Genomic DNA, 1,153,433 nt, shown 5'->3' on the forward strand with positions numbered 1-1,153,433 from the left:
CTGGTTTACAGGCATGGAATTGATTTTAAGGGTTGCAATTTGGAGAAATTACTCAGTACTTAGTGCTATGAATATCACAACTGATATCAGTCATGACTATCAAGTCAAGCAATATAGTAATAAACATTAATGTAAAATCTCTGAGACTTCCTGAGATAACAAAATATTTGTTCCTGACCCTGAAGCGAAAATGAAATCTGCTGCAAGGACCGCTGGCGCTCTTGTTGTCTCCGCTTGGAGACTGGTGCGGTGTGCTCCGGGACCTTTCCCCCCTTGGAGCGATGAGCAGAAGTTCTAGGTCTCTGCCTAGAAAATCGAATTACAGTTGCTATTCTCTCATGGGCTAGGGTGTCATCATTTTTCTGAACTGAGTCTAAATTTCACAGAAGACAGCAACAAGTTTTAATTTTATTTATAAATCTTTTCTTTATGTCAGGATAAGCTTGGGTTAAAAAGAAGACTACCTTGAGCTTCATTTTTGTAACTATGAAATTTCTGACAGCTAAAACACCTACTCTTGACATTTTTAACATGAAGAAGATTTCAGTTTTCTAAGATCTAAATGGAGAGGTTAAATGACTTACCACTGTCACAAAGAAAGTAGGATATAGAAACAAAATTTGACATGAGAGCTCTGTAACCTTGAATTTTAGGCTTTCTCATGAACTCATGTCATAAGGTTGTAAGTTATGCAAAATATTATTAATAGTAAAGGCATTGTGTCTGACAGTTGATCTTACCAGAAAATAAACACGAATGGCCCAGTTGTAAGTGGTCACAGAGAAAGAGTAGAGAAGTATTTGGAAGGCCAAAATTCTATTATCTTCATGCTGAAACAATTTTAATATATTATTAGGATTATGAATCCCAGTTGCCTGGGTCCAGCAATGAATGTACAATTATAGAATTCTTATTCATGAATCCATTTCTTTTTATAAGAGAAAATGACTTCACTTATTCCAGTTGGCTACTTAATGGATAACATATTTTCCACTTAAAATTTATTCCACGTGATTATTCTATTCTGTAAATACACCAATCAGTAGCTTTGTAACATATGTAAAAAGACACTCTTTCCAGACATGAGAGTACACATGTCATGAAACAGTCAACAAACATTACTTTATAAGTAGAATCTTGTCCCTAACCTTATTTTCAAATCATTTGCATACTATAGCTGTTCTCACACCTGGCTATATATCAGAATCACTTGGAGAGCTATTTTAGAAAATATTAATGCAAAATTATATGAAGACATTACAAGAAGGAAAAACTACAGAACAATATAGATTTTGAGCAAGGATGCAAAAATTCTCAACAAAATATTAGCAATTTGAATCAAACAATGTACTAAATAAATAATCTATGACTAAATGGGATTTATCCCAGATGTACAAGGCTGGCTTATCATTTGCAATCAATTAATGCAATTCAACAAATTAACAAACTATAGAAGAAAAATCCTATGATGTTATGAATTATTAAAAGATTTTAGGAAAATATAACACTCTGTTATAGCAAAATCTCTCAGCAAAATAGGAATAGAAATTGATTTCCTCAACTAGGTAAAGAACATCTACAAAATGCACGACTATTATAGCTATTAAACTCCCTGTTTAAGAACTAAATGCTTTCTCCCCGAGATCAGAAAAAGGAAAATATGTCCCCTGTAATTACTTCTACTCACCATTGTACATATCTATTGTACCATGAAATTAGAAAATCAACTATGACATCTTACCATACGATGAAAATCTAGAAAGACTCTCCAAGAGGTCCCACTGTAACTATGATATCAGAAAGGACACACTCAGGTGTACTGTGTACACCCTGGGCAGGACCTTGGGAAGCATATCCTGGTAACTGAGAAAGAGAAAACCCCTGTATGTGTGTTTTCATTTATTTGGACATTTGGCTTGATTTTAAGTGTGTGTGTGTGTGTGTGTGTGTGTGTGTGTGTGTGTGTGTATCTTTGAGTTCTTGTTTTCGTTTTGCATTGATTTGCTATTATTATTTTTCTCCCTCCACCTGATGCAGTCAATGATTCCCTCATGACGTAGCCACCCTCATACCTCCTGCAGTTACAACTAACGGGCAAGGGCTACCATACACTCTGGTCCCACTTGAAATACAACCTCCAGCAGGAAAATAAACAATCCCTGATATAAGGAGCCCTGGGGACATAGTGGTGACGTGCTGGACTGCAGTACACAAGGTCAGAAACTCACTCCTAGAGAGAAAGACAGGAATGTCTACTCCTGTAAACAGTTATGGTCTTGGAAATTCAAAAGGTAGTTCTATCCTGTCTGGGTTAGTCTGGGTACATTAGAGAAATAAATCCATAGAATCTCATATACATAAGAGAGAGTTTTATATAAAGGATAAGTGCACATCAAGAAATTATCCCAATCCAGTGCTCTCCAAGCCCACAAGTCCAACATTAGTCCATATGTCCAACACCAATCCACAAAGTCCTCCTCCATCTCACAAAACACACACTATGATGCTGATTGTAGGAGAAAGCCAAATTGGTGAATGTGTAAGAATTTCAGCGCTGGCAGTGGTCTCCACACGGTTGCTCCAGCACTCAGGGCTGCATCAGGATTAGGGCTATGTGGTTTCCTCAAGGATGTCTCGCAGGAAGTGAGCCTTGCCAGCTGAAGCAGGGAACTGGCTAAGGCAACTTCACCCTGGTCTGACCATGAGAAAGCAAGAGACCCAAGAACTCGAAAGGCAAGTCTCATTGAGCCACTTATTTCCCTGCCCTTCAATTAACCCCACATGTGTTTATTGGCCAGGTTGGCACAATAAACTTTAACTATCTCACTGTCCTAGAGGGTCTCTATGAATCAGTATTTACTAGATGGAAGGGAGTTATTTTATTTTAGTTTTATTCTTTATATGCAGAATCAAAAATTCTCAACAAAATTCTCACTAATAGAATACAACAAAAACAAAAAATACATCATGAACAAGTGGGATTCATACCAGCTATCCAAGGACATTTCAACATGAGAAAACAATTCATGTAATTCACTCTATAAATAAAAGAAAGGATGAGGACTACATGAACATATCAATTGATGTATAAAAGTAATTTTACAAAATCAGATATTAATTCCTGATAAAAAGCACTTAACAAAATAGGAATAAAATGGAACACCTTTACCATAATAAAAGTCATGTGACAAAACCAATAGTCAGCATTTCACTCAATATGGAGAAATGGAAAGCATTCCCTTTGTGAACAGATACCCAACAAATGCTTTATTTCAGCACTTAGTCAAGAATAGGCTGGACGGATGTCTTAACCAGAGCAGTGTGCAATAAGAAAAAAAACCATGCAAAATGGCAAGAAAATGTAATCCTTTCTATTTGCAGATAATGCAATTCTGTACAGAGAAAACCATAAATACATATAAGAAAATATTGGAAATAATTAAAAGATTTTGCAACATGGCGAGATGTAAAATCAACATACAAAAATCAATATAATTTCTATATGCTAATGAAGAGTACTCTGAGGTGGGGTGGGCGGCAGGAGCATTTAGAGCCACCGCTGATCATTTGGTTTTCTGATACACTTGGTTTGTTCAGGATCTCAGTAGTTTGGCAGTAATCCCACATAATGGGAATTAACATAACAATCAAATGCAAGATTGGATCTACTGTGATCCGCCAAGCAGTCTGGGAAAATTAGGGTAGAGCACAACACCTTGTCCAGATCACAGCTCGGATATAATTGGAAAGGTGTTTTCTTGGGCGTGTTACCTATTTCCTATAAAAGTTAATTCTGTGGGGAAGCTAGCTCATTTCTTGTTGGTTGGGATCCCATATTTGGCTAATTCACCTCTAGTTATTTGGAATTGAGCCATTTACCTACTGGCCATATTGCCAGCCAACCCTAGAAGCCATCGTCAGCCTGCCATGTGACATTTCATTTGACCTGTCAATTAATCCTAACACACCACTTAAAATATGAAATACATAGTAACCTAACTAGAGAAACAAAAGACTTGCACAAAGAAAGCAACAAAGCAGTACTAAAAGGAAACAGAAGAAAATATAATATGTTTACAGATAGGAAGGTTTAACATTATGAATGTCAATCCTACACAAGGTAATCTGAAAATATCATGCAATTCCGATACAGATCCCAGGATCATGCTTAAAAAAATGGAAAAACTAGTCACAAACATTATATAGCAAATAAAGAGACAAAGGATAAGCAAAACATGACTAAAGAAGAAAGAAGGCGGTCTCTCACTTCTCTAAGCCTACTGCATGGCCATGATTGTACAACAGCCTGGAATTGATACATTGGTAGATATATAGCCCAATGGAACAAGATATAGAATGCAGACATAAAGCCATCGACCTATAGATAACTGGTTTTGGACAAAGGGCTGAGATAAATTAAATGAGGAAGAGATGGCACAAGCGATGTTGGCAAAACTGGATTTCCACTTGCAGACGAATGAAGCAGGATCGACAGCTCTCTCTGTATCAAAAGATGAACTCCAGATGAATGAAAGGCCTCAATGTTCACCCTACAATTGTCAGGAGTCATCAATGAAAAACAGAGACAAACTTAGGGGCCTTGATATGGAGCATAACAAACAGCATTAAGCTCAATGAATAACACCCAGGAGAGAAAATACGCGACTGGAACCCTTTAAAAATAAGACACTGGTGTGCAACAAAAGATGTCACCAAAGGAGTAAAAACAGTGCTCACAGATAGTGAAAAGTAATCTTTACAAGATAGATCATATAAAGGGCTAATCTCTAAAATCTATAGAAAAATAAACACTTCAACGAGAAAAAGAAAAAGTATCCAATTAAAAGCTGGCAGAGGACATAAGCCAACAGTTCATCAAATGAGACATCCAGGAAACCAACAAATATGAGGAGATATGCATGATCACTACCCATTTGAGAGATGCACATCAAAAGAATGATGAGACACCACTTCACTCCAGCAATAAAATATGGCCCAGTAATCCCTCTACTGTACGTAGTTCTGCGATGGACATGAGTGCGCATATATCAGCTCATGCTGTATACCCTTTATTTTGTTAGCATATATACTACTTCGAGTAGCAAGAAAATGAAAACAACCTAAGCTATCGATGGTGGAGGAATGGATAAGAAGCGCTGGCACACACAGGGAATAGAATGCTACATGGTGTTTTAAAAATGATCAATTGTGAAGCACTTCATAATATCGAAGGATTTGGATGACATTATGCTGAGTAAAATTAACCAATCCCCAAAGGGCAAATACTGCATGAGACTACGGTTATAAAAACAATTAAATAAAGGTTTTCATACTAAAAGAAACAGACTATAATGGTTATCTGGAGTGGTAAGGGAAGGGAGAAAGGGGAAATAAGCTAGAGGATGGATGAAGGGGACGATAATATGCCGCTGGGGAGTCGGGCAAAATACATGTGTGGGAGGGGTAAAGCCAGTCATTGGGAGGTTTGATAAATTGTTTACATGGTTGAATGAAAAAAATGATAATGTGATATGTACCTTCCTCGTTCACAATGGAAAATTAACAGAAAAGAAAAAGTTTACAGCTTGAGTAGGAAGAAATCAAATTGTCTTTACTTATAGATTGTCTATGTAGAAAGCCACCTAAAGAATTACAAACAAAGCACCCTCCTGGGGTTAAGGTGGTTAAAGAGCAAAATCCCAAACCGGCTTCACTGAGTTCACTCAGACTCGACGTGAGACCGAGTCAAAGTGCTGCATGAGATCTTGGCTGTGATCTCTACAGGGGCAGGTTTCCAGGACTTTCTTCCATGGCTACCCAATACAAAGTTGATACAGAAAAGACCATTGCTTTCTGTTATACCACATATTAGCAACTGGAATCTGAATTGAAAGCACAGTATCATTTACATTGGCATAAAAAGTAAAATATCTAGACAGAAATCTAACAAATTGTATATAAACTTATGAAGAGACTGTAAAAAGCTCCTGAAAAAATACATTATAATTTAATTCAATTTTTCAAGAACTTTTTAAACACTTCTCTTCATAGATATAGAAAACTCTCCTCATAGATCTAGAAAATTATAAAACACTAAAAAACTGAGAAAAGAAATAAACATATGGGTAATGAAGTTGGAAATTGACATGATCCAACTTCAAAACTTACTATAAAGCTACAATAATCAAGACAGTATGATACTGTTGAATAAAAAAAAACCTTAGGTTGATGGAACAAAAATAAGCCCACACAGACGTAACCAATGAATCTTTGACAAAGCAGCAAAGGAGAATCAGTGGAGAAAGTATCATCTTTTTTACAAATGGTCCAAGTCAAAAAGAAAGGGCTCTAAATACTTCTTTCTACTTTTAAAATAAATTGAGTCCAAATGGATAACAGACCTAAATGTAAAATACAAAATTGAAAAACTTTTATATCTACTGTGGAAGATCATATGGGTGGCCTTGGGTTTGGCTATTAATTTTTAGATATAATATCTAAAGCATAATCCATGAAATGAAACACTAATAAGCTGGAATTTGTCAATATTAAACATTTCTAGTCACTAAGAGCTGCTGTCAAAAGAATAAAAAGAGAAGCCACATACTGATAAAAATAGTTCCAAAGCAAATATCTACTAAATGGCTAGTATCCCAAATAGATAAGGTTTAACACTACAAAAATAAGAATACAAACAACACAATTAAAAATAAACAAGATGTACGATAGGTAGCCTCCCAAAGAAGATATGCAGATAGAAAATAAACATGAAAAAGGGTTCAACATTATTTGTAAGTCACTTGTAAAATAAAATAGCACTACACAAATACCAAATAAAATGAGACACCGCTACACATACATTACGGTAACTAAATTGCCAAAAGAAATCAACAATAAAAATACTAGTGAGATAGAGCCTACCAGGTCAGGACTATGGCTTCAGGGGACATTGAGATCATTGGCATAGCAGAGTCCACAAAGACAATCGTGCACATTCTACTTTGGTGAGTATCATGCGGGCTCTTAAAAACTTGCGAGTTGCCACCGAAGGTCCAACAATTGGTCTCTCCCTTTCTGGGGGAAAGAAGAGTGAAGAAAATCAAAGATGCACAGAATCAGTTAGTCCGATGCATTAAGGGTTCTGAAAATTTCAGTGTACCCCTTCCTGAAACCAGAAAGACTAGATGGCGCACAACTACTGCTACCAACTTGCTCGAAACTCATAGGTAGAGTGGGAGAGCAAACTCCAAATCATACAAAATCCAAGGCTGATAGGCCATCAAGAAACTCGGGGAAGCCTGGAGGCGATTGGGGTTTAGTTGATCTGGTTTGGATAAACTCACCCTCTTCAGACACATACTAGGTAAGTAAGAGATCAGTAACAATAGAGAGGCATGCATACTTTAGAATAATCAACTATTAGAGCTCCCAGGGGCAGAACTTAGCCATGGAAAAAGTCCAGGTGGGTAAGGAAAGAAGGAAAAGTGGAAACAGCAAGCACAGGGAGAAAGGGTGGGGGGTGGGGGGGGAGATGTGATATTGAGGTGATAGCAATCAATGACATGAAACAAAATGCGTGTAAGTTGTTGAATGGAAATATGAACTGCTTTGTAAGCCTTCACCTAATTGACCCATTAAAAGTTAAAGAAAAGGCAGATTCTCCATCTCACTAAAAATACTCGTGAGAATATGGAGCAATATAAACACTGATTCATATATCATAGGAATCAAAAATGCTGTAACTACTTTAGAAGAGAGCTTGGCAATTTCTTATAAGTCAAAATATAGTGTATCAAAAATCCATAAATTATGCTTCTAAAAGTATTTATCAAAATGAGTGAAAAGGTGGCAGACTAAGCAGACATGTTACACAAACTAAATGAAATAGATGCAGATAATTAAATGAGAAACTAAATGAAATAGATGCAGATAATTATCCTGAAGAAGTGGATTGAATACTGATTATGAGAAAATATGGAATGGCGTTACTTCAAAAAGGTGGAAATAAAAGTTCTGTAAGACCCCTAAATGCCTCTGTTTTGTATAGAGCTTAAAGAAATAACTCACAATAACAATAGCTATAATCCACAACTAGGCTCACTGTAAGGGCAAAAATGGAAACAACTTAAATGCCCATCAGTGGAAGAATGGATAAGTATGCCAAATTTAAATTTTGGTACAAACACAATGGTATGATACCCAATGTTAAATAATAATGATGAATCACTAAACATCTCATAATATGGATGATCCTGGCGGATAGTAGATTGAGTGAAGTTAGTCAATCTCCACAGGACAAATATTTTATGAGACCACTATGGTTAAAATTCAAGAAAAATATCTTCCAACTAAAAGAAAAACCATTCTTTGATAGTCACCACAAGTGGTAACTAGTGATGCAGACATGGACGAATTCTGCCAATGTCTTCGGTAAGAAACTGATCAAAAATGCAGTCAAGACGCTTCAATGGTTAGTATCCATTGGAATGCTGAAGCTGGAAACAAAGGGCAGTGGTTGGAAAATACGGGCTTGGTGATAGAAAAGAAACTGGAGATCACATGGTACAATTTTGCAAAACCAATGCCTAATTCATAGCAAATATCTTTTTTCACAACACACACACACACACACACACACACACACACACACACACACACACACACACACACACACGGCAGCTACATCCGGGGACTTCTCCAGACGGAAGACACAGAAATCAAGCTGACTGCTTCTGTGGGAAGGGACGAAGGAGAATTTTAGCGTCAGCAGCTAAAAAGAGGCGTGGGACGGACTGCGGAACTGACCACTGATTGATGCCATGCAGGTTCAGGTGAAGCTGAAGAGAAGGAAGAGAAATCCACGCGTGCCAATATGCATGCACACCTGAATTTCAAAAATATCTCAAGAAGGGATTTGCTGCATGGACCGCGAAAGACAGAAGTCCTGATGAGTTGTGAGAAGACATCAAGAATATCATTCAGGAAGCAAGCCAAAGGCGTTCAAAAGACAGGAAATAGGAAGAAAAGATCCAAGTGGATGTCAGAGGAGAATGTGAAACGTGTCTTTTGGTGGTGGTGGTTGAGATGGACTTGTCACCACAGATTTCAAGTCCATTTCAGTTGCGCTATTTCTCGTCCTCTCCCCCCACAGGGCCCGCTATTAAGGTGTGAGATAGAAGGAATCTCGGAGGGATTCTCACTGCTTCTAGTTTTTAAAGAAACGTACTGTAATCTGCCTCCTTAGCGCAGTAGGCAGCACGTCAGTCTCATAATCTGAGGAAACATGCCGTATAGATTTACACACAGCACATATCAGGAAAGGAGATCAACAGCAGTAGCCTGTTAAACGCTCAATGTATGCAGTTCTTTTTCCCTCCCATCCATCCTTCCTCCCGCCATCATACCCCTCCCCTTTCCCAGTTCCCGCTCTCCTCTCTGGCCTCCTTGTATTCCTCAAAGTCTTATCTTTTGGTGCATGCCACGTCTTCTCTCACGTATACTAATTGTGTTATTAAGTATTTAGTATTTATCTGTGTAAGATTGCTAAGCTTAATGTTTCTAGATTTGCCATGTTTTGCACCTCACATGCCCGTGAAGATTAGACATTGAATAAGGAAGACTGAAGAAAAACTGATGCATTTCAATGATGGCACTGGTTAAGAATATAGAGTGAGCTTCAGAGAAATGAAGGCAAATTCAATGCGAGGGTAGCAAAAGCTAAAGAGGCAAGGAAAAGAGATTTTCACCAGTTAGAGGCAAAAGAGGTAAATATTGTCATATACACAATTCTGCAATACATATTTTCTAGCAGTAGATATTGGAAAGACATGAAATCTCAACAGGTGTGCAAGGGAGGGTAGAAGGATACCCCCAAGTAATATATATTTATATTAGACACAGGACATTTTTATATGTGTATTTACCTTTGTTGCAAATATATCCAAAAATGTGGTGAAAGATACCAAGGGCAAATTTATTAAAAATTCTTAGACATAACCAAACACCTGAAAGAATTAGTGACTGGGCCTGGCCATACTTTTGGATGATGTAGGCCCCATGTTATGTTTTACTTGCTATCAATAAGAATAATGAAAATCAAAAGATTCATGGAAATAATTAATTCAAGGACCAATCGACCACATAAACACTAGTCTCAACCGCCTTGAGACCAGAAGAAATTGACAGCGCTGGCTACCACTACCAACATCTATGAAAAGGGTCAGATTAGAAGGCCCTTGAGATAGTAGGAGAAAAATGTAGACCAAAACTCAGAATCACACAAGAGACTTACTATGTGCAAAGGGATGAGTAGAACTCCCAATGCCCTGGCCTTAGTTACCCTTCAGCTTTGGAGCGGAACTCATCTCATGGTTCAATTTTCAACCCAACAACACAAGTTCCAAAAGGGTCATGATAACACTCGTGTGTTTCATACCTTAGAAGAACCAACCATGTAAGAGCAAAAGGGCCCAATTGACCGAAGGACAAAGAACAGAGGGTTAGGAAGGAAGAAGGGATGGAAACAGGAAAACAGAAGTGATAAAAGTGATGTTGCATTGAGGAGATTACAACAGATTTAAATAAAATGTCTATGAATTGATGTATGTAAAACTGACCATCTGTTTTGTAAACCTTCACTGAAAAAGTTTTTTAAATGGTTTTACAGTTATACCCACATGAAAGCCTGTATATGAATGTTTATAAGTATTTTATTCTTAATTGCCTGAAACATTAAGCATCTAAAGTGTCCTTCTATAGATTAATGGATAAGCAAACTTCAGTACATCCATACAAGGAAATAGTCAGCAATAAAAATAAATGACCTTTTGAGCCAAGAACGGACACAGAGGTACCCTAAATGTATATTCTTGAGTGAAAGGCATCAGTTTTAAAAGGCTATATACTGTAACATTCCAACTATGTTACATAAAAAATAGGCAAAATTATAGACAAAATCAAATATGAGTGGCTTTCAGAGACACAGAGGCTAAGAATTAACCACATGAGGCTTTGCAGTTAGTGAAATTATTCTGTACATGATACTGTATGGTAGACTCATGATGGTATGCGTTTTTCAGAATCTACTGAACTTTACAACACAAAGAATAAATAACAATCTATGCACATTAACATTATTTAGGAGGCCCGTGGATCTCGAGAAAGACTTCAGAACGTGGCTGGTGATACTAACTATAGTACAAATGAAAGCTACTAGCTCACAAAGGGGAGGGTGAAAAGGTGCTGACTGGAATGGTTTTCAAAATTCACAAAGTCTATAAGCTTGAAAATAATGGAATTGCACATACATATTGTACAATCCCTAATAATACTGCTTTCCACAACCTGGAGACTTTTATACATGTATGCTGTGATGGAGCAATGAAATAAATAGATGGCACATGGTGAGAGCTGGGTTCTCTCTCAGGGAACAGAAATTTGTAGATGAACAAGTGGAAGGGGCTAAAATGATCTACGTAGTAAAGGATAATAACTGGAAAACTCAGCAAGAACCCATGTTTAAGTTAATATAGAGAGAGATACAGATGGCTACATTTAAAATATTTATAGATATGTATCTCCGCACAGGTTAGTCAACACACATATATTTCTCCACTCTGGCAATGGAGTGGACTTGAAATAAAGTACAGGCCAATAACAAAAAGCATACTCAGCAGGAAGACCTTGGTTTCTAAGACCAATCTCTAGTCAAAGCGCCCCTAGAGAATCAGGAAATGCCATGAGAAGTGGCCAATTCTAGGACGAGGATCCACAGCAGGTGGTGGAATCATCAGAGTAATGAAAGTCTCCTCTCTGCTGGCAGCTAGAGAGCCCCGTCCTGCTGGAACTAGACTTTTAAACAAATCAGTTATTATCACTAGGCCTTCGGGGGGTTGATGAAAATGTTCAAGGACCCTCTGGTTATAATCCCAATAAAAACATGCAGAGAATATACTTGGGAGTTGGAAGGATGCTCTTCTATCCATGGAGTCGTCCTCTCTGCTAGCACGATTGTTGACTTTTAAAAAGATCTCCGCGTCCCAAGTGGTGCTATGACTCCGTGGTGGGAAGAAGTACCCTTTACAAAGGCAATTAAGGGACACTCGGAGAATACTAGGTTTATCTAGAAATAGAAAGGGACTATCGTTAAGACTTAATATTTTCTTAAGGGACTAAAGCAATACAATGAAAGCTAACAACTAGACAATCACGAATATGATCTCTTTTCACCAAAATGATAGCTCTCTGAGGACTTAAGAACTTGGCAGACAATTTAAAATTCTGTTTAAATAGAAACTTTCACCAGTTCTTCTGTACTGAAATCTCATTCAATTACACTTTTAATTTCACTGTTATTTAGGTAGTTTTATGCTTGCAAGTTGATAATTTACTGGGGGTAATAGGGGAATTTATTTTGGCCATTAACTACTCCCTAAAGGTTTCCATCTGAATGTTGCATCTTATTGAAACTGAAACTAAGATTGTGTAAAAATTCCCATAAGGGTAAATTGCAGGATACTTTGTGTTTATCCTTTCTTGTGAAAATTTGGTTAAGGTAGCATTGGTGATGGTAGGGAGATTCTATAAAGTCATTTTGACCTAACTACTTTCATTATAAACTTTAAATGAGAGACATGAGTGATTAAGGTTTCCTAATGCAAGCCGTGTTGTATAACTTGAGGTAGAAAGGGCAGCCAACTCGGGAGGAAACAAACTCTTCTTAGGAGTAGGATGGAGTTTTCTGCAAATCTCTGAGTAAAAAGAAGTGACAAAAATCTTCATTATGCTAGTGTAATATGCAGTGAAATAGGACTGCAAATTGTATGCACGCTATTAAAATTAATGAATTTTCTGGCTCTCTTCAGATAATTTGGGAATTTTAGAAACACCGAAGAAGAGATTTATAAAAAGGAAGCTGAGTCAAGAAAACTACCCAAGAAAATGAACTTTTTAAAGGCAAGCAATTCCAGCTATTATTTTTTTCAATTCAAGTTATTTTATTATTTATCATGATTTCTCTGACTTGATAATTTCCTAGGTGTAACTTTGATTTATATTTGCGTTACATACTTGAGACAAAAGAGTCTGTTTACATGGAAAAATATTCCAAATGCATGTGGTTTGACAAAAACCGAGATAATGGAATACATAACTAATACCTTAAGATATATTCGAGATCTTATAAGAGTACCTAGGTCAAACCTATACTATAAAACATTTGAAGTGGATTCTTTAGTTTCAGCAACCTGAGTTATTTCTTTTGCAAAGTTGAAGATGACTTAATGAAACCACTAAATATTAAAATGAGCCTCTGCTGTAACTCGCTGTTTCTAGTCTTCCAAAACTCACCCTGTAGAGCTAATCCGATATCCTTCACGTGGCAAATTGCTATTACATAGATCATTTTTCATGTCCGCTGAGAATGTTCTTACAGAAAATTGCACTTATGGCTGAACACACAGCTGATAACCAAAATGTTTGGAAGTTCAAATCCCTTCAGAGGTTCTTTTGAAGAAAGGCTGGATGATAAACTTCTGAAAAGTCAGCTCTTAAAGACCCAAGGAAGCAAAGTTCTACTCAGACACAAAGGGGTCACCATGGGTCAACATCCCTCAGTGGAAAAAAAAAAAAAACACTTGTTACATAGAAAAACCCATCTCATTGCCTTCCAGTTATCCTACAGGACGAGGTAAACTTGCCCCCCAGAGAGTCTCCAAGGCTGTAAATTTTTGTCTAAGCAGAATATCCCTCTCTCTCCACAGAGTGGCTGTTGAGTTTGGTCTATGGACATTCAGGCTAACAACCAAGAGCTTAAACCTGTGCCACCAGGGCTCTGCTTTGCATATAGGCTTTACATTTTATTTCTTCGATTTGAAAACCTAATAAAATTAGTATGCAAACCAGCAATAATAAGACCAAGAATGCATATATCACTATGTCTTCAAAAAACTTCACATCCAACATATAATTCATCTTCACAAAGTCCCTTGAGATATTGTAATGTTCACTTAAATAGTAGCCCATTAATTAACTACTTTAATTACTGGGAGCACAATCTAGTGTTTGGAAAGAAGCAAAAACCGAATATTTCAATCAGCTCAAATAAAAATCTGAAAAGATTAAATAGCAAAATGTGTCTGCTTCATTCTTAGAACCCCTCAATTTCACTCTGAGTCAACGTCTTCTTACCTTAGCCATGATAGAAAACTAGTAGAAGAGTTACGGGACAAAGGAACAGCATACTGCTACTGATGGGCACATTAAGGATAGTAGGGAGGGACTGATATTTGTAACACTAACACATTCTTTTTATTATAAAGCAGACTTAGGAAATGAATACGGGAACACTTTTTAGAGGCTCAAATGCCTCTGGGTATCATTTTATGAAGCACATTATAATTAATATAGTTATTCACAAAGCTTAGCAGATACTGTTCTAAGTACATTATATATATATGAGGGGAATTTAAATAGTGGGGAAAATCATTTTCTTTTAATTCCATATTCTACAAACTTTTTGAAGGCCCCTCATTATTAAAATGGAATGCTCACCACACCACTATGACATGATTGTTAGTATCCCCATATAAAGGAACGGAATCAAAGAATTTAAATAAGTTATTCAAGGGATCATAGCTTGCAAGGATTTCTACCTAGGTATATATTTTTAAATGCTCTAATTTATGTAAGACCCACTTTAACCAAGGAATAAATATATTGAATATAGCACACATGGTTTTAGAAATCAGAGAAAAGGATACATTTTTAAAGAAAGATATTCTTTGAAAATATTTTCATATTTTAGTTTGTTTCTAACTTTCATAGTCATTATATATTTAAGCACTTTAAAATATTTCAGTCCTTATTAACACAAGTTTTTTTTTTTACTTTTGTAGTATTTAAAAGTTTTGGTTCCTACACACTACTTGCCCCTCTGGAAAACTAACAAGCTAGAAGAACCAAAAGATAAAATGTCTCTGGTGGCTTTATTAGAGGCTTTATTAAAGTGAAAATACAATAGGTAATTCTGACCACTATACATTGATTGCCTTCTGTTTGTCATGGCTTTCGTGGCAGTCACATAATCTCCTGTCAACTTGGCAAAAGGATGGAGTCTAGCCTGTCAATCAGGTCACAGCTTGATGACCTCATTTGGAGGTGCAAGGGAGTTAGATACTTCACTGGAGGCCAGACCGGCTCTCTCTGCCTTCCCTTTCCTGCTGTTGAAACCCTCAGAGAGCTGGAGGAGACATGTGGAGACCCATGCAGCATTGAGATTTTTCCATGGCCAGTGGATCCACAAGACCTTCTACCAACTGGCCACTGCTCATCCTGCCTTTGGCATCATTGCATGTGCTGTATGAGTCTAAAGGGGAATTTATGGACTAGTACAAGACACATGCGCTAATATCAGACTCATGGACTTGACCTGGACATGGCTGAGATGTTTTCTCCATAGACAATTGCTCTTGTATATAAAGCTCTTTCTTATACACATATGAGTGTTTATGAATTTGTTTGTCTAGTCAACCTGGACTAACACAGCTGTATAGGCCAAGTTGCAAAAAGAAGAATTTTCCTGGAGCTGGTGGAGTGACTAGAGCTCTGTAGGTTCCGCTGAGTTTTCAAGGTACCTGGAGAAGTCCTTGGGCTTCAAGAGTCATTGACTACTTGCCCTTCAATAGTACTGATAAAGTAGTACTAAAGGCCAGTAAGGCCCTTTATCATTCGCAAAATGTGTGGTTTTGAATTCCAAAGTTGAGTTCGTTGGGAAGGGAACTATCGGGCAGCAAATTCCCAATCCCTACAAGGTATCTTGGGCAACAAACACAGTACTATGGGATTGGGTCATAGGGAATCACCGCATAATAAAGAACAGGACTCTAAGTTTTCAGCACCCTTGGACCTCTAAGCTGAAAAATTTAGTTGGGGTGGGGGGTCAGTTCAACAGGACATGGAAAATCAGTTTAATTTGAAGTAGCAATAATGTACTGTGAGATTTCTGAAGTCTACACTCTCTGTAGTTAGTGGATGACCTACCTCGGCAGTCACACAGCACCCTGTGCTCAGAAAGGGTTATGCTTGCGTTGATGCTCTACTGGTGCCTTATTTAATTTCTTAATGCAGCCCCCATATATTCATAGAGTCCTGCTAATTATACAGCTGCCATTGCTTGTGAGTAGTCGCAATTGAGCTCATTATGACTACACTGGGACACAGGCTGCAGAAAGTAATCAATACATTTCATGACTGAACTCAAATCTTATACTGAATTCTTAAGGAAAATTTTTCTCCTTTTTCACAATTTAATAATCTTATTTATCAGATTAAGTTTTAGAGCAGAAATGCTTCTAGGCAAAGGGGGTTAAAAATCCTTTTAGAATTGAATATTTTAAAGCCAAGTAATAATTGAATCCCTGCGGACTAAACAATATCACTTAGCAGCCCGCACAATGTGAAAGACTAAAAGCTTTTAATTAGACTTTTACTCAATAGGGGAGGAAAAATAATTTAAAAGACTCAGGGCTAAAGCTGAACTGTTAGTTTTAACTTTGAACACAATGAAGAAACAATTTGACTAAATTAGTTTAGCTGTGTATTCATTAGCCTTTAATAGAAATGTGAATGCAAACTGACTCCAGGTTATTGTACTTGAAGCCAGCTTTTTAATTAGTGATTGGCAAAATGTTTATCTAGTTTGTTGGGATGTTGAGCCGTTTACACAACAGGACGGTTGTAAACCTTTATGTAATCTTAATTGGATCTTTCAGGAGAACAAGATTGCGTGTACATAAAACCACAAACTATAGTAATAAAGTTAGCTAATTTATATCAAATTTCTCATTTGAAAAAAAGAAGTTGTGCAATATGGTCCCACAAAGTGGAGAAATGGCTAACATCTTTTCAGTGTTAGTTAACTGAATATCAGCTGAACTTGGGGAAATCCTGGTCACTATTAACTCTGAAGTTAGACCCAATTTCTAGGTAGTAAATGAGTTATTAATCCTGTAATTTTGAGGACATTTAGTCTTTCTAAGCCTCAATTTCTGCATGTTCAAAATGGGAGTAATATAAAAAATCTTGAGTTATTGTGAGTATTCAAGATAGTATATGAAAACTTCATCATAATCAATAATATAAGAAAATAATATATGAAAATCTCACATAGCTGGAGTCATCACCATCAACAGCTGGTCTTTATTTTTAATGAAGTTGGCCAAGCAGCTTTCTTCCAAATTTCCTGGAGTGTGTCCAGTGCTTCATCAGATTGTTGAAATATTTCAATTTGACTCTTAGAGCCCAAGATTCAACTAAATTTCTATTTCAAATATTCCATCAATTCCTAAGTCCTTGTTTTTGTCTTCAGTGCACCTTTAACTTCTTCCTCCAGCACCACTGATTCCTGATTGCATACTACTTCTGGAAATATCTCGCTGTCAACCAGTGATTTTTGGTACAGTGATTCTGTGTTTTCTTTTCAGCCTTTGTGATGCTCCCTGCATCGCTGAATGTCTTGCCCACGGGATCTTGAATTTTTCCCTTGGCTTTTCAGGCCTGCCTAATTTGCCATGGGTGGGTGGGTGGGGGGCAGGGTGCATATTCTTGGGAGGGGGTCACATCAGAGGGGACATAGATGAAGGCAGTGGGAAAGAATTAGAACAAAAGTACAAAATTTTATGAAAAGCTGAAAAGTGAAAAATAAAACTGCCTTGGGGTGGGGATTCTTGCTAAGTTGGTAGTGTGGCTGTGTACAGGTGTGCTCTGTATGATGTGGCACCGAGGAGAAAACAGGAAAGGAGGAGGAGGAGGAAAGTGGTGGAAAGCATCACTTGGGTGCTGAGTATGACTGCACCAGGGTCCCACGCGATCTGCTGCCCCACACCTGGGCCCTCAGAGGCCAGTCGGGGAGGACGTTTGGCTGGCTTGGTTGCCACTGCAGCCGGGGAAATTGGATGGTGCCCGGGAGGAGTGTGGTCAGTGTAGTAGGGAGTCTGTCCGCAGGTGCTGTTCTCCCATTTCAAGAAACCCGTGTCTCCTTGATGTTTAAGGTGAATCTCTTGCTGCCGGGAAATCCAGATCTCCATCCCAGTGGAGCCTGTCTGGGAGTGGAACCCCTCGCTCCCATGCTTGCTCTCTGGAGGACATGTTCTCTTGATCCTAGAGTCATTTACTTTGAACTTGATTTGTAATGAATACTTACATTTATGGGTTAAATATGTTTGTACTTAATGAGTTTAACCCATGTCTACGTCTACATGAGGAAGCTGTTTGGTCAAATCAGTACTTTTACACTTCGTTTTCTTTAATATCTTAAACTCTGTCATCTCCTGGGTTTTTTTTTTTCTTTTTTTGCTTGGTTTCATCTGTGATTCTTCTTGTAATGTGAAGGTTTTCCACGATGTTCTAATTTAACTAGCACTTGCATCCATAATTATACACTTAAATACTGTCATTATCTATTTCCTTCAGGCATTGCATATATTTTCTTTAGGCACTGACTCCCTAATATAAGCAGAGATAAAATAGTCTGATTTTATTTCTTATCATTATATATAATTATTCTCTCTTTCATCACCTGATTTGAGTTGATTATACTACTTTTCATGTGTATTCCACTTACATTATTATATTTATAGTTCTTAATAATTCAGCTTGTGGTATTATCTTTTGATTCTTCACTTTGTTGAAAAAGGCATTATGAGAATGAAGTAATTGTGGTTAAACACACTCTTGCTGATTACTTCTTATATTTAAATATATGTTGTTACGTGCCAATGAGTAGACTCTCACAGTAGCCCGATGTCCAACACAAGGAACCACGGGCCAATCCTGTCTCGTCCTCATGAACACTGCTTGATTTGATGTAATTTTTCAGCCACTGTTTTCATCCGGCTCCTTATGGGTCTTTCCCCTTTGGTGAACCTGGTACTTTATTAAGCATGATGTCATCATCCAGGGAGTTCTTCCTGATAATATAACAAAAGTATATGAGATGTAATATCATCATTCTTATTCTGAGTCAGGTTTGCTCTTCCTTCCTGTAGTCCATAGTGTATCTAATATTCTCCACCAACACCATAATTTTAAGGTATCAATTCTTCTTTGATGTTCCTTATTCATTGCCCATCTTTCATATGTATAGAGATGAGTGAAAATTCACTGGGTTGAATCAGAACATTGTAGTCCTCAAAGTGATATCTTTGCTGTAGAACACAGCAAAGCCCGCATGGAAGAAGAACACTAGCCTGTGTGATCATGAGGTGTCGATGAGATCAGTTTCAGGCTCAAAGACACAGAACAAAAAAATCATGCCAGTGTGAATGAGGCGGGGGTGGGGGACATGGAGTAGAGACCCAAAGCCCATCTGTTGACAATTGGTGCAGTATAGCACCGATGAGAGGTACAACTTTCCTCTAGTTAATTAATGCTTTCTCTTCCTTCTCTATCATGACTGCAATTCTACCTTACAAATCTGACTAGACCAGAACATGTACATTGCTACAGATAAGAGCTCACGGCACAGGGAATCCAGGACAGATATACCCCTCAGGACCAATAATCACAACAGAGATACCAGGAGGGGAAAGGGAGATAGGGGAAGAAAAGGAGAATCGATCAAAATGATTGACATATACCCCCCCTGGGGGACAAACAACAGAAAAGTGGGTGAAGGGTGATAGCAGATATATAAGATATGAAAATAATTTATAATTTATCAAGGGTTCATGAGGGAGACAGGGAGGGGAAAATGAGGAGCTGATATCAAGGGCTCAAGTAGAAATAAAAAGCTTTGAAAATTATGATGGCAACCTATGTACAGATGTGCTTGACAGAAAGGATGTATGTATGGACTATGATAAGAGCTGTAAAAGTCCCCAATAAAATGATTTAATTAAAAAAAAAGACAGTTTTCCCTTTCTCTGAAATAGAGCACAATAGACTGATGTTACTCCTAGGGCTTACACACCCTTTTTTGCCTAGAACTAAACTCATCCTTGGTGTCTTAATCTGGGTAGACTAGAGAAACAAAATTCATAGACACTCATATTTTATAAGAGAAAGTTTTATATAAAGGGTAAGTGTATATTAAGAAAGCATCCCAACACAGTCCAGTCCAAGGCCATAAATCCAACATTAGCCTTCATGTCTGACATCAACCCACAAAGTCCTCCTCAAACTCACAAAACACATGCAATGATGCTGACTGCAGGAGGAGAGCCAAATCAGTGAGTGTGCAAACATCTCAGCACTGGCAGGGGTCTCCACACAGCTTCTCCAGCACCCAGGGCTGCATCGGGTAGGTCCATGTGGCTTCTCCTCAGGGATGTCTTGCAGGAAGTGAGCCTTGCCAGCTGAAGCAGGGAACTGGCTAAGGCAGTTGCACCCCGGTCCGACCATCAGAAAGCAAGAGACCCAAGAACAGAAAGGCAAGGCTCAGCGAGCCATTTATCTCTCTGCCCTTCAATTAATCCCACATGTTTATTGGCCAGGGTGGCACAATAAACCTATCACACTTGATTTCTTCCAAACAGTGGTCACATCTATACAGTGAACAATAGCACAACTGTGGGATGCATTCCTTAGAGCAATCATTCATTCAAGATCATAGGGCAGCATTTGTTCAGCGTCAACGTACAGAAAGCAGGAGAGATAATAAAGGAGGAAAGGAGCAGGAAACAGGGCAGAGGAGGTGACATGAATCACAATGTGTAGGAATTTCTAAATGGAAAATTGACTCGCTCTGTAAGCGCTCAATGACTAATTGACACTTAAAAAGCTTTTTAAAAAAAGGATTTTTGCCTGATATAAAATGTTATTTTTTTAATTGTTGTTTCCTTGACTGTTGATTGTGGATTCAAGTAAAATGCAATTCTTAATAATTTCAACCTTTCCTTGGTTTTTATGTTGTTGCTTATAGTTCTGGTGGTGAAGAGGTTTGTTTTCTCTTGGCTGTGGTGTAGCCTACATGGAAACCTTCTGTCTTTGATCACCACCTATAAGAGCTTCAAATGTTCTTCACCAAGGCCAGGTTTTCTGCACATCATGTGTTCTTAGTGAGTCTTCCTCCAATTCTGGTATCAGCTTCTGGATTATTTATTTAGCATAAAAATTTAATAAGTATGGTGAAAGGATACAACCCTGACACACATGTATGCAATTTAAATTATGTAATATAAGTAAAACAATTTATACAATATGCTACAATATATAACCTGTTTAATCAATGTGTTTTATTGAACTTTACCTAGTTTTTATGCTTTCATTCACTTATATTTTGTTCTGAAGACACCTGGTGGTATAGTGGCTAATAAGTTGAGTTGTTAACCACAAAGTAAGCAGTTCGAACCCACCGGCTGTTCCTTGGGAGAAAGATGGCTGTATCTGCCCCCACAAAGATTTACACCCCTGGAAACGCACTCTCTCCTGTGGGTGCTGGGAATCAGAATGGACTCAATAGCATTAAGTTTGTGTGTGTATGTGGAATAGGAGAGGAGGGAGGTCTCAGGCCAGGTCTATTAGAGAAACAAATCCGGTGACACTCATATCTGGCTAAGAAAGAGTTTTATATCAAGAAGTAATTATATATCGAGAGAGTACCCCAGGGCAGTCCAACTCAAGTTCCTAAGTCTGATATGAATCCATTAAGTCTCTCTTCAGACTCACGCAACCATGTGCAATGATGCAGAATGGGGGAAGATCACAGGCCGGTGGGGGCAGAGTCGTGTGCATCCGAGGTTGGTGGACACACGGTAAGGCACTCGTAGCTCTCAAGGTCAGGGACAAAGGCCCGACATGCCAGGAGATGAGTGACGGAGAGAAAACACGGTCTTCCCAGAGTCTTCCTTATAGGAACGCCACATCCCCAAGGAGATAGCATCAGACTGCGACCTGACTGGTAGGTTTGATTCTACTTGGACCCAGGAGTGTCTTGTTGATATATCATGTAACTACCATAAGGGGGAACAGTATATATGGTTATAATTTGGTTAAATTGATAAAATTTACACTGTATGAGTGAAGGGAGACATCGGTCAGTGTAAGCCATGAAAAATTTATAATTTAGCAAGGGTTCATGAGGGAAGGAGGGTGGGGAACAGAGGGAAAACAATGAGGAGCTGATACCAAGGACTCAAGTAGAAAGAAAATATTTTGAAAAGGATGATGGCAACAAATGTACAAAGGTGTTTGACACAATGGATTGTGATAAGAGCTGTATGAGTCCCCAATAAAATGATTACAGATAAATAAATAATAATATATATTTTAAAATTACACTATAAGGCCCTTCATGCATAATTTTTTTATTAATGTCTAGGTATTCAAGTTTATTTTCAATTTTTAGGGCAAATACTCTGAATTTTTACATATTAAAAATCTTAACCTAGCACCTTTATTATTAAATAACAGCTTAATTGGTATGAGACTACTATTGACATCTTCTCAAACTGAAATATTTGTCATATAATTTTATATTTTCTAGGGGAAAACACTAATGATTTTTAAAGGTTTTACTGATAGGTGAAATGTGCTATTCACTTAGATTTCCAAATGAGTTTTTCTTTATGTTTCCTCCCCTTAGATTTATCAGAAGGAGCCAGGGTGGCATAGTCGTTACACACTGGACTTCTAGCAGCAAAGTCAGCAGTTCTAAACCACCAGCCAATCAGCTAGAAAAAGACTAAGCTTTCTACTCCTGTGAAGAGTTAGTTGTAGAAACTCAGGAGGAGAGTTCTACTCTGTCCTATAGGGTTGCCATGAGTTAGCATCAACTCAATAGCAGTGAGTTTTACTTTTACCAAAATATGCATTAATATGAATTGAATTTGATGTTTCACAGTTTATTTGATATCATGTATATTTCCATTTAATTTCATTTATTCTGGAAAGTCTTTTTGAGTTTCTTGGAAGGCAGCTGAGTTCCGTCATAGTAAATAGTCTTTTATTACAATATAAGAGTTTATGGACACTCAAGAAAGTCTCATCTTAATAGGGATATAACTACTTTAGTTATAAGCAAAAAATAAATCCACCATCATGGAGTTAATTCCCATTCAGAGCAAGCCTGCATAGGGTTTCTAAAACTGTAGATCTTTATGACGATAGGCAGCCTTATCTTTTTCCCATGAGCAGGTGATGTGTTTGAACCATAGACCTCGTAGCCCAATGCCTAATTCACAGACCCAAAGGTAATCTTTTAGACTAGCCATAAGAAGAGAAAAAAATAACCTGCAAAATGACCAAAATGAATTTTCAGTAACAACTGTTGGAAGGAACAATACACTTTATTTTTTACTCTATTTTTAAAAATTTTGAATTAAGTGATGGGTTTACATTTCAGACCATCAACTCTGCATTCAACAGTTCAAACCATGAATCAATCCCCACGCCCATATTCTATCCTAATTTCCTTATCCTGATTTCTCTTCTCCCTCTTATTAACCTCCATCCTCCTTTCCAACCATGTCAATACCTGCCAATCTTCTAGGCCATTGTTTCATCTTCTCACCTTTGCCTTCCCTCCCTTGGCAATCTCCAGCGTCTGTTCTTTTTGATCTGCAAATCTGTGTCTTGATTTTCATACTTATAATAGTGGTCTCATACAATATTTGTCCATTTGTTATTGACTTAACTTTCCTCAGGATAGTGTTCTCCAGGTCCATCCATGTCATGAAGTACTTCATGGTTTCATCATTGGTTTTTTTTAAAGCCATGCACAGAATTCCATTGTGTGACTGTACCAGAGTTTCTTTAACCATTCTTGTACTGATGGGCGTGTGGGCTGTTTCCAGCCATAAACATCATCAATAAGCGAATAGGAATGAGCTTCAAGGCCCTGTTGCCAGGTATGGACATAATTGAAGGAAGGTTATATGACAGAAGACAAAATGGAGGACAGGGACCTTCTGAAAATAAGCCACTTATTTATGCACGTCAAAAGACCTCATTAAGTGACTGAAAAGAGAGACCATGGACTGGCAGGGCACTGGGGGGTTGATATTAACAGACAAGGGACTAATCTCTAAAATATATAGGAAAAAGCAGTATTTCTTTTTTTTTAGGTTTAAAAAAATCATTTTATTGGGGGCTCACAAACTCATAGAAAAGAAAAAATGCTCTCTATCATTATCCACCTGGAAGATGCAAATGAAAACAACACTGAGATATCACATACCAACAATGAAAGCCTAATTCAAACACACACACACAAATGCTGAAGAGAGAGTGGGGAGTGTGGAACTCTCATACACAGCTGGTGGGTCTGCCATTTTAGAGACATTGTGGAAAGTGACAGAAGTCTACCTCAAACAAGTGGAAATATAAATGCCAGGAAACCCAACATGCCTTTGCCGGGTGCATACCTTAAAGAAGGGGCAGTGTGATGGATTGAATATTTTTTAATCATTTTATTGGGGTATCTTACAGCTCTCATTGCCATCCATCCATATATACATCATGTCAAGCACATTTGTACATATGTTGCCATCATCATTTTCAAAACATTTTCTTTCTACTTGCTATCAGCTCATTTTTCCCTCCCTCCTCCACCCTCCTTCCCTCATAAACCCTTGATAATTTATCTGGGTTTTTTTTTGCATGTCTTACGCCAACCGCTCTCTCCCTTCACCCAATTTCTTGTTGTCCATTCCCCTGGGAAGGGGTTATACTTAGATCACTGTGATCAATTAACCCTTTCCCCCCCATCTGCCCCTTACCCTCCTTGTCGCACTGCTTTCCTTATTGGTCCTGAGGGATTTATCTGCCTGGATTACCTGTGTTTCCAGATCTTACCTGTACCAGTGTGCACGCTCTGGTCTAGCTGGATTTGTAAGGTAGAATTGAGGTCAAGATGGTGGGGGGTGGGAAGCATTAAAGAACTAGAGTAAAATTGTATGTTTCTTCGGTGCTCTACTTCACCCTGACTGACTCATCTCTTCCTTGTGACCCTTCTGTAAGGGATGTCCAATTGTCTACAGATGGACTTAGGGTATCCACTCTGCACTCCCCCTCATTCACATTGTTATGATTTTTTGTTCTGGGTCTTTGATGCCTGATACTTGATCCCATGACATGATCACACAGACTGATGTGATTCTTCCATGTGGGCTCTGTTGCTTATCAGCTGGATGGTCACTTGTTTATCTTCAAATCTTTGAGACCCCAGACTATATATCTTTTGATAGCCGGACACCATCAGCTTTCTTCACCACATTTGCTTATTCACCCATTTTGTCTTCAGCAATCATGTCGGGAAGTTGAACATCACAGAATGCTGAGTTATTAGAACAAAGTGTTCTTGTGTTGTGGTAGTACTTGAGTAGAGGCCCAATGTCTGTCTGCTACCTTAATACTTAACATATAAATATATGTACATAGATCTATTTCCTTATTATATATAAATATATTACACATATATTACGTATATTACATATATACATGCCTACATTTAGACCTCTATAGATGGCCTTTGCCTCCTAGTTCTGTCTTCTATTTCCTTCTACTTTCCTCTTGTTCCACTATCATCTTTGACCTTCATTCGGGTCATTCCTCTCAGCTACATTGCCCTTGATTAAGCCCCACCAGGCATTCTAAGCCTTCACTTGTTGTTCCCTTGTCCCTGGGTTTGTTAACATTTACTTCCTTTTCCCGGCCTCCACCTCTGCTATATCCCCCTGGAACTGTCAGCCCCATTGTTTTCTCCTCTGGATTATTTATTCCACCTCTCTTATCTAGATAGATATTCAGAGACAATAAAAAGCACAAAAACAAGACAAAGAAAAAAACGACAAAAAAAGAAAAGCCTATAAATAGTTCCAAGTCTGTTTGTTGATCTTTAGGAGTGTTTTCCAGTCACGTCTGATGGGGTGCCACGCCCTGGCCCCAAAGTCTATTTCTGGAATTCCCCAAGGACTTCATTGCTTTGCTCCCCTTGCTGCTCTGTTGTATGTCCTTAGTGTTTCACCCAGTGTGATGGGGTCACATCGGGCACAGTTCCCACACTGTGCCTCCAGTGTTGTCCTTCATAGTTCTATGGGTCAGTGAGCAAGAAATACCATCCTTGGGGTTTGGGGGGCCAGGTTGTGTTTCATTCTCTCTGCTTCTCTCTTCTTTGCTCCTGTGTGCTCATATCAGATGTGCCCCTCTCCCTGAGCTGTAGCTTCAGTACTGTCTCTGAAGTGCATTCTTCTGGGGATGGGGGTTGTGGGGTACCCACATAGCTGGGATTGGAGCCAGCCCTACAGACCTCTCTATTGGTTCCCTGCTTCATGCGGGTAAGTTGTCTTCACATCTTGGTACACTGGATTGAAATCTGGTCCCTCTCTCCCTCTCTTGTGGAGATATAAACAATACCCTCCTCTTGGGTGGGTTAGTGTCCTGTTCCCCCGCTACCCAGATCAGTTTTTACCCCTCTCTTTCTTTGGAGCAAAATTTCTTAATATGCCTCTTCTACTCATGTCTTTATAATTCTCATCAAATGATTAGGTGGAAAACATGCAAATAGGGCATGAGTAATAGAGAGAATTGGTCAGTGTTTTCATAACAGCTTGCTTTCAAACAGCAGTGTTTTCATGACAGCTATACGAATGAACAGTTTTTTAAGCAGGAGCAGAGAGAGAAAGCTTAGGAGTATTGGAAGAACAGGTGCTAGATCTCTGAAGCGACAGAGGCCAAGAGGAGAGGCACTGCAGACAGTGGCACCGAGACTTAAGAGAGCAGTGCTGAAATTATGGAGAACCTTCTCATCTGACCTGAGACTATGGGACTGTGCTGCTGTTGACTCATGGCTGCCTCCATACTGTTTACAGATCCTGACTTGTGGTACTCCATTAACTTCGTGAGTAAACACTCACAGTTTAGCTATTATTTGTGATTTCGGTGTGGCCATTTCAATAAGTTAACAGACCCGAGATAGAAGTAGGACTTCCTGGGAAAGAGCTGATGTTAGTGTAGTAAAGGAGGATGGAGCACGGAGCCCTGTCTGACCCTTGCCTCTTGGCAATAGGAAAGCCAGAGGTCTCCTATGCTATTTACAGCAAGGAAACATAACACAAAGACATCTATGTACTCCATGTTCATAATAGCTCTATTAGAATAGCAGAAAGAGCACTCCTTAAAGAACAATGAAATCATGCTCTCCACACTATGAAACAACATCTAGCATCAAAGATAAAAGTATCAGGTATGCAGCAACAACAAAAAACCCACAGGGAAAGGCAATATATAAACCAGTGACAGATAAATCAGTCAACAGAAAAAGACCAAGAAAGAGTAAATGGGTGCGTATCCCAGTATATTAAAATATATACTACAACCTTTTCAAACCTGTAAGGAAATGAAAACAATGGTGAGAAAAATAGAAGATATCTATTAAATGTAAAATTCAACTACTATATGTAAAAAACACAGCTTTTAAAATGAAACGGTAAATTTTTACTATACAAAATAAAAAATAGACTAGAAACCTCAGAAGGAACAAAAATCTGTCAATACAAAATTCTATGGCAGATAGCATTAGCCTTCAATAGTGAAGATCAAATAAAGACTATTTGTTAGGCAAACTAAAACTCATAAAATAATCATTAGAAGGATGCTCTACCAGGATATTTCAAGGGAGTCTTTCAAGTGATAAGTAAATAATACCAGATAGAAATGTAGATCTCCATTAAGGAGGGAAGAGTATAAAATAGGAAAAATGTGGTCAAATATAAAGGTATTTCAGGGGTAAATTTCTTTAAAAGGTATAAAACTGTTCACTAATGTAAAAAAGGCAATGTGTTTTTAAAGAATATATATAGAAATGATATATATGAAAATAAAAGCAAATAAATATAGGTGAGAGGTTGTGGGATGCTTACATTATACATGAAGTGCTACAACATTATCAACATTGGAAAATGTGACCCAAAATTGAAAACAATATAGAGAATAAATTGAACACATAAGGGGAAAATAGGACAACACAAGGCCTGAAATATTATAAATACACAATTAAAAGGCAGAGGTTGGAATAGATCTATGTACATATATTTATTTATAAAGTATTACTACAGCAGATGGCAGTGGGCCTCCATTGAAGTACTCCCTAAATGCAAGAACAATTTGTTCTATTAACAGCACTCTGAGATGTTTACCTTCCCTGACATGATTGCTGAAGACTAATGGGTGCATAAGCAAATGTTAAGAAAGCTGATGGTGCCCAGCTATCAAAAGAGATAGTGTCTGGATCTTAAAGGCTTGAAGATAAACTAGTTGCCATCTAGCTGATATGCAACAAAGACCATGTGGAAGAAGCACACCAGTCTGTGTGATCTTGAGGTGACAATGGGATCAGGTAGCAGTCATCAAAGACCCAAAACAAACAAACAAACAAAACATCATATCAATGGGAATGAGGAGGAGGACAGAGTGGAGACCCAAAGCCCATCAGTAGTCAATTGGACACCCCCTGTCATAAGGGCCACAAGGAGGACACAAACCAGTCAGTATGCAGTATAGCACTGCTTCCTCCCCACCACCACTATTATGACCCCAATTCTATCTTACAAATCTGGTTAGATCAGAACATGGTACAGATAAAAGCTCACAAGACAGGGAATCCAGAACAGATGAACTTCTCAGAACCAATAAGGGAAGCAGCGATACTAGGAGGGTAAGGAAAGCAGGGAGGCATAAGGGGAACCGATCACAATAATTGATATACGGCCCCCTCCAAGGGGGATCGACAGCAGAAAAGTGGGTGAAAGGAAACAGCTGTCAGTGTAAGATATGAAAAACAAAAGAGAAAAATTTATAAATTATCAAGGGGACATGGGGGAAGGAGAGTGGGGGAGGGGGGAGCGGCGGAGAATGAGGAGCTGATACCAAGGGCTCAAGTAGAAAGAAAATGTTTTGAAAAGATGATAACAACATATGTACAGATGTGTTTGACACATGGATATATGTATGTTTGTGGTAAGAGCCCCTAATAAAATAAAAAATAAAAATAAATAAAAATAAAAGAAGAAATAAATTCAACTATAATGGTCTTTAAAATCAATTCCCAAGACATTCCATGCCATTTTAATTTTAAATGTACAGATACCTATTATGTGACCATACAGATTTCTAATTACATAAAGAAACACTCAAGAAAAATTATTTGATGAAAAATCTAAAATTCTATAACAGGAGAAAGTAGGGTTGTTGGGACACAATACTGCTTCCTGCCCCAAAATATTTAAATAATTTTCCATTTTTTACAGCAGAAAGTATAAATTTCTCAGGACATTAAGCATTGTATTAAAGCCTTTGTAGTGTGACTACTGCAACTTGTATATCATCCATTCAGCTTATAATTTTCAATAAATATTAATTGAGCATCAAAAAAATAAAAGGCAGAGGTTTCATACTGAAGTTTAAGTCAATATAAATATATACATATATAATATGTAGCAGGTAATACATAGCATATAGTATACAATATACAAAATATTATATAACATAATAATCATAATTGATACATATGAGAGAGAATAATATATATTAAATTGTGATATTCTGTATTATTATGTGATATTTTATTATATATTACATAATATATAAATATACTATGTGATATAGCATATAAATATATAAATATGCAATGCATATTTATAGTTTATTATATTATATTTATATATATAATGTACATACTACATATAAACCCTCTGCTTTCTAATAGACATGTACTTCAAATACAAATACAAAACGGGTTTTAGAGTAGAAAGATTAAAAAATGTGCCATATAAATAATAATCATAAAATAACAACAAACCCTGGTGTGGCTGGGAGAAGATTCCCCATGTGGCATCTCTGATATTTCTGCAAGCCTCAAAGTCAGGGATACTTCTGGACTCTCTTTTTTTTAAGATGCTTTATCATGCCCCTCTCTGAAGCAGAGAAAAAAATTGTTTTCTGGATAGTATAATATAATGTTATTAATATTAGAGGAAAAGATTGGTCATGTTTCCTTAGCTTGTTCTAACAGACTGAAATCCCTGAGCCTCAGCTGTGACACAAGTCCACCTCATGCTCAGTACCCACTTGAGACATTTCATGTCATTTCTGTGACTTTGGAATGGGGTAAGGGAAGTCGATATGAACATGAAATGCATGCCATTTTTTACACCGATACAAATAAAGTCCGTTTTCTTGAAACCGGAACTCTCTTGCCTTCAGTCAGCATCCATAAAATTGGGCTTAAATACTCTATTCACATGACAAGCATAGTAAAATCTCACACCTTTCCCAGTAATTCACAGGAATGCGACCAATCATACAAAGAAATATAACATAATGATAAATAAGTCAATCAGCAAGAACAAACGGAACTCTAAAAGAAATCGAAGCCAAATAGGTTTCATTTTAAATACATAAGGCAAAATATGACAGGTCTGAGAGTAAAATGAGACAAGCCACCATTTTCATTTTCAGTAACCGAGAGAAAATAATAACAGAAAATCTCTGAGATTATGAAAGGCATGAACAATAGTGTCAAGCAATTTAGCTAATTGGGTAAACACTCTAACAATAGTATGTAACAAAATACACATGCTTTTCAATTGGTAGCAAAATATCGAAGAACAAGACAGACCATTAAAATGTCATAAGTTATATTTTAATAAATGTTAAAGGATTTTAAATAAAAAATTAAATTAGAAATCAGCCAAAATTTTGGCAAAACAACAAATATTGGGCAGTGAAATGATTTGTTTCAAACTAATTATGGCTAAATCACAAAAGAACTTGGAAAAAAATTGTACTAGCTTAAAATGAAAATTAAAGTCATGCATAATTGTGAGATCTAGTTAAAGTACTATTGGAAGAAATTTATAACAATAAATGCTTGTAAAACAGAAATAGAAGATCAGGGAACTATGCTCCCAGTGTTTTAAAAAAAAGAAAGCTAAAAATTAAAAAATTAAGTTAAATGAATGAAACCAGATAAGAACAGGGTGAAGGGTTGTTAGGTGGCTCCCATGGGGGTGTGGCTCCCACTGATCTTATGTACAACATAACCACACGTTGCTCTGTCCTGGGCCGGCCTCGGGCTTGCATGTTTGAGCCCATTATTGCAGTCTATCCATTCATCTCACCAGAGGTCTTCCCCTTTCTTGCGGACCCTTCACATTACCAAGTATGATGCCCAGTAGCATGTCCAGACTAGTAACGTCTAGAGTTCATGAAGCGAAGACTCACCGACCTTACTTCTAAGGAGCCTTCTGGATGTACTAATTTCAAGACAGAATTGTTTGTTCTTTGGGCAGAGCTTGATACTTACATATTCTTCTCCAACACCATGATTCAAACGTACTGGTCTGCAGTTTTTCTTATTTATTGTCCATTTTTCTCATGCATATGAAGGCATTGAAAATACCGTGGCTGGAGTCAGTCTCACCTTTGTCCTCAAAGGGACTTCTTTGCTTTCCAAACCCTAAAATTTTTGTTGTGCAGCAAACTTGCCCAATGAAATATGTTCCTTTGTTTCTTGGCTGCTTGCTTTCATGAATGGCGATTGTGGATCAAGTCAACTAAAAGGTTTTCTTCATTATTCTGATACTTGTTCTTGGTCCAGTTGTCAGGGCTTGTTTTTCCTACTTTGAGGTGTAATCCATATTGAGGTCTCTATCTTTGACCTTCATCAGTAAGTACTTCAGGTCTTCTTCACTTAGCCACCTGCATATTGAAGGCTGCTAATCAGCTTTTATCCAAGCCCATTACAGGGATTTCCTCAGAGTCCGGCTTCTCAGATCATTTGCTCATCATAAAAGGATAGAATCCTGGTGCACATCTTATCTTATTTTAAACCACAGCGGTATCCTTTTGTTGTTGTTGTTGTTGATGACATTTTGGTCTACGTACAGGTTCTTCAAGAGCACAATGACCCTCTCTGGAATCCCCGTTTTTTACAATGTTATAACACACAATGAAGGGAGGGAATGTTGTGGTTAGGCGGCACTGAGTGGGCTCAGACCCGTAGGGACCCTATGCACACAGAATGAAATGTCGCAAGGTCCTGCTCCATCCTCACTTTCCCTCTGCCGGAGTCCATTGTCGCAGCCACTGGGGCAATCCATCTCATCAGGGCCTTCTTCTTTATCGCTGTCCCTTCACTTTACCAAACATGACATCCTTCTCCAGAGACCGGTCTCTCCTGAGAACATGTCCAAGGTAATGTAAGATGAAGCCTGCTGTTCTTGCTTCTAAGGAACACGCTGGACTCATTTAGTTTAATTCAGATTGGTGTGTCCCTTTAAGCCAGCAGTTCTCAACCAGTGGGTTGTGACCCCTTTGGGGGTCGAATGACCCTTTCGCAGGGGCCACCTAATTCATAATAGTAGCAGAATTACAGTTATGAAGTAGCAATGAAAATAATTTTATGTTTGGGGGGGTGTCACCACAACATGGGTATTAAATGAAGGCTGCAATCTTTGATCTTCAGCAGCAAGTGCTTCAGTTTCCCCTCACTCGGAGCAAGTAAGGTTGTATCATCTGCATACATATGATGGTTACCAAGCCTTTCTCCAATCCTGATGCCACACTCTTCTTCATAAATCCAGCTTCTCTGATGATTTGCTCAGCACGCAGATTGGACGAGTATGCGGAGAGGATACAGCTCTGTCGCACACCTTTCCTGATTATAAACTCTGCGGCATTCCATTGGTTTAGTTGCAACTGACTCTTGATCCACATGCAAGTTCTCAATGATCACAATGAAATGTCCCCGATTTCCATTATTCTCAAGGTTATCCACAGTTTACGATGCCCACACAGCAGGATGCCTTTATGCAGTCAATGAAACACAAGGAAACATCTTTCTAGTATTCCCTGCTTTTATCCAAGATCTATCTGACATCAGCAATATCCCTTGTTCTACGTCCTCTTCTGAATTCAGCCTGAAATTCTGGGTGAACCCACCCACATCACCAGGATCAACTCCCCGCCAAGAAATCAGCTTCTCTTCAGTCACATTTCAACTGCCCTTGGACGTGAGGGACCCATCGGCTGGCAATATCTCTGACAATGCTCTGCTTCCTTTGTTTCGGTTCTGAATGTTGGAAACTGCGTTGAAGCTTGGCATAAGGTTGTCAATGGCTTCTTCATCTGACATGGGGAGCTGAGTACTTCTTCACCATCTCTTCTTAGTCTGAAGGCTTCACTGATGCCTATTCACTTTGGGTGGCCCTGCCAGCATTTGAAATACCAATGACGTAGTGCCTAGTATCACAGCAACGCACAAGCCACCATAGTATGAAACACTGATAGACACGTGGTGGATCGTCAAGAATAGGAGGAAGAGGATAGAATGTGTGCCCAACTGTTGTCATGAACAAATGCTTTCTTTGTTCTGACAGGATGGTGATCGGCTCTCATTGCTAAATATTCACTCAGAGTTTCTGTAGAAGAGTCATTATTTAAAGGCTTGATGGGGAATGCAAAGCAGAATTACCAATTTTCATGTCAGCTATGCTTTCTGGAACCCTGAAGGTCAAATGAACCTCCGAAAATGTTGACCTGAGATAATTCTTAAGCATCAAACTAAATTATATGCCGGTGACTTCTTTAAACCAAAAAATAGGTGAACTTATCTAGTAAAGAATGTTTGTATTGAAAATCATGCTCTTTGGGGGAGTACAACCCATAGAGCTGAAAATTGACAGCAACAACTTGGAAGATGATATGGGAAGCGTCGGGATGAATGAGTTCCCAGGAATCAGGGAAGAACAATTCAGAAGAAGGCAAGAATGACTCACAAGTTGAAAATGTATTCAAGGCCACTGAATAGTCCTAGTAGAACATGGTGAATTAGTGTAAGCCTTGCTGTTTATGATTCAACAACAATTTTAAAACTCTTCGATTAAAAAGATGTACCATAGAAAAAAGTTGATGGTGCCTGGTTATCAGAAAATACAGTAGCTGGGGTCTTAAAGGCTCAAGGATAAACAAGCAGTCATCTAGCTAAGAAGCAACAAAGTCCACATGGAAGAAGTGCACAAGCCTGTGTGATCATGAGGTGACAATGGGATCAGGTATCAGGCATCAAAGATTCCAAACAAAAAATCATATCAATGTGAATGAGGGGAAGGGCAGAGTGGAGGCCCCAACCCCATCTGTAGTCAATTGGACATCCCCTTACAGAAGGGTCACAAGGAAGATGTGAGCCAGCCAGGGTGCTGTATATCACCAACAAAACACATAACTTTCCTCTAGTTCTATAATGCTTCCTCCTCCTCTCCTCCAGTATCACAACCCCATTTCTACCTTATAAATCTGGATAGTTCAGGGGAAGAACACTGATACAGATAAGAGCTCGCAACACAGGGAATCCGGGACAGATAAACCCCTCAGAACCAATAATGAGAGTAGCAAAACCTGGAGGGTAATGGGGAGGTGGGTGGAGAGAGGGGGAGTTTATCACAATGATTGACATATATCCCCCTCTCAGGGGGGATGGAAAACAGAAAAAGGGGTGAAGGGAGACTGCAGACAGTATAAAACATGAAAAAAATAGTAATTTATACTTTTTCAAGGGATCAAGAAATAGAGGGCAGGGGAGGAGGCAAATGAGCTGATACGAAGGGCTCAAGTAGAAAGAAAATGCTTTGAAAATAATGATGGCAACCTATGTACAAATGTGCTTGACACAATGGATGAATGGATGTATTGTGGTAAGAGCTGTAAGAGTCCTCAATAAAATGATTTTTTAAAAGCATGCAATATAAAAAAAGATGTACCTTTAATTTAAATAGCATATGAAAGAGCATCAAATCCTGATTAAAATATGACACATCCTCAGACAACATTAATTGTAAGATACATTTTAGTTTCAGAGATGTTATGATTTGAACAAATATATATTTTATGGTATATATTTTTATTTATTTTTTTTAAATATCATAATTCAATAACTGAATTACAAATAACAAAGTGAGAGAATAAAACCAAGTTATGATCTTTCATTATATTTTTTAGTGTAATTACCAAGAACATGGGAGCCAAATGGACAAAACAAATTTATTATGGTAACATGGGCCTTTTAGGTGTGATGTCTAGAAAGAGTTTGATATGTGGAATTAGAACTAGAACACTAGTTTGGGTAATAGCTGAGTCACATAAACTCAGACCCACTGCCATCATGCCCATCCCACCTCATACTGACCTGTCCAATGTGACTGGTGAATTCGAATCCCCAGCCTTGTGACTGGTAGTCCAATGAGTAAAAGCCATGGCAATATCATGGCCTGTTAGGAGCCAAAATAAAGGAATAATAATAGTTTTTCAAAAACCATTTGTATGTGTGAACTCGTGGAGAAGCAGAGGGAAGAAAGGGAAGAAAAACCAGACTAAGTAGAGAAAGGCATGTTTTTGGAAGAGAAGAAAGGAACAAAGAAAGAAAGAAAAGAAAAAAAGGGCAGAGAAAAACTGTTCTCATTTGGAGACTGCATGCAGAAGAACGTTTCCAGAAGGGTGTGTTGGTTATTCGCATCAGTGGCTAACGAGCAGCGAGCGGAGCTGATTATCTTTGCACCAAAGTTAATTCCTTGAATTTAAGATTCTATGTGATGAAAAATATCCTCAAAGCAACATGAACAGATTTTATGTTCTTTTCTCTTTTGGAAATTTCCCAGCATTTAAGAGAGACACAGTTTGTTTTTAAAAGCTAGTCTATAGGTGTTTAGAACCTGCCCCAAAATTTTAAAAGCTAATGCATGCGATTTACCAGTAATCTCAACTAAATCCGAAACATAGCTGTCATAACAGCTTCTCTAGTTCCCAGTACTGCAGATGGTCATTAGACTTTTCAGAGATAAAATGAATGTAGCATCCAACAATATAAAACAAAGAGCAAAACATTTTTACAAATGAATAAATAAATATTAATATGAACCTTATTACAAGTGCCTTCTAGATGCAGATAAGGGTATCTGCTTTATACTTTTTCCAGAGTGTGAGCTCTAACGGATCGCACCTTTCACAGAGAGTCTCCTTCCATTGGAAAACAATGCCTCACTCTGTAGTATCTCCTCAGGCACAGCCATAGGGGACTGTTTATGCCACACGATGTAGAGTAGACGTGGGAATACTTTGGATGCTCACATGGGGGTTTACGTCAATACTCTTTTTAATGAGTGTTCTTTCTGCTTTTATTGTGTTTCCAACGGTCCCTGTTAGTGTCATGGTTGTGGATTGGGCAGCTAACCTCAACGCGCAGCAAAGGTCACCTGTCAAAACCACCTGACATTACAGTGGGAGATAGCTGAGGCTTTCTACTCCCATAAAAAGTTACTGTCTCTGCTTTCCACAGGGAAGTTCTACCCTGTCCTGTAGGGCCACTGCGGGCCACAATTGACTCGATAACAGTACGTTGGCTTTTGTTTTTTGTTTGATTTTGTGTTTGGGATTATATTTCCAAGGATCCTTGTTGGCATAGTGGGCTATGCATTGAGCTGTTAACCAAAAGGTTAGTCGTTCTAATCCAATAATTGTTCTGTGGGAGAAAGACGAGGTTGCCTACCCCTGTAAAGATTTAAAGCCTAGGAAACCCAAAGGGAAGTTCTATTCTTCCCTCTAAATAAACCTCTATGCAATTTACCAATACTCTTAACCAAATTCAGAACACAGTTGCCATCGCAACTTCTCTAGTTTCTAGTCCTGCAGATGTTCTTTAGAATTTTCAAAGATGAAGGAATTCTCCTAGGTTACCTATGAGTTGGAATCAACTCAATTGCGGTGAGTTTGCTTTGGGAAGTTTGATTGTGGTTTCCAAGTTGAGTAAGTACCTAACAGCCAAATGGATCAATTGTTTTGAACATTTGGCTTCTGAGGAAATTACAAAGCTAAACTAATTTCCAGAATCTCACCAGAGAAAAGGAAAGGTGGATGGGGAGTAACAAATCACTTTATCCAACTTCCTCCCATTTTGAACACTTCTGTCCTGGAAAACCATAGTAAAAATGAGCATCCAGGGAGGTCTTACTATAAAATCTGCAGACTCACCAAGTAGGTCATAAACTTATATTTGATGAACATTTCCCTATGAGTCAAATCCTGTGCTCGATGGTCTATATATGAACTGATTTTTACCTCATAATTACATTGTGAGATATGCACTATTGACCCAATTTTACAGGTACTGATATTAAAGGTCAAAGTCATTAATAATTTACATAGAACTATTTTGTGGCAGCAAAGGATTCAAGTTTCCATCCATTTTAGTCTAAAATCTATAGACTTTCCCTGATACAATATTATTTGATTAATTACTGAATGGAAACACAGATAGATCCAGGGCTATTTGGGGGAGTATAGCACTTTTGGAGAGCTGAGTGCGTGTGTGTGGGCGGGGGAGGGGGTATTCCGTTTTACCATCAGTTTATAGCGACATCATTTTCTTACCATGGTTCTCTATGTCAGAGCTCAATACCAGTGTGACCGGGACACCTGAAGTTAGGACCCTGAAACAATTTTTTTGGTTAGGTAGACCCATTTCAGTTAAGATTGGCCTCTGCTTCCTAACCTGTGAAATAGATATAAAAATATTTATCTTTTAATGTTGTTTTGAAAATCAGAGATAATTCATTAATATATGTTGGTCCTAAGGAATTGGTCCAGATGGTGCAAATCACCATCATTCCATCATGGTGTGTGGCAAACACCTCGTAATCAATTCATAAAAACTTGGCTCTCCTCTCCAGGGAGATCAGAGAAGTAATTCCTCCCTGGTTGGCATAGTGTGCAAAAAAAATAGCCATTACAATTTCTCCACTGGATCCTTTGCTATGTTTTCCTTTCATACGCCTTTGAATCTGATCAAGGAGTTCTGGTGAGGTAGTGGGCAACATGCAGTACAGCTAACACCTAGGTTAGTAGTTCAAACCCACCAGCAATTCCGCAGAAGAAAGATGCATTGCTTTTGCTTCTGTAAAGATGTACAGTCTCAGAAACCCAAGTGGGCAGGTCTACCTTACTCCAGTGCATTTCTACGAGTCCGAATTGACCTGGTGGCAATGAGTTTGGTTGGTTTTGTGTCTGGACACCACAGTAAGTACTCAGCTGCTCTCCTTAGCAGACTAGGTGGTTTTCTTGATCATTGCAGAAACCAAGTGTCCATTACTTTTGTTTGTTTGTTTGTTTGGTTTGATGTGTTTCTGGATTAGAGTGAGCCTTAAGATTCCCAGAAACATCTTAATACAAAAAGCAACTGGAAATGCAGAGAAGGCTACCCCACAGAAACCCTCTGACTAAATCTGGAAAAGAGGAGGGTGCTCAGAGGGAGGCTGCTTGTGACATGTGCAGGTGGGATCTGTAGGACATCTAGGGCAGTTAGATTTATTTTCCTCTAGCCAGATGCCCCCATGTTCAAGGAAAAACTAAACAGATGAAAGTATTTTTGCAGTACTTTTTGTAAACTAGAAAGAATTTATTGCTAATATTAATACAATCTGTAATCCCTGCCATACATACTAAACTAAGTATGAAAAGAATAACAAAATTTGTATGAAATTAGGCAAAAGGAAGTTTTTTCCTAAAGCAGAATGACGAGAAAGAGAGAGAGAATCTCTAACAAGGAGCATAGGCAAAATTTTAAGACAAAATATATTGAAAACACTGGTACTGGTTTTGGAAACCTATAGGCAAAGTGGACTGCACTTTATTCACAGGCTTATTGTGGCACTTGAGATACAGAAGCTGTGAACACACATGTTACTCGAGCGCACTGTCGGAAACAGAGGAGGCTTTCTATCCAGCAAAACTGCAGGAGTGTGGGTACATTTAACCCATTACAGTGTAATTTAAAGGACTTCAGGACCATTGACCTTTATGTAGTTTATCAAGGCAGAGTTTTAGTAGTTTGAGTTAGATTTAAATTCCAGGTCCTCCACTTAATAAATGCTGGGGACATAGGGAAGCTGCATATTTTCTCATGGAATTCATGTGCAAAAATAAAGAAAAGAAGATCCAGGAACACATATGGTTTAATCTGAAGACCAATCCTTGAATATTTGCTGAGAGAATTATAGAAATAATTCATAAAGTACACCTTATATATTTCCTGGAATATCGTAAGGCCACAGTGAAATTTCCTCCTATTCCCCTTTGTTCTCCATGGATGATCTTGACCTTTAGATATAATCTGTTCTCAATTTTCTGTGTTAGTGAATGTAGCCTCGGGATGGAAAACTAAACACTGCAAATGATAATATCTGGAAGAGCTGCTTTGAATGTTAGATAAAATTATTCTAACCCACTCATTTATCACAGCAGCCATGGCGGCACATGGCTCCATGGTCAAGGTCACAGGTCTGTGTCCACCAATCACTACAGAAGAAGAAAGCCCTGAAGGTTTGCTTCTGCGAAGATTGTTGCAGTTGTTTGTAGGTGGCCCGGCGTCAATTCCAATGCACAGTGACCCTATCTGACAGCATAGCACTACCTAGGACCCCTTTTAGGGCAGCTCTTCTCAGTCCTATAGGAACTCTAGGAGTCTAAATCAACTCAATGGCACTCAATTTTAATTTAGCCACCATTGGAGATTTCTTTTTGCCATCTCAGAATCTTAGTTCATACACGCCCAGTTTCTCTTATAGAATCAGTTCATCTGGATGTCACAAAATAAGTGTCAACCCGAACTGCAAATGCCAAAAACACCTAAGAGGACTTACTGAAGGTAACTTAACATTAAAGGTATAATTTAACATCGATGATAATTTCCTAATGATGTGAAGAGTCTAGGTATTAAAAAACTCTAATCATTCCATAAGGTTTCATAAGCTATTTAAAGCACTTAGTAAAACATTTAGAGAAAAGATCTTCAACATAGAACCAAAGCATTAAATCAGCAATTTAGATTGCAGCACAATTTCCATGTTACTTCCTTTAAAGTTCTTTCTTTGAATTGAATTAGCTATTCATACCTCTTTTGGGCCATCTAGGCTTAATCACTCCATGCAAACTTCAGTATATTAACACAATACACACACAATTTTAAAATAGAACAAGTAACTCCTTTTGATTTTAGGCACATATCAATTAATGCATTTTATAGTCGATTTATATGCTGTATTCAAAATACTAGCAGCAGGAAAGAGCGGTGTCAGGACCACTTAAATTAAGAGTATAGTCATTTGTTAGGTTAATTAAGACTCTAGGCTTTGGTTCAGAAAAGTTTTGACTGACATCTGGCTTTAATTGGATTCTAAACATCCAAAAAATCACATTAATATATGGTCATGAATGGCTGACAGCCTTGGAAGAATCTGATACAAAAATAAGGAATGATTTGCTGGGTCTAATGTAAGGCTACCGTAATCCGTTTTCCTCCGCTCATGCCCCGTCAGTGGGATTATTTTATTGCCTCTGAAGCCCCAATTGCAAAGCAGTCCATTTTTTTTTTTGGTTAAAGTTGTCCAGCACCACGCAGTCCAATAACCCAGAAATATGAAAGCACCACTCCTGCCCATTTTCAATAAAGAATAATTGGCAACGTTTTATTTATAGTTGTAATATCATTATCCATAAAGCAGTAGACTAGTAAAGGAAAATAATTTAAGGGAATAAAAAGTAATGAAATTAAAAAAGAGCCTCCGATGAATGAAGTGGTCATATTCACAGGAGAGATTCCGGATCATATTACCACTCGGTATTTGTTTTCTCAGAATGTATTCAGGTTGTTTCTAGCAGAGTTAGAATCCTGAACAAAATAGTCACGTATGCCTCCTGCATCAACTGTGCTGCGCGCACTCCCAAGCATAGCTGCCTATCAGTTCTTCTTTTCTGATGAAATTTATAAGAACAATGCAAAAACAATTGCATTGTGAATTTTGCCTCTGATACCCCCGTCAACTAAATGCGAAAGTGGCATATGGCACAGAGCAAGCTGCAGATGGCCCAACAGCAGCAGCGCACATCTGGCACGTGGCTGTTTGATTTTGCATTTGCCAACTCGCCAGATGACTCTTTCTGGAGAGACGCCCGATAAGAGGAATTCACTCGTGTTCCAGCCGCCACACGCTCTAGGCTGAAACCACTTTTCTCACCCTCAGCTGTGCAGCCTGATAGGGTTAGGGATCCTAAGCCCTTCTACGAGTCAAAATCAAAGAATATCCTGCTTCTGCTCAGTGCTAAATAATACCCAATTCTCTGATTTTAACACCTATGCAATCCACTTCAGGACTTAACTTTGGAAGCTAGGTAGATAGCCTATGAAATGGAAGAACATTTGGTGCAATGATTGTGTAGTGTAAGAATATACTGATGCAAATTCAGGAATTATTTTTTTCCCTCCAAAAGCTTTGCAGCTAGATACTTGAATCAATCTGTTACAATAATTTAAATCTCATTGGATGTGTCACGAGAGGTCCAATTAGAGTAGAGAAATGTAAAGAAATATCTCATTTGTTACAAATATCATCTTCTAAGGTGGATGGATTCATCTGGGAGAAGAGAATATGCTCTCTTTAAGTAGGAACTGTCCGCATAAAATGTCTGTGGTAGTTATCTGTGCTAATATCCAACAATCACTTATTTCCCTATTGCTGGACATGATAGAATTGATCTTTGTTGTGACTATGTGGTTTTCTTTGTGAAAAATTTAAGAGCTGGTCTGACTTACTACAGTGGCTTCCCACTGAAGAAGAGACCTAGGTTGCATACATCTGGATTGACACTGTCAGCTTGTCACCTTGATGGCAGTGGGTTTAGTTTGTGGTGTGTATGTGTGTGTGTGTGTGTGTGTGTATTACTTACATTATTTTATTTTTTAATTATTTTATTAGGGACTCATACAACTCTTATCGCAATCCATACATACATCAATTGTGTAAAGCCCATTTGTACATTCATTTCCCTCATTATTTTCAAAACATTTGCTCTCTACCTAAGCCCCTGGCATCGGCTCCTCATTTTCCCTCTCCCTCCCCACTCCCCCCTCCCTCAAAATAAATTATTATTTTGTCATATCTTGCCCTATTCAATGTCTCCCTTCACCCACTTTTCTGTTTTCCATCTCTCAGGGAAGAGGTCACATGTAGATCCTTATAATCGGCTCCCCCTTTATATATACACTATTTTAAAAAATATTTTCTTCTTAAACTCCTGGAATAAAGTGCAAATACCTTAAGAGTCAAGACTTAGCTATGTCTAATGCCCAGCACAATCTGAATAGCTGAGAATAGACATTTGGTAACATTTTAATAAGTGAAGCATTAACTTGCGAGCAAAATAGTAAACCGTTTCTTTAAGGAGCGTTTGCGCAGTGATGGAAGGAGGAGGTAGGGAATTCACAGGGAAAGAGAGGTCAGAGACGACATGTGACTCACATGGCTTTAATGCACAGGTTTAATCAATGGCCTAGGGGTTCTCATCAGTCATGTTGATGCTCAGGAAAGGGGCAATCAGAAAAGGTCAAGGCAAAAAGGGTTTTGTCATCAAGCATAGAGTGGGTTCCACCACAGACATCCAAAAAAAAAAAAAAAAACAAGACACAAAACAGAAAATATGATTTCTGGCAGAAAAAAAAGAATAAGGCAGAAATCCTAGCATTAAAACTTGGACTACGTTTAGTGCCAACTTCTTAGTGGTTGTAGCGTGGAAATCAATGAACTGAAACTACAGTTATATAACAAGCTATCCCTTAGCTTAAGCCTGAATCATTCATTTTTACTCAGCCATCTGTGCAGTTTGCTTGCGATTTGTTGATGTAACTTTGGACTAAGGTAGTCAACCCTACTTCAAGTTGTGGGTCTCCTAAAGGCTCACTTAATCCCTGAGGGCTTGCCCCAAGTCTGCTACATGTGTGTTTGTTCTGGATTGAACCCATTCAAGATTGACCGTCCTTGCCTGGAATGCACATATCAGAGTGAAAGAATGTCTGCTCTTTAATGTGCTCAAGAAGGGTCTTCTTACGTGATGCCAGAGAGGCAAGAGCATACATGCAGCCACGTGCCATGTGACTTCATTTCAGGCTTTCATTGACATCATATCTACTAACACCTCACTTGCCAAAGTAACTCACCTGATTGAAGACCAAGTTATGTTGAAGAAACTTCCTCAGTCACCAGCACCAGAGATAGAAAAGTCGTATGGCAAAAGCCCTGGATACAAAGAGTGGACAAGAATTGAAGTTAATAAATGCAATCTAACATATGGCCCTTTGAGGTCTTCAGGATAACTTTAAAGGAGATGAGGAAGCTGGCTCTTAGCTATTTGGTAGACTGTTTTATCTTATCTACAGAAAAATAAAAGAAAACAAAAAAAACCACACTTAGTACTATTGAGCTATTCTAACTCATAGTGACCCCTAGGGGTTTCTGAGGCTTTAAATCTTTATGGGAGAAGAAATGCTCATCTTGTTTCCATGAAGCAGCTGGTGAGTTGGAACTGTTGACGTTTCAGTTAGCAGGTTAACACATAACCTAACCTCCTAACACATCTCTCAAATAATCTGTAATACAAAGATATTCATGCATGCATCAAGAAATGTTATGTTTTAACCCAGCCTTGTTCAGTTTCCCTTAAATTCAGCTCCTTCTCAATGTAATACCTTATTGCCATTCTTAGGAGTCATCAAGTCAGTTCTGACTCAAAGTGACTCAATACAACAGAAGGAAACATTGCTCCATCGTGTGCCATCCTCACAGTGTTGTCATATCGGAGTTCATGGGGCAGCCACTGTGGGATCCATCAAGAACCTTCCTCTTTTTCCATTTCCCTCTACTTTATGGATATTAGTGTCCTTTTCCAGGGACTGATCTTTTTGGATAGCATGTTCAAAGTATGTGAAACATACGTCTAAGGGGTCCTCTGGCTGTACTTCCAAGACAGATTTGTTTGTTCTTTTGGCAGGCCATGGTCCTTTCAATATTCTTCACCAGCACTGTAATTCTTATTCAATGTCCAACTTTCATATGCATATGAAAACTGTATTTGGATGCAATTGAAAATGCCCCGGCTTGCATCGGGTATAGCTTAATCCTCAAACACTTAGTCCTTCAACACTTGAAAGAGAGAGGTCTTGTGCAGCAGATTTACCCGATGCAATGCATCATTCGATTTCCTGACTCCTGCTTCCAGGAGCAAAACTGTGGATCAAAGAAAAACAAAATTCTTAATAACGTCAATCGTTTTTTCCATTTAGCATTTCCATGACCTATTGAGCCAGTGGTGAGGATTTTGGTTTGCTTTTCATTGAGTTGAACCCATACTGAAGACTGTAACTCGGGATACTTTGTGCCTGGCTAAATCATTTTCCTCCCACAGGTCAAGCATAGACAACAGCATTTGTGATGAGTGTGCTTCTCTGTCGTTTCCAGAGCACTCTGAATGTGCCTTGTCTTTAAACTTCTGCTGCTGCCTTTCTGATAGTGGGTTCAGCCACACTGATGTTGAATTCGAGAAGTACTTAGAAGGTACTATGCATAGCTCATTGTCATGGTTTGACATAGGATTGATCCCGAAGGTTGGTGTGGTCTGAATTAGAAGGTGAAACCTATTTACACTAATAATATCATTGAAGTTTAGCTCAAAGAAATGAAAGTTGCATTGACCAGGCAGCAGGTTGAGTACTCTGCGCATTAACTTATTTAAACCTCAAGTAATGCTAAGAAATAGAATACCATTTTAGATGGACAGAAATGGATGGTCCTAGTGACTAAGCTACAGTCTGAAGAATGTTGGATAATAAACAGCAGCATCCACTACCCACTGCCATCAAGTTGACTGACTTGTATCTACTCTGTGGGACCAACTGGAAGTGCCTTTTGGGTTTCTGTGAGTTTTACAAGCTTACAGGAGCAGAGAGTTATCTTTGTCCTACAGAGCAACTGATGGGTTTGCGGGGCGGACCTTGTCCCTAGCTGCTCATCTCCTCACCCATCACGCCCCCCGCTGTGCACCGCACAGAGGAAACAAGTCCAGAGGGGCTTTGCTTGAAGCCTGCGCCCTAAGCTGTGCCACCGCACCGTCCATGCGCAACGCCTGCCGATTCTTCTCTTTCTAGCACTTCGACTGCAAGCGTGTGTGTGTGTGTGCGTGTGTGTGCGCGCGTGTGTGTGCGTGCGCGTGTGCGTGTGTGCGTGTGTGTGCGCGTGTGTGTGCGTGTGTGCGCGCGCGTGTGTGTGCGTGTGTGTGTGTGCGCGTGTGTGCGTGTGTGTGTTTACCTCGCGGCTTTTCTTTTAGTGTTATTATCAGCCTTCCTTTCCTTCATGCCACAGAGAACTTGTCATCTCACATACTCTACTGTCCAACTCCAGGTCCCTCGGCTTTGATGACGCATGAGGTCATTTTATGAACCTCTAAGATTTAGAGACATGTGCATTCCCCTGACTGTCTGTCCATTTTCGTAACTTCTTGGTAATTATCATGATTCCCTTACTTTCTCCATCCACTCTCTGCCACCGATGCCTCCATGCCTGAGCTCTGTAGCACACCCTTAAGTCAAGTCATAATCTCTTGAGCACATAAAATCAGGTTGTCCATTTAAAACTTAAAAATTGCCATCTACTCACCAGTATGAATTTACTTTCTATTTCAAGAACTTTTACTTCTATGAGAGCTAGTCATAATGAATTCCATTGTGATACTTCTCGGTTCACGCTATATGTTTTCTCTTATTTCTTTTATTTAAGGAATTCCTAAAAGGCAGAACTAGCTCCCAGGTAACCTCCAAGATTCTAAATTTGGGGTTTGTTTCCTGTATCTGGCAAGTTTACACAGCTATTCAGGTTCCTTGGGCTTACAAGAGATAAACACAGTTGCAATGATAGAATTTAGGCTCAAATAGTTGTACTTTTCATGTGTTCACCAAACAGAATGGCGAGCAAAGAAATGACTAGCACGAGTGTTACCCAGCAATACAGCTTAGCCTGGGAGTCTGTGGCTGCAGTGATCAGAGTAATATTGGAAATATGAGCTTGGGCGTGTGAAATCTCGGCTATGATCCTCAAAATTGAAATCTTTGCCTTTGGACAAAGGGATTGTGCTTCCAGATTTCTCCTGCCAAGGCGGTGCTCCACATATTATTAGCTTTCTTGATTTATGCAATCGAATGTATTATTTGCCAGGCAATATAGTGGGATGCAGTTCAATGGTAGTCATCTGGTTTAGAAATCGAACAATAATTGTATTAGAAGTTTAAATAAGTACTAATTCCAGCCTTCAGATACAGTTTTTTCTAATTCACGAGTCTAAATTCCATTCATTTTTGGCATATTTTCACATGACTTTTTCACATTATACATTTACATATGGCTGGTTAAATACAACCTGGTATGAAAATCAAAGAAAATAAGTAACAATGAGACGGGGGAGGGAAATACAAACACTCTCAATAGGGGTTTACAAAGAGAGTTCTTAGTGGTAATTGACACAGTTACTTGAAAACTATTACTGCAACCAACACTTCTAGAGAAGTAAATATCAATGTTCAAATCAGATTCCATCTTAATAGGAAATGCCATACACCAAATAGCCAGTGTAAGAAGGTTCAAGGTCACGGCGCTGGAATTAATCCTATACTAAATCCACATATCAAACTCCATGAACTTTAACTGAAGTCGGAAAAGACAATTTGAAAATCTGGTTTAGGCTGGATAATTTATGATATTGTGTGAAATACAGGCCTTTCTATACCTGAGCCATACAAAGGGCCAAATTTATTGCCATCAATTACTTCTATACAACAGCAGGGTCAGCCTGTGCCCTCAATTACTCATGTGCAGAACTGGTACCAAGAAAATCAGCACATTGTTGGGTGTTATAAAAGAAACTGGGATATGGACTAGGCAGATACCACTGATCTGTCCATGCTCTGTCCTGGGCATCAAGAAAGTTCTGTGACCTTAAGAAACTCCCAGACTTCCTGAAATTCTGATTCTGAAAGAACGCATACAGGAGATGACCATCTGAAGTGCAGTGGAAATAGACTTGGAGTGTCACACAGACGTCCTTTTCCCTCGTCAGTGACACAGTGGGGTCTGAGTAATGGCAGCTCACCACTGAGCCAAGGATGGTACCCCTCTTCTCAAGGTGATGGAGCTGTGGTTTGATATGTGGATTATGTCCCAATAAAACTGTGTATTCAAATATTTTTAAATGTTATACAGGGATAAGTTGTCAGCTATTAAGCCAACAGAACTTAGCCTTTCCCTGTATAGCGCACACGCCAGTACTAGCAAGGTGAAAAAGACAAATCATGGAGCCAGTGTCCTACAGGACATATTCCCAGTCTTCCCTTCACTTCCATGTCTCATCTTCTGCCTATAAATTGGTCCTGAACTAAGAGATATTTCCCTTATCTTTTTTTCTCAATAGCTTCCAAGCCCCAAGGGTGTCCCTATTCTTTAATTCAACAACAAAAATTCTGAATGTATTAGAGTAATGTATCCAAGATGTCTTCATTGGAATATAAGGCCATGCGGCCAAAGACTTTAAAAATCATTGCAAAAGTAGAAACTCAAGTCTTCCTTTGCCCCTCATTTCTATACCTGAGCTCCTCTTGAAGTGATAGACAAAGCCATGTCCAAGCCACCAGTGAAGCCAGTGTGTATGTAGGTGTAAGATTTAGTGAGTGGGGAAACTTGTTCCTCCTTTTTGGCTCTCTAAGTCCAAGCGTTTATGTATTTTTTAATGATATATCATCTTCCCAATCAGCCCTTTGAAAATTTCTATTCAGCTCTTTTACTTCATCATTGCTTCCATTTTTTAAACAATATTTTGAAAGTGAGTTAGGTGGAAGCTTTAGCATTTCAGATCTTTAATTTTGTATTCAACCATTTAGACTACTTCTCAACCTCCTGAATAGTTTACTGTCAACAATAATCTCCTGTCAATTTAAGCAATCAGATCCTAGCCAATGAGGCCACTGTGTGGGCACGGACTTCTCATGAGGATCCTGGGAACTCCTGTCTTCCTCCTTGGAGGCAGGACTCACACTGTCTCTGCTTCACCTTCCTGTTGACAAGCTACATGGAAGCATGCTGATGCCAGCCAGAGCCCTGGAGATGCTTCCACTCCCACTGGATCCACAAGATTCGGCATCAATACATGTGTTGCATTAGTCTGAAGAGGAATGTATAGATCTGAAGGGCAATGTATAGATGATATCAAGCATATGGGCTAATATCGGACTTATGGACTTGATCTGGACTGGGCTAGGATGTTTTCTTAAAATATAATTATTCTTTAATGTAAAATTCTATCATACACACATATGAGTGTCTTTGGATTTGTTTTTATAGGCAACCCAGACTACACACTTACCTAAACTCCTTAGATTTTTCCTCTTCCTTTTGTGGATTGCTATTTTCCTTTTCACCCAAGTTAATAATTAATGCTCCATCTTCCTTCCTTTGGCCTCCTAGCTCTCACCTTGATAATCCCTAAGCTTTGTGTCTGAAAGTATTTGTCCTGTTTTACTTTTTCCTCATAACAGTGGTCTCATAAAATATATGGGCTCTTGTGATCTATCAATTTCACTCACCAAAATGTGCACTAGGTTAATCCATGCCATGAGGTGCTTCATGTTTTTAACATTGTTTCATTGTTTTTAAGCTCTGCATGCCATTCGTTACGTGATGTATACCAAAGTATCTTTATTCATTCTATTAATGAGCATTATTTATTATATTTTCTTGCTATTGTGAACAGTGATTCCATGAACATAGGTATGCATGTCGATTTGTGATCTAAGATCACCAATGAGGTAAATGAAATAATTGCCCATCACCTTTATTCATTCTAATTTGTAAATTATACATAGTTTACTTTATATAATATTTCAATGACAACAAAAAAGCTCAATGCTAAGAAAACAGGGCCAAATTTAGGTGTCTTACTGTAGGTCATAACAATATTGACTATGATGAAAGAAACACAAATAGTAGAGGACAAAATATATGTTTGGGATCTACTAAAAATAAAACTTATGTACATCAAAAGACTTCATCTAAAGAGCAAATAGATAAACCCATGGGCTGGGGAAAAATTGGCAATGATACAACAGACAAGGAATTAATTTCTAAAATGTGTAGAAAACGGCAACACCCCAATAAGAAAAATATGAATACCCAATTGAAAAATGGGCAAAGGTGACAAATAATTCATAAGATATACATCTAATTGGCTAACAAATATATGAAGAAATGCTCAAGATTTCTAGTCATCTGGGAGACATAACATTAAGATACCACCTTAAAATAACTGACCATGGCAGCCAAATTGAAAAGCAAACAAAGCAATCTGTGGATTATCAAGGGCTCATGAGGGAGGGGGGAGCAGGGAGGGAGGGGAAAAAAAGAGGACCTGATGTAGAGGGCTTAAGTGGAGAGCAAATACTTTGAGAGTGATTAGGGCAAAGAATGTACAGATGTGCATTGTACAATTGTATATGTATGGATTGTGATAAGAGTTGTATGAGCCCCTAATAAAATGTTTAAAAAAAATACAAAACCACAAAGATGGAGATGGTGAGGAGAAACTGGGATCCTCAGATACAAGCACTGTGGGAAGTGATAGGGCGCTTCCTCAAACAACAGAGAACAGAAATTCCATAAGACGGAGCAAACCCTGAGGGATTAGGAGTCCTTTCTTTCATTTAGACTGCCAGTTCATAGCAACCCTCAATAAGGTTTCTGAGGCTTTGTAAATCTTTTTAAAAAAAATCATTTTATTGGGGGCTCATACAATTCTTATCACAATCCATACATCCGTCCATTGTGTCAAGAACATATGTACATTTGTTGCCATCATCATTCTCAAAACATTTGCTTTCCACTTGAGCCCTTAATATCTGCTGCTCATTTTCCCCCTCCCTCCCCACTCCCCCTCCCTCATGAACCCTTCATCATTCATAAATTATTATTATTTTGTCATATATTACATGGTCTGACGTCTCCCCCTGTCCTCTTCTCTGCTGTCCCTCCCCCAGGGAGGAGGCTGTATGTAGATTCCTGCAATCAGTTCCCCCTTTCTACTCCACATTCTCTCCACCCTCCAGGCATTGCCACTCTCACCACTGCTTCTGGAGGAGTCGTCTGTCCTGGATTCGCTGTGTTTCCAGTTGCTATCTGTGCCTATGTACATCCTCTGGTCTAGCCAGATTTGCAAGGTAGAAATGGGATCATGATAGTGGGGTGGGGTGGGAGGAATTATTTAAGAACTAGTGGAAAGTTATATGTTTCATCGTTTGGGTTTTGTAAATCTTTATGAGATAAAACAGCCTCATCGTTCTCCCTCAGAGCAAATGGTGGAGTTGATCAGCCAAATTGTGAATAGAAATCCAATGATTCCCTGACAGTGCCAGGGAGGAAGGAAAATTGAGTTTAAAACAAGAAGTGTACATTTTAGGGATAGTGGGTACAATATTAAGATCATGAACCGCAGAGGAGCAACTGAGTTTGAGTACCATGTGGGCATTCTGCTGGAATCAGAATTGGAACCTCCTCTTCATTGAAGGAGTCTAGAAGGTTTCTGATACTTTTTGAATAGGAGGTAAATTTGAGAACCTGATGCCTTTTACATTCATTGCATACTTTAGGTCTAACAGAACTATATTGTAAAATGTATATGATTCTTATTCTTAGTGTGAATCCAATCATTCTTTGTCTTCTCTTGCTTCTATTAATATTGATAAAAGAACATTTCATCTAGATTTTGCTATATCTAAAGTCGGTAGACACTATCAGACTATTGTCATCAAGATTAAGGTACCTGCAAGTGTACATTTCTGCTGCAGAATTTATTTTTAAGTTTATGTGGTATGGAATATACTACATTCAGCATAGAATTTCTAAACATTTAAAGTATACTTATAGGCATACAAACGCCAATCTGTTTATTAAGATGAAGCATTAAGTCGAAGCCATCAGGGACAGGGTTTGACATTGATGGACTGCAGCTTGGCTTGAGGGAGTTAGCGTGGGATCCAGATATAGATCTTGTAGATCCCTAGCTCCAGCACTTACTGCTTCTGACCTGGGAAACGTAATGCCTTCTGCGGTGGAGATTAACAAAAGAATTCACTAAGTCATCTAGCATGTTGTCTGACTATTGGTATTTACCCAATAAATATTTGTTCCTGCATTTTCCTCATATTAATTAGAAGGTATCTTTTGCCTTCCAAAGTTGACCCAAGTTCTTTAAAGTCTTACAGAAGGTTCAGTAATAAATACTAGTATTTGTTGTCACAAAACAAACTATCTCTTAGAATTAACACGAAGTCTGGGAAAAGAAAGCCCAAAGTTTAGAACAATGGCTTAAGAATGACCTCAAGAATTTCCGTTATTTCTTAATCCACCCTGCATTGTTTAACCAAACAACAGGGACACAGTTACCACAGGAAACACATGTACATGCTGCTGCTTGCTTGGTCTCCCTACTCATCCCCTCATAATCATGAGACAGCTGCTGCAGCCCCCAGCATCATAACCACATTTCAGAACAAGCAAACAAATAAATAAAGAAGGAAAACTCTAGGAGCACCTTGCTTTTTTATAATCAGAAAAGCAAAATGCCTTTCAGTAGTTGTCCTGCAAATATCCCCTAGTGTTTCTTCAGTCAAAGTAGCTCAAACAGTACCTCTAACTGGAGGAGATATGGAAAAACAGAACAGGTGGCTTTCCATCCTCGGACTAGGGATGGGAAGAGCCCTGGTGGCCTCATGGGCTATGCATTGAACAGTTAACCAAAAGGTCAGCAGTTCTAATCCACTGGTTGCTCAATGGGTGAAAGATAAACCTATCCATTCCCATAAAGATTTAAAATCTCCCAAACCCAAAGGACCAGTTAGTTTCTGTACTATCGGATTACATGAGTGGGAAATGGGAGACATTTTAAAAATACATAATGGAGAACCCAAATCAGTTGACTCTAATATAGGAAAGTTATCTGAGTAGGATTGACATATTATAGTTTTAAAAATCTGGGTCTAGGTGACAGAAACGGAATTAAATTGAGCCAGTTCTTGGTAGCTTGAAGATGGAGAAGGTCATGTGGCAAGGAATGAAGTAGCCTCTATGAGCAAGAGTGTCTAGGGCTACAGTCACCTGGGAAAAGGAAAGCTTGGGTGCACAACCTCCAGGAACTGAATTCTACCAATGGGAATATGCTTCTTAAGAGAATTTTCCCCTAGAGCTTCCAGATAATAACTCAGCCCTGATAATATGCATATTAATTAGTTTATTTATCAATTTCACTAACATACAATTAACACATCATGTATCTCAACAATTCAATCACCTTCATAAGAATTGTGGATAATATCTTAATTTCAGCATTGTGACAATCTAAGCAGAAAACCCAGCCTTGCCATGCTGAACTTATTTACAGAACTGCACATTAACAATTGAGCATTGTCCCAAACCCCCTAAGTTTATTGCAATTTACTACACAGCATTAGAAAATACATGCACCATTTAACACTGCCTCCTGGAGCCCTAGTCACATAGTGGGTATACCTTGGGCATCGGTGTCCAAGTCAGCTGCTCTGCAGGACAAAGACAGGGCTTTCTAGGGCTACTGTTTTGGAAACTTGGGGGGCAGTTCCACTCTGTCATTATGAGTTGACCTCTAGTTGAAGGCAGCGAGGTTGATTTTTGTGGTTACTCTATATATGAAAGACCAAAGAAGAATCAATGCATTTGCATTATGGTGCTAGTGAAGAATGTTGAAAGTACCATGGACTGAAAAGAGAGCAAACAAATCTATCTTGGAAAAAGTGTAGTCCGAATGTTCCTTAGAGGCACTAAGACTTCATCCCATGTACTTTGGACCTGTTATCAGGAGAGACCAGTCTCTGGAGAAGGATATCATGCTTGGTAAAGTAGTGTAGTGAGGCAGCAGAACAGAGGAAGACCTTTGACAAGACACAGTGGCTGCAGCAACGGGGTCAAAGGTAAGAACAATGGCGAGGAGGGCAGTGCTTCTGTTGTCTATAGGTTATCAGTCAGCATTGACTTAAGTGCACCTCACAGCAAATGAGTACTGTATCTCCTGCCTTTGGCCTTAAACTATTCCATATTTATCATTTTAGAGTAATTTAGGATAATTGCTTGTGATGGGAAGATGAGGAAAATCTAGTAGGAAAGAGGCAATTTAGACAAATAAGAATAATGAAAACAGAGTTGAGGGATAAGTCCTAACGTGAGATTCTGTTGTGTCTGTGGCTAGAAGCAGTTCAGTTGAATATACACACTACAACAGAATGGAACATGGTCTGGTCCTGTGCCGTCCTCACAATTGTTGCTGTGCATGCTATTGCTGTTGCAGCTGTTAGGTGTCATACAGCTGGTTCCGACCCATATACATCCTACATACAACAGAATGAAACACTGTGTGATCCTGCCCCACTGTGTGATCCTGCCCCACTGTGTGATCCTGCCTCTGTAGTCACTGTTATTTCGTCTCATTTCAAGTCATGCCCCATCAGCAAATGAAGATTTTTGAAGTTTAATTCCTGGACGTTTTACTCCATCTACAGCAGTAGTTGTCAACCTGTGGGTTGTGACCCCTCTGGGTGTTGAACGACCCTTTCACAGGGGTCACCCTATTCAAAACAGTAGCAAAATTACAGTTAATGAAGTAGCAACAAAAAGAAAGATGTGACAAAATAACAATCTATAAATTATCAAGGGCTCATGAGGGAGGAGGGAGCGGGGAAGGAGGGGGGGAAAAAAAGGACCTGATGCAAAGGGCTTAAGTGGAGAGCAAATGCTTTGAAAATGATTAGGACAAAGAATGTACAGATGTGCTTTATACAATTGATGTATGTATATGTATGGATTGTGATAAGAGTTGTATGAGCCCCTAATAAAATGTTAAAAATAATAATGTTATGGTTGGGGGGGGGTCACCACAACATGAGGAAGTGTCATTAGCATGAGGAAGGGTCGTAGCCTTCTGAAGGCTGAGAACCACTGCTCTACATAATCAGAGCTGACTCTATCTCAAGAAGGCAATTCTCCTTCAGTCTTCCCTGGGGTGTGGCGGGGTGGGGGACAATTCATCTCTGGCACTATGTCTGACAAGGTTCTATTCTATTCATGAAGTTTTAAGTAACTGACAATGTTTTAATGCTATCCATTTCTCTGAGTGGAGAGTCCCCTCCTTTTTATTAGTTTGGAAGTTCTGCTGAAAGCTGTCCACCAGGTGTGATCCTGCTAGTATTTGAAAGACCAGTGTCATAGCTTCCAGCATCACAGCAACACACAAGTCCCCTGTGTTAGACAGAGTTCTCTAGAGAAAAAAACCCAGAACACTTATGGTTTTATAGATAGATTCAGCATGAAGGAATACAACAGCTAATTAGTCCACACAGCAGTACAGAGGGTTCAGTTCAACTCACTTCCATGGAACAGTTAATATGCTGGAAGTCCTTTAACTCATGAGTGCTGCTGGGTCAAGGTCAAGGAAGCAGACAGCTGAGTCTTCCCTAGCGCAATACAGGCAGTCCGTCCACAGGCAGCAAACAGCAAGGTGAGTCACCAACAGTCAACGTCTCAGTAGCTTAGTTAAACAGGTCCGGATGGGATATCAAACGCAAAACAGTGCAGGATGACAGGATTTGACAGCCTCAAGCTCAAGCAACGTATACACAAGCAGGGTGGCGAAGCAGATTTCAAAGGAACCACCTGGTTAAGGTTACAATAATTCACTGTCATTCTCTAGGATCCTCTGGGTTTTATTTACAGGCCAAATAGGTGAGTTAAATGGGGCTGTGGTAGGAATCACCACCTCTGCTTCCTTCAAGTCTCTGATGGCGACATTAATCTCTGCAATCCCTCCAGGAATGTGATATTGCTTTTGGTTTCCTATTGTGCTAGGCAATGGAAGTTCTAATGATGACCACTTGGCCTTTCCTACCATAATAGCCCTTATTCCATATTTCAGGGATCCAATATGGGGGTTCTGCCAGTTACTAAGTATGTATAGTTCAATGATGCATTCTGGATCTGGGGAAATAATGACAGGATGGGTTCGGGGGCCCACTGGACCCACCGTGAGGAGTACCTTAGCTAAAACTCCATTGATAACTTGATCTCCCTATGCCCCCACTCTGACTGGGAGGCATTTGATACACTTTGGATCTCCTGAATTAGTGTTAGTTCAGAGTCAGTGTCCAGTAATCCCTGAAGAGTTTGATTACTTCCTTTCCTCCAATGAAAAGTCACTCTTGTGAAAGGCTGTAGGTCCCTTTGGGGAAGGCTAGAAGAAAGACTAACAGTATAGACCTTCGGTGATGTAGCAGGGTCCTCCTTCAAAGGAACCCGGCCTTCCCCTCATTCAAGGGGTTGTAGGTCTGTAAACTGGCTCAGGTCTATGAATTGATTGAGCGATTGTGACTGTCTATTCTGCTGTTCACCTGACCTAGCATTCATAGATCACATAAATATTTAATAGGTTTCCCATCTATTTCACGCCTAGGAACAATGTGGCTAAGTAGTCAATGCCATAATTCCATTTGAGACAGGTTGGTTTGATTACTATGGAAACCTTGCTGACTATTATAACCACGGCTACCCCGTATCTGTTGATTCAGTGCTGGCACCTGCCTTCTACCACCATGGGGCCCAATCAGCCCATTGTGGGCAATTGTCGGCATTCACTTAGGGCAGTTTCCACTGTTAATCCTGGTGTACATAAAATAGCCAGCACAGGAGTCTTCAGAAATGCTGTGGGCCCACTTCACAAACATGGTCTTCATGGTGAAAGATATGTCCTCGGGGCACTCTCTTTTTGGGTCTATGGGATTATTCTGATCAATCCATTCCAACACACCAATTTCCCTAAGCTTTTGGATGCCTTCTACAGTGTACCAAGATAGGTCACGGACCTCATGTTGGTCTAATCTAGGCCATCTGGCAGTCCATGATTCAGTGAACCACCCAAATAAGCAATTAGATCCTCTCTTAACCTCTCTTGCTGAGACATTGAAAGAAGAATCTGTGCTTAGGGGCCCATATCAAGAAACTCAGACTGCTCTAATGTTACATTCATTGCACCAGGATCCCACACCCTTACTAACCATTCCCAGGGATATTCCCCAGGCTTCTGCTTGTACGTATTAGAAAACACAAGCAGTTCTTTATTAGTATAGCACACTTCTTCATGAGTTATCATCTGAACCTCACCTTTAGGAACTTTCTGAGACAATTCTAGTTACAGGTCTAGAGGAAATAATGGGGGGTGGGGTGGGTTCCAGGAGGCTCTCAGCAATATCTTGTAAGGCATCTCCCTAAGGCATTGCTACTGATGCAGCCCCACCTGGCATTTCAGCTTAAACAGTTGGGTTAATCTGCTCAGGTATGAGTTATTTTACTGATAGTTGATTAATTCCCTCATATTGGAGAGGTAGATCTGTTGACTAGGGTGGCTGAATTGACTCCAGGGGCTCAATAGCCTCCTCTTGTGGATCATCAGTTCATACATTCCCATCCCATGTTTCAGGGTCCCAATTCTTTCTGGTTAATGCCCTTAATTTAATATCAGATACTTTTCTAGACCTGTAATTCAGCTGATGCTGTAATTAAGATACTTGTATGATGAAACTCTGGATTTGGTTTTCAGCAATGTCAGCTCTATTACTACAGGAGAGAAGGCTCTCCTTTGCAGCACATGCAGAAGCTTTTAGGTCTTTTATTCGGCACTTGAGACGTGCTTCTGAGGTTCTGATATTTTCCCTTCCCTTGATTACATTTTCTATGGTAAGGAGGACCTGCCAACCAGCTTCCCTACACTTGTCATCCTGACAAAACTGCTGGAACATATCAAACATACAATCACCCAGAACCTCTTCCTTAACCAGAACTTCATCTATTGGTGGTGACTCTGTAGATATTATCTTTGCTACTTCACACCATGGATTAACACCACCCACTCTAGTAAGAGTGGCACAATTACCCATGTCTTTAGGGGTAGAGATCGCATTATCAGTGCTGTTAAGCCTAATCAGGCTGGAGAGCCAATTTGAGAAACCCATATTTATGATCTTGCTTCTCTAGAACCACTCCTGGTACCAATTGTGTTAGACAGGGTTCTCTAGAGAAACAAAATCAGAACACTATGAATAGATATGTACAGCATGAAGACATTTAACAGCTAATTAGTCCACACAGCAGTACAGAGGGCTCAGTTCAACTCACTTCCATGGAACAATTAATATTCTGGAAGTCCTTCAATTTAAGAGGTCCGGTCAAGGAAGCAGACAGTTGAGACTTCATAGAGCAATGCAGGCAGTCCAGTCACAGGCAGCAAACAGCAGGGTGAGTCACCAACAGTGAACAGTTTAGGAACTTAGTGAAGCTGGCCATGATGGGATATCAAACTCAAGCAATGCAGGATGACAGGATCCACCAGCCTCAAGTTCAGGCAATGTATACACCAGCAGCAGTGGTAAAGCAGGACTCTAAGGAACCTCAAACTCCCTGTTCCATGGGTTGGCTGGCCCACAGGCAGTGTAGTTTGCAAGTTGAGGCAGAGAACTAGCTGAAGCAGCTGCATGCTGGTTTGATCACCAGAGAGCTTGAGAGAGAGGGCTTACTGGGCCACTTATCTCTTTGCCTTCAAATCAAACTGCGATCTTATTAATCCCATATGTTTCTATTGGCAAGGTTGGCACAATAAACCCACCTATCACATTCCCATAGTACAACAAGCTGAGAGACAAGTGGTGGGTTGTTATGCATGGTTGCCAGCATCAGAGCAGTACTCAAGCCACCACAGTATGACAAATCAATAGATGAGTGGGAAATTGAATCTCTAAAATGGAATGATTCAAGGCTTAAATTTAAAAGTTTTAAATAGGGGCTTCATGGTATCTAGCAAGTAAATAAAACTCAGATGGAAATTTCCAAACTTAATTTAAACTATGGAGTGATTAGCATTGTTTCATAAAGCAAGATCACTTTCACTTATTCCAAGAGAAACTTAGATGTTTGGCTATACTATGGTTTCGATGAGAAAGACTTGGTTTGTGCCTATGGGCCAAGAAATACTTTTAGGAATCAAACTTACCAAACTATAGTAGAAAAAGCTATAATTCAAAGACTACTAAAATGTAACTTAAGTATCTAGCAAGTATGTGTTTGATTAAATTATGTATAATATTATTCCCCGAACCCAGTATTTACACAAACCAAAATACCAAGTGTGAAAACATTTGAAAAACCCCAAGACTGATATGTTGTGTCTGCATGGACACTAGGTAAGTTGATCACTGGCGGAACCTTTTGTACTTGTTGAGAAACAGAGAATGACTACTCGATTCCACAAAAAGAGCAGTGATCTCCAGCTACCGCTCAGGTGAGAGCCTAATGAGCTTGCTTCTCCCGAGAGGAAAGGAAACAGACCATGTGTGTCCGTGATCCACACCCTGGTATCTTGCAGGTGACACGATCATTTATCAGGATGACACTGGGATACTTTGAGGAGAGCATGAAACCTAAATATCAGCCAGCATATTAGAATTCTGGAAGAGAAAAGTAAAAATCACCCTGTCACTTGGTGGAACTGAAGGCTAGAAAAATTAGACTTCCTCATGATTAATGTTAGTACCTTCAGCTTCCTCTTTGTCACCTACTTCTATGGAATCTGGGTTTGTAATGTGGGCAGGAAGAAGCAGTTAAAGCATGCATCAAGGCAAAAACAGAACCAGCTTTTAAAGAAAGATTGCTTTAACTCTTCAAAGAACCTCCCCTTCCACATATATCATGTCTCTTTCTGTGGCTGGCTCAGATCAGCGAGTATAATTAGACTGAATCTCTGGTGGCAGGGCAGGTGGCAGCTGAATGGTTAGAAAATTACACACTTTACTTATACACTGCCAGAAGCTCCCATTTTCTTGTTTCTGATTTTCTTCTTTAGGGGAAAAATAAAAATTTTAAAAAGTTCCTCAAAGAGAAAATTTGAGTAGAGCTACAATCAAAATCTTCACAGAACATCTAACATTATGCATAAACATTCTATAAATCCTGAGATTTATTGAAAACTATCAGTAAATTCATAAAATGTAATGAAAAGGGCCAAGAAAGAAAAGTAGCTGTATCACCTGTATATCGAGTATTTCAGGTTTACATTCAAATATAATCATCTTTATCCACCATGTAAGTTGAGGGTGATATCTTGATCCATAAACTCTTAATTGTGCAAGCTAATGAGACCCTTCACAATGTTCAGGGAAACACTTAAGAATTCATTAAATTTATAAACATTTCAATAATAAAAACACATGCATACATTTATGGTGAGCCCCCCAAATCCTAGAAACATTGGTTTCAAATAATTAATTAGAATTTTATTCATTACAGAGTAATAACTTTCAAAATAAAAATGGAAAATATAAAAGAAAAATACTTTCCTTTAAATACTTTCCTTGTGTCATCCAAGTTGGACAAATGTTCAAATATGACAATTGCTTTTCCAAAAGAACTCTCTAAAGTTGAAGAAGGTATTTCAGGTGGTAGATTAGGGAAAGAGTTCATAGAGAGGTACTGCTTCCTGATTTAAAGTGGAAGCAGATTGCGCGAAGGGAAAGGCCGGAGGATATATAAAGACATGTAGAAGGACACTGGAAAAGCGCTGTGAAGCTGGGAATGGAATCTGTTGAAAGAGCAACAGATGAACATGTGAAAACTGTAAAGGGTGAGGCTCGTGTTCAAAGTGGCGTCAAAGAAAAAAGAGCAGTTGGAAGAAATGAATTTTATGAAAAAGAGAGTTTATTGTTGGGCTAAAGAGATTAAGAAATTCAAAGTACAGAATTAAAAACTAAATGAAACCATTTAGAAGTAGTAGAAATAAATTAATGCCAGATACTGGAGAGTATGACAGATTAACAAAAATCATGACAATTTTCACAATGGACTTCAGTACACTTTACTTGAGGATGTAAGAGAACAAGACAGGACTTAGGAAAGAGTTGATTAATTTACTCTGGCTATTGTTTGACTGGAGGTCTTACCGCTAAGTAACACAGCCAAGGAATTTCAATAGATCTTGCTTTGCTTAGTTATTCCATAATATCCACAGGCTATATTTGGGTTTTTAATTCACTCACAAATGGGAATTTTTAAAAAAGAAATCATTTTATTAGGACTTATATAACTCTTATCACAATCCATACATACATAAATTGAGTAAAGCACCCTTATACATTCGTTGCCCTCATCATTCTCAAAACTCGCCTTCCACTTGGGTTCCTGGAATCAGCTCATTTTCCTTTTTTCCCTCCCCTCCCTCCCTGGTCCCCACCCCTCCCTCATGAACCCTTAATAACTTTTAAATTATTACTCTATCCTATCTTACACTGCACGACATCTTCCCTCACCCACTTTCCTGTTGCTCATCCCCCAGAGAGGAGGTTACATGTAGATCCCCAAGATTGGTTCCCCCTTTCTATACCCCCTTTCCTCCAGGTGTCGCCACTCTTACCACAGGTCCTGAGGGGTTCATCCATCCTAGATTCCTTGTGTTTCCAGATCCCTACTGCACTGCTTTGCATCCTCTGGTCTAACCAGGGTTGCCAGATAGAATTGGGATCATGATAATTGGGAGGGGGAGGAAGCGTTCAAGAACTAAAGGAAGGTTTTGAGTTTCATTGTTGCTACAGTGAACCCTGAGTGACTCATCTCCTCCACACTGAAACCCTGCAAGGGATGTCCAGGTGTCTACAGATGGGCATAGAGTCCCCATCACGCAATCCCCTCATTCACGGTAATATGATTTTTTTTCTCCTGCCTTTGTTGTTTGAAACCTGGTCACACATGGGAAATTTTACACGATACCAAGGGAACTTTGAGTTCTGTATCTCCCGAAACATCTTAGTGTCTTGTCACTCAGCAGATTATCTCTACTTGAAATAAATTTTACTGGTTAATGAGGTTTCCCAACTCTATGTCTAGTTTTTATCTCCTAAACTCTTAAACTCTAGCACAGCATTTGTGATTTCTTCCTAAATGGCTTAATCTAAACATACTAAGAATATATAAATAGTTTTAAATACATATGTAATATTAGATACATTTCAAACAATCTGCCCAGTGTGGACTGAGCAGCTTTTACCATGCCTACTTTACAACTTTACATATTCGTCTGTCTTGTTAAAAACATCTTTGCATACCAGTTTTCAATGTGAGGCAATTCATAATTGTTCACCAGCTCTTCCTTTTTTCTTCATAGCAAATTGGCCATTGAATGTCATAAATTTTTACTTTCAAACTATACCTTAAATCTGGTGCCTTTTCCACCACCAACGTGACTACTTCCAAAAACAAACTCATCAACTACTTTACACAATCCTAATTTCTGACATGACACTCAAAAACCTCTTAACTGATGTCACTGCTAATAAATTCACTCATCCAAACCACCATATTCAGTGCCACCAGATATTAATTTCTAAAGACACACACACACAGTAAACCACAGTACTCCTTGATGTAAAATACTTTCTGGCTAACTTTTGTTCACAGGGGGAAAAACAATATCCTTAAATAGAATAAAATGATTATTTAGAACCTACAGCTAATTTATCCAGTCTCGCCTCAGTTCCCTCTCACTCAGCATCCCATTTGCCACCAAATGCAGATCCTTCAAATGAAATAAGCAGAGTATCCCTTCAGTCAGACCAGGAAAATTTCACCCGCTCTTCAAAACCTGTTACCACTTCTTAGAATTCTCTGTCTTCACTAAACACAGTCATGAACTCTATCTACTTCTAATGCATTCTTCTGTATTAAAATTTTGATTATTTATTTGCCTCTCCCATGATACATTAAAAGCCTAGAAACAAACATGACAATATACATATTTCTACTTCTAACACAGTATTTATTATATTATAGTTCCAAAAAATGGATGTTTCCAAAAATATACAAATTATAAATTACCACTAATACTGTAGCCCCATGCTTTTGTTTTAACCTATAATGTTCTTAAAGTATATTAACTGGTTTTTCCAATGAACAGAGCATATCTACATTGCCAGGGGAGGGGAAAGAGAGTTAGGATATGATAGGAAAGAATATTGTGCCAAGTTTTAAAAATAGTAGAAGGGAAATCAAAAACATGCATATGATTTTGTCATATCATTTTGAGGGGTAGGTATCCAAATATAATACCTGAATATAGCATAGCATGAATTTTAAAATGAAAATCTAAATTTGATCAAATGATGAATATCAAAATCATGGAAATATATGAGATCTACAGAAGGATATCTGTAAAATAGAAGGAGTTAAAATCTTCTAATAACCAAACTAAGAAATCAAATACAGTAGATATAGGGATTTATTGTTTGGCCAGCAAAAATTACTATAATCTAATCAACACCAACCACTTTTCTGTCAGTTTGTCAAACTCTGGTGGTTTGTGTGTAGCTTGGACTTGCTGTGAAGCTGAAGGCTATGTCTCTGGCATTTCAAATACCAGCAGGATCACTGAAAATGATCGGGTTTCAACAGAGCTTCCAGACTAAACAGAAGGAATAGGTTGTCTGCCTTAGAGGGTGTAGCCACTGTTAACCTGATGGATATCGTCAAACCATTGTCAGTTACTGAAAACTCAATGAATGGAAGTAGAACAGTGTTAGACATAATGAGTTGATGAGCCTCTTGTGTCAGAAAACATTCAAAATATGACTGAGGAAAAACTGCCTTCTCAAGTATTGTCGACCATAAGGATGAGGATGAAGTAAAGCCTTCATGAGTAGTCTTTGAGACCTACCTTTACAGATGGGGCATGACTCCAAATGAGAGAAAACAGCTGCAAACATCAATTAATAATTGGAACTCGGATTGTAGAAACTATGAATCTATGAAAATTGGAAGTCATTAAGAGTGAAGCTAAAAGCATAAAGAACCATAGCATGTGCATTAGTATTTAGAATCGGCACATCATATGGCTTACTATGCAACAATCAAGAGGAATGGCACTGTGTTTATCTTATAAAGACATTTCAAGATCTATCTAGAAGTACAATGTTGTTTGTGACAGGATAATGTCTGTCTGCTATAAGGAATTGCAATCAAAACAACTATTATTAAAATTTATGCCACAACCATGAGAGCTAGTGATGTAGAAACTGAAGAATCCTACCAACTTCTTCATTGTGAAATTGATAAAAAAAATACAAGCAATGTGCATAGATAATTATTGGTGAAAAAGTTGGAAAAAGAGAGGAAGGAACACTAGTTGGAAGATACAGTCTTGTTGGTAGAAATGAAGCAAAAGATGACATAATAGAATTGTGCAAGACCAATGACTTGTTTACCATAAATACCTTTTTCAACAACAAAATTCCTCTACGTATGTGAACTTCTCCAGAGGAAACAGACAGAAAATCAAATTCACTACATTTGTGGGAAGAGATAAAGCAGAAGCTCAATATTAGCAGCTAAAACCAGGCCACGGGGTGGCTGTGAAACAGATCATCAATTGCTCATATGCAAGTTGAGACTGATGATCATGAAAATTTTTTAATAGTCCCCCACAGCTAAAATAGAGCCTTGACTATATATATATATATATATCTCACTGGAATTTCAAGAACAAATCTCAGATATCAAACACTGAGAGAGAAAACCTGGTGCACTATGGGATGACATCAAGAACATCTACCTGAAGAAAGCAAAAGGTCATTAAAAATAAAGGAAAGAAGAAAAAGATCAGGGACTTCCAGCAAGATGGTGACTGAGTAACACATACCAAAGGGACTCAGCAGAAATCAGTGCAGGAGAGTCACTAAGAGGGAAATTTACAGGAGGAGCATCATAAAGCTAAGTAGACACAAACCCATTAGGATTTGAGGAGCATTAGGCTTTTGGCTTACCACTGTATAGGCCAGCTAGGACTTAACCTTAATCCTGTTACAGTCTCAGCAAGAACTGGGCTCCTTCAGTTGGCTCATGGGCTTTATCTCAACACAGCCACAGCTTTCTGCTGCCTTGGGGCAGGGTTTAAACCCCTTCAGGCCCACAGTCAGGCGGATGGGGCTTACCTATATTGTTATTTTGTTTCTCTCTCTTCTCTTTCCCCCTACAGTCTCAGTAGGCAAAGTAATTTTTTTCTCTTCCCTTTTCTCTCACACTCCACTCCCAACCTGCAGACCACTCACCTTAACCTAGGGCAATTATATCTGCCCACCACCAGTTGGGGGGAGGGGGGCTCCACCCTCTGCAGCATAACATGCTACTAGGGAAAGCTAACCCACCTTACTCTGGGAGAAATCCCACCCACCCACCCACCAACCCTCTGTAGCATAACAAATGGCTGGAGAAAGCCTACCCACTTCTGGGTAAGGTTCCACCTGTGTGCCTAGGGGAGCTCCTGCCCATCCTCTATGGTCCCACGTGACTGAAGAAACTTCCTCCTATTCAAGTGCCTCACACAGCCTAAGGCAGCTCTGCCAACACTCTCCAGTACGCCATGCTGCTGCGGGAACCTCTGCTCAACCTCCACAGCAATCTAGTGGACCAGCGCAATTTCACCTACAATCCGTGGTGCTCTATACCAAATCAGGCACACCCACCTGCCTTCTGCGGCACTCCTGTTGCAGCAGACACCCCTGCATGCCCTGTGCAGCACCCCTAGCTGCTGGGGACACACCACATGGCTTCCTGTGAGATCATCTGGTGCAGCACCATCCTAATGAGTCAACAACCACCCAAACAGAGACCCTTGAGAAGACCACCCAACTTTCCCTCCAAATAACAGAATACTGGTTGACTAGGGAAAGAATGAAGCCACCGGAGCATAAAACAGTAGGCAAATCCGATAGTGCAATTAGCTGCAGGCAGTTTGAAGAAGCATTCCTATGAGTCTCCCAGAGAGAGCCCAGTGTTCTCCTACTCTCTGGAAAATGGTTCCAGGCTATTCTTAAACAATGCAACATAAATAGCGATCAGTCCCAACAACCTCAACAACAACAAAAACAAACAAACAAAAAAAACCCCAGGAGTAATAAAAGGCAATGGTGGAAGATGTCCTGAATTAACAACGCACATAGAAGAAGCATACATTGATCTGGCACAGAAAGGTATTTTCAGAATGCTGCCTGGAGTCATAAATAATATGAGGGAAACAATACAAAAAAGGGATGAAATGGTAAAGGAGATAAAGACCATACACCAAAGGGAAATACAAGAACTTAGGGAAGAGATAACAAAAACCAGTAGCAAATTCATGAACTTTGACAACCGACTATAGGAAGCAGAAAAATGCACCAGTGACCTAGAAGACAGCCAAGCAGACTTTAACAAATATGAAAAAAAAGTCTAATAAGATCATCAGAGAAGCTTAAGAAAAGCTAAACGCTATGTCTGATTCTATGAAGTGGAACAACATCAGAATAATTGGATTACAGGAGGAAGACACAACAAAGAAGTCAACTGCAAAAATAATGAGAGAATTCTTGGAGGAAAACTTCTGCAGCATAATGAATGAAAATAGGCAACCATTCAAGAGGCTGAAAGAACAACTGCTAGACTGAATCCAAAGAAGAAATCACTAAGGAATATTATAGTTAAACTATTCAGCTTTGAGGAAAAGGAGAAAATCGTGAGAGCTTCTAGCGAAAAAAAGCAGTCACATATAAAGGTTCTGAAGTAAGAATATGCTCAGACCTATTAGCAGACACTGTGAAGAAGAGGAGAGAAAGGAGTAACATATTCCAAAAGTTGAAGGAAAACAATGCAAACCCAAGAATATGCTATCCAACCAAATTATCCATCGAGGTAAATGGAGAAATAAGAGTTTTCCCAGACAAGGAAAAACTCAAAGAATATGTTAAAACAAAACCCATCCTACAAAAGATCCTTGTGGACTCAGAATGGGCAGAAGAACAGCACATACCAAGCACAAATAAGAGACTGCCACATAGAACAATCCCACCCAGAGGGCAACAAAGTGGGAATAGCACCCAAGATAGCATTGGCTTAATGGTGGAAAGAAGTCAAGAATGAAACACACACACACACACACACAATACACTGATAAGAAAGGGAGGTAGTAAAACACCCAACACGAAAGGTACAAGATGACATCACAGAGTCCACAAATGGTTGTAATAACCCTGAATAGCAATGGACCGAACTCAGACAGTAAAAGCTGAGGCTAGAAGACTGGCTTAGAAAACACAACCTGTCAATCTGCTGCCTACAGGAGACACATCGCAAGATTACAGACAAAAATAGATTGAGACTCACAGGCTAGAGTAAAACATACCAAGCAAATAGCAATTCAAAAACACAACAACAAAAAACAGGGGTTGCAATCCTAATCTCAGATAAAATTGATCTCAAAGTGCAAAGCATAAAAAGAGATAAGTAGGGACACTATATAATGCTCATGGAAACTGTAGGCAAAGAACCACTAAGCATTTTAAATATATATTCCCCAAATGAAAGACCCACAAAATACATCAATCAAATGCTCCAAAATATGAAAAAAAGAAGTCATAAGGTCAATAATTATAGTAGGTAATTTCAATACACTGCTCTCTGAGAAAGATAGGTTACATGGAAAGAAATTCAACAAGGAGGCTGCAGACCTACAATTAGACAATTAGACCTAATAGATATTTACAGAGCTCTCCACCCAAATACAAAATAAGTTCCCATTCTTTTAAAGCCCACATGGCACATATTTAAAGATAGACCACATACTGGGGTGTAAGTTGACTCTGCATAATTTTAACCAATTGATATCATACAGACCTCTCTCTAATCACTGTGCCATAGGCTTGAAATCAACAAAAGGAAGATGAATAAAAGAAGGGCAAATAATTGGAGGATGAACAACTTGCTATTGTAAAAGGTGTATGTACTGGCCCAGATCAGAGAAGAAATTAGGAAATTTCTAGAAACCAACAAGAATGAGAACACAATGTACCAAAACTTATGGGATACAGCAGTCAGTTATCAGAGGAAGTTTCATAGAAATACATGCACACGTGAAAAAGGAAGGAAAACTTATGATTTATATGCTGGCACAAAATTTACAGCAAATAGAGCAGAGTCAACAGGAAAATCTTATTAATAGCAAAAGAATAGAAATAATAAAAACGCTGAGATCCAGGGGAGGAAAATAAGAAAAATGTGGAAAAAAAGTAATGCTCCGCACATTTGGTTGTTTGAAAGGCTAAACAGAATCGACAGACCGCTGGCAAACATAACCAAAGAAAGGAACAAATTTCAATAGCAATGATGAGGATTGAAAGAGGGGACTTTCCAAGAGACCCTAATGAAATCAAAAGGATAATTACAGAGTGCTATGAAGGACTGTACTCCAGTGAGTTCAACAACTTGGAAGACGTGGACAAATACTTGGAAAAACAATCAGTCCCTAGCCTATCCCCAAGGGACATCAAGAATCTCAACCGACCCATCGCAATAGAAGAAATAGACAAGGTTATCAAGGGATTAAAAAAAATTTTAAAATCCCCTTGACCAGATGGCTTCACAGGAGAAGTCTACCAACCATTCAGGCAAGAACTGGCACCAATCCTAAACAAACTCTCCTAGAACACAGAAAAAACGGCAAACTCCTGAACTCTTTCTATGAAGCTAGTATAACTCTGATACCAAAACTGGGCAAGGATTCCACAAGAATCGAGAACTAGACTAATATCCCTAATGAACGTTGATGCAAAAATCCATAATATACTTGCAAATAGAAGAAAACAATATAGAAAACAAATAATTCACCATGACCAAGTGGAAGTCATACCAGGGATGGAGGAATGGTTTAACATATGAAAGACCATTAGTATTATTCTGCCACATTTACATGAAAAAATTATAAGAAGTACATGATAATATCGATAGATGTGGAAAAAGCATTCGACAACATCCAACACCAATTCCTGCTACATATGAAAAACCAATAGCCAATGTGGTAGTCAATAGAAAAAAGGCAAAAATTATTTCACTGATAAAAGGGGACGAGACAAGGATGTTCCTTGTTCCCACTCTTATTTAACATTGTACTGGAGGTTCTAGCTAACAGCATAAGGCAAAGAAAAGACATCAGAGGTTTTCGCCTGAGGAAGAGATGAAACTCATTATTTAGATGATATTATTTTATATATTGAAAATCCCAAAAGCTCCACAAGGAGAGTACTAGAAATGATAGAGAATATGGCAGAGTGGCAGGATACAAGATCAACAAACAGAAGTCTATTGGACTGCTATACACATTGGATGAGATCACAGAAGAGGGGATCAAAAAGATGGTATTCTTCACAATAGTCTAACATAATTGAAATATATAGGGATATACCTGACTAAACACAAAAGATTTGTATGATGAAATCTAAAGAACACTGTTAAAAGTAACCAAGATTGACTTTAACAAATGGAAGAATATCCCTTGCTCGTGGATTGGAAGACTCACTATATTTAAAATGTCAGTTTTCCCCAAAGCACTATATAAATTTAATACCATACTGATACAAATACCATCATCTTTCCTCAAAGAATTGGAAAAATTGATTATCAACTTCATATGTAGAGGGAAAAAGCCCTGAACTAACAGAGAAGAAGGACAAAGTGGGAGGGCTTATTTTACCTGACTTTAGCACATATTATACAGCCACAGCGGTCAAAACTGCATGCTAATGACAGAAACTGAGGCCAATGGAAAAGAACTGAAAACCCAGAAATAAAAGCATCAACATACAGACAACTGATCTTTGATAAAGGCCCCCAAAATACCAAATGGGAAGTGGATGCCCTCTTCAACAAGTGGTCCTGGAAAAAGTGGATATCTACCCATAGAAAAATGAAGCAAGATCCTTAACTCATTCCATGCACAAGAATAAACTCAAGGTGGATCACAGACCTCGAGATAAAACCCAAAACTAGTAGGACCATTAATGAGGGAATTGGGACAAACATGAGAACTTTGGTGCAGGGAATACATAGACTATCACAAATAGGGAAGGACACAAATACAGATGAGTCACAAATTGCCAAGTGGGATATACTGAAAATGAAACAGCTATGTACATCGAGAGAATTCACCAAGAGAGTAATGAGAGTTCACAGACTGGGAAAACATCTTTAGCAATGACACATCAGACAAAGGCCTTATTACTAAAATCTATAATGCTCAGCTAGTTTCCAAAAAGAAAAAGCCACTGATAACACATGCAATTAAAGTTATGCTGAAGATCATCTAACAATGGTTGCAGCAGTACATTGCCAGAGATTCAGAGGAGTACTTGGCACAAGACATACTATTGCTGATGTCAGGTGGATGTTGGCTGAAAGCAGAGAATACCAGAAAGATATTTACTTATATTTTATTGACTATGCAATGGTATTCAGCTGTGTGAATCATAGCAAACTATGAATAGCCTTGGGAAGAACAGAAATTCTGGAATGCTTTGTGCACTCCAGAGGAGCCTGATCACGGATAAAGAGGTAGTTGTGCAAACAGAACAAGAGAATATTGCATGGTTTAAAATCAGGAAAGGTATGCATTAGGGTTCTATCCTTTCATCATGTTTATTCAATCTGTATTCTAATAAATAATCAGAGAGACTGGATTATATGAAGAATTGGAGGAAGGCTTATTAACAATCTGAGATATGCTGATGACACAACCTTGCTTGCTGAAAGTGTGGAGCACTTGAAGCATTTGCAAATGAAGATCAAGGATTGCAGCCTTTCATATGGATTACAACTCAATATAAAAAAACAAAACAAAATCCTCACAAGTTGACCAATAGGTAACACAATGATAAACAGAGAAAGGATTAAAATTGTCAAGGATTTTATCTTGCTTGGATCTACAACCAATGCTTATGGAAGTAGCAGTCAAGAGATCAAAGGACACATTGTATTATGGACATGCTGTGACACAACTTTTTAAAGTGTTGAGCAGCAAGGATATTGCTTTGAGAACCAAAGTTTACCTAAACACATCATATTTTTAATTACTTCATATACATGTGAAAGTATATATATGAACTGTACAAATCGATGCATTTGAACTATAGTGTTGGTGACAAATAGTGATCATTCCATGGACTGCCAAAAGAACACATACATCTGTTTTGGAATAAGTACAGCAAAATACTCCTTAAAGGCAAGGTGATAAGACTTCAACTCATATACTTTGGACATGTTATCAGGAGAGATCAGTCCCTGAGACATACATCATGCTAAGCAAAGTGGAGGGGCAGCAAAACAAGAAGGTCTTGTGCGAGTTGGATTGACGCTGTGGCTGCCACAATGGGCTCAAGCATAAGAACAATCGTGAGGACGGCTCCAGATTGGCTGGTGTATCATTCATTCTCTTACCTGTAGGGCTGCTGTGAGTCAGCACTGACTTAGTGTGCAGCAGCCAAACGAGTGATTCGTCGGATTGCAAGGTCAGCAGTTTGAAATCACCAGCCACTCTGAGGAAGAAAGATGAAGATTTCAATTCATACAATGATTTCCATTTTCATAAATCCACAAGAGGAATTCTGCTCTGTGCTATATGGTTGCTATGAACTGGAATCCACTGCATTTTTTTTAAGGAATGTAATCGAACAACTTAAACTAAGGAGCAGTCCCTGAAAAGAAATGACCGACAAAATAAAGATTGTCACAGAGGTTATATATTAAATTTTAAGTATTAAAATGAAGAGAAGATATATTTCTAGGGAGTCATAGGTAAAGAGATTATCTAATTAGAATGTTTGTGTTATGAAGCTGGACAAAGAAAGCTAAAATAGATAGATGATATTATATATTGAGCACATTTAACTAATATCATTTGTTTAATTGCATAATCATCGATTCCATGGTTGTAAATAGAGATATGAAAGTCTATTAGTTACATTTCTTATCGGAAATTAAGGAACTGCATTCTTGTTTTATATACGGGTCTTTTTGATGTCCATTGGCAAAATATAATAGTATGCCTGTATCTTATCAAGGATCCTTGGTTACACTCTGGGTTAGGCATTGAGCTGCTACCTACAAGGTCAGTGGTTCAACCCTACCAGCTCCTCTGAGGGAGCAAGATGAGATTATTTGCTCCTCCAAAGAATTACAGCTTCAGAAATCCTATGGAGCCAATATACTCTTTCCCACAGGCTGTCTTTGAGTAGAAATCAACTCAGTGGTGGTGAATTTTTATTTTATCACTTTAGAATACATATGAAATCCAGTTTCTACCTGTAAAGAGATGGGTCAGGTTCACCAGTCATTCCTAACACATGATCATTTATCTTAACACATATCCCCCCGCCCAAGCAAAAAGAGGAAAACGTAGAATATTTGATATAAATCTGAAGAAAATAGTCTGCCAGAAAATTTTGGTAATTGATACTAGTAAAAGCACACAACTTTAAGCAATGCTCAAATTATGCAGCTAATATAAAGGAGTAGAATGGGGGTGGTGAGGGAAACGATCGGCTCCTTAAAAGATGGTTTCAAAGAGGAAAAAGAAACAAGGGCAACTCCAGAAGGATAAGCAGTGAGATCAGACACGTAGAACTGGTAATAAGGACACGATTTTAATGGACCAGAAACAGACTGCTGGCAGTTAAGGAGAAAGAAAAGTAAAGGCAATAATATACATCTTGTAATGTACGAGGAAATGTGACACGGTAAGATTTAAACCCACATAAACATACAAACTTTCAGGTGTTGTTCTCATAGCTGCAAGAAAACCTTCTGGTCATTTGACTGTAAATAGGCTGTAAGAAAGGTAGTTCACACAGAAAAATGATAGTGATGAACGTCAACCAAATAAAACATAAACGAAAATGCCTATGCAATGCTTACTTCTCAGACCAAACCGGTCCCAAAGAGAAAGATCAAAGTACAGGTGTCAGTGCAAAGGATTTTGTATCTAATGTCTGCCCCCAAATTAAGCACCTGCTACTTTCTCTACTGCAACAGAATCTAGTCTCTCAGAATCTAGTCTCTTGAGACTGGTGGTGCTCAAGTTCAGATTTTGCTACTCACTTAAGGCAGCTAATGAGAGCTTCTCAGGGCCAATTTCATGAAGCTAAGAAGCTGTGGCTTTACTTTACTGTAACTATATGCGAAATCTTCTCACACTGCGTGAAAGCATTCACTATTCTTAAAGCGGAAACTAGAGGAAAAGAGGATCAGTAACACATACTTTGCAAAGATCATCTAAGCCACTGCCATTTATCAGGATTTATCTAGCCTTGTGCTTAGAATGCTTTATATAATCATTTAAATATAGAACTAGGATAAGCCAAGGCAGTTATTTGTTGTCTGAACGGTCTTCCAAATCAAGTGGTTTGGGTTCAATAATTTACAATTTCTAAAAGTAAAACTGAAAGTCACACACAAGGCCATTGGGAAGGTAATCCTTCACTGGCACAGGACCAAGCCACCAAACAGGGTTTTGTTCTTTCTTCTTTTCCCTGCCTTTTATTTCTGCGTGGAGTATAAAAATTCTAAGACCTTTTAGCTTTTATGGGATTAACCAAACATGAACAGTTACTTCTCTAGAAGTTGATTAAAAAACCCAAACCTTCTTTAAAATAAGGATCTGTGTTCCAACACATTACAACCTAGCAAAGCTCAAGATTTGGAGCAAATTATTTGATTTTGAGCAGGGTTAGGATTTTTATTTTGTTCTGCCGGGATGAATGGTGAGAAAGGAAGAGAAGGAAATGCATAACCAAAATCAATCGTATTTATTTGAATTTTTATAAATATTTATCAATACACTTCTCAGCCAATGTTAAAAATACATGTGGAGAAAATTGGGCATATTCAAAAACATCATTTATCTATTTATTCCAACAGGTCATGGATCACTTTTAAACTTTGAAGACTCTCCTTAAGGAGATAAAATCATATAAGAGGAAGAAAGATGGAATCACTCACTGGACAGTAGACATATATTAATGCCAGGGGAGGGAAAGGCAGTTACAATACGGGCGATGGCAGCACAATGTGACCAAAGTAAACGAAGATAATGAGAGGTACGCAAGAATAAAACATGGGGCGGGTATATGTGTGTGCACATGTAGGCTCAATCAAAGCAGTAGACATTTTATAAGACATTTTTATGTACTGCATATATATTAATACATACCATACCACATGTATACATATTATATATAGAGAGAGCACATGGTGGGCCCATTTTCAGAAACTTCTTAGGCATATCCAAGCATTGTAAGACACTAAGTTATGAGCTTTGAAATCTAAGGACTATCGCTTTGGGGGACATCTTGGTCAATTGGCATAGCATAATTCATACAGACAGTATTGTATACCACAGTTTGGCAAGCAGTGCTTGGAGGCTTAAATGATTGAAAGCAGCTGTATAAGATAAAATATTAGTCTCTTTCCATCTGGAGCAAAGGGGAAAGGAAACCAAAGACAATTAGTTCACAGGCCTAATGGCTTTAGAGCGATAGCCTCTTCTTGCTTAAAGCAAGAAGCATGAGAAGTACCGGACATGATAGCTAATCACCCAGACCAAGAACACGATGCAAGGGCCTGGCTAGAATAGATAAGAAATGTAGAACAAAATGCAAGTTCTTAAAAAAAAAAACCAGATTTACTGGACTGATAGAGACTGGAGGACCATCAGAGACAAAAACCATAAGGTACATTTTTAACCTGGAACTGAAATCACTCTTAAGAGGTTACCTTTTAGTCAAATAATACATTGACTTCGAAAATAATCAACAACACTCCTGAGAACTATGCTTCTTAAAATTATGAACTATATGAGACCAAATGGACAACTTTTCCCCAAAAGCAAAGAAGAGAAGGGAAGGAGGGCATGGGAACTGGAAGGATGGAAACAGTTACAATTAGAAGAGTGTGGACGTATTACAGGACAGCAACCAGTGTAATGGAACAATTTGTTTATGAATTGTTGAGTGCGAAGTTAATTTTCTGTGTAATATTTTCACCTAAAGTACAATCAAATATTTTTTTAAATATCATGCACCATCACCCAAAAAGATACACTTAGAAATACTATGAAGAATTTTATTAACGTACAGATCTTCTGGAGCAAGAGAGGCAGGCCTCATCCAGACACATGAGGTAAGACACCTTCAGTGAACAGATTCGACTCTCTAATCCCGCAATCTCCAATTTACTAGTTTGCATTTATACATTACTAATGTGTATGAGGCTAAGTTAAAAAGCATTGCTACTAGGGTGGAGTTCATAAGTATATAGGTTTTGCACAACCAAAACATGTTTAAATATATCTCTGTGACCAGCGGATGGTTGAAGAATTTTCTCAGTAATACGCTTATCTTAGTTAAAAAAAAACCAAAGGTTACTTTTTGTGCCATGGGGAAAAACAATTTCGAGGCAGAACTCAAGTGGACCATTTCTCAAATCATTGATGCTTTGCAACAGTATACTAGAATGATAGCTCACATAAAACAATAATTTTGAGATGAATCAAGTATCTTTTTCACTTTTCATTGTGAATTAAGTGAAGGTTTACAGAGCACATCATCATTTTTTTTTGTTAAATAACTGATAAAGCATTTTAAGGAAGACTTCAAGAATGGGTGAAGAGACAGATAAAAACCATAGAGTCAGGAACGGGTTGGGTCTCACACTAAATCCTACCTCCAATTTAAGAACAATTGATTCTTACTTCATGGTCTTTTTCAATACTCACCTTCAGGAAGGTATGGGTGCTATAGCAATGTGTGGTGAAGAAATTAGATGGTGCCCGGCTATCAGATAAAATAGTGCCTGGGGTTTCCTAAAGGCTTGTTTCCAAACAAGCAGCCATCTAAGTGAGATGTCAACTAAGTCCACATGGAAGAAGCACACCAACATCAGTGGCCAAAAGATAGTAGAACGTATCATCTGAAGCTGAAGGAGGGGATAGTATCAGAGCCTAAATTGAGAGATTCTGGTTTGCAGAAGGCTATGGATGACAGTGGGAGCCCAAGATACATTTGTGAGACCTACGTAGCGAATAAGCCTCCGGTGATTTCCCTTCATCTGTAATAGAGGGATGGGAAGAAACTAGTTATCACATAGAGTGCACTGGAGAGATGACTATAGGAAGCCTAAATGATAAACCTGACGTGAACAGTTGAAACCTTGTCAGTTGATCTGATACACATTGGGCCTGATCTGGTTTCAGTATTTTCTGTGTTTTGTTGTTGCTATTATTCATACTGGGGTTTATCTCATGTATTTTGTCATTGGGCATGATCCTCTTGAATTTTTGTTACATGCTTTTTTGTTTTGCAGTACATTATACTGAGGATTGATGAACCTACGGAGACAGCAAGTAGAATAAGGGTGTCTGAGGGTGACAGTTGAAGGTGGTGGGAGAGAGGGTCCACTGGGAGGTGAAGGGAACTGATGCTAAGGAGGTCAAGAAGGAAAAGAATGTTTTGAAACCGATTGTGGGAGCCAATATACAATCCTTCTTGGTGTGATTGCACTAAGAAATGATATGATCTCTGTATTGGCTCTCCATAAAATGGTTCTGAAAACAAATAAAAGGAATTAGCCAACAGAGGGAAGGACCTTGGCTTCAAAGATGAGCTAAGACTGTGTGCCTCAGGAACGAAGAGCATGTGGTTGAAGTCCAGAAACTGGTGGAAGAAGACCATACAGTTATCAACGATTTTTAAACAGCTGCTAAAGTAGAGGTCTCACAGTTCATTCAGCATTTTCAATTTTAAACTAACACCTTGGCCTCAGCAAACTTCAGCTGGATAGTTGTCCAAAACATCACACCGAGATCAACTAGTCCAAGGAGCTGATCTTTCTATCTATCTTTTAAGCAAGACCAAAGATAATAAAGAAAAATTTACGCAACAAATTGTCATTAGGGATCTGTCTTGAATTTAGGATCCAGAGAGCAAGGCCCCATTAAAAACAATGGCTGCAAAGGGATCTGCTGGGCCAGATAAATTCAAAGCAGAAATGTTAGAGCAACTGTTCCCTGGAACTCCAAAGGGGTAATCTTAATAAATTTGCACGAAGTACATAGGACCACCATGGCAGCTTATGATGGGGGGGGGGGAGTTATAGAAAAACTGAATACTCCATTTGACATAAAAAAATCTATACTAATTCATCATGCCTTATTAACACATAACAAAGACAACCCATTGCCAATTGAGATTATAATCACAAATGCAGAATTAAGATTTAACAACACATAATTGTGAGAGGATAAAATTCAATCCATGACAATCATATTTTGGGATTTTTTACACTGGCATATCCTGATTAAATCTACTATTAAGCCTTAGGAAAGCAGAGTCCGTCACTGTGCCCGTTCCTCTTATGGTGAACGGTATAATTATGAAAAAACAAAGTAAGTGAGCACAAACAGATCCTCTACAGATAACAGAAAAAATCTAATTAATGAGTACTGCAAACGTTCACATCTGGTGGCTTTGGGCATGTGATACTTAAAAGTATCGCGTCACCTTGGGTAGGCTAGAATTCTCAGTAGTTTAGTAATTAGGATCTAGTAATGCTCCATGTAAGTGGATGCTATGGGAAAGGCTTTCTTGCTTGTTGCTGAGTCTAGATTCTGCATCTGCCTTATTGATCTCCGCTTCTTTGGACTTTAGCTGGCAGCCTGTCACATTGCCTGCAAATCCTCAAGTCTGTCATCATCCCTCAAGCCTTGGATTTATTTTTATTGGCAAACAAAAGCCTATCATCTTACCTGATGACATTGTATTCATCAGCTCCTGCAGCTATGAGTGTCAGAAGAAGCCTCCAACCTGACATCTGACCCATGGACTTGGAACTTGACTGATTCTAAAACTGTATAAATGATTTCTTTTATATAAACCTATCATTGTGTGTTTCTCTCTCTGTTTCTCTGTCTCTCCATCTCTCTCAGTATATTCAGAAACCTCAGGAAGAATCAAGGTAATGCATCCTGTTCAAAAAGAAAAGAAAATAATTATAAAGATGATGAGTCTAGAGAATTATCAAATCTTATTAGTTGGTGATTAGTCACCCTTAAAGTTAAATACCTTGCCTAAATGTCAGCACCAGCATAGAAGGCACACTATGGGATCATATGGTAACAATTGGCTCTAAGATTAAATGCAATGGATTTTAAATAATGAAATAGGAATAAATGATTTGCTATGATTTTCTGTAGAATTTTATACTTATATAAATTAATCAAATGTGTGGCTCTTAATGAAAAAATACATACATTAATTTACTTAATGGGAAAATATATATCATTGGTAGAAAGACATTTTTCATTTACATTATTTTAAAGTGACATTTTAAAATGGCATGATGATTCTTGCAAACATTATTATATTTTTATATTAGTTTTATAATTTAACAAAAGTAGAAACCAATGGAGGGAAAATTATGTTCTTGGCAATAAACTGAAAAAAGGTTTACATATAAAATAGTAACGGGCAATTTGAATTTCATCAATTATAATAGGGAAAGCTATATACTGGCCACATTTATAATTAGAAGAAACTTTTAGAAAATGACTGGAGCTCTGGCAGTATAGAGGTTACCCATTAGGCTGAAATCTGCATGGTTGGCAGTTCGAAACCATCAGCAACTCCACAGGAGAAAGACTGGGCTTTATATGACCATAAACAATTACATTCTCACAAACCCACAGGGGGTCACTATGAGTCAGAAATGATTTGAAGGCAGTGAGTTTGGGTTTTTGTTTTAGAAGTAAAAATATGCTTCAATTTTATATACATAAAAATGTAAAGTCTCAAATTTGTACTAAATTAATTGAAAAATTAAAAGCATATATAAGGTCATGTTTGATGTAGCAAAAAGAGATATTCTTTACTGATTACTCTAACTAAAATCCTCAAAAGAGTTATTCTACATTAAAAAGGAAACATCTTGAATATATTCCATAGAATTTTTGCATAATAGTATCTGAAAATTAATTTTAGTAGTACATATTGGATAAGAGAAATGACTTAAACATGACTCTAAATTATTGTTGATTCTAGATGTTGTCAACTTGATTCTGATTCAAAAGGACCATCTGTACAACAGAACAAAACACTGCTCACTTCTGCATCGTCTTCATAATTGCTGGGTTATTTGACATCACAGTCATAGCTACTGTGTCATTCTTTCTCCTTGATTGTCTTTCTCATTTTACCAAACCGGAAGCCCTTTTCCAGGGACTGGTCTCTCCTAACAGCAATTCCAAAGTATGTGGCATCAAGTCTTGCCATCCTCCCTTCTACAGAGCATGGTAGCTGTACTTCTTTTACGACAGATTTGTTCCTTCGTCTGCCCTTGCACAGTACTGTTAATATTCTTGGCCAACATCATGATTCAAATGCATCAATTTTTCAGCAGTCTTCTTTATTCACTGTCAAACTTTCACATGCATCATTTGGTGATTGGAAACACTAAAACAATGATCAGATGCGTCTTAGTCCTCAAAGTGAAATCCTTGCTCTTATACACTTTAAAGAGGTTGTGTGCAGAGAATTTACCCACTACAATATACTGTTTATTTCTTGACTGCTGTTCTATGATTATTGATTAAAGATCAAAATAAAATGAAAATTTTTGATAAGTACAATTTTTTCTCTATTTATCAAGATGTTGTCTGTTGGTCCAGTTGTGAAGATTTTGGCTCCCTTTACACTGAGTTGGAACCCATACTAAAGACTGCAGTCCTCGATTTACATCAGTACGTGCTTCCAGCCCTCCTGACCTTCAACAAGCAAAATTATGTCATCTGTATTTCTCGGCTTATTAATAAACCTTCCTCCAACCCTGAATTCCCATCTTCTTCGTATAGCCCAGCTTTTCAATTATTTGCTCCGTATAAAAATGGAATAAATATGGTAAAAGAATATATTTTAATGGAAGCCACAGAAGGGAGAAAAGCACATCTCCACGGCAGCCCAACCCATAATTCTTTTTTTTGTTACCCTGTTCTGACACCGACCGTCCCTCCCTTGTCACTCTCCTGGTTTGATAATTCACTGTAATGGCCACACAGGAGTCACAGACAATGCTCACAATTATGGTATCGTGGTTACACATTGGACTGCAATGCATAAGGTCAGTAGTTCAAAACCGCCAGCAGTTCTGCTGGAGAAATGCGGTTTTCAACCTCCATAAACAGTGACAGTTTCAGAGATCCACAGGGGGGTCACTAGGAGTTGTCCTCTATTCAGTGCCAGTGAGATTTGGGACAATAACAGGTTACCACAAGCCAGGATTAGAAAATATTAAGGATACAATCTTTGGCCAACAGAAACTCCTTTTACAGGCCTGGCCTTCAGCCTTTCAGCCAAAGGGTCGCTTGGCCTGCGTCTTGTTTCATGGGCAAGGAAACCCACCTGGTACCTGTCTCACAATCTCAAAGCCTCTGCTCTCAGCACTGAAGCATGTCTGGGTGCATGCCTGGGCCTAGTTCCTTTGCTCTGTCTCAGGATTCCCACTCCTCTGTCACTTCAGCCAGGGACCTTGCAAACATGTGCTCCATTGGCGTTGTTCTGTTTGGGTGGTCCAGGGGTTCTTTCTCTCTTCCTGCTTCTGCAACAGCAATGTTACAGCCAGGGAAATGGAAAACCTGGGGGACCCAGGTAGAGTTCTCTACATCTTACTTACATGGTCCCACCCAAGCACGTGATGTGAGTTACAGAGAAAGTAGAACCAGAGCCACACTAAGGAATTATACTTCACCACAGGATAAAAACCTGACATATAACTTTCCTGAGTTTACAGCAGGCAGTATTTCTTTGCTCTGTTTGGAAGACTATCTCTTGGTCTATGAACAGGTCCTTCATGAACACAGTAAGTGTTCTGGAGTCCCCATTCCTCACGATGTTATAGAGAGTTGGTTACGACCCACACAGTCAACCACCTTTGCACAGTCAGAAAAGATGAGTAAACATCTTTCTTTTCTTTTTTTTTGTGCACAATCAGCAATGCTGTTTTATTTCTTTTAAAATCCGGACCATTGAGACATAATTTACAGGGGGGAAACACCTTTCTTAGGGTTACAGTGCAATGGGTATTGACACATGCTTATTCTTATTTAACTGCCACGCAAGTCAACACTGAGTCGTTCCATCGCCCTCATCAGGTTCCTTAATCCCTTCGCAGTATATGCTGTGGACTCTTGGCCCAACACAGTCCCTGATCTGTGTTCTGTCACTGTAGATAAGTTTTTCCTATAATAAACCCAAACCAACCCAAACTCACTGCCATCGAATTGATGCCAACTCAGAGAGACTCTATAGGACAAAGAAGAACTGGCCCTGTAGATTTCTGAGACTAACCCTTTATGGGAGTAGAAAGCCCCATCTTTCCTATATTAGAATTTTACATCGATGCCTGTGAGTTATATGTGGACAACGCAATAAGTCATCACACCCAGCTGTTAAGTAGAGAGCTCTGAGAGGCATGGTTGGTGTCTGGACTTGGGAAGAGCTGTGGGTGGAGGCCTCTCTGTCCTCTACCTCACAGGAATCAGCCTCTGGCAGCTGGATGTGACTGAGTGGTATTTGAGTCCCATTAGTTAAAAAGATTCTCCTTCTCAGCCTGTGAAACCAGAGAAGTTCAGACACGAGCTCCACAGCATTTCTTTTGTATTACTGATGACAAACATTGTTATTTTATTTGTGTCCTCCTCATTTTGTTGTTTGTTCTCCTCATTTACCAAGAAGACATGTGCAAATAGCCAACATCACATGAGTAAACATCTTTCTGATATGCATTTTGTTTAGCCAAGATACATCTGATGTGAACAATTAAATACTTCATTCCATTTCCTTTTCGGAACCCACCTTGAACGTGTCATGGCCCTGTAGATGTACTGCTACAACAACACAGTTCTAGTCATATGTAATTATGATTGTTGAGAATTTTCACATTTTATCTGGCCAGATTTTGTTGAAACAGGACAAATGTGGGCCTCTTGGAGTCATTGAACCACGTAGCAGTCTTCCAAATATCTTGGAATAGGCTAGAACTTCCAGTGCTTCATCAGCTTGTTGAAATAATTCCACTGGTACTGAATCATTTCCCAGAGTCTTATATAATTAAAATTGATAGCTTGATTAATTGATTGATTGATAGTTTATCAAATGCAATGGAATTTTAGCACTGAAATATATCTGGTGATGTTACTCAACTGTTCAAAACTTATATATTTCTATAACGTAAATTGCTTAAAGAAAGGCCATATGAACTTAGATTATGGAATGTACTTATTAAATGCAAGAAAGGGTAGTGAAACAGCCAAAATTACTAACCATAAAGAAACCTGGATTACTCTTCAAGTCTTTCAGTGATAGTGTGAGAGTTAAGGGTCTTGGTAAACTTGATTGGGCCAGGATTCTCAGTGGTTGAGCAGTTAAAATCTAATAATCCTTTATATTGAGATCTCCTCTGGGGTTTGGCCTGCTTTCAATATAAGTGGATGATGTGGACATGCTGGCTTACTCTCTTTGGGATCTGAATTCTATATTGGACTCATCATAGGACCCTCAGTTACTTGAACTTGAGTCGGGGCCTCTTGTGTTACCTACCAATACTGCGATTCCTCTGTAGCCTACCATTCTTTTTGCTGACCATAGATTAATTCCCCACGTATTTTCATTTTAATTTATACTAAACTATCCACAACAATTTTATGGCATCTTTACAGTGAATGTCTATTATGTATAAGAAGAATTAGTCAAAGAGAAAGTTGAAAAGAAATTCTATTTGGTAGACAAAAGAAGAATGAAGATAATTAAGTATATATCTCATAGGAATTGGTTTCATGTGGTAGAACGTGTCTGAGTCAAATAGAGGCAGGGAATATCTAGATTTGATGTTAGCACGATGAACATTTACCACAAGGATCAGTATTCTTTAGAATTTCTCTTCATTATCTTATTACTATGTGTTCTCCTTTGCAAGATAAAACAGACTAACATATGCCTCATAGATGGTTATGATGGTTATATGATTTCATTTCAGTAAATTTTGATATATCACAATTGTTAATCTATTGACTTTTTGTGAGGATTTGGGTTGTTACCTGTTTGAGGGTATTGCTATAAAGGTGTTATGTGCAGTCCTGTCTAAATTTTCCTGTGGACATTGTTGAGAAACCATCATCCATGAATATTGTCACCTCTCTGCAAATGTGGGGCCTTCTGAACAGAGATCACTGGTCCCTGGGATTGAACAGCAATCCTAAAGATAGAGAACTCAAGACAGAAATAGTTTATATGTTCCCACAGGTATTTCTTTTCATTCTGAAGGCAGTAGGAAATAAACCTAGACACTTTCTGCCTCTCCCCAGAGAAGATTTGTTTACATTTCAGAACAAAGCTCACTGCCCACTTGTAAGCAATCCCCTGTCCCCTCTATCTCATTATCTCTCTCCCCAGAGGGAGGAAGGGTAGGTTTTCCAGCTCCTCTTATAATTTGAAATCCTTCTCTTGTGGCATAAAGCATCTCTACGCGCTTCCCAGAGTCATCCCATCAGGAATTCAGACATGGAAAACTGGGGCCAATATGCTTGTTTCATAAATAAATGAGCTGTTTTCTAATCTAACCAGAATCTCTGTGTTTCCTGACAGAATAAATACATGCATAAATAGATATAAATATAGAAATTAACATACATATGCTTTAAGGTCTTTTGGGGGAAAAACTAAAAATAAAATAGCTAGATCATATGGTAGGCATATGTTTAATTGTATAAGGAAGAGTCAAACTGCTTTTCAAAGTGATTATACTATTTTACTCTCCACCAGCATTGTGTGAGGATTACCATTTCTCCACATCCTTTCCAGCATTTGTGATTGTCATTGTGTATATTCTAGAGGGTATATATCTCAGTGGTGTTTTTGTTTACATTTCCTTAATGTTTAAACATATTGTTGATATTTTAATTTCTTATTAGCCATGCACAAATTTCCTATGATGAGATTTCTACTCAAATATTTCCCTGTTCAAATTTTTAATAGGTCATAAATATATTCAAAACCTCCAAACTTCATGAGAAAATACCATTATCTTTTAATTCCATTTCCCACAAACTTTTTGAAGCCCCTTCATATACTTACGTGAAGAAAATCCCTAAAGAACTGAAAGGAGAAATTATTCATATACAATAAGAGTTGGAGAGACTTCAGCCCACTACTTTAAATATTGGTCAGAACTCTCAGACTGAAGATTAACAAGAAAATAGAGTATAAATGACACTATAAACTAACTAGGAATAAAAGACATTATAGACTACCCAACAACAGAGGATGTATATTCTGTTCCAACGCCTGAGGATTATCCAAGGTAGACCATATGTTAGGTCATACAACAAGCCTCAATGAATTTAAATAGATTGAAATAATGCCAAATATTTTCTCTGACCATGGTGACTTAAAAATAAAAATTATAGAAGAAACATTGAAAATTCCATAAAAGAATCTTTAAATGAGCAGTATGTTACTAAATAATCAAAGAATAAATCAAAAGGGAAATTAGAAAGTATTTGGAGAAGAATGAATGTAAAAGCTCAACATATCAAAATTTATGGAATGCAGCAAAAGCAGGACTCAGTGGAAACATTTATATCTATAAGTGCTGACTTTGAAAGAGAAAAAAGAGCATAAATCAATAACTTTACAGTGGGAGACATATGTAAAAGGAGAGAAAATGAAGCCCAACCTCACTAAAAGGAAATAAACAATTGAGGTCAGAATAGAGGTAAATGAAATAAAGAATAGAAAAATTATATAGACATCTAACATAACTAAATGTTGTTTTGTTTTTGTTTTGAAGAAAAATAAGATCGGCAAATTTCTGGCTAAATTGTCAAAGAATGAAAGCTAGAAGATATTGTTTTTAAAATCAGGACTGATAGTGGCAATATTGCTACCATTCCTGTGAAAATTTAAGACAAGAATGCTACAAAAAAAAAAACCTGTATGCCAACAACTTATATAACTTGGATGAAATACATACACACTTAAAATCATAGCACCCCTCAGAAACCACAAAGACAAAATGCATTGCCACCAAGTGGACTCCAACTCAAAGTGGTCCTCTAGGACAAGGTAGAACTAACTGCTCCTAGAGGTTGCAGACACTGAAACTCTTTACAGGAACAGAAAGTCTCATATTGCTCCTCAAGAACAGCTGGTGGTTTTGAACTTTTAACCTCAGAGTTAGCACCACCAGAGCTCCTTAAAACCATGCAGGCAGTCTAAATTACCTCAAGAAAACAAAGAACATCTTAACACAACAATACCAAAGAAAGACACTGGCACTCTGTTTTCGGGTAGGTTCTCTAACTCACCGCATCTGCTCAGTGTTGACTCATAGCCACCTCCCTTTTGGGTTTCCAAACCTGAAACTGTTTATGGGAGTAAAAAGTGCTGTCTTTCTCCAGCAGAAATGCCTGTGGTTTAGAACTGCTGACCAGGTGGCCCACCAACTAACCACTATATAAGCAGAGCTCCTAGGTTCTCTAGAGAAGCAAAATAAATGAAGCTTATATGTGTGTATATGATATTGGTGTTGTTAAGTGCCATTGAGTTGCATTGGACTCCTAGTGACTTAATGAATAACAGAACAAAACAGTACCCGTCCTGTGCCATCCTCACAACTGTCATGTGTTGAGCCCATTGTTGCAGCAACCGTTTGAATCCATATCTCTGAAGGTTTTCTTTCCCCCGACCCTCTGTGGCAGTCCAGGTAGACTAGAGAAACAATTCCTAGGCACTCATGTGTGTATAAGAAAGAGCTTCATATACAAGAGCAATTGAATATTGAGAAAACATCCCAGCCCAGTCCAGATCAAGTCTATAAATCTGATATTAGCCCATGTGGTAGTTACATAATCTAGTGTCAATTTGGGTCTTGAGAGGATTAAGAGTAAAGGGGTGGGGTCTGCTCTGTCAGTCATGTCATAGTCAATGAGGCCTCTGTGTGGGCGTGGCTTTCTTCTGAGGATTCTGGGAACTCCTGTATTTCCTCCTTGGAGGCAGGAGACACTTTCTCTCTGCTCACACCCTGGAAGACATAGCAGTTGACAAGACACATGGAAATATGCTAGTCCCCTGAGCTGGAGAAGCCATGTGGAGACCTCTGCCAGCAGAAATGCTTACAATGCTACTGGATCCAAAAGACCTCCCACCCACTGGCCCATGCTCTTCCTGCATTCTGCAGCATTTGGCATCATTGCATGTGTTTCGTGGTCTGAAGAGGACTTTATAGATTGGTATTGGACATATGGGTTATTATCAGATTTATGAACTTGATCTGGACTGGGCTGGAATGTTTTCTCAATATTCAACTGCTCTTGTGTATAAAGCTTTTTCTCATACACACAAGTGTCTAGGAATTTGTTTCTCTAGTCCACTCAGACTAACACAGCCCATATATCCAATACAAATCTATAAATTCCTTTTCAGATTTGCACAACACATTCAATGATGCCAAATGCAGGAAGATCACAGGCCAGTGTGCAGAAAGTCTTGTGGATCCAGTGGCAGTGGAAGCATCTCAATACTGGCATGGGTCTCCACGTGGCGCATCCACCTCCAGGCTCTAGCATAATTCCATGTGTCTTATAAACCGGAAGATCTCACAGGAAATGTGTGCGTCCCTCCTCCAGCAAGCTATTTACCTCCTTACTGGCTCCAAGTAAGGTTATCAAACTGTGACCTCATTAACAGTCTGTGCTAGCCTGGGTAAATTAGGGAAACAAATCCACAGAAACTCATATATGTATAAGAAAGAGTTTTATATAAAGGGTAAGTATACATTCAGAAGACATCCCAACCCTGTCCATTCCAAGTCCATAAGTCCAACATTAGCCATATGTCCGACACCGATCTACAAAGTCCTTCACAATCTCACAAAAACACACACAAAGACGCCGACTGCAGGAGGAAAGCCAAATCAGTGAGCGTGTAGACATCTCAGCAGTGGCAGGGGTCTCCATGCTGCTGCTCCAACACCCAGGGCTGAATCAACGTAGGTCCATGTGGCTTCTCCTCAGGGATGTCTTGCAGAAGTGAGCCTTGCAAGCTGAAGCAGGGAACTGGCTAAGGCAGCTGCACTCTGGTACAACCATCAGAGAACAAGAAACCCAAAAACCAGAAAGGCAAGGCTCACCGAGCATTTTAGCTCTCCACCCTCCAATTAATCCCACATGTTTATTCAGCCACAGTGTATAATAAACCTTAACTATCTCACAGGCTAAACTTCACCCCTTCACCCTTAAGTCTCTAATTGACAACAGGTTATATGATCTACCACATCCTCTTTATCAAGCATGATGTCCTTTTCCAAGGACTCAGTTCTCACGGTGATATGCAGAATGCACAACAAACTTAGTTTCCCATCAGTTTCTTTTTTCTTTTTGAATAGATATCAATGTTTATTAGTGGTTACTTGGGTAAGTATACAGAAGGGGTGATGGAAAAACTACACGGATCATGGAATGTTAGCTTGCAAACAGATTATTGTAATTGGTGCTGATAAGGCTTAAACCTGTAAATAGCTGAACAGGCAAAAGTTGTGTGATAGGTATACAAGGGGGCTTCAAAAAGTTTGTGGGAAACTTCCATTATTTTCACAGTTATATGCAGCCATCACGGGGACTATTTCTGGCTGTTGGTTTCTTTGCTGGTGTGCTCTTCCACCTGCAGGACCAGGGCCTTCTTGAACGCTGGCAGGTAATTGAAAAGGTTGGCTACGGTGGGTTCTGCTTTGTTCTCAATTTTTTCCAGGTCGTAATCTGCCTGCTTGGTCATTTTGGGAGAGCTTTAAGTCAGGTTGGCCCTTGCTTTGAGCTGAAGAGGTGTGAGGAGTCTCGGGGAGGAGGCACTGCTGGGTGCGCTGACTACGCACTGCGCTTCTCCCATCATTGCTTCTTAAGAGCATCCTGGAGACACTGTGCAGAAAGTGTGCCCGGTCTGCCTCCTGCACAGCAGGGTGAAACGCAAAGGGAGTGCAACAGGGCAGCAAGGGGAGCAATGTAACCAAGTCCCAGAATAATCCTGAAAATAAACTTCCAAGTTAGGGGACTAGACTTGGCACCTCATCAGACTTGATCAGAAAACATACATAGGGTCAGCAGACAGACCTGGAACTATCTACTTTTTTCTTGTTTTGTTTATTTGTTTTTTTCTTTTTCTTTTGCCCTATGTCTTTCTATATAAGATAGACAAGACAAACAATCCTGAGAAGAAATCAATGGGAACAGTGGTTCTGGGATCATGGAGAGGAGGGGCTGTAGGCTTAGGGATAAGGGAATAACAACAGACTTAGGGATAAGGGAATAACAGGAGATCTAAAATTGATAGCGAGGAGGGCATATATTTCCTGGGGGGTTTAGTCAAGTGCAATGTATCCGAGAGGAATTATGGAGAGCCGAATGAAGGATGAGCATGAGTGTGGGATAAGATGAAGGTGAAAGGAAATATAGGAAAGAAATGGGAGGCAAAAGCTATTTATAGAGGTATTGCTGTAGGCATGTATTTATGTAAATATCTTCATTTATAATGAAAGGGATAGAAGCCAGTGTACATATATTTATATGTTAAGTATTATGATAGCAGATGGACTTTGGGTCTCTACTTAAGGACTCCTTGCACACAGAACATTTTGTTCTAATAACCTGGCACTCTTTGACTCTCACCTTCTTGACACGATCGCTGAAGACAAAGCGGGTGCATAAGCAAATGTGGTGAAGAGAGCAGATGGTGCCTGATTATCAAAAGATATAGCATCTGGCGTCTTAAAGGCTTGAAGTTAAACAAGCAGCCATCTAGCAGGGAAGCAACTAAGCCCACATGGAAGAAACACACCAGTCTGTGTGATCATGAGGTGTCAACAGGATGAGGTTTCAGTTATAAAAAGATCCAAAAAAGAACAACTATATCAACGAGAATGACGGAGGTTGGGGGTAGAGACCCAAAACCCATCTGTAGATAATTGGATATCCCCCCAGAAAAGGGTTATAAGGAAGGGATGATTCAGCCAAGATGCAGTATAGCACTGATGAAACACACATTATTTCTCTACTTCCTGAGTTTCCCGCCCCCCCCCAATCATACCACCCCCTACTACCATGACTCAGTTCTACCTTACAAATCAGTCTAGATGGGAGAACACACATTGACACAGACAAATCTGGCTAGACTGGAGAATATACACTGATACAGATAAGAGCACACATGAGATTCAGGACAAATAAGCCCATCAGGAATAATAAAAGAAGTAGTGATATCATGAGGGTAGGGGGATGGTTGGAGAGGGGGAAGGGGAAGAAAGGGGGAACCCATCACATGGTTGGATATAATTCCCACCCCGCGAAGGAGACAACTAACAGAAAAATTAGTAAAGGGAATCAATGGACAGCGTAAGATACAAAATAATAATAACAATACATAATTGATCAAGGAGTCATGTGGTGATAGAGTGGGGGAGGGAGGGGAAAAGAGGAGCTGGTACCAAGAGCTCAAGTAGAAAATGTTTTGGAAATGATGATTGCAACATATGTACAAATATGCTTGATATAATTGGTGTATGGAATGTGGTAAGAGCCCTCAATAAAATGACTTGTTTTAAAGTTCTTGTCTAGCAGATTTTCCTAAAGTAATATGCCATTTAACTCCAAACCACCATTTTCATGGTCATTGATTTATATATAAGTAAAATGACATCTTGAAACTCCCATCATTTCTCCATTTATCAGGATGTTGTTTATTGTTCAAGTTGTGAGGATTTTATCTTCAATATTCACATTATTAATAATGATTCTATTGAAGCTGTAAGTCTTTGACCTCCTTTCGTGCAGTGCTCTTTATAAACTGCTCAGCTTTCACGTGCACATTAGGTGATTCGAAATGCCATGACTTGGGTCAGGTGCATCTTAGTCCTCAAGTTAGTATTTCAACACACTAAAGAATGATTTTATAGCAGACATGCCCCATGCAAGAAGTCATTTCATTTCTTGACTGCTGCTTTTATGGGTGTCAACTTTGAAACCAAGTAAAAAAATTAAATCCCAGACAGCTTCAATGTCTTCTCCACCTATTATGATGCGTTCTATTGGTCCAATTGTGAAGATTTTTATTTTCTTTATGCTGAGAAGTAATCCATACAGAATCCATTTGTGTCATTTGCCTATGCCAGATTGTTAACAATCCTTTCTCCAATTCTAGTTCCATGTTCATTTTTATATTGTTCAAATTCACAAAATTGTTTGCTCAGCAGACTGAATGAATACAAGCCTGACCCACACATTTCCTTATTTATCTTTTCATTCTGTTGAATGATCACTTATTAGTCTATGAACAGGTCACATATGAGCACGAGTGTTGTGGAATTATAGAATTTGTTATGATTATGCAATGTTATCTATAATTTGTTATGATATACATATAATTTTCATATTCAACAAAACAAAAGCATTAATTTTGCTATTATTTTCTGCTTTCAGCCAAGATCATTCTCGTTTTTTATAACAGTTTTATTGGCAGGTAATTTACACGTAATTCAGTAGTTCATTCAATCATATCTAGGAGAATTGTATAAGCACCTCACATCAATTTTAGAGCAACCCCCATGGTTAAATTGCCTTTAAGATGAGTTATGCATTCACAATCCATCTACTGCTCCCTCCCTCCTTCATTATGTATTATCTAAATCCCCTTCCCTCTCTATCATCTACCCATCCCCTATATCACCTTGTATCAGTTATTATCATAACTGTGAAGCTCGGCTGAGACCCAAGAAAAAACAAAATCAAACTACGGTCATAAGGATAAAAACATAGTGGTATGCAGATAAAAATACAAATAATGTGTAAGAAGGATAAGACCCCCAACAACATTCAAAACTCCAGGGAAGAAATTCCTGTCATGGAATCAGTAAGAGATACTTGTACCCAGAACAAAATCAGGTCATATCTATAAGATGGTCAGCTGGCCAAGGGTCGAGTTCAACCAGTATAATCAAGATTGCAATAGTCTCTGCTTGATAGTACAGCTGCTTGAGACTCTTGCCTGTGGCTAAAGGAATCTGCCAGTGGTTCAGCCTGACTAGATGCTCTGCAGATAAATTTTGTGTTCCCACCATCCCTATAACCCTCCACAAATTCGGTGTTCATAATTTTTTTCTCTGATACTTTTCTCTTCACCATATTCGAATTGTGTAATTGTAATCTTTGGCTCACACAGCTGGTGTGCTTCTTTCACATGGATTTAGTTGACTCCTCACTTAGATGACTGCTTGTTTGAATGCAAGTCTTTAAAACCCCAGACACTATTCCAGTTGGTAGCTGGGCACCAACTACTTTTTTCACCATTGTTTGCTGTAGCACCCTTATCTACAGTGATTGTGGGAAGAGGTCAGATGCTCACAGGCATCTTCCCAGAGGGTGATCAGTTGCCAGAATGCAGTGGGCCGCACTCCCTGCTGTTAAGGACAATGGATGCCTGCGGTCATCTATTTGGTTCCTGTAGGTGGGGTTTACACCCTACTGATAATGGATCCTATGGAGATCCAGAGAACAGGTCAAAGTTAAGCTGCCATCCTAAATCTAGGATCCACCCATCTTGTCACATGTACATCCCCAATCCTTCCTCTTCCTATTGCGTGTGTGTCCCTAGACCACCCCCTCTCATTACTGTATTATCTATAGCACAGCCCCTTCCTGTGATATAGGTCCTCACCTGTAATTAGGGGGCTTGCATGTCCCCAGAGAATATAAAAAGCCTGGGCTAGCATTAAAGATCTCTCTCTCCCTCCACATGAGTCATCAAGCGGGGCTGAGGTGAGCATGCTACTATGAATAGTGTCTGACTCCATTTATTTCAAAACTCCTCTCTATCTTTCATGCTCTCTGTAACTTTACTATGATCTTTACTTATTATCGCTGTACAATTGCGCCTAGCGGACCCGTAATGATGTGTTAGGGGCTGGCTTCCCCTGACAAGTGATCATTTCAAGAATGTGAGTATGTAACAGGGTCATGATGTAAGAACCAATCATTCTTAAATTGAAGTTAGGATTAAGCACAAGACCCAAACCCATTCCCAGCAAAGATCGTTCTGACATCAACAAAGTTTTTTCTCATTGTGACTCCAACTTGACTTTCTGCAATTCCATATTGATGTACTGTTCTAATAGTTTTCTATGTTATTATCTTTATTATACAAGCAAATTTTACTTGTATGTGATATTAATTATGAGGTATAACCCCCAAAACTGGAATTTTCTTGTTTAAAGGTATATATTTAATTCCTTTTTACTAAACAACCTTATCACCTTCAAAGTATTCTCCATTACACTTAATACATTTGTCAAATCTGAGATTCCTTTATCAGAAACATTTTTCAAATTCATCAGTTTGAATGGCTGACAGCACTTCCCTCATTTTTTTCTTCACTTCTTCATTGTGTTAAATCACTGTCCTTGCATGTCCCTCTGCATTTGTAGAAACAAAAAGAAGTCACACAGAGCAAGGTCAGGTGAGTAAGGTGTGTGGGGCAAGAGAGGCAGGCTGCTATTTTGACCAACAACTGGCACACTAAGATGGCTGCACGAGCAGTTGCATTGTGATTGCTAAACCAGTCCCCACTTTGCCACACATCAGGCCTTTTTTGTCACACAGCTATGCAAACTTTCCAGAGCCTCTAAACAGAAAGCTTGATGAACAGTCTGATCTAGTGGAACAAACTCCCAATGCACAATAAGACAACATTTTTTGTCTGTTAGGGAAGCTAACTGATATCCAGAATGAGGTTTGTCAGCCATCAACATTTCACCTTCTTTGAAACAAGAAAACCACTCGTGCACTTGGGTTTTTCTCATAGTGCTGTCCTTAGAAGCTGTGTTCAACATCACAACAGTTCTGCAGCATTTTTCTCAAGCAAGAAGCAAAATTTCACAGCCTCACACTGTTCTCTAAAATCAGCCATCACAAAAAATGAGGTTCAAGTGAAACTGCTTTTATGGAAAAATTCACTGTGACCAGGCGACGTCACTGTGTCACTAACTCAGAGTGAGTTGCTGGTTGTTCATCTAGAGGGGTACTCTGAAAGCTCTGTTTTGCCCAGAGAAATTCAGGTTTAGTATACTGCTTGATAACATCAGCAGAAGAGAGACTAGGAGACTGTGAAGCAAAGTGGCAGGTGGGATTCTTCGTGGTCTTTTGTACAAGAGGCCAAGAGACCATGCAGCTGAAAACTAGAAAAAAAGAGATTTGATTGCTGGCTGAGGACAGGTGTTGCTATGGGTAGTTGATTCTATGCTTAATGTTTTCTGATCTTGCCTTGTCTTAATCTGTTAACTTCCCTAATAGCCCCTTTACTTGTGAATATTGGCTGTGAGTTCAGTGAGGTCGTTGCGATAATCCAACCCAGCATGTGTTAGTCCAGGTAGACTAGAGAAACAAATTCATAAACTTGCATATGTGTATAAGAAAGGACTTTATATACAAGAGCAATTGAATATTGAGACAACAGCCCAGTCCAGGTCAAGTCCATAAACCTGTTATTAGCCCATATGTTCATTACCAGTCTATAAATTCTTCTTCAGACTCACGCAACACATCAATGATGCCGAATGCAGGAAGATCACAGGCCAGCGGGTAGAAAGTCTTGTTGGTCCAGTGGTGGTGGAAGCATCTCAGTGCTGGCATGGGTCGCCACATGACTCCTCAGCAACAGGACTCTGGCTCCATCAGCCTCTCTCCATGTGGCTTGTGCCAACAGCAATATCTTCCAGGGAGTGAGTGTGTGTCCTGCCTCCAGCAAGATATTTATCCCCTTAGCGCTTCCAAATATGATCACCAACCTGCGACCCAATTGACAGGCTAGACTCCGCCCCTTCACGCTTAAATCTCAAACTGACAACAGATGGTGTAACTACCACAAAGCAGAAGGGGAGTTCGTGAAAGGAAGGGTGGGTGTAAGGATAAGGTAAAAGAAGGATGGAAGGTGATGTCTTTCTGTTTCTGTCTTGTAACAATTGACCATAGGCTTGTGTGGAGTTGAATTCTCCTTCTCCCTTGTATAGGAAGAGAATGTCTGATACGGGCTCCATGACATTTCATAATCTGGAGTAGGTAAATCCATCAAGATAAAAGATTGATAGTTACCCAGAAGTGAGGGGAAGAGAGAATGTGGAAAATTATCTTAATACCCACTTAAAGTTGGTGAAATTTACTTTTTACAAAATTTTCCTTAATAAAGCCTTTTTGGTTTTGTTTTGTTTTTAATAAGTTTATTGGGGGCTCTTACAGCTCTTATCACAATCCATACATCCACCTATTGTGTCAAGCACATTTGTACATATGTTGCCATCATCATTTTCAAAACAGTTTCTTTATACTTGACCCTTGGTGTCAGCTCATGTTTTTTTAAAATAAAGCCTTTTAAAGAGAATTCCCAGAAGATTCAGACTTACACCATAGCTTCAGATCAGAAACAAAAGACATCAACTCCTTTTCTGGTTGCTCAAATAAAAACACTAGAGTAGATCCTTATTAAACTTTAATGTCTTGGTATCATTCAAGCTGATAGTCTGCAACAAACACAAGCACTTTGGGAGCTATGCTGTTCCCGAGCCTGTCAATCCCTAACCGGATGTACTTAGTACTGCCGCACGGGATGGACTGACTGTCAGGTAGACATATCTTCCCACAAGCTAATTAGAGTACCATTGGAAGATGAAGGAAAGTGCACAGATAAGTATATAATAAAATAAAACACAATGTAATGTCTATTATATCTTATTTTAAGAATTATGAAGCAGTATAGCGAGAACACATTTATCAGTCGTTGAATTGATAAGTTTTATGTCTTTTGTTTTGGTGGGGATTTTTTCTTCTTTGTACAACATTTTTTATTGTGATTTGGATGGGTTTGTTTTTATTTGAATCATATAGTCAACAGTTACCAATTCATACTATTTATCTCAGCTAAATTAATTATCTGGCTTACCATGTAAATGTTCAATGTTCAACATATAAATGAAATACACTTTTATGACTGAAACATTCTCAGTACAGAGAAAATAGTGCTAAAAATATTTAAGAAGCCCCAATTTAATTTTTGGCACACAATAAATGTTAACATCATTTAAAATGTAAAATTCATTGTCTCAAAATGTAAATTCAGTGACATAATATGAAAGCCTTAGTGGTTTGTTTGATATTAAAGAACAGGAATAACAAGCAAATTATCTTGTCCTAAATTAGTTTTTAAAAAGTTAGCTTTCCTGCTAATCATTGGTTGTCAGACTGCCTCTTTGAGTAGAACCAATGAAAAGAAACCATAAAAATGTCTCTTTATTTTGTATGTGGTAGGGATTTATGACTCGGTATCCTAGAGAAGAGAATATCGATATTATAATCAAATAATTTATTTTTTAGGAATCTTCTTCACATGGTCTGAAGTTTTCTTAAAGTAATTCCACCATTCAAGTGTGACTAAATACATGTTTCATTTTTGATCATGAGTAACAAGTAATCAAATAGTCTATATAGATGTCTTATCATCTTCTGACTCCAAATTTTTAAGGTATCAGAAATATTCGACTCAAGAATTCTTCAAATACAAATATTATGACCTAAATAGAAATATATGTGCCTGGCCTTCAGAACAGTAGAATACCACCAGGAAGTGTTGACTGGGAGACACCCCACTGATGCATTTAATATACACCTGGACTACATCTGTTCACAAACTAGCCCTAATTGCATATAAGTATAATTATCCAAAGTTTGAATAACTTTTTTCTCTTTGCCAGCATCAACGTATTCATTTCAGATACAGTTTAGCTTTCCATTTGTTTGCTTTTATTTTTCTAAAATGTTAGCTCTCTAAAGAAAATGATACAGAAGCTCATCAAGTTAAATTGAATAACGCTTTTCATCCCAAAGACTACATCATGCAATTTATATGGTTTTATTATTTTTTCTCATCTTGATTGGAGAATGTGGATTTGCCTCCTTTATATTTTAAAACTACCTAAAATGATTTTCAAAGTTATGGAAGAAATCTTAATTGGAGGATTCTCTCTGTCTCAATTTACAAAAAGAATAATCTGAATGAAGCAAAATAAGTACCTATATACTCAAGTATAAGCCTAGTTTTTCAGCACATTTTTAATGCAGTTTGTGGTAAAATTCAGTGCCTCAGCGAATACTTGGGTCGGCTTATCCTCAAGTACGTATGTTTGTTTGTTTTTTAATTTCTGTTGAAGGACTGTTGTTGTGAGTCAGATCTGACTCAAAGATGCCCTATCGGGCAAAGGAGAACTGCCTCCATGTGGATTCCAACTGTAAGCTTCATGGGAGCAAGTCACCAGAGCTTTTTCACCTGAGTGATTGTCAGTTTGAACCAACCTTCTGATTAGCCGTCAAGTAATCACTGGGGTTTCTGTTTTAGATGTCTATCTACTACAATTTTATTTTTCATATATATTTACAAACCATCTTGGTGTACTTTATCTCATTGCAGTAGTGATTGGACCAAGTAACTATTACTAAGGAGATCAAATATAATGTGAAAAAGAAAATATTTATTTATAACACTAACTCATCATCTAGCATGTTTTTAAATGACTGTTTATTAATATATCAATGGAATATTTTATAGCAAAACAAAAACCAAACTCACTGCCATTGAGTTGGTTCTCAGAGCAACTCCACAGGACAGAGTAGAAATGTCCCTGTGGGTGTCTGAAAATACGAATCCTTATGAGAGTAGAGAACCTCATCTTTCTCTCTCAGAGTGCCTGGTCGTTTTGAACTCCTAACCCTGTGGTTAGTATCCCAATGTGCAATCCACTGTGCCATCAAAAATCCTCAGATATTTCATAACTCTACTTAAAATTAAGGGCTAAGTGTTCAGATTTGATGCTGGAGACTTCAAACCCCCTTGAATGGGTTAAATCTACACTTTTTTTTAAAAAAAAGGTAGTCATAGATCTGACTAGGATTTCCACTTCCAGTCTGGGAGAAAACACAGACCAGATTTTTCTGGCTCTTGAAGCAACTAAAAAAACAGATGACAAAGCAAGAAGGGAAGCGGTTCCTGAGAGACAAAAAATAAAAAGAAATGAGATAAGCCATCTTGTTGCCCTAAGCCCTGACCTTGAGAAAGTTTCCAGGCTACACCAAGTTGAAACACAGGTCGAACCCATAATTTAGAAGACAGGACTTAGACTCCATGAGACTCCTACCAGCGAACTAAGAACCAGAGACAGGACAGTGATTAAGGAAGAGAACCCCCAGATTTGGCAGAGATCTCCCTCCAGTATACAGCAAAGTACCAATGATGGCATGAGAGGAAACTGGGGGGAGTGTCGCCTGAAAAGATGAAAAGGAATTCTATCTCAGAAAGGATTAGGGTGTAATCTTAAAGATGGGGAAAATGATTAATTTTAATTTAAGCTGATATATAATTTTCTTTTGTAGAATAATATTTTAGAAAAATAGTAACAAGCAAATGGAAAGTTCACTGAATTAATACAAAGGAAGTTAGAAAAAGGAAAAAGAAACCAAAAATGAGTGAAAACAAATAACAAAATGATAGTCTTAAACCTAGCATTACCAATAATCATTGGAATGTCATTGATTTAAGTATCTTACAAAATGGAATATGTTATCATATTGAATGAACAAATCCAGACTGAACTATATGTTGCTCACAAATATTCTAAAATGCCCTTTCAGTACAGTAACGTGAAAAGGTAAAAGAATGGAAGGATGGAAAAAGATGTCACATAGATCCTAATTAAAAAAAAATAGAGTGGTTATACTGATATCAGACAAAGTAGATTTAATAACCATAAATATTATCTAGGCTAAAAGTGATCATTTCTCAATGATAAATGGAGCAAGCCATCAAAGGGATAAAAGCAATATAAACATTTATGTAAATAAAAAATGGAATAAAAAATCTACTGCCATCAAGTTGATGCCAACTCATAATAACCCTATAGGACAGAGTAGAACTGCCTCAGTGAGTTTCTGACACTATAACTCTTTTTTTTTAACCATTTTATTAGGGGCTCATATAACTCCTATCACAATCCATACATACATCAATTGTGTAAAGCACATTTGTATATTCGTTGCCTGCATCATTCTCAAAACATTTGCTCTCCACCCAAGCCACTGGCATCAGGTCCTCATTTCTCTCCATCCTCCCCACTCCCCCCTCCCTCATGAACCCTTCATAATTTATAAATTATTATTTTGTCATATCTTGCTCTGTCCCACGTCTCCCTCACCCACTTTTCTGTTGTATGTCCCCCAGGGAGGAGGTCACATGTAGATCCTTGAAATCGGTTCCCCCTTCCAACCCACCCTCCCTCTACCCTCCCAATATCACCACTCACACCACTGGTCCTGAGGGGATCATCCGCCCTGGATTCCCTGTGTTTCCAGTTCCCATCTGTACCAGTGTACATCCTCTGGTCTAGTCAGACTTGCACAGTAGGATTCGGATCATTACAGCGTGTGTGTGGTGGAGGGGGGCAGGAGCATTTAGGAACTAGAAGAAAGTTTTATTTTTCATTGTTGCTACATCACACCTTGACTGTCTTATCTCATCCCCAAGACCCTTCTGTAAGGGGATGTCCAGTGGCCTACAAATGGGCTTTGGGTCTCTACTCCACACTCTCCCACTCATTCACTATGGTAAGATTTTTTTTGTTCTGATGATGCCTGATACCTGATCCCTTGACACCTTGTGATTGCACAGGTTGGTGTGCTTCTTCTTCTATGTGGGCTTTGTTGCTTCTGAGCTAGATGGCGGCTTGTTTACCTTCAAGCCTTTAAGACCTCAGATGCTGTATCTTTTGATAACCAGGCACCATCAGCTTTCTTCACCACATTTACTTATGCACACATTTGTCTTCAGTGAGTGTGTCAGGAAAGTGAACATCATGGAATGCCAATTTAATAGAACAAAGTGTTCTTGCATTAAGTAAGTATTTGAATGGAGGTCCAACAATTGAAATCTTAATGCTGTCAATCTGACCTCAACTAAATAGATCTTTAAAAAGCTTCATGCTCAAGGCAGACAGCCATTTATACTAGTTAAGCAACATTATTGCTTAGCTTTAAGAAGACTTTAGGGGATTTTTTTAATTTTAAGTTTTAAAGATTATGTGAATCCCTACGTATCTGTCAAGAATTGCCAGAAAGTAACCAAGAGTAAAAACTTTATAATCCCTGAAAACTTGGGAGCCCTCAGGTACAGTCATTGTCACTTTGGGACAGTTTTCTGGGGATCAATATTCTAATAATTTCAGTTCTCTGTGTATATATATATATATATATATACACACACACACACACACATATATATATAGAATTGGTGGATGATGTGTATATTCTCAACAGCAACAAAAAAATCATAAATGTTTCCCTAGCAGCTTTGTTCATAGGATCCCCAAACTGGTAACAATACAAATGTCCATTAAGAGTATAAAGAGTAATCTATTCTGGCAATGTTTATAATGGATTACTAAACAAACAAACAGAAAAACCCCACCACTGCTGTCTAGTCAATTCCAACTCATAATGATCCACAGATCAGAGTCGCACTGCTCCAAACATTCCCAGAGTTGTAAACCTTTATGGGCGCTGATGCCTGATCTTTTTTCTGCAGAGCTGCTGGTGAGTTAAACCATGGTTTGATTAGCAATCCAATGCTTAACCTGCTGGGCCAACAGGGCTTATCGACAGATTAATGCATATGAATTAAAAATTAAATACTACTAAACAACAACAACAAAACAAGTGGGACAGACATTACTAAATGAAAGAACCTAGGTATGAAAGAATGTACTGTATATACTCGTGTATAAGTCGAGTTTTGCAGCACATACTGGGGTTCGGCTTATACACGGGTCAGTGGTACCCCAGCGAGGTATAACATCTCACTGGGCACCCCCTCCACCCAGGTAATGGGAGGAGCGCCCGTTATCTCGTAGGTGATTGCCATTTCTTAGCTGGTCATTCAAAGCCCCGCTGACACTGCAGGGCTTTGAATGTTTGTTTACTTACATCTAACCAATCAGAGCCGTCCTTTGACGTGTATCTTTGAATAAGCCTTTTAAAGACTGTGTGCGAAGGATGTGGCATGAATGGATGTCATCTGGTCAAGCCTGACTAACAAAAGGAGGAAATCTCATGAAGCCTGACATAGAGTTAATAGCAAAGTGGGTTCGAGATGCATGGGAAGATATTCCAGAAGACATAGTGCGAAATGCCTTCGAGAAACGTAGTATTAGTAATACTATAGATGGCGGTGAAGATTGCGCTTTGTGTGAAAATGACAGGAGTGATGGCGATGACAGCGATCTCAGTGAGGACAGCGTCTATGATGACCTCACACCAGCTGAAGCTCTGCATTGGGATACGGATGGTGATTAGGAATCCAGTTTTGAAGGATTTTAACTCTACATTTTAGCTTGGTTGCTGATTGAGCTCAGGGAATAGTACTCTTAAGGTATCCTTATTGATACCTTATTGTTTTTGTTGAACCTATTTTCCACTTACTGTGCTGGTTTACTAATGTTAAATGACTTGCTGTGCTTTTATTTATGTTTTTTATTTAAAATAAATAATTATATACATTACCCCACTAATGTCTCAATTTTTACTAATTTTATTTTCATCTGTTTTTATTATTGAAACTCACCAATAGCTTCTGCATTTTCCACGCTAAGCTTATACTCAAGTCAATCAGTTTCTCTGGTTTCTCGGGTAATAATTAGGTACCTCAGCTTATACTTGGGTTGGCTTATATTTTAATATATGTAGTAGTTCTGCTCCGGTATTCCCCATCTCATTGATGACATTGTCATTTGTTTCTGTTATATAAGCTAAAAGTCTAGCTTTTTAAAAATATTGGCGCGCCTCTTTCTTTTCCTGCTCCAATTGTATCTAATCTATCAGTAAGCTGCACTTACCATTCTACCTATGAAATTTATTTAAACCATGTCAATTTCTCTTTACATGAAATGCCAATATACCTGTTTCAATCATCATCATCTAGGTTACCTGGGCAGAGAACCTGTAGAGAAGTGGGGTTAAATAGTAATACTTGTATATTGATCTGTCAAGGAATTTGTTATTATACTTTTTCAAAAATTAGGTGGGTGTGATACCTAAGGTTTTATGTCAACTTGGCTGGGTTAGGATTCTGAGTAGTTTGGCAGTTAATACCTAATGATCTCCCATCATTTGACCTAATACACTGTTATTACAGTCAGTATGTTTAAGCCTTCATAATAGGATAAGATTAGAATAGAATGCAATACCCTTACTCGTTTGAAAGTTCCTGTGCAATTAATTGGCTTGAAGGTATATTGAAAGTGATTTCAATATAAGTAAATGCTGTGGGAAGGCTTGCTTGCTTTTGCTGGGTCTACATTCTGCATCTACCTCATAGAGCTCCAGTTCTTTGGATTTGAGCTGATAACCTACCACATTGCCTGTCAATCTTAGAGTCTTTGTGTCTCTCTTAAGACTTGCTTACCTTGGGATCATTCACCTCTGCAATCACAACCCTGGCCTTCTGACCTTGGGTTTACTTATCTCAACCATTACTAGTGTCAGGGGAGCCAGCCCCTACCAAATCATCACAAGTCCAGTAGGCACAATTGAATAGCAATAATAAGCAAATATTATATTAAAGTCCTAGAGAATAAGAGAGATTGAAATAAGGGAGTCAGACACATTTCATAGTAGCATGTTCACTTCAGTTCCTTTTGGTGGGCCACGTGGAGATGGGAGACTTGAGAGCAGAAGAGAGAGGGAGGGGAAGGCGGACAAGGGGAGAGGAGACGCGAGTGAGGATCGGGGGAGAGAACACAGGGGAGAGCTCTTTATTTCTTAATCAAGGCTTATATATATATATATTTTGGGGAATGTGTGCCCCCTAATTACAGGTAAAGACATACGTCTCAGGAAAGAGTTGAACTGTAGGAAATATAGTAAGGGGAAGGGGACGATCTAGGGGTATACATGCAATAGGAAGGGTAGGGATTGGGGGCACACATGTGACAAGATGGACAGATCCCAGATGCAGAATGGCAGCCTAACTTTGGATGTCATTGAGCAGGTTTGACCTGACAAAGCTGGGGAAAAGTCGTTTTATATCCCACATACTAGCTTATCATCTTCCTGCTGATCTTAGGATCAGCAGGACCTGCAGCTATTATAAATCAGGAAAAACGTCAGCCTAATATCTGACTATGGACTTAGAGTCTGCGTAGACTTGTATTTGGCCTTCTTCTACTACTGTGTGAACCATTTTCTTGATGTAAATTTCTTTCTATATGTTCCTATATAAGCATCATTGATTATGCTTCTCTAGAGTACCCAGCCTAAGACAATGGGTAAAAGAAGTGTAAGATATATTATATTCACTCCATTAGAAGAAAGACTAAGGTACCAAGGAGATGAGTTTCTAAATATAAGCACGTGACCCAAATACATATTATACTCCTTTGTTCTAAACACCCATAAAGAGTGACTAGAGACACATATAATGGACATTAAAAATTAAATAATAAATGTTTTCAAACGTTTTACTTCTACTCATGCCATAAAATTATCTTCTTGGTTTTTCTTCTATCATATCTTTTTCTAATGGAGATGCTGCATCCTCTGTCTCCATTTCTTAACCCTACGTTGTAAATTAAATTAGGAGTGTTTAAAAAGAACACAGAAATTGGGTAAAGTTTAAATTGCAGGTAGAAATGATTTTTTTATAAAAGAAGAAAAGAATAGTGTGTTGTAGTTGCATAATTTCATGTCAACTTGAAGACATCTAAAAGTGTAGGGGTGGTATTCCACCTGTCACTCATTTACAACCTGATCGTGCCTCCTTGTGGGCGTGGCCTTCTTCTAAGAAGGGCCCTGGGAACCTCCCATTCTCTCTCTCTCTTCTTCCACCTTCCTGCTGAATGACCCTGGTTGCTGCCAGAGCCCTGGATATGTTACCACTGCCAGTGGATCCACAGGACTTTGCTCCCACCAACTTGTGATCTTCCTGCATTCTGCTTCGTTGCATGTGGCTGTGTGAATTTGAAGAAGGGCTTATGGACTAGTATTGGACTTAAGGACTTGAGTTCAACTCAGCTGAGATGTTTTCTTGATATGTCATTACTTCTTGATATAAATAAAGCTCATTCTTATAGATGTGTGAGTGTCTTTGGATTTAGTTCTCTGGTCAACCCAGTCTAATACATAGTTATAAGAACATTGAAACTCCTGTTTGTTTGGTCTAGGAAAAGTGTTGTGGGATGTTCAGTTGAAACACAGAGAGAAACTTGAGGGTCAGGATTTGGGTGTTATTGATAGAAGAAAATGTTTAAAGATGACCCAAGAACTGCTGTTTTGGGCTATTCATTCTATATATGTATTTTTTAATGAATCAAGGGAAGAGTTAGATCCTTGGTTGTGCTTCTTAAAATGCTACACCACAGAGAGACTGTAGCATGTGGGAATTTGACTTATGTTAAGTTTACATTGGTATTTCTTATTCACTCGTCAGACTTTCAAATTTGTGTTAATCCTAAAAAAGGATTCCATGATGCATCAGGTCTGTTTTTCTGATCTGAATATATCTGTGAATTTTTTGAAAGTTCAAAATCTTCATGTTTTCAATATGCAATGGCAATAAGCAAGATTTAAAATAACCTTTGATAGCAGGGTATTCATGTTTGAGGTATTAATGTTTAAAAATAGACCTTAAATATTTTACTCATTCCTCTTGTACCCCTCCCTTTGTAGCATCTCCAACTCCAACTCTCAAAAAGACCAAGACATCGTCATTTGGGACATTACTTAGTTCATGGGAACCCAGCTGTATATCATCCATAGCTCTGTCAGACCTCACAAGTTAAAGGACACAGTCTTTGAGACACCAGCCACAAGTTTCAGAAACAAAGAAGATCCTCACTTCTGACTAGCTGGCTACAAATTTGTGGTTTTCTCTTTACCCCTTCAGGATGCCACCATCAATTAAGGAATGGAGACATAGCTAGGCTCCATCACTTTTGATCTGCTGGCTACACATTCTGAAAGTCCGTCTATCCTTCAGGAATTATCCACAAGCTCAGAGGTCCCCTGCCTCCCATATTTTTTACCTCTAACTCCTCCTACTATAGCAGGTTCAACAATTCACTGGAATCGCTCACAGAACTTATAAGAAGGTTACATTTTGATTAGAGCAAAAGGGGTAAGAATGAAGAGAAACATATGGTGAATGTCTGAGAGGGTTTCTAAAGCAGAGCTTCCATGCCTGAAAGAAAGTACTATCCTCTCACAATGATTTATGTCTTTTTGCCAACTAGGAAGTTCATGCAGCTTCTGAATCTAGAGCTTTTTCTTGGAGCCTCTTTATGGAATGCATACTCTGGCCTCTCTGCCCTAACGTCAGTGGGTATCACTAGTGAAGCTTCTGACCTGACTCCCTCTAGAGCACTTCATTAATACAACCGGTTTTGATATGGTCTGGAGTCCTCCTCAAAGGCACTTATGGTTATTGGGGGAAATTCCAAGGTTTTTTTTAAGTTTATCTCTTTGGAGCCAAGTACAAGACCAAATTATATTTTTAAAGTTAATGCGACCCCATAATACCAAACCTTCATATCCTAGAATGAGAAATTCATTGGCTCATGTCACATAGTCTAATATTGATTCAGATTTTATTTTAGGATATAGCAAATGTCATTTTTTTTTCTGTTACTTTTCCATGTCTGTCTATAATCCCCTTCTTGGAGCTTAGGATGATTAAATATAATGAAAAATGTTCCCATCCTCTAGGAGTCCTGGGCTCCTCAATATAGATTATGAACTTCCATAGTTGAATTTATCTGTCCTCTAGAGATGGCCTTTGATATGGGTTTTTTCTGATATTTTTATAAGACTAAAATTTTACTTTTGCTATTGTCATGCCATATTTATCTTTTCCTATTATACCAATGAATGATTTTTGCGTCTTTCCTCCAATTTCCAAAAAAATGGTTTTCCCTAATTTATTCAAATATTCTCTGCAAATCATAATTCTAATACCACTCTACTATATGGTATTTTTATGTGAATTTGTGTGAATTTAATAACTCTCTCAGTACTCCCTCAAATTCCTTCTTATTCTACTGTCACTCTATTAACTGTATTTTAAAATTATATTTCACTCTCATTCCATATTTCTATATATGTTATACCTTTTTAAAAAATAATCATTTTATTGGGGCTTGTACAACTCTTATCACAATCCATACATACATCCATTGTGTCAAGCACATTTGTCCATTTGTTGCCATCATCATTCTCAAAACACTTGCTTTCTACTTGAGCTCCTCATTTTACCATCTTCCTCCCAGCTCCCCTCTCCCTCAAGTACCCTTGATAATTTATAAATTATTATTATTTTGTCATATCTTACACTGTCTGATATCTTGCTTCATCCACTTTTCTGTTGTCTGTCCCCCAGGAAGGAGGTTATATTTAGATCCTTGTAATCGGTTCCCCCTTTCTACTTTGCCTTCCCCCTACCTTCCCAGTATCACCACTTTCACCACTGGTCCTGAAGGGATCATCTGTCCTGGATTCCCTGTGTTTCTGGTTCCTATCTGTACCAGTGTTCATCCTCTGGTCTAGTCAGTTTTGTACAATAGGACTGGGATCATGGCAGTGGGGGCTGAGGCGGGGGAAGAGGAAGCATTTAAGAACTAGAGGAAAGTTGTAGGTTTCATTACCTTTATCAGTGTCACGGTATGTTTTGTTGTTGTTGTTAGAGGCCATCTAGGAAGTTCCAACTCATCCGGTCCCTGTGAAAAAGAGAACAAAACACTGCCGAGTCCTATACTATCATCACAATCATTTCTGTGCTTGAATCTATTGTTATAAACACTTTGAGGATCTTCCTCTCAGTCTCTGACCTTCTAGTTTAACAAGCATGCTTCTCTTCTCCAGATAGTGGTCTCTCCTAGTAACATGGCCAAAGCACATGAGAAAAAGTCTTATTTTCCTGGCTTTTAAGAGTCATCTGGTTGTACTTATTCCATGACAGATTTAATATTCATTAATATTCTTCACAAAACCCAATAATCCAAATGCATGAATTCTTCAGTCTTCAGTATTCAATGTCTGATTCTCACAAGCATAAGAAGAGATAAAAAATACCATGACTTCAGCCAGGCACACCGTTAGTGACATCTTTGCTGCTTTTTAATAATTTGGAGTGTTTCTCTGCAGGCTGCTTGCCCAGTGTAATCTGCTCCTTGATTTCCTTACTGATATTGCCATGGACATTGATGCTGGATCCAAGTACAATTATATCTTTGTCAACTTCAATCTTTCGGGATGTTGCTTAATGACCCAATTATGAGGATTTTTGTTTTGGTTAGGTTGAGATATAATCTATGTGGGAAACTGTATTCGTTGATCTTCATAAAAAAGGTGCTTCAAGTCCTCTTTGCTTCAATAAGTAAGGTTGTACCACCTGCACATCAAGTTTTTAATGAGACCTCCTCCAGCTCTGATGCCACCTACCCCTTCATGGAGTCTGGCTTCGGGGTCATTGGACACCAACTTGTCCTGGTTTTAAAACACACAGCACTCCTTTTTCCGTTTGGATGACTGCTTCTTGGTTTGTGCAAAGTTTACATATGAGCACAATTAAGTGTCACAGAATTCTCATTCCTCCCAAAGTTGCTTATAATTCTTTATGAGTCTCATAGTCAAATGTATTTACATCATCAATAAAACACAAGTAATAATCTTCCTGGTATTCCATGCTTTCAGCCAATATTCATCCAGACATCAGTATTGATATTTCTGATTCCCATCATCTTCTGAATGTCTTGAATTTCTAGAAGTTCCTTGTTGATGTATTGCTATAACCATTTTTTCCGTATCCACGGAAAAGTTTACTCATGATGGATATTAATGATGTTGTTTGATAATTTCTACATGCTTTTGGATCACTTTCTCGGGCATGGAAACAAATATAAATCTCTTCGTATCCGTTGGCCAGTAACTTTCTTCCAAACTTGGCAGAGACAAGTGGGCAGTTGTTGCATTTCATTGCTGCTCTGTCTGCTCCTGGGGCTTTGATTTTTGTTAATTCTTTCATTTCAACGAGGACTTCTTCTGTCAATTTCCTTGGCTCTTGTTCATAAGCAAATGTGGTGAAGATGGTGCCCAGATATCAAAAGATAAAGCACCTGGGTCTTAAAGACTTGAAGTTAAATAAGCGGCCATCTAGCAGAGAAGCCACAAGCTCACATGGAAGAAGCACACCAGCCTGTGTGATCATGAGGTGTTGACATAATCAGGTAATAGGCACTAGAAGACCCAAAACAACAACCAAAACACATAGTTGAAAATGAGGGTGTTGGAGCAGAGACCAAAAACCCATCTGTAGACAATAGGATATTACCTCACAGAAGAGTCATAAGGAACGGATGAGTCAACCATGGCACAGTATTGCACTGATGAAACACACATTATTCCTCTGGTTCTTTGAGATTTTCTCACCACCACCCCCCCCCCCCCCACCACTGTCATGACCCCAGTCCTGCCTTTTAGTTCTGGCTAGACCGGAGCATGTACACTGGTATACACAAGAGTTCACAAAATACAGAATCCAGGTCAGATAAACCCCTCAGGCACAGAAATGGGAGTAGGATACCAAGAGGGTAGGAGGAAAGTGGGGGAAGGAGGGAAAGAAGGAGGAACTGATGGCAATGATAGGTACAGAGCCTCTCCCCATTCCTCAGGGGGGACAACAGAAACATGAGTTAAGGAAGACAACAGTCAGTGAAAACTATGAAAACAATAATAATTTATAGTTTATAAAGGGGTCATGAGGATGGGAGGGGCAGAGGGAGGAAAAAAGAGGAGCTGATACCAAGGGCTCAAATAGAAAGTAAATGTTTAGAAAATGATGATGGCAATATGTCCAAATATGCTTGATACAATTGATGTGTGGAATGTTATGATAGCAGTAAGAGCACCCAATAAAATGATTAGAAAAACAACAAAAAGTTGGTTTAGTTTAAAATGGATGGAGTGAGGTGTGGATGTAGGGGTGGTAAATACACATTGGAATAAGTCTCCAGGGAATTCCCTGTGATTATAGACCAGTGATGTGAATTGACTTGTTATCATGCATAGTGCATAGAAAAGTAGATTATGGAAAATTAAACTCTATCATTTGATCTCCCTTTTGACACATTTCACAGTTGTTCTAGTTTTAAATATTTTCTGCTTTCTTTTCTATTAAAGCTTTCTCTATTCTATTTTGTTATTGTTATTAGCTTTTTTGTTTGTTTTATGTTTGTGGTTTTTTTTTCTTTTAGTGTATGAAATCCAGCATGAGTGAACCTATAGAGACAGTGACTGGATTAATGGTTTCTTGTGGCTGTGGCAGGGAAGGTTAGGGATAAATGGGAAGTTAATAACAAGTACAAAAAAGACAAAATATTTTAAAATGATTGTGTTAATGAATGTGCAACTCTTTGATATGATTGAATCATTGAGTTGTATGATATGTGGATTATCTCTTTGAAATTTTTTATGTATAGTTTCATGTTGTCTTCAAATAAAGAATATTTTATTTCTTCTTTACCAATTTGATGCCTTTGCTTTTCCTTTGCTGTCTGAAAGCTCTAAGGCTTCCAACACAATATTGAATAAGGATAGTGAGTACTGAGAAAGGATATATAGATATATTTACTCACTTTACTAGGCTATCTTACAGCTCTTATAATAATTTATACATCAATTGTATCAATCACATTTGTGCATATGTTGCCGTCATCTTTTTCAAAGCATTTTCTTTCTACTTGAGCCCTTGGTATCAGCTCTTTTTTTCCACCCTCCCCCACTCTCCCGCCCTCATTATGCCTTGATAAATTATTGTCAGTTTCATATCTTACACAGCTGTCTCCCTTCACCCATGTTTCTGTTGTGCATCCCCATGGGAGAGGGGTGGTGATGGGAAACATTGGCCATTGTGATCAGTTCCCTGTGAGAAAGGATCTCTTCGACTGATTCCCATCTGCAAAAGTAATGTTTTTGGTTTCTCTCCATTGAATGAGAAGTTGGCTGCTACTTTTGCACTTATGCCCTTTATCATGCTGAGGAATTTCTCTTCCTATTTTGTTGAATGTTCTTATCGGGGCTGGTGTTGGACTTTTTCCCCCAAAGACTTTTATGCATCAATTGATATGGTCATGTAGTTCTCTTTCTTTGTTTTAATGATATAATGGATTACATCGATCCCTTTTTTAACGTTGAGCCATCCTTACATACCTGATATGAATCCCATTTGGTTATGATGGGTTTTAAAACAAAATATTTTGTTGACTGGAATTTTGCTGAGAATATTTGTGTCTGTGTTTATAAAGGATATTGGTCTATAAGTTTCTATAATGATGATATCGTTCCCTGTTTTTTATATGATTTTATGCTTCCTTCATAAAACGAAATCAAGGATTTGTTCTCTGTTTCCATATCTGGAATAGTTTTTGTAGTTTTGATGTCAACTCTTCTCTGAATGTTTGGTGGAATTCACTGGGGAAACTGCCTGGTCCTGGATTGTTTTTGTTGGGAATGTTTTAGTGACCTGATCAATTTCTTCTTTGAAATCTGTTCATGTTTTCTACATCAGCTCTTGTTTGTTTAGGGTGGTAGTGTTTCTAGAAATTGGATCATTTCTTCTAGGCTTTCAAATATGTTGGTGTAGAGTCCTTCATAGAATTGTTAGATTTTTAAAATTTCCATTTGTGCTATTCATTTAATTTCTTATTTGTGGTATGCACATTTCTCCCTTATTTTCTTTTGTTAAGTTTTCCAGTGGTTTGTCAATTTTGTGAATCATTTCAAAGAAGAAACTTCTGTCTTTTTGATTCTATTGTTTTCTGTTTTCAGAATCACTTATTTTTGCTCTAATCTTTATCGTTTCTTTTTCTCTGGTTGCATACGTCTTCTTCTGTTATTCTCTTTCCAAGGGTTGGAGATTTTGAGTTCAGGTGTGGATTTGGTTCTTTCTTCTTTTTTGTTATGTAGGTACAATTTCTCCATCTTTGCCATTGTTGATACATCAGTTTGAATAATAGTCCTATTACCTGATCTTCCTTGTGGATGTTCAGATATCATTCCATCATGGACCAAGTTGTATATTAGAATAGGTCCTGACGAGTTCCTTGTAATGATGAAAGTGATGTTCCTCCTCTTTAATCTGTTATTCCCAGTATGGCAGAGACTATGTACTTTCCATTTCAAAAGTGCCAAGATTTTTCCATTTCAGCTCACTAATATCTAGAATGTCAATCTTTATTTATGTTCTGAGACACAAATTTATGATCATTGGGTTACACCTGGTATTTTTTATTCTTGGCATATTTAGATGAATCACTAAAAGAATTTCACAACTTTTTTTTACTATTCCTATGTCTTCTTCAAAGTTTAATCCATTTTTTCCACCCAATCGGAAGTTTACAGCAAATTCATTATTAACAAGGATTTTAATTATCTCTAACTTGGCTCTTGAGTTCAGTCCAACTGAGTTTCTAATCAGTGTTTCCTGGTTGAGCAGCTCTTCTCAGCCCCTGGGGCACATCCTCACTGTTTTTGTTTTCCTTGAAGGCACCAGCAGCTAGTGAGTAAATTCTTTAAAGTTTGCTCTTAAGCTCCTCCCTAATTAAGTCCTTATGAAAAACACAATAGTTAAACCAGCAGGGTCAATTTTATTTCCTTTTCCTTCCACCTCCTTCCCTTTCTTGTTTCTCTTTTGCACATACTTCAGTTTCCTATCATTATCCTTCTCTTTAGCAGTTGATATTTACAGGTGACCTGGCCACTGGCAGTGAGCTTGGCCTATGTTCAGGAACACCACTGAGAGGTCATCCCAGGAAAACTCCAGTTGGTTGGCTCCTACAGTGGCCTTCTCCGGATCAGTTCTTATTTCTCTGCAAATAAGAACTAGCCCAGTAGATAATACATTTTTGTCCCCAGTAAGATTTTAGTCTTAGAGTGAAATGTGAAAGTCTTAGATAGAAATTTTCTTTTAGGATTTCTGGATATTTTGCTTTTGGTGTCTTCTATAAATTAAAATAAAATCTATTTTGCTAGAGAAACACTTTCCTCACTCTTTGTTTTTCCATTATCCCTTCAGTCCAGCAGGAGTCCTGCTGCCTCCTCATGAATACAACCCTTTCACAGAGGGAGACAAGAATTCACAGAATAAATTTAATAAGGTCTCTATTTGAAATATGTGTGCCACATTACTTGTAATTGCCATAACCTGAAAATTATGGGCCTTCTGTGATTTAGCCTTGCATGTTATTATAATCAAAGAAACATAGTCAAACAAGCAAAGGTGAAAATAAAAATAATTCTAAATTCACAGTCATCTTTTGCAGAAACCCAAAGGGAACGTAAGATACATGTAACATTATTTCAAGTCAGCAGTATGATTTTTGAGATTTTCTACAGAGATGGAGACCCTCAAAAAACCTCAACCACCATGGCTCTCCCCCACCCATGTTTTCTCTTGTCAATGGCTAAAATTATTCATCTAGTTCATCAACACAACCCTATTTGCATGTACAATACCTTCTAGTTTTCCTTTCTCCATGCTCCTGCCATAACTCCATCAACAACATACCTTTCTCAGAGACCCTGTTTTACATTCTTGAAACATCCTACCATGCAGGACAAAAAAGAGAGCTGACAAATCATCTGCTTCTTTTACACAAATTAGTATACCAACCAAACTCTAACCAGGGAGAATTCATAAACATCCTCAAATGTAGAGTAGCGTCTGCTTTTCTTATAAAGAAAAGTTTCAGAAGTGATGTACCAAATACTGATCCCAGGGATGATGAACATGTTGAATCACATCCTAGAATGTCCTCCCACCTCACTTGACCCAGTTAAATCATTTATTCCCTCAAATGTCATGTCCTCAGAACGATCTTTCCTGACATATCTGAGGGCTCCTTTTTCATTTTTCTTACTTCCTCTGAACAGTATAGTTTAATTCATGGACTTTATTATACTTATAAGCATGTTCACTGTTTTCGTTATCAATTTGATGTCTATCTTACATACTCGGCAGAGTTGTTCATATGAAGAGCAAGCATCTGAAGATCCATTGTTAAGATTTCACATCCCTCTACCAAAATTTATTTTGGATTGGTTTTTATATACGCAATTGCACAGGCATGTAATTTATAAATAAATATGCATATACTGATGGAACATTCTCAAAATTTTTAATTAATAGGCCTGTGCACAGAACAGGGCAGCAGAGCAGAATCTCCACAAGAATAAGGATTATGTCTGTCTATGCACCCTTCGCAGGCCCTTGCACATGATTACCCTCAGTAAATACTTGCTAAATAGGTGAATGAATAATAGGAAACTCCAATCCACTGTCTTTAATAATTGGTTGGGATTATTGTAGGCATACTAAAACTGTATTATAAAAATAAATTATTCTAGGCTTGTTTTAATGAATAGACAAAACAGTTCATAAATAATAGCACCCATTTGCATATAAACAATGTTTGAAAGTCTTTTAAAATTATGTTGTCTCTTTCACAAAGGTTAAACACTCCCTGCCATATTCTTAAGCTATTTATCTATTCATTTAAAACTTTAATCAAGATAATTCAAAAGGGGATACCACAAAATTCAAATCAAGTAGAATCTCAATTACTGAGGGTTTAGGATATCTTCAATCCAAAAGGAGTATCTTACTAAGTTCAAGATTATTACATCCATGTCTAAACGAGAAATTTAATTTTTAAGTAAATGTGTGTATAATACTGATTCTCTAAGCCCCTTGAGGAATTAATAGCTTAGAATTCATGTCTTGGGAATCATTAGGATAATTACTGCTTTTCAAAAATTGTATATTCAAAATATTTGACACCACATCTTTATAATTTTTCTAATTATTTATGCTGTTTTATTATTCCATTTCCTACGACTTTCTAGACTTACTAAAACTATAAAAATTTTATTCCTGTTGGCACAGTGGGTAAGGCCACAGCCATTAATCATTTGGTTCACTTTGGGCGAGGTGGTGTGGTCGTTTGCTACACTGAAGATTGCAGTCTTCAAAACTCTAGCAAGCACATCACTGGCAGTTCTACTCTAAAGATCCTATACATCACTGCACTGGACTCCACTGGATGAATATGGGGTTTCTCAATTTTATTTTATTATTTAATTAATAATTTGAATGATTAATTAATAATTTACAGATATTATAACAATCCATAATTCAACTAGACAAAGCACAATTGTACAATTGCTTAAACCATAAGTTTCAAAACATTTTCTTTCTTCTTGAATCTTTAATATAAGCTCCCCTTTATCCCTTCCCTCCCCCAACCAACCCCCCAGGAACCCTAATGATATGATATATATTGCCGTATTTTACGTCATCCAATGTAGCCATTCACCTACAATTCTGTTGCTTTTTCCCCTTGAGTGGAGTTTACACAGTCATCAATTCTATCACACACAAATATATATTTATCTTTATATGTTTATATATTTACATATGTACTTATCTATTTTTATACCTATATATAAATTTTACTTTCTTCTTCTTTCCTCCTATCCCACTATCATTTATACCCATTGTTCACCTCTCATGATACATTTCAATTGATCAAACACAATCAAGAATGCTACACCTTCCTCACCATCAATTTTAGATCCTTTGCTTTACCCCTGTCCCTGTCGTTATTGGCTCACTGCTCCCCTCCCCCATCTCCTTTACTCCCATGTCCCCCCCCACACACACACACACACTGGACCACCAGCCCCATCACTTTCTCTTTGGGATTGCGTATCCTGCCTATCTTAGATAGCGAAAGAAAGAAGAAAGAAAGAGAGAGAGAGATCATACAATAGTTCCAAGTCTAACTGCTGTACTGACCCGAGTGGAAGAGTATCTTTCTGTTAAATATCAAGCAGGCCCATCAGTCCAGTTTCCTTTTCTGTCAGGCTTCCATATCCCAGACCCACTTACCTGCCAGAATGTACTCTTTCGGTCTTCAGCATTCATGACCGAGAGGCGCGGCTCATCCGTGCAAGACCCCATTGCACTTCCTGCAGTCAGAGATGGAGCAGTCTGGTTCCCCCACACACACACCATGACACCTTTAGACTGTGGCCCCCTCATTAATAACCCCCAACCAGTTCAGATGACGTGCCAAGTGCTGCCCCTCCCCCACCTGGGTCAGAAATCTACAATCAAGATTCCTTGGGGACTTTGTGGGTTTGCTCCCCTTGCTGGTCTGTTGCACTCTCCTCCTGGTTTACCCCATATGGGCAGATCAGACTGGCTGCACTCCCCAAGCTGTAGCTTCGTTGCTGTCCGCTGTAGCAATGTCTCAAGCTGGGCCAGCCATACTGTCCTCTCTGAGAATAAGCAGCTCCAAGCAGGAATGTCACCCACAAGGATTGGCACACCAGAATGAGGTCTACACTCTCTCTCTCCAGAGACATACCTGGCCACCCATTGCTGACTTTATTCATGCCCCATCCCTCTGTGGGCCATAAAGCAGATGAAAGGAGGGGGAAAGATGTTTCAGTGGAGGTGCTATCTGCATCTTTTTTCTTTCTTCTTCTTCTTTTTTTTTTTTATGCATCATTGGATTGGGTCTGGCTCTTGCCAGAGTATCTGGTTCTCAGCCCAGGAACTGTGTGATATGTACTGAGGTAAGCTCTTTGAACTTACCTCAGTAGATTCATGTTGTACTTGTTCTTTTGTGCTTGGCTAACTTCACTCAGCATAATATCTTCCAACTCTTTCTATAGGACAAGGTGATTCATCTTTTCATCACTATTTTTACAGATATATAGTGCTCCATTGTGTTTATATACCATCATTTTTAATCCATTCATATGTTGATGCAGATTTAGGCTGTTTCCAATTCTTTGTGATTGTGAACTGTGCAGCAATGAACATTGGAGTGCAGATATCTGGTCGTGATAGTGTCTTATTTCTTTTAGGTATATACCCAGTAGTGGGAATTGCTGGATTATAAAATAATTTTATTTCCATCTGTTTTAGGTATCACAAATCACTTTCTACAGTGCCTGTGGAAAGTATTTACAAGACCACCAGCAATGAATGAGAGTTCCTATCTTATCACACCCCTCCAACATTTGTTGCTTTCTGATTTTTTGAATTGGGCTATCCTTATGGTTTCAGGTGGTATCTCATAGTTGTTTTGATTTGCATTCCCAGATGGCTAATGATCGAGAACATTTTCTCATATATTTATTGGTCATTTGAGTTTCCTCCTTTGTGAATCTTCTGTTCAAGTCTTTGGCCTACCTCTTCAATGAGCTTTTTTTTTCTTGTTGAAAGGTTACAGGGTTCTGTAGATTTTAGTAATAAGACCTTCATCTGATACGTCATTACTAAATATCTTTTCACAGTCTATGGGCTCTTTTATTATCTTCTGATGAAGTCTTTCAATATACACAGTGGTTTATCTTTAGTATGTCCCACTTGTCTGTTTTACTTTCTTCTGGGTTTGTATACTTCCTTTATTTTGGTTTTTACCTCAAGGTCTGTGATTTACCTTGAATTTGTCCTTGTGTATGGTGTGAGGTAAGGTTCTTGCTTCATTCTTTTGCTGGTTGATATCCAGTTTTTCCAGCACCTTTTGTTAAAAAGGGCATCTGCCTCCCACTGAAAAAGAGAATAAGACAAGGATACTCCTTGTCCCCACTTTTATTAAACACTATCCTGGAGTTCCTAGCTAATTATCTAAGGCAATGTAAGTGTGGTAGTTACATAATCTGGTGTCAATTTGGCACTTAAGAGTGAAGGGGTGAAGTTTTGCCTGTCAATCAAATCGAAGCTTCATTACCTCATTTGGAGGTGCTAAGGAGGTAAATAGCTCATTGCAGGTGTATAACATGCTCACTCCCTGCAAGACAGTCCTGGGGACAAGACACATGGAGCTACACCATGAAATCAATTTTGTCAAAGATTAAAATTGCAACTCCTGCATTTTTTAGATTTCCATTAGCTTGATATACATTTTGCTATCCCCAGATCCTCAAATTGTTGTGTGTATGTGTGCGCGCACTTGAGACATGTCCTTGCAGACAACAGATTGCTGGGTTTGGTTTCCTAATCCAGTCTGACAGCCTTTGTCTTTTGATGGGGGAACTGAGACCATTAACGTTCAAAGTTACTACATCCGTCTGTGGATTATTTGCTGTCATCTAGTACCTTTTGTGATAGGTATTTTCCTCCCTCCTTAGCAGTGTTTGTCTATGTGTGGGAGCATTCTATGTGTTCTTGCCTTCTTTTCACCTTTGAGTCAAGGACATCTTGGACATTGTTTTCAGAGTGCTGACATCCAGATAGTGTTACACTGTGAAGTGGTCTCATGCTTGTGCTCTGTGGATGTTTATCTTCTGTCCATAGTGAATTGGAAATTAATATTGGTAGGGCTGGGTTGTTGTTGTTGTGTTTATGTAATCTCTATTTTTTTTTCCTGATATGGGAAATCCCTTATATCTTCGTCTATTTTGATGGAGAGTTTGGTGGGATAGAGGATTCTTGGGTTCCCATTCTCCTTCAACTTTTGGATGATGATACTTCATTCTCTGCACTTCTTCATGGTTTCTGCTGATAAGTATGAGCATACTCTTACCTGATTATGATAATAGGTGACTGAATTTTTTTTCTCTTGCTGCTCTTTAATTCTCTCCTTTTCCTCAAAGTTGGATAATTTGACTACTATATGTTATGGTGTGTTCTTTTGTGATGTTCAGTCTAATTGGTGTCCTTGCTGCTTCCTGGATTATTGTCTAATTCTCCTTCATTAAATTGGGGAAATTTTCATCCAGGAATCTCCTCACTATTTTGGCTATTGATTTTTTTTATTGTATTGCTTTGGAGTCCCAATTACTTGAATATTGTTTCTATTCATTGCATCATACATTGTTCTCAGATTTTCCTCATCTTTTTTGATTATCTTGTTTGTCTTTCACATTTGTTGAATTCTGCTTTTGAGGTCGCTGATATGATTCTCTCCCTCTTCTAGCCTATTGGTAAGGTCGTTCACCATTTTGTTTGATTTTCCTGTGTCTCCCCTTAATTCTTGTATTTCCCCTCAGTAAGTAAACTCTATCCTATTTATATCTTCATCATTTTACTGTATCAATACCCTCATATCCTGTATGACTCTAAGTAGCATTCTGAAGATTTCTTTCTGTAATGATTCAAAGTCTGCTTCTTCTAAGTATGTCATTAGGTTTGGGTTCTTTTCTGGCATTACTTTTGTTTTGTTTCTCTTGATTTCTTGCAGTGGCAGCTGATGTGGGTTTTTGGCTGCATGGCATTTTGTTGGAGCCTGGCAGTATTTCCTGGGGGTCCAGTAGCCCTGTGTTTTCTTTCATAGAGGCTAGTAGGAATGATTCTGAGAACTATCTGGAGCAAGCTATGTTGGATATTCAAGTTGTGTTTCTATCTTACTGAGGTTGACCCTATCCCTAGATGGCCACAGCTATCTATTTGGAGAGCAACACAGGTGACTCTATTAGGGAGGATGGGTGGAACAACTGCAGCAAGCAAGGGTAGTGCTGAGTAGGCCAATTACATGCAGAGTGGGCCTGTGCTCATGGGCTATGTGGAGTGGGGAGGATAAAGTTGAACTGTTCCATTGGGTTCCTCAGGCTGCATATCTTTAAAAATATTGCCTACTTTTTTGTGTGTTTGGTGGATTCAAGCCACCAATCTTTCAGTTAACAGACCAACACTTAACCTGCTGTGCCATTCTCTACATATATGAAGGGCTGGAAAAATTTGGTAATAAAATGATGATAATATGAAAATATAATATATGCTTTCCACAAAGTTTTACAAGTTCCGTATGTGCGTGTGTGTGTGTGTACACAAAAAAATTTTTGATAGTAGGGTTTCAGTTCATACATACATGGGGTTATTCCAAATAAAATGGTAATGGATTAAAGTTTCTTAATATTGCTCTTCTCTCCATCTCTCTCCCACTAAATGATTTGGTGGGTCTATACATATAGAGGATATTATTCAGTTTTAGTTGCCACTCCCTTGGTTATAAGAATGAGCCATCTTGATAGGAAGAGAGAGAAATCCTAAAACCACAGGAAGAAGAGCCCATTTGAGGTCTCTGTCTGAAGTGGGGAAGACCTAAACATGAGAAACAGAGACTGTGGTACACAGATTATGGTACAGAGTAAAGGAGCTCAAAGGCTGAAATCAGAGGCTGAGTCAAGGAAACAAAGAAGCGGTGTTGGCACTACGGGACTGTGAGGCAGAGTGACAGGCAAGCTTCTTGGTCCACACAGGTAGAAGCCAAGGGGTCACCTGGTTGAGAGGCTGAGGACCAGAGAAAGACTTGGTTTATGGCTGAAGAGAGCTATTACTGTGGACCAATGACTATATCCTTACTGTTTATTAATCCTGCCTTTTGGTAACCCATTAACTCACCTAATTAACCCCCTAATTGTGAATATTATCTGTAAGTTTTATGTGGCCAATGCAACAAATTATCAAACCCAACGGAGGTTCATGGAAAGAATGGTTGGTGTCAGAGTAAGAAAAGAAGGTGGAGCATGGAGACTTCTCTGACCTCATCCTCATGGCAATAAGGAAGCCAGAGGAGGTCATAGATGGCTCACTCAATAATGTTTTCTCAAAAAATGTTTAAACACATCTCTGTCTTTAATGGATAGCTGTAGACAAGTTATCTCAGTAATACACTTACTTTAATCTCACTGTTATTCTTAGGTGCTGTCCAGTCAATTCTGGCTCATAGTGACCCTATGCATAATAGTATGAAACACAGCCTACTCTGGTGCCTTCTACACAATAGTTGTTATGATTGAGGCCATTGTTGCATCAATGTGTTAGTCTAGCTCATGGAATTACTTTCTCATTATGGCTGATGATCTCCTTTACCAAGCATGATGTCCTTTTCCATAGACTGCCCCATCCTGATAACATGTCCAGAGTATGTGGGATGAAGTCTTGATAATTCTCTATTCTATGGAGCATTTTGGCAGTACTTCTTCCAATATAGATTTGTTTGTTCCTGGAAGTTCGTGGCACTCTACTTTTAGTATATGTGCTGCCAAAACAAGCACAGTTCGTGGTACTTTAAATATTCTTTGTCAACACCCTAATTCAAATGCATCAATTCTTCTGTTGCTTTCATTATTCATATTCCAAGTTTCAAATATATATGAGGCAATTGAAAACACCACACCTTAGTCCACAAAATGATATTCTTGCTTTCCAACATTTTAAAAGAGGTCTTATGCAGCACATTTGTTCAATGCAATTTGTTTGTTTTATTTAATTTCCTGACTGCTGCTTTTAAGAAAAATGAAATCTTTGTTAACATCCATCTTTTCCCCAATTATCATGATGTTGTATTTTGGTCCAGTTGTGAGGGTTTTGATTTTCTTTACATTGAATTGTATTCCTTAGGAAGACTGCTATCATTGATTTTCACCAGCAAATACTTCAAGTCCCCTCACTTTCAGAAAATAAGGTGTGTCAAATGCATTTCTCAGGTCGTTAATCAGCCTTCCTCCAATCCTGATACTTCCTTCTTCTTCACATAGGCCAGCATCTCCAATTATGTTCTCAGTATGAGCCAAATGAGACTATTAGTCTTATTAGGTGCCTTCAAATAAAAGTTTCATAAAAACAGTGGCATCTAAAGGGATCCAGTTACATTCAATTAGAAAGGTTAGCTCAGAAAGTTATGGTAGCATTTTGTTTGGTTTGAGATTATTTTTTGGATCCCACAGTGGTAATCATCATAGATTTTTCTCATAGAACATTGGATGTTCGTGGGGGTTATTAAGGAGAACTTCTAAGAAAATTTAAAACCACATAGGTAAGAAAAGATCAGGAAATTTGCACTGATGAATTCCCCCCCCACCATTGCAATTAGCATGATAATTTTTTGAGCAAAACAAGGGCTGTCCTACAAGAATTTCATTGGGACTGGACTGTCATTGGGAAACCTGACCTTGTCCACTCTGTAGCCTGATCTTGCCAACACTCAAGGTATATATCAAAGGAACATTATTTAAGTCCCTACAGGGTTCTGAAACTGCATTTTTGAACTCTATGTAGATCAAAGAGTGCAAAGTTACTTTGGGGAAGGGTTAGATAGATGGAAAACCATCTTCAGAAGTGTAAAATGTAGATGGAATATATGTCAAGACACAATGGTTTCACATTTTTATTTTTGTTTAATAAAGGTTTCTATGGTTTGGTGGGGATTATTTTTTATTTACTCTGTAAATACAATCATGTCATCGCAAACTGGAATAAATATTTTTCCCAAACATAGACAAGTTGCAATGACCAGCAAAGTTCTGCACACTCCTAATGTACACATATTCCAAATCAAATGGCATTTTTAATTGTACATACCAGTGTATTCAAAATCTTCTATGCAATCGTTTTTCTTTAGCTTCTGGTGAGAAATATACTAATTACCTTCTTTTTCTGTGCTTCCAGTGCAATTATCAATTTAGAACTAGAAGACAAATGAGAACAAAGTTTAATTATTACCATTAATCCAGGAAATGTCACGTAGTAATTCACTGAGGAGCGGAAACACAGCAGAAGGACATTCTGTGTGGGACTGCTGTCATAAGCACTGTATTTTCTTCATTGTGTTTTTCTTCTTTTCTTTTTAATGGCTATTCTTATTGTTGCGCTACTGTTACTTGATATTTATTTTTTCTGCTATACTAGAAAGCAAAATACTTCATTACACAAAACTTCAGATACACAGATAATATATTTCTACATGTTCACTTTCCCAAGGTAAGGCAGCTAGGTTACATTAGGTATTTTATTTTAGTACTTCATTATACTTTTTACTTGCTGAATTAATTGTCATAAGAGATGCTGTTATTTCATCTTTATATTCAATATATTCTATATTTCAGTTTCTTCTCTAATTCAATTTTGTGGTGAATAAACATGTTGGCATGTATCTATGAGTACTTGAATTTAATGTGTTAACAATTGTTGCTTCTTTCTGGAATTTAACTTTTGTCTTTACTTCCTCCTTGCTACTTTTTTTTAACTTATGAAGTGTTCGAATCATCTTAGTGTTCAAGATTGTAACCCTTTCTCTTATGTGACTTTCTATTTATTGTTAAGAACAAAAGTATGATTATGATTTAAGACACCATGGGATTTTGTATTTCCACATTGATATTCTTTACCTACAAGGAAACATGAATATACTTTTTTACCTCAGTCTAAACCCAATTATTATTTTTTCCATTGAATTTTAAACAAGCTTCCATAATAGCGAAGCATCAGCTAACTACTTAACAGACTGCTCCTATAAGCTCTGAATCACATAAATGTTAAAAGAACCCAGAGCAGCTGTGATAACACCCCTGTCCACTGACAAATCCAAGTGCACCAAAGTCTGTGCTGGCACAGTCGTTTTGGAGCTCCTCAGAAGAGAAAAGGAAGCCAGGGACAAAGCTAGGCCTTGCTCTGAAAGACATTAGCCCCGGAGGTAGACTGAGAAAATCCTCCTTCAGACACCATCCTCTGGTTCCAGCGTCTTAATGGTGATATTCTACAATTGACCAGAAGGACTGGCATTTACACTTAAATCAAGTTGAAGTTTATTTCAAGAAAAAAATGATGTTTTCCCCTTTAGATTGGAGAGGTTCAGGATAAGTGAACTTGAAATGAGAAAGGAGAAGAAAAATATAGGAAAATTACACTCTTTTCTTTTACTGTGGAGAGTTAAATAAATTCATAAATCCATCTAAAATCAATGAAAAGTAAGTGAAATTGCAAGGTTTTAAAGTAACAAATTTTAAAACAAAAACAGTAATATTACTATCTTTGCAAGAGGAAGACATAATCTAGGAGTATAGTAGAAGTGACCAAAATCCTCAAGCTACTTCCCATTTTGAGAAATGTGTAAAGTTGATACATAAGAGTATATACATATTATGTAGTCTAACATATTGAGTCAACAGAAGTAAAGATCCTTAAATTTGGGACTGCAGATAGTTCACTGTAGAGAAATGTTAAGAGAGACAGAAATATTTTGAGATCTCTGTGGAAAATTACACTTTAACCATGTACATATGATTTTGAGAAAAATTAAGTATATGTATAAAATGCCAAAAATAGGCTCAGTTATCACTCATCAGTTATCATCACCCAAAATTAAGCCCTGACACTAACTCCCTCACTCCAGCCCCCCCACCCCCACCCCACACACACAGCTGGAATTCTATGTCTAGGCTGAGTTCAGTAATTAATCACACTAGCCATACAGAACTCACAGAGAATGCTCATAATTAAGGACATTTAATAGGGAAATTAATTGCTTACCACAAATCAGGATCAGCAAAGGGAACAGTAAGAATGTAGTCAATGGTCCACAGCAGTGCTTCTCCTCAGCCGGTAGCCAGTTCTGTCTCTGGTCCTCAGTTTCTCAGTCATGTGGTTCCTCGGCCTTTGCCTCCCTGGGCCAGGAAGTCAGTTCACCTGTCACTCTGTCTCACAGTCTTGTAGTCTGGGGTTATATGAGGAGAAAATGCCCCACTGTTTGTGGGGCCTCTCCTGAGGCTCCGGTGCCTCGGGTTAGGCGGCCTTCCTCCATTTCAGAGACTTGCATGTGCCCTGCACCTCCTTTGACTTTGATGGAGGTGGGGTTTTGTCTTGTTGCAGGCCATCCTCTCAAAGAGAGCCAGGGCGGCGTCTTTCACATAATCCAGTAAAGTAGAATCTAAGAGACCTCCAGGGAAACAAAGGGTGTTACTTGGCTCACACCCTCTATTAAACCCAGGCCTTCCTCCCATCCTACCACTGTCCATTAGCAGAGGACAGAGTCCACACAAACCCAACTCGCTGCCATTGAGTCCGTGCTGCCCCATGGCCACACCCCCTGGGTTTCCTAGACTGCCACTGCTTATGGAAGTCGAATGCCCCATCTTTCTCCCGAGGAGCTGTTGGTGCTTTCGACCTGCTGACCATGCAGATCGCATGATACTATAGCCGCAGGATTGGAGTCCAGAATTATTATAATACATCATATAAGGAGTTGTGACAAGAAAGGCCGTATTAAATGACTATATCTCATCTGTGCCTATGAATTTTTCTTGCCTTAAATATATAATTGAACATTTATATTCTAACCACTGTTGGAACAATAATGTAATAGATGGATGAATACTATTATATCATAAGAGATATAACAGCCAAACACAATATATAAAGTCTATTTGATTCCTCATTTGAATAAACTAAAAATAAAACTATATCTTTCATAAGCACAGGTGAAATTTAATGTAGAGTAGATATCAAATGACATTAAGAAACTTTTAATTAGGTTAGGTGTGATAATAGCACTATAACTATGCTAAGAATGTATTCACTGTTAGAAATGGATATGAAAGTATTTATAGGTAAAATAATATTGTTGGATTTGCTTTACAAATACTAGAGCAAAATAAAATTTTGGGAGAGAATGATAAATAAAGTGTTTCAATAAACTGATGAAGCACTGAAAGTGCTTACTCATCTGTGCCAAGAAATTTGTGAGACAGTTACCTGGCCAACTGACTGAAAGAGATTCACATTTGTTCCCATTCCAAACGTGGGTGATGGAAACTGAAATGGTATCATTAATTTAACACACAAGTAAAATTTTGCTGAAAATGAATAGAATTGATGCAACAATTCAATAGAGTACTGTCAGAGATTCAAGTCCAATTCAGAAAAGTACACAGCGCAGGGAGATCCTTACCAAAGTCCAGTGGATCTTGGCTGAATGCAGAGAATATGAGAACAATATATGCTCGTGCTTCATTGACGATGCAACGGCATTTGACTGTGTCGATCATAACAAACTGTGGATAACTTCGAAAAGAATGGGAATTCCAAAATAACTGTGCCCCTGTGGAACCTGTACATGGATGAAATGGGAAGAAATCATACCAACAGAAAAATGGAGTACTACTTTCTTTAAAACCAGGAACGGTGTACATCAAGAGCGGATCCTTTCACTATACTTATTCACTCTGCATGATAAGCAAACATTACTATCTGAAGAAACTTCATTATCTGAAGACGAACAGGACAATGGGATTACTGGAGGATTAGTTAAAAGCCTGCACGGAGTGGGAGTGTGCGGATAACACAATTTGTTTACTGAAAGCTTGGAAGACTTCAGATAAAGGACTACACCCTTCATCATGGGTTGCAACTCGATTTACAGGAAAAAAATGTCTATAACTGACCAGTAGATAACACCATGTAAACTGGGGAAATACTAATGTTGTCAAGGATTTCCTTTTGCTTGTGTCCCCAACCATTTGAAATCCCAGTGACATAACTTCCAGCACGCAGCAACACAGAAAGCACATTATAAAGAACTGATAGTTGATTTACACAAGGCACCTCTGAGTTGGTTCAAACTACCAAATTTTGGGTTAGTATCTTAAGTCTTAAAAATTAATGTTACCCAGGGTCTCCTATCATTCTTTCGGTACTTCTGAAATGCCAATATTTGCACACTTAACAATTATGGTGCAAATAACCTCATATGCATGTGAAAGTTGAACACTGAATAATAATAATTAATCAATGTATTTGAATTATAGTGCTACAAAGAATATTCAAAGTACCATGGGCTGTCAAAAGGACAAACAAGCCTGTCTTAGAAGTACAGCCAGAATGCTCCAAGGATAGCAAGACTTTGTCTCACATACATTGAGCATGTTACCTGGAGAGGTCAGACCCTAGAGAAGGATGTCATGCTTGTTCAAGTAGTGGGGCAGCAAAAATGTGAAAAAGACCTTTAACAAGTTGGATTGAACACAGATGCTGCAATAATGGGCTCCACTCTAGGAATGGCGGCGAGGGCGACACAGGATGGGTAGTGTTTGTTGTGTTGCACATGGATTCAGTGCGAGTCAGAACTGATTCCAAGGCACCTGACAACACTGACATCAAGTAATCAGGGAAACCACTGAAAATATATATTCACCTGTGATAGTTTGGTTTTATGTCAAGTTGGCCCAAGATTCTCCCGTGATATGATCTAACATAGTGTGGTCAAGCAGTTGTAGGGAGAATTCATTGTTGTAGTTAGATGTCAGTGAGTCAGTTCTGATCCAGAGCAGTCATATGCACAACAGAAGGAAATATTTCCCAGTCCTGCGCCATTCTCACAATTGTTCCTAGTCTTACATCCACAGTTGAAGCCATAGCGTCAATCCATCTCCTTGAGGACCTTCCTCCTTTTTGCTGGCTCACTACTTTACCAAGCATGATGTCCTTCTCTAGGGCTGGTCCCCGCCACCCCCATAACAACATGCCCAAAGTAGTTAAATGAAACCTCGCCATCTTTGTCTGTAAGGAGCACTCTAGCAGAACTTCTTCCAAGGCAGATTGTTTGTCCTTCTGGTCGTCCAAGGTGCAGACACTATTCTTCAACAGCACCACAATTCAAATGCATCAATTCTTATTCTGCCTTCCTTATTCACCATCCAGCACTCACATGCATATGAAGCAATTGAAATTACCATGGCGTGGGTCAGGTGCACTTTACTCTCAAAGAAAACTCTTTGATTTTTCAACAGTCTAGACTCGTGCAGCAAATATACCCAATCAATATATTGCTTGATCTCTTGACTGCTGTTTTCATGAGCCTTGATTGTAGACCCAAGCAAGATAAAATCCTTGACAACTTTAATCTTTTCTCCATTTATCTTGATGTCACTTATTGGTCTAGTTGTGAGGAATTGGTCTTTTTTACATTGTGTTGTAATCGATAGTGAAGGATACAATCCTTCATCTTCATCTCTAAGAATAACAAGTGCTCCTCACTTTCACTTGTGTCATTTCCATATCACAGGTTGTTAATAAGCCTTCCTTCAATCCTGACCTGATATTGTCCTTCATATAATTCAGCTTCTCAGCATAGAGATTGACTAAGGATGGTGAGAGGACACAACCCCGCCGCACACCTTTCATGATTTTAAAACCATGCAGTATTCCCTTGTTCTGAAATGTTTGTTATGATTCACAGAGTCATATGCCTTGGCTTAGTAACACAAGCTGATGAAGCACTGGGAACACGCACTAAAACTTTAATTCACCACACTAATATGTATGTACAGCATTTCATTAGGCTTTTTCTTTAAATGTAATCCAAAAAGATAGCTTGCTATTATTTTGGCGTCACTCAGCTACAGACTATATGAAGGAGATGGTTTTAGTTTCCTAGAGCTGTGATTTACAAAAATACATATAACAAAATATGTATTTAAAAATTCTTTATAATTCTGTATACTAAAAATTGAAATCAAGGTATTAGTCATGTTGATTCTTTGTAAGTACTTTGTGAAACTTCCAGGCATCTCTTTAAGTGTCTAGACGTGTAGCTGCATCTACCTTGACTTGTAGCTGTGTCTACCTCCATCATCATATGGCTGCTCTTTCTCACTTGCTGTATCTATTTAACTCTTTCATAAGACTCTCTGGATAAGCTCTGAGTCTATTTCAATATGACCTTATATTCAATGATAGTATCTTCCAATGTTCTGTTTCTAAATAGGGCAACAGTCCTAGGCACAGGATTTAGGAGTTTACACAGCCTTTGGAGGCACACAGCTCATTCCTTAACAATTTGCCCTTTGGACCCAATATTTGCATCCTTCTCACCTGTAAATACATTCATTCCAAGGAAGTACCCCAAAAAAGTCTTTACTCATTCCAGCATCACCTCTAAGCCCCAAATATCATCTTTTAAATAATTCAAATCAGGTATAAGTGAGGCTTAGTGTATTCTATAATGGAGCAAAATTTCTCTCCTACCATCAACCTACATAATATAGAATAAAAGTGAACAGCTTCCAAAGTATGATGGTGATATAAGTATAATGAAGAGATTCCGCCCTCAAAAGGTAGAAAAATTTGTAGGACAAGAGACTATCCTATGTACCAAATAAATCTGAAAATGAGGGACAATTCCACTGCACTTCATGGCTTGTAAACAATACCCTGTCCTCTATGTCCATCTGGGCAGCGGTGCCACTCTCAAAACCCTGGGTAGCAGTCTCACCCTGAGACCCTTGGTGATGGCCCCACCCCTGGGAACCGAGGGAATGTCCCAAACCTTCTTTTTTTTTTTGTGGATGTTAATTATTCAAGTCTATAGCTATAGGTGGGGAAGCTGTCCCATCTTCTCTGAAAAGAAGGTGATGGTTCTGCCCTCTGGAACCAAAGAAATGGCACCTTTACCTCCCAAACTCATGCTTCCAACCCTACGGATCTCTGGATTGCTCTAGGAATCATCTTTTCATTTTTTTGATAGGTAACAGTGATTTATAATCAAGTTTTTCCAACTGCCTATTTCCTGCCTATATAATTCCAAGAGTCTGGCAGTTTTCCTTAATTTCATATAATTATAGCCTCTTCAGTCAAAATTGGAAGCATTTATGCTACAATGAGTAATTAGATTAATAAGTCACAAGCCTAATCTCTTTAGCAATGATTATTTAGCTATGTCCTCTCCAAGAATGCTTTCTTAACATAAAAAAAAACACCAAACAACTTTATGTTCACTTTTGTTTCCCCTACATTAATTATAAGCATCACTGAGAAACCAGACAGCACCTTCAAGATTTTGCCTAGAAATTTCCATGGCGAAATATTCAAAACCATCTCTTGTAATTTCTACTTTACACAAAGTATTCTAAAATAATTCAAGCATCTTTATCACTTTATTACAAAGATTTTGTTTCCTTCAATGTACAATAGCATCTTCATTATTTCTTGGTATAAACTCACCTGAAACACATTTCAGGTCTACATATCTATTAACATTATATTCATGGAAATTAAAAAAAAACCCTATTTATAGCTCTCCTCAGTTATTTTTTAGCGTTTACTAAAATAGCCTTCTTGTCCACAATTCTACCAACATTCCTTTCAAGACAATGCAGGCTTTTATTATCAAGTGCTTCAAAACCCTTCCAGCCATTTCTCATTACCAAGCCCAAGGCCATGTACACATGCCTAAGTATTTATTCCAGCAGCGCATCACTTTCCATTTGACCCTCGCAAAACAAACTGTCTTAGTTATCTAGGCCCGTTGTAACAAACACCACATGGGAAGCTCGTATTCCAGTTGAATTTTGTCCAGGTATTCACACTACCTGTTGATAAAAGGAAAACCAAGGCAGAAAAATATAAATTCTCTCATCGTTTCTGTTAGTTCTTATTTTCTATATGATTTTGCACCATGTAGTCCACATAATAAAATGCCTTGTACAATGATGGATTTGAATCATACCTTGTAAACAATCCACATTTAAAAACTAAACACATTGATTCTTTGATTCATTTGATGAGATCATAAGATATACAATAGCATGCTTTCACTGTCTAAAACAGGAAAAAATATCTCCTTATTATAACATCTACAATTCATAAGAGTTATGAACAGTCCAGGAAAAATCATGGGAGCATCACAGTGCATTTTGCTTAGAATATTGATGCTGTTAGCATGCTGTTATGTATGCTTCTACTTTTGATCATACAAAACATTTAAAATTAATAACCTTATTGACATTGATATTAGTGGAAGATTTTGTCTTATTAATATCACTTCAGATAAAATTAAGTATTTTGAATTGCTTAACTTTAAATTTATTTAAACGTTTTCCTCGAGGACAATGTTTAACTAAACTTAAAGTTATATAATATTTTGATCTTATTGTAGTTAGGTTCTTTCAAGTCAGTCACTTCTGACATAGCAAACCTATATTCAACAGAATAAAGTACCACCCAGTACTACACAATATTCCTGATTTTTCTTATGTGTGAGACTATTGCTTCCATGAATACTGATTGTGGATCCACACAATCTTTTCTCTGTTTGTCATGATGTTACCTATTGGTCCACTTGTGATGATTTTGGTTTTCTTCACATTGGGGTTGTAATAGATTTTTTGTGTGCCAACATGGCTTCTGTGGGAACATGTAGATGGAATTCAGCTTGTCAATCAGGTCACATCTTGATTGGAGGGCGACTGAGAGAAATAGCTCTTGAAGCCAGCCTCTTCTTCTGCCTAAGTTAGCAGCTCTCTGTTACCTGTGGCCGGAGCCAACCCATGCATCATGGCAGATGGTGTCCCCACACCATGCCTCTCTACACCATGAGGCTCCATCATCACCTGCTCTGCCAGACTGCCGTGCTACTGGCCTCTGCTACACTTTGGCACCTTCTCTCCCTGCTGCCCCACCTTGCTGTGTCTGCTGCCTGAGGGCTGACTCTGCTCATTTTACCTGCAAGCAGACTCTGTACCTCCCACCAGACACTTTTCTTTCTGCTTCTTCTTTGAACAATGGCCAGAATGAGTTGGAAGGATCTTCAATATATTAACTGTCCCACAAAAGTGAGTTGAATTAAGAACTTTATCTTGCTGTGTGGACTAATTAGCTGATATATATAAAATCATGTGTCCTGGTTTTGTTTCTCTAGTGAACCCTGCCTAACACACAGGTTTAATCTATACTGGATGCTGCAAGTGCTTCAAGTCCTCCTCCCTGTCAGCAAAGTTGTGTCATTTCGTATCCCATGCAGGTTTTTGTAAACTATTATTAATTTTTAATAATTTTATTGGGGGCTCATACAACTCTTATCACAATGCATACATACATACATTATGTCAAGCACATTTGTGCATTCATTGACCTCATCATTTTTAAAACATTTGCTCTCCACTTAAGCCCTAGGTATCAGCTCCTCATTTTTCTACCTCACTCCCGCTCCCCCATCCCTCATGAACCCTTGAAAATTTATAAATTATTATTATATTGTCATGTCTTCTCTGTCTGATGTCTCCCTCCCTTCACCCACTTTTCTGTTGTACATCCCCCAGGGAGGAGGTTATATGTAGATCCTTGTAATCAGTTCTCCCTTTCTACCACACCTTCCCTCCACCCTCCAGTATCGCCACTCTCATAACTAGTCCTGAAAGGATTATCCGTCCTGGATTCCCTGTGTTTCCAGTTCCTATCTGTACCAGTGTACATCCTCTGGTCTAGCCAGATTTGTAAGATAGAATTGGAATCATGATAGTGGGAGTGAGGAAGCATTTAAGAATTAGAGAAAATTGATGAGAGTTTTATGTTTCATTGTTGCTACTGCACACCCTGACTGGCTCATCTCCTCTCCAAGACCCTTCTATAACAGGATGTCCCATTACCTACAGATAGGCTTTGGGTCCCCACTCCACACTCACCCTCATTTACAATGATATGATTTTTGTTCTTTGATGCCTGATACCTGATCTCTTCCCATGTAGGTGTTTAAGTAGAGTCTCTTGATACCCCATTCTTCATATATTTCACCTTCTCAGATTATTTGCTCATCATACAGATTGAATAATTATAGTGAAAAGATGCAATCTGGTTTATACTCTTGTTGATTTTAAGAAAGCAGTATTTCATTTTCTGTTTGTATACCTGCTTCTTGGTCCATATACTGGACCCATGTGAGCACAGTTATATGTTATGGACTTTCCATTCTTCTCAATGCTTGCTATGATCTACACTTTGCATAGTCAATTGAACACATGTAAACATCTTCCTGATATTCTCTGCCTTCAGCCAAGTCCCATCTGACATTAGCAATTATTTTTTATCTTAGTACTAGGAAAAATTATTTACTCTATTAAAAAAATAAACTCAGCTTATGTTTCATTTGCCTCTACCTTAACAACCAACACAATATTTAAAAATATAAACAAAATTAATCTTTTATTTTGATAATAGTTCACACAATTACTTTAAGAAATGAATAAACAGTAGGCTCTTAAGGTGGTTTTTATTTTTTATCTCTAAGGGAAATATGTGGTTTTTTTCCTGTTTTTGTATTGGAGCATAAGAAAGCAGGGTGGTGGAGTGAGGTAGGCGTGGGGCTGCTAACCCAAGGTCAGTATGGGAATCCACCAAGGAGCCCGTGGGAGATGAGCCTTTTTACCTCCCTTAAGAATTATAGTCACCAACCCCCAAAGAGCAGTTCTACTTTGTCCTCTGGGGTTGCTATGAGTTAAAACTGACTCGATGGTAATGAGATGTATGATATATAATAGAGTATGATTGCCATTTCCCAAGTTAAAGACAATAATCCATTTTATTTGCTTCCCCAAAGTAGCCAAACTACACAAAATCTAAGATAAAACCTTACTCTCGATCATGTATTTCAATTCTCAGGGCCAGATAGGTAAGGTCACTTACTCTCATTGAACCTAACTGTATTTTAAAATCTATTGTAATGTTTCATCTCTGACTTGATGTTAAGTATTACATATATCCTCTGGCCTTGTCCTCACTAAACCCAACTGTAGATATGATATTCTCTTTCTGTCAGCTGAGGCTTAATACTCACTAAAATAATAAACAATGATAAAACTTTAATCTGTTTACCCCTCCCCACCATCTGAGGTAAAATTTCTTAGGAAAACACCAGATGTCATAGATGCTCATTGTTGTTGGTCAATGCCCTTGAGCCCATTCTGACTCATAGCAACCCTACACTCCCAGAACGGGACACCGCCCAGCCCTGCACCAGCCACACAATTGTCCTTATGTCTGAACCCATTCTGGCAGCCACTGTGTCCATCTGCCTCGCTGATGGCCTTTCTCTTTTTGTCTCTATTTTACCGTCAATCTGCCTCGTTGATGGCCTCTCTCTTTTTGGCTCTATTTTACCGTCAGTCTGCCTCGTTGATGGCCTCTCTCTTTATGGCTCTATTTACCAAGCACGTTCTTCCTGATACATGTCCAAAGACCATGAGGGAAAGTCTCACCATCCTTGCTTCTCCTGAGCATTTTGTTTATACTTCTTCCGAGACAGATTATTGTTTGTTCTTTCGGCAGTCAATGTACTTTCAATATTTTCAATATTCTCCACCAGCGTATACAGTGTGATAAATGGCAGCCTATTTTTTTTAATAGGAGGCAAGGATGACAAGACTTCATTTTACATTAGACATATGGCCAGGAGAGCTGAAGGACACCATGCCTGACAAAGTGGAGGGCAGTGAAAAAGAGGAAGGCCCTCATTGAGATGGATTGGCCCTGTGGTCCCAACAGTGGACTCAGGCATAGGAACAAGTGTGAGGACCAGGCAATGTTTCCTTCCGTTATTCATAGGGGTGCTATGGGTCAGAACAGACTCCATGGCACTGAACAACACCATTTTCTTAAATAAAAGCAAACAACTAAATAATTATCATGAAAATACCCAAAAAGCACAGTCTGACCTCATAAACACAATAGGAGCTCGGGATATAGTGAGTGAATAGGTGAACAAATGCGAGGAAAGGAATTCCACAGAAAACGAAAGCTACACTCGTCTAATAATAAGATGGCAGAGGTCTGTTTATGTGTTCTACATAGTCTTATAATTTTAATGTGTAGTAGATTACACATTGAGTGGGTAATCACAAGGGCAGCAGTTTGAACTCGACAGCTGCTCTCTGGGAGAAAGATGAGGCTTCTGCTTCTGTCAGACATTTGCTGCCTCGGAGACCCAGGGGGCATTTCTACACTGCCCTTATGAGGTGGAAGGCATTCCATGGCTACGTGCTTGATTTTTTGGTTACTCTTTTCTAAGCTACCATATAGCACACTAGATAGCTAAAAAATATGGTTTACATATTTTCTAATTGTAAGTAGCAGATGTGCAGTCTGGGGTCTTTCCCCTCAATAAAACCTATTTTGATCACATCAAGATCAACACTAGATTTTGGTCCACTACTAGATCTGAAAAGTCCTAAAGTAAGCTATGGAACAGGCGTTCATACTCTCTGAAACAAGTTATTAAACTCTTTCACATTCTGACTTTTGGGATTTCTCTAGCTAATTATAAGAATATGACAAAAAAGAAACAAAGAAACACTTTTTATTCTCTCATTCAGACATGACATTTAGACCTTGACAGTTTATAATTCCCACAAAAGCCAAATGGCCATTACGAGTCACCCAGAGTTGTCATGGGTTACAGTCATTAAGACCTTTTCAAGAGTTCAGAGTGACTATTTTTTCTTAAAATTCTATAGCACGCAACAAATGACATTCAGCTCCATTTGAGTCATGTTAATGGCTTGATTGGATCGCGTTCATCACTTGAACACAAAACTCAGAGGACACATTATTATGATCCCTTTGTACAAATCATGGCTGCATATGCATTACTTAACACTCTGCTCTCTATTGCTCAGTGCTCTTGTTGATAGATGCTGTCAAGTCAGTTCTGACCTAGAATAGCTCCATGTGTAACAGCACAAAACAATTGCCCTGCATGGTCCATCAGTGCTAAATTTTGCCCCATTGTTGCAGCCACCATGTCAATCTTTATTATTAAGGACCTTCCTCTTTTTCCCTGACCCTCTATTTTGCCACGCGCGATGTCCTTCTCCAAGGACTAGTCTCTCCTGAAAGTATGTTCAAATATAAGCATTAAAAAATCTCTCAATTCTGACTTCAAGGGAACATTCTCTTCTCCACACACATCTGCTAAGACGGATGTGATTGTCCTTCTGGCAGTCCACGGAATATTCAATATTCTTCATCAGCACGGCAGTTGAAAGGCATGGATTCTTCTTCAGTCTACCTCATTCGTTGTCAGGCTTCCACATGATACAGATGCTTGAGAACACTAGCATTTAGCTATATTGTAGTCCGCTCTGTGACATCTTTGCGTATGAACTCGTAAAGGAACTGTCTGTAGCAATTTTCTCAATGTAATACCTTGTTTGATTTCTTGAATTTGACTCCCATGGCCCTTGATTGTCAATCCAAGCAAAATGTATAACTTCAATCATTTCTCCGTGACATCACTTATTGGTCCAGGTGTTAGGGGCTTTATTTTCTTTATGTTAGGTATAACCCATACTGAAGTCTTTGATCTGCATGAGCAAGTACTTCAAGTCCTCTTTGATTTCAGCAAGCAAGCTGTATCATCTTGAAAGTATATCATAGATTATTAATGAGTTTTCCTCAAATCCTGATGCCAAGTTCTCCTTCATGTAATAAAGTTCCCAGGATTCTTTGTTAACACAAATTAAATAAATATGGTGAAATGATTGAACCCTGAAACACTATTTCTGATTTGAAACCACTCAGTGTAATCTTCTTCTATTTGCTATATATATTTCTGCATTTACCTGTGGGTGTACTGCTACAGCCACTTTTACATTATTTTCACCATAATTCTACTTGTAAACAATACTATAATTGTTCAATAATCATGATGATATACATTATGCTGGATCACATTTCCTTTGAATGGGAAGAACTAGGGACCTCTTCCAGTTGGCTGGCCAACAATCCCAAATTTGGCAGCTAGACCAGCGAGTCCTTGAAACTTGCATCCATTTGGGAAACATTTCCATTTTTATTCTTTTAGTTCTTGAAGGCTTGCTTGTTGTCAACAGTCTCTATGCAACTTGAACTTCTTCCTGCAATTCCATTGGTCCTACATAATATCCTGCCTCCTAAATGGTTGAACATTGGTGTATTATTTTAGGTACAATTACTTGTGTATTCCTTCTATATTCTTTTGATGTCTCCTATATCATTTAATTTTTGCTCATAAAATCTCAAGGACTTTTTGCATCTTGGTGCCTAAACTTGTCTTTAATTCTTTCAACTTGACAAATGCTGAGCATGCTTTTCCCTATAGGTTTTCTAAACCTAGGTCTGGACACATTTCATTACAAGGCTTTGATTTGTCATTTTAAGCTACTTTTGGAAACGTTTATTCAACTATTTTACTTCATTATTTCTTCCTTTTGATTTATCTATTCCACATTCAAGAATACATTCCAAAGTCTTATCTAACATCTTTTTCAATAATTAATTTTCTTATTATTTGAATTTCACTTGAGTTTTATTATAAGAATCAAAATGTAAATGAAAATTTTATAAGACTACATAAATATGAACTTTGTTTACTATGCAAAACTCATTGAAAATGATAGAATACAATGTATTGTTTTATTTATTTAGCTATAATTAACATAGCACACAATTCAATAGTCCAATCACATCATGAAGTGTGTGCAATCATTGCTACAATCAACTTTGGAATCTTTTCTTTTCTCTTGTACCCACTGCTGTTTACTTCCCATTTTACCCACCTCCCCTTCCATGCCCTCAGGCCATCGTTAATGCAGATGCAGTCTTCATAAATCCACCCTCTCCCTTCCCTATATTGAGACACATACAAAACAAGACAAACCACAAACAAGGACCCAGAAACAATGACCATATAAAACAGATAAAGGCTTCAATCTAAGTGAAAGCAGAGAAAACTCAAAATGTAAATTCACATTGGGTCCAGAGGGAGATCAAATGATAGGGTTACATTCAAACCTGATTACCATATTAGAATCCATTTTAAAATGTTCTTTGCTGTTTGTACTGTTAACATCCCCAGTCTATGTGCATTGGGAATTCACCAGGAAATCAATCCAAGTAGAGATTCTGCAAATGGATTTTGGGCTACCACTCATCCATAGCTTTCGGGAAACCAGGTGTTTATAATTTAAGGATTGGTACCTTCCCTCATCTGGGTTTGGGACTTATTATTGACAGCAGGTGCGTTTCTTCCATGTCAACGTAGCTGAGGCCTTGCTTAGAGGGCTGTTTGTTCTGAGACAAGCCTTTAAGACCCAGATGCTCCTCATGGTAGCTGTGCACCATCTGATTTCTCTCCCACAGTCCACGATGACCATCAGGATCTCCTCAGGAGGGTGAGTAAGGATAAGTAATAATAGTAGTAATAGCAATCATAATAATTAATGGCCTTCTGGACAGACCAGGAAGAGTGTGAAATATTGGGGAAAGGAGTTTTAAGCGGTTTAATAAAATGTTAATAGTTAACTTGGAAGTATATTTCACTAGGAAAGAGAGATCAAAGCATAAAGAGGTGGTGGGTGGGGCGAGAGAAGAATGTAAGCAAATAATAAGTCAGAGAGGAAAGGATTGTGTGTGTGTGTGTGTGTGTGTGTATAATTGAAGTAGGGAAGATTGTATAATAAGGAGGAGAAGTTGGGTGGAAAGGTTAAAAATGATAGGGCTTAGGTTGAGTACAGTTTAGGAGTGTTCCATTGCCTTGAGAGCCAGCCCTGAATGAGCCTGTGCCCTCAGGGATTTGGCTTTGTCTGTGTCTTTTCCAGAAGCATGTTTTCCCTAGGAGGGCTGGGATACCCTGAGATGGAGGGATAGGGTTAAAAAAGAAAAAGTAGTGGAAATGTAGCAGAAGTTGACATGGTAGCACAAGGTTTTGCTTGGGCTACAAAAGAGTCTGTGCCCGGCTTCCCAAGTCCTCTGCCACCATCCACACAGAACTGTCAGAGGGCCAAGAAGTGAAGGGCCTGTCTGTGAGCTTTCTGTTTGTTTTGTCTTCATGAATGTTTCTTTTCCTCTCACGTGATGTCCTCAATATTATGGGCAAAATAATGAAAGATGCAGCAAGCATCAAAAGAAAATGGAAAGAATTTATAGAGTCAACTGTACCAAATGAATTGGTCAACGTTCAATCATTTTAAAATGTAGCAGGAACCAGTGGGACTGAAGGAAGAAGTTCAAGTGTTGTTGAAGACATTAGCGGGTGGGAAAGCCCCCAAGATTTGACCTAATACAAAACAGAATGGTTGAGCTAGCGGATGAAACACTCCATGCACTCACCGGTCTATATCAAGACATTTGGCAGAGAACTACCTGGCTTACCAACTGGAAGAGATCCAAATTTGTGCCCTTTCCGAAGAAAAGTGACACACTAAGCCATGGAAATTATCAAACAATATCATTAATATCACATGCAAAACACTTTGATGATTCAGAAAGGTGGCAGCAGCACATGACTAGAGAGTGCCAGAAATCCAAGCCAGATGGCCAAGTCCATGTGGCACACAGGCTATAATTGCTCAAATCTGATCTGGATCATGGCTGAAGGCAGAGGGCATAAGAAAGATGTTGGCTTATTTGTAGTTGTTGGGGAAAAAAGTACTCAAAATTAAAAATGTCTGGTCTTGAAAAATTCTACCATGCCTTTTTCGGCATCATTTCTATCTCCTTAGCCATATTTTTTAGTAACTCATACTTCTTAATTGTTTCCAACTTTGCATTCTAATCACCAGTAGTTATCAATACTTCTTGGTTGTTTGATTAATTTCAAACAACAAAAGTTGGTTTAAAAAACCCTTCATTTTAATATTTGGCATTAGTGTCTGGTGCATAATTTTCAATCATAGTTATATTAACTGGTCTTTTTTGTATATTTGTATAATGTTGATCATATGACTGTATTGATATAGTCCTCCTTCTGAAATCAACAACAGATAGTCATGTTAATTTAGCTTTATAACTCTGACTTTGAATTGAAGCATGCTGTGAACTGAATTGCATGCTCCCAAAATATGCGTCCACCTGGCTAGGCCTGATACTCTGTGTCATGTAATTATCCTTCATCTTGGGATGTAATGTAACTTCCCTATGAATGATAAATTCTCACTTCTATGATGTTAATATGGCAATAATAGAGGCACTTATGTTAACGAAGTAGAATACAATATGCATGATTAGTTTGGATCTTGAATTACGTTCTTTGGAAACATACGAGGAATTAAACTAGCAAGCAGAGATCAAAAGCTCCTTCTATCAGCAAGCAATAAGAGCTGGGAGAGGAACGTGTCCTCTGTATTCAGGGTTCCTGGGAATGAGCCTTCTGGGCTGAAGGACAGATCCATGTCAAGAACAGGGAGATCTCCAAGGGAGACCATGTCCCGGAAAACTGAAAGAAGACAAAGATTCCCCCAAAGCTGGCAGAAAGGGAATGCGCTCACTTGAAGCTGGCACTCTGAATTTGGACTTCTGTCCTCTTAAGCGGTGAAAGAATTCATTAAACTCATCCACGTGTGGCATTTCCAGATACCTAAGAGAGTGCATTAACTTTAGCCTGCCCCCTCAGTATTTTATGGCTACTCTTTCTGTTGCCATGGAGTGGGTGTGCCTGTATAGCTTTATGTATGTGAAGATAGACAGCTTTCATCAGGAAAAAGAAAGCATTTTTTCAAAGCCAGAGTCCTATGTAAGTGTTCTAATTTATATGGGAGACAAGTGTAATGATGAAATCTATGTATCGTCTACATTGGCAGTGCAGACAGTCAAGTTCTGGTTATCAAGAAAGGACAAGATGAAGCTAAGTGCTTAAGAAAAGTGAATGGAAATATGTCGCCTGAAGCAAATGCTGAGGTCGAGATGACAGCTTGTATTTTCATTTACTGCTTACCAAAGACTGATGACAAGTGATAGAGAAAAAGTTAGCCATATATATATGTATATATATGGCTATCTATTTATATATTTATATAAAAGTTGCAGAAAGAAAATAAAAGTGGAACCAAAATTATATTAATCCACAAACTGAAAAAATGAAATAATAAAAGGTAAAAGGAGCTGATGCCAAGGGCTCAAGTGAAGGGCAAATGTTTTGAGAATGATGGTGTCAACATATGTACAAATGTGCTTGAAATAATAGATGGATATATGGATTATAATAAGAGTTGTACAAGCCCCCAATAAAATGATTTTTAAAGGTAAAAATATATTTCAGACAAGAGTCTTACATTTAAAGGCATCTCTCATAGTCATTCAATTTATAACTCAGCTGATGCATGCACTAACTTTGTGGATATAATTAGTATGCATTGATATTTCACTTATATCAAGTTGAAATGCTCATGAGTTTTATATGTGGAAATCATTCCCCTTCAGGAGCATGATGACCATCACAAATTAAACCATTCCCTATCATTTTTGTATTAAGGGGAAGAAAATATATTGAAAGTCAGAAATTTATGGTTTGCTAATTTAACTACAAAGGTCCTACCTTATTCTCTCTCTCTCTTTATAAATAATTTTATTTGGGGCTCATGCAACTTATCACAATCCATCCATACATCCATTATGTCAAGCACGTTTGTACATATGTTGCCATCATCATTTCCAATGCGTTTTCTTTCTAATTGAGCCCTTGGTATCAGCTCCTCATTCCTCCTCCCCTCTCCCTCATGAACCCTGATAATTGTAAATTATTATTATTTTTTCATGTCTTGCACTGTCTGATGTCTCTCTTTACTCCCTTGTCTGTTGTCAATCCTCCTGTGAGGGGGTTATAGGTAAGTCGTGATTGGTTTCCCCTTTCTCTCTCCACCTTCCCCTTACCTTTCTGGCTACTCTCAATATTGGTCCCGAGGAGTTTATCTGTTCTGTATTCCTTGTTTTAGCTCTTATCTGTATCTATGTGCATGCTCTAGTCTAGCCAGATTTGAAAAGTAGAATTAGAGTCATGATAGTGGGGTGTGGGTGGGGGGGAAACATTAAAAAAATCAGAGCTAAGATGTATGTTTCATCGGTGCTATACCACACCCTGACTGGCCCATCTTCTCCCCATGACCCTTCTCTAAGGGGAGGTCCAATTGTCTACAGATTGGCTTTGGGCTTCCACTCCACTCTTCCCCACTCATTCACATTATGCCTTTTTGCTTTGGGTCTTTTTTCACGCCTGATCCCTGATCACATAGATACCTCATAATCACACAGGATGGTGTGCTTTTTCCATGTGGGCTTTATTGTTTCTCAGCTAGATGGCCACTTGTTTATCTCCAAGCCTTTAAGACCCCAGATGCTTTATCTTTTGATAGCTGATCAGTTTTCTTCACATTTGCTTATGCACCCGTTTTGTCTTCAGCGATTATGTCAGGAAGGTGAGCATCATGGAATGTCAGTTTAATAGAAAAAAAGGGAGTACTTGAATAGAGGCCCAATGTCCATCTGCTTCCTTAATACTAAACCTATAAATATATGCACATAGATCTATTTCCCCATCATCATATATAAATATATTTATATATGTACATGGCTGTATTTAGATATCTATAAATGCCCTTTGCTCTAGTTCTTTCCTCTATTTCCTTTTACTTTCCTCGAAACACTAAGGGCATGCAACAGAACAGCATGGGGAACAGAGCAATGAAGTCCCCCAGCAAACACCTAAAATAGATGTGGGGCCAGTGCAAGGCATCCTATCAGACTCCACTGGAAAACACTCATAAAGAACAACAAATAGACCTTGAACTATTTATAGGCTTTTTTCTTTTTTTGTTGTTGGCTTTTGTTGTTGGAGCTATTGTTTTATTTTCTATTGTTGCTTTGTTTTGCTCAGTCTTGTGTTTGTGCATATTATATCTGCATATCTATCTAGATAAGATAGTTGGAATAAACAAGGTGGAGGGGAAAACAATGGGATGACAGTTCTGGGGGGACATGGGACAGGGGTAGGCGGGGGAGAAAGGAGGTGACAAGGGACAAAGGAACAACAAGTGACCAAAAATCGATGGTGAGGAGGGTGTAGGATGTCTGGTAGGGCTTGATCAAGGGCAATGTAACGGAGAGGAATTACTTAAACCCAAATGAAGTCTGAACATTATAGTTGGACCTTATTCTTTCCTTATCAGTCACATCATCATAATCATTGTCATCATCAGAAGAATTATTATAATCATCCTTTAGAATTATAGAATGTCAATATAAGCAGGAAATTTGAGATGAAGTTGCCAAATGAGTTAACATTCAAGAAAGGTAGGTCCAAAAGAACTAAGTCACACAAGAAAATCTGGCAAAGACATAAGAATATCACACATAGGACAATCCTTTTCTAATAATTTAGTACTACTCTAAATGGCAGGTTTGCTTATTATTATTTTATGTATCATTTTTTTAAAGTAAAAAATAATAATTAAACTATAATGTGCCACCGATTAGATGGCAATCCCTAACTTTAAATATGTTAAATGTGAAAATATTAATCTTAGAATTGTTAAAAACTATAATATCACACTACACATAAAGGAAGAATCAGTTCATGATCTTCAGCTTGTTGCGAGTTCAGTTGCAATCTGCATGGTCAGCAGTTTGAAACCACCAGCAGCTCTGCCAGAATAAAGACTGGGCTTTGACTCCCAGAGTTACAGACCCAGAAGCCCACTGGGGGTCGCTATGAGGCAGCATTCACTTGATGGCAGTGAGTTTGGTTTTAAGTTTATCTAATTTATAGCTGTGATAGTTACATAATTTCCTGTCAACTTGATAAATAGAGTGATGGGATGGTGTTTAGCCTGACAATCAGGTCACAACCTGATGATGCCTCTTTGTGGGTGAAGCCTTCTTAGGAGGATTCTGGGAACTTTCTTTCTTTCTACTTGAGGTATACCACACACACACCCTCTCTCTGATTCCCCTACCTGCTGGCAAGAAACTCGGAGAGCTGAAGTAGTGACTTGGAGATGCACGTCGGCACTGAGATGCTTCTACTACCACTGGATCCACAAGACTTTTCACCCACCAGCCTGTGATCATCCTGCATTCGGCATCATTGCATGTGCTGCATGAATATGAAGAGGAATTTATATTGGACTAGACAGGGCCAGGATGTTTTTTCAATGTTCAACTGCTCTTTGATATAAAGCTCTCTTTTGCCCACATTTAAGTACCTCTGGATTTGTTTCTCTAGTCAACCTGGTCTAACACAATAGTCAACTAAAATGGTATAAACAATTGAAACCCAAAAGATGGGTTTCCCTAAATCACATAGGACTCTGAAGAGGAAGATGAGGTTAAATGTAATTTGCGACCAGGTTGTATGTTCGCTTTCATTACCTTAACTTCTAACTCAACTATGTGTCTGGGTGTGAGTCAAACAGCCCTCCCTCTGGATAATAGTGACTTATCCAATAAGGAGACTCCATCAAATAACTTGTATAATCACTTCCAGGTCTAATGTTACTTCATTAGTATGTATGTGTGCAATAGCATATTATATACACAATACATTTTTCTTGTTAATTGCTTGCAAGATAAAATTTATTGATTAACTTTTTATCCATTCTGTGCTAAATTCAGCAGAAAAAAACCCTATGAAATAAAAATTTTATAAAGTATATAATCTTAACACATGTATCTGCTACAATCAACATTCAGTCATTGATTTATTTCTTGTACATTGTGGGTTATGTGTTGGGCTATGAACCCATTCCAAACCCCAAGCCACTCCTAAGAAGAAAGATGAGTTTTTCTGCTTCAGTAAAACTTTACAGCCTTGGAAATCCACAATGGAGGCAGTTCTGCTCTGTTTTATAGGGTCACTAGGAGTCAGAATTGACTAAATGACAGTGAGTTTGGTTTTTAGTTTGATTACTTCAATTACTTTCAAAATAATTTGAGGCAACTTAAAGACAGACAAAATAAGTAAATTAAATAAGAAGAGCAATAAATTAAAAGTATACTATTTTTATACCATTAAATCTATGCCAAGTAGAGTCACTGAAATTGAACATAAAAAATTAATTCTGAATTTCCCTTGAATTAAACAACAATAAGACGCATCAAGTGACCTGAAGAGCATGTTCAATATTTATTAAAGTAAATATTCTTTACAGGGAATTGCAAAGAAAAGCACTGATGCTTCTGGACAGACCTTTTGACCAAATTAATAAAAAGACTCCTAACCTTTAATGGATCAGGGACCTTTTAATAGTTCATTAAAGCCTGTGCTCAATTCCCACAAGCAGAAGCACAAAAATAGTGCAGGCAATTTCAAAGAGTTCTGAAAGTCAGAGTTAAAACCCCTGCCTTGAGTTCTAATCATTCTGTCTGTGCCAGAGTTCCAGGTCTACATTCAAGGGCTCTGTAGTTTCTCCCGTACTTCATCTAAGGAACATGAGATGTTTCTTTTACTAGCAGTGAATTCTCCTGAACCCTCTTCACTCTCTGGCAGCCTCTCCCTGTCCTTGTACATATAAATGCTGAGAAGAATCTCTCATTATGATGACTTTTTTGTCTTCAAAATAGGTTTCTTTTAGCTCTTTAAATAAAATTTTACTGTCCTTACTAAATATATTTTATTTAAATTGCAGAAATAATACAGTTTTATCACAATAGTAAGCGTAGAGGTAATACAGCTTTATTACAAATATTAATAATAGCAAAATCATAGTGGCAACAACATAAACAGTAACTATACTTATGGAACTTGACATATGGAATACATAAGAATCAAATCAGCTACATCTATGGGAAGAGACCACGAGGAGCTCAGTATCATCAGCCAAAATAAGGCCAGGGACCAAATGTGGATCAGGCCATCAGCTGATCCTATTCAACTCCAGGTTGAAAGGGAATAAGATTAAAACAATTCCATGAGATCTAAGATATGGCTTTGAGTATATCCCGCCTGAATCTAGATACAATCTCAAGAACATGTTTGAGGAATGGAACAAAAATGACCGAAGACCCAACGAGTTGTTGGCTAACAATATGAATATTATATGGGAAGAAAACAAAAGCTCTTTAAAAATACAAGTAATAAAGGGGAAAAACAGGGCTAAAAAGACACTCTGAAACTTGCTCCCGCAAGCTTGCTAAAGCTAATGGAAAAATAATTAAGTCAAAGGGCTGAACAGAATATTTAAAGACAGTTGAAGAAGCCAAAGCAAACAATTATACTGAAGTGTGCAAGGACCTGGAGTCAGAAAGCCAACAAGAAAGAACCTGGCTCAGCATATCTCAAGCAGAAAAAATTAACCTCGAGTAGCATTCTTGAAGGATTTTTGGTTTCCATTTTTAAAAATCATTTTATTAGAGGCTCATACAGCTCTTGTCACAATCCATACATATATCAACTATGTAAAGCACATTTGTACATTCACTTCCCTCATCAATCTCAAAACATTTGCTCTCCACCTAAGCCCCTGGCATCAGGTCCTCATATTTCCCCTCCCTCCCTTTCCCCCCCTCCCTCATGAACCCTTGATAATTTATAAATTATTATTTTGTCATATCTTGCCTTGTCCGACATCTTCCTTCACCCACTTTTCTGTTGTCTATCCCCCAGGGAGGAGGTCACATGTAGATCCTCGTAATCAGTTCACCCTTTCCAACCCCCGCTCCCTCTAAGCTCCCAGTATCGCCACTCACACCGCTGGTCCTGAAGGGATCATCCGCCCTGGAGTACCTGTGTTTCCAGTTCCTACCTGTACCAGTGTACATCCTCTGGTCTAGCCACACTTTCAAGGGAGAATCCAGATCATGAGGGTAGGGGGGAGATGGAGAGAAAACATTTAGGAACAAGAGGAAAGTTATATTTTACATCGTTGCTATATTGTACCCTGACTGGCTCATCTCCTCCCCGAGAGCCCTCTGCACTGGGATCTCCAGTGGCTTCAAATGGACTTCGGGTCTCCACTCCGCACTCCCAACCCTCATTCACTATGGTAATATTTTTTGTTCTGATGATGCCTGATACCGTAGACACCTCGTGATCACACAGGCTGGTGTACTTCTTCCATGTGGGCTTTGCTGCTTCTGAGCTAGATGGCTGCTTGTTTACCTTCAAGCCCTTAAGACCCCAGACGCTATATTTTTTGATAGTCAGGCACCATCAGCTTTCTTTACCACATTTAGGAAATCATGCTAAGTGAAGTAAGTCAAGCACAAAATGACAAGTACAACATGAATCCACTAAGCTTTCAAAAAAATGCAAAAGGGGCATAGAGAAAAAAAGCTACTGTATACACACATTCCTGGGGTGAGGACCAGGTAATATGGCAAGGACCAGATCAAATACAGGGATACATAGGGTAGACAACTGAAAAAGAGGTGGGGAAAGGAAAAAAAATAGCAGTAATTTTAGAAATGGGTAATGGGGGCACAGGACACTAACCCACCCAAGGGAAGGTTATTATCTATATCTCCACAGGGAAAGAGGGACCAGACTTCAATTCAGTTCTCCAAGATGTGAATGAAACATGCCGGCATGGGGTAGGGAACTAGTGAAGAGGTCTGGGGGACCAGCCACAATCCCAAATACTAAGTGGACACCTGCTCCTCCCCCCAGAAGAATTTATTTCAAAAGACAGCATTGAATCTGCAGCTCTGGGAGAGGGACATATTTGATCAAAGCACACAGGAGCAGATGAAGGGGGAGGAGGAGAGAGTGGAGCACATCCTGGCCCACCAGGCCTTGAGGACAATGATCCCAATTAGATCAGCCATTCCACAGAGAGGAACACATGGCCAGACGCCCCTCACTGTCCCATAGCTCTACAGGGGACAACACCGGAGACGAGGTGTGGGCATTGCACCTGATCTGATCCCGCCACACTGAGGCAAAACACTAAGGGGATGCAACAGAACAACAAGGGAATGGAGCAGCGAGGCCCCAGGGAATTCTGAAGGTGGACTTTGAGGCCAGGGCATGGTGCTCCAACAGACTGGACTAGAAAACACTCCTAAAGACCAACTAACAATCCTAGAACTAACTACAAGCTTTTCTTTCTCGTTGTGTTTTGTTTTTTGTCATTGGTTTCCTTTTGTTTTGTTGTATATTGTTGCTTGGTTTTGCTCTGTCTTGTTTTAGTGCATTTTATTCACTCTACAGATCTGTCTAAATAAAATAGGCTGGATGAACAATCTGGAGGAGAAAACAATGGAACCAACAGTTCCAGGGGGACATGGGAGAAGGGGAGGTGGGGGAAGAAAGTGGTGTTAACAAACCCAGGGACAAGGGAACAAGTGATCCAAATTGGTGGTAAGGAGGGTATGGAAGGCCTGGTAGGGCATGACCAAGGGTAATGTAACCAAGAGGAATTGCTGAACACAGGTGGGGACTGTGCATGAGAGTGGGACAAAAGGAAAGTCAAGGGAAATAGAGGAAAGAGCTGGGAGGCAAAGGGCATTTATAGAGGTCTAGATAAAGACATGTACATATGAAAATATAGTTATAAATGAGTATGGGGAAATAGATCTATGTGCCTATATTTATAGGTTTATTATTAAGGTAGCAGAAGGACATTGAGCCTCCACTCAAGTACTCCCTAAATGCAAGATTATTTTCTTCTATTAAATTGGCATTCCATGATGCTCACTTTCCTTATGCAAGATTATTTTCTTCTATTAAATTGGCATTCCATGATGCTCACTTTCCTGACCCAACTGCTGAAGACAACGTTGGTGAATAAGTAAATGTGGCAAAGAAAGCTGATGGTGCCTGGCTATCAAAAGATATAGCATCTGGGGTCTTAAATGCTTAAAGGTAAATAAGCGACCATCGAGCTCAGAAGCAACAAAGCCCACATGGAAGAAGCACACCAGCCTGTGTGATCACGAGGTGCCGACGGGATCAGTTACCTGGCATCAAAGAACAAAAAATCATATCATAGTGTGCTCACCTCCATGATATGATCGCTGAGGACAAATGGGTGCATACGCAAATATTGAAGGATTGTATGGGTAAAATGTTGAACAATATAGTATGTATCAAAAGAAGGTAGAAGGTGTTAAACTTTAACTGCAACTGCACCTTTTTTATTCATTTTAAATATTTTCTCATTTTTAATATCTTTTGCATTCTTTTTTATTGAGGTTTTTTAATCTGCTTTATTTTGTTATTGTGGTCAGTTTTAAGAAAATGCTTTTCTGTATGTTTTAGTCCGGGTAGACTGAACAAATCCAGGGAGACTCACATATGTATAGGAAAGAGCTTTATATCAAAGAGTAATTGCATATTAAGAAAACATCCCAGCCCAATCCAGATCAAGTCTATAAGTTTGATATTATCCCTTATGTTTGATACCAGTCTGTAAATTCCTCTTCAGACTCAACATAACACATGCAATGACGCTGAATGCAGGAAGATCACAGGCCAGTGGGTAGAAAGTTTTGTGGATCCAGTGGTGGTGGAAACATCTCAGCACTGATGTGGGTCTCCACGTGGCTCTTCTAGCTCCAGGACTCTAGCTCTATCAGCATAGCTCCATGTGGCTTGTCAACAGGAATGTCTCTCAGGGAGATTGTGTGTCCCACTTCCAGCGAGCTATTTATCTCTACAGCGCCTTCAAATGAGGTCCTGAAGCTGCAACCTGATCGACAGGCTAAATTTAATAATCTTCGCTCTTAATAGCCTGAAGTTGATACCAGATTATGTAACTACCACACCGTCTATGAAATTCAGAATAGATAAACCTATGGAGACAGTGATTAAAGTAAGGGTTCCTGTGGGTATTGTAGGGGAGGTTGGGGAGAAATGGAAAGCTAATAACTGAGTACAAGAACAAAGAAACTATTGCCTCTTGAAATGATTGTTCAACTCTTCTTGAAGTGAATGAGCCATTGAATTTTATGATATATGAAGCAAATGCCTTTAAAATTTGTTGTTGTTTATTTGTTTTTATTTTTCAAGAAGATGGAAGGAATACACAGAGTAACGATATCAAAAAGAATCGGCCAACATTCAGTCATGTCAAGAGGTAGTATGTGTTTGAGAACCAATGGCATTGAAGGGAGAAGTCCAAGCTGCACTAAAGGCATTAGTGAAAAAAAATGTGGTTCCAGGAATTGAAAAGACTATCAATACTATACAGGAATTGAAATGTTTCAACAAACTGATGAAGTCTATGCCAAGAAATGAAGCAAACTTGGAAAGCCCACTAGCAAATCCCTATTTATGAACAGTCCAACAAAATATGACCGAACAGAATGTAGAACTTATCAAATAATAGCATTAGTGTCATATACAAATAGAATGCTGCTGGAGATCATTGACAACTCTTGCAGCAGTGCATCGACAGCCAGTAGCTGGCAGAAATTCAAGGCAGAGCCAAAGAGGGCTATGTCAATAGCAAACTGATCTTGATTGAAAGCAAGCAATAACAGGAAGAATTCACCATGTGTTTTACTGATATGGAAAGGGACTTGACTGTACAGCTCATAATAAACTAGGGAAACCATTGAGAGGAGTGGGAATTCCAGACAACTTCTTCGTACTAATGTGGGACAAAGAGGCAGAGGTTTGAATAGAATAAAAGGAAACTGCTGGGTTTTAAATCAGGAAAGGTCTGGATCAGACTTGCATCCAAGGAACATCATTATTCAATCTGTACGCTGAGCAAGTAATTTAAAAAGCAAGGTTAATATCAAGCAGAATGTGGCATCAGAATTTGAGGAAGGACTATTAACAACCTAAAATATGCAGAAGACAATCTTGCTTGCCAAAAGAGAAGTGGATTTGAAGCATTTACTGATGAAGATGAACCAGGGTAGCCTTCAGTGTGGAATACATCTCATTATAAAGAAACTAAAATCCTCTCAACTAGACAAAGAGACAGTATCATGATAAACAAAAAAGATCGAAGTTGTCAAACATTTCGTTTTAGTTGAATCCACTATTAATGTTCATGGAAGGAGCAGTCAAGAAATTAAAGGATGTGTTGCCTTGGGAAAATCTGCTCTACAAGACCTATTTAAAGAGAACAGATGTCGCTTTGAAGACTGAGGTGCACCTGACATGCCTGCCCCAAGCCATGGTATTTTTAATTGCCTTGTATGCATGTGAATGCTGGACCATAAATAAGAAAGACCACTAAATAATTGATGCATTGAATGATGATGTTGTTGAAGAATATTGCAAGTTTCAAGGATTGCTAGAAGAACAAACCAATCTGTCTTGCAGGATATACCATTAGAATTCTCCTTAGGAGCAAGGAGGGTAAGGCTGTCGTACATAATTTGCACACATCGTAAGGAGAGACAAGTCCCGATGTTTGGCACAGTGGAGGGTCAGCAAAGGAAAAGGAGTACCATCAGTGGAATGGACTGTCACATGGCTGCAATAACGGTCTCAAGGGTAACAATAATGTGTGGCTGCTGCCAGACCCGGTAGTTTTTCATTTTGTGGTGCATCTGATCCCTACGACTCCAAGCCCACTGAACACTTTATAACAAGCCCTGTCCACATGGAGGGAAAATTGTCAACTAAACATTAATACAAATGGACTGTCTCTCTTATCTAAACCCAGATGTCCTAATGTTCACACTTTAAATAATGATAAATGAACAGAGCCTAATGTTTCTAAATTTAGCCATCTGCTATTTAAAATTATATCTAATAGAAGACAGATAGGAACCAAGTAATCAGAATCTTTTCAGCTGCAAATGTTCTTTCAAGTTTTGAAAAATATCTTCTTCTTAAAATCAAGGAATCAAGGATGAAAATACCTCACAGATCTTGAAAGTTTAGCCACTCACTGGACCATAAAAGCAAAGCATTGAGACATCTTTAATAAAACTGCCATATCAATTGGGATTTGAATCTAATGCCTCTGAAGTATAAGGTACTTTCAATGGGTTATAGTAGTCCTTGAGCTTGTTTTAACAAGACTGACGTCACAAGTATACCTTTATTTTTAAAAGCCAGTCCTAAATTGTGATTTGGGCTCATCTAATTCTAAATAAACACATGCACACAAAATGATGACTCTGTAGCTATTTACATATAAAAGCTAAATTTTAGACCTAATTTCTGATAATCTCTTCAAATAACCAAAGATTATTTAAGTATTACTATAATTTCTACTTTCTCAGCAATTCACTTAGATTCTATTTATGTAACTTAATGAAATTAATTGGGATAAACTAAAGGAGTATACAGCCTCCCCACTCCACACCCCCCAAAACCCTACAAAATTCTGTTCCCTAATACTGGCAGGCAGAATGTGAAGCAGTTAACGAAGTATGCTGGGAATGAATGGAGAAGCTCCAGTGGGAGAGTGGGTAAGTGCTCAGCTGCTGACTGAAAGAGTGAGCTAACAATCCACCCGCCTCTCTGTGATTGATAGATGAGAGCAGTCTGCAGTCACAAAAATTTACACCTTTGGAAACCCTATTGGGCTGTTTGGGGTTTAATTTTCTCACCTCACTAGGTAATAACCCTGTGATCTTGAACAATTATCCTTATCTAAGCTCCAATTTTCTCATTCTCAATAATTGGACACAATGATACTCTATACCTGGTAAGGTTAATTGGGGATTGAATTTGTTACGTGTATAAAGTATTTTGAACAGACAGCTTCCAACACACAGTAAGTTTTCGATAAATATTAGTTAGTAGTAGTGGACATTGTGTGCTCATATTCTAGAAATTCATTCCATAAAATTACTAAGTAGAAGATTAATTAAGGAGGGTTTGAGAAACAGTTAATTGCTATGAAAACATCTCAGAGAAAATAATCATCTTCCTGCAATTTAAAAGATGAACATTACAGATTTTTCTTTCCTTCCTCTTTGTGCTGCTTCCAAATTAAACAATTATCTTTAACTCCAATGAGCTAGTTTTCAAAATGTAAATGTATTTGTTCTCTTGACAGACCTCAAAGGGCATTTACATAACATTTTTAAAAAATCATAGGAAGATGTGAAAACTCTAAAGTTCTGAATATTGAAGTAATAGGCACTATTTGTGGTAGATAAGTGTTGGTGCTCTATTAAGCTCCATTTCTTTCTCACCCCTTTCAACAGCATCAGATTTACCTTTAACTGTGTATCCTCGACTCAGGCCAGGCATCCCCGAGAAGGCTGGCTCCCACCCAGCTCCTGGGCAATCAGCGATTACCTTCTTGCCGCAGGCCTCAATTCAGAAGTAGACATGGGACCTCAGCCAATGTAATTAGTACAAATTTCAGGACAGTTGATAGAAAAGAACTGTTCTCTCTGTCTCCGGACAGGAATCAGAAAGCATGTGGCCTGAGATCTGCTGGCACAGTCTTGTAACACAGCAGAGAGTTCAACTTCAGACAAGTCCCACCATCAATTAGAAAGCAAAGACTGAGAAGGCGTTGAGGACCTGTTACCTGGAGTTTCTCAACCAAACAGCCAACTTTGAGGGCTGCTCCTTACTGAGCACTTTCCATCCCTGCAAAACAGCGAATACCTTTCATATTCTTTCAATTTGAATGGAGTCTTCTGTCACTTGCAGCATAGAAGTTGTGATGTAGTACTTATATGGTTTTTGCTTTGCTCAAAAGAAAAGGAAAGGGCTTGATCATTTCAACAGTATTGAAAAAAAGAGACCAAAGTAGAAAACTGGTGAGAGTTTTGAGAATGAATATAAAACTTTTTTTTAAAGATTTTTTTTCGGTAAAAACAGGGCGGGGGAGTTGAGGTTTTTTTAAGGGTTTAACAGAACAAATACTCTGATTTAATGCTACCGAACCTATTTCACTAAGAGGATGGGAAACCTACAAGATTAAGCAGAGAAGCTCAAATGAAGAAACAAAGATTGCAATGCCTTTGAGCCAGTTAGGAGTTTCAGCAAAAGAAAGAATGAGGGTGAACAAGTAAATGTGGTGAAGAAAGCTGATGGTGCCCGGCTATCAAAAGAGATAGTGACTGGGGTCTTAAAGGTTTAAAGATAAACAAGCGGCCATCTAGCTCAGAAGCAACAAAGCCCACATGGAAGAACACACAAGCCTGCGTGATCGCGTGGTCCCAAAGGGATCAGTTATCAGGCATCAAAGAGCAAAAAATCATATCATTGGCTGCACACTTCCATGATACAATCACCGAAGACAAATGGGTGCATAAGCAAATGTGGTGAAGAAAGCTGATGGTGCCCGGCTATCAGAAGAGACAGTGTCTGGGGTCTTAAAGGCTTGAAGGTGAACAAGCGGCCATCTAGCTCAGAAGCAACAAAGCCCACATGGAAGAAGCACACCAGCCTGTGTGATCACGAGCTGCCAAATGGACCAGGTATAAGGTATCATGCAAATATATATATTTACCATATTTATTATATATATTACCATATTTGCATATATATCATGCATATATATATATATATATATATATATATATACCATAGTGAATGAAGGGGGAAGTGCAGAGTGGAGACCCAAAGCCCATTTGTCAGCCACTGGAGATCCCCTCATAGAGGGGTTTAAGAGAGGAGATGGGTCAGTCAGAGTGTGATGTAGTACCGATGAAGAACACAACTTTCCCCCAGATCCTGGATGCTTCCTCCCCGCAACTACCATGATCCGAATTCTACCTTGCAGGACTGCATAGGACAGAGGTTGTACACTGGTGCATATGGGAGCTGGAGGCACAGGGAATCCAGGGTGGATGATACCTTCAGGACCAAGGGTGTGAGAGGCGATACTGGGAGAGTAGAGGGTGAGTTGGTTGGAAAGGGGGAACCGATTACAAGGATCCACATGTTACCTCCTCCCTGGGAGACGGATGGCAGAGAAGGCGGGGAAGGGAGACTCCGGATAGGGCAAGATATGACAAAATAATAATCCATAAATTATCAAGGGCCCATGAGGGAGGTGGGATCGGGGAGGGAGGGGGAAAAAAAGAGGACCTGATGCAAAGGGCTTAAGTGGAGAGCAAATGCTTTGAAAATGATTAGGGCAAAGAATGTACAGATGTGCTTTATACAACTGATGTATGTATATGTATGGATTGTGATAAGAGTTGTATGAGCCCCTAATAAAATGTAAAAAAAAAAAAAAGAATGTGAGTTTCTGAATCATCTTTCTCTATCTTCCTCAGAAGCCTGACTTGATTTGGAAGAAAGAAATATTAAATGATGATGAGAAGCTAAATGGCCATGTGAAGCTTCCCCTCAACATAAATACGTAATGCAAAGAGAGCCCAGCCTGTACTGCCCCATCGGTGGCTGTCTCAGAGACCACCGCCTGCAGGGGGAACTGACAGATGCCTTCAGGAGAAAGCGGAGGTTCAGGGTGACAGGCTGTCGGGAGGCCAGGCCAAGGCTCTTAGCTATCAGACGCTGGCAGAGGTGTCCGTCGCAGAGGACCCAGTATCATTTCAACTCATAAGAAAGGCAATTTCAGAATAAATGTGTGAGTTAATTGAAAGAAAGGGAAGGCAAGTGCTAGTGAAAAAGGGAAACCAGGTTGAACCTAGTTTCTTGTTTCTTTATATCTTGCTCTTTTTATAAATTCCAATGGATGAATTTCTTGTAGCTCAGCATATATTATAATAGTAACCGTTCTGTGAAGTTTATGTATTTTAAATCCTTTCCCCAGTCCCTGGGTCGGTTAATGGTGCTCTACTAACAGGTCAAAGGTTAGCGGTCTGAACCCACCTCGGGTTGCCTTGGGAGGAGGGGCTGATGATCTGTTCCAAAAGCCACAGCCTTGAGGACACGTGGACGCACTTCTGCTCTGCACACAGGTGCTGCCCTGATTTGGAATCGATGCGATGGCAACTAGCAGCAGCAAGTCTCACGGTGTGTTTCCACCTTTCTGACTGTAGACCTAGTCTGTGCTCTATCACAAAACGTCTCCTTCACCTTGTCTCTGTTCCTCTCATTTGCAGTGAGCAGCTTCAAGACGATTGTGAACAAGAAGAGGCCATGCTTTGTCAGTCCAATGTCATTTTAGTGACAGTTCCAAAAACTTCGGATTGAAAGGGACATTACCAAACCAACCCACTGCTACTGAGTTGATGATTCTGACTCATAGCGACCCCATGTACGGCTTCTGGGGCTGCAGATTTTGTTAGTTAGTCTGTAGTTTTGTAGTTATCAGTTCAACGCTTACCCAAAAGTGCTTTCAGGGCTCCATCAACTTTTAATTTCAGATAAGGCCTTGGAAGTTTACATGGATAAAGAGAGGTGCCTAAGGTCATGTAGCTAAAGGGTGGCAGGTCTTCAACCAGAATTTGGCTATCTTATCACCTAAGCCTATACAGATCTCAGCAGACCATTCATTAAATCACCGCACCCTATTTGTAGAATAGGAACGAGAGAGCAGGATAAGAAATAGGCCATATTGCTATATGTCAATCTTACTTAAGTTACATTCTTGTTTCACCGAGGGTGTGGAAATTGAGGACCTGGAAGAGAATTTATGTGGCCAAATTCTCTATGCTCATAATTAGGCTCAGGGTCTGAAAGACTAAGTATGGTGGAGTAAGGCCTTTACATATGTGAGCTAGAGATGACCCCCAGTCACATTCTCCAGACTAAAAATCTTCCCCACAATATCCCTCCAGAGTAGATGCCTCTTATGAACACATGGCTGCTCCCTGGGCACCCGGAGACTACCTGTCTGTAGGAGCAATCAGGTTCTATTGTCTGTCCCACCCAAAGTGCAGCCCACTCCCTTCTGATAGTGGTCTAGATTGTTCGCCTGGAGAGAGCTCACGGACCTCCAAGGTTAAGCCTGCAAGGTCACTCCAGTACCTGCTCAGCCTTCTACTATGGGCCTCTAGTACCTGACCCCTTTGTTGTGTATGTGGTTGATGTGCCTTGCAAGCCTGATGATTATCTAAACCCATCAGAAGATAGATTCTCTCTCTGGACCTTGGCTTTGGGAAAGGTGAGCCCCCTGCTCAGTTTGTCTGTCTCTTTATTTTACCACAATTGCATACACAGCTCCATAGATCATTTCGCTTGTAAGGCCAGATCCCACCAGAGGCGAATCTGAAACCAGGCACATATTTCTACTCGGCTCGTCTGCTTCATGCAGCTGCTTACCAGTATAAGTAAAGAAAACATTAAACAATGCACACCAAACAGAATGTGTCCCCTTTTTAGATTCATTTGGCTCCACCTTCCACACCGATCTTCTCCATGTTCTCAATAGAGAATGTCGGCTATTGTCACCATTGCCAAGCAGTGTCACTGTTGGGGTCTCCTCCAGAGAGAGGGAAAAGCCCTGGCCAGCCTTGCTCGTGGCGTTGCAGAAGGTGCCAGCAGCCCCAGCAGCCCAATTGGAATGAAGAGGGTTTGCCTCTTGCAATCACTTCTCAATTGAAACAGCTCTGTGTGGCACCTGGAATGTAGTCTCTACCGGCATTTATATCCACGGGCGTACAGCAAGTCTGGTCATCGCTCACAACAACTTCAGAACACAAGATCGGTTTCTTTAAAGCAATGAGTTAAGTCCATGGATTCATGACTATGGGATCCCCTGGCCTTAACATGCACGCCCATCATCAAGAAACATGACTCGGTGAAAATGGTCTTTTAAAGGTGGAGCTGAACTGCCAGTATGGAAACCCCTTCAGGGTCTTGGCGCTCTCCCTTAGGATGAATTTTCTTCATTTAACCCATGACCAGTATATGGTGCTGTGTCACCAACAGGTAGAAAACATGAAAATGAAATAAATACTCTTTCAACCATCACTCCCTATGACATATTGACAGAAAGTATGCTTTCAGAAAGAGGAAATGTAGGACCTTTCAATTAAAATCCTGGGTCCAAGAGTGAGAATGTTTACAATTTCTGTATGAGGTAGCTTCAAAAAGTTTTTTGGTACAATTTCAGTATCCTTTTTTTTATTTGCTTCATGTTTCCGTGAAATTTTGAAAACTCTTCCTATTAAGATTTCCAGTGAATTGAACCTGATTGCACTGGGCCACTGAGAGCTAAGAATGAATGGACACGTAAGAAAATAAAGGAGGAACAGCATGTGGGGCGCTAACAACACTAACGACCGTAACAAACGAGCCCTACAGCAGCACAGCAGACAGGGGCAATGGATCTAAGGCCCAGGCAAGTCGCTGGGCTTTTCTTCATAACGCTATGCCTAGTGACAACTGTGACTTGGCAAGCAACAACCATGTCCAAAAACAAACAAGGCAATTACAAACACAGGTCCCCTCAACTATGAAAGTTTAGCCCACTCTTCAAGGGACGAAAATGGAGAAATATAATTTCGATTACGGTATTGGGGTCAGCAACAGCAGAGGTGATTGTAATTTGATTTAATAATCCATTATGCCTTTTTCCGAGATAGTGGTTGGATACCATCTTTAAGGAGACTCTGTGATTGACTGGATTTAGCCAACCCTTTGGGGAATAAAACAGACGAAACTTGTTCACACACACCCACACACACAAGTGGCATTATAGTATCATATGAGGGTGTGTGCAGATCTGAATGGTGAAAGGGAAGAACAGGGCTGCATCAAATGTATGTGTCTCCTCAGATCTGCACAGCCTTATCTACCATCTGGTACTTCATCTGCTCAGAGCCCCTTGCTGCTGCTTCACTTTCAAACACTACCAGCTGTCTCTGCTCTCCCAGGTTGGACTTAACATATGTCCAGCCTCTATCATCCCACCGAGGTAGGAGTTGCCACAGCTCTGGGCCTCCCACCCTTTTATACTTACATGTAGTACATGTAATGTGGGCTCAGGCTTCCCTATTTGCTACTCAGTGGGGTCAGATGACAGAACCCAGGAATATAGGATATGACAGAGAAATAGCAAGATTCCTTCCCTTTCCTCCCTCGGATGGACCGTTTCAATATGCAATTATTCTCAACAGCTTATTCAACTCACCCAGTCAAGCAACTGCCTGTGGTGTGTGAATGTGTGTGTGATGTTTTACATGAAGTCATGCCAGTTTGATAATGAACAACAAAGTCTAGCTGCATCTTCTTTCCCCCTTTCCTATTGCTGCCCTGGAATTATAGCTCCAAGCAAAGCATTGCCATGGAAACTTTTCTCCCAGGCTGTCCTTTCGCGGGAACCCATGCAAAGAGAGAATGTTTGATGTCGCTCTTGGAAAATAGATACACAAAAATTAAAACAAATCTCACGTAATGCTTCCCCTAAGTTTACCACAGAGGGAGGTTCTTTACTATCTAAGGATTACAAAAAAATATTATTCCAATATCCCATTTTAGTACTTATTAGATACATTCTATAATTTTTAAATGCATGTAGTTAGAAGTCCTATATTTCATTTTATTCTGCTAAGCATCTCTTCATAACTTCTAATTTGAAATGTATTACTTAAATGTGAAATATGTCTATACTTTAAAAAAGGTTGATATCATATTGGTAGGATAACCTATAGTTTGAATAATTTATCCCCACAAGTCAAAGTTTTAAAAGGGAGGATGGGGATGATTGCTCTTAAAACTGCAGAGTATGAGAATATTTCTAAGAATAGAACATTTAATGTTTTACAAATTCCTCCTATAGCTAAAATGGACAGGGAAGACACACATTTTTAGAGGTTAAAATATAAAAAGAAGTGAGAGTTGTTGAAATACTTTTCCATCACCTCTAGATTGCTGAGTATAGAAAAGGTCACACCATCTAAAGAAGAAAATTAGTCCATTAGCAGGGCAAAACTGAAAGATAGTAAAAATATATCAGATTTACCCAATATATATCACATATATCCAATTTACCAGGAGGATTTGGGAAATTTTGTTTCAATTAAGTCTACTGAAAGTTCTAGATATATATTATTCAAAAAATTATAATGTTATACTATAAGGGAGTTACCTCTTCATTAATAAAATGTTCAAAAGATCCAGAGAGACTGCATAGGTCACAAGGGGTTGGGATATGATTATTTGTTACTCAATAGTTACTCAAGCTAAAGAAACTCGTCATGGGATGTTGTAGCAAAGCAGAGAAGATGAAGTCACAATTATGCAGGTCCCCAAAAAGGGAAATATTGGACTTCTGCCTTAAAAATATTTTTCTATCTAAAATGGAACTTTGTTTCCCCTGAGACACGGCATAATAATCCAGAATGCTTTTATTAAGTAGATTCCAACACAGCAAAAGGAAACATACCACATTCAGAGAGTAACAATTGAAATTTTAAAAAATCATTTTATTGGGGGCTCATACAATTCTTTTCACAATCCATCCATCCATCCATTGTGTCAAGCACATTTGTACATTTGTTGCCATCATCATTCTCAAAACATTTGCTTTCTACTTGAGCCCTTATCAGCTCCTCATTTCCCCCCTCCCTCTTCCCCCTCCCTCATATACCCTTGATAATTTATAAATTATTATCATTTTGTCATATCTTACACTGTCTGCTGTCTCCCTTCACCCAGTTTTCTATTGTCCATCCCACAGGGAAGAGGTTATATGTAGATTCTTGTAATTGGCTCCCCCTTTCTACCCCACCTTCCCTCTACCCTCCAGGTATTGCCACTCTCCCAACTGGTCCTGAAGGGGTCATCTGTCCTGGATTCCCTGTGTCTTCAGTTCCTATCTGTACCAATGTACATCCTCTGGTCTAGCAATATTTGTAAGGTATAAATGCAATCATGATAGTGGGGGAGGAAGCATTAAAGAACTAGAGGAAAGTTGTATGTTTCATCATTGCTACCCTGCAACCTGATTGGCTTGTCTCCTTCCTGTGACCCTTCAGTAAGGGGGTGTCCAGTTGGCTCCCAATGGGCTTTGAGTCTCCACTCTGCACTCACCCACATTTACAATGATATGATTTGTTGTTCCTTGAAGCTTGATACCTGATCCCTTTGACAGCTCGTGGTCACACAGGCTGGTGCATTTCTTCCATGTGGGCTTTGTTGCTTCTGAATGAGATGGCACTTGTTTATCTTTGAGCCTTTAAGACCCCAGATGCTATATCTTTTGATAGCCAGGCACCATCAGCTTTCTTCACCACATTTGCTTATGCACACATTTGTCTTTAATGATCATATCAGGAAGGTGGGCACGCACTGATATGACTTTTTGTTCGTTGTTGTCTTATACCTGCTCCCTCGTGATCACACAGACTGGTGTGCTTCTTTCATGTGGTTTTTGATGCTTCTGAACTAGATGGCTGCTTGTTTACCTATAAGCCTTTAAGACCTCAGACGATATATCTTTTGGTAGTCAGGTACCATCAGCTTTCTTCACCTCATTTACTTATGCACACATTTGTCTTCAGCAATTGTGCCGGGAAGGTGTGCATCATGGAATGCCAATTTAACAAAGTGTTCTTGCATTGAGTAAGTATTTGAGTGGAGGTCCAACAACTGAACTCTAAATGCAAAGGTGGTGATGTCTTACCAGTAAAGAATTACACAACTAAGACCAAGTGAATAGATGTCTATTACTTTGAGAAGTAGCTACACATATACCTTGTTTTCCTCAGTTGAAAGCTGGTTGTATTATGGTGCATGTTCACCTTTTTGATTTAGACCCACTGGTCTTTGATAATGTTGCCAAATTTCTAGTTATGTGAGTTTCCTTTCTGCCAATACAACCTTTTTACTATATGGATCAAATGTAGTAAGAAATTATAAAACTATTCTCAATGTAATTAACTACAAGGACTATGAACTATATGTTGAATCAAGTAAAACTATACATGCACTTATCTTTCTCAAAAAACCATAAGCCCCTGATCTATATGATGGGGATCATAAAGAAAGCATTTAGAAAATCACGATTTTAAAAACCATTCGTTATGTTGAAAGTGTACTTGAAGGAGCAGAGGAAAACAAGAAACTTTGGAATCAGTGGTATGCTTGTTCAGGAAAGAAAACAATCGTATCTCTAGTGGCTTCGGCTTAGGGAGGAAGAAGGGAAGAACAAAGTTGGACGGCCACCTTAGAATGAAAAATAGAAAGTATCTGACAGAAGCTTGGGAACATATAACTGTTACTGATTGGACATTTTGAACCATATGGAGACAGAAGAGAAAAAGAGAGATGAAAAAAGCATATTTTCTATTTTTACCTGAACTAGACAACATCAAACAATAACCCTTCTGAGTACTTTTCTATAAACTCGCTTCCTAGATGGTCCGCTCCTGGAGAACAAGGTCAGTGTCTTCTTTCTGGTTTCCGTCCCCAGCCCGTTGCACAGGAGGTGCTTAGAGAAGTTTATTGAATGAATAAATGACCGTGCAGCTCTTTAGTAAGAAGAAAGCAGAGCAAGCATGATGCAAAACTCAAGGAAGTTAGCACCCGGAGGATGGGATCTGTCCGTGACCACGTCTTACACAAAAGTGGAACCACCAATCCAGCCATAAAGAGCCTTACGAGAGCCGTAGTCTTTTATCGAACGTCCTCACCACTTGAGTTTTATAAGATTGCTCGTGGAAACCAGTTATTCAAAAATGTTACCAGGAACACTTTTTATATTTCAGTCATGACCCAAACAAAAAACTTCTCCATCCCCTGAAATAGTATGTTTAGAAACTGGCACTTTTGTAACTTACCTGGGGCCCCACTCTTCTTTCTTCATTTGCTCTACAAACAACCTGTTTGTAGCCGTATATCAGAGACATGTATATTCAAAATCATATTTACTTTACTTATCTGTACAGCTCACAAATTCATTGCACCCAATTGATTGTGGAATCATTTGGGAATATATTCTGGTCACATTTTATGTTTATCATTAAGAAAAATATTGGCTTGAGTCCCAATCTACAGAGATATATCAAATTCATCTACCACAAAATGCGTTCCCTGGCTATTTGTTTGAGATCCTTTTATGTCCCCAAACACCAATGTAGCACAGAGCACAGGGCAAGTCATTCCAGAAAGCACAGCTACACTTTAAATGACCTTGTGAATTTCTGTTGGTTTTTTCCTAGGTGACATTCACATTACATTTACTTATTTAATACACCAGATGTGAGTCTGCTGGAGACTATCATTAAAAAGCCCCGGCTCATACTACTGGGCTTTTATTCCCCAGGATGCCCACTTCAAGCATGTGTCTTCAGCGATTGCATATGGAGACATCCGGAGTCAACTCCTCCTTTGCAGCCAACTTCTGAGCTAGATGAACCCTTCAGTTTGACCTACCACCTTGCCATTTCTGCTACCTATCTGTTCACAACTCCATCTGTCCATTTTTTAATTGTTATAAGTCAAGGGTTTGGGGGCAACCCAGGGATGAATTCTCACCTGTGTAGTTCCCTCCTTGCTGAAATAATTATACAATATTTGATACCCAATGGTATGTATAAGTTGTGTATTTCCCCCAAATCAAACCCATTGCTGTTCAGCCAATTCCAATGCATAGAATCTCAGAGGACAGAGTAGAACTGCCCTGCAGTTTCCTAGACCGGAATGTTTCTACGGTAGAGTAGCTGGTGATTCAAAGCGCCAACCTGCCAGTCAGCAGCTGAGCACCTAACAACTTCCCCACCAGGATCCTTAGTCATGCATTAGTACTACACATGTTAACAGATTATTTATGTTCAGCTGTAGATGATCTCGACAAATTCTCCATCAAATATTACATAGGGTTCAATCCTTCACCACTCAACTTAGCCAATTGCTTCAGCAAGTATCAAATATAAAAGCCAGAAAGACACCACATGATCACCTATGGCCATGCCCCTCTAACTAGCTTTTGTTCAAGAAATAGCTAACATCAACCCACGAAATGATTCCCTACTGCTGTTTGTCCAGCCAGTTTCCACTCTTATGCCTCACTTCTCTTGGCCGTTCCCTTGAGTATCACCTTTATCATCAGTCTTGTTGCTCTTTTGGGACCTTGTAAGAATGCACCATAGAGTATCCCATTAAAATTAATGCACACTAGGGTGCCAAAGCTAATAAAGATTTTTATGAAGTCTAGTCTGAATTGAAGTAAGATATTGCCCCAATCAAGTAGTGAATAATCTTCTGTTGTTACTGTTCATTGCTAATGGTTAATTGGCGAATCCTCAGTCAGTAGCCACAAGAGAAGGAAGAACTCTAGGAAGAAGACACTTTTCCTAGGAAAATATTTATCTTCTCTGGCCCTATCACCTACCCTCAGACCTCAGCCATCTAAAATGTAATTGTTTCATACAACTAAACACTAAGCATCCTGCAAGGAAGTGAGTGAGTGATAGCTTCTTCGATCATGGGCACTAATTAGATTCCTATCAGTTTCACTGTTTCCTGCTGTACATATTTCAATTTTAAACAGTCGATAAAATGGATTGAACAATATCCCAGTATTTATCTCATGAATTCTGCAATGTTCTACATTCTATGAAATATGTGAATGATCTCAAAAGTCAATTATTTCATGAACTTGGTAAATTCCATTGCTAAAGAGCTTTACAAGTATTGATCTAACACTAAATGATCAGTCAATGATTTTAAACTAGAAGACCTCCTTCCAGATCTGACCTCTGCACAACACACAACACAGGATGTCTCACATTGAAAATAGTAAACCTTCCCCACTATGGAAAAAATAAAACTTGATTGGTAAGAGCGAATTAAATAGCAAAACCCATATTTAGCAAGAGTATAGAATCTCCCAGTCTCAAAAGTAATTATCCTAAAAGTAATGGTGAATGAAATTGAGTTTAAAATTCAATCTTCAAATTGAAGTACATTATTAATTCTAAATCTGAAATAAAAAACAAACAACCCTTGCTGGTTTTCACACTATGCCCTTGTATGATGACTCTATGCCCCTGTGTTTGCTTTTTCTTCTGACTGCAATCCAATGCTCTCCTAGGCTACTTGGCAAGGGTCTTTTTTTAAAATCATTTTATTGGGGCTCATACAACTCATCACAATCCATACGTACATCAATTGTGTAAAGCACACTTACACATTTGTTGCCCTCATCATTCTCAACATTCGCTTTCCACTTGGGTTCCTGGAATCAGCTCCTCATTTTCCTTCCCCCACCTCTCTCCCTGCTCCCCACTACCTCATGAACCCTTAATAATTTATAAATTATTATTTTATCTTTTCTTACACTGCCCAGCATCTCCCTTCACCCACTTTTCTGTTGCCCATCCCCAGAGAGGAGGTTATATGTACAACCTTGTGATCGGTTCCCCCTGTTTCTCCCCACTTCCCTCGCAGTATTGCCACTCTCCCCTCTGGTCCTGAGGGGTTCATCTGCCCTGGATTCCCTGTGTTTCCAGTTACCGTCTGTACCACTGTGAATCCTCTGGTCTAACCATGTTTGCAAAGTAGAATTGGGATCATGATAGTTGGGGGGAGGAAGCATTTAAGAACTGGGGAAGGTTTTGAGTTTCATTGTTGCTACGCTGAACCCTGAGTGACTCATCTCCTCCCCACTACCCCTCTGAAAGGGATGTCCATTTGTCTAGAGATGGGCATTGGGTTCCCATCACATGCTCCTCTCATTCACGATGACATGATTCCCCCCCCCCCGCCTTTGTTACTTGAAATCTGGTCCCCTCGGCCCTTCACGCTCACATATGTTGGAATGCTGCTTCCATGTGAGCTTTGTTGCTTCTGGGCTAGATGGTCACTTGTTTACTTTCAAGCCTTTAATATCCCAGGTGCTATATCTCTCAATAGCCAGGCACCATCAGTCTTCTTCACCACACTTGCTTATGCACACATTCATCTTCAGCATTTATGTGGGGAAGGTGATCACACAATGATGGTTTTTGTTCCTTGGTGTCTGCTACCTGGTCTGTTCAACACCTTGTATTCACTTAGGCTGTGTGATTCTTCTAGGTGGGCTTTGTTGCTTCCGAGCTAGATGGCCACTTGTTTGCCGTCAAGCCTTTAAGACCCCAGACGCTGTATTTTTTGATAGCTGGGTATCATCAGCTTTCTTCACTACACTTGTTTATGCATATGTCTTTCTTCAGCGATCATATCAGAAAGCTGGGTATAACGAAATAGCTGTTTAGCTGAGCAAGGTGCTCTTGTATTCAGGGAATGCATGCAAGGGGGCCCAATGTTCACCTGCAACCCTACTACTAAACCTATAAATATACGCACATAGGTCTATTTCCCTCATAATCATAAATATATTTACATATGTATATGTCTGTATTTAGGCTTCTATGTATGCCCTTTGCCTCCTACTCCTTTCCTATATTTCCTTACACTTTCCTCCTGTCCTACTACCATGTTCAGCCTTCATTCTGGTTTCAGTAATTCCTCTCAGTTACCTTGCCCTTGGTCACTCCCTACCAGTCCTCCCATCCCCTCCACTGGGTTTGAACCACTCATTGTTCCCTTGTCCCTGGGTTATCCAACACCTTCCTTCCCCTACCTCCCAAACTCTCATGTCCCTCTGGGACTGTTGGTCCCATTATTTTCTTCTCACATTGTTTGTCCAGCCTACCTTATCTAGGTGGACCTGCAGATATAGTAATATATGCATAAAATTGCGGATGACTTTGACAGCACCCAAGTGGCTTGTAAGAATATGGCATCGATGGCAGCAACACTGATAAGCTAACAAACCAAAAAGCCACTGACATACAAAATTTAAAAGAACCAAAAAAAACAAAACAAAAAGACAGCAAAAAAAAATAAAGCCTGTTAATAGTTCAAGGTCTGTTTGTTGACCTTTAGGAGTGTTTTCTGGACGAGTCTGATGGGGTGCCACGTCCTGGCCCCAAAGTCCATCCTTCACCAAGAGGGTGACAAGACAACCACAGACCTGGAGAGGATTTTTAGTAATGACACATCGAACAAAGAACTCATTACTAAAATCTACAACATCATCATAACCTGCAAAAAAGAGGGAAACAGTTAACCCCCTAAGGAAGTAGGCAAAAGAACTGAAAAGAACTTTCACTAGAGAGGAGACCCATATGGCCAATAAGCATATGAGAAAGTGTTCCAGGTCATTAGCCATAAGAGAAATGGAAATCAAAACAACCATGAGATACCACCGAACATACCCGAGGCTAGCCCAATTCAGCAAATCAGAGAGCAACAAGTTTTGGAGGGGCTGTGGTGAAGTAGGAAGCCTCCTCCACTGCTGGTGGTCATGTAAATTTGTACAGCCACTGTGGAAAGCAATCTGATGATACTTAAGGAAAGTGGAAATTGATCTACCTTATGACCCAGTCATCCCTGTACTGGGCATATACCCGGTGGAAGCAACAAATAAAACATGACCAGTCATCTGCTCTCCAATGTTTATTGCAACACAATTCACAATCACAAAGACTGGGAAACAGCCTAAGTTTCCATCAATAGATGAGTGGATTAGTAAACTCTGGCATATACACACAATGGGGTACTATGCAGCACTGAAAAGCATGGACGAACACATGAAACACGTTGTTTCATGGGAAGAGCTGGAAGGAACCATGTTAAGTGAGGTAAATCAAACTCAAAAGGACAGGTATAACATGAGTCCCCTGAGGTAAGTACAATCAGCATGTCAGAAATAGAAGAATAAACACCTATCTCGCAATAAATGGGTGGAAGCATAGATAGTTGGAGGGAGGGCAGGTCACACCTAGGGAGGTGCATGAGAGCCCAACATAAAGAAGGGGAAGGGGGGCAGGTGGAGGGAGAAATGGGGTGGGGAGAAACTGAGTTGATGGCATGGGGGGAACAGGGCACTAACCCACCCGGGGGAGAGTATTGGTTGTGTCCCCACAGAACTGGAATGTGCATACAGACCCCACCATGACACAGCAAACCAGGAGGGCAACGTAATGCAAGGAGGAATCCACAAAGAGACTGGGCCATACGCCAGCCCTAACCAGAATTAGCCAGTCCCCCACCATCGAAGGGAGTACCACAGAAAATGAAAATAGATCGTCTGGTGTGGGAAAAGAACTGACCTACCACACCACACCCAGAAGGAAGCTGAAGCAAAGGAAGGAGGAAGGATGGAGTGGCGCACACCTGGGTCCACCAAGCTCAGAGGATGATAGCCTGGCTCGCAGGGCCCATTGTACAGAGAAAATCATATAGCCGGCCCCATGGTGAGATGCGACATCCTGCACTGACCCATGACCCTAAATGGGACAGCACTGGAGACACAGTGTGAGATGTGCGACTGAGCTGCCCCCACCACACTGAGGCAACACACTGGGGGCGTGCAATGGAGCAGCGGGTGAAGCAGAGCAAGAAGATTCCGAAGGAGTATAAAGGCAAGGATCTTTTAAGACCCAACTTAAATGCTACTTTTCAGTGAAGGCATTGCAAACTCTCACTAAAGATGAGACAATCAGCTGTTACATCCCTTATGATATAATACAGAAGGCCATATCTATTTATACCTATAAAATATTGGAAAAATACAGAAATTCTATCTAACCAAACTACTAAACAATTTATAGGAAAAATACACAAATAGAGCAAGCAGGTAAATGGTGTCCATCCTAAAGTGTGATCTCTCTTGAACAAATAAAAAAAAATTTTAAGCTAGTGAGAGTATTAAGAATCCCTGGTGGCATAGTGGTTACACATTGGGCTGCTAACTGCAAGGTCGGCAGTTTGAAGCCATCAATTGCTTTGAGGGAGAAATAAGAGGCTTTCTACTCCTGTTCACAATAACAGTCACAGAATCCCCCAGGGGCAGTTCTTACCCTGTCCTATCGGGTCCCTATCAGTGGGACTTGACTCAATGCCAGCAAGTGAGAGGGAAAGAGTATTACAGAAGAAAAGAGATTAAAGAAACAAAAAATCATGCAAAGGATGGATCATCTTTTGGTCGCAAAAAACAAAACTTTAAAACCAACATTTTTAGAGAATTACATGATAGGTATTAGATTATATGAAGGAAGGCTAGTTAATATTATAGATATTTTACTAAGATAACAGTATCCTTATCAATCAGTGATTTATATGAAAAGGAGTTTGCTTCAAAATGCTTAACAAAAAGTGAGAGATTTATAAATAATTATTATTTTATTTATACATCTTTCGGGAATGGGGACGGGTGAGGGGGAGAATGAGGAGCTGATACCAAGGGCTCATGTAGAAAGCAGGTGTTTTGAGAATGATGATGGCAACATATGTACGAATGTGCTAGACACAAATGATGTATGTACGGATTGTGAAAAGAGTTGTATGAGCTCCTAATAAAATGATTATAAAAAGTGAGAGATTGATGATAACTGAAATAAGATTAGAAAAATGATTGTCATTGTTGCGAGCCAGGTAATAAATAAATGATGATTTTAAAAAATCTAACACATTCTCTAGTAGTTTGGGGGAAAGGAGTGCTGGTGGCATAAGGGTGTATGGATTATGAGCATTTTCAATCCAGCAGTGTGTCTTTGGGAGAAAGAGGAGGCGGCCCCCTCCTGTCACTATTTACAGTCTCAGAAACTGAGGGAGCAGTTCTAGGTTATCCTATAGAACCACTATGAGTCAGAACTGACTTCATCGCCTCTGGTTATACTTTAAGGTACATATGAAAATTTTCATAGTAAAATGTTTAAAAGCTGGAAGCTGACAGTGTTGGAAAGGCCGCAAGACTCTGGTTGTACTATAGTGAATAAGAGTCCCATGGGTCATGTGCACATGATATATATATTCTCATTCAGAAAAGCAATATTACGCAGCTAATTTTACAAATAATTAACCAATTAAAATTTGTTACGCCACTAATGAAAAGTACACTGTATCGTGACATTGTACATTTGGGAGTACCTGGCTACCTGCAGGACCCTGTGGCTGTCTCCACACTCGATGGAAGCGTCCCTGCACTCAGAACGTCTCTGTCCTCTCTAGGCAGTAAAATACAGCAGGTGATAGAAGTGAATCTGTCTGTGATACAGAGTGAAAGACCAAAAGAGAAGTGGCTAATTGTCATGTGCACATGATATATATATTCTCATTCAGAAAAGCAATATTATGCAGCTAATTACATGGCTGCCTCCACCGCTCCACCAGGGGAGGCAAGATTCTTCACAGCAGGGGCATTTCCTAGCCCTGCCCTGTGTCTCTTGCACTCAGTTAATGGTGGGATTGTGATCATACGTTTCAATATTACCATTATGGAATTTCATCAATCATCCATCTAGTAGGTTTGGCATCTATTGGTAATCATTGCCCAGATAATAACTTGAGTAAATTCTGAAAATAAAATTTTGCTAAGGATACAAATAACATCCAGTAGGCCCTCTGCCTGCCCCTACACTAAAGCCACCACGCAGATCAGATCCCAGAACTCAGGTGACTTAAAGGGCTGTCATCTGGTCTTGAAAGCCCCTGTTCTGACTCTACTGAGCATGGCCCCTCATGATCCCCACAGGTGAGGATGGATGGTCTCCTTTGTTGTCTCTTAGAAAACCATTCACTGGAAGTAGAAGAATCCACATTGAAGAGAACAAAGGCAAAACCACTCCAAGAAAACAAAACATTTCCTTTCTCTCTAGTGTGCTTAGAGTTTCTACACTTTAAAAATATATATTTATTTTTTCTTATCTAATAGGAAAATTGAAAGATGCATCAATCATTGGAATGAGATATATGAGAACCAGCAAAACTGACCTTAGTTTATACCCATGCCAAATGGGTGTCCATATTTCATTTCTCAGAGAAAAAAGCAAGCAAAACTAAACAATAAACAACAATTGGTTCATCAGCCCCACATATTTGCTCATTTTTTGTTTGACAGTTGTTGCTTGGTCAAAAGATAATGTTCTCAAACACTTACTGATAAGTGATAGTTTGAGGCACCATTGAAGAAATGTCTGCTTTCTACTCCTGAAAAATCTAGATCTTGATCAATCTTGCTAAAAAATACTTCCTTTTGTTCAACCCTACCCACCAGTCATAAGTACTTGTCCATAAGAGGAATGGGACAAGTTATTCCCATGGCAGAGAATACTCCTAATTTTGTAGAACATAAAACCAACCAGAAGGCACCAATGATAGTTAAGACTCTGTCGACTTGGCTGGACCCGAACAATGGTTTGGCAGGGAAGGTGTCGTAATCTGCCATGGTGAAATCTAACAATCACTTCAGTGATGAGATCTGCTATGAGCAGCCAATCAGTTGAAAGGATGTTTCCTTGGGACTTTAGCCTGCTTCCAACATGCGTGAATTCCATGTGGAAGTTGCTTGTTTTTTACTTGGTCTGGATCCTGCATCTGACATCTGATTCTATCTTGAACCAGTGGCCTGCTATATCGTCTTTGGACCTTAGCATTTGTCAGGAGCCTTCTATCTCACTTACAGACATTGGATTCATTTACCCTGCATCCAGAAGCCTGCCACCTGAGCTGCCGATCTTGGGTTCATTAGCCCATCCAGTTATGTGAGTCAGGAGACACCTCCAGCATGACATTTGACTTACAGACTTAAAATTTGCCCACTCCTATGATTGTGTGAGCCATATCTTTGATATAAATATTCCTCTCTGTGTTAGTCTGGGTAGGCTAGAGAAACAAATACATGGACACACATATGTATATAAGAAAGAGATTTATATATAAGAGCAATTGAACATTGAGAAAGCATCCCAGCCCAGTCCAGATCAAGTCCATAAGTCCGACAGCAGCCCACGTGTCCGACAGCAATCCACAAAGTCCTTTTCAGACTCATGAAACAACGCAATATTGCCAAATACAGGACAATCACAGGCCAGTGCGTAGAAAGTCTTTGGATGCAGTGGTGTTGTAAGCATCTCAGCGTTGTCAGGGGTCTCTACGTGACTCCTCCAGCTTCAGAGGTCTTGTCAGCTGCAATGTCTCCCAAGGAGTAGTAAAGAGAGTCTCCTGCCTCCAAGAAGGAATTGCCAGATTTCCTAGAATTTTCAGGAGGCCATGCTCACAAAGAAGCCTCATTGGCTATCACAAGATTGACAGGCTAGACTCCACCCTTACACTCTTAATCCTTAAATTGACACCAGATTAGGTGACTACTAGACTCTTTCAGATAGATAGAGACAAAGATAGAGATAGATATATGGATATAGATATAAATATAAATATAGTATAGATATATAGAGATATAGATATGGACATAGATATAAGTATAGTATACATATAGATTAGATATAGATGATATAGATATAGATGAGTTGTTGTGCCATTCTTCTCTCTAAAGAGCATTGTAGTCAATCTTCTTCCAAGACAGATTTGTTTGTCCTCTTGGACAAACCTTGGACAGACCAAGGTACATTCAATGTTCTTCTATAGCACCACAATTCAAATGAACCCATTCTTCTTTCGTCTTCCTTATTTAATGTCCAAATTTCACTTGCATATGAAGCAATGGAAAATACTGTTGCTTGGGACAGGCACACCTGATTCCACAAAGTAACATCTTTGCTGCTCAATATTCTAAGGAGGTCTTGGGCAGCAGATTTGCAATATGTTGTTTGAACTCTTGACTGCTACTTCCATAAACATCGATTGTAGATCCAAGCAAGACAAATCCTTAACAACTTTACCCTTTTCTCTCTTTATTGTGATGTGACTTGCTGGTCCAGTTGTGGGGATTTAGGTCTTCTTTCCATTGCGTTGTAGCCCATATAGAAGGCTACAATCCTTGATCTTCATCAACAAAATACTTCAGGTCCTCCTCACTTTCATCAGCCAAGGTTGTATCATCTGCATACCATACGTTGTTCATAAAACCTTCCTCCAAATCTAATGTCACATATGTTTTCAGATAGCTTCTCTGATGATTGGCTCAGCATACAGATTGAATAAATATGGTGAGTGGATACAACCTTGACACACACCTTTCCTGATTTTAAATGAACACTGTTCTGTTCGCACAAATACCTCACTGCATGTACAAGTTTCGCAGGCGCACAATCAAGTGTTCTGGAATTCCTACTCTTTTCAAGGTTGCCCGTAGTTTTTAATGGTCTACCCAGTTGAAGACATAGTCAATAAAATAAATCAATAAGTAAATAGTCAATAAGTAAACATCTTTCTGGTATTCTCTTCTTTCAGCCAACCTCCATCTGACATCTGCAATGACAGCCCTTGTTCCAACACCTCTTCTGAATCTGACCAGAACGCCTGCCAGCTCCCCTGTCAATGCACTGCTTCAACCATTGTTGGATAATCTTCTATAAAAGTTTACTGACACGTGATACCAATGATATTATGCAAAACTTTGAGCATTCTGTTGGGTCACCTTTCCTTGCAAAGGGCACAAATACGGAGCTCTCCAGTCAGTTGGCCAAGGAGCTGTCTTCCAAATGTCCTGGCAGAGATGAGTAAGTGCTTTCAGTGCTTCATCAGTTTGAGGAACTATTTCATGCAGTACTGCATCAATTCCTGGAGCCTGGTTTGGGGTTAATGCTCTCAGGCCAGTTTGAATCTCTTCCTTTAGCCTCATTGGTTCTTGCTCATATGATCCCCTCTGAAACGGTGGGATGTCATCCGTTTTATAGTTCTATCAGCAGTGAATGGTGTTCCCTGTATCTCCACCCTTTTACCTGCATGTGTTGTTTTCTAGTTTGTTTATTTGTTTACACCTTATTACTAATGCTCTGGTGAGATGATATGCTTATGACTTTCACTGCCACTGAGTGGCCATATAGGACAGGGTAGAACTGCCCCTGTGGGTTTTTGAGGCTGTAACTCTATTTGTTACATTTATGTTTAACCGTTTCGTTGACATAATTCACATATCATACAATTCAATGGTTTAAATAGTAATAGTAAATATTAAAAATATTTTTTAAAATAATATTAAAAAGACTTGTGGATTCATCAGAATCCACTTTATGATTTTCCCCCAAAATCATTTTATTAGGAGCTAATCCAGACATCATACCATTCCATAGTTCAATCACATCAAGGACTATTGTACATTGCTATCACAGTTTTAAATCATTTCTTCCTCCTGAACTCCTTGATATCAGCTCCCATCACCACCACCACCCCTCCCTTGCCACACCTCCAAGGAACCCTTAGTCTAAGGGTTGTCTCTATAGGTCTCACATACCTAAACACAGACAAGCATATAACAAAGATTCAAGAAAGCTACCCACATTGACAAAATACATCAGAGATGAACTCCAATATGAAAAAAAGCTCAGAAAATATTAAAAACTATATTGAGTCCAAAGTGCAGTAGAGGGGAGATCATGTGACAGGGTTTTAACCATTCAAGTCAAGTTTATCATTTGAATCTACTATTGTTATCTCTCCAGTACTCTTAATTGCGGTGAGAGGGAAATCACGGAGGCTTAGTTCCTGTGCAGCTCTTGCAAATGTATCTGGGCTTCCACGTCATCCATTGTCCGCTGCAAACCAGAGTCTCACAGTTTAAACTCTGATATTATTCGCTCCTTTGGCTTTGGATGATATGATTGCAATCCTTTGGTGATTGAGGATCGCATGCTTCTTCCGTGAGGACTTAGTTGACTTAGGTGACTGCCTGTTTAGAAACAAGCCTTAAGACCCTGAACACTTCTCTACCTAACAGCGCGGCTCCATCTAATTTCTTCCCCACACTTTGCTATAGCACCAAGAATTTCTGTGTTTCTTCCTTGAGGACAAATATCAAGCAGGGCCATGTTATAAGAACTTATTGTTCTTAGCGTGGAGCTAGGTTTTAGTGCAAGCCCAATATCCATTCCTGAATCTTTGTCTTTTATCTGTCCCTGGCGTCCTTAGAGGCCTCTTTGTTAATTTATGATAGAGAATCTTAACGATCATCTCCCTGGAACATAAGGATCTTCTATTAACAGTTTCATTGATTAGCCTGTGGTACTAATTTCTAAAACACTATTCAGAGAGGGAGTTTGAACCAGTGTAGACCAACTACATATTGAAATACCATAATTATTCACTTGTACAGAATAAGTCCTTGTTATTTACACAAACAATGGAAGTTGGTAGCCAGGCAAATTTTACAATAATATTCATTGGCAATGTCAACAATAGATCCACCAAAATAATATGAATCTTAGAACAGCAAGTAGGCCTTTGATGTACGAAGTCAATATTGATCTGCCTACCAACTGTTCAATACTCCTGGTATAACTCCCTTCTGCTTCTTCATACACCATGTAATTTCAGTCCTAGGTCTTCAGGTTACAGGTAGGTTTGAGGAAGAATCTAGTTCACCTAGTGGAGTTTTCACATTGGGCCCTCTGGTATGGCTTTTGGAGTGGGATGTGGGCTTTTTAAAACCCAGGATTCAAAGTCCCAGTGTTCTATGACACTTGAACTGAGTCCCTGGGCGGTGTACAGAAACGTGGGCCAGTCTGGCTTCCTCGTTACATATTACCCAGCATACTGTCCCCTGAGGGTCCTTTAGTCACTTTTTTCCCCACTCGGATGTTGCTCCTCTCACTTTTTCTGACAACAGACATGTGCTTTTCCTGCCTGCTCCTTTTCCCCGCTCTTGACTTGACTTTCCCTTCAGTGTCCCTCATCCCTCTCATCGGGATGTTGACCTGTCCTTGAGGATCTTGTCATAATTTTGCATGGCATCCACTCAGTAGTCAACACCCCGCCCCCTCCCTGGACAATTTGATCCCAGCTGATGCTCAAGTGCCCTTAAAGACACACACCTAGAGAGGCTCGTGCATAGTTGATTAGCACCAGTCAGCCTCTCTACCAGGCTGGCTGGCCGCCCTGGCCACAGATTGGACATTAGCAAATGTTTGCAGTGGCTGCTCCTTATCTTCAGGAGTGCCCCATCAGCAAATGAAGACCCAAAAGTTCCACTTCCACAGGCTTTCCCCCACTCATGTCACCAGGGTTGACCCCACTCTGAGAAAGCAGCTGCTCCTCAGTCACATTTTGAGGGTCCTCATCCCTGAGAGGCCCATCCTCCAGGACTGTCTATGACAAGATCCCATCTCCATTCCTCGGGCCTTCAGTATCTGATCACGTTCTGAAGCAATGCATAATGCTGTCAGTAGCTACCACCTCCAAGTGGGCAGCCTATTCTTTCTTCCATATCTGTTCTTAGTCTGGAAGCTCCACTGTGACCTGTCCACTCTGGATGACCCTGCTGGCCTTTGAAATACCAGTGACACCGCTTCCAGCATCGCAGTAACACACCAGCCACCACAGAACAACACATTGACAGACAAGTGGCATATATATCTATCTCTATATAACTGGTTTTGCTTCTCTAGAGAGCCTAGCCTAAGAGAGAAAATTTATATGCTCTCACACCACTTTTCCCCTAACATTGTATTTAACTCGATGAAAAGGGGTGTCTGGACTGAAAAAGAAAAATGTCTTTACTCGTGTATAACGTGATGATGAACTATATGAGATGATGAACTATAAAACGCACCAGAACTAATAAGTGAGTAAAACTAACTTGCAGGATACAATATTAATTTAAGGATGTCAATCGCATTTCTGTACGCTGGCAACAAAAAAACAAAAATTGATGTTTTAACAAATATTTGCAATAGCCCATCACTTGTCTGTCAGTTTACTGTACTGTGGTGGGGAAGAATATTGAAAGTATCATGAACTGTCAAAAGAACAAACAAATCTGTCTTAGAAGAAGTGCAATCAGAATGCTCCTTAGAAGCAAGGATGGTGATACTGCTCACATTCTTTAGGAATGTTATCAGGAGAGGCACATCCTACTCGGTAAAGTCAAGAGGTTGTGTAACAGAGGAAGACCCTCAACAAGATGGCCTGACGCAGTGGTCACAACAATGGGATGAAACATAAGAACTTGTGAGGATGGTACAGGACCAGGCCGTGTTTCAGTTGGCTGTACATAGCATCACCATGAGTTGAACTGACGCAGCTGCACCTAATAACAGCAACGAATAGTATTGTAGCATCAAAATGCTTACATTCAACCAAAAAAAAATGGAGAGACACACAGCCTTCGGGGCGGTGCCACACAGGATGCCAGAGTGCACAGAGATGCGTGAGGCTGCTCAGGTGAAGAAGACAAAGGCTACGTAGTGCAGTGTGGGCAGCACAGCAGAGAAGATAGACGGAGGGTTGTGGTATGTGGAGAGTAGGGTGGTAGAAGGAAAGGGGAAAAATACAGAGTTGTTTAACTTGTTTTTAAATGAACTCTCAAACCTAATGCTTATCTTTCCTGGGACATATTTAGCCAAGATATTCTTCCTAACATCAATAACATCCAGGAGAACAATGGAGTCAGCTTATTGCATGTTAGCCTTTCCCTCTTAACAAAGGAAAAAAGCTATACTTTTACAGAGTTACAAAAAAGACAGCAGAAATCAAGAGCTTAGTGAAGGAAGTTTAATTTGGGGGATTTTGGAAATTGGAACCGAGGCTTGGTTAATTGGTGTTTATTTCACGTTGGTTTCAAAGTTACAATATAATTAGAGCATCATCTTTAATTAACATTATCAATTCTATATTTTAACCTTCTGAGAAATGTTGACAAAGGAATTTTTTTTCTAAAGTGTGTTGTATAAATATTCTTCACAAACATCTTTTACCAATTTCTAGTACATGCTAAAAGTTGACCCTTGCTCCCTCCTGCCTTACAGCAGTTAAACTTTCATAAGAGGCTAAATTTTCTTGTAAAGAGCAAGAACAGACTTCAGGCCAATGTAGTTAGATCCAAAATAGAGTTTCAATTTAGTCCTGAAACTGGCTGTCTTAGTTATGCCAGCACCTGTTTAAGGTTTTCATATATAATATTATGCTTTAAGACATGGTGTCTTAAGTGCAACACGCACACAGTCCCCCTGTCATCAAGTCAGTTCTGACTCATAACAACTTTAATTGAGGTTGGCGAGGCTATAAATCTTCACAGGGACAGACAACCTTATTTTTCTATTATGAAACCACTGGTGAGTTTGAAATACTGACTTCTCAGCTCGCAGTTCAATAGTATGTCATAAGTAGCATACAACGGCCAGGTTCTGCATGAGCATAATGAAGTGGTCTGAAATTCAGATTATTCTCAAAGCTATCTACAGTTTGTCATAGTCCCCACAGTTTACATCATCAATAAAACACAAGTAAACATCTTTAGGGTAGTCTTTGCTTTCAGCCAACATCCATTTGACATCAGGAACGGTATCTCTTGTTCCACTTCTGAATCCAGCCTGAACTCTGGCAGCTCCCTATCAAGGTACTGCTGCAATCATTTTTGGATTACTCTCAACCAAATGTTACCTACGTGTGATGTCAAAGACATTGTTCTATAATTTGAGCATTCTGTTGGGTCACCTTCCATTGAAGCGAGTACAAATGTGGATCTCTCCCCGTCAGTTGGTGTGGTGCCTCTCTTCCCAATTTCTTGGCATAGAAATTCCAGGGGTTCCAGTGATTCATCCCCTTGTTGAAACATTTCAATTGGTATTTCATCACTTCCTGGAGCCTGGCTTTGGGCTAATGCTTTCAGTGCAGACTGAAGTTCTCCCTTCCACACCATTTGTTCTTGCTCGCGTTCTACCTCTTGAAACGGTGGAATGTCATCTAGTTCTTGTTGATACAGTGACTTTATGGATTTGATCCATCCTCTTTTGATGCTTCAAGTATCCTTCAATACTTTGCCCATAGAATCTTTCATTGTTGCAACTGGAGGCTTGAATTTTTTTTCTTTAGTTCTTTCAGTTTAAGATATGTGGAATGTATGGAGGAAGTACACCAGCCTACGTGCTCATGGGGTGCTGAAGGGCTCAGTTATCAGGCAGCAAAGAATAAAAAGTCATATCACTGTGTGCTCACCTTCCTGATAGGATCGCTGAAGACAAATAGGTGCATAGGCAAATGTGGCGAAGAAAGCTGATGGTGCCCGGCTATCAAAAGATATAGCACCTGGGGTCTTACAGGCTTGAAAGCAAACAAGCGGCCATCTAGCTCAGAAGCAACAAAGCCCACATGGAAGAAGCACACCAGTCTGAGCGTTCATGAGATGTCGAAGGGATCAGGTATCAGGCATCATCAGAACAAAATAATCATATCATTGTGAATTAGGAAGAGTGTGGAGTGGAGACCCAAAGCCCATCTGTAGGCAAATGGACATCCCCTTATGGAAGTGTCACAGGGAGGAGATTAAGACAGTCAGGATGCAGTGTAGCAATGATGAAATATACAATTTTCCTCTAGTTCCTATATGCTTCCTCCCCCCCACCCCCCACTATCATGATTCCAATTCTATCTTACAAATCTGGCTAGACCAGAGGATGGACACTGGTACAGATAGGAACTGGAAACACAGGGAATCCAGGATGGATGATCCCTTCAAGACCAGTACTGAGAGTGGTGATACCAGGAGGGTGGAAAGGAAGAACCAATTACAAGGATCTAATATAACCTCCTCCCTGGGGAATGGACAACAGAAAAGTGGGTGAAGGGAGATGTCAGACAGGGCAAGATACGACAAAATAATAATTTATAAATGAGGGAGGGAGGATCGGGGAGGAAGGGGAACAAATGAGGAGCCGATACCAAGGGCTTAAGTGGAGAGCAAATGCTTTGAGAATGATGAGGGCAATGAATGTACAAATGTGCTTTACCCAATTGATGTATGTATGGATTGTGATAAGAGTCATATGAGTCCCCATAAAATGATTTAAAAAAAAAAAAGCACAGCCAAAATTTCCTTAGAAGCAAAAAAAAAAAATGTAGAGTGAGCTCTTCCTTTTTGACTTTCTAACTTTAAAATTTTGCACAGCTCATTATAATATTTTAATTTGTCTTCTCGAGCTGCCCTTCTAAATGTTCTATGCAGCTTTTTCGTTCATCATTCTTCCATTTGCCTTCGCTACTCTACAATGAAGAGCAAGTTTCGGAGTCTCTTCTCACATCCACTTAGCTCTTTTCTTTCTTCCTGTCTTTTCAATGCCATTTTGCTATCTTCGCGCTTGATGCGCTTAATGTCCTGGCACAGCTCATCAGTTCTCCTGCCATTAGTGCTCAATGGATCACATTCATTCCTGACATTTTCTCAAAACTCAGGTTGGATATACTCAAGGTCATTTTTGGTGTTTAGGAACTTAAAAAAATTCTTTCTTCAACTTCAGTTTGTACTTACATATGAGAAATTGTTGGCCCCTGGACTGATTTTAGCTGCTAATATTGAGCATCTACATAATCTCTCCCCAAGATGTAGTCAGTGTGATTCCTGTGTATTCCATCTAAATAAGTCCATGTGTGTAGTTGTCATTTGTGCTGTTGAAAATAAGGTAATCACAATGAAAACATCATTGGTCTTACAAAATTCTATCATGTAATCTCCAGATTTGTTTCTATCGCCAGAGCCATATTAAACCACATGATTTTATGATTCCACACGGTCAATATCAGTCCATTTCAGATCAGTAATGCCCAGATTGGTGATTTTTATGCATTCCACTTCACTGTTGACAACTTCCAATTTTCCTTACTTCCTGTTTCATGCATTCTCAATTCTTCTTATTGATTGATATTTGCAGCTGTTCTTCTCGGTTGGACTCCTGCCCTCTCAGAAAACGAAGGTTTTGAGGCTTTACTCCCTGCACCAGCCTGATGGTCAACTCCACGTTGAGTGCCTTCCGACCTAAGGGGTTCCCTTCTGACAATGTTCTGGTTTTATTCGGGAGGCGTTCAGTATCTGACAATGTTTCGGTACTATCCATAACTTTTTCTGTGGGTAATTCCTCAGAAGTAGAAAGTGTATTCCTTCTTCTTAATCTGTGCCGGGTCTAGAAATTCTGGTAAAACCTGTTCACTTTGGGTTACCCTGCTGTATTGAAATACAGTTAACATAGCTTCCAGCATCACAGCATCACACAGCCACCGCAATATGACAAACTGAATGATAAGTGGTGGTGGGGTGTATTTGGTGTGGTAGTTACATAATTTGTTGTCAATTTGAGGATTCAGAGTGAAGGGATGGAGTTTACCTGTCAATCGGGTTGGAGCTTGTTGACCTCATTTGGAGGCACTAAGGAGATAAATAGTTCACTGGAGGTGGGGCATATGCCCAGTCCGTGTGAGACATTCTTGTTGATAAGTCACATGGAGACAGGCTGATGGCAACCAGAGCTTCTGAGCTGGAGAAGTCACGTGGAAACCCCTGCCATCTGAGATGCTCACAATGCCACTGGATCGACAAGACTTCCCCCTCACTGACCGGTGATCTTCCTGCATTCGGCATCATTTCATGTGTTTTGTGAGTCTGAAAAGGATTTTATACATTGGTCTTGGACATATGGGCCAATATTGGACTTATGGACTTGATCTGGTCTGGGCTGGGATGTTTTCCCAATATTCAATTGCTCCCGTATAAAAACCTCTTTCTTATACACATATGAGTGTCTAATTTGTTTCTGTGGTCTACCCAGACTAACACATTTGGGAAGTTAATAAGGCACTACAAGTCAGGAGTAGTAAACGTTAAGGATACAGTCGTTGGTGCACACCAATCCTGCTCCTAGCCAATAGCCAAGTCTCTCCCTGTGTCGGGTCCTCGGGCTTTGGGCTTTATGGTAGGACAGTTATTGGTCCAGAGCAATCTTTCTCCTCAGCCAGCAGCCGAGTATCTATCTCTCTGGCCTTCAGCCTTGCAGTCACAGGGTCAATTGGCATCTACCTCTGTGGACCAGGAAACCGGCCCACTTGTCACACTGTCTCACAGTGCCATAGTCTCACACCGGGATATGGTACCCCATAGTGCCAGTGTTTCTCCTGGGAGTCTCCAGTGTTACAGTCTCTGGCACATCTGGTCTTAGTACCTTCCGTCCCTTCAGACAGGGGTCTTGGATGCACTCTTCTAGGTCCTGGGGTGGTTCTTTGTGCCCCTAATGGATCGGATACACTGAAGACTGGAGGTGTGATTTTGTCTTTTAAACAACCACATCTCTAAGGAAATGGAAGGATGATGTCTTAAGTCACACCCTCGAGTTGTCTTGAAGACAGCTCCAAGGAAACAAGAGGGGGACTTTATTCTGTCCTCTCCTACGGTCAGGACTGAGCCCTATCTTAATCTTGTCACAGGAACTCCCTCCAAAATGGGATTGTAGCCACAGGCATAGAATCCAGGATTATAATAGATCCCATAAGGAATTATGGCTAGAACATCCCAATTAATTGACTACATTTCAATATAAATTTTCTGTTTATTCCATGAGTATTAGTGTAACTTTATCCATATTACTCTTCTACTTAGTCTCCACCTCTCACAGGGCTAGAGTATCGAAATTGTAAATGGATAAGATAAACTGTGTTAGAGAAGTCTGTGTGTGAGAGAGAGCATGCGTATGGTATGTTCTGTCAGGCTTAACAGCACATATGTGTGCAATATAGAGCAAATGTCTCTATTCCTAAAACAAACCTCAGCTTTAGCTTTATTTGAGTTTTGTAGTATTTACATTGCTCATTCCAGGAGAGAAAGAGCTCAGCTTCTGGGCGATTTTGCACAGTGCCTGTCATGGTCTCATAGGCATTTAAGGAGTTATGAGCCATCATGCCCACGAGAATTGTCCCTTCCCTAAAGAATTACTCTCCCCTCTCTTCAAGACATTTCTTTGTATTTATTTCCCAAGAGGTAAAATGTCTTGTACATGGTAGGCATTCAGTAAATGCTTGCAGAGCAGAATTGAATGCTAAACAAAGTGAAACAAACAAAGAAGCAGCTTCTCCTTCTAAAACCAGCTTCTTTCTCTTACTTTGAAGGCTCAGTGTCCATCAAACCAATGAAATCTTCACTTCCTCTGGTTCGTAGCCTGGAAACCTCCTGTAGCTCAGCCACCTGCTTCCTGATAGCGTTACCGGGCAGGCACCTCCCACACCAGATGGCTCTCTTCTCTTGCCTTTGCTTGGCAAGAATTTTCAAACATATTTCCACACGGCCAGACTGGGACATGCGTAGACAAATTCAGGGGTCAAGGCACTGAGTGGGCATTAGCAGAGGAGGTACAAACAGGCCTAAAGAAACTTGGGAAACCTGCTTTTCTGTACCATTTGCATTCTCCTTTGTTTGCATTATGTTTTTCCATTTTCTTTGTCTTTTTTTTTTTGCATATAGAGAGGGATGGTTTACGTCTTCAGAATTTCTCACCTTTTCCAAAGTCCACTCAAGAACATGTCAAGTAACTAAAATTAATTCTTTACTCTCAGTCTCATGGTTGACCTGCCAACTTCCAATGGCAACCTCACTGTGGTAGTGAGATTTTAAACGGAGAGCATCTTTGGGGCAGCTCTCAGTCAACAGATTGGAACGGCAGTATTGGCGGAAGTAGATAACACAAACGATTTGGAAATCAAAGTGGCGGTCACTGTAGAGGCTGTAAGTGCAACATTTTCCACCCACGCTCAGAGATGCCTATTATGTTTCTCCTGCTGGGATTCAAATTTGTAAAGAGTAAATTATTTGTGAAAATGAGAGCTTAAACACTATAGAATGAGAATAAAGAAAATCCTATTTCCTCCAACTAGCATGGATTCAAGTACTTTTACCTTAAGACTTCCGGGTACAGCTTTCGATTTTACACATCAAAGCAAGGCTATACGTGTAACACAAGAGTGTTCGCCAGAACAGAAACTAGAATTTAATTCTGCCCTTCTTAAACAATCAACCCCCCTCACTGACCAATGCATCCGGGATCTGTCCGACACAGTTAGTACAGTGGGTTACGTTTATGGTTTCGAAACAGAACCTAGGAACAGTGAATTCTTAAAGTATACAAGGAATCTCTGGGGTATTTTACATCAAAATGTTTAACAGTTAAGGCTTGTGTCAACATATGTGGGCCAGGATTCTCGGTGTTTGTCAGTTAAGATGTAGTAACTCTGCATGACGAGATCTGTTAAGGGGCAGCGTCTGATCCCAATGAAGGTGAGTGCTAGAGGAAAGCTGGCTGGCTTTGCTCGGGGTCTGGATCCTCTCTCTCTTGTCATTGCCGTGTCATCTGACCTCTGATTCTTTGGACAAGAGCCACGAACCTGCTGTATTAGATGTTTATCCTTGGCATCAGCCGCAGCCTGCCGTATCATCGACAGATCCTGGATTCATTTGCCTCGACAGCCAGAGGCTTGATACCTGCTCTTGGGTTCATCAGGCCCTGAAGTCTGTAAGTCAAAACCAGCCTCCGGCCTTCTATATGACAGACACATGGACTTGAAACTGGCCTGCTTCTACACCCGTATGTCCTTTCTTTGATATGAATAGCTCCATGCATATATGCATGTGTACGCTTCACTGGTCTTGCTTCTCTACAGAACCCAGTCTAAGACATGATATGAAATATATTGTGAAAACTTAATGTAATAATTGCTTAATAACTGAAATAATCTGCCTGTGATTTTAGTAGAAACCATATACTGACAGCATTTTAAAGCTGTCCGTGTCCAGAGAAGCTCCTTGGATTAGTCAGAGTTGGTGTTTGCAGAAGTCAGAGGTTAAATTTGAATGGCTCTTGGCTGTTTCTTGACATTGCCAGCATATCTCTATATAAATTCTAACTATTTATTTGCGTATTCGCCAACCTCATGTAATTATCCTTCATCCCTTTGGAAAAAGAACCAAGTAAATCAAGGAAGCTGATGTCCTTGAATAATTTAAACTCATACTCAATATTTTTCTCTCCTCAAAATAATCCCCATGACAAAACGTTGAAAGATAAATCAAGCTCACGGCTGGTTCTCCACATTCACATTGAGCTTGTTCTCAACATTCTCCGTTAACTCAAGGAGATCCTCTCCGTAAAGATAGTCTGCACAAGAAGCACAATATGCCAACAGAGAGTTAAAAACCTTCCCCACACTGTTTTCTTGGCATTTATAAATACTTCACCGGGCGACCCCGAGTTGTCGTCTCCTGCCTTTATCTACCCTGGAGCCATCCTAGTGCAATTCTCTTCATATGAACCAAAGGTCCTGGTGCCTAAACCCCAAAGCTTGAAGGGAAAGAAAATAATGAATATCAAACTCACTGTTCAGTCACTTTCTTGCTTCTAAAAACACCGATGCATTCATTTTTATTACTTTCCTGAAGACACTTTCTCTAAATTGCACTCAAGAAGCGGCTGAGGGATGAGGAAGGAGAGCAACAATCTATATGAGACCAGGCTCACATGTCGAAGAGACAATGTGTATGGCTTCCGAGCTGGTGTCCAGCCAGAAAGGCTCCTAGTCCTTCAACTACTTGTTACCCTACAAACTGAGTAATTTTTAAATGCCATTGTTAAAGCTATATGTTTGAATTAAAATTCTAGCTCCTCTTAAAATACAAATGAAAATTACTAGAAACTTGAATGAATGAATGAATGAATGAATAAAGGACTCATGAAACCATTCCTAAGAATAGAATTTGATAGTGATAATGAAAAATGATGATGAACCAAGGCGTAGTTTGTTTGTTGTTTGTTTTAAATTTAAACACATGGGAGAGAAATATAAAAATGGCTTTGGCCTGCTATGGATTAATAGTTACAGTCTAACCTTGAGGTAGGTCTTGTAGATTTTGGGTAACAAAATTGAATCTTGGGTTCTTGTCACCCATTCACGTCCCTTCCCTGCTCTCTAAGCGAGTATTGCTACAATGTGCAGCCTCTCACTTCCACTTTACAGTGCCTAGTCTGAAACCTGATTCTGCCACTTTCAATGTCTGTAACTCTGTGCCTCTGACAGTGAGTCCAGCAATACTGCTACTAGGCTCCCAGTTCTTGTGTACAAAGCGTAATGCCAAACAAATGTGTTTAAATATGTCTGTAATCCAAGATAAAGTCTTTCAGCAAACAGATAAAAAATTTAAGTGAGCAGATAAAATCTCTTAAGTTATTTGGACACAGAAATTTACCTTCTAGGGTTTTTAAAGGAAAAAATCTATGTATAAATAATTATGTACAATGTTTCTCATAGCAACACTATGTATAATTGTCAAAATACTGAGAGGAAACCTAGATGCCTAACAATGTAGAAATGGACAAACTTACAATGTGCACCCTTGTGATAAAATATTATTCAGCTATTTCAAAACTCATTATAGAGAAATACTGACTTGGGAATTATTGAAAACATGTAAGCAAAGAAAGCATCTTATAAAATGTTATTTATCATATTATTTCACTTGTGTAAACATTGACACAATGTATCTAATACAGTCTAAATCAAAAGGTACTTTTAAAACAAATGTAAATCCATATGACAAATTGTAAAATTGTTTAGTACTACCAATGACGATGTAGGGATGAAAGGATTATAAATTGACTTTGATTTCTTATAGTTCGTGGAATTCACCAAATTTTGCACAACAAACATACTACTTTTGTAATTACAAAATAGATGGTGCTTTCTGAGCACCTGAATAAGGAAGCAATCTAAGAAGTTCAGCAGAGGGACTGTATTCCACAGTAGAGAAGGGTGAGAATCCGAGAAAGCAGGGAAGCAAATGGCTTAAAATTGAGTGTAAGCAGTAGAATCTGGCTAAATTTCCTTACAGATAAATAGCAGCTGCAGCTGCTATTACATGGAACCTAGGAACTATTCATAGAGCAAACCTACCTGGGCTTTCGCTGATGTCCAAACCGTCAACGACTACCGAAACGACTCAAAAGACAATCTCTAGAGCACGGAGCTCACACTCTCTCAGCATGCGAGCTACTGAAAAACTGAGCACGTCAAAATGATCTACCAACTACAAAAGTGCAAAACATATTTTGATTTTTGTTTATTTATTATATTGATTCATAAATGCATTGAGAATTCTTTATATGTACAACGTATGTTTATGTACCTTGCATAACTGCACGATTCCATATTGAACAACACAACACAATTAACTATGTATGTTTTTTTGTCATGACCGGAGTTGACTCGGCTGACTTGCACTGAATGGAATGAGCCAGGGATGCATAGTCCGGACAGTAGCTGCTGACAGCCAGCCTCAAGCACACTTCCAAATGATCATCAGTCACGGTGGAACGGTACTTGGACTGAATGATCTCTATGTGGGAAAAGGCTGACTCACATCAATAAGTGGAGCCGAATCATGTAGTCGAGGAGGTAGCATTTTCTCATGTTTGGGTACTTCCCCTCTGTGAGTAAGTTCCAGAACTGTTCGTGCACTCTGGACTTCAGCTGAATGTCGGCTTGTAGTGCCAAAATCTCCCATTCCGTATGAAAGTGATACGTTTTGGTCTTCTTACTTGGTCCAGCTCCCCACTCATTTTAATACTTTTTCTTGCATTTAAGAGAAAAACACCAAGGTCTAAAAATTGGCGATAGCTTGTCAGTTTTGCTGCACTCAGCACCGTTGTTTGCATATGCATTTGACACCTAAGATTGCATCTGATTGGTTGCACTGTATATCAATTAGCTTATGGGATTGATGACAGGCTATGTCTATTTGTTAATGCCAGGCGACCTCCCCACTCTACATTTGCGACGACTAGAAGATCGCGATGGGTGGATTACGGACCCTGCTACAGACATGCTCCACCATGGTTTTCTTCTTCTCTTTTTCTCTTGATGGTTTTTGTTTTTTTAAACATTCTATTAGGGGCTCATACAACTCTTATCACAATCCATACATATACATACATCAATTGTATAAAGCACATCTGTACATTTTTTGCCCTAATCATTTTCAAAGCATTTGCTCTCCACTTAAGCCCTTTGCATCAGGTCCTCTGTTTTTACCCCCTCTCTCCCCGCTCCCCCCTCTCTCATGAGCCCTTGATAATTTATAGATTGTTATTTTGTCATATCTTGCCCTATCCGGAGTCTCCCTTCCCCCTCTCCCCCTTCTCTGCTGTCCATCTCCCAGGGAGGAGGTCACATGTGGATCCTTGTAATCAGTTCCCCCTTTCGAACCCACTCACCCTCCTCTATGTTTTTCAATGCCCCTCAATATGAAATCTCATGGAACAAACTCCTTTTAGAGTTTAAGACCTGAAGGCATTTTGTCTTGATGAAGGAAGAAGTGTAAATGAAGGCTGTGTCATATAGCTGTTACAGAGGATGGGTTGGCTCTAGTACTTATTAACTTAATGATCATAAGCAAGCTGCCCACTCTCTAGGAAGCATAGGTATCCTCACCTGGAAAGTGAAAATTTTAGTATCTACTCCTCCTTATGCATGTGGTTAAGTCCTACAGATCAGGTGGTTATTTGAAAATTGCCATTATACAAAAACAGAAGTTGGTTTATCTGGATTTTTCCTGTTTTCAGGCCATTTGTTTGTCAGATTTTCACTTAGAGAATACAATCATAGAGACAATGATACCTACGCTTTATGGAAATGCATCACTGTGATGATTCTGGCTTTGGATGATTCTTTTAGGGAGAAGGAGCTTTGGCTGAGACAACGCTGGGCAAAGGCGGTGTGTGACTAGAGGACCCATGCCTTAACCAGGGCACCTTCCTCCTGTGCTGAGTCACGTCTCAGGGCTCCACTTCTGGCTCTGCATGCTCTACATTCAGGGGCCTGAGGCCTACGCTACGTTCTGTGCCCTTAGCAAGTCATAAAGACTCCAAGTTTCCATGGTGGGCATCTTCTAAATACCCCCTCCAATGCTTCTTTCTTGTTCCCTTTCCTGTCCTACAGTATTTTTTCAACTTCAGGGTCTCGGTTGCTTAAGAACTGACAACCCAGAACAATGGATACCCACTGACTCGGTGCTGCCTGCACACCAGACGGGCTGCCCGGTTGCGTAGCAAGCTGGCTCTTCACAACTGACCGTGTGCGCTGCTGTCAGGAGGAAGCAGAAGTTGCAGGCTAGAGTGGCCCGGGTTCATGGACACTGCTCAGAAGCCCTCCCTGAGGAAGGGGGTGCTCTGCAGACATTGCCAACATTTCCACGGTTTCATTAATATGCAAAATTGTCAGTAGATGGTTTACTATTGTCATAAATGTGAAATGTCAAATAACGAGATCCTCGATAGGTGAGGAATGGGAGTAGGGACTGCATGTGTTCTAATATTGATAAAAAAAAGAAACGATTAAAAACTACAGGCATGATATAAATACTTTATAATCAGCTATTGTTACGATTGTTATTGAATAAGGACACATAAGCCAGTCCTTCCCCATTTACCTGAACTTACAAGTAAACCTCAAACACCAAACTGCCGAAGAAGCAAGGCTGACTCCTAGAGAAGGCTCTGTGGGTGTCAGACCGTCACTGTTATGAGAGAGGCAAAAGCCCAGACTTTCCCCAAGCGGCTGCTGGGGCAGTGGCTCTCAACCTTGCTCATGCGGTGACCCTTTCACACAGTTCCTCGTGTGGTGGTGACCCCAGCCATACAATTATTTTTGTTGCTACTTCTTCTAACTGTAAGTTTGCTCCTGTTATGAATTGTCGTGTAAACATCTGATATGTAGGATGTTTTAGGCAACCCCTGTGAAGGTCTTTTGACCCCCAAAGGGGTCATGACCCACAGGTCGAGAACCGCCGTGCTGGTGGCTTCAATGCCAGCCAAACTGATTGCTGGCCAATGCGTAAGCACTCTTGCACCAGGGCCCCTGGTTTTATAGTATAGTACAATATAATCTTTGCTTCTACTGAGTATAATTTGTATACGCTGATCTAGATCATCATTTGTTACAAAAATGTACAAATGGCAGACTAATTTAACATTTTATTGTGATTTGGGTAGAAGTTTACACCGAGAAAGTCATTTTTCTATGTAAGAACTCACACACATTTCATTTCACACCATCGATCACAATCCCCACAAAATAACAGCACCCATCCCGCTTCCTGCCTGTCTTTCTCATTTCTATTTGTCCTTCTTTCTTATTCCTTCATGCCTTCTGGACTTTGTCCTTGGGCAAATGTTGCTCTTTTGATCATGAATGGTTGCTTGTTCTGGTGAGTGGGCACCTCCCTCTTGTTATTGTTCCTGCATCTATCTATCCTTGGCTGAAAGTGGAGCAACACTTCAGTTTCAGGTTTGAAGGGTGATTCAGGCCCACAGTTTGTAGAGGGTAAGGGTGGGGGTCCACCATTCTCTAACTGACCATTAATATGTACCCTAACTAATGATTTGTTACAAATAGTTGCTTTAACTATTTATTATATATAGTTGAAACAGTTAAAGTTTATTGTGCCATCCTGGTCGATAAACACATGTGGGGTTAATTGAGGGGGTGGGGGAGATAAATGGCTCGGTAAGTCTCACCTTTCTAGTTCTCAGGTCTCTTGCTTTCTGACAGTCAGACGAGGGTGCAGCTGCCTTAGCCAGTTCCCTGCTTCAGCTGGCAAGGCTCACTTCCTGCAAGACATTCCTGAGGAGAAGCTGCATGGACCTACCCCGATGCAGCCCTGGATGCTAGAGCAGCCATGTGGAGATCCCTGTCAGCGCTGAGATGCTTACACATTCACTGATCTGGCTTTCCTCCTGAAGTAGGTGTCATTGTGTCTGTTTTGTGAGATGGAAGAAGACTTTGTGGATTGGTATTGGACATATGGGTTAATGTTGGACTTGTGTGGGCTTGGGCAGCACTGGGTTGGGATGTTTTCTTGATGTGCACTTACCATGTATATAAACTTATCTCTTATACATGAGTTTCTGTGGATTTGTTTCTTTAATGCATGCAAACTTACAAAATAGTTACTTTGCTTTTTCAAGATTTTATTTTTTTTCTCTTTCTAGTCATCATTACACATTTAATGTGTACCACAAAGTGAGTCAGCTGGCTTATTGGAAAGAGGCAAGTTTACTAATAAAAAGTGAAATATCTTAATGGTGCTTCTTTTTCTTTCTGTTTCTTTTTCTAGCTACCACTCTACCACATCTCAAAGGTAGTCAAACTTCTCTTAAGAATTTTCTGTTCCCAACATACTCTATTGTATCTGAGTACCTCTCCACTCTGCCATCCAATCATGTCACTGAAGTGTCTCACTCCAAGGGCTTCACTGCTTCCTTACTCTCCTCTAGCTAACCATTAAATGTTGATTTCCTTGCTGCTGAATCTGGTTTCTGTTGTCCTTTACATGTTGTATGTTTATAGATATTTCTGGTGGTCTTATCTTGTTCATATTAGAATCCATATGATGATTCCAACATTATCTCCATCCTCAAACCTATGTATCTAGTTGTTTGCATTATTTCTCCACTTATATGTCTCAAAGGCAATTTAACCAATGAGAAATCAAAGGAGATGTTCTCTCTAACCACACTTCCAAAAAATCTATCAGCTTAACATAATTAATTTCTCTCACCTCTCCCAACTTAAATCAAGCTACTGTCATTTTATACCTGAACAGTTGTTCCCAGAGCCCTCAGAGGATACACCTCACAAGGTGTCCAAGGCTATGAATCTTTACAAAAGCAAATTCTCCTTGCTTTTCATGGAACAGCTCGTGGGTTGGAACTGCCAACCATTTGATGTGTATCCAAATGCTCAAACATTGAGGCATCAGGGCCTCTTTGAACCACATACACTGCCAGCACAGAGCAACCACACAGGGCAGGGAATGCCCCTGAGACTGTAACTCTTTATGGGAGTAGAAAGCCCTGTGTTTCTCCCACCGAGCAGCCAGTGGTTTCAAACTGCTGATGTTGAAGTTAGCAGCTCAATGAGTGACCCCTACACCACCAGGGCTCCTGGAATAGCCTTCAAATTGGTCCCAGAAACACTTTTACTCCTTCAAGATATACCCATACTTCTGTCAGTGGCATCTCATTAAAGTATAATCACTATCTCTTGCCTGTTTTAAACACACCGCTCTGAAGGAGAAAAAGGTCTCACTGTAACAACGGATGTCTTGTCCATGCTTCCTGTTTCATCCCATTTCACACACTCCCCCCACACCCCCTCACTACCTTTCCCTCTCAGGCAGCAACCGCACTTTCCAGGGCAAATACAGTAATCACTTAACTGGTATTCCCACTCTGTCTTTTTTTCTTTTCCAATTTGGTGTCTGAAACACAACTTCCATCATTTTACTCCAGCTTAAGAGTGAGGGTTCAAATTGCCCAAGAAGAAAATCCAAATTCCGTTGGGTCTCCAAGTGCACTTTTGACTGTTTCCCTTCCACTAACCCTCTCCTGCCCTCTGCCTGCGTCAAAGTGCCTATGTGCAATCTGTGGCATTTTCTGCCGGCCACTGGATCCTCTTGTTCACATGATTGTCTCTGCCTACTAGATTTAATAATGTCCTCAACAGTTCCACACATGCAAGGATTTTTACTTTTTTAATAAATTACTTTATTGGGGCTCTTTCAGTTCTTATAACAATCCGTACATCCGTTGTGTCAGGCACATTTGGACATATGTTGCCATTATCTTTTTCCAAACATTTTTTTTTCTAATTGAGTCCTTGGTATCAGCTCCATGTTCTTTTTCCTCTCTCCCACTTTCCCACCATCATGAACCCTCGATAAACTATAAATTATTATTATTTTCATATCTTACACTATTCACTGTTTCCCTTCACCCATGTTTCTATTGTTTGTCACTCTGTGGGGAGGGGGGCAATTATACATTGATCATTTTGATCAGTTCTCCCTTTCTCCCCCTACTTTCCCCCTGCCCTCATGGTATCACTACTCCCATTATTGTTCCCGAGGGGTTTATCGCTCCTGGATTCCTTGTGCCAAAAGCTCTTATCTGTACCAGTGTACATGCTCTGGTTTAACTAAATTTGTAAGGTAGAAATAGGGTCATAATAGTGGGGGAGTGTGGGGGCATTATAGAACTAGAGGAATGTTGCTTGTCCCTTCCAAGTGATCCTTCTGTGAGGGGATGTCCCATTGTCTACAGATTGGTTTTGGGTCTCCAACTCCTCTTCCACCCATTGTTTGTATCCATATGATTGTTTGGAGTCTTCTGATGCCTTATATCTGATCTTGTCAATACCTTGTGATCACACATGCTTGTATGCTTCTTCCATGTGGTCTTTGTGCTAGATGGCCACTTGTTTATTGTCAATATTTTAAGACCCCACAAGTTTATCTTGTAATAGCCTGGCACCATCAGCTTTCTTTACCATATTTGCTTATGCACCCATTTTGTCTTCAGTGATCATGTTATAAAGGTGTCCATCACAGAATGGCAGGTTATTAGAACAAAGTGTTCTTGCATTGAGAGAGTCTTGAGTAGAGGCCCAATGTCCATCTGCTACCTTAATACTTAACATATAAATATATTACATAGACCTATATCCCTGTCATCATATATAAATGTATTTACATATATACATGCCTGTATTTATACCTCTACAAATGTCCTTTGCTTACTAGTTCTTTCCTCTATTTTCTTTTACATTCCTCCTGTCCCACTATCATGTTTGACCTTCATTCAGCTTCCAGTAATTCCTCTCAGCTACAGTGCACTTGATCCCACCAGGCACTCTACACACTCCTTGCCATCAATTTTAGATCACTTGTTGTTCCCTTATCCCTGGGTTTTGGGGTTTTTTTGCTTCCCCCTTCATTTCCCCCACCTCCCCTTCTCCAAAGCCCCCAACCCCCCAAACCATCGTCCCCACTGTTTTCTCCTCAGGATAGACATAAAAAAAAAACCCTATACATAGTTCCAAGTCTGTCTGCTGACCTTTATGAATGGTTTCCAATTGAGTCTAATGAGGTGCCAAGCCCTGCCCAGAAGTCTATTTGTGGATTCCTCTGGGACTTCATTGCTTTGCTCCCCTTGCTGCTTTGTTGTGCTCCCTTCGTGTTTCACCCCACGGGGTGTGGTAGTAAGGCCAGGCACAATTCCTGCACTGTGTATCCAGTGTTGTCTTCCATAGTGCTATGGGTTAATTGGGGGTTGCTGTGTCTTGTGGTAGAGCAGACCCGACGGTCCTCTCTGTGCATTGGCTGCTTTGAGCAAGAATATCATCCTCGGGGCATGGTGGGCCAGGATGTGGTTCCTCTCTCTCTCTCTCCTTTCCTCTTAGTTTGTGCCATGTGCTCTGAGCAGACCCGCTCTTGTATCTTCAGTGCTGTCCTCCATAGTGCATGCTTCTGGAGAGGGGTCCACATAGCTGGGATTGGGCTGGTGCCACAGACCTCTGGGGTAGTTCACTGCTTCATGCTGGTGTGTTCCCTTCAAATCTTGGTGCACCAGGTTAAGCTTTTGCTCCTCTCTCCCTTTCCTGTGGAAACATAAAAATATCCTTCTGGGGCATGGTTTAGGGCCCTGTTCCATACTCAAGTCTTGATAAACTTTCAAACATCTTATGTCTTCAAAAAAACATTTCTTTGGCTTCTTTCAACTAGAAATAATCTGTCTAGTTTCTGTCCTTTCCTGTCTATACCTGTCTAGTGAAGATTTTCACATTTCCTACCCATTATAGCTATTTTTGTATGCATGCTCCCCTGGACTGCATGTTCCTCCACTAGACTGTAAGTTCTTTGGATTTAGGACCGAAAGGCCCAATCACTGCTTTATAAGTTGGAAGAGTTGCACAACTATTCACTGGATTTTTTAATTCCCTGAAAATGTGAATTATTTTAGGAAGATACTCCCTAATATTCATTTCATAATTAGAAAGGGGGTGGATTCATCTCTCTTACCTCTCCTTTGAGAATTGAAGGTGGATTTCATTGACTCAGTGGGTAACTTTTTTGTGCATTCACTTAGTCTCTTCTAGTTGTTAAAGTGGGGCTTAAAAACGGTGCAAGAGAAAATTATGCTTTTTGCCACTTTCTTCTCCTTTGATGGCAACTTCAGTAAGAGTCTGCTAGAGGTTCTTTTGACAGAATATAATTATAGTCTATAATTTTTATCTGTTTCTTGTTAATTCCATTTTGATCTCATGCTGGCAAATTAAATTCTTAGGTTTTTCTTTTTGCAGGAGCTACTGCATCTTGCTCCCTACAATAGCTCATGCTGCGCAGCCAGACCATCTCTCTCAATGGTCCTCTGCCACCTCATTCGAAGTAAGAGGGAGAAAGAAAGAAACTGTGTGCGACAAGTGTGATGCATTTAAAAGTTTAAGGAATAATTTAAGGCCTCAGAATAGCAATATGAAATGTTGTCACAATTTTATCGCTCAGAATTCAGTAGCAAGTGATTTGGGGAAACGGGTTCTGATTGAGAAACTGTAATTTTACTATGGTTATACAAATAAAGGCATTGTTAATAAGAAAACACAATGGGAAGTTTTCCCATTCAGTCAGGTAAGTATAGGTTGACTGTGCTTGCCCACCACTGTACAGTGAGTCTTTAGCATGAGTTTTACATATATTTTATGTGGGGAGAGCAAGTGGCACTATTCACTACAGATTAGTAAGCAAAAGTTAATCACTTTTTACCTTGATTACTGGGTACTCCATCTCTTCAAGGAATGTAAAGTCCAAAAGAGACTTTATTTCTATGAGAATTTGCTGTAGAGTAGGAAGAGAGAAAGTTGCCAGGCACACCTGGAAGCAGAATCTTGGACGTGTTGAAGAATAGGAACGTGTTCATTATAGATTAGTAAGACACACAAGTAAAGTCCAGCTACTTTGCTTATAGGGTACTTCCCTTTGTCTGACAATGAGAGCCAACACAGGTAGAATATACCCATTGTGCTATCTTGTATATTAGGCCACCTTGTTTGCAAAGCAGGAAGGGAATAACTTCCTGTATAGAATTTCTTGGTTCTCAAACCATATGCAAGGCATCCTTCCTTTATGCACGATATAATATCATCAGCGACGTTTGGATCATGAGTCCCCAGAGGCAGGGAAGCTAAATCACTTGGTATTCTATCTTTTCTTTCCATTGTCCCTCTAACTCCCACCACGTAACTGGATGCTGTTGCTTTAGGAACTATCAAGGCAGTTCCAACTCATGGTGGCCCTGTGCAGAACACACGAAGCTCAAACCTAACAATTGTGAGAACCGTGCAGAACTGCACAATGTCTTGCTCTGTTGTGCTTTGTGTTGCTGTGGTTCCTTAGGATCAAAAGTGACATAAGGGTTCCTAACTTCCACACCACCATAATCGTTTGGCATGAGTTACAAAGACGATTGTTTGAGCCCATGGTTGGAGCCGCATTATCAGCGAGGATCTAGTTGTGTGTCTTCCTCTTTTTTGCTTGGTGTCACTGTGGCAGTTACATAGCCTGCCAATCAGGTCACAACACGATGACCTCATTTGGAGGCATGAAGGAGATAAATAGTTCACTGGAGGCCAGATACACTCTCTGCTTCATCTTCCTGCTGACACGACACATGAAGCCAGAGGAGCCATGTGGAGACCCAGCCTGCATGAAGATGCCTCCATTGCCACTGGATCCACAAGACTTTCCACTCACCGGCCCATGATTTTCCTGCATTTGACATTATTGCATGGCCAACATAAGTCTGAAGACAAATTTATAGATTGGTATTGGACATATGAGCCAATATCGGACTTATGGACTTGATCTGAACTGAGCTGGGATGTTTTCTCAATATACAATTACTCCTTCTCCCCACTATCACGGTCTCAATTCTACCTTACAAATCTGATTAGACTAGAACATGCACACTGCTACAGATACGAGCCCACAACATGGGAATCCAGGGTAGATAAACCTCTCAGGGCCAAAAATGAGAATAGAGATAGCAGGAGGATGAGGGGAAGGTTGGGGGGGAGGCTGTGGGGGAGAAAGGGGAAATCAATCACAAGGATCAACAAATAACCCCCTCCCAGGGGGACAAACAACAGAAAAGTGGGTGAAGGGCAACAGAGAATGATGTAAGATATGAATAATAATCTATAACTTATCAAGGGAGGGAAGGGTGGGGAGGGAGAAAGGGTGGGGCAAAATGAGGAGCTGACATCAAGGGCTCAGGTAGAAAGAAAATGCTTTGAAAATGGAAATATAACTATATATATATATATATGATTACTCTTTGCTATAAAGCTCTTTCCTATACATATGAGTGTCTATGAATTTCTCTAGTCAACCCAGACTAACATAGTCACCATACAAATGATTGCATGTGACCATACAAATAGGATCTGTGAAATTTCTAATAGAAAGTATTGGTCATTTTTGCCTTTGCACAGGATATAAAATTAGCCATGTCAGAATCAGGAGCAGGGAATCTCACAACCTTCATTAAACAAGAGCTAATGCTTGATCCTGTGCAAGATCCCTGACTAACATGAAGGAGACAGCAGAGTCATCAAATGCCATGGCACCCAAGCCATGAGAGATCTCTTATGCTTGCTGGTAATTACCTGAGTCTTATTTGTTGAGTAGAACTAGGAGAGGCACTGCAATGAAGAGACAGGCAAAGCCAACCCTTCCATTGAAACCCATTGACCACATTCACAGAAGCTAGAGGCAAAAGAAGGTCTGACTAGTTTGAAATTTCGAGACTTGTGTGGACTTCTGAGGTTACAGGCACCAGCCAAGCCCACAGGGTATAGAAATGAGAGTATGAAGGGTTTAGCTGATCTGAAGTGCAGGAAGGTAGGTGTGAATCCCCAAGCAGGTAGAACCTATGCGATTTAGCGTGTATGCTAGGACTGATGACCCAAACGTAACAAAAAAGGAGAAAGATGTTTGACTGTGTTCTGTTGTCAGTTGCTGCAATTTTGTGGCTTGCTGTTGACTAAGCTTTAAGTAGCAGATAATTAATGTTCTTATTGGAATGAAGACGCTTCAGGTCAATAAATATACTTATGTCCTCAGGGCACTGGGTTGATAACTCAAAAACTAAACTCACTCCCATTGAATAGATTCTGACTCATGTTACCAGATAGGTCAGAGTAGAATTGGCATGGGTTTCCAAAGTTGCACTTCTTTATTTATATACCATAGGGCTCCATGAACTAAGGGAATACCAATGGAAATATTTCAACAAGTTGATGAAGTACTGGCAATTTGGAAAACAACCTATGCCAGGAGTTTTGGAAGACAGCCACTTGGCCAACTGACTGGAAAAAAAATACATATTTGTGCCCATTCCCAAGAAAGGTGACCCAATCCCAAACGGAGAATGCTCAAATTATAGAAAAGTATCACTAATATCACATGCAAATAAGGTTTTCTAAAGATCATCCAATGGTTGTTGCAGCAGTACATTGACAGGGAGCTGCCAGAAATTCAAGCCGGATTCAGAATGGGATGTGAAACAAGAGATATCATTGCTCATTTTAGGTGGATCTTGGCTCAAATCAGAGAAAACCATAAGGATGCGTGCTCATGTTTTATTGACAATGCCAAGACATTCAGCCCTTTGATCCATGACAGACCATTGATAGTCTCGAGAATAATGGGAATGCCAGAACATTTCATTGTCATCATTGGAACTGGTATATGAATCAAGAGGCATTCATACAAAGAGAAGAGGGAAGAATGTGTGGGTTAAAGTCAAGAAAAGTATATATTGGGGATGTATCTTTACACCATACATATTTAATCTGTATTCTGAACAAACAGTCAGAGAAGCAGGATTATATCAAGAAGAGTGCATCATCAAGATTGGAGGAAGGCTTATTAACAACCTGAAATACACAGATGACGTACCTTGCTTGCTGAAAATTTGGAGAACTTGAAATATTTGCTGATGAAGATCAAGGATTGCAGTCTTCAATATGAATTACATCTCAGTGTTGTAAATAATTATAATGCAAAGAAAATCAAAATCCTCAAAACCGAATATTATATTATGACATAGTGATAATATTATAATTATGATACTATGATAAATGGAGAAAAGATTGAAGTTTTCAGGGATTTCTCTTGCTTGGTTCCACAATCAAGGCTCATGGAAGTAGCAGTCAAGAGATCAAACAACACATTCCATTGGGTTTATCTTATTGATAAACAAGACCGTATAAGAGTGTTGAAAAGCAGGGGCTTTTCTTTGATAATAATGTGTACCAAGTTACAGTATTTTCCATTGTCTGTCATGCATGTGAAAGGTGGACATTGAATACGGAAGACGGAAGGAAAAGGAATGAATTTGAATCGTGGTGCTACTAAAGCATAGTGTAAGGACCTTGGGCTGGCAAACTATCAACGCTATCTTGGGGGAATTTCTGCTACAGTGTTCCTTAAAGAGACAAGGATGGCAAGAATGCATCCTACATGCTCCTGACATGTGGTCAGCAGAGACCAGTCCCCAGAGAAGGACATCATATGTGGTAGCGAGGCAGTGAAGAAGAGGAAGGCGTTCGGTGAGATGGGTTGACACAGTAGCTGCAACAGTGGGCTCACGTGTAAGAATGATTGTGAGGACGGCACAGGACCCAGCAGCTTCCTTTTCTCTTTTTTCTTTTACTTGTTTGCTGTTGTGCAGAGGGTCACGATGGTTTAAAACAGAAGAGCTGGCATCGAGCAACATGACAAATCTCCATGAGATTAGCAAGCCTCATCTTTCCCACCCCACCCCCACCCCAGAGTGACTGGTAGTTTCCATCTACTGACTTCGCTGTTGACACCACGAAATACAATCCACTACACCATCAGGGGTCCTGCTGGTTGATAGGAAAGAGCAATTTAGAAGATGAATCTTGTAATGAAGAACTGGGGCAGAGATAAAGATGTGCAGTGGCTGGTTTATATGTTTTGATGAGGGAAACAAGAGCGAATACCACTAAATACTCCTCTACCTGGGTGAGGAAAGATACTTTTAGGGTTATAGCATTCATTTTGAGTGATTCCTAATAGGGTTAAGTGATATTGATAAAATGTCAATTATAGAAGACCTAAAACAAAACTCACCAAACCACACTCACTGCCATGGGACCTATGCCAATTCACAGCAAGCCTCTAAGTGGGAAGTTAACCCTGTTATTTATGAAAGAGACAATGGTCTGTCTCATCTTTCTCTGAGGAGTGGCTAGTGGGTCTAAACTATTGACCTGTGGGTTTGCAACTGAATTCATAACCCATTACGCCATTGTAGTAGAGAAATTGCAAATAGATTCTTCAAGTTTGGAGACACCAACAATGGGTTGAGACTTCAAAGTATTGACCTTTCACGTCCTAGTCAGTAGCTAATGACCTGTGGTCTGGCCACAGTTTCACATAGACAGCTTGTCTAAATGTGATTTTAAAGTTTATGATATCGGGGTCCTCGTGGTGTGCTGGTTACACACTGGGCCGCTAACTGCAAGGTCAGCAGTTTGAAAGTACTGGCTGCTCCACAGAAGAAAGACCGAGCCTTATAGTGATGTAAGAGTTAGAGTCTCAGAAACGCACCGGGACAGTTCTATCCTTTCCTATAAGGTTACTATTAGTTAGAATTGACTTGAGGGCAGTGGGTTTGATTTGGCAGTGGGGTAAGGTGACAATACAATAATTCAATATGGGTTAGAAGCTGATGAATATGAATTTTCAAGACTAGATTTTGGAAAATCCATCAGCCAGAGAGAATGCCTGTCTTGGCCACTACTTGAGTGAGGTTAACAAAAGCAATTTCATGCCAGAGGTAACTGGGGACATAAGAAATAGAAAATCCAAGATAATTTCATACTGTGAGAAAACTGTCCAAAATAATATATAAGAGCAAATAGCATAAAAATCATAGCAAGGAAAAGTATATTCTTTCAGTTGACATACAAAAGCTAATTGAGAAAAGAGTGGGGCCAACCCTTCCCTCCTCCAGCTACACAAGGGGAAGGAGAATCCAATTCTTGTCCAGAGAGGATTCCTGAGACAAAGGTCAGATGTGCTTCCAGACTCAATCCTTCTTTGTTATGTGTGCACCAATGATCCTTTCCAGGGCGCTCTACTTCTCTGCTGGGCCTGGCATTTTGTTGTCATGGCCACACAAGACTCACAGTAAACACTCACAATTACAGACCTTTTAGGAAAGTTAACAGGTTAATCAAATTAGGATCAGAAAGCATCAGATACCCCAGTTTGTCCCTAGCACCTCTTCTCAGCCACGCAGGAAGGCACTTCTCTCTGGGTTTTCTCCGCTCAGTCCTCTGCTCTTGCTCAGTCTAAGATGACTAAGTTCCTTCAGTGTGGATAAATACCCAAAGGGCTTCCCACTAAGAAAGCCCGCCTCTTGTCCCAAGGCCCTCGCTTCACTCTTCCTATGGGAGCATGTAATGGTCTCTGCAGTGGCCATCACTCCTTCCTCGTTGTCTCTCCTGCCACCACTTCTCCATACAAGGACCCAGAAATAGATGTGGCTCCTCCTTCTGCAGATCTCGCTTCCTGCCTCTGAAAGGCTGGCGTTATGCTCCATGGAATGGCAAAAGTTACCAGTCTTGTTATTACAGTTGCACACATCCTATTTGCATGGCCCCATCCAATCTTTGGGGGGAATTACAAAGATTATCAATAAATGATCCATACCAAGAGATTTCACTTCACTATACTAACCGAAGGTCAAGAATGAAAACAGTTACAATACTAAAAGCTAAAGCATCTATGAGAGTCACTGTACGGACGTGACAGAAGAATTTTATAAAGAAACAATGACAAGCGTAACAAGCAAGGGATTCAGGCATGCGGATAAAAACAAAACAATAAAGTGAGGAGCAACATTACCCATCTGTAAAAGTCAAATCATAATGGTAATAGCTCACTGCCATCAAACCAACGCTAACTCATGTGGCCCTCTTTGGGTTTCGGAGACTGTCCTGTTTGTGGGAGTGAAAGCCCACTCACTCTCCCACAGAGCTGCTGGTCGTTTTGAACTGTGGACCACGCAGAGAGCGGCCCAATGCATGCCCACCATGCCACCCGGGCTCCCTAACGGTCATAGTAATAATCGACAGAAGCCAAAACCCAAATGTTTCAGTACCTTGCATTGCAGCTTGGTTCATGTTTTGGGAACAGTGATCAAATTCTGCGGCAGGTTTCTGCTCTGGGGGCATTCGTGCCCGAGTCTCCATTTGAGGTCCTCAGTCAGTGGAATGGTTTCCTCAGGAGCTACATTCTTCTGAAGTTGTGAGAAATGAACTCAAGTCTTCTTCCCCTGTAATGTAGCAGTACATGGGTTAGGTAGGATAACTGTGTACAATAAAGGGAAGCTGTGTAGCTGATATCCAAAAGGTTCATAGAAAAATTTAATTACAAGATAGTAAGTTTTGTCAATAACTTTTTGAAGTCCCCTTATCCATGGTTCCTGGAAAAAAATATCAGGGTCCCTTTGGGGTTTCAATCTTCAGTAGAAAAAAAATACCGGGAATGTAGAGGGAAGGTGGGTTGGAAAGGGGGGCCCAATTACAAGGGTCTACGTGTGACCTCCTCCCTGGGGGACAGACAACAGAAAAATGGGTGAAGGGAGATAATGGACAGGGCAAGATATGACAAAATTATAATTTATAAATTATCAAGGGTTCATGAGGGAGTGGGGAGCAGGGAGGGAGGGGAAAAGATGAGGACCTGATGCCAGGGGCTTAAGTTGAGAGCAAATGTTCTGAGAATGATGAGAGCAATGAATGTACAAATGTGCTTCACACAATTGATGTATGTATGGATTGTGATAAGAGTTGTATGAGCCCCTAATAAAACCATTAAAAGCAAAAACAAACAAAAAAAGACTTCCCACCCACTGGCCTGTGACCTTCCTGCATTTGGCATCATCACATGTATTTCCTGAGTCTGAAGAGGACTTTATAGATTCATATCGGACATATGGGCTAATATTGGACTTATGGACTTGATCTGGGTTTGGCTGGGATGTTTCCTTAATGTCCAATGGCTCTTTATAAAAACTCTTTCCTATACAAAAAAAAAGAGAAAATTTCTCCTTTTACTGTGAGAGCTGTCCTCGAGTTAGATTGCAGACTGATTATATTTAACACTGTAAGGTCAGTAAAAGACACATAATGAAGGGCCTTTGGGTTCTGAAGAGCTACTTTTCTCTTTATAGTCTTTCCAGTGTGGGGCTCCTGGACATGATGCATGCCATCATTTTAAAAGATTTTGAGTGTCTGAAGTTAACATTTTGTTATAGGTACAGCAATTAGAAGTTAAAGGATTACCATAGGAATACAAATTTTGGCTAATACCAAAAATCAGACGGAGAATAGTTTCATATTTAAACAATAAAAATTGACCATCAGTCATATTCTCAATAAAAATTACAGTAATCCAATTAAATTATTAGTCCAATGTAATTACTTTGGTTACATACAATTATGCATCAGTGGCAATCTGAAAATCTCAAAAACTTCTTCATAAAAGTCCTATAAATCTTTATTTATACTGAGGGTACACGCATTTGAATATTGTAGTCCTCATCATAAATCTGATATAGTTTATTTTTGTTACAAATATTTTCATCAAACTTCTTCGGTGTATCAGCAAAGCAAAATGTATCTGTAAACAATGTAGCATGTTATGATTCCCTTGTTCTATTATTAAAAATTTTTTCCAAATGATTTTATTAAGATCTAACCTAGACCTCACAACATTCCATAGTTCTATGATCCCAAGCAGTGTTGTACAACGGCTACCACAATCCATTTCAGAACATCTTCTTCCCTCTTGCACTCCTTCATACCAGCTCCATCTTACCCCACCAACTCCCCTGCTGCACCTTCCAGGAGTATTGATCCTAGTGATCCTCTCTATCGATTCACACATCCTTGGTTTCATCTCTAAAACAGAGGATCAAAAAGGCTACCAACACTGACGAAATACAACAAAGATAAAGCCCAATGTGAAAAAAGGAAAACATAGAGGAAAATAAAGCACAACATGTATCAAAAACACAGAGCACATGACAAGGTATTATCATTCGAGTCAGATTTACCATTTTAATCTACTGTAGTCCTCTCTCCGATACACTCTGATAAGCAGGCAATTGCCATCACTCAATTAGGGTCCGAGGGAAATCACCTGAGGCTTATTCCCTGGGCAGATCCTGCCAATGTACTTTGGCTTCCACTGTCAGACATAGCCTTCTCCACACCAGAAGCTCACAATTTAATCTGCTGCTATTCCCTCCTTCAGATTAAGATTGTATCACTCCAAACCCTTGGGTCATAGATAGTGGTGTGCTTCTTTCACATGGGCTTAGTTGACTTCTCACTTAGATGGCTGCTTGTTTGGAAACAAGCCTCTAAGACCCCAGACGTTATTCTTTTTGAGAGCTGGGCACCGTCTAATTTTGTCACCCACTTTACTATGGCATCCTCTCTTCCATGTTTCCTTCACATGGGTGACTATGGAGCAGGGCTATGCTGTAAGACACAATTGTTCCTAGCTTGCAGCTGTGATTAAGGGAGAGCCTAAAATCCATTCCTGAATCTGTGTTTTTTATCTGCCTCTGGGTAACCTTGAAGACATCCTTGTTATTTTATGGTAGAGAATCTTGTCAATCACCTCCCAGAGCATAAGGAACTTCTGTTTACCGTGCCATTGATTATTCCACTGTAATCATTTTAAAACACTACTGACAAGGGGAAGTTAAACAAGTGTAGGCTAACTACAAATCACAATACCTAGATTATTGACTTGTACAGAATAAATCCTTACATGGCTGGATGCTATTTACACAAACAATAGGAGTTGATGGTCACACAAAACTTACAGTGAAAGACTTACTAGGAATCAATTACATTTGTAAATGTAATGTAAAGCCTAATAAAGATAATTTAAAAAACAATATTGGATGAAAATTTCTTTTTACCTTGTTTAGAGAGATTAATCTTGTACAGATATTAACCTTTTTGTGTTAGGCTGGGTTCCCTAATTGTCTCAAATGGTCGGTCTTTCAAAAGTTCCCCTAGAATTACATGGTCTTCAAAGACTGGGGCGTCAGCTTCCTTATATTTCAGCTCATGGTCAAAGACAAGAATTGGTTATTCTAGTTTTATAAATACTTAAATTGGCCCAGGAATTCAGGAAGACAAAAGATAATTAATTTTTCTAATTATTATTATATCCCTGGCAAGCTACTTAGGCTTTTTCTACATACAAATTTCTTCTTTTAGTTAATTTTTGGTGTTATAAAAGTATTTTAAAAAATTTTTATAAAAGTATTTTTAAGTAAATTAATAATAATTAGAGTCATCAATTTAGAAAGTGGGAGATTTCTTTTCTCACTCCTCCTAAGAACTTGAATAATTTGAGAAGCAATTTTTTAGCTTCATTTTGTGCAAGTTCATGTCCCTTAATTTCTTAAACCAAATTATTTTAAAAATCAGATCAGAGTAAGGCTGGCACAGCCTCAGTCATTCAGAAATGAATGACATATATTTTCTTTAACAAAATATAATTCAGATAATGTCTTGTTTAAGTTACTTAGAAGGGTTTGCTTTTACTATAGACTTGATATCCTTCCCACGCATGGCCACTGAATTGATTCTGACTCAGACTGACCAAGGAAAATGGTAGAACTGCTCTGTAGGGTTTCTGAGACTATAAATCTCTACAAGAGAAGACAGTCTCTTCTTTCTTCCTCACAGCATCTCATGGGCTTGAACCACTGACTGTGGTCTCACTCAAAACTCATTGCCACCGAGGAGATTCTGAGTTGGTCACCAGAGGGGCAATGATTGACCTCCTTTGATGCCAAAAGGTAAGAGAATCAATTCCTCAGCCTAAGGCTGATACCTCTGAGGCGGAGTCAAGCAAACCTCCTTGCCCAGTTCTGACACCAATCATCCCTCCCATGTCACTCTTCACTGTGGATTCTGCTATCTGTTGCAATGGACACACACACTCACTGACTATGCTCATGACTATAGGGTTTATTAGGGGACGAGACAGGTTATGCGTCATCCTAAGATGTGTATATACTCCTTTGGTCTAGACTATCTCCTCTGGTCCGTGTCCATGGGAATTCCTTTGTCTGGTCTTCAGCCTCTCACCCTGTCCTCTGGCCTGCTAAGGCAAGTGTTATAAAGCTATTTTATTATAAAAGTCCAAAGGCAACTCCAATTTTTATCTGGAAGCAAAGCACTGTCCAATTGAACATGCCTGTCTTGGGCACTACTTAATTGCAAATTATCATTTGAAGATAAACTGTCCCAATAAAAACACTTGTAAAATTATTTTTTGCTGGCTAAGCAACTTGGTTGGTTACTGAAGTTATCCATGTGGTTAATCTAGAAGACTATCAAGTCAGGACAAAAGTAAACATTTAAAATATTGTAAAACATTTTGAATAAACATCATTAACCCAACCAATGCATTTATTTGCCTTGAAATGGATTTAGAATTTACTCTTCTAGACAGGCAGAATTTTCCTCTGTCATTGATATTTTAATAATTCATTAATTTGTCATTATTAGCAATTCACAATATTTCCACCTTTCAATTATATGTGACTATTAATGCCTGAAAAATTCTTTCACTTGACTCCTACTATTTACCTCAAAATACATTATAGTCAGAAAGTTCTAAAACTAATGTTGACTCTGTGAGTGATATGTGAAAGTCACTTCAACTTCCAGTTTCTGATTTGACATGGAAAGAATTTGGAGTCGTCTTTCTCATTCTCACAACAAGGAGAAAACTGAAAATCAAAACCTATGCTTCCATACATCAAAATGCTAAGGCAACAGCAAACCGCTGTCCAAAGAGACAGGCCAAGACAGAGAATCGCTACTTACTGGTAGCAGAGACCACTGCAGCTGAACCCAACTTCAGGAAGGAATACTCAATAATTGTTCAAGATTGAGCATGCCCATGACTTGAGATAATACTTCTAGAAAGAGTGTGAGGAGGGTGCAGGGGACACACTTCTTTGAGATTCATCCCAAGAAGCTGCACTAGGTTTTCATAGCGGAGCCCAAAGAAGAGTTCTCTCTTGGTTTTGTTTCGCTGTGTTGGTGGACTAAGCCTTTTGGAATCCTCCTCTGCTCCCCCTCACAATGGGCTGGGAAACTGCTCAAAGAAATTTGATTCAAACCAGACACACATGTAACCTGAGGACTTCAGTCAGAAAACCCACAGTGTCTGTGGTCGAAGAAGACAGCTGTCCAAAGAGCGATGTACTGTTAGTTGATGAGCAAGCAAGGTCTTGGTACATCAACGCCCTGTGTGCTGTATTAAGATGCATAATTTCCAGGCAACCCTGTGGCCACCATTCTGTTACATCGCTTATGCTTGTTGACATTAGAGTGTGTCTCAGAGATGCGTCTCCATTGGGGTGCACCCTCTTGAAGCTATGTTGTATACTTCAAGTCAGCTTGAGAAGATGTCAAACTAAAGCTATCATTACTGACATCAGCTGGATCTTTACTGAAAGAGAATACCAGAAAGATGTTTACCTGTTTTTATTGACCATGCCAAGGCATTTGATCATGTGGATGATAGCAAATTATGTGTAACATTGCAAAGAGTGGATATCTGAGAACACTTCTTTATGCTCATGTGGAACCTGTACATAGACCTTTAAAAGCAAGTCCTCCAACCAGAATCCAGGACTATTGCATGGTGCAAAATCAGGAAAGGCATGCATCAGAGTTGTATCCTTTAGCATACTTTTTCTTTTTGATATTTTCAAATTGTTTTATTAGGGGCTCATACAACTCTTATCACAATCCATACATACATCAATTGTGTAAAGCATATTTGTACATTTATTGCCCTCATCATTCTCAAAACATTTGCTCTCCACTTAAGCCCCTAGCATCAGGTCCTCATTTTCCCCCTCCCTCCCTGCTTCCCCCTCTCTCATGAGCCCTTGATAATTTATGAATTATTACGTTGTCATATCATTCCCTGTCTGATATTTCCCTTCACCCACTTTTCTGTTGTCTGTCCCCAGGGAGGAGGTCACATGTAGATCCTTGTAATCAGTTCTCCCTTTCTAACCCACCCTCTCTCTACCCTCCCAGTATTGCCACTCACACCATTGGTCCAGAAGGGATCATCCATCTTGGATTCCCTGTGTTTCCAGTTCCTATCTGTATCAGTGTACATCCCCTGGTCTAGCCAGACTTGCAAGGCAGGATTCTGATCATGATAGTGGGGAGGGGGGAAGAAGCACTTAGGAAGTAGAGGAAAGTTGCATTTTTCAACATTGCTACATCGCACCCTGACTGGCTCATCTCATCCCTGAGACCCTCTGTCAGGAGATGTCCAGTGGCCTACAAATGGGCTTTGGGTGTCCACTCCACACTCCCCCCTCATTCACTATGGTAAGATTTTTTGTTCTGAGGATGCCTGATACTTGATCCCTTTGTCACCTCATGATCACACAGGCTGGTGTGCTTCTTCCATGTGGGCTTTGTTGCTTCTGAGCTAGATGGCTGCTTGTTTACCTTCAAGCCTTTAAGACCCAGATGCTATATTTTTTATAGCTGGGCACCATCAGCTTTCTTCGGCACATTTGCTTATGCATCCATTTGTCTTCAGCGATCGTATAATGGAGGTGAATACACAAAGATGTGATTTTTTTGTTCTTTGATGCCTGATATTTCAATCTGTATAATGAGCAAATACTCTGAGAAGCTGGAAGAACATGAAGAACATGGCAACAGGATCAGAGGGGGACTCATTGATTACCTGTAGTATGTAGATGCTACAACTTTGCTTGCTGGAAGTCAAGAGAACTTGAACCTATTGCTGATTAAGATTAAAAGAAACTATAGCCTTCCATATGCACTTGAACCAACTCACTGCCATCTACTCTGTTTCAACTCATTTTACTTCCTTCTAAGGCTGTAAATCTTTAAAGGAGCAGAAAACCCCATCTTTCTCCCTCAGAGCAACTGGTGGTTTCAAACTAATGACTTTGTAGTTAGTAGCCCAATGTGTAACCCACTGTGGACCACAGTCACCCTTCTTAGTTTGCTTTATTTTTCAATATGGATTACACCTCAACACAAAGAAAACAAAAGTGCTCACAACCATTCCCTTAGCAACATTACAATTAATGGAGAAAAGCTTGATGATTTCAATTATTTCATATCTTTTCTTCTTTTTTTTTTCACCTATACCCAGTGCGAATTCAAGCAGTGGTCAGGAAATCAAAAGCGGTATGAGAAAAATCTACTCAAATATATCTTGAGTATTTAAAAGCAAAGATATCACTTGGAAAACTAAGGTGCACCTGACCCAAGCCATGAATAATTGATGTCTTTGAATTATGGTGTTAGCAAGAAATACTGTCCCCTGAACTACAAGAACAAATAAGTCTCCGTTTGAAGAAGTACAAACAGAATGCTTCTTAGCAAGAGGGATGGAGAGACTTCTTCTTAACAGGAGGCATATTATCAGGAGGGACTAGTCTCTGGAAGATATCATGCTTGGTAAAGTAGAAAGTCAGTGGAAAAAACAAGACGCTTAACAAGAAGGCTGCAACAATGGGCTCAAACATAGAGAGGGTGCTGAGCAAGGTACAGGAAGAAGCAGTGTCTTTGTTTGGTTGTACATAGGGTGGCTGTGGCTAAGAACCAACTGCATGGCTCCTACCAAGCACAATGAACTTGGAGGAAGTGAAAGACAAATACATAGATTCAGCCCCATCTAGTCTTTCATATGAGGTAGGATTACCAGATTCTGGCCCCTTTCTTCTTCTTCTACTACTACTACTACTACTACTACTACTACTACTACTACTACTACTACTACTACTACTACTACTACTACTACTACTACTACTACTACTACTACTACTTCTTCTTCTTCTTCTTCTTCTTCTTCTTCTTCTTCTTCTTCTTCTTCTTCTTCTTCTTCTTCTTCTTCTTCTTCTTCTTCGGAGGCACTTAAAAATCTTATAACAAATATACCATTCAAGTGTATTAAGCACACTTGTACATATGTTGCCATCAACATTTCCAAAACATTTTCTTTCTACTTGAGCCCTTGGTATCAGCTCCTCTCTTTTCTCCTCCTATCCCCACCTTCCCACCCTTATGACTACTTGATCAATATATATTATTATTGTTAGTTTGTATCATAAACTATCCATTGTCTCCCTTCACCCACATTTCTGTTATTCACCACCCCCTCAGGGGAGGGAGCTATATATCCAACCTTGTGATGGGTTTCCCCATTCTCCCCTTTTCCCCCCATCCTGCTCACCATCCCCTTACCCTCATGATATCACTACTCCCACTACTATTCCTGCAGGGTTTATCTGTCCTGGATTTATGTGTCCAGTACTCTTATGTGTGTACTCCGGCCTAGCCAGATATGTAAGGTAGAACTGGGTCATGGTAGTGGGCGGGGGTGAGGGTGGGGTGGAGCAAGCATTCAGGAACTAAAGGAATGATGTGTGTTTCATCGGTGCTATACTGCACCATGGTGGAATCTTCCCTTCCTTGTAACCCTTCTATGGGTGGATGTCCAATTGTCTACAGATGGGCTTTGGGCTTCCACTCTAACCCCCCCTCATTCGCACTGATATAATTGTTTTTTGTTTTTTTATCTTTTGATACCTGATTCGTTGACACCTCATGATCACACAGGCTGGTGTGCTTCTTCCATGTGGGTTTGTTGCTTCTCAGCTAGATGGCCGCTTGTTTACTTCAGGCCTTTAAGACCCCAGATGCTGTATCTTTTGATAGCTGGGCACCATCTGCTTTCCTCACCAGATTTGTTTATGTACCCACTTTGTCTTCAGAGAGCTTGTCAAGAAGGTGAGCATCAAAGAGTGCCGGGTTATTAGAATAAAGTGTTCTTGTGTTTAGGGAGGCCTTGAGTAGAGGCCCCACATCTGTCTGCTATCTTAATACTTAACATATAAATATATGCTCATTAACCTCTATCCCTATCATTATAAATGAATATATTTACATATATACAGACCTATAGTTATACCTCTATCAATAGCTTTTGCCTCCTAGTTCTTTCCTCTATTTCCTTTCACCTTCCTCCTCTCCCACTCTCATGCTCACCCTCCATTCAGCTCTCAGTAATTCCTCTCGCATACATTGCACTTGATCAAACCCCACCAGGCATTATATGCCCTTTTGTCATCAATTTTCGATCTTTTGTTCCCCTATCCCTGATTTGTTGGCTCCCCGCTCACCCCCTGCCCCCTCCTCTCCCACGCACCCCCGGAACTGCTGGGTCCTTTTGTTTTCTCCTTGGGAGTGTTTGTCCTGCCTATCTTACATAGATAGACATTGAGTGAAAGAAAAAGGAAGAAACCTGATCAATACTTCCAGGTCTGTCTGCTGACCCTTATGAGTATTTTCCAATCGGGTCTGATGAGGTGCCAAGCCCTGTGCCCTGAGTCAGAAGTCTACATTCAGGATTCTTCAGAGACTTTGTCACTTTGCTCCCCTTGCTGCCCTCTTGCACCCCCTTGGACGTTTCTCCCCGCTGTCCGTGGGGCCAGACTGGACACACTCTCTGAACAGCATCTCCGGTGCTGTCTCCTTAACGCTGAAGGTCAGTGAGGAGTGTAGCGTCGTGTCTTGAGGTGTGGCAGGCCCTGTGGTCCTCTCTGTGTGTTGGCTGCTCCAAGCAGGGATATTGGGTTCACCTAGAGTTGGGTGAACCATGATGAGTGCTCTCTCTTTCTCTCTCTATCTCTCCCTCCCTCTTTCTCTCTCTCTCTCTCCTTTCCCTCTTAGTTTGCGCCCATGTGTTCTGGACAGACTCGCTGTTCCACCTGGGCCCTATCTTTAGTGCTGTCATCTGTATTACAGTCTTCCAGAGAGGGGTCAGCATGGGCCCGGCCCCATCTTCCTCTCTGTTGATTTGCTGCTCTATGCTGGTATACTGCCCTCAACGCTTAGCTCTCTGGGAGAGTCTGATCCCTCTCTCCCTTTCCTATGGAGATACAAACAATTACTGTTGTTCCCTTACCCTCATGGGTATACTACTGCCCTGTTCCCCCATCACTCTCATTTTTGTTTTTATTTTCTTCCCCCCCCCTTGTTTACCCCCTCCTTTTTAGTTGGCTGCCAAATGCATCCCTGGAATCAGAATCCCTGGATTCTGACCCCTACCAAAGTGCCTGGACATTGACCCTGGATTTATGCATTATGTAACTTATCCTTTGTGCCCACTGTACTTTCTAAGCTTACCTCAGTGCACTCATGTTATGTTTGCCCCTTTCTTCTTGGCTAATTCGCTTAGCATAATTCCTCTAACTCACCCCATGAGACAATGTGCTTCATGCGTTCACCACTGCTTTTTTGTCTGGTGCCCTTTTGACTTCCATTTAGAGGAAGGAAACTTTGTACAACCCCCTGAAGCACTGCAAAAGAGGGCCAAATCCAACTCCAGGCTGTCCGAAGCCTTCACATACTAAGCAGTGGTGCAGAGGAAAGTGAAGCGCTTGAGACTGTCACAACCCAGGTACATGAAGACCGAATTATAAGACTATACAACACGTCCTCTCCTCCTGTATCTGCATATGACCACATCTACCGCAATAGAACTTTACCACTGAACAAGCCTCAGTTCCTCTTATCTAAAACATGATATCTGGTTTTCAACAACAACATCAACAACAAAGAATTGTGATGCTCTGAATACAGCCCTGGTGGCATAGTTGTTATGATGGGCTGCTAACAGCAAGGTTAGCGGTTCAAGACCACCACCTACTCTTCAGGAGAAAGACTGGGTTTTCTATTTACATTCAGAGTGACAGCCTCAGTGTGCTGAGGTTGTTCTACTCTGTCCTATGGAGTCACTCTGAGTCGGCATCGACTTGTTGGCAGTGCATGGTGGCTGTTTTTGGACAGTTTGACTGAGATAGACTAGTATACCTGGCTTTATATTTAGGTAAAATCTCCTTATGACTCTGTTGATTTCATATATATCTCACAAACAAATACATCAATATTTCTGTAGATATTTAGGATCGTGCTGAGAATAGTAAAGTATGCCACCTTTTGACTTTACAGGACAGATCCACAACATGTCACAAGCACTCTAAGTTTACACTCTGTGGAATGGTAGAGATTTTTAAAGAATACCTTAGCGTGATATAAGAAATCAGTGTTGGCTGAATTATAACAACTTGAGTTATAGCCAAAACACTTATATATAACTTCTTTAAATTCAATGCATTTGATACAAAAGATTACAGAAAACATTCTTAAATGTCACACATAGCAGACAGAGGATGTTCTCTCAGAAGCAGAGCAAAAGTTTGCGAATGAAAGACTGAGTGTTCATTTGGTTTCTACTTAAGGTGGAATCCCAAGAACAGACCAGATTGCTCCACTCTAATCCTGGCGCTCCAACACCAGCGACCACTGCTGTTTGCTTTTTCCTATTAGAAAAGGGAACTGGTCAGGGAACTCACATTATTCCTATGTGCACAAGATGCTGCTGTAGCTCCTGTCCTGAATGATCAGATGTCACTGATTCCACAGTAACTTACTATGATCAGACTGTTAGTGATTGGCAATATCTTGATTGATACACTGGACACTGAGCAATGAATATGAAACATCATAAACCATCTAGATTTGCGTCTATTTTCTTGGGACAAAGTCCATCCAGGTGACATGATGAAGATGCTTTACACGAAAGGCCTTACAAAGAGGATATTAAAATTGGTGTCAGAATTTACATTATGAACAATATTCATGATTCATCTAATATTTATAAGGCAATGTTTTCTAATAACGACATGATTATTCTTAGATCAGTTAAAAGCAGGTTTTATTAACAGAGGTTTCACAGTTTTTAACAGCAAGGCTAACACTAAACTCAGGTGGCCTGACTTTTCAGCAGTATTTTAAGTAGCAATTTATTCATCTTCCTTCAACTTGCTGTATCAACAGCTATTGTGCACCAAGCATAATGCTAGAAGCCATGAACACGTGCAGAGTTTTGCGGCCCGGGGATGTAGTTTTGAAAAGGACCCTTGTTGGTGTTTGCCATTGTGGGGTTGATTCTGAATCAGGGCAACTTCAAACTGGCCAAGCAGACCGTGCCCCGGGGTTTTCAGGCTCTGTGTGTGACTTTACACAAGCAAGCAGCCAGGCCTGTCTTCAGATGTACCCCTGAGTGCACATGAATGCTCAGTCTTTGGGTTAGTAGTCATCTGTGCCTGAAACTACAAAAGGTGGAACTTGAAGAAGACTTCTTTGAACTTCCTTTCCTGAACTTTCACATAAGGAAGGCTGGCTTGACTGAGTTGTTCTTGAGGAATAAAAGGGATGCTATAGGTAGGTAAAGTGCCTAATTTAATAGCATTGCTCAGTTACTGCTAAAGAGGAGGAGAAAAAATATGAGGAAGCAAAGAACAGAAGTGTGAAAATATGATTATTTCCTTCCAGGCTGACTCCCCTTCCTTTAGCTAATTCCATCTTCATTTTCTTTTCTCTAGCCCCAAATCTAAAACAAAATCTATCACAGAAGTTCTAGGTGACAGTGACAAAATCAACCGCTTACCTTGAACTGGCAACGAGCTAGTTACACTGTTTTGCTTCTAAATTTCTCTTTTTCAAAATGCTTCCTCTGTGAATTTCTTTGTCTGCCTCCTCACATTCCCTGATGCTGTGTCTTCCTTTGATCTTCATTACGTTAATTTTGCCTGGTTTTGTTTCCTCCCATTCCTCCATACCTTCTCTGATAATTCTCCTTTATTCGTCTTTTCTCTAAATGTAGCTTTTCCTCAAAGTTTAGCTCTAGGACTTCACCCCCTTTTACTGGTGACCTCTTTTTCTATGATCTCATCCACTCTCAAAGCTTCAATCGTTTAACTCTCCCCGTGATTAAAGCAACATTCCCTTGTTGTCCATATCTGTATTTTAAACACTTTGCTTGGATTCTCACCCCAGAATGCCCTGTGCGGACCATAGCAGAACAGGATATTTTCATTTCACCTCCACGTCACACTCTGCCTCTTTACCCTGCTCTGTGTCGATAGTTCTCTTACCATCTGGCTTACAGTTCTATTGGGCATTGGGGAGTAATAGCGAGACTGCCGGGGGAAGGAAGTGAGTAAGGTCCAGATATTTTCCATGAGGTCATGACCTGCCTGCCAAGTCCTACTAAAGGATTTCTGCTCTATACAACTCAGTTCAACTGGATTCGGGTACTACGTCAGTCCCATGCCACTTTTGGACTAGAGATAGTCCTTTCAGTAACTAGTCCCCAAGAACTTCACTAACTATCCACTGAGCTTTCTCTAATGTATCCATTGCCATACTTGTTAAAATAATCTATCAAATTCACAGCAAATTACCCAGATTGATTGTGTAACTTCTACACTACTCTCCAATCCCACTACCTTCTCAATAATGCAGGCATTACTGTTAAAATTGTGTAATTCATTTCTTTCCTCCATTAACCTTGTTTCTTAGTTTTTAAAATATACTTCTTCAACCATAGCACCAAAACTTTTCTTAATCAAACTATTCCAATGACCTTTATTTTCAATTAGATAAAACAGGGGACATTTAACCTCATTTTTAGAGGCTTCTCCAGTTAGGCCTCCTTGTATTTTCCATTTCTTTTGCCAAGACTTCTTTCTCAAAGTACACTGGGTTGATTAAAGCTGTGTGTCAATTTGGCTTTGGCTTACAGTAGTTTGGCAATTATGTAATAATGCAGTTTGGAAGTTATGAAAGAATGAAAATTTGCAATTACATAAATGATGTAATCATTCCTTTCAATGTGATCTGATGTGACCAGCCAATCAACTGTAAGATTCCATGACAATGTATCCTGCACCCAACAGATGACCTTCAGTCCTTCAGATCTGTCAGCCTCTGCAGCCTACCATCTACCCGCAAAAAGCTGAGCCATGGAGGTGAGAAAGAAACATGGTTGACAGAAATGTAAGTACGCCCCTGCCACAAAGTTGGAGGCCTCACACGCCCCAGTCTCAGACGCTGCTACACAGGCTCTTGGTAGAAAAGCAGATACGCAGACCAGTGGAACAGAATTGAGAACCCAGAAGTCAATCCATCCACCTATAGAGAACTGACCTTTGACAAATGTGGAAATTGTAATCTTTTAAACAACGGGTGTTGGCAAAACTGGAGAGCCATTTGCAGAAAAGGAAATAAGATCTGAATCTCATACTGCATGCAAAAATAAACTCAAGGTATATCATGGCTACATGAAAAGTCTAAAACTTCAAAGATGACCAAAGAAAAATTAGGGTCGATTTCTAGGGTCCTTTACATGGCATAAATAAATAAAAACATACAATCAAACATTTGAGATTAAAAGGGCAGGATTTACCCAGGGAAGAAGCCCAGAATCATTAGGAAAGGACAAATGGAAAGAAGAAACACAGGGAAGAAATAGAATAAGTGAAATTTAAATTATGGAGATTGCAACGAGTGACATGAAACAAAATATGTATGAATTGTTGAACGTAAAAGCCATTTTCTCTGTAAGCCTTCACCCAATCCACAATAAAGATATTTTTTAAGTTAGGAATATAAATGCCATGTGATCCAGAAATCCCAGTACTAGATAGGACTGTACTAGGTCTACAGCAGTAAGTGCTCAACCACTTCTTTCTCCAGACAGTTTAATCTCCATCGACCATAATGTTATCCCTTTGTGCCCATCTTAGATGCCATTCATTCTATGATTCTTTCGTGCCAAATGCGTTTCTTCATTGTAAGCTCGATGTAAATGAACTAATTTAATGATTTTTTTCCTTCCATAATAAACGTGTGCACGTATCTAGCTCCACTATTGAATTTCACATTTAGAAGACATGGACGATGTTCTTCTCCATTGTCATATTGCTATAGTGGTTGCAACAGTCAGCTATGGTTACCACCTGGTGAGCTGGTGGTTAGCAGCCCACCACGCAGGCCACTACTCAATCAGGGCTGCTGTAGCATACACCGTACTCTGGTAAGTAGTTAATTATTCACTGGAAATAGTTAATTTTTAATGATATGCTTGTGTGTGATTCTAAGCTCCAAAGGTTTTTACTTGTACTTTTTTGTTACTGGCCTTACAGTTACACAAGATGCTGTTGTTATTGGTCTTGTTAAGTATCATTGAATCAGTTCTAGCTCATAAGGACCGTAAGTACAACAGAACAAAACACTGTCTGATCCTGCGCCTCTCACAATTCTCCACCCGTGTGAGCCCATTGGTGCAGCCCGTGTGTCCATCCACTTTGTAAAAAACCTTTCTTTTTGTTTTCTTCACTGTCTCTCTACTTGAACAAGGACGATGTCCTTTAGTGGGGGCTGGTCTCTCCTGAAAGATGCCGACAGTACACGATTCTGAATCTCACCATCATTGCTTATAAGAGGCATTCTGGTTGCACTTCTTCCAAGACAGATTTGTTTATTCTTTTGTTAGTCCATGGTACATTCAATATTCTCCATCAATGCCATAATTCAAATACGTTGCTCTTTTTCAGTCTTCCTTTTTCAATATCCAACTTCCACATGCACGTGAAGCAATTGAAAATATCATGGCTTGGGTCAAGCACATCTTATTACTCAAAGTAATATCTTTGCTATTCAACACGCCAAGATTCTTATGCAGCAGAATTAGCCATTGATCTTTTTGGTTGCTATTGCCATAAATGATCATTGTGGAACAAAGCAAGACAAAATCCTTGATGACTTAAATCCTTTTTTCCAATTATCATGATGTCCCTTACCAATCCACTTATGAGGATTCTGGTCTTCTTTACATTGAGTTGTAATCCATGCTGAAGTCTGCAGTCCTTGATCTTCATCAGCAAGCGGTTCTTGATATAGCACATATCTTTGACAATGTGTATTCATGTCTCCCTTTAAGCCTACACTTGTAATATTGCATATATGTATACTGCAAATAAGGAATTCATCCTCCATTTTATTATTTCGCATCAGTAAGAAATCAGCTATAGGTAGGTAGATATGATTCTGCTATCCTGCATTTCCCCCCACACATCATGTAGGAAGTTAGAGAATAAGTTTTGTCACAGAGCCTAAATGAAATGTCAAAAATGGAAAATGCTAACTTTTATGACATTAGATGAAAGAGTAGGATCTGTTGACCTACTTCCTCCCTCATGTATGCTGGGTCATTGCTGTTCAGAATGTAGGACAGAGCAAGAATAGAACTGATACTCCTAACAAGAAAGTTAGAAGAAAAAAAAGAAAGAAATCAGAAATAAACGGAATGCTGGTTTATCTCTTTCATTTTTCAGTGATAGTGCCTACAATGTGCCAGACATGGGTAGTCAAACAATAAAGAAGTGATTCTGGTAACTCGCAATCTATCTGGGAAGGCACAAAAGCTCAACACCCTCTAGAAGAAATGTTTTTCCCCACCTTTGCTAATGTTTTGTTGTAATAACGAAAATATTAAGGCATACATATGATATAAAGACTAGTATTATTGCTTTAATATTTATGCTTTTTATATTATGAGTCCTCTCAGTAATGAAGAGCCATTTCTGAAGCTAAATTTTTCTGTCGATAACAGCTATAGACAACTAAGGCGGTTTATTGAGGTATGGAGTGGTTGGCACCAGGACTCTGCTGACATCCTGCCCTTTTCTCCACTCCAGTGGTTTGAAGCGTTCTTAGCAGTGAATTATTCATTTTCAAATGATATCTTACACAGAATCCAATTATAGAAAATGACAAATGATATATTTATGTAAAATAATATTTTTCATAATATATCATAAAAATGATGAAATGATCAGAGTTTCTGGAACAACAAAATAAGAGCTATCGAGTGGAAAATATTTTGCTGTTTAACCATCCTGAAGTATCTCTGTTGGATTCATTATGCTCACAAGACAGGATTTGAAAATGTCTTCCATTACGCCATATCACTCTCACATGCTCTTCTTCATAACTACAGGACGTCTTCATTAGCAGTTTCTTTGTAAGCAAAGAAAGGGAGGAAGAGAGATGAGAGATGAGAAAAAAGTCCATACAAACTGACGAGAATCCCGAATAAAGAACTCCACTGCAAATTTCTGCCAAGTGTATGTGAATGAGTTCAGTGATCCAGAAGGAAAAAGTAGATGGGAATTCAGGAAGCAATGGTTAATTGCTTGACCTGGTCCTTAGAGATTGCTCACCATACAATGGAACTGGTGCCACGTGAAATTAAAAATTGTGTGGGTCTTAGCCACTCGCAGATTAAAAACCCATTTTGATCTTTGTTTTAAAACATCAGAATCCTCAAGCGGACCAGAGTGCATTTATTTTTCTGTTTTACACAGAAGCAATACAAAGCTTCCTTTGCAGGGGCCGCTGACCGGGTGACCTCCCTGAATGTCAGGAGCAGCGACTCCACAGAGGGGATTCTATTTCTGCTGAATAACCTTTAGGAACTTTCTGGATGCCTGAGGGCCAGACCTGAAACAGCGAAGGATCCTGCTTGTGTCTACTTTCTGAGAACAGCTTAGCTCAACCCTCAGTTTTGATCTAAACTAGGGAGTAGCCACTCCTGTCTATGGAGCTTCAATGTCACCCCTAAGCTGGGTAGTTTCTCCTGCCGAGTTCAAAACACCTGAGAGGTAAAAACTAAAGGAAAGATTTACAGATAATAGCAACACACATTTTGAGAAACTCAAGTTTTAAAACCTTAATTATTCTGAGTAAAGGACGATGTGAAGAGTCGCTGTGATTGCTACGCACTATGTGCAGAGAGAAAATGGTGGCTACTGGACGTAAGAGGAAATGAACATCAAACACGCTCTCTGAAAACTGCCAGCTACAGCAGAGTTATCAAAACCTCGGTTGATATTTTTATAGCTGGAATATGAGCTTTCCTAAATTCCCTTTCCTAGATTTTGTCATCGAGTCTTTGCAATCAAAAACCAAGCAACAACAAGCTGTGAACACAAGAAAGGAGTACAGATATGGACCAGAAACTAATTTTAAGGACTGCATAGAAAGATAAGAGGTTTGGATGGTCCTCCACAGGGTATCTAAAGGGGAAAGGCTGTCTTTTATGTCATTTTATCGGAACAAAAGAAAAGTTGAAACACAAGTATCAGTTACTGATCTTTGGTCGCAAAAAAATATAATGTTGCTGTAATTGCTTAAATCCCCTACAAAACTAAATAAAAATTTAAAAGCAATGCACTGTCACTTATTTACCCTGTAGGAACAGCTTAATTCCAAAATAAATAAAATATATTATTGATAAAAATTGTTATATATTACACGCAGCTATCATAAAACTGTAAAAGCTCCCTATAAACTATAATCAATGGCGTGGTCAGCATCTGATATTCTTTCCTTGGTTTTTAGTGAGGTCTACAGCCAGGCTATGGAAATTAATTGTCAGCAAAGCTGGATGGTCTTTGCTGACGTGTCCTACTCTGACATCTGACTTCACTTCATATGTACAAATTCAGGGCTATAAATACTCAATATTAGTAATTACTATTGCTTTCTTACTGCCAGTTTCATTCCCAATGTGTTAGTCTGGGTTGTCTAGAGAAACAAATTCATAGACATTCATATGTGTAGAAGAAAGGGCTTTATATAAAAGAGAAATTGCATATGGAGAAAACATCCCATAAGTCTGAAATTAGCCCATATGTCCCATATTAGTCCATACATTCCTCTTTAGAATCATGTGGCAGATGCAATGATGCCGAATGCAGGAAGATCACAGGTCAGTGTGTAGAAAGTCTTGTAGATCCAATTGCAGTGGAAGCATCTCAACACCAGCGCAGGTCTCCATGTGTCTCCTCCAGCTTGCGGAGTGTCTCAACAGCAGGAAAGGGAAGGAAGAGAGTGTGTGGTCCTTTTCCCAGGAGAAAGAGAGGAAGTTCCCAGAATCCTCCTGGTGGGTGTTACCTTGTGATGTGATTGACAGGTTAAATTCCACCCCTTTGCTCAAGTTGACAGATTATGTAGCTGCTACACCCAAAAGAGGAAATACTTGAGAACTAGTCAAGTCTTAAATAACAACAACCAATAAAACCAAACCTAATTGCTGATGAATCTATTTTGCCTCATAGTGATCCTGTAACAGCACGTAGAACCACTTCATAGGGTTTCCTAAACCAACTGATGAGACAGTAGGTCAAGTGTTAGGCTTCTAAAAGACCTGTGATTCAAGCTTCTCCTCAGGAAAAGACTCTTCTATAAAAATGTGCAGCCTCAGAAACCCTATACAGCAGTTCTACTCTGTCCCATAGGGTCACTATGGGAGTCCTCACCGGCTTCACGGAAGTGGGTGGGTTTAATCTTCATGGAAACAGACTGTTACATCTTTCTCCTGAGGAGTGGTTTTAGTTAGCAGCCTGGTACTTAACCACTGTACCAGCAGCTGTCCTCCAGTTCAGTACCACAAACTTTTGTATGTTGTATGAATAACTGGCCTTTGAGCCCTGGTGGTTACATGTTGGCCTGCTAGCCAAAAGATCGGCGTTCTGTAGGATGTAAAATGAGCCGTCTGAAACACAGAGGGGGAAGATCTCACTGTCAGCAAGAACCAGGAGTGGAGCGTGTCCTCCAGACCGTAAGACCGATATTCAGTGGACCTTCCTTGACCCAGATAACAGCTGTGACATCAGAGGGGCAATAGCAGAACAAGGAACCCAGCATGACACAGAGTGGTAATCCTCTTAGCCTACAGAAGAAATAAAGCTGAGTGCTTTAGGCCAGCAGACTGGTTTGTGGAGTGGGTTGCCTCCGGGTACTTAATTGGGAAACTGGGGTGGTTGTCCCACAGAGGTGGGGCTGAGTGTCTTCAGATTATGGGGGTGTTGGGTTTGCTGATCCATAAAGCTTGACTTGAATGCCTTCCGGTTGAGGCGTACTGTGGCATGGAATGCTATGTGGGCATTTATTTGCAGCCCTGAAATAACTCTGTAGCATGTACTTCTGAAAAACTGTATCTTTAGCATTTCTCACTGTCATTGGAACTTGTTAACTTTCTGAATGGATCCTTCAATGATGCACATTGTTTGTGCGAGTATTGTGTGGCCACTGTAAGAGACTATTAAATGGAGTAGCTGGAAGAGCAGAGTATTGTGAATGACAGCACTGGTATGTGGACTTGTCAGCTTCTTTTCTGTATTTAACAGGTGCGCAATAGTATCTCATTGTGGATGTAATTCAGAATTGATGCGATGGTAATGAGAATGACAAATAATATTTAGAATTGCCACATGTGCTCATTTATCCCCTAGATCTCTTTGAGATCATGTGTACAGTCAAATCTTATGCTTAGTTTTAAAACTGAATGCTAAATTTCTTATTGTCATGTTTTAAAAGTCTATTTTATAGTATGGATACTCGTTCTAGGTAAGAGATGTGATCTGCAAATGTTTTTAACTAGTCTGTGGCTTTGCCTTCTGATTCTCTGAAAAATGCACTTTTTGATTAGTCCAGTTTGTCAGATTTTTCTTTCATGAATGATTCTTTTGTCACCATATCTAAGAAAATTGACTAACCCAGGGTCACAAAGATATTCCGTATTTCCTTCAAGAAATTTTATAGTTCTGGGTTTTATACTGAAGCCTATCATCCATTTTAAATCAATTTTGTAAATTTGTGTAAGGTATATCATGAGTTTTAAAAATTCCTGTTTTTCTCCATAGAGAAGTCCAATTATTCCAGCCACATTTGTTTAAAACCTTATCCTGAACTTCCAGTTTCAGCTGTGACAGATAAACCTTCTTGAAAGTCATCATTCCCATACTAGCAACAACAAAAAGCTGAACAAACTGAAACTTAATGTCTCTTCTTTTATCCATCAGAGAATTGACTTTCTAGGACAAATGTTTTCCCCAAACTTAAAGAGTCAGATAAATACAGGGATTCGCAGTCAAGCTGTTCTTGTCTGGAGTAGCAGCCAGTCGGCCACACATCCGGAACAAGGAAGTGGTAACCTTCAGGGACTGTGAATGAGCATTAGCACCAGAGTGTCAGATTTTGTTCCCACAGCTCTGTTTTTATCTCCAGGAACCACCCCCACCCCTCCTCACCCCAGATTCTCAGAGTTTTCTTAAGGCCAGGAAGTAAGAGTATTGAAGTTAGAAGGTGTTTTAGGTTTAATCCTCTAGAGAAGCAAAACCTGTGAAGTTTATGTTTGTATATATAAAGGTTTATATCAAAGAAATGCTTCACACAGTTGTGGAGGCAGGAAAATTCCAAGTCCTTGAATCAGATGGCAAGCCAGAGAGAGTTCTCTGAGTCACATAACTACAGGGGCTAATAGACCCAGAATTGGACCATCGGGTGTCCAGATTCCTGCATCAAGAGGCAATGAACCCAAGGTCTTTGGCAGACCACTGAGTCAAGTACAAAGAGCTGGAGCTTGATTAGTCAGACACAGTCCACACCCAGCCGAAAGCAAACAAACTTTCCCATAGCATCCACTTATATTGAAAGCAGGCCACATCCTTACAGACACTTCCTTTCCATTGAAGAGCTACTTGTAGTAGATCTCATCATGGAAATGATTACTACATTATATTAGAAATAATCATGGGGAGTTCATAGCTCCTGATTGCCAAATTACTAAGAATTCTGGCCGAGTCAAGTTGACACAAAACCATTAATACAGAATGATTTATTGAACACATGTAGTACTTTGTCACCTTTTGATTTATAGGATATTTTTGATGAGCTTGATAAGTTTAACTAATTGAAACACCAGCAGAGTAGAAGTTGGGATTTCAAGCTTAGATGAAAAATTGCTTGTTGAAGGTATCTGTTGAAAATATTTAATTAGTTTTGTTTAAACAGAATTACTTTCTCTATGTAGTCCCATAGCCTCGAAAAGTATTCTAGAATTGATAAAGGTAAGACAGCCTATTGTGTATGAAACCAAGGTGAACTAAAAGCAAGGTGAAGCAAACACCAGGTAACCACGTCTCCCCTATGATTTACTTATTCCCTGAAAATTCGACTTCATTTACTAAAATCTTCACTTCTTTCCCATTAACTCTTCATAAATCTGTAAAAGCAGAGAATATTATCTTCAGATAAAATGATAGGCTGGCTGTAGTTATCGGTAGAATTTTATATTAAACAAATCTCAAGATTTAACAAATACCAGGATGTGTCTAATGTGAAGAAGTTGAAGATGATAGTTAAACAAACCATCTAACTTTTTGGCATGTGTCTCCTTCCCCTCTCTGTGCCTAGGAAGCAGGTCTATTGCTTGCTTCACTTGATAAAGTTGCTCTTTCTGTAGTTCAGAACACACTGTTGCCTTTTGACTAGGTGTTTCTCCACTTTGTACAATGCCTTGTTTTTGTATCCTTCCATGAAAATGTTTGGTTTACAGCTTACACCTGTATAATTACCTTTTCTCAACGGTGTGGTAAATTCTATGCCATTGAATAAATTAATGACACTATCAATAGAATAAATTAAAAACACTGTTAATAGAATTACCTTATTAATAATGTTCTCAATCAAAAAGTGACACTGAGGCCTATAGAGTGAACCAGAGATTTATATAAACAATCCATATGTAAATGAATTTAAACTCACACTTAATTCTAGTCCCCATCTAATAAGTGATGCTTATGACATGTGCCGATGCAAGCCCTCATGCAGAGACTGCTAAAGATATGGGTACTACAGAAACATGCGGTGGAGAAACTAGATGATGTCTGAGGTCTTGAAGGCTTGTCTTAAAACAAGCAGCCATCTAGGAGAGGCATCAACTGAGTTCATACAGAAGAAGCACACTAGCTTGTGTGATCCAAGGATTATAAATAATAAAATCTAAATCTGAAGGAGGGCATGGTCTCAGAGCTTAAACTGCGAATACCTGGTTTGAAGAGGCTAGGCATGAGAGTACATTTGCAGCATCCCCACATGAATTAAGGCGTAATCCAATATGACTATCGTTGGGACATGTGACTAGCCTTATTATCAGACAGAGAGCATCATAAATTCTGTTATGGCAGATGTAATTAGCTTACACTGTCATGTGAGCTCCATTTGGGGACATTTCAAATATGTTCTAGTTTTAATATTTCCTGATTTTACTTATTTATTTTTATTGATGTTTTCTCTCTTATTTTGTTATTGTTGTTGGCATTATTATCATTTGGGGACTGTCTTTTTTTTTTCCTTTTTGGTATGTTTTCCAGTATATAAAACCCAGGATAGGTCATTCCATAAAGATGGTAGCTGGATTGATGGCTCGTTGAGGGTATGAGATCGGAGACTTGAGGGAAATGGGGAGGTGCTAACAGTTAGTACCAGAAAGAAGAAAATGCTCTAGACCTGATTGTAAAGATGCACAACCCTCTTTAAAATGTATGGAATGTGAATTTTATATCAATAAAACTATTAAAAGAAGTAAGTAAAGTGCACTACTGGGGGAGAGAAATCATTTTGGCTTAATTTATAGCAGAACACAACTCTGCTGTGTTTGCACTAAGCAAGTGTATAAGCTACAATATCCATTAGTATTCCTCAAGTAGCAGCCATTTTTAAAAGAGAAACTTCTCAGTCTAAATTGAAAATAAGCACCTGATGACATGTTACTAAGTAATGGTTTCAATCCAACTGTTTTTAATGTTTATGTAAAAAATAATTAGCTTAGTTAAGGTGAAAACTAATTTGGATAAATACAACTGCATAAAAAATTACCTAAAACACCAAACAAAAAACTGAAATAGGGAATGTCATCTTCACAGATAAAACCATCTTTCAATAATGAAATTTCGTAAACAATGACGGAACTGGAAAAAAGAATGGCACTAAAGTCCTAAAAAAGCAACAAGAATAACACACAAAAATGCACAGAGAGTAGCTTGATTGATAGAAAAAATGCCTGTGTCCTTCCAAATGGAAAAAGGATCCAGGCAGATAAATAACTTAAGTGCTTTCTGATTGTATTCAGGAATTCATGATTGAATTCATGAATAAGATCAAGAAGCACTTTAAAGAGAAACGATGGGGCAAAAATAAGCAATGGGAATTGGGGGAAAATAAGCATCCAAGATCTGACAAGCTCAGTTGCATACACACAAATAAGAGGGAAAAATTTAAAACATAAATTAGAAGATATAGAAAGAGTAACAAAGGTTAAAAGAAAAGCCAAAACCAAAAGGTAGCAAAGCCGATATATGTCAACTATTGAAATAGAAGAAATAAAATGCTAATGGTATGCCAAGAAAATAAAATATAGGAATTTAAATAGATTACTATTTCAATAAAATCATTACTTGGGATAGCAGGCATACTCCATAATACTCAAGAAAGTGATGAAAGTATATAACTAAATAAATGGTCTCTGAATAAGTTACCACAACATGTAGATTCCAAAATGATTGGTTAAATCAGTTATGTCTATTTCTCTTATGTATTTTAAAGTAAAACAAAAAAAGTACTAAAGAAAAATCACTGCTTTGGAAAATAGCTATTTCAAAAATAAATAATTCAAAAATTACAAACATGCAGTAGGAGACATTTAGCTTTTTTTTTTTTTAACTGATTTTGCCCTTGACAGCACAGTCCAGTAAGCTTTGAACTTCTAACTGTAAGATCGGTAGTTCAAAACCACCAGATTTTGATGAAGGGAGATGAGCCTCTCTGCTCTCCTAGAAAGATTTACAGCCTCAAAAACTGATGTAAGGATATATGTCAGAGTTACCTATATGGCTGTGAGTTTGGTTTTATTTTATTATGAATACACGTGATGTCATTTCATCTTCAGGCGCAACATTTTTAGGTCACTATTATTGGTCACATTTTACAGATTAAAAACATAAGCACAAGGAGTATGAGAATTTGATTTGGTCAAATCTAGTGATGGAGGAACACCAAAAACAAAGACTGAGACTCTCGATTTGAGATGGCAAGAATAAAGATATTCACTCTACAATTGCTTCAAGTTTCCTGTACACTTGAAATGTTTCAAAATAAGATCTTGTGTGGGGCGTAGGGAAGACTTGACAGTTTTAAAAAATCTAACTAGGAAGAAACCGCAGACACTAAGTTTGGGGCAGTCATTTACACTTGGGAACATAGGGCGCAAAGGCCCATTTGCTTAAAAATATCTTCTCCATCAGGGTGGCAAAAAGACATTAACACCTCTTTTAGCTGAAACATTCCTAGCTCTACAAAACTCTTGTCAAAATAGAGCTATGTTGCCTGGATGAAATCGCACTTTAAATCATTTAAATTCATCACCTTATGCTTGCTCTTATTACTTTAGAAATCATTGAAGAAGGCTCAGGAATAATGACAAAAAGAAGATGTGTGGTTTGAAACAGAAAAAAAGAAAATAACAACAAGAATAGCTTCACACCAACAGTGTTTACACTCGTCCAAGCCCTGATCAAAGCACATAACAAGTAATAACTCATTTAATTGACTAAAACAAATGTATTAGATTGTAATAATGGTACACATCATGTACTTGAAGCCAACCAAACGAATCCAGTCTGATTTTCCTTACCAAGCTGCAGGATGTATTCTGGGGCTGTCGACAATGGCATAGGCTGAGATTCCACGAAACCTGGGACATAGGAGAAAAAGTTGACAGTGGTGGAGGAAAATTGATGATGTGATAGAATTGAAAATGAATGGATTTTTAATTGACTACTTTAGATTCTATCTAGTGAGTGCGCTTGATCTATACAAAATAGATAGGAAAAACATAATGTAAAGTCAAAAGAAAAATGATAGCAACAAATATGAGAAAATGGAAAACAGAATGCTTACCCACTTAAGAAATGAAAGTTTAGAGCAAGGGAAGATGATAAGAAAAGAAAGATCCGACTCAACCCTCAAATCTTTTAAATGAGATATTGTCTAAGAACAAGGAATGGGTCTATTAGAGCATGCAACTAGATATGTGCAAATCACTACACGTTTCTCTAGATTTGTTCCTTTATATTTCCATTTCTATTATTTCATCAAAATTCAATTGCTTTGAACAGTAATCTTATTATTAATTTTATGTTTTGCTAATCAGCATTCAAATAGTTGCTTCTAGAAGGAAATTCCCCATTGTGTGATATAAGGGAAGAGTCCCATAGGCGGAAGTTTCCACGAACACCAGCAAACAGCAAATGTCAGTACACGTGGCCTGAGACTAGTCAACTAGAGATGTGATGTTTTGTAGAAGTGATACAAATACCCCATGAATGGAGTCTAGGTGACCAAATTAGTTTCACATTAATATTAATGAGCCAATAGAATCCAGAGAGTGTTCTGTAGTATTCTAATGAAATGTTCTGAGGTCTGCAGCTATTTCTAAGTTTCATCCTGCAGGGTTTACATCAATTTCTCCACTAACTAAATATTGGGATATATCCCAATAGACTTAGTTCATTTTAAATTAATCAGATTTGATTTTGTTGCTTAAAAGTCACAAATAAAAAAATAATCCTTATTAAAGAGGCTGCAGGAAAATCTGAGTTTGGTGTTCCAAGCCAGCTGAGAATTTAAAATTGATAATCTGGCATCGCTCATCATGCAAAGGTAAAATATCTAATTATATAATCACTTATTATATTCTGGAATAAAATACTCATTGACGGTCAGATGTAGAAGGCCACAGCGCAACAACAAATTATTTTAAAAAGTCAATTCCTCTTTCTGGAGCTTCTTACAACATTAAACAAATACAAACAAGTTTATATTCTATTTCGGCCTGACTTTTAGAAAAGATTTATTTGTGAGTGTATGTGCTTGTGTGTGTCTCCACCAAAGCTAACACTCGTCATAATCCCTGGTATTTGTGAAAGTGACTTTATTTGGAAGTAGGCTCTTAGTAGATGTAATCAAGTAAAAATAAGGTCACGGTGGATTGGGATGGACCGTATAGCCGAGGGCTGTCGTTATAAGGTAAGAGATTTAGAGAAACACAGACACACACACATATGAAGTCATGAAAAGACAAAGACAAAAGTTGGAGTGATGCAGCTGCAAACCAGGGATCCCAAGGATTACCAGGAGACCCCAGAGGCAAGGAAGGGCTCTCTCCCACAGCCTGCTGAGAGCATCGCTATGCTGACACCATGGTTTGGATGTATAGTCTCCATGTCTGTAAGAGAATAAAACCCTATTGTTTTAAGCACTATATTTGTGGTAATTTGTTACCACAGGCTTTTATGACTAAAGTTGTAGCTGTTAGCTATTACTCAGTGGGTTTGACCTCTTAGTGATCCAGTGACCCAAACAAAACACTGTACCTGTGTCATCATCAAAACTATTGCAATGTGTGAGCCCAGGGTTGTAGCCAATGTGAGGGTCTCCTGCTTGCACATTGACTCTCCATATCACTCAACATGATGTGCTCCACGAACTGAGCCCTCCTGATAATATGTCCAAAGTAGGAGAGTCAAAGTTTCCCATCTTCACCTCTAGGAATAATTCTGGCTGAGTGTCTTTCAGGACAGAGTCATTCACTCTTCTGACAATCCATGAGATACTCAATATTCTTTACCAGGACCATAATTTAAATGCATTCTTTTTTGGTCTCCCTATTCACCCTTCAGCTTTGTGTTCCTGAAGGCTTGAATTTGTTTTTCAGTTTAAGATATGCTGAGCATGTTTCCCCCTTTGGGTTTCCTAATTCTAGGTCTTTGCGCATTTCATTATAATATTTTAGTTGTTTTCTCAAGTTGTCCTTTGAAATGTTCTGTTCCGCCCTTTTACTTTATCAGTTACTCCATTTGTTTTAACTACTCTATGATCAAGAGCAATTTTCAGAGTCTCTTCTGAAAATTTTGATCCATTTTGATCCTTTCTTACCTGTCTTTTAATGACCTTTTGTGTTCTTCATGTTTGAAATTTTTAATGTCCTCCCATAGCTCAACAGATCTTCTGGCACTAGAGTTCAGTACATCAAATCGGTTCTTAAGATGGTCTCAAAATTCAGGAGGGATATCCTCAAGGACCAAGTGTACTGGTAGTCATTTCTTCCACTTCAACCCAAAGTTGCATATGAGCAATTGATGGTCTGCTCTAAAATTGGCCCCAGGTCTGGTTTTAGTGGCTGATATTGAGCTCCATCACCTTTATCACAGATGTAGTCTATTTGATTTTGGAGTATTTCGTTTGGAGAAGTTCATATGTATAGTCGCCTTTTCTGTTGAAAAGAAATACTTGTGATGAAGTCATTGGTCTTAGAAAATTCTATCATGGAATCTCTAACTTCATTTCTATCATGAAGGCCGTATTTTCCAACTACTATTTCTTTTTCTTTGTTTCCAATTTTTGCATTCCAATTATTAATGCTAATAATTCTTAATGACTCTTGATTGCAATTTGATCCATTTCAGACTAAAGCCCACAGAAGAATTCTTCAGTTTCTTTATCCCTAGCTTTAATGGTTGGTGAACAAATTTAAATAATAGTTTTATTGGTTGGACTGCCTTATATTTGGATAGACATTAATCTATCACATACAACACTGTATTTACAGGTAAATCTTGAAATGTCCTTTTTGATTATGAATGCAAAGCCATTCCTCTTGATTGTCTCATTTCTGACTGAGCAAACTACATGATTTTCTGATTCAAAATGGCAAATATCAGTTCATTTCAGAACAAAAAACCTGTAGAATAGAGAGCGTTATGTTTTCCATGTCATTTTTAATGACTTCCAATTTTCCTAAATTCATAGTTTGTACATTTCAAGTTCCAAGTATTAATTTATGTTTGCAGCTGTTTCTTATCATTTTGAGTCATTCACTATCAGCCAATGAAGGCCCCAACAGCTTTCCTCCCACGTGGTTTACTTCCTCTGCATCATTATGGTCGGCTCTACTTTGAGAAGGCAGCTCTGCCTCACTCGAATTCTGAGTGCCTTCCAACCCGAGGAGTGCATCTGCTGGCAGTCTCTCTGACAATGCATTGTTTCTATTCATGTGATTTTCAGTAGCTGGCAATGCTTCCATGGTATCCATAAACAGTCTCTTCCTTCTTCATAGTCTGGTCTTCATCTAGGAGGTCAGGTGGAATCTGTTTATTTTAAATGAGCTTGCTTGCATATGAAATACCAATGACATAGCTTCCAACCAAACTGACAGGCAAGTATTGGTGAGAGAGAGCGATATTTACATCAAAAATCACTTCACAGTTGTAGTAATAGGTAAATTTAGTCTGGTTCATGTCTGTCAGATGTGAGCTGAGGGCTTCCCTGACTTGTGTAGCTGTGTCCGCTGATAGACAGGAAACATGAGGACAATCCTGGAGTGCCACAGGCTGGGAGATGCAGAGGAAAATGAATGTGAGTTCAGCTGAATGAATCCAAAGTTGGCAGTCTACTGATGGTTCCTGGGACTGGCAGGCTGCACAACAGGAGATCAACAAACCGGATGCCAGATCTGCTCCAGAAGAAGGAAGCAGGACAAGTGAGAACGTGGCTCTGTTGTCTTTCTCTTACATAAAAGGCCACACACTGAAAGAGGTGTCATATAGCTGTGACCTGATTAATAGGTTGAACTCCACCTCTATCTTCACTTAGGGATGTCTTGTTGACAAACTCGAACCATTCCATTAAGGCAACTTTTATTTCATTCATGTCCATGAAAGAAGAACCTCGGTACTGATGGTTCCAGGGGGACATGGGAGATGGGAAGGTCGGGGGGTGGGAAGGCAGTGGTGTTAAACAACCCAGGGACAAAGGAACAACAAGTGATCCAAAAGCAGTGGCAAGGAGGGTATAAGCTGCCTGGTAGGGATTGATCAAGTGTAATGTAACAAATGGGAATTATTGAAACCCAAATGAAGGCTGAGCGTAATCGTGGGACAAGAAGAAAGTAAAAGGAAATAGAGGAAAGAACTAGGAGACAAAGAGCATTTATTGAGGTCTAAATACAGGCATATACATATGTAAATATATTTATATATGATGATGGGGAAATAGATTTATGGTCATATATTTATAGGTTTAGTATTAAGGTAGTAGATGGACATTGGGCCTCCACTCAAGCACTCCCTCAATGCAAGAATACTTTCTTCTATTAAACTGGCATTCCCTGATGCTCACCTTCCCAACATGATCGCTGAAGACAAATGGGCACCTAAACAAATGTGGTGAAGAAAGTTAATGGTGCCCGGCTATCAAAAGATATAGCATCTGGGGTCTTACAGGCTTAAAGGTAAACAAGTGACCATCTAGCTCAGAAGCAACAAAGCCCACATGGAAGAAGCACATTAGCCATGTGGTCACGAGGTGTCCAAGGGATCAGGTATCAGGCATCAAAGAACAAAAAATCATATCATTGTGAATGAGAGGGAGTGCAGATTGGGAACCCAAAGCCCAACTGTAGACGACTGGACATCCCCTTACAGAAGGGTCGCTAGGAGGAGCCAAGCCCGTCAGGGGCCAGTGTAGCTATGATGAAACATACAACTTTCCTCTAGTTCTTAAATGCTTCCTTCCTCTACCCCACCCCATCCCGGTCCCCTAACTGTCATGATCCCAATTCCACCTTACAAATCTGGCTAGACCAGATCATGTACACCAGTACAGATAGGAACTGGAAACACAGGAAATCCAAGACAGATGATCCCTTCAGGAACAGTGGTGAGAGTGGCCATAGCAGGAGGATGGAGGGAAGGTGGGGTAGAAAGAGGGGGTAAGGACAACAGAAATTGGGTGAAAGGAGATATTGGACAGTTTAAGATATGACAAAATAATAATAATTTATAAATTATCAAGGGTCCTTGAGAGAGGAAGAGTAAGGAGGGAGCTGAAAAAGGAAGAGCTAATACCAAGGGCTCAAGTAGAAAGCAAATGTTTAGAGAATGTGTATGGCAACAAATTAAAAAATGTGCTTGACACAATGGATGCATGCATGGATTGTGATAAGGGTTGTATGAGTCCCCAATAAAATGACTAAATAAATAAATATATATTTTAAAAGAACTCTTAGAAATTTAATGTTTCTAGAAATATTTTTAATGTTATCAGCCTATTAAGATTCATTTATTACATGGAAATTTATTAAATGATAAGTAGAATTAATGCCACTTTCAAATATACTGAACATAATTAAGTCATGTCTTTGGAGTAGGAGTACCGTTCAAGTTATACTTATATATTTGTTTTTCTTTATAGAATTTTCCTCAAAATAAAAATATATATTACATTCACTTTAAAGGCATATAACTTTAAAACCTATTAAAGAGAGTTACTAAAGCTACTTTAGCTTCTCTTGAATATATTCCATAGATATTCCCTGATGCTGCCCTCTGCCTGTTATGTCTTCTGGAATAGCTTTGAAGTGGTTCATAAACAGTCGTGGTGCGCTAGCTGCATGCTGCATTCCACCGTCTGTCCCGCGTTTCCAGTCGGCGGTGAGCTATTTGTGCTTGCACTTGTCCGGAGGCAATCTTCACACAGGGATCCGAAGTAATCACAGTTATCTGAAAACTTTGATTAAAACGTACAGTGACAGCTTTGGCAGCAGAAATAGTCTTAAACACCTAAGTGTCACAAGACTCACTCTTTAGACTGTATCCACAATATCCTACCAATGTACATTTAAATTTATTGTAAGAACTATTATTTATTCAGCTCAGCTATTGTATAAACATTATCCTTTTGAAGCCTCACAAAAAATCCTGCTAAGGTTCAATTGCATCCCATTTTACAGATAAAAAATGGAAACTCAGACTTGCTAAAGTCACTAGCAGTAGGATTTTCACACAGATCTCTGATCTTAAGCCCTCAGTTGATTTTACTAACTCTACCACCTTGGACTTTATAAAAAATAAGCAGCAAAACAGATAGGAATGCAAAAATATTCATAGAATTTTTATAGTCCTAAAGTAAGGAAAATTTATTTCATGAAAATAAGTGTACTCAATCCATCTGAAAATGGAGTCAATAGGAAATACAACTGCCCACTCTCTTTTGTGGTAGTAGTAACATGTAATATATAACAAATTTTAATTATTTTAAATTTAGATTTTTAAAATTTAATTTTAAAAAGACTATATTTGAAAATATGTAGCTACTGAGTCATAACAGAATTGAGGTGAAGTCACATGGAAAAAAATTCTACTACCACTAAATAATAGTCCATAATATTTTTCAGAGTCACTATGAGTTGGGATTGACTTGATGGGAGCTCATTTTTTTAGTTTACAGTGTCTCTCATGAGATAACATATTTTCATGTGTTATATAAGCATCTTCAATTTTTTATTATCAATTATTCTAGCTCAGAAAATGGAGAAAGAAACCACTTTAGAATTTTCATAAGGTGTTATGTGACAGAGTCAACAATTAAATTCCATATTCTTAACCAAAGCATTATTTTGGACTGCAAAACATTGTTGATGCTGCTTTTAAACTGACACGGCCACAGCACTGTATACCTTACCCCTTCACAAAGTATGAGTTACTAAGAAAGCCATTTTCAGTACATTAAGCATAGTAGTGCTTCAAACCAGTTGCAAAACAAGGAATGGTTCTACTTGTTCTGTGATAGATTTTTTAAAGTAAATCATTTACTTTGTGAGGTACTACTTTGGTTGAAGACTTTATAACTACAGTACTTTACTTTGTAAGGAACGACTTTGGATGAAGACTTAATAATTATCCTAATACCTTCAAGGAATCACATCTTTGGGCATCTGCATCTTTGTCTAGTCCCCTTCCATAATGATCATGCATGGTCATGGGACTTTGTTTATCAAGAAGATTAGCAAATGGAACAGAAGCAGAGACTTAACAAGTGCTAGCACATGTTGGTGTGCCTTCTTAACACAACCACCATCACACCATCTCATTTGGGCTGAAACTAATCTGCTAGAGAAACCCCGTGGACCAGAACCAAAGTACTTCTGCTCAAAATCTAGAGCTGGAAGCTCACACCTCTGAGTATGCGCAATGGACCTCCCAGCCCCTATGCTAAGCTGCCTAACAAGAGCACCAGCTCTAGACATTTATTTAAAGCTTTGCTATTTTGACCTCAGTTACCTTAATCCATTCCCTCTGAAAGTGAGAAAGCAAGTCAGTTTTCATATGACTGCTAAAAACTATGATCAGAAAACTATGGCCAATGGCCCGAATCTAACCTACCCCCTATCCTTGTACAGCTCCTACAATTTTTCTAGTCTAGCCTACAAGACAAACAATATTATAAGCAATGTAGCAGTCTTTCTTTTCTGTTTAATAATAAAAATTCAAGAATACAATCCATGCCAAAATATAGTAATAGTAAGGACGGCATTAATAAGAGCAGCTTTAGAGAGATCTTGAAAGCAAGAAATAAGTGGATTTGTTTGGTTATTTTGTTCACCATGATAAACAAAAACTAATTTGCAACTGAGAAGATGCTCATGGACATTTTCATATGAATGAATCCCTTCATACATTCTATTAACAGCTTAATTAATGATCTTACTTGCTTATGGAAAGATAGGAATAGGGAAACTAAAACAAAAAATGCACAGAAGACGGTGGGGGGGGGAGGAGAATAATATCGACAAGAAAACCAATTTGCAAGAATGGAATTAATCAGACTGGAGGCGTTTATGGCTCTAATTGCCTTGTATAATAGCTCTACTTCTCCCTGTTTTGACTCATATAGCCCTTGCCTTAAATGACAAAATAGAGTACTTTAGGCTAAGGAAAGCAAAAGAGGGACTATTCAAGAGAAAGAGAGGAATCCTGGGAGCAGATGGGAAGATTAGAGAAAGCACAGCAGAGCCATGGCAGTAGCTGCACCTGTCAAAATTTGGCCAGAAAGTATGTTCCCACTTGATCTGATTTTAGAATTAGAGGATGGGTCCATGAAAGACTTATCCTGACACTTTAAAATTGTGGATTTTATGGTCTGCCTCTGCTCCTGCTGGGCTGCCTGTTCCATTCAGTTATGCTGAATCCATGTATTTGGAAAGGGAACCTCATATCAAGGAGAAGACTGCTTCCCCAAAAAGCTAGTCTAGCCCAAAGAGACACAGGCTTGACAGTGACCCCACAACATATTTAAAGGCATGAGACATCATAAAGGAAAGAATAGAATGTTGAGAAAAATACTGCAGTTTTCCCATAATCAGTGACATTGATAAATCATAAGAAGAAGATATGTTACTTGGTTGCTAACTGTAAATAGAGGGAAATTTGGTTTCAACTAAATATACCTTTAGTACTTGATCTATGGTTATTATTGTGTGCTTGATTAAATGACACACAACAGTAAGTTTAAGTTTAAGGTTGTAGATACTGTGGCTTTCATCCTGGTTCAGTATTAGAATGTGAACTCTGGATACAAGCAATAAATTAAAAGAGAGCTCTAACAGCCCGGGTACTGTTTCCTAACCTCTGTGCACCTTCATTCCACGTCCCTTCATGATTACTGCCATCCGCCTCGCACCCCTTCCAATTCTCTGAGGAACTCCTGGTGAAATTCCAATTCACTTTCCAGTGGGATGAAGAACCAAATGCCCTGACTGAAACTCCAAATCATGAATGTATCTACGAGGTGACAAAAAAGCAAGAAATATTGAGTGATGACAAAATCTCAAAAAATTACAAAAGCATAAAAGTTGACTTTAACTTGGTAAGTATTTGTGAAATCTTAGAATGTTTTAATTTCAGTTTTTATGGATATGTTAATCTGAGAGGTTAATAGTGAATTCTGACTCATATTGACCCTGTGGTACAAAGTCAAACTGCCCTCTGTGAGTTTCCAAGACTGTGGTGAGTAGAAAGCCTAATTTTGCTCCCACAGAGCTGGATGGCAGTTTTGAACTGCTGCTTTTGTGGTTAGTAGCCCAAAGAGTAACCACTATACCATCAAGGTCCCTCCAGTTGACTGGAAGTGAACAATAGTTGTACCCAGTCTAAAGAAAGGTTAACTAACATAATGTTCAAATGAAACCAATACCATTGATATCACATGCAAGTATAATTTTACTGACGATGATCCAACAACAGTTGCAGCTGTACGTTGACAGGGAGTTGCCAGAAGTTCAGCCCAGATTCAGAAGAGGATGTGAAACAAAAGATATCATTGCTTGGCTCAAAGCAAAGAACACCAGAAAGATGCTCACTTGTGTTTTAGTGACTATGCCAAGGCATTTGACTGTGTGGATCATCAAATATGATGAATAACTTTGAATAGAATGGGAATTCCATAACACTTTATTGTGCTCCTACAGAACTTATAAGTGGATCAAGGGAGAGTTGTGCAAACAGAACAAGGCTCTACTGAAAGGCATAAAATCAGAAAAGGTGGGCGTCAATGTTGTATCCTCTCACTGTACTTGTTCAATCTGTATGCTGAAATAATCATCATCGGGAAATCTGGATTATATGAAGAAGAACAAGGCATCAGGATTATACAAAGGCTTTTTTTAAACAACCTTTGATATGCACATGACACAACCTTGCTTGCTGAAAGTATGGAGGACTTGAAGCATTTGCTGATAAAGATCAAGGATCACAGCCTTCGGTATGGATTACAACTCAATGTAAAGAAGACCCAAATCCTCACAACTCAATGTACCAATAGATGACATCATGATAAAGGGAGAAAAGTTTGAAGTTGTCAGGATTTTATCTTGCAGAGAGCCACAATCAATTTTGCACTCTTCAATTTACACCATGTCAAAAAGGCACTTTGACATTCTTGAGAGATTCGAATCATGTTCCCTTTCAGTGTCCTTTGAGTTTGGGGAATGGAGTCAGTCAGGGTGGGATGTAGCACCGATGAAGAATACAGCTTTGCCCCACATCCTGGATGCTTCCTCCCCGCCAACTACCATGATCCGAATTCTACCTTGCAAGTCTGGATAGAGCAGAGGTTGTACACTGGTGCAGATAGGAGCTGGAGGCACAGGGAATCCAGGGTGGATGATCCCTTCAGGACCAGGGGTGTGAGGGGCAATACTGGAAAGTAGAGGGTGAGTGGGTTGGAAAGGGGGAACCGATTACAAGGATCTACATGTGACCTCCTCCCTGGGGGACGGACAACAGAAAAGGGGGTGAAGGGAGACACCGGATAGGGCAAGATATGACAAAATAATAATTTATAAATTATCAAGGGCTCATGAGGGAGGGGAAAACGGGGAGGGAGGGGGAAAAAGAGGACCTGATGCAAAGAGCTTAAGTGGAGAGCAAATGCTTTGAAAATGATGAGGGCAATGAATGTACAGATGTGCTTTATACAATTGATGTATGTATATGTATGGATTGTGATAAGAGTTATATGAGCCCCTAATAAAATGGTTAAAAAATAAAATAATAATAGCAAAATATCTTTTTAAAAATAAAAGAGTAAACCATAAAAAAAAGAAGTCTGAAGAATAGGTCAGGGCTGTAGAATGCAAGGGGTGAGGTTTCCCAGTAACATGCTCACACGACAACCCTTGCCACCTTCATAAAATAAAATGCATCATCAAAATGGGGGGGGGTGTTCCTCAGTACAACTTCCCTGGCCTTTTCCTCATCATAGAGGTTTTCAATTTTCTCGAAATGAACTAATGATATCCTGTCCCATGTTACTCCTGTATCTTTTGAGAAGATCTATCAACACTACCCTTTGGTGTCTTCTTCCCCATTTCTACGCCCTCAAAATCACTCTCCAAAGCACACGGATGTGCTTTATACAATTGATGTATGTATATGTATGGATTGTGATAAGAGTTGTACGAGCCCCTCATAAAATGTTTAAACAACAAAAAAGAAATGTACAAAGACCTAGAGTTAGAAAAAGTCAAAAAGGAAAAGCACACTCAGCATATCTTAAACTGAAAGAACTCAGGAAAACCGTCCGCCTTGAGCTGCCATCTGCAAAGCCTCTCTGGGCAAAATAGCAGACAATTCAGGAAGCATCCAGAGAAGATTCAAAGCGTGCGCTGAGCGACGGCGCCTGAAAGAGCAGTTGATATTGGACCGTCTCAAGGCATAGTATGCGATCAAGAACCAGTACTTATGAAGGAAATAGTCCAAGATGCACTTACGGCATAGTCCAAAACAAGGGACCAGGTACCGATGGAGTACCGAGTGAAATGTTTCAAGAAGCTGAGGAAGCCTGGAAGTACTCATTTGTCTGTACAAAGACAGCTGGAAGACAGCTGCCAGGGCCACTGACTGGAAGTGATCCATGTGTGCATTCACTACAGAAAGGTAACCCGACAGAATGCACAAATTATAGACCAATATCTTTGATACCACATGAAAGTAAATTTTTACTGAAAATCATTCAACAACAGTTGCAGCAGTACATTCACAGGGAGCTGCCAGAAATTCAGGCTGGATTCAGAAGAGGACATAGAACAAATGGTATCAGATGGATCTTGGCTGAAAATAGAGCCTACCAGAAAGACATTTATATTATTGACTATATCAAGGCATTCACGTACGTGGATCATAACAAACTGAAGGTACCTTGAGAAGAATGGGATTCCAGAACACAACAGTAGGCTTATGAAGGACCTCTAGATGGACCAGGAGGCAGTTGTGTGAACAGAACAAGGAAATATTGCATAGTTCAATATCAAGAAAGCTATGCATCAGGTTTGTATCCTCTTACCATACTAATTCAATCTTTCTGCTGAGCAAATAATCAGGGAAACTATACTATATGAAGAAGAATGGGACATTATGATTGGAGAAAGATTTATTATTAACAACCTGCAATATACACATGGCACAACCTTGGTTGCTTGTGAGGAGGACTTGATGCCTTTGCTGGTGAAGATGAAGAATGGCAGTTTTCATTAAGGATTACAACTTAATGTAAAGAAAACCAAATTCCTCACAACTGGATCAATAGGTGACATCATGATAAATGGAGAAAAGATTGAAGTTGTCAAGAGGTCCATCTTGCTTGGATCCACAGACAAGGCTCAGGGAAGCAGCAGTCAAGAGATCAAAGGATGCATCACACTGGGTAAAACTGCTGCACAAGACCTCTTTCCAGTGTTGAAGAGCAAAGATGCTACATTGAGGACTAAGGTCCATCTGACACATGCCTACTGTATTTCTAATGGCTTCCTATTGTGTGTGAAAATTAGGCATTGGATAGGGACAGTTGAAGAAGAATCAATGCATCTGAATTATGGTGCTGGGAAGAAACCTGAAACAACAGAAAGAACAAATGAACCTGTCTTAGAAGTATAGCTTGAATGCTCCTTACAGTCAAGGCTGGAAAATCTAGATCTCATGTATTTTGGACATGTCGCTAGAGACCAGTCCCTAGAGAATAGCATCCTGTTTGGTAAAGTAGAGAGACAGTGAAACCCCTCAACAAGATGAGTTGATGCAGTGGTTGCAGCGATGGAGTTGAACTTGACAGACTGCGAGGAAGGTACAGGGCAGGGCGGTGTTTCCTTCTGTTAGAAATAGAGATCCTTTGAGTCAAAACTGACTTAATGGCATGAAAGACAACAGTTATTTCCTAGACTATAATCATTCTGGCCACCACTTGTCTGTCAGTTTGTCATATTGTGATGGCTTCTGCATTGCTGGAATCTGTATTGTCGTATTTCAAATACCAGCGGGGTCACCCCAGAGCTATCATTGCTGAGGACAAGTAGATGTTGTCTGAAAGCAGAGACGACAGAAAGCCCTGTGTTTTACTGACCTGAAGTCTTTTGACTGTGGGGGTCATAGCCAACTATGAGCAGCATGGAGAAGAATCAGAACTCCAGAACTCTTCCTTGGCCCACATGATACTTCCAAGAGGCAATTGTGAGAAGAGAAGGACTGAATTCTTTAAAATCAAGGTTGCATCCACTCACCATACTGACAAAACCTATATGCTGAATAATCAGAGCAGCTGGGTTATATAAAGAAGAATGCAGCATCAAGATTTGAGGAAGGCTTATCAACAACTTGTTATATGCAGTAGACACAGTCTTGCTTGCTGAAAGTGAAAGGACTTGAAGCATTTGCTGATGAAGATCAAGGATTGTAGCCTACAAGATGGAAAAGCCTTCAAAATCAGGAAAAGTGGGCACCAGATTTGTACCCTTTCTGCACTAGTATTCAATCTGTAGGCTGAACACGTAAATCAAAAACAAAGCATCAGGACTGGACAAATATTTATTTAAAAACTACAACTAGAAGATGACACAAACTTGCTTACTGAAAGCGAAGAAGATTTGAAGCGCTTATTGATAACGGTCAAACAAAATAGCCTTCACTGTGGATTACAACTCAATGTAAAGTTTTCACATATATTGCCAAAATGTATTCATTGCACCCTCATTACCCATTTAGTGTCTGTAGAACCTGTAATTGTGTCCACTTATCTACTTCAAATACTACTTATTTCACATTACATGTTTGTCATCGAGTTTGAAATGTTTTCCAATATTAATTTGCCTTGTCATATTATTGTTTTCCGGAGGCCCTCTTTTATATTTTTGTTATTTAATTTAATATAAGTTATTTTTATCTCTTTCTGCTTTTCTTATTTTCCTGCTCCTCTTTCTTCTTTTCTACTTTGTTTTCCTTGGCTGCTAGCCCAAAGGTTGGTGGTTCAAATTTACCAGTGGCTCCACAGGAGAAAAGACTTGTGGGTCTGCCTCCATACTGATGACTGTTGTTGTGAAGGGGTCATTTCCAGTTCACTGTGACCCGATGCACAACAGCAAAAAACACTACATGCTCCTGCATCACCCTCATCATTGTTATATTTCAACCCATGTTTGCAGTCACTATGTTAATCCATCCATCAAGCGTCTTTCCTTTTTTTACTGACTTTCTAGATTATGAAGCATAATTTAATTTTCAGGGACTGGTCTCCCCTGGTAACATGTCTAATGTATGTGCCTTTCCATCCTTATTTCTAAGAAGAACTCTGGCTGTACTTCTTCCAAGATAGATTTATTTGTTCTTCTGGCAGTCGGTGGCACTTTCAATATTTTTTACAAAACTATGATTCAAATGCATACATTCTTCTTCAGTCTTCCTTATTCAATGCCCAACATTCACACACATCTTAAGTGATTGAATATATCACGGTATGGTTCAGATACACCTTAGTCCTCAAAGTGACATCGTGGCTCTTCAACACCTTAAAAGATGTCGTGTGTAGCAGATTTATCCAATAAACTATATTATTTCATTTTTTGACTGCTCCCTCCATGAACATTGATTGTAGTTCTAAGCAAAATTATATCACAGGTTTTTAATAAGCCTTTATACAATCTTTATGCTACACCCAATCTTGATGCTGCATTCTTCTGTATATAATCCAGCTTCTCTGATTATTTGGTCAGAATACAGATTGAATAAATATGGTTAGAGGATGCAGCCTTAACACACACCTTTCCTGATTTTAAACCATGCAGTATTCAATTGTTATGTCTGACAACTGGCTCTTGGTCCATGTAGAGGTACAACATGAATACAATGAAGTATTCTGAAGTTACTATTCTTCTCCGTGTTACCCATACTTGGCTATGATACCCACAGTAAAATACATTTGAAAGTCAATAAAATACAAGTCTTTCTGGTATTCACTATATGTGAAAGGGGGACGTTTAATAAGGAATACCCAAAAAATTGCATTTAATTATACTGGTGACAAAGAAGTTTTAAAGTACTATGGACGGCCAAAAGAACAAGCAGATCTGTATTGGAAGAAGTACAACTAAAATGCTCCTTGGAGATAAAGATGACAAGGCTTTGTCTCAAGTACTTGGGACATTGTATTAAACCTGGTTGACTAGAGAAACAAACCAAGAGATACTCATAAGAGAGAGCTTTATCTCAAAGAGCAACTGTATATTAAGAAAACATCCCAGTCCACTCGAGATCAAATAAATCCTTAAGTCTGATATTAGCCCATATGTCTGATACTAGTCTATAAATTCCTCTTGAGACTCACTCAGCCACTCGCAATGATGTTAAATGCAGGAAGATCACAGGCCAATGGGTGAAAAGACTTATGGTCCCAGTGGCAGTGGAAGCATCTCAGTGCTGGCAAGAATCTCCACATAGCTCCTCCACAGGAAGGTGAATCAGAGAAAGAGTAAGGCCCTTAACCAGGAAGAAAGACAGGAGGTTCCCAGAATCCTCATGAGAAAAACCACACCCACACGGAAGCATCATCAAGCTGTGATCTGATTGACAGGCTAGACTCCACCCCCTCACTCTTAATAGCCTTAAGTTGACATCAGATTATATAACTACTACAGACATGTTATCAAGAAAGACCAGACCCCAGAGAAGGACATTATGCTTGGTAAAGTGGAGGAGCAGTGAAAAAGAGGAATGCCCTCAACAAGATGGATTGACAAAGTGACTTCAGTGAAGAGCTCAAACTAAGAACAATGGTGAGGATGGCAAAGAACCAGGTAGTGTTCATTCTTGTATATAGGGTCACTATAAATCGGACTGACTCAACAGCACCTGTAAACAATAACAGAGCCGCTGGTTGGATTGAACTGCTGATGTAACAGTTAGAAACCAAATGCTTATACCAAAGTGCCATTGAGACTCTATATCTATGTGCACGCACACACACACACACACATAATGTTCATATGTAAATACACACATACATATGAACATTGGTTGCTGTTGTTGTACAGAACAAGCCTAAAAAGCACTCAATCATGCAATATACATTAGTGATCTTTAAAATTTTTATTAAACATTTTATTGGGGGGCTCTTACAACTTTTATGACAATCCATCATTTAGTTGTATTAAGCACATTTTTTCTACTTGAGCCCTTGGTATCAGCTCCTCTTTTTTCTCCTCCCTTCCCCATAATCCCATCCTCATGAATCCTTGAATAATTATAAATTATTTTTGTTACTTTGTGTCTTGTCTTATACTATCTGGTGTCTCTGTTTACCCACATTTCTGTTATTCATCCCCCTGGAGGGTGGACTATATGTCCAACCTTGTGGTGGGTTCCCACTTTCCCCCCCTTATCATCCTCCCACCCTCATGATATCACTATACCACTACTGTTCCTGAGGGTTTTATCTGTCCTGAATTGCATGGGTCTAGAGCTCTTATCTGTACCAATGTGCATACTCCGGTCTACCCAGGTTTGTAAGGTAAAACTGGGTCATGGTAGTGGTGGGGAGGAAGCATTCAGGAACTATAAGAATGATGTGTGTTTTGTCACTGCTATACTGGTTGAATTGTCCCTTCCTTGTAACCCTTCTGTGGGGGGATATCCAATTGTCTACAGGTGGGCTTTGGGTCTCCACTTCAACTCACCTCATTCACATTGACACAATTCTTTGTTTAGGATCTTTTGATACCTGATAATTGATCTCATTGACACCTAGGATGACATAGGTTGGTGTGCTTCTTCCATGTGGGCTTCCCTGCTAGATGGCTGCTTGTTTAACTTCAATCCTTTAAGAACCTAAATGCTATATCTTTTGATATCCAGGAACCACCCATTTTTTTTTTTTACCACATTTGCTTATGCACCTATTTTGTCATCAGAGATCATGTCAGGAAGTTGGGTATCAAAGAGTGCCAGGTTACTAGAACAAAGTGTTCTTGTGTTTAGGGAGGCTTTGAGTAGAAGCCCAAAGTCTGTCTGCTATCTTAACACTTAATATATTACTATATGTACATTGGTCTCTATTCCTTTCATTGTAAATAAATATATTTACATGTATACATGCCTATAGCTATACCTCTATAAATAGCTTTGGCTTCCTACTTTCCTCTAGTTCCTTTCACCTTCCTCCTGTCCCACTGTCAGGCTCACCTTTCACTCATTAATTCCTCTTGGATATATTTCACTTGTTCAAACCTCACCATCACTTTTAGATCTCTCATTGTTCCCTCATCCCAGAGTTTCTTGGCTCCTGCCTTCCCTTCCCTGCCCCGTCCTCTCCCATGTCCACCCAGGACCACTGGTCCCATTGTTTTCTCCTCAGGATTGTTTGTCCTGCCTCTCTTATATAGATGGACATAGGGCCAAAGAAAACAAAAATATTGATAGATCGTTCCAGGTCTGTCTACTGACCCTTATGAGTGTTTTCCAATTGGGTGTGATGAGGTGCCAAGCCCTGTTCCCCAAGTTAGAAGTCTATTTTCAGGATTCCTCGGGGACTTGGTTACTTTGCTCCCCTTGCTGCCCTATAGCACTCCTTTCCCGTGCTATGTGAATGGGGAAGATCAGGCACACTTTCCACACAGCATCTCCAGTGATGTCCCCCATAGCACTATGGGTCAGTGAGGGAACATCGTAATTCATGGTGGGGCCAACCCCATAGTCCTCTCTGTGCATTGGCTGCTCTGAGCAGGGATGTCATCCATGGGGTTTGGTGGGTCATGATGAAATCCACTCTGTGTCTCTCACACATTAGTGATTATTTAAAAGCCACTATATGTGGGAAGAATAAAAAGAAATTAACATGAATACTGTAGACAATTTTAAGTTCCTATCATACTTGCAAAAATTCTGCAAAGCCAATGACTTGTTCGCAGCAAATGCCTTTTTTCAACAACACACAAGGCAACTATCCACATGGACTTCTCCAGATGGAACACACAAAAAAAAAATTTGACTATGTCTGTGGGAAGAGATGATGGAGTAGCTCAATATCAGAAGCTAAAGCCAGGCGAGGGCCTGCCTGTGGAATAGACTATCAATTACTCATATGTAACTTTAAAATAAAGCTGAAGAAATTTAAAGCCAATCCATGAAAGCCAAAGTGTGGCCCTCAGTCTAGTCCACCTAAATTTCAAAAACATCTTGAGAACAGATTTGACAGACTGAACACTACTGACAAAGGCCTGATGGGCTGGGGGGACACCGACGGCATCATTTGTGAAGAAAGCAAAAGGCCTTTAGAAAGAAAGAAAGTATCAAAGGGGATGTCAGAAGAGGCTCTGAAACTTGCTCTTATTTGTGGAATAGCTAAAGCAAATTAAATAAACAATGAAGTCAAAGGGCAGTATAGAAAATTTCAAAGGGCAGTTCAAGAAGACAAAGCCAAAATATTATAATGAATGTGCAAAGACCTAGAAGCCGAAAACCAGAAAGGAAGAACTCCCTCAGCATATTTTAAGCAGAAAGAACTAAAGAAAAAAATTAAGTCTTGAGTTGCAATCTTGAAAGATTCTTTGGGAAAAATATTGAATGATGCAGCAGTATGAAAAGAAGTTAAAAAGTATACTCATTATACCAAAAGAACTAGATGATCTTTCATAATTTCAGAAGGAAGCGCACGAACAAGAATCAATGATGCTGACGGAAGACATTCAAGCTGCACTGACAGCAGTGGATAAACCCGAGGCTCCAGGAACTAATGAAATACCAATTAAAATGTGTCCACAAGCTGATGAAACATTGGAAGCATTTCATCATCTATGCCAGGAAATTTGGAAGACAGCAACTTGGTCAACTGATTAGAAGAGATACATATGTGTACCCATTCCAAACTATATCTCATGTGCCCCCCTTGTTTTTGCTCAAGATTATTCAACAACGAGTACAGCAGTGCAATGACAGAGAGTCGCCAGGGATCCAGGCGGATTCAGAGAAGTGGAACAATGGGTACTATTGCCGATGCCAGATGAATCTTGGCTCAAAGCAGAGACTACTAGCAAGATGTTTACTTTTGTTTCATTGATTATGCCAAGGCATTTGATTGTGCGATCATAACTGTGGGCCACCTTGAAAAGAATGGGAATTCCAAAACACGTCATTGTTCTCCTGCAGAACTTATCCATGGGTCAAGAGGCAGTTGTGTGAATGGAGCAACGGCATACTGTTACATGGTTTAAAATCAGGAAAAGTGTGAGACAGGGTGGTATCCTCTCATACTTATTCAATATGGATCCTAAGCAAATCATCAGAGAAAGTGGGTTATATGAAGAAGAATATGGTGTTAGGTTTGGAAGAAGGCATATTAACAGCCTGCTATATGCTGTCATGCAACTGTGCATGCAGAAAGCCAGGAGGATTTGAAGTAATTAACAATCAAGATCACAGATTACTGTCTTCAGAAAATGGATTATGACTCAATGTAAAGAAGATTAAAATCCTCACAACTGGATCAATAAGTAACATCATCATAAATGGAGATAAAGTTGAAGTGATCAAGAATTCTGTATTTCTTGGATCTACATGGAAGTACCAGGCAAAAGATCAAAAGATTTATTGCACTGGGTAAATCTTCTACACAAGACCATTTTAGAGTATTGGAAAGCAAGGCTGTTATCCTGAGGATTAGGTGTGTCTGACCCAAGTCATGGCATTTTCAATTACCTCATATGCATGTGATAGTTGGACAATGAATAAGGAAGATAGAGAATTGATGCATTTGAATTGTGCAGCTAGAGAAGAATATTCAAAGTACCAGGGACTGCAGAAAGCACAAACTGATCTGTCTTGGAAGAAATAAGGCCAGTGTGCTCCTTAGAGGCAAAGATGAGACTTCTTCATCTTCCATTGGTCATGAAAGAATAGTCTGGAAAGACTAAGCCCTGGAGAAGGACATCATGCTAGGTGAAGTAGAGGAGCAGAGGAGGAGAGGAAGGCCTTCGAGGAGATGGGTTGACACAGTGGCTATAACATTGGGCTCTGGCATAAGAACAATTGTAAGGATGGTGCAGGGCCTGACAGTGTTGTGTTCTGCTGTGCAGAGGGTCACTAAGGTTCAGAACGTATTTGATGGCACTTAACAACATCATACTTGACCCTCTCGGATTTAATTCCCCTTGAGCACACACTACCTTGCCATATTCCCTTTGGTGGCTTCATGAATCATAACCTGGTGTTCTTCTTACTTTTCTGGTCATTCTGTCAACATTAGGTGGTTCCTTTTCTGTAAATATTCGCTAAAATGGCAGTACTTAAGGTTTTATCTCCTTTTAACTGTACATAATTTCCTAGCATAATATATAATCAAACTTTAGGTACCATTCATAATACTCAAATTTTTCTCCAACCCCTATCCCTTCCCTTAGTTTTGAAGCCATACACTTGAACTCAAAACCAAAATCAAGCTCCCTGCCTTCAAGTCAATTTCTACTAAGAGACCCTTTGACTCAAAGGTAGCTGGAACTCCGTCTTTCTAGAGAGCTCCTCATATTGCCTGCCAAGTTTGAGCTTTCTTATTTCGGTAAGACCTCCCTATGCATCTCATCACTCAAGTCTGGAGTGTCGGAACCCAGTTGGTTCCCTTTCGCCACCACTCACTGCATACCGCTCTCCGCAGGATGTCAGCCCCACGTGCTTCTCTTTATCTTGCCTGTCACCCCTTCACAAACTGGCCTCACCAGGGCTGGGCTTCCTACAGTCCATGTCCAAAGATGTAGTTCTAACTACGATACCTACTGATCTCTCCTGCTTACGATCTTCTCATAGCCTATTATTCCCCTAAGGGAATAAAATAAACTCTTAAAATACCTGTCCGAAGCCTTCGTGAACTAGTTCCTCCAGTATTACTGTTAGCACGCTTCCTCTCTCACTCTCGCCACTCTGAATATCTTTCAGTTCTTTAAAAAGCTCATTCACCCCTATGTCTGTGGATACTGTAAACAACACCTTTCTTCTTCACATGATCTATTTTCTTAACCTTGAAATGTGCATTTTTTATCTTTCTATTTAGTTTTTCAATAGGAAATTCTAAACATATACAAAAGTAGAAAGCTATCTTTATAAATGCCTTTTGCCATCTTTTCTTTCCAATGTTATTCACTCATGGTCAAGCTTGTTTCATTTGCTTGCTACATTTACACTAACTTAGGCCTTGCTATATGATTTTCTTAAAATATCTAAAATGTATATTTTAATTATAAATGTTTTTCTACCATAATTATAGCATTATTTTCATAAGCTAATTATAATTAAAATCATCAACTACCTAATCAGTGTTTAACTGCTTATACATGTGACACACCTCTAAATGAAAATATTTATGTTTATTACTTTCTTATGTGACGGGAATCAAATAAAGTTGTCATATTATGATTAATTTATATATCAATTCTCTCATTCTGAATATTTCTCTCTGTATCCTTGTGGTATTATTTAGACTGTTTCTCCAGAAATTTCACCAAATTTACATTCTTTGTTTGGAACAAGACTACTCCATAGGTTGTATTGTATTCTTATATCCAGAAACACATAATGCCCAATAGTTCATACGATAGTTCAAGGAGCTATTGGTCACCAGTGTTTGAAGCTATTATTGATTATGGCTGACAAAACTCCTGGCTAATTTCTAAACAAAAAAATTTATTTTTCGTATATGAACCACATTCATTCCTAGTTATGGGTATTTGTTACTGAATTTTTCCTCAGTCAATTTCCATACTAAGTCGTGTACTCCTGATGTGTATTCCTATCATAGTCTTGACCTCGCATTGTTATTACTTGTTAACTAAACCATTTGTGCCCACAAAATAGAAATCTGACATGGAGAGAGCCAAGTCTGTTCATTTACTATAAATCCTGAGAACCTAGCACAATGCCTGCCCCACAGTGTGTGTAGCTCTTTAGAGAATGAATGAATAGCTAAGTGCGTGAGTGCGTGGTGCATGAGTGCGTGAGTGCGTGGTGCATGAGTGCGTGAGTGCGTGAGTGCATGTTGAGTGAGTGCGTGAGTGCGTGGGTGAGAGCGGAGTGGGTTTTCAACAGGTAGACCTCGAGACTTCAATCGCACAGGAACCTGATAGAAGCGCGAAAGGGAAGGAAACGCAGGATTGCTGGGGTTTGCTTTTCTTGCTAGAAATAGGCCATTTAACAAGCGCGTCTCCACAAATTTTAGACTTAGGTTTATATTTTTACGTTCTCCTAGGTAAGATTAGTATAGAAAATAATGTGTTAATAGGAAGGTTATTTACTGAGAAATACACTAGAAGCTCTACACGGATTGAACTTGATAAAAACTAAATGGTTATAGGCAGGGATGTTAGAAATGCTTTGCTCAGTGACCTTCCCACATCCAACACTCTGTTGGCTTCCCACTTTGAAAACTATTTTTCAAAGTCACTTTTGGAAAAAAAAAACTTCTCTTTCTATCACTTGTCTAACACTTGAGAACATAGAGATATTTGTACTGGTTCTGAGAATTGACCATAACAAGTTACAGACAGCTGTACTTCCATAGCCAAGGTCTTTCTCAATTGTCCTTGGTGTGGCATCTCCAAGGAGCCCTGGTGACACGGTGGTTGAAGCACTCAGCTGCGGAGGGAAGGAGAAGCCGTTTGAAACCACCAGTTGCTCTGAGGGAGAAACACCGGCGATCTGTGAGAGAGGGTTGTGGCAGTCTGCTTGTATGAAAGGTACAGCCTTGGAAATCCTCCCAGGCAGTTCTCCTCTGTCACTTAAGATCACTGTGAGTCAGAATCGACTCAATAGCAAGGTGCTCAGGTTTGATTTTATAGAATTTCATTGAAAATGTGAACAAAGAGTAGGTAAATTTTTAAACAAAATATCAATGTTTTATACAAAATATTAACTAGTAAACTTAATAATCATATTTAATCATATAGTGTTAATAAGCACCTTTGCTTATAAGAAAAATCGATCACCTACTTTTCTGTTATCCATCCCGAGAAGGGGTTATATGTGATTGGTTCCCCCGTTCTCCCCCACCACCACCACGTTCCCCCTACCCTCCTGATATTGCTACTCACATTATTGGTCATGAGGGGTTCATCTGTCCTGAATTTCCTATGTTGTGAGCTCTTATCTGTACCAGTGTACATGCTCTGGTCTAGCCAGATTTGTAAGGTAGAATTGAGGTCATGATAGTGGGGCAGGGGAAAGAAGCATTAAAGAACTAGAGGAACGTTGTATGTTTCTTCAGTGCTAAACTGCATCCTGACTGGCTCTTCTCTTCCTTGTGACCCTTCTGTAAGGGGATGTCCAGTTGTCTACAGATGGGCTTTGGGTCTCCAGTCCACCCATTCCCGCATTCACATTGATATGATTTTTTGGTTGGGGTCTTTGATGCCTGATACCTGATCCCATCGACACCTCATGATCACACAAATGGGTGTGCTTCTTCCAAGCAGGCTTTGTTGCTTCTCAGCTAGATGGCTGCTTGTTATCTTAAAGCCTTTAAGATCCCAGACACTATATCTTTTGATAGCCAGGTACCATCAGTTTCTTCACCCATTTACTTATGCATCTATTTTGTCTTCGGCGATTGTGTTGGAGAGGTGAGCATCACAAAATGCTGGGTTATTAGAATAAAATGTTCTTAGGTTGAGGGAATACTTGAGTTGAGGCTGAATATCCATCTGCTGCCTTAATACTTAACAAATAAATATATTTACATAGATCTATTTTTATTTCATTATATATAAATATATTTACATATGTATATAACTATATTTAGACATCTATAAATATCCTTTGTCTCCTAGTTCTTTCCTCTATTTCCTTTTACTTTCCTGTTCTCCTGCTATCATGTTCAGCCTTCATTCGGGTTTCAGTAATTCCTCTAGGTTACATTGTCCTTGATCAAGCCCTACCAAGCCTCCTCCACCCTCCTCACCACCAATTTTGTATTACATGTTATTCCCTTATCCCTGGGCTTATTGGCAACCCATTTCCTTTCCTCTGCCTCCCCCTCTCCTGTGTCCCCTAGACTGTCAGTGCCATTGTTTTCCCCTCTGGATGATTTATCCTGCCTATCTTATCTAGATAGACCTGCAGTCACAATAATGAGCACAAAGATAAAACAAAGCAAAACAACAACAACAAGAGAAATGCCTATAAAGAGTTCCAGGTCTGTTTGTTGACCTTTGTGAATGTTTTCTTGTCGAGTCTGATGGGGATCACACCTGGCTACAAAGTCTATTTTTGGTATTCCTTAGGGACTTTATTGCTGCTCTGTTATACCCCGTTAGTTTTTCACCCTGGTGTGATGGGGTCATATCAGACACAATTCCCACACTGTGTCTTCAGTGTTGTCCCCTATAGCACTATGTGTGAAGGGAGACAGTGGTCAGTGTAAGACATGAAAACAATAATAATTCATAAATTATCAAGGGTTCATGAGGGAGGGAGGGAAGGAGGATGGGGGAAAGGGGAAATTACCCGATACCAAGTTGCTCAAGTAGAAAGAAAATGTTTTGAAAATTATGATGGCAATATATTTACAAATGTGCTTGACACAATGGATGAATGGATAGATTGTGATGAATTGTAAGAGCCCCCAATAAAATGATCATAGATAGATAGATGATAGATAGATAGATAGATAGATAGATAGAAATGAAGACATAGAGAGGCTAAGAGGAATTATTACTACCAGAGAAAAGAGGACTTACATCCTTTCTTTTGTACTCTTTAGCTACTTTTCATTAACTACTTTGCCCAAGTTTTTTTGTTTAATGGTTACAATTTCCAATAAAAAATAAGAATATAAAAAATGATCAAATGACTCTCACAATTCAGATCATATGTCCTAAAAGTTTTCCTAACTACTCAGGATCAAGCATTTTCTTTCTATGAATGACATTAGGGATGGGGTAATGTTGCCTTCGTCTTCACAACCCTACACTATAACATACGCATGAATAATAAATATTTATTTAAACGGAGACACCAAAGTGTTCCCATGTAAAATTAAAAAAATTCACCATACCTAGTATGTGGTCCCCTTAATCCAATTATCACCAAAAGTCACCTTGCAATATAATAGAATATATCTTATCTGCTAAAATGAAAGAATAACCATAGGAATCAATAATAATGTTTTAGTGTGGGCTGACTACAGAAACAAATCCAGGGACATGCGTGTTTGTGTAAAAAAGAACTTCTTATCAAAGTGTAATTGTACATTAAGAAATCATCCTGGCCCAGTCCAGATCAAGTCCATAAGTCCAATATTAGCCCATATGTCTGATACTAGTCTATAAATTCCTCTTCAGGCTCACACATTAGACAATGACGGTGAACGCAGGATGATCACAGGCCAGTGGGTGAAAAGTCCTGTGTACCCAGTGGCAGTGGATGCATCTCAGCACTGGGGAAGGTCTCCGCATGACCACTCAACAGAAGGTGAAGCAAAGAGAGAGTGTGGCCCTCCTTCAGGGAGAGAGATGTTCATGCGCACCAGGAGACATCGTCAGACTGTGACTCAGTTGATAGACTGAACTCCACCCCTTCATTTTATTTATCAAGTTGACATGAAATTATGTAACTCTCACAGTAAACAAAACAATTCCCCTCACACAGGTTTAACCACACGCAAGAGAAAAATTCAACTGATGCCATTAACATGCAGTTCAGATAACTCCTTCCAAGGAGAAGAATGAAAACATGAAGAGCACAAAGGACAGATCATATTCAACTTTAAATACAGACACCTTCTTCACGTGCTGAGCTTTTGTATGCCTTTCATTTTGGGCACAATGATCTCATCTCAGAAAAACACTGAAATAATTTAAAAATATGACGATATAGTGTAATGTCCTCAAACAATCCCACAGAGTATGAAAAATCAGCTAACACAACAGGAGTCTCTGAAGCATCTTCTGCCCTGACTCCCTAATAGACTGAGTACATCAGTATGTTTATTAAATACAGTCTACTTTCCTCTCTTGTTTCCCAATCTTATAATGCCTCTATTGATCTTTATAAAAATATATATTTTCTGCTTGAAGAATGTTTGTTTAGAAAAATTGAATGTTTTCCTGAGAATGGAAATATTTTGTTTTATTTATATTTTTCAAGTAAATTGATTAAGAAAATTCATGAGGGGAATATGGGTATATGACAATGTAAATTTTTATTACTTTTAAGCATGTACATTTTTATGCACATGAAAACAAAGGAACTCAGTCTACTAGAGAAGTAAAGAGAAAGATCAAAGACTGCCCTATAGAGGAAACATTATTTAATAGTAGCTAGGTCAAGGGTAAAGTATATTGGGCAAAAAAAAGCAAAACTACCAGGTTAGCATTATTTATTCTGACTGACATGATTTAATGTTGCATATTTAGTAATTGGCAGCCCTATTGTTGTTTAACATTTTAGAATGTGACGTGTTACTTCTCAGTAACATAAGGATGCAGTGGGACACATTGGGTTGTAACTGCAAGGTCAGTAGTGCAAAACTACCGGCCACCCCACAGAAAGAAGATAAGACTGTTTAGTCCTACAAAGATTGACAATCTCAGGAACCCACAGGGGTAGTTCTACTTTGTCTGATAGGGTGGCAATGGGTCAAATCGACTCCATTGCAGCGGGGTGCCTTTGTTGTTGGTTTGTTTTCGGTCAGGCCCCTGGTAGCACACCCTCATGTATAAAATTTTCAGGTTTTACCTTCAGTCATGACTTCAGGAGCTCACAAAAAACCTCTACCCTCTCCATATTGAGGTTGCCTAAATCGGGTACTTTTTAAAATCATTTTAGTGGGGGCTTGTACAACTCTCATAATAATCCATACATCCATTGGGTCAAAACACATTTGTAAATTTGTTGTCATCATTTTCAAAACATTTTCCTTCTACTTGAACCCTTGGTATCACCTTCTTATAGTTTCTCCTCTCCCCCCACCATCTCTCTCTCATGAACCCTTGATATTTTATAAATTATTATTTTTTTCAAGTCTTACACTGACTGATGTCTCCCTTCACCCACTTTTCTGTTGTCCATCCCCCTGGGAGGGGGTTATATATAGATCATTGTGATTGGTTCCCCCTCTCTTCCCCACCTTCCCCTTACCCTCCTGGTATCACTACTCTCATTATTGGTCCTGAGGGGTTTATCTGTCCTGGATTCCCTGTGTTTCCAGCTCTTATCCATACCTCTTATCTGTGAATGCTCTGGTCTATCCAGATTTGTTAGGCAGAATTAGGGTCATGATATTGGGGGGAGGAAGCATTAGAGAACTAGAGGAACTTTGTATGTTTCATCAGTGTTATACTGCACCTTGACTGGCTCATCTCTTCCTAGTGACCCTTCTGTAAAGGGATGTCCAAATGTCTACAGATAGACTTTGGGTCTCCACTCCATGCACCCCATCATTCACATTGAGATGATTTTTTATTCGGGGTCTTTGATGCCTGATCCCTGATCCCATCAACACCTCATGATCACATAGGCTGGTGTCCTTCTTCCATGTAGACTTTGTTTCTTCTTAGCTAGATGGTCACTTATTTATTTTCAAGCCTGTAAGACCCAAGATGCTATATCTTTGATAGCCATGAACCATCAGCTTTCTTCATTATATTTACTTATGCACCCACTTTGTCTTCAGTGATCATGTCAGGAAGGTAAGTATCATGGAATGCCAGGTTAATAGAACAAAATGTTCTTGCATCAAGGGATTACTTGGGTAGAGGCCCAATGTACATCTGCTACCTTAATACTAAACCTTTAAATATATGTACATAGGTCTATTCCCCATCATCATATATAAATATATTTACATATGTACACACCTGTATTTAAACCTTTATAAATCCCCTTTGTCTCATAGTTATTTCCTCTATTTCCTTTTACTTTCTTCTTGTCCCACTATCATGTTCAGCATTCATTTGGGTTTCAGTAATTCGTCTCGGTTACATTGCCCTTGATCAAGTCCAACCAGGCCTCCTACACCTTCCTTGCCATCGGTTTTAGATCACTTGTTGTTACCTTGTCCCTGGGTTTATTAACACCCACTGCTTTTCCACTGCCTCCCTCTCTCCCATGTACCCCAGGAAGCATCAATCCCATTGTTTTCCCCTCCAGATTGTTTATCCCGCTTATCTATATAGACATGCAAAGACAATAATATGCACAAAAACAAGACAGAGCAAAACAAAACAATGACAAAAAAAGAAGGGCAAGATATGACAAAATAACAATGTATAAATTACCAAGGGCACATGAGGGAGGGGGGAGGGGGGAGGGGGAGGGAGGGGAAAAAAAGAGGATCTGATGCAAAGGGCTTAAGTGGAGAGCAAATGCTTTGAGAATGATTGCGGCAGGGAATGTGTGGATGTGCTTCATACAATTGATGTATGTATATGTATGGATTGTGATAAGAGGTGTATGAGCCCCTAATAAAATGTAAAAAAAGAAAAGAAGGGAAAAAAAGAAAATGATTAGGGCAAAGAATGTACAGATGTGTTTTATACAATTGATGTATGTATATGTATGGATTGTGATAAGAGTAGTATGAGCCCCTAATAAAATGTTTTTTTTAAGTCTATAAATAGTTCAATGTCTGTTTGTTGACCTTTACGAGTGCTTTCCAGTCAAGTAGGATGTGGCCCCACACCCTAGCCCCACAGTCTATTTTTGTTATTCCCTAGGGGACTTCATTTCTCTGCTCCCCTTGCTGTTCTGTTGCATGCCTTTAGTGTTTCATCTCAGTGTGGTGGGGTCAGATCAGGCACAATTCCCTCACTGTGTCTCCAGTGTTGTCACCCGTAGTGCTATGGACCAGTGAGGGATGTCATGTCTCAGGGTGGGGCTGGCCATATGGTCCTCTCTGTGCACTGGCTACCCTGAGCAGCAATATCATCCTCTAGGCTTGGTGGGCAAGGATGTGCTCCACTCTCTCTCCCTCTCCCTTTGTTTGCACCTGTGTGCTCTAAACAGACATGTCCCTCTCCCTGAGCTGTAGTTTCAGTGCAGTCCTCTGAAGGGACTTCTTCTGGGTGGTGAGGGGACTGTCTTTATAGTTGAGATTGGGGACGACCCTGCAGACCTCTAACTTTTTTGTATTCACTAATTTATTATTGGTGCTTGGAATAGTACTAACCTTCATATTTGAAGTACTTCTCACATTATCCAATTAAAAATTTTAATAGCCCTCTGAGGTTGGTGTATGTTCCAATTAATTTTCCATGGAACTAAGCCTTCAGAGAACTAAGAAACTTCCTTGAAAAAAAACATAAAGTATTTCATTTTTAGCCCCCAAATTGAGCCCCAAATCTGATATTATGGGTATCTGAACTTCGTTATAGACAGACTGAAGCAATTATTATTAGGAGTTTGTTGTGAGGCCAAAAGCATTACAACTTTTCCATTTCAACTGTTTTCTAAGAGCTTCAAGGATTCTGGCAGAAGCAAGCATAATATATAAAAAAGTTAGGCTATTGTGGGAGTGGCATAATCTACAGACAACTTGAGGGAAGGGGTGGGGTCTATCCTGTCAATCAGGTCATAGCCACTGAGGCTTCAGTGTGGGCATGGCCTTCTCCTAAGGATTCTGGGAACTCCTGTCTTCCTTCCATAAAGTGGACACTCAATCTTCCTGAAAGACATTCCTATTGACAAGCCACATGGAACTACTCTGATAGTATCAGAACCCTGGAGCTGGAGGAGCCATGTGGAGACCCAGGCCGGTGCTGAGATGTTTCCACTGCCACTGGAGCCACAAGATTTCCACTCACTGGCATTCGACATCCTTGCACATGTCGTGTGAGTCTGAAGAGGAATTTATAGACTGGTATCAGACATATGGGCTAATATAGGACTTAGGATTTTATCTGGCCTGGGCTGGAATATTTTCTTAATAAACAATTACTCTTTGATATAAAGTTCTTTCTTATTTACATATGAGTGTCTATTAAATTGTTTCGCTAGTGAACCAGAATAAGACAGCTAAGATTCCTGCTTTCAAGTAGTTTATAAAAAAGTGTAACATGATTTTGGGTAATACATGGACATTACATTACCAAGTGTAATGCTTAAGGTTTGCAGTGTGGCACAGGGGTAAAGGTTGGGTACATTGAAGCCAAAGAAAAACCAAGTGTTTAATCGTTCATTTTCAAGGAAGTTGCTTAGTTCTCTGAAGGCTCAGTTTTAGAGAATATTAAATGGAACAGATACCACAGAGGGCTATTAAAAATTTAAATTGGATAATGTATACAAAATACTTAGCACAGTGTCTAACATGTGGGATGTACTCAAAATGTGAGGGTTACTAAGCTAAGAACTTATAATAAATTAGTGAATATAAAAACAATATATTTCCATTAATGTCTTTAAACTTTCTTTAAAATAATGCATTTGTCTGAAATACTAATGTTCAAGAATGACTTTATTTCAATCCTTTATACTTTGCATATTGAAAATCTGAATTCTCCCCCTAATTTGTATTCCCATTTGATAAATTTTCAAAGCAGGTCTATTTTGAGTTTGAAGTTCCCATTCTTCACATACTGTATTTTCCAATAGAAAAGTGAATTTGGGTTATTGTATATGTGGAATGGAAGAGGAGAACGTGGAGGTCCTGGATGATGCAGATCTTTTTTCTTTTTTTTAAGATACCATAAGGTCATAAACAGCTTGTCAATCAAATCTCAGTGGATCAGGTCTATGCAGGGTGTCCCTGCTAAGATTAGTAGATGGTTACTTAAGCCATTTATCCTTTATTTTGCTTTTTAATTCTATTACACTTTTAGGACCCCTCGTGGTGTAATGTTTACAGGTTGGGCTGCTCACTGGAAAGTCAGATGTTCAAAACCACCAGGCATTCCATGTGAGAAAGTCAGGGTTTTCTACTCCTAGGAAGAGTTACAGTCTCTGAAACTCACAGGGGCAGTTCTAACCTGTCCTATAGGTATTGCTATATTTCAGCATTGATTTGATGCCAGTGAGTTATGATAATTGTATAATGCATAGACAGTTGCAGTTTCCATGACATTTGGCACTGCTAATTATATGTTGACTGTATTTTTAACACTGCCATCTTATTCATTTTAATGGATCCAATTTGACTAGCCTTCTGTGGTAGATACATAATCTGTTGTCAATTTAAGACTATTAAGAGTGAAGGGGTGAAGTTTAGCATGTCAATCAGTTAGTGGCTTGATTTGGAGGCACTAAGAAGATAAATAACTCACTGAGGCGGGACACAGAGACACTCTCAGTAAGACATTCATGTTGACAAGACACATGGAGCTATGCTAGTGCCCTGGAGCAGAAGGAGCCATGTGGAGACCATGCCAGTGCTGAGATGCTTCCACTCACTACCACTGGATCCACAAGACTTTCCACGCACTGGCCTATGATTTTCCTGAATTCAGCGTCAGTGCATGTTTGCATGAGTCTGAAGAGGAATTTATAGATTGGTATGAAGCATATGGGCTAATATCAGATTTATGGACTTGATCTGAACTGGGCTGGGATGTTTTCTTAACATACAATTACTCTTTGATATAAAGTTCTCTATGAATTTGTTTCTCTAGTCAACCCAGACCAACACACCTTCTACCATGTGAGGAGAAAATTTCAGCAGGATGAATGTAAGCATGTTACATTAAAGATCATATGGGACCTATTACAAATTCTCTGACTGCTTTACGTTTAAGACTGAAGGGCTGCACACGATAAATAGTTCTTGAAACAAAACTTTACCACATCAATTGTATTGTTGCACTAATGGGATGGCACAGTACATTTCAGATTATGGCAAAACAAACACTTCATCTCTGAGAAAAACAATAAAATTCAGAAACATAACATTCCTTCTGGGGGAGGAATTGCATTTGAATGAGCTCAATTTAAAAAATTAAAAACGTGTAAACTGATTACCCTAAGCACACTGAAAATTAGACATTGCCGGAAGGAACGTGCTAAAAGCTGTCTGATGGCTTGGATTAAAGAAATGTATGATAAGCGTTCCCACACAGTCTACCACAGATAAATGGAATAAATGGGAGAAAAGGGCAAACTCAGCCCAATAATTGCAGAATGTCACATTGGGATTCTCAACACAAAACCAAATGGCTGCCACGATCATCTGTATGCAAATGCAGAGTGAGTGACCCCTCCCCAGCTCAGTAGCGATTCTGAGATCATTGAAGTCTATACCACAGAAAAATATTTCCTTTCAACAACTATGTTGCCTTTTCAAGATACCTTCACAATTTGATGCAAGTGTTTTATGCCTAAAAGTATTTTACTTTTACAGTTCTTCAGACGTCCGCCAGTTCTTTAACTGCTCAGCGCCTGAAACCTCTTCAAATTTGGCGGAAGGAAAGGCTTCATTCTCTCAAAACCTAACGGTTGGGGGTGAGGAGCTTGAAAAATAAACAAACAAATGAAACTAAAGGCGCTAACAGAGTCACGGTTGCCTTTCCCTGTCACGGACAAATATGATAAGTGCCTCAGGCTTGGCCCCTCTGATCACACCACCTGTGACTGAAGTGTGAACAGTGACAGAAGTAGGGACAGGTCTGGACTTCATTCCAGGAGTCACCAGCCATAGGAGCAGCAGCATTCAATGTCCCGGGCAAGTGCTGGGCAGCGGGAGCCGCAGAGCTGATGCAGTGCAAGCTCAATTGCTCCTGCCAGGGGATGTGATGTTGCCTGGGGTTTGCGCTGATGAACCTCCCCACATTCCTGCCCCTTTCCTGAAGGGAAAGGGTGATGTTCCTGCCCCTTTCCTGACATTCCTGAAGACCGGGTCTCCAGTCTTCTCAGCAAACTGGTGAGCCTCCTGATAGCCTGCTAGCAAATCTCTTTTTCTGAAATTAATGGGAATCAGTTTCTAATGCACATAACAAAGAACCCTGACTGGTACACAGAGGCCTTCCACTTCACATTATTTTCAGCACCACTTCAATACATTTCGTTCTATGTATAAAAAGAACAATATTTGAGAGGAATACGTTGGCTTCTACATGTCTATTTGCTTCATAAAACACCCTGGAAATTGTAAAGATCTTTGAGGTGCTGAGATTCACCAAATTAAAAACATTTGCCTTTGAGATAGAATTGTTGTAATTATTATAGATTAACATTCAGTTGTGTCATTGTTTGTCAACAAGTACAACCACATATTGTTCACTAATAACAGATTTCTAGTATTTAAAAATTCTTTCTAAGGAATAGACTTGGAAAGACAATTCACAGATGTCTAATATTGTTTAAGTAAAAGTGAAAATTTAAACAATATTACTGTAAGATTTTAGGTGGCAGTATTAAACATGCTAAGATTGCATATCTAAGCTCCCATAGTGCCTTGGCTATGTATCAACCACGTTGTTTTCACCATTCTAAGTCTCTCCCTCCTCATCTGGAAAATGTATATATGAATATCATTTCACAAAGATAATGTGATAATTAAATAAGCTACTGAATATATAGCAACATAGTAGTAACACAAAGTGAAAATGTATCTGCCAGTCTCATTATGCAAGACATTTTGTTTTGCCATGCATGAACACACTACCACCACCACCAGCCCTCCCAGGCTCTCCAATCTTCCTACATATGCATTCATTGGAATTCATGTTAAGGAAGGTAACACAGCTAAGGTAAGCTCCCATCGTTCGGATCTCTCCTGGACTTCATTAAAAGACCCAAATATTTCTTGATCTACCTAACCACCTATGGGCATCAAGGTGTTCTGCTACTATTATGAGCTTTTCCAGAACTTTGAAACATATAATGAGAAAATAATTATGATCTCATCTTTATCCAGAGAATAATGTTTGCAAGTTTGCTACAGTTGAAGAATGCTACTGATTTAGACAAAGCAGTGATTGCAGAAATACTACTGAGTCCTTCTCTGCCCTTTACAATTGACCTCCTGTACCCTGCCTCCTCTTTGCTTCCTCCTTAATTACTCACCTCGTTCTAATCAAAATAAAAAATGTATGCTGAAACATCTTGTTACAGACCAGTAAAAGTGAGGTCATGGTCAAAAGCTTATCCCTGTCAAGTCTTTTCAAACTCCCCCACCCCCCATCTTGGCCCAATCCACTGTCCCCACATATACTGAATTTGCCTCCTAACAGATTTCCTTGCTCTCTATTCTGGATCCCACCCATTCTCTAGTGAACATTCTGTGTGATCTTTTTAAAACATAAATCAAATCACCTCAGCACTCCTACAAAATTTCCACCCATCTACCTCTTCACTTAGAATAAAATCCAAAACCTATATCCATGACCACAAAGTCCTCAGTCTGCATTTCAGTCTCCACGACTCTAACTTCACCTCAAACACCTTGACCTTGTCCTTTCTGACTGCCCAATTGAGCCTCCATTCCTTCCTTGGACAAGCCAAAACTTCCTGCCATAGACATTTGCTTTAGCTGCTACTCTGCAGAAGCCTTCTTTCGCTTGGGTAGATGGTCGCTTGGTTAGAGCTTATGCCTGCTCTCAGCTGAGATGTCACTACTACCTAAGCACTCCCTATTTTGTCACTCTGTTTTGTTTTCTGAAGTCAACTTGAATATGTATTTCTGTCGCTCCCGTCTCTCAATGGACATAAGATCATGTCAGCAGAAGCCTATTTAGCCTTGTCTCCTGGAACGTCCTCAATACCTCCAATAGTGCTTGACACGTAGGAGTTACTCAGTGAACGTTCTTGCTTAACTAACAAAATGAGTATCCACTGGTCTTTGGAAACCCACAAAGAAAACATCCCTACCACACATCCCTCCCTTTCTTTTCTGAACGGTTATCTCCTTTCATGAATAGGGGACTGCCAAGAAGAAAGAATGGCCCCATGACCTCTTTATTTCAGGAGGGGTAAATTACAGCGTATGTGCCTGCCGCTTCAGGTTTAGGTGCCCATGTTTCGAATACCAGCCTTGACTTCCCTGTATCCATAGAGTCTTCTACACTCTCATCTGGACCACAAAACCATCCAGGTTTAATACAGATCAGAACAAGACAACCCCATTAATAACAAGGTTCCCAAGCTCGGGCCAGAAAATTTACTCATCACACATCAAGATGATAGAGATAACTAAGTACAATTTCACATCAGGCTGCCTGCTCCCCCACAACAGAGGGCAAAGAAGCAGCTCATTAACCAAGTTTGAATGTAAATGTAAGATGCCATATTTTCACAGGAGGAAGTAGATGTGTTTTCTGCAGAGAATTCCAGTCTGATTTCTGGCTCAATCTTCTAACTCCTAAATGTGGAGAAACTGAAATAATAAGCTTCTTAGAACACATACATAAGAAGTTCTGTTTAACCCTAAGCTATTTAACACCTCTGTGGTTTTAAAAGCACCGAGTTTCATTAAATCTTGTCCATGTGTCTCTGTGTGGGTAAGCAAGGGGTAGACCCGGGAGTGATCACTGACACATTGAGCAGTCACATGGAATAAATTAAGGGAGGATGGAAATTAGGAGGCAAGCAACAGTGACATCTAGTGTGAGTAGTAAATGCTAGTGCACGCAAGGCCCTGCTCTCCCAATGGCAAACGGGAGGACATGCCAGAAAGATGTACAGCAAATTAGGGGCAGATGTGATGATGAGGGCCAATGTGAGTCTGAATACAGGCATTATAGATGACTAGAGGAAAAGATTCAACTCAGATACGATTGCAACTGCATTCTTTCCCAACCATTTACTTTATGCACTTTCTCACGCTCACACACCCCCTTTGGCTGACCCTGTATCTTGCTGCTTCCCTTGCAAATCCTCCAGCAAGACCATCAGGAGCCTTCCTGGAATTAGAGAACTCTCCTTATCTTCAAATTCCTCCTGGAATGTTTCTTCACCTCTTGTTTAAAAAGAAGTCTGCTGGAATACCACCTGTAACTCTCCTGAAGGTCACCCTCTCTGTATATCGTACCCTGTATTCTCATGCACACATGACTGGATCTAGGAAGTTTGATGGTTGCTTTTTTTTTTTTGATGCACATTATTCTATCTGATGTTCCTCCTTTCTTTTAAAATAAAATCTTGTGCTCCCTTCAGCTGGCTATATCTTTCTAACGCCTTATTGATCACAATCATTTACCAAATCCCTACTCATATATCATCATTTGGTAAATATTTTACCTTCTGATTCACAAATTTCCCTTGATTATATGATTATCCTTGTTGTCAGGGTCAGCACCAGGACTGCTTGGTTTTGGTGATTGCTTTTAAATTTCATCCAATAACGTTTCCCCCACTTCTGCGACATTCTCGTTGGCCCCATCTCTTCATCGACGAAAGCTGCCACATTTCTGCTCACTCAGGTTGCAACCCCGGCTGTGCTCACATCTACCTGATCCCGCCCCCACCCCCAAGTCAGGCTCTTAGGTAAAGCTGCTCCCCCGTTCCTTCAGACACAGCTAAACCTCCGACACACTAATGGTTTTGCTTTCCTTCGCTTTCCATCAGGTGCCCCTGGCTTCATTGTTCTCTTTGGCTGGTTCCTATAACCAACATTCAATATGTTATTCCTTGCCTTGTAAATGCCTTCAACCCCCTTGCTGCTTTTGTCCTCCATTAAACACTTGCAGACGACGCTTGATCTACGCCTACACACAAAAGGTTTAATATTCCTAAAGAAAACATAGGAGAGTACCGGTACTCTTTCCAGCTGAGTGGTTTCACTTGGAATTCCTGAATACAAACCTGAGTCGGAAGGTCACTCTTACCCTGTGCCCTCAACCCCAGAGGACAAAGTAACCCGAATCCATAGAGTTTCTAGACTGTAATCTGTATGGAAGTAGATCACCAGATTTGTCTCCGATGAAGCTACTGCTTGGGTTAGAACCACTGACTTTACGGTTAGCAGATGTGATGGTTAAGGTTCATGTCACCTTGAGTGGGCCAGGATTCTCACACGATATGATCTAGCATAGTGTGGTCAACTCCATGATGGGACTCTCTGCGAAAGAAATTGTGGGGCGATCACACATCCTTGATACAATTGACGGAGGTTTCATTCAGGGTGTGGCCTCCGCAGTATAAGTAGAGGGCGTGTGGAAGTGAGTTCACTTCTCCTGCAGGATCAGGATCCTGCCTACAACAGGTCTTTCAACCTCCTGCTGTATCACTTTCTGATCCCAGAAGCCAGCAGCAGATTGCCAATCTTGGATTCACTCTGCTAATATAGGATTCATTCAACTCTGTATACACCAGCCTGCTTCATCTTCCTGTTTCCTATTCATCAGCCCCTGCAGCTACATGAGTCAGCAGAAGCTTTCAGTTTACATCTGATCCATGGACTTGAACCAGGTTTAACGTACCCACTTCTACAACTGCATGAGCCATGTCTTGATATAAATCTTGTGTACACAAGTATCATTCGTTTTGCTTCTGTGAAGAACCCAAGTTTACACAGTAGAAGAACACAACAATATCACCAGGGCTTCTAGAAGCTGGCTTTAAAAAACTAATAAACAAAAAACTCATTGCCACTGAGTTGGTGCCCACTCAAAGAATAGGATAGAACTGTCCATGTGAGTTTCTAAGACTGTAGCTGTTTACAGGAGTAGAAAGCCCTGTCTTTCTCCCTTGGAGCAGCTGGTGGTTTTGAACTGCAGACCTTGAAGATCTGAGCGCAGCATGAAGCACTACAGTATTCCTTTTGTTCTCCTAGAACCTCCTTGAAAGTAGCTCCTCAGTTGATTAACCATGGCTCTGCCCTCTGGGAAGTCCTTCTATTTCCATTACCCATCCTGGTTACTTCTAAAACATTCATTAGAAAAAAATGCTTACTTTGGATATTGAGCTTGGCTCCTACCCTTAAAGATTTTGGGACCTATGAATGAATGAATACTTCAAATTCAAATCATGTTTAGCCTAGTCTCTTGTTTTCTTTGGCATGAAACTCTCAAAAAGTCAGTTTCTCAGCTCTTGAATTCCAGTTTGTCCTGTATGCCACACCCCCAGTTCTTTTCAAGACCAACTCACCTCTCTGCTGCCCTGATCTGTCATTGTCTCCCCCACTGCTAACATTTAGCTCCAACAGTTAAGCAATTTTGACCTTTTTCTCCACCGCTCTATCTGTAACAGTAAGACCAGCACCGAGAGCATATTCTGTACTGAGTGAATGAATAAACGAGCACAGGGGCCTTGCCATAGTTGCGAGGATTCTATTGATCTCCATACTCCTGCCCCTTTATTCCACTCTTCATTCTTATTTCTTCCTATAAAAATGCTGTCGTTGTTCGTACAAGTTTAAGTGACTACCCTGTAAATTCATTTCTTGAAAAGTAGCATTTCCCTCACTCAAATACCCTGTGAACCCTAACCAAATATAAAACCAAACTCATTGCCTATGTCAACTTGTAGTGACCGTGTAGGATAAGGTAGAACTGCCGCAGTGAGTTTCTGAGACTGTAACTCTTCATAGACGTAGAAAGCCCTGGCTTTCCCCTGCGAAGGAACTGGTGGCTATGAAATTATGTCCTTGCAGTGGACAGCCCAACGTGTAACTACTATGCCACCTGGGCTCCCAGGACCCCACCACTATGCAGATTTCTAACTGATACTTTTTAACTGCTTTCCTTAAACACTGGTATTAGTCTTCTCTCTGAGAGAGCTATGGTTTTCACCTTGGCTGCATATTTGAATCCGCTTGAAAGATTTTAAATTTCACCCTACTAGTCACACTCCAAAGGCCCCTGGATAGTGCAAATGTTTAATCATTACATCTTGAGGAAAGTTTGACCACACAAGCCAACCTAGAAAACCCAGATTGGCTATCTTGCCCCCAAACCCGACTGCCATGAAAATCGTATGGAGTCTTTCTATTCTGCATACTGGGGATTTCAACAGATCAAAGTCCACGCACTGGTCTCTAACAAGACCCACTCCAAGCCAGCTGGGATCTGGGAGATCAGTCTCGGCACCATGGTTTGTTTGTTCTATATCACTCTCCGGTTTATCCTCAGAAGGAGCCCTGGTGGCACAATTGTTACGTACTCGGCTGCCAAGTGGTAGTAGTCGGCTGTTCAAACCAACCAGCCACTCTATGGGAGAAAGACATGACCATCTGCTTCCCTAAGAGTTACTATGTGTGTTAGACAAGGTTCTCTAGAGAACAAAACCAGGACACTTACGATTTTACATATGTATACGTATGTATATGTATATCTATATACAGTATGAAGGAATATAACAGCTAATTAGTTTACACAACAGTACAGAGGACTCAGTTCAACTCACTTCCATGGTCAGATAATATATTGGAAATCTTTCAACTCACGAGGGCTGCTGGGTCTGAGGCCAAGGAATTCGACAGCTGAGTCGGTTTAGCCACAGGCAGCAAACAGCAGGGCGGGTCACCAACAGTCAGCCAGAGGACAGGATCCAAAAGTCCCAAGCTCAGCAGCGTGGTGAAGCAGGTCTCAAAGGAACCTCAAGCTCTAGCAACACGATCACTGGTTTGATCACAAGAGAGCAAGAGAGAGAGGGACGGGGCTTGCTGAGGCATTTATTTACTTTCCCTCCAATCAAACTGCGACCTGATTAATCCCACATGTTCCTATTGGCCAGGTTGGCACAGTAAACCTACCTACCACACTTTGTTGAAATACCCCTCGAGGTAGTTCTAGTGTGTCACACTTGGTGGCACCTAATAACAGCTTATTCCAATGTGCAGCCAAGGTAGAGGATCAATGATCTAGATCCAGCTTCCATTCCATCTTCTTTTTTTCTGTAACGCTGAACCCTAACTCAGGTGGGACTGATTGCTTAACCTATGAATCCTACCATCTCTTTTCCAAGGAGAAAATCACCAACTACTGAATTTCCAAAGAACTCACATCTGTGACTAATTTCACTTCCTCGTCTTTCTCCCCTCCCAGCTGCATCTTTTTCTCTCTATTCATGGCCCTAAATTCTTGATTTTAACAATTGCACTTTAATTTTCCTTACAGATGTGCTCGTAAGTGCTTATTTTTCCCTCGCTCTCAAAACTTAAGATTTCAACAGAATCTTCTGCTTCTTATTTTCTCATCCAGGTCTCATGCTTATTCACTCTTGCTCTCATTTATTCTCACCCATCTAGCTTTACTTACCCTAATTATAAAAAGTGTACTGAGAGACTTGCAACAACAACTTGTCCCTGCTTTGTGCCCTTTCCTCCAGCCTTTCTTAATTCTTGCTCTTTTGACTCCAATTACAAATTATTACATTCCCCCGAGAAAACAGAGTTTTGAACCACTTCACACCAGTTCAATCATTTCTTGAGAATTTGGGTTTCCATTCCAGACATATTAGTTCAAAATTAGTTACATTTTAAGAAGACCCCATGTTGGTTCTTATAAGTACTTAAGAATAGGTATTAATTACTTGAAAGCCTACGAGAATGAGCCAATTGGAAGTGCTGTGTTAATTTTCTCCCCTAATATGAGACCATAAGAAAATAATCAGAGAAGCTGTTTTATATGAAAAGGAACACAGTGGCAGGATTGGGGAAGGCTAAGTAACAACCTGAGATGCAGGTGACAAAACCTTGCTTGTTGACAGTGAGAATGACTTGAAGCACTCACTGGTGAAGATCATGGATTGCCACTATCATAATGGATTACAATTCAAGGTAAAGAAAACCACAATCTTCTCAACTGGACTAAAAGTCATCGTGATCAACAGAGAAAAGATGGAGTTTGTCCAGGATTTCATCTTACTTGGATTCACATCAATGTTCATAGAAGCAGCAGCCAAGAAATCAAATGGCACATCGCATTAGGTAAATCTGCTGCACAGCTCTCATTAGAGTGCTGAAATGCAGGGATGTTACCTTGAGGACTAAGGTTCTCCTGACCCACTGCAGTATTTTCCAAGGTCTCATATGCATGTGAAATATGGGCATTGTATACGGAAAACAGAAGAAAAATTGAGCTGCAGTGAAGGAGAGAGAGTCCCGGAGCTGAAGGAGCCATATGGAGACCCACTTGAGTGCTGAGATGCTTCCACCACCACAGGATCCACAAGATTTCCCATCCACTGGCCTGTGATCTTCCTGCATGTGTTTCATGAGTCAGAAGAGGAATTTATAGATCTGTATCAAACATATGGGCTAGTATCGGATTTATGGACTTGATCTGGACTGGGCTGGGGTGTTTTCTTAATGTACAATAACTGTTTGATATAAAGTTCTTTCTCAGACACATATGACTATCTCTGGATTTGTTTCTCTAGTCTACCTGGACTAGCACACTGTCTCTATAGACCTACCTATCCTGGATTTCATATAGAGGAAATCATACGAAACAAAACACAATCATACACAATCAACAAACAAACCAAAAAGCCCAACAACAATGACGGCACACAACCTAGAAAAACTTAGAGAATTACCATTCTTTACAATGCTATCCAAAAGCTTAATCGACATGATCTACAAAATTGAGTGTCTTTCCATAGTCAATAAAACACAAGCAAACATCATTTTGGTATCCCCTGCTTTCAGCCAAGATCCATCTGGTATCAGTAATGATATCCCTTATTCCAAATCATCTTCTGAATCCCGTCTTAACTTCAGGTGGTTCTCTCTGTCAATGTTCTGCTGCAATAATTACTGAGTTATCTTCATATCATTTCAGCTACATGTGATATAAAAGTATTGTTAGATAATTTCCCCATTCTGTTGATTTATCTTTCTTTGGAATAAGCAAAAATCTGGTCAGGGAGCTGTCTTCCAATTTTCTTGGCATATACTAGTGAGTGATTCCAGAGCTCCATCTATTTGTGTAAAGATTCTTATTGATATTCAATCACTTCCAGGAGCATTGATTTTGCTAATGCCTTCAACACAGATTGGACTTCGTCCATCAGGACCATTGGTCTTGCTCATATCCTGCCTTTGAAATGATTGTAGGTCAACCAATTCTTTTTGGCATGGCATCTTCCTTTGATGCTTACTGTATCATTCAATATTTGGGCCATAAAATACTTCAATATTACTACTCATGGCTTGAAATTTTTTTATATTCTTTACGCTTGACTGAGCATGTTCTTTTTACTTTCTAACTGCAGATTTTTGCATATTTCATTATAACAATTAACATTGTCTTCTTAAAGTGACCTTTGAAATTTTCTGTCACACTCTATTGCTTATCATTTCTTACACTTAATTTAGCGACTCTGTTCAGAGAACGTTTCAGTCACTCTTTATGCCCACTTTGGTCTTTTCTTTCTTGTATTTTGAGTAGCCTTTTACTCTCTTAATATATGATGTTTCTTATGTCATCTCACAATTTGTCAGGTCTCCTGTCATTGGTGGTCAATATGCCAAATCTGTTCTTGAGATGATCTCTAACTCCAGGTGGGATAGACTCAAGATCATACTTTGCTCTTGAGGATGTGTTTTTGATTTGCTTCTGCTAAACATGAGTGATTGATGTTCCATTCAAAAGCCACTCCCTGCCCTTATTTTAGCTAATAATATTGAGCATTTCCATCATCTCTTCCCACAGATGTAGACAACTTAATTCCTGGGTTTTAATTCCTGGTCAGGCCTATGTGTATAGTCACAATTTGTTCTGTTGAAAAAAGTATTTACAAAGGAGTTTTCAAAATTCTCTCATGCATTCTCCGGGTTTGTTTTTATCTTCAAGGCTATATTTTAGAACTACCGATCCATCTTTGTGTCTAAACTTTCACATTCCAATCACAAACAATTATCAGTGTTGGTTGATTGCAAGTTTAAAGAATTTCAGACTGAAGATGTTGGTAGAAGTCTTCAATTCCTGCATCATTGAATTTAGTGGTTGGTGCATAAATTTAAATTTAAGTTTCACTAACTTAACTTTCTTGTAGGTGTATAAATATTATCCTATCACAGACAGTGCTGGATTTCAAGGTAGTTTTTTGAACTGTTCTTTTTGACAATAAGTTAAAAACACCATTCCTCTTAAATTTTTCATTGCCAGCAAAGTAAGCCACACAAGTGATTCTCAAAATGGCCAATACTTATACAATTCAATGCCTAGGATGCTTTGCATGGGTTTTCAGCGACTTCTTTCTTCAAAGTGGGGAGCCAAGTCCTTCTTCATTGTCTGTTCTTAATCTGGCACATGCTCAGCATATCTTAAACTGAAAGAACTCAAGAAAAAATTCAAGTCTAAAATTGCAATTTTGAAATATTCTATAGGCAAAATATGGAATGATACAGGAAGCATCAAGACAAGATAGAAAGAATACACAGAGTCACTGTACCAGAAAGAACTAGTCAGCATTCCACCATTTCACGGGGTAGCATATGAGCAAGAACCAATAGTACTGAAGGAAGAAGTTCAAGCTCCACTGAATGTATTAGCCAAAAACAAGGATCCAGGAATTGATGGAATACCAGTGTTTCCGACAGGTGAGGAGGTACTGGAAGCATTCACTCAGCTATGTCAGGAAATTTGAAAGACAGCTACCTGGCCAACTGACTGGAGGGATCCATATTTGTGCCCATTCCAAAGAAAGGTGACCAAACAGAATGCTCAATTATAGAATATCCTCAATACCGCACACAAGTAAAATTTTACTTAAGATCACTCAACAACAGTTAAAGCAACACTTTGACAGAGAACTGCCAGAAGTTCAGGCCAGATTCAGAAGAGGAGAAGAGGACATAGAAAAAGGGATATCATTGCTGATGGCAGATGAATCTTGGCTCAAAGCAGAGAATGCCAGAAAGATGTTTCCTTGTGTTTCATTGACTATGCAAAGGCATTGGACTGTGTGGATCCTGATAAACTGTAGACGACCTTGAGAAGAATGGAAACTCCAGAGCACTTCATTGTGCTCATTCAGAACTTCCACACGGATCAAGAGGCCGTTATGAAAAAGAGCAAATGAACACTGCATGGTTTAAAATCAGGAAAGGGGTGTGTCAGGATTGTATCCTCTCACCATACTTGCTTAATATATATGCTGAGTAAATCATCAGAGAAGCTGGATTATAGGAAGAAGAGTGTACCAGTAGGATTGCATGAAGGCTTATTAACAACCTGTGGCATGCAGATGACCCAACTTTGCTTGCTGAAAGTGACAAGTAATTAAAGCGCTTCTTGGTGAAGATCAAGGATTGTAGCCTTCAGTATAGATTACAATTCATTGTGAGGAAGACCAAAACCCTTACAACTGAACCAACAGGTAACACCATGATAAATGGAGAAAAGGTTGAGCTTGTCAAATATATTTTTCTTAATTGAATCTACAATTAATGCTCATGGAAGCACCAGTCAAGAAATCAAAAGACATATTATATTTGATAAATCTGCTGCACAAGACCTCTTTATAATATTTAAAAGCAAGGACGTTATTTTGAGGACAAAGATACACCTGACCCAAGCCATGGTATTCTCCATGGTATCTATGCATGTGAAAGCTAGACTGAATAAGGAAGACTGTAGAAGAATAGATGCATTTGAATTGTGGTGCTGGAGAAGAATATTGAAAATACCATAGATTGTTAAAGTGACAAACTGATCTGTATTGAAAGAAGTAATGTAAAATGGCAATACTTCTTCTTACATACTTTAGAGAGACCAGTCCCTGGAGAAAGACATCGTGTTTGGTAAAGTGGAGGGGTGATGAAAACAGAGGAAGGGCCTCAATCAGATGGATGGACACAGTGGCTACATCAGTGGGCTCAGACATAGGAACAATTGGGAGGAAGGCCCAGGACCCTGCAGTAGTTCATTCTGCTGCGCATAAGTCACTATGGATCAGCGCTGACTCGATGGTACCTAACAACAACACTGCCTAGGATATTGATGTTTATGAGTTCCGTTTGTTTATTCTGGCTTTCAATGGTGGTGTGATGGGTTAAACATTGGGTCACTTACCACAAGTCAGTAGTTCAAAGCCACCAACCGCTACATGGAGGAAAGTCAAGCTAACTGTTTCCATAAAGATTTACAGCCTTGGAAAGTGACTACAGCAAGTCCACTCTGTCCTGCAGCATTGCTGTAATTGGAATATATTTGATGTCATTGAGCTTGTTGTTGTTTTTCCAATATTACTAGATTTATACTTTGTACACTTGAAGTTCTGATGGTTCCTGGATGTTTGTAGCTGCTTCTCATTTTGATTCATACCCCATCGACAAATGAAGGGGCCAAAAGCTTTAACTCCTTCCACATCACTAAGGTTGAGTCTATTTTGAGGAGGCAGAGCTTAATAGATCTTCTTGGAGGACACAGGATGATCATGGGGACTTATTGTGGAGTTTTAAGAAAATTGAAAAAAAAAAAAGAATTTGGTGAGAGTGCCAAATCCTAACCACCAGGGAGAGGGGGGTGCAGGGTGGGGACCCAAGGTCCATCTGTGGGCAATTGGACATTCCCTTGCTGAAGGGCCCTGGGAAGGAGACGAGCCAGTCAGGGTTCACTGTAACAATGATGAAACATACCATTTTACTCTGGTTCTTGAATGCTTCCATCCCCCACTATCATGATCCCAATTCTACCTTATGAATCCAGCTGGACCAGAGGATGTACACTGGTACAAATAGGAACTGGAAACACAGGGAATCTTGGACAGATGATCCCCTCAGGACCAGCGGTAAGAGTAGTGATACCGAGAAGGTGGAGTTAAGGTGAGGGAGAAAGGGGGAACAGATTACAAGGATCTGTTGTAATCCTGGGGCACAGACAGAAGAGAAGTGGGTGAAGGGTGACATCGGATGGTGTAAGATACGAAAAAATAATAATAATTTCTAAATTATCAAGGGATTAGGGGGAGGGGGCAGGGAGGGAAGGGAAAAAGTGAGAAGCTGATACCAAAGGCTCAAGTAGAAAGTAAATATTTTGAGAACAATGAGGAAAACAAATATACAAAAGTGCTTGACACAATGGAGGGATGAATGGATTGTGATAAGAGTTGTACAATCCTCTAATTAAATGGTTGTTTGTAGTACATTGGTGAAAAATCCCCCCCCCAAATGTTGCCCTAAGGATTTGTTTCCCTCATAACAGCGATGGCAATGGACCTGCTCATTGTTCAAGGACACCAAGGACCATCAAATGAGAAGTATTTTTCAGAAAACTTTCCCCACCCCATCCTTCAGACCTCTTTTCATTTCTAAAATCAAAACACATTGAAAATGAATACAATTACAGCTCCTCAAAGATGCCCAAACGATCATTTGGACATTGTGTAAACCAAAGAGTTTACAATTATGCGGGGAAGAATTAGAGAAATGACACTTCCTTTACAAGTGTACAGATGTATATGGAGGGTATTTTGAGAAACATACCTTAGGTATTTGCTCAATAAATGTATCTATAAGGTTTTATAGCAATACTTCTTTACTTACTTTCCTATATGAGGGAGTCACTCCCCCAACCCCCCAAAACAGACTTTTTCAAAAGCTCTGTATTTAATTTTTTACCAAAAAAAACTTATCACTTTCAAATTAATCTCCATTACACTTAATACATTTGTCAAATCTGTGATTCCATTCTTAGAAACAGTTTTCAACTCATCTGTTTGGATGAATAACAGCACCTCCCTCGTTTCTTTTCTTTACCTCTTCTGCGTGGTCAAATCAATGGCTTTTCATGTCCCTCTGCAGTTTCAATAAGTTGCATGGAGCGAGGTGAGATGAGTAAGATGCATGGGGCAAAAGAGGCATGCTGTTTTGAGGAGGTGCATGGTCATGGTGGCAAAAGCAGCCCCTCATCTGCCACAAATCAGGCCTTTTTTGTCGCACAATGTTATGCAGTCTTTTAAGAACCTCTAAATAGAAAGCTTGATTAACAATCTGATTTGGTGGAACAGACTCCAAGTACACTAAGAGTCAACATTTCCATCCAATTTGGGAAGTTGACAGATGTCCAGAATGAAGTTTGTCATCAATCGACATTTCCCCTTTGTTGAAATGAGAAAACCACCCATACATGGGTTTTTCCAATAGCGCTGTCCTTGTAAGCTGTGCTCAACATCACAACAGTTTCTGTGACATTTTTCCTAAGCAGGAAACAGAATTTCACAGCTGCACGCTGTTCTCTTAAACCAGCCATTTCAAGTGAAATTAGTTTCACAAAAAATAATGCACAATGACCAGAGAGAATCTTCCCAGGAGATGCCACTGGATGAAATAACTCAGAGTGAGTTTGCTACATACTCACCTTGTGGGGGGATAAAAGCATACTATGAAAGTTTTGCTGTGCCCAGCACAATTCTGTTTTGGGGTCAGCCTTCCTATGATAGAGAAGAAAGCCTCTTTTGACATCTCATCAGCCTTCTTTACAATGCCCATTGGTTCTGCTTATGTATCTCAATCGCTTGCAACAAGTTGGGGCTAGAAAGTGCATCTCTGGTCAAGTAGTATTCAACTTTCTCTGTAGGTAGCATCCTATTCTTAAAAGTATAAAGCAAGCCTCAGGAAACCTCACTGTGGAAATAAGATTCTGTTCCACATTACAGTTTGGACAGGCCAGAGGATTGTTGAGCACTTTATTCTAGGTCTGGAGGACCTGCAGTAGAAACAGATAAGAAGTATTCATTTGTATATTCAACAAATGCTTGCTGATTTCCTTCACTGGGTCAGTCACAGAGCAAGGCATTGAGTTTAAGAAAATCAAAGATAAGTGAAGTACATCAAAATAAATGATAATATAGTGCAAAAATCAAGAGGGACCCTAGGTATAAAGATGACACAGAGGAGAGAGTGCTTAGGATTAGATTATAGGTATTTAAAATAGACCCCTACATTATCTGGAAATCATGAGAAACAAATTACAGAAATGAACTAAATATTGGAAATATTATAGAATATTGGAACAATTATTTGACCAAAAAAAAAAGCAATTGACTATTTGGAAGTGTAATATGTTTCCTCCCATCAAAAGGAATATGAGTAGCAGCTACGAGAGGTGCCAGAAACTTCCTCCCCAGTAAGAGAAAACAGAGTTCAAGATAAAGCCATTTTTTCCCTTTTGGCTCTTTTCAAGTTCAAGATGAACAGATAAAAGTAGAACTGGTGGGGGTGGGAGGTGAGAAAGGGGAAAGGAGAAAGCAGGAAAAATACTACATAATACATAGACTTGGCTACTGTGATAATATGAGCTCCTTTTTATGGCTTTTGTCTTCAAATTCACCATTCTAGAGGCCATTTGGACTCATAATGCCCCTGTGGGATTCTGAGGTAGTAATGTTGATGGGTGGTTTTGAACTGCTGATCTTGTGATTATCAGCCCATGTACAACTATGTCACATTTTGGCTTCGTTCTTTAGAAAAATTGATTTCCCACATAATTCTTAAATGGTTCCCTTTGCCTGATTTCTTACCCCAGGTTCATTACATTTTGTTCTGGCCCTGAACCACAAACTACCTAGTGGCTGATCTGCACCTTGCAGGGACTGAAATGTACTATGGAGAGTACTCTAAATATGACTGAGGAAGACCAGCCTTCTCAAAGTAAAGTCAAATGTAATGAAATGGATGGAGTAAGGTTTTCAGGGCCTTCTTTTGCTGATAAAGTGCAACTCAAAATGAGAAGTCAAAGTTGTAATCATCAATTACAAAATGAAGTATGAATCTAGGTAAACTAAACAATGTCAAGTGTAAAATGTACCTTATAAAGATTGATATCCTAGGAATTAGTGAGCTGAAATGGATTTGTAAGGGTAACTGAATCATAAAGGCATGTGGGTTACTCTGCAGGAATGACACATTCAGAGGAATAGGCATCGCATTCATCATCAAAAAGGACATCTCCACAACTGTTTTGAAGTGCAATTCTGTCTGTGATGGAATAACATCTACCCACATACAGAAAATCCAGTCAATACAACTCATTCAAATTTACGTACCAACCACTAAAACGAGTGATGAAGAAATTAAAGACCTCTACTAATGTCATCAGTCTGAAATTGACCAAACAATACAATTAAGATGCATTGATGATTATTGGGACTGCAATGCAAAAGTTGGAGACAGCGAGGGAAGAACAGCAGCTGGGGAAAATGATGGCCACGGTGATAGAAACTAAGCTGGAGGTCCTGTGAGCGAACTTTGCGAGACCAGTGGCTTTCCCATCACCAATGCCGTTTTTTCAGCAGCACAAACAACAACTATACATATAGGACTTCATCAAGACGGAATACACAGGAATCAAACTGATTACATCTGTGGGAAGAGACCATGGAAAAGTGCAACGTTAGCTGCTAAAACGATGCCAATTGCTCTTTTATAAGTTAGTGTCTGTCTGTCTGTCATATTGTGGTGGGTCCTGTGTTGCTGTGACATTGGAAGCTATGTCACTGGTATGTTTTAATGCCAGAAGGGTCACCCGAAGTGAAGAGTTTCAGCAGAGCTTCCAGGATAAGGGACTTCTCTGCAGCATGATCCCAAGGGTGGCTCGGGGTTACCGCTTCGGACAGTGAACATTGACCCCGAGCCACACTCGGGATAACCGGCAGAGATTCTAAAGAAGGAATAGGCTGTCCACTTCAGAGGAAGTGGCCACTGGAAACCTAGGAAGAGCTTGACAACATTTTCAGATACTGGAAAGCTCACGAATATCAGCACAACATTGTCAGATATAGTGGCAGCATGAGTGGCTCAGGTCGGAAGGCGTGCAAAATACGACTGAGGAAGAGTTGCCTTTTCAAAGTAGAGTCAACAGATGGTGTGGACAGAGTAATGCCATCAGAAGTAAAGCCTTCAGGCCTTCAGTTTCTGAGGAGTCAAGACTCCAAATGAGAAGAAACACTGCAAATGCCTGTGGATGATTGGAACGTGGTCTGTACGAAGGTGAATGCAGGAAGGTTGCCTTCCCAGCCTGTGTTTTGTACTTTCTGGCTCTAATTCTGAAGTGTCTGTCGACTATTGAGCCTGAGCCTGACTTGTGCTATATTACTTCCTTTAAATCATTTAACTGCGACTATAGATCATAAGTTCTGTGCAGCCACGACAGCAAATTCTCAAGCTCAGGAGAGGAGCAATGAGGGCTATGGGAAGGATGGCGGGTGTCAAAAGTGCGAAGAAGAGTGGGAGTGGCGTAGGTCTGGCTTCATCCCCACTGAGATCAGCCCTGAGCTGATCTTGATTCTCACGGTGGCCCCTGACAGGTTCTGTGCTACTATTACCATTTCACAATGAGAATCAACATTAGTGAAATGACCTCAAATGAACACTTGCACTTTCAAAACTTCTCAAAATATATTACTTTAAAACAACTTGAAGGCTTTCATGAGTTCAATTGCTGTCATACTAGTTCACACAAATAATCTAAGTATTTCCAATAATTCTGTGATTAATTATATCACATTTCCACCTTTCTTCCCAGAACCTTTGTCTTTTTATTATTCCAATAGCTCTTCTAAATTTCCTCCTCAGGCCATTTCCCATAGTATTGTTTTATATTCTAGGATGCACATTCTCCACATTATATACACCCCCCCCCCAAAAAAAAGCTTCTTTATTTCAGAGACTGCACTTCTTTAAAAAGTCTATGATTATATATTAAAAACTTAAATCTAATCTATATAATACTGCTTTGGTCCTGTTAACATAGTGCAAATAGAAGGTATGAACGAGAAACTGTGAAGAGCAAGAAGGAAAGGGTTAATGATTTTTCAACTGCACTTCTTGCTGGTAGATTCGCCACAGATGAATATTTTCGAAATGAATACGAACGGTTTCAGATGAGTGCTCCTTAAATGTCACTGCATATTAGTCATGCAAGGATCATTAAGGGACATGAGAGGCAGAGCTGCACATTTCATCAGTGACATAGATTCTTGCTGTCGACTGTAACTGTCAGAGTTGCCAGGTTAGACTCTGTTGGTAATGATTATTAATGTAAGCGAAGCATTAAATGGCTCATTTTTCTCCATATACGAAAATATTTCTAAAATATCCAGTAAAAAATAGACGTTTTTCTGTACAAGTCCTTGGGAATGCAAAGAATAGAGGGTAAATCAAATGCTACAAGTCTCAAAATAAATTGATGCAATGGGAATTATTTTCTACTAAAATTTCACCATATATCAGTGTGCCTGTTTGTAGGCAAAAAACCCATTCTTGCTAACGAGCCACTTCAGTGTTTTAGGAACGCATGAATCACTGTATCTCTAAAACCAGTAGAAACTCCAGGTTATCTTCCCCTTTGATGTTTATGCTCTATCAATTTATGGTTTATAAGACCATAAGCATATGTTCAAGGGTGTTTCACCTAATAAGCAAGGTAAGCTTCTGCTTAGGGCATCATCGACAACAACAACAAAGCCAAAAGAGAGGCATCAATTGTACAAAGAAAAGACCTATAGCTCCAAAGCAGAACGGAGGGCAAGGAAAAGAGAACGCTGAGGAGGAAGGGAATTGGCAGGGCTCAAAATGAAAATGATAGTAGCTCCAGTGCATGAGAATGGACTAGCTGGAAACAAAGTGCACGAAGCATCAAGAGGATTGATGTGCGATCCTATTGCAATGCTGTTTACCACTTCAACAGCCCTGACAGCTGCTTCCTACCGTCCCCTCTTGAGGTAGCTTACTGTGCCAACCTGGCCGATAAACACATGTGGGATTAATTGAAGGGCGGAGAGATAAATGGCTCGGCGAGCCTCACCTTTCTTGTCTCTTGCTCTTTGATCATCGGACCAGTGTGCGGCTGCCTTGCTTGTTCTGTGCCTCAATTTGCAAGCTACACTACCTGTGGGACACCTAACCCGTGGACTGTGTTGCTTTAATTTGAGGTTCCTTCAAGACCTGCTTTGCCACACCTTTGGAATTTACATCTCTTGAGCTGGGGACTGTCGGACCCTGTCATCTGGCTGACTGTTGGTGACCTGCCTTGCTGTTTGCTATCTACGGCCAGATAGCCTGAATTGCTCTACAGAGGACTACCTGGTGGCCCTCAAGACTTGAAGGACTGCCAGTGTCTCACAACTCTCTCATGGGAGTGAGTTGCACTGAGCCATTTGTACTGCTTTATAATTTAACTGTTTATGTCTTATGTTATACATCTTTCTATCTGAATAAATACATATATAATTATTAGCACTCTGATTTTGTTTCTCTAGAGAACCCTGTCTAACACACCTCTCATCTATTGATTTTTTTAATATACTGAGGTCTCTTCAGATTATGCTAATATTTTCTAATAAACAAGAAGTGAGAGTTGGTTTTTAAGTCTAACTCTTACTACATTCATGCAATATACAACTAGATATTACATAAGCAGATATTGTGCAAGGACTGATTATCATTAACAGCAAATACACATGCACACATATAATGCATATTCCATTCAAATGTGTGAGTCAGCAATGATAGTAGCACCATTGATCAGTGCTTGGGCCCTTACATGGCTTAATTGGGCTCTGGAGTAAATTACTTTCCAGTCAGATGCCTTCTACATTTCTTGGATTCGCTTACTAGTGCTTCAATTTGGGGAAACATTTTAACTGCTATTCCTTCAATTCCTGGAGCCTTATTTTCAGTGAATGCCTTTCGTACAACTTTTGTTTCTTCCTTTAATACTACCTTTTCTTGATCATATGCTACCTTTCAAAATCATTAATGATCAGCCAAGTCTTTTTGATACAGTGACTCTGTGTGTTCTTTTTAATACATCCTGAATTGTTCACCATTTCACCTACAGAATCCTTCAGTATTTCAACTTGGGCCTTGAATATTTTTCTTCGGTTCTTTCAGTATGAGAAATGCTTGCACAATCCATTTGTCTTCACAAAATACCCTTTGAAAATATCCATTCATCAGTTGCTTAATGATTTCTACCATTTGTTTTAACTACTCCATACCCAAGAGAAAATTTAAGAATCTCTTCTAACATCCACCTAGGTCTTTTCTTTCTTGTCTTCTTAATATCCTTTTCCCACCGCACTTCTAGTCTCCAGTCACAGTGTTCAAGGTGTAAAATATGTTGTTAAGGTGGTCACTACAACTGGACATCCCTTGCAGAGGGGTAGTAGGGAGGAGATAAGTCACTCAGGGTTCAGTGTAGCAACAATGAAACTCAAAACCTTCCTCTAGTTCTTAAACGCTTCCTCCCCCACAATCATCATGATCCCAATTCTACCTTGCAAACCTGGTTAGACCAGAGGGTGCACAGCGGTACAGTTAGGATCTGGAAACACAGGGAATCTAGGACAGATGAACCTCAGGACCAACAGTGAGAGTGGCAACTCCAGGAGGGAAGGAGGTGTAGAAAGGGGGAACTGATCTCGGGGATCTACATATAACCCCCTCTCTGGGGGATGGGCAATAGGAAAGTGGGTGAAGGGAGACACCGGGCCGTGTAAGATAGGATAAAATAATAATTTATAAATTATTTAGGGTTCATGAGGAAGAGGGGAGGGGGGAGTGGGGAGGGAGGGGAGGGAAAAGAGGAAAATGAGCTGATTCCAGGATTCCCAAGTAGAAGGCAAATTTTGAGAATGATGAGGGCAACGAATGTATAAGGGTGCTTTCCTCAATTGATGTATGTATGGATTGTGATAAGAGTTGTATGAGCCCCAATAAAATGATTTATATAAAAAAGATGGTCTCTAAACTCACGTGTGAAATATTCAAAGTCCCATTTTAGCTCTCATGAATTTACTCTAATTTCCTTGAGCTTCAAACTAAAATTACATATAAGCAATCAATGGTCTTTTCTACATTTGCCCCTGACCTTGTTCTGGCTAGTGCTATTGAAATTCTCCATTGTCTCTTCCCACAGATGGAATGATTTGGGTTCCCATGTATTCCATATGATGAAGTCCAGACTTTTTTTTTTTAAGGAGCCCCGGTGGTGTTGCTGAGAAAGCATTAGATGACTAACCACTTTTTTTTTAAGTATATGTGAAAAACAAATCATTTGTCTTGAAAAATTCTATCATGTGATCTCCAGCTTTGTTTCTATCATCATTTCATATTCTCCAACTATTGTTCCTTCCTCTTTGTTTACAACTTTCCCATAATTAGCAATGCATCTGAATTACATGCTTGATCCATTTCAGACGGGTGTGCAGAATTCATCAGTTTCTCCGTCACTGGCTTTAGAGGTTGGCGCTTGAATACTCATTGCGCTAACTGGACTTCTTTGTAGGATATTGATATCATTCGATCACAGACAACATTCTACTTCAAGATAGATCTGGAAATGTTCTTTTAGATGATAATAGTGATGTCATTACTATTGAATTTGTCGTTCCAAGTGTGGCAATAATTTCTTTTATAAGAATTAGTCCCAAACTAGTCCCAGGAGGTTAGAGATTGAAAAAGCCCCAGAAGTCCAACTCTTGCTGCATTTTTCCCTCACTCCTTCCTTGAGAATCTTTCCTCATGGCCCTGAGTCTGGAATTGCTGTCATGTCTCACAGAATGCAGGGACGCTCCTGGAAATATCTCACAGGGCATTGGTGTGTTTCAGTCCAAAGTCCAAAGGTCAGGCAGGGGTAAGCCAGAGGCTGTGGCCAGAGGACACACTCCACACCTGACCTATGCCAGTTATGAGACCAAACCCCCTGTTTTTTTCGTGAGCTCATTTTATACTCAGACAGATGGCATTTCAGGGAATCCTGTTCACAATTACTCACAGGTGAATACTATCAATATCTCCCCCACCTTCTACTACTCATGCAGGGTAAGGTCGTTTGGGGAGAGTTACATAGTTTAGTCAAATTTCACCCAAATATAATAATCTATTCTCTACCTCTGGACTGCATCTTTTAAGTATATATGATCTAAGGGCTTTAGCAAGACATTTCCAATAGGCTTTGGCCCCCACTAATCTCAACCAGCCAGGCTCTTTACGAGAATACTCCAGAAACTACCTAAAGCATAGTCTCCACTCAGCTACCGCATACAAGTCTTTACATCCATTACCAAACACAGTAACCAAGATCACCATGAAATAGATGATGTGGTGTAACTCACACCCTCTACTAAAATCAGAACTTACTCTCATTCCATTAGTGTTTGCTAGCAGATAATGCCTCAAAAGTGACACCATGGGTACCAATGACACCATTTGAAATCCAGAATTATATCACAGAAGGGATTGTGACCGGAAGGCCTATATTGAATATAACTCACTGGGTATAATAAACTTCTATGTTATTGTCTGGTTCAAGATAGCCACTAGCAGTCTATTTCTGTTCAGTAATAATGCCTGTGATTTTGCTAGGTATGCATTTCATTTTTGATGATTTGTAATTGTCTTAGATTCATAGTTCACACGTTCCACAGTCTAACTATTCACCAATATTTGAAATGATTCTTCTCTTGCCAGGTCTTGCCCCATCAGCAAATGAAGGTCCCTAAAGCTTTACTCCATCCAAATCATTAAGGTTGATTGCTTTATGGAGGCGGCTCTTCCACATTTGTATTTGGCTCAACAGAATTCAGAGAATATTCAATGATTCCATTAACATTCCATGCAAGTAAAGGTTTTCTAAAATAATTCAAAAACACTTGCAACAGTACATCAACAGGGAGCTACCAGAAATTCAAGCCAGATTCAGAATAGGACTTAAAAGAAAGTCCTGTCATTGCTGACATCAGATGGAACTGTGCTGAAAGCAGAGAAGACTAGAATACATGTTTGTTTGTGTTTGATTGACTATGCAAAGCATTTGAGTCTGTAGATCATAGCAACTCTGGGCCACCTCGCAAAGAATGGGAATTCAAGAGCTCTTGAATTCTGTGCTCATGCAAAACCTGTACCCAAGAGGCAATCAGATACACAGAACAAGTAGATGTGACATGATTTAAAATCAGAAGTTGTGTGAGTCTGAGTTGTATCCTTTCATCATACATATTCTATATATATTCAGAGCAAATAATCCAAGAAACTATGCTACATGAAGAAGACAGTGGCATCAGAACCTAATCAACATTTGATAAGCAGATGACACAACTTTGCTTACTGAAAGTGAGGAGGACTTGTAGTATTGCTGATGAAAAGTAAAACCGCAGCCTCCAATACAGATGGCAATTTAATGTAAAGATAACAAAAGATCCTAACTGGACCATTAGAAAATATCAAGGTTAAAGAAGAAAATGTTGAAATTGTCAAGGGTTCCATTTTACTTTGATTGATAATCAATGCTGATGGAAGCAGGAGTCAAGAAATCAAATGGCGCATTGCATTCAGCAGATCTGACGCACGAAACCTCTTCCAAGTTTTATAGAGCAAAGATGACACTTGAGGAGTAGCCGCACCTGGCCCCAACCCATGGTCCTTCCACTTACTTCGTATGCATGTGTGTTAGTCTGGGCAGACTAGAGAAACAAATCCATGGACACACAATTGAACATTGAGAAAACATCACAGCCCAGTACAGATCAAGTCCATAAGCCCGATATTAGCCCATATGTCTGATACCAATCTATAAAGTCCTCTTCAGACTCACAAAACATATGCAATGAGGCTGAATGCAGAAGATCACAGGCCTGTGGGTAGAAAGTCCTTGGATCCAATGACTTTGGAAATACCTCAGTGCTGGCAGGGGATGTCTGCATCAGGGTGGGTCCATGTGTCTTATCAGCTGCTATGTCTCCCAGGGTGTGAGCAGAGGGTCTCCTACTTCCAAAGAGGAAGTAGCGAATTTCCCAGAATTCTCAGAAGGCCACGCCCACACAGAGGCCTCATTGGCTATACCCTGATTGACAAGCTGGACTGCACTCCTACACTCTTACTCCTCAAATGACATATGACGATATATGACATATGATGACATATGATGCTATATCTACCACAGCATGTGAAAACTGGCCTATGAAGAAGGAAGCCCACAGAAAGTGTTATGCATTTGTATTATGGTGTTAACAAAAAATAGTAAAGGTACTATTAACTGACAGAAGAGCTGACAGATCTGTTGGAGGAAGTACCACAAGCATGCTCTTTAGTTTAGAGGCACTTATGGGGAATGGTCTCACATCATTCGGTTATCAGGAGAGACCAGGCTCTGGATAAGGACATCCTTTTTGGTAAAGTCCAGGGACAGAGAAAAGGAGAAAGAGCCTGGATTTTGCTGGATTTTTACTGTGTCTACAACAACAGGCTTAAACGTCATTGTGAGGGTGGTGCAGGTCCCAGAAATGTTTCATTCTGCACCGTGGAGTTGTTTTGAGTTGGCACTGGTTCAGTGGCACATAACAACAGCTTCATTAACCTGGCGATGACAGTCACTGCTTCATCAAATGAAAACAGGAGACTGTTTACAATTTCCCTCCCAGATATACCAGGTACCATTCATTTAGATTTGGTAGATAGCAGATTGCTTTAAAGGGTCCTGAGATTGATTACCAAAGAACAGTTACTTCGAATTCCTCCTGGTTGCCCCTAGACTGACCACCTGTGCCACTGACAATGTCATCATGACAGGAAAAGAGGTGGTTTGGGACCAGTGGACCAAGTAAAGTCCAAGAAGCTTTTCTAAGAAATAATACCTTTTCTCCATTCCAGGTCGTGCATGTCCATTTCCTTTGATTCTGAGAAAATCATTTACCTTCAATTTCTCCATCCATAAAGTAAGCAACCACTTTAAGAGGGCTACAAGACCACTTAAGACTTTTAATAAGGTGATTTGAAAAAGAAAACTATTATCAACTGCTTATAATTATGCTATAGTGATTTGAATTTAAAGACTTTTTTCTCTTGAGTAATTCTAGCTGCTAAGTTCTCTTTGTCAGAGTTCTAAATTATTCTGCAGCTCGGTAAAGCTAGCTGATAAAGTGTAAAAAGTTGCTAGGAGCATCTTAACTCTGAGCGCACACACACCAAAAAAAAAAAAGTCTCTATAAAGTAAGAAACTATTTTATCTGGTTATAATATGAATAACGTAGCAAATAAAAGTCATTATCAGCCTCATTGTCAAGCAATGAATTCTTAAATCCAGTAAAAATCTCCATGCAAAAAAGAATTCAATGGTGTCTATTGTTATTAATATTGTGTTTTCAGAATCTAAAGCTTTATATTAAAAGCTATAATTATATTTCTAAAAATTAAATCATATCATCATCAAAACTTCCTTTTCTTTTGGTAGACTGAAAATGATTTTCATTTCCTGACAATACGATTTCTCGGGGGGGGGGGGGAGTCTTTTCTATTTTCTGCTGCTATTCATCTCTATCCTGGGTGTAATCAAGTAAAAGTTTCCCAAGGCAACTCAAGTGATTAAGTAAACCAGCCCTACATATCACAGCCTCACCAAATGAGCTAGAGGTAGAAATAGCAGGATGCACCTGCACCATAAGCACAATATACATGCCAAGCAAGAGAATAAACTATAGCTTCCCTGCCACTTCAGATACATTTTTGCCATGTAATATTCTCCATTTCATTATCATTATCTTAGCTCTGTACAAGGAGTATAATTATGAATATAATTATCCCATTAATTAGAATGCTAAGGTTCAAAGAAAAGTAATGATAGAGCGAATAACCTCTAATTCATCATCAGCAATGTAAAGCAACATACACTCACAAGCACATGCTTGGGGCCAGCCCTGTGCTTGACACTGAACAGGTATAACAGAACCGTCAATGTGGCCTCCCAGTATCCTTTGCCTCATTCAGCCCATGATCCACCTTGCTATTAGGGTAAGTATCCTAAATACTCATTGCCATCCAGTTGATTCCAACCCATGACAACCCTAGAGATAGGGGTAGAGCTACCCTTGGGGTGTCTAAGACTAACTGTTTACTGGAGCAGAAATCCTCAGCGTTCTCCCAAGGAGTGGCTGGTGGTTTCAAATGGCATAAATGGCAGACAGCAGCCCAGCAGGTACTACAAAATGCATACAGAGATTTCTAAGTAGAGATTCATTAGTTATTTAACTGTTACTATATTCTTATCAAGATGTACCATAACATTCAAAATATTCTAATAGGTGAAGCATAAAATATATCTTGTGATTCCTGGAAAATTTTAATTTTATACTTTCCTTCGGGGTTAAAAATATTTTTAATCAGTTGAATTTAATGAAATTTTTTTGCCTGAGTAATATTCTGCTGACTCTGTAATTATAGGTCTTGTTCCTTTTCATTTTTAAGCAGGGAGACAATGGCTAGGCTACATATGAAACAAACCAATGTGTGTGTATGAAGAATGTAGTTATTTGTTTAAATGATCGACATGGCAATCACTGTGATGTACAGCAATTGAAAGGGAAGATGTGGTGAACAGAGTACTAATTTTAGGCTTAAACAAATCAACTTAATAAAATAATGGTTTTTTACACTTGTATGGGAATTTGCTTGAAGAATCATTCTTACCATCTGTAAAATGATCCTGATCAAGCTTCCCATCTTCTCACAGGGAAAAAGCAAGCTATGACTACTATATGTATACATATATGTTAGGCTGTGTTCTCTAAAGAAGGAAGACCAATGTCATTTATAGATGTATATAAAGAAAGTTATATCAAGGAAATAACTCACACAGTTGTAGAAACAGGTAAGTGCAGTGTAGTTCAAGTCCCTGGGTCAGACGCTAAGCTGGAGACTTCCTGAAGCATGTACCTCCTAGGGCTGAGGAGCCAGAGAGAAGGAAGATGAACCTGGAAACAGCAAGGCCACCGGCTGGTGGAGGCAGAGGTAGATGAACCCAAGCTCAAGGGAACACAACCCAAGCTTGTGGCTTCAGAGTTGAATGGACCCAAGGTTTGCGGGCAATATGGCAGATTATTAGCAGCTTTCAGGGTCAGCAGGCAACGTGGTGGACTGTTGGCTCAAGTAAAACAAAAATCAGAAGTACATGAGACAAATGCAGGATTCAGGCCAGCGAGAAGAAAAAGTCCACACAATGCCCATTCATGCATATTAAGTAGGCCCCAGCACAGAGAAAGCATCATCAGGGCTGAGGATAGGTAAAGTGTGGCACTCCATCCTAACTTTCCCAAACTGCTTGGCTGCTCATGGTATATCCCAGCATGGCGTTGTTCACAATATGTTAGGTCACATCATAGGAGAGGCTTCAGTTGCCAAACTACCAAAAATCCTGGCTCGGCCAAGCTGACGTGAAACCTATGGCAATGAGGATTAGCAAGTATTTGTATAAAACGTAGTTATGTATTATTTTAAATCTCTCTCTCTTGTTTTATGATTACCAGCAGTATATCTAAGCAAGATAAGAATTACAAGACTGTATTTCTTAATAAAAAACATTACTAATAATTTTAACACCACTTGTAGACACTGAAAGAGCAAAAGCTATTTCCACCTCAAAGTAGTGTCGACCTTAATGACCCGGATAGACTACAGCTTTCGGAACCATCATTTGTTGACGAAGTATAACGCCAAATGAGAAGAGACAGCTGCAAGCCTCCACTGTGGAATGCATGAAGTCTGAACTCAGGTAAATGAAAAGTTCCCAAAAGTGAATTGGAACACATCAAGAATGATATCCTAGGGATTGTGAGCTGTAATTAATTGCCATTTGAACTGGACAGACATATGAGCCATGGAACAAGGCTGAGGCCAAGAAACCATGTGGTTGAGAGGACTTGGGCCAGAGAGATGTCTCCCAGCCTGGCTGTGAAAATGTGTTATAGACCAAAAACTGATTTTCTTAATAGTTGGTAACTGCTATCTTCTCCAGGAAACTCCATAATCATGCATCTTATCTGTGAGTTTTATGCGGTGATTGTAATGAATTATTGAACCCAGCAGAGATGATCAGTGTCCTAATAGGAATCAGATTTGGGTGGATGTGATGTGTTGGGTGCTTCGTCTCTTCTATGTAGTCAAAGGACATTGGCTGTTGTCTATAGTTTTTCTAACACCAGTAATTATCAATGCATTTTTATTGCAAATTTCATCAACTTTATACTTCTGAATTTGGTAGAATGCGTTCTATGTTTTGATTAGTAATGGAGATTTGTAGCAATCGTCTTCTCACTTTGATTCATGCCTCATCAGCACCTGAAAGTCCGGATGTCTTTGATCCAGCCATGCCAGTACGGTCCACTCTGCTTTGAATAGACAGCTCTTCCTATTTTGTGGGCCATCCAACCCAGGGAAGCTCCTCTTCTGGCACTGCATTAAACAGTTTCCCTTCTACTCATCAGCTTTTCTGGGCTATTTTCTCAGAAATGGGCATCCTATCCCTTCTTCCCTGTCTGATCTTCATGTGAAAATGCCACTGAAAGCTGCTCACCTTGGGTGTCGCTGCTGGTATTTGAAAAACTGATGGCATAGTTTCCAGCATCCCAGAAACCAACATGCAAAGCACCAAGTTACAACGAAATGAAAGACAAGTTTAATCCATTAGCCTTCTAAATGTCTTGAAAACTTTATATATATATATATATATATATATATATATATATATATATATACCTCAAGTAGGAATATGAGACATTGATAATTCCACGGTCCAATTCTCATTTTACCTAGGGGAGACTTGGTTTGATTCCCAACATCATATGCTGCTGTCTCCCATTTGTCTTGGAGACTTGTGTGTTGTTATTATAACAAATAAGTTTCAGTGGAGCTTCCAAACAGGAAAAAGCCTGGTGATCCTACTTCTGAGAACCAGACATTGAAAACACTGCATGGTTCACAAACATGCGACAAACAAAGCCAATCATGGAGCTGATGCAGGAGCACTGCAGTCCATGGTGCATTAGATCACTGTAAGCCAAAGGCTAGCGCACTGGCAGCCAACAATACCATAGAAGGTTTAAGAAAGTATCTACCAATTGTATGAGCCCCAATAAATTGTTAAAAAAAAAAAAAGAAAGTATCTACCATTACCCTCTTTAACGTTCATATCATTTTCTCTGCATCACTTGATATGAAATAAAAATATATAGTTTTATGATTATTTGGGGGAGACAAAATGGTGGAGAGAGAGAGATAACAAATGAAGGCAATGTTGAAGAATAAATCTCCCTCACCCTAGCCCTTATTGCCCATCTCACTGCCATCAAGTTTTTTCCAACTCATAGCCACCCTACAGGACAGGGTCGAACTGGACTTCTAAGACCACCACTCTTTATGGGAGCAGAAAGCCTCATCTTTCTTCCAAGCAGCAGCCGTCAGGTTCAAACCGCTGAGCTTCAAGTTAGCAGTCCAATGGGCAAACACTATGCCACCAGGACTCCATAGGCTGGTCTTCTCTCCCCTTTAGCCTCCATCTCATACTGCTTCCATTTCATAGAGCACCTCAGCTATGCTCAAATGCTACTCCGCAAGTAAGCCTAACTCCACATCTCACCCCGAATCTGATGTTCTCTACCTAGAACATATGTCATCGTCCTACATGCTTAGACGATCCCTATTTATTCTTCAAGAGTCATTTTGAAAATCCTTCAGATAAATTCTTTCTGGTCTTCCCCCAATAGAGTTCAATCTCTCATTTTACCACTCTATAGCCTTTTAGTACCTCTGTTCCTTGTTCAAGATGCCCTAGTGGCACATTGTCTAAGCACTTGGATACTAACTGAGGCTGGCAGTTTGAAACTTCTAACCACTCTGCAGACAAATGACGTGGAAATTTGCTTCCAGATTACAACTTTAGAAATCCTATGGTAAAACTCAAAGGTCACTTTGTTAAGAATTGACCCAACAGCAGTCAATTATTTTTGTTTGTTTTGTTTGAGTTCCTTGTTCATGCTTCTTTTGTGACTCTTGGGATACTGTACGGGATTTATTTGCTTATGTGTCTGACTCGACACTTAGGCGGGAAGTGAAGAATTGTGTCTAACTCATTTTTGAGTTTCAAAGAATTTGATTAATTTCTCAGATGTAGTAGGTTCTCAATAAGTGTTTACAGAATACATGAATGAATAACCTCTGAGCTGGGGGAAAAAGTCAAAAAACAAGTGCAAAGAGGTAGATTAAAGGCTTGAACTAGATTTTTAAAGGTAAGGAAGAATATGAAGGTTACATAATTGTGATCAACAGGTTTGTCTTGCCACATTCTAATTTATTAAATTTGATCAAGTTTGACATCTGACAACCGAAGGAAGAAGACATAGAATGTTAACTCAGAGAGCAGAGGGTGTTTCTGTCTACGGGGTAAGGAGCCTACATCTCACATACCCACAGTCAGCCAACTATCTGTTGTTCACTGGAAATAACCTCATGCACACATGATTGTTTGAAATACTTTACTATAAGTTTGGCTATTGGTAATTAAAATCAAGTCGAGAAATTCAAGAAGTACAATGTTTAAATTTGGCATCAGAGGCAAGAGGGCAGGGACAGGGATTGTTTAAAGGCAAGTAAAATAAAACCAAGTAGACAATTTTAGGGCAGAATTACAGTGGATTTTGTTCTTGAAATGAAAAAAAAAGTTATCAAAACTACAAAATTATGTTTTCCATCAATTCAAAAACATTTGGAAATGTTTTTAGATTCCCACAGTCTAGTGACAAAAGAAATAGTACACATTTTACAACATAAAATGCATGTATAATATCTTGGGATATATAAAGTTTGTAATATTTCTATTTAGATGAAGCATCCTATTCAGAAAAAATACTGTAGAAATTGTAGAGTTGTTAGCTATTATTTTCTCCTGAATACTGGTTTAAATATTGCTTGATTAATATTTTATTTTATGAATAATATAGCAATAAAAATAGTTTATTTTCCATATTAAAATATGTAAATTGGATTAAATATTCATGTATTGCTATAAATTAATGGTTTCTAAAAACATTTCATTTGAATTTCTAAAATTAAATTATGTACAGAGGAATATTCAATAATTAAAGAAACATTTTAAAATTTGTATTAATCTTGTTCTCCAGAGCATAGCACTGACTCATTTCTATAGTTTTTCCTTTTATATAAAAAAATATTATTTTGTCACCTGAAATTAAAGACTGAAACCATCACATAATGAAAAAGATATTGAAAACAAAGATACTGACATTGGTAATAGAAGGGTTGTGTAAAACATGTACTTAGACTATCTCATCTTAGCTCCTGTTAGCTTAACACAGTTCATCTAACCCCTACCCTGCTATATTATTCTGTGCTCTCTACAGAAGCAATACTTGTGAGATTTATTCAAGGGGACTAAAATATTTGTGTAAAATGAAATGAAAAGACAATTGAATCTTCCCATAAACTTTTTGAAGTTCATACATGTGCGTGCACATGCGAGCTCAAGAAAACTGCTCACGTGGTTATAAAGGCTGACAAGTTCCAGGTCCATGGGTCAGATGTCAGGCTGGAGGCTGCTCTTAATTCATATAGCTGCATGAACCTAAGCTAATGAACCCAAGATTGGCAGGGTGCATTACTGGCTGAGGAGGGGAAGGAATCTAAGATCAACAGGTAGGATGGCAAGCTGCTAGCTCAAGAATGCAGAAGTTACCATCTCCCAGGATTGGCAGGCAACACAGCAGGCTGCCGGCTGAAATCCAGAGAAACAAAGATCAGATGATAATGAGTCAGAGGAAGATCCAGATCCAGCAAGAAGCAAGAGAGCTTGGCCAGGAGGTCCATATATGGAAAGTAAGCCACACCCCTGAGCGAATTACCTTGGAACCTAATTGACTGCTCTCAGCATATCTCATCATGGAGTGATTACATTACCAGAACTTATCGTGGGGCATGGTTAGATAATAACTGCATAACCACTGAGAATCATGGCCCAGCTAAATTAGCCCACAGCCTTAACCATCACCCCTCCTGAACTTGAGGAATTTGTAAGCGTGTGCACCCAAGACAAAGCTTTGAACGATGCGTAAGGTGGTTACAATAGGTGCAGCAGTAAATCCACAGGGAGCTGCCAGAGGTTCAGGCTGGATTCAGAAGAGGACATGGAACAAGGGACATCATTACTGATGTCAGTTGGATGTTGGGTAAAAGCAGAGAGTACCAGAAAGTTGTTTGCTTATGCTCTCTTGACTACCACCACCTTCAACTGTGTGGATCATACAGACTGTGGATAACCTGAAGAAGAATGGGAACTCTGGAACACTTCATATTACTTATGTGGAGTGTGTACATAGATCAAGAGGCAGTTGTGCAAACAGAACAAAGGGATACTGTGTGGGTTAAAATCAGGAAAGGTGTGTGCCAAGGTTGCATACTCTCAGCACATTTAGTCTATCTGTGTGCTGAGCAAAGCATCAGAGAAGCTGGATTATATGAAGATGAAAATGGCATCCAGATTAGGGGACACCTCATTAACATCTTTGATATACAGATGGTGCAACACTGCTTGCTGAAAGTGAGGGGGAATTGGAGCACTTGTTGATAAAGACTATAGATTTCAGCATGGATTACAAATCAATGTAAAGAAGACCAAAATCCTTACAACTGGACTAATAGGTCACATCGTGTTAAATAGAGATAAAATTGAAATTGTCAAGGATTTTGTCTTGTGTGGATTCAAAATCAGTGGTCATGGAAGCAGCAGTCAAAAAATCAAAAGACATATTGTATTAGCCTGAGTTAGTTTATTGTGCCAACCTGGCCGATAAACACAAGTGGGGTTAATTGAAGGATGGAGGAATAAATGGCTCTGTGAGCCTCATCTTTCGAGTTCTTGGGTCTATTGCTTTGTGATGGTCACACCAGGGTACAGCTGCCATAGAAGTTCCCTGCTTCAGCTGGCGAGGCTGACTTCCTGCAAGACATCCCCAAGGAGAAGCCGCATGGACCTATCCCGATGCAGCCGTGGGTGCTGGAGCAGCAGTGTGGAGACCCCTGCCAGCACTCAGAGGCTTACACATTCACTGACTCAGCTTTCCTCTGGCAGTCGGCATCATTGCGTGTGTTTTGTGAGATGGAGGAGAACTTTGTGGATTGGTGTTGGATGTATGGGTTAATGGGTTCATGTTGGACTTGTGGACTTGGGCAGCACTGGGTTGTGATGTTTTCTTGATGCACACTTAATCCTTATATAAAACTCTCTCTTATATATGAGCTTCTGTGGATTTGTTTCTCTAAAGTACCCAGACTAACACATAGGTCAATCTACTACACATGACCTCTTTAGAGTATTGAAAAGAATGGACTAAGGTTTGCTTGACTCACGCCATGGCAATTTCAATTTCCTCACATGCATGTGAAATTCGACAATGAATAAGGAAGACCATAAAAGAATCAATTATTGGAACTGCGGTGCTGGAGAAGAATGTTGAAAATGCCACAAATGGCTAAAAGGACAAACTGATCTGTCTTGGAAGAAGTACAGTCAAGGTGTTCCGTAGAGGCAAGGATGGCAAAGCTTCACCTTACACTCTGTACATGTTGTTAGGAGAGACCAGTCCCTGGAGAAGGACATCAGGCTTGGTAAAGTTGAGGAGCAGGGAAAAGAGGAAGACACTCGATGAGGTGAACTGACAAAGTAGCTGCCACAGTGAGCTCAGACATAGGAGCAAAGGTGAGGATGGATCAGAAGCAGGCAGTGCTTTATTCTGTTGGGCATAGGGTCACTGTGGGTCAGAACTTACTCCATAGCACCTAACAACACCCCCAAGACGCTATGGCTCTTAAGCTAAAAATTACAGTGGATTTTGAGAACTAAAGATTACTTTACAAATATGTACTCTTCATTAACTGTGAAAAACACAATTTAATTGTCTTTGGAACATCATTTAAAATAATCGCAGTATTGTTTTGACAATTTAATATGAAGGTATTTACATTACAAATTGAAGTCTTGTCAAGTTCACCTTATAGACTTCAGGGAAACACTAAAGAACCATATTACACCATGACTGTGTGGAATTTTATGGTTGTAGGCTAAGCTCCATTGGCCCTCCATTCTCTGGACCATTGAGGATTACTTCTATGCCTTGCTTTCTGGTTTCTAGCTAAGTTTTGTCAACAGGAGGCACAAGAAGTAGATCAAAGAATGGAAGGACAAAAAAAGGCAAAGGCATATCTTTCCCTGGCAGGTTAGTGTGACTACCTGTCTTTAAAAGTCACAGCTCCTGTGTGGTCCTTCTGATGGTAGAGTTTTCTCTAGATTCTAGCAGCCATTTCTTCCTCTTGTCCATGCAACAGTAGGGGCTTTCCAGAGTCATTAGCTTCAGGGAGCTTCACCGTGCCTTGTTGGTTGACCTTAAATTCTACCTACGGTTACAATTCATCTCTTCGTTAAACCAGCTGAATTACCAGAGTAGGAGTCACTGTTGATTCAGTGGTAAAAGTATCTCCTTCTAGGCAGGAAACTCAACCCTGGTGGTGTAGTGGTTACATGTTGGGCTACAATCCACATGGTGAGCAGTTCAAAACCACCACCAGCAGCCCCTCAGGAGGAAAGACTGACTTCTAGACTTCAGTAAACAGTCACAATCTCAGAAACCTACAGGGTTCAATCAGTGAGTCAGCGTTGATTTGAGGGCAGTGAGTTTGGAGTTTGGCTGATGCTGGAGACTCAGGTTGGATACCTGGTCAATGATGTACACAATTACTACTTGTCTATCAGGGGACACTTGAATGTTGCCGTGATATTGAGCAGGTTTGATTGTATTTATTCTATTTCATTTCATTAACAGGTTTTAGAGGAACTTCCAGACTAAAACAGACTGTGGAAAAAGCCCCGGTGATCAACTACTGAAAATCTGTCCATGAAAAGTGACTCACAAGTCCAGTCCCAAGCAGTCCTGGGGATGACATAGGACTGAGCAGCAACTTGCTCACTGCGCCCGCGACCTCCTGAGTCAAGGGCCAACTGGATGGCAGCTGAAAACAAGAGCGATCAGAATGTAGCATGTCAAGTATTTCCTGCTGGGACATAAATGATACAAGTCATAACCCAAAAAACTTTTTTTGAAAGCCTTCTTCCTTACTTTCTTTCTACTGTACTTGATGTATATCTTTATACTCATATCAATTAATATTTATTAAGCAACCAACAAAGGGCTGCTTCAAATCCTGAAATCTAACCTAAATAATTCCTATAAGTGAATGTTTTATGATCCTACCTACCACAGTAATGGTATCTGGAGCCAAAAAATAAAACATTTACAAAAAGAAAAGAAAATAGTATCATCACAACAGAAAAGAGCACACAATAGTTTCAAACTCGGGAATTTCTGAAATTTTTAGAACCACCTCTGGGAATAGTCAGTAAAACCGAGTAAGGTACACAAAATTAAACCTTTATTTGTTTAAGGTATGAATTAACTTTGTATGTGTTCTCATAAAAATTATAAGTAACAAATGACTCTAATTAAAACAGTTTTCCATCTTGTGAATTCCATTGTTATTATAAAATTTCATCTGGCCATCTTATAATATTTCAGTCATTAGTATCACTGAAATAGAAGGGAAAACAAAACATAAATAGAGCAAATGCAAAGGTATTCCGCAATAAATTAAAATATACACGGAGTGTTTTTCTTACTTATCATTTTTACCAACAATGTTTCAAATCTTATTTGTATAACTAAAAGAGAAGGATTTGCAGAAACTGAATTTCACAGAACTGTATTCAACTTTTCATCATGTAGATTGAGGGAGGAACGCACAGAGCAGCCATAGCGCTGACAAATGAAGATGAAGTGCACTGTTTGGGTTGGTTAGTTCACTCTCTTTCACAGGCGACGGTCTCACAAGGGAAAAGGCCCATTTCAGGTGAAAAGACTGTGCCCTTCGAATCCACAGGAAATCAACCTGCCTTGCCTCACTGAAGAAATCTGAGAAAGGATGCAGGCATCAGAAAAATGTTACCTCCAACGTCTACCGTACCCAGTTCTCCACTGTCCATCCTCCAGGGAGGAGGTTACATGAGACATCAGATGGTGTAAGATATGATAAAATAATGATTATTTATAAATTATCAAGGGGGAGGGGGGAGCGGGGAAGGAGGGGAAAAATGAGGAGCTGATACAAAGGGCTCAAGTAGAAAGCAGATGTTTTGGGAATGATGATGGCAGTATATGTACGAATGTGTTGGACACAAATGATGTATGTACGAATTGTAAAAAGAGTTGGATGAGCCCCTAATAAAATGATTAATAATTTTTTAAAAATAAAAATGTTACCCCAAACACTGAAAAAAATTCCAGGATATAAAGCACACAGGGCCACTGGAGAAAGCTCTGTGTGTAACCAGAAGTAAAGCTTAATTATTCTACAGGAAAATAACCAAGGCAAACCTAAAATATGGGAAAGATAAGGAGCAGCCTCCGTACTCAGCATCTTGGAAGAAGGGAGTTTCCAGCTTCTAAAGTACAATGGAGCCACCAAAGAAAGAAATACAAGAGTACAAATCTTCAGAATAAGAAATGCGCATAGTTTATTTTGGAGTCTTTAAAAAGTCATTTTTTCTGAAAATGGAATCAAACTCTTTATATAAAATACAATATTCTTTTACATTTAAAAAGTAAATTCACAGACGACTATCATGTAAATTTTATAAGTAATTAACTGTAATAAATATTTGTTTATAAATATGAATATGGAGAAACAGTCAAGTATCAGTTTTTATATTTTTTGAAATGCACTCTATAGAATTTCTTTTGAATTTCTAATTATGATGCCGTGTGTTTTTCACACTCTGTGATCTTGGAAAAGAAAGCTCTTGAACATTTTTCTCTTAGAGTTTCAGGAGAGTGATCAAAATAGTTTGAAGAAGACATAGTTTATGTGATATTTATATTTTGCTAAAGGAAGTGGCTTTGCATTTTAAAATATAGAGAGGTATACAAACAAAACAAATAAGGATATTATTATTTTGCCCTCCAGAATGTCAATTAGCAAAAGATTCCAAGCAGCCAAACAAAAACTGGTGTCATGACTTGTGCTTTTGAGCAGTCTGCTTTGCTGGGACTGCCCTCTGGAGTGTCATTGCTTTGATGATGCTTGGTCCTCTCGTGTTCGAAGACATGTTTCAGGATATTCATCCCATTTGGTAAAATCCCCATGGGAACCTCTGCTCTTGTTTGCATCGGATCTGAGTGCAACACTTTGGCCACCATGGAGAAGAAAGTTTGCTCAATTGTACCTTTCCAGTCAGAATCATGCAAGCTGAACCAATTGAGAGTTTTGGCCATGAGCAGCTATTTCTGCTTTTAATCGTGACGCCTCTTCAATTAGGGCAAGAACATTTTTTTCCCTCCGAAACTGCAGTGGATGGTAAGCCACTCTGGGCTTCATCTTCAATGGTGTCCTCTTTCTTGTTAAAAATATTGTCTATGTGTAACTGCCAATTTCTCTGGGATGTTGTCCCCGTCACTTTTCATAAGGCATTCAGGATTTCGCCAGTCTGCCACCTGAGCTTCGGCGTAATGTGCTGCTTACTCTGGCCCCAACTATAACAAACAGAAGCTGTTCGGTGCAGGGCCCTTTTCAAACCAGGTCCTTTTCTTCTGCTGCCCCAAACTAGATCCTGTCCAGAAATCCTATCATAGATTAATACACATTGTTTTGGGTGCAAAAAAAAATTTGAAAGCATATGTAGTTTTTTTTTCTTATTGCAGACTGTCTATGAATTCTGTGGAGACCCCTTGTATGTATCTCAATTTAGGTGGCATAAATAAGATAGAGCTGTAAAAAGTTTGTAGAAAAAAATGCTATTATCTTTGAATTCCATTTTTCCACTAACTTAAAAAAAACCTTATATCTTAAACAACTGATGAATAAGAACTTTTCCTGACTTTTGGAAGTCTTAAAGGTGAGATGGAAAATGAGCCTTTTGCAAATACTTGATGTGCTCTATCTTTATTATTCCCAGATTGCCTCCATTTGCCAATTCTCCACCTCACCATGCTTTTTGGGGCCTTACAGCTATGCGCATGCACAGAGAAGCTCACACTGGTCCCTCATACACTGTCCCAGCAACTGCAAATAAGCTGGATTGGCTCTTTCATAATTCAGTGTTTGAGGCAACTTAAAATTATAGCTACCACAACGTAAGCACCAACTGTACATATGGTTATGTTTCCGAGTGAAATATTATCTGTGGTTCAAAAATATTTCTTTTGAAATTTTAGGTTTCAAAATAGTTGAGAGCAATAAAATATTGCCCTCTTTAATAAGGACACTTTATAGGACAATTATTAAAGCAGTGCTTTTTAATTTTTTATTGAAAACTATTTCTGGCTATTCTTTATTATTACCAAACAATGATAGTACCCTAACCCCCATCAGTCACTGAAGGATTGTAAATCATACAATCCGAAATCAAAGGAGGAATTAGTACCAGTGTCTAAATTGTCAGACTCCAGTTTGCAGAAGGCTGTGGCTGACAGTGGGAGCCCTAGACTCCTTTGTGGGAGCTACATCAGAAATAAGCCTTCCATGAACTCACCCTACCTCCAACTGAGGGATGGGGAAAAGTGGTTACTAAATAGAGTGCATTGAAGAGATGAGTACAGAAGATCAAAGGCATAAATCTGACTTGAACACTTAACATTTTGTCAGTTGATCCCCCCTCGCTGATACATTCTGTACCTATCCTGGTTTTCCATATTTTTGTTTTGTTTTGTTTGTTCATATTAGGGTGTATCTCAGAGGTGTGATGTCATTGGAGGTCACCCTCATGAAGTTCAGTTGGACGTGTTTCTGTGTTGGAAAAGGAAACCCAGGATTGATGAACGTATAGGGAGAGCAAGGAGAATATGGATATCAGCAATTTGAATGCAACCGTCTCTTCACAGAAACAAGATACGCTTTCAGCTTCTGTAAAGACTGACAAACTCAGAAATCCCCAGAGCTAGTTATCCTCTATCTGATTTGTCCACTATGAATTGGAATCAGCTTGAGGGCAGTGGGTTGTGCAGTTATAACTGGTTTTATGAACATGAGTTCATTTTATGTACATAAAAACTCAAGAAGAAAGTATCTGTATCAAATCACAACTTCAAATAACAAATTCCCTGCTCTTATGCCCACATAAGAGGAGACAACACTCACTAGCAGCTGTTGAAGAAATTGTTCTACAGATGTGTAAATTCACACAGGTGACAAGCATGTCACTCATCGTCCCCCACGGTGTCTCCAAGTCTCAGCTATAGAGAGTACAATTCCCCGTACTCCCTCACTGGAGTGTGAGGTGATTGAGAAATAAATTTTTAGAAATAGCTCTAAAGATATGGGGGTATGTTTTTTGGTTAGTTTTGTTGTTACACAGTTATCACATCTCCCAACCTGCAAGAGATTAAGCTGAAAATATGAGTAAGAATTCAAAGGTAAACAAGACAAGGAAATTTGCAAGTTAAATTTCCAGTATATTTTCCAATAATAAGGACCACATGTTAGTTCTAAATGCAATTTTTAATGTAATAATTTAGAATAAAATAGCTATTTTCAACAGCCATCCTTCTAAGAGTACATATTTATCATGGGCATAGTGCTGTAATTAATGAAACATAAGCACAGCTGTAGATGGAAATAAATGTCAAGGGAAAAAAGGTCTAAATTCCCTTTTAATATTTAGAGCTAATATGTCAGTAAAAAAGTGAAATTCTTGTGATTATTTAAAACTAATTTGCATAAGAAATTCGAATTTTCTTAAACAAGTTGATTAATGCTGTTATTCTTAATCGTATGTGCCAACCTGATTTGCTTATCAGCCAAGTTATTTAGTAAAACACTACTCTGGTCACCTTTATAAAATAATCACATGTAATTCAATCAGTTAGATTCACGTAAAGCAGATTATCTTTCATAATGTGGCAAGTTTCAATCCTTTAAGACCATAAGAGAAAAAAGCAAGCCTCCCTTGGATGAGTTCTGCCTCCCAACTAAACATAGACATTTTGTCAGAAGATAATTATTCTTCATTCTTCTCCTTCCTTAACTTAGGGATTTGGGGACTGAAGCCTGCAGTCTCAGTCATTTACCTAACATAAGGATTTAGGATTTTCTAGCCTTCAAAATGGAATGAGCCAATCCATTTGAGTAAAAAGAAATTGTGTATATGTATGCACATTCACACAGGCACATATATGCACACACTTTTCTTAATGTTTCTTGATAAGGAAGCCCCATCATCAGTCTATGTGCTTTAAGAAAAACCACCAAGAGTGTTGCTGTTGGTGTCATCAGGTTTGTTCCGACTCATAGTGACCCCTGAACCACAGAACGACAGCCTACCCTGCTTTGCCCTCCCTCACAATTGCTATATTTGAGCCCGTTGTTGCAGGCACTGTGTCAGATTTGGAAACTTCAAATTTAGTATCCATAACTTTCGGCCTTCTTATTGCATGGAGAAGATGCCTTCAGAAACCATTGTTTTGATTGTACATTTATTTCGAAGCTACGCGAGGGAGACTAAGTATCTCACTGAGAGAACTTGCCTGCAGCCACCTGCTGATGTCCGAGGACTAGTTCAACATATTTGTTGTGGATATTTGAAGTAAATGCATGCGTGTGTGAGCTGGAACCCTGATAGCAATACTTTTTATTTGATCTCTTCTCTCTCTCTCTCTCTCTCTCTCTCTTGCTCTCTCTTGCTCTCTTCCTCTCTCCCTCTCTCTCTCTCCCTTCACCCCCTCCATCCCTCCCTCCTTCCCCCCTTCTCTCTGTGTGTGTACATCCATATACATCATCTGTGTATATATGTATATGTTAACTGTGTCTGTTTCTTTAGAGAAATGGCATTTCAAGAACAATTAAATGTTAATATGCTTAATTTCTCCACAGTTCTCCATAGATTAAATGTGAATAAAGTCTCCTAAAGTCCTTTGAAAATAGTTTGTACTTTGTTCAAATGACCTTTCCTGTAATAGACCATTCTTTTGGAACATATATAACTAACTACATTATCAAACAACTCAGCCTTTATGACCTCAGCTCTGCCTAAAATTAATATTTTGTGGAGTAAAAATTCACCATCGATACAGTAAAGGAATTTGGTACTATCATTTAGAGATGGCCTTTCAGCAATCCATGCTTCTTATCAGTCCTTTTAATGGTTTCGGATAACTTTCGGTGCATACTTTGATTACTATTACAACACCGCTAGTGAGAGAGATAACTTGCCTTCAGGAAGACGAAAATGACGGTCTTTAATGATCAGGGAAGGGAAACCCCTGGAGCAGTTCAAAATCATGGCACCTCCAAGTCAAGGCCACATTATTGGCTCCCATTCAAATGAGCTCATCACATGTGGCCCTCCAGCCTGCCCTTTGTTTCTGCTTCTGCCTTTAATAATGGCATTGCCATCACTGAGGGCCCAAGCTCCCAGACTCAGAGTTATTCTGCCATCACTCTTCAAGCCCAACCTCCACCTCTTGTTAACGCCTTATCCGATACAGCCGCTTCCCTTTCCGGCACATATGGCTGCAAATGCCTCCCTAAATGAAGTACTGGACACCCACTTCAAAGTTTAAGATGAAAAAGACAAAAACAAAAAGTAATTGTGCCATGGACTGGAGAAGCCAAATATTTTATGCAAAGTCGATATTGAGGTCAATTGATGCAACTTGCTTGTAAAACAGTTTGGAGTGTGTACTGAAGCTAACACACACTGCTGCCAATTTTGCTCATAAAAATGGTGCATGGAAGTGAAACTACCTGGCCTGGTTCTTCTATCCTTTGTATTTGTAACTCCCTGGAGGGAGTGTGCAAATAATGTGTAGATGACTCAAAGGAGAAGATTGGTCAGTTTCACCATTCCTGCAGGGGTAAGTGAGCCATCTCAGAAGCAGGAAGATAGAGAATTTCATGAATAGCAGACAAAGGAATACTCTTTCCCAGTATCCCTGCCATGGAGATGTAGTGACAAAAAAGACAATGAAGAAGGAACTTTGGTGGCAGCACAGACCATGTGATGGAAGAGCTTTTGCTTCCTGAGCCTCAGACAAGGAAAATGGAGTGTCTACAGCCAGGAGGCTGACCTGCCGAATGGGTGTCCTTTGGGAATTTGTCAGCACTAAACATGCTTTGTAACACCTAAGCAGGGCAGAGGCTAAGGGACAGTGTAGCTGAAGGCCAAGGACCAGAAAGAGAGATGTACCTGCCAGAATGGCTGAGACGGGATGCTGCCGACACAACCACTCGGCATTCTTAATATTGTCTCATCCTGATTTGATGTAATTTTACTAGTAACTCCTATAATAGTGAGTAGCGTCCGTGACTTCAATGGGGCTATTACAATAGATTAGCAAATTCAGTCAAAAAAACTAAATTTGATAGGAGCGATTGTGGGTTTGAGAATAAGGCAAAGAAAGTTGGAAGTGGAGGCATGTCTGGCCACTGCCTCATAGGATTCATCCTTGGGAGCTATCTAGTTGGACCCCCTTCTCCTTTATGAAGCTGGGAAGGTAAGATGCCATTTCTTTTTTTTAAAATATTTTATGAGGGGCTCATACAACTTTTATCACAATCCATACATATACATACATCAATTGTATAAAGCACATCCGTACATTCTTTGCCCTAATCATTTTCAGAGCATTTGCTCTCCACTTAACCCTTTGCATCAGGTCCTCTTTTTTTTTCCTCTCCCTCCCCATTCCCCCCTCCCTCATGTTCCCTTGGTAATTTATACATCGTTATTTTGTCATATCTTGCCCTATCCGGAGTCTCCCCTTCCCCCTTCTCTGCTGTCCCTCTCCCAGGGAAGAGGTCACATGTGGATCCTTGTAATCAGTTCCCCCTTTCCAACCCACTCACCCTCCACTCTCCCAGCATCGCCCCTCACACCCTTGGTCCTGAAGGTATCATCCACCCTGGATTCCCTGTACCTCCAGCCCTCATATGCACCAGTGTACAACCTCTGCCCTATCCAGTCCTGCAAGGTAGAATTCGGATCATGGTAGTTGGGGGGAGGAAGCATCCAGGATCTGGGGGAAAGCTGTGTTCTTCATCGGTACTACATCACACCCTGACTGACCCATCTCCTTCCCTAAACCCCTCTATGAGGGGATCTCCAGTGGCCGACAAATGGTCCTGGGTCTCCACTCTGCACTTCCCCTTTCATTCACTATGGTAGCACACCAGCCATTTCTTCTAATAAATATTACCAAAATACTACAGAATGTATCCTCAAATCACAGTGCAAGATATTATCCAAATTCCCATCAATAGGAGAGTGAAAAATTAAATTGTAGACCATTTATTGCAAGTAATATTATATAGCATAGAGAAAAATTACTTGTACTCCTAATTTATTCACATGCTCGGGTTCCAAAAAGGAGGTCATGATTGTAGGAAAACTAACATTATGTGAAAATGGAGCGTAAGCATACCAGATCACAAAATGGAGCATGGCTCCATCGTCACATAACTGCCCAATTATATTTATCATTGCCGAAGTGCCAAATCTCAGCATTCTATAGCTGCCCAACAACTGAAAAGCACAGCCCAGCCAAGGTGACAATTAACCTTAACTATCACAGCCCAAATCCCCTTGAACTCTTCAGCATTTAGCACCATCAGACATATGTCCTTGATGTGTAAAACAGTCTGATCATAGAAGTTTTACTACAATAGTAAGTGCAAAATGCAAAATAATATGGACCATAAATGAGGAGTAAGTATCAGTCATAATCACACTCAATGTTGTTGCTGTTTAGTCCCATCAAACAACCTCTAACAACCTTATGCGCAGCAGAACAAAGCACTGCATGGTCTTTAGCCATCCTCATGATTGCCCCCCCCAACCAGCCCATTGTTGCAACCACGGTGTCAGTCCATCTCCTTGTGGGCCTTCCTCTTTTTCACAGTTCCTCCACTTCACCAAGCTTGCTGTCCTTCTCCAGGGACTGCTCTCTCCTGACAGCCTGTCCAAAGTACGTGGGACAAAGGTCGGCCTCTAAGGAGCACTCTGGCTGCTTCCAAGACAGATTTGTTTGTCCTTTTAGTACTCTATGGTTCTTCCAATATCCTGCTCCAGCACCACATTCAAATGCATCAATTCTTCTTCATTCTTCCTTACTCAGTGTCCAACTTTGTCATGCACATGAGTAAATTGAAAATGCCATGGCTTAGATTAGGTGCACCTCAGTCCTCAAAGTAGCATCCTTGCTTTTCAATACTCTAAAGAGGTCTTCTGCAGCAGATTTACCTAATGCAACTTGTCCTGGATCTCATGGCTGCTGCTCCCGTGAGCTTTGTTGGTGGATCCAAGCAAGACAAAATCCTTGACAATTCCAAGTCAACAATATGGATGAAATCAAACAACATAGTGTTGAATGAACAAAGCCCAACATTAAATGATACATTTTTATAACTTCATTTTTGTAAAGTTCAAAGCCAAGCAAAATTACTCAGTCTTAGAAGTAAGGACAGCAGATATCTTTGAGTGATAACAACTAGCGGAGAACCAGTGATGGAGCCGTGGGCGGTGCTCTCCGTGTTCTTTGTGTGTAGTCTGGGTGATGACTGCCAAGCATGTTGCCTTTGTGGGCATTTATTAAGTTATACAATTAATACGTGTATACATGTCTGAATGCACACTATGCTTAAACAAGAAGTTTTGAAACCTAATAATTCCCTCTCTAAAATAAAGTTGATTATTTCATTCCTCTGCTGAAAAATTGTTAAGACCCATAAAGCTCAAATTATTAAGGATACTCATATTCCCCTATCCACTTCATACACACACACACACACACACGTACATATGCAGACCTCACACAATTTATATCAGCATATTTACTTTCTCTCCAAAATATTTCGCCTTTTCCTGATTCCATTCCTTTGTTGGGAGAGTTCCTTCTACGTGAAACTTCCTAGTTTCTTCCTCCGCAGAACTTATCTTCAGTGCAATTCTTCCTAGAGCAGTGGCTCTCAGCCTTCCTAATGCCGGGACCCTTTAGTACAGTTCCTCATTATGTGGTGACCGCAACCATACAATTATATCCTTTGCTACCTTATAACTTTAATTTTGCTACTGCTATGAATCATAATGTAAATATCTGATATGCAGGATGTATTTTCATTGTTACAAATTGAACATAATGAAAGCATAGTGATTAATCACAAAAACAATATGTAATTATATATTGTGAAATATTTATTTCTAATTACAAAAAATGAAGTTTTATCTTGAAGCATGGTGTAGTATGGGTAACAGTCTTAATATAACAACAGTAAACTACATTGCTACATTTTGCAACAGTGTGGGTAAAAAGCCAACTTCAGTGCTAAGGTTGAGATAGCTTCTTTCTCATCAGATCAGAAATTCTCAGGGCAATCTTTGCAAGAGCACAACGAAGATCATCTTCCACAAGTCTACTTCTATATTTAAACTTAATAACCAACAAGTGGGAAAACCCTGTTTCACAGACATGTTGTTGGAAATGGAAGAAGAAGGAGCAACAGAGTGTCAGACGGAACAGAATATGACTGCAAACCCTTGATCCAGAATTTTGTAACTGGCATTGCAGAGAAATCAGTTCTCACTGCATCACTGTTAAGTTCAATGAACTCCTCTTGTGCTGTCTCAGGAACATCTTCAACTTTGACTATGAATGGCCTCTGGAAAGTGCAAATGGGGTGTCAGGTAGATTTGTAAAATATAATGAAATTTTGTCTACAAGCATGTGCAAGTGTTCTTTCACAGAAATTATCATCGTAATCCTTTTGTCTGGTTCAATGTCATCTTCCTTAAAGAAAGCAGATAAGGTAGGCAACATGTAAATTTTATTTTCATCCTTTTTTTTCAAAGCTGAAGTTTCCTTTGGAATGATGGGATCTTTTCAGACAAATCGAGACAGGTTGTATTTGGTCCTTGCAGTGATAAATTGAATTCATTCAAGATGGCAAAGAAGGCAACCAAGTAAGCTATTTTCTGCAGTTCACTTTTATTGCTGAAAAGTGCTTCGAACTGCGGTCTTGCTTTCTGATTAAAAAATGGTTTGAGATCATCACGAAGCTCAAAACTTTTCCTCTTGACAACCATCTCACTTCAGTGTGAAATAGCAGAGCATTACTCAGTGCATCCAACTCTTTGCACAATGGCGAAAACAGTCAACTCTTTAAAATGCTCGACTTTACAAACTGGACAGAACTTATGATGTTTTTCATGACTTCTTGTAACTCTGTGGCATCTTTTTCATTGCTAATATTTTCTGATGAATCACACAGTGAGTCCCTATGACCTTGGGTGACTTTCAGTACCAAACGTTGAAATCCAGATCAACATCCTAGCATAGCTGGAGCATCATCTGTGCAAACACCACAAACCTTTTCCCAAGAGATCTTATACTCTTTCAGAAATGAACCCACTGTGTCAAATACATCACTTGCAGTAGTTGTTCTATCAAGAGGTTTGCAAAAAAAATAAACTCATCTTTAAAGTTGCCATCATCAATATACCTCACATAAACCAGTAACTGTGAACAATTTGCAACATCCGTAGATTCATCAAGCTGGATGCTAAATATTGGGAATGGAGCAGATTTAATTTCCTGAATTACCTGATCAAGAATATCAGCAGACATGTCATCTATTCTCCTGCAGACAATGTTTTTAGATAAGGAAATTGCACTCAGTTTTGTAACAAATTTGTCACTGATCATAACTAGAACAACATCTTTAGCTGCTGGCAACAGTAAATCCTCAGCCATGGTGTGAGGTTTCATAGCTCTGGCGATTCTGAGCACCACCAAATATGAAGCTTCAACAGCTGCTACATTTTGTTTGTGGTACTTGCCAACAGTGCCAAGTCTGGCTTTCTTGAGTCCATCAGCTTTGCTTCTAAAATAGTTGGTATCCTTGCTGGCAAAGCTTGGATGCTTGCCATCAAAATGGCATTTTAGTTGGTTTGGCTTCATAGATTCGGCTGATAGACCTTCCCAACAAATAACACATTGTGATTTTTCAATTCCTGTAATTATTGAGGTAAAACCATACTGTAAAAATACCCTCATTATAATTTCTTTTCTTAACATTCTTCTCTACATGATCCATTGTCACGGGATGGTTTGCTAATGAAAGTAATATATAGCAACAGCTGTAATAATACAAAAGATGATACATGGCATAGTTCAGTCAATACAGTTTATTAATGTTTCCTATATTTACAATTCTCTGTGTTGTTGTTTTTTACATACCTGTTACCATCCAAGGCGGCAGTATCCATATCAACCACAGTTGAATATAAAAAGACCCATCAGCATTCAGATTAAGCACCCATGGTACAGATATATATTTTTTGCAGTAGTTGATGATTTTACAGTACATGATTTTACATTTACTCAGTAATTATAATTCATGAAGTGTCATTTTACCTCCATTACTGCTGCTTTCAACAGAGTAGCTGCTTTTAACAGAGCAGCTGCTTTCTACACAGTAGCTGCTCTCTACACATGTATGACTGGCCCACATAAGTATATTATGGTGCCAATCCTGTCACATATACCTGTATTTGTATGGGTGTATTTGATGGTGTTGGCACAATGATGTCATCATGGCAAGTACTTGTATGTAGGTGTATCTACATGTGGCAGACCCTCCTGGAGATGGATAGAGGAGTGGTTTCCAATGGTCTTAGGCAACCCCTGTGAAAGGATCGCTCGATCCCCATAGGGGTCACAATCCACAGGTTGAGAACCGCTGTCCTAGAATCTGTCATTACTTCCCCCATGCTCAGAAGTCCTTGAGTGCAAGGCCCACACCTGGTTCGTCTGGCATCATGCTAGATCGTGAGAACTTAGTCCAACTTTTTGCTCATAGTAGGTTATTAATGAGTTAATTTTATCTAAGAAATATTCTATTAAAAAGTTATTTATAATATGTTATAATTAATAACATAATATAATTAGCAAGTCCCAGAGGTTCTCTTTTTAACAATTAACTAAAGTTATATAACTGACCTAATCACATTATAATTGAATGATAGGGAATGGGAATACTTACACCCAGACCTAGAATGAAAAGACAATTCTACCTTAGAGAACTGCAGATGAAAGCACACAGTAATATACAGAAAATCCAATGAGCCACTGAAAAGATTATGCAGCAATCTCTAAAGTACCTATATGTGCTAAACTTGTGCTAAAAATTAAAGTTAAATAAGACTCATTGTTGCGCTCAAAGGAAGCCCTCGTGGTGCCATGGGTGACCCCACGGGAGGGTAACTAGGAGGTTAGCAGATCAAAATCTCTCTGCAGGAGCAAGATGAGGCTTTCTGCTCCTGAACATTGACAATCTCAGGAACGTATGGAGAAGTTTCCCTCCATAGGGTCACTATTGGCTTTGGAGTTCAGGTCTTTGGTGTTTGCTTTACATTCAAGAGTGCAGAAATCTATTTTGGTAGAAGTGTAGTCAGGATGTTTCTTAGACGTTAAGATGGCAGGACTTTATCTCTCCTACTTTGAGAAAAGATGAACATTCTCATAAATTATCCAAATATGTGTGCTAGAAAGATGCGGTAGCCGATAGCTTGTCCTCTTTAATATATTGATTTCTTCGGCAAGGAATAGTCATTTCCAGTTTCCCACCAGCAAGACCCAGAGGCACTATTTGTTAAGCATTGGTCTGTGAACATTGGCTTAAAAAACGTCTGCTCCCGTGAAGATTTATAGCCTTGGGATTGATCAATGCCAGTAGGTTTACTCTTCCTTCCAAACTCAAATTTTAAATTATAAGAGAATATTTTTACATAAATCCTGCCCTCACTTAATAAAGAGCAGAATATTTTCTAGCAGCAATCATATCCCTATCCATAATAAAACTATCTCACAACAAACTCATGTACACTCCAGACTTAGTAAGGTCAGAGGAAGTGCCTGTTTTCTTTATATTCTTAGTGCTTAGTATAATGCTCAGAAGAATACCGCTTGTTATTGAATGAACTAGCAGGCTTTGGGATCATTCTGTAATGCAAAAGTTTCCTGGGAATGAACTTTTGGTTTTCTTGTGCTTTGTTTTATATTGCTGGTGACCATGTATGTAATAAGAGACATTTGGTCAAAGATGTCTATTTCTAAAACCTGTAAATAAAGAACTTTGACTGAGTCCAAGCGTACAAGGTACTGAATCTGATCATGGGAATCTAGGAATCTGGCCATAGGTCCTCTGCAGGAAAATAAAATCATTATTTTTCAAAACAACTGTAGTTCCAATTAAGCCTCATTTATTTACTAGTATGAAGGACCCATATAACATTTGGGGAAGAATTCTACTATCTTCTCATTATATTTCCTATAGAACTCTTTGAAGCCCCCTAGGACTTTGTAGCCAAAGAAAGCTCTGGCTTTCTATTCCTGTAAATAGGGACAGTCTCAGAAAGCGCACAGGAGAAGTTCCACACGGTTCTGTGGGTCATGATGAGTGGGAATCAACTTGATGCCAGTGAGTTTGAGTTTGGTTAATTTGAGTACGTCGTATGTCTGTGTTTATCATCATCATTTTCTTATTGAAAATACCAAAGACAACAGCCTTCAGTATGGATTACACTTAAAGCACATAAAATATAAAAATACAACTGGACCAACAGCAACACCAGATTAAACAGAAAAAAGATAGAAGCTATCAAAAATTTCCATTTTACTTGGATTCACACACAATCAATGATCAGGGAAGCAGCAGTCAATATAGAAAACATATTGTACTGGGCAAATCTGGTGCACAAAATTTTTTTTAAATGTTGAAAAGCAAAGCTGTCTCCTTGATGACTAAGGTGCTCCTGACCCCTACCCATGGTATTTTCAAACACCTCACATGCGTGTGAAAATGAAATAATTAATAAGGAACACCAAATAATAATTAATGAGATCCTGGCAAAGAACACTGAATGTACTTTGGGCTCTGGGTTTGAAACCACCAACAGCTCCACGGGAGAAAGAGTGGGCATTCTACTCCTTTAACCAGTTCACAGCCTCAGAAACCCACAGAGGGCTCCTGCGAGTCAGAATGGACTCGAAGATGATGAGATCAGAAGACGAAACCAGTCTGTCTCAGAAGAAGCACACTCTTCTTCTGAAAGCTTTCTTAGAAGTTTTCTTAAAAATGAAGATGGTGAGACTTTATCTCACCTACCTTGAACATGTTATCTGGATGAACCAATACCTGGAGAAGGACATCATGTTTGGCAAATAGAGAGCCAGGAAAGAAGATAAAGATCCTCGTGGAGATGAACTGACACAGTGGCCTGCAACAATGGGCTTGACCAGAAAACACTTGGGAGGATGGTTCAGGACTGGGCCATGTTTCACTCTTTTGTACCTAGGGTTCCCTAGGAATCAGAACTCCTGCGACAGCCCTTAACAATGCCCCTCCAAGGTGTATACTGTGCCACGAATTATATTACTTGATTAGCATTATTTTAATGTTATTCTTAACAATATATCCTTCAAGAATCTTCTCATCGTAACTCTGTATGAAGAGTACTTTGAGGTTTCCAATTTACAGGTGAAGAAACTGAGGTCCAAGCCACACAATGAGTAAGTGGGAAATAAAACAAATCCAGGTGGGCCCCTCTGACTTCAGAACCTTTTAAAACCCTGTCCAGGTAGCCCTGCCTATATCCTCACTATGAATGAGCCACTGCAGATGCCTAGAACATTTGATGTCTTTCCCCAGATACAGGTGCAGTCACTCCCCTAAGCATTACCAAACTTCCTTTGCTCTTTGAAACAAGAATAGCAGAACCAAAAGAGCAGTTTTAACTCAATTTCTAAAGGAACACAGATATTTTTAATTTCTTCACCATACTCATAATTGTAATCTAATTTATAAAATATTATGGTTAGTTTAAATGTAATAAACTGCAATAAAAGCTATTAAATTATGCACATCCAGTACAATGTAGCAATAAGGACAATAAACCAATAATTTTCCATTTTAGTGTCCCTCTGCTTTTCCTGCTGGCTTCTGGCACCTGCTCAAACCAGGATGGGTTCGCTCTGTAAGCCCAGACCCTCTCTGTTTTCCTCCAGTTTTGTCTTGATTTCTTCACATACCTGTTGCTCTCGGTACTTTTTCTGTTTGTCATCTCAATTTACGTGAAGGTTAAGACACTAATAATAAAGCTAAAGGAGCTATTTTCATAGCAATTTTTCCCAAGTAACTAAAAATATAAGGCTGGAAGCTGAGAAAAACTAACACATGTTATAACCGTCAGTAAAATACATATTTCTATTGTGAATTAGATAAGAAATTTGCTTTTTTACAAATAAGAATCCACATTCATCATCATTTTGATTTTTGTAGTCTCTACGTTACTCATATGAACATAAAATCAGTTCTTCTGAGATCTTTCATTATTTAGTCTGGGCTCTAATCCTCATAAAATAAGGTGAATCAATATTCAGAAGCTTGGTGCCCAAAAGGCCAATGCTTATAAATAACCTATTTGTCTTTCTTACTTTAACTCAAAGCACAAAGTGTCATTCACAGATGGAATACAACATTAAATATTATTTCCTGTCATAATATATTTATTCATTGGCTTGAACTATTTATATTGAATATAAGTTTAACAATTTTACACCAATCAATCCCCATAATTGTGACAGGAAATCAAATAACATATGCTTTGTTGCCATGGGATAATCCAAAATAATTTTTGTCAACACGTCCAATACAAAGAATAAATTTGAGTTATCCTTTTTTGTCTGTAATGCATCATTTTGAAAGTGATGTGACATTTTGCTCTGTCAGATAATTAATCTGTATTTTTTCTTAAATCGCACAGTAACTCTATGAATCATGCTGCAGCTAATAAAAGATATGGTATAATGAAAAGAATTAAATATCTGAAGTTCTGTGCTAACTCTGAATTTGGGGGTAAGGCTAAACATTCAGCAGGCTTCCTTTAGGGGTCCTCTGTGCACCAGAGATTGTGGCCGATCCCACAAAAGAAAAATGAAATTCAGGCCCCAGTCTCTGTCCTTAGGGAGCTCGCAGCCTAGGCCACGGGAATTAAGAATTACACAAGGAAAAACAAGTCCATAAAAGGTACCTGCTATGGCAGAGCAGAGCAGCTTGATTACCTTAAGGAATATGAGGACTCTTTCGGGGATAATTCCTAAGCAGGGGCCTAGGAGATAAGTAGTATCGTCTTCTAATGTAAGAGAAAACTAAGTATTTCAATAAGAGGGAATCCCCAGAAAACATAAAAAGGTAATAAAAGCGTGGACCCTAAAAACATAGCATCTCCTGGTTGGAATGAGGGAGGCTAACTTGTTGTGACACCAAGTGCCACGCAGTGGACTCTCCCCTCTGGTTTGTAAATCAAGTAGTAGCAGCGGGCGCTTCAGCAATTTTCACCTTTGTTTGGATTGGAGAGACTTCTGAAGGAATTTCTGGTCTGCCAGAAAATGGAATTTATCATTAAAGATTCAGGAGAGGTGCTTAAGCAGAACAATTGCAAAGTGTGTATGTCAGCGCTCTCGGAGAGCTGCCAAAAGGCCTTTTTCTCTGGGTTTAATAATCCAATTAAAAGCTACAGAGTTAAACCCTATGAAAAGATATACTTATTTCTTTTTGTTATACGTTTTCTTCTTGGTCCCATACTGATATTTCAAATTCATCTCTGTTCACCGCGGTGCTATCATTATTCAACCATGGGATTTAGCTTGCCCAAAAAGTGAGATGAAGGAGAGGGAGAAAAAAGGAAACCATTGGCCAGCTATTCACGGGCGACTTAAGTTGAATTATCACAATAAGAAGGAAAAAAGGCAAATAGTATGAAAAACAAGTGTTTCATGTACATATGGTTTAGATCAGACTATCCTCACATCCTCAATGTTGTACTCACTGAGATTTCAGCAACGACTACAACACACATCGTGGTCAGAGCAGTAGCAGCATTTGAGCCTGTCTAACTTAAGGCGCACAATGACCACAATCAGCCCAAAGCTAATTCCCATGAGGTAGAGGTCAGACAACTCGGCTCTCTAACCTTTTTGCCTTTCAGGACACCAAGCAAACCTTATACAATACACTCTATTTCTCTTCTGAATTTGGTCATCAATTGCAATGCCTACGCAAAACTCACAGACTGTGTGTACAGTAAAGTACAGGGTACAATTTGGGACCAGAAAGTATATAAGCAATAAACATCTCCCGCCTTCAGCTCCTATAGGCCATGTGAGCCTCCCCTTGGCCCAATGAATACAGGTCTGCTCTCAGCTGTTTCAAGACAAGGTCCTCTTGATCCTTTGATCTGTTCCCACCAGCTCTGTCCCGGGAACCCTTCCAAGCCCATCACTATCATCAGTGTTATAGCCCTTGGCTTTGTACGGGTCTTTAAAGAAATGCCTGGACTACTCCCTCTGCTTCTTTCTTCTGCTTCTCTCCCTGTTTTCTTGCCTCAAAAACCTCTGTGGAGTTGGCTACTTATATACAGAGCTCCTTATCAATTTCATGAAATGGTCCCTCTCATCAGGGCCACAAACCGATCAATGTCCTTTCAGGCCATAGTCACGTTATTTGCGTACTCGACTGAACAATTACTATAAAGCACAGACCAATCACAGGGCATGCGGCAGTCCAGGACCAGACAAAACGTGCTGGAAATGAATAACTTCCAAACTACAATTTTACATTCGGCCAAAAAATATTTTTAATTAAAGCAAAATTAAGACATTTTTGCAATGCAGTCAATCTGAATCAAAAAAATGTTTTTAACCTAGAACACTAGGAAAAAGGATTTCCTTGAAATTTTAGAGGGAAATCTCTTGAGTTGATTTTACATCGAACCAAGGCAAAAGGCCACCTAAAGAAGCTCTTTCCCATAATTTGTGAGGTGACCTGTCATTAGCACTATAAAAGACCAGTGAATTTACCCAGCATATTGTACTCATTGTGCTCTCACTCTTCAAAGTAAATGTATTTCTAATTTATAGAAATCAGAGTGTCCCTAAATATCACACACTATCTCCACTTGCTGAGAACCCATACATAGAAAACATCACATTACATACATTAACACTTCGCAGCTTGCATCTCCTGCAATGCTATTCCACTGATTGAAAATGTAATGTTTCTACCTAGTTCCAACATTATCTCATTCCACTTCAATGCCCTCCTTTCTCTCATGAATACATCGACCAATTCCTACTTCAGGACACTTCTGCTGCCTGTTACTTCCTCTACCTAGAATAATATTACTAAATCTCTCTCCTGCTTGCTCGTTCACTCTCTCTCTCCTCCCTAGCTTTCACTCTCTTTTATTGTTTCACCTTAGAACCCAGTGATTAGTTTGCTTCTAGCCAACATGTCCAGAAAAAATTTCAGTCAACAACACGCATCAACTGCTGGACATGAGAGCAAGCCTTCAGACGATTCTAGTTCATAGACTTTGTGCCACTCCAGCTGATGCCCACTTAAGTCCAAATGAACTCTCTCTGCCGGTCCCTGCCCAGATAAATACTTAACAAAGTGCATGTTGTCCTTCTTTATGTCACTAAGTTTTGGAATAATTTGTGATGCATGCCTAGTCACTAGAATAGATCTTGGTACATTGGTTGTACAATGTAAAACAGATACATACACATGCATGCGTCTAGAAGACATAATTAAGCCCCACAATAAATACATTATTGCGTTTCTACTGTTCTACTATCAAAATTATTGTGCTTTAATTGTGTAAATGTTCCCTGTTTCTTTGCCATTTCCTTGTCGAATTCTCCCAAGGATATGGATGCTGTTTTGCTGCTGCTGCTGCTGCCCAAGCATTAGAGCATTTTAAAAGCGTTTGGGCGTGAACTAATGGGGAGGGATGGGTGTTCTCTTCTCTCACTCTCTGGTCCCTGGTGGTACCCAGAACTGTCCAAACACCACAGCTGTCTGTACAGTCTCAGTGCTTAGTATAGTGCCTAGAAAATACATTGTACTGATGAATGGATTAATAGGCCTTGAGATCTTGCTGTAAGGTAAAAATTTTCTCAGAATGAAATTTAATTTCTGTTGTTCTTTGTTTGATATTTTGGGTTGCCATGTATGTCATAAGAAACATATTGTCAGTGGTGACTCTTCCTAAAACCTGGAAATAAAGAACTTTGATTGATTCCAAGTAGGGATGCCTCATTATTTATTTACTTATATGAAGAATCTTCAAAAAGTTTATGGAAAAATTCCATTAACACCGCATTACTTTTTTCCAGGAACTTCGATTCTTTCAACTTGAGATGATATGTTGAGTGTGTTCTTGAGATGATGACAGAAATATTGTTTTTCTCAAAAAGGCCTTATTTCCTCATAGATTACCCAACTCATTGTCATCTTATCCCCTCTGTTGGGTCATGTCATTTTTATTATTCCCAAGTAGCCTTAATTCAAACGGAAATGTATCCTATTTAGTTATTTATATATTTAATAATGATTTTTATTATCTATCTCCCCAATTACACTGGAAGTTCCACGGTAACAGGATGTTCCGTAGGGCCTTTGGTCATTACTGCATTGAAAACATTCACAGATGCTATTTGAATGAATGGCTCACTGAGTAAATAGATAATCAGCACGAATGTTCAAGACGTATCTTAAAGAGAAGGATAGATCAACACAGAGATAATCATTATAGGTAGCACAATAGAATTAACCCTTGAGCCGCACAGGGGATAAGAGCACAGATCATGGCACAATTTCAGAACTGCAAAAAAAAAAATCGCATGACTTGGGAATTACCAAAAACTTCACTACTAATAACCTGCTGTTGACCAGAAGCCTTGCCTATAACAGAAACACTGGATTAACACATAGATTTTCAATTTTATATGTATTATTCAGTGCACCACATAAAAGCTACATTTTCTATATGAAATAAAAAGATAATTCACAACAATGGCAAGGTTCTCACACTTGCTGTCAGAGCTTCTGTGGTCATTACTTCTTCAGGAATTTCTTTTTTTCACAATGATACTTACACTGGATTCATTTAACTTGAGCCAAGCAATTATGGCTGCAGACTTCAATCTACAGTACATATGAAGTGATTCAATTTTTTCTAGTAAGGTTATAATTTTGTTTCTTGGGAGCACATCCAGCATCACTAGTGACACTTCATATGGGTTAGTGGTGTTATTTGAGGAGTATAATATTGCATTAAACATGATGAGCAACAGGAGAGAGACGAACGATCATTATGTACTCTGATACACAATTTATTGATGAGATGAACTGTTCACTCAGAGATTATCAGTGCCATACAGCGTTAAAACAACAACAACAACAAAATAATGTATAAAAGGACCCAAAACAGTTTAAACACATTTCTTTCTTTTTTTAAATCATTTTATTGGGGACACTTACAGCCCTTATCACAATCCATCCATCCATCCATGTGTCAAGCACGTTTTTACATATGTTGCCATCATTGTTTTCAGAACTTTTTCTTTCTACTTGAGCCCTTGGTATCAGCTCATTTCCCCCTCCTTTCCTACCATCCCTCCCTGATGATCCCTTGATAATTTATTTTTTAAATTTTCATGGCTTACACTGACTACTATCCCCCTGCACCCACTTCATTTTTTTAAACACGTTTCTAGTGGGAACAGAGGGCACCTGTCTTAGCTGCAGCTGGCATATTAGTTTATGTGCTTATCACTAGTGCAAATAAGAAGACTGCTCTTTAAAAGCTTAGAGAATGCACATCTGAATTTTGTAAAAGGTACCAACATAACATTCATTTAACAAGTATTTGCTTGGTGACTAGTACACTCTGCCCCAACCAAATTCTTCTCTGAGAATTACAAGCCACGTGAATTTTGGAAGAAGCGTCTCTTCATGTCCTTTCCTGCGTTCACAGTAGCAGTGTTCGCTGACTGTGATCCCTGTCTTTTGATGTTGCCACAGCGACCACTACAGAAATTTCAGGAATTCTCCTCTTTCAGTGTTTCCTTTCTCCGTCTTTCTCCATCATCTCTCTTAAAGGTTTGCTTCAGGAATCCACTTGAAAATACTCATTCTTTACACCTGCCAACTGCCAGGCTGATCCTGTGCTCATGTAGGTTCACATCCGTACATATATGCAGAAAGTAGAAATAGAGAGAATAAAATTCTGGCAGTGATGCTGAAATAAGTTATTAATGAATTCACTTTAAATAAGTTGAGTATTCAATCTCCTTGAGCCTCTGAATCATATACAAGAGGACAAGTGCATTTTAATAGAAGTTGTTTATACTTTGTCTAATATTCATGGAGAACCATGCCTTAGAGCTCCTCTGAAACTCTGTGCATATGCAAGTCATGAAAAGCCAATGCTTACAAGCCTGCTTACAAGACCTCCTCCCTTTGGGTTGTGATAGTTGGTGATAAGATGCCGAAAGTTTGTGTCAGGTTGGTGCCTCAGTGAACCTCGTCATACCAAACGACAGTAACTCTTTCCCTGAGTACCATGCAGCAGATGAGTCTCCTAGAATGAGACTGTGCTACTTACTTTGCCAGACAAGTTGATGCTTTCCTGCTACTTCTAGAGGGGTGATAAAGCGGAAGGACCTCCAAACTAACCTTTTGTTGTTGTTGGGTACTCTCAACTCACGAGCACCCCAGGCACACCAGAACGAAGTCCCAGACATTTGCCATTCTCACAAATGTTCTTAAGTTTGAGCTCAGTGTAGCAGCGACGATGTCAGCTAGCCTGTCAGCGTCCTTCCTCTTTTGCGCTGTCCTTCTCCTTTACAAGGTTTGTCTTCTCCAGGAGTGGGTCTCTCCTGACAACAAGTCCAAAGTACATGGGATGAGGTCTCACCATCTGTGCCTCTCAGACTCATTCTGGCTGTACTTCCTCCAAGCTGGCTTGGTTTGTTCTTAGTGAATCTATAGTGAAGGCTGCAGTCTTAGATTTTCATCAGGAAGTGTTTCAGGGTCTTCTTGCTTTCAGCAAGCTATGTTATGTCCTCTGCACATGGCAGGTCGTTAATAAATCTTCCTCCAAGACTAATGCCACATTTTTCTTCATAGAATCTTTCGGTGTTTCAGTTTGAGGCTTGAACTTTTTCTATAGTTCTTTCAGCTTGATAAATGCCAAATATATATATTTGGTTTTTTAACTCTAGGTCTTTGCATATTTTATTATAGTACTTTGTCTTCTTCAGCTGCTTGTGAAATTTTCTCTTTAACTTTTTAATATCATGATTTCTTCCATTAACTTTAGGTATTCTATGTGCAAGAGCAAGTTTCGAACTCTTTTCTGACTTCCACTTCAATCTTTTCTTCTTATCCCTTTCTTTCAAATAAACTTTTGCTTTCTTCATGTATGAGATTCTTGATACCATTCCATAATTCACCTGGTTTTCAGATACTGGTATTCAATGCATCTAATCTGTTCTTCAGATGCACTCTAAATTCAGGTGGGATATACTCCAGGTTATATTTTGGCTCTCGTGGATTTGCTTACATTTTCTCCCGTTTTGTCTTAAATTTGCATATGAGCTGGCCATAGTCTTGTTTGGGCCCTTGACGTTGAGCTTCTCCACCATATGTTCCCGCATACATAGTCAAATTGATTCCTGTGTGAGGCTCACATATATAGTGGCCATCTTATGAGATTGAAGAAAAAAAGAGGTGTGAGCAATGAATAAGTCATTAGTCTTGCAAAATCCTACCATTCAATCTCTTACTACATTTCTATCACTAATGTTATTTTCCCCAACCACTAATCCTTCCTTTGTGCTTCCAATGTTTGCATTCTAATCACCAGTAATTATGAATTCACCTTGATAACATGGATTAGCCCTAAATGACCTAATTAATTTAATTCTTCCTTAACCCACTTGGTCCTTTAATTTTGCTGGATTCCTTAGGACAGGGGAATTCTATCTGTAAAATGTGCTTGCTGCCCCATCCTAAGTACTTCTGCCCACCCGTATGCAAGCATCCCATTATGTACACAGCTTGCTCCTGAGGCGTGAACACTAAATGTAGGAGCTAGCAAGGCCTCATGTCCCACTGCTCTGGGGGACACCAGTCACATGGTGCTCTGAGTCCAGGAGCCCTGCAGTAAGAAACCTTCTCTCCACTGCACAAGAACTTCAATTTTGGTTTGTTTTTCAATCACTGCCACTTATGTCCACGTGAATTGTAATTTACAGTTCAACTTCTAATCAGAATGTTACTTTGTACTGGAATTATAATCAATCAGGATTCTGGCAAGAGAATATTGAGTGGACCCTAGATCTATGGGGGGGGGGGATTACTTAGAATAAAGTAGGACAAAAAAAGTTCAGTGGTTTGGTGATCAGCGGTAGCCCACTTAAACTAGGACATGAAGAATCTTGGTGGTGCAGTGGGTCTGTGAACATCTGCTAAGCAAATGGCCAGAGACTCCAACGTATCGGCAACTCCTCCAGGAAGCCCTACTTCCATAGCAAGTAGAACCTTGGTTCTCCCATAAGGCTTTTCTACTCTTATAGAGGTCTGGCCACTGTGAAGCAACAGCTACTAACAGGAAAGGGATTTTCCCCAACAATGTCATGGAAATTTTCCATTATTCTTTTCCACAAACAATTTGAGGCCCACAAATATGTTATAAGCCTTCAAATAATTCTGACTTATGGCAATCCCAAGGATGTATATCTTTGATTCATAAAGTTTTAAATGGCTTTTCAGAAGTAAATTGTCAGGGTTTTCTTTAAAGGCAGCTATAGGTGGATTGAAAACAGCAACTGCTAGATGTTCAGGAGAGCACTTAACGTTTTGCAACACCCAGGAAATATATATGATTGCAACCTTGAAAGCCCTGTGGAGGCAGTTCTCCTCTACTGAATCCATGGCAATGGGTCTGAGTGTGGTTTGAGGTATTATGTTAGACAGGCTTCTCTAGAGAAATAAAAACCAAAACACTTTTGATTAAATATATATATACAGCATGAAGGAATATAACAGCTAATTAGTCCACACAGCAGTACAGAGGGCTCAGTTCAACTCACTTCTGTGGAACAGTTAACATACTGGAAGTCCTTCAGCTCATAAGGGTATCTGCGTCCAAGGTCAAGGGAGCAGACAGCTGAGTCTTCCATACAGCAATGTAGGCAGTCTGAACACAGGCAGCAAACATTAGGGCACAGTGAGCCAGATGACAGGATCCAACAGTCCCTGCTCAAGTGATGTATACACCGGCAGCGGGGTGAAGCAGGTCTCCAAGGAATCTCAAGCTTTAGCAACATGATACATGGGTTGAGTATCCCACAGGTAGCGTAGCTCTCAAGTTCAGGCAGAGAACTAGCTAAGGCGACCACATGCTGGTCACCAGAGAGCAAGAGAAAAGACAGGCAGGGCCATTTCTCTCTTAGCCCTCCAATCAAACTGTGATCTTATTAATCCCACATGTACCTATTGGTCAAGCTGATACAATAAACCTACCTGTCACAGGTATTTTTTGTAATGACAGATAAATGTTGTATTTAAGAATCCCTAGTGATGCTATTAAAGCCTCCCAGGTGGTGTAGTGGTTACATTTTGGGCTGCTAACTGCAAAGTCAGCAGTTCAAAATCAACAGCCACTCCCTGGGAGAAAGATGAAGCTTTCAACTCCCTTTTAGACTTTCAGTCTCAGAAACCCATAGGAGAAAACTCTTCCCTGTTGTAGGGGTCACTATGAATCAGAATCAACCTGACGGCAGTAAATTTGGCTTTCTGTTTGTTTAGTTATGCCATTACATGTCCCAGTGGCAGAGTGGTTATTAACCACTATGGGCTATTAACAACAAGGTAAGCAGTTCAAAACCACTTGCAACTCCCTGGAAGAAAAATGAGACTCTCCCCTCCCTTAAAGAGTTACATTCTCAGAAATGCACAGGGAAAAATTTTCACCTATCCTCCAGGGTCACTAGGAGTTGGAATCAACTCGATGGCACTGAGTTCGGTGTGGTTTTTGAGTGGTCCTGCAGGTTACAGCATTGGGGTGGGGAATGCAAGAACAGCAGTTCAAATCCACTGATGACAAAGATGACATTTTTGTTGCTGTAAAGATATACAATGATCATGATGATTGGGAGGGGAGGAAGCGTTCAGGAACTAGAGGAAGGTTTTGAGTTTCATTGTTGTTACACTGAACCCTGTGTGGCCCATCTCCTCCTCACTACCCCTCTGGAAGGGGTGTTCAGCTCTCTACAGGTGGGCATTGGGTCCCCATCATGCACTCCCCCTCTTTCACGGTGATGTGATTCTCACCACCACCCCACCTTTGTTGTTGGAGACCTGGTCTCATCATGACCCCAATCCTACCTTGCCTTGCGGACCTGGTTGTACCAGAGGATGTACAGCGGTGCAATGGGGATCTGGAGGCACAGGGAATCTAGGACAGACGAACCCTTCAACACCAGCGGTGGGAGAGGCGACACCAGGAGGGAAGGGCATGTAGAAAGGGAGAACCGATCTCGGAGATCTATGTGTAACCTCCTCTCTGGGAGATTGTCAAGGGGGAGGCGGGTGAGGGGAGACACCGGGGAGTGTAAGATAAGATATAATAATTATTTATAAACTATCAAGGGACCAGGGGTGGGATCGGGGAGGGAGGGGGATGGGGGAAAAAAAAGGGAAACCGAGCTGATTCCAGGAACCCAAGTGGAAGGTGAATTATGAGAGTGACGAGTGCAACGAATGTATAAGGGTGCTTTGCTCATTTGATGTATGCACAGATTGTGATAAGAGCCTTATGAGCCCCAATAAAAAGATTAAAAAAAAAGAAAGAAAGAAAGAAAATGATTAGGGCAAAGAATGTACGGATGTGCTTTATACAATTGATGTATGTATATGTATGGATTGTGATAAGAGTTGTATGAGTCCCTAATAAAATGTAAAAAAAGAAAAGGGGAAAAAAAAGAAAGAAAGAAAAGAAAATGATTAGGGCAAAGAATGTATGTATATGTATGGACTGTGATAAGAGTTGTATGAGCCCCTAATAAAACGTTTAAAACAAACAAAAAAAAAGATATACAATGATATGCTATATAAGGTTGCTAAGAGTCAGAACTGACTAGCATTTACATATATGCAAATACCCCTTGTGCAACCATCATATATTTGCATATATTTAAGTATCAGATATTTACATATAAAGATATCATAGAGATTACATAAAATTTTGGTGTTGTATTAAACTATGCATGTAAATATAATGTTCCCTGTGTACAATTTATGTATCAATTTTATTATGCTGTTGTTAGGTGCCATCAAGTCATTTCTTATTCATAGCGACCCAATGCACAACAGAAGAGACATTGCCCAGTCCTGTGCCATCCTCACAATTGTTCCTAGGTTTGAGCCCATTGCTGCAGCCACGGTGTCAATCCATCTCATTAGGGGCCTTCTTCTCTTTGACTGTCCCTCTACTTTACTTAGCACGATGTCCTTCTGCATGACTGGTCTCACTTGGCACCACGTCCAAAGTACAGGAGATGAAGTCTTGCCATCCTGGCCTAGAAGTTGCGCTCGGGCCAAAACAGATTTGAGAATGACGAGGCTACCTGCTCTTTTACATGGGCTCGGAAACCCAGGGTAGTGTCATTACGATTTGGAAGAGATTCAATAGCAGATGAAGGTCTTTAAAAAGCTCATGGAAAACTGAAATAGAAAGATCATGGAGTTTTCTGTAAGTTTCTTTATAGTCCATATGTATATGGACTATATATATATATATATATGAAATAAATTAAATTATTTTTAATAAAACACACAGGTTTTTGTGTGATCAGTCTATTCTAGTTTCACTCCAAAACAACTGGGTACTATTCTCAATCACACAGTAAATGTTACCTGTAACAATAGTTTCCATTCAGGTCTTTCTGTCTCCAATCTGGAAACTCCTCCAATAGAGCTTGTACATACTGCCAAAATAATCTTTAAGAATGATAATATTACTCCATATCTGTAAAACCCCTCAATGGTTTGCCATTCCTCTTGATAAGACCAAAATCTTTTGCACACCACACTACACCCAGAACCATCTGGCTGCTTCCCTTATCTAGCTTCGTCTCCTGTCACCCCCCACACGCTCTTGATCTCCTAGCAGAATCCAAATATCCCAAGAATGTGCTATGTTGCGTCACATCTTTGAACTTTTAGAATGCTAATCTAACTTGTTATCTGTGAAATTGCCAAAAAGAGAAAAGATTGATAAGGTGGAGAGGGAAACAGATACCATCACACACAATAAGAGTCCAAATTGTCACCATCTTTCTGGAAATGAATTTGGCAGTGTCCAAAATTCTACTTCAAGTAAAATACAAGATACTTCTATCTAGTAAGAAAAGCACATGAAACCTTTTATCTCCCTGCTTCAGTTTATATTTCTAAAGCTAAATATGAGGATAAGAGGAGTAATATGAAAGACAGTGGGCAGCAACAGAAAGTGAGATTCTATGTAGCTAGTAGGCAGCATACAATGTAAAGAGCCAGAAATATGTATTTTTAACCAGTACCATTTTAAGTCTTTTCCCTAAGAGTAAAAGGGATATTTTAACCATCTCCTTCAAGCATCAGAACATATAATTACATTAAAAGAAAGCTAAAAGATTGTAACCTACTTGGGGAAAAAATAGCTCTAAAAAGCCAAACTACAAACCATCCTGCACCTCACTGAGCTCTCATTAGACTCTATTTTTCGTGAGGCACACATCCAAGGTCAGTCTGTTTTCCTGAGGAAATCAAACGTGAAGGCTCCTTCACAGTCGGTTGTGAGGCGGACTTGGAACAATACCAAAACCAAAGCAAGCCTCTGTTTTTGAGAAACGGAGGAACACTGTTAACACCCTAGCGAAGTCTGTAATGTTGCTTCCCGTCCCTTCTGATGAGTCAGGTGGGCAGCCTGAGTCAAGAGGAGGTGAATGACGGACAGACGATGGACTAATCTGACCAGTGTTCAGAGACAGTGAGACATCTGCTGACCCCTGCCTCGGTAGATACAACTCTGTGCGTCGTCAGCTAAATAGGAAAGAAAGGAGCTGACGCGTCCTGCTTTTGGAAACTGACCCCACACATCCTCATTCACCTCCCCCCATAGGGTGACCTACTTACCAGACCTTAAATGTGTCTCTTCAATAAAGTCTTTCAATACTGAACTAACAAATTATTTTTCAAGCAAGGTTTATGGGAAGTACACACTCCAGAGTTTATTCAAATCAAATAGAAATAAATTGCAGACCTATAACTTGCATTGATTTTTTAATACATTCATGGTTTCATTAAGCACTTTTCATAAATATAAATAAACAATTCCCTTCAGTTTACAGGCAAGTTGGCTATATAGGGTGGGCATTTGAAGCACTTATTGATAAATGACTCATTTTTTGCTATCACCCAATGCAATCAATAGGGTTGAGAACTAGAAGTGAAGACCTTAAGATCAAATGTAAGCACTAAATTCCTTAAGCATGATCATAATTCCATAAAGAAAACAATGTATCAAGGGTATGTGAAAGTATTAATGTCTTTAGAACCAAAATGGGAAACTTTTTTCTACACTCAGAGAAATATGCCAGTTTACACAGACATTGGTCTAAAATAGAATGATCAAAATGACTGAGTGATATGGAGAAGGGAGGGACTAAACGCTATTTCTTTCATGTATATTCTATTATGTTTTCTATTTGTCGGAATAAACTAGATTGCTTCATTACTAAAACATTTTAGGAGTCCTGTTGGGGTATTTTGGGAACTGCAAGGGTTATCTACGATCTACTTTAACTGGTGTTGGAAACAGAGCCAGTCCCCAAACCTTAATTCTTCAAAGAAGAGCTAAGTTCACTTAAAAATCGAAAGCTAAACTGAAATTTGTTCCTGTATAATAACTTTATTATTCTCTATGAATTTAACATAAATAATATGTTCCTGTTCCGTAGGTTGAATTCTAAGATAACCTCCAAAATCCCCATCCCCTGTTGTACAGGCTACTGAAGTGGGAGTCAGACCTGTGAGGAAGATTGCACATAGCCCTGGCATTGGATCCTGCTATAGGGCAAAAGTAAAGGAATTTTGCCAGTAAAATCCAGATCCCTAATTAGCTGACTTTAAGCTAATTGAGAAAGAAGATTATCTGGGGTACGTCTGACTTAATCTGATGAACTCTTTAAGAAGAATCCAGAGAATCAAAGTAGAAGAAATATTTTTCCAGTTGCCCTTGAGGAAGCAGCTGCGGTGTGAACTGCCTCTGAAGAGAATGAGTTTCTCAGAGCAGCAGGCCTCTGTTCTACAAGGCCAACCAGAGGAATTCTGAGTGTCACTGTGCATCAGAATCAACGAGATGACCATTTCGACCTGAATGCGGTTTGAAGGGGACTTCAGAACTCTCCTGAGATAACGGCCCTTGATTTGAACACCTTGACCTCAGTTTCCTAAAGAAATCCTGAACAGAGGTAACTCCTATCTAAGCTCCTGACTCACCCAAAAGGTGAAATCGTAATGTATGTTACCATACTGCTAAACTTACTTCATATATACATTTAGAAGTCAGACATTGAATAGTGAATATGAAGAATTGATGCATTTGAATTATGGCATTGTCAAAGAATATGGAAAAAATTGACTACCAGCGGAACAAACAAATCAGTCTTGGAAGAAGTACAGCCAGAATGTTCATGACTGGGGAGGTGGTGACTTTGTCTCTTATACATTGGCTGTACTGTATGAGAGACCACTCTCTGGAAAGGAGCTCATGCTGGTAAAATAGAGGGCGGTGAAAATGAGGAAGACCCTCCACAAGATGGACTGGCACAGTGGCTGCAAAAAACGGACTCAAACATAACAATAATTGTGAAGATGGCAAAAGACTGGGAATGTTTGTTCTATTGGGCATGAAGTCACGATAAAGAGGAGCCAACATGACAGCACCGAGCAACAACATTGCGCATCAGTGGAAATGAACACACCCCGTACGTTGGTGGTCACATCGCGTGGCATATGTTTAAGTGTAAAGGACATTAGAAGCCATGTAGTGCAACTTTACATCCAATTGCTATTGTTGTTGTTGTTGTTGGTGGTGGTGGTGGTGGTGGTGGTGGTCACATCTCATGGCATATGTTTAAGTGTAAAGGACATTAGAAGCCATGTAGTGCAACTTTACATCCAATTGCTATTGTTGTTGTTGTTGTTGGTGGTGGTGGTGGTGGTGGTGGTCACATCTCATGGCATATGTTTAAGAGTAAAGGACATTAGAAGCTATGTAGTGTAACTTTACATCCAATTGTTGTTGTTGTTGTTGTTGTTTGGTGATATAAATCGCTCTCAATACATAGCAACCCTTTGTACAATAGAAGGAAGCAATGTAATGTCCAACTTTCATAGGCATACGAGGTGATGGAAAATACCACGGCTTCAGTCAGGTGTACCTTAGCCCTCAAAGTAAACCCTTGCTTTTTCAAAACTTGAAAGAGGTTTCAGGCAGCACATGGGCCCAATGTAGTACATCATTTGATCTCTTGACTGCTGTTTCCATGAACACTGATTGTTGGTCTAAGCAAGATGAAACCCTTGACAACTTCAATTTTCCTCCATTTGTCATGATGTTATCTGTTGGTTCAGTTGTGAGGATTTGGATTTTCTTTATATTGAGTTGCAATCTGTAGTGTGTGTTTAGTTTCTTGATTATAGAAATTAATTAAATCCTCCTTGTTTTCTTGACCCTATCCCTTATAATGCATCAAAAGACATGTAGTTTTAAGTAATTCATCTCATAACATTCATGTTCTAGATGTCCTTGGTATGTTTGCCCTATTACCAATGTGGAGAGAATCAACTCAGACACAGAGTAAAACGGTGGCATAAATTGGTCTACTTTGCAATGCCCAGGGAAGCATGGTCCACGATTCTAGTTACAGTTACTCTAAACACAGATTTGAGCTCAGGATAATCAGTTGAGCTCATTGACATGTGTGCCACTGGCCAGAATCTAAAATTGAAATATGGACATAAACTAGATCCTCAATTCAGAATGGAAGGAAATTGGTAAAATCATAAAATTTTGTACCCAAAATCAGGTTTAGATGCAGATTCTTTCTCTGCCATCAATTCTTTGTACCATCTTAAGCCAGGTCTACATTGCCGTACATAGCATGAAATTATGTGAACTTCTAGCGAAATCTCTAGTGACCTTTCCAGTACAACTGTTCTAAGATTATGCTCATTTATATCTCTTTCTTAAAATATGGCTGTGACTTCAACAATGCAAATGACGCTTCGGTCCATCAATCAGAAATACTGTTTCATTTTATTTTCTCTATCAATGATGAACATATGGTAGTTCATGGACATGATTTAATATATCTTTTGACCTCTGCTCAGCTAATAGCCCAGTAAAAAGAAAATATTAAAGCTAAGAAAGGAAGCAAAAGGATTGGAAAGAGAGAGCAATAGGAATAAAAATAGACCGACTATAGACACAGGAATAGTAAATTCCAAGCTAAATAACTATCAAGTTTCCCTGTCATCTTTTTATAGAACAGGAATTCCAGACATGAAATCACGCAAAATGCTAATGTAAACACACGCCTGTGGAATTGATTCTGACTCGTAGTGACCCTGTGTGACAGGGTAGAACTGCCCCAGGGCATTTGTGGAGACTGTAGCTCTGCAGGAGAGTATAAAGTCTCATCTTCCTCGGCGTAGCAACTGGCGGTTTCGAGCTGCTGACCTATGGTCAGCAGCCCAAGTTGCAACGACTACTTCACAAGAGCTGAAATCACTCAAGAATCCCAAATAAAGAGAGCTTTATGCATATCCTTAGAATTATAGGAAACTACGAATAAGCCATTAGCCTACCTATAGTAGACATTTGGAAAGGAACTAGAAATAAGTGTAGAATAAGTACATAGGGTCTTAAAAACAACTTTGGTTTCATCTACAATCCACTACCCATATTAGAGAAGATTTCGTCACTGAGAGGTGCCCTGAAATGATATCACAATTCTACAAGAAAGCGTGTAGTTAACAATTTTCTGTATTATTTAAAACATGGCTACATATTTTGAAATCCTGAAAATTTTGTTTTTTCACATCCACCCTGGGGGCCATGGGGGCCAGTTGAAGGTCGTTAAATAATTCCACATAGTAAGAAATAATTTAACTATCTGCTCTTTTAAAACATCTGTGAAGCCATCTTTGCAAGTGTTCAACCCAATTGCCAAACCGATAATGCATGCTTGAGAGGGTCATATATTAACCATGTCCTCTCTAGATGACTAACTGGGAAGTAGGGCTTCAAAATCCACTGACCCGGTTCAGTCGTGGTCAGCAAAGCAAAACCAGGATGAATCTGAAATGTTTTAATTTCTCATATCTGGACCACTAATAAGAACAGGAAAAAACATCACAGGTCAAAGTTCTGGAATGCAAGGCCTCCAAGAGAGTAGCGAGCTTTTTCAGAAGCCTGATGTGTGACATTCGATTATTTCCACGACTGTGGGAAACACTGCATATCCAAAGATGAGTGGCTAGCTGCCATATTTGAGCCAGACACTATTGGTTTCAACACAGCTAATTAAGATATCAGTTAATATGTGTTGTGTACTCTGCCTATGTTTCCTTGAGGAAGGTGATCATTTTAGTAGGGTTAGAAGTCTCTTCGGGTTAGCATTTGATCCCTCCACATTGTAAGTCAGGTCCACCCCAGCGTCTCTTCACCAGCCATGGATGAACGAGTTGAGCAGGTTTGAATCTCTGGTATAAATCACAGGTAAACTACCTGAATCCTTCACAAACATCAATTTCAAATGATCTGGGGAGTAAAAAAGAAAAACTGTATTCTTAATAACCAAGGTTCCCATGAAAAGTCCATAGGAAAAATGATTTATACAATTTACACCTACAGGATTCTTGTTGAGTTTATGAGTAAGCAAAAGGAGAGTCTAAGGCACAGATAATAGCAATATCATTAGAACAAAGACGAAAAATTGAGTTTTATAATGTCGATCAAAACTATAACTCAATAGTGGGGAACTGCTATTTCCCTGGGATTTCAGACTAGCTCTCCATAGTAGATAAAAGTAAGTGCTATATTGAGACACTCTTTTGTGGGAAAAGGTGCTAAATCTCCAATTACATCTCAGAAAAAAATTTTTTTCAATGGTTACCCATCACAGAAAATGACACATATTGTGAGATCAAGAGTCAGCCACCTGCCTGGTGCACACAGTGAAAGAGATTTTTTTCCCCCAAGCCTGTCTTATAGTCTGTGATCTGTCTTATAATGTGTGATAATATAAATTTGATAGGAAAAATGATAGAAAAGATTAATACACAGCATAGCTGCACGCTCATGGTTAAATTTAATGGCCTTAAAAGTTCTCTTTTGACTTTCTAATGAAGGTAAAATAAAAAAGTCCTTTTGAACTCTATAAAGACTTATCTTGCATTTTGAGGTCACAAGGCAAAATACAATGTGAAATATTTTTGGAGGTGATTTTATATTTTTTTTAAAATTCTTGTCTTAAACTCACACTTTTTTATCTATATGCTATTAAGCTTTGAATATATGAAGTAATATTTAAGATTTCTAACCTATAGCTCTTTTTTCCCTAAGAGAAAGGTCACAACAAAGGGAATATAAACAATTGGAAAGCTGGAGAAAGACACCTACCCAGTGCTATCAAATCAATTGCAGCTCACAGCAATCATCTAAAGGGTTTCGGCGACTGGCTCCGGAGCACAGACAGCCTCAGCTGGCAGTGATTAGAGTGCTCAGCGCCTAAGCCCCACTTAGAGACAACTTGAGTTTAAGAGCAAAATTTAAAACAATATACAGTACAAGAGAGAATGGGAACCACAAAAAATAGAATGATGGAGAAAGGGGAAGACACTGGGGGGAGTTCAAGAGTTACAGACAACAGAGGTAAACACCAATTCATACACAATCTTCAAAAGTGGTTATCTGCAAAGAGAGGCATGAATAGACATCAGGTTGGATGGATATGGGAGAGTGTGAGCGTATACCCACAGATACACATGGGTTTGCTAGAAGATGTTTCTACCTGCTATTTACCTTTTCTGTAAACATACCCATGAATGTGGTGCAGCATACAAGGACCAAAGGGATGAAAACTTTTTGGACATAACCAACACTTTGAAGAGAATTAGATTTTTGGCCTGGAGGCTCAACATCACAGTCTCCAAGGAGACTGAGGTCAATTGGCATAGAGTTCACAAAGAAAATGCCCTACATCCTGTTTTGGTGGGTAGCAACTGCAGTTTTAAAAACTCATGAGCCGCCATCTAAGGTACAACGTTCCCAGCAAGCGAGTGGAGGAAACTGAACGCCGCTGAGAACAACTAGTCCAGCGTCTGAAAGATGATTTGAACTCCGGTCTCCGTGACAGAAGAACTAGATGGTGCCCAGCTACCAGCACCGCTACTCTCAAGGTCCTGGAAAGAGCTCTAGAAAAGCATTGAATAGACTTAAAACTCATAAAAGAAACCAGGCTCTGTAGCTGATTAGAAGCATGTAGTGCCCCCAAAACTATGAACCTTGGTCACTTTGGGGTCTAGAGGTGGACTCACTCCCTTGGCTGCATTGCCACCCAAACAATAAATAGTTCTATGAAGGGAACATCAGCTCTAGTGAGGTACACACACCTTAGTACAATCAATCATTTGAGATCAAAGGGGCAGCATTTACTCAAAGACCAAATTCAAAAGTCAGGAAAGAAGGGGGAATGGAAGTAGAAAACACAGAGAGGAAGTAGGAACATGATGTTTCATTAGGGGGAGTGAAATAAAATGTGTATTAACTTTTGAATGAAAAACAGATGACCTGCTCTATAAATCTTAATTCATAGTAAAAATATTTAAAATCATAAAAGGCCAATAACTCAATTTCAATGAGGAAAAATAATCAAGAATCATGCAGACACAAAAAGGGAAAAAATACATGATCATTGCTAGAATTTGAAAGGAGTATAAAGATGATGATACATAACTATAAATAATCTAAAGCCTAAAAAAATTCTGAAAGTTTGGAAATTGGCAACAATTACCTGTTACCCATGTATTCTTTCTTGCCAACCAGAAGCAACTTTTTACGTCAATAGAATAAATATTGAACTGAAACCTCAGGGAGAGGGACGCTTCTGATCAGGAGCAAATGAAGAGGGAAGGAGAGAGAGTGGAACATTTCCTGGTCCACCAAGCCCTGAGGATGATGCTTCTGCTCAGAGCAGCCAATGCACAGAGAGGCCCATAAGGCCAGCCCCAACCACTAGACACGATGTTCCTCACTGACCCACTGGGATACGGGGGACAACTCTGGAGACACAGTGTGGGAATTGTGTCCAATCTGACCCCCACTACACCAGGGAAAAACACTGAGGGCATGCAACAGAACAGCAAGGGGAGCAAAACAACAAAGTCCCTGAGGAATACCAAAAATAAACTTTGGGGCCAGAGCATGTCACCCCACCAGCCTCAACTGGAAAACACACATAAAGGTCAAGAGAAAGCCCTGGAACTATTTATAAGCTTTTCTTTTTTTGCTGTTGGTTTTTCTTGTTGTTGTTGTTGTGTTTTGCTTTGAATTGTTTTTGTGCTCATTATTGTCACTGCATGTCTAGGTAAGATAGGTAGGATAAACAACCCAGAGGAGAAAACAAGAGGACAATGGTTCCAAGGGAAACATGGAAGAGTGGGGGGGAGGGGGATGCGGGCGGGGAAACAAACAGAGGGGTGCCAACAAACCCAGGAACAATGGAACAACAGTGATCTAAAATCGATGGTGAGGAGGGCATAGGATGCCTGGTGGGGCTTGATCAAGGGCAATATAGCTGAGAGGAATTACCGAAACCCGAATGAAGGCCGAATATGATAGTGGGGCAAGGGGAAAGTAAAAGGAAATAGAGGAAAGAACTAGGAGGCAAAGGACATTTATACAGGTCTAGATACAGGCATGTACTTATGTAAATACATTTATGTATAGTGCTACAAAAACATATCGATGTACATATATTTATTTGTTAAGTGGTAAGGCAACAGAAGGACAATGGGCCTCTACTCAAGTACTCCCTCAATGCAAGAACACTGTTCTAATAACCCAATTTTCTGTGAAGCTCACCTTCCCTGACACAATCACTGAAGACAAAGTGGATGCCTAAACAAATGTGATGAAGAAAGTTGATGGTGCTCAGCTATCAAAAGCTATAGCATCTAGGGTCGTAAAGCCTTGAAAATAAACAAGTGGCCATCTAGCTGATAAGCAACAAAACCCACATAGAAGAATCACACCAATCTGTGTGATCATGAGGTGTTGAAGAGATCAGGTATCAAACAGCAAAGACCCAAAATAAAAAAAATCATATCAATGTGAATGAGGGGTTGGGCAGAGTGGAGACCCAAAGCCCATCTGGGAAGAATTTGACATGCCCTTACAGAAGGGACACAAGGAAGAGAGGAGCCACTCAAGGTTCAGTATAGCACAATGAAACATACAACTTTCCTCTACTTCTTTAATGTGTCCTCCTGCCCCACCATTAACGTGACCCCAATTCTACCCTACATATCCAGCTAGATCGGAGCATGCACACTGGTACAGACAAGAGTTTGCAATACAGGGAATTCAGGACAGATAAACCCCTCAGGACCAATATTGAGAGAAGCTATACCAGGAGGGGTAGGGAGAGGTGAGGGGGAGGTGAGAGGCAGAAAGGGGGAACTATCACAATGATCGACATATAAAGCCCCTGCCCCCAAGGGGACAAACAAGAGAAAAGTGGGTGAAGGGAGAGAGTGATCGATGTAAGACAAGGAAAAAATAATTTATAAATTATCAAGGAATCATGGAGGGGGCGCGTGAAATGAACTGATACAAAGGGCTCAAGTAGAAAGAAGATGTGAAAATGATGATGGCAACATATGTACAAATGTGCTTGACACAATGCATGTATGACTGTATTGTGATGAGCAGTAAGAACCCCCAGTACAATTTTTAAAGAATATGGTAAATAATGAATCACAGCCTTCATTTTCATATACAAGTGTTTTGAAGTGTAATGAAATCATTTTGTGACTTACTACCAAACTCATATAACTCAAAAAGGTACAGATATTGCTCATTTACAAGATAAACTAAACCACACTGCCCACCACTGGGTTGATTCCGAGTCACAGCAACATGTACGACAGAGCAGAGCTGCCCTGCCGGGGTTTTGAGGCTGTAAAAATTTGCAGGAGTCAAAAGATTTGCCTTTGCCACACAGAATGGCTGATGAATTTAAACCATCCACCCTGACATTAGCAACCCAACACATAGCCCACCACTCCACCTGGGCTCCTTCATGTACAAGGCACTGTGCTTGTGCATTCCTTCAGTGTTTCTTAGGTGTATTTTATTGTGATGGTATTCAATGATCTCTAAGAAGATAGAGGAGCAGTGGGTAGGAGCAATAGGTAGCATATATGATATCATTTGTGGAAAAGATGCAAATATACCAAGAAGGTTTATGAAAAAATAATAGATTTGCTTCCTGAGAGGGGATTTAGAGAATTGGGAATCAAGACTAGGCAAATATTTGATTCCATACACTTTATGTTGTGGTAAATGTTTTTTCTTTTACAAGTATTTTTCAAATAAATGAGGGAAATGCATGTTGGAGGAGGCTTCAAAAAGCTCATAGGTTTGTTTTTGGTTTTTATCGGGAACTTTTTGAAGCCCCCTGTAGTTGCTGCCTATTAGGAGTTCCTGTGTAGTGCTACTGAATATGTGCTTGACTCCTAGCTGAAAGCTTGTGATCCAAACCTCTCACCAGGCATCTCAGAAGACAGACCTGGACATCTTCTTTCGAAAGGTCACAGCTTTGAACACCCTACTGGCAGTTCTACTGTATACACATACGATCGTTGCAGGTTGGAACTGGTTTGATGGCAACTAACAACAACAAGGTTGTCTACTAGATATAGTGGGGATTATATGGTCCCACCTCCAGAAGGCCACATACTTATGAACTTGAAGCACACAAAAAGTTCCAGATTCCCAAGTGCGTGAGGGAAAAAGGCTCTGGGTCTGGCTGTAGCTTCATCATGAACACACTTCCAAGGCCATCCATCACTTTGTTGGGCCTGACAATGGGGCAGTGCCGATTACTGACTGAGCACTTAGAGATACCCTCTGATCCCATTCTTACAACGACCCTACAAGGTAGGCATTCTTCCCAACCTCTTAAGGATGAGGACACAGAGGCTGGAGGTTAAGAAACATGCCTAAGAGCACACAACACCAAGTAGCAGGAGAACCTGCTTAGGTGACACCTAAGCTTAGCAAGCCACCGTGCTGCCTCAGGAGTTCTAGAATAACAAAAACAAAGGTAACAAACAATAACCAATGATTGCCTCAAAAGGAGACAAAACGCATCTTCAAAATCACTTTCCTTTAGGGTCCCATTGAGGATCCAGAGTCCATTCTTCTGCTTACCATATGTGACGCTGTGCTAGTTCCCTATTGTTGCTACAACAAATGACGACAAACATGGTTGCTTAAAATAGTACCAATCTGGTATCTTGCTGTTCTGGAAGTCAGAAGTCCAAAATGGTTAACCACCTTAATTCCATCTGCAACTTTAATCCTCCCCATGCAACATAACCAAGGACAGATTGCTGAGATTAGAACTTGAATATCCTTCACTGCAAGGGTGAGAAGGTGGCTCTACCCATCACATGCATATTTTAGGAAATTTTTAGTCAGGGATATAAAAATAAAGTGCTTTCTTAAGGACTTTCCAGATAATGTAGGGTTCCTTACTGATGATAGACAGATTAGACACTTCTCTTCTGGAAGGTTAGTTTATTCAGACAAAGAAAAGCCATATCTACTTGCAAATATCAGACCGGATAAATAATACAAATGGCTATAAATATCAATAAATGACTACACTGTAACATTTCTAACAACCAGTCTAAAATTCACATATATAAAAAAGTACTCATGTTGCAACATGCTACCTAATTTTACCAGACATCCTCACGTTGTTGAAGAGTCTGCAGGATTCATTAAGAATGAATACCTCCACAAGGCGTACGGCTGCCATCTAATTATACTCCTAACAAGACCATCAGCCTACGACTCACCCTTCTTCCATCCCCAAACCCGTACTACCCTTAACGAGCCCAACATTTTCCAAGGATGCTTGCAGAAAGCAGAACACAGAAAAGAAGATCAAATATTTTAAGTGCCTAACTGGCCCCTAGTTCCCTATTTGTTTAATTGACCATCTGCTATATAACCATCTGCTGAAAAACCAAATGGCACTAAAGAACAATGAAGAATCTGACAGATTGAGTTTGGGGGGAAAATCATAGAATGTTTAAAGGCTACCAAATCTATTAAAGATAATAAGTAAAATTACCTTTTAAAATATATTGAAATCTAGCAAAATCATCCTGGTTGTATTATTTTAGCTAAGAATATTGTAGGCTAAAGAGATTGCAAATGATTAATTCTAAAACAATTGAAAGGGGAAAAATTCAAATCGAGAATTTTATATGACTACATGAAAGGGCTTAGTACAGTTCTGGAACCTTATATTATTTTTCAATTCCATTTTTCCATGAAGTTCTGAAGGCCCTCATAGATTACATTTGCAGTAAGTTTGTCCAAACACTGCTGTGCAGCAAATCACAATTTGTCAGGTGCGGTACTGGGTAACTCACAGTTGTTAGTTTTGGTTCAATGCTTGCAGCCTTAGGAACAAAGGCGTTACATTCTCTGCACATTTAAAAAGCAATTTCATAAGCTTAAAATGCCAACATTTTCCCATAAATGTTGCTGTAATTATTTTAAATCACCTAGTAATATTCCAGGAAAAGAAGAGAAGTGATTTAACTGTGTTATGCCCACGTCCATTTTACAGAAAGCAACCGTCTGGCCCAATGTTGGGTGAATTTCCTTTCATTTTGCTCCTATTATTTTTAATCTAGATATGTGCCATTGTCCAATTATTATTATGGTCCTCAAAAATCACCTTCAGGTAACATAAAAATGTTTCAATTGATTTAAAGAGCACTAATATGAAAGATTAATAGAAAAAAAGGAGTTAATACAAAAGGCTTTTTTATGTGCTAAAAACCTCCCGCCAGAAACATACTACCAGCAGGGGAAGATCACTTGAGATTATTTTACATTCAAATCAGTTACCATTTTGTTGTTAGTCTGTATATTGCTTCCTTCAGGAATCCCATTTTCACAAGTGAAAATAATGACAAAATATGATCTAAGCACACCAGACAAAAGTAATGACCTGCGAAACCACTTTCTAAGCTCCTATGAAAAAAGTAAAGTAATGATCCACTAATTTTTTCATAAAAGCATTGGAATCTATGAATAAATGACCATATATTCACATACCCCCAAATCAAAATTTTTGTTGTTTATGGAACATTTATATTACTTGGATTTACAGTGACAGTAGATGAAAATGTATTTGGATGACTTATCCCTGTTATGTATCAGGATCTTATCTGCAATTATTCTCTGTACTTTCCATCGGTCATCGTCAGAGGTGCTGTGTGGGATACTTGAGTTTGTGGTGTTCGATTATTTAGAGAAACAAAAAGTGAGAGACAGAGAGAGAAACAGAATTCAATTTTGCTGTATTAAAATAAGTTTGATGGCAATGAGTTGATATTTCTAAGGGAAACCTAATGGCTCAAAGGGTTAATTGTTGGACTGCTAACCATTAGTTTGTCAGTTCAAACCAACCAGGCATTCTGCAGGAGAAAGCAGAGGCTCTCGGCTTCTAAAAAGATTTACACTCTCAGAACTAGATGCAGTTCTTCTTTGTCCTATAAGTCACTATAAGTCAGAACTGATAGGATGGCGGTGGGTTTATTTATTAAATTTTTTTATTTCATAATAAAATTGGGGGGAATGTCAACTCTAAGCATAGATATATAATTTAAGCTAGTACTAGAAGGAATGAAAGAATTGGCCAGCTGTTAAATGACTAGAATAATTTTTATTAAAAACCCAAAATGTAACCACCGTGCCCCTTGCAGTAAAAATTCCTGTCACGCTTGATCAGTGTGTATGTCCTCGCTCAGGAAGTAGTCTAGGAAGACCCTTCAGATAAGCAGCCAGGCACGAAATGTCCCCACTCAGAGGTCTCACATGTGTTGTTCTGGTAAGGCCAACCATGAAACATCCTCCAATTTTGATAAACAAGGACACAAGGAGCTTCGGCAGATTGTGGTCTAATGGGCCCTGGAGAAATGTAGGTATAGATAATTTCCTAGTGATCATCGCGAAACCTGCATCCTGTGACATTGTAAAAAAACAGCTAGTCTCTCCCTGTGATGACTGTAAAAATGTGTTTCTGTCACATAATTTAAGGTCTATAAGTGGTATAATAAAGATTCTAATCCGTACTTGTAACTCTGTAATAACAATATTTATAAGTGAATTCTTAGAATATTATTTATTCAGTGTTGATATAATCTATTGATTTCCTAGGATGGAAAATAAGATATGACTGTCTTTCACCACATAAAACACGCACACAGTTCATATATGCACATTTCACAAACCACTATCTGTTCCTGCAATGTAATTGTGGATTTTTTAAAAATCATTATTCAGTTTGCATCTTTCTAACCACTTATCTATAATTGCATCTACTTTTATTCTACCTCTCTTCTTTTAAAAAAATATTGTGTTTCAGTGACAATTTACACAGCAAGTTAGGGTCTCCATTTGATAATTTCCACACAGATTGTCCACTGGTATTAGTTACATTTTTCACAATGAATCAACAATCTCTTGGATTGTGTTCTAATTCTAATATTCTAATTTCCCTGCACGTTTAACTTCTCTTTTTGCATTATAGAATTCTTGGTATTTTAGTATCATATGGATGATGCTTTACTGGTGCCTCATACTCGTAGGTAATATACCTCTTTTCTGTGTGTGTGCCTGGTGGCATCGTAGATTACATGTTGGGCTGCAACCACAAGGTCAACAGCTCAAAACCACCAGTCACTCCATGGGAGGAAGATGAGCTATTTTACTCCCTAAAGAATGACAGTCTCAGAAACCCACAGAGGCGGTGCTACACTGGCCTTTGTGGTCCCTATGAATTAGAATAGACTTGAGGCAGTGAGTTTGGAATATGTTATTTCAATAAAAGACCTCAGAGGACAGTTTTAGTTCAGAGTTTAAAGCGTGCATAAGGATAGTTTCCGGAAGTTATCCAATATCAATTGGTCTAATAAGGCTGGACGTTTTAAGAACCTAAGTTCTGTTCTGCATTTTCTCCCTTTCTATCTGAGATCATCACTAGTGATTGATAGTGGTAATTGGGACCATCTAGTTTTTTCTAGTCTCCAGGTAGATGAGTCCGTTGCTTGTGTAGAATTTTCGTCTGTGAACTAGTTTCTTCTCTGAGACTTTGGCTCCCTTCTTTTGCATTTGCCTTTACTGACTACAGACCAATAAATGGCCACTAGCAATCTTTCAAGGCCTCAAGCACTGCTGACATCGCAGACTATGAACTTTGTGGTGCCAACTGACTGAGTTGTCCAATAAGATTAAGGACCTATGTCTTCAAACGCAGAGAAATATTCTTGCTGGGTAGTTAGTTGCATCAGCAACTGCTTTGTCTATGAGTAGACAAGTGCTACTTCAGAAAGTGGGTGGGAAATGGAATTAAAAGCTAATCAAACTTCCCAGACCATTCTGAGGCTCCCTTATCTACATACAGACACACATAGATCCTTCTGTGCCCACGTGCATACCCATCTGCTCTTACCCATACTCATCTGCACATACCACATGTGTGCCAATACATATGTGACCATGCACTCATTTTTGTTTTTGCTAATGTTGTTGCCAAATTATTTATCTCATATCATTTAGCATGAAGGTCCTTAGCTCTTAGTGGCATTGTGTACTTTGGCCAACCTATGCCCATACCCACCCTGCATGCTGCTCTTTCCATCAGCAAAAAACACAACATGACCACAATCTGGAGAGTGAATTCCCCTCCTTCTACCCAGGTGTTTTTAAGATTTTAATTTTAATAAATCTGGCATCATAACTTGAAACTTCATTACTATGCCTTGAGCAGATAAAGGATGGATTCATGGCCACAAGGATAATGACAGAGCATAAAAAACAAATGAAATTGTCACAAAATCATGATTGGCAGCAGATAAATTCATCACTGTCACAGGCAGGAAATACTGAAGTGGGAGAAGGACCATGATTGTAATATTTAGACAGCAGCAGATAGGATATATTTGCAGGATTGGTTCCGGGGCCCTCCAACCATTTTGTTTGGGGTATGACTCAAGACCAAGCATCCCTGTTGCCCCAGCCAGTCTCCCAAGGGCAAGCTGCATCTCCTTGGGCTTGCTAGCGGAGCTTTAACCAACTTTCAAACACACAGTGCATGAGGGTGCAGCTTTTAGCATTTATGGCTAATAATCAGAAAAAACCTCTAATGAAAACTCAATTTGTATCAATACTCGGAATGGAATTAGGACTCACATTATAAATCATAGCCCTTTGCAAAGCAAGTACTTAAAAATTTAAACTCAAATACATCCCCTCCTCTGATCATGGACTTTATTGAGAACCCTTTGATCACACTTAGGTTATAGATATTTGGGTTGATGGTTCTTTTAGATGGTACCTTGTTTTAAAGTCTCCAGATTCTCCCCTTTGCTTATAGCCAGGCACCAGTCGATTTCTTCACTTCATATCTTGAAATATTTTAGCTGCTTGGAATTTTTTTCCAACTAAAGTAAACCTTATCTCTGTGATCATAATAGATTTGGATCACCCTATTTTCAACCCAAAGAGCTTTTAGAAATTCCTCTAATTACACATGAAGTAGTTAACCATGCAAGCCCTCCTAAGTCGTAACAGGAGCATATGATGCTGACACATAGCATGGATTTAATGAAAGACTAGCTATGCGCATGCTACAAGAAGTTTGCAGCAAAATGAAACGAAAAGATAATGGTTTTTTTTTCACAAATATGTTTCAGTCCCCTTCTTTTTCCTCACTTTCATCGTGGATATTGTCAAATTACTGCAAATAAATGCTTGCACATTTCACTGACTAACGCTGACCAGGCATCAAGATAACTCTAGAATTTCCACAACTCTAGTTTGACGAATGTCCCCCACTCCTACCATCAGTCGTATGTCGGAATGGCCAGAGACATTAAAAAAGACAAGTTCAAGAGCACTTACACATTTCTCCTTTTGCTCTTCCTCCAAAAGGACGAAGTCAGATTGTTTGATAGCTGTTACCCAGCTTTGAACATCACAGAAACACAGAGGGAGAGAATTCAGTGAAAAAGGCAAAAAGTCATATATTTAATTATAAATTTGTAGATGATTACATATAATGGACATTATTAAGTGTTGGGGTGCGAGCCACCTGGTCTGCAGTTCAAAATCCCCAGCAGCTCTTGGGGGAGTGGGGATGGGGGAGCCTGGGCTTTCTACTCCCTTAAACAGTCTCAGAAACCCAGACAGAAGGGGCCACTATGAGTCAGCATTGACTCGATGGCAGTGAGGTGACATTTTCAAAATTAGAATTAAATTAATTAAAACATATACTAGTGCTTAAAGAATTTCCAATTTTATTGAAAGTTAACTATACTATTTTCAATCTACATAGTAATGGAAGTGAATTAACTTATTTTGACAAATGAGTAAATATTTGAATGACAATAAGCAATTGTATCCAATTATACATTTTATAAGCCGAGATGCATAGAAAGATGTAAATCCATTATCAAAATCCTTGAAAATCCCTTCGCTATAATACTCCTTTGAATTGTGATTTCCTTAAAGCCTTATATTTTATATAATATATAAATATATTTCCAACTAGCTTTCTTCCTAATACAAGTTTGAATAAGTAAAGTGTATAGCAATAACTTGTATGAAAATGAAGCCCTGTTCTTTTATTACCATCAAAATGGAAAAGAGGCCCCTTTGGAAGAGGCCGAAGCTGGGGGGCAGTGTTGGCGTTGGGTGAGGGGGTGAAGCGGCACTGCAGCACTTGGTGGGGCGGAGCCACAGAGGACTTAAGCCAAGTGCATCGGTCAGGGAGCATGGTTGGGATAAATGGTGGCGACATCCAGACTTTGGCAATGAAGTTGTCTTTCCAGCTGTGTGAACCGCTTCACTGATGCACCCCGTGCCAATCACCAGTCGGTTTGCCCCAACTGTACAGAGAGGAACAGGCCGTCTTCTGGGAGCCGCGACAGGACAGTACAGTCTCGGTGGGGTAAGGGTGTCATCATGGCCCAGTGAACATCGGGCTGTGACCAAGCCTCTGGGTGCTAAAAAGTAACAGATCAAAATTTCAAAAAGTGAAATATTTTTGGAATTCGTAAATTCTAGATTTTATCACCTCAGTTATTCAATAAAAGTGAATTCTACCAAAGAATATAAGTTAGAGCTTTAGCCTCCCCCCAAAAAAGAACAGTTAGTCACATAACCAACAAAAATTTTAATGGGTTTTTTTTAAGTAAAATATTCTAGCAACCTAATATACATCAATGCTTTAGCCTTTTTTCTCAAACTTTTCCGTTTCCAATGTCATATTTGAAAATTGGAATAATTGCAAATGGCCAATGACAAAAAATTTCAAAAGAACAATGTACTTTTTCCTTATGTCTGAATTTATTAAAAGTATAAATCTCAGCATTTTATTTATAAATAAGTTTTATAGATCTATGATTACAAGTACCTCATGCACTGCAGAAGTGTTTAGTATAATTTAATTTCACATTCAAAACCCAATCTTCCTGTGGCTCATGCTTTGAAAATATTAACATTTTCCCCGGTATCAGTTCAGCACAGTAAGAGAAAATAAACCGTGTGGCATAATTCATCCTGTCAGAGAAGAATCAATCAAGTCTTCTTGGGAAGAGAGACAGCAATAGGACATGAGTAATGAATCCAGCCCAGGAGCCTCCAAAGAAGGTCCAAATCCCAGTACACACAGCAATTGTCTGACATGGACATTGGAAAGGGGGAGAGGTAGGTCTCTGATGAGTCAGTCTTCTGAACATGTATTCTGTGCTCTTTATATGGATTAGAACTTCAACAACACACAGTAAAGAGAGCACCTTGAACAAATGTACCAGGGTGGGGAGTCCAGAATAGAAAAATCAAAGAAATGTACCTTCAAAATACTTACAGTAACTAAACAAACTAATGTAAAAATCCATTCATCAGCTTTGTTTTTCTTAGACTATCTACCCTTGATCCCTGAAATGATTTTAGTGGACTTCATAAGCTTAACCTACAGTACTGATTTTATCCAATAGTGGCTCTTAAAAATCCAAATAAAATTTCTATTATCTTTTAATTTTATTTTTCCATGAATTTTTGAACTCTTCATGTGTACTTGTTAAGACTTTAATGAAGCTGACTTTAGATCCAAATGCTTAGTAACATCTGTACGGCTTCTGGTTCATACAGTTACCATTGTTCCACCTCACTGTGTGGCTGGTATTTTTATAGCTAATTGACATGAGATCAGAAACATTCCTCTGAAAGTGAAATTAATCCCCTGAAATGTACCCTATAGAGAGTGGATGGGCTTCTACTAGGCTTTATATCCCTGTCTATGCTGAATACTTGGTCTTTGCATCTCTGTCGCCTGAAAACATGAGAATAAATAGACCACAGTTCAAATTACCATTATAAAAATTTAATGCAAAACTCTAAGGATCTCAAAGAAACATCTCATGCAATTATGAGCAACTCATTTAAAATATAAGGATAAAAAACCAGTGAAGGAAGAAGGTGTGAGGTTTTTACTCTGGTCATGAATGGTATCACAAAGTCAACCAGAAAATGGGAAAAACACACGAAATAACTATTGTCAGACATTGGGAAGTGGATAGTAAGACTATAAAAAATCCACTTTAAATATTAAGATGTAGTTAGGCTAAAGTAAATATACAAAGATATGCAGTATGAAAACTGGAGTAGCTATTGTAATATTAGATACAGTCAACTTGAGAATGGGGAAGAATATTTCACAATGATAAAAGGGTCCAACCCTACATGTGTATGAACCTAATAACAGAACTTCACAATACATTAAGTAAGAAATGATTCAACTGAGAAGTAGAAAATCCACAATTATAAATAGAGATTATAACATTACTCTCTCAGGAATTGTTAGAACAAGCAAAAATAAAATTATTAGGTATATAGAAGACCTAAAAAAATATCAATCAACTTGATCTAAATGGTGTTTATAAAAATTTCTACTATAAACTAAAAAGAAAAGTGAAAAAAAGAATAAAAACAAACAAACAGAATCAGTGCATCTAGTCACTTGATTTATCAACAGATGCCAAAGTGTCTTTTGGAGAAAGACAAAGTCAAGTTTGCGCAACACATACCACACACACACACACACGAAGTAGAATCACATTAGTTTCAAATTCGCATAAAATATTCTTAGAGAAAGACCATATTATGAGACATAAAACAAATTTCAATGATACATAAGATTGGCTTTAAAAAGTATGTTCCCTGACTACAATGGAATTATACTTGAAGGTAATAACAGAAAGATATCCGAAATTACTCCAAGTATTAAATAACACAATTATAAATAATCATTCGCCAAGGAAATCATGATTATTTAGACCATAAGGTAAATTAGAAATCATTTTGAAGTGAATTAAATTAAATATTTAGCACAAACAATATATATTTCACCAAACAACAGCGTCAAGGATATCAATCACATCACTTCTATTCAACATTATTCTCTTAGGAGTCTGGCCACGGTAATAAACTGTCTGGCATGGTAATAAAGCAAGAAGTAATAAAAGACATATAGTTTGTAACTAAATAATTAAAACTGCCTTTTATTCCCAGATGATATGACTACATATGCAGAATACTTAATAAATCAACCCCCAAAATCATTAGACTCAGTAAGTAAATTTAGCCAGCCTGCTGATATGCAAAAATCAATTCTGTTATTATATGTTCACCATTAAAAATTGGAAATAGAACAGTTTAAATGTTCATTAAAGTCTTTAATAAAATACATAAGGAGGCCTATGGTGCTTGGGTGAAGGGCTTGACTGCTAACCCAAAGGTCAGGGACTTACACCCACCGGCTCCTCTGCAGTAACAAGATGCAGTAGTATGCTGCTTCCACAGAGCCTTATGGAAGAGGTCTACTTTATCCTATGAGATGGCACACACTAAATGTAGTATATTACTGATAACAATTTTTAAATACCTAGATCCATATTTCCAATATGGGTGATACCTCCCCCTGGAAGAATTGAAAGGATCTGGTGAGGTAGTGAAGGGGTGGAGGGGCCAAAGTGGGGGTTGCTAAGACTGCAAAAGCATATAGCTACAAGAATCCTGGATATGGGCTACTGTGTAAAGCTTTTTAATTTCCAGGGAAATTTTTTTAAGGAGTAGTAAACCAAATAAGTTTGGGTACCTATGATCTAAAAAAATTAATACATTATGTTCATTTATTGAAAGATTCGATATTATAAAAATGCAAATTATGTCTAAATTTAACTGTAGATTAGCAACATTCTAATCATGAGCCATTAGCAACAATCATTCATTAGCAAAATTACAGTCAGAATTTCTTTTAGAAATGGACAAGATAATTCTAAAATGATATACGTGAAAGTTAGGTTTATTGTGCCAACTAGGCCAATAGGAACATGTAGGTGGAGTTGAACCAGGTCAAAGTTTGATTTTAGGATGAACAAAATAAATAAAGACAGCCAGCATCCCACCTCCCTCTTGCTTCTTGATGATCAGACCAGCATGCTGCTGCTAAGCTAGCTCTCTACCTGAACCTGTGTGCTACACTAACTGTGGGCTTAACTAACCCATGGATTGTGTCATTGGAGCTTGAGGCTTCTTTGAGACTTGCTCTGCCATGCTGCTGCTATGTGCATTGCTTGAAATTGAGGCTGGTGGATCCTATCTCAGTGCTTGAGTTTAAGATCCCATCTGGGGCCTCCTTCGCTAAGCTCCCAAGCTACTGACTGTTGTTGACCCACTCTGCTGTCTGCTACCTATGGGCAGACTCTGCCTGCCTTGCCGGAGGGAAGACTCTGATGTCTGCTTCCTTGACCTTGGACCCTGCAGCTCACATGAGGTGAAGGACTTCCAGTCTATTAACTGTTCCATGGCAGTGAGTTGAACTGAGTCCTCTGTACTGCTGGGCGTACTAATTAGCTGATATATTCCTTCTCGCTGTATAAATCTATCCATATAGATGATAGATAGATGAGATAGGTAGATAGATAGATTAGATAGATAGATAGATTTATACAGCGAGAAGGAATATAATCATGTGTCTTGGTTTTGTTTCTTTAGAGAACCCTGCCTAACACAATGTAAACATACCAAAATATTCAAAAGAGCACATTTAAAAACAGAAGTCAAACTTGAAGAATTTCCATTACCTAATTTCAAGATGTAATCAAGCAATATAGAATGGGTATAAGGACGAACCTATAGATCATTAGAACTGAATAGAAACTAGAAAAGGATTAATACATCAGTTAACTTGATTCATCAATAGATGACAAAATATCCCTTGGAGAAAAAATTTCCTTTCAATAATTGGTGCTGGCGCTACCGCACATTCATATACCTTTACCATACATCATCCATGAAATTTGTCTTAAAATTAAACATAGTTACACATGTGGGAGCTATAACTATAATATTTCTAGAAGAGATGTAAGAGAAAATCTCTGAGACCTTTGGCTAGACAAAGAAGCAAAACCCATGAATTATAAGAAAAAAATTACAAATTGGAGCTATCAAGATTTAACCATCTGCTCTTGTAAATAAAGTGACAGATAATAAAATGAAAAGTCAAGTACCAACTGGAAGAAAACATTTTCAAGTAATTTCACTGTCAAGGCACTTATATACAAATTGTGTAAAAAATTCTTATAACTCAATAATAAAATTAGAAGCCCAATTTTTGAAAATAAGTTTTAAATAGATACTTATGGTGAAGAGAAATGTTCACTTTAAATATGACTCTTCCAGCTAAGCTTCTATATATTCCACCACGTGACTGGATGGGACTATGCAAATCAGGTGTGTGAAAAACGAAAATATCTGGAAATTAAAAAAGCATCTACGAATCATAGGAAGAACAGTGGCACCATTAAGAAAGTAACGCCAGCAGTAGAACATGGGCTAGTTCTGAGGTAGTGGAGGCACCAGAGGCACCAGAAATACAGCACTGCAAACATGGGACTGAGCACAGCAATCATGAGACCATACGGCAGGGCAGTGGGCTAGCTTCTTGGGCCATGAAGAAGGGGACCACAATGACTGAGAGTACAAGGACCAGAGCACATGCCTGTCAGTTTGACGGAGAAGAGGGGCTGTGGACAAAATCACTCTATCCCTAGTGTGGTGTAGCCGGTTGAGTATTTTCTTGTGGTCCTGTGTCGCCATTGCAATGGGTTACCAAGGCCAGCAGAGAAGCAGAGGACTACGGGAGGGACAGTTGTCGGAATAGGTGAAGAGGGTTGACCTGGAGGAGCACGTCTGGCTTCTGCTCTGCAGCAGTTATCAGCCGTGGGTTGGTTTAGAACTGGATTCCCTTTCTTCTGTGTACAGCCAGAGTAGGTCACGCTCCCATGCCACTTCTTCAATGTTTCATCCATGAATAGATATGAATGACTAGTGAGCACACAAATACATATTTATCATCATTTTTATTAGATAAATACTCATTGAAAACAGTAAAAAAATCAACTGTACATTCATTCAAATTAGTGAAATTAAAAAAATTTTAATACCAAGTTTTTATGAGCAAAGAAACATTCATGTGTTCCTGGCAAAAGCATCACATTTTAAACCTCTTTGCTCATAAAGTTATGCATACAATGATCATAACACCCAGAAATGTCACTGCTAGAAGAAAATGTAAATATATATGCTGACCCATTGAACTGCCCAAGAATTTGCATAGCATCTTTATGAATCGTTAAAAGTGGGATGCATTGCAAATGCTTATTAAAACATAAATAGATAAATATATTGTGGCATACATGTACAATGTAGTAATAGAAGTAAAAGGGATCAGGTCTCTGATGTACTCCAAAACATCAATGATCCCAAAACATGAGGGAAAAAAAGAGTACAGATACACAAGAATACAAAAGAATCCATACTGTCTGGTTTCAGTTACATGAAGTCTATCAGAGCAATCCTTCTTATGACACAATGCATACCAGTGTTTTCCTGGGGCTGGGAATGGCAGAATGTAGTATTTGAATGTTTTGTAATGATGAGCATGGGTGTCTCAGGAAGAAAAAATAGAACATTACAATGAAATGTGCAAAGATCAGGACTTAGAAAAAAAAGGAAGGACACACTTGGTATTTCTGAAACTGAAATAATTTAAGAAAAACTTCTTCCAGTCTAAAGTTTCAATATTGATGGATTCTATGGGCAAAATATTGAATGATGCAGGAAGCATGAAGAGAAGATGGAAATAATACACAAAATCAATGTACCAAAAAGAATCGGTCAATGTTCAACTGTTTCAGGAGATAGCATATGATCAACAACTAATTACATTTGAAAGAAGTTCAAACTGCACTGAAAGCATTCACCAAAAAACAAGACTCCAGGAATTGACAAAATGCAAACAGACATTTCAACAAACAAATCCCACCCTAGAAGCTCTCAATCATCTATGCCAAATTTGGAAGGTAGCTACCTGGCCAATGGTCTGAAAAAGATTCGTATGTGCCCTGTTTCAAAGAAAAGCAATCCAACATAATGTAGCAATTAAATAACAACAATATTGAAGCCAAGTGAAATTTTCCTAAAAATTAAAAAAGAGCTGCAGCAGTACTTTAATGAGGCGATGTAAGAAAGTAAATCTTGATTCAGAAGAGGATGTGGAATAAGGGGTGTGTTTGCTGACGTCACTTGTATCCTGGTAAATGTAGAGAAAGGAAAAATATGTTTGCGTATATTTTGTTGACTATGCCCAAGCATTAAACTATGTGGAGCACCACACATCATGAATTACATTTCAAAGAATATGGATTCCAGAACACTTCATTAAGATCATTCAGAACCTCTACATAGACCAAGAGGCGCAGTCATTTCAACAGAACAAAGGCACATTGCATGGCTTAAAGTCAGAAAAGATGTGTCAGCATGGTATCCTTGCACCATATTTAATCAATCTGTGTGCTGAGCTAATAGTTCAAGAAGTTGAAATATATACAGAATAAGGTAGAGTGGGAACTGGGGAAGCATTCACTCACAACCTGAAATATGCAGATGGCACAACCTTCTTGCTGAAAGACAAGACTTGAAGCCATTTACTAAGGACGATCAAAGACGACAACCTTCGGCAGGAATTACCCTTCAACATACATACATCAAAATCTTCCCAATAAGAAACATCACAATGAATGGAGGAAAGTTTGAACTTGTCAAGGGCTTCATTTTACTTGGATCCATAATCAATGTACATGAAAGTTCACTCTCTCACTGCCATTAGATTGGTTCCTGCTCAGAGCAGGCAGCAGTGCAGAAATCAGACATCACCTTGGACAAATCTGTTGCCCAACAACCTCTGAAAAGTGTTAAAAAGCAAAATTGTCTCTTGAAGAACTAAAGCATGCCAATCTCAAGCTATGGCATTTGAAACTGCCTCTTATGGATTTGACAGACAATGAATAAGGAAAATGGAAAAAGAATGGTTGCATTTGAATTATGGTGTCATTGAAGAACATTGAAAGTACCATGGAAAGCCAGAACAAATAAATCTGTCTTGGAGGAAGTACATCCAGTACACTCCTTAGGAGCAAGGATGGCAAGACTTTATATCATGTACTTTGGAAATGTCGTCAGGGAAGATAGACCTGTCCCTGGAAAAGGACATCATGCTTAGTAAAGTAGAGAGTTGTGGCAGTTACATAATCTCCTGTCAACTTGAGTGAAGGGGTAGAGTGTAGCCTGTCAATCAGGTCATAGGCAATCATGCCTCTTTGGGCGTGACCTTCTCCTGAGGATTCTGGAGAACTCCTATCTTCTTCCCTAGAGGCAGGACATATACTCTCTCTGCGAGACATTCCTGTTGACAAGCTACATGGAGCTACAGAGATGGAGACAGAGCCCTAGAGCTAAAGGAGCCATATGGAGGCCCATGACAAGAGACACTCAAACGAGTAGATAAGAAGCTTTGGTGCAGTGATTTTATCCATTAACGTAGGGGAGGAATGATTGAAAAAATGAAAGGAAGGTGAAAATTGTTGTATAGCTTAAAGAATGTAATCAATGTCACTGAGTTATAGATGTAAAAAGGTTGAATTGGCATATGTTTTGGTGTTTATATTCTCAACAACAAAAATAAAATAAGCTATTTTTAAAACATAGAGTTAACATCTTCTTTAGTGGTGAAATATTGAATACTTTAGCCCTAAAACTGGAAGCAAATCCTAAATTAAATTATTTAGGAAAATATTGTTAGTTTTTCATGTATATTAAAAACAAATCTATCTTGGAAGAAGTACAGTCAGAATGCCCTGTAGAATTCAGGACAGCAAGAACATTGTTTCACGTACTTTGGGCATGTTATGAGGAGAAATCAGATCCTGGAGAAAGACACCAGGCTTGATAAAGTGGATTGGACGGTCATCAAACAATAGGAAGACCTTCAATGAAGTGAATTGGCACCGTGGCTGCAGCAAAGGACTAAACATCACCAATTATGAGATGACTGGGCAGCATTTCTTTCTGTTTTACATGGGGTCACTATGAGGTGGAACTGACTACACAACACCTAACAAGACCACCACCACCACCTATTTTTAAATATTTTTGTCTTGCTTGTAAATTCTATTTTTCAACTTGTTTAATTGTATTTCATCATTTTAAGAGAAACGATCATCTCCAACAATATTATTATGCAAATCCTCTTCTCTCTTCAAGGGCTCTTCTGAAAGTCTTCTCTTTCTCCCCTGATGGAAGATGATTTCCCCACTTTCTTCATGGTTCTTGGTATCTAGATTTACCATAACACTCCATGGCAGGTAACAGCTATGTTTGTGATTACTCTTCTAGCTGTTGAATTAAAAACTCTTTGAAGAACGAAATGTCTACTACCTTGTCTCAAAAGCACCCAATGGAGTCAACTAATATTTCCTAAAGAAAAAGAAAGTTGTTGTTAAACATTAGATAGGAATTGGAAAAACATTTTACCTTGTCATTAGAAAGCACTGAAGCATGTTCATTTCATTCATTTAGGTACCTCTTGCTGTTTAGTGTGCCTTCTGCTGACATCGTTGTTAAAATTCAAATGAGGCATAATTAACTGCCACTCAATTCCTTTTTACAAGCATCTAGTGCTTTGGTGACTTCACATAACGAAAGAACTAGAAGAGATTAAGGCAATTGGACACTTTTCTAAATAGAAAAATATAATTAAAAATATCTCTTCCAACTGAATTTTTTTAATCTTAAGGGTTTTCTTTAACCAAAGAAAATGACTAAGTGTCTGATTCTCCACAAAATTATGCACAATCAGAGGCCAAAATAAAATTATGAACGAGTAGGGATAGGCAATATAATACTTTTCTCCACCTCACAGATGGTGAGGTAGATAGCTTTGTGAAGTTTAACATAAATGGACTGGCTCTCTCAAACGCTTGAAGAAAATTAGTTGATTTATTTATAAGTCACTTCAGAGAAAAACTGTGTCTAATGCCAAACATATTTCCAAATAGGCTTTTAAAACTCATTATTCTAAAGCACAGGATTTTGGGGGGAAATGACAAAACGCTCATCAAAAGATCAAGTCTTTCACCAGATACATGTCATTTTCCAAAGTGATGAGGTCCACGCTTGTTATCAGAAAAGATTCACTGTATTTACAGCTGATATTGGGAATTTTGTGAGCTGTGTAGATACAATGCATGTTGAAAACAGTTAGATATAGAAAGTAAGCATTTCCATATGTATTTAGCATTATATCTTGCATTTATCCTGTTGGCAAAATTAAACAATATTTATTGTTGATGGAGATCCAAATAGCTTCTGGATGATGAAAACAGAAAGGAGCTTTTGTACTCAGCACAATGATGGGCATGTGGAACACACTCAAATACGCATTGAAGCAAAAAGGAATGGGGGAAAAGACAGGGAGAAGGGGAGAAAAAGGGCAAAAAGAAAGAAAATCAAATACATATTTCCAACTTTGTTGAAAACAGATGTTTTTAAGGTTATAATTTTTAATAGAGATGAGTCTTTTTTGTAATGAAAGGAACTATTTCAAAGAAAGGAGCTTTCTTTGTAAATGCCTGGATTCATGACTATAACTTTATTTCAGTGTCCCCTAAATAATATCTTTCAATATCCATCCTATATAAATTAAATTGAGGTACTCTTTTTACTCTTTTCATTTTTTCAGATTTTTTTCCCTTTACCATTGAATGTGATTTTAACTTTGATTTTCCTAAGGGAAAAGATTTGCCACCCAAGTAACTTTTGAGCTACATAATATTTATGGAAACAAAATCAATTAGCCAAGAGTCTATTGAAATGTAACAGTGAAACAAATGTTATATAAATTTCTAGAATATTCAACAAAATTTAAATGTAAATCTCCTGAAACTTATACTTTCCGAAAAACAGTTTGAGATAAGTTTTATAAAAATTTATTTCTGAGTAAAAGTGACATGCATCTTTGAATTTTAAAATGATACTTGCTTTCAGAATAAAAGGGGAAAATGTTTTCATACATTTTCTTTGGCATTCAAGAATAATAACTGAAGAACTTCCTCAAATCCACCATACCACCAACTGACTCTTATAATTCCATTACTTTTGCTTAGATAATAAGCCGGGAAAATCATTAGGCACCAAAAGAAGAACAATAGAGTCGAAAGGGAAATTAATTACGGGACTTCCTGCTGTTGGAAAGTCAAATTCTAACAAAGACAAAATGAGTTTGAAACCTGCAATGACAAGAAAGCTACACTAAGCTGAGATGCGAGTAGAAGACATCATAGAAAAAGAGGCAAATGATTAAATGGCTAAGAGAAGCAGGGGATAGGCCAAGAGGCAAAGTCAGGATTGTGTTTGATGGCTAGCAGGTAGGTAGACGTTGTGTAGGAGTGCATAGAAGCACATGTGCCAAGTAAAGGTCACCGGAGAAGGTGTGTTTCCATAACATTTTGTAAATTGCTATTCAAATAAATATATTGCCAGGGGGCGGGGGGAGAGCAAAGAGAATCTACCATCTATCCATCCGTTTGTTGTGTGTGGTTTCTTGTGTATTGTCATAATGCTAGACACAACGGCACCAGGTAATTCAAATACCAGCAGGGTCGCTGTGGTGGAGGAGAGATTTCATCAGAAGGTCCACATTAAAACAGGTTCACCAAAGAAAGCCCTATAGGTCAAAGGAAGGTCCCGGCCATCTTAGAAGCCAGGCAAGGAAGGCCCGGGGGTCCCTGGCCGCAGCAAAGAAAGCCTCCTCGGGCCCTCCTGGAACCTTGCAAGGACCACTCTGGCCATCCCCTGTGCAGGTAAACTTCAGCTGTTTTCAGGCCCAGCAAGGTAGGCCATTTGCAAAGTACCCACCTGGATTAAACCTCCTTTGAACTCCCTCTGTCCTTTGACATAAGTGTGTATAGTATTGTCCTGAGGCAGAGTGTATTAGAAAGTGCATTAGTAACGCTACATGCACTCAAAATGCACTATCACCAAGCCAACTCCTAGCCACCCTGCAGGACAGGGTTTAGAACAGACCTGTGGGTTCCTGAGACTGTAACTCTTTAGAGGAGTAGAAAGCACCATCTTTCTCCAACGGAGCAACTGGTGGTTTCAAATGGCTGACATTGCCGTTGACAGCCCATCTCAGCAACACGTGCCCACGATACCACCTGGGATCCAACTGCAAATGCAGTCAGGTTAAAAGTTAACATATTACCCTTTGCTTTTGGCTGGCTTTTAATTTGTTCTGGGTCCTGTTATCTTCAGGTGTCTCAAGGATTAAGGTTTTTCTGTTTTATCTTGTTGGCGGTGTTTTTGTTTTTTGTATTATTTTCTTTATATAAAATACAGGATCAGTAAATCTATAGCACTGTAACTAGATTAATAGTTCCTATGAATCAGCATTAAGTCCACTCAGTAAGTGAGGGTTGTGGTTGGAGGTAATGAGGGAAAACAAGAATAGGTACAAACATGAAGAAAATGACTACCCTTCCACAAGTCCTGGCTGGTAGGGCACTAGGGAGCCGTCTTACACAGACAATTTCTGACAAAGGCAGGAGAGATCTGTTGATCATCCTGGATCCATGAGCATCAGAGGAATGGAAATAACAACCAACAGATCACCTTTGCTTGTATCTCCTGCAGCCTCACCAACTGGGCAAATGATACAACCCACTCTTATTCCACTTGATCATCAATAGATACAGCCAAAGTCGGCCAAACCCACCCCCAATGGTGCTGCACAGAGCACAGTGCACATGCTCAGATTCTCCATCCCACCCACCAGGGACAGATAGGAAGTGCCTGGGAACACACCAACAGACAATCATTAAGTAAACACATATACGACAGCCACAGCAGACCATTTCTGTTCACACAACAAACAAGGTGTAGTGGCTCAAACAAGTGACCAAACACAGAGTCAGAAATGCTTTCCTCTTTACAAACAAACAAAACACAAAAGTACTATGACCAATCGTTCTGCTTTCCCTCGTGCTTTTTAACCTGACATTTCTTCCGACTAGCTGGTGCAGGAACTTCACTTCTCAGTGCCTGTGATATTACAACTAACAAAACATGCAGCCCTGCCTGCTTGATGTATTTCTTCAACCAAGAGGAGGGTGGGGTGCACTTGAAGGAGGCGAGGCCACACATCAATGTAAGGGAATGGATCCGAAAGCCCAGGTGAAAGCAAGCATATCTTGAGATCATTTCTTGAGAGGGAGAGTAAAGAAGGCATCCTTAAATCTAGAACAGTGTAATGAACATTATTGGGCAGGGGGTGTGGAGAAGAGGGTAAGGGTTGAGAATGACAGGATAGATAGGCAAAGACAGCAGAATTTATGACTCTAAGGTCTTGAATAAGTCTATATCTGCCGTCAGGTTTACTAACCAATAGAATAGGTGTGTTGTAGGGAGAGTGGGCTAACCTTCATAGGCCTGCCTTGATGGGACATTTGGGGATGACTAGAAACTTGTGTGAAAATTGTACATTATAAAGGCTTCCTAAGAGTGGTCATGCAATGAGAGGTTGTGAGACTATACCTATATGGTAGTTCCATAATCTGGTGTCAACTTGCAAAGAAGTAGAGTCTAGCCTGTCAATCGGGTTACAGCTTGATGACTTCATTTGGAGGCTCCACAGAGATAAATAGCTCACTGGAGACCACATACCCACAGATACTCTCTGCTTCGTCTTCCTGCTGACAGGACACATGGAACTACACTAGCGCCCTGGAGCTGGAGGAGCCCAAGGAGACCCCTGGCAGCGCTGAGATGCTTCCACTGCCACTGAATCCACAAGACTTTCTACCCACTGGCCTGTGATTTTCCTGAATTTGGCATCACTGCATGTTTTGCATGAGTCTGAAGAGGAATTTGTAGACTGGTATCAGACAGATATTGGACTTAAAAACTTGATCTGGACTGGGTTGGCATGTCTTCTCAATATACAATTGCTCTTTTATATAAAGTTGTTTCTTATACACATGAGTGTCTATGAATTTGTTTCTCTAGTCAACCTGGACTAACACAAGCTGAGAGTCCAACAATAGTGGTGGGTGCTAAGAATGTTTGTCTTGAATGTTAAGGTAGCGCTGACTAAGTGACCCCCGTGTCTAAAAGAAAAGAAATAGGCTTATCTGAGTCACTACCCAGACCCTTTCCCTGTCTTCAGAGGTTAAAGTAGTTCTAAGAATAATATGAATATCATGCCTGGTAAGATTGTACCATTGAGTGAGATATTTGAATTCCCAGATGTTTTTCAAGAGCATATAAGTCAGAAAGGGGAAAAGGGATATGTACTCTAACTCGTGCCTCAGTCCCTGGTACTTCGTGGAGAGGGAGAAGCAGGGCAGGATCTGAAGGTAGAATTTTCGGATATATGGAAGAGACTTTCAAGCAGAGAAGGGCTAAGCATGAACAGATGTGGGGAGGAGATAGTAACACAGAGGGTTGGGGTGGTATTGGTGGTCGTGAGTGGGAAGATGGTGACAGAGAAGGGGGAGGGGACCATGGAAGGGATGGCAGCTCAGAAAGTTGCTGGTTAGAAGAGGGAGGAGACAATGGAGGAGGAATGGTGGATTCCAGGATAGTAGGTCAGAGGAGGCAAAAGGCATTGGAGGGGTTACAGAGGAGACTGGAGGAGGATTGTATGGAGAATCAAAGGTGGAACAGACTGAGAAAGGGGATGGGCTACAGCGGGATCAGAAGGATCAAAGGCGAATTCATTGTCAGAGAGCAAGGTTTTATCCGGAATCAACAGGAATTGGTAAGTGGTGCAGTTTCAGCCTAGGGAAGTGTGTTAGACAGGGTTCTCTAGAGAAACAAAACCTGAATACTAATAATTATATATATATATACAGATAGAAATAAAACATAAGAAATAAACAGTTAATTAATCTATAAAGCAGTCCAAATGACTCAGTGCAACTCACTCCCATGAGACAGTTGGGAGACACTGACAGCCCTTCAAGTCTTGAGAGCCACTGGGTAGTCCTCTGTAGGGGACTGGTCCGATGATCAAAGAGCAAGAAACAAGAAAGGCAAGGCTCACCGAGCCATTTATCTCTCCGCCCTTCAATTAATCCCACTTGTGTTTATCTGCCAGGTTAGCACAATAAACTAACTACCTCAGGAAGGATGAGAGCAGAGAAGAAAGCATACACATAAGAAATTTCCAAGAATTTGCCATTACACTGACAGAAATTAGCAAGATCCCGAAGGATCTTAAATCAAGAGTGTCATCTTGTGACCATATTGAATTACTGTCCAATTTGCATTGAGGCCAAATGCCATTGCATAGGAGAGCTAGATGTTTAGCTTAATAGCTGAGTAAAGACCCAGAGATTTAAGATTTGCGTGTAGGCACTACAGAGGAAATTTTTGGGGTGGCTTAAATTGGTGAGGGGTGAGGGTAAGTGAAATTTGAGTTTCTGAGGGAAAGAATGGCATCAACAAGTGTCCTCTAAGACTCTGGAGCAGAAGTGGGGTAGCCGGGTCAGGAAGGCAGCCCCCCTCAGTGCCACCTGAGACCCCAGGACTCAGAGGTGTCCAACCTGAGACCAGGACTTTCAGGATGTGGACCTTTCCGAAAGGCCATACAGAGGGAGGTGGAAGACTTGCGAGAGGGAACCCAAATCAGCGCTCATTCAGAATTGCCGGGTGTGAGGATGCAGGGTCTGTTCCTGGGAGACCCCTATTCCAGCATGTCCAGGAGGGGCGACCAGTAGGCTAATTGACCCGAGAATGCCCATGCGGTCCTGGCACTGCTCCCTCCTGGGTTTTCAGCACCACGTGATAGAAAGAGAGAGTGGCCAGAGTAAGGCTATCAGCGGTAACAGGCTTTATTGAGAATGGCAATCGGCTGGGCTTCTCCGAGTAGAAGGAGAGTGGAGCAGTCGCAAATCACAGCTGACTTGAGTAGATAGATAAACCCTCGGGGGAGGTGGGAGGGCCGGGCGGGGCGGGGTGGATACTGGTGAGTTGGGTTGGGAGAGCATTCTGTATTGTCCTGATTGGCAAATTTGAATGAGGTGGGGTGATGTCGCCTCTGACATGCCCCGGAGGACTTTGGCACTCACAGGAAGGTGTGGGGGATGGAGAGACTGTGAGCAAGAAACATGGGAAGGAGGCGCTTGTATAATTAAATCTTAAAAGAGGCAAAGACACAGACACAACATCTGGAAGACGGAGGCCATTAGTACAAGGTTACAGTGATGTCTGAGGGTTCATAATTGGGAAGCTAGATAAATAGGGCAAAAGAAATCGTTACAAAGCATGATTGGTAGCAGATCAATACATCGCGATTACAGGTGGAACACAGAAGCAGGAATAGAACCATGACTGGGACAAGTGCTTAGTTAGATAGAAGTGTGTAGGCCTCTGGAGTGCCCATACACCAGGATTTTCTAACCAAGGCACTAAGGGGGAACCTGACAGGTCATAACTCATGATGGTGAGACCCCCCACTGGACTGTCCCCCATCAAGGACCCACCCAGGCAAGCTGCTAAGAGAGAAAACTGCCCCTTCCTGACTGGTTTGAGATGGGTAGAGTCAAACAAATTTCCAAGGCACTGCCTGGGGATATGATTGTCCACATCCTTGGTTAATGATCAGAAATAGTTCAATGGAAGCTTAATCTATGTGGGGACTCTGCAAATGCATTTGGGACTGTCACTGCCATCCATAGCCTTTCGTCAACCACATCCTCAGAATTTAACCTCTAATACAATGACAGGAGAAATGAGACACAGGAGGTTTCAGAGTGTCTTCAACATATGCTGAGGACATGTTGAGGAGCCAGACCATGTGATCAAGTCTGTTTTCTGCAATCTCTCCCTACCTCTTTTTAGGATCATTTGACTGAGCTGCCCAAAGCAAGGTATGACACTCACTGCCCTGGAGTCAATTCTGACTCATCAGGCAGGATAACACGGGTAATAACCCTTATAAATATGAAACCAAACCCACTGCCATTATTCTAGGAGAGAGTAGAGACTCCAGACTCAAGTATAATCAATAAAGACACATTATTGTCTTGAACAGGACAAAGGCAAGACTAAAACAAATCACCCAGCTTAGGGAGATCATCAGCATGAGACATCACGGTGTCCAAGGACTCACAGCACCGTGGCCACTTAAATCGGACACGGAGAAAAAAATCATAATGGGCACAAAATCAACAATTCATAACACTTTCAGGCAGGACTTGGAAATTAGGAAACAGATCGTGGTTGGGCTATTTAACAGTATTACAGATTAGAGAAGTTTACAAGATTGGATCAAGGCCCTCTGGCCAAGGCATTCAGAGAATGACTTGTGATGGTGTGGTCATAGTAACCCAATTTCCATCAACGGCATACTCAGGGGTTCCTGAGGGCAAGGCTGCCCCTTCTTGGGCTGGCTGGAGGGACACAGCTTTTCACATTGCTGGTCAGTGGTCAGAAAGAACTCAGTGGTAGCTGAATGTAAATGGAGACACAAAAATGGATTTAAAGCTCCCACTGTAAACTGTCATTTCCCACAAACCCAGTGCTCACAATTTCATCTCTCAAACACCATCTATCCAATTCTGATGTATAGCGAGACACCCCGTAGGACAGGAAAGAATTGCTTGCTAGAGATTGTAAATGCTGTAAATCTTTACAAGAGCAAACAGTTGTCAGTTTTCTTCCACAGAATGACTGCTGGGTTAGCTGTCCAATTCCACACTCTGCCACCAGGAATCCTACAAAGTAGAATCCATTCAGTGATTGCAATTCCAGGACAAAAGTAGAATACTTGTTTGATATTTGTTTTGTTTATTGTATCGCGTTTACTTATATTTCATTAAAATGAGAAGTCTGGTCTCCACTTTGTTCTCAGGTTTTGTTCTGACTGAAAAAGAGCCAGGGCCTAAATCTGAATTTCTTCTGTTTTTTCTTCTCTGAGTTTCTTCTTCTGAAAGTCAGAATTTCTTCTTTTTCCCAGCTAGACTGGCTGAGGGAGAAGGACCTGGCTAGAATGCTACCAGGGCTCCGTAAATTGTCCTGGGTGAAGGGAACTGGCAAGGCTCTGAGGGAGACAAAGAAGTGCTCAGAATCATCTCCAACGAGTGTATCTTAGTTCAAAAGAAAATTTTAACTAGTTAGATAGTCCCAAGAATATACCAAGATGTGTTTCATACTTTGTATCTTCGTAAATGCCAAACAACATTATTAGACACACAGATTAGCACATACAGACTCCTCAACTCAAAACTCCCTGCCTGTGATATCGACACATGTGACCCTACAGGGCATGGCAGAAGTGCCCTCGGTGAGTTTCTGAGACTGTAACTTCATGGAATTACATCTTTCTCCCCCAGAGCAGCTAGAAGTTTCCAACTGTGGACCTTTCGGATCTCAGCGCACTGCGTAATCACAAGCCCACCAGGGGCACTTAACAAACGTACATGTGAACATACAGACAGACATTTCAACCATTTAAAACAGCACAACACACTAGAAAACCTAAAAGCCAATATTTTAATAACAAAACCCAAAGCATCATTAAGGATACAGTATCATATCAGGATATATTCACTGCTCTGCAGCTCCTGGCACCAACTGCAGATCTGCATCCCCTTCCTCAAACCTCAGCCGTTGCACAGTGGGAGTCTCCATGCAGGAGCTGGTTCCAGAGGCATGTTCCGCTCTAAAGCGGGAGCTTTAATGCCTCTGAATGTGGCTCAAAGTCATAGTTTGAAATCTGACTGGCTAATGGTGGTCCAAGGACTGTGGGCTGTGAATAATCATCTCAGAAGAAATGGAAATTCAAGCTAAATGCTAAGGTTACACTGGGTCCCAGACTTTGAAACACAGACACTCTACAGCCCAATTCCCAGTATTCCTCTCACACTAACTAACTTTAATAGTGCTTATGTAGCATGACTATTGCTGTAAAGCTTAACTAATATTAAAACTAATTTTTTAAAGTTTTAGGTAGTTCGCCGGTGTGATCATGAGGAGTCATCGGGACCGGGTAACAGGCATCAGAAGACACATAACAAGCAAACATATTGTTGAGAACAATGGGGGGCTGGAGCAGAGATCCAAAAGCCATCTGTGTACAGTGGAACAATCTCTCCACAGAGGGGCCACAAGGAGGGGATGAGTCACCAGGGTGCAGTAAAGCATCGATGAAACACACTATATCCTCTGGTTCCTTGAGGCTTCCTCACCCCCCACCACCATGACCCCAGTGCTGCTTCTCAATTCAGACTAGACCGGAACATGCACACAGGGATAGAAAGGGATGGGAGCTCACGACACACAGAACCAGGAACAGGAGTGGGAACAGCGATACCAGAAGGGAAGGGGGAGGAGGGGGAGAGGAAGGGAGAAAGGGGGAACTGATTGTAATTATCGATACATATCCAAATACACCTCTCTGGAGGAAGAAGAACAGAAAACATGTGATAAGGGAGACAGTGATCGATGGGATTTATGAAAAAATAACCATTTATAATCTATCAAGGGGCTCTGAGGGTGGGGGGAAGGAGAAGGAGAAGACTAATTTAAAGGGAGGGGGAAAATGAGGAGCTGATATCAAGGGCTCAAGTAGGAAAAGAATGCTTTGAAAATGATGATGGCAACATATACAAGTGAGCTTGGCACAATGGGTGAATGTATGGATTGTGATGAGACCTGTAAGAGCCCCCAATAAAAGCATTTAATAAAAAATTTGGGGTAGTTAATAGCATTGAATGATTAAAAATTATTGCTACGTATTTCTGTTCACATATAGGGAGAAAGAGCATGCTACTGTGTACAAGCTTTGCAGTATCTCTCCGACATGTAATCTTTTAATTAGACTCTTCCACTACCATTTTGAAGCCCCCTCATTTATAAAGGTAAATCAAAACAGTATTGCTATTAGAGTCCCAACATGCATGAGTTTATTTCAAACAGAAGAGGTTTAAACATGTCTCTGTCATTAGTGGTTACCTGCAGACAAGTGTTCTTGGTGATACATTTGTCTTAATCTTGGTGGGATGCTTTCAAAACAAACGTCCGATCGAAGTAAAGATGCATGAGGGGATCTGCTGCACTAGTTCAATTCAAGGCAGAAGAGTTAGCTAAGAGAGTTATGGAGTCACTTGTTTGCAACTCCAAAGGAGTAATCTTGAAAGGTTTTCTTGAGGAATGCAGAAGACTATGGGGACTTATTATGAAAATTTAAGAAAATTGAACATTTTCATGGGTGACAAAAAGGCCAGAATAGTTACACCAAGGAATTTCCCATCACAACAATCCACTTGCTCATTCATGAGTCTGTCAGGCGCTATGCAACCAGAAATTCTTTGGTAAATCTTAGCCCAGCCACCCTACAGCCCTGATCTTGCCCTTTCAGACATCTTTTTCTTATCAGAAACCAAAGAGTATTTCAAAGGAACCTGATTTCAGTCCCTTGATGATGTTAAAACTTCCATTTTCATGTGATGTAAATTGTAGAGAACAGAATTTGTTGAGAGGAGAGTTAGAGAGATGAAAACGGTGCTCCCAAAGTATATAGATCTAGATAGAGGATAGGGGGAGAAACAATAGTGTGTGAGTCCATCAGTCCAATATTACCCCATATGCCGATGCTAGTCCATAAATTCCTCTTTAGATCCATGCAGCCAGGCAATGATGCCGAATGTAGGAAGATCACAGGCCAGTGAGTGGCAAGTCTTGGGGATCCAGTGGTGGTGGAAGCATCTCAACACTGGTATGGGCCTCCAACTCCAGGGCTCTAGATATATCAGCATAGTTTCATGGCTTGACAGGAATGTCTTGCAAGGAGTGTCTGTGTCCCACCCCCAACTAGCTATTTATCTCCTTCACACCTCCAAATGAGGTCATCAAGCTGTGACCTGATTGACAGGCTAGATACCTCCCCTTCGCAAGTTGACAGGAGATTCTGTAACTGCCACAAATAGCTTCATGCTTTTATATTTGTATTTAATAACGGTAGCTATGATTTTATAGTAATACTTTCTGAATTACCTTTATGTAGATGCATAATAACTTACATTATAAACATATTACCAAGAATCTTTAGTCTCTGATTACTTAGGAGATATTAACTATGTCTTCAAATATTCCAATAGCACAATGAAGAGCATGTACAGTAGTCGCTGTAGATTAGAGAAGCTCTCAGGTAAGTAAAGGAAGGAGAGTTGATGAGATTAAGAGATTTTTTAAAAATAAATTGATATTTTAGAATATTTGGAAGATAGGAATAAAATAAATGAGTATAAAAGGAACTCAACAATTTTGGCTTGAATAACTTCCAAATGGTAATTCTATAAATAATATGGTAGAAAACTTTATTTGGGAAATAAAAACTTTATATATTTTGAAGTGTTGGTAGGATGTCTAAATCGAAATATCTAGTAAGTAGTGAAATCTAGAAAAAAATGTCCTAGATATGGATTTTTAAAGGTATTTTTTAAATTGAGATGAAATTTATAGATCATAAAGATCACTAATCATAAGTTCAATTTTAGTAAAATTTTAGTGTTTAATCATTTCCAAAATCCAGTTGTAGACTTTCATGGCCAACCCTATGTAGTCACATATCTGCTTTCTGTCATCGTTTGTTTGTTTGATTTTTAATTTCATGTAAATTGAATTATACAAGATGTGGGCTGTTGTGTTTTACTTCTATCACTTATCGAACTACTTTGAGGTTCACTCACTTAACAGTATGAATCAATATTTTGTGCCATTTCACTACTGAGTAGCAGTCCTCTCTATGAAGATACAAATTTTACTTACCCACTTGCATATTTACCGTCTTTCAGGGACCCTGGTGGCACAGTGGGCACAAGCTGGGCTGCCAGCTGCATGGTCATCCCTTGGAAACCACCAACCACTGTGAGAGAGAAAGAAAAGGTTTTCTATTCATAAAAAGATGTATTGTCTCTGCAATCCACCGGGGTAGCTCTACTCTGGTCTATAGGGTCACTATGAGGCACAATCAACTCAATGGCAGAGAGAGAGAGAGAGAGAGAGAGAGAGAGAGAGAGAGAGAGAGAGAGAGAGATTTGTATTTGGCTACTTTTTTGGTAAGCGTCAACGTTTGCAAAAGCTTTTGTGTGAACATGCTTGAGTGGAATTACTGGGTTAGATGATATGTGTATAATCGACCTTTTCAAAAACTACCAAAGTAGTTCACTACGTGACTGTTTACATTTACACTAACATATATTAGAATAGAGATATGCATGTGATTGTCTCAAAATAAAAAAGCTTTGCTGATTCATAGCAACCCCTAGGGGGTCCTGAGACTGTAACTCTTTATGGGAGTAGAAACCCAAGTTCTCCTGTAAAACTGTTAGTGGTTTTGAACTTCTGACCATGTGGACCACAGCCCAATGCATAACCACTATACCACCAGAGCTCCTTCATTAGTATATAAATCGTACTTGAAATCTTGATGCACTCTCTGAGCATATTGATAAGAAAAGACTGCTTTATGCCTTGGTACCAAATAGCTTCAAATGATCAGTGGCTTATAACAAGAAGAATTTTATTCATGCTCATGCAAAATGTCTTCATTGATTGGTTCCAGGTCTGCTGTGTTTTATCTTCATTCTGGAACCAAGGTAAATAGAGCACCCTCTATGTGAAACTACCTTTTACAGCAGTGAGTGTAATAACTTTATATAGAAGCGTCACTATTTTGCTTCTCTAGAGACCCCGGACTAATACAGTGAGGAAAAAGAGAATTCCCCTTTGGATCACACAAGTTGGTGTGCTTCTTTGATGTGGACTTAGTTGACACCTCACTTAGATGGCTGCTTGTTTGAAAACAAGCCTTTAGGACCCCAGACACCATTCCAATTGTTAGCCAGGCACCATCTGGGTTTTGATGTTGTTGTTGTTGCTGTTGTTTGGGTTTGGTTTTTTCTCACCACACTTTGCTGTAGCACCCTTATCTTCAGTGATCTCTTCATGAAGTTGTGTATCTCCCAGGGCCATGTGATAAGAACTGTTCTTGGAATGGGACTAGAATTACATGGAAGCCCAGAATCCATCTGCTGATGGCAAGGCTTTCTACGCAGGTAACGAGTTTCAGAAACTGACAGGGGAAGTTATACCTTGTCCTAGAGTTGATGCACTGACATTGACTCAGTAGCAGTGAGTTTGGTTTGGGTTTGAGATAAGGTGAAATGGCACGTTATGACTTTTCAAGCCACAGCCTTTTTTGACTCCCAACCAGAGATTTGGTGGTAGTAGTAGTTGTTCGGTGCCATCAGTTGGTTGCGATCCATAGCAATGTTTCATACAACCCAACAAATCACTGCCTGGTCCTTCCCATGCTCATGGTCGCTGTTGTAGTTTAAGCCCATTATTGCAGCCAATGCTGCAACCCATCTCACTGAAGGTTTTCCTGTTTTTCATTGACTCTCTGCTTTACACGTATGAGGTACTTTTCCAGGGACTGGTCTCTCCGCAGAACATGTCCAAAATATGAGACAAAGACTCAAAATAGGTACTTCTTAGAAGCATTCTGGCTGTATTTCTTGTAAGTCAGTGATGTTTTGTTCTTCTAGAAGTCTGCGGTACTTTCTTCCCCAATAGCCTAACTTAAATGCATCAGTTCTTTGGTCTTCACTAAACATTTTCCAAACTTTACTTGCAAATGAAGCAAATAACTAGATCACAGCTTTGGTTTGCCCCCACCTTCTTCCTCAAAGTGCCATCCTCGCTCTTCAGCAACTTAAAGAGTTCTTGTGCTGCAGATTTGCCCAGTGCAATATGTTGTTTCGTTTCTTGACTGCTGTTTCCATGAGCATTGACTATGGATCCAAGCAAAATGAAAACTTCAACAACTTCAGTCTTTTCTCCATTTATCATGATGTTATCTATTGGTCCAGTGCGAATATCTGGATCTTCTATAACTGAGTTGCAATCCTTAATCTTCATCAGCAAGTCCTTGAAGTCCTCCTCGGTTTCAGCAAAAAAGGTTGTATCATTTACATATCACGGTTCTTAATAAGCCTTCTTCCAATTCAATCCTGATGTGATGTTCTTCATATAATTCAGTTTCTCAGATTATTTGCTTAGTATACAGACTGAATAAGTATGGTGAAAGAATATTAACTCCAATACACACATTTCCTTATTTTGATCTGTTCAAAATACTACCTTTGGGCTCGTGTACAAGTTCCACATGGGCATGAAATAATGTTCTGGAATTTCTATTTTTTGCAATGTTATCAATAGTTTCTTATGATCCGCCCAATTGGATTGCTTCGCATGGTCAATAAGATACAAGTGAACATCTTTCTGGTAGTCTCTGATGTCAAACAAGATCCATCTGACATCAACAATTACATTCCTCATGCCAGGTTCTCTTCTGAATCCAACTTAAATTTCTGGCAACTCCCTCTCAATGAACTGCTGCCACCTTTGTTGAATTATCTGCAGCAAACTTTTATTTGTATGTTATAATGATACTGTTCAATAATTTCCCAATTCTATTGGCTCATCTTTCTTTGGAACAACATGGATTTCTTCCAGCCCATTGACTGGGTGGCTCTTTTCTAAATTTCATGGCAGAGGCAAGTGAGCACTTCCAGCGCTACAGCAGCTGACTGAAATATTTGAGTGGGCATTTCATGAATTCCTAGACTCTTGCTTTTTCTCAATGCCCAGGGCAGCTTGGACTTCTTTCTTCAATTCATTCCTTCTTGATCATATGCTACCTCTTGAAATGGTTGGATGTTGACCAATTCTTTTTTGTATAGTGGCTAATTGTGTTCTTTTCATTTACTTTAGATGTGCCCTGCATCATTCAATATTTTGTCTGCAGAATTTTTCAATATTGCAACTTGAGATTTGAATTTTTCTTCAGTTCTTTCAGCTGGAGATAAACCGATTGGGTAATTTTCTGCTGGATTTCTAACTCCAGGTCTCTGCTTGTTTCATTTAATGTTTGTTTCTTTGTTTGTTTTCTTCAGCTGACCTTTGAAATTTCCTGTTCAACTCTTTTACTTCATCATTTCTTCCATTTTCTTTAACTAATATACATTTAACAGAAAATTTCAGAGTCTCTTCCAACATCCACTTTGATGTTTTTAAATTTTATTTTAATAACCTCTTTGCTTTCTTTATGTATTATGTTCTTGATGTCATCCCACAATTTCTGAAACCTTAGATCGTTAGTATTTAACATGTCAAATCTGTTCTTTAGATGGTCTTGACATTCAGATGGGGTTTACTCAAGGTTATATGTTGGCTCTCGTGAGCTTGCTAGCATTTTCTCCGACTGGAGCCTGCACGTTCACATGGATAATGGTGGTCTGTTCCACAGTCAGTGCCTGGCTTCCGTTGGGGGTAAGATCAGTGAGTGTCTCCATCCTCTCTTCCCACAAATGGAGTCAACTTGATTCCTGTAAACTCCACCTGGCAAGGTCTCTGCATACAGTTTCTGTTGCTGAAAAGGGTGTTTTCAATGAAGACGTTGACCCTTCAAAATTTTGTCGATGATTTCCAGCTTCCTTTGTACCTTCAAGGTCATATTTTCCAACAACTATCCCTTCCTCTTGGTTTCCAACTTTTGTATTCCAATTCCAAATAATTGCCAATGCGTTTTGGTTGCAGGTTTTATCAATTTCACTCTGGCACTGGTTAATTTCTTCTTCAGTAGCTGCAATGATTTGTGTTTAACTCTGAATAATAGTCATATTTCTGGACTTTATCCTATCACCGTATTGTACTTTAAATTAGATCTTGAGATGTGTTTTATTGATGATGAATACTTCCGTTTTCCTCTTGTATTTGTCATCCCTAACATTGTAAACCATATTACTGTCTGATTCAAAGTGGTCAATACCATATCAGTTCACGAATACCTACATCAACATTTACATGTTCCATTTCATTTATACTAAATCTAAAATTTCCTAGATTCATATTTTATACATTCCATGTCCCAATTTTTGGAGGATGGGGGGGTGAGATTGTCTTTTTTCCATTGTATTTTATTTTATTATTATTATTATAGTTTTATTGGCATATCTTTCACAATCTAATATATCCTTTCACAGCTCTTTCTTCTCATTTTAAATCATGTCTGATCATAAGCAAATGATGCTCTCCAAATCTTCAATCCATCATGTTATTTTGGTCAACTCTACTTTGAGGAAGCAATTTTTCCCCAGTCATATTTTGAGTGGCCTCCAACCGGGGCTCATCTTCCAGCACTACGTCAGGCAATGGTTCCTCCTAGTCCCCAGGTTTGCAGTAGCTAAAACTTCAGAAGAAGACAGTCTGTTCCTTCTCCATGGTCTATTATTAGTCTGGAAGTGCTGCTGAAACTTGTTTACCCTGGGTGACCCTGTTGGCATTTGAATATTAGTGACATCACTTACAGTATTATAGAAACACGCAGGCTTCCACAGTAAGACAAACTGACAACCCAGTGGTAGAGTGACTAGGCAGAAAAATGCAAATAAGGTGTGAAATATGCTAACTGGCTGTATTTCAGTTTTGACATTCCACTGCTCAGTTTGGCATTCAATTGGGTATATAAGTGAGCCTTCTCAAAAACCCCAAGATTGTCAAGAAAGAAGAGCCACATTCCACATCCCTCCCTGCAGTTACAGAGCAGAAGCACCAAGATCATGAGGCAGATCAGTGGGCAAACTTCCTAACCCATTGAGGCAGGGGCCAAGAAACCATGTAACTGATAGGCTGAGACCAAGAGAGCCATGCCTGCCAGCATAACTAAGAAGAATCACACCAGACAAAAGAGCTGTATCCTGAGCAGTTTATAAACTGTTAGTTTTCTTTGTAAAAGCCCATAATCTTAGTGTCCGTTTAGTTTCCAGCAGAGAAGTAGTGTCATGGAAGGGATGGTTAATGTCAGAACAGCATAAAGGAAGTTGGAGGGTACAGGCCTGTCTGATACCTGCCTTATAGAAATCATCTTTTGGCATATGTGAAGTTGTATTTCCCTTTGTGTAGACAAAGGCTGTCAAATGTGACACCCCACCTCACCACCCCCCCCCACACACACAGCCCACCATGCCATTTCCTCTCTAGAGGATTAAAAATGTGTTTTCCAATGTGGCATAGTTTTTCTCATCATATTAAAACTTCACACTCATTTATAATTTCTTAAAACTACAAAAATATGCTAGGATATTGTCCTGATGATATAGAAGTATATAACTCTTATTGTGGGTAAGAGATTAGAAATTTTAATGGGCACTGAACAAGCATAGGGTCAATTCCTGGTATAAAAAATATTGTCTTCCATTTATTATCCCTCCAATATTCAGGATAAATTGTCAATTTGTAATACTTTATTGAATATAAATAGATTAAAAATATACAGGTTTATTCCACAGATCTGGAATTACAAGGGCAAAAGATGATTTGCAATACTAATTGCATTGGGTCCTATCTTTTTTCTTTTAAAGAGATGATCTCCTTAAAATATATCTATACAACCTGGTGAGTGGAGTACCCCTGAAAGCAGCACTCAATACTACTCATTATTAAAGCTGCCTCCAAATACCTTGACCTCCTTTGACACTGATTCCAACCTGTGTAGGCAGAGGTGGCCATTGATGCTAGTCAAATACCATCTTATTTGGAAAACAATAAGGTTCCATTTTGAATATAACTAATATATAAGAATATAACAAATTGGAATGAAATCAAATTCCTGAATTTTAAAAGCATATTATTCACCCCTATTTTAATGGAAGAATCAGAAATCATTGCCAAATGAATCACGATATTCAATGTTAAAATGCATCAATTAATATTTTTTTCATACCAAATAACTATATAAATATATACTCAGATAATAACCTTATATCCAGAATAGCTTTGGCAGTTGTTAACTAGAGAGATAGGGGATAGATGCCATTTTAGTCCATCTGAACTTCCAATAATGCTTGCAACAAGATGGGAAAAATCCCCAGCTCAATTCCACTTTTCTGCTGATTGACTGCCACTCAGAAAACCGACAGAACACAGCACCTGAGGCATCAATATTAATCATCCCACAGCTGTTCTTAATTTGCTTTTTGAGCCTCCCATAAGTTAATGCCTTATTAGTCAAAAATCACAAAAAGAAAAGTTTTGAGTAAATACTTGAATATTTATTAACACTGCCATGGAGCCAATGTTGACTAATTGCAACCCCTGCTGGGTTCCCGAGACTGTTTACAGGGAGGAGAAAGCCCAGGCTTTCTGCATTGGAGCTGCTGGTGGTTTCAAACTGCTCACCCTGAGGATTGCCACTCAATGCATAACCACTACACCACCAGGGCCTCTCTGGAATATTTATTAAGGTACACAAATGTCAATGGTGTAGCATAATGACTTACAAGTCAAAGAGAATAGAGGGCCTAGAAATTACATGAAAAGGCAAAATGATAACATTTGGCTATTACATTTCTCATGTAATTTATATAGAAGTAATGTGTTTAAACAGTATTAGTGTATAATTCAGATTTTGGTTATGTGAATATATACAGTCATTTCCTTAAGACAGGAAGCTAGTTGAGAACTGTTTGTCATGAGAAGAGTTTTTCAAGCCAGTGATAACTCAGTTGGCTATAACCACAAACATACATTAACTTGACAGATGGTATTTGTGCATGGATATTTATCTTTGCTGAAAATATATCCATGACTGGGGTGGATACAGAAAGCAAATGTATTAGGCTTTTTAGATATAAGTAAGTACCTTGAGGGATAAATCACCCAGCCTAGGAACTCAGGACTACAGTTCTAAAGGATGCCAGTGTCCACTGACATAGCATAATCCACAAAGCCAGTGTGCTGCATCCTACTTTGGTCTTAAACTATGCAACTAAGATTTTAAAAGCTCCTAGGAAGCTATGTAAGTTGCAACTAAAGGAAAGAAGAGTGATTAAAAACTGAAAATACATGTGAACTTTTAGTCCAATGGACTAATAGACCTCACAGACATAGGCTCCACCACCCTTACACCAGCACTAGTTATTACCTGGATATCACTACCATCCGCCCTGAAAGGGATTACATTAGTACACGGACAGGTGTGCCTGACCTAGACTAGGACCATGTAAGGTCAATACAATCACCAATAGTAGCTAACGCATCGTGTGCCACACCAGAGAAGTAGCTCCAGCAGTCACATTAGGAATAAGTTAATTAAATGTTTGATGAATATGCCCCAGAAATGATGTAATAAATATGAAAATGACCCTTGGCAAGAAAACGTTTCCCCACCCTATATTCTGAAGAAGAAATAAACTGCCCACTTAGGAGGGAGTAGACACTGAAACCTTATGCACAGCTTCAAAACATTGTCAGATACAGAAAGCCTAATGATGGGAAGCAGAACATTGTTAGAGAGGGTGCCCCAGGAAAGTCCACTCCATTTGGAGGTCACTTACAATGTGACTGAAGAGGAGCTGCTTTCTTGAAGTGAAGTCAACCATGGTGATGGGAATGGACTAAAACCTGTGGAAGTGGAGCCTTTGAGAGCCTCATCTGCTGATGGGGCGAAATTCAAGGTAAGCAGAAACCGCTACAAAAGGCTGCTAAGATCAGAACTTGGAATGTACAGAGCATATATCTAGGAACATTGGAAGTGGTAAAAAATGAAATGGAATGCATAAAGATCAATATCCTAGGTATCAGGAAGCTTAAATGGACTGGTGTTGGCCATTTTGAATCAGAAAATCATATGATTTAGGTGGTAGTTCCATAAGCTGTTGTCAATTTGAGACTTACAAGTGAAGGGGTGGAGCTTAGCCTGTCAATCAGATTGCAGCTTGATGACCTCATCTGGAAGCCGAAGGTGATAAATTGCTCACTGGAAGCGATACACATGCTCACTCGATGGGAGACATTGCGGCTGACAGGACACATGGAGCCACATGGAGACCCCTGCCAGCACTGAGATGCTTACAACGCCGCTGTATCCACAAGACTTCCCACTCACTGGCCTGTGACCTTCCTGTATTCGGTGTCATTGCATGTGTTTTGTGAGTCTGAAGAGGACTTTATAGATTGATACCGGCCATATAGGCTAATATCGGACGTACGGACTTGATCTGAACTGAGCTTTATATAAATCTCTTTCTTATACACATGAGTGTTTATGAATTTATTTCTGTAGTCTACTCAGACTAACAAAATTTACTATTCTGGGAATAACAGAATCAAGAGAAATGGTGTTGTATTCATTGCCAAAATGAACAGTTCAAAATCAATCATGACGTGATTGTACAATGTTATCTGTGATAGGATTATATCTATTCACTTTCAAGGAAATCCAATCATTAAAATGATTATTCAAGTGTATGCACAAACCACACAGCTAGTGATGAAGAAATTGAAGAATTCTACCAACATATTCTGTCTGAAATTGATCATTCATGCAATCAAGATGCAAAAGTTGGACACAAAGGGGAAGGAAGAGTAGTTGGAAATATGGTCTTGTTTATGGAAAATAAGCTGGGGATCACATGATCTCTATGTTGTTTTTCCAACAATTCAAAAGGTGACTGTGCACATGGACTTTTCAGATGGAATACGCAGAGATCAAATGGACTACCTCTGTGAGAACAGAAGATGGAGAAGCTCAGTGTCACCAGTTGCTGACTGGGGAACAGACCATCAATTGCTCAAATGTATAGTCCGGCGGAAGATGAAGAAAATGATGGCAAGTCTAAAAGAACCAAAGTTTGACACTGAATTTATCCCACCGGACTTCTGAGAACATTTCAAGAAGAGATTTGAACACTCACAGATGGCATGATCAGTTGTTGGATGATATAAAGAACATCATTCATCAAGAAAGAAAACAGTCATTAAAAAGACATGCAAGAGAGAAAAATCAGAGTGGTTATCTGAATAGACCCTTAAACTTGCTCTTAATTATAAATTAGCTGAGACAAATAGAAGAAATGATTAAGTCAAAGAGCTGAATAGAAAAATTCAAAGGGCAGCTCGAGAACACCGAGTAAAATATTTTAATGAAATGTGCAGTGACCTAAAGTTAGAAGGCCAAAAAGGAAGAACATGTTCAGCAGATCTGAAACTTAAATAACTCAAGAAAAAAATAAAAGCTTTGAGTAGCATTATTGAACGATTTTATGGAGAAAATGTTGAATGATATAGGAAACATCAAAAGAAAGCAGAAAGAATATACAGAGTCGCTGTACCAAAGAAGGTAGCACATGAGCTAGAACCAATGGTGATAAAGGAAGAAGTTCAAGCTCTAGGGAAAGCATTAGCCAAAACAAGGCCCCAGGAATTGAAGGAATACAATTAAAATATTTCAAAAAGCTGATGCAGCACTCACTCATCTAACAAGAAATTTGGAAGACAGCTACTTGTCCAATTGACTGGAAAAGTTTCATATTGTACTCATTCCAAAGAAAGATGATCCACAGTCTGGCATTCTGTGATGCTCACCCTCCCAGCACAATCACTGAAGACAAAATAGGCATAAGCAAATGTGGTGAAGAAACTGGATGGTGCCTGGCTATCAAAAGATAAGTGTCTAAAAATAACAATTTATAATTTATCAAGGATCATGAGGGAGGTAGAGTTGGGGAGAGGAAGAAATGAACTGATACCCAGGGCTCAAGGAGAAAGAAAATGTTTTTAAAATTATAATGGCAACATATGTACAAATGTTCATGACACAATGGATAGATGGATGGATTGTGATAAGATCTGTAAGAGCCCCCAATAAAATGATTTTTTTTAAAAGAAAAAGAGTTACAGTCTCAGAAACCCACAGGGGCAGTTCTATTCTGCCCTGTAGGATATATATATATATATATATATATATATATATATATATATATATATATATATATATATATATATGTATGTATGTATATAGTGGCTGGGGTCTTAAAGGCTTGAACTTAAATAGTTAAATAAGGGGCCATTTAGCAGAGAAGCAGCAAGCCACATGGAAAAAGCACACCAGCCTGTATGATCATGAGCTGTTGCTGGGACCTAGAAACAGGCAACAGAAGACGCCAAACAAACAAAAACAAACAAAAAAACATATGGTTGAGAACATGGTGGAACAGAGACCCAAAGCCCATCTGTAGCCCAAGGGACATCCCCTCACAGAGGGGTCACAGAGAAGGGATGAGTCAATCAGGGTGCAGTAAAGCACTGATGAAACACACCATACGCTTTTGGTTCCTTCAGGCTTCTTCTCACACACACACACACACACACACACACACACACACACACACACACACACACACTATCATGACCCTAGTGCTGCCTTTCACTGGGGTCTAGACAGAAGCATGGGCACAGATAAGACATAAGAGCTCATGACACACAGAATCAAGGAACAGGAATGGGAGTATCGATACCAAGCAGGCAGGGGGAAGGTGGGGAGAGATTGGAGGAAACTAATCTTGATGATGGACACAATCACACCACCACCACCAGGAGTCAGAACAACAGAAACTATGGGGGAAGGGAGACAGCGATTGGTGTAAGACATGAAAATAATAATTTATAAGTTATCAAGGGACTAGAAAGCTGCGGGGGGCGGGGCAGGGAAAAGAGCTGACACCAAGGGCTCAATAGAAAATAATGATGGTAACATATGCACAAATGTGCTTGATACAATTGGTGTATGGATTGCTACAAGAGCCGTAAGAGCCCTCATTAAAATATTTTTTTAAAAAACAGCTGATCCAACAGAACGCTAAAATTATAGAGCAACAAAATTAATATCACATGAAAGTAAAATTTTTCTGAAGATCATCCAACCATGGTTGCAGTAGTACATTGAGAGGTAACCTCCAGAGACACAGGTCAGACTTAGAAGAAAACCTGCAACATTGCTCGCATCAGATGGATCGTGTCAGAAAGCAAAGAATATCCTAAAGTAGTTTACATACTTTTTTACTTTTATAAAGCCATTCGGCTTTATGGAGCATAACAAATTATGGATTGCTTTCAGAAGAATGAGACTCCAGAACAATCCATTATGTGCATTGTGCGGAACTTGAACCTGGATCAAGAGGCAGTTGTGTGAACAGAATAAGGGAACATTTCATGGTTTAATATCAGGAAAGCTGTGCCTCAGGGTTGTATCCTCTTACCATACTACTATCAAATATGTATTCTGAGCAAAGATACGTGGGAAGGAATGAAGCATTAGAATTGGGGGAAGGTTTATGTGGTATTTATATAATCGTTTGTCTATTTGAGAGATTAAGAGTGAAGGGGTGGAGTCTGGTCTGTAAATTGGGGCATAGTCAATGAAGCCTCTGTGTGGGCGTGGCCTACACCTGGGAATTCTGGGAACTCTGGAATTTCCTCCTTGGAGGCAGGAAACACTTCTCTCTCTACTCACTTCCTGCCAGACATCCCTGAGGAGAAGCCATATGAACCTAACCTGATGCAACCCTGGGAACTGGAGGACCCACATGACACCCCTGCTAGCGCTGAGATACTTACAACACCAGTGGATCCACAAGCCTTTCTTCCCACTGGCCTGTGACCTTCCTGCATTTGGCGTCATTGCACGATTTTCATGAGTCATAAGAGGACTTTATAGATTGGTGTCCGACATATGAGCTAATATCAGTCTTGGTCTGGACTAGGTTGGGATACTTTCTTAATGTACAATTACCCCTTATATAAAATTCCCTTATACTCAGATGAGTTTTGATGGATTTTTTCTCTAGTCTACCCGGGCTAACACAGCTTATTAACCTTCAACCTACAACAAAGATGGTGCAACCTTGCTTACTAAAAGTAAGGAGAAATTAGAGGACTTGTAGCCCTTGCTGATGAAGATCAAAGATTGCAGCCTTCAGTATGGATTACACTCAATGTAAAGAAGATCCCAATCCTCACAACTTGACCAATAGGTAACATTATGGTCAATGGAGAAAAGATTGACGTTGCCAAGGATTTTTGTCTTGTTTGGATCCACAATCAATGCTCATGGAAGCAGCAGTCAAGAGATCAAGTGTTGCATTGCATTTGCGTAAATTTGCTGCACAAATCCACTTTAAATTATTGGAAAGCAAGGATGTTACTTTGAGGATAAGGTACATCTGACCCAAGCCATGGCATTTCGCATTGCCTCATTTGTGTGCAAAAGTTTTACATTGAATAAGGAAGAAAAAAAGAAGCAGTGTGTCTGAATTATGGTGCTGGTTAGGAATATTGAATGTAGCATGGATTGCCAAGAGGACTAACAAATGAGGCGAGAATGGAAGAATTAAACCAGAATGCTCCTTAGTGGAAAGAATGGTGAGAGTCAATCTCACGTACTTTGGACATGTTGTGCCAAGAGAGCAGTCCCTTGATAAGGACACCATGCTTGGTAAAACAGAGGGGTGTGAAAAACAGGAATGCCCTTTGGGGAGATGGAGTGATACAATGGCTGCAGTAATGGGTTTAAACAGAGGAGCGATCGTGAGGATGGTGCAGAGCCAAGCAGTGTTTCCTTCTATTGAGCATAGGGTTTCTCTAAGTCGGAATCAACTTGATGACACCTGACAACAACAACTTGATGACGTGAATGGTAACTATCTCCAGTCTTCCCGATACCTATGCCTCTTTGCAATTTCACATTGCTGGGACACTAATCAAGGGAGCTGGGCTGGCACAGTGCGTTAAGCATTGTCTCCTAACCACAGACCAGTGGTTCAAACCAAGCCACTCCATGTGAGAAAGGTGAGGCCACTTGCTCAGGTAAAGGCCCATGCTCTCAGAGACCCCAAGGAGCAGTTCAACTCCATCCTGTAAAGTTGTGATGAGTTAGGATCAACTTGCAAGCAGTGAATTTGTTTTTTGCTTTGTTTGTATCTGTCCTCTAATCAAGAGGTAGTCTATTTTCTCTCACTATTAGAAACCCTCCTGCCACCTGTGAATAAGCCTAACCTGACTCGTTGAATGATAATAGACACTTGTCCCAATACTCTCTGTTATCCCAGTTAAGAGCCACCAGGCTTGTCAGCAGGGCTATTACCCCAACTAACAGTCAAATGAGCAAGTCCAGCTAGCCTGGCCCAGATTGGTATTATCAACTAGTTTACCCTTTGATTATAAAACATTAATAAATGCTTATATTACATCACTAGACTTGGGAATTGTTTATTATGAAACATAATATTAAAAATCTGAACTTCCTATAGGATAATAAAATGTTTCAGAAAGTCTAAAACCAGTGAGTGTCTTGACTAATACTCTGACCTCTAAGCCTATCTATAAGTCCTCACAGTGCGATCAGGATTCCACAGACCAGCATACACCTTCACATCTGAGTTGGATGTACATATGTGATGTACATATGAGTTTGAACAAGAAAAGGAGATTGAAACTAGCCTGTATAGAATATCTGCAATGTCCCAAGGCTTCTCTATAGGCTTGTTCATTATATGGTTATTATGAGTTGGAATTGACAGCATTGGGTTGGGTTTAATTTGGTTTTGCTTGCTATCTTTTCACAATAACTGTGAAATTGTAATTATCTCTATTCTATAATGAAACAAAAGGATTCCATTTCTCAAGTTTACATTATTAGCATGTTGTAGGCATGTGCTTTGAAGAAAAGATTTCTCTGATTCCAAAGAATAGGATCTTTCTACTGCACTATTGATTCCCGATGGGGGGCTTCTGGGGTAAGAGTCATTACAGATTTATCTTGGGCGTTCTTCTTAAAAATATTTTTCTACCCTGTTAAATCTGTTGGAATTTAAACAGAAATTCGACTGGAATTCTCTGATATGTATCTTCTTGCTCTACCACATCGCCCTCTTTAAATATTACCATACTGTTCTATTTTCGCATCATACCTGGTCAAGCAGGGGTCCAGTGAAAATGAGAAAGCCTGCCAATGAAATGGTTGACATGTAGGCTCAAGCATAGGAGAGACTGTGAGGACAGCAAAAATCTGACAGTGTTTTGTTCTGTTGTCCATATAGGGTTGCTATGAATCAGAGCCCACTAGACAGTACCTAATAACAACAAAATGCTATTTTCTCTGCTTGGAAGTCCCTTTCCATCAGCTTTCATATAGCTAACTCCTGAGTCTTCAAAGTTCAGCTAAAATCTAACCTTCTCAATGAAGATTAGATAGAAATATTATAGACAAATACATTCCCCTCCCTCCGAGCTTCTAAATAACATTGTCAATGCCTTTACTGCAGTGTATTGTACATAGTCATTTATTTTTCCTTTTTTATGAGATAATTGAGAACAAGAATCATGTTTTATTAATTTTCCTGCCTGCTCTCTATGTGCCTAACACATAGCAAATGCTCAATAAGTGTCTATGGGATTATATGAAATAAATTTCCATGTATTTAACAAAGTATGGAGGAAATATGCTTTTTGTTTAAAACGTTTTAGCAAGTTTTCCCCAGCATAAAATGCTCACTGTTGTTATTCCTAAGTAAATTTCTGTTGTTATTCTTAAGTAAATTTATGTTGTTATTTCTAAGTAAATTTCTTTCATTTAGTAAGTCACAATAATAATTAATTCCAAGAATTAAAGCATTAGCCTGATAGAGAAGAAAAACAATGACAGCAGTGTCCTGGGTAATGGGGAAATGTAATCGTGAATTTGAACAATAGACAAATAGAACTAATGAAGAGATCCATCCTACTAAATGTAATTATTAGTAAAGCACATATTAATCTTCTCATGCAAGATAAAGCTCCAGAAAGTTTTACCTAATTGATTACTTAGCTGACAAAGTCCTAATTATAAACTGCAAAATTTTAAGCATATCAAGAATTGAAGTAGCCCTATCTAGAGGTATGAAAGTTCTTTAATTGCCTGTGTTGAGGCACTTGGTAAATAAAGCGCTTTGCAGAGAGAAAGAATGACAATTAGAAGGATAGGTGTTGCAACTAAATTTTCATACACTTTCCAAATATCTCCCAACCCAAGACCAAAACCCAACAGACTGTATCATTCATTAGTCTGTAATTTAGAATAGCTAAGGAACTAGAAATGCCGGGCTATTTAACTCCATTTTGACATGGTAGCATACATCCCGGAATTAAAATGATGCTACTTTTAGTTCTCAAATTAATTTGGGCTTTTACTCCCTATTCTTTTCAGTGACCATCATAGGATCACTATCCTGAAAATATAGTAAGATTGACCTTGGTAGTTATTGCCTATAAAGAGATGTGAAGTTTCTGTCCCATGTTTTCAACTGATTTCGTGCAAATATCTGTTGTGCCGGGTGAAATAATAAGTCTATGTTATAAATACACTGTTTGATGGCCACCATGAAGGGTCAAGTCGTCTTGCTGAATCTGGTTATAACAGGGGAAAGTATGAACATGAAGATAACTATCACATGACAAAAATCAAAGGTATCTTGATGGTGAAATGATCAAGGCAGAATAATTGGTCAGAGACCATAGTAAACGTGATCCTTTCTAATAACCAATAGACTGAAAATGCTCATTTTTCCATAATTAGTGAAGAATTAAGGCAGTAAGATTTGAGCTCTGACAGAGCCCCTACCAGGAGGAATGATTAGCATCATTCCTGAGAAGGGAGGATAACTGCTGGCTGGCTGAAAACACAGGAGCCAGTTCTGTATTTAGACCATGTTGACTTATTAGAAATGCATGAGTTGGAAAAGGAATGAACACTTAGACTGACCAAGAAGATCTCCAAAATGTAATGTACAGCTGTCCAGGGATGTTAGATGCAGCCAATAATATGACTCTTCTAGCCATAATCCCTGTGTGACATATTATAGATGCTAGCCTCTGTGTCTAGTAACAATCCTATTTAGGCAGAAGTTCTCTTCTATAATTATGGACAGGATTAAGGCAGGATGTATTCTGAGGCTCCACCTTAATAGAGAGTGTGACTGAAGTTACTAACTTTTGTTTCCTTTTAAGTATGGTCCACTGAAAGACAAAATCCACATTTCCATCAAGGCTGTACAACCATATATAAGAGCTTTTTAAAGTCATTTTATTGGGGGCTTGCACAACTCTTATCATAATCCATACACACATCCATTGTGTATCATGCACATTTGTATATGTATTGCCATCATCATTCTCAGAACATTTGCTTTATACTTGAGTCCTTGGTATCAGCTCCTCATTTTTCCCCTCCCATCCCGCTCCACTCTCCCTCGTGAAACATTGATGATTCATAAATTATTATTATTTTGTCATAGCTTACACTGTTTGACATCTCTCTTCACCCACTTTTCTGTTGTCCATCCCCCAGGGAGGAGGTTATATATAGATCCTTGTGATCAGTTGCCCCTTTCCAACCCAACCTCCCTCTATCCTCCCAGTATCGCCACTCGTACCACTGGTCCTGAAGGGATCATCTGCCCTGGATTCCCTGTGTTTCCAGTTCCTATCTGTACCAGTGTATATGTTCTGGTCTAGCTGGATTTATAAGGTAGAATTGAGATCATGATAGTGGGAGGGGGGGAGAAGAATCATTTAGGTCCCAATCTGCACTTCCCCTCATTCATAATGATATGATTTTTGTTCTTTGATGCCTGATAACTAATCCCTTCAACACCTCGTGATAACACGGCTGGTGTGCTTCTTCCATGTGGGCTTTGTTGTTTGTCAGCTAGATGGCCACTTGTTTACCTTCAAGCCTTTCAGACGCCAGACACTATATCTTTTGATAGCCAGGCACCATCAGCTTTCTTCCCCACATTTACTTATGCACACATTTGTCTTCATTGATCCTGTTGGAAAGGTGAGCATCATGGAATGCCAGGTTAATAGAACAAAGTGTTCTTGCATTGGGAGGGCAGGGGTGCTCCATGAAATTTTCTAAGGCAATCATTGGTTGGTATCTATAGAACAGGATTGATTTATTTTTTTAAAAAGCAAAATTACTCCTCCAACAATCTCCAAATAATTGATTTTGTTAGCACTAACCCTATAACTCTGAGCACAACATTTTCATAACATTTAATTAAAATGTGTCTGGTACAGAAATTATAAAGCTTTTGGAGCAAACGATGATGACGATGAAATCGTTGCACTTTACTAGTACAAATATATACCGCTAGTCATGCATTTTAGCGGCAAAATGCTTGACTAGTGGCACATGTTTTGACCAATTGTGCATTTGAGTTTAAGTGGTCATTGGCGTTCAGTGCATTTTACGATAATTTTCAATCTAGTGAAGTTTTAGTGTTGATATTTTTTGTATATGTTCATAAAACTATAGTTTTATGTCAAAGGTGTAATACTCATAAAAACATTATATTTATTATATATTTCTGCTTCTTCTAAACATAATGAATTTGTTACATTCATCTTTTGAATCGAAGGTGACAAAAATTACCACAGCATGGAATATGATCTGTTTTATGGAAAATGGCAAATTTATGACCTAGATGGAAGTGGTACAGACTCAGACAAGGAACCAGATGCTAATAGGGATGAAATTAGTAATTAAAATGTGTACTATTTTAAAATTTTTGATTTTACAATGTAAAATTTTTAATATATTTCTATTCAAACTATGTTTATAACAATATTTATTTTTCCCATGATAGGAAATGAATATTCTGATTTGGATGAATTAGAAGACCTCATAGTTAGTAATGATAATACCAGTGAAGATGAGTTAGAAATTTCAATTGTTGAAGAATCACTTCCAAAAACTACAAGTTCAAAGCCATCTACATCAAGAAATCGGAGAATTCCTCTTTGACGGCACATTTCTGGAGACGGTACAGCTAGACCTATGCCAAAATGGTTAGGACAAATAGATTCTTCTGGGGTAGTAAAACATCCTGTTGAATATTGTAGACATTTTTTCTCAAAGGATATCATTACTCATATTGTCGACCATTCAAATCTTTATGCAATCCAGCAAAATCCCAATAAACCTCTTGCACTGAGTATCCAGGAACTTGAGCAATTTTTGGATACACTGCTTGATTTGATAGACTCGCTAATTGCACTGTACAGAATTCACACCAGATAGAAAAAATATTATCACAAATTATTTGTTCATTTTGTAGATGTGACTGTTGTGAACTCTTGGCTACTTTATCGTAGAGACTGTGAGAGCCTTCAGTTACAAAAAAAAAAAAATCCAAAGTCCGCAAGAGTTGAAAATGAGCATCGCTGAAGCTCTTCCTCTTGAAGGAAAAGTAATAGACCAACAAAAAGAGGCAGACCTTCTACTAGCTTCACGGATGTTGAGTTTTCTAACAAAAAGAGAAGAGGTCCTGCCACCAAACGTATCCCTGGAAGGGATACCCGTTTGGATGGTCTTCACCATTACCCTGAGGTCACAAACAGAGGAAGATGCAAAAAGGTAAATTGCAAGAGTGCACCAGTATTTTTCTGCAGCAAATGCAAAGTTCATCTTTGTATCTCAATAGAAAAAAATTGTTTTGTTCAATTTCACACTAAAATTATAAACAAACTTGTATTATATTTTATAAATAAAATACGTTTTCAGATTTTTTATTTAATAATAAAATAAGATGACAAATAATCTAGAAATGAAGGTGCATTTTTTAATCATTTTATTGGGGGCTCGTACAATTCTTATCACAATCCATACATACATCCATTGTGTCAGGAACATATGTACATTTGTTGCCATCATCATTCTCAAAAATTTGCCTTCTGTTTGAGCCCTTAATATCTACTGTTCATTTTCTCCCTCCCTCCCCACTACACCCTACCTCACGAACCCTTCATCATTCATAAATTATTATTCTGTCATATGTTACACAGTCCGACGTCTCCCCCCGCCCTCTTCTCTGCTGTCCGTCCCCCAGGGAGGAGTCTATACGTAGATTCTTTCTACCCCACACTCTCTCCATCCTCCAGGCATTGCCACTCTCACCACTGGTCCTGAAGGAGTCATCTGTCCTGGATTCCCTGTGTTTCCAGTTGCTATCTGTACCTATGTACATTCTCCGGTCTAGCCAGATTTGTTAGGTAAAATTGGGATCATGATAGTGGGAGGGAGGAAGCATTTAAGAACTAGAGGGAAGTTATATGTTTCATCGTTGCTACCCTGCACCCTGACTGGCTCATCTCCACCCCACAACCCTTAAGTAAGGGGTGTATGGCTGGCTACCAATGGGCTTTGAGTCTCCACTCTGCACTCACCCACATTTACAATGATATGATTTTTTGTTCCTTGATGCTTGATACCTGATCCCTTCAACAGCTTGTGGTCACACAGGCTGGTGTGTTTCCATGTGGGATTTGTTGCTTCTGAATTAGATGGCCACTTGTTTATCTTCAAACCTTTAAGACCACAGACACTATATCTTTTGATAGCCAGGCACCAACAGCTTTCTTCCCCACATTTGCTTATGCACATGTTTGTCTTCATTCATTGTATCAGGGAGGTGAGCACCCATTGATATGATTTTTAGTTCTTTGATGTCTGATAACTGGTCCCTTCTGCACCTTGTGGTCAGACAGGCATTTTTTATTCTTGTATTAGAATCCATGGATGAATGTGACAATTTGGTTACATTTTTAAAACATTGCAAATTTTATATTTTTAATACATTTTGGTTGTTATATATATTGATCACTATGAAAGTAAATAATAAAAACAAAAAATTTCATCCTGAAATTAAAAATTCAGGCATTATAGGGCTAATGAACTAACTTCACAGCCAGCAAGTTGATGCCAACCCATGGGATAAGGTAAACTCACTGCCCCTGTGAGTTTCCAGGACTCCACTGCTAGGACAGCAGAAAGGCCCATCTTTCTCCTGCAGATAGGCTCATGGTTTTGAAATACTAACCTTGAAGTTTGCAGCCCAACATGTAACCACTACCACCAGGGCTCCTAGCTATGAAACTAGTTGAGAGAAAAAAAATCAAATGTGATGGTTCATGGGAAATTTTTTAATCATAATTGAAAACTTGCAACTAATTCTACACATTCTTTCCATGAAGATTTGGAGTTGAGTTCTAGTTCCTTTGCTATTTTCATCTGCCTTAAGTCATAATCTTTCAATTTTACCATTAAAAAAAACCTTTTCGTAAAAACCAACTGTGATACCTCAAACAGAAAACTACTCTTTCAGAATCAAAAAGCAGCAGGAAATGACTGTCAAAAGTTGGAAAAAGACAAGAAAACATATCTGAGTGAAGAACTAAGCTGTAGAAATTCAGAGAACATAATATAAGAACAGAAGTGACCTTCCAAAGGATGTGTAATTTTCCCAAAGATATTTCATGGGTTCTTTTAGGCCACTTTCACAAAACATAATAAGCAAGGATTCATTCTGGAAAGAATGACAAAACTGCAGAAAGCAGGCAATGCAGGACTCACACAAATTGTTTACAACTCATAGATCTAGAGAACATCACTTTTCTAACTAAAACTTTCAGGAAAAACTACTAATTTCTTTAAAATAATTGAGTAAATATTAGTAATACAAACTGTGACATACTTCAAGAAAGGGTGTGAACTATAGAAATGAGTTAACTCCCCATTAACTTCTATGTGTCTCTATAGATGGAAAGGATTTTAGCATAGGACACACTCGATAGAAGGGGGAAACCTTCCTTATAGAAATGTGAAATACTTTCAACCAAGGAAGTATGTAAATTATGTTCTGCGGAAAGCAGTTTTAAATTTTGGAAGAAAATTTCAAATTAAGAAGTACATAAAATCTATTCCTCAAAAATATTCTTTATGCCATCTACGGATCAGCACATTCGAACACTAAAAAATCTAGGGGGAGTTGTGGGAATTAAGAGGGATTACATACTTGAAGTACTTTATAAATATGAAGCAGGCTTCATCTTCTCAGCACTGGAATTGTGGTCATGACTGCGAGGCAGGCTCTGGACCGTGCAGTGTGTCGTCCTGCTGGGCAGAGGGTCGCTATGGGTCCGAGCTGACTGAATGGCACAGAACAACAACAGCACTGGTCATTAGCATCATTGTTTGGGGTTGGTACAAGTGCCCCTGTGTCAGATATGAGGATTTTTCAGAATCCATGTCACATAATTATTTGAAATTGGCTTTTTCTACCCATAAGATATTAGTCTTCTCTTCCACTTTACTCAGGAAACATTTTCTTCCTACCTTGAGTACTACATGTCATGAGCATATGATAAGGATGTTATACTGGGAGATTCTAGATAGTGATTTGTTTCTTCTCTGGCTAATATAAAGAGCTCATACCTCTCTTAGTTTGGATTTCCCCGAAAACAAAAATAAGAATTGACAAGTAAGTTTACTGTGGACAGAAAATGAGATAGAGATGAAGGACCAGTTAATAAAATGCCAAGTTGTTGAGATTACTGCTGTAAGCAAGAGGAAACATGTAAATTATGTCTTCATAAATCAGCATGAAAACGTAAGAAGACATTCTGAAATTAAGAACTACGTGAAGAATTACATTTGCACAAGGATTTGTGTGGAACGGGGAATGAGCCACTGGAAGCACATTAGGTTGAGGCATTTCTCAGTGGGCTCCATTCTCCAGTGGGGAACCATTCCTAAACGCAGGTCATCCTTCATAGTTCCCAGCCAGGATTGCACAGAGCCAAAGACACTTCCACTGCACTGGAGAAGGCCCTGGAGCAGAAAGAGGATGGACACACAGCCTATCTATCATGAGCTAAGCATGGCAGTGAGGGTAGTCTGCGCTCACATGAACTACACACGGCAGCTGAGGTTATATATTGGTTTTACTACTGTGTGCAATAAATTAGCACAAACAGCAGCTTAAATAGCAACTGCTAATTGGCGTGGAGTGTCCAGAAGTGAGAAGTATAGGCATGGTGTAGATTCTCTTGTCAGCATCTCCTGCGGCTGAAATCAAGGTATTGGCTAGTACTATGGTTTTCATCTGGACCTGGATTCCTTTATCAAGCTCATGGGCTGTTGGCAAAAATCCATTTTCCTTTAGGAAAACTACAGCCCTCCTCGATTTTTTCTTTCTGTTAGTTCTCAATGGAAACTGTTCTCAGCTTCTAGAAACCTCTCACAATTCCTTTACACATGGCTCCCATAGGTAGTTCACAGCACAAATGCTTGTTTGTTTGTTTGTTTGTTTGTTTTCTGACCACTAGGCTCTCTGTCTTCCCTCTTGCTGAAAAATGACAAAGAAAAGTCCTAGTTTTAAAGTGTTCACTTGATTACGTCAGGATAATTTCCTTCGTTAAGGTCAACTAATTAGGACCTTAATGTACCAAATCCCTGCACAGCAACAATGCTAGTGCTTGTATAACAAAAAAAATGTACACCAGAGACCCCTTAGATTTCTGCCCACCACACAGCACACTCAACATCGACGGAAGGATGGCCATGGGCAACAAAAACATCTGTGACAGTGATTTTTTTAAAGGCAAGTTTTCTTTATTTTATAATTTAAGTAGGAAAAAATGAAGGTCTGACAAGACAGGTCTGAATTTAGAAGAACACATCCCTTTGTTTGGTTTGGGCCATAAGTTGTGTGTGTGCGGTGTGTGTGTGTGTGTGTGTGTGTGTGTGTGTGTGTGACTTAATTAAGAAGCAAATGGAGGAGATGTCACCATCCATTGTAACCTGGTTTTCAATTATTTCCTATGATATCGTCTACATGTGGTGATTAAATATGCAATGCCTGTTAAATAAGGACTCCACCATAAAGCTGATTGCTCTGAAGAACTGTTCAACTCCTAAAGAAGGTAAATGAGAGATTTTAGAAGAGTGACTTCTCATTTGTCCTGTATTGTGAGCATCATTTGAATGAGTTACAACAGACTCAATTAATTTCTTCACACATAATTGTTACATTTAATCTACCCTATTAAATCTAACATTTAAGTTTAAAAACCCAGTTACTGTAAATTAAATTTCTGCCAATTTTATGGATATAAGCGCATGCTAATCCTCCTGCTTGAAGACGAGCCATGCAGATAGCAAGAAACTGAGCTATATTTAGAAGTACATTACTAGATCCTGTATTCAAATTTGAGCTCTGCTATATCTTGTAAGAGGTACTTTAAATTGTGTAAAAATATGTTAAACAGTTCTTCTAATTGTATAATGTAACTAGTGGGGAGCCTAGGTGACATTACCTATTTTTATGCAGACAAAAGCAACGTTGCATTTGTGGCTACTCACATAGTGTAACATATGTTGTCACACTAACACGTCACAACAGGAATCGGGTTTTTCTCACCGCATGGCCAACTCTGTACAGCATCTCTGATGATCTCTACTGTATTTCTTGAGCTGCTCCGTGGTAGTTGCATCATCTGGTGTCAATTTAAGACTATTAAGAGTGAAGGGATGGAGTCTAGCCTGTCAATCAGGTCGAAGCTTGATGACCTCATTTGGAGGCATGAAGGCGATAAATAGCTCACTGAAGGCCAGACACACTCTCTGCTTGTCTCCTTGCAAAACATTCCTGCTGACAAGCCACATGGAGCTATGCTGAGGGAGCCAGAGCCTGGAGCTGGAGGGGCCACGTGGAAATTCACACTAGCACTGAAGTGCTTTCATCACCACTGGACTCACAGGACTTTCCACCACTGGCCTGTGATCTTCCTGCATTCGGCATCATTACATGCATTGGGAATTTAGACTGGTATCAGACATACGGGTTAATATGGAAATTTATCTGGACTAGGCTGAGATGCTTTCTCAATATACAATTGCTCTTTTATATAAAGCGCTTTCTCATACACATATGAATTTGTTTCTCTAGTCAACCTGGACCTACACAAGCTCCCTGAGTTATTGATGAGCACAAGAAAATCAAATGGAAATGCAAATCAGATAGATGTCTTCCTTACCCTCTCTGCATATTAATTATTCTTCTGCTCTAGGATTTGAATGAGAGCATGTCACACATATGTGAAAGAATCCAAAAAAGATTTTGACATATTCCATTATCTGTCGATTCTATTTTCCATGAACTTTTTAAGCTTTCTCATATGTGACCACCTGTCACAAGCCAAGCAAGCCAAGCACGAGGCTGAGAACTTTGTTTTTATGCTTTAGCCTCCTTTACTCTTCATAACAGCTCTGTGACTGGGGTACTAGTGTAGCCTCATTTTACAACAGATTACAGAAGAGCTTCTGGGGCTGTGTATGGCTAAACAGTAACATCGTAAATAATGTCTCCATTTCTAAGTTCGGCTGAACCCCCTCCACCATGAGTGACTCTGCCAGTATTTGAAATCCCACTTGTATGCCTTCCGTAATTACAGCAACATGAACGGCACAACAATATGGAGTTATTACACGGAGCCATTTCCCAGAGGAATCAGCCAGCAATCTAGTGGCAGATTGGCTACACAGGACAACTTCCATCATGGAAAGGGCAGTGTTTTGTTCTTATTGGAATTGACACATTCTCAGAACATGAATTTGCCTACCCTGCATGCAGTGCTCCGGCATGTACAGATGCCTCACCCACCATCACATTATCCCACACAGCATTGCCACAGATCAATCGAATTAAATACAGCAAAGGGCTCGTGCTCCTGAATCCACTAGGCCTATTGTGCCCCTATCGTTCTGAAGCAGCTGGCTTGATAGGATGATGGATCATTTACTAAAGACACCGTTATGCTAGTAGTCAGATGGAAATATCTTTCAGGGTGGGGACAGTGTTCTCCAGGGGTCTGTGGATTTTCTAAACCACAAGTCAATGTATGCTGATGTTTCTCCAATAGCCAGGACTCATGGGTCCAGGAACAAAGGGCTGGGCATGGGAATTGACACCATTACCATTACCCCTAATCACCCTCCAAGGAAATCTGTGCTCTCTCTCTTCAGACCTTTGTGGGTCGAAGAATCTTAGTTCCGGAGGGAGGAAGATTCCCTTTGTAGAGATCCAACACGGATTCCATTCAACTGCAAGTTAAGAATGCCACAGAGCCACCGCAGACTTCTCGTGACTCTGGATCAACAGGGGAAGATGAGAAGTACTCTACTGATGGTTGTGATTGATTCTGATTATCAAGGGGACATTTTATTGGTATTGTATAATGGCAGTAAAGAAGAATATGTCTGGAATCCAGGAGATTCCTTAGGATACCTCTTAGTACTACAATCCCCTATGACTAATGTAAATGGAAAATTATAGCAACACATTTCTTTACATGACTACCAGTGGATAATTCCTTAAGGAATGTAGGTCTGGGTCACTCCACCAGGTAAAGAACCACAACCAGCTAGAGGACTAGCTGAAAATAAAGAGAAGGCAGAATGGGTCACGGAAGAAGGCAATTTTAAGTACCAGATACAGCCATGTGACAAATAGCAGAAACAAAGGCTGTAATTGTTATAAGTATTTCTTCCTGTTATGTCTGCATTAAATATTTTTGCTTTCTTCACTTATAAAATATAAACTGTGACCAGAGTGAGTGTGTTTTTGGATATACACAAGTTAGTTGTATCATTCTGTGTTTAATATTCCATGCATTAAATCTATCCTTGAGATGGTCTCAAATTCAGGTGGGATGTACTCAAGGTTGCACTTTGACTCTTGAGCACTTGCTTTGATTTTCTTCAGCCTCAACTTGAATTTATATATGAGCAAAAGATGGTCTGTTTTGCAGTTGGCACATGGCCTGCTTCTGATGCTGTGCCTCCTCATTATCTCTTTTCACAAGAGTAGTCAATTTAAGTCCTGTGTATTCTTCCTGATGAGGTCAACATGTGTAACTGCTATTTGTGTTGCTAAAAAGAAACATTTGCAACAGATAAGTCATTGGTCTTGCACGTGGTCCCTTGGCCTCTGTCTTAGTGCAGTTCTAGGGAGCCCACTGCTCTGGCTCATCACAGTCTCCAGTCTGTCCCTCTGCTCTGCCTCGTGGTTGCAGCACAGCTGCTTTGCTCTGCCTCGTGGTCAGTGCTTCTGCTGACTCCACAGCAGCCTCACATGCTCTGTGGGTGGCTTGTCTTTCTTGATGCTCCCTGTATTTGCTCTTGCTTCGTGATTCTGAGATGACTCACTTATATACCAAGCAGAATGGTAAAACTCACAAATCCTGTGGATTAGTGTTTATTACATCCTGTTATCATGACCCCAACCCATCATTTGGTGGTGGTTATAAAGACATGAACAGAGGGCCTATCCCAAGTAATTTCACTTCAACACAATGCCAGACTGCTCTGATTGACTACACCATTTACATCCATTAAAGTAACCCGCTATTTGTTGTTGTTGTCATTGTTGTTGTTGTTGCTGTCAATTAAGTGCTGCTACCCAATACCTTCCAGCATTGGGTCCAATAAGATCCACTAGATCAAGGTGTTTTTGTTTAGCTAGGGCAGTTACCCCTGTCAAACCTGAAAACTTTATTCACAGAACCCTTGAAAACTTTATTCCTCGCTGTTATATGAGTCTATGGATCTAAACTTATTCAAGTATGCCAGTTTCCCTAAACCTTTGGATATCATCTTCTACAGGAAACCAAGTCAGGACAAGTACTTCAGCTTTACCTAAATATACTTTTTTTTCTAAATATACTTTTGTTTCGCTTCTGTCAATACTGCTTACTTAGTGATATATGAATTTTAACTTGCTTTTTCTTCAGTTTTCTGTGTTCTTCCCTCCCTGAATAATATAAAAGAGGCTTGGCCAGGGAAGACGGGTACTACAGTATGGTGGACAGATCCTTCGAATAGCCCCTCTGCTTAACTTGATAAAAATAAAGACTTCACACCGTGTAAATTGGATGTTGTAGTGGCATTTACTTCAACCCACAACAACCACATGCACAATTTACGATTGGAGATTAAATTGATGTTGAAATTCAGTCACTCTTACACTAAAACCCTGCGTTTGGTTTTCAGCAATATCAGCTCGGTCGATACAAGAAGTAAGGCTTTCTTTCAGGGCAAAAGTGACAAAGATGAAGTCCATTATGTGGACTCTTGAGCTGCGACTCTGAAACTCTAAGCTCGTCTCTTTTATTCCACTATTTTGTCTAGTATAAGTAGGGCCAAAAAATCAGCAAACCTGTACTTGTCATCCTGGAGAAATTGCAGAAAAGTCTCAATCACATAATTACCCAGCACTTCAATTCTAACCAATACTTAATCTACTGATAGTGACATTGTGCTCCACCTGGTACCATCGACAAACAGAACCCTCTTTACTGAGGCCGGGTTATCAGTGCCTTTAACAATAGACTTGAGAACCAATTTACAAAAGAGATTTTTACAATTCCGTTCTCTAGAAAGCTGTTGGTACAAATTCTCTTAGCCTGGGTTCTCTAGAAAAGCAAAACTAGTGAAGTTTATACATGTATATATAGAGAGACTTGTTATAAGAAAATGGCTCATGTGGTCGCACAGACTGGGAATCCCCAAGTCCATGAGTCAGGTGACAGACTAGCGACTTCTCTTATTCACAGGGGTTGACAAACTCAAGAACAGTAGGTCAGAGGGCTGGCTGATGGGTCACAGGCTGCAGAGGCTGATGAATCCCAAGATCTACAGGGAATAAGCTGCTGACTCAAGTCCACAGAAGCAGAGTTTAGATCATGAAAAGCTGGCTATAGGGTCCAGATCAAGCAAAATGCAATAGAGCTATGGCAGGATAGTTAATATTTATAATTATAGCTATTATAATTATAGTGCCATTATTGTTGCTACAGGTATATCAATAGTCATATAAATATAGCTATATTTATACATATATGTGTATCGTGCCAACTATTACCTTTCAACTGATTGTTCACAGCATATCTTAGCATGGAAGTAATTATAATATATCTTTGATTATATTGAATCATATCACAAAATAAGGAATGACCACATTGTTACATAACTAGCTAACTACATCATAACAGCCAAACTATTAAGAATCACGTTTCAGGCCATTTGGAACATAACCATAAGCATCACAAAAGGACACCTAAAATTACAAAGTTTTATAACAAAATGTGCAAAGATTTGAGTTAGAAAACCAAAATGGACAAGCATACTAAAAATTTCTCAAGCTTAAAGTATTAAACAAAAAAATTAAGTCTCAACCTGCACACTGAAGGATTCTACAAGTAAAATATTGATTGATGCAGGAAAGAATCAAAAAGAACATGGAAAGAATCCATGGTCCTTTTATCAAAAACAGCTGGCCATTGGTCAACCACTTCAGGATGTAGCATATAACCAAAAACCAGTGGTGCAAAAGGAAGGAGGGCAATCCATGCTGAATACATTAGCAATAATATGTCTAGAAAACAAAATTGCAGGGATTTGTTTTGTAAACGGGTCCTCAAATCTGAACAAAGTTCCAGGAATATATGTAATATCCACGGAGATGTTTCCACAAATGGACATTGTTATGGTGCTTATGTTGTTTCATTGAGTTGGTTACAACCACAATGACCCTATGCACAATAGAATGAGACGCTGCACAGTCCTGCATCACCCTTACAAGTTTCCCCATGCCTGAGCCATTGTTACAGCCACGATATCAATCCATCTCATTGAGGGACGTCCTCTCCTTTGCAGCCCCTCCATTTTATCAAGCAGTATGCCCTGCTCTAGGGACCAGTCTCTCCTAACAATGTGTCCAAAATATACTTCTCTCAAATAGGCTTCTCTCGAGACGGACTGTTTTGTCCTTTTAGCAGTCCCTGGTATTTTCAATATTCTTTTCCAGAACCACAATTCAAATGTATCTATTCTTTTATGATCTTCCTTATTCAGAGAACAATTTTCATGCGCATATGAGACAGTGGAAAATATCATGGCTTGGACCACGCACACCTTACACCTTAGCCCTCAAAGTAACATCCTTGCTTTTCAATATTCTAAAAATGTTTTGTGCAGCAGATTTACCTAATGCAATATGTCTTTTGATAGCTTGACTGTTTCTTCAGTGAGCATTGATTTTGGATCCATGTAAGACAAAATCCTTGACAACTTCAATCCTTTCTCCATTTATTGTGATGTTGCCTATTGGTCCACTTATGAGGATTTTGATCATATTTACGTTGAGTCATAATCCATACTGAAGTTGGCAATCTTTGATCTTCATCAGCAAGGGCTTCAAGACCTCCTCACTTTCAGCAATCAAGGTTGTGCCACCCTGCACACAACAGGTTGTTAATAAGCCTCCTTTCAATCCTGATGCCACATTCTTCTTCATATAGCCCAACTTTCTCTGATGATTTGCCCAGTGTACAGATTGAACAAATATGGTGAGAAGAGACAATTCTGACACACTGCTTACTTTATTTTAAACCATGCAGCATCCCCATGTATTACGTTTTCACTACTGCCTTTTGATCCATGTGCCAGTTCTGAATAAGCACAATGACATGTTCTGAAATTTTCTTTCTTCTCAAGGTTATCCATAGTTTATTATGGTCCACGCAGTCAAATGCCTCAGCACAGTCAATAAAACACAAGTGAAAACCTTTCTGGTAGTCTCTGCTTTGAGCCAAGATCCATCTGACAGCAGTCATGATATCCCTTGTTCCATGTCCTTTTCTGAATCCAGCCTAAACTTCGGATAGTTCCTTGTCAATGTACTGCTGCAACTATTGTTGGATGATCTTAAGCAAAATCTTACTTGTTGGAATGGGCACAAATATGGACCGCTTCCAGTCAGCTAGCCAAGTAGCTGTCCTCTAAATTTCCTGACATGCAAGAGTGAGTGCTTCCAGTTTGGAAACATTTTGATTGGCATTCCATCAATTCCCGAGGCCTGGGTTTTTGGCTAATGTAATCAGTGCAGCTTAAGTTTTTTCCTTCAGCATCCTCTACTTCACCAGGCACGCTGTCCTTCTCCAGAGAATGGTCCCCTGATAGGTGTCTGGAATTCAAGCCAGGCTCAGAAGAAAATGTGAAGTGATTGATATAAATGCTGGTTTCTAAAGGATCTCAGTTAAATGAAGAGAATGCCAGAAAAATGTTTATTTGTGTTTTATTGACTATGGAAAGGTATTTGAGTGAGTAAATCATAAAAAAATCACGAATCGTATTTTGAAGACCGGGGCTTCCTGAACATTTAATTGTGCTTATGTGGAACCTGCCATAGATCAAGAGGCAATCTTTAGAAAAGATCAAGACTGACCCCGCGTATTTAGGAGACATTATCAGGAGGACCCATTCCCTGGAGAAGGACATCTGTATGTGAAAGCAGAGGGTCACTGGAAAAGTTGAAGAGCCTCAATGAGGTGGGTTGACGCAGGATCAGCAACAATGCGGATGCAGTAGCAGCAATTGCGATGATAGTGCAGGACCACACTGTGTTTTGCTATGTTGTACATTGGGTCACTATGTGTTGGAGCAGATTCTCAACAGCCTCTAATAATAATAAGTGATTAATGAGCTAATAAGGAATCAAACCCAGACAGTATTATTCAGCAGTCATTATTGTGAACATCTTAAACATGCTCTATTATGTCCAACATGCTGAAGAGATTAATCTTCTAAAATTGTTACTCAAGATCCAGAGCCACTAGAAAATGTTCCCTTAAAACCAACATGACTAGAGGAAAAATATTCATAAAGTACCATAAATGCTGCACATAAATATGCACCCAAGTATAATTTAATATGAAGCAACTGAAGATCCCAAGACTTCTTTTCCTCATATAAAAGGACATTTATTGCTCCATAGACAGGAATTTTATTATGAAGCACTGATTTCCCAAATGGAACAATGACTATCAAATTATTTTCTACTTTAAAATAAAAAGTGTGAGCACCAGAGCAACTGTTTCAAAATTGGCAATTATTTTTATTCTTTCCCCCCCATAAATGTCAGCCACTTTGGAAAAATAATGTAGAAATTGCCTCATATTCCATACACTCGCGCCTGATTAGTGCTCGGTGGTAATGTCACAGTGATGCCGCTGAGACTTCTGGGTCCTATTCTCCCAAAGTACCAAGCCAGTTTTCTTTGCCCTCACTCAGATAGCATTCATGAAAGATTTTAAGGGCAATCATTTATAGAGGCAAAATAATAGAAAACTACTACCAGGTACATTTGCTGTTATTTGTCAGAGATATTATCCTCTTGAAGCTTTGTTCTTATTTGGGAAGAACAAAATGTCCTAAAAAATTAAAGCACTACCCAATGACGATTCAAAAGTCTTGTCTCACTTACTGTAAAAGAAGAATTAAAGCAAAATCTTGATATCTTTCTTGTAGATTTTTAATGGATTATTGTAAATTAGATGAAGTTAAGAACTAAACCACTCGAGTACATCATGGATAAATTTTACTAAACAAAATGCATCCAAATTTAGTGATATAAATTTCTAATCTACATCTTATATAAAATTGCCTAAGATGGAAAACCAATATTTGAGCTCAAACAATTCTTCATTCTAAAGGACCCTAATCCTTGGATTGGAACGATGTTCAACAGCTGGAGATGATCGTTCCTCTTCTGTCGCATCATTCAGCTCAATCTATTCTGGGATCTTAAACTTCTCTCAAAGTTCAAAATTGTTTGTTTCCTCTATTCCTTGCGATTGCTAAGTTTACTCAGTAAAGACAAATGTTAGAGTTTAGTGTTAATATGCTATAACAATACAAGAGTGAAGCTTCTGCTTTACCCCCAATGGATTGAGAAATGTTTACATGTTTGAATGTAGAGCATGCTGTTAGGGAAAGCGTCTTCATGTCCAAAGTCCTTGAAGTTCCTTGGTGTTCATTAGCATTCTTTGGCATCTGTTTTTATCAGTGTATTTATGATCATTTCATAAGTCAGAAGTGATTAGATTTTCCATGAACTCTACATTAGTATGACCTTATTAGCATAAAAAGGTCTCTACTCCAAAATAGAATCATATCCACAGTACACTGGCTAGAAATTCAACACATATTTTGGAGGTACACAATTCAATATGTGTTGCTGTCAGGTTGGTTCCAACTCATGGTGACATTATGTATAACCACCAAACAAACAAACATTGTCTGGTCCAACAGTCTCCTTGCAATTGTTGTTATGTTTGTGCCCATTGCTCCAGCTACTGGGTCCGTTTCTTTTTTGCTGACTCTCTACCAAGCTTGATGCCCTTCTCCAGGCAACCTTCTCACAGCTTGTCCGAAGTAGTTGAGATGAAGGCTCACCATCGCTCCGAAGGAGCATTCTGGTTGTGCTTTGTCCAAGATAGATATGCTTGTTCTTCCTGCCATCCAAAGTACTTTCAGTATTTGTCACCCACATCATGATTCAGAGGCATCCATTCTTCTTCCATGTCCATCAACCAATGACCAGGTTTCACATGTATACGAGGCCAATGAAGGCGCCAGGTGCGCTTGATCTCTCAGAGTGCCTTTTTTCATTTGTAACAACGGATGGCCCTAATGCAATCCAGTTTCTGCTTCCTTGACTGCTGCTTCTGTGGGTGTTGATTGTGGATCCAAATAAATTTAAGTTCTTGTTAAGTTCAATTGTTTCTCAACTCATTGTGATAAACCTAACACACAATAATACAAAAGGCATATTAAAAATAATAATTGTCAAAGCTTTTTTAGTGGACTAAAAGTGTTGGTGAGCATGTGGAGCAAACAGAATCCTCACCTGTTCTCTGTGGGAAATGTTGGAGATTCCTCAAAATGTTGAACATAGAACTACCATCTGATGGAGGAATTCCAGCCCTATCTGTATTCACAGACGGGAAAGCAGGCATGTACACAAAATAAATCCTGCAAAATCCTATATAATGTCACTCATATGGAATGGACAAAAATAAGAAAAAAATCTTTTCGGTGGCTGTCAAGAGTGACAGGAATTGGGGCAGGCAATTATTGCTTTAGGAACATGAGTTTATGTTAACATAATCCAAAGAATAGTGATAATGGTTGTACAACATTAAAAATATAATAAATATCTCTGAATTTCACTTGTAAAAAATTGTTCAGTTATCAGATATTTTGTTATGTCTATTTTGCCATGCGAAAAAAAGATAATAGAAAAAAGGGTATTATAGAACAAAGAAAATATGCATTGTTTTAAACATTATTTGTGAGTTAAATGTCTATTATGAGTGAATTGTACTATTATGAAATCATATTATTTAATTTATGCAAGTTCCTGTTAAAGGGTCTACTAGGAGAAAATTAGGTGATCTCTTCTTTATAAGGCATCAGAAATTATTAAAGTGAGTTAGTAAAAAAATTATAGTTCTAAATCATATAAATATTTATTACACAAAATTATCCAAATGTGAAGTTGTTACTTGTTGACGTATGCTCCATCTAGGTCTATAAACTTTCCAGGGGGTATGTTCCTCTTGCTAACCTTTCCTGAAGAATCCTGCACTCTTCAATTTACACCAAGTGAAAGCAGAAGTTTGAGCATCCTCAAGAGACCTAAATCAAGTTTCCTTTCAAAGTTCTTTCAGTTTATGGGACCCAAAAAAATGTATGAAGGGAAAAGTGTAGGAGGGAAGGAGAGGCTAAATCGCAAACTACGTGTGTTAATTTGGGTGGAGGTACATGCAGCGCGCAGTAGGGAGAGTTCGGCACAAAATGATCAAGACATAAGGAGCTCACAAATTACAGCGAACCAAGGCAAACACTAGTATAAAAACAACCCTGGACTGATGCTAACAGCAAGCCCGGTGGTGTAAGGTGTTCCATGTCAGGTTGCTACTCCCAAGCTCAGGCGTTTGCACCCACCACTGCGCTGCAACAGAAAGGGGAGGCTTTCTGCTCCCATAAGGAGTTTCAGCCTCAGCAACCCAGAGAGGCAGGTCTACTCTGTCCTATGGTCCCTATGAGTTGAAATCAACTCCATGGGAATGGCCGTGAAACAAATGGATACATAGACAGACACTCAAGCTGAACAGGGATGGGCAGGCAATTAGGACTACACCCACAAATACATATCCGATTGACATAGGGTGTTTCTACACATGTATGTACAGGTGCTGCAAATTGATTCATGAATAAGGTAGCCCATAGAGAGGACAAAGTTTGGAAAGTATCTTAGCCTTAACCCAAGGCCCTAAGGGGATAAATTAATAAGCCTAGAGGTGCAGGACGATAGTCTCAGGGGACAGTAAGGTCAATAGGCATAACTTAATTTAAATAAAGACAATATTTTACATCCCACTTTAATTCATATCCCTTGGGATATTAAAAGCTTGCAAGATGGGGTCATCTAAGATACAAATATTGGTCTCACTCCACCCACAGCATAAAAAAAAAGAGTGAATAAAATCAAAGATGCAAGGAAACACCAAGTATAAAGAACTAATGAGCCCGATAAACCAACCCCAGCTCCGTGACCCTGAGGCCAGAAGAATGAAGTGTTACCCAGCTACCACGCCAACCAAGAGAGCAGCCCCAGTGTAGAATAAGGGAACTAAGTGGAACAAATCTCAAAATAAAAATGTTTAAAAAGACAAGACTGACTAATCAGATAGAATAGATGGTCCATAGGTAGCTTTCAAACTATGACCTATAGCGAACCTCTTAAGGCTGCAACTAAACTCATTCTTACCTGCTCTGTGGCTAAACTTTCATTCAAATAATAAACTGATTTATAAGATGAAAAATAACAGCAGAGAGGTGCACACAACTTAGAACCATCAATAATATCTGACCATAAGGGTGGCATTTTCCCAGTGAAAAAGTGCAGAAGGCAGAAGATGCAAACAAAGGGCGAATGGAAAGGTAAACTCGGGGAAGTGTTAAGAGTGGTATTATATTGTCAGGATTGCAGTCAATGTCACAAAGCAAATGCTTGTGAATTGATTGAATGGAAAACCAATTTGTTCTATAAGTTCTCATTTCAGTCACAATTTTAAAAATTAATGACTGTCTAGTCCAGTGGTTCTCCACTTTCCTAATGCCACGACCCTTTAATACAGTTCCTCATGTTGTGGTGACCCCTACAATCATAAAATTATTTTTGTTGCTACTTCATAACTATAATTTTGCTACTCTTATGAGTAGCAAGCCTACTCACAACCCTCAAAGGGGTTGTGACCCACAGGTTGAGAACCGCTGGTCTAGTCTTTTTCCTTTTAGAAACTTTATAAATAGGTGTATAAAGATGATTTGAGCAAGAGACAGAGATACCATGTTCCAGTTTCTGCTTCAAATGTATGATTTGACCAAGAACTCTGATTGTTTGGTGCTCAATATGCCATCTTTTAAAGGAACAGTGTGATTTTTAAAAGTACCATTCTAGATCTCTGTCAGGGGAGCCAGCCCTAGCAAATCATCACGGGTCCAGTAGGTGCAATCGTACGGTGATAATAAGTAAAGATTATGGTAAAGTCATAGAGAATATGAGAGATAGAAGACAGATGGAAACAATGGAGTCAGACACATTTCATGGTAGCACGCTCACCTCAGCTCCTCTTGGTGGTACAGGGCAGGAGAGAGGTTTATTACTAACCAAGGCTTATATAGCTTTTGGAGGTGTGCAAGCCCCCTGATTACAGGTAAAGACATACGTGACAGGAAAGAGTTTGCCTATAGGTAATAAAGTAATGTAAACTCTGGATTTTCTAAGTGTCACATGCAAGATGGGAGCAATTTAAATAGCAATCATATGTTGCCTGTCTACCATCTCCTTCCACGAATGCAGCATCCACATTCTGCAACATGTGGACGCTACACTACACTTCACAAATGATTTCCCTAAGAAGTTGACAACCTTCCTAAAGGATCCATGAGAAAGTGAGGCATTCGTGTGAATAATTTTAGAGGTACACAAATATATATGGTGTTCTTATCTGCTCTTCTTTCCCCACCACTTTGTGGTTCCTGAAGGAAGGGAAGGTCTAGACCTTCTGCCTTACTCCGAGCTCTTCACTCTTACTCTCTTAGGCTTTTAAAAATCAGTCTTCTGTTGCCACAGTCATTCTAAGGGGAAGGTCATGGAAAACATAGTTTTGAAGATGGTTCAAAAATGGTTTTGAGCAAAAGTAGTTTTGAACAACCATTATTTAGTCTCATGCATATATCTGCAGGCTAGGGCTTTGGGATTTGGAGAATTTAAGCAGGCTTGATTGACTTAGCTCTGAAGTGAAGGCTGGATATAAGTCAGCTTCTTCCATTCCTTGTCCTCCGTGATCCAGTCGACAAACAAAGCCATGTTTTATTTTTTTCCATAGTCATGACAGAATTGCAAAAGATTTACAGAAAACCAAAGACAGGGAGCTTCCAGAAATGGAAGCTGGATTCAGAAGCGCATATGGCACAAGGGGAAATACCGCTGATGTCTTGGCTAAAAGCAGAGGACGCCAGAAAGATGACTACTTGTGTTTTATTAATTACATGAAGGCATTTGATCGATAATAAACTATGGATCACATAGGGATCAGAAATGCAGACCACTTCATTATGCTCATACAGAACTTTGACATGAACCAAGAGGCAGTTGTTAGAACCGAATCAGGGAATACTGCATGGTTTCAGATCAGAAAGGTGTGCGTTAGGGTTGTATACTTTTACCATGTGTAGTCAATCCACATGCTCAGAAAAAAATTGAGAAGCTGAATTATATGAGGAACAGCACAACGTCAGGACTGGTAGAAGGATTATGAACAACCTGTAACGTGCAGATGACACAAACTGACTTGATGTAAGTGAAGACGATTTGAAATATAAAGTTTTCTGATCCTGACTTGTGGTCATCTGTTAATTTCCCGAATAAACCCATAGTTGGAAGTGTTGCCTGGAGGTGGGTGGCCACTGCAGTGGATTATCAACCCAACACATTCTTGAGCACATGTGGAGTTGGGCTCCTTCTGAAAGAGGTCAGATGTGGCCTTTATCCATTTCCTGACTATTCTTTTTTTTCTCTCTGCCAGGCTTTCTGCTAGATGACAATATTTGGGAGAGGATATCAGTGTTTCTCATAACCGTCATGCAAACATACATTCTTAAAACATAGACCTGATTGTTAAACATTTGTTGGAAGAGAAAAGGAGAAGATACTCTGAAAGAAGAATGTTAAACATTTTAAGAGCAGATCCCTAAACTGAAGGCATCATTTACATAAATAAATGGGACAAAGATCATGAGACAGACTGGCTCAATGTAAGAAAAACCAGTGTTTGCCATAGGTCAAGTCTTGAGATAAAGCACTCTAGATATGCTATGCAGTTTGGGACATGGTGATTTTGAGGGACTGTTTAATAATTGTGAATACAAAAATAGTTGGAAATATTAAACTGAAGTTCAGTTGTCATGGATGAAGACATCTTTATCTGTGATTCATCCACTCCAGTGATAAATGGCACCTTATTGTGGCTCCTTATTTCAAATAATGCCTGCCAGTACTTGATAGAGATTTAATCTGGGACCAAATCATTTCAGTCCTCAGAAGCAGCGTGGAAAGCAATGAAGGAAAAACATGTTTGACATACTGAAATGAGTTTCATGGTTGGAAATCCTAAATCTTATTTATATGGAAAACATGCGCTGATGACAAATGTGTGAGGCTCAAATGAATTTCCTAATCCTTTTTATTGGTGTTCAGCTTGATTTTTAGGTTCTAGTTCCATATTGTTTTTATATGGCCCCAATTCCATGATAAATTAAAGGCACAACCCTTTCCAAATAATTGGAGTCTAAAGGTCTTTATAATAAAGAGGGAAAGAGAAGGAGAGATTGGGAAAGACAAGGGCGGATTAAAACAGAAGGTTGAGTGGAGAAGCAAAGACAGCAGAGAACCTTACAGGGGAAATCCCATTTCAAAGAGAGAGAAGAATTGTTGAAGAGCCAGGGTAGGAAAATTACACAGATGTGAAGTAGAATCATTGACCATTTCTAGTAATTATTTCCAAACTCAATACATATGCGAAAGAACCAAAGGGAGAGCAAAAGAGGAAAGTCAAGAGAATCGATGTGAACTCGCGATTACTGGCTTAGTGGTGACATCATTTGCAATTATCCACTGGGAATTCTCTGCAAAGAAAATTGTTTCATTTACCAGTTGAAATGCTATCTCCATCTGCTTTTCCTTCTCACGCCATTATTCTTTCATGCAAGGACTAGGTAGCGATTAATACAAATCTGACGAACACAGCCATTGTGCTGGGACTGCCTGGCTACCTAACTGTGAAAGAATCATGACTGGCTGACGTAGCCTGTGGAGTATGTAGTTCTTCAGACCATGCCACCAGTCCCATGTGATCAATGCTTAACACCTCCCTGTGCCGTGCCGTTTGTGGAACTCTCTAGACGGGTGTGCTAACCTGGAGGCAGAAAATCTTTTATCCATGTCAGCCGAACACCAGCCCCAAAGTTTGTGTTGTTCCATATTGCTCTAATGAAGTTGCCCGTCAAGCTTCTTTGACTTTGATTCGACCCATCCAGAACTTGCAATAGTCATTATGAAATGAAATTTCTTTTGCTGTAAAGCTCTCTGAGGCTCAATTTCTAGAATGTATCTTACCACATGTTTTTTTTTTTTAAGTATACATCACGGTCAAACAACAAAAAGGAACTAAACACATTTTTAAGTGTTAAATTTAGGAATTAACTAAATCCAACCACTTTGTGTACTGGGAAATTTCCGTGATTTTAAAGATTGGCTCATGTATATTGTGATTCTCTCAAACACAGATATACCATAAAATGTATTTAATCTTGGAATTTCTTATTAAAAAGTATTTGGGGAAATCTTAATCTAGTTTAACATCTGCCAGGGTGGATCACATTAATTTGAGGGACATTTACTAAGTATATGGCATTGTGCTCACACAGTCATAAAATATTAGATTATAAATAATCTAGTAATTTCAAACTCTGCAAATGGCCATGAAAAGAAATACAGGGGAATCTCACCTAGTCTTACAGATGAAAGTGGTTTTCTCTGAAAAAATGATGTTTAAAACTAAGGCCTACCTGATAATAGGATTTTTTTTAATATATTTTTATTGGGGCTCTTATATCTCTTACCACAACCCATACATTCATCTGACGAGGAGAATTTTACAAGTTAAAGGAGCACTAAGAGCATTCCAGGTTGTAAAAAACAGCAAATGTGCTCCAAGACTCAGGCATGAAAAAGCATGGCTAATCTGAATAATTGAGAAAAATCCAGGAGAGCAGATCTCATGGAACATACTTATTAGTTGAGGAGGAAGAAAAAATTCTATATTCTAGTTTTAATTCTAAAACATGAAAATTGCATTTTCCAGTAAAGCCTAGTTGTTCCAGATTGATACATTCAAAAAGTATAACCTGAAAAACAGGAATAAATGTAAAAATCATCTGCTTGAAGACATTGAAAAGATACCAAAGCAATAATGGCCTAAGGGAATACATTCTAGAACAAACAGGGGAGGCCAAAGAAGTGAAGTCAATATTGAGTGCTCCTTTCACCTTGGAGGTGTTAGCCAGTCTGAAGCATCAGTCGAGAGGAATTTAGCAGAGTATCCAGCAGTTTCAGAAGATTTTAGAAAGACAAACCCTGGTCTTCAGGGCCTTAGATAAAAATATCAAACACTTTCAGATGGGTAACCCAAATTACTACAACTTATAACTAAACTGAACATTCAAAAAAGCTAATTCTTTGCGGCAAATTGGCTTAATCTCTGGCTTGGTTAAATCAGAAGCAACTCAATGGCATCCACCATCTTATCCTACCAAATTGATTGGAGCCCTGGTGGTGTAGTGAGATATGCATGGGTGATAATGAAAATGTCAGTCGTTTGACCCATCAGCTGGAGAGACATGATGTACAGCTTCAAAAAGCCACGGGAACAATTCCACTCAGACCTACAGGCTCATTATGACTCAGGTTTGTCTGGATGGAAGGGGGTTGGAGTTGTCCAAACCCACCTGCTTACAAAGTCATTTAGCTTCAGGAGCAAGAGATCTTCATTCCAAGTCAAAAGTTACGTCTACAAATCATCATTTACAACAAGACCTGCTAAAGGTCAGAAGAAAATACCATTACTGAGGAGTAACTCACTCTCCCTGTCGTTGAGTCCACTCTGGTTCATAGCTATCCTTTAGGACAGGATAGATCAGCCCTGTGTGTTTCTCAAACTAAACCTTTACAAGAATAGAAAGCCTCATCTCTCTCTTCCGTAGAGATGCCAGACCCATGCACAACCCACTCTGCTACCAGGGCTCCTCGAGAAAAAGAAAAAATTAAAAATATAGAACATACCTTAAAAAAAACCACTTGAAACTTGGTTACATATCTAACTTAAGAGGAGATGTAACAAAGTTCCTATAAGAGGGTAGTGGTATGGGACAAAAGCAATATTGCAAGAGATAAACTCACCAAATCTCATTGCCCGTGAGTCAATTCGGGCTGCTAGTGACCCTATAGGACAGGGTAGAACTGCCTCTGTGGGTTTCCAAGGCTGTAAATCTTTAGGGGAACAGAAAGCTTCATCTTTCTCCCATGGAGCACCCACTGGGTTTAAACCACCAACCAAGAGTTTAGCAGCCTAAAACATAGCCTGCTATGCCACCAGAGCGCCTTATTTCAAGAAATTAATTCAAAACTATAACAGAAACCCATTGTCATCAAGTTGGTTCCAAATCCTAGATATCCTACAGAACAGATTAGAAGTGCCCCATAGGGCTGCCGAGGTTATAAACCTTTGTGTAAGCAGAATGTGCATCATTCTCTCTGGAAATGACTGGTGTGTTGAGCCCGCCATTATTTCCATTAGTGGTAAAGCATTTACAACGACACCATCTTGGATACTATCTTCCAAGAGGTTTGTTGGGGCTGTTAGGTGACACGGAGTCCGTTTTTACTAATAGTAACTGTATGCAAGAAAGCTGTGACCAGCCATGCAGCCTCCTGAGAAGTATTCTATGCTTGAGTCCATTGTTGAAGTCACTCTGTCACTTGTTGATTAACGTCTGCATTACCAAGCATGACGTTCTCCTCCAGAGAATAGTACCTCCTGATGACATGTCCAAAGCATCTAAGACAAAGTCTCATCATCACTTCTACGTGTCATTCTGTCTGATTGTCCATGATGTATGTGTTCAATTTTCTTCACCAACACCTTCATTCAAATGCATCAATTCTTCTCCTCCGGTCTTCCTTGTTCATTATCTGGCTTTCAAATGCATATGAGGCAATTGAAGATACCATGGCTTGGGTGAGAGGCAACTGTACTCAAATGGCTTTTGTGGGGGTGGGGGAGTATTTAGAATTGAATGGGTGAGAGAGAGAAGGGCGGGATGGAGGAGGATATGGAGAGAGAGATTTCCGTAAAAGTTTACAGAGCAAATTGATATCCTATTAAGTAATTCCTACACATTTTGTTTTCTGATGTTGATGGTAGTTCCTACAACATAACAGCACTCCTTCCATATTCTTCTGGTGTTAACCATTTCCCTTTGTCCGTCTTTCGTATACATTCCCATTTCCCGAGCTTTATTCCTTGGCAAATGCTGCCAATGTATGTAGTCTTTATTTAACCATAACACATATTTATTTCTAATAACACATAGTAAATTAAGAGTAGACTATTGTGTGACTAAATTGAAAATGCTAAGGTTTGGTTTGGTTTGGTTTGGTGGGGGAGGGTGGTTGTTAAAATGTATATGATTATTCTAGAATAGATACTAATCTTATGGTTCACTTTACAGCCCTGTGTACCATTTGGTTTAAAGTTGGGTCACTGGAGTAAATTTCCAGGCTTTGAGTGTCTAGGGACCATAGTCTTAGGGATTCCAGGAATTTATTTGTCTGTGAGAGCAGCAAGCATGGTCATTTTTAGGATTTGGGTTTGTTCCACATTTTTCTTTTACTTTCTCTAAGGCCTCTTATTGGACCACTTTTCAGAGCAGTCAGCAATGATGTCAGAGGACATGTAGATACTCTTGTCTCGGAGCAACAGAGGCTGGAGTTCCTGTAGCCCATTAGTTCTTTTCCTTCCAGCTCTTATTTTCTTCATTCTTCTTTGCTCTTCACAGGAAGAAGCCAATACTTGTTTCTTAGATGTGTGCTCGAAAGCTTAGAAGACAGCTCACAGATTTTTGTGGACTGTCGTATTCCAAGTGACCTAACTGTCCTCTGAGACTATGTTCCTGAGCACCATGGCCCAGAAACACATTCCCTTAAAAACATAAACGCTTTGCTCAGTCCACATCATTACGGTTGAAACTACTTTGGGACGCAGTTCTTCCCCAGTCATATTTGAGTTCCTTTCCACCTAAGGTACTCGTCTCTGGTACTGTGTCAGATGATGGTATGCTGCTATTCACAAGATTCTGAGGGGCTAATCTCACAAGAATGGACGACCTCTTCCTTATTTCTAATCTCTTAGTCTGGGAGCACCCTGACACTTGTTCCCTGTTGGTTCTCCTGCTTGTACTTGAAGTGCCACTAGCCTACCTTCCAGCTTCATAGCAACATGCAAGTCACCACAGTATGACAAAATGACAGACGAATGGTAGATTATGATCCGAAGAGAGGTTTTATAGTATTTCAATGTTTTTTAAAAATTCATTGCGACTTTCTTTATATGCTAATAAATTCCCATTGTGGAGAATATCCATTCTGTACTGGAAAGGGATGTATATTGTGTTTTGTTGAGTACAGCCCTCTGTATATGTGTATGAAGTAAAGTGGGTTGAAATGCTATTTAGGTCTTCTCTATCATTGTTGAGTTTCTTCCTAGTTTTTTCTGCCTTCATCAAAAGTGGTGCTTAAAAATCTCTTACTTCTATTGTGGAGTTGTCTATTTCTCTTTTCAATTCTGTTTGGGTGTTAATGTTCTCTGCCAAATGCGAATACAGCAGAAATGCGGAGCTCACTCCCGGGAGCAGGCACCAATGTTCACAAAGGGTCAGGGGCAGCCAGTATTCTCCGCAGAGGTAGAAGCAGATAGTTGGTTCAAGGGATCATCACAAAGAAGGGGTAGTGCACTGAGGGAAACCTAAAAAGGAGAGAAAGAAGAGTAAACCAAAGGATAAAAGAGGAAGAAACTATAAAAGGGGGTGGGAGGAAAAAATATGGAGAGAAAAAGCAGTACAGTACTGATAGAGTTCTAGCTGCCACACATGGGTGTGCTTGCTACATGGGAGTGCCTACCTCCTAAAGGAGAGGGATTGGGGTGGGCAATGTTAGCATCATGAGTAGAAGTGGGAATTAGGGCAAGGGGAAATCACTCTATGAGATTCATGAAGAAAAAGGAAAAGAGCAAACATAGAAGAAGAATAAAAATGGACAGGGAAGAACAAGAGAGATGATGATGAAAACAGGGAATCCCACTGGAAGTTGGAAGCTGGCCAGAAGCCTGATGGGTAAAGGTGGGAACTTGCAAAATTCGCTGAAGGTTGTTCAAGATAAGGCTGGTGGTTATCCCTCTCTGGTTGCCAAGAGCTGAAGTGTATGCTGGCGGAATCTTAGGCGAGTAGAGCCAGTTAACTGGCTTCTCTTCTAATGGGAAAAATGCTTACAATAATTTTAAGTAGTTGTGCTGTGCTAGTTGGGAGTTTCTCATGTATTTTTAAAAAATATTTGTTTTTGTTGTTGGGTGCCATCAATTGGGTCCAACTCAGAGGGATCCTGTGTACAACAGAATGAGACACTGCACACATGTTCTTGTCTGGGCCATCCTGTTGGCCACGGTGTCAGTCCATCTTGTTGAGGGCCTTCCTCTTTTTTTGCTGCCCCTCTACTTGACCAAGCATGATGTCCTTCTCCAGGGACTGGTCTCTACAGATAACAAGTCCAAATTATGTGCGACAAAGCTTCACAACCCTTGCTTCTAAGGAGCATTCTGGCTGTACTTCTTTTGAGATAGATTTGTTTCCTCTTCTTCATTTTTTAAACAGTTTTATTGGCATTTAATCCACCTATCATATAATTCAACAGTTTAATCATAACAAAAAGTTGCGCAATAATTACCACAATTTTAGAACAACCCCCCATGGTTAAATCACTTTTAAAATGAGTTGTATAATCATCAATTTTACAGAGTCCTACCACATACATTGTTTGCTTCCTCAGAGTTTATCACATCTTGCTCACTATTAAGTTTCTTCTTCTCAACAGTATTTGATCTACTTACTTATTCATACCATTGAAATTCTGTGTTCCATGATTGTCATCCATATCCATTTCTCTTGATTTCTCAAGCCTATGTTGTAGAGTGTCTGGATAATGTTTCTATCTAGTTTGCCATCTTCTGCTTCATAATACTTTAGAGAGAATTATTTTGTAGCAGTTTTGCTCAATGCATGTGACAGGTGTTTTGTGCCAACATGACTCCCATAGGAACATGTGGGTGGAGTTTAGCCCGTCAATCAGGTAAGAACTTGATGGGTGGGAAACCAAGATACATGCATTTCTGAGGCCAGCCTCCTTCTCTCCCTGGTGATCAGACCAGTGGACTGCTGCCTAAGCTAGTCCTTTGCCTCAACTATGTGCTGCACTACTTGTGGGCCAAGGGCACCTGTGTAGCCCCACCCTGCTATGTCTGCTGCCTGTGGGCCAACTCTGCACATCTTGCTGAGGGAAAATTCCATTGTCTGCTTCCTTGACCTTGGACCAGAGGCTGGCACTTGAAGGACAATTAATATTATGAATGTCCTTGACCCAGAAGTACTGCTTTGTGGACTAATTAGCTGTTGTTTTCTTTCTCCCTATATACACCTACATATGTGTGTGTGTGTGTGTGTATTCCTAAGTGTCCTGGTTTTGCTTCTCTAGAGAACCCTGCCTAACACAAAGCAATATATCATTTGGTTTCTTGACTGCTACTTCCATGGATGTTGATATGTATCCAAGTAAAATGCAATTATTTATAACTTTGATCTTCGTGAAATGTTTTGTTTTCTTCATGCTGAGGTAGAATCTATATGAAAACCTGGACTCTTGATCTTCATTAATATGTGCATCAAGTCCACTTGGTTTTTCGCAAACAAGCTCATGGATATCACACTGAGTCTTCCACCAAGCCTGATGCAACAATCTTCTTCTCGGAGTCCAGTTTCTTTACTTGTTTGGCGTAGACATTGACTAAGTAAAGTGAAAGGATACAACCCTGGTGCAACTTTAAGATACACAGCCCCCTCTTGTCCTGCTTGAATGGCTGCTTCTAGGCCTATGTACGGGTTTCTCACGAGCACAATTAAGTGGTCTGAAATTATTATTCTTCCCAGGATTGTACATAATGTCTTATGATTCACATGATTGAATGTCTTTGCATGATTAAAAAATACAGGTAAATATATTTCTGGTATTTTCTACTTCCAGTCAAGATTCATCTAACATCAGCAAGGATATTCTTCATTCTATATCCTTTTCTGAGTCTAGTTTGATTTTCTAGCAGTTCCTGCCATTGTACTGATGCAACAATTTTTTTTACCACCTTCAGCATCATTTTACTTGCACGAGATGTATAAAATTGGCAGCGCAGAAGCATTGTCTGACTTCCTCCAAATTCACAAGGAAATCATTAACTGCAATAGCTTCCCAAGGCTGATTCACAGGAGACAGAGGTCAGACATATCTTTAACCTTCACCCTCTTTACAATTTATGATACCAATTGTTACTTCCTCCCTCCCTTTATAATTTCCTATCCCACCACTCTTCCTGTCCCTGCCTCTTTCCCAGGCATTCTCACAGTCTTCAAAGCCTGACTTTTGGTTGAAAACCACCTTTACTTTTCTTTATAATAATTCTGTCATTAAGTATTTATCTTTATAAGATTAATCAATGTAGTTAAGCATAGTGTTCTCTAGTTTTCTCCATGTTGTACGGTGTTTAAGAGAGTCATCATTGTTTTTCATTGATGCATAATATTCCATTGCATGAATGTGCCATAGTTTGTCAACTCATCCCTTTATAATTGGAGTTTGGGGTTGTTTCCATGTTTTTGATCTGATGGAAATTGCTGCAATAAACATAGGTGTGCATTTGTCTGTCTATGTTATATATTTCTCTAAGTTATGTTGCCAGTAGAGAGCTTGCAAGATCATAGAGTATTTGTGTTTGTTTAACAACTTGCCACACCGATTTCCACAGTTGCACAATTCTACATTCCCCCCAGCAATATATGTCATAGTCTTTAATATCCAAGACCCAACTAATTTTCATTTTATTTGGATGCTTCCTGAATCAGCCAATATTTTGCCCATATAATTCTTTCATATTGTAACTTGAGGCTTGAATTTAAAAAATTTTTTTAGTTCATTCAGCTGGAAACATGGTAATGAAGTACTTCCCCTTTGGTTTTCTAATACAACATTTCATTATAATGCTTTCTTTGTCTTTACTTCATTATTTCTTCCACTTACTTCAACTATTCCACATTCAAGTGAAAGTGATAGAGTCTTCTCTGACATCAACTTACTCTTTATTTCTTCCTTGTTTTTATAGTGATCTTTTGCTCTCTTCATGTATGATGTTCCTGATGTCATCCTAACATCTTGATGTTAACCTAGTCTTAGTTCATAAGTGTTTGATGCATCAAATCTATCCTTAAGATGTTCTCAAATTCAGGTGGCGTATGCTCCAGTCCCTGGAAAAGGACATCATGCCAGGTAAAATGGAGGGACAACAAAGGAGGAGGACTTTTGATGAAATGGGTTGTCACAATGCTGGAATAATGGCTCGTGTATAACAATACTGTGAGGACAGAACAGGACACAGAAGTGCAAGGGGGTATTAAACAAAACAAAAATAGAATTGCACTTGGCAGAGCAGAGCTTCCATCGTACACATTTTGTTCCCACTAAATGAGCAAGTAACTCAGTCTGAATTAGTGCACGCAGTGGCATCACCTGGGAAGGTTCTCTCTGGTCACAGTGAATGTTTTTCATAAAAGTAATGTACTCGAGCCTCGTTTTTTTGTGATGGTCAATTGAAGAGAACAGCGTGTGGCTGCAAAACTTGTTTCCTGCTTGGGCAAAATGCCGCAAAAACTGTTGTGATGTTGAACACCGCTTACAAGGACAGCACTATGGGAAAAACTCAAGTGTACATGTGGTCTTCTCATTTCAAAATGTTGACTGATGCCAAACCTTGTTCTGAACATCAGTCACTTTCCAAACGAACCAAAATCTCCACTCGTAGTGTACTTGGAGTTCGTTCCATCACCTCAGACTCTTAATTAGCTTTCTATTTAGAGGTTCTGAAAAGATTGTGTAACAATGTGTGACAAAAAATGCCTGCTGTGTGGCAGATGAGACTAGTTTTGCCACCATAACAATGCAGCTTGTCACACAGTCATCTCAGAGTGCAAGCTGTTGGCCCCAAACAGCCTGCCTCTCTTGCTCCAAGCACCTGACTCACCTGACCTTACTCTGTATGACTTCGTTTTGTTTCCGTGAAGGGAGAGGAGCATGAAAGGACAGTGATTTGTCAACATAGAAGAGATGGAGATAAATGGGAGGGAGGTGCTGTCAGCCATCCCAACAGATGAGTTTGAAGAATGTTTCCCAGAAGGGAATCACAGATTTGACAAATGTATTAAGTGTATTAGAGGTGATAAGATATTTTATAAAAAATTTAAATATGTAGCTTTGAAAAATATGTGGGGTTTTTCTGGGGGGAAGCACCCCCTCATATTTCTATCTGTTTTTACATGGAGTCACTTTAAGTCGGGACCAACATAAGGGCACCTAACAACAATATACTTGAGGTTCTAATTTGGCTCTTTTGGACTTATTTTAATTTTCTTATGCTTCAAATTGGACTTACATAGATTTGTTATCTGTTCCACCATCAGTTTCTCCCGTTCTTTTGACTGATGCTGTTGAACTTCTCTATTATTTCTTCCCACAAATTTGGTAAACTTGATCCCTATGTAGTCCATCTTTCAAGATTTACTTGTACAGTCATCATTTGTATTGCTGACAAAGGTATTTACAATGAACAATTAAATGGTCTTGCCAAAATCTATCATTTGATCTCAACTTTGTAATCAAGACTTTATTTTCCAAGTATTAAGCATTCTTCTGTGTATCAAACTTTTATATTCATATTGTCAGTAATTACCAACACATCTTTTTAAAAATAATTTTAAGTTCTCTGCAGGAGATATATTTACAAGACTGTAAGTTCAAAATTAAAAGAATAACTATATCAACACATTTTCATTGCCCATTTGGTCAGTTTCAGACTGAAGAAGTTTATGAAATTCTTAAATTTTGAAGAAGTTTACAAAATTCTTAAATTTCTTCATCATTGATGTTAGTGGTTGTTGTACGGATTTGAATAATATTTGAGTTAACTGGCCTTATCTGTAGGTGTCTGGATTTTGTCCTATCACAGACAACAGTTTACTTGCAGCTATATCTGCAAATCTTCTTGATGAAGACAAATGAATGCCATTCCTCTTCAAGATGTCTCTATGTGATTATCTGATTCAAAATGGCCAATATCAGCCCACCTTAACTCACTGATTCCCGGGACATTGATCTTTACACTTTGCATTTCATTCTTAACGACTTCTAATGTTCCTATAGTCATATTGTATACATCCTACGTTCCGGTTATTAATGGGTGTTTCCAGCTGTTTCTTCTCATTTTGAGTCATCCCATGTTTGCAAATGAAAGTCCCAGAAACTTAGCTCAATCCACATCCTTAAGACTGACTGTACATTGAGGAGGTAGTTCTTCCTCAGTCATATTTCAAATGCCTTCCAACCAAAATCAGACAAATCTCCACTGCTATTCATCAGGTTTCCAGTGACTAATTCTGCTGTTACTTCTGTTCTTTTTTAGTCTGGAAGCTCCACTGAACTCTATCTACCATATACTATCTACCACAAGTGACCTTGTTGGTATTTTAAATATTGGTAGCATAGTTTTCAGCATTATAGCCACCCAATACTACAAACTCACTGATGAATGGTGGGTTTTCTGCTATATTAATTAGTAAAATATTTATATATCTAAGAAGCACAAACAAACAGTTAAAGAACTAACTCCTAGGTACAAATCTGCTTTGGGGACATACACATCTAGATCTTAAACACTCATAAGATATCATGCCACTTTTTTATGTTTCTAGACTTTCACCTTACTAGTGAAATAAACGTTAAGAGTATTCCAGACATTCTGCACAGTGTCAACACATTGTAATTCATGAATCTTAGTTTTAGACAAAAAAAATTAATCTCCTCTGATTTCTATATAGTAATTGGTAATTTTTCAGGCAAAAGCCACAAAATTAGAAACACTCAGGAGGCTTGTTTGGGTGACTTGACTACAAAGTGACTATTGCCTAGATCAGGGACATGATAGGTCCAGAAGGCACATCGAGCTGAGTCTTGCTCAGTAATGTGATTATTTGAGTCTCTGCATTTCTCCCTTCAGTTTTACATTTGTACCACCCTTAGTTATTTTCTAGTTCCTTAAAAGGCTTCCTCTAATTAGTGGACAGACGTTAGGCCTCTGCTCATGCCCTCACTCAATGAAAGAACACATTGTTCTAATAACCTGAAATTCTGTGATGCTCAACCACCCGGTACAATTGCTGAAGACAAAATGAGCGTACAAGCAAATATGGTGAAGAAAGCAGATGGTGCCCGGCTATCAAAAGATATAGTGACGGGGATCTTAAAGGTTTGAAGTTAAACAAGAGGCCATCTAGCAGAAAGTAACAAGCACACATGGAAGAAGCACATCAACCTGTGTGATCACAAGATGTCACCGGGGCCAGATAAAAGGCATCAGACGTGACCCAAAACATAAACATACAAACAAATAAATCAACAAAAAACCTTGTTGTTGAGAAAGACTAAGACCCAAAACCCATATGTCAACAATGGGACATCCTCACTCAGAGGAGATTCACAGGGCAGGGATGAGTCAACCATAGCACAGTAAAGCACCAATGAAATACACAATACTCCTCTGGTTCCTTAAGGCTTCTTCACCCAGCCCCCAGCCCCATTATCATGACCACAGTTCTTCCTTTTTCTTTGGACTGAACAGGAATATGTGCTTAGGTACAGCTTAGAGATAAGAGCCCATGACACATGGAACCCAGGAACAGAAATGGGAGTAGCGATACCAGAATGGTAGGGGAAGATGAGGAGAGATGGGGAGGAAGGAGGAACCAATAGCAATGGTCAACATACAACCACCCCCTCCAGGGGGACGAACAACAGAAACCATAGGGGGAAGGGAGACAGTGGTCGGTGTAAAATATGAAAATAATAATTTATCAAGGGTTCACAAGGGTGGGGGTGGGGAAGGAGGAGCTGATACAAAGGACTCAACAGAAAGCAAGCAGCTGGAAAATAATGATGGCACCTGTATACACACACACTTAATATAACTGAAGTGTGTATTGCTATAGGAGCTGTAAGAACCCCCAATAAAATGAGCTTAAATAAATAAATAAATAAAACCAACAAAAGGCTTCCTCTCTGTTAGGAGCATGACAGGTCTCTTTAATTGACACAGGAAGCCTCCCCCCCGGTGACTCTCACTGGATTTTACCCAGCAACCAGGATTAAGTGAAATTTGTGGCAAACGCTCCTTCACAACTGGCTCTCCTGCTAGTAAATTATGCAAATGAAAATTGAGAACGCCGCTAAGCACACCTCTAAATCACACTGTGTCAACTTTGAACGTCGCTGCGTGATAGCTACAGACTCATTGTGACGTGACACAACAGATAGTATTGTTTTTAAAATAAGCCGACGGAGGGATTTTCCTAAGGTAACTAACATAAACAACATCAGGAATAAGAAGTGGTGTCCAGTGTGTAGTGAGTGAAGGTTTTATGAGGTTACGTAAAAAAAGCATTGCTGTAAAATTGTACAAATTTTTATTTAACAATAATATCCAAATGTGAGGACATTTTATCTCGATATGTGCTCCACCTCAATCCACACACTTCTGAAGGGCAGGGTTTCTATTTTGCTACCCCTTCTTTGAACGATTCTGTGCTCTTCAGTTACATCCAAACAACAGTCTGGACACCCTTGGGGGATTCAAGTCATGTTCCTTTTAAGTATTCTTTGAATTTGGGGGACAAAAAAACACAAAGATTTCTGAAAGGGCAAGATTGTGGTTGTAAGCTGTCACAGGACAGCTCTTAACGACTCTCAAAGGATGAGCAAGTACATGGTTGTGATAGAAAGAAACACAAAATCTCCCGAGGACAGCTCTCCTACCTTGTTCTCACCAATGCTCTTTCCAATTCTCTCAAAGTTTTTTCATAATAAGCCCTAGTGATTGCCCTGTATCCTTTGGGACTATCTACCAAGGTTGTTCCTTTGGAATCCTAAGAAACAGTCGCCGTGATCTTCTGAGCTGTCTTAAATTTCGCTGGCCAAGCATATCCCCTCAGAAGCCACTGTTTGGATTTGACCTTTGAAGTAACTCTAATAAAACTGTAGCAAGGGAGTTACTAAGGAAACTTCTCTGCATTCCTCTGTCAATCATAAAGACATGTTTAAACCCAACCATGTATCAAATAAAACCCTAATAGCAGGATTTTTTTTTGCTTACTTTCATATGCAAAACATTGAGCTTAGCTTGATATGTGGTTTCTAATTCAATTTGCACAACAATTTTTGAAAGAGAGATTTACTTTTCTTTGAGGGCACTAGGGGCAGGGGAGGGGCAGGGAGGGAGGAGTAACTTGTCCAGATTTACACACATTGTAATGACGAAGTCAGAGTGTGACCTCCGGGCATCCAATATCAGATGCCACGCTACTTCTTGCTACCCAAACTGACACTCATTTGGAAATAAATCCCATTTACACTTCAAAATCTACTTAGACTTCTCTTCAGGAACCCTCTCTGTGTCCTGTTCAAGAACCCTGGTGGTGTAGTGGCTACTTGTCGGGCTTCTCGCTGCAAGGTAAGCAGTCCAAAACTACCAGCTACTCCACGAGTGAAAGACTTGGCGTTCTACTCCTGGGGATACAGACTCAAATCCACAGGAGCAGTTTTATCCTGTCCTATAGGGTCACTATGAGTCAGCGTGAACTTGTTGGCAGTAAGTTTGGGTAGCAGGTTGCCCCCTAGTTCAGACCTATTCTTCATGGCCCTCTTCTGTACTCCCACTGCATATTTGCATACTTCATTCACCATACATTTTGTTATTTAAGTTAGTTTTGAGTCACTTTCAATTGGAATTGATTGGGTCCATCAAGGAAGATAGGGAGAGACTTGTCATTGTTGCAACAAGCAGGGGTGCTACACGCATCTCTAGGGGATAAAGGTCCATGATTCTTCTAAATATCCTAAATAAAAAAAAAGCCAACACTAGAAAGAAATATCAGCCTCAATATGTCAGTCGTGCTGAGGTTCAGAAATCCATATTTTTCATCTCCATTCAGTATCTAAGGGAGCCCTGGTGGCATAGTGGTTATGTATTGGGCTGCGATCCTCATGATTGGCAGTTCAAAACCACCAGCGGCTCCTGGAGAGAAAGACTGGGTTTCTATTCCCATAACCAGTTTCAGTCCTGGTTTCTATCCTGATGCATAGGGGTTGCTTTGCATCAGCATTGACTCAATGGCAGTCAGTGAGATTTTTCCAGTGTTCAGTATAATATCTGATACATAATAAGCATTCAATTGATCCTTTAGAAACAGGTCTCAACCGATACTGTTAGAAATTAAGCTCTATTTTCCGTTAAGTTATAACTTCCCAACTTGACTTCTCCAGTCTCTGTGAGCGCTCCTTCCTTTAAGACATTCAGTGCCCAGAGACTGAAGACATTCGCTGAATTTGCTTGCTTGTTAGATAGTAATAACCACATATTTATTTTCTGTGTCATTGCAATATCACTGAATCTGGCTATAACTAAAAAGTGGTTTTGAAGTTACTAAAAAAAAACCCCAATAGCAACATAGAGACATAATTCTCATTATTAGATATGGTAGTTGGCATTTGTCTCCTAGGAATACATAGCTTTCCTTAGTCTCAAATCCTATAATACAGACAGCCACAAGGGGACCTGTAGCAGTGTGAAGACTTATGCTTGTCATCTATTAATGTTATCCTGTTTTCCACTGCATAGAAATTGTAATAGCTGGCTCTGCCCAAGTTTATTTTCAAAGTTACATAGTGACCCTTTAAAGTCATGACTTTCTTTTTTATTTCCCTCCAGGGTCTGAAAAGCCTGTCACCATTGTTTGTGTCAGGTTACTCCTCAAGAGGAACTTTCTTGCTGAAATTTAAGAAAACATCCCCCTGAGAGCTTGCTATGAAAAATGTTATCTTTCTCATTGAAATTGAGTAAAATAAGATCATGGGGTCATAAGTGGCAGGTCTTATCCACTACATTGTAGAAAAAATGAATATATTTGTGAAGGAAAAGAGTTATGGTAAATATATATATATATATATATGGTAGGTTCTATTGAATCATTAACAATCCACTATGTTTCCTTTAACCTATATTTATATTTTACAGTAGTCTAAAATTCTAGTCTTGGGTTAATTCTAGTAATCCTCAAGTCCCTCATATTGTAAATTATGACCTTCTGAGATATTTAATAGTCTGTTAAAGCCCTTTTTCTGGCTTAAGATTTAACTAAGATGTTTTTTAAGTATCAGATGAATAATCATTTTTCACTAGATCATACTTTAGAAGACAAAGATGTTATACCTGTTGTTTTAAGCTGTGGCAAAGGAGCTACTGCAAACCAATTGTCATCAATTGTCTTTCTTTCTTTGTTGCCATCCAGCCCATGCTGACCTGTTGGATGGAACAGAGCTTCTCTCCAGAGATCCCAAGGCTGTGTAAATCTGTACAGAGAAAAAAACTCTCAGCTTTTTGACATGGACCAGCTGGTTAGCAGCTGGTTAGTAGACTTCATGGTTAGCAGTTCAACATGTGAACCACTGCACCAGGGCTGCTAGCAGATCAAAACTCATGCCAAAAACAACTACAAAAACACCCCCAGAAATGTAAAAAAATCATTTTGCAATTATTGGACAACTTCAAAGTAACCAGGTCTTATGGGACCAAATCTTTATTCCAATTGAATTCTCCAAAGAGATATGCTGAATTCTAAACACTGGCATCAGAGAATGTGATCTGGCTTGGAAACCACTTTTTTAACAGATGTTATCAGCCAGGTAAACACGATCATCTCTGTGGGGAGGGGGGTCTATATGACTGACTCGGTGTATAAAAGGAGAAGTCACAGAGACCGTGATACTGCAGCTGCAAACAAAGAATGCCTGGAGCGCCCACAAACTAGAGAGAGGCATGAATCAGATTTTCCTTCAAATTCTCCGAGAGAGGTAACATATTTGATATCTTTTGGGGGGATTTTCAATTGTAGTCAATTATTTATGATGGCCCTTCTAGTTGCAATCTTTGTGCCATAAATCCTTTGTGTTGTATTATAAATGCTAGCCTCCATACCTGTAGTTATAATCCCATTTTTGAAGGAGTAATCTGTACAAGAATAAGGTGGGATGTATCTTTAGTTTCTACTTTGCTAGAGGTTGTGACTTGAGTCATCAACCTTAGTTTCCCTTGGGAGTATCGACTGGGAGACAAAAATCCCACTTCCATCAAAGTTGGCCCTTTTGGTGAAGTCTAGGTGTTTGACTGGGTGTTGGCAGAAGCAGGAAGTCCTCCTTTGACTTTCAGATGTCTTAGGTCTCTGGCTCTGAACCCTGAACTTGGTTTGCCTTTGCCTGACCTTGGACTCTTGGGACTTAAGTTGGAGTCTATCACCCGACTTGGTCTCACCAGCTTCTGCAGCCTTGTGGATGAAGAGAATTCTCCAGATGTATACTTGAATTTCATATTTGATAATTAACAGCACACACAACCAAGTGAGCCATTTCCTTACAGTGTCATGTATTCTAGAAGACATCACGGTGAATTTCAGACCACAGGGATGTGAGGGGAGAAGTGGAGAAATGGGAGTGGTATTACCTCTTGATAGAGCTGGATAACTTTAGTTTCTACCTCCTTGGGACTAGTCTTGGATTAATTATTCTAAAAGAAATTATTACTGCATAATTCTAGCATCCAGAAATGTGAGACAATAGACTTGTATTCTCTAAAGTCATTCATATTATATTCTGTTAGGCAGTCCTTGGGAATTAATATAAGGGAGGTTCAAAATATTCATGGAAATGGAATTAAAATAATATGAAATTTTCTCATAAGTGTTTTGAAGTCCCTTTGTATAATCACAAAGAGAAGAAATATTTTTAGAATGAACCTGGCATCATAATTTATTTTTACCTTTGAGCATTTGCCAAATTATTGTGTCTTTTGGGCAAGAGTATGAGAAGTGGTCAGTAAAACATGAAAATCAACAAGTTATTAATGTTTTCAGTGGTCTCAAGGAACTGGAGAAACACTTTTAAGCTCAGCCCTGACCAAGATTTTAAGGGACATTAACCTGGATAAAGGAGATAGTCAAAGAAATTATCTCAACATGCCACACTACTCTCCCTTCAAGATATGTGTCCAATCTTGAACTGTGCAAATTGAGAAACTTAAAAGCTAGGTACATAGTAACTGAAGAGCAAAGCAAAGCTTTTTTTTAGAATCTGACAAGGAAGAAGAACCAACAAATATGATAGGCTCAATTAAGGAGGGTGATCTACCAGAATCCTCTGCAAAGCAGAGATAGAAACAAATCTATTTGAAAATACCTTGCTCACTTATTAGATTAAGAACAAATTGTATCCTATTTTAAGGAAGATAATATTACTCAAACCTTTATAATTTTTCATACATAAAACCAATAAGATAATAAATTACTAGGAGCAAAAGAGAAAACAAAGAACAGGAGAGGAGAGCTCCTACATATAGTTGTATATGCGATTCAGATTTTAGATTCATCCAATCTAGAACTTAAAATACTGCAGTTCTCAGAAATATCAAGGATCAAGGTGGAATTTTTATGGAAAAGAGATTAAAATAATAAGAACAAGCAAACCAAATGACAGAGTAGGTGTAAAATAAAATTTAGTTGTTGTTGTTATGAGCTACCCAAGCAGTTCTGACTTATGAAAAACTGGTCTAGAGCCATCTTCAGAATCTTTGTTATCTTTGAGCCCAATGTTGCAACCATGTATCAATGTATCTCATTGAAGGTCTTCCTCTTTTTAAATAATCCCCTTGAAGAAATTAAGTGGATTCAATCTCTGACATCCTACAGCTATGCAAAGGAGGAAGAGAATCCAACACCAGCACACAATTCCTTAGTGGATTGCCCTAAAGCACAAGTCAGATGTGCCTCTACCCTCCATTCTTCTTTACACTACTCTAACACAAGCCATCCCTCTAAGGGGATTCCACTTCTCTGTTGACTTCAATAAGCCATTGCAATGGCCATACGGAACTCACAGATAACACAAATATGGGAGGTTACTAGTGAATTTAGCAGGTTACAAAATGGTAAGAATGCTATTCTTTTGTCTACAAGCTTCTTCTCTTTATGCATGGCTCCTTCTGGTTCTCAGCCTCTAAGAAATGTAGTCCCTTGGCCTGCGCCTTGTTCTGTGGGCCTGGAAGCTCTCCATTTGGGCTCTCTTCTCCATCTCATGATGTCAGTGCTGTAACCTCTGCGGCCTTTGCCACACTTCAGACAGGGATCTTGCATATAGCTTGTGGCTCTTTGTTCCTGATGGTCATTGGAGTCTCAATCTCTGAGATGAATCCCTTAAACACCCATTCCCTCTATTAGTGTTCCACACAATCTATTTGCACAGCCCCATCCAGCCATTCAGTGAGAGTTACAAAGGCCTGGGTGAAAGAGCCATATTAAGAAATTCCACTTCACCACACCCCTACTTGACTAAGCAAGGTATTCTTCTCCAAGGATCGGTTCCTCTTGACAGCATGCGAAGGTAAGTGAGATGAAATCTAACATTCGGGTATTACCTGCAAGACAGATTTGCTTATTCGTCTGGCAGTTCATGGTATGTTGGATATTCCTTTCCACAGGAATTCAAAGGAATCGGTTTGAAGTAATAATTCAAAGGAATTGATTCCACTTTCATTTTCTTTACTTCTTGTATGTAAAAATATTAGTAGTTAAATTATATGTTTAAAAACCTGAATAATTCAAGGATAAAATTAATTTGCTGGACTATAAAAACAATACCCGGCCAGGCTGTTTGGAACTCAATCTTGGCTGTGTGATTCTAGACTCTAGTATAACCCGACAGCCAAGGAATACAACTGTGTCTTCATCCACATGCAGCTCAGAATCTTCACTTGGACATCAACTGTTTCCAGCCTGGCTGAAGCTCATAATTGCATGATGTCAGTCGCTCATTTCACAACCAAAGTATAAGGTCGGGGGAGCTTCTGGGAAGATGGCGCAGAGTGATACAACCACAGGGACCCCTCAGAATTCAGCCCAGGTGAGTTGCTTAGAGGGAAATTCACTGTTGCGGGAATGCAGGAGGAGCATTATAAAGATATGTAGGCACAGACTCACAAGTTTTTGAGGTCTGGTCCCTTTTAGCTTACTTCAGTGGAGGCTGGTTGGGGCTTGACCTTGTCCCCGCCACTGTCTCTGCCGGAGCTGGAACCATATGGAGCCTATAGTGGGGCTTGGTATCAACACGGCAACAGTTTGTTGCTGCCTTCCTTGGGGCAGGGACTGGACCCTTGCAGCTCCACGGTCAGGGATTGGGACTCGGCTACATTGTTGCTTTTTTCCCCCTCTCTTCTCTATATCCCAGCACAGTCATAGCAGGGTTACTTTTTAATTTTTTTTCCTTTTTCTTCTCTTTGTTTCTTTCCTGTTCTCTCACACTCCACTGCTGACCTCCAGACTACTCCCCTTAGCCTAGGGCATTTACGCCTGCACCACACCCAGCTAGTTGACCTCCACACTGTGTAGCTAGCCTGAGACTGGAAAAAGCCCTGTCGAACTCTACCAGGAGATACTCTGCCAAACGTCTTACTGGGGAATTATTTCCAGTATGCCAGGGGGCCTAAGCCAGCTCAGCCAACACTCGCCAACATTCCAAGCAATTGCAGGAACCTCTGATCAATCTTCACAACACTAATGCAGGCAACCCACCAGCCTTCTGGGGCACTCCCCTGAGAGGGAAGCCACAGGAAGATACGGTGGTAGGTTAATTCCATAGTGAAATTAGCTGTAGACAGCTCAAAGAAACATTCCTACAAGTCTCCCTGAGAATGCCAGTGCTCTTCGACTCCCTGGAAAATGGCTCCTAGTTCCTCTAAAACAACACAATGCAAACAGCCACCAGTCCCAATGACCTCAATGAATAAACAGAAGAAACAAATGGCAATGGGAGAAGTTGTCCAAAACATAACGACATGCAAAGAAGAAGCAGACATTGAGCTGCCACAGAAATAAATTTTCAGAATGCTGCTTAGAGTCATACAGAATATAAGGGGAAAATACAGAAAAAGGATGAAATGATAGATGAGATTAAAGCCATACACCAAAGGGAAATACAGGAGCTTAGGGAGGAGATAACAAAAACCAGTAGCAAACCCACGGACCTAGAGAATTGACTGGAGGAAGCAGAAAATTGCATCAGTGACTTGGGGAATAGTCAAGCAGACCTTAACAAGCATGAACAAAAATCTAATAAGATCATCAGAGAAGCTGAAGGAAACCTAAGAGCTATATCTGATATTATGAAGTAGAACAGCATTAGAATTATTGGCTTACTGGAAGAAGACACAACAAAGAAGACATCTGCAATAATAGTGAGAGAATTATTGGAGCCAAACTTCCCCAGCTTAATGAATGAAAACCAGGCAAACATTCAGGAGGCTGAAGGAACACCAGCTAGATTGAATCTCAAGAAGAAATCATCAAGGCACATAATAATTAAACTATCCAACTTTGAGGAAAAGGAGAAAATCATGAGAGCAGCTAGGGAAAAACAAGCAATCACATATAAAGGTTCCCAAATAAGAGTATGCTCAGATCTAACAGCAGAAACTATGAAGAAGAGTAGAGTGTGGAGTAACATATTCCAAAAATTGAAGGAAAACAATGCAAACCAAAGGATACTTTACCCAGCTAAATTATCAATCAAGATGGATGGAGAAGTAAGAGTCTTTCCAGACAAGGAAAAACTCAAAGAATAGGTTAGAAGAAACCCAGCCCTACAAAAGATCCTTGTCAACCTAATATGGGCAGAAGAACAACACTCACCAAGCATAAATAAGAGACTGCCACATAGAACAACCTCAAACCCCAAGATAGTACTGACTTAAGGATGGAACGAAGTCAAGAATGATACATACACACATGCACAACACACTAATGAGAAAGGAAAGTAGAAAAACATCCAACACAAAAGGTATAAGATGACATCACGGAATCGGCAGATGGAGATAATAACCCTGAATACCAATGGCCTGAACTCGGGCATTAAAAGACTGAGACTAGCAGACTGGCTTAGAAAACACAACCCATCATTCTGCTGCCTACAGGAGACACATCTCAAGGCTACAGACAAAAATAGGCTGAGAATCAAAGGCCGGAGAAAGGCATACCAGGCCCCCCCAAAAAATTTAAAAAGCAGTGGTTGCAATCCTAATCTCGGATAAAATTTACCTCAAAGTACAAACAATAAAAAGAGATAATGCTCAAAGGAAGGGAAGAAAAAGAACCACTAAGCATTGTAAACATATATTCCCCAAATGAGAGACCTGCTGAATATATCATCCAAACACTCCAAAAGATGAAAGAAGAAATCACAGACTCAACAATTATACTGTGTGACTTCAATACACCGTTCTCTGAGAAAGATCAATCACAGGAAAAGAAACTCAACAAGGAGGCCAGAAATCTAGACACTATAATTACACAATTTACCTGATAGATATTTACAGAACTTTTCCAAATTAAAAAAAAATCACATTCTTCTCAAGCTCACATTTCACATATTCAATGATACACCACATGCTGGGGCATAAGGTGAATCTACACAAACTTAAACACATTGATATCCTACAGATCTCTCTCTCTGACCACTGTGCCATCAGGCTGGAAATCAACAAAAGGAAGACAAAGAAAACAAGAGCAAATAATTGGAGGATGAATAAAACTCTCTACTTCAAAAGGAGTGTGTACTGGCACAGATCAGAGATGAAATTAGGAAATTTCTAGAAACAATTGAGAATGAGCACATGAGTACCAAAACTATGGGAGACATCAAAGGCAGTTATCAGAAGAAGTTTCATAGCAATAAAAACATGCACACCTGAGAAAGGAAGAGAGACTAATGATTCATATGCTGGCACAAAATTTACATCAACTAGAGCAGAGTCAGCAGGAGAATCCTACTAATAGAAAAAAGAAAAGAAATTATAAAAATCATGGCTGAGATTCAGGAGAGGGACTATAAGAAAACTATGGGAGAAAATAATGCTGCTAAAAGTTGGTTCTTTAAAAGGATAAACAGAAACGACAGACCACTGGCAACCCTAACCAAAGAAAGGAGGGAACAAATTTCAATAGCAAGAATAAGGGTTGAAAGAGGGGTCATTACAACAGACCCTAATGAAATCAAAAGGATACTTACAAAGTACTACCAAGGATTGTACTCCAATGAATTCAAAAATTTCAAAGACATGGACAACTTCTTGGAAAAACAATCCCTCCCTAGACTATCCTCAATCAACGTAAAGAATCTCAACAGACCCATAGCAATAGAAGAAATAGACAAAGTTATCAAAGGATTACCAACAAAAAAATCCCCAGGACCAGATGGCTTCACTGGAGAATTCTATCAGCATTTAGGAAAGAACTAACACTAATCACACAAACTCTTCCAGAACATAGAAAAAGACGGCAAACTCCCGAACTCCGACTATGAAGCTTCATACCCAAACCTGGCAAGGATCACACAGAATCAAGAAATACAGACCAAAATCCTAAATGAACATCAATGCAAAAATCCTTAATAAGAGACTAGTCAACAGACTACAAAATTATATAAAACAAATAATTCACCATGACCAAGTGAGATTCACACCAGGGATTCAGGGATGGTTCAACATATGAAAGACCATTAGTATTATTCATCATATTGACATGGAAAACTATAAGAACCACAAGATAATATCAATAGATGCAGCAAAAGCATTCGACAACATCCAAAACCAATTCCTGTTTAAGACACTTGAGAAGATAGGAATGGAAGGAAAATTCATCAAGACAATACAAGCTATATATGAAAAACCAACAGCCAACGTTGTAGTCAATGAAGAAAAGACTAACACAATCCCACTGAAAAAGGGAACCAGACAAGCAGACCCCTTGTCCCCACTCTTTTTTTAAATCGTGCTGGAGGTTTTAGCTAACAGAATAGGCAAAGAGAAGACATCAAAGGTATTCATCTGGGGAAGGAAGAAGTGAAACTATCGTTATTTGCACATGATATGATTTTATATAAGGAAAATCCCAAAAGTTGCACAAGGGGAGTGTGGAAGCAATAGAGGAGTTTGGCACAGTGGCAGGATAGAAGATTAACAAACAGAAACCCATCGGACTGTTATACACGTCGGATAAGACCACAGAAGAAGAGATCAAAAAGGCGGTAACCTTCACAATAGCTAACCACAAATGGAAATATCTAGGGATATACCTGACTAAGAGAACAAGAGGTTTATATGGGGAAAACTACAGAACACTATTACAAGAAACCAAGAGCGACCTCAACAAATGGAAGAATATCCAATGCTCGTGTGTCAGGGGAAGCCAGTCCCTAACACATCATTACGGGTCTGGTAGGCGCAATTGTACAGCGATAATAAGTAAAGATCATAGTAAAGTTATAGAGAGCATGAGAGATAGAAATGAAGTATTGAAGTAAATGGAGTCAGACAACGATTCATGGTAGCATGCTCACTTCAGCTCCACTCGATGGTCCATGTGGAGGGAGAGAGAGAGAGAGATTAATGGTAGCCCCGGCCCCTTTTATATTCTCTGGGGACATGCAAGCCCACTAATTACAGGTGAGGACATACGTCACTATAGGTAATACAGTGATGAGAAGGGGTGGTCTAGGGACATACATGCAACAGTAAGAGGAGGAATTGGGGGTATACATTTGATAAGATGGGCGTATAACTTAACTTTGGATGTCACAGAGTCAGTTTGGCCTGTTCCCTGACTCAGTTGATAGAGATCATTATTGGTAGGGTGAGAATGCTTGGCCACAAGCCTCAAGGAGGAATAGTTTATTGTACCCAATAGCAGGGAGTGAGGCCTGCCATATAGTCTGGTTGACTAACTGCCCTAGAGGCCTACCCTGTAGTCTGGTGACTAACTACCCTGGGGAGGATGTCTGTAAGCATTTGACCTCTCCCCACACTCGTGGATTAGAAAACTCAATATAGTCTCAATATATGTCAGTTCTGCCAAAGGCATTATATAAGTTTAATACAATCCTGATACAATTACCCTGATCTTACTTCAAAGAAATGGAAAAAAGTGATTACCAACTTCATATGGAGAGGGAAGAAGTCCAGAATTAGCAGAGAACTAATACCTCACCTTAACACACACTATACAGCCACAGTTGTCAAAACTGCATGGTATTGGTACAATGACAGATACACAGAACAATGGAAAAGAACTGAAAACCCAGAAATAAGATCATCAGTATACAGACAACTGATCTTTGATAAGGGCCCCAAAAATAACAAATGGGAAGCAGATGACCTCTTTAGCAAGTGGTACTAGAAAAAATGGATATTTAACTGCAGAAAAATGAAGCAATACCCTTATCTCACTCCTTGCACAAGAATAAACTCAAGGTGGATCACAGACCTTGAAGTTAAACCCCAAACAATTAGGGCCATCAATGAGGGAATTGGGACCAACTTGAGAACTTTGGCACAGGGAATGCATAGGCTATCAGAAATGTGGAAGGACACAAACACAGAAGAGGCACAAATTGACAAATGGGATACACTGAAGATAAAACACCTGTGTACATCGAAAGAATTCACCAAGAGAGTAATAAGAGAGTCCGCCGACTGGGAAAACATCTTTAGCAATGACACATCAGACAAAGGCCTTATTAGCAAAATCTACAATACTCTGCTAGTTTCAATAAGAAAAAAAACTTAATTGCCCACTGAGGAGATTGGCAAAGGTCCTGAACAGAAGTTTCACAGGGGTAGAAATCTGAATGGCCAACAAACATATGGGAAAATGTTCCCAATCTTTAGCCATAAGAGAAATGCAAATTAGAACAACAATGAGATACCACCTAACACCCTCAAATGGAGCCCAATTCAAAAAAAATCAGAAAGCAACAAGTGTTGGAGGGGCTGTGGGGAGACAGGAACTCTCATCCACTGCTGGTGGACCTGTAGGTATGTACAGCCACTATGGAAATTGATCTGGCGATATGTAAAGCAGATGGCAATCAAATTACCATAAAAACCAGCAATCTTCCTACTGGGCATTTACCCAGAAGAGGCAAGAAACAAACCAAGGCCAGACATCTGTGCTCCAATGTTCATTGCGGCACAGTTCACAATTGCATAGAGTTGGAAACAACCCAAATTTCCATCAACTGATGGTGGATTAAAAAGCTATGGTATATATATAAAATGGAGTACTACACATCGCTAAAAGGCAGTGATGAACATATGAAGCACATCGCTGCATGGGAAGAACTGGAGGAAATCATGCTAAGCGAAGTAAGCCAAGCAGAAAAGGACAAGTACTACATGAGTCCGCTGAGGTCAGCTTTTTAAAAAAAAATGCAAAAAGGGCATAGGGAAAAGCTACTGCACACAAACATTCCTGGGGTGAGGAGCAGGTAATATATGTGAGACAAAATTCAGGGATATACATGGGAGACAACTAAAAAGGAGGTGAGGAAATGAAAAAAAAATTAAAAAGAAATGGGTACTGGGGGCACAGGACACTAAGCCACCCAAGGGGAGGGTATTGTTTATATCTCCACAGGGAAAGAGGGATCAGACTTCAACCCAGTGCTCCAAGATGTGAATGCAACATGCCAGCGTAGAGTTGGGAACCAGTGGAGAAGTCTGGGGGGCTGGCCCCAATCCAAACTACTAAGTGGACACCTGCCCCTCCCCCCAGAATAATTTATTTCAAAGGAATATGCAACTCCAGGAGAGGAACATATCTGATTGGAGCACACAGTAGCAGATGAAGGGGGAGGAGGAGAGAATGGAGCACACCCTGGCCCACCAAGCTATGAGGATTATGTTCCCAATTAGAGCAGCCAGTCCACAGAGAGGACCACAGGGCAGGCCCCATTATGAGACATGACGCCCCTCACTGACCCATAGCCCTACAGGGGACAATACCGGAAGCACAGTGTGGGACTTGCACCCGATCTGATCCCGCCACACCGAGGGAAAACACTAAGGGGGTGCAACAGAACAGCAAGGGAATGGAGTGGCAATATCCCCAGAGAGAGCTGAAAGCAGACTTTGAGGCCAGTGCATGGTGCCCCAACAGACTGTACTGGAAAACACTCCTAAAGGTCAACAAACAATCCTTAAACTAACTACAAACTTTTCTTTCTTGTGTTTTGTCATTGGTTTGTGTTGTATAATGTTGCTTGGTTTTGCTCTGTTTTGTTTTTGTGCATGTTATTATCTCTGCAGGTCTGTCTAAATAAAGTAGGCTGCATGAACAATCTGGAGGAAAAACAATGGGACCAACAATCCTTGGGGGACATGGGAGAAGGGGAGGTGGGGGGAAAGGAAGTGGTGTTAACAAACCCAAGGGCAAGGGAACAACAAGTGTTCCAAATTGGTGGTGAGGACGGTGTAGGAAACCTGATAGCATGTGATCAAGAGTAATGTAACAAAGTGGAATTACTGAAACTCAAATGAAGACTTGGCATGATAGTGGAACAAGAGGAAAGTCCAAGGAAATAGAGGAAAGAACTTACAGAAGGATCTCAGATAGAGGACAAGCCAGTTAGGGTTTGATGTAGCACCAATGAAAAATATAACTTTCCTCTAGTTCCTGAGTGCTTCCTCTCTCCCCACTATCATGATCCCAGTTCTACCTTGCAATTCTGGCTAGACCAGAGGATGTACACTGGTACAGATAGGAACTGGAAACACAGGGAATTCAGGGAGGATGATCCCTTCAGTACCAGTGGTGTGAGTGGCGATACTGGGAGAGTAGAGGAAGGGTTGGTTGGAAACGGGGAACCGATTACAAGGATCTACATGTGACTTCCTCCCTGGGGGACAGGCAAAAGAAAAGTGGGTGAAGGGAGACATCAGACAGGGCAAGATATGACAAAATAATAATTTATAAATTATCAAGGGGTCATAAAGGAGGGGGGAGCGGCGAGGGAGGGAGTGAAATGAGGATCTGATGCCAGGGGGTTAAGTGGAAAGCAAATGTTTTGAGAATGATGAGGGCAATGAATGTACAGATGTGCTTTACACAATTGATGTATGTATGGATTGTGATAAGAGTGTATGAGCCCCTAGTAAAATGATTAAAATAAAGAAATAAATGATTTTTAAAATACCCAATTATACACTGCTGACAAAACCTAACATTGTAAAAGGCAAACTAGAGTTATACCACTCATAAATACAAATGCAAAATTTATTAACAAAATTTTTCATTCTAATCCATTTTAGAAAAAGAAGTACTTATCACAAACAAGTTGGATTTATTATAGACTGCAAGTTTAGTTAAACATTGAAAATACGATTTAATTTCCTACATTAAGAAAAAAGATAAAATTATGTTTAATTATTATAGATGCTAAAATGTATTAAAATTCTAATCTGATAAATAATTATTTTTTCTCTCATAAATCTGGTTATAGAAGTGGAGAGTGCCTACATGCTCACAATGAAACATAAGAGCTATCACCATTTATATTCATCATTGCTTTAGAGCTGGGTATGTTCAAAGGGGCACATAAAAGGGAATAAAAGATAGAAAGATAAATAAAACCATATTCACAAATGTCATGATTATGTAAAAATTCAATATATTCCCAGGTAAACTATTAGAATTAATAGGCTTAATATATAAAAATCAAGTGAACCATGTATACTAACAACAAGTTATAAGAAAATTAAAATGCTAGAAAAATACCTTTTTACAATAACATTGAAAACATTCCATTCATAAGAACAAATCTAATGGAAGATTTTTAATTTTTTATGGAAAAAATAAGAAAATATTGAGACCTAAGACAGAACTAAGTAAATGCAAAAAATATTATTTCATGCACACCAACCTGTGTGACCATGAACTGTCGAAGGGATCAGGTATCAAGCATCAAAAAACAAAAAATCATATCATTATAAATGCGGATGAGTTCAGAGTGGAGACTCAAAGCCTATCGGCAGCCAACCGGACACCCCCTTACTGAAGGGTTGTGGGGAGGAGATGAGCTAGTCAGGGTGCAGGGTAGCAGCGATGAAACATATACTTTCCTCTAGTTCTTGAATGCTTCCTCCCCTCCACTATCATGATCCCAATTCTACCTTATAAATCTGGCTAGACCAGAGGATGCACATTAGTACAGATAGCAACAGGAAACACAGGGAATCCAGGACAGATGACCCCTTAGGGACCAGTGGTGAGAGTGGCAATGCCTGGAGGGTGGAGAGAATGTGGGTGGAGAGGGGAACGGATTACAAGAATCCTCATATGGCCTCCCCCCTGGGGGATGGACAGCAGAGAAGAGGGCGGAGGAGATGTTGGACAGTATCACATATGACAAAATAATGATAATTTATGAATTGTGGAAGGTTCATGATGGAGGGGGATGGGGAGGGAGAAGGAAAAATAAGCAGCAAATATTAAGGGCTCATGTAGAAGGCAAATGTTTTGAGAATGATGATGGCAACAAAAGTACATATGTGCTTGACACAATGGATGTATGTATGGATTGTGATAAGAATTGTACAAGCCCCCAATAAAATGATTTTTTTTAAAGATATTATTTCATGAATTGAAGGATTATATGTTACACTTATCAAACTGTTTTCAACTAAATTTAATCCTAATAAATATCCCTTTATACGATATGGGTGTGTATCAATCAATTCTAACAGTTAAATTAAAATGCAAAAGCATATTTTTATAAAAAAACAAAGTTGGAACTATGGAGGACCAAATGAAGGTGGAACATGATAGTGGGACAGGAGGAAAGTAAAAGGGAATAGAGGACAGTATTAGGAGGCAAACTATATTAATAGATTGATAACTCTAGGTATGTATGTATTTAAATATATTAATATACAATGATAGGAATAAATCTATGTACATATATTTATATGTTAAGTATTAAGGTAACCGGTGGATATTTGGCCTCTACTCAAACCCTCCCTGAATGCAAGAACTCTTTGTTCTAATAACCTGGTACTCAGTGATGCTTACCTGCTTGACAAGATCACTGAAGACAAAATGGTTGCATAAGCAACAGTGGTGAATAAAGCTGATGGTGCCCAGCTATTAGAAGATATAGCATCTGGGGTCTTAAAGGGGTGAAGTTAATCAAATACCCATCTAGCAAAGAAGCAACAAAGCCCACATGAAAGTGGTACAACAGTCTGTGTGACCATGAGGTGTCAACAGAATAAGATATCACCCATCAGAAGATCCAAAACAAACAATCATATCCATGCAAACCAGGAGGGTCAGAGTGGAGATCCAAGGCCCACTTGTAGACAACTGAACATCCTCTCACAGTGGGGTCACAAGGAAGGAACAAGTCAGCCAGGGTGCAGTTTAGCACCAAGAAAAGCTACAACATTCCTTTAGTTCTTTAATATTTCCTCCCCACCCTTTACACCCACCCCCCACCCCACTATCATAACCTGGTTCTCCCTTGCAAATCTGGCCCGACCAGAGCATGTGCATTGGTAAAAATAAGAGCTCTCAAAACATGGAATCCAGGAAATATAAACCCCTCAAGAACAGTAATGGGAGGGTAGGGGGGAGTGGGGGGAGAAGGGGGAGAAAGGGAGAACCAATAACAATGATCAATGTATAACACCCTCTCCTTTACCTAGGAGGACAAACAACAGAAACGTAGGTCAAAGAAGACACAGACCATTTAAGATATGAAAATTACAATTATTAATAATTTATCAAGGGTTCATGAGGGTGGTGGGGGAGGGAGGGAGGTAAAATAGAGAAGCTGATACCAAGGTTTCAAGTAGAAAGAAAATGCTTTGAAAATGATGAAGGCAACATATGCACAAATGTGATTGATACAATTGATGTATGGATTGTTATAAGAGCTGTAAGAGCCCTCAATAAAATGATTTCAAAAGAAAGAAAAGAACAAATTTAGAGAACTTATGCTGGCGAGCTTTTAGATAATGTTCCAAGGATTAAAAACAGACCAATAAAGCATAATAGAGAATTCAAAAACATATAAAATGAATTTATTTATAATAAATATCAATGATTGGTAATAAGTAATATTAAGTCCAAATCACTGCTTTATAAATTTAAAATATGAATCTTGACCTCTATATTTCAACATTAAAATAATCACTTCCATATGCATCTCTACTTAAATGTGAAATGTAAATGTTTTTAAGTTAATAAAAGGTATTAACAAGACCTCAAAAGCACCTAGAGTTCCTGAGTGGTGCAAATGGTTAAAATGCCCAGCTGCTAACAATTGTCAGGTTGGAGGTTCAGGTCCCCTCACAAGTACCTGAGAAGAAAAATCTATCAATCTACTTCCAAAATGACTGAAGACCCTTATGGAGGACGAATCTACTTTGGTGTACATGAAGTTGCTATGAGTCAGAGCTGACTTGAGAACAACCAGATAGTTAGTTGGTTCAAAAGAGCTAACTATATTTTTCAAAAGATACCTTTTAGAGAGTGAAAAGCTAAGTCACAGAGTAAGACATCTTTTAATTAATTCATTTAACAAAAGGAAATGTACCTAGAATAAATCCATATTTTAAAAAGTAACCATTTAAAATATCATCAAAATTCCTGCCCAGCACAAGCACTTTATAAAATATGACACCCAAATGGTTAATAAACAAGAATGTGTGCTCCTATGGTTAAGTCATCGTGGAACTGCAAAGTAAGATGATAAAGAGGTAGCATCAAGAATGGCTAAAGTGAGTCTGGGATCTGAGAGGCTTCTCTTACAACAAGCAGCCATTTAAGTGAGGCGTCAACTCATTCCACACAGAACAAGCACACTAACTTGTGTGATCCAAAGACTGCAATTAATAAAATCCGAATCTGAAGGAGGGGATGGTATCAGAGCTTAAATTGTGGACACTCAGTTTGCAGAAAGCTATGGATGACTGTACTCACTGCCACTGAGTCCATGCTGACTCATGGTGACCTTCTGTGGTGCCTAGACTGTAACTGGTTACAGGAGTAGGAAGGCCAGTCTTTGCCTCTCAGAACTGCCAGTGGTTTGTACTGCGGCCACACGAATTACAGCCAATACTTAACCACTACACCACCAGGGCTCCATGGATGGAAGCCTAAAATTCATTTGCAGAGTTCCCATATGGAGTAAGTCTCCAGAGAATCGCTTCGGACCATAGTCAAGAGATGTAAATACCCTTGTTAAGGTACAGAGAACATTGTAGATTTGATTATGGAAGAGGTAATCAGGTTAAAATGTAATATCCTATCATTTGATCTTTTGACACATTTTAGGAGAAAGAAGCGACTTTGTATTACTGTGAAGACTTACAGTCTCAAAAACTCACAGAGGCAGTTCTACCCTGTCCTGCAGGGTTGCTATGAGTGGGTATCAAGTCAATGACAATGAGTTTGATTTTGGTTTTAATTGACCCATTTTAAAGTTGTTTCAGTTTTTAATATTTTCTGCTTTCTCTTAGACGTTTTTCTATGTTTTTGTCTAGTCATTTTTGCTGGTTTTTTGGGGGGTATGTGTTGTTTTGTTTGTTCCTTTTGTATGATTGTGTTTTGTTTTTCCATGATTTTCTATATATAAAATCCAGGATAGAAGGTCTTATAGAGAAAGTTACTGATAGGGGTATGGCAGAGGAAGATGAGGGGAATTAGGAAACTAATGAGTATGAGAAGAAGATGTTCTGGAATTGATTGTAGTGATTATTGCACAAGTTTTAATATGACTGAATGATTAAATTTTATGCCACTTGAAGTGTATGTCAATAAACCATTAAAATTAAAATAGAAAGAAATGAAAGGCTACAGTTCAAAAATAAATGATGACATCAAGTGTTCATGAATATGTGGGAAACTCAAATGCTAATATACTGTTTAGGAGAGTAGTTGGGACCTTCACTGTTTAGTAATGTCTGCTAAAATTAAGCATATGAAAAACTATGACCAAGAAATCATATTCATATGCATGTACAGTAGAGCTCCTCAATCAACATCTAGACTCTATGAAGGCTGTGTCCATTTTATTCACTGCTATACACACAAGTACACAGTTAAGCTAAAACCAAACCCACTATGTTCAAGTTGATTCCAACACACAGTGACTCTATATAGAGTCTCTGAGACTATAAATCTTTAGGGAAGCAGACAGTCTCATCCTCCTCCTGTGATTTGGCTGGTGGGTTTGAAATTTTTAGTAGTCTAACATTAATCTCACAGCAACAACTTAATTAATATTGAGTGAATGAATGAAGCTAATTATGACCCCCAGTGGTCAGTGGTGCTTTTATGTAGATTCTACTTGAATTCCACACACCTTGAAACTTAATAGTTCTAAGTTTCCCATGACTTGAATGATGTGGGTAATAAGTAATGAAAACTTTTAAAATTCTTAAATTCATTTAATCCGGCCTCTGTAGCTACAATTGCAGTAACCATAAAGAGAAGACCAGAAAGCATTATAAAATAATCCTTTTGTTTGGAGGAGTTACTGTAAAAATTGTAAATGAGGAGAGAAAGTGGTTCTTCCTATCCTTCAAAAAAGAAGAGCAAGGAAAATGTGGGTCAACCATCAGGACATATTGCCAGTGACTAGGCTTGTTTCTAGACAGTGATTATCTGCCCATTGATGTGCTCCCTACCTAAAGCACAGAGGGGAGATGGGTTTCTACATGGTAGATAATTTAAATAAGAACATGTTCTTTATGAAACAAGTAACCTGGGCACCCTCCTTAAGAGGAAAACGGCCTAGGAAATCTGAGCTCTGGACGGCGGTGAGCCAGAGAGCTCAGGGATGGTCTGTGTGGTACAACAGAATGAAGGTAAGCCCATGAAGAAGTCTTGACTGTGTGAGCAGAGAGAGAAAAAGCAGGAGTAGCCACAGTATTGCAGGGCTACAGTGAATTTCCTAATACAATGAATGAATGTAAGAATGAGATTTTAATTCCCTAGTTGTTCCCCTGTCTATGGCATTGTTTGCTCACCACTCCCTTGCCCCACCTCCTTCTGCCCCAAGTCCCTCCTGGATGGTCAGTCTGTAGCTTTCTCCTGGAGCTTGCTTTCCATGGCTGTCTTATGTAAGTAGGCCAACCAACAATAAGAAACACCAAACAGAAAGAAAACAAAAGATTGGGGGGAAACCAAAAAGAAATGAAAAAAAAAACGTATACACAATTCCAGGTCTGTCCACTGACCTTTATGACTATCTCCCCACTGATCCTGGGGGAATTCCAGGAGCTACCCCTCCTAGCCTGAAGTCTATTTTGAGGGCTCTTTAGGGGCTTTGTGGCTTGGCTTTCTCCCGTTGCTGATCTGTTATGTTCCCTTCTTGGTGTTCCCTGCTATGGGGGTTTAGACTGGACTCACTCCCCGCCTTATGCCTCCAATATTGTCCTCTGTTTCAGGATGCTCCAGTGAGGGGACAACATGTCTCAAGCTGTTGTTGCCTCATAGTCTTCTCTCTGCCTTAGCAGCTCCTTGCAGGGACGTTGTCCTCTGAGCTTGGGGTACCAATATGGTCTCTAGACCATCTTTTTCTCTGTTTCCTTCTTGGTTTGCTTCCGTGTGGGCATCATATGCCATTCTCTCTCCACAATCTATAGGTTTAGTGTCACACATTCTTCTAGGGAGGTGGTCAGTTTGGCTCTGATTAGGGCCGGCCCTGTACCCCAGTTTTTCATTCATTTCTCCATGTGGTTAGGTTGCCCTCAATGTTTGGTGCACCGTGGTAAGGTCTGTATGCACACTCCGATTTCTGTGGAGACATAACCAATACTCTCCCCCTGGGTGGGTTAATGCCCTGCTACCCATGCCATGGGTTTGGTATGACCTCCACCCAACCACCTGTACCTCAACCCATATATTGTGAGATAAGGATGTAGAGATCCCGGTTGTATAGGAGCAACAGCAATCTAGCCGAGAGGAATTACTGAGAGGCAGAAAGTAGGGTGAGTATGATGGTGGGCAAGATAAAGGTAAAGGAAAGAGAGGAACAATCTAGGAAGGAAAGTTATCATTAGAGGCATAAGCACACGTGTGCACATATGGAAATACATTAATTCACAAAAATAAAGGTATTGGCTTATATACATATACTTATATGGCAATAGACTGAGGTAGTAGATGGACTTCAGGCCTCTGCTCATACCCTCCTTCAATGCAAGAACACTTTGTTCTAACAAACTGGCATTCTGTGATGCTCACCCTCCCAACACAATCACAGGAGACACAGTGGGCGCCTAAGGAAATGTGGTGAAGAAAGCAGATAGTGCCTGGCTATCAAAAATATGGCATCTGGGGTCTTAAAGGCTTAAAGTTAAAACAAGCGGCCATCAGCCAAGAAGTAACAAGCCCACATGGAAGAAATACACCAGCCTGTGTGATCATGATGTGGACAGGGTATCAGGCATCAGAAGACCCAAAACAAACAAACAAACAAACAAACAAACGACCATATTGTTGAGAACAAGGGGATTTGGAGCAGAGACCCAAAGCCCATATGTAGACAATGGGACATCCCCTCACAGAGAGGTCACAGGGAAGGGATGAGTCAACCAGGGTGCAGTAAAACACCGATGAAATAAACAATATTCCTCTGGTTCCCTGAGGCTTCCTCACCCACCCCCATTATCATGACCTCAGTAACGCCTTTTCACTGAGGGTTAGACAGGAGTACATATGCAGGTACAGCAGAGAGATAAGAGCTCACAACACATGGAATCCAGGAACAGGAATGGGAACAGCAATATCAGAAGGGTATGGAGAAGGTAGGGGAAGAAGGGGAGGAAGGGAGAACCAATTTCAACGATCGACACATAACAACACCGCTCCCCCAAAGGGGAGGGACGAATAACAGAAACCATGGGGGAAGGGAGACAGCTGTTGGTGTAAGATATGAAAATAATAATAACTATAATTTGTCAAGAGGTCATGAGCAGGGGGTGGGGGTAGAGGAACTGACACCAAGGGCTCAACAGAAAGTAAATCTCTAGAAAAGAATGAGGGTAACATATGTACAAATATGCCTGATATAATTAATGCATGGATTGTTATAAGAGTTGTAAGAGCCCCCAATAAAACGATCTTTTAATTTAAAAAAAGAATGAAAGAAAACAAATGAGAGAAAAATAGGAACAGAAAAAGAAAAAGCTAACAATTCAAGTGACTGTATGAGAAAGTGGAGATGAGCGTGTGTCCATTTATAACCAGGGAAGTAAAGCTCAGTTACATAACTGGCATTGAGTCAAGCTCGAACGGCTTCACATTTGAAAAAATAAAATAAACAAATAAAAGGTGGTACCATGCAAGCAGGCAGTAGGTCAAATGCTGAGACAACTGCCACCCTCACCTAGGGAGCTATTGGAAAGGGCGAGTGGGTGTCGATGTTCAATGTATGTTTATTTTACATTACAGCATCATTAACATTTAACTAATAAACTCAAGTATTATTTCATATTTAAAGGTAATTTTTAAAATAATAGTACAAGTGTCAGGAAAAACGTATGCCCATGATCAAAATCTGACTTGAATGCTATTCCTTTACCGTATAGGCAGAGTGAAACTTGGTACGTAAGTTTGCTTCTTTTGTACGGAGTCAGTGTAGCTAAGGTTTGTTCTTTCTGCATAACATAAATATGGCTCAAACTAGGCATCAAGCCTCTCGTGGGACAGTAAGCATTGCTAAGAATTCAAAATAAAAACTAAGATTAAATCTTGTTGGAAGCTATTTTGTAAAAAAAAGAAGAAGTTTAGAAAAAATTTACCTTTAGGTAGGCTATTAAAGCTCTAAACTAAGATGATTTCTCTCCCAATGGAAGTGAAAATGTTAATGAACTGCCACTGCCGGGGCAAGGGAAAGGATGGGGCGAAACAAACCATGTTGTGTAACTCCGACTTCAGGGACGATAGTCATGGTGAACCTATTGTCTTTTTCCCCAGGCAAGATATTCCCTGAATCCTCTACTGAAAGCAGCCAAAATTGCAAAATGCAATTCGTTTGATTAAATAATTGGAAATAAGTATTGTGAATAGATTTTGATTGCTAGAAAAATATTAGCCTTTTCTTTTTAGCAAAGTGCAGCTGAAATTGAAGAAGAAAGACAAATAGAACATGAGCTTGTTAATCGGCTGGAAAATAGATGATGTTTTCCTAATTCTTACAGTATCCTTGGAGTAAGAGTGTATATCACAATGAAAAAAGTCAGCTCAGACACCACTACGAGAAGCTAAGTAGGGAACATATAGAAATGTGGGAGGTTTTGTTCTCTCTAGAATTTCTAAAGCCTTCAAAATATTAAATCACTTATTATGATTTTATTTTAAATATATTTGTGGCAGCCTTAAATATTTGAGCTATCCAATTTAAACTCAATGATCCCAGAGGAGATGGCATTACTAGGTATATGATTTGACAGAAAGGATTAAAAGACTTAAATCTTGAGAAAGATCAGCCATCAGCTCTAGAACAATCTTTAACTGTATTTAAGATCGAGTCAGTCGCTGGACTTCCGGGCACGTGTGTCTCATCTGTAGAGGAGAGAAATTATGTCTACAGAGTTGGCGGAAGTAGTTCTGGAAGCATAGTGGGGAACAAATTAGAGAGCCAGATATAGAAACCCACTGACCACGTTCTATGCCCATAAAGATTTACAGTATGGAAATCCAAAGGGGAAGTTCTTCTCTGTTCTACAGGTTCACTATGTTGTTGTCGTTATTGTTGCTGCTGCTGCTGTTGTAGGTGCTATCAAGTTATTCTGATCAATAAAGACCCTATGCACAACAGAACAAGACGCTGCCGGGCTCCAAACAATCCTCATAATTGCTCCTATGCCTGAGCCCATTGTTAGACTCACTGTGTCAATCCGTCTCCTTGAGGGGCTTGCTCACCTTCACTCCTCTCTACGTTACCAAGCATGACGCCCTTCTCCGGGGATTTGGCTCTTCTGCCGACATGTCCAAAGAATGCAAGATGAAGTCTCAACATCCGCGCCTTTAAGGAGCACTCTGGCCACACTTCCTCCAACGCAGATCCGTTTGTCTTGTTGGCACTCGTTCTTCTCCAGCACCACAATTCAAATGCAATAATTCTTCACTGGTCTTCCTTATTCAGTGTCCAACTTTCATGTGCCTATGAGACAATTGAATGTCCCATGGCTTGGGTCAGACACACCTTAGTCCTCAAAGTAAGATGCTTGCATTTCAACACTGTAAAGAGGTCTTGTGCAGCAGATTTTTCCAACAATATACATCTTTTGAACTCTTGACTGCTGCTTCCATGAGCACTGATTATGGGTCCAAGCAAGACAAAATCTTTGACAACATTAATCTTTTCTCCATTTATCATTATGTTACCTATTGGATCAGTTGTGAGGATTTGGGCCCTCTTTACATTGAGTTGCAATCCATACTGAAGGTTGCAATCCATGATCTTCATCAGAAAGTGCTTTACATCCTCCCTTTCAGCAAGCAGGTGTGCCATTGGCATATCTCAGTTTGTTGAAAAGACTTCCTCTAATCCTGGTGCTGCATTCTTTGTCATAGAAGCCAGCTTCTCTAATGACTTGCTCAGCATACGGGTTGATAAGTATGGTGACAGGATACAACCCCCATGGGTACCTTTCCTGGTATTCAACCATGTAGAATTCCCTTTGTACTTTCGCACAAGTGCAACTTGATCCACGGACAAGTTCCAAATGAACAAAATGAAGTGTTCTGGAATTCCCATTCTCTCAAGGTCATCCATAGTTCTTTATTATGCACAGAGTCAAAGGCCTTGGCATTGCCAATAGCACACAAGTGTGCTGTGAGTCAGAATGAATTCAATAGTAGCGGGTTTGGTTTTTCCTTGGGCTGCCCTAAAAAAATACCACCAAGTGGGTGGTTTTGAAAAATAGAAATTTATTGCCTGAATTTCTCAAGGTAATAAGTTTAAATTAAAGTTAATCAGCCACTTAGTCTTTCTTTCTTTCATTCTTTTTTTGGTTAAAATATATATTTAGTCATTTTCCTTATGCTAAACAATGTCTATTTCTTTTCAGAAATTTCATAGAATTTCAAATAACTAAGTCAACATTTATCCTTATCCTATAAGTATAGCTGGTATTAAATTTAATATTTGGTGATCCCGATACTTCTAGGATGCACAGGTCTGAAGTCTTTTCTTCATATTAGAAATTAAGACACTCCTCTAAGAGGATCAAAGATTTGCATACGTTGAGATGTAGCTGAATCAGGACTTGAACTCACGCTTTCAACTTCCAGCTGAGCCCGGAATTACTATTACTATCACACATACCCATGATTTAAGTAGGCCTCAATCATCATTGCACACGGGCTCAAGTACTGCTTTGTTGTAACAAAGTGAGAGTGCAAAGTCATAGCATTCCAGGAATCAGTTTTTACTCAGAGGATGTTATGTTAGTGTGATTATTGGAAAGTTTTCATTTGGGAGACAGCTTGAAAAAGTTCAAGAATTCCTTTGGCAGGTAACCGTTAAGTTAAAGAATAATCTTGGAGGAATTTCCTTAACAAGAAAGAATTATGTGCATGAAAGCACATGATGTCTTTAGTAGCCTGGTCATTTATTTTGTAGACCTCCATGTTTGTATTGAACATTGATAAAGTGCATCTATGGAGTCGATGTTTTTAGTCATCTCTTTTCGGGAAAAGAGCATATGTAAAAGGAACCTGAGAGGTCAATGAGGAGAGCTGAGCAGGGGTGGGCTTGGTTTCAGCCTTCCTCCAGCCTTGGGAACCCTGGCAGTGCTGGGAAACTCTGGGCTTGATTCTGGCCTCTTCCCTGCAGTGTTATTCTTTCTAAGAGTTCTGAGAGTGGAGCTGCCCGCCCCATGTCCTTCTCCTCACTTCTAATAGCTGGTGACAATCCTTAGCATACCTTTGCTTCTCATAGATGTATCTTCACATGGCATTTTCTCCCTGTGTGTTACTCTGTTTCCTTAACTGTCCTTGTCTTTACAATCAGAGGATAATAGAATTAGGACCAACCCTTCTCTGGTGTGACTTTGTTTAATTTAATTATAACAACTGCAACACAAATCCTAATTCTAAATCAGTAACCAATTGCTAACAAGGTGATTTAGACTACTGACTGCCTGATGCATGCCGATCTGGGAATGTGCGTCATAAGTTTTCAATGGATAATGTTTTCCAGGTAGACTATCAGGACATTTTTGTGAGGCATGTTGGGTGGGCACAAACCATTTTCTTTAGTTTTGGATGCATTAACTCTGTACCACCAGAAGATTCTACTTCTTACAAGATTACATTCACAGGTACATGTGTTAGGACTTCAACATCTCTTTTGGAGGGGATATGATTCAATTACATTATCTAGGAGCTCTAAAAATCATTGTGAAAATTAAATGAGATAACCAATAGAACAGCTTGTTGAAAAAAATTTCCTTTTTTCCTCAAAATGTTGGTAAAAACCTTCCAACCAATGATAGAACAGATATAAAGGCTTCCAACCATCCCATCTGGGTAATAGATTGTCCATGACCCTCTGGATCATTCTACCTCTCCCCACAGGGTTTTATTGCTCATGTTGGGAGATACACTTTGGGAACAATTGTAGATATTCAGTCCGGAAGAATTACAAGAAAGACAGCCTCTTTTCCATATCTTGACTTAAGAGGTTGCTCAAACACCTGCAGAACCACTCAGCAATATGGAATACTGAAGGAAGGTGGGGGGGAGTATCTCAATGGCTGATAGCACTGAGCTGCAAATTCTTGGTCAAAACCCAAACCAAACTCATTGTCATCGAGTCAGTTCTGACCCATCAGACCTTATAGACAGAGTAAAGCTGCCCCTGTGTGATTTTAGGGTATACATTTTTAGGAGAGCAGAACTCCTCATGTTTCTGCCAAGGAGTAGCTTGGTGGGTTTATGCTGACATCCTTACTGTTAGCAGTCCAGTGTAATTCACTACACCACTAGAGCTCCTTTAGTAAGTCTCTACAAATGAAAGACTTCTAAAAATTAGAAAGCCATCTAAAATAAAGTGTTCCACAGTGTGCACAGTATTTAGACAATTATTGAAAGACTTGGAAGCAGTCCTTGAGAAATGGAAACATCATTCAACATAGGGACTGGTGCTTGCTTCTGACCTCCTGGATCCTGATTTCAAAAGGCTGACTGGAGTACCAATGAAGACTAGGTAAGGACCGAAGCTAAAATGAACAGCTTCCCATAAACCAGTGGGCGTGATGGAGGCAACCAGTCTCAAGCTAACTTTAGGTAGCAGTAAAATGCTGTGGCGTACTGCCAAAGGAAGGAGATGGAGGGTGGAAAACGGTTCGCAATAATTCAATACTAGAGTTCAGCATCGGCGTTAGGGAGGTACAGAACGCACATGTGTCTTCAGGATGCCAAAGCGCACAGAAAATGGAGAATATGACATTGCTCGCATTCAAAGACTTGCTACAAAGAGGCCATCAAGAGTCTGACTGCAATTGTCACGATGATTTGAGAGTTTTAAACGTTTGTACTAAACTGTTCCACAACCCTGGAGGAACAAAAGAAGTGGAAGAAGGAGAAAATGAAAGAACAGACTACCCCCTTGCCTTTCTACTCAACATTACTGTTTCCGCTTGCAGATACCCTACCTAAAGGTTAGACCCAACCAAGAAAAATCAGGAAAATGTTTTTAATGTAAAAGTAAACCTTGTTTTTATACTAAATCGGATCAGACCATCTATTTACAAAGAAGAAGAAGCAGGAACCCAGCACACAGAAAGATGCTTATTGAAGAGTCTCCACAGTCTGCAAGGGGAAGTCATGCTTCCTTGGGTTCAGTGGAATTCCAGAGCCTCCTCCCACCCAACTGACCCACAGCTTCATCTTTGCTCCTTGGTGGTGTCAAAGAAAAACAGATTGGTTTTGCCACTTGTCATTTCCCTATGTTGTCATACATAAGGTTTTATTGGCTAATTTAGGAACTAAATCCTGCCACCTTTCTTCCTAAGCTGTCTGATTCTGGAAATTCTGCTGAAACCTGTCTACCATAGATGATCGTGCGGACATTTGCAATGTCAGTGGCATTTTAGCAACACAAAGTTACTACAATAGAGCAAAATGGCCCATGCTGATGGGATCACTGAGGTTGTCACTTGAGCAATTTTGATAACTAAGGTGTACCTCTCTAAGCCATCGCATTTTCAATATCTTCATCTGTATAGAACATCTGAACAATAAAAAAGGAGACAGAAGAGTTGATTTTTTTTTTACTTCTAAACAATATAGGAAAATTGAGGTGTAGAGTTTAATTATATCTTCTTAAAGGATTTTTGTTATACTTGTATTGAAATTGAAATTTACTTGTAAGTTGCATTTGACTTAAAAAAAATCATTTTATTAGGGGCTCATACGCCTCTTATCACAATCCATACATTTGACTTTGGATGTGGGTGAAAAATACTGAATAAACCATTGATTGACGGAAGAATGAACAAATAAAAACAACAAAAATGCTACTTAGATGCAAGGGTGATGAGAGTTTGTTTAAATACAATCAATTGCTAGAAAAGGATATCATGTTTGGAAAATTGAAAGTCAGTGAAAAACGTGGTAAACCCTCAGAGAGATGGATGGACACAGTAGCCTCAAAAATGAGCTCAAGTTTATCAATTATGGAAACAGCCCAGGTTCAGGTAACATTTCATTCTATCTATAAACTATGCAAATAGCAAAAGCAACGACAATTTCTGTATCTAGATACAATTTAGATACAATTTTTGTATCTAAACCATTTGTAGATAGGAAAATAGCACAAATGCTTTACCCTAATACAAACCCTAACACTATTTTCTAGACACAGATGTGAAAGCTCAGGCACCGAGGAGGTAGTAACTTGACCAACCTTCTTCAAGGAGTTTTCAAGACTACACTGTTAGGATTCATAGACAAGTTTTGTGGCTCCAGGATTCACACTTTTCAGAGCTATAATTTAGAACCTATTAATCATTTTCCTGTGATTCAAAATAATCATACTTTAAAAAGAAGTTATGGTGACTCCTCATTTATTAGAAATTACATTAAGGAGAGCAAACTGAACCAGCCATTTATGGGAAGACTGAGAAAGCCACAAGCATTCAGAATTATAATTTTGATGTATAGAGTTTAAAAACCATAAAGCCTTTACCCTACCTTTATTGAATTGAGTCTTATTGTCCATACATGCTCAGTGGGGCTTCAAAGAAAATTGACATATAATAAAGCCATTATGCAAAATAGGGGATTTATATTAATTTTCCAATGAATAAGCAAACATAAACTAGAGTATAAGTCCAAATAATTATTAAGCACCCAGGAAAACTAGAGTAATACTTGCACGGCTCAGAATTTCTTTACAAGTTAAAAAAATTTCTGTATGTAACCTATATTCTACCATAATATATATTTACTTAACATAAGACATAGGAAATTAAGACTAGACTTTTGTGTAAGTAAATTGAAAACCCTACAGGTCTTTTTGTTTTGGGTAGGGATTATAAAATCGATATGCTTTAAAGACTCAAATATAATCTCTAAATATAAGTTTGAAAAGGTTAATGACCAAGAATTTAACAATAATAAGCCATGTTGTATTTTAGATCACTAAAACTTTGACAATTATAGCCTGCTATTTATATTCCAAACCCAACTCTGGAAGGCACAAGAGAAATAAAGGACAAAGCCTATGTCTCAAACCACGTGCAATACGATTTGAAAGACAAAAGGATTACATAAAACGAGTGCAGAGAACACATTAAGAGTGTGTTTTGTGATGATTAATTTCATATATCAACTTGGGTAAATTATAGTGCTCAGTTCTTGAGTCACACACTAGTTTAGATGTGTCGATGAAGATTATTTACATGTGATTAACTTTCTCCCCCCCCAATAAATCCTTTTATTGGGGTTCTTACAGCTCTTATAACAATCCATACATCAGTTGTATCATGTACATTTGTACATATGTTGCCATAATCATTTTCTTTTTTTAATCTAATCATTTTATTGGGGGCTCATACAATTCTTATCACAATCCATTCATACATCCATTGTGTCAAGAACATATGTACATTTGTTGCCATTATCATTCTCAAAACATTTGCCTTCTACTTGAGCCCTTAATATCTGCTGTTCATTTCCCCCTCCCTCCCCACTGCCCCTACCTCATGAACCCTTCAACATTCATAAATTATTATTATTGTGTCATATATTACACTGTCCGATGTCTCCCCCCGCCTTCTTATCTGCTTTCCCTCCCCCAGGGAAGAGGCTATACGTAGATTCTTGTAATCAGTTCCCCCTTTCTACCCCACAGGCATCATCACTCTCACCACTGGTCCTGAAGGAGTCATCTATCCTGGATTCCCTGTGTTTCTAGTTGCTATCTGTACCCATGTACACCCTCTGGTCTAGCCAGATTTGTAAGGTAGAATTAGGATCATGATAGTAGGGAGGGGGGAGGAAACATTTAGGAACGAGAGGAAAGTTACATTTAAGAACTAGAGGAAAGTCATTGCTTCCCTGCACCCTGACTGGTTCATCTCCTCCCCACAACCCTTCAGTATCAGTTGACTTTAGGCTTAAACCTTCTAATGTGTGGATGGGTTTCATCAAATGAAACCATCCATCCAATGAAGGCCTTAAAATCAAAACTTAAGGTTTCTCAAGGTAAAATGATTCTGTCTTGGAAATATATATATATATATGTATATATATATATATATATATATATATATATATATATATATATATATATATATATATATATATATATATCCTTTTAGAGTTTCTAATCTGCTTGGCCTAAGTATTTTAGATTTGCTATAATAATGTAAGCAACTTTCTGTGTGTGTGTGTGTGTGTGTGTGTGTGTCCCCTAGTTCTCTGGAGAATCCTGATACTACTACAGTTTTGGTAATATATTTATGCCCACCCCCATTATCTCACATTTAAAAGGTCTGAGTTAATTTTAAATAGCAGACTCTAATCTAACCATACTACATCGTGTGGTGCAAAATAAAAATCTAACAGAGAAGGAGGCAAGTGAGAAGGAGCATTAAGGAAAGATTCTTGTTACAAGATGAGTCTTGACAATATCCTTAAAAATGGAGAAATATTCCAAGAAATATTGAGAAGTCAACATTTATGCTCATGAATATCAGCTTGGAGACAGGCAGAATATATTGTGATTGTACTCCCTCCATCCATTCTGTAAGCATGTGGTTTAGAATAACATGACCCGTAATTCTGGAATGAGCTCCACACAATCAGAGTAATTCCAGCCCTTTTGCCCCAATGATTGGACCAGTCTCTCCAGGTGTAAACCAATTAGTACCTGGTGACCTCTGATATGCTGGAGAAAGTTGGGCTGTCTGTTCCTATAAAGATCTACAATCTTGGAAACCTGAGAGCGTCAGTATGAGTCAGCATGGACTCAATGACAGTGGGTTTGGGTTCTACCATCTCAGAGTTCAAGGATGTGTTCTTGTTTGGGCCTGTGAAAAGTAACCATAGATAAAGCAATATTTGACCCTAGAAAGGATCGGAAAACTTTTTATTTTTACACTAGAAGGAAAACAAAATAAACAGTTTTTAAAGAAAAATTTCTAGAAGAAAAATAAACTCTGGGTTCTATTTATTATACATAGTCTTAAATATTGAAAATATATACTTTCTATTGAAGAAGTACTGTTATCCAAAGACCACTGTCTGTGGATCTGTTTCTTAAACTGCGGCAAGCACAAAGAGGCGTTTTGTTTTCTGCTTGCACAATGCTCTCGTTGCTACACTGACAGGGAAGAAATATAGCATTTGGAATGCATTTCTACTGTGTAGAATGCTATAAACTCCTCTTGAATTTCATGGTTATCTCTTCATTAAAAGTGAAGCAGAATGTTTTATCCTTCTAACTCACAGAGATATTTTGAGAATTAGAGTTTATAAAGAGAGTATATTGTTAGAATGCACAGTAAGCTTTTCGGAAGAATATAAGATGCAAAATTTTATATTGCAGTTAAAAAGAAAATGATTGCTAAGTCGGCTAATGACAAAATTTGGATTACTTTTCAAGAAGTTTTATGAATGTGTCCTGAAAATGCATAGAACACTGGTCATAGAGCTTCCTCAGTAAACTTCCTTAATAAACTTCCTTCACCTAGAGTTCCTCCAGAGAACTCATTTTCCAACATACTTGAAATATTTGGGATTACTTAAGATCAACATGGCCAAAATATGAGTAATGTTGTAAAACTCTTGTTTAAATTAATAATAAATGAAATTTAACTAATCCATTTACCTGTGCACTAAACTTACAATATCAAATCAATTAGCTAAATTTCTTATTTTTCCCCTTGAAAGCTAAATAGTATTTTCATGACTTCCAGTCAGTGGTTTTAAACTGAAAAGTAGGTCACTTAGCTGTCCTATTTTTCCCCCTATCCTAGTTTCCAAATCTCTAAGTTTTATCATTTCACTTTCAGTCAGCACAATATATAAATACACAAAATCAATACTCAATTTGATAGATATAGGACTAATTTTTAGTGACCCTTATCTCAATCAAACTCTATTCCATATGATATCTTTATTTTAAATGCTCTATATGACTCAGTGGTTCAGAGTTCCTTTCATCTCATTCTCCCCTTCTGATTCTTCACAGGGTCAACAATAGCTTGTCCATTAATTACTTTTTAAATATATCTCTCATGGAATAAGCATCAGCATGTTATTTGCTTTTCCTTTCAGTTTTTAGAAGCTCTAAGGAATGTAATTAACTCTATGCCTACTAAGTAACACCCACAGGCCAAGTGTTCTGGCTTAATAAGCTTCTATAACACAAGTATACTTAATTTTTGAGAAAATATTCAAAACAGCAGTCCAAAATTGGTTCCTTCCATCTCTAAAACAATGGTGTTCTAAATAATGAAATAAACTGCTCAATAAGAATACAAGCATACCTGTTCTGTTGATGTTATTTTATTGTTCTTTAAAGACAGGGCACTTTTAAAATTGAGGATCCGTGACAGTCCTGCATTGAGCACATCTATCAGTACTATTTTCCAAACCCTATGTGTTCATTCTGTATCTCGGCTTCACATTTTGGCAAACAGTACTTCAAACTCTTTCAGAAGCCTGTGGTACAAATAATAGACTACAGTATTGTCTAAGCAGAATTTTTAATGGGAAACCATAAAAATCAAGGGGACTTACTTTATTGTGATATTTGCTTTGTTGCATTGTTTGGAAACAGACCCATACTATCTCTGAGGTTTGCCTGAATAGGAAATGCATGAGAAACAGAAATTCTGTGGTTCTCAAAAAGTATTTGTATAATCTCTCGTAAAGTCCTCAAAATATCACCCAGCATTCTGTTAGTAAAGCAAAACTAAGCTTATATGCATCACTGTACTCTACCACCTCGACAGAGCCTCAGCAGTAATTCAGAAAGGGTATGTAGAAATGAAATGTTTTTATAACACTTTGAAATCTGAGCTAACGCAGGTTAAGGTAGATCTTCTGAGGCCAGGGAGTGGGGAGGCTGATTAAAATTGGATAAAGTTTGTGATATAATAATCTGGGATTGCCACATAGAGCAAAATGTGGATCTTGAAGCAAGTATTGACAAGTAAACTGTTTGATGTGCAAGAAACTGGTTCAAGTGAGCAGACTATTGTCTCCAGTAATCTGATATATAGAAAGTACCTGAAGCAAGCAGTGAAGCTATTAATTTCTCAGAATAATGAAGTCTCGTTGACCTGGAGCATAAAGCCCTACTGACACATATTACCTTAATTCCCGTTCCTCCTGCACGGTTATCCTCAAGTCTGACACAGCTCTTTGTAGCATCATTACATAGCAATTTTCACTGTGTGGTCACTGAGCCTACTAGATGCAGGAGGCATTTCTGTTGTTTTTGTTGGATTTTCATTTGTTGTATGCTTTGATGGAAGGTATTGAAATTTAAGAGTCTGCAGATCACGTATTTGAACATGTTCCAATACATCTAAGCCAAGGGCCAAGAAAACAGATGGAATCCCCAGTATAAAAACGTAATCTGTTTTTGAACTGACACTAAATAGAAATGGAGTTTCTTTTCTTTGATAATGAAAGATTAGCGTGATCTTACAAAATTACAATGATGTAAAATATGATGAAAAGTGGTGAGATTTTTGTACTTTCAGTAAGCATGAATCACCCCAAGTTTCAGGAATATCGTAAAGCCAAGCTGTAGAAGCCTTCACTTGTTTGGCTGCTACTGGTTTGACGTAGAAGGTACGGATTTAGGGCAAGCACGAAATGAGCAATTGGTCCCTCTTGGGACATGGTTTACATTTGAAGACACAGTGAAGTAGAAAGTCAAAAGATGTGAGATTATTTAGAAAGTCTACAGTGGTGTCTATTGAAAAGGTAATTTAATTACAAAATATCTATTTTTAGTTGACTCAGGTTGCAAGGACTTATTTATCTTGGAATAAATCATGTCCTGGATAAGTCATTCTGTTCTGACAAAAATAAAACTTTTCTTTGGAAATAATATAACCTTTCTGAAGTATAGCACTGGTCTAAGCAGTCCCTAGTTTATGAGCAAGTTCTGACGTTAAGTCAAACTGAATATAAGTCAGAAAAGCTTTATGTAGCTCATATGGAACATTAGTGTCAAAGGTTTGTCTTGTGGTACCTGCCTATCAGAAAGAATAGATCTGTGGTCTTAAAAACCAAACCAAATGACATTGTCATCGAGTCAATTCCAGGGTAGAATTGCCCCTGTTGGTTTCTAATACTGCAACTCTTTAAGGGACTGGAAAGCCTCATTTTCCCCCCTCGGGGTCTTAAGTCAGGTCTTCAAACAAACAGCCATCCAAGTGAGGAATCAGCTAAATCCACATGGAGGAAGCACACCAGTCTGTGTAATCCAAGGACTTAAATAAGAAAATCCAAATCCAGAGGAGGTAGTGGTATAAGAGCTTAAATTTTAAGGAAATGGTTTCAAGAAGACTCTGGAGAGCGGTGTCATGCCTCGGTGGGCCAGAAAGTCTGCCTGCTGCTCTGGCTCACCATCGGAGCACTGCTCCCCAGCTCTGTCTCCACATCTCTGGGTGGTTTATCTGCGTGGACTTATGGGAGCTCTCACATGCTCCACTGTTCTTTCTTGATGGCCGTAGGATTCTTCTACCTGCTTCTCAGCTGGTTTATTCCTATGTATCCAGTGAAATAGCAAGTTCCTCTTTTAGGTTTCACACATCCTGTACTCATGGTCCCATCAAATTATTTGGTAGGAGTACACAGATATGAATAGAAAATTCATTCTAAGTAATTTCATTTCACCACAAGCACCCAGTAACTATTATGAGTCCTTGTTTATACCTCAAATTTTCAGTATAACAGGCTTTATGGAGATTGATTCTTAAATACAAATTAGTTGTAAAAAATACTCTGCATCTTTGGGGCACATGGCATGCTCCAGAAGCTTCAACAATGAGACCCCCATATGAGAACGCCATTGGGTGAACTGAACGCTACCTCAGACACTATTGTAACCTGAGGACTTAAGCCGGAAAGCACCTGGTGTCTGACGAAACAGAAGACAGCTGTCCCAGGAGTGCTGTGCTGTTGGCTGGCTATGCCACATTAAAATACGTATTATCTAGCAATCTTGTGATAAGCATTCTGTTATATTTGCTTATGCTTGGACATCTAAGGGTGTATCTCAGCGGTGTGTCTCATTGTGGGTCACTCTTTGGAAGCTGTGTTATTTGTTTCTCTGTTTTTGGTGAGTTTTTTTTTGGCAAATGAAACCCAGGGATATTGAGCATATAGGTGAAAAAATGTAACAATGGTTTGAGGTAAGTGCAATATATAGGTGTGGGAGAGATAAGAAGGAGATGACTTCAAGAAGCTCAGGAAGGAAAAGTATGTTTGTAGACTAATTGCAGAAGCAATTATACAATTATGTTTGGAATACATATTAATCCCCAAGTTCCAGTGAATTAAAAGAGAGAGAGAGAACATCAATTCAGGAATGAGTTCTGGGCTCACACTGAATCCTAGCTCCAACTCAAGAACTATTAGTTCTTACATCATGGCCTGGCTCAATACTCATTGTCATTAAATGATCACTGAAGATCATTGCTGGGGTGTTACAGCAAAACATGATGAAGAAAGTAGACAGTGCCCGGCTATCAATCAAAAGAATGTCTGGTCTTAAAACTTATAAAATTTAATATGGTGAAAATATCAGAGCTAAAACTATGAACACACAATTTTTTTATGATGATGGAGGACAGTAAGAACCCAAAACCCATCTGCAGAGTATATAGTCAGATGGGCAGATCCACTCTAGCCAAAGGCAAAAGTCCCAAACAGCCTTATTATCTGGCATAGACCATTGCAATCTTGATTATGCTGGATCGAACTCCATACTTGACCAGTTGACCTCCCTATAGATATGAACTGAATTTGTTATGGGTAAAAGTATCTCTTTGATACTCCATGACATGATTTCTCCCCTGGCTTCCTCAATAGTGATGGGGGGTCTTCTCCCTGTCATGCATTATTTATATTTTTGTCTTTATACTAATATGATCTTATCCTTACCTCCTTAGTGCAATTTGTTTTTCATTGTCTTCTGTTGGGTTTCCCAGTCATGAAGCAGAAGAGAAGTGGATGTATAATGACAATAACTGACACAAGGTGTTATAGAGAATGCAGGGGTAGGGGATGAGCTATAGGGAGGGAAAGGGGAACTGGGGAGTAAATAATGAAAGCCAGAGGAGGAAGGTAATGTGATAGCACAATTAATTTTAAAGGTGATTTAACTATGGTGGTGGGGGGCGCTCTAAGATAGACATGGTGCTGATTGTACAATTCCCCTTGGTATGATTGAAGGCCTGACCGATTTATTTGGATGGTATGTAAATTGTGTGTGTGTGTGTGTGTGTGTGTGTGTAACCCAGAGACTATCTATAAAATAATTTGTCTTTAAGCTTGTTTTCCTTTACAGAAGAAAAATTCTATAGATAGATAAATCCAAAGTCCTTTTGGTCCTAGTGAAGAAGGTATACACCTTAGGAGGGTTCCTCTGTAAATGTTTCAGTTTACTGCCCAGATAAATTCTTCTCCTTCACAATAAAAAAAAAAACCCATACAAAGAAAAATTGACTGGTTTTATGTACAGTAACACTAAAGAAGCCAGAACACACGTTTGTGGCAGCAACATTAAAGATAAACATTACTGTATTCAGATTTGAGTCTTATTTATGGGCTTATTTATTGGCTTAAGGCTGATGTTGTGTTCTGTGTCAAACCATATTTTCTATCTTGTTAATTTTCTATAATCCATTGCAATGGCTACACAGAGTTCACTATTGTTATGTTTTAGCCCAGTGTTGAAGCCACTGTGTCAATCCATCTCCTTAATGGAGGAATCTTTTTTGCTACATTTCTACCTTACCTAGCACAATGTCCTTCTCCAAGGACTTGTCTCTCCAGATAACATGCCCAAAGCACATGAGACACAGTTTGCCATCCGTACTTCTAAGGAAATTCTGGTTGTATTTCTTCCAAGACAAATTTCTATGTTGACAGAAAAATGATGGGCCCCTTACATATGAGACTGAAATTTCTGGATAAATGGAAATTCATTTCTGGATAAATGGAAAGTAAAGTAATTTATATTGAAAAACTGGTAAAACACCAGCTTTACAGGAACTACTCCGGGGGGTTCTGTGGACAGGGAACTAAGAACATTATAGAGAACAAGCTGAGAGTTAACGTGCATGACAACGCAACACAGAAGCTGTGCAAGCAGCCGAAGGAAAACAGACCTGCAAGTCTGAACAGACAGAGCCAGAGATATCAACTTGCATTGAAGACCATTACAAAGTAAGCAGAGGAAATAAAATAGTCCAAGTACTTTCAAATGGACAGGACGTCAAGCAGATTTCAAAATAGAACAAACATTTAAACTCGGAAGAAATTAACTAATTACAGGGTAGCTCAGAAAAATAAATGAACCTTATAAAAATAGAAAGAGGAAAACAGCAAAGATATGGTAAACACTAAAGCAATGAGGAAATACCAAGAAAACCCAGCAACAAAATGAACTCAGCATAGAAAATTATGCAGAATAAAAGAACAAGCACCATCGCAAAACTACAGCAAAATGACAACAAATTTATACATATCAATAACTAGACAAATGTAAATAGATTAAATATGTCAGTCAAGAAACAGATGAGCATAATGCATAAAATAACAAGTTCACCAATAGGCTGTATAAAGAGACATACTTTAGAAATAAAGATAAAAATAAACTAAAATTAATGGATTTTAAATGGATAAATTAGATCAAAATGAGTGTAAAGACTCATTGAAGATAAAACTGATGATATATGTAAATATTCAACCAATTCACAATAAAAAGTATAAAAGTAAAATAAATCCTTATAGACATAGTCTGTTTCAACACTGATAAGATAATGTGATATTCACCTAACAATTAACTGAACATTCTATAATATAGTAGATGAAAGAAACCCTAGAATACAGAAAAGCTTGATGCACGGAAAAGAAAGTTCACAAGTCAGCAAGAAAGCATGAAATTATTTAATAGTTGGTATTGAAGAAAAAGTTCTATTAAGAAAAAGAATTAGTTACATCCTCATGTCATGCCATATATCAAAACTTTCTGGATGGATAAGTGAGTTAAATATGAAAAATTAAGACATAACTAGAAAGTGATTACATATTTAATCTTTAGATAGAAAAGGGACCTATTTAATCTGTGGAACAAATCATTATGATTTTCTACATAACATTTTAAAATCTTTATTATAAAATAATATCCTAAATAAAATGAAAGGGACAATAACAAATAATAAATTAAAGGTAATATTTTAAAATGCATGTAAATAGCCTAGTTATGGTAAGAAAAGCCATTAAGACCATGTTAGGTAGTATTCTCTAAAGACACAAAACCAGGACACTTATGATGATAGATGGATAGATAGATAGATAGATAGATAGATAGATAAATAGATAGGTTTTTGCACCGAGAAGGAAAATGACAGCTAATTAATCCACAACACAGTACAGAGGACTCAGTTCAACTCACTTCCATGCAAGTGCAACAGTTAACATACTAGAAGTACTTCAACTCACATTTGGGCTGCCTGGTCAAGGAAGCAGACAGCAGAGTCTTCCCTCAGGCAAGACAGGCAGAGTCTGCTCACAGGCAGCAAACAGCAGAGTAAGACAGAAATAGTCAATAGCTCTGGAGCTTAGTGAAGTAGACCTGGATTGGATATCAAACTCAAGCAATTCAAGGCGACGGGATCCACCAACCTCAAACTCAAGTGATTTATGCACCAGCAATGTGGCAAAGCAGGTTTGCAGGAATCTCAAGCTCTAGCAACATGATCCACGGGTTGGCTTGGCCCACAGGTAGTGTAGTATACTCACAAGCAGAGAACTAGCTAAAGCATGCTGGTCGGATCACCAGAGAGCAAGAAGGGACAGAGTGGGACTTGCAAAGCCATTTATCTCTTTAATAACCCAATCAAACAAATTAATCCCACATGTTCCTATTGGCCAGGTTGGCATAATAAATCTATTGGTCAGGTTGGCACAATAAACCTTACTATCACAAAGGTGTTTAAAAATATTGAGCAAAGACGTAAGCAAATGATTGATAAAGAATAAAATAGTTAATAAACAGATGAAAAAGATACCGAATATAAGCACAATCATGTAATAGTTTCATGTACCAGCATGACAAATCACCTTCTGAAGACAAAATTCTCCTTTCTGGCAAGAAAATGTGATGACAAGAATTCATGCCTTTATAAGAATGTAAAATGGTAAGATTTTTCTGGGAAGAAATTTTGACAGGAATCATTCTAGAGTCTTAATTATATTGATTTGTTAATTCGTTTTTGTGGATCTAAAGAATGAAAATGGAAAGTATAGTCTAAGGTCTATATTTGAAAACATTCTCACACATTTTAGAAATTTTAAACAAAAAGTTTAAAAATAAAATAGTTGTAAAGGGGTATTCCCAAGATTCCTGGAGACAGGAATTAAAAGAACACTGACACGATGCCGAAGCTAAGCCCTCAGACTGGAAGGCCGCCAACACACAGCTCGGGAAGAGCGCCTCATCGAAACAGAGTGGACCTTACTTACCTGCATGCAACAAGGTCTGCAGGGAAGTCGTTTGCTGATGTTTGAAAATAATAAGAATTAGTTTCAAACAATCATAATAACCAAACATTCAATGAATGAATCTAGGAAAATTGAAAGTCATCAAACATGAAATGGACTGCAAAAAGATCAACGTCATGAGCATTCATGATACTGTTATCAACTATTGGAAGTATCTAATCATATGCTTTACCAGTAAAGACAATTTGAAGAGTGATGATACCTTATTCATCACCAAAAGAACATCTCAAGATCTACCCTAAAGTACAATGCTTTCTATGATAGGATAATATTTATACATCTATACGTAAATGCAATTAATGCAACTATTCCAATTCACACACCAACCACTAAAGCCAGAAATGAATAGTTCTACCCTTTTATTTTTCACCAATATAAATGGAATACACAGAGACAAATGCACTACACTGTGGGAAGAGATGACGAGGCACAATACCATCAGTGAAAACAAAGCGAGAGACTCCCTGTGAAATGAATCATCTATCACTCACATCTAAAGTCTGGAAGATGGTGAAGAAAATTTGAACAATGAGAGCCAATTTAGAGACACTAGAGACCATCTCAAGAGCATATTTGACATCAAGAACATCATATGTGACAAAAAGCAAAGGGGCATTATAAAAATAAAAATGAAACTCTGTGGGAAACTGAGAACCAGGAAGAGAGAGTATGCGGACAAATTCTCTGCGCTGATATTTTAAGGAGGCTGGGAGGCCAAGTGTGGCAGTTACATAATCTACTGTCAACTTGAGCAAAGAGGTGGAGTCCAGCCTGTTAGCCGGGTAATAGCCAATGAGGCCTCTGTGTGGGCATGGCCTTCTCCTGAGGGTTCTGGGAACACCCATCTTCCTCTCTGGTCACAGAACACACCCTCTCCCTGCGAGACTTTCTTGTTGACAAGCCACATGGAGCTATGCTGTTGGAACCAGAACCCAGAAGTTAGAGGAGCCACATGGAGACCCACAATAACGCTGAGATAGTCCCACTGCCACTGGATCCACAGGACTTTCCACCCACTGGCCTGTGATCTTCCTGCATTCGGGATCATTGCATGACTGCATGAGTCGAAAGAGGAATTTATGAACCGCTATTGGACATGCGCTAATATTGGACTTCTGGACTTGATCTGCACTGGGATGTTTCTTAATATACAATTGCTCTTTGATATAAAGTTCTCTCTCACACACATATGAGTGTCTATGAATTTGCTTCTCTAATCAATCCAGACTAGCACACGAAGACTCGTGGAGGGAGGCTTTCACGTTCATAGGTTGGAGATGACTCTCAGTCACATTCTCCTACCTATAAACTTGAAAGTTAAGTGCTTGAAGGCTAACTGCCTGGAGGTGGTCTGATGACAGGAAGGATCGGACGACCCCACCCTAAGACCATGGCCCACTCCCTTCTGAGGAGGATCATAGATTTCTCCCCTGGGCAAGAGCTCAGAGATCCTTCAGATGAAGTCAGCTCAGAGACAACTGAGGTTAAGTTGCCATCTAAACTCTAGAACCGCTTGTTACGTATGCCCCTTCTTGTTTATATGTATGCCCTAGCATATCCCCTTCCTGTTGTATATGTGTGACGTGGCTTGCATCCCCCAAGATTACATAAGCCCGTGGGATAATGCATTAGCACGGCCAAAAGAACAAACCTGTCTTCAAAGAAATACAGCAAGAATGTTCTGTAGAAGCAATGAAAGCTATACTTCATCTCAGGAGAGGCCAGGCCCTGGGAAAAGGACATCATGTTGGTGAAGTCGACAGTGAAAAAGAGGAAGCTCCTCCATGAGATGGACCCACACAGGGACTGCCATAATGGGCCCAAATGTCACAAACGCTGTGAGCATTGCTCAGGGCCAGCAGTGTGATTCACTGTGTGTTCAGAGGATCACAATGAGTTGTAACTACTTTGAGGGAACCTGACCGCAACAGCTATCCCTGCTCAGAATTTCCGCGGGACTTCTGACACCTGATAATTTTCTTATTTGTAGATATGCACAGGCAAATAGGAAAATAAAAGCAAACTGCAGAATAACGAGTGATGGCCCAAAATATGTTGGAAGAAGCCTCTAATAGTTTTACTGCTAAAAGACAACTCCCTTTTCAATTCTGCTTCAGGTATGTCTATTTGTTTTGTGGTTGTAATATTAACCAAGAATGTTCTTCAAATAGAATTGAGAGATCTCCAAATAAACATGCTTGTTGTTTTCTTTTTAAACAGCAATATTTCCTATTGTAGATAGTTTGTGAAGGAGGCAAATGTCAAACTCTCAACTGGTCAATGGAAAAGCGAGTCTCTTGTACCTTATTCTAGAAGCTCCACTGAAACCCGTTCAGCACCATAGCCACACCCTAGCCTCCACTCACAAACGACTGGTGGTCGTGCATGGGGTGTACTGCGTGGGAATAGACCGCAGTATCTTGCATAGCAGGTGGGATTTCTACCAACCTATCTACTTTCTCCCTAAATGTTGAAAAATACTTCTCTTTAATTCCCCATATCACACCATCAATTTCATAATTCCAAGAGACTGGAGCTTGTACCACGTCTTTCCGAAAGGGTCGGGGATAACAATAAACATAAGGGAATCTACAACAATTCAAAAGCATCCTTTGAGCCTAGTGTACCAAGTAGACTCATTGGGTGTTCTACCACTCAAAAGAATCTGTGAATCACACAACTCCGTGTTCCCTGCAGCATTGTGTACTCTAATAAACAAATAAACACTGTGCTTTCCAAATGTGTAGACTTACTTTCTCCTGGATGCTTGTGTCCTTATCAATAATTCATCTAACTCTTACAGCCCTTTTAAATGTCACTAAGGCTTACTATCTTGCCAAATGCCATCTCTGGGCTGCCAGAATATTTGAGCTTGAATCACTGGAGTAGCGGTATTATATTATGATTTTTTTATCTTGCATTTGTGTCATTTATCTAACTGTAATCTCTACAGTTAGAGGGCTAACATCCTAAGGACAGGAAACGCTCCAACTTTTTTCACTTGGAACACTGAGCAGAATACTAGACACAGTGTAGACTTTTAATACTCAAGGTTCACATGAAGTTGACTTATGGCTCTGGGTTAACAAGAGATCCCGGGATATAATCGTAACGATCATTAAATGTTTCTTCTCTTTCTTTGGTGATTTAATTTAAATTCCTTGGCCTTAAGTACAATAGTGAACATAAATCATTGTAAATACTATCGGAAAACTGTAAGTAATAAAATCCAAAATGAGAGAAGAAATTACATTCACTTATATGACTGATTAGCTATTTGAATTTTGTAATCTTGTGTTATTATTCTGTCTTTATGTGACTTGCTTAAGGTGTTTTTATAACAAAAATAGCATTTGAAAATTTCCTTGTATTTAAGCATCAGTTCAGGAAAATGCAAGGATCAGTACTATCCTAAGCACATTAACCTGCTGACTAGGAGCGATCTTAAAAAACAGCAATCTAACATTCATTCACCGGAACAAGGACAAATACAATAAAAAACTGTTCACCTCCAGACGCAGGCAATTAGTTTTAAGTAGTACGTCTAGCTGAGTACAGCTACAAGAAATAAACCCACTGAATAGTAACTATGAAAAAAGACGAATTGCAAAAGAGACCAAGGTAAAAAGTAAGTATCCTAACACAAGGTACTTGAAAACAAATCCCCACTACTATTTATTGGATGGTTCAAAATATAAAGAAGTATCTAATTTTATTTTTGGACTTGTATAATTATCTCCATGGCAACAGTCTAGGTCAATTCAGATGGAAATTTTAACTATGATTCATAAGTTACACAAAAAGAGCAAGTGTCCACAAATCTCTCACCTAACTGAATCTAGTGTTCACATTTTAAACTAGCAATAAGCCTTCTGTCAAGAGAAGGAGAAGTAATCTGGAGAACATCAGATAATATTTTATATAAGCATGCGCATATGGAAACATAATATCATGAGTACTCAGAAAAGAGTTTTGTTCAGAATGGGGACACTTATTTCTAAATTTTAAAATCCCTTTATGTTATTCTTCTCACATGAGTAATAGATGCTCACAGACAAAAAAAGAAATTCTGAAACAAAAAAAATAGAAAGTTTTAAATGCAAAACAAGACTTTTTTCTGCCTCCCACTCCAAGTTCACTCCCAATAGACAATTCCTTTTTTTGTGTGCCATTTCTGCTTTTATTTTCTTAGAGATTATTTTTATAACAATAAACAATATGGCCGAACCTTTACACCTCTATTTCTTTTATCAGTTGTTCTATCTACCAAAAAATAAAAGAAGAGATTAGCTCAATCACCCTAACATCCTCACCCCTCTATCTTCCAATTTTTTTATATTATGACTTTACCTTATTTCCCTTATAACTTTAGTAATATACTTAAGTACCTATTTTTGAAATGTGAGGTAGTATTTCCTGTTCTCACTTAATCACAAAACAATTAGTACTCCTGTGTCACATGCTATATCTCCGTCTATCTACACACACCCCATTATTTTGCTATCAAGATTACAGAATTTGCATTTTATTCTTGAACAAATATTTGTTTTTCCATTCTTTGTCCATATGTTGATTCTGAAAACTGAAAGCCAGTAGAAAGCATTTAAATTATTATTTGTTGCAGATTCAATTGTTGCACGTGAACATAATTGGATCCAGAAAAAACAAGTAAACCTATCAAATTAAGCCTGTGCCACATGAATAAAATATTCCAACAATTTAGCTCAAATGAATTCTCACTATTTACCTGGCCCCTTCTCATTGCCATGGAATGTGAGGGCATATATATATTTAAAATAATGAAGATCCATTTTTCCAGATTTTTTAAAAAAGAAGCAGAAGACTTCAAAATGAAAAGGTCCAGAAAGTGTAAAATAGGAGAAATAAGTAAACACCACACAGAGAAACATTAGAATGGCATTTATGAGTATCAAAGAAAAAAACATTTTTAGAAGCTTAGAAAAGGAAGGAACAAGTCATACACAAAGGTATAAGAATTAGACCAACACCATATTTTCCAATATTGAGACTGGATATGCAGCCATTAAAAGATGAGGTGATGTGTCCTGGATTGAATTGTTTCTCCCCAAAATAAGTGTCAGCTTCGCTGGGCCATGACCCTCAGTGGTATGGCAGTTATGTAATTATGAAATTTAGCAATCATGTTATGATGTAATCATCACTCGTGATGTGATTCAGATTGGTGAACTAATCAGTTATAAGGTGATTAGGGTGAGATGCAGCACCCTTATCAGATCAGAACCCTGATAAGATGTCAAAGGAGTTTCCCTGGGGTGTGGCTTGCTTCACTTTTTATTTTACAATTGATAAAACTCAAAACTCCTTTTTTAACCTTTCCACTCTCACCACTGGTCTTGAAGGGATCATCCATCCTGGATTCCCTGTGTTTCCAGTTCTTCTCTTTACCAGTGTACATGCTCTGGTTTAGCCAGATTTGTAAGGTAGAAGGGATCATGAGTGGGGTCGGGGGGAGAAAGCATTTAGGAACTAGAGGAAAGTTGTATATTTCATTGTTGCTACACTGCACCTTGACTGATTCTTATCCTTCCTGGAAACCCTTCTGTAAGGGGATGTCCAGTTGCCTATAGATGGGTGGAAATGGGAACTGATTACAGGGATCTACATATAACCTCCTCCCTGGGGGATGGACAACTGAAAAGTGAGTGAAGGGAGATGTCATACAGTATAAGATATGACAAAATAATAATTTATAAATTATCAGGGGTTCATGAGGGAGGGGGGAGTGAGGAAGGAGGGGTAAATGAAGAGCTGATGCCAAGCGCTTAAGTGGAAAACAAATGTTTTGAGTATGATGAGGGCAACGAATGTACAAATGTGCTTTACACAATTGATGCATGTATGGATTGTGATGAGTTGTATGAGCCCCCCAATAAATGATTATTAAAAACAAAACTCAAATCCATCGGGTCTATTCCAGATGATCTACATTATAGGCTAGAATGATCCCTGTGGGTTTCTAAGACTACAACTCTTTATGGGAGTAGAAGGCCTTGTTTTTCTCCCATGGAGGGGCTGGTGGCTTTGAATTGTTAAACTTGTGGTTCATGGCTCAGTGCATAACCACTTCATCACCAGGAGAGGCACTCGAGCAGAAAAGGAGGGACTTCAGTGCCATTTTTTAAAAAGAGCCATCAGTGGACTTCGTAGTATCCTTTGGACCTGGTGTTGTATTGCTGAGAACCATGTAGATGCAGAAGAAAATGGATGTCAGGATAGATGGTGATCTGCATGGGACTCGGGGCCCACAGACCCTGAAAGGAGGAAAATGGCATTCCTCCAGAGAAGACCAAGTGGGATGGTATTCCCCTAGGCTTGGCTCCCTGAATTCAGACTTCCAGCTTCAAAACCCATGGTTCTCAACCTTCCTAATGCCATGACCCTTTAATACAGTTCCTCATGTTGTGGTGACCCCCCAACCATAAAATTATTTTCATGGCTACTTCATAACTGTAATTTTGCTACTGTTATGAATTGTCATGTAAATATCTGATGTGCAGGATGTATTTTCATTGTTACAAATTGAACATAATTAAAGCATAGTGACTCATCGCAAAACAATATGTACTTTTATATTGTGAAATATTTATTTCTAGTTACAAATAGATGAAATTTTGCCTTGAAGCATGGTGTAGCATGGTGCAGCATGGTCTTTATGCCTGTTACTCGTATGTGGGAGTATCTGCATGTGGGCGGACCTGCCTGGAGGCGGATAGAAGAGCGGTGTCTAGGTTCCTAACACCATTGGAAATATGTCTTTTCCGATGGTCTTAGCCTTAGGCGACCCCTGTGAAAGGGTCATTCAACCCCCGAAGGGGTTGCGACTCACTGGTTGAGAACTGCTGCTCTAAACGGTAATGTGAAATAATGGTGTTTGTTGTTGTTGTTGTTGTTGTTGTTTTTGCTAAATCGATCCAGTGCTGGTATTTCCTTTACAGCAGCACTAGATAACCAAGAAAGCATGATAAAATATCTTCAGATTTATAAAATCTCAAAAGTCTTGCTGCAATAGAATTTCGCTTGAATCCTCAGTTCTTGACTACCACAAGGTAAATTTTTTTGTTATTGTTAGTTGCTATGGAGTCAGCTGCAATTCATGAAAGCAGTATGTGTAACAGAGAAAAATATTGCCCAGCCCTGTGCCATCTTCCTGATTGTTAGTGTGCCCAAGTTCATTGTTGCAGCCACTGTGTATTTTAATGTCCTGACACCCCAAGAGGCTCATCTTCTATCACTATATCTGATAATATTCTGTATAAAACACAGACTTGTCATTGCCTAATTTTTGGAATCAGATTACTAGATTTTTCTTCCCAGGCTGTTCTACTATGTAAGCTCCATTTGGTGTAACCTCGTTTGTATGGTGGCAAACCATGCAGTGAACTAGGGTTTGATTCTTAGATGGGAAGCTGCAAGGTGGGCACTCAATAAATACCCAATAAAGAGAAACAGAAATGTTGAAAGAAGAAAGAAAGACAGTGAGAAAAAATATGAAAATCATAAAGTAAACCCATTAATAAGGTTCATGAAAACAGAAATATTTCGTTTCATAGGTGGTTAGAATATTTGTTGCTTAAAGACCTACATTAAAAACAATTTTGGATATGTAAATAGGAAAAGAGATAAACCCAGAAGATTTTCAAGAGACGCATGAAGTAAAGGCAATCAAATATATTTTGGTAGAGTCTATGGCTGCCTTTAAAAAATATTGTTGAACTAGAGCCTTTGTCTGCTGTTACCTAGCAACATAGAATGTTTGCCTTTCAAGTCTTTCTAAGGGAACTAACGGTAGCTATTAGATTTTAGAAAAATAGTCTCTCTTTTCTGTCTTTCTTTGAGCATTGGTTCCCCTTCTATATTCTGAACTCTGTGGCCAGAGGCCTGAACTGAGCCAATGAGATTTTCTTCCATCCACACATATACAAAGTCGAGGGGACAACATTGCTGGTGTGGTGGTGTGCCACAGAGCCTTGCCAAGAGCAGCTGACATTCCAGGAGGGAAGGACAGACTATGTGTCTGTCTGTCTGTCTAGCTAACTATTTTCAAAAGTGATTATGTACGTGCTAACTCATGGTGAGCCTCTCAGACAGAGAACAACTGCCCTGTTGGGTTTCCAAAATTTTCATCTTTATAGAAGCAGATTGTCATATCTTTCTCCCACCAAGCAGCTGGTGTGTTTGACTCAGGTAGCAGCGGAACACTTAACTGCTGCACAATCCAATCCCTTTATCTATACGCAGGAGCCTTGGTAGCGTATTGATTATGTACTTGGCTACAAATCATAAGGTCAGCAGTTAAAAACCATCTATACACATACATAAAAAATTCACACACATAAAAATTCAATCATGAAAACAGGCAATGGAGTACAAGGATGGAAGATGAGGGTATATTCTGGGGTAGTTAGAGAAATATATTTGGAATTTTGTTCATTGTATATTTTTCTACAAAGACCCAAGGCGGAGCAACTGGTTCATACTGATAACTATTTCCATTGTATTTTTAATTTACCCTTTGCAACCTGAGAGAAAAGACAGGTTAACGACAAATGGACAAACAGCTGATACCTTAGCAACAGCAATGGAAGACAGAAAACAACAGAAATAGATTTTCAACACAATTAGAGAAAATAGCAACTACAATCCTACGATTGCTTTAAGTCAACTTTTAGATTTATTAGTATGTCCCTGTTCATAGGGATGGCTTTAGCAAATTGAACATTTGCATGCGAATAAGTTAATGATGTATATAGATGATATATATTCTTTAATATATTGTAGATTATATATATTATTTGCATACATGTATAATCTTTAATTCTCAAATTAATCCTTAAAAGAAAATCAAGTCCATTATCACCAAGTTGAATCTGACTCATAGCAACCTCACAGTAGGTTTCTGAGGCTTCAAATCTTTTTTTTCCCCCAACAGTTTTATTGGCATATTCTTTACTTATCATACAATTCAATAGTATAATCACATCAAGAAGATCTGGACAGTCATCAACCAAAATAAGTTTTAGAATGTTTTCTTCATTCTAGTACTCATCACTATTAGCTCCCATTTTTCCCCAACCTCTTCTGCCATGCTCCCAAGGAACCATTAATCCGTTACTGTCCCTCTAGATTTACCTGTCCTGGATTTCATAGACAGCAAAACAAACAAACAAAATTAACGCATCCACATACAACATGCACACAGAAACTAACACAGTAAAACGGAGAAAATAAATGAAGTGAGGGTTTCTGGATGGTGGTGGAGGTGGGGGGCACTGGGGAGCCGATATCAAGGAGCACAAGAAGGAACAACGTTCGGAAGCAGGCTGGGCAGTGGTTGTCCAAGGCTGCTTCATATGACTGAACTATGGATGGTACGATGTCTAAAGTAGCTCCTAGTAACATGATTTTAAAGAAAAGGGGGGAAAATAAAGCAGAAAAGATTAAGAGCAAATTTAGATTGATCATAAGGAAGATCAAATGATATGGTGCTGGCATTTAACCTACCTGCAATGATCATACTCCACTCACTTTCCAATGCATTCTGCATGTTGGCAAGGCTACCACATCCCTAGTTCATGGTCAGAGGGGATTTACCAGGGACTTAACTCGCATGTATTTCCCCTTCACTCTTTTTAAATGAAACCGATTTAAAATGGGTCTAATGGGAGATCAGATGATGAAGTGTTACATTTTAACCTAAACTTCGCCAGAATAGACCTTACAATGCGCTCTGGCTTTTGACCAGGCTTTTGGCCTCCTGCTGCTGAGATGGGAGGTCCTTCACTGGAGCCTTCCTCCATGCACGGCTCTTGCGTATGGGTTTGGGTTTCCATCAGCATCCACAGCCTTCTGCAAAGCAGGTGTTCACAATTTAAGCTCGGATGCCAACCCCACCTTTAGATTTAGATTATATTATTTACAATTTTTGAATCACACAGGCGAGTGTGCTTTTTCGATGTGTCCTTAGAAACAGATAGCCTTATCTTTGTACCGTGGAGTGCCTGGTGGATTTGAACTGTTGACTATGAGTTAGAAATCCAAGACGTAACTGGACAAGGCCACCAAACCAAAAAACAACACAAAACAAATTCACTGCCAAGGAGTCGATTCCAACTCAAAACGACCCTCTGACCCCGAGTGGAACTGCCACTGATTGTTTCTGAAGCTGTGACTCTTCACAGGAGTAGAGAGCTCCATCTTTTCTCACGGAGTAGCTCAAGGTTTCAAAGGGCTGACTTGCGGCTAGTTGCCAAATGTGTAACCACTGTACAACCCCAGGCTCCAACAGAACTCCTTGAAAAATAGGCATTATTTTCTCTTTGTCTTAATAAAAGAACCAGACTCGGAGAAGTTTCAATAGCACAATTAATAGAAAGCAGAGCCAGCATCCTGATCTACTGTTAGATTCTATACATGATACCAGGAGCCTTCCTTGCCTTTTTTGTTCTTCTTGTTCTTAATTTATGTTCATTAAGCAAATATTGGATTAGACCACTTATTCCTACATAAATATTCTCTCCAAGGAACAATGTGGCATACTGATATTTCACAGAATTTGTGTACAAAATTTGAAACCTTAAGAAGTTTACATAATTTTTATTTACACATAACTCTTTAGAACCATGTCAAGAATGAAACATTTAAATGTACTTATAGTCATAGAAGGATCCCTGGTGGTGTAGTGCTTACACATGGGGGCTGCGATCCTCTCTGTCAGCCGTCAGAAACCACCAGCAGCTCCACTGGAGAAACACTGGGCTTTCTAGTCTCGTAAACAGTTCCGATCTCAGAAACCCACAGCGGGTGGCTGAGTCAGCATGGACTTGATGGCAGTGAGTTTGTTTTGGTTTATAGTCATAGAAAGAGGCCTGGTAGCACCGTATTTAAACACTTGGCAGCTAACCAGAAGGTCAGTGGTTTGAACCCTTCAGCCCCTCCACATTTGAAAAACGTAGCACCCTGCTGCGTAAAGATTTGCAGCCGTAGGAACCCTGGAGAGCAGCTCTACTCCGTCCAACACTGTCACTGTGAGTGGGAATCAGCACGGGGTTTTGGTGTCTTCGTTTTTATATTCAAAGAACAAAAAATAAAATCACTGTGAATGAGGGGGAGTGCAGATTGGGAACCCAAGATCCATCTGTAGGCAACTGGAAAGCCCCTTACAGAAGGGTCATGGGGGAGGAGAGAAGTCAGTCAGGGTGCAATGCAGCAACGATGAAACATACAACTTTCCTCTAGTTCCTAAATGTTCCTCCTCCCCACGATCATGATCCCAGTTCTACCCTACAAATCTGGCTAGACCAGAGCATGTACCCAAGTACAGATAGGAACTGGAAACACAGGGAACCCAGGACAGATGAACCCCTCAGGACCAGTGTTGAGAGTGGAGATACCAGGAAGGTGGAGGGAGGGTGGGGTGGAAAGGGGGAACGGATTAGAGGAATCTACATATAACCTCCTCCCTGGGGGATGGACAACAGAAAAGTGGGTGAAGGGAGATGTTAGATAGTGTAAAATATGACAAAATAATTATAATTGATAAATTATCAAGGGTTCATGAGGGAAGGGGGAGCAGGGAAGGAGGGGAAAAGTGAGGAGCTGATACCAAGGGTTCAAGTAGAAAGCAAATGTTTTGAGAATGATGATGGCAACAAATGTGCTTGACACAATGGATGTATTATGGATTGTGCTAAGAGTTATATGAGCCCCCAATAAAATGATTTTTAAAAATTCATGGAACAAAAAGAAAAAAGTATAAAGTCAACTTTGTTATTAAGTATAACCTTCAATTTATAAAATTTAACCTTATCAGAAGGACATTGAGTTGCATTATTTTCAGTTGAAATGGGACACTAATACCACTCTGCCTTGCTTTCTTGTGTTACTTTCTTTCAGCCTCCCCTATATCTCAATTGCAAGATGATTTGGTATGACTACATGTTTAATTCAGCCATAGAATATTTTGACCCCAAAAGAAAGCAGATTCATGACCTTGGCCTCATTAAAAACAGGTTCACTATACATTATTATCCAAATTTACTTCGATTAAAAACTTAAATAGCAATTACTGTCTGTAGATTTCTTTTCGCAATTAATCATGTACTGCTTCAGGACAGTCCTATTGTTGTCTTGAACTATTGCTTAATTACTTTGTTATTTATATTTATCTACAGTTCATATTTCATATTATCCCAATTTTTAAGGGACAATAGTGTGATGCCCTTGCCATGCTCAAAACTAGGAAAGACCCGTTCCCAAGATCACCTGGGCTCAAGCTCTCGGTTTCCGCTAAAGCAGTATCGATTAGAGGTCATCACCAGGTCTCCTTGCACTCTCGCTCCGACCCACGAGGACCTGAAGGGCACAGAAAATGGCCTCCTAAATAGATGTCCATAAACTAACCCCAATAACTTCCGAATCTATTGCTTTGCAATGCGAAGTGGACTCTGCAGACATGACGAAGGATCTTGAGATGGGAAATTTTCTGGTTTACCCATGTCAGCCCAGTGTAATGCCAAGGATCCTCAGAGGGGAATCGGAAGGTGGGAGAGTTAGGATCAGAGAAGAAGATGCGACAATAAAAGCAGATGTCAGAGGAAGAGAGATGATGCTGTTGTTTTCGAAGATACGGGGAAAGGAGCCTCGGGCCAGGGAATGTGGGCAGCTGCCAGAAGCTGAAAAACACCAGGAGTTCTTCGGTGCCTCCAGAGGGAATCAGGAAAGCGGGCACCGTAAGGTTCATCACTGTAAGACTTATTTTCAGACTTTTGACTCTCAAAACTATACAGTAATAAAGTTGTTATAAATCACTAAATTCGTGGTAACTTGTACAGCAGCAATAGAACACTAATATAAAATCATTTGCGAAAATTAATTTCTTCTTGTAACTTCCAAAATGTAATTCCAAATACATTACTAAAGATTTGAGGTTGTGGAACAGCAAATTTACATTTCAGAGCAGTAAGCATTAGACATCCCTGTTTTAAAAATATCCATTATGCTGGGACTTCTCTCTGCGGTGCTCTCCTTCCTCCTTCAAATTCTTGTAATAAATAGAAGTTAAATGATTTCTTTTGTTGGTTTGACTTTAGAAAATCAATGCCCTTAGAATTCACTTTCTAGCTCATGTGATTTGACCAGATAAAATTAATCAAAGTATCTCTGGTATCCAGTTTTAATTGTATTTTATACATTCCCTTACAAAGTTCATAAAACTAAATGTCTTACATATACATAAAAGTACTTCAAATGTTTGTGGGGAAATTCTGTTGGCTTTTAATTGCACTTTTCCATGAACTTTTGGAAGCACTTTCCTGTGTGTTTGTGTGCGTGTGTGCGTGTGTGTGCGTGTGCGTGTGTGTGTGTACAATGTGCAGAAGCACTTCATGTATATGTACGTAGCTTCTTTTTCATGATAGAGGTTCAGTAATTTTTCTTTAAATTTTCTCGATCTGAAATGCTTTCATTTCAATTCAGTTTGTAAGCTTCAGCTACTAATGTGTTTTCTTCACTTTTAAATTCGCCTTGTGCTGAAGGTTCCTGAGATTGCCTTTGCATTTCCTGTCAGAACGACACTAATGGATCTTAATTTAGTAGGACATTACGTTGATTCGCAACATCACCAAATACTTTGGGTGACGAGTGATATATATTTTCAAAATGTTTGCCAATATTTTTTCCTCTCTTCTTTGTTTTCTTCACTACTTGTAATGAACAGAGGTCTCTGAATTTGAATTATTATCATGGGACAGGTTTCAGAAGAAAGCGAGATGCTGGAGGAAAAGGAAATTAGATTGCATGAACCAACAGGTCTGGAAAGGCAAACAGCTCGAGAGCTTGAGCTACGGAGATGAATCACAGCTAAGGTGCAGGGTGAAGAAGGAGAAGCAGGTGATCACAAGTCAGCAGGAATATTGGCTAGGCGTGCCAGACATGCTCCAGGATATTATTATGAAACCAATTTAGTGACCTTGTTTTGGGGCCACCTAAAAACGATTATCCATAGGAGTTAGGCCTAGGCTGTCCGAATTCTCTCTTCTTTCTTGTACTGGATGAAAAGTGGTAGGTGTTGGTTTAATAGGAAGCAACCCAAAGAGTGTTATTCACCGGGCTAAGCTATTCTGGTGAGGTGCTGCTGAGAAAGTTCTGACTCACAGCCGTCCCGTGTACAGAGGAAGTGCTGCCTAGCCTGCAGCACCCTCACCGGTCAGCCGGCTCCTGCCCTGTCCTCTCCTCGCAAACGCTCTCCCGTGGAGTCCACTGGAGCAGTCACTGTCTTGTCGAGGCCTTCTAGGCTTCTTTCTTTTGATAGGATGTTTTGGTTAATCATGTTATTGGGGGCTCATTCAGCTATTATGATAATCCATACCTCAATTGTATCAGTCACATTTGTGCCATCATCATTTTCAAAACATTTTCTTTCTACTAGAGCCCTTGGTATCAACTCCTCTTTTTCCCCTCCCTTACCTACCCTGCCACCCTCGTGAACTCTTGATAAATAATAAACGATTATTATTTTCATATTTTACACCATCCACTGTCTCCCCTCACACACGTTCTGTTGTTTGTCCCCCTCCCGGGAGTGCATTATATATCCACCATTACCACCTGTTCCCTCTTTCTCCCCTTTATCTCCTCCAGGTATTGCTCTTCCCATTACTGTTCCTGAGAGTTTTCTCTGTTCCGTATTCTCTGTGTTGAGAGCTCTTATCTGTACCAATGTATGTGCTCCAGTTTACCCAGATTTGTAAGGGAGAACTGGGGTCATGATAGTGTGGTGGTGGGGGGGGTAAGCATTAAAGAACTAGAGGAATGTTGTGTGTTTCATCAATGCCATACTTCACCCTGACTGACTCATTCCTTCTTCGTAACCCTTCTGTGAGGGGATGTCCAATTGTCTACAGATGGGTCTCCACTCCGACCTTCCTGGCTCGCATCGATATGATTGTTTGTTTTGGGTCTTCGGATGTCTGATGCTTGCTACCTGATCCTGTCGTCACCTCATGATCATACAGTCTGCTGTACTTCTTCCATGCCGGCTTTGTTGCTTCCCTGCTAGATGGCTGCTTTGGCCCCTCCTCACAAATGTTCTCGTGCTTGAGTCCAGGGTTGCAGTTACTGGGTCACAGCATCTTGTCAAGGGCCTTCTCTTGTCACTGCCCCTCTACCGTACCTAGCGTGATGTCTTTCTCCAGGGACTGGTCACTCTTAAAACCAGGCCCACAGTCCTCTAGACTGCATCGAGCCATCCGTGATTCAAAGAACCTTTCTGCCTTTACTTCCTCCAAGAGGGTTTTATTGGTTCTTTTGGTCATGCATGGTGTTTTTTTGCTAGTACCAAATCCAAATGCATCCTTTGTTCTTCGGGTCTCCCTATTCGATGTCCAACATTCACATGCATATGAGCCAACTGAAAATACCATGGCTTGGTCAGGGGCACCTTAGTCCTCAAAGTAACCTCTTTGGTTTCAACACTTTAAAGAGGTCTTGTACGGAAGATTTACCCACTGAGTAAATAGTTTGATTTCGTGACTGCTGCTTCCCTAAGCATTGATTGTGGATCCAAGGAGGGCAAAGTCCTTGACAACGTCAATCTTTTCTCCATTTGTCGTAAGATAACTTGTTGGTCCAGTTGTGAGGATTTCTGTTTTCTTCACATTAAGTTGTAAACTATACTAATCTATCTTCATCAACAAGTCTTTCAAGTCTTCCTCACTTTTAGCAAGCAAGGAGAGTTAGTTAAAAGTTTATTGTGCCAAGCTGGCCGATAAACACATGTGGGGTTAATTGAAGGGCAGAAATACAAATGGCTCAGTGAGCCTTGCCTTTCGAGTTCTCGGGTCTCTTGCTCTGTGATGGTGCAGCTGCCTTAGCCAGTTCCCTACTTCAGCTTGCAAGACTCACTTCCTGCAAGATATCCCTGAGGAGAAGCCACATGGACCTACCCTGATGCAGTCCTGGGTGCTTGAGACCCCTGCCAGCGCTGAGACACTTATACGCTCACTGATTCAGCTTTCCTCTGCAGTCGGCATCCTAGTGTGTGTTTTGTGAGATGGAGGAGGACTTTGTGGGTTGGTGTCAGACATAGGAGTTTCTGTGGACTTGTTTCTCTAAAGTACCCAGACTAACACACACGGTTGTGTCATCTGCATATGGAAGGTGGTTAATAAGCCTTCCTCAAATACTGGTACCACATCCTTCTTCATATAGTCCAGCTTCATGTAATCCACCACTTGTCTGTCAGTGTGTCGTACTGTGGGGACGTGTGTGTTGCTGTGATGTTGGAAACTGTGTCACTGGTTTTTCACATACCAGCGGGGTCACCCAAAGGCAGTAGGTTTAAGCAGAGCTTTAGGACTAAGAACAGACTATGAAGAAAGAATAGGCTGTCTACTTCTGAGGAATTACCTACTGAAAAAATTATGGCTAACTGGCCCCAAAAGAAGTTTATTTCCTAAACATCATGCTCCAATTTAAGATAGGGAAACTATTGCACAAGCCCAAGTCTGCACTTAATTTTGTATTATCGAAAGGGAAACAACTCCACTCAGAGAAAAATATTTTCTGAAATTTTATGCTAGCAAAAGCTCTTGTAACAGAAATTTAATATTAATACTTAAGAATTAGATTATTGAATGATGACTTACAGTGATTCATTGGCTAATTTGAATTTCAAAAGGCAAAAATAATATTTGATCGTTTGCTGGAAATCTCATAGCTCAAGTATATAGAAGATTGTGAAAAAAGAATTGTTTGCTTTCCACTTACTTCCACCATAGAGTTCTAAAGTTATGTAGGTCATCATTTCTTTAGAATCCTAAAAAACTGACAAAACGTACTTCTGAAATCTGGAAAACAGACCAGCAGAACTCCCCCTATGTAAGTTCAATGGGGAAAATATAGAAACATAAACATTTTGCTCTTTTCTTTCTTTTTTATTTTATTCCACATCTACACCTTTCCACAGCTCCTGGCTGCCACATGTCTGCCAGTTTGTCCAACTATAGAAGGAAAATAATGGTGTAGGTGATAGGAACAAAACTGGAGGGGACATGTTAGAATTTTACAAGGCCAACCACTTTTCATTACAAATACCTTTTTCTCAATAATACAGACGACAACAATACACATGGAATACTCCTGACAGAAGTCAAACTGAGAACATCTGTAGGAAGAGACCATTGAAAGGCTGACTATCAACAGCTAAACTGAAACCAGGAGCTGTGGACCAGATCATCAAGTGCTTAAATGCATGTTCAGGTTGAAGCTGAAGAATATTGAAACAAGTCCACAAGCACCAAAATATGACCTTATTATATCCCACCTGAATTTCAAGATCATCTTAAGATTTGAGGCATTGGACAATAATGATGGCAAACCTGAAAAGTGATCTGATGATATCAAACATGAAGAAAGATGATTAAAAAGGTAAGAAAGAAAGAAAAGACCCAAGTGGATGTCATAAGAGACTATGAAACCTGCTCATCATTGTAGAGCAGCTAAGGTAAATGGAAGAAAGGATAAAGAAAAGGAGCTGCCAATGAACCCAGGGACAAGGGAACAACAAGAGATTTAAAATTGATGGCGAGGAGGGCATAGAATGCCTAGTGGGGTTCAATCAGGTGCAGTATAACCAAGAGGAAGTACAGAAAGCTGAATGAAGTTGAACATGATAGTGGGACAGGAGGAGGGTAAATGGAAATAGAGGAAAGAACTAGGAGGCAAAAGACATTTCTAGAGGTATAAACATAGCCATGTACATATGTAAATATATTAATATAAAACAATAGAGATATAGGTCTATGTACATATATTTATAGGTTGACTGTTAAGGTAGCAGCAGACATTGGCCCTCTACTCGAGTCCTCTCTCAATTGAAGAATATTTTGATCTAATAACCTGCCATTCTGTGATGCTCACCTTCCCAATATGATCTCTGAAGACAAAATGGGTACATAAGCTAATGTGGTGAAGACAGCTGATTGTGCCCAGTTATTAGAAGATATAGCATCTGGGGTATTAAAGGATTGAAGTTAAACAAGTGGCCATCTATCACAGAACCAACAAACCCACATGAAAGAAACGCACCAGCCTGTGTGAACACAAGGTATGAGGGATCAGTTATCAGGTATCAGAGGACCCAAAACAATAAAAGCATATTGTTGAGAATGAGGGGAGTCAGGATAGAGATCTCAACACCCATCTGTAGACAGATAAAAACCATTATTGAGTAAGAGATAATGTAATGACATAAAATAAATCAGACTTGTATTTATTGATAAACACAGGTTATCAAATGGACTTTATAAGATGGCTTCACATATAAAACAAATATTAATAAATATATGCTTTTTACAAAATTATGCACCCTGACTTATTAACAATATTTGCTTGAAGACATTTATTTCCTCTTTTACATGCTTATATTGTTTCAACTTTTTATCTTCCTATTTTATACTAACTGCATTATTTAAAATAACTCCAATAAATATCTATTACATTTAAAAATATATGTAGTATTGCCAAGCACAAATTGAAATACCTAGGGATATACCTGACTAAAAAAAATGAAAGATTTGTATGAGGAAAATTATAAAACACTACTTCAAGAAACCAAGAGTGACCTCAACAAATGGAAGAATATCCCATTCTCATGGATTGGCAGACTGAATATAGTAAAGATGTCAGTTCTGCCCAAGGCACTATATAAGTACAATGCTATCCCGATACAAACACCACCATCCTTCTTCAAAGAATAGGAAAAACAGATTGCCACTTCATATGGAGAGGGAAGAAGCCCAGAATTAGCAGAGAACTCCTCAAGAAGAAGGTCAAAGTGGGAGGGCTTGCTCTACCTGATTTTAGCACATACTATACGGCCACAGTAGCCAAAACAGTGTGGTACTGGCATAATGGCAGATATTCAGACCAATGGAAAAGAGCTAAAGACGCAGAAATAAAAACATCAGCATACAGGCAACTGATCTATGATAAGGGCCCAAAAATAATAAATGGGAAGCAGATGCCATCTTTAATAAATGGTGCTGGAAAAAATGGATATCTACCTGCAGAAAAATTAAGCAAGACCCTTACCTCACTCCATGCACACAAATAAACTCAAGGTGGATCACAGACCTTGAGATAAAACCCAAATTAGAGCCATCAATGAGGAAATTGGGACAAACCTGAGAACCTTGGCACAGGGATTACATAGACTACAAGAAATAGAGAAGGATACAAATACAGGGAAGTCACAAATTGACAAGAGGGATACACTGAAGATAAGACACCTGTGTACATCGAAAGAATTCACCAAGAGAGTAATAAGAGAGTCCACTGACTGGGAAAACATCTTTAACAATGACACATCCAATGAAGGTCTTATTACTAAAATCTATAATACTTTGCAAGCCTTCAATAACAAAAAAACGAATTGCCCACTGAGGAGGTGGGCAAAGGACCTGAACTGATGTTTAACAGAGTCTGAAATCCCAATGGCAAATAAACATATGAGAAAATGTTCCCAATCATTAGCCATAAGAGAAATGCAAATCAAAACAACTATGAGATACCACCTAACACCCTCAAAGATAGCCCAATTCAAAAACTCAGAAAGCAACAAGTGTTGGAGGGGCTGTGGTGAGATAGGAACTCTCATCCACTGCTGGTGGACCTGTAGGTATGTACAGCCACCATGGAAATCGATTTGGCGATTTCTCAAATGGATGGAAATTGAGTTACTATACGACCCAGCAATCCCTCTACTGGGCATATACCCAGAAGAGGCAAGAAACAAACCACGACCAGACATTTGTGCTCCAATGTTCATTGTGGCACAGAGTACAATTGCAAGGAGTTGGAAACAACCCAAATTTCCATCAACAGACGAATGGATTAAAAAACTGTGGTGTGGTACATACATACAGTGGAGTATTGTGCATCGCTAAAAAGTAGTGATGAACCCATGAAGCATATAGACACATGGGAAGAACAGGAGGAAATTATGCTAGGTGAAGTGAGCCAATCACAAAAGGACAAGTATAACATGAGTCCACTGAGGTAAGTTTATTTATATATAAAAAAGAGAGAACAGAAAGGTAAGTGCAAAAGGGGCACAGGGAAAAAGTTACTGTATACAAACACTCCAGGGGTGAGGTCCACATAGTATGGCAGGGTCCAGACCAAATCCATGGGTAAATATGGTAGCTGACTAAAATGGGGATGAAGGGAGTAAAGGGAAAATGGAAAAAAAGATGTGTGATGGGGGAATAGGGCACTGACACACCCACAGTGAAAGAGGGACCAGATATAAAGCAGTGTCAGATGAATGCAGTCTGCTGGCAAGGAGTGGGGAGCCAGTGGAGGGGCCTGAGGGCTTGGCTCCCATACCAGCTACGTGGACAACTGCCCCTCACTGCAGAAGAATTTACTTGAGAGGACGGCACTGAAGCTGCAGCTAGAGGAGAGGGGCATGTCTGATCAGAGCAAATGGGAGCAAATGAAGGGGGAGGAAGAGAGAGTGGAGTACATCCTGGCCCATCAGGCCTGGAGGACAATATCCCCACTATGAACAGCCAATGGACAGAGTGGACAATATGGCTGATCCCACTATGAGACACACCATTCCTTGATGGCCCAGGGCCCTAAGTGGAACAACACTGGAGACTCAGGGCCGGGACTGGCCCAGACTGACCCTGTGACACTGAGGCAAACCACTAAAAGCGTGTGACACAGCAACCTTGGGAGCAGAGCAGGGAGTCCCCGAGGGAGTACAAAGGTCAGACTCTGGGGCCAAAATATGGTACACCATTGGAACTCACTGAAGGACATGTCTAGAGATCAAAAATCAGAACTTGATCTATTTACAGGTTTTACTTTCTTTTTAATTTTTTTCTTTTAATTAATTTATTCTTCTATGGGTAATTGGTTTCCCATTTTATTGTCATAGCTGTGTTCTCACTCATTGCCTATCTTGCTATGGCTTGATTTTTGGTGCATATTATTATCTCTACAGATCTATCTAGATAAGATAGACTGGAGGAATAGTCTGGAGGAGAAAACATCAGGACCAATGGTTCTGGGGGACAGGGGAGAGGGGGAAGAGGGGCAAGGATGTGGTGCTGACCAACCCAGGGACAGGGGAGCAATAAGTGATCCAAAATCAGTAGCAAGGAGGGTGTGAGTGGCCTGGTGGGGATTCAGCAATGGCAAGGTAACCTAGAGAAATTACTGAAACCCAAATGAAGGCTGAGCATGATAGTGGGACAAGAGGAAAGTAAAAGGAAATAGAGGAAATAACTAGGTGACAATGGGTATTTATAGAGGTGTAAAGACTGGAATGTATATATGTAAATATATTTATATAAGAGTGTGGGGAAACAGATCTATGTGCATATATTTATAGGTTTAGTATTAAGGCAGCAGATAGACATTGGGCCTCCACTCAAGCACTTAATCAATGCAAGAACACACTGTTCTATTAAATTGGCATTCCAGGATGCACACCTTCCAAACACAAGTGCTGAAGAAAAATGTGTGCATAAGCAAATGTGGTAAAGAAAGCTGATGGTGCCTGGCTATCAAAAGATATAGCGTTTGATGAAAAACATCAAAGTCCACATGGAAGAAACACACCAGCTTGGCTGACCATGAGGTGTAGAAGGGACCAGTTTATCAGACTTCAAAGAGCTAAAAGCCATATCAGTGGGTGCTCACCTTCCTGACACGACCACTGAAGACAAACATGTGCATAAGCAAATGTGGTGAAGAAAGCTAATGGTGCCCAGCTAACAAAAGATATAGCATCTGGGGTCTTAAAGGCTTGAAGATAAACAAGTGGCCATCTAGCTGAGTAGTATCAAAGCCACATGAAAGAAGCAAACGAGCCTGTCTGATGACAAGGTGCAGAAGGGGCCAGTTATCAGACATCAAAGAACTAAAACTCATATCAATGGGCACCCACCTCCCTGATACTATCAATGAAGACAAATGTGTGCATAAGCAAATGTGGTGAAAAAAGCTGATGGTGCCCAGCTATCAAAAGATATAGCATCTGGGATCTTAAAGATTCAAAGATAAACAAGTGGCCATCTAGCTCAGAAGCAACAAAGCCCACATGGAAGAAACATACCAGTCTGTGTGACCACAAGCTGTCGACGGGATCAGGTATCAAACATCAAGGAACAAAAAATCCTATTATTGAAAATATGGGTGAGTGCAGAGTGGAGACTCAAAGCCCATTGGTAGTCAACCGGACATCCTTTACTGAACGGCTGTGGGGAGGAGATGAACCAGGCAGGGTGCAGGGTAGCAACAATGAAACATATAACTTTCCTCTAGTTCTTAAATACTTCCTCCCCCACCCACTATCATGATCCCAATTCTACCTTACAAATTTGGCTAGACCAGCAGATATACATAGGCATAAATAGCAAGTGGAAACACATGGAATCCAGGACAGATGACTCCTCCATGACCAGTGGTGAGAGTGGCGATGCCTGGAGGGTGGAGGGAATGTGGGGTAGAAAGGGGGAACTGATTTCAAGAATCTACGTATATAGCCTCCTCCCTGGGGTAGGGACAGTAGAGAAGGCAGGGGGGTGTGGGGAGACATCGGACAGTGTAATATATGACAAAATAATAATAATTTATAAATGATGAAGGGTTCATGAGGTAGGGGGGAGTGGGGAGGGAGGGGGAAAATGAGCAGCAGATAGTAAAGGCTCAAGTAGAAGGCAAATGTTTTGAGAATGATGATGGCAACAAATGTACACATGTTCTTGATACAATGGATGTATGTATGGCTTGTGATAAGAATTGTGTGAGTTCCCAATAAAATTTATATATATATATATATATATATATATATATATATATATATATATATATATGTATGTATGTATGTAGTAATAGAAACCAAGAAAATAAATATGCCCTCTGGAAAAGAAAATCAAATCAAATAAAACCTTTCTATCAAATGCATCACAAAGTTATCTCTTTCTTTGAAATTCCATGTGACTTCCTTATTTCAATTCTTTGTCATTTACCACCTATATCAGGAGTCAGCAAATTGTTCCTGTAAATAAATTTAGTAGCCATATGGTCTCTCTGTCAACAAAGTCAACTCCCTGTTGAGTGTTGAGAACCCATGGGCAGTGCCCAACCAATCAGGTATGTCTGTGTTCCAAGGAAAGTTTGTTGAGACTGGCAGCCAGCAAGCCATTAACCTGTGGTTCACTGATTCCCTCACTTAGAGTACAATATGCCCCCTCACTTCTCCCTCTGCTCCACTCTCTTTCTACTCTCTGTAATCTACTCTCCATAGTGCCATCATTTTTTAATTAAAAATATAATTGTGTTGCTTCCTTAATTTATAAATATTTGCCAGTGCTTGAAGGACAAAGTCCAAATTTCATAAGTTCCTTTAAAAATGGACCCATATTCCATATCCAGTCCTATATTCTTTGACCTACAGTTCTTCTCACCATCTATTGTGTTTGCTGTTGTTGGTAGATACTATCGAGTCTAATTAAACTCATAGTGATTGGTGTGACAGGGTACAACTCTCTCATAAAGGTATTTGTTTTTTTCCCCTATAATCTTCCTAGAAACAAATCACCAAGAATTTCTCCCAAGGAATAGAGACTGGGCTCAAGGTGTCAACATTTTGGGTAGCTACAAATGCTTAGCTTCTTGTTAATTGAATACGCCAAATCTGCCAGAAGAGTGAGAGAAAAAAATCTGTTCTGAAGGAAGCAGAACCATCCAAATGCTCCTTAGATCCAAGAATGGAGAGATTTCTTCTCAGCTACTTTAAACACTTCACAGAAGGACAGGAGGTTTCCTCAAGCAGAGAATCCGCCACGAAGACAGGGGCCTTTGATGAGCTGGATGGACACAGTAGTGACCACAATGGCCTGGCGCATAGCAACGGTGGTGAGGGTGGCACAGCACCCAGCACCGTCCTGCTCTGCTCTCCCCAAGGTCACTATGAGAAGGAACTGATTTCATGGCAACTAACAACAATTTACTCTTATAACCAAATAACTCACATTATTTCTACATATGCTATATGATTTCTTCACAGCCCGTATTTTTGCTTTGTTTCATTTGCCTGAAAACAAACTCTGATCTCATATTTTACTTTTCAAAACCCAGGATAAATATCATGTTCTTTGTGAAGCCTTAATAATTCAAAGAAGTGAAACTGACTTCCCTCACTTCCATATTTTCGCACAGTCTTTGTAAAGATCATAATTAGCACCTTGCATTGTAATTATTTCTACGTATATCTTACAATTCGAAGCAATATACTACAAGGGCTAACACTATCTTTTTGAATTCCCAAACCCTAACAGAAGACTGAGGAGAGAGTAGGTATTCAGAAATGTTTACAGGATAAGGAAACATAGCAACATATCTCCTTGGTCACTTTCAAATTATGTACAAAAAATAAAACACTCTTCCTACAGGTTTTTTTTAACCTTTCATAATCAGAGTAATGTGGCACTTTGTATTTCTTCCTTCCTTTTCATACTTCTACAGCATCTAAAGTCAAAGATAACAGGATCATAAAGCTAACATTAACTCTGAATCTTATGTGTTAACTGATTCAGAACAATGCTCTATGTATTTACAAGTAATGTTATTCAAGGAATGTTCTGCCCTTGCTCTTAGTCCCTATTTATAAGGATTTTCCCCCCAATCCAAGTTCATTAGATTTTGAAATACTTGACTATGGGAAGTATCATTTTTAAAGTCTAAAAAATATTTAATGTATAGATAAAGGAGTGCCTATCACTCAATCTGCAAACTTAGCATGAGTCCTAGATATGTTTGGTACTTTGTTACAGGACTTGTGCATAGGAGAAAGCTTATGCACATCAAACTAGGCAGAGCAAATTATCTGAGAAGCCAGATGATATGAAGAAGAAAGTGGTATTAGGTTTGGAGAAAACTGTTTAACAAGCTGTGTGGTATGCAGATGATACAACTTTGCATGCTGAAAGTGAGGAAGATATGAAACATTTGCTGATAAAAATGGAAAACTCTGCCTCCAGAATGGATAGCAACTTAATGTAATCAAAATCCCCCAAACTGGGCCAGTGGACATCATGATAAATAGTGAAAAGATTGAAGTTTTTAAGAATTTTATTTTGCTTTGATCTACAATCAATGCTTATGGAAGAATAAGCATGAAACCAAATCACATATTGTATTCACCAGGCAATCTGCTTTACAAGACCTTGTTGAAAATGTTGAAGAGCAAAGATGTCATTTTGAGGACTAAGGTGCACCTGCCCCAAGCCATGGTATTTTCAATGTGCCCTTATGCATGTGAAAGTTAAACAATGAATATGTGAGAGTAGAGATTAATCGATGTGTTTTAATTATAGTGTTGGCAAAGTACCATTGATAGTACTGTCACTGCCAAAAGAACAGACAAATCTGTCTGGAAAGAAGTACAGTCAGAGTGCTCCTTAGCAGAGAGATGGCAAGACTTTGGACGTGTTATCAGGAGAGCCCATTTCCTGGAAAGCAGACATCATGGTTGGTAAGGTGAAGGGTAGTGAAAAAAGAGGAAGACCTACAAGATGGTGTAGGACCTGGTTCTTTTACATAGGGTCAGTTTGAAACTAGTTTGATGGCGCCTAACCTCTCGCCTATCACGTCCACATGGCTCTTCCAGGAAAGCCCTTTCTCCTGCCTGCTTCCTCCCTCCCCACAAGACTCTGCTGCCTCCCCCAAGGCTTGTGCTGCAAGAATGGCCCGGTGGAGGATTGGCCCCCAGAAGATGACCCGAAGCAACTGGGCTGAATAAAAATGTCACTCTTTGCTACCCACAAAAGCAAAAAAACATCAAAACTAGCTCAAGAAAAGCCCATTGCTGGCAAAAGTAGAACAGTACTCCACAGGATTTCCAATAGCATTTTTTTTTAGTAGGCGGATCAACAGATGGCTCTTCCAGGATACTGCTGGGTGGCTTGTACCCTTAACTTTTTCTCTTAACCACTGACATCTTTGACTGCTTGCACCAACCAGGGACTCAAAACTGAATATGAAATGTCATTAAACCAATATAGATATTTATACCACAAAACACCCCCACACTACAAAAAGATTAAGAATATTCATGCTTCCTAAATATTCACAAGTAAAAATAGTTGATTATTATGCATTCACTTGATGAAATATTATCATTAAGATGGTATTTTCAAATACTAAGAAGTCAGGTAAAAACATGTTTATTTTTCTTTAAGAAACCTTATACCTGATCCCTTCGACACCTCATCAGAAAAAAAAAATCTTACCATGGTGAATGAAGGGGGAAGTGCAGAGTGGAGACCCAAAGCCCATTTGTTGGCCTCTAGAGATCCCCTTGCAGAGGGGCCTAGGGGAGGAGATGAGTCAGTCAGGGTGCAATGTAGCACTGATGAAGAATACAGCTTTCCTCCAGTTCCTAAATGCTTCCTCCCCCCCAACTACCATGATCCGAATTCTACCTTGCAAGTCTGGATAGAGCAGAGGATGGACACTGGTGCAGATAGGAGCTGGAGGCACAGGGAATCCAGGGCGGATGATACCTTCAGAACCAGGGGTGTGAGGGGCGATACTGGGAGGGTAGAGGGAGAAGGGTTTGGAAAGGGGGAACCGATTACAAGGATCTGCATGTGACCTCCTCCCTGGGGGACAGACAACAGAAAAGGGGGTGAAGGGAGACGTCGGACAGGGCAAGATATGATAAAATAATAATTTATAAATTATGAAGGGCTCATGAGGGAGGGGTTAGCAGGGAGGGAGGGGAATAAAAGAGTACCTGATGCAAAGGGCTTAAGTGGAGAGCAAATGCTTTGAAAATGATGAGGGCAAAAAGTGTACAGATGTGCTTTACACAATTGATGTATGTATGGATTGTGATAAGAGTTGCATGAGCCCCTAATAAAATGTTTAAAAAAAAATAAAGAAAATCAAGAAACAAAAAAAGTAAAATACCAAAAAACCCTAATAAAGCAATTCTGTCAAAAAGGAAAAAACCAGGTCTCATCACTACTCAGACTTATCTACAAAATAATAATAATGATTATCCAAGAAAAATGCCAAAGATATTTGAAAAATATATATTTGTTTATGGTTCCCATGGAACCAGAAAGAACTAAGATTTATAAATGTATATATTTGGACATTACGATGTTACTTAGGCAATTAAGCATATTTCTTAAAATTACACATGTCCCAATTACATTTTTATATATATGTATATATATATATTTAATTATTAAATAATTGAGATGAGAACATAAGCTCACATAACACTTTCACAGAGCCGCCACCCTAAAAGTGCTCCAATACTCAGTTGTGATACTTTTAAAGCCACTTTCAAAATTTTGGGGAGAGAATATGGCAACCCCATGTCTCTTTTTCAAAAAAGGAAAAAACAAATCCCTCCATGATAGATGTGATAGAGGAAAGAGTACCACAAAATTGGCTAGAACAGAGTAAATCCTGGGTAAATGCTCTCCTAATTATCCGTATTCCTAGATGCACCTTTTTCCAGTAGCAAAGAATTATTGTTTGCGTTTGGGGCATGAAATTGGCCTCTAATCCTCATATTCCTACAGAGAACACCAGACAACTCATGTTTTGGCCTTTCTCTGCTTTCTGATGTGTAATTTTTAGTTTCTAATTTAAATACACTTAAATCCTGCCCAAAATTAAATTCTGATTTGCATTAATTTACCCTTTATCCCTTAAAAGTAGTTTTCCTTCCCCTGAGTTTATAACAGCAGACTGATAAAGCTCTGCTTGCTAGTGCAATTTTATAAAATTAATAGACATTCAATAGAAACATTCAGATATGATTATGTTACTATTCATAATATGTAATTTGTTTCCTTTGAGAAAACATTTATTCTTCCAACAAATAACTTCAATATAATACACTAGCATAAGATTGAATACATGGATAGATTCTTTTCATTATGAGGAAATATAAATACTTATTAGAAATATGAAGTTTTCCCATAAGAACTTCTTAGCCATAATATCTAAAAAAGATGCTTAAAAGGCACTTTTTAATAGCATTAAAATTTGTGGTGGCTTAAACTGAAGTGAGATTCTGATATGAAAGTGGTTACTTTTTATTGTTTATATCATCAGATTTATTATAACTATATTGTTTTGGCTGCTAGCTAGGACCTAATTTTCATTTGTTATTGTGCTATATTGCTTTTGTTTTTTATCTTGTGGCAAAATATAAAACACTTACATTTATTATAGATAGCATAAAAGTTTTATATGATTTATACTAGAAAAAACTCATCTTTAATAAGTATAAATTTAGAGTGGTGATTCAGAGTCAGAAAAAGGCTGGATGCTTTCAGCAAACTTTGACAGGTAAAGAGGAGAGACCAGTCCCTGAGAAAGTAAAGTAGAAGACTAGCAAAAAAGAGGAAGGTGTTTGACAAGAGAGATGGACACGGTGGTTGCAACAATGGGCTCAAACATTACAATTGTGAGGGTGCCTCAAGACACGCAGTCCTTCTGTCTGTTGTCCAGAGGGAGGGAGTCAGCCAACTCATTAGCACCTATAGCAACAACCACAGCACAGTAGACTTCGTGTGATTAAAGAAATATTTTGGGGTTAGTCTGCTAAATCGGGGATATAGTGTTACCTGGTCTATCCTAAATTACCAGTCAGCATTCGAGTGGAAATGGTAAGTAAACTTTTGGCTTTAAGTTCCTCTATTCCAATAATCTTTTTATTACTTGTATATTTTGCTGCAAAAGCTAAGAAATCACAAAGGTTTTTTCTTACATATTCTTCTAAGAATTATAGCATTTTAGCTGTTACCTATATATCAATTTTGAGTTAATTTTTCAAATATGGTATTCTAAAACCCAAACTCAAAACCATCAAGTAAATTCTGACACATAACTACAATGTGGTAGAACTGCCCCAGTGAGTTCCAAGTTTGTAACATTAGGGGTGGAGAAAACTTCTTTCTCCTAAGTACCTGGTGGTTTTGAACTGCTTATCTTGTGGTTAGCAGCCTAACACATAACCACTACACCCTTAGATTCCTGGTGGTGTAAGGTAGGAGTCCAAAATAATCTTTGTCCATATGGATAGTCAATTGTCCCAGCACTTTTTATTGAAGAGTGTCTATTTACCATTGGATTTCCTTATCATCTTCTTCAAGAAAACTGAGTGATTTTATAAAAACATTTGACACTGTCAGTTAAGATAGTTCTCATTATACTGAAAAAGAGACGCTCATTATGGGAGGGGGTTGAGATTTAAAACAAGATAAAATTTAAGATCAATTGGGTAATGATTGGAAGAAATTCAAGAGAATATAGCAATATGACATAAATATTAACATGCATAGAGAAGAGTCAGTGAAGAGCAGAGAAGAGCTCGCCTCTTCCGGTAATTGGTGCTGCCAATCAGTGCCATCCGTAGGCTCCAAGTCATAAAAACGTTATGGATAACAAAAGTAAATGTTCCCACTCTTGTGCTATCCTGACCAAATGGGATTTATAGGCTGAAACCTTTATGAGAGCAAATTACCTGGCTTTTCCTCCCTTGGAATCACAGAGTGAATTTGAACTTCCACCGTTCCTACTTCTTCAGCCAGTTCTCTTCTTGATTCCAATTCATGCCTCCAGCTCAGCACCTGAACCCTGGACTAGAGTTGGGCTGAGCGTTCCTTCTCTGTGGCTCTCTAGGCTGTTTTCTTAATAAAATGTCTTTCTTATGCATGTAAGTGTCATTTTGATTCTCTAGAGAACCTAGCCTAACAAACTAATGCTTCACAGGATAGAGTCAGTAGGCAGTGAGAAAAATCAAAGAGCTTTAAAGAAACAAAGGTTTTGTTTGTTTACTAAAGACTCTAAAATGTGGGAAAGTTTTCTTTAATTTGGAAGTCACAGAAAAACATCTTAGAAATGTAAGGGTTCAGAAAATATATCATCCATGGATACTAGCAAGAACATTTACATAAAGATTGTTCCAGCACTGAAAATTACGAATCAAGAGAAAGCCTGCAGAGTGTTACATCACTATACAGAAGATCTGATTAGTCTACTCATATTTCTTCTGAACCTAACACTAAGAAATAAAGTTAGACTGCATGCTTGAAGGCAGATTTTACTATTTTAAGGGAAGATTGTGGGAGTGAAAGAGCTTATACCCATCCGTGATGCTTCATTCTGGTCTGCTATTTCAGATTCTTACCTACTGAGATGAGATACATTTGTTGTTGTTGTTGTTGTTTGTTTATTTTTAATGTGGACTGTGAGTTTGTCCTGTGATAGCTAAGTTTGCATCAACTTGATGTGGCCAGGATTCTCAGTGGTTTGGCTGTTAAGGTCTAGAAATCCCCCATGATGCTATCTAATCAATGTTACTGTAATCTTTTTAATGAACCCCCTTTACTGAGGCACCATCACTCATAATCAGGGGTGTAGCCTACTTCCAAAATAAACAGGCACTGTGAGAAGTTTCTTGCTGGATCTGACTCATCAACCTTCAATTGCATGGACTTGAGTCAACAGCTTGCCACATTGCCTGCTTTGTTAGACAGGGTTCTCTAGAGAGACAAAACCAGATTGCTAGTAAATATATATATATATACATATATAGATATATATATATAGATAGATAGATAGATAGAGATAACACAAGAAATGAACTGTTAAATTATATAGATAGATCGATAGATAGATAATACAAAAAAATGAACAGTTAAATTATTAAGCAGTACAAATGGCTCAGTGCAACTCACTCCCGTGAGAAAGACACTGGCAGTCCTTCAAGTCTTGAGGGCCCCCAGTTAGTCCTCTGTAGAGAGAGCTAGGCTATCTCAGAACAGGCAGCACACAGCAAGGCAGGTCACCATCTGTCAGCCAGGTCACCAAGAGTCAGTCCCCAGCTCAAGAGATGTAAATTCCAGTCGTGTGATCTTAAAGGGACCTCAACTTACAGCGACACAGGCTTGATGTCCCACAGGTAGCGTAGCCTGTAAATTGAGGCACAGAACAAGCAAAGCAGACACACACTGGTCCAATGATCAAAGAGTGGGAGTCAAGAAAGGCGAGGCTCACCGAGTCATTTATCTCTCCGCCCTTGCATTAATCCCACTTGTTTATCGGGCAGACTGGTACAATAAACTAACTATCTCACCTCCCAACCCTGAGAGCCATCATCAGCCTACGTGGTGCTGACCTTGGATGCATTCAACTCTGTATCCACAAGCCTGAACTGATGACCTTGGATCCATCTGCCTCTACATTCACTCGCCTGTGGTCTTCATGGTCATTCTTCCTGCTTTCTGATGTGTTACTCTGTAGAATTCTATAATTTTACAATTATGAAAGATACTTACTTGATACAAATTTCTTTCTTTATCCATTTATATGTAAGCCTGGTTATCTAGAGAACCCTGCCTAGCACATGATCTGTATGATAAAACTACGGATCCCATACTTGTCTTTGAAGAAGTACAGCTAGAATGTTCCATAGAAGCAAGGATGTGAAACTTTATCTGTCATACTTTGAACATGTTATCAGAGTCCCTGGAAAAGGACAACATACTTGGTTAAACTGTCAGTGAGAAAGAGGAAGCTCTTCAAGGAGATGGATTGACATAATAGCCGCATCAATAGGCTAAAACATAACAAAATTTAAAGGATGGTGCAGAAATAGGAACGGCTGTGTTCTATTATACAAAGGGCCACTGTGAGTTACAGCCCACTCAATGGCACCTAATTAAAACAAAATACAAAAAAAAACCCCTGCATTACTGTCAATTACCACTTCCAGAGAAGAAAAATAAGAAATTGGAGAAGGTATCATTATCAAACTATGTGTGATATGCTGATGACACTTGCTTGTTGAAAGTGCGGACTTAAAGCACTTACTGATGAACATCAGAGTATGTCCTTCACTAAGGACTACAATTCAATGTTCAGAGGGGAAAGTCTCACAAGCAGACCCATAAACAATATCACAATAAATGGAGAAAAGTTTGCAGCTGTCAAGGATTTCATTTTATTTGGATGCATAATCAACACTCTTGGAAACATCAGGGAAGACAGTAAACAACGTATTTCATTGGGCATATTTGCTGCACAAGACCTCGGTAGAGTACTGAAGAGTAAAGATGTCACTTCGAGGACTCGGGTGCACCTGACACAGCTGTGGGATACTTAATTGCCTCAAGTGCATGCTAAAGCTGGACAGTTAATACGGAAGACTGGAAAAGGGTTGGTGCATTTGAATGATGGTGTTGGGGGAGAATATTGAAAGTACTATTATTCCTAGAGTAGCACACAAATTTATCTTGTGGGCAACACAGCCAACAGGCTCCCTAGAAAGGGGGAATGGCAAGGCTTCATCTCCCATATTTTGGACATCTTATCAGAAAGACTGAACAAGAAACAAAACAAAAAAACCTCACTGCTATTGAGTCGTAGCCAACTCATAGGACAAGGTAGAGAAAGCCCCGCCTGTCTCCCTGGGAGTCGCTGCTGGTTTCCAACTGCTGGTGTTTGGTTAGCAGCCGAGCATGTAACCACTATCCACTGGGACTCCTCAGGAGAGACCAGTCCTTGGAAAATGACACCATCCTTGATAAAATAAACAGACAGAAAATAAAAGATAAGGATCCTCAGTAAGATGGACTGGCACAGTGTCTAAATCAATGGGCTCAAACGTAACAACCAGGCAGTGCTCTCTTCTGTGGTACAGAGGGTCTTTTTGAGTTGGAGCCAATTCAGAGCACCTAACAAGAGTTCTTGCTGGGATGGGAGGCAATGTCAACACAGAAGCTTACTACTGCTAAGATGGTTTTGTCTGTTTCTAAAGTTTTGTCTGTTTCTAAATCGGTGACAGGATATTATACTCTTTCTGCTTTTATAAAAGGGCCAGCATCTTAGCCACTGGGCCACTGACACCTGTCCATCGTTGTGTAAATCTGAAGCTTTATGTTTAGGTAAGAATAGTATTTTCTCTTTGATCATTAATTGTACCCAGATGTTAAGTTTTAAAATAAGAAACTATGGAACAAACATTATATTCTTAATAAAGAACTATTTTTTTGCATCTTGTAATATATTTTTTAAATGCTAGTATATTAAAGGTACCTGTCACTCTTCTCTCTATTTATCTTGAGCTGTAACAAAATGGATTCCCTTTTCTATTAGTCTATAAAATGCTAGAATCCTAGAGGACAACCCATTAAATGAAGCGGGGAATAAAGTAACCCGAGACTAGTTTGTCATCCATCCCAAGGATAAATCCTTACTTGTGAAATTCCACAATCCCCCCAAAATAATGCCCTTGAATCCAGCATAAAAAATTGAAAGTGATCGAGAGTACAGGAATTTCCTTCCTTCACGCCAGGGGTTAGAAATTATGTCACCCATACATGGCAAGGACCTCCTATCAACCTGAAAGTTTAGACCATAGGATAGACCAGGTGATCCTCAGACATTCTCTTTCAGCCAGATGATTAACTTTTCCGGGACTCAATTTTGTCGAGTTGTAGTAAATTAATATGATCCTTCTGGCCGTAATTATTTATGTAAATCTGGACTCTATGCCTGTGGCTATCATCTCAATTGTGGAAGGCATTCGCCAATAACTAACGAAAGGATTAGGGTGGGATTAAGACCTGGCTTTAGTAGAGGGTGTAAAGCATGCGACAGACTTTTCCTTGAAGGCATCTTTAGGCTCTACCAAGCCGGATGCTTTGTTTCCTTGGGAGCACCTTTAATACTACTTTACTAGAAGTATGTCTTACGACACTATCCCTTGTTTTACTTGGATGGGAAATACATGCTAGTGCCGCTATACAGTTCTCACATGCATCACTTGGACATCCACACCTCTGTTTCCTGACTGTGCTTAGGTAGACACAAGCAGCAAGAATTTCTGTGACTTTTGGACATTTTGGCTTTGGGCCCTGGACCCTACATTGGCTCACTTCTCCTTGACCTTGGATCTGGGACTGAACAGCACCCACCACCACAGGAGACATTCCCTGAAAGGTTTGAGAGTTTCTGTGGGATGTTGCAGTGTGTTGCAGAATCCCGGGGAATGAGAGAATATACTCATGGGAGGAGTCGGGGTAAAATGGAGTAGAATAGTCTCCCGGAAGAGTTGGATATTTGGGACATATTTAATCTCCAACTCCTTGGGACTCATCTGTTATTAATTCTTCTGGAAGACATTATTAACATGTTCCTTATCTGTGAAATCTGGATAACAAAAAGAATAATAAAGTATATGGAATGGCTGGATGACGTGCATAGCAGATTGTCTATTTTATAACAGGTACCTGAGCAATGGTTAGCCATCATCTGTAAAGATAGAGTATCTGTCTTGTGTACCACTCTGTATGTTGACTTATAGGAGATGCTCAAGACTTTATTAATTGAATGAATGAAGGAAACTTCAAGCCAAGGACAGCTTTTAATCCGAGTCTCTTCAGACTATGAAATCAAAATCTTGTGTCTGATATCAACCTTGTTCTTTCTGACCAACAACTTTATAACAGCTGCTTGTTCTGACCTTGACCTGGCCCCATTTAAGGTGCTGGCTAGCACTTTGGTCTCCAGCCTGCTCAGCACACTTAAGTTCCAAATATCCTTAACAACACCTTGTACCTTAACAATAAGAAAATGTCAACCATCTCTGAACCGGGAAGAGTGTTAACCCTAACAAAATACTAATTCAAAATGATACAAAATAAACTTGACAATAACTGGCATCTTAACCTTTATACATTTAAGTTCATTTTCATTTATACTAATACTAGTTCCTCAGTGATTATGTCTCCTCAACATTTATTTAAAGAAAGTAATTTTAATATTTAGAGATTATTTAAAACAACTTTACTGTTCTTTATGGAGCTATTTAGGACCTTAGCATCTTCTAAAGCAGTCTTGAACGAGTCCCTAATCCCCAAACCTCAAAAACCTGAAATGGTGTTACTTAGCCTTGTTTTACACTCACTGTAGACTCTGACAACAGCTCTGCCCGTCTCCTGGGAAACTCTGCATCGTATTTGTCGCTGATGCTCAACATTTTTTTAAAAACAAAAAACACCATCACAGGTCAGTTCTCTTGGTAGAATCTTAAATACATTAAGCAATAAGGGGGATATGTTAGTTTCCCAACTAAATTTTAAAATTCCTGTCAAATAAGCACACATGCTTCAGATAAAAAAAATTAAAAGAAATTGATCATTGAGAGGGCAAAGCAAGTGAATTTAAATTTTGATTGCTGGGTTTGGAAGAAAAATGTTCTCCTGATAAAAACCCCAAAACCAAATTCACTGTCCTTGATTCAATGCTGACTCCTAGACACCCTGTAAATGTCCAAGACTGTAAGTCTGTATGGGAGCACAAAGCACCATCCTTCTAGTGTGGAGCGGCTGGTGGTTTGGAACTGCTGACCTTGCAGTTAGCAGCCCAAGGCACTACCGGCACCACTACAGCACCAAGGCTTCCATTCTCTAAACAGAAAAATAAACATCGAATGCATTTCTGAGTTTGTAAGAGTATAAAAGTCACAGCAAATTATTCGAAGTACCACACTGTACTCTGAATGGGCAAGGGGAGGTATGCTAACTCTAGGTACCTTAAAGTAAGCACAACCTGTCTTTGAAGTTGGAAGATCAATCATCTCTCTAATACATATTATTACATAATAAAAATGCTTTCCACACTTTATGGGATCTTCCCATCAGGCGGGGGGGGGGGGGGGGGGAAGGGGGGCGGAGGAACTAAAGTGGTAGAAAGTAACTCTTTGAAATGCCAACAGGTTTTACCAGGGTGGAAATAAATAGCCTAATGGTAACATACCATATAATTTCCTTTCCGTGAAGTTCAAATCAGCAATACTAAGTAAACGATGTGGATGCTGATAGAAGTCACAATTAAAACTACTTTGGGGTCCCTGAGCAGTGCTGGGAGCAGCCCATTTTCGTGGGTTTGGCAGAACCAATACCTAATTTTTTATTGAGGTCAGGGAACTGGTGGTTCGAATGGCCCTTGTGATCAGGGTTCTCTCGAGAGTGGGTGGCTGGACAGACGCCCAAGGTAGCAATCACAAATTCGCCTTCCTTCCTCTTTTCACTGTTCATCTGTGCGACCACGTATGCTAAGCATGCAAAGTAATGCTCATTCTGTCCACAGGTATCGAAAATTAGATGGAGCTGTGCTTGTAATATTTATTTATCCATTTCATATGGCTGGTCATACTTTTTATGAAATACTACATTTTTCATTCCTTTGCATTTGATACTTCAGTAAATAAACATAATGCAGAGACAAAAAGCCACAGAACCAGAGGGTGACATGCTGCCACTCATTTCAGATTTGTGTTATGACCCAAATTCTCAGGACATACAGAGTGAAGTATGCAATGCCTAAAAGTGTTCAAAGAGCTAAAAACATTGCCAGAACAATTGCTATAAATGCAGCAGAAGCAGAAAGGGGGTTTTCAAAGATGAACATAATATGTTCGAAGAAGAGAATGTCACCTGCTTCTAATATGTCAAACACAATGAATATTGTCTAATTAAGGAATATTGTCTAATTGGCCTACCATTAAGAGAATGGAGTCATTCCTATGCCTACTGTGAAAGATGTTTCAGGGTAAATCACACACACAGCCCCTGTGGTTCGACTACACGTGAGGAGTATTACACGTGAGGACGGCAATCAAGAAGCAATATGGAAAGACCTTTAATAATAATTTTGTTTTTGCTCAGGTGTTATTTAATATTTTTCATTCATCTTTCAATACTCCCTATAACAATCTCATTTTGTGCACCTCCTTTATTATTCATATTCAAGTATTAACTATATGAAATAATAAGCTACCTTTCAGTATATCTTTTTTCATACTTAAAATGGGCGTTAGGACAGCAAACAGGTTGTTAAATTGTTTGAATCCCACCACTGGTTTGAACCAGTGACCTTTGGGTTAGCAGCAAACAGTTTGACCACTGTGTTTCCAGTTCCTTAATCACCTAAATTTTCAAAGACATTGATCAGTTGGACGTCCTACACCATCATTCCAACTGGTGGGACACAATGAGGTTTGGATTTCCTTGGATTTAAAGCAGTTCAGAGTCAGTGGAATGCATTTCCTGCAAAGTGTGACAATTACCCCTTTCCTGTGAAAAATCACCATGACAAAGGGCTATAGATTCCTTTGGCAAGGACTGAGAGAAAGATTAACAGTATAAATATTTTGGCAGTGCAGTGGAGTCCTTTCTTAAGTGACTCTGGCCTCCTCTTAAGAGTTGTGGGCCTATAAACTGGCTCTATCAATAAATTTGGCTCAAAACTGAGAATTAGTTAAAAACTCAAAACATTTGGGCTTGGGGATTTAAGTTCAATTTCCATTGATTTGGCTTAGAACTCATCCACTTTACAGATCAAATAAGTATTTTACTAGCTTTTCTATTTCTCTCTTGGGGACACCGTGACAAAGCAACCAGCATCATAGGTTTATATGAGTGTAATTATGCTGCTTGAAAGGAGTCATGATCTAGCAGTGGCTATTTAACCCCTTTGGCTCCAGAAAGTCTAGAATCCATAAGAATTTGCAATTCAGTTCTGCATTTCCCCACTTTTGATCAGTATTTTAGATAATCTTTTTTTTTGTTATTCTTTTTTTAATTTAATAAATCATTTTATTGGGGCTCATACAACTCTTATCACAATCCATACATACATCAATTGAGTAAAGCACCCTTATACATTCGTTGCCCTCATCATTCTCAAAATTCGCCTTCCACTTGGGTTCCTGGAATCAGCTCGTTTTCCTTTATTTTAGAGAATCTTTGATCAGAATAGTTAGCAGCTGAGCACCATCACCCAATTCACAATAAAAAGTGTTTTTAAAACGGCTTCTCGTAGGAGAGCCATTGCTATTCTTGAATAATGAGCAAATACTTTGTCCTAATGGGAAAAAAAATTCCATGGCATAAATTTCCTGGCCTTTTCCTCATGACTGTGACTTTCAATTTTCTTGAAACCTCTTTACAATAAGCTGTTGTGCTTACTCTATGTTGTCTGAGAAAATGTATCAGAATTATCCCCTAGGGGGAAAGGGATGTGATCACAGTCTCCTGAGCGAGTCTCTCTGCATGGGTTTTAAGGAGACCAGCAGCTTCCCCCAGAAGCCATAGAATATAAACTAAAACCATCCCCTGAAGTCTTCTTGAAACTGAACAATGGCTTATCTTTCGTAGTAAACAATGTCTTCCTCGAGCACTATCCTCTTTTAACAACTGTCTATATGGCATCAAATTGATAGTAGCAACCCTTAACATTAGACAGTAATATTAGGGGACAGTGAACCCATGTTAAAAGGGAGAGGGATGACTCATAAAAGGAGGGTCAGAATGAATACATAAGTTAAAATATAAAAATAGGTCTATGTGCATATATTTATAGGTTTAGTACTAAGGTAGCAGATGGCCATTGGGTCTCCCCTCAAGTACTCCCTCAATGCAAAAATACTTTGTTCTATTAAACTGACATTCCATGATGCTCACCTTCCCGACACAATTGCTGAAGACAAAGAGGGTGAATAAGCAAATGTGGTGAAGAAAGCTGATGGTGTCTGGCTATCAAAAGATAGATAGAGCGTCGGGAGTCTTAAAAGCTTGAAGGTTAACAAGCGGCCATCTAGCTCAGAAGGAACAAAGTCCATACGGAAGGAGCACACCAGCCTGTGTGATCACGAGGTGCCAATGCGATCAGTTTTCAGGCACCAAAAAAACAAAAATCATATCATTGTGTGCTCACCTCCCTGATACTATCGTTGAAGACAAATGGATGCATAACAGATGTGGCGAAGAAAGCTGATGGTGCCTGGCTATCAAAAGATATAGCATCTGGGGTCTTGAAGGTTTGAAGGCAAACAAGCGGACATCTAGCTCAAAAGCAACAAAGCCCACAGGGAAGAAGCTCACCAACTTGTGCAATCACAAGGTGTCAAAGGGATCAGGTTTCAGGCATCATCAGAAGAAAAAAATCATATCATTGTGAATGAGAGGGTGTGCAGAGTGGAGACCCAAAACCCATCTATAGGCAACTGGGCATCCCTTTACTGAAGGGTCATGGGGAGGAGACAGTAAATTAGGGTGCAATGTAGCAATGATGAAACATACAACTTTCTCTAGTTCCTAAATGCTTCCTTCCCTGCTCCCCGCCACTGCCCCCTCCTCCCCCCACTATCATGATCCCAATTCCACCTTACAAATCTGGCTAGACCAGAGGCTGTATACTGGTACAGATAGGAACTGGAAACACACGGAATCCAGGGCAGATGATCCCTTTAGGACCAGTGGTGTGAGTGACGATACTGGGAGGGTAGAGGGGAAAGGGGGACCTGATTACAAGGATCTACATGTGACCTCCTCCCTGGGGGATGGACAACAGAAAGTGGGTGAAGGGAGACGTCAGACAGGGCAAGATATGAAAAAATAATAATTTATAAATCACTAAGGGTTCATGAGGGAGAGGGGAGCAGGGAGGGAGGGGAAAATTAGAAGCTGATGTCAGGGGCTTAAGTGGAGAGCAAATGTTTTGAGAATGATGAGGGTAATGAAGGTACAAATGTGCTTTACACAATTGATGTATGTATGGATTGTGATAAGAGTTGTATGAGCCCCTAATAAAATGATTTTTTTAAAAGTTAAAGAATAAAATCAATGTCACTAAATAGTACATGTAGAATCTGTTGAATTGGTGGATGTCTTATTTTGTATGCCAATACTTTAAAAAGTTTGTGGGGAAATGGAATTAGAACATAATGGAATTTCTCCATGAATATTGTGATGCTACCTCATATTCTCAACAACAACAGCAGCACAAGGTTACAACTTCTGAAACATTATGGTGCAGTTTTACAGACTCATTATTAAAAAAAAGGAACTAGTCAACATTGAAACATTTCAAGGAATTGCCTATATTCAAGAACCAAAGGTATTGAAGGAAGAAGTGCAGGCTGCACTGATAACATTAGGGAAAACATGACTCCAGAAATGGAAGGAATACCAACTGAAATATTTTAATAAGCTAATGAAGCACTGGGGGTACTTATTTTTTATATTCCCAGAAATTTGGAAGAGCGCTACCTGAACAACTGACTAAAAGAGACCCTTATTTGTAGCCATTTCAAAAAATGGTGACCCCACAGAATGCTCAAATTGTAGAAAAAATAATTGATATCACATGAAAATAAAATTTTGTGAGAGATAATTCAACAATGTATTGCAGTAAATTGGCAGGCAGCTGCTAGAGGTTTGGGCTAGATTCAGAAAAGGATGTGGAAGAAGAAATACCATTATTGTCAGATGAATCTTGGCTTACAACCTGGAATACTGGGTTGGGGGGAGAGCTTACTTATGTTGTATTGATTATGCAAAGGCATTTGACAGTCTGGATCATAATCAACTATGGAGAACATTGGGAACATTGAGAAGAATGAGAATTCCACAACACTTCATTGTGCTCATGCAGCACCTGTACAAGGACCAAGAGGAAGTTGTTCAAACAGAACAAAGGAATACTGAATGGTTTGTTGTGCATCAGAGAAGTTGTGCATCGGGTCTGTATCCTTTCACCACATTCACTCAGTCTGTATGCTGAGCAAATAATCGTAGAAGGCGGACCTATATGAAAAACTCTGACTCAGGATTGGAGGAAGACTTATTAACAACCTTTGAAATGCATTGACACAATTTTGCTTGTTGAAAGTGAGGAGGACTTGAAGTCCCTTGCTAACGAAGAACAATGATTGCAGCCTTCAATATTACTCCTCAGTAAAGAGAAAAAATCCTCACAATTGGACTAATCGATACCATCATAGTAATGGTTGAAGTTTTCAAGGATTTCGTCCTCTTTGTATCCACAATCAATGCTCATGAGAGCAGCAATCAAGAGATCAAATGATGTATTATTGCATGAGGTGAATCTGCAGCACTTGATCTCTTTAAAGTGAAGAGCAAGGATGTCAGTTGGATTATTAAGATGAGCCTATGGTATTTCAGTTGCCTCATACACATGTAAATTGGGCATTGCATAAGGAAGAAGAATCTATACATTTGAATTATGGTGTTGGTGAAGAGTATTAAAAGGACCATGGACTACCAGAAAAACAATCAGATCTGTCTTGGAAGTACAGTCAGAAGGCACCTTCCAAGCGAGGCTAGTGAGACTTGTCTTGTGTCCGTGGATATGTTATTAGGAGACCAGGTCCTTGAAAAGGACATCATATTTGGTAAAACAGAGGGGCGGCAAATGACAGGAAGGCTCTTGACAAGATGAACTGACACAATGGCTGCAACAATGGGTTCAAACATAACAATAGTGAGATTACGCAGGTCTGGGCAGTGTTTCATTCTGTTGTACCCAAGGTTGCAATGCGTCGGAACTGAGTCAACAGCACCTAACAACTTTGTCCTATAGGGTTGTTATGTTATAACTTATTTGATGGCAATGAGTATTTGAGGCAATTAACATGGCATATTATGGTACTGATCTTATTTTTCCCTCCCAACATCATTTATTAACATGCATAGGGACATTATTTTAGAATTGAGTTTTGAAAGATTAATCAGCATTCCCTAGGGATTGTCAGCTCCAGATAAGGTACAGCATTGGGTCCCAGGATTGGAAAAATTTTAAGACTTGGTTTTCAGGATGTAGTAGGAGTGAAGAAGGGATTCAATGAGAATTGAACCAGACCACCTAAAAGTGTACGCTGGGAAAAGCTGGTAGGAGAGCAAGGTCTAGAGGATACACAAATTAAAAGAGATATCAAGAGACTAATATCCCAGAAATTAATCTGGAGCTCAGTTACTCATTCTGACAACTCATAACATAACATGCCTTGAGAATGAAATCACATGTTTAGGATGTGGGGAAATAGAGATGAAGAAAGCCAAAAATATGGACAAATTTATCCAGTCATTAAAAACATATTGGAAATATTTTTCACTTGGAAACCTTGCTTTTGAGATAATTATGGCAACCAGAGTCAATAAATATATATATGTTTGAATTATGTATATATTGATATGTAAGCTATTTAATTGTACATCTTGGACATTGTCATATTGGCCAATGTAGATTCATGTCATTTTTTTCTAGTGACTATAAAGTAATGCACATTGTTGCGTTCTGCCATCAAGCCAATACCAAATCATATTGAACCTATGCACAACAGAATGAAACACCACGCAGCCCTGTACCATCCTCATAATGTTTGTTTCAGTTTATTGCTACACATTACTCCACCTCATCAAGGGTCTTCCTCTTTTTTTTTTTTATTAAATACTTTTATTGGGGGTGGGTCTTCCTCGGTTTACTGTCTCTCCACATTATCAAGCATGACGTCCTTTCTCCAGGTATGGGACTCTCCTGACATGTTCAAAGTATGTGAGAAGAACTCTCACCATCCTTGCTTCTAAGGGGCATTCTGGCTGTACTTCTTTCAAGACAGATTTGTTTGTTCTGCTGGCAGTGCATGGTGCTTTTAATATTTTTCACTAGCACCATGATTTAAATCCATTCATTCTTCTTTGGTCTTTCTTATTCTATGTCCAACTTTCATATGTGCAATAGTTAGGTTTTTCTGTGTCAACATGGCTCCCGTAGGAACATTCGGGAGGAGTTTAGCCTGTCAATCAGGTGGAAGCTTGAGTGGAGGGCAACCGATATAAATGGCTCTCAGGAGCTGGCCTCTTCCTCCTCCTCCTCCTCCCCGGAGGCAGGTCACACACTTTCTCTCTGCTTTCATTTTCCTGTTGACAAGCCATGTGGAGCCACACTGAGACCTACGACAGCCCTGGAGATGCTTCCACCACCACTGGGTCCATAGGAATTTTCAGCCACTGGCCTGTGATCTTCCTGCATTTTGCATCATTGCATGTGCTGCATTACATCTGAAGAGGGATTTATGGACTAGTATTGCACTTAAGCACTAATATCAGCCTTATGGACTTGATCTGAGTTGGGCTGGCATGTTTGCTTGATAATTACTTCTTGATATAAAGTTCTCTCTTACACATGTATGAGTGACCCTTAATCAAGGTTTCTCCAGTCAACCTGGTCTAGCACAAGCAAATGAACTGACTGAAAATATCATGGCTTGGGTCAGGCTCACTTTAGTCTGCAAAGTGATATCCTTGCTCTTGAACACTTTAAAGAGATCATGCGCAGTTTTACTCAAAGCCATGCATCTTGACTGCTGCTTCAATGAACAATTGATTATGGATCCAAGCAAGAAAAAGTCTCTGGAAACTTTGTCTGTTTATCATAATGTTGCCTATTGGGGAGGATTATAGTTTTCTTTATATTGAGCTTCAATCTATATGAAAAGCTAGTCACTGATCATCAGCATGTGCTTCAAGTTTTCCATGCTTTCAGTGAGCAATGCTGTGCTGTATGTCAGCCCAGAGCCCCTGCTTTCCATTCCTCTCCTTTCACTTTTGGGTGAGGCTGGGTGGACCTCGCATCATTAATGCTCCTCCACCCAGCAGAGAATTTTTAAAATGGTCATGTGACCAAGTGAATGTTAGCAACATGCAAGACACCAGAGTAAAACAAATTGATAAGATATTATTGTTTACTTAATTATCTCTAATGGAGCATTCATGTGCTATAGTAAGCTTATAAGGACAAGATTTAATTGTACTTATTGTCAGTCCTCCCTCCCACTTAATATTGACAAGATAATCATACATTCCCAGTTTTAACTATCAAATCCTGGTTGTGTAAAGCACTAACCTCTGGAACACTACAAGCTATAGTGTAGGAATGAGCCCCATGAGAGTTTTGTGGCTGTTATTTAAACAGGTTCCTGAGTGGCACAAGGGTTAAACGTTCAACTAGTACCCAAAAGGTTTAGTGTTTCAAATCCATCCAAAGGTGCCCGACAAATTGCCTGGCAATTTGTTTCTGAAAATTTACAGCCTTGAGAATTGTATGGATTTCTTTTTGTATACATGAGGTCTCCATGAGTTGGAATCTACGTGATGGCAAGCAACAGTAATATTTATGGAGTGATCAGCATGCCTTTCATCTGTGATACACCAGGTGGGTTTGAAGTTCCAATACATGTTGGTGAGAATAAGCTGTAGTGCTACCCAGCAACATGATCCTATAGCTACGGTCTCTCAATTCAAAACGGAGGCTCCTTAGACTAATTTCTACTCATATTTTACAATGTAGTGCTATCCTCTTCCAATAAATTCTCACATCATACAGTTTTGTTTCCCTGAATTTGCTCATCCTATATACTGCTTCAGGACAGCCTACACTCTTCATTAGCTGGCTTCATGATACCGTTTTAAATGAACATTTAGACAAGCACCAAAAAAGGACAAAGATAGTGTAGGGAAGTATATTTTCTTTTAGGCCAGGGAAAATAGATATATAATGCCAGCCAACTATGTCATTAAAATTTTTCTCCTAACTACATTAAAGACCACCAACAAAAACAATATACATAACAGAAAAAAATTACTTTCAATGTTTTATCTGAATCAATATATTCTGATTTTTTTTCAGTAGGCAATCAATCAATAGAAGACAAGATATTTTACATATGCTATTTTATACTGTTTGAGATTTTGCCCATATATCTTATTTTGGATCACCCACATTTTAACTGTGATTGTCACATTTTGCTAGTGGATCCTACTAGGCAATCTATTTTCAACGTCCGCCTTCTTCTTTAGTCTCTAGAACTGTGATGGGAACTACTTGTTACATGAATTTGTTGTACTGTTAGCACCCATCATGTAGCCCCCTTGCATTATTTTTTATGTATTTATCTTGTCTAGTAAACTAACTTGTATACTCTTTGAAAGCAGAAATTCATTGAATCTCAGGGTTGTAAATGACTAACAAAATCATTCACTAATTCTTTTCTGGATGCATGACCTGCTTGCACCAAGTGCCTATTAAATTACCATTGACAGGCTAGGCTAGGAAGGTAAGTTTCTGTGAAATAAATTCTGACACTACGTGTTTCAGAGAACTGTGTTGCATTTTCAAGACTACATTTCTAGGCCTCTCTTCCAAGCCACCCTGTGGGTGGATTAAAATATAATTTCCCAGTTAGTAGCAGAACATGGTCCATTGTCTTCATGCAGTACAATCCAGTGGTTGAGGTACTCACACATGTGGCAGACTTTTTTGGCTAGTGCTAGACGCTAGAAGGGGGCTTTAAGATAAGTAATCTGTGTGCCTGAAATCTGCATCTGATAGAACTACCTGAAATAAATCCACTCATATGATGGCTCTTCCTGTATGTAAAGACAATCCCAGTAGCTTTCTCTCCTCTAGGTTAATCCTTAAACGTTCCACAAATATTTCTTCACTAGGCATGGTTTTGGTGTATTCTTCATCATTTGGTCTCTCTTCGAATAATTTCAACTTCTTAAAGTAGTCAAGCCAGAACTACACACACCACTTCAGATGTGGCCTTTCTGGTGAAGCATACAATTAGACTACTATTGGCTGTCTCTTTATTACTGGTCCTCAACCCACAGTGCCCTATGCGGAATGGGCATGTTAAGAGACAGTCACAGTATATTATTAAACAATACCATTTTTGCACGCTCATCTTTTAGTTGAGAGTTCTACACTGTACAGTTCTGGAAGTGGGTACATTTTTCTTGAAGTCAGCTTCCCATCTTGTCAATTGAGTCCCGGCAGCTTCAGGCTCTCTGTTTTATGGTGGAGAGGTGCTATGAGAGGTCTTTAGAGAACTCAACTAACAATACAGAATGAGAGACTTAGGCCAGAGAAGCCTGCAGTTTACAGCAGCCAAGAGGCTCTGGTGACCTCACTGTTGCTTCATTCATACTCACTAATCTTTTCTTTCGCTCACTAGGGATGATTTCCTCCCCGTCACTACGTTCCAGAGACGGGATGGGAAAAGATAATAAGACATGGGATGGGGCTGCTGGGTAGTGAGCCAGAACAGGAGGCCTGGCTCAGTGCGTGCCTGCATCCCATGCACAGACCTGGGGAATGTGCACTCACCAGCCAGCGCTTCCTGGAGATGCCCGGCAGGCGTGAGCCGGGCGGCGGCGCGTGCGCACCGGCGGGCGGCCGAGGGAGGGCGGGAACGTACGTAGCGACGTTAGCGCCGCGGCGGGGCTGCGACGTGCGGTCCCGCGGCGCGCGCCCCGCCCCTCCCCTGCCCTCCTCTCCCCTCCCCTCCCCGCCGGTCGGGCTGACCGGCAGTCGGAAGGTGTTCTGGTGCGGGACGGTGTGATTAAAGGCCGTCTGCGAAAGCCAGGCCCGGGTAAGACGGCCACGCCGAGGGGCTGTCATCCTCGACCTTGCTCTGCGCGCTCGGTTGGGCGTGGAAAGAGAAACAGAAAGCCGAAAGGGAGGCTGGAGGCTGGAGCGGGCTGAGGGATGTGAAGTCGCTGAGCCCGGCCCGAGGTGAGGAGGTGGAGGTGGGTGAAGTGTTCCCGTCGCGGGCGGGAGGCGGGTCTGCGGGGCGGAGCGAGTGGGGGTGAGGGGACCTGACCCCCCCCCCCGCTGGCATTTCTCCTCCTGCCCTGGAGCCGAACCCTGAACTATCCGCACTCGTTGGGCCCGAGGACGCGTGCGGAGTGTCGGATGGCCATAGTCTTGTGCCTGGAGTTTGAAGGTGGGGGTGGGGACGGGAAAAGTGAACCCGAGTTACATATTGCCCAGGTGTTAGGCCGGAGTGTGACCAAATGGGAGGTTTTTTTTTTTCTTCTTCTTGCAGGTGCCTGCCTGGGTAATTTTTCATTAGTTTGTTCTGTTACACAGACGTGGCAACTTTCACGTGGGTTTTGGAAGCGAAATCGTCTTCCTTGTATTTATCAACCCCATACTGTAAAGGGAGAAGGGAGTTGACCATGGTGGATTGTGGGTGAATTTAACAATAAGAAATCAGCAATGCCCGTTAAAGATAAGTTTCTATGTGCACTAGGGAGATGGTGAGAGTATGTAGAAAGCTATTTTTAATTTAGTCAGCTCTTATCAAAAGTTGAAATTATTCATAAAATGCAACATGTTATGTATTTTCCTACTCCTCAACTTAAATGAAGCATAATTCCAGTGGTGGAAGCTAAGTGATATGAATAGCATCACATGTTTAATTCAAACGAGTAAGCATGCCCGCTGTTTCCCTTCCCTAAAGTTAGATTGAAAAGCTGGAATTTCCATCACTGAAATTCTTGTTTCAGAGAGTGACATCAATTTTCTGATTTTCAAAGTGTTCTCAAAAGTTGAGAGCTTTTGACTTTACTCCTGTTCATGTTGTAGCTTTAAAAAAAAATGACGATTATCACAATTTTGCATACGAAAACTGTTCCTCATGTAAGCTACATAATCCTCTTGGGAATGAATTCATTTTTTATTGCTTAGCCTTCCTAATGTCTGTGAAGTTTTCATTGGCCATCTGTCTTTCCCTTTATCCACCCCTTCATATGTATGTGCCAAGCACTGTGATAGGCTTAGGAAAATAACAGATCCAGTGTCTTTACTGAACTTCCTACTGTCCAGCAGTACCCTGTTTAAGATAGAATCTTGACTAGGGCTCCTCTTTATGTAATGGCTTTCCCTGTTGGATCAGAGGAAGGCTGTCTGCCCAGAGCAGTTGTTGCTCTTGTTTCAATGTAACCAGCACTGAAAGGAGCAGAACAGCACAGCATGGTGTTGCCCTTGACCAAAATGATAGCTTATTGTCCTGCCGTTTAAGAGTAAGGTTTCCTTTTGCAAAATTGTTTAAGTATAATTTCACAATTAGAAAATATTTCTACTAAAAACCCCCTTGTTTTCCATTTCTTTTTTCCAGTGTTTACATTGGTCTAGTTGATTGTTCATGTATTACTAACTTGTAACTCATTAGAAATCTCACAAAACATATGCATCATGAACATGTATGATACTTGTTGAATGAATACATTGCTGCATAAAACTTTATGACTTTTCAGTTGGTATAATCCCTTTAGGGACAAAAGACTGTGTTGCTCTAATGTCACACAATTTTCAACTTTCAAATTAAGTTTTCCTGAAATTAAAATTTTAGGTAACACTAAAATTTGGAGGGGGAGTATACAATTACAAAGGGGAGAAAGTATAATTATATTAAGGTAAGTAATAGTACCATCTTATTTAAGTCCTTTATTTTGTATGGAGATGAGAAAATAGGGGAAATTTCTTGGTTCACTATCATTTTTTGCTCTTTGCTGGGTTAATCTGTAGTTACAACTTAATTCACAAATTCTTGCTATAACCCTGTGATTCAGAGTTCATACAATTCATGTTTTTAGTATTCTGATTTAGTTATATTTTTCAACCTGAAAGGGGTATCAGAAATCATTTTGCAAACTGTCTTCATTTTATACAAAAATTGATAATCAAATTTTTTTACTAATTTAGCATACAACATCTAAACTCAGTTCTTTTTTTCCCCTTCTATTTTTTTCACGTTATGCTTCTTGCTATTGTTATTTGAATAATACATAAACTTTCTGGTACATTTTTATGTCAGTGTAGATTCCCATGTACCTAGTTCAGGTAAGTTTTGGCTACTCTTCCTCCAGATCTGTGATTTATTAGGTAAGTTAACAGATTACCAGAAGTCAAGATCATTAAACAGTAAGATACAATCATTGGTCCACTGCAGCACCTCTTCTCAGCCGGCAGCCAAATATCGCTATCTAATCCTCAGCCTCTTGAGACCAGTGATTCCTTGTTCTCGCTCTGCAGGCCAGGAAACCTACCAGCTGGCTGTTGCAGTCTGCGTTGTTCCTCTGCTTTTTCTCATGGTCTCCTTACTTTGGCCTCTGGTCTTGGCTTGGCACCTTTTGCTCTTCTCCATGATCTCCTTCCAAAACCCCTGGCCTCGGCTTCCAACGCTTTAGACAGAGATGCAGATATGCTCCCTTGGTGGCCCCTTTCCCAGGATGACTCTAGGATTCCTCTCTATGTGTGAGATTGCTTTTATACCATGAGGAATGGCTTTCATGGAGCGAGGCTTTTTTCTTTCAGTAGACTATATCCCCAAGGAAGAAAGGATATTTTGGTTTATACCCTTTAGACAAGTAGACCACCACGTGCCTGTAATTTTGTTGTAGTGGCTTGTTGTTGCTGTGATTCTGTAAGTTAATGCCATTGGTATTTCAAATGCCAGCAGGATCACCCAAAATGAGCAGGTTTCAGCAGAGCTTGCAGACTAAGAACAGACATCGAAGGAGTTTGCCTACTTCAGAGGAAGTAGCTGCTGAAAACCTCAAGCATAGTTTCAAAACATTGTCAGGTACTGAAAGCCTAATGCATGGAAGCAGAACATTATCCCAAATAGTGCAGGAGGATGAGCCCCTCGGGCCAGAGGACACTGGAAATGTGACCAAAGAGGACCTACTTTCTTGAAGGGGAGCAGAACATGGTGATGTGAATGGAGTAAAGCCTGTGGGAGTGGAGCCTTTAGGATCTTCACTTGCTGATGACTCAGAATAAGGAGAAACAGCTGCAAAAATTGCTAATGATGAGAACTTGAAATGTATGAAAGTATGAATCTATGAAAATTGGAAGTCATCACAAATGAAATTGAATGCATAAAGATCAATATCCTAGGCATGAGTGAGCTAAAATGGACTGGTATTGGACATTTTGAATCTGAAAATCATATGATTTACTATGCTGGGAGTAACTCAAATCAAGAGGAATGACGTGGCATTCATTATCAGAAAAGGGACTGCAAAAATCAATGTTGAAGTACAATGCTATCTGTGATAGGATTATATTTACCTTCTTTCAAGGAGACATAATGTATAAATATATAACTGTTACTCAAATTTACACACCAACCACAAAATCTAGTTGAGAAAAATTGAAGAATTTTACCAAGGGCTTCTGTCTGAAATTGATCAAACATGAAATCGGGATGCTTTCTTAATTACTGGCAATTGGAATGTAAAAGTTGGAAACAAAGAGGAGGGAACAGTAGTTGGAAAATAGAGACTTGGTAAATAGAAATGAAGCTGGAGATCGCATGATAGTTTTGTAAGACCAATGACTTACTCATAGCAAATACCTTTTTCTAACAACACAAAAGGTAGCTATATACATGGACTTCTCCAGATGGAATACACAGAAATCAAATTGACTACATGTATGGGAAGAGACAACAAAGAAGCTTATCAACAGCTAACACTAGACTAGGTGTCAACTATGGAACAGACTATCAATTGTTTATATGTAAGTTCAGGTTAAAGTTGAAGAAAATGAAATCAAGTCCAAGAGATCCAATACACAGCCATGAGTCTATCCCACTTAAATTTTGAGAATGTCTCAACAGATGTGGCACCTTGAACATAAATGACAGGAGACCTGATGAGCTGTGGGAAGCCATAAAGACCCTTCATTCACGAGAAAAGCAAAAGGCCATTAAAAAGGAACAATTGTACCTATCCCTGAGCCCATTGATTTAGTCACTGTGTCAGTTCCTCTAATTGAGGGCCTTCCTCTTTTTCACTGTCCTTCACTTTACTAAACATGATGTCATTCTCCATGGCTGTTCTCTCATTACAACATGTCCAAAGTATGTAAATGAAGTGTCCCTATCCTTGCCTCTAAGGAGCACTCTGGCCTTACTGTGAGGAAGGACAGGACAGGGTAGGGTTCCTTTCTGTTGTGCAGAAGGTCGAGCCTAGGTCAGATCCTACTCGGTGCCCCCCAACAACAGCAACATGTCGGGAGCGAGTTCTCTGCTAAGCTGATGAAAGAGATGTACTCTGAGTAACTCAACACCTCACCTGCTGTTGTTTTTAGGAGCCTTCCAGTTGGCTCCAACCGCAGCAACCGTATGCTCAACAGAATGAAACAGTGCATGGTCTGACCATCTTCCAAATTGTTCCTATGACTGAGCCTGTTGGTGCAACCATCTCCTTGACGGACTTCCTCTTTTCTTTGCTCTCCCTCGATCCAGTATGATGTCCTTCTCCAGGGACTGGTCTCTTGACATCATGTCTACAGTATGTAAGACTAAGTCTCGCCATCCTTGCTTCTAAATCGCACTCTGGCCATTTTCTTCTAAGACAGATCAGTTTGTCCTTTTAGCAGTCAACGGTATTGTCAATATTCTTTCCTAGAATCACAATTCAAAGGCATCAAGAGGCCTTTGGTCTTCTTTATTCCATGCACAGCGTTCACATGTGTATGAGGAAGCTGAAAATAACATGACTTTGGTCAGGTGCACCCTAGTCCTCGATGTAACATTTTTTAGTACTCTAAAGAAGTCTTGTACAACAGATTTACCTATTGCAATTCTTCTTTTGATCTTTTGCCTGGTAAATCCTTGACCACTTCAACCTTGTCTCCTTAACATAGTGTCAAACATATGTGGCTACATGCATATGAGGCCATTGAAAATACCGTGGATTGGGACAGCCACACCTTAGTCCTCAGTAAGACCCTTTCTTCTCAAGTCTAAAGAGGTCTGCTTCAGAGTTTACCAGTGCGTCCTTTGATTTCCTGGCTGTTGCTTTCACGAGCATTGGTTGTGGCTTCAAGCTTCTTGTTTTTTATTGACTATACCAAGGTATTAGACTGTGTGGATCATAACAGACTTTGGGTAATCTGGAGAAGAATCGGAATTCCAGAACACTTCATTGTGCTCCCGTGGAACTTGTCCATGCATCAACAGGCAGTTGTGTAAACAGATCGAGGGAATCGCTCTATGTTTATAATCAGGAAAGATGTGAATCAGTGTTGTATCCTCTCAGCATACATATTCAGTCTGTATGCTGAGCATATAATCAGAGAATCTAGACTATAATCAAGAGGAAATGCTTTCAACTTCAATCTTTTCTGTTTATCATGATTTTACTGATACAGTGATTCTGTGTATTCTTTCCATCCATCCTCTTGATGCTTCCTGTATCATTCGATAATTTGCTCATAGATTCTTTCAATATTGAAACTTGAAGCTTGATAATTTTCCTTAGTTCTTTCAGTTAAAGTTATGCTAAGCATGTTTTACCTACTCTAGGCCTTTGCACATTTCATTATAATGTTTCAATTTGTTTTCTTGAACTGTCTTTTGAGATTTCCTGTTTTGCACTTTTACTTCATCACTTCTTCCATTTGCCTTCGCTACTCTGCAATGAGCAGGTTTCAGGGTCTCTGCTGACATCCACTGGGTATTTTCTTTCTTTCCTGACTTATTAATGATCTTGTTAGGTTCATGAATTATGTTCTTGTCATCTAGCATTTCATCTGGTTTCCTGTCGTTAGTGTGTAATACAGCAAATCTGTACTTTCGATATTTTCAGAATTCTGGTGGGATACACTCAAAATCATATTTTGGTTCTAGTGGACTTAAAATTTTTTTTTCCATTTTTAATCAGAACTTACACATGAGCAATTGATAGTGCCTTCCACAGTCAGTCCTTCTTGTCCACAGTCAGCCAGGGCTCATTTTAGCTAGTGATACCAAATTTCTCCATCATGTGTTCCTACAGACATCGTTTAATTACTATGTATTCCATCTGAAGAAGTCTCTGTGTTAAGAGTTGTCTTTTGTGTTGTTGAAAAGCATTTGCTGTGTAAAGAAGTCATTCTATATCACGCCATGTCTAGCTTCATTCCTATTGCCAAGGCCCTGTTTCCACACTACTCTTCCTTCTAGTGTACAGCATTGGTTGCAGTTGCCACTAATCATCAATGCATGTTGATTATATGATCAGTTTCAGACGGAAAATGTTGGCAAACTTCAATTTCTGCATCATTAGCATTCATTTTTGGTGCCTAAGTTTGAATAATAGTTGCATTGACTAGATTTCCTTGTGTGTCGATGGATTATTATCCTGTCATAGACAGCATTGTACTTCAAGGCATATCTTACAGTGTCCTTTTTTAATGATGACTATGACCCCATTCCTCTTGAATTTTGAATCTGTCATTTCTGGCTAAGTATAACATATTTCTGGTTCAATTTCAGATCATTGACACCTATGATACCAACCTATGTGTACCATTTTATTTTTGATGACTTCCAGTACTCCTGTGTTCTTACTTTGTACATTCCAAGTTCCAATTATTACATGTTTGTAGATATTTTCAGTTTGTCTATTGCCTAATAAGCAAATGAGTCTTGAAGGCTTTACTCTATCCATGTCATTATGGCTGACTCTGCTGTGAGAAGACAGTTCTTCATCAGCCCTTTTTTGAGTGCCTTTGACTTAAGGGACTCATCTTCTGGTACTATTTCTGACGATGTTCTGCAACTGTTCATGAGGTTTTCACTGTTTGACCAAGTTCTGCTGCTGTCTGTACGTTACTAGTTCCTCCGAAGTGGTCTGCCTATTCCTTCTTTGTAAGCCGCTCAAAGCTCTGCTGAGACTTGTTAACTTGGGTGACCATACTGATACTCATTCACCACCAGTGACATTACTTCTAGCATCACTCAACACACAAACCACTACAATATGACATCCTGATAGACAAATGATGCTTACAATTTCAGATCTAATACTTTAAGGTTTTGAAGAGTTGCTGATTTAACTTTAGTTATTCAGAGCTACTGTATTTTTATTAAAAGAACACAGGAAGAACATTGATAAAATAAGTTTTTATTAGAGTGTGTTGGTTTCCAACTTTATTCAGCATTGTCAATATTATGATGACTGCTCTGGATCATTGCCTTTCCATATGAATTTTAGAATCAAACGGTATCAGCAAAATAACATGCTGGATTTGGAATGGTATTGTGTTGCATCTGTAAATGAAATTGTGAAGAACTGAGTCTTCCTTTCTAAGGACATGGAATATCTCCATTCACTTATCTCTTTGGTCTTTTTTTAAATCAGAGTTTTGTAGCTTTTCTTCTAGAGATACTATACGTATTTTGTTCAATTTTTAACCAATTATTTCCTTTCTTCCTTTTTTGGGGTGCTAATATAAATGGTGTTTTGTTTTTAATTTCAGATTCTAATTGTTCAGTGCCAGTGTATGAAAAAGCAATCGTATATTAACCCTGTATCCTTATATCTTGGAGCATTGCTATAATTCTTTATTATTTCTAGCAAGATTTCTTTTTTTTTGTTTGTGTGTATGGTCAAAATTTTGAGGGTTTTTTTTGTTACCTAAGCAGTCATATCATTTGTGAAGTGAGTTTCCTTCTCAATCTGTATACATTTTGTTTTTTCCTGTTATTAAATTAGCTATTTCTGCCAATCTGATACGGAGTAGGAGCAGTAAGAAGAAACATCCTTGCCTTCCTTTTTTAAGAAAAAAATTTTTTTTGGCCTTATTCCTGATCTTGGAAGGAAAGCATCTGATTTCTTACTATTAAGTATAATGTTAACTGTACGGGTTTTTGTGATGTCTTCTACTAAGTTGAGGAAATTCCCCTGCATTCATAGTTTGTTGAGAGTATATTTTTGTGTATTTTAAATCATGAATGGGTATTGGATTTGCTCAACTTCTTTTTCTGATCTATTAATAGAGCAAACCAAACTCCCTGCCCTTCAGTTGATTCTGACTTGTGGTTACTCAGATGGGCAGAATCGAAGAGCCCCAGTGGGTTGTGCAGGCTGTAAATCTTTACAGGAGCAGAAACTTCCCCTTTCTCCCACCCAGCTGCTGGTGGGTTCGAAGTACTGACCTTTCAGAACTCCCTGTGCCACCAAGGCTCCTCAAATCTATTAGAGACAATAAAGTTGTAATAATCAATCCTATAGAAGGGACAACCCTTTAAGAGTATATCATGGATCTGAATGCTCCTTATTGTCACAGTATTGTTAATCTATTTGCTTAGAGGTTCGCTGTTAGCATATTAACAAGAACATTAAATAGGCTATTGCTTTCTTTTCCTCCTTCCTTTGTTTCATAATTTCTGTTACCATTACCCCTTTTATTTGATTTTTCTTTCTTCATTTAGTTAACAAACAATTACAGAGTGCCTAAAATATTTTCAGTACTATTCTATTCGGTAGGAGGGAGCAATTGATAAGTATTTTTATCAGTAAAGTTACTTTTTGTAGAGTAAAACAACACATACATAAATAAGAAAATGTCAGTTACATATTAGTACTATACCTAAAAACCAAACCCACAGCCATTGAGAGGATTCTGACTAATAGCAACCCCATAGCTCAGTGTCGGAGTGTTCCATAGAGTTTCCCAAATGACAGATCTTCTTGGTAGCAGACTGCCTCATTTTTCCATTGTGGAGTGATTGGTGGGTTTGAACCGTGGACCTTGTGGTTACAGTATCTCTCAACTCAGTGCATTACCAGAGCTCCTTTATTAGTGCTACAAAGAAGATTGGCATTTTATGATTTTATGTGCTATTATTGTGAAGCTATCCTGTATTAATTACATAAGGGAATCAGGAAAAGTCTTTATGTTAAAGAACCAGCTATATTAGCATCATGGGAAAGAGCATTTTAAGCAGAAGGAACCCGTACTTCATGTGGTGCCTCAAGAAAGTGTTTCTCTGATGGCACATGGAAAGGTTTAAGAGAGGAGATCTGTGAGCATAAGCAAAAATGGAAAAAAGATAGGCAACCATTGTACCTCTTTCAGTATTAAGAGTAATAGTATAGTATTTGAGGTTTTAACTGAAGAGGCAGTACCAACTCAGTTTGAGGGAATGCTTTTGTAGTACTGTAGAAACATGCTTTATGCTGGTTATAATTTTTTTCTCTGGAGGGAGATACATTATAAGAGAATAAAAACAGAAGTACTTAATAGATAGTAAATGCAGTGGTATAATTTTTCAAGCCTATTAGCAATTTTAACTAATTGTCTTCATTTTTCTATTGTACTGTTCAATTTATTGTTTGATTATCCCCCTCCCCACCCCCAACCAAACAAATAAACAAGAAAACATCATCGGTTTTGTTTCAGTTTCAGGGGTTGCAGTCTGTGGGTCACTGAGTATGGAGCAGATGACTTTACCTCGCCTCACAGGGGCCTTGCGCTCCTTTTCCAACGTCACCAAGCAAGATCAGTACAATGAAGATGAGGCTGACTTGAAGGTACATTTTTTCTGAGTATAGACAAATATTTGACATTCTTTTTTGTAGTTAAAAATGCTTGGAAGGAAAGAGTTACCTAATTAGGTATTAATCTAGGAAGGGAATGGGTGTATTGATGGTGCATGGAATGCTTGCTTTAAGCCTCTTTGGCTGTATTGTTGAAGGTAGTGATAAGAACTATGATAATGAGTTTTTGAAGGTTATTCATTTGTTTTTTGTTAAGAGAGGCTCTGCTGCACTTGATTTCAGAATTTGATCTAGTAATTTACCTCTGAGCCAGTTTTAGGACTCTGATAACTTTCTTATGAAATGAATAGAAGTTTTGTCTTTAATATAACATGAAAAATGTGAATAGGAATCTTTTAGATTTATGTGATCGCATAATTGGCTTTTAACCTATCCTTAAACCTGGTAAGAGAGGCATTTTAAAATTTATAAATACTTTTATTTCAATAGCTACTTTATCACTGACATTTCAGAAATAAGTTTTAGTAAGATGTAAAAGTGGTGTTACCAGGTATGTGTTGGGCTGCCAACCACACGTCCGTGGTTCCAACCTACTAATCATTCAGTGAAAGAGCGATGAGTCTATCTGCCCTGGTATAAACATCTACCAGATAGATATATATATATTTAAAATTTATTGTAATAGGGTCTGCACAAAGGGAAGAAGGGAGGGAGGAGGGTGGGGAACACGCAGGGACACAGGGACATGGTGGATGACATGGCTAGGCCACAGCTTCTGGTGGGGAGGAGGGATGAAAAAACGAAAAAGAAAAAAGCCAGGGCTGGAGCTGGGGCGGAAGAGGGAAAGGGGTGTGTGTGTCACTGGACTGTCTCCCCCCATTCACAGGAAGCACCTCTAGTCCCTGCGTCCCCACCCCTTTTCCCTGCCCCCTAAAATTTCATCTCTTGCTCTGCCTCTGGCCTTTGGAAAGCCTATATAACATCACTGTGAGTGGGAATCGATTCTAAGGCAGTGATTTTTAAATTTATTTTTAAGAAGCAAAAGTTCCCATGAACTATAGATTCTATTTTGGATTTTGTAATAAAGACAGTCCTGCTTTGTATAAATGTATGGGAAAATTTTCTGCACAAGTAAATTTTAATAGTAAATAATACAACTGTAACTCCTGCTATAAACATATGAAGGGTTTTTCAAAATTAGTGGAAAATGAATCAAAAATAGTAGAATTTTGCCATGAACTTTTGGAAGCCCCCTCATAAAGTTGTGTAGATTTCACCCAGGCCTATTGGCTGTTGTTCTAGAATAAGAGAGAGTGTTTTGTTGGAATGTCTGCCATGTTTCTCATCCAGGTTCAGTGATTGTGGCTTTTAAACTATCAGGACACATTTGGAAGAGAGATCTGGTGTAGGCCTTTATGTTTAACTAATAAAAGTCGGAAGTAATATGTAGTTTGACATTCAGTAAATAAAATTGTATACTCCTAAGGCTTCCAAAAACATTTGAGTTTGAGATTATAACATATAAGTCTTAGAAATATCTTAGATGTCTGTTTTCTGATCCATTTGTAAATTTGAGGATATTTTCATTTGTATGAAGAACTTATTTAAAAATTTTTGTAATTTTTGGGTGCAGTTCTTCAGTATTTACATATGCAATTTTAAAAGGCATGGGAGACAGAAGAACAACCAGTTCCAATCACATCATCATTATGTAGTTTTGACATTTAAAAAAGTACCTATTTTTAAATTGCTTGAGTTAACTTTGTATCAAAAAGGGGTAAACATTGTAGAAGCTTGGCTAGGATGTTGTGTATTTTGTAGACTTGAAGTTACATGAACTGCAGTGAAGCAATTGTCAGTATGCTCTTTCTTGAGAGGGAGAAATGTAACAGATAGCATTTTAATTGCAGACTCATTTGATTCTTAGAGGATATACATCATTTTTGTATGCATTGAATGAAGTTTATATGCAATTTAATAATCAGTAACTTCACTGCAAACTGATGCTAGGAAGAAAAGATTTATAGCAGTCTTTAGCTGACAGAAAATTTCTCCCCCAAAGTGACATAATGCTATTATCCTAGAGACACAGTTTTCCTTCTTTATGATGTTGTTTTTCAGTTTTTACAGCAACCAGAATAAGGGTATATTATAAATAGTTATATATTACTGCCACGTTACATTTGAGTCATCTCCCCTTCAAAGGTCATTTACAAGTTACTTTGTGTTGTACATGCTACCAAAACAGAACCAAACTCACTGACAGTGCTGGCAGTGTGGGTCAATGCTGACACTTAGTGGTGACCCCCTGGCGGTTCCCAAGACTAACTGCTTATGGGGGTAGAAAGCCCCGTCTTTCTCTCGATACATGCTACAGAACATTTCAAATTGCATAAAGCCTACATGAATATATCGTTTCACTTAAAGATTTTCTGGAAAATATAAGTACCGTAAACTTATTTTAAGTCAACTTTTTATCTTGAGAAATGTCCAACATACACAAAAGGGAAAAGGGTGTGTGTGTGAATTTTAATGTGTAAATTACACTTTTGTGATACTTTAGTTGTTTAGTACTTCAATTCAAGGCCACTCAACTCTAGCATCACTCATTATCCTCCTGTATCCAGATTGATTTGCTCTGTTTTAAATTACGAAACTGAGGCAGAGGATTATGCAGTATCATATGCATATGAATTTTGCAATGTTCTTAGTACATCAGTGAAATGAATTTTCCTATCTGATCATTAAACTCCCGTGTACTGAAATAAAAGAAGTATTCATTTTGTGGTTAGTCCTTGCGAGTAGAAAGATACATAGAAGAGTTGTATAGGTGTAACATTTTCCTTTATGTCTTACTAGGTCTATTCCTTAAAAGCAATGCTGAGGTGAATATATTAGACAGGTCATGGGAAGCTCATTTTCTCTAAATACTTGCCCCTCCCCCAAACAGTACAGAATTCTACAGCATACTGTGTTAGACACGAGCAGTTAGGAAAGTGGAAAGAGGCATGTGAGATGCTGCTACCAGTTGTCAGACTTTTGAACTATATGCTTTATATTTTGCTGTGTGAAAATTATTTTATAATGATTATACATTATGATTAAAGTTCTTACAAATAGAGAATCTTTTAATAAACATCTTTTAAACGAGCGATATTTTTGTTATTCATATTTAAATAGAATTTCTTTTGGGACCCATAGATTTGGAAGTGACTAGATAAACTTGCATTCTTATAAGTGGTGTCATCTTGTTTAGTTTTATAGCAAATTTTATTTGTTAAATGATGGATCTGAGGAAAACTTGGACCTCTAATTCTCTATATTATGCCATCTTTTTCAGATTAAGCGATCCAAACTTTATTCAAAAAGTTCAGATTTGGGACTGACGTGGAAGAAAATTGTAAAATTTTTGAATGAAAATCTGGATAAGGATGAAGTACAAAGTGTAAATGAAGATTTAAAAGATTTATTACAGGCTTCAAAACAAATAGGTATAGTTTTTCTTTTGTTTTTTTACTTTTTTAAAGAACTGCTATGGTTCAAAATAGATCCTTCTAAATTATATAGTGAAAACTAAAATGCTTTGCAATATGTGTGTGATGAGAACCAGTCTTATTCATCATGGAGCTGCTGCTAGAGTGGGAGAAGCAGAAGTAAACTGACAGTGACAGTAGATGAAGATGAGAGATCTATTCAATTCATGGCGTTTGGAGACTACTTTCATAAGTGAAATAAAGGTAGGGTAAATTAAACACTTAATGTGCTTGAAGGAACTCTAAGAGGCCATGGCACAATGTCTGAAAGACTCTGTGTTGGTCCAGGTTGACTAGAGAAACAAATCATGAACACTCGTAAGTGTATAAGAGAGATCTTTATATTAAAGAACAATTGTATATTGAGAAAACATCCCTGCTCAGTCCAGATCAATCCCATAAGTCCAATATTAGCCCATATGTCTGAAACCAGTCTGTACATTCTTTTTCAGACTCACAAAACACATGAAATGATGCCAAATGCAGGAAGATCACAGGCTAGTTGGGTGGGAAGTCTTGTGAACTCAGTGGTGGTGGAAGCATCTCAGCATTGGCAGGGGTTTCCAGGTGGCTCCTCTAGCTCCATCAGCGTAGCTCCATGTGTCTTGTCAGTAGGAAGAAGCAGCAAAGAGTATGGATCTGGCCTCAAGTGAACTATTTATCTCCATAGTGCCTCCCAACGAGGTCATCAAACTGGGACCTGACAGACAGGCTAAAACTCCACCCCTTCACTCTTTCTTGTCTCAAGTTGACACCAGAGTATGTAGCTACCACAGAAGCCGACATAGCTCACAGAGAGGGGTCGCAGTCAAAACGGAACTTAGAGTCCTGCACTTTTCAGACCACATTAACTGGCTTTATTGACTGGTTCTATTTAAAAAAAATAGTTTAAGAACTTAATACCGTATGTCTAACTAAGGTTACCTTCCAAGATTGTATTCAAAACAAATGACTTTTTGTACAACACCCCAGTTTGTGCCTTGAAATACATCATATTATCGCTACTATTTATCTAAATTGTCTCAGTTCAGCAGTTTGTGCTTAGAAAAAGTCTAAGCTGCTCCTCTCAGCCTGTGTGATCCAGTTTTAACCGTTTCCTCTTCCTTTCCCTCTGTCACTCACACTATCAGATACAATTGGCCTTCTGTCAGTTTTTCAAACCAACCTAATAGTGCTCTTTCGGGAGAGCTTTGCCCAGGTTGCTTTTTCTGCTGGGACTCTGGTTCTCATCTTAGAGCGATAGGTGCTTTCTGGTCATTTTGAATGCAGCTAAAATATTTCCTCAAATCTTTGCGGACCATCCACACTCACATTGTCACTCAGTCACTTTTATCTCTTTAGCCTCCAATAACATTTTCTCCGTAGTGTTGCTATCTGATAGTATACATGTTTGTTTATTGCCTGTACTGTACCACTTGAATGTAAGTTTCATTAGGCTAGAGATCTTATTTTCCTATCTCACCACCTCATCTCCAGTATGTAGAAAACTGTCTAGCATGTTGTCGGATCTTAAGGAATCAAGGAGCTCTGTCAGTGCAGTGGCTAAAGCAGCCGGCTGTGAACTGAAAGACCCACCAGTGACTCCATGGTGAGAGAGGTCTCATTCTGCTTCTGGAAAGATTTATGGACATGGAAAACCCTGTGGGGCAAGTTCTACACTGCCCTCATGAATCGTTACAAGTTGGAATCAACTTCATGGCAGTGGGTTTGAGAGTAAAGATTCACTGGATCAATAATAAAGGTGTTTTCTAAGGTGATTACCTGGTGGAGAGAAAATTTAGATCTTTATTTCATTACATTGGTAAGACCTGTTGATTGGCAATTTTATTCTCTACCAACTGTTGAGAGTATTTCTATTATGTCCTGTAAGCTTTAAAAATATATCTTAAAATTTATGATAAAATATTTATATTTTTTCTTTAAATATTTTGATTTTTCTATTTAACTATCATGGTGTATCATCTAATACTGAATTTAATATTCTCATTGTTTTAAGTTTTGAAAGTACAGAATGTTATATATGAGGGATCTTAAAAAAGTTAATGCTAAAATAGAACTGAAAGATAATGGAATTTTTCCACAAACTTTTTGAATTACCTTCATAGAGCATGTTTGAGATTTGTGATGGTGTTTGGTGTACAATCACACTGTATATTTTAAAAAGAGGCAATAAACTTCATTCAGAAACAGCAAACGTACAAAAATTGTGATCTACCTATGACACCTTGACATTTTTGAGTCTCTGTTTTGATGTAAATGTGTGGTTCTGATGAAAGACCAGAGGACTCCTGAGAGTTTGTTGTAAAAGAGTGAAAAGATAATGGAGTTTTTCCATGAACTTTGAAACCCTCTTGTGCAGTGAAAAGTTTCGCAGTCTGATCTGCTTCCTCAGTTCCGTTATAAAAATGATGGGGCTGATGTATTAAAACAAGTAGTAGCATATAGAGCTTATCTAGTACCATGATTAGGTTATTTCTATATGTAAGTACTGTGGATATTAGGATATCAAAAAAATAAATGGCCTTTTCTACTATATTGCTGAATTATCTCTGGTCCCAAGTCAAGAGCCATTATTTAAAACCTAGGCATTGAATCTAATCCTAGGGATCTTGTCTCTTGGCAAAACATCTGATTCATGCTCAAGCGCTATGTACACCTTTTTTTTTAATATTCAAAAGGGCATTTCCAGTGACAAGTAAGAATCTTAGAGTTGGATTTAGGCAGATCGTCTCTTATATCTGCTTTTTAAGATGTGCTAAAGCTGAATGTCTCTTAGATTTATTTGGGTGAAACTAATAGTAGTTAATAGTTGAATTGTAGTTAGTTAGCTAGTCTTTCTAATTGAAAATTCTGAATACACTGAAACTAGTTAAAACTAGCAACTTTGAAAAGATTAGCTTTGTGGGCAATGCTTTTGTGGTTTCTGTTCCCTTTTAGCATAGGCACTTTTTGATACATTCAAAAAGAAGCATAAGAGGATTAAGAAAAACAGTCACCTAAATCTCAGTAGTTCTGGTGTAATGAAATTGTTTGAAGCACTCGTTCAAGATTATGTATGTTGACTTTAACCAAAGTTTTGGCTTATTTAAGCTGGGGGTACTACTAGGCTCCATAGTAGTTCCGTGGGGGAAAGACAGATCATCCTACTTCTTAGTCTCGGAAATGCGCAGTGCCAGTTCTGCCCTGCCCCACAGGTTCACTATGAATCACTGTTGACTTGATGGCAGTGAGTTTGTTTTTTTCTTTGGTTTTGGCTCAGTGGGTTAAGCGGGTTCAAACTCACCAGCCTCTCCAAAAGAGAATGCTGAGGCTCTCCCCTCCCATAAAGATTTACAGCCTCTGAAGCTATAGGGAATACCTCTATGCTGGCAGAGGGATAACTGAGAATTTAACTAATAGATTTCCATGTCTTCAGTGCCTATGATGCTGATCATTGCCTTAAAACTGTAATTTTCTCTTTTGTTAGTATTTTCCTCCTCAGATTTATAGGCTCTGAATGAAGATATCTTTGTACAATTTGATTCTTCTCTCAGGATTATTTTAATAGTAAAATTCAGTTGTAGGGAGAACATATTCTAAGCCACTTTAAAAGTTACTTTCTTGATCTTTAATCTTAGTGTATTCTGGTAGTCATTGTAGGCACAGCCTTCTTGTTTGTTTATGGATTTTGAGGAATAAATACTCTCATATTATTATTAAATATATTTGTCTCATATTTTACATGCTCTAGGGTGCATTATAGCACCAACAAAATACACAACAGCCCACTAGTTCCTGAATGCTTCCTTCCTCCCACTATCAGGACCCAGTTCTACCTTATAACTCGGGCTAGACCAGAGTATACACATTGGTCCAGATAAGAGCTCTTGACACATGGAATCCAGGACAGATATGTTAGTTAGGGTTGATAAGAGAAACCAGAGACACTTGTGTGTGTAAGAGAATTTTTATCTAAGAGTAATTGTATATTGAGAAAACATCTCAGCCCAGTTAAGATCAAGTCCGTAAGTCTGATATTATCCCACATGCCCAATACCAGTCCATAAATTCCTTTTTAGACTCACACATCACATGCAATGATGCTGAATGCAGGAAGGTCATAGCCCAGTGGGTAGACAGTCTTGTGGATCCACTGGCAGTAGAAGCATCTCAATGCTGGCATGGGTCTCTTTGTGTCTCCTCTGGCTCTCTTGAGTGTCTCAACAGCAAGAACAGGAAGACAGAGACTGGGACTGACCTCCAGTGATCTATTTATGTGTCTCACCTCCAAATGAGGTCATCGAGCTGTGACTTGATTGACAGGCTAGACTTCTTGGCTCAAGGTGACAGAAGAATATGTAACTGCAACAATAGATAAACCCCTCAGGAACAGTAGTAGAAGTAGCGATATCATGAGGGTAGGTGAAAGGTGGGGGGAGAAATGGGAGAGAGGGGGAACCGATCACAAGGTTGGATATGTAGTCTCCCCCACTTCCCCCGAGGGGTGAATAGCAGAAATGTGAGTGAAGGGAGACAATGGATGGTGTAACATAGGAAATAACAATATAATATGTACCATATATACTTGTGTGTGAGCCGAGTTTTTCAGCACATTTTTATGCAGTTCTTGTGGTAAAATTAGGTGGCTTGGCTGATAATCAGGTCGGCTTATACTTATATGGAAATTGATCAAGGATTCAAGAAGTTGGATGGAGGGGTAAAAAGAAGAGCTGATACCAAGGGCTTAAGTAGAAGGAAAATGTTTTGGAAATGTTGAAGGCAACATATGTACAAGTGTGTTGCTTTTTGGGGTTTTTTCTTTGGTGACAAGTATGCTTAATACAATTGAGTGATGGATTGTTATAAGATTTGTAAGAGCCCCCAATAAAATGATTAATAATGTATACATATATGTCTATATATATTTACATGCTCTAAGTAGACATATATTTGAAAAAACAAATATTAAACTTGAGTGGCAGTGAAATGCATCATGCATTTGCCACTTATAATTTTTACTTAGATTTAAAAACTCATAATTTTAGGGGGCTTTTAAGATCTGTATGCTATGGAAAGAAACGGGTAGGGTCCCAGAATGGTGGGCAGATCAGTAGAAAAATCCTTCCGAGTCTGATCAGCTCTGTAACTAGACATCATTACCAGGACCAGAATAGACTCTGATGTTATCCCTAATACACTGATAGGGTAATTTTATTCTAGTCCTAACTATAAATCAAGATCCAACCAGAACTGGACTAGTTTCTTTCAGTAATCAAATTAATTTGTCATATACAAACCTGTTTATTTTGTTGTCGTTAGTAAATAACTGCATATATATTTAGGTTTTGTGTTTGTTTTGCATCTTACCTTCCATAGCTTTTGACTTTAAGAAAATCTAAAACAAAATCTTGCATCTCTGCACAGAAGTGTTTTAAAAGGTGTGGTCTAGGAATTTTGGGCTCCGTTATGGTTTTTAAGTTGTCAGGGCAAGGTGAATTTATTATTAAAAAGTGAGAAATATGACCATAAGTTGGAAAATTAATGTTTGTAAGGTATTAGAAAAACTTCAAACTCATTGCCACTGAGCAGAGTCTGACTCATAAAGGCAGTATAAAAAGATAACAGCAGGATCAGGCAGTTCTGTCTGTGGAAATAAGGGCAGGTATCTAGATTACAAAAACATCTTGTTAGGGCATGTGGTAGGAAGTTATTCAGGAATATCTGTGAAAAATAGCTGTTGTGGAAATTGTAGTTTAAAGATGATCAGTTTCCATAATATGACAGAGTAATTGGGAGCAGCCCTTTTTTGAGAATAATTAGAAAAGCTGTAAAGGATATACATTTCATATGTAGTATAGAACTACTTACATAGTGGCTAATTATTGAGCCAAAGTCTGAAAGCAGAAATAAATCCAGAAATATTCTGGCATTTTGATCTTAGAGATGACTGATTGCCTATTTCAGAAGAGGAGACCAAAGAACAAGAAGCTGAACATAATTCTTGGCAGATTCAAAGGATTAGAAGAACAAAAATGATTAAAATGAACCAAAGAGACAATAGAAACCTCAACAGTGTTTAGCTGTTAAACTAGATCCATAATTAAACAGCTCCATACCAAAGAGTCGTAATATGCCTTAAATGGCTTCAGGGTCTGAGGAATACGAAATGTCATATAAAAGATATTATTAGGTATACAAATTTTTAAAAAGTCATTAAAAAAGATTAATGGTGTAAAGTACTAAAATGTAATGCATGGCTTTTGATTCTAGAATCATTAAAGGAAATTCATAAAACAGATTTTTAGAGCATATATGGGTGGTCCTTTAATAAAATTTTCTTTCACTTTTTCTGTGGAACTTTTAAATATAAATATAACTACTGTGATTTGTTAGTAAAGCAATAAAGATTTAAAAATGAAATACTCAGTAGATGAAAATAAAGCATTTTATACAAATCTAACATCTATATATGTAAAAGATCTCTAGTAAACTATAAAAAGCAGATTTCTAAACTGATGAAGGGTATCTATAAAAATTCTTGTGCAGGTATCATATTTAGTTGGTCAATATTGAAACCGTCTACTCTGATGGCATTAGAAAGGGCACAGATGATCTTTGTTAATATACTAAGGCAAGAAAAAAGTATAACGGTTGTGGAGGGAAACTGCTATTTACATGACTTTGTAGAAAGTAAATTTAATGAAGTCAATATGAAAGTTAGTTTTTACACCAAATTTAACAAAAAGCCATGTATGAAACCATCTAAATATTAAATAATGACAAACATCAAATAACCTGAGTAAATTTAACAAAAAATTAGAAAGACTTTCTCATAGGAAACTAAACCATTCTTGAAATTAAAGAAAATCTTTAGAAATGGTAGGCTATACCAAGAATTAAGGGAGCCCTGGTATGTTTTGAGTTAAGTGTTGGGTTTCAAGCTCTGTGGTCAGTGATCAAACCCAACATCTGGACTGTGGGAGAAAACTGAGGCTATCTGTTCTGGTGAAGATTTACAATCATTGGAAATCTTATATAAGGTCACTATGAGTGGGAATTGACTTGATGACAGTGTTTTTGGTTATATCAAGACTTAGAAGACTCATTATTATAAAGAAATAATATCTTTGGTGATATGGGATATGCACTGGACTGCTAGCTACAAGATCAGTGCTTGAGACCCACCAGCTACTGAGGAAGAGAGATGAAGCTGTTGCTTCTGTATAGGGATACCATCTGGAGGAAACAGTATACATAGGGTCTCTCTGAGTTGGGATTGATGCAATTGCAGTGGCTTTTTTGATTTACAAGTTCTAGGGAATTCGAAGACAAAGAACAGCCATATCAACCTTGGAAGTTAGTGAGGGAGCTTACTCTACCAGATAAGTTATAACTAGTGGTTTCAGTCCTAGGGAAAACCACTGAGATGGATGAGAGTCCGGAGACTCCCTCATGGAAAGTAGGATAGTTGATTTATTGCAAAAATCCTTGAGTGGTAAAGAAGGATGGATTTTTGGTCAACTGGGTATACACAAGAAAAAAATTACCTTCACAAAAAATTCTAAACGGCTTATAGAATTAAACCAGATTCTCAAAACATACATCTTGAAAAGGAAGAATGTATTCATTATGAAAACATTACTAAGTGAAAAATTTTAATTGGTCTGCATTAAAATGAATAGTTTTTATATTTTTAAAATAAAATGTCAAAAGTCATAAAGAAGGGAAAATATAGTTACAACATATATAGCCAAAGGAGAATTTATATCTAGATTAAACCAGAACTTCTAAGATCGATAAAAGGACACATCATCTAGTAAAAAATTGAGCCATGATAACTTCATATAAGGTGAAAGGATACCCATCTCCTTGGTAATAGAAATTATATGCCAGTATAAATTCCTATTATTAAAAGATTGACATCTCATTCATAATAGAAATTATATGCCACTATAAATTCCTCTCATTAAAAGATTGATATACCAATTTTTGGTCAGGCTCAAAGATGTAAACTACTGGTAGTTTAATTAGAACAATTACTTTGAATAAATGATGGTGTTTACAAAGGAATTTCAACTCTTAGTTCATAAAGATCCAGTAAACATGCCTGCACATCACTTACATACCCAAAAGCTGTGTGTATTCATGACAACATATCTGTAATCTTAAATTGGAAACAACCCAATTCACTGTCTTGTAATGGATTGGGTAAGTAAATTGTGGCGTGTGCACTACTATATAACAATAATGAACTATAGTTTTGCATAACATGATGAAACTTACAAATTTAATGGTGAGTGAAAGGAGCCAGAAACATAAAAGAACACATAGGATTGCTTCATTTATGTAAAATGGAAAACCAGACCTGAGTAATATATGGGGTTAGCAGTGAGCAGTTTACTTTTGGTGACTGGGAGTGGATATGAGTGAAATTTTGGGGGAGCTAATGTCCTTTGTTTAGGAATAATTTCCCAGATTATAAAGTTGTTCATTTTGTGATAATTCTTTGAGCTGTGTATGTATTGTGTAGATGCTATATATTCTTGTTATATTCAATAAAAACTAAAAATAATCTAAAGTTATTTTTTAGACTGGTGTTTTTAAAGATTCAAATACTTCACCATTTAGCATAACATTTGTCTGTCTGCCTTCAGATTTTATTGTTTTAAGAAATAAAATCTTATCAATATGGGGTCAGGACTCCTGAACATTTTGTTCCAGTGCTTGGTAACCAGGTTCCTCAATATAATACACTTGAATTTATCATCTTTATGCCTATTTTTTAGACATATATCTCCACAGACTGTATATGAGGATCGTATTTCAATATAATCCCCTACAATGACAAAGAGACCAAGAAACTTTATTTATTTTGCCTAATACAAACTCTCCAAATTCTGGAGCTTAATGTTAGTTTCCAACTCTGTGCTAACCATTTGGCTTTTTCTGCACATGTGTTGCCTGGTCTTCATGAGATGACTCTTCCAAGACACTGTATCTTTGTATATATAGGTTCTCTTTAAAGTTTTTCTGAGACTACATTGCTCGATTTCTTGATAATTGAACTACCTTTGCATTGGAATAAACTTTACTTATTTGTGGTATTCAGTTTTTTGATGGATTTAGTAAGATAATACTTAAAATATGACTATTTTCTTTTACCTTACTCATTGAGTTTTTAGTGACCTGTAATAACTTCAGTAATGCTAGGGCTATTTGGTCTTTAAAGATTCGAGTAAAAGTCAGCTAGGTAGTCATGCACTTTGCCCTAGTCCTTTTTGCAGTGACCTTTGACTGTTTTACATCTTTCTATCACAGTGGATTGAGCTATTCTATTTTTCTTCCATTCATTTTTAAAGTTGTCTTCCTAGGAAGTGGTTATAATTTATTCTTCGTTTTTAAATTGTCACATAATTGGTTCTAATTGTCTCGTAAATTCTGTAAATTCTTCTAATTTTTGTTTACTTTCAGCTTTATCCAAATTAAAGGCTTTATCTATTCCCTGGGGAGAGGACTAGCTTTTTTATTTACCCTTTTAATTTTGATATGTTTATGAACTTTTTCCAATTCTTTTTCTGTTCTTTAGCTCTTGTTATTTCATGTCTCCTCTGTTCAAGACACTAGTAGAGAAAGAACAAAACATTCTTCTTGCCTTCAACACAGCTAGTTGGAGAGACATTTCAAGGTACCAGTTAATACATGGTTAACAAGTTAGTTCTGTCATTTATTCCAAAAATTTCACTGCCATTGAGTCAATGCCAACTCATAGTGATTCCCTAATGAGTTTCTGAGGCCTTTCTTTCTCATGGTGGTTTTGAACTGCTGAGCATGCAGATCATAGCCCAATGTGTAACCACTACACCACTCGTGGCACCTTGTCATTTATTAGTGGATCACTAATTGGTATCAATAATCGTATATTCTCATCCGTACTGTAGAAACTGCATAGCTGTGAGAGAGCCCTTCACAGCATAGTGTGTTCTGTGTGGTGGGCTGCTAACCACAAGTCCCAAAGTTTGAACACAGCAACCACTCTGAGGGAGAAAGAGAAGGTGAAATTTTATCTCAGAAACTTGGGCAACAGTTCTACTTTTTCTAGGACCACTATGTGTCTGAGTCCAATTGATGGCAGTCAGTGGGTAGGTTTCGTGTGAAGTGAAGTAATACAACAAAGTTTCCTGAGTTGCACTCCACATAAAGATGGCCATCAGTAAGTCGTTTATTAAATCCTAGGTGTACCAGTAGACATTGGTCAGCAAATAGTTTCTGCACAGGTTTAAATATTATGAACATATATATAAACATACATACCCTGTAAGGTTGCGACACAAGGAACAGATGACTCTGTTAAATCTGGTGAGCATTTCGAAGCACGTCTTGGGTAGAGTTAGGTGGTTTTTCCAGGACCCATGCTCTATGTCCATTTCACAAAGGAAATAATTAAAGAACTAGATAATTAAAACTAAAAGACTTTATTTGCAGGTATATCAGGTTATAGGAGCATCATAACAGAGTTATAAATTGAATTGGCATTATGTCAGGTATGTCAGTTAGAAATAAGATCAAGGTTTCCTGAACATTTGCTTTAGTTATTATTCTTCCTCTACATATTGCGATTAAGCATAAGAAATTTATAGTACATTCTCTTGTAGAGACAGTTTATAGTCAATTTTCTTTGTAGTATTACCCTGATTTAGTATTTCTAGGCATCTACTATATGAATGCAGTACAGATGAAGTGTACATTTGAAACCATCGAGGGTTCTTTTCATGTTTTTACTGAACTTAAAAAAAGTCTTAAAAGGCCCTTAAATCTCAGTCATGTTGTCAATTTTTAAATGTATATTTCCTTGGTAATGCTTAAAATAAGGAGTTCATTATTGAAAGCTTTTATGTATACATCTAATTGAGACTTTTATGCTAGTTTTTTGTTTCTTGAGAGTCATGTTATAATTTGATGCAGAATTTTATAGTACTAGAAATGGTAATCTAATGGCTGCTGTTGACTTAAATGCGTACACTGGAAGATGAGTATTCATATAACAATGAATACACATAAAATTCAATGGCTGGCTTTAAGTATAGGGAAGTGTCTGACTATTTTAAGTTTAAACAAGACAGGTTTCTCTTTTTGTTTTAATTATTTGCTCAGCCTGAATGCAGTAAATTCTATGTAAGTGTAGGGATAATCTTAACATTTATGAAACTACTTCAAAGTATTGACTATTTCTTGAACACTGCTGGAGTTGTTTTGATACACATTAAAAGCTATAGCATACTCTAAATGATATGTTATTACTGTAAATTGTTACTTAGACATTTTGAAATATATATCACAAATTGTTTAAAAAGCTATATAGTAAATGTTTCTTTAGTAAGTATATTATAACTTGGTATCATTTTTAAGATAGTGATACTTGGAGAGAGAATCTATTACACACAGCAATAGCAAATCCCCCAAATAAAACAGTTCTGGATCTTGTAGCCTCTAGTGTGTTATTTACCTTTTCTGTGTATGAATTTCTCTATAAAATGAGGAAAATAGTTAGGAGATTCTTAATGGCAAATTTAGATACCATACCTTAAAGGTAAGTGTTAAAAAAATACACTCAACCTGTGCTAAAGAAGAACATACAAAGAGGAAAGGGCATAGTATGTGATTAAAATGGACCATTATTTTTGTGGTTTGTCATATATTATACATCTTAGGAAAATTGTTTGTACAAGGATTTCACTTATAGTAAAGCCTTTGAAAGACAGAACCCGTGTAAGGTAGACCTGTCAGAGACAGACCACTCAGCTGTTTCCAATTAATCTTTTCAGTCTCTGGTTTTGCTTTTTTATCATTTTCAATTCAGTTAGAATTTTCTATTTGACCTTTTCCAGTAATTTTTTCAGTTAGTATGGTAGGCTATTAAAAAACCATTAATATTTTGCAGTCAAAGGAAACTATTGAAGTAGATTCTGTAGAGGTTGATTTTAAGATTGTAGACATTCATAATTGATGGAAAATGTGTTATAATATTAATCTTGGAGTGATAAATAGTTATTATGTCTTTGTGTGTTAAGGTTCCATGAAAGGTTTAGTTTTATAAAAGTTTGGAGATGACTCCCATAATAAGAAACAGCAGTCAGCTTGCCAAATGGATTTTTTTACTGTACTTACCTGCAGGTTAATTAACCATATGCTTTATAGCAAGCCTTTTTTTTCCTTAGCATTTGGACAGTGAAATACAGTTTACTTTTGTATTTCACATGTCAGTTTCCCCACTCCATAATCATGAAGTAAGGAAAGTAGAATCAATACAAACCTTTCTGGTGGGTGCCTTTATTTAAATATGTAGTCGTTGTGTCAGATGGTAGAACCATAGTTTTGGTTTACAGTTTATCTTGCTAAGTATTAGATTGATAAAAAACTACTAGATTCCCAGATGGTTTAGGTATGTAAAATGGTATCTTTAAAATTTTGGTGTTCATAAGTTCAATTCAAGCTTCAAGGGAAATGCATTAAAAAGGTTAGCTGGAAGGAGGAGTCTCACATGCTAGATTTTGAATGTAGTAACAAGAGCAGGATTTATTACAAATCCCTGCTGTGGAAGAAGTGTACTTCATGCTTGTTCCCAGGATGCGCGGACAGTTGGTAGGTGGTTTGGCAGCCAATGGAGAAACGTTCCAAGGCTTCGCTTCCAATTCCGCAGAGCTGTGCGTTTTGCAGTTTTGGCGGACACCTGAAATGCATTGTTACCAAAAGAACGCACATGTGATTTCTGGCCTGGGGGGCAGCATTGGTAAAGTGGACATCTGGCTTTGCTGCTGCCCTACCTGGGCTGACGTTCTTCTCGGAACTGCCTGTCAGCTGTGCACGTTGCTGGCTGCCAGTCTCTCCCCCCCCCCCCCCGTGCGTGACCAACGTCATCACCTGGGGACAGCGGGCTGCGCTGGTCTCTGCCCGCGACAGGGACGTGCTCAGACGTGCTCACGGTGGGGGCAGACGCTTGGACCCGAGCCATCAGCCGCGTTTTGTTCCTGATGCTGTGCTCTTGCCTTGTTCGCTGACGGGTCCAAGAGACCCTCCTGTTTGCCAGGGCGTCTCAGCATTTCAGGAGCCAGACCCCTACGGTCCCGCTGTGAATAGAGATGCGCTTTTGAGAAACTCGGTTTCTGTTGTGCATGCAATACGTTTTTCACAGCCCCGACTTAAAGAAATGCGATTAAGTTCTATAGAAGGAAAACAAGGAAGTAGTTAAAGATATTTTTGAAGAATTATTGAGAAGTAACAGTTCTCGCTGACAGGTTGCCATGGATTTTCAAAGTAACAGAAGCAACATCACCTAAGTTTTAGATATTTCAAGTGTTACTTTTTGAAATTTTATACATGTATTGTAGTACCTAGAATATGTGAAACTCCAAAACTGCCTTTGTAGATACTTTGGAGTTTGCTATTGTTTTGGCTTTCTTAAATGATACTTATAACTATTTCCATTTAATACGATGCACTACATTCATTGAATATATTATATTTAATGATTAGGTTACACAAATGTAGCGCAATTTCACCAGCAGTGTATCAGCGTGGTGTGTTAGAATGGAGTTAGAAGACGGACTGGAGTCTTGGTTAGTCATATAACAGCTGTGTGATCTCTCCAATTTTAAGCCTATTCTTCTTTCAACACTTATCCAAACCCAGCTGAATTTTAGCTATAAAATTATCGTAATCTTAATTTCCCAAACCCAAAGTTGCCAAAGCATTATGTTCAGCAGTACTAAATAAATAGAATACACATACTATTTAGTTAATTAAATTAACTTCCATTGTTGAAGCACTTTTATCATACATACTTTTAGTTACTAAAGAGATAATTAAACTAGGGTGATATGAAAAATTCTTGGGAAAATCTCATATTTTATTTTCATTTTTCAATGAACTTAAAAAATAATTTTATTGGGGGCTTGTACAATTCTTATCACAATCCATACATACATCCATTGTTGTCATCATTCTCAAAACATTTGCCTTCTTCTTAAGCCCTTAATATCAGCTTCGTATTTTCCCCCTCCCTCCTCAATCCCCCCTACCTCATAATTCATAAGTTATTATTTTGTCATTTGTTACATTGGCCAACATCTTTCCCCTCCTTCTTCTCTGCTGTCCATCCCCCAGGTAGGAGGCTATAAGTAGATTCTTGTAGTCGGTTCCCCCTTTCTATCCCACCCTCCAGGCATTGCTACTCTCACCACTGGTCCCTGAGGAGTCATCTGTTCTTGATTTCCTGTGTTTCCAGTTGCTATCTGTACCAATGTACATCCTCTGGTCTAGCCAGATTTGTAAGGTAGAATTGGGATCATGATACTGGGAGGGAGCAAGGGTTTAAGAACTAGAGGAAAGTTATGTTTCATCGTTGCTACCCTGTATCCTGACTGGCTCATCTCATCCCCACAACCCTTCAGTAAAGGGATATCTGGATGGCTACCAATGGGCTTTGAATCTCCACTTTGCACTCACCCACATTTACAATGATAGGATTTTTTGTTCCTTGATGCTTGATACCTGATCCCTTCAACAGGTTGTGGTCACACAGGCTGGTGTGTTTCTTCCAGGTGGGCTTTGTTGCTTCTGAACTAGATGGCCACTTGTTTATCTTCAAGCCTTTAAGACCCCAGACACTATATCTTTTGATAGCTGGGCACCATCAGCTTTCTTCACCACATTTGCTTATGCACACATTTTTTTCCCCAGCAAATTGTGTCAGGAAGGTATGTATCCTGGAATGCCAATTTAATAGAACAAAGTGTTCTTGGATTGATTAAGTGCTTGATGTATGCCCAATGTCCATCTGCTGCCTTAATACTAAACCTATAAATGTACGCACATAGATCTGTTTTCCCACACTCTTATATAAATATATTTACATATGTACATTCCAGTCTTTACACCTCTATAAATACCCCTTGTCACCTAGTTCTTTCTTCTATTTCTTTTTACTTTCCTCTTGTCCCACTATCATGTTCAGCCTTCATTTGGGTTTCAGTAATTTCTCTCGGTTACCTTGCCCTTGCTGAATCCCTACCAGGCCTCTTACACCTTCCTTGCCACTGATTTTGGATCACTTATTGCTCCCTGTCCCTGGGTTGGTCAGCACCATCTGCTTACCCCCTCCTCCCCCTCTCCCGTGTCCCCCCGGAACCATTGGTCCTGATGTTTCTCCTCCAGTCTATCCCTCCAGTCTATCTTATCTAGATAGATCTGTAGAGATAACAATATGCACCAAAAATCAAGCCATAGCAAGATAAGCAATTTGTGAGAACACAGCTATGACAACAAAAAAGGAAACCAATTACCCATAGAAGAATAAATTAATTAAAAGAAAACAATTTTAAAGAGAAAGAAAAACCTGTAAATAGATCAAGGTGTGATTTTTGATCTCTAGGCGTGTCCTTCAGTCAGGTTCGATGGGGTACCATGCTCTGGCCCCAGAGTCTGTCTTTTCTACTCCCTCGGGGGCTCCCTGTTCTGCTCCCATGTTTGCTCTGCTACACGCTTTTAGTGGTTTGCCTTGGGGTCACATGGTCAGTCTGGGCCAGTCCTGACTGAGTCTCCAGTGTTGTCCCCCTTTGGGCCCTGGGCCATCAAGGGACAGCATGTCTTGTAGTGAAATCAGCCATATTGTCCACTCTGTCCTTTGGCTGTTCAGAGCGGGAATACCGTCCTCCAGGGCTGATGGGCCAGGATGTGCTCCACTCTCTCTTTCTCCCGCTTCATTTGCTCCCATTTGCTCTCATCACACATGCTCCTCTCCCCTAGCTGCAGCTTCAATGCCACCCTCTCAAGTAAACTCTTCTGGGATGAGGGGCAGTTGTCCACGTCGCTGGTATGGGGGCCGAGCCCTCAGGCCCCTCCACTGGCTCCCCACTCCTTGCCGGCAGACTGCATTCTTCTGCCACTGGCTTTATATCTGGTCCCTCTTTCCCTGTGGAGACACAAACACTACCCTCCCCTTGGGTGGGTGGTGCCCTATTCCCCCATCACACATCTTTTTTCTTCTTTCTTTCTCCTTTCCTCCCTCCACCCCCTTTTTAGTTGGCTATCATATGTACCCGTGAATTTGGTCTGGACCCTGCCATACTATGTGGACCTCACCCCTGGAGTGTTTGTAGTTTAGCTCTTTCCCTGTGCCCCTTTTGCATTTACCTTTCTGTTTTCTTTATCTATATATAAACTTACCTCAGTGGACTCATGTTGTACTTGTCCTTTAGTGCTTGGCTTACTTCACTTACCATAATATCCTCCAGTTCTTCCTATGTGGCAATATGCTTCATGCGTTCATCACTGCTTTTAACGATGCGTAGTACTCCATTGTATGTATGTACCACAGTTTTTAATCCATTTGTCTGTTGATGGAATTTTTGGTTGTTTCCAACTCCTTGTGATTGTGAACTGTGCCACAATGAATATTGGAGCACAGATATCTAGCTGTGGTTTGTTTCTTGCCTCTTCTGGGTATATGCCCAGTAGAGGGATTGCTGGGCTCTATGATAACTCAATTTCCCTCTGAGAAATAGTGAAATTGATGTCCATAGTGGCTGTACATACCTACAGGTCCACCAGCAGTGGATGAGAGTTCCTATCTCACCACAGCCCCTCCAACACTTGTTGCTTTCTGAGTTTTTGAATTGGGCTATCTTTGAGGGTGTCAGGTGGTAGCTCATAGTTGTTTTGATTTCATTTCTCTTATGGCTAATAAATGGGAACATTTTCTCATATGTTTATTTGCCATTGGGATTTCAGATTCTGTGAAACTTCTGTTCAGGTCCTTTGCCCACCTCCTCAGAGGGAAATTCATTTTTCTGTTATTGTAAGCTTGCAGAGTATTGTAGATTTTAGTAATAAGGCCTTTGTCTAATGTGTCATTGCTGAAGATGTTTTCCCAGTCGGTGGACTCTCTTATTACTCTGTTGGTGAATTCTTTCGATGTTCACAGGTGTCTTATCTTCAGTATATCCCACTTGTCAATTTGTGACTCCTGTATTTGTATCCTTCCCTATTTATGATAGCCTATATATTCCCTGTGCCAAGGTCCTCAGGTTTGTCCCAATTTCCTCATTAATGGCCTTAATTGTTTGTGGTTTTATTTCAAGGTCTGTGATCCACCTTGAGTTTATTCTCTTGCATGGAGTGAGGTAAGGGTCTTGCTTCATTTTTCTGCAGGTAGATATCCATTTTTTCCAGCACCATTTATTGTAGATGGCATCTGCTTCCCATTTATTATTTTTGGGCCCTTATCATAGATCAGTTGCCTGTATGCTGATGTTTTTATTCCTGGGTCTTCAGCTCTTTTCCATTGGTCCGAATATCTGTCATTATGCCAGTACCACACTGGTTTGACTACTGTGGCCGTATGGTATGTGCTAAAGTCAGGTAGAGCAAGCCCACCCTCTTTGTCTTTCTTCTTGAGGAGTTCTCTGCTAGTTTCTGGGCTTCTTCCCCCTCCATATGAGATGGCAATCTCTTTTTCCAATATTTTGTAGAAGGATGGTGGTGTTTGTATCAGGATAGCATTGTACTTATATAGTACCTTGGGCAGAACTGACATCTTTACTATATTCAGCCTGCCAATCCATGAGAATGGGATATGCTTCCATTTGTTGAGGTCACGCTTGATTTCTTGAAGTAGTGTTTTATCATTTTCATCATACAAATCTTTTGTTGTTTTACTCAGGTGGATCCCTAGGCTTTTCAATGAACTTTTGAAGCTACCTCGCATATCAGATAATATATTTTAATTCTTTATACAATAAAACCTGCAGAAGCAAGAACCTGTCTAAGGAATAAACCCATCAGAGAAAGAGAACTCACACATTTTCCACTAATAGCATAGAAAAATGATAAGACTGCATCTTGTTAGACACAATAATGGCTGAGATTTGTAAAACCAGGGCAGTACCATTGAGTTCTGATTTCCACAAGTCTCATATAACAGTAAAAGTGGGCTACATAATGGAAGAATTAGAAATAACAGGTAAAGGAGACTTCCCAAAATTCATGAGAATATAAAATTAAAGAATTTTTAAAAGGCACTTTATTTCACAACTTTATTTAAATAGTAACGTTATTTCAGTTACTTTGTGGTTTTGACAGCAGTGATAACTAGTTCATTCCTGTAGAACTGAGCCCTGGATATTTAACCATGGCAGTACAGGCTTTTTATTTCTTTCTTTTTTACATCATTGATTGATGAAAATTTGGGTGTTCTTTATAGATATTTTAAGGTTAGGAAACAAACAGAAGTCGTAAGGAATGAAGTCAGGGTTGTTAAATAGAAGCCTGGTTATTTCCCATAGAAATTCCTGCCCAGTTGACCTGGTTTGGTGAGAGGATTGAGTCAGGAGCATAGTGCTGGTGTAGAGAGTTCTCTCTTGTGAAGCTTTCCTGCTAAAACTTCAGGTGAATTGAGAGGCATCCTGACACATAATCAGAGGTTTTAAATAAGCGCAAACAAAGGAATGAAGTGGTCGAAGAATAGGTCAGTACTTTTGTTGTTAGGATACTTTTTCTTGGTGTTTGTTCCAAGTTACTTGGAACAGAAAGATTAAAGTAACCAATAAAGCTAGGAAAAAGGGATCGGCCTAACTCCTCAGAGTGTAAAGTTTAGGGATTTTATTTAACTTCTCCCTATTTAATTGTAGGCTATTTAAGAATCACAATTTCTGATATGTTAACAGGTGAGATCTTTTGCAGCAGATTTACCCATTGCTAAACATCATTTGATTTCTTGGCTGTTGTTTTCATAGGTGCTGATTGTGGATCCATGTAAAATGAGTTGTTAAAAACTTTAATTTTTTCTCTGTTTATCATGATGTTGCTCCTTGGTCTAGTGGGAATTTTTATTTCCTTCATCTTGGGATACAACTTACACTGAAGGTTGTAGTACTTGATCTTTATCTGCAGGGCTTCAGGTCTTCTGCTTTCAGCAAGCCAGGTGGTGTCAGTAGTCGTCCTCCGACCCTAATTGCTCATTCTTCTTCTTGTAGCTCAACTTCTCGGATTTTTTTGCTAAGCATCCCGATTTAAAGAGTGTAGTCACAGGAGACAGCTCTGACGTGGATCTTTCCATCTTAAAGCACACAGCATCCCTTGTTCTCTTTCGATGACTACCTCTTGGTCCTGTTCTATGTACGTGAGTCCAGATAAAGAGTTCTGGACCTTTCATTATTTATAGTGCTGTCTGATTGGTCCTTTTCTACAAAGTCACATCCCTTCCTATTAAGGAAATGTCTTGGAGCTATACCCGATCTCATCTTGCTTTCTTAGTGGGAGGGAAAATCTAACTTCGCATCGTTCAAGGATGAGTCTTATGGGGCAATGGTCAGATGCACCTCTACTTTCATTCTTCTTTATCCTTCTTTGATACCAGCAATCTCTTGCATGACACTATACATCTGTACTGGGTTGGCTAATGACAACGGCTACACAGAACTCACAATACTAATGGTCATGAGAGTTTATTGAGGGAAGTTAGCAGGTTACTGCTAGTCATGTCAGCAGCCACTTCTCTCTGATCTCTTCAGCCATGTGATCTCTTGGACTCTGCCTTGTTATTTGGCTGGAAAGCACTCTGCTCTCTCTCATGGTCTTGGTACAGACCCTCTGTTCTCTCATGGGCTCAGTGCTGTGGCTACTGCTGCCTAATCATCACCTGAGGCAGGACCTCAAACTAGCTCTGCTGGTGGCTCTTTTATCACAAGATTCCTCTGTTGCTGGTTCTGAGATGACTCACTATTATACCCAGTGGAATGACAGAACTGACTCAGTCCTTAAATCCTTATTTGCATCTCCCCGCCAGTCACTGCCTAGGAGTTGGAAAGACTGGATAGAAGAGCCATATCAAGCAATTTCACTTCACCACAATTGTCAATAACACAGGTTCTGGTATTCGTTGTTTCATTTGAGATCTAAGATTGTGAGTTTTTCATACTGTAGTGCCTCTATGTTGCTGTGATGGTGGAAGCTGTGCTACCAGGATTTCACATACCGAGAGGCTCATCCATGGTGGACAGGTTTTAGCAGAGCTTCCAGAGTGAGGTAAACTAGGAAGGACCTGGTGACCTGCTTCTGGAAACAAAGGAACACTTTAGTGGAGGGCAGGGAATACTTTGCCCATAGATTTCAATATTGAAAATTTGATGCGTTGTTTTTCTTCCATTATTTCAGCTCAATAACTACTAAGACACAACCTTGCCTTTTGGAATTCTATCTCCATATCTTTGCACATTTCATTTAGATACTTCAGTTTGTCTTCGCAAGCTGCACGTTATAGTAATCTGTTCAACTCTTTTACTGTGTCATTTCTTGTATTTACTTTAGCTATTATTCTACATTCAAGAATAAGTTTGAGTCTCTTGTGACATCCACTTTAGTCCTTCCTTCCTCCCTCCTTCCCCTCCCTCCCTCCTGTTTCTTTAATGGCCTCTTAGTTTTATCATGCATGATATCCATTATGTCAAACCGCAACTTGTCAAGTTTTTGGTCATGAGTGTTCAGTCTATCAAATTCATTTTTGAACACCATTAAAATCTTTAGTTTCATGTATGGATTGTGATAGGAGTTGTATGAGCCCCTAATAAAATGATTTAAAAAAAACCCAAATAGAGTAACTTTCCTTTGTTGTTACAGTATCATGCCAAGTAGACCTTGAAACTCTCCATCTTGAGCAAATGTTCAACAAATGTACAAATGTGCTTTACACAATTGATGTATATATGGATTGTGATGAGTTGTATGAGCCCCCAATAAAATGATAAAAAAAAATCTTTAGTTTCTTCATCTTTGGCGTTACTTCCTGGTGTGTTTAAGTGTTGTAGTAGTAGTAATAGTAACTGACCTTTTGGTAGACATATTTAAATTATTGCCCATATTATTGTATATTTTCATTATTTGGGATATAATTATTTTATCACTGAGTGTTGTATCAATCTTGAAATGTTCTTTTGACAATGAATGTGGTGTGTTTCTCTTCACTTTGTTATTTCCAACATATAATAGACCATATTATTATCATACTCAAATGTCTTGGGCATCTCTTATTTCAGCCTTCTCATGGCTTGGGTATTGCTCTTAGATCCTTCCATTGCATTCTTGATGACTTCAGCAGTCTTACATTGACACCACTAACGCCTAAGACAGTGCCCTTCAAGCATTCCATTTTGATGATGTCCAGTAGTCCTTAGATTCGTATCGCATACATTCCACATTTCAGTTACTAATACCTGTTTGCTACTGTTTCTTCTCATTTTGAGTCATGCCATGTCAGCAAATGAAACTCTGAACAGATTTCCTCCATCCATATTCAGGCTGACTACTTTGAAGAGGCAATTATTTTCCCTCTCATATTTTGAGTGCCCTCCAACCGGAAGGCTTTTACTGGCCTACTGCTTCAGAAGTAGATTAGCAAGATCTTCTTGATCTATTTTAGCTTGGAAGCTCTGCTAAATCTATAATGTCTGAGTGACCCTGTTGGCTTTTGAAATAGTGGTGGCATAGCTTCACCATCACAGTAACATAGAAGCCACCACAATAGTACAGACTGACAGATAAGTGATAGAAGATACTGCTGGTGTTTATATTATTAAATTTAGCAGTATTTCTAGGTAGATTTCATTGACTTGGTGGCTCTTAAATATTTTTTTAAACTCTGCTTTTCAAAGAACACTGAAGTCTATCATTTAAATATAAGTTCTTTGATTTGAAAAATTTTGATATGAGACATTAATGCCTTTAGAGTAGAGAAACTTAGTCTAAAAACTGCTCTTATTTTAGTTAATATTCTACCTTCTTTTAAATAGCACAATTCTTTCACATTTTATAATATTGCTGTTTAATTTAAAAGGTTGAATTTTATGTGCAACATTGAAGATATTAAGTTTTTGATTGAGAATTATTTCAGTTCATTTTTTTGCCACTTCAAGTTTATAGATGCAAATTGGAAATAAAGTCTAAGACTTCTGAAGTTTTCTTCCAGTACTAAAAATTCATGCTTTTAATAACCTTAATCTGACTTATTTAATTAGTTCATAAAAATGAGCTTTTACAAATGTGGTTTGAAATAAGTTTTTGCTAATATGTCAGGTTTTTTAATGTGTCAGCAAAGGATTGTTATTATAAGTTGTTATTCCTAGAATAATTACTGTTAATAATATGTTACCTTTTTGAATATGGGGGTGTTGTGAAGGGACCCTTCTCCTCGTAAGTGGTTTTCTTTATAACAGGAGCCCTGGTGGTGTGTTTTAATGGTTGTGTTCACTGAGAACAATATTTGCCATAGTATTTTGAAAATGATCGTCTGCACTGTGATCCAGTTGGCCTAATGCTGTTGTATTGTCTTTGAATAGTTGGAACGGATAACGGAAGAGAAGCAATTGAAAGTGGGGCCGCATTTCTCTTCAAGACATTTTATCTGACGAACTTGGTTGGCCACAAAGAGACAAAGGCAATCAAACAGATGTTTGGTCCTTTCCCGTCGTCATCTGCCACCGTAGCTTGTGATGCCACTAGTCGAATTTCTTCTCATTTTAGTGAAGATGATCTTACTGAACTTCTCCGGAGGACAGAGGAGGAAAATGAAAATCAAGTTTTATTTGGTAAAAACATAGCATTTTCATTTGATATGCATGACTTGGACCACTCCGATGAACTTCCAATAAATGGGGATAACCAGAAAATGATAAGCCTAGATTACCAGAAGTTTCTGGAAGAACGTTTGCAGGAGCAATGCACCCCAGAGGTCAAACCTGTGGAAAAGACAAATGGTTCCTTTCTGTGGTGTGAAGTTGAGAAGTACTTAAATGCAACTTTAAAAGGAATGACTGACGCACCGAGAGTAGAAGATCTTTGCTGCACTTTATATGATATGCTTTCTTCTGTTAAAAGTGGTGATGAACTTCAGAATGAGGTATAGTTGACGATGTTGAAGTTTGCTATTAATGTCTGTGTTTATATGAATGAAATAGTCATTTTGATATACAGTGGTCATAAAGGTGGCTAAGTGGTTTTACATAAGCAGGCATGACTATATGTTTTATCTTAGTAGTTGTAAGAGAACTATGAGTGTATTAAGGAGCCTGAATGGATTAAACATTGGACTGCGTACTTCAAGGTCAGTCGTTCAAACCCTCAATTGCTCCATGGGAGAAAGGTGGGACTTTTGCTCCTGTGAAGATTGACAGTCTGGGAAACCTTAAGGAGCAGTTGTACTTTTTTCTTATATGTATCATGTACTGTGTTATTATATTTATAGAAAAATATGATTTAGGAAATCATGAGGAAGAAGAAATATATTTATATTACTGGACCTATCATAGATAGGTTATGAGTTATAAGTTATGTCTTAGAAGATGAATTGTTTTCCTGTTCAGTAGGCTGAGAAAGAGGTCAGTGAGGAAAGGTTGGTTTCAGTGGCAGAATCGTAAGAGGTGGAGGAGATGGAAGGGGAGGCAGAAGAGGCAGACACACTTAGAATAACCCTCCGGAAATGCATTGTAGTGTCTGTCTTACTTTTAGCTTTTTCATTTCTTTAGAAATGTTTGCATATGATACAGATCCATCTTTTACCATCAGCTGTAGTTTTAGTGTGCTAAGAAGAATCCAGTAGATTTATTGAAAAAAATCTATGACGTATAATAGGCTCAGAGTAATCCAGACGAGTGCATTTCAAACCTGTGGTGTGTCTGGGCAAATGTATTGCTGTACAAAGTGATGGATTAACTCACTATCCCATGAAAAGAGTTTTACTTTTGTTTTATATTGCTGGCATCCTATTTCTTTCACAATAGAAAATTTACAATGATGTCAATTCAGTGGTAAAGATTGGACAAAGTTAATGAGCACCGATTTGATGAATGATTGAGTGAGGTGACAACATTGGACAGAGATTTTGAAATCAGAGTTATTTCCTTGCCACTTTCTGGCTGTGTGGTTTTAAATAAGACAGTTGCCCAGATGCTTAGTTTCTTGTTTGGAATGTATCAGATAAAAATATAAGATCACAGAATTTACATAAGCACTTAATGAGCTTTCACATGCAAAGTGGCAAGTAGCACTTGATAAAAATTCAGTAGCTCTAAGCACTTTTGTTATTATTGTCAGAATTAAGAATTTTTAAATTGCATTGAATATCAGGAATTTAGAAAACATTAGTGTTTTTTTCTTCTTCTAAGTGACCATATGTACTTATTTGCTTACCTGTTGTTGACTGTAGGCAAATTACCACGCCTCCTGTGAGCCTCTGTTCCTGAATTTTAAAAATACTCAATTCACAGTGTTATTTTCATAATCTGTGAGACCATAGTTACACGTTACTTAGCTTAATGAATCATAAACTATGCTCTCTGGTTTCTTGCCTTCATGTTATTGCATGCAATGTATACATAAAAAATTCTTATCAGAAGTGTATACTTATAGATCAGTAATTGCATTTGTATTATTTATTCTTACTGCCATCAAGTCATTGTTGACTCGTAGCGTCTTTCTGTGGGACAAGACTAGACTTGTTTATGGGACTGGAAAGCCTATTCTTTCTCCTGGGGAGCTGCTGGTTGTTTCCAGTTGCTGACCATAGGGATTGTAGCCCATTGAGTAACCACTACACCACCAGGGCTCCTTATATACTTTTATTATAAGCAGCTATTTCAAGTAATTACTAAAGTGATATGTAAAGGCTAAGTTATATCTTGGAGACTAATTCTTAATACTATTTACAGTGCAATAAGGTATTTAATTTGGCCCTTCTAACCACAGTCTCTATAACTCCCACCAAATTACTGTTTGCTGATGGGTCTGGGTAAGGGGATAAGGGGAGAGGGGTAAATACTGAGCCTTTTGTGATTCAGCTGAGTGATTGGTACCTGGATTAATTGTGATTGCCAGCCTGCTGGGTATAAAAGGACCCAGCTCCAAAAGGTTGGGGGTGGGGGGGAGGGTTCACTAGCAGGAGGAGAGAAGAGCCCTGGGAAGAGTGCATCCTCTGGACCCCATGATCCCTGCTCATTGAACTTTCATGAGCCAGTAGACATCCTGACACCACAGGAGTGACCCAGGAGTGGTAGCAGAGGCAGAAGCCAGGGCCTGAGACGAGCAGTGCACTTCCCAGCACATAGAAGTGGTACAGCTGAGTGGCGTTAGACTAGCTTGTGGACTAGTGTACCTCCCTGCACCAAATTGGGAGAAGAAGAGCTGAGCACCTTCATGCTGAAGGTTAGGGTGGCGTGACATGCCCGCTGGGCATTTTTTAACTGCTTACAAAGCTTGCCTGAGCAGGGCAGAGGACAAGCCAAGAGATTGAGACCTGTCTGCAAGCATGGCATTGTCCTGACTGACCAATTGAATCATGAGGGTTTCTCACTTGAATTGTAACCTGCTTCCAGGCTACAGTTGTTCCCTTCTTTAATTAACCCCACGGTTCTGAGTATGTGAGTTCTGTGTGGCCGTTGCAGTGAATTATTGAGCCCAGGTGAGAGATGCGCCAAGAGGGCCAGCTGGTGTCAGAATTGGTAGGAAGCCATAGTGTGCCCGTGTCTGACCTCAGCTATACACATTGGCTTTGGACAGCTGGTGCTGCTAATGGTGCTGCTTTTTTTCTCCCTTTGAAGCCAGGGGGTCACACGCCAGCCTCGCAGCACTTCTGTGTGCACCACTTTCATGTGTTTCCTTTGCTTTTCTCTTTGTATTCCAAAATAAATCTATCCAAATTTTGGCATAAATACGACTTTTATCAGTCTTTAGTGAAATAGAAGAAAGTCTTCATGGAAAACTATTTGAGAAATACTCGTGTATAAAGCAGAATATGAAAACTGAGAGTAGTATTCAAGTGCACATAACTGCTAGTATTGTTTCAATATTAACTGCTGTTTGCAGAGTTATTAATGTAAATATTGGTGACGTTATTGTGTCAGCAGTTCTTCGAAAACTTGACTTTGAATTTAATTGATAATGATCTGGTTTGCTTTTGTGCAGATGGGGCTCATTCTTGAGATAGCATTTCTGTTTTGACATTTGCTGTTATCGTGCACTAGTGACTGTTTGTAGATGGTGATACTTGACCCGTGCACGTTCATTTCCAGAGACGCGCTTAATCCCAGCACTTGGGAGTTGTCGGGTCAACTTGTCTTCTGAGAACAACTCTATTGTATTAGTGCTTATTTTTATCACAAATGATGACTCCAGTATCCTTTGAAATAAGTAATGTCCAACAATTAGCATTTTTAATATAGTGGTTCTGAGCTTTTTCTTCATAAGAGTCCCCTTACAAGCTTAAAAATGAATGAAGATTTCATACAACTATTAATATTTTTTAGGAATTAAAGCAAATATTTAAAATTTCAGTGATTTAATATATTTTGTTAAATTATTTAGATCATTACCAAAAGTATACATTTATTTAAATTACACTTATGATAAGTAGCTGTTTTCTAAAACCAGAAAAAACATAGTATTAAAAGTGACCTTGTATTATATTTTTACTAATTATTTTCAATGCCTGGCTCTGTAAAAGACAGCTAGATTCTTGGATCTGATTCTGCATTTAGTCTTTTACATCACAAGAGTGTACACTCACACATGTTATTTAATTTCTGCAAATCTCTGCTCACTTGATATTCATGGAAGAATGTGAATGGAAAAGACACTATTTTAGCATTGTTAAAATAATTTTGATCTCACAGTCCCCGTGAAAGGAGTTAGGGAGTTGTTGGATCACATATTGAGAATTAATTTAATCTAACATAGAGTGTAAGAAAGTGAAAACCTAACTCATTTATAAATGTAATGAGGTGGCTAGACATCATCATTTCATGTGCCTCGGACATGTCATCAGGAGGGACCATTCCTGGTCGAAAGGCATAATACCTCGTCAAGTAAGAGGGTCAAACAGCAGAAAAGAGGAAGAGTCTCTAGGAGATAGATTGTTTGGGACAGTTGACTACAGCAGTGGGTTTAATAATAGGAAAGATAGGAGAATGGTGTAGTATTTTGTTCTCACAGTAAGCATGTTGTCAGTTTGTGGCAATAACAGAATTCACAGTTTATGATTTTTCTTTTCGGACTGCCTTGATTTTATTATTCATTTATTCTACTGCCAAGTATTCTTAGGTTTTGAAAATAAGGTATTAAGGTAATGTAACAGTTTCACCCACTTCCTCATCTTGCAACTTTGGTACATATATTTAAAGGGATAATGGGCAGAATTGTTTTTGATGTAATGAATGCTGTTATAACTTATGTTGGAGGTACACATAGATTTTATATATTGAGAAAGTCCAACAATATATTGGTAGGAAAAATTAATAAATAAATTATATCAGTAAAATGAATGATAAACTTCTGTTAATAGAATTTGAAATAAAAAACACCCAGACAATTACCAGTTTGTAAGTACAAATAAGTATGCTTATAAGATAACAGGAATTCTCTTGCCATAATTTACATGTTTAAATCTTGACACATTTATTAACTTGTGTATCCTGGTATATGCTCACACATTAGTGATGATTAATAGCTTTTAAAGCATTTAAAATTCTCACTTATTCTAAGAATCAAGGAAGCTATCAATTTACCAAATACATGAAATTGTAAGCTTAATGTACAATAAAACCACCTAGCTTTACCCTCCTTATTAAACAGGTTACTTTTAGCATACAGAGAATAGTGTTCACATTTCAAATGATCTTAATTGTTATAAATGATCTTGGTTCTTACAGTGTTAAATTACATTTTAGATTAAGTACCTGTAAATAATGAGCATTATAGACATTCTGAAATATAATTTATCTAATTCTCGATAATATTTCAATTTAGATAAAATATTTTTCTTGAGAAAAATGCTGTCCTAATTTTACAGTAATTTTCTTTTATTACATATTTGCCTTAGAATGTATTTAATATTTCGTAATTTTTGTGTGTCAAACTAAACGAAGAATAATTTACAAAGTTATAAATACAATTCATCTAATTTTTCAAGATTCAGTTCAACATGGATTGCTTATTGAAAACTTTTCAGTTACTCAATTTTTAACATTTTTGTATTTTCTGAACTTTTAATATGCATATCTTTTCCATTTCAAATTCAAACTTCTTATTTCAAACACAGGCATTCTCTTAATTGAATGCAAAAGGTTGTTTTTTTTTGATACTGTGTTTACTGTAATGTATGTTCATTAACGTATAGGCAACTCTGGTTTTTAAAATGATTATCTTTGTAAAATTATAAAAGGAAATGCATGGATTTAGTTTAAGGGAAATAGAATGCCTCTTATTTTACGTAAGGACTTCCTGATCTGGTCCTGGAGCCCTATAGCTTTTTGAGCCTTCCATTATGCTGAGTTGAGAATTTGTCAATTACTCTGTTTTAATGTCATAGTTACTGCAGTTTTATAAAGGAAGCTTCTGCAACTTTCTTTTTCTGTGTAAGTACAATGTTTTATAAGATAGAAATGATCTGCTCCATGACTGCTTGGTCCTAGTGTGCTTCTCAGTGTCTGATGGGGTATTTTCTCATGAAGTAAACTTTGATTATCAGTTCAATTGTTTTAGTAGTTGTTGTTTTATTCATACTTTCTACTTCTGAAATCAATTTTGGTAATTACCTTTCTAGGAGAGGGGCCATTTCATCTGAGCTCAGAATTTGCTAAAAAAATTACTCATGTTGTTTTGGGTTGTGATTTCCGTGTTAGCTTTAGTAATGATGCCCTTTTCCCTGTTGACCCATTCTAGACCTCTTCTTTACCTTTTCTAGCTAAGAAAGCATATGTTTTTGTTTTCAGAGAACCAACTCTTGGTTTTGTTGCTTTTCTATTTATATTTTGAGAAATAAACACTAAATTCGGTTTTTTTTTCTTTCTGCTTTCACTAGTTTTACTCTGTTCCATTTCTGTGTGACTATTTCCCTCATTTCACTCTTCTAAACATATCTCTCTGTAAGCAGTGCTTTAGCTGTGCTTAATTTTTGTTTTGGGTGGGCATTTTTTAGTTTTCCCCACCCTTCTCCTGAATTGATACTTTAAAAAAATATTTTCTTATATTCCTTTAATAGTTCAGAGGCTATAGGTTTAATTTCACTTTGAATAATTCCTCTATTTAAAATTGTAATTTTGTTTTTGCTAAGAATACACAGAGCAGAACGAACACCAATGCATGAATTTCTTTGTGTAAACTTAAGTAATGTGGATTACAACCTTGTATTGTGACTGAATTCTGTGGATGAATTCTTTTCAATTCGTTCTTATTACAATTCTTCCTTAAGACTTTTTTAAGCGAGGCTCAGTGGGTAAGAGGTTCTTTTAATGTTCATATATCTGAAAGCATTTTTGTTTTGCCCTTATTGTCAAAAAATAGTTGAGTTGAGGGTAAATTCTAGTCATATCCTTAGCTCTTGAATTTAATATTCCACTGCCATCTAACATGTTTGTGGTTGAGTAGAAATTTGCTGTAATCTGATTTGTTACTTCCATCCAAGTAATTTGCATTTTTCTCTTTTGTAGATTTTTTGTTCTTATTGTTTTGGTTTGTATTTCCTTTGCTTTATTGTTTTCTTTATTTAAAAATCATTTTATTGGGGGGCACATACAGCTCTTACCACAATCCATTCATCCACCCATTGTGTCAAGCATCTTTGTCCATTGTTACCATCATCATTCTCAAAACATTGTCTTTCTACTTGAGTCCTTGGTATCAGCTCATGTTTTGTCCCTCCTCCCTGCACCCTTCATCCCTCCCTCAGAAACACTTGATAATTTATAAATTGTTAATATTTTTTTCATGTCTTACACTGACCGATGCCCTACACCCACTGATGGATGCCTCTCTTCACCCACTTTTCTGTTGTCCGTCCCCCAGGGAGGGAGTTATATGTAGATCATTGTGATCAGTTTCCCCTTTCTCCCACCTTCCCCTTCCCCTCTTGATATCCCTACTCTCATTATTGGTCCTGGGGGTGGGGGTGGGGTGGGACGTTTATCTGTCTTGCATTACTTGTGTTTCCAGCTTTTATTTATATCCCTGTAAATACTCTGGTTTAGCTGGATTTGTAAGGTAGAATTGGGGTCATAATAGTGGGGGGAAGGAAGCATTAAAGTTGTATGTTTCGTTGGTGCTTGCTGTACGGTACCCTGACTAGCTTATCTCTTCCTTGTGACCCTTCTGTAAGGGGATGTCCAATTCTCTACAGATGGGCTTTGGGTCTCAACTCCTTACTCCCCCCACCCCATTCACATTGATATGACTTTTTGTTCTGGGTCTTTGATACCTGATCCCTGATCCCATCATCTCCTCATGATCACACAGGATGTTGTGCTCCTTCTTTGTGGGCTTTGTTGCTTCTCATCTAGATGGTGGCTTGTTTATCTTCAAGCCTTAAGACCCCAGATTCCATATCTTTTGTTAGCTGGGCACTATCAACTTTCTTCACCACATTTGCTTATACACTCATTTTGTCTTCAACGATTGTGTCATGAAGGTGAGTACCACAGAATGCCAGGTTATTAGAACATAGTGTTCTTGCTTTGAGGGGATACTTGAATAGAGGCCCAATGTCCGTCTGCTACCTTGATACTTAACATAAATATATGTACACAGACCTATTTCCCTATCATTATATATAAATATATTTACATGTGTACAGGCCTGTGTTTAGACCTCTATAATGCCCTTTCCCTCCTAGTTCTTTCCTTTATTTCCTTTTACTTTCCTCTTGTCGCACTATCATGTTTGGCCTTTATTCTGGTTTCTATAACTCCTCTTGGTTACATTGCCCTTAATCAAGCCCTACCAGATATACTATGCCCTCCTCTCCATTGATTTTAGAACATTTGTTGTTCCCTGGTCCTTGGGTTTATTAACACCCATTTCCTTTCCCTATCTCCCAGGTTCCCTAGAACCGTCGATCCCATTGTTTTCTCCCCCGTCTAGTAGATTTTTGTATTAAAAACATTGATATACTGGAGATGTGAATTTATGTATATATATCCTGTATGCATTTCAGAATATATTTTAATATGAATATTTTTTATTTTCCCACTATTGCAAAATTGTATGGTACTATATTTTTAAATGTTATATTTCTGTTATTTTCTTTCGTCTTCATCTTTTAAAAACTCTTTTAGCGATGTAGGATGAGTATTGTTTCAGGGGCTCAAGTTCATATATAAATAAGTTTATTCCCTACAAAAGATATTTAAATACTTCACTGCAATTAGTGCGTGAAAAATAGGTAAGTTCCCTTAATAATATACATATCTTAGCATTGTTACCAAAACAAAACAAAACCTCACTGCCAGCAAGTCAATTTTGACTCATAGCGACTCTGTAGGACAGGGTAGAACTGCCATTGTGAATTTCCTGACTAACTTTTTACAGGCTTAGACAGCTCCATCTTTCTCCCCTGGAACACCTGAGGTGGTTTTCAATAAGTGACCTTGTGGTTAATAGCCCAATGTGTAACCACTATGCCACCACCTAACCTTGTTGGGGCTCCTCAAAATAAATAAATGAATAAATAAAGATATTATGGTTGAGTAGGGTTTCTCTTGGTGTTCAGCATTATTAGTTTTAAGTGATAATCTTGGCCTTAGCAAATTTTGATCTCAGTGGGTACCGAAAATGTTGTCTGGTGAGCTAGCTCAAAGAGTTGATCTGTTTTATCAGTTTTTAAAGTAAGATTGAAGCTAATCATTATGTTATGGGATGAATTGTAACCAGCGACAAATCTTGTATTTGCCGATACAATGCAGAGAGTAAGGTCCAATCAAAGCAGTAGTGGCTTCTGAAGAGAACTGCTGGGTCAATTAAAGTCGGGCACAGGTCAGCTCAGCAGGTTGTCATTACTCTTGTCATTCCAGAAAGATGCATTTAATAGAGTGTCTCAAAAGAGGACCATCATAGGGACTTATGAATATGTTTTAAGGAAATTTAAAACTGCATTGGTGAGAAAGCGGTCAGGAAAGTTGCTCTGAGAAATTTTCCCCATCATGAACAATCCATAGCTGCTTATTCTTCAAGAAGTAGCACGGGCTGTCCTATGTGAACTTCTGTTAGGATGCCTTACCTCCACCTACCCTACAGCCTTGATCCACAGACTTCTTTTTGTCCATAAAATCCAACGAATGTGTAAAAGGGAGATGATTCGAGTCCTTTGAGGATGTCAAAGCTGTTGTGTGGATGTGTGAATTGGAAGGGGGGCAGTTAGAGAAATGGAAATGCCGCCTTCAGCAGGGTGTGGGTTTAGGTTGAAGTTTGTCAAGAAACAAGAGATTCATACTTTCTCAGTCCTGTTTCATTAAGTGTTATGTGATTTTGAATAATACTTGTTGATTAAACCTCATATCTGTTTTTTATCTCGGTACATTTAATTTTGGACCTGGTCTTTATATGAGTACTGCTTCTCATGACTTGGTTGTTTATGAATTATATATACCAACTGATGCCCAAATCAAGTGATGTGTAATATAATGTTCTTTAAAATTGATTTTCTGTGTAGTATTTGTCAGATGTCATTGAGTCAATTCTGGCTCACAGTGTCAGTAAACTGCCTATATAGGGATTTCTTGACTTTATCCTTTAGTGAGCATATTTCCATCTCTTTCTCTTGTAGGGCCACTGGGTGAGTTTGAACTGCCAACCTTTTGGGTAGCAGTTGAGTGCTTAGCTGTTTGTGCCACCTGGGCTTCTTGTAGAGAGTTTAGTACCTGCCCCACGTCAAAAGGTCCCCTAATAAATGCTGTGAATATTATTGCTCATGGCAATGAGGAAAGAGGCCAAACATTATTGTTAATGCCAAACATATTGCTAGTCTAACATTAAACATAGTAACATCTCTTAAATTCTTAAATATGCGTAAGAGCACTTAGAGGTATTAAATTTCTCTGGGAGATGTTCATAAAATACAAAGAAAGAAATTGGCATGACCAGCATTGCCTTCACCATTTGCTTCAGTTTATTAATCTGGCAATCGAGGTATTCAGAGTCCTGAATTTCATGTGTAAGTTTCTCTTTTTTGGCTTGATTGACTGATTAGAAGTAAAGCGAACACCCTGCATTTATTGTGTTCCCATCTCTCTCAAGAAGTTTCAGTTTGACAGTAGCTTAAGGAATTTTCTTATTAACGTGATAGAATTGTTAAGACGTTAGTTTTATTGCTATTACTAAATATTGTTGATGCTTTCAGAATTGCCGAATTTTTAATTATCTTCTTCATTTCAAGATGTATTGCATGTCTACATAGTCCCCAAACGGTTAAATTTATGTTTGACACAAATGGCGTCGCGTTTAAAAATAAGTTTTGAAAGATTAAAAAAAACTTAAGTTGTCTAGTCATTGGTCCTTTTATACATGGTAAAGGATTTTTACTTTGTAAACTAAATTAAAATTAAATATGTATAGAAACCATTTTATTTATTAGCTGTTAGTGATGGTTTATACACTAAGACAAAATAGAATCTTGTATATATTAAAAATAAAGTATTTTTATGATGAGATATATGTTTACCGTAGAAAAGTTGAAAATAAACTTTTTCATGTTTTTCCTAAGTATCATTTTGAATGACCATTTAGTGTTCCATCAAATTGTGTACCTGTTTTCTTATTTCACTTACACATTAGTTTTAAAGGTAAACTCATATGTTTTGGAGAGTGTGCCTATTTATTTGTATATAAGAAGTGATAAATATTTACCAATGTGACTTTTCTGGAAACTAAATACATATTTTACTCTCGGCATTTGAAGTAATATTTTACATTTTATAAAACATAGTCTTATTGAAAGTAATAATTTTCCAGTTCTTGTTTAATAATATTTAGAAATTATTTGACTTTACCCCATGTCTAACCTTACTAGGGTTGTCTGCCTAGCTCAATCAGCATACTCCACATGTCAAAGTTAGGCCCCACATTTTGAAAAGTGATAAGGCAAATAAAAACTCCAAAAGTGCTGTCAGTACTCTCCCTAAAGTCTCATGGAGAAAGCCTTACTGCGTAATAAAAATTAGTATAAAATAATTATTCTAATCAAAGTGGAAGACTAGGAAACCTTCTGAAAGGAAAGAAATACGTACACGGGAAAACTTGCCGTGAAGTTCACAGATTGAGAATTGAATGGGAAGCTAAAAGGTAGTTAAAATTTGGCAGTGGAGTGAGGGGGGGAAGAAGGCAGTTCAAGACAGTGTGAAGGAAGCTCAGAGATACAAATGCCTATGTTTGGTATATGTCTGGGCCATTAAAAATGCAGCCGGGATGGAAATAGAATTAACAAGGAGCTTGAAGTCCAAAGAGTAAACAGAATCTACTGTCATTGCGTTGGTTCTGACTCAGTTTTGTGGCCACTGTGGTAGATCTGGACTGGTAAATGACAGGGACATAAACACGCACCATGCTGACTTCTTCAGCGCCTCAGACTACGTCTTAGACCAGCCATCTCTTGGCATGATGGGAATGTGCTATATAGGCTCTCTAACATGTATACCACTAGTTACAAGAGACTTGATCTCTTGAAATGTGACTAAGAGGACTGAGTAATTATATATCAATTTGAATTAATTAGGTTATCAACAGCTCCTTGTGGTTTGTGGCTAGTGTATTAGATAGGGAAGTATCTAAATTGGACACAGTAGCTAGAGAAATGTCCACTGGTAATTGCACTTATATGGATTTGTAGTGGATTGAAAAACAGTACCCTAAATGGTGGTTCATTGTCAATTTATCATTTGAGTCTTCGTTCTTAGTCCTGCAGTTTTTAATTTTGTTTTTATTCATTTCAATATTTGAATAAATTGCATAAAGTTGTAGCAATCAAACCTGTGAAGGTTTTACTAAACATTGCAGTGATTGCTCATATGATGGATGCCAGAATATAGTTTAGAAAGCTTTCAATAAACTGAAATGAAGAAACAATAAGAAAATGAAAATTTAAGCGATTGATTTGGAATTGTGAGTTTAAAATTACTTTGTGAAGTAAAAATGAGAAGACTTGGTTAAACAGAAATTCATATGAAAAAAAACTTAAAGATTTTTGTCTGTCCATACATTCAGTTTAAACCAATATTGGGATGAAGTCAACTCATAATGTGCTTGGGAAAGCTTTATATCTAGTCCAAAGCTGTTAATATAATCTGCCCTTATATTTGAGTGATTCAATTCACTTGTTGATGCCACTTTTAAAAAATACTCAAAAAGCATATTCCTAATGGAACATAGACGAAGAATTATCTAAGTTCGGTGACTGATAATATAAGAAATTTGTATTTATAAAAATTTCTGAGTTAAATGGTGCATTACATTTCTCAGCAGTATCTTCTAATACAAGTATATGTCACTGAATGTCCATTTAGATGTCTGATTACAAATTCTCTTTTGAAAGAGAAAGCGGCTTCCTTCCCCACCCTCATCTGTAATCTTAAAATACTTTTGGGTAGACATTTCGGGGGTGGGTAGGTCACTTCTGTCTTCCCCTTCATCCCAGCCTACACCTGCCTGCCCTTCAGCCGATCGCTTCATCTTCCCTCCTTCACCCTCCCTTTGCTTGGCAACCATCAGTCTGTTCCTCTGGTATGAAAACCCCTGTCTCAATGGTTTTTTACTTTATAACAGTAATCTCTTAATTTTTTGCTCTTTGGCTAATCTCACTGAGCACAATGTTCTCCAGATCCAGAGCCGTGCCACAAGTTGTGATGTGGCACAGATTTTTAGTGATGCTCAGTATTCCTTTGTGTAAAGCAGCTTTCCTTGTTTCTTATTTCTTATGAAAACCTAGTGGTTTAAATAGTCCCATGTCTAGAGTCTTGCAGTGCTGGATCACAGGTGGGAAGCCTGGCCGTGGGCTATTGTGCTGTGTGTGGCAGGTGAGGCCCGACATGCTTCATTTTTCTTTGCTCACTTCGGGCCCTCGACTCCCACTTCTTCCCTCCGTCCCTCCAGCCTCACCATCAGCTGCAGAGGCAGCAGCAGCAATAAAGATAACCAGAAGTGGACTCTCATAAGATTTTAGTATGGGGTTTGCCCACCTTCCAAATCACGTAGCATCCTATTTCACTGAGTGTATTGTCAACATCAGTGTTTCCTACCTGTGTTTGCATGACCCCCTTGGGGAAATGCTGTCAGGATCATTCTCTGTAACCCCAGAGAGCACAGCTGGAATGGTAGGTGATATTTAGACTGGGACTGGGCTTTAATATTGGGAAGGAGTTTATGACAGAGTTCTCTAGCAGTGACTTCTGTTGCTTATAAGATGATGTCCTCCTAGTAGAATTATGTGGGATGTTTACTAGTCAGGAGAAGTTGTCAGTAATAGTAGTAATTGTTTATTGAGTACTCATTGCCAGACGCTATGCGGATTTATTTTTAACAGATGTTAGAGCTGAGGCTCAGAGAGCTTAGGAAAGTTGCTGGGAGTCATAAGAAAGTTGCTGAGAGTCACATAACTAGGAATCAACAGACTAAAATGAATATTAACAGGATAAAATAAACCTAGGCCTCTCTAACAGGGCCTCTAAAATAAAAATGGTCCATGTTTTCAGCTGCCACGTTACACTGCCCCGGCACAGCAGTCATTGCTGTGGATGGGAGCTTTGTTTAGCTGACTTCTGTGCAAATATGCATGCACGTATAGCCACTTTGGTGAATAACATGCTCACAAAAATATACATGAGATGCTTCCTATTAATTTTTTGTTATGTGTTCATTTATTTTCTGATAAGTGGTAGGGATTATTAGGTATCTTTGTAATAAGTGGGTTAAAAGAAACCACCTCACTGCCATGGAGTCGGTGCTGACTCAGCTAACCTACAGGACAGAGTCGAACTGCCCCTCGGAGTTTTCAAGACTGTCACTACCAGGATTAAAAAGCCCTTTGTTTCCCTTTGGAAGTGGTTAGCGGTTTAGAACTGCTGCTCTTGCAGGTAGCAGCTCAACACATGACCACTATGCCATCAGTAAATGGGCGGTGATGGCAGTAGTTGTTAGGTACCATGAGTCGACTCCACTCATAGTGCCCCCGTGTCCAACTGAACAGAACGCTGCCAGGTCCTGTGCCATCCTCACCATTGTTCTCATGCTGGAGACCGCCGATGCAACCGCTTGTCAGTCCAGTGTTTCCAGCTTGTTTTTGCATTATGGCTACTTTACCGAGAATTCTGCCCTCGTACAGGAACTGATCTGACAAAGCATCCAAAGTATGTGAGATGAAATCTAACCTCCTAAGGCACATTCTGATTGTACTTGTTCCAAACAGATTTGTTTGTTCTTCACCAGCACCATAATCCAAATGAATTGAGGTGAATGCGTTAGTAACTTACATCCTTAGCGTCTTGCGGAGCGATTGCTTATTACTGCATGTAGATGAACCCATTGTAACTTCTTGAGGAGGTACCTGTGAAAGGAGACAGGGAGATTCATCTCGTTTTAGTATGTAGCACTGATTAAAGTGAAGACGTACTGGTGGGAAACAGGAAGGTTAAATAGGAAATTCTCTAACTGATGATTAAAGGCTTCGTTGGAACAATGGTTTCAAATATATTGATGCTTTTTATAGCATGCTGTGACATACTGGATTTAATTTCACTGTTGAACCATTGAAAACCTTTTACTAGCAGAAAACGGAGTTGGAATATATACATGCACATATTACAATCATGAGCACGCTTGTGAAAAACATGCTGAAACAAATATGCATGAGAGATTTTCTTTCAATATTTGTAAAATGTTCACTTTTTTCGTGATAAGTGGTAGGTGTGTATTTACTGGAACATAATGTTCTCTTCACATTTAGATATTGCTTTATTATCTATTAACACAAATTGTTTTGTGTACTTTTCTTAACTGCCTATTTGATTATGATTCATCTGTTTTAGTAATACTAAACACCTAAAGTTAATTACTTATTATATACAAGGTACAACGTAAAGTACATTAATATGCATCATTTCTTATTTAGTACACAGTGCAACCTTCTCACTGGTTTGTACTAACTTCCCACTTTTACAAATGAGAAAACAGAATGAGCACAAATGGATGGCCAGGGCCCTAAACTTAGTGAGCATTAGGCTCAGGTTTTGAGCACTGGATGCCTATTCTGTCATAAACTATGGTATATTAACTTTTTAAAATTTTGATAAATTACTGAATTAACTTGATCAACAAACTATAATATGAAGCAGTGAGACTGGGTTGCTGACTTTGAAGTTTTGAAAATATGAAAAATGGTGGTATCCGTAGGCCATAAATAATCTTAAATAATGCCTTCTATGTTTCCTTAGTAGGATCCCAGGTGGTGTAGTGATTATGTAGGTGGGCGCGATCCATGTGGTCAGCATTTCAAAACCAGCAGCTGCTCTGCGGGAGAAAGATTAGGCTTTCTACTCATGTACACAGTTACATTCTCAAACCCACAGGGGGTCGCTATGAGTCAGCATTGATTTGATGGTAGTGAGTTAAAAATTTTTTTTAGTGTTTCCTTAAGTTTTACAAGTATAAAGCAGTGTCAATTTTTAGAAGCACTGTTGATTTAATTTTCCTTATAAGCCAGGATGAATCAGACTTCATCTCACGTACTGGGACGTGCTATTTGAAGAGAGCAGCCACTGGGATGGGGCATCATTGCTGGGTAAAGTAGAAGGTCCGTGAGTCAGTGAGAAAGGAAGACCTTCAGTGAGACTGATTGACACACACCGCGGCTGCAATCATGGGCTCAAACATAACAGATGGCACAGGGTCGTGTGCTATTTTCTTCTCTTGTACATTGGGTTGCTATGAATTGGAACTGTGTCAACGACACTTCACCACCACCACATTGATTGAATAACATTTTCAAAAGAAAGAGATCAGCAAATTCTTCAAGTCTTCCTCACGTGCAGCAAGCAAGATGGTGTCATGTACATATTGCAGGTTGTTAATAAGTCCTCCTCCAATCTTGATACTGCCTACTTCATGTAATCCTGCTTCTCTGATTATTTGTTCAGCATAAAGATTGAATAAGGATGGTGAGAAGATATACAATCCTGATGCACACCTTTTTGGACTATAACCTATGCAGTATTCACTTGCTCTGTTTGCACAACTGCCTCCTGATCCCTATAACAGGTTTTGAATGAGCACAAGGAAGGATTCTGAAATCCCCATTCTTTCAAGGATATCCCGTTCGTTATGATCCGCACAGTCGAATAGCTTTGCAGAGCCAATAAAGCACCAGTAAGCAGCTTTCTGGTCTTCTCTGCTTTAGGCCGAGGTCGCTATAACAGCAGTAAGGATGTCCCCGATCCAAGTCTAGCAGCTCCCTGTCATTGTGCTGTAGCCCTTGTTATATGATCTTCAGCCAGATTTTACTTGTATATGTTATCAGTGGTAACAAATTGATTTCATTTTCCTTTCTGTTTAATATTCCTTAGAAGGCCTTCCTTTCCTGTTCTGTAAATAAAGATAGTATTTTTTCTAAATTAAAAGTTTTTGACATTTCCATACAATTCTGTGGTTTGATCCTATTAAAAAGGGTTGTGCAGCCATCACGACCATCAGTTACTGTTTCTATAGATTTACCTATCCTGTATTTCATAAAAAAATTCTAACAATAACAAAATATGACAAAACTGTCAATTGAAAGGAAACTTGAAAGCACTTAAAACTGAAACAAATTTAAAATGGGTCAAAAGGGAGAACAAATGATAGGTATTAAATTTTAACATCTGCATTAATCCACTTTCCAGTGCAGTCCAATAGCAAGCCTATAATTGCATCCATAATCAATGGTCAATTATGTTTATCATATTGGTGCTATCCATTTTATATATTCTTAGCCTTTCGTTACTCATGTTTGAGAATGGATTTATAGTTCTTATTTATGTCCAGTTTTCATAGGGCTCATTTAATTTTCAGAGCGTATTATTTTTAAAGTCTCATTTTTATTTTTTGCTTTTATGACAGCATAGGATCTGTGATTCAGGCACTACTGTTGGAAATGTAGTGAATCTACTATATCATTATTTCTGTTGGAATAGCTTAAGGAAACCCAAAGCACTTCCATCAAGGCAACACTGTCTCCTAGATGCACCCTATAGGACCTAGTAGAACTTCCCCACGGAGTTTTTCAGATCGTAAATCTTTATGGAAGCTTGCCACATTTCTTCCCTAGAGTGGCTGGATGTTCAAACTGTTTACCTTTAGATTAGCAACCAAGCAGTTTATCCACAGGGGCACCAGGATTCCTTTCCATTGGAATATAGTGATCTAATTCAGAATCTGGTGAAAACTGGGAATTAACTTTCTTGAGACAGTTATGAACTACACTCGTTGGCCACAAGTGTTGTTTTTCAGGGAACAGGGAAGTGATGCCATTTTAAAGTTGTAGTGAAATGTTTCTTTTCACAACTCAGAAATTAAAAATGCTTGCTAATTTTGACTGTTTTTGTTCATTAAAATTTAATGACAAAAAATTTATATTAGCAAGAACTTTTAAGAACCTGTGTATTAAAACTACTTTAACAAATAACAAGATCTACCATGAAACACTTATTTTGTCTCCTTTAAAATTTCTTTTGAAAATTAAATACACACACACACACACAAATACCCAGGGCTGCCTTCTCTCGCTCTGTTTTTTTTTTTTTAATTAGCAGAATCTGGAACTTGTATCTGCATAGTACAGTGGTCCAGACAGCTGTAGTTATACAAATAGTCAATCACTGTGCCAAGTTCGTTTAGTACAGATCTTGGATGAGAGCTGCACCTGCTCTCAGTGTTAGTGGAAAAGGCAAATGTTAGGGGCAGCATAATTTTGGGATTTCTTTAAATCTGGTGGCAGATGATCTCAGAATTCTGCTAGGGATTCTTTGTCTTCTTGTTGTGGAAGTCTTGGTATTATCGTCTCTCTTGCTAGGTCTTTTAAGTGTTATTTAAAATGCATTTATATATGTGCTTTGTACTCATCTGACAACTTGGACATTGTAAATTAATTTTCCAAATATATTAGTGGTTTCTTAAGATTGCTTCAGGCTACAAGTTTCTCACTAGAATCGCATATGAACATTCCATTTTGGATTAAGCAGTGTTAAGTAGCTAGAAGTTTGTGTAATGTTAACTCTTCTGAAGTTATTTTCTTATCAAAGAACGGGCTATCTACTTCGGAGGAGTCAGGCACTGAAAACTTCCTGCATAGCATGGAAACTGTCAGATGCTGAAGGCCAACGATTGGAAGCAGAACATTGTCAGAGATAGTACCAGAGGATAGACCTCCCCCCACCCCACTCCTCAGGTCAGAAAGCACTTGAATTGTGAGTAAGAATTCCTTCTCAAAGTAAAATTGACCCTGGTGATATGAATGGAGTAAAGCCTGGGAGTAGAGTCTTCAGGATCTTCATATACTGATGAAAGTAACATAGACTGCCAAAAGGACAAACAATTCTGTCTTGGAGGATGTGTGGCCAAAGTGCTGAGGCTGCTGTAATAGAAGTAGCATGGTGGGGAGGCTTGGAGAACAAGTTTGTGGACGAGGAAGACGGGCAATGAGGATGGGCCCCATGAGGGCAAGAAAATGTGGCCACTGCTCTGCAGCGCCACCACCACCCCTCCCTCAACTAACACCACCCCTCCCTCAACTAACACCAAGCACCGGGCAGTCAAGGACCAGTCGGGCAGCATTGTTCTCAAGGGGCTCATCTCTTTTAAGGCTAATTGATATTGAAGGGGGGTTCGATCTCTGGAAAGAATGGTGTAGGTCTCCTAATGAAGTATATTTTTAAAGGCAGTAGTGGTGCTTTGTTTTTGCAGTGGCTGATGGAGTGGTCAGGTTCTTCGTCTGAGTCTTGACTGCAGGAAAATGGTGTGGCACAGCAGGCACTGGGCATCGGCCGGTCCCTAGAAGCTGCTGGTACCAAGCCCAGAACAACCAGTGCCACTGCTGCCCGCTGGGTAGCCTCTGTGTCTGTCTCTCAGCTTTGCCTTCTTGCTCTTTTCTGTCTCTCTGAAGAAGAAAATTAGATCTGCTAGTTTCTTATAATGAAAATGGATATGATATAGAAGGTGTTATGTTTCATCTGAAGTGTTTCATGCTCAAAACCGTTTCACTGATATACCAGTCTGTATGTATGATCAGTTGCATTCATATTGAATTGTGCAATTTTTAACTCCTATTGGTTGGGTTTTGTTTTGAATCTAATAATGAGAGATTTGATTGGAATTTGAGGCCAGTGTTGTAACTCATTGCTACTCAGGCAGAGGTTTTGATTTTAAAAATAACTATGTACACGCACACACACACACATATATACAAACGATTGGCTATTGACACAGTCCCCCCAGTGTAAGCAAGATGTATTTCTGGAACAAGCGCCGGGTGAGCACCCCTACCAACTTCCAGCAGTGTCCAGCCATGTCCAGACGATCTGTGCCATGAGTTTAGTTGCGTGGCTTCCTCTCCGTATCCAGGAATCACTGCTTCGCAGTTTGCTTGTGGTCACCTAGGGTTCAGAACAAGGAGGTTTGCTTTTTCCAAACGAGTCTATTAAACAGTCTACAACTTTTTTGTAATATTAAGGCCCTATTTGAGGGAACCCCAGATCCAAATCAGAAAGAATGCAGAAACGTATGTAATTCAAACTCTTGGCAGCCTCTGAATGAAATGCTCCTTTCCATAGACATCTAGTATCTGTCTTTGACAACATAAGGTGTGAAACTAGTCAATAGTACGGGGGAGTACCTCCCCCCCCCCAAGAGGAATCATATTGGACTGAGTGGAGCTTCTGAAAACAGGCATTTTTCCTGCTACTCAAGCATCAAGCAACTCATTCTGAGTTAGTGCACCCAGTGGCATTGCCTGGAAGCTTCTCTCTGGTTGAGAATTTTCGTAAAAGTAGGTCAACTTCATGTTTTTTTGTTCTGACCGATTTTAGAGAACAGCGTGGCGCTATGAAATTTTGTTTCCTGCTAAGGAAAAATGCCGCAGAGACTGTAGTGATGTTGAACACAGTTTATGAGGACAGTGCTGTGGGAAAAACTCAGGTGTATAAGAGGTTTTCTCGTTTCAAAAAAGGTGAAATGTTGACTGATTGCAAGCCTCATTCTGGACATCCGTTAACTTCCTGAATGTGGACTCTTAGTCATTTGAAGTTTGTTCATCAGGTTAGACTGTTAATCAAGCTTTCTATTTAGAGGTTCTAAAAATATTGCATAACAGTGTGTTACCAGAAAGGCCTGATATGTGGCAGACGGGGCACTGGTTTTGCTACCATATCAATGAACCTGCTCATGCAGCCATCTCAGTGTGCCAGTTTTTGGCAAAAAACAAACAAAACAACAACAGCATGCCTCTCTTGCCCCACTCACCTGATCTTACTCACCTGACCTCACTTTGTGTGACTTCTTTTTGTTTCCATGAATGGAGAGGGACATGAAAGGACAGGGATTGGATGACTTAGAAGATGTGAAGAAAAAAAACGAGGGAGATATTGTCAGCCATACAAATATGATTTTGAGAAAATGTTTCCCAGAATGGAATCACAATTTGACAAATGTATTAAGTGTAATAGTGAGTACTTTGAAGGTGCTAAGGTTGTTTTCTTTAAAAAAAATTAAATACATAGCTTGAAAAAGAAATTCCATTTTTTGCACCTTGTATGGCTTACAAGTGTTTTCAGGTAATTGGGATCGCGAAAGATTTGGTTGTGATGCCAACAAATTGCACATTACATGTTTTATTTCAGTGTTTTTGTTTTTTAAAGAGGAGGCCACACAGCAAAAAGTGTTTATTTTGTTGGACAAACCAAACTAGTTCTCATAAACAACAACAACAAACTCACTGGTGCTTATCCAGAAGTAGTCTTGAGTGACTCCAAAACAGACCCCCTTAGTGCACGTGCCCAGGAGAGGAATCTGTGTATGATAGAAGTGTTTACATGGCCACCACGTTCATAATCACTGACATGAAAACTGGTGCACAAGTCCTGTACACTCTGCTATTTTTGGTACCACTTTTTTGTTGTTGCTTTGTAAAAGTGATAACTTTTAGACAATAAAATGTCGGTGTTAGTTCGACCCTGCGCTGTAGGGTCCTTATAAGTCGACATCGACCTGAAGGCCAAGAAGTCCTCTGCTCTGCTCTCTCGCTGCTGTTGCTGATTTTCTGCCACATTTTTCCTATCTTGCTGTCTCTGGGGTCGGCTCTGTCCCCTAAACCATAACAAGGCTCAGCACATAAGGGATCTTGAGGTCCAGAGGATCACAGTTCACTACTGGTTTTTCTTTCTTGATGGTAAGGAGATCTCTTTTACCTGCTTCTCCCCAGTGGTTTTATTCCAACCCGGTGGGATGGGAAAACTGACTAATTCCCTTAGAGTTTATCCACTCTATGTGCCTGCTCCCACCCAGTTCTGTCACAGGAGTTACAAAGACTGACTAGAGGAGCCATCTCAATTAAATTCACTGCATATAGACAGATTTTCCTACTACACTTTTCCTGAGCAGGGAAGCACCATATGAATATATATAATTGTGCTGACTCTTACATTCAGTTGTTATACTCCACTAGTTGCTTGGGAGTACTGTTTTCCGCAGTTCTCTGTGGGGTGTGTGTGTGTGGTGGGAAGAGATTGGTGTCACCTCTGTAACACACCTGTTGTAGGAGCCCAGCATTCAGTGAAAAGGAGAGAGACAGCAGTGTGGGTCTTTTCAGCTTGCCACTTGCGTAGACTCCCCTCCTTTGATCATGGGGAACGGTGAAGAGCCTCTATTTCTTGAGTGTGTCAAGGTGGAAGGAGGAGGCCCCACCATCACAAGTGCACTCACCTAGAACTCTGCGTAAGCAATGATTAGCTGGAGGAAGCATGAGGCAAGGTGATGTCCCACTCCTCTCAGGAAGAAATCCTGATAGCTGAGAGGAAGAGGAAGCCTGGGCTCTGCACTGCAACAACCTAGACTGACCTTTATTAGGGCTTGCTGATCTGGGAGCAGGGAGGGAGTGGTCTTAGTTCAGATACCAAGACTGTAGTTTTTCTTGCCATATTTTCCTGAATAGATGCTTCTTTATTTGGAGTACATCTTTAGGACCATTTCAAGAGCCCTGAAAAGGTTGTTTCTGTGTAACTTTTACCAGCTTTCCTGGGTAGCAGATCCTCAGAAGGCAGCCTTCCATAATTTTTTTAAGGACAAAAATTGGGGTAAGATTTCATATGTAATCGAAAGCTAAATGAGTTAAGAAGGGTAACGTAAACCTTAAATATTCAGATAGTTCATTTTGCTTAAGCTGAATAACTCAGTAATAGTAGTAGTAGATCTCCTATCAGGACATAAAGAATATCCTTATTCTTGATAACTCAGTAGTATTTAGTGGATCAATTACTATTGGTAGTTTTCTTGAAGAATGCCCCTCTCTGAGGGGTATTTTATGGGGTCCCTTGGGGGAACAAATTCTTCGGGTTTGACTGCAAACCAAAAGGCTGGAGCTTTGAAGCCACCCTGTGGGACCCCAACAGGCAGAAATAGTGATCTGCCTTGGAAAAGTCACTGCGTGGAAACGCATGGAGCTGCTCTATCCTGTGGGGTTGGCATGAGCCAGGTCAACTTGACAGCAGTTTACAACAGGGAGTGTTCTAGTTCACACTTACTTTAGCAGTGTTTAAAAGGGTTTTCCTACCAAAACATTATTGAGCATTGAGGTAACCAAGAGTATTATTGAGATTTGGAGCTTTGGGTAATTTGAAAGGTTAAAAAGCAAAACAAAATACTGTAATTTAACTACTTTATTAACAAGTGTTACTGAGCGTCTTTAAGTGTCTTTTGATAGACCTGGGGACTATTTCTACTTTTATTCAATAAGTTGTGTGTGTGTGTTTTCTTTCTTACAAATTTTCTGTTATTCTGATGCTTTGAGGAAAGATTCACTTTTATAAATTGATCCAAATGTTAGACATATCTCCCGATCAGAAGATTTTTATTTTGTATTTCACTGATGAATTGATGTATCAGAATTGGAAACGTTGGGAGAAAGCTAGTTTGAAGAGTGAGATGGTTACTTTGTGGATATTTTATTCCTCCTGTATTTGATCTGTAATATACAATCACAGTGTGAACATTGATAAAAATCGCTATTCTCTGAAACTCAGAATATTTATTTTGAAATAGAACTCGAGGCAGGGCAGGGTTACTCATTACAAAGTGTCAAAAACTAGAGTAGATAAATGGGATTGAGATTAATTTCTGTTACAGTCAGACCTAATGTGACATTTACTTCAGTTCTGAATATATGTACTGTTTCAGGCATAGGTTCTATGCTGTTTGACATAACATCCCACTGCCCTTGAGCCAGTTCTGACTCCATGCTTGGGAGGCTGTAAATCTTTACAGGACAAATGGCTTCATCTTTCTGTAGCAGTGTGACTGATGGGTTTGAACCACCAACCATGTGGTGAGCTCAACACTTACTTGCTAGCACCGTCAGGGCTCCTTGTTTGCTGTGGGAGAGGTTACATGGTCAAAATAACCACGTCCAAAGAGCTCACATTCTGGGTAGCGGAAGGGGAGGATGTGAGTGTGAGACCGACCGTGAAGACAAGAAGTACCATCTCAGGTGCTAGTGGTGTAAGCTGTCCTAAAGAAGGCCTCTTTGACAGAACGGCATTTGCCCAGAAGGAAGCAAGAAAACCACATAAATACTCAGGTGCGGGATATTCTAATGATAAGAAACCAAAAGTAAAACAGGCGGTCGGTGGGTGTGCCCTCAAGAAATGGTGAAAGGGACGGGACGGTCTAGAGCCATGGCATGAAGGGAAGAGCTGCTGGAACCAGAGAGCAATGAGTAGTATGAGGCCTTCTATTTCATATGAAAGGGCTTTGGCTTTTGGAATTGGAAATCTTAAGTTGGAAATCATTGAGGGGTTTGAACTGAGGAAAGATAGGACATCTTAAAAGGATTACTGTGGCCATTGTCATAGTGACACTACTAATAAGTACAGATGTTGACCACTGGAGAACTGGGCATTATTAAGCACTTTACCACAAGCAATTCATGCTGAGAAAACTGCAGCAGCATAGTTTATCCCCATGGATCCCTTCCACACTCGTCTAGGGGCTGTGTGCTTAGTGTACCCTGCGGTTATGTAATGCCCAGCCTTTGTGACTGTACTGGGTGGCCCTGTACTTGAGAATGGATGTGTTGGGTTTTTGTTTTTTTTTTAGGGGGAGGAAGTAATTAAGGGAGTGTACTCTGAGTTGTAGATGAAGCTCAGAAAATGAGGAGCAAGAAGCTGAGATGTAAGAGAGAATGGTGATTGTGGAAGTTTCAAAATTAATCTAGCAATTAAGTGTTAAAAACTATATAGTTTTATAATTCACACGTAGGAGAACTCTACACACACACACACACACACACACACACCACTCTACACACACACACACACCACCCCCACCACCCCAACTTTGGCTAAGAGATGACCTTTGACTTTTGTAAGGCATGATCATTCAAAAAATATTAAGAAGCTGAGATTTTCCATTTATCTCTCAAAAGACTAATAAACACTATTTGAAACCAGAATTATCTTACTTGAAAACAATCATGTTGGTTTTTATTTTAGTCAACATTGGTTTTTAAAACAGAATTCATGTATATCCTGTACTGAGATGATTGGTTTACATTCTTAGTTCATGTTTATGTGTAACTTCTCAAGGATTTTTTTTTACTGTTAAGTATTTATTTCTAACAATCCAGTAGGTTGATGCTTTCATCCTTATTTTAAAAAACTTTCATAAGTATAAGATTTATTGACAACAATTAGAATAATCTTTTCTTATAACTGTTTCCTTGATCCATGTGCTGAAGCCCACGTTACTCCCTCCCTTCTGCCCCTAATAACTTTGATCTCTCTATTTGCTTTTTCCCGTCCTTTTATATATGTGAAGTCATACAATATCTGATTTCACTCAGCATGTTTCCCCCCCCCCTTGCCCCTCCCATGTCCACCCTGCAGGACAAAGTAGAGCTCCATAGCGTTTCTTAGGCTGGGAGTCTTTATAGCAGCAGATGGCCTCATCTTTTTCGTTCAGCGTGGCTGGTGGTTTTGAACTACTACCTTGTGGTTAGCAGCCCAATGCTTAACCCCTTGGGCCACCAGGGTTTTTAACGTCTTCCCTCTTGTAGCACATATTGAGACTTCATTTCTCATACTGGTTATAATTTTTCATTTTATTGCATTCCAAGTGTACCGTATTTTGTTTATCCGTTGATCTGTTGATGGATAATTAGGTTGTTTTTCCCCACATCTGGAAATTCAATTTTGTGGCTGTCTGTACCTATAAAGATGCACAGCCTTTGAAACCTGCCCGTAGTCAGAGTATGCTTGATGGCAGTGGGTGAATTTACTGAAGAGACTTCTTACCCCTGTCACATGGACTTAGCACCTTTGCCACAAATCAGTTGCCCACGGATGTGTGAGTTGATTTCTGGAATCTCAGTTCTATTCCATCGGTTTATTTATCTGTTGATAAACTGACTTATTGTTAGGTGCCATCAAACCCGTTCCAACTCATACTGACATTACCGTATACAACAGCAGAAAGCATTGCCAGGTTCTGTGCCTGAGTACCTTGTCCAAAAAGCAAACCAAACTCACTGCCATTGAGCCCGTGTTGAGTCATAGCGACCCTGTAGGACAAGGTAGAACAGCACCTGTGAGTTTCTGAGACTGTGACTGCCTGTCTCTTTCCTGCTGAGTGCAGACGGCTTCAAACTGCAGTGGCCATGCAGCCAGCCGCCCAACATGTAACCATTACCCCCAGGGCTCTTTGAGTACCCTGTCCAGTATGTTTGGCCTTCAAGAAGTGTGAGTCTTTCTCTTTTGCACTTCTCTTCTAGGTTTCTAGTTTTCCCATCCCAGGAACTGACAAATCACTCAAATTATACAAGTTTTTGTCTTGTTTTGCTTTGCTTTCTTGAAAATCACAGAACCAGTTTGAGTCCCTGCTGTAAAAAGGGTTTGTTCATGTAACAGATAGTCGTAATCCAATGACCTCTTGTAGTGTGTTATGTGATTGAAAGACTCTGAATTCTGACTGAGTTCACCAACTATGGGGTCAACTTAAATTTTGGCAAATGTTCTACATTTAGTATGCATGGGCCTTTTAAGTTGCCTAAAGCATTTGAAGCACCGTATTTCCTTTTGAGAGAGTATTTAAAATTACCTATAGAGATTTCGGCATGTCACCATGATTATTTAAGATTTTATAACTATTGCTCAAGATAAAGTGACGTATATAATAGGTTGCCAGAAAAATATGAAGGGGCTTTAAAAGGCTTATTGAAAATTTCCCTTATCTTGGGCTCATTTTGTACTAATTTTGGGAAATTCACAATAATATATTGAAAAACAAATTTGATTAGTTTTATAATTTTATTTGAATACACCAAAAAGTGTATGCATTTGTTATTTGGTGACTTGGTTTTACGTGCAAATGGTAATAGTTTAAAAAATTGAGCTTTTTACCTTAAATTTATAATTTTAGATGACCTTTAAATCTCCTTAGCAATGTAACATTTTCTTTCTTAAGGTACTTGTTTCTTGAACTTTGGTATTTTGTTTGGCTTTATACCTCAGCTGAATAGAGTATTAATCAATCGAGAAAAGTTAATTTTGAAGTAACTTTTTGTTTGTTTGTTTTTCCTCATAAGCTGTTTGAACTGCTGGGACCTGAAGGACTTGAACTTATTGAAAAGCTCCTTCAGAACAGAATTATGATTGTGGATAGATTTCTTAATTCTTCAAATGATCATAAACTGCAAGCGCTTCAAGGTAGGAATGGATACAGTGTGATTCTAATAAAAGGAAAACTGTATTAGTGAACCTTCTTAACCTTGTGTATCCTTTTATCTCTTATGTAATATATTAGTACCACCCATTTAAATGTCTTGGATATGACTAATTATAACATAAATATTCATAACCTATATTGCAAAGAGCTCTGCTAGTGATTTTTGTGTTTGTTTGGATATGGCAGGGCAATTTTCAGTATTTCAAGATAAAACTGCTTAGAGGAGACTCTGTTTTTTAGTGTAACTATTTCAGAGTAGGAGCCTTGGTGGTGTAGTGGCTACAGGTTGGCTATTACCTGCCTGTCCCCCACGTCAAAACACCAGCAGTTCTTCCGGAGAAACTCTGCACTTTCTACACTCATAAACAGTCACAGTCAGAAACCTACAGGGGGTTGCTATGAGTCAGCATCGACTCCATAACAGTGTTTACTATGGGTCAAGCAAACTCTCATGCTAAGTTGTTGACAAATATGTGTCCTCCTCCTCCTCTTTCACCTCCTCCTCCTCCGCCTCCGCCGCTGACCAGTGGCAGGAAGTTATGGTACTTTCAAACTATCATTAGGCTTTATCTCAGGTGTTTTATGTCCTTGAAGGTCACCCTCTTGAATTTGTGTTGTATGTTTTCTGGTTTTTGGTATTTGAAACCCAGGATTGCTGAACCTATAGGGACAGCAAGTAAAATAAGAGTTTGAGGGGCAGGGGCAGGGGGTGGGGAGTTACACGGGTTGGGGTTGGGGGTGTAAAGGGAGATGCTGCAAGGAGTCCAAGAAGGAAAAGAATGTTGGGGAACGGATTGTGGCAGCAGCTGTACAGCACTGCTTGACGTGATTGCACTATGGAATGATAGGATATATGTCTTCCAATTATTCAAAAAACAAATCTGCCATTCCATTGTCATCTGCCTTGAATATTATTGTTTGAGAAATAAGTTACTAATCGTGCTATTTTGCCACTATTGAAGAAAGGGTGGGGCTTCTTTTCTTCTGACTTGTCATATTATCTCGGCCTGATTTTTATCTAGGCATATGTATATGTGTTTTCTCTCTCTCTCTCTCTCTCTCTCTCTCTCTCTCTCTCTCTCTCTCTCTCTCTCTCTCTCTGTGTGTGTGTGTGAGAGAGAGAGAGAGAGAGAAAGAGAGTATATACGTTTAGTACTGTAGGTGTTTTGCATGGTCCGCTGAGTGGCATGCGATAGGAAGACTCATGCAAGATGTCCAGAAAACAGACAGAATTTATTGCTCACAAATCTCAGAGAGGACCCCGCAGCACCCAGGATTGTACCTAGGGATAAGGTAACAGCAAGCTAGGTTGATAGAGAGGCCATATATAGGGGAAGCAGGGTGGAGTTAGCACCCCTCAAGTGTCAGAGTAGTCCACTTACAAGTTTCCAGTGCATTAATATAGGAAAAGACAGATTTTTTCATCAACAAAGCTATATGGGGCATGACTGGGACAATGAGTAACACAATTGGTAAAGTGGATGAAAAGATAGGAATGTCTTTATGGGAAATTGAGTGTAGGGTGAAAGGCATGAATGGATACGAGTGGAGATTATGCTGGAAGAAAGACAAGGCATTCTACTCCCAAAAGCAGTTACAGCTCAGAAACTCACAGGTTGGGCAGCTCTACCCTGTCCTGTGGGGTCGCTCTGAGTTGTAATCAGCTCAGGGCCAGTGGGTTTTTTTGGAGGTAGTAAATGCAGGAACCCTGGTGGTGTAGTGGTGGTGGTGTGGGTCATACTGCTAACCATAAGAGAAGCAGTTCAAAACTACCAGCTGCTCCACAAGAGAAAGATGAGGTTTTTCACTCCCATCAGGATGGACAGTCTTGGAAACCCACTTGGGCAGTTCTTCCCTCTCCTAGAAGGTCACTTTGAGTCAGAATCGATCCAGTGGCCATGAGTTCCAGAGGGTAGACAAGTAAGCAGGCTGCAAATTGGCCTTATGACTGTGGGTGTGTGTGCGCTTGTGCAAGTGCCCCCATGTGTACTTACCCTTTCTCCTTGAGCGTTTTAGTTGATAGTTTTCATCAGTTTGGGAAAAGTGAACGTATTCATTGTAGTTATATTTAAAGTTCTTGTATGCTAAGATATTTATTTGGATGACCTGTGGTCTTTATTTTTTTCATCTTTTTTTCTTTGGGTTTTTAGACAAGGTTTTTTTCTCTGATATGCCTAACACTTTTTAAATGAGTACCAGGCATTTTAGAATTATAGTGGCTCCAAATGATGTTTTCTTTCTTCCGAGAGTCAGAGTGTGGGCCGGCCACTGCAATCCATTTTCAGAGTCTGCTGTGTGAACCCTAGGTGGCTCGTGTGAAAGGCTCAGTGGACTTGCGGCTTATTCATCTTCTTGGGCAGCACACTCCTTTAGGGCCTTCAACCGAATCCCAGGGCCTCTCACCAGGCATCCTCCTGTTACTGCTTACCTCTGGTGCGCCGAGAACCTCTTAGAAACTTTCTTCTATGTTTCACACCTTGTTCATCCCCTTTTTAATGCTGTTTTAACTTGCTGCCCTGGGCAGTTATGTAATTTAACAGATGTCTTAAGGAGAATTGCAACCATGTCTCTGAACCATCCCCAAACTCCCAGTTTTTATCACTCCAGTTCTAAGCTGGAGTGACCGCAAGTGCCCTTTACTGCAGGCAATTCTTATCAAATTCATGTGGAAGAGTTGGCTGCAGATCACCAACTCAACTCTCTGTTCCCCTTCCTAAAATATTCTCTTCTGTCCTGTGGCTTCAGTGCCCTCTGATGCCTTTGAAATAGGAGTTTTACATTTCATCTAGTGCTTGAGCATTGGGATGGCAACCCACAGGGTCAGTCGTAGGAAACCCTCAGCTGCTTCTCAGGAGAAAGACAAGGCTTTCTGTGCCTGGAAAGCAGTATAGTCTCGGGAATCCATATGTGCAGATTGACCCCTTCCTAAAGGGTCTCTGTGAGTTGGAATCGACTTGATGGCAGTCAGTTTGAGTTTATTAATGTGAATCTGCTGCGAGCTATTTCATTCTCTCTGGTAGAGAAAACTATGACATTCTGTCTTATGTGGAATATAGGAGAACCTGGTAAAGAGAAGAAATATAGTGACTTAGTCCCTGGTACCACATTGAACTTAATATGATACTAGAGACTATTGTGAGACAAATTTTGGGGAGATTTTAACTTCCAAGGTTACAGGGAAGAATATACTTTAGTCAGGAATTAAGAGATGGCTAGGAAGCCCAAAATGTAAAAAAAAAATCATTGAGTGTTGTAACTGATGCCAACTTTGGGTTTTATGTATAAGCTGAAAATGGAAAGAAAAGAAAATGGGGTTTCTTAATTTTGTACAAATGTTCCTTCCCAACCTTACGAATAGTTGGCATTTTAAAGATGTGCACTTGGAGAGACGATTAGACAACCTTCTTCTAAATATTCAGTTTCTATGCTTCACCTGTGTGAGGCTATGTCACCTTTGCCTTATATTTTTGGGTATGACAGTAAAATTAAATGATGCAAAGAGCCTGCATTTAATTCTAAACTTTCTTAAGGATTTTAAAAAATCAAATACTTTGATTTCTGACATATGTTCTCTGAAGGCAAGTGGGTTTGAGAGTTTTAGAAACTTGGGACTATTGAATCTGGGAAGTTGGTTTTTCTGACAGTCTCTTGACTTTTGTGTGTATGTTTGGGCACCCATACATTGAGGATTACTAGACACACTGACAAGCCAACATGATTTAGGAGCATTTAAATATGTATTTCCCAGACAAAAAGGAATGTGTCTAAAGACATTGCTTGCAGTGTAGTAAATTCTAAGAATTTGGTGCTTTGTTTCATTAGTTCTGTAATAGTTTAATATAGAAATATATACCATTTCAAACTTTTAATACTACACTATTGGGTAAGCATGGGCTGCTAACCAGAGGGTCAGTGATTCAAGTCCACTAGCCACATCTCAAGGGAAAATGAGGCTGTTGGCTCCCATCAGGACTTACAGCCTCAGGACCTGTACAAAGGGTCATTGTGAGTTGAAATGGAGTTGATGGCAGTGCACTGACACGCAAAGAGCGTGTTCGACTGCAAACCCCACAGTCAGCAATTTAAACCCACTAGCCAGTCTATGGAAAAAGATAAGACTGTTTGCTTTTAAAAAGATTTACAGCCTTGGAAACCCTATGTCATTATGCATCAGAGTCAGACCCTATATAAAGTTGCAGTGAGTTGGAATCGGCTGTGGGTGATTTGTGATTTTTTTAAAGTTCAAGATGAATCATTTCACATATTTCTTTAGGTAGTTAACGTGTTATCTAACAATTCTAATTACCAATCAACCTGTTTTGAAATGTATTCTTTCTTTATTGTGTTTGTTCTTTTGTGTCATGCTAGATTATGATCCATGTTCCTATTATTTAAGAATTTTAATAAGTCTATTCTAGAATAGAACCATATACTTAAGCATTATTTACTTTACAACTTGAGTTTTCAAAGTCACCTATTCGGCTTAATCTTATATAATTCTAGTGTATTCTGATTGAAGTTTTATGAAGTTACCAGTGACGTAGACATATTTTCTTTCAATTTTAATGTCCTGACTGAATGATGACAAATATATGATAGGATTTTGCTGCTATCATATGTGCTTAAACTTTTAATAACATATGCATAGCATTTAGTACTCATTGCTAATAGAAATAACAATTTCTCACATGAAATATGTAATACTCATTTATGATAAGTACATGTCATTGTTCATACTTTCAAAAATTTTGCTTATCTGATTTGCTGGTTGAATGTCTAAAGACAGTTTCACCTTTTTTGTAGTTTAGAGTATAAATGTATACTTAGAAATCCTGTATTTTTTACACTGAAAGTTAGGTAACAGTGACTTTATTCATTATAAAATATAAGAGATGTAGGTGCTCTGTGGGTGAAATATGAGGTTATTTGCTCTCATAAAGATTTACAGCCTGATAAAGCCCCATCTAGGGTTGCTATGAGTTGAAATTGATGCGATGACAGTGGGTTTAGTTTTGGGGTATGATTTATTTGGAAAAAAATTTTTTAGAATACAAATTATAATTCAAATATACATGGGACTATGTATTTTATAATTTTGAGATATAATAGAGTGATACTTGTTTTCAAATTTAAGGCTGATAGAAATCATTATATAGGGGATGATTTCATGTGGTAGCGCATATTCAAATCATGTTATGAGGCAATGGGAAAAGTGTGATAATTATAAAGATCTTAGAATGAAGTAAAAACTAATTCCCCCATTTTGCTGTGTTAATTCCTTCTCTTTTTTTCTATATTAAGTCTTAGAATGTGATGAAATAACTTACATTGTAGCTCCTTCAGATTGTGGACGAGTCTCGTTGTTCATTGTCTGTCTTTCCTAGCAGCAATGCCCACAAAATAGTCAAGTCATTTCAGTGACTGTTCCTTTACTTAGAGGTTTCTTGGCACCAATCATTTTAGGGCTCCAGAGAGAAGTCCCTGTGTGGTGCCAGTGGGTAAGTGCTGGACTGCTAACTGGAAGCAGCTCAGGCCTATTTAGAGCAAGGCCTAGTGATCGCCTTCCAACAGGTCGCAGGCTTGAACATGCTGTGCATCACTTGTTCCTCTCTGCACCCTTGGGGCTGGGTTGCCAAAAGTGGCAATTGACTTGTTGGCAGCTAGCAATAACAACAGGGCTGCAGTGAGCCACCATACAGCTGTGTGCACAGATTTAATTAAAGATAGAAAGGAATTCTGTTGAAAAAGAATTTCCCTGTTTATTGAGTAAACTGAATCACACCTCCAAATTGTACCATGTAAATATCGAGGTTTGGACTGGACTTTGAACCAGTTTGTAAAAGTTGAGTCATGGCTTATATTTATAAGGGTAGTGTATGTATTGCCTAGAAACCCAATCTCGTGTGCGTCAGTTTTTGACTCAAATAGGAAACAAGCAGAGGGGCCCAAAGATGGTGGCCTCCACATACACATTCAATGTGTCTGCTCCCTTCTGTGAGTGAGGCACCTTTGTCTTTGCCTGTTCCCTGCTGACGTCACTTCTGGCATGCACACTTGTTTGCTATGCCACGGGCACTCTGCCTTTGTTATCGCGGGCCATGACTGAAAACACTATGAGCCAATTTGAAGCCCTGGGTTGGAGACACATGGATCCTATTAATGGTATTTGCCATTTTCCAAACAACTATATTTCCATTAAAAGGTAGGTTGCACTTTTTCTCTCTTTGCCTTAGTTGTCATGTAAGTATGTCATGTCCTTAGCTTTTGCTAATAAATTTTATTTCATGCATACAGAAATAGTAACATAATCATTAGAAAAGAGTAAGATATATTGAATAGGAAAATATGATATCTAATGTGTAAATAAGGAACCCTAGTGGCACAATGGTTAAGTGTTTGGTAACGGAAAGATTGGCAGTTCAAACCCACACAGCAGTTCCTTAGGAGAAAGATCTGGCAATCTTTCCTCATAAAGATAGCCTAGCAAACCCTTGAGGACAATCCTGTGCTGTCACAGGGGTATTATAAGTTGAAAATTGACTCAATGACACCCGACAATAACAACCCACCTATTCACTGCTATCAGGATTCTATTTAAGGTTTCCACAGTTGTGTAAGTCATTACAGGGGTGATAGCTTCGTTTTTCTCACTGCATCGGCTGATGGGTTTGAACTGCCAGCCTTGTTAGCAGCCCAGTGCTTATTGGAAGTGCTGTCTTAATCATAAGAGCAGTATGTGAAAAATTACTTTTACTTATTTAATCTTAACAGCAAATGCTAACTCACATTGAATGATTATTTATTGAAGTTATATAAAGACATTATTTTAAAATCATAGAATCAAATGTTTGCATGTCATGTTTTATATACCTCCTTTGTCATCATGTTGATCCTATTCACAGTGATCCTATATAGAATTTCCAAAGCAGTAAGTCTTCATGGGAGGAGATAGCCTGATCTCTCTTCTGTGGGGAATGGCTTGTGAGTTTGAACCACCAACTGTGGTTAGCAGTTCAACACTTAGCCCGATACCTTGTTTTTAACACTAGAATTTAAAAAAAAATCATTTTACTGGGGGCTTTTACAACTCTTATCACCATCCATCCATCTATCCATCCTGTCAAGCATAATTGTACAAAGTTGCCATCATCATATTCAAAACATATTCTTTCTACTTGAGCTCTTGGTATCAGTTCCTCATTCCCCCACCCCCACCCTCTCCCACACTTGCTCCCTCCCTCCGTCCCTCCTTCCCTCCCTCATGAACATTTGATAATTAATAAATCATTATTTTTTCATGTCTTACACTGACAGCTTCACCCACTTTTCTATTGCTTGTCCCCTTGGGGGTGTGGGTTATATGTTGATCATTGTGATCAATTCTCCCTTTCCCCTATCCCCACTCCTTCCCCTTCACCTGCCCCTCCTGGTGTCTATTCTCATTATGAGTACTGAGGAATTTATCTGTCCTGAATTCTCTGTGGTGTGAGCTCTTATTTGTACCAGTGTACCTGCTCTGGTCTAGCCAGATTTGTAAGGTAGAATTGGGTTCATGATAGTGGTGGGGGGAGAGGAAGCATTAAAGAACTAGAGGAAAGTTGTATGTTTCGTTGGTGCTGTACTGCACCCTGACTGGCTTGTCTCTTCCTTCTGACCCTTCTGTGAGGGGATGTCCAGTTGTCTACAGAAGGGCTTTAGGTTTCCACTCCGTCCTCCCCCTTATTCACCTCAGTATCAGGTTTTGGTCTGGGACTTTGATACCTGATCCCTTTGACACCTCATGATCACACAGGCTGATATGCTTCTTCCATGTGGGCTTTGTTGCTTCGCAGCTAGATGGCCGCTTTTTATGTTCACACCGTTAAGACCCCAGACACTATATCTTTTGATAGCCAGGCACCATCAGCTTTCTTCACCACATTTGGTTATGCACCCATTTGGTCTTCAGTGATCATGTTGGGAAGGTGAGCATCACAGAATGCTGGATTATTAGAAGAAAGCGTTCTTGTGTTGAGAGAGTACATGAGTAGAGGCCCAATGTCTGTCTGCTACCTTAATACTTAACATATAAATAAATGTGCATAGATCTATTTCCCTATAGTTATATATAAATATATTTACATATGTGCATACCTGTATTTAGACCTCTATAAATCTTCGTTGCCTCCTAGTTCTTTCCTCTATTTCTTTTTACTTTCCTCTTGTTCCACTATCATGTTCAACCGTTGTTTGAGTTTTATTACCATATATACTCGTGTATAAGCCGAGTTTTTCAGCACATTTTTTGTTGTTGAAGTTTTGTGGTAAAATTAAGCATCTCGACTGACATTCGACTTGGCTTATACTGAGTATATACAGTAATTCCTCTTGGCCATATTTCTCTTGTTCAAGTCCCACAAGGCATCATTTGCCCTCTTTGCCATTGATTTTAGAACCTTGTTCTTGATTTTAAATCCCTGCCATTGATTTTAGATCCCTTGTCCCTGGGTTTATTGGATCCCCACTTTCTTTCCTCTGCCTCCACCTCTCCCATGCCCCCCCAACCGAAGCTGTCAGTCTCATTGTTTCCCCCCCTGGATTGTTTAATCCCGCCTATCTTAACATATGCTAGTAAAATTAAACTCTAGTCTTCAAAAGAAGAAATGTGAGAAGGCTTTCTTAAATGAACAGGGAATGTCATTTAGACCACTTTTCCTCAAAGTGGGTGATACTGTCTACTGAAGGACATGAGCCTACCATCTCCTCTTTAGAAAAACACTACTCAGTGCCCCCCTGGTGTGCTGAGCTGGGTTGACTAGAGAAACAAATTCATTGACACTCATATATTTGTAAGAGAGTTTTATATCAAAGAGCAATTATATATTGAGAAATCATCCCAGCCCGGTCCAGATCAAGTCCATAAATCTGATACTAGCCCATATGTCCGATACTAGTCTTTAATTCCTCTTGAGACTCACGCAGATACTCACAATGTTGCTGAATTCAGGAAGATCACAGGCTTGAGGTAGCAGAAGCATCTCTGTGCTAGAGGGAGTCTCCACATGGCTCCTCCACAGGAAGATGAAGCAGAGAGAGAGGGTGTCCGGCCTCCAGCAAGAAAGAGAATGTGACCTGACTGACAGGCTAGACTCCACCCTTTCATTCTTATACATCAAGTTGACATGAAATTGTGTAACTACCAACCTGGCAATCAACAACTTTTCGACTACATCCCATAATCCAATATAAAGTCATAGGTATCTGCTTTTGCAGCCCGCTTGAATTATTTCCAGGAGCTCTGGTGGTATGGTAGTTGGGCTGCATCACAAAGTTGGCAGTTCAAATCCACCAGCAGGTCTCTGGCTGAGCTTTCTTTTGGCATCAACAGTTGCTGTCTCCGGGGCCTACGGGGTCTGCTGTGAGTCAGGCTTGACTTCATGGCAGTGAGCATTGAATCATTGCAGAGCCCCCAGGGGCAGGATCGGCCATTCTTGGAAGATCTGTTGCAAACTTGTGACGAAAAGAAAAGTCCCCCTTAAAACATGCAACTCAATATATCTTTTAATCAATGAATTTTTGGATTATGCTATTTTGTATGTTGGTGTGAAGGAAAAAATGGTTTTCATAAACATTAAATCAAGTACGAGATTTGTAAAACATGGTTTCTTCAATTTGCTCTGCAGAAAATTGCAAAAAAATTTTAGGAGAAAACGCTAAACCTAATTATGGTTGTCAAGTCACTATTCAGTCTGAACAAGAAAAGCAGTTAATGAAACAGTATCGCCGTGAGGAAAAAAGAATTGCCAGACGAGAAAAGAAGCCTGGAGATGATGGAGAAGTTTCTGGAGAAGGACTAATGTGCTTTGATCCTAAGGCATTGCGTTTGCAAAGGTAATAAATGCCAAACGCTGAAAAATGCTTGCACTGTAATTTCTATTTTTACGTATCATTATCATTTTTAGCTTAGTTTTAGCAACGTAGATAATTCTACTTCTAGTCACGTTTTCTTACAAGAATAGAATATTGTTGTATGACAACCTAATTTTCTGGGGTAAGAAAGCAGTGATCTGCCTAGTTAGAATCTTCTTGGTTGCATCCACATTGGTGAGAGATTTAGATTATAGAGGTAAGGTCTATTTAGATCTTGTGTACACTCCACTGGGTTAAGCTTTATGAAGCCTCACTAAATGTATTGGGACCCTTGTTTCTTAGTGGATACCATTTTGCCATGTTATTTAAAATAGAAGGGAAATGGAATAAAGGTTTCAAAACTCATTTAAAATGGCTTTGGATTGTGGAAAAGGCAATTATCAAGAACATTAAGTCAAACTTAATTGATTTGTGCCATCTAAAATAGCGTCTAAAGTGTGACACATCACTCTTTGGTTGTCTCAAAACTTCAAGATTGCTAGTCTTCCTTTTTCTTTTGGAATGTAAATCTACCTGAAATAATTCTAATAGTGATCTTGCTGTATGCTTTCCTTTTCAAGAGCTAGAATAAAACTTGCCCCATTATCTGTATCTTCATAGAGAACAGGAACTTCAGTGTGCCAGAAGCGTTCCAGTGTTGAGCAGGCAGAGAGATGTGTATATTGAGAAAATACGTTATCCCCATGTTTATGATTCCCAGGCTGAAGCCATGAAGACGTCGGCTTTCATTGCTGGTGCAAAGGTAAGCCATTGATAAGTGACCCCTTTGGGATAATACGTCTATTCTGACAAACTAACACAGAGTTTCCTTATTTCCATTGTACTACTAGTTCTAGTTTATTATAATTTGCTTACCGTATATATTCCAGTATCAGCTGACCTGAATATCAGCTGAGGCACCTAATTTTACCACAAAAACTGCATTAAAAATGTGCTGAAAAGCTCAGCTTATACACGAGTATATACGGTAATTGTACTTAATATTATTGATGAAAATGAAATAATGGAGTATATATAAAACTCAGAATAGAAACTACTCATTTTCATTATTTTTTTACGACTTGTATTCTTGAAGGTTAGTATTTGAATGACTGTTTTGATTAAGCTTTATACTGTGCCAGTACACATTTTTTTACAACTCACATGAATACATTTGTCTTCAGAAATATATTTGACTCATGTGCTATATGCAGAAAGATCCCTGGTGACCCACTGGTTTAGCACTCCATTGCTCGACCAATGGCCCTGCTGGAGAAAGATGTAGCAGTGTCATTCCATTGAGATGGCCACCTGGGAAACTCTATAGGGCAGGTCTACTCTGTTCTGTGGGGTTGTGATGAGTCAGAACTGACCCGATGGTAGCAGGTTGGGTCAGGGTTATGTTAGACTGCTAGTACATGAGTATTTTTTGTGTTGGTGCTTCTTTGTTTAGTTTAGGGTAACTAAAACCAAACTCACCACCAGCAAGTCAGTGTGGCCCCCAGGACCGAGTAGAACTGCTCCCGTGAGTCTTGGGGAGTGTCGGTTTTCACAGGGACAGGAGACGTCCTCTGTCGCCCAGGCAGAAACCGTTACAACGTTTTTGAGCTTCTCGCTTTGTGCTTGGCAGCAGCCCACTCATAGCTGTCCTTAGCTTGCTTCTATTAACTTGCCAGTATTATGGTGTCACATTCAGTATTGCTCTGTAGCTTGCTTTCATTTTAAAGAGCCTCTATCAGAGCAGTGATTTGTTTTTTCAATTGACTGTATTTTAATTTGTGATGCTGTTAGATGATCTTACCAGAAGGAATCCAAAGAGATAATAATAAGATCTATGAAGAAGTGAAAATTCCCTACAGTCAACCAATGCCAGTCGGAGTTGAGGAAAAGCCAGTTTATATCCAGGACTTAGATGAGGTAAGATGAACACTTTATAGAGCTGATCTTTTGATGCCTTGTTATGCTTACTGAATAGATTTGTATTAGAATATTTGTTTTAGATATTAGTAGTTGACCATTATAATCCAGAATATATGCAGTTGCCGAATAAAGTACTACAATAGGAGAATTTACACTTAAACATGCATATATACATATGTTTATTCACTAAAATTATTTTATGTGCGTCAGTATGAGTAGAGCAGACTCAATGATACCTAACAACACCACCATTCAAAGCATGCATAATTGCAACTATATAACTCCCCCTCCACACACACATAATTATTTTGTTTGTTTGCTTCTTGATTTCCCAGTTTAGCAAATGAAATCTAACATTTCCTCTGGATCATCAAGTAGTTGTAGAGAATATCAGCAGCATTAGCTCTAAAGTTCAAGGCTTCTATTAAGACTAGTTAATGAAGTAGGAAGTCTGATTCATTCAGTTCCTTTTGGTAAGAAATGATGGGAGATTTTCCTGCATCTTGTTTATGTCCCTGATGCTGCGTATGGTCCAAAGAGTTTGCCAAAGGGATGATAATGCTTGGGACATGGGGCCATAAGAATAATTTTCAACCCCACAAGTCTTCTTTTATAGTTAGAGCAAAAACATTAAGTGGAAAAATAAACCAGTGGGGATTTTAAATCAGTGTTCTATCACTACACACAATCATTCTCCTAAAGTTCACCTTTTGGATGCCTCAAAAATAGCGTTTTGAAATAAAATTCATATGGTATAAAATTCACCCTTTTAAAATGCACAGTTGGGTTCTTTATGATCATAATCAACATTAATCTAATCCCAGGTTACAGCCCATAGGGAGAATTTTAGTATGTATACAAGTTGTTCATTGATCGCAACTATTTAATTCCCGAACTTCTCTTTACCTCCAAAAGACACCCCTTTTACAGTACCAGTCAGTCTCCATTCGTCCTTTGGCTGAGCATCTGGAAATCACTAATCTACTTCCTGTCTCATGGCTTTGCCTTTTCTGGTCACTTAAGGTAGCATCCTCACTGTTTCTGGAGACTAGGTCATTTGGAGAGCTTTGGAGGACGGTGAAACTACTCGTTTACCACTCATGAGATGGATGATTACAAATTATTTAAGCATTCGCCCATTGAAAGATGTCCTAGTTGTGTATAGCTTTTAGTATTATGAATGAAGTTTCTATAGACATTGATGTACAGCATTTTAAATTTATTTATTTGAGATAAATGTCCAGGGGGCACACTTGTTGAGATGTATGGCACTTAATTGTTTAACTTTTTAAGAAACCGCCAAACCTTTTTCTCGAGTGCACCAGTTTTCCATTCCCATCTGTAGTATATGTGTTCTTAGTTTCTCTGCATCCCTGTAAGGGTTTGGTGTTATCACTTAATATTTATATTAATCACTTGAAAGTTATACAGTCATTTCTCATTCTGGTTTTTATTTCCATGATGACTCAGAACAATGTGAAAATAATACATCCTAATGCCATGTCACATATGATAGCAATATCAACCCAATATATAAACTCGTGCTGTATCATTATGGATGATTATCCTGCCATATAGCAGAATCTTGAGAAGTAAAAGAGACCTCAGGAGAAAATACAACTGTTAACGGAGTGCCACAGTTTAGTCGATGCTTCTGTTGACTTGGATCTTTTATACCATGTAGGATCTTTTATGTGTTAGGGAGAGTGCTATTTAAAAAAAATTGTTGCCTATCTTTTTTATTGAGATCATAATCACATGCTGTTACTAACAGTCCTAAGAAACTCTAGATAAAATGCTTTTATGTCTTCTTCCTGTCTGAATGTCATATTATATAATTTTGTCCTGTCTTCTTAAATTGCTTCTGTGATTTGATTAAAAAGATATATAGAGAATTTTAAAATTCTGAAATGATGTGTAAAAAATGCACTTACTGTCATTCAATGAGTTTTGTGCTTTTTTGGAGAGAGAACAATTGGAAAGTTTTAGATAGACTTAAGTATGTCAGGATCCACTGAGGTTGAAGTTACAGAATCAAAGTCAAAGCTAGCTTTAGCAAAGAAAACTGTTTGATGGCTTTTCTAACTGGAATGTCCAGAGGTAAAGCTGCCTGTGTGCTTAAGTAGAGATGCAGGGTTCAATGATATTGTAGATCCAGCCCTCTCTCTCTTTCTCCCTTCTCCTGACTACTGCTTTTCATATTACCTTTTACCCTCAGCTCCATCTTGTCTTTCTCCAGTTCTCTTCATTTCTTGACTGCCACATAGGTTTTCTCTGTCTCTCAATGAACCACTGACATGGAGCCAGTTCTTTCCATACCGACCCTGTTGGATACATTCTCCCACAGAGTGGCTGGTAGGTTTGTAACGTTGACTTTGCATTAGTGGCCCAATGGGTAACTCACTATGTTGCCAGGGTTTCTTTTTTTCTGGGGAGACCTTTAATGATGACTATAAGCATCTTTTATGTATGTACGCTTATATTGACTTAGGTGTCTCGTTAACTTTGTAGCTAAACATTATCTGTTGTAGACTGTAGAGTTCTTATTTGCCATATCAGGGCAGGTGTCCACTCATGCTTCTTGATTTGCCAACCACACATGGAATCAGAGAGAATTAGGAGGAAATTACTCAAGGAAAGGAAGGTGCTATGAACATTATAAAAAACAGAACTTGGCATTAATACTTTGGGTTAATGACTTAATGACTCCAGGATGTGTTTTGTTTATGTTTAATGTGTTGATTTCTACCAACACAGTTGAGATTTACAAGAGAGTAAGTCAAACAGTGTTGCTACTAAGAATCCAGTTGAGACACCTTGGTTTATTCCAAATAAGATGTTTTAAACATTTCTCTGCAGTCAGTGGATGCCTGCGGACACGTTCTCTCAGGAATGGCGCTCAGATTCATTAGGGAACCCCGATGGTGGCAGTAGGTTCTGAAGTGCAGTTTGAAACCAGCAGTAGCTCGGAGGGAGAAAGACGGTGCCTTGCGCTGCAGTAAGACTCACAGTCTTGGAAACCCAGAGTGGTTCTGCCACCCACCGGCGGCGAGTTTGATTGTTCTTGGTACATTTATTGTTGTGGTTGTTGGGTGCCACCAAGTCCATTCCAACCCATAGTGACCTTATGTTTGCACAATAGAACAAAACACTGCCGGGTCCTGTGCCATTCTTACAATTGCCCTTCTGCTTGAGCCATTGTTGAATCCACTGTGTCAGTCCATCCCCTTGAGAGCTGTCCCCTTTTCCCTGCCCTCTACCAAGCAGGATGTCCTTCTCCCTCCGGGGACTAATCTCTCTTGACAACATGTCCAAAGTATGTAAGACCGAGTCTCCTCCTCTTTGCATTGTGCTCAGTTCCGCTCTGAGAAAGCAGTGCCCTCTGACCTGAGCAGCCCACCCTCCAGCACCGTCTCTAATCATGCTCTGCTTCCGTTTCTTAGGCTTTCGGTATCTTGACGATGTTTTGAAGCTACGAATAAGGTTTTCACTGGCTTCTTCCTCTGAAGTGGGGAGCTGAGTCCTTCTTCATTGTCAGTCCTTTGGAAGCTTCCTGAAACCTGTCCACTCAGCATGACACTGCTGGCATTTGAAATACCAGTGACACAGCTTCCAGCATACAGCAACACACCAGCCACCACAGAACAACACATTGACAGACAAGTGGTGAGGTAGATTTGTAGGTAGATATGAAAGCAAAGGATACTTTTTGTGTCTTGTCAGGAAAAAAAAAGATTTTGAGATTCAGGTTAATACCAAATTTCTAGCAAAACTCAATCGAAGATTCTCCTAAATCATTGAGGCTTGCAACAAATTTATAGAAATACTTCTCTGCATAAAACAAAAGTCTTTATCTTGCCATTACAAAATTAATGTTTTTCCTCAAACTCAAAAGAACATTCAAAGAAACAGGATTTAATCTCTCAAAGATGCCAGATGTCATTTTTATGTGGTGTAGATTGGTGAATCCAGACTTCTTTGAGGAAGGGTTAGATGGGTGGAGGGATATATGGAAGAATAGCAGCTTCAAATTTTGACATAAAAACAAAAGTTGAGTAAAAGTGTCTGTGATTTTGTAGCAATATTTTTTACTTAGCTTTATATTTAGTCAATAGAACATTATTTAGTTAAAAAAAGAGGACTGAAGACCCACAATATAAGGGAAAATAGTATAAAATTTACATATACTGTTTCATTTGAGAAGTTGCCCAATTATTGAGAATTTGATATTTAGATTTTTTATGACCTTAGCTTAAAATAATAAATGTAATAATAAAAACTGACACAATGACATCATTCATAGAGAGTGGGATTAAAAATCAAGCCATCAACTAAAGATGAAACTTGAAGGCTGAGTTTGGAACCTTGAGGGAAGTAAAGGGGATTAGGTAACAGCAGAGTCGATATCGATAGCTTCCCTGTAGTTTTGTATTCCACAGTTGGGAGGTTTATAAAGACAGCTTTTGTTTTAAATCAAGATGTTTGCCACAGTGATTTCTATTTAGGACTCTGATGGAGAACCTCTTCCATTTATCTCCTTGTTTCCAGTGATACTTTGCATTTCTTGGCTTAAAGATGCATCACTTCAATCTTTGCCTCTGTCTTCATATACTTCTGTGTAGCCTTCTCAGGTTCTTCTCAGTAAAGATCCCACTCAGATTGGATGAAATCTACCCTATTACAATATGATTTCATGTTTTCTGATAGCATTTTCAAAGATCCTATTTTCAAACAAGATCATGTTCCTAGGTGCCAGAGTTGGACTTTTGACACATCTTTTGGGGAATAAACAATTCAATAAATAGCAATTCATTCATTTATTACAGTTTTATTGTGTTTTAGTTTTGCACCAGTTAATTAGTAGTATTTAAGGTCAATGGTTAATTGTTTCTATCTACATACTTTGCTGCTTATTTTTCAATTTCATTCAGTGCTTTCATATTCTATCACTTCCTTGTGTCTGCATTTTTCTTACTGAGAGTCTTGTGATAGCAGAATTTTCTTCTTGTCGGTCTAAATGGAATCAAAAGATTCCATTGATTGTTTTAAAGATCCTTGTATTCTGAAATACACTTCACTTGTCATAGAACTCATTATTAGCAGTTACTTTCTATTAGCACCTTAAAGGCGTTATTTCATCATCTGCTTTTCCTTTCTAACTTTGTATAATATTTAATAATATTCTAATTGTTATGTGCATTACTTTAGCCTTTTCCGCCTACTTTTAAGATCTTCCCTTGTCTTTATATTTTCAAGTTTTCTTTTTACTTATTATTCTTTTTCTCATTTTACTGTCTGCCCTATTACAAGTAACAAAAGGAAGGAAGATAAAAAGGACTTTAATTTTTTTTATACTCTTATTATCCAAAAGAGAGAGTTAGGTGATAAAGAAGGAAATGTGGGGCAATTCCCCTACCTGGTAGTATAGTAGTTCTGCATTGGGTTGCTAACCACAAGGTTAGCAGTTCAAAACCACCAGCTCCTCGGAAGGTGAAAGATGAAGCTTTCTATTCCTGTGAAGAGTTGTAGTCCTATAGCATTGCCATAAATCAGAATTGACTCAATGGCAATGAGTTTCCTGTGCTTTTAATGAGATTGAATCATAGATAACTGAAGATATTAGCATCTATATTGAGTATTTACATACCAGTATTACATAGAGTATGTTAAGTACAAAATCAGTAGTTGTACTTCAATGTAACTTGAGTAGAAAGCAAGTGAGAGCATTGTTGTTAATGAAGGTTTTTGGAAGGCATTAGACTTGAATTGATTCTTGACTGCTGTGATCTGGGGGTATTGGAATTTATGTAAAACATTGACTGTACTTAAGAATTGCTTACTATAGTACAGCCAGTGCAGAGAAATGAGTAGTTCTTAATTTCATGTTGAAAATATTATGTGGACTCAGCACATTTTTTAATGCCGTTTTTGTGGTAAAATCAGGTTCCTCAGCTGATATTCGGGTTGGCTTATACTCGAGTATGTATGGTAAATGTAAGTTATATCTCAATCATGTTGCTTTTTATTTAGTAGCTTCAAAATGACTAATTTTGTTCATAGAATTTGCTCACTGTTTGGAGAACCATTATGTTTCTTGATGAGTATTTAACTTGTTATCTTGGAAAATACAAAGATAAACTTTAAAATATCAGCTTAATCACCAAAGTAGTTGGGGAAATCTAAAGTATTCTAGTTGTATGTGTGAGCATCATGCTTCTGAGAATGATCCCTAACCTTCTGTTAGGGAGATCAATAAATGTTTAATATGTAAATATGTAAGCTGTTGGGTAAATTTTACTATAATACACGAGGGATTTTTATTTACCTGAGACTCCCAGAAGTTATTTTTAACTATATGATTTAAAAGGAATGGTTGCTGGTTTGGAAAAACATTCTATGGATCAAATTTAGGAAATGCCTAAATGATACATAGAAGGAAAATACCATCTGTGGTTTTCCTTCTAAATAAATTAATTTTGCCTGTATTCTTTAAATTTTTTCAGAATTTTAGTGCCATCACTTCTATGGGAGCACATGATATTGCTACAAGGAAAAGGGCACTACCTGCTAGCACACTATCTGCTAAACTACAGAAGAAGTTACAACTGTCATCTGCCTCTAGCTAGAAGTAGTCTTACAAGATACCTCTTTAGAACCTAGTCTTTATTGATTATATACAAGGCAATTAGAATAGAGAAGATAAAAAACTTAGACATATGGAAGTGATCCCAGAATGATAATTTTTTTAAGTAAAATAAATCCAAATATCTAAAAATTAGGTAGAATTTACTATGTTAAATCAGTACGTTTGAAGTGGACTTAGCGCATATCTTGTAATACAATGGGGCTTCAAAATAATTCCAGTCTCCAATGCTATTTTCCCCACACACCTTTTTGAAGAGCCTCCTATATATCCATGCTGTGGCTGCAAACCTATAATAATGAACAGAAATACTTGGTATGCTAGGTATGATAATGTTTTTATAAGCTTCCTTCTGTATATTTGACTCTGAAAATACATATGGCTTGGTTATCAATAATCAGTCTTGAGACTGACTTATGCTAAGTGTTGCTGTAGAATGTGTGTTGGGTACAAACACTTTAAGAACTGTGATCCTCCATTTAAAGATCTTGCTATCCAGTTAGGCAGGTGAATTTGTTGTTGCATTCCCAGCTTTGCATCTAATGATACATTTTGTGCCTTGGGCCTGGTAATATAACTCCACTGAAGTTCACTTTTCTAATTACGGTATTTATTTGGAAGGTTCAATGAGATGTCATACAGAAACTGTGTCTGGTGATACTTCTTAAGTGATCAGTGGATTCTGAGCTTGAGGAAAAACATCACGGGCAATGCATTTGACCTCCTCTAACTTCACTAGAGGACAGGGTCATCAAGATCAAGAGTTAGCCCTTGGCTAATTGTAATGAGGCAGAGATCATAGGTGACTCCGTCTTCCAACCTTTTTAGCAATCCTGACACCCAGATATCCTTCTAACTACACTTTCTACTTCTGTACTGGGTTTGTCATTTGTGAGAGTGGCCACATGGAACTCACAGATAATAATACTCAGAACTATGGGCTTGAACAACATGGTTATTTCTAAATTTCTATTTAAGGAATTAATAGCTATTATATATTACTAATCTTTGGAATAAATACACATTTGTATTTTAAATGGACTGAATGGGTCATTACTATGTTCATTTATAGATCACGTGCTTATATTAGAGTAAATACTAGTAGAAATAATTTATTCTTTCAAAACCGCTTGACTGATAATTTACTAGTGATAAAATGTTCTTTAAGAAGATTTATATTTAAAATGACATCCTATTTTATTTAATTAGCTTTGGAAAGTTTAAAGTCATACGCACTATAAGAAATAACTAAATTAAGAAATTACCCATAATTTTAACTGTCCATAGCATTTCATGGGATTGATTGACCACGTAAGGGTCCAAGTGCTTTACCCTCTTTAAAGATTTCAAGCATGCAATTGGAAGTAATTTAAAGGTTAAAATCATAGCTGAAACCAATTATTACCATAAATGCCAGCCAAGAAACTAAAGATGACATTTTCTTTGTGGGATTCATTAGAATTTGACAACGATGCTTTTGCTTCTGTTTTATTGCTGTAGTTAGAAGTGCAGCTGTTTATCAGGAGCCAAATCCTACACTTTGGTCCAACACGGCAAATCCTACTATTTGGGCCAATTAAATAATGGCGTCCTACATATTTGAACTACAGAAGTTCAAATATCATTTTGAAGAATATTTGTAGTCTACATGCAGCCACTATGAGTTCATTTAAGAAATTAAAATAACCTATTAAAATCTTAAATCTCACTTTCTTCAGTTCCTCCTTAGGGATATACAATTAAAATAACATCTTAATTTCATAGAAAATACTAGATTCTAGTTTCCAATTTCACCTAAATGTTAGGCCTCTGAAGTTTGTACAGGATCCCTGCTGGTGCAGTGGGTTAAACTTTGGGCTGCTAATCAAATGATCAGCTATTCAAATCTCCCAGCCACTTTGCTGGAGAAAGATCTCCCGTGATGATTTACAGCCTCAAAAACTATTAGGGCAATTTCTGTGCTGGCCTATTCGGTTACTCTGAGTTGGAATCACCTCGATGGCAGTGAGTTTGGTCTTGGTTTTTCAAGTTTGTATGCTTAAAGCATTAGTTCTCAAAACCAGCGTTCATTTATTACGGTGGTGCTCTCTAAAGCAGCGGTTCTCAACCTGTGGGTCGTGACCCCTTTGGGTGTGGGTCACCCAATTCATAACAGTAGCAAAATGACAGTTATGAAGTAGCAACGAAAATACTTTTATGGTTGGGAGTCACCACAGCATGAGGAACGGTATTAAAGGGTCGCGGCATGAGGAAGGTTGAGAACCACCTGGTCTAAAAGGAAGCAGACTACCTAGTGAAACCAAACTCATAAATGAGGTCAGCTGTCTTCTCAGTGATCATGAATGTGACTGTTGGCATTTACCTTTGTACTGATGGTTTAGAGGGACAGCTAAGAGTGCTATCACCAAGGGCTTTCTAGTGAAAACTAAGATCTGCTATAGTGTGTGCTTACTAAGTGGAGGTTGCAATCGCACAGCCCAGTTTTTGTAGCTCTTTAAAATGGATGCTGGCAAATTTTGGGTCCCTTCCATTTTCCCCATTCCAGGTTTCTCTGAAGCCAGGCCTCTCCTGGGAACAAAGAGGGCTCCAGCCCTTGCAAAGGGGGTTGGTGCTGCCCTTTGGTGCCCATTATACTAGGACAGTAGAGGTTTCTTAATGATTTTATCCTCCAGTTTCACTCGTTTAGATGCCCTTTTCCCCACGGCCCAATATGCCTTTGTGGGACTGTTTGCAATATAAAGGGCTTTTAGGAGTTTACATTTACTGGCATGTTGACTATTTTTGATTTCTATATTTATATAGTATAAAGGCATTTGGTTAAGCAGTATGACCGAGTTATAAATCATTCATTTTGATTTCTAATTATTTTAGCTGAGATTTTTATTGCTTTTCTTACATTTAATAAAATTTGACACTTTCATTTTAGAAAATAATGCTTCTGGTTTTCACAAAATCTTACATCTCATTTCCTTCAAAGATATAATAAAGGATTACTTACATATACTCCTGAGGTCCTTTGTTGCTAAAACTTAATTTCCGTGAAAGAGCTCTCGGGTCTCAAAATGGATTATTATCATGAAACATTCAAAAACATGATTCTTAAGTAAAGAAAAATTAGCAGAGGCCATGCTGTCTTTCATGCCTTTTAATGAACAAAGTTCAGTAATTTTTCTGTGTATTTGAAAAAGGAGCACAGATTAGACTTCAATATTTTGTAAATATGTTGAAGTCTTCATATAACTTAATGCAAGAGGTGAATTAGTCACTTTGTAGTATTGTAGATGTATTATATATATGTTCAAAGAAATAATACATTGTGATTTTGAATACAGCAGAACTATACAGATTAACTATTGTACCTTTTGTTTTTTCTCTTAATGTATTGCATTTAAAGAGAAAACATCTTTAATTTAAAAACTTTTAGGTATATAATATCTAAAGTATTATATCTGACTTATAAAAAAGTAAAAGTTCTTTCCTTGGAGCTGGAATTGTAGAAGAACTTTAACTTTTTATTTTACAAATTTGGTATGAATCTTCTCAGATGTTTTATGTGTTAATTTATACATAATTACTTATATTTCTATTCTGTAGCATATTTTATTCCCTATTAGACATATTTTCATATAAGCTATTTGATTCTATATTTACTATAATTTATGAAGAATAAATAATAAATATCACAAATTTCCCTTGTATTTATTTTTCCCATTTTTAATGTGATAAGAAATATCTCAGTGAGTGGTGAGGGGCTCACCAAAGGAAAGGTGGCAGCTGCTGGATGCAGTCCAAACTAGCTTAAGCTTCTGGAAACTGCAGTGAAGGTTGAAAACGATGATTTGACTAATATCTGTGATATAAGGTATAAAATAGTTGTCAAGTTCAATAAAACGAAAAGAAGAATTTATACACCAAGCTTCTGTTTTGGAGATAGTCATTATGTTTGCCATGGAGAGGTTTAAATATTATTTAATTTGTGACAGTTTTTCAACTGTGCCATTCACACTTGGTAATTATGATTTAATCAAAGTGTCTCAGCTGAAATAAGCACTGAGAGACAACATAATTGAATGCTTGCCATGTGCGAGGTTCTAGGTTAGGCATTAGGGAGACGAGGCAAAAAACATAATTCACAATCATTAGTAATCTCATATTTCAGAGGGAGCTAACCCCTTACATATATTATTCAGTACTTTAGAATAGTGTTTCCCAAAGTGGGTGATACCGCCCATAGTGTGGGGGGCAGGGGGCTGGCACTGGACTGATCCAGGGAGCACGCTACAAAAGCAGATACGTATGTATTATCCTGGGTGATGGGATATAGTTTAAAAGCTTTTGATTGCCACCGGATTGGGGGCGGGTGGTGGTGGTCGTGGTGTCACTGAGTAATCCCACCACAGGGAGATAGGCCAAGTAAGGTTGGGAACCTATGCTTTAGAGGATAGAAGTGATTTCAATTGTTCAGCTGAAGTAGTTGTCAAACTTCAGTAAAAATGAAGCATGAGGCATAGGTTGGAACTTAAGCCCTGAAATTTCATAGGAGGCATGGGTACATAGCCAGATGTGTTTTAGATCTTGGCTTAGAATGTGAGTGATTCAGTCAATTTTGGAAAAGAACATTAATTCCATTCCATGACACACTAGATAAATCACATGTTTTCCTATTTCTATGAATACTGTAGGTAACTTTGTAAAGCATAAAAGGACGGAAAGACAGCGTCTTTTCTCTTACTTCATCTTCAAAGACTGACTGATTTACATTTAGTGTGAAGCCTGTGGTCTTCAAATAATGGTAGGCATTTCAGCCCATGGGAGGAGTTCTGGATGCTTCCTTAGCTATGTTCTGACATCAGCTCTAAAGAAACCGTGTGAAGAATTGTTGTGCCCTTACAGTAGTGCTCGCAGCACTTCGTCGTAGCACTATTCACTTGTGCGCCACTTAACAGTTGACATGTGACTCGTAAGATTGATACGTGATATAAGTGTAAAATGAATTAATTTCTCATATTTTGTATAAAAAAGGATGGTCAGTGTAAGACATGAAAAAAAATTATAAATTATCAAAGGTTCAGGAGGGAGCGAGGGAGGGTGGGGGGCGGAGGGGAAAAAATGAGCTGATACCAAGGGCTCAAGTAGAAAGAAAATGTTTTGAAAATGATGGCAACAAATGTGCTTGATACAATGTATGTATGTATGTATTTATTATGATAAGAGCTGTTTGAGCCTCCAATAAAATGATTTTAAGAAAAGAAAAAGGATATGAACATCTCATTGAGTATGTAAAATTGTAATTTTTATATATTTTGAGTTAAATGAAATATCCTTTTTAAAATTCATGCATCTACTAAAATTTTTTAATTTACTTAAATGGTTCTAATATTTCTACTGGACAGTGGTAAATAAGATGCTGCAGGGTGGTGGTGGTGCTTGGTGTCTGAGAAAAGACTTAATTGGTTTGCTAACTTTTTATTTACCCCAGATCCTAAAGGTAGAATATGAGAGTGAATTAAAAAAACAACAAGATACTGCTTCTAGGATTCCAGTTCATAACGCACATGGGTTGCTTCCAAAGAAAACACATTTACATGGGTGCCTTTGTTGTAGCCTTTTCTTTTTGTACCCCAAAGGGCTAATCATGATCAATTTCTGTCATTGGATATAGGGTGAACATAGGAGCTTAGTATGAAGAAATGTAAAGGGAATAGACAACTATGTTGCTGAGGAAAAGGTCAAGAAAGTTACACCAGAATAATTTTTCCCCATCGTGGCCTTGTGTCCGCTCTTTAACTGTGGTTGGCCTTGTGTCCGCTCTTTAACTGTGGTTGGCCTTGTGTCCGCTCTTTAACTGTGGTTGGCCTTGTGTCCGCTCTTTAGCTGTGGTTGGCCTTGTGTCCGCTCTGTAACTGTGGTTGGCAAGGCTGTCTTACAAAAGAATTACCTGGAAACCTTACCCCATCAACTCTGCAGCTTTAATTCTCCTCTTCAGAATTGTTTTTGTTCCCCAAGCTCAAACAACATTTAAAGGAACCATGACTTGAGACCGCTTTGGTTCTAAAATTGCTCTTACAGTGTGTGAACCAAAGCACACAGCGCTCTTCCGAGAAAGATTAAATAAAGAAGGCCAAGCCTACAGACCGATTTGGAGGAGCTGCTGAGGGACAGCAGCGCCACGTTCTGATCTTTGGGTTTAGTAAAGGTTTCTGTGACTTTATAACAATGCTTTTTTACTTCTTATCCTGGTGACATTCTGTCATCTGCTTTTCATTGTAATGTGTGAGAGGATGAGGTTTGAAATTCATTTTTAACTTGTTTATTTTAACTCATATTTTGTCTAGGTATGGTCAAGATACCTACCCCAGTATATTTTCACAGTCTACCGGACCATATATTAAAACTGTCCTCACCTTGTCTTAATCCTTTGGCTTAAACCAAATCCCTGAGAATTCTGAACTTCTCTGCCTAAAGTCATTACTGAGAGAGTTCATGAGCTGTAAGGAGGCTAAGAATTAGAAAGCCATTTGAAGTAATGTGGTGATTTGAACATAGCTGTGATGCTGGATGCTGTACCAGTAGTGCCTCATATGCCAGCGAGGTCCTCCCTGGTGAACAAGTTTCAGTGCAACTTGTAGACTAAGACTAAGAAGGAGGACTCATCGGCCCACTTCTGAGGTGTTAGCCACTGAAGACATTGTGACTGGCAGCAGAGCAGTGTCTGATACAATTCTGAAAACCATGCCTAGGTTGAAAGACCCTCACAGCATGACTGGGCTAGAGCTCCTTCTCTCAGTGGAACCATCGGAATGCTATGGATGGAGCTTGCAGGACCTCTATCTGGAACTCAGATGATTCAGAAGCAGCTGCAAATGTCCACTAACAATCAGAACGTAAAATGTACAACGTATAAATCTAGAAACATTGGACATTGTAAAAAATGAAATGGAACCAGTAAAAATGATATAACAGGCATTGGTGAGCTGAAATGCACTGGTATTGGCCCCTTTTAAATTAAACGATCATATGGTTTACGATGCTGGTTATAACAAAGGAATGGCGTCTTATCTGTTGTCAAATATATTTCAAGATCTATCTCAAGGCTGCTTGTAATAAGATGACATCTGTATTACCACAATAAGACCAATTAATACTTTGTCTTTCTTGTTGTTAAGTGCCATTGAGTCAGTTCCCGCTCATAGGGGCCTTACTTACAACAAATCACACAGCTCAGTCCTGTCCCATCAGTACAGTTGTTGCTACTTTTTTAGCCCATTGCTGTAGCCACTGGGTTAACCCATCTCCTTGGTCATCTTCCTCTTTCTCACTGTGCTTCTTTCTACTTTGCCAACCTTGATGTCCTCCTCCAAGGACTGGTCTCTCCTGATAAAGTGTCCAAAGGATGTGAGACAAAGTCTCGCCATCTTCTCGTCCAAGTTGCATTCTGGCTGGTCAACTTTCAAGGCCCATCTGTTTGTTCTGGCAGTCCTTGGTACTTTCAGTAATTCTTCGTCAGCTCTGTAATTCAAATGCAACAGTTCATCCCTGTTGGAAGAACTACAACCAGAATCCTTTGCAGCCAGGATATCAAGACTTCATCTCACATTCTTGCAGCACCTTAGAACAAGAACAGCCTTAAAGGGACAACATAATCGAGTGTTAATTTTAAATTCTTGGTATAAACGTCCATTGAGTTGGCCCATGATTAGATTCCAATCCTGCCCACAGCTTGCACCGTTCCCACCATAGCGTATAGAGCAAACAATTGGGATCCCTAGGGCGTCTATCAGCTGATTCTCAGAAGTAGAACAAGTCTTTCTTTTTGATAGCACTTAGTCTGCGCTCTGCTGGTATTTGTTCAGCATCAGAGCTGATGGATGGTGGTGGCCATTTGTGAGACAGATTGGCCATTGATCAAACCAGAATTTCCTATATGGGGGTGAGAATTCTGCCAGTGAACCACCCGAAGCCCCATCTTAAATATTTAATGCTTTTTGATCAGCTAACAAAATAAATACTTACATATGCTTATTTTAGATAGTTAATGTGGTATTTTTAGAATGTAAGTTTTTTAGAATGTAATTTTAAAATAAAATTTTATTTTAGAATAATTTTAGAAAAAAATTTAGAATAAAATTTTTAGAATATAAATGTAGAATTTTGGGGGTAGCTAAACATAACACCCATATTATTATTTTTTATAGGTTGTGCATTTAAGAGCAGCCTTTGAATCAGTATTTGATAAGAGCTATGCAGAATTCCTGTATTGTCTATGCAATAGCACAGGTTAATTATTAGTCCAAATGAAACCATTGATGAGTGATTATAATAAATCTATAGTATATATATTTTTTTAGTCTGAAGAGAAAAATTGCTTTAATGCCAGTTGCCATCAAGTTGAATGAAGCTCCTTGTGACCACAAGCTGTGTCAAACCGGTGGCCCATGACTGGGTTTCAGAACTCCACCTCCAGACCCTTTGAGCCACCTTTGGGTAGACTTGAGCCTCGAATCCAGTGGTTCGTAACCTTCCTAATGCCACGACCCTTTAATAGAGTTCCTCATGTTGTGGTGACCCCCGCAAACATAAAAATATTTTTGTTGCTACTTCATAACTAATTTTGCTACTGTCATGAATCGGACAACCCCTGGGAAAGGGTCGTTCGACCCAAAAGTGGTCGCGAAGCAAAGGTGGAGAACCACCGCTGTAATGTTTGTTTAGCAGTCAGCCTCCTTAACAGTTGACAACTGCACACAATGAACTGTGTACGATTAATGTAAAAGGTTCACCCAAAACAACTCCCTACTCCACCATGGTTCTTCTATTTCAAGCAAAGGGTATAAATATGGGGGCAGGGGTTATTTGATTCTATTTTTCCGTGAGCTTTTTGAAGTGCCCTCGTGTATGCATCTAATATGTTTTCGGTGAGGACTTCAGATGGTCACCATATGTCTCCTTTCTGTAGATTGGGCAGCTGGCTTTTAAAGGAATGAAGAGACTCAATAGAATCCAGTCAATAGTCTTTGAGACGGCCTACAACACCAACGAGAACATGCTGATTTGCGCCCCTACCGGAGCTGGGAAGACCAACATTGCAATGCTTACAATACTGCATGAGGTTCGCCAACATTTTCAGCAGGGTGTTATCAAAAAGAATGAATTTAAGGTAGGAAACTACAAGCCAAACAATTTACTGCGAAATAAAAATGATTTTGCAGGTGAATGTTAGATGTATTTGGAAGTTTTTCAGTGTATTACTGAATGCTGGTTGGTTTACTTCATTACTATCAAGGCAATCCCTATTTGTGGTATGAAATCCTATTAGCTCTGTGAAAAGCTATGGAAATACATTTATCTTTGAGGCAGAACCAATTTTCAAAGTGATGAGGCTGTATAAACAAATTCCATTGTCCTTTAAGCAGCTGCACACTTATCCAAAAAAGATAAGCAGTTTTCATATATCACTATTAAGATTTTTCACTCAAAGTTGCTAGAACCATATTTCACAATAAATTGTGATTTGTATTGGCTACTATGAAACAAATGACACCATAGTTTGTACTCATTCATCAAGCTAGTGTTCCTTTGGTACAGATTGTATATGTTGCGCCAATGAAAGCGTTGGCAGCCGAAATGACGAATTACTTCAGCAAACGTCTTGAGCCGCTGGGCATCATTGTGAAAGAATTGACGGGTGATATGCAGTTGTCAAAATCTGAAATTTTACGAACTCAGGTATGTTGTTAACATAGATCTTTTCTGTAGTATCATGTTTTTGTTTTTTTAAATCCGGTCATTGTGAAATGTTTAAAGCAACTAAAACTTGAGTAGTTAATAATAATACAAACATAATGAAATCATTTTACTTCTTAGTTCTGCACTACAACGATGATTTCTGCGGATACCTTGTTCTTGTGGTATTCTTTCCATCTTCTGTGATTCTGGGTGTGTCTTGAATATTGTTAGATGCTATTTGTATGTTTTAAGTTTACTAACAGTAAATGTTGCTCTTTTGAAACAGTAGTGAGTGATGCTGTGGATGAGACTAGAGTTAAATGTTAACAAGATACCACTAGCTCCCAAACAATTAATAAGGAGGGTTAAATGTATTATAAAAGTTTTTTTCCTTTCTTTATTTCACAAAATGGAGAGTTTCTGAATCAAGCATTACATATACCACTATTGGGTAAAATAGATAACAATAGAATTGGTTACAATCCAGTTTCTGCCATCAAGAATTGTGCTTTCCAACAGTGTAGCTAAAATATGCATGAGCAGCACGTGGATCATTATTAATGGTAAAGTGGTGTTCACAGTGCTCTAAAAACACAGTACTGGAGAATAGGATATTACTAGTTTAGTTCAGGGAGATTTGATGGTATATAGATGATACAGCTTTTGAAACCAGTAATGGATACTGTTTTAGAATGTTATTAGCTCTAACAAATTCCTACAAACTTGGTCATTTTCATCAGGAATTTATTCTTTCATAATTCTAGAGGCCTGGAGTCCAAAATGCAGATGTAGGCAGGTTTGATTTGGCGGGGCTTCATGCCTTTCCCAGATACTGGCAACGGCCACCAATCCTCAGCACTTCATGGCTTGTATTTCTGTCACACCATTCTCTCCCTCTGTCTATGCATGCTTTCTGATAGCTGGACATTATCTGATTTCTTTAGCACACTGTACTGCAACATCCATATCTTCAGTGATCTCTTCATGAGGGCAAGTATTGAGTAATGTCATAACATAAGGACTTATTGTTTTAGATTAGGACTGTGATAGGCTGAAGTCATGGACTATGAAAATCTATTCATATGCCTATGGTTTATATATGCCTCTGGTTCACTTTAGAAACATTATTACCATTTTATAATAAAGAATATTATAACTGATCCCCATAGAGCATGAGGCAATTCTTTTGATCTTATCATTAATTAGAATTTGTTACACTTGAATAGAATAGAATTTAAAACACTTGACAAAAGAAATGTATGTGTGCATAGGCCAGCTTTTTAGACTACAGTTCATGGATTGTGGACTTGTAGAGATTAAACTCTGTAAATGACTAGACATTATTTACACAAATAATGAAAGCTGGGGATAGGGCAAAAATTTCAACTCTGTCGTCCTTCACTCACTTTTCTGTTCGTCCCCCTGGGAGGGGGTTATATATTGATCCTTGTGATCGATTCCCACATTTCTCTCCCCACCTTCCTTTTATCCTCCTGTTATCTCTATTCTCATTGTTGGCCCGGAGGAGGGTTTATCTATCCTGAATTCCCTGTGTTGCAGGCTCTTATCTATAGCAGTGTATATGTTCTGGTGTAATCCAATTTGTAAGGTAGAATTGAGGTCATGATAGTGAAGGGAAGGAGGTATTAAAGAACTAGAGGAAAGTTGTGTGTTTCATTGATGCTATACTGCACCCTGACTGACTCATCTCTTCCTTGTGACCCTTCTCTGAGGGGAGGCTCAGTGTCTATCTGCAACCTTAATTCTTAACACATAGATATAAGTATGTAGATCTATTTCCCTATCATTATATATAAATATATTTACATATGTTCATGTTTGTATTTAGATCTTTATAAATGTCCCCTGCTTCCTGGTTCTTTCCTCTCTTTTCTTTTACTTTTCATTTGTCCCACCATCATGTTTGGCCTTCATTCAGGTTTAATAATTTTTCACTGCTGTATTGCCCTTGATTAAGTCCTACTAGTTATCCTACGCCCTTCTCTCCATTGATCTTAGTTCACTTGTTGTTCCCTTGTCCCTGGGTTGGGTCGTTCCCCCTTCTTCCTTTCTCCCACATCCCTTTCCCATTTCCCCCGGAATCATTGGTCCCATTCTTTTCATCTCCAAATTGTTTATCCTGCCTATCTTATCTAGATAGACATGCAGAGACATTAATAAGCACAAAAACCAGGCAAAGGCAAACAAAACAACAGAGGAAGTAAAAAACTAACAAAACAAAAATAGCAACAAAAACAACAACAAAATAGCCACTGACAAAGATGGAAAAGCATATAAAAGTCTGCACTTTTGAACATATATAATCTTAGAAATCTGGATTACTCACATATAAAATTTTAGTTGTTCTAGTTAACTGTATCCAACTGTGTTACATTTATGAAAGAATGTTTATGAAAACGAAGTGGCATTTGAACTGAAATTTTGAGCTTATCACTATACTCAGTGCATATGTACACCCTCGTTTAGATAGAACTCATAAGAACTCTATTGGGTAGTGTCACCATTTTGTAGATAAAGAAATTAAAACTTATAGAACTTTATGTGGGTTTATTTTTTTCAAAAGTTTATGAATCTATCCTTCTCTCTCAACCTATTTGCCTGTCTGCATTTTGCTCCTCTAATCTGTATTATTTGTCAATATCAGTTATGTCTATAATTGTATGTGCAGGGAGCACATACAGGGCTTTAGTGTAGTAGTTGAATTGAACCTCATGTATCATCTTTATTCTCCTCCAGTGTAGCCCTACCACTAGTGATACTAAATTCCCTAAATTAGAAATTACATAGTTAACTTACTTCGTCCTTTGCTGCCTAGTTTCATAGATGCTCACAGATTAAGACCATGCTGTTGTCACTGCCTTCAGAAACAGCAAAGCAGAGGATAATACAAAGTATGTACTAAACTTTTGACATTTTAATTTCCTGCTCTTTTCTATTGAGTGTTTTGGATAGCACATATTTTTAAAAGAATAATTGCTGTATATACTCGTGTATAAGCTGAATTTTTCATCACATTTGTAATGCAGTTTTTGTGGTAAGATTAGGTTCCTCAGCTGATATTTGAGTCAGTTTATACTGGAGGATATATGGTAGGTTTTTAAGTATCAATGACTATCCTAATTATAATACTTTGATTATACTAAGTATAATCTTATCTTTTCTTTGTCTTTTTTATTAGTTTTAAAACATTTTCTTGTGAATTAGGTTTCCCTGTCATTTAAGAAAATGTTCTCGATATTCTTTATCATTTAAAAAATGATGGCAAATTAATCTCAATTATAATTCTCTCTCACACTATTCTGGTCATATTATTCCCTTGCTCATAAACTTTCATTGGTTCTTTATTGCTGATTGAATTATGTCCAACTACCTTGCCTATTAAGTATCTTATAATAAATTAAGTATAATGCTGTAATGTAGGAGCTAATCTGTTTTGTGTCCACTGGAGGGGCCATTTTATTGAAGTTGGAATGTAACATTTACAAGACAGGATTATTTATTTCTACCTGAAATAGTTTATGTAATGGCACATGCCTTTTTGGTATCCATTCATACAGAAATATTTGTATGGACCCATACTTTTGGGGGGAAGCAGAGGTGGGGGATAAAAACCTAGGCATGGGATTACGGGTCATATGACACATGCATATTTATCTACAAGAAACCTCTGACGGCTTTTCCGAAGTGACTGTGCCGACCACCTTTTATTCCCCCACGAATCATGGATGAAAGTTTCACTTCTTCCATAATTTCATCAACACTTGTATGGTGACTCCTTTTAATTTCAGCCGTTGTAATGGGTTTGTAGTGACATCCCATTGATTTCTAAATTTAAATTTCCCTAATGAGTTCATGAAGAGTGCCAACAGTCCCCACCAATTGGTCACCCTGTGGTTGTTTACCTTGCTGCTGTGGTGCTGACAGTTGTGCCACCTGTTTCCTTTACCAGCATCACTGCTGGTGGAGATTCAGTGGTGCTGCCTTCTTAAGATCAATTGGGAGAACGGCCAGTCTTAGGGTGGGTGCATTGGCCAAAAATTAGCTAATAAAAACTGTATATATTTTAACAGAATAGTATCCTATGTAGCATTGGAAGGTGAGCCTCTAGAGAGGTTAGAAATACCAAAAGAAAACCCAAACACTACCAAGTCGATTCTGACTTATCCTTTCAACTTCTATAAAGATTCATAGTCTTCAAAGCCCACAGGGCCAGTTCTACCCTGGGCTGCAGGTTTTAAGGCACACAATGGCTCAAATGTACCACTAGTTATGAAAGCTATTCAGGACTCGGCAGCATTTTGTTCTTTTACACATCAGGTCTCCGTGAATCAGAGCCAACTCACCAGCAATGATGAGTGATGTGTAGACTTTTTTCTTGTGCTTTTTTTGGCATCGATGAATATTCTTTAATGTTTATTTTAAAATATTTTGCTAATTTAATTGGTTAGTTTCCAATATTCTTGAATTGTTGGAGTTTTGTTTGTACTCTAAATATAGGCACTTGTAGGATACATATTTTGAGGGGAAATTTTTCCAACTAATGAACTTGCCTTTTTATGTGTATAAGAATGTCTATTGAAGAGCAAAAGTGTTTCATTTCTATAAAATTCAGCTTGCTGACCTTTTAAAGCTTATGTTTCTTTTTAATCTTATTTCAGAAGATTTGACAAACCCAAGATAAGATTTTCTTGTGTGCGATTTCTAGGGAAATTTTATGGCTTTAGCTGTTAGTTGTAGGCATTGATCCACTTTGAGTAAATTTTTTGTGTAAGGTGCAGCTAAGAATTGAAGCTCATTTGTATATGGACACTAATTTTTCTGGCACCAGTTTTTGAATAGATGATCTTTTTTGAAAACTAATCGACAAATGTAAGTAAAAAAGTATTGCTATTAGAGTTCTAGTACACGCATATGAGTTTATGCTAAACAAGACAGCAAAGTGTATTTTACAAAAATGGAATTATAAGATAACGAAAGTGTTCCATGAATTTTTGAAGCCCCTTCTTAAGGGTCCAACTGTGTTACATTTTAATGAAAGAATGTGGGAAAAGAAGTAGCATTTAAATGGAAAGGTACCAGCACCTTAATAATTTGTAAAATATAAAAATGCATGTTAGCATAAATCTTACTATTAAATATATACATTTGTTTTAAATTATTTTTGGACAAGAACAGTTGCCATCAGTTTTAAGGAGTCTGTATTACTATCCCAAAATCCTCATTCATCAATAGTTATTGATTATATACCAACCAGGTGCTAGACCACTTCTAGACATTGTGTTTAGCTGCCAACAAGGGATACGCTGTCCCTGCATTTTTTGTGCTGGATCTGTGTATCATGATGAGATGAAAGATATAGAGAACTTTACATATATGTAGTTTTGTTTTATTTTAGTAAATACCATATTATATGTCATGTATATATACAGAAAGAGATATCTCATAATACTTTTCATTTTCACTTAAAACCTATGTGTATAAACCCCAAACAACAAACAAAATTCACTGCCATCGAATTGATGCCTGCTCGTAGTGACCTTATGTGACAGTAGAGCTGCCTCTGTGGGTTTTTGAGACTGAAATAAGTTGTTGTTTTAATGTATTATTAATTGGGAGTTAATACATAGATCATATCATTTCCCAGCTCAATCACGTCAAGCAGTATTGTACAATTGCTACCACAATTAACCTTTAACAGGATTAGAAAGCCTCATTTTTTCCCCTTGTGGCAGCTGGTGGTTTCAAACTGCTAACCTATGGTTAGCAGCCCAACTCATAACCACTATGCCACCATTATGTATGGACCTACATCAATGCTTTTAAAAGAATATTATATCCTATGCGTGCATGGGATACTATTTTGAAAGTGAGATTTCTGGGCCTATGGTTTGTATATTTTGAATTTTTAAAATCTTTTTTTAATCAGCTCTATTGGCATATACTCCCTCCATACATCCTACTCTTTAATCATTCAATCATATTAAGACTTATGCATTTATCACCACAATCCATTTCACAGCATTTTCTTCTGATTCTTACTCATTGTTCTTAGCTACCCATTTCCTCCCCATCCTCCCCTTGCATGCCTCTATTCCAGTTACTGTCTTTATTGATCTACCTATCCTGGATTTTACATACAGAAAATCATATGACACCTAAACAGGAAAAACCAAAAGCCAAGAACAATGACTAGGCAAAACAGAGAAGAATGCCAATGAGAAAGAAAGAAGAAAATACTAAAATCAAGCAATTTAAAAATAGGTCAATAGGGAGATTAAAGGATAGGATAATTACACTTTAGCCTAACTAAATAGGCCATAATTGACTTCACAATGCTCTCTTGTCTGACTGGAAGGCTGGTCACAGCCCCCTCAGCTACTGTCAGAAGGCATTCACAGGAGCCTTAATCCATGTGGACGCCGATAGTAGACCTTGGACTTCCACTGTCCTGCATCGCCTGCTGCAAACCAGCTGTTCACGTTTCAAGCTCTAACACCATTCCCTCCTTGGATCTGGATTTTATTATTTACAGTGCTTGGATCACACAGGCTGTTGTGTTTCTTCCATGTGGATTTAGTTGAGGCCTCAATTGCATTGCTACTTGTTTAAAGAAAAGCCTTTAAGATTACAGAGGCTATTCTTTCTCATGACTGGGAACCATCTGGTTTCTTCACCACACTTTTCTACAACACTCAGATCATCGGTGATCTCTTCATGAGTGCAAACATCAAACAGGGGTAAGAAATAATAGTTCTTATATTACGCCTATGTCTCTGGTTTACTTTAGAGACATCATTATCATTTTATGATAGAGAACATTACCTAGAATGATTCTTCTAAGACATAAAGTAATCCTATTGATAATGTGTTTAATTTAGTCTGTGATATAGAATTTAAAGCTCTTTGGGGAAAATGATATTATACAAATAAAGGCTGGCTTCAAACCACAATACATGACATGTTTACTTGTGCAGATTAAACTCAAGTGACTGGACACTAACTACATGATCAGAGTTGGGGATTCGGCAATAATTTTAATAAAAATCATTCACAAAGGCACAGCCATGTGTGCCAGACTAACACATGTCATAAGAAAGCAAGGAAGGCATTAAAATAGTAAATAGATGTAGTCCCAGGTTACTATTTATTGGGTACCCTCAAAGTCAGACCAGAGTCTAACGATTGCCGATTCCATAACCTTGGGCCAACAGTCATCTGTTTCTTCTCATACTAGCGCATTTCAGCCTTAAGTCCAAGGGAGTATGTTGGTCCTTAAATTTGCTATAGGTAAGTTAGAGGTAAAGTCCTGTTCACTTAGTGCTGTTTCCACATTGAATCCTACTAGTGTGGCCAATAAGGAATGTTAGGTGCTTCTGAAAGACAGTGTGTCTTCAGGTCCAGTGGTTTTAGCATAGGACTTGGGTCACCAAGGGCTGCATAGACACTAGGTCAAAAATACCCAATGTGGAACATACAGTATGATTGGGTATATTGTCCCCAGGTTCTGTATAAGTATTGTTAATCATTTTTCCCTCAATTTAACAGGTTGTTCTACCCAGTTTACCCACTAACAGAAATTTAATTGCCTTTTCCGAGACATACATGTCACACTTCCCTCTATCTTAAATTTCCAGCAACATTCACTTACCATTCTTGTATGAATGTCCATTGATTTGGAGTGCCTTTAGCACAGTGTTGTATGGCAGCAAAGGAGTGGTCTTCTCCCAAAGCCCCATCTGGAAAACTGACCCCAGCTGAAGTGATGTCTCCTCTGTCAAAGTGGATTTTTTGAGGTTTTATTTATTTTTAAAATAAAAGATCATTTTTACTGAAAGCTCTTATAGCTCATATAACAATCCACATATGAATTGTATCAAGCATATTTATATATATATGTGTGTCTGTGTGTTGGCATCATTGTTTTCTAAACATTTACCATTTTCCTTGTATATTTTCTGCCAACCTTTTATTCTTAGTCTATTTCTGTCTGTGAGCTTAAGATGTGTCCCTTGCAGGCAACAGTTTGATGGATTATGTTTTCTGAGCCAGTCTGCTAGCCTTTGTCTTTTAACATGGTCAGTGGATTCATAGCTGTCATCTTGTACCTTTTGTGGTAGGTGTTGTCCTATTGCTGTGTTTGTATGGGAAACTTCATTCTTGCCTTCTTTTCCCGAAGAGGCCATGCTATCTTGGTAATTGCCATCAGCACGTTGACTTCTGGTTGGAGTTGGGCCACATGGTGGTCTCCTGCTTGGGCTTGGTAGATGCTGGTCTTGTGACCACAGTGAGTCAGCAAGGATTTTACGCAGGGTTGGGTGTCTCATTGCATACTCTTGAGTCTTTCCTTATCCTGGAAGTCTTGGACCTCACCATATATTATAATAGAGTTTGGCAGAGTACAGGATCCTTGGGCTGGTGTTCGTTTTTCTTGCAGTTTTAAGAAGAAGTTACTCCTTCTCTTCTCTTCATGGTAGCTCCTGATAGGTCTAAGTATATTCTTTTCTGAGCACCATTGTATGTGACCACACATACAATGATCTTACCTGAGCACCATTGTATGTGACCACACATACAATGCTCTTAAAATTTTTCTCAGTGCTCTTAAAATTTTCTTTTTCCTCGAAGTTGGATAATTTGACTATTATATGCCTCGATGAGTTCTTCCTGGGGTTTATTATAATTGGAGTCCTCTCTGCTTCCTATTATGAGATCCTGATTATAATTCATTAAGGGGGGGAGGTTTTCTTTCAGAAATTCTGTAGCTAATTTAACTGTTGACTTCATCATTGTGTCTTGTTCTGCTGGACCACTTATTCAAATATTGTTCCTATTCGTAGCATCTGTCATTGATCCCAGGTTTTCTTTTGCCTCTTTAATTATTTTGTTTGACTGTCTTTCCCATTTGTTGAAGTCTTCCAGATTGTCCCTGAGATCGCTGGTTCGATTCTCTTCCTCTTCTAGACTGTTGGTGAGATCCATGATCTTATGTTTTGTTTCTATTATCTCATCCATTAGCCCTTGTATTTCCCTTTCATACGTGGACTTCATCCCTTTATTGTGGAGTTCATTCCCTCTGTTGTGGACTTCACTCCTGTATTGTATCCTTATTCTGCATTGCTTCCCTCCTATTTTGTATTACTCCAAGCAGCCTTCTGAAGATTTGTGTGTGTGTGGCAGATCCACGTCTGATTTTTCTTTATGCGTCATTAGCTCCACTGTTGTGTTTTGTTTTTCTTGTTGAAGGTATTGCGGTATGTTGTTGTTTGCATGTCACTTTGAATGAACTGGGCACCATGTTTCTGGGAGACCACAGGGCCTGACCTCTTTCACTGTGTGACTGGTAAGAGTGTTTTCGAGGACTACCTTTGGCCTACTATGGTAGTGGGTCGAACTGCTATATAAGTAAGGTACTGGAACCACTCAGTGACAGCAGCAGTGTGGGGCCTCACAGTGTAGGCTGAGACTGGTGACTAGGCATGTTACTAGCCCAGGTTGGGGCAGGCCTGCAGCATGTGTGCAGGTCTGGCCTGGATTGTCAGTCCAGAATTTGCAGCCTTTCAAAGACACTCTTTACAGCCCAAGACTGGTAGGGCCTGTTGACTTTACCCTTTTTGTTGTGTTAAAAACCCTAGGCTTTGTTTTGAAGATTAACATTCTGGCTACCTTGTTATGCAGTGGATCCTCTTGGACAGAGTTCTGCAGGCTTACATGCAAAGTTACACAAAGAACCGCAGTCTGGAATTGAAAGCATTTTTACCACAAAAAAAATCGCTCCCTTTTTATAATGAGCTTGTGGCAAACCCTGGTTTCGAGGCTGTGCCATGCTGGCCCCCATGGAAGGGGGACCAGCTTAGAAGAGTGGTTTCGGGGCCGACTGAATCTGAATTAACCTCCAGCTGCCCTCCTGTGTACCTCTAGCTCTGTCCTGTTGGCACTGCTGGTTATGCTCTGTGAAACTGCGTTTTGTCCCAGGTAACTATCCCAGCGGCTCTTCAATTGCTGCAAATTATTGTCTAATTATCTATCGTTGCCCATGCTGGTGGGCATGGAGCGAGGTTGGAAGGGGATGGCTGATGCAGTCACTCCATTCCTGGCATGGGAGGGGATTTGCCAAGCCCTAGGCTGCATGCCCCAAGTGGCTAGCAGCACAGGGAACTTTGGTGTGAGGCCTTGAGGCTAGCTCTTAGAGGTTCTCTGAAAGCCAAGGGTTCTGACCACTTTTAGACAGCCGTTGGGACTATTTTACTGTTCACTGCGGGACTGGGACATAGGAAAGTGTGGCAGATGGTTTTCTGCTGGTCCTGGTGAGGGGTTAGCAGAGCCCACAGGCAGACGAAGTGAACTTAGAGCCTGTCAGTGAGTTCTCGAATCGCTTTGTGGGTGAAAATCAAAGAGGGAGGTTTGAATCGGACCCTAGTACTCTGAATCTATTTTTAGCACCCCATCTCCTGATGTTGACCTCCTTTCTTCTTCAATTTCTGGTGTGACTGAAGACTGAAGGAGTGCTGGGTGGGTGATTCTACCTGGACACCATCTTGACTCCTTATTTCCAAAGTGGTTTTTAAGATGCACCATATAAATGGGGTGATAGATGGTTCATAGGCATTAGACATTAGTCTGCCTTCTTGCTTGGGAGACTTGATTACCATATATACTCGAGTATAAGCTGACCTGAATATCAACCTAGGCCCTAATTTTACCACAAAAACTGCATTAAAAAATGTGCTTTAAAACTCGGCTTCTACTCGAGTATACAGTAGATTACATGACCTGAGAGTAGAAGTCTGACATTATCTTAAGTGTGTATCCTTAGAGTAGTGGACTCATAACAATATTTGTCCTCTGGTGATGACCAATGTCACTTAGCTTAATGGTTTCCAAGTCCATCCATGCCATGAAGTGTTTTATGGTGTCATTGCTGGTGTGACAGATATTGCCCAGTTATTTTCCAGGATGTTTCCACTAATTTATAAGGTCATAAAAATTAATATTAGCACTAAATACAAGAACAGACTCGCATAAAAAGGGAAAATACAAAAGTTTAAAACTGTAAGATGTTCAACATCATTAGCAATTATACAAATTAAGACAGCTATTTCTCCATGATAAATCTGTAGTTAAGATAATGAAAATGCTGCATGCAGTCAAACTCATAATGTATCTTCATTACTGATCGTGTTGTAAAACTATTTTGGAGAGTGATTTTCATATACAATCTGGTTAGTTAGTGGAAAAGGGAATGTCTATTGGCATTTTGGATCCTGGGGTCTTAGTCATTACCAGACTCAACCACATGTTTCTAACTTAGGTAGACTATCAGAACCCTGCAGCATTTTAAAACCACCTACCCCTCCTCGAACCAACATTAAATGACTGTCAATTACAAAGGTTAGCCGTTAGTAGCACCTTCTCCTTAAAAAATGTATGAGTTTCCTGGTTTTATATTAGTTTTAGATGTTTTAAACCTAGAGCTTTTGTGCCCCAAAGAACGTGTTGGAAGTGATGGTCTGGTGCCAGTCAGCATGTTGCAGAAGTAAGCCCCAGTTCTTTAGCGTGCACCGTGCTACGTGTGTTCTTCTCGCTTGGTTTCTTAGCTTCAGGTATTTGTTCTTTTCATTGTAAAGCTGCACTTAGGCTTTTCCACCTGCCTCCTGAAGTTTCTGCTCAGAACTGTTGCTTAACAATTTCTTCCATGTGCTTTAGCCGCTCTACATTCAAAAGCAAGTTTCAGAGTCTCTTTAGACATCCACTGTGATCTCTTTGTTCTTTAATAACCTTTTGCGTTCTTCGTGTATGATATTCTTGACCTCTTGACCTCATTCCCATGTCCTCTAGTTTATCATCACCAGTATTCAGTTTGTTCAATTTGATGCTGTGATGATCTCTAAATTTAGCTGAGATATACTCAAGTGGTAACTTGGGGATTTGTTTTTTAATTTTCTTCAAACTTAAACCTGAACTTGCGTATGAGAACTATGCATATGTGAAAATAATCCACTGTTGACCCTGGGCCTTGTTTTGGCTTTGATGATACTGAGATCCATGATTTCTTCCCACAAATGTAGTTAGTTTGATTCCTATGTATTCTGTCTGGCAAAGTTTACACATATAGTTACCATGTCGATAAAAGATATTTACAATGAAGAAATCATTGATATTGTGCATTTCTGTTAATCTCCAGATTTGTGTTCATGACCATATTTTCCAACTACTGATCCTTCTGCTTTATTTCCATTTTTTATATTCTAGCCACCGATGATCATTAATGTGTCTTCATTACATGTTTAATGAATTTCAGAATGAAGAAGTTGGTAACATTCTTCAGTTTCTTTGTCACTGGCATTATCAGCTGTTAGATGAATTTAACTACTAGTTGCCTTTACTAGTCTTCATTTTAGTTGTTTTGATATTATACTATCACAGACAGCATTGTACTTCAAGATATATCTTGATTACCTTTTTTTATATTGAATGGGGCACAGTTTCTCTTGAATATATTTTTCCTGGCTTAGTGAACCATGTATGATTCTCTGATTTAAAAAAAAAGAGTTCCAGTACCAGTCCATTTTATCTCACTAATGCTTAGAACGTCAATCTTTATGCATGCCTTTCATTTTTGACCATATCCGGTTTTTCTAGATTCAAATTTCATACACTCTTTGTAATCTTAATTTGCTTTCTCTACTTTATCTCTAGGTTCTAATATCCATTGCAATGGTTACAGAGAACTCAAAGACAATATTCATGATTAAAAGATTTAGTTAGGAAGTCATCAGGCTGTAGTGCAAGGGAGAAATGCTCAGGATGCAGTTGTTCCTCGGGACATGTTGCAAAGTTTTTACTGGACTGCTAGTAAAAGCTCAGAGGGGCATACCACTTCACTGGAAACCTCAACCCATGTGTATCCAACTCAAGGTCTGGAGTCAGCAAACCCATCTTTCTGAAATAAGTGTCCTGGGGCACTTCACTCCAGTACGCTTCAGCCCACGGCACTCAGCTTCACTTTCGTGGGTTATCAAGACCAACTTCCCCAATTAAGTGTCACCTACTCCACAAACCAGCTTCTTGTCCAAAAGCACCCAGCTTTACTTACTCCATGGGATGGGCAGTCCACCACTCTGTTTCAGGTCCTGGCTCCTGGTTCTGTTGTTGCTCCTCATGTCATAGCTGTTTCTGAATCCAGGAGGTTGACTGTGAAAGGATCTCAAGTCCAGAGCATGAGCTCCCCTCCTGGCTCTTGCTGGTGATGAGACTCCTCCTGTTTCTCAGAATGTTCATTCCATTGAATCTTGTTCCCAGTTACTCACAAGTGAATCCTATTGGTATCGTCCTTACCTTTTTACCAAACCTATTGCAGGACAAGGCCCTTGGTAGGAATTAGAGACATTGGATAGAAGAGTCACATTAAATAATTCACTGACCTTGCACCCTCCACATTCTGTTGATGGCTATTTGTTTTTTTCCATCGTTAGTTGTGCCCCAATAACAAATGAAGGTCCCCAAAACATCACTGAACCTGTTAGCCATGGGAGACCAGGCAAGTATTTTAAAACCTGTGACCTAACTTCTGGCAATGCTCAGGCTACCAAAGTATACCTGGCAGACTTATCAGGGAAGTAATACTGTAGGTGATTTTAAAGTATTTTAGTACTTTAAGTTCTCTGTTTAAATGTCAGCTATATACCTCTAATCAGTTATTAAATTTAAATAAGATAATATCAGTATATAGTGTCTGAACCTCAATCACTGATTTTTAAAATTGAGTCAAGTAATGAGAATACTACTTCATAATTATCGCACAACATTAGCAACTTTTTATCCAACTACGGTGTCTCTGTTATACTTACTGAGTATTGCAACTTCTTCTTTGCACACCCCTTAACCTCCCTAGAATAAAGATAAAAAGGCTGATATTTACTGTAGGTATGCTAATTTTTACACCTTAAAAAAGGACTATCATAAGATAGAATGTGGTGTATTGTGTACACACAGTTTTTTCTTGTTTTTTTATGAAAGAATAGTAAAAATTAGGTGCCTTATGGAAGAAGAACAAGAGCAAAGAGTATCTGAGAAGAATCATATTTAATCTTTCCACATGACCTCTGTATTTTTATGTAGTCATGCTTTTAAAATTATATATACAACATGTGTGTGATTGCATTCCGAGAACTGAACTTTCATATTGGTGTTTTCAATTTATCTACAGGAGCTTTAAGCAGTCACCACACGCTGTTGCTACAGCCTTTGTTCTGAAAGTGGTGCTGAAGGTACTGCCCATTGTGGCACGCAGCCTTTAAAGAGCTGTCTTATGGGGGAAACTGCTATTAAAGTATGGATTCTAGAATGGCACTTGTTACTGAGAATCTATTTTGCCTCTTTTTCGAGCCAGGTGCAGTTTTCCTCTGTGGGTGTCAAAAACTTTAGACCAGGTTTTTTTACTTAATCACCGGCATCCGTTTTGGTTAATCCCCAGGGTATGTTTACCGTTTACCACTTCTCAGGCGCATCTAACCCAGTAACAAAGAAGTGTTTTTTCAGTGTTGTAAGTTTGAGTGATAGAGTGATGGAAATTAATCAAAATGCCAGAAATACTATAATTTCACTTGTAACTGCATCGTAATTGGTATTGGCGCTAGTTCAACAGAGCCGGTCCCCACTGTGTTTTATAACATTGCGACGGGGTTAGTACCGTCCTTCCCTTGGCCTTCTGTGTTTTCTCTTTAAAGTATAATGCCCTAGTTTTTTACTTTTGTACTCCTAATTCCTCACATAGTGACATATATAAGGATAGTGAGTGAGTAAACCACAAATTTCTATTAGCAAGCTCTCCTTTGGATAACCATGTGTTATTTTTTTAAACTATTTAATTGACATAATTCACATACCATACAAATCAGTGGTTTTCATGTATTGAAAATAGTTGTGCAGTCATGACCACCATCAGTTTTAGAACATTTTACTCATTATTGTGCTCATTATATTAGCTCCTGTTTACCCCCCCCCCCCAAGATCTCCTGCCATTAGCCTAAGAAACCTTTATCCCTCATCCTTGACATTGTCTCCCTTTTACCCCTACCACCACTATACACCACCTTCCTGAAATCCTTGTTCTCCTTGCTGTCCTTGTCGTTTCATAAATCCTGGGTTTCACATGCCTCAAAATGTATATTCAATATATATTCTATATATATTAATTATATTCAAATATAAAAACACAAGAGGGTTACTCCAATGACATAACACATTGAGATAAACCTTAATATGAAAAAACAAGCAAACAAAATACAGAAAATGTTGAAAAGTACATCAGATCCAGTGTGCATCAGAGGGTAGTGGGGATCAGCTGACAAGCTCTTAGTCAGTCAATTCAGGTTAGCCCTTAAACCTTCTGTATTCATGCCACCAGTGCACTCTGTTTAAAGGGACATCACCAGAGGTTTACTTCCTGTGTAGTTCCCACAGATGGGTCTTGGGCCCCCACCGTCATCCATAGCCTTATGAAAACCGTATTATCACAATTGGGCTCTGATATTACTCCCTCCTTCAACTTTGGATTATATGATTTACAATCCTTTGGTGATTGATGATCACATGCTTCTTCCATGAGGACTTAGTTGACATCTCTCTTAGATGACTGCTTGTTTGGCAACAAGCCTTTAAGTCCCCAGATAGTATTTTATCTGATAGCTGGGCACCATCTAATTTCTTCACTGTATTTTGCTGTGGCGCCCATATCGTCTGTGTTCCCTCCCTGACAGCAAGTGTGGAGCAGGGTCATGATGTAAGAACTAGTTTTTCTTAAGTTGGAGCTAGGATTAAGTGCAAGCCCAAAATCTATTCCTGGATCGATGTTTGTTTTTTTAATCTGTCTTTGGCTCCCTTTTAAAACCTCCTTGTTAATTTGTGGTAGAAATTCTTATAGATCATCTCCCTGGAGCATAACAATCATCTGTTAATATTGTTTTTGATTAGTCCTTGGTACTAATTTTTTATTGCCCTAGTGAGAGAGGGATATTGGGCCAATGTAGGGTAACACCATATCACAGTACCTAATTATTCACTTGTACAGAATCAGCCATTTTGTGAATGAATGCTTTTTACCTAAACAATGGGGGTTAATTGTGAGGAAATATTTATAATAATAATCACTGAGAATGTCAATCACAGGTTTGATGGAATCATGCATGTCTTTTTACAGCATATAGATCATTGGTGTGCCAAGACCATGTTTGTCTGTCTACCAACAGTTCAGCAGTCTTGGTACAACTGTCTTCTGCTTCCTCACACACCATGAATTATTATTAAAGGGTCTACATGTGCTACCTTTATTCATTTTCTAAGTAAAATAGAATTAAAATTATAGACAATAAGGAGCTATTAAAAAACAGTTAACTCTACTCCCCACTTATTGAGCATCGTGTTGTCTGACATTTTATATATGTGACAGAAGTAAAAAAAAGTATCCGTCTCTTTTTGCCTTTTAACAGTGTACGCTTGGCACTAATGAGTCTTAGGTGTGAGGTCGTAGTAAAGTTGGCTGTGATGGTGAAGGTTATGTGTCACCTTAGCTACACTGATTCTCAGTGGCTTAACAGCGATTTAGTGGCATAATTTTGAAGTTGTGTAATGTTGTCCTCCCATTTTCACAGTGTCTGTTTTTGCATAATGATCTTGTCTTTGGAACACATAATCATGTTGGTAAGTGAGGTTTGGTTGTATTTCCTTAGTTATTTCATTTTTTAAAATTTCAGCCTTGCTATAATTTGTTGATTTGATTTGGATCCCCCATTTCTTTTGTCCACCTTGCCCAAAATGAACTTCAAATAAGCTTTACTTGTTCTTGAACAAATCTCGTTCATTAATATTGGGTTTCTTGAATTATTTTGTAGAGATTAAATAAGTATTATTTTGTGAATAACTTGCTAAGAGTTGTAGAAACATTTAGCTCATACTATTTACAGTTTTATTGTAGAACCACATCTTAAATTATTTCATGCTAATAGGATATTGACTGTAACATTTGGCTTTGCAAATGTAGTAGAAGAGGTGTTGACTGAGCACCTTTTCATAGTACTGTGGAAGTTTTTTCTGTTGGTTTTGTTTTTGTTTGCTTTCAATCAGAGCATATATTAGATTTGAGAAATACTACCCCCAAAAAACCCATAAACAGGAAAGTTATTGTTTATGAGCTATATGCCTTACAAAATAGAACTCAGACCAGAACAATTTGTTGCCATGAATTAGCTACATGTCAAGAATTTGTCTTTATAACTCAAAAGAAGAATCATTGTAAACCATAGCCAACATTTATTCTTGAAGACTTTGTGATGGGTCTTGTGGACAAGTAGATAGAACGATGAGAGCACGGTATTATTGGTTTGTACCCACACCAAAAATATATTTTAAAGATAGTTTTCACTGTTTCAAGGAATTACTAAACATTGTGTCCTTGATAAATATAAGCTTATCTATTTAATAAACAAAAATAATTTCAAAGGTGATTCCACCCCAGCTATAAATACATGCAGCATAGAATATTTCTTAAATGTTCAACTTTTAACCATGTATTTTTCCTTCATAAATTATAGATTTTTAAAATAAATTATATTTGCTTTATTTAGTAGTTATTAAATTTTAGGTATTAATAGTGATAGAGAATATTTTACTTGCACGAAAATACCAGGATACATTTCAAGTGGCATTATGCTTCAGCTTGATTGTATCTGTATATGTTAGCAAATGGAAGACCAATAGTAAGAATACTATTGTGACTCTAAGATTCACCAATTTTATAATTTCACTTTATCATTGAACTCCGTCATTCTTAATAATGTAAATATAGCCAGATCACACCTTGGAGGGCTTTGTGCTGTACAGTTTGCGAGTACAGGCAGTCCCTAGTTATGTGCAAGATGGGTTTACCATTTTGTTTAGGGCTTCAGTCGACTTCTGCCCAGTTCAGTCATGGCTGAGGACGTGTAGCCAGAGAAGATTGGGATATTTCAAGTTATGGTAAACCAGAAAGATACCCAGAACTGGATATTTTATACATTGAAGCCTTCTTTGTGAGGAATTTCCTCTTATGGAAAAGGGAACCGTGTAGGTTAAGTGGCATCCAAGCCTCTTGCCTTTGGGTTTGGAGGACCTTCTGCAACAGGGGTGCTAATATTGATGTATGTTGCTCAACTACAGTGCTGCTGTTAATCCAGCCTCCAGCATCAGGCTCCTGAAAGGGGGTCACTACACCTCTTCAAGTCTCCTGTTTGAAGGCTGCATCCCTCCATTGTTACCATTCCAAGTACTGTTCTGAAATTGCCAAATTGTAAAAGTTCAGGTACTTCTAACTTCATGTAGTTAACCGTTGACAGAACCAGGTTAAAGGTCAAGCAGAAGCTGTCTGTGAATCGGATTTTCAGAAACCAAGGCTCCCCTGTATGCACTTATACTTGTGATTTACTGGGCAACAGGAAATATAAAAATTCTAGAAAAGGAAATAGTTAGAACTAACCAATTTGCTGTAGTGTCCCAAGGGGGCAGGTACAATCTGAATGCTGTCAGGTCCCATTATCGAGGATGTTGGCATCAATCAGAGCTGACCATTGTATATCAGAGGTTACAGGAATTGCGATTATATGTGTGTTTATGGAATCTCAACTGTGTGATGCTTTAAATTAATCTTTAAATTTAAAAATCATATCATTTATAAGCATATTAGTTATATAGACCTGTGGTTAAATATTTTTGAAAAGGTGTAGACAAGCTGTTGCCTAGTCTACAACTATAATGTTTAATGTCATTTGTACCAACTCTGAGCTGACTACGTTTACAATAGAAGACATATTGAGGAAGTAGTCAATATGTAGCTTAATTAATAAATACCTAGCACATGGAGTGCCATGAGTTGGAATCAACTCTATGGAAACTAAGAACATTTATGAGTAAAAGTGCCATATTTTATCAACTGTTATGACGTATGTAAAAATTCATTTGAAGGCTTCATTCTTTCTTAATGTCACACAAAATAGTGGCATCGCTTGTAGCCAGTGACTGCTGAGATTTAATGAAATGCTATAATATATTGTAGAAATAGCTATGCATAAGTGTCTTGCTATCCTGATTTTTAAAAAAGGTCATTTGTTGATTATTTAAAATTTTTCTTTTTTCAATTTTCCATTGATCCAAGTTTTTTCTGTATTTTCCTGTTACTGGCTAACATGGAATACATTCCAAGATTTTAAAGATTAATTTTAAATGCTGAATTTTATAAAGACTAGATGTTCTTGATTGTCAGATTTATTATATTCTTTTTGATTTAATATTCTAAATCTAGTTTAAGTATAGGCATCTGCCTCAAGGAAATTAACTGTTCCAACTGTTAGAATGATTTTCTGAAATGCTTTTTAACGGATAAAATTCAGTATGATGTGAATATGGTTTCCATAACTACAATATCTCAAACAAGACTAATTAAACACAATAGACTACCTATAGGTAACACAGTAATTTCTTTGTGGCTTGGGTTGGTTATGTATTCCTCTAGTGACATAATTTCAGGACTAGGCAACTGCCTTTGAAATCAAAATATATTATCAGCACATTAAAATCTGTTTGTAAGGTTTGAAAATATACATGGAATCAAACCCAAAGCCTCTGCTATTTATTCTGTCTAACTCCTAGTGACCTTATACAAGGCTGTAAACCGTCACAGGAACAGACAGCCTCAACTTTCTCCCACTTTAAATGGAATACATATGTATAAATGGAATGAATACACAGATATCCAATAGAATATATCTGTGAAAGAGATGGTAGGAGAGACCAATACCATCCTATAATAAAAATAGGGGCTGGCAGTAGAACCAACCATTAAGTGATTATATACAAGCTTGGGATGAAGTTGAAGAAAGTTAAAATAATTCCATGAAGACCAAAATATGAATTTGAGTATATTCCACCTAGATTTAGAGACCTAAAGAGCAGGTTTTACACAATGAACACTAATGTCCAAAGCCTAGAATTTTGTGGAATGACATTGGTAACATCATATGTGGTCCTTAGCAAAGGGTCAATAAAAAAAATTTTTTTTAAACAGGAAAGAGCAAAAAGACCAAAATCAATGTCAGAAGAGACTTTGAAACTTGTGCTTTCAAATGTAGAATGTCTAAAATAAGTGGAAGGAATGATGAAAGTAAAAAATTGAATAGAGAACTTCAAAAGGCAGTTGGAGAAAATAAAGTCAAATATTATAATGAAATGTGCAAAGATTAAAAGAGTTAAAAAACCAAAAGGAAATAACATGTTTGGGTATCTCAAGCTGAAAGAACTGAAGAAACAGTTCAAGCCTTGAATTACAACATTGAGAGATTTCAGTGGGTAATATAGAATGACATCCAAAAAAGATGGAAGGAATACACACAGAGTTAATGTACCAAAAAGAGTTAGTTGCCATTCAACCATTTTAAGATGTGACAATGATCAAGACTGAGGAATTCGTCCAAGCGACACCGAAGGCACTCGCAGAAAAAGAGGATCCAGGAATTGCCAGAATACCAGCGGAATGTTTCAACAAACTGACTGAACGCTGGAAGCACTCACTAGTCTATGCCAAGAAATTTGGAACCTGGCCCACTGACATGAAATGATCTATATTTATACTCATTTTTAAAAAAAGATGGCCCAAAATGTGCAGATTGTAGGGCAATCTCATTAATATCACCTGCTAGTAAAATTTTACTACAGACTATCTAAAAATGGTTGTACAGTGTATATATATATCGACAAGGAGCTGCCAGAAATTTCAGCCAGTTTCAGAAAAGAATGTGGAACAAAGATTATCACTGCTAATGCTAGATGGATCTTAGCTGAAAATAGAGAAGACCAGAAATTTGTTTACTTGTGTTTTATTGGCTATGGCAAAGCATTCCAAAGTTTGTTGTGTGGACTGTAATAAACTATAGTTTATTACGTGAATGCCTTGAGAAGAATGGGGATTCCAGAAGACTTTATTGTGCTTATGTGGAACTTGAACATGTATCATGGGGCAGTTCTGTGAACAGAACAAAGGAATACTGCATGCTTTAAACTCAAGAAAGATGTGGATCAGGGTTATAGCCTTGAAATTATCGAGGATTTTGCCTTGCTTCGATTTGCAATCAATGCTCATGGAAGCAGCAGTCAAGAGATTAAAAGGTGTGTTGCATTAGGTACCATATACACTCGAGTATAAGCTGACCTGATCGGCCGAGGTGCCTCATTTTGCCTCAAAAACTGCATTTAAAATGTGCTGGGAAACTCAGCTTATACACGAGTATATACGGTGTGTCTGCTGCACAAGACCTCTTTAATGTGTTGAAAAGCAAGGATGTTAGTTTGAGGCCTAGATGCGCCCGACCCAAGCCATGGTGTATTTTCTACCATCTTTTATGCATGTGAAAGTTGGACATTGAATAAGAAAGAACAAAACAGAATTGATGCCTTGAACTGTGGGGCTGGAGAGGAATATGGAAAGTAGCAGGGGCGGCTAAAAGGACAAACGGATCTGACTTGGAAGAAGTACAGCCAGAGCGCTTCTTAGAGGTGAGGATGGAGACTTTGTCTTACATACGTTGGACATGTTGTCAAGGGAGACCAGGCCCTGAAGAATGACCTTTGATAAGGTGTCAGTGGTACCTTAACAAATCAAAGCCACTATCAATGAGTCCATTCCCACTCAGAACTGTCTTACAGGACAAAGTAAGGCAACTCGAGGATTTCCCAGGCTGGAATACTTGTAAGCAGATTGCCACGTCTTGGCTTCCTTAGACGCCTAGTGGATTCATACCTCTGACCTTTAGAGCATGTTAGTAAATGAAGAAGACAGAAACCTGAGATTTGAAACTTACCAACCTGAGAGTGTAGATGTCAGTTCATTTTATAGACCGAAATCTGTCTGGACGGGGTCAGGCAGGCCCCCTTCCAAACTGAAAACTGGCCAGGCCAAATGGAGCCCAGACGGAACAACCGGCTCAGAAAGCCAAACCCCGCGCCTGGTGCACAGAGCACCGCACGAAGCTGACAAGCCGTGCTCGAACAGCTTGTAACACCTGCCGCCTCCAATGGTTTCCCCATGCGCCTTTTAAAAAACACCCCTAACACCCTGACCACCGGTGCGACTTCCACCGCCTGCCTCGCTTGGTCACGGAACCTCGCCAGGTGCTCTTTCACGGCAATAAAGCTATCGCTGAACTTACTCCACTTCAGTCCGACTCTGGTTTCACTCCATACCTCCGTTTACCTTACAAAACCCAAGCCTACTCCACTGACTTTGATTCTGATCCATAACGGACTCATGTTGGAGAAGACAGCCTCATCTTCTCCTGTGAGGAGGCTACTGGGTCTGAATGTCCCACCTTGCGGCTAGCAGCCGCACGCCTAACCCACTGCTCCATCAGAGTTCTTATCCATTATTTTTCTCTCCTGTTACCCTTCTCCACATCACACCTAACCAAACCCAAACCCTATCCATCATCAAGTCAGTTCTGCCTATATAGTGTTTCTGAAACTGAAGACTAAATCTATCAGGAAGCAGACCCCTCATCGTTCTCCTCTAGACCTGCTGGGGGCACCCATTGTACCAATGAAGTCATCAAGAGCACTCAAAGGAAACTAGATATGATCATTTATTGCATATAGATGCAGGCAAAGATTTGCCATATATACTCATATATAAGGTGAGTTTTTCCACACATTTTTAATGCAGTTTCTGTGGGAAAATTAGGTGCCTTGGTTAATATTTGGGCCGGCTTATACGCCAGTATGTACAGTAAATATTTTGGTAAATTACCACATAAATTGTTGCTGAGAAGTCTTAGGCAGTCTGGATTTGACATTAAATTGATGGCATAGTTACGGTATATAAGCATTTCAGTGGTGCCATTTCCCAGGAGACAGGGCAAAACTAAATCCCTTTTGAATCCTGCTTTTTTATGCTGCAGAAGAAATAAGTACGTGGTCTGAAATAAATGTAGGTTGACATTACAAATATTGATAGTTAACCCTTGACTCAATAGGAGAGTAGATGGAAATATCTTGCATGAATTCCATTTCATTGAGCAAATGTGACACTTGATTTTCTAGCCATTCCAGTTCAGGGAACCGAATGGGTGAAACAGTGATAGAAATGAAGCCACTTCTCACTTTGTTGAAACTGACATATAGAAAACAAAACACTAGGTCTGGCAGTATAATTTTCTTATGTCTGGGGAAAAAATTGATTTTACAATACAAGTGTTACCACATTATTACCTCTGAAAGTTCATTATAATAAAGTGCTGGCTCAGTATTCTGAGCTCACAGGGTGGTAGGTAGGCAAGCTTTACATTTATTACTATAATTTAACGATATGCTGTATAGCTTTCCTAATTTTTTAAATCTAACTTTATTGTTTGATTCTTCACTTTATATTTTAAAATGAATATCATAGATTTGCTTTTAATTGTTGCTGTATTTAGAAAACAGATGGCCATGTTTTTCACGGACTTTTAACGCCAGGGTGTAATGATAGATATTGCCTGAGAAGGGATGTTGATAAGTGATCTATGGGTATACTTATGATAATATATCTTTGGTTATTTTGAACTTGTAAAATTTCTGTTTAGATTTATTGGGTTATTATAAAAAGATGTTAATTAATGTACAGTGACTGTTTCAGCCCATTTTGAATCTCAGAATTTATCATGCATCTGTTTCTGTTTAACTTCACTAGCGCATCTTTTGTACAAATATTGATGTGATCTCAACATTGCCATTTTACCTTTAGCAAATTAACTATGTAGCTTAGATTTATAGCATTTCACACCGTAGATATGTGTTAATCAATCTATTTTGTTACAGTTTGCTAATGAATGTTCTGTTAGCGTACCGTTGCTGAATTTTGTACTTGACATGGTACATATTTCACAACGATCGCAGTGATATCTGTAATGGTGCAATAGATCCTACTGGTAAATTAGGTTTGTGAATTTGTTAAAAATTTATTCATTATTTGCGATTTCAAAAAATAAAATTAATATTATCCTCAAAAGTAAGTTCAAAACAGACATAAAATATAAAAATGTTGAGAAAATAATCTGGCCACTTCAACACTTTCAAAGCATAGTTGAGCTGAAGCTCATCATCAGTCTTAGATTATGTAATTGGATATACTATCACCTTATGTGTACTTTGAATTTTACATGTATAGGCTTATTTTTTAATGTAATGTTTCAGTAGAAGAAAGAATTATTGAGACATCTTTTTTCCTTGTCACTGTGAGTTTTTAGAAGATATAAATTATTATATAAAAACCAAATATATTTATAATCTCAGGTTCATACAAAATGTATTTTTAAATGATGTTCATATTGGCATCCTGGGCCTGGAATACCTTTTGCTCTAATACCCTGGGTTTCCTGTGAGTAACGGCTTTGTGTCTGTAATGTATCAGTCATGCTTTACTCAATGTATTATTTGGGGGCAGACTAGAGGTTGGGACGAAGTTACATTGGGAAATATGACTTGGTGGCAAAACAGTTCAACATTTGACTGCTAACCAAAAGTTAGGTGGTTCACACTCCTCCAGTCACCCCTCAGAGAAAGACCTGATCTGCTTCCATAAAGATTAGTCTAGAAACCCTACCAAGTACTTCATCTCTCCCCATGATTGCTGTTGACTCAGTGGTACCTGAGAGGAACAACATAGCTTTTTCATAGAGTACTGCATATGCTGGTTGATATTTAAGGGCATTTATTAAACTTAGTATTGCATTTTCTCGTTTTCCTCAATTTGGATGGTTATAACGATTGTGCTTATTCTAGGATGGATCTGTGTGTTTCTTTCATTGACCTTGAACTCTCTTATTTTCTTGGTTCCTTTTCAAATAAACGTCATTGTTATTATCATTGGTGTTATTTAGTTGGTTCTGATTCATAGTAACCCTATGTACAACAGAAGAAAACACTACCCAGCTTTGCTCCAGCCTCATAATTATTCTTATGTTTGAGCCAATTGGTGAAGCCACTGTATCAGTCCATCTCACCGAGGGCCTTCTCTGTCTGCTGCCCCTTTGCTTTATCATGCATGATGTCCTTCTCCAGGAACTGGTCTTTCCTGACATGTCCACAATAGTGAGACAAAGTCCTCGCCTCTACAGAGCATTCTGGCTGTGTTTGTTCCAAGACAAGTTGACTAGTCCTTTTGGCAGCCCATGGTACTTTTAATATTCTTCACAAGCGTCATAATTCAAATTCAAATGTATCAATTCTTATTTGGCCTTCCTTATTCAGTGTGCAACTTTCATACACAGATGGGGCAACTGAAAATACTGTGGATCGGATCAGGCCTTAATCCGCAAAGTAATAGCTTTGCTTTTCTTGTACAGCAGACTTAGCCAGTGCAGTGTGTCCTCTGATCTCCTGACTGTTGCATCCATGAGTATGGATTGTAGATCTAAGCACGGCAAAACCCCTTTACTACTTCATTAATCGTGTCTCCATTTATCTTGTACCGTATTGGTATGGTTGTGAGGATTTTTATCTTCTTTACATTGAATGTTGTACTGCACACTGAAGACTGCATTCCTTGGTCCTCATCAGCAAGTGCTTCAAGTACTGCTTATTTTCAGTAGGCATGGGTCATCTGCATATCGTAGGTTGTTCGTACGCCTTCCTCCAGTCCTGATGCAGCGTTCTTTTTCACGTATTTTAGCTTCTTTAATTACTTGTTCAGAATAAAAAACGAATGTGGTGAGACAATATAACTCTGATTCACACCTTTCTTGATTTTAAACTGTGCAGCGTTTGCTTGTTTTCTTTGTACAACCGTGTCTTGGTCTGAGTACAGGTTCCCATGAGCACAATGAAGTGATGTGGAATCCCCACTCTTCTCAAGATTGTAGCTTGTTTTGATGGACACAGTGGAATGCCTTTGCATAGCCAATTAAAAACAAGCAAACATCTTGTCTCTGTTCTCTGCTTGGAGCCAAGAACCCTCTCACTTAACCATTGATATCCCTTCCTCTACATCCACTTCTTAATCCAGCCGGAACCTCTGACAGCACCCTGTCAATGTACTGCTTAAACCATTCATGGATGATTTTCAGCAAAATTTTACTTGCATGTAATGTCAATGATTCTGTTCTAAAGTTTGTACATTTTATTGGATCATCTTTCTTTGGAAATATAGCTCTTCCAGTCTGTTGGCCAAGTAGCTGTCTTTCAAATTTCCTGGCATAGACAAGTAAGTGTTTCATCAGCTTGTTGAAACATTTCAATTAATATCCCATCAATTTCTTTTGCCTTGTTTTTTGGCTAATATTTTCAGTGCAGCTTGAACTTTTTGCTTCAGAACCATTGGTTCTTGTTCATATGCTACTTCCAGAAATGTAGACTGCATATTAACTAGTTCTTTTGGGTACAGTAACTGTGTGCTCACTCAATCTTCTTTGGGTGGTTCATGCATATTTTCAATACTTTGCTCATAAAATCATTCAAACTCCAATCTTGAATTTTTTTCTTGAGTTCAGTTTAAGGTATGCTGCACGTGTTCTTTCTTTTTGGCGTTCAGTATTCCATGTATTGTACTTTGTTTTCTTGAGCTGCCCTCTGAAATTTTCTATTCCGCTCTTTGACTCCATTTCTTCCATTTGCCTTAGCTTCTATTAAGAGCAAGTTTCACATTCTATTCTGATGTTCACTTTTCTTTCTTTCCTTCCTGTCTTTTTAATCTCCTTCTGCTTTCTTTGTGACTGATGTCTTAGACGCCCTTCCACATCAGTTCTGTCACTAGTGTTCAATGCAGCAAATCTGTTTTGAGATGTTCTTGATATTCAGGTGGGATAGACTCAAGGTCATATTTTGCCTCTTGCAGACTTGTTTCAGACTTGTTTTAATTTTCCACAGCTTCAACCTAAGCTTACATATGAGCAATTGGTGGCCTATTTCACAATCACCCATGGGCCTGATTTTAGCTGTTAATATTGAGCTGGTCCATGATCTCTTCTCACAGATGCAGTCAATTTAATTTTTGTGTATTCCAGCTGGAGAAGTTCATGTTTATAGTCTCTGTGTTGTTGAAAAGAGTTATTTGCTGTGAAAAAAACTTTGGTCTAGCCTAGTCTATAACTGAATGGGTCCCAGGGAACTCTTGTGTGATTGAGGGGTACATATATAACAGGAAGGGGTTGTATTAGAGACATATATGTAACAGGAGGGGTACAATTGAACCTAACAGTATACACACAATAGGAAGGAGGTACTAGAGCCAAACATGTGACAGAAGGTACATACATAACTAGATGGGTGGGCTCAGAGTCAAGATGGCAGCCTTACCTTGGTTGTCTTTGAGTTGGCTTCATCTTACGTGCCCCTGCCTTCTTCTCCAAGGAAACAATCTGTGATGCTCGTCAGGAGGGAGTGGCCCATACTTAGAGTTAGATGGTCTGACTGCTTTTGATGGCAGGTAAGCTTTAGGCAGGTAGCCTTCAAGCAGTTGACTTTCAAGAGTATAGTAAGCAACTATGTGCTTGCAAACAGCACTTCAAAATTGGCATTTTTATGGGGGGACATGGACGGGAATGGTTTTTATTTAGGAGAATGTTACTGAAACACATGTCCAACTTAGGAACATGAAGGTCTCCCCATGGGAGCCCTGGCCCCCAGACTCCTTAACTTGTTAGCTTTGAGAGTTTGCAGACACTCTCTTCCCGGTTCTGTTTCTCACATTCTGTCATGAGCTCTCCAGTTCATTTCTATCACAAAGATGTTTTCCAATATTGTTTCTTCCTTTGTTTCCAACTTTTATATTCCAAATGCCAATAATTATCAGTGCATTTTGAATGCATCTTGATCAATTTCTAATCAGAGGTGTTGGTAGAATTCTTCAATTTGCAGCTTTAATGGTTGCTGTATAAATTTGAATGATAGTTGTACTGATTGGATTTCCTTGAAGGTGGACAGATATAATCCTTTCATGGACAGCATTGTACTTCAGGATTGATTGTGACTTGTAGAACTTGAGAAAATGGAGAATATTTTGTTGTGTATATTTTTGTAGCAATTAGAAAAAATAATGAATAATAATGAATACAAGGAGGAAGAAAATGTTTTTGAATTGAATGTGGTGAAAATGGTTCAACTTTCTTGATATAATTGAATTATTGGATATTGTGACATGTAGATGAAGTGCCAATAAAACTTTAAAAAGTAAAAGATTGATTTTAAAGTATCATTATGGGTAATGAATGCAACATGATTGCTCTTGTTGGTTTCATTCCCAGCATAGTAAGCCATATGATTTCCTGGCGTAAAATGACAAATGTCAGTCAATTTTAGCTCATGAATACCTAGGATATCAATCTTTGTGTATTCCATTTCATTTTTGACAAATTCCCATTTTCCTAGATTCATAGAACCTTCCAAGTTCTGATTATCAGTAGATCTGTTCAGGTGTTTTTTTCTTTTTGACTCACGTTATTTAGCATATGAAAGTCCCAAAGGTATTATGCCCACAAGCTTTACTCTATCAGGGGTCCTCAAATTGTGTCCCATCCCGCGGGCCACATGTGGCCCACCAAGGACATTTATCCCACCCACCTGGTGTTTTTGTTCCATTTTGTTTTTTACTTTAAAAAGGTGCAGTATGCATAGGAATTTGTTCATGGTTTTTTTTTTAAACTATAGTCCGGCCCTCCAACGGGTCTGAGGGGCAGTGAACTGGCCCCCAGTTTAAAAAGTTTGAGGACCCCTGACTCTATTCACGTCATTACGGTTGACCCTACTATGAGAAGGCAGATCTCTTCCGCAGTCATATTCTGAGTACCTTTTGACCTGGTAGCTCATCTTCTGATGCTATATCTGACATGGTTCTTCTGTTCATTAGGCCTTCAGTATCTGACAGTGTTTTTCTGTCCTGCCCATGAAGATCTTAGCATCTAATTACTCTGACATTGACCTATTCCCTCTTCAGAGTCTCTTCTTAGTCTGGAACTCTGCTGAAACCTGTTCATTTTGGTGACCCTGCTGGTATTAGGAATGCCAATGACATACCTTCCAGCATCACAGCAGCATACAAGCCATCATAGTACGACTGTCTGCTAGCAACGTACACCCACTCCTCACTTATTGACATGGTTTGTTCCAAAGAATGTGGTGGATGATGACAAATTGGAGGATATCATTTTATAACTACCACATTTCACCATTATATATCTGCCAAGTTACGTCATTACACAGCTACCAAAACTCCTTAAATTATGACCCAGCCAAGTTGACATGTAACATTAACCATCACAGCCAGCATTACTCTCACCTGGTATCTCAGAATTCATCATGTCATTATTGTGCAAGATAGACAGATAGTCGGCCTTTCATTATTATCGCTAATGTAAAACATCAGATAAGTATATAGTTGATAAGGAAAAGGTAAGTGTTAATTGCTTAATATCAGGCTAAAAGAAATGTTTTCTTGAAAAGGGTCATTATATATAATAAATTAGATATCATACCTGAAATGTTTTAACTGTGCCTCTTTATGCAGTCAATATTATGTTAGCGGATAATGTTTTATAGAACATAATTGGAATTTTAATATATATATGGATTTTTTTTCTTTGTATAGTTTCATTGTTTTTCTTGTATTACAGATGCTTGTGACCACGCCTGAAAAGTGGGATGTTGTCACAAGGAAGAGTGTTGGGGATGTAGCTCTTTCGCAAATTGTCAAGCTCCTTATTCTTGATGAAGTTCATTTGCTGCATGAGGACAGGGGACCAGTATTAGAAAGCATAGTTGCACGTACTTTACGACAGGTAAGAGTTCTGTATAACCTTGCTTTGAATGGATAGTTTATCTTTTCAACTTAAAATTTATCATGCACTGGCAATATTAATAAGTATTTTTCTAGCTTAGAGAGATCATTTTAGTTTGGAAAAAATCTTTGTATTTCATGTACATATTAACTGTTTATACTATGCATTTATATCCCATTTATATTTAAGAGAATACTTCAAAAAGTTTGTGGGGAAAAATGTATTATTTTCATTCATTCCATTTTGTCACGAACTCTTTCAAGTCCCTCATCTTCATATAAGAAGTTTTTGAAGAGTTCAAGATAGATAAACCCCTCAGAAATAGTAATTCAAGTAACGACTCCCTGAGGGGAGGGGTGGGGAGGAGAAACTGATAGCACTGACTGTCAAGCCCACTCAAGGGGAAAGAACTATATAATTTTACACTGGATGGTGTAAGGTATAGCAAAAATCAAACAATAATAATCAGAACAATACATAATGTATTAAGGGATCAGGGTGGGACAAAGATGAGCTGATATCAAAGAGTTCAAGAAGGTAGAAAATATTTTGAAAATGATGATGGCAGCAATTGTGCAACTATACTTGATCTAATGGAAGTATGGATTGTAATAATATCTGGAAGAGCTCCTAATAAAATGTTTTAAAAAGTGTTTCTTTCCATCTGTGGTAGTTACATAATCTGATGTCCATTTGGGATTTGAGAGGATTAAGAGTGAAGGGGTGGAATCTAGACTTTCAATTGGGTTATAGCCAATGAAGCTTCTGTGAGGGCATGGCCTTGGAAATGAGAGACATCCTCTCTCTACTTACTTCCTGGGAGATGCTCTACTGACAAGACAGATGGCACTACACTGATAGACCCTGCGCCCTGGGAACTGGAGGAACCATCTGGTGACCCCTGCCAGCGCTGAGATAACTTCTGCTGCCACTGGATCCACAAGACTTCGTACCCACTGGCCTGTGATCTTCCTCCATTTGGCATCATTGCATGTGTTTTTTTAATCTGAAGAGGACTTTATAGATTGGTTTCGGACATAAGGGCTAATATCAGACTTATGGATTTGATCTAGACTGCGCTGGGATGTTTTTCTCAATATTCAATTGCTTGGATTTATTTCACTAGTCCTCCCAGACTAACATACTATCTCATTGGATTTACTACCTTATTGTCATCATCTAAGATCAGACTCATGCCATTTTTTGCCCACAGTACCCGTATCTAAAGTAATTTTTCCTCTCGTTGCCCTCTTTTCCAAACTCTTCTTCATTCTATCAGGGTGATTCCTTAACATAAAAATTAAATCTAGTCTTAAGAATTTATCATTCTTTCTACTCTGTGAAAGCTCACAGTGTAACGGCAGTTAAGGCCTTCCTAGTTACAGTTTTGAAATACTCCTTTTGCTAGTTTGCTTTCCTTTTGACATTTTCTTGATTCATACTTTTATCCTTTTTTCTTAAGCTATTGTAGCATTTCCCTAACTGATCTCATTATCAGTAGTCCTGGTAGTGGTGTTAAGCAAGCACTGCACTGCTCCCTGGGGCTGTGTGTATGGGGGTGAGAGGGTTGTCAAACTATCTGTTCCCATAAAGATATATAACCTCAGAAACCTGCATAGCGTCACTATGAGTCAAAATCATGACAGTGGTCTCGCTGTTTTTTTGACTTGTGTTGCCTCTTCACATTGGCTTCTCCATGATACTGTCAAATTATGATTATATGTAGTTTCTCACTGTCATAATCTTCCAGTGGCATATTTGTTACTTTAAATATGTTCAATATTTTCAGAACATAGGCCTGATCTAATTTTAACTTATATGTATCCCTCAGCACCATAGAGTCTAACTTCACAAGATTATTTGTTCTTTTCCAACTGCCTTCTGTATGCCTAAGAAAATCATCTATTGCCCCTATTTCAGAATTGAAACAGCTTATTTATTTACAGCAGCAGGTGTTATTGGTTATGAAATTAAGAGTTATAAATGCAACTTATATAATGCAGTCTATCATTCCATAGATACATATATCTATTAAAAATTTAATCAAGCTCAAAATGTTTTTCATGAAGTCTCTTCCTTAGCTACTCAAGCAAAATAGATGAACAATTTCACATGTGTGGTCCCTTTATACTGCCTTTCTTTGTATATTTTTAGCATTGCAGCCCTCCTTATGGCTTTATAATGTTCTGTAATTTAGTATGTCTTCATTCATCCCACACTTAAAGTTAATCTCCTTGACATAGGTCTCTCTGGTTCTCCTTATATCTCCAGAATGCTAAAAAACTGCTCTGCAACTATTTTTACTAAAAAGCAAACTTAATTTTTTCTTGTGTTTACCATTTGTTCCCAGTAGATGGAAGTATTTCACATAACAGATCAGCATTTGTAACTAATGTTGACTCACATGGAATGCTAGTCCAGTGCAATGTAGATCTTGTTTGAGCTCAGAATTGTTTAGTGACATTAATGGGTAAGCTCATAACAACCGATAGGGGAAATTTGAAAAACATGAAAGTGTAAGATAGCTAATATCTGTTGCATGAGAGCCAGTCAAAGTATTGCTGCTGGAGTTTCACTTTATACCGGCTATGGTTTATGCCAAACAGAACCTGTTAAAACATGTTTCTGCAACTAGTGGATGGCCGTACACAGATTTGCTCAGTGGCGTATATGTTACAGTCTCAGCAAGGAGGTCCAATCAAAACAATGACTTGAGGGAATTTACTGGACCAATTAAATTCAAGGCAGAGAGGTCAGCTCAACAGCTTTTTTTTTAATTTCATGAGATAATTTTGATAGGTTTTCCTCAAAGGGCACAGGAGAATTATGAGGACTTATTATGAAGAAGTTTTAAGACAATGGAAAAATGCATTGGTGAGAAACAGAAAGTTGCAGTGGAGAATTTTCTTCATCGCAACCAAGCGCCTGCTGTGCTTTGAGGCTAACAAGGGCTGTCCAGTGAGAATTTCATTCGAAAACCTAACTCCATCAATGCTACAGCCCTACTTTTGCCACCTCAGACTTTTTTCTTCCCAAAACTCATACAAGAGTTAAAAGGAAGATGATTTGATTCTCTCAAGGATTCAAAAATTTCTGTTTTGATGTATATGTAATAGAATTCAGAATTCTTCAGGGAGACCTTAAAATGATAATAATACTGCCTTCAGAAGATCAACCTCATTGGAAAAAATACTGAGAAACTTCTGGTTTTGAAAATTTTAAGATTTTGATCAATTATTATAATACGTTTTTACTTATTTTAACCAACATTGAATTGCTTTTTTTTGAAACTAGGCTTACTTTTGGATAATGTATATACTCTGTCAAAACTAGCTTTTATGTAAGGAAAAAAAGTAATACAATTTTAGTGCTTAATATTTAATTCAAATATATAAAAAGGGGCTTTGAAAACTTCATGGAAATTTTCCACTATATTATAATTCCATTTTCCCAATGAACTTAAGCCCTGTCATATGTATTATCTTGAACTTGTAGTTTTGGTTTAGGACATAAATTCAAAATTATCCCTATTTAAATATAACATATTTCTATAACAGGCTTATCTATGATTAGAGTAAGATTATATTTTTATTAAAAAATGTTTAATTTATGTTAGCCAAAAAATGAGTTTTGTATTTGTCAGTAGTGTAGAATGTATATATTTGTTTTATAATTTTCATACTGTCAAATAGAAAACCAAATCAGGTATCATCAAGTCAGTCCCAGATCAGAAAAACCTTATGTGTGTGAGTAGAACTGTATCTGCATAGAATTTTCATGTCTCTGACCTTTGGGAGGCAAATCACCAGACATATGTGCCTAGCACCTCCAGATGGATTGGTGTTTGCAATGCAAAAGTTAGAAATAGAGATTAGTAATTGGAAAATACAGCTTTGATGATAGAAACTAAGCTGGGAATCCCTGGATAGAATTTTTAAGACCAACCACTTCCTCATTTTTAATACCTTTTCAGTAGCTTACACAGCAAATATATTCTTGAACCTCACTAGATGAGATATACACGAATCAAATTTACCACATTTGTGTGTAGAGACGCTGGAGAAACTCAAAACCATCACACCCTTTGTCTGCAAGATTGGGTTGAAACTGAAGAAAATGAAAACAAAGCCCCAAGAACCAAAGTGCAACCCTGATATCTTACCCAAATTAGAGACTAGCTCAGTAACCGATATGAAGTATCAACGAACTAATATCAGAAGACCCGACGAGTTTTGTGGTGACATTAAGAGTGCCATACATGAAGAAAGCAAAGGTCATTTACAAATAAAAGAGAGCAAAGATCAAAGTGGATTTCAGAAGAGAATCTGAAACTTGCTCTTGATCATAGCTCAAAAGCTGAAGCAAATGGAGGAGATCATGATGTCAATGAACTGCAGCAACATTCAAAGGGCAGTTCTGAAAAAATAGTCTAATGGAATGTGCAGAAACCTGGAGTTAGACAGCCAAAAAGAAAGAATATGCTCAGCATATCTCACTGAAAGAACTGAAGACAAAATTCAAGCCTTTAGTTAAAATAACAAAGCATCCCTTGGGCAAAATAGTGAACCAGGCTGGAAGCATCAAAAGAAGATGAAAGGAGTACGCGGAGTCACCCTACCAAGAACTGACCAGCGTCCAACCATTTAAAGATGTGGCATATGATCAACAAGTGATGTTACTGAAGGGAGGAGACCGAGCTTTACGGAGGCACTGTGAAAAACAAGGCTCTAGGAATTGATGGAATACCAATTGAAATGTGTCAGCAAGCTAATGCAGTGCTGGAAACACTAGTTCGCGTCAGCTACCTAACAAAGATCCAGATTCATGCCCATTCCAAAGTAAGGTAACCATTAGAATGTAGAAAATATCAAATAATATAATTGATATGATCTGCAAGTTAATTTTGCTAAAGAAACTTCAGGAAGGTAGAAGTGGTGCATCAATAGGGAGCTGCCAGAAATTTAATTAAGAAGAGGATGAGGATGTAGAATGAGGGGTAGCAAATGGATCTTGGCTGAAAGCAGAGAATGCCAGAAATAACTTGACTTGTCTATGCAAACACATGTGACTGTGTGAATGAAAGAAAACTATGAGTAACATTGAGGAGAGTGGAAGTTCCAGAACACTTCATTGTGCTCCTCGGAACCTGTACTTGGACCACGAGGCAGTCATTGAAACAACAGAAGGATATACCGCATGGTTTCAGGTCAAGCAAAGTATGCACCAGATTGTATTCTGTCACCAAATTCAATTGATCTCTGTGCTGAGCAAATAATCCCTTGTTTGGACTACATGAAGAAGAAGGCAAATAACTCCTTACTTGGACTATCTGAAGAAGATTAGAGGAAGGCTCGAAAGTAGTGGTTCTCAACCTTCCGAATACCATGACCCTTTAATACAGTTCCTCATGTGGTGGCCCCTTTCCGTTGCTACTTCATAACTATAATTTTGCTACTGCTAGGAATCGGGCCACCCCTGTGAAAGGGTCTTTTGAGCCCCAAAGGTGTCGCGACCCACAGGTTGAGAACTGCTGCTCTAAAGTAGACTGCAGTACACAGATGGCGCAGCTATGTTTGCTGATGGTGAAGAATACTTGAAGAATTTATTGATGAAAATCAAAGACTATAGCCTTCGATATTGATTAAAATTAATTACAAGGAAACAAATGCTCACAACCGGACCAGTAGGAAACATGATAGAGAAAAGATTGTAGTTGTCAAGAATTCCCTTTTACTTGGATCCACAATCAACATTCGTGGAAGCAGCTGTCAGGAAATCAGATGACTGATTGCATTGTGCAAGTGTGCTGTCCATGACACTTTACAGTGGCATAGAGCACAAGTGTCATATACGTATGAAGGTGCACTTGACCTAATTGAGGCATTTGTATGTGAAAGCCAGATAATAAGACTGGAGAAGAGTTGAAGTATTTGAATTATGGTGTTGTCAAAGAATATTTTAAAATACCATGAATTGTCATAAAAACAAGCAAATCTCTCTTGGAGGAAGTACAGCTAAATGTTCTTAGAAGCAAACATGTGCGACATCATTTCTAATACTTTGGACATATTTGGAGGACAGACCAATTCTTAAAAAAGACCATTGTCCTTGGTACAGGAGAGGATCAGCAGCAGGGAAGGAAGAACATGAACAAGATGGATTGTCCCAAATGTCTGAAACAGTGCCTCAAACATGACTTACGTTAGAATGGCACAAGGCGGGACAGTTCTTTTGCACATAGGGTCATTGTGAGTCAGAACAGACTAGCGTCCTGCCACATAGTGATTTGTCGGTGATTGCAAAAAGGGAAGGGTGGAGGGAGACTAAAGGCAAATTGAGTCTTTGGCATCACTCTTTGTAGTAAACAGTGAAAGAAAAAAGCAAATACCAGAGCTTTTCATGTACAGCCATATATATGATTCAAAGGGCAAATTATACTCTTAAAATGAGACTGGAATGGAAAAAATATTAATGTGTTATAAAATCCAATTCAAATATTAACTAATTCTTAAGCCAAATGTTTCAAAGAAAGCTGACAGAAAAAATAACGTTGAAAACAACATTAAATACAAAATACATGCTAGTACTTCCAAATGCTAATTTCCTTTTTTGAAAAAAAGCCAAATAAAGCACTTAACAATCCTAATCACAAATAACTATAAAATCTGAGTAAAAGAATTTGGAAGTGATAAGGAAAGCTTACTATAAAATGTATAGTCACTTGAATCTAAAATACTGTAAACTATTATAATTGAATTTGCCAGAAACAGAAGACATGGGAACATAATTGAAGGAAAATTGACTCTGTTGAGTGCTCATTAGCATGAAACTGCATAAACTCCTTTGCATGCTTTGTCTTACACTAGCTGGTGCCTGCTTCGTTTTCCAACTACATCTTCAGTCACCCCTCTCTTCCTTAACTCAACCCACTGGTTTGTCCTGCTAAATGTGTTACCTTGAAGCTGATCCATGCCTTGCCCTGAATGCTGTTCATCCTTTTGTCCCTGCCTTTTAGGCTTCTTTTTCTCACAATATCAGTAGCTATTATCTCAAAGTGCCTTCCTTGATATATTTATTCAAGTTGAAGTAGTGTTTTCTTATGTGCTCTTTCCTGTTTTTCAAAGAAGCTAAGTGTTTTTCATTAATTTACATATTGACATTGAATCTTGGTTCTACTAGTACTATGCCTAATACGAAGAGCTTACCAAATGATTATTGAACAAGTTAATGCTACTAGGAGGTGTCAGTTACAAAGCAAGTTAGAATATTGTACTATCCCAATAAACACAATCAAATGGCTTTATATATTTTGGGTAGTTTGTCATTTTTTTCTAAGTTTCATTTATTTATTCACACAACAAATCATTCTCTTTTATGATTATTGTTATAAAATGTTAAATTATTTGTACCTAATATGTTAACGACATAGGATAAATCATTGTTTTGGTACTCCAGAATGGACATTTTTTATTCAAATACGATATTCTCTACTGTTGGTTACTGTGATACACTAAAGGGAATACTATGTTATAATTAAAAAGTTATAGACTAAGTAATCAATCTACAAGGGAATGAAAACCCTGGTTTCTCAAATGTATCTTCAAAACTTTGAAAAAAAATAGTTATTGGAAATAATTTTAAATTTATATATGTATATCTGCAAATATTTAAATGTAAAACACTAGAATTATCTACCATAATATTTTTCTAGCTATATTTTAAAAGGAATTTGAAATTACTGATCTTAAGAATGAATAGCTAATATTTTTAACTCTTGACATTACCTATTGGTAAAACTTACATTAAAACATATTGTGTGGTGTATCCTGTTACATTTTAAGACATTTTAAAGGAATTAAAAGGAATTTTTAAGGAATTAAAAGAAAAAGAAAACATATTTAATAAGACTTTCCAGTCTAAGAAACATACTGAAATTATATTTATGATTATTTACATCATGCCAGATGCCTGGTGATGTCAGTTTTCATATTGGCAGCACTCTTTTAGATTATGTGGGGTTCTTCTGTGTTTGTCACTTTATTTGGAATATCTTCATACTCATTAAGTCTTATTTTAAACTTAATTAAAATCCAGATAGGTTAAACCTCCCTCATCCTTTTATTTTCATAACCCTTATAGGTTGAATCCACACAGAGTATGATAAGAATACTTGGACTTTCTGCAACATTACCTAACTACCTCGATGTTGCCACATTTTTACACGTCAATCCCTACATTGGACTTTTCTACTTTGATGGCCGATTTCGACCAGTGCCTCTTGGACAGACATTTTTGGGGATTAAGAGTGCAAATAAGGTAAATACCTTTTTTCCCAAGAGTATTGTTGTTGATATATTGAATATTTGTAAGGGAGTGTAGCCTCCCTTTTCTGTGGTGTTAGATATACCATCCTGGAAAAGTCAATCACACTTTCTTAACAGTGCATAATAAATTAACGACTGTTCCAGAAAGTTGCTTGCAATAGCTTTATTCACTGTATATTTTGTATTCTCAGCCACTATAAGCTTCAAGCAGTTATTTTGATATTATTGAAAGCCACTTTGATATAATAGATTCTAACCAAATTGTATGTAATTTTATATATTTATTTTAAAAATATATAGTGCCTCTTTTGCAATTATGCAATACCTTCATGATAGCCACTACTAAATGAGTCCTCCATACTGTTTTAAGATTTTTATCTATATTACTTTTATAAATGTTTATTAGATTTCTTAATATTATTGTGGACTATTTGTGCTGTAATGGTACCTGTTTTAGATTTTAATTTTTTAAAATATATTTTATAAAAAGTAATACTTTCCTCAATATTTAAACATTTTATCTTTCTATTTAACAACCTTTTTGTTCCTATAGAAGAAATAGCTTTAGAAGTTCCACGGGCCATTTGACAACTTTCCTAAAAGAAACCCAGATAGAAGTGTGATTTGATGTATTACACTCTTTCTTACTTAAAGATAATTTCATTAGTAAAATAGGGCAGTTTCTGTCCTACACTATTGTAAATAAACCATTTATTCCAAACATACCAGAAAAAAATTTCTTTATGTCAGTTCATCCGTATTGTCTACACTACAGAAAACATAAGTTTAGAAATACAGGGAGCCATTTCGGATTTTTGTACAAAAGGATAGTTTACAATATGGTAATAATTATGTGCATAATTTAACTTTCATTTATTATTTCAATTATTTTCTAGTGTTGCTTTGTCATGTTACATATATTTGATTACTTCATTTTAATGTTACATTTTAAAACATTTAAAGCTGTTTCTGTATAATTTTAGAATGATCTTTGATCATTTGCTATAATTGATGCTATCTGGTTTATTTCAGAAAGATAAAGCAGAAACAATTGTTTCAGATTTTAATCCCACTCATCTTATACTTTGTTGTTTTGGTTGTTGAAAACAGAAAGAACTTTAAAATTGTTTGACTGTATCTATAACTACTATATTATTCATAAAGGATACTGTCTTTTTAAAATGTTTTATTTTTTAAGAAGTAAATATTTTGAGGGTATTAGATGAGGCATTTTACATATTTTAAAAATTGCATTGTATTGATATCTGTGTACTTAGTCTGAAGGTAAGGATGCATTGTAATTGGTTGGTTTATAGCTAAGTTAGAACGTTTATAATTATTTAATTTTAATGTTTTAAAAACATTAAGGCACAGCAGTTGAATAACATGGATGAAGTATGTTATGAAAGTGTTTTGAAGCAAGTAAAGGCTGGACATCAGGTAAACTTAATTTCTCTATCTCATTTTTAGGTGGGATTTAAAAAAATTGCTAATTAGTCTGTCAATTTAAGAAATTTTTACTTGAATCATAAGACATTTGCTCAAATTAATGTTTTTGATAATTTTAACCAAATTGGTACCATATAAGTCACAAAAATATTCAGATATAGTACTGTTGAAAGTTGTGCTATTTTTTGTTTTGCTATTTTATGAAATAAATAAGATGTAATCTTTTATATTTATTTTCTTTGATTTTTTTTTAAATCAAAATTTTCTCATACCTCAAAAAGGTTAGCATATAATTTTCTTATATAAATATATCATTCTAAAATTGTTATATAAAAATGTTAATGTTATTTTTACTGGCTTTATCAATTAAAATGTATATATTGTCTTATTTTTATGTACTGGAAAATTAAACAATATTATTTTTTAAATGTCCACTCCAAACTCTTGCAGTAAAGATTTAAGCTTGATAATGAAAGTGTAAAATGAAAAAAAAAACAAAAACAAAAAAAATAAAATAAAAAAAAAGAAAGTGTAAAATGATAATTGCTTATAACAGCTTAATTGTTGCTCTTTTTTTATGATGTCTTAGAGACATTTATATCTATATTGTTGCCCTTTTATGACTGTGTACACATTTTTTCTGATTCTGAATTTTAATTTTTCTAGTTAGATTTTTTAATTCTTTATTCTCTAAAAGATTGATAACCACTTATTGTCTCAATGAATTTGTTCTAGATATTTCATATTTAGTGAGAATATATAATACTCTTGTGTCTGGCACATTTCACTTAGTATGTTTTTAATAGTATAACATGCTGGTGGCATGTAGCTGAACTTCATTTTCTTCATGGCTGAATAATATTCCACTCTGTGTGTATAATGGACCAGATTTATTCATTCAAATGTTGATGGGCCCTTGGGTTGTTTTCAGTTTGTCTGTTGAGAATAATACCATCATGAAAATTGATGTACATGTGCACATTTGAGTTGCTGCCTTCATATCTTTGTATTGGACTGACTGGGTCATATGAGAAGTCTATGTCTCAGGTTTGGAGGAATTGTTTCCCTCAGCAGCTACACCATTTCATCTTCCCACCAACAGTGTACACATGTTTCAGTTTCTCTTCATTCTCATCACAACTCGTAATCCGTTTGTTAGATAATGTTCATTTCAGTGGATGTTAATAGCTGTTCCGCTGCTGACCTAAAGGCTAAAGGCCCTAAGTCGCCAGAGTGTCCTGGGAAGAAAGACCTGAGACGCTGCAGCTCTAGAGATTACAGCACAGAGAATCCTGTATGACAGTTTGCTCTGTCCCCTGAAGTCACTGTAAGAAGAAAGGTCACACAGTTCACTGAACAGCAACAGCAACAGATTTAAAGTGGTAGCTCCTCCTCCTTACCCACCCTCACCCAAGACTTTATTCTGCAAAGTTTGGCAGACTCTGCTCTGGGGCAGCTACTTTCCTCATGTTGGCAAAGATGCTGCTCAACTCGTTTAAGTTCCTCTTAATATCAGTGTCCATCTGCATCTATTCTTGATGGACCTGAGCCCCCTATCTTTGGAGGAGTACCTTAATAGTGCACTGCTCATACAGGACAAAGCAGCGTGCCATGCCTCTTGGACCATCTTGCTCACATTCTTGTTGTAATTGATGAGGCACCTCCGCCATGGCCGTGTCTACGTTTGTCTTCACATTCTTGATCTCCTTCTGACTCTTGATGCCCATGGTCCTGAGGCAGCTCAGGGCCATAGTTTTGCTTGACATTTACTGTGGCCGTGGAAGGCTGACATTATGGTTTTAATTTGCATTTCCCCAATAACTCGTGATCTTGAGCATCTTTTCATGTGGTTGTTGTCCTTGTGATTGCCTTCTTTAAAAATGTCTATATTCTAGCTCTCTGCCCATTTTGTGATTGAGACAATGAAGCTTCACATTGGGAAACCTTCTCAGGCTTTGCTTTCTGTGTTCCTTTACTTGTTTTCTTTTTGGTTGTAATCTGTAGTCATAAGGATGATATAAACAAAACAAATCAACCACATCCACCATATGTTGACCCTATAAGACAGAGTAGAAATACCCTGTGGGCTTGCTTCCCAGGCTTTAATCTTTACAGAAGCAGACAGTGACACCTTTTGTCTATGGAATAGCTTAGAGTTTTGAACTACTGATCTCTTGCTTAGCTTCCCAGCACTACAGCTCTGCACTTGCAGGACTTTTTATGAATTCTATAAGCCATTCCATTGAATTATTGAACTCATAGGGGTTCAGTACCCACGTGGGTTCAGCAGATCCTCAATAAGCATATCAGGTGGGATCTTGAGTTTACTCCTGGCATGTTGAAAGGGTATTAGGAAATAAGCCCCCAAATTTTAGCCAGCTGGTCCGAAGTTGGGAGCCTTGTGGTATAGTGGCATTGGAATGCTAACCTCAAGGTCTGTTTGAAACAACCAGCTGCTCTTTGGGGGAAAGATTAGGCTTTCTCCTCCCATAGATACTGTCTGTGAGTCTCAATGGAAGTGAATTGTTGAGTGGTCAGAAGTTGGGGGTTCATGTGGTTCCCCAAGCTTGTAGCTGGTATCTGCTTGTTTAGAAGATGGTAACCTTTTAACAAGTAAGTTCTGACCTACCCACTTGTGACTAGGATAAGTAATAGAATGCTGGCGGGTGACTAGTGATGAGGTTGTAGGAGTGGGCATGTAAGGACTGCCTCTATCTCCAGATTTGAAGAATTGAATTCATTTTGATTCTTACTACGTATTAACCAAGATATATAACTTTGGAATGTAACTATGAAGTTTGTTTCCTCTGTATTTACATAATTACTTATATGCTATGTAAAATAATTACATAAATATTTCAATATCTCCATTTAATTTTGAAATTTCAGTAAATAAGATTTTAAAATTGTGGTAGTATTTCTTTCATCATAAAAACTTTTTTCATCCATAATTGATTTTGTTTTATGTGAATGCTCATAAAGCTTTTTAAATAGTGGAAATCCAACAAATACTTTAAAATAGAAGTTAATATATTTTGTAATTTTTCTATAGTCAGGAAAACATGTATCACTCCATGCTATACCTTCTATAATTGAACAGTCTTGCTTAAATATATATATATATTTATGAAGCCCTTGTGAGATTATTATATTATTTACAGAATTAAATAAATTAAATTACTAATACTAATTATTCTTCCATCAATTAGCATGTAAAGGCCTGGTAAGTACTTTCTGTACTTCTTTAGGACATAGGATTACTTCTCAGCAAGGTAAATCGAAGAGGTTTTGTTTGGGTTGAACTTATGCATGTATGAACCAAAACCATGTGTGGTGGCACAGTGATTAAAGAACTTACTGGGTAGCAGAAAGGTCAGCAGTTCTAACCTACCAGCTAATTCATGGGGGAAGGATGTTGCAATCAGTGCTAATCAATGAAAACCCCGTGGAGCATTACTATTCTACCCTGTAGGTCCACTCTTAGTTGAGATCGACTGGGTGGCAACTGATTAACAGGTTTATCACTAAATGTTGAGAGAATTAATAGTTATATCTTATATTGCACCCACTGCCATCAAATTGATTCAGACTCATATCAACACGATAGTTATAAGGCCTTAGATATTGATGGGAACAGAAAGTCTCGTCTTTCTCCCACAGAGCAGCTGATGGGTTGGCATTGTTGATTTTGCAGTTAGCAGCCCATGTGTAACCCACCGGTGGGTTCAAACCACCCCTATACCACGAGATGGAAATCCAAGTAGGTAGTGTAATGTGAAGAAGGCTGTCATCTCTTTCTAGCATAGTTTATCACTCTTCCAAAAATATTCAGACCATACTCACTGCCATCAAGTCGATTCCAACTTCCGATGGCCCTGTAGGATAGAATATAACGGTCCCGACGGGGTTTGGAGACTATTCTTTTAGAATGATTACTGATGATGTTTATTTTTTGCTCTAGGTGGTGTTGTACTGCTAACCAAAAGTCAATAGTTCAAACTCACCAGCTGCTCAGTGACAAAGATTAGGCTCTCTGATCCCATAAAGATTTATAGCCTCACAAACCCAATAGAGGGTCACTGAGTCAGAATTGACTGATGGCATGGGTTGATTTATTTGTTTTTAGTGTGGTCTTAAGTATCAAAAAATATCTCCATGTCTTTGTTGTATTTTAATACAAAAAATAAAAGCAATATTAACATTTTTCATAGTTATTATTTAAGCATTTTGATATTATTACTATAATTGTTTATTAATTTCCCTCTAGTCCTTTTGTCATGCATACATGTGGCTTTTAATTTTATTCATTCAAATTTAATTTTAATTTTTATGATTCATTATCTGATTACATTTATACTGTATTCATAGTCCTATGCCCATTCTTTTACTTAGTAAGTAATAAACATTTTTAATATTCCTATATGATCTTGACAATTTTACTATCTGCCAAAGGAAAAAAGAAGTCCTTATTCAAATTCCAAGTTTTAGACCCCTTTTAAGTCTCTTTGGAATTTTAATCTCCCCATCCTATTACTACATTATTCTCTCTTTTCCATATGAGAGGAAATGAGCCTAATTCATGCTTCCCAAGGTCACACAGTTAAAAGATGGCAGAAAGACAAACCTGTAGCAATAGAGTTGATGCCTACTCACCGTGGCCCCTGGAACCGAATTGCCCATGTTTCCAGGACTCTCGGTCTTTAAGGAAGCATTGTGCCATGGCTGCTGGGTTCAGACCACCAGCGTTTTGCTTACAGCAGAGTTTTAACTACTGTGTCATCAGGGCTCCTGAAAAGCATGGCGCTGGGATTTAAATGAAGTCTTTATGTTGTGTTTACATCTTTAGAACATTGCCCTGCCTGCCGCTTTACCATTAATCTTTCATTGGCTGTTCCTCTGTATTGTTTAATCCTCCACTGAGTTCTTATTAATGTTTGCCATTTTCTGTTATTAAAGGTAGTGTTGCAAAAAAAAAAAAAAAAAAAAGGTAGTGTTGCTACAGTGATTGGCTGTTGTTTTTTTCTTGTTGTTGATTTACAAAAAATAACAAAATAGAAAAATACTGAAACCCATTGCCATTGTCTATTCTAGTCATGGAGACTCTGTAATAGAACTGCCCCATGGCGTTTCCCAGGATGAGGTCCTCACTGAAGCAGATTGCCAGTTCCTCCTCCCGCAAGTGGGTTCTGGCTCCTGGCCTTTGGGCTGGCACTTAACCACCGCACTACCGGAGCTACTTGTTGAAAGATTTACTTGCAATGAATTTCCTAACATGGAGTTAAAGCCTTGCCACATGACTATACAGTGCATTCCAAATAAGTTATATTTTGTTGTCACAGCACTTTGACATGGGTTGCTATAAATTTCTGGCATATCCCAGCTCAGTATGATGTAAAATTATGATCTAACTTATGTTTGTCTTTTAAAATTATCTTGCAATCTGAAGGCCTGCTAAACAGTGTTGTCATGGCAATGGATTTTAAAAAAATAATACTCTAAATCATAATTATGAAAACTCATGTATTATTTGTCCCACTGTAGCTAGTTTAGCTGTGTTCTTACTTTGAATTAGAAGTTCCTGTTCTAGTCTGTGTCAGATATTTCCTGTTGTGCCTTTGTGGCTTTTTTCCTCTTTTTTATACTTACTCTGGTTTTTTAAATTAATTTTACTTTAAACTAAAATTTTTTATGTGTGTCAGGAGTGGGATTCGAACCCATGTAAACTACATTTTTAATGACATTGACAAATTTTACAGTTAGTCATACCAAAATGCAGAAGTCGGGGTGAAAAACCAGTATTAATTTTTCTGCTAGTGATACTTTCCCTTTTTTAAACACTTTTATTGAAACATTATCCACATATCATATAATTCAGTAGTTCAATCATATCAAGAAACGATATCTTCTCTTAATATGTTCTATTTTTTTAAAATACATTTAGCTCACAGTTTTCACTTTTTTCCCCAGTTATTCTTATTGTTTACCTAGTAAGATATTCTCATCCAAAAATATGGCAGAATCGTAAATAAAAATTAAAACCTCAAAATACAAATGAATGCTTTGTTTACAGGTATCCTATTTAAATTTTTTAATCATTTTGTTTTGTGCCATGTTCCCTTTGAGATGTTGTTTTCCAGGAGGACAGGTCCTACTGATTTTGATTAGCTTATACGGAAATATCATTGATTAGTCCCCACTATAGTGCCAAGTGCATGAGAATTCTATAGTAAATGTGACTTGATTGTGATGTGTCTTCAAAGATTTATGGCAAAGACATGTGAACCATGTCAAGATATCAGTAGTTGAAATTCATATCTAGCATTTCCGGTATTGAAATAACAGGTGAGCCATAACCAAACACCTTGAAGGAATGAGTCCCTGGGCCTGGGAGTGTGGGATCATAGCTTAGGGTCAATGGCACCCAGGGCAAATGGCACCATGTTGTCTACAGAATTCACATCTTGCTTTGTTAAGTATTGACTGGTTGGGGTCGTAAAATCTTATAGACAACTATCTATTTCTGCCCCACCTGACTGGAGTAAAGTGTGAAGAAAAAGAGGAAAGAAAACAATTAGTCCAGTCCATAACACTACTGAACCCTGTAAACATACGGGTACTTCCCCAATGCCCTCAGGGACCAGAAAACTGGATGTTCCTTACTAGGACTGCCAATTGCGAAAGGGATCACAATGAGATGCCCTAGATACAGTGAGAAAAACAATGACAAACGCGAAATCACCACAATGGCCAGGCTTGCTGGTCTGGTGGAGATTGTGGATCCCTGGAACTGTGACTGTTAGATATCCTTTCAGCCTGGAATTGAATTCACTCCCCTCCCCCAACTTTCAGATTGCCCTGTAAAGTGAGTAATAACACCAAGGAGGTAAGACTCATTAGAACAATCAACCATGTAAGGCCAATCTGACAGCATTTGCCAGGAGGGGTGTGGGGGAGATGGGGATAAAGCTCAGAAGGCTAGAAGGGTGGGACAGAAGGACAAGTGGAAATTGTAAACACAGGGAAGAAGTGAGGAGAGGGTTGTTACCTAGGGGTAATTGCAACCTGTGTCACAAAACAAAGTGTGTATGAACTGTTGAATGGAAAACCCATCTGCTCTCTAAATCTTCACTCAGATCACAATACAAACATAAAAATAAAATGGCTGTGCCAGTACCTTTAGTGATCAATACTGAGCTAAATCAGTGCCTTAGTTTTGTACATTGTATTAGTTAACTCAAATTAGGAGCTCTTTTAGAATGTAATTTGAGAACAAAACTTGCGATGTTTGTCATTTCTTAAATTATCTGCATTGGGTACATAATTTTGGGAATGTAATGCAAATCCTAAGACGTTCCTCTACGTCAGTGTTCTGGAAAGGGACTCCTTTGTCTGTTGGCTGTTACGTACTGGTTAGCCTGTAAAATCAGTTCACTTCCTAAGTGGCAGTTTCTGCTGACCGCCGCTGTAATGTGTCCAGAAGTGAAAACTGCAGTGTGGATACTTAGAATGCAGTTCTGTTCATGTATTTTGATTTTGGGATCTGGAGTAGATATCTTTTTAAACAAATTTGGCAATCCTTGATTTAATCTATCACAAAAATTGCCACTTCACAGTAGTCTTTGATTACTGAGGCACATGTGGAAGTTCATTTTTAGGGCACTTCGAGTCCCTCACTGAATTATATTTCTTTTATTAGCTCCTTGAGGAAATAGCTTTACTAAGCTGTGTTATTATGTTCTTTGCTTTATCAGAAGGTCAGCAATGAAATCCTAGTAGAATATTGTTTCCACGTTATTTTTCTCTCCCTCGTATTTGAGGTTGATGATAATGTTATCCCAGGCACTGGCTGTCTTTATATGTTTCCAAATGATAAATTTTAGCAAATGAATTTATACGCATACATCTATCAGAAAGTGAAAAATATGTAACCCAACAACCTTTTCAGTTAATCCAAAAAGCTGACAGCTTCATTAACCAGTTAATTATGTTACTCTGTCCAACTCTGATGATTAAAACAACTAGCTACTTCCTAAGAGATTATTTTGTCTCTAGAGGTGTTCCTTTGACGTGTTCAGCGCAGTAAATGATGTGTGTATGTGATTGCATGCCCCCCACACATGCACACAACAGGAAGAGAAAAGTGGAGAGTTGGTTTTGGAGTGTAATACAGTTAACTACACATTAGCAGGGCTTTGTTCAGAAAGCCTATCCCAAGGATATGCATTTCTTTGGTGTCAAAGCACTATCAGCATTTATTTCTTGGCCTGTGTTTGTAACAAACCTTGGTTTATTTTGTTCCCTTTTGGATATATTCTGGGAGACCTGGTGGCTTAGTGGATTATACTTTGGCCTGCTGACATTAAGGTCAGCAGTTTGAAACCACCAGCCACTCCTCAGGAGAAAGATGAGTCTATAGGCTCCCATAAAGAGTTAGAGTCCTGGAAAAGCCTGGAACTAGTTCTACTCTATCCTGTGGGGTAGCTGTGAGTCAAAACTCACCTGATGGCAATGAATTTGAAGTTTTGGACTTTAAAGATGCTCTAGCAGTGTGTGTGCGTGTGTAAACCCGTCACTTAAATTAATGGAGTTGTCTGTGCTACCACCTCATGTCCCGTCTCCCTGTCCAGTCGGTTCTAACACAGCGATCCTCTGTACAACAGAAAAAAAGCCCTGTCTGGTCTGGTGCCAGCTCATAATTGTTCTTATGTTTGACCCCATCGATACAGCCACTGTGTCGAGGCTTGTCAAGGGTGGTCTTCTTTTGCCCTGCTACTGTACCAAGTGATGTCCTTCTCCTGAGCATCGCCCAGTTAAACAGGCATTAAGTTGGGTGAAGGAAAAGATTGTAATCTGCAAGAAGGAAAAGAGAAATCAGAGGAGCAGGGCTTAGGAAAGCTAATGGGGCTTTGATAACAAGCTTAGATTGTTGAATATGAAACTGATATCTGGCATGTAAACCTTTACTTAATCCACAATTTAACACAAATATTCCAGTGAATAGTACTCTAGGTTTTGTTTGCTGTTCTTGTCTTTGAATTGTGTCGTGTTTTGTCATTTCTCCCCTGGTTTGGTTGCCCTGACTAGTTTTATCAGAGTAGCTATTTTGCAGACCTTTAGTAAGGTAACTGAGACATGGACCCTAAAGTCTAAACACACACCCAAATAGAACTTTCCAGCTGCAACTTTTCATGCTAAAATTTAACACAATTTCCTCCTAAACATACAAACCAATTTGTACGTTCTCCCATTTTGATCAGTGTAGAGTGGAGGAAATTGTCTATGGAAAAGCCTTGCTTATGTTCCTTGGCCACACTATTCTATAGGTTTCCGTGGACCAGTCATCTAACTCGTGTGCTCAGGTGCTTAATAGATTTTATGTGCGACTTTGCTTGAAAGTACCAGAAACAGCAGGGGGCAGTTGTGTTCCACTCAGGCATGTGCGATGACAGATGGAGAAAATCTTGTCATGTTGCCTTTCAACAGCCATGCCCTGCAAGACTTCAAGCTCTTCTTGGCTATTAGTAAATTAAAAGTTGGCGATTCAGCCTTTAATTTTGATCCATCTGCTCAAACTAATGAGACATCTCATTTGTAAGCTTCTCTTTGCAGTACCAAATGCAAGTACAGCGTTATCACCCCTGTTAATAATTCCCCTCCTCCTGTGCAACTTGTAAAATGGGAAAATAATTGATGCCTTAACTCTATTGAGATTTTTCTTGTTATAGAAACTTTATTACAGTGATGAAAAGAGAAACTGGTAACTGCTTCAGAAATGTTTAATAAGCTAACTTGTTCAATTTTCAAATAATAAAAGATTAATATGTTTGTTTCATAGCTTTTTAACCAAAATTCTATCTCTAATTTTAGAGAATGAAGAGTTTCTCAGTATTGGGGATGGGGTGAGGGTAGTGGAATCTTCCTCAGTATTGGATTAATGCTAAACAATAGCATTCATTTAAGTTCTACACATGTGTGTGATGATTTTTCTTTCTTTTGTTTTCTTACGATTTTCTAGGCATGTAAATGAAAAAAAAAATCTTGTAACATGAAACTAATAATTTTGGAGTAATAAATGAGAAAAAGATATTGAGATTACTTATATCCAATCATTTATTTGTCCAACCCTTTAAAAGGACAGTCATTTATTATAGATATAGTATGTTTGAGGTATTTAGAATAAAGAGTTGAAGTGCGTCCCAGGTCAAATGCCAGATGATTTAGAGCTACATCGATGCATGGAAGGATCTTCTGGCATCACATAGGGGAAATGTATCAAAGTTAATATAATTGCAAAGTTAGTGGTTAGGTAAAAGGTAGACACACAAGACAGCACTGGTGGTTGTTCTGTGGATCCTGCAGTCACTCTGTAGTGTGTTTGTGGTACTAGTAGATACTTTTGTCTGAGCACCAGGGACGAGCCAGGCTCGTCTCACCCAATCTGCGTATGTAGAGAGTTCTTTATTGCCAACAAATTCTTAATCCTTCCTTACCTTTAAAGTCATAAATTATTAAGTAAAGAGATACCTTGTTTCTCTCCTAAATGTGAAGATTTGGTTATTTTTAAGTGATCATCTTTTTCATTTAAGTAAACACACAATTGAGGCTTCCTGTAGTGCTTAAAGAAGATGATTTCTGAATATCTTCAGAAATATTTGTTGTTAATATTAAGTATTAGTGAAGATTAATATTCTCACTTTTAAGAATATTTCTAATAGCTTTGTGTTTACATTTTTGTTGTATGCAGTCATTTAAAAAGTGGTTGGTCTTAAACCTTCAGTCTACAAGTAATAAAAATGTAATTGGTTTCTAAAATTGCAAAATTATCGTGATATTTATCAACATTAAATGAGATGCTTTGTTAATATTTCTTATACTGTTGAATCAAAATGTATAGTAACATATACAAGAAAGCGTGCTACTTTTACAAAAGACTCGGTCATGACACACATTTTCTGCATGTGACAACTGATAGGTTTGGTCAACCAACTTAACCACTGTGTGGCCAGGGATCCTTTATTTTAACTATAAGCTTGGAGAACAGCAGTAAGTTTTTCTTGTTTTTCTTTTTCTTCATGAAAAAGATTGACTGGAGAATACAGTACAGATGTGGGTAACTGTGCTACTTTTCATTTGTGTTTATGAGCCAAAAAAACCCCCCATTATGTTGATTCTAAATCACAACAACCTCATAGGGCAGAGTAGAACTGCCTCATAGAATTTCTGGGATTTGTATAAGCAAACTACCACATTTTTCTCTCATGGAGTGACCGGTGAGTTTGAATTACCAACCTCGTGGTTAGCAACCCAACACTTAATTAACACACTAGACCACCAGGTACCCTGAGGATGTTTATTTATTTATTTTGAGGATGTTTATTAAAGCATCCTAAAAAAAACAATAGTAGTGTACAATAAGGAGTCAATATAAGAGGAATAACAATTTTATGAATTCTCTTTATAACAGTATAGTTTTAATTAATCTAGCTACTAAATTTGATTTGGAGTATATTAGGATATATTAGTATATTAGTATAGTAGGATTTCTTTTGAATATGGAGGTTTTTGGAAGATAAAATGAATTCCCCTACAAAGAAGTTCTTCAAGTATGTCACTTGAGAATATTAAGTGCACAGTTGGATTTTAAGAAATTATAACTAGTGATTGTTGTATAAGAAAAGAAAGAAAAAAATACTGATAAAAGTCTTAAAAATACATTTTTATGTCTTACATTACTGAAGTTAGATTTAGTTGGAGCACACTATCATGTTGAATAATAATAGGCCTTCAAGTCCAGTGGCATCTGTAAAATGAAATTGTTAGCTCTCTAATGAATTTTATTTGCATAGTAATAAGCTAGCTGGTCTTGCTTAATTTCCTCTGCAGAATAAATGTTACTATTTTGGGGTTGTCAGTAACAAATATCACTGCTGTTTGGACTGCCTTAGAGGTCAGTAAACTATTTTTTCTGGGTGTGATATTATAAATTAGTGAATAAGCGTTCCTCATTGAGTCTTGTCTACTTTCATTATTGCTGTTAAGTGCCATGAGGTTTGAGCCAGCTCATAGCAACCCCATGTCCAACAGCAGGAAACACTGCCTGATCCTGTGCCATCTTCACAGTGATTCTGAGCACAAATTTATGCTGATTTAGGCGGAGCCATGTCTGGACTCTGGGGCCTAACTGGGAAGAGTCAAAATAGTTTGAGTGACTTCAGTCAATTTTCCGTCATATTTGAGAATATCTCCAACAGAGCATAGTGTCTTTGAGTGGTGCCCATGATTAAGTGTTGTGCTAACGTCAGCCACTGAAAACTCACGTAGCATAATTCTACTGCGACACACCTGGGGCATCACATGTCAGAGTCAACTCTATGGCTACTGGTTTGGCTTGGGTTTTTGGTTGACAAAGTCAGAATTCAGGGTGTTTAGAATTTTAGCATTCCTGTGCTCATCTTTTCCCTTCATGATTAAATTGATACTTACAGCTAGGCTGGTTTCAAAATATATTTAAGATTGTTGCTTGCGTCTATGTCATATGAATTCTCTTAAGTTAATAGTACATATGTTTTATGCAGAGCTGAACTTAAAAATAAGTTTCTAGACTTAAGTAGTTTTAGAATACTAAGAATGGTTTTTTGGAGCTCTGTCTATTTTTGTTTGTTTGTTTTGCTTTAAGGTAAGAACTACCCTCAGCCTAACACCTTTCCTCTTTCAGGAACAAGGAAAGTAAGGTGTTGCCTTTAACAACCATTGTCCTTTGTTGAAAACCTGGACCATGCACTTATTAGAACCATAATCCTGTTTGTCAGGTGTCTCAATGCTCCCCTCAAAGGGACTATGGGAATATTGTTTAGTGGACAGGCATGAGGATTCCATGATAAACAACTTGAAATAGAATTAGGAACCTCAACACACCCTCTAAATGCTTCTGTCATAAGTGAGTCTTACCATAACTAACTTAACCAGATAATCTAATTTTCATCATAACAGACATTTCAATATTTTGAGAGCAAAATATGCATACTTGAAACCAAGACAAGCAGTAATTTGGGGGCCAGGGATGAGAAAGTAAGTCAAAATGAGGCATTTGGGTGGCATAATAATGGGTTTCGAGTTGGGCTGCTAACCGCAAGGCCAGCAGATCAAACTTACCAGCCAGTTTTCAAGAGAAAGATGAGATTTTCTGCTCCCTTAAAGATCTCTCAAACTCTAACCTCATTCCCATTGAATCAGTACTGCCTCCTAGCAGCCTCCTTTGGGCTCCCAGGAATGTTACTGTTGAGGGGAGTAGAAAGCCCAGTCTTTCTCCTGAGGAGCTGCTATGGTTTTGAACTGCCAACCATTCAGAGCACAGCCCAGTGTGTAACCAGCCTCAAAACGCCACAATGGCCTGTCTACTCTGTCCTGTAGTGTCGTCATGAGTCAGAATCGACTTAATGACAGTAAGTTGGAGTTTGATGTCAAAGTAAATTGCTACTCAGGTTCCAGGTCATATGTACACAAGTTTATTCCAAACAAAACAAATTTCAACACGCCTTTGCCTTCAGTGAATGACTGCAGACAAGTTCTCAGTAAGACACCCATCTTACTCTCCTTACCAAAAAGCAAAACAAAACACCTCACTGCCATCGAGTCAGTTCTGACTCATGACAACTCTATAGGACACCGTTAATGTCCGTGTGGGTTTCCTATGTTGTAAATCTCTGTGAGATGAGAGAGCCACATCTTTCTCCCGTCGCATGCCTGGTGTTTTCAACCAGCTGACCTTTCGGTCAGCAACCCCACTCATAGCTCACTCAGCCACTGGGGTTCCCCATACTCTCACAAGGTTTCCTTAACACAAATGTTTTGTACCATGGAAAATGATTTAGTCTTTCTCGTAAAGATGGAATTCGGTCTTCCACTTTGTCATATATACATTGGACCAAGCAAACTAGCGGTTTCCTTATGGCCCATAATCCCAGGTTTAATACTAAGGGATGTACTAGGTGAATGCAATTGCCTAGAACAGCAGTTCTCAGCCTGTGGGTCACTGACCCCTTTGGGGATCAAACAACCCTTTCACAGGGTCATCTGAGACCATCGGAAAACACATATTTCCGATGGTCTCAGGAACCAAAAAAGACACCACTCCTCTATCTGTCTCCAGGCGGGTCCGCCCACATTCAGATACACCCACATATGAGTACCCGGTGTGAAGCCTGTTACCCCATGCTACACCAAGCTTCCAGACAAAATTTCATTTGTCATTAACAATAAATCACAATAGAGAATTGCATATTTTTGTGATGAATCACAGTGCTCTCATGTTGTTCAATTTGCAACAATGAAAATACATCCTGCATATCAGGTATTCATTTATATGACTATTCATAGCAGTCGCACAACTACAGTGAGGAACGATCAACACAAGTAACGTGATGGCGGGGGTCCCCACCACGTGAGGAGCTGTACTAAAGGGTCACGGCACCAAGAAGGCGGAGAACAACTCCCTAGAAAGTTTCAAAATGTTTGCTTTTTAATCTTTTTTAAAATCGTTTTCTCACAGCCTATGTAACTTCTTTCTCCTGTAATGAGGTATGCAATCCAGTGCTTGTGTATAAGATAAGACAGTCTGAAAAATGCTAAAAGCACTGTCCCAGCTGCACATTAAAGCTGAGCCAGAGGAAGAGAGGGAACACTTCCCCACTGCTGAATCTGTGTTGTGGGCCTTCTTCTTTTATTGTCTGCTGACTCCACTGGCCCTGCAGTGTGTTGACTTGGGTAAACGTTCCAAGTATGAGTGCAGTTAAGGGTGTGGCATACATTTTACACATTAATTACTGCATAGAGAACACATTTCACAAATAGTCATAAATACTGATCTCGAAATGAAATTTCATCAAAACAATTTGAATTTTTGCTGACAATTCTACTGAGATGTACCAAGACACTTCAAAAGTTTGTGGAAACATTTCATTATCTTTTAGTTCCTAAAGCGATTTGTAGGTTGTACTTCTTAAATCTTGTATTTTTATCATCACTCGTTCAGCGCCTGAATCGTTTTATTTCAAATGTATTCTAAAGACAAGGTTGCATAGGTAATTACATGCATTTTGTCGTTGAGTCTGTGGAAGCATGGTGAAGTTGGCTTAGTCCAGCTCCTCATTTACAGGCAAGGAAACTCCGTTTAAATCATATGCCCACCCTAAGAAAAATTGCACTTGATGGTAGGCAGGTTGCAAAGGCAAGATCAGCACTTAGGGTGAGGAACCTAAAACTGCTCCCATCTGACAGGTGTATAAGCTATCCAATATGGTTCTTTTCAAATTAAAATTAGAATTGGAATAAAAAACATATGCCCAAAGACGTAACATGAAATAAATTGCAGCACTTAGTTTGGAACCTATCATTTTACTTGTCTCTTCTAGTGGTTTGAGTTTTGCTTTATTTGTACCTTAGACAACTTGAGAATAAATGTATACGTTACAATGGAAAATTGTGTGGCCTCAGGAAATCATCAGCAGTATGCACGAGAAGATTCTACTGACTGAATATTGTTGAGAGATGCAATTGAACTCTTTCACAACACATGGTCTTTATAAGTGCCACGCACCTTTTCCACCTCTGGAAGCGATTGGGAGGCTTCTTCCTCTGTTAGAGAGCCCTTATGGCATTAGGGCAGGGGTTGTGTAACCGTATAAAGCAGAAGCAAGTTTTAGTTATGACAATATTGCTGTATTGAGAGGTTCTTGTGGGGGGGGGTAACATTTGGGAGTGATTGTGTAAAGCATTTGTTTCTGGGCAAAGAGACTTGTAAATATTTGCTGTTTTGCTTATGTCATTAAGAAGGCATGGTGTTGGGATTAGGTCATGTTCAAGTGATTATTTTTCCCATGCTTAATCCTACCTATTCTACTAGGAGGACTCATTGCGCCTGTATGTTGCACATATTTATCAAGCTTCAGCATGCATTCTATTAGCAACAAAACAAGTATCTACAAAATCTTTTTTTAAGGGTAATGAAGTGTTAAAATGACATCCTTTGAAAAAGGTATATGGTCCTTGAGGTCCTAAATTTTTTTAACATTTAATATATGCCTTTATACAAATCTAAGTATTACTACAAAATCATTGAAATCAAAATGCGAAGGAATCGTTTCCCAGCATATCCTCCATCAAGGTCTATGCATTTCTGAAGGTGGTGTTTCAATATCCTTAGGAGTTCCTTGAAGAATTCTGTACTTTTCAATTTATACCACATCAAAATGGCAGTTTGGGCATCCTGACAGGACTCAAGTAGCGTCCCTTTGAATGTGCTTTGAATTTGAGGAACAAAAAGATGCCTGAAGGGACACAAGTAGGACAGGAGTTTGGAAGGGGATAGACTACCCAATTTAAGTCTCCTAGGATAGACAGTTCGTGAAGAATAAGTAGGCGCACTGGTGTGATGGGGGAAATTCCTCTGTGCGACTTTCCTGTCCTGAGCCCTTTAAAAAATAAAGCCCATTGCCATCGAATTTGAGCCAATTCCAACTCCACACAACTGTATAGGAGAGAGTAGAACTGCTCCATCAGGCCTTCAAGACTGTAAATGCTTACAGGAACAGACCGACATATCTCTTTCCCATGTAGAGGCAGTGGGATCAATCCCATCTTTTGCTTAGCAACTAACTGCGTCACCACAGTGCTACCAGAGCCACTTCGCACCGAAAGAACCTCCTTTTATGTACCCATCTTCCTGTTAGTACATGGGCACGATTGTTTACTGTCCCACAATCTTGTAAGGCAGGTACTATTATCTGTATTTTACAGATAAAATTGAAATACAGATAAGCTTGCCTTATTTTATAAATGCTCAGTCATGATTTAGAGTTTTACTTGATTTTAAAATACTGGTAACATTCAAAATAAGTCTATTTTATAGATTAGACTAGCATCTGAGAAAAATGCCGCCATATTTTCCCATGTATCACACCCATCTAAATGTGCACATGTGCATGTAATATGCATAGCACATATAGGAAACAGATGAGAGAGCTGTATAGTTAGTTTAAAACTGTATGGCATTTAATGTTTGTGAAATTATAAACAAATAAGTTCATATTCTTGATTATTTTTCTTTTATTTGTATGTTATAAAATTGAATCAAAATATAGCACATTAAAATAATTAAAATGCAGCTTTTATCTCTTGTTCATTTTATTTGCTGCCTTTGGACTGGCCTTGGAATCATGGCAACCTTGTGTACAACTTCAGATTGCAGTTTTGGGATCAGTAAGGTTTTCTTTGATTTTTTTCTGAAGTAAACCACTGTGCATTTCTTCTTCTTCTCTCTCTGTTTGTAAAGCCTACTGAAATCTGTTCAACATCACAGAAATATATAACCCTCGGTCAGAGGCAGGCAATTGCTTGCTGAGGCCCGTCGGCTAGAATTCAAATCTAGGTCTCTAGCATTAAAGAGGAGGAGTCTGTCAGTGAAGCACATTTAATGTGCCGTCCATGCCATGTTCGAGTTTTTACAAGTAGTGATTTTGAAAACTGTATTCATGTCTTAGTAGAGCGCACTAAATATCTCCTTGATTTGTGTGCCATCCAATCAGTTTTGACTCACAGCGGCCCACATGACCGGATAGCAGTTCCCCAGAGGGTTTCCTTGGCTGTCATCTTTAGGTAAACGGATTACCAGGTCTTCCTCCTGGGAAGCTCCTGCTGGGTGGGTCAGATCGCCAACTCCTCACTTAGCAGCCAGATGCTTACTGGTTGTGCCACCTGGGGGTTCCTAGTGCTGTGCTGTATGTAAGATGTGCCCTGGAAGTACGTAGTGTTACGCGTGTAAGATGTGTGGGTATGAGTGTGCTTCAGTGCCATCCCAGGGTTCCCATTTGTGATTTAAGAGGACAAGAACATACAAAATGAATTATTCTAACAGTGTTTTTGGTGGATTGGGTGGTGGTTAGTCTAGACTTTGAATTCAGAACTATGTATTTGAATTCGGTGACTCTACTTAATCAAGTTTATAAACCAAAATAGCAGACAACTGGTACATATCGGTAAACAAAGGATTCTTCCCTTTTTTTTAACAAGAGAAAGTTTTACATTAGTACATTCGGATTATTTCAGTAAAAATATTATTACTAAAAATAGGCTAAGGAGAATACATTTGGAACATTTATTAGCAAACATCCCTGACACCCAACAAAATTACTGGAGTGTTTGTTTTTCTTTAAAAACTTGGGTAAACATTTATCAGAAATACTATGAACATATAAACAATACGGTTAATTTAGTCTATGTTACCATCAAAGAATACTGACTGTATAGTTCTCGGACCAGTCTTCATGCTTTAAATTATGCAAATGAACCAAGAAAAGTCATCTGGAGTAGAGCGAAGTGGTTGCGTGGCTCCAAGCTGTGTAATTAGATGTGCATCCGGCAGTTGAGAGCCAGCTCCTGATGCTCATGCTGAGAACCTGCAGTTCTCAAGAAACCGAGGCTTTTAAGTGATAAAGAGATTCACGTTAGCATTACTGACATACATTTAGGGCACTGCTCTGAATGTGAAGCATAGCTTTTGGCAAAGGATTGTTTTAATATTTATCAGTTTGTACATTTGAGTTGTTGGAGCTTTAACTCTGCTACATTAAAACAATTACACCACATATATTAGGAAACCTAAAAGATACTTATTAACAATATATGTACACATGGGGGTGGGCACGTGGGGGAGACAAACCCCAAAAGATTGGCGGTTTTAACCTACCCAGAGATGTCTCAGAAGGCAGGGCTGCTGATGTGCTTGTGGAATGCAGTTTCTGTTTTGTACACATGAGGCCACTGGAGTTAGAATTAACCCCAATACAATTGGTTACTACTTAACATAATAGTGATATCAGAGTATTGTCACTTTGCCTGTCTACTGTGGTGGCTTGCATGTTTCTGTGACATTATAAGCCATGTCACCGGTATCTCAAGTACCAGCAGGGTCGCCAAAGATGAACAGGTTTAAGCAGAGCACCCAGACGAAGAACAGACGACTCAGAAGGAATAGGGTATCCACTGTGAAGAATTCACCACTGAAATTGTCAGCTATAGTGCTGGAAGATGAACCCTCAAGTCAGAAAGACTCCCAGAATGAAGAAGAGCTGCTTTTCAAAGGCAGAGTCGACCGTAATGACATGGGTGGACTTTCATTTGCTGATGGCGCATGATTCAGCGTGAGAAGAAACAACTGCAAACATCCGTTTATAACCAGAATATGAATCTAAGAAAATTGGAAGTAGTCAAAAGTGAAATGCATAGAGGGCAATGTGCTCAGCATTAGTGAGCTAAAGTGGACTGATAGATACAGTGTTGGGCAATCATAGTTGACTCTGCCGGGAATGACAGTTCCAAGAGGAATGGTGTCACACTCATAGTCCAAAGCCACATTTCAAGATTATCTTGAGTCGTGTTGTCTCTGGTAGAATAATATCTATACACACACGGAAATCCAGTTAATTAAAAGAGCCATTAATGCTAATAATGAAGTTGATCAAAATTGCAATCAAAGTACATTGATAATTATTGGTGACTGCAGTGCAAAAGTGGGAAACAAAGGAGAAGAGTGACCCCTAAAAGGGGTGTCAGCCATCGTGACGTGGATGGAGTGGGGCCTCGGGGATCTTAATTTGCTGGTGGGGAACGACTCCGAATCAGAAGACACAACTGCAATCGTAGTTGAAAAGGGTGACCTTGGAGATAGAAACCTGTGGGAGCTGTCTTAATAGCATTCTGTGAGACAGAAGATTTCTTCATTGCAAATAGCACCTTTCAACCAAGTACACAGTGATTACACACATTGACTTTGCCAGATGGAATTCGCACAAGTCAAATTGACTGTAGATGAGGGAAGAGATGCTACAGAACCTCAATATCAACAGCAAAAATGAGGCCAGGAGCTTACTGCGCTCATGTGTAAGATCAGTTGAAGAAAATTAAAACAAGTTCAGTAGATCGAAATCATGATCTGGAGTATATCTTACTTGAATTTTTAGAACATCTCAAGCATGTGGTGATGATTGCATTAGTCCTTGATGTATATGCCTATGAAACTATTTAAAAAATAGATTTAACTGAATGGACACTTATGATAGAAGACCTGACCAACTGTGGAATTAAATCAAGAGCATAATACGTGAAGAAAGCAGGAGGTCATTAAAAATACAAAAAAGAACAAAGTGGCTATTAGAAGTGACTGAATCTTGTTCCTGATGTTAAGAGTAACTAAAGAACATGTAAGAAATGATGAACTAAAAGAAATTTCAATTTATAGTATGTAAGATAGGCAGGATAAGCAATCCCAAGGAGATAGGAACAGGACCGATGGTTCAGGGGGGTATGAGAGAAGAGGAGGGGGATGGGAAGCGATGAGGCAGTAACGACAGAGACGGGCATAGCAAGGGATCTAAAATTGACGGTGATAAGGGTGTAGCGCTTCTGGTCATGTTTGATCAATTCAAAATGTATATGTGGGGAATTACTGAGAGGTGAATGATGGGTAAACCTGATAATGGGGTAGGAGGAAAGAAAAAGAAAGTAAAAGTTATATATAGGTATGTATATATGTGAATAAATAAAGATGCATTTGTGAGTGTGTGATAGTTAGATTATTGTGCCAACCTGGCCAATAGGAGCGCATGGGATTAATCAGGTTGCAGTTTGATTGGAGGACAAAGGGAGAAATGGCTCTACAAAGTCTTCCCCCATCTCTTGCTCTCTGGTGATGAGACTAGTGTACCTGCTGCTTGAGCTAGTTCTCAACCTGTAGGCTACACCACCTATGGGCCAAGCCAATTTGTGGATCATGTCATGGATTGTGTAGTTAGAGCTTGAGGCTCCTTCGAGACCTGTTTTGGCACTGCTGGTGGATACATCGCTTGAGCTTGAAGCTGGTAGATTGAATTTGATATCCCATCCAGGCCTGCCTTGCTGAGCACCCAAGCTACTGACTACTACTGACCCACCCTACTACTGTGTGCTGCCTGTAGGCAGGCTCTGCCTGCCTTGCCCAGGGAGGACTCTGCTGTCTGACCTGGCAGCCCACATAGGAGTTGAAGGACTTCCCGCATATTAACTGTTCCAGGAAAGTTTGTTTAACTGAGCCCTCTTTACTGCTGTGTGGACTAATTAGCTGTTATATTCCTTCCTCCTGTATCGACCTATCCTCTTATATACACATAATCATAAGTGTCCTGGTTTTGGTTCTCTAATGCAGTCATTCTCAACCTTCCTAAGGCCATGACTCTTGAATACCGTTCCTCATGTTCTGGTGACCCCCAACCAGAAAATTATTTTCATTACTACTTTATAACTGTCATTTTGCTACTGTTATGAATCGAGTGACCCCTGTGAAAGGGTCATTAGAACCGCCAAGGGGTCGTGACCCACAGCTTGAGAACCACTGCTTTAGAGACCCTTGCCTAACATAATATATATGTAAATACAATAAGGAAGCAGATGGACTTGGAGCCTCTACTTAAATCTTACCTCAGTACAAGAACAATGTGTTCTGTTATTGTGGCAATGTATGATACTCGCCTTCCGTACAGGTTCACTGAAGACAAAATGGGTTCATAAACAAATGTGGTGAAGAAAGCTGATGGTGCCCAACTATTAAAAGATATAGTGCCTGGGATCTTAAAGTCTTGAAGTTAAACAAGTGACCATCTAGCAGGGAATCAACAAAGCTTACATGGAAGAAATACACCAACCAATGTGATCATGAGGTATTGATCAGAATGGGTATCAGAAGTTCAAAAACAAGCAATCAAACTGAAGGAGCGTAGACCAAGTGGAGATGCAAAAGCCACCTGTAAGATACTTGGACAGTCTGTCACAGAAAGGTCACATGGAAGGGACAATATATCCAGGGTGCTGTATAACTCTGAGGAAATGCGTAGCTATCCTCTAGTTCAACTCTCCTGTAGTTCTTTTACTATTTCCTCCCCTTACCATTATGGTTTAAGTTTTACCTCATTAATCTTGTTAGATCTGTGTATGTTCATTCGTATAATTAAGATCGTTCAGTGCATGAAATCCAAGCTATCTGAACCATTCAGAAAATAGTAATGGGAGCAATGATTCCCTGAGGGGGTGGAAAAAGAGGGTGGGGCAGGCAGTGGAAACCCATAGCAATGACAGAACAGCCCCACTCAAGGGGAACATGTAACAGAAGTATAGGTGAATACATACATCGGATGGTGTTAAGATACAGCAAATAACAATATACAGTGGAATAATGGTTCTTGGGGTAGAGGGGGGAGGAGGGGATAAAGGGAGCCCATATCAAAGAGTTCAAGAAGAAAGAAAATGTTTTAAAATGACGGTGGCAGCAATTGTACAATTGTGCTTGATCTAATTGAATTATGGATTGCTATAATATCTGTAAGAGTGCCTAATAAAATAATTTTTAAAAGAAATTTCACAGGGTGGCTCAAGAAAACAAAGTAAAGTATTATAATTAATTATGCAAAAACCTGGAGTTAAAACCCAAACTGAAGAACATGTTTATCATATCTTAAACTGAAAAAAAACTGAAGGAAAAATGATGCCTTGAGTAGCAATATTGAAAGACAGTGGGCACAATATTGAATCGTGAGGGAAGCATCAAAAGATGAAAGAAACACACCTAGTCACTGTACCAATCAGTTATTTCAGGAGGTAGCATGTGATCAGGAACCAATGAAACTGAAGGAAGAAGTGCAAGCAGCACCGAAAGCATTAGCAAAAATCAAGGGTCCAGTAAATGATGGAATACCAGTAGAAACTTTCAACAGCTGACAAATCACTGGGAATATTGTGTGCACCTTGATAAGCACTGGAAGTACTATCTGTGCCAAGAAATTTGGAAGACAGCTACCTGACCACCTGACTGCAAGAGATCCTTATTTGTACTGATCCCAAAGAAAGGTGATCCAACAGAACGTACAAGTTATCAAACAATATGATTAATATCCCATGCAAATAAAATTTTGCTGAAGATCATTCAACAAAAAGTGCAGCAATACATCCTCAAGGAGCTCCTATAGAGTCAAGCCAGAGTCAGAAGAGGTTGTGGAACAAGGGATATAACTACTGACCTCAGATCTTGGCTGAAAGCAGAATACCAGAGAGATGATTACTGGTGTTTTACTGACTTTGCCAAGGTATTTGACTGTTAAGTATCCATAGCAAAGTATGGGTAACATTGAGAAGACTGGGAATTCAGAATGTTTCTCATGCAGAATCTCTACATGGATAAAGAAGTAGTCATTTTAGCAAAGCAAAGGAATACTCCATGGTTGAAATTCAGGAAAAATCTGAATCAGGACTTTATCCTCTCACCATATTTGTTCAGTCTGTATGATGAGCAAATTATCTGGTAAATAAACAGGATTATGGTATATGAATAAGAACTTTGCATAGGATTTAAGGAAGGCGTATTAACAACCTTCAGTAACAACCATCAATAGATGACATAACCTTGCCTGGTGAAAACGAGAAGGACTTGAAGCACATGCTGATGAAGATCAAGGATTGCAGTCTTCAGTATAGATTACACAACTCAAGGTAAAGAAAACAAAACTCTTCACAACTGGCCTAATGTAATGATAAAGGATGAAAAGATTGAAGTTGTCAAGGATTTCATCTTGCTGAGATCCACAGTTGATGCTCATGGAAGAGAGATCTAAGGATGCATTGCCTATATCTGCTGCACAGACCCGTTTTAAGTGTTGAAGAGCAAGGATGTAATTTTGAAGACTAATGTGTGCCTGGCCCAAACCTTTGTATTTTCATTCACCTTATAAACCTATGAAAGCTGGGCATTTCAATAAGGAAGACCTAAGAAGAATTGATGCATTAAATTATGGTTACATATTGAATGTAACCTTTGATAGAACAAACAATCTCACTTGGGCAGAATACTGCCAGAATGCTCCTTTGTCGCAAGGATGACAGGACTTCATCATGTGCTTTGGTCATGTTATCAGGAGAGACTAGTATGAGGAAAAGGACATCATGCTCAGTAAAGTAGAACAAAGAAAGGAACACTTTCAAGGAGGCGAATTATCTGACACAGGAGCTGCAAGGAGTTCATCGTAACTCCTGTGAAGATTTGTTTTGTTCTGTTGTGCATGGGGATGCTGTGAGATGGAACTGATTTGATGGCACAGAACATCAACAGTATCAAAGCACTTACCAGTAGCAATTTTAGTTTATTTAAATGAAACTAACAAAATTAAATATCTAATTTCTTAATTGGAGATTAGCTTTATATTTCACATAATAATGAAGGTGGCAACTAACAATAGCCAGCACTCTGTTACAATTCATAAACATTTATTTTCAAATATCTTATTAGAAAAAATGAATGTCACGTGAAAGCTATCTTTAATGTGATAATTTCAGTGATCATTTGCTGAGTGCCCATTGAATGATTAAAATAGAATGGATAAGATATGACAAGGTAACTCCACAGTTAGGTGTAAGCCTGTCCTCTTATTCCGTGACCAAATACAGCTTGATGAAAGTGAACCGGCTTTAGGCTGTCAAATCTGAGACTAATTCTGACTTTCAAAGTCCCTTAAACTCTTGAGAGTCACTTTTCTCATTTTTAACACTCTAAAAAAATTGCCAACTACATTGTATTGTATTAAGAGAGTGATTATATGTAAAATATGTATTACTAGGTTTAGCACATAATAAGCACTCAATAAATACAAATGATGGCTTTTATTATTATTCCTAGTAATTATTAGTAGCAGTAGAGAGACCTCTTGTGAGCGCATAAGGCAGAAGTATGTGCAAAGTGCTGTGAGAACGACTAAGTTTCTCTGGAGAGAGTGGATAAGGACAGTTGTAGCGCTTCCACAGGAGTTGGTGGAAGGATTAAGCATTTCCTTAGAAGCAGACAGACGCACAGAGGAGGAGAGGTGACACCAACAGGATGGAGGATGAAGATGCTAGAGTAGCGTGACCTCTAAATCAAGCGCTTTGCTAGCGTTTATAGGACCCTAATTAATTGCTAAATTATGATTTTTAATTTTTATGTTTATAATTCCTTCATAAATTGCACATTTGTGAACTATAATCCAACATTAAAATAACTAGGCAGGACACAGGTCCAATGTTGGACTTGCCCAATGTGCTTTCATAACATTGTTGGATGAGTGCAGACAAGCAGAGAGGAGTTCAGCATCAAATAGGTAATATTAAAAGGTAGGCAGTGATACATGATATGTGAATTCTTTGGCTATGCATGACCAAAAATAGAACACTGCTTATAGCTGGAGGAACTGAGCTTTCTTATTTAAATAATAACACAACTCCCATCTTTCCAATGTAGATGTGATGGTTAGTTTTGTATATTTACTCTAATGAAGTTTAAGAACTAGATCCAGTTTTCAGGGAATTTAATATCTTCTAAAACCAAACTCACTGCCATCAAGCCAGTGCCAGCTCTGGAGGGTTCCCGACACTGTGTTAATTAACGGGCGTGGACAGCCCAGCCTTTCTTCCATGGAGCTACCCTAGTGATTTCAGACTGCCGACTATCTCAGCCCAACACATAACCATTACACTGCCAGGTCTCCCAAGCTTTAATATAAAATCTTTAAATCAAAACCCCTATTTCAAAATCTATTTTCCGCACACTAACTCTCACCGAGGGCTCGTTCTCTAAGAGCTTTATTGTTCATCTTCTCTTTTCTTAAAAGAACATTTTTTGTTTTGCTTTTAATAACTTCTCTCTTTAACTTGTTTTACCTATATGTCCCCATATTAATTCATTTAATTCAAATATAATCTTTTGAGTATTTTAATATATTTTGTCTCCTTTTTCCTATGTTCACTTCCTTAAAACTGTATCACCATGTAATGTGGATTTTTAAAAGTACAAATTCATGTTCTCTTTACTATGATGAAGTTCTCTTCCCTTAAACTGTTGATTTAAGAATATTTCTCTAATATAAAATTGTTTTTCCAATAATTGCTTTTCTGAGCCTAGAATGAGTTTCTGTTTTTCTTAGTGCATATTTAATTTATCATGAGCTTATATTTTGTTTTTCCAGATGTTACTGTTCTTCGGTCCATATGTTCACTTCTGCCTTAAATCTCTAATAATTTCCATATGGATTTACTTTTCAATGTCCTTGAACCTCTTTCTCTTAAAACACAGTTTATTTCCTCCAGCTAGGCAATTTCTCTTCTTATAGCACTTCCAGATAAACTAAAACAAGATACATTTCCCACTTAGACCAAAAGTACCACCATCTCCCTAATTAATGCATTGTTCAATAAACATGAATTCCTTAGATTTTTTTCTTAACACTATGAATCTCTTAGCAATGAAATTGTTACATCATATCTGCTATTATAATAGCATCAGTCTTGGAGGAAACAAAGCCAGAATGTTTTTGGGAGACGAAACTTGCTACCCTTGAAGAATGAGCCAGCTGTCTTGTCATAATGGAAACAAGTTTTGTGGCATGACTTACCTGGCATTTTCTTGCCATTGCAATGTTCCGTTTTCTTTAAAATTCTTTATAATAAGCCCTGCTGATTATCCTGACACTGATTTTCTCTTGAGAGAGAATCTCACAAGATTCTCCCTTTGGAATAAAAAGTACCTGTTGCCTTAGCATTTTCACCAGGGTTCTCTGGCTGGAATTGAATTGGCCTAGCAGAACCTCTCAGAGTCATGATTTTGGTTGGGCATTTTTGTAATAAACACCCGGAGTAGAATAAGACAAGTGTGTTGCTGAGGGAATGTTATTGTAACCACCCACTGGTGACACATTGGCATAAACTCGTGTATGTACATGAATTGGAGCCTTAGTAGGAATGCATTGTTACTTGTGTTCAATTTCAGATGTGCCAGCATAACTTATTCCTCATTGCAGTGACTGGTTATTTTTTCTTTCCAATGTAATTTTTAAATTATAAAACTGTTAAAGGTTTGTTTTGATGAGTAAGACTACACACATATACCCAAAAAAGCAATTATCTTTGCATCTCCTACTCTCCTTTCCTTGTCCTACTTTTATTCTCTGAGATAATTAATTTTGATGGGTGATAAAGACACTCGGGATAATATTATGCAAATTGTTCTTTTCACTGTTTTTCCTCGTAGGCATCTATTGTAGATGACGATAATCTATATGTGTAATGGTATTTGTGATGGCAGCATTGAGCTCTGGGCCTATGTTTGCTTTTCTTCTACCACTCAGTGCTACTGATATTAACTCATATGTTCTTGACATATTTTCATTTCCTAGTTTGTGAATTGCAGAGAACAATGTTGACAGATATAAATAAAGAAAAATTAACTATTTCTCTACTGAAACATGTCGTCTCAAAAGCAAATTCAGGAAAAGAAGCATAAACTAAGACCAAATATTTGCCTTACTAATATGAAAATAGATACTTATATATATACAGTGAACTGCACCTATGACTGTCCGTTTCTGTTTTTGTTTCATATAGCTTATCATTAGTAATAAGATGAAGCTTTCTTCTGTAAGGTTTTGCAGTCTTGGAAACCCGTAGGGGCAGTTTAACTCTATCCTATAAGATTGCTAGTTGGAATCCCGTTGGTGGCAACGAGTATATATGCATTGTTGAAGTGCATAATTTGCTGATAGTGCCATAATCAAATTATGATGTTCAATCCTTTGTCAAAACACTGCTGTATAGCAAGCCGAAACACTATATTGAGGAAGTTACAGAATGGTGCGTGCAGGCTCTTTGAAATACTAAAACTCTGAGTGATGTGAACATGCTATCAGCATTTGATCTGGGTAATCTGAGGGAAGAGATCAGTGGGAAAATCCTCCACGTGGTAAGACTTCTACTGAATTTAAAATTTAACACTATGATGTGAAACAATGCATAGATCATGAAGAAGGTGAATTGACAGATCAGGACTTGATGGAACTTAAAGAGAAAAGAAATGCACAAGAAGAATAAATAATGAGGTACTGGAAGGATAGAAGGTATCAAACATTTGGAGTATTTTCTAAACTAAATCAAAAGCTTCTGTTGCTTGAAAACATAGGCATATTCTGGAAGTAGTGAGATGGTACCTTGAAGTATATTAAGAAAAAAATTTTAAAACCATATGAACAAGTCTTTAAACTTCTGACCAGAAATGCTAACCCCCATCCCCAAGAAAAGCCCAGACTCTACAGAGCCCTCTACAAGTGGGGTTATTACCACAGCGGACAAACCACTACATATTGTCCAACTGTGTTTCCTCATCAAAGTGAAATTTTATAATCTGTGTTTTTATGGATTATTGAAACATATCTGTAAGTGTATATGTAATATTTACAACTCCAAAAGTCAGCTTTATAGAGATGCTATACAGATGAAGTGATACAGATGAGTGGCACTCATAGGAGCCCTGGTGGTACGGTGGTTACGCTTTGGGCTGCGATCGGCATGATCGGCCATTGAAAACCACCCACAGCAGCTCCGAGAGAGAAAGACCGGGCTTTCTACTCCCATAAACAGTTACTGTCTCAGAACCCCACAGAGGCTAAGTCAACAATAACTGAATGGCAGTGAGAGAGAAAGTGAGTGCCATTTCCAAAATTATGGCCCTTAGTCGCCCTTCAGATCTGAACCTGAACTCACTCTCATGTTGGAATAATCACTCATTTAAGATTAAAAGGGCAGCATTTACTCAATGACAACATTCAGAGGGTTAGGGGAGGAGAATTGGAGATAAAACAAAAGAAGTGGAATCAATGATGTCACATTTCAGGGATAGCAGTGGATGTGTTGAATGTAAAACTGATGATATGCTTTGTAAACTTCACCTAATTCACAATAAAACATTTACAAATAAAAGACAATGAAAGCTAAAATAAAAAGGAAAATTTGACCAGGCCAGAACCAACTTATGGCAAAGTCTTCAGAATGGAACTCCATTGTAAGTGGGCCAAGACCTGAACAAAAAGCATCTGCGAACTCATATGAAATAAAGAAACCGTACAGACAAGGAAGTGGCAGAAGGTTCATCATGAGGATGTAATTCAAAGACTATTTCATACGTACTTGCTCCAGTAAATTTTCCCACAAGTATGTTCACAAGCATATAATGTATGTGATTATATCATAGCTTTTGATTAAAAAGGATTAGAAACAAAGTGCATGTCCATGCAACAGAGTGTGTGTGAGTAAATCACGGTGTTTCCATGAGATGGAATATGACACCACAGTAAGCAGTAAATGAGGAGCGCGGGGGGCTTAGAGGCAGCTCGAGCCTGACTTAGGAGGTCACAGTGAGTTGGAATTGATCGGATGACAGTTGCGAGGTTGTTGGGTTTGTTTGTTTTTGCGGGGATGGGGTGGGGGATGGGGGGGAGGTGTTGAGACAATGAATAAGACAACTGCACTGATGTGGAAAGATTTTCAATGTGTGTGATTCAGTGAAGAAAGCAGAGCAGAACAGTGTGTATAGTACACTTCCATACAGGAACAGAGGCATTAAAATTACCAGTGTATATTTGTATACATGGAGGGGCTTCAGAAAGTTGGTAGAAAATAGAATTTTCCAAGGACTTTTGAAGTTCTCTCTCTCTCTCTCTCTCTCTCTCTCTCTCTCTCTCTCTCTCTCTCTCTCTCTCTCTCTCTCTCTCTCTCTCTCTCTCTCTCTCTCTCTCTCTCTCTCTCTCTCTCTCTCTCTCTCTCTCTCTCTCTCTCATCTCTCTCTCATCTCAGAAATACACTGTGGTGGTTACTAGAGTTGCAGGCCGCATTAGTAGGAATGGAGCAGGGAGTCTTTACTCAGTAAAGATGTTCATTTTTACACCGTGTGGATATATCATCCAGTCAAAACTTGAATCATCAGGAGAATTGCTTTCAAAGAACTATTAACAATTATTGGTCACTGCCTATGTCTCTTTTATTTGTATTATCTCACCTCAACTCTGTGAGGTAGGTTTGATGATTAGACCATTTTCCCCAGTCAATTAAGAATTATGCTAAATTCATAGAAGAGAAGCTTCTTAAAAATATATATATACGATGCATCTCTAAGTCAGGTTCTCAACCTTTTAACGCCTCAGAATCACCTGGAGAGCTTGTTAAAATAAATTGCTAGGCCTCACCATGAGTGAGTTTGTGATTCAGTTCTGGGGTGGGGCTGGTAATTAGGGGGCTGGTAGTTCTAACAAGTTCCCAGGTGGTGCTAATACTGATGCTGATGCTAATGCTACTGGTCCTTGGGCCCCACACTTTTAAAATCAAGACTTTTCATCAAGGCTATTAAAGCTTAATTCTCTTGAAGATGTGGGTTAAGAAAGATGAGAAGCATTGAGAGCAAGGTAGTAAGGGACTATGTTTGTTAGAGCAAAAATATAAATACTGAGGCAAGCCAGCTTCCCAACCTTAAACCTCATTCTCCAGCCCTCAGTGTGAGAGCCAGAGCCAGATAGTACACAATACATATCTCAGCAGCCTTTTTCTAAGGGACTTCTCTCCACCGTCTTCTGTCTTTCTCAGATATATTTTCATTTTCTGAGATGAAATTCCTATAAGGTAGTTCCTCTCGGAACACTTAGGGTCACCAACTTGAATTGTCTCTGGCGCAGCTCGCACGAAGATGCTGACTCCTTGCCCTCAGCAGAAATTGTAGGAAAGAGGCTTTGAGTCAAGATTTTATATTTAACCCTTTACTTGCCTTCCTCCTGTTTTCAAATAATTTCAACCCTAAAAGGTCTCAATAAATACACACACACCTACATATATGTACATTGCCAAATTACATAATTACCTAACTGCCAAGTCATTGCAGATCGTGACCTCGTCAAATTGACACATAGCCTTGCCCATTTCAAGTTCTATGCTATTCTTTGCATTAGCAACCAATTGCCCAATTCCCTGGGTGGACCATAATTCCTCTTGAAATGGTTGGTAAAGGGTCAGTGATTTAAAGTATTTTGGGTGATGTCTCACAAAATAAACATTTGTACAAAAAATAGTTAAAGTTGCTAAAGGAAAATAGCTGTCAATTTATAGCATTCGTTTACTGATTTAACCATTCTAGTCTTAAGCCAATGAGTCTTACTGACTTTTATCACCACTGGTGCTGTAATACTTCATTATTAATAACTACTGCACGACACATGTTCTCACAGTTTCTGAGCGAGGAGTCAGCATGAGACCATTCATGTTGGTGCCCTGTGTGTTCCGAGAGAAACGGCCTCATGGGGTTTTCAGGACCATGGCCATTGGAAGCCTGGCCCTCCTGCCATGTGCCTCTCTCCGTGTGGGATCCAACTGACAACTTCTCTGTTAGGAGTTCCGTGTTTAGCCCTTTGTGCCACCCAGGTACTTACGGTAGTTTTAGAAATGCACTTTGTGTCTTAGCCCTGAATTGTGAAGGCCAAACTGCAAAGCAGCGACCGTTTGTGACTTCTAGATTTTGACACATTCTAAAATTTGCTAAATTCGAGATTTTTTTCCTTTACCTTATCACCCATATTCTTCATGCTTATTCTGGGGGAAATTAGAATTAAGGCAATGAAATAATTTTTTCTAAAATACACTGCTATTTAATATTATTTCAAAGTAGAGTTTTTGGCCTTTTAAAAAATTATCTGTACTTCTTCTGATAGATCTTGAAAGAATATCAGTTACGGAAACATTCCAGTTTTTAAATGATTACTGAATTTAGCTTTTTAATTATCTTAATCACCATCTCATATAAAGAACACTTTCTTTGCCAAATTAAGTACCAGGGACAGTGCTCAAATTCAAACACATCCTTTCCTAGTGCAGGGCTGATTCTGCTATACACTTAAAAACCTAAATGGCTGGTTAACCTGAAAATACCTACGTAAAATATTTGTAAATATATACATAAATCTTGTAAATCAGTGTAAAGGAGTATTTAACCTAACAAACCTTAAGAGAAAATATGATAGTTTTATTAAACAATCAAAATTTGTCAGCATTGCTCAGTTAAATCTACTCTCTTAAACTTGCTTTTAATGACATATGTCCATTTAACTGCTATTCAGCTACAAACCATACTTCTTAAGATTAATTTGGAGTTATTTTGACAAATGAAGCAGTGCTATCTTCTTTGCTAGTTATAATTTTCATATGAGTCTATTTAAATTAATTAGCCAAATTAACAAGCCATAAAATCAAGTACGTTTATAGAGACCCAGAACCTTGTAATAACTCCATATTGGCGCCTCGAGACAGAATATTCATATTAAGAAAGAGAATTTACCAAACAAGACGTGATAGATCTTTTAATAAAAAGAAATTGCTACTTTAAGTTGTAACTAATATTTCTGTTGTCTGTGGTAGAATATAATTTGCAAAATGGTAAGTGATAAATCATAATGAAGTAATTAATGAAGATTTAGTCATATTTTATTTTTCTGTATGTTCTCTGTATCTGTTATTTAAACAGAATTTACATAATGTGGCATTTGGATTATGATAAATAACAATGTAGTTCCTAACAAAACCATAGCCCATCTGAAAAAATTACTATGTATATAAAATGTCCCCTTATTTTTTTTTGATGTTTCAAATGCATAAGTAAGAGTAGTTTACTAGAGTTGTTTCTTTGTTACGTGTTAGCATGTCTTGGTAGTGGCGGCTTTACTTATTTTTGGCTTGAACTGTCTGTTTAGGAAAGACACATGATCTCAAGTCAGTGGTCATTATTAGCTCACTTCCCGCAGCAGGACTACAGTCATATCAGCAGTTGTTACTCAGTTTTCACCTCTAGTACTTTTGCTCTTTTGGTTGTCAGTGCTTCCTGGAGTTTGTATTTTAACAAGCACCGGGCAGTGCTTCTAGTGACGTGAACCTTGGGTTTTGATGAGAAGCAGTTTTGTAAAGAACATATGGACTTGCTAACCCCTGAACATATTACATAGTGCTAACTGGTCTCTTCCATCTCATCCAGCCAGCGCCCTTCTTCTACAGCCAGGAAAACTTTATTTTCAAAGTGACATATCTTCTCTATAAGAACTGTATCCCAATTTGGAATCTAGAAACATATTTATCGTTATATCTTTGGTGCTCTTGGGTTTTGATGAGAAGCAGTTTTGTAAAGAACATATGGACTTGCTAACCCCTGAACATATTACATAGTGCTAACTGGTCTCTTCCATCTCATCCAGCCAGCGCCCTTCTTCTACAGCCAGGAAAACTTTATTTTCAAAGTGACATATCTTCTCTATAAGAACTGTATCCCAATTTGGAATCTAGAAACATATTTATCGTTATATCTTTGGTGCTTAGTTCAGTGCACATAGCAGGTACTCCATAAATACTTACAATGAATAAATAGATACAACCTACTTGATTCAACCTCTGAGTTGGATAACCTACATTATCTGCATCCCTTCCCTTTGGTTCAGTTGCCTAAATTATATATATATATATATATATATATATATATATATATATATATATATATATATATATATATATGTATATACACACACACAGAGTTTTATCTACTTCTTTAGATCATACATCTATTTCAGCTCAGGGGCCATGCCCTATCCACTTTCATATTACTTCTTATATAGTATATCATACCTATACATATATTTATACATAAATAACTTATTTTCGAAGGGTCAACACAATGCTTGGTTTTAAAAGGTAAAAGTTAAAGATGTCCCAGATGTCCAAATTTATGAAACTGCTATATCACTCCATCTTCTCCTACATCACTCACTGCTCCTTTCCTCAGTCTTTTTTTTTCCCTTCTGGTTTTGTGTTCCATACTGCCCTGGAACGTCTCATAGAACTGACAATCCCCTAAGGAAATGACTCCCACAGGTTCTAAATCTGTGGATCAGGCATCAGTTTGAGGCTCCCCTTATGTGATGGCAGGGGCTGACCAAGTCATGTTGTAAGGCCCGATGGTGCAGTGCTGGCTCGTGTTGCAAGAACTGGTGGTCAGATGATGATGAAGTAGAGGTAGGAACCAGAGCGAGAGAGAAAGCTGTGAAACCATTCATGTATGTTAGATGCAGACTGTACCATCAAGGAAATTCCCCTCGAGCAAGGCGGTTCAAGGCAGTGAAAGGTCGCAACTTAGTTAAGTGTGATAACTTGAGTTATATTTTCTACTAAAATGATGACTCATTAAGGCAACAGAAAACTCACACCCAAATGGGACCTCTTTGTCATAGAGGTACATTGCCAAATTATATAATTACTTAACTGCTAAGTCATTGCAAATCATGACCTAGCCAAATTGACACTTAAGTATTCCAAGTTCTATACTATTCTTTGCATTAGCAACAAATTGTCCAATTCCCTAGGTAGACCATAAGCACTTTATGTTCATAGTCTCAACCAATCACTTATGGATTGTCACAGTGACTGTAACAAAGAACTCAAAAAATAAAAATTATGAGGTTGCTCAGAACTGAGGAATGCTTGATTGTGTTGCGCAAGAGATCAAGTTGGAACAGACTCGGTGGTGCCTAGCAATCCAATTGTGTGGGAATCAGCGAGACTGTGGCCATACAAACCATATTAAGTAATTCATTGATTTGCAATTTAGTAGCTATTTATTCATATAAAATAGTGTTAGGGGGTTATTTTGTCTATCACAGTAGATAAAGGGATGAGACCTTGCTTCTTTTTTCTCAGAGGTTGAAAGTGATGGCTTGCTCATATACATTTTAATTAATGAATAAATTAATAGTGATAATAATGTCATTGTAATAAACATTCCTTAAAGCTTAATGTTAAGTCTATGAGCTTTAGCTATGTCAGAAGGTTTTTATATGAGAAAAATGCCCTTTAAAAAGAAACAGTCGAAATGTGCCTCCCTTTTGCACGAAACATGATAAAATTGAACAGATTTCAAACTAGTGAGGTTGCTGCTTAGCATTGTGTTTAGTAGAATTTTCTGTCAAACAGTATTAAATAGCTTATATCTGAAATGAAGATGTCACAGTGAGCCTTTGTGACTGTCTCCTAATGATGTCCTATGAAGGAAAGATGTTTCCCCATAAAACCAGTTGTCATTAGGGACTGTTAGTCAGCTCCAGGTCTTGGCAGCCCTGTTTACTCAAAGCAACCCTGCATGCAGCAGAAGGAAACACTGCCCTGTCCTGGGCCATCCTAAATTATTCCCCTGACTGCAGCCACTGGGTCAATCAATCCCATTCATCTTCCTCTTTTCCCTGACTCTCTCTACTTTACCAAACACCGTGTCCTCCTCTGGAGCTGGTTCCTCCTGATCACCTGGGCAGAGTCTGAGGTTGGTCTCACCATCCGTGCTTCTGAGTAGTATTCTGACTGGGTGTTCCCTGTGCTTGGTGAGCACCATCACTGAGCTGTGCCATTGTTCTTCCGGCTCCTTTAGTCACTATCCAGTCTTCCCGTGCATACGAGGCAATGGGAAACACCACAGCGTGCATAATGGATACCTTGCTCATCAAAGTGACGCCGTTGCTTCTGACACTTTAAAGAGATCTTTTGCAGCCTAGTACAATACTTGTTTGTTTTGTATTTTGACTGCTGCTTCCGTGGGCATTGATTGTGGATCCAAGTAAATGAAATCCTTGGCGATGCTCCTCTCTTCTTCACTTACCATGCTGTTGCCTGTAAGTCCAGCTGTGGGCATTTTTGTTTCCTTGACGGTGAGGTGTTATTCATACGGACGTCTGTATTCTTCTTAAGTAAGCGCTTCACATCCTCTTCCCTTTCAGTGAGTGAGGATGTTTTGTCTGCACATTGCGTATTGTTAGGGAGTCTTCCTTCACGCTTGATGCTGGAATTATTCACCTTCATATAGTTCTTTGAAGATTATTAGATTGGGATGCATATTAAATAAGTGTGGTAAAAGGTTACAATCCTGACACACACCTTTCCTGATTTTAAACTATACAGTGTCCTCTTGTTTGAAAGCAAATATTTGTATGCTCCTTTTCTTTCAAAGCGTGTTAGTATCTGCAGCTAGATTAGAACGGACAGTGTGAGAGACCTCCACTTCTATGCCTGTGATGGCTCACTGACGTGTGTTGCATTTCTCTACCTGACTTGGTGCTTTCTCTTAAAAAAAAAAAAACAACAAAGTCCATGCTTTGGAAATTTTTCACGAGGAATTCTGGTCTTCTGAAATTCATCTCTCCTTTACTTTCAATATGCCTTAAAAATATCAACTAATCAGTTAATTCAGTCTCTTGTGTGATTGTTGTATAAGATTTTGTTTGCTTTTTGTGAATTTTAGTCAGCATGCTATATGCAGAGCATTTTCTTTGACAAGTATATAGACATAAGATTACTGTTTGTTAAATGTATAACGTGTGCTCTAGACCCCTCTCTGTCACCCTCTTCATTCTGGCCAATCCTATGCCTCCTTCCCTTTTCATTCTTATGAATCCTCCAAATATGCACCTCTGTTATCAATGTGGGCTCCCATGAGCCCTGTCAATTTAATACCCTGAGTAAAAATAATTGCCTGCATATCTTCCTTAATGTGTTGCATAAAGTAACACCAAAGCTCTTGCTTACCCTGCAGAAAAAGATAATTGAGATGAGAGCAGCGGTTGGACTTAAGACCTCCAAGTTGCTGAAGCCTAAGTGTCACGCCATCCTGACTCCAGAGAGTTTTAGAAGTTGTTGTTTGGTTGAAAGCTGAGGCTGAGGATACTTGTTTCTAAATTGTGCATAATAAGCAAAAGGCCTGTTCTTTAGCTTATATATGTGTAAGATTGAGTTTTTAAAGATAATTTTATTCACACTATATAAAAATTGAGAAAATCAGCTCATGTGAAAAATAAAATTTGGGTTTTTTTTCCCCAAACTAGTGAATAGCTCTTTAACCCTTTAATGCCCCCTTGAGACATAGAACACCCACCTATATTTTACTCCTGTGGGGTTTCTATAAGGCAGCTGCCATCCCATTGGTGGTGAATGCAGTTATTAACAGAAGAGCTCAATGACTGTTTACAGTGGGAGAAAGGGTTTGTACAGGGTGTTGGATGAGGTGGTAAATCCCAGAGGTGTGATTTTTTTTTTATAAGACTCGGATTTTTTTTAACTGAGACATGTTGTCTAGTATATTTCCAGGTTCCTGTATATTATTTGGAAGTTACTTTTATAAATACTAAGTGACTCAACTACATGTGAGTTTCTCATAATTCCATGTTCATGCAATTGCCTCATTCTCAGAAGCCCTAAATCGTATGCTCCTGTCAGGGGATCAGACTCTATAGGGGCATAATCCTACCCACCCCCCTTGACACAGTGGGAACATTGTGCCCCACATACATTTACCCCATAGTCCAGTATAACAAGTATGCTCCACATAGCCCTGCCCGAGGGTCTAGTGTAACATATGTTCCAAGTAATATCTGTAAACTTGATAATTTAGGAACAAAATTTCAGAAATGCTTTTTTTTTTTTTGCCCAGGACAGCTTTATCTCAGACTAGGCATGAACTCATGGGGCAGGGCCCCAGCAGCTCGGGCTCCTTCCCATTGGTCTGCACAAGGTGGGCCTCCTGGAGGGGCAGGCTGGCGCTTCAGCTGCACCCAGGTGCCCTTCCTGGGCTCCTTCTGGCCGTTCTCCTTCCCGCGCTTCAGGAAGCTGTTCCGCCTCTTCTGTGCTCAGTGCGCACGTTGATTCTCTTGGCGAGGATCTTGCCCTTAACTTGCTTGTTCACAACAATGCCAACAGCATGCTGGGTCATGTTGTAGACACGTCCGGTTTTGCCATGGTAGCAATTGTGTGGCATCTCCTTCTGACCCGTGCCCCTGCCCTTGATGTCCACAATGTCACCTTTCTTGTAGATTCACATGCATGTGGCCAGGGGGACGACGCCATGCTTCCTGAAGGGCCTGGAGAACATGTAGCGGGTGCCCCTCCTCTTTCCCTGGGTGCTCGTCAGTTTAGAGGTCACTGCCAGGAGGCATTTCCGGCCGAAAAGCTTTTTGATCCATCATGCCTTCCAATAATGAGAATAAGTTGTATCAAAATAAAAGAGAAGCAGAAAGCATTCTCATGACAGGTTAAAGAGCCCTTTGATGTAGTGGTTAAGCACACCAGCTACTAACCAAAAGGTGGGTGGATTAACATTACCAGCGTCCTCATGGGAGAAAGGCGGCACTTTTTCTTTAAATATTACAGCCTTGAAAACTTCGGGGGCCAGTTCCACCATATTCCATAGGATCTCTGTGAGTTGAAATCAACTCACACACAGCAATGGGCTTGGAATGGCTCTTTGGGAAGTGAGGGGTTAAGGTGACTGGGAAAGGTGGAAGCAAAAAAAAAAAATCATTTAAAAAAAGCAGCAGCATAGAGGAGCGATTTTGTAGGCACGGAATATGCTGTAGATGCAGACTGCCAACTCTTCCCCCCTATATTCTCTTCCGTTACATCTGCATTTTCCCTCGTAAAATCCTCAGAAAGTGCATGCGGCCACTTCTCCTTGAGAAAACATCCAGATAGAGACTCTCCTGTTGAGATTTCTACCATCAGTGTTGAAGGTCTACTGAAGGAAAGACCAGCATTTCATCTCCAGCAGTTACCAAAACACATTCTATATGCTTGCTCTTAGACATTGATGTCTAAAAAGGAATATTCTTTATTTTTTAGATTTCCATAAACATCTTTATGATTCTGAAAATTTCATTTGATGTAGTACTTTTCCAAGGAGAAGCAAGTACCTTGTTCTTGGTTTTTGTTTTTAACTATCTGGACTCATAAAAAATTAGTGTGCTTGTCAGCCATCTCATTAAAAGAGAAATGTGTACATTTATCTGTAAAGTGTGTAGAATACTTAGTTCAGTTCTGATTTTCACTGGCTCAGAAGTCGTCTGGTAGTGAATAAAGTCACATACTGTATTTTCTCAAACTTGTCTTTTATTTGTATTTTGTGTACTTTGTTCTGACTTAAGGAAAACTTGGAGAACGCGTAAACTGAGGGCTTTGTTTTAAACAATTAAAATATATTTCTATGTAGTGTTTTCCAGACCAGTATGGATGAATTTGAATAGTAAGTAGATTGCTTTTCTTTCTTTTAGGTGATGGTGTTTGTACATGCACGAAATGCCACTGTAAGAACAGCAATGTCTCTAATAGAAAGAGCAAAAAATAATGGCCAGATTCCCTTCTTTTTGTCTGCGCAAGGACCTGAATACGGACACGCAGAAAAACAGGTAGGGGTCAATGACAGCAAGGGCTAAACAAAGACAGACTGCACAAATGGACCAAATGTGCCAGGTGTTTTGTGTGTGGAAGATCCTAGTCTCCCACTTCCAGGAATGTTATCATCTTGATGTTATCTTAACTTAATGATTTCATAACGGGTCCCCATTACAGATTTAATTTTGTCTGCTAGAAGGTATATATTGGCTTCCTGGCACTTACTATCCTGTGAATAGACTGCAAGATCTACAAAGTATAAAGTATTTGCTGTCTGGACTTTGACAGAGAAAAATTGGGGATTCTTAATTTAAAGCTTTGAAAGTAAACTTTCAGATTTAAAAAATAATAATAATTTATGGGTATATTATACCTCCAAAAGTATTTATGTAACAAAAGCATATGTGTATACATTATACTTGTTTGTGTACATTTTACTGATGTAATGCCAAATATGTATAGTTCTTTATGTGCTTTGATGTTTACTGTCTTGATAGAATGAATTTAACCCCCGCTGCAACTCAAAATGTTGTCAACTGAGGTTGATAATTTAGATTTTGATTGTGATAAGCTAATGTTAGTTGTTTTAAATATCAAGTCACTTTCACATTAGAACTCCAAAATGTATTTATTGTCTTCATTTTATAAAATTTTCTTTGATGAAACATTTGGTACACAGCCCCCTATTCTTCCAGCTACTTTTTAATCATTAATTTCTTGAGAGTACTTGAAAACCTAAGTTTTATAAACCAGTTACAAGTCCAGAAATGTAAAGCATTGCTGATAAATTTTTAAGCCGAGCTTTGAGAGCCACCTTGTGGATTTCTTGCTGCTTAACACCTCTAAATCCTAACAGCCACCGCTACCTTAAGTAATACAGTTTTATTGTTTGTGTTTTTATTTTCTTTGTTAACAATAATATGTTTAACATCATATATTGAGTTTTACCAATCGAGACACTTTTACATTCAGTCCTTAGAATCCTATAAACTTTATTTGTACTATTATTTCTTGAAACAGCACATGTAAGTTAAGTCAAATATAGCAGGATATTTTCTAAAGTTTGTAGAAAACTCATGAAGACTTTCTATTATGTTAAATGTATTGTAAATATATGTGTGTGTGACAAAACATTTCCCATTTCATCATTCACCAAAGACAACTTCCCATAGATTATTATGTTGAGAAAGAAATAGTCCGGGAAAATAAAAAGTTTTAATACAGTGGGAAAACTTTAAACCCCTAATCATCTGGTTTACACTTGTCTGGTATCTTTGTTTATTTTTTCTTTTCGATTCGTTTTATTGAGCTCTGACGGACACATAATGCAATTCACTTGTCAGTAATTTTCAGGAGGTTATGCTCCGCTCGCCACAACCACATTTCACACATTTTCCACCTTTTTTTTAATAAATCATTTTATTGGGACTCATACAGCTCTTATCACAATCCATACATACATCAATTGAGTAAAGCACCCTTATACATTCGTTGCCCTCATCATTCTCAAAATTCGCCTTCCACTTGGGTTCCGGCAGTCAGCTCATTTTCCTTTTTCCCACCTTCTTGGACCCATTGGACCAGGAGTTTTGTTGGCGTAGTGGTTATGCATCGGGCTGCTAACCTCAAGGTCAGCAATTTCAAACCACCAGCCCCCCGGTAGTATAAAGAAGAGGCTTTCTACTCCTGTAAAGAGGTACAGTCTCAGAAACCCACAAGAACAATTCTGCCCTGTCCTATCGGCTCATCATGAGTCAGAATCGACTTGATGGCAGGGAGTTTGATTCTTGGTTTTGGGAGTACTTATCTGTGTTGACTTTCTATTGCCCCACTCTCCCTTTCTGTGCCCCCCTGTAATAATTGTTTCAGCTACTCTATTTTTATTATGATTGATTTTCATCTTGATAGAACTATAAATATTGGGCTTTTGTGGTATGAATGAGTTACATAAACATTTATTAAGCACAGTTTTTTGAAGAACATTGTCCTATTCACCATTATATTTCTGGCCCTTCATAGGGCTGATAACAAAAACAAAAATCCAAACCCATTACCATTGAATCAATACCAACTTGTAGCAACATTACACAGTTTTCTGAGACTTTAAATTGTTACAGAAGCAGACAACCTTCTCTTTGTCCATGGCGCAGTGAATGGGTTTGAACCGCTGACCTTATAGTTAATTAGCAGTCCAGTGCCGCCCAGCAGCACCAGGGCCCGTTATAGCAGCCCCCAAATTACTTCCCCCCATTTGTCCTATGAAACAGACATTATTAAAGATGTTTTCCTTTTCATCTTCCATTTAATCTGCACAACTATTCTTCCTTTAAAAATTCTTAATCTCATTTTACTGTTTAGGAAACTAAAACTCATAGATAATACATAATATTCCCAGAGAGTCCCAGGAATATGTAGTGCAGTCTTGATTTGAACAAGGATCTGACTGGAAAGTTCTGCTCTGTGTTCAAAAGCAAACAGGCTAACCTCCCAAGCTTTTCTCAAGGACTAAGTCACTGAGTCTTTTTATGTTTTTGTTGTTCATTTATTTTTAGTGAAGAACATTTATTTAGCCCAATCATATTCCTCTTAGATATTTTTAATGTGTACCTCTTCAGACTGGAAATTATTTTTATTGAAAAAGTATCTCTCTGAATGTTTTCTTGAAATTCCAGAATTTAAAATTATTTCTCTAGTGCTGATCATATTTTTTTTATTTCTTGAAATTCCATATGAACTTGAATGGTATTAACATTCTAGCAACCCTAAGAAAGCCATTACCGTGATAATAATAGATTTCCCTCCTATGTGTTTGAAAAATGGGAAATTAAATGCTCAAAACATTAAAATTAAATTAGAAGGTAAATGTGTTGTCTAGTATATAGGAACTTAGCCTCGTGACTCTTGTTAATTGAAGTACTGCTAAATTCCTGTGGTATCACAGTGGTGCTTTACCCCGAAGTGTTTAATGTGCCCATCTGAGTTCTTGACTTACTAAGTACAGATCTTAATGCATTTGGCTGCAGCCTTATGGAATACAACAGAACTTTATATAACTAATAAGTAAAACTTCAGGAAGGAGATGCTCCTCTTCTGTATGTTGGTGCGTACGTGTGTGGGAAAGTATACAGACGTTATTTCTGTGCCTCTGCCATGGTTCATATTTCTCTCCAACTGGTAGTAATCCTTCTCAGGCTCTTCTAACTGCCCCTGTGTTTGCTGTTAGTCACCATCAGCTCAGAAACCACCCGTGTTTCATTTCCTCAAACATTAAGAATGGAAAGGAAAATACTCCAGCAGTGGCTTGAGCTAAGAGATGTAGCTTAGTGTTCTCCCCAAAAGCAGGGCAGGCATCTCAGGGTTGTCAAATAGGGTCCACAGCAAGAGACCACGGTTTTGAAAACCTAGCATTTGTTACTTCCATGGAAACCCTGGGGCCTGAGGTACATAACCTTTCTGAACCTTAATTTCTGGTCAGCGAATGGGAACAGTACTGGAGTAAAGCACGGCTACTCTAGTGTGTTACGGTGAAAAACACATGGAGTAGTAGTGTGTGTTTCTTTAGGAACCAGGCTGAACAATGGTAAGACTGTATTTATATCATAGAAATCTTATTTTTAGATAATATATCCCAATAACTGAAATTTGAAGATCATGAGCACTATAGCTAGACCAACGCAGAGTAACTCAGCAGGACAGAGCAGAATTTCGGAGGCTGTGAGTCCTTGCCGAGCCACACTTTCCTCCCGCACAATGGTTGGCGGATTTAAACGGTTAACAATACAGTTCCTAGTCTGCTGTGCCACCAGGACCGTGCATCTTATAATATGTCCTTATTCTTTCTCCTCCAAAGATTGCTGTCTCAGGAACCACATGTTCTGTAACACAGAACATACCTCACAGAATAATCACAGCCTGTATTACTGTGCCCTGGAAATGTAGCAGCGTACACATTGGCTGCTAGCCACAAGGTCAGCAGTTCAAAACCACCAGCCTCTTCATGCAGAAAAGTGTAGGCTTTCTAGTCCCATGAGGGTTTGCAGCCTTAGAAACCCACGGGGGCAACTGTCCTGTCACAGGGTCATTGTGAATTATAAGCAACTTTAAAGTGGTAAATTTGGTTTAGGTCTGGTGTATTAACGTGCTGACAGAAACAGATACATCCTTTAGAGCACAATTTTTATTATTTGTTAAGCCATTGTTTCCTGTTACGATACAAATTTAAGTTACATGAATGTTTATCTATATGTTTGTATCTTCAAATTATGTTCACTCACAATCTCAGTCAAATAAATCACCTTTTCTTTAGGGGCAAAATATTTTACAGGTTTAAAATATTCTAGTACTGAGATCGGTATTCCCTTCTGCCGTATGCAATATTTCTCTGATATGGGCTAAGTTTTGAGCATATAGGAGTAGACATGGTATATCATATAACTTCCCTTATGATGCACTTATTGGAAATATCTATTGAACAAGTTAGAACACTGAGACAAATCCAATACTAATAAGTACCTTCAAGCTACTTAAAAGTGCCATTTTTATGCCTTTTTATTCTAGATCCACAACTGTCCCCATGTTGTTTTCATAGATCCAGCTGCAGTCTTTGCTTAAGTCGATAAAAGCTGGGTTGATATAAGTACTTTTATGCTTACTGTGGATGGCAGCCTTGCAGTGTCCTCCTGTCCCATTAAAATGAGAATTTCCCTTTCCTGGCATAGATGATTATCTGTTAACCTAAGACAGGAACAGGGTGCTTAATACTCTCCTTTCTCTTAGTTTTTATTTTAATTTTAGGCAAAATGTCATCCTCTCAACATTTCCTCTTTTCCCATCCATACATTATCAATCTCTCTTCCCTTTGGAGCTGACATCATCATTCTAATGCAACGTTTATGTTGCGATCACAGGAGGGATGTCCACATTTATCAAACCTTTCAAGGCAAAGACCTTTCAGAAATAAAAGAGGATTTAATGGGACCTTTGGGAGTATGCCTCCTCTGTTTTCGGATGGAACCACCTCGGGCAGATGTGGGGCTTTGGAGCCCCATCACTGGGGTTTGTTTTGACAAAGACGCCTAACCGCGCCTCCTGAATGACCGCAGGCCACAATTGCATCACTTGTGCAACGGAAGTCGAGCCCTGGTTGCGAAAGTTGGGCTGCTAACTGCAGCGTCAGTAGTTTAAATCCACCAGCCACTCTCCAGGAGGAAAATGAGGCTGCCTGCTCCTGTAGAGACTGACGACCTTGGACCCCACAGGGGCACTTCTCTGCCCTGCAGGGCAGTTAGTCGGAATCAGCTGGCTGCCACTGTTTAACACCTACATTTTTCTATGTATTCTTATTAAGAATAAGCTAAACATCGGCATTTCCAATAAGTAAGTGAACAAAAAATACAATTGGTAAATATACTTTGGAAGAAGATGTACTACTAGATAAAAATTATTAGTTAACAGGCTCAGTGAGTCTTCAGTAACTGACAGTGATGACAGTGGCTTCGGAAATGATTTGAGGTTCTGACACACTCATATGTGGCCTAGGGAAACTATCAGTGTAATCTTTTAACAATCCTTGAGATAACCTATTTTAAACGCCGAATTTGTCAGGCCCTTTAACCTAGAAATCTTAAGCTTAAGCCTCTTTACCAGGAAATATTAGAAGAAAAGTTAATATATATTAAGACTTTTACTATCAGAGTCTTTATAATGAGAAAAATTACAGAAAAGAGGAAGCAAAACAAGATGGCAAAGTGAGTGGAGGCTGCTACTTGCTTCCCTAGCTGGGACTTCACTGAACAACAAATGAAAACGGATATAGGCTGAGATCTCAGAACTGCAACTGGCAGCTCAGGTGATAAAGAGTTGAGCTAAGTCCAGAAGTGGAGGAGGCGGGGGGTGGGCAGGGGGGCGCAGGAATGGGGAGGTCACAGGAACTGGGAGAACCCATCTGCCGAGCATTAGCCCTTGCACATGGCAGCGGTTTGGGGATGGTGCTGGGTAACATCTGAACAGTGAATTCACCAAAGGAAGCTGTCGCCCGGGGTGTGCGCGCCGTTCTCCAGGCAGCACAAAGTGGCCCTTGAGAGGCCTTACAATTGGGAGGGGTTATAAAGCAGCAGTGGCTTCTAGAGGGTACCCCTGAATCTCACAAGCCCAGGATAGATGAGCATTAAGGCAACGAAGGGCAGCAGGGTAGGGAATGCTGCAGATTGATTGCATGCCACAGCCTGTGCAGGCACATCCATGGCAGAAAGACATAAAGAGCCCCCACCCCTGTTTCACCTTAGGAAAGCTTAGCTCCATCTCTTGTGTTAGTGTCTATAAGCAGCCAAGCCCCTCCTGTGCATGGATATTGAATTCTAGGAATCAAGCAGCTAGAACCTTGTAAATCCACGATGGAAATACAAACCCCCCAGAACCTGAAGGATAAGAATGCTCCCTATTGGTTATCAGGAGAAAAGGCAAAGCCTTTGAGTCCATAATGACTTGAAGCTACCTGATGAGAGTGTGTAGTTACCCCTGGGACGCCCAGTGCTGGGTCTGCAGAGATAGGCTCTGTTCTTTGCCTTGCCGAACATCTGGTCGGTGCAGGCCCTGACCTTGCAATTTGCAATGAGTGCTCGATTTCTGTGGAATCAGGCTATCCAATTATAACATTTTCCCACAAAGCAAGAGAGACAAAATACAAAATGTAAATAATAAGAAGAAAAAAACCAGCAAGATGGTTTGTCCATGTTCAATAAAAAAATAGTAAAACCTATAAAGTTGTAAGTGACAAACCAGTCTAAAGCAAAACATAAAGAGGGATTTTCTCCAAGGGAGGAGGAGGGCAGCTTAGTGTAAGTAATTGATCATTTTGCTATTATAAAGAAAGTAAAGAGCACACAGAATACAAGCGAGTGGAGATCAAGAAACAAATGGACAAAATTAAAGACTCACTGTGGAAATTAAGACATAAGCGAACAATATGTACACAGAACTGCTGCAACTGAATGAGAAAAAGTAAGAGAAGCATTCAACAAGAGAGTCTAGTAGATGGATGATGAAATGGAAGAATATAACAGCATATATGAAGAGAAAAGAAAATAGATGATCAAACAAATCCAAATAGAAATATGATAATTAAGAAATCTAATTAGGATTTATTTTAATGCCAGGGCACTAGGATAATAAAGGTGTAGAATCAGAGACGGAATCAGAGAGAATTTTTGAGACCCGAACAGAAAATCAAGCCAGTGAATATAGTAAGCTACATTAATCTCAATTTTTTAAAAAAAATCATAAAGACCAGCTCCATGCCATATCCTAATAGTTATTGAAAACAACACAAGGAAAGAATTTTGGAAGCAGCATGAGAAAAACAATGTAGCATACCAAGATATCCACCAATATGAGTTTCTCACCAGAAACTCACTGACCAAAGAAAATAGAGTGGCACGTAAAGAAACTCTTTCCAACCAGGAATTTTCCACCAGTGAAGTTCTCATATGAAGATGAGGGGAATCTCAAACGGTTTGCCCCCACTAGAGCCGCTCTGCAAGTATTGGGCACAGAAGCACTCCAAATGGAAAGGATCGGCGTTAGATTGTTTAAAACTAAAAGAAAAAAAACCCACACAACCAAATTCACTGCCATTGAGTCTATTCGGAATCAAAGCAACCTGCTCTAAATCTTCATGGCAGGCTTAGCTTCCTATTTCCGCCAAAGGGCCGGCTGGTGTGTTTGAAATGCTGACCTGGCAGCACCCACAGAGTGCACAGAGGGGAAAAATAAAAGTTAACAGAGAGATCTTCAAAGTGCATCACTTCACAGGCTGTCATAAGGACCCAAGTAGATGACATTCTGGGGGAATAAACTCTAATTCAATCCCACCAATACAACATTAAGTTTGTAAGAAATCATTAAGTAAACTTATGAAATATAGGTTGTAAATGGTCATGGCGGCGTCAGAGGACTATTTCAGGTGTAGAGTAATGTTAATGTCACACGTGAAGTTTTCTCATGTGTTGTCTGCTGTGGCAAATGTGTGTCAGCATACTTGGTAAACACTAAGAAATCACCAACAGGAAACATCCTGAAGAAACAAGGAAAGTTAGCAATATAGCACATCAGAAGAAAGCAGCTAAATAAATACAGTAACAGAAAATTCAGAATAGAAAAAACAGTTGCAAAGCACAAACAAATAGCAAAGTGAGTGATGTAGATACTTAATTTTTAGGAATAATCTTAAATATGAAAGGTCTAAATGCCCTACATAAAAGTCAGAAAGCAGATTGAATTAAAATAATCCAAATGAAACACGATCTAGTCTTTTGTTTATAAGAAACAGATCTTAAACCACGGGACACAAACGGATGGAAAATAATAAAGAGATAGAGAAAAAGTGTCAATGCAACTACGCCTGATCTGGTTTTCAACATTTTCTAGGCCTTTGTGTTTATTCATATGGGGGTTTATCTCAGCTGTGTTAAGTTATTAGGGGTCTCTCTCTTGATTTTTTGTTACATATTTTTCTGTTTTTCAGTAAATGAAACCCAGGTGGATGTACCTATAGGGACAGCACATAGAACAAGGATTTCTGGGGGTACAGTGAGGGAGGGTATAAAAGGGAAGAAGGAAAAAAATGTTTTCAAACTGATTGTGGCAGCCGTTGTACAATACTGCTTGATGTAATTGAACTATGGAATGATATTGGATGAAACTATTTTAACAGAAGAGAAATGACCATATTGAAAGCTACTAAAATAGACTTTAAATCAAGATCTATTATAAGAGATAAAGGCATTTCATATTAGTAAAGAATAACCCAGCAAATAGGCATAAGACTCGGAATCCCACAAGGACAGTTCCACTGTCCTCTATGGTCACCATGAACCAGGAATCAATTTAATAGTATTGAATTATGCCCCCAGCATCAATGCACCAAAATAAAATAAATACCTAATATAAAGAATAAATAGTAAAAGCTGCAATAATGGCAGGGGTCAACACCACTTTCAAGCATGGACCAAACTCCAAACCAGACCCACTACCATACAGTCGACTCTGACTTCCAGCTACCTTATAAGTCCAAATAACTGCTCCCTTGGGTTTGCAAGTGTATAAACTTTATTGGAGCAGAAAACCTTGTCTTTCCCTAGATTCAAACTGCTCACCTTGCAGTTGGCAGCCCAAGATGTAACTCTCTATACCATCAGAGCTCCTTTCAATTATTAAAAGTTTCTGAAGGCATTGGGAACGTAAATCAAACTATAAGCCAAATAGACCTCATGGACATATGGAGAATGCGCCATCCAGCCATCAGAACCGTGAACAATACGTGCTTTTTTCTAGCACACAGATTATTTTTCAGATTGACCGTGTATATGCTAGGCCACAAAACAAGTCTCAAAAGCTTTAACAAGTTGAAATTATAAAGCATTTTTCTGATTAATGAAACTAGAATAAATACATGGAAATTAAATAGTATACTACTAAAAAACCTATTGAATCATAGAAGTCAAAAGTTAAAATTTCTAAACAATGCAAAATTGACAACAAAATAGCTCAACATGTTTTGGACTCAGAAAAAGTAACGAGAGAGAAATCTATGACAGTGCCTATATTAAAAGAGAATGACCCAACCTATAAATATGTGCATGTAGATCTATTTCCCCACCATCCTATAAAAATATATTTACATATGTGCCTGCCTATATTTAGACCTCTATAAATACCCTTTGTCTCCTACTTCTTTTCTCTATTTACTTTTACTTTTCTCTTGTCCCAGATGGACATTGGACCTCCACTCAAGTACTTACTCAATGCAAGACCATGTGCTATTAAATTGGCATTCCATGATGCACACCTTCCTGATACGATCACTGAAGACAAAGTGGGTACATAAGCAAATGTGGTGAAGAAAGCTGATGGTGCCCGGCTATCAAAAGATAAAGCGTCTGGGGTCTTAAAGGCTTGTAGATAAACAAGCAGCTATTTAGCTCAGAAGCATCAAAGCTCACATGGAAGAAGCATACCAGCCTGTGTGACCACAAGGTGTAGAGGGGATCAGGTATCAGACAGCAAAGAACAAAAAGATAATATTAGTGGGTGCTCACCTTCCTGATATGATCACTGAAGACAAATGTGTGCATAAGCAAATGTGGTGAAGAAAGGTGATGGTGCCCGGCTATCAAAAGGATTTAGTGTCTGGGGTCTTAAAGGCGTGAAGATAACCAAACAGCCATCTAGCTCAGAAGCAACAAAGCCCACATGGAAGAAGCACACCAGCCTGTATGACCACAAGGTGTAGAAGGGATAAGGTATCAGACATCGAAGAACAAAAATCATATCATTGGAAATGAGGGTGAGTGTAGAGTGGAGACCCAAAGCCCATGTGTAGGCAACTGGACACCCCCTGACTGAATGACTGTGGGGAGGAGATGAGCCAGTCAGGGTACAGGGTAGCAATGATGAAACATACAACTTTCCTCTAGTTCTTAAATGCTTCCCCCCACTATCATGATCCCAATTCTGCCTTACAAATCTGGCTAGACCAGAGGATGTACACTGTTATAGATAGGAACTGGAAATACAAGGAATCAAGGACAGATGGCCCCTTCCAGAACAATGAGGAGAAGGTGCGGTAGAAAGGGGGAGCTTATTACAGGGATATCTACATACAACCTTCTTCCTGGTGGATGGATGACATAAAAGTGGGTGAAGGGAGACATCAGATAGTGTAAGATAAGACAAAAATAATAATAATTTATGAATTAGAAAGGATTCATGAGGGAGGGGTAGTGGGGAGGGAGGGGGAAAATGAGCTGATAAGGGCTCAAGTAGAAAGTAAATGTTTTGAGAATGATGATGGCAACAAATGTACAAATGTGCTTGACACAATGGATGTATATATGGATTGTGATATGAGTTGTACAAGCTCCCAAAAAATGATTTTAAAAAATAAAGAACAACTCAAAATTTATTTAAACCAACAACTTGAACAAAAATCAGAAACTGGACACAAAATATCATCAATTGGCCAGGGCATTATCATCCTTATTTTATGGACCGGAAAGGGAACTTCTAGCATTGTGCCCGCTGCTGAAGTATGCCGATGGATCGTCTGTAAATCCCTGGAGCTTCTTTTCACCGCTGCCTTTATTGCAACTTGAGCTAATTCTGTCCGTACCACTTACTCTGATCATATGCCATCCTATGAAGTGATTTTTTTAAATGATTGACCAGTTCTTTTTGGTACAGTGTTGCTGTGTATTCAATCCCCCCACCCCTGCTTTTTAAAAAATCATTTTATTGGGGGATCTTACAACTCTTATCGCATTCTTCACTTTAATTATATTAAACATTCGTACTTGTTGCAATCATCATTATCTAAAAATTTACTTTTTATTTGAGCCCTTGGTATCACCTCTTCATTTTTTCCTCCCTTACCCCCCCAACCCACCCTGGTGACCCCTTGATAAATTATACATCATTATTTTTATATTTTACAATCACCGTTGTCTCCCTTCACCCACATTTCTGTTAGTCATCTCCTTGAGGGGAAGGGGGCGTAGGGAGGATGGGGGCAAGGGACTTATGCTTCAGTCATTGCAATCAGGTCCGTTCCTCCCCTCCTCTCCCCAACTTCCCCCTGGTATCACTGCTCCCATTTCTGTTCCTGAGGGGTTTATCTGACCTGGGTTCTGTGTGTCATGAGTTCCTATCTGTACCAGTGAACATGCTCTGGTCTAGCCAGAACTGAAAGGCAGGACTGGGGTCATGATAGTGGGGGGTGAGGAAGCCTCAAAAGTGAATAATTAGCTCAACCAGAATGGTTTACCGTTGTGGAGATGAGGTCAGCATAGGCCAGTCCTGCACCCTCCTCACAGTTGTTCTTATGTGTGAGCCCATTGTTTCTTACTTAAATGGCATAGTTAGTTCTCCACTCTACTTGTTTATGTACATGAGCTTTATGCATAATTTTTTAATCGTTTTATTAGGGGCTCATACAATTTTTTCCACAATCCACACATACATCAGTTGTGTAAAGCACATCTGTACATTCATTGCCCTCATCATTCTAAAAACTTTTGCTCTCCACTTAAGCCCCTGGCATCAGCTCCTCATTTATCCCCTCCCTTCCCGCTCCCCCTCCCTCGTGAGCCCTTGGTAATTTATAAATTATTATTTTGTCATATCTTGCCCTGTCTGACGTCTCCCTTCACCTACTTTTCTGTTGTCTATCCCCCAGGGAGAAGGTCATATGTAGACCCTTGTAATCGGTTCCCTCTTTCCAACCCACTCTCTCTCTACCCTCCCATTATTGCCACTCATACCACTGGTCCTGGATTCCCTGTGTTTTCCATTTCCTTTCTGTACCAGTCTACATCCTCTGATCTAGCCAGACTTGCAAGGTAGAATTCGGATCATGATAGTGGGGGGTGGGGGGGGGGGGTGGGGGGGAGCATTTAGGAACCAGAGGAAAGTTGTATTTTTCATTGTTGCTACACCGCACATTGACTGGCTCGTCTCCCCCAAGACCCCTCTGCAAGGGGATCTCCAGTGGCGGACAAATGGGCTTTGTGTCTCCACTCTGCACTCCCCCCTCATTCACTATGGTAAGATTTTTTTGTTCTGATGATGCCTTATACCTGATCCCTTCGACACCTTGTTATCACACAGCCTGATGTGCTTCTTCCATGTGGGTTTTGTTGCTTCTGAGCTAGGTGGCCGCTTGTTTACCTTCAAGCCTTTAAGACCCCAGATACTATACCTTTTGATAGTCGGGCACCATCAGCTTTCTTCACCACATTTGCTTATGCACCCATTTGTCTTCAGCAGTTGTATCATGGAGGTGAGCACACAATGATATGATTTTTTGTTCTTTGATGTCCGATAATTGATCCCTTCAGCACCTCGTGATCACACAAGCTGGTGTGTTTTTGCATGTGGGCTTTGTTGCTTCTTAGTTAGATGGCCACTTGTTTACCCTCAAGCTTTTAAGACCCCAGACGCTGTATCTTTTGATAGCCAGGCACCATCAGCTTTCTCCACCACATTTGCTTATGCACCTGCTTGGTCTTCAGTGGTTGTGTCGGGAAGGTGAGCATCATAATATGCCAATTTAATAGAAGAAAGTATTCTTGCATTGAGGGTGTACTTGAGTAGAGGCCCAATGTCCTTCTGCTACCTTAATAATACTAAACCTATAAATATAGACATAGATCTATTTCTCCATCCTCGTATATAAATATATTTGCATATGTACATGTCTTTATCTAGACCTCTATAAATACCCTTTGCCTCCCAGCTCTTTCCTCTATTTCCCTTGACTTTCCTCCTGTCCCACTATCATGCTCAGTCCCCACCTGGGTATCAGCAATTCCTCTTGGTTACATTACCCTTGATCGTGCCCTACCAGGACTCCCACACCCACCTCACCACCAATTTGGATCACTTGCTCCCTTGTCCCTGGGTTTGTTAACACCACTTCCTTTCTTCCCACCTCCCCCTATCACATGTCCCTCTGGAACTTTTGGGCCCATTTTTTTCTCTTCCAGATTGTTCATCCAGCCTATCTTATTTAGACAGACCTGCGGAGATAATAACATGCACAAAAACAAGACAGAGCAAAACTAAGCAACAATATACAACAAAACAACAAACCACTGACAAAGCACAACAAGAAAGAAAAGCTTGTTGTTAGATAATTTTTAAAACAATAAATATTAACTAAGTGTAAGTTACCATTGACTGTGATAGATTGATAGCTATCAAAGATGAATAGGCTTTGCTGTCTACCTGTTTAGAGTAGATTGAAAATTGCATGACTTGTATCATTTGGGATTCAGTAAAGGAAACAAAAACCATTATAGATAAAATGGAAATACAGATTGTGGGGTTTTTTTATGAGAAATGTAGCCCATGTTAGAATTTCAGACCCTCCGGAAGTGACTGTACCCACAGCAACAATTATGAGGATGCTGTTGTACATGCTATTGCTGTTAGGTGCTGTTCTGTCAGTGCCGACCCATAGCAACCTTATCTCTGCACAATAGAAGGAAAGTGCCCAGTCCTCCTCTCAGGCAGAGCGACAGGCCAGCCGCTGCTTCATCAGCTCCCAAGGCTGAGCGATAAGCGTTCTCCCACAGACCATGAACCATGGAAGGTGTTGGTCCTGTCTCATTTGCCAAAGGAGCGAGCAACTTTACCCCCACATCGAAGCCTTGCCATCCTTGCCCCTAAAGAATACGCCGGGCCTACTTGCAAGACTGATTGGTTTGACCTTTTAGTAGTCTCTAGGAATTGGAACCTAACAGCAGCGATGTGCGGGAATTTCACTACTGGCTCATCTTTCTCACTGGAGGTGAGCGTGAGAGCCCCGCTCCTACTTCTGAGTTCACTCGTTTTCTATCCAGCAGGATGGCAAAATCATTGTTTGGTGGGATTAACGAAGACTGGATAGAAGGGCCAGACCAAATAATTCCCTGCCATTTGTCCTACACTTCTTGAGTGCAGTGCCTTCCAGACATGCTGCATTCTTTCACCATTCTTTTTCTACTGCCTCAAATAGCCTCCCTCTTGCGACAAGATTTTACTTTTATTTCCAGACCCACATTTCACATATTTTAGTAAAGGCTTCTCTGATAAAACTAGCTGATCTTTGACCCATTCAGGCAGAAAATGTGGATTCAGTACCAGCAATGTAGAAGGCACTCTGCCATGTCTGAGCAACACAAACATAAATTAACCATAATGCTACTCTGCACTTTTCCCACGTTCAGTTGTGTCCACATGGTAATATAGCAAACACAGTTAATAGAAAGAAATTGAGTGTTCGTCCGGGCGTCTGTCTTCCTTACAACTGAAGATTACGCAGCCCATACCCAGGGATAGATTTCAGGCTCTGGGTCAATTCTGACTCATAGTGGCCCTGTCGGTGGGGTAAAGCTGCCCTGGCAGGTTTCCGAGACTAACTTTTTAAAGAAATAAAACTCCTTGTCTTTCTCCCAAAGATTGCTGGTGGTTTTGAGCAGCATCCCTTCCACTTAGCAGCCCGTGGTGGTTGTTGTTGCTGTTGTTAGGTTGCTAGCAAGTCAGTTCCAACTCATAGGCGCCCTATGTACAGCACCGCCCAGTCCTGTACCCTCCTCACAATTGTTTTTATGTGTGAGCCCATTGTTGTTTCTTAGTTAAATGTGACTTAGTTCTTCACACTACTCATTTTTCACTATTGTGCTTTGTAAATTTCTTAAAAGTACTGAAGAATGTAAATGATTATATGATGACTATGCCATTATTAACTCTACATCATCACAAGCTCCGATTATATAGCTGTACTGTACATAGACAGTGTTTTTCTCTCAGGAACTGTGGAACTTAAACTTTACTGTCGACCAGATTAGAATTAAACATCCAAGCACATGAAAAGGAAGAACTGAGATTAAAGTTACAAGGAGATGTCACCCTATACCTTATGTAATAGCTGAATTTTAAAAATAACAATAGCAAATGCTAGCAAGTATGGGAAGGAACTAGAATTATTCGCTATTCCTGATGACAACGAAAAATGGATGGCCACTCTGGAAAGTGCTTTGGCAGTTTTTATTAAGTTAAACATGTTGATAATGTAATACAACACTCTCACTTTGGGCATCTGCTCTAGATTCCCCCATATTTACATAAATGTTCATAGAGGCTCTATGGACAATTGCCCAAAACTGGGAACCATGCAGTGTCTTATAATGGGTATGAATGATCATCTGTAATATACTCATCCATACCATGGAATACAACACAGCAATTAAAAACAGAGAGTGAGAAGTATTAATACCCCCCCAAACTAGCTCAATCTCAAAGGCCTTGCACGGAATAAAAAAAACTAGTCTCAAACATTTATCTATTGTCTGATTCAACTGATACAGCATTCTTGAAGTGACAAAGTGTAGGGATGACGAACAGCAGTGTTTTTTGAGGGTATTATTGGGTGAGGAGAACATAAGACCAGTTTGGGAGGCTAAGGAAGTATTCTGTAACGTGACTCCGGTGGCAGTTCACGATTGTGTGTCTGTGTTAAAGTTCAGAGAACTGTGCACCAACAGGGTAAAAGTAGTCACATTTATTGCATCTTAAGTTTGAACATTTATACAGCCACAGCTCCCTGGGTTTCATTCTTAGGGGTTTCAGTTTCTTTCCACAGTGAGCTCTGTCAGACAGCCACTGACTCATCCAGATTAAAATACAGTGCAGGAAAAAACAGTCTGGACATTTTTTACATAATTGTTCATGCCAGTACCTGCTGAACCAATTTACAAAGAAACAGAGTGGCAAGAGAGGAGTGGCCCTTAGTACCTCTTAGTTCCTCACAGAGTCAGGGAGCATGCTCCAAGTTAGTGGGAGGTGCTGGCTGTAGTCTGCTTGCTACTTCTTGAGAGTATTCGCATCATGGTTAAATAAGCCTGTGTTTTACTTCCTGTGTCATCAGTGCAAAGGTCAGAACTACCCACAGCTACCTCACCTGGGCTTTCACACCAGGATAAGCCACTGTAAGAAGTCCATCAAGGAAACAGCGCTCCAGCCATATGCTTACGTAGAGTACCTCCTCCAGACCATGGCTTTTAGTGTTCTCTGTTAGGTCTGAGTCTCTGCTCCTTACTGTTAGAGCAAGAATGCAGTAGATAAAACGTTTCTCCTCTTCCTACCCTTGCCTCTGAAAGAACTCTGTTGTGTCTTGGCAGATACTCCACAAGAAAGAAGCTTTGCCCTAAAGTTACTCCTTAAATGACCTGTGATTGATTAGGTGAAATGCTTATAAAGTAGAATATAATGTGATCTTGTACTAAATATGTGATCAAAGAAGTAAGATATCACAAAGGAATTTAGTATTAAATTGAGAAAACATAAACAAGCAGCTTGGTGCTTTAAAATATGATGAGAGATCCAAACTTGTTAACAATAAAAGTTGGGCTTTTATTCTGTTTCCCTTCATAAAAAGTGCCGCCAGTGCCTCCCATATTTTAATGTTTGTTTGCTACAATTACTTCATTAGTCTATGGCACACTTTTTAATACTCCTGTTTTTGACGTCGAACCTTGTGCAACGTTTTAGCAGTGATGAAATGGTCCATATAAGAGCAACCTAATTAATGATGGGTGGGGGAAAAAACTACTTTAAGAAGATTGGCAGTGAAAATAGTGCTTGTCTGAGAAGAAAACTGCTGCAGCCATATACCTCTAGCATATTTAATCAAATGTATATATAGAATGCAGAATGATTTCTAACAGACCAAACACACTATACAAAAATAGGATAGGGATGTTATCCCTCACACACTTGAGACTTGAAGAAGGTAGTCTTTTTTTATGAATAAATGTTTTTGCGGTTTTTTGGACTCTAAAAAATTCAAAAATGTGTAAGTTGCTATTTACCTCTCTGGCCACTAGATGGTGTGGTTTATTAATGTGTTTACCTTCAGTATATAATTGAAGACAGTTTCATGGAGTGCTTGCTACTTTGGATCCATTTTTAATTATTATTAACATTGCATTTGAAGTGACCCTAGATATAATTAAGTTGGGTAAGTCTGGACTAGAACCTCAATCTCCTGAAACTCCAAGTAACCCAAAGTCTTAGGTTCAATTCTGACGCATAGTGACCCTACAGGGCAGAGTAGATGCCCTATAGAGAATCCAGGGCTTCAATATGGAGGCAGCAGACGGCTACCTTCTTCTGTGGACTTCCTGTGGGTTTGAACCACTAAGTGTTTGGTTATGAGTCAAGACCTTAAACCACTGAGCCCTCAGATGTCCTCTTTGAGCCCCCGCTCGCTGCCAGTATTGTTTCCTGTACCCAAGAACCGAGGGAAATGTTTAAAGGACACTACTAAACGAGGGATAATGCAGTGCCGAGACCCTTAGCAAGTAAACATGTCCTGTAATGCCCACACAGAAGTTCTGACTCTATAAACACTACTTTCATCCCTGGTGGCAGAGTGCTGGACTCCTAGCCACCAGCTCCTCCACAGGAGGAAGATGAGGCTCTCTACTCCTGTGAAGCGTTGCCGTCTCTGAAACCCACAGTGGCACTCTCACCCTGCCCGGTAGGGTTGCCGGGAGTCAGAATGACTCCATAGTAGTGAGTGTATGTGCGTTTATATTTTTATGGAAATTCCCCCCTTAGGTGATATGCCATCGATGATTTATAGCTCCTTGGTTATAGCTCTTATGAAGCTGCATATACAACCAAAGAAAAGACTGTGATGTGAAGTTGTATGCTTAGACCAGATATAAAGTTGAAGATCTAAGGCAAGTCATCCTATCGAAATTCACCAGAAACACCTATCGGTGAAAAACGGTTGGCTTTCTTGACTCCTTGCAATGAGGACCAGTACATACCCTGGGGAGTCTTGGAGAATCTGAGTAGGAGGATATTAGAAAGGACTCATATGGGATTAAGGCTTATATTACAGGATTCTTTTTTATGCAGGGTTCAAAGAAACAAGACTTTGCTTTAGTTTAGAGGTTCTCATGAAGTGAGAATGACTAAGATTTTGATCTTAAGTCTTATCTAACCGGGGAGAGTAATAGGATCAGGCAAAAACTGTAATTGGTGAAAAAAAAGCAGCTACTCCTTAGCCAGCATAGGGGATGTGTGGTCATTTTTGTAGTTTGGACAGTGTTTGTGTTTTACTTTGGTTCCCACACAATGACAAAGTGGACTTGCTTTTGTCTTTACCACCCTGACACCAAGAGCCTGGTCAAATGACTGTGGTTGTTCACGCCCAACAGGTGGGGCTGTGAGTGCTACCCTAGCTCCTAGCCACACCAAGGCCCACGTGGTAGTTAGTTGCAGACCAACCAGCCCCTGGCTTTCAGGGCCTTCTCTCCTTTTTATCACAGGAAAGGGAAACGGTCAGGCTGTCCCATTGTGATGCTGGGCGTGTGATCCCAAAGGGTTGGAATCCTTGATTCGGCATACAGTGGAATGTCCTTTTGGGAAGTTTGTTGAAGAATGGTTTGAATGACTGGATAACAATGATTGTCATGACGGTTATTGGTTTTAACAATCCATGTATAGGAAAGCACTGCATGATAAACCAAATAATGCATGTTTGTGTGAAGCATTGATAACGTAAAATATGATCTTGTATGAAATACATCTAGCTAGAAAGGCATCACAAAGTACAGGAATTTAGTCTTAAATTGAGAAAGCTTAAAGAATCTGATGCATATGGATTAACAGAGGAGTGAAAAAGAGATTCTGAATATGAGGATATACTAAAAGGATCTAAATAGACGTTGGGGCAAGGAAGACAGCCACAAAGGCTTTTCGATGGTTTGGTTGAAAAGGGACAAGAGATATTTCAGAATATTTAAAGAATAATAATTGCATGTTAATTGCCAATCTTAACGTACCCAGGTTTCAATTGCTCCCCCAAACATACTCAGTTTTTCTCTGTCTACATCCTACAGCTGACTTCCTCCATGTTACTGCTTCTGTTTTTCAAGATTCATCTTATAACATTGTAATCACCCCCTTGCCAGTACTTCCCTCTCTCTTGCTCCTTTCCCCTGTCCTGACAGAAATCACAGGTTCAATACAACCTTCTCGTCATGTGCTACCTGATCATCTGGAAAATACTACCATGGCAACTAATCTTACTTTAATTTATAATCACAACCTGCCAGCTGGCCTAAGGAAGAGCGAGTGTGTGTGTGTGTGTGTGTGTGTGTGTGTTGGGGTAGGGGGGCTGTTGAGAGGCAGCCTCTAATAAAGGCAGAAACAAGATGATAGTATGGGTATACTATAGTATGGGTATACTATAGTATGGGTAAAGGAGGTAGTCTGCCAGGCAGTGAGTCAGGAACAGAAGCTGGAAAGCCCCTGAGATAGAGTCAGCAATAAAGGGACTTAGAGAAAAAGCAGACCCCTTCTGCTTGGTGTGCGTAAGGGAGGTTTGGGCACAAGATTGAGGTTTACATGGCTTTGCATTGTAAGGAATCAGATTGTTATTCTGAATGAGTTGGGAGCCACTGAGATACGTAATTTCAAACATTATTTGTATAAAGTACAATATATGTAGGTTTAGTAATATCTGAAGATGTTTATAAATTTTATTCTTTCTTCGATAACTCACTCAACAGCATTGCTAGTAGTTGAGGTTAATACAACGTAATAATTACTTTCTGTTTTGTTACTATCTCTACTAGGTACAAAAGTCAAGAAATAAGCAAGTACGAGAATTATTCCCGGATGGTTTTAGTATTCACCATGCAGGAATGCTTCGGCAGGACAGAAATTTGGTTGAAAATTTGTTTTCGAATGGGCATATCAAAGTCCTGGTCTGTACAGCTACCTTAGCCTGGGGTGTCAATCTCCCTGCTCATGCTGTCATTATTAAGGTAAGAGCTCGCCGTCCTTTGCACATGGATTGTCTGTATCTTAAAACAAACCTGGGGACTGGTTCACCTAGAAAAGTGTCCTGATGTTCCTGTTTCATTGAACATGAATGTTAGTACTTGTGTAGGCCCAGAATGATTTTCTCCAGTAAGAATCTCGTTCACATTGAGAACGTTTAGCTGTATCGTAGATGAGGAAAGGATTAGTTAGAATAAACGTTTGAGTTATTGTCTTATTTGCCTAATTTCAGTATTTGGCTCATCAAGATGATATCTGTCTGTGTTTATGTTAATTTGTATTAACTTTTCCTTGTCTAGGGAACACAAATATATGCTGCAAAAAGAGGATCTTTTGTTGACCTTGGGATTTTAGATGTCATGCAGATATTTGGCCGAGCTGGAAGACCACAATTTGACAAATTTGGGGAAGGAATTATAATCACAACACATGATAAACTCAGCCATTACCTCACGTTGCTCACTCAACAGAACCCAATTGAAAGTCAGTTTCTAGAAAGCCTCGCGGATAACCTCAATGCAGAGGTAAGATCTAGCAGTTGAAGGTTGGAATAGCATTTTCAGCTCTGTAAGAGTGACCCAAATAAAATAAGAGTTGAACACATTGCTATTTTGTTGTATTTAGGAATATGTCTTATACCATATGTAGTTGTGAAATAAAATAGACTGAATAGTAATGTTTAGTTTTGCGAAGTATAGAATGTGATTGTAACTGACAAGAGCATTACCAAGAGGCTACACTTTTAAACCCTGAGGTTCTATTGGAGGTCAGCATTCCAATGAGAAAGAAAGAAAGGCGGCAAAAGGACCAATCACAACAATTAGCATTTGCCATATATTACAAAGTTTTAAATGTGTTTTATGAAGCTCTTTTACCTTTATTAGGTCATTAAATTAACTTTGTTATATAAAATGATTGTTTAAATTGAGGGTAGAGTATGACAACTTATTTCACCTAAGTGTATTTAATTTTGTGCATTTTATACCAAAATATAAATACCAAACCCTGGAAGCCTGCTTAACTATTAACGTCTTAATTGGTAATGAGGATAAATAGCTTACAATTTAGAGTTCAATCATTTTAATGTCTTTTTACAAGTGTTCTGTGGGTGAAGGTTTACAGAGCAAGTTGGTTTTCCATTCAAGAATTCATACACATTTGGGCATTTATTGGAAGCGCCCCCCCCCCCCCCCCCCCCCCCGAAAGAGCAGTTCTCTTCCCTGCCGCCCTGTGTTTACTATTTCTCTTTCCCGGCCTGCATCCTGAGCTTTGTCCCTGGACAAAGTTGCCTTTTGTGTCTGAGTGGTTGATTGTTCTAATGCACAGACACCTCCTTAGCCCTGTTGTTCACCATATATGGCAGCCACCGCAGTGAGTTCATGTCTAGCCTTGGTTGGTTTCTCCAGGACTTCACCTCCAGTTCAAGTCTCTATCAGACCAGTAAACCTGGTTGTTGTTTTGGTTTGGGGTTTTGTTTTTCTTAGTAAATCATTTTATTGGGGGGCTCTTAAAACAATCCATACATTATTGTGTCAAGCACATTTGTACATATGTTGCCATCATCGTTTTCAAAACATTTTCTTTCTACTTGAGCCCTTGGTATCAGCTCCTCTGTTTCCCCCCTCCCTCCCACGCTCATGAACTCTTATTAATGATAAATTATTATTTTTATATGTAACACCATCCACTGTCTCCCTTCACCCACGTTTCTGTTGTTCATCCCCCTTGGGGGTGGTGATTTGTTTCCGTATTTCTCCCACTTGATCCACGTCTTCCAACTGTATCTTTTCTGGTACCTTTTCAGGACAGTCATCACTGGTAGCTAAGAAATATCTAGTTCTTTTGGTCTCAGAACCACAGCGTCTGATCCATTAGTCCTCCGGGCTGTTAGCGCCACTTTGAATCATCGCTCTTGCACTCAACATGATTCTACGCTGCACCCTTTCCACCTTTGTAGTTGACTCAAATTATTTTTATTGTGGTAAATAGATGTTTAAGAACACAGTTTACATTTCAACATTATTCATATGCACAGTGAAGTGACATTGTGTTCAATGTGAAATAAATGAAATCTAGTCAAATGTTATTTATCACAAGCAAGTCTTAAATCAGGTACTTCTAAACTGTTTGTAGAAGTTTCACTTACGTTCTAAAATGGCATTTCAATTATAAATCTCTTCGGGGGGTAAAAAACACCTGTCATCCCTTCTGTTAAGAAGCATGTAGTCCACACCGGGAGAAAAAGTTACCCAAATATGGTACGATGATGTTAGAAAGAAGATAATAAGTTCAACTGAAGATACCAAAATAACTGCCAAAATGTAGAGAAAAGAGAAAGTAGTTTTTGCAGCAAGTATCAGGAAATGGTACATAGGAGCTAAAACGGCGTCTGGGTTCTGAAAGATCTGTTTCAGAAAGCCTGGTGGGAAGTTAGAAAAACGGCATGTGGGACACTAGATTCTTCTATTAACACAAGTACAAGAAACGTGAAAAGACTCGATGGATAATCAGAGTGGTATATGTGTGCAATGGAATCGTATTCAGCATAATTCAGCTAATAAAAGGAATGAGCTCGTGGAGGGACAAGACGAGAGCACTCCTGAACTGTCCCATGTGCTGCAGCTCAGTGAGGGGCCTGAGCACTACCCAGCAGCCTCCTCCTGGTCATTGGCTTCCTCCTCTGATGCTTTTCAATTATGGTGCTGGCAGAGAAGATTGAGAGTACCATGGACACCCAAGAAACTGTCTGTCTTGGGAGAAGTACAGCCAGAGTACACCGTAGAAGCAAGGATGGTGAGACTCTGTCACATACTCTGGACATCTTACCAGTCCTTGAAGGCAGAGGGGCATTGAAAAAGAAAAGGCCTTTGAAAAGTTGGATCGACCCAGTGGCTGCGCCGATGGGCTCCAAGGTAGCAGCAAAGGGGAGAAAGGTGCAGGGCCAGGCAGTCGTTCATTCTGTTGCGTACAGTCACTGAGTCAGAACCGACTGGACGGCACCTGGCTCGAGAAGAGAATGACTCTTTTTCAGCCATTAAAAACTTTTAATGCAAACACTGTGCTAAGTGCAATAACGCAGGTACAAAAGTACAAATATTGTATGAACCCACTTACACAAAGAGTCTAGAATAGGCCATTGATTAGAGATACTAGAGGCAGGGGCAAATGGGGAGTTACTGCTTAATGGGTATAGAATTTCTGTTTGAAGTGATAAAACGATTTTGGAAAAACTGTTCATGGTTGCACACGATTCTGAATATAACTAACGATACTAAATTGTACACTTAACATCAACTGTTTTATATATACATATATAATCGCAATTTTAAAAAATATTAGGTCTTTGATCAATAATAATTTTGATAGAATAAAGTGTAAAGTAATAACAATTGCAGTGGACTGAAGACCTGATAAATTCTGTGCTGGATACTTGTATATTTTCTCATCCTCTCAGAATGCCTCCTAAGTAGAAATTGTTAGATGGAAAGAGAGAAAACTTTTCCAAGATCACGCTGCTGGTTTTAGACTTCGGGTATCAACCCTCCCGCTCATGCCATCATTTACCGTATATACTTGTGTATACACCGAGTTTTTCAGCACACTTTTATAGCAGTTTTTGTGGTGAAATCAAGGAAGAGTATATCATAGGCACCATAGAACATTTTGAAGGAGTAAACATGAAGTACTGGTATTATTTTGCAGAAGACACAAAGTGAGTAAAATGCTGCCTCAGAAAATTCTTTTTCTTGGGGACTATAAAATACCCTCAGTGAAAGGTTTTGATCAAGCTGTGAGAAATTAAAACTAATTTGTGATCCATGGGTTCATCTCATATTCATCAAGAGCTCATTAGGTATGTCATTTCAGAAATGTCAAATAGCTGTATGCATAATTCTGTTTAGTATCATAAATCATATTCAAATAATGAGATAGATACCTTGAAATTTGTAGCTAATAGATACTTCAAAAATTTTGTGGAGAAATTCCATGTTTTTTTATTCCATTTTTCTCTGAAACTTCTGAAGCCCCCTTGAATCATGCGTTATAGACGTTGCTAACATTTCCTTCTAATATTTTGGTCTATTGCAATATTTTCCTTTGAAATTAATTTTTATTAGGGAAACAAACTCTGTCATTGTGCTCCGTGGGGTGCAGTCTCACGATTGATTTAGAACATGGTTGCTGCAGAGAAGGAATATATTTCAGAGAAACAACTGTGGCACATATCTGTTTTATAAAAAGTACCTGTGTGTGTGCCATTAAGTCATTTCTGACATGTAACAACAGAACAAAACACTTCCCAGTCCTGCGCCCTCTTTAAATCATTATATGTGATCCGGAGTTGCAGTCGTTCCACCAAAGTCTTTCCCCTTTTTACTGACTTTTTATTTTACCAAGCATGGGGATGCCCTTTCCGTGCCCTGGTCACTTCTGAAAATATGGCCAGAGTGTGGGAGACAAATCCTCACCATCCTTGATTCTAAGGATTATTCTGGCTGTACTTCTTCCAACACAGAGTTACGGGTTCTTCTGGCAGTGCGTGGCACATTTGATATTCTTTGCCAACACCATAATTTAAAGTACAGCACCACAATTTGACTATACCAGTTCTTTGGTCTTCCATTTTCATGTCCAGCTTCCACTGGTAGCCACTAGATGACAGCAAATATTTACAAATAAATTTTATTTTTGTCACTAGGTGGCATTTGAGGATTATCCTCTCAATGATATAACTTGTGAATTTTGGAGGGTGAAGGTAACCTCCTGCTATTGATGAACATTTAGAGGACTTGCGTTATTTTATTCTAATTCCTTTCCTTAACTCTTAGAATTAATAGCTGTTAATTTACTGAATCAATTTAGAAGAGATCAACCTTTTGTTTCCCTTTGTTAAATTTTCCTCCCGTAAGAGAGGTGTGATATTTTAAAATACAGGTCATAAAAAGTTAACCCAAATTTGGCTGTCAAATAATAGAATCACAAATGAGTGAGATTTTCCGTTTCGTAGCTTTATCACCAAAGTACTGTCCTTTCCCCCAAGCATTCTAGAAAATATTTAACTGATGCCCCAATAGTAAATATTTAAATATTGTAGCATAATGTCCTCACTTGCTCGGTTTTGTTCATGCTACTTTTATCTTATGGGAAGCCTTAAAGGATTGTTGTCTGGTGCTGTATTTCCCTGTGCTGCGGGTGGGTGGTTTGGGCATTTTAAATAAGTCAGTGTATATTTTAAAGGAAATAAAATACCTTATTCTTAATTTTGGTCATTTTTCTATTATCAGGGGAGTTAAGCTAGCAGCCCGTGGGCCGCATGTGGCCCCCAAGGTAATTTTTTGTGGCCCACAATGCTCTGGAACAAAATGAAAATAGGAAAAACTTGTTATGAGAAAAATAGCGCTGAGGGGAGATGGAGGCAATGGCTTACACATAATATTCCCTCGTTAACCCTTTCACTGCTGAAGAGTACACACGTGCCTTTCCTGGGGGCCGGTGGACTTGTGTAAACGCGCTGACTCAGTTCCAGCAACATTTGGAAGTGATATGTCTGCCACTCTCTGTGACACATAATGTAAACAGATAAATCCTCACTTCAAAATATAAATTTAACAAAATTTGTAAATGTGAAGTGGCCCGCGTGACTCTTGCCTGATATACCAAATGGCCCGCGTTTTAATTGAGTTTGACACCCTGCTCTATCTAATGACAAAGAATGTGTTATATTGGTGGAATAAGATTTATACATTTCTATATCTTAAATCCAACTAAGGACAGATAAGTGTCTACATATTTACTTCACAGTCACTTCAACAGAATATAAACATTAAAGAAAACATAAAAGTTTTCATGTACTCTGATATCCTACACTAAAATGAGAGGGTTATTTTTCTCCTAAAATATAATTAGAAAAAAGATTATATCTCCTCCTGTTATTAAATTAAGAAGTTAGAAAAAATTTTCAGGCAAAGGTTTCTAAAAATTATGATATTTTGACACCTGTATTAATTGCTAAAAGAAACATTTTAAAAGAAAAATGACTACAGATTCATTAGCTGAAGAAATACATATGAAACCTTTCATTAAAATTCTGTCTTAAAGTCATTATCTAATAATTCCTTTACTATTGCTATTCTGTTTTTAATTTATTTTATTCCATTAAATTAATAGTTAAGCTATTTTAAAAATGGTACTTTATTTTTATTTCCTTTAAGAATGTGATCCAAATAATTGTCCAATATTTATTATTATTAAAAATGTATAAATATCTACTTTTTCAAGAGTTAGTTTATACTTACCAGTTAAAACAAAACTAACATCTGCTCTTATTGTGTGACATTTTACAAGTGTTATGTATAATTAATATGCTTAAGTACCAATAAAATTCACTTCATTTTTATGCATAAATTAATGAGTTTTTTGTTGCATTCATATTGTATGTTTATACTATCAGTTCTTCAAACAGGTATCCTTACAGGTAAATCTAGTATCTTCTGTGGTTGTGGTATTAGTACACCAAACCACCAGCAAGAGCGATAATGCAGTGAATACTATTTTGACTTGACACAATTCTATTAATATTTTCCATAGTGTGATCACATAAAATGCAAGCTAACTAATTGAAAAGTATCTATCATACCTGACTTCCTAATTAAAATATAAGGTTTGATTTTTATAACTTTTTACAAAATATACTTTTGATGTGATGTGTATGCAATTCTAATGTATTTCTTTAATTTTTGCTGTTTTCTTGTTTTGCAGATTGCTCTAGGAACAGTGACTAATGTGGAAGAAGCGGTGAAGTGGATAAGTTATACATATCTTTACGTGCGGATGAGAGCAAATCCATTAGTATACGGCATCAGTCACAAGGCTTATCAGGTAGACAACTTTAAAAAACCTCCAAACTTTCTGTTTAGTTCTATAATTCTTTCATGATATGAGAGGATAGGTATTTGTTCCTCTTGCTCCATCTGTAAAGAATTATATACCTGGAAATATAAATAAAGAATGTTAATTTTTTTAATGCCAAGGAAAATTATATTTGTTCTCTGATTTATTTGCTTTTTTTAATAAAATAATTTCTTATTTATATCATTATAAGTAAATGTTCATATTGTTACCAATTTAGTATTCAAGTATATTTGCATTCACTATTTTGCTGTGACTTTTTTAGACTATATAATACATTTAGTTGTTTTTCTGTTGTTGTTTTTGATTTTTTAAGAGAAATTCTCAAACTAGCACCGCCACCCAGTAGGACAGGGTGGAGCTGCCTCTTTGAGTTTCCAGACCGTAATCCTTACTGGAGTGAGAGCCCTGCCTTTTTCCTGAGAAATGATGCCTAGGAAACTGGAAGACCTTTGTTAGTGACCGTATATGTTATATTCAGCATGTCCTTCTTAAGGGACTGCTTAAGCAGTCCCTCAAAGTCCTATTCCTAAATACAAGCTAGCTTCAATGAGCCTTTACCAGTCTGTTGGCGAGGATCAGTGCGTGGTAGCAGCGCTTCCCACACACTCTACAGATGGGTGGTCCACATGGCTCACAGATTCTGAGATCTTCTCGTTTCTTTAGAACTCTGTTTTATACACTGATTGCTTCCTCATTCCAGGTAAAATCCAATTGTTAGCCAATGGAAACATTATTTCACCATCATCAAAATAAGTAAAATTATAGGTCTCCATTTACTGCAAATTCATTATATATATGGTATCAGAGCAGTTGGCTCTCGCTGTATGTAAGTGTGTGAGTGTCTTTTCCTGTGATGTGACTATGGGAATTTAAGCTGAAGACTTAGGAGGGGGTGAAGGGAGAGGGTCAGGAAAGTAGCAGCAACAGGTAGTTTTAAAGCTGTTAATCTGAAACCATTGGGGGTTTATTCTTAGATTTACTCTAAATAGGATTCAACTCTCTGTCATCTCATTGAAACATCTGATAAATCTTCAAATGGTTATCTTGTATTTTTTTAAGCCAAAGTTTTTTCTTTTCCAATATGAAATACAGGTTCATTAAAACCGGTGTCTTTACACATTTTAAAGAATGTGGCACTAGCTATCTCATTTCATATATGGGCTTTGTCTAAATACTGCCACTATGAAAATATTCTGAAGAGATAAAAAAATACAACATATCTTCATAAGTTAATTCAACTCAAATCTTGGAACAAAATAAACACATCAATTGTTTCAAAATACTAAGATCAGAAGCCATTTTGTAAAAATTTCCATCCAATATTTAAATAAAAATTTTAATCATTCTTGGGGGCTCTTACAGTTCTTATCACAGTCCTTACATAACCCATTGTGTTAAACACATTTGTCCATATGTTGCCATCATCATTTTCAAAACATTTTCTACTTGGGCCCTTGGTATTGGTGGTCAGGCACCATCAGCTTTCTTCACTACATTTGGTTAAGCACCCATTTTGTGTTCAGCGGTCATGTCGGGAACCTTCAGTGTCATAGAAAGTGATTTTTTTTACTTCCAAAATACGTGGTTTAGCTGCCTGTGCAGTCAGAGATTTTTTAACTTCTTTTAACTCTTCTGTTTTCATTTTGACACTCAATATTTATTTGTAGCTACACAGCACAAATTAACTAACACAGGTCAAGTGGTTTAACATATCTTTATGGTTTAATGATGGGGGGTTGATAAACTGTTTTCAGATGAGCCTGGCGTATGTAGTATATCACCTATACCAAAATTTAAGCCTTTTGAATCTGGGTTATTTTCTACAGCTATTTCTTGCGTCTCATTTTTCTGGCTTTTAGATTTAATGTAGCGGTGGTTTTTGCCTGATTAAGCTGCTATGAAAATTGAAGTACAGACAATGAGGGCATGCATCACTTGTTTCTGAAGTATTTTTTAACTCTCTCCCCTTTTAAAGGTCACAGTTCACTTTCTTGCTAATGAATCAGAGCTTGACCTTCAGTATTTGATGTGTGCATACACACAGATAGACACATACATGGATTCAGGTACAGGTGTGTACATGTGAACACACAAAGACATCATACTGACAAGAACATGTGTTACTAGCTTATGCTCAAAGCACCAGTGCTAAAGTAAGATGTACAGTCTCAGAAACGCTAAGGTGTTCTACTCTTCTGCCTACAAGACCACTATGAGTTGGAATCAGCTTGATGGGAGGGGAATCTATTTTAATGTGGGAGAGAGAAGGCAGGCGTTGTTTTCACCTTATTCTTATATCTGATTTCTGAAATCTTAGAAGTTATGACTGTATAAACATTTTAGATTTGAAAGTCTTACAGATAACCTGAAGATAACATATAGACTACTAATTTTAATTAATTTTTAAAGCTTCTTTATTATGGTATCTCCTTAGTTTATAAAATATACTTCCTTAAATACTATGATTAAAATTCACCTATTTTAAGTAACACCTCAACAAAATATTCAATTACCATAAAAATGTATGTTTGCAAATGATAATTCCCTTTAAAAAGAGATATTTAAGTGTTTTTTGTTCCCCTTCTAGATGGATCCAGCATTAGAAAAACATCGAGAACAGTTGGTCATTGAAGTTGGACAAAAATTAGACAAAGCTCGTATGATTCGTTTTGAGGAGCGAACTGGATATTTTTCTTGTACTGATTTGGGCAGAACCGCCAGTCACTATTATATTAAATACAACACCATTGAGGTATTATTGTGCAGAGTTGATCAAATGAAATAGCATGTTTGTTATTAGCAGCAAAGACTTCCTGGCCCTCAACATACATTATTAATGCAAAATATTAAAACCAGTGCTTTCAGCAGTGCATTTACCTTACCTTCCATGATTCAACAGTACACACGTGGTAAAGGGAAACAAGCTTTTAAGTATAGCTCTATGTTACTTTTCTCCACTGCATATTCTGTGAACTGAATGCTATGTGCTTGGGACATGGTGTGAACATGCTGTGAAAAGTTGATAGGAGCCCCTGCCCTGCTCACCCTGCTTCTGGCAGAGCTGCAGGACAGGATGGCTGTGGCGACAGCACAGGCCGAGAGGGCAGTAACTAGCGGGAGACAGGAAGCAAGCAGACAAGTAGCAGCGGACGCGGGCTCCCCCAATACACCTCCCACCTGAGCAGCAAGAGCAGAAATTTTAAAAAGATGAGAACTTCTTTCCCTTAAAAAAAACAAAAGAAAGAAAGACACCTCCTGAGACCATAGCTGTATAGGTAACGAAACATTGCCCAAACAGATATTGAGCAGCACATGACTATTTTAAGAGCCCTGTTGCCATCCTGCTTAAGGGGTGTATGGCTATCAGTGGAGCCACCAAGTCTGAAACGGTGAGAGCATGTTCGTGAGCCCTGTGGAATAAGTACCTGAGTAATTTTAAGTTACTGTTGTCACTAAACAGTTAAAACTTAATTTCAGTTTGTGGAGAAACACCGACTAAGGTCTAGGAGGAGTAATAAAATTACGTCAGCCTGATTGTCGCATATCAGCAATTGAAGAAATTTGTAAGGAACTATGACTGCTCAATTTAGCCTTTCCTATTGTCTTTGAATATAGTTCTATGTAAGATAATATGCCACTATAATTACATTTTATAAAGTACATGCATGTATTCCTGTAAGTTCACACACACATTCATACATATGCATATATATATATATTATATATAGGAATACTCAAGAATCTTTCCTATGACTAGAGGTTTTACATGTGAAGACCCATGGATAAGGTCGGAAATGTGTTCAGGTGGATTTTAGCCTTGAATTATTTAATAAATAATTCAAATATTTTTAAACAGAATTTATTAAAAATGAATTTTTTTCAGAAATACAAATCCCTTGACCTGTGTGCAGCATAGGTCTTTGAGCATGTGGGTCACCCCGTGCCCCTGCAGGACAGAGTAGCTAGCTGCCTCTGTGGGTTCGGTGGCCGCGCGTCATCACCGAAGCGGAAGGCCTCCGCTTTCTCCCACAGTGCACCTGGGTTCCACCTGTCCACCTGCTTAGCAGCCCAGCTCCGAACCCACTGCACCACCAGGCTCGCTGTGAGTCAGGATCATCTGGACTGTTATTATTTTTCATTTATAGCCTATTGGTGCTGTTGGGTAAGCATTGGCCTCCTAACATCAAAGGTGGTGGCTCAAACGCACCAGCCGCTCCAAGGGAGAAAAATGAGACTCTCTGCTCCTATAGAGATTTACAGCGTCACAAACCCTATGTAGGTTCTTTAAGAGTCAGAATTGACATAATTAGTCAGTGGTTTATTTTTAAAATGTTTGCACTTGGCTGCTGACTGCAAGTGGTACTCAGTTGTACCACAGAAGAAAAGGCCTGCGGATCAACGTGCATCCAGATTAAAACCCTGCAGGGCAGTTCTACTCTGTAGCCAACTCAGCTGCCCGGAGCTGAGCCCACCAAGAAGAACAGCAACAGCAGAGGGGTTAGCCAGCTCATTGCCACTGCATTGATCCCGACATGGTGCTTAATGGGGTCAGGAAACATCTTTCCATCCTTATAAACTCTCCCCCTTTCCTCACCAAAGGACCTTGGTACGGTGTTCTAGGGGTTTGCATTGTCTTTAAAATATTTATTCTCACAACTTTCATTGGGTGATTGATCATCCCAACCCTTTTTTGCTAGCCCTTCGCTTTTTCTTTCACCGCAGATTAGCCTTTCCTGTCAATCCACTTGGTGGTGTGCTTACTGTGAAGATAGTTTTGTCTAGTTTCCATCTAGTTAATTCTAGCCTTTCTTTAGCATTGGCTTTCTTTGATATTGGTGATTGCTTGTTTGTCTTAATAGCCGATATTCTAACTTTCTACATACCTTTGCTATTAATCATGTGACAGACTTGCCAGGATCCTCAGGTTACTCATTTTTAGTTTTGCTTCTGATTTTTACATGCTGTACAAATAAGCTGAAGCAGTAAAAGTAGCTGCTGGGTAGCTGACTGAAACTCATGACAGCGCCCTGGGTTTTCAATGGCTGGATTGTTTGAAATACATTGCCAAACCTTTCTTCCAAGGCACCTCGCGTGGGCTCGAGCCTCCAGTTTTAGACTAGCCAGTTTATCCATGTATAGCACTTAGGGGAGGGGGGCTCCATGCCCAGTGTAGGACGGTGAGTGGTGCGTGTGTTCCATGTTCTGAAAATAAGCACAGACCAGCATGTTATGATGAACATTTGTTTAGACCTCTAATGCTGGTTTTACTTCCCTCTTTTTTCCTTCTAAAGTCTTTCATAGCGGATTCATTTTTAGTCTTACTTTGATACGTTTGATGATGTTTTTGAAGTAACCGTTTCGAATGCTACAGGTGGAGCATTAAAGTTTCTTTAAGAATTTGATTTATCGTCATGTTTTCAATTTCCAGTGTTATACTGAACTATCTATTTTAATCAAATATAACACTTATTTTGTAGACTTTTAATGAACTCTTTGATGCTCACAAAACAGAAGGCGACATCTTTGCCATAGTGTCTAAAGCTGAAGAATTTGATCAAATCAAGGTAAGATTTATTTTGGAGCTTCAATCAAGTACATGTAACAGATACACTTTAATGTATATATAAAAGCTTATAATTTATTGTTATTCTTAATGCAATATAGATGTATGTTCTTTATCAGCAGTATCCACTCTCCTAAGTTAGATGCTGTCATTTGTTATGTCATACTTCGTTCCAAGTCATATGTAATGTAAATGTGTTGTACAGTGATGAGACTTTTCAGGAAATAATAGGGTGTACATTTTGTTTTATTTGCAATATGAGGTTCACTGAAGAAAATATAAAAGACATGCATGATTCAAACTTAGATGTGGATATTTCTGTATCAGTTATAATTTAATCTTATTAACAGTAAAAACTTTATTACTCTGAATTATAGTACTTCACAACTTTCAAATATGAATGTGTTATGCCATATAAAAATATATGCCTGTAATGAATGCATTTCAAGATAATTCAAGTTTGCCCTAATCCATTTGGGCAGAGGTCTTACTCTGGTCAAATAAAAAATGAAATCTCATCAGTTGAAGGATGGTGAGGTCAGGGATTTAATTTTTGTGGCATATCAAATTTTTGTATGTCAATGGCAGCTTTAATATTAGTGATGAATAATAAAATATGATTGTATGAGACTTAAGATAGTTTTTATATTGTATTTCATTAGCTCTGAGTAAAAAAATAGTATGATTTAGCTACATAAAAGGAAAATGTTCAATTACAGTAAATTGAAACTTTTAAAAGCGTGGATGTAGTTTAATGTAAACATGAAAGACTTTTCATAAATCTACCCAAATATTCCTATTAAAACATTGATTTTTCCAGGTCAGAGAAGAAGAAATTGAGGAGTTAGATGCCTTATTGAACAATTTCTGTGAACTCTCAGCTCCAGGGGGTGTAGAAAACAGTTATGGGAAAATAAACATCCTACTTCAAACTTACATCAGCCGAGGAGAAATGGACAGTTTCTCTCTGATATCAGATTCTGCATATGTTGCGCAAGTAAGACTTTTGCGTCCTTGCTATTTTCTATTCTTTATTTCAGGGAATCAGAGAATTAGGTCATTCTGAACATTGTGGATGTACTAAATTGTGATGTGCCACCAGTTTTCCTTTGTGTCTTAAAATGGTTTCTGTTGACTTTGCTCATCTTTTATATAGTCTGGAGGATTAAATCAGGCTTGGGATATGATTTGATGATTATTTTGACTATTGTCTGATATTACTGTTGTGTTCATTATAAGGATCTTAAAATATCAAGTATTTTTAATTCTTGTTACTTAAGAACAAGTAACTGGTTTTATATTTTAATGGCAAAGTTTATGTCTTGTGTTTACAAAAAGGAAATGAATATTTAAAGCAAAAAGGGCATTTGGAGGCTTTGTTGCATCCCTCAATTTGTTGAACATATAAATAAATCTTTTTAGCTTAAGTGTGTCTCCTGTCACCATTCAACATGGCTTGGCTCTAATTTTAAAAAATAGAAATAAATTGATGGTTAGTATCAGCATATCGATTCGAAGCCAGGTCTGAATGACACTCACTAAACTTGAAACTACTGTCTTCCTGGATAAAACCCTGGATTCATTACAAACCAAACTTTGGGGGCGCCAATAATATGGGTAGTGCACTCATCAGAGTTTCCTTTGTCATCCTTCTTTTATTAAATTTTCTCCCTGTGTCCCCAAATCTTTCATATTTCACCTGGAAATAGCTGCTTACATTTAATCATCAGGCAGTCTGCCCAGGACCATCCTCAACGCTTCCACTGTAGGTGGTGTCAACGGCCTTTTCTGCATGCCTATACCCTGTCTTCCTGCTTGCTTCCATTCATAGAGTATAAGAGTGGAACTTCCTAAGAATTTGGAACTATTGCTACTCTTGGAGAATGAAATGGTAGTATCCATGTATAAAAGATATGCTTGTTATACATAGAATAGTAAGGATAATGAAAGTCATGTGAAAGTAAATGTTGCCCCCAAATTAAAGGACGATGCGTGACTTATATTTCTTTTGAAACTGAGCCTGAATTATAAACGTACTGGCAAGTGTAAAAGCACAGTGGACCTAACCACCAGTTTCCCTTTCTCATTCTTCAGAATGCAGGTCGAATTGTCCGTGCCCTTTTTGAAATTGCTCTGAGGAAACGTTGGCCCACCATGACCTACCGGCTCCTGAATCTCAGTAAAGTCATCGACAAGAGGCTTTGGGGTTGGGCTAGCCCTTTGAGACAGTTTTCAGTCTTACCACCACATATTCTTACAAGATTAGAAGAAAAAAATCTTAGTGTGGATAAGCTGAAAGACATGAGAAAAGATGAAATAGGTAAGAATATACTCAAAGTATTTATTACACTATGAAAATAAAATATTTACTGGATATAAAAATATTAAGAATTTTCCCATTTCTTAGAATTCATTTCTATCCTTTTAAATGACGTTTCTTTTGATTTATCTAACTCATCCATGGGTCTCTCCAGATTTTATGCAGTTGCTCCAATTAGATATTAAAATGAAGTTTAGACGTCTAGCCCTTATTTGACTATTTTACAGATAAAAAGAGATATATATGAGCAATTACTTAATAAAATTTATTCACAATTGTTTTAATGTTTAATTTATTTCAAGACCTTTTATTATGTATAGAAGGAGTATGATAGTAAAAGAAAATGGGAACATCAATCTCTGCATATCTACAAAATGTCGAAGGGAACTTCATCCTTAACACATGTATACATCTGTAAACCTAGTTAGTAGCAGTGTATCCACTGCATTTGGTAATCTGCGTTTTTAACATAACACAAGCAAAAATAAAAACAATCCCTTATAGCTTAATGTTTCATTAACTAAATATATAACCCGTTGAATATATATTTTGCCAAACTGATGAGAAATGAGAGGCTAGATTCCTATTGGGAAAAACTCTCAAGATATGAAAGGAATGTGAAGTCTATTTTTCCTTTTTGCCGGTGCAGAAGAAGGAAAACACTAACACCCTTCTCACACCACTTGCTAATGAATATGACTTTTCTAACCCATTATCTCTGTTACTGCCATCAACCAGCCTAATCCTGGTAGGTCTGGGTAAGCGAAGGTATGGGACGACACTGAAAGGATTCGGTTGTGAGTGATTGTTAACAGGACTGATTGGGATTGCCATCTGGCTGGGTATAAATGAGCCATGTTAGATGCAGGAATATGGGTTTCTCACTACAACCAGGAGAGAAGAGCCTGGAGTGATTCTTTGGACCCCAAAACCATTGCACACTGAACCTCCTTAATCCAGGAGATAGCTTTAACCCCACAGGAGTGCCAACAGCTGATGCAGGAACCAGAGCACAGTGGACTTCCCATTCCAGAGATGAAGTAAGGCTGAATGCTTTCTCACGGGAAGCTGGCATGTGAAGTGGTGTGCCTCCAGACACTTACTGGGGGAGCTAGAAATGAGCATCTTTAGGGAGAGGTTTATGGGGAAGTGGTGTGCCCTTTGGGCACTTATTGGTTGCACTGGCACAGCTTTGCACCATTGTTTGAGCAGGGCCCAGGAAACAGGCTTGAGAGGCCAAAGACTAGAGAGGGGCCTGCCTGCTGAGAAGAGGTTCCCAAGAGGCTGTCCTGTATGATGACCATCTCTTCATCATTTAAAATTTGTCAACTACTAAAAACACACACACATCCACACAGGAGCCCTTGGGGCATAGTCAATTACAAGTTGGGCTGCTAACCACAGGGTCAGCTGTTCAAACCCACGAGGCTCTCTGTGGTAGAAAGATGAAACTGTGTAATCTCAGAGATTTACCCCCTTAGAAAACAAAGGGGCAATTTTTCACCCTTGTACAGTGTAGATATGTGTCAGAATCGACTCTTTGGCAGTGAGGAATTTTGTTGTTGTCTGTTTTTAACTTCCTTAATCAATCCCATAATCATGAGTATTATCCATGAGTTCTGAGTGGGTACTGTAATTGAACGCAGCTCAGAAGTGAGGGTGCTGTGGAAAAGGACAGTTGGTGTTAGAATTGGTAGGAAGTTTAGAGCTGGAGGACATGAGGCTCAACTTAGCCTCCTAGAAATCTACTTAGGTGATACTGAAGTGGAGTTTAATTTTCCATTCCGTGTGTGTAACTGGAGGAGGTCAGACACTATCCTCCCACATTATTCTTTGTTATACACACCCAAACAGAGAAATTTGGAGTTATCAAGGGAAGTTGAGGTTACGCGCATTGAGGGAACATCTAAATATTTCATCAAAATCAAGAAGGCAGTTGGAGTTTCAAATATGGGTAAGAATAAGATATTTAGATTCATTTATAAATGTTATTTTTAAAACTATTTTGAAGCACTAAAATATGCAGGCAATTTTGGTACATTGAGATACAATATATTTTCACTCATTGCTGTGTCTAGAGTAGAAAGATTTTTGTAATTGGACAACTTGCTTATGCGTTGCTCCTTGACACTCCCATGCATATCTACATTCAAGAACTTGACCCTGTATTAATATATATGCTTAATTTTGTGCCAGAATGGCCATATTTTATGTTTTCAGGGAATAGGATGAATAGATGAGTTATATTTGGTTACCGAAGCAAATAGATGGGGAATAAATTAATTTACAAAGTACTAAATATTCCTCTACACTGTTAATAAATTAACTAGAAGAAAATTCTACCTGTTTTTAGTGATTTCAACAGTATCCTGTCTTATAACTTTAAGAACCCTAGGAACAGCCAAAGAAACATTACTACTGGTTTTCAGAGCTATGAATTGCTAATTCAGGTTAACTATTACCAAATATTCAAACATGCCAGGTCAAGAATGTCAGCTATTCTACATGGCAAATCATAAAACAAGCCATAAAATCACCGCCGCAATCCCATTTACAAGTCAGATTCTACTGCTTTTCTTGTGTCTGGATACATTGCTTCTATTTTCCTTGCAGGTCACATATTGCATCATGTGAATATCGGTCTGAAGGTCAAGCAGTGTGTCCATCAGATTCCTTCGGTCACAATGGAAGCGTCTATTCAGCCCATCACACGGACTGTCCTCCGCGTGACACTCAGCATCTCTGCTGATTTCTCGTGGCATGATCAGGTAGGGGGAGGCTTCTGTCTGTGCTATGCAAAATACACTCTGCACACGTGCAGCTGTAGCTCTGTGCTGAAGGCCTCTGAAAATGAACCTGTATTACTTTCAGAAGATCAGTTAAAACATGACAGAAATGCCGTCTGTCATCCTCGAGAAAAGCGCAGTGTGATCTAATTAGGTACGTCAACCTTAAGAGCATTGGTTGTAGTTCTGTGCCGTCTGGTCAGTTTCCCCTCATAGCTATTCCGTGTGCAAAGAATGAAGCAGGGCTGTGTCCCTGAGCCCACGGTAACTGCTCAGTGCATCGCGCTGAGGGTCTTCCTCTTCTACACTGACGCTCTCACTGTACCAAGCAGGATGTCCTTCTGCATTGCGAGTCCGAGCGTTCAGGAAACATAAAACTTGCACACTGTACATTAGTGCAATGAATTCAACTTCAGAGGGACTTTCCCGTATTAGCTACATCTTCTTTCGTGCTTCCTGTGGTCCTCAGTTTTACCATCTCTGTTGACTTGGTCATAGTGGCCTACAAAGCTCACTACTCTTCCATGCTTGCAGAACCATTTTAAAATCGTCATGCCTCTCAAATTGCCATCTCTCCTCTGCTCTTTTTTAAATCGTTTGACTTCTAAAAAGCTTGTGCTACATGTACCTCCACTCCCTAGTCACTCGTTTGTTTGCCATTCGGAGTACTTCCTCCTCGGCCCCGTGGAAGTAAGTTTGTTCATTGCAGGGCAGTGATGCGGGCTTCACGTGGGCAGGGCAGGCTGTAGAGGGACGTTTTCTCTCTCATTGGCTCTGCGCAGAAATCCATATAGCTTTGCAGCATCTGTACATTAGACATTCCTTGGAGACCTCCAGGGCCTGAGTCTTCCCCTGGGTTTAGGAGTTGCTCAGTAGAGGTATCCCAGGGCCAAAGGGTGCCCTCCAGTTCAGGCTCTGTTTTATTCGTGGTAGCCTGTCTCTCTCTGATTCTCTCTTATTTTGTCTCTTGTCAGATAAAAGCTGTTGGCAGATCACACCCCCTTAACATCCATCAGGGTTGTGAAAGAATTAAGGGTGTGACATCCTAACTTTAATCATCTTATTGGTTTATCACATCATAGATCATTACATAGCACCTAACATTATATCATTACATAACCCCCCAGGCATTGAGGCTCATGGCCCAGCCAAGTTGACATGTTTTTTGGAAGGACACAATGGTATCCATGACAGAAGGTTATTAGCTGCACAAATGGAAGATTTGACTCAAACTGACTCAGGCAACAAAAAAACATATTATCTGGCACAATGAAACCTGATAGGTCGAGCCAGCCGTAAGGACCATTGAGTTCTCTGTTTAATAACATGATCCCTTGTCCAGGATCATTTTATCTCTGCTCTGCTAGTACTGTGAACAGTTTCCTAAGTGTTGTCCCTAATTCCATGCTTATATTTGGCAGCAGGTAGAAAATATACTCATTTCACCAGCCCAAAGGATGGACTTATATGTCCTTCTCCTCAGTCGATTTTGACCATGTTCCTATCACTGCCCACAAGCCGTTGGCCAGAGAAAGCCCGGAGCTGATTGCCTATGGCAGTCAGAATTATCCCAAAAGAGTCAATATTTCCTGAGATGAATATTGAACAAGACTGAGCTTAGGGGGAAAAAGAGAGCTAGAAATGAATCTAAATATGGTATGTGTAATGGAATTTTATTTAACAACAAAGGGTCTATTAATTCATTGCTACAACATAGTTGATACTAAAAATATCATAGTAAATAAGTCATTCAAAGAAAACCCATCTTTTATGACTCCATGTATGTGAAATACCCAGAAAAGCAAGCCTGTAGAGATGCTGGATCTCTGGTGACATAGAGGGTTATGAGCTGGCCTGCTAACTACAAGGTCAGCAGTTCAAACCCACCAGTCCCTCCACTGGAGAAAGAAAGGCTTTCCTTTGTAAAGATTTACAACCTCAAGAGCCCAAAGGGGCAGTTCTACTTTGTTGACAGGGTGGCTGGGAGTTGAAAAGTATTCTGGGGCAGCAAGTTGAGTTCCGTTTGTGGAAAACAGAGATATTTGTGAGTCGGGCTTCCTAGGAGGAGGAAGTAATGATGATGGGAAGTGGAAGTAATAACTAATGAACGTAAAATTTATTCTGGAGTGATGAAAATATTTTCAACTAGCTTATGATGATGGTTTCACATCATTCCTGGGTATGGTGAGAACCTGGGTATGGTGAGAACCACTGAACTGCATACGCTAAATGGTTGAATTGTATATCCTGTAAAATATGGGGCAGAAGAGCTGAGAGAGATGTGGGCACACAAACAACAGTGTGCCACCCTTTTGAGTTTTGATATGCATGGTGTTAGGATGCCGTTTCTCTTCTAGGTCCACGGGACAGTGGGGGAACCCTGGTGGATTTGGGTAGAAGACCCTACAAATGACCATATTTATCATTCTGAGTACTTTTTAGTTCTGAAGAAACAGGTAAATATTATCCTATTGTGTTATTACCAAATAAGAAAATACTACCTAAATGATTTTTTTGTTTTCACCTTATTTCCCCTGAATTTTATAGTGCCGTTGAAACCCATTTTGTTTCTACTTGACTGTAAAAGAAAATAGAAGTGGTTAGTGCTGACTCGCTCCATGTGAGCGGAGCTTGATAATTTAGTTGTAATCGCCATACTTTGCAGTATGGATCCCCGAGGAATGGTGGGGAGTATGTACAACAGGTGGGGCAAATAATTTTAAAGAATATCAAAATGCACAAGGAAAATGATGTTCCTTTTTGAATTGTTCTCTAAGTTCCAAGGGAAAACCTCAGTTTGATGCTAGCATGTCTTTAATGCTTTGTTCGTAATTTTTCTTTTACCAAAAAGAAGGCAAGCCTCAGACTGACAACTTTAGGTGGGCTGCAATAGGTTTTCATAGCAGGGTTTGAAATGAGTTTCATGGCATTTGTCTTCATGAGAGCCTCCTATTTCTCCTGTAGAGTCGTGAGTGTGTGTGTGTGTGTGTGTTTCAGTGCACGGTCGCGCGTGTGTGTGCAATGTCTGACAGATGGTTGGGAGCTGAATGTTGTTTTTTTTCCACTTAAGATAGTGATAGAGTTTCAAGAAAAAATATAAGTAAGTATATAGTGATTGATGATCGAGGTGAAAGATGAGACTGTCTACTCCCATGAAAATTTAGTCTCAAAAATCTTCTATCAGGTTGCTGTGTGTCAGAATTGATTCCGTGGCAGTAGCTGGGATTTTTTTTATTTGAATATAGTAAAAATAATTAAGTTATTAAATAAATGAAGTTTGGGAAAATCTGATGGTTCAAATTAGTAACCTGTTGATACATGATAATATGCATCTATAAATATAATTAAGTGAATATAGATTTTACTGTTCTATCAGATGCCTTCAGAATGTAGTCCTTTGTGAGTTTCTGAATGTAAATTATCTGTGAGTTTCTTAAATAAAGCAGTTGCTTAGAAATCCAAGATACTTTTGGTTTTTAGAACCTCTTGCTGAAGAATGTCATTGCATGAAAATCAGACTGATTAAAACGTTGTGATCTTAGAATGTCCATATTCATTTTCACCTTTTTCTGTATTAGGTCATTAGTAAAGAAGCCCAGCTACTAGTGTTCACAATCCCTATTTTTGAGCCTCTGCCTTCCCAGTACTACATCCGAGCCGTGTCTGACAGATGGTTAGGGGCGGAGTCTGTGTGTGTCATCAACTTCCAGCACCTGATTCTGCCAGAGAGACATCCTCCTCATACAGGTAGGTAACGGGTAAGATAATAGCTTGACTCAGTGAGTTCCCAAATTTATTGTTTGAATTATTACTGAAACTGTGTGAGTTCCTCAACGACATTAATATTGTTTAAATATACATCAAAATCTTAACTTGTCAATATAGTTCGAAAGGAGACTCTTCAGACTCTGAAATCTCTGTGTATCTATATTATGTAGAGCTTAAGAATGGGCCTTAAGTTTCGTTTGAGTCCCCCAAACATTAAATCTAGACCAATTCTACTACTTCTAACAGGCATGGAATTTGTTATTTCTCTTTTGTCTCTATTTTCACACAAAATTACTATATTTCTCTACAACTCCTTCCTTTTATAAATTTCATTTAATAATTCTTCCTCATAGTTATTACAACTTATTTCTAGTACATTAAATTAATTAAAATTAGTCATTTCTTGTTTACTCTCTGATTTGCTTCTATATCCAAGAAAAAAAAGTGCAAATATTAAGCGGTCACATTATTATCTATATCACTTCAGAATGGGTCAAATCTAACTAAAGTCAGTTCATGTACAGCAAACTGCATGAGCCTGTTATATAGTTCTGTTGCTCCGCATAAGCAGTATAAGGGGGCCTATTAGCGCTAGTTTTCATGGTTATAACTGAAAAAAAATCCATTTTAGTCAGACAAATGTCTTTCTCTTTTGACTTAATAAAGAAGCAAAAATTAATAAATGTTAAAATAAAATGAATAAACATTAATAAATGTTCACAGTACTTTCCAATGTGCCTCACCAAAATCTACTTCAGAAATTCTCTAAGAATATTAATCAGTGTATTTATTAGTGTATTAAGTTTATTTGGTTTTTATTGAAATTTTTAATTTGAGTATTGATTTCAGTAGGCCCTTGATTACAGAAAAAATAGAAGTCTTTTCCATATTATTTTTCCAGAAAAAATATAAATCATTATTCAGAATTGAATTCTAGTTGTTAAAGTGTTTTAAAGGGAGCATATTACTTGCTAGTTTTTGAGGAGTGAAAGACAGCCTTAATGTGACTTTAAACTGCCACTTTTGTCAAATTAGCATATTAGCATAATTGCACTTTTATGTCTTAACCAAAGTGATCTGAAAGACGCATCACATAAAAGTGAGACTACATTAGCTACTGATCTTCACACTTAAAATGATCGTTTTTTCAGATTTTTTAAGGTAAATAAGCTTATGTGTGAAATCTAGAAACTAAAAATAATATACATAGAAAGATTTAGTACTTAAATTTGAAATGTGTGCTATAAGCATCGCTTCCCCGTTTTTTGGAATATATCACATGATCTTAGCATGCTGTAGCATTATTTTTTAATGCTCATTTAATCTGCTTTGCTGAGTGGCTATCTATTTATTTAATTAGCTGATTTCCAACTCTACTCTAAAAAACTGAAATGCTCCACAATGCCATCTCAATTGATATTAAAAATGTAAAATGTAGCTTCATTCTTCCAAGTTTTATTTGCCTCAAAATATATACAAGCATCCCTTTAAGCCCAAGTCAGCCCCAAAATCTTCATCTTTAACAGACATGAAGCATGTTAATTTAGAAAAGTCAATATATATGCAAATATTTATCATCTCTAATAAGACCGAATCTGTTCTCTTGATTGACATTTGAGTTTAGCCTTCCCTCCTCCCATCTTGATTTTCAATGCTGCAGAAAAATAAGAAATGGTGATGTGTCGTGCAAAGTATGCAAGTAGCTCTCTGTTCCTTCAGGTAAAAGAGGAGAGAAGGATGGAAAGTAGAAGCATTTTTACTCTGAAGTGCATTTGTTGATGAGACTCTCTTATGCTTTCCCTTCTGAAACTATGAATATGCAGGCCACCACATCATCTTACTGATTTTTCTTGTCTTCTCAAACCTCAAATTAGTAGAATCATCTTCAGTGAAATGACCCCAAAAGTAAAGCTGCTTTCTGGTTTTCTGGTTCCTGCTTTTGGAGGCTTGGGGGAAAGACAAGGTCTGTCGGGAAGCTGTTATTTGGTTGCTGTTGAATTGCTCCTTCTCGTGGAGCGAGACCCATGTGTGCATGGTAGCGCCGCTCCCTATGGTCTTGAAGGCTCTGACCTTGCAGCAGCAGATCACTGGGTTTGTCTTGCAGTGCATTGGGTTAGTAGTTAAGTGCTTAGCTGTTTACTCCTCTCTGAGACTCAAGGATAATTCCTCTGCTTCTCCAAATAAGTTTAATCTTCTCATACCCTAGACCTTCAGTCTGGGTATTGGGTAACTACTAGATCTCATATCTTGCAAATTTCCTGAGTGCAGTTCTAATTCACTCCCATGTTTTAATATTCCCATGGTTCTTCACAGAATTATTATAAATTCCTAATTATTTAAGCAACTGTCATGGGGCTTCGTACTTCCAGAGAGCAGTATGGCCATCCCACTAGCCTTCACCTGCCTGCATGGCACCATGAAGCTTGTGGTGATTGGAGCCCTCTCCTCACCAAGGTCACTAACCAGACTCATGTTGGAACCTCTTCTGGAGCTGAAAGAAACTTAAGATATGCCTTCTTGTGCCCAAGCGTGCTGTAAAACATCCTCTGGCCTCCATTGCGGCGTCTTTTGGATTTCAAATGGGAAAGACTTAATCTCTTAAACCTCACTTTTCCAAAGGATGTGCTTTTATTACTCACCAACTTATACTGTAGATAGAGTCGGGAAGAGATAGACATGACGGCTCATGCTCACTTTCCCTTGGAACTCGCTTCTCAGCCTTTTGTTTAGCGCTTAGGACAGTACCGCTAATATGCAGGTGGTGGTAAAAGGTAAAAATTAGATCTTTTGTGTCTGGTTGGTATATTTCTAACCTCTGCAATCTAATGTCTGTGGTTGAATGTAAATGGTCACAGAGAAGAACCAAAAACTAGGTAATTTCTCCAATGAATATTCAGCCAAAGACAGATAATGGATAAAAGAAAAATATTTCTGTTTCAGAAGTTTAAGCTTCATGTTATCTTCTCCTACCTCTTAGATTAGGAAACATGCTGTCGTTTAGACTCAGCAGTCTCATACATGCCTTAATTTCCTTTGATGGAAATGAGACACATATTCAATTTGGCAATATCACTTACTTTTATAGAAGCCTTAGTTTTGATCAATGAGTTTTTGGTTTGGCTTTCAGCTCAGTTTTATTTACACTTATTTTATAATACTCTTATAGTAGGCACTTTCTTCTAACTTTGAGCAGTTTAAAGACAGAAATTCATTTTGTAGTTGTTTTTCTTAATAGATGGGGAAAAACTCTCTTATTTTCAATTGGCAAGAGCAGGGTTCGACAAACTTTTGAGACAAAAGGGCCAATCCTGTCCTTCACAACAAATTAAAAGTTACCCAAGACACATAAATATATTTTTACAAAAAATGAAATCATTATCTAACTGATATCCTTCAAAATATTTCAATTTTACTTCAGAGCCTTAGATACATACCAAAAAAGCCCAATATGGTTCAAGAGCCACAGTTTGCCGACCTGGGCTAGACTTATTCAGTTGTGCAACAAATAAAAATAATTTGTTAGTAGTAGCCAATCCAGAACTGACGTTTGCAAATGGGCTACATTTTTCTTGAAATTGGGATAATTTTGCTTTTGTTCTATAACCTCTTTACGCTTGCACACTTTATCACTCAGGTTGCTTTCCTGATTGAGAGTGAAAGATATGATATTATAATTAGCTGTGGAAGGGGTCCATTATGTCAATATTATAAGTGTAATGACGGGCCAGGGGATATCTGTAACAGAGAAACCAGCCTGTGTTCGAGCATTTTCCCCTTGTGAAAACCTGAGGATCATTGTGTGGCGTTAATACTGTGCTCTGTTCCAGTCACGTCTGACAGTACCTGTTGCATCTTTCAGAGTTGCTGGATCTTCAGCCTTTACCAGTCACGGCTTTGGGAAATAGACAATACGAAGCCCTGTATAAATTCACCCACTTTAACCCTGTGCAGACACAGATATTTCATACGCTCTATCACACGGACTCTAATGTTCTGCTGGGAGCGCCAACTGGGTCAGGGAAAACGGTTGCCGCTGAACTGGCCATTTTCAGAGTCTTCAACAAGTACCCGGCGACAAAGGTTTGTCCAAAGATAATCACATGCATGCCTTCATTTAAGAAAGGTGATTTGTAACCTCTAAACTAGCCAGTTGTGCATATACCAGCAGGACCCAGTGAGCAGACTTGTTATTCTGGCAGTGAATTTCAGGGGTTGGGGGGGACAATATTGCATCATATTACAAAAACTGGCCACAAGAACATTTACCTCAAATTGTATTGTGCTCTACCCTAGAGTTCAATGTGCAGAGTGGTGTTCACACATCCTTTCTTCATTGTAAGATGAACACAGTTCATAGACAGTTTCATTGGGAGATAATGAGCCCGGTCATATTTGTAAGATATGTAATAATCAGCATCCGGTTATTTGCCTGTGGAGCAAAGCCAGTGTGATTATATGTAGGAAATCTAGCTAGAGTTTTCATTCCATACTTTTCTAAATAGCCATAAGTCATTAAAGAATATGAAACAGTATTATAAATGAAATAGGTAATTATATAAAACTGTGAGCAACCATGATTTTAAATTGTGGCGATACAGTAAGTCCCCCGGTTACTAACACCTCATTAACAGAATCGCACTTGCCCTTGAGTGTTCCGTAAATTTGCCTTCACTGTGAACCAGCCGAAGCAGCCCTCCTACAACACATCTTTATCACCATTACCGTGCCTTGCTGTGCTAGCCCGTACTCCTTGAAAGGCTGTGAGGCTTTCCTGGGACTAAAGCAGCTAAATAAGGCCCCTGTGTACCGTACACACTCGAGTGTAAGCCGACCGCAATGTCCGCCAAGGCACCTAACTTTACCCCAAAGACTGCGTTTTAAATGTGCTGGAAAAAACTCGGCTAATACTCAAGTATATACGGTACCTGTTAGGCTTACCTAAACATGGCTCCAAAGGCATGGTTAGCCATGGATATCATTCATTACCTGGAGACTGCATGTACTTCACGTCTTAGGATAGAGGTACTTCAGAGATGTTGTTATTAAATTATGTGCTTTTCCTTCATATTTTGCGCTTCAAAGATATTTTAACTTCATTAATTAGGGATTTCCAATTATTAGCTCTTTTTACTTGCTTAGTATTTTGTTTCTGCTGCTCAGTTTCTCCGTTGTATGCAACAAAGGAAGGGCAGCCTAAATTTGAAACCCTTTACAGAGGGAAGAAATCTTTCTTCAGTGGATAATCTTTGCATAGGTTCAGTTACTCAAAATGAGGTTGTTCTTGTTTAAGAAGGAATACTTAGAATGTGTAATTGTGCTCCCATAAAAATCTACATTAAAATTTAAGTAAATAATTTGGCTTTGAAACTTCATAGTTAGTAACTTTCTTCATAAAAGAATTACACAAAGATCATGTAAATCTGGGTTATAATAATACGAGACACTTTTAGAAGTATTTCTCGCAATGTAATGTATAATTATTTAATTGGTTTCACAATGTGGTAGGAAATGATTTCATTATAAAATACTCAGAGAAAATACCTGTGCCACTTCTCAAAAAAATGTTTAAAATTTGTTCATATGAGTGTATTTATGATAGAAAGTATTATGATGTATTCAATTCCTGTATTATTTGAGATATAGTGTGATTAAACTAATGATTATGACCATAAATTAGAAACTTAAGTTTTTCAATTGTAAAAGATACATTTTAGAAGTACACTGTCATATTTTAACAAATTTCAGCAAGTCTAGTTTTATTTTCAAAATTCTGCCACTATTTTCATGATCTTGTTTTTTGCCCCTTTCCCCTTTTTTTAGGCTGTGTATATTGCACCCCTAAAGGCTCTTGTACGTGAACGAATGGACGACTGGAAGATTAGAATAGAAGAAAAACTTGGTAAAAAGTAAGTTCTTTTGTTCAAAAGAGATGCCTACAATAGTATAAAAGGATAAAAAAATAAATACTTTGAATAAAATTAATTGAAATGCTACTACTATTAAATTTTTATTCATATCTTCCTAATCTCTCAACTAGAGTTCCACAGTCACCAGTTCTAAATACATTAAAAGGATTGTTTAAGATTGCGTAATCAAATCACTTTAATCATATCATATGCGTAATTTTCTTTTCTTAGAACATTTAGTATAAAAATATCCTTAACCTACAACAAATGAAACAAAATTATGTTGCTTTGTTCTTCTTTCATATCATTCAGAATATCTTCCAAAACAGCTTAAAACATATTTTACAAGTAACTTATTTTTGTAAAACTTAATGGAAGTTATTTGCAGAACACGATGCATTTTTAAAGATTATTTTAGTATTATTTATTGAAATTTTGTTTCAATAACAAAAAATTTCAAGCAACCTAAATGTTCAAGAGGATATCAGTAACTAATTATAAAATATTCAGAAAATATAAAATATTGTATTACTGTATAAAAACGAGGTCTTTATGAAGAATTAAATGAATGATTTCTACAAATAATGTAAAAAAAAATAAGCAAAATATCCTGCGTTGTTTCATGGTTGAGAGCAGAGTGGCTGGAGGATAGGAGGGATGTTTTAGAGAATCTTTCTACATACTCTTTGAACCAGATCTATGTTCAAATAGTAAATAACATCTAAGAAAAAATAAATAAAATGGTTTTCCAAACAGTATCATTGGAAGTACTACTATGGCCCCTTTTTTCTATTTCAAAAGTGTTAGCATAAAATATAGAAATTATTTTCTGACTATGTAAAATTTGGAATGAGCCTCTGAATTTTCCTACCATGCGTTAGGTTTTAAAGTCTATGTCTCTTATTTTCCATCTTCTGTAAACAGGACTGCTCAGTAAGGTGGCACATATATTCCGTAGCTTATATTTTTTTCTCTCTCCTCACCCACCTCAAGCTTGTCTTTTATATGTTTGTATTAGCATACAAATATCTATAGAAAGTTTTAGTCTAAGTAATGAGCTTATGCATAATTGTATTCATAATGGATGGCTCGCACTGTCTTAATAAGCTAGCACTTTCGTTGATTAGAAGGATGTTTATTCTGCCATCTGAAAAGGGTTGTATAAGTTGAACTCTATAAAGCCTCATGCAGGTCAGAAATCCTATGGCCATAAACTAAAAAATTGACCTTTGCATGTTTGTGTCAGTGTTTGATTTTACATATCCTTTATGTAAGAAATGCCTTAGGACTTAAAAACACGTATTTTGGACTCAATAAACTGAAAGTTTTCAAAAATGAAAAGAAGATACTTATAAGCAATATCAAATGTCACTTCAAAAAAGATGTATTTTTGCCTTTCCAAGGTCATGTGTTAGCTGAAAAGTTAAAAGGCTGATTTTTATTCCTCTCCAGAGTTATTGAACTAACAGGGGATGTGACTCCTGATATGAAGTCCATTGCCAAGGCTGACCTTATTGTCACTACACCAGAGAAGTGGGATGGAGTCAGCAGAAGCTGGCAAAATAGGAGCTATGTTCAGCGAGTTACTATTCTCATCATCGATGAGATCCACCTGCTCGGTGGGTACCACTCTGTCCAAGACAATTTACAAACTCCATCTCTCATACTGAGGCAGCCAGAATTGAGGGCTGTTAAATGATTAATGTACATTATTCCTGTTTCCTAGGGGAAGATAGAGGTCCTGTTCTAGAGGTCATTGTATCTCGAACAAATTTCATCTCATCGCACACAGAAAAGCCTGTTAGAATAGTTGGTCTGTCGACTGCATTGGCTAATGCCAGAGACCTTGCTGACTGGCTCAATATTAAGCAGGTATGTGGAAGAGTAAGAAATCGGGAATTTAACAGTGTGCTTTAGGCGACCACATTACAAGAGGTACTGTTGGGTAAGCACTGGACTGCTAACCACAAAGTCAGTGATTCAAGCCCACCAGCCTCTCCACAGGAGGAATAGGCTATAAACTCCCGTACTCATTCATAGTACCAGAAACCCCATTTATAAGGTCAGTATGAGTCGGAATTGGCTCAGGAGCAGTGGGTTTGGTTTTTGTTTGGGGTTTGGTTGTTGTTGTTTATAGCTCTATAAACTTAAATATATAAACTGAAAATTATTTCTCCCATATTTTTAGATGGGCTTGTTCAATTTCCGACCATCTGTACGCCCAGTTCCACTGGAAGTTCACATTCAAGGGTTCCCAGGTCAACACTATTGTCCTCGCATGGCCAGTATGAATAAACCTACGTTTCAAGGTAAGCATCAGGCTCTTGTCATGACATACTAAATATGTAGTAACAATTAAGTGAATTCCAAATGATGTGGCCTTCTCTTAAGATATGTTACTGCTTCAACTTCCACAAGTATCTAAAGCTGTTTACCTTAACTGTTAAGGATTACTAATATACCATATGTGGAATTAACTATTAGAAATTAGGGATTTCATAGATGATAACTGCAGTAGAATAAAAGTGTGATTTTGTAGTCAAATCACTGTTAATATTAATTATTAAGGTGTCTTGTGGTAACTAGCCAGAAAAATGACAAAAGAATAATTGAAGTTAATCAAGTATCATGGTAAAAATAATCTCAATTTTTAACCAAAACTGTAAGTTAGAATTTTCAGTGCTTTCTTAAAAATATATTTTTCTGTTTTTCCTAACAAATTGGGCTAGCAGGACGGATTCAGAAAGTAACACTCCTGTTTTATTAAACACGTTTTCTGCAGGCTGCATAAGGAATATTTATTATATCAATTAAAAATAACCTTCAAAATAAATTCTCTCATGTGAACTGCTGGGGATTGTGAGGTGACAGTTGTGAGGTGACTTTTTAGTTGCTGTAATTAGCCTTATGACAGAAGCAAAGTATTGATTGTGAACTAGAGACCAATCTTGGCAGTTTAGATTATTTACACCTCTATGGAAGCATTGCACAAAATCACTAATGAACAATAAATCTGTGAGCTGTTTAGCCACACCTGTTCTTACAGCAGCAAAAATCCATTAACTGTTGTTGTTTTTAAAAAAGACAGAAATTCATTCATGGTTATGTGTATAAATGATACCAATATTGTACTAATACATGAATTTTTCACGTTACATCTTTAATAAGATTTATGTAAACAGTACCATTTTACAACTGTAGTGTTCAAATACTTTAATTCTGAAAGTAAAAATTAAAGATGAATTTATTTTTTAATATGTATTGTTGAGATTATGCATATCTATATATGTTTTTTAAATGTCTGAATACAATACTGGAAGTAAGCAACACATGTTATCGTCAGCCGTTTGTCATTTTGTCATCTGGTGGTGATTTGAGAGTGGCTCTGATGGCAGAAATGATGTCATCGGTGTTTCTAAAGCCACGGGGTCACCCGTTGTGGACAGGTGTCGTCTGAGCCTCGAGACGGAAACAGACCATGAAAGAGAACCTAGGCAATTTACTCCGGGCCAGGGGGGGTGGGGGGGATGAAGTTGGCCAGTGAAATACTTATGAAGAACATCATCTGATGTAGCCCATCAAATCAGAAGGTACTCAAACACAGAACACACCTGGGGAAGAGGTACCTTCTCAAAGTACAATTGACTTTATTGACATGGGTGGAGCAAAATTTTCATGACCTCCATTTGCTGACACAACATAACCCCAAAAGAAACAATTGCAAACATCCTTTAATAATTGAAGTATAGAAAGTAGAAACTAAGATGATTGGAAGTCATCAAAAATGAAATGGAATGTATACAGATCTGTATCCTAGATGTTAGTGAACTTAAAATGAAATGAAGTGGCCTTTTGAATCAGAATGTTATATGGTTTACTATATGGGAAGTGATAAATATATCAGTGAATGATATCACATTCATTGTCAAAAAATTTTTCAAGATATTTTGAAATATTTCCCAGTGACAGCATAATATATGTGCACCTACAAGGTACATGAGGTAATTCAACTATTGCACTGAAACCAATGGTGAAGAAAATTACCAATTTCTGCAGTCTGAGACTGATGAAACGTACTTAAGGTGCATTATAATTACTAGTGATTGGAAACAGTCAAGATCAGTAATTGGAAAATAAAGCCTTGGTGATTATGTTAGGGTTCTCTAAAGAAGCAAAGCCAGTGTTTGGCAGGGTTCTCGGAGAAACAAAACCAGGACACTTATGATTTTATATATATATAAAAGAATAGTTTTATAGAGCAAGAGGGAATATAATGCCCAATTAGTCACACAGCAGTGCAAAGGGCTCAGTTCAACTCACTTTCATGGAACAGCTAATATACTGAGAGTCCTTCAACTCTTTCTTGGCAGCCAGTCCAAGATCAAAGAAGCAGGCAGTGGAGTCTTCCCTCAGGCAAGACAGGCAGAGTGCAAAGGCAGCAGACATCAGGGTGGGGCAGCAACAGTTAGTAGCACTAGAGCTTAGCAAAGCAGGGCCTGATGGGGTCTCAAACCAAGCAATGCACCGTGACAGAATCCACCAGGCTCAAGCTCAAGTGAAGTACATATACTTGAGCACTGCGGTGAAGCAGATCTCAAAGGAGACTCAAGCTCTAACGACAAGATGCATGAGTGGCTCAGCCCACAAGTCGTGCAGTGCATGTTTGAGGCAAAGAACTAGGTCAAGCAGCAGCACGCTGGTCTGATCTCCAGGGAAGAAGAAAGAAGGGGCAGGCCTTGCAAAGCCATTTATCTTGTCCCCTCCAGTCAAACTTCTATCTGATTAAACTCCACCCACATGTTCTTCTAGAGGCCTAGGAAGCAAAATAAACCTAACTATAACAGCCAGCAAAATACATAGAGAGATACAGAGATAATTGATATCAAGAAAATGGCCCACACAGTTGTAGAACCAGGTAAATCTAGTCTGCTCTCGAGTCTGTGGGTAAGATATTACACTGGAAGTTTCTCCTGACTCAAATAGCTTTGGAGATGGGCAGATGCCTCAACATCAGCAGAAATATTACAGATGGCAAGGACAGATCATTCCAAGGTCAGTAAACGAATCCAATGTCTGCAGATTAGATGGTAGGCTGCTCATGGCTCCCAGGATTAGTAGGCAATATGGTTGGTTGCTAGTTCAAGTCCAAAGAACCAGAGGTCCACAAGCCAGATGCCAGAGCCAGAACCAATGGGGGGAGGGGGAGCGGGAGGGGGCGGAGAGATGCTTTCTATGGCATTTATTTATGTAGGATATAGGACATATTCCAAAGAAACCTCCTGTAATTTCATCAGGACTAAGAACTGAATAAGGGATTGTACTCCATCCTAATCTTTTAACAGCTTGGCTGCTCACAGCAGATCCCTTCAAGGACTTCATCATATTGTGTACTAGGCCTCAACTGCTAAACCATGGAGAAAGCTTACCCAGTCAAGTTGACACAAAATCCAAATATCACAGTGATACAACCAGTAATAGAATTCTATAACACCACTGACCCAGTGACTGTGAATCTGTTTATCCAACAACTTAATTACACAGGGATCACATTGACTTCTCTATGAGAAGAGATGATAGAGAAGCTCAACGTCATCGGCCAAAACAAAGCCACCAGTGAGCTGCTCACATGCAGGTGCAAGTCGAAGCTGAAAAAAATTAAGACAATTCCACAAGAGACAAATACAACCATGACTATGTCCCTCCAGCAGTTAGAAACCACCTCAAGAAGGGTTTTCATGCATTGAACACTGGTGAGAAAAGTGCAGACAAGTTGTGGGATGACATCAAAGATATCATGCATTAAGAAACAAAAGGTCTTACTTAGAAGAAGCACATCAGCCTGACTGACCACGGGGTGCAGAAGGGACCAGTTATCAGACATCAAAGAACTAAAAATCATATCCGTGGGTGCCCACCTTCCTGACACGATCACTGAAGACAAATGTGTGCATGAGCAAATGTGGTGAAGAAAGCTAATGGTGCCCCGCTATCAAAAGATGTAAAGTCTGGGGGTCTTAAAGGCTTGAAGATAAACAAGCAGCCATCTAGCTGAGAACCATCAAAGTCCATATGGAAGAAGCACACCAGCCTGTCTAACTACAAGGTGTAGAAGGGACCAGTTATCAGACATCAAAGAACTAAAAATCTATGAATGGGTGCCCCACCTCCCTCATAATGATCACTGAAGACAAATGTATACATACGCAAATAGATGGTGAAGAAAGCTGATGGTGCCCGGCTATCAAAAGATATAGCGTCTGGGGTCTTAAAGGCTCGAAGATAAACAAGTGGCCATCTCGTTCAGAAGCAACAAAGCCCACATGGAAGAAACTCACCAGCCTGTGTGACCACAAGCTGTCAAAGGGATCAGGTATCAAGCATCAAGGAACAAAAAATCATATCATTGTAAATGTGGGTGAGTGCAGTGGAGACTCAAAGCCCATTGGTAGCTAACCGGACACCCCCTTACTAAAGGGTTGTGGGGAGGAGATGAGCCAGTAAGGGTACAGGGTAGCAACAATGGAACATATAACTTTCCTCTAGTTCTTAAATGCTTCCTCTCCCCCTACTATTATGATCCCAATTCTACCTTACAAGTCTGGCTAGACCAGAGGATGTACATAGGTACAGATAGCAACTGGAAACATAGGGAACCCGAGACAGATGACTCCTTCAGGATCAGTGGTAATAGTGGCGATGCCTGGAGGGTGGAGAGAATGTGGGGTAGAAAGGGGGAACTGATTGCAAGAATCTATGTGTAGCCTCCTCCCTGGGGGATGGACAGCAGAGAAGAGGGCGGGGGGAGACATCAGACAGTGTAACATATGACAAAATAATAGTAATTTATGAATTATGAGGTAGGGGGAAGTGGGGAGGGGGACGAAATGAGCAGCAGATATTAAGGGCTCAAGTAGAAGGCAAATGTTTTGAGAATAATGATGGCAACAAGTGTACATATGTTCTTGACACAATGGATGGATGTATGGATTGTGATGAGAATTGTACGAGCCCCCAATAAAATGATTAAAAAATAAATTTTAAAAAAAAGAAAAGAAACAAAAGGTCTTATGTAATAGACGGTCACAGTGTCGCTTGCTCGCTCATACACTCGCGCGCTCTCTTTCTGTCATCATCTTGGTTCCACCATCTTGTACAGAATGCCCAGTGAAGCTACAGAAACGGACCCTGCTACAGCACAGGAGTTGCCGTAGCCCCAGGCTGAGACAGGATCTGGAACAGGTTCTTAACTGTGATGAATCAGTAGCAGAGATCCAAGAGCAGGATTCCAGGCAGGCAACACACAACAAACCCAGCTGGTGGCAGCAGCTCAAATTGAGGAACCAATCAGTAAATCAAAGCAGAGTCTGTTGAAAAGAAGACACTCAGGCTATCTCCGAACTGGATCTTGGGGATGTTAAGGGGGTTACTAGAGTCACTCACTCTCCAGAAATCTAAGATTACCCTCTTTGTCATCACAAAGTCAGATGTCTCCAAGAATGCTGCTTGAGAAACCCACATAGCTTTGGGGGAACGCCAGAGCAAGGATTTATCTCAGCCAGCACAGCTAGCAGCTGCTGAGAAATTCAAATTTCAAGGGGAAACTGTCCCAAACATTCAAGATACCACCAACCTGCAACTATACAAGAAGAGAGTGAAGAGAAAGAGGCTGATAAGAGAGGGGTGGAAGTTAAGGACGTGGATTTGGTCATCTCACAAGCAAACTTAGGGAGAGCAAAGGCAGTCCTGAAAAACAGCAGCAATGTATCTTAAACCTTGTTGGATGTTTACAGTGTAACCATATGAAGATGCTATTTGTTTTCCTTCAGTGTTTCAAAAAGTGACTACAGATTGGTGTAAATGTATCAGTTTCTCTGGTTAAGTTTCGGCTCTGGTTAGATGAAACAAAACAAATTGTGAGAAGATCTAATTTTCCATCAACTGAGGAGAACACATAGAGGAGGAAGTTTCTTTTCTTTTTTAAATAAATCATTTTATTGGGGTTCCTACAGCTCTTAAAACAATCCATACTTAACATCCATTGTGTCAAGCATATTTATAAAACTGTATCCAGCACATTTGTGCATATATCGCCATCATCATTTTCAAAACAATTTCTTTCTACTTGAGCCCTTGGTGTCAGCTCATTTTTCCCTCCCTCCCCCACAATCCTGCCCTCATAAACTCTTGATAAATTATCTTCATGTTTCAAATCGTTTGTTGTCTCCTTTCACCCACATTTCTGTTCGTCCCCCTACAGGGCAGGTTATATGTCGATCATTGAGATTAGTTCCCCGTTTCTGCCCCTCTTCCCCCACCTTCACTCTACCTTCATGATGTCCCTACTCCCATTACTGTACCTGAGGGGTTTGTCCTTTCTGGATCCCGTGTGTCAAGAGCTCTTATCTGTAGCAGTCTACCAGCTCTGGTGTAGCCGGCTTTCTAAAGTAGAACTGGGGTCGTAATAGTGGGGGAGAGGAAGCATTAAAGAACTAGAGGAATGTGGTATGTTTATTTGGTATTTTACTGCACCCTGACTGGCTCATCACTTCCTGGTGACCCTTCTGTGAGGGGATAGCCAGTTGCCTACAGATGGGCTTTGGGGCTCCACCCGGACCCCCATCATTCACATTAATATAATTGTGTGTTTGGGGTCTTCTGATATCTGATCCCATTGACACCTATGATCACACAAGTGGTGTGCTTCTTCCATGTGGGCTTGGTTGCTTCTCAGCTGGATGACTGCTTATTTACCTTCAAGCCTTTAAGACCCCCGTCTAATATATCTTTGGGAGTGCATTCTTCTGGGGAGGGGTCCATGTAGCTGGGATTGGGGCCAGGCCTCATTTCCCCTATTTTCGCTCCTTCATGCTGGTATGTTCCCCTCAAGGCTTGGCACCCAGGTTGAGATCTGGTCCTTCTCATCCTTTCCTGTGGAGATATAAACGATACCCTCCCCGTGTGGGGGCTAGTGCCCTGCTCCCCCACTGACCACGTCCACAGAGGAAGTCTTCATGGCCCTCCCTTCTTAGAGATTTTTCATCAGTTACCCTGTCCAATGATCTGTCTAGAACCACTTAGCCCTCTAGTATCATTGATTATGCAAGCAGAACTATATCAGAAACACAAGTCAGGAATAGGAAACTCAGCCCAAGACTTAATATGGATAGCTCTTAATGGAGAATCTCAGCCTTTAAATTCCTCCTTCCTCAGTAGCTTAGAACAGAACTTAAAGCAGACATTGTTAAATCTTTATTGCCCTACATAAAATTAGGCCCCCTGAGTGGAACAATATCATTCATATACATGCAAGTTAAATATAGCTGAAGATAATCCACACAATTACAGCAATACTTTGACAGCTGCCAGAGGTTTAATCAAGATTCATAAGATGACTTGGAACAAGGAATATTGTTGTTCCTGTCAGGTAGATATTGGCTGAAAGCAGAGAGAACCAGGAAGATGTATACTGTTGTATTGACAGTGCCAACACATTCAACCATGTGGATCATAAACTATAGATGGCTTTGAGGAAAATAGAAATTCCAGAACACTTCATTATGCTTAGTCAGAACTTGCACATTTGAATCAAGATTCGGATCAAGGGGCAGTTATGCGAACAGCACAAGGGAATACTGCCTGGTTTGGAATTAAAAAAAAATGTGTGATGGGGTTGTAGTCTCTCATCACACCTGTTGAATCTGTATGTTGAACAAATAACTAGAGAGACTAGATTACATGAAGAATAATGTGACTTTGAAGTTTTCTTGCTTAGATCCAAAATCAGTGATCGTGGAAGCAGCAGTCAAGAGATCACAAGATCTCTTGCATTGGATAAATCTGCTGCACAAACCCTCTTCAGAGGGTTGAAAAGTAGGAAAGTTATTCTAAGAACTATGGTACCCTGACCCAAGCCATGGCATTTTCAATTACCTCGTGTACATGTGGAAGTTAAACACTGAATGAAGGAAGGAAGGAAGGCCAGAGAAGAACTGATGAGTTTGAATTGTGGTGCTGGATAATAATACTGAAAGTCCGTTGGACTGTAAAAATGTCAAACAAATCTGTTTGGAAGAAGTATGGCCAGAGTGTTCCTTACAGGCAAGGATGGCAAGACTTTGTCTTAACGTACTTCAGGCATATTGTCAGCAGAGAGAAGGACATCACTCTTGGTAACGTAGAGGGACGATGAAAAGAGTGGCCCTCGATGAGATGGACTGACACGGGGGCTGCGTCTGTGGGCTCAAGCACAGGCGCAGTTGTGAGGATGGCATGGGACTGGGGAGTGTTTGTTCTGTTAGACGTAGTATTGCTGTGCGTCTGAACTAACTAGATGGCGCCTAACAACAACAAAATGAGCCAGACTCCGCTTACTGGCACTGAGTTTGGATGAATTTAAGTAATAACCTAGTTTCTCCACACATAAAATGAGCACAATAATAAAACCTGCCTCATAAGGTTTTTTTATGAAGCTGAGATGAATTAAAGCAGAGAGTTTACATAGCAGGATTCGCTAGTGTTCCCTTCTGTGTGCACGAGGTGTCTCTGGGTTGGAGGTGACTCAGTAGAACCTAATAAGAACAGGTGTACTCAGCATCTCTCTTTCTCATTTGCCCAGCATGTTGTGAGCTCCATAGAGTACCTGTAATCAACATTGGTAATGTACCCATATTGTAATAATTGGATTTTGATATGTGATTTACCTTTTTATTTTCAAACAGCAATTAGAAGCCATTCACCTGCCAAACCTGTTTTGATATTTGTCTCGTCAAGACGGCAAACTCGCCTGACTGCTCTAGAATTGATAGCCTTTCTGGCTACTGAAGAAGATCCGAAACAGTGGTTGAACATGGATGAAATAGAGGTAAGCAGCATATTTTATCTCCACTTCTCATATATGTCAGGTATGTTGTTATAATGGAAATTACACACTTAGCTATATTTAGTTTTCATTGATACTAAAAATACAGGATAACATTATGGACATTTGGAAATATACAAAGAGGATCTCTGCAAGGCTATGCACATCCCTGGTCCACAGTCATTGACAATTCACTGGAGCCTTAATCCACGTGTTTTCCCCTTTACTTTTTCTTCTTAACTGAAGCCACTTTTTAAGTGGGTCAGAATGGAGATCAGATGACATTACATTTTAACCTAACTGTGTCTGCCATATCAACTTTACACAATGCTCTTTGTGTGTTAACATGGCTGGCCTGATAAAGTCCCTCGACTGTGGTCAGAGAGGTTTCCCTGGAGGCTCCATGTGAGTGTGGCCCTTGCAGATGGATTTTGGGCTTCAGCAATACTATGAACTGCAGTGCTGTCGTGCATATCCTTCTGCAAACCAAGTGTTCATGGTTTAAACTCTGATGTCATTCCCTCCCTTGGATTTGGATTTTATTATTTAGAATATTTAGATCACTCAGGTTGATAAACTTCTTCCATGTGGACTTAGTTGAAGCCTCACTGAGATTGCTGCTTTTTTAAACATAAGCCTATTAGACCCGAGACACCCGACTTTCTGTGCTGGCACCATCTAGCTTCTTCCCCACACTTTGCTTTAGCACCCATATCTTCATGAATCTCTTCCTGAGGGTGACCACCAAGCAGGGCCTTGTCATAAGAACTAATTGTTCTTAGATTGGGGTTGTAGTTCCGTGCAAGCCCAAAGTCCATTCATATAGCTGTGATTTATATGTGTCTCTGGTTCACCATAGAGACTGGTTTACCTTAGAGACAGCTTTTTATGCCACGTTATCTATCATTTCCCTGGGACATAAGGTAATTCCATTGGTATTGTCCTAATTTAGCCAATGGTATGAATTTAAAACACAGTTGAACAAAGGAAATTATATAATCTATAGCCCAGCTTCAGACTGTAATGCATGAATTGTTGATTTTTACAGATTGAGCCCTGAGTGAGTGGACATCATTTAACAGTGAGGATTGGTGATAGGGCAAAACTTTCAATAATATTTGTTGATAGTGACAGAATCACACTTACCGGATGAATACATGGCATACTAAAGTAAGGAGGGCATTGATAGAGTAAGTACATGGTGGTCCCAGCCCACCATTCATTGGGCACCCTCCAGGAAAGAGATCCAAACCAACATCCAACGACGGCCAGCTGTATACCCTTGGGATAGCAGTCATATGCTTGTTTTCACTCTGGGAAGTCCGAACCTTAAGTTGAAGGGCTACAGGTGAGTTTGAGATGAAGCCCAGTCCCCTAGTGGGGTTTCCACATCAAGCCCTTCTGGTGTGGCTTAATAAGGATGTTGTTTGCATTAAAGAACAGAGTCTAAAGTCCCAGTAATCTGTAGAACGAGGTCTCAATCACCAAAGTCTAGATAGAAACAAGGTCCAAGTAATCATTTGGGAACACACTACCAGGTATATTCTCCCCTTGGGTTCTATATAAGTCTTGTTAAGCGTTTTTTCACAAAGGGAAGTTACTTCATCCTGTTTTCCTATCTTCCTTTCGGAGACATGCATGCTCCCCTCCCCTCATCTTGACTTGAATTGCCTGTAAGGTCCTCTTATCTTCTCTTTTTCTATGTGATTTATATGTGTGTTCAAAATACCTCCTCAGAGTGACACTTCTTTGTTCAAAACATTTGATATTCTTGTCAAAGTAGTTTTCTCCTTATATGATGTAATTAGTATGTCTGTTATAAAGCCAAACTAGTATCTTCACTTCGGTGTCAAATAATGAGGAACATATCTGTAGGATATTGGCAGTATATTGTATGTGCAGCATCTATTTAGCGTTCTTATTTTCTCTTGTGTCTTATTCTTAAAAGTGTTCCAATTGGAGACTTCTCTTTGAAGTCCAGGTACAAGGTACATACCTGTTGAAGACAGATTTGGATATTTGCTGAAAGTGCATGGAGACCGGACATTTAGCACGTGTGTGACTCAGCTTAACGTCCACTGTGAGCCGCGTGTGCTCTTCCCAGCTGTAGTGCAACCCTGTTTTCTGGGTTTTTTTGGGGGGTTTGGGTTATTTTGTTGTTGGTATTTTTGGTTTTGTTTCCATTTTTTCCATTTTATCCTATCAGACCTAGGGACTATAGATAATTCAGCTGTTTTGTAAAATTACTTCTCTATTTTGTAATTTTCTATCACTACCAAATGTCATTGGAAACTATGGAATTTACTTGCATGGTTCTGCTATTTTTAGGGACTTAAATTATTAAAACTGAACAATTGGAAATTATGTCATTTCCAGGTATTTAGTTGTACCAATCACATCTCAAGAAAAAGAGAACTGAGGCTTTATTTTATAAGATCAGTATTGCAATTTATTACTATATAAATTCTATCTGAATGTGTCAAAACTTAGGAAGCAAATATTTCCAATTTTGAACTCCTAGATAATTACCTTCAAATAGCCTTTCTCACATTTTTATTTTTACATGGTTATATTCCAAAATGTTTAGACTGGTAGTTTAGTGACTATGCCTGTTGCTGCTTCCTGTATAGTATCAAATTAGTATTCTGTGCTAAGACAGTAATGCTCTGGTTGGGACTCCAGTGTTGACAACCTGAGCATGTGAAGGAGGCAAGTGGACACAGTAGGAGCTACCATGGTAGCTGTGGAAGAACGTGCTGTGTCTTATGGCGCAGCATCTAAATACTTGTCAGATTGTGTGCTCTTGAGATCTGTCTGTGGACACGGAGCAAAAGGAAGGGGTGAGGAGAGAAAAGGCAAAGTAGAAGAACATGACAAGAACAGCGAGGTGTGCTCTGTTTTATACTTTGACCCTTGGCAAAATCAAATTGAATTATTAATTTATCTTCTTAGCCAAATATAATCAAAAGTAGAATACACAGAATAGAAAGATAGCTTCAAAAGTATTACTGATACAAATCCAGGAAATTCCCAAAGTAATTCCCTTTAATGTTCATAATTAAGCACATTCATTGATTTTGAAAGTTCTTGGGCAGATGCGGCCATATCAGTAGGCTCTCTATTCCACATTTCCCCGATAATCTCAAGACTCATATCATTGAGTCTTTCTCTCAGATTTTAAGTTCAAGATAGAAACATATGAGGGCCTGAGCGTGACTGTCCATTAGGAAGCAGACAAAGGGAATATTTTCACCCATTGGCTTCTGTAGTTTTTTCTCTCCCCGAATTCATTCAGACACCATTGTCCACATACATTCTCACTAAATAAAAAGAAGAAAAAATGAATTCTCTTTGCAAAACAACCCTCCTCCAAATTCACACATTCCATCCCGAATGGGAGAGAACCTAATATCTACTTCATCCCACACTAGGAAATCTTGATCACTCTATTATATTGATTTATTCTCTTTGATTCTTTTGAAATCGCATCTCAGTATTTCCTATCCAGTTGACAAAAGTATAGTTTCTCTCCACCTACTCATGCAGTCTTCAGTCATGGAGATTACAAGGGAAAACAAGAAAAGGGGGCTGCAAGGAAGAAAATATGGATAGGAGCCACAATATTGTACTTGACCATTGGCCCAAACAGCTTTTTTTTTTTTCTTTAACATTCAGGGTACATATGCTTACTTAATCCCCCTATTTTTTTAAATGTTTTATTAGGGCCTCATACAACTCTTATCACAATCCATACATACATCAATTGTGTAAAGCACATCTGTACATTCATTGCCCTCATCATTTTCAAAACATCCGCTCTCCACCCAAGCCCCTGGCATCAGCTCATTTTCCCTCCTACCCCCTCCCTCATGAACCCTTGATAATTTACATATTATTATATTGTCATATCTTGCACTGTCCGACATCTCCCTTCGCCCACTTCTCTGTTGTCCATCCCCCAGGGAGGAGGTTATTTGTCGATCCTTGTAATCGGTTCCCCCATTCCAACTTATCCTCCCTCCACCCTCCCAGTATCGCCACTCTCACCACTGGTCCTGAAGGGATCACCCACCCAGGATTCCCTGTTTTCCCAGTTCCTGTCTGTACCACTGTACATCCTCTGGTCTAGCCAGATTTGTAAGGTAGAATTGGGATTATGATGGTGGGGAGGAAGTATTTAGAAACTAGAGGAAAGTTGTATGTTTCATCGTTGCTACATCACACCCTGACAGCTTGTCTCCTCCCCCAGACCCTTCTGTAAGGGGATGTCCGGTAGCCTACAAATGGGTTTTTGGTCTCTACTCCGCACTCCCCACCTTTCACAATTATATGATCTTTTGTTCTGATGCTGCCTGATACCTGATCCCTTCGACACCTCATGATCACACCGGCTGGTGTTCTTCCATGTGGGCTTTGTTGCTTCTCAGGTAGATGGCCCCTTGTTTACCTTCAAGCCTTAAAGACTTCAGATGCTATATCTTTTGATAGCCAGGCACCAGCAGCTTTCTTTGCCACATTTGCTTATGTACTCATTTGTCTTCAGCGATAGTATCAGGGAGGTGAGCACACCATGATAAGATTTTTTGTTCTTTGATGCCTGATAACTGATCCCTTTGGCACCTGTGATCACGCAGGCTGGTGTGCTTCTTCCATGTGAGCTTTGTTGCTTCTGAGCTAGATGGCCGCTTGTTAACTTTCAAGCCTTTAAGACCTCAGACGCTATATCTTGTGATAGCCGGGCACCATCAACTTCACCACATTTGCTTATGCACCTGCTTTGTCTTCAGTGATTGTGTCGGGAAGGTGAGCATCATGGACTGCCAGCTTAGTAGAACAAAGTATTCTTGAATTGAGGGAGTACTTGAGTGGAGGCCCAATATCTTTCTGCTACCTTAATTCTAAACCTATAAATATATGCACATAGATCTATTTCTCCATCCTCATAGATAAATATATTTACATATGTACATGGCTTTATTTAGACCTCTATAAATGCCCTTTGCCTCTTAGCTCTTTCCTCTATTTCCTTTGACGTTCCTCTTGCCCCACTATCATGCTCAGTCTTTATTTGGGTTTCAGTAACTCCTCTTGGTTACATTACCCTTGATCACGCTCTACCAGGCCTCCTACACCTTCCTCACCACTGATTTGGATCACTTGTTTTCCCTTGTCCTTTGGTTTGTTAACACCACTAGCTTTTCCCCCACTTCCCTATCTCCCATGTCCCCCTGGAACTGTCAGTTCCATTGTTTTATCCAGATTGTTCATCCAGCCTATCTTATTTAGACAGACCTGAGGAGATAATAACATGCATAAAAACAAGACAGAGCAAAAGCAAGCAACAATATACAACAAAACAACAACAAACTAATGACCAAAAAAACAAAACACAAGAAAGAAAAGTTTGTAGTTGTAGTTAGTTCAAGGATCATTTGTTGGCCTTTAAGAGTGTTTTCCAGTCCAGTCTGTTGGGGCACCAAACCCTGGCCCCAAAGTCCACCTTTGGCATTCCCTGGGGACTTCACTGCTCTATTCCTTTTCTGTTCTGTTTCACCCCCTTAGTGTTTTGCCTTGGTGTGGCGGCATCAGATCAGACACAATTCCCACACAGTGTCTCTGGTGTTGTCCCCTGTAGGGCTATGGGTCAGTGAGGGACATCGTGTCTCATAGTGGGGCCGACCGTGTGGTCCTCTCGGTGGACTGGCTGCTCTGAGCGGGAACATCCTCCACAAGGCCTGGTGGGCCAGCATGTGCTCCACTCTCCCTTCCTCCCCCTCTGCTCCCGTGTGCTCCGATCAGAAATGTCCCTCTCCCAGAGCTGTAGATTCAATGCCATCCTCTGAAATAAGTTCTTCTAGGGGGAGGGGCAGGTGTCCACATAGTTAGGATTGGGGCAGGCCCCTCCAAACAGCTATTTTTTCATTAAGTAAGTTTCCCCACTATCTGTTTCCTAATTTTTCTTTAGTCAACACCTAATATAATCCATCAGAGTCATCTACACCTACATTCCTGAGGAATTAAAAGTTGGATTTTAGCTTATGCTTAATATATGTTATTTTTATTGGTGACCAGAGAGTCAACTGCAAGTAGTACAACAGAGCAAAACATTACCTGCTCCTGTGCCATCTTCATGAGCATTAGCTTACTCAAGTTCATTCTTGTGGCCACTTTTGTTTTTGTTTTTTTTTGAGTGCCTTCCAACCCTTATGGACCGACCTTCCAGAACTATCTCAAACAGTATTTTAGGGTGACTCAGAGTTTTCTTTGGTTAATTTTTGGAAGTAGATCACCAGATCTAAATCCATCTTAATCTGGAAAGTCTGATGAAACCTGTCTATCGTGTGTGACCCTGTAACATTTTTTGAAAGACCAGCATCATAATGTCTATGCAAATGGTCACAGAACACCAAACTGGCAGGTGGGTGGTGGACTTAAAATATAGCAAAGCAAACACCTTCAAGGATTTCACTGGCGTCCATGTGAGTTTCCCAAAGCTCTTATTGTGTCACAATGCTTCAGTTTATTCAGGATAAGACACCCCAAGCTACATGTTTGACCACATTTTGCTTTTTCCCACTTTACATGTACCCTGAGTGCCTCAAGCGACCACATGGCTGGTTCTGCTTCTGGGTAAATTGTCATATCTCTTGGATATTAAAGCCTCCAAACCAGCAAAGGTAAAGTTGTAGGAAAGGAAACAGTCCCCCCCCCCCCCGGTTACCCGTATTCCAACTGACTGCTCTTCTAGACAAAAGGGAGGTTATTGGTTCATGTGAAGCTGTCTACGCTCAGGAACCTTACACAGGGCTGTACTGAGTCGGAGTCTGCTGGGTGTCATTGGGTGGGGAAGTGACTATCATCACAAAGAGCACAAACCCACCTTCCCTTCCTGGTTCCTGGACTGTGTGTGCTGGCAAAGAGAGAAAGTTAATCATGCACTGGGTCAAAGCTTCAGCACCTACGACACAAGGTAACACCCCAGTCTTGCCAAGGTATTTTCTCCCAGACGCCCCTCTCAGTCTTTAAGAAGTCTTTTTTTTCTTTCTGTGAGTGCAGCTATTTCTGGATGAGAAGAAATGTAATAAAACCATTATACCTCATTGCATCAGCTCACTGTCTTCTTTTCTCTAGAAATTGAACTCCTTAGGAACAAAATTTTAAAAGATGTCATAAGAGAACTTAATTCATTTAATAATTCTGCCCCAGTTCTCCTGACAGAACCATGATGGGGCGAGAAAAGAGACTCCAAATCTGAACATGTCTATTGTGTTGCAGATAAGTAGATTTGCACTCTCTGATAGAAGGCCTTAGGTTTAATCTCCTTACAACCAAGTAATTATCTGAATCTGTGGGCCTGGCAGTTTGTAATGATCCCAGGTTAGTTTCTTTTGGTAACTGCTAGGTACTGAGCAATGGCAGTGGTTGTCTGCCTCAAAAATGAAAAACCCTCATCTTTTCTACCTTGACCATTTTGTAGATATTGCCACTAAACCAGACAGAAGAGCCAGCCTGCCTGTTAGCCTTTAGAAAGGAAAGCTGCCGTCAAGCTAATTCCACTGTAGATCACTTCTAAGGTTTTCTCTCACAGAGCAGCTGTTGGCTTTGCCTGCTGTCCTCGCATTGCTCAGTGCCAGGCTTGTCCACAGCCCACTCTCTCTCCCGTGGAGAGTGCCTCAGAACTTGTCATTTGTTCCCTCTGCAAGTAGCAGCAGTATCTGCAATGTGTTCTTACTGGTAAGCCTCCTCAGGGGATCCACCTAGTCTTTTCTTCTGGGACCATTCTAGAAGTTCATCCACAAACAAGCTTGCCCTGCCTTCCTTCGGTCTGTCTTTTAACAATATCCGTGCCATGCTCCTGTCATCTGTTCATTAAGAATGCACAGAACAGAGTGGCTCATTCACTTATATAATCGCGGTCTGGGGGTAAAATGTTAGATACTTAAGACCCTACTTTTATTCTTTACCCAGAAAGCAGTACTGCGGTACTACCACATTATTAAAGCCTACTGGACATGGAATTGCTGGACATGGAATTGTTTTCCTCCCATTAACTTGACATAAGAAATATGCTCTGGGGCCTAGGTGGGCTGAAGGTAGAGATAGTATGTCAGAAGTTGGCTTGTACAGGGCATGTTTATGAATTACCTTTCCACACAAGCCTCTGATTTGGTTCTTTGACATCTGTTTATGGATTGTTGTTAGACACAGCCAGACTTATAGCTGGATAGATCACATCGTATCCCATTCATGTTCAGCAGCATTGGTTGTTCTGTCACATGAATATCAAGGATTCAGGTTTTTATTTTGTTTTGTTAAAAATCATAATCCTCTACCTCAATAGGTAACCCTTGCTAGAATATGTATTTATTCATATGACAGACATGTTTTTATGAAATGCCCACTACTTCCGAGCATTGTGCTAGGTAACTGATAATAGTTGTCAAAGAATCTTAAGTATCAAAGACAGACTAACAATAATCAATAAAATATTATAAATTATAAAATTGCTGTGAAGGAAATAAAAAAGAAGTGAGATCAAATAAGAGAATGGGAGTTTACTTGATAGGGTAAGACCTCCTTACGGAACTGACCTTCAAGCTGAGTTCCAAAGAATGACGAACGTACTCAGCTGTGCTGAGAGAGGCCACCAGTATTTCAGCTCAAGGAACAGTGTGCCAAAGCTGCTGAGGAGTCCCGTTGGGAAGGAGCAGAGTAAGCTAGGAGGAGCATAGCGCAAGGCCTTTTTCTATATCTTTCTGTGTATCGCATACTTTTCTAAGAAGCAGAAGGGCGCAGTCATGAATAAAATAAATTTCTTGCCCTTGGGGAGTCAACATTCTAGTGAGCGGAATAGACAATAGATACATAAATAAATTTTTATGGTGAAAAACTAATCAGAGTAAAGAGAGAAGTAATTGTCGGACAGTGTAAGAACTGACAAAATAATAATAATTTATAAATTATCAAGGGTTTATGACGGGGGCGGGGGATGAGCCGATATCAAGGGCTTAAGTAGAAAGTAGAAAGCAAATGTCTTGAGAATGTTGATGGCACAGATGTGCAAATGTGCTTGACACAATGGATGTATGTATTGTGATGAGTTTTACGAGCCCACAATAAAATGATTTTTTTAAAGAGAGAAGTAATCAAGGTAGCACATTAATATGAATTAAGAAAGTCTCTCTGAAGGAAGCAAGTCAAGCAAACATTGAGAGGAGGCGTGTCCAGGACAGCGAAGATTTTAAACTAGACAGATTACACGGCCCAATTCACATTTGAAGATCGCTTTTGCCTGCTAAATGGCAAATGCTTTAAAGAGGAGTCAAGTGGAATTGAGGGTGGTGACCTGGGGCCACCTACAGGAGATGGCATTGGAAATGAAGAGAGACGTTTGGACTACGATCAGTAGGAATGGAGAGTAAGAAGAGGAAAGGAATCAAGAATGGCTCTTCAATAGTAAATGAAATATTGGGGTACATAATGTGGGGGGGGGTCAGATGCCCACAGCCATCTTCCCTGAAGGCAGTCCCCGCCAGACTGCTGTCTCCCCACACCACGGGGGGGGGGGGGGGGGGGGGGGGGGCCTGGGGCCATTAGCTTGGTTCCTGTAGGTGGAGTTCACACCCCACCGATAATGGTCTCTATCAGTTGAGCCAGGGAACAGGTCAAACCGGCTCTGTGACATCCAAAGTTAGGCTGCCATCCTGTATCTAGGATCGCCCATCTTGCCACGTGTATGCCCCCAAAACCTCCTCTTCCTATTATGTGGATATCCCTAGATCACCCTCGCCCATTACTACTTATAGCACAACCCCTTCCTGTGACGTAGGTCCTCACCTGTAATTAGGGGGCTTGCATGTCCCCAGAGAATATAAAAAGCCTGGGCTAGCATTAAAGTCTCGCCCTCTCTCCTTGTGGACCACCAAGCGGGGCTGAGGTGAGCATGCTACCATGAATCGTGTCTGACTCCATTTATTTCAATACTTCTCTTCTATCTCTCATGCTCTCTATAGCTTTACTATGATCTTACTTATCACTGTGCAATTGTGCCTACCAGACCAGTAATGATGTGTTAGGGGCTGGCTTCCCCTGACACATAATGGTGTCATTTGCTGCAATAAGGGAGGCTGACAGTGAAAGATGAAGGGAGGGAGACAGATTTGAGCTAGAAAAAGAACCCAAAGTTTTCAGTTAGGTGTATTAGGTTGTATGTCCACCACGTTCAAACGGCGATCTCTCGGCGAACGGATATAGAAGTAGTGTGAACGATCCAGAGTGTGTCAGAGAGGTGAACATATTAGTAGAATAGCAAATCAAAACTCTCTGCCATCTAGTCAGCCAAGACCATGAAGAGGGTTTCCAAAACTGTACATCTTTATGGGAACAGACGGCCTCATCTTTCCTCCTGGGAGTGGTTAGTGGGCTTGAACTGATGACGTTTTGGTTAAACAGCCCAACACCTAACCTACAGTGCCATGAGGGCTCAATTAGTAGCGCAGAAATAGCATTCAAACCCAAGTGAACACCTGAGACCCTCGGGCCAAGAATGGAGAAACAAGACAGGTATTGCAGTGTGACTATATCAATTATCTCGTAGTGCTATAACAGAAAAGTTACAAGGGATTATTTTTTCTCACAGTTTAGGAGCTTAGAAGTCTGAATTCAGGTCACTGGAACCAGGGGCCATCTTTCTATGTCTCTGCCAGCTCTAAAGGAAGATCCTTGCCTCTTCTGAAGTTTTGCTCCTATGACTATCATTTTCATGTAACTCAACATCTCTTCCCTTATCTCTATTCTGTTCCCCCAAATACTTGTTTAATCTTTTTATATCTCAGAGAAGAATAATTTAAGCCGCATCCTATAATAACTCTGCCTTATTAACATTACAAAAATAACCCAGTCCCAAATGAGATTTTAACCACAGCTAGGATGTATAAGCAGCATTTGGGGAGAGCACAGTTTACTGTTGCGTTAACTTCAGTAGAGACGACGAGCTGACTCCTACCATGGACAGCTACAACACTGTAGAAGAGAGCCTCGCCTCGCAGAGGCAGGAATACACATGCTAGAGGGAGGTTGAGTGGAATAAGGACAGAGACACGCTTAGCAGGTTTATCCCATGGAGATCCTAGACAAATTGACCAAGATTTCAGTGATCTGTGTAAACGGAAGCCATTTTGAAAAGGGTTACATGGGGAAAGAGGATGAAATGGAAGCAGCTAAGACACGTGCTCCATCTAGACCCGTTTAAACTTGTTCTCATCCAGTGTGTAGCAAGTATGGCCTGTCAGCTCCCACCAGCAGTGCAGTGCCGCCCCAGGTGCCTGAGTCAATGATTCTAGCATCTGGATAGTTGCCAGGTGGCACTAAAAGGTAAAAAGCGGGGGGGTGGGGGGGAGGGGGGAGGCTCTCCTGAGTGCTAGTTACTGGTAAATCAGAAAAGACGGTCACTATCTCATCGTGCACACCTTGAATGAGATGTCATACCTATGGAGGGAGAGAAGATTTTTGAATGGAAATTCGACTTTATTCTCTCCCTCGCTCCCCTGTGGACCTTGTCAGTTAGCAGCAGAGTCACCGCTCTCTTTCTCTACAATATTTAGTGAGTCCAACCCCCCAACCAAACTCCCTACCACTGAGTTCATTCCAACTCAAAGATAGAAGAGAATCGCTGTATGCAGTGTCTGAGACTGAGGCGATGGACAGCCTCATCTTCCCACAAAAGAGCTAGTGGTGTGGATCCAGCTTGCAGGGAGCTTAGCATTTAACCCATTGCAGCACCAGGTAGCTAAATTAAATATGCATCAAAAAGCACCAGCCACTTTGGTCTAAGCAAATGAAAATGAATTAGAATTCTGCAGGGCGTCTTGTCCTAAAGTTCTTAGACCACTATGTTCTAAGTTGTGTTCTGAAGTCTGCATTGTTCCCAAAAGGTGGATCTGCAACAGGATATGCAATTGCTTTCTTACTAGAGGGCGCCATGGCAGAATACATGTGGAGGTAACATGATGGCCAGAGGCTGACATGTGATGAGCAGGAAGAGTTAGGAAAGAAGGCATGGAAATGTGGCGAGGACGTGGGATAAGTGATCGGACATTGTGGGGATTGCAGTCACTGACATGAAATAAAATGTGTATGAATTATTGAATGAAAATTCTGTTTACTCTGAAAACATCCAACTGACAGTGAAAAGGTTTTTTTTGTTTTGTTTTTCTTTTTCTAAAAAATGAATTCCTTGGGACAGCAGAATAGTACAGTTAAACTTTATAAATTCCAACTATTTGCCTGGAAGGCTCATCTAAATTAAGCAACACTATTAAATTGTTCATTTGAATTTGCACTGTACTTCAAAGGGGTTCATGAAAAGTTACTATAGGTGTACAGGTAAAAGTCTTAGCTAAACAAGACGGATAACAGTTTCACAAGCTTAAATACTAGGAAAATGTTCTTACAGGTTTGAAAAGTTGATTGTTTTATGGTAAAAATGAGTAATCCAGCCTTACAAAGATGAACTTTTGTCTGGCTTTGCTCAAAACTCCCACAATGTCAGATTTGGTGGAATTTCTACTAAAGATAGTTTGACTTTTTTTCTATCTTTGATTCATTTGCCAGTTCAGTGAGATAAGCGTGTTGACCTCTGAGGAAAGAGCACCTAGTAGCAGGATTTGAAATAAACTTTGCAATTGTTGAAAATGAGAAAATAAATCATGTTTAATACAGAGTTAACCATCTCATTTTTATTTTGAAGGATGTTGTGTGATGTTGGATGTTTGGGTTATCTTTTGTTTTCTCCAAAATCAAACTAAAATTGATTGACCTTATAGTGTAGAATCCCTACTCCAAGGGCTTTCTGCCTTGATCAGTCTCTACTGAGACTGAGCTGGCCAGTAAAGTAAATACTAGGGTGAGAGATTGTCCAAACAGACATTATCTGCAAATATGGTGACCATTGGCTATTAGAATGCATCTGAAACTCATGGAGTATTTTATAATTGAGAATAGCCAAATAGTACACATGACACGCAAGATAGGAAGTTGTTGTATTTTATGTTGACTTAGTTCGTGTCAAGCCTGTCCTCCCTAAAGAAAGAAGTGAAGCTCTTAGTGTAATCGTGGATATATTTCTTTTAGTTCACAAAGGGTTTACATGATCTCATTTCATCATGAGTTTGGTGAGGGTAGTGACAGTTATATCAGTTTTACAGATGCGGAAGCTGAGTTTAGAAGAGTTAAGTGATTTTCTCAATAACAGAAAGCTATCAAGTGGTTAATTGGGGACTCTAAGACAGCTAATGCAGAGCCTGCCAAATAGTAAATGAAGTCATTGACAACACACTAGCTGGGAGAGATCAAAACATCACATAGGAGAGCTGTCCTCGACAAGGACAGAGATGCAGTAAACGTAGAGAGAGGACTCAACAGCTAAAATATTCCCCCCATAGCAAACAAACAAGAGTTGTTCCAATGCAAATCATGAGTGAGATGAAAAAGATAACATCAAGTTTAGATAAAAAGATCATTTTAGATATCTTCATTTTCAGATGTAGGTGTGGAAGTACATTCAAGTAGTAAGCTGTGAATCAAACACATTATTGATTATTGCAGATCATCTTGTTTCTACTGTACAGTCTAAAATAACAATCCAAATGAACAATGTCACTACTGTAAATTGTTCTTAATGTATCCCTTGAATTCCATTGGTGGTTAGAGGTTATCATTTGTGGCTAAGAGCCATGCTTCCAGGGATGTAGTATTGGCAGCTATGTGGTGTTGGGGCTTGTTTAACCTTTCGCCTCCTCTCTTCAGCTATAAGACCCATACTGGGTGTGATGCCATTGATTTTGGCTCATTGCAGTGCCCAAATGTGTCGTGCTAGATCAGTGCTTCATAGGATTTTCTCAGAAGTAACTCACCATGCCTGAGGCACATGTAGATGGACTCAACCCTTCAGCATTGCAGTTAGCAGAATATTAAGTTTGTACGCCCAGTGACTTCTCATGTATGCAGAGGATAATAGTAATCCCATTTTATGGGATTGTTGTGAAGAGTAAGTGTATTAATACAGGTAAGGTACTTTGGGAATGGTGCTTGGAACTGTTGAAGATTCAATAAATGCCATAACTTATTTGTATGGCACTGTTACATTTCTTAGCTAAGAGTTGCTGAATATTGCTGGAAGGAGTGGTAACTTCATCTTGGTTATATTCTCTTTCTTTGTAACCATTCACAAATATATTTCATATTAATGCAGTGTTTATTTGTTTAAAAGTGTGCTACTTTAGAAAGCTCTATAATGTCCCTTTTAGCAGCTTTCATGTATTTTGAAAGCATTATAATATGTGGAAATTATCTCCAAGCATGTTGTGCTGGAATCTGAAATCTCAAAAAAATAAACCCAAACTGTTTATTCAAAACTGTATGTGAAGCACTTCCATGGGGATTTCATCCCAGGAGTACAGTACATTAAATTAGAATGTTATAGGAAGATCTTTTCATATGTCACTCTACAATCCAGCTTTCCTACTGCTGTCATCAAGATTGGACCAAGCTAAAGATCAAACATTGCGAATAATGCTGTGTATATATGGCAGATAGCAAGTATTTACATCTTATTTTCCAGGTCTTATTTGTATATTTAATTCACATGTAATGTATGTACAAATAAATTTTTATATAAGCAGTATAGTCATTTGGTGGCTTCAGGGGGCCAACAGAGGGGAAGAAAATTAGTATTGATAAAGTTCAGAAAACTTACTTTTTATTGTTAGTTCGCCCCACCTCAGTCTATGAAGTTTTATCACAGAAATTCCTTTCAAGAAATTAACATTTGGTAATTATAAGGAAATGTTTTCACTTTAACATCTGTACCAGATGTGAGATGTTTTATTATTTTTATAAAATAAAAAGTGTCTTCCTAACTTTCATGACTCTCTTTATGGCGCATCTTTCTTTTACTGCGCATTTTAAACAATTGATAAGTATTATTCAGTGGCATATGGTCTGAGTCTGACGTGCTTTGAAATGAGTACAGAGGTCTGATAATGAGGATTCTGTGAAAATGGGAAAACCAGCACAACAGATATCCTTTGAGAAAGTGCGGGTTTTTAGCATCTTGAAACAATATATCACACTCAAAGGAGCAGACTGGGCTGTGCAATCTGTTAGCTCATTCTTGTCCAATCTGGTCTCCTCCTTTCTTTTGGAGCCAGCATTGTCATCAAGTCCGTGAATTATATCCTGACTGGAATGTATTTCAGGCACAGAGTAATGTGTCTACTTAGATGGAATCCTATCTTTCTATAAAAGCGTTTGAGTATAATAAATTTAAAATACAAAAAATTTCTATCAAGTTAAAGTAAATGGTCCAACGGTTTACATATGTGCCTAGTCCTCCACAGTGGAGAGAGAGAGACTGAGCAACCACTTCTTACGGAGCATAGAGTCTTTAAAATTGGATACTGTATTCAGGTATCAGATTGATTTCAAAAGATTATTTATTGGAAAGATTTTATATATATATATATATATTACAGAAAATGTTAATTGAAGAGAAATGAACTGCAGAGTTAAAATTTATCTGTAAAGATTTACCGCCCCGCCCCCCGAAAAAAATACACACACACACACACACACAAGACATGTATTTAAATTTTTTTACTAAGTAATCTTATCCTCTTCAAAGGACCCTCCATTACATTTAATACATTTGTTAAATCTGCGATTCCATTCTTGGAAACATTTTTCAAACTCATCTGTTTGGATGGCTGACAGCACCTCCCGCGTTTTTTCTTCATCTTTTACATTGTCAAGTCACTGTCCTTTCATGTTCCTTCTTCATTTGTGGAAACAAAAAGAAGACGCACAGAGTGAGGTCAGGTGAGTAAGGTGTGTAGGGCAAGAGAAGCTTGCTGCTTTTTGCCAACAATTGACACACTGAGATGGCTGCATGAGCAGATGCATTGTCATGGTGGCAAAACCAGTCCCCTATCTGCCACAAATCAACCGGTTTTAGTCACAGTTGTATACAATCTTTTCAGAATCTCTAAATGGAAAGCTTTATTAACAGTCTGATCTAGTGGAATGAACTCCAAATGCACTATTCCCTTCACATCAAAAAACAACAAATGAGCATTGTCTTGATCTTTGATTTCACTCAGCAAACTTTTGGGGGTGAGGTGGTGATAGCACCTTCCACTAACTTGATTGATGTTTGCTTTTGGGGTCATAAAAATAGCACCTTGTCTTGTTACCAGTAATGACCTTGGGTCACTGTGGAGCACAGCATGTTTCCAGTGAACCCAAGTTCCAACACTGAACTGAGTTCCACGATAGACCAGCTAACTTTCCAATCGCCTCAGTGGTCCATTGTCAGTCTTTGACTAGAAGTGCATGCATTTTGTTGGCATTTTTGTTCATTTGGGAAGTTAACCAGTGTCTAGAACAAGGTTTGTCACCAATCAACATTTCACTTTTTTTGGAAACAAGAAAACCACTCATACACTTAAGCTTTGTTCAATATCACAACAGTTTGTTCAATATCACAACAGTTTCTGTGGCATTTTTCCCAAGCAGAAAACAAAATTTTCTGCCCACTGTTCTTTTAAATTAGCCATCCCAAAAAGATCAAGATTGAAGTGAAACTTCTTTTATGAAAACATTCACTGTGACCAGGGAGAATCTTCCCAGGCAATGCAAGTGGGTGCACTGACTCAGAGCCAGTTGCTGGATGCGCGTCTCACGAGGAAAACTGTGGACAATGAAAGCTCTGCCCATTTGAGCTGTTTTCTAGGGTTTGGGGCACCCCTCATATAATGAAGGTATTTGTCTCCAAAGCATACTCTCTGGAGAATTGGGAAAATAGTGACTCGTGTATTTTTTTAAACTTCATTTTCTTAGACAACCACATTTGTAAAGTCTATACTAGACTATTCAAGGTCACTGAGGCTTCTTATTAATAACTATTTTGTTATGTAAATGAATTGAGTATTATATTAGAACTGTTATTTTATATAAAATATTGCCTGTGGTAATCTTTATAAAGTACTAAGCACAATGTCTGGCACATAATAAGGGACTAATAATGATATCTATTATGTATAAACCTTTATTATCCTAAGATTGTTTATATTTTGATAAAGATAAAACTTTGTTTATTTTAATGACAGTAATAGAGATTTATATGTTTAAATTTTGAGACCTTTCAGAATTAAACACTCAGTGTTTATGCTTAATCATTAATATCACTTACAAAATTTGCTTTTTATAATGTTGGAATAATTCAGAATTAACCCAAACAGACTGTGGAATAAGTGAAGGGAGGGTATGTGTATGTGTGTGTATGCATGCTCCCTCCCATAAGACATAAGGAATTCAGGTTTTTGCCAATTCAGATAGGCAGTGATCATGTGAATTTAGAATGGGGAGGCAGTCAACGGGAAACTGCATTCCCTGATGCTAAATGATGGAATATTGGTGCCTGAGCAGACCTGCTATACAATTCTGTGGCTTTCTTTGGGTTAAACAAGGTTGGTTTGGGTTGTGGCCGTGTTGTGTATTGTCCAGTAGATGCTGACTCGGCAACACGAGAGGACAGAGTAGCACTCCCCGCAGTTTTCCTGGCTGTCACGCGACCACAGCAGATTGCCGTCTCTTCTCTCCTAGAGCAGCTGGTGGGTCAGACCTGCTGAGCTCTGGGTTAGCCAGTTCCCCACCAGGGGTCCTAACGTAATAACCGTTGGACATAACAAATTATAACACTGCATTGCTATTCAGGCCATAAAGACGGAAAGACAAACTCTCCAAAATGAATGATCAGAGCAAGAATAACATTGCATTTATATTTTGATAGTGTCATTTAAAGCTGTTTGATGCTGTGATCTATGAAACAAAAATGGATAGTAGGCTGTCACTTGATAATGGCTAATTTATGAGCTAAGACTAGCGCTTTTTTTTTGGTAGCATGCATTTGTATCAGTTTATTCTGTGCTAATTTTAAAGGAGGAGAGATGGGCCTATGTTTATATATTTTTATATTCCTGCTTAATAGTTTATGAAGAATCCCAGAAAATCATGCCACCAATGGTAAACATGTAACAGAATGAACTGATTTATATAGTGCGTTCAGTTCATTAAGACTGGTAAATACCATTCTGATTTGTACGTCCTTTCATCTTACCTAATCTGTGTGATATTTTCACACATTATTAGTTACTTATAATGTCAGACGTCTCATTTTATGAATTGTTCGTGTGAGACAACTCGCTGCTGCATAAGAAAGATTGAGACATCCTAAGTCTACTCAAAGTGAAAAAAAGAGAAAGAAAACAATTGGAATATGACTTGTTTGACCTTGTGTTTTACTAAATTATAGCACTCCATTTAAAATTAGCTAGCTGGCAATTTGATGTACTACTAATTAATTGGCTTATGCACAATCTAGAGGGTAAATGGATTGAAAGTGTGGCTGTGTATGTTAAAGGTGTTAGTAGTAGAGGAGGAGAAAAGAAATGAGGTAGACCTCGGCAGTGGATTAAACATCAGATATTAATCGAAAGGTCATCAGTTCAAGCCCACCAGCCACTCCATGGGAGAAAGGTGAGACAGTCTGCCCCCCAAAAGACTGACAGCCTCTGAAACCCTAGGGAGCGGTTAAAGCTTGTCCTATGGGGTCTCGAGGAGGCAGAATCGGCTTGATGGCAGTGGGTCTGAAAGAGTTTGTCCGTTGTCCCACAGACTTTCTCCTTTATTTATAAAGGCAATGTGGTTGAAGTCTAAACTTTAGTTCGTATGTAATATACACTCTCACTAAGTAGATACTCTTTAATTTGTCATGCTGTGATCCTAATTGTAGATGAACCTTTATAGGGGCAGTGCCATGCATGCGTGCACGCGCACACACAATTCAATGCAGCCTTGCTAAGAAAGTAGATCAGGTAAGGCACCTACATGACGTAATGACAGTGTTTTCATTCAGATGGACAACATCATTGGAACGCTCAGAGATTCCAACCTGAAGCTGACACTCGCCTTTGGAATAGGAATGCACCATGCTGGACTGCATGAGCGGGACCGGAAAACAGTGGAGGAACTGTTTGTGAACTGTAAAGTCCAGGTATTTTCCCTGTGCGTGTTCAAAGATAACTGCAAAATTGTATTTTAGTGAGATGTAAAATACTGTCTTTTATCTTTTAGGTTCTTATTGCTACAAGCACATTAGCTTGGGGGGTGAACTTTCCAGCTCATTTGGTAATTGTTAAGGGAACAGAATACTATGATGGAAAAACAAGACGTTATGTGGATTTCCCGATTACAGGTAATTTCTAAAGTTTTACAGAACTATATTAATCTTCTTTCTTAGCCTTGTTAAGATAAATATGAATGAATTTAATGTTAGAGATTTGGTCACATATCCATATGAGCAGATTATAAAATTTTTATTAATGTGAATGTTATAATTTATTTATTTTTAACCTTTAGCTGCCTTATTTATTAATAATTGTCAGAATAAAATTGATGGTTTCAAATTCATAAGTAATTTAAAGTACTGATTTATAGTGATTATGGATTAAGAAATTGTGACGAAATTTTGCTAATGTTAAATTATAAAGATATTTCACTAGAAATAAGATTTACAGAGCCAGAATATTTGTTGATGCATTTGCACATAAATGGTCCATTTAAGATATATTTGAAGTTTTCAGTGGATTATAAAGAGAGAAATATGTTCAATTATCTTCCTCAATGAATATATATAGATGACATCAATTCTATCTGAGAGATTCATTCAGTATAAAAAGTCTTATAGTACACTGGTAGAAGTAAAGAAAATTGAGCATGATTCATGGGGGGAAATAATCACGACTCTTTCAATGAGCTTTTTTCTGTGCAGAAGTTTGATTGTATGTTTGTGTTAAATTTTCATTTTGTATTGTTAAGCATATAACTAAAGAAAGTGTGTTATCTTTTACAATCTGCAAGAGAGGCACTTGTAGGAGCCATGTTTTCCATCTTCGGGAAGTGATCATTGAATTATAAATTTTCTGAATAAATAATTTTGTGATCGAAGGAACTCAAAAGTAGATACCAGCGATAACATCACATGCTCTTAAATATTATCTTTATTCTTCTGTGTCAGAGAAGCATACCAGAATTGGTAAATACGCCTTGTGCTCTGTGCCGCTTTGTGAAATATCCTTGTGCACTCCTGTTTTAGATGTCCTCCAGATGATGGGGCGTGCTGGAAGGCCTCAGTTTGATGACCAAGGCAAAGCTGTAATTCTGGTCCATGACATCAAAAAAGACTTTTACAAAAAGTTCCTCTATGAGCCTTTCCCTGTAGAATCAAGGTAAATTTTGCTTTAAACTTATTTGAATGGCATTTTTATATGAGAGGGCTTTAAAAGTTTGTGCGGAATTTTCATTATCTCTTAATTCCATTTTTCCATGAAGTTTTGAAACCACCTTGTGTAGCAAGTTGATATTTTTGTATGATTTTTTTTCTTGTCACATTTATTAGATCAAAAAGTCAGACTCTGGTTTGAAAAGTATTATTTGAGAAATGAAAGTTAACATAGTTATCACTGTAAGATATTCAATTATAATCTTCACTTGTATTTTTTTTTTTTTAGCTTAAGTACTGTTTATTCACATCGGAACTGAATCCAGACAGCCTGGGTTCAAATCACAGTTCTACCGCTTATTAACTACACAATCTCAATTAAGTTACATAACTCTCCAGTGCCTTATTTTCACCATGTGTAAAAAGATCTAAGGAAATGACGTGATGAACAAATCTGGCCTCCTCCAGCAATACAAAGGGGAAGGAAAATCCAACTGTACATCCGTAGAAGGGTAATTCCTATCAGACATCCATCTAGCTTCCACCCTTGTGACCCTAGTTGAACACCAGCCACCTTTCCCAGCCACTCCTCTTCTCAGCTGGGTGTGGTAATCCATTACAGTGACCACACAGAACTCAAAAACAGTACTCAGAATTTGGGGGGTTTAGTAAGCAAAATAACTAACTACATCAAGTCAGATCAGAAAACACTGAGGTTAGAGTTCTTTCTTCTGCAGCACCTCTTCTCTGCCACTTGAAGGGCAAGCCTCATCCTGGGCTTCTACTTTGCACAGCTCCTTTAGTCTGGTAATTGCCCAGAGGGCATCCCACTTGTCAGGCCAGACTCCTGCCTGAACCACAGCTTTACTTGTTCGTGGGCCAGAAGCTTGCTGCTCTGCCTGCGGAGTGCGTTCCTGTTAGCACTCCTCTGCTCTGTCTCACGGTCTCAGGGCTGCAGCCTCTGCTGTCTCTGCTACAGGCAGGAATCTCACACATGCTCTTCCAGTGGCTCTCCTTTCTGCATGGTTGTGGGATTCCTCTCTTCCAGCTTCTGAGATGGTGTGCCCTGTCACCCAGCAAAATGGCAAAACTGACCAATCTTTTCAGTGAGAACCAGAGTCGTCTACACCTTATTTCCAGTTATTTTCTGGGAGTTATAAAGACCATAGATCAGTGGTTCTCAACTTTCCTAATGCGGTGACCCTTTAATACAGTTCCTTATGTTGTGGTGACCCCCAACTATTAAATTATGCTTGTTGCTACTTCATAACTAATTTTGCTACTGTTATGAATTGTATTGTAAATATCTGATATGCAGAATGTATTTTCATTGTTACAAATTGAACATAATTAAAGCATAGTGATTAATCAGGAAAACAATATGTAATTATATATTATGAAATATTTATTTCTAACTACAAATAAATGAAATTTTGTCTGGAAGCATGGTATAGCATGGGTAACTGTCTTAATATAACAAGAGTAAACTACATTGCTACAATTTGCGACAGTATGCGTTGAAAGCCAAGGTTGAGACAGAGGAGGGGTGTCTTGGTTCCTAAGACCTTCAGAGCTAGGTATTTTCCAATGGTCTTAGGTGATCCCCGTGAGAGGGTGATTTGTCCAAACCAGTAATTTTACTTCACCACAGGGTATAATAGCAATACCATTTACCTCCTCTCACCACCACTGAGTGGATGTCAACCCATCATGGCAGAAACCCTGGGGGCAGGGTAGAACTTGGAAACCCCCAGGGGCAGTTCTGTTCTTTAAGGGGGGGAGTAAAAAAACCCTTGGGCAGCTAGTGGTGTCCAACTATTTCCCTTTCAGTTAGCAGCCTGGTGCAGAACCACACTGCCACCAGCACTCTGTGGCTCGCCCAGGAATAATCAAAAAATGTAAAGTGCTGAAACGTGTGTATGACGTCAGAACAAACCAAATCCCCTGCAATCTGCCCATCCTGACCCACAGAGACCCTTTAGGAATGAGTAGAGCCTGTCAGTTTCTGAGGCTGCCCGTCCTCTTGGAGCAGAAAGCTTTATCTTGACCAGTGGAGCAGCTGGTCGGTGCAAACTGCATCCCTTGTGGCCCTCACCTGAACCTCTTTGTTACCAGGGGACTTTGTCCATCACATCGTAAGCTCTTAATAAGCTATTCTTTTGGTTTGAGTTTTTAAAGTAGAGTTAGCTAAATAATCAAAATGAAGCTATTTATAATGAATAATTTAAGCGTATAGCCTGTTTCGGAATTTCCTAAATGACTTTGTGGACCTGGTAGCCAATTGCCCTTCAATCAATTCCTCTTTCATTTTCTCAGATGAAAATAATCATTCTCCCTCAACTTGATCCACTTCTGCTTAGGATACTTACCGGCCCTATTTCTGCCATTTATTGTATTCTTTTTTGCACATATATTTTCCTTTACTATAATCTGTTGAGGACAAAATATGCTATGATTTATACTGCAGAAATTTATTGGATTTTATTCTTAGACTAATGCTCCTTTTTTAAATTTGGAAAATATAAAAACATTAAATGTTATGAGATATAACTAATACTAGCTAAGAGAAAATGTGTGGCCAAAAAACACACATATTAGAAAAAATGTGAAATGTCAATTATTTTTAAAAATCTCAATTTGGAAAAAGCATAGTAAACTAAACTCACAATAAGCTCGAGGTATTGCAATAAAACAAGAAAAGAAATAAAAGTCAGAATATGTTTTTGTGTGAGGACTCACTAAAAATGCAAAAAGAGGACTTCTGACTAGTCTGTTTTATTCTTAGGTTGTTTATACCACAGTGTTGACATTCTAAAACTATATGGAGTTTTCTATATATAACCTACTGTTTATACTCGTGTATAAGCCAAGTTTTTCAGCACATTTTTAATGCAGTTTTTGTGGTAAAATTAGGTGCCTCAGCTGATATTCGGGCTGGCTTATACTTGAGTATATACGGTACATAGCTTTTAATATTCTATAAAAAGCTAAGCAAAATGTTTTAAACATGTAATATTGTACCTACATATATAACTATCGCTAATAGTTGTATCACCAATAGTGTATGTTTATTTTCTAGTAGTGAACATTTAGAGAGTTTGTAATTTTTTCTCTGACATAAAGCATTATAGTGATATATTTTGATTCACTGTCTTCACATGCGCGTGAACGTTTACCAAGCAGTTGAGATTGAAGAGTGAAATTGCTGAGTCATGGTACTGGCCACATAGGTATCATAAAATTGTCTTCCAAATTGCCTATCCCAATTATACTCTGCCATAGCAACTGCTATTTTCATTCAACTTATTTACAAACATCTTTTGTGAAAATTACTTTTAATGTCTGCATATTTTGATACAGTATGTTTTTCATTTTGAATAAACAGCAGGGGTGTCCTTCTAGCTTTTATTTGAGAGTTTTTTGTTGTGCTCATCGTTCACCGCATCACCTCTGTATACTCAAAAGTGCCAAAATCACATCATCTGTGCAATGGGCACTTAATAGCACTGGATGAATGAAAAGAATTCCTTGTTTCCAAGCCCTGTGACGCTTTTGGTGGACTTCCTCTTTCCCATTACCCCCCTTGCCGATTTTCCTCTCTTCTGCATCAGTGTTACTTACTATGTGTTTCCTCAAGAGAAGAGCAAAACAGAACATTGATTTCAAGTCAGTTCCAACTCATGGTGACCTCACATGTTACATATTACAATTGCTTCTTAGGATTTTGTTGGCTGCAATCTTTATGCAGACAGGCCTTCCACAGAGCTAATGGGTGAGGTCAAGCCACTGTAAGTTGACTGTATCATCCAGGCATTTGCTACCCCATAAGTGAGCTTTCCTCCTGCTAACCACGATCTCTTTTCTGTTGCCTAAGCTTACCCGACTCCTTCTGGCTCTCAGCATTTGATACTAAAAATTGCCTCTTCTCTCTCTGTCATCTGTGCTGTTTTTTTAACTCATTGATTCACTTCCCAAAGTAATTTATAGCAAGACAGTGCCACCAATAGCTGTTGAGTATCTCAGGAGCCCTGGTGGCACAGCAGCTAAGCTACTGGTTGAAATCAATTCATCCGCACACAGAAACAACAGAGGAGCTGGCGCTGGGAAATGAGTTGCCCGTAGGGCTGCTTGCTGACTACACAGTCAGCAGTTTGAAACCGCCAGCTGCTCCACAGCAGAAAGATAGGCTTTCTGCTCCCAGAAAGATCTTCAGCCTCAGAAACCCACAGGGACAGTGCCGCGCTGTCCTACGGAGTCACTATGAGTCAGAAGAGACTTGATAGCAATGAGTTTTGAATTGAGAGAAACAAAAACAAAATTGAGTACCTACCATATGATAGCTAACAAGTAGTTGCTTTCAACAAATACTAGTGTTAACTTATTCTGGAAAAATAGGAATTTCACATATTCTAGGTTTTGTTCATTTCTTTCTGAACAGCCTACTTTTTATGCAAGTTTCAGTAAAAGCTATAACACATTTTTAAGAATGTAAGAACATAAATATATAGGTACTGGTTAATAAGATAGTGTTTTGAGTTCATAATATTAAGTGACTTAAAGTCTCTTAAATTCTCACTAAAACAATTTGGGTAGAATATACAGAATTGTTTTGCATCTGAGAACGTAAAATCTAGATTTGGGCTATGTGCTGATATAGTTGATGTATTTAATTAATGGTTGTATTTTCTATATTTCATTCACTGCCTAGCTTACTAGAAGTGCTCGCTGACCATTTGAATGCCGAGATTGCCGGAGGCACAATAACCTCTAAGCAGGATGCAATGGATTACATCACCTGGACATACTTTTTCCGACGTCTTGTCATGAACCCCAGGTAAATAGAAGGCTTCTCTGAAGGGCAGCTACTCACCAGCTACTTCTCAGGAAAAAAGATGAGGCTTCTACTTTTAACGTTTTATAGCCTCATTTAAACACAAAACGGGGCTGTTCTGCATTGCCCTGTATGATCACTGTGAATTGGAATTAACTTGATGGCAGTGGGTTTTGTTATTTTGCTCAGGGCGGGGAGGGGGGAATGTATCAAAGTAATTAGATTCTTAATTAAGATGCATACAAATAAAGTTAAAACTTGGCACACTTTAGGTAGATAAATTTTCCCAGGAAGTCAGATGATGTCTTCAATATGATCACAATATAGTGAGTACTTTTATGTGTTTCGATCTTAGTCGATTTTTATTATTTTATGATATCTTCAAGGAGCTTGCTTTGCTACTGGGAAGACATAACATCACAAGTTAGTAAAGAAAGGGCTCAGCTCCGTGGTAGTGGGTGACTACAGTGCAGGAGTTCCAAGAGGTGTGAGGTTAGTGAAGTTGAAGTGAGAAGAACCCAGGAATCCTCTGTATGGGTTAATAAGAGCACTGCAATAGGAAACAAAATTGCTGAGTGGTGCAGTGTCTTTCATTCCAGTCTGAATAGCTTAGATCTTCATTCAGATCTACTGCTTCTCAGGCATTATACCACGCAGAGGCATAAAGATGAGTGTATCAGTCCCTGTCTTCAAGGGCTGATCTTTTAAAAGTTGAACAAAGAGAGATGTACAAATCATTACAACGCACATCCTAAGAGCTCTAATAAAACTGCATAAAAGCGTGTGAGCAAGAAGGCTTCACAGAAGAGGTGATGCTTGAGTCAGAGAGGGACAAGAGTAGAAAAGGTTGACAGCACGTTGAGCAGAAAAATACTGGAAGTGCATCGACCTTCGGGGCTTGAGATGGCCCTCGGTGTCTGGAGAATGCCGCACTGTTTGTTGTAGCCGGACCTTCAGCAGTGCAGGGATAGGACGATTGCAACCTGAAAGCAGGCCACGGCGGGAATGAGAGGGCCTGCTTGCTGTGCCGATGAGTTCGCATCCAGTCCCGTAGGCCGTGCTGAGCCACGAGAGGTTTTTAAATGCAAATTAGCATGGCCAAATTGGGTTTGGTTTGGTTTAATTTCATTTCAGCATATCGGTATGGTAATGAGTTGAAATGGGAAAATATTTACAGCAGGAAAACCAGTTCATATGTTCTTTAATAGACTGGATAATGATAAGGAGTTAAATAGGTATGGTGGGGATAAAATGAGGAACCAAAGTTAAGGGACAGTCCTATAAAAGTAAAGGAAATAGTAAACTAATGTAAGCTATTAAAGAGAAGGATCATGGTGAAAATGTTATTACTGCTAAATCTTACCTGTTAGTACCGTAAAGACCTTTTTCCATCCTAGATTTCCACTTGCTTAGATGAGAATTTGAGACTATGTTGGGGATTTGATAAGATTTATAATTGCTGAGAAGCTTTGAATTAGGGACAAAATCCCTTTTGGAATGTGCTCAAGTTATCAATAAAATCGCTGCTCAAATCCTCATTATTTGCACACAGTTGAAGGATTAGAATCATGCAGTCTTCTAGTGGGGCCTTTATATGGACTCTGTATGAACGTTTGATGGTCTCTATAAACAATAGGTTAAATCTTACTGCTTAATATTGAAGAGTGGGGGCTAGGAAACCTAAAGTGACTTGTCTTAGATCTCATAACTATTTCACTACTTTGTTTTAAAGCCAGGACTGGAAAACCTCACTCTTACAATTCATAATGCATTCCTTCATTTCCCCTGCCCTTCACTTCCTCACTCGCACTTCCCTTCCTCTATTCCCTCCTTCCTTCACATTGGCACGTAAATGGTGATCACTATAGATATGTGCCGTAATTTTACATCTTCATGTTAGAAACGGAGACACAATGATCACTAGGAAATTGTTGGTTACATTTTTTTAACCCTGAGAGAGATGAGGCAAAAGCACAGTTAAGAAGACACCACTGAGGAAAACGAGTAGGCTTCTCCCCCTTGCCTCCAGTTAGAGACCATGAAGAATCTTAGGGTGAGAAAATTCCAATGCAGTTGTAATAAACAGGAGCTGAATAAGAAACTTGGGGAAATTTAGCGCAGTAGACAAAAGAGGAGATGTACTTGGGTTATAAATTAATGAAATTTTATTCAACCTAGGATCCTGGAAACTTGTAGAATTTTGACAGCTTGGACATGCTTCCTAACATGGCAGTGTTTTTGTGGCCTATTGTGTTGATTCTGACTTGAACCACACTGCAAGACAGTGTATCTGCCTCTCAGGGTTTCCGAGGCTGCAATCTTTATGGGAAAGAGTCTTGGTGTCACAGTGGGTAAATACTTGGCTGTTACCCCAGGGTCAGCAGTTTTGAACTCACTAGCCATTCTCTAGGAGGAATATGGAGCAGTCTGCCTCCTTAGATTCTTCAGCCCTGGAAAACCTGCTGGGCAGCTCTTCTCCGTCCTGGTCCTACGTGTTTGCTGACTCGGAATCAGCTCAGCGGCAGTGACAATCTTGATGGGAGCAGATCTCGGTTGTCAGCGCCATGGTCTAGGATTCCTTAGTGTGCATTGCCTCACTTAGTCTAATGGCTACCTTTTCCTGAGAGGAGACTCTGGGAGTCTATAGGGCTTATTGAATCTCAATGAGTGATTTTGATGAATTGGGTTAGGAATCTTAAGTAGTTGTGGCTGCGTCTTTTTCTGCGCGCACACGCACGCACACCCTGTGCCCCCACAGTGGAGGAGTAGGGACCTTACCACCACAAAAGAGACATGGACCCATTCCATCTGTGTGTGAACTATTTGTCTCTTTGCTATCACCATTTTCCTTCCTGCCGTGCCCTCCCCAGCCTTATTTCTGACCACACTAGAGCAGCCTTTAATGTCCCGTCACATACTGACTGAGGGCAGCCTCAGCTGATGTTCAGAGGCTGGTAGCTAGGCCACTCTCAGTCAAATGTGCCAGGTATGCTGATTCCTTTAGGAGCCACCCAGACATACTTTAAGACACTTAACTAGGTTAAGACTTGACACTGTTATGATGAATGTTAAGTAGAAGCCTGTGCCTAAGCCCATGTAAGTTAATTATCCCATAATCTCCCGTATTGGGTTTCTGAAACTGTAAATCGTTATAGGTAGCCTAATCTTTCTTCAGAGGTGTGTGCCGGGTGAATTTGAACCACCAGCCTCGTGATTAACAATCAGTGCTTATGCAGAAGAATGACCAGCACTCCCTAAAGTCTAGAACAGATAGGGTAATAAAAGTTTTAAATAACAAGATAAGATTACCCACTGTACTAAGTTCTATTGGAGGGTAGTAGAAACCCAACTAAGGATCTCCAGCATAAAGAAGGATACAGTGTCCTAAATTGGTAAGGTTTAAGCATTTAAATGTTGTTTCACTTGCTTCTGTAAACATATATTGAGGGCTTAACTATATGGTCTGTACAGAAGAAGTTGAATTAAATTAGTAAACTAATCACACCAAAACCTCTGCTCGGTGAAACGTACATTCTCATAGCAGAGACTAAATTTACAAGTTTGTCAGAAGGAGATAAATGTTTTGTTCAAAATGTATATGTACAAATTAGAGAACTTGGGAGAGCCAGTGAGTGAAAATAAAGGGGGTACAATATTAAATAAGGAGTTAGAGTGGGACCCATTAATGTGCTGACAGCTGAGCACAGTTTGGAAGGAGGTGAGAACACTGAGGGCATGAATACCGGATGATTTTTTCAGACTGAGGGAATGAACTGATATATCTGGTGTTCAGTGAATGACAAGAAGATTGTGCAGCTGGGATGAAATAAATTAGGGGGTGAGCAGCAAGGGTCAAGTCTAAGAAAGTTGGGCACAGAGGGTGGTACCCATCAGGTGGAACCTTACAGAACGCACTTTGGCTCAACATGAAATGAGAGGAAGCAGTGCGAGAATTTTAAAAGAATGCCAGGATCTCCTTACGTCATAAATCAGTTCAACTTAATAGGAAATGTTATAAGTTGTCAGAGTTTTTAAAAATCTAGAGCAAGTAGCATCTTACATTAAAGAACTTAAGAAATTTGAAAAGTAAGGATTGAAAAATATGCTGCAGAAATTAATAAACAGAAAGCAATAGCTACAGAATTAAAATCTAACAAAACCAAATGCTGCACCGAAAGAAGGATTAAATTCAAATCAAATCCTCTGCATCGGGTCAATTGCCACTCATTGCTAGCCTACAGGACAAAGCCGGGCTGCGCCCTAGGCTTGCCAAGGCTTTCCATCTTTGTTTTTGTAATCATTTTATTGGGATTCCTACAATTCTTATCACAATCCAGACATCCATCCATTGTGTCAAGCACATTTGTACATTTGTTGCCCTCATCGTTCTTAAAACATTTTCTTTCGGTTTTGAATAAACTTTATTGACTACCAAAAAAAAAAAATTTTCTTTCTACTTGAGCCCTTAATATCAGCTCCTCATTTTTTCTCCTCCCTCCCCGCTCCCCTTCCCTCCTCAACCCTTGATAATTTATAAATTATTATTATTTTGTCATATCTTACACTGTCTGACGTCTCCCTTCACCCACTTTTCTGTTGTCCCCCAGGGAGATGGTTATATGTAGATCCTTGTAATCGGTTCCCCCTTTCTCCGTCACCTTCCCTCCACCCTCCAGGTATCGCCACTCTCACGCTGGTCCTAGGGGATCGTCCGCCCTGGATTCCTGCATTTGGAGCAGCCGTGGCTTCAGCCACTGACCCTTTCTTTCCTTCACAGCCTGATACTTATCCTACGGTCCACTATGGCTCCTTACAAGGAGGGAGAGGACCGACTGGAGCAAAAAGGAATGATTCGTATTGCTAGCAACCACATTCACTAAGATGTTATAGTAGAGGTTGCAGATTTTTCCAATTAAAAGGATGACATCAAAACCTTCAGCACAAAAAAAGAAATCCAATAAAATCTGTTGTAGTTATGTTAGACCACTTTAACATATCTCTCAAAACAAAGCAAATGCTATGTCAAGGAGATAATAAGGTATTGCATAGACTAGGGAATTTGAATAACCGTGTTCTTTAATGTGGTTTACAGACAGATATCCTCCCACCTCCTTCATTTACTCACACTTCTGTAAAGCACCCTTTTCCACAAAACCCATTCCACCCCCATGTTTCTGAAAAACTCTCTGTATGTATACATTTATAGCTGTATATGTTTATTTGCATAGAAAGATTTGTATTTTTATATATAGAAATATATATGTAGACACATACATACATACATTAGCTTGCTCAAATGTATATGAGCACATGGACTGGTGCTTTGGTAAATATATTCCAAATTGAATTCTGGATTCAACTCGTGTGTTCAGTTGTATTCTCGTGTTTTCCCCTGAGAAAGCTTTTAAATATTTCTGTGACAAAAATGTTGTGGTAGTTTCAGCTGTCCCTGAAAGCACTTTCATTATTTGTGTTATTATTACTGCTGCATAATCTGAACATAAAAAAACATGGTGCTGTAACAAATGACCTCCCAGCACTGACAGTTATAGCAGCAGCATTTCAAGACTGATGAAAAATTTCCCAGCGAGCTCTCTGGGCCAGGTTTACATAAACCAAACAGGAAATGACTGTTATTCGCATGAAATCCAACTGTTCAGTGTAACTTTCTATGTTGTACATGATGATTAAAAAATCTATGGTGTTCTCAACGAGTGACATTTCATCCTTCTGAAGATTGGAAAAGAGAGAGTACCATACATGAGACTTGAGGATGCATGTGTGGTAGTCTGATTTGTCCTCTGATAAAGAAAGATCTCTTAAGGATCATTGTTAAAGTTGTACCAGTATTTGATTGTTTAAATTTTATGAACTTTTTGAATTTTTATGATCGGGAAAGGCTTGTTTCCCCATTGGACTGCTCATGGAAGTGAGCTTCTCTAGCCCATGTGTTAGATGCTGTCAGTATCAACCTGCCTTTGACTTTCACACCTCTCAGGGGACTAGTAATTGTTGTGTTCACACAGCCTGTAATTGTGATCCCGCTGGCTTTCTCAGTACGCTTCTGGCTATTAGGATCATTAAACAACTCAGCACCTGTTAACAGCATTGTGAATATTCAACCCTGCCTGTGTGCTGGTTGAGTCCAATAGAGAGAGATCTTACAGCGCTCAGCCTCATAAATTAGAGTTTCTGACATGTCAATTATTGTGAAACTCGGTTTCACTGTGAAATAAATGAAATAGCATGCTGACAAAAAGATAGGCTGTCTGTTTATGGCAAAAAGAAGGTAATGACTTAATGATTCAATGCCGTGAACGTGAAACTACATTGTGTCCTCTATCTCTAATTAAACAGTGTGTACTATGTCTATTTAAAATAAGCAGTAAATTATAAATGTTGTACCGTGGAGAGTACAACCCCCAAACAGACCTTTATCCTTAGCTCTCGCATGCTTTTTAAGTTACTAAAGCGATTATTGAAATTAATGATATGTAATCTTATAAACTAAATGCTTATATTTGTTTAGACTAGAAATTGCACTGTGACCAAAATCTATATTATGTTACTAATAGACCATATTATGTTAATAATAACAGACCATGTTATGTTAATAATAAAAATCATACGTCTAAATTCTATCTTTTATTCACAGAAAAATTCTGGGAGTACATATCTCTCACAATTATATGTGACCTAAAAGATAATTGCATTTACATTTTTTGTTCTACTGTTTCTAGAAAATTATATATATTATAGATATAAGGCTTACCCATAACTGTCTTTTATATGGGTTTGAAAATGTTTTAAGTGACCTTGGAACAATAGTCCAAACATTTGATCAAGAATAATACTTGGCATATATCGATGGGGTTAATTTGCTAATAAAATAATACATGCCTTTTAGTATTTTTTTAGCTACATAGAGATAAATCTTAATGGCTTGAGATCTTACTATGATATTCTTAAATATGATATATTAACCTACATTCTCTATTTTTAAGCTTTAATTTTTAAATGCAGAATAATTGATAGAATCTAACAACTGTGAGAGTTTTTGAAAGTATTCCAGATTGTTCCAAGGTATTATAAGCTTAAAATTTTTAATATTTAACAAATTAAATATTAATGTAATTATTTGAATCAAATAGAAAAACTTCTATGCAAGTCAAATAAGAATACTGATGAGCACGTTTGAAAAAGAAAACTATATTAAGAATAATTAGCAAGGATTTTTACATTCTTCTGCTCAGAGAAATATAACTTTTAGCAAGTTAAGTTGCTTGTTTTATTCAGATCGTTTGTTATAGTCTCAGAGACTTAAGATTTTCATTAATTTTCTGTTTCACTCCTTGTTTATTAATCTCAAAGAAAGAAACTTGGTAAAGGGTGCATTGAAAAAAGACAAAACAAAGCATACACTGCCGTTCAAGTTGATTCTGACTCATATGACCGTGTATGGGGTTCTCAAGGCTTTGTACATCTTTACGGGAACAGACAACCTCATTTTTCTCCTGTAGTGGCTGGTGGATTTGAACCTCCAACCTTTCAGTTAGCAGACCAATGTTTATTCAACTCTACCAGGGCTCATTATTAGCCTATCAAAGTGTATCTTTGTAATACACAAATGTTGAAGAAAGTACATACAAAAAACAACATACTTTTTGAGGGAATTTTTGATCATGGGTGGTTTTAAGCATTTATTCAGTAAAGCAAAGGACAAAGTTGGCATTCCGGTTAGATTTGTAGGCTTATGGATTGTGGCAATCAACAGCCCCAGGGGATTTTTTTTAAGTGACCTAATATATATATGTAGGTTAAAAATGAACTTTAACTTTTTGCATCTCTCCGTAACCTATTTTCTAGATATCTTCCTTCTGCCATTTTAATTGCATCAGGAGTAATTTGATTCTTGTTTTACAAATGACACTACTTACACAACATCCCAAGAAGCCTTAGTGCTTCGTGCATAGGTACTCTGCTACTAACGGCAAGGTCAGGGGCTCAAACCCAGCAGCAGCTCTCCTGAAAGATGTGCCCCTCTACCTTCATGGAACACAAATTCATAGCCTTCGGAATCCTGTGGGGCCTCTGGATTGCATCTTACAAGGTTACTAAGAGCCAGAGTTGTAGTTGGCAATGAGTTCGGTGTACAATGTTCCAGGCATATTTTCACTAGTGTTTTCCATTTAAAATAACTTAATCAGCCTTATATTGGTCCAGACAGCTGAAACTCTTGTTGGAAAACTTACAGGCTTAGCAATCCAAAAAAATGTACAATTCAAAGGAAACATGCTGCCGAAAATTTGGCTGATGAATTTCATTTCTTGGAAGGGAGGCAAGAAGATGGAAGCAATGGCTTAGGGGAAGCCTGTATCTTTTATGAGGCTGTGCATGTCCCAAAGTGTTATGATCGCTTCTAAAGCAGAAGACATTGTTCCAACTGAATATCCCTTTTCAGTCAAAGGACATAGGTGCTGAGGAGGGTTGCGATTGCTGAGCTTTCCAGTGCCCGTTTCCCTTGTGACACTGGGTTACTCTTCAGTGTGTGCGTTTGCTTCAGTGAGCTCAGATCTAGCTCTAGGACTTTCTTACCTGCCCATCGGTAAACACTGCTTTATTTATAACTGTTCATGACAAATGCTTTTCCAGGAAAGGCATTACTTTCTCTGACTTTTCTATGAAAATGAAAATCCATAGCATACAATTATGCTTTGTGATTATTTTCCTACATCATTCCAGTAAAATTAATCTTTACTCACAGTCTCATATATGGGTGTAGCTAACCGCTTTTTTATTAATTTCTCTTAATGAAAATACATACTGATGTGATTGAAGGACCTACTTTCTGCATTTTGAAATATTTTTTTAGTTTACTGACTCAAATCTTACCCTTTAAAGAATGGGAAAGGGATAAAAATGTCCAGCGTTGACAATGTATGCCCCTACCACCTCAGACCTTGGTATTCCTTAGGGATACCTTGCCTTTGCCTGCATATATGTTTTTCCTCAGCTGTGAAGCTCTTTCCCTATTCTGTGCACATGCAGGATTTTCAGTGATGAGATGTTTTCCATTTCTGTCTGAGGCTGTTTTCCATTTCTGTTTCTTTATGTGGAGGGAGGAGGAGAAGAAGGGGTTATCAGTTCTCCATGATGGGCCGGTGCAGAGGGCTCGCCCATTAGGAATCAGAGAGCAGGGTTGGCTATGCGTGCAGTCCCCTGTCCTTGGGCATGTTCGCAGGCCCCGAGTCCTAGTGATGACAAGGATTTCCCCCGAACCCCTCCGTTTCTTGGAGTAGCATTCAAATGAGCCTGCATGGTCCTGCTGTTTTACTTAGGAAGCATACAGAGCTAGACCCTTGTGCTTTTTGCATATGGAGACTTGATTGGTTTTTTTTTTCTTTTTAAGCCTGACAGTGTTCCTATCTGTCACTGGGATGGCATTTATTCCTTTAGGTTGAGGTAAACAATTGACTGAACGTTCTTTGAACAATTCTTCTACCTTCCAAATCAGAAATAGTACTTTGAGCTTTTCATAGTTACAGGGGATAGGTCATATATTTATAATGAAGTTTTGGTCTATAAAAAGAATTTGGAGATTTGGTGTTTAATTTTAATTTGCCATCGATGTGTGTATTTAACTACTGTATATTAATGTTTTAACACTAATGTTAATATTTTCTTAAATGGATGCAGGAATTTTTTTGATAATCAGTTACATATTTTTAATACAGGAGGGTAGATCTAAAAAGGTTGCTGCAAAGTCTTAAAATTTTTAAAATATCAAAATATGTAAAGCTATTGTTTCTCAACACAGCCTCCACCTACTGTATATACACGGGTCAGTGGTACCCCAGCGAGGTGTAACATCTCGAGGGTGATTGTCGTTCCTCCGCTGTTCTCTCGAAGCCCCGCTGACACTAGGGCTTTGAATGTTTGTTCACATCCTGCTTTTCCCACCCTCAGCTTATACTCAAGTCAATCAGTGTTTCTGGTTTCCCAGGTAATAACTGGGCACCTCGGTTTATGCTCGGGTCGACTTATATTCGAGTGTAAGCGGTAGGTCTGCACACAGTGAAGGCGGCGTCTCCACCTTGAGCCCTTCACTTTGCACCAGTTAAAACTGTCCTGTGCGCAGCCTCAGGTCACTCCAATCAATCATACTATTTCCATTGCTGTTTGAGTTTGGAGGGAAAAACAAATTCTGAATGGAGAGCTATCTGAGCTTAGGGTGATGGGTGTAAGGTACCCCGGTGAAACTCTCAGAAGACAGCCCTTGCTGCCCTCACAGAATGAGTAGGTGTGTTGCCATGATTAAAAAAAAAATTCCTCATGGCAACCTCCCTGGCCTTTTCTCCTCGTTGCATTTTCCATTTTCTTAAAGCGTGTTCCTAATAAACCCTTATGATTGTCCTGGGTCCATTGAGAGATCTATCAAGATTATTCCTGTGGAGTTCCAAAAAACAGTCACTGTAACCTTTCAAGGACCCCTGGTGGCATAGGGAGTTCAACACTAGGCCACTAATCACAAGGTGAGCTGTTTGAAACCATCAGCCACTCCGTGAGAGAAAGAGGAGGCTCTCTGCTCCCGTAAGAAGTTACAATCATGGAAACCCGCAGGGGCAGCTCTTCCCTGTGCCATGGGGTCACTGTGAGTCAGAAATGACTTGATGGCACGGGGTTTAGTGAGCTAGCCGCCTCTGAGCTGACCTCTCTGCCTTCAGTTTTCCTCTGACCAGATCCCTCCGCCACCATTGGACTTTGTACCCTTTTTTGTTTTTGTTTTTTTAAGTACTCTAAGGCGAATAAGACAAAGGTATTACTGAGAGAACTAGTCCACATCTATCCACTGATTGCAGCTACATGTTTAAATGCATTTCATTTGGAATAAATGTGTGCATGCACACGGGCGAGAGTGAGAGAACTGACACCCAGCTGCAGTACTTTTTAACTTACCCTTGGATTAATATTGTCAATCAGTGTGAACTTACCTTAGTATGGAGCTTTCGATATGTAAAGTGGGGGGTGGCAATTACTTCTTTGATTTGCTACTATGTAATGCAATGGTTTTGAACATCGGAAAAGCACAACATGAAACTGAGGCGGTATCTTTAATAGAGAGTATCTTAAAACAGATCATGACTTTGCTTATTTCCCAGCTACTACAACTTGGGGGATGTGAGCCATGATTCTGTGAACAAGTTTCTGTCCCACCTCGTTGAAAAGTCCCTGGTCGCACTGGAGCATTCCTACTGCGTTGAGATTGGAGAGGTAAGACTCACCATAGATGATTGGACCCTTTGTACAGTAGGGCTTTTACCTCTGCTGAGAACCACACATTAACAAAAGTGTTTCAGTAACAACCTACAGTATGGATTAATTTAAGTACCTCATTAATTTAAGTACCTCTGTGTTATTTATGGTTTGTTTCTTTCTCTCTTATCTTTCTTTTGAAATAGGACAATCGGAGCATTGAACCTCTGACATGCGGCCGAATTGCCTCCTATTACTATTTGAAGTACCAAACAGTCAGAATGTTCAAGGAGCGTTTGAAACCCGAAAGCAGTGTTGAAGAATTGCTGTCCATTCTGAGTGTGAGTATTCTGATGTTGCTGTGTTGTTTTTTAATATAAAGATGTCCTGTTTATACTTTGTATACCTTGGAGTCGTAAATTGTTACCATCTAGTTCTTGATACTGGTCAGAAACTCTGTATCAAGTCGTTCCTCGGTCAAACATGGGCACTAACATGCAACACATATTGTGGGCTCCATGCACCTTCTGTGTCCCTCAAACCTGGACCCTCTTGAGGTAAAACAGGCTGCTAGTAATACTGATGCAGGTATAGATTGTGCTGTCTTTGGCACAGCAAATGATTGCCCTGTAATCACTCACAATACCCTTTCTGAATTACTCTTCAAAGCTTTTCTTAATCTTCTGTTGTGAAAGGTTTATACTTTCCCATGATGTCACTGAAAATTCTCTATGTAACGGTTCGGATAAAAGGTTTTCTTAGCGCTTTGTGCTCATAAAGATGTTTTAAGGTAGCTTCACCCCTCGACACTAATTTATCCCTAACTAACCCTCCCCACCCCCACAAAAGAAACAGGTGTATCAGACTGTAAAATCTATCCTGTCTTTAATTTTGCCCTCTTATGAGGAAGCTAGTAACTAAATTTAATATTTAAGGTAAAATTACTAGTAAGATTATTTTACCTTCATTTTTGTATACTATATACTTGGGAACTTAAAAAAATTGCACCTTCTTTTAATATCATATTTCACAAACTTTTTAAGCTGCCTCATATTTATGACTTTCTTTTCTTCTTTTTTTTTTTTTGGTTTAGAATGAGTGTAATAATTTATGAGAAAACTTTGTTGGTACCCTAGGCAATATATAAAATATAAGTCCTATATTTCCCAGTGGGAGAAAAATGTTTACTCCTTTGGAGGATGAGTTCTTTCACAGCTGTTAACATCATAGGTCACTTGCAGTTGGTTTCTCTTTTTTTATTAACAACTTGTCAGCATGAAATGGAAGAAAATCGTGAACCAATTGTTGAGAAACCCTAGGAGCATTATGGCATCATTATTAGGCCTAGTCTATAATTTCTGGACCTTAAATGGGGATAATAAGATAAGAACCCTCAAAGGGTTAATGTGAAAAGATACCTACCTGAAGCACCTAATGAAGCACGTTTATTTTCCTATCCATTTCCTTTGTATTTAAAATGCACCCAGGTGAAATCAGTCTCAACAGACTTGGGCTGAGAGTAGAATGTAGCTCCCTCCCTCAGGAATGCTGAGTGCCCAGCTCTTCCTGGCCAAAAGCAAAAGTGTAGCACCTTTTCTGTAATTAAGGTACTTCTCTCCTAAAATCTCTGATCCTGTGGGAGTTCACATCCTTATTAGCTGTTTTTCTACCCTCGTACTCCTTTAGAGTTTTCAACAAGTTTCAACTTCCTATTCACAGATTTTAAATTTCTCAATATTGTCCCCTTTCGGAAACTAGTGTGTTGACTTTGTACCCAGCATAGGATCAAGAACTTTGTACTTTGTAGTATTGTTGATGGATGCATGAGTATTATATTTTCTATTTACTCTGTAAAAGGAATAGAAGTAGTCATTTTAAAGAGTCATTTTATAGAAAATAGAGGGAAGAACTAGGAGACAAAGGGTATTTATAGAGGTCTAAATACAGGCATGTACATATGTAAATATATTTATATATGATGATGGGGAAGTAGACCTATGTACATATATTTATAGATTTAGTATTAAGGTAGCAGATGAACATTGGGCCTCCACTCAAGTACTTCCTAAATGCAAGAACACTTTGTTCTATTAAACTGGCATTCCCTATGGCTCACCTTCCCAACCCGATCGCTGAAGACAAAGTGGGTGCATAAGCAAATGTGGTGCAGAAAGCTGATGGTGCCTAGCTATCAAAAGATTTACGCCTGGGATCTTGGCCTTGAAGATAAACAAGTGGCCATCTAGCTGAGAAGCAACAAGGTCCACATGGAGGAAGCACACCAGCCTGTGTGGTCACGAGGTATTGATGGGTTCAGGCATCAAAGACCCAGAACACAAAAATCATATCGATGTGAATGGGGTGGGCAGGGGGTAGTGGAGACCTAAAGGCTATCTGTAGACAATTGGACATCCCATTACAGAGGGGTCACAAGGAAGAGATGAGCCAGTCAGGGTGCAGTATAGCACTAATGAAACATACACCTGTCCTCTAGTTCTTTAATGCTTCCTCCCTCCCTGCACCCGCCACATCATGACCCCAATTCTACCTTACAAATCAGGCTAACATGTACACTGGTACACATAAGAGCTCACCAAACAAGGGAATCCAGGATAGATAAACCCCTCAGAACCAATAATGAGAATAACAATACCAGGAGGGGGGCAAGGGGAAAGTGTGGGGAGAAAGAGGCAGCCGATCACAATGATCAACATATAACCTCCTCCAAGGGGATTGAACAACAGATAAGTGGGTGAAGGGATACAGCAATAGGTGTAAGACATGAAAAATAATAATTTATGAATTATCAAGGGTTAATGAGGGAGGGAGGGGCGAGCCGGGGATGAGCTGATGCAAGGGCTCAAGTAGAAAATGTTTTGAGAATGATGATGGTAACATACGTACAGATGTGCTTGACACCATGGATGCATGGATGGATGAATGATTGTGATAAGAGCTGTCAGAGCCCCCTATAAAATGATTTTAATAATAATAATAAATAACTAAATAATAAAGTCTTGAAGAGCAAGGATGTCACCTTGAGAACTAAGGTGGACTTGACCGGTATTTTTAATTCTCTCATATGCATGTGAAAGGTGGGCGATGGAAAAGGGAGACTCCAGAAAAACGGATGCATCTAAATTATAGTGTTGGAGAAAAATATTGAAAGTACAAACAAACCTATCTTGGAAGAAGTACAAGAATGTTCCTTAGGATAGGGGTGGCATGACTTTGTCTTTGTACTTGAAACATAGTTGGTTCTCCAGAGAGAACAAACTGACTAACCAGTTTCCTGCCAGTGAGTTGATTCCACTTCGCAGCAATCCTGGAGGACAGGTAGAACTCGCTCATGTGTTTCAGAGACTTTAACTCTTTACAGGACTAGAAAACCTCATCTTTCCATCACAAGCAGCTGGTGGTTCAAACTGCTGGCTTTGTAGTTAGCAGCCTAACGTGTAACCATTGTGCAATTAGTAATCCTCTCAGGAGAGACCAGTCCCTGTAGGACAGTAGGGTTGGTCAGCAAAGCAAAAATAATCGTCAGTGAGACGGATGGACACAGTGGCTGCACCAATGGGCTCAAACAACAATCGTGAGGCTGATGCAGCACCCAAGCAGCGTTTCCTTCCGCTGTCTGTAGTCGGGGATGCTTGCGTCAGAATTGACTTCATGGCGCCTAAGAACAGTAGCACACCTTGGAAACACTAGTATTTAACACTTCTCAGCATTTTTCCTTTATCATAAATAGTCTAACAACTTTACAGTTATAATCTCATTTAATCCTCGACAGCATCCCACTCGTTTGATATTTGTAACATTATTTTATTAGTCCCGTTTACAGATTAGCAAATTAGTAGGGATTGATTCCAAGGCAGTGGGCTGAGTGGGTGAGTGCAGGTGAAGAACGTGCAGTCTAGCCCCTGCGCCCGGTTCTTAGCCACTGCACCCACGCATTGCCTCTCCTTGCATGCACACACACACTCACACACACACACGCACAGTAAGATGGAGGCACAAAGTACTTCATGTTGTACATTATTTGAAAAAGAGGTTTGTGAGAGCCGTATGCCTGTTGCACTCAACATTCGCACCTGATGAAGAAGAGAAAAAATGAATTTAAAAACTTGGAATGAATTGCCTCCTATGCTTCAGTCTATCTATGAAAATCTCTTTCCTTAAAACAAGAGGTCTGCCCATAAGCTATCAGCTTCTTTTTTTTTCTCTCTGCCCGCACTACAAAGGCTTTACTTAAAGCATGTTACACTGGTCTCATGGTATATATTTATTAAAATAATCGACCTCTCTATGCATAACATAATAAAATAAATAGCCTGCCAATCTGTATACGAGTCCTCAACATTACATTTATGAGATGTTGTTTTGTGCACCCCTGAAAATTGCCACTGCAACAGTGATGTAATGTGTGCAGGCTCTGATTTTAAAACTACAAAACTTTCAGCTTCTTGGTGGTGGTGACCAAGTGTGTAACAGCAAAGGACACTCTTGTTTAATGAGGAGGCTGTGGCATCAGAGCTACACGACGCACATTGACAAGGATTCACATGCCCTAGTTTTTGTTCGTTTTGTTTTTTCTTGTCTATTGATTCTTCTCTATCGCTAAAGAATAATAGTTACACATACCTATTATTAAGTAATGCTAAATTATAGGTGAAGTCATTGTACTATGTTGCTCGAAACCAGTCTTCTTAATTGGGAAGGGAAACGTAAATCTTTTTTTGTGTGATCACACCATAGACTTGAATAACCCTCATGGCCTCAAAATGGTCTCTCTTCCCACATCCACACTCCTGTCTTAAGGCTCTCTGATCCTGAAAGAAGGAAAAGGAACTGGAGCTTTAGGAAATGGCATGATAATAGCACGACAGGGCAAAGAACGGGCATTTCAAAGCCTTGTTTCCATTGTCATTGTCCTATGCTATTACAGTACTTAAGACAATCAGGTTATAGTTTTGTAAATTTTAGTTTTACTAACTACATCTCCTAGTAAGATGCATTCATTCATTCTTTTAAAGTCATTTTAAAATATTTTAAGTAATTTTTATTCTGAGAATATCACAACTTGAAACTTCTCTTAATTATTGATTTGAACTCATGGTAATATTTTCATAAATTTAATTTTAGCAGTGAAGTACTTTTTCCCCATGATTTCTTAGGCTAAATTTTGTATCTGTGCTTTGTTGTTGTTTTCTAGATGTTAATGATAGTATGAAAATGATGCTCATTAATATTTTTCTTTTAGATTTTCTGAATACGTTAAAATGTGATTATTGTTACCACAGAGAAGATAAACTAGAAGACAACTACAGAAAAAACATTTTAAAAATTGGTTCACGTTCACAAAACACTTAGAAATATATAAACATATTTCTCTCAAATTAACATTAAAACAGTATTCAGTGATTACCTCTTGATCATGTATGTTCATAACTGATCATTGCTACAGTCTTTTTATACCTTTCTTTGAAGGAAGATATGTATTTGGAATCACAAACTTAGCTATAGAGATTTATTTCCCCTTTTAAGTGAATTCTAACAAAATTAATTTTCTGAAATTAAAACTAGAAATTATTTGGAAGTACAGATAGACTTGCCTATGGTACTTTCTACAAAAGACCTTTTCTTTAGAACATAAAGAGAAAAGGTTTCACCGGAGCATCTCTTCATGTGCTTTCTTTGACAGTGGCTTTGCTGCAGCTCCCCTTTCCCTCCGTGTGTGCTAGCTCTAGGTGCCGGGGTTGGTAAACATTCCATACATCAGGCCCACTTAATAACCAATTTTCTTAATTTTATCTTTTATCTTCCTTTCTGTTAGTGGGTGGTCAGGGTCTGCCTGGTAGTTTACAAGATGCTACTATATTGACAGTATTACCTTTTTGACCAAAGGATGCAGGCAACAAGAACTATCTGATGAGAGATGAAACAAACTCAGCCAAATAGTAGGAGCTACGTGAAGTGAAATTGTCTGAAGAAATACCTTAAGGGGCTACTGTAGTGCGCATATCTGAAGAGGTTTTCTTTTACCATACATGTGTCCTTATTAAGTTCCAGCTACCATAGACATAGATTGTATGTATCACATACGTAAAAGTTTCTGTTCACAAACATAATGTTGATTTACCCTAAAATATTTATTGAATGCCTACAAGATGTGAAACACTTGTAAAGACAGGAGATAGAAAAAATATACAAAAGAAACTTCTTGTATATTTATACATACAAGTATTGCATATGAATATATTAATGTGTACATTAATATAAAATAATTCCAGGATAGTAAATTGTGGAAGAGACTTGGATGTTTTCTGTGACGGAGGACATCAGCTTAACGTAATACTTTTAAGAATAGAAGCAGAATGTGTATTAGCCACACACACACAATCTAAAAACAAAACAAATAGTATTTCCCTTCATCTTAGCCTTCTTTATGGGGGAGATATGCTACATAGATTTCTGGTGGTCCCGTGCCAAAAGGACAGCCTGGAAGAAGTTTAAATAGGTCCAAAATAAGCTGCTTGGAAAAATAGGTGACATGATTAGGGCAATTTCATTGTAGAAAGAGAAATGCTTTGAATCAATGAGCTGAAATTAAAATCATGAAGATTACACATGGAGGCTCTTGAACAGGATGACTTTCCCATGGTTAGTAGGAAGCCCCATATGATCATGAAAGTAATGAACTTGGGGTTTACAGGTCAAAAATAAGTAAGTTCAGCTAGAACTGGATTGATTAATGATAAAACTACCACAAACTAAAAGATGGACTTGTTCTCGTAGTTGGTGTGAGAGTGCTGACCATTCTGTTGCACATCTGTGAACGCCGGGATTAGGATTGGGTTTGTGTCGTACTTGCATTGTTCATTCTCTTGGCCTCCAACTGCTTTAGGAATATTGGGGGAGAGAATTGTTTTAATTTGGTGACCTGCTATGCCTTGAAGTACAAACTCCTGAGGACTGTTACCCTGTGCTACGAGAATCTTGATTGAAGTAGTCCAGTCAACTCGGGGAGAAAGTATTAGATTCAACTAATGTTTGTGTGTTTGCTGTAAGAACACCGCCTTTGAGTTTATTGTACGTACTTAATATTTATTACTAAAAAGTTAAAGTGTTTGACTTAGGATTTTACATGTCAGTCCCTTTAAATAACAGTAAAATAAGCCAAAGATTCTGTTGAGACACTCCATTAATCTTATACTGAAATGGTAATCCAATTATATAAATCTTCTCTTTCAAATTCCTGTCCTGAAATAGTAATCCAATTATATAAATCTTATCTTTCAGATACATCGGGTTTTTATTACACTAAAAAATAATGTTAGCAGCCGTGTACTGACTACATTCCAGTCTCCTTATTATATCCACTATTTATAATCCTCATGGTAAATGTTAAAATACAAGAACATGGAATTGGATGTTTGATGAGGTTGTTACAGGTCTAACAGAAAGTGTTTAGAAAAGCTCTCCCCTGTGCCTTCGTCCCCCTCCCCTAGACGTGTTCCATCTGAATCTTCAGTTTAATTCCAGCTGTAAAGCACCGAAATATGCAAACGCACTTTTTAAAAGCAGAGCTACTTTTAAAATTATATCTGACCTCGGAACTTTTCATTATAGGCACTTCAATGCAGATATTAATTATGAGCAAATAATTATTTCCACATTTCTTATTGAAGACATGCATTTTAACTTTTAAACACACTGATGCTATTTTGAAAAGGTTATGTGTCTTACAGAACTTTCGCCAAGTTTTTTTTAACACCATGAATTAATAAGCTTCATAATTAAGGCAGCTGCTTCACACCTCTATTGTTAACTGGTGACATTACATCTGTCTGGCTCCATTCATGCCCTCCTCCGACTTATTGAAACATTTAGCAGTTTTGGCAACAGGGATTACATGGCATAGAGTAAGTAGTCTAATTAGATATAAGTGAAAATCCTGAGGGAAAATGGCATTTAAAAAGTAATTTGAAGAATCCTTTAATGATGTTGGCACTAACAGCTCCCGTCTAGAAAACGCCTGTCGTGGTGGCAAACCAGAGCGGTGCTTTGCTACGTTCACTGCACTTTCACAAGTTAGCCTATCTCAAAACAGCCATTGAAGTGAAAAGCTTTCAAAGTTAGGGCAGATTTATTTGCTTAAATGGGGCTTTCAGAATATGCTTTCTAGTTATTAGCAGTTGTGAAAGAAAGCAAAATATGCCCCAATGTTTTCTGCCTCTAGAATTTTCAATAAAGTGTTTCAGGTAATGAGTTAGCACAATCCTTGTGAAACATGAGATTACATTTTATATCAAGTATCCAATTTGGAAACTTGTGTCACTTATTTTTCTACAAAACCTTGGATATTGACTAAAACTACAGTTTTATGTGTCAGTGTAAAATAGAACTTTCAAATGTATAAGTTATCAGAACAATAATATTTTGTTTAATAATAAGTTCCCACATTTGGCAGCTCTCTCTGGTGCTTTCTTTAACATCACACTGAGTATTTGCCCCTATGCAGAATATTTTCAATGATAGAGTATTCTGAATGCTTTTTTTTCCTTCTTCTTCAATATGAGGCACAATGACAAATCACTTGGTACAAAAGTACCATTTTCAACACATGAGGTTGGAAAAATCAGCAAGGACGTTGTAAAATTTTGAAACTGGATAAATTAAAAAGATAAGCTCGAGCTGCGTGGTATTGGTGGCGGGCTCAGCATGCAACATTAAAGAAAAATGAAAGGAAGGCAAGGTTAACTGAGTGGCAGTGAACAGCACCAACCTCGTGGCCTTCCACTTCCAAACACCCTCCCGCCAGTCACAGGAGCCCATCTGCTGCTCCTATTCTCCTCCGAGTGGGAACCTAATGGGACATCGTCCAGGCCTTGTGAGAAGAGCTTCCCAACCCAGAGGCTGGTTGCTGCCTGGCATCTTTTGGAAAAGCACAGATGGCAACTGTCTTGGAAAAAAAAGAAAGAGGTATCTTTCTACTTCTCTTAGTCTCTTTCCTTTGAGACTCTTTCTGTTCTCTGTTGTTTCTTAGGCTCTCCTGACTTTCTATTCTTCGATACTTTCCTTAGCACTGGGAAAATGAACTCTTTTCGTGGTAAAAAGGCCTTTATCACAAATACGTCTGTTTTTGTCATGTACAGTGAAGGTGTTTAACCTGATTGTGCTCCAATGAGGACAAAATGTCTATGATATTACCCGGGATTTGTCCTTTTTAAATTTTCTTTCTTTTCAATTACTTTTGGCTCCCTAACTATCCCATAGAATAAGCATTGTCAATTACCGTGACTCTAAAGTTAGTAATTGAATGATGTTCTTAATTAAGAAATGAGTTTAGATATCCAAGTAGAATGGATGAGATTAATTTTTTTCCCAATATACCTTAGTCTAACTTTCTCGTTTATAAAAATAAAGGGTGACTCGGATGACACAATTAATGTGGAAAAATCATATAAAAACTAAGGTACCAACAGGAAAGTGGCAAAGTTAGTTAGCGCCTTTTGTCCCAGCTACCTTTTAAATGACCTTTCATTCATCCCTGTGCTGATTCGTGTTTTTTCTTTTCTCTTTTTGCATCCTATTTTACCCTTTCATTTAAATTTACAAAGCATGGCAGTACCTCTTAACCTTCCCAGCCTAAGTTATCTGTAAAAAATACTTCTGGCTTGTCACCACTTATTAAGACTTGACTAAGTGTTCAGTGGTAATACGCCGTGTACTTGGGACAATGCCAAAGAAAGATAGGACAGAACCATCTTTGTTAAGGATGTTTGTCCTCGTGTTGGAAAAGCCTAGCAGAAACGAAAGAGAAGTTTGCGTTGAGTGCGGGTCAGCTGCAGCTCTTTAGAATGGCTTCTTCTCTGTGTGGGAGGCGTGTCCTCTGTATGGTATTCGAGGCAAAGTGTGGCTGATGCTGTCCTCCCCCCAAAACCAAGAGCTCACAGCCTGATCAATGAGCAAAATTAGATCACCAAACTCCTGGGGGTCAACTAGGACATTTGTATAGGGAGAGTCCATTAGGAAACTTGAAATTGTTGATATAAGCTTCATACAAATTAAGTTATTTTTCTAAAACTCCAGTGTTGTTTGTTTTCTTGGATTCCGGTCATGAGTCACGTGACAAAGGAAAGCATTATTTGATTTTGAACACCTTTTGTTTATTAGCAGTAACTCTCTTTGAGTGATAACCTTAACTATTTAGAATGATCGGTACACATACAATCCTGTTAGGACAAAGAAAATTGATTTTGTAATGAAACTAATTTTTGGAATTATTATCTTTGTGGGAAAATAGATTTCCTTCCTTAAATTCTGAACATTTCTCACTCTGCCATAGTGAAGCAGAATCTTGTTTGTTTGTTTGTTTGTTTGTTTGTTTGTTTGAATAATTAGACATTTTAATATTGGGCTACACATTACCAAAAGTAATTATGATATGTTGAAAATCTGATGCTGGTTAAAGTGTTTCTTGTTTTAGCCCAACGAAATACTCTAAAATTTGTTAGGGTTTCATTGGTCCAGCAGGTGGAGCATTTCAGAAATCAATTTTCACTCCTCCGTCGTTAATAACAGTGATAAGAACTGTTCTCAAAAGCTGGTGTTTGCTGTCCTCAATATCTTCCCAGCACAGATAATGCCAAAATAATGTCCAGACTGAAAAACACACCAACTTACCGTTTATTCTCATATAACAAATAAGATATTAAAGGATGTGTTCATTCCCAATACCTGAAGCCATGTGAAAGTACTTTCAGTATCATTTAACAACCTACATTCCTCCCTAACTCCCAACTGATGTAAGGAAGTTCTACAATCTTACATTATCTTGGAAACAAGGAATCTTAAAAAGAAAGAGCAAAATTCAAAATACCCCTTGGGGCTGAGACATAAACAGCCTTTGTATTCTATGCCAGAACTCTATTTAACAACAGGGAAATGGAGGTGGGGGGCGGGGTGGAGATTAACCATTTTAGTTAATTTTTTGGTAAAATTCTCAATGGAATTCTAATGAATATATGATAAAGGGAAGTCATCAAATTTAGCCATCTCCTTGGCTCACTTAATCTTGTTTTCATACAGCGCCATAAGCTTTTATTTTCCTTTTTAATGAAAATAGGCAATTACTTTCCCTTAATTGGTTATGTGAACTATATTCCCTTACATTTTATCTATGTAATTGTTCTCCCATCTCACTTCTGTTGTCCTAACCAGTCCCCCTGTACCCTCACCTTATTTAACCACAGAGGGATTCATATCCTTTCATGTAAGTCACTTTCTCATCCTTTACCTAATTACTTCTTTTTGTCTTTGTTTTTATTTGGGGGTTGTATTAAAAGATTATTTTATTGGGGGCTCTTATACATCATCATCCATACATCAACTGATCAGACATATTTGTACACCTGTTGCCATCGTTATTTTCGAGACATTTACTTTCTATTGAGCCCTTGGTATCAGCTCTTCTTTTTTCCCTACCCTCGCCACCCTCGTGACCCCTTGACAAATTATAAATTATTATTTTCTTATCTTACACTAACCGCTGTCTCCCTTCCCTTTGATTTCTGTTGTTCATCCCCTGGAAAGGGGTGGTGGTAGCTATGTGTCGATCATTGCGATCGGTTCCTCCTTCTTCCCCTCCTCTCCTCACCTTCCCCCTACCCTTCTAGAATCACTACTCCAATTCCTGTTCTTGGATTCCATTTCTCGTGAGATCTTATCTCTTATCTGTACCCGTGCATATGCTCTGGTCTAGCCCACAGATAGTGGGCGGGGGGGGGGGGGGCGGTGAAGAAGCCTCAAGTAACCAGAAGAATGTCTGTGTTTCATTGATGCTTTATTGTACCTAGTTGACGCATCCCTTCCTTGTGGCCCTTCTGCGAGGGAATGTCCCATTGTCTATAGATGGGTTTTGAGTCTCTGCTCCAATTCTTCTGGTTCTCAACAATATGATTTTTTGTTTGTTTGTTTGTTTATGGTCTTCTGAAGCCTGTTACCCAATCCTGTCAACACCTCATGATTGCACAGGCTGGTGTGCTTCATCCATGTAGGCTTATTGCTTCTATGCTAGATGGCTGCTTGATTAACTTCAAGCCTTTAAGACCCCAGACACGATATCTTTTGATAGGCGGGCACCATCCGCTTTCTTTGCCACATTTGCTTATGCACCCATTTTGTCTTCAGTGATTGTGCCGGAAGGGTGAGCATCACAGAATACCAATTTGTTAGAACCAAGTGTTCTTGCATTGAGGGAGGGCCTGAGCAGAGGCCCGAAGTCCAGTCACTACTTCAGTGTATTGCCATATAAATATTTGTACCTAGTCCACTACCTCTATTTTTATGAATTATTGTATTTACATATGTACACAACTATGCTTATAGCTCTACTTTACTTTTGTATTTCGAAGAAGGAGCTTTCGTGGCACAGTGCTTGATTGCTAACCAAAAGGTCAGTAGTTCACACTCGTCAACTTCCTCCATGGGGGAAAGATGGGACCCTGCGTCTGTCATGAGCTACAAACTTGGAATCTCTGTGAGGCAGTGGCAATCTTCCCTCTTGGGTCATTTAGAAATAAATTCAGTGGCACTAGACTTGGTTTTATTTGCTTTTTTAATGATTGTTTTAAAGAAAAGAGCCTTATCTGTGTGCAGTTCTAGATCTATGGCCTTTGTTATATCACCCAGTGGGTTTAACCCCACGTTGCCTCAGCTTCTCATTTGAGCTACATAAGGAGACTCTGAAAAGCTCATGGAAAGATGAAATCAAACATGATGGTGTTTTTCCTTGAACTTTTTAAGTCCCCCTTGTAGTATAGTATAAGGAATTTCTGTCTTTGGGTAATGACTAGCTTTAACCAGTTCCCATGTTCCATATGACCAAATCATCTGAAGTGAGAGACATTTGGCATATTGAGATTATTTATAAAGTTGATGTGCTTAGTTCACTTAGGACATAATCATTATGTTTGTAATCATGCAAGCTTTATGGTTTGAGCTAGGGCTTTAGAATCAAACTGCTTGGGTTCAAATACCAGTTCTGCCACTTCCTAGCTTAACACCTGAGCCTCAATATCTTCTTGTATTTAATGGTAGTAGTAATAATAATAATAATGACTTCATGGAATTATCAAGAGGATCAAATTAGATCGATATTAGCTATAATTATATGTAATATATTTATTGGAAACACGTTTCAGATGTGTGAGATACAGCCTGAACTCAAACTACGTGGAGTCAATTTCAACTCCTGAAGGCCCTATAGGACAGCCTAGAACTGCCTCTCTGGGCTTCTGAGACCATAAAACGTTATGAGAGTCACAAGGCTCATCTTTCTCCTGCATTGACCTGTTGTTGTGAGGTGCCATCAAGTCAACCCCGACCCATAGGCACCTTACGCTCAACAGAACGAAGCGCCGTCCAGTCCGGCACCAGCCTCACTAGTGTTGTGGTGGAGCCCGTTGTTGCAGCCACGGTGTCCATCCGTCTCATCGAGGGCCTCCCTCTTTTTCGCCGTCCCTCCACTTTTCCAAACATGATGCCTTCTCTAGGGACTAGTCTCACCTGGCAATATGCCAAAAGTATGTAAGATGAAACCTTGCCATCTTTTCCTCCAAGAAGCATTCTGGCCTTACTTCTTCCAATACAGATTGGTTAGTTCCCTTTAACCGTCCATATGGTTTTCCATATTCTTCTCCAGCACCACAATTCAAATGCATCTATTCTTCTGCGGTCTTCCTTAGTCAATATCCAATCCTCACATGCATATGATGCAATGAAGAATACTATGACTTGGGTCAGCTGCACCTTGGTCCTCAAAGGAGCATCCTTGCTCTTCAGTGCTTCAGAGAGGTCTTGTGCAGCACATTTACCTGATGCAACATGTCTTTTGATCTCCTGACTGTTGCTTCCTTGAGCATTGTCGTAGATCCAAGCAAGACAAAAATCCTTGTCAACTTGAGTCTTATCATGATGTCACCTATTGGTCCAGTTGTGAGGATTTTGGTCTTCCTTACTTTGAGTTGCAATCAGTCCTGCAGGCTGCCATCCTTGATCTTCAGCGGGTGCTTCAAGCCTTCCTCATTTTCAGGAAACAAGAGTGTATGCTCTGCAGACTCCAGGTTAAGTCTTCCTCCAATCCTGATGCTACATTCTCCTTCATATAATCCAGCTTCTCTGATGATTTCTCAGCACACAGATTCAAAAAAATATTGTGAGAGGATTCATTCTTGGTGCACACCTTTCCTGATAGTGAACCGTGCAGTATTCCCTTGTTCTGTTCTCACGACTGCCTTTTGATCCATGTATAAGTTCTAAATGTGCACAATAAAGTGTTCCGAAACTCCCGTTCTTCTCAAGGTCATCCACAGTTTATCAGGGTCCACACAGTCCAAGGCCTTTGCATGGTCAACGAAACACAGGTAGACATCTTTCTGGTAGTCTTGCTTTGAGCCAAGATTCTTCTGACATCAGCAATGATATCCCTTGTTCCATGTTCCCTCCTGAATCCAGCCTGGATTCCCTGTCGATATACTGCTGCATGCAGTGAACTAGGCTTATGAAGCATAATCATGGTTGAAATGTATTTGCCATTGTTGCAGCTCTGGGCTCAACAATTATAATATGGCACAGAGCCAGCCAATAATTTAGTCAGTTAAATGAGAAGAAGTCAAGCAAATACTCTATATAGAGTCATAGAAACATCTATTTAAAAAATAGAAAAATGTAAAGCTATTATTTCTGAAACATATCTTCCATGTAGCTCTGTATATTTATTCAGAAAGCAATGTTTCTTCTGTGTGTCTATCCTTTCCCTGAAAAAGTATGCCCTCTCCTATCTGTAACATGTCAAAACAGTCATCAGTGGCATCCGAGGACCCCCAAATTAGGTTTCTTTTCAATGCTATTTGAGTTTGTGGAACAAAGTATCCTAGGGAGCAAAATCAGGGCTCTAGGCTAGGTGGGCTAAGGTTTCCCAATGGAATTACCACAAGACAACCTTTGCCACTCTGGAAAAATGAGCAGGTGCCGTGTTATGATGGCAAAAATTCCTTAGCAAATCTTGCTTCACCTTTTTCTCACCATTGCAGTTTTCCATGTTCTTTAAACTTCCTCATAATAAGCCTCCATGATCGTCCTGTGTCCTCTGAGAAAAATCTGTACTGATTACCCATTTGGAATCTCGAGAGAAAAACAAAACAAAACCAGTTAACTATAAACTTCTGAGTGGAATCCTCTGCCTTTGTTTGAATTTAATTGGCCCTCTGTGAAGCGGTTATTTTGATTGGATTTTTTTAATGACATTTTAAGGTACCCTAAAGAGACCATGACAAGCGTATTACTGATGGAACTTGTCTGTAACTCTGCACTGGTCAGAGAGACATATTTAGACACTTGGTTCGGAACAAACCTGCCTGTGTATCCTTTGGAACCCTGGTAGCTAATGTTTTTTGTTTGTTTATTGTTACTGGCTATCATGCATGAGGCCTCTGTACTGGAGTTGCCTTTAATGGTAACTAACTACAACAAAGAAATTCAGTAGATCCTAGACCAAGAAAAAATATGCTACAAAATCAATTACTGTGGCCATTGGCGGCATGTGTATTGACAAGGGATTTGAAGATGGAGCTCTGGGCACTCTATACTGTAGAGGTTGAAGAAGACGTGGAGGGCCAGCAAAGGAAATCAAAGTGAAACAGTAAGCCAGAAGGAAGAATGCATTGTCCTGGAAGACAACGGAAGGAAAAGATTGCAAGAAAGGGATGGTGAGTGACTGAACTAAAGCCTGTTAACATCTAGAGTGGGATGACAGCTGAGAGGGCACTTCCACTTGAGAAGATGAAGACCCTAGGCACCTTTGGGAGTAATTTCAGGAGGAATAGCGAAGGCAAAAGTGGGCTGTAGAGAGAATGCATTTTGAGGACATAAATAGAGCTGATTCCTAAATGGAACTGTGGGTAGGTGGTATGGATTTTTTTAGGATGATATAGCAAATTTCCATTCTGATAGAAATGATCCTATAAAAGAAAGCTTTATATGAGAAATAAGAAATTTTAAAGAGAGAGAAACCTCTTTAAGAAAATTAAAGGGTAATGGAAATCAATGCATAAATGAAAAATGTGGCCTTAGATATAAGCAGAGACAATTATTCATAGAAGGAAAAATGACAGAATATTGGGATGTAGATATAAGGACCATTAGATCTAGGTGGCGGGTGTTTAGGAGATTCTTTTCTGTTTGCTTTCCTTTCTGTTTCATAAACTGAACGTCAAGGTCACCAGCTTTGAGACTAAAGAGGTAGAAGGGCCTGACTGGTGAATGAGAACATGAGGACAAAACTAAACTCGTGGCCATCAAGTCAATTCTAACTCATAGCGACCCTGTAGGACAGACGAGAACTACCCACTTGGGGTTTCCAAGACTTTCAGTCTTTTTTTTTTAAGACTTTAGGTCTTCGCAGGAGTTGACAGCCTCATCTTTCTCACATGGGGCGACTGGTATGTGCGACCCCTGGCCTGTGGTTAGCTCAATCCATAGTCCAATGTGTAGTCCACAGAGCAGTGCCATCAGCAGCAGATTGAAGGAGCCGTGGTGTGGTCCAATAAATGGGATTTACTTTAGAGGTCCAAGCCGTTTGAACCGCTTGTGTGTAAGTAGTCTAGCTAAACCTCATTGTCCTCATTCATTAAAAAAGATAGAGCGATACCTGCCTTGCTTACCTTCACAGGGATATTGAATGACTCTAGTTAGGTAATTAAATAATTAATGTGTAAATGTTTGCAAGTTATAGTTTTCAAGGATTTGATCTGGTCTTGAATCCACCATCAGTGCTCCTGAATGCAGCTGTGGGGATCCAACGCATTGCGCTGGGTCAGTCTCTACACAAGAGCTCTTTGAAGTGTTGAAAAACAGGATTACTTTGAGAACTAAGATTCACCTGATCTAACCCATGATATTTTCAGTCACCTCACTAACATGTGAAGGTGGATATTCAAGAAGGAAGACAGAAAAAGTCAATGCACTTGAACTGTGGTGTTGGTAACGAATATTGAGAGCATCATGGACTTCCAAGAGAACTAACAGATGTGCCTTAGGAGTAGAGCAAGCGCGTTCCGTGGAGTCGAAGATGGGGAGACTTCTTCTCGTGTGCTTTGGACATGCTATCAGAAGAGTCCTGGAGAAAGGCACCATGCTGGGAAGAGTGGAGAGACTACGCAAAAGAGAAAGCCCTTCCAACAAGATGGCTTGACACGGGGCCTGCAACAATAAAAGGACAACTGTGCAGATGGCACAGAACCAGGCGGTGTGTTGTTGTGCTGTACATCGGGTCACCATGAGTTGGAACCAACTTGATGGCACCTAACAACAACATAAATTTAAGGGCTACATTTTAGAACATACGGAGCCCTTGTGTAGTGGTTACATACTGGCCTGCTAGCCACAAGGTCAGCAGTTTGAAACCACCACCCTCTCTGCTGGGGAAAAACACTCCCATAAAGAGTTACCATCTCAAACCCACAGGCACAGTTCTGCTATGTCCTATATGGTCATTGGGATTTATAGGATGAGTTGGAATTCATCCTATGGCAGTGAGGTTTCCTTTAAATATTAGAACATTTTGGTATGCATTTTAGCAGAGATTTATGGTTTGCGTTTCTTATTTAGGGGTAAGGGCATATTGGTTTTGTTCTTAATTCCAAGCTTCTTTATTCTAGGCCAGTGGTTCTCAACCTTCCTAATGCTGTGACCCTTTAATACAGATCCTCATGTTGTGACACCCCCCCCCCAACCATAAAATTATTTTTGTTGCCACTTCATAACTGTAATTTTGCTACAGTTACGAATCAGGCGACCCCTGTGAAAGGTCATTCAATCCCCAAAGGGGTCTTGATCCACAGGTTGAGAGAATAAGGGTTTTTAAGGCTTCAATGCTTTCGGTCTCTATCACAGACAGAAGGTCTGGAACCTTTTAATTTCCATATTGTTTGTTGGAAAAGTAAAAGCACAAGGTCTTGTTCCCCTTGTGGTTGCACTTACACTTTCCCTGTAGCTTAACTTGTCTTCAGTGAGTTTTGTTGTTGCCCCTTTTTTTAACGACATGTGGCAACTTTGAAGGAGAACTCTAGGCCCCTTGGATGACAGTAGCATTTTCCAAGTTTTGTTTTATTTTTCTTAGCTTTTTCCTTCTCTCGTGCTTTACTGGTTAACATTTTGCTGGAGGCCTTGCTTCGGGGAGTGGCAGAGTCTATAACAACAGTCACTCCCCTTTGCCCAGCAGCCTACAGCCAAACACGAATGCACCAGGATTCTGTAATGAGGCCTCAGCCTGGCTTCCAGACCTGGGCCTGTGCTCCTGAGAGCGCTCATCTCTTTACAGTTTGTTAAAAACCACTTAGTAATTAGAAAAAATCATAAAGTAATTACCATTAGTAATAGTGATTATGGCTGGATGATTACTCCTTCACGAAGACGCTTTGCAAATGGATTAGCACTTCTTTGAATTAGGAACTTGGGCTTCAAAGCTGCGAGGAAGCTGTATTAGTGAGAAAAGGTTCTTTCTATTGGGACTAAGCAGCAAACTGTAAAACAGCCAGACAGCCGTTGGGTTGATAGAAAACTCAGAAAAATCAAATTGGCTGTTTAATTTGGAGCACATCCATCTGCAAAATTTCTCTTGATCCAATTGTAGTTAAAGCTCTGGTGATTTTGAGATAGTTCTTTAGTATGCCATCTCCAAATTGGGCTGCAATAGTCGCATGTATCTCTACTTTGAGTAATTTGGTGATACTACATTATTTGATACAGGAAGAGGTATGTGTAAAATATAGGTTTTCAACCATTTTGACACATAAATAGACACACTTCACTTCATTCTCATTGTAATGGAAAATGAATATTCATTCTTTCTCATACACTGCCCTTTTCTAACCTTGTCTCTTCCTCTTTACTCCACGGAAATGACTACTGAGCCTCCTTTACTGTTTATATCTTCTCTTGCTAGTCTAGATGGTCTCTTATTTATTTTATTCTATGTAATGCATAATTTTTAGGCACATGCCCTCAGCAGTCCTTCAAGTATCCATAAAGGTACTTCAGATAGTTCATGGGAAAATCCCATTACCTTTTCATTTTTCACAAACTTTCTGAAACCCTTGGCTTAGCACCAAGGAGCTGTGCTGGGGGCACCCAGGAGCATAGTGAGTGGGGAGATGGGCTGCTATCGCAGTCAGCTGCTCCTTAGAAGAAAGAGCAGGCTTTCTCCTGTGGTGCCCACAGGAGCAGTCCCACCATGACCTTTGAAGGTCACCCTGAGTCAGCATCGACTAGCCGGCTGTCAGAACTGTGCTAGGTCCCCGAGGGCAATGCTAATTAAGACATGGTCCCTGCCTTTAGGAAGACAACAACCACAAGGCTATACTAAGAAATGATATTAATTATATGCCAACACCACTGAGAAATATGTAAACAAAATATCAGGGGGGGACAACAAAATTAATACGAAAAAATAAGTAATTATAGTTTTATATTTATGATCTTGAAATTCACCAGTATGACTGAAGTACTGTAGAAGTCTGGTTACTGTGAACATAGGATTTGGGATCAAAGACACCTGTCTCCACCATATTCTAGCAGACCTTAGACAGTCATTTAAATTTCTGAAGTTTCAGGCTTCTCTTTAAAACATAGAATTAAAAGAAAATAATATGTATGAAGCTTTATTATTCATAGCCAGTGTCCTTGGATTGGAGTTGGGCTGCTACTGAAAAGTTAGCCACTTATATGTTTTATAATGCTATATCACATATTTATATATTTATAACACATATATTCATATGTACGTGTAACTGGCTGAAATGTTCAAACCCACCTAGAGGCCCTGTGCAATCTGGGCCTGGCAGTCTGTGTGACAGGTCACAGCCTGGGAGCGCTCAGGAGCACCTGTGCAAATACAGGAGCGTCATGCATGAAGCTCAATACAACGGCAGCCACTCTCTTGAGAGCAAATCCTAGCAGTTGATATGTGATACATTCTATAAATTATATCTGCATAGGTCAAATCCCATTCTCTTCTTTAAAACAAAAGACCTCTATGTAAAATAAATTGGGGATTCCTTTGTGTGTCACCTGAGACTGTTCCAGGCCTGCCTTCCAAGTCGGGTGCAGGAAGAATCGTGTTTTCTCCAACTGCTCTTTCCCATGGACTCCCCTGCAATGTTCAGGTGAGTCATATGCCAAGGGTGCTTCTCCACCTCAGCAAAGACATTTTCTTTGTATTTGTCAAGAACCAGCTCATTTATTACTGACTTCACCCATCACCTCTGTGAATCAGACAATAGGAAACATCATTAATTATTGATTGATTCAACATATTATAGGTCATATTGTATAACTTTCTGGAAAAGTACTCACGTTAGATTCTAATTTCATGGAATATTCCATGAAATATTCTTTAATATCCATTAAAGAATTAAAGCCTGAAGTAATATTAAACATTCTTAATTAGGGTGCATGGGAAATGGATCCAAAAAGCTTTCGAGATGGGGAAGAAACTCATAAAAGGAAATGGACAGATTTGACTTCATAAAAATCTGTGTGTGAATATACATACAAAAGTTTTAAAGCAAAATTACTAAGTATCCATATTAACCTTTGGCACAATTATGGCAGACCAAAGTATAATGTATATTAAGTAATTTGTAAATCACAAAATTTTAAAAGCCACTAAAACTCAACTCAGATGGCAAAATGAAAAGAAGACATTAAACAATAATTCACCGAGAGAAATAAATCTATTAAAGGTTTTTGTAAAACCTCAAAATGGAAAATAGGGATCTCTTGGCATATTATCAAAAATTCAAAAAGGCTCCTTCTCTTTGCTGGCAAGAATGCTGTGAGTCGCACATTCCAGAATACTGGTAAACAAATGTCATGTCAAAGCTTTTAGAGAGCGTTTTTTTTTAATTCCTGACCCTCGGTGTTGTAATTACATCCCTAGGGGATTTATGTGAGGAAACAGCTATGTGGTCTAGATGTGTCTCACAAGTGTTCGTGACAACATAGTACAATACCAACAATCTGGAAAATGTTTCTAAGAAGAACAGCATCTTTTTCCAAATAAATTATTTCAGAATAAATCATTTGTAATCATTTACCTTAAGCTTGTAGTATTAGAAAAGGAATCGGTGGGGGAAACTGGAGCTGTTTAGATTGTTTTGTTTTAATGTGCTTTTTTATAAAATTGTTTTATTAGGGGCTCATACAACTCTTATCCATACATACATCAATTGTGTAAAGCACATCTGTATATTCATTGTCCTCATCATTCTCAAAACATTTGCTCTCCACTTAAGCCCTGGCATCAGGTCCTCATTTTTCCCCTCTCTCCTCCCTCCCTCATGAACCCTTGATAATTTATGAATTATTATTTTGTCATATCTTGCCCTATCCAGCGTCTCCCTTCACCCACTTTTCTGTTGTCTGCCCCACAGGGAGGAGGTCACATGTAGATCCTTGCAATCGGTTCCCCCTTTCCAACCCACCCTCCCTCTACCTTCCCAGTATCACCACTCACACCCCTGGTCCTGAAGGGATCATCCTCCCTGGATCCCCTGTGTTTCTGATTCCTATCTGTACCAGTGTACATCCTCTGGTCTAACCAGACTTGCAAGGTAGAATTGGGATCATGATTGTTTGGTGTGGGGGGGCCTTAATGTGCTTTTTAATAGACATTGTACAATCTCCTGTTATGATATTTATATTTGGCTTGTCAAGACAAAAGAGAATTATTTACTAATTACTGGAATTTTTTAGAAGTTCTTAGATATTTTCTTCTAACTGCTGATTAATAATTCTTAGGGAACTGTAGTCTTCCCACTGAAAAGAGCTAAAACATTTTTGTTTTTCTGATGCTGAGCCATTATACATTCGGTCAGAAGGCTAGTGAATTTCTTCTCCAGGAATGAATTTTATGCCTACTACCTTTGGATTTCTAAACCCAAAGGGTGTTTGCCATTTCTGTAATTACATGTATTCTGAAGATTTTAAAATAAAACCCATTGATAAATTATTTATTACAATAAAGAACACTCATAGTATTTAGTATCTGCATTTTATTTTAACATCACAGTCTCCTAAAAAATTATCCCACTTATATTGTTTTCCCACTGACAATTCATAGACTATAAAGAAGCATGTCTCAGAAATGTGATTATTTCAGAAAGTTAAAAGTCAGTTTACTTTTTTTAAAGAGTGTGTTGGGGGTGTGTGTGGTTCCCATATCTCCTCAGATATATGAAAATCTATACTGTTCTAGTCATCATTTTGTCTGTATTTCAGTAGGAGGGGGAGTAGTTTTGTAAAAGTGCCATAATATTAGTTTAATAGTATTTATTGCCAAAAAGAAACACTGTTATGCATACTTCCTTTTAAAATGTTCAATTTCGGTTCCGCATATTATTATTCATGGGTATTTTCTGTTATTTATGACACAGTGCCAGTAAATTTATAAAACAAATGCCAAACAGGTGTCATCTCTTACTGACAGATGAACAAATAAATTTCCTTGTCAAACCAGTGGCAGAGCTGGCAGTACATTGCTCTGCTGCACTGAAAGCTTAGGAAGGGTTATGACCTTGAACTACTTGTCCTTTTTTTATTCAGCAAAAGAGAGAGAATAAAGATAGGAAATGATAAGACATTTAACTAGCAGTGAATACAAGTGAAATCAGAGCAAAAGGAAAGGTGAATACGTTGGTGAATACGCCAAAGTGACCTGAATATTCCAAACAAGAACTTTGTACTTGGTGTGTTAGTGTGTTTTTTATCTCAGACAGAAATTGTTGTGTGATAGTTATTTAAAATATTTTATTAATTTTTGAATGTTAAGAATTTTAATACTTTGTTATAGAACTGTGTTAAAATATATTTGTTTAATTTCAGAAGACCCATAAAGAACGTTCAAATACTCAAGGCTATAATTATAAACTCTATCATTACATGATGGCTATATCATTGCTGATGTCAAATGGCTCCTGACTGGCAGCAGAGAATACCAGCAGAATGTTTCTCTGTATCTTATTGACTAGGCAAAGGTATTCACCTATGTGGATCATGACAAATTATGGTTAACATTCATTGCAGTGTGTGGGAACGCCAGAACACTTCCTTGCAATCATGTGAGACCTGTACATAGACTTAGAGGCAGTAATTTTGACAGAACAAGGAGATACTGCATGGTTTAAAGTCAGGAAAAGTGTGTGTCAAGATTGTATCTTTTCACCATATTTATTCAGTTTGTATGCTGAGCGAATAATTTGAAAAACTAGACCACTAAGAAGAATGCAGCATCAGGATAGGAGGAAGACCTATTATATGCACACTGAGAGAACCTTGCTTGCTGAATGTCAAGCCTCTATTGAAGAAGATAAAAAAATGTAGCCTTCAGTGTGGATTACACCTCAAGATAAAACAAAAATCCTCACACCTGGACCAATCATTTATCAACGTGTTAAATGAAGAAAAGATTTTTTTTTTTTAGTGGACATGTCACTTTGAGGACTGGGCACCCTAACCCAAACCATGGTATTTTAAATCACTAGATAAGCATATGGAAGCTGAACAATGAATAAGAAAAGTGAAGAAGAATATAGAGAGAGAGACTTCCAGGAAAATGAATAAAAATGTGTCTGGAAGAAGTATAGCTAGAATGTTCCTTAAAATTGAAGGTGGTCGACTTACCTGGTGTCCCTTACTCGGATGTTACCATCGCCAAAGGATCAGCTTCTGGAGAAGGCGATCATGCTTGGTAAAGTTAAGGATCCGTGAGAAGGAGGTGAGCTCTAAGGAAATGAACTGACACAGTCATTGCTACAGTGAACGCCAACCTAACAATGATTGTGAGGGTGACACTTGACAATGCTTTGCGTAGGTCACTGACTTGGGACCAAATCCCAGCACCAAACAAGAACAACATCAGAGAGTGATAGAGAACTCTTTAATAAAGAGCTAACATATCCCAATAAATCCCACTTTACTACTTGTAGACCAAAAGCAGGGTTCTTTCCCCTTTTTTTGTTTCTCTTTGTGTCTTGAAAAAAAAAAAGTCCATAGATATTCAAAGTCTCAGTAAAATAAAGCCAAGTGAAATTAGAAGCCAGTTTCTCATTGTAGCTTTTCATTAGAAACTAATAGACATTTTCACTTTTCTAAACAAGTAGTTGGTTGCTACATTTGAGAATCTGGGAATGTTTATATACCTCATATATTCTTGCATAAGTTTAACTTTGGATTACGAAGTCCCTTATGAATACTAAGTTCAAGCACTGTTCTTTATAAACCCCGAACGTATAACTGCTTTCCAATATTTAAAGCACCACGGAAATCAAATTAGGTAGAGGGATTGGGTTAAATTGTCTCATAGTATGTGGTTGACTGTTGTTGAATCTAAATAAGTATACATGTATGTGTGTGTATATATGTTATGGAGTCTGAATATGACTTTAGCCGTAAGATTGCATGTTTGCTTTATCTTGATTCACACACAGCAGATGGATGCTTGACTGCTTGCTAATCCACAGCTGGAATGGTTTCAGCAGTCTCCACGTTGCCGGTTAGAGTGGCTTTTCTAGTGGACTGAGAGGGCAGCAAAAGAGGGATATCATTATTCATCAGTATCCCAGTGGGAGCGCTGCCAGCAGAGATTAATTTTTTCTGTTATGCTTGTAAAACAAGCTCAGGTGGAGTCTCTAATCCTCAGGGCACGGGTGGCAGATCAAGGAAGATGCTACAAAGCTAGTTAATTTTCTGATTCTGGGGGAAACAGAAGCTCTGTTAGATGTATAAATACATAATTGCAAATTTAAGTAGCTCAAATCCAAATGGGATCTTCCCAGACATCTGCTACTGAAAATCTCTATTTTTCTTTGTTGTCTTTAGATAGAACTTTAAAAAGTTTGCCCTGGAGCCAAAATATTGATAACTCTGAATATTATGAAGTATAAATTTATGAGGTAGTAACTTAAACATTTTTATTTTAACATAATAAGCAAAGCTACAACTACCTGTATACACTAACTCCAAGGTGGGTGCTCTAAGTCCCCACTTAGTATATTACCAAAGAGACAGGCATTCGCTAGGTGACTTGCAGGGGGTGCGGGCTTTGTCATGGTGGTTTTCTTTTGCTTGTGTCCCGTTTCTTACACCTTACCCTGTGACTCAATAGCATGTTCATCTGTTTAGCAAAAACACAGGTTCCAAAATAAAGTAAGGTGATTTTTTTAACAAAGGTAACAATTCAGTAACTATGGTCTTTTTAGGAGTGTTGACAGAAGTTCTGATGTCACAAAAATAATTGATTTCCTCCAAGCATATAGCAAATTCTTTTGAATTTTTTGGGAAACAAATGTCATGTCTTAATGATAGTTCTTTTATTTGGGTTTGGGTTTGTTTTTCCAAGAGAACATGTTAAGAAGTCTGGTATAAACATTTACTGATGAAACCGGGTTAGGTGATTTTGAGTTGTAAAATTGATATGATTACAAGATAATGGTATTGTTCTAGAGTCTTCTTAACTGCAGTTCCAAAAGATGAGTCTCAAACTATTTCAAGTAATAAAAGTACTACAAAATGTATTATAATTGATCATGGTACTTAATTTTGAATAATATGACGTGTTTGATGGTATTTATTTAAGATCAATCTCTCCTAGAACTATTCACGTCTTTCATAATGAAGTGTAAGAGCTTTGTTAAGTTTTAGATTTTTGTTTTTAAGTCTGCCTCTAGTAGTGTTGCCAAGAGAATTTTATAACCTCAAGAAGAAATAGACATTTTTTAAAGCACTGTGTAGAATTCAAAACTTAGCACTTTCTAGAAGAACATCCTTCTTATCAAGAAATCCAGTGTTCTTGAGAGTTAGGAGGGCTGATGAGGCAAAAGCCAGAAGCTATATGTCCGAGGGGTTAAGAAACTAGAGCAGTGTGTTAAATAAATTTTTGAAGTAGTAATGATTACAAATAAATTAAGTAATCGTTTCACAGCCTATACCAAGTAAGCCAGCTCTTGCTGTGGTTTATCTGCTCCTCACACAAGAAACCATAGTGCTGTTACAGATGATATTGAACATACATTTTTTTAAAATACACATCTTGAATTGTCCTTCACGATAAGTTGTCTTTTGCAGATGTTGTTAAATCTCCTTACAAATTCAGTGGTTTTATTATGCAGCATAATTTGAACTTTGATCTTTAATGTTAAGCAGTACATTTTAATATCAAACTAGAGAATTGAAGTTTTATCAGAGAATTGCATAAATAACTACAGCTCGCTTCCTAATCAGTGCAGATTTAGCATTGCTTCTTTATAGTAGATCTTACAGTTTCACATGTACAAGCTACCATTTGCTGTTAAAATATAGTTTTGCCATTCAAATAAATCAGAAGTTCCTTTAGAACATTTAAATAGATTTGAGGGAAGAACTTTACATTCGGGGACTAGAAAGCAATAAAATAATTTAAAGAAAAAGTGTAACGTCTTCATTTATTTTATTTCTTAATCTCAGTGAATGCCCAATTCGTGGTAACACAAGGTTGCCAAAAGTGACTCACTGCGACCCAGTATAGGGTTTCTGAGGCTGTTAATCTTTACAAGTGCAGACAGCTTCAGCTTTCTCCCGGGGAGGAGTGGGTAGTTTTGAACTGTCAACCTTGAGGTTAGCAGGCCAATGCTAACATGGGTGCCACATAAGAAAATGCCCTGGGCGTTTACTCTAGCGAGCAATTCAATGCGGCTCGCTCTCTGAATGGGCTACCCCAGGTCTCTTTTCTTGTTGAAACCTCTTTTGAGCCTTTGTTTGTTAGTTAAATATCTAGCAAGATCATTTGTGAAATATGTAGGTCTTAGGTGATCCCTGACCTATTTGACCAGTTTTTACTATATTCTGTTGAAAAATTTTGTTAGGGCTTTTAGTTTATTAATATTAACAAAATATTGTAATAGGCAACTATTTATCAATAATAAAGCTTAGATTTCTTTTAATAATGGTAGTAACTGTCCAGATCTAATCCTGATTTATATTTAAAAGTAATCACTATTTGATAATATGTAGTATATGAATCAGCATAGACTTAATGCCATGGAGTTTGACTTTTCTTTTGTGTGTGTGTGTGTGTGTGTGTGTGTGTACTCTCTTGTAAAAGGAAATCTCCGTAGGCTTGGAATACAGATGTTGACCAATGATGTCATACTCTCACTCTTAGAAAACGGTATCATGATCTTTAGGTCATTGAGGCAGAGATTAATCTAACATAATAGAGATAAGTCTTTACGTTTAAAAGGTGAAGCTAAAATTGCGGGAAGGGGACTTCATGTATTTTTTATTCAACAAAATTTAGATTTTTATTTCAACTCTTTACTAACAGAACAAAAAGTCAATAAAATTGATGTGACTTAGCTTTGGGGGATTTTTTACCTTTTAATTGGTTGGGTTGGGTTGGAGAAGACATACTTTTTAAGCATAATTGTGTGTATGAGAGTATAATACTTTTGATTTAACTTTGAGCAAAATCATAAAGACTGTTTTCTTACAAAGAAAATACTCAAACCTCTTTTCAGTATTTTCAAAAAATCCTCTTAATACTTTATTAATTAATAATTAACACTTAATAAATTAATACTTAATAATCATTAAGTATGGATATTTTCATTTTAATTTAATACTAATAATACACTTAAGTGTTGAAGTATTTAATATTAAATCTTGTATTAATACTTAAACATTAATAGTTAATACTTCCTTTGATTTTGAGCATAATATCATCCTCACACTTTTTTCTGTCGTGTTAATTGATTACTTGAGATACTGAATCTTTCCCAAACTTTTAAGTTTGACTCTGCCATCTGTTAGATTTTTTCTGTATATTGTTGAATTCATTATATACAACTAGTAAATGATGGATGGTAAGAGATACATGATAATGTTAAATCCAGGTGAATGTTTGGCTATTTTTAAATGTTGGCATTTTTAATCGTTTTCATCTGATTTTGTTTCCCCACACAACCTTGTAGCTAAAGGGACTTACATAATGAATATTCACATGACAAAGAGCCTATGCTTAATCAAAAACTGATGTACTATACCTTGTTACTCTCAGTCAGTTCCTGCACTGGTAAAATGGGAATTCACAACTATCTTGTTATATGGAGGCATTGTTGTTTCTCTGCTATAAAATTATGATGAAATAATTGATGAAAGGACTTGGAAAGCTGCTAAGCACTGATTAAGCATTGTTATTTTTCCAGAATGAAGGGAAACAATTTAAAGGAGAATGGGAAGGGGTGGGGGAAAAGGGGGGACCAAACACAATGATTGGTCCAATCACAATGATTGTCCTCCCAGGGGGATGGACAGAAAAAAAGAAAGTGAAGGGAGACAGTGGTCAGTGTGAGACATGAAAAAAAATGATAAATTATCAAGGGTTCATGAGGAAGGAAGGGCGGGGGAGGAAGTGAGCTAATACCAAGGACTCAAGTAGAAAGTATTTTGAAAATGATAATGGCAGCATATGTACAAATGTGTTTGACACGATGGGTGGATGGGCTGTGATAAGAGCTGTACGAGCCCCAATAAAGTGATTTTTTTTAATCCCTGCCAACCATCAGGGATTTGAATGCAGCATGCTATATCAAACTATTACTGAACAATTATCGACTTGACCACTGACTCCAGGCCATGATTCCATCTAGTGGCGAAGAGGAAGCCCAGCCTAAACCAGAAGAATCACCAAGCCAACACTCGTTTGTGACTTAGGGAACAGTTGTCATTTTAGACCAAAAAACAGAGAAGTAAAACAGATTTTAACATAGTCAAGGGTCTTTCTAGAGAAGATAATCAAATGACTAATAAGCACATGAAAAGAGGCCCAACATTATTAGTCACTAGGGAACACAAATAAAACCCCAATGAGATGCCACTTCACACTTAATCAATTGGTCAGAATATGGACAGATTAAAGCTGTCATACATTACAGCTGGGAATGTTTGGCAGTTCTTCAAATATTAAATATAGTTATCATATAGCCAGGCAATTCTATTCCTAGATATATGCCCAAGAGAAATGAAAATACGCATGCCAAAAAAACTTTACATAAATGTTTATAGAAGCATTTTTCCTAATAGCCAAAAGTTGTAAAAATCCAAATGACCATTAATTGGTGGGTAAACAAGTAAAGAAAATGTGCATTGGGACTAAGTTCTTATATAAGCTGCATGAACCCTGAAACAATATTAAGTAAGAAATGCAGACACAAAGGGCAAATATTTAAAGATTCTATTTATATGAAATGTCCAGAATAGGCAACCCTCAGGAATAGAAAACAGCAAACTATTGGTTGCCAGGGGATGCCCAAGAGAAATGGACCAGATACAGAAATTGTGGACGAAGCTAAATTTTACAGTTTCTCTTTGGGATGAGGACACTATTCTAAAATTAGACTGTGATGATGATTCAAAACTGTGAATATACTAAAGATTTCTGAATTATACTTGCCCGACTCAGAGACCTTAGATGGGGTTTCCAGGGCTCTGTATTCTTAGCTTCATCGTTTCCCTGAGGATCAGCTCAGATTTTGAACTGCCCCCCTTGCACTTAGCATCAGAAGACTTCTATTGTTAAGTGGAGTTAATGCAGGACTGGGTAGCATTTCCCCTTATTTTGTATATAGTGTTAATCCAAAAGCACTTAACAAATAACGCCATTGTGGCAAAAGCCCTTTGGGAACGTGGTATTCTTATGTTTCTGTATCACACAGTCAGATGAAGTGATGTGGTGTAACAATCTTGAACTCAAACTGACCCAAGCTGATTTATGATTTTGCCTTTTTGCTACAGACTGGAAGGGAATCGGCCAGTCACAACTTTGAGTTGCCCACTAGCTTTTACAAGTTTTTCTCCAAAGTACTCATTTCACAGAACAAAGCAAGTTACATGAAAGTTACTTTGAAAGGAAGCGACACATGTGCCTTGAAACATGTTTGATGAACAATATTGAGTGACTGCTAAAGTTCCCATTCTTCATTATATGTTTCAAATATTGTCCTTAACTGATCTTGATTAACAAGTAGTCAAAGTGCATCTACTCTTCAGAGTTTCCACTCTGTTACAGTAGAAGATGACTTGAAGAAAATAAAGAACAGGGCATAGAAATAGCTGAAGCTCAATTAATAATGTCATAGCCCCACTAATTATTGCAAAGGGAAATATACCTTTAGAATATTTTACTTTTGGTTGACATTTTTTGCACTAGTTTATGCCAGATAATGTGTTTACGATGAGTAAGAATCCCTGACTTCTCAAATTCTACTGTTAGAGAAATGTTATATGTAAGTAGATAATGATTGCAAATTGCATTTGTATCTGAATGAGATATTACATAGGAACACACAAAAAAGGAAGCAATAAATTCTGGTTGGGAATATTAGAAATTTCTCCTAGAAGGGGAAATTGTATTTAACCACATTTCAAAGAAGCAATGAATGACTGAAGTAGAAAATAAGAATTTCTATCATAAGCAAAAGGAACTGTAGTTTTACTTATAATATACACACATAAATAACACACATGCACCTAACTTGCATAGCTCACAAGGAGGCTGCACCGTTTTCAGAAAATCCTGCAAAACACACATATTTGGGTAAAAATACTTTATGTGTCCACATAGTAAATAAACCCCCTTACTGCTGTGTTTGTTCACATCTGCATCTTATTTTATCTGAGACATAGTTTCTAGACTCTCCTCTTTGTTTCATCTCTACCAAAGTGTCTTTGAAGCTCACATATTTCGTCCCTACTTGAAAAATGAAAATAAAATCCGATGGCTGTCAAACTCCTAGAAAGTTTTTCACACACTAATCTTAAAGTTTTAATTTCAAATATCCTCTTGTTTACACCCACACGAGTAATAACCCACTCCTATTTTATTTCCTTTGACGCTGTATTCCTGCTTGCCATGTTCTGGGGCAAATGCTAGGAATGCTGTCATGTGAAAGAAATCAGACAACCCGCTGCATGGGGTGAATCTGCCGCACAAGGTCTCGCTAAAGTGCTGGAGAGCAAGGATGTCACTGAGCACTAAGGTGCTTCTCCCCAAGCATAATATCTGCAATCGAACGTTGCGCACTGACTAAGGAAAGCCAACGAAGAATCGAGGCATTTGAATTATGGTGCTGGCAAAGATTATTAAGAGTACCACAGACTACCAGAAGAACAAATAAATCTGTCTTGAAAAAAGTAAAGCCAGACTGCTCCCTCTTAGCAAGGCTGGTGAGACTGCCTCTCCCATCCTTTGCACTTGTAATCAGGAGCAACCAGACCTAGAAAAAGGGCACCATGCTTGGGAAAGTGAAGGAGCAGCAGAAAAAGAGGCAGCCCCTCAACCGGATGAATTGACCGTGGCTGCGACAATGGACTCAACCATAACAATTGTGAGGACGGGGCAGGACCGAGCAGTAGTTCATTCCCGATGTATGCATGGTCACTGTGAGCCAGAGCTGGCTGAATGGCTCTTAGCAACAGCTGTGACTGTGTGTAAAGTCGCCCTCGAGGAATCTCCTCACTTCCCACAGCAACTGTACCATCTGCAGTCAAGTACCAATGGCTGAGCGCTCCACTTTCTCCACGTCTTAACCAACGTGTTCTGTTTTCCCGTTTGTTTTGTGTTTAGTCATAGCTATTGTAAATGAGGGTAAAGTAAGATCTCATAGTTTTTACTTACATTCCCCTGTTGATACCTTTTCATGTTTTTGACCATTTGTATATATTTCCTCGTGAGATGTCTATTCAGCTCCTCTGTGCTCACTCTCATCATTTCTCTCCATGAAATTTTAAAGTTATGTGCATAATGAAACATTAGTCATGATCCTCTACATTCTTCCTTTTTTACCTGTACTTCCCATTCCAAGCCAAATCAGTTGCCCTTGAGCCAGTTCCACTATTAACAACCCAGTTGGCATAGTAGATCACTCTTTTGGGCTGATAACTACATGGTCAGCAGTTTGAACCCATCATCCACTCCAATGGAGGAAGATGAGGCTGTCTGCTCCACTAAAGATTTACAGCCTGGGAAACATGGAGGGGCAGTTCTACTCTGTCCTTTAGGGCTCTGTAAGACAGAATTGACTTAAAGGCGGTGAGTTTGAATTTTTGAGAAAGAGTGTAGACTACCCAGCAGGGTTTCCAAGACTTTCGTCTTGGTGGCTCCTTGCTGCAAAGTTGGCAGTTGGGAACCACCAGCGTCTCCACCAGAGAAAGATGAGACTTTCTACTCCCCCAAAAAAGTTAGTCCCTGAACCCTACAGGGGCAGATCCACCTTATCCTGTAGAGTTGGATTTGACTTGATGGCAGTGAGTAAACTTGCAGGAATCTGACCTCCACATCTTTCTCTCCTGAAGCAGGTAACAAGATCTGAATTGCTGATCTTTCCGTTGGTAGTTACGTGCTTAGCCACTGTGCCGCCAGAACCACTCGCATGCTCTATTAGACTTCTTAATTTCTCTCCTCTCACCCTGGTTGATCTTACCTTTTGCCTTGAAACATTCTGGCACATTCTCAACTTCACACATTCACTTATGAATGAGTCCCACCTGGACCATGTCTTTATATGAATACTCTCCATTCACCTCCCTCTTGAATTGTTCCTTAATTAGTTCAGCCTCGGTGATTACTGTCATTCTGAATCGATAATACCACTCACTGTCCCATTCAATTGGCAATTGCTCTAGTACTGCCTTTGGGTATTTCTTGCATGCTGGAATATTTTGATATTTTACTTTTAGATTTTTATTTTACTTGTATATACTTGCTAACACCTAACCCACTGCCAGTGAGTTGCAGCATCATAATGCCGCGACCCTTTCATATAGCTCCTCATGTTGTAGTAACCTCCAACCATAAAATTATTTTCGTTGCTACTCCATAACTGTGATTTTGCTACTGTTATGAATCGTAATGTAAATATCTGACATGCAGGATGTATTAGGCGACCCCTGTGAAAGGGTCGTCCAACCCCCAAAGGGGTCACGCACGACCCACAGTTTGAGAACCACTGCACCACTGCTTTAGGACAAAACAGAACTACTACTTCAGGTTTCCAAGACTGTAAATCTTTATGGAAGCAGCAGACAGCTTCATCATTTTTCTGAGGAGCAGCTGGTGGATTTGAACTGCAAACCTTGCATTTAGCAGCCCAAGGCTTACCTTGCTGCCCTACCAGGACTTCTTTCTTAACGCTGAGAATATTCCTAACTCCTAGAAATACTCAGTAAACATCTATTAAATAAATGAGCAGTGTTGTGTTTGCTATAGTAACATAGTGTATGGAAGTGCAAATGAACCATCATTCCTAAAATAGACGGTGAGTTGCTAAGGTGGAAGAGGCTGTTTGGCTTGAGGTATTAGATGACAGGGTATATATTTAACTGCATATAATTATATACTGCAGCTAATCTCAGGGTCCCTTTCCGAGTTCAAAACTGACCACCTCAAGATTTTTATTTCTTAAAAACAAGTATCCTAAACATTGTTAAACTATAAGATATTTTATTATATCTCTGAAATCCGAGGAAATTTTTTCAAGTTTCATCAAAGAGCAATTTTTTAAGGACTTAGCTATAAATCCTGGGAAATAGAAGTTTCTGATGGAATTCGTACCTCTGAAATTATTGTAAGTACCACAGACCCGCTGGTACCCACCGCTGCTAAGATCCCTTAAACTCCAACTGTCAACCCGGTGGTCCTTCTGACAGTGGAAAGAAGATGTTATTTCTTGTTCATGTTTATTTTTGGCAAGTGATTGTGTTCTTGCCTTAATTGCTTGAAGGCCAAATATATAGCTGTAAGTTTAAAGCATTTATTTAAATCAGACACATATAACCGCAGCCACAAAAGTCCTGAAAAGAAATATACATAAATCTTAAGATAAATTTTAATTACACCCATCAGTATTTAAATTCCTGCTATCCGAATATAGTAAAATTATTTTGACAGTATTTAAGTGGTACAAATAATGAGCAAGTTGAATAAGATAATTTGTGATTGGTTAATTAACTAGATTTGGCTTTCTCATTTTCCAATTAATATCTTTATAACTTAAGACTTTTTTCTTTCTTTTTTTAACTCGAGTGTCACTAAGTTTTAAGGCCTTCATAAATAGGTGAGTCCAGATTTTAGTAATCTTTTGTTTTAGAGATTTATTTAATTTGATATGATAGTATGTGATTTATTTAATTTTAATATGAAAAAGTTTATCAAAGTACAAATTGTAATTGTTGGAACCAATATGTGTCATTTAGATTTTGTATTTTAACTTTGATATGACACTTGATTTTTTTAACTAAATTAATGATTGAATGAAAGTCAATCTGAAGTAATGAGCAAATATAAAATTAAAAGGTATAATTATTTATCCTATAAGGACTTAACTAGGCAAATGCAGATTATTTTTCAAATATTATCATGGAAAACGTAATAGCCAATTAACTTAATACTTTGGAAATGTACGGATCTTAAACAGGTTCCGATTAAGGAAATTTACTGAAATGCTTTTTCTAAAGCTTCAGTAGCCAAAGGACAGCGCTGGAATGTGAGAAGCTAATTTTAGTTTGTTTTAACGCCTCAGAATGTTACAAATTAATCAAGTGCTACTTAAAGTCTAGAACTCATTAACTTTATAAGTTTTGCTTTTCCCATGACAGAAATTAAGTTGCAGTAGAAAGCTTCTTTAGTCTCTCATTGATCAGGCTGCCATCCCTACTCTACGGCTACTCTCCTATAGGTTATTTAATGAGTTCTGTGGTAGGCAGTGATGTGTGCAGGGACATGAAAGTACTAGTTGACTGTCATGCCACACAGAGGAGGCCAAGCATGAATGCATCCTGACTGTTCTTTCTTCTCGCTAATTTCAGGCTCTCGTAGTTACTGTACCTAAAGGAAAACGGTATATGAACTCACACATACTCAAACGACATTAGTTTGTCCAGTTTCAGTAAAGGAAAAGCCAAATTAGAGTACACATAATGTTTCTTATTTCAACGAGCCTAAAAGTTACACCATCTACGTATTTAAGGGCCACTGGAAATGTAACGTTTATATATGAGATAAAACCATTGGAGCTTTAACTGAACCCAAGTGCAGCGAAACACTGAAAGCAGATCTCGGTAATACAGATTGGCTGGACCGTTTGGTAATAGAGATTTACTGGCCTGTTATTTAGGAAAGCAACCGCATAAGCTATGTGACATGATACTGTGTTAAGCCATTATTTAAGAGTATGTGTCCACAGTAAACTAAGTCAGTGTAATAAACAAAAACTAGTAGCATACATTCATCTGTATTTACTTGAATTTTTTCTTTTTCACGGGATAGCTGAGTTTATGGCACTTGTAGGACAGATTGAGGTTTGTAATGAAAAGGGAAACAAAAAAGTATTGAGTGAACAGCGGGGCCCATTTGATGTGATTTTGAAAGATGTCTCATTCTTCTTCTTTTTGTCTTTTGCAATCTAAAAACAGTAGCAGGGGCTTACAAGCAGAGTTCATCATAGGTTGTCAATCACTGTCATTTAACATTTGCAGTGGAAGATGTCTTTATTCAAGGACAGCTGGGCAAATCAGAGACACAGATTTGCAGTGAGGAGTCTGTCCAGCCTACACTAAATAAACAAGGGCAGGGCAGACAAACCAGCCTCTCACATAAAAATATAATGGACTCCACTGACCTTGCTGCCCTCCATTCAGCTTCAATCCCAGTTGCATAAAAGCTTCACTACCCACTTTCAATTTCCTTTAATTACCTACATGATGTAGATAAGAAAATGAACCTCACTTACAGTCAGTGATCACACAGGAAATTAACTAGACAAGTTGTTTAAAATTAGAGAACTCATTTGGAGATAAATAGAAGTGTCCTACTGAGGAAGAATTTGACTAGAGAGGGATTTGTTTGTTTGCTTCAGCCAGGGATGTGGTTGTTACTAGCTCTCTCTTTCGGTCCTGGGTCTGCTGCTTTTATGCACGATGTAAGCTAAATAAAGAAAATCTCCTTTGTAAGTATTCTGAAACATATAGGGACAAAAAAAATGCTTGTGTCAATATAAGAGCTAAGTAAAGTTATAAAACAACGTTCTTAATAGCTTAGAAAAAGTATGATGTGCAATTCCAGGGGTAAATGCCCGCGGTTCCGCAGGGAGGTCTGGAAGAACACTTGAGGACTCAGCAGTCGGCATCTTCAGCCAGGGTGCCCCTTAAAATCTCCACCAGGCTGTCGCGAAACCCCAAAATATGCAGATTTTTTCAAATGTATTCTACTCAATCTAAAATAAGTGTTTTCTGTTTTATTCCTCTGGTTCCAGTCCTTGATTTTTAATTACAAAACATTGTAGAGTTCCATAGTAATGTAACTACTCATGACACATTTCCATCAGAAAAGCTGTATTAGGTCTGTGATGTAAGTGGTTCATTCTTTTGGCCCGTCTTTTTGCAATAGTTCCGCTAAGGTACACCAAAGAGGGCATATTTTCTTACCACACTCTGATGCACTTGCGAACATTTAATTTATATGGATTTAAAAGAAACCTAATTGAAGATTGAAGGCTAAAGCCCACAGTATCAAATCTGTAGTTCAAGAGGATACAAAACCCTGACTACTTTATCTTTAATTCAACCATCTCTGTAGGACCCACAACTTAAACTTTCCTCCTGTGAGGATGTTCTCTTTTCAAAAAGCCCTTATGTTCAGTGACACAGTTACATAAAATAATGTGATTACCTGAGTAAGGTGAATACGCAGCTACTGGTGATGCATAAACAATAATAACAAAAACAACCAACCAATTACCAGGGAATCCTATCCCAGCTCACAGCACCCCTGCAGAACCATGCTAACTTTCGCCATAGGATTTCCAAAAATGTGATCCTTGGCATATTGCCATAGCTTTCTCCCACAGGAACAGATAAGTTTTTTTTTAATCCTTAAATAACATTTTAAGAATCGTCATGTTAAAAAAACTAAATGCTATTTCCTTAAAAAACCTACAGAGCAGGTCTACTCTGTGTACATGGACTCACCATAAGTAGAAATTGATTCGACGACAACGAACAGGTCTTTTTAACTTCAGCCATAATCTCCTCAAAGATTCCTTCCTTGACTCAGTGTTATTACCTGAATCGCTCCATCATGATACTTTATCTAATTGTCACTTTGAGTTTATTTATGGGAAATTTTAATTAGGGTCTGCCTCTTCACTGGATGATCAAGTTTCATGAGGGTCGGGCGTCATGGCATTGTATTCATCCATCATTGTTTGCCGAAGAAATGATTTGTGAACAAATAACACACCAATACCTTGCTTTATTATGATCAAGATAATTTCTATTTTTGCTGATATTCACAATGTACGCAAATGCTGCTCTTTGTAAAGAAACGAAGGAAGGAGTCCTTATACTGGAAACCCACCTGGCAGTCCTAGCCTGTCCTAACAACTGTCGGAAAAAGTACAGCCAGAGTCATCCTGAGAGGCACATGTTGGCAGGAGAGACCAGTCCCTGGCCGAGCACATCCTGCTTGATAAAGTAGAGGCACAGCAAACACAATGGAAGACCTTCAGTAAGATGGATGGACACACTGACGACATTGGTGGGTTCAGACACAGCAGCGAGTTTGAGGATGGCACAGTTTTATGTTCACTGACTCTGGCTCCTCACAACACCCTCCACAACCCTGTCCTGTGGGGTCGTCGCGAGTCAAGCGGCATGGCATTGGGGGAGGGTGGACTAAAGACTGCTTTGTACGCTGAGAAAATGCAACACTACACTTTTGTTGTGTGTGGCTTTTTTTAACACTACAGTTTTTATGCAAAAACGTTCATGCAAAAGTGTAGTAAGGTTCCAGGCTTTGGGTCGCCTCCATTAAAGATCTTATGGCCCCATTATTAGATTGAGAAAAATCTTTCTATCACGGAGCAGTTTTGCCAACCTCAAATGTACTCAGCTGTTAGCAGACTCATCTGATACTGACACTGCTGGCAGTAAGCAAACTCACAATCCTAGTGAAGCAGGGAATTAAAGCAATACACTGGGTAACCCAAGCAGACTCAGCACGGTTTGGAAAACAGGGGGGTCATATTCGTACATGGAGTTTAGTTTCTAAAGCCAGCAAATACAAGCAGCAGCACATCTGATCTTATTTGCATGGGAATATCCCCAAAGTAGAATAAGCATCACTGTGTGTAATCAGCCTGTTAAGACATGCTCTGTCGGAGTGGGTTCGATGCTGTTGGCGTTTCATCCAGCATTGGAGTCGATCTTTGCTTCTTTCGGTTAGCACCAAATGAAATCACTGGGTTGCGTTCACAGTCATGCTTTATGAAAACGGCGTCTTTGAATACCAGCTCAGAAAATGTTCACACTTGGAGAGGCACTGGAAAACTAAATGTCCAAATTGTGACTGCCTTCTCCCTTTCTCACATAATTAAATTCAAACAACGTAAATATATCTAAAATTGCTTAGTAATTACTGGTAACTAGTACTTTCTGTAAAATGCTTATTTCCCAGATAATTTTTACTTTAATTGAACTTAGCAGAAACATTTTGAACATCAAATCCTATTTTCCTACATATCCAATGCCAAGAGAGCCGACCCAGTGTACATTGAGAAAACGGCTGTGAATTTGTTTCTGGATAAAAGATTCAAGGTGTTGTATTTATGGACACTAGAAAGAAATTTTAAATGTCAAGAAATTTTAGACTATGAAACACCACCACCTGTACCCAACAGTCGGGCCTATGGCCCTCCCTTCAAATGTATTTTGCATGCTTCCCAGCAAGCCCCCAGCTTCTCTGCTGTTAATAGCATCCTCAGACTCCTCGTCCCTGAAGCTGGAACCGTAGACCTCCTCGTTTGTTTTTAGGAGTCCGATCACTCTGTTTTTCTCTCCCTGAGTTGTGCTGAATATCTCTCTCTGTCCTCGTCTAGAAATTGTGTTCAACAAAGCACAATTCTACCTTTTTAGAGAAAAACTTTCCAAAACATCTTATTCACTTTAGGACACTTCTCTGAATAAATTGTCTTATTTCACTTTTTAAATAATTGTTTAACTTTTCCCCCCCAAATATTGTTTTAATTTCACCGAAGAGAAAGATTATGTTTAGGTTTCTCTCCTATATTTTACTTACCTGCCATTCAGTTTCCCTTAAACCTGAGAAGATAGGTGCCCAGTTGCTGATAGAACCTTGGATAAATTCCTGGGATGTCAGCAGGTGACACGACTTCAGTCCTGAAGTCTAAAAGCGGTGTGACTCCATGCATCGTGTTGGTCCTTCTTTTCTCCCCTTCCCCCCTTACAACAAATTCCTTGAAAGAAAAAGGAGATGATTGGAATGGTGAGTGAAAAGCAAACCAAGATGACACGTAGCATGCACTTCTCACATAAAAGCGGTCCAAACGAGGGCAAAGGCCATGTTCACAACAGTTTAGGCTGTGGTTCTGTTTTGTCTTTTAACTGTTCCAAAATGAAATACTAGAGATGGTAAATATTTGCTCAGTTAAAGAGAATGTTAACTAATAATATTCATTTAAGTTACTTTTCAACATCAAGTAAATCAATTAAAATCACCTTGTAGCGATTTCTATCTCATGGTCTCACCTGTTTCCTTCCAACTGTCGGACCTACCATATAACCTTCACAGTGGATTCAAACATGCCAGCAATCACAAGCGTGGCATGGGCTGGGCACCCCTTTCTCCTCTGATGTAAGGTTCCCATGTGGGGGAGCCTCTTCATGCCAGTGAATGAGCAACAGCAGTGCCTTTCCTTACACTGTTTCTGGAACACCCTCCACTGCTGTCTTCATCTAGTTAATATCTGTTCCACTTCTGTATCTTTGCTTAACTGCTTTTTCCTTGAAGTTTCCCAAACCTCTTTAGCTTGGTCAGATTTATTTACTAAACTAAGGTTTTCTTGTGTCTCTTTTCCATAGCCTTTGTCACCATGTCAGGTTTGCATTTATGCATTTGGTCGAAAGAACAGTGCCTGTCTTTCCTACGAGGGAATGTATCTGTGCCCACAGTCTGGAGTTGCATATGATGGCAGTTAACAAAAAATAAGAACTTTTGTCCGGTCATATAGTGTTGAATTCTTCATAAAGATATAATACTAGCAGCATCACAATTTGTTTCAGTTTGTTTGGTTGTCAGTGCTCTTACGTTAGTCTATACTGCAGGAAAAAGACTAGGCTTTCTACTCCCAGAGACTCACAGGGTCAGTGCTACCTTGTCCTGTACGATCTCTAAGAGTTGGCATTGACTTAATGGAAGTCAGTTTGGAAGTTTTTATATTTGACACCCAATAAAGGCACACACACACCCCTCCACCCAAAGAAAGGCTCACTGCCATGAAGTCAAGTCTGACTCATATTGACCCTGTAGGACAGGGAGGACTGCCCCTGTGGGTTTCCAAGGCTAACTTTCCAGAGGAGGAGAAAGCATTGTCTTTCTGTCATGGTGCAGCTGGCGGTTTCTGACCTTGCAGTGAGCAGCCCACTGTGTCTCACACTGTGTCACCAGGGCCCCTAATAAAGGCCCGGGTTTCTAAAGTTGTACATTGCGCGTGAAAAGACACAAGCCTACAGAAAGGAACCACGCCATAACCCTTCATACTGCGTTCCAGATCTGGACATTTCTCAGGCTTTCGATACACAATCAAAAAGGTAAGAATTCACGGGTACAAATAAGCTTGTACCCCTTTGTAAATCTTAGCTCCCTTCCCCCTCCATACCCTCTTCCAGGCAATTACCAGTATGCTTTCTGTCATTATATATCTGTTTTCATTTCCCAAAATAACCATATAAATGAAATCCTAGAGTCTGTACTCATTGTCTGACTCATTGTCAGTGTAGTCACTCTGAGATGCATCCATGTTGTGTCACATAGTAAAGGATCGTTCTTGGTATTGTTTGCTATATACATTCCACTGTATAGCCAGAACCGACTGTCATCTATTGGAGTCAGTCTCGTGACCACTCTCTTAGTGTTTCTGATGCTATAAATCTTTACAGGAGCAGAGAGCCTCATCCGTGTCCCATAAAATGGCTGGTGAGTTTGAACCACCAGCCTTTCATTTAGAGGTCCAACGCTTATCTCACAGCGCTGCCAAGGCACCATATGGACCTGATATCTTCGTTTACTGTTGCAAGTAAAGCTGTAATCAACTTCTTGGCCCAAGTCTGTAGATGTACATAGATTTTCTTTTCTCTCCAGTGAACTTCTAGGAATGGTATAGCTAGATCATGTTGATAGGTGTATTTTAACTTTTCAAGAAGATGTGAAACTTTTCCAAAGTGATTGTGCCAGGGGGGTATGAGGTTCCAGTTTCTCCACATCCCTGACAACACTTGGCATGCCAGTCATCTTAATTTTGAATATTCTAATTTGCATTTTCCTAATGACTAATGGTATTGTTCACTTTTACATACAGTTTTAAAATATTTTACACATTTTTCACTAGATGGTTTGTTTTCTGACTTGTTTGAGAGTTCTTTATATTATATTCTGGATATCAGACTTTTATCAAATACCATATATACTTGTGTGTCAGCCGAGTTTTTCAGCACATTTTTTTATGCTGAAAAGAGCCCCCCTCGGCTTATACTCAAGTGAGGGTCCCACTTACCTGTTCTCTGGCGCAGTGTGGGTGGTCTCCAGTCTCTCCTGCTCATCTGCGGGCACCTACAGCCTCTGTGGGTGGTCCGATGACTGCCTGTATCCCGGCTCTTCTTTTCTCCTGCTCGCCGCAGTCTCTGTGCTGTCCGTGCAGTGCCGGGCGAGAACCTGCCCGCTACTGTGTGCTGGTACCTGGACGCACCGCATCCTTGTCAGATGTGGGCGCTCTTCTCCAGGGCTGTGAGCAATGACGTAGCCTTTACAGTCTTACCTGGACTGCTCCCCTTTGCTCCGCCCAAGCATTGCTAAATACAAGTACCGGTATAGCTCTGGTCTTAGATATGCAGTATGTTTATTTATAGTATTTAGTCTGCTCTAGTTTATTTTTTTAAGCCCTATCTGGACCCAGTGTTGACTATGCTTGCATAGAGCAGCCTGTGTTAGGGTTCATAATATACACGCTGCTCGTGTGTTCCCACTGTGTGACTGCATGTGTTGTGTTAGCACTTCCCATACATATGAGGTAACGCTGCATATGCAGAACAGCGCGTGTAGTAACACAGTGCGCACACGACATAGCGTGTATATTATGACCCTAACACAGGCTGCTCTATGCACACAGTCATGTCACCTCATTCTGGAGGCCTCAAGTACACAGCTGCATTGTGTACCTGTGGTGAGGCAGAGTATGTAGTCATGTAGCGCATGCAGTAACAGCGTGTAAAGTTATTGTTGATACCCTATTGGTTTCGTTGACCCTGTCTTCCACTTACAGAGCTAGTTTACTGTTTTTCTTTGAAATAAATATTGAAAAACATTTAACCTATTGATACCTCAATTAATTTTATTGGTATCTGTTTTTATTTGAGAATTGACCAGTGGCTGCTGCATTTCCTGCCCTAAGCTTATACTCGAGTCAATATGTTTCCCAGGTTTTTGTGGTAAAATCAGGTGCGTTGGCATATATTCGGGTCGGCTACTACTTGAGTATATACGGTATATGCTTTTCAACTGATATTTTAAAGTTTGCAAATATTTTGATGTAACCTGTATTTTATTTTCTTAACAATATTATTTTAAGACAGAAGCTGATCATCTTGATGAATCTCAATTATCCATGTATTCTTTTTGTGTGTGTGTGTGCCTTAGATCTCCTGTCAAAGAAACCTTTGCTTGCCCAACATCACAAAGATGTTCTCTGATGTTTTCTTCTGGGAGTTTTGGGGTTTTAGATTTTTGCATTTCAGACTATGGTCCATTTGGAATGAATGTTTGTATATGACACAAGTTTAGAATCAAAGTGCTTGTTTTTTGTTTTGTTTGCTTGTTTGTTTTGCATGTACCATTTATTACTCTAAACCCATTTATGTAAAAGACGATTCTTTATCTCTTAGCCTTTGTTCAAAAAAATCATTTATGTCTTCAGTTTCTAAGGCTATTTTAACTCAGTATAGAACTCTAGACCAACACTTTATTTCAGTACATTGAAGAAGTTGCTCCACTGGCTTCTTCTCACTTGCATTGTTTCTGTTAAGAAATATGCTGTTTACCTTATCTTTGTTCTATACATAATGCTTTCTCCTCTAAAGTACTTCTCAGAGTTTCTCTTTAGCAGTGGTTTAGAACAGTTTGGTAGTGACGTGTTTCAGCGTATTCTTCATTATTGTTGTACTTCAGGGTCATTGACCTCCTTGGCTATGTGTCCGTATACCAGAAAACAAAAAGCCGAGCCCACTGCCAGTGACCCGCTTGCAGCTCACAGCTACCCGCTAGGGTTGGCTTCTAAACCTTCCTCTGCCCGGGGCTCCAATCCCAGGGGCATTCAGCCATTTAAAGTTGTCTCGTGGCTCACTAATGTGGGTTTATCTTTTCTAATCTTTTTGCTCTCTTGTTTCATTTTGAAATGTTTCTACTCCTAGCTTAAAGTTTGCTAATCTTTCCTTCAACAGTACTTTGCTATTAATGTGTCAGATGTTGTTTTCATTTTACAAATTTGAAGTGGATGGTTGTCTTATTTTTTAACTTGAAATACAGTTATCATTGCTTTAAGGCTCTTGGCTAGTGATTTTAATGTCTGGGTTAGTTTCCAATCATTACGGGTCATGTTTGTCTGCCTTTTGCATGGCTGGTAATCTTTGATTAGATACGTGGCATTATTCGTTTTTTATTTTCTTGAGCCCTGCATACTTTTGCATTCCTGTGAATCTTCTTGAGGTTTTGTCCTAGTATGTAATTAAGTTACACTCTCACATAACCTATCCAATTAGCATTGTGAGCACAGTGGTATTTCACCACAACAACACTGAGATAAATCTCAAATAAATGCATACTTGGAAAACAAATTTTTCTTCATATTCAGCACCAATAAGCTTCTTTGTATTTTTAATACAAGAATCAATCCACTCAGTAGATATTTTTAGGTAATTATTGATCGATATCATGGGGGCTATCTTTAGCTACAGAACTGTACTTGATGTAAGATTAAAAATCAAAAGAGAAAAAGGTTTATTCCATGTTATAAATGATATGTTAACATCGTAAACCCTGACGTCTGTGATTGTGACCGTGTGTGGAATTAAGGTCTTTGAAGATGTTGTAAGTTGTTTTCACAGGGAGTAAAGTAAGTCCTGATCCAATTGGAGTAACTCCTTATAAAAGAGGAGGAGAAACAGAGGGAAGATAGCCAGATAACAATGAAATTTTGCAGCAACTGCAAACAAAGGAATATCTAGATCCACTAAAAGTCAGAAGGACATGAAAGGCCCTTTTCCTAAAGACTTGAGAGAGTACATGGCTGTGCCGGCTCCCTTATCGCGGGTTATCGTTGCTAACAAGCACTTGATTTCTGACTCACTGCTATGCGGTGTGGCGCAGTGAGTGGTGCTCAGTACACCTGTATTGTATTGCTGTACTAATTAGAGCATCCATGATTGCACATATATTGTATATTTCTAGGTCTTGGTGATTTCATAGTAACAGAATTGAACAAAGCCAACATTTAAATGACGTGGATATACTGTGGGTTTTCTGAACTGTGTTTCAAATGTCACCGGTTAAATCTAAGTAGTATATTAAATACATTTTTGATGCATCAACTCAATGCATGTTTCTCTGTGTTTATTTCAGGATGCAGAAGAATACACAGATCTGCCAGTAAGGCACAATGAAGATCATATGAATAGTGAGCTGGCAAAATGTCTTCCCATTGAATTAAATCCTCACTCATTTGACAGCCCCCACACCAAAGCACACCTCCTGCTGCAGGCGCATCTCAGCCGAGCCATGCTGCCCTGCCCAGACTATGACACTGACACCAAAACCGTCCTGGACCAAGCACTGAGAGTATGCCAGGTAGGCAGGGCATTTCTAATCCATTTCTGCCTTTGTTTTCCTGCATTTGGGGATGAGCTGTATTTGAATTTAATTTTTTCATTGTGCCATTGCTGAGAAAAACCAGGTGAATCAAATCAAGAATATGCAAAGAAAAAATTCAATAATTCATTTAATCAAAATTTATTGAAGGTGAACTAAGTACCAAGCAGTTGTTCTAAGCACAAAGTATACATCAAAAAACAAGACACAAAAATGGTTCCTATTGTTCCGGGCTCTCACTCAAGCTAGGGCGACCGGGCAGTCGAAGCACGAGCTGATGATGTCAGTAGTTGCCATCTAGCCATCCTCGGCTCGTCGCGACCTGACCCTGACGGAGAGGACTGCCGCCCAGGGTTTTCCTGGCTTCAAATCACCTGGTCTTTCCGCATGGAGCCTGGGGGTGGGTTCAAACCTCCCGACTTTACGGTTAACAGGAGAGCACTTAACCATTGAACCTCCAGGGTTAATAATAATAATAATAAATCACAGTAAAGAAAACAGGAAGGAAAGTGTAGGCCGCTATTTTGCACTCTGTATGAGTGTGTGTGTTTTCAGGGGCTGTCTCGCTGATAAGGTGACATTTAAGATAGAATTGAAGGGAGGGAGAGAGCCATAAGGTTATCGGAGGGCATTTATTTCAAACACTTAAGGAAAGCAAGTGCAAAGATTCCCACGTAGGAAGCTACGTGCTGTATTCAAGGAAAACCAAAGATGCCCGTGTAAGAGGGACAAAGGATGGAAATGAAGTCAGAGAGGAACAGGAATGGATGTCTAAATATCAATTCACTTAAACTAATCAATAAACCCATGACATGTTAGCATATAACATTATTTGTCATAAGAAATAACTAAACCATGAAAATGTTAGGAACATTATGGTGAAATGAGGTATTTGTTTTGGCCGTTCCAGACTGTAACTTTCACTGTGACAGTGTGAGACCAGGCAGACTAGGGGTATTTCCTTTCTCCCTGAAGGGCCTGGACAGAAAAAGCCGTGGGAGATCCTGTTAGAATGTTATGATTCAGTTCTTAGTGATTGCTTAAAGGGTCAATTGTAGTTGTAAAAACATAGAACTCAAATGAGAACTTTGGTCAGTTTTGCTATCCGACTGGATATAAAATGAACCGTCTCGTAAGTGGAGGTGAGGAGAAATCTCACTACCACAGGAAAGACTAGCCAAGTGGGGAGTGCATCGCTTAGAACCAGAGATCTCTGCACACTGACTTCCGAGATCCAGGAGACAGAAAGCTATGACACCAGAGGAACAGCAGAACCAGAGCACAAGACAAGAGTGGTTGGCTTCCCAGCACACGGTGAGTAGAGCTGAGTGCCTTCAGGGAGGAGGCTCACATGCAGATTAGGCACATGATCAGGGAGGACAGACATTGCTGAGCCCTGGAGTTTGAGCCAAGCTCCTTCAGACCAAAACTTGTGATGTAATTGAATCCCTTTAGACATTTATCAGCAGTGATATAAAAGCTTTGTAACACTGCCAGAACAGGCCAGAGGCGCAAGGGGTCTGGGACCAGAGAGAAGTCTAACCTAAAGGCATGGCAGCGAAGAGGCTTTCCTGACCAAAGAACTGTATCCTAGACATTTATGATCCTGAATTGTAGCACATTAACTTCCCTGGTAAACCCCATAATGATAAATATTGTCTGAATTCCGAAATCAATTGTTGAACCCAGCAGAGAGGTAGAGAGTTCTCTGTGAGGGACAGTTTGAATTCATGCAACATTTCACAGTTTTTTAAAATCACTCTAATGCCTAGTTTAATAGAAGTCAGCTAGATTCACATATCTCTTTTAAAATAAGTCTGTTACTATATGATGTTTTAGTTGAAGTATATAAAGAAACTTCAGCTTCTTATAGAGAGATGATTGGAATAGAGAGAAGTATCCTCATCACCTTCTCAAATGCTGTGGATATTCTTCTTTGATAGTATACGAAAATTTAACAAGTGGAATTTCTCAAATGTTAGCTGCAGTATGCGATCAGAAGTCTTATCAGTGGGCTTGTAACACGGTGAACAGTAAAGGGCAGTGCTAGAAATGACGGGGCGGGATCAAATTGGTTTGGGCAGGACTGGTAAGAATTGGTTGGATACAGTTGGATATATTTTTAAGAGGAACTATCGGATCGTTTCAAACATAACACTTGTGAGGATGGTGCAGGTGTGGGCAGGGTCTTATTCTGCTGGACATGGGGTCTCTGAGTCAGGACTGACAGGACAGCATCTAACGGCAACAGCAACTGTTAGTGGGGTGGATGAGGGTTTCAGAGAAGGAAAGGAGCCATTGATGATTCCAAGACTTTTTTCCCAGAGCAACTGGAAGGATAAAGCTCGGGGTGGGGGAGGGGGAACAGAGGGAGCTTATATCAAGGAGTTCAAGATGGAAGAAAATGTTTTGAAACTGATTTTTGGTAGCAATTGTACAATACTGCTTAATGTGATTGAACTATGGAATGGTATGAAGTCTGGATTAGCGCCTAATAAAATGATTTATGGGGAAAAGTTGACATTTACTGGGAGATGATCTTAAGCAGGTTTAGGTGAGAAAGTGCAACTAACATGTAATGATTATGAAGGTTTTCATTTTATATAGTATAACATGTCTTTTTGGACACTTATATAATAAAAATAAGATTTTTTTAAATTCTCAAAAGACTTACGGTGTTTTTAAAAATAGAGTACTCCTTAAGGCTTCCTCACCCACCACTATTATGACCCCAGTCCTGCCTTTCACTTCAGGCCAGACCAGAACTTGTGCACTGGTACAGATAAGAGCTCACCACACACATAATCCTGGTCAGATAAACCCCTCAGGAACAGAAATGAAAGTAGTGATACCAGGAGAGTAGGGAAAAGGTGCGGGGGAGAAGGGAAGGGAGGGGCTATTGCAATGATTGAAGCATAATTCCTCTTTGCACCCACCCCCCTCCAAGGGGATGAACAACCGAAACATGGCTGAAGGGAGACAGTGGTCAGTATAAAATATGAAAATAATAATTTATAATTTATCAAGGGGTCATGAAGGTGGGAGGAGGGGGAGGAAGGGGAAAAAGAGGAGCTGATACCAATGGCTCAAGCAGAAAGAAAATGTTTTGAAATGATGATGGCAACATATGTACAAATGTGCTTGGTACAATTGATGCATGGAATTTTATGAATGTGGTATGAGCCCCTATAAAATTATCTTTAAAGAAATAAAAGTAATGGGGTTATCTGCAAAATTTAAAAGTTAGAATGATCTAAATATTTTAAGTCATTAGAACATTGTGCAATATTAGTAGTTGTCATCACTGGGTAGCAATATGATTTTTAATTCCTTTTTTTATTTTATTTGCTAAATCGTTGTATGTTTTAAGTAAGCTTCCAACATGTTTATATCTCAAAAGAAACCCAGTAATTTTATTATTTTTGAAATTAGGGATCTTTTATTAAATAAAGTAAATACAAGCTATCAAGAGTAATAGGGGAAGTAAGTTTATAATAACCATATGAAATTGTTCACCCCCTTCTGACACTTGGTTTACTTATTCGGAAAGATGTTTTTCCACTCCCAGTTAGCCACACTTCACACACTGAGGTTAAAGTTCCTGACGTTTAGCTGTGGTCCCGTACATCGGCATTTGTATCTGCTATAATTTTTTCACTCATAAGCACTCACCTGGTAATGAACCTGAGAGTCAGAAAGGGCTGAACAGATGCTACAAAAAGAATTAGGTTTTTAGATCCAGTGCCAGCCCTGAAAGACTTGCAGCAGGGATCTTGCGGTTGTAAGTATATGATACATGAAAATAATAGCACATGGTCAACTTACTGATACTTCTTTCTCAGCTCTCAGTAATAATTTTGAAACTATATCAATCGAAATTAGTCTGTTTGTATGTATGGATTGTGATAAGAGTTGTATGAGTCCCCAATAAAATGAGTTTTTTAATTAGTCTATTAATACATTTTTTTAAGAGAAAGGATTCAACCAGCTACTTTAGCCTTAGAAAAAAATTTGGTATGATTTCGTGGAATTATCTATATATTATTTGCAGTTTTGTATTTTTTCAGAGTTACGTTTATGATTTACTCTGTATTCGTAGAAGTAGCCCATTTCATTGTAGAACAGTTGGGGAAATAACATATTAAAATCTCTAATATTAGTTGGATCTTTACTGCAGTGAATAATGAAACTTTTTTTTTCTAGTTTTCTCTCCTTGCGCTGTCTTTGCTTTGATTTGGTAGCAAGGTAATGTGATCCTTGCTCAAAGTGTCCCTTCCTCGTCTGCAGTTTTGAAAACTTTAAGGATTAGAATCAGTTCTGCCAAAATAGGTGGCAGAGTTCCCCATTGAAGTCATCTGGGTCATGACTTTGCCTTTGCTGGGAGGTTTGGGCATATTAATTCCATCCCTTCACTCGCTCTCTGTTGAGTTCTTGGGTCTTTTCTTGAGTCAGCATTCAGAGTTTATGTGTTTCTAGAAGCTTGTCCATTTTGTCTCAGCTGCTTACTTTGTGGACACACAATTATTTGTAGTATAACCTTAAAGTCAGTGGGGCCTGACAAGTTGATTTCTGTATCCTTTTAATTTCCCCCATTATTGTTGAACATTTTTTTCCTTTATAATACCCTGTGCTTTCCCTGCCTGAAGCCTGAAATCAACAGGATTCCGTGTTCATTTGATCAGGGAACAGTATTTGAAACTAAAACCCGGGCTCCAGTTGCATGCTACTGTCTCCTTGCGTGTCATCCTTCCTACTTCCTCTCAGGAAACAAAGCTGGGAAACACGAGTATGTACACTCAGGCCTACATCTGTTCACAAGGTAAACCAGAAAGCATGAACTACTAGATTCCCAGTTCATCCCAGACTAATCATGCCTAACCATTTCAATCTCTAGACAATATCTCTCAGAAATATTTGTTTGAATTTTCATTAAGGTGTCTTCAAATGGGAGAGAAAAGGGATAATTTTTATATCATGGAAAAACAGTTTTGAGGTCAGGGAAAATATCGATGTTTTTAACAAAAATTATATATGGAGGCTTAAAGAAGTTCATGGGAAAATGGAATTGAATAAGGTAATGTGTTTCCATGAGTTTTTGTAAGCCTTCTTGTAGATAACATAACTGTGAGCTCATTCTCTCTCCCTCCCCGTTCTGATGTCTCCAACCCAATTCCAAAAGCCATTGTAGCGTCTCTTTGTTACAGACTTATAAAGACATACTTTCTCCATCTGGGACAAACCTGGCTTCCGTCCACCACAATATAGTTACCATTTTCTCTATCCTAAAATACTTATGAATTTGTTTTATATTTACTCTCTTCCCTACAAAAACAAATTTACTAACTAGAGCTGAATATTTGTGTACAGTTTTATTTTGTTTGGGCTTTGAAAGATCATTTACTTTGTAATTCTATACAAACACACCTACTTGCACTCTGCTTTACAAAATTTGTGTTATATTTGATAGCTTGTTTTTAATGTAACAATTTATAATTTTCTTCTCAAGCACAGTTTCTGAAGGCCTCATTATATTTCTTCAAATGAATAAATCATGGTTTATTTAACGAGTCCCATATTCATAGATACTTGCTGTGCAATTTTTTCTATTATAAATTGCAAGCATTACCTCTGATCATCTTAAATGTTTAGATTAGGATTTTCAGAGGCTACTTGGAAATATAGTTAGTTGCAAAATGGATGTCAGCTCTATATTCTAAATTCTTTCACTTCTGGCGTTTCCTTGTAAGAAGATGATAAAAGTAGGCAGTTCAGAAAGGGAAACAATGTTAATGTTGCTGGTGGAAAGGAGCAGGAGTATAAAGATAATAAGTTTTTCCAAACTGATTCACAAGTTTAGTTACAGTGCTCTACTGTTCGAACCATACCAGTCCTTATTCTAATTGACAGAGGAGTACTATTGGCCTGTGAAAGCACTTGGCTCCATCAGTTTTTCACACTACGGCCCTACTGACGAACAGGAAATTACACCACCACTCCCATGGGACATGAGCATGACCTTGTAGTCTGTGGAAGAAACTCAACTCTAAATTCAGCTCTGTTGCTGATTTAGTACAAGGCCCTAGGCAAGGCACTTAACCCATAGGGTCTGAGTGAAAAATATGTATGTGGCATCAGTTAATGTTTATAAAAAAACAATTTATTGAGACAGGAAAATAGATCTAAGTATTCTTATATTTTAATAGTGCCTTTATTGCTTTGCTTTATCGTAGCCATTTAATTCAAATGGGTATTTTTAATTCCTTTTATTTTAAAGAACTAAAATTTATTGTCGCTGAGTCAAGTGCAACTCCTCCACACACTGTAGGCCAGAGTAGAACTGCTCCCTTGGATGACTGAGGATGTCAGTCTTGACAGAAGAATGGCTTCCTTTTTCTCAGGTGCAGCCACTGGTGGATTCTGCCCAACATCCCTGTTAGCAGCCCATTGCTTAACTTAACTATTCCACCAGGGCCTCTTATTTTATAGAAACTTATGAAATGATAGAGATTAAGAAAACTGTACTCATAGCCATCCCGCCTTTTCTAGTAGCAACCTCAGTCTTACAGGACAGCAGGGGAGCTGTAAATCTGGATGGAGCAGAAGCCTCGTGTTTCTCCCAAGGAGTGGTGAAGCAAACTGCTGGCTCTACGGTTCGCAACCTCCAGTTTGACCACTCTGCCACCGGGGCTCCTGTAGAAATACTGCGTAGTGTCCACGAGCCAGCCAGGAGGGACTCTCACAAAAGAAAAAGGTAGTTGCAGATTTCCTCCTGGTATGAAGTTAGAATGTGCAGTATACGGCGGAGTCTTTGCTTCTCCTGTCCCATTTCAAGTTACATATCAAAGGCGTCATTTTTTGGTTTAAGGTTTCTTATAACAGTTTCTTTATGTATTTTATTGTTATAAGCATTCCTGCTTCTGCCCCCCCACCCACTCCTGACCACCACCACTCCCACCCCAGAAAAACAGATAGCTCAGGGTTTTGTTAATCTGCTTTCTTTGGATTACGATCAAGTGTAAAATGTTCTAATTTATCAATGTAATGATTGTTTAACTGATTCATATAAAAAACATTTTAAAAATAAAAAGGTAAAGGCTTTTCTGGGGAAAAAATGTATATGTAAATTATAGTAAATGGTGGGACATTTTGTTTATGTTCAGGGTGCATATGTTAGCCTGCATGGGAAAGTTACATATAAGAAAAAATCAAAAATGGAAGTGACATTAGCTATATTTTTATATTTGATGGCAAAACTAGACCTGGTGATAAATTTCTGATGTTTTGATTATCTCTCTACTTCACATTGTTTTATCAAGGGACAAAGAAATTGGTCTTTGGAGAAGTTAATTGTTAAAGGTGGTTTGTTCGGGCAGCCAGTGCTGAAACCAAGCGTAGATAACCAGACTTTAATTCTTGCTCTCATATTTCTGATCCTTTCTAAGAAGTGCTATGCATCTTTACTTTAAGTTTAAAATCATCTTCATTTAAATGAAAAAGATTCAAACAGATTGTATAAAGATAAATACTTATGTATTCGTCACGGCTGCTACCTCTTACTGGTATTTACCTCAGAGTGCCTCACTGACTCAGCCTTCAGACGTCTAGTTAGTATATAAAGAAAAACCAAGGCTTGCGTGAGCCGAGAATCAGAGGGCTGCGTGGTTCAAATTGTAATGGTGGTGTCAGTTTGCTGGGTTAATTTTGGACTTTCCTTGTGAAAGTATTAAAAGGCTAGATTTACCCATCATCTAATATTATCCCATACAGCCTAAAATCTACTGCTATAAAAAATTGTGTGCATTTTAAAGACCATATCAAAGCAATACTCTAAGGACCACAAGATAAATATGTTGCTCTATGATGAGGGAGCATGCACACACAGAGAAATGTACACATTTCTAACTTGGATTGAAGAGGAAATCTTCCCCCACTGAATAGAAAGGTCTATAGAAACCTACACTTCCATATTTCTGTTGGAATTATTAAATGTTAATACAGAACTCTACCAAAAAGCCAAGAGAATATGAAGAACTGATGCAGACCAACTATTACATCTAGCCTTCACTATGGATCATAACTCAGTGTAAAGAAAGCCAACCTCATAACTATGCCAGCAGAGAGCACCGTGATAAACCGAGAAAAGACTGAAGTTGTCAGTGATGCTGTTTTCCTGGGCTCCATGGTCAGCATTGCTGGAAGCAGCACTAGAGAAATCGAATGATGCGTTTTCAGGGGGCACAGCTGCGGCTCGAGCCCTCTTTAAAGTGTTAAAGAGCGAAAATAACACGTGCTATTTATCCAAGCTCTGGTATGTTCAAGTGCCTCACCTGCACGTGAAAGCTGGGCACTGACTCAGGAAGCTGGGGGATAGCTGATGTATTTGCGCGGGGGTAGACAAGTAACAGTGAAAGTACCGTGGACTGCCAGAGGAGCAAACCAATCTGTCTTGGAGGAAGGACAGCCAGAAGGTTTCTTAGAAGCGAGGATTGCCAACACTTGTCTCACGTAGTTAGGGCATGTTGTCAGGGGAGGCTAGTCCCTGGAGAAGGACATCATGCTTAGTAAAGTGGAAGGCCAGCAAAAATGACTACTCAACAGCCGGGCAAGCAACTAGAATAATATTTAGGGAACTGAGCCCCATTATTGTGCTCTTCAAACACTCCCTACCACCACCACAAAAAAAAAAAAAGTCAGCTAAGTGCCACTGAGTCACTTCCCACTCACGGCAACACCGTGGGATAGAGCGGAACCGGCCCTGCGGGTTTCCAGGGTCCTAAATCTTTACAGGAGCAGAAAGCCTCCAGTTGGTGGATTCAAACTTTCGACCTTACAGTAGCCCGATACACTACCATGACGTGGTAGTAACCATTTCTTAAGGGTTTTGCTTTTATTAGGTTCTGTTCTAATTGCTCTAGCTTGTAGCAGCTTATCACAATAAAATAATGAAGTAGTTAATTATTATCCTCACTTTATAAAAGAAGACCAGTATAGCTCTCCCAAGATCACATTAAAAAGCAAAAATGTTCTTAAGTGCAAATCGGATGCAATAAAAATTTATTTCACTGAATTTGCTTTGCCCAATAAAGGTTCATTTTTAAATTGTATTAATGGTTTAGTGACATTTTTTTAAACATGGAAACTTCACATGAATTTTCCTTTTATTTTAAAACCATAAATTCTGACCAGGCCTTGAATAATACTTTTTAACTAATCCCTTTTTTCCTATGTACACTCAGATCACCGCTCTCACATTCTTCCTGTTCTCTTTTCAATAGCATGCCTATAATTACCATGACCAGTTTGTAAGAGAGCCTTGTTAATATGCATGATGATATGTAACGTATTACATCACTATTCAGTATCCAGTTAACATATTTTTTGCCTTTTACATCAACTATTCATGCTCCTTATCAAGGTTTTACAGTATGCCACATAGACCAGTGAATTAATCATATGCTCTTCCAGGTTTTCTCCCAAAGCTGCAATAATTGGAAACAATGGGGAAGAGATCAACCAGTCATGAGGGAAATAAAATTGCCATGCTAATGAGAGAAGATAACTGTATAATAAATAGTATATGCTCATCAAGACAACCTATGCATAGGTTGCAAAGGTTTACTAAAGCACACGCACACACACTTACTTTATGGTCTCCTTTTATTCTTTAAGATTTTCCACAGGACAGACTAGAACTTCAATAGAGCCATAGAGCCCCTTGGTAGTTTGAACCACTGACCTTGGGGTGAGCAGCCCAGTGTTTGTTTAGTCCATATTGCCACCAGGGCCATGATTGCTGCTTGCCAAAATAAACCCACTGCCCCTGACTCGACTTGAATGCATAGTAACCCTGGGGGGATGTTGTATTACTCAGTTTCTACTAGATCTTTGTCATTAGCTATTTGTAACATTGTAAGGAACCATTGGTGGTTCAATGGTTAAGGCACCCCGCTGCTAACCAAAAGGTCAGTGTATTGAACCTACCAGCCATTCTGAGGACGGAAGATGAGGCAGTCTACCCCTGTGAAGAATATAGCGTGGAACCCAATGGAGCAAGTCTGTGCTCTCTTGTAGGATCTCTGTGAGTTGGAATGAACTCAGCGGCAGTGGGGTTGTTGATTTATAAGGTAGTTGACTGGTAGGGTGACTTTGAATACAAGGCTGAACATCGAGGAAATCTCATAAACATTTCACTCCTTTCTACTTTCATAGGAAGGTCTTCAAGAGAGCGAGTCACTATAAGTGAATTTTCACAAGTTGTTAAGATTTTTTGCTAAATCTGAATTCTCTACCATCAAAGGTAGCCTATTTTTTATAAACATCAGTGTGACTGCTTCAGAGTACTAAAGACCAGGATGAAGTCTGATGAAGGCTGTATTCCTGGCCAGATTGCAGAAGCTCATATCTTACCATAGAAGCCGGATGAAGTTTTGTCGGTGGACGAACGGCCATGTAAAAGCAAATCCCTATCAATGGCCTTATTTTGAGTCATAGTTTTTCCAAAGGCAAAGATCCGTGCTGTGGTGCGGCGGCATGGTCCCATTGGCACTTACTTTATCCAGTATCAGAGCGTCATTCAGGTGTCACAGCGGATCACCTAGAACTCTCATTCCCTCAACTGAAGCAACCCAAAGCTGATGCATTTTGCGTTTCCAAAAGTAACACAAATGTGTGGGTTTTGAGGTCTTAAACACCTTTACTTACACTTGTGGATTTATAGGCAATCTCCCTTCAAGGGCTATAATATAATTTGGAAGGCGAGTTCCCCCTGGGTGACTTTACCTGTAAGCTTTTGTATGACAATTTGGTGATGGTTTATTGATGATATGATGCCATTCTTAAGGATCCTTCTATGCCCAGCTCCTCTCCTCAGATCCACATAACAACTCTTTTCCCGATTGGGACTGTCGGAAATGAGTAATGCTTAACCCATTTGTGTGATCAATTCACTTAAGCAGCTACTGTGAAATGTTAATCACAACTTTAATTTGTACTGCATTAGCATTTTGATTAACTTGTAGGCTTGCTAGCACACTTGAAGCGCTTTTACTCATAGTTACAGCTCGGAAATGACTTTTTGATTAATTAAGTTTGTTAGACAGCAGCTGAGCTTCCTGAATGCTAACCTTCTAGGGGTAAAAGTTCAGGAGAAAGTTCCTATGAACAACTGTTGCTTCTGAAAAAGATTGCTATAAATGTACTTACACCATTTTAATTAGCAACAAAATATTGTGTCATTGCTTGCAAACTGACCTGAACCTTTAAAAGAGTGTGCCTTTGTGTCAAGAAAGCTTTTCTTTTCGGATTTTTCCATCGTTGTACAACTTGTGGGAGTTCTTGAATTTAAATAGTATGTTTTCTAACAGATGCCTAACAATTAATGTTGTAACAAACTGCCTAGGATGAATTTCCATGGGTTCTATTTTTTTATTTGGCTGTTTTTGTTTCTTTTAAAATATATTTCTTAAAATTTTAAGGTAGTTTGATTAATAGAAAAATTGCAAAAATGGTACTTTGAATTCCCATATACCCAGTTGCCTCCCATTAATATCTTCTGTGTGGTACATTTGCCACAATTAATGAGCCAGTATTGACATTATTATTAATACTTGCTTGCTCATAACTTGTTGATTTTTACCTAATGAACATTTCCTATTCAAGGCTTTCACCAAGGACACACATTACCCTGAGTCACCGTGCTTCCTTAGACTCGCAGCTATGACAGCCTGTCAGACTTATTTCTGAAGACCTTTCCAGAATGTTTAGCATTCCCCTGACATCCCATAAATAAAACAACCTTTCATAAATTAATGAAAATCTTCATGTTCATCTGTACTAAATAAAGTTTCCTTTCTTAAGCTTTAATAATCTATTGCCTTTATAGCATTGAATTGAACATCAGTGGCAACATTATCTATTCATTTCAACAGCTGTCATTGCCTTCTTTGCCTTTAGCTGTTCTACTCCCTATCATGGACTACTTGGAAATAATAGAAAAAGAGAGAAATTTTTACCTTTCACTTCTGCTACAGTTTTATTTATTTATACAACCTAGAGAGGATCCCCCTTAAATTTCACCCAAGTGAAAATTTGCCCCAGAGCACTCGTTTTCCTTCTCACATGGAAAGTCTTTCCTATGTCCCCGTTCTCACAGCTGTGAAAGGCCTACCACTGCGTTTGAGCCGGTGTCCATAGACTTCCTCATCTGTTATCTTCCAAACTCGGGATCTGTTTTCCTGATGTCCTCAAGCACCATAGTCACGGTCCTTTGCTCCATCCCAGCTCTTGCAGTCATCACAGTGGCTTCAGTTGTCTGCTTTTTATAATGTGACCCCAGACTTCATAGCATGTATCACAGACTCCTGTACTTTAATGACCCATGTCGACACTGCCTCCATATCAGTATTCTCTGAGTCTCCTCTTTCACCATAACATCTGTATCAGTCAAGCTTGAATTTCTCTTACTCATTGTGATCTTGAATCTTGTATCCCCTTCATGGGTCATCGGTCCCCTTTTGACTTCACTTTCTACCTTACAGAGGATCAGCCCCTGAATTGGGTCATTTCAACACTGATGTAACTCAAGCTCGCTGCCATCAAGTGAATTCTGACTCAGTGGCCCTCTAAGACAGTGTGGTGCCCCTTAGGGTTTCCTGCACATTAAACCTTTATGAGAATAGGCAACCTCATATTTCTCCTCCAGAGCAACTGGTGCATTTGAACCATTGACCTTTCGGTTAGCAGGTCTGTGAGTATCCCACTATGCCACCAGGAGCCCTCTCCACTGATGTCACTGATATCCTAACCAGCAACTAGTAACCAGCAACTTCCACATTCTCAGTTTTCACATCTAAAATATTAGCAGTTACTGGAAACAACCATAAGTCCAGGGGACATCATCTCCCATTTGCAGAGACAATTAAGACCCTCTAATAGGATCTTTCAGATGTCATATTGTGGTGGCTTGTATGTTGCTCTGATGCTGGAAGTTATGCCAGCAGGATCTCAATCCCAGCAGGGTCACCAATGGTGGGCAAGTCTTGGTGGAGCTTCCAAACTAAATATGACTAGGGAGAAAAGCCTGGCTATGTACTTCAGAAAAATTAGCAAGTGCAAGCCTTGTGAATATCGGAAGATGTGCCCTTCGGATTGGAAGACTTTAAAAATACAACTAGGAAACAGTTGCCTCCACAACTTTAATGACAGGCTGATTGAAATTTGAAAGTTAAAAACAAAGAAGAAGCACCAGTAGTTGGGAACTGTGGCCCTAGTGATAGAAATGATGCTAGAGAGTATGTAATAAAATTTTGCAAGACTCTAGTGACTTAATCATTGGAATGACTTTCCCCCCAATAATATTAATAACTACTGTGCATGTGGATGAGAGTAGATGGGATACACAGGATTCAAATTGACTCCATCTGTGGAAAGAAATGTTGGAGAAGCAATATCACCAGTCAGAACAAGACCAGGGGCCAACTGTGTGTGCATTAATATACGCTCATATGCAAGTGCAAGTTGCACCTGAAGAAAATGAAAACGAGTCATTGACACTCACATATGACCTTGAGTACATCCCACCTGAATTTAGAGAGCGCCCCAAAATAAATTTGACACACTGAACACCAATAACCAAAACAGGTTTGTGGGATGACCTCATACGTGAAAAAAATCAAAAGCTCATGAACCAGAAGGGAGGGACCACAGTGTTTGTCAGAAGAGACTGAAACTTGCTCCTGAATGTAGACTATCTAAAGCTAATGGAAGAAATGATGGGGTAAAAGAGATGGACAACAGACTTCAGAGCCTACTTAAGATAGGCACTGTATCAAAAGGAATTTGTTGACATTCAACAGTTTCAGGAAGTAGCATGTGATCAAGAGTGATACTTGGAGGAGAAAGCCAGGCTGCGGGGGAGGCATTGGCCATCAATCCTGGTTGTGTACTTACGCCATCCTTACTCCGTCTGCATGCTCAACAATTAGTGAGAAAAGCTGGGCAGTGGGAAGAATTGAGCAAAGGGTTTGGAGGAAGGTTTGTTAACATTTGCATTTTGTAAAGGCACGAACTTGCTTGCTTGAAGTAAAGAGGACTTGACCAAATGACTGATGAAAATAAAAGACCACCTGTATGGGTTATACCTCAACATAAAGAAAACAAAAATCTTCACAACTAGACGAACATCATGATAAAAGTAGAAAAGAAGTTGTCAAATGATTTCATCTTTCTTGGATCTACAATCAATGCCTATGGCAGCAGCAGCCAGGAAATCAAATTAAGTATCCAGCAAATCTTCTACAAAACTGTTTTTTTTTAATGTTCAAAAGCATAGATATCAATCTAAGGACTCTATTGTGTTTGCTGGTATTCTCTATTTTATAAAGAATAATAATAGATATATTTAGAATTAATAGAATTTACAGGTTCTGGGGAACCAATTACAAGGATCTACATACATCCTCCTCCCTGGGGGATGGACAGCAGAAAAGTGGGTGAAGGGAGACGTCGGACACTGAAAGATATGACAAAATAATAATTTATTTTATCAGGGATTCATGAGGGAGGGGGCAACGGTGAGGGAGGGTAAAAAATGAGAAGCTGATGCCAGGGGCTTTGGTGGAGAGCAGATGTTTTGAGAATGATAAGGACAATGAATGTACAAATGTGCTTTACACAATTAATGTATGTATGGATTGTGATAGAGTTGTATGAGCCCCTAATAAAATGATTTTTTAAATAATTTATAGATTCTAATAGCCAGTGCAATGGCTACACAGAACTCACAGACAAAATTCATGGTTAAAGGGTTTATTAAGGAAGTTAACAGGTTGTGATGCCAGTGAGACATGCTCAAGTGCAATTCCAGTGTTTGGGGGGATACCCTCTAGTATCCCTCTTTTTTAACTGGAAAATTCAATTTTAATAATGTACCAGGACAAGTCAGAAAACACTGCTACAGAATCACAGAAACCCTTATTAAGCAAAGAATGGATGAAGCTAGTTTCTCAACTCTGTGGATTATAACTCTGGCCTCTGGCCTCTCGTGTGAGGTACTATTCCCTGGCCTTACTCACCTGGTGGTGTCAGACAGCAACACCTCTATTTCCTTCCTGACTCTCTTCTGCCCTAGATTCGTTTCTCGTCCAGTAATATTCTCTCCATTAATCACATTCTCTTTCAGTCTTTGCTGCCTTCTTTTTGGACAGGATCTCTAAATTTGTAATCCAAGAGCTCACAGAGCTTGTTTTCACCTCAAATTCTCTTCTCAGTTAAAATGTGTTCAAGACTAAACTCAGACTTAGTCCCTGTTCTCCTACCCATCTCTTCTCAATAATGATAGCCCCACCATTTCTGTTAGTTATATTAAGATCCTAGGTCTAGTGTAATTTTATATATAAATAAAATACAAGAAATCATGTTTCCACTCTGCCATGGCTCTAGATGATACAGAATTCTCATCTGTATACAGCATTTATCATCTGAAACAGTAATCAGTTGAAACTGATTCTAATTCAGTAGAGGAAAATCTCATGAACAGAGTCAGCCCCTTTACATTTTTTTGTTTCACTCCGAATTATCCTACTTTTGGCTGGTAGGTTTACCAAGTGGAAAGTGGTTAAGAGGTTAGGCAGATTAAATATTTGCTTATTGTTGATTTATTGATACTGAGTTGTCTAAGATTATTTCTACTTAGTGTACTAAACAGTGTTGTTCAGCATTAGTAAATGACTCTGAGATACCTTGGAAATCTTATCGATGATCTCTAGCCCTTACTAAATGCAACCCTGCCCTGAAAAGAAGCATATGCACATGCTTGCTTACCTGCAAGACTACTGTAAAAGAGTGTCTCAAACAGAGAGCCCTTGCTGTGGTCAGTCTTACATAATGCATATGACCAGGACCCCCAAGCCCATTGACCTGACCTCAGATTGGGTATGGTCCTCTGAACAGTAACATGGCTTTCCCATTCATACCAAGAACTTCCTCCAAGGTCTATCTTTGGCCTTGCCCTATGGCTTTCTCTCTTGTAACTGCATATCCCTTCTGCGTGAGTCTGGGTAAACTAGATAAACAAATCCATGGACACGTATATGTATAAGAAAGAGATTTATATACAAGAGCAATTGACCATTGAGAAAGCATCCCAGTCCAGATGTCCGATATTAGCCCATATGTCCAATACCAATCTAGAAAGTCCTCTTCAGACTCATGAAACACATGCAATGACACCGAATGTAGACGGTCACAGGCCAGTGGACAGAAGTCTTTGGATCCAGTGGCACTGGAAACATCTCAGCGCTGGCAGGGGTCCCTACATGACTTCTCCAGCACCCAGGGCTGCATCAGGGTGGGTCCATGTGTCTTGTCAGCTGCCATGTCTCCCAGGGTGTGAGTAGAGAGTCTCCCACCTCCAAGGAGGAACTCGGAATTCCCAGAATCCTTAGGGGAAAGCTGTGCCCACACAGAAGCCTAATTGGCTATGACTCAATGGACAGGCTAGATTCTACGCCTACATGCTTAATCCTTATATTGACGATTAAACTACCATACCTTCTGATTAGTCCACACATCCCATATATCTCCTCTCAACCTTGCATGCCAATACAACAATGTATCAGTCTAGATTGACTAGAGAAACAAATCCGTAAACGCTCATAGGTGGATAAGAACGAGCTTTATATACAAGAGCAATTGAATATTGGGGAAACATCCCAGCCCAGTCCAGATCAAATCCGTGAGTCTAATATTAGCCCATATATCCAATACCAATCTATAAATTCCTCTTCAGATTCATGAAACACATGCAATGATGCCTAATGCAAGACGATCACAGGCCAGTGTGTGGAAAATCTTGTAGATCCAGTAGCTTTCAGAAGAGACATCTCGGCGCTGGCAGGGGTCTCCACGTGACTCCTTCAGCTCCAGGGTTCCAGCGTAGCTCCTGGTGTCATGTCAACTGCAATGTCTCCCATGGAGTAAGCATGTGTCCCACCTCCAACAAGCTATTTATCTTCTTAGTGCCTCCATATGAGGTCATCAAGCTGTGACCTGATTGACATGCTAAACCCCACCCTTCACTCGTAAGTCTAAAGTTGACGACAGATTGTGTAACTACCACAAGAAATAAACAGCAAAAGTGCCAAAGGAAGTTCCTCAAAGGGTAGGTGATTTTCAGCTCATCTTAGAAAAACTTTAAAGTGGGCCTCAGTTTGTTGGGTACTTACTATTTGCTGGGCAGTACATTAGGCACCTTGCATAGTACATTATCTCATTTCACCTTTCTGTCATCCCTCTAGAAGGTTGTAATTTCTGGGGAGCTGTCAGGTAAGCAGTTGGACTGCTACTTGCAAGGTCGGTTGTTCAAACCCAACAGCCACTCGAAGGGAATACGAGAAGGCTATCTGCAGGTGTAAAGATGGACAGCTGTGCAAACCGTGTAGCATGTCACCACAGGTTGAAATCCAATCAGTGGCAGTGGGTTCGAGTGGCTATAAGATCCTTTCTCTAAATGAGAGACCGACTCAATGAGGTTAAGTAATGTCCTCAAATTGACATGTAGTAAGAGAAACAATATTAGGATTCAGACCTTTACCCATCTGACCTCAACGCTTGTGGTTTTTCTCCTGCCTGCACTGCCCTTGGTAGATGTTCACTCCCTCAGGCAGAACGTGGTTACAATCATGATAATTCGATTTTTCTCACCTATACTCTTTCATAGAACTGATCTTCCTGGGATACACTTGGTCGGTCCAGGATTAGAAAGGGCAGTTCCAGGTTCTTGCTGCCAGTAGTCTCATGAACAAGTGTGTAAGCAAAGAACCACACCAGGATGAGGATAGCGTGTGCCAGTAGCAGCAAGAGCCTGGAAAAAGAAGTGACAATGTCCATCTGGAAGAGTCGGCGAGGTCTCGCCGCAAAAGTCATATTGACGGTGGACTTGAGAGGCTACCTAGCATTTCCCAAGTGGACAAAGTGGGGGGAAATGCAAACTTTGAAAGCACAAGTAAATGTGGGAAAATACCAGTAATTTAGTATTCCTGTTCTTAAAGATGTTTACTTGTTTATTGACTCTGCAAACTATTGAATGAAGAGGCAGTTGATCAAGCAGAAGTAAGAGATACTGATTTATTTCAAATCAAGGATGGTGTTTGTCAATGTTATAAAGTGCTAAAGAGCAAAGAAGTCACTTTGAGGACTAAGTTGCACTAGACCCAAGCCTCATATGCAAGTAAGGTTGGACAATGAATAAGGGAGACTGAAGAATCACTGATATCCTTGAATGGTGATGTTGGCAAAGAACACTGACTATCCCATGGACTGCCGGAAGAATAGACAACTGTCTCTTGGAGAAAGTGCAGCCAGAGTGTGACTTGACTGTGAAAAGAATGACACTGCATCTCACATCCTCTGGGCATGTTATCAGGAGGAACCGGTCCTGGAGGAGAGCATCATGCGTGTACAGTCAAGTGTCAGCAGAAACGTGGAGAACGCTAATGAGATGGATTGGCCAACAGTGGCCACTACAATGGGCTCCGACATAACAGCAACTGGGAGGGCGGCACAGTGCGGGGCAGTGTTTCGGTCTGTTGTACCTCGCTGCCTGGGGGTCAGAAGCAACTTGACAGCGCCTAGCAGCAGCATACGTAGAGCACACACCTAAAGCCACACAGATGAATGGGAATAAAGTCGACCATAGGGTTTTGATTGTCGTGTTCAGAAGTTTTCGCTTTCATTTTCTAAAGTCAAAAGCTGGATAGTAAAGCCATTGAAGAACTTTAAGGAGAAGAATGGCATCAATGGTTTTCGTTTGGTTTTGTTGTTTTTTTTTACTTTGATATCAATGTAGAGTGTGGCTTGAAGAAGAGCTAAGTGAGACTGAGACTAAAGGGGTCATTAGAGTATTCCGTGTGAGAGGCAGGGAGGGCCTGCACTAAGGCATTGTCAGTCAGGACAGAGAACAGCACCGAGTGGGGAGCGGGAAGCTGAGAGACACGTTAGCAACATTTGGACCACCACATCTGAGCAGTCACAAAACAGTTTACCCTCCCAGGCTCATGATCTCGCAACCTGCTTTTTCACAGTATTAAAGAGCAAAATAAATAATAGTTTCCAAAATTCACAATACGGCTTTTCATTTACTTCATGTAAGCAGTTGCTTTGCATGATTTTTCACATTTTCACATCTGGGCTGTACAATGAAAGACTGTATGGTCCAGATGTCAAAATGTAAAATCATTTAGGAGCGCTCTCATAAATTTTATTAAATCTTTAAACTTCATCATGAAAACTTCAAAGTTACAGCATATGGTTCATCCATCCAACTCTAGTTTGTGAGTTGGGGCCTGGAATTTATTTCCACTCAAGTTGTAAGGCAAAATCATGAGTAAAATCCCCATCATTAATCTACCGTACAGGCTCTAACATTATCATGATACGGCATTAGGTAAGCTGTGCATTTCTCTGGTCCTTGTCACTTCCCGTAGCAGGAACTCACCAGCTGTGGCTTGTCTGCTAACACTTTCGGATTGCTGTCCCTTGGAAAGTGCTCATCGTGTCTTACTTCTCTCATGTACTTGAAAGAAAGACCAGGGGGGTTGCCAGTTCCGTGGGAAAATAGGGAGAGTATAAGTGAGTTTTCCCTAAATGGGTAAATATATACCTGTGTGTGTGTATATATATATATGTGTAGACATACTCATCCATATATATACATCTACAGTGATAGATACATATGACTGTATCTCCTATACAGTCAGGTTTTGGGGGGGTTTTAATCATTTTATTGGGGCTCATACAACTCTTATCACAGTCCATACATACATCAATTGTGTAAAGCACACTTATATATTCATTGCCTTCATCATTCTCAAAATTCGCCATCTGCTTAGGTTCCTGGAATCAGCTCCTCATTTTCCTTTTTTCCCTTCCCCTCCCTCCCCGTTCCCTCCTCCCTCATGAACCCTTAATAATTTATAAATTATTATCTTATCTTACACTGCCCGGCATCTCCCTTCACCTGCTTTTCTGTTGTCCATACCCCAGAAAGGAGGTTATATGTAGATCCCCATGATCAGTTCCCCCTTTTTTACCACCCCCCCTTTCCTCCTGGTATCGCCACTCTCACGGTTGGTCCTGAGGGGTTCATCTGTCCTAGATTCCCTGTGTTACCAGATCCCATCTGTACCGCTGTGCATCCTCTGGTCTAACCAGGTTTGCAAGGTAGAATTAGGATCATGATAATTGTGGGGGTCCGGGGGAGGAAGCGTTTAAGAAGTAGAGGAAGGTTTTGAGTTTCATTGTTGCTACACTGAACCCTGAGTGACTCATCTCCTCCCCACTACCCCTCTGCAAGGGATGTCCAGTTGTCTACAGATGGGCATTGGGTCCCCATCATGCGGTCCCCTCAATCACGATGATATGATTCCCCCCTGCCTTTGGTGCTTGAAACCTGGCCCCTCGGCCCTTCATGATCACACACATTGGTGTGCTGCTTCCATGTGAGCTTTGTTGTTTCTGGGCTAGATGGCCGCTTATTTACTTTCAAGCCTTTAAGTCCCCAGACGCTAGATCTCTCGATAGCTGGCCACCATCAGCCTTCTTCACCACACTTACTTATGCACACATTCATCTTCAGCATTTATGTGGGGAAGGTGATCACACAATGATGTTTTTTGTTCTTTGGTGTCTGCTACCTGATTCCTTCAACACCTCATGGTCACATAGGCTTGTGTGCTTCTTCCTGACAGTCAGGTTTTAGGATGCTTAAGTGACAAACCCTCAGGTGCTAAATACCAATTTGACCATATCAGTCATGGTCCACCTCCCTGTAATGTATAGAAAGCCAAAACCAATCCACTGCTTGCTAGTCAATTCCAGCTCATTGCAACTGGAGACAGGGGTTCTAAAAATACAAATCTTTGGGGGCACACACAGCCTCATCTTCCTGCCACAGAGAGAGGCTGGTGAGTTTGACTCACTCGTCTTGCAGTTAGCAGCCCATTGCCTAAACCACAACACCACCAACGATCCTTCATGTACATAACAAGACCACAGATTAGCTTGGATCAATGCTTATGATTTTTTTCAGACTGTTTTACCGTTTGTAAATTATAGAACACAGAATATGGGACTTGTAGTGATTGGAAGGAATAAGTATCAGTCTCAGTAGTTTTAAGTGGTATCACAAATTAAAGTATCCTTTTAAATAGTTTATAAGTACATTTAATCTCTCTTACCATCATTGTTTCATTTCCTAAAACAAGAGTGTACACTCCTAAAACTGTATAATTCCCTAAGTATCGTGATATAAATGTATGTGTCTTTAAGTCAGAATTCTCTCAGACTGTCTAATTTAGTTGAAATAGCTTTGCCTGTGTAAACGTGTCCTTTGTTTAAATAAGATTTCACTGTTTAGTTTCGCCTTAAGCAAATGCAGCCTTTTGTTTGTCTATACAGCATTTGATTAAATGTATGGGCTAATAGGAATAACTTCTCTTCATTCCACACACACCACATCTCCCACTTCCCACTGTGTGGGGTATTCTTTTATTGGAAAGCTCTTGGGGAAAATAAATTTTCGCAAGAAAACCTGTCTCCTTTCGATTATTGATTTTTTTTTTAAGTTGAAAAAGACTTGGTAGGTGAGTCGTACTGTCTAAATGCAGCTGCTAATGATCCTGATACAGTGAATCCCCTAAGTATCTGCTCACAGGGAGCACTGAATTTTTCTCTTTATTTCTGAATATTGATATATTTGGCTATTTTTACAACCACCCCAAAAAAGCAGACTTTCCCTCTGGCCCTTTCCTGGCAGTAATGTTCAGTGGATCCTGCGGGAGGCTCAGTTTGTCCCCTCCACCTCAGAAGTCTGGTTTAGTTTCTGGTTTCTAGTTTGATGTATAGCAATTTACAAAAAGAATGCATGGTTTGGGTTTTCACTGTTTGTTTGTTTAAGACTGTCAATAAATTCCTAATGGAGAAGGCAATAATGCCCATATTCATGCCATAAGATCCTATACCATGTCTGTTTTTGCTGTTCAGGCGATGCTGGATGTGGCTGCAAATCAGGGCTGGCTGGTGGCTGTCCTGAACATTACCAATCTGGTGCAGATGGTCATCCAGGGTCGGTGGCTGAAGGACTCTTCTCTTCTCACCCTTCCAAACATAGAGCAGCAGCATCTTCACCTTTTTAGGTAAGTGTGTTCATTTTGAATGTAATTGATTTATAGTTTTTAAAAAATTCATTGGTTTTTTTAAGTGTGTTAGGTGACTTGAATTTCATGTCATGTCCCAGAATGTTTATTCTGTACAGTGAAAACACCTATTTCCAGGAGAGAGCGGGGCCTGGGGATATGACATTCTTGCTGGAAAGCCTATCATCTGTTCCCAGCCATCACACCTCGCTTTGTCATCCTCTCCTCTGATTTCTTTTCCATCAGTAACGCTGCTTCTGTTTTCCCTGTGCCGTTTCCAGTAGGAGCCATCGTTTAAGGAAAGTTGTTAAAGTACTCCGTAGTCTAAAGCAAACTAAGTGAACTATATCTGTTATTGCCTAATAGATTTGGCGGGGGCGTCAGAAATCCACTGTCAAAAGTAAAGTGTGCATGTGCAAAATGTCCACGCCCGGAGTAGCAAAGCACCCTGTCAGATCCGGGACCCTGGGTCCCACAGACATGGCTGCAAAGAATTTGGCACAGAAAGCAAGGATACATGGTATAATCAAGGTTGGCAGTGTTTAAATGAAAACATTTCCTTCACACCAAGCGAGGGCAGCTTTGCAGCCAGAATGTGGGTTCACAGTTGTGCAGACAAGCACAACAGTCGGGCTGCACCTAGCCACCCGCCCCCCTCCTGTCGCTGGACTAGGAGTGACAGTCATGGCAGGCAGCTAGGAACAGGCGCCAACCAGAACCTTGGGCGCACACACGCTCTCCTCTCAGCCAAGCCCCTGGTTCGGAGGTGGGCGGACTGTAGTCCCGGACAGCCCTGTGGGGCTCAAGGATGTCCATCAGACGTGAAGACGCATCACACCGGCCGCAGTGACATGAGGGAACGCAGATTCCTCCTGGGTTTCTGCAGCTCAGTTTCAGAAACACACACTTTTCAAAGGCGAGTGTGGTAGTCTGGGTACTTATAGAAACAAATCCACAGAAACTCACAAGTATAAGAGAGAGGTTTATACAAACGGTAAGTGCACATCAAAAAATATCCCAACCCAGTGCTGCCCAAGCCCACAAGTCCAACATTAGCCCATATGTCCAACACCAATCCACAAAGTCCTCCTCCATCTCACAAAACAGACACCGTGATGCCAACTGCAGGAGGAAAGCCGAATCAGTGAGCATGTAAGCATCTCAGCGCCAGCAGGGGTCTCCACATGGCTGCTCCAGCACCCAGGGCTACACTGGGGTAGGTCCATGTGGCTTCTCCTCAGGGATATCTTGCAGGAAGTGAGCCTTGCCAGCTGAAGCAGGGAACTGGCTAAGGCAGCTGCACCCTGGCCCAACCATCACAGATCAAGAGACCCGAGCCATTTATTTCTCTGTCATTTAATTATCCCCACATGTGTTTACCAGGCAGGTTGGCACAATAAACTTTAACTCTCTCAACGAGTATGAACTAAAAGCAACAGGAGTTGGCTTTCAGCTGTAAAGCCGGAGCATACGGGAACTGCCCTCGAGGCACACAGGTCTATTATGGAAGCTGCTGGGGGCCTATGAAATGTATCCAGTTCTTTGCTGTCACCTTTCATAGCACTGGATTAGTCTAACTTTAGTGACAATTGTCTTCTTGCTATATAAAGAAATGATAGAGAGGAAGATTCATATGGCCTATGTTCCTTGGATCTCATGGTATTTGTGCTAGTAAAACTCAAAAAAGATTCCTAAAATGTCCTTTTAATTTGATATCCCCAACAATTTCTAATTAAAACGTTATTCAAATAATCATAAGAGTCCATTAAAACCGTGTCAGGGCTCCAAATCCCTATTTTATCCGCCTGCACACCACTAAGTATTTACTGACCTCGCCTAAGAGTTACATATTTTGTGTTGTGATAACAGTACTGTCTTAGAAAATGCTGATTATTTTAAATGTACAGTAATAACCTTTAAATAGTATCATAGTAATCTTCATATTTTATGAAAAGTCAGCAAGATTAGGGTAAGTCAGAAAGTATTGCTGCTAGAGTTTCCATTCACAGGTATATTCCAAACAAAACATGTTTGCACGTGTCTCTCTCCAATCAGTCGTGACTGCGGACAAGTTATCTACTCGTCTTTGTCTCCGTAGGGCGCCTTCAAACCAGAGGTCCAGCCAAACCAGTGGCTCCCTAGGGGATCTGCAGGCCAGTTAGAGTCAAGGCAGAGAGATCTGCTCAGAAGGTCATAGCACCTGTTTATTAGACTTCCCATGGAGTCATCTTTAACGTGCTGGAAAGCCAGGATGGTACTTTGAGAACGTTGAAGGTGCGCTGGACCCAGGCTATGAGTCCAAGAAGTGACGCATTTGAATGGCGGTGCTGTGACGAGTATTGAAAATGCCATGTCCTGCCAAACAAGAGATCTATTCTAGGAGGACAGAGGCATCACGCCGCATACTTTGGACATGGCTTCAGGGGAGACAGCTCCCTGGAAAAGGACGTCATGCCTGGTCAAGTAGAGGGGCAGTGACAAAGACAGACCCTTGACAAGATGGCTTGGCACAGCCGCTGCATCGATGGGCACAAACATAAGAGCAACTGTGAGGATGGCTCTGGACCGGGTGGTTCTGTTCTGCTGCACATGGGTCACCATTGAGTGGGAGCCAGCTCTGCAGCACCTACCAGCAACAACCTTGTAGATTTTCTTGACGTGCACAGGATGATCACAGGTTCTGATTAGGAAGAAGTTTTAGGAAAATAGAGCAGAAGGCCAGGGAAAGTTTATCCCATCCTACCAATGTACTTGCTCAGTATCCGAAGGTAGCAGTAGTTACCTGCCTTACGAGGATTTTATTGGAAAACCTTACTCCATTCACCCTACAGCACTATTCTTGGCCCCTTGAGGCTTGTTTTGTTCCCAGAACAAAAAGAACATTTTTAAATGTCATTATTTGAATTCCTGGAGATTGAGAAGTGCCGAAGTCTCCATCGGGGCACAGTTAAAGTGAAGGCCCACCGCCTTCAGAAGCGTGTGGACCTAAATGTTGGAAAGCAATAGCTTCACCTCTTCGTATTTTTACTTAATTGAGGGTTCTATGATTTTGTTGTGGTTTTTGTATACTTAACCTCATAAGTAGTTCTGATTATATGACTCAACATCTCACCTGTCGTATGAAGGAAGTATTTAGCTTGTTGTCGGTGTTGTTTCATAGGAAATGGAAGCCAGTTGTGAAGGGCCCACGTGGTGGTTCCCAGGGCAGTATTGAGTGCCTCCCGGAGCTGATCCATGCCTGTGAAGGGAAAGAACGTGTATTTGACTCCATTGTTCAATCGGAGCTACAGCCGGCAAAGATAAAGCAGGTAGGACTATTTCTTCCCTGTTTTCAGGAACCCCTTACTCCGTCTAAAGTGGACAGAGAAAGGTATCTAATGTAGGCGATGAGGGCTGGAGTCAGACTCGCCTGTGTTTGAATTCCATCCCACTGCTGACTAACCATGATTATAAACATGGAAACAGTACCTGCCTCAGGGAGATCTTATGAAAATTAAAGCAAGGTATTATGTAAACTACTTTATGTAGTTCATAACATAGGAGAGCTCAATAAATTATACTCAAAATAAATCATAATAATTAGTAACATTATTAACATCAGAAGTTGTTTTGGTGTACGATATTAAAGTGAATGCAGAGGGCCTTCTGGGGTTTATTAAGCACAAGGCTATATTACCCAGAGTCCTTTTAATCACTTTGTCAGTAGTTTTCTCTTTTTCAATGGTTAAGTTTATCTCCTTACAATTCCCTCAATTACTTCTTTAGCCGCCCTTTTTTTTAAGCACCTCCTTGTCCGTAGATGCTTTTCCTTTGAATGAAGTCCTTATTTGCGTACAGACTACACAGGTCCTTTCTCCAAAGCATCTTTGGGAAGGCCAAAACATGACTGAACTATGCCAGACATGTTTGGCATATTTGGACTTTAAGTGTTAAGTAATTTTACCCTAAGCACGTCAGAGTAAATGCTCAGGATTTATAATGAACATTGGCTTGCGAGTGCAAGTCTTAAAGGAAACTTCTGAATCATGTCTCATATTCTAGTAGAACTTATTCTCGAGTGAGACATAAAAAAAAGTATAACAGGCATTGAAGTGATTGTTCAGTTTCTGTTGAACCCCAAATTGGCAAAATAATCTATTTAAATATTCATAATAAATGCCTACCTTTCTAACTAAATTACCATCAAGATTATGAATAAAAACAATATATGTAATTCAAAACCAGGCTTCCATTTGTAACAACAGATTTCTAACATAACATACATTGATTTCAAGCCAAATTTTAGATACGATGAAAATTTAGAACATTGTCATAATTAGTTCAGAGAGAACTCAGAAGTAAACTTACTTAATTTATTTGCATAAATTGCCATTCTGTTACCTTTAAAACCAAATGCAAATTGGCTCTGTCTGATATGATGATGGTTATTTGGCTCAAAAGTGCTTCAATTTGCAGAGCAATCTGGTGTCGGCTCTGCAGTGAGGCGATCCCAGGTAACATACAAATCCTGAATTATTCCAGAAATTAGTATGTTTAAAGCATCAATTTAAGTGCTAATTGCAGGAGTAATGAGAAAAAGCAGTACGACTGTGAGATTTGCATCTTCTACCCCATCAGTATGCCTGGAACGGCTGCTGACTGGCAGAGGATTTGGTTGCTAATTAAATAATTGTATGCATGGCAGTGCTCTCGCCTGATTCAATAGATGAAGATTAATCCTCAGATAAATATGTTTGGCTGGTAGTGAAATGTCTTAGCAGTTTCTTTAAAAATAGCTCATGTTTTATATACATAAATGGATGTATACCTAACAAATATATGTGTACATATTGTGGGTTGAAAATAATAGTATTAAGTGCTACAAAAAGGTTACATGTTATAAAAGCCAGATCTGACTTTTGGGAGCTTTGTAGCGTAAAATCCCAGAGAGATGCTAAGGACAGAAAATATATTGGATACTAATGTAGTGGCACAGGTAAAGAACACGTGAGGGCTTACATCATACAGGACAATGTTGCTCTATTACCTCACCAAGTTAAGTACTCTGCAGAAGTGTATGTTTCCGTTTTCCTGACCACCTTTGCACTGTGTACAGTTTAGAGGTTTGACTTCTACACTGGTGACTGTTGGTTCTCCGTAGTCTCTCAGTTTCCTTAAAGCACAGAGTGGACCGCTCTGTGGCTTGAGCAGTTCAGGATCTAGTTGGAGACGTAATTTCGCATTCTCAAGAAAATCCATAGGATTAGAAACTGCATAGTCAGTTCACCTTTTTTATTATTAAATATTTTTATTGGGGGCTCTTACCGCTTTTATCACAATCCATACATATATCCATTGTGTCAAGCATATTTGTACTTGCCATCATCATTTCCAAAGCATTTTCTTTCTACTTGAGCCCTTGATATCAGCGCCTCAGTTTTGTCCCTCCCTCCCCCACTCTCCCTTCCTCATGAACCCTTGGTAATTTATAAATTATTATTTTCATATCTAACATCGTCCACTGTCTTCCTTCACCCACTTTTCTATTGGTCATTCCCCTGGGAAGGGGTTGTAGGTTGATCCTTGTGAACAATTCCTCCTTTCTCCCCCCACCTTCCCCTTACCCTCCTGGTATCTGTATTCTCATTATTGATCCAGAAGGCTTTATCTATCCTGGATTCCCTGTGTTGCGGGCTCATATCTGTAGCTGTGTACATGTTCTTGTCTGGTCAGGTTTGTAAGGTAGAATTGTAGTCATGATAGTGGGCAGGGGGTAGTGGAAGCATTAAAGTACTAGAGGAAAGTTGTGTTTTTCATCAGTGCTGTACTGAGCCTAAAATGGCTCATCTCTTCCTTGTGACCCTTCTGTAAGGGGCTGTCCAATTGTCTACAGATGAGCTTTGGGTCTCTACTCCTTGTGTGCTCCTTCCCCCCCCCCCCCATTCACATTGGTATGATTTTTGTTCTGGGCCTTTGATGCCTTCTACCTGATCCCATAGACACCTCGTGGTCACACAGGCTGGTGTGCTTCTTCCACATGGGCTTTGTTGCTTCTCAGCTAGACAGCCACTTGTTTATCTTCAGACCTTTTAGATCCCAGATGCTCTATCTTTTGCTAGCCAGGCACCATCACCTTTCTTCACCACATTTGCTTATGCACACGTTCGTCTTCAGTGAACATATCGGGAAGATGAGCATCACAGAATGCCGGTTTATTAAAGTGTTCTTGTGTTGAGGGAGTATTTGAGTTGAGGCTCAATGTCCATCTGCTACCTTAATACTTAACATTTAATTATAAGTACATATATATATTTCCCTATCATTTTATATAAATATATTTACATATGTATATGACTGTATTTGGACCTCTATAAATGTCCTTTGCCTCCTAGTTCTTTCTTCTGTTTATTCTTACTTTCCTCTTGTCCTGCTGTCACGTTTAGCCTTCATTCGGGTTTCAGTAAATCCTCGCTGTTACATTGCTCTTGATTAAGCCTCAGTAGGCATCCTATGCCCTTCTCTCCATCAATCTTAGTTCACTTGTTGTTCCCTTGTCCCTGGGTTGGTTGACTATTACCCTCGTTCCCCCTTCCTTTCTCCCACCTCCCTTTCTCCCGTTTCCCCATGGAACTGTCGGTCCCATTGTTTTCTTCTCCAAATTGTTTATCCCACCTATCATATCTAGATACACATGCAGAATTTTGGCCCATTCGTGCTAGTCCACTTCGATGAGATACACACAGTAGCTAGTCTACTTCAATGAGATATACACAGCACGTCAAAACCTATAAGGAAACCTGTGCTATGCATTTTTGAAACAGGAAATAAAAACCAAAAATAAATATACTATTATACTTTTAAAAGCTTTGAAAGTAATAACTGATGAAACTGTTTCCTAAGAAGTTCTTTTGACTGATAGTGACACTACCATATCACTCTAAGTCACAGAAAACCATGATAGTTATTAATTATAGGACATTTAATTTGCTTTGTTAACTGAGACTACTTTTCATGGACTTTTGAATGAGTTTATTCAGTCATTCAGTAATGGTGAGCTCTTACAATTTGTGTACTGATTTCTTGGGAATAAATTTCAGTAGAGTTGGTAAAATGTTTTTCTCTCCTTTAGTGTAAGTCATTTTAATTGTTATTCTCAGCATGATAATGATTTTTTTAATTTTCTAGAAAGAAACTTCAGAATAAACCAGTTTATTTATTTGAGTTTACAAGGGTTCTTTTTCAACATACAGAAATGTGTTTTCTATTGGATTGGTCAATACATTTGAAGTATGGACTTTAAAAAGGGGAATTTTTTAGGCAATAAGTATTGGTGGTACTGATTTACATCACAGTTTTTTCTCCTTTTGCTTTTATATACTCAAATATGCTCTCCAGCTTAGAATCTCCATAAGTAGTAAAATAAAGACTCTTGCAACCAGCCAGCCCAACACGGGTGCCCTTAAACTTGATATTAAGTTCAGTCTAGCATGGTATGTTATTACTGTTAGTTGCCATCGAGTTACCAGGTGTGCACAGGAAAATTGCTTCATAGAGTTTTTGACATTGTGACCTTTCACGAGCAGTTTGTGGCCTGTCTTCCTGAGTTGGATCTAAACAGCCAACCTTTCAGCTAGTATCCTAGTTCTTCACCATTCACGCCACCCACCCACCCACCTAGTCAATAATAAAAATAGATCTCATTGCTCCCGAGACAGTTAGGCGTGGCAGTGGGGTGTGGTACGGAACAGAACTGCTCTCTGGGGCTCCTTGGCTTTAGTCTTTGTAGAAGCTGATTGTGAGGCCTTACTCCCCTCGTGCCACCCAGAGACGTGCAGTCAAAAGCCTCTCCATGCCGAGAAGGGACTTATAGTGAAGGGACCACACATTTAGATGGAATCGGGCTTTGAAAGTTACTTCTCAAAGGACTTCATATGCATGAGAGCAAGTACAACTGAGGAAATTGGGACATGATCAATGAACTATATCAATGTCAATATATACTGGTTATGATATTGGCACTATGTTTTTACAAATGTTACCATTAGAAAAAACTGGAAAAATGTTACACAAGATCTTTTCTCTGTATTATTTCTTAAAACTTAATACGTGAATTCTAAAATTATTTGAAAAAGTAAAAGCTTATTTCTAAAAAAAGTACATGTTCTTAATTGGTCACTGTATTTCATCTTAAGTGTTCCTCTATTGTTTTTCCTTTTTTTTTTAATGCAGGCCTGGAATTTCATATCTCGCTTGCCAGTGGTACATGTCAGCTTGAGTGTTAAAGGCTGGTGGGATGACTCAGTTGAAGGACAGAATGAGCTGTCTATCCCGACTCTGGTTTCAGACAAGCGAGATGACAACAAATGGATCAAATTGCATGCTGACCACGAGTATGTGCTTCAGGTCAGCTTGCAGAAAATCCACGCTGGGTCCCACAAGGTATCGTATTTGGTTTCCATGCTCACAGACCTCACACCGGCCAGCAGCTTCTTGATTACTCATGTGTCCGTGTCATTCATGAATCCTGCTTTCTCAACTGGCCTTAAGCAATGGGGTCAGTCTTTTAACATTAGTCATTTCTCCTCCTGTGCCATTTTTCCACTCCAGAACCTCCCGACTTATGTGATAAACTAGTGCCCCGAGTTACACTGTCTTCAGAGGGTGGTCTAGCGGCCAGGGCAGCAGAATGTCCTGCAGTCTTTTAAAGTACAGATCCCGTGGCCCCACTGCAAACGGCCTGCTCAGAATCTCAGGAAGAGGGATCTCAAAAGCTGTACTTTGTTCCATCACCCAAAGGATTTTCAAGGACATTTAATTTTGAGAAGCACTGTCCCAGAGGCCACACTGGGCGAGATTTTGATGAGATCGAAGCTTTACCACTTAGTCATTTTTCATGAACTTGAATGCATCGCTAAGCTTTTCTGAGCCTTGGTTGCCACGTCTGCCTGCTTCTGTCATTAAAATGCATCTGAAAGAGCTTTGTCAATGTTCATGTAGGCAAAAAAAATGTACACAACTTACATGCTTAAATTACTAGGGTCTCTTCTGTTGCCTCTGACACAAAAATTAATTATTTGATCCTCTAAGAACATGAGTAGACAGGATGTGGGCAGAATCATATTTTGGTATCATGACAATTGAAATAAGAAAATCTCTCCTTTTTTGCCTGGTAGATTCAAGGGCTTTCCTATGTCTAGAATAAGCCCTTCCTAGTGAGGGTGAGAGGAGCCTTGCACAGTGGTTAAAGCACGCTATTGCTCACCAAAAGGTCAGCAGTTTGAACCCATCAACAGGTCCAAACCCATAGCCACACTACAGGAGTACAAGACAGGTGTGCTCCATCCCCCAGGGTTGCTGTAAGCCAGAACCAACTCCTGCTGTGCGGTTGGTGAGGTTGTAATGCAGTTGGTGAGGTTGTAGTGTGTTTGTGTTGCTGCTTCTGTGTTCACAGCCAGAACGATTAGCAACTGTCTTTACCACCGTGTCTGTTCGGTACTCTTTCTCCAAGCCCCAATCCATGTGAGTCCTGCTTCTAAGGAGCAGGCAGCTTTAGCAGGAACTGATTGCCTGTGACATTTCAGATCCTTTAATATGAACATTTTTACGTCACTGAAGTATTACCCTCCGGGGGAAATAGTGATCATGATAAAGAGAAAGGCATGGGGTAAAGCTAAGATAATTCTGTACCTTAATATTGCTTCATAAAAATTAAACTGAGTGTGGAGACCCAAGGCCCAAGTGTCGGCCAATGGAGATCCCCTCATAGAGGCGTTTAGGAGAGGAGATGGGTTAATTAGGGTGTGAGGTAGTATCGATGAAGAACACAGCTTTCCCCCAGATCCTGGATGCTTCCTCCCCCCAACTACCATGATCCGAATTCTACCTTGCAGGGCTGGATAGGACAGAGGCTGTACACTGGTACATATGAGGGTTGGAGGTACAGGGAATCCAGGGTGGATGATACCTTCAGGACCAAGGGTGTGAGGGACGATGCTGGGAGAGTGGAGGGTGAGTGGGTTGGAAAGGGGGAACTGATTACAAGGATCCACATGTGACCTCTTCCCTGGGAGAGGGACAGCAGAGAAGGGGGGAAGGGAGACTCCAGATAGGGCAAGATATGACAAAATAACGATGTATAAATTACCAAGGGCATATGAGGGAGGGGGGAATGGGGAGGGAGGGGGGGAAAAAAGAGGACCTGATGCAAGGGGCTTAAGTGGAGAGCAAACGCCTTGAGAATGATTGGGGCAGGGAATGTATGGATGTGCTGTATACAATTGATGTATGTATATGTATGGATTGTGGTAAGAGTTGTTTGAGTCCCTAATAAAATGTAAAAGAAGAAAAGAGAAAAAAATGATTAGGGCAAAGACTGTACAGATGTGCTTTATACAATTGATGTATGTATATGTATGAACTGTGAAAAGAATTGTATCAGCCCCAATAAATTGTTAAATAAAAAAATTTTAAAAAAATAAAGTCTAATGGAGAAAATTTTAAAAAAAATTAAACTGAGTTTTGCTGGGAAAGGAAATAAATCATGTTTCTGAATGCTATAAGACATTGCTCTTTGACCTCTCAAATAAAATACCTTATGTGAAAAGTGAATGTTGAATTGAAGCTGATAAGGTATTTCATTGTTAGTGTTTTGTGTGTGTGTGTGTGGTTTTTTAATTATTTCATTATTAATTAACAGGTATGATAATAATTTATCATTCAATTAGATCAAGCATAATTGTACAATTGCTGCCACCATCACTTTAAAAACAATTTCTCATTTTTAAAATGTTTTATTAGGGACTGGTATATTAGTGCGTTTTAACAACAAACTTTTTGTCTCAAGGAGTCCTGGAATAATCCTGAATTGTGGTGATTTGATCTTACACTTGCTTGGCTTGCACGTTCTTATTCTTTAGAGAAAGGACTTTTGCCCTATCTGCATTTATCCACTTACAAATGGAATATCATTTACAACATTGGCATAAATTTTTACTAATTTGTCAAGATTCAGGACTGTTTTCTAGCTGCTCCAGATATTCTGGTTGTTTATGCTACAAAAAATATTATCTACATGTGACTTGTGGAATCTTGAAGAAAGGCAGTTAGTATCTTGTCAGTCAAAGACATCAATCCAGAAAACAAGAAAATTAGAAACCTTGCTGAGCGAGATGCTGAACCCTGCAGCTCTGTGGCCGTCAAGTCAGACAGGGTGTACAACCATGTGGTATGAAAGACTATTAATGCTTTCTCTTCCCTTTTCTTTTTCCTGCATTACAGGGAAAGCAAGACAGCGCTGCCATCACCCCTCGGTTTCCCAAGTCAAAAGATGAAGGATGGTTTTTGGTGTTAGGAGAAGTGGATAAGAGAGAGCTTATTGCTTTAAAAAGAGTGGGCTTTGTTCGAAATCATCAAGTAGCTTCCATTTCTTTCTATACCCCTGAATTACCTGGAAGGTAAGCAGAATCTCACACAAATGTTTAGAAGAAATTAAACAACACTGTAATTAGAAAGGTGGGGTTTCATTTTTGTTTTTATCTTTTTACATTTCAGGTATATATATACACTGTATCTCATGAGTGACTGCTACCTTGGCCTGGACCAGCAGTATGACCTTTATCTCAATATCACACCGGCAAGCATGTCCACACAGGTCAACATGGAGGCCTCTGGTGCCTTGACTGGCTTGGCAGCGAAGTAACCTGACCTGAACAATCTATGTGAGAGCATGGTTATGAAGTCAGACTCTTCGGTCATCTAGACTGAGTCAGATCACCTGATGTTTGCATTCGTGGTGTCAACTTCTAACCACGAGACACCAGGACACTGATAGTGGCTCTGACTGTGCTGACCTGAACGACACAGAGTTAGCTGTCGTGCCGTAGAGATCATGTGGCCTCGTAAAATGACATTTTCCTGGGTTTCTTGCTGTGTAAAAGGAATAAGCATGCAGAGGATTCTTTCAATTGGTTCATGCCTGAGACTGTGTTCAAGAATCACCGATGAATATTTGACACCTCACAAGATGCTGTTTACATGAATATTGGATTCTTTAATTCTAAAGAAACTACATTGAATCTTGACAGCTTTAGGATTTGTTGTAACCAATTTCTAACCCTGGAGGGGGAAATATATATATATACATATTCCATATGGTGATACATAATGTGTCTTGTTAGCAAAATGTTTACTCCGATCTGATTGCACATTGAAGCAGTTTTAATAGCTCTTATATTCTTAAATGTTAATAAAATATGATGTGAAATTGTATTACAGAGCACAATAATGATTAAAAGAAAACAATATACTGATCTTCAAAAATGTAAATACTCTAACTGGTGGAAATAAAATATTTCGAGTGCCATTTTGACATGAGCAGACTCTATTGTTTAGTCTGCTTTTCCCCATGCCGCCCTTACTCCTCCAGTCCTCTTTTCTTGCCCTCGGCCTCCAAGACCTCACCTGCACTCTCCTTTTCTGGGATGCTTACACAGGAGGGATGTGCATTCTGATTCATGTTGTTTCCGGTTCACACTGCATGGGGCCCTTCTTATCTGTTTGCTGCCCTGGATGCATCTGAGATAAATAGGAATGTTTAGGCACCGGGTTTTCACCTGTAATGGAGGAAATTTTTCTCTTTCAAACAAACAAAAAAGTTGTTAGAATTTATTGCCCATATAATATATGTACTTTTGGAATGATATTCTGTCTCTGTAAAGAAAGCTGAGGTATTCTGGGCCCCTGTGGTCAATTGTTTCAAGATATTTCCAGTGTAATCTTCACTAGAATTTAAAAGTTTTTTCAGAAATTAGAACCTCTTGCTTGTGTATACCTCCTCCAGGCGCAAATAAAATATAGTAATGTGGGGTGAGGGGACCCAGGGAATCTATAACTACTCCAAGCAAAGTCTAAATAGCTCATGTGCACACAGTGCATTGAGGACAAGGCCTTGGCAGGGCTCCAATCTCAGGCATTCAGTTCAGAGAGAGTTCTTTCTGCTTGTCCCTTAGCAGGGCTCGTTCCCTCCCTTACGCATTGGAATGAGAGAAGGCAAACAGTGTACCGATAAGCTGCCGTCACTACTAGGCTCTGAGGAGAAAAGCATATCATCTCAAGACTGTCACCGTTGGGATGGCGAGGTAGGACTCGACTTAACTGGACATACAGCGCAGGACGTTTAGTGGTGGGGTGTTGAGTAGCATCAACTTGATTCTGACGCATGATGCCCCTCCGTGGCAGGAAAGAACTCCCCCACAGGGTTTCCTAGACCCTAATCTTTATCAAACCAAATTGCCTGCGCTTTTCTCGCTCAGAGACAGTAGGGAGTTCACTCTTTCACAGCGGAGCCCTTTAGCCATCCAACTCCCAGGCTCCATAGCTGGACATATGACACAAGACATTGGGATGATTAAGTAGAATTTCTGTTTATCAGAGAAAGAAAATATTGTATAAGACTTTATTACTTAGAAGTCAACACAGTTCCACTCAGGAGCAAGATTGGAATCCCTTTGTTCAGGATAAGCCACAGAGAGGGCACTGGCAAAACAAGCTGCATGTGGATAGAAAAGTCCATCATATTCCAGCAAGTAAACCACCCGACACATTGTCTCCAGCTTCATCCCCTTACTGAACTGCAATGTCAGTGTCAGAAGCGTACTGTAAGAGGGCCTGTACCAGCATAGCTCAGTGCTGCTACTCCCAAAGCTATAGGCCGACAACTCTTAGTGGCCCATGGATTGCACCCGGATTTTAAATGTTTCTAAACCGAATTCACTGCCACCGAGTGTACTCTGACGCATAGTGACCTGATAGGACCTGTAGGTTTCCACGAGTAGAGCACAATGGGAGTAGAAAGCCTGGTCTTTTCTCCGGGAGAGCAGCTGATTGTTTCGGACTGTCCACCTTGTGCTTCTAAGCCCAATGCATCACCACTACACCAGCAGGGCTCCTCCTAATCCTGGTCCTTGAGACAATCCCTTTGACTCCCTAACATTTCTAAGGGTAAAATCTGGGCAGAGTATGCGTAATCGTGACGGCGATGGCCATGATGTCTAAAGGGCTGGGTGGTCTGCTTGGAGAGCCACAGCCCCTGTAGCGCTCAGACGTGCAGCTCCAAGCTGGCTACTTCGTTGTGCAGCTCATTTCATGCACAGTCCTCGGGATCCTATCAGTTCAAACTGATCAAGCGTGTACTCCAGGCACTGTGTTGAATATCCTCACACCCACATGACTCAGAGACCACGCCCCCCAAACAAAGCCTGGGGGTAAAGATGTACCATGTATATTCGAGTAAAAGCCGACCCGAATATCAGCTGAGGCACCTAATTTTACCACAGAAACTGCAGTAAGAATGTGCTGGAAAATTCGGCTTATATACAAGTATATACGGTACTTAATTAAAAGAGAAACCTTTCAGGGAGCCCTGGTGGCATAGCAATGGCACCTTGGCTGCTAGATGTAAGGTCGGCAGTCTGAAACCACCAGTCACTGTGAGAAAGATGCTGCTTTCTGCTCCCTTGAGCTATAGTCTGGGAAACTCATGGAGACCTGACCTACAGGGTCTCTGAGTGGGCAGTGACTCGATGGCAGTGAGTTGTGAGATTTGAAGGATATATAGAAAATCTTTAGGAGTTCAGGGGTAAAGGGCTACTTAGAAAACTGAGGGGACATTTAAACTGAACTTGAATGATGGGTAGAACTGGAGAGAAGAAAAAGCATTCCAGGTAGAATAGCATTAACAACACATTGAAATAGTCTGGCCAAGAGTACCTCGTTGGTCTGATTTCAAAGTCTTCAAAGGAATTACTTGGAAAGCATGGGAAAATCTGTGACTTGATCTTGTATTAGAGATTATTGACTAGAAGCTATAAAACGTATGTGCAGGCAGTAGGATTCCTTGACAAATTAGAGACCAGGGTTAGCTTTGCGGTACCTCTCAGTAGGATAATTACTCAGGCATCAGCATCTAGCTCGGACCTAACAATAAATACAACAGGCATGCCAAAGAAACGTAAGTACAGTGAGGAGGCAGGAGGAGCCAGAGAAGGATATTGGGAGAAAACCAGTGGAAAGAGGAGACAGCTGGGAGCTGGAAGGGGAGGTTGGTGGGAGAGGAGGCGACAGACTGGAATCCATGCCTGTGATGGTAACCGGAGTTTTCAGTGGATGATTTCTCTGAAGTATATTTCTGAAGCAACTCTGGGTGAACTCGAACCCCCGATCTTTTTGTTTTGCAACACCATTTGCAGCCCCCAGGAACCGCCATGTAAAACTCAACTACCATCAAGTCAAACCTAACAGCCCTGTAGGACCAAGTAGAACTGCTTCATAGGCTCTCTGAGGCCACAGAGCCTCATCCTTCTCCCTTGAAGTGACTGGGAGGTTTGAACGACTCAAACAGCAGCCTGATGCTTAACTCGATGCACCACCAGGCTGTGATACATGGTGCTTGTGGATGCTGAATACGGACAAGTCAAGGCAGTGAGAACCAAGTTAGGGAACCTGAATTGGGGGTGGTAGTTGCTAGAGGTCATCCAGTCTGTTCTGACTCATAGCGACCGCACTACAAAAGAAAACACCAGTCATAGGCCCCCCACAGAACTTTCGTTGGGTTTGAGCCCACGGGTACAGCCGCAGCGCTGTGACACCTCCTTGAGGATCTTTTTTGTAAGCCTCTACTGAACAAGTCTGGTGCCCTCCTCCAGGAAGTGAGCCCTCTTGATAGCACGTGAAAGTACAGGAGTCAAAAGTCTCACCATCCTTGCGTCTCAGGAGCATTGTGGTTGTACTTACAAGACAGACTCATCCATTCCTCTGGCAGCCCATATCGATTCAATATTCCTCACCAACAGAGGCACCGAATCGTTAGTCTTCATTAGTCACAGCTAGCTTTCCTGTCTGCATCTATATGAGGTGATTGAAAATGCCATGGCTGCAGTCAGGCACACCTCAATCCTCAAAGTGACATCTTGGCTCTAACATTTCAAAAAGATCTTGTGCAGTAGATGTACCCAGTGCGATGTATGGCTTGGTTTCTTTACTGCTGCTTCTGTGGACGTTGGTTGTAGATCAAATAAAATGAAATCATTGACTGCTTCAATCCTTTCTCCATTTATCAGGATTCTCGTTGGCCTGCTTATGAGGATTTGGGTTTTCTTTACTCTTGTGTAATTCACGCTGAAGGCTACAATCTTTCATCAAATGCTTCAGGATCTTTCAGCAAGCAAGCATGTCTCATCTGCATATTGAAAGCTGTCCTCCAGTGCTGATGACCAGTTCCTCATGCATGTCCGTTTCTCGGCATACAGATTAAGTACGATGAAAGTACGTAATAACCCTGGTTCACACATCCTGATTTTAAACCAGCAGTGCCCCCTTGTTCTGTTGGCCTACATGTATAGTTTCACCATGAACATACGTATGTGTCATGGAACTTCCATTTTTCCCATAATGTGTTGTGATCTTCACAGTTAAACGCCTTGGCATAGTCAGTAGACCGTAGGTAAGACATTTGTCTGCTAGTCTCTGCTTTCGGGCAAGATCTATCTGACATCAGCAGTGACTGCTCTCACTCCACAGCCTCTGCAGAGAACAGCTTGAATTCCTGGCAGTTCCTATTTCATTTCTTGCTGTAACTTTTTAAATGATACTCGTCAATAATTTCTATATGCCATTGAAATACCTTTCTTAGTAATGGGGACAAACATGGATCTTCCCCAGTTGCTTGGCTAGGTAGCTAGCTTCCATAAGAGTAAGCCCCACCAGTGCCATGCTTGTGGAAACATTTCAACTGATAGCCCGTCAATCCCTGGAGCCTTCTTTTTCCCCAGTGTCTTCAGTACAGCTTGGCATTCTGCCTTCAGCACCAAATGACTAGAAAGTGGCTTTGGAAAAATTAGCAGGAAGGAAGGTTAGATTTTCAGGAAATAAGGACCTGAGAGAATAATGAGAAAGAACTGGGAATGAATGACTAATTATAGAGGCTTCACTCAGCAAAAATCCAATGTTCCTACTTGGAACGAAGTGTATGCTTACAAGTTGACACTAGCTAGTAAAAATCAGGAAACTTGTCCCCTTCCAATAGTGTCCCTGCTGCTCCCATCCCAGTACACTCACAAATTTATATGGGAGAGGGAGGGCATCAAAAAAAAGTATAGAAAAATGGAATTAGAAGATAATGGAATTTTTCCATGAGCTTTTTGAAACTCGTTTATCTTTGTGTCTGTGTGTGTCTTTGCCCCCCACTATTACCTAAGGAAAGGAGCCTTGGGGGGTGACACATTGGTCAAAAGCTGAAGACCACCAGCTGCTGCATGGGAGAAAGATGAGACTCTCTCTTCCTGTGTAGAGGTACGGTCTTGGGAACCTACAGGCGCGGTTCTACCCTGTCCTCGAGGCTCCCTGGGAGTGGGCAGTGAGTTTGTTTGGGGTTATTACTAAAAGAAACCTGGGGGTGGGGGGGCGACACAGCTCTCAGCTGCCAACCAATAGGTTGACATTTCAAACCCCCCAGCGACTATGGGAGGAAAGACTTGGCCAGCTTCCATAAAGACTAGTCTAGACCACCTAATAGGGGCAGCTTTGCTCTGGCATATAATGTCCCTGTGAGTCATCATGCACTCAGCACACAATTGCCAGTTGGGAACACCATTCCCAATGCGGCTAAAAACTACTCACTATCTTCAAAAACCCATAATGTGTTATGATCCTTCAGATTGTTTTCCTAGCCTTACCTTGCCATCTTCTGTAGGCCAAGGTAGCTTCAGTTCCCTTACGAACAAGCCCTCCTGTTACTTGTTACCTTTAAGATCAACTGGAATCCAGCTCTTCAAAATAAACTCCACATCCCTGAGATCCCTGAAACAAAACATCGAAAACTATGGATGGGGACTTTAACCCAACAACAGTGCTGCAGCATCGAAGGGAGCGTCCCTGTGTCGGCAGGGAGGTGGAGTGCTGGGCTTCTGTGACTTCCAAACTCCACTGGTCACTCTGATGGGTAGAGACTACAAGGACCTCTCCTACTTTCCTGTGACCGCTGATAATCCCTCATGTGCCTTTGCTGCTGACAGATGGCTGCATCAGCCTCCGTGGCCATGGGCATGGACGCTGTGTTTATCTCGCGGTGTCTCTTCCGCCTGTTAAGTGGAGCCGGTTAGGAGAGGTCCTATATGGTATGACCTCATTAACGTAGCAAAACACCGATATCCAACCCGAATTATACTTACATGTACAGGGGTTCAAATTTAAACATTTCTTTATGGGGGATGCAATTCAATCCCTAACAACTCCCTTTGCCTCCCAACGCATGTCTAATCTATCCAAAAATTCTTTCAGCTCTACCGTCAATGTGTATCAGGAGTTCGAAGCCTCTTACTGACAGACTGCCCTCCTGCCACTCCTGCTCCGTGAGGCTTTTCCCTACACGACAACCTCTCTTAAAAAAAAAGTCATTGACATGTGCTTTCTGCGTCATGCACTGCGACCCTTCAATCATATTGAGAGTGGTGCCATCAGAGTTCCAGAACATGCTCTTCTCCTCGTACTCCCTGTCATGAGCCCCCTTTCCTGCTATTCTATCCATTCTGTCTCTACAGAGCTTTCTAACCTGGAGAGCATGTGCAGAAAATTGTACAAACAAAACACAATCATACAAAGCAAACCATTAAACCCCACAACAAAGGCTAGACAGATCACAGAAAACCTCAATCACAGACAAAAGAAGATATTGAAACAGCTGAAACGTGGGTCGAATCTTTCTTTGACGCATAAGTCTAATCATGGACTTTCTCTGCTCAAGCGCCCCAGTGCCCTTCCATGTCCCAATAAAGGCACAAACTCCGTGCAGTGCCTGCGACGTCTCGCAGGCCTAATGCTTGCGCCCTCGGCCGCATTCGTGGCCAGGCGTGCTGCTCGACTTGCTGCTGGCTAACCATACTGAAGGGCCTTTGCCGTGGCCCCCGCCCTCTGGATGGACTTTTGATGAGACACTCGTGCGTCCAACCACCGAATTTTAAATGGTAGCCTGGCCCAAGTCTTCAGTGCCGCTCCTCTACCGCTCTCCTGTTTTGCTATTCTCACTGGTCTCATCGCCGCTCTAACGCTGTCCCTGTGGTGGTTACAGCCTCTTCTGACTGACCTGCGTGAGAACAGCAGAATTGTTGTCACTCTCGCCCACAGCTGCATCACCAGGATGTACCCGGTGGCCCTGTGGCTTAGGCACAAGGTGAGCAACGCAAAACCCACCAACTGCTCTGCTCCGAGGGGAAAAAGAGGCAGGCTCCTCCCAAAACAATTTACTACCTTGGAAACCCAACATGAAGGATTGCTATGACTTGGAATTGACTCAATGGCGGTGGGCTATGTTTGTTGAGTTATCAGACGTGGTGCGTAGTAGCTGCTTCTTAAAGACTTGTGGAATAAATAATGAACACGGAAACTGAGATTCTAAAATATCACACAGCCACTTCGGTTGACACCTATTGTTCTGAAGATCATTTCTCTCACAAACGAGCCCATTCCTAACGTCATCTGTCAACAGAGGAACGGTTTACGTAAGTTCACTGGTAAGATGACAGTGATAATGAAGACTTACACAAAAGAAGAATGCAAGGGGTTTTTTTGGTTTGTTTTTAAATCATTTTATTAGGGACTCATCCAACTCTTAACACAATCCATACATACATCCATTGTATGTCAGGCGCATTTGTACATTTGTTGCCATCATCATTCTCAAAACATTTGCTTTCTAGTTAAACTCTTGATATCAGCTCCTCATTGTCCCCCCTCCCTCCCCACTCCTACCTCACTCAGGAGCCCTTGATAATTTATAAATTATTATTATTTTCTCATATCTCACACTGTCAGCCATCTCCCTTCACCCACTTTCTGTTGTCCATCCCCCAGAGAGGAGGTTATATGTAGATCCTGGTTCCCTCTTTCCAGCCCACCCTCCCAATATCGCCCTCTCACCACTGGACCTGAAGGGATAAGCTGTCCTGGATTCCCTGTGTTTCTAGTTCCTAGCTGTACTAGTGTACATGCTCAGGTCTAACCGGATTTGTAAGGTTGAATTGGGACGATGATAGTGCAGGGGTGGGTGGGTGGGTAGGGGAAGGAGAGGAAAATTAGAGGAAAAATTAGAGGAAAGTTGTGTATATCATCATTGCTACACTGTACCCTGACTGGCTCATCTCCTCCCCAAATGCGAGGTTTTTATAAAGCAGTTGCTATTAGGAGAGACAGGTATTTTTAAACTGCAAATTATCATACAGTCTTTTAGCCTGAGGTTTTAGTAACGTCTTATCTCACAGAACCTCTTCCTTCCATCTCCCTGCTGCTAACTGAACAATTAAAGAGCCTTCTAAGGAGGGACCCATATGACTGAAGCCCATGAATCATTGATGACTGTGGGGCTCTGTCCTTCTGAAATAATCCAAAATGAGTAGGCAAAAATGATTTCATGATCTGCCTCCTTAAAGAGGAAAGCCTGAATTAAGTTTCATATCTTCAATTGAGTATTACTGAATATGAAATAATTTTGCTTCCAAGATGTGTATTGAATCCTCAGATTAGCTTTCTTTTTCTGCTTTCAGAAGAAATCAAAATTTTAAATCTAAGCACCCCAACAAGATAAAAATTTTGAGTTTAATATTTTTTAGTTATATTATGTCTAGATACTCAAAAATGCTACAAGCTTGTGTCTTAAGTAATGGAACATACCTACCAGCTTTATTCTCACTATTTCTATAGTGTTTCATCATGGAGCATTCTGACCTGTTTCTAAAAAACAAAGTTCTTCACCGCATTTGCTTATGCACCCATTTGTCTTCAGCGATCGTGTCAAGAAGGTGAGCATCATAGAATGCCAGTTTAACAAAGTATCCTTGCATTGAAGTAGTACTTGAGTAGAGGCCCAATGTCCATCTACTACCTTAATACTAAACCTATAAATATATGCACATAGATCTATTTTCCCATCATCATACATATATTTACAAGTGTACATGCCTTTATTTAGACCTCTATAAATGCCCATTGCCTCCTAGTTCTCTCCTCTATTTTCCTTTACTTTCCTCTTGTCCCACTATCATGCTCAGCCTTCATTTGGGTTTCAGTAATTCCTCTCAGTTACATTACCCTTGATCATGCCCTACCAGGCCTCCCACACTCTTCTTACCACCAATTTGGATCACTTGTTGTTCCCTTGAGGATGAGGGAATAGATCTATGTGCATATATTTATAGGTTTAGTATTAAGGTAGCAGATGGACATTGAGCTTCCACTCAAGCACTCCCTCAGTACAAAAATACTTTGTTCTAATAACCTGGCATGCTCACCTTCCCGATATGATCACTGAAGACAAAGCGGGTGTATAAGCAAATGTGGTGAAGAAAGCTGATGATGTCCAACTATCAAAAGAAATAGCATTCGGGGTCTGAAAGGCTTGAAGGTAAACAAGTGGCCATCTAGCTCAGAAGCAACAAAACCCACATAGAAGAAGAACACCAGCCTATATAATCATGAGGTGTCCAAGGGATCAGGCATCAAAGAACAAAAAATCAAATTATTGTGAATGAGGGGGAGTGCAGATGGGGGACCTAAGACCCATCTGTAGGCAACTGGACATCCCCTTACAGAAGGGTCGTGCGGAGGAGAGGAGCCAGTCAGGGTGCAGGGTAGTAATGATGAAACATACAACCTTCCTCTAGTTCCTAAATGCTTCCTCCCCTCTCAACTCCCACACTATCATGATCCCAATTCTACCTTACAAATCTGGCTAGACCAGAGGATGTACACTGGTACAGATAGGAACTGGAAATACAGGGAATCCAGGACAGATGATCCCTTCAGGACCAGTGGTGAGAGTAGTGATACCCAGAGGGTGGGGTGCAAAGGGGGAACCAATTACAAGGATCTACATATAACCTCATCCCTGGGGGATGGACAACAGAAAAGTGGGTGAAGAGAGGCATTGGACAGTGTAAGATATGATAAAAGAGTAATTATAAACTATCAAGGGTTTATGAGGGAGGGGAGAGCTGGGAGGGAAGGTGAAAATGAACTGATACCAAGGGGTCAAGTACAAAGCAAAGTTTTGAGAATGATGATGGCAACAAATGTACAAATGTGCTTGACAGAATGGATGTATATATGGATTGTGATAAGACTTGCACGAGCCCCCAATAAAATAATCAAATTTTTAAAAAAAAACCTTGTGGATGTTGACTTCTTCTTATGACCTCTTCTAATTCTATGAAACCTCTGTTCACAGGACAGGACAATACCAACTGGGATGTTTCATAGATAGGTCTCAGCTCTTCATTAAGTAAACATAAGGTCTAGACATCATAGCTCTCCCTCTTCACTGTACACCACTGGAAACCAAACATTGCATACTTCTGTACACATCTAAAACTGAGACTACCTAAGAGTTTCTAACAGTCTTTTTAATAAGGAATATCTGTACATTTCAGTAGGGTGCCCTGATGGCACAGAGTGCTACACACTGAACTGCTAAACACAAGGTCAGTGGTTCAAACCCACTAGCCACTCAGGAAAAAAGATGAAACTGTCCATCCCAGGAAAGAGTTTAGGTCTCAGAAACCCAGTGTGACAGTTTCTACCCTGTCTGATAGGGTCACTACGAGTCAGAAAATCGATGAATGTGAGATTCTTGATAATGTTCAATTACACTTTCAAATGATTATCACCAGTGTCCCAGTACTGTGCACTGAGAGCAGCGGCACTTTTTAAGCAAGTTTAAAAGCTTCCTTTGAAAGTATGTGTACCTTCCTGAAGACTGTTAATGACAGCTACTCTGCCCAGTCTTCTTCGGTTTTGGGTTGCCCTCAGGTTTGCATAAGCAGGAAAATCAATTTAAGTGTATTCGGTAAAAACTTAAGTCAGTGGTTCTCAACCTTCCTAATGCCACGACCCTTTCACACAGTTCCTCGTGTTGTGGTGACCCCCAACCATAAAATTGTTTTGTACTTCATAACTGTAATTTTGCTGCTATGAATTGGGCAGCCCATGTGAAAGGGTCATTCAACTCCCCAAAGGGGTCTTGACCCACAGGTTGAGAACCGCTGCCTTAAGCCCTCTGTTTTTGAGAGCAAAGGTATTTGTTTGCTTGCTTGTTTTCATTAAAAGATCATTTTATCGGAGGCTCTTACAACACATAACAATCCACACATCAATTGTATCAGGCATATTTGTACATATGTTGGCATCATTCTTTTCTAGACAGTTACTTTCTATCAAGCCCTTGGTATCAGCTCCTCTCCCCCTCCCCCGCCCTGGAACCCCTTGGTAAATTATAAATTATTATTATTTTCATATTTTACTACAACCTCTGTCTCTCTCCCCCACAGTTTCTGTTGTTCGTCCCCCTGGATGTAGGGCTATGTGTCGATCATTGTGAATGGTTACCCCTTCCTCCCCTCCTTTCATCACCTTCCCTGTACCCTTCTGGAATCACTATTTCCATCCTATTCTTGGATTCTGTGTGTCGTGAATGCTTATCGCTGATCTGTACCTGTGCACATGCTCTGTCTAGCCCACAGTGAAAGGCAGTACTAGGATCATGATAATGAAGGAGTCAGGAAGTCTCAGGGAACCAGAGGAATATTGTGTGTTTTATCGGTGCTTTACTGTGCTCTGGTTGACTCCTCTTTTCCCTGTGACCCCTCTGTAAAGGGATGTCCCATTGTCTACAGATGGGCTTTGGGTCTCTGCTCTGAACCCCCTCATTCTCAACCCCCCTCGTTATCGGTTTTCTGATACCTGTTACCTGGTCCCAATGATACCTCATGATCACACAGGCTGGTGTGCTTCTTCCATGTGGGCTTTTTGTTTTTCTGCTAGATGGCCGCTTGTTTAACTTCATGCCTTCAAGACCCCAGACACTATATCTTTTGATAGTCAAGCGCCATCTGGTTTCTTCATATATGCTTATTTATGCACTTTGCCCATGTATCCATTTTGTCTACAGTGAATGTGCCAGGAGGGTGAGCATCACAGAATGCCAATTTGTTAGAACAAAGTGTACTTGCATTGAGGAAGGGCATGGGCAGAGGCCCAAAGTCTGTCCACTATCTCAGTGTATTGCCATATAAATATAGGTATATGGGCCAATACTTCTAGTTTATGAATTAATGTATTTATATAGATACACACCTATGCTTATACCTCTATCCATAGCTTTGCTTCCTAGATCTTTCCTCTGTTCCTTTTACCTTCCTCCTGCCCCAGTGCTGCCTCTTAGTAATTCCTCTCAGCTAGATTGCCATTGCTCCAACACCTCCACAATCTCTACGTCCTCCTTGTTGTTGATTTTGATTCACTAGTTGTTCCCCTGTCTATGATGTTTGCTCACCGCTCCCTTCCCCGACCTCCTTCTCCCACAAGTCCCTCCGGACCGTTGGTCCTGTTGCTTTCTCCTGGAGCTCACTTCCCATGCCTGTTTTATGTAAGTAGGCAAACCAACAATCACAGAGACTAAACAAAAAGGATACAAAAGATTGAAAGAAAAAAAGCATACCTAATTCCAGGTCGGTCCACTGACCTTTATGATGATCTCCCCACTGATCCTGGGGGGATTCCGGGAGCTCCCCTTCCTAACCTGAAGTCTATTTGGGGGACTTTTTAGGGACTCTGTGGCTTTGCATAAGAGTAAAGTTTTTTTCAAAATCAACTACTTTACACCATTTGAGCCAAGTTCTGAAACCTAATTCTACCACCGTCCCCCGAAAAAAATGAGGAAGAAATTATACTTCTGACTTCTAATATAGTACTTTTTCTTGTGGAAGCAATGAGGATAATACTGTCATCTTAGAAAAACCTCAATCTTATTTTCTGATACTTTAGAAAGATGCATTCCTCTAAAAACACATTACCCTACAAGTGACCTTTGGAGAACCTGAAACATTGGAGAAATCCTTGAATTGCAGCAAAGAATATTCCCCATGGACAATTCTAATCAATTACAGAACTATAACGGTGCCCAGATCGTGTGATATGCCGCAGTGACGATCCTGGGCCCTGTCCATCTTGTAAAATGCTGCAGCTCATAAACATCACTCCCGCTGCTGTCTGCGGCTCTCCAACTCAGAGAGTTACTCTCAACTGATTGTTATTTTCCATGCTGCAGATGACTGTACATCTGCATCTTCGATTTCAGTTGTGTCTTTTCGTTATCTTTGCCCACTGTGCTAATTATTTTGGATGCTTCATCCTCTCCCCAAACAGTACATTTGAAACACTCATGAGGATGCATTGCATGAATGCTGAATGTGTTCAAGACAGAGTCTGAGGTAATTCAGAATGAATTTAACTAAATTGGTTGGAATGAACTTTTATTTAGGAAAATTTCTAGGGACAATTCTGATATTTTAAAAATAACTAATTGTTCACCAAGATGCAAATCTACATGTGCCTCTCAACAAACCCATGAATCGGCTATTGGAACAGAAATACATGTCTTAAATTAAGATGTGGAAAAGAGCTCACAGGGAACCACGAAGCAGTTAGCAATTACAGTAATCTAGCTGGGAAATGTTCTCCCAAACAGCAGCATTTCCATAAAATCAGATGACAATCATGTCACAATTATGACGTGCTACACTGTGAAGGGCAATGTGAAGTACACCCGGGCTATAATTAGGTACGTTTTGGGCTCCGTCGACAGAAACGTGCGATCGCTGCCCCCCGGGGTGGCAGTGAAGGAAAGAGAAGGAAGCGGCCTCTGTCATCAGGACTCCGAAAACTGCTCAAACATGAAGAGCTAGGAGGAAACCAAACGATACCTGACATGTTTACTTAAAGGCCAGGAAAGTACAAAAAGCAGGCAGCATACTGTATAGGCAAAAGGAAGCCGTCTACATAGAACATTTCACCAGACTATTTCACCAGTTCACTCCATAGAAAATATGCTCCCCTAACCTATTAAATCCTAAACTTATAAATCATTGATTAAAAAATTAAAATGGAAAGAGAGACTAGTTTCCATCAATGCATCCTTCCCTAATCCTTTTCATCCAAAATCTGTGCCACAGAATGAAGCCCAGAGTCAGGTCTTCTCTGACCAAGAGGACGAGGGCATAGTTGTGAAGACAGCGTCTAGGGTAAGACCGGGAGGCAGAAGTCAAGTATGCCTCCGCCCTCCATCTTTGTTCAAAAACCCCTATGTTGACGGCAACCGTCCCCCCCCACAGCATTCCACTTCGATGCCAGGTTTCATAACTTCTTGCAATGGCTACACGGATGTCACAGACAAACTCAAAATTATGGGAGCGCATTAGGGCCGCTAACAAGATCACACAGGGCAGGATCAGGAACAGTAGGGAGATGTCACTGGCTCACAGCTGCGTCCCTCCTCAGACGAAGTCAGGTCTCTCCGAGCTCAGCCCATGACGCCTTGGTCTCTGCTTCTGTGGGCCAGAAAGCACACCTGTTGCTCTGCTCTGCCTCGGGGTCCCCGAGCCTCGGTGCCGCTGGCTGGGGCTGCTCCTGTGTTCCCTCCCACAGTGTCCCTTCTCCAGCCTCCAGAGCTTCTGGTTTCATTCAGCCTCTACCTCCTCCAACAGACTTCTCCAGTATCTTCCTCTGCTAGCTCTTTCCAGGGCCCAGGATGTCTCTCTGTGTCCCTGTGTCTGAAATGGCTCTCACACACAGAGCAATGGCTTTGATGGCAGTCTGGGTTGTCTTTCAGTAGAGCATACTCCCAAGAAAACCAAGGATGGCGACTTGCTCCACACCTTTGACTCAGGTCGAGACTTAACCTCATCTTAATCCTGCCCACTAGTATAGCCGAGAACGCCCACCAAACTGGGATTATAATCACAGGTTCACGGCTAGAGTTTATAACATACCACATAAGGGATTATAGGCCAGAGAGCCAATATTAATTGATTACATCTCAGCTCCCTATGATCTCCACCTCCTGGCTAGCAATACCCTTGGATAATGCCTTTACGTATGGCGCAGACTCCTGGACTCACTTCTAATCAACAAACTACGCCAGGGCGATGGAACTGTAACTTCTGAATTTGGTCATAAGAAGGCTCAGTGGGCTTTCTCTGGCTCAAAAATTTTTTTTAATCTATATTGTTTATATGTTTGGGGGTATCTTGTGACCCCAGCAATAGATTACTAGTAAACCAGGTCTAATATGCTTTCAAACTTGTGATACTGCTTATGGACGTAGCTATCATTTGTCTCATTGCATGGATATGGCACCTGTGGATTTACGACATTTGCACTGCGGTGTAGATGAAGAGCATGAAATAGGCCATGGACTTCCACAAGAACCAACGCGTCTGCCTTGGAAGTGAAGCCAGGAGGCGCCTTGGCAGCAAGGTGACGAGACTTCATCTCACAGACTTTGGACCTGTCCTCCTCAAGAGAGATCAGTCCCTGGAGAAAAACGTGATTCTGGGTAAAGAAGAGAGTCAGAAAAAAATAGAGGACTACAAAGAAGAACGCAATCAACAAGATTGATTGATTGATTGATTGATTCAGGGGTTTGAACAACGGGATCAAATATTGCAAAAATTGGAAGAAAAGTACTGGACCAGACCGTGTTTTGTGTCTTATACATAGATCATTATGAGCAGGAGCAACACTATAGTACCTCAGGACAAAAATGTTAATTTATCACAGCTTATTTATTGTTGTTAAACTCAAAAACCAAGCTCCCCGCCATCAAGTCTATGGAAACTCATAAGGACCCTGTAGGACAGGGTGAACTGCCCCTGTGAGTTTCTGGGACTGTCCCTGTTTATGGGATTCGAGAGCCGTGTCTTTCTCCTGAGGGGCCACTAGCGTTTTCGAAGTGCTGGCTTTTCAGACCATAGCCCAACTCACAATCCCTTCATGACCAGAGCCCCTCTACTGTTAGAGGCCATCAAGCAGTTCCAACCCACAGCGACCCTATGCACAACAGAATAACACATTGCTGGGCCTGCCCCGTCCGCATGATGGTTCCTGCGCCTGAACCCATTGTTGCAGCCACTGTGTCTGTCAATCCATCCTATCAAGGGCCTTCTCTTTTTTTTCCCCTGCCGCCCCCCCCCCCCCCACTTTGCCAAGCTTGATGTCTTTCTCCAAGGACTGGTCTCACCTGACATGACAGGAGCCCTCTGGCTGCATTTCTTCCAAGACAGACCGGTGTCTGCTGAAAGGTCAGCAGTCCATGGTACTGTCAAATGCATCAAGCCTCCTTCGGTTTTCCTTATTCGATGTCCAACTTCCATGTGCGTATAAAGCAATTGAAAAGACCATGGCGTGATGCAGGTGCAGGTCTTGTGCAGCACATTTACCTACTTGAACTTGTCGATCTCTTGACCACTGTTTCCAGGAGCATTGATTGTGGATCCAAACATGAAAACTCCTTGTCAACGTCAGCCTTTGTCGCTTATTCTGATATTACCTATTGGTGTCATTATAACCATGTTAGTCTTCTTTGAGGAGGGCTTGCAGCACTAGCTGATGAAGCTCCAGGAGGGCAGCCTTCAGTGTGGATTATGATTCAATGTGAAGACAGTGGTTTTTGTATCCATTTTTAAATCTATCAGCTTTTAGATTGGTTGTTCCTAATGTGTACTATTACAAATAATTGCTGCGATAAATGCTTTGCCACTCGCTTACTTTTAATTTTATAGTATTGTTACTTGCCATTGAGTTGGCGCCGACGCCCAGCGACCCTGTGTACAGAAGAATGAAACACTGCCTGGCCTCGTGCCTTCCTCACAAATGTTGTCATGTTGGATCCCACTGTCGCAGCTACTGTGTCAGCCCATCTCTTCAAGGGCCTTACCATTTCCCCAAGGCCTTCTGTTTTACCAAACATGATGACCTGGTCCACATACGGGTCTCTCCTGACACAGCATGTTAGAAGTACATGAGATGAAATTTCACTAGACTTGCTCCAAAGAAGCATTCTAGATGAGCTTCTTCCAAGAAAATCTGTTTGTTTTTCTGGCACTCCATGGTCCTTGCAATATTCTCTCCAGCACCGGAATTAAAATGCTCCAATTCATCTTTAGTCTTCCTTATTCCATGCCGGCGTTCTCGCGCACATGGTACTATTGAAAAGGCCTCGGGAGCCCTTGTGGCATAGTGGGTGATACTTTGGGCTGCTAACATCAATGTCAGTAGTTCAAAACTATCAGTTGCTCTGTCGGACAAAGATGAGACTTCCTACTTGTATAACGATTTATAGTCTCGGTCACCCACAGAGGTGGTTCTACCCTGTCCTATAGGATCACTGAGTCACAATAGGGACTTTTTTATAGTACTGTCTGTAGCTAAATAATGTTCAAGCTCAGATTTTACCTCAATAAAAGGAATCAATAGAAATTAGGCAGAAGGAATTTATGATTTGCTGAGACCAGTATTAATACGCTTAAAGCAAGATTTAATCTACCAAAGGGAAACGACACATTTCTCCAGAGAAACATATCTAAGGAGGGAGGCAGTGTTGAAACTGGCAAGCAGAAGGAAGACAGGCAACTGGAGAACCATATTGCAAACCCAGACTGAGGGTCAGGATGCCCTAGTGAATTAGTCAGCTTGCCTCTCCTTTGCCTGTTTGTGGAAGCTTAGTTTAACAACAGAAATGTCACAATCGCTGCTGCTTTTGTGACTCAGCAGAAGGGTTTCTTTTGGACGGGTTCTCTGGGTGTCTTCTGACAAAAAGCCAAGCAGCAGAGGCTCACTGATCTGCAGAGCCAGGAGATGGCAGGAGCTGCGCTGAGGCTGCACCGGTGGCCGCTGGGCTGCCTCCTGCTCACTGCTCACCATAGGGACCATGGAGCTGGAGTAAAAGCCAACCCTCCTGCAACATGGGGCTGTGCCCAGCCATCACCTCTACTGGCAAAAGAGTTAACATGAACTAGCAAGTGTGTCCATGTGGTGTGACAAAGGATCTCTTGGATCTTTGACTTACAAACCTTTGAGGCTGACACTAAAAATTATCTCTCCCATGCAGTGTATTTGGTAAAATGGGATCATGTTGGAAGAGCAGGCTTGGTTATTTATGTTAGATACATTTCTTTATGCTTACATATTTCCTATCACAAGAAAGAATCCAGGGACCCATTCCTCCCAAGTTCTAACTGCCCCAAGAACAAAGCCTCAGTACCAACCCAAACGCCATTAGGAAGTAAAAGTGCTGTGCTCGCTTCGGCAGCGCAGACACTGACACTCGAACGACGCAGGAATCAGCATGGGCCTGCATGAGGATGACACGCAAATTCATGAAGCATCCATATTAATAAAAAGGAGAGTGCTCAGTAAAGAAAAGCTACTTTGGCCAGACAAGTGAATACACTAGCACTCTGTGATGAACCTCTGCGGCTGGCTGCCTGAGCTACTTAAAGACTGTCAGGCTTTCGAAAGCACCTCAGTAACCGTTTCACCACAATTTAGGACTCATTCAAAAAGGAAAGAAGAAGAAGAAGAATTCTGAGATTCCTCCATGATTTGAATTATTCGGGGAGGTAATTCAAACCTCTCGGGTTGTATGCAGTTCACTTCATGATTAGATGCATGAATGGATATCAAGGCATGAAATGCACACTCACCGCACCATTGCGCCCAGAGTGCCCGAAACTGATGTTGCAAAGCTGAAGGAAGAGGCAATAAAATCCAATGCAGAGGGTCCAGCCCCGTATCCCCTCAGGCGTGAACAATATCCCCTTGCCCGAGTGGGCCCCGCTCCCCGCCCCCTGAGCAGGAGCTTCCCATGAGACACGAGTTCGCCTGTGTCCTCGCCAGCAGAGCACCCAGTCTTAGACATAAGAGAAGTTTGGGAAATACCTACGAAGCCAATTTTTTAAGTTGACTCATAAAACTAAGGGTTCGAATGGAGCCATGGAGCTCGAAGAGGAAAGTGAGTTTCATAAAGGTTTCTGGAGCCCTCCCGGTGCTGCCCACGGCCCATCTTCTCAGGGAAGCTTAGGTGGAGGGATCGCCAGTAAAGGGCAACAGGATCAAAGTGAGGTTCCTGACATCCTGCCTGCTGCAGGGCATTAGGCAGACAGACGCCTTCCTGTGTGAGAAAGGGGAGAGAAGGAGGGCAAGCTAACGGAACGCAGGCAATCAAAGGCCTTTCTGGCAGTGGGTCCAGGGCGAAGCTGTGCAGTGGACCCTGATCCTGGGAGAGGCCGCTGGGAGCTAGTTTCCAGGCTTTGGCGCAGGCTGCCCTTTGTTGGACAAGCAGCTTCTCCCTAAAGGTGTCTCCTCTAAATGACTCGGTGCTCTCTGAGGCTGCTACACGACAGGGACCGTGGTTTCTGAGGAGGGGCCCAAAGGGAGAGAATTAATGTCTAATGGCTTGCACCATTGGATTTTTTTTAACCTTGTGGTTAGACAGTACTTTTCCACGGAGAATAGTTGGTTTAAGTGTTTGATCCAACAGGCCACGCGCCACACCAGAACCTGCTTCGAGCAAACAAAACAAAACGAACGGCGGCCCTTGGCATTGGCCTGGCCAGCAAGTTCACTCGTTGTGCGTTGAAGGGGTGGGCGTCCATAAAGGGTTAAAGAAAAAGCTTTCATTTTCTGCCGGGCAACTTTGGGGAAATGAGAGTCAACTCCCATTCCTGCCTGGGCAGGGCACCTCTGAGAAGGCACAGGTTCCCTAGCGTGTTTACATGTGTGGGAATTGCACCGTCCGTGCACCCAGCCCTCGCGTTTCCACGGAACACCCAGGACCACAGTGGATGGATGGCCACTGGGCATGACTCCCCGTGAAGGGGAGATTGGCACAAGGGCAGGTTTGGTGGTGTCCTGAAGGAGAAGGGCTGGCAAATTTTTTCTGGGGAGGTAGTTTCTGTTGGTGCCTTTTGTACTTGAGAAAAAGCTCGACGGTTTCCAACCTTCTGTTGCTTCTGTGACCCCTACGGGGTCTCCGTGTCTGCAGTCTTTTGCCTTGTTCCTGTCCATTCCTTGGGCCTTGGCTCAGGAGGTCTCTTGCTTACGAAGCCCTCGGTCTCTTCTTGGCTATGGACCTCTTACTCCCTTCCCAACCCCCGCTCAGGGGAGCTCTTGGGACTAGCCACGTGCCCACTTCCAGCTCTCCCCTTCCTCCTGGCCAGACTCCCATGGCTGATCCTTGAAAGTGCTGGCCTGGGATTGTCTGACTCATTTGATAGTAATCCTCTCTATGGCAGGAGCAGTCCCTGGGTGGGGCAAACTATTAGTTATCCATAAAGTTGGCTCTTCTAATCCACCTAGACCAGTGGATCTCAACCTTCCTGATGCCACAACCCTTCAAGACAGATCCTCGTGTTGTGGTGACCCCCCAACCATAAAATTACTTTCATTGCTACCTCATAGCTGTCACTTTGCTACTGTTATGAATCGGGAAACCCCTGTGAAAGGGTCGTTCGACCCCCAAATAGGTCCCAACCCTCAGGTGGAGAACCGCTGACCTAGAGGCTCCTTGGAGGGAAAACATGACAATCTACTTCTGCAAGATGACAGCCATTGGGAACGTTTTGGAGCAGGGTTCTACTGAGGCATGTGGGCTCACAGGATTCAGGATAGACGCAGTGGCGCCTGGTTTAGTAGAGGAGATGGCATCATCGTATTTTTGGGAAAGTACTTCTTTGTTGGGGTTAACAAAGCTTGATACAAATCATTCCGTATCATCCGTTACGATTTCTACAATGTTTCAACATTGGCATTGTCTTCATTCTATCTGTTTTGTCTTCACTGTTGTAGCTTCCCTTGCCCTCCTTGCCACCCATCTTTTTTTCAGGGTCTACGGTGCCCGTCTGGTCTCCTCTAGCGCCTTGTTTATGGGAGCACAGCACCTATGGGTAAAGTGTCCATGTGTAAACCCATCTGAACTTTGGCTGAAGGATGACCCACAGAGATAAGTCCCACCCCATGTTCAAGGGTTCTCTTAGGGCAATTGTCTTGGGGGTCCCCCACATTTATTTTGGTCCAGTAGATCTGGCTTTGTTAGGGATTTTAAATTTTGTTCTACATTTTACTTTCCTTGGAGTTTCCATCCTGTCCTTGGCCTCTTCATCTTTTACCTCTAAGACCTGCTGTCACCACAGTGGCTATCCCACAAATGCCCGATCACTGTTTGCTGAAGTGAATTGGCCTCTTGGTCCTTGGGAGAGAACACTATCACCCAGGCACACGTCATGTGCAGCTACTTGCAACCCAAGAGAGGCCTAGAATCTAGGCCTCGAAGGAGAGGCATCATGACTCGGAGAAACAGGGGCCTGTGATCTGTGAGTAGCACTCCTTTAGCCATTGCTCCTCCCAACTCAGAAGATGTGTGAAATAACAGAGCCCAGCGCAAAAGGAGGATGATCAGTGGCCTCAGGACCTGGAGAATTACCCTGTACTGTTGGGGTACTTTTTCCTCCATGACCTCTCACTCGTCTACAAGGGCACCTGCCTTGGTTATGTTCGATTGGTAAGTTTCTGGTGGGGCTATAACCTCCCCTTCAGAGAGCATCCTCTGGGGACCGAATAAATGACCACGGCATTAAAACTGCAAACCACAGAGGCAGAACAAATGAGTTGATGTAGGATGAAAACTCTGGAAGAAGTAGGTAGTCTCATTCTCTGCTCCTTTATTAGGAGGCCAAAAGAATACGCTTACAGAACTTGTGGTTTGGAAGAATAAAAGAGAGACGTGGGGGAATGAAAGCCCTATTTTCAAAGGAAAGATGATTTTCTCTTGATCATCCACAAATTGGAAGACTACATATATTAGCATACTATTTCATTAACAAATTACAGTCCTTTCTCCACAGTGAAAAAATAAAGAGTTCACCTAATAAAAGAGGTTAGCTCTTCATTAGGATTGGGCGGGATTGGCTGGGTGTAATTTTCCACTGCAGGTTGTTCTCGGGTTGACCTTGGCTGGCATTAAGGACAGGGGTTTGAAAACACATCTTTCCATTGCCAGCACGTTCCCACAAAACACCAGTCAGTGCCTGCAACAAGCCACCCCAGAGTCTGTCTCCCCCCGCAGCTTCCGGCACAGACACCGCACTGCCGTTGCCTTCGCTTTGAGGGGCCTTCCCCAGCAAACACGGCATTCACCCAGGGCCCTGGGCTGCAGACACGGCCTGAGACTCAGAGTCGGGCAGGACTGGGGGTGTGCCACATCGCTCACTACTCCTTGGACACAGCCAAGTGGTTCAGTGTCCCAGCTGTGTGATGAAATTACAACTATGTCAGAGTTGGGGCGGGAGGGGGTGGTGCTTAAATGGTCAGGAGCTGTGTTTGTATTAAGCAGATGCTGACACAAGTTAATGACCTTCCCCCTGGAATCCTGTGAGTGACTTTGTGAGGCGGGCATTCCTCCCTGTTCTGAAACTAAGACATCCAGAGAAGCCGAGCAACTAGTACACGGTAAGGGCAAGATTTAAAACTCTGACCCCAAAGTATGCAACTGTGCCGCACAGTCCGCTCGAGCTGCTGCTTCGATGCACCCATGGGACCAGGAACTCCAGGGTTGTGGCCACTAAGCACAGTGTGCGTCCCTGGGGACCTCTCTTTGAGGCTCAACTGAATGAGTCTGAAGTGGAGCCTGGCGCACTGAGGGGGCTCTGGTGCCCACCCCTCCCTGTCTCAGACCTCACCCGCCTCCAATGTCAGAGAGAATGGCTGTGCCTGCTTCAACCCCAGTGGCTTCTAAAGAAGTTAGTTAGATGCCTTAAAAGATGATTCTTTATTCCAAGAGACACCACTATCCACCCTTTTACCCCATCCCATCTCGCCCCCACCCCTACACACCTTAAAAAAAATCTGTGAGGGCCTAGGTCTACTTACTCCCTGTGTAGCAGGGGTGGTGACTCCCTAATGAGGAAAGGCTCAGGGATGTGTGTGATCGCTTCACCACGTGAATAGGAACCTATTGATCGCTTCACCATGTGAATAGGAACGCTGTGGAAAAGTTCTGCAAATGCACACCTAGTAATCCAACTTCCCAAGTCAGCACTTTGGAAAACTTGGGAGCTTTGAAAATTTTCCAGTCGTTCCAGGGATGTCAGTGTGACTTTCAGAGAGAGGAAAATCAGAACAGGGCCGGGATAGGGGTGATGTAGAGCTGTACCTAATTATGTTCAGGTATTACTGTAGTTGGTAGACACGCCACCAATTTTAGACTAATATTTTAGTGTGTTTTCAGTGAACGTTGACACAGCAGTTTGGGTTCCCACTAAAGGATTTCTATACCCTGTGTGAGCAGTCTCATTATTGCCCCTGTGATGGCTATTTCCATTCATCTCATTTCCCTGGTCCCTTACATTCTCATTTTCTTTGTTGACTGATCACATCTAAGTGGTTTTGTAAAGGAGTTTATGGGTGAATTCACTATTTTGTAAACCTATCTATTATTGAGCTACAAGGCACCCAGACATTAGTTTCGGTTTAAGTCTGATTTTATTCATTTATTTTTAAGTCATTTGAGAGTCAGTTGCACATTGTTCTCCCATTCTATCGAGTCCATTCCGTGTGACCCTCAGTGGAACAGTCAGTCATTAATGGTAGCCAGGGAGCCAGGTAGATGAGTCTGGGGTTCAGAGGCTGTTTGTCCTGTTGGCCAGTATCTTCTCATCTCTGGTCAATGAACGTTTTGAAAAGATGTGCAATTTCTCAATACTGTGTAAAGATGGAATAGACTCTCGAAGCACCTCGGGAAGTGCTGGCTTCTTTCCAGGGTTTGCTGTCTTTGTGTCCGGAGGCCGGTGCTGCAGCAAGTCCTGGTGGCTAACCAGAAGATGGGCAGTGTGAACCCGCCAGCGGCAACAGGGAGGCGTTGGCTTGTGAAGAGCGGCCCCACGGTTACACAACTCGTCTTCAAAGCAATGGAACCATTTGACAAAGTGTCCCAAAACGGATTGTGATGATGATGGTACACTTCTGGATGCGATGGAACTATGGAGTTGTATGCTGTGTGGACTGTGTGTCCATAAAGCTGTAAAGGAAGAAGAGAATATGATCAGTCTTGGGGACCCTGTCGCCCCCCCTGGTCCATAGCAAGAGTGCCAGCTGTTGTTATTGCTGTTTGGTGAGTTTTGGGGGGACAAAGGGCTAAACCCTTGTCCGTGCCCGTAAAGGTCAGCAGGGTGAACCCACCAGCTAGCTGCTCCTTGGGAGAAGGACATGACAATCTGCTTCTCCAAAGGCGACAGCGTTGGAAAGTCCGTGAGGCAGTTCTCCTGTGCCCTGGATGTGGGCCACGCGCTTATTTCACTAGTGCCGTTATCGCCCACGGGAATGTGAAACCCTCCCGCTTTCAACAGTCCCTTCAGAACCTGTACTTTGGGTCTCAGCATGTATGCTCTGAGAAGGAATTTAATTTTTGGAAATAGCCTGACATCAACACGATCAGCTTAGCTGAAAACAATGTTGATCTGAAATAAGACGAGACTGAGATGCTGGAAGAATAGATTTTGTAACCAGTTCCAAACGAGCCTTTTCGAAATATGCTGTGCCCACGGTTGGTCTGGTTGGGATGAAGAGTCTTCTTCTCCCAGATGGATGGTACTCTCGTGACGATGCCAACAACGATGCTCTTCTCTTTGTGAATCTACAAGTTGCCATGTTCAGTGTTTGCTTGGTGCTTTGCCCAAAGTTTTAATTTGACATTGACAACATGACAAGTCCACCGCCCCTTTCACCTGAAGGCAGTACTTTTTTCCTTTTCTAACGTAGGAAATTAGTTCTCTGGGGACGCATGGAACTACTTGCCTAGTGGGGACCACTGTGGCTCAGCGCCGGGCACTGGGTCTTGAGTGCCGGGGTTTCCGGCACTGAAGGCGCGTGTGAGGTGGAGCAGGTTTCGGAGGGCAGGGGCCCCTGCAGGTGAGCGGCAGCCTCCCCTCCCCAATGCGGAGCTCCCTGGGAGACGTTTGTTCACTTCAGGAGCAAGGGCCGTCCAGGTTCTCAGGTGCCATGACGGCAGGTACCCTCCGCCGCTGCCAGGGCTCTGAAACAAAATCCTTCCACAGCGACAGTGTTTCTAACGACATTTGTCCCTGTGCCTGGGAGCTCTCTCTACATTCTGGGGAAAGAGTGAGACTGAGACGTGTGGGAGGAAGAGGGATTAAATTATCCCTACCCGGAGGTCCAAGCACGTCCTTTCTCCAGCCCGCCAGAAAGCACGTGCGCATCTTCCCTGAGCCACAAGCAGGGCTCCAGTCACCGCAGGCTGAGCCGGGATCCTGGCGAAATGTTTGGGAACACAGCGCAGTCACACAGACTCCCGGGGGTGCCTGCTCCACGGAGGTCAGCTGTCACCAGCCCATCTGCATTTGGCATGGGGCTGAAGCAGGGTGTGTGCTCCCTGGGGCCATATCAGAGAAGAGTTTGGAGGAGGAGCCTTGATCCTCCTAGAAAACCCCCTGTTGGGGAGCCCGGGGTCTTGTGGGCACGGCACCTTTCAGATGGAAGCTCTTGGTGCTCTGCCTGCCGACCCAACGGGATCCATCGGCATGGGGGTGGCAAGGTGTTCCACCAGAGGGACAAAGCGGGACTCCACGCTGGCGCCCTGTGGACGTGAGTGTTCCCCTTTGTCACTGACACTGTCTGGGGGTTCTGATTAGCTCTGTTGGATTGGATTGCACATGTTCTATGTGTAAGTGAGCCTACCTGTAGACATTCTTCTACTTACATAATCAGGGCGTTGTGCCGCGAGGTCCAAAAAAGCCACCTTCCTCCCGCTTTTCAATGGTTGTTTGAAATACCTGAACACCCGGCCCAGTTGACCAAAATGAACAGTTGAAGACCAGGTATTCTTCTCAATGTGCCTGGAGGGAATGAATGCCTGGCTCAAGAAGCTGAGAAACAATTCCTTCTGACATGAATCCCTAACTTTTCAATCGCATCTCTCCGGACAAACTTGGCTGCAACTTTGAAACACAAGAGAAACTCGTTTGGGAAGGTGGGCTTTTGTCTGGAGTCAAGGTTCTCCTGCGCCCTCGGGGGAAGGGAACAGCGCAGGGCAGTGAAGTAAACTGGGAGGATTATACCCAGTGGAGCGTCTCTCCTTCGTCCTCGGGGGGCTTTACTGCGCAGTCTTGACTGGCGTCGGTGGTCAAGATTTAAATATACATTGTTTGTATCAAAAAATTTAATCATCTTCATTTTGTTGCCAGCACAGGGCACAACGTATTGAGAGACACTTGCTTGCAAAATCCCTCTCCTCCCACTCCACCCACACCGTAAATCACTCTGCCTTTTGACAGGCTTCGATGGCGCTTTCCCAGGAAACGAAGGCGAATGATCTGGGACTCCTCTGTCATCTCCCCTGCCATTGGTGGCTGCGCCTCTCTACTCACCTCTTCTTTTTGAGCGTGGTGGCTTGTTGGGGAGGAGAAGGGTGGGTGGTGCCTAAGTGGGGACAGTAGTGATGAACACCTCTAACTCCTCTTGAGTGACACCGGTCAGATTTCTCCAGCATGCTGGCAAAGAAACCCACAGTGACTGCCAAAACCGCAGAGTAAAGCCTTCTCCAAATCCCCTCTGATAACGATGCTTCGGAGTTAAGCCTTTTCATTTATATTTGGACAGCCACCTGTTGACTTCTACAGGGGCTTGTCAAGGGCAGATAGATGGCGGGAAACTGGAGGAGAAGCAGGCCATTCGGAGGGCTTGGTTTCCCCTTTGAAGAGGTTGCCATTGTCTTTCAGTGAGCCCAGACCAGGCTCAGAAGATCACAATGTGCAAACAAAAAGGAAAGTGTTTGCTTGGGACAGTGTCTCACTCTCCTCTTGTGATTATCACGGCCTACTCACCCCATCCCTTTAATCCATCCCCATCCCCTTTCATTGACTGAGACACTTCACAATATGTTTCCTAGTTGTGAACCACAGCGGGTAGAAGCCAGGGGAGAAGACGAGGGAGACAGCCAGGGCTGGATGTGAGAACTGAAAGGCAGGCGCTACCGTGTGGCTCCTGCTTGGTAGTTCGTTTGCCCAGGGCTGGTACATTTACCCAGGGCGGGCTCTGATTCTGTCTTGGAGACAGAGGGTGGGGTGAGAGCCAAGTGGCGCCCAGAAGAAAAAGAGCAGGGGCAAAGTGGGTAACTAGTTTAAAGGACAGCTGAAATGTGTGCTGGTGAAGGCGGCCTAGGGTAGGGTGGCGTCTTTGTGGAAACGCGAGCAGGGATGGGATCGCCCAGCTTGAGGTCAAACCGTTCCACCTGTGTCTCCAAGTTTATAATAAGCTCCCCTGCCTTGGGAGAGGAGATCCAAGGCGAGGCGCGTGAAAGGGCAACTGGAAATACAGCTCAACTATCAGAGTACAGTGTGAAGAGAATGGCGGGAGTTCACTAAAACACCGATTAGGGACAAGAAATACGAGTCCTTTTAAGTCTAGAGCAGTGCTTCTCAACCTTCCTCATGCCGCAACCCTTTCATACAGTTCCTCATGTGATGGTGACCCCCAAACATAAAATTATTTTTGTTGCTACTTCATAGCTGTCATTTTGCGACAGTTATGACTCGTCAAGTAAATATCTGATAGGCAGGATGTATTTTCATTGGTACAAATTGAACATAATTAAAGCATAGTGATGAATCACAAAAATAGCGTGTAATTATATATAGTGAAATATTTATTTCTAATGACAAAGAAATTAAATTTTGTCTGGCAGCATGGTATAGCATGGGGAACAGTCTTCACCCCGGTATTCCTATGTGTGCATATCAGCATGTGGGTGGACCCGCCTGGAAACGGATAAAGGAGCGCTGTCTCGGTTCCTAAGACCATCGGAAAGATGTGTTTTCCAATAGTCTTTGGCAATGTGACCCCCCTGTGAGAGGGTCTTTTCATCCTCAAAGGGGTCGAGACCCACAGGTTGAGAAGTACTGGTCTATAGCCTGTGCGCTGTGGAAACACAAAGATGAGTCTATCATGGATCCTGCCTACATGAAAATTTCTACGGTCAATTATCCTAACAGAAGCAAGACAACAAGAGTCAAATCAACATGGCTGTGTTTCCAGAATAAAATATACCACTGTGCTTCATTCAGAAACTGTTCCTTGACCATTTCAGCAGCAGGAGCAATGCTGTTCCCTTTAGCAACATAAAGAGTGTTAGGTACCTCGGCAGAGTTAGAATTCCACTCAACACTAAGAGGCACCATGAGAAAGCCAGTCTTCTTGTGGCCCCAAAGCCAGACAACACACTGCACCGCTGGACACTTGAAGCCAGGATGGACGGTGTGCTGAGAGCTTACTGTGTGGGAGCCCCCATCTCTCCTGGGTTCTTCAGCTGCCCTCGGACATACCACTCACTTCAAAGCTGGTTCTGCCCTACCTGCCATGATCCTGGGCCCTGACACAGCTTGGAATTCATTCAACTTCATTATTACCAGTCCCAGTCAGCCCTTGGGGTTCCCACCGAGCTGGAGATAGTGTGTTCCTCAGTGGAGGAGTCGACACTGTGAGTCCTAACTTGGCGTGACTGTGAAGTGCTATGGGTCTATGGAGGGTACCTCATGACCGCGAGCATGATGAGGCGATGAGCTGAGGTGGGAAGCCCCAGAGGGACAGGTTAGTGGCACATGCGGAATATATGGCTCCTAAACTTAATGACCTCTAGGCAGATTGTCCTAGACAATGGTGTTATGCATTCTGAGATGCTTTGATAGTGAGAGAATGAGATGCTTGTTGATGCCTTGCTGTAAAGACATTACTGCAGAAGCTTGCGGTGGAGGGTCCAGGCAGGGCCTTCCAAGATCGCTGCAGTGAGCAGGACCGCCTTGGCCTGTGAAAGGGCATTTCCACAGACGGTACAAATGGCTTTCTTCCACTGGGTTCTGTACAAATCAGCGTTATTTCTCAGTGCTTCTAGAGACAAGGCCTCCTCCCTAGTTAAACCTACCAGGTGCACCGTGCCAACTCTACCATGTCCCACCTCTGTGCCTTGACCTATGCATGCTCACCCTCTTCCCAAACACCCTCCTGGGAGGATGGCCCCCTTTCCGGACTCTTAGTCCCACATTCCTGAGCCTCGAAGGAATAATAAAATGTTGAGCATATGTCAGATGCAGATGACTCATAAAGCATGAGCTGACTCAATGACTCACTTATTTGGAGGTGCCCAAAGAGCAGAAAGGTAGACATTCTTGTATGACCCCAACTAGCTCAGCAGTTTGGGATAGCTCATCACTCCCAAAGCAGTATTCCAAAATAGGCAGTGGCAGCTTTACTGGAATACCCAGGCAGACTTCCAAGTGGACGATAGGCAAAGGGCAACACCTCTTAGGATACCTGTTATTGTGGCTGAAGCCATGGCGCACTCTGGAGTCAGCGGGTCTGTGTGCAAATTCTGTCCTAGCAGCACCCCCTTCCTTACAATTTGGGGCAAATGTCTTCATTTCTCTAGCCTCAACTTTGTTACCTGTTGAGAAAGGTGTGATTGACTGCCAACCGAAAGTTGGGCAATTCTAACACACCCAGGGGCTCTGTAGAATTACGGCCACATGATCTGCTTCCGTAAAGATTACAACCAAGAAAACCTAGGGAGCTCATCTACGCATGAAAACAGGGGTCCCCATGAGTCCAAGACTGGCCTGATGGCAGCTCACGACAATGAGCAGCAGTGTCTACTCCGCAGGTTTGTCAAGTACCAAACGAGATGGTGCCAGGACCTGGCAGGTAGGAAGGCCTTAAATATTAGTTATCGTTTTTATTAAGGAGCACTGGTGGTGCAGTGGCTTAAGTGCTGGGCTGCCACACAAGGTCATCTGTTCAAACCTACCAACCACTCCAAGGAGAAAGATGAGGCTATGTTCTCCCATGATTTAACTGCTTAGAAATGCTGAGGGGAAGTTCTACTCTGCCCTATAGATTTGCTGTGGGTCAGAATTGTTTTCATGGCAGTGGGGTTGGTGCATGAGTGCTTGTGTGTGTGCGTGTGTGTGTGCTGCTTTATCCCTATTATGATTACTTTTGTTAGGGCTTATCTGAGCTTGAAAAAACTGCTCAGGAAATCAAGACCAATCACTGAATTAGCAGATGAGGATGTGGAGGCTCACAGCCGAGAAAGGGTAGAGTCCAGGTACCCCGAACAAGGCCTGGGCCCTTTCCTGCATTCAGAGGATCATTTCTAACTAGGCAGGTCCAGGCTTTCATTTGTGTTGCAAGCAGCAGACAAAGGGATCTAGACCTGATTTGTGTTTGCTTTGTTTTCATTTCTGAAGAAATCAAGCTCTGGTATTATAAAATCCAAATCATCTTGATCACATAGGCTAAGTACAGTGAGGCATTTAAGACAAAGCTTTATAAAGCAACATTTCTATTAGTTCGTCGTCATGGAAATCATCTAATTAATACTAATGCCAAGGGGAATGAGGAAAGCAAATATTTTCAGAGTAAGGTTGGGATAGAAGGCCAGTGGGTGCTCCGTATATGATAGGGATGTAATTTCCGACCATCATCTGGAGCACAGGAAATCACTTGTGCTGAAAATCTCCACCTATAGATGGCAAACTTTGACTGCCATCCTTCTGCCCTGGACTGTAGCTGCAAGCTCTTTCCAGGACAGGAGGGAGATGAAAGTGAAACTTGGAGGAAGACACAAAACCTAACTTCACAAGATAACTTCACAGACTTAGTCTGCAAGCATGATACCAAGTGCATTCATCTAAAACATGCTTATTGAGTCCCTGCCCTCAGCGAACGCTGGTGTCGCTTCTGGGAGGATTCACACTGCTGCCCTGTAACACACATCACATACACATCACTGACCACTGGGACTCTTAGCAACAAAGCACCCCCAGCATCAGCCTCATTTGGCCACCGCTGTTAACTGGTGGGACAGATGAGGAACAAGCTCAGAGACACTGGGGACTGGCTCCTGAGGGAAGCTCAGCTCTTTGGACTCAAGGTTCTGCTCTGCCCACTACCCCATGGTGTCCCCAACATAAGGCACAAAGTGGCAAAGTGATCCAGAATTTGGGGAATGACTGAAGTAGCACGCGTAAAGGGACAAGATGAGGGTGAAGAGGTAAGTTTGCCCAGTTAAATTCTCATAGACTAGCCCTGGCTAACCTCGAAGAGCAAGCCAGGTGCATTGTGATGGGAAAAAATTCCTAGGCACAATTTTCCTGTCCTTTTCCTCAGCAATTTGGTTTTCCATTTCCTTTTAAAATTCTGCATGATACGCCCCCATGATGGTCCTGTATATTTCACAGAAATTTCTCAAGAATTTTTTCTTTAGGTCCGGCCCCACCTCCTAAACCAAAGAACCCAAACAAAACAAAAACCAGTGGCGATAACCTACTGATCTGACCTGTCTGCCTTTGATGGAGCTGACCCACCAGATTCTCCCATCAGCCACTGTTTTGATTGGCCTTTTTTTTTTAAGCGCACGCTATTGAAGTCAGTGCAGCCATGGAGAGGAGAGGACGTTCTGCTTGTCTCCTCTGTCTATGGAGACATGGTCGAACCAGTTTTACTTAGACTAAGCTGGTGCCTATGCATTAGGCTGCGTTGTCGAGAAAAAGGAAACCATCCAACTGGAAACTGTTCTAGATGCAAGTATTGCTTGCTTGTTCCATGACCCAAAAATCCCCTCCCTGGCCTTTACGATACGCACGGTGCTCTTTTCTTTCTTACCCAGTGTCTGCATCATGATTACTGTATCCTTATCACTTTATTTTTAATTTTTAAAACCACTTTACTGGGGGCTCTTCTAGATAATAGAACAATCCACAAATCAATTCTATCACGCAGACTTGTACATCCATTGCCAACGTCATTCTCCAAACATTCCCTCTTTTTTCCCTCCCTCCCACTCTCCCACCTTCATCTTGGTGTTGTGTGTGTGTGTGTGTGTGTGTTTCTGTTGAGTTTTCCAGTTTGTGGAGCACAGAAGGGGTAGATGCATAGAGACAAGAACCGATTCAAGGATTTACAGGAGAAGTGGGGGGAGAATATAGGGAGGATGAAGGGGTTGGAGGAGCAAACAATTTCAGGGGGGGGGGATAGGGAAAGAGCAACAGAACTGATGGTGATTTAACCCTGGGTGAGTGGGTGGGGGATGGGAGAGACAATGTTCTAAAATTGATTGTGGTAATGACTGTATAACTCTTCTTGTCATGATTGAACTATTGCATTGTGGGATACATGGATGAAGTGCCAATAAAACTGTTAAGAAAGAAAGAAAATCAAACCTATTATTAAAAATAACAAACAGTAACACTCATCTATGTATACAGAAGAACTTTATAACCAGTAGTAATTTTATATCAAGAAGGCACCCAACCCGGTCCAACCCAAGTCCATAAATCTGATGCCAGCCCCCGGGGGCCTATGCAACTGACAGAGCTTCAGGCCCAACACACAGAAAGATCAAGTGTGATGCAGGGAGAGCGCAGGCTGTGGGTGCAGGCTTGGGTGACTCTAAAGTCAGTGGACTATGGCCGGGCCCTGAGAGCTTCCAGCTTGGCTCCCAGGATTGGTCAGCCCACCTGGGGACAGACACACAGGCAGAGTCCCAGCAAGCAGGAAGGAGCAAAAATTGACAAGAGGGGTCCCCAGGGTCTGTCTTATCAAAAGGCCACATCCCCCAGGAGGCATCATCAGGCTGTGACCTGATGGGCAGGTTGGAGTCCACCCTGCACAGTGCAGCTTGACAGTCTAAGGACCACAGCGCCTGTGTGGATTGGACCCTCCCAGCAATAAGGGCTTACTTGCCTTCATTTATTGTGCTAATCGCCAACAATGACCAGAATATCTGGAAACGGAAGCATTCATATTTTATTGGTAGGAATACACCATCACTCTGGGAAGTACTAGTCTGACACTGTCTTTTAAAACAAGAAATGAACCAGGAGGGTGGAAGGAGGGTGGGGTAGAAAGGGGGAACCGATTACAAGGATCTACCTATAACCTCCTCCCTGGAGGATGGACAACCAAAAAGTGGGTGAAGGGAGATGCTGGTCAGTGCAAGACATGACAAAATAATAATTTATAAATTATCAAGGGTTCATGAGGGAGAAGGGAGCAGAGAGGGAGGGGAAAAATGAGGAGCTGATACCAATGGTTCATGTTTTGAGAATGATGATGGCAACAAATGTACAAATGTGCTTGACACAATGGATGGATGGATGGATGGATGGATGATGATAAGAGTTGTACAAGCCCCCAATAAAGTGATTTTTAAAAAATAAAATAAAACTAGAACTGAACTTCCTATGCAATGCCAGCAATTGGCTTCTTGGGCATCGACCCCAGGGAAGTGAAAAGGTAAGTGGAAACTTGGACGCAAATGTTCTTGGTAGCTTTCTGTGTAGTAGGCCGATGCTGGAAACCACCCAGATACCCGTATTTCAGTGGGGGGATGAGTCAGCGAGCGGATCCAGCCTTAGTCTGGAAGAGATGCTCCAAAGCAATCAACAGGAACATGTTTGACACCTGGGATGAAACGCTAAGGGACCGTGCTGAGTGCTTGCAAGCCTCCACACAAATGTGTGTGCGTGTTTCCTAAAGGCACATTTAAAAAACACATAAACGAATGGCTTATGACACAGAGCTTTGAACATACACATATTCAGCTGTCTTAAAGTCAATTTCCCCACAAATTAGGCCCAATTTCAAAGCATTTGGTCTGAATTTCTAACTATTTTTTGGCTGATGATGTCAGCCTTTCCGTAAAGGTTCTCATCTCCCTGGTTCTCATTCCTTGGGCATTCTCCCACGTTCTCGGGAACCTGCCCTCGCTAAGCAAATTTGCTGTGTCACATCTCTTCCTAAACTCCCCCGGGATAAATCGTTATTGGCTGGTTAGTCATTAACCACTGAAAGCCCCGCATGATTATTTCCAATGCATCATAATAAATGTGCCTTGACACGTGTTACGCAGGCCTGGAATCAATGAGGGTGATAGTACCGGCGGGCGACCCTATGGAGTGTACTCTGCAAACGAGAAAGACACCCTCACGGGGCGGGACCCAGGACGGAGGCAGGACTGAATTTCAACCTTTCCCGGCTGCCTTCGCCCGTTCTTCCATAACGGAAATACCACAGATGGCTGGTTTTAGAGAATAGGGTTTATTTTCTGCATATTTAGGGGACTGGAAATCCAAGCCTGGGCTCTGGCTCTGGCGGAAGGCACCCTGTCATCTCTCAGGGGAAGATCCCCATCCGTGTCACTAGTCCCAGTGCCCCTTGAGGCTGTGGGGGTCTCTGCCCCTCTGTTTGTGCTTGCTTCCAACTTGCCCCTCTCCTCTCCTGGCTCACAAGTGGTCAGATTTAAGACATGCCCTCGGCTGATGCAGTCTCATTAATATAGCGATACTCTAATTCTGAAACGAGATCGTACCCGCCGCCCCCTCGTGCGGTAGAAAACTATTCCAACCTAGGAGAGTTGCTCTTAACCGAAGCAAACTGTCTTGTCTATTTCCCACAGCTGGTGGGGTCAATCCACGGACTAATTCGCAGTCCAGCACTTAACCACGGTGCCACCAAGGATCCTAATCCACAAGGGGAAGGGATGGAATGGACATTCACCACGTATCCTCGGGGGGGGGGGGGGGGGGGGAGCATAAGACAGTCTGTGGGGCCTGCCTCGGTGTGCACAGCCTCCCCAGGCAGATCCAGAAGCAGCTTCAGAATGATACACTTGAAAATCAAAATAATTGATCATCTATCAAGGGGTCATGAGGGAGGGGGGGCGGGGGTACACAAAGAGGAGCTGATACTTATTGCGAGAGCCGCACATCACTCTGTCCTAGAACAAACTCGGGAAGCCAGAAGGTCCTTCCAAATGGAAGGGAGGACACTTGAAAACGCCCCGGTTTCCTCTCTCCTCCAGCGCCGAGGTCTGTGCCGGCAGCTAGCTCCCTACCACGGAGGCCTCGGCACATTCACTTGCCCTGCAGGACGACCTTTGACTGTCTCTGTCCAATGACCTTGGGGCGCATCTCCCAGATTTCCCTCTCAGTGTGTTATCATCTCTCCCAGCTAATCAGGCAGGAAAATGGAACGAGAAACACTTGACAGATCACTGGCCACATTTCAGGTGCATGGTAGTGACATGCTGCTGCTGCAGATTATTCATGCAACTGGAGATTAAGACCAGGGGAAACCCCACGTAAACCCCAGCCTCGGGCAGACTATCACACAGACAGCTTGCAGCTGGAACGCCCATTAGTCCAGCCGTGGCGAGTCAGGGGCTGCCAGGGAACCTGTTCTAAACCAGCTCCTCCTGCTGGATCGGTTTCTCTGTATCATGTCGTTATGGAGAGAAAGGAGGAGGCCGAGGAAGATCCGTCAAATACAGGATCCCTGCTATCATTCCAGTACACTCACTCACCAGCTACAACGAAGAAGAAATTTAAACAATTTTTAAAGAGTTAATGTCACCTTTCATTAATGTCAAGTCGGGAGGAAAAGCCAGCCCTGCTGCTGTGGCTCCTTTTTCTGTGGTTTTGGATTATTTAAAGAGAAGACACAATGGTTTAGGGAATGATACTTATCTTCCCAAGCAAGGCCTCGGAGCTCCAGGAGTGAAAATAGACATCGCAGCGGAGCTAAAGGATGATAGGCTGCACATTTGCAAGGCATATCCTGTGTATCATTTTTACTTCGATTCTGAAATAGGTCATCACAGTTTTTCCACCTATGAAACTGCTGAATTTATCTATCCCTCACATTCTTCCAAGTTACTCACCCATGCTATCAGAAGTGATGGAACCCTGGTAGGGTAGTGGGTTTCACATCGGGCTACTGACTGCAAGGTCAGCAGTTAGAAAGCACCAAACACCTCTCCAGAGAAACATGAGGCCGCCCTGGGCCCACACAAATTTACAGTCTCAGAAACCCACAGGAGCAGCTCTACTTGGGCCTGTAGCGCTGATGTGAGCCAGAGTTGACCCCAAAGCAGTGTGGGGCATTGGGTTTGTCAGAAGTGACTGGCTGGCCTCTGTTATTGGTTGGGTCCCCGCGTGTTTGTAGGGAGGATGCACAAATAGATTGATCAAATATCCACCTGGGACAGCTGCATTTCAAAACATTCAGATTCCATAAGTTAACCGCTATTTGAACGTATGTACAATTTAATTGACTATACTTAGAAGACCTGCTGGATGAAGACACATAAACATTAGATTTGCAAATGTATCTTAGTCTGCATGTTGCAATGAAAAGGATTAAATGTTTCAGATGAGGGGGAAGAAAAAAGTCTTGTTCCCCTCTCCAGAGCCTCCGATTCTCATTGTTTCCACTTGCTGGAATTGACAGCACTCCAGGTCCTCCCATCTCCACTCAACGGCACCTTGCAGCTCCGCCCGCTGTACTCCTGAAAGGGGCTAGTTCACAGAGTAAAACAAAACATGTTTAAACATGTGTCTGTGATCAGTGTATGATTTCAGATAAGCTCTCTCGGGAATGCACCTGTCTTAGTCTCATTTGGGTAACAACAAAAATGAAACCTTCCAGGCCCCCCACCCTCCGCACCCACTCCCCTTCCAGGATGAGCAACAACAACTGTGCGGGAAGGGAGAGAGTAGTAGGTGTAAGATATGAAGATAATGATCATTGATAATTTATCAAGGGGCCACGAGGGTAAGGGGGAGGGAAGGGGGAGGGGAAAGAGGAGCTGGCACCAAAGGCTCAATAGAAAATAAATGTCTAGAAAATGAAGGCAGCCTGTGTACAAATGTGCGTGATACAATTGATATATGGATTGCTACAAGAGCTGTAAGAGCCCTCAATAAAATGTATTTTTGAATGAAACCTTTTGTGCCATGTCGGGTGCAGGGAGACTATTTTGAGGTCAAGGAGGTATCGACTCCATCCACATGGAAGAAGCACACCAATCTGTGTGATCCAAGGATTGTAAATAATAAAACCCAGCCCCAAAGGAGGGAATAGGATCAGAGCTTAAATAGTGACCAACTAGTTTGCAGAAGACTGTGCATGGCAGTGGAAGCCCAGAAGTCATTGGCAAGGTCCACACATGGATTAAGTGTCCATTGAGTTCCCTCTGAGCATAGCTGAGGGATGTGAATAGTGCTGCTGTTCTACAGAAGGCATTGTAACGTTGATGGTGGCAGATGTCATTAGGTTAAGTAGTACCCTGTCATTGCATCTCCCTTTTGACTTTTTAAAAGTTGTTTTAGTTTTTAATATTTTCTGCTTGATTGAAGTTTTTCTATGCATTGTCTACTTACTGTTTTTGCAGTAGCTTGCTTTGCATGATTTTCTGTGCTTGTGTGCTATTTTGTATGGATTTTCGGTATAAGATACCCAGGATAAGTAGATCTATAGAGACAGTCACCCAATAGGGGCATGGCACAGGGAGATGGAGGGCGGGGATGGAAGTTAACAGCAATGACTAGGAGAAGATATTCTGAAATTGATTGTGTGATGATTGCACAAATCTTCTTAATATGATGGAGCAATTCAATTGCATTAGATGGGGTAACTACTATGAACTATCACTTCACAACTACTAATAAAGAACACAGGCAATAACATTTTTTTAAACTCAGATTGGGAAAAATTGGGAACCTGAAACATGGGATGGGAACATATGGGCTGATGATCCAGAAGAGGGGGATATTGAGCTCCTAGAACAATTGACCCACCCCTATCAATAGATCCACCCCTGCCAGCTGAAAGTATTAATTCACAATCCACACCTGAGCAGATTAGCCAAACTATTCAAGTTGATATGCCAGGTGGGGCTGCATCAGTAGCATTACCTGAGGATGATGCCTCACAAGATATTGCTGAGAGCACCCAAGAAACACCCTCACCACCCGTTATTTCTGCTAGACCTGTCACTAAAATTAAATCTCAGAAAGCTCCTAAAGGTGAGGTTGAGATGATTACCCAAGAAGAGGTGCGCTATACTCATAAAGATCTGCTCGAGTTTTCAAATACGTACAAGCAGAAGCCTGGGGAATATCCCTGGGAATGGTTACTAAGGGTATGGGATACTGGTGCACGAAATATAATATTAGACTGGTCTGAGCATCTTCCCGAATCACTGAAGCTTTGCAACAAGTTTCCAGGAATGCTGATCCGCATGAAACAAGTTTTTAGATGACTGAGTATTTTAAGGAAGGGCTCAAATCTCAAATATAAATTCAAGGCAGAGAGGTCAGCTCAGAAGGTTCTAGTGACTGGTTTGCGGGGAGGGGGGGATTTGTTATTGTTTTTGTGTAACTCCAAAGGGGTAATCCTGAGACATTTCCTTGCAGGACACGTGATGATTATGGGGCTTACATGGAGAAGTTTTAGGAAAATGGAACACTGCTTTGGTGATTTAAAAAAAAAACAAAAAAACGCCAGGGAAATGGCAACCAGACATCTTTTCCATCATAAGAATGGACTTGCTCATTCTTCCAGAGTAGTTAGGGCAGCCTATGAGAATTTCAGTGGGAAACCCTGCCCCATCGATCCTACAGCTCTCCTCTTGCCCCCAAATGAAAAGGTCACTTAAGTGGAACATGATTCTAAAGATCCCAACACTGCTGTTTTGATGCACATTAAATCGAAGAGCACAGAATTCTTCAGGGAAGAGTAAAAAAAAAAACAAAACAAAAAAGTTAACCTTCAGCCAGACAATCAATTCTGACTCATAGTGACCATCCACCCTCAGCGAAACTCTTCCTCTCCCCATAGAACTATTGGACCCATAGAACTATTGGACCCATAGTAACTCTCGGCCAAGTTTGATTTCTTTGTTGTTTTTGTAGTTTTCTTGATGTAGATAGCTTGATATTCACATATCATACACTTTCATAGTTAAATCACTTTTTAAAAGAGTTGAACATATATCATCACAATCAGTTCTAATGCCCCCTCCCGACTCCTGAGTTCATTGTTTACTTCCCAAATCCCATCACCCCCCATCCCATCCCTCACTCCTACCCCCCCACATCCCAGATAAACCATTGCATCAGTTATTGTGTCTATGCATCCACTCCTTCTGTACTTTTTGAGAGTAAAAAGCCTCATCTTTCTCCCATAAAGCAGTTGGTGGTTTCAAACTTATAACCTTCCATGCCACCAAGGAAGGTTTAGGGAGAAGGAAATATCACTTTCAGAAGAGTATAGACCTGGATGGAGGATATGTTAAGAAACAATATTACATGTTGATATGTTTGTTTAATAAAATTTTCTAAGAAAAAGAAAAAAAATTTTTTTCTAAGATTTTGTAGCAATATTCTTTTACTCTCATAGTTCTCAATCAATAGTTCACAAATGAAGAAGCCAAACAAACTTCAGACATATGAAAAGATGCCTAAATTAATCTCCTTAACAAATAAAGGAGATTGATTTTGATAATACTGATCATTTTGATAATTTTTATAATACTGATAACTTTCACATACCATATTTGGTGGCAGTATTTACAATGTACACTGTTGAAAGGCTGTGGACAGGAAATGTGCAGCTGGTGGGGGTGTAAATTTGTACAACTCTGGTGGATTGGCACTTAGTCATGTTGGTCAGAAATACGAGGAGGCCTGGGTGACGTAGATGGTTAAATGCTCATATAGTATCCAAAATACCCAAGGTGTTTGAGTTCACTTCCAGAAGGTCACAGTTTTTAAAATCCCATCTACTTATGGAATTGTCATGATTTGGAATCAACTATTAACACTCTCTTCAGAAATAATCTCTGACCTAGCAACTCCATGTCAAGAATTTTTCCTGTGAAAATAAAAGGAAATCGAGGAAAGAACTAGGAGGTAAAGGGCATTTATAGAGATCTAAATACAGGCATGTACATATGTAAATATATTTATATATGATGATGTGGAAATAGATCTATGTGCCTATATGTATATATTTAGTATTAAGGTAGAAGGTGGACATTGGGCCTCCACTCAATGCAAGAATACTTTGTTCTATTAAACTGGCATTCTATGATACTCACCTTCCCAACAAAATTGCTGAAGACAAAGCAGGTGCATAAGCAAATGTGGTGAAGAAAGCTGATAGTGCCCAACTATCCAAAGATATAGCATCTGGGGTCTTAAAGGCTTGAAGGTAAGCAAGCGTCCATCTAGCTCAGAAACAACAAAGCCCACATGGAAGAAGCACACCAGCCTGTGTGATCATGAGGTGTCGAAGGGATCAGGTATCAGGCATCATCAGAACAAAAAATCATATTATTGTGAATGAGGACGAGTGTGGAGTGGAGACCCAAAGCCCATCTGTAGGCCACTGGACATCCCCTTACAGAAGGCTCACGGGGAACAGACAAGCCAGTAAGGGTAGAGTGTAGCAACTGTAAAACATACAACTTTCCTCTAGTTCCTATATGCTTCTCCCCCCCACCCACCCACTATCATGATCCCAATTCTACCTTATAAATCTGGCTAGACCAGAGGATGTACACTGGTACAGATAGGAACTGGAAACACAGGGAACCCAGGACAGATGATCCCTTCAGGACCAGTGGTGAGAGTGACTGTACCAGGAGGGTGGAGGGAAGGTGGGGTTGAAAGGGGGAACTGATTACAAGGATCTACATATAACCTCCTCCCTGGGGGATGTAAAGACAACAGAAAAGTGGGTGACAGGGCAAGAGATGACAAAATAATAATTTATAAATTATCAAGAGTTCATGAGGGAGGGGGAAGTGGGGAGGGAGGTGAAAAATGAGGAGCTGATGCCAGGGTTGTAAGTGGAGAGAAATGTTTTGAGAATGATGAGGGAAATGAATGTACAGATGTGCTTACACAATTGATGTATGTGTGGATTGTGGTAAGAGTTGTATGAGCCCCTAATGAAATGACTTTTTAAAAAAAAGAAGTGTTCCTGCAGTTGCATTTGAACAGGGAACGACGTGTGCACAGCAGCGTCCCTTGCAGCGTTTTTGGAATTCCCAAAGACGTGAAACGACCTTCAACCCCCTCGAAGAGACAAGTGAAATAAATTGTTTGCTGTGCCCTGGAAAGGGAATGCAGCGCGCTCGTCTAGAAAAAAGAAAAGAACAAAAAATACCGATGTGACAGAAACACTGCAAATGTGTGTGGCCTGAGCAAACGGAAAGTTGTTTTCCCACAGTTTGGGCGGCTCCAAGGCCTGCATTCAGCTTCCTCAGTCAAGTCCAGGGATAGGGTTCTTGTTTGCTTCTTTTAAAATCAGCTTCTAGTCTTCTGCTGGTGTGTGGAGACTTAGTGGGTTATGTGTGGAGCTCAAACTTCAAGGTCGTCTGCTCAAGCCCACAGCCAGTCAGAAGGAGAACCAGGAGATTGTCTGCTCCAGTACAGATTGGCAGTCTCAGAAACCCGAGGGAGCAGTGAGTTTGAGCTTCAGATCCTAAGGGATAGTTACACACCTTAGCATCTATCATTCCCCATCTGTGTTTGCTTGTTTCAGTCCCTCATGGGGCTTTATGCCTCCAAAGTGATTTGTTTAAGACACACCCACCGCTGAAAACGGTCTCATTAACATAATAAAAAAAAAACCTTTTCCTAAATAGAGTTGTTGTTGTTGTTGTTGTTGTTAGGGGTCATCCAATCTGTTCCCACTCACAGTGACCTTTTGTAGAACAGAAGAACACCCGACCAGGTCCTGCACCATCTTCCCAGTGCTTGTGATGTTTGAGCCTGTTGTTGCAATCACTGTCGATCCGGCTCCTCAAGGGTTTTCCAGTTTTTGCTGCCCTTCTACTTGGTCAAGGAGCCCTATTGGTTACGAGGTGGCCTGTTAACTGCAAGACCAGCTGTTCGAAGCCAACAGCTGCTCAGGTGTCTGTGGGAGAAAGGTGAGGCTTTCTAGTCTCATGAAGAGTTACCGTCTCGGAAACCCACAGGTGGGAGCAGCTCTCCCTTAGCACACGGGATTGCTGTTAGTCCCGTCCATGGCAGCGAGTCTGGGGCTTTTCCTACTTTGTTTTGTTTGATGCCTCCTTCTAGCATGTCCAATGTAAGTGAGACAAAGTCTCGTTGTCCTTGCTGCTAATGAGCGCTGCGACTGTACTTCTTCCAAGACAGACGTGTTTGTTCTTCTGGGAGTCCAGGACCACAATTCAAATCCATGGATTCTTCTTCAGTCTTCCTTATTCAGTGTCCCGCTGTCACACGCATATGAGATTATTAAAAATGCCACGGCTTGGGCCAGAAGTACCTTCAGCCTTAAAGTGACATTTTTGCTCTGGAATACTGTGGCAGTTACATAATCTCCTGTCAATTTGAGCAAAGGGGTGGAGTCTAGTCTGTCAATCAGGTCATACTCAATGAGGCTATGTGTGGGCATGGCCTTCTCCTGAGGATTTGGGAACTCCTGTCTTTCTCCCAGGACACTCTCCCTGTGAGACATTCGTGTTGATCAGCCAAATGGAGCCATGCTGATGGATCCAGAGCCCTGGAGCTGAAGGAACCACATGGAGACCCACGCCAGAGCTGAGATGCTTCCACTACCACTGAATCCACAAGACTTTCTACCCACTGACCTGTGACCTTCCTGAATTCAGCACCATTGCATGTGTTGCATAAGTCTGAAGAGGAATTTACAGACTGGTATTGGACATATGGGCTAATACCGGACTCAAGGGTTTGATATGGATTGGGCTGGGATGTTTTCTTAATATACAATTACTCTTTATATAAAGCTCTTTCTTATACACTTATGAATATCTATGATTTTGTTTCTCTATTCAACCTGAACTAACACAAATACAAAATCGGTCTTGGGCAGGAGATTTGCCAGGATGGCGAGCCTTCGCCTCACATACTTTGGATGTGCGCTGGAGAAGGCTATCATGCTTGTTATAGTTGCTGTGGGACGGTGCAGTGGTCTACAGAACCCAGGAACATGAGAGAATATGTTCAAGGGGGGTGTGAAGGCAGGTGGGAAATGGAGCACCTTGGGATAGCACCCAAGAAGTGAATGTGTGGGACATCATTAATCTCCAACTCTGGGGACTAGTTTGCCATTAATTCTACTAAAAGAGATCATACCACAGCACGGATATTGAATATGCTTCAAGAATACCACATTTGGGGGCCTTAATTTGTCTTCATTCTTTCTCATTAGTAATCCAGGTTTTTTGCATACATAAGAGGCAATTGAAAACAGCATGGCTTGGGACAAGTGCATATTCACACTTAATGTTACATGTTTGTTTTTCAGTAACTTAAAGAAGCCTTTTGCAGCAAATTTGCCCAATGCAATGCATTCTTTGATTTCTTGATTGAGATTCCAAGTAACATGAAATCCTTGACAGCTCTGATCTCTTCTCCAGGAATCAGGATTGTCTGGTGGTTCACCGCGGGTTTTTGCTTTCTTTACATTGAGGTGTGATCCATACCGAAGGTCATAGTCTTTGATCTTAATCATAAACGCTTCAAGTTCTCTTGACTTTCGGCAAGCAAGGTTGCATCGTCTTCATATTGCAGATTATTGATGAGTTCTTCCAACCCTGGCACCAAGTTCTTCCTATAATACAGACTGAATACATCTGGTGAAAGGTACAGCCCTGGTGCACACATTTCCCGAGTTTAAAGTGGGCACCACCCCCTGGTTCTATTGGAACAACTGTCTCTTGGTTTATGTACAGGCTCCTCGTGACCACAAATAGTGTTCTGGAATTCCCATTCTGGCAACGTTATCCATAGTTTGTTATGAGCCGCCCCACTCAATTGCCTTTGTACGGGGATACAGCTTTCGTGTATTCTCGGCTTTCAGTCAAGGTCCATCTGCAGTGACGTGTCTCATTCCATCTTCTCTTCCGAATCCAGCTTGGATTTCTAAGAGTTCTGTGTCAGCGTACTGTCCTCAGCAAAACGTGACCTGAGTGTGATATTAATTATATTGTTGGGTGATGACTGCATTGTTGGCTCACCTTTCTTTGAAAGGGACATGAATGTGGATGGCTTCTAATCGCTGGTCAAATGTTCTTGGTAGGAAAGAATGAATCGCTTTGCGAAAACATGTCACAGGGTCTTCCATTAAGGCCCCGGAGCTTTGTTTCAGGATACTGCCTTCAGTGGACCCCCAGCTTCTTCCTTCGATGCCACGATGGTTCTCAAGTGTGATTCCCTGACCAGTGGCAGTGGCAGCACCTTGAAACTTTTTAGAAATAGGAAGTTTCAGATCCTAACTGGGACCTATTACTCATAAATTCTGGGAGTAGCCTACAATCTGTTTCAATCTGTCCTGCCCTGACTTCCCTTGCCCCTAGGTGAGCTTCTAAGCCAGTCCCATGCTGGCTTAAATTCCAGAACCACTTCACTAAAGGCAGTGGTGTCCAGCTAGCCCGAGGCACATGCCCAAGTCTCAGACCTAGAAGTGGTGCCCAAGAATCTGACTTTTCACAAGCATGCCAGATGTCGTGGGTGATGGGACATGGCAGTTGGGGACTACAGCTACTCTGAGACTCCAGCCTCAGGTGGCTCTGTATTTCACCCCAACCCCCCCCCTTTCACTCCCACCCTCTGAGTACCCCAAGCAGCACCCAGGGCCTTGCTCTGAGCATACCCCTCCTTTTCCCTTAGCTGACTTCCCTTCCTGCCCCCACTGTCTCACAGAAGACTGAAATCCCCACAGAGATTTCTGATTCCTAAATCAGAGTAGGGTCCAAGGGTTCATATTTTTTTAAGTTGACCCGGACCCCAACCCAGGTCACCCCAGGACTCCTCATGGGGTCAAGGGCTACAAGGAAAGTTGGGCTTAACTTAAAGATTCCTGATTACCAGAAACTTACTGCTAGCCTGGAGAGTGGGCGTTGGGGGAATTGAGTTAGAGACACCAGAGCACTCTGAAGCCCTTCCAGTGCTAAGAGATCACTGACTCCTCCCACCGGGACCCCTGCACTCTCTGTGATCTTAAGAGTTTCTCCTGACTGGGCCCCAAATGTAGGGACCAAGTTAGGAATCCAAGTATCTTTCCACCCGAAATCGCCAACCATTGTTCACCACCAGTCTTTGAACGCCTCAGTTGTGCCAGCTTTGTTGAATTAGTTGCACCCATCACCCACAAATGGATTTCTGGAAAGTTCCTGTACTTGGAGGGGCAGGCCCCTTCTCCCCAGTCCTCAGAATGGGCAGCATCCCAAATGTCTGGCTCCTGGTTCTTCTTGAATAAATTATCCCTTTTCGAGTTAAATGGTTGAGTCTGCAAATAGGGCAGCAATGGACAATTTAAGAAACCCTCACTTCTCAACAATAGCTTCAGTTATCGTTTTTATGACCCTATGGTTCAAAATCTGGCAGGAAACTAGGCAGAATGCTTAGAGAAACTATTTCACAGCCTTGAGTCCTGGTCTTGCAATGGTTAAGGCTCTGACTTGGTGGTGCAGTGATTAAGGGTTCTAGTGGTTAAGAAAGGAGCCTGGTGGCATAGTGGTTCGGAGTTAGGCTGTGATCTGCAAGGTTGGCGGTTCTAGACCACCACCAGCCTGCTCCGCAGGAGAAAGGCTTTCTACTTCCATGAAGAGTTCATCTTGGAAGCTCACACGGGCAGTTCTACCCTGTCCTATAAAGTCACTCAGAGTAGTCTTCCACATGATGGCAGTGAGAAGTCATAAAGTGCCTGCTGCTAACCCCCAGCAGCTGGAGCCCACAGGGCACAGCCTTGGAAACTGTGAGGCAGTTCTACTCTGCCCTAGAGGGTCACCCTGAGCCACAGTCACCTGGGCTGGAGCAGGTGTGGTTAGCATTTTGTAACATAAGAGACTTACTTGCATTTGCCACTCATTTTCCTTTTTACATTCTTTTTATTTTGCCCCTTCCAATGCCCCTTCTCAAGCTAATGTTTTGCCACATGGAGGGTGTGTTCAGGCAGGAGCAGCAAGAGGAGTGGGATCTTAGCCAAAGGTGGGTTTGTGTGTGTGTGTGTGTGTGTGTTGCACCAAATACCTTATAGCCTCTTTTGCCACTTGCCCTCTACTCACAAGATTGGATAAGTAAGATCTATTGTAAGTTTAAAACTAGTGAATATGGCCCATTGTTCTCCCACCGTTCTCGTTCAGGTTGACACCATGTGGACAGAGTTTGGTAAGGGGTCCTTGTTTCAGCCTCAGCATTACAGAGACTGCAACATCTGAACTCGGCCATAAAATGGTGCTGCCCGGGATTAGCCCGAATACATGGAAGAAGGTAAATGTTAATACTTCCCTAGACATTACTATCTTCTTGAATGAAATCTCCTTTTCAGTGGTAATGAGAGAATATCTGGATAGAACATGCCCAGCTTACAGAGGGACTGCCTTCAGATTGTGCGTCTTCATTAGAAATAGCTCCTGCATCGTGACCTTGGCCAAGGAATACAGTCCGTGTCCGTGGGCTCTGTACAGTTGGGTGTATGTACACGCGTGTAAAAAGTGCAATTCAGAATCTCTAAAACACAAAATAAAACTGACATCGAGTTGCGTCTGATTCATTGCCTTCCTGGCCGTCTTGAAAGGGGGTAAAGGTGAGGGTCCAGGGTGGGACTGGGCACTCTAGGTTTCACTTTGGAAAGATGTTCAAGCAGCAGGCTGACTTTCCAGAGGAGTCACTTAACAGCAAGCTGGGGGACCCCCCCCCCCCCCCCCGTGCCTGAGCAAGTCCTGTTGTCCTGCCTGGTGGTTTGTACCGGGTTCTGCTGGGGGTCACTCGTACAACTTAGGGGTTCGGTATCTCCAGGTTGCACTATGTTGGACATCAGGAAATGTCAGGTGGGCCTAAGTGCCACCCCACCCCCACCCCCAGTTTTCCTCCTGGGCCTGCGGCCAGTGGCATTTAGCAGGCGGAGGTGCTCAGGTCCCGGACCTGCAGCAGTGGGGCGCCTGCCCACGGCAGCCTCGGAGTCAGGCGGTGAGTGGGCCGCCTGAGTAGAAGGGACTCCTAGAAGGCAGTCTCCCCCTCCTGCTAGGCCATTCGCCCTCCGGGATCAGGGTGGGGGCCTGAGGCGGTATTTTCTGTCAGATTGACGCCGGCTTCCTCCCCCGCCATGGGATGCGTGCGGACACTGAGTCGCCGGGACCAGGGGGCCGGAGGGCACCAGCGTCGCGAGGCTGCGTCCCAGGCCCGGAGGGTGCGGGGGCCAAAGTTGCAGGGTCGACGGGACAGCTGTGCGCGTGCGGTGGCGCCGCTCGGGCTTGGCTTCTCTCTGCGGGACTTTATTCCTTGGGTTGGTACGGAGGTACGGAGGAAACGGACTGGAGATTCCTGCTGCGTGGGAGGTGGACCCAAGGGCTCTGTCCCCGCGGGAGGCACCTGCGGTCCGGGCTCCGGGGCGGGAGGGCGGCGCGGCGTCTCCGGAGGGGGCGCGGCGAGGCGGCGGGGTCTGGCCCCTGCGCCCCCGGCCGCGCTCCGCGTCCGGCCCAAGTGCAAAGATTAGAAAAACAGGTGTGAGGTCGCCACGCTAATTCACTCTGGGCCCGGGCGGCGCAGACCGTGCGTGCCCGGGACTTAGTGAGGGTCGGTCACCTCCAGGTCGCCGCAGGACTCACTGGGTGTGTGAGACCACGGCGACTCGGGGCGCGCGCGGTCGCCTGCGTCAGGTCGCCGCTGGCCCCCCAGGAGCTCGTCTTTGCGGGGAAGACGTCCGTGCTCGCTTACCGTCCGGCTGCAGTGGGGGACCTGCGGGTCTTCCGCGGGAACGGCGCGCGACTTGACTCGAGAGCACAGTCTCTGCCGCGGACCAACCCCTGGACATACACACACGCGCGCGCGCGCGCGCGGGCGTCAGCCCCCAGGGAGCCACCTCCACACCGGCACTTTGTTGAAGTAGAGGGCGGAAAGCGACGGTGGCAGATTTACCAGAAATCCCCAATAGGAATAGAAAACAGCCTCTCCCTCCGACCACGTCGGGGGCTTGGCTTTGCCAGGCGCTCTTTACCTCTAAGGTCCGTCCAGCTGGGCACTGCAAGGGGGTGCGGAGCCATAGTAGGTCTTTCCAGTCCTCCACAAATCTTCCCTAACCCCAGCCTGAGAAGCAGTCATTAACTTGACCTTATCAGCTTCCTGTAGGCACTGGGCCCTTCTAGCCTCCTACCCGTGCCCAGTTCAGCAGGCCGCCCTTGGAGGGCGGAACCGACCAGAGCCCGCGGGCGATCCGGGTGGCTTTACAGCCTCTTGACTAGTGGCTCCTCCCTCGAGTTGGATTCCAGTCTTGAAACGTCTATGATATTTTCGTGTTTAGATCTTTGCTTTAAATTTCTTTTAAAAACACAGAACATTCCCCTCCTGTTGCCAGGTGTTACCCAGATGTGTACAAACCCTCCTCTGAAAAGCTCCTGTTGTCATTTAGAACGTTGGACAGCAAGGGAGTGGGAGCTGTTTGCATTTTGGGAGAAACGCTCTCAAGGTTGCTCCGAATATCAGCGGAATGGCGCACCCCCTCTTCGGAGTTATTTGTGTTCTCCGCGGCAATGAAAGCCACCGACCAGAGGGTGGCCGTCCCCACTGCCGTTTATGGGGTGAGGCAATCGCCTCCAAACGTCATCTCCAGGAACTGAAAGGCGGGCCCCAGCAGCACCCGAACTCAGCAGCCGCCCGCAGCCACCCTAAGTGACTTCAGGGCAACTCAACTTTTTCTCTTGACTTTTCGTTGTCTTCGGTCACGTGACAGAGAAAAGGGCGATGCGAAATCAGAGGGTTTCTAAGATATAATTTGTCAGCCTTCGTACTTGCAAGCCAACGCTGAAAACAGCCCCCACACGGGAAGACAGGAGTCAGCATTGCCCTGATGGCAGTGAGTTGAAGTTTTGAGTGATGGAAAAATGTGAGCAATTGACTTTCAGTCCTGCAGACTGTATTCTTTCTATCAGGACTATCGGAGTTGGCATTTTATCTCCTGAAACAAAATCACGTTTTACTGTTAAATATCTACCTACATGCGAATGTCTCTCTGTCTAACCGTATTCTGGCCTGAAATGGTATCTCTCTCACTCCAGAGAGCCCATAGGAAAATTCCCAGCAGAGCCTCCCACTGGGAACAAATCAGCCCCCCATAAACAAACAAACAAAATAAACACGATTCATTTCGGAAAGACACTCTGTTGGAATTAAGTTCACAATGACAGCAATTCTACTTCTCTCCTCTGGCGACGAGCTCGGAGGCGCTACGAATCTGAGCCTCAGGGAGTCGGGGCGGGGGTGATGGGGGCTCTTTTGTTTTGGTTTGTTTTCTCCTGTTTCAGAGAAACGGGAAAGAAATGAAAACCCAACACTTCCCCTGGCGCACCCTCCTCCCAGCTACCTGCCCGAGGGAGGGGCACGGCCTCCGAGTCGGCCTCTGGGTGAACCCCGCTTGCCCGCCGGGTCACTCTGGCCTCCCCGACCTCAACCCCAGCGGTCCGCAAAATTTCCGCAGCCTGCGGCCGCCCGGGACAACCCTCCTCGCCCTCGGGGAACGAAAATCGCCCGCCCGACTGCGGAGAACCTGAGCAGCGGCGGCGGCCCCGCAGCTCCGCCGCGGTCGCCCGGGGCTCGTTCAGAGCGCCAGCGCCTCGCGGGTCGCAGGGCAGCGGGCGGGGCGCGCGGGGCGCGCGGCGCAGGCGCTGGGGTATATTGGCGTCAGTCAATCTGGCTGGCCAATGAGCGCCGCGTCACGGGGCTGACACGGCCAATCGGAAGCGAGGAGGCTTGTGCCTGGCATCCAGGGTAGGCGGGCCCGACCGAGCCCGGGAGTGAAGTTGAGGCTAAATCCTGTAAGCCGTAAAGAAGTTACAGGGGGGCGTTTTCGGCTTCCAATTAGGAATAATACTGGCTTCATAGCACTACCGAGGAGGAGGAGGATTCTAAAACCACCTCCACCCGTCCCAAAGCCTGCATCCCCTCCTTCTCTCAGGCACCCCTCCCCCAATTCGTAGCCAAGAAAAGGGAGCCCGGCGCGCAGGGTTCCTCTGCTGCAGGAAAGCCGCGAGGCTGGCGGAGTGGCTTAGTTGGGCGGTAGGCATGAGTGCCAGTAAGAGGTGGGCGCCGCCGCACCCTTTGCCGCCCGCGGAGACTGAAGGTAGGTGACGCGGACGACAGCCAGGCCCAACCCCGCGGCCCCCGCGGGCTCCCCCAGCTCTGCGGCCGAGGGTGGCAGTCCAGGCCGCCCGGCTCGGAGCCTGCGCCCGGCTGTGGGTGGTCGTCGTTCTCTAGCGCTGCTGGAACAGACGCAGCCCTGGTGTACCACTGTCACAAGCGGAAACCTAGTCGCACAGCGCCGGGGACTAGAAGTCAAAAGCGGGGCGCGGGCTCTAAGGGAAGGCAGGTCCTTAGGCTTGCAGCTCCAGTCTCCGGGCTCCTCTGAGATCTCGGATCTTGGCATCTGTCTCACCCCACCTCCCCTGTGAACCCGGCACTGTCCCTGCCCGCAGGGCTGCAGTCCCTGGACGGGCAGGGCGAGCCTCAGTCTCCGCGGGAAATTCAGAGGGATTGGTTTTGTAAGTCCCACTTTTTTGAGGAGTCCCCTGGGACTTGAGATCCAAGTTGGCCAGGGGGCCGAGCCCCAGTCCCTCTGAGGTCGGGGTGCTGCCCGCCGCCCCCGTGCGAGGGAGCCTAGTCGGCTGCGCAGTGGGGCCGGCTGCGGTTCGAGCCTGACCGGAGGGGCGCGCGCACTGGCAGGGGGTGGATCCGCCGCCCTATGGAAGGTCTCCCTGCCCACACCGGCTCCGGGTGGTTTGGGCGATTTCCTACGGGGTTGGAGAATGGGGCTAGCTCAGGGGAGGGAATGCGAGCCTGGTTGGCTCGGGGCTGTCTCGATCGCGGATTTCCCTGTTTCTAAAAAACCAAAAACCAAAACCAAAACCCCTCAGTCTTGGGTAGGAAAGAGGAGGCGCCGTTCCCGGCTCTTTGCCGCGCGGTTGCTGCGGGCGCGGGTTGGAGTGACTGTACTGCGGTCGACCTCTGACGCTCCGATGCTCTTGTCTTCACAGTGGCCTGAAGGAAGTTCACCGGGATTCCTCTCTCCCCCAAGGGCCTCCGAGCGGGCCCCGATACCGCGGAACTGAGGAGCAGACGTCGGGGGTTATTATGTGGCTTTTCCGAAGACCTGGGTTTGCAGCTCGAAACCGAAGAAAAGGCTGGCTTCTCAAGGCTCCAGCCGTCATTTGATACCCAGAACCCCCCCCCTTCCAGCCTCATCCCCCACCCCTCCCAGGATTGCCCCAACTGCCTTGGACCAGCGACTTCCCAGTCCTCTCTCATTCCGCGTTTTCCCAAGAAAATATAGTTTCCTTTCACAGCTCTGGTCTTTTACTGCCATCCGTACATTCTCGCCCGGGTCAAAGACATCCGCCTCTCCATTCAAAGTATGCTTTCTATTTTTGTCAAAGATGACCTGTAATTGATCGTTTATTTCTGGTTTTGGATGAATCTGTGGAGCTTACGTGGCAAGAAGAAAGGGGGAACAAGGAGACACAATGAAAGAGAAGTCCAAAAATGCTGCCCGGACTAGAAGGGAGAAGGAAAACAGTGAATTTTATGAACTGGCTAAATTACTGCCTTTGCCCTCGGCGATCACCTCGCAGCTGGACAAAGCATCCATAATCAGACTCACTACCAGCTATCTCAAAATGAGAGTGGTGTTCCCAGAAGGTAAGTGATTTTGCCTAGATGGAATTTCAAAGGCGAGGGCGTTGGGTTTGCCAGGTAGTGAAACTAGACCTAGACCGGAGGGCAGAGCAATAGGGACCTAGTTGCATCCATTCCCTCTGCAGAAGGGAAGGAAAGTGCAGCCTGGCTGCTGGTCTAAAGACCTCCCTGAACTCAGCGGCTGTGTTGCCTTTTCGTGCCTCCTCCGACTTCCCCATAAATACTTTCTCTTCAGTCCATCAGATATGTTTGGCTGGGAAGCAGCCCAACAGCGCTTTTGTCAACACTTCAGATACTGGACTCAATTGAAAGTACTACTAATCCAAACATGACTTTCTTTTTTATTCCTCTTGTTAGAATTGTATCCAGTAGGAAGCAGGAGCACTGCCAAAGTCTTGGGCTTTGCTAGGTATAGCTAGACCGACAGGCTTAGAGCTAGCTAGCTGAGCTAGATGAGCATTTCGCTAGAGCTCTGTCCATGGGAAGGGAGCAGGCATATTTGTGAGGGAGCATATCCTGAATTTACTTTCTCTTGACTGTTTATAGCAAATCCGTTCTTGTGGTTCAAGATGTTTAGAGGTCCTGGAACGAACTTTGGAGCTTGGTGATTTGCTTGTTATTTTTCTGATATAATAGATTAGTCCCCAAAATCAGGAGATGAGATTATGATTACTAGCCTGCTCAGCAAATATCATCTGGGTAGCGGGTTGGGAAAATTGTCCAGACCTTCAAGTTAGAACTGCTGAGCTGCTGACATGATTTAAAAGCTGTATTTGGATGATCAGGCTCCACTGCATGGAGGACAGAGCTGCCTTCTACAACACTGTCCTATAAGAAGCCATTTATACTCACTAGGAAAGGAGACTTCCCAGTCCATTTCTCTGTCAGATCCTCATCCTTTCCTTTACCCTCCTCCTAATGACATAAACAGATTTTTTTAAAATAGTATTTTAGATTTGTCTTTACTGAGAGAGAGTAGGTATCAGAAGTGTGAAGGGAAAGGTGCCATACAACAAAAAATGCAGAGTACCAATCCTGTTTATTGCCAAACCAGAATTGCATCTTTGACCAGTACATGTTCGCATGGTTGCTGTTGATTTGAGGGTGCTTGGGATTTGTTGTGTTTTTTTAAGGGGGGGGGATGGAATGGTCCATTTCTGGGTTGAGAGTTGCACTTTGCTTCCCCTTGATGGAAAAGTTATTCGGAGTCAAAAGCTAGCTAATTAGTCCAGTCGGATCTCTGAAGGCCAACAATCACACTGTAGTCCAGTACTGCTGGCCGACTTTAAGTAGTTGCATAGTTCCTTCCTTCTTGGGTCTTGAAGCTGTGCCTGGAGCTCTTTTCCTTCCATGAGTCTGGAGAGCACAGGAGGAGAGGGAAGCAAAGTGTAAAGTACCTGAAAAGTTCCAGAAGAAAGAAAGGGGGGAAAAAGAAAGAAAACGAGAGTCCGGAGACTTATATGTGTAAAACCAGCCTTCCGCTCACACGGTGCTGGGAATTGAGGGTGGGGAAATTACCATTGTGCACACTGCCTTCTGTTTAAAAAAGAGATTTCGTTGTCTTTTATACTGTCAACGCCTACTTTATAAAAATAAAGCGATCGCGAACTCGGCTGGCCGCGCGGTTCCTAACAGGATTATTAGCAGTGGTTTGTCAGCCCTTGCGGTCTCAGTGGGCTCCCTTTCTGCGTGATGTCTAGCGGGTCTCGTCAATTATCGGTGCCGATGTCTCTCGCTGTTTGATCAGAAGAAGCATATGGTGCCGCTGGTGGGGCTGCGAGTAATCGCAGGACCAGAAGAATAAGTAGTCGGCGGGCGCAGAGTGGAACTCAAAGACCCTGGCAGGCGAGGCCCACAGGGGCCCAGCTGCTAGTGGTGGTGGAGGATTTTTTTTTTAAGAGAGCAAACATTCTTGTCTGATTAAACTCCAAGTTAACATTTTTTTTTAATCGCGATAAGTAGGAGGGACAAACAACAAACTCTTATCGCCAACTTTACAGGATTTTTAATTTTTTAAAGCGAGCTGTGGTGAAGAAGCCCACTGGAGTGTCTCAGTAGCGCAGCAGATTCCTCTCTGGCTACTTGAACCGCGACTGTGCTTTCTGTAGCTCCCCTCACCTTCCTGCCCCTGCCCCTCCCCCTCCCCCTTCTCCCTTCATTGGACCGGTGTGAGTTTATGGGGAGAAAGGGATGGACAGAGTGCAATCTCTGGGCACACCGTTTATTTCTGCAGCTACTGTTGCGCTCATAACTCATCCGAGGTCTACAGCCAGTGAGTTAGGCAGGAAAGTCCAGACATCTGGCTCCTGGGGATGAGGTTTTCATGCTGAGGGTGCCTGGGCTTCCAAAACTCCAAAGCCAAGCGAGCTCGTTAACATTATGAAAGAACAACAAAAACAAACAAAGGAAAAGCACAACTGTCAAAGGAGTGAGTCAGAAGCCAGAGAAAGAACGGGGGCAACCTGCAGGGGGTGCTAACTTTGGGTTTAGCAAAGTCAGAGAGGGGTCAGGATTGTGGGACATAGTAGTGGGAGAAACTGAGACCTTCTTTCTTGGGATTCTTCTTTAGTAATGAGAAATGGAAAAAGCATGAAACTTAAATTTATTTTCACATCCACCCTGAAGCCATCCTAGCACAGAGTAGGCCTTGAAGAACATTTATAGTTGCAGGGTATGTCAGTGTGGTTAGCATCAGATCACATGTAGCTTATCTCTGCCTCCCAAGGGGCAGTGAGTTGGACATAAACCATGGTAACTAAAAATCTGGAGTCACTTCAACGTCTTAGCTAAAGACACAGCAATGACTGCAAAACTTCATTGTTTTGGCTCTTTTCACCGTTCATCTACCGACCCCGTAAAGACAAGTAAGTTAGATGAACAAACAGAAGCTACTCATTCCATACTTAAGTTTGAAAAATGAAAAATATCTCCTAATATTTTTTTCTCATTCCCTACTATGCATGGCGCTGGATATATCGCCACCAACTTCCCCTAGACCCAATAGTATCCTTCCTTACCTGGACACAAATTTCAGATTTTATTTACTGGTGCACATAAATTACAATCAAGCTGTTGGGGAAAATGGGAGAGAGGAGAAAGTGCTAAGAATGAAGTAGTCGATTTGAGATTTCATAGCTTTAAAAAATCAACTAAGGAAAATTACTGGGGAGTAATTAAAACTTCAAGTGTCCCAAGTGACAGTATTCCATTCTAAAATTTCCTGGCAAAGAAAATGTCGTGGCACCTAGAAATAACATGATTATTTGAAGTTATCACATCCAGAAAGTTAGGAATAAAAAGGGAGAGGTGATGTGACTTCGTGTGCAATGTGAAACAAATTTAAAAAGAAATAGATATTTGATATCTAGCTGTAATGAAAATTTGACTGAAGGCACAGTAATTGGCAGAACGTTTTTCGACCTACTGCTTCAGAAACTGAGGAACATCAGACTATTGTTGCATTGTCAAACTTTCTTGAGGAAATAACAGTTTACAAAATTGAAATGAACAACTAACTGTTTAAGAAAGAGAGCCTCCCCAAAGGCTGGAGGGACTGCCTACGGTGCTCAACCCACCTCCACAGACACTTTCTACAATCTTCACCCAAGAGTGAGATCCTTAATGGCATATTTTTTTTGTGAGGCCAAGAAGGAAAAGAGAGAAAGAGGCACCGTTTCCCACGTGGACGGTGATTTAAAGCTGTTTTTCTTGCTGTTCCAGGATATGATTGAGCATTGGGTTTCAATGTTTATTTTTTTTACAGAAGTTTTTCTCATTTAAAAGCCTTTAAGCACAGTTTACGCTCCACGCTGGTTTTCTCTGTTCAATTCCAGTTTTGATGTTGACTTATAATGGAGCGTGCAGAACTAACTCCGTGCACAGCATTTGCAAGGCAGATTTATGTGCCAGAAATTGTAGAACAGATCAATGGGAGAAACTTCTTCTCTTGCAAGGGAGGGATCACTAATAAAAACAATAACAAAAACAGCACCGTGAACACAGGTCAGGCTACAAACCGCCCACCTGAAGACTGGGTGTGATCTCTAGGCGAGTTGTTTTTCTGTTCTGGAAAATCCCGCTTGCTAGCTTTGAGCCTTTGCAGACAGGAATGTGAACAGACTCGGACCCCATGCCACACGTAGTGAAAGCTAGGTAAGAGTGAATTCTTGCTACTCTTCTGTACCGGATATTACTCAAGACAGAGCGGAATGGACCCCTGGACTCCTACAAGAATTCAACGGGCTACCCACGGTCAGTTCCTTGGTGCCTGGCACGTACGATTTTGAGTGGGGGGAGGGATCCTCAATTCTTTAGAAATGGGCTGGTGGCACCGGTGAAAGTGCGGTATCAATGTCGGAGAACTGCGCAGCAAATGCAGGTAGCCCTAAGGTAAGGGCGGCCCGCTGCGGTTTGTGCCAAACTTGAGTTGGTGAGGGGATCGAGGCCTCCGAGGCGCCCCGCGCCCCGTGCAGAGCTTGCCGCCGGGAGAAGGGCGAGTGCGCGGCCAGCCGGGGCCACGGGTGCACCTCCGCTCGCCGGTGCTGACGGGCCCTAGAGCCATTCGCCTTCCACCTCTAGCCTGGGCCTCCTCGCAAGGTCCCCTTAGCTTCTCCGTCTGGGAGAATACCCTCCCGTGCCCGGCAGTGGCCCCGCAGTGCGGGTCCGCCCCCGCGTCCGACTAGAGCCCGTCCTCCCCGAGGGGCAGGGCTCCGTCGGGGCGTCGAGACCCCCGGCGGCTGCCCAGTGCTGGGGAAGCGGGGACCGACTTCACTGGCCCCGCTACGGCGCAGGCGGGCTACAGGGCCCCGAATCTTCCCAGCACACACACACACACACACACACACACACACACACACACACACACACACACACTACTCTTGTCCAAAAGTGCACAACCCCCGCGTCCGTCCATTTTTGTCCCCATGGGTTAATTCAGACGGCAACCGTGTCCTCTGGAGGCCGCCTTGCCCCGATTAATAATCGCAGCCTGGAGGCTGGCGCCTACAGAGACTGGGAAAGCAGGCCGGGGAAGAGAGGCTCCCCAGGGCCCGTTGGCTTCCACCGGATTTACCCTAATATGGGTGAGTCTCCTGGGCATAGTCCCGCTGGGTCTCTAGCTCTCTTAGAGGCAAACAGGGGAGACCTGGGCGGAGTGGGGTGCAGGCAGCTGGGAAGGACTTAAACCCGCCTCCGAAAGGCCGCCAACCCCCTAGGACGCTCTGCCACACCCGCCGGGTGGCAGGGAAGGGCCGAAGGGGGTTGGAGGGCGGGCTACAACCTTGGAGATGCGGCGGGTGCACCGCGGTGCCTGAAGCATCCCTTCACCCAGAAACCGCTCTGAACGCGGGGCCCAGGCTGCACGCGCTCTTCCTAGGGAGAAGTCACTTGCTAAGGCAGCCAGAGCCATAAGGCAGGGAGGTGCCCGGGCCCCAGGGAAGAATGGAATGACGTGCGCTTGGCGGTGCAACAGGAGCCTTCGGGATACCAGCATTTTGGTTTCGTCCCCCGGGCCAGCTTCCCCACTCAAGCCCCAGGCCGGCAGGGAGACCCAAGAGGCTGGGTGGAGCGGATCTCGGAAGACTCTTCCCATCTAGCCACCCAGCTGAAGTCAGGTCTCAGACAGCTCCTTCCAGCGCTCCCCACTCCCTCCTCTGCTTATGGCCTAAAACTACATCGCAGTCTAGGAGAAGAAGGTTCAGGAAAACCCGACAAAGGAGACACCTATCTATTGAAATATAGTTGTTATTTATTAAAACACACACACACGAATAGTAGAACCAGCTTCGTTTGCTCCTCTTCCTGTCTGGGTGAAGGAGGCGATGCCGGGTCTGTAATCTATATTTTGTCAAGGGTGTGCAATTCATTCTGAAGGAAAAGCTCCATCAATTTATTTTTGCTGCCTGCAATAACACAGCTGGATGAGACTCTGAGCTCACGCTAGACTGGGCTCATCATTCATTCGCCAAGAACGGGCCTAAATGGTGCCTGTGGGATTAGGTCAATTTTAGTGGATCTACTTCGCCTCATTTGGTTACTAATTGGTTTCTTGTTTTATAAATCGAAATCTCATTTTCAGGAAATTACAAAACCCGTGCAGTCAGTCCATTGAGGTAATCCTTGGGTCAGGGGGTATTTAAATGGAAATGGCTCAACCACGCACAGAGGGTAAAGCAGTGGTGAAACTTGCCTGGGTTTTCTTGTGAAATGTGAGCTACCCCTTTAGATCCATAATAGATACATCCCTTCTAATGCTACTTATGTAAATATGGTAAACCAGACTTTAAGGGGGGAAGGGAGAGGGCGCTGAGAGAAGCAAAATATATCTGCTGAAGTTAATGTGGCATATCTTGGAAATCTTCCAAAATAGATTATGTTTTCCTTTGTCTTCGGCCACTTTAGCTGAGGAAAATCCTTTTGTCTAACACCCGGTTTAGTTATCGCCTCCCGCATGGAGTTCCTTTTCTCCCTTGCAAACCTCCATTCCCTCAGCATCGCCGAATTACAAGGGAATCCTTAGATCTTGTTCCCTCTGTAATCCGGCCGCAAAGGGAGCTGGTTTCCTCCTCTTTTTAAACAGACAATCAAAGGATTTGCGAATTTTCTGCGGTAGGTCAAGTGTAGAAACGAAATCTCAGCTTGCGCCCTAGCCAACGGGAACTGGGTGCGGGAACGGCACCGCAGCCTGCGGTCGAGGGGCGGGGGGGGGGGCCTTCGGGAGAGGGTCTTCGACACCCTCCGGGGTTCCCGAGAGGGGAACCCCTTAGGAGACTCGGAGAGGCCTCTTCAGCGCCCCGAGGGGCGAGGCTTGCCCTGGTACTGGGTCAGGAAGGCCCCGCAGGTAGCCTAGCTTTGGCTGCCAATCTCGCATAAAACATTAACCCAGATACTACCGTGTGACGGAGGCTTCCCCCGGAACACGAAGCGAAGGCACCGCTCCGTGCAAGCACAAGGTGCCTTCAGAGGTGGGCAGAGGATGGGGAGGGCGAGCGTGGCCCCTGTTAACCTGCGCCTGGCCAGGCTGTTTATTAACCTGCGGGGAAGGCTTATTTTCTCTGGTAGCCGCATACTAATGAGGCCGCAACCCGAGACGACCAACAGCCCTGGCCGGCGGCGCCGGAGTCCCGGGCTCGCTTTTAACCCCAGGCCGGGCGAGGCGAGGCGGGCGGGGCCGAGCTGCCAACGCTTCAGGTGGGCAGGCGGCTTCCGCGCGGCGGCCACCAGCTCTCCGCCCCTTCGTTTCAGAATCAAGCCGGCGTGTGCGCTTCCTTTTGTACGGTTCCGCTCCTCGCACGGGCTTCACACCCTGCTGGGAGACCTGTCCCCAGACACTGCGACCTCTGTCCTCGGTGGTGGGGGGAGCGTGAGAGCGCCCGGCCTCTAGCCTCCCGGTTCAGCTTTCGGGCCTCCACGGGCCCTGGGGCACCGGCGCCGGCGCTGCAGGTTCCTCTGCCCAGCTGCAGGCCTCCGGCTGCACACCTGTCCAGCCACCCCCTGCCTCCACTCGTGGGGGGGGTGGGGTTGTCTCCAAGGGGTGGTGGAGAAGAAGTGAGCCCAAAGGGCCGGAAGCCAAGGGGAGGGATCGTTTGTTGGAAACTGGGGGAGGGAAGGTACCAAGGGAAGGAGCGTGTGTTCCGGCTGTTTGGGGGCGACGGGCCGCGGGGAGCAGCCCCGGGATGGGCGGAGGAGGCCCTGGGAGGAGCGGAGCAGGGGCGGGCTACAGAGGCTGGCCGGGCGGACGAGGTGGGAGGGAGGGAGAAGAGGCCGGGCGCAGGCAGGGAGCCTAGGTGTTTGCCGAGCGGTGGGGAAATCGTTAGATTTATTTAGATGTGCAAACACCTCGAAACCCCGTTTTGAGCTTAAGGGCCACTGACGGTCTCTCCGGTTGCGTGGGTTTTGATCGCCGCGGTAAGAGCTCCTGACGAACGTGCATTTAATTCCGGAAGACCCGCCCCCACCCCATCCCCTTATTACAAAGCAAGTGTGTTTGTCATTGTGTACTTCTGATGATTTGCTCCTTCCTGATCGCTTGACTTCTCTTTTTTGTTATTTGGGTGCTGTGAAACCTTGTTCAATGATGCAATCCTGAAAGGCCTTAATGGCCTAAGTACAAGAATTTCAGCGGCGACATGGTTGAAAGATGTTCACCCATACATAATTTAACTTGCAGCTCTGCAAGTTTCTCCCGTGTTTTCATTTCTTTTCTGCCAGCAGGTACTAGATATGCAACATATATGTTGTCACTGTTTTTAAATAGTCAGCCTCGATTGTGGAGCGAGTTAGTCTGTGGACATCCCTGGGGAAAGGATTCGAGGCACAACCTCGAATGATCTTTCCTGGTGGCATCAAGGACGACGGAAAAGTCCTTTCTGGGTTACTAGGTGGTACTCCTGGGAGATAAAGAAACTGAACAATTCTCTGTCTGCGGAAAGGAGCGAAGTACTGCTAACAGGGGGCCAATCTCTAAATGTAACTAACTTCTGTAAAAACTGGAGACTTCTTTCTTTGTGGGAGAGGAGTGGGCAGATGCCAGGCCAGGAGGTGGAAGCCGGAAGGCAGGAGAGAAGGCTGGGGCTAGAAGCCATTCCCACGCCAACGGATTTTTCCGAAGGGGAGGGGAGAGAAGGCCCAGGTGGAGGGGAGGAGAATGGCTGGAGAGGCCTGCAGCCAATCAATGAGTCCGCTAAGGATCTGCTGGACTTGGCCGGACGCCTAGGGATGGTGGTGGCGTTTGCTGGGTGTGACGACATTTGGGGGGTCCGGATAAGGGGGATGGCGGAAACTTTGTGCGGAAATAAGGTGTCCCTCATTCCCATAAACATAGTAGCGATCCTACGCAAAAGTTACCCCTGCGGTGAGATGGCCCGGGACGAGGACGAACCCACCAGGCTATGACAGCCCCAAATTAGTGTCCTACCAGGGAGGCGATTGGCCAGGTCACTGCTCTAGAGGAATCTGAGCAGGTCCTGCGGAGGGAGACTCTGACCTATGCTCAATCCTTCAGAAACGGGAGAATGGAGCACAAATGTAGGGGGTACAGCGGAGGAATCCTCTCTCTACCGGATAGGTGTGTGTAAACGTAGTCCCAACACTGCCTGTGTCTCTGTGTCTCCCCAGGGCTCGGCGAGGCATGGGGCCATTCGAGTCGCACCAGCCCCCTGGACAACGTGGGCCGAGAGCTGGGCTCCCACCTGCTGCAGGTACCAGTGTGGGCCCCCTCCGGCGTCGCACGTGCGTACAGGGCGCGGGTGCTGGGCTCTGAGCGGACTTCTGCTTTTACTAGAAAATGGAGGCAGCTCCAATGTGGCCTCTCCCCGCCCCCAACATCTCCTCCACGTGAAAGCTTTTAGCCTCTTAACCTCTCGAGGTGCCGTGGAACTTTGGGAGGTTGAGAGGGAAGCAAAGCGACAAGTAGAGGCGGCCAAGGCCCCACTAGGGCTGCTGGACGGAGGGAGGGAGGGGAAGACAGCCCACACAGTTGAAGCAGGAAACCGAAGCGTCAAGAACCCATCCCCAAAGGCTGACTGCAGAAGCGCCTCCTGGAGTGAAGAAGTTACAGAGGAAATAACAGGAATCTGGCAAAAATGCCCAGCAGTGTTTTAAAGACCTATTTCCCCATCCCTCTTCTCTCCGAGTTTCCCTGCCGCTCTCTCCAGGGCTGTCCCCAGGCCACGCACAGATTCTGGCAGACACACATGCACCCCAAGATAATGAGTTTAACCAATGTGAGGCGCCCATTGCCGCGTTGTTTGCAGTGCACACCGTTTTAAATTGCCCGTTGCCCGCTTAAGTCGCAGAGCAAATATTTAAAATAGTAAAACTCCCGGTGGCATTTTTAGGTTTGACACTTGTTCCCTACCCTGCACCCCCTTGATTACGATTCAAGCCCACTGAGCTCCTTGCGTGGGAGCCTGGAGCCTGAGCAGCCATGGGGAAAGCTGAGCGGGTCTCTTCTTGTGGACAAGGACAAGCACCTTAGGCCTCTCTGGACAGAGGAGTCTTGATCTCTATTGTTCGTCCTCCTAGATGAGGTAGAAAGAAAGAAAGTCGCCGGCTGAGCACATTTTCACCAGCTAGGCCAGACATGTTTGAATGCATCTAGAACCTTGCTTGGTCCCCTTTCCTCTCAAAGTCACCTTCCACCAGATGCCCCTGGCCCTCTCCCCAGTCTTTCCATGTTCCCATGGACAGGAAACAAAATCTACAACCAAACTGTCTCTCCCTCTTTGTGGCTCTTCCGTCTTTCACTTTCCATCACTCCCACCGCCCCACAGTCCCGGTTCTTCCCTCAAGTTCACTGATTTGGGGGTCTCTTAGGCACCACTGGGAGAAAGACGAAGCTTTCTACTCTCCAGTTACTGTCTTGGAAACCCTCAGAGACAGTTCTGCCCTGTCCTTTGGGGTCCCGATGTGTTGAGATAGACTCAATAGCAGAAGAGTTCTAAGATGGCTCAGGAAGACGAGAAGGAGACATTCAAGCAAAGACTAGGGGAGGGGATATGGCTGATCCTCTCCCCTTCCCGCCCCTTGTTTCTAAATCAGCTCCTGTTTACCTCCATCCTTTGCCTCACTCGGTGTGATTCCCCCATCAGGAGCTAACCTGCACCTGCTGGTGTTTTTCCCAATCCCAGTTCTGTTTCTCCTTTCCCAGCTTTATGGCTTCCTGGGTGATCTCAGTTAGGACCACCACCTGGATTCCCTTCTTCACATGAACAGGACAACAGTTGGTAGCTGTAATCTAGACCCCTTTCCCGAGCTCTCCATCTTTACTTCCTACTGTCAGCTGTACACATCCAAATGGAAATTTGCAGGCAGGTCTGTACATTTCCAAATGGAAATCTTTAGCAACAGTGCAGTACCCCTCTCTCCCAGACTCCCCATCAGATAAAATCTCACTATGTTTTCTTAAATTTTCAATCTTGGCTAGTCATATCATCTGCACAATGCCCTTCTTAGAGCCTTGAAGTCAGCCCGCTCTCTCTTTCTGTCACCAAAATAGCATTAATTCCACAGCCAGAGCCATCTTTAAGTGAGATTCTCCTTTTGCCTCCCTGTGACATCCTAATTTCAAGGCTTGACCAGCTCTGCTCTAGAGAACCTGCCCTGATCTCATTCCTAGTCCTTCCTGTGTCACCATCTACTCTCTGCCAAGAAAAACCAAACCATACCCACACAAAATGAAACACGCATGTTGTCATGCTATCCTCTTGACTTAAAACCTCTTTTGGAACGCTGAGTACGTAAAACTTCCTCATATTGGCAGCTCCAAATTTTTAAAGTCCAACCGCAGCATGCTTCCTAAGCCCCACATTCAGCACACCACTTCCGTACACTCCAGAATACAGCAGGCCTTCCCCCGGTCCCTGCTTCTGTCCATGCTCTGTATTCTGTGTAGGGTACACTTCTGCCCTTCTTTGGTCCAAGTTTCTTTTTCAAGTCTCTCCTCAAACCTTCCAAGCCTCTCCGATTCTCCCCCCCAGGACCCCTGGCCACTTGATTCAAGAGTCAGCATTGTCTGTTCAGCTGTGAGTTTATTATATCTGTTTTCAGGTCAGTCACCCCCACTGGACTCGGAGCTCCTTGAGAGCAGAGTCTGACTCATCCTTGTCTCTACTGCATGGACTGAGGCCTCATTCACAGAGATAAAGGGACAGTGAAAGTCCAATACTTTTCCGCATGGAGAGCCTGTCAGTTTGAAGCATCAGTGTAAACACACACTATAGCACTCCTTTATGGATTTGCCGCCCGCAAAGCCTCTCATTTCCTAAATCCCACTCTCCTGGACTCCTTCCAGAGCCATTGGCTAGCTCTCCTGTCTCCAAACTTTTCATACTATCAGAATGTCCTACTGCAATGGATCTTTCTCATATCCTGTCAGTACTCTTTCTCTTTAGGAAGCTACCATTATGGAACCCTTTAAGTTGAATACAGAAAAACTCTGGTGCTTTCAGTGACCACTGTCCCAAGACCCTAACCCACCTCTTATTGTGGACCATGATTCCTACCCCACCCCATGCGTGTGTATGTTACAGACATGCCCGTCCTGATGCTGGGACTGGTTTGGTGAACCCTGATTCTCTGAGAGCAGTATTCGTGTCCTCTACTTCCTCTAGATTTTGCCTGGTGTGCTGTATGTCCCCAGACACGGATTGGGGACGAAACCCAAAAGGAGTCCCTTGTGGCTGTTTTTCTATACCCTGTGCTTTCCACCAGCCTTTCTTTCCTCCATCCCTTTACCCTGAACAGAACATTGCTTTCTTAGGCCCGCCCTGCCCCGTTTAACCAGAGTAGCCCAGAGAGGTCTCCATTTCCTTTGTTTCTGCCTCCTCAGACCCTGGACGGCTTCATCTTTGTGGTGGCCCCCGATGGGAAAATCATGTACATCTCAGAGACAGCCTCCGTCCACCTGGGTCTTTCTCAGGTAGGTGGGGGAGAAGGGAGCTGCTTCCAGTCAGATGTCCCCACAGCTGGAGACACAAGGAGATTGCTTTGCAAAAATGTCCTTATCTGCACTATTTCTGGGGTTGAAAGCAACTCAGTGGACAAGGGGAGGGGGTGTTCCAGCTTTTTAAAGAGTGTGCATCTTCCCACCACTGCCCGTCTTCCTTTAACTTCTACCCCAGGCCTCATTGAGGACTTATATTTTTTATTGTTGAAATCTATGCTATACTCTAGGCACTGAGAGGCTCGGCATGCTTTATCTACTGTAACATTACCAGGGAGTTGCAGTGCTGTTGCTATTACTTTCATTTCTAAGGCAAGGAAGGCGAGGTTTAAAGAGGCTGGGGTGGGTAGCAAGCAGCTGAGTTGGAATTAGAATTCAGGTGATTCCCAACCTGCCAGCCTGGCTTCCCCTGACAGGAAGAGGTAGTCCACCATCATGGGACAGCGGTACTCTCCTCTTTTCAGGTTGAGCTGACTGGGAACAGTATTTACGAATACATCCACCCGGCTGACCATGATGAGATGACCGCCGTGCTCACAGCCCATCAGCCCTACCACTCCCACTTTGTGCAGGGTAAGGGCAGATGCATGCCCACCACACTCTGGCCCAGGGCAGTGGGGGCCTGCTTTTAGCTTCCTCTCCGTTAGCTGCCCAGGCTCTGCAACACTGCGCCACATGCCTGTATCACATCCTGTGCCCTCCTCCGTTCCTCTCTCCCAGAGTACGAGATCGAGCGCTCCTTCTTCCTGAGGATGAAGTGTGTCTTGGCCAAGAGGAATGCGGGCCTTACCTGCGGTGGCTACAAGGTGAGTAGTGGAGCCAGAAGCTGCTGGGAGGTTGTCCCTCCAGCTCCTGTGACTGAGTGGGGATCTTGGCACCTGTGCTGGGTGGGTGTGCCCCCTCCAACCCACAAGCATCAAAGTGCTGCTGGTGGGAACCCGTCTTGCTGGCCATTCCGCTTTGTGATCATCTTGGGACTAAGCTTTAAGGCTCGGTCTGACCCGTTGTTGTACTCCTCAACGGTGGAGGCTCTCAGCCTGGAGCCCGCAGGTGGGGTTTAAAGGGTCAGGAAAGCCTCGGTGACTTCTATGGATTGTCAGAGTTCACTTAGAGGGGACCCTGCACAGTACTCACACACTCCCTGAGTCAATTCTTGCCACCCCACCCCACCCCCACTTTGTGAGGGCTTCCTGGTCATGGCTGAGTCTTACCCTGCCCCCACAGGTCATTCACTGCAGCGGCTACCTGAAGATCCGCCAGTACAGCCTGGACATGTCCCCATTCGACGGCTGCTACCAGAACGTGGGCCTGGTGGCCGTGGGCCACTCCCTGCCGCCCAGCGCCGTCACAGAGATCAAGCTGCACAGCAACATGTTCATGTTCCGCGCCAGCCTGGACATGAAGCTCATCTTCCTGGACTCCAGGTGGGCGGGCACGGACAAGGAAGGGTCCCGTGTGCAGGGAGAAGAGCCCTCCTTAGTGGTGGGGCATTTCTGGCAGACTTGTATGGGACTTCGTGGTCGTGATGGGAGAAGCCTGGTTGCCGTTGGAGACCACCCTGTGCGCGCTCATCTCGGGGCATTGTTCTTCGCAGGGTGGCCGAGCTGACGGGATATGAGCCGCAGGACCTGATTGAAAAGACCCTGTACCACCACGTGCATGGCTGCGACACCTTCCACCTGCGCTGTGCGCACCACTTGCGTAAGACGCCGCCCCGCCCCAGCGCCACACAGCTCCCTGGTCGGTCCCTGAGCGGGAGACGCTTTTTTTCCAGCCCACCAGACGGGGCGGGTGGGAGCCCTCTGGGTGGGGCGGCGGGTCCCGGGAGGGAGGGTGTGATGGGAACCGAGGGCCACCAAGTTTCTAGAACATACTAGGGCCTGCCACGAAAGTCCCTCCTCTCCCCCTCAAAAACCTCACCAACGATGCAAACCATGTAGGTGAGTCTACTCTTCAATCTCCCAGGACAAGGGAGTGTGCGCGTCCTGGTGTTGCTGCTTCCCCCTTTGCCCCTTCCCTCCCTTCGGGGGTTAGCAAAGCGGCCTCTGAGGGAGACGTGACCTCACCTTTAGGCGCCCCCCCCCCCACCTCTATGCTGAAGGTGCCGCCCACAGCCCTGGGAGGTGCTGCCACGTCCCGTTTGCCCGGGACCGTGGCGGGTGTACTCTATGCAAATGAACCATACAATCAATTCGTTGGGGGAAGTTCCCCGGGGTGTCTCCTTCCGGCCCGATTAGGATGTAGGGTCCTACACGGGGGAGGGGGGTGTGTGGCTCGGCACGCTCGCTCAGCAGCCGCCTTCTGCTTTCCCGGCAGTGCTGGTGAAGGGGCAGGTGACCACCAAGTACTACAGGTTCCTGGCGAAGCACGGAGGCTGGGTGTGGGTGCAGAGCTACGCCACCATCGTGCACAACAGCCGCTCCTCCCGGCCGCACTGCATCGTCAGCGTCAACTACGTCCTCACGTGAGTGGCAGCGGGCGCCCGCGCCCGCCCGGGGAAGCTGCCCTCGGGGAAGAGGGGAGCCCCAACGCCGCCGCCGCGCTCCCTGCTTTGCCCGGCGCGGCGGAGGCGCTGCCCACGCATAGCGCGCACGTCCGCTCGCTCGCTTGCTCTTACCCGTTTGTGCGAGCACACTCTGCGTTGAATCAAACTTAATGCGGCAGAGTGGAAAGAGGGGGAGGAGAGGATCCAGGATCCGACGTCCGGAGCCATTTATGGTTCACAAGCAGGACATCTGTTTCACTTTTTCAAATCTGGGGTTTGAAGTTCTTAATTTTAACCAGAGTCCACAATCAAAGTTACGAGTTCTGAGAGAATGGTTCTTTGCCTGAACCGCAAAGCGGCTGTAGGTGACCAGGAGGGCCTGGCTTCTCCCGCCAGAAAGCCGAGGGACCGAGCTCCCTCCTGCTGCCAGCTTGCCGGGCGCCCAGGCCCCGCGCTGCCGGCCGCCTGGCGCGGAGAGGAGCCGGCGCGATGCCACCTGCGAGCGCGGCGGGGCCGGCTGGTGCCGCAGCTGCACTGGACTCTTACTCTTTCTGGAAACCATAATGGTCGCTGGTCGCTGGTGTGGCCCGGCAGGCGGGTCACGTGGCCTGGTGTGTGGCGGGTGCAGGAAAGCAGGTTCCGCGCCGTTTGTGCAAGTGGAATCGCTGAAGGTGGAAAGCCTTCACGGAGCACTCTTGTGTGTGCAGTTGCCGGGTTTTGTTGTTGTTTCGAAATAGAGGCGGCAAAACGTGTGATTTCTTAGGGCACCTCCGGGGATACTGTAGAAGCGTGGACAGGCACTTAGTACACAGGCTTTTTGGGCATTAGGAGGTTGGTGAAGGGGTGCTCTTTGGACTCCTCTAGGCTTCAGTGCCTAAGAAGGAGATTCATTCGCGGTGTCCTAAATTGGCAAATTAAAAATGTAGGAGGTGGAAATATGCTTGGCAATAAGAGTATTTACTCTCTGCCCTGTTTAATAAGAAAATAGAACTCGGCAGACCTAGGGAATGAATTTGGTTTAGATGAAGATTCAATATATAAGAATAATCACTGGCTATTAAGGAGAGCCTTTATTGTCCTCAGATTAGCAAATGGTGTTAAAGTAAATACCCTTAGACTTTGGTAGCAGCAGGAAGGCCGTGGATTGGAGTGGAGGAGCAAGCACAACCATGTGCTGGACGTCATGGAAAGAAACCATCTATTTCATAAACGTAATTTGTTGTATGATTAAAACAAACATAAGAGAACATGGCAAAACATAATTCATGAAACAAGTCACTCAGTGAAGCCGAAGCATTTTCGGATGAAAAATGCTGTCTGCGTACCATGGAGAGGAAATGAACATTCTTTAAGAAGGCGCTTTGTATGTCTGAGCCATCTGAAGCAACACACACACACACACACACACACACACACACACTGATCTCCGGTGGGTGCCTGGGGTTGGTAATCATTTTTTATCAAACAGCAGGGCATATAGTCACACAGACCCATATAAATGATCAGAATGCAAGTTAGACCTCCCAATGGGTAAACTTAATTTATGTTTGGAGTCATTTTGAAATATTCTGTTTTGCTTCCAGTGAATAAGTGTACTTTCTTTTCTCTGCTGACTGTCATTTTTCACTTCACACACTTCTTCAGGGCTGCAGAATTAGACTACCAGCTTTACATCAGATTAAAAAGACGTAATGAGGATAACGAAATGATTTATAAAAGGAAATATAGCCTGGTATGCCTTTTCCTGAACATTTTTGCCAAGTCAAAATAGAAATAAACATGCAGAAGCATGTATACACAGCCCACAAGATGAAAAGCTGAAATTGATTATCAGTTTATGACTCTGCAGCTCCAGTGCTTTGTACAAAAATTCTGGGGACCATTTTTATAGCAGCCAATGTGGAGACTGCCTTAGACGAAATGTCATCAAGTGGCTCTGTGTGTGTCGACAGGATTTTCATAATGAACAGGTTGCAGTTTGTTTGATGTGCGTATCACACATCTGGCGGGAAGTTACTAATTTACATTGTCTTAGCAAATTAAATAGATGGCTATTGATTCTCAATGGGAGCAGTGAAACTGCCACATACATTTGCTTCCAGGGCTAGCTCTCTGCAAAGACTGAGAATGATAAGTGAATTCTTTCCCATATACCACCTCAAACAATGTACTTCAAAACCACCAGCTCTCAAACAATCCGACATGCCAGATGGTTTCCAAATTTAAGTGCCTTAATAGCATATATTTTGAGGGGATTTTCATGTCACCAAGGTAGCGATTTTAAACAGGCACTGAACAAATGAGAATATGGCTTTTAGTAGAAGCTGCATTGACGAGAAGCTCATTTTACCAAATGTCTGATGTTAAATTTATCGTTAAATTTTTTTAAGTGGTTGGGGAGGGGATCAGTTTTTAGTATGTAACAGAAGCAATACTGAAGAGAGCTATTTCCTAGCTTTGTTTCAATAAAGCAACTGCAACAGTGCAGGTAGGAGAAGTGGGTGATTTTAGAGGAAGGGGTGTATGGCTTGACGCTGTTACTGGGGCTTTTGCATGACTGCCATGTGCAGACCTGGAGAGGAGCACAGAAGCTGCTTAAAGCAATCCTGAGAGTACCTGATTTTCTGTGACGCACAGGTATATGGTGGTGACTTTATAAAATTTAAAAATATCTTTTGAAATTTCCACAGGCTCCGAATAAAATGCTAACCATGACAGGGCCTGCTTCCTGGTGATGTTCAGGAGGACAGAGAGTGGAGCGGTATCTGGTAACAGTGAGCCAAAGTCCTGAGAAGTGTGGAGTAGAAGAAAGGAGAAGATGCTCTGTAGGGACCTGAGTAATCTTCTTGACGTCACATTTCCTTGAGTTTAACTTGAAAGATTAATTATTCATAGCCAAGATAGCAAACAGTAGGATTTAATGTGAAGAAAATGGAAAGTGTAGAGCACTCAATACACGATGAAAAACAATTTCTAAGAACATGCTTTGTTTTTTAGCTTTATATGTTTTTGAAATCAGAGATCTTGTGCACTTTAAAGGATAAAGACATTGCCTTTTTCTCTTCTGAAAGGTGATGTCAGGAAGCTGTAAAGATCCCACTTGAAAACGCGCCAAAGCACGTTAACTGTTCAATCACGTGGAAAAGTTGAAAGAGTATTTCAATGGATAACCATATGCAGAACACCTATCTAAAGCAGTGATGCCCATTTGACCACATGTGCTCTATGTCTCTCTGTGTCTATATGTGCTCACTTATATGTCTTTTACCCCACTAATCATTTTAAAGTAAGCGGCAGATATCTCCAATACTTCATGTTTGAATAGCATCCCCTACACAACCACCGTACATTTAAAACAGCACACTTAAAAGTGTTCAAAATTATTGTGCATAAAAACTTACAAAATAAACATAACTTCTGATTTACTGCCATTAAAAATAATCATCCACTAATACTCATCAAGTGCACACTGCTATATGACCCTCACAGAGGCCTACCAATGGATGGTATTCTTTGAGGGGATTTCTGTAGAATGTACGGCTGGTCCTCAATATCCTCCGGTGGTGAGTGTTCAACCAACCTGGACTTGAAACTAATCTAGGGGGAAAATACCCCATCACCAGTTAAGTGGTCACAACAATTCTTCAAAAGCTAAGAGAGAGCATAAAGTGATATTTTTGGAGAAATTGCATGGTTAGGAATTAAAAGTAACTAGTGATGATTTAAAATATATGAGTGGATATGTGTAGGTTATATGCAGATTCAGTGCCGTTTTATAGAAGGAACTTGAACAACTGTGGATTTTGATCGCCTTGAGGGTGCTGGAGCTAATCCCACCTAGACTATAGTTGTAAACACTAGTGCACGTGACACTGTTTCTAGGGTGGACGTGGATCTTGTGACTGGCGAGCAGAAAGAGGGAGGGAGGGTCAGTTTCTCGAGCGGATTGGTCATTTGGGACTCAGTCACAGTTACTTTCTGTTCCTTTCCCGTTGTTTAAAAGGACCTTCAACGTTTGTTTCTGAAGTTTAGGGTGGAACACTGTTTTGGTGACACATTTTGTAAGATGTCTATCACTGATTCGCCAAGCACATGGGAATAGTTCCATGTGGTAAAATTTCTTTCTTTTGGAAATGTCGATGGAAACATGTGTATATGTGTGCTTAATATACAATTGAATAATTGATTGCTATAAGGTTTGTAAGAGAACCCCAATAAAATGATTAATAAAACATTTTCTTTCAGTGTTAATAGAAGTAGAACAAATACAGATCATCCTATTCGTGGTGTGTAAAATATTCTAAACCAAACCCCAAACTTACCGCCATTGAGTTGATTCTGCCTCATACTAACTTCTAAATAGTCCTTATGAATTGTAGAATTTCTTCATGCCCAAGTAAAAATTAAAATAAAAGAAATCCCAATTACTGCAGGTCTCATAATTTTTGTCTCTGATTGCATAAAATTGGCTTAGTCCTCACAATTAAAAAGGATTTTAAAATGTTACTAAATTTCATGAGTGTAAAACCTTAAGTGCTCATAACATAAAGAAGCAAATATTCAAACATTCTCAACAATTAGTGGCATTTGTTTTAAACGCCAATGAAATGAAATTAGTAATTGAAAAACGCAGAGAAACAATCTACCATATTAGCTTTCACTTTTAGGCACCAAGTTAATTTGAGTGTTGATGTTTTGAAAAGAACTATTAATTTAAAGTTCCAGTCATCCTATTATCACTAGAATGTGTACTTAATTTTCTGGTTTGCAAAATCACTGTTTTCCATTGTAAATAAATGCCAAATGAATCCCATCATGTACTTTGCATGTGTACCTGCAAGTATAAAATAATTCGCTCTCATGCTTTGGAGCAGTGTTTAGCATAGATTTTTTTTCTTTTTGATTATTTGAAATAATGACCATACACACAGTCTATCGACAAATATGATTTGATCTTTAATTATGTTTATCTTTTTATGATAAATATTGAACATCAGAGTCCCAGTTGTTCTTGTCAAATGACCTTTTATGTAATTGAATGACACAAAACCAAGTTGAAGACACATGTGTAGTCATAGTAATTTTGCAACTGCCAAAACATTTTCTTAAGAGTTGAGAGATTCAGCCTCGTTTAAAATACATAAGACCAGCACTACCTACCTACTCTCACTCTTTGCCCACTCTTACTTCTGATGATTTTGATCAACTCCATTGAGTTTTGAACTTACTTTTTATTCTCAAACTTTAACATTTTTTACACTACCGGCAAGCAAATATTGAACGGAACGCACATCTCCTTCAAAGTGCGGTCACAGTAGTTAATGATTTGTTTTTTGACAGCCCTGTATGGTGGTTGGGACAGGGATGAGGGCCCCTGTTTTTTGGGTGAGGAAATGGAGACCCTGATATACTGAGTAAGTAGTGAAGCTGGGATTAAAGCCTGATTAAAGCCTGTGGCTCTGTGTGTGTGATGGGTTGAGGCCAGTGCTGGGGAGAACATGTTTGGGAAAGAAGCTTAGATTTCGATGAGTGAGGCTGTGAAGTTCATTCTACCCAACTTCAGCTAGTCTTTGATCTACTTTTAAGGTGGAAGATTAAAAAGCTTCTACTGTGCTGATGTTCCACAAGTCAGATATTGCCATTTTAATGCCCCAAGTTTAGCACTTTTATTTCCTTAATGATATTTAATTAAGAGTGTATCATTTCCCCCCATAGGACTCTGTGAAGATATTGCTCTTTTCTAAGAAAAGAAAGGCAGTCTGGGAATATCTTAGTTCTTTTACTGAAGGGCTGGTCTCTCATTCACATGGATACATTATTGCCATTACTAATTGCTTTATTTCATTAAACCAGATTTACTGTTTTATTTTCTTGTTAAACAAAAATGTTAGTATCAAATGTCCATAGATTGGCAAACCAAGTCTTCCTGTTTGTCAGATGTGGCACACATGATTTTTGTTGTAATATATATATATAGTCTTTTCTAGATGGGCTGTGTGTGTGTGTGTGTGTGTGTGTGTGTGTGTAGGAGGAGGAGGAGGAGGAGGAGGAGGAGGAGGAGGAGGAGGAGGAGGAGGAGGAGGAGTAGATTAGCCTCTTTTGCTTTTGAAGAAGAATGGAGAAGATCCAACAACAGGAGAGGCTGTCCCCTGGGGACTCTGTTCAGGGCCAGGGGAAGGAACATTTCCCAGCCTGCCCTGGGCCAGTGTGCTATCCTCAGCACCTTAGAACTATGCTGCCTGGCTGTTTCTCCTGCTCCCGTGCCCTGGTCTCCTCGACTTGGAGGCTCAGGCCCCTCCTTTACTGGAGCCTTGGTGTGTGATAAATCACCGTCCGGCCCACTCTTCTGGGATTTTCCTTAGCCTGGCTGTTGGAAGAGGAAGGGTTCTGGTTGTTGAGTCACGTCACAGAAAAGCACGGTCACTGCTGTCTTTGAAGGCAGGACTCCATTCCAGTAGGGCTGCACTTGAACTTCAGAAACATGTATTATTGGGGCCTGTTGTCAGTCTACTTATGTGCGGGATGCTATTATGTTCAGTAAAAGATGTGTGTGTGAGTGTGTGTGTGCGTATGTGTTGTGTGTGGGGGGGTCTATGTATCTTGATCAAGACTTGAACTGCTTTCCTTTATCCACTTCTTCCCTCCTTGTGCTCATTGGCCATGAGCAGCAAGTGATGGACAATAAAGTTGGGTTGATGTGCTTGGTTGTGTGTCTAAGCCTCCGGTATATGAAGGGCCAAGGGGCTCGCCGGGGAGAGGAGAGCTCTGTGGTGAAGCCAGGGCTAAGGGGAGTGCTAGAAGTACTTTTGTGGGACAATATTTGGGGTCTCACTGAGCTGGGAACAGCTGTTTACCGTCGTGACATTTTACTTCAGGAAGTGCTATTGCAGTAAGATCGTGAAACCATCTCTAGCAGCTCTCTACACCCACAGTGTTCCTGTAAGAAGCCCGTGAGGAAAAGGCTCGGCCTTTCCTATCAGATGGACCGTGGTTCCAGGCAAAGCTGGATAGCTAATAACTGAGACCTTGAGCAGGTCACTCAACCTCTTGACCTTCTCTTTTCCTATTTGTGTGAAGAGGAGACTTTTAGTCATACAGAAGGACTAAATGAGATCCTTTATGTAAAGAACCTAGTTATGAGGCAAAGACTCAAAATAGATGTTGTTACTAGCTTTTACCAATTGTACGACATAAAATGAAATTCCCTTAAAAGAGAAAGAAAGAACTTTCCTCATTATCTTGAATTTCTAAATCATGAACTTATAAATTTAGGCACCAGCTATCCCCTCATCCTTCTCTATATGCACACCTCCCTGATAAGTACAGGGGCATTCCAGGATATTTGAAAAAAAAACAAACAAAAACCCAAGTATTGTGGAATGAGGTGCCACTAAGTTAGCAAGCACTGTAGAAACTAATTAGGAACTAGGGATCAGGAGTTTCCTAGGTTCACATCCACTAGTCCCGTGACTGTTGTTGAATTGCTTAACTTTGCTGCCTTTAAGTTTTTTAATCTGAAACGTGAGGGTAATTGTAATAGCTGCCTCCTGGAGTTGTTGCCATCATTCAAAGAACTAATGCGCATGAAGTTCTTGACACTGAGCTTGACCCGAAGCAAGCATCAAGTAAATGTGCATTATTACGGGGGGTGGGGTGGGGTGGTTACTTCGAATGAAATTAAATAATTGTCACCTGCCAGGAAACACAAAATAAAAGATTGTGAGTTCTGGGGCTGATCAAGATTAAGGCCAAGTCTTAGAAAGGCAGAGGGCTGGCTTCCTTCTCACCCTGAGCGCAGGAGTTGTTGCTGATGACTGGAAAACACCTGAAGAGACTTGCTTAGTCTCCTGTCAGTTGGTTAGGAGGAGTGGGTCTTGAACAGTTGTAAATAACTTAGTGAACACATCTGATGTGTCAGATGTCGCACCAGGTTCTGGGGACACCAAACAGACTAGGGAGGTGTCTGTAGGAAGAACAGTTAAGTGCAAGCTGTGCCCTGGATATATTCAACTGTGGCATTGCTGTTAGCTATGTATGCTTCTTCCGGCACCGAGAGGTTCCTCATCAACAGCTAAATGCACTGGTGCAGGCCGGATCCCCCTGGGGAATACCTGGTTAGATGGCGTGGAGGGAGTGGAGCCAGTGTGAGGGCCTGGGCTCCTGACTCCCTCTCCGTGTGTGTATATGTGTCTTTGGTGGGCTATGCATTGGCAGCCAGGTAAGTGGCTGCTGGTTAAGGAACCCAGCTTTGACCTTCACAGGGACGTTGCCCTGGGTAGGCCTTGCTGAGGTTATTAGTGGGTGAAGGAGAGAGCGAGCAGCTGTGCCAGAGCTTGTTTTTGTCCTATTGGAATGATGTGGAACCGACTGTTGTTCCTGCTTGGAATGAGATTTGCAAATAAATATATGTGTGTATATATGTGTATATTATTTTTTACTGGACTTTTCTTTCTTTTTTTAGCACATTCCTCATGGGAAATATTGTTTACAAGCTAACCTATTATCTGGCTGGAAGGGCCTTTTGAGAATGACATCAGTTTAGGTTAAAGGATTTCTTTTTTTTAATTTAATAAATCTTTTTATTAGGGCTCATACAACTCTTATCACAATCCATACATACATCAATTGAGTAAAACACCCTTATACATTCATTGCCCTCGTCATTCTCAAAATTTGCCTTCCACCTGGGTTCCTGGAATCAGCTCATTCTCCTTTTTTTGCCCTCCCCCTCCCTCCCCGCTCCCCCCTTCCCCTGAACCTTAGTAGTTAATAAATAATTATTTTATCTTATACTTCCCGGCGTCTCCCCTCACCCACCTTCCCATTGCCCATCTCCCAGAGAGGAGGTTACACATAGATCCCCAAGATCGGTTCTCCCTTTCTACACCCCCTTCCCTCCCAGTGTCGCCACTCCCACCGCTGGTCCTGAGGGGTTCATCCATCCTAGATTCCCTGTGTTTCCAGATCCCTACTGCACCGCTGTGCATCCTCTGGTCTAACCAGGTCCGCAAGATAGAATTGGGATCATGATAATTGGGGAGGAGGAAGCGTTCAAGAACTAGAGGACGGTTTTGAGTTTCATTGTTGCTACACTGAACCCTGAGTAACTCATCTCCTACCTATTACCCCTCTGCAAGGGATGTCCAGCTGCCTACAGATGGGCATTGGGTCCCCATCACACACTCCCCCTCATTCACGGTGATGTAGTCCCCCCCCCCACCTTTGTTGTTTGAGACCTAGTCCCCTCTGCCTTTCACGATCACACATGTTGGTGTGCTGATTTCTTAGGGTGATAGTCTCAGAGATTCCTCCAGTCTCTGTTAGTCCAATAAATCTAGTATTTTCTTTTAAATCAATTTGAGGTTTTGTCTATCTTTTTCTCCCATCCTAACTAACATCCTCTATTGTGCCCTTGGTCAGAGTGGCAGGTAGTGTTGCTGGGCACCATCTAATTCTTCTGGTTTTGGGTTGGAGAGACTGTGGTTCAAGTGGGCCACTAATCCTGTGGACTGATTGCTTCCTTGAGTCTTTGCATTTCTTCACTCTCCTTTGCTTCAGATGGGAAGAATCCAGTAATTGTATATTAGGTTGCTTACGAGCATTTAAGATCCTAGGTTTCCTCACCAAAGTAGGATGTAGAACATAATCTTTCTGAATTATATTATGCCAATGGCTGTAGATATTCCCTGAGACTCTGGCCCTTAGACTTCAAGAACAGTAACTGAATCCCACCAGTAACTCAAAATGTCTAAGATGCTTCCATAATTGTACCCCCTATGAGCTCAGGTATATATGTATATGAATACATATGCAGAACAGGCATGTATATTACAGATCACCACAACCATATCTATATAAGCACACATAGGTACTCCCATATACTCTCACATACTTGTATAGTATTTATCTTTCTCTCTTTTTATAATACTTTAATTGGGGGCTCTTACATCTCTTATCATAATCCATACATTCATCCAGTGTGTCAAGAACATTTGCACATATGCTGCCATCATAATTTTCAAACCATTCTCTTCCCACTTGAGCCCCTGATATCAGCTCCCCATTTCTTCCCCCTCCTCCAACCCGTCCTCCCTCACGAACCCTTAATAAGTTACAGATTATTATTTTCATATCTTACACTGTCCTCTGTCACCTCTCACCCACTTTTCCATTATTCCTCCCCCTGGCAAGGGGTTCTAGATTGACCCTTGTGATCATTCCCCCTTTCTCCCCGTCCCCTCCCCTAATCCTCCTGGTATCTCTACTCTCATTGTTGGCCCTGGGGGGGGGGGGTATCTATCCTGGATTCCTTGTGTTGGAGGCTCTTATCTATAGCAGTGTGCATGCTCTGCTCTAATCCAATTTGTAAGGTAGAATTGAGGTCATGATAGTGGGGGGAAGGAAGCACCAAAGAACTAGAGGGGGAAAAAAAAGAACTAGAGGAAAGTTGTGTGTTTCATCGATGCTATATTGTACCCTGACTGGCTCATCTCTTCCCAGTGACCCCTCTATGAGGGGATACCCAATTGTCTACAGATGGGCATTGGGTCTCCTCTCCATGCCCCCTTCCCCCATTCACCTTGAGTATGGTTTTGTCCTGGGTCTTCGATGTCTGCTACCTGATAGCATAGTGGCCTGATTCATCCATGTGATGTTTCATGGACTCATCATTGTGTCTTATTATTGTGTACTATTCTATTGTGTTGTTGACCCCTAACATGATTTGAACTCCATTGAGTTTTTAAATTTAAATGAACCACTGTCAATTCAAGATAGTCTTTAAATATTGATTAATTAAATTATATATCTTATAAAATAAACAAATATTTATATTAGTTTTTGTAGTCTTTATTTGGTTTGTTTCTCTCATTAGGAGTAATTCCCAGTCATTGCTGCTAGAAAAATTGAAAGATGTCTCAGAGAGATTGGAGATGATTGTCAGCTCAGAGCTGAGGCAACTGAACGAGGATAGCGAGCTGGGAAATAAGAAGGACTTATATTTGAGTGGTGTCCTTTGGTAGTGCAAACAGTGGACACGCTTGGCTGCTAACTGAAAAGTCGAAGGTTCATTTTCTTTTTAATCATTTGCACATATGTTGCTATCATTTTCTTAAAAATTTTAAAAATAATTTTATTAGGGGATCATACAACTCTTATCATACCCATACATGCATCTATTGTGTGAAGCACATCTGTACATGCATTGCCCTGAAGGTTCATTTGCTCACAGTTACCTTTGAGGAAAGCCCTGGCAATCTACTTCTGGAAAAAAAATTTTTTTTAAAAGCAAACAAAAATAAACAAGCCACAATGATTTTAAAACCCCGTGGAGCATAGCTCTCTACTCTAACATACATGGGTTGCCACGCATTGTCCTTGAGTAACAGCAATTGGCTAGTTAGTTTTGTTTGAGGGGAGAGGCTAGGTGACTTAGCTGAGCTAAGTCAGCTAGTGGATTGGCATGTGGCCCTGGGCATACCAACCTGGGGATCCAGTGCCCATAACTTTCTCTTTAGTATGCTTTCTTGGGGCTGGTACTAGGGAGAGCCATGAGAAATTGCTATTTTTGTACATTAAAACAGGTCAGTGTTGGCAATGTCATGTGATTGACACATAGTCAATACTTGACATGTAGTCAATTTGACATACTTCCTCATAGGAAGTAATTGATGATGTTTTGCAGAGCTCCTGTGAAGTTCTCTGGATCGAGTACTCCTTTGTTTGGTATGAGGTCTCCATGAGCTTCAATTGCTTCAGAGTGCCCATAGGTTTCGGGCCTGATCAGCTGCTGTGCAGTAGCCTCACCCTCACAGCCTGGCCCCATCTTCCCTTCATCTGTTAAAGCATTCACACCCAAGACTTTGCCCGAAAACATCAAGGGTTATGTACTGCCCCTCGAGCACTATTTTGTCTGGAACATCTACTATCTTACCGGAACTCCCATGGAAGCTGCTGCCTTTGCCTTCACTACAATGGTGTTTTCTCCCTTGATCGATCGCTAAATGGAGAGGGGCTGTCAAAGGATCTTTTCTTTCGCAGGGACTTCTTGTTCAAACAGAATTGGTTGTCTGCACATCAGTAAAGCCCGCTAATATGGACTGCTGGCCACCTCTTGGCAATAGCTCATTGTGTTGCTCTGGATGTCATGATGATACCCGTTAAGGTGGGATTCTCTCCGTGTTTGCACTTTTAAACCCAAGCCCCTTGCCACTTTTTACATGTCTCCGAGAGTAGCAGCGTTCTCTGGCAATGCAGTCCCAGAGGGCCTTGTTTCTCCTCCTCCTCCTCCTGAAAGCCCCGCAGAAGCTTTCCTTTGGCGCTGAGCATTCCTGGGCGAGCAGTTTGTGGCTGACTGCTGCTCTCATTCATTTTACTCTTGGCGCTCCTGCTCCTGACTGTAATGGGCTCCGGTGGCTGAAGACAGGAACCATGGGATTTCTTTCTTTCAACACCACCATTAATTGATATTGGTTTGCAAATAAATTCCAGGAAAAAGAGCAACTTTCTTCTTCTTCTTCTCTCTCCCAGACTCCACCAAGTGTAACACCGAGTTTTTCATTTCAGTTTTTATAAGCTGCTAAAAGACTAATCGTGTTGGAAGTCATAGTATTGCTGTTAGCTGTTGAAATTTTACCACAGTCCTGGGAAAGTGAGGGATTTGTTGTGCTAGACTTTGGTAATGGACCCCTGCAGGGTTATAGCTCAGGTTGCTGGAAGGATGAAGCTCACAAAGGGGGAGACAGAGAGGGTGTCGATTTCATTTCTCCAATGAGGGCGGTTAAAGAAATATTGTGAGGGCTAATTGAAAACCAGGGGAGACATTTAGAGCCCCTACATGGCGTTTTAATCTCTAATCTATTTGTGTCTCTTCTGGTTTGACGCTATAGGACCTTAATTATAAACAAATTGGTATTCTTAGAATCAGCTTAATTTCTGTTGCCCTAATTAAAAGGATGGTAAGAAGTGTTTTAGAGCACCGTCTTTTGTGCAGCAAGCTGGAGATGGTGTGATCGTCCACTTGGCAAACACTTCCTGAAGACCTGCTGTGTGCCTGGCTCAGTGTGTGACTGAGCTGGACAAAGCCCCCATCCATGTGGGGTAGACATTTCATGGAAAGAACCAAATTTGGGGTTGAGGGGAAATGAAGCAGGACAAAGTGCGGACGTGGTCCGTGGAAGACCCCTGAGGATGAGAGGGGGCCCAGCCATGCTGAGACCAGATGGGGAGCATCCCTTAAGGCCAGAGAGAAGTCAGTGGAAAGAGCTCCGGGTGGAAAGCTGCACAGCAGAGGACCCAAGAAGACGACTAGGACGGAAGCATCAGGAAGGTGAGGAAAGGTGGGAGGAGAGGATGCTCCATGGAAGGCAGAATGAGATCGCGGCTGATCTGAGGCCTTGTGAAGCCATTGAAGAGTTCAGCGAGCAAGGGCGGCGGTGTGGTCTAATTTAAGCACTAAGAGATCTTTCTGGCCGGTGTGGAGCCCAGGCAGGGAGGCCAGTTGGGAAGTGATGGTGATTTCCTTGGTGAGAGGAGAGCAGAAGTGGAAAGGCTGAGAGGAGGTCAGATTCTGGGCAAGTTTCGAAGGTAGACTCTATGCAGTTTTCAGATGCGTTGGACACTGGGGAATGAAAAGATGAGAGGAGTGAAGGCTGGTAAGAAGGTATTTGGCCTGGACAACTTGGGTGAATGGTGGGAAGGATTAGGTTTGTGCGCAGGGACAATCAGAGATTGTGTGTAGACATGCGAAGCTGGAGATCCCTGTCACTCTTCAGAGTGCAAGTGTCAGGTGGGTGGGTCTGAGCGTCTGTGAAGAGCGGAGTTCTAGGCTGCAGATTGGGAATCATCCACATAGAGATGTGACACTCGAGGTGGACTATGGCCGCGGGGAGTGGGTCTAGGTAGAGAAGGTTGAAGAGGGAGCTGGCGACTGCTCAGTGCCCAGGGACCGGCAGCAGCCAGATGTGCCTGCAGAGGAGGCTGAGGAAAGCAGGAGGGGCGAGGCGGAGAGGGAGGCTGCAAAGTAAGCAGTGAGCTCGGACCTTGGGAAAAGTGTGAAGCTTGCTATTGGTCTTTAGAAAGCCTGTTCCCTTCTCAGTGAGTCCCATCTTCTTTGTGGTCAACTTTACACCTGCTTCCTCTAGTTTCCTCTCATCCCAGAAAACTGCTTTAGCGAAAGTAGTTCCAAAAATGGCCCTACGACTGGGAGCATCAGCGGCAATCGGTTCAAATCTAACCAGCCCTTCCTTTGAATGTCTCACTTGTAAGTCTAGAGTGGAACCATCTAATGGTGAGATGGCCCTAAGTCTAGTGTGCAACCATCCTAGACTTACAAGCGAGAAGTCCTAAGGGCAGGGACATGGAAACTGGTTTGTGCAAACTCTTCAGGTGGGCTTGATTCATGCTGAAATTTGTGAACCCCCGCTGCAGGGAAAGAGGGAGATAAACTCATCAATGAATGGTAACAGTTGTTAGTGTTGGTTTCATGCTGGGTGCCTTTTGGTCGATTCCAACTCACAGTCACACTGTGGGGCAGAGCAGGACTGCCCCACAGGCTTCGGGGGCTGTAATCTTTGTGTAAGCCCAGTGCTGCATCGTTCTCTAGTGGGGTGATGAGAGAACTTTCAGTTAGCAGCCAGGCACTTAACCACGGTACTCACTCAATTATTCCTATAACCATCACCTGCCTCGAGCTCAACAAACAAACAAACAAACAAATCGGATGGTGCACATCTTCTTGGGGGTCAGGGAAACTTCCTAAACCCAGAATATCTCTAAACGTATATACGTTGATGTATGTATATACGTTGGCAGCTTTCTATTATGTCTTTGGTAATCCTGATGTTAACAAGCTCTCTGACTTCAAATGTTGTTGTTAGGGGCTGTCAGGTCCATTCTGACCCATAGTGACCACATGTCTGACAGAATGAAATCTGCGCCCGGTCCTGCGCCATCCTCAAAATTGGTCTTATGTTGAGCCCATTGACACAGCCACTGTGTCCGTCCATCTCCTCAAGGGTCTTCTTCTTTTTCACTGCCCCCTCCACTTTAAAAATAGAGAAAATAAAAAATTTTGACACTTCACAGGGATCCAAAAATCTCTAGTGACCAATAAGAATTTGTACTACTGGGTGAACAAGTAAATGTGGCGAAGAAAGCTGATGGTGCCCGGCTATCAAAAGAGATAGTGACTGGGGTCTTAAAGGCTTGAAGATAAACAAGCGACCATCTAGCTCAGAAGCAACAAAGTCCACATGGAAGAATACACCAGCCTGTGTGATCGAGTGGTCCCAAAGGGATCAGTTACCAGGCATCAAAGAACAAAAAATCATATCATTGACTGCACACCTCCATGATAGGATCGCTGAAGACAAATGGGTGCATAAGTAAATGTGGTGAAGAAAGCTGATGGTGCCCGGCTATCAAAAGAGATAGCGTCTGGGGTCTTAAAGGCATGAAGGTGAACAAGCGGCCATCTAGCTCAGAAGCAAAAAAGCCCACATGGAAGAAGCACACCGGCCAGTGCGATCATGAGGTGCCAAGGGACCAGGTATAAGGCATTATGCAAAAAAAAGAGATATAAGTGTGTATATGTATATATGTATATATATACCATATTAAATGAAGGGGGAAGTGCAGAGTGGAGACCCAAGGCCCAAGTGTCGGCCAATGGAGATCCCCTCATAGAGGGGTTTAGGAGAGGAGATGGGTTAATTAGGGTGCGAGGTAGTACCGATGAAGAACACAGCTTTCCCCAGATCCTGGATGCTTCCTCCCCCCAACTACCATGATCCGAATTCTACCTTGCAGGGTTGGATAGGGCAGAGGCTGTACACTGGTACATATGAGGGCTGGAGGTACAGGGAATTCAGGGTGGATGATACCTTCAAGGATCCACATGTGACCTCTTCCCTGGGAGAGGGACAGCAGAGAAGGGGGGGAAGGGAGACTCCGGATAAGGCAAGATATGACAAAATAACTATGTATAAATTACCAAGGGCACATGAGGGAGGGGGGAAAGGAGAGGGAGGGGGAAAAAAAAGAGGACCTGATGCAAGGGGCTTAAGTGGACAGCAAATGCTTTGAGAATGATTGGGGCAGGGAATGTATGGATGTGCTTTATACAATTGATGTATGTATATGTATGGATTGTGATAAGAGTTGTATGAGTCCCTAATAAAATGTAAAAAAAGAAAAAAAAAAGAATTTGTTCTACTTAAACACAACATACCTACTAGGCATTTTTCAACACTATCTGATTACTGAGGCTAATAATAATAAAACATTTGTTGAATTGCAAATTTTAATTCATAAAACATCTCAAATTTATTTTAGCCATTTAGATAATGGAGTTTAATGTATATTTAGCCAAGCATTATAGTAGTAAGGGCTTAAGAAGATTAGAAATAAATGAATCCAATTAAAGAACATGCTTGTGAGATTCAATATGTCATAGGTATGAATGAACTGTTTGCACAGCAACTGTAAAGAAACCGTTAATGATTAACTATCTGGAAGAGGTTTAATCAAGGATAAACGTTATAGGACATATTTTAAAATATTTACGTTAAACAAATGAAGATTTGTGCATTTGAAAACATTGCATCATGTCATTAGTTTTGATGTTTTCCCTCCCTGTGGAGGAAAGTTGGAAGCTCAGCTTTAATCTGAAAAAGGCCAGTTCCTTTGGATTATGCAGAGGAGGGCAGAGCTCCCATAGTGCCCTGGGGTTTGGCTTGACTTCATCTCCCCACATCAGGCCGTAAGGGAAGTCTGGGGATTCAGAACATGAGATCCAGATTGCCTGGTGTGGTGGAAAGATAAGTATCTTTTCTCCTCCCAAAATTTGTGTGGAAAATCAAACTCAGAAAGAAAAAAAGAGGTGTGCTCCTTTCAACCTCTCCATCCAAGGACAGTTTTAGGGGTTGGGACTCACTATTTAAGAGTCAGAGGGCTTTACACTTTCCTAGAAGAAATAGGCGGGCAAGTTACTTCTGTGTGAGTAGACGCTAAACAAAATAAGGTATTAAGTAGTGGGTTCTCTGTTAAAGGGAACATACATTTGAAAAATAATCAGTGTAATTTACAAACACAGGAAGGGCACTAAGGAGGAACAAAATAGATGGAATAGAGAAGACCAGAATGGCATGTGTTTATTTTATATTTGCAAAAATTAAAAAGTGAGACAGTCAAGCATCACAAATTAGTATCAAGTTATCATTCTTGACATTGTGCTAAAATTAGGGATTTAGATGGTGTGAGAAGAGATGGACATTTCACTTATGCCTTTGATGAAAGAAGTAGCACAGTTTACATTTATTTTGCTTTTATAGCATTTAAAGATGAATGTGGATGATGTATATACTACTCTTGAATAGCGATTTAACCACAACAAAAGGATAAAACATGAAAAAAAAGAGTAAATTCTACTACTCACTTAAAAAAAAAGATGAACTTGGAAGGGGAGATCTCCCCCTCACCATCTAAACAAAACAGAACAGAACTAAACAGAAAAATATATGTTCAATAGATTTGGTTGAAACTTAAACCTTAATGAATCATATTTCAGTAATTAAAGAAAGGATGAATTATGAGGCATAAAAGTACAGTTCTCATTACAAGAAATGTTGCTAAAAATTAGTTTTTCTCTATTTGAACAATGACAAATGTATTATTTATAACTTACATGAAATTAAATTACTTTAAGAAACTATATGGCAAGACAATATGGCTTTTCTTTCAATTATAAGTAATAATATAAAGTACACTCTCTAAAGAAGGAAATGTGATCTTTTATCTGACTTCAAAGACATAATTCTGTAAAGTAGGACCAGTGGAAAAGCGATCAGAAAGGAAGGGAAACCTGCAGGCTCTGAGAGCATTTGGGCATTTATACATTTTAAATGATATAGATGGACTTACGGGACAAAAAAAATGGAACAATATATTCTCTTTTGTAATTCAATGTTATTCACAAAGAAGAAGCCTTGGAAGTATAAAGAAGAAAATTCAGGAGCCACTTAATTATGAGGTGAGAGTATCTGAAATATTTCTCAATTACATTTTTTTAAGAAGGATTTTTCTGAAAATAAAAAAAGTAAGAAAATGAATAGAGGTGTAAAGAAAGGATAAATAATGCTTTTAATCTATTTTTCGGTTATCCACTCTTACGCCTTTTCTTGCCTCCCAATATGCATATGCAGCACATGTTAACTAAAATATCGACTTTTAAAACTTTATTAATATTTTTGTTATGAGTACTTAGACATTTTAATGGCTGTATAATATCTTATATACTGGCATACATTAATTTAGTAATTCCTCTACTTTGGTTTATCCTATTTATTCTAATTAAATATAGAAAACTGTGCTAGGATAAGCATTTTCATATGTCAAATTTTAATCATTATCACTGACTGTTTTCCCAAGACACAGTCTTAGAAGTGAAATGACTCTATTTGATGAACGAAAAATGTAAAGATCATTTGTAGGTAATGTCAACTTATTCCCTTACAAATAGCATGTACAAGCGCTCATTTGTTCATCCTATCTTCAGTGGGATTTAGCATCATTTAAAAAGTCTTTGTGAATTTGAAAGGAAAAGAATGACTTACTGTTGCCTTCATTCATGTAGATTGTCACGAGTGAGCCTAAGCTTAAAACAATAAAGTGTCTCAGCAGTTTGTGAATTGGTCCCATCCTTGTAGAGGTAACATAGGCATTACCAATTTGTGGAAGTTTTCTAGAGGTTTAAACACGACTGCTTTCAACTCCCTTAATATGATAATAATAATATTTCAAACATGGAAAAAGGAAAGAAAAGTTAGACTCAAAACACTGGCTGTCGATCATATAACAGTATTCTGTTTTCTTCCATATCACGTGTGCCCTGATTTCTTTTTTTTTTTACTGCAAATCTTTATTGCTTTTTTTTTTCTTCTTTTACATTTTATTAGGGACTCCAACAACTCTTACCACAATCCATACATATACATATATCAATTGTATAAAGCACATCCATACATTCCCTGCCCCAATCATTCTCAAGGCATTTGCTCTCCACTTAAGCCCCTTGCATCACCCTGATTTCATTACAATGTGATAAAACAGCATTTCATATGTTGTATACAAGTCAAAACAAAACATTTAAATTAAATTTTTGGTTAGGATCTCAAAGTGATTATTATTAATTTTTATCTGGGAATTTTAAAAAATCCATAAATAAACTTGCCTACTCGCCAGGCATCTCTTTCTTATTTATTTATTAGCTTTGCCAGTTTAAAAAATTGGGGGGAGGTCATTTATTTGGGGTAAAAAATTTATTAAATCATTTTATTGGGGGCTTGTACAACTCTTATCACAATCCAGACATCCACCCATTGTGTCAAGCACATTTGTACATTTGTTGCCATCACCATTCTCAAAACATTTGCTTTCTACTTGAGCCCTTGGTATTAGCTCCTCATTTGTCCCCCTCCTTCCCCTTTCCCCCTCCTTCATGAACCCTTGATAATTTATATACATATTATTATTTTGTCTATCTTAAACTGTCTGCCGTCTCCCTTCACCCATTTTTCTGTTGTCTGTCCCCCAGGGAGGAGTGTATATGTAGATCTCTGTAATAGGTTCCCCCTTTTTACCTCCCCCTCCCTCTACCCTCCCGGTATCGCCACTCTTACCACTGGTCCCGAAGGGATCATCTGTCCTGGATTCCCTGAGTTTCCAGCTCCTATCTGTACCAGTGTACATTCTCTGGTCTAGCCAGATTTATAAGGTAGATTTGGGATCATGATAGTGCGGGGAGGAAGCATTTAAGAACCAGAGGAAAGTTATATGTTTCATCATTGCTACCCTGCACCCTGACTGGCTCATTTCCCCCTTCTGTAAGGGGGTGTCCAGTTGCCTACAGGTGGGCTTAGGGTCTCCACTCTGCACTCCCCCTCATTTACAATGATAAGCTTTTTGGTTCTTTGATGCCTGATACCTGGTCCCTTCTACACCTTGTTATCACACAGGCTGGTGTGCTTTTTCCATGTGGGCTTTGTTGCTTCTGAGATTGATGGCCACTTGTTTATCTTTAAGCCTTTGAGACCCCAGATGCTATATCTTTGGATAGCCTGGCACCATCAGCTTTCTTCACCACATTTACTTACGCACACATTGGTCTTCAGTGATCATATCTGGAAGGTGAGCACCCACTGATATGATATTTTATTCTTTGGTGTCTGATTCCTGGTCCCTTCGACACCTTGTGGTCACACAGGCTGGTGTGCTTCTTCTATGTGGACTTTGATGCTTATGAGCTAGATGGCTGCTTGTTTATCTGTAAGCCTTTAAGACCCCAGACGCTATATCTTTTGATAGCTGGGCACCGTCAGCTTTTAAAGATGGTTTTTAAGCAAAGGAAATGTTTATGCAAAATCAAAGACTTATTTTGGAATGACTAAACCACCACATCCAATGGAAGAAACCACAAGGCATAAACAGAAGCCACTGACTAGAATGATACTATGACATTTCCAAGGGTGCCTTAACCTAATCTCCCAGACAGATTGTCTTAGTCAGTGAGCCCCTCACAGAATGGGAGCCTCCTTATCAGCTATGTCTGCTGGGCTCCATAGGCGCCTGAAGATGAGACATAAAGTGGGTCTCTCTACTGGGGAGGTTCGCCCAGAGGCCGGGCAGTAACTCGTCCAGAATAGGAAGAAGGTCATGCACTTCATGTAGCAGCAACTATAGAGTCCAATGAAAAAGTTTCGTATGAGGCGCAGTCAATCCCACTTAATCTGATCACGGTTTGATACAATCCTCCGCTTATTTCAGTCAGAGCCTTTGGAGCCAAATCACTTGTGTGTCTTTGTTTCCACGTTTTCCCAAGTAATTTGATCACCTTCAGCTGTTTAAAAAAAACACAACAAAACAAAACTCAATTGGGAAATCTGGCAACATCTTTTAAGAATTGCTACATAAAATGAAACCAGTAAATCAGCTCTAGAATAGCATATCCCAAAATGATTGAAGCAAAATAAAAACAAAACACTTGAAATAAAGAATGCTGAGTCCAAGAGGAAAATCCTTACAAAAGATTGTGAACGAACAGGGTGTGAGCAAATGCTGCTGATGAGCTCTCCGTCCACTCATTTGAAGTCCTTTGATGGTTGTAATGTTTGTGCGGCAGTTGACCCCACGGAGGCAGTGCCCGTTAGTGACAGAGACAATTTCCGTGCACTGGAAACACACTGAGCTTCCCATAGGAAGCGATGTATAGAACACAAATCCACGTTTTCCTCAGGAGTGGTCATGGCGGATTGTTTAAGGGAAGGCTGAGGAAGGCCACTAGGTCAAAAAATGACCTGCCTCTTTATTCTGTTGGAATTTGAGTAATGCCAAGTATGTACATGACTATTATAAAGTTTAGAGGAGACTCAGATGGCTAATTCGGCAATTGTATGATTTCTGACCGTCCATAATGGAATAAGAGGATTACTTTGGTCTGGGCAAATCTGAGTGGAAATGACAAGCTGCCAGCCCCAGTGATGGAAATCACCCATTCCTCAGTGAATCCGTGCTCAGGAAGCTGAGGATGTCTGCAATCCTGGTACAAATTATTAAAGGATGAGGGAAACACGATAGAAGTTGCCGTTTTGAGTCAATGGCTGTTTAGGAAAAAGAAGCTATGGCCAGTGGCCTATGCCACGGATCCTCTTTTGGTTTGCTGATCACCCCTGGGGCACAGAGTGAGCCCCTTTCGGAGGCTTACTTGCAGAGTCTCACACAGGGTCTACCTGTGGCACTTCTGAAGAAAGCGTGAGAAGTAGAGCCATGCCATGGCCTTCATTTATTAACTTCCCATAACCGTGCTCCAGCTTCCTTTTAGAGCCCAGGTTCTGTGTGTCGGAGTATTTTGTTTCGCTATGTGTCCTTTCGCAGATGCACTGAATGCTTTTACTAAGCATGTACATAAATTCAAGGACATGTGTGATACCAAAATGTGCCTCACAGAAGGGGAGAGAGAAGCTGAGCCAGACGTTTCTTTGTGTCTGGGTTTGGAGAAAGAAAATGGAACCTGTAACATGATTTCTATCGGCATTTAGCCCTTTAAGCTATACAAATGAGATGTTCAACTCCCGTAGCATTCTGAAATTCAAACGAATGCTTTGTTCTTCGTGGAGTCGCCATTCAGAACTGCTCTTGGCAGCACATCAACCGGGCTTGAAATGTCTTTAAGTGGGTTTTTAATAGTCCTTTTCATCCTAACACATTGTTTGAGCGGCTGGAAGACCACCCTCCCCTCACGTTTCTCTCATGGCTCTGTTTGCTGACTTGGCAATATGGAATTTACCTTCATAACTATTTGGCCATCTGCAACAAGGCTTAGAGGCTGAAATGTAACACACAAATGAGAACGAGTTTTGGGCAGAAAGGACAGGAATACAGAGCACCAGCGGGAGGCAGTTAGGTGTATTACAATCCCTGCCAATGGGGAAACTGCTGCTCTGGGGACATCAGGTGGCAGAAAGCACCCCAGAGAGTGGCAGTGAAGCACGGGGAGTGACTGTTCATGGAGCATTTGCTGGGTTGTGTGCTCCGCCACGGGCTCTTCAGATGCGGTTTCACTGAAACCTCTCAACAAACCCATGGGTTAGAACGCGGAGCGTGACGCTAAGGCGATCGTTGCATGGATAGAGGCAGAGGGTGGTGAAAGCCGTGGATTGCCCAGATTCCTGGTGTACTGATAAATTCTGGTGGGTTCTTTTTGTATGTTTTGACCTGCACTGGAGCCGTGATTAAAAAAAAAATCATTCACGTATCTAGCGTCTTCCTATAACTTTTCATCTTTATCAGAGTTCTCATTTGAAGCATCCTTGTAGTCGAATTATGAGCGCTCTGAGCTGAACGTTCACAGAAGGTTGGAAAAGTAAATTAGCATAGCATTTTAGCTTTGTAAATAAGTTGATAACGGAAGCTGAGGTCACACAAAGTGCGTATGTTGTTATAACGAAATAAAGTGATATTTTTAGTAAAAAAGAATAAATTTCTGCTGAAGGACCTCACACAAAACAGACAAGACGCCGACTCCCTGCCGTTGAGTCGATTTCAACTCCACCAGCAACCGTGTGGGGAGGAGGGTAGAGCTGCTGCTGGGAGGCTCCGAGACCGTCCCTTTTTAAGGGAGAAGAAAGCCTCATCTTTCTCCTTCGGGGTGGCTGCTGGTTTCAAACTGCCGAGCTCACAGGTAAGTAGCCCAACGTGTCATCCCAGGGTTATTACAATTCAATTTATGGAGACTCAATTGGGAAGATTTCTGCCATTGGAAGTTCAGCAAAACGTATGGCAAGTCTTTCTCACTTGTTGAGATGCGTACCTTGGTGGCCTGAGTGAGTTTTTGTCGACTCCCTGTAGGAAGCTATGGAAGGATCCCGGTGGTGTAGTGGGTGAAGCGTTGGGCTCCTAACCTCAAAGCCAGCCATACAAACCCACCGGCCACTCCACGGGATAAAGATGAGGCTGCTGGTCCCCACAGAGATTCATAGGTTCAAGATCCCTAGAGAACAGTTCTGCTCTCTAGAGTCCTGCAGGGGCCCCAGAGTCAGCACTAACTTGATGGCAGTGCATTTGGACTTGGGTCTGGTAGCCGTAGAGTCACTCTGCTGGGATAGCGCCTTAGGGATGGTCTTGTGAAGTTACTGTCCCTTTTCTCAGGGCTACACGATGTTCAGTGCCACCCTAGGTCCTGGCTGGCAGAGACTAAATGGCTGCTCTGAAGTCCACATGACACAGGAGATGCCCGAGGCTGGCCATTCTGCCTCCAGCCAGTCAGGGCAGGTAATGTAAGAGCAGCTGGTCAGGGGCCCCAAGGCTCTCCAGGGTGCTTTCCCTTGGAGGAAGGCCATCTGATTGCACGGAAAAGCAGTCATCAGCAAAAACAGCTCTCTCTGAGCTGAGCCCTTGCCATTTTCCTCCCCCACCTTGAACTTGCAACGCTGTGCAAATGCCCCCTGGAATACAGGAAGAATCGCTCACTTGTCCCTTAGGAACTTAGAATTCACTTGGAGGGACAAGACAAAATGACTTGAACAATAAAGACTAGGGAAGTCAAAAGAGAGTTGCTGGATCCCCATCCATCCCCTTACATTCCTTAAGAACTACTTCTTCCTCATGAAGTCAGGGATTGGGGCCTTCTGTCCGTTGGTGGCTCCTCAGAAAGGACAGTCCGTAGATATTTACTTACTGGGTGGGTGACTGGTTTTGGCCACCAGGAAGAGCTTCAGAGAGATGAGTGTGACTTAGGATGGTTCTTTATAAAAGGAGTTTCCTAGGTTTGTGGTGAAGGAGGGAGAGAGCCAGCCAAGCATCAGGTCTGTTTGGAGAGTGCTGTTGTGGATGAAGTGAGGCATTGAGAAAGAAAAGTTTGAGATGTTAATAGAAAAATAGGTGGAGTCCCATTTGGGAGGCATTGGATTCTTGAGTGAAGAGGGAGTTGATGAGGGCAGATAAGCAGATCAGTGATGTAACCAGACTTTACAAGTTAGAAAAACAGATCGCAGGGCCACCTTCTGAACGTCTGTGGTGCTCACATAGGAAACATTTTAAATACATGGAATGAGTGGATTCTTTGATATGCATTTACTGACAGGTATCACTCCCCTGGCAGCTTGTGGCGATGATATTATTGGAGCTGTTTTATATTCCCAGTCTCTTGAGAGACTCCTTGTCCGCTTTATACTTTTCCTTTTGCCGAATCTCATTATAGAAGGACCAGTAGGGAAAAGAAGAAGGAGAAGTAGATAATTGAATGTTTGATGTTTTGTGGACACATGTCAGTCTTTTTTTTTACATATATACATTTTATTAATTTATTAAAATTTATGTACCTACCTCAACCTAAGGAGTATTAAGATGCATGTAAAAGTTTTAAAATGTGAAATTAAGATGGATTTTTCTGAAAGGTAACATTTGAAAAGAGAGAAACTGAGATTAAACAAAGGACATCGGTGGAGAGTGTTACAGATAGCGTCTGTCAAGAAGTTGGTATAGTGGCTGCATGTGGCTGTACTTTGGCTCAGAGTTCAGCGCATTTGGCCCCCAGTGCAGAGAAGGAAACAGGGTGAGCTATAGGATTCACAGCGTCCATGGTAGAAAAAGGAAATCAATGACCCCGGAGCAGCCCAGGTACTTCCTGAACCTTATGCGTGCACATAAAGAAAATTCTATGAAACATTTTATTTTACCTATTTGTCAGTGGATATAGGTAATATCCTCTGGTGAAAACTGAGGAGTTAAACAGGATCCACAGTTACCTGGAAGCAGGCTGAGGTGATCCCTGTGGTCCGAGTAAAGGCTGTCACCCATCAATATCTCAGGCAGCAATACCTTTGTATTGCACATTCTAAGATAAACTCTTTCTTCCCTTAATATCACTTAAAACTCTCCAGACTCACTGCCATTGAGTCCGTCGATACCAACTCACAGTGACCCTACAGGGCAGGGTAGAACTGCCTCTGTTTCTGAGTCTAGAATGGTTTACAGGAGTAGAAAGCCCTGGCTTTCTCCCTCAGAGCTGCTGGTGGTTTCGAACTGCTGACCTTGCTTATCGTAGTCCAGTGTGTAACTACTACAACACCAGGGTTTCTGTCAGTACCACGGGCTGTAAGTATTACGTAAATGTGTTTCTGATATTTCTCCCAACTAGACTGCAACCTTCACCGAGACGGGGACAGTGGCTGTCTTACCCGTGGCTTATATAGTATGTACTGAGAGCTTACGTACCTTATAGCTCCATATTGCAGAAAGTCTGGTATTAGGAGTTCAATAAATAGTTATAGAGTGAATTTAGGAATGGAAAGCATGGAGAGCAAATGTACGCTAAGGTAACTGAACCAGTTAGACTGTTGAACAAAACCAATTGCCCTAGTCAGCTCCAGCTTAGGGCAGCCCTGTGTGACAGCGTGAAACTGGGTTCCATCCAGTTTTTGGAAGCAGATCACCCGAGCTTTCCTCTGAGACACTTCTGGTTGGGTTCAAACACCCAGCATTTCGTTAATAGTAGAGTAGACGAACTGTTTGTATGACTCAGGGGCTCTATCTACCTCTTTTACTAGCCATGCTAACATTTGGAATATTTATCCAAAACGACTGATCTTGGAGCAGTTAATGGAAGATGTTCTTCCTGCCAACAGTCAGCATGCCTGTTTAGCTCACTCTTCTGCAGGAACTCTGTGGACTCGATTTTATGGTCCATGGCTTACCAGTGAGGACATAAGAGCTCAGAGAAGTTGGATCGTGGATTGAATTTTCTATTTGACTAATAAAAACAACGAGAATACAATTTTGATCCACATTTCATGAACATATCATGTAACTTGGCTGTGATATGTGTGGCAGCTACTTCGCAGTGTGCTTTCCTAGGCTCATCCCAGTGATGGAGGAAACCGTCTGTGTGACGAGCGTTTACCACTTCCTTTTTAAATACAGATAACTGTCAATCCAACGAGGGAACGCCCAAATCCATTTTCTCTGGTGACCGATGAAGACTTTTCTCTTCCCGTCTTGCAGAGACACGGAGTACAAAGGGCTGCAGCTGTCCCTGGATCAGATCTCAGCCTCCAAACCAGCCTTTCCCTATGCCAACAGCTCTACCCCTACCCTGACGGACAGCAGGAAGGGCACCAAGCCCCGGCTCTCCACTGCAAAGTCAAAATCCAGGACTTCCCCCTACCCTCAGGTAGGTGTTTGTTGCAATGTTTACCTTTTCTTCTTTTTGAGGCCATTTTTAAATCTCTTTTAAAAAGCCTGCTGTGGTCTCACAGTTGAGGAAATATTAAAATAGTGAGGAATTTGTTATCTGGCTTTGAAAAGTTTCAATCTTCTATAAACCTGTAAAGTTTCCTAAATGATATTTCCCCTCCTCCTTGTTGTTTAAAACAACTGTGCTGCTGAAAGACATTGCTATGTTGCCTGTTAGCTTAGAAAAATGTGAAGCCACTTGGTATATTGCGTTTATGGCACAGTTGTGAGAGTCTCAATTAGTCGGAGCCATGATGCCTGTGCTATTTCAGGGAAATTGATCCTAGATTTTTACCCCGCAATGGTTAGCCAGAAGGATGCAGCTAGTGTAACGAAATATGGAAAACAAGAGCTTGATATAGGAAAATTAAATCTTAAGGCTGCAACTGAAGAAGAAAGAAATTAAGACGTAGAGGAAAGGTTCAAGGAGGCAGTGCACCATGAGATTTGAGCACAGATGGACCGTTCATGAGGAGGAATGAAATAGAGAGGGTCTTCCAGATGGCGGGAATGGTACCAAAGCAACTCTCTGCTCATCTTCGCAAGGTGGTGAGCTGATGAGACCCAGAGGAGGTATTCCAGAAAGACCACAAGGTACAAATAGGAAGCTTGATCCTTAGAAGAGAGAAAAAAATTACTTTAAAACTCCAGTTTGATATATAGAAACTAGGCTGTGCCAAAGGTATGTGTACGTTTTGCTCCTGGGCTGGGCGACGTGTGACATACTGGGAATTCTACACGGCAAGTATCCTGGGGCCCCTTACTTTGCACCTTTTCTTTTAAGAGCACCTAGCCAAGCCCCCATCAGTCCCTGTGCTAGGGTGTAACCAAACTGAGCTCCGGGTAGTTTCATCAGCGTGGTCTTCATAATTTTCCTTTTGAATGTCTTTATCTTCGTAATAATGGTAAGCCGGTGGGCACAGGCACCTTCCCTTTTTGATCAGAGCTGTGTTACCTATCCTACATTGATACCTAACAAGTGTGTGCTGTTTGGAGGAATGCCATTCGTTGACCGGATGGCCCTGAGGAAGCTAGTTGTTAGAGAGGATTTTAGGGGCCTGGTGCGCACAGACAGGAGGACTCTGGTACTTGGTTCCAAGAGACTCAAGTCTCAGATGATTTGAAAATATCTCAATAAGACCAAATTTTATTACTCTGGCAAACTAGAGGAAAGCAGATGTGTATACCTTCCATTAGGAGCAGGGAATACTTTATTGATAAAATGTATTTTAATGAAAATCACTGTTGAGAAGTTTGTTTGTTTTTCTTGAACACCAAATGAGAAACTTCCTTTCAAAATGACTGTCTTATACATTTTTTTGGGGGAAAATCACTATATCTTTTTATTACTTGAAAGGCTTGGATAAGTCTATCCTTAAATATACATCAATGTGGGGCACATAGATGAAGGAGTAACTTAAGTTAGATACTACTGATTTAAGGAGGCATTTATCGGTTGTTGGATTATATGGAAATGAAGCCACAGCAGTGAGACTCAAGCTCAAACCTTCCCTTTGGACCACCAGAGTGTCACTGTCCAGCTCATGTTTCCTATTCATGTTCTAGACATCATGGCCAATAGTGACTAGCTACTCAGTTAAAGAAAAAGAGTACTGCCATTTGTCCACTCTGTGCATTTCATTTTAAAGTTATACATGTTGCATATTTAAAAAAAAAAGTCAATATAGAAAGGTGGAAAGTAGAAAATACTCCTTTATCCCTTCTTTGCCTTCTCAAGAATTGTGCTTTCTTTGAGAAATATTCTGATGTAGTCAATCATGCACATGCATCTAGGATTTCTCTCGAAATTTGTGTCATTGTTTTTGTGTTTAGTGCTTATATAAATGTAGTCCTTTGGGCCATAGCCTCACAAATCACACAATCATGCTGAGGAAATAGCGTGGAAGCCACCTCTGACCTCCGGCTTCACAGAGGGGAAGAAGCATCTGACTCCACCCTAGTCCAAGGCCAGTTGCCACCAGAAGAGGCCAGACATGCCTCCCTCCAACCTTCTTCTTTCTTATTCTCCCACCAGCATGCCTCCCGTAGCACTCAACTTCTCTGCTGGCTTCTATAATTGGTTGCAATGGCCACCCAGAATTCACACACAGAATACTCAAGTTTATGAGTGTTACTAGGAAGCTAACAGGTGAAAGAATGTTAAGAATACAGTTTGGTTTTGGTTTTATTCTTTCTGTCCACAACACTTCTTCTCAGCCATGCTGCCAGGCATGTCTCTGTGGTCTACAGTCTTTTAACCGCATGGTCCCTTGACCTCTGCTTCTGTGGGCCAGGAAGCTCACCTGCCGTTCTGCCTCAGTGCTGCTCCTTTGCTCTGTCTCATTATCTCAGTGCTGAGACATCTGGTGCCTCTTCTGCCTCCGCCACTTCAGACAGGATGCCACTCCACTGCTGCCTTTTCTTTCTCTATGGTCACAGGCTCCTCTCTTTCTGTGTCTGAGAAGGCTCACTCAAATGAGGCAGAATGGCAAAACTGACCAATTACCAGCAGGGCTGCTAATCATGAAGTCAGCAGTCTGAAACCACTGGATACTTTTGGGGAGAAGGATGGGGCTTTCTCCTCTCGCTATAAAGAGCTATGCTCGCGGAAACCCACAGGGGCAGCTCTACTGTGTTCTATCGGGTTGCAGTGAGTTGGCATCAACTCAGTGGCAGTGAGTGAGTGAGGACTTGTTATTTACATGCTCCCACCCTCGCTTCAGAGGGAGTTACAGAGAGTATGGATAGAAGAGCCCTATTCAGCAATTTCACTTCACTACACATGCATTAAATTTATTTAGCATTTATGTGCTTAGTAAAGGTTACCCTTTAATTGTATTTACTTTAGTTAATCATGGTGCTAGGCTATCATTGACTGAATTCCTGCTACCCGGCCTTCTAATACACTGAGATAAGAAATGGAACATATTCTCTTTGCTTTTCTGAGGTAGAGACAGACCCATGAACGAGAGTTTGGAGTGAACTGTGAAATAAATAGTGCGTGCTTTGAGTACACATGGAAAAGCGTGAACTTTAGGACAATCTCGTCACTGTATTTGCTGGAAGCAAATAACCTGCATGCTAAATCCTCAGAAGTTTTGTAGAAAAAAATCATTCAACGTCGCAAAACTTTTATTTCATCAAAATTACTCTTATTTTATTAATGAGTAAATAGCTTTTACATTTCATACACTATTTGATATTATGTGTCCTAGCAGATATGAGATGAGCAACTGAATTAGATAATTGGAGGGATGGAGGTTGGGCAAGAGGTGCTAACATAGTAAAAAAAAAAATGGAGTAAGAAATGTCCTTACATCCCCTTATAGAAAGGTCGCGGGGAGGAGACGAGCTAGTCAGGGTGCAGTGTAGCAACGATGAAGCATACAACTTTCCTCTAGTTCCTAAATGCTTCTTCCCCACCACTCACCCCCACTATCATGATCCCAATTCTACCTTACAAATCTGGCTAGACCAGAGGATGTACACTGATACACATAGGAACTGGAAACACAGGGAATCCAGGACAGATGATCCCTTTAGGACCAGTGGTGAGAGTGGCGATATTGGGAGAGTAGAGGGAAGGTGGGGTAGAAAGGGGGAAATTATTACAAGGATCTACATATAACCTCCTCCTTGAGGGATGGACAACAGAAAAGTGGGTGAATGGAGATGTCAGACAGTGTAAGATATGATAAAATAATAATGTATATAAATTATCAAGGGTTCATGAGGGAGTGGGAAGGGGAGAGGGAGGGGGGAAATGAGGAGCTGATATCAAGGGCTCAAGTAGAAAGCAAAAGTTTTGAGAATGATGATGGCAACAAATATACAAATGTGCTTGACACAATGGATGTACGTATGGATTGTGATAAGAGATGTAAGAACCCCCAATAAAATGATTTAAAAATTTCCTTAAATATATAGTACACTTGGAGTGGTACAGTTATATACAGGTTATATATGAGGAACAATTAGCTTATGTCGCTAGCTGTCATTGAGTTCACTCCAAGTAGATACTGCCTGTTCTTGACCATGCTTGTACTCGCTGTCATGAGTTAGTCTGTCATTGCCTTCTGAGCTCAGTGACTCGTCTTCCAGCACTCCATTGGACAATATGTCTATTGTAACCATTAGGATTTTCATTGATTTGTTCTTGGGCTTTTAGACTGGAAGCTCGGCTGAAATGAGTCCACCACGGGTTACCCTACTGGGTTTTGAAATACCGGTGGCACCTTCTGACATCATAGCAACACATAATCTACCACAGTGTGGAAGACTGACAAACAAGTAGTGGCTATAAGTGTGTGTTGTTGTTAGTTGCTGTTGGGTTAATTCTGACTCATAATGACTGTGCAAACAATGGGATGCAACACTGACAGTCTTGCACCAATTATCTCAATGCTTGAGCCTGTTGTAGCCATCGTGTCAATCCACCTCCTTGAGGTTCTTGCACTTTTGTGTTGATCCTCCACTTTGCAAAGCATGATGTCCTTTTCCAAAAACTAGCTGTTGCAGATAACACGTCCAATGTGCAGGAGACCGAGTCTCACCATCCTTGCATCTAAGGAGCGTTCTGGCTCTAAGATAGACTTGTTTGTTCTTTGGCAGTCTGTTAGGTTGAATTCTTTAGAGAATGAAACCAGTGAATATATGAGCATATGAATATATGCACACACACACTCACATTTATATCGATACAATGGCTCACACAAACGTAGAAGCAGGGAAGTTCAGTTCCGTTTCAAGTCTGTAGATCAGATGTTAAGCTGGAGGTTTCTCCACCTCATGTAGTTTTAGGGGCTGAAGAACCCAGGATCCACAGGAACAACACTGGGTGCAAAGGCAGATGAAGACAAGGTCAGCATGCCAGGCTTGTGACTGGAGAAGTGAATGAATCCAAAGTTCTCAGATCAGATGGCAGGTCAAAGAATAGCTCCTAGGATTGGTAGGCAATACGGCTGGCTGTTGGCTCTGGTACCGAGAACCAGAAGTTGACAAGCCAGATGTCAGATCCAGACCAAGCAAAAAGCAAACAAGCTTTTCATAGCACCAATATATGTAGGAGGCAGGCCACATCTATAAAGAAATCACCTTGCAATTTCACCAAGACTGTGGCTTGAGCGAGGAAGAGCATGGCGCTTCACCGTGATCATCTTACAACTGCTTGGCAGCTCACAGCAGAGCCTACCACGCCGTTGATTAAATTAAGCTAGGTCACATCATGGGAGATTAGCAGTCTTGAACTCCCAAACAACAGAGAATCCTGGCTCAGCTAAGTTAACACAAAATGCAACTACCACACAGTCCATGGGACTTTTAATAGTTTTCACCAACACCATAATTCAAATGCATAAGTTCATAAGGTCTTTGGTCTTCCTTATTTATTGCCTATTTTCACATGCAGATGAAGAGAATGGCTCAGGTGTACCATAGACCTTAAGTGACATTCTTAATCTTCAAAATAAAGAGGTTCTATGCAGAATTTTTCCCCCCATGCAATGTGTCATTTTATTTCTGGACAACTGTTTCCATGAGCATTGACTGTGGATGTAAGCAAAATGAAATCATTGATAAGTTCAATCTTTTCTTGGTTGACCGTAATGTTGTATACTGATCCAATAGTGAGGGTTTTTGGTTTCTTTACATTAAGTTGTAATCCATACTCTGTTGACTCATTTGTCTCTGGAAAGGACACAAATGTAGATCTCCTTCAGTCAGTTGGCTAGGTAGCTGTTACCAAATTTCTTGGTGTATTTGAGTGAGTCCTTCTAGTGTATTTCAATTGGTATTCTGTCAATTCCTGGAACCCCTTGTTTTTCACTGATTTCTTCAGTGTAGCCTGGACTGCTTTCTTAAGTACCATTGATTCTTGATCATATGCTATCTTTTGATATGATTCTATGTAGACCATATTTTTTAGGTAGCGTGACTGTATTTTCATTACACTGTATTTTTTATGCTTCCTGCATTTTTCAATATGCTGTCCACAGAACCCTTTATTATTTCCACTTGAAGCTACAGTAGTTCAGTCTCAGATACACCACAGTTATTTTAGTTTCAGATACACCGAGACCATTCCTCCTTTTTTGGCTTTCTCATTCCAAGTCTTTGAACATCTCATTATAATACTTTATCTTTTTGAACCCACCCTTGAAACGTTTTTTCAGCTCATTCACGTAACCATTCTTTCATTTGCTTTAGCTACTTTAGGTTCAAGAGCAAGTTTCAGAGTTTCTTCTGTACGTATGATGTTCTCAACGTCATTCCACAGCCCGTCGGGGCTTCTATCATTGGTGTTCAATGCATCAGATTTGTTGTTGAGACGTTCAATGTATAATTCAGGTGGCATACATTCAACGTTATATTTTGGCTCTCCTTGGACTTGTTTTCATTTTCTTCAGCTTCAACCTGAACTTGCATAAGAGTAGTTCATCGTCTGTTCCACCATCAGCCCCTGACCTCATTTTATCTCTTCCCACAGATGTAGTCAACTTGATTCCTCTGTATCCCATCTGGCTAGGTCCATGTGTGCAGGTGCCACTAATGTTGTTGAAAAAGGTATTTGCAAGGGAGCAGTCACTCATCTTGCAAAATTCTAATGCAGTCTCCCACTTCATTCCTATCACCAAGGCCATCTATGTTGTTACTACTGTTGTTTCCTCCATTTCCAGATTTTGCATTCTAATCTACAATAATTATCCATACCTCTTGGTTGCATGTTTGATTAGTTTTATTTTATTTTATTTTATTTTGGTTTTTTAAACATTTTATTAGGGGCTCATACAACTCTTATCACAATCCATACATATAGGTGGGGGGGGGGAGGTAGGGGGTTAAGGAAGTGGTGTTTGATTAGTTTTAGACTGAAGAAGTTGGTAGAATTCTTCAATGTCTTCATCAATAACTTTTGTAGTTGGTATGTATATTTGAATAATACCTTTATTAACCAAAATTTCCCTGTAGGTGTATAGATATTACCTATCACAGATAGCATCGCACTTCAGGATAGATCTTGATATGTTCTCTTAGATAAAGAATATGATGCCTTTCTTTTTGAATTTATAGTTCTTGGCATAGCAAACAATATGAATGTCTGGTTCAAAATGGCAAATACCAGTTCATTTCATGTATTAATGTCTAGGGTATTGATCTTTATGCATTCCAATTCATTTTTGACAATTTCCAATTAGCCTAGATTCAGATTTTGCAGATTCCATATTGCAATTTTCCTAATTGATGTTTGCAGCTGTTTGTTCTCATTTTTATTTGCTCCCTATCAGCAAATGAAACTCCTAAAAGCTTACTCCATCCACCACATTAAGGATGGTTCTACTGGGAAGAGGCAGCCCTTCTTTGATGGTATTTTGATGCCTTCCAACTTGAGGGACTCTTCTTATGGCACCATATCTGACCGAGAGCTGCTGCTAGTCATAAGGTTCTCAGTGGCTCATCTTTCAGAAGCAGACTAGTAGCCTAGTTTATCTCTGTATGTTCTTGGTTTGAAAGCTCTACTGAAGCCTGTTCACCATGGGCAACCATGCTGGTATTTGAAATACTGGGACATTGCTTCCAGTATCACAGCATTACACATGCCACCACAGTACAACAAACTGATAGACAAATGATAGGATTATTGTCTAGGAGGTACTATGTGAAAACAGAGTCTTGTTGATACCTCCCATAAAGCCTTTACTATGCATCATCTTCTGAATTAGTGTATAATATGTGATATATGTGGCTTTGTAGGTGCTATCAACAAGGACTTTGCCCTAACAGATTTGAAAGGGTGTGACGTTGCTCAAAAGCAGGATGCAGTTATGTGGGCAGAAAGGAAAGGAAAGGGAATTTTAGGAAGACCCAAATTATGAGGAAAGGCAGGTGTGTTTTGTTAATGTGGTTGGGCCTTATGGTGAGTAGAGGTGGGTGAGCAGTGGTGGTTTCTTTGAATGAGAACAAAGGGTGCCATGTTTGGAAGCAAATTGCTCCAGGAGTTTAGGTTTTGTTTTGTGAAGAACAGAGAAAATCTTTTGAACAGGTAATGAGAAAATTCATAGGTTTGATATGCACCAAACTATTCAGGAGAATAGCTTTAATAGACCTGGAGTGAGTTTGGTGGAACAGTGGCTACGTGATGGACTGCTAACTTCAAAGTCAGCAGTTCAAAACCACCAGCCGCTCCATGAGAGAGAGATGAGACTTTCAACTCCAATAAAGAGTTAGAGTCTTGGAAACCCACAGGGACAGTTCTACCCTGTCCTGTAGGGTCACTGTGAGTTGGAATTGATTCAATGGCAGTGAGTTTTTGGGTTTGGTTTGGTGTGAGTTTATGAAAGTCAAATTAAATTTCTTTACTTAAAGGATGTTGCATAGGAAGAATTGAAACATGAAAAAGTCATTGTATACTTGTACCCTTCTGATAGAGATATATTTTAATGCTTACTTCTTATTGTTAAGTGTACTTAAACCGGTCCCCACCCCCCCCCCCCGAATTTCCCTTTTGTGCATTACCCAGATACATAATAACTGCTTCACAGAGTATGTTTTTAAATGTATTAGGTTGAAGTACTTCTGTTAAGAGGACATTAAAATTTTCATTTTTCACATCCACATGCTTTTAGTATATACATTCTCATCATATCTTTCAAGAGGCAGTTTCCAAGCAAAATTGAGCTCATATGATAATGCCTTGTGCCTCTTCTTAGTTATGGGAATGGTGATTTGATAGTTCTATCAATATTACTTTTCAGACTATTGTTTATTAGTCATAGTTAGAAACATCTAGCAGATGTCTGACAAATGACAAACAGCAGCACTGCTTTTTGGAATCATGTAGACATCCTTATTTGAACATGGAAGTCGTGCAAAATTGTAATTCGAGGGCACCACCCAGTTTGTCTACTGTAGTAGATGCATCTTCAGGGCCCTTCTTGGTATTATACACCCTTGGGAATGATTCTTTTTCTTTTCTTTTTTTGGGGGAATGATTCTTGATTATATTATGGTCACTTAATGAACGACTCAGCCATCTTTGCACTGTTATATATTACTCGGGACAAGAAAGGTCACAATGGAATTTTCTTGTTTTGAAGTGTTCTGGAAAAATTTGTGGTATGAAATATTATTGTGAAGTTTAAAGTATTCTTCACATATCTTCTGTGCTGTTGTGCAGCAACAAACTGGCCTTCAAAAGTTATCGTTCCCTATTAAATTTATACTAATGAAAGTGGCATAGAATTTTTCATTGTTTGTTGAATTGGAAGTCTTAAGGTTATTCCATTTACTTTTCAGACCTTGTCTACTAGAGATTGCGGCAATATTTTCCACCTGTTTTTATGGTACTAGTCAGAGCTTCGCTAATGCCAGTTGAGAGTTATCTTGCCATGCCCCAGTCATGTCAATCATGAATAAATTGCCTCCTGATTCCAGAGTTTCCTTTTAGAAGCCTCATGTTGACATGTTCATAGTTGTTATGTTTATTACAGACGAAGCCATCCCATTTTATTGTATCACTCTGTCCTAGTTTTTCCCAGTCCATAATAACCAATATACTATACACTTCCCAAATAACAGTGCATGCACAAGACAGTGTACACTTCTGAAAGCATTTAATCACTGGCTACAAAAATGCTAAAATACTTAAGGATTATCTTACATCTACTTTAAATAGTCCCACAGAACCCTCTTAACTTTCATTGCCAGCAATCTGGTTTCCTTTGGGTGAAGGTAAAAACTCTCCTCTGCAAAGATTCCTCTGTCCTTAAAGACACACCACTGACTACGACACCGAGTGCCTGCCTTTTGAGTTAAAGGGAGAGAGAGCAGCAATACGTTTTCAAGCACAGTTGCTCCTTTTGCACAGTTCTTTTACCACTACCAGTATAGACTTCATGTCATGTAGTAACGCATGGCCCTGTCCTTTAACATTGCCAAAAACAATGTCGTGCAAAAAGTGAGGTTGCATTTCCAGAAATTCTTACCTAATACAGGTTTTTAAAATGATTCTTGGCCACATGTAAATTTTACCCTGAATTTCACTCTCCTATAGAATACATAGCCCTGCCCCTGAAGGGAACAAATAGCAGGCATGTGAGTGAATGGAGACCATGGACAGTGCAAGATATGAAATAATAGCAATACATAATTGATCAAGGATTCATGAGGGTGGGAGGGTTGGGGAGGAAAGGGAGGGCTCAATTAGAAAATGTTTTGGACATGACGATGGCAACTATGTACAAATATGCTTGATATAATTGATGTATGGATTGTTATAAGAGCTGTAAGAGCTCCCAATAAAATGACTTAAAAAAAGAAATATCGGGAGAGTATTAGAATGAATAGCTATGGCATTCATAAATGATCTTCATAAATGATCCTCCATAATTTTAGAAAGGATTTTATTCAGTTAGGTAAGACCTGTTACTTTGTTTTTTTAACCAACTCCACATTTAGTTACATATTATGTGCACTAAATGTGAAAGGTGAGTCTTTAAGGATTCATGCTCTTGTGCTATCTGGGGAGGTGAAGCCAGCCTTGTTGTTGTTAACCATAGCTCTGGTTCTTCATTGCAATGGCACACGCTCAGGGGAGAAGCAGACTACAGTAGCCAGACAGAGACCACCAGTCACTGTCCCTACCACGAATAGCCTTTCTTCACGATCATTCTACATGTGGCCATGCTTCCCATCAACAGATTCCCTTACTCTCTCAATCGACCTGGAATTACTCTGCTTCTGGATTTTCACCGAGCACATGAGTTTCAGGAGGAAATATGGGGTTCTATTTGAAAAAAAATCGTTTAGGTGAGAACTTACAGAGCAAACAGTTTCCCATTTATAACCATCATTTTATTTTGTGACATTGTAATCATCTCAGTATAATAGCATTCTTCCCACTATGGTCTCCAATTCATTTGCTGTTTTGTTTTTTTGTTTTTGTCCCTTCTTGCTTTCTGAGCTTCGCTTTTGGGCCAGTGCTGCCTGTGTGGTTGATTGTACTAAGGAATTCATTCTTCCTTGGTGTTATTTTTGAGCTGTGTAAGCCAGGTCTCAGGGTACTCCTGGTCTCAGGGTAGTGGAGTCTGGAACTTCACATTAGTCTTTTGGATTGTTCCCTTGAGTCTTTGAGTTTCTTCACTCTTTTTTACTCTATATGAAGAGAGACAAATAATTGTTTTTAGATAGCTTCTGACAAGCATTTAAGACCCCAGTCACTACTCACTAAAGTAAGCTATAGCATTTTATCTTTGTGGATTATATTATGTCAGCTAACCTAGATGTTCCCCAAGATTCTGGTCATAAGTCCCAAGCCCAGTGAGTCATTCTCTCAAGGAGTTTGGCGATGACTTGGGGGTCCCTTGTGTGAGATAGGTTTTTTACATCACTATAAAGGATATACAAACTTGCCGAAGGAATGTGCCAAACGAAAGAGTGGTCTGATTAAGGTAATAGCAAAGTGAGGCTTTAAGAGAAATGATGGAGAAAATGGGTGAAGAGATGGAAGCGAACTAACGATGGGGATCGGCAAAAGTGATAATATTCACCACTCAAGAGAAGCTAGTTGACATTCACCTTGTTTTGGAGCATGACAGGAAAGGTAAGATTTTGGTAAAGGTAAAGTAAGTATTTTTTAAAATTTATTAATCATTTTATTGGGGGATCTTGCAAATCTTCTAACAATCCATCATTCAATTGTATTGAGCACACGTGTACATATGTTGGCATCGACATTTCCAAGACATTTTCTTTCTTCTTGAGCCCTTGGTATCAGCTCCTCATTTTCCTCCTCCCTCCCTATCCTCCCACCTTCGCACATCCTTGATCAATTATATATTATTATTTTTGTTTTGTGTCCTACACTGTCTGTTTCTCTTCACCCACATTGCTGTTACTCATCCCCCTGGGGGGTGGGCTATATATCCAACCTTGTGATGGGTTCCCCTCCCCCCCTCCCCCCAATGGCCCCACCATCCCCCTACCCTCATGATATTGCTACTTCCACTACTGTTCCTGAGGGTTCTATTTGTCCTGAATTCCATGTGTCAAGAGCTCTTATCTGTAGCAATGTGTGTACTCCTGTGTAGCCGGATTTGTAAGGTAGAATTGGATCACTGTAGTGGGGGGTGGGGGAAAAAAGCATTCAGAAACTAGAGAATTGATGTGTGCTTTATCGGTATTACACTGCACCCTGGTTAAATCACCCCTCCGTTGTTACCCTTCTGTGGGGGGTGTTCAGTTGTCCACAGATGGGTCACTGCCATCAAGTCAGTCCCGTCCCCGGTGAGTTTCTGAGACTGAAACTGTTGGCAGGAGTAGAACGCCGTGCTGGAGGTTTTGAAATGCTGACTATGTGGATCGCAGCCCAACTCGTACCCACTACAACGACAGGGCTCCCCATCATTCACAGTAGGAAGCACTAGCTCTGCCACAAGTCAACCCAAATTACAACTTCAGCCTCTGCCTGCTTTGCCTTTATCTCTCCACATCAGTTCTCTACTCGAGTTCTAAGTCTCTGTACTGCCCTGAACGCGTCTTGCCTGTTGAGCCTCTCAAATCCTACTCACCTTTCAAAGCACAGGTGCAACTATACCTGTCATCCCCAGTGACTTTCCTGACCTCCCAGTCCAAACTAGTTGCTGTCTGAGCAAGTTATTAAATATCTGCCCTTCAGTCATAATATCCCCGTCTCTCCTAGTGTTTAAAATTGTGCTTGATGATTCGAATGTGAAAATAACATTGCCTTCTATTGTTTCATATTTAAAAGGATGTACACTGCCTAAACTTCTAAACGGTACAGCAAACTAATAAAGAAAATGATAAAAATAAAAAAATTCATTACTTAGAGCAGAAGCAGCAACTTTTTCTGGAAAGGACCAGAGTACACGTTTTTCACTTTGCTGGCCTCATACACAATGTGTTGCCACTACACAATGGTGTCGTGATGACGTAAAAATAGCTAAGAGCAAGAGAATGTGAGTGGTTGAGTTCCAATAAAAATACATTTACAAAAACTGTTGGCCCCTTGAGTTTGCTAAATATTTTGGCGGCTATCCAGGCAGATATCCCTATATGTAAACATTTACGCTTCAAGTTTACAAAATGGGATCATACACTTTTCTAATGTACAGTTTCACTTAACATTATCTAGGTCCAAATGAATTCACATATAAAGCTATGCTTGTAAATAAATATTCATATAATTATTTTAATAGTTGTACATTGTTTTCATTTATACATGCATGTATATGTTATTTTGTTCTTTAATATTTTCCTGGTTATTAGCTTTTCATGTATCTGAGCCACTGGAAAGATGCTACTAGGGGATGAGACAGTTGTTAAATATTTTTTGTATCATTGTGCCCCTCATCCCAGAAATAGAAAAGGAGTTATTTATTTTTTTAAATTCATTATATTGGGGGCTTGTACAATTCTTGTCATAATAAAATAAAATGCATTTCATATTACTTATGGATATATGCATTTTACATTACATATATCCATATGTTGCCATCATCATTAAAAATAATCTTACTGGGGGCTCGTACAACTCTTATCACAATCCATACATCCATCCATTATGTCAAGCACATTTGTACATTCGTTGCCATCATCATTCTCAAAACATTTGCTTTCTACTTGAGTCTTGATATCGGCACCTCATTTCCCCCTCCCTCCCCGATCCCCACTCCCTCATTATTTTCATCTATCACACTGACCGACCACTGTCTCCCTTCCCCCATGTTTTCTGTTGTTCTTCCCCTTGTAGAGGGGTGTATGATTATGTGTCGATCATTGCGATTGGTTCCCCCTTTCTCCCATCCTCTCCTCCTCTTCCCCCTACCCTTCTGGTATCACTATTCCCACTCCTGTTCCTGGATTCTGTGTGTCGTGAGCTCCCATCCCTTTCTATCCCTGTGCACATGTCCCAGTCTAGTCTGAATTGAGAAGCAGTACTGGGGTCATGGTAGTGGAGGGTGAGGAAGCCTCAAGGAACCAGAGGCATATGGTGTGTTTCATTGATGCTTTACTGCACCCTGGTGACTCATGCTTTACCTGTGGCCTTTCTGTGGAGAGATTGTTCCATTGTCTACAGATGGACTTTGTGTCTCTGCTCCAACCACCCTCGTTCTCAACAATATGTTTTTATATGTTATTTGTCTGCTAATGCCTATTATCCAGACCCCATGACTCCTCATGATCACACCGGTGGTGCGCTTCTTTCATGTGGACTTTTTGCTTCACTGCTCAATGGCAGCTTGTGTAACGTCAAGCCTTTTAACCCCAGACACTATATCTGTTAAAAGCTGGACACCATCTGCCCTCTGTACCACATTTGCTTATGCACCCGTTTTGTCTTCAGTAAATGTGTCGGGAGGGGATCACCTCAGACTGCCGATTGGTTAGAACAAAGTGTTCTTGTATTGAGGGAGGGTATAAGCAGAGGCCCAAAGTCCATCCCCTACCTCAGTGTATCACATATGCACATGGGACAATACCTCTATTTTTGTGGATTAATCTACTTACATATGTATGTACACTGCTATGTTTATACCTGTATTCATTGCTTAGCTTCCTTGCTCCTTCCTCTGTTTCCTTTTACCTTCTTCCTGCCCCACTGTCACTTCTCCCTTAGTTCTGCCTCATGGTACCTCCTCTTAGTTAGTTTACTGTTGCTCCAGTACTCACCCCCCTCGGATCCCTTTCTCTTCCTTGTTATTGATTCCAACACCCCAGTTGTTTCCCTGTCCATGGTGCAGGCTGCTCAACGCCCCTTCCCCCATGGCCCTCACCTCCCAGGTCTCCCCAGGACCCTTGGTCCCGCTGCTCTCTCCTCGGGCATGCCTCCTGGGCCTATCCTATGTAGGTAGGTACACCAACTATGGCATAGCCCAAACTGATTTTAAAAAAATCAATAAATAAAAAAAAACAAAAACTTAAAATTAAAAAAAAAAAGAGAGTGAAGAAATATACCAAAATCCTGGGTCTGTTCGCTGGCCTTCAAGACTTCTCCAGGAGCTGCCCCTCCCGGCCCTTGGGGGCTCCTCAGGGGCTTCGTAGCTCTGCCTTGCTCCGGCTGCTGGTCTGGATGCTCCCTTCTTGGTTCACTCCACTTTGGGGAGTTCAGAGCTCAATGCCTCCCCACCATGTGACCCTACAAATGTCCTCTGTCACAGTCTGCTCCACTAAGGGGACAGTATGCCACGTGCTATTGTTGGTTTTTCAGTCCCCTCTGTGTCCCACTAGCTCCCCACAGGGATGTCATCCTCCGGGCCTGGTGTACCAGCATGGGGTCCAGTCCAGCTCTCTTTCTTTTCCTCCTTCTTGGTCTGCCTCCGTGTGGGTGTGGCGTGCTGGCCCCTCTCCCCAGCCTGTAGGTTCAGTTCTGCTCTCTGCCACACTCACTTCCAGGGAGGGGTCAGTTTGGCTCTGGTGGGGGCCAGCCCTGTAGCTCTCTCTTTTCATGCATTCTTCCACGTGGCCTCACTGTCCTTATGGTTTGGTGCATTGTGGTAGGGTCTACATGCCCACTCCCGATTCTCTGGAGACAAGACCAGTGCTCTCCCCCTGGGTGGGATAGTGCCCTACTCCATCCATAAACATTCACACACCCCTTGCCTCCCTCCCCACTCCCTCCTTTTCCCATTTTTGTGTTGGACCAACATGTACCTCCTTGGGTTTGATCCAACCTCCTCCCTACTCTGTATGTCAACCGAAATGTTATGATATAGGTGACTTCTCTTCTATACCTACCGTGCTGATTACACTTACCTCAGGGGACTCATGCTGTACTTCTCCTTTTGTGTTTGGCTGACTTTGCTTAACATAATTTCCTCCAACTCTTCCCATGAAAAAAATGTGTTTCATGTGCTCCTCAGTGCTTTTTTGTGATGCTTAGTACTCCACTGTGTTTTTGTGCCAGAGTTTACTGATCCACTCCTCTACCTATGGAAATTTAGGTTGTTTCCAACTCTTTGTGACTGTGAATTGTGCCGCAATAAACATTGGAGCACATATGACTGGTCGTGGTTTATTTCTTATCTCTTCTGGGTGTGTGCCCAGTAGAGGAATGACTGGGTCATAAGGTAGATCAATTTATATCTTTTGGAAGTATCGCCAGATCACTTTCTATAACGACTGTACATATCTACAGGACCACCAGCACTGTAGGAGAGTTACTATCTCGCCACAGCCCCTCCAACATTTGTTGCTATCTGATTTTCTGATTTGGGCTAACCTCAAAGGTGTTAGATGGTATCTCATGATTGTTTTGATTTGCATTTCTCTGATGGCTAATGATCGGGAACATTTTCTCATATGTTTATTGGTCATATGGGTCTGCTCCCTAGTCAAGCTTCTTTTCAGTTCAAAGGATTAACTGGTTTCCTATTTTTGCAGGCAAGGAGGGTATTGTAGATATTTGTAATAACCCTGTTGTCTGTTGGGTCATTGCTAAAAATCCTCTCCAGTCTGTGGGTTGCCTTGTTACCCTTTTGGTAGTCTTCTGATGCACACAGGTGTTTTATCCTTAATAAATCCCACTTGCCAATTTCAGGTCTCCCTGTGTGGGTATCCTGCCCTATTGCAGTTAGCCTTTTAATTACTTGCACCCAGGTCCTTAGGTTTATCCCTATTCCTTCACTAATGGTCCTGATGGTTTGGGGTTTTACTTCTAGACCCGTGATCCACCTTGAGTTTGTTCTTGTGCATGGGGTGAGGTAGACATCCTGTTTCATTTTTCTACATGTGGATATCTATTGTTTCTATAGCCACTTGTTAAATAGGGCATCACCCTCCCACTTGATGCTTTTGGGGCCCTTGTCAAAGATCACTTGTTTATATGCTGGTGGTTTTATTTCTGGGGTTTCTGTTCCTTTCCATTGGTCTGTGTATTTATTATTATGCTAGTAGCATGCTGTTTTGAACACTGTGGCTGTGTAGTAGGTATGAAAGGCATGTGAAGCGAGTCCTCCTTCTTGAGGAGTTCTTTGCTAATTCTGGGCTTCTTCCCTCTCGATATGAAATTGGTGGTAGTTTTTCCAATTCTTTGAAGAAGATTGTTGGTATTTGAATCGGGATAGCATTAAACTTATAAAGTGCCCTGGGTAGGATAGACATCTTTACTATATTGAGTCTTCTGATCCATGAGCATGGGATATTCCTCCATTTGTGGAGGTCGCTTTTGGTTTCCTGTAGTAGGGTCTTGTAGTTTTCCTTGTATAGGTCTTTTTTTTTTTTTTGGTTAAGTAAATCCCTAGACATTTCACTTTGTTCTTGGCTATTGTGAAGGGCACTTCCTTCTTGATCTCCTCTTCCATGGTCTTGTCCGATGTATATAGCAAACTAATCAACTTCTGTTTGTTACTCTTATAGCCTGCCACTCTTCCATATTCCTCTATTGCTGTCAGTACTGCAGTTGTGGAGCTTTTGGGATTTTCAATGTACAGAATCATGTTTTACTTTGCAAATATTTGCATATCTGCAAATAATGATAATTTCACCTCCTCATCTCCCATTTGGATACCTTTGATCTCCTTCTGTTGTCTTATGTTACTAGCTTGGACCCCAGTATGATATTGAATAGAAGTGGCACAAAGGACATCCTTGTCTGGTCCCCTTTTTTCAGTGGGATTGATTTTGTCTTTTCTCCATTGACTATGATATTAGCTGTCGACTTTTGTAGATAGCTTGTATTAACTTGAGGAATTGCCCTCCCATTTCTATCCTCTTGAGTGTCTTAATTAGGAATGGGTGTTGGATATCAAATGCTTTTTCTGGACCTATAGATATTATCATGTGGTTCTTATACATTTTCTTATTGTGGTGTATAATATTGATGAATTTTCTGATGTTAAACCATCCCTGCATCCCTGGGATGAGTACTACCTGATCCTGATGGATGATGAATTTTATATACTTTTGTATTCTATTGGCCAATATGTTGTTGAAGATTTTTGCATCAATGTTCATTAGCGATATTGGTCTATAGTTCTCTATTCCTGTGGGATCCTGCCCTGTTTGGGTATCAAAGTTATACTGGCTTCATAACATGAGGTTAGGAGTTTGTCATCCTTTTCTACACTCTGGAATACTTTGTGGAGGATTGATTTCAACTCTTCCCTGAATACCTTGTAGAAATCTCCTGTGAAGTCATCTGGTCTGGGCGATTATTGTGTTGGTAGCTTCTTGATAACCATATCTATTTCTTCTTTTGCTATGAGTTTGTTCAGGTTCTTGACCTCTATCTGGGATAGTCTAGGGAGGGTTTGTTTTTCCAAGTATTTGCCTATGACTTCTACATTGTTGAATTCATTGGAGTACAGACTACTTTGTGATTATCCTTTTAATCTCAGTAGGGTCTGTTGTGATTACCCCTGTTTCATTCCTCATCCTGTCTATTGTTGTTTTCTCTTTCCTTTCTTTGGTTAGGTTTGTCAGTGGCCTGTTGCTTCTGTTGATCCTTTCAAATAACCAGCTTTTTGCTGCAATAATCTTCTGCATTGTTCTTTTGTCTTCCAAGTGGTTCAATTTTTCCCTGATTTTTATTATTTCTTTTCTTTTGCTGTTGGAGGGGTTGTCCTATTGACACTGTTCTTATTGCTAGAGGTTTTGTGAGAGCATATCTGTCACAAGTCTCTCTTCCTTTTTCACATATGCCTTTATTGCTATCAATCTACTTCTGGTGACTGCTTTTGCTGTATCCCATAGGTTTTGATATGTTGTATTCTCATTCTCATTAGTTTCTAGAAACTTTCTGATTTCCTCTGTAATCTGGGTCAGTACCAAGATTAGACGATCATCATTCATCCGTCAATTGCTTGCCCTTGTTTTTCTGGTCATCCTGCTAATGATCCCCAGCTTTATGGCATGGTGAACCAAGAAGGATGTCTGCATAATCTCTATGTGTTTGAATTCACTCAGGCTTGACTTGTGTCCCAGCATGTGGTCTGTTTTAAAAAATGAGCCATGCATGCCTGAGAAAAATATGGGTTATTTTTGCATTTGGGTGGAAAGCTCTAAATATGTCTATCAGAACTAGTTGCCTAATTGTAGTGTTTAGCTCGATAGTCTCTTTGCTGAGCTACCTTCTCAATGATCTTTCTCTGAAAGCTGTGTATTAAAGTCGCCTACTATACTTGTTGAATCTGTGGGATCTTTTATCATGTTTTGAATAGTTTGACAAATTTTACGGGTCTCTCATTTGGCGCATATATATTTATTATGCTCGCTGGTTTCTGGTAAAGTGATCCTTTGAGCATATATAGTGCCCCTCATCTCTTTTTATGGTTTGAACCTTGAGATCAGTTTTGTCTGAGATTGGGATTGCAACTCCTGCTTCTTTCTGAGTTGCCATTTGCCTGGTATACCTTCCACCAGCCTTTTATTTTTTATTTATTCTTGTCTTCAAGCTTAAGATGTGTTTCCTTCAGGCAAGAGATCGATGGGTTATGTTTTTCAAGCCAGTCTTCAAGCCATTTTATTTTAATGTAGGAGTTAAGGCCGTTGACATTTAGAGTTATTATCACGATCTGTGGATTCATTGCTGACATCTTGTGCCTTTTGATTTGGGCGTTTTCCTATCACCTTTCTTATCACGGTGCTGTGTCTTTGTGGGGGGTTTCTTTATTGCCTTCTTTTCCCTCTGAGGTCACGTTATCTTGGTGATTGGTATTGGCTCGTTGGCGTCTGGTTGGAGTTGTGCTATATGGTGTTCTCCTGTTTGTGCTTGGTGGTTGTTGGTCTTCTGGCCATAGTGAGTCGGCAAGGATCTTCCACAGTGTTGGGTGTCTTGCAGTGTACTCTTTAAGTTTTACCTTGTCCTGGAAGACCCTTATCTCTCCTATCTTAATAGATACTTTGTCAGGGTAATAGATTCTCGGGGAGGTGTTTTTTCTTTCAGCTTTTGGAAGACGTTACTGCACTCTCTCCTCCTCTTCATGGTTCCTGTTGATAATTCTGAGCATATCCTTACCTGAGAGCCATTGTATGTGACTGTCTTCTTTCTCTTGCTGCTCTTAGGATTTTCTCTTTTTCCTCAAAGTTGGATAGTTTAACTATTATAGGCCTTGGTGAGTTCTCCTGGGTCCTCATTGCTTCCTGTTAAGAGTGCTTGATTCTCATTCATTAGGGAGGGGAAGTTTTCTTCCAAAAATTCCCTTGTTAGTTTAGTTGTTGACTTCATGACTGTGTCTAGTTCTGGTAGGCCAATAATTCAGATGTGGTTCCTCTTCATAGTATCTGTCACTGATCTCAGGTTTCTTCTGCCTCTTTTATTATCTTGTTTGATTGTCTTTCTCATTTTCTGATGTCTGCCTGATTGTCTTTGAGATCATGGATATGGTTCTCAGCCTCCTCTAGTCTGTTTGTGAAATCCTTGATCTTGTGTGTAGCTTCTACTACTTCATCCATTAGTTCCTGTATTTTCCTCTGGTGCATGACATCATTCAATGTATTGTGGACTTCATCTCCTCTATTGTTACATCCTTAGTCTGTGTAGCTTCCCTCATCTCCTGTATTACTCCAAGCAGCCTTCTGAATTTTTTTGAGCGTGACAGATCCACATCAGATACTTCTATGAATGTTGTTAGCTCTGTTGTTGTGGTTTGTCTTCCTTGTTTTGTTGGGAGTGATGCAATATGTGATTGTTTACCTGATAATTTAGAAGAGCCAGATGCCATATTTCTGGTAGATCAAGAGGCCCTGCATTCTTTCTCTGTGTGACTGGCAACGGTGTTTTCAAGGGTTGCCTGTGGCCTGCTATAAAGGTAAGTCAGGCTGCTGTGTAGGCAGGTGCCGCAGTGACTCTGTGGTCAACAGCGATGAGTGGTTGTGAGCATTGGTGTGGACAGCTGTGGGGAACTCAATTTGATTGGTGGATAGCTCAATTTGATACAGTGATAGGGCTGTAGGGGGCCAATAAGTGGGTGTTGGCCCTGTTGGGGTAAGGTGGTGTGACTGGTGTGAGCTGGGGAGCTCCCAGAGCTGGACCGCTGGTCCCCTGGTTTTCTAATCTAGGCTAGATTTAAGGGAAGGATGCTCACTGGGCCAGGGATATATTCTCCAGTGTGCCACTAGCAGTGCAGTCTGGGAGTGGCAGCGATGATACCCAGGCTGCGATAGACCCAGGAAGCAGCTATCTGAGGCCCCAGGGGCTTATTGCTCTCTGGGAAGGCCTGCAGGAATACAGTCTACGACTCTGACTTCCCGTGGCTCAGGTCGAGGCCACACCCAGTGGGCCTGCATGCCCCGGTCTGCATCTCTGCTTCCCTGAGACTGCTGGTGCGGTGGTGTGCGGTGGGCCTACAAGGACCCGGTCTACCACTCCAGGCGAGGATGTGCACAGCAGGTCTGCAAGACCCTGGACCACATCTCTGCTTCCCCACGGTTCTGGGTGCTGTGATGCACTGTGGGCCTGCAGGGCCCCAGTCTGCAACTTGGATTTCTAGCTGCTCAGGCTGTGTTGGTGTGGGCAGTAGGCCTGCAGAGCGCTGGTCCATGTCTCTGCTTCCCTGTGGCTTCAGAGCGCAGAAGCTATATCTTTTGATAGCTCATATGCACCAATTTTGTCTTCAGGGATCATGTCGGGAAGTTGAGCATCACAGAATGCCAGGTTATTAGAATAGAAAAGTTGTAAAATAACATTTATTTAGATGGGATTATCTAAATGAAAATTTTGTCTTCTTTTTTTTAAACTTAAGATTTCCTGGTACTTTGTGTGTGTGTGTGTGTGTGTACGCATATATATGCACACACATTAATTATATATACAAATATGTAATTATAGATTTAGTACTAGACACTTTACAAGTCTTTGACATTTGGAGTGAATATGGAAATGAACAATGCCATTGATGTATTTAAATACTTATCTAGAGGAAACTCACCCAACGCCATTGAGTTGATTCTGACTCACAGTGATCCTTTAGGGCAGAGTAAGACTGCCCCTTTGGGTTTCCAAGGTTGTAAATCTTACGGTAGCAGAAAGCCTCATCTTTTTCTCACAGAGTGGATGGCAGGATTAACTGAGACTCTTTGCTATTAGCAACAAATATTCTTAGGAAGTCCCTGATCATGGATCTTTCAGACCAGAATTTATTTTGGACAGGTGCTAGAGGCAGTGCCTGATCACAGATTCGTGCTATAAGGCATGACTCATTTTAAGGTTGTCTCCACCCATAAGTAAGATGTTCTGAGAAAGACTGGTAACCCGGAGAGGGAGTGGGCCTCAAGTAAAGCAGTTTTGCTAAATCATTGGGAAACTTCTGATTTTCTCTTAATGGAAATGATGGCTGGAAATTTTTATCTTGCTCCCCAGCTGAACAAAAGGGAAGAACAGAGGATGGTTGAGTCCATTATCAAAATGTACCCAGGGAAATCCATTTTACCATAGCTTCACCATAAAATTTCACAAGAAATAGAGAAATTAAGAACAGTTCCTTATTTGACACTCATTGTGGCATTTGATTCACTCCTCGTGGGAACTGTAAGAAAATTTACTTTGAATATCTTAGCTACACAACTTAGATTCCTTTAACCCCTCCTTTTTCCCCAAGTTTCTTAAAAAACATTTTTCGCTCTTCATCTATATATGATGTAATCGAATAGTTGAATCATATCAAGAAGAGTTGTACAATCTTTACCACAATCAATTTTAGAACATTTTCTTCCTCCCTATACTCATTGTTAATTCATGTAATATTTTTCTTAATTTTGACAAAAATGTACACAACAAAACAGTCTCCAATTCAACCCCTCCTACAAGTACAAAGTCAGTGCCACTGATTATACTCTTCATGTTGTACTATAATTGATATCCCTCTGCAAATTGTTCCGCCACCATTAAAATAAACTCAATGCCCCCTAAGCGAAAGTTTCCTCCTTCACTCGGGGTAGACAGCTTTCACAAGTTTCTAGGAAATGCCTTTATTTTGCTATAGTACTGAATTGTGGCGCTTTCCGAGAAGGTCAGGGTTCTGATGTACATGGCTTAACACTTCATTTGTGTTGATTTAGTTTTCCCCATTATTTTATTGCATTTGGCTTAGAAGTAGAAGAAAAGGTAGACTCTCTTTTCCATGTGCAAGCACCAGTTTAAAGTCAAGTAACTTGGTGGAGGGCCACCACGTTTCACCTCCGCCCCCCCTCCCCCAGGATTGAAAATAAAACGGACCTCCTTCAGCATGCAGAAGGCCAGTTATGTGCTTGCCAACTGCCAGCAAAGGGCCCTGCCAAGAGCAACGTGGGCAGACTGTCCTCTGGTTAGACCCAGAATAAACCAGTATCAATTGTATTCGGCATATTGTACAAATATTGCCTTCATTCTTATCTATACACTTACTTTCCATTGAGCCCTTGGGATCAGATCCTCCTTTTTGTTTCCCCTCCCTCACCCCTACCCCTGAACCCTCCTGACCCCTTGATAGATTATAGATTGTTCTTCCCTTGCCCTCTAGTTTCTGCTGCTCTCCCCCCTGGTTGGGGTGGGTGTGGTTATGTACCATTCACTGTGATAGGTACCCCCTCCCTCTCCTCTCCTTCCCCCTACCCTTTTGGTATTGCTCTTCCCATGCCTTTTCAGGTTTCCACGTGTCATGAGTTTTATCTCTTGCCTACACCTATGTCCATGCTCCCGTCTAGTCCAGTGTGGGAAGCAGCACTGGGGTCACGATAGTGGGGGGTGAGGAGGCCTCAAGGGATCAGAGGTATATTGCGTGATCCACTGGTGTTCTACTGCACCATGATTGGTTCATCCCCTCCCTGTGACCCCTCTGTGGGGGGATGTTCCATTATTCACAGATCGTCTTTGGGTCTCTACTCCAATCCCCCCCATTCTTACCAATGCATTTTTGTTTGTTTGCTTGTTCTGACTCAGTATTTAATAGAGTAATTTTCCATCAATTATAAGATATTAAATGAGAAATAGGGTAAACATTTTTACCCATTACTATTAGACATGGAAAAATAGAGAATATAATTTCTATAGAACATTGCCTTCGCAGTTTCAGTTAATTATGTTTTTTAGGTATTAAAAAAATTCAGGTTAGAGATTAACTTTATCATTTGCTTGTGGTTCGGCTACATTATCACAGACACATGGCTTCAGTCACCCTCTCAGACTAGCAAAATAACTTGCATTATTATCTTTTAAAAACTCATTTGATATGGCATTCGCTTTTCTCTGAGCTCATGCTTATTCTTGAGAAAACTCCGGCCCATTTCCGAAGTGTGTCGGCTAGCGGTTCTTTACAGCAGACGAGACTTCTGTTTGAGGAAGCATCCCAGCAGTGGGGTTATTTTAATGGACATGCTGTGGTACTTTAATCTAACCCTTTCACCATCTGTTCTTCCCATAACAGTGGATGAAAAAAAGAACATATTTTATGTTTCAGGGTTACATTAGTAAAAAGTAAGATAAAAGTGATTTAAAAGCATGCATATGTTCTCAGTACAATGCAGTCTGCATCTGCGATGCTTTTTTTCCTCATGGTTCAGACACAAATCAAGAGGCAAGCTGCTCATGGCTGATAGAGTGAAAGTTTTTCATGGAAAACAGGACTTTACCTTAAGAGGATCTCTCTCTATATTTTATAGCTAAAAATGATAATAATAAAAAAAACCTCAATGAGCTGCCAGAATACAAATAGATAACTGCAGCATCTATGGCTGGAACATCTGGCGTTTTTCCTGAGCTGGGTTGTTGCTGCACATTCAGATGAACGCAGAGCACCTGTCTGGAATATGCTGCCGAGGCAGGAATGAAGCCTCTGCCAGTTATCAGGAGAAGAGTGTCGGTGGACGTGATTGTGGCGTAAAATGGCTTCAGGGCTGTGTGGGCATCGCCCGAGGCTTTATGGGGGGTTCATTTTCTGGAGGTGTAGACTTTTGAAAAAGCTCTTTTGTTTGAAATATGACCGGTGGGGGGTGGAGGGGTGGGGAGTGAGCATGGAGGGTCGGTCTTTGTTGTCTAGGTGTTTGGTATGGGGTAGTGGGAATGGAACTGATCCTGCTGAACTTCATAATCATGAAACTGGGGGAAAATATTTTTCAAGCCTCCTTTGCTGCATCCTACCTGCACAGGGCGTCAGTGATGCTGTGAAGCTGCAGCTAGCATGTAGTAAAACTCTGTGGAACTTTAGCTTAGTGACTAACACACACCGCATATTGGATGGTGATGACTATTAGAGTTATTATGTGTGTAAGTTAGCATATGCAAATCATATAATACATTGCCTCTTAATCAATAATCACAGTTACTTTCCCCCCCCTAAATAATTTATGGCATTAAAGAAGAGAGTAATAGCTCTCTCCTTTGAACTCCTAAACGATGTACGGGTTTCCTCTCTTCCTGGCTTGTATTAAAGGGCCTTTAGCGAAAGCATTCTAAACTCTGGAATGTGACTCAGGATTGATATTTTTCCCTTTTAGAATGCTTTCTATACTTTTGTTTTTGAAGGGTTCAAAGGTTTAACTCTTTTGGAGTTTAATGTCATTAAGCTTAATTTCATAAAAAAATCTACGGAAGTGCTTTTCCAGTGCTAATTACTTGTGAGATGTGTAGAATTCATAGTACATTTAGCCTTTCTCAGTGTAGAACCCATAGAGCATTTTTCTCTATATAGAATTATTTTCACTATTTATTAGTAAGATGACAAAGAAGAAATAAGGCTTCTGATGCTTTATTACTAACAATTATGTTCTGTGCATTATTCACGTTCCAGTGTGAATACCTTGAAAGAGAGGCTGTATTTATATCACCTGACTAAGTGTCTTGGAAAGAGTTATCACTTAATAATCTTGAGAGAAAAAAAAACTTCAGGATAAATGATAGTCAATAGTGCTGACTTGATGCATGTTAAGCCCCACCTAATGGGTCAAACTTAAAAGAAATAGTTTTATTGATATAAAATTCACATATCATGCAGTACTATAGTTAAGTCACTTTCATTTATTTATTTTAAATCATTTTATTGGGGGTCGTACAGTTGTCATCACAATCCATCCATCCATCCATTGTGTCAAGCATATTTGTACATTGGGTCAAACTTTTAACTCGATGAGATAACAGTTTCTTCTAGAAAGAATGATTCTTTTATGAGTGGAGATCCAGAAGGGAATTGGGAACCATCGCCATCAGAAGGCATTCGTGTCTGGCTGTCATTCTCTTCTTACCTGGTATAGGTGCCAAAGGTTTCTTGTTTCACCTGAAACATCCTTCATCTGACTTCTTAATTTGTCACATGGAATGCCTGTTTAGAACATTAAATTTTAGTTAAGAAGTAGGAGAAAATTAAGATGGAAGATATATATGATGTGAATACATTTTCCAAGAAGGAAAACCAAAGGTTTCACAAAAATTAATTACAAAGTAGTTTTCAATGAGATTTCTTTGGTTGAATAACCTGATCCTTCACATTGATCAACTGGCACTTTGCTGGATGAGAGGCCCCTCTCCCCTAAAATTATTTGTTATCAGGATGTCCTAATGGATTCCTGTTGTGTTTAGAACTCAAACTCACTACCATGGAGTTGATTTCTGAGACTGTCCATGTCGGATTTCTGAGACTGTAAATCTTTATAAGAGCAGCCTCATCTTTCTCTCTCAAAGCAGCTGGTGAGTTTGAACTACCAACCTTGCAGGTAGTAGTTCAAAGCCTATTTATTCACTAGTAACCTCATTTAGTTTTCTTAAATTGAACATTTCCCAGGTTTGCCTAGTGGAAGTCCTTCAAGCTGACAAGCCCCTGGCATTTTATAAAGTACCCTTTTCTACTTTCTGATGGAGCAAGATGTTCAAAGTTTTTTTTAAAATGTTCTTTTACCTTACTCCTGAAACCAGGTATTTTCTCCATGAGCTCTGTTCCTTTTCATGGATAGTGGTGCATAGAAACTAAAATCTCTACACGAATGTGCTTATGCTACTGATGCGCTTCTTACCCTGTCAGGAAGTTGAATAAGGAGATATGTTTACGTTTCCATCTTGTATCCCTGTTACTGCATTTCCTCTCTCCCATTCCATAAGCAATCTTTTTTTTTTTCATTTTGATATCTGGTTTGTCTTTCCTGTGTTTGTTTGTTTTAAACAATTACTTGGGATTTAATACGAATGTCATGTGCACTGTAGTTCAGCCATGTCAAGGAGAATTGTACAATTGTTACCATGATCCAGACACTCTTTTTCTACATGGACTCCTTTACATCATCTTCCTTCGACTCCCACCCCCCACCACCACTACCACTACTGTAGCCCACCCCATATCTGTTCCTTTTTGCAAAGGTTAATTTTAGTTATCCTATTTCTTATGCATGAAAACATGCCTGTGTGCATACATGATGGAAAGTCAAACACATTGCTATTAAACCTTTTTTTCCCCCGCCATTGAGTCAATTCTGACTCATAGTGGACAGGTAGAATTGCCCTGTTGGGTTTCTGAGCAGAAAGCCACATCTTTCTCTCATGGACCAGCTGGTGGTTTTGAAGCACAGACCTTGGGGTTAGTGGCCTGAAGCTCCTTATAAGACCATAGGAGATTCATTTAAAAAATGATCAACGTATGAAACTATTTTTCTTTAGCATCTGATCCTTCTAATTCTATAAACTTCTGAAGGTGGTGGTTGATGATTTTAACTTTTCCCCAAAGAATTTTGTTCTCTTTAACTTATATAATTTCAAAACAGGAGTCTTGGCATCTTGAAGGGACTCAAATTATGTTCTTTTTAAAATATCCTCCAGGGTTTTGCAACAACAACAACAACGACACCAAAAGGCTGAAGGGTAAAAGCAGGGCTGTGGGTGGGTGGGGCAAGGTTTACTAATGAAGTTCTCTTCCTGCCCTTGTACTGCAATTTGTTTCATCGTATGTCTGTTGAGGACATATGGGTTGTTTCCAGTTTTTAATTATTACAAATGAAGCTACTATTAACCTCTGTGTACTGGTATTTATATTGACATATTTTCACTTATCTAAAAATATGTGCCCAGAGTTACACATTTAGTTTGAAAAGAAACTATTAACCTGCTTTTCAATTGGCTCCATTTATTTACATTTCCACCAGTATGGCAGGAGTGAGCTAATCTCTCTGCACCTGGTACTGGCATTTTTTCTTTAATAAGCGTGATGAGTGTATTGTGAATATTTCATTACGGTTGCATAGCTATAATGGCTAATGTTAGACAACTCTGTATTTTATGGTTTTCTATCTTCCTATCCTCTTCAGTGAACTATCTTGCCTCTTGCTTTTTAAAACAAGAGTTCTTTATATGTTGTAGATGCTAGTTGTTTGTTGGACATGAACTTGCTAATATTCCCTGTTTCTAGGTTGTTTTCATCCGCGAACAGGGCCTTGTGTAGAGAAAAGGACTCTTCAACTTTTCTGAAGTCCAACGTGCACCTTTTCTCACTTTTAGATTGTGCTTTTAGTATCAAATCTACAAACACTTTACCCAACTCAACATCTCAAACACGTTCTTATTTTATTTTCTAACACTGCAGTTTATGTTTTATTATTTAAGACTATGATCCATTTGAGTTAATTTTTGAGTAAGATGTGAGATTTAGGTTGAGGATTCCCCCACTCCAAACCTTTGAATGTCCAAGGAGTGCAGGTGGCGTAGTGGTTACATGTTTGGCTGCTAACCACAGGTCAGCAATTCAAAACCACCAGCCACTCCAAGGGAGAAAAATTAGGCTTTCTACTCCTCTAAAGAGTTACAGTCTCAGAAACCTTGTGGAGCAATTTCACTGGGTCCTACAGGGTCTCTGTGAATTGGATCAACTTGATGGCAGTGGGTTTTTTGTTCGTTATGAAGGTTCAATTTCTCTAGGACGATATGTTGAAAAGGTTAGTCTTGCTTTAATGAGTTGCTTTGGGGTCTGTTAAAAAAAACCTATTGGGCATATTGGTGTGGGACTATGTCTGGGCATGTTCTATCCTGCTGTTTGTATCTCTATCTTTCTGCCAAAGCCATACGTTCTTGAAATTGGGCACACAGAGTCTTCTACTTTATTCTTCTTTGAAAAGTTATTTGAGATACTCTATATGAATGTTAGTATACAGTGTTAGAATACCTATATAAGTGTTAGAATAATCTTGTCGATCTGTTAAAATATTGCTTGGATTTGTTAATCATTATACTGAATCTGTAAATTAATTTGGAGAGAATTGGTATTTTTTAATATGCCGAATCTTACAATCCATGAACCTGATGGGTCTATAATTTATTTAAATATTTTCTTTCTAATTTCTTTCATTACTATTTTACAGTTCTCAGCAGAGAAGTCCTTGATGTTTTGTTCGATTTGCACCTAAGAATTTTAAAATTTATCATTTATTTTTCATTTCTGTGCGTGAATAGGGTGAAGTATTAAAGAGCACATCAGTTTCCATTCAGTAATTTGTACACATTATGCTTGATGTCATTGATGGCAGTTCCCACAATGCAATCTCATTTATCCCATACCCTCCCTGTGTTTTCCATTTCCACTCTTCCTTCTTTTGTAACTCTTCCTGGCTTCTGTACTTTGTCACTGGGAAAATGCTTCTCTCTGGAACTCAAAGGGTTGATTGTTCAAAGGAGTGCCTTTCTTCTGCAAGCTGTTGCTCACCTTCTAGACCCTGTCTGTTATTTGGTTAAAAACTGAGCCGAAGGGGTGAGTTCATTTCCAAACTTCTGGATGGTTGTTCGAAGGCCACTTTTTAGTCTCAGGGATTCTACCAGTAAGTCTAGGAGAATTATAACTTTGAGTTTTGTTCCATAATGTGTTCCCATTCTATGCAGGACTTTCTAATGTGGTTGTTTTCAGAGTGGTCGGTAGCGGTACCCGGTCACCATCTAGTTCCAATCTCAGGGTTGGAAAACAGCAGTTCGTGTGGCCCAGGTTCTTTGGTCTACATATTCCCACGCATCTTTGATTTGCTTCGCTCTCCGTTCCTTCTGACAGGGACCAGTAGACCTGACTGCACTGGCTAGGATGTCCGGCACTATGACGATTAAGAGTGGTAAGAGTGTGACACCTTGCCCTGTTCCTGATTTTGGGGAAAGAATGCATTCATTTTGTCATCACTAGGTACAATCTTAGCTTAGGTTTTTTGTAGCTTAAAAACAAGCAAACAAACTTGCGAATGTTTCCTTCTATGCTATGCCTTCTAAGAGTCTTGGTCCCGAATGGGCTATTGCACGTCTGTAGTGTTTTTCTGCATTGATTCATAGGGGCATGTGATTTTTCTCCTTTAGTCTGTTATTATGATAGGTTCCATTCATTGCTTAAAAACATTGACGCAGCCTTGCATCTTTCTTGGTTGTGGTGTATGATTCATTGTGTGACTTGTGGCATTTCATTTGTTACGATTTGGGGTCTCTCTTTAAGGTGGATATTACTCTGTAGCTTTCTTTCACTGAGTCCTGTTCTTCCTTGAGCACGCTTCAGTCCTACCTTCTTTGCTCTTTCCGTCTTGGGAACCAGTGACACAAAGGCTACATCTTTCGCCGTGGTGCCGTGATCCTGAAGCACACTCCGTTCCCAGTCCATTTCTATGTGCTGCTCAGATCCCGTATGTAGTCAGCTGTCTCCACGTTCGCTGATTATTTCCTATGTCGCCTCCCTTGAGCTCATACTTTGAGGTCCTTATTTTGGTTATTGCATTTTAAGTTTAAACTTCCTATTTGGTTATTTGCATTTAGTGGCTGAATAGGGAAAAGTACTTCTATTGCTGCTTCTTCTTCTTGGATTTTTAGGGGGAGGGGAAGCAGGAATTCTCTTCTTTGTTATTAAAAATTCTAGTATTTAGCTACCCTTGTGGTTATTCCTTTTAGAATGCTATTACCCGTGTGCTTTTTCTTATTTAAACTTTAAAACTAAAAAAAAAAATTAAACTTAAAAACATTTAAATTTCTATTCTATTACTTTTAAATAAAATCTTTTGGCTGCCACTATTGTCCACACACGGTCAATGACATTATTCCTGTTTTCTCTGTTTCTTGCTTTACTTTTATAGTTAAATCTTTCCTTGTCAGAAAATATTATACTTATGCTGTCCTTTGCTCCATATCGCTACTCTTAGCTCTAAAGGCTTAGCTCTACAATGAAATATATTAAATGTGCATCCCGGATTCTTTTGCTGACGATTCCACAATCATTTTTATGTGGGCTGAGCCTCATCCTCTGGTAAACTCCCCAGGAAGGAGTCATAGATGCAGTGTTGTCTGACCCTTTGCATGCTCAGAACTGTAGGTGTCTCAGGCTGTTCCTTCCTCGTCAGATACTTGATCTTTTGCCAGGAAGTCGTAAGAGTTTTGTTGTTTTGTCTTAAAGTGTAACTATTTTGATAGGTTATATCTTGGAAATGAGCATTTCAGAACACCTTTCTTTTGTGAAAGTTGGGTCTCTTATACAGATAGATTTAAACTTTTTCTTATTTCTGAAGTGTCATTATCGTTTTAATGTTGCATTGTTTTATTTTTCTTCTTCAGGACTTGAAGTATACATATCGTGAACCTTTTCTGCCTGTTTTCTTTTATCCACATCCTCTGAATTTAAAAAATTTCTCTAAGTTTTACTTTTTGAGATTTTTTTCTGCCTTTAATTATTCTTATTAAAGTTTCAGTAAATTCTAATGTCCTTTTGGCAATTTGTAATTATTCCTCAATTTCTTTGCATTTGGTTAGGTTTTATTACTTTCTAAGAATGTATTTCTTAGATTCCAGGTGTCCAATTACAGGCTGTGAATATGTGAGCGTACATATATTTGTGTATCCCCAAGTGTGTGTGGAAGGTACTTAATTGGGAGTATTGTCTTAGAACTTTCTTTTGTTTCGTGGTTGATTATTTCATGAAAATCTTTATTGGCTGTGATATTTGTATTTCTGCTTATATGTTTTGTTTTTGCAGACGTTTATAAGTTTTGCATACATTTTTCTTAATTCTTCACATTTCCTGGCCCGAGTTACTAGTGTAAGAGTGCCCTTTCCTATCGGTTTTGTCAATACAGTTTTTGTTTTAAACCAGGATGATGGTGGCTAGAAGGGAAGGGGCGAACTGGCTTGAGTTATTTTCCTTTTGTGCCTTTTATTTCCCTGATTTTCCCCCCACCTGCTCCGTCTGTTCCGTCCACTGCAATGTCTTTGAGGGACGTCAACCGTTCTCCACTTATATTTTTCTCTTCTAGACGTCATGGTTCGGAAAGGCTGCCACTTTGGACTTTCTGCCACCTTTGAGTTCCTTTCCTGTGCTTAGCCGCATGAACCGTCGCGTGCTGACTTGTGTTCAGACTTTGGAACTTAGTGATTTACGTTTTCTTTCTGCGGATGATTGTGTCTGGGCAATGTTATGTTTTCCACTCCTTTTCCTTTTCATGCGTTTCTTCCACCTCCCCTCATTCTGCTGGCTACAACCAAAGCTTTATAGCGGTTGCGGTTGCACTTTTTATTATACTTTTACTTGTTGCTAATTTAAAGTTTGTAATAGTTTCTCTCTTCATAATGCTGAAAACACAAGTCCTTGATAAATGTAACCTTTTTTTTGGTTTTGCTTTTACTTTGTGTAAAGCGATCTAGGTTCAAATGACAGCCATTATCCTTCTTGCTGACAAGTTTCGAGAATGTAATGATTTGTTGACAAAAGAAATTGTGAAATGCCTATGAAATGTGTGTCTTGGTGGAATGATGCTTAGGGTAAAATTTCATGAGAGTAAAATGATAGCTTACATGATATCTTCTTTCATAACTATTATAAAAAAATTCTTGAATTTTGATTATAGTTTTAAACATTTATCTACTTTTAAGGAAAATAATTATAGGGATACATGTAAGATTCATAGGTGTCAATCCTAGCAAGGAAATAGTTCTTTAATATAGAATATTAAAGTAAAAAGCAAAGTGAGAAAAAGATGATTTAGGTCAATATGCCACTCTGCAGACGCAGTTAAGCTAGATGAGTTAGTAGCAATCCTTCCACTTAATGCCCCCAACTCTTGTTTAGCCTTTGATCAGTAAAACATCATTATGCTTATTTTTCTGATGGGTCCTAAGAACTGAAATCACTCGACCAAGAGCACACACATACTGATGTCAAAAGTAGGCGTGAAAAAATCCAGAGGGCTGCTTGATGCTGCAGTCAGTCAGTCACTGCACTGTGGCTGGGTGCCTTCCTCGTTTCTTGCCCTAGATTATTATTTCAAGTATTTCATAAGCAGCTGAAATATTTTAGATCAAATGGCAGGGTTGATCATTGGCAGGTTGGCTCCACCAAAGGTTAAGCGTAGTACTCCTCCTTGTAAAGGGATAAATGCGGCCCGAGGATGCCATCGTGCATGGTGGGGCAAGTTTACACGTCTTCCCACGGAACGACACAGGCTTAGTGCTGGCCTTTTCATTCGTATGTCTAAGGCAGCGTGAGACCCTGGTCTGACTGTGCAGCCTAATCTGCCTGCCTGAGTATCTCAGAGCAGTATGGTTGCTGTGTATTTCCTTTCTATTGACAAGAGACTTATCTTCTGAACTCTTCTTCTGGGTGCTCTTGAAATGTGTGCCTCACATAGGTCAGGGTTAGCTTGTGTTGAATTTTCTATGCGAGTGAAGGACACAATGTTCTCTGCTGCGCCAACAGCACTTTTCCATAGACACTTGGGAAAAGCCTTTCCTGCTCTCAACAGGGCTCAGAAGTCTTGACTGGAGTCCTTCAGAAATAGGCCTGGTTTAGACTTTTATGAAAGCAAGGAGAGGCTGGGTAACTGCTAGCTTAGAGGAGCACGTGTGAGCTGAGACTGTCCCAGGCAAGCTCCCAGATGGAGCACTGTGATCCTCACTCAGAGGAAGGATCGTGGGGCCCAGCCCCAGCTCTGGTGAAAGGGAAAGGGGTGTTGCCTGGAAGCCGGGGCTGGTGTGCACCCACCGGGAGCAAAGGCTGATAGCATGTGGGGAGATTGATACAGGATCTGGAGCGTAGGATACCTGGATGTGGTCCATCACGCGGTCCTCTAGGGAGCGAAGCTGGATTTGTAAATTTTCTTCTTGATGGAATATGTTGATAGTCCATATGTACATTTGGAAAACAATTAAAATAATAATTAAAAAGGGTAATGGAAAATCTTGAACCTGGAATTTGCATAGGACTTTGTACTGAGCATGCTGTGCTTATTAGCATACTTTTGAAGTCCCCAGACAAACCTCTGTGCCTCATCTCTCTGGCTCCAAGAGACTCCTGCCAGGCTGGGCTGCCCGGTTACAGTGAACTGGGAAGAACCAGGAAATCTGCTGCTCAGGGAGGGCCTATTGTGAAGGAAAATTTGCTTTGTCTTAGGACAGTGTCATCTTGGATGAAACATGTTCAATCAGCACATGTTACAGGGAAATATAATAGAGTTTAGGGATTTTCCCTCTTCTCTTTACAACACACATACACTTCTCTTTCTTCCAGGGTAAGAGAAGAAGACAAGATGGACCTGTATTTTGGTTCCTAGGCTGTAAAGTAGATCCTACCAGTTTTCTGAAAAAATCCTGGTGTTTGATCCTATTCTCTCCCCTCTTTCTTAACTGTATTTTTCCCTGAGTGTAAAAACCATGGATTTGCCATAAGGAATTATCAAAACTCTCAGTCATGTAGTTCACTTACTTTTAACATGAAGATTGATGCTCTTTCCAGAGTTGTGAGGAGTAAATGAGATCAAGTATGTACAATGGAGCGCCATCTCTGGCACATAGCCAGCTCTCAGTAGACTGCATCTGTTACTATCAAAGCAGGAAATCTCTGTACAGAACTTAAAATTGCGCTCAACGTTGGGTAGTCAAACACTCTTTGACAGTATTGGACTACTTATTTAAGTGGCATGTGAGGACCAAGCTCGGGTAGCTCCGCACAGCATGGTACATGTCCTTTCAATTTCACAGAATGCTCCGAGGAGAGGGGAGCAGCATGGTTCCACTGAGGCTCAGCACTGCTTCAGCTTGTTTCTTTCCATGATCCTGGCTCTGTCAGAAAGGTGTGGGGCCATGTGACCTCTTCCCTGGGAGAGGGACAGCAGAGAAGGGGGAAGGGAGACTCCGGATAGGGCAAGATATGACAAAATAATGATGTATAAATTACCAAGGGCAAATGAGGGACGGGGGAAAGGGGAGGGAGGGGAAAAAAAAAAGAGGACCTGATGCAAGGGGCTTAAGTGGAGAGCAAATGCCTTGAGAATGATTGGGGCAGGGAATGTATGGATGTGCTTTATACAATTGATGTATGTATATGTATGGATGGTGATAAGAGTTGTATGAGTCCCTAATAAAATGTAAAAAAAGAAAAGAGAAAAAAAAGAAAGGTGTGGGGCTACTAACAGGAAGGTTGGCCTTGCAAACCCACTAGCCACTCTGTAGGAGAAAGATAAGGCTATCTGTTCCCATGAAAGAAACGCTGGTGCCATAGCTGCTTAAGCGTTGGGCTGCTAATCTCAAGTTCAGCAGGTCAAAACCACCAGCCACTGTGACAGCCTTGAAAACCCACTGGGGCAGTTCTGTCCTGTCCCAGAGGGTACTGGGAGTCAGAATTGACTCTGGCAGTGGGTGTGACTTTTGGTTTTGGCTGTGCATATTTCAGGTTTCAATTTAGAAACACAAAGTGCCACCTATTGGTGTGAAGAAAAAATGAAAACAAACAAAAGACCCATACTCGCTGCCTCTGAGTCCACCCTGACTCATAGTGACCCAGTAGGACAGCATAACATTATCTCATGGGGCTTTCAAGGAGATCAATCTTTACGGAAGTAGACTCTTTCATCTCGCTCCTCGGGGTTTGTGTGACTGGGGGTTTGGTTAGCAGTCAAAGCTTAACCCTCTGGGCCACCCGGGCTCAGGTTATATGGGGCAAGACTCTTTAGAAATCATATTGCAATTGAATTTGGTAAGCATTTATGAAATATTTGACAATTTATTAGGCACAGTTCTTTGATAGTTAACAGTGTGGTGTGAAGGGTTAAATAAGGTTCGGTACACTGGTCTTTAAACCTCTTTTGGTCTTCATTTTTTTAATTAAGAAAAAACGGAGAAAGTAATTAGAAGTGAAATATAGGGCACTCTTAAATTCTTTCTCTTGCAATATCCGTCTATGCAGTGGTGAAGAACTTGGGGTTTAATCTTGGAAATGCTCAGTAGACTGTCAGCCAATATTTGCTCATCTTATATTTCATTGTGGTAAATCTACACATAACAAGATATTTGCCATTTCAACAACCTTCATGCAACAGACCAATAGCGTGAAGGACATTCGTCACATTCCACTCTTCCCAATTCTTATCATTACTCTTAACAGGAGCTCAGTGTCCCTTAAATATTGAGTCCTGTGTTAGTCTGGGTACTTTAGAGAAACAAATCTACAGAAACTTATATATATATATATATAGTTTTATGTAAAGGTTAAGTGCACATCAAGATAGCATCCCAACCCTGTGCTTCCCAAGCCCACAAGTCCAACATTAACGCATTAGCCCATATGCCCTACACCAATCCACAAAGCCCTCCTCCATCTCACAAAACAGACACAACTATTCCGACTGCAGGAGGAAAGCCGAGTTAGTGATTGTGTAAGCATCTCAGCGCCGGCAGGGATCTCCACACGGCTGCTCCAGCACCCAGGGCTGCATCGGGGTAGGTCCATGTGGTTTCTCCTTGGGGATGTCTCCCAGAAAGTGAGCCTTGCCAGCTGAAACAGGGAACTGGCTAAGGCAGCTGCACCCTGGTCCAACCCTCAGAAAGCAAGAGACCTGAGAACTAGAAAGGTGAGGCTCACCGAGCCATTTATCCCTCTGCTCTTCAATTAACCCCACATGTGTTTATCGACTAGGTTGATACAATAAACTAACTACCTCACCTCCTTTCTGTTTCCCTCCTTCCCACCCCTGGTAATCACTTTGTTATCTGTATGCTTGCTTATGAGTCGGAATCAACTTGATGACAGTGAGTTTGCGTTCTTTGGATTCTAGGTTTATAAGTGGGATCGGATCGTATTAGCCTTTTCTGTGACTAAGTTATTTCATTCAGCACATTTCCAAGATTTATCCATGTTTTAACATGTATCACAGTTTAATCTCTCTTTCTTCTGTATGAGTAATAGTCCATTGTATGTATGTACCATATTTTATTTATCCATTCATCCACTGATGGATGTTTAAACTGTTTCCACTTTTTGGCTGCTGTGGCAAGTGAATGAACATTGGTGTACACGTGTCTGTTTGTATACCAAAACCCAAAATCACTGCTATCGAGTCAATTATGACCCAGAGTGACCCGGTGGGACAGGGGAGAACTGCCCCTGTGCTTTCCAATATTAACTCTTTACAGGAACAGAAAGCCTCCTCTTTCTCCCAAGTTATGTCTGGTGGTTTGGAACTGCTGACTCGAGGTTAGCAGCCCGACATGTAGTAGGATGGCACCAGGGGTCCCTGTCTGTGTGTATACCTGCTCGTAATTCTATGGAACATGTCCATAGGGGTGGGCAGAAGTGCTGGGGATCATATTTGTTGTTCCTCCTCTTTCAGCAGCCTCTTTGGGGCATCACGGCGATGACGCGATTTCAGGTCAGGGTTGTCCAAAGTGGTCCTAGGGTGAATCTCACTGTGGGATCTTTGGGTCTGTAAGACCTTAGGGGCACATTTAGACGGTGTGTTTTAAAATGCCATTTATTTTGTACTGAAATGCTCTTCCCACCCTCTCTGTTGCAGTATTCAGGATTTCACACGGAGCGATCTGAATCTGATCACGACAGTCAGTGGGGCGGCAGCCCGCTCACAGACACAGCCTCTCCGCAGCGCCTGGACCCGGCAGACAGGCCGGGCTCCCAACACGACGCGTCCTGCGCATACAGACAGTTCTCAGACCGCAGCTCACTCTGTTACGGGTTCGCGCTCGACCATTCCAGGCTGGCGGAAGAGAGGCACTGCCATACCCAGGCCTGTGAAGGAGGCCGCTGCGAGGCAGGCAGGTACTTCCTGGGAACTCCGCAGGCCGGGAGGGAGCCTTGGTGGGGCTCTCGGGCAGCCTTGCCCCTAACCAAGGCCTCCCCAGAAAGCAGAGAAGCCTATGAAAACAGCATGCCGCACATCGCCTCCGTCCACCGGATCCACGGTAAGAGCAGCCCATTCTAGCCACGATACGTTGTGACTGACCCAAATTGCGTTTGCTTTTGAATTTACAGCGCACACACACCCCCAAAATGTTTCTTAAAACCACCAAATCCATCTGCTTAAGTGCACTGGTTCAGTTAATTTTCACTTTTCACTCTCAAGACGAAGTGTACGCTTGCTAAGTACGTTTTCTTTTTGAGAGGTAAGTAACCGAGATCCTGTTTCAAGCAGTAAAAAAGTATAGACATTAAGTTCAAATGGTTGACTCGCTAGTATGTGCACATTTAAATTTCTCGTGTCCATTTTCTTCCACAATCTCATGCTTCGAATGTGAACTTGAACGGTGCCTGCCGTCACGATTTTACGTTGTCATGTTCAGGTGCTGCCAGTTCAGACTCACAGTGGTCTCATGTGTAACAGAACACAGACACTGCCTGGTCCTGTGCCCCTCCTACTTGTATGGTTCAGCCAACCGTGGCAGCGCTCTATCCGACCAGCCCAGTGGAGGGGCGGTCTTCTTCCGAATCGACCCTCTTCTGTGCCAAGCATGGTGTCCTTCTCCAGGGACTGGTCCCTTCTGATAACAGGCTCAGAGTACCTTAGATGAAACTTTACCATCCTCGTTCCTGAGTAGTAATCTTTTAAAAATTTTTCTTTCAATAAATCATTTTATTGGGGGCTCTTACTGCTCTTATAACAACCCATACATCAATTGTGGCACGCACAGTTGTACTTATGTTGCCATCATCATTTCCAAAACGTTTTCTTTCTACTTGATCACCAGATAGCAGCTCCTCATTTTATCCCTCCCTTCCCCTCCCCTCCCACCCTCGGGAACTCTTGATAACTTATACCTTATTTTTATTTTCATATTTTACACTGTCTGCTGCCTCCCTTTACCCACATTTCTATTGCTCGTCCTCCTGTGATCGGTTCCCCCTTTCTTTCCCTTCTCCCCCCAACTTCCCCCTACTCTCACGGTATCACTACTCCCATTATTGTTCCTGGGGGGTTTATCTGTCCTGGATTCCGTGTGTCGAGAGCTCTTCTCTCTACCAGTATACATGCTCTGGCCTAGCCAGGTTTGTAAGGTATATCGGGTCATGTTATTGGGGTGGGGGTGGGGTGGGGGTGGGAGCATTAAAGAACTAGAGGAATGCTGTGTGTTTTGTTGGTGCTATATTGCACTCTGGCTGGCTCATCCCTTCCCTGTGACCCTTCCGTGAGGGGATGTCCAGTTGTCTAGGGCTTTGGTCTCTGTTCTGATTCTGTTCCTTCGCATCAAAATGGGTGTTTGTTTTGGGTCTTCAGATGCCTGATAGCTGATCCTGCTGCCACCTCGTGATCACATGGGTTGGTGTGCTTCTTCCATGCCGGCTTTGTTCTCAGCAGTATTCATGATGCACTTCCTCCAAGAAGATTCTTTTATCTTCTGGCAATTCATGTTCTGTCCACTACTACTTACCAACACCTATTCAAATACATCAATTCTTCTCTGGTCTTCTTCATTCATTATCCAGATTTCACATGCACATGAGGCGATGGAAAATATTTTGGCTGGGGTCAGCTTTATTGGATGAAGGCCCGACTGGCATTTTGGCAAGTGTTTTATGGACTGTCACTCCTGCATCAAGATGGTAAAACTTTCTGGGCGGTAAACGCCAATAGCCGCTTTGCTTAATCACTGGAATAACTTACACTGTTTGTAGTGAGGAAAGGGCGCGTTTATGTAGAACTCACTGAGATTCTCTCCTTGGGGTTTTTATACAGCTTTACAAGCATGGAAATGGGGACTCCAGTCAAATCATTTCGTCTTAGTAAAGTTCTTCTGCGTTCACTTTAAAGTCAGCTGGTCACGAAGGGTCCATTCTGTTCATTTCCAGGTGGCATCCAGGCCGATCTTTGAAACTCTCCCAGATCCACTGGAAGTCAGTGACGTCAGTGCTGATCCAATGCCCCTCCTTAGCGTGCTTCAGGAGGGGACACGGCCACCCCCACAATAATGGCCCCTCTTCTCATTTCCAGTGCCATGCAGGGCCCACATTCTATGAGTGATTTTAGAGCAATTTCTGTTCTTTTTATTTTTTTCCGCTATTACTTTTGGTTCTTCTCGTGTGGAAGACTGACAGTGGAAGCCTAGGGCAATTGCTTGCCAAAGAAAAGAGTGAAGTGAAAATCCTGGCTTAACCTACATAGTGTGAGAGGAAATATTAGAAATAAAGCAAGACAAGGAAAACGGAAAGCACTGAAGAGTGTGATCCAGGCTTCTCTGCTGCGTTAAGCAGAATGCAGCTTTGGGCTGTCCCTCCCAGCTTCTCTTCCCTCTCCGACTGCTTTGAGATTCATCTAGCTTATGAATATATTTGGATGTGCTAGTCCTCAAAATTAAATCCTTGGTGCAGAGCAAATTTTTCTAAAATTTCAAATTCTTATGTTGTCTTCACCGTGTTTCACAAAGAATCTAAGATACCCAGGTTGCTAAGATAGCTGTGAAACAGATTTTTATCTTTTGATTGAGAAGGTAATATCTATATATTTGACTGGGACAAGCCCTAAATACCCTTAAATACCTTAAATCGTCTAAAAACCAGCCCTCAAATACCTTAAAAAAACCCAACCAACATTAGAGAATTATGGTAATTCTACTTAAAATACACTTAACAATAATGTTTTAGATCCATGTTTCCCAAAGTGGGTGATACTACCCCCTGGGGGGGCACAAGAATGATACAGGAGGGCTGCAAAAGCAGATGCCTATACTTTATCCTGGATTGTAAGGTATGGTGCAAATGTTTTTAATTGCCAGGATGACACTGAGATTTTTTTTCCCCCTGAAGAGGGTGGGTGGTAGGCTCATTAAGCTTAGGACCCTGTTTAGATTATCTATTTCTAATCATGAAAATTAAGTCCTATCTTCTCTAAATCCAAGTGAAAATATTTCTCACGCACCCAATGACCATGACACTGATGTAAAAAATAGCATCAACCAAATAATATGCAGTTTTGCTTTGTTATTTATACAAAAGATAAAGTGACACACATGCACGGAGGCGTACACACATTCTACCACTTTGCTAGTTGGTATTCACAAACACACGAACACAGTTAACCTTCTGAGGCGCTTGTTATAAATGTCATCTGCACTTAAAAGCCACTGAGAAATTAAATAAGATGACACTTCGTCTATCTTGCGAGCCAGTGTCTGTTCCAAATATGGGTGCAGATCTTAAAAGCGAAAGATGAAAGGTTTCTCCTCCTAGGAAAAAGGAACATACTTACAATTCTTTCGGTCAGTTTTAAATGCACTTACGTTTTGCTTTGTCTGATTTCCAGGGCGAGGTCGTTGGGATGAAGACAGTGCGGTGAGCTCTCCAGACCCCGGATCTGCCAGCGAGTCAGGTGACCAGTATCGCCCCGAGCCCTACAGCAGCCCGCACGAACCCAGCAAAATCGAAACGCTGATTCGAGCGACCCAGCAGATGATTAAAGAAGAGGAGAACAGACTGCAGCTAAGGAAAGCACCCCCAGACCAACTGGCTTCCCTTAACGGAGCTGGGAAAAAACACTCCCTTTGTTTCGCCAGCTACCCACAGCCTCTGCCGACAGGCGAGGTCTGCCACGGCTCAGCTCCCGCCGATTCTTCACCGTGTGACCACATCCAGCAGGGAGAGGGGAAGATGCTGAGTCCCCATGAAAATGACTATGACAACAGCCCCACTGCACTGTCTCGGATAAGTAGCCCCAATTCGGATCGCATTTCAAAATCCAGCTTGATCCTGGCTAAGGACTACCTACATTCGGGCATCTCTCCTCATCAGACAGCGGGAGACCATCCGGCCATCTCTCCAAACTGCTTTGGCCCTCACCGGCAGTATTTTGATAAGCATGCGTACACATTAACTGGGTATGCCCTGGAGCACTTATATGACAGCGAGACCCTTAGAAACTATTCCTTGGGTTGTAATGGCTCACACTTGGATGTCACTTCCCATCTCAGGATGCAGCCAGACCCCTCCCAAGGACACAAGGGAACATCTGTTATAATAACCAACGGGAGCTGATGTTTTTCTAAACTATTTTGTTCTTTGCGGATCTCTGAAGCATATTTATGTTTGAATGCCCCATTATCAGCATTTCCTAAGCCGCAGCTTATTATTGAGGATGACTTAAGTTCCCGCACCATTGACATGCGTTCCTGTAAAAACAAAGACAGCACAGCGCTCACACGTAGAGTTAAACACAGGGAATGCAGCCAACATGGCTTCCCACACTGCCCCTCTCGTTACATGGAACCAGAGTACACGAAGACGGCACTGAGAAATACTTACACAGATCAGTGGTCAGTACAGACACCCCACGAAAAGACTGACAGGTGGCAACATTGCACTGTGATGATCCTGTCACATCACACACCCAGACTGCTGCTCACCACTGCCATGTACACAGGTAGGCATTAGAATCTGGGCCACAAATTATACCAAAAAGGTGTGACTTTTCTCAACCCTAGCCTGTTAAGCTTCCCAATGCTAAACGAGATGTCTATTCCCACAATAACTGAGAAAGAAAGAGGGAGAGGGAGAGACACGTTTTGTGAATTGGTTTCTTTGTGATTGTGACCAGGTGAGGACATTTGGCTCAGGCATAAATTAGGGGGATGGCCCTGTATACAGTACACGAGTGAGTTTCCACTGTGTCAATTATAAGCAACCAGGAAGTGACGATTTTTCTGCCCGCTAGTTTGAGTCTGACAAGGAGCAGGCCGGCACTGACTTCACAGTTGGCGTTGTGCTCAGCAGAAGCATGGAGACACTGGCACCTACACTGAGAGTAGCGCAGCGGAGGGGCAAAGACCAGAGGCGGAGAGAAATGAAACCATCTAAAAACAAACAATTTAAGACTCTGAATGGGTTTGCCACATAGTAATCAACACATTTGTGGCTTTACCCACCAAATACAAAATTCAAGCCAATTAACTAAGGAAAAAAGGCTGATAAATATGAAAAATAACTGAGGAAACCCAGTAAAGCACCACGTGACAACAGTATAAGTGTGTGGAAACACTTCAGAACACAGCTGTGCAAGGGTGACAGGGCATGGGAGCCTCGGCGGAGAGTCAGAAGAATAGGAGTCTGAAGGAGACCGCCACCGGGCCGTGTCCTTGTTGCCGGTACCACACACAGACTCCTGGGCTAACAGCCGGAGCAGCAGAGGATGCAAGCTCTCTGGCTCTGGTGCTGACCCGGGCCACCGGCAGTTTATATAGTGCGCCTCCCTTTTCCCATCTACTGGTGTTTCCTGACTGGTGAGGGAGCCCCATGATTCTGTGGTTTGTAGGTACAGTAGAACCCAACTTGCAACCTAGGGAATGCTCCGCAGTGGGTTGTCAGGGCTGACCCTGCATTCACAGGAGGTAGAGAAACCTCGTAACTCTAGCAAGGGCTCTTTTCTTTCTCCTCCCTCTCCAGCATGCGTATCTGTGGTCCACTTTCCAGAGTCAGCCAAAATGTAGATGGCAAAAACTGATGCAGGAGAGGAACACTCAGTAAGAGTTTTGTAATACGCTCTTCTCTGGTAGTCAAAACCAAGTGACCTAAATGTTGAAAGACCTTTCCCAGGAGTCTCACACCTGGAAAGCCTGCGATATTCCAGTAGCAGGTGGGGGGTACTGAAAGAACTTGACTTATACTTTTGAAATCGAACACGACCTGAAGCACTCAGGGATTAGTACTAAGTTTTCACCAGTCCGCACAGTGACGCGACAGTCTCTAGGTAGGTGACAATCCGCAGGATGATAATCGGAGTGAGGCGCCTTCAGGACAGTGAACCCGTCCTGGGTATGACAGAGCGACGTTAGTGTCGTAAATGCACACATAACTGGGAAAGTGAGGGGTTCTGATGTGTACTTTCAAAAGAGTTCAAAGGACAATGAAAGCCAATTCTGAATTATAAAAGTAAACTCTCCAGTCCTTTAAAAAAAAAAACCTTCCTGAGAAGCCTCAAATGGATTTTTGATTAATTTGCTGCATGAAGTAAGATTTTAGGAATCTAAAGGGTTTTATTTTTTTTTTTAGAATTGTGTGGATGGATAAATGGGCCCAGGGCACACATGTCTGAAAGCAATGGTATGTTCTGGAAGGAAAACCATATAGATGGGCTTGACTGATGGATGTACATTACTCTAAATAGCCCAAGGGCAGATGCTAGAAGAGCAATGGAAACTTGAGAACCAAGGAAAATTAACTGATAACAACAAAAAAAATAGACTTCACTAAAGGAATTTCAGTGGAATTTTTATATGTAAGATAGTTAATTGGTGTAAGAAATAAATTACGGACTCTGTGAAGGGGGGCTCCCAGAAGGAACAGTGCTCCATTAAATGGCATGAAAAATACTTCCAACAGAAGACAGAATTAAGCAAATCACATTTTGCTTACATCGACCCAGTTTTAATATATAGCCATCCATTTGACTTACTCAGTATCAATCATTTTATAGAATCAGCTTTGTTACATTACATACGATGCCTTAGAGGCCCACTGTATGATACACCTTACTTTTCAATATGGCTTTCTTACTGCAAAATGATCCACAATCAGTTAAGGCATTTGTGAGAAGGTACCTTCTTAATATACACATAGAAATGTTAAAATTCATTTATAGCCTAAATTATTTTGTTTAAGGTGGAAACATGTCCTGCAAATGCAGAGATATCATTTGTGTCTTTCTTTAATACACACCCCTGGCCATCCAACTCGCCGGGCACAGTGAGACCCGCTCCTCAGGTTCCCAAAGGGAGTCTCCGCCGAAGCCCACCTCTCCCTCTGAGCAGCCAGCTTCGCACCTGGCGTCAGCAGCCCGACACGGCGGAACTCACAGTACCACCGAGGGCCTGCCTTGTGTTATAGGGGATATAAAATAAAGGTGCCCAAGAGCTTAATCAGCTAAAGTTAACCTCAAATTGGTTGTAGTTCTAATCCTGGAGCTTTAGAACTTCGCTAAATGCGGGGGACCATGACCCTTACTTGAAATAGTCATTATTGTATCCTCTAGAGCAGCCGTTCCCAGCCTGGGGGTCCAAGGACCCTTTCACAGGGGTCGCCCGATTCATAACAGTAGCTAAATGACAGTGATGAAGTAGCAACGAGAATCATTTGATGGTCGGGAGTCACCGCAACCTGAGGACTTGTATGACAAGGTCGCAGCATTAGGCCGGTTGAGAACCACTGATGTACAGGATCAGAAGAACGTGCTCGATCCAATTACTGATGCCCTAGGTTCCAATCATTAGATGATCAAAAGCTCACACATTCCAGTCACTTAAAGAATATCTTTACAGCCCTTGGTTCCTTTCCTACCTAATTAGAAATATGGATAACAAAAGAAATATATGAACACAGTATCTCTCCTAACTTATTAGAATTTGTTTTGTTAAAATTATGAGACGCTAATCAGATTTGGTGTATTATTTTACATGTATACTATTAGCGTCACACTTCCTCCAGATCAGATATGTGGGCTTGCTTTAGCTCCACCAGGCATTTGAAATACTATACTGAACACGAAGGCACCCCAATAGCACAGGGAATTGGGAGTGGGCTCCTAAGGGCAAGGTCAGCAGTTTGAACTCATCATATGCTCAGCAGGAGACGGACGAGGCTTTCTGTTCCCGTAAAGATTTAAAGCTTCAGGAACCCCAAAGGGCAGTTGTCCTCTGCCCGATCGTGCCAATCTCAGTTGGAGTTGAGTACGGTTTTTGAGCTTGTCTTTTTAAGTCCTGAATATCATGTGCTAGCTTTTCTAAATGGTAATTGTTGATGCTAGATGACCTGCCACAGTGTTGATGTGACATTCAAAGTAAGTCAGGATTCAACAAATTGTTTTTTGCCTTTAGTGTTGAAACAGCAAAACCACGTTTTCTCTCTTGATTGGGTCCTATTCTGCATTCTGTCAACAATCTGCTGCCGCCCACGGCCTCCGGGCTCGGGAGCCCACTTAAAAGCCGCTTTAATAGGATCTCCTAGGAAAGAATACTATGCTTCATTTCTCTTATCATTTTTAAAAGGGGGCTTGATGATCTCTTCCAATAAAAGATCTTTTAGAAAATATGCTAAGGTATTTTTAAAAAAATGAACCTACTTCCTCCCCCCCCCCATCCCAGATTTCGTAGTCATTAAATACTTTGTTTCATACAAAACTTTTTTCAGATGAAAGTTTTATCACACTTTTTTTTTTGGATAAAGACCTATCAAAGTTCAACCAACCAAAAGCTGATGTATGTTGACAATGACTCTGTTATTTCAGGACCTGGTTTTGATAGAAGAAGGCATAGTGAATGAGACATTTGGAATACTGTTCTAATATTTTAAAGCGTGCACGCTCTCTCTCTCCCTCTCTCTTTCCCTCTTTCTAGAGCAGGATCATTATTGTTTGGGGTCAATTCTATTAGGACTGGTAGTGTTAGGGAGTGTCATTGAATGCTGATGCTTGGAAAGTTCAGTATTTGGTCGTGTGGGATCTTCCACTTTACCCACGGGGATAACTTAACCTCTACTAACACTCTCTTTGGTTGGAAAAGCTCAAATGCTCAGATTTGGCCTGGTTCTTTCCAATGCTTCGCTCTAGACATCCACCCCATTTTCTAACCAACTCAAGAAAGAATGTAAGTTCTGTGGCCCTTCACCTAAGTGATTCACCTTTCACATTAACACCAGATTTTACAAAGAGAGGTCTGACCTGATGCCAGTATGCTCTATTGGCTAGTTCTTACTGGGAAACAGATTGTTGATAGAATATTTCCCTTTAAATTTTGAAGTGAGTCAAATAACAACAATGGGCATATGCAAAGGGTTCGTTTATAGGAGTGTTCTTGGGGGTGTGCCCATCTGGTGCTCAGGTCTTCTGCACAAAAGTTGTACGGGTAGTGCTTGCTTGACTCAAAGGTGAGATTGTGTTCATTTCCAAACAGGGGTTTGTTCAGAGTTCCCCCACTAGTTCTGTATGAAGAAATATTAATTATAAAGCACATAACACGATACTCTTCTGCTGTGCTCCTTAAAGAAAAATAGTTCACATAAGAATCCTAATTGGTCATTTTATTCTAAACATTTACAGTTTATTTATTGCAATTCTGCTGCATGGGGCTTTGCTTTCATCAGTGTGGGGTTTGTCCTAATTTGCTGATATGGGATATGTTTAATACCAGTTGAATCTTTGCCCAACTGCCTGGTGTGTTTACATTTCAAAGAAATGAAATTGACTTCGAAATTTTTTTAGAGGTATTGTAACTTTGTTTTTAATCTAAAGGGAAATATTTCAAGAACATAGGATCAGGCAATTCAAAAAAGAAAATATTTTATGTTTGTTTTTCTGATTGACATGCTGTAAAAAGGATTATATTTGTGAAAGAAGCAACGATTGCCAATACTTCAAATGCCATCTTGCCATGTATAGTTTCTAGTGACACCGTAGTATAAATTTGTAATTTGGACTTTTACTTTGGAATGTAAAGTAGGAAATATTAGTTTTGTCAACGATATCTTGCAAAGTGTTTTCATTTATAATTATTTATATTGTAAATAGCTTTCTGAAGTAAATTTGAAGTTAATGTGCATAAAATGTATTTATTATGTGAGGATTTTTTTTGGTTTAAAATATAGTTACAATATGCAATTTGAGTGTGGCTTATTCATTGAAAGAAACTACAGGACAAAACAGACAGTTAATGAAGAGACAAGTACAGTAAATAAATAAAGACCATTTTAGATTATTTTGGAATGGACTCACACATATACAACTTTGAGACCTTGTAATAGAAATTTACACACGTGCATCGTAATTATTCATTTATGACCTCAGTCTTTCTTAGAGAATGATGTTTCACTGTTTCATTATGACATTTTAAGCAACATTTATTTGGTCTCTGCTAAAATAAAATGAGAAACTTGAAGGTACAATTTACATATTTAATGCCCAAGGAAAAGAAAACCTATAATCCCAAGATTATGTAGTTAACTGGCATTCAGATTAAAAACATCATGGATAATTTTTATTTTGGAATCCAAAGTGTTTTTAAAATTCAAGTTAAAAATTAAGGCTGCTTACAGATGGTTCTAGCTGTCTCATTTTACAGTGTTTTACCCATTTGTTTTCCTTCAGGGGTTTCGGATTGACCGTGATGTACTTTAAAATTGTTCAAAATTGACCAGGGCAACAAACCTACACAGTGTCTTTTGATTCAAAGAAAACAATGTTTGTATTTCATAACACCTTTTTTACTGTTTATAAAGCTGCAGAGTATCATTATGAATATCAGAGCAATGATCTGATACAGTACTTCAGTTGTGATTTCGTTTCCATGAAGAAATATTGCTCACATTTACCTCCTTCTTCAAATAACTGTATTTCCAGTTTAATTTTCAATATTTATTGAGTATTTACTATGTGCCCCCAAATGGGTTGTTTTTTTTTTTTTTTTTGGTAGAAGTCATCAAACAGGTTCCAACTCATGCACCACAGAAGGAAACACTTCAAATTCCCCCTCCCCCCAATGATTGGTCTGGTTGAGCCCGTTAGTCTGTGTGCCCATCTACTTCGTTAAGTGTCTTCAGCTCTTTTGTAGATGATCCTCTACTTTACAAAGCATGATACCAGTCTCCGAGCACTGGTTTCTCCTGATAACATGTCTGAAATACATATGCGGTCTCGCCACCCTTTCTTCTGACGAGTCTTCTTTTAAGACAGATGTGTTTTTCCTTAAAACAAATGAAACACTGAACTCACTGCCACTGGGTCGATGCCAGCTCATAGCAACCCTGTAGGACAGGGTAGAATTGCTGCTGTGATCTTCCAAGACTGTACCTCTTTGTAGGAGTAGAAAGCCCAATCTTTCTCCCATGGAGCTACTGGTGGTTTTGAACTACAGGCCCCCGAGGATATCACAGCCCAATGCATAACCACTACTCCACCAGGGCTCCTCTCTGGCAGTCCCACGTGTACTTAGCACTCTTTGCCAACATCATAATTCAAATGCACCCATCTTTCTCTGGTCGACCTTGTTCAGTGTCCGGCTTTCACATGCTTGTGAGGTGCGTGTGAAAAGAACCCCGGCTTGGCTCAAGTACTCCTTAGTCTTCAAAGTGACATCAGTGGATTTTGAACTCTTCAAAGGGATCTTTAGCAGTAGATTTGCCCAATGAATATATTGTTTGATTTCTTGACTGATGCTTCCATGAGCATTGATTGTGGATAAAACAAAAATGAAAAAAAAATTTAAACTAAAATGAAATTTGATCATTTCATTTTTTCTCCAATATTGTGAAGTTGCTTATTGACCCAGTTGTGAAGATTTTTATTTCACTTACATTCTGGTAAAATCCTTAAAGAAGGCAATAGGTCTTGAATCTCTTGTTGCAAGATATTATGTGAAATATATACAGTGGGCATATGATTTTCCTTGCATGCTTTGAAGGTGTAAATTATTCAGTGAATACATTGAAACAAAAACCACATTGACTGGTGGATCAGGTGCCAGACACTAAACCAAGCGCCGGCCATCATGGGGAGACACCAATAACCTTATTTCATTAGTGCGAAAAGAGACTCAGAGTAATCAGGTAGGTATTTTAGCCAAGGTCCCATCGCTAAAACATGAAGTCAGTCTCACCACCCTTGTAGAGTTGAAATCTGAAAGCAAGAAGCTTTACTTTTAAACCTTCTTTCTGTAATAACATTAAAAGAAAAATATAGTGGGGAAAAAACCAAACAAGGAAAACACTGTCCAAATGGTGATTGTATAAAACACAACACTGAAGCCAGTGAAATGGAAACACTAGTAGTCCCACCGACAGTCTCAGGGGTTAGCGTTTCTACTTAATTATTGTTAGTCATATCTTACACTGTCAGATGTCCCCCTTCACCCACTTCTCTGCTGTCCTTCCCCCAGGGAGGAGTTTATATGCAGATCCTTATCATCTGTTCCCCCCCTTCTCCCTCACCTTCCCTCCACCCTCCCAGTATCGCCATTCTTACCACTGGTTCTGAGGAGTTCATCTGTCCTGGATTTCGTGTGTTTCCAGTTCCTACCTGAACCAGTGTACATCCTCTGGTCTAGCTGGATTTGTAAGGTAGAATTGGGATCATAATAGTGGGGTGGGAGGAAGCATTTAAGAATTAGAGGAAACGTGTATGTTTCATTGTTGCTACACTGCACCCTGACTGGCCCGTCTCCTCCCCAGGACCCTTCTGTAAGAGGATGTCCAGTTGCCTACAGATGGGCTTTGGGTCTCCACTCTGCACAACCCCTCATTCACAATGATATGATATTTTGTTCTTTGGTGCCTGATATCTGATCCCTTAGACACATCATGATCACAGCAGCTGGTGTGCTTCTTCCATGTGGGCTTTGTTGTTTCTCAGCTAGATGGCTGCCTGGTAATCTTCAAGCCTTTAAGACCCCAGACTATATCTTCTGATAGCTGGACACCATCAACTTTCTTCACCACATTTGCTTATGCACTCTCTTTGTCTTCAGAGATCATGTTGGGACAAGGCTGGTGTGCTTATTCTATGTGGGCTTTGTTGTTTCTCAGCTAGATAGCTGCTTGTTTATCTACAAGTCTTTAAGACCCCAGACGCTATATCTTTTGATAGCCAGGCGCCATCAGCTTTCTTCATCACATTTGCTTATGTACCCACTTTGTCTTCAGCGATTGTGTCAGGAAGGTGAGCATCTCAAATTGCTGAATTATTAGAACATAGTGTTCTTGTGTTGAGGGTGTACTTGAGTAGGGACCCAATGTCCATCTGCTTCCTCAATACTAAACCTATAAATATATGTACATAGATCTATTCCCCCTCATTGTATATAAATATATTTACATATGTATATGCCTGTATTTAGATCTCTATAAATGCCCCTTGCCTCCAAGTTCTTTCCTCCATTTCTTTTTACTTTCCTCTTGTCCCACTGTCATGTTCAACCTGCATTTGGGTTTCAGGAATTCATCTTGGCTACATTGTCCTTGATCCAGCCCTGTCAGGCCTCCTACTCCCTCCTTGTCATCAGTTTCCGGTCACTTGTTGTTCCTTTGTCCCTGGGTTTGTTAACACCCCCTTCCTTTCCCCTGCACCCCCCTCTCCCTTATCATCCCTTTGTTCTCTCTTCTGGCTTGTCTATGCCGCCTATCCCTTCCAGATAGACATGCAGCGACAACAATGTGCACTGACACAAGACCAAGCACAAGGAAGCAACAATAGAAACTGAAACAATAGCTACAATAGCAACAATAAGGCAGCAACAATGACAACAACAGCAACAAAACCAACCAACCAACAAACAAAACCCATATAAATAGTTCAAGGTCTATTTGTTGTCCCCTACGATTGTTCTCCAGGTGAGTCTGATGGGGTGCCACGCCCTGGCCCCACAGTCTGTTTTTGGTGTTCCCTGGGTGTTTCATTGTTCTGCCCCCCTTGCTGCTCTGTTGCACGCCCCCAGTGTCTGACTTTGGCATGGTGGGCTCAGGGCGGGCACAATTCCTGCTGTTGTCTCCAGTGTTGTTCCCCCATGATGCCATGGGTCAGTGAGGAACGCCGTGTCTCGTGGTGGGGCCGCCCTATGGTCTTCTCTATACATTGGCTGTTCTGAGCAGAAATATTGTCCTCAGGGCCTGATGGGTCTGTGCTTCACTCTTCCCTCCTCCCCCCTTATTGGCTCCGGTGTGCTCTGGTCAGACAAGTCCCTCTCCGTGAGCTGTAGCTTCAGTGCCGTCCTCTGAAGGGAAGTCTTCTGGGGGGGGGGGGGCGGGGGTGCTGTCCACTTAGTGGGTAATAGGGCCAGCCCCTCAGGTCAAGGCCTGGTTTTGAAGATCCGCTGTACACAGATCTTAAGGAGCTGTTGGCAATCATCACGTTAGGAGCTTTCTATGGTTCCTCTAAGATACCTTGAATCAGCAATACACACCTGTGGGCACCAGTGTGCCCGCAAATGCCTTGGGGATTGTGCCAGCATGTAGGTGCCAGCCACTGAGGCAGCCTCTGCAGTCAGGCATGGCCAACGGCCTCTGCTGCCAGTGTCAGGAGAGCTGACCCTCTGTAGTGGCTCTCGGCCTTTACATAATTATGCTTTATAACTTAATACATGCTGTATTTACTGATGGAATTAGATCCAGGGTGGGAGAAATGTAAAACAGCCCCTGCTTTGGGAGTTTGTAAATAATCTCTCCTTTGTTCAACTTCCCCCAGGTCAGGCTCCTGTGTGGGAGTAATTCCATATGGGAATCTAACTTGAGTGCCATCTAAGTAAACCTTAAAGGGATCTTAGCAGTATCTTTTCAGCCATAAGGAAGTCATTCTCAGTTTCTGGTGACAATTTCCTGATAGCTTTGTTTGGTATGTTAAAAAAGCTGAGCTTGAAGAGTCTAAGGAAAAGGTCTCTAAGGTTCATTTGGAAATGGATAATTGGGATCTAATGTGACAAGGAATCATTCAGGCCATAATTAAGGTTCATTATTTAGTACATTTCTAATGTCCAGTCTCAGGCCTTGTGCTATTCACAGGCCCATTAGTTAGACTAGACAGGGCATTTTTTTGGTGCCACATCAAATCCATTTTTAAATTCCAAAGGTCAGAGCTACTTCTTTCCATACACATTTGCAATTCTGTTATTAATTGAAGATTATCAATAGCCAACTACTCCCCTCCCGCGACATCTGCAGAAGGGATGGGAAGGCTAGCTTGATTTCACTTCACTAAATACATATTCCAGCCATATGTATACGTCTTGTTTAAAGACTTGCTATTATTAACTTGATGTTTTTCCATGGAGGTAAACATTTTAGGAAGTATTTTTTAGAGTAAAACATAGAATGTTTTATGTTTGACATTAATGTTTTCTTGGCCACTGACCATATTCGATGTACTAGCCGGAAAAAGAAGGGCGAGAACAGGAGAGTTCTAATACCCATTTGTCTCCTCTTAGGCCACGTTACGATCAGCTACTCAGTGGCACGTTGCACCGCAGTGCTCCACTCTTTAATTTCCCCAGCTCCTCCTCCAGCCTGCGGAACCATGTCCCCTTTTACTAGGCGCGTCTCTCGGAACTTAAACAAAGCAGCAGCAAGCCAGCACGCCACTACCATTCAACCATCGAATATGTGACACTTTTTAAAAGGATGAGATGGAGCGTCAGTGTGGAATTTTTAAAAAATCATTTTATTGGGGGGCTCTAAAAACTCTGATCACAGTCCATCCATCCATCCATCCATCCATCCATCCATCCATCCATCCATCCATCCATCCATCCACTGTGTCGAGTATATTTGTACATATGTTGTGGTCATCATTGTCAAAGCATTTTTTTCTACTTGGGTCATGAACCCTTAATAATTTATAAATTATTATTATTATTTTCATGTCTTACACTGACCGCTGTCTCTCTTCACCCAGTTTTCGGTTGTTCATCCCCCTAGGGGCAGGGGGTTATATGTCAATCATTGTGATCAGTTTCCCCTTTCTCCCTCCACCTTCCCCTTATCCTCCTGGTATCGTTACTCTCATTATTGGTCTTACGGGGTCGATGTGTCCAGGATTCCCTGTGTTGTGAGTGCTGGTCTGTACCCGCGTACATGCTCTGGTCTAGGCAACTTTGTAAGGTAGAATTGGGTCATGAGAGTCGGGTGGGGGAGCATTAGAGAACTAGAGAAAAGTCCGTAGGTGTGCAATTTTCTCCTGTTTCTTAAAGTCTTGTCTCCTCTCTTTGGGCTTTCCTGTCCTTGAAGTCTTTGATAGTTCTCTTCCGCTGTTTAATCTTCAACAAACTACTTTTATCTCCTTTTTCACTTTCTCAGTTCCTCTCCAGTATTTTTAAATCTTCTAGCGTTCCTTACACACACACCCGCTCGCGTGTGCGAGCCCAGCCTTCAAGTTTTTGTGCTTTGTTGAAATTTAGCAACTGCTAAATTCACTGCTGTTGCTTTCACTACTGGGAAGCACCTGACTCCTATTCTTTGGGGACTGAGTGCTTTGAGAATTTGCCTTCCTGAAATATTTCAATATCACTTCCCTATGTCTTCAAAAATCACTTTTTAAAAGTCAGCAGGTTGCTTTTGCATCCAAGAGCAACTTGTGATGCTGACAGGTGGTCTGACACCATTAATTGTTCCCTTTTTAAACTTTTTCTTCATAGCTTTGTTTCTACTTCTGAGCATGTTTCAATTTCTTATTCTTCAAACTAAACCAAGAAGAATGAAAATTGGATGAGTTCTCTGGCTACCTTTTTTTTTTTTTTGGTATGATATGCTACACTCTCTACTTCCTTATTTACCACCCCTGCCTGCCGCCACCCCACTGCTCTTCTTATAAAGTTTAGACAAACAAACCCAAAGCAACAAAAAGAGTATTGTTGTCAAGTGAGTCTGACTCATCGCAACCCCCTGTGTTACAGGGTAGAACTGTGCTCCCTTTCTTGCTTTCTTTCTTTCTTTTTAAATAATAGTTTATTGACATATAACTCACATGTCATGCACTTCATTAGTTAGGTCATATCATAAAGAGGTGCACAATCATCACCACAATCCTTTCCAGAACATTCTCTTGCTTCCTGTGCCCACTACTACCAGCTTCCCATTTCCCTCCAATAAATCCCCAATAAACCTTCCCATTATACCCCCAACAACCACTAATCCAGTTTCTAGCTCTATAGATCCACCCAAGATTTCAAATTCTGGAAAACATACCTCAACCACCCCCTCAAAAAACCAAAAAAGCAACAAGCAAACACTACTACCACCTCCACCACCCAAACCAACAAAAATAATAAAATAAACCAGAGAAAACCCCCAATTGAAAAGAAAGCAGGAAATATAAAAAGCCAGAATATGTTTCAAAGGGAGAGCAAAGATAAGGTGTTAGATTTTGGCCTAACTGGTTCTGCAACCATCTACGTTCCATCGCACTCTGTGCACGGCATGGTCACTCACCTGGCTGGTCCAAGGCCAGAGGGCTCACCACAGGCTCAATCTATGCGTATTTGTCCTTCACTTGTTGAATTTAATGAAGCAACTTTAAAATGGGTCACAAGGGAGATCAAATGATAACATGATAAGGTATTACATTTTAACCTAACTACATCCGCCACACCTATCTGATAGGGAGATTATTCGTATTCCTTGCCTATGGTCAGAGGGGATCCGCAGAAGGCTTCATCCATGTGTGACCACTGCAAATAGATTTTGGGTTTCCACTGTCATCCATACCCTTCTGCAAACTGAATATTCACAATTTAAGCTCTGATGTCATTCCCTCCTTCAGAGTTGGATTTTATTGTTTATAACTCATGGATCACACAGGCTGGTGTGCTTCTTCCATGTGAACTTAGTTGATGCCTCACTTGGATGACTGTTTGAAGCCAAAATTTCAAGACCCAGACAAGCTCCTTTGGATGGCTGGGCACCATCTGCTTTCTTCACCACACTTTGCTGTAGCACTCGTAATCTTCAGCTGTCTCATCGTGAGGGCACACACTCCGTTCTGTGGTGGGAATCTTTACAGAAGCAGATCTTTATGTCTTGCTTCTGTGGCGCTGCTGGGTTTCAACCATCAGCCCAGAGGTTAGTAGTTGAGCAGAAACTGTTTCCTCCACCCAGTGACCTTATTCCTAAAATTTTATTTTTTCATGATATTCCCTTACTCATAAATCATCCTCAACGCCTCCTCCTTGTCTTTCCCACAATCTCCTGGCTCCTCCTCCTTTGGGTGTTTAAGTATATTTGCCATCGGATTTCTTCCAACATTTCCCAAACGATTCCCCACTCTCTGCCACGGTGAATGCACAGCAACAGCACCTGGCCCTTGTTGCCCGCTCAGAGCACTGGCCAACGAGGCAGGGTAGGCAGCTTGCAAAAGCTTATATTTGGGCTTGGGCCTGGATTGGAATCCCTACTCCTGAAAGGACCTAGTTTCCAATGTCACATTGGAACCTGGTTCCATTCTTACCTCTCTAAAACGGGGGTGATAAAGGTTCTTGTCTTGAAAAGCTGTGGCGAGCATTCCGTAACCCAGTGCCCACGGGGCAGTTCTCCTCGGCACACCTGTGGCCTCCACAGATCAACGTAACCTCCACAACAAGGTGGTCCTTTGCTTTAGGAGGAAGCTTGCAACTCACTTCTATCCTAAAAAATTTACCTTACCCACTAGCGTCAAAAGCTGTTTTCTGTCCCTATGGCAGCAGGATGAGACACACATCCCATAGCTTGTCACATAAAATGTTTCCCAAATGAATCCCTTGGTTTCTTGTCCATTTGTCCAGCTGAGACACACGAGATTTGTGCTACATTTTAAAAAAACGATTCCTGGAACATATCGTACCTTTCGCTCTCCTAGGCCTTGGCACACACTGCTCTTTCTATCTGGAATGTTTCACACTATCCGTTGCTCTAATTCTTCTTCACCCTTCAAGGGCTAGTGTTCTCACCTGAGTCCCTAGGCTCCTTCTGACCCCCTTTGGGTCACATTTGCACTTTCTTTCTGTGCTCTCACAGTACACGGGTCATAGTTCTCTGCTAATATTTGCCAGGTATACTGTGAGTTGTGGGAATTTTTTTAAATTACAAAAATAATAGGCTATTTTAACCTAACTGCATCTGCAACGATCCGCGTTCCAGTGCTTTCAGTGTGATATCTAGGCTGCTCACATCCCTGATCTGTGGTCCGTGGGGACTCGTCAGAGGGCTTAGCTTACTTGTGCTTCGGCAGACGTTTATTTGTTTTCCATTTTAAATTGCAATTAAAAGAAAAATTATGAAAATGATAATAAGGTGTTCCTCTTTGTCGCAGACTCTCTGTCAAGCATGATGCGATGTCCTGCTTCAGGGATGGATCCTATCCGATCACATGTCAAAAGTATGCTAGATGAACTTGCATGCTACTCGCCTCAGAAGAGCATTCTGGCTGTGCCTCTTCCACAACCGACTTGTTCCCTCGTCTGGCTGTACGAGGTGTATTCAGTGCTCTTCTCAACACCGTAGCTCACGGGCCACAGCTTTTCTTCCATCTTCCTTACTCAGTCACAAGCATGTGTGATGTTTCACACATCATGGCTTGAGTCAAACACACCGTAGTTTTTAAAGTGACATCTTGGCCTTTTAATACTTTAAAGACAGTTTTTGCAGCAGATTTGTCCAACGCAGCATGTAATTTGGTTTCCAGACTTCTGCTTCATGGGCATTGCTTGTGAATCCAGCAAAATGAAATCTCTGACAAGGGCAATCTGTTGCTTATCATAACATTGTCCACTGGTCCAGTTGTGAGAAATTTTGCTTTCTTTTTGTTGAGGTGTAATCCATACTTGAAACTGCAATCTTTTATCTTCAGTAGTTAGTTTTCTTTGTTATTAGCAAGCAAGATTGTGTGTTTTACAGCTCACTCATGTTAGTGAATCTGCCGATCCCGATGTCACATTCTTTTTACACTGTCCAGCTTTTCACATTATTCGCACGTAAACACGCACGAGGAAAGGATACAACCTTCTGAATATCTTTGCATAAATGAGAGAAAACTTCCAATGTTACATCTATTTGTTGAAACGTCTAAATTTCTATTCTGTCAATTTCTGGAGTCTTGCTTTGTGGCCAATGCCTTCAGTGTAGCTTGGAATTCTTCTTCAGAACCACTGGGTTTTGATCAGATGCTACATCCTGAAAGGATGGACTGTTGACCCAATCGTTTACAAAATATATGCATAGACAAGAAATCTTTTTGTGAATATATCCATTTGTGTCTGGGACTGAATTTTGATACGACAGATTCCTACAATTGCTATTGTTTAGTCAAAGGGTAAGTGCAATTTTGGCAAATGCTGTCAAATTGTCCTCCAAGACGTCATATAAAAGGAGACTCCCCCTAAGGATGCATGAGGTGGTTGTTTCAGTAATGTTCATAGTTTGTCTCACGTGGGTTTTATGTTTTCCTGAACTTCAATCTTACGTATTTCATAATATTGCGGTCTATTAACATGTGGGTCTTTTGCTAAAGCCTTTTCTTTTCTGTGTTGAAATTTACCATGAACAGGATAGGGTTTGATCTTGGTATGTTTATCCTACATGATTTCTGATAATTTTTAGTTGAGTCTTTGAAATTTTTTGGTCAACAACAATATTCATTCCACTACTTACATGGATTTATTTTATGATTTCTGGATTAGTAAGCTTTTAAAAATTAGTAGAGGATATTAAATTTTATTCAGTACATTTTCTATATTCATGATAATAATATGTTTTATTTCGAATTCCTTCTCCTTATGTCAGAACACCCTTGCATTCATCCTAAACTGATGAAATTATTCCACTGGTATATTACTGTACTTGGCGCACTGACACTTCATTTTGAGACTTTCCTCCGTATTTCAATTCATAATTTGTTTCTTATTTTTGAGGATGGGTCTGTACCGCCCATAATACCTAGAACACAGTAGGTGCTAAAGTTATGTCTGAATTTGTACTTAAAGATCTGTGCTTCAATCTCAATAGTACCTCTTCCTAACAAGGTAGGCAGATCACTTAAGATCAGTCTGCTTATTTATTACTAAAATGTGAGGTTTTAAATATGGCCTTGCACAATTGAGGTTACTGGTGGGTCTACTTATCTTTGTCAACTGTTCTGACATTTAAAACCTCGACTTGGTTTTGAAAACTTAACTCCCATCTACTCTGACCAAACTTAGTGTCCTGACACTGGGCCTGCTCTGCAAAGGCCCCCTGAAAGATGTTTTAACAAGGTCAAGTAAAAAGAGCACACATACAGAACACGAGCGAGGACCAGGTTCGGAGCACAGACGGTGATTGAGGAGCTCCCTTCCCTTCTTCTGAGAAAGAGAAATAACCTGAGTTCATCTATCACAGCAGAATCATCAGGACAATTTAATTAAGTGTTGACAAATAAGATTATGGGTGATTTTGTGTCTTCAAAATAAACCAATGAATGCCAGCCTTCTTTGGATCACTGTCACCAAACAGATAAGCATTTAAAATCCCAAACCAATTCTGACTCATGGTGACCCTATTACAATCTAAGAAAAATACAACATAGTGTAGATGCAACCTAAGTGAGTAAGAAAACTTTGTTTCTTTAATGTCTCAGCATTTCTTATTTCCTACTTTGATGATCTGCGTGTGCATGCACATATACAGATGCATAAATATGTATGTACAACTTTTCCTTTTTGTTTCTAATCTATAGGATTCAGAATTCAATGGCAGTGGGTTTTCTTTCTCTTTCTTTAAATCCTTATTTCTTAAGCCTCACAAGGCTGGAGTTAATGTTGATTTGTTAAGTTACTGGTTCAGCAGTAAACCTGAGATCTTTCTGATGAGGGTGTTCTAATTTGAGCTTTTTCATTTTATAAGAAGAGGGAGAAAAAGAACTGGGTTGTTTTAACCTCCTTTGCCGAACTTAAATATTAATATTTTTCATATACAGGAGAGTGAATTCTGTTGCCTATGCATGAAGCAGAATCAGTGGCTCAGTAAACCCCTCTGGTGTCATTTCACTGAACAGTTCCAAACAGGGATACAAAGCCCAGATGAAACTAAGATGAAATAGTAGAAATTGTGACAGGCTATTTTTCCAATGATGCTCTTAGGAAAAGCTGCTGATTGAAATCAATACCTCAAGACCTGGAATTTGAAAAGACCATTTCTGAGGCCCGAGAGGGTCACTGAATAGAAGTGTCAGCTGATGGTATTCAGACCAGCAATTGCTTTCACCAAGGTGCCTCTGTGTTTACTTAAGTGACTTGTGGTAGCTGTTGGCTGAGCATACATTGAGAGAGTCTCCCACAATGCAGGCGCAGGGCAGGAAGAAACTAGAGGGAACACTGTCTGTGGTTTAAATGAGTAAGTCTCAGTGTGCTACAGTGGAAGAAATGACTCGAACTGGGGTTTCTTTTACATTTCTTCTTTGGGTGGGTGGGGAGACTGTGATGGATTTCAAAAATCTAAACCTTTTCAATATTAAAAAATAATGAGTCTACCCCAAACCTTGTAACATTCATTTCAGACCAAGTTCTATTTAATAAGTTATAAATGATCAGAATAAAACGTCATTTGCACAGATCTCTACTAATGCTTCCAATTTTCTCCAAAGCACAAGGAACCATTTTCTTTTTGTTAAGTGTAAGTTTTTTTTTCTTTTTCTTTTGCTTCGTGGTAATGTCCTGGGGTGTGGGGGGACACAGGGGCTATTCGTGCAATTTCAAATTGCTTTATATAGAAGTTGCCAGATCACTTAATTATACTTAATAAGATTTGAGACTATTTTGTGGGAGAGAACGAGGCTTTTAATGAAGCTATTAGTCTTTCATTTAAATAATAAGAAAAAGCATCCGACTTTCAAATTTAAATTGCAGAGATATTTGGCTTGTCTTTTTCTTTTTGTATGTCAGAATGAGTACTTTGCACTTTGGCATCTTTAGCACATGCCGTGTATCTTTATCGGTCATTTTGTTCACAGTGGTTAGTAAGGGAGTCCTGGAGGCACTATGGTGACGTGCTCTGCTAGTAACCGAAAGGTCAGCAGTTGGATCCCACCAGTCACCCCATGGGAGAAAGTTGTGCTATTTGCTTTCACAAAGATGGCAACTGTGAAAACTCTATGGGGAAATTCTACTCTGCCCTGCAGGGTCACTGTGAACCCCAGTCAACTCCACATCAACGGGTATGTTCAGGATTGCTCACTTGCACGATAGCTTCTCAAGCTGATTTGGCCTGCCACTCCCTTTGCAGGGAAAAAAACCGACAAATTACTTGGTGTTCCCCTGGAAATGAAAAACATTTCCACTATGTCCCATCATCTGGGATAAAGTGTAGGTATCCAGTGCGACACCCCCCTCCCCGCCCATGTCCTCGCAGGACAGTCTTGTTCACTTTGGGAAACACTGATTTTAAATGAAATGGAATTCATCTATTCAGAGTGCCCTTAACCAAATTATCTACGTTCCTATCAATCCAGAACACTGTCCTAGATTCCTGTCCCAGGTAGAGGTGATCATCACAGATACAGGAGTAGCAACCAGCCCCCTTACCCCATCCCCAGGCTTCTTCCACAGGATGCTGGATTTGCCCTTCAGAACCATAAGCTTAGGCATGTAAGCTAGCCTTTGGAAAACGAATCAAAGTCAAATTGTCAAAACAGTTGACTTAGTTGTATAAAGTTGTATTTAAAAGGATAGATCCTGCTATTGCTGTCACTTTTTTAGGAAACTCTTCCAGAGGCCAACGTGCTATGGGAGGGAAAGCAATCAGCAAAGGCTCTAAGACATTGTCCAATTGGGTCCTTGTGTCATAACAAAGCTCACCTGGGTCAGAGCCTGGTTCTTGGTCATTTACATTATGATATGATGACAGCTACTAAGACTGCCAGTAAGATTACCAGCGCGAGTTTGCCTAATATTCATTTTTAGGAAAGAGGGAGGTGATTGGACAAGTTGGAGGCCTAATTGGGGAAATTTTCTGCAGTTCTGCTTTTGGCCCTTTTTGAAATCTGAGAACTTGGTAAACCAAGCAGTATACATATGACCTCCCAGCCAGTCTTGCTAAGGCACACTCAATCACACCAGCAACATGACCTGGAGCAAAGTACTTGATCTCTTTGAATCTCAGAATCATCAACCATACAATGAGAAGAGTCATACTACTTTAAAGGGTTGATAAAAGGGTTCTACAAGTAATGTTTGCAAAGCCTGGACCCATGCTACCTGGGGAATTGTCAGCTCCACACTCAATAAACAATATTTATGATGACTGGAACTATGATGCCTATACGTATTGTTGCTTTGACGTTGTTCTTTTGTATGGGTTCTGAAATTTCCCTTTCTACATTTGTTTGAACTCAAGTCAGAATGAATATTTATGGCTCCGCCCCACCCTTAGTTCAGGGGTGTTTCAAAGTCTGTTGCATGCCATCCAAGCATGCTTATAAAAGAGAAAAATGCAATGTAGGGGATAGTTTATTTTTATTTTAGTTCTCTAGTGGAATCCCAACATTATTCAGCATGTTTTGTTTACAGAATTATTTAGGTTATAATCAAGAATACCATAATACTGTTTTAAAATCTAGGCATAATTAGCAGGAAGATATTCATAGTGTGGGCCTGACATTATTATGGCTGCAATATAAATTCCATGAGGTGGAGAAGACCCCGAGAAGGAAGGCTATAGATTTATCATCGTACGATGCATTTGCAATATGGATTGTACTTATCTTTTTATTTGCCACAGACAATGTAAATCAGGAACATCTGAACAGAGATTCAAATAATTTAGCATCTGTAGCCACGATAAAATATGCTGTCCTGATGCTCAGAGAGGAAACAGAAATGTGCTGTTTTGCAATTCTGCAGATACAACATGGCCTCAGGTCCCGGAGGTAGCCCCTGCAATGATGGACAGGGCGTCCTCCTGAAGGCAAAGTGGGGAAAATGTCAGCGATCACTTACCATCGTTTCCTTTTCTTCTCCCTTTAATGACTTAAAGATGAACTCTTTGGCCAAAATGTTGTCAGTAACCTAAACCCTTCTGTAGGGCGAAAAGGACTGTTGCCTTCAACCAGTTCCCCGCCCTAATGTCACTTCCACCAAAAGGAAATGCCTTAAGAAATGCCATTGAGTACTGAGCACTTCAGCTGACACCCATAGCTGAGATTTGGTGCGATGGCCTCCAGATCTCTACACGTGTTTCCTTGTTGTTTCCTTGTTGGCCATTCCCAGCCTGGCTTGCTCACTGCGTGCTCTTCACGGAGCACGGAAGTGAGGTACCCTGGGTGTAGGCCAAGTGCAGACGCCCTCCACCCCCCCCCCCCCCCCCCGCAGTGATCCTGGAAACGGACCGGATACTGCGAGCCTCTTTATTTTGCACCTAAACCATCAGCTGACAGATGGAAAATCTGAGAGTCCAGGATTTTTCCATAACTTAGCCCAGACCAGGCAGAATTGTGGGCATCTAACAAAGATGGGTCCCTGGCCCTCGGGGGCACGTGAAAACATGCACCGCCGCAAGAGCAGTCGGGAAACGCACGATGGGAAAATCAGTGTAAGGGGTGGCGGGCAGCCAGAGAGCTTTCAGGAAGAAACCGGGGTGAGGAGAACACAGGAAATGTGTGTGTGCCTTCTCTCCGAACTTCACTGTCACAGCTAAAGATTCACTTTCGTGGGGGCGTGCTGCTGAGAAAGCCCAGCGGAAGAGGGCATTTCGCTCATTTACGCCGAGGGGCTGGCGCGCTTTTGAAGTGGCTTTCCGAGTCTTCTGATTGCACAAAAAACTGGAAAGTTTAAGTCAAAACTGTAGACTTTCGAAGGCCTAAGCGATTGCCTCATTGTTGTCCAAACTGGAGTGCGATGGAGGCATATCCCACTCTCAGACAGTCCCACTGGGGACAAGAGGGATTTCTCCGTGCTGCGCCGTTTAACAGTAAACGACAGCTGGCTAGCTTTGATTCAATTAGAACTACTAATTTGCAAGTGGCTCTCAGAGAACCTGAAGTAACCTTGTGACTTGGTCTTATCTGTGTGTCTGGAGTTCAGAGAGGAGACACACAGTGTCCCTCGGGCCTCCCAGGCTACCATGAGAGCCTGGTGCAATGCGGAACGGATTTCTTTCTTTGAGTGAAAACAGCAAACCAAGCACTTCAAAAAGACCAATCCGTCTCCTCGCCATAAAACCTTAATACCCTTCACTGTACAAAGAAGGAACAAGCTTCTCACCCTTTGCCTGGCAAACACCAGCTGAGAAACACAAAAGGGAGCAAGAACATTTGAAAAGCCCCTTTGCCACCCATTTCCTGCCCTTCTGTCCCACACTGCCATGGGCTCCAGACAGCCCAGCCTCTCTGTGGCTTTGCGGCAAGACAGAGCTCGCTCGTGCCTGGCAGTGCCAGGGTCCTGGATGGAGTAGCCTCCCCACACTCCTGGAAGCTGCACTGCTGACTTTGCTCCTTCCATCAAAGCCAACTCCGCCCACCCCCTGGACCAGTTGCTACTGTTTTTCGGGCCCACGGTGACCCATTGTGTGCAGTGGAGAATTGCTTCATAGGGTTCCCAAGGCTGTGACCTTTCAGTAGCTGATCGGCTGAGGCTTTCCTAGGGCGATTTGTTGGGCGCCAAACCATTGGCCTTGTACCACCCAGAGACTTCCCACCTGTACTGAATGCACCACCCAGAGACTTCCCACCTGTACTGAATGCACCACCCAGAGACTTCCCACCTGTCACCAAAGGCAGGCATTTTAACGAACAGAGGAGATACTGTTTTTTAGCTGCACATGAACCTCAGCGTCTGAACTGGGGAGATTATGATACCATTGTTTTCTTGGTTCCCCACGCCCTTGCTCACTTACTGCTCAGGGTCCCAGTGATGCTGGTGATCACATAGTCACTTTTTGAAGGAGGCATTTTTGGAAAAGGAGAGAAAGCAGAAAGTGAGTGTTTTGAGAATGATGAGGGCAATGAATATATAAGTGTGCTTTACACAATTGATGTATGTGTGAATTATGATAAGAGTTGTATGAGCCCCAATAAAATGATTTTTTTAAAAAAGACAGTAGAACTGTACTCCTTAGGATTTTCAATGGCTCCTGAGAGGAGCCCTGGTAGTATAGTGGTTATGTGTTGGGCTTCTAAATGGGAGGTCAGCAGTTCGAGAGCACCAGCAGCTCCCTGGGAAGAAAGATTGTCCTGAGACTCAGTTACAGTCTAGGACGCTCCCGAGGGCAGTATCTAGGGTGCGATTAGTTGGCTGTGAGTCTTTACTCGAGGGCAGTTCGTTTGTTAGAGGTTTTGGGGGATGACTTTTCTGAAGTGGATCATCAAGTCTTTCTGCTGAGGTGGCTTTGGGTGGATTCTGACTCCATACCTTATGGCTAGCAATTGACCACTTACCTCCAGGGACTCTGGAGAAGGGGACACAACAGAGCACATGCTCTGGATAAAAGTGATTAATTAAATGACTGTTTTCAGTGAGACATATGTTGCCAGGTCATCCTAATTTCGTCAGAGAATCCACTCGGTGCAGGAATGCAGCTGGGTCATCTAACTCAATCCTCTACTCTTATCATAAGAATGACATATAATCATGCATCAAATGTCCGCTCTGTGGGCGATGGTGTGCTGAGGGATGAAATGTGTGATTGTCTTTGTTTTTCACTCTGTGCCTATGACTTAGTACTATTATTCCCTCCATGGTGAGGACTGGTCATACAGAGCTCCAGGGTGATAGATCACATACCAGATAGATAGTTAGGGATGGACTGGGACCCACACACAGACGCTCATCACAGAAGCCCAGCCCCATTGCCTTCTAGGCCCTCATTTTACTATGTGTGAAAGTACTGCATTGAATGACCACCGGCACTATGGTGGTCACTGGGAGAGTTTGCCCATGCGGTGGACAGCACCTTTTCACTAACAAGAAAAAAATGTCAAGTCTCATATCTCACTCAAGAGACATGAACTTGAATTAAAAATTGCTGTTCTCTTCTAAAAGTTTCATCATAAAATTAAATAGTTTCCATGTTAATTAATAACTTTGCCTTATATGCTAACAGGGAATTTTCCCTCCTTCTTTAACAACAGATTTGGGTTTTCCCCAGATCTAGTAATACCTGTTCATTGTGGAAGTTTAGGAATAAGAGAGAAGCAATAATATCCTCAACTCCATCATTAGAGATAACTTTTTTTATCATTTTGGTGCATTTCCTTCTGGATCTATGAATGTATATAAACAGTCTGTTTTTGGATGGTGGGCTTATGTAAAACTTACTCTTTAAAATGATGCTTTCTACTTAATTGGCTCTTAGAGTCTTCTTTAAAATATGTTAGGCTCCTAGAATCACTTCATAAAATCTGAGGTATGAGATAGAGAAATTGTGAAGGTGACATATAACACACCATGAAGCTTTTCTATTCTCCGGGCTTTCAGAAAAACAACCAAAAGAAGTTGAGTTGAGGGGTGGGGGAGGGGAAGCAAGATTATTAGAAAATACAGAATTTAGTGATGCTACAGTTTTGTCTTTTCTTTCAATTTTTTTCAGACCTGTCTTTTATTTACTTGTTTACCCTCAACAGTTTTATTGGCATATAATTCACATATCATACAATTCAATAGTTCAAACACATCAAGAAGAGTTATACAATCATCACCAGTTTTAGAACATTTTATTCAGTCTTGTTATCATCATCATCAGTTCCTCGTTACCCCCTAACCCCAAGGAATGATTAATCTGGTTCTGTCTCTAGACTTACCTATCCTGGATTTTCTATACAGGAAAACATTAAAAATCCAACAAAAACACAACTAAGAAGAATAACATGGGGGCCGACCCCAACCCCAACTACTAAGGGGACATCTGCTCCTCCCCTCGGAAGAATTTATTTCAAAGGATGGCACTGAATCTACAGCTCCGGAAGAGGGACATATCTGATTGGAGCACATGGGAGCAATGAAGGGGGAGGAAGAGAGAGTGGAGCACATCATGGCCCACCAGGTCAGGAGGTCAATGTTCCCAATTAGAACAGCCAGTCGACAGAGAGGACCACATGGCTGGCCCCACTATGAGACATGAGGTTCCTCACTGACCCATAGTTCTACAGGCGACAACACCAGAGACACAATGTGGGAACTGCACGCGATCGGATCCCGCCACACTGAGGCAAAATATTAAGGGGGTGCAACAGAACAGCAAGGGAACGGAGCAGCGAGGTGTCCAGGGAATGCCGAAGGTGGACTTTGAGGCCAGGGCATGGTGTCCCAACAGACTGGAGTGGAAAACACTCCTAAAGGCCAACAAACAATCCTTGAACTAACTACAAGCTTTTCTTTCTTGTTGTGTTTGTTTTGTTTTTGTCATTGATTTGTTGTTTTATTGTATATTGTTGCTTGGTTTTGCTCTGTATTGTTTTTGTGCATGTTATTATCTCCACAGGTCTGTCTAAATAAGATAGGGTGATGAACAATCGGAGGAGAAAACAATGGAACTGATAGTTCCATGGGGACATGGGAGACGGGGAAATGGGGGGAAAGGTAGTAGTGTTAATAAACCCAGGGACCAGGGAACAACAAACGATCCAAATCGGTGGTGAGGAGGGTGTAGGAGGCCTGGTTGGCATGATCAAGGGTAATGTAACTAAGAGGAATTGCTGAAACCCTGGTGGGGACTGAGCATGATAGTGGGACAAGAGGGAAGTCAAAGGAAATAGAGGAAAGAGCTGGAGGCAGAGGGCATTTATAGAGGTCTAGATAAAGACATGTATATATGCAAATAATTTATACATGAGGATGGGGAAATAGATCTATGTGCATATATTTATAAGGTTAGTATTAAGGTAGCAGGGGGACATTGGACCTCCACTCAAGTACTCCCTCAATGCAAGAATACTTTCTTCTATTAAATTGGCATTCTATGATGCTCACCTTCCCGACACAACCGCTGAAGACAAAGTGGGTGACAACTAAATGTGGTGAAGAAAGCTGATGGTGCCCGGCTATCAAAAGAGATAGCATCTGGGGTCTTAAAGGCTTGAAGGTAAACAAGCGGCCACCTAGCTCAGAAGCAATAAAGCCCACATGGAAGAAGCACACCAACCTGTGTGACCACAAGGTGCTGAAGGGATCAGTTATCAGGCATCAAAGAACAAAAAAAATCATATCATTTTGCGCTCACCTCCCTGATACAACCGCTGAAGACAAATGGGTGCATAAGCAAATGTTGCAAAGAAAACTGATGGTGCCTGGCTATCAAAAGGTACAGCATCTGGGGTCTTAAAGGCTTGAAGGTAAACAAGCGGCCATCTAGCTCAGAAGCAACAAAGCCCACATGGAAGAAGCACACCAGCCTGTGCAATCACAAGGTGTCAAGGGATCAGGTATAAGGCATCATCAGAACAAAAAATCTTACCATAGTGAATGAGCAGGAGAATGCGGAGTGGAGACTCAAAGCCCATTTGTAGGCCACTGGACATCCCCATACAGAAGGGTCTTCGGGAGGAGATGAGACAGTCAGGGTGTGATGTAGCAATGATGAAAAATACAACTTTCCTCTAGTTCCTAAATGCTTCCTCCCCCTCCTCCCACTGTCATGATCCGAATCCTAACTTGCAAGTCTCACTAGACCAGAGGATGTACACTGGTACATATGAGAACTGGAAACACAGGGAAGCCAGGGCAGATGATCTCAGGACCAGTGGTGTGAGTGGCGATACTGGGAGGACATCAGGAGGGTGGGTTGGAAAGGGGAAACCTATTTCAAGGATCTACATGTGATCTCCTCCCTGGGGGACATACAACAGAAAAGTGGGGGAAGGGAGACGTGGGACAGAGCAAGAAATGACAAAATAATAAGTTATAAATTATCAAGGGTTCATGAGGGATAGGGGAGTGGGGAGGGCGGGGGGGAAATGAGGGCCTGATACCAGGGTCTTGGGTGGAGAGCAAATGTTTTGAGAATGATGAGGGAAACGAATGTACAAATGTACTTTACACAATTGATGTATGTATGAATTGTGATAAGAGTTGTATGAGCCCCTAATAAAATGATTAAAAAAACAAAAACCAGTAAAACAGATAAAAACCTCAATCAAAAAGAAAGCAGAAAATATTAAAATCTAGGACAAGTTTATTTACTTCTCTGTTTATTTTTCAAATTTAAATGAATCATAAGGAAGATTAAGTGATAGGGTGCTAAATTTTAGCCTACCGTAACGGCATCTGCAACAATCAACGTTCGGATGCATCCTGCATATGAGCTAGACTATTCACACCCTTGGTTCATAGTCAGAGGGGATTCACTAGGGACTTAACAACACAACTCCCTCCCTTTTTAAAAAGATTTTATATTTTTAATGCAAAGGATATTCTGCTTTTCTTTGAGCCAGTAAAGGGCAAGTGAAAAGTACACACATTGGTTGTGAAAGCTGCAGGAGCATATCTTGCAGTCCTGCACAAAGCATGGCATTCAGTGTGTAACGTGATGGGACCATTGTTGTCAGGGGCTGTTGAGTTGATTTTCAACTCATGGCAACCCCATGTGACAAAGTAGAACTGTTCCACAGGGCTCTCTAGAATTATAATCTATGGAGTTGCTATAAATCAGAATCCAATTGATGGCAGTGAGTTTTTGCAGAATCTTTGGTGCAGTGGTTCTGTGCTCATCTGCTAGTTAAAATCTTATTGGTTCAAACTCATCAGACATTCCCTGGGCACAGATATGGCAAGGTGCTTTCATAAAGAGTTACAGCCTTGGGAAAGAAATGGAACTGGGCCTCTATGAGTCAGAATCCACTGCAAAGCAAAAGGGGGTTTGGATCTATATCCAAGCAGATCACAAGGTCTTTGTGATGTATGGCACCCCGATGGGTTTGCAAATTCATATACAACAAATAAGCTTTGCAAATTCATATACAACAAATAATGCAATAGCTAACTATGACTGAGCCTGGGGCCCTAGTGGTGTAGTGGTTACTTGTTGGACTGCTAAGCACAAGATCAGCAGTTCTAAACCAGCAGCCATGAGGTTTTCTAGTTCTGTAAAGAGTTACAGCCTCATGAAGGGCTGAGGGGACCAGGTTTCAAGCACCAAAGGTGGGGGTGGGGGGAATCATATGATGAATGGGGGGAGCACGTGATGGGGACCCAATGCCCATCTGTAGCCAACTGGACATACCTTGGAGATGGGTAGTGGGGAGGAGATGAGTCACTCAGGGTTCAGTGTAGCAGTAATGAAACTCACAACCTTCCTCTAGTTCTTAAACGCTTCCTCCCCCAACTATCATGATCCCAATTCTACCTTGCAAACCTGGTTAGACCAGAGGATGCACAACGGTACAGATGGGAACTGGAAACACAGGGAATCCAGGAAAGATGAGCCCCTCAGGACCAGCGGTGAGAGTGGTGACACCGGGAGCGAAGCTGGGTGGGGGGTGGGGGGCAGGTAGAAACGGGGAACTGATCACAAGGATCTACATATAGCCTCCTCTCTGGGGGATGTGCAACAGAAAAGTGGGTGAGGGGAGACGCCGGGCAGTGTAAGACAAGATAAAATAATAATTTATAATTTATTAAGGGTTCATGAGGGAGCAGGGAGCAGGGAGCGGGGAGGGTGACGGTGGGGGAAAAGGAAAATGAGGAGCTGATTCCAGGAACCCAAGCAGAAGGCGAATTTTGAGAATGATGAGGGCAATGAATGTATAAGTGTGCTTTACACAATTGATGTTGTATGAGCACCAATAAAATGATTTTAAAAAAAGAGTTACAGCCTCAGAAATTCACAGGGGGCGGTTCTAGCCTGTGAGTCCTATAGGGTCATTATGAGTCGGAATCAGTCTGGGCAGGGAGTTTGTTTGTTTTTAGAGTTTACATATTTTATCTCATTTAGTTCTTGCTGATTGTCGAGGGAAAGGGAGTCCTGGTGGTATAGTAGGTACGCACTGGGCTGTCATCCCCATGGCCCAAGTTGGAAACCACCAGAGGCTGGGTGAGAGAAAGACTGGGCTTTCTACTCCCATAAACAGTTAGGGTCTCAGAAACCCACAGGGGTTGCCATGAGTCAGCATCGACTCAACGGCTGTGAGCATTGTGTGTGTGTGTGTGTGTGTTGTTTTTTGCGTTGTCAAGGGAAAATCATCTCTGAAATACCAAGGCTCCTACTGGTGGTGGAGGTGGTCTGTGAGGACTTGGGTGTGGGGGGGGAAGAAACGCCAGCTAATGGGGAGGATGGATCCGCGTAGCCCTCTCCTTTTTGGTCTCATGAGAATCCAGTCCTTGGGCCTTTTATCTGTTAAGCCTCTTGGAGATCATTATTTCTCTCTTGAGTAAAATATACACACTCAAACACTGTTGACCTTAAGGAATTTTCGGTATGACTATATGTGGGCCTTGCAGACAAGACACCTTTAAAGTATTAAGAAGACGAAAAAGAAGTGTTTTTATAAAGTTAAAGAAAAAAGAAGCTAAATTAGAAACAAAAAGATCTGAAAACTCTGGAACCTATACATATAGAAATAGTTTTTTGGGGCCCATATGTTCCTTTCTGTAATACAAATGTGTCGAAAGAGCAAATATCTGCAAAAATCAACTACAAAGCAAATCTTGTGAGTTAATGCATATCCAGCAATCCAGCCACGAGAAAAATTTGGAGTAACCAGCAGTGGGTCCATGCAGGCCCGCCCTCCACAGGGGTGATAAAATCCCAGATGCGGTGCTAGCGCATGTGTGGAGGCTCCGGGCGCGCACCCCTGGGATCTGCTGGCAGGCGGGGAGGGTTAAGGCGAGCTCAAGCTCACCATTTGGAAGCTTTGAGTTGCCTGCTTGGAATGCTAATGGTCGTGCTGCTTTCTGATTGTAAGGAAAGATGATTTTTTCCTGCAAAGTGTTACATCACGCTATGGACCCCTACCCGCCCCCCCACCCCCTCCGGCTGTCCAGTAGGAGTTCTGTCGAAGGACTGTTCCTGAACTGAGCTGTCCATTCGAACGGGGAGACTAAATGCCACAACCCGGGGGAAAAGTCATAAGTAACGCAAACGGAGTTAAAAAGGCAGCAAAGAAGTAAGGCAGGGAGAGAGTGAGGAGAGAATAAAGGCAATGTGGGAGGAATTCACGTGAAGGATGTCAGTCTGAGATATAGAGTTCCTGAGTACGATGGACCATCACCTAACAATGGGGCCACATCAGTATTAGCTGTGGTTTGACTTCAGCTCTAATAATGTATGGATGTGTGTATAGAACACATATTGCAGACAGTGAAAGCTGGCTTTTAATCTGACAGACCGTCAACAGCAACTCTGTTAACTAGCGCTTTCACACATCATCAGCTGAATGCTCCGTGGTGTTAAATGGTGCTGCACCTGGTACAGACTGAGCTTCTCCAGGGCCACCTGTACCAGTGAGGAAAAGCAGGTTCATTCCACTGTCGGTAGCAAGTCCCACTTTTTGCATCCATAGCTTGGAAAATTGGCACTCCTTACAGAGCATACAATACACAGAGCAATTTTGCTCACCAGAATATTTCATTTCTATTAAGACTGATTAATTTAGACCCACAAATGTGATGGCAGGAGAAGGCAAAGGGAAACAGAGGCAAGCTCTAGGAAGCAAAGGCATAGATAGGGAGATTAACAGAGGTGTGCACTTATGCAAATACATTAATCCATAACAATAGTGGTATTGGCCTATCTACATATATTTTATAAGGCAATACACTGAAGCTGCAGACGGGCCTTTGGCCTCGGCTCATACCTTCACTCAATATGAGAACACTTTGTTCTAACAAATTGGCATTCTATGATGCTCACCTTCCATCCACTCCCAGCCCACCCCCCCGCCAACACACACACACACACACACAATTGCTGAAGACAAAATGGGGGCATAAGTAGATGTGGTGAAGGCAGAGGATGGTGCCTGGCTATTAAGAGCTATAGTGTCTGGGGTCTATGGACAATGGATCATCCCCCACAGAGGGGTCGCAGGGAGGTGGTGAGTCAGTTAGGGTGCAATAGAGCACTAACAGGTCACACAATATACCTTTGTTCCCTGGAGGCCTCCCCAACCCCGCTATCATGACCTTAGGGCCGCCTCCCAATCAAGAGTAGATGGGAGCATGTACATAGGTATAGGCAGGAGATAAAACTCACAACACACGGACCCCAGGAACAGGAATGGGAATAGAGATAGTGAAAGGGTAGGGGGAAGTGGGAGACAGGTGGGAAGGGAGGGGGGACACTGATTGCAATGAATGGTGCATAACTACATACCCCCAGCCAGGGGGAAGAACAACGGAAATCAGAGGGAAAGGGAGACAGTGGTCGGAGGGAGATTTGAAAAAAATTAACAATCTACAATCTATCAGGGGGCCACGAGGGTTGCAGGGGGGAGAGGGGAGGGGAAAAAAGAGGAGCTGATCTCAAGAGCTCAAGGGAAAGTAAATGTCTAGAAAAGAACGATGGAATTTATGTAAAAATATGCTGGATACAATTGATGTATGGATTGTAACAAGAGTTGTAAGAGCCCCCAATAAGATGATTAAAAAAATTTAGCCGCACAGACTCTGAGTTGTTCTGATTTATATCCCTTCTTGTACTGAAGTGCTGCTGCTGGTGCTGCTGGTGTTGTTTGAGGAACTTGGCCACAGTTGCTGAGGATGGGGTTGAAGTTCAGTCGCTGGGTGGTGTAAGTGGCTCAGTGTTTGCTTAATAACCAAGAAGGTTGTTTGGGTCAATCTTCCCAGAGGCAACATGGCGGAAAGGCCTGGTGATCTACTTCCAAAGGGTCACAGTCACTGAAAGGCCCATGAAGCCCTGCTCTGCGCTGGTGGACATGGGGCAGTCATGAGTAGAGTTGACGCTAAAGCAATTAGTTTGGGGAGTCCCTCCCTTGCGGGTACAAATTGTTTGCTGTCAGATAGTAGTTCTGGTGGCTCACTGGTTAAGCACTTGTCTGCTGACCGAAAGATTGGCTGTTTGAATCTACTTAAGATCAGCTGCTGTAAAGAAAGCCTGTGGCCAATTCTATTTTGGCCTCCAGGGTCTTCATGAAGGGGAATTGACCCCACAGCACCTAAGAACAACTGACTAAAAAATTCCAGCAATCCACACAAAGGCACCTCTGAGAACTGGTCCGGCTGTCTGCTTCTAAAAGATCAGCTATCACCCAGTGGATCACGTTTCTGCCTTTACGCATATGAGCAGTCACGGTAAGCAACTCTGTGGCAACTGGTTTTTCTTGTTATTGAGCTGTAGTCTCTGGGCATGGTGTAGAGGCCCCTTTGCTAAGGACTAGTGAGGTAGTGTATTGTGCCAACCTGGCCAGTAAACACATGTGGGGTTAATTGAAGGGCAGAGGGATAAATGGCTCAGTGAGCCTCACCTTTCAAGTTCTCGGGCTCTTGCTTTCTGATGGTCGGACCAGGGTGCAGCTGCCTTTCTAGTTCCCTGCTCCAGCTGGCAAGGCTCACTTCCTGCAAGACATCCCTGAGGAGAAGCCGCATGGATCTACCCCAGTGCAGCCCTGGGTGCTGGAGCAGCCGTGTGGAGATCCCTGCCAGCTCTGAGATGCTTACACGCTCACTGTCTCGGCTTTCCTCCTGCAGTCGGCATCACTGTGTGTGCTTTGTGAGATGGAGGAGGACTTTGTGGACTGGTGTTGGACATATGGGCTAGTGTTGGGCTTGTGGGCTTGGACAGCTCTGGGTTGGGATATTTTCTTGATGTGCACATACCCTTTATATAAACCTCTCTCTTCTACGTGAGTTTCTGTGGATTTGTTTCTCTAAAGTCCCCAGACGAACACAACTCAAGAAGCAAAGTTCACTTAGAACTCCCCCCTGTGCTTTCGCGCTCTTCACATGCCAGGCAGGCTCTTCCCGAGGAGGCTCCCCGAAATCCTCCCATTCAGGATTCCGCTCTCCTTGATGTTTCAGTTCAGCCCTACCAGCCTCGTCTGGAATTTCCCTCTAGCCCGCGTTTCTCCTGGGGGCTCTCAGGGCATAATGCTTAGCGGGAGAAGGATGGGGCTTTCTGGATGCTGTTTTGTACTTTGGGGAATAGTTAAAGTTTCGAGAACCCACGGTTCCACCTTGCCTTGTCTGGTGGCTGTGAGTCGGATTTAACTGTATGGCAGCGAGTGTGGGTTTTGTTTTGGTTCATCTCTTCTAAACTCTGAACTTGGTCTTTCCCATTCCGGCTGCTAGACCCTTGGTGCCTTCGTAATCCCATAAACAGGACCGTATTCTTTTTGTTTACATCATTCTATTAGGGGCTCGTACAACTCTTATCTCAATCCACCCATCCATCCATTGTGTCGAGCACATTTGTACATTTGTTGCCATCATCATGCTCAAAACATTTGCTTTGTACTTGAGCCCTTGGTCTCAGCTCCTCGTTTTTACACCTCCCTCCCCGCCGCCCCTCCCCCATGAATGTAGGACTGGATTCTAAGAGAGTAACCTCGCCTCTTAGAATAACTGCGTGTTACCGGGTAGTGTGATGTGTGAGAGCATTGCAAGGTCATCCACGAGAAAGCGCAACCAAGTCGCCTACATGTGAGACGGGGGTTACAAGAGTGACTTTGAAAACAGAGAGGACATCTTTAGGATCGCTTTGAGGCTGACCCACGTTCTCATCTCTTGTAACCAAAGCAAGATGAGAACTGATGCTCAACTAGCTACTCAAGCGGCTGAATGCTAAAAGCCTGGTGCAGGGTAGACCAGAGTGATGTACATTCTCTACCACATGCTCCTGTGAGGAGGGGAAATCTTTGGATCCTCCAGTGCCTATCAGACCCGGCACCAAGCTGCGATCACACGACTGAAACATTTTATTTGTCATGACAATTTTATATCACTTCCAGACTTTAAAACTTTTTCCATTTTACTGAGAATTCTTGGTTTACTTGTTGGCAGATCAAACGCTGTTTTTAAGTGCACATATTTTAAAATTAACTGTCCTTTAACTCCGCTGAACAAAACCTGGCTGGAAAGCTTTTTGACTCCAACACAGACTCTTTCAGTTCTTCCTCAAGTCGTATGAACTGAGGATAAAAATTAATGCCTAGGACCCATGGGCTGAGTGTCTCCATACACAGAATATGAGCCTGAGTGGGGAGGCAGTCATTTTTGATCTGGTATTACTTGTGAGATTTGCAGTTTCTTAATGCCCTTTCTTAATGCATTGAGTTACATCAAATTTTAAATAGTTTATTATTTTAAAGACAATTATTCTCTTTAGAGGTGCTTTCTGTGCATGGAAAGTACAGAGCCACCCCACTCCCACTCTCCCCCAAGCACATTGTGTTTCTCCTATTAGAACCGCTTGCCTTAGTGCGGTGCCTTTGGTGCGAGGGAAGCACCAACACTGATGTTAAATCCAGTGTTAATCTTAAACACATTTGTCTTTCTTCATGAGGAGGGTCTGTTGTCTGTCTTTACACCGAGGAGGGGCTCAGTCATTGGTGACTGTGAGGCCTCGGTTTCCCTCTCCTCTGGAGTCTTTGGCAGACTGCTTACTGCGACTGTTCTAGTGGCCGTGGAAAGAAGCAATGGGGTGCAGCGGTGCAGCCTGCAAGCGCTGGGCAGCTCACTGGGTGCCATCTGGAAATTTATTTCCCTTCGCTAAGCCCTAGTTAAAGAGCCCCGGTGGCCCTGTGGCTTAGGAGTCGGGCTGCTCACAGAGGCTGTTTGCTCCTGGAAAGATTTACAGTCTGAGAAACCCTATGAAGCTGTTCTCTGTTTCATAGGGTTGCCATGAGTTAGGTGTGGATTTAGCCTTGATTGCATCATTTATAAAGTGGGGATCAAACTAATACCTAATCATCAGAGATTGTGGAAATTAATCACCGAGCTGCTATGCCTAAAGAAATCTTAATATAGTGTTTCAGAAAATGTTAGTGGTTATTAAGTGGGTCTATATCTGAAAGCTATCTGAAAAATAATATATTTTGAACGAGAATCTTAAAAGTATTTCCTCATTGAAATAAAAAGGAGTTCATATAGTCAGAAGGGAGGGACAACACACAGTCCTTCTTTGCCATTACTTTCTCAAAAGAGAGCCTTCCTATTTAAGCAGGAAAAGAAAACAAAAACCAAGCCCACTGTCATGAAACCGACTCTGACTCCTGGGGACACGTGGGTTACAGAGTGGAACAGCCCCACAGGGTCTTCTGGGATGCAGTCTTTCATGGAACTAGTTCACCAGACCTGTCTTCTGTGCAGCTGCTCGGTAGGCTAACCTAGTTTGTGCCACCAGGATCACTGTATCCACAGACCACTGCAATGCTGCTCTCACCACTAATGTGTGTCGCAGCCCCTCCCTTTATCAGTGGTAACCCTGTGGGTATTGTTAGGTGTCAGTGAGTTGGTTCCAACTCAGAGTGGCCCTGTGTGCAACACCACCTGGCCCCGCACCAGCCTCTCAGTTGTCAGGTTGGAGCCCATTGGTACAGCCACTGTGCCAGTCCATCTTGTTGAGGGCCTGTCTCCTCTCTGCTGTCCCCCTGCTTTACCAAGCAGGTGTCTTTCTCCACGGGCTCGTCTCTCCTGACAACATGTCCAAAGTATGTGAGACGCAGTCTCACCATCCTTGTCGCTAAGGAGCATTCTGGTTATAGCTCTTCCAAGACAGATCTGTTTGTTCTTTAGGCAGTCCGTGGCACTTTCAATATTCTTTGCCAGCATGTTTGAAATGCTTTGATTCTTCTTTGGTCTTCCTTAGTCCATGCCCAACTTTTACATGTATAGGAGGCAATTGAAAATAGCATGGCCTGGAGCAGGTACACTTTAGCAATAGTGTTAGCAATAGTGTTTGCCAATCTTTTTGCCCCCTATAGGAATCCCAGGCCTGCCTGATTCTGAAGATGTACGTTGCTAAACCTACAGTCATGATGGCTTGCAGTGGAAACTTAAGAAGTCTCTTTAACAAATGTATTATCTCTATCTTTTTAAAATGCCACCGCCACCCACCGCACCACACCCCCACCCCGGTCCATTGGGTGGGCCTGACAGCTATATTTTCATACTGTTACCTGTCTCTTTAGTCAACGCGGTCAAGATAGCTGACCTAAATAGACCAATCACATGATTTCTGCCAGCAGTTGGTGTTTTGGCCTGAGGCCTTTTGACACTGCATGTGACTGGCTGTGAAACAGGAAGACCTCCTAGCTGTGGTGCTCGAATGGGGCACAAGTGCAGAGAAGCAGGCAAAGTCGGCCCACCTGCAGAGAGAGCAGGATGCTGCTGATAGCGGCGAAATGCATGATGCGATTCAGAGACAGTTGACAAGAGTTTACAGTCAGATTCTGGTTTGGCAGTTCTTGACTCTCCGTTTCATGACACATACTGTGTTTATATAAATTCCCTGCTTTTAATTAATGTGGCCCAATGAGCAACCAAATACTTTAATGATTCCTGGCTCTGATCAGTGATGATCTCAAGTCAAGTTCACAAGTGCATTGCCACCCGCCCCAGACTCTCAGCTCACCCGTGACTTTCTGTGATCCTGTTACTACTTATTTCTTTTTTGCAATGAAACTTGATATCTCTGTGTGTTTCAGTTAGTCATTATTGGTTTATTTTTTTAAGCATTCAGAATGCAAAACATTTTATTTGTTTCAGTTATGTGAATATAGAACTTTATAAGAATGCTGAAAGTTTAAGGTATATTAATTGATTAAATTCATTGATTTATAATTCAGGTTTTCAGAGGCACTACTAATTTTGTGAATGCAAGTTGAAATAATTTGTGCCACGTCATGTTTAAGAAGAAACTGCCTACTAGCTTTGGTGCCAATTGAAGCTGAATCCCAGAACAGAGGAATCCCATGTTGATTCAGCTTAAGTTCCTATCACCTGCTTCCCAACAGTGGTATTACTATGGGAAGTCAGGGAGTACAGATCACACTGAGTGATAATGTCAGAGGAGGTGATATCAAAATGACAGTCAATAAAATTTTCATGCAGTGTATCAGCAAAAATTATTATTATTTATATAATATTGCTGTAGGTCATTATAACAACCAAAATATTTTTTTCACAAGCCCGGGTTACATGGATCAATACACCAAACCAAAAGCTCAGTGCCATCAAGTCAATGCTGATTCATAGGGACCCACTGGAGTTTTTCAAGACTGTAACTGTTTATGGGAGTAGAAAGCCTAGTCTTTTTCTAGAGGAAATGCCGGCAGTTTCTAAGTGGAGTGCAACCCAATGCATAACTACTACACCACCAAGACTCCTGTTAACACACCAGCAAGGCCAGCACCCTATGCTAATGAACTTTGTGAACTTTCTGATGCATGCCAGTCAAAGCTGTCATGATGACCCAATTATAACGACGCTTCAAATCACATGGTTTCATCTGTACAAATAGGCTTGGTTGTCCCTGATTTTGTCTCATTATGTGGCATCTTAGCTGAAATATTATGGTAAGTAGCATTTGCTAACCTATATCAATAACTTTATTGAGAATGATATACTAATTAAAGAAAATGGAGACAATTTTAAAAAGGCTTTCCATTCAGTAACCAATAAAGTTGTAACCAATTATTTAATGAAGAAATATTTTAAAAATCAAGTGTGTTGTTAGTATTGAAATTATCTAAGACATATTACATTTTAGCAATTTACAATGGTATTCCATTACAGTCGGTTCACACGGACTCTGATATTTGGGGATTATGTCAAAGAGGTACAGCCCAACCTACCTATTAGCTTGCAGCCTGATGTCACCCCTGGAGGGTGGGCCTTTTGTATATGAGAGACCAGCAGAAATAAAGTTCTTCCATCTTTTGCCTTCAGCTGGAGTTGGATCCTGTTTCTGGTTTGTTGATTTCCTGTTGTGTCTGTCACCTGTGACTCCCAGGAGTGGTCAGCAGACTACCCACAGTGGATTCACCTGGTTATCTATGACTTCATTTCCCTCTGCATCTCCTGGCTTGTGCACAACCCACACCCCAGCGTCATCATCTTGCTTTCTGTTCATTGGCTTCCACGGCTACACCAGTCAGTGGAAGGCTGACTGTAACTGACTGGACTTAGCGCCTTCTACTAGACTCACCTGCTTTTGTGTAAACCATTTCTTGATACCTCGTAAGGAGGAAGCATCAACGATTTTAGACTTATTGGTAAAACAGATGCATGCTAGAGGATGGGAAGCTAGCCCAACAAAAATTGAGGCAGGTGTAGTCTATGTGATCATGAGGTGTCATTGGGACTGGGTAACAGGCATCAGAAGATCCATAACAAACAAACAAACAAACCATGAAAATACATATTGTTGAGAATGAGGGAGGTTGGAGCAGAGACCCAAAGCCCATCTGTAGACAATGGAACATCCCTCACAGAGGGGCCACAGGGAAGGGAGGAGTCAATCAGGGTGCAGGAAAGCACCAATGAAACACACAATATTCCTCTGGTTCCTTGAGGATTCCTCATGCCCCCACTATTATGACCCCAGTGCTGCCTCTCACTTTGGACTAGACTGGAGCATGTACACAGGTATAGATAAGAGATAAGAGCTCATGACACACAGGAACAGGAATGGGAATAGCGATACCAGAAGTGTATGGGGAAGGTGGGGAAAGGAGAGAAGGAAGGGGGAACTGATTGCAGTGATTGACCCTTAACCACACACTCCCCTCCAGGGGGAAGAACAACAGAAACCCAGGGAGAAGTAAGACAATGCTTGGTGTGAGATATGAAAATAATAATAATTTATAATATATCAAGGGGTTATAAGGGTGTTGGGGTGGGAGGGAAAAAAGAGGAACTGACATCAAGGGCTCAATGGAAAGTCAATGTCTAGAAAATAATGATGGCAACATATGTACAAATATGCCTGATACAATTGATGTATGAATTGCAATAAGAATTGTAAGAGCTCCCAATAAAATTATCTTTAATAAAACATTTTAAAAAGTGAACAGGAAAAATTCAGGCAGGTGTGAGGCATATTGAGCTACCCATACTAAAGTGAAAGGTAAGTTATTGCATCTGGCCCCTCCAATAATTATAAAGGAGGCACAAGGCCTGGCAGGCCTCTTTGGATTTGGAGGCGGCATATCCCTCATGAGGGTGTGCTACTCAACCTTATATATTGAATGACTCGAAACACTGCCTGCTTTGAGCGGGACCCAGAACAAGAGAAGGCTCTTCAACAGGCTCAGGTTGCTGTACTTGAGTTGGATGGGTCAGCTGATCCAATGGTGCTTGAGATGTGAGTGGCAGATAGAAATGCAGCTTTGAGTGTCTTCGGTAGGTGCCTCTTGGTGAAGCACAGTGCACACCCTTGGGATTTGGGGCGAAGCTCTTCCATCCTCTGCAGACAACTACACCCCCTTTGAAAAGTTACTTTGGGCCTGCTACTGGGCCTTAGTGGAAACTGAATGCCTCGCATGGGCTGCCAAGTCACCATGAGGCCCGAGATACCCATCACCAACTAGGTGTTGCCTGACCCACAGAGTCATAAAGTTGGGTGTGCACAGCATCACTCCATTATTAAATGTAAGTGGTATAAATGAGAACAGGTTAGAGGAGGGCTCAAAGGAACAAGCAAGCTATATGAAGAAATAGCCCAAACACGTATGGTCTTCACTCCTGTCAGTGCTGTCTCTCTCCCATTCTGTACGAATGGCCTCATCGGGAGTTCCTTATGATCAGCTGACTGAGGAACAGAAAACTCGTGCATGCTTGATTTACTGTTGGTTCTGTGCAATATGCAGGTGTTGCTCAAAAGTGGACGTAGAGTCACTGCAACTTTGTTCTGGGACCTTCTTGAAGGACAGAGGTGAAGGGAAACCCTCCCAGTTGGCAGAACTTCGAGCAGGGCACCTGGCTGTTCGGCTTGCCTGGAAGGAGAAATGGCAAAGTGTGTGACTGTACACTGAGTCACATGCTGTGGCCAATGGCTTGACTGGATGGTCAGAGAGTTGGAAGGAGCACGATTGGAAAATTGGTGCCAAGGAGGTGTGGGGAGGAGGTATACAGACTGCTCTAAATGAGTCAAAAAGTGAAGCGATTTGTGTCCCATGTGAATGCTCGCCAAACGGAGAGGAGCTGGAACCATCATGTGGATGAGATGTCCTCTTCTATGGAAACCAACCATTCTCTTTCCTCAGTCTCTCCTGTCCTTGTCCATTGGGCCCATGAAGCAAAGGGCCATGCTGGGAGGGATGGAGTTCATTCATGGGTTCAGTATCATGGACTTCCACTCACCAAGGCTGATTTGGCTGCTGCCATTGCAGGATGAGCCATCTATCAGCAGTACAGGTCAACCCTGAGTCTACAATATGGGACTATTTCTTGGTTTGGGGCTTAGGTGTCAACCAACAACCTTATGGCAGGTGGATTCATAGAACCACTTCCTTCTTGGAAAGGGCAGGGTTTTGTTGTTATTGGAGTAGGCACTCTGGATACAGATTTTCTTTCCCTGCTTCCAATGCTTTGACCAAAGCAGCCATTTGTAGACTTACAGAATGTCTCATCCACTGATGTGATATCCTGCAAGTACTGCCTCAGATCAAGGGACTCATTTCACATTAAATGAGGTGTGGCAATGGGCCCATGCTCATGGAATACACTGGCCTTACTATGATCTCCATCATCCTGAAGCAGCTGGCTTGATAGAATGATGGAATGGATTTCTAGAGACACAATTACAGGACTAGCTTGATGGCAACACCGTGCAAAGTCAGGGTGGCATGTGCTTTAAACTAGCATACAATATAGGGCGCTGCTCCTCCAAAAGAGGCAGGATTCACAGTTCCAGGAACCAAGGGGTGGAATCGGGAGTGGTAACACTCACCACTATTCCTAATGCTCCCTGTCTCTGAAACGCTCAGCTCGTCTGGTTTGGAGGTCTTAGTTCCAAAGGGAGGCGTACTCTTACCTGGAGACATAGCACTGATTCCATTGAACTGGAAGTTAAGAATGCCTCCTGGGTACTTTGAACTCCTCATGCCCCTGGACCAACAGGCAAAGAGGGTATGCACTGTATTGAATAGTGGGATCCTGATCACCCAGGGGAAATTGGGTTCGGATTGCAGAGAGGAGGCACAGAACCTGGAACCCAGGAGAAACCTGCTTTGAAGCAGACTGGATGTACTACTACCTCAACCGTGTAAGCCATTTCTCCATAGAAGGCTCTTCCTACGAGCACCACACATCGCTGATTTTGCTTCTCAAGAGAACCAAACCTAACACAGGGTCCTCCCAGGCAAACTGTCTTGTGTGATGAGTTACAACTGAGAACTCTCTGACTAGGGCTCTAACCCTACTTTGCAGGTGGTTCTTTACTATTAATAGACACAATTAAGGGGGATCAAGACTTGACTTAAGTAGAGGGTGTGAATCAAGTCTCACCCTTTTCCTTGAGGGCATACGGCCTTTGTGGAGGATGTGAGCCATCCTGTATTTGGTGGTGGGGGTATCTTTAAGACTGCTTTAAATAGTCGTGGTATGATTTAAGGCACCATTCTTTTCATTGTTTGCCATTGTTAGGTACTGGCAAGTTGGTGCCAACTCGTAATGGCTCCGCATGACAGAATAAAGCACCTCCCAGTTGTGTGCCATGCTCACAATCGCTCTGAGGTCTGAGCCCGTGCATGCCACCACTGTGCCAGTCCTCTTGTCAGAGGGTGTCCTCTTCAACCCTCTGCCACTTCAACAAGCACGAAGTCTTTCTCTGAGGACACGTCCACCTGATGAGAGACAGCGTTCTGGCAGTTCTTCTAAGACATTTCTTTGTTCAGCTGTCAGCCCAGAAGCCCTCCACACTCTTCACCAGCACCACATTCAAAGGCACCAACTCTTCATTGGTCTTCGCTCCTCAATGTCCAACTTTCACACACCAATGAGGCAATGCAAAATACTAGGACTTGGGTCAAGCACAACTGAATCCTCAAAGCAACCTCCTTGTTTTTCCACATTTCAGGAGGTCTTGTGCAGCTGATTTACCCAATTCAATGTGCCCTTTGATCTCTTGAAGTTTGCTTCCTTGGACACTGATTATTCATCAAGCAAGATGGCATCCCTGACAACTTCACTTCTTTCTCCGTGTATCATGATGTTACCTATTGGTTCAATTGTTAGGGTTTTATTTTTTTATTTGTTTGCCCTAGATTATGCTAGGATCACTGTACAGTTGTTAAAAGTATCACCTATAAAGTTATACCTACTTCCCGTCTGAGCTTCAGTGAGGCAAGAAAACATGGTGTGACTTTTGGGCATTTTTGGCTTCTGGCCTTCTAGCGCTGGACCCTGCATCTGACTCGCTCCTGCCTGACTTCAGATTTGGGATGGAAGAGCTTCCGCCATCACCTGCTACATTTCCGTAAAGGTTTGTGCATTTCTGTGGGAATTTCAAGTGAATTGCAGAACCCAGGAAGGTGAGGTAATATACTCAAGGAAGAAATGGGGGTTGGAGGTGGGGGAATGGAACAGAGTAACATCTTAGAAGAGTTGAACACTTGGGACATCTTTAATCTCTAATTCCTTGGAACTAGTCTGGTGTTAATTCTCCTAACAGAAATGATTAGCACAGATACCACATACTACTCTGTGATTATTGTGGAGCATAAATGTCTCTAAGGCTTCCGTGTGGTCTGGTAGGGAAGGAGGTTCCTGGAGGAGTGTGTGGTACCATGAGGTATTTCACTGGGGTCACAAAACTGTAGTGATGCCCTTGGTCCCTGAGAGTGAGTCACTATACAGTTACCCCAATATTTTCATAGCTGTTACTTGGTTACCCTTGGTAAAAAAAAAAAGACAAGGTTTCATGCTCAAATATGCTGTGAAATACTGAGTTTAAGCAGAGTTAAACTCTTTTTTGAAAAATTGAAATTTCCCCTCTCTCTCCCAACTCCCCGTCCTACTACATTTATTAATATAATTCCTCCCTGCCAAATCTCTGTATGTTCATGGATCTACTCCCATCTTCCCTCCTGCAGTCTTTCAGCCCATGCGACTAGCCATGCACCCACTCATATATTGCCATCATTAGAGGACTGTGTATAACAATATCCACCTCTGTGGCCTTCAACTCCACCCAGTGTTTTCCCGGATCCATCATGTTGCGTAGACCTACCTATTTTGTGTTTTGCCTTCCCCTTCTCTTCCCTTCAACCCAGTAATTTACTACCCCTTTGACACCCACCACCCAGGTCACCACCAAAGAATATTTCCTTCTGTGTGAAAACCCTTTCTTGACCTTTTACAATAGTGGTGGCACACAGTAGTTGCCACTCTGTGATTGACTAATTTCCCTCTGCAGAAGGGCATCCAGGTTCTTCATCTGTTATGAGGTGTTTCATGGATTCATCTCTAGTCTTAAATGTTGTGTACTAGTCCATCAAGTGTATGTACTCATTGCCATTGGGTCAACTCAGACTCATAGTGACCATCTATAGGGCACGGCAGAGCTGCCCCTGTGGGTTTCTGAGACAGTCACTCCTGTGAGCACCTCATGGTCTTGAACTGCTGGCCTTGTGGTTAGCAGCTCAATGCATAAACATTATGCTTACCTGGGCTCCACTGAGTGTACATACTATACTTTATTCATTCAATTTTACTGATGGACATTCAGGTTGTTCTATTGTGAGTAGTGCTACTAGGACATGGATGTACACAGATTTAATTACGCCCAGCTCCAGTCTTTAGAGCAGGTGGAAGAACTGCTGGTTTATGTAGTATTTTTAGTTTTAACATTTTAAGGAAGCATTACACCTATTACTGCATGGTTGGACCATTTTAAAGTTACACAAGTAGTGGATGAGGGTTTCAGTTTTTGCATACCCTTGCTAACATTTTCTGTTTTGCATTTTTTTTGGAACTTTGTTATTAAGGTGATGGTGCGATGATATCTCATCTATTTTGATTTGCATCTCTCGAATGGCTAATGGTTGCAGTGGCTGCATAACATCACAACATAGCATAACGTAATGTAATGTAATGTAACGTAACATAACATAACAACAGTTATGAGGATGGCACAGGACCTGGTAGTGTGGCAGTGTTTCTGTTGTATATAAGGTTGCTATGGGTTGGAAGAGGAGCCTGGGTGGCATAGTGCTTAGGTGTTGGGCTGCTAACCACTAGGTCAGCAGTTTGAACCCACCAGCCTCTCCTTAGAAGAAGATGTGGCTCTTCCCTCCCAAGGGTTGGTAGTGGGTGCCAACTTGGTGGCACCAAACAACCACAGTTGGTGGGCTCAAACCCACCAACTTCCTTAGAGAGAAGAACGGGCTTTCGGTTTTCATAACGATTTCGGCCTTGGAGACACACAGACACAGTCCTACCCTGCCTTGTGCGGTTGCCATAAGAGTCAACTCAATGACAGTGGAAGTGCGAAGTTTGTCCCTATTTTTCAATTGGTCAGTTTTATGGTTTTAGGTTTTGCATTTAGATCTTTGATCCATCTGAGTTCACTTTTGAATATGGCAGGAAATGTGGGCCGAGTTTCATCTTTTTCTACAAATAGATATCCAGCTCTGCCAGTACCATTTGTTAGAATTCTGCTTTCCTATTTAATGAGTTTCGGCCCTGTGTAAAAAATCAGCTGTCCGTAGGTGGATGAATTCACTTCTGGGCTCTCAATTTTGTTCCGTTGGTCTAAGTGTCTGTCATTGTTCCAATACTGATTTTTTTTATCACCATTGCTCTATAGTAGAGATTAAGATAGGGATTGTGAAGTTTCATATTTCATTTTTGCATAACTTGTAGAAGACCACACCTCACTTCCTCGGATCATACTAGGGGGGAGGAAGACACATCTCAACATCTAAATAATTAAAAAAGCTTGCAGCCGTCCATCGGCAGGGAGCCGCCAGAAATTCAAGCTGCTTTGGAAGAGGGATGAGGGGTATTCACACTGACATCAGATGGACCTTGACCGAAAGCAGAGAGCACTAGAAAGCCTTTAACTTGATTGTGCAAAGGCATTCAACTGTGTGGATCGTAGCAAACTATGACTAACATTGAGAAGAATGGGAGTTCCACAACATTCCCTGTGTTCATGGATAGCCTGTATGGGTAAAAAGAAGCAGTCATTATCACAGAACAAACACTGCAGGGTTTAAAATCAGGAAAGGTATGTATCCGGATTGTATCCTTTCGCTGTACTTATAATATGTACGCTGAGCAAATAATTAGAGAAGCTAGACTAAATGAAGAACCAGGTATCAGGATCAGAGGAAGACTTATTAACTCCCCAGGATACGCAAATGACACAAAGTTGCTTGCTGAAAGAGGTCAAAGGCTGCAGCCTCAGTGTGGATTACAATTTAATGCAAAGAGAACCACAATCCTCATAACTGGAACAATAGACAACATCATTTTAAACAGAGAAAAGATTGAAGCTGTCAAGAATTCCAAATTGCTTAGATCTATTATCAATGCTCATGGAAGCAGGAGACCGGGAATCCAACAATGCAGTGCATTGAGCACATCTACTGCAGAATACAATTCTAAAGTGTTGAGGAACAAGGATACCTCTTTGATAACTAAGGCGAGCCTGACCCAAGCCACTGTATTTTTAATCATTTCATATATGTGTGAAAACTGGACAATACCTAAGGAAGATTACAGCAGCGTTGATACATTTGAATTATGGTGCTTGTGGAGAGTCTGAAAGTGCCACGAACTGACAGAACAAACAAATTTGTTTTGGAAGAGGTACAGGCAGAATGCTTTTTAGAAGCGAGGATGGTGAGTCTTTGTCTTATGCGCTTTGGACATGTCATCAGGAGAGACCTGTGTGTAGAGAAGGACAGCATGCTTGGTGAAGGCGAAAGTCAGGGAGAAAGACGATGGCCCTCCACGAGAGAGCTTGTGAGAATGGTGTAGGACTGGGCAGTGTTCAATTTTGTTGTACATGGAAGAAAGACCAGGTCAGTGCCACCTTATTCTATAGGGTCACTATGAGTCAAGGTCAAATTGATGGCAGTGAGTTTGGAATTTGGAGGGTTGCTATGAATTCAAACCAACTGAGGGCACCAAACAACAACATGAATTTGTTGTTATCATGATTGTTACTAGTTACATTATGATGCCACTGATTTCTCTGTTCCACATAATTATCTGTACTCAATTAATTTTGTTCAGTGTTTTTCTCCATTGCTGTTTTATTGCTTGCTACATTTTATAATTATCCTTCTTTTGGTTTGATGATATTTACTTTCTTTGAAGTTATCTTGTAATTTATTAATTGTTTATTTTAACCCAGTATAAAACAGTATATTTTGAAGCCAACTTGATACCCTTTTCATTTGGAAGTTCTGATTCTATTTATTATCTCTTTTTAGTTTTCAATTTCTTCAGTTACAAATTGATATCTTTTGTTTCTTATTTTAAGTCTTGTAGGTTTGTTTTATTTTGTATACTTCTTTGTCTGGCTTGATTTCTGAATGGTGTTTTCATGTCTATTAATTTTAGGTTATTGCCTGCAGTTGTTGGTTCTCTGTTCTAAGATAGCTTCTTAGTATTTCCTGTATTGTTGGAGTAATTTTTACAAATTCATTTAATACACAAATTAATTTAAATTTATTAATTTCTATATATCTGGAAAATTCCTAATTTCATCATCATATTTGAGGGACTATTTTGATGGATAAATGATCTTTGGTTGACAATTTTTTCTTTCAGGTTAATATATCCCATTGCCTTCTTGCTTGCATTGCTTCTGCTGAGAAATCAGAGGTTAATCTTCCTGGACCCTCTTTGTAGATGAACTTTTGTTTTTTCCTGAGTTGGTCATAGGATACTCTGCTTCAAGGCTGAGATAAGACATGCCTCCACCCTCCATTCTTCTTTACAACTATCCTGACACCAACTGTCATTCTTGTGGCCCTCTAAATCTCTGTTGGGTTTGATAATCCATTGCGATGACCATACAGGACGCACAGACAATACTCACAATCCTGGGGGTTTATTACAGAAGTTAACAGGTTACTGCATGTCAGGATGAGAAAACATTTAGGATACAGGTCCACAGCAGCACCTTTTCTCTGCCAAACAGGCAGCTATAATATGCTCTTGTCATCAACTTCTTAGTCACATGGTCTCTTGGCCTCTGGATTATTCTGTGGGTTGGGAAGCCCACTGCTCTGAATCATGGTCTTAACTTGGCTCCTCTGTTTTGCCTTGTGCTCTCAGTGCTGTGGCCTTTGTTGCTTCTCCAGCTTCGACTGTTTCAGGCAGGGATTTTGCGCACACTCTACTGGTGGCTCTTTCTTGATAATCATGGCCGTTTCTTTGTGCTTGCTTCTAAAACGGAGCTCAGAGACCTAGAGAGGAATGGCAAGATTGACCAGTTCCCATGTCAGAGTCCTCTACACCTCATTAGCATGCTGTCATCATCTAGTGTCTATGTGGGAGTTACAAAGACTATGGGTGAAAGAACCATACCAAGCAATTTCACTTCACCGCATCAGTTTTCTGTTCATTTTTTGTATCGTGCAGTTGAGGTCAGATTTGCCTGGTGTTGGCTGCTGACTATTGTTGATCAGGTGCTATAAAAGCAGGAAAGTTGCCTTTGTCCTGTGAGTGGGGCTTTAAGAGGTAGGGGTGTGCCTGGGTTGTGTAGGCACTGTTGTCTTCCACCTTGTGATTTCCCCCAGAGTTTAAATTATGATATGCACTTTGATTCTCTAATTGGTGTAGGCTTGTAGTATTTCCTAAATTAACTGACCTTAGAATTCTTTCCTGTAGAAAAGATGTTTGGGGTTAGTGTTCCTTGGGATGTGTTCTGAGTGCAATGGCCTAAGGGAAGTGTTTGGGGAAGGTTGGATACTGCTCACTGATGCTATAATTGCTCTCTGCTATTATTGTTGACATACACAGCATTTACTTATAAAGGATGCCCAAACCTCTTTGGACTTATAAACAGAAGACTTTAGATGACATTATATGTAGTGAAAGGATAATAAAAATGGCACATTTTAGGTCCCATATATGATCCTACTCGATTACCAGGTCTTTGAAGTGCCCTATCCATCTTTGGACCTCTCAGTCATGGAACTTGGCACAGAGGTGATGGCAATAGTACTAATTGAACTGAGTTGTGATTAGCAGTCCAAGTCATAACCCACTATGCCACTAGAGAATCAGGTGAACTGAGTTGTTAACTTAGAACAGACCTAAATATTTTTCATTCTTTCAATGAGAAATTTACAAGATAATTATCTGGAAAATGCCTTAATCTTTCCAACAACAGACTTTTACAAAAAGACATTCATTTCAATGCAACAGCACTATAACTAAACTGGCCACATCAGGCGGCGGCATTTTAATTCTCAGGGATAAGCTGCCAGTAAGTGCTTTGCTGTTTTACAAGTGTCTTTTACATTTAGTGTAACAGCCAGTATAGCTTTGCTGAAGAGATGAAAGGGAAATATTTATTAGTTACAGAAATCAATATTTTATTTATGCACTAATAAGAGAGCCTTAAATAACAGGCCATCAATACAATAATGCAACAAAATCCTAAGAGAACGTCATGTACAAGAGCTCACCGTAGGAGCTTGCTCTTCTCATACTATTATAGAATCCATTCTGGAAGTATGAAAGCAAGCCGGGCAAAGTTAAAAGCTTTAGATTACATGAGTATTCATACTCAGAATGCATATAGCATACTCATTGCATTTTTATTTATGGGCGAAGGGAACAGTGATTAAGTAGGAGAAAGAAAGCACTTAAAACACCTTCTGGGGAGTGATTTCTATTCTTTGCTGTCACATCTCCAATTATTCTTTCTCTTCAAATACGGATTCTCTGTCTTTGAGTTTTCCTCTACAGGTGGCTGCCATTTGCAGAGCTATCAATTTTGCTGCCCCCCTTTAAGGCAGCTATTATTGATCCCAGTTCCTGCTTGCCCTTCTTTTGATTCATTTAGATGAGAACAGCTACAAAATATTTTAAACAGCTTGAGAAGAAGGTTAACTTTAAGGATCACACGCTATCATGCAGAGCCTCCAAATAAAGCATTTAAGCCTGCTCCAGCACCAGTCTCAGAGACGGTGACTTTAATGTGCTTTTCATTTGCGTCACGTTCTGTAGATGCCAGAAATGAGGCTCAGACCCATCATGGCGGTCTCAGGCCCGGTAAGGCTATCCTGTGTAATCTTCAAACACATGAGCTTGGCAGAAATACGAGGGGGCTTTAAAAAGTTGGTGGAAAAGTTTTATTATCTTTTTTTAAAAGTGGGGATAAAAAGTTTTATTCGGCATATGTGTTAAAGAGAAAAAAAGAGATGACAAACAAGTTGACACACCATCGAGGCTATGTCTGACCAAATCCCAGTTCTATTACCCTTTAATTCCATTTTCCTATAAACTCTTTGAAGCCTCCGCATATGTTTTCCTTCCTATATTTTAGACAGTGAAATTTGGCAGGATTGTTTTCCTTTTGTTAATTGTTGTTGTATACTTTACTCTTCCAAATCATTCTGTTTAAAGTTTGTATGTTAGAATTAATGGCAGGTTTTTGTAGTCTGTTAAGTCATAAATTACCACTCCTTGTCTTGGTACTGAAAGAGATTACTTAGCCATTCACAATTTTCCATGGGATGTTCTCCAGATGTGTGCCATCTGAGGTCTCCTGATGCCTCTCTCCAGTGGACTAAGCTGGCCTCTTGTTGAGGAAACAAAGGACTGGAAAATATATACATCAATGTTAAAACGTGCAGGGTTTCAGACAAAGTTAAGATGCCTTCACACTTTCTCTGAGTCCATTTGTGTTTCCTAACAGTGCCCCTACTGTGGTGAGCAAGTGCCGCTGCTGTACTTACCTCCTTTATGTATAATTTTATGCTAATCCTCGAATTGTTCAAAGAGCCTTTAGCAGTCAGCTGCCGTTCTCTGTCTTTTGAGGTATCAGATGATGTTACAATTTGGAAATCCCATAGATGTGGGCAATTGTGTCTCTAAACAATTCTGGCTCATTGGGTTTTGTAATAGGTTGTGTGTTAAGGACGTGGTTCTCTCCAGTCCATCCTAGGATACTGCAGGGATTCTCCATTTCAAAGTGCCCCCAAAGAGATGACCATTAACACAGTGTTACCTCTAATCCAATTTCCCATAATCTCACACTCTATGCAAAAGCAAATGTTGAACCTGTAGCTGAACCCAGTCTTTTGAATATCAAACCAAGATCCGTAGTGTATTATTTTAGCTATTTTGGGGGGAGGCTGATTGTTTACAAAGTATCTTTGGGTTGCCATTAGTTTGGGTTTAATCCTTTAGAAATATTCAGCACTCAGGCCTATTCAGGCGTGCCGAGAAGGGCTCTGGTGGCGGCAGCTTGGCCCAGCCTGTGCGGCTGCGTGTGTGCTCAGACCCCACTTAGTTTGTTCAGGTTCACGACCAGGCGAGACAGTGTTGTCAATCCCAAAAGGCATTCTTTCTTCAAACTATTGATCTCTGTTGCTCTCACAAATCCTGTAGTATTGGCTCTCGGGATTAGGATAATGCTCTAATCACTCTGTTAAGGATTCAGATCTGTGGTGAGCTAAGAGATGGGAACATCAAAAGGACTGCAATGCCCTTGAAGCAATCAATTTTTGTTCATCAAACACAAATGCTGAGAGGCTGCTTCGGCTAATAATTTATAACTGAATTAATGACACATGGTTTCCTTCAGTCTTTTTTGTTTTTTTCATTCTCTTGGCTCCTTTCTCTCCCTCCTCTTAAATGACCTGATTTGAATTACATAGCATTCTAAATAAGAAGAATGCGTTGGGAAGTGAAAAGCTTGCTTCACTCGCTTTCCAAGTGCTAAAGAGAAATCTCTTCCCTTTCGTTGGGCTCGAAGAGGAAGGAAACCCTAACAGCACACCTGTTCCACTTCCAGCAGTAGCCTCTTCCCCTGAGAAAGACACCTTCAGTTGTGGCTGCTTATGGATAACAACGGGGGGGGGGGAAGGGGGGGGACTTGCACCAACAAACTAACAATTTTTGTTATGACTGCCAATGACCTGCTGTGGTCCAATTACGTTCCACAAAAGAGATCCCACAAACAAAGGTTTATTTAGAATAAGAAAGTGATGTCGTTAGCCAGGGCAGGCATTTCTGCTGGCTGAACAAATGCAGTCTACAGGTCCCTGTGAGAGACTAAAATGCCTGAACATTTAGAAGTTCCTAAAAGTGTTACTTAGTTTCTATTGGCATTCTTCACTCATTCTCCCCAATATTTAAGAATACCAATGCCTATATTTTATGTTGGGCTGAGAGAAGCCTCCCAGGGCGAGCACTCCCAGCGTCTGCACGCTTGTCCTGCTTCCAGGGAACTTCTGAATCAATCATGAAGACACACGAGGGGAACGTTCTAAGTGGGATGTGAGCAGAGAGCAAGGGCAGAATGTAGAAGAATCCATAGAAGCCCCATTCTTAAGGTTCAACGGATTTTGTCTCTATGTAGACATTTTGATAGAAATTTCATCTTGCAGAATTTTTTATATAGATCAGAACGGAGTGGACTATTTCTTTCACTCTGTAAATTGTAAGATAGTAAAAATTGTGGAGGGGGAGAGTGGTTGAGGAAGAAGTGGTTTTGAGCATGTTTGAAGTTTTTATTTACATGTAAGATCTGATTTTCTCGTCATGCGCTGCCGTCCCCGGGCGGTGCAGTCGGTGGTTACGTGTTCTATATTAACTGTAAATAAGCGTTCTATATTAAATGTAAAGAGGTGTTTCAAACTGCCCCAGAGGTATCTCAAAGGAAATATCTGGTGCGCCGCTTCTGAAAGATGGAAATGCTATTGAATGCAGTTCTCCTTGGACATACCTGCAGTTGCCTTGAGTTGGAAGCGACATGACTCTACAGCTACTGGTAAGATGTTTGTGTCACGTGATGCAGCAAGATCTGTTTAGTTATATTTTGTTCACTCAGTCTGAGTAACTATCTCATTTGAAAGTAATAAAATTGTATTTTTTAATCGTTTTATTGGGGGCTCATACAACTCTAATCAAAATCCATACATGCATCAATTGTGTCAAGCACATTTGTACATTCATTGCCCTTATCATTCTCAAAACATTTGCTCTCCACTTAAGCCCCTGGCATCACCTCCTCATTTTCCCCTCCCTTCCCGCTCCCGTCTCCATCATGAGCCCTTCATAATTCATAAATTATTATTTTGTCATATCTTACATGGTCTGCCGTCTCCCTTTACCCACTTTTCTGTTGTCCGTCCCCCAGGGAGGAGGTTATATGTAGACACTTATAATCGGTTCCCCCTTCCTACCCCACTTTCCCTCTACCCTCCCAGTATTGCCACTCTCACCACTGGTCCTGAAGGGATCATCTGTCCTGGATTCCCTGTGTTTCCAGTTCCTATATGTACCAGTGTACATCCTCTGGTCTAGCTGGATTTGTAAGGTAGAATTGGGATCATGATAGTGGGGGTTGGGTGGGAAGAAGCATTAAAGAACTAGATGAAAGTTGTATGTTTCATTGTTGCTACACCTCACACCGACTGCCTCGTCTCCTTACAATTGTTTTTTTATAGGCAGTTTCCAGAAAAGATTTCCACAAGTTCACAACAACTCTTACCCTATTTTTACTTCAAATTTGGTTCAAATAAGTCACCAGTAATACTTACTACTCTCTGTGAGTTTCCAGTGCCCTGCTCCCAGCATGGCATCATGGCACATGGTTTAGCGTTCAGTAAATGCTTGCTGAAAGATTAAAAGGCATGATCTGTGAAGGTGTTGGATGTGAATCAAAATATGTGGGAGATTTTGCATCCAATTATTATTTTAGATTTCCTGATCACATAGATTCAGAGTGTGAACCAGCTTGAAACATTCTGAAAAGAGTGCGTGTGTGTGTGTGTGTGAGAGAGAGAGAGAGAGAGAGAGAGAGAGAGAGAGAGAGAGAGAGAGAGAGAGAGAGAGAGATAAGAATGGATCCAAACTCATAGAAATGTGTGCTATCTTTTGTCTTTGGGCCAAACAGGAACTGAAAGCTGAAGAGTTTCTTCTCAAGCAGTATGACAGGAGAAAATGTCGTATCATGCTTTTCAGAATTATCATGCTTGTGGGGAGTACTTTTAGTTATTCTCAGTTTATGATGATTTTTTAAAAATCACAGCAACCCCATGAGGGCAGCAGGGTAGGTGTGCTTCTCTCTCTCTCTCTCTCTCTCTCTCTCTCTCTCTCTCTAGCAGAAGGAGTCAGCCCAAGAGTGGATCATCACGCTCATCTTCTTAAAGCATGTCAGCTCTAGCAAACGCGCTCTTATCTTGTCGACTCCCTGGTACCTGTACATTCCAGCATCACATTACACATTCCTCTGGGTCGCACGCACTTTGAGTGTATGCATGCGGTAAGGCTGAAACAATTTTTTAATGAAAATGAATTTCAATATTTCCTTACTTTGATGGATACTTTGGAATTCTTATAATAAAAATAGATACATTTCCCCTTAAATAATAGCTGCCCAAATCTCATATTCTTTCCTTTATTCCACTTGTAAATTATTTGGGAGAAATAGCAATGTATTTTCCACTGAAATATAAATAATAGCCCCCTGGGATATATGCCTTTTTGATGAGAGACAATCTATAAGCCACAGATGTAAATCTGTGGTAGAGAAATTTTATTTTTCAAGAAATAAATCAAGTCTTTTTAGAGCCCAGTACCCCTGAAAGTTTAACACAACTGCATAACTGCTCCTGCCAATCTCATGGCCTTTTACAGATTAATCTTCATGGGACTGCTTTCACACCTCCTCAGTGTCTCAGTCAAAGTCGAGATGTTTAATGCAAAGCTGATATCGGACCTGTATTTTCTACACATCATTAATGCAATGTTTTCTAGGAAGCTTGCTTTTTACCCTTTAGTTTTTTGTTGTTTTTTACACATCTTCAGGTGTTTTTCTTGCCCAAATTTCTTAGTGTTATCTGTCTTAATCTTTGTAAACTTAAATCTATCTAAAGCTGTGGCAGAATGTTTGTTATCCCTCATGTCATGTGATATTTATCTAGCTGCAGCAGTAATACTGTTGGTATTTGGAAATAAATACCAGGCCACTTGTTTTAAATACCCCTGGCACTTTTATGCAGGTGTTGGGGATAAGGGAGAGCTTTCTATCTTGCAATAACTGAGTTATCTTTTAAACAGAGACTGTGTTTGCTACAAATGGAATTTAGGAACTTATTTTGCATTGGTGTGTGTGTGTGTGTGTGTATGTGTGTGTGTATGTGTGTGTGTGTGTGTGTGTGTGAGAGAGAGAGAGAGAGAGAGAGAGAGAGGAGAGAGATATTGATTCAGTATGCTATCTTGGCACTGGACAGAATACAAAGTAGCAACAGCACTTACAGATTAATAGCATGTTAGAAACTGGTGTGAATAAAGAGCATTTTTTTCTTCCTTTAAAGCAAAAAAAAAATGTGATTATTGTCTTCTGATTTGTTACATATATACTCCAACTACAAACATGCCTAACACACACAGGGGCACACACACACGTCATCATAATTAGCTGCCACTGAGTTTGAAAGGAGAAAGTCCCCCACTGCCCCCGCTCCAGCCCTGTGCACAACAGGAAAAAATGTTACCCAATCCGAGCATCTTCAGGATAGGATGTGCATTGAATCATGGTGACAAAAAGAATTTTCACTGGCTGATTTTCAGAAGTAGATCACCAGACCTTCTCTCTGAATTGGGAAAAACTCATAGTGTTGAAGCAACACACAAGCTTCTATTGACAAATAGGTGCTGGCAGCTCATGAGGTATAACGGCTGGAAGTCTTATCCAGGCCTGCTGCCGGGAGGAGAGAATTCAACCACTGAAACAACTCTACCTTCCAGAAAAACATATATATCTTCATTCATCCCCACCCATCCATCCGCCCACCACCCATTAATTTATTCATGTATCCATCCACATGCATTCCTCTACACAGGCAGAGAACTGTCAATGGTGACTCTGTAACATGGTTTCAAAAAACAGGCATTGATTCTCCCATCATCACACGATTCCAGAAAGTGAGTACTTTTGGAATTCAAGTACTATTCTATATGCACTGGATGCCACCCATACGTTCCTGCTCATCATGACCGAGGGCCTGCCCCAGAGTCTTTGCATGATACAGGCATCTCTAGACTAAGTAAAGGGTTATCAACCCCTGCGTTTCTCTCTTCCTTTCACGCGTATTCTCATTAATTAGGGTGGGGAAAGAGAGGAAGAAAGTATTTTATCTTTCCTACTTTGAAGACTTTTCGTCTTCTCTTCAGTAGTAGCAAAGGAGGCTTGGTGTAGCTGTTGGGTAAGTGTCCAGACTGCTAACCACCAGCTGTCCCACAGGAGAGATGAGGCTGTCTGCTCCTAAAGATTTACAGCCGCAGGATCCCTGGACAGGGACTCTGTAGTCAGAATCAGCTTGATGGCAGTGGGTTTGGCTTGTTTGGTTATCAGTAGTTGAGAACAGAATTCTATTTAGGAAAAAAAAAACCCTTTTCTTCCTAATATTGATATATTTTACACGTATGACTTTTACTCTCCCTTTCTTAGTTAGATAAGCAAGAAGGCTCGATTTTAAAGAATAATCCAGAGGAAGTTTTGTAACTTTTCACTTAAAAACTCAATGTGTTTACAATAGATGTGTGCATGGATTGTGATAAGAGTTGTATGAGTCCCCAATAAAAATGATTTTAAAAAATCAATGTGCTTATTCTTTCAATTTATAAAACAGACATGCTCTGAGGCCTCTGGTTTTCTCTGAGAGCCCATGGGGAGGTAATGGAGCAAGGATGCTGTCTCAGGAATGAAGAGGTAGACTTCATGGGGATTGAAGTGTATTCCAGGATTAGATGGCAATTTTACCAATTAAACATTCGGTGACACAGCAATTTCTCTTTACTTTTGTGCCTGCTCTTTCTCCCTCTGTTTTTATCTCTTGTTTATCCCACAATAAAGCAAAATAAAACAAAAATAGCACTGCTATTTAGTAGATTACAATGTATAGTAGCTCTACAGGACAGGGTAGAACTGTGCCATGGACGTCTGAGATTTTGACTCTTTATGGAAGCAGCACGCCTCTATTTTCCCGGACAAGTGGTCAGGGTTTTTGAATGGCTGGCTTTATGAGTAGCAGCCTGAAGTGTTACCCAAGTCCAAACACATTAGAAAGAGGATCTCAGACAGGTTAGGCAAGATTAAAAACTTTAAAATTACAAATGCTTTTCCCCCAACAATCTGACTAGTGACTCTATACATGGACTTCACTAGATGGAAAGCGGGGATTTAATTGACTTGATCTGCGACAGCATCACTCAAAATGCCTGTGGAGCAGACTGTCAGTGGCTCATATATAAGTTCAGGTTGAAGTTGAAGAAAAGGAAAAAAGTGAAAACACAACTTCTAGTAGATCCCACCTCAATTAAGAGAACATTTCAAGAACAGATCGGACTCATTGAACACCAGTGCAGAAGACCCGATGAACTGTGGGATGACATTCAGGACAGTATATATGAATAAAGCAAAACCTCACTAAGAAGACAGAAAAGAAAGAAAAGCCCAGAGGGGGAGGCAGAAGAGAGTCTGAAACTTGCTCTTCAATGTCAAGCCGTTAAAGCAAATGGAAGTAACGAAGAGGCGTAAGAACTCAATAGAACAGTTAAAAGGGAAGTGTTAGAAGACAGAGTAGAACATTATAATAACATGCACAACCCTCTAGAGCTGGGAAGCCAACAAGGAGGAACATGCCCATATATCTCAAGCTGAAAGCTTGGAAGAAAAAAATTGAGCCTCATGTTGCAGCATTGAAGGATTCTATGAGAAAAATATTGAATGATACATGATGTATCAAAACAAGATGAAGAGACTATGCAGTCATTCCAAAAATAATTGATCTATGTTCAGTCATTTCAAGAGGAAACATATGATTAAGTACCTGTTAGGGAGGCAGAACTGAGCAAGGGGGACATGGTTGACAATGGAAGGAATTCCTACCACAAAGGAAAGGTGGAGACCCCCCCCCAACCCCATTTCTCTCAGCACAAAGGAAGGTGAAGGAACGATAAGACACATTTCCTTATCAGTGGGAACAAACAGACAGGGTAAAAGAATATGGATGCAAAAAGAAGGCATGTTCTCAATAACCCACAATGGTTGAATTGACCCTTTGTTTCAAGATCTGAAAGCAAGAACATCTCATGAACTCTGGGGTGCACACACCTGGAAAAGGGAGTTGCGCTCCAGAAAGCCAACCAATGATAGAAGGTCCACCATTCAGGGGATGAAAGGAAACCTGACTCTGCATCTCCCAGTGCTTGCAGATTAACTGGGGGCACTTCTCACTCAGTCCATTCAAACCTTTTCTCTGGCCTGGTCTGAATGCTAACCCTTGTCTGAAGACGTTCTTGTGAGCAGGGCAAGAGCTGAGGGAGAAGAGACTTGAAACCGCAGTATGTCACAGGCTCCATTGGTGGATGGAATAAAAACCAGTGGAAATGTTTCAATGGCTGATAAAGCACTGGAAGCATTGTCTCGCCTATGACAAGACATTTGGAAAATAGCCACCTGGCGTGTGCCCGTTCCAATGATAGATGATCCAAATGAATGCACTTGTCAAATGACATTATTAATATCACATGCAAGTAACAAATTTGCTGAGGATAATCCCCAAACAGTTGTAGTAATCGTGGGAGCTGCCAGATATTCAAGCCACATTCTGAAGAGAACATGGCATGAAGGATATCATCGCTGATGTCAGAGGGCTCTTGGCTGAAAGAAAAGAATATGAGTTAAGTGTTTTATTTATTAAGCAAAGGAATTCAACATGTCATGACAGACTATGGATAATCTTGAGAAGAATGTGAATTCTAGAACACTCCATTGTGCTCATGTGGAACTTGTACATGGACCAAGGGGCAGTGGTTTGAACAGTGAAAGGAATAATACATGGTTTTAAATCAGGAAAAGTATGTGTCAGGGTTGTATCTTCTCACTGCACTTATTCAATATGTATGCTGAGAAAATGATCGGGGAAGCTGGATTATATGAAGAAGAATGTAGCATCGAGATTGGAGGAAGGCTTATTAACAACCTGCAATATACAGATAACACAACCTTACATGCTGAAAAAGAGGAGGACTTGAAGCACTGGCTGATGAAGATCAAGGATTACAGCCTTCAGTATGGATGACAACTCATTGTAAAGAAAACCCATACCTTCACAAGTGGATTAATAGATGGCATCATGATAAACAGAAAAGATAGATGTTGTCGTGGATTTCATTTGTTTGGATCCTTCACAAATGTTCATGGAGGCAGGAGGGAAGAATTCAAACAACATATTGCATTGGGTACATCTGCTGCACAAGACCACTTTAAAGTGTTGAAGAGCAAGGATATCACTCTGAGGATGGTCAGGTGTACTGATGCAAGGCATAGTAATTGTAGTAGTTACATAATCTGTTGTCAATTTGAGACTTAAGAGTGGAGGGGTGGAGTCTAGCCTGTCAATCAGGTCACAGCTTGATGACCACATTTGGAAGTGCTAAGGAGATAAATAGCTTGTTGGAGGTGGGACACATGCTCACTCTCTGTAAGACATTAGTATGGACAGACTCATGGAGTTACTCTCGAGCCCTGTAGCTGAAGGAGCCATGTGGAGACCCCTGCCAGTGCTGAAATGCTCCCACTGCCACTGACTGACTCCACACGATTTTCTACCCACTGGCCTGTGATCTTCCTGCAGTCGGCATCATTGCATGTGTTGCGTGAGTCTGAAGAAGAATTTATAGATTGGTGTCGGACATATGGGCTAATACCGGACATGTATGAACTTGATCTGTACTGTGCTGGATGTTTTCTCAATATTCGATTGCTCTTGTATATAAAGCTCTTTCTTATATACATATGAGTCTCCCTGGATTTGGTTCTCTAGTCTACTCGGACTAACAGAGTAGTTTTAATTACCTCATATGCATGTGAAAGGTAGATCGTGAACAGGAAAGATTACAGACGAATTGACGCATTTTAGTTATGGTGCTGGCAAAGAACATAGAAAGCACCATAGACAGTCAGAAGAACAAGCAGGTCTATCTGAGAAGAAGCACAGCCAGAATGCTCTTTAGAGTAAGGACGGCAAGACTTTGTCTCATGTGCTGTGGACATGCTATCAGGAGAGACCAGCTCCTACAAGATGGCCCGATCAGTGGGCCTCAACGTAAAAACAATCGTAAGGAGGGCACAGGATTGAGCAGTCTTTTGTTCTGCTCTGTGTAGGGCCATTGTGAGTCAGAACTGACCCTTTTCATGAAAAGACGACTACTCCTCTAACCCAGACCCTGCACTTATTTTGCTTTTTGTATCTTTTCCAGCAATCTAGACATGACATAAAGCAAGGCTTTGGTGCAGTCAGACTGACCAAGGTTAAATGCCCTCCAGGCTGCTTTGTAACGGTGTAATCGAAGGCAAGTTATTTTATTAGTGCTGTCATGCCGCTTATGTGGCATGAATGTGATATGGTACATAAAATCCAAGCATAGTAGAACTCCTTTCCCCTCTTGGTTCGTTTAGAGAGAGTTTGATTTAGCAGTTTTATGTCTGAAACCATAGTTATTCTATGTGTGGGAATCTTCCCACTGGTGGTATGAAAGACAGCGGTTTAATTGTGACCCAATATGGTATTAAAGTCATTGAATCATATGATGAGAATTTTTTTTCTTTTAAATTCTTCTGATTCTATTAGAGGTAAATATTAATTTGGTGCTTGTGTGCCTTTAAGGAGTGTCTAATCTTGCTAAGGATCTTTGATATTAAAAGAAATATTAGGCTTTGAGTTTAGGACATTTATAGGCTATGGGATCCAGCTAGAATTTTTTGACATTGGGCTTTTTTATTTGTATCCATTTTTATTTGTGGCAACCCAAACTGATTTGTGAATCTTTAAATCTATATAATTTCTTTGAATAGATGTATGTTCTCTAAAATATACAATGTTTTCTAAAAGATATATACATTTAACCTTCACAGTGCGAGGGTCATATTATCGTACAGACAATAGCTTGAGTGTTATGTGATATTCTGAAGTTTTAGGGGGAATATCCTGAACCATGGAGTTTAATGTATCTAGTGAATTGTTTTTCACAGACCAGGCATGATTTCATAGGACAATGTTCTTGATTGCTCTGGTGTTGAATGCTCCTGGGTACACCTTGACCTCTTGTTTTCCATCCCTTCTCTCATACTTGTCTGATTTCTTACTACACACTGTGAGGCTGGTGGCGAGAGTACCTCTAGTATCTGTCCCGCCACTGGCCAGCATCACAGCATCCCCATCCAAAACTTGCAGCTCTTTGAAGAGAAGGAAGAGTTCCCAAGTTAATGCAGGGTAGAGCCAAATCCATCTTCCCACCACCCATTCTGCAATGTCTGTGCTTTAGTCTCACACGCAGGCTTTCCATAATGGGTTTAAGGGAGAACAGGGCTTTTAGAAGGTCCTCATAATAATACCACGTCAGACCCAGAACTAGAGTGTGGTATTGGTGGAGTTGGGGTATCACAGCTCCCCAAGAGATGTTCATGCTCCAATTCCGAATTCCTGTGAACAGAGGAATTCCAATTCCAAATTCCTGTTAAATTTCCTGTATGGCAAAAATGATTCTGCCAATGAGATAGTTAGTTTATTGTGCCAGCCTGGCCGATAAACACAAGTGGGATTAATTGAAGGGCGGAGAAATAAATGGCTTGGTGAGCCTCGCCTTTCTTGTCTCTCGCTCTTTGATCATTGGACCAGTGTGCGGCTACCTTGCTTGTTCTGTGCCTCAATTTACAAGCTACACTACCTGTGGGACACCTAGCCAGTGGACCGTGTTGCTGTAAGTTGAGGTCCATTTAAGCCCACATGATTTGAATGTACATCTCTGGAATTGGGGACCGACGGTTGGTGACCTGGATCACAGTTGGTGACCTGCCTTGCTGTTTGCTGCCTGTGTATATATAGCCTAGCTCTCTCTATAGAGGATGAACTGGCAGCTCTCAAGACTTAAAGGACTGCCAGTGTCTCACAATTCGCTCATAGGAATGAGTTGCACTGAGCCATTTGTACTGCTTTATAATTTAACTGTTCATTTCTTGTATTATATATCTATCTATCTGTATATAATTTAACAGTCCATTTATTATGTTATCTATATATATATCTATATCTATATATAATTACCAGCAATCTGGTTTTGTCTATCTAGAGGACCCTGTCTAACACAGTAGACATGCTTAATTTAAAGATCTTGAGATGGAAAGATCATCCTGGGTTTTGTGAGTGTGCTCAATACCGTGACAAAAGGGAAGCAGGAGAGATTCTTCAGGAAGCCTTCAGAAAGTAGGCAACCCTACTAACCCATTAGATTTAATTTGAGCTAATAAGTTTGTGGAAATTTGTTATAGCAGTAATAAGAAACTAATATGTGGAGTTAGTCAACAGGAGACTCCTCATTGCAGACTGAGCCTCGATCTCCAGAGGGAACCATTATTAAAAGAGTAGGTGTAACCTTTAGGATATCTGGGCCCTTCACTGTATCTACCTCATGCTTCCCATGTTGGATCACCCAATAAACAAGGAACGTGTACATTTGCTTTGATGATTTACTAATGAATAATGTCTCATTTAAAAAAGCATATTGAAGATGGTATCTGTCACTCTCAACTCCACAGAACCTTCTTAGAGAATTAAATCTTTGTAACCCCCTGGCAGGGACAGGGGACCCAGTAGATAAAATAAATATGGGCTTACTTGTGCTTATTCACTAATCTATAGGGACTACTTCTCCCTAAGATGAATCAAGAATGCACACGGAACACCTTGCTTACCTTGCTTATTGAGTACTTCAGCCCTGGGTGCTGTATGCTTCATCATGCTGGTGGGCTGGGTGGGCACCAGATCCAACCAAACTGTCATAAGGAGGAGGTCCGGTAAGTCTGGATTTGAATGTGATTGATATGCATCTGCAGCAAATGGATTTGGGTGCAATTTGCCGTCTGTTTTCCCATACTCCTATCTGAGCAGAGCCTTAACGTTGCTCAGGTTTTCTCCCTCCCCTCCCCTAAACAATGGTTCTCAGAGGAAGCTTACTTCATGTACAAGGTCTAGTGAATTGAGATGGATTACTAAGTTTATTCAACATATGATGCTTCTGTGGTGACTTTTTGGTTCAGTAATGGGCACATGACCATAGTAGCCCAATCAGACAAAACTCCATCTCACACATAGAGGAGCATTTTTTTCTCTTGTTAACAGTTCTGGCAGTTCCTAGTCAATGCATGGTTGTAATCATTTGAAAATTATATTCAGAAAAATTTTACTACAATTTGATTTTAAAGATAGTGCTTCCCATTCTGCTTGATGGCCTTTCTTTGTATTGGAACAAATATGGACCTCTTCCAGTTGTTTGTGTAGGTTAGCTATCTTTGAGATTTCATGATAGTGATGAGTAAGCACCTCCAGTCAAGTAAAGTACACAGAGGCTGACTGTGCAACATCAGTTGCTTATATGTAAATTCAAGTTAAAGTCAAAGAAAATCAAAGCCAGTCCAAGGAGCCAAAGTACGACCTTGAGTATCTATCCTACCTGAATTTGGAGACCATCTTAAGAATAAATTTGATGCCCTGAACACAGATGACCTAGGCCAGAAGAGCTGGTAAATGATAAAAAAGGACACCATACACGAAGTAGGAAGACGTTCATTAAATAGACAGGAAATAAAGAAAGACTGAAAGTGAAGTTAATCAAACATAAGAGGACAAATATTATAGGTGACAACAATGATAAAAAGTCAAGCAAAGGTTTTCACACAAAAAGAATCATTCTTTGTTGCTTACCAGGGATGTGGGAAGTGGAAGGCAAATCACCAACTAGACCGTAGAGGTGATAGAAGCAAACGGCAAGTCAGAAAAAAATAATCAAGCAAAGGAAGATGCTTGGACTAGTACAAGTGTGAAAGGTGGTAGAGTAAATACTATTATGCACACAATCCTGCAGTAGCAGTAAAAAGGATAATCTGCAACTAAATAGATACATGGATATGTATGCTAAAACGTGTGGGAAGGAGAATGGGGCTATGTCCATGGTTAGCATGGGTGGGGACATGTACATATCCCCCCACCCCTGAGGTTACTTTTCTCTATATTTAAACATGCCATTAGTATATCCATGAAGATAATACAGCATACAGGACCACAGTTAGGAAAACTTCTTAGCCATAACCAAATACCTTGCGAATATGGGTCAAGGGCTTGAGGGCTCCCGTCCATAGTCTAGGGGATAGCAAGGTCAACTGGTGCAGAATGTTCTCCATACTTTAGTGAGGAGTGATGGGGGTTCAAAGGTCATGAAAGGCATCTGAAGTGCAACCCTTTGTCTTTCCACGTTCGGCGCAAACAAGAATGAAGAAAGTCAATGGACTACATGGATTTCAGCCTCCATGATTCTGAGACCAGAAGAAGTCGATGCTGCTCATTTGCCACCATGGGCTGCAGTAAAAGGGGCCCAGAATAGAGAGGGAGCACAGGTGGATCCAAACTCACTATTATCCATCCTAGGCTTACTGACAGAAACTGGTGGAACTCCTGGCATCATGGCCACTAGTCCTCCTTCAGACCTGGAACGGAATTCATCTTCAGCGGCTCACTTTTGAGACTAAGAGTAACAGGTCTATTAAGATGACAACTAACATTAGAGAGGTATTTACTTTTTTAAAAGAAAGTTCTTCTTATTGGGGATTAGGTGGGGAGTTTACATACCAGTCTGCCAACTCTGCCTACTCCAATTAAAATCACTCATCCACACCACTCTCCCTCCCCTGTATTCTCTTCCTGCTCTGATTTCTCTTCTTCCTTTTACTGACCTCCATTCTCCTTTACATTCAAATCTTTATCTGCCAACTTTCTAGACCATTGTTTCATCTTTCTGCCTTTGTCCTGCCTTTTGGAAACCTCCAAGGTCTGTGCCTATGGTTTGCAAGTCTTTGCCCTTTTTTTTTTTAATGTTTATAATAAAACCAAAGGGGGTTGGGAGAAATGGCGACCTGACAGGACTCACCCATCCGGAGCTCTAAAGCGCTCTAGCTTTGGTGAGCCCGTGGGCCCTGGCTGTGCCCTTGCCGGAAGCAGCGATTTCTGCAGGTGGACACCCAAGAGGGGGCAGAATCCCAGACATGAGGGAAACCCCACGCCAGAGCTCTCCGCACGGTTGGCTGCCTTGAGCTCACGGCCTGGGGAGTGGTGGTGGTGGGTAGCCATAATTTAGAGTAGAAGAAATAACAGATATTTTTACTTCAGGTAGATTGTGGTATAGGAGAAAATAGGCAGAAAGTTGGGAGTCCAGGAAGCAAATTTAGTTCTAATTGGCCAAGAAGAAAACCCCCCCTGATAAGCTGGATCTCCCCCTCTTGGGTCAGCCTGATAGCCCCCCAAATTGGAGCACATCACAAGCATATTTTTAAAGGTGTGAAATATATATTATTGGTTTAAAACACAAACCCAAGTCTGGTTGCTCAGCTCCAAGGAGCACATAGGTGGAGGCCCTTAACATAAATCAGCATAAGGAGCAACCTAGCTAAGGAATGCCAGGACTCAGCTACAGCTACCTGTTGTAGCAAGTGACAGCTGTAAAAAGCACTGAGCTGCAGCCCAGAGACTGTGGGAGAGAATCTAATTTGATTTTATTCTAGCTGGCCAGGGGGATAAAAATAAAAAATAAAATCCTCTGATCTGGTAAGCACCAGCAGAATAGATAGTACAAAAGCTCAGTTTCCCTCTCAGTGATTCTACACATAGCTGGGAGGCTCTGCCTGTCCTGGGACCCTAGACGGAGCTGTGGGAACACCCCAGCCCTGCTCCTCCACCACTGCTGCAGTGCTACATTCAGCATAAGGCAGGTACACCAGCGAACTCCAGCCGTCAACTGACGCCTGGCCACGGGGGTGATCTTGCCTTTGACACAATCCCACACAGCATCTGTGAAACCCTACATCAAAAGGGTACACCATCCCACTATGTTGAGGAGGAGTTGGAACTCCTCCAGCCTCATGGACAGGTGATTAAGTCTCAGTTACCTCCTTACCTACTTCTCTATTTCTTCTCTATCTATTCACAAGCCCTTCTATCTTTTCCACCGCAGTCAGTCTCAACGAGCTGAGGTTCGTGTTGAGCTTTTTTTTCTCTCTTTCTTCTTTTTCCCTCTTTCTCCTCTTCTCTCCCACTCTCTCCTGTCATATGCCACTACTGGCTTCCAGGTCACTACCCTCCGCTTAGGGCAAATCAACCCGAAGAGCAGGAGGAACTCCAGCCTGCTATCTGCGGGAGTGTTGTATACCACACAAGGCAACTGGGACAAAACCCTACACCGTGCTGCACTGCTGAGGAAACCTCTGTCAGACCGCTAAGGCGATCTTGTCAACTAGGGCAATTCTGCCAGCACCACTGGGTCCTGACTTTAAAAGGGCACACCAACCTGCCATTGTGGGGCAGGGTCTAAACCCCTCTGGCCCCACATTCAAGCAACCAGGGATCACCTATCTCTTTATTCTTTATTTCCTCCGTCTCTCTCTCCTCCCTCTTTACCATCACAGCCAATATTAATGAACACAGTTGTTTTTCCCCTTCTTTTTCTTTATTCTCTTTTTCCCCTTTCCTCTTTCTGTCTTTGTTCTCTCCGCTTCTCTCTCTGTTTGTATGATTCTCTCTGCTTTCTCTCATTCCTTTAACATGTTACTGCTGGTTCCCAGACCCCTACACTCTGCCTAGGGAAACTGTCCTCCCAGTGGGCAGCCTGACCCCTAAGACAGTGCTGCACACAGGACGAGTCAGTGCCACACACAGAGCAACACGGGGTCAGCTATTTCTTTAACTATTTTTAAAATTCCTTCTTCTCCTTCCTTTTCTCTTCTTTTTTAATTTCTTTATGTTCCTTCACATTTTCTTCTTTTCTCCTCTTCTTCTAGCTCTTCTCTATTTCCTACGACAGTCTCAGTAGATTTAATTCTTCTTTCTAGTTGTTTTCTTCTTTTTTTTTTTTTTTACTGTTTTCACTTTTTTTTTACCCTGTGCATTTTAGTTGTGTGTGTGTGTGTGAGTGGGTGTCAGTTTGTTTGGCATTACTGCTCCAGTATGTGTCTTAGTCTTTCTCTCCTTTCCTTTCCCTTTCACTCTTTCCTCTCCTTTCACTCGCTTTCCTGTCACAAGTCACTAGCAGCCTCTAGGCCATACCCCTCTGCCTAGGGAAACTCTGAAGGCCCAACTGGGGGAGCTCCCACCCGAATTTATTGGCTTGGCAAGCAGCTGTAGAGTTAATGCTGGTTATCTTCCTCAGACCAAGCAGCAGGGGGTTCTCCCCTACAAAATTGGGGGTATCCCCAGCCTAAATCCTGAGGCCTACAAGTGACTTGGGGAAATGCCTGACCACCACTTGTGGGGCTCCACGCTACTGTGGGAACATTTATCCAACCTCCAAGGTGATCTCACTGTCTATGGTAATTCCCCTGCCAGCTACAGAGCTCTACACCAAGGAGGGTGTACCCGCATTACCTCCTCAGCAGAGAAAAACACCACAGGCCAGCCGAGGTTCTCCAAGAACTGTAAAGCTTACTTAGAGATTGGGCAGGAAAGTGATGCCTTCGTGGGCCTACAACAACCTGACCAGTGTCACATGAGAGGAATAGCCAAGACACATTCCAAGTAACAGAATTCTAGACCGCTAGGATAAGAGTGAAGCCACAGGAAGATATAGCGATAGCCTGACTCCTCAGTACAGCTACCGGCAGGTAGTTCATAGAAGTATTCATATGAACCCCCCAAGAGAGAGCCCCGGGCTCTTTGACTCAGGAAGATGGCTCCAGGCTCCTCTAAACAACACATAAACAGCAAACAGTTCTAACAGCTTCAACGAAAAAGCAGGAGAAACAGAAGACAATGTCTGAAGAAGTCATGAAAATAATGATGGGCATAGAAGAAGCAGATACTGACCTGCCACAAAAAGAAATTTTCAAAATGCTGCTTGAAGTCATAAAGGATATGAGGGAAGCAATGCAGAAAGAAGATGAAATGATAGAGGAGATAAAGACAACACACCAAAGGGAAATACAAGAGTTAAAGGAAGAAATTAAAAAATCCAGTGACAAATTGACAGACCTTGCCAAGAGGCTTGAGGAGACAGAGGGTCACACCAGTGACCTAGAGGAAAACCAAGCAGACCTCAGCAAACAGGAAAAGCAGTCAAATAAGACAATCAAAGAAACTGAAGAAAACCTGAGAGCCATATCTGACGCTGTGAAAAGGAACAATATTAGAATAATTGTTAGAACAAGACACAACAAAATATTAGAACAAGACACAACAAAGATGTCAACAGTGAAAATAGCAAGGGAATTGTTAGATGAAAACTTCCCCAGTTTAATAAGTGAAAATCAGGCAACCATTCAAGAGGCTGAAAGAACACTAGCCAGACTGAATCCCAAGAAGTCGCCTAGACACATAATTGTCAAATTATCTAACTATGAGGAAAAGGAGAAGATCATAAAAGCAGCTAGGGTAAAGCAAACAGTCACGTATCAAGGTACCCCAATAAGAGTACGTCAGATAGATCAGCAGAAATGATGAAGAGGAGAGAATGGAGTAACATATTCCAAAAATTGAAGGAAAACAACACAAAACCCAAGAATACTTTACCCAGACAAATTATTTATTAAGATAGATGGAGAAGTAAGAGTCTTCCCAGACAGGCACAACCTCAAAGAATACATAAAAGAAACCCAAACCTAAAAAGATCCTTGCCGATTCAATATGGGCAGAAGATCAACACTCACCGAGGGAAAATAAGAGACCATCACATAGAACAACTCCACCCACAGGGCGACAAAGAGGAAACAGCCCCCAGGATAGCACCAGTTCAATAGTGGAAAGAAGGCAGTCATAAACCACACACAAAACAAGCGGATAAGATAGGTAGATAGGAAAATATACAACATAAAACGTACAAGATGACATCACAGAGTCCTCAGATGGATATAATAACACTGAATATCAATGGCCTGAGCTCAGGCATTAAAAGTCACAGGCTAACAGACTGGCTCAGGAAACACAACCCATCAATCTGCTGCTTCCAGGAGATGCATCTGAAGCTAAAAGACAAAAACAAGGAGAGAATTAAAGGCTGGAGAAAATATATCAACCAAATGGTAATGCAAAAAAACATCAGGGATAGTGATCTTAATATCTGAACAAATTGACCTCTTAAAAGGCCATAACTAGAGACAATGGCCATACAAGCTATAACAAGAGACAATGCTCAAGGGAACAATAGACCAAAAACCAGTGAGCATAATAAACATATATACACCTAACAAGAGACCGACACAATTCATAAAGCAAACACTCCAAAGATTAAAAAAGAGATCACAGTATCAACAATTATAGTTGGTGACTTTAATATACTACTCTCTGAAAAAGACAGATCACTGGGAAAGAAACTCAACAAGGAGGCTACAGATCTCAATAGCACAATTGGACGACATGACTTGATAGATATTTTCAGAGCTTTCCACCCACATGCAAAAAAATTCACATTCTTTACAACCAAAAATTCCCCAGGGCCAGATGGCTTCACAGGAGAATTCTACAAAGCATTCAGGGAAGAACTGACACCAATCCTATACAAAAGCTTCCAGAACATAGAAAAAGACAGAAAACTCCCAAACCCTCTCTATGAAGTTAATATAACTTTGATACCTAAAGTGGGCAAAGATGCCACAAGAATTGAGAACGATAGACCAATATCCCTAATGAACATCGATGCAAAAATCCTGAACAAAATACTGGCCAATAGAATACAAAAGCATATTAAAAAAATAATTCACCATGACCACCATGGGATTCATATCAGGGATGGTTCAACATACAAAAGACCATAAGCATCATTTACCACATTGGCAGGAAAAATGATAAGAACCACATGATAATATCAATAGATGTAGAAAATGCATTCGACAAAACGCATTCCTGTTTGAGACACTTAAGAAGATAGGAATAGAAGGAAAATTACTCAATATTATACAAGCCATATATGAAAAACCAACAGCTAATGTGGTAGTGAATGGAGAAAAGACAAAAACAATTCCACTGAAAAAGGGGACCAGACAAGGATGCCCCTTGTCCCACTCCTGTTTAACATCGCAATGGAGGTCCTAGCCAACAACTGGAGGTCCTAGATAATAAAGGCATTCAGCTGGGGAAGGAAGAGGTAAAATTATCATTATTTGTAGACAATACGATTCTATATATTGAAGATCCCCTAAACTCCACAAGTGGAGTGTTGGAAGCAACAGAGGAATATGGCAGAATGGCAGGATACAAAATCAACAAACAGAAGTCTACTGGACTGCTCTACACATCAGACAAGATCACAGAAGAGACAATTAAAAAGGTAGTACCCTTTGCAATAGCCAAGGACAAATTGAAATACTGAAGGGTATACCTAAATAAAAAAAAACAAAAGATTCGTATGAGGAAAATTATAAAACACTACTTCAAGAAATCAAGAGTGACCTCAACAAATGGAAGAATATCCCATGCTCGTGGATTAGCAGACTGAATATAATAAAGATTTCAGTTCTTCCCAAGGCACTATATAAGTTCAATGCTATCCAGATACGAATACCACCATCCTTCTTCAAAGACTGGAATGTACATATGTAAATATAGATAATAAGAGTGTGGGAAACAGATCTACATGCATATATTTATAGGTTGAATATTAAGGCAGCAGATGGACATTGGGCCTCCACTCAAGCTCTTACTCAATGCAAGAACACGTCATTCTATTAAATTGGCATTCCAGGATGCACACCTTCCTGACACGATTGCTGAAGAAAAATGTGTGCATAAGCAAATGTGGTGAAGAAAGCTGATGGTTCCCGGCTATTAAAAGATATATCATCTGGGGTGTTAAAGGCTTGAAGATAAACAGGCAAAGATGTAGCTGAGAATAAAAGCCCACATGGAAGAAGCATACCAGCCTGTCTGATCACGAGGTGTAGAAGGGACCAGTTATCAGACATCAAAGAACTAAAAATCATATCAGTGGGTGCCCACCTTCCTGATACTATCAATGAAGACAAACTTGTGCATAAGAAAACATGGTGAAGAAAGCTGATGGTTCCCAGGTATCAAACGATATAGCGTCTGGGGTCTTGAAGGCTTGAAGATAAACAAGTGGCCATCTAGTTCAGAAGCAACAAAGCCCACATGGAAGAAACACACCAGCCCGTGTGACCACAAGCTGTCAAAAGGACCAGGTATCAAGCATCAAAGAACAAAAAAATCATATCATTGTAAATGTGTGAGTGCAGAGTGGAGACTCAAAGCTCATCGCTAGCCAACCGGACTCCCCCTTACCGAAGGGTTGTGGGGAGAAGATGAACCAGTCAGGGTGCAGGGTAGCAATGAAGAAACATATAACTTTCCTCTAGTTCTTAAATTTTTCTTCCCCCTAACTGCCATGATCCCAATTCTACCTTACAAATCTGGCTAGACCAGAGGATGTGCATAGGTACAGATAGCAACTGGAAACACAGGGAATCCAGGACAGAGGACTCCTTCAGGAGCAGTGGTGAGAGTGGCGATGCCTGGAGGGTGGAGAGAATGTGGGGTAGAAAGGGGGAACTGATTACAAGAATCTATCTTGTAATCTACTGATTACAAGAACCTCCTCCCTGGGGAATGGACAGCAGAGAAGAAGGCGGGGGGAGAAGTTGGACATTGTAACATATGACAAAATAATAATTTATGAATGATGAAGGGTTCATGAGGTAGGGGTGAGTGGGGAGGGAGGGGGGAAATGAGCAGCAGATATTAAGGGCTCAAGTAGAAGGCAAATGTTTTGAAAATGATGATGGCAACAAATGTACATATATTCTCGACACAATGAATGTTTGTATGGATTGTGATAAGAATTGTATGAGCCCCCAATAAAATGATTTAAAAAATAATAAGACTGTTCTCTCAAAAATAAAAAATCGTGTTTAAAAAGAATAAAATGTACTGTCATTGTCAGTATAAGCAGATATCTCATTGTTTGGGGGAACTGTCTGTTCTTGTCCTTTGCTCACTTTTAAATTGGATTGGTCTCCTCCCCCACCCCTTATTGAGGTTTTGCAGTTTTTCTGTAGATTCTTACAGATTATTTCTTTGCCTGTTGTCCATTTCTGAAGATTTCCCCTGGGTCCATGACTTCTTTTTGCCCCTCCTTCAAAGAAGTCTTTTGATGTATGTAAGTGCCTTTTTAGTAGGTCCCAGTCATCTATTTTGATCTTTTACTGTATTTGTGTCCTATGTAATATTTTGCGTCTTTGTTCTTCAATAGAAGCCTTAAGTTTGCCCTTGTTTTCTCATTGACGATCTTGATAGCTCCGGGATTTATTTTTAGGCCTTTGATTCATCTCATGTTTGCTTCTGTACATGCGTTCAGGTATGGGTATTGGTTCATTCTTCTGCAGATGTAGATCCAATTTTGCCAGCACCATTTGTTTTAGAGACTCTCTTGTTCTTACTTAATATTTTTTGGCCCCTTGTGAAAGATCTGTTGCCTGTAGATCGATGAATTTATTTCCAGGTTTCTAGTCTGTTGTGTTGGTCTGTGAACCTAACATTGTGCCAGTACCAGAGTGGTTTTACTACTGTGGATATATAAAAGGCTTTTGAGATCAGGTAGTGAGAGACCTTCTATTTTGTTCTTAATAAATTCTTTGCTTATCCTAGGTCTCTCCCCTCCTCATATAAAGTTAGTAATTAGTTTTTCTCTATCTTTAACCCTATAAGGTTGAGTGCAATGTTTTTGTAACATATATATAATATATATTGATAACTATGAAAGTAAAGAATAAAAACAAAAAAAATTTTCCTGAAATTAAAAATTCAGGCATATAGCCTTAAAGAAGTATATTGGGATCTGGACAGGAATTACCATGTATTTATAGATTGCTTTGGATAGTGTTGACATTTACACTATGTTGAGCCTTCCTATCCAAGAACATGGAATGCTCTATTTGTAGTCTCTTTTGATTTCTTGTAATGGTGCTCTATAGTTTTCTTTGTACAATCTTTTGTTTCTGTGGTTAGGTTTATTCCTAAGTATTTCATTGTTTGTGTCACTATTGTAAATGACATTGTTTTCTTGATTTTTTTCAGAGTTCTCTTCCTTAGTGTTCAGGGATCTGATTAGATGCTGAAAAAGAGAGATTATGATGGAATCCTCATCTGGTTCCTGTTCAGAAGGAGAATGCTTTCAATCCCTCCCACTGAGTTAGGTATTTCTTGTGTTGATAAAAATTCCCTTCTATTTCTGTTTTATTGAGTACTTTTATCAGAAATTGGTGTTGGATATGATTATATGGTTTTCATTTTTAGTTTTGTGTAAGTGTTGGATTACATTATAAGATTTATACAAGTTACTCAAGTGCTGGTATTTGAGCTACTCAAGTACTTATAATCGAGTAGCTGGTATGAATCCCATTTGATTAGGGTGTATTTTTGTTGTTGTTGTATTGTTAGATTTTATTGGTCAGGATTTTGTTGAGAATTTTTGCATCTGTGTTCATGAGGGATATTGTGTGTATGTGTGTGTTTTTATTGATTTATTTTTCTGTCTCTGTTTCTGTGTTGTCTAGAGTACTGTTTTAAGTGTGTTGATATCTGGGTGGTGGTGTCCTGTTGTCTTATTATTTATCTACCAGAATTCAATTTAATGTCGGTTTTCTAGGTTTTCTTACATTCTTCCCATTAGCTCTTGACCATTTCCTCCATCTGTTGAAAGTAACAACATCATTCTAAGAAGGAAGAAAGAAGAGAAAGAAAGAAGAAAAAGAGAAAAATAAAAATGGGTATTTGATGAGAAATAAAAAGAGTTCTGCTTATTAGAGAAAACACTAACAAAGGAAAAATTGAACAAAAGGTCTGTTTGGGTGGATTCTTCCGTTAATCCAGGAGGTGGGAGCTGGGTGAGCCATAGTGAAAAGGTTGTGGTACCAGATGTGGTCCCAGGGCAGCCACAAGTTGGCTGTGTGCACCCTCTGGAGAGAAGAGGCACATTGGGGACAGCTTGGTGGTGTCAGTGGTGGGGTAGGGTGGGGATGCTACACCTGGACCTGGCTACTGATGCCCTGTTAGCTGTGCCAGGTACTTTTCCTGGTTTCTGGTGTCATGAGGGTCTGCTCCTGAGCGTGGTCACTAGTAACTTGGAGGCTCCTGCAGGGAGCACCTAGGAGTGCGGCTCCCAGGGGTCAAGAGGAAGGGGAGCACTTGGTGCTTCACATGCACATTGGTTCTGTCTTCCCTTCTCCCTGTTTGAGTCTGCAACCTCTGGAAAGTGGCGATTAGGCTTTACCTAATTTTCAAGTCATTCTCTAAGATTTCAGGCTGAGCTGCCTGAGCATTCTTCATGTCATTCCTGCCCCCGCCCCCCATTGTTTAGGGGTGCCTGGCTGTGTGTGTTTTAATTCCACCATCTTTCCCTGGAAGTCAGTATGCACTTTTGGAACAACCAACCACAGGGAAAACAAAAGGCAGTGTTTTCCCAAAGACAAATTTCAGAAGGTAGGAGGGGTTAGGAAAGAATGAAGGATGAAAATGGGAAGCCCAGGAAAGCACAAGAAGAAAGTGATGGTACATTTTGCTCATGGCATTGCAATCAATGACACGAACTAAAATGCGTATGAATTATGGAACAAAGAACTGATTCGCTCTGCAAAACTTTGTTCAATTCACAATAAAAAGTTTAAAAATAAGAAGAGACCCTGAAACTTGAAGCTTGCTCTTGAGAGCAGAATAGTTAAAGCAAGCAGAAGAAATTATGAATTAAAAGCTAGACAGAAGATTCCAAAGGATTATTTCAGAGACAAGATAAAACATAATAAAGAAATATGTAATACCCTGGGGGTAGAAACCACAAAGGGAAGAACACACCTGGCATTTTTCAAACTGACAGAAGTGAAGAGAGAAATTTATGCATTGAGAGTTGAAGTTGATATATTGAAGTATTGATGCATTTGGATTATGGTGTTGACAAAGAGTACTGAAAGTACCAGGGACTGCCAGAAGAACAAATTATTTTTTCATGGAATAAGTACAGCCAAAGTACTCACTGGGTTAAGAATGGCACGACTTTGTCTCATGCACTTTAGACAACTTATTAGAAAGACCAGTCTCAGGAAAAAGACTTCATTCTTGGTATAGTAGGAGGTCAGCCCAAAATAAGAAAATGCGCAGTCAGATGATTGACACAGTAGCTTCAACAATGGGCTCAAACATAACAATATTTGTGAGTATGGTGCAGGACCAAACAATGTTTCGTTTTTTTACATAGTCACCAATTTGCAATCTACAGGATGGTACACAGCAACAACTAACAACAAATGGGCAAAAAACTTGAATGGTGCAGAAAGCATCAAATGAAGATAGACGTAGTATAAAGACTATGTACCACAAAGAATTGAAACTTGTTCAACCATTCCTGGAGCTAAAACAGAAATGTCACTTTTGACATCAAGGTTCTTCTGTCAAGGCAAGTTAGTGAATTAAATGGTTGAAAACATTCTATGCTTTTTTTTCTTCAAGAGACTCAATAAGTGTTAACTTGAATGAAACAAGTACCATATGGACCAAGGATGCTTTTCCTTTTCCTGAACTAGACGCTAAGCTCTTTCAAGTGCCTTGCCCAAGCCTGAGATTCAAATTGGTTGCTTTATTTTATTTTTAAGCTTTTGATTGTGACTTCAGTGAAAGTTTATAGAGGAAATTTGTTTCCTATTCACATTTTATGCAGTTAATTTTGTGCCTTTGATTGCAGTCCCAGATTGTAATGGCCCTCTCGCCGCTTCCTTCCTGTGTGTCTCTCTCGCCGCTTCCTTCCTGTGTGTCTCTCTCGCCGCTTCCTTCCTGCGTGTCTCTTTCCATTTGCCCTTCTTTTCTAGCCAGGCCTTCCCTCTAAGTTTCGCCCCTGGGCTAACCCTGCCATTCTGATGCCACTTGGTTGATTGTTCGGAGAAGTGCGTCCTCCGTGGTGTCATTGTTTACCATATAGGATTGCGTGCTGTCTGACTGAAAGGTGAGACGTGTGGGGAGCTCAGGTCCAGGCCTGGAGAGTGGTGTACTATTTTCTTCATTGTCTCACCAATCACTATCCAATCAGTAAGCCTTGCCTCATGATTCTGACATTTGTTACACAATTTTATTTCCTTCTATCCAGGATTATTATTATTACGTCTTCTTCTTCTTTTTCTCCTCCTCTTCCTCCTCTTCCTCCTTTCTCCTTTCTCCTCCTCCTTCTTTTCTTGGTCCCAAGGCGTTTACTTGGGGGGATTTGGGGTAGGGAAAGGGCTGTGCCTAAAAGAAGGTGTTGGGCCACTTGGCGTGAAGCCCAGCTTCTGAAGGGGCCGTGGGACCTGGTGGGGCAGTGGAAACTTGATTTTGGAGTCCTGGGACTGCTTGGCTGCAGGCCGTCGGCCCTTGCTGGCTGTAATCTCTTCCACCTTCATGATCTCGATGCAGCAGGCATGGGTGAGGTGCCAGGTGGCCATGTCGTGGTAGTGCTGGGTGATGGACTACCCTGGTGGTCAGTTCCTGGTGCTTCTGGTACATGTTGTGGGTCCCACTTAGCACAGTTAGATGCCAAAATTCTTCACCCGCAGAAAGGACTTCTCCAACACTTGCTCACAGCACACAATCTCCCCGGAAAACTTCTTCATCTTCTTTAGCTGTGACACAAAGTACCAGAAGCAGAACTTGATAACCTCCTGGTTGTGGGCAAAGATGGGCATGTGGTACAGAAGCTGTGTCCGGCACCTTGGAATAGACAGGCAGCGGTTCACCACCTTGGACGTAGGAAGCATGCCTGAGGTCTACGTGGCCCTCGGTACTTTTTAATGTGATCCGCTTCAGAGCAGTTGATGGTAGTGCTGCAGGGCCAGTTCTTCCGGGCTCCGTTGTGGAGGCTGAGGTGTGTGTGGTCTATTAGTCCTTTGGATTCGTTTTTTCATGCATCTTTGATTTTCTTCACTCTTCTTTGTTCAGGATGAGTAGACAGCAGTAGTTGTACCTTTGGTGACTGCACACAAGGTTGTAAGACTCCAGTAGAACGCTGCTTTGTGGATTATGCTATGTCCATTGACCTTGGTGTACTATGGTCCTAGGCTTCCCTGTCCAGAATCCATCCCTTCAGGCTGTTTCATTAGGAATAAGAAATTTGCAAACTTTTGCCTGCTGTTTGCGCTACATGAGTATATTTACAGGTCATGCAAATATATATGTAGAAACATCATCTGACAAAACTTATATGAATACATGGAGGGGTGTGTAGTTCCTTTTGTCTATGAATATTTGTTTACCTTGCCTGTCTATTTGTCCACTTGTTTGTTATTACTGACAATAAAGGATTGTGTAATTAACTCGTGCACCTCTCTGTTTCCCTTCCTTTATAATTTTGCATTGATCACCTCTTTATTGTATATTGCCCTTCCCTTTATCTAAATTGAGACATGTCTATTAAGGGTCATGGTTCTGAGGGCTACGTTTTTATTGCCAATTGCCAATGGTTCAAGGTCAGTGTCACGCCATGGGGGAAAGAAGAGGCTTTCGATTTGGGTAAAGATTTATAGTCTTGGAAATCTTACATAGGATCACTATTAGTCAGAATCTACTTGATGGCAGTGGGTCTGGATTATGTACTTAGATTTTTCTGTCTCTTCCCTTCCCTCTCTTCCCTGTTGCGGTTGTTGTTAGGTGCTATCCAGTTGGTTCTCACTTATAGTGAGACACTATTTCAACAGAATGAAACATTTCCCCGTCCTATGCCATCCTCAAACTGGTGTTGTCACTATTGTTATTTTTTGAGGAAGTACAACTGAATTGTTGTTGTTGTTCAGTCCGTTGTTACAGCCCTGAGTCAACCCATGTCACTGAGGATCTTCCTCTTTTTTGCTGCCCTTCTACTTTACCAAACATGATGTCCCTATCTAGAGACTGGCCTCTTCTGATAGCATGCCCAAAGTACATGAGATAAAATCTAGCCATCCTTGCTTCCAAGGAGCGTTCTGGCTATGTTTCCGAGACAGATTAACCTGTGCTTCTGGCAGTCCTCAGAGCTTCAATATGGTCACCAACACCATAATTCAAAGGCATACTTTTTTCTATGGTTTCTTTATTCATTGTCTAACTTTCATATACATATCAAATGAAGGAAAACACCATGGTTCAGGTGCAGTGTACCTTAGTCTTTAAAGTGATATCCTTGCTCTTCCATACTTTAGAGATGTCATAAGTAGCAGGTTTTCCCAAAGAAATGTGTGCTTGACTTCTTGACTGTTGCTTCCATGAGCACTGATTGTGGATCCAAGCTAAAGGAAATTCTTGACAAATCCAGTCTTTTCTCCATTTATCATGATGTTTTCTATTGGTCAAGTTGTGTGGATTTGGGTTTTATTTATATTGAGTTGTAAATCATACTGAAAACGGTAGTCCTGGATATTCATTAGCAAATGCTTGTCTTCCTAGTTTTTAGCAAGCGACTTGTGTTCTTTGCATATCACAAGTGGCTAATAAGCCTTCCTCTAATCCTGATGCCTCATTCTTCTTCATATCGTCCAGTTTCTCTAAGTACTTGTCCAGCATGAAGATTGAATAAATATGTTGAAAAGATACAAATCTAACACGCATATCCCTTTATTTTAAGTATTCCCTTATTGTATTTGAAAGAATATTTCTCAACATAGGTATGGGTTATGCATGAGCATAAAGAAATGTTCTGGAATTTCCATTCTTCTCAACGTTATCTCTATATCTGTTATGATCCACACAGTCAGATGCCATTGTACAAACACTAAAAGACACCTAAGTATCTTTCTAGTAGTCTTTGATTTTAGCCAAGAGCCAGCTGATGTCAGCAATCATAGCCCTGCTAGCCATCACATGATTTTTATTTTTCTGTATGTAAACTTTCTTTGACTTTTTATAACACTGGATTCATCCTGTTTGTGTGTGTGTGTGTGTGTGTGTGTGTGTGTGCGCGTGTGTTACTTATTTAACTCAGCACAATGTCTTCTGGCTACATCCACCACGTATTTTATGAATTTATTATTATTTCATGTTTCATGTTAGTCCGTTATGTGCATGTAACACAGTTTTTACCCTTTCATCCACCATGCATGAATAGGCATTTAGGTAGTTTCCATCGCTTGTTGTGGGAAATGCTGCAGTAAACATGGATAAATATGTTTGTGTTCTGGCTATTATTTCAGTAGGATTGCTAAATCAAATTGTATTTCTACTTCCAACTTAGGGGACTATCACCCTATTTCCCATAGAAGCTGCACAGCCATCTTGTCCGTGTGGGGGTGTTGAAGTTTCTCCACACCTTTCTATTTGTTGTTTTCATTTTATTGAGATTTACTGTTATTGCTGGAGTAATATTTCATTGTTGCTTTGATTTGATATATCCTATGGCTAATTATTGTGAGCATTTCTTCATGTATGATTGGCTGCCTGACTGTTCTTTAATGATGTGCCTGTTCATATCCTCTCCTCATTTTAAAATTAGATGGTCGTTTTGTCATTGAAGCATTGAAGTTTTCTATAAATTTATGAGATTAGCATCCTTTTCAGATATATCATTGCTACCCCCTGACGCTGTTATTAAGAGGAATGGCATCACATTCATCATCCAAAAGGACATTTCAAGATCTATCTTGAAATAGAATGCTGTCTGTGATAGGATAATGTCTATCTGATATTAGGAAATACAAGTAACTTAAACTATTATTCAAACTTAGGCACCAATCACAAAAGCTAGTTTTAAAGAAATTGAAATTTATCAAACATGCAATCAAGATGCATTAATAATTATTTGTGATTGGAATATAAAAGTTGGAAACCAAGAGGAAGGAACAGTTGTTGGAAAGTAGGGTCTTGGTGATGTAAATGAAAATTGGAGCTCGCTTTATAGAATTTTGCAAGACCAAACAATTGTTCTTAGCAAATATCTTTTTTTCAGCACCAGATAGAATATACAGAAATCAAATGGACTGCGTCTGTGTGATGAGCTAACGGAGAAACTCAATAGCAGCAGCTAAAACCAGCTTGAGAGCAGACAGTAGAACAGATGATCAATTGCTCATATGCAAGTTTAGGCTGAAGTTGGAGAACATTGAAATAAGTCCATGAGAACCAAATTATGACCCTGAATATATCCCACCTGAATTTCAAGGACATCTCAAGAACAGATTTGAAGCATTAAACATGAGCTGTGGGAGGATATCAAGAACATCAGACGTGAAGAAAAAACAACAATCATGATAAAGACGAGAAAGAAAGAATAGGTCAAAGTGGACGTGATGAGAGATCCTGACACTCGCTCTTAATCACAGAGCAGCAAAGGCAAATGGAATAAATGATGATGCGAAAGAGCTTAACAAAATATTTCAAAGGGTAGCTTGAGAAGCCAAGGTAAAACATTATAATGAGACCTACAGCTACCTAGACTTTGAAAACCAAAAAGGAAGAGCACCGTCAGCATTATCTTAAACTGAAAGAACTGAAGAAAGATCCAAGCCTCCGGTTGCAATGCTGGAAAGTGCTATAGGCAAAATATTAAATGATGCAGAAAGTATCAAAAGAAGATGGAAAGAATACAGAGTCACTGTACCCAAAAGGACTAGTGGACATGCAATCATTTCACTAGGCAGCATATGAATAAGAACCAATGGTACTGGAGGAAGGAGTCCAAGCTGCATTATGATTGTTATCCCAAAATGAGGCTACAAGAACTGGTGAAATACCAGTTGGAACGTCTCAACAAACCGATGAAGCGCTGGAAGCACTCACTCACCTATGCCAGGAAACTTGGAAGACAACTACTTGACCGACTGACTGGAAGAGATGCATATTATACTATCGCAAAGAAAGGTCACCTAGCAGAATGAGCAAAGTATAGAATAATATTGTTAGTGTCACATACAAGTAGCATTTTCTGAAGGTCACTGAACAATGGTTACAGCAGCACATTGACAGGGAACTGCCCAGAGGCTCAGGCTGGTCAGAAGAGGGCGTGGAACAAGAGAAAGCATTACTGATATCAGATCAATGTTGGCTGAAAGCAGAAAACACCAGAAAGATGTTTACTTGTGTTTCATAAACTGCACCAAGGCATTGACTGCATGGATCAAAACAAACTTTGGAGAGCCGTAAGAAGAATGGACATTCCAGAGCATACATTGTACTCACGCAGAGCCTGTAAGGACAGAGAGGCAATTGTGTGAACAGAGCAAGGGGATATGACATGTTTTACAATCGGCAAAGGTGCGCATCAGGGTTGTATGTTCTCACCCTACTTATTCAATCTCTATGCTGAGTAAATCACCAGAGAAGCTGGACTACATGAAGAAGAATGTGGCATCAGAATTGGAGGACAGCTTATCGACAACCTGTGATATGCAGATGGCACGACTTTGCTAGCTGGACCTGAGGAGGACTTGAAGCATTTGCTGCCCTTCAGTATGGATTACAAGTCAGGGTAAACAAAAATCTTCACAACTGGACCAAGAGTTTACACTATGATAAAGGGAGAAAAGATGGAAGTGGTCAAGGATTTAATCTTTCTTGCATCCACAGTCAATGCTTATAGAACCAGCAGTTGAGATCAAATGATGCATTGTTTTGGGTATATCTGCTATACAAGACCTCTTGAAAGTATTGGAAAGCAAGGAGATTACTTTGAGGACTGACCCACACCATGGTATTTTCAATGGCCTTACATGCATGTGAAATTTTGACCTAAGGAAAATCAATGCATTTGAACTATGGTGTTAACAAAGAAGATTGAAAGTACCATGGGCCACTAAAAGAACTAACAGATCTATCTTAGAAGAAGTATAGCCAGAATGCTCCTAAGAGGAAAGGATGGTACGACACCGTATAGTGTACTTTGGACACGCTATCAGGAGAGACCAGTCCCTGCTGAAGGTAAAGTAGTGGAGCAGTAAAAAAGTGGAAAGCCCTTGATGGGATAAGTTGACCCAGTAGCTCCAACAATGGCCTCAAATATAGTAACACTTGTGAGAGTAGTTCAGGAGCTGGAAGTGTTTTATTCTGTTGTGCATAGGATGACTATGAGTTAGAACAGACCTAACAGATCGAATAACAACCATCGATTGCTGTGGGTACTGTTGGCATTTTCACAAAGCTAAGTCTTCCTAGTCCTGAACATGATATATTTTAGTACTCTTTAGTTCTTGCGGTAGTGTTTTTCAGTTTTCTGTAGTTTGGGTTTTCTTTCTTTAGGTTTATTCCTGATCTTTTTTCTTTTTGGTAGCTTTTGTAAATGGCATTTCTTTCTTTATTTTCTTTCCGGAATTCTCTTTGTTTTTACAAAAAATGTGAGCAGTTTTTGTATGTTGATCTTGTACCCTGACACTTTGCTGAATCTTTCAATTAGTTCTAGTAATTTCTTGCTGTGTCATTGGGATTTTCTATATATATAATAATATTATCTGAAAATAAGTATAATTTTACTTCTTCTTTACCAACTTGGATTCCTTCTATTTCTCTATCTTATCTTACCCTCCTGGCTAGAAAATCCAACAGGAGTGGTGATAGAGGCCCTCCTTGTCTGGTTTCTGTTTGCAAGGGGATTGTTTTCAGTCTCTCTCTGTCAGGACGAATATTTGCTCTTGGCCTTATTCATGCTGAGGAGTTAACTTCTTTTCTGTTTTGTTGAGACTTCTCATCAGAATTTGGTGTTGAATTTTATCAAATGCTTTTCTCTTTGAAGGATATGAACACGTGCTTATTTGCCTTTGTTTTGTTTATGTAGTGAAATCCAATGTTTGGTATTTTAATGTCAAACCGTGCTTGCATACCTGGTATGAAATCCCACTTAATCATGGTGTGCAGCCAATTGCCCAGTTGCAGCTCATACTCACTGGGGCCCCCAGAGTCTAGGGTCTCCACTTGTTACCCAACAGACCTTTTCCTTCATTTGGGCCCGCAACCTAAATGACCGTATGGATCTCTCTGAGTGCATTATTTAGTCTTCTTTCACTGGCTCCTTCATTGCTCTGTGTTCGTTCATGCCACTAGCATTCTAACCTGCTGGACCTTCCTCTTCCAGACCCACCTTGTATTCAGCTTGCCTTATTTCACTCAAGATATGCTCACATCCTGTCTCTGTCCCAATAAGTACTCCATCAAGTTGGGTTGGTTCTCCTTGACCATATATGCTGTCTTCTGTGTCTCAGAATGGTCAGTTATTGCTTTCATTCTGTCCGTTTTCATAAATGATGTTTAATTTAGTCTTTATCTTATCATTGGATGCTCAGAGTTTCAGGATTATCATCTGTATGCCTTTACAGATTTATGTTGTAGAACAGGCTTCTTTTACGGAGGGACTGGGTGCAGTGTGTCACGTAGACATTTTGTTGTTTCTGCAGCTGTTATTTGGTTTTCAGGGACACTTTTTGAAAGCAGTACTTTATCCCAGGGATGGCAAATATGGTTATTCTCATGTGTGAAGTTCTGCTGGTTGTTGTGAATTCTTGAAGAGCTGTGTTTAGAAGGATTTTGAAACTATGTCTGGACAAAGTATGAGAGGATTCTGTGCTCTACTAGTGATGTCTGTCACAGTCATGGAATGGAGGAATTACTGCTAGTATTGGGCATCCTCATCATAACTCAAAAACATCTCACTTAAATGAAAGAGATTCTAAGTTCTATTCCAGAGGCTGATTACATTTTCATATGAAGGTGAGCTGTAGTTAACGACTTAATATAATAATTTTAGTCAGAACCCTTTAGCCAGTATGTGATGTATTACAAATGCGAACCTGTACACCTATGGCTATAATCCCATTTTAGAGGGAGTTACTGTTATGCTAATGATACAGGATTAAGGTGGGATATATTTTGAATACTTATTGTACTGGCAGGAACCACACCTTTATCAGAGCCATCTCTGTGACCGCCCCTTCCAGGTGGAGCACATGCCAAAGTATGGGTCACTGATCTGATGTGAGTTATCATTCAGAAAGAATGCTGGCCTAGGACTCAGTCAGGTAGCCAACACAACATGAGTCTTAGCAAAATTTTTGTCCTGGCTAAGCAAGCAAGACCTGTTTGAACTGTTGGACTTTTTACTTTCTTGCTCTAGATCACTGGTTCTCAACCTGTGGGTCATGACCATTTTGGGGGTCAAATGACCCTTTCACAGGGGTCGTCTGATTCATAACAGTAGCAAAATTACAGTTATGAAGTAGCAACGAAAGTAATTTTGTGGTTGGGGGTCACCACACCATGAGGACCTGTATTAAAGGGTCTGGGTATTAGGAAGGCAGAGAACCACCACTCTAGACCTTGCATTTGGCTTGCTTCTGTCTGGTTTTTGGCTCTCGGACTTGAGTTGCTGTTTATTATCTGACTTGGTTGAACCAACTTCTACAACCTTGTGGAAAAGGTCGATTTTCCCCACGTGACATCTGAACTTCAGATTTGGGTCTAACCAACCCCCACAACCACACGAACCATTTCATGTACAATTTCTGGGCTCTGTGAGACATTGCAGTTTATTGAATGACCCTGGGATATGAGCTAAGAATGGAGTATTATAGAATTTGGAAAAAGTCTAATATCAGGGACATCTTTATTCTCCACCTCACTGGGATTAGTATTCATATTTGTAAAAGATTTTTTTTATGGAAAGTGAGTGCCTTCTCTGAATATTGGTTAGTTCTATCCTGGCAAGATTAATATTCCTTGTTATCTGTTGTTTTGCGGTCTTGTTTTGTTTTCTTTCAGGAAATACTTCCAGGAATTATAGTGGACTCATATCAAGCAGTGGACATATATTAGGTTAGCTTTCCTTGAAATATGGATCATCTTTTTGCTGTAGTGAATATCTGTCATGAATACAAAGTAAAGATACCAATAGAGAGATGTAATTTAATATTTATCAATTACTGTGATGGACAGAAATTCTAAGATGATACCCCAATTCCCATTCCCTCTCCTTATTCTATACATGCCTTATATAATTCCCTACTCTTGAGTGTGGACTGGTTTTGTGAATATAATAGAATATCACTTCTATAATTAAGTTACATTGCATGACAAAAGGAAGACATTTTGTAGGCATAATTAATGTCCCAAATCAGTGGATGGAGTTACAAGAATCTTACAAATAACCTGTAGTTGAAAATCAACCCCTTTGAAGCTTATTTTTATGAAAAAATTGAAGTATATAAAGTGTTTCATAATAACAAACCAGTGCTACCTGCTGATGCACATCAAAACATTATTTTAACTGTATTACTATGTTAAAGATGATTTAGTGTATCTGAAAGTGTTTCTTTAATGCTTTTATGCATAGAAAGGTATACTATATATTATATAACAAGACAAACATTTTACTAACTGATCTAAGATATGAATCATACCAAAGTGTTCCTATTTAAATACAAATTCAATTTTAAAACATTTTTAGCAATGAAACTAATTTGTAATCTGAAGACAGATCATCCTGGGTGAGCCTGACTTAATCAGATAAAAGCCCTTTAAAGAGAAATCGTGTCTTTCCTGAATAGATAGACTAACTTGTACAATTAAACAAAATTTAACTATTGTATATATCCATGTAATTGCCACTACAACCAAACTATAAAACATCTCCATTACCTCCCCATATTCTCTTGTACTCCTTAGGCATTAAACCACCTGCAACCTTTTCCCTGGCCCTCTGTAACCACAGATCTGTTTTTCTATAATTAGTTTTGCTAGCTTTTCTAGAATTTCCTATGTATGGAATAATGTAGTGTGTAATTTTTGGTGTCTACCTCCTTTTACTCACTTTAATACTTTTTGCTGAGAGCCTTGGTGCACAGTGGGTTATGCTAATCTCAAGATTAGCAGTTCAAAACCACCAGCTGCTCTGCAGGAGAAAGATGAGGTTTTATACTCTCATGAAGATTTGCAGCCTCAGAAATCTACAAGGGAAGTTCTATAGGGGCACTAGGAGTTGAAATCAATTTGACGACAATAAGTTTTTTAATAATACTTTTGAGGTTCAAAGTGTGTATCAATGATCTGATAATTTTCATTATGATGTAAAGGTCCATTGTATGAATATACCACAATTTGTTTACACACTCATCCAGCAACTATCGAGTTGGGTTGTTTTAATTTTGGAGAATTATTAATAAAGCTGATCCAAATATTTATATACCTTTTTTTGTGTGGATGCATGTTTTCATTTATCTTGGATAAATACTTAGAAGTGGGATTTCTGAGTCATATAAAAAGTTTGTATTTAATATTGAATTGACAGACTATTTTACAAATTGGTTTATTATTTTGTATTACTGCAAGTCATGAAAGATGTTCCAAATTTTCCAAATCTTTTTCAACAGTTGTCATGGTCAATTTTTAAAAATTATGTTCATTTTAGTGGGTGTGAGCTGGTCATATAATTTTATGTGATTTTTGTAGTTTTTATGGTGAGTAAAAACTAGGTTACAAATATGTAAGGTCTCTTATTATATCGAATAAAGGAACAATAAACTTTTAATTTAGATTATTGTAATGGAAATAAAATAAAAATTGTAGAGCTATCCAAGAAGCTGAAGAGAAACCATACTTTTCAGAGGAAAATTTAAGACACAAAATATACTTTATCATATAAGAAGACCCCACAAAGTTAGAAATTTTTATTTGTTTGCAGGGAGCAGATCCCTGGCATCAGCAGATGTGGGGGTGACAGAAGCATTGTGAACTGCTTGAGAAGGCTTGAGTCAGGAAGAGAGCTTGAATTTAGCATGTGGGAGCAGGCAAACACTTTGAGAAAGAGCATTAAGTATGAGTGAGTCCTTTTCTCACTGCTAATAGGTTGAGTTAATTACTACAAAATGTTGCTCTTGGATCGATTCATTCTTTTATCTCCTAACACCAGGAACAAAGGGGATGGATCGAATATTTACCATTATTTGTCAATGATTTCTGAAGTGCTGGAATAACATTTGGATTAGGTCTGTGGGACTAGAAAGGTCAAAGATAGGCAGGGGTTAAGGAAAGATGATATGCCTAAATTTCATCCAAAGCTCTCAATCTTCACATGGGTCTTAGTTGGTTAAGGGCTTCTTCCCTAACTTAAACCTTCTTCAAAGCTATTCCCCTATGCCTTAGAAATGGAACTTACTGTTTCATGTGAAACTTAGCAAAATCTGTAGAAACATATGGGGGAACTAATTCGAATCAAGTCATCTTTAAAGATAAGCGCAAATGACAGCATTCAATTGGGAAATTTTCACAAGAGCATGAATACTTCTATTCTTTTAAATGTCAAAGATGAATTGATATATTTTGTGTTTACTGACATATTTTATCCTAATAAGAATGTCAGAAGGCTCACAACCTGAGATGAATTCTCAAAGAATAGTTATTCTGAGCAACTAATGATCTGTGATGAGGACAGAGGTCAACTGGTAAAGGCCAGTGTGGATGAAGTTGTATCTCTGGAACCTCACCACCACCCACTACTAGATAAGCAGAGATTTTCCAACATTTGTTTATGTCTCATCTTTATTTCGCTTTTTTTTGAGGGGATAAATTTTATGTCTTCATCCTTGTGAAGATTATAGTCAAAGCACATAGATTCAATCCTGATCCACTCCCTGATCCCTTCTTCTTTCCTATCGGGACCAGATTATCAAACTTTAATCTAATGAGTAATGCATTATATGATTATTCCTAGTTTTGTTTTTTTTTTTGCAATATGCCGTTTTCCAAGTCATCTACAAACCGATTAGACTTTTTGTCCAACATGTGTTTTTGAAATTTCAATGCTTAGCTTGCAAGACTACAAACGAATTAATTGGTTTTTTTAAAAATATACCAAGTGTAAAGTGATTGTGAGGTCAACTGTTGCCACCAAATATATAACTTGAAACGTATGCCTCCAAGCGATGAGGACTTCAGAGCAGACTCCAGAGAGAATTAGACCCAGAATTCTCTTAAGGAGCTTTGATACATTTCAAACACTACGAACGAAAGGGAATAGCATATTGAAAATGGAGATCATATGTATGGTGTAGCTTTTCTGCAGAAATTCCTGAAAACAGAAAAAAAATTGGCAATAAAGTATTATTTCTTCAAGCTGAGAAATGGTGCCATGATGAGTCAGTAGAGGCCTGGTTTAAATCCACTGTGGCCTGCTCATGGCAAAGAATACTACACAGCTGTTGAAAAGAAAGAGTTAAACACACATTGGCTTGGCAAGATCTCTAAGGCATTTTTAAAGTGAAAAATGCGTGAGACAATACGAGTCTATGATCTCATTTATGCAAAAAGGACAAAGTATAATTTTGATATGAATGTACACGCTTGGATGTGAATGAAATGCACACCCAACTATTAACAGATATAACTTCTACGGAAGACGACAGGCAAGTATGTGGGAATGTGGGTAGGCACGTGTGTGTGTGCGTGTGTGTGATTCGCAGGTGACCTTGGGAAGCAGTGCATTGGGAATGAACATTTTGTTTTATGTCACCAGCATTAGGCCTTTATGAGACAGAAGCCAGGGGGACACCAGCACGGCTTCCAGTTCGACACCAAATGGAAACTCTCAGGCATGACAGTAATGTCCTATCTACTGTAGATGTCACACCTGTCTTCCTGAGCCGTTCCCTCAGCACCCATCCTCGGGCAGCCGCACTTACCATGAAACACAAAGCACGATCATCCACATGTTCCTGGATCTCAGCCAGTTGCCCACCCTGTGGCGGAGCTGTCTGCAACACAAGCTCTCTGGGGAAGGCCTGTGTAGGAATGGATGACAATGCAGGCTGCGCTCTGAGCTCAAAGGGGATCACCACAAGCAGGGTGGGCAGAAGAACACTGTGATTTAATATCAGCCACAGGCAGTGGCTGTGGGCTGCTGGGAAATCAGATGCGATGGCGGAATTCCTTTCGGGCCAAGAGTCTCTTTGTGGCTAACGGGTAGAGAACCACGAACAGAATCCTTGTTGAAGTTTTCGTTTGGGTTGAAGACATGGTGTATCCTAAAATAATTTGTACCTCCGGACCTGGGAGTGTTTTGTCCTGTGGAAGGTAGAGTGGCTGTGAGTCGGAACTGACTGCTGGAATCTCTTTTCATTAGCGTTACCACTTGCTGTGATATTACTTTTAAGCATGAAGTGATTTTGGATTGTTAATATAGAATATCTATAAATATTGCATGTATATGAAATAAGGGTCTTCATACAGTTAGGGCATTTGCCTAGATTTGAGATTTACAATCATACCATGTTTTAGAATTTTGGAAAATGGTTCTAATGTTCATAATTTCCACCGAGAAATGAAAACACAGGCCATCTGGAAATTATCAAAATGCTATGTAAAGGCAATGATGCCATTCACTGTATAGAATCAATTTAGCACACCAATAAAACACACACATACACAAATGCACACACACACACACATACATAAACCTCACAAAAGAAGGCTATTCTTTTTCATAGGACTTTTCATTTAAATTCTGCTGCCACTGTTGTGCCGTAAATTGTGTTGTCACGCTGCTATAGCAAAAGTGCTTTTATTTGATGGAACCCCACTGCATCATTAAAATATCAGTGTTTTTTATGTTTGTAAATATTTGTGGACACCATTAAGCAACACGAAGCACAGTGCAGTAACAAATGCCCATTTTATGGCCGCTGTCAGACTATCTATTGTATAAAGCCTAATATTATCCGCAATCTAGACCTAAATTATCACAACCCTCAGTCCATGAAACACAAGACCCATCTATAACCTCCCTTGGTCTATGTATTGAAATGTTAGAATTAAAAGCTCGGGCTATCAATTCAGTCAGAAAACGTTTGCCGGAAAAACTTTTTTTTTTATATGCAGGACAAAAAAAGGAGCCAAGGCCAAGGAGGGAAGCGGATTTTGAGAACAACTCCAAACCCGAGAGAACAATCTTTTCTATCCCAAATGGGGAAGCTGAGGTGAGAGGGGAAATAAACACACTAGTGGGCAAGTTCTTCTTCATCATGGTTTGATTACTGTTATTTTAATTAAGAAAGCTGTTCCAATCTCCGGTGAACAGTGTTGGTTTACGGAGGTGGTAAAGATTTTCCGTCTACTGGACGGAAGCCCTGGGGACGTATGATGTAAAGGATGATGGTCAAGGACGTACCACGTTCAGCTCAAGGACGCACCACGTACAGCTCAAGTACTCACCACGTACGGCACATTTGCCAATACTGAGCAGTCTCTGAACTGCTTAGGAATGTGACCAGTGAAGGGATAGCAAGGTTGGGTCAAAATTGGAAATATTTTGTTGTGTAATTAGGCAGCACTGGTATAAGCCTTGTAAACACAGAGAGTCAATTTGCCTTAGGATAGAAATCCCTTAACTAGGATAGAAATCCCTTAACTTAATGTTAATTTTCTTTCCTTTATCTCCTAAATTTCATCACTTCTTCAATTCATAAAAGATAAATCACCTCCAACCACCCACCAGTGGCCACATAAGTGATTTCATTTCCTGCAAATGACAATACCAATCAGAAGAGGTTTCCAGGGCTTGTCGTGGTGACGGGGGCGGGCGGGGGGGGGAGAGTAGGGGGGAGGGTTGAGTGGGTGGAAGAGTTTGGCCTTCGGTAGTTTCCCTCTTCATCGCTGGCCTTCACAGTGAGCGGCGCATGGCGGCGGCGGGAAGAGCGAGAGAAGCTGTCCAAGCTGACTACCAGGCAGGGGCTAGTAAAGACGAGCACACTTCAAAGCAAGTCCACTGCCTTTCCTACGCCCATGAAATCAAACAGCAAGCGCATGTTGAGTTGAAAGCATGAAAAGAGATGTCAAAATCTCTTTCTGAGCTACACAGAACTAATGCACGGAATCTGCTCCCTAAAACTACTGAGCAACGCAGTGAAGTTCTTTTCTCTCTTTTTCAGTTCAGCCTGTTTATTGTAAATTTCAGAGGGTCTCTTTGTGTTTCAGAGGTTGCCACACTCATCCGTCAATGAATGTTTGAGTTAGATTTCCTCCCCAGTGCGCAGAATGAGTGGCAATTTAGTAGTCTGATGTTACTTCTTCGTGAGCAATGCCCCGGGACAGACAAAGCTTGGGACAGGGTTATGAAGTGCCTTGGGCAATGAGTCTGAATTGCAAAAAATATATAAATTTGTTTGGAGAGTGTTTTTCCCATAGAAGGAAAATTATGTAATAGCATTAAAAGGGGAATCTATATGAAATTATCACCTCTAGTTAAAAATACAGTTTTTGATAAGTTGAACTTTTTTTTGGTTTGCAATATGTTAATATAAGGGAGCGTTTTAAAAATTCATGTCAATGAATGTAATGGGGATAGTTTGAAAGATTTGAAAATGAGCAAAATTGCAAGTTATTTCAATTAACACATTCAATATGTTCAGATGGCAACACTTTCATGTGCTTTAAAAATCTAGAACTTTCTGAAGAAAGAGTTTTATTTCTTTTTGAAGTGCTTTAAAGAAAATGGATGTGAAGGTTAGAACATCAGCTTTCAACAAATCCTGAGTTCATGGCTTAATTTTAATTTTTTTACATTTGGTCTTAGCAGTAGAGGATAAAGGTAAGTGTTTTAGGTAATTGTATATAAAGGAAAATTTAAATTCTACAATTAGCTTTGATTTTTTTCCTTAGTTGTTTCTTTGAAACCTTTTTGTTCGTTTCTGGCTTTTAATATGATTATCTGAAACTTTATCTGTTCACTTTCCGTTATCTCTACCTAGAATTATGTAGATAATTTCCATGATCACTTTTAGGGGCGGTTTGGATTTGTTGCTTGTACTATGAGTAATAAGAATTAGTGTCAGTAACTGAAGCCATAATGTGAACCAAATCACACATAATTGATGAATTGAAAACTCATACTTCTTAAAAAATGTAGCAACATAAAATAACGTTTACAGTGCTTTAAAAATAATATAGCAATTAATATAAAATAAAAATCTCATTTGTGTTTTAGAATGGAAGAACATGATAATAATACTTTCATTAGGATAAATGAGTACTTAAAATTGTGGGCACAAAAATGAAAGGCTTCAAAAAGTTCGTGTAAAAAGTTCATTATCTTTTAATTCCATTGTATCATGAATATTTTGAGTCTCTCTGTAAAAGCATCCATAATATAAAAATTTGAGGAAACAATTCTGGATAGAGACCTAGGTTGGTGTTAGTGATGGGAGAAGAGAGATTTTTATTATTATTGTTTTTCCATTTTACATTCTTTATGTGTGTTCTACTTTAATGTTTTTAAGTCAACAATTTAAAAAAATTGACTAGGTAGAATTATGTGCTTTTCCTGTTTTATTAATGTCTTCCCATGCTCCTTTTCTTGCCTAATATTGTTTCTTTCAAATAAAATACTTTAAGAATATTTGAAGGATATTAATATGAAATGGTCTTGTTGCTTTGCTTTCAGCAACAGGTGAAAGAGCAGTTCACATGGGACAAACATGTCTTGTGCCTTTGTCATTTATTTTTGTGCTATTTCTTGCTGTAAGTTTTACATCTGGATCTTTTGATGTTCAGAGCTTCTCATGACTGGAAACTGGTTGCTTTCCTCTACAAAAAACACACCCAAACCGCAGTGATTCTGAGACCTTTTAGTGCATGGTGCAGTCGTCCCCCAGTTTGGGAACTCGTTGCCAGGTGGAAGACAAATGTCATGCTGGAGCTTAGAAGGACGGCGTGTATTCCGTGTTCTTTAAGGAGATACGGTTTTCTCTGTCAACATGGTTTCATTTGAAATTTCATGTTTGCTTGGCATATTATTCTGATCTGACAACACATGCAATCTGATATGTCTGCCAAAAAACCTACTGCTGTCAAACAGCAGATCGCTAGACTCATGGTGGCCGCATAGGACAGAGTCAAACTGTCCGCAGGGTTTCCAAAGCTGTGAATCTTTACAGGACAGACAGCTACAACTTTCTTCTGCAGGGCAGCTGGTGGGTCGCGACTGGCAATCTTTTGAATGACTAATCTTTCAGTTAGCAGCTGAGTGCTTAACCACTGGGCCACCAGGGCTCTGGAGGATAAGTCTGCATTGCACATCAAAGTGCCCTTAGGTTCTAAACATCCATTTGGGTGTAATTATATAATGTCTGCTATTATGTCTTGCCTTCCCTATCTTCATATCTGGGAGAAATATGATTCAATTTTCCCATATACCGAAATAAGATTTTTTTTGGTATTAAAGATATTGTCAACTTCCAAAGATAATAAATAGTAATCAATCTCTATAATTATTATTATATAGCTGTGAGGCAATAATTTATTTGCTTCCAAGATATGGTCTGCTACTGTCAAAAGGGGGAAAATGATGTAGTTCTAAGTCGTGTCTAAAAGAAGTTCAAACAACCAATTTGTCACAAAAATCATAGCAATTATCTGAAATATTTAACCAAAACAAGGCTCATTTGAATTTTTCAGTTTTTAAGAAGTTTTTCTGGTATCATATTGAAGTAGTCATAGAACAAAGAAATAACAAGACCTGATTCTATTATTAAACCTATACTGGAAATGATTAAAAATAAAATAATTATTATGTTTATTTCTGTTTCCATTAAAATGCAGAAAAAATGTGAAGGAAGAGTGTCACATCACATAGGTAATGAGGATGTGGTGAACTTGCCACTTAGATTTTAAGGTAGATTTAAGTCTGTGGGTATCTGGGGACTGCTAAAGTTACTATATATATATATATTGTATTGAGTTCTTTGTTATTGCTGTCATAGGGGCTGTTTGGAAAATGATAAGGAGAAATAATCAAAGTTAGGGTTTATTCTTAGTCATTTAAAAAAAATTTATACAAAAGCACTTCGGCTTCCTTTAGATGCGTGTGTCACTGTGTTAATGTGAAATGTCTAGCAGTCAATACAGTGACCGAGTTAAAAAAATTTTCCCCCCAAAGTGCAAATTGCTATTTTCCATTCAGAAGAAATTATGCCACTGATTTTTCTAAATTCTAAATGAAGTCTACCTTTTTAATGGTTAGAAATGAAAGAAGATTGAGTCTTTAAGAATTTTATTGGATACGGTAATACCAGGCTCAGTACTAAGTTTGCGGGGAGGAATGTTTATGATTCTATGTTCTGCAAGTTATTTTAATTGCCGATCAATTTAATTAGGTAGCATATGAATTCATTTGTAACGTAAGATAGTGGGGTTTAGTTTTTCAAAGGAGACAAATGGTTGGGACACCACTTTCAGTATTGCCTTGATTTTAAATCAATATTTCCAAGGCTCCAATATTTTACAAGTTAGAAAGCAATTTACTGAAGCAATTTACTAAATATTTGAAAATGTGCTAGTTAAAAACCTAGGGTGTCAAATTACCTTTATCTTGGTTTTTCTTTCAAAACAAATTCGTGCATTTTTGAAGCAGCGTCTGCAGGTCCTCTTGCTTTGCATAATTATTGAGACAGTGATCCAACACTGTTTATGCGATGATCTTTCGAAATGACCATTTTAAAGCACTGACGATTGGGTGAGAGGTCTTCAGAGATAAATGCATCCTGGGGTGACTGCCCCTGCCCACCCTCCTCCCCTCTCCGCCTGCCTCTGGCAGCCACAGTTTTCTTCCATTTAACTTATTGAGGTTATTTCCATTTTGCAAACATTTCTTTTAGATAATTGCTCTTGCTACTGTCCCTGCATCTAGATAAAAATCAATCCAACACTTAAATTTTACCAGGCACTGCGCTACATGTGTTACTTCATTTAATCCTCACAACACGGTCTGAGACAGGGATGCTTCGTTTAGTTTACAAATGAAGGCAGCAAGGCGCAGGAATATTTAGCAATGTAACTGCTGTTCCCCATCAATTGAGTTCTAGTCCTCAGACTTAGAACCCAGGTAGTCTGACTACTAGATTCCACATGTCAATCCACTGACAGGTTATTTAAATATGTTTAACTGTCTGGATTTCAGTTTTATATTCTTTTCGTTAGTGTGTCTTGAATCACGTCATATATATATACACATATGTATACACACACACACACAGAAGGAAACACTGCCAGTTCCTGCGTTGTCCCTGTAATTGTTCTTTGGTTTGAGCCTGTCGTTGCAGCCACCGTGTCAATGCAGCTCATCAAAGGTCTTCCTGTGTTTCCCTGCCCCTCCGCTTTACCAAACACGATGTTCTTCTCCAGGGACTGGGGTCTCCTGATGTGTTCAAAGTACATGAGACAAAGTCTTGCCATCCTTTCCCCCACAGAGTATTCTGGCCGTACTTCTTCCAAGACATGTGTTTGTTCTTTTATACTAGGTTTATGTAGTATTGGAATTTGATGAGAGAAGCAATGTCAAATTCTCAAAACGAATTTTACTTTTTAAATATTTTCCTCTTGCGTCCAGGAAGGTTTTAAATTTATTTTAAAAAACCCAAATTGTGTGACCCCTTTTGGCTCAAAAACATTTTAAAAAGAGTAGAAGCTGCGGTAACTAATGGCCATTATTATACAAATGGAGAGGACACACTCATTCAGTTATTTCTTGAATTCGACTTTACAATGCCTCTGAGTGATCTACAGAGATTTAGAAGCAAGAGTGCCATTGCCGGTCTCAATTTCCTTTGAGTTCCATTGGAAAGACAAGTGAATAATTCGGTACGCAGATACACTATGAGTAGAACTAGATCAGAGGCAAATCTAGAGTCTCACAAAAGTAGCACTTGCTTTTCTTCATTTGCGGGAGGGTGGCGGGGAGAGCAGCCAGTGCTGGCTTCCTGGAGGAGTGAATTTGCACTGCACACATTCTGAAGGATATATATATATATGTATATATATATGTATATATATATATATATATAAGTTAGCATGCAAAGAAGGGGTAGGATGTGTATGTTTTTGGAGGGGTGATGGGGGAGTCCTGCAGGCCGAGCGACACCATATGAAAAGGTTGAAAGGCGAAGAGCAGCGTGTGTTTGGAAACGGGACTTTCTACACCCCAAGCAGTGACAGTCTTGGAAACCCACAGTGGGCACACTGTGAGTTGGCATGGACTTGATGGCTGTGAACTTTGTTTTTTAATTGCTGGAGATTGGTGTAGGAACATAGGCAACGATGCAGGAGATACTTAGCCTATAAATGAAACTACCTGTCTATCATGTGAAAGGATAACCAACGTGGTCAAACCACGTTGACTTGACTACTAACGAAAAGGTCTACAGGTTGAGCCCAGCAGTTGCTCTGCAGGAAACAGCTGTGGCTGACTCTTTCAGTGAAGGCTGGCAGCCTCCGCCACTCTCTGGGGCAGCAGGCCCCGCTGTCCTACTGCTTTGCAATGAGTCCACTTCATAGCAGCTGCTTGACTTGGGTTTGGGACGATAATGTTAAAATCCTGAGATTTTATCCAGAAAACCACAGAGAACCACTTTAATATTTTCGGCAGAGGAGCTGCATTGTTGAATTTATGCTTTAGAAGAACACTTGAGCCACACAATAGTGGCTTTATTGTGTTTGCGGTACTATTGAAGTTAGAAAATGATTGTACCCAATTGTAATAAGCTTGGTGATATAATAAAACCTGAAATAAAGCAGAGGACATAGAAATTGAGAAAGTAGGCTTTAAAAGGTACTAAGACAAAGGCAACATGAGCGACAAACTATAGCCCGCGTTATTAATTTCCCCAAGTTGATTCTGGCGCATGGCCACCCCATGACTGCAGAGTAGACCCAGCCCCAGGGGTTTTCAAGGTTGTGATCTTTTGGGAGAACAAGCCTGTCTTCTAGGCTCCTTTGAATGGCTTCAAACCACAGCTCATTCAGCTTGTAGCCCAGAACGCTGAAAGTTAGTGCCACCCGGACAGTACGACTCACAAGTGACAGCTATTCTAATTCTGACACTGTAGATTATATTTGGTTGTTTTGATTTTCATCTAATATCAAAATTTATGTTGTTGCACGTAGCAGTAATTTGATCTATTTTTCAATGCGGTAATTTTATCCAAACAAAATTGCGATACATTCAAACAAGTAACAAATCACTGTGCATAGGATAATAATTGATAGACCATTAAGTTTTGTGCTAACTTAAATAACTGTACATGAATATTCTTGTATGCTTTCTTGGTGTAAAGATACATATGTTTCATTTATAGGTGCTGTGTCACAGCTTCTTCATATATAGAGCACTAGTATAGCCATCAGTTTTTCAAAATGATTTCATCAACTTATGCTCTGATCATGACTGATGAAGGGCTCAACTGTACCTTAAATTTTATGCTATTAGATAAATTATTGATATTATCAGAGAGATTGCCTTGTACTCCAGGGCAGATGAGTGGCAATGTTTTCTGTTGTTTATTTTTGTTTCTCATAAACTGATCATATGACCATTAAAATAAACCAGAATCACTCATAGTCTGTGGATAAGCAGATGGATTCTGGGCTCCACTTATTCTAGCTCCAATTAAAAAAATAGTTAGTTCTTATAACTCGACACTCATTTTCATGAAGAGATCACTGAAGATCAAGGTGCTTCAGCAAAGTGTGGTGAAGAGAGCAGATGGAGCCCAGCTACCAACTGGAATAGTGTCTGGGGTTTTAAAGGCTTGTATTCACTCAGGCAGCCATGTAAGTGAGGCGTCAACTGAGCCCACACAGAAGAAGCACACCAGCCTGTGTGATCCAAAGATGACAATAACAAAATCCAAATACGGGAAAGTATCAGAATTTAAATTGTGAACATCTGATTTGTAGAAGGCTAAGGAGGGCAGCAGGAGCTCCAAATCTACCTGTTGAGTCTTATCAGATTAAGCCTCTGACAGATCCTCTCTAGCCACAGGCAAGGAAACTGAACAACTTTACTATCCGACAGAGAAAAAGATGATTGTAAACTTGATCATGGTGAATCGAACTACGGTCTTATATGATACTTGGTCAGTTGACCTCCCTCTTGACCCAACCTGAATTTGCTGTAGGCTCAAATATTTCTCGCTTTTTCCATGACAGATTTTTCCCCCTCTGGCTTTTTAAATATTGCTGGTGATTTTTTTCTTTCTTGCTCTTTATTTTAATTTTTATCTTCATATTATTATGATGATGATGTTTCCACTTTGTTTCTTTTTTATTGTTTCCATTAGATACCCAGTTTATGAAGCACAGAAGAAGTGGATGTGTAGAGACAATAACAGATGCAATAGTTTATCAGGGAGGGAGTTGTGGGTGGAGGGGTCAGAAGGGTGAAGGAGATTGGGGAGCAAATAGTGAATGTGGGAAGAGCACTAGAACTGATTGTGATGATGTATACACAATTTTTTTAAAAAGTGGCTTAAATGTGGAAGAGGTCGATATGTAAATTTTATATCAATAAAACTATTTTTTAAAAGACCGATGAAGAGGTCTAGATTCTCCAGACTCTCATCAACAACTGATGTTTTCATATTCTTTCGTGTTAGTTATTGTAGACTTTTTTTGCTGGTTAAAAATTGTTTTATTTTGTTGACATACACATTGAAAACCCATATCAAGTCAACAGTTTTGCGTTATAACTCAGTGGCGTTGATCACATTCTTCACATCCCGTAACCATCTCCTCATCCTTTCTGAGTTGCCCCTTCCACAATGACAAACGACGACAGGTCCCGACTTCCTGACTCACCTTTGCAGTGGCTGTCGTCAGTTTGATCCCGTAGAGAACTTTAGATTTTGACTGTGCTTGGGCGACTGCTTACAGAGCAAATTAATTTTCCCTTCCAAATTTTCTTTTGTGGCCTTGGTTGCAATGTCCACATCACAGCACTATTTTCCCCCCTGGTTTCTGCATTTCCGTCTGCCCCCTCTTGCCTTCTGACTCTGCTTTGTGGCAAATGCTGTCCTTTTGATTTCAGAGGGGGACGGTTCCTTCAGGGTTTGCTGTTTACTTTTGCCACCTGCCTATTGCTTTACCGTCAGCTGATCCTCTGCGGTTGGTTCAGTTGCAGGCTAGAAAGATGTCCAAGGGCCCAAGACCGAGGGTCCCACCAGTCTTTATCAGACCAGTAAGTCAGGTCTTGCTCAACATTATTTTAAAGTGTGTTCTTTTGTCCTTTTCTTTTCTCCCACTCCGTCCAGGATCTTCTCTTACCTGTTTGGTAGGGGTGCTTAGGTCATCTAATCTCAGGGTGCTGGAGGCTGCCATTTGTGTGGCCCATGAGTCCTTAGGATCAATTGTTCCTTGAGTATTTGGTTGTTTTTCACTCTTCTTTGTTCAAACAGGAAAAGACAAATAGTTGCATCCTCGAGGGCCACTCACAGTCACTACTCACCAAAGTGGGAGGTAGAGCCTTGTCTTCCTGGACGATGCTGTGCTCATTGAGCTAAATGCTCCCCTGCGAGTACCTAAGCCAGTGGTTCTCAACCTTCCTCAGGCCGCGGCCCTTTCGAACAGCTCCTCATGTGGTGGGGACCCCCAACAAGAACATGATTTTTGTTGCTACTTGGTAACTGTAATTATGCTACAGTTATGAATTGGGCGACACCTGTGAAAAGGTGGGTTGATCCCCAAGGGGTCACAACCCACAGGTTGAGAACTGCTGAACCCATAAAGTCAAGGGTTCATTATGCCTAAGACCTTTTATTAAATTTGCCTCGGCTTTACTATTTTCATGGGTATATTTGTAGCACATACATATAAATATGTTGAATTATACTCTGCCATATATATATATATGCTCACTGCTACTCAATTTATATATATTTAAATATAAATATAAATAAATATATTTAAATCATTTTATTGGGGGCTCGTACAACTCATCATAATCCATCAATACATTCATTGTGTCAAGTACATTTATACATTTGTTGCCATCATCATTCTTAAAATATTTGCTTTCTACTTGGGCCCTTGGTGTCAGCTCCTCATTATTTTGCCTGCACTCCGCCCACCCCCCACTCCCGCTCCCCTCGCTTGCATACTTACCTGCTAATTTACTGGTCGATTATTGTTTGTTTCTGCTGTTATTGCAGGAGAAGAATGCATAGTGAGCTATGTATTGAGCTACTAACGTAAGGTCAGCAGTTCTACCCACCAGCTGCTTTTGGGGAGAAAGATGATGAGGTTGTCTGTTACCTTAAATATTTAAAGTTTCAGAAACCCAAAGGGGCATTTCTAGTCTGTCCTACTGGGTTGCTGTGAGTCAGAATGAACTCCATGGTAGTGCATGTATTTCTTTGTTCTGGGCTTGGTTGTCGTAGGATTGTACAAGTCACGGTGTTTGTGCTTGCTGGCTTTGACTCTCCTGCAGTTCCTAGCATCCTCCTCAGTCACGGAGTTCTGACTCTCCCACTGTCGAGCCGTTTTACATTGCCCTGATATTGGTTACCTGCTCATAAGCTTGTTGGCAAGCGCCCTACCTTATTTTTTAATAGTATCTGTTTAAGCTCTTGCCCATTGAAAAATTATGTTGTCCATGTTTTCCTTTTCTTTTTAAAATCATTTTACTGGGGCTCATACAACTCTTAGCACAATCCACACATACGTCAATTGTGTAAAGCATACTTACACATTTGTTGCCCTCTTCCTTCTCAAAACTTGCTTTCTGTTTGGGCTCCTGGAATCAGCTCCTCATTTTCCTTCTCCTTGTCTCCCTCCCCATTCTCCCCTCTCTCATGAACCTTTGATAACTCATAAATTATTTTATATTATCTTACACTGCCCGGTGTCTCCCTTTACCCACTTTTCTGTTGCCCATCCCCCAGAGAAGAGGTCATATGTAAATCCCTATGATCACTCTTTCTACCCACCTCCCCCCTCCCCTTCCCTCCTGGTATCGCCACTCTCACCACTTGTCCTGAGGGGTTCATCTGTCCTGGATTCCCTGTGTTTCCACTTCCCATCTGCACCACTCTGCATACTCTGGTCTAACCAGGTTTGCAAGGTAGAACTAGGTCATGATAGTGGGAGGAGGAAGCGTTTAAGAACTAGAGGAAGGTTTTGAATTTCATTGTTGCTACACGATGTTTTTCTTATTGGTTCTGGGAATTGATTTTATATTTTGGATAAAAGAACTCTGACAGACAATATGTTGCTGGAGAAATGCTGGCTATAGCTCCTACCCGGGACTTGCTTTTCATTCTCTTACGATCATCTTTTGGTGATTGAAGGTCCAAATGTTAATAAGGCCTGCATTGTTAAATTTTCCCTTTGTGGGTAATGCATTTTTGTGCCCTCCCCCTAAAAATATTCACTTCCCTCAAATGAGAAAAGATTTTTCTATCTTTTCTTTTTGAAACTTCATCTATGATAATCTGGAATTGATCTTTTTTAAATGTAAGGTTAAGTATCACCCTCCCCCACATCTGGATACCGAGTGAATCCAGTAACATTTATTGAAAATATCATTATTTCTCCATTACATTGCAGTGTCATTTTTATTATAAGTCAGGTAACCACAGATGTGTGTCTATTTCTAGATTATTTTGTTCCACTAGCCTATTTGTATATACGTTTGTTTCAATAGCACATTATGTGTACTACTATAGATTTATGATGCCTTAAACTCTGGATGTACACATCTTCCAGATTTTCTTATTCTTGATGGTTATCTTTGTATTTGAATTTCCATGAATTGTGTAATCATCTTGTTAGTTTCAAAGAACCTAGTAATATGAATCTGGTTTGTTGCTTATATTATTAATGGGGAAAAACCTCAAAACTCACTGCTGCTGAGTCAAGTCTGCCTCTCAGTGATCCCATAGAACAGAATAGAACTACTCGTCTGGGCTCCCAAAGCCGTAAATCTTTATGGGAGCAGAAAGCCTCATCTTTCTCCTGCAGAGTGGCTAGTGGTTTCCAAATGAGGAGTGGCTACAGATTTTGAGCTTCAGGCTATGGGTAGCAGCCCAGTGCGTATGATTTATTCTGGTAAAAGCTTGTGCACTGGACATAGCAATAGGTCTAGTTTGCCAAATGTGTTGTTCAAGTTTTGTATAATGTAGTGAATTTTTCTATGAATTACTGTAAATGGCTTCCCTATGTCTATGCATGTGTTTATAGATTTCCTTTTAATGTTAATTTACTCTTTAATTTTAAAAATGTGATAAATACATTTCAACAAAAGTTATTATTTTAACATTTTACAGTGACTTTTTATAGTGAATTAGATGACACTAATTATATTCCTCATGTTCTACAACCCTTAATCCCACTGGTTTGCAAAATTTTGCATCGCTCCTGTGCTCTGAGCTCAGTGCTACGGTAGGAAGGATTCCCTCTTCCTTTCCTGCCTGCCTTGGGTAGCAACTGCCATTATTCTCTCTTCACAGGTTCTGATGGCGCTATTAGATACACACACTTTTTATTTTGTTATATCTTCCAGCTAAGGTGACTGTTTGCTGCTATGAAATGTTCTTCTTTATCTTTGATTTTTTTTGTCTTGGATCTTACTTTGCTTGATATATATATATATATATATACATATATGCGTATATATATACGCATATATGTATATATATATCAGCCTTATTTTGATTATATTTTCATGGTATTGTTTTCCATCCTTACACGTTGAAACATTTTTGTTTTCTTGATTTAAACTATGAAAACAAAATGACATATCCATTCTGATAATCATTGCCTTTTTTATTATTTATTATATTTACATTTAATGCCATTTGTATATTTGGGTTTAAATCTTTTATATATGTGTGTATATAAATTTATTTTCTATTTCTTCTTTGTATTCTTTTCTTTTTTGTATTCATTTAGACTATTATTTTATCACCCCATTTCCTCTATTTGTTTGCTAGCAATACATTGCTTAATGATTAGCCTATTAATCCCTGTTTTATTAGTTTATCTAATAAAATTAGGCACTCATTAGGCTTTGATTTTCTAGACACTAAAAAGATTTTAAATGATTTAATTTCATTTGCCTCATTCCTTCTTTTCATGATAGTGTTGTTATACATTATATAGCATTTTCAAACAATACTTCTTTGTATGTGTGAGTGTATGATTATTTCCATTCATCAGCCCACAGATTAGAAGGTATATATTTGGAGTTCTTGACAATTAAAGTTTTGCTAACGGCCAAAGAAAGTGAAAGGTTGTAAAGGAAATGAAGACTGGAATGGAAAGGTAGATTAAAAGGTAATAGAGGAATTGAGGATTGAAACAGCCTGGAGCAAGGATGAGAGAGAACAGAAAGCTCTAATGCTAGTATAGTATGGTTAGTGTGCAGAATACTGGTGCTTGAAAGTTTGACGGTACTTTAGGTACAAGATAAGTATGTAAGAGAAATAAAGGGAAGATGAGAGATGAAGATGAATACACACTTAAGCAGAACTGAAAGACAAGATAGTGAGTGCGTCATCTACATTCCCCGTTAAATTAGTCCCAGATAGAGGTGGGACTTCAACTCAGATAAAGCCACACACTTTGCAGAATCTTTTTCTGCCAGATAGCAGATGGGATGCAGACCCTGTAAGGCGTGCGTGATCTCCGCAGAGAAGTTGGGTGCAGTCTTCTTGTTGGCGGAGTGAGGGCTTTGGAATGAAGAGTGCTCGGAATGAAGATGAAGGTGCTAAAGACGCAGGGTTATTGCATATGCTCTGTCTCACAAATGGTCAAGGCTGAGCTGGAGCAGATGGCAAGGAGGAAAGGACTGCAAATAACAATTCATGTCACATTTTACTCCATAATTTGATATATTGTGATCAGTTGCTCAGTTGGGATCTGAATGACACATTTCTATGCTTGTGAAAGCATCCCATCCAGTAGCTGCTGATGTTGCTAATGCAGCGAGAAGCTGCAGGAGACAAGAAGTGTTCAATTTTATGAACATCAAACTCCCAAATAGACGTGTTTTCCCCCTTCCCCCATTTGGTAATCCAAAAACAGTGGAAATCCAGCCTGGAGTCCATGTGGTCACACAACCCAGAAAAAGCACTGAGCTATGCATGTTGAATTAATCTTAAAATCTTCATAAATAAGAGAGCAAAGGGTCACTATGAACAGAGAAGTGTTGCTTCCAAGACTGTCCTCAGAGTTATAAGAATAGTCAGGGTTTCCACTAGTGGACATGCAGAATTGAAATAATTTATATGCTACTTATGAGGTTGGCTAGACAAAATTTGAAAAGTTGAATGATTTGTGCATTTGAAAACTTATTATAGACCCTTACCTTTAAAAAAATAAACAAACAAAAAACTTCCATGACTTCTTAATTATCTTTCTCTTCTTTTTCCCATGATGAAAACAGCAAACTTAACTCCAATGGTTTTTCTGTTTTAAATATATAGCCTTCAATATGTTATATATATTTTAAATAATAAAAATGTATTTCCAGTGTACACTTCCAGGTGCAGAGCATATGATATTTTCTAGGAAGTCAAGAAGATCTTGACAACAAGGAGCTGATAGCTTGGTAGAAAATACGAAGAGGCCAGTCTCCTGATATGGGACCGCAAAGCAAATGAAACTTGGATTGAAGAGAGGGGTAGGGGAATAGGTGAAAGGAAGAATCAAGGAGAACTTCCAGGAGAATGTGCACTTTCAGTGCTAGTTTAAACCACAGATATGATTTATCTCTACTTTGACAACACTAACTGTTTTTTAAATTCTCTTAATAATGGGAGAAAAATACTGAACAGAGACACCTTAGGACAGTAGTTCTTGTAAAAGTCCCTGAATGGTGCAAACTATTAAGTACTCAGCCAGTAGCTGAATGATTGGCACTTAGAACCCACCCAGAGGCTTTTTGAAAACCCGATAGATCAGTTATACTTAACTAAATGATAAGTACCAACAACATCAAACCAGGCAACATGAAAGTAGGAAAGAAACAGGCGGTGGTTGACACACCAAATGTTCTTTTGTAGTTACACGTGGAACCCATTAAAAGAAAAAATAATGCTTTGTACACTTTTAACACAAGAATTGTTTTGGTTGTAGGTGATAACTCAATTCAAACTGACTCATGTAGAAAAAATATGGGGGTATGGGAGGGAAATTCATTTAAGATGTCTTTAGATCGGGAGCACCAATGGTTTGATTTCTCTGTATTGTTCATTCTGTCTCTGCATTGACTTCTTTTAGGTGGGTTCTTTTGAGAAGAGAGCAACTCTAGATTTACAAATGAGCTTTGACAGGAAGAGAATGTCATTTTCCTAATTCATTGGAAGCAAGTGGTTATTGAGGTGCTGTTGGAGGCATGGCAACCTTACGTGTGTCAGAGTAGAACTGTGTTCCACGGTTTTCAATAGCTATTTCCCCCGTAGGTAGATTGACAGGCCTTTCTCCCAAGATACCTTCAAAACTCTAACCGTTTGTTTAGTAGCAGAGTGTATGCACTGTTTGCATTTCCAGAGACTACTAGTAGTACCTACAAAATGCTTAGGATGACTCTGATTCGGCAGTTCGGAGTCACTTGATTATCCCTCAATACTCCGAGGGTTACAAATATCAGATTGGCTCGATCTCAGTCACATGACCACCCTTTAATCCAGAGTAGTAAAATAGGGCACAGTCTCTCTCAGGAAAATTAGGACTTGGTGATCAAACAAAGGAATGACACATATGGAGCAGGCAAGAAAAGCAAAGAAAAAATTATAGCATGTTTTCTTTCTAGAATGTTCCTATGTAATATTGTATTTTATTGTAACATACTAAACCCAGTGCCGTTGAGCCAACTCCAACTCATAGTGACTTTATGTATGGGTTTCAAGGCTGTAAATCTTTAAGAGAGCAGACAGCTTCATTGTGACACGTAGTTTTATTGTGCCAGTCTGGCCCATAGGAACATGTGGGATTAATAAGGGGGCAGTTTGATTGGAGGGCAAAGAGATAAATGGCTTGGCAAGCATTGCCTGTCTCTCTCTTGCTCTCTGGTGATAAGACCAGCATGCAGCTGCTAGTTCTCTGCCTCAACTTGTGAGCTTCACTACCCATGGAACACCCAACCCATGGATCATTCATTAGAGCTTGAGGTTTCTTTGAGACCTGTTTCGCTATGCTGCTGGTATATGCATCGCTAGAGCATGGGCCTGTCGGATCCTGTCATCGAGTGGACTGTAAGTGACCCACCCTGTTGTTTGCTGCCTATGGCTGGACAGCCTGCATTGCTTTATGGAAGACTTGGCTGTCTGATTCCTTGACCTTGGACCCAGCAGTCTTCGTGAGTTGAAGAACTTCCAGTATATTAACTGTTCCATGGAAGTGAGTTGAACTGAGTCCTCTGTACTGCTGTGTGGAGTAATTAGCTGTTATATTTCTTTGTGCTATATCTATCTACCTGTCTATGTAATCATAAATGTCCTGGTTTTGTTTCTCTAAAGAACCCTATCTAACACACTCATCTTTCTCCTGCAGAGCAGCTGGTGGGTTTGGGCCTCTGAGCTTGTGAATTGCCGTTTATCACTTTCCTGACCACCAGGGTTCCATATAATGTAATATATTACAATATAATATAGATATGACATGACATAACAACACAACACGATACAATACAATGAAATGGCACAACATAAACCAATGTAACTGCAATGCAACATAACCTCACATCATATCATCTCATATCATCAAATGAAATTTGCCTCTACATCGACAGAGCCAAATGTAGTTTTCAGAAAACATGATTCTAATGGACATGGGAACGTATCCTGAATATAGACCCTCTGGAAAGGATTAGAAGTCCCTGAGTGATTCAAATAGGTCAGTGCTCAGCCAGTAACTGGGAAGTTGGCTTTTCTAACTCACCCAGAGGGGTGTGTGTGTGCATTGTTAAAATACTTTTAAGCTCCCCCTGCTTGAATAGCTTTGTTGCTCCCTCAGTTTGAAACGCCTCTCTTACTGCTATAACTAACTTGGTTGACATGCATTCATCCTTAATGTCTCAGCATGAATACCTTTAAAAAATACTTTCATTTGGGGCTCTTATCATAATCCATACATTCATCCAGTGTGCAAATGTGACTATCACTTTTTAAGGAAACGCTTCTTTGACAAGAATCGGGTTGTGTGTCTGTTAAAATAACCTTCTGTATTTTGGAAAGAGCCCCGAGATCTCAGTGGTTAAGTGCATGACTGTTAACTGAAAGGCTAGCAGTGTGAACCCCCAATCACTTCATGAGAAAAACAGACAATCCGCCTCCATAACGCTTTACAGCCATGGGAGCCTTCTGTCCACAGGGCAGCTATGGATCACTATGAACTTGAACCCAAGGGATTTGGTTTGGGTTTGTCTGTACTTTGCTTTTAGGTACTATATCATTATTGTTAATGAATTGTTTAAGTGTAACATTTACTTGTACCTTACCTCCCTTGATCATTTTCAGACTCCACGAAGACAGAATTTGATCATGTCACTTATTATTAACTTGCCATCCCTACCACAGGCCTGAGTGGCAGATCTCTCTCCCTGAGTCAATTCCCATTCAGGCTACCCTGGAGGACAGAGCAGAATTGCTCCCTGTGATTGTCCAAGACTGCACATTTTTATGGGAGTAGAAAGCCTCATATTTCTCCTTCAGAGCCCCAAGGAGTTACCACATAGTTGCAAGCAGCGCAACATGTAACCCTGTAGGCCACCAGGGCTCCTGATATGGCAGAACGAGGTACGAAAACACCAGGGAAATGAAGGCTCCTGAGCATCACCAGAAGCTGGGCAAGCAGATGGATTCTGCTTCAGAGAAACCTACGTGGCTAACATCCTGATTTTAACGCCCATTCTCCCTCCAGCGCTGTGATAAAATAGCCACTTGGTTTTGTGAGATAATAATACAATGTCTTCCAATTTGTGTCATTTTGTTCCAGCAGCCCTAGGAAACCAATACAAAGAAAATAATTGTAAACTCCTAGAGAATGGCCTCATGCTTGATATAATGGAGAGTCAGGAAAATGAAAAAGAGGAAGTGGAGGGTCTGGAAAGTAGAGGGTTAGTGAAACAGAGGAAGAACTTCTAGGACACGGATTGGCACCGTGGCTGCAACAGTGGGCTCAACCAGTGGTGGAGATGGCACCGAACTGGGCTGTGTCCAATATGATGGCCTGAACAACACCAGCAACAGCATCAATTTCTAATGACCAGAAGCAGAGATGAATTAATCTATGGTGGATAATCCTTCATAGAAATCACCCTTATTTTGCTTTCATCACATTTGCTATTGGGAGATTTATTCTCCCTGAAGTTTTGGGGGATATTGATGAAACTCTCTGAGACCTGTGGAGACTCTTCAGAAAAGTGTGTAGAAGAAGAGTAGCCGACATCCCATCTCCTCTCTTCTCTAGAGAACCTCCCGTTGGCCCAATTTTCAGAGCCTTCATTTACAGTGGAGACAGAGAAGGAGGGTATCATGAAGATAGGGACCAACTATCCTTACACAGCAGGGCGGCCTGACACCAGGGCAGTGGTTTGGGAGTTGAGGTTTCTAGCACACACTGTAATGCTCATCATCACCGGCTCGCTCTGCAGTTACCTCGAGAGTGTGAGACTGAAGAGAAGCTAGAGCTAGCAAAGTGTGTGTCTTGAAAATTCTGGTGACATATGGGGCTTCTTCAAGGAAGAGTCATATTGAAGGAATGTGCTTCCTGTAGGAGGAGTTTAGGAAAGCTTTGTATCCTCCATTTCTATAATGTGATTTCATATAACTTTTAAAAAGAAATGTATCATGCTAAATCCATCATTTTTGTTAAAATATTTTTGTCATGATGCCTTTTCTGGTTGGCAAATCACTTTGTTCAGTTTTGTGACGAATATAAAATAGCTCTGTGAAGAGTGGATAGTGTTACGATGTCCAGGGTCAACGAAGCAAGAATTCATTCCTGCCCCTCTTCTGATCCATGGCCTAAAAGGTTAACACATTTTAGAAGACTTAACAAGACTTGACCTCAAATCATCTTTACACTGTCCTTAATAAGCCAAGTGTAAGGGAATGGAAACACATGGAATTCGTTTTCAAGAAAATAGATCTTGGTTCTAACTTAAGAAAAGAACATTTGAAAGCACAAATACATTTCAGATTTCAACAAGTTTATAATGGCTGGGATCAAGTCCAAGGTATTTGGTGAAATAGTCTCTCTTTTTGATTTTTGATAGTACCCCATGTATCTTCTCTCACCATGTATCCATGCTCATTGCCCAAATTTCAAAAGAAATAATAGGCAAGGCAAGGGGGCAAGGCGATGTTAAAATAGTATCTAAACAACGGAAAGAAATGAGTGAGAAATGTGTAAAAGCTTTTTTGGCATTAGAAAGAGAAAACACAAATTAAAGAAGTTAGTGGTGGTGGTCTGGTAATGGGGTAGGGTTTTTAGTGCTTGTCTGTTGCTTGGGTTTTGGGTCCACTGCCTAACTTAACTTTTCTTTGTTTCATGAGAGTCAAAGAACTTACACAAATGTTGGTAGATTACTTTGGAGAGATGAACAGAGGATCATGACCTTTCCCTGATGTTTGGCTTGAGAAAAAATAGCCTTCGAAGATCTTCACCCCGGAAACTGCAGACCATGACATTGTAGAACAAGGGTGAATAGTAGTGGGAGAGGGGAACAATCCTGTTCAGTGATAAATGACTTAGAGAACACAGCAAGCTCTAATCCTCGCTCCCTTGTAAAAGGTTAGCATTGATTAGCCTTGATTGCTACTTGTAGTCTGTGCCTTACACGGGAGTAATTTCTCCCCCTTCCTAAATGTCTTCTGATTACAGAAGATGTAAAGAAATACCAGAGTTAACTAGTAATTGGGACAACAACTTGGGAATTTGGGGCTTCCAATGGAAATCAATGCCTGATCCTCAATAACTATTGTGAATATTTCCCCATCAGTTTGACTACAAAGCCTGATAATCAGGTGAGATTAGGACAGTTGAGGCAGATATGCCCTTCAGTATTCTCTAGAGAGTGATGCCCTTTCCCATGAAAGCAGATGGAATGCCAGTGTAACCAATATCATAAAAGTGATTGGATATCACTCCAGGGAATATGCTTAGTTACATAAGACTCCATCTTTGCAGACTGGAGTGATAAAAATTCTCCTGTGGGCTTTGAAAAAATAAGAAGCCTTAGTGAGTGAGGGATTGTAAGAAAGCCATAGAACACCCTAAAAACTCACAAAAACCCCCAAACAAACAAACAAAACCCCGGACACCCTCCAGCCATCAGCCAGTACGAATCCAGGCCTCTCCATCATATTGGGCAAGAAAAGCAGTGTTTCCAACAACCTGAATGAGCTGGGAAGCACTCTTTTCCCAAGTTGAGTCTGAAGCTGAAAACACAGACCAGCTGACATTCAATTTTAGCCTTGTTCGGCACTGAACAGAGAAGTCATATAAAAATCCAGACTCCTAGCCACAGAAACTGTGAAATAAGTGAATGATGTTTCAAACCACTGAATTCATGGCAATTTCTTAGCAGCATGGAGAACAGATACAGGAGTTGCTTTTTATACCTAGCTCATTTTCTCAAGAGAACTTTGAGGAAGACATGTGCAATCAGAACATGAAGAATTGCAAAGTTAGAGTTCATTTATTCACTAGTATTGGGTCATAAACTCAGTGTTTAGGAAAACTTCTGTGATCTGTGACAGCCATTTAGGCAACAAGGAGTCTGTTTGCTCGTTACCCTGTACAGGATCCAGTGTCTGCATTCTCAGAACTTGCTATTCAAATGAGACCAAACCAAAACCCAAACTACTACCAAGTTCATGGAAAACTAACCAATCCAGAGAGATAGGTAAGAGGAGACCTGGTGGCTTAGTGGTTACCTGCTGGGAGGCGAAGTGCAGTTGGTTTGGAACCGTCAGGTGCTCTGCTGGAGAAAGAGGAGGATTTCTACTCTTATAAAGATTTACAGTCTCAGAAACCCACAGGAGCAGTTCTACTCTGTCTTAGAGTTGAGCTTGAATCGACTAGCTGGCAATGAATTTGGGTTTTGGTTTGAGTACAAAGCTAACTTCAATTGTCTGTCCACCTTAATAGGGCGAGATGCCAAGTATGAAAATCCAAACTGATAACACTTAATAGGGTATCTGGTAGTGGTACTTAGGGCAGCTGGCAGTGGTACGTAATGGGGCATCTGGCAGTGGTACGTAATGGGGCATCTGGCAGTGGTACGTAATGGGGCATCTGGCAGTGGTACGTAATGGGGCATCTGGCAGTGGTATGTAATAGGGAATGTAGCCCTGTTAAGTGGTGGTAGTGGCTTCACACTAGGTTCAGAGAATTTTTTACATGAAATGATTTCAACAAAATATAATTTTCCCAATAGAGAAAACGGAATCTTAGGGATTTTCCTTGAGGTCACGATGCTAGTGAGAGGTGGAGCAAGGGTATTGACCCCATGTCTATACTCTTAGCCGGTAGAGAAAGAGAACGGTCAAGCCCAGAGATGGAGGTCACCAGGTCAGGGCCCGGGAAGGAGAAAGAGAGCAGGGGAGCTGTGTGCCTGCACCCAGTGGGCCCGATCCCTGCTAAAGCATTATCCTTAGCAAACACAGTCAAATCAGAGTCCTGGAATCTGACCAGTGCTGGATAGTCCCCTCAGTACTCTTTTCTGCAGATAGACTTATGTGTGTGTGCTGGTTGATGTGTTTGTGCATGTGTGTACAGTGTAAGGATAGGATAAGCAGAGAGGGACATGATTACAGAGTGGATATTATTTTTCTGGAGACTCAAATCATTCATGGACAGTTGACATTACTCTATTTCTTTTTATATGTGCTTAATATTTTTTCCAGAATTGAAGAAATGGAAAATGCATTTCATGAATAAAACCTTAAATAAAACCTATAATAATTTTCTTTCTGTTTTGTAATTATGAAATTGTGATCACTTAAGAAAAAAAACAACCAAAAAACCTAGACCAAATTCATGTCCATCCAGTCAATTTTGACTCATAGCAACCCCAGAGGACAAGGTTGAATTGCTCCTTTGGGTTTCTGACACTATAACTCTTTACAGGAGTAGAAAGCCTCATCTTTCTCCCACTGGGTAATCCCTAAACAGAATTTTCACGTCTACATAATAGGCAATGGCTAAATTAAAAGGGGAAAAATGTAGAATAGCAACTGACTAGTGAAAAGAAAGGAGGGGAGGCATTAGGGATGAGTTGGCATTCACTTTCCTCTCCTCAGTGGATTTTCACTCTCCCCTCTGTGTTTTGGCTCTTTTCTCCTACAGCAGGAAGACAGGCTTGCTTTGTAATGCATATGCAGTCAGTATTTATTAGGTATGTGCTACATTCCTGCACTGCAGGGTATTTGTGTTAAGACAAATGTAAGACCCACAGCAGTTTATAATCTAGTTGGGGTGGAATAAGGACAACAACAACAAAAAGCAATTAAAGGCTGCAGATAATCACATTCGTTTTCTTTTTTCCATTTTATTTCTTATTAACAGCAATTCATTTAGCATCTTTACATACCATATTTTAGTCTACTTCTCATTTACTATTTCTTTTTTTAAAACATTTTATTAAGGACTCATACAACTCTTATCACAATCCATACATATATCAATTGTGTAAAGCACATCTGTACATTCTTTGCCTTCATCAATTTCAAAGCATTTGCTCTCCACGTAATCCCTTTGCATCAGGTCCTCATTTTCCCCCCTCCCTTATAAAACTTCATTAAAAAAATTTAACATAGTAAAATTGATTTCTTTAGGGGTATAATTCTGTATATTTAACATAAATAGATTTATTATTCCTTTAACATTTGTGGTCTCTGTAGTAGATATGTGTTTTCATTCTTTATTTGAAAATCATTTATTGGTACCTCGTACAATTCTTTTCACAATCTATACATGCATCCATTGTGTCAAGCATATATGTATATTTGTTGCCATCATCATTCTCAAAACATTTGCCTTCAACTTGAGCCCCTAATATCAGATGTTCACTTTCCCCCTCCTTCCCCACTTCCCCCTTCCTCATGAACCCTTTATAGTTCATAAATTATTATTATTTTGTCATATGTTACACTGCTTGATGTCTCCCCTCGCCCTCTTCTCTGCTGTCCATCCCACAGGGAGGAGGCTATATGTCGATTCTTGTAGTCAGTTCCCCCTTTCTACCTCACAGTCCCTCCGTCCTCTAGGCATCGCCACTCTCATCACTGGTCCTGGAGGAGTCATCTGTCCTGGATTCCCTGTTTCCAGTTGCTATTTGTACCAACATACATCCTTTTGTCTAGCCAGATTTATAAGGTAGAGTTGGGATCATGATAGTGGGGGGGGAGGAAGTATTTAAGAACTAGAGGAAAGTTATATGTTTCATCGTTGCTACCCTGCACCCTGCCTGGTTCATCTCCTCCCCACAACCCTTCAGTAAGGGGTGTCTGGTTGACTACCATTGGGCTTTGAGTCTGCACTCTGCACTCACCCACATTTTCAATGATATGATTTTTTGTTCTTTGATGCTTGATACCTGATCCCTTCGACAGCTTGTGGTCACACAGGCTGGTGTGTTTCTTCCATGTGGGCTTTGTTGCTTCTGAGCTAGATGGCCAGTTACTTGTTTATCTTCGAGTCTTTAAGACCCCTGACGCTATATCTTTTGATAGCTGGGCACCAGCAGCTTTCTTCACCACATTTGCTTATGCACATGTTTGTCTTCATTGATCGTATCAGGGAGGTGGGCACCCATTGATATGATTTTTAGTTCTTTGATGTCTGATAACTGGTCCCTTCTACACGTTGTGGTCAGACAGTCTGGTTTGCTTCTTCCATGTGGGTTTTGATGCTTCTGAGCTAGATAGCTGCTTGTTTATCTTCAAGCCTTTAAGACCCCCGACGCTATATCTTTTGACAGCTGTGCACCATAAGCTTTCTTCACCACATTTGCTTATGCACACCTTTTTCTTTAACAATTGTGTCAGGAAGGTGTGCATCCTGGAATGCCAATTTAATAGAACAGCATGTTCTTGCATTGAGTAAGTACTTGAGTGTTGGCCCAATGTCCATCTGCTGCCTTAATACTAAACCTGTAAATATATGCACATATATATGCACACTCATATAAATATATTTACATATGTACATTCCAGTCTTTGGACCTCTATAAATACCCTTTGTCACCTAGTTCTTTCCTCTATTTCCTTTTACTTGCCTCTTGTCCCACTATCATGCTCAGGCTTCATTTGGGTTTCAGTAATTTCTCTAGGTTACCTCGCCCTTGCTGAATAACTACCAGGCCACTCACACCCTCCGTGCTACTGATTTTGGATCACTTATTGCTCCCCTGTCCCTGGGTTTGTCAGCACCACCTCCTTGCCCCCTCTTCCCCCTCTCCTGTGTTCCCCCGGTCCCGTTGTTTTCTCCTCCAGACTATTCATTCAATCTATCTTATCTAGATAGATCTGCAGATATAATAATGTGCACCAAAAATCAAGTCATTGCAAGATAGGCAATGAGTGAGAACACAGCTATGACAATAAAAAGGGAAACCAATTACCCATAGAAGAATAAATTAATTAAAAGAAAGTAAAACCTGTAAATAGATCAAGGTCTGATTTTTGATCCCTAGGCGTGTCCTTCAGTCAGGTCCAATGGGGTACCATGCTTTGGCCCTGGAGTCTGTCCTTTGTACTCCTACGGTTGCTGTGTCCCATGCTTTTAGTGGTTTGCCTCGGTGTCACAGGGTCAGTCTGGGCCAGTGTTGTCCCCCTCAGGGCCCTATTGTCCACTCTATCCATTGGCTGTTCAGAGTGGGGATATTGTCCTCCAGGCCTGATGGGCCAGGACTTGCTCCACTCTCTGTTCCTCTCCCTTCATTTGCTCCCATTTGTGCTGATCAGACATGCCCCTCTCCCCTAACTGCAGCTTCAGTGCCATCCTCTCAAGTAGATTCTTCTGGGGTGAGGGGCAGTTGTCCATGTAGCTGGTATGGGGGCCGAGCCCTCAGACCCCTCCACTGGCTCCCCACTCCTTGCCGGCGCACTGCATTCGTCTGGCATTGGCTTTAAATTTGGTCCCTCTTTCCCTTTGGAGACACAAACCATACCCTCTCCTTGGGTTGGTCAGTGCCCTATTCCCCCATGACACATCTTTTTTTACTTTTCCCCTTTCCTCCCTCCACCCCCATTTTAGTTGGCTACCACATGTACCCCTGAATTTGGTCTGGCCCCTGCCATACTATCTGGACCTCACCCCTGGAGTGTTTGTATACAGTAGCTATTTCCCTGTGCCCCTTTTGCACTTACCTTTCTGTTCTTTCTTTTTATATATAAATAAACTTACCTCAGCGGAGGTCTCCTCAGCAGCGCAGCACGGTGTAGGTGTTTGTCCCAGCTGCCGTGCGTGGTGAACAGCACTCCCACGGAGAGCAGGCTGGAGTTTCTCCTGCTATTTGGGTTGATTTGCCCTAAGCGGAGGGTAGTGACCTGGAAGCCAGTAGTGGCATATGACAGGAGAGAGTGGGAGAGAAGAGGAGAAAGATGGGTGGGGGTGGGGAAAGAGGGATGGAGAAGAAAGAGAGAAAATAAAACCCCAACACAAACCTGAGCTCGTTGAGACTGAGTGCGGTGGAAATGTTAGAAGGGCAGGTGAATATAGAGAGAAGAAATAGCGCAGTAGGTAAGGAGATAGCGGAAACTTGATCGCCTGTCCGTGAGGCTGGAGGAGTTCCAGCTCTTCCTCAAGGTAGCGGTGTGGTGTACCTGTTTGATGTAGGGTTCCACAGATGTTTTGTGGGATTACTTCAAAAGCAAGTTCATGCCTGTTCAGGAGTTGGCTGGTGTACCTGCCTTGTGCTGTACGTAGCACTGCAGCAGGGGCTGGGAGGGGGGCACTGGAGTGTTCCCTCAGCCCCGTCTAGGGCCCCAGGACAGCCAGGGCCTCCCCAGCTATGTGTAGAATCACTGAGATGGAAGCTGGGCTTATTGTCCTATCTAGTCTGCTGGTGGCCTACTAGATCAGAGGATTTTTAAAATCTCCCTGGCCAACTAGAATATAATAAAATGAAATTGTCTCTCACAGTCACTGGGCTGCAGTTCCTTGCTGTTTAAATCTGATGCTTGCTACAGCGGGTCTATGTTATCTAAAAGCCACCAGGCCCTGTAGCTGAGTTTTTGGCATTCCTTAGCTAGGTTGCTTCTTATGCTGATTTATGTTAAGGGACTCCGCCTATGTGCTCCTTGAAGCTGAGCAACCAGACTTGGGTTTGAGTTTTAAACCAGTAATATATATTTCACCCTTTTTTGGGTGTGTTTTGCTTGTGATGTGCTCCAATTTGCGGGCTGTCAGGCTGACCCCAGAGAGGGAGATCCAGCTTGTTATGAGGGTTGTTTCCTTCTCGGTCAATTGGAACCACATTTGCTCTCTGAACTCCCGACTTTCCCCCTATTTTCTCCCACACCGCGATCTTCCTAAGGTAATAATATATTTTTTCTTTTACTCTAAATTATGGCTACCCGCCACCACTCCTGTGGCCGTGAGCTCAAGGCAGCCAACCGTGCGGAGAGCTCTGGAGTGGGGTTCCCCTCGTATCTGGGATTCTGTCCCCTCTTGGGTGTCCACCTGCAGAAATCACTGCGTCCGGCAAGGGCACAGTCAGTGCCTGCGGGCTCACCAAACTAGAGTGCTTTAAAGCGTTCTTGGTTTGCTTTGTGAGTGGAAATCCCACACAAAAAGGGGTTCAGGAGAAACCCTGGTACCCTAGTTCTAATTTCAGGACTCCACCTCCCCGTTTCCTTTGCCTTACCTCCCAATTTTCTGGTCTGGCCGCAGGAGCTCCAGAGGGATGAGTCCTATCTGGTCGCCATTTTCTCCCCTCTCTGACATCATAATTTTCAAAGCATTTTCTTTCTACTTGAGCCCTTGATATCAGCTCCTCATTTCCCCCCCTTCCTCCCCAGCCTATCCCTCATGAACCCTTGATAAGTTATAGATTATTATTTTCATATCTTACATTGTCCCCTGTCGCCCTTCACCCACTGTTCCATTGTTTGCCCCCCTGGGAGGGGGTTATATGTTGGTCCTTAAGATCGATTCCCCTTTCCTCCCCACCACCTTCCCCTAATCCTCCTGGTATCTCTGTTCTCATTCTTGACCCTAAGGGGTTTATCGATCCTGGATTCCCTGTTTCAGGCTCTTATCTGTAGCAGTGTGCATGTTCTGGTCTAATCTGATTTATAAGGTAGAATTGAGGTCATGATAGTGTTAGGCAGCTTAGTCTAGGGAATTGGGAAGTCCATTTACGCATGCCCAGGAGAGCCAGCATGGGACAAAGCTGGATTTTCCCGCCGGTGGGCTCGGATGGGCGTTACACCTGGAGCAGCCCACCTGGGCCGGGTGATTGCAATTCAGCCAATGGGAGTGACCTGGGGTCGTTCACCACACCTCCCCCGGGAACCCTTGAAAAGGCAGGGACCAAGAGGGAGAGGGGCTTGTCTTCTCTGATCTTCTTCGTGGGAGGGGAGAGATCCTTGCATGACCCGGAGCAGTCTCTGCCAGGCCGCAAGGTCAGAGGAATCCTATGGGTGCCGTGTAAAACCTGAAACTTCTTTTAACTCTCATTAAATTCACATGGATCACAAACCCGGCTTCGGCGTGAAATCTTTCTCGCGCAGAGCCAAGGACCGAGGCTGAGATTTAGGCCGGAGAGAGAGACCTAACAGTAGTGGAGGGAAGGAAGCATCAAAGAACTAACGGAAGGTTATGTGTTTCATCGGTGCTATCTGCACCCTGACTTGCTCATCAGAGTATAATGCCTTAAAGATCCTTTTCGTCTGAAGTAATTGAGTCTGTGGTATTTTACACATTTATTTATTTTCTCCCTAGCTCCCGTATGCGTGATAATTTTCAACAAGCATCAATATACTTTTGAAATAATGTAATAAGATTTCAATAATCCTATGTAAGGAATACATGGAATTATAGTGCCGCACAGAATCGGTTGAGGTTCACCCATTTCAGGAAACAGCATATGATCCGGAAAGATGGTATTGCAGGAAGAAGTTCAGGCTGCACGGAATACGTGGGGAGAAGCAAGGTTAAAGTAATTGATTAGATGTTAAGTACAGTGCTTCAAGAAATAGATGCAGTAATGGAGGTGCGCTTTCATCTATGGCAAGAAGTCTGGAAGACAGCTAACTCACAAACCACCTGGAAGAGACCCTTGCAATCGAGTGACTACTATAATTAAGATTACCCAACATAGGATGCCGACGCTCATTTAAAAGTGGTGACAGCTGAATATTAATAGCAAGCTGGGCAAAATCTATTCCTCAGCATCTCTAGCTCTTGAATTTCCTTGCTCCTTGCATCTCCCCTGGGAGCCCTGGTGATGCAGAGGATTATGATCTGACCTCATTAACATAACAAAGGAAACACCCATTCCAAGTACAATTATATTCACACGTTGGGGGTTAGGATTCTAACTTATATTTTTCAAAGGATTCAATTCAACCCATAACATTTGTCAAATCGAATCCCTGTAGTGGGTGGGTGACTGCCCATGCTCTTCTTTTCGTTTCCTATAAATTGTTGTTGTTAGCTCCTGACTAGTTGGCTCTGACTCTATGTACAAGCGAACAAAACACTGTGCAGCCCTGCACCTTCTTCACAATTGTTATATTGAAGCCCATTATTGCAAACACTGGGTCAATACATCTTGTCCTCTTTTTCTATTACCCTCTGCCAAGCATAATGCCCTTTCCTAAGGACTTGTCTCTCTTGATTACATGCCCAAAGAATGTGAATTGAAGTCTCGCCATTTTTGCTTCTAAAGAGTATTCTGAAGATACAGATCTATTTTTTCTTTTGGCAATCCATTGCACTTTTTGCCAGCACCATAATTCAGATGCATCAATTCTTCTTTGGTCTTCCTTATTCAATGTCCAACTTTTACATGCATATTAGGTGAGATAGTTAAGGTTTATTGTGCCAACCTGCTTATAAACACATGTGGGATTATTTGAATGGTAGAGAAATAAATGGCTTTCTAGTTCTCGGGTCTCTTGCTTTCTGATGGTCAGACCAGGGTGCAGCTGCCTTAGCCAGTTCCCTGCTTCAGCTGGCAAGGCTCCCTTCCTGCAAGACATCCCCGAGTAGAAGCCTCATGGACCTACCCTGATACAGCCCTGGGTGCTGGAGCATCCCTGTGGAGATCCCTGTCAGTGCTGAGATGCTTACACACTCACTGATTCGGCTTTCCTCCTGCAGTTGCCGTCAATCTATGTGTTTTGTGAGATGGAGGAAGGCTTTGTAGATTGGTGTCAGACATATGGGCTAATGTTGGACATATGGGTTTGGGCAGCACTGGGTTGGGATGATTTCTTAATGTACACTTACTCTTCATAAAAAACTCTCTCTTATACATATATGGGTCTCTGTGGATTTGTTTCTCTAGTCTACCCAGACCAACACATTAGGCAACTGAAAATAACCTAGCTTGGGTCAGGTGCACCTTTATCCCTTAAAATGCGGCTGGGAAGGGAAGTAGCGAGTGGTGGCAATCAAATCATCTAATAACTGGTCCACTGCCCCAATAGCCTTTTTAAGTCCATAAAAAACGATGGACTAAAAGGTGCTTTATTATTTCAGACAGTTAATAATTAAGAACAATAAAAGAGGTACACAAAACTAGATTGTTATAAGAAAGAATGATAAAATATGAATGAAAAATATTAAATATACCTGACAAAACTAATAACACGGCTATTTAAGATATCCCCATAGTGTTTCTTGATTGGCATCCTCCCTTGCAACATTGTTCACTTGTATCTGCGTATCCTCGGCTGTGTGCTTCATCCTTCACTATCTTTTCACTGTAGGAGCAGGATCTCCTTCCTTTAGCGGTAGGCCAATTAGACAATAGCCATTGTGTTTGTGATATTAGAAACAGGCGACTTCTCTGAACATGTTATGTTCACCTTTGAGAAACCCCCTTTCAACTCTGCTGAACTTACCACAATTGTTCAAACAATGTGTTTATGTCAATTCAGTTCAATATTTGAACACTTTCAGGACTTGCATAATTCACTCATAATATTTTGTGGGAATTTGGGGCTTAACACAAAGCTGAAACAAATGCCATCCTCTGGTTTTTTGTCACTTTTTCTCATTATGTTCTATGTTTGCTACTGAAGTAACAAATGCGCGGGAATAGAAATGTAGTATTTCTCTTCCCAACCCCAGTCAGTTGTAAGGATTTGGGGCTTGGCTCAAGAGGGTCCCTCTGGGACATGGGGGCACAGGAAATGGTGTGCCCTTTTCTGGGCATGCTGACGCTGTAGAGGATGCTGGGCCCCTCTAGGGTTTCCCATATGGGCTCCAATGAATTGTTTGCCTTTTGCATAAAAAAATGTAGTATTTCAACGAAAGTGTGATGAGTTTAGGAATGATGAGCAAATAAATATTGCAAGCATGGTTATGTGTAATTTTTATACCTGTGGGCAGAATGAAAAATTAGTATGGGCAATTAGAATGAGCTGTGTACACATGAATGCTAAAAATGAATAAGGGATGTAAATTTATGATTTCCACATTGTGATTTGTGATCTCCATCTGAGAGAGAACCTTGATTACAAGTGCAATGTTAGCAAAGAGTTCACTGAACTCAACAACAACAAAAAGTAGGTAGCAGTTCTACTGCAAACTGGCTAGATTCCTCCACTGGAAGCAATTATATGTATATATTTCAATGTCAGCTATGACCAAAGTGAGACTAGAAGACAAGCCTCCTTCGTGAGCAGCAGAGCCTTGAGGAACTGTGAGGCTATGTAGAGAGGCTGCTCTCCATATGTGGACATGGGTTGTATGGTGGTGCAAACGATAAGTGTTCTCAGCTGCTAACCAGGTTCCAGTCTCCGCAGACACCTCAGCAGAGAGGTCCGACAACCTATTTCTGGAAAAGTAGCTACTGAAATCCCTAAGGAGCCCAGTTCTATGTTGACAGCATTAGTTGGCATCACATGTGGGCACCTATCTTTCTCATTCACATTCATACTCAGGATTGTCTGGGGATGTTATGGACTGATACAGTTCAGATGCAAGCAGATGTTGTGACTAATAAATTAAGGTACAATGAAACTATCTTCTTAACAAAAGGGTGTTTAAAAAAACTAGCTGATGGCGGTAGGTCATGCTTCTAATGTGGAATTTGGAATGTGAGATTTGGGACAGCTATTTAAAATTTAGATTTAAGAGAGCATAGCAAATTGTTCTCTAATTTGGTTGTGCATGTTTATACCTCCAAGGTTGTGAATGAAAGTCCTCATCACTCCCCACACATTACTAATATTTTAAAATTTTTGCTAAACCTTGAGTATAAAATTATATCATATTGTGGTTCCAATCACTATTGAAATTGTACATCTGTTTATATATTATATTTATCTATTTAGATTATCATTTGGATTTTCTCACCTTTAAAATGCTTACTGGTGATTTGTGCTCATTTTCTGTTGAGAGCATTTTTTAACCAACTTGTACAAGTTTTAAAACATATTCTTGTGATAGTCGTTCTCTTTCTTAGATTATGCATTGCAAAGCCCCCCCCCTCATTTAATATTCATGTTTCACTCTACTTGTGTCTTTTGGTGGAAAGAAGTTGTTCCTTTTCATTTGATCCATCAAACTTTTATCTCTTGTGCATTTGGCTCCTTAAGAAATTACACCCCCTGCTTTTTGGCCCGAGGTAATAAAAATATTTTTCTGTTGTTTTGTTCTTTTTTGGAAAGTTTAAAATCTTTGCCTTTCATAGCTCACTTTTTAACGAATGTAGGCCATGAAGCGTTGTACACCTGCCTTCACCACACTGTTGTATGCTGATGCAGTGGCTTCCATATAGTTCAACGGTCACCATACAGGCCAGGCTACCTTACAACAGACCTGCTTGAATGGGGCCACTTACCACTCACAGCGACTGATGTATCAGCCTGAGAGCCTCGCAAACCCAAACCCCAAATGCAACTATGCAATTTCTTGGAATTCAGCAAGCCAGTATTGAAGTATTTTTAAAATCACACTCTAACTTTATAATTATATCTTATCTCAAGTAGTCAAAATTATGAATATTTTTGACCCGTCAGGAGTCAATCTGTTATTTTTTTTCTCTTAGTTGATAGGAAATGCTTTGTGACCAAAATTGAAGAAGGGAACTGTGTGCTAAGTGAATTGACTCGAGGTTACCCAGTGGCGGAGATTTGCCCACGTGGTTGTTGACGTCATCTTCGTTGATGTCTTCACCGACGTTGACTGCCGCGTCTTCCTCCTGAGAGCAGTCGACGGCTTCACAGCACCGGCCTTTCGATTAGCAGCAAGTGCTTGCTGTTGTGCCACCAGTACTCTGGTTTGCGAGTGTGGGGGTGGGGAGGTAGGGAGCATTTAGGAACTAGAGGAAAGGTATATGTTTCCTCGTTGCTACACTGCACCCTGCCTGACTCATCTCCTCCCTGTGACCCTTCTGTAAGGGGATGTCCAGTTGCCTGGGTCCCCAACCTGCACTCCCTCTCATTCACAATGATATTATTTTTTGCCCCCCCCTCATTCCCAATATCATCCGGCTAGACCAGAGGATGCACACTAGTACATACAGGAACTGGAAACACAGAGAATCCAGGTCAGATGATCCCTCCAGGACCAGCGGTGAGAGTGGCGATACCAGGAGGGTGGAGGGAAGGTGAAGGAGAAAGGGGGAACAGATTACAAGGACCTACATATAACCCTCTCCCTGGGGGACGGACAATAGAAAAGTGGGTGTCGGACAGTGTAAGACATGACAAAATAATAATAATTTTTTATATATTATCAAGGGTTCGTGGGGTGGGGGAGCATGGAGGGAGGGGAAAAATGAGCTGATACCAAGGGCTCAAGTAGAAAGCAAATGTTTTGAGAATGATGATGGCAACAAATGTACAAATGTGCTTGACACTAGGGATGTATGTATGGATTGTGATGAGGGTTGTATGAGCCCCCAATAAAATTATGAAAAAAAAACCCTAAAAAAAGATGCTTCTGACTCCTAATGAGTCCATGCACCATAAAAAAGAAATGGCACTAATTTTTCTCCCGTCTATGGATGAATAATTGGTTTTGAATTATTTTCAGCAAAACTTAAATTGCATATGAAATTAATAATACTGTTTGATAATCCCCACTTTCCTTTAGAATGGGCTCGAGTATAGGCCCCTAGTTGGCTTCCTGGAGTCGCTGGCATAGACTCGTGACTGCTGCCGACACTGGATGTTTTTGTGGCAATCTCTCAGCGGGCATTCTGGTGATCCTGGAGCCGTGTTCATTTGCCATTGCCTTCAGCGCACCTCAGACTTCTTCCTTGAGTGCCATCAGTTGGTTTTTTTTTTTTAATCAGATGCTACTCCTGAAATGTTTCCACATTGACCCATTAATTTTTGGTGACTCTGGGAATCCCTTCCATTTTCTTTTGATGCTTCCAATGTTATTTAATAATTTGCCCAAAGAGCCTCAATATTGCAAGCTCGAGGCTTGCATTTTTTCTTTAGTTCTTTTGACATCAGAGGTATGGTCTATGCTCGTCCCTGTTGGTTTTCTGCTTCCAAGTCTTTGACCGTTTCCTGATCATGCTGTGTTTGGTCTTCTTGAGCCGTCCTTTGAAATCTTCTATTCAGCCTTTTAGTCAACCTTTCTCTTATTTCCTTTAGATTCTGAAGAGCAGGTCTCCTCTGACATCTGTTTTGGTCATTCCTGCTACAGAGTAGTAAATGTTTAAGTATTTCAGAATAAGAGGTAGCTAAGTCAAACTTAATCCTGGGTAAGAAGCGTCAGGGCCACTGGTCTGCTTTTTCAATGAGAGCACACTGGCTTTCCTTTGCATCATTTGCCAGAATGTGTGTCACACTTCAAACTAGGATTTTAAGAACAGTCACCACAGATTACTACAGAATCTCATTGATATGACACTCTGGGTGTTCTGGGAAGAACCTGAGAAACCTACGCAGTAAGTTTATAGACCAATGCATTTTCCATATTAGGCATTTTCTTGGCTCTGGGCACCGTATGGGCCCCTATTGCATAATCCCTCTTGATGGAGAGGTGCCTCTTGCAATGAAAGTCCGATGCATTATTTTGGCTACTCAGCCTTCCCAGCTGCCACATGTCTTGTTTTATGTTGAGTGGCCAGCTGGTTACAGCTGCCTGAAGATTGTTTCATCCATTAGAGTCATTTGGTAAAGTCTGGTGCTTCTTGAAACTTAGATCATGGTGGTAGGTGTCTCCACAATGATGCTGATGAGAGAGGCTAAGCAGCTTGGGGCTCTGAGAGAACTCCTCTGAAGGCACAGGGATTACGAAACCCCACATCCCCGGGGACTCAACATGCTGTGTTTTTGGCTAATCATTCATCCTCTTCTGAACTTTATTTTTTCCCATTTAACACTGATCTTGACCATCATATATCTGTCTCCCTTTGTGTCCTCAAAAATGAATAGAAGTGGTGTAGGGAGAAAGATGTATCCTGGAATTTTTGGTATTTGAGCACTTTTAAAAGGCCTCATTAGAACTCTTGTTTAAAAATTGTGATTTATTGATATTCATACATACTTTATCCCCTGCACTAATAGTAAAACTCATACCAGTAGCCCCCGAAGACCCTCTGCTCCTTTCTGCCTTTGTAATAAAGCTTCCTTATCAGAGAACACGGCCATCCAATTAGAGAGAGATGAGCTTCAGGCTTCTCTTGTCCAAGGCGGACTCCACTGAGTAGCTCAGGCAGGAACCTGTGCTCTTTGTGTCTCCTTCTCATCCTCCTGATATCTGGAATGTTCACGTGGCATGAGGGATGATAGTGACAATTCTGGACCATTAGAAATATGACAAGGCATCAGGGAAAAGCAAGCAGACCAGTTGAGGATCCCTATCATTGGCTGAGATCTGAAGGAGAAGCATATTTCTACCTTGCTTCTGTTCACCCTCGCTGTCCCGTTCTCTTCCTTAGAGAAGCTGACCTAACCTCCACATGGTTGCATCTTTTTGTGCTTTCTTTGTATTATAAGGAAAACATATTCCTGGCTAGTATATTTTTGTGGTACTATAGCTCTGCAGAAAGCTATTTACACTAAGCTTTAGTGTAAATTCATCTACTGCTGGGATTCTTTCATCACCCTTCTTGGAGAGACACTGCATTTCATAGATCGACAAGAAGAATTCTGTTGGAAACAGAAAAGAAACTCCATTCTTAATTCAAAATTTGCTTTCAAATGTTACTGCTTTTTTTCTTGACATAATCTCATCTCTTCGCACCTTCTTGTAGTTCAGTTTACACCCCCTTTCACAAGGCACAGGAAGAAATAAAAAGAAATCTCTGTTGCATAATAAGCTGTACTTGTTCAACCCCAACCATGTGTGGCTTTTATTCTATGCTGACCTGGATGGCCCATGTAATAACGACACATTCCTATTAGTGAATTCCTATTCATGACATCATTTGTTGAATCTTAGAATAGTTAAGTGACTTGTTTGCTGAGAAAGCTACCAAGGAGTTGAGTATAGATTTGAACTCACACAGCACAGCAGCAGATCTCATGCTGTAACCAGTTCTATTTTAAAAAATTAATAAATCTTTTTATTGGGGCTCATACAACTCTTATCACAATCCATACATACACCAATTGAGCAAAGCACCCTTATACATTCGTTGCACTCGTCATTCTCAAAATTCACCTTCCACCTGGGTTCCTGGAATCAGCTCGGTTTCCTTTCCCCCTCCCCCTCCCTCCCCTGTAACCAGTTCTTACTCTTATTCTTTTAATCTCCACCCCCCCCCACCCCGGAAGTGATACTACCTATCAATAAGTACCTCGATGCAAAGGTTTTTATTACTTTCTTATTCCTTTTATGCCCCCTCCCCCGTCATTGCTATCTATCTGGATGGAACTGCTCCTTTTCCAGACTGACCACATTGTTGATGCACCCAGTTAAGATGTTTATTGATAATAGTGAGCAGGAGTGGACCCAGCAGGTCCTGCCTGCTACTTATCAAATGGAGTCTCCAGTCAGCCTTCTGCGAGGCCTCATTTCTCTGCCTCTCTCCCCGAGTCCGCCTTCCTCAAATGCTTTTCTGATGCAGAAGCAGAATTGGTTTCTTCCTTTACCATGAAAGAAGCACAATGCATTGTAAAACAACTCCTAGAGAATAGTTTTCCGTAATCTATTATACACGGCTAACAAGCACACCGTTACTGAGAGAAACCAGTGAGTGTATTATGGGCTTTGAGGGCAGGAACATGTTAGGGATTGTGGTGACGTGTTCAGCCTAGGAAGGACACCAGACAGCCAACTCCAGAGAAGGGCCATCACTGCTCCAAGGAGTCTCAGTAATTTGGTGTAATATCGGCCCATTGGATGCGGTTTTTATCCATGTAGACAATTTCCTGATACTACCCTCAACTCTGAGGCAATGAACTCTATCCACACATACCAATATTTTATTCTACTCTATTGAAGATTGAAATAGAAAGAGGACCTCTTACTTGACTCATGACTGATTTACATTATGAATTGTGTTCTTTCTTGCATTCAATTTTTGCTTCTGCTTTCTGTCACTTTAATTTCATTTTCATTATAATTCAGAACAGACAAAGTAGCTCTTGGATGCACTGGTGAAGATTCAAATACAATGCAGGCCGAATTGAATTGCAATGCAGGCCGAATTGAATTGCAATTAGCCAGTACAGCTAAAATAAAGTTAAGAAATTATTTTCCTGGACTATAGGCACTTTTTCTGTGTTCTTACTGAAGTGCAGATCATGTAGGAAATCTGAAGTTCAGAACTAAAATAGTGGTTTGGCTACTGGCAGTAGATATGAAATATACTCTAGGTAAAGAAGCACATGTTAGGCATCGTGACATCCACTGTGTCCGTTTGAAATGCCCTTGATGCCACATGAGTTACTGTGGAAGGAGAGAGGAGACAGAGAGAGCTGCTTGGAGCTGCCCTTCTTCAGCTTATATTGATGTCCCAGGCTGGTTTTGGACCAGTATGACTTTACTTCGGAGTCTGCAGAGAGGAAACAGCTACCACCAGGTAATAGATCACATGCCATTATATATATATATATATATATATATAAAATTTATTTAAGTAAAAATATAATATATATGTATATAATTTCTTTAAGTAAAAAGGTATAATATATCTGTTCACTGTAGTTGTAATAGGCAAACAAAATTGTTCTAAGGCAGTTTATTTTCAATGTCTCTTGGGCATTAATATTAAAAGATGTCTTTTGAAAAAAAAATCCATTCAAAAGTGAGTCCTAATATAAGACTGTCAAACCATTTTCTTTTCTTCTGGATTTCTCGGGTCTTTAATATGCCAATGTACAATTGGTTTGGCAGTTTTCAGCTCTGACCCAAACTTATTTCACCAGTAAGCAAAACAATCTCAAGCTCACTGCCAATGAGTCAATTCTCACGCGTAGCAAGCCCATGGGACAGAGCAGAATCGCCCTGTGGGTTTCTGAGGCTGCAACTCTCTACCGAAATGGAAAGCCTCATCTTTCTCTTGTACGGAGGTTGGCGGCTTCGAACTGCTTGCTTTGTGGCTAGCAGCACATGCGTGACCCATTATGCCACGAGGGCTCCTTAATTTGACCAGAGAGCCTTTAATATTTTTTACCCCACAGAATGCGGGGCATAATTTCAGCATATTTTAAAAAAATTCTCATTTGAAGATTTGATGGATAGTTTGAACATTAAAATAAAATATAGTAAAGTTGGATGAAATTAGAAGAAAGTAGGATTAGAACTCATTCACATTAATAAGTGCATAAGAGATGAATCCTTGCTGAACATTTCTATAGTAAATCATGCTGGGATCTCGGAATGCTAACCATGCATCGGAGCAGGGCTCATGCCATCCACTGATGGCATCTGGCAAGTCCCTCTGCTGGAAGAGAATCTAAGGTGGGTTGACAGGGTGTAAACCTCGAGTTCCTTTCTGCTCCTAGGTACACTTCACGGCCTCTGAAACCTTTTAAGTTTCGATTGAGTTTTAAAAAATAATGTGTCAGGTTCTATTGCGCCTGCTGGCTTAAGGGGAAATAGGTCCACTGATAAATTATAATGAATTGTCAGTCTCCACAGGTCCATGACCTCCAGTCAGTAGGGGGTTCCAGGCTAATCTCTACTCCCCCTTCTTTGTGTTGGAGCCCCTTTTCCTTTCCAGCCTGTCCTCTTAATTTATGGGTGGGCTACCCACAGGACGACTCACCTGCAAAAATAGTTCCCGCTGTGGTGTTTATTGTACTAAGTAGGTTTCACGCTGGCTGAGAGTTTTTACAAGAGGATGAAGTTGCTGTCAAGACCCTCCATCATCTGAGCAAAGCTGGCCCTGGATGCGGTGGGGGTGGGAGGGGGAGGGATGGGAGGGAGAGAGGGCACAGTCCTGGATGGCCTTGTTCCTAAACCTTTGCCAGTAAGTCTGAGTTTATGAAAATATGGCAATAGGACAGTAAAAGAAAAAGGCACTCAGTGAAAGTGTTAAAGCTCTACTTTAGCAGGAGAAGCTACTGAAAAGGCTTTGCAGACTACGTGTACGTGAAGGAATTCTAAAATATGTAGCTTCGAGTCAGTCTTCTAGCTTGGAGTTTAAAGCTCAACGATTCCCTTGAAATAGTTCCTTTCTTCTCCATCTTAAACACTCCTGGCTTATTAAATCAATCTCTTTATAGAGAATTAAAAAAATACTGAGAGCGAGAGCGAAATCCTTCTCGGAGAGACGATTATCCTAGCACTGTTCGTTGTCCAACCGCCCAAGGAAGTCCCTCAATGAGACGGACTGACACGGTGGCTGCCGCAGTCAGCGCCCACAGAGCCACGGTTGGGAGAGTGGCTCAGGAGCAGGGCGAGGCTTGGTCTGTGTGCATAGAGGTGCCGCACGTTACACCGGACTCAGACCGGACGCAGCATCGTCTGGACTGAGTTTCGACAGAGGGGCTTATCGAACGTGCTCTGGACAACTGTCAGGTCTAGATATCCGTTTTGCCACATGTCCTTTGGTACAGTTTGATTTCTTAACCCAAATCTCTTAATGGATTGCTTACGTAAATGAAAGAATGAACAAATGAATGTACGAACACAACGAGACTAAATCTTTATCACTTTAATGTCACACTAAGCATACTTGTGCATTAGCAGAACGCCTTACATATGATTTTGGTCTAGGGTTGAATAAACACAAATTAACCACAAATTGAATTTAAAATTTTCTGTAACCCTTCTCAGTGACAAGTAGTTGTTGCTAGTAAACATTTAGACAATAACCTGAAAATTGTAAGGTTTTCACATAAGGGGTGCAGCACAGTGTGGCCACATTCCTGTTTCCTTTAGTAAGTAAGGGCCTATATGGATACGGTTAATTTATTGGAACATCCAGGAGCAAACGGTTGGACTTGCTGTGATGTGAGGTGCATTGTCATAGCTCAGTGCCAGCCCTGGTACGGCTTCACATGGAAACATAACAAAATTATCTCTCTGCTTTCACGCTGATCCCAACTCAGTGACCCCGGAGGGCAGAGTAGACTTGCTCCCGAGGGTCCCCGACGCTCAGTCTTTATGGAAATACACCACCACATCTTTCCGTCTTTCTCCCGAGGAATGGGTGGTGGGTTTCAACTGTCAAACGTTTGGTTAGCAGCCCAATACTTAACCCCAACCACAACAAAATTACTTTTCTCTCCCTTTTATACAAACGTTGACTCTTTGCTATTGAGTTAATTCTAATTAATAGCAAGCTTATAGGAGAGGATGGAATTTTCTCTGGGGTTTCCGAGCTATAAATCTTGATGGGAGCAGAAAGCCTCACCCTTCCCCCATGGACTGGCTGGTGGTTTTGAACTGCAGACCATGTGATCAGTAGACCAACTTGTAGCCCAGTCCAGGGCCCCTCACAAGCCATTAAAGTAGAGCTTCTCAAGGGGTTTTAAATTGCCTTAAAAATGTATATACCTACAGATATGTGTATATATGCATACCAAACCTTTCAAGTTTATTTGTATTAAAGTTTTTTTATCGTGAACTGGGCAAACGCAGAGCAGATCAGTAGTTGTACATGCAACAATCCACACACATGTTGTTTCATGTCATTCATTGCCCTCCTTAAATGTATCCCACTCCCTCACTATTTTCCTGTTTCTCTTTCTCCCTCTTTCCTAACCTTTCTGAACTTGTCCTTTGGTAAGTGCTCCATTTTGATCTTAGAATGGCTGATTATTCTAAGGTGCACACACCTCACTCATGTTATTCTTGCCCTGATACACCTATTTATTGTTTGGCTGAACACTAAGTCATGGGAGTAACTCAGTTTGGGAGCGGAAATATAACTAAGGGCCATAGTCTTGGGGCATACACTAGTCTCTATCCAGCCATGAAGTCTGATGTCTTTTATGAATTGAAATTTTGTTCTATACTTTTCTCCTCTTTTACGAAGATCTTCCCATAGGCCCTTCTAATGGGATCCCCTTTAGAGCAGTGAGTAGTGGTATCTGGGTGCCATCTGGTTCTGCAGGCCCGGCGCTGTGGTGACTGGTGTCTGGTCAGTGCATTAGTCCACTGGACTAATTGTTTCAACAAGTCTTTGGATTTTCCATTGCTCAGGACAGGGAGAGACCAGTAGTTTCACCTTAAGTGGCTGGTTATTGATGAGATTTTGAGGCCCTAGACTCTTGCATTGTCTTTGTGAACTATGTGATGCCAAGTGACCTTACTGTTCCCTGAGATTGTGACTTTGACCTCCTAGACTTAATAACTCAGTCCCTCAAGGTATTTGGGTATGTTTAAAATTTTTTCTTTTAAACCATTTTATTGGGACCTAATCCAGACATCATATCAATCCAATCAGTTCAATTATGTCAAGCAGTGTTGTACAATTGCTACCATAGTCAGACCCAAACTATTTCCTTCCTCCTTTGCTACTTGCACCAGTTCCGCATTACCCCCACGGCCCCTGCCCCAAGCGCCCTTATTCTAGTTATTGTCTCTCTATGCTCATCCGTCCTGAGTTTCATGTGCCAAAAAACATAGAGAAAGGCATACCGGAGAGTCAAGAAAGTTACCAAGAATGACAAAATACAACAGATAATATCCAATATGGGGGAAAAAAAACCCAGAAAATACTTAAAAACTTGCCCAAGCACAAACTCTCAGAAGGGTTTTCAGTGACTAGGTTTTAACCATTAACAGCCAGATTGACCATTTTAATCTATTATAGCCATCTCTCCAGTATCCTCTGTCTGATCACCAGATTACTTCTCTCCCTCAATTATGGTTAGTGGGAAATCACCGGAGATTTATTCCCTGTGTAGATCCGGCAGATGTATTTTGGGCTTCCACTGTCATCTATAGCTTTCTGATCACCAGAATCTCACAATTTAAACTCTCATACTATCCTTCCTTCAGATTTACAGTGTATAGTTCTTGGATCCTGGATGTTAGCGTGCATCTTCCATTTGGGCTTGGTCGATATCTCACTTAGATGACTGCTTGTTTGGAAACAAGTCTTTCAGACCCTAGAGACTATTCTTTTTTTAAAAAAGATGATTTTATTGGGGGCTCGTACAACTCATCACAATCCATACATCTATCATCCATTGTGTCAAGCACATTTGTACATTTGTTGCCCTCATCATTCTCAAAACATCTGCTTTCTACTTGAGCCCTTGGTATTAGCTCCTCATTCCCCCCGACCTCCCTCACGAACCCTTGATAATTTATAAATTATTATTATTTTGTCATATCTTTCACTGTCTGACATCTCCATTCACCTACTTTTTTGTTGTCTGTCCCCCAGGGAGGAGGTTATATGTAGATCCGTGTAATCGGTTCCCGCTTTCTACCCCACCTTCCCTCCACTCTCCTGGTATCTCCACTGGTTCTGAAGGGATTTTTGATAGTTGAGCACATCAAACTTGTTCACTGCGCTTTGCTATGGTGCCCCTATCTTCTGTGATTCCTTCGTGAGGATGAGGAGGGAGCAGGGCCATGTCATAAGAACTAAATGTTCTTAGATGGGAGCTGGGGTTACGTGTGCTCCTCAGATCCATTTCTGAATCTATGTTTCTATCTGCCTCTGGCTCACCATAGAGACAGACATCTTTATTATTTTATAGTAGAGAATCAATCATCTCCCTAGAGCATAAGGACCTTCTGTTTACAGTTGTATTGCTTTAGCCCATGGAAATAGTTTTAGAGCATTACTGAGAAAGGGAGATTGAACGAACGTAGGCCAACTACAGATTGCAATACATGGATTATTGACTTCTACAGAAAAAATTCTTATGTGACTGGATACTGTTTATGCAAACAACAGGAGTTGGTGGTCAGGCAAAACTTAAAATAATATTCTCTGACAATGCCAGACACAGGTCTGCCAGAATAATACATCGGTTATATCTGAAGTATTTGAGATGCCCTGTTGATGTAGTAGGTTATGCATTGCACTCCTAACTGCAAGGTCAGCAGTTCAAAACCACCAGCCCTCTTGGGAGCAAAGATGAGACTTTCTACTTCTGGCTTTGGGTTTGGATCAGTTGTTGGATGAGGGGAATCAGCTGATATCTTTTGGCTGTGTATTAGATATCCAAGTGGAGGTGCTAAGTAGGCAGCTCGATGTAAAAATCTAGAATTCTTATTAAAACCCATCACTATCACTTTATCTGCAGACTTGCTACTATCCCGAGAGTTAAATCTGAGAAAAGTCAGCAGGAAAATTGATGGGACAGATTCTGGTATGCTCCACTACATTCATGGATATATTTTTAGCAATGGCAGGTACACATAGACGAATATCCTTTGTCAAACCTGTATGCACACATCTGATAGTGTACTCCCATTCTACCATCCACATAAGCTCAGCCTATGTGTCTGCCCGTGTGTCTCCTAGGAAGTCAGTTTTTAAGGCATGTATGTAACAGTATTTATTTCTGTTGTATCCCAGTGTCTTTCCCTCTCTCTATTACTTTTTGTCAACCTCCTCCATATTATATGTTGCCTTTTAAAATGCTGAAAATGTATTTCTAACATAATCTCATAGAAGAGTGTTTTCATCATAGAAATAAAGCAAAATAGCCCAAACTTCTGCCACTGAGAGAACTAAATTAGCTGAGTATAATTTATGATCACCATACATATTAATATTTGTTTACTGTATTTTGTTTAGACTGTTAAGATAATATGAGCTTCCACAAAAACCAAACTCACTTCTACAGAGTCCATTCTGACTCATAGCGACCCTCTAGGACAGACTAGAACTCCCCCGTGGTTTCCAAAATTGTAACTCACCTTTCTTCTGTGGAGTCGCCGAACTTCTGCCGTTGTGGCTTGTGCACCTGACAGCCCACTAGCCTCCGCGCTCACCCTGTTACACCACCAGGGCTTAAGAAAACATGACGAACTAAACAGAACATTCCATCTAAGCTGGACATTAAATATTGGCTCCAGCTGTGTGTGGGAATCACACATGTAATTGATTTTATAGAGATATTGATATAAAATGCCTTGGAATTAGATGTGGGTAACTTTCACCATACGCCGTTGTGGGGTTGCACTTTAGATTCCCTTTTCACAGAGAAGGAGAAATAATTGACGATTGCAATGATCCAGTGTGGACTCTGAAAGAACAGACACGGGGAAGTAGCAAGATGCTAAGAGGAGCTAAGCAGTAAGGGGAAAGCGTTTGACAGTAGAAAGGTTTTCTCTTTTTTCTAAAAGAGAGGTGAAGGCAATGTTCATCATTTGATTTGATTTGGAGCTCCAGACAAGACATCAGGGACATCTTCAGAGTATCAATGTCACAACTTTTCAAATGGTGAGTATAATTGACATTTGCTAGGGCCAGGTCCTCATGACTCAGTGATTGAGTTGGCCTTGAGTTGGGTTTCATCTATTTGTGTGGACATGATTTCTTCTGATTACTGATGTGATCGTACAGAGAATCTGTCCCATCAATTTTCCTGCTTACTTTTTTCAGATTTAACTCTCTGGATAGTAACAGGTCTGCAGAGAAGGTGATAGTGATGATTTTTAATAAGAATTCTAGATTTTTACATCGAGCTGCCTACTTAGCACCTCCACTCTTGGGTATCTAATAAGCAGCCAAAAGATATCATCTGATTCCCCTCACCCAACAACTGACCCAAACCCAAAGCCAGAAAACCTCTGCTTCCCACCCCTCTGATTCCACCTCGGCTTGCCTGGATCAATAAATGACATCATCAACCGCCCTCCCCGACTCTGCTTTCCTTCCGTCATCCTCTCCAGTCCCAAAGATCAACATCTTGACTGTCCGCCCTCCAAGGTGGATTACTACACTCATCTTCCATTTGACCCCTTGGCCAAACTTCTACTCCATTTGGTGATCCAGCCCCTGCCTACCTCTCTGATCATCACACGGCCTCCTCATTCGTTTACTCCCAGGCATGTTCATTTTGGTCCTGTCCCTGGAGCTTGACAAGCCACTTGCCGTGTTCAGGACTCTGCTCTTCTTTTGATCGGGAATAACTATCATATTGCCCCATAGGTGACCCCTCCTTGACATTTACTTCTCAGTTTAAATTCCCCTTTCCCGGAGCCTTTCCTCAGCTCACAGTCAAATAGCCGCCCAGTCACTCAGCAGTCTCGTGGAGTGTGTTGTTCCCGAGAGAACGATGCCCTCCCAGTCTCATTCAGCTGTGGTGCAGTAGTCAGTTCACTTTGGGCTGCTCACTGCAAGGTCGGGACTTGGAACCCATCAGGCACTCTGCCAGAGAAAGACTGGACTTTCTACTCTGTAAAGAGTTACAGTCTCAGAAACCCACAAGGGCAGTTCTATCCTGTCCTATAGGGTCGCTATGAGCCAGCATCAATTCATGGCAGTGAGTTTGGTCTTTGGTATATTTCATGAGCAATGTCCTTTGTTATGTTCAATATCCCCTGTGTTAGGAAACTAAGGAAACAAATCCACCGAAACTCATATGTATAAAAAGAGAGTTTTATATAAAGCGTAAGTGTACATTAAGAAAGCATCCCGACCCAGTGCTGTCCAAGCCCCAGTCCAACATTAGCCCATATGTCAGACACCAATCTATAAAATCCTCCTCAATCTCATAAAACAGACACAATGATGCCGACTGCAGGAGAAAAGCTAAATCAGTGAGTGTGTAAGCATCTCAGCGCTGGCAGGGGTCTCCACATGGGAGCTCCAGCACCCAGGGCTGCATCGGGGTGGGTCCATGAGCCTTCTCCTCGGGGATGTCTTGCAGGAAGCGAGCCTTGCCAGCTGAAGCAGGGAACTGGTTAAGGCAGCTGCACCCATGTTCCACCACCAGAAAGGTGAGGTTCACTGAGGCATTTTTTCTCTCCACCCTTCAATTAACCCCACTAGTGCTTATTGTCCAGGTTGGCACATCCCCCATGCCTAGAAGAGGTCCTGTTGGATGATCGCAGCATTTTGGAATTTATGGTCCTAGTGAATTACAGCTTATAATTTATACTCACAATGGACTGCAATCTTGCGCCTTGTCTCTCCCATACTGACTGTGTTCCTCTCCCCTTCCTTTTGTCTTTCTCACTTCAACTACATTTCACTTTCTGCACTTTTTGCATTTTCTTCCTCCTTAACATTTTCTTCTCCCTCCTTTCTTCACCCCAAAGGAAACAAAAAATGAGCCTTAGAAATCTTTAAAAAATATTTTTCTAACTTGTTGAATAAATCTTTAGTCTCCTTGCACTTAATTTAAAAAACAGGTGAGCAGAATGTTTTATGTTTTTCTAAGAAGAAAAAAACATTAAATAAATAATTTTATAGGCAGAAGTATGGGTCTTTTGTGCTCCTGGTTCTATTTAAATGGTTCGAAGATTTTTGGACGTCTGCAAGTCTGGAGTTTATCTAGAGGAGTCGTTCCCCCAAAGGAGAAGAACCTGATATGCATTAAGACTAATATGGGTATCCAGTCCCCATTCCCAAACCCAGGTATTCAAATCCTGGTGCGTACGGTCTGAAACATGAGGGCCGGAAGCTGGAGGAGACTCAGGAGGCACCGAGTGGAAGAGGGCAGTGACTCAAAGTGCGGCTCTATAAATTGCATGTAATTTGTCCATGTAAATCATGCTCACACATATACGAGGGGGTACCTCCACAAACCGGATTTTTTTTCAAAGCTACGTATTTAAATATTTTTACAAAACAACCTCCATTACACTCAATACATTTGTCAAATCCACGATTCCATTTTTGGAAACATTTTCAATTCATCTGTTTGTATGGCTGATATCACCTCCCTCAATTTTGTCTTCACCTCTTCTACCCCATCAATCGCTGTCCTTCCATGTCCCTCTGCATTCGTGGAAACCAAAAGAAGCCCCACAGAGTGCGGTCAGGCGAGTCAGGTGCGCGGGGCAAGAGAGGCGTGCTGGGGTTTTTGCCCCAAACTGGCTCACTGAGATGGCTGTGTGAGCAGGTGGCAAAACCAGTGCCTCATCTGCCACAAATCAGGTAGTTTTTGTTGCACACTCTTATGATATGTTTTTTCAGAACCTTTCAATAGAAAGCTTGACTAGCAGTCTGACCTGGTGGAACGAACTCCAAATGCACTATCCCCCTCACATCAAAAATACAAATGAGTGATTTTTTCTTGGGGTACACTCTCATATACACAGACAACATGCATAGCACACACAGGAAATTAACATGCAAGGGTGTTGCAAGGTTTGCATAAAACATACCATTGCATTTTATTTGTGTAAAAATATGGTAATCATTGTCACACCCCAAATAATTATTTGGTTGTAATCAAATACCAAACACATTACTGCTCAAAGTACAATTCTGCTGGCTTGTCAATAAGATGTGGTTACTTCTCATAGATGGACTTAGAGAGTTTGTGTGAAGAGTGTGCCATACGAATATCACTGGAAAAAGGTCTGACTCAGGCTATCTTTGTCTGGTTATAAAATTCTGAGGAGATAGTGGCTCTGTAGAAAACTATTTAATGAAGATATGTTTTGAAGATTCAAGTTAGCGTAAGAGAAAAAAGAATTCAAATAAAAATAAAAATGGGTTCAGGGCTAAGATGGGTATTGGATGAACACATATAATATGTACGTACTTCCACTTATAAAGATGAATTTATATATGATATATATACTGTATAGTAATAGAACTATAAAGCTTATTATAATGGTTTCCTTAAGATGTGGATATGAGGGAGTATGTGTGTATGACATTGCATGAGTAGAGAAGAGACCTTCAAGTTTATAAATGGAATGAGTGGTAAACAGATTGAGGTTATACATGCATTTTACTTCCTAGTGTGTTTTTCAGTAGTGTTGAAACAAAATATCGCCTAAAAAGAGCAGCAGTGAGTTGTGATCTGCAGAAGAGCCCTGGGAGGGAGTTAGCTGGGAGGTCAGTATGGAGCTGTTTGCAGACTTGCTTAATCTCTGGTCCCACTTTCCTCGCTGCATTCCCCAGGACTGGCCATACTGGGAAAGTCATCGTCCATTATGCTCAAGTGGAACCTGTATGCCAGGAGGCCATTGTGCGGACAGAACACGGGAATACCACGTGGTTTAAAACCAGAAAAGGTGTGCATCAGGGTTTATCCTCTCACCACACTTACTACTTTACCCAGCATGATGACCTTTTCCAGGGACTGATCTTCGTGATAACCCTTCGGAAGTCCATGAAAGAGTCTCTCTAGCCTAACTTCTAAGGAGCTTTCTGGCTGTACCTTTGTTTGTTCGTCTGTGGGACTTTCAATATATTTCACCAACACCACAGCTCTCGTGCATCGATTCTTCTGTATTCTTCCTCATTCATTGTTGAACTTCCACAGTTGACAATTAAAAATCTCATGGCTTGGGTAAGGCACACTGCAGTCTTCAAAGCGATGTCCTTGCTCTTTAACCCTTTAAAGGAGATGTTGTGCAACAGATTCTTACCCACACTTTATTTTCCCTTGTTTGAATTTTCCCATTGTATTTAATTCTCCATAATTTATTTTCTTGACTGATGTTTCCATGAGTATTGATTGCGGCACAAGTCAAGTGAAATCCTTGACAATTTCAGTCTATTATCTATTTATCATGATGGTGTCTATTGGTTCAGCGGTGAAGTTTTTTTCTTTTTTGCCTTGAGTAAAATCCATACTGAAAGCTGCAGTTCTTAATCTCCATTAGCAAGTGCTTTACGCCTTCCTTGCTTTCAGCAAGCTAGGTCGTGTCATCTGGAGATCACATGTCATTAATAAGCCTTCCTTATATATTCATTTATCTATGTATACAAAATCCGAAAAACAAACCCACTGCTATCAAGTTGATGATATCAGTATTCATTATAAATGCATAGCTGTATATGTACAAGACCCACAGCTAAAATATCAAACTCAGTGCCATCAACTCTACTCTGACTTATAGAAGAGATATATTCTGCCGTATATGGGGATATATACTATATAGTATACAGGATGTCTGAGGCAGCCCAATGTTTACCCAACAGTGATATCAGTGCTCCTTCCATATATACAAGGGGCATGTGTGTGTATGTGTGTGTGTAAAAACTCTATTAACTTTTAATTCCATGTTTATGAACCTTTTGAAGGCCCCTCATATATGTGAATATTAGTATCATTTTTAATTGGGAATCACCAAATTAAACCAAATGTTTTTTTTTGTTGTTGTTATCATCTCAAAGTATAACAAAAGCATTGAAATCTGACAAGGGTATCAGCCTCAATAAAATAACAAAAATAACTTGACTCCTTATTGCATTGAAGGGTTTATAAGCTATTTGCCTTTTATTATATCCCCCAATTTTAAATATAACATTTCTAGAAATATTAGGAATGACTAAACTGTGCAAAAAGAATGATGTTAAACTCTAAATTTATATGATTTGTTAAAATGAAACAAATCAATTTAGCTTATGAAGAAAATATTTAAAGAGGAATATTTATTATGAATATTTAAAGCTCCCAAACTTTAGATACAGATATGAGCTTTATGTTATTTGACAATTTAAAAAATTACACTGCTACAGAGCTCATGACACTGAATCCAGATCAGATAAAGTCCTCAGGAACAGAAATCGGAGGAGTGATACCAGAAAGGTAGGGGGGAGGTAGGGAGGGGAGGAAGGGAGAACAGATCACACTGATGGACACATACCCCACCCCCCACCCCAGGGGACAAACAACAGAAACATGGGTGAAGGCAGACAGTGGTAGGTGTAAGAGATGAAAAATTTATCCAGATGTCACGAGGGTGGGAGGGGAGTTGGGAGGGAAAAACATGAGCTGATACCAAGGGCTCCAATAGAAAGTAAAATCTTTAGAAAATGATGATGGCAACATATGTACAAATCTGCTGAATACAACTGATGTATGGATTGTTATAAAAGATGTAAGAGCCCCCAATAAAATGATGTTAAAAAATGTACTCGGTAACATCAAACTGAGACAAGTTGTTTGTTTATCTGAGATGGGAGAAAGGAAATCCTCAGGTGGTTTCCATTTTTTCACCATCAGGGCTTTTGAAACATGTGGACAGGATGGGCCTCCAGAGGGGAGGGAAAGAGGAGAAAGGGCAGGAGAGGAAAAGAAAATGGTTAAAAGCGAGGGTTTTGCACCAAGGATTAGACCATGAGAATATGTGTGCTTCAATCCAGACTGTCACAAATCTGCAAAGTAATTTTGAAGCCCCATTAAGCATTTGGTCCAAGACGTAATATTATCTAAGGCTTGCAGACGACATGAAACTTACAGACTGTGGCCGCACAGCTGTGAAGACACCTGCCAGGGCTCCCCGATTGCCTGCCTCTGCATTATGGAAAGACCTGATGTGATTTCCATGAAGGGACCATATTGCTCCCTCTAGATTTCAGATATGCTGTTTGCAAATGTGCTTTTTTGGCCTCCATGTGATTTCATGTTTTAGATTTCACGTTTTATCAGAGTAGTGTGTGCAAAGCACTCAACAACTTAAAATCACTCCTAATTGTCTGTGGTCCCTCACAGTGTCTTCATGTTGGGCTTTCAGTGGATCCTGACACAGCCCCCTTTTCCATTGCCGGTCCTTCCAAGACCCCTCCTGGAAGTGGCTTTTCTTCAAAGCAGAAAGAAGTCTTCCAGGACTTACTGATTTTAACCTGAAAGGAAGAGGTCTTAAGTAGTTGACGTCTTCCGGTCTGATCCAACCGATAGTTGGCTCTCTTCAGGCAAGCATTGCCTTAGGTTCTAGAATCTTCTCTCTGAAGACAGATATGCGCTAATACTCTGCAGGGTCAGAGGAAACATTCCGTCACTCTACTGCATACAGTGGTCCATGGTCTAGTCACTGAGAAGCAGCAGAAAATAACTAGACAGAAATTCATTTGCTCAAAGAGCTCATGGTCTAGAAAAGAAGGAGCCGTAAATATAATAGATAAGAAAAATATGTGAGATGGGATAAGACAAGAGAAAAATTGAAGCAGTGAATAACAATATTGAATATTAGAGTTGGGAGATTTGCTAAAATTTCATGAAAATGTTAAAGAAAAATAACCCTGAAAGGTGAAGGTAGCAGAGGAAACAGCGTGCCTCTGAGGTCTCCCTCTCCCCTGCTATGGGTGTGTTGGTGCGAAGAGCCCTAGCTAAGCGCATCTTGGGGCCCTGGTGGGAGAGTGGGTGTGTGCTGAGCTGCAAGGTCAGCAATTTGACACCACCATTGGTTCCAAGCGCAAAAGAAGCGGCTTTTTATTCCCATAAAGACTTACACAGTCTCAGAAACCCACAGGGGCAATGCTGCTCTGCCCCATCGGGTCGCTGTGAATCAGAATTGACTCAGTGCCAGTGAGTTTCTCTTTCATTGTATGGGTCAGAAATGACGTGATGACATGCCTTCATAAAGTTGCCTGATTCAGATCATGGCCAGGGGTAGCCCACATTCGGCGACCAGTGAGTGAGAGTTTTGAAGGACTCAGTGCCTTCACCCACGGCAGGAAAATGCGGACAGGCCATCCAGCACCGGGGTCCACCATGGGACAGCAGGAGGCCTTTGGGGGGATTGCAGGCCAGTTAAAGCTCTGCCTTTCGCAGGGTAACTAAGATCGCACTTTACGTTATTATTAGAAGAATTCTAGGCAAAATCCTTCCTGGCATGCTCATAAAAGGTTCTAACCAGCAAAAGTTCAAATTTGATATGAAGGTGAAACACAAAATATGAACTACTTGATACGCCATGTTATGCTTTTTTTTCCCAGGAAAATTATATTTTGACTTCTGTTGAACAATAGAGCCTGTAAGTCAAGTTAATGTCAATCAATATTATGTTCTAAATTGGTTTAATTTTGTGCCTTTTAACTCACGCAACACCATAGATTGTTGCTTTCTCTTCTCCTTGATCATACTGTCTAGCATAAACCCTGACCCTGCACTTGAAAGATGATACTCAACCATGACTAGAAGGACCCAGCAGGTAACAGAAAGGTAACGGGTAGGTAAGACAATAGGAGGCGGTGAAGACTGTGGCAACTGAAGGTGCATGCCCAGTCTGAAAAGGAAAGTCAGTATTCAGCACCGGCTAATCATTACATATTTGGAGTGGGGTCTGCTGTTGCCAGATCTGCACATTTTTCTCCAGACAGGACTCAAATGCTAATATATTAGAGTGTGAACTCTCCAAATTTTAGCATGTTGGCAACTGAAACAAATTTATTGAAGAAAAAAAACCCACTGCACATCAAACAAAGCACATCTGTGGCTCATACTTCGTTGGGAAGCTGCCCACTGGGGCCTCTGACATTGATAGGAGACCGCCTCTTCACACACGTTCAGTTTGGACCTGAGCTGGCTAGTTTGCACGGAGCCCTCACGTAATGGATCGCCTCTTCCTTAAGGAATTATGCCATAGGCTTGCTCGACTAGAGAGGAAGGGAAGAATTGGGTTGTTTTCAATTCTTTCCCCCAAGTCCTTATCACATGGGCCACATGCACATATCTCCCATCCCCCAGTAAAAAGAACAGTAAATGTTACTATATTTTCATTCCCTGATACTGTTCTAAGCATTTCATGTTACAATATTATGGCAAAACACAATAAATTGAATATAAATATCAGTCTTAATTAATGAGATATTTCATTAAGTGGGCAACAAAGAATCTCTTAGTAAAACTCTGACTTTAATTTAAATCAATATCTAAACCGGTTTCTACTACTACTTAAAGCATGGCCAGCTACACTTTGTTAATGTAGATGGCTAAATTGTGAGATTTGGCATGATTGAAATAAGGTGTGATTACAGGAACATAGAAGATTAAAGACATTTATTTATATTCCATAGGATGAAATGCATGGAAAGTGGCTCTCTGGGAGCAGTTTGTCCCACGTTGTAAAGATATCCTTAATAAAGGGGGCAGGGCCAACTTTGACCAAGGCAAAGGAAGATGATGGGAGATGGACAAGAGTTACAGATAACAAAGGTAAATGTCATTACATACATTATCCTGCAATAGCGATAATAAGAAACAATTAGCTACAAGTAGATACGGAGCTGAACAAATGTGGAAAAGCCAACAGAACCACATCTACACAGACATTTGATTTAAGCAGAAGATATTTTTACATATGTATTTGTTTGTTCTGCAAGTATATCCGTCTCAATAACACAATGTACAAGGCCAAGTGACGAAAATTTATTAGGCATAACCAAACAAACACCTTGAGGATTGAGTCCCCGGGTTTAGGGGCTGACGACCACAGTCTAGGTCAATGGCATCCTAGAGCTCACAACGACAACGTTCCACACCCTGTGCTGAGGAGTGACGGCTCTGGAAAGCTAGTGAGTGGCCATCAAAGTTGCAACTGTTCCGAAGCCCCCCCATCAGAAATCCAGAAAAGCGAAGAAAGTTGAAGTCTCAAGTAAACAACCAGTCCAAAGGATGACTGGGCCTCTTCTGTCAGAGAGCATCACTAAATGGCACCTGGTTACCAGGACCAGCTGCTGTGACCACAGAAGGTCCTGCACAGAAAAAAAAAATGTAGAACAAAATCCAAAACCACAGACAAGGCCAAGATTACTGGTCTGATAGAACTGAGGGAAACCCTAATGTAACCTTCAAACATGGACCCGAACCCGCCCAGAGGGATCACCTTTCAGCCAAATAGCTCCAAAATTCAAACTCCCGTTCATTGAGTCAATTACAACCCATAGTAACCCTAGAGGACAGACAGAGCTGTCTGTACCTATAGATTTCTGAGACTGTAACTCTTTAGGGAAGTAGAAAGCCTCATCTTTTCTCCCAAGGAGTGGCTGGAAATTTCGAACAGTTGACCTTGTGGTTCATAGCCCAAAGTACACCCACTACACCATCTGGGCTCCTACCAGCCAATCAACAGACAGCTCTAAAATGTGAACAACAGCATTCAGGAGGAACAACTAACACAGGGGACCAAAAGGGCAGCATTTGCCCACCCCTCAAAAAGCAAAAAATAAACAAACAAAAGCTCAGAGGGTTAAAAGGGCAAACAGGAAGGACAAATGGACACTGGGAATTCAGAAAGGATATGAGAAGAGTGCTGTTTCATTGAGGATATTGCAATGAATATGACAAAAACTTATATAGATTATTGATTGGGAAACGATTTTGCTCTGTATACTTTCTTCCACATCACAATAGAATTGCCGTGTGCTACAGTAGGGTGATTTATAATGTTCTCAGTCATAAAATGATAATGATGCATAAACCATAGACATAGGGATGCATAGACATAGGGATGCATACTTAATTCTAGCCCCAATAGAATAACAGTTCTTCTGGCATGGCCCCACCAGATAGTCACCCTCATGCAGAGATCACTGAAGATGTGGGTGCTATAGCAAAGGGTGGTAAGTACAGCAGACAGAGCCCAGCTATCAGAAAGAGTAACATCTAGGATCTTAATGGTTTATCTTAAAACAAACATCCATCTAAGTGAGGTATAAACTATGCCACATAAAAGAAGCACACCAGACTGTGTGATCCAAGGATAGTAAATAATAAATTCCGTATCTGAAGGAGGGAATGGTATCAGAGCTTAAATTGTGAACATACGGGTTGCAGAAGGCTATGGATGGCAGATGCCCAAACCCATTTGCAGATGCCCCACGTGGAGTGAGTCCCCGGGGACAAAGGAAAACCTGGTGAAGCCCCTTTAACTGCAGTCCAGCCATGCAAGTCACCTTGCTAGCAGACAGAGAGCATTGTGACGTCGATTGTGGCAGATGGAGTCAGGTTAACATGCACTATGTTCCCATTTGCTCTCCCTTGTGACACATTTTCAAGGTGTTTCGGTCTTCTGCTTTCTTTTGATTGAGGTTTCTTTATGTTTTACTTAGTCATTATTATTGATTTTGCTTGTTTGCTTCTTCTTTGTGTTTTGTGTGATTGTCTGTACATGAAATCCAGGGTAGGTACATCTCTAGAATCCAGGATAGGTAAGTAACTGGGCTGATAATAACTAGGGGCATGGCAGTGGAGTGTGTGGGGGAAATAACAACGGGAGAGCTAATAACAATGAGTGCAAGGAGAACATGTTCTGAAATGGATTGAAGTGATGATTTTATAACTTTTCTTCATATGATCGAATAATTAAATTGTATGATATGTGAAGTGTATACAAATAAACCCATTTTTAAAAATATGAAAATAACCTAAATGTCTATCAGTCATAGATTGGATACACTACTCTTCAACCATTATATAAATAATTTAGATTTATCTTCATTCAAGATTGGGAAGAGGTCTGCATTACATTGAATGGAAATCTATAAGACGCAGAACAAAAAGAATGTATAGCTTTTGGTGAAATTGTCAAATATGGGTGATTTTGTGTGAGTAGATGTTTAACAGAGTTTAGAAGCATCTTAACTGGTGGACTCCGAGACACTCAAATACTCGTGGAATTACTTCTAACAACAAAGAGTCTTTTCATTGTGTGCTGTTAGTGAAAGTGTTGGTTTATGAAGATAACACCTCAACATTCAGACTTGCATGCCATTATGACGTCCATGTGAAAGACGTTCTGTTTTCCTTTCATCCCCTATGGTTGAAATGAACTTGTATGTTACCAAAGACGCCAAGTCCATTTCAGTTGTACTTTTCCTCCTATTTTTTACCCACTCAGACAAATATTTAGGTTCGAGGGGTAAGGAATTGGAAGCGATTTATTTTTAGTCTATGAGACCATCACTTGTTATTTATTTAATTTTTATTTCGTTTTCTGAAGAAGCTCACTGTATATAGTTACACAGCCCATCTCAACAAATCAACAGCAATATCCCATTAAGCCCCGCCCCAATGAGGTCCTCTTCTCCCTTTCCCATTCCTTCTCTCTCCCTGCTCCCACCCTGGCCTCTGGCCTTGGTCAGCAAAGTCTGATCTTTGGTACGAAAACCACGTTTCTTTTTCTTTTATTTTCCCCTTATAATATTGGTGTGATTAAATATTTAGTTTTGTCCGATTGAGTAAGTTTGCTAAGCATAATGCTCTAAATTTTTTCACGATGCGGTGTTTAAGTGCGTTGTCATTGTTTTTTATTGGTGCATACTATTCCATTTTATGAATGTACCAGTTTGTTTATCCATTCCTCTATAATCAGAGTTTTTTGTTTTTTTCCATGTTGTTGCTCTTATGGAAATTGCTGCACTAACCATAGTTGTGGACGTTAATTAGTATTGTGTTCTTGATTTCTTTAGGCTGCATATCCAGTATAGAGATTTCTGGATCATGAGGTACTTATGATTTGTTTCAAAGGCATTTGTTCAAGGGAGTGCGATGCTGATCTCCATAGTGGCTGTCCATTCTCCTGTCCCACAGCCAGATGCTCAGCATCCTCTCCAGCATTTACTATTTTCTGTTTTATTGAAGTTGGGCAGAAGTGTCAGTGTGACATGCTATCTCATGATTGTTTTAATTTGTATTTCTCTTATTGCTAATTAACTCGAACATTTATTCATATGATTATTAGCTGCCTGGAGGTCATCTTTGGTAAATTATGCTCATTTTAAAAATTGGGTTATATATATTATTCTTGTTAAGACCTTTTCTATAGATTTTGGAGATTAGACTTTTATCCGATTTATTATTAAATATTTGTTCCCAACTTGTGGGTCTTCTTTTAACTTTTTGGATGAAGTATTTTGATGTGCATAAATATCATGTTTTTAGCAGGCCGCAGGCCTTTACTTTGTCTTCTACAGTGTGGACATTTTTCACTATGTTTGGTGGTGTGTCTATCCCTTGAACTAGGATCCTTAAATTCATCTGTCCCTATTTTTTCTTTGACGATCTTTATGGTCGTGTATCTTATATTCGGTTCTGTCTTTGATCCATTTGGAGTTTGTTTTTGCATATGGCATGAGGCATAGGTCCTGTTTCATTCTTTTTCAGGCAAAGATCCATTTTTTTCAACACCATTTGTTGAAAAGGCTATCTTTTCCTCACATAATGTGGTTTAGTCCTTTATCAAAATTGAGTGTCTATAGGTAGGTCCTTGGTTGTATTTCTGGGTTCTCACTTCTAATTCCCTGGTCTTCATATCTACCGTTGCACTAGTACTAGACGGTTTTGATGACCACGGCTGTATAACAGGTTTTAAGGTTTCAGAGTGAAAGGTCTCCTCCTTTGCTTATATTTTTTAATGCAGAGTTTCTTTTAAAATTGAACATTTTCAACGACATAAACATTGGGAACCTAATTTATAAACACGATTACATGGACAACGTATCTGAAATGAGTTGCTTTGATGGAGCTGGTGTATCATATAAGAAAAGTGCCACCTCTCATCAAGCTGGGCAGAGGTTTCTGGCCTAGGGCTTCGCCAAATGCCCGTGTTTGAAATGTAAACTCGCCTGGTTATACAAGTATAGACTATGGGGAATTGTACCCTCTTCTTTAAAATATGACGGCAATCTCTCAGAATATGGTCCATCGTTGCCTCCATTATTACTCATCAAATCCTGTTACGTTCAATGAAGACCAGGTGCGCTCTGCATCAGCAGGGAACTGTTGTGTTTTGGTTACTACCTAGTGCCGTGTTCGGAGCTCCCATGCCAATCGTTAGGGTTTGGAGTGCGGATGTTTGTGTGCGTTCTTCATTTTACAAGTGAGAGAATTCCAAGCTGCTAAGTCTGAATACGTGGTAACTAATTAGAGTCAGAATTTTACTCTAGTATTTTAGGAAAACAAAGCCACCAGTACAGCAAGAGGAGCCTTTGTTTCCAGGAAAAAAAGTTGTGGAGAATTTGCTTGATGACAACACGATGAAATATGTATCTGAAGAAGTGCTGTCTTGGCTGTTGTGGGTTGCAAGATCAGACAGCAAAATGTTACTCTATTAGTAATATATGTACTGAGAACATAATCAGGAATCACTGTGCTGGATGGCTAACCAAAGGGTTGGCAGTCAAACCCATCAGGAGAAAGAGGTGACTTTTGACTCCTGTAAAAACATACAATCTTGGAAATCCACAGGGGCAGTTGTCATTTGTCCTAGAGGGTTGCTGTGAATAAAGGTCACCATGATGGCAGTGAGTTTGATTTGTATTTTGGGTTTTGGCTGTATTCCACAAATGTGAACCTGTGCAGTGATGTACAGTTCGCTCTATTGACAGATGCAGGAACATCTCTACCCGAAGATAGCTTCTGCAGCATATTCTGGGGTAGAGTCATAAAAAATACTGGCCATCAAGTAAAATTTTTAATTTTTTAAAAGTAAACTTAATATAGCAGTGGAATTTACTGATGTGTGGCTCTGCCACTAACCCAAGAACATATGCCGAGATAATAAATTCACAAGGGCGTCTGCTAGGAGAGCGGGAACAGGTGTGCAGAGAGAGGAACATCAAAGGGAAACAATCATCATCTCAGTAAATGGGTAGTTTTCCCAGAAACAGGTTTTGCATTTTTAAAAGACCCGGGGATCCATTCTACCATAAAGGCAAAGTGGAAGTAGAATATTCGGGTGTGAAACCTATGTCAATTGTTACAGCAAAACAGAAAAGGTCCATGGCCCTAGCCACCCTAAGCCAAGTCCACGGCCACGGAGTGGATTCCAACCCACGGTGATTCCACAGGACAGAGTAGCGCTTCCCTTCTGTGCTTCTAAGCCTTTACGGATGCAGGTTGCCACCTCATTTTCCCCACAGAAAGGCTGGTGGGTTCCTGCCACTGATCTTTTGGCTAGTCAGCAAGCGCGTAACCACTGTACCGCCAGGGGTTCTTTGACTACCCAGCAGCAAATGTCTTGCCATACATTTGCCTAAGGAGGAGAAATCGTCCCGCCCCCACCCCCACCATCCTCCATCACCCTTTCCCACCTACTCTCTTAAACTGATATATTTGTCATGGTTACCCTGCAATGTTAGGAAATGGGGCCAGTAAAGAATACCAATCTTGCTGTACTTCCAGGGAAGGTTAAGGTTGACAATGAGAAACCACTGAGGCAAAGTTTGGGAAGTAGTCAGACAAGGTTCAATGTGGCTTGGCACAAGGCAGGGGTCTTCTCTGGTTGTTTGACCTGGAGCCATCATGATTTGAACCGTTCATTCAGGTGCTGGGACTTGGCGATGGTTTTAAAAACCATGTGCCGTGCTGGGTGGCCTATGTCACATATGCAAAGCATTGGAAAAGCATTGTCTGAGTTCCGGGGGGACATGGGAGTCGGGGAGGCCGGGGAAAGGAAGAGGGGCTTAACAAGCCCAGGGACAAGGGAATAACAAGTGATCCAAAATCAGTGTCAGGGAGGTCTGGCAGGGCTGGATCAAGGGCAATATAACCGAGAGGAATTCCTGAAACCCAAATGAAGGCAGAACATGATAGTGGAACAAGAGGAAAGTACAAAGAAATAGAGGAAAGACTAGGAGGCAAAGGGTAGTCATGGAGATTTAAATACAGGCATATAAAGATGTAAGTACACAACGAGGAGGAAATAGATCTATGTACATATATTTATAGGTTGAGTATTAAGAAAACAGATGGAAACTGGGCCCATCCACAAGTACTCCCTCAACACAAGAACACTTTGTCCTAACAATTTGGCAGTCTGAGATGCTCACCTGCCTGACACGATCGCTGATGACAATGGGTGTACAGGCAAATGTGGTGAAGATAGCTGATAGTGCCCAGCTACCAAAAGACATAGCACCTGAAGTCTCAAAGACCTGAAGATAAACAAGCAGCTATCTAGCTGAGAGACAACAAAACCCACATGGAAGAAACACACCGGCCTGTCCTGACTCAATCGCTGAGGACAAAGTGGGTGCATAAGCAAAAGTTGTGAAGAAAGCTCATGGTGCCGATTATCAGATGATATACCATATGGGGTCTTAAAGGCTTGAAGACAATCAGGCAGCCATCTAGCTAATAAACAACAAAGCGCACATGGAAGAAGCACACCAGCCTACCCGGACAAGAATGCTGAAGACAAAGCGGGTGCATAGGCAAATGCGGTGAAGAAAGCTGATGGTGCCAAGCTGTCAAAATATATATAGTCTGGGGTACCATAGGCTGGAAGATAAACAAGGGGCCATCTAACTGAGAAACAACAAAGCCCACATAGAAGATGCACACCAGCCTGTGAGATGACAAGGCATCAAACGGATCAGGTATCAGGCATCAAAGACCAAAAAAAAAAAATTTATAGCATTGTGAATGAGGGGGAGTGCAGAGTGGGGACCCAAGGCCCCTCTGGGGGAAATTGGACTTCCCCTTGCAGAAGGGCTGCGGTGAGGTGATGGGCCAGTCAGAGTGCAGTGTAATAACTATGAAATATACAATTTTCCTCTAGTTCTTAAATGCTCCCCCGCCCCCACTATCATGATCCCAATTCTACCTTACATATCCAGCTGGACCAGAGGATGTAAACTGGCACAGATAGGAAATGGAAATACAGGGAATTCAGGACAGATGAACCCCTCAGGATCAGTGTTGAGAGTGGCGATATCGGGAGGGTGGAGGGAAGGTGAGGGAGAAAGGGGGAACAGATGACAATGTCTACATATAACCTCCTCCCTGGGGGATGGACAGCGAAGAAGTGGGTGAGGGAGATGTCGATGGTGTAAGATATGATAAAATATTAATAATTAATAAATTATCAAGGGGGAGGGGGGAGCGGGGAGGGAGGAGAAAAATGAGCTGATAACAAGGGCTCAAGTAGAAAGCGAGTATTTTGAGAATGATGATGGCAACATATGTACGAATGTGCTGGACAAAATGATGTATGCACGGATTATGAAGAGTTGTATGAACCCCTAATAAAAATGATTTTTAAAAAAAGAAAAGGATTGTCTGATTATGTTATTATATGCTTGACTATAGGTTTGTTACCATATGTAGGACCTAAACTTACAACATCTATAAGCATTTTCATTTCAACTCGATGTGGACCGGAGCACAATTAAAAAAAACATTTCATTTTCACTCCCTGTGACTTCCTGATCTTATACTGAAAACAAATAGCTGAAGAGACTTGTGTCTGTGGGTATGTGAAAAAACTTTGCCTGAAAATGGTGTTTATTTGGCACTTTAGTAGCTTTTAAATTCTAGTGTGCTGTTTAGCAGTCTTTAAGAAAATGTATAGTGCTTCTCTGTATTTCTGAAAAACCATAACTTGCCTAGATAGAAAAATAGCATTATAATGAATTAATGGCTGATGACTGTTCAATATCCGATCGGAAGCCTGCTTTTTCACGGTGTGCCCCGGTGAAAATGCTGTTTTATGCAAATGACACCCAGCACGCAGACTCATACTTCATTCTGCCTCCCATGTCACTGTCACTCCGTTTACTGGTGCAAAAACAAGGCATTGCTATGTGCTCTGTTGTCACTGGAATTAATTAAATGACTAAACACAAGCTGCCAAAGAAGTACTCGTGTGGCTGAATTTTGTTGTGGCTTGGTTGGTGAGCATGTGTGTTTTCAGTGTTTACTTCCATGACAGGATTTCTCCAAAAGATATGGGTGCAGTTTTGAGCAGCCGCCTTCCAAGAATAAAGAATCTGCTCAGTAGCAAGGAGGATAATTCAGACTTGACGCATGTTGCTAAAAATAGTCATAAAATAATTTATCATGCAGATTTTGAAGTTGTTCTTTTTAAAATCTCTGATTCTGGGAGTACGTTGGGAAGTGCATTTTGTGGCCATGTGGGTAGCTGAACCCGAGTGTGCACGTGTTGAACTGAGGGACTCACTAGTTTCCAATTACACTTACCCTGTCAGCACTTTCTTATATCTGACAAATACCATGAGTGAACCATCCATGGGCGAAGAGACTAGCATAAGGTACCAGTGCTCTCCAACTTCTTTCACGTATGCCTGGTCAACCAGCCAAGGGATTTCTCCACTGAGTCAAGGCCATATAGAATAGTGTTGAGGTCATGGGCAAGTAGAAGAAGTTAGAATCTTTTCCACCCATTCACCATTGTTCTGAATTTGAAATATTTTTTTTCCATGGCAAGCTGTGTAGAATCCTGAGGGACCAACCCAGGATACAAATTTAACATGCACTTTAAAATTTGGTTGTTGTATCTTTCAAGCTGAAATTAAATCTCATTAATTTTTAGTGAAAGCATAATAGTTAAATATCTTGCTTGTGTGCTTAAAATTCCTTAGAAGGCTTCCATTTATGTTTTGTTCTCCACATTAGTTTGATCTACTGTGCATGGCAGTATGGCCTATGCATTTCTCTCAGAGTGTGCAGTATGATTTCATACTGTGGAAAAATCCAGAGCGTAAAATATTAGCATGGACAGTGTCAATTGTCAATGCTAATTCTTTTATTACTGTGATGTTATTTAAGGACAGCAATCATTCAACTATTTTAAATGATAGGCATTAGTGCTCGAAAAGACATCTATGTGATCAGCCAAGATGCCCTCAGAGAGGACACCATTCTAGAAAGTTCTAGGAAGATGATAAATATGCATCTAGTCAGAGTTTTCCTGCTTGTGCAAAGTTACAGAGAATGCAGCTGTTGACACTAGTGAATGAAATCAGCATGCAACATTTTAAAATTGTTGCACATCTGTTACAAAACAGATTTATTAATCTGGTGATCACAGGCTAAAAGCATGTATTTCCAAAGAACCATCTTTACCTTCATGCCTTAGAAGGCCCAGAGATTTTAGTGTTTAGTGATGATGCCTTATAAGATGATATATATATATGAATTTGGGGGATTTTTTCCCTTAGGAATTATATCATTAAAATACCCCATTGAAATAAAATTATCTAAAAGGCAAATTTCTGATTTACATTGCTTATTTTTAGAAGACACAATAAATATAAATTTCCCAGAGGAAATTTAATTTGAGTAGAAGGCGAAACTTGTGTAAAGTGGTTGTCTTTTGAATTCACTTTTCTTATCTTGAATTTAAGAGTGAAATCGTACAGAATTTTGTATGCCTTCCCAAGAGTTGAGATTCAATCCTGTAGGTAAGAAAGAACACGGAATTTCGACCAGAGGAGTGATGTGTTTGATTTGAATGAATGATTTGGAGGATGGATCGGAGGGAAACGTATTAGATAACTCTTAGATTCTGGGTTGGGTGTGCCAGCCCATGCGCTTGGGAATTCTGGAGGGGAGTAAACTGTAGCAGTAGGGGTGGGAAAAGAGTTAGGGGCCCTGTGAAGTCAATTCTGATGCACTGAGGTTGGCAACAGTAAGAAAAGTCAGGTTTCTAATAGGCAATTGTATGTAATTATCAAGATTCCGTGTGCAGCTGGTCCGAAATGCTAATGAATGCAAAATGAGCCAATCATGTAATCACCCTGTCTGGAGAAGCGGTAGACCACCATGACATTTCAGTCATCTTGAGCAAAGAAAAGCCAACCGTGAGAGGCAGGAGACAGTGCAGCATGTGCTGAGACCCTGGAGGCAAACCGGCTGTACTGGGATCCTTTAACTCCTAATTATTAGCATGGTGCCCTTTCTCAGGTGAGTCTCTAGGCCTTCATTTCTTCAATTCTGCTACTGCGAAAATTGAATGAGTTTCCCAAAACAAATTATTGTATTGATATGTAAATTTTTGGAATATAATAAGAACCATTTATTATTATTCTCTCCTAGCATAGTGATTACAAATTGGGCTGCTAACCTCCAGGTCAACAGTTGGAAATTACCGTTCACTTGGAGGAAGAAAGCTGGACTGTCTACTGTCTGAGAGTTAGTCTGGGAAACCGACAGGGGCAGGTCTACTGTGTCCCGCGGGGCTGCTCACAGTCAGAATTGACTGGGTGGAAGAGAGTTTTAGAACAGCCCTCACCTTGGCTTTTTTGTCTGATTGGAATTCAAGGATGATGCAGTGACATGGCAATTTTATTCTGGTTGTGCTGATAAAAAATGCTCAGTCCTGGTGGGCAGAGATTCCAGTGGGAAGTGAAATGTCCTAGTCTTCAATTCCAAATTCTCCTCTACTTCATGAGAACATGGGTGATCAGTCAGGTCAGCTTGGAGAAGCTTTGTGTGTGACTGCAGGAAGGTGAGAGCAGCATGGGTGGGGTCACTTCAACTTGAAGGACTAGAGTCTCCCTAGTGGACTAAAAATCTGGCTGAAGGAAAAAATGAGGAGGAAGTGGCGATGGTGACTTGCAAGAGTAGAGGGAGTTGTTGGCGGTGGAATAAACGGTGAGGAGCCTGGTGCTCAGGCCCTCTAAAATCCGATGTGGAAAAAGGTGAGACTTTGGAGTGCCCTGCTATTCTGGGTACACTTTGTGTGGAATTTTAAATTAAAGCCACAATTTAGTCTGATGTTTATTCAAACTTCAAATCCCAAAGTAAGCTTATCCATTCTGTCTCACAAATGTTATCATTATATAAAATACTGTAAAACTGGATTAAAAGGAAACTATTAGCTTTTAAAAGCTTGCCGCGTGTAATTTCACCAATTGCCATCAAGTTGATTCTGGTTCAGAGTAACCCTATGATGAGCTTTCTCTGCAGAACTTTGCAGAACTCCTCAGGAGGGTTGGTAGCTTGACACGTACACTTGGTGATAGCAGCCCCATCTACAGTGCCACCAGGGGTTCTTAGGGCTAAGTTCAGTCCTTTGTATGTAGCATTTCATCGAAAACCATGGCATACTAATAATGATAATCATCTCTTGCTTGGAGCGTTTTCTCATATTATATACATATATTTCATATATAGGCATATCTTTTAGACTTTATTTGTAAATGCTAATGGGAACGCCCAATAATCAAAGCTGCTAAAAGTTCTCTTTGCCAGAAAGACTTCCTGTCACTGGATGAACACGTCATTTCCAATGGAAAATTTCATTTTACATGTATATTTTGAGAAATCACATACTTTCAGTGACCTTATTCCTAGAATATACTACTACAGAGTTGCAAGTTCGTGTCAGTCCATGAAAACTTTAGTGGAGTAGGATCTAGTAGAAGCAGGGCTGTTATGTTGCACAACTCCAAAGGGCACCCATTCACGTGTGGAGTGTGCCCTGTGAAATTGTGCAGTGCACAGGTTTGGGAGCTAGCCAGGCTGCCCCTCCCTGGATGACATGCAGCTGGATAGATTAGAAAGCAGCACTAAGCAAGAGCCTCTGAATTGTTTACTTCCCCCCTCTGTTTTCTTCTTGTAGACCCGAGCTCTTGGTAAGTGGGGCCCAGGTGATTGTGGTCCTGCTCCATCTTCCATAGCATTTATGAGGAAGAAATTTGTAGAAATGGTACAAATTATTTTTGCTTGAGAATGGGGCAAGGTGGCTGCAGCAAAGTGGTCTGGCCACCCCCAGGACTCCTCTCTCCTTTTGCTCCTAACCATAGAGTAAACGGCTTTGTTGAACCACGGAGGGAAAGAAATGACACCGAACACATTTTCAGAGAAGAAGGGTCGAAAATGACCTTCCCAGTGGGTTAAAATTGGTCTGACCCTCGCACATTACGGATCAGGCAAGCCAGGCCAGAAGGGTTAAATGATTTGTCCATGGTCACAACGATCACTGGGAGTGGAGCTTGGCCCAATTAATAGGTGTCTGACTCCTAGCCCAGTGCTTTCCCAGTATACACAGCCAGGAAGAATGTTGTACATTGATTTCTTTGAAAGAAACACACATCTGTTATTGGAATGTGCAAGTTGTTTAAACAAATAGATTTAAATTTTCTAAAATTAACTTATTGTCTATTTTACCAAGGTCCCCACCTGCTACTTCCTAACATACATGGACTTGTTCTCTGGCTCTCTACTCTTCCTCCCTCCTCCTCTTCTCTCTCTCCGTCTCTTTCTCTCTTCCACCCACCCATCCACTTACCTACCTACTTACCCGCCTGCCTACCTGTACTTACCCGCCTGCCTACCTGTACTTACCCGCCTGCCTACCTGCAGAGATTGACGCTATATGTCTTCCTACATTTCCCCTGAAAATTTGCCTTTGCACACAGCACTGAACTGACTTCGAACGGTTGCCTTTGTTGAAACAAAAGCAATTCATTTCATTCTCGTCAATAACAAGTAATTGTATGTACAATGAGCCGTGCTCACCCAAACTAATGAATATTCAACCAGTAGTGAGCGCAGGGCTCCGCTGGAGACTAATGAAGAGGGTCCTTTCAGATTTAGCACCGCACCCAAGAGTCAACAGGGACAGCGAAGCTTTCTCTTCCCAGCTCAGTAGCGCGCGCGGAGTGGGGCAGGGGGTGAGGGGCCGAGGCTCCGCCCACCCTGACGCAAGTCCCGCCAGTCTGATGTGGGGGCTCTGGCAAAAAGCCTGAGCCCATTGATTCCAGATCGCTGTCAATAAAGAGCATTTGTGATGCAGCAGTGGCGAGGCGCTCCGCAGGCAGGTTCATGACGGCCCTTCAGGCTCCACAATTAAGCCGTCCAGCAGGCATGCCCCCTGTTGCAGCTGCTCTGTCAATCTCATTTTGGAGCACAAATGATCTTAGACCCAGGGTTTGACATGGGGTTTTAGCGCCAAAGAAGGCAATTCTGCAACTTCAAATGAGCCTAATTGGCTGAGCGCTCGGGCGTTCACTCAAGCTGCTTCAGTCCATCAGAGAGAGATTTCCAGCTAATTGAACTGCTCAGAAGAGAAAGGACCACGAAGAATCACGAGGTGCAGAACCAGTGGAGAGGGTGGTGTGTGTGTGTGTGTGTGTGTGTATATATAGTGTTCTTGACAGCAAACTTAAAAATACATTCCTCCTCCTTAATCAGCCACCTGTCAACATAAAAAAAAAAACAGGTGGTTGTTGCAGCCGATGCTCTCCGAGTTACGATCTAAAATCGAGTTGTTGTGGTGGTGGCGTGGGGGCAGGGGCGGCACTGTGAGTGTGCGTGTGCTGTGGCTAAAGAACATTCAAAACAGTGGGTCTGCCCTGCAGTGTTCCGCACCACTTCCGAGACTGTCCCAGATAAAAGCGTGCAAATTGTCACTGCGGTCAGAGGACCGAGGTGGCACCCGTCAGGGTCAGCGTGAGCATCCCGTACCTTCCTCAGTTTCTTCCTCTATAAATTGGGATGATATAGGGAGAGATATGCTGTGTATATCTAGGTCTATACCCATTTCTGTACAGCTAATATTCCTTTAATGACTCAGAATAAATAACATCCTATGAGCAATCACAATTTATATAATATTAGAAGCAAATAATTTTGCTCTACCCGTTGTGAAATTTTGATACAGTAATAATGTACAGGGCAGGATCTTGGAACCCAAAGAGTCCATTTATGTGAGTTTTTCTAAACCACCAGAATTGCTTTAAAATGATTCCTACTTAAATATATATAAATATAAATAAATATATAATATATATTTATATGGTCTGTGTGTGTATGCTGAATTCCCCACACGTATCTCATTTACAAAAATATGGTTTTACATAACAAGTTGGTTGAAAAGTAATTAAGGGGAGGGATAAAGGAGCAAGAAGATGCATGAAAATATTTGGCTCAATTTTATTTTGAATACGGAAAGAAAGGACCTAGGAAACATTCCACTGCATACTTTAAAATATGCAGGGAGTGAGTGAGACCTCTTTGGCCTCAGCCACTGCAGTCTGTGGCACATGCGTGCAGGTTCAGTGTTGTTGGAAGTTTATAGAGTTGGAAGACCCAGTTTAAATTTCAGCTCTTGGACAAAACATTCACTTGACTTAAGCTTTGAGTCCTCATCGTCAAAAACAACAGCAAGGCAAAGCAGTTGAACTAAATATGATTTATCAGCAATTAGATTCTCATAGATCGCTGATGAAAATGGTGTCATTGAGTTGTACAGTTTCTTCTCTTCACTGGGGGGACTTGCATGACCTTGCACTCTGTGCCAAATACGAGGAGCCCTGGGACAGTGGTTGAAGCGCTAAGCTAGAACCCAAAGGTCAGTAGTCAGAACGTACCAGGTACCTTGCTGGAGAAAGAAAGCTGTGGCCGTCGTCCTCTGCAGGTGATAGCAGTAGACTACCCTACGACACAGTTCCACATTGTAAGGACTCTGTGAGTTGGAATAGACTTGACAATCCCTTTGATTTGGGGTCCAAATAGGAAGGATTCCTGGTGAGGGAAAGGGTTAAGCACTGCTCTAAGGGAAGGTGCCAGTCTGAACCCCTCTGGTGTCTTCTTGCGAGAAAGACTGGGAATTTGCCAGCCTAGAGAACTTTATAGGGTACTTTTCTTCTGTCCCAACGTGTCATTCTGGATTGGAGTGATGTGGTGACACATACAGCAGCAGGCTCACATGACACTTCTGCTCAAACTCAAAAAGGGTGAGCTCCTGCTCTGCCCCCTCTACAAGTAAGATGTATCACATGGCGCTGTTGCGGAATCGGCCCCATTGGAATGAGTCAAATTTGGAATGACACTGATGTTACCTGCACGTGAAGGGATGTGGATTCTCTGCCCCAGGGGGGTTTGAGTCAGGGTGACTCCACAGTCTAAGCTGCCAGTAAAATAAAATTGTCTTAGTTTTAAGCTCTATTTTTATCAAAGTAATACTTGAACATCGTTAAGGGATCAGAGAATACTAATAAGCTTGTTCTGAAAGTTTCAAGTCCCTTGGCACCTGCTCTTCTTTTACTCCAGCATTCGAGAGCCACTGCTTTTAAAGTGTCTATTGTGTATTGACCTCCCTTTTCTAAGGAATATACAGACTTCTCTGCTATTTCTTGATTTGCCATTTCTAGGCACTATCTTTTGTTAATTTCTTAATTTGGAAGATGTGGAATTATCTCCCATGTCTCCTAATTTTATGATTCTCACCCTACTATCCTCCCAATATTATATCGTTAGTTACCATTATTTATTATGATCTTGCTGCTGTCGTGCCAGCTCCGTCCCATGGTGCTTTCCTGCCAGCGCTGTAACACATCGTGCAGATGGGCTACATCTTCATGGCCCTTGGGGTACTCAGAGGCATTGTTGCAGCCACTGCACGATTGGAAGGCTTTTTACGCCGAGGCTACCATCTTCTGTAACACACTGGAACAGACAATATCTGCTGTGATTACAGGGCCAAGTTTCAGATAATCTCCGTCTTTCTTCTTAGTATGTCTTAGTCTAGAACAGTGGTTCTCAACCTTCCTAATGCCGTGACCCTTTAATACAGTTCCTTGTGTTGTGGTGACCCCTCCCCCAACCATACATTTTTTTTGCTACTTCATCACTGTCATTTTGCTACTGTTATGAATTGGACGACCTCTGTGAAAGGGTTGTTCGACCCCCAAAGGGGTTGTGACCCACAGGTTGGGAACCGCTTTAGAAGCTCAGATAAAATCTGTCTAACATGGGTGACTTCCATGCAAGTGACCACAGTATGACAAACTGAAAGGTGAGTGGTGGAGTAAATCTTGTAGTATATATTCACCGCTTGTCTGTTTGTTGGACTGTGTTGTGATGCTGGAAGCTATATGAGCAAACCCACCAGTATTTCAAATAGCAGCAGGGCCACCTAGGATGGACAGGTTTAGCAGGTCTCCAAGACTAAGGTAGACTCGGAAGGAGGAAAAGGAGCTCACTTCTGGAAAGGTTTCCACTGCCAAATAATAGCTGAACGCTGTGTCATAGTATGCTGTAGATGAGCTTCTCATTTTGAATGATGCTCAAAATACAACTGGGGAAATGCCTTCTCACAGCAGAGTCAAGCTTAATGACATGGATGGAGCAAAGCTTTTGGAACCTTCATTTGCTGATGCGACTCTCAATGAGACGAAACATTGAAGACATCCATTAATTACCAGGATGTAGACTATATAAAGTGTGCATCCACAAAAATTAGAAGTAATAAAAAATGAAATGGAAGACATAAAGATCAATATCCTAGGCAGTGATGAGCTGACATGAAGGGTGTTGGCCGTTTCAAGTCATATGGTCCACTATGCTTGGAATGACAATGAGAAGAGGAACGGTAAGGAGCTTTTCAGATCCGTCTTGAAGTACATCATTGTCAAGTGATAGGACAATATTTCATACACCTACAAGGAAGCCCAGTTAATACACCTATTATTCTAATGAATGCACCAACCATTGAGGCCAGTGATAAAGAAATTGAAGACTTCTCCCAACATTTTCAGTATGAAATTGATCAAACATGCAATCAAGATGCATTAATAACTAATGGTGATTGGAATGTAAATGCTAGAAACAAAGAAGGATCAATAGTTGGAAATATGGTTTTGGTGATAGAAATGAAGTTGGAGATCACATGATAGACGATCTCAAGAAAAGCTTTTTTTTCAACAATGTAAATGACAATTACTCACCGTGGCCTCACCAGGTGGGGTGCACATGAATCAAATTGACTACATCCATGGAAAGAGATGATAGAGAAGCTCATATCATTAGCCAAAACAAAGCCAGTGGTGATCTACGCCACAGATCACCAATTGTTCATATGTAAATCCAGATTGAAGCTAAAAGTAATTAAACAAGTCCACAAGAAACAAAATATGACCTTAGGCATATCTTACCTTGATTTAGAGTTGAATTTAGAGACCATTTTAAGATCAGATTCCATGCAAGGAGCACTAATGACCAAAGGCCACATGAGTTGTGGGGTGACATTAAGAACATCTTGCATGAAGTAAGCAGAAGTTCATTAGATGAAAGGAAAAACCCCCAAAAGACTGGGGAAATATTTTTGGCAATGATATATCAGAAAAGGGACTGATCTCTAAAATTTATGGGAAATGTCAACACTTCAACAAGAAAAACTCAAACAAAGTTTTAAAATTGGCAGAAGGGAGGGGCAGTAGGAGGGAGGGGAACAATGAGCTGCTAATACCAAGGGCTCAAGTCGAAAGCAAATGTTCTCAGAAGGATGGTGGCAACAAATTACAAATGTGCTTGACACAGTGGATGGATGGATGGATGATCATAAAGTTGTATGATCCCCCAATAAAATGATTAAATAAAAAAAGTTGGCAGAGGAAATGAATAGACATTTCTCTAAAGAAGACATTCAAGATGCCAACAAACGTGAAGAAAAATTCACAATCGTTATGCATTAGAGATATGTAAATAAAAGCAATCGTGAGATACAATTTTGTCATTTCACTGATAACAAAGATAACGGATACAAAGAGATATAGGGAATTCAGGGGTGGGGTGAATGATAGGGAGGGGAAGGGGATTTCAGGAGGAAACAATGAAGATGGGAGTGGGGAGGGAGAACTTGAATGGATCTTCATGGCATAACTGATCTTAAGGACGATTTCATTATGGGGCTGGGGGAATGCTCTAAAATTGAAGTGGAGGGGATTCTAAAATTCTCCTTGATATGATTGAATGATTGAACTATTTAATCATAATATATAAATTATGTGCCAATAAAAGTCTGGGGGGGGGGAACCTCAGAAAACAATAAAAGCTGGTGATAGTATGGAGAAAAGGGAACCCTGAGACACAGCTAAAGGACCATTGTGGGAAGCAATCTGGGACTTCCTAAAAAAATTGATGCCATGATTAAGGCTTTGGGTTAACTAGCCTGGGTCAGTATTCTGAATGGTTTGGCTAGTAATCCTCCATGATGTAATCTAGCACAATGTAATCATTTCCTTAGTGGGATCTACAACGAATAGGGAGTCAGTAGTAAGAAATTTTGTGTGGGGTGCTGCTGTTAGGTGCAATTGAGTCCGTTTCAACTCATACAGTGATCTTATGCACAGCAGAAGGAAGCTCTGACCATGGATCCAAACAAGACAAAATCCTCGACAACTTCAACCGTCTCAGTCCTACTCCATCCTCCCAATTGTTTCTACATTTCAGCCCTTTGTTGAAGCCATGGTGTCCATTTATCTCCTCGAGGGATTTCCTCTCCGCTGCTCTGTGCTTTACCAAATATGGTGCCTTTCTCCAGGGCTGGTCTCTCTTGATCACATGCCAAAAGTACGTGAGGTGAAGTCTCGCCACCATCCTAGCCTCCAAGGAGCTCTCTAGTCGGACTTCTTCCCAAACAGAGCAGCTTGTTCTTTTAACGCTCTGTGGTGTTTCCAGTACTCTCCAGCGCCACAATTCTAATTCACTGATTCTTCTTAGGCCCTTTTTCTCAATGTCCAGCTTTCACACACATAGAAAACAGTGTAATGCACCATGGCTTGTATGTGGCACACCTGAATGCTCAAAGTAAATATTTTGCTTTTCAATACTTTGAAGAGCTCTTGTGCAGCAGATTTACTTAATACACCTAACCTTTGACCTCTGGACTGCTGCTTCCTTGAAGCATTGATCGTGGATCCAAGCCAGACAAACTCCTTGACAACTTCAACCTTCTCTCCTATGGGTTCAGTTGTGAGGATTTTGGTCTTCTTGACATTGAGTTGTAATCCATAATGAAGGCTAAACTCCATGATCTTCATCAGCAAGGGCTTCAAGTCCTCCTCACTTTTAGCTAGCAAGGTGGTGACATCTGCATATCACAGATTGTTAATAAGCCTTCCTCCAATCCTGATGCCACATTCTTCTTTGCATAATCCAGCTTCTGTGATGACTTACTTAGTATACGTATTGAATAATTATGGTGAGATTGTACAACCCTGATGCACACTTCCTGATTTTAAATGCAGTAGTCCCTTGCTCTGTTCTCACAATTTCCTCTTGATCCATGTACAAATTCTGCATGAGCACAATGAAGTGTTCTGGAATTCCCATTCAAAGTTATTCATAGTTTGTTATGATCCACACAGTTGAATTCCTTGGCATAGTCAATAATATACAAGTAAACATTCATTCTCTGCATTCAGCCAAACTCCATCAGCAATGACATTCCTTGCTTCAACTCTTCTTCTGAATTCAGGTTGTACCTCTGGCAGCTCCCTGTCAATGTACTGCTGCAACCATTGTTGGTTGATCTTCAGCAAGATTTTACGGACATGTGATATCAGTGATATTGTCCTATAGTTTGAGCACTCCGTTGCACCATTTTTTGGAATGGGTACAAATTCTGTGCAGTTTGAGCTTCTTTCTTAAGCACTATTGGTCCTTCGTCACAGGCTCTCTTGAAATAGTGTACTGTCGACTGGTTCTTTTTGGTTCAGTGCCTCTATATTCTTTCCATTTTCTTTTGATGCTTCCAACATCTTTCAATATTTTGCCCATAAAATCTTTCAATATGGTGACTCTGGGATTAAATATTTTTCTTGAGTTCTCTCAGTTTAAGACATGCTGCCTGTGTTCTTCCCTTTGGGTTTATAATTCTCAGTCTGCACACTTCATTATAAGATTTGGCTTTGTCTTCTCTAAGTGACCTTCAGAATTTTCTATTCAGCTATTTAATTTCATCCTTTCTTCCATTTGCTTTAGCTACTCTATGATCAAAAGCAAATGTCAGTCTCTTTTGACATTCACTTTGATCTTTTCTTTATTTCCTGTCTTTTTAAATGACCTTTTGCTTTCTTCATGATTGATGTTCTTGATGTCCTCCCACAGCTAATTATATCTTATGCCATTAGTGTTCAATGCATCAGATCTGTCCTTGAGATTATTGAAATTCAGGTGGGTTAGATTCAAGGTAAGATTTTGGCTTTAGTGGATTTATCTTAATTTTTTCAGCTTTATCCTGAACTTGCAAATGAGAAATTGATGGTCTGTTCCATAGTTAGCCCTTGGCCTGGTTTAAGCTACTGATATTGAACATCCCCATCATCTCATCTGTGTTAGACAGTGTTCTCTAGAGAAACCAAACCAGGACACTAAATAATTTTATAAATTTGTATATAGATAGATAATATAAGAAATAAACAGTTAATTAATCGGTATAGCAGTACAAATGGCTCAGTGCAACTCACTCCTGTGAGACAATTCGGAGACACTGGCAGTCCTTCAAGTCTTAATGGCAGCCAGGCAGTCCTCTGTGGAGCAATTCAGGCTATCTGGCCACAGGCAGCAAACAGCAAGCAGGTCACCAACAGTCAGCTAGATGACAGGGTCTGACAGTCCCCAGCTCAAGAGATGTACCTTCCAGTAGTGTGGCGAAGCAGGTCTTGAAGGAACCTCAAGTTACAGCAGCACAGCCCACAGGTTAGGTGTCCTACAGGTAGTGTAGCTTGCAAATGGAGGCACAGAACAAGCAAGGCAGCCGCACATTGGTCTGATAATCAAAGAGCAAGCAAGAAAGAGGCGAGACTCTGAACCATTTATCTCTCCGCACTTCAACTAATCTCACACGTGTTCATTTGCCATGTTGACATAACAAACCTACCTATCACATCTTCCTATCAATGTAATCAATCTGATTTCTGTTTATTCTATCTGGAGAAGTCCATTTTATGTCACCTCTGTGTTAAAAAATGTATTTGCTATGAACAAGTCATTGGTTTTGCAAAATTCTGTCATGGATGGGACATACACCCTTATGCAGAGCATAGTCCTGAACTAATCAACTGAAGGCAGCTTTCTCAGGGGTGCCGTCTGCTTTCAGTATACGTAGACGCTATGAGAAAAGCTTGCTTTTTTATTGCTTCCTGGGTCTGCATTCTACATCTGGTTCATTCTCTGATCCCAAGTTCTTTGGACTTGAGCCAACAACCTGCAGTTTTATTTGGTGATACTTGGAGGCTTCAGCAGTCACTAATCTTACCTGTTGACCTTGTATTTATTTGCCTCTGCAACCAGAAATCTATTGTTTGATCTGGCAATCTTGGGATTATCAGTCCCTGCAATTGCTGGAGTCAAGAGAGGCCTCAGCTCTGACATCTGACGCATGAACTTGGAATTTGCCTGTCTCTATACCTGTATAAGCCATCTCTTTTGTATAGTACATACATCTATAAGATGCCTTGGCCTTGATTTTCTAGAGAACCTAGCCTTAGATAGTTGGGAAAGTTGCTGCTAGATGCCATCAAGTAGGTTCTGACCCATTGTGACCCCATGCAGAACAGAACCAATTGTTGCCCGGTCCTGTGCCATCCTCATAACTGTTCGTGTGCTTGAGATCACTGTTGCAGTTACTGTGTCAATTCATCTTGTCGAGGGTCTTTCTCCTCTTTTCTAGTCTTCTACTTCACCAGGCATGATTTCCTTATCCAGAGACTGGTCTCTCCTGATAGCATAGCCAAAGGATATGAGAACTAAGTCTCACCCTTCTTGCCTCCCAGGAGCATTCTGGCTGAACTTGTTCTAAGAAAGATTTGTTTGTTCTTATAGAAGTCCATGAGACTTTCAATCTTCTTCTCTAGCACTATAATTCAAATGCATCATTTCTTCTTTGGTCTTCCTTATTCAATGTCCAACTTTCACATGCATATAAGGTGATTGCAAACATCATGGTCTGAGTCAAGGGCATCTTAGTCCTCAAAGTAACAGCTTGCCTTTCGATACTTTACGGAGGTCCTTATGCAGCAGATTTACCCAATACAACTCATCCTTGGATTTCTTGACTGCTGCTTCCTTGAGGCATTCATTGTGGACCCAAACAAGACGAAATCTTTGATAACTTCAATCTTTTCTCTGTTTACCATGATGTAGCCTGCTGGTCCAGTTGTGAGGATTATAGTTTTCTTTAGAATGAGTTGTAATCCTCACCGAAGGCGGCAGCCCTTGATCTTCATCAGGAAGTGCTTCCTGCCCTTCTCACTTTCAGCAAGCAGAGTGTGTCATCTGCATCTTGAAGGTCGCATTGGTAAGAAACCTTCCTGCAATCCTGATGCCACATTCATGTAATCCAGCCTCTCTGATTATGTGCTCAGAATACAGATTGAATAAATACAGTGAGAGGAGAAAATCTTGATGCACATCACTCTTGATTTTGAACTATGCAGTATTCTCATGTTCAGTTAGCACAACTGCATCTTGATCCATGTATAGGTTCTGCATGACTATAAGGTTCTTATAGTTTTCATGTCAATGTGATGAATACTACTAATGGTCTTTCGTGTGTTGAACCATCTCTACATCCCTGGTATGAATCCAACTTGGTTATGGTGAATTATTTGTTTTATATAGTTTTGTATTCTGTTGGATAGTATTTTGTTAATGATTTTTGCATCAATGTTCATCATTGTGTGTTTTATAACTATGGATAACATTAGCAAAAATGGGAATTCCAGAACTCTGAATTGTACTCACTCTAAACCTATACATTGATCAAGACATGGCCATTTGGACAGAACAAGGAATGCTGCATGTTTTAAAATAAAAAAATGTGTGTGTCAGGGTTGTAGTCTTTCACCAAATTTACTCAATCTGTATGTTGAGCAAATAATCAGAGAAGGTTGACTGTATGTAGAACCAGACCCCAGGATTAGAGGAAGAATCATGAACAATCATCAGTTCATGGATGACACAATTTTGCTTGCTGAATTTGAGGAGGAGTTAAAGCACTTGCTGATGAAGATCAAGGACTATAGCCTTCCTAACGGAGTCCAACTCAATGTAAAGAAGACCAAATTCCTCACAACTGAAGCAATAGGTAACATCATGGTAGGCAGAGAAAAAATTGACCTTGGCCAGGATTTCATCAGTCATCAATTCTCATTCAACAGTCAAGAAATCAAAGAACGCATTGCATTGGCTGAGTCTGCTGCACAGCCCTTTTTAAAAGTGTTAAAGAGCAAGGGCGTCATTTTAAGGAGGAAGGTTGCCTGATCCAAGCCATAGTCTTGTCGACCACCTTACATAGATGTGAATAGATCTATTTGAATTCCGGTGCTGACACACACGGAATGTACCATAGCCTGCCAGGAAAACAGGGAAATCTGTTTCAGAAGGAGAGCAAGAACGCTCCTCAGCAGCGAGGATGGTGAAACTTTGTCTCAAATGCTTTGAACATGTTATCAAGAGATGTCAATCCATGGAAAAGGGCATACGCGTTTGGTAAAGTAGAGGTTCAGGGAACAAGAGGAACACCCTCTAGGAGACGGATTGACCCATTGTCTGTGATAACGGGCTCATGTGCCAATGATTCAGGGCAGGGTCATATTTCGTTCTGTTTTATGTCGGGTTACTGAAAGGTGGAATCGACTTGATGGCGCCGAATCACAACAATTAGTATGAACAGTACTCCATTTCTTTTCATGACAGTAATATTTCATTTTATGGACATATTACATTTTACTTATCTATTCATTAGCTGAAGGACATTTGCATTCCTCCCATTTTTTGATTATTGAGAATAAGGCTGCCCTTAAAATTAATATATTGTTAATTTATTTTCACTTAAGTAAGTTCCCCTTTGTCTTTCATTATTATTTTTTCTACTTGCTCATTTAGATATATTTATGGTTTTATTTTTCCAACAAACAAAGCAGATAAAGTTTTAAATCCCATCCTTTCTTCTGAAAACTCTTTCTCTATGGGCCTTCTGTCTTCCTGTTCCAGTCAGAAACTTTATGCTCAAATCTACTGCATAGTTTTCATTTTGGGACACTCCTTTAGTGGGCCTGTGTACCCCGACCCTATATTATCCACCTTCTCAAAGCGACTCCCTAGACAGCTGAAGTTGTGCAGCATGAGCAAGAACCTGTGTCCAACCACATGGTACATAGGCTTTCTACGGCCTCTTCTCTTCACCATTCTTCCCATGCTTGGCCTCCCCGAGGCTCCTTGGTGAATGGATTCCCTTCTCATGAGCATCTCCTCTGCTCTGTTTTGCATTTGAAATGTGTTTCATGTTAAAAATCTCTTGTATACAAATGACTCTCCTTTAGTTCACTCTGCCCTTGAGAGTTTATACTCCCATGTCCCTTTACTATCATTTTTAAAGGGCCTTTAGTGGAAGAGGGGAGGCAAAGGAGTCTCACTGAGTGTTTGCCTCGGGCTCGGGCTTCCTTCCAGTGATTTAGTATGGTTGCACCAGAACCGCTCTGTCCCAATCACAGGCTCCTGCACAGTTGGGCAATGCCAACCCATACTCCTTCCTGTGGGACTGGAATTTTAAATTCTGTTTATGAAAAAAAAAGTCACTATTTAAATTTTTATTTTACTAGCAAAGACCCAGAGTCTTTAAAAGTTATGAAAGCAGCAATGAATTACCAATGACCCTGAGAGGATACAGTACAAGTAGGAATCTTTTCCAGTCAGTTGGCCAAGTAGCTGGGATCATTTAAGGATGCTGGAGGCCAAAGGATGAGGACCACAGACTCATTGGATTTACCTTACATACATACCTGGGTTCAACAGGTGAGCAAGTCTGGAGGAGCACATGCCCAGTGAATATTCAGTCCAGCAGATGTTTCCAACCTCCCCATTGCCTCCCCTATTGTCTCTAGCTTTATCCTTGCTGTGCCTTATCCCTGGTTACTGGGATGGTAACCTGATTGAAACTGCCTGAAGAAGGAATCTTGTAATCTCTGCAGAAGCAAATGCCATGACCTGGTGATGCCGATGGAAATTCTCTCATATATAATGAATCCCATTTGGGGTCATGGTCACAGCCTGCTTCCTAGTAGGGAAGTAGTCTGCTATAACTAGTTTTGATGACTACCAAGTGTTTCCTCATTTATAATTTTTTAAAGATTATAAAAGAGGTAAATAACACCCACCTACTAAGGTGGTGAATATTAAACAAATTAGCATGTGAGAGTACCTGATATAAAGTCTGGCAGTCAATAGATACTTGGGGGCATTATTTATTTTCTTTAAGTAAAGCTGTCACATGAAAGAGCATTTTTAAAGCAGATATATGATATATCTGGGGTCATTTGTTTACTACAGGAATTATGGGATTCCTTTGAATAAAATTTGACTTATAGACATTTTGTCAGTAAGCTTTCAAGTTAAGATCACCTATAAGAATCTGGTTAGTTTTAGATATGAGATGTGAATTTCAATGAGATTCTTCTTTGGGCATACTCAATTCTCTTTCCCCAGCCCTTGCACTGCCTGACAAATCATTAAACATCATTTAATGTGATATTTCCCATCAGCATGAATGGTCATATTAACCAACTGCCTCTGTATGGCATAATGTTCTTCTAAGGAAACTCATGTTTAGGAATATTGTGTTCAAAGATTGCTATTTCTCTTTATTCTTAAATGAAGCTTGCTCCTTTGCAATTCTTTTGTAGTTTTATCCCCTTTTGGTGTTTAAGTAAATTACATTGAATTTGAAGAACTATAAGACTACAAACAATTGTAGGTGTCTACATCAAGCCTTTAATTTTACAGATAAAGACACCGAGGCAAAGAGAGAAGGGTCAACTTGCCCAAATTCCCATAACTAATTAATTTATGGCCCAGGAATTCTGATCCACAGCCTAACCACACCCACTGAATTATACTCTATTTGCTATCATTTTAGCTCAGTTTTCAGTATGGATGTAGGTTAATAATTAAAATAAACACATTTGAGTTTTAGATTGAAAAAAAATCTCTAAAATGTGAAATATATCAGATATATCAAACCTGCAACAGTTAAAAGAATAATGCAATGGGTTCTGGAAAGCCCATTGCAACTCTTCAGAACCCCAAACCAAACTCATTGCCATCGAGCCAAGGCTGACTCATAGTGACTCCATCTAGGCTTCTGAGCCTGTAGCTGTTTGTGCGAGTAGAAAACCTAGTCTTCCCACCCATCCATCCACCCCGCTGAGCTGCTGGTGGTTTCCCACTGCTGATCATGCGGTTAGCAGCCCAGCCCATAACCGCTATACCACCAGGGGTCCACGGAGTATTCAAAATCTTTCTCCTGAGAAGAATCATCTGGGGTGTTTGAGCCACCAACCTGTGGTTAACAACCCATTACGTAACACATTTTATCACCAGGGCTCCTTAACCCTTGCCTTAGATAATGCATCACGTTTGTTGCATTTGCTTGTACATGTCAGGTATACATGTGGGCCTGCATGCAGGCCAAAGAGGCAACGATAGAGATATTTATTTTCTGGAACCATTTGAAAGTTGCAGACACTTTGTCCTAAGCAAATAGTACACAATTCCTAAGATCAAACATATTTCCATACTCAATCACAATACTCATATCTAAGCAACTTAAGATTGATACAATCATATTATCCAGTAAACAGTCCCTTTCCTAATCTTCAGCTGTCAACAAAATGTCCTTTATATTGTATTCGAATACTGATTCGGTTTTCATTAACATATAACAAATCAGCACCAGAGATGGTGGCTTAGAATGGTAACTATTATCACTAAAACAAATAACTGACCATAACAAGTTATTGTTATACTTTATTTTTCACATTTCCGTGGGCTATTTTTTCTGGTAATATCAGCTGGAACCTCTCATTTAGGTTCTTCCAGCTAACAACTGGGCAGCTGAGCTCAAAAGCCCAGGAAGTCTCCTCTGCTATGTCTGAGACATTAGTACTGACTCTCACTGGGAGGCCCGGTCTTCTCCCCCGTGGCTTCTTTGTCCATGTGGTCTCTCATCCTTCCTGTTCTCCACATCTGACCTCTCTGTAGCCAAGAGGATTTCTTTATCATGGCAACTAGTGTCCAAGAGAGGAAAATGAAAGATGCTCAAAGTGTCCCAGTGTCCATCACCTGCTATGGGTCATAGCAGGTCAAAAGTCCGGCACAGAATCCAGGGGCGAGGCAAGAGGTGACTCCAAGCTTTTAATGGAAGGAGCGGCAGCATGTACCAGGAGGGGAGGGACCACAGCCTGTTCTCCTTGGACACTGTCTGCCACAGTGGCCTTCCACCTTTTCTTTCATCTTCTTTCCTTCTGTCTGTTTCCCCCCTCCCCCTGCCCATCAGTCCTCTTTTACATACCTTCCAGAACATTAACTTTTGACAAGTTCATGATAATAGTCAAATAGAATTTTTGAATCTAGGTTTACCTATTTCCTCATGACTAGATTCAGTTAACTGTTTTGGGCAACAAAGGGTGTAACTCAGAGGTGTTATGTCACTGGGGTCACCTACTTGAAGGTGTGTTATGTACTTTTTTGTATTTTGGTAAATGAAACCCAGGATTGATGACCCTATAGGGACAGCAAGTCGAATAAAGTTTTTTGTTTTCTTTTTTTTTGGGGGGGGTCAAGTACAGGGCTGGTGATGGGGTAAAAGGGAGATGATGTCAGGGATTCCAGGAAGAAAAAATATGTTTGGAAACTGATTGTAGAATCAATTGTACAATTCTGCTTGATGTGATTGAACTATGGAATGATCTAACACGTGTATTAATCCCAGTTAGTAAGAAATTAAAACAAACAAATAAATGCATAGACCCAGGAATGGGTTTTGTGCTCACACTAAATCCCAGCTCCAGCTTGAGAACAGTTAGTTCTTAAATGATGGCCCTGCTCAATACCCACCCTCAGGAAGGAAACACAGAAGATACAGGTGCTGTGCCAAAATGTGGTGAAGAATTGAGGTGGTATCTGGCTAGTAGATAAAATTGTGTCTGAAGTCTTATCTCCAAACAAGCAGCCATCTATGAGAGATGTCAACTAAGTCCACATGGAAGAAGCACACCATCATCAGTCACCGAAGGGTTTTGAATCACATAATACGAAGTCGAAGGAGGGATTAGTATCAGAGTCTAAGTTGTGAGAATCTACTTTTCAGAAGGCTATGGACAACAGTGGGAGCCCCAGATTCGTTTGCGGGGACTACCTAGAAAGTACGCCTCTGCTGAAGTCTCTCTATCCACAACTGAGACATGAGAGGACAGTGGTTACTAAGCAGAGTACCGAAGATCAAAGGCATAAGTCTGACTTGAACAGTTAACACACTGTTAGTTGACCCCTTCTAGGAGGCATGCTGGACCTGATCTGGTTTTCAACCTTTTCTGTATTTTTGTTTTGTTTGTTCATATTAGGGTGAATCGCAGAGTGCTATGCCATTGGAGGTCACCCTCATGAAGTTGGGTTATGAGTGTTCCTGTGTTTTGGTAAATGAAACCCAGGATTGATGAATCTATAGAGACGTCAGGTAGAATGGGGGTTTTTGGAGGGCGAATACAGTGTTGGTGGTGGAATAAAGGGGAGACAATGTCAAGGAGTCCAGGAAGAAAAAGAATGTTTGGGAACTGATTGTGGTAGCAATTGTACAATTCTCCTTGACGTGATTGAAGAATGGAATGATATGCTATATGTATTAGCTCCCAATTAATGATAATTTTTTAACAAGAAGAAAAAATAAGCTGCTCTTACTCAGACAACAACAAACCTAATAGATAATATTTTCCACTTTCTTAGCTGGCACATATGTTACTGTGTCCTGCAGTTCCACAAGCAAACCCATTGCTGTTGAATTCGGTAAGGCAGTGTTTGCTTGTTAGTGATTATAAAGCTTACCTTTCTCCTCTATAATGAACAAGTAGTATGTGGGTAATTAATAAGTTTTATGTGAACACGTTTGTTAACCAGTGAACTTGCATTCAATTGTTCTAGAATTCAATACTGACATTTGCTTTCATCTCTTTTTACACAGGTGGTTATAAAATGGTGATTTAAAATTTTCACGACTTCTCCTGGGTGAAGTGGTTAAGCATGTGGCTGCCAACCACAAGGTCAGTGGCTTGAGCTCACCAGCCACTTGGAGTGAGGACAGCACGGAAATCTGCATTTCTAAAGATTTATAGCCTTGGAATCCCTATGGGGCAGTTCTGTTCATCCTCTAGGGCCACTAGGAGTTGGAATCGACTCAATGGCACTTTTATTAAAATTCTAATTGCATTAGCTGACATTCTTCTGCTTCTCATGTGCTCTCTATTTATTGATTTCACTTTGGCCCTTGGATGTTTTTTAAAACTCCAAAGGTATCATAATCCTTAAAGATAATTATTTTTATGTGGCATTTACATTGCCTTAAATGTGGCCAGGGGAAATGCTGTAAAAATTGATGACGGGTCTCCCTGAGACTTTGAGCCCTTTCTAATACATGAGCCAGCATATCAGCAAGCCTTTAGTTCTGTTATCTGTGTCATTGACTGCAATGTTTAACAGACCAGTTCTGTCTAGGCCTTTGAGGGAAATGACTGTTTCTCTAGAAAATACAACTAATCCCGATATATCTCTCTTTAAGATTCTCTCCATAATATGTGATCTAGAGTCATTGACTGCTCTGAGGAACTTCTGGGGACATGGAGTTTTCTGTTGTAAGACAAGGAAAATCTGGAAAGACTCGTATAAATTGGTTCACCTGACATGCATCAAACCTTTCAATTTCAAATAAAAGATGCCTTTAACTTTGTGCCACCCTCTTTCCTATATAATGCAGCTGCCCTGATTTTAGCATTTAGGGTGCTCAGCATTTAGGGTGAGAGGATACAACCCTGTCCTTCACCTTCCCTGATTTTAAGCCATGCGGTCGTCCCTTGTTCTGTTCTCACAACTGCCTCTCGATCCATGTACAAGTTCTGCAAGAGCACAATGAAGTGTCTTGGAATTCCCATTCTAACCCCAGGACAGGGCCTGCTGTCAGCAAGCAACTACACAGATCACAGTCCCGATGATGTCACAGTCCTGAGGATGTCTCCTGGGGGGTGTGACCTACGTGATATTTAAGTAGACGCTGGCGAGAGCTTCACTTCTTGCTGGCCTTCATCCCCCATCAGTCGCGTTGATCTCTGGTTTTTGAGCCAGAGATCGTCCATATTGCCTCTCGGTCGTGGGAGCTCTCAGTGAACCTTCCATCTCGCCGGCAGACTCGGGGAGACATCAGAGCCTGTCCATCTTTGATTTGTTGACTCTGCCAGCCACGGGTCTCATGTGCCGCCACCCGCCAACCTGTGGCTTGCTGGCTTATTTTCCTGCTCGCTCGCCTGTGGGTTTCAGCAATTGCACAGTTTAAGTGAGAACTCCTGCTTAACATCTGACCCCTAGACCTGAGATGGACTAGGTTTGCCAACTCCTGCTACTGCACGAGTTGCTTTTCTTAACATAAGCGTTTCTTTTTACATACATAAGTGTCTTTTAATATATGTGTCACTGGTTTTGCTTCTCTAAAAACCCAGCCTAACACATTGAAATAGCTCAAGTTATGGGATTTTAACCTTTCCAAAGAGACCATTTGAGATAGATGCTCATGAAACTTCCGAGAAAACAAAGACCTTTTCCCAAGAAATGAAACTTTAAGACGCTGTGGGCCTTACCACATTCAGGAAATGGACAGAGTTACGGGCGATGGTAAATCGGTGTTCTAAGTACTTGGTCAGAAAACGTTCTCCTTCTCCACTGCCCGAAAGTCAATGCCAATCTACAGTGACCTGCAGGACAGGGTAGAAGTGCTTCTGTCCGTTTCCAGGACTAAAGCTGCTTACAAGAGTAGAATGCCCTGGCTTTATTCAGAGGAGTGGGCTGGTGGCTTTGAACTGCTGCCTTGAAGTTAGCAGCCCATGGCTAACCACTATGCCACCAGGAAGACTATATTAAGACATATTCTGGAAATATTGAACAAGTTCTCACCAAATCCTTACAGTGATCTCTCTGTACTTAAGTGACCTGTCTCCTACTCTGGGTCCTTTATTTACTTGACTCATGTGCTTGTCAACCCTAGTCAATCATCATTGCCTTCACATGGTTCCTCGCAAAGGCCTGAGGAGTACTTTCACCCTGGGCCTTTGCTCGCTGCCTCTTCTCCCTGGGAACATCTTTCTCGGATACCCACAACTCGCTCAAAGCCTTCAAGTGTCATGTATTTCCTTCTCAATGAGCATTTTCTGTTTCAAATTGTGTCTCCATTAAACAGCCTTCCACTTACCGTGTCCTGATTCTAAGTCATCTTCCATTACTCTTTTTCCTCTGCACACCACCTCTCACTGTCATATTTAGAATTTGTTCTCTTGTGTTTATTTTTGTTTTTCTGCTCTAAAATGTAAGCTCCACAAAGGCATCTTAAATTTTTTGTCCAGTGTGTCCCTTGATAGGAGTTCTTATGACATGGTGATTACATTGAGCTGTTAAGCTGCAAGGTCAGCAGTTCGAAACCACCAGCCGCTCCTCAGGAGAAAGATGGGGCTTTTACTCCCATAAAGAGCACAGTCTGAAACTCACAGGGATGGCTCTGCCCTGTCCTACAGGGTCTGTATGAGTCAGCATTGTCTTGAAGGCAGTGAGTTTCCCTTGACAGACCTTCGATAAATATTTGTTGAATAAATGGTTATCTGTGAGAATATCGCTTTATGTGTGATTAAAGTAGTACCTTAACATTTAAATTTTTTAAAGAAAACTTTATATATATTATTGATCAAATTCAAGAATATATATTTTATTATTTCTTTATTGGTAACTGGTACTTTATTGGTTGTTCTGAGGATCAGTACAGAGAAATTATAGATAATTTGCATATAATTCTTTTTTATGTTGTTGTGGTTCAGGGTCACACTGGCTGTATTTCTGATGTTTGGGGTCGAAGGGGATGCGAGGGCGGGCAGTTTGGCTCCTTTGCTGCCATCGGCCGGGAACGGCCTCGGAAACTGACTTAGCTCGGTGTCCGTTGTCTGGGGAAGACAAGAACTCCGCTCTGGCTCTCCAGGTTGCTCCAGATTGATTGACTGATGTTTCTTATAATAAAAGTAACATGTGTATAGTAATAAAAGGAAACGACATAAAAGCATGTGAAATAAGAAGAGACTCTCTGGCCACCCCGCCCCACCTATCTGGGGATAACTGCTGCGTGTGGTCTGATGAGCCTTCTTTCGGGTGTTTCCCTGCCGCTTTTCATATGCACACTGGAAAGCAGCTCATGCACACACTGCAGCTTGTACGTCTCTCCATGTTGGTACGTCGGAGTGTCTTCAATGTGTTCTCTGCTGTCACAGGTTTCTGGGCAGTTACATTATTCAAGTGCTTTTTCCCTGTCTGAACAATGGTGCGGCTGTTAGCTTGCATGCAGTGGTGTGAGCGTTGCTGCTTTCCTCTGGAGTTGTAGCCTTTCCCACCAAGTCCAAGACGCCCAGCCCTGCCTCTTCCTTCACATTAGTGTTAACATTGGGCGTTTTCACTCTTTGTCAATTTTATAGGGAAAAAACGTTTTTCTCTTTACATTGTAATCCTTGATTAGTAGTTAAATCAGGTGTCCCCATATGCAATTAAGAAAAAAAGCAAATTCACTACTTTGGAGTCGATTGCAACTCAGAGTTTCTGAAACAGTAAAGTTGACAGCCTCATCGTGGTCTCTCTCAGATCGACTGATGTGCTTGAACCGTTGACTTTTCAGATAGCAGTCCAGAGTTTAATCCACTGCAATGCCTGGGCTCCAATGTGAGTCATGGTGATGTATATTTCTACTACATAACTGTGATTTGAGACACTTACCCGTGTGCATTATTGCCTCAGTCCCAGTCTCTGTCTGTACACATCAGACATTAGCCTGCCGCCTGTTAAATGTACTGCAAACATTTTCAGTTTACACATATACTACTTACAGTGTCTTTCACTATAGAGATTTAAAATATTTAGTTGTTAAATCTTTCAGTCTTATCCCTATAAATTCTAGTATTTTGGTCTTTCTCATCTTATATTGTGTAAAATCAATTCTGATATTTTTGTTTGTCCATTTAATTCAGCTTTATTTTGTGTAGTAAGGACCTAAACTCATTAATATTTTTCTTAATAAATAACTATAGCATTAACTCTAGTAATTCAATGAGTCCATATAAATCTCACATTTATAAAACACCACTTTTATCTGTTCATAAGGGATCATGGGTCTTTTTCTGGATTACCCATTTTTGGATGACCCCATTGATATATTTGTCATTTCTGTACCACATTATTTCAATTACTTCAGATTTATAGTATATTTTTCTATTAAGTGAAGCAAGTCCAGAAGAGAACAATTTTTGAATATTTTTATTTTTCTTTCTCTCTGACACTGCCCTTTCCCAACCTAATTGTAGCCTCTCCTGTTTGCTATGGCTGTGCTGATTTCTATGTTTATCTTGGCTCTTCCAGATCTCATACTTGACATTCTTCCACACTGGGACCATTTTTTTTCTCCTTTGATGCTGGACCCCAGTTGATAAGAATTATGCAACAATTATGAGTCAACAGAGTTTAAATAGCAGAGGTTGCACCTCAAGTGAACATTAAATAATTAATAAACTAATGAGAAATTGGGATACTTTGTTGATAATTTCCAGTTTATTTGACTGGACGTTAGAACAGCGTCCACAATGTCTTCCTACCTCAGTCTGCAAAATGATCTCATATCTCTTTATCTACGTGGGCACTTCATACTTCCCACTTTAGGCTAAGGGGGAAGAAGAGAGATGGATTGCATGGGAGCTTATTGATTTATTCATTTTAGCTATTTAAAAATAATTTCATTGGGGCTCATACAACTCTTATTACAATCCATACATCTATCCATTGTGTCAATCACATTTGTACATTTATCATTGTGGCTATTTAAATAAACCACTTACTGCAGCTATGCAATAATTTTAGCTTGGCATGATCAGGGATATGTTAGTGAAAACTAATAATTAAATTGTGAACTTTCAATACTGTCTATCAGCTTTACTCCTCATTATAAGAATTCTAGTTATCACACATGTAACATTTTTCCAAAGTGCCACTCGTTATTATTCCAAATGACCCCCCAAAATAGGATCCCAGGTGATATGTGATGGGCATGTGCCGATGTGAAGGTATCCTAAGTGAACTATATCTTAGGAATATTGGCTTAAATCCCAATTAAGTCTATGCTCCTTAAAGTGTCTCTGGAGAAGGACAGCATGCTCGGTAAAGCAGAGGGACAGGGAACAGAGGACGACCCTCAAGGACATGGATTGACACTGGCTGCAACAATGAACTCAGGCATAAGAGCAACTGAGCATAGGGCCACTTGGGTTGCAACCGACTCAGTGGTACCTGACGACGACAACAACAACGACAACAGATTTGTGCTAATTATATATAATAATGAAATATGAATAAAAAATAAGCCCACTCTTGCCAAGTGGATTTCAACTCAGCCACCCTCTAAAACAGAGTAGAATTGCCCCATGGGACTTCCAAGGCTATGAAATCTTTACCGAAGCAGAAGAATACATCGTCCTGCAAACTGGTGGGTGGATTTTAATGACTGAGTGCTTTCACCACATTGTCACCAACTTCTCAACGAAACATTAGAAGGCAATAATAGGTTGTTTTATTTCCAAAGTGAAAGTACGGTTCTGACTTCTGAATTTCACCAAAGTATCATGGTGGCTTTGGCTGTAATTTTTCCTTGTCCATATATTGCCATAGACCCAGCCTGGAATGCCACCCTCCTCTCCACATAGCAGAAGGGTTGGGTGTGGGCCCCTGGCTCCCCTGCTGTTGACCATAACAAACAACCTGACCATGGTATTCCAGCTGTGTCTACTTCTTTTTGTTTAAGATGGTTAGACCTCCCAAGAGCAAACATCCACGCGGTGGAGTGGTAGACCCTGTTCCTTTCCTGTTGGAAACATTTGAACCGTATAGCACCACCAACCATGTGAATTTGGGTCACAAATCTATAGCCACAACTTGTGTTGCTGGTGGTAACCAGTCAGAAGCCGTGCTTTCTTGATTCCAACAGTGTATGTTCATTTAGAAGGCAATATCCTATGTTGAAAGACAGCTGTACTCATTTGATGCTCTAAGTGGGTCTCATGAATTTTTACCCTGAGCTCTGACTGATGAACACACAGGGAATATTCTAGTTGTGATTTTTAAAATTGGTTGGGGAGGAGAGGGAGGCTCTAAGTAGACTGGAGTTAAAAATTGATGACACCTAATTGGGTTAAAGAGGACTCATAATAAAGACGCTGCCACGGGGAGAGAGCAACGCTGGTGGAGAGAGTCATCAGGTGTTTGGTTTGATAGAGTTCATTGTTTATCTCATTTACTCAGCTCCTCATCCCAAAGGTACATTTGGAGCTCTGTCAGCTAGAGCTGGCTTTAAAATGAGAATGTCTACTTACAAAGCCATTGACCAAGTCCCACCTTTTGATAAACAACCTTCTCCCAGAGTCATCACATTGTAGTGATAGACAGGCTTCACGGTCAACGCATTGTAATAATCTCCTCAAGTACACGCTCTGTTGTTTACATTTGAGCTTACTGGAATTGTTCTCAAATGATGGTTTACGAATCCACCTGTGCTTTCATAATGTTATTTATTGTTGATCTTGACACAAACAATATTTTTCAAGTAAGTCCTATTAACCTCTACTTAAGATTCCACAGAAACCATGTGGAAGTCTTGGGAGGAACTGAGCATTACAAACGCTCCTGGTCGCAGGAACTTGACATTTGGACTTCTGAGGGAATGTAGGGGTGCTGCTTGGCTTATATTTTGGTTGCAACTGGAAAAGACATCCAGGACCATTACACTGCTAATTCTGAAAGCCAATCAGTAAGATGAAATAAACTGGGCAGTAGAATGCAGCTTGAGAGTACTTTCCATACAGAGTCATAGAGAAGTGCTTTTCAGAGAGTCGTCTACGAAACAGTGGGAAAGGACATACAGAAATAAAGCACGTCATCATTTCAAGACTATTTCCAGACCAAGAGTAAAATTTTCATCGTGTGAAACACTGGGGCTTTTGATTTTCTGGCTCAAGATGCAATGAAGAACTGATATCCCGTGCCACCCCAGGCCTGGCCCCCGCCCCTCAACACATCCGCA

At 40.1% G+C, this 1,153,433-nt stretch overlaps 2 protein-coding genes, 1 long non-coding RNA gene and 3 pseudogenes across 6 annotated transcripts; 3 read left to right on the forward strand and 3 right to left on the reverse strand.

Moving 5' to 3' along the window:
* Positions 1-336,401: 336,401 nt before the first annotated feature.
* On the reverse strand, positions 336,402-496,403 carry LOC142452802 (uncharacterized). The gene is made up of 6 exons (XR_012785345.1): positions 496,328-496,403; positions 412,261-412,400; positions 379,569-379,701; positions 358,603-358,699; positions 357,415-357,574; positions 336,402-337,376 (listed from the first exon to the last, which is right to left on the reverse strand). It is a non-coding gene; the product is annotated as an uncharacterized LOC142452802 (long non-coding RNA).
* Positions 496,404-496,484: 81 nt separating this feature from the next.
* On the forward strand, positions 496,485-841,465 carry ASCC3 (activating signal cointegrator 1 complex subunit 3). 4 transcript variants are annotated; one of them, XM_075554730.1, is made up of 42 exons: positions 496,485-496,735; positions 506,192-506,316; positions 509,624-509,774; positions 532,181-532,740; positions 559,468-559,588; positions 569,270-569,477; positions 570,117-570,258; positions 571,287-571,412; positions 587,015-587,215; positions 587,644-587,784; positions 617,463-617,627; positions 625,767-625,943; positions 627,320-627,391; positions 666,430-666,564; positions 686,737-686,928; positions 687,244-687,468; positions 693,704-693,823; positions 696,444-696,608; positions 699,334-699,420; positions 700,240-700,416; positions 701,514-701,739; positions 704,353-704,507; positions 706,883-706,981; positions 708,104-708,272; positions 712,153-712,373; positions 714,114-714,199; positions 715,652-715,818; positions 715,926-716,071; positions 716,388-716,508; positions 724,918-725,060; positions 744,031-744,168; positions 744,249-744,369; positions 745,270-745,402; positions 750,104-750,229; positions 761,386-761,497; positions 761,686-761,820; positions 806,316-806,540; positions 828,600-828,751; positions 831,912-832,059; positions 836,960-837,169; positions 840,008-840,183; positions 840,281-841,465. In XM_075554730.1, exons 2-42 carry the CDS (start codon positions 506,218-506,220, stop codon positions 840,426-840,428), a joined length of 6,621 nt encoding a protein of 2,206 aa, XP_075410845.1. In that variant the 5' UTR covers positions 496,485-496,735; positions 506,192-506,217; the 3' UTR covers positions 840,429-841,465. The 4 variants fall into 4 exon arrangements, with proteins under 4 accessions (XP_075410845.1, XP_075410844.1, XP_075410843.1 ...); XM_075554729.1 differs by having other exon boundaries at positions 496,485-496,749; positions 506,186-506,316; positions 840,281-841,464; XM_075554728.1 differs by having other exon boundaries at positions 506,186-506,316; positions 840,281-841,464.
* Positions 664,830-665,294, reverse strand: LOC142453084 (large ribosomal subunit protein eL21-like; annotated as a pseudogene).
* Positions 721,357-721,969, forward strand: LOC142453086 (nascent polypeptide-associated complex subunit alpha pseudogene; annotated as a pseudogene).
* Positions 841,466-892,022: 50,557 nt separating the features above from the next.
* Positions 892,023-976,057, forward strand: SIM1 (SIM bHLH transcription factor 1). Its single transcript, XM_075554010.1, has 11 exons — positions 892,023-892,197; positions 901,309-901,391; positions 904,523-904,612; positions 905,101-905,209; positions 905,357-905,442; positions 905,861-906,060; positions 906,231-906,337; positions 906,953-907,100; positions 933,675-933,843; positions 971,595-971,997; positions 975,330-976,057. Exons 1-11 carry the CDS (start codon positions 892,023-892,025, stop codon positions 976,055-976,057), a joined length of 2,298 nt encoding a protein of 765 aa, XP_075410125.1.
* A 74,836-nt stretch (positions 976,058-1,050,893) lies between these two features.
* Positions 1,050,894-1,051,399, reverse strand: LOC142452393 (large ribosomal subunit protein eL20 pseudogene; annotated as a pseudogene).
* Between the last annotated feature and the right edge of the window lie 102,034 nt (positions 1,051,400-1,153,433).

This window comes from Tenrec ecaudatus, chromosome 7, assembly GCF_050624435.1.
Source record: "Tenrec ecaudatus isolate mTenEca1 chromosome 7, mTenEca1.hap1, whole genome shotgun sequence".
In the NCBI taxonomy this organism is placed as follows: Eukaryota; Metazoa; Chordata; class Mammalia; order Afrosoricida; family Tenrecidae; genus Tenrec; species Tenrec ecaudatus.

Excerpts from the sequence above, each read along its gene's own strand:
- ASCC3 (XM_075554730.1), top strand. The coding sequence starts at position 506,218 with ATGGAGCAGATGACTTTACCTCGCCTCACAGGGGCCTTGCGCTCCTTT. Across the intron at positions 569,478-570,116 it reads AAGGCATTGCGTTTGCAAAG|AGAACAGGAACTTCAGTGTG; the intron begins GTAATAAATGCC and ends GTATCTTCATAG. Across the intron at positions 704,508-706,882 it reads ATTTCTCGTGGCATGATCAG|GTCCACGGGACAGTGGGGGA; the intron begins GTAGGGGGAGGC and ends TTTCTCTTCTAG.
- SIM1 (XM_075554010.1), top strand. The coding sequence starts at position 892,023 with ATGAAAGAGAAGTCCAAAAATGCTGCCCGGACTAGAAGGGAGAAGGAA. Across the intron at positions 904,613-905,100 it reads TCCACCTGGGTCTTTCTCAG|GTTGAGCTGACTGGGAACAG; the intron begins GTAGGTGGGGGA and ends TCCTCTTTTCAG. Across the intron at positions 905,210-905,356 it reads CCACTCCCACTTTGTGCAGG|AGTACGAGATCGAGCGCTCC; the intron begins GTAAGGGCAGAT and ends CCTCTCTCCCAG.